This window comes from Globicephala melas, chromosome 11 (genome assembly GCF_963455315.2).
Source record: "Globicephala melas chromosome 11, mGloMel1.2, whole genome shotgun sequence".
NCBI lineage: Eukaryota > Metazoa > Chordata > Mammalia > Artiodactyla > Delphinidae > Globicephala > Globicephala melas.
The window spans coordinates 59,447,658-60,564,869 of NC_083324.2; the positions used below are offsets into that span (position 1 = coordinate 59,447,658).

Sequence of the window (1,117,212 nt, forward strand, 5' to 3'; positions counted from 1 at the left end):
TGGAACAGTTCCTCAGAGCTATCTGAGTGGCTGTTTCCCCAGGCTACAGTCCTCAGTAAGGTCCCCAAATAAAACATGTAACTTGAAACTTTTTAGGATGTGTTTCGTGTTTTTTCTGTCAATAATTTTGGCAACCAATGAAGAGACCCAGAGCAGACTTCTCTCTTTTGCCTAAACTCTATGAGGATCCAGAGCCTGGGTACCAGCAGAGGCCTCTTGTGCCCATCTGCCTCCTCTGAGGGTCCAGATAAATTTGAGTGAGTCTCTCCTGTGTCTCTAACCTCCCATTGTTGGCTCATGATCCTAAGTTTTGTTTGGTGGTATTAAACTCCTCACTGGAGTAACAGGTTTCCTTGAACTTAGGTACCTGGGTTATCCTCAGTTGAAAGACACTGGGAAGATTTTATTATGTTCATACAGAATTTATACTTACAAGTACTTGCTTAATTGGGAATTAAATGAAATCTTGCCCTAATAATGGCCAAAGCCAAAAATAAATGAATTAATTAATTAATTTAAAAAAAATTAGGAGTGGTTATCATTATTTATTTATTTAGCTGCGTTGGGTCTTTGTTGCTCGTGCAGGCTTTCTCTAGTTGTGGCAAGCAGGGGCTACTCTTTGCTGTGGTGTGCGGGCTTCTCATTGTGGGGGCTTCTCTTGTTGTGGAGCACAGGCTCTAGGCACACAGGCTTCAGTAGTTGTGGCACACGGGCTCAGCAGTTGTGGCTCGCGGGCTCTAGAGTGCAGGCTCAGTAGTTGTGGCACATGGGCTTAGTTGCTCCACAGCATGTGGGATCTTTCCAGACCAGGGCTCAAACCTGTATCTCCTGCATTGGCAGGCGGATTCTTAACCACTGAGCCACAAAGGAAGTCCGGGAGTGGTTAACTTTAAAAAACAACAACAACAAAAAAGCAGTCAACAGAAATTGCCTGTGAGAACAGATTTGTAAGAAAAAGATGCCAAATCAGCCATTATATACACATTCACAGAACTACAGGAAACATGATTAAGAAGTAAATAAAGGTATGATGGCAATGTTACATCAAATAGAAAATATCAATAAAAGATAAAAATTATACAAAAAGATGGAACTTGTAAAGTACAACAAATGAAAATTTTAAAAAATCACTTCATAAACTGGACTTCACCAAAACTAAAAACTTTTGTGCTTCAAAGGACACCATCAAGAAAGTGACAAGATAACCCAAGAAATGGGAGAAAATATTTGCAAATCATATATGTGATAAGAGACTTGTATCCAGAATGTAAAGCTATACAAAGATATATAAAGATGTACAATGATCAATAGGCACATGAAAATATGCTCAAATCATTAGTCATCAGGTAAGTGCAAATCAAAACCAGAATGAGATACTACTTCACACCCACTTGGATAACTAAGATTAAAAAGTCAGATAACAAGAGTTGACAAGGATGTGGAGAAACAGAAACCCTCATGGTACTGCTAGGGGAATGTAAAATTTTGCAGCCACTTTGGAAAGCAGTGTAGCAATTCCTCAAATGATTAAACGTAAGAGTTAACATATGATCCAGCAATTCCCCTCTTAGATATACACCCGGGAGAAGTGAAAACATATGTTCATACAAAAACACTTCCAAGAATGTTTATAGCAGCATTATTCATAATAGCTAATAGGTGAAAGCAAGGCAAACATTCATCACTTGATGAATTAATAAATAAAATGTAGTATATGCACATGCAATGGAATATTATTCATGCACAAAAAGAATGAAGTGCCAATACATACTACAAGATGGATGAACCCTTAAAATGTTATGGTAAGTGAAAGAAGGCAGTCACAAAATACCACCTCACTGCACTTCCCAGCCCATGATGCATGCCTGCTGGTGTGTGTGGCAACTGGGGGCTGAAACTCAGGCTTCAGTGGACAGACCCAGGGAGAGGACTCAGTCTGGCTGTGCGAAGACAGTCCGAAGGGCCTAGAATGTGGTCCAGGCTGCAACTGGGGGTGTGTGCAGGACACAGCCCAGGTCCATCATGTGAAGGGAGGGGCAGGCTCCACCATAGCAGTGTGTTCACAGGGGAATGCAGGCAATCGGCTCAGACTTCAGCCCTGTCTCCATGTGTGGACAACCTTCCAGAGCTTGTGCATTCCAAGAGCTCGGAGGGGTGGAGCTCATGAAGAAGAGGGAACATTCCTAAAGTCATTCTATGTAACCACCATCACCTTGGTACCCAAACCAGACAAAGACACTACCAAAAAATTACAGGCCAGTATCTTTGACAAATATAGTTAGAAAAATCCTCAAAAAAATATTAGCAAACCGAATCCAACAACACATAAAAATGATCATATACCATGATCAGGTTGGATTCATTCCAGAGCCACAAGGATGGTTCAACATTATGCAAATCAATCAACGTGATACGCCAAATCAAAAAAAGAAATGACAAAAACCACATGATCATCTCAATAGATGAGAAAAAGCACTGATAAAATTCAACATCTATTCACAATAAAAACTGTCACCAAAGTGGCTATATAGGGAACATACCTCAACATAATAAAAGCTATCTATGCCAAACCAAGAGTCAACATAATACTCAACAGTGAAAAGCTGAAAACCTTCCTGCTAATATCTGGAACAAGATAAGGATACCCACTTTCACCACTTTTATTCAACATAGCATTGGAAGTCCTAGCCACAGCAATCAGACAAGAAAAAGAGATAAAAGGTATCCAAATTGGAAGCAAAGGGCTTCCCTGGTGGCGCAGTGGTTGAGAGTCCGCCTGCCGATGCAGGGGACACGGGTTCGTGCCCCGGTCCGGGAAGATCCCACATGCCATGGAGCGGCTGCGCCCATGAGCCATGGCCACTAAGCCTGCGCGTCCGGAGCCTGTGCTCCGCAACGGGAGAGGCCACAACAGTGAGAGGCCCACGTACCGCAAAAAAAAAAAAAATTGGAAGGAAAGAGGTAAAACTGTCAATATATGCAGATGACATGATACTCTCTCTAGAAAACTATAGACTCAACACAAAAACCTATTAGAACTGATAAACAAATTCACCAAGGTATTACGATACAAGATTAACATACAAAAAGCTGTTGTACTTCTTTACACTAACAATGCAACAACAGAAAGAAAAAGTAAAAAAACCCAACCCTTTTAAAAATCACATCAAAAAGAAATAAAACACATAGGAATAAAACTGACCAAAGAGGTGAAAGACAGACGCTGAGAACAATGAAACACTGATAAAGGGAACTGAAGATGATTCAAAGAAATGGAAAGATAACTCATGAGCTTGGATTGGAAGAATTAACATTGTTAAAATGACCATACTACCCAAAGCAACCCACAGATTTAATGTGAACCCCATCAAATTACCCATGACATTTTTCATAGAACTAGAACAAATAATCCAAAAATTGATATGGAACCACAAAAGACCCAGAATTGCCAAACCAATCCTGAGGAAAGAGAACAAAGCTGGAGGCATAACCCTTCTAGACTTCAGACAATACTACAAAGCTAGAGCAATCAAGGCAGCATGGTACGGGCACAAAAACAAACATATGGATCAATGGAACAGAATAGAGAGCCCAGAAATCAACCCACACACCTAAGGTCAATTAATCTTCGACAAAGGAGGCAAGAATATGCAATAGAGAAAAGACAGTGTCTTCAGCAATCAGCGCTGGGAAAACTGGACAGCTGCATGTAAATCAATGAAGTTAGAACACTCCTTCACACCATACGCAAAAATAAGCTCAAAATAGTTTAAAGACTTGGGACTTCCCTGGTGGTCTGGTGGCTAAGACTCCGTGCTCTCAATGCAGGGGGCCCGGGTTTGATCCCTGCTCAGGGAACTAGATCCCATATGCCACAACTGAGAGTTCACATGCCATAATTAAAGATCCCACATGCCACAACTAAATCCTGCATACTACAGCAAAGATCCTGCACGTGACAACAAAGATCCTGCGTGCCGCAACTAAGACCCGACACAGCCAAATAAATACATAGATGTTAAAAAAATAATTTAGAATCTTGGGGTGGAGTCAAGATGGTGGACTAGGAGGATGTGGAATTCACATCTCTGCACAACTAGTGCACCTACCAGGCACTGGTGGGGAACCACAGACAACTAAGGGAATGGGAAGACGCCCAAGCGACTGGGCAGGATGTTGGGGGAGGGAGGGGGGAGGAGAAGTAGAGGTGGGATGGGACCAGCAGCCCTGAGGAGCAGTTGGGGGAGGGGAGGGGTTCCCACGCCCAGAGGGGAAACAGGGGAGACCCTGGAGAGGGCAGAGAATCAGAAGGGAATGAGGCCAGCATTTACCCTGCCCACTTGGGCCCTGGGGAGCCTGCTGAGGTCCTGGGCCTGATCCTCTGCCCATCAAGACCTCCTCCAGCCACGTGGGTCCTGTGGGAGTGGGAGGGAGAAAGGGGGAGAAAAACTAAAAGCTGGCCGAATTGGACCAGCACCCATGAGGGGCAGCTGGGTGGAGGGGAAGGGTACCATGCCTGGAGTGGCTCACCCACAATTAGGGATCAATGGGGACAGGGGAGACCCTCAGGAAAGCGGAGGATCGGAAGGGAGTGCAGCTAGAGTTTTCCCTGGCCACTTGAGCCCTGGGGAGCCTGTTGAAGTCCCGGGCCTAATCTGGGACCAATTACAAGTATTGAAATTGAATCTGTGATTTAAAAACTCCCAACAAACAACACTCCAGGACCAGATTGCTTCATAGGCAAATTCTATCAAACATTTAGAGAAGAGTTAACACTGATTCTTCTCAAACTCTTCCAAAAAACTGCAGAGGGAGAAACACTCCTAAACTCATTCTACAAGGCCACCACCACCATGATACCTAAACCAGATAAAGATATCACAAAAAAAGAAAATTACAGACCAATATCACTGATGAACATAGATGCAAAAATCCTCAAAAAATACTAGCAAACAGAATCCAATACAGGACCTAATAAAGGCCATATACAACAAACCCACAACAAACATCATTCTCAATGGTGAAAAACTGCAAGTATTTCCTCTAAGATAAGGAACAAGACAAGGATTAAAGACCTAAATGTAAGACCAGACACTATAAACTTAAAACTCTTAGAGAAAAACATAGGAAAAACACTCTTTGACATAAACCACAGCAAGATCCTTTTTGACCCACCTCCTAGAGTAATGAAAATAAAAACAAAAATAAACAAATGGGACCTAATTAAACTTAAAAGTTTTTGCACAGCAAAGGAAATCAAAAACAAGATGAAAAGACAACCCTCAGAATGGGAGAACATATTTGCAAATGAAGCAACGGACAAAGGATTAATCTCCAAAATATATAAACAGCTCATGTAGCTCAATATTAAAAAAGCAAGCAACCCAATCAAAAAATGGGCAGAAGACCTATAAATAGACATTTCACCAAAGAAGACATACAAATGGCAAAGAGGCACATGAAAAGATGCTCAACATCACTAATTATTAGAGAAATGCAAATCAAAACTACAATGAGGTATCACCTCATACCAGTCAGAATGGCCATCAACAAAAAGTCTACAAACAATAAATGCTGGAGAGGGTGTGGAGAAGAGAGAACCCTCTTGCAATGTTGGTGGGAATGTAAATTGATACAACCACTGTGGAAAGCAGTATGGAGGTTCCTTAAAAAACAAAAAATAGAACAACCGTATGACCCAGCAATTCCTCTACCGGGCATATACCCTGAGAAAACCATAATTAAAAAAGAGACAGGTACCCCAATGTTCATTGCAGCACTATTTACAACAGCCAGGACATGGAAACAACCTAACTGTCCAACGATAGATGAATGGATAGAGATGATGTGGTACATATATATACTGGAATATTACTCAGAGATAAAAAGTAACGAAATTGGGGGGCTTCCCTGGTGGCGCAGTGGTTGAGAGTCCGCCTGCCGATGCAGGGGACACGGGTTCGTGCCCCAGTCCGGGAGGATCCCACATGCCACGGAGCGGCTGGGCCTGTGAGCCATGGTCGCTGAGCCTGCGCGTCTGGAGCCTGTGCTCCACAACGGGAGAGACCACAACAGTGAGAGGCCCCCATACCGCAAAAAAAAAAAAAAAATAGTAACGAAATTGGGTCATTTTTAGAGATGTGGATGGACCTAGAGTCTGTCATACAGAATGAAGTAAGTCAAAAAGAAAAAAAACAAATATCATATATTAACACATATATATATGTGGAATCCAAAAAATGGTACAGATGAACCTATTTTCAGGGTAGGAACAGAAGCGCAGAGGTTGAGAACGGACGTGTGGATGCAGTGGGGGAAGGGGAGGGTGGGAAGAATTGGGAGATTAGGTTTGACATAAACACACTACCATGTGTAAAATAGATAGCTAGTAGGAACCTGCTGTATAGCACAGGGAGCTCAGCTCGGTGTTCTGTGATGACCTAGATGGGTGGGATGGGGCAGGGGGAGGGAGGTCAAAGATAGAGGGAATATATTTATACATATAGCTGATTCACTTGACTGTACACCAGAAACTAACAAAACACTGTAAAGCAAGTATACTCCAATAAAAAAATTATTTGATAAAAAAAAATGTTAATCCCACCCCCCCCCCCAAAATAGTTTAAAGACATAAATATAAGACATGAAAGCATAAAACTCCTAGATGAGAACACAGGCAAAACATAGTCTGACATGAAATATAGCAATGTTTTCTTAGGTCAATCTTCCAAGGCAGAAGAAATAAAAGCAATAAACAAATGGCACCTAATCAAACTTATAAGCTTTTGCACAGCAAAGGAAACCATAAGCAAAAGGAAAAGACAACCTATATACTGGGAGAAAATATTCGCAAACAATGCAACTGACAAGGGCTTAATTTCCAAAATACACCAACAGCTCATACAACTCAATATCAAAAAGCCAAACAACCCAATCAAAAACTGAGAAGACCTAAATAGTCATTTCTCCAAAGAAGACATACACATGGCAAACAGGCACATGAAAAGAAGCTCAACATCACCAATTATTAGAGAAACGCAAATCAAAACTACAATGAGGGAGCTTCAGGCTGAAAGACATTTAGGAATTGCTGCCCCTAAGGAGAACAATCACCACACTCATGGCAGGGATTTTGCGCTCAATAGTTCAGAGGCCCCCAGGCAGACTACAAATGGTGACAAAAGGTGTGGAGCCCCTTGTTCGTACAGATTGGATTCGTCACAAATTTATGAAGTCAAGAATTCCAGATAAAGTTTTTCAACCTTCACCTGAAGATCATGAAAAATATGGTGGGGATCCCCAGCAGCCTCATAAACTGCATATTGTTACCAGAATAAAAAGTACAAAAAGACGTCCATATTGGGAGAAAGATATAATAAAGATGCTTGGGTTACAGAAAGCACATACTCCTCAAGTTCACAAGAATATCCCTTCGGTGAATGCAAAACTGAAAGTGGTTAAACATTTGATAAGAATCAAGCCCCTGAAGCTGCCGCAGGGTCTCCCAAGAGAGGAGGACATGTCCAGCACGTGCCTCAAGAGCACTGGAGAGCTGGTGGTGGGGTGGCTTCAGAACCCCACGGACCAGGAAGTGAATAAGTCCTGATGGCCTCGCGGCTTCAGAGTAAAAAGTGCAAGTCATTTCTATCTCAAGATGTTGCTCAGTGTATCCTGTCCAAAAACTTAAATGCTGCGGTGCAGCCGTCGGCACATCAGGTGACTCAACAACTCATCCTACAATTGGCCCTAGTCCAACAAAGACTATGCCCTCTGGACATCCTCCTGGTCTTAACTGACAAAATCTTGACCAGTGAAAATCTGGACGTCGTGGATTGATGCCTTGTGGTCTGACTTTGTCTGCCTTTGGCTGAAGAGGGGCATCAGAGAAGAGCAGCTGTGACAGCCAGGAGCTGGACTGGAAAGCCTCCGTGTGTCTAGGAGCCGGCCCAGCACTGACAGGTGTTGCCTATTGAACGTAAGCAATTTCACAGGTCACCAACATCACATGAAGCTGCTCTGTAACTGATGGATCAAGGCGAAGACAAGCTCCCTCCATAATCACATCCGAGCGCAGACGAAAACACAAGCAGTGTTCAAGCCGGAAAAATGAGGCATATCCCCTCTTCTGGGTAATGTGGGGCCTGCTGCTTCTCATCACACAGCGTTAGCCTCGCTTCATGCCTCTCACCTTCTAGATGAGATTCATGAAGACACCAATCATAGAGCCATCTCTCTTTTCCTGACAGCATCCAATCCAGAGCAAACCATGCTTCTTTGAACACTCATCAAAATCATCTAATAAGAGCCCAGATCCTTTAAAGTCCTTCCCAAAGGACTTTTCCTGAGATGCAATAAAGGGAACTTATCCAGCTCCAGGTGTGTCTGGTGGTCTGTGGCCAGCCTGCACTCCCGATACTAATTCTTGTGGCTCTCGGGTCTAAGCTGCTAAGGATCATTCTACTCAGCCTCGACCTCCTTAGAGTATCTCTGCTCCTTCCTTCACCACAGGTAACCCAGTCTGCTGTTTTCCCAGCCTGGAGAGCTTGCCAGAAAAAAACTCAAGTGGATTTGTTATAAAGCAGAAACTGACACACCATTGTAAAGCAATTATACTCCAATAAAGCTGTAAAAAAAAAAAAAAAAAAAAAAAACTACAATGAGGTACCACCTCACACCAGTCGGGATGGCCATCATCATTTACAAATAATAAATGCTGGAGACTTCAATTAAAAAAAAAAAAAAAGAACTCCAATAAATGCTGGAGAGGTGTGTGGATAAAAGGGAACGCTCCTACACTATTGGTGGGAATATCAATTGGTGCAGCCACTATGGAGAACAGCATGGAAGTTCCTTAAAAAACTAAAAGTAGAGTTAGCATATGATTCAGCATCCCACTCCTGGGCATATATCCAGGGGAAATTCTAATTTGGAAAGACACATGCACCCCTACGTTCAAAGCAGCACTATTCACAACAGCCAAGACGTGGAAGCAACCTAAACGTCCATCAACAGAGGAACAGATAAAGAAGATGTAGTGTATATATACAATGGAATATTACTCAGTCATAAAAGAGAATGAGATGATGCCATTTGCAGAAACATGGATGGACCTAGAGATTATCATACTAAGTGAAGTAAGTCAGAGAAAGACAAATATATGATATCACTCATTTGTGGAATCTAAAAGAAAAAAAAGATACAAATGAACTTATTTACGAAACAGAAACACATTCACTAACATAGAAAACAAACTTATGGTTACCAAAGGGGAAGGGGTGAAGGGATAAATTAGGAGTTTGTGATGAACAGATACACATACATTATATATATATAATAATATACATTATTATATAGTAATATATAAAATAGATAAACAACAAGGTCCTACTGTATAGCACACGGAGCTATATTCAATATCTTGTAATAATCTATAATGGAAAAAATCTAAAAAAGTGTATATATGTAAAACTGAATCACTTTGCTGTATATATGAAACTAACATGACATTACCGATCAACTATACTTCAATAAAACAAAACAAATAACAGAAAAAAATGTTTACAGCAACAACCTACAAAATATAAAAAACGTAGGATTTAAATTCGTGTGTAAGACCTATATGAAAAAAATGCAAATATTTACTAAAAAAAGAAAAGCTATAATTTAAACTGAACTTGTTCCTGAATTGGAAGAATCAGTTTTGCAGAGATATAACTTCTTTCTCAATTTGAAAACTATTTAAGTGTAATTCCAATCAAAATGATCATAAAACTAATCTGGGGGCTTCCCTGGTGGCACAGTAGTTAAGAATCCCCCTGACAATGCAGGGGACACGGGTTCGAGCCCTTGTCCGGGAAGATACCTGGTGCCGTGGAGCAACTAAGCCCTTGCGCCACAACTACTGAGCCTGTGTGCCACAACTACTAAAACCCATGTGCCTAGAGCCCGTGCTCTGCAACAAGAGAAGCCACTGCAATGAGAAGCCCACACCACAACAAGAGTAGCCCCCACTCATCACAACTAGAGAAAGCCCGCACACAGCAACGAAGACCCAACGCAGCCAAAAATAAAAAACAAAACCTCATCTGGACTAATAAACTTATAAAAATAGTCAAAATATTCTTAAAAAACAAAGAATTTTGAGTTATAATTATCAGGTGTTATAACCTCTAGTAATTAAGACATTAAAATGGCAAATTAAAGCATGATTTCATTTCATTTCTCCCGCAATTTTTTTTTCAAGATGAATATAAAAAAATAAATAAGTCCACAAAGACAGCAACAGAGATTTTTCTTTTGTCTTCATCATCTTGGGAAGTAATCTGGGATTTTGAGAGGTCATTTTACATGTATAACTACCATTTATAGAATGATTACTCCATGCCAGGTGCTGTATTTTGCATCTTACACATATAACTTCATTTGATCCATACAACCTTACAGTGTATTATCTGGTATTATCTGCATCAGCCATTTGAAAAAATGTTGTGAGAAATTAAATAGAGTAGTAACTGATTTCACAGGGCAGAGGAAGCAAACCAGTTTGCCCCAGAAAACCCAGGAGGGGCTCAGAACTGACCTGGTATAATGGATGATGTAGATAAGGTTCCATATAACAAAGATAGGTTGAAAGACTGCATGCAGGAGCCATAAATCCCTCCTCCTACACATCTCCACACCTCTACTCACAAGACATTCTCTGCATTAAGTTAAAAGGAGACATCCAGGGCCCAGGACACCAGGTGCAGTTGTGGGCATGAGTGAGAGCTGAAAAGAGAATTCACTGAAAGTCTGTTTTGGGAACACGGTCACTTCCAGCCCCCTTTTGCTGTCACATGTGCAAAGTATTAACAGCCGGAAGAACCACAGGATCTTCTGGAGAGCAATGCAGCACCAAACAAAGGACTCAGTCTCAAGACTGATACACAGGATAACTACCCAAACAGACAGCTTTCTACCCAGCGATTCAAGAGTGAAGTTCCCCATAACATTTAAATATGAGAGAACATCCAAGGATCAAATGGAAAGGCCCTGGAGAGAAAAAGTAAATCTAAGGTAACAAGAAAAAGAGATCTTGGTTCCGTGAAACAGATACTGCCCAGAAAATAATATTTAAAAGAATTTTTTTCTAGAGGGATAAAGGGCATCCAGAAATAAACATAGTATTTTAATGAAAAAGAAATAATCAGGGAACAAGAAATAGGTCTTGGAAATTCGACTTTTGACAGTTGAAATTAAAAATTCAATAGATGGCTGGAATTTACATAGGCAAGGAAATGTCTCAGAAACAGAAAAAGCAGCTTGGGAGACTCACAAAAAATTGCAGAAAAAGATATAAGACAGAGATTCAGTTCAAGGTAACTGGATTTCCAGGATAATTGGACTTCCAGAAAGAGAGAAACTGAAGGGTGGGAGAACATTATAATTTGTATAAAAAGTAATAAAATAAATTTTCCCAGATTTGAGAGATCCATCATGTACCCAGTACAATAAATTTAAAAAGCTAAACAACAGGCACATGTTCTTCCAATTCCAGTATATCAGAGACAAAGATTACAAGAGCCCCAAGGAGTATGAGGTCACAGGTTCTGAGTAAAAGGAGAAACAGAGTTGCACTGGGCATCCAAATAGCAACAGTAGATGTAACTCTGGTATAAACGCTGGTAACCTTGCTACCTCTCTACTCCTCCTCTGAGAAAGCAAACAAAACAATGAGGAAAAATAACAAATAAGTAACCAAATAAAGATTCTTTTTAAATGCCCCACTTTCTCAGCAAATAGGTGACAGAAAAAATCTGCAAAACTCTAAAGAAACACGGACTTGCCTGGTGGCAACAGTGGTTAAGAATCTGCCTGCCAATGTAGGGGACACAGGTTCAAGCCCTGGTCCGGGAAGATCCCACATGCCACGAAGCAACTAAGCCCATGCACCACAACTACTAAGTCTGCGCTCTAGAGCCTGCGAGACACACTGCTGAGCCCGCGTGCCTAGAGCCCGTGCTCTGCAACAAGAGAAGCCACTGCAATAAGAAGCCCGCACACCACAACAAAGAGTAAGCTCCCTGCTCGCTGCAACTAAAGGAAGCCTGCGTACAGCAACGAGGACCCAACACAGCCAAAAAGAAATATAAATAAATAAAATAAAAACTCTAAAGAAACGCAATTAAAATTAAACAGAAAATGCAAAGGAAATGTCAATGGGCCTCATGAGTGGCAGATCTCAGAAAGTACCAGGCAAGTATACTTCCTGAAAGGCAGAAACTCCTCCAGAAATGCAAAATCTAGAATCTGTAAATCTAACAACTGAGGGGGGAGGTGAGCTGAGCTTCAGCAGAAGTCAGATGCAGAGAGAACAGGCACAGAGAGTATTTGGAGGGCTCCCGGCAGCAGATCTCAGAAAGGTCCAGCAAAAACATACCCCCTGAGGTGCAGGGCTCATCTGGAAGAGCAGGGGCTCTGTCCTCTGTCTGCTGTGCTGGTGAAGGACCTGGGGATGCAGGACCAGTGACAAGTCCTCTCCGACTGAGCCTGGGTCAGACGACAGAGGAAGCAGGGCTACACAAAACATTCCTCAGAAAAGCCACAGCAGCCAGAGTCAGTGGTCTCTGTGAAGCAAAGAGGGCCCCTCCTACCATCCACAAACCCAGATGCAAATAGCTGAGCTGGGAAAAACCAAGTCATTAAGAAACAAGTGTTCATGAAAGGCTATGGCACAGCATCGGTAAGTGATTTTATAAGAAAAAATGTGGGAAAGAGCTGCAAAATTGTCAAACGCCAAGAAAGCCATTCACAGAAAAACATTGCCATAGAACAGATGAAAACACTGAGTGCACATTCCAGCACAGGGTAGAACTCTCTGTGAGACTGTCATCTCCACGGAGGACGCAGAACACAGGGCAGGAACTCAGATGTTAATAAATTTTTCTTTGGCACTTTTGTTGCACTAACTATAGACTTAGGAAGTCCTTTTCCTTTAGAGAACATAAAAATATCCACCACTGTTTACTTTTCTGTTATGGCTTCACTTTTAGCTCTTTACTCCATCTTTAATTTTTTTCTGGAATTTGGTTTGAGGCAGGAATAGACTTAAATTTTTTCAGTATACCTATTTTATTTTGGGATGGGGAAATGCGTATTTCCAAGAAACCATATTGCATGCTCATGGGCCTGCTAGAAATTCTCTGGTTTGATGCGTCACTTGTACTGAGGGTGGAATCTACTTGCAGCTTCTTCACGAGTTTGTGCTCCGATCGGCACAGCCCAGCGATGTCATGGGTGTGTCCCAGCCTGTCACTGCACCTGTCCTTGTGCTCACTGCCAGGGAGGCTGCAGAGTCTCCAACAAGATCCAACGTTAAGACTTACAACTGAAGGTGCTTTTGTTTCAGGTAACTGTAAAACCCATAAAAAGCAAATTTAAAAAAACAGGGCAAATTTATGGCAGTTTTATAATACTTTTAATAGTTACATGTTATTTTTATATCTATTTTTATATTAGTAGATATCTACTATATCTACTTTTGCTCAAAAATGCAAATTATTAGTAACTATTATTCATGAGGAGAATTGAGAACTGTATAATTTATTCAGAGGAAGTCCACCATAGAAACTAAAGTATTTTAGATATATTTTTATCTCAAGTGACATTAAAAAAAAAGTATTACAGAAGTTTTAAAACACAAAGTAAAATGAACCCCCAGTACACCCATACATAACCATCATCTTTAAAAAGTTATCAACTATTCTGTCATTCTTCAAGTCACATTTATTGATTGCTTGTTAAGTTTCTGGAAAATGTCCAAGCCTCCCTTACCTCATTTAAAACTAACAAACCCAACGAACGAGGTTGTGGCAGAATTAGTGTGAAGCTAACAGTTTACTTGCATTGGATACCTTCCAACAAAGGGGCCCTAGAAATATGTTCACATGGTTATGTTTTTGTAAAATTTGCAAAAATCACACATTTTAACCATTAAGAGCGCTGTCTCTTTCCACTTCAACTGCTCCTTTGTGCCTTCTCCTGCTCCTCCACAAAGTGGCAGTGAGCACTTCTAAGATTTTATTAAGGGTTGACTGGGATATACTTTTGTGTTTTGTAATCTCTTCCATGTGTAATTAATTACGTTATTGCTGGCCATCTCAGTTTGGGATGTCTTCTAGAAATACTCTGAATGTGGTCAACTTGAAGAATATTTAAGAGCACTCACTCTGTAGAAAATTTAAAATGCACCAAAATCTTACAGCTCAGATTTCAAAGAAACTCAATAGAAGTTTCCTCAAATTTGACAACAATCAAAAAAAATTACACCGTATTACTAACAAACGGTTGAGAATTTGAAAGAAACCTCTGTAAACTGTCAAAAATAAAAAGCAAATTTCCATCAACTATGTTAAAAGATACTCAAAATGAGCTTCCTATTACTCCTATTACTATAGAAAAGTATATTACAAAGTTGTCAAATGAAAAGACAATATGTATGCTTATCTTGGCCTAAATAATATTTCAAATTGCATCTAATACTGTATTCATAGTTTTGTGGGGGTTTTCTTAAACAGCTTGCCAAATTCAATAAGCAATAAGCCCCACAAAACCTGGAACCATTTATGAGGTTAGTATATTATCCTTGTTGAAAGATCAGTTCTTCAAGGTCATGTAGATATTAAAAGGCAGAACATGACTTAAAATCACTGTTTCAATAGTAGTAAATACAAAAAACGATATGGCTAAGTGTTGGTTATCTGTTCATGACTCTGTGATTATGGCAATTCATTTAACCTCTTGGAACTTCAGTTTCGCTGTGTACAAAAAAGAGATCCTATTAGATCATCTTTAAGTCGTCCCTTCAAGACTAGACCAATGACAGCTACCTTGAACTCAGTACTGGGTGGAGGACACAGTCTATCACAGGGCATGGGGCATGGGTTGCTAGGCTCTTGGACACGTTAAAATTTGTAGAAATTTGGTGATTTTTTGGTTTATATTCTTTCCTAATAATGACTATAGGAAAACAGCCAGCCCCACCCCCCCACCAAAAGGAATATATAGGGGTAAAGAAGTATAATTACACTTAGGGTTCTGTTGAGTTAACCAGCCTAGAAGAGAAAAAAATACAGCCGTATACTACTGGGCAGTGCTGTATTTGACTAACTCATGAAGTATGTCTAGATGAGGGTTTTTTCTTTTTTAATTGAATTTATTTTTGAGATAATTTAGATTCACATGCAGTTGTAAGGATTTCAATACCCAGAGACACCATGTATCTTCTTCTCAGTGTTCCCTTGGTGAATCTTGCAAAACTATAGTACAATATCACAACCAGGATACTGAGTGACAGTCAAGATACAGAATATTTCCATCACCACAGATCCCTACCACTGTCCTTTTACAGTCACACTCACTTCCCTGACATCCTCACCACCTCCTTAACCTCCTTAACTCCTTAATCTTAAGAATTTTGTCATTTCAAGAATGTTATACAAATGGAATCCTACGATACGTAATCCTCTGAGATTGACTTCTGTCACTCAGAATTAAGTTGTTTTAAATAACAAAAATCTGTTCCTCCTTACTGCTGAGTAGTACTCTATGCTCTGGAAGCACCACAGCACTCTTGTGCATGTGGATGTTTGGTGGTTTCAGCACCATCTGTTGAAAAGACTACCCTTTCTTTGTTGAATTGCTTTTGCTCCTGTCAAAGGTCAGCTGATTGTATGTTTGTGGATCCATTTCTGGGTCCTGTGTTCTGTTCCATTATCTATTTGCCCACTCTGTCACTACCAAACTGTCATTTTTGGTGAGTCATGAAGCTGGGTAGTCACTCCTCCAACTTTGCTCTTTTTCTTCAATACGGTGTTGGCTATTCTGGGTCTTTGCTTTGCCATATAAACTTTAGAATCAGTTTGTTGATATCCACAAAGTAACCTGCTAGAATTCTCATCTGGATTACACTGAATCTACAAATCAAACTGGAAGAACTGATATCTTAACAATATTGAGTCTTGCTATCCATGAACCCAGAATATCTCTCTACTTACTTAGATCTTCTTGGATTTCTTTCTTCAGAATTTTAGTTCTCCTCATACATTTCTGTACACAATTTTTCCTTACATATATATTTCCTAACACATATATTCCCTTACACATATTTTGTTGGATTTATACCTAAATATTTCTTGTAGAAAACACACAGTTGGTTCTTACTTTTTTTAATCTACTCGACAATCTCTTTTAATTAGTATATTTTGACCATTCACATTTAAAGCGACTATTGGGGGAATTCACTGGTGGTCCAGTGGTTAGGACCCTGTACTCCCACTGCAGGGGGCCCAGGTTCAATCCCTGGTTGGGGAACTAGGATCCTGCAAGCCGTGTGGTGTGGCCAAAAATAAAAATAAAGTGACTATTGGTATAGACAGATTAACATATACTACATTTGTAACTTTTCTACATGTTACCTTGTTCTTCCTTCTTTTTTTTTTTTTTAAAAAAATATTTATTTCATTTATTTTTTTGGCTGCGTTGGGTCTTCGTTGCAGCACGCAGGCTTCTCTCTAGTTGAAGTGTGCAGGCTTTCTCTCTCTAGTTGTGGTGCAGGCTCCAAAGCACGTGGGCTCTGTAGTCTGCGGCTCGTGGGCTCTCTCGTTGAGGCGGGCGAGCTCAGTAGTTGTGACGTGTGGGCTTAGCTGCCCCACAGCACGAGGGATCTTAGTTCCCCAACCAGATATCAAAACTGTGTCCCAGTCACTGGAAGGCAGATTCTTTATCACTGGACCACCAGGAAGTCCCCTTTTTTTTGTTTTTGCTTTTGTTTTTGTTTTCCAATCTTTTCTCCCTTCTCTGGTTTTAATTGAGCATTTTATATGATCCTATTTTATCTTCTTAGCATATCAATTATACTTTAAAAATTTTTTAAAAATATTTTAGTGGTTTCTCTTAGTGTTTGCAACATATATTTACAACAAATCTAAGTCCACTTTCAAACAACACAATACTGCTTCATGCTTACCCTTTTTACTTACTATATTTTCTTCCTTCCTGATGTTCCCAGATTCCTCCTTTAATCGTTTGTTTACAGAACTTCCCTTAAACGTTCATTTTAGCATTGGTCTGTTGATGACAAATTTCCTTAGTTTTCCTTCACCTGAGAATGTTTTGATTTCTCCTTCATTCCTGAAAGATATTTTCACCAGATAATCTATGTTGACAGTTCTGTCAGTATTTGAAAAATGTTGTGCCTCTTTCTGGCCTCTTCTATTTTTCTCTAAATGTAAGGTGCCTTTCTTCCTCAGTGCTGTCAAGACTTCTGTCTTTAGTTTTACAAAATCTGACTTTGTAACTGGTGTGTATTTCTTAAATACACTCAGCTTCTTGAATTGAGATTTGTCTTTGCTCAATGGGGAAAGTTTTCAGACAATGTATCTTACTTTTCTAGCCCTGCCCTCCTCCTTTCCTTCTGGTTCTCTGATGACATGAATATTAGCTTCTTTGTTATAGTCCCACAGGTACCTGTGGCTGGATTCTTTTTTGCCCCAGTCTATTTCCTCTCTTGTTCAGATTGTGTAATTTCTATTGTTTACCTTCAACTTCACTGATTCCTTCCTCTGTCCCATCCATTCCTCTCTTGAGCCAATCCATTAAGTTTTTTATTTTGGTTATTGTATTTTTCATTACTAAAATTTCCATTTGGTTCTTTATATCTTCTACTTCTTTGCTGAGACTTCCTCTTTTTTGTGCGGAGACATTCTATGTTTTCATTCATTTCAAAAACACGTCTTAATTTCTTGTTGAAGCTTTAAAATCTGTGTCAGATAATTCTAGCATCTATGGCAGCTCAGTGTTGGTATCTATTGTCTTTTTCACTCAAGATATTCCTGGTTCTAGGAATGACATGTGACTTTTTATTGAAACAGAAATAGACATATTGGTTATTATATTATGAGACTCTAGATCACAAACTTTCTGCTTCAGTTGGTTTCCGCTGACACCACTTCAGGAGCAGAAAGGGGGATGTTGTTTGTTGCCTGGTTACTACCAGGTAGTAAAGAAGTCCAAGCTCCCTAGTTAGTTTCTGTTAATACCTGAAGTTGGGGGAAGGGGCTCCTTAATGCTGAGCAAAGGTAAACGTCATGACTCTCCATTAGGCCTCCTCTGACATCAGCCCAGTGGGATGGGATTCAGGTCAGTGGTACTTCATTATAAGCTGGCAAAGGTGGAAGTCCAGGCTCCCCACTTGGCCTTTGGTGGTTTGGGTGAAGCTGCAGTGTTCTCTGTGGTATTTGGCTGAAGCAGAGAGGTTATTGTGTAAAATAATATGTTTTCTGTCTTGCTAACCTGCCCCTCCCTGATCTTTTGAAGAGAAGACAGGCTTTTTGCAGGGCTTTCTTGTCTGCATCCATTGGCATTTCCAGGTTGCTAGCTTCTTCAGCTCCAAGCCTGGGATATGAGGCAAATAGAAAACTCAGGGAACTCACCATTCTATCATTCTGTGAGTTCTAACGTTCATAGCTGGTCTGCCTTCTCTCCATCTTTCAGTCTTCTTATGTTTATAAACAATGTTCAGGGTTTCCAGTACATAGCAGGAGGAATCCCAAAGTACATTCCCCACCCATTTACCCTCAACTTTTGATTTTATATCTATCTCCTCTAGACACACATTATTGGGTCTTGCTATTTATTCATTTTGGTTCATCTCTGCCTTATTAACTGGTGTGTTTAGACCATTATTTATTTTTTTTATAAATTTATTTATTTTTGGTTGCGTTGGGTCTTCGTTGCCACGTGTGGGCCTTCTCTAGTTGTGGCGACCGGGGCTACTCTTCATTGTGGTGTGAGGGCTTTCCATTGCAGTGGCTTCTTGTGTTTCGGAGCACAGGCTCTAGGTGTGCGGGCCTCAGTAGTTGTGGCACGTGGGCTCAGCAGCTGTGGCTCACAGGCTCTAGAATGCAAGCTCAGCAGTTGTGGCACACAGGCTTAGTTGCTCTGTGGCATAAGGGATCCTCCCGGACCAGGGCTCAAACCCGTGTCCCATGCATTGGCAGGCAGATTCCTAACCACTGCACCACCAGGGAAGTCCAGACCATTATTATTTAATGTAATTATTGCTATGGCTATATTTAAACATAATTGTAAGTTTTGTTTGTACTCACTGTTTTGTTCTTCTGTACCTTTTCCTGCCTTTTAAAAAAACATTTAAACATTTTTAAAACTTCCATTTTATTCATATTTTTTAGTTATACAATCTTTTCTTTTTATGTAGTTAACATTGTACCACTTCATGTAATACATAGAAACTTTGCAACCATATACTTCACTATACCTAACCTCTACTATTTTATGCTCTAGTTCAGCGGTCCCCAACCTTTTTGGCACCAGGAACCGGTTTTGTGGAAAACAATTTTTCCACGTTGGCGGGGGGGGGGGGGTGTATTGTGTGTGTGTTGGGGGGTGGTTCAGGCGGTAATGCAAGCAATGGGGAGTGGCAAATGAAGCTTTGCTCGCTCACCCGCCGCTCACGTCCTGCTGTGCGGCCCAGTTCATAACAGGCTACGGACCAGTATCAGTCCATGGCCCAGGGGTTGGGGACCCCTGCTCTACTTGTCATGTGTCTAGTACAAATGACAAAATAATGTTACAACTTTTGCTTTCTTTTAAAGAAATCAACAAGAAAAAATGGTATTTTATATTTGCCTATTTAACCATTCCCATGCTTTTTGGTCAAATCGGCACCACTTCTCAAAACTTGAGGATTACCAAAGTGCACCATTTTCCTCTAATGTGGATGAATATAAATTTTATATTAAGACTGTTCCTCACCTTCCTCATTAACTCATGACAAGTAAAGAAATATCACTTGGCACCAACATGCTTGTAAATTAAAACACAAACTTAAGCAATAAACCAGGTAGCAGTACTGATTATAAGGTAAGTTGGTTATAAGATGTTTTTGTTTTTCACACTATCAATTGCAATTTTTAAAAAATGCTTAATATAAAAATCTTGTTGAAAATTCTCTGTCCAAACCCTGAAATCTCTACAATATTAAAAAAACAGGAAATATTTTCAACTCATTTTTAAGAGTACCTCAATTTCTCTTCAAAGTAAACATGAAAGGTTATATAAGGCGTAACTATATACCTGAAATTTAAAACAAAAGAGTATCTTATTTCCCTTAGAAGTTCACTGGGAAATAGGAAAATTTGGAGATGTAAACGATTCATAAAAATGAACTGATATGGGCTTCCCCGGTGGCGCAGTGGTTGGGAGTCCGCCTGCCGATGCAGGGGACACGGGTTCGTGCCCCGGTTCGGGAGAATCCCACATGCCGCAGAGCGGCTGGGCCCGTGAGCCATGGCCACTGAGCCTGCGCGTCCGGAGCCTGTGCTCTGCAACGGGAGAGGCCACAGCAGTGAGAGGCCTGTGTACCACAAAAAAAAAAAAAAAAAAAAATGAACTGATATGTAGGAAATGTCCAATACTATGCAAGCATTTAGTGAGCTTCTACTATGTGCTAGTCATTGCTAATAACCAGGGTTATAGACTCTTTTCAAGAAACTCACTACCTAGTAGGGGAAAATGACAAAAAAAATGAACTCTTACTATAAGGAAACCAGAAAGGTTGAACTTTACTATCTTGAAGAAAGTGGGGAACTAGTGAAGGATTTTCAGTAGGGGAGAAAAATGGTAAACCTCACAGACTGGCTAAACTACCATCCACTCCCCTTGCCCCCCTTGCTTACCTTTATTACAGAAGCTAGGAAAGGTAAAAATTCACATTCCAAGCCTCTACTGCAATGAAGGATGGCCACATTGATACAGTTCTTGCCAGTGAAATGAAAATCTACTTGAAAAGCCTTCTGGCAAACCTTTTGATTTTTTGATATCCAGGGCTTGTTCCAACCCTTGCCTTCTTGCCTTAAATCCAGCATGTGTAAAACTGTGCCAGTCATGCTATAACCCTAACGGAAAGGCCAAAATCATCCCAGGTAACATAGCAATGATACCACTGAGCTACTCAAGCAAAGCCTGAAGCCATCTCCAGATTTCTTGTTATTCAAAATGATAAGTCCATTCAAGTGATTTAGTTGGGTTTTCTGTCATTAGTCTGAATGTCTTCTTGACCAATAAAAGTTATAAGAATAAATGTGTATTTCAGAATAGCCATTTCTGAGTTACTGTGGAGGATGGATTAGGAAGGGACAAGAATGAAGGTAGTGAGACTTGTTATTAAGTTATTATTGTACTCTAAGCAAGAGAAACAAGGGCAGTGATGATAGCGAGGAAAATATAGATTCAGAGATATTTAAAAGGTGAGAGAGAAAAGGCAAGATAAAGAAAAGGTTTCAAATATCTTCTAAGTTTCAAGTTTGAGAAACTAGGTGGATAGTCATGCCATTCTCCAAAACACATATGGTGAGGCATAAGTTCAGCTTTGGACATATTCAGCTTGGATACCTATGGGACAACACGTGAAAATGATAAGGCAGTTGACGATGGATCTTGAAGTCAAGAGTGAGGTCTGGATTAGAGAAACCCAGATTTGAGAGTACCATCAGATACAGAGTACTGTCCAACAGAATTATAATGTAATTCTAATTACATATGTAATTCTAAAGTTAAAATAAATAGATGGATTTAATTTTAATATTTTATTTAACTCAGTTTTTCCAAAATATTATTTCAACATGTTATCAATATAGTTATTAATGGGGATGATTTACATGCTAAGTCTTTAAAATCTGATGTGTATTTTATACTTAAAGCTCATCTCAATTAATCTGAATGCCTATTTCATCACAAATACTTGATCTATACATAAATTTCATAAAACTTACAGTTGAAAAAAGTAGATTCACATACCCATACAGTTCCAAACACATTTAAGTTTGCCAGTACCTGAAAGAAAATTTTTCCTTTACTTTTTAAATCCACACTGGAAAAATCCTCTTTATCTGTTTTAAAAAAATTGATTTGCCTTCAGAGCAAAAGCACAGCAGTTTGAAAACTACATTTGTCCAAGTTAAGTAAATTCAATAAATCTTGTGTCAGCTCAGTATTGCTAACACTGAACTCAGAGTTACTGAGTAAATTGAAAAGCAACTCTAAACTTATCAATAAGTAACATTTTTCAAATTTTTCTTGTAGTTTTTGTAGTAAATTTACCTGTCAAAAACAGTTAAAATCTTATGCATACCAATTCATATTAGAAAAATGTGTAAAGTTATTCTGACTTTTATTTTTTAAAGTTTCAATTTCAAAATAAATTCTAGAGGCTTCCCTAGTGGCGCAGTTGTTAAGAATCCGTCTGCCAATGCAGGGAACACGGGTTGGAGCCCTGGTCCAAGAAGATCCCATGTGCCGCAGAGCAACAAAGCCCACGTGCCTAGAGCCCGTGCTCCCCAACAAGAGAAGCCACCGCAATGAGAAGCCCACGCACTGCAATGAAGAGTAAGTAGCTCCCGCTCACTGCAACTAGAGAAAGCCCGCGCACAGCCATGTAGATCAAATGCAGCCAAAGATAAATAAATAAATAAATATTTAAAAAAATTTTAAATAAATAAATAAATTCTAGTACTTGTCTAGGTAGCACAAGTAGGCTTTTTCCCTTACTTGGAGCTTCAAATTTAGATCATTCATATTCTGTTTAATACTGAGCAGAAAACAAACGGCCCAATTTTCTCTTTGATTATTTAAATATTTGGCTAGCATTTCTGTTGTTTCAAGAACATCTTGAACTGGTGTTAACGGTACAGTTAAGTTTTGTAGAACTTTTCCACAATTCAACCAACTGGCAGAGTACACAAATCACTAAATTCATTGTCTTTTCATTTGTTCAGCAATCCTGTAAGCTGATGTTGACTCATAGCACTTAACACGTAACAACTGTACCCATGACAGCATCATAGAGATCATTTCGGAAAACTGAGCACAAGTACTCTCAAACTGTACCACACAGTGGAATGAAGAAATAGGGGAAACACCAAGCTCATTTAAAAATTCCAGTGAAATCTGACTTTTGACCTAACCTAGCTGGAATGCCATTTATTGTGACAAGAAGTACTTTTTTCTCATCTAGATGAAACTCTTTTGATAATTTAAAGATTAAAATATAGCTATACAGGTCATGAATTTAAATTATTTCTTTGTAAATTTTTAAGTCCTATGAGACAAAACGCAATCCAAGTATTACTTGGACAGCACATTTTCTATTACATAACTCATCTAAAGCTAAAGAAAAGTAGTTGTAATTTTTCATATTTTGAATCAATTAATCTTTAATATTGTTAAAAGTTCCTGTATTCTACAAGCAACATCTGGTGACAACTGAAGACTCTGTACTTTTTTTATAAGATGTTTTTAGGCTTTAACTCATAAATTTCTAACAATTTCTATAACTGAAATAATGAACTTTACTCTCCATCTATCTAAAACTAATTCTTTTTCATGCAAGAATCCAAGCTGTTTTATATCTGGCCAAACTTAACAAACTCAATCCTTTTAAAAGTTGTTCAAAAAAATTCTGTTGGACATTTCATTGTGATTTCAGGCGACTAAATTTCAATTCTTTTTTGACTTTTGAAAGGTAACTTCATTCACCCATTCATTATGCATTTGCTGGAACTGTCTCAATATTGTTACTTTACTGTCTTATTTTTTGTTAAATTATAGCTTGTTTTTCTCTGCCACAACAAACTGCAATCGTCATTCACTGTGAAATCTGCAACATACCTTCTTCCAGTCTTTGTTTACTGTCCCAGTTGTAGGACTAGCTTCTGCAGTTCTACTTGCTGCTTTTTCAGTATGCCTTCATTTTAAAATTTAAAGTTCGTTCATATTCATGTCTAAACTAGAAAAATAGTAAGTAAAACAAGTATATCAATTATCAACTATGATTTACAGAAGTAATCACTGTAATTCCTGTTGTCAGCATAAAATATTCAGATAAATACACTATGTTACATTGATTCATAGTAAAAAATAATTTACATTGAATCCAACACCAACTCAATCAGTGATGTTTATATATAATACCAGACATAGCACATGGAGTCTGACAAGCACATTCCAACAATCACACCTTAAGCAAGATAACAAAATTAAATGTATTTTTAAAAAAAACAAATAAGTTGAGTTCAACAAAAATATTTCACACTGCTTTAGTTTTTATGTTTAATTAAAATTAATTTAAAAATCTACTTTCTTAGTCCTACTGAACTCATTTCAAATGCTTAATAGCCACATGGTCCTAGTGGTTACCATATTAGATAGTGCAGATCTGGAAATGAGAAAGACAAAAGTCACAAGGCTTGCAGTTTTTATTCCATTTCTCTTTTATTTGATATAACTTCCAGGGCTCAGAAGTTATTTGGGTTATATTACTCTTTCGTATCCTCACAAAAAAATAAAACAAAGCAAAAATGGAATTGTTGGATGTTCTGTATAGGATTCCCTGAAATATGTATTTGGCTCACTCTAGCAGACATGGACCAACCTCTAAAAACCCATTGCTCCTAAAAACAATCAACTTTATCTCTTTGGAGAATGCCTTTTAAACAGCAACGTGCTGAATAATGTTTAACAACTGGCTTTTGAAATAAAAATGTATGCATTTAAAAGATGTGCAGCATACAATTTACAAATGATAAAATCATATACAATACTCTTTTCTCTTTGGCCGCACCACACGGCTTGCAGGACCTTAGTTCCTTGACCAGGCATTGAACCCAGGCCACGGCAGTGAAAGCGCCAAGACCTAACCAGGGAATTCCCACACAATACTCTTTCTTGTACGTTCCATATAGCCAACTGATTCTCATAGACTTTTGTTGACTTTTGTCAAACTCTTGTATCTGTAGCTAATCTGTGATTGCAATTTGACCAGGATTTTACAAAGGGAGTTGCATCCCAATCAGCTAACTCTTTTCCCAACAAACTTATAGTCATTAAATCTGATATATGACCTACTGTTAAACTATTTCTCACCCTTGTACAAATTATGTTCATTAAACTGAAACCTCTTTCAGCTTCAGCACTATTGACTGCAATGGTGCTATCTTTTAGCTTTTTGTACGGTTGTAGGAATTGAAACATTGTTTGACTTTACATTATTATTTACAAATTCCCGAAAATCATTCAAATCAACTTCGAATTTTAAAATTTCACACAAATGAAATAATTTTTTTTCACCAGTTATCCATGGTGAAGTTATTTCTTCATAAGGCCATGTAGAAGGTTCTAGCAAATCAAAATAATTAAAAATACTTTCATCATGGTTCCTGTCAGATAAAAGACGTAAGTTCATGTGTTGAATTATATTTTCTAGTAACATGTTCCTAGGAAGGGCATTAAATTTATTATTTTTATTAAATGGAATATCTTTAAACTTATCTGACTTAAACCTTCAATTTGAGATTCATGCTTTCCAGCACCAATTTTTAAATTTTCCAAGGCTTTTATGGTACGTTTGATCAATTTTTGTGCTTTCTGAATGTTAGCTGAGCTTGACTGTAATGCAGTTGAAAGTAGTGAAAATTCTTCAAGAATGTCAATCATTAAAGCAAGGTCTTGCAAGAAATTAATGTTAGCTAATCTCTTTGCCAAACCAGAATGAAAATGAGAAAAATGCATATATAATACAGGATATGCACGCCATACAGCAGTAGCAGCTTGTAAACTACATGCCGCCCATTTTGGTCCCATTATCCGGCCAATTTTAACAATTTCAGTTTCAAGATCTTTAGCTACATTTTCTAAAAGCTTGTTTAGATTTTTATTAGATTGATGATAATTAGAATAAATTTCATGGAGAAATATTTTTAAATGATTCACCTGTTTTATTTCAGATATTGAATCATCAAGGGACAACTGCAATCGATGGTTTAAAACAGTTCCAAATAATGATTTCAGGAAAATTTTCTAACAACTTTGTAGCTACTCCAGACTTTCTTCCCAGCACTGTATTAGCACCATCAGAACAAAATGCAATTAAATCTGCTTTCAAATATTCATTAGTGAAACCACAATCATTTAAAGTACTCAATAATGTATTGAAAATACACTCTGCTGTGGTTGACACCAATTCTTTCAAAGCAACAAATAACATAACGGGTGCAGGAACCGATTGAACTGTGCACTGGAGATAAATCACGAAGGTCCTTTTCTTTGAAACTGTGGATGCCTCATCAATTACAATACAGATTTTGGCATTTTCTTCTATAATATTCTTAAATATCGTCATCTTCATTTCTTTTGCAATATGCTTTGCTATTCTTGTTGCACCGTATCGTGTATTTAAACAACTGACCTCTCCATTTTTTTCTTGTAATTCCATTGCCCCTTCAATATCAGATAAAGGTCTATTATGTTTTATTAAACTATAAACAGTATTGAAAACTTTCACAGTAGCATCAATATTTTTATTACTTTGTTTATGCACTAAATTAGAAACTGAGTCATTAATTGACTCCTTTAACAAATCCTGAATTTTACCATGGGCTTTAGAAACATCATGTTCCCTAATTTTTTTTCGCAGGGAAGCTTGTCTAGTAGTTTTATTACTGCCATTAGGGGTTACTAAATATGCAATCCACTCCTTGGACACATGGACATGCTTTACTGCTTTCAATCCCAAATGCTGAACTGTTGAGCAATCCTTACATCCTAATTTACCTTCTTTTATTTCAAGCCATTTGTACTGTTCTGTAAACATAAATGCTTGTTTTTCATTCCAACAATCTGAAAGCACAAGATTATCCATTTCTTCCTTTGATGAACATGATGGCTTTTCTTCAATGATTGGTTGTTCAACATATTTGAAATTTGATTCCTTAGACTTAGACAATCCACAATAGTTTTTGTTCCTATTGTTACTTTCTGTGCCTGTTTTCACTTTCTTCGCATTTAAAAAATGCAATAAATCACCCTGTCGTTTTGGTATTTTAGGGAACAAAATCTGAAAAATAATTTTACATATGTAAGTAAAAGTCACGATAACACTTTTAGGGTTAATGTAAAAACTTCTGTTAATGATTTCTTTATATAATTTTAGAAATTAATTTTAAACTAGAATACTTACCTTGATTTTCAGTTTATACCTATAATTTCAATATGACTTGCTATTTCTTGAAAAATGCACTATCAGTTTTTTAAATTCTATAGCCAATAATAAGGTCACAAAATCTGACTGAACTTTTGATGATCACCCAATTCAACAGAAAAGTTGCTCATATGATTTACAAGTATAGTTCTAGTGTGAAGAGTGGTTGATACTTTCATTTACATTATTAAGAAAAATGTAAAAAAAGATGTATATCAGAACTCCACTCATTCATCAATGATAACATCAACATCTTTGTTGAATCAATGAAGAGTTTTCAAATACTGCAAGATTTCCTCAATGTTTTGTATAGCATAGAGCCTAGTAGTTAGAGACATGTTTTTAGGCTTAATCTGCATTAACATTTCATCCATCACTTCCTTCAGTTTAGACAATCAACAAATAATAAATCACGCCCTGCTCTGTACAATCGTTTGCCAATTACCTTGCTGTAAACACTTCCATCTTCCTTCAGGAGCACATTGTTATACCATATTCCTACCACACAGTACAACAGATGTAAATAACCTCAAGTGTGTAGATATTAGGGTATGAAGAGTTTTGAGCATCTATTACCTTAAACATGATAATCTATTTACCTTTAAGTTTTTATATACTTCAATTTTTAAATTGATGTATAGTTGATTTACAACGTTATGTTAGTTTCTGGTGTACAGCAAAGTGATTCAGTTATATATATTCTTTTTCACATTCTTTTCCATTATAGGTTATTACAAAATACAGTAGGACCTTGCTGTTTATCCACTTCATATACAGTAGTTTGTATCTGCAAATTCCTAACTCCTAATTCATCCCTCCCCTATCTTTCCCCTTCGGTGACCATAAATTTGTTTTCTATATCTGTGAGTCTGTTTCTGTTTTGTAAATAAGTCCATTTGTATCATATTTTAGATTCCATATGTAAGTGGTATCATATGGTGTTTGTCTTTCTCCTCCTGACTTACTTCACTTAGTATGATAATCTCTAGGTCTATCCATGTTGCTGCAAATGGCATTATTTCATTCTTTCTTATGGCTGAGTTATACTTGAATTTTTAATAATGGCTATGTTTAACAATCAGCTCAAATTTAACAAACAATTCTTGCAAGCCAGTTCAAGCCACCTCCAGCACATACTGCACTTAATGACACAACGGAAGAAACACAAATATAATATACTTACATCACTATGATAGGTGCTACGCTCTTTATCATCACCACAGATCAGATCAATGTATTCAAGAACAGGTCTTGATGGTCCCTCCTAAAAAGGAAGTCAATGGTCCCTCCTAAAAAGGAAGTCAGCAAATTTACAAGTCATTAACAATCATTCAAACCAAATGTGCCTTTACAATCACTAGGGGTTTTTTGGTTGGAATTAGCAAGAATTCCTGTGAAGAGGTGGCCTCACCCGTGGTGCAAAATAATCAGAAACAGAACCAGCAGAGGTAAAGATTCAGAGAAGACCAATATGCAATGACGACAAAACCCAAAAAGAGCCTAAACCTATATAGAGGAAAAAAGCCATGTACTCCTTTGGAAACGGGAAATAGACCAGGGATAATGTTAAAAAGACACAGATATCACGGTACAGTATTTTTTAACTGGGATGGTTATCAATAATCTTTTACATATCTAAGCTCAAAAGCATGGAGTTCTTTGATATCTCTGCTTCATCCTCCATACCCTTACGCAACCAAATATCAAATCTCTTCAATCTTTTCTTTACACACATACTACCTTCAACATAGACCAGGCCTTAAATACCCGAGTTGAAAACCTAGATTTTATTTTACAGGCAAAGGAATCAACTAGTAGTGTTCAGACGGGAACCACATTAAAGCTGTGCTTCAAGAAGATTAGGAGACAGGACTTCCCTAAGACTCCATGCTCCCAATGTAGGGGGCCCAGGTTCAATCCCTAGTCAGGGAACTAGATCCCACATGCCATAACTAAAGATCCCATGTGCCTCAACTAAAGATCCTGTGTGCCACAACAAAAAAAAGATCCCGCAGGCCACAACGAAGATCCCACATGCTGCAAAGAAGATCCCGCATGACACAACTAAGACCCAGCACAGCCAAATAAACAAATATTTTAAAAAATAAAAAATAAACTTGAACTGCTAATTATTTTTAAAAAAAAAGAAGAAGAAGAAGATTAAGAGCGTATGAAATGTGGGATGATCAGTTAAGAAGAAAACCAATGCAGACAAATGGTAATTTAATACTAAAGTAGAGTGAGGGCAAGGAGAATAATGAGCAAGTGCCCTCTTCTGCATGTACACTGCACTTCAGGAAAATTTACACCAAAGATAAGAGCTCTTTCTGTACTCCCCAATTTTCATCATTCCTTTCTTTCAGCATATTGTGTTTAGTTTGGGGCTTATGTATATGGCAGCATACAAAGAGGATGCTGTGCCATAATGCAGACTGAGGCTGGAAAATAAGATTTATACGAAAAAACTAAGGAATCCAAACCAGAATACATCAAGTAGTAACATTCTTGATAAAAGATATAAAAAGAACACAAAAATTTTTTTGTATCTGAGAACCCTCAAGCAGAGCATTGTACTCAGTAGCATTTCATCTTTTTTGGATGGTACTATAAGAAACATAGTAATAAACACATCCTGATGGAACCCAGCATAGGATGGGGTGAGAGGAAGTAAATTCTGATCTGAATGTAGTTTAAAGGAGAATTAAATGATCATTTTTATGTGGCACCATTTAAATGCAACAGGAATATTTTTACTAGATTCTTTTCGTACTGCAATTCCACTCAGTGCATATAATTCATTTCTTATTGAGCTGTCAAATCTTCAATCCTCTAATTGTAAACAAGGCTATTTCTAAGAGGTTCTATCAAGCTGGATGTACACTACTCTGGATGCAAAGGTACAAAAAATTCTCTATATTTAAAATAAAATGTAAATTAAGATGTCTAAATCTCACCTTAACACAAGCTAATATTAATATTAACTCAGTCAGAATTTATAACATGATTATGCATTTAATCCTGAGAGTATGACACAAAATTACACCCATTTATTTCTCCAACCTTAATTTTGTAGAATCCTACTGTGTTTCTCAAAATAAGGCACACAAATCATAAACACTTGTGTCACGCCTAGCTAGAGCTGCACAAAACACCATCAAGGTCATCGTATCCTATTCATTGTCTTTATACCACGGTCAGGAAGAACCTAAATTATTTTTCCTAATGACCCTGCAATCCTCTTTCCAAATGTTTTTCAGTACAAAAACAGACATCATGGCTCTTCAATTTCCACACCTACATCACTTACTCCTCACCACATGGGGAGGCAAAGTCAGCATACAATCCTTCTTGGTATCCCCAAATTTATAAAAGTTCAAGTGTCAAGAAAAAAGTACCACATGCACTATTGTGGCGAAGAATGTCAAGGAAATGATCTTGATCTTTTAAAGAATTTCTATATAACCCTACTAGAACATAAAAACAATGTTACCACAACCTTTAGGGAGGGAATTTTGTTTGATTTTAAAACAAGTCATTTGCAAGAGGAAGGAGATATGGGGATATATGTGTATGTATAGCTGATTCACTTTGTTATAAAGCAGAAACTAACACACCATTGTAAAGCAATTATACTCCAATAAAGATGTCAAAAAAAACTGAAAAAAAATATAAAAAAAAACCAAGTCAATTACATGGTTGCCATAAACCTACAGTAACTAAGAAACACACAAAAATTAAACAGGCAAACCTTTAAAAAAGATTATACACCTTTAACAGCAAACCTCAACTAACTACAATATTCAAAAAGAGTCGTTCACAGTAGAAATATTCTCTAGCTAACTAAGATACTACTTTAAGCAGAGCCTTTGTAAAACTTTAACAGTGTGGGGTGGAAATTATCCTCAAATGTATCATAGCACCCCCTTCAGTTTTTGCAACCAATATTTTATAAAGTGTGTTCACAGCTTCATACACCCCTGCACCAACATGAAGATTCCTGGGCCCCACCTCCCATTTCTGATTCCATAGGTCTGGAGTGAGGCCCGGGAATCCACACACTTCTACTTACTAATGCTTGAAAACTACTGTCCGAAGGGAATAAAAACAGAAAAATACAGGATGCTCCTGGTGATACGGGCCCTTCATTGTGAACCTCGCCTGCTGGACTGTGCTGTAACAGGATGAGCTCGGAGCTTAGTGAAGTCTTCAAGCCACCCGCCTTCACGTTATGGAGACACACAGGCTCAGAAGTTGAGTTCCTGCAGCCCTTCTGGTTTTCTACCTCATTCCTCATCACTAGCCGCCCCTTCTCCCTAACCTGTGTGCTATCTTTTAGAAGTTACTCTTGTCTCATTTCAAAACACTCTTAGGAGACCACAACCCTGCATACATGAAAGGCTCTAAGTGCAGGGGGAGAGGCGAGATTCAGGGTACAACACGCACCGCAGGCCACAGGCTTTGTGATGCCTACTGGGGCTGCTCAGACACCTCTTCAGGCAAATTCCCTACTCCTATGCCCTACTCCACAGTGTACAGTCTCTATCAGACATTCACACACGTTTGCTGCATGAAGAACAAACAGGTGAGAGGTAATCACATCACGGCTTATCACGCATAGTCTCTGACTTGGAAAAACCCGAATATCGTCGCTACTTACACTAACAAACTGAATGTCATCTTCATTTTCCTCGGGTGTTGACTCGGACGCCTCAGGCCCAGCTGGAGGGACACATTCTATTATCTATAAAATAAGCCAAAACACGGTTATCTAGACAACCCCGCACTTACAGAAGATTTTTCCTAAGGGAACGAAGAACGAAAGCTCTCGCGGAGACCTAACGGAGCCCCAGCCTCCGCGAGCCCGAGCTCGCGTCCGTGGACCGCAGGGGCCCCTCCGCGTCCCTTCTCTCCGAGGAGCAGGGAGCACGCTTCCCCCAAGAGGCAGTCGGCCTCGGAATCCACGCCGCGCCCGCGCCGAGCAGCGGTCCCCGAGCCGGGCGGCCACTGTTGCTGCGGGGCCCTCTCCCCCAGGCCCACTAGGTCCCCAGGCCCCAGACTCTAGGCCCCAAACTCTAGGCCTCCAGACCCCCAGGCCCCTAGTCCGCCAGGCCCCAGATCCCAAGTCCCCCAGGCCCAGGCCCCCAGACCCCCTGGCCTCCTAGGCCCCAGACCCCCTAAGCTCCCCAGGCCCCCTAAGCCCCCCAGACCCCAGGTACAGCCCAGCACCCCCCGGACTCTGCACAAGGCCGGGCCCAGCCCGCTACTCACCTCCGACCCTGGGTCTTCCATCTCCCCGCCGCCGCCTCCGCCACCGGCGGTAGAAAGGGCTGCAAACCGCTTCCCCTGAGCAGCGGCCCAGTAAGCCCGTGAGGCCTGGCCTCCCTCCCAGAGTTCCGGACACCCTCGCCCGCCGCGCGGGCCGCTGGGAAATGTAGTTCCGGCCGCGCCGAGACCGCTCCGCGCGCGGAGGGGCGCGGGAAGACTGAGCTACTGCGCATGCGCTCCTCGAGAAGCTTCTGCTGCTCAAGTGGAGTCATTAGGTGACCTTTCTCTCCCAACTTCTCTGTTTTCTGTTTTAGAACAAAATTGTGGCTTATATAATAGATCAATGGTGTTAAAATGCTTACTAGTGAAATCGTGACCAACCGTTTTCTTTAAAAAACACACGAACGATTGTGAACAGATAAAATGTGTGAAAACAGGTATTATCTGAGGACATGTAAAGCTTTTTCTCCTTTCCCCATCAGCCTAAGATCACCTGTAGTCCGACGAACCTGTATTCCCACAGAATCACCTTTATGATTCTGACCCTGGCCTGCAGTGAGCGAGGCCATACAGCGGAATAACCTCAGGAGACAAAGGAATGGAGTTATGAGATTTTAAGGAAGGGTTTAGGTAGGTGAAATGTCAGTGAAACTGTTCTGATAGGGTCAAAAGCAATTATAGGGCCGCGTGTAAAGAGTTCAACATTAGGTCTGGACTGCAAAGGTCTTGGTAACTTGGGAACTACAAATTAAGGTAGATATTAAATGATGTATCCAGGAACCCCTGTGCCAGGTGTGAGATATGAGGCTGGTTCTCTATATCAAAGAGACCAGCCAAGAGAGGGGCATTTCGTTCTTACTGATACATTTTCAAAGAACAAAGTGTCTCATAGTCTGATTTTAGAGTACAAAGTTTCTCATTGAGCAAATAAGAAACCAGTAGTTATCAAAGTCACTTTGACTTTGTGCCGTATTTCTTTGGTAGAGATATTGTCCCTTGTTACTGTTTAAGCTGACTTTAATGTGTGTGTGATATTTAAGCCCAGCAGACATTTAATTTCTCGTCGGAGGTCCGTTTTTGCCAGTCTAAATGAGCACATGACATTATGTTCATAGGTGGTATTAGATACGACTGTTATAGTTTTTGCATTTTCACAAAGTGCACTTGTTCCAACTAAATTTGGGGCTTGTAAAAGAAAGTTGCGAACAGGAGGGACCTACCATGATGATCTCCCCAAAAGCCACAGGTAAGTTAACCATTTCTAAATCCCTTAAATGTCTAGGAGAGGGTTGCATTTAAAAGATTTTCCTAGGGGCTTCCCTCTGGGCGCAGTGGTTGAGAGTCCGTCTGCCGATGCAGGGGACACGGGTTCGTGCCCCGGTCCGGGAAGATCCCACATGCCGCGGAGCAGCTGGGCCCGTGAGCCATGGCCGCTGAGCCTGCGCGTCCGGAGCCTGTTCTCCACAACGGGAGAGGCCACACAGTGAGAGGCCCGCGTACCGCAAAAAAAAAAAAAAACAATTTTCCTAGTCTGCTGGTAAAAGTTCAATAGAAACGCACTGTCATAGGTTGCCGTTGGGAGTTTTCCAGTTAAGCTCTTGGTAAACAGCAGCACGTATGTGGCTAGAGCCCAAATGTGCTCATGCCCTTCATTTCGGTAATTGTTGAGGGGATGGTCTTTTCCATTTAAGATATTCTAATAGGTATGTAGTGATATTGCATTATGATTTTTTTTTTTTTTTTTTTTTTTGCGGTACGCGGGCCTCTCACTGTTGTGGCCTCTCCCGTTGCGGAGCACAGGCTCCAGACGCGCAGGCTCAGCGGCCATGGCTCACGGGCCCAGCTGCTCCGCGGCATGTGGGATCTTCCCGGACCGGGGCACGAACCCGCGTCCCCTGCATCGGCAGGCAGACTCTCAACCACTGCGCCACCAGGGAAGCCCTGCATTGTGATATTTTTAAAAAATATGTATTTATTTATTTGGTTGCACCAGGTCTTAGTTGCGGCAGGTGGGTTCCTTAGTTGCAGCTTCAGGGCTCCTTAATTGTGGCATGCATGTGGCATCTAGTTCCCTGACCAGGGATCGAACCCAGGCCCCCTGCATTCGGAGCAGGGAGTCTCTTATTCACTGCACCACCAGGGAAGTCCCCTGCATTGTAATCTTAATTTGCATTAACCTAATGACTAATAACGTAATAATGTTGAGCATCTTTTTATGTGTTCCTTTGCCATCGGTATGTCTTCACTGGTAGTGTCTGTTAAGACCTTCTGTCTGTTATTTAAATGAGTTATTTATTTTCTTATCGAATTTTGAAAATTGTTTATTTATTCTGGGTACAAGTCCTTAACAGATATGTGATTTGCAAATATTTTCTCCCAGTCTATGGCTTTTCTTTCCATTTTCTTAAAATTGTCTTTCAAAGGGAAGTTCTTACATTTGATGAAGTCTAATTTATCAATTTTTTTTTTTTTGGTGGTGGTGTATCTAAGCAAGATTACAAATATTCTTCTTTGTTTTCTTCTGAAAGTTTTAAAATTAGGTTTTAATTTTAGGTCTATGGTCCATTTAGAATTCATTTTTGTATATGATGTGAGGTATGCATATGTATATACCATTGTTCCAGGACCAGCTGCTGAAAAGAATAGTTTTCATTTGAATTGCCTTTGCACCTTTGTCAAATACCAGTTGTCCATATTCGTGTAGGTCTGTTTCTGAACTTTCAGTTATATTCTACTGATGAATTTATCTATCTTGACACCAGTACCACACCATCTTGATTACTGTAGTTTTGCAATAAGTCTTGAAATCAAATAGTGTTAGTCTTTCAGCTTTATCTTCTTGTTTATCTAATTGTTGTAGGTGTTTAACTTATCTCAACAACATTTTGTAGTTTTCACTGTCAGATGTTATCTTGTATCTTGTATTTTATATCTTGTTATCTTATATATCTCGTCAGATTAATTGCTAAGTATTTCATATTTTTTGATGGTATTGTAATTGGTATGATTTCTCAAATTTCAATTTCTGATTGTTCATTATTATTACAGAAATAAAATAGATTTTTCTCTAGCTTTATTGAAATATAATTGACAAATAAAAATTGTATACATTTAGGTGTGCCACATGCTGTTTCGATATTATTACACATTGTGAAAAGATTACCACAATCAAACTAATTAAGATATCTGTCAACTCACAGAGTTACCATTTTGGGTGTGTGCATGGTGAGAACACTTAAGATCTACTCTCTTAGCAAATTTCAAGTATACAATACATTATTGTTAACTATAGTCACCATGCTATCTGTTAGGTCTCCAGAACTTACTCATCGTATAACTGGAAGTTTGTACCCTTGGACCAACATCTCCTCATTTCCCCCACCCCCACAGCCCATGGTAGCCACCATTCTGCTCTCTGTTTCAACGAGTTCATCTTTTTTAGATTCCACACATGAGATCATGTGGTATTTATCCTTATGTGTTTGGCTTATTTCACTTAGCATAATGTCCTCCACGTTCATCCACATTGCTGTAAATGGCAGGATTTCCTTCTTTTCTAAGGTGGAAGAGTATTCCACTGTGTATGTGTACCATATTGTCTTTATCCAGTCATCTGTCAACAGACATTTAGGTTGTTTCCATGTCTTGGTTATCATAATAATGGTGCAATGAACACTGGAGTGCATATATCTCTTTGAGATACAGATTTTATTTCCTTCGCATATATACCCAGAAGATATATGCTAGATCGTATGGTAGTTCTATTTTTAATTTTTTGAGGAATCGCCATACTATTTTCCACAGTGACTGTATCAATTCACATTCCCACCAAAAGTGCACAAGGGTTCCCTTTTCTCCGCATACTTGCCAGCCCCTATTATTTCTTATCTTTTTTATAATAGCAATCTTAACAGGGGTAAGGTGATATTTCACTGTGGTTTTGCTTTGCATTTCCCTGATGATTAATGACATTAAGCACCTTTTCATATAACTGTTGGCCATTTGTATGTTTTCTTTGGAAAAATAAGGTCAGGTCCTTTGCTCATTTTTAGATTATTTGGTTTTGTGCTATTGAGTTGTATGAGTTCCTTATATATTTGTATGTTAATCTCTCTTTAAAGAGATTTGGTTTATGGTTTACAAATATTTTCTTCCCTTCTGTAGGTTGCCTTTTTGTTTTGTTGATAGTTTCCTTTGCTGTGGCAGAAACTTTTTAGTGTGATGCAGTTCACTTGTTTATTTTTGCTTTTGTTGTCTGTGCTTTTGGTGTCATATCCAAAAATATCATTGCCAAGACCAATGTCAATGAGCTTTTCCCCTACATTTTCTTCTATTAGTTTTTCAGTTTCAGGATTTACATTTAAGTCTTTAATTTAGTTTCAGTTAATTTTTGTGTATACAGTAAGATAAGGGTCCAATTTTATTTTTTGCATGTGAATATCCTGTTTTCCCAACACCATATATTGAAGAGACTATTCTTTCCCCATTGTGTGTTCTTGATGCCTATGTCAAAGATTAGTTGTTGATATATGGGTGGTTTTATTTCTAGGCTTTCAATACTGTTCTGTTGGTCTATCTGTTTTTATGCCGGTACTACATTGTTTTGATTACTATAGCTTTGTAATATAACTTTAAATCAGGAATTGTGATGTCTTCAGCTTTTGTTCCTCTTTCTCAAGATTTCTTTGGCTATTCAGTGGCTTTTGTGGTTCCATAGGAATTTTAGGATTGTTTGTTCTATTTCATGAAAATGCCATTGGGATTTTGATAGAGATTATAATTGAATCTGTAGATCATTTAAGGACATTTTAACAATATTATTCTTACAATCTATGAACAGACCAGTGGGGGTGTCCTATTTGTGGGGGTCTGCATGTGAGGTGTCCCAGGGGGCTGGTGGGCAGGCCTCCTGGTGGAGTCTGTCAGTCAGTAGGATCCTCAGCCCTTTGTTGAGTCTGGGTCCTGGTTTCTGTAATTCCCATCTCTCTTCCCTGCACCCAGCCTCTCCCCTATCTAGCCATGTCAAATACCTTGGGATTCTGGGTAGGCAAGAAAGAAGTGGACCTCTTAGGCAGCGTTCAGCATGGCTTGGGTGGACCAGCTCATTCACTACCTCTCACTCCCATGGGAGAAATTATGGTCCAAGGGGGTTTCTCTTGGTACTAAGCTGTGCCACCTTGGGGGAGTGGTGATGTGGGTAAAGTGAAACTGTTCTTACCATCTTCAGTCCATCTATTCTTGGATTTTTTTGTTCAGTGGTGTGCTAGAACCTCTCTGCTGGACCCCTGGACTCCCACAAAGATAGTCTCATCCATGGATGAAGATGATGGTAGAAAACTCCTATTCTGCCATCTTGCTGACCCGACAACTGAAATACAATGATTTCTGTAAATTGATCTTGTATCTTGCAACTTTGCTGAATTCATTTTTTAGTTCTTTTTTTTTTTTTTACACTTTTTTTACTCTTTAGTTCTAGTACCTTTTTGGAGATTCCCTTAGATCATCTGCATAGATAAACTTGTTGTCTATGAATAAAGACAGTTTTTCTGCTTCTTTTGCAATCTGAATACTTTTTATTTATTTATTTTTAAAGACTTTGCACATTCCACTGACTCTTTTTTTTGGTTGCACCAAGTCTTAGTTGTGGCAGGCAGGCTCCTTAGTTGTGGCTCGCAGGCTCCTTCGTTGTGGCTCGTGGGCTCCTTAATTGTGGCTCATGGGCTCCTTAGTTGTGGCATGCATGTGGGATCTAGTTCCCTGACCAGGGATCAAACCCAGGCCCCCTGCATTTGGAGTGTGAAGTCATCCACTGCACCACCAAGCAAGTCCCCTGAATACCTTTTATTTCTTTCCTTGGTTTATTGAACTAGTTAGAAGCTCCAAAATAATCTTGACTATATGTGGTGAGAATGAACATTCTTGACTTGTTTCTGACTTTAAAGGGAAAGTATTCAGTCTTCCATCATGAAGTATAATGTTAGCTGTAGGTTTTAACTGCTTTGTTAATTTTCAGATTTGGGACTTCCTGAGACACGTTGACTTTTTGACCCTGTATTTGACTATAACCAGGGAACAGGAGCACTGATATTTGTTATTGACCCCCAGGATGATTAGCCCTGCCCAGGCTCCACCTCACAATGACCAGAGCCCACAGAATGAACATGGACATACACTTCCAGTGGATGGTCTATCAGGTGACCACAAAATTGAAACCCAGAGAGCAGACAATGACGTTGCAGACACTGAATTAAAAAAAATTCACCTCAGCTCTTATTTGACAAGCATATATGATCGTTCAATATATGAAGCTTTTTATTTTTATATTTTTAGGTTTTTTTAATCTTTTTAATAAGTCTACAAATAATAAATGCTGGAGAGGGTGTGGAGAAAAGGGAACCCTGCTACACTGTTGGTGGGGATGTAAATGGGTGCAGCCATTATGGAGAACAGTATGGAGGTTCCTTAAAAAACTAAAAATACAGTTGCCGTAGGATCCAGCAATTCCACTCCTGGGCATATACCCAGACAAAACTCTAATTCGAAAAGATACAGGCACCCCTGTATTATGTAAAGAAGCCATCAGCCTAGAAAATGATTTTCTCCCTGGATTTTATACATTAATAAGAAAAAAGCAAATACTTTTTATGTTTTCAATGGGATTTATTTATATTTAAGTAAAAGTAGCAAATGTTAACATAAGTTATTTCCTTAAGAATATTTATTTTGTACAACCACATTGTTATCAAGCAACATTTATGGAATGTTCCTGGGTCCACAGTGCTGGACTTTTTAACCATCATAATCATCCTCCTTTCCAAGTTTGAACATGGCCTTGTACACTGAAGAAGCATGGCTTGACATTGTACAGTTGTCACGTGTGACAACCTGATATCAAACGAGAGGCCTGTTGATAAAGAATGTTTTATCTTTTATTCATTTACAAAATGGTATTTGTATATATGTGTGATTACTAAACCCATATGATTTTGTTTTCAATTATTTTCTCTTCTGATACTATGAAAACAAATCAGTTAAAACTAAGCAATGTAGCAGTGTGATGTTTTGTATTACACATGCATATTTAATATACTTTGGGCAATAAAAAGAAGCATGTAAACAAACAAACATGAAAAAAGATTTTTTAAAAAGTTGATGCATTGTTTTAGCAATCACGAAAACTTGGGTTTATTTCTTTTTCAGGAGCACAGTGGAATAGTTTAATATTCAAATAAAAAGGTCTTGCTGTTCTAATTTTTTCAGATTCTTATTTTATACAATTTTATGTAACAGAATAATCCTGTAATCTTATTGCCAAAACTCTGTTACTTCATTAGATATGATTATCAGATTTTAGGCTGATTTTGCTGCTGTCATGTTTGTGAACATTGATTATTTCACTGTTTACTTTTCCAAACATGTGCTTATACTAAAGATCCAAAAGCTAAAATGGAGAGTCATTGGTAATAATAAACGTACAGGGATTGATTAGGACAATGATGAATCTTTGGGGTTAAAGTTTTTGTTGCTAGGGTAAGAGCTCTGATTGTCCTGTTAGTTTAGCTGTACAAAGGACCACTTTGGGGTGGGAAAGTGCATATTTCCAAGAAACCATATTGCATGCTCATGGGCCTGCTAGAAATTCTCTGGTTTGATGCCTCACTGGTACTGAGGGTGAAATCTACATGCAGCTTCTTCACAAGCTTGTGCTCCATTAGGGCGGCCCAACAATGTCGCAGGTTTCTCCCAGCCTGTCACTCACTGCACCTGTCCCTGTGCTCACTGCCAGGGAGGCTGCAGAGTCTCCAGCAAAATCCAATGTTAGATTTACTACTGAAGGTTCTTTTGTTTCAGGTAACTATAATACCTATAAAAAGCAAGTAAAAAAAAAAAACAGAGCAAATTTATGTTAGAGTTCTTATAGTATTTTTAACAGTTTTTAGGTTACAATAATATGTTATAATAACAGTATGAGTTATTTATCTTTGTGTCAACTACACATTTTTGCTTAAAAATACAAAATTGTTAATAAGAACAATTATTGTTGAGGTGACTTAGGAATTATTTTATGATCTATTCAGAAGAATTCCAGCATAGATAACAACTAAAATATTTAACATATATTTTTATCTCACAAGACTTTTAAAAAACTCAAACACACAAAGGAAAATTAATGATCCCCACGTACGCATCTTAAAATATTATCAACAATTCTGTTTGTCACTCTTTGGTAACACTTATTGATTGTTTAAGTATCAGGAAATTTCCCAAATCTGCCTTGCCTCTGTCATATATATATCTTCTTTATCCATTCATCTATCAATGAACACTTGGGGTGCTTCCATATATTGGCTATTATAAATAATGCTGCAATTAACATAAGGGGTGCATATATCCTTTCAAAATAGTGTTTTTGTTTTCTTTGGAAAAATATCCAGAAGTTGAATTGCTGGATTTTATGGTAGTTCTATTTTTAATTATTTCAGGACTCTCCTTACTGTTTTGCATAGTGGTTGCACCAATTTACATTCCTACTGACAGTGTATGATGGTTCCCTTTTCTCCACAATTTGTTATTTGTTGTCTTTTTGACAACAGCTATTCTGGTAGGTGTGAGGTTATCACTCATTGTGGTTTTGATTTGAGTTTCCCTGATGATTAGTGATGTTGAGCATCTTTTCATGTGCCTGTTGGCCATCTGTATGTCTTCTTTGGAAAAATGTGTGTTCAGGTCCTCTACCCATTTTTTTTAAACATCTTTATTGGAGTATAATTGCTTTACAATGGTGTGTTAGTTTCTGCTTTATAACAAAGCGAATCAGCTATCCATATACATATATCCCCATATCTCCTCCCTCTTGCATCTCCCTCCCATCCTCCCTATCCCACCCCTCTAGGTGGTCACAAAGCACCGAGCTGATCTTCCTGTGCTATGTGGCTGCTTCCCACTAGCTACCTGTTTTACATTTGGTAGTGTGTATATGTCCATGCCACTCTCTCACTTCGTCCCAGCTTCCCCTTCCCCTTCCCGTGTCCTCAGGTCCATTCTCTACATCTGCATCTTTATTCCTGTCCTGCCCCTAGGTTCATCAGAACCTTTTTTTTTTTTAGGTTCCATATATATGTGTTAGCATATGGTATTTGTTTTCCTCTTTCTGACTTACTTCACTCTGTATGACAGACTCTGGGTCCATCCACCTCACTACAAATAACTCAATTTCATTTCTTTTTATGGCTGAGTAATATTCTGTTGTATATATGTGCCACATCTTTATCCATTCATCTGTCGATGGACACTTAGGTTGCTTCCATGTTCTGGCTATTGTAAGTAGAGCTGCAATGAACATTGCGGTACATGACTCTTTTGAATTATGGTTTTCTCAGGGTATATGCCCAGTAGTGAGATTGCTGGGTCCTATGGTAGTTCTAATTTTAGTTTTTTAAGGAACCTCCATACTGTTCTCCATAGTGGCTGTATCAATTTACATTCCCACCAACAGTGCAAGAGGGTTTCCTTTTCCCCACACCCTCTCTAGCATTTATTGTTTGTAGATTTTTTGATGATGGCCATTCTGACTGGTGTGAGGTGATACCTCATTATAGTTTTGATTTGCATTTCTCTAATGATTAGTGATGTTGAGCATTCTTTCATGTGTTTGTTGGCAATCTGTATGTCTTCTTTGGAGAAATGTCTGTTTAGGTCTTCTGCCCATTTTTGGATTGGGTTGTTTGTTTCTTTGATATTGAGCTGCATGAGCTGCTTATAAATTTTAGAGATTAATCCTTTGTCAGTTGCTTCATTTGCAAATATATTCTCCCATTCTGAGGGTTGTCTTTTGGTCTTGTTTATGGTTTCCTTTGCTGTGCAAAAGCTTTTAAGTTTCACTAGGTCCCATTTGTTTATTTTTGTTTTTATTTCCATTTCTCTAGGAGGTGGGTCAAAAAGGATCTTGCTATGATGTATGTCATAGAGTGTTCTGCCTATGTTTTCTTCTGTAGAGTTTGATAGTGTCTGGCCTTACATTTAGGTCTTTAATCCATTTTGAGTTTATTTTTGTGTATGGTGTTAGGGAGTGTTCTAATTTCATTGTTTTACATGTAGCTGTCCAGTTTTCCCAGCACCACTTATTGAACAGGCTGTCTTTTCTCCATTGTATATTCTTGCCTCCTTTATCAAAAATAAGGTGACCATATGTGTGTGGGCTTATCTCTGGGCTTGCTATCCTGTTCCATTGATCTATATTTCTGTTTTTGTGCCAGTACCATACTGCCTTGACTATTGTAGCTTTGTAGTATAGTCTGAAGTCCAGGAGCCTGATTCCTCCAGCTCCGTTTTTCTTTCTCAAGATTGCTTTGGCTATTCAGGGTCTTTTGTGTTTCCATACAAATTGTGAAATTTTTTGTTCTGTGAAAAATGCCATTGGTAGTTTCATAGGGATTGCATTGAATCTGTAGGTTGCTTTGGGTAGCATGGTCATTTTCACAGTGTTGACCCTTCCAGTACAGGAACATGGTATATCTCTCCATCTATTTGTATCATCTTTAATTTCTTTCATCAGTGTCTTATAGTTTCCTGCATACAGGTCTTTTGTCTCCTTAGGTAGGTTTATTCCTTGGTATTTTATTCTTTTTGTTGCATTGGTAAATGGGAGTGTTTCCTTGATTTCTCTTTCAGATTTTTCATCATTAGTGTACAGGAATGGAAGAGATTTCTGTGCATTAATTTTGTATCCTGCTACTTTACCAAATTCATTGATTAGCTCTAGTAGTTTTCTGGTAGCATCTTTAGGATTCCCTATGTATAGTATCATGCTCTACCCACTTTTTAATTGGGTTGTGTGTTTTTTTACTGTTTGATTGTATGAGTTCTCTGTATATTTTGGATATTAACTCCTTATTGAGTATGTCATTTACAAATATTCTTCTCCCATTCATTAGGCTGCCTTTTTGTTGATAGTTTCCTTCATTCTTCCTTTTTTTTTCTTTTTCTGTTCTTTTCTTTGCTCTTCTTTTGCCTCTCTTCCCATGTGATTTGCTGACTCTCTTTAGAGTTACATTTGGATTCCTTTCTCTTTTTTGTGTGTGTATGTATTATAGATTTTTGCTTTTAGTTACCATGAGGTTTATATATTGTATATATACATGTGATTATTTTAAGTTGATAGTCTCTGAAGTTCAAACACATTCTAACAACCCTGCATTTTTACTTCCTCCCCAGCATGTGTCATGTTTCTGACATCATATTTACATCTTTTTGTTTTGTGTACCCCTTAACTACTTATTGTGGATATAGATGATTTTGTCCTTTAACTTTCCTACTAGCTTTGTAAGTGGTGGATATACTACCTTTACTGTATGTTTGCCCTTACCAGTGAGATTTTTTCCTTTTGTAATTTTATATTTCTAGTTGTGGTCTTTCTTTTACACTTAGAGAAGTCCCTTTAACATTTCTTGTAAATGTTAGTGCAGTTTAGTGGTGCTAAACTCTTTTAGATTTTGATTGTCTGGGAAGCTCTTTATCTCTCCTTCAAATCTCAATGAAAGCCTTGCTGAGTGGAGTATTCTTGATTCAGGTTTCTCTTTTCATCACTTTGACTATATCATGCCACTCCCTTCTGGCCTGCAAAGTTTCTGCTGAAAAGTTGGCTGACAGTGTTATGGAAGTTCCCTTGTGTACAACTAGTTAGTTTTCCGTAGCTGCTTTTAAGATTCTCTCCTTATCTTTAACTTTTGTCATTTCAGTTATAATGTGTCCTGGTGTGGACCTGTTTGGGGTCATCTTGTTTGGGACTTTCTATGCTACCTGGACATGGAAGTCTGTTTCCTTTCCTAGATTAGGGAAATTTTCAGTTATTATTGCTTCAAAAAAGTTCTCTCCCTCTTTCTCTCTCTCTTCTCCTTCTGGGACCCCAACAATGTGAATGTTAGTATGTTTAATGTTGTCTCAGAAGTCTTTTAAACTGTCCTCATTTTTTTTTATTCCTTTTTTTTTTCTCTTCAGCTTGGGTGATTTCCACCTCTCTGTCTTTCAGTTTGCTGTATCATCTAATCTACTGTTGATTCCTTCTAGTGTATTTTTCATTTAAGTTATTTTATTCTTCAGCTCTGTTTGGTTCTTCTTTATATTTTCTAAGTCTTTGTTAAACTTCTCACTGTGTTCATCCATTCTTCTCCCAAGTTTGTTGAGCATCTTTATGATGATTACCTTGAACTCTTTATCAGGTAGGTATATTGCTTATCTCCACTTCACTTAGTTCTTCTTTGGGTGTTTTATCTTGTTTCTTCCTTTGTCACCTCATTTTGCCTAATTCTCTTTGTTATTTGTATGGTATGTAACCTAATGGTAGGTTGGTTACATTTCATGATCTTGGAGAAGTGGCCCTTTGTAGGAGTCATTCTGTGGGGCCCAGCAGCACACTCCCCTCTGGTCACCAGAACTATATGCTATAGGGATGCCCCCATGTGGGCTGAGTGGGCCCTCTGTTGTGTTGGGGCTGACTACTGTGGGTGCCCTGGTACACAGGACTGGCCTCTGGTCCAGTTGGCTGCCAATCCCTACCTCCTACAGAAGCTACCAGCTGTTGGTGGGTGGGGCCACATCCTGGCACAGCTGGCTGCATGGCCTGGGGAGTCCTGGGGATGGTGCTGGCCCACTGTTGGGTGAGGCAGGATCCTGGCAATTCTGGCTGCAGGCCCAGGGTGTCCCAGGTCAGCTGGCTGCAAGACCCAGTGGGTCCTGGGGCTTGTGCCAGCCCACTGGTGTGTGGTGCAGGGACCTGGCATGCTGGCTGTGGGGCTTGGGGCTCCCAGTGCGGGTTCTGGCCTGCTAGTGGGTGGGGCCAGGCCCCTGTTCAACCTGAGGGTGTCCCAGGACTAGGGGTGACTGGCTGGTGGGCAGGTAAGCCCCAGCACTAATAGGCTAGAGGGAGGACTCCAAAATGGTGCTTACCAGTACCAGTGTCCTCATGGTAGAATGAGCTCCCAAAAGTGGCTGCTGCCAGTGTCTATATCTCCAGGGGAGTTCCAGTTGCCTCCTGCCTATCCTGGAGGCTGTCCAAGGTCAGCAAGTGAGTCTGACCCAGGCTTCTTTCAGATTGTTGCCTCTGAGCTGGGACTTGGAGCATCTGAGATTCTGTACCTGCCCTTCAAGAACGGAGTCTCTAATTCCTACAGCCCTCTGGCTCTCCTGAACGCAAGCCCTGATTTCAGAGCTAGATGTTCCGGGAGCTTACCTTCCTGGTGCAGGACCCTAGGGTTGGGAAGCTTGAAATGGGTCTTGGACCCCTCACTCCTTGGGAAGAACCTCTGCAATTGTGATTATCCTCCTCTTTGTGGGTCACCTACCCAGGGATGTGGGTCTTGACTGTACCACAACTCCGCCACTCCTACCCTTCTTGTTCTGGTTCCTTCATTATATCGTTAGTTGTAGAAGGCCTTTTCTGCTAGTCTTCAGGTTGTTCTCATAGACAGTTGCTCTGTAAACAATTGTAGTTTTGGTGTGCCCCGTGGGAGGAGGTGAGCTCAGGGTCTTCCTACCCTGCCATCTTGGTGACCAGGAAATCATTTAGATCAGGATTTCTAAACTTTGACAGAACTGACAGTTGAACTGGGTAATTATTTTGTTGTGGGGGCTGTCCTATATATTGTTGGATGTATAGCAGCGTTCCGGGCTCCTGTCCACTAGATGCCAGTAGTATCGCCCAGTTGTGACAACCCAAAATATCTGTGTTTTCAAACCCCCTCTTTCAGGGGCAGGGGACAAAATCCCTCCCACTTTGTTTGAGCACTGCTGTATTAGATCACCTTTAAGTTATGCGTATGTAATATTATGGTAGAGATTATGTAAACTGGGACAGCTTTGGACATTTCAGGAGAAGGCTGTTAGAACACTTAGTGGGATGTTATAGAGGTGATCTTCTAATATTCTGTAATTCTTATAAATAAAATTTTCTTTAGCTCTCGTAAGAAAACAAAAAATGGAGAAAGGTCAGAAAGATTGGCAACATCAAGCTCTAGGCAGAGTGCGAGCTGCTAGCAAGTTGAGGGCAGTCACAGGAGTGAGAACAAATAGATGACAAAGGAGGCAGGATGGGATTTAGCTCTTGCTTTCACAGAAATGAATCTTAGCAGGGAAATGGTTGTCCTTTCAAATGCAAGCCAGTGGCAACTTCGAGCTCAGTCCTGAGTGGAGGGCACAGTCTACCAGGGCCCCTGGTGGGGTTACTGGGCTTCCTGGATGTATTGGAATTTGTAGAAATCTACATGGTTTCACAGTACCTATTGCCTTGCTTATAGTAATGGGAGGACAGTTGTTTTTCCAAATACTTTTGAGGGCAGGGGGAGGAAGGGTATGGTTTGCCTGAATAAATGTGTTCACTTTAGGCTCCTATTAGTTAAATGAGCAAGAAGAGAAAAATATAGCAGCATTCCACCAGGTGGTGCTATATCTGACTCATTCACCAAGCATGGCTGAATTAGGTTTTCTGTGACCCTGTCTCTCCCAGTGTATTTTCTCAGTCCTTTTGAAATAATGTGGATTGAGCTATACTTCAAATGAAAGATATCTGCTGGTTGAAAAAAAAATTCCATTCTAGTGTTAATCTCTACTTCTGACTCAAAATATATGCATTTCTATTCCAAGGATCTATCTTGACAACCAAGCTCAGGCGCAGAAGGCGCTAGAACATATTGTGTTCATAACAAAAGATTTCTCCCTTTTTTCAATTTTTTTTTTTTTTTTTCGGTACACGGGCCTCTCACTGCTGTGGCCTCTCCTGTTGTGGAGCACAGGCTCCGGACGCGCAGGCTCAGCGGCCATGACTCACAGGCCTAGCTGCTCCGCGGCATGTGGGATCTTCCCAGACCAGGGCACGAATCCGTGTCCCCTGCATCGGCAGGTGGACTCTCAACCACTGCGCCACCAGGGTAGCCCTACCTTTTTTCAATTTTAATTAATGCTATCGCCAGGTGATTTGATAACACTGCGACTGGCTGGTACAAGCAAAACTGATATAAAAACTTTTTAACTTCAATTTCTTCAATACTCTGCTGACTTATCAGAGATGAATTTCATGCCTACCCTCATCAGCCTGGGATATAAAAAAGGCAGAGGTTAGGATATTAAAATGCTTTGCAGAGCTCTGAAATACAATGTGCTCCAGAAGACAGCCCTATGACCTGGAGGTCTGGTTACATGGCATTTAAACAGGGAACTTGGCCATGATACACCAGGACAACTGGATAGCCTGACATCAAACTGAGAAGTTCTATATATTCAATATACTGTGATAAACCATAATGGAAATGAATATGAAAAAGAATTTTTATGTATGTATAATTGAATCACTTTGCTGTATAGTAGAAATTAACACAACATTGTAAATCAACTATACTTCAATTAAAAAAACAAAACAAAAGAGAAGTTCTAAGGGCTCATTTAAGCAATTATCTCTTAACTGGCAAGTTGTGAGATTCACCATCTACTGAAATTTTTAATCCCTTGGGGAGAAAAAGGATACAAATATGTTTATCTTTTATAAATCTTCAGGTCTGTCTACCAGTATGTGTGAGCCAAGAGAAAGAATTCCCCTTCAGCTGTTATAAGTAGGTTTTTTGGTTATTTTGTTTTGTTCTTTTTAAGGAAGAGAGACTATTATTGACCCTCAGCAGAGGTAGCCTTAATTGAATAGTAACATACTAAGGGACCCTCAAGGAGGATGGGGCAGTAGTTAAAACAGTGGGTGGGGGTGGGGTGGGTCCATATCCTATTTAAAACATGGTCAGAAGAAAAAGACAAGTGACATGGTCTCAGGCGAAGAGCAGGCAAATGGAAATCAAAGATAGAAGTAAAGAAAATGGAAGGAAAACCTGCCCTCATGTGTTTATCATATACGTCTGTTTATCAATAAAAATATTAATAGCACAACAATGCATATTTGTCATATATTTTCCATCAAAATAATGGAGAGGAAGGGTGACAACAGGTGGAATGGCCAGGACTTTGAGTTGCTAAAGCAAACACAAAGTTCCTCATCACAGGCTTGCCTAGGGCAGGGCCTGACCATAAAGTGTATTTTCTTTAGAACTCGCTGCAAACAAATATTTCTTCCTTTTAGTATTTTAAACAAACATATTGGTAAAAATCCTTATCAAACAAATACAAACTATAACAACTGACTTAAAGATTTAAAGACATTGAGAAGCAGGATGGGGATGGTAGAGTGCACTAATGTACCTCAGAGACCTCCTAAAGGTCTGTATTTCCCTTATTCTAGAGAAGCACTTCCTAAATTGCCACGTGTCCCTCCTTTGGCTGCTTTCTACCCCTCCCCACAAGTTAACATGTGTTGTGTGAAGAGAAAGAAAAGCTCCTTAGTGAAACACATTTGGAAAACACTCTACACTATATGCCCTTCTTAGAGATTTCTGGTGCACTTGGGCATATTTAAAGGGCATCAAAATATTTGAGAGGCTCTGGGAAAGGAGAATCCGTGTAACTGACTCAGCATTTCCCAAGTTTAAATCCCCATCCCCGTCCCTACCTTCACCCCCAGGAATACTCATTAGCATCTCACAGGCCTCTAGTCTCCCCTAGTAGAGTGTTTGGGAAATGCTATTCCATAGATACAAGTACTGTGTCTTCTTGCTACATTGAAAGGATTGTGAAGATTTACAAGACTTACCGAAAGGATCTACTTAATATCCTGAGAGTTCAGATTTTTGCTCAAATATGGCTTCTTGGTACAATTGTTTAGCTTTTGCCCTATCATTCTCCTAATTGAAACATCATCTGTGTTGGGAAATAATTGTTTTGTGATTCCTGTAAAAACAACAACAAAACACAGAAAAACACTTTGTCAGAAGGATGTAGACTCACAGATGCAGAGAACAAACCAGTGGCTGCCAGTGGGAAGGGATGGGGGAGGGGCGATATTGGGTAGGGGGGTAAGAGGTACAAATTACTATGTATAAAATAAGTTATAAGGATATATTGTACAACTGGCAATATAGCCAATATTTTATAAGTATAAATGGAACATAAACATTAAAAATTGTGAACTACTATATTGTACACCTGTAACTTATATAATACTATACATCAACTATACTTGAATAAAAATAAATTAATTAATTTAAAAAAACCACTTTATCAGGCCTCTGCATCTTAAGGTATGAACTGAAATAAAACACCAAGCAATTCACATTATAATTTTGTCTCTATTTTGAAAAAGCAGCCCAACACCCATGAGATATTTAAATAGATGAATCTCTAGGCAGATTTTTCAAAGCAAAGCAAGAGATAACAAAAGTCTATATCATAAACTGAGAGCATACATATATGTCTTCCTATGGTACCATTCAGCTTTAACTTTGCTGCTTGCTCTGAATGCTAAGTGCCCTTGATCCAAAATGCTGGGAATTTATTTTTACCCATTCCCAACATCAGTTGAAACAAGCAGATTCTGACTGACTCTTTTCCAACTAAGAAATGATGCACTATTAAAATATAGAGAGCTGTGATTCAGTGAGTCCTTAAATTTGTTGGATATTTGCAAAAAAATTACTTGATAACCTAAATTATTATATTTAAGGAGGTTAATTAACTTAAAAACCATAAGTAGGATGGTTAAATTAACTCTGTTTTTTTCTGAGTAAAAGATAAGGGATATTTCTAACCAAGATAAGAAAAAGAAAATAAGACATAAACTGTTACTAAAATTTTGTTGGAAAGGATTTTGAAAATTTACTTTTCTAAAGCTATGAATTTTATGAATTCAAACTTTTCAGTGATATAAAATTCATTTTTATTTTAATAACCATTTTTAATGTAAAGTTGTTATACAAAATTCCCCATATATCATAAGAGGTTTAGGCTATCCTCAGATCTTTCTCTCATAGAAAAATAAACTTGAAGAATAAAAAAGGTAATGAAAGAACAACTTAAAGTTGAATGGTAAAATGATTTCAGATTCATGTGACAATATAATACAAACACATTATCACCTATGATTTCTTGAACTTCATTCTGATTCATAGCTGGTTTCACTGCCTTGTCCCTTGAAGTAGAGGATTTTGCCCCCGTCAGGCTGTGTGTGGCCATGTATTCATTTGTGTAGAGCACTTGCATTAAATCATTAATAAACTTCTGAGGCTTGCTCTTGTTGCAACGGGCAATCTGCCATTTTTCAATCTTGAACTAAAAAATTAAAAATAATAATTGAAATAACTGAAAAAGGAAAGGAAAGGAATATCTGAAGAATATATTACTCATTGAATTAATACAGACCAGAAAACAAAACCAAGTCTTTAAGATGATGTATGATACTTTTAATATATATTGTACATTTCAGGGGTTAGAGTTAGATGTTAACTTTGAGATAATTCCCAACATATATGAGGTATTTGTTCTAGAGTGTATACAAATTCTTGTCATGTAATCTGGATTTGGTGCTTTAAGGATTAATCCATACTTAACATTTCCTACTAAGCATGGTAGCATAATAATGGCCCACTGACAATATTCACATCGTTATCCCTGTAACCTTTGAATACGTTACCTTATATGGGAAAATCAACTTTGTACGTGTCATTAAAGTACCTTGAGATGGGGAAAATATGCTGAGTTATCCAGGTGGGTCCAGTCCAATCACGTGAGCCTTTTTTTTTTTTTTTTACACTTAAAATTTTTGTACTTTATTGCAGGTACGAATATGTATATTTACATACACATATAACTTTATGTTTATAAATATATACACACAGTATCTGGTACGTAGTAAGCACACCATAAATGTTAATAATAATAATGAAAATGGCTAACATTTATTGAGCACTCACATGAGCCCTTAACTGCTGAAGAGGGAGGCAGAAAGAAGACACAGAGGAAGGAGGAGAGAATAGAAGAGTGAGAGGGCTTTGCCTGTCCTGACTGGCTTTGAAGATGATGGAAGTGGACCGTGAACCAGGGAAGGGGGATGCCTCTAGAAGCAGGAATGGCCTTCAGTTTATAGTTGACAAGAAAACAGAAAACAGGGAACTCGGCTCTAGAAGCATAAGAAACTGAGTTCTACAGCAACCCCCATGGACAGGAAACAGATTCTTCTCCAGAGCCTCCAAAAAGGAGAGTACCTGCCAACACCTTGATTTTACCGCATTTCTGACCTACAGAACTCTGAGGTGGTAAGTTTGTATTATTATAAATCACTAAGTTTGTGGGAATCTGTTACACAGCAAAGGAAACCAGTACACTAAGATTCAAATATTCTGAATGTTAGATAGTGAGCATTTAATTACTGCTCTTGAAGGCATAATTTCCCAGGCCGATTCTAACAAAACTTGTATTTTTAGCTTCTATTTCTTGATTAAGAGAAGTCGGGAAAGTAGAAGAATTGTGTTCTGCCAGCATGTACAGCCTAAAATTCACCTTGTCTCAATGATACAGTTTTATAACCTTTAATGCATAGTTGTCCTTCTGTCACTGGTTTAAGAATTTCCTAGTTTAATAACGTCATCATTGTCCACCATTTGACTTTAATTTTCTGAACTGGATATTCATTTCACAAATATTAGATTTATTGTAAAAGACTGTTTTACGTAGTCAGAATATTATGATTGACCTAAAGTTACATAAAGTGATCTGATAAGACAGTGATTATGTTGTACAGTAATTTTAATTTTGTATGTAACTGTATCCCAGAGAAAGATGGGATGGTCTACCAGCTGACCTGTTTCTCATCCACGTGATGCTCCTCCTCAGTTTTCAAGGAAATTGGTGAACTGTAATTAGAATTAGAATTACTACATGTGGAGGCAAATGAATCTGGTGAGGAGTTATTTGTTGCTCTCCAGAGGGTGGACGCAGACGTGGACAGGGTTCCTCCACCCTTGAGCAGGGCCTCCGCCATACCAACCAATTCTTCAAACTGGGTGACGGCCTGTGGTAAAACTAAAATGGCAAGAAAAAGTAGTACTTTACAAATACTTGGCATAGCAGCATAGATACATATTTTCTATGATGTGTATATGCATAGAAGTATGTAGACCAAAGCAAGTTAACACTTGCTATCTTTGGAAAATAAACATGGTAAGAAGAATGGTTGGAACATATTTACTTTTTTTTTTTGGTGGTACGCGGACCTCTCACTGTTGTGGCCTCTCCCGTTGCGGAGCACAGGCTCCGGACGCGCAGGCCCAGCGGCCATGGCTCACGGGCCTAGCCGCTCTGCGGCATGTGGGATCTTCCTGGACCTGGGCACGAACCCGTGTCCCCTGCATCGGCGGGCAGATTCTCAACCACTGCGCCACCAGGGAAGCCCTAACATAATGTTTTTAAGACTTGATTCTTTTTCTAATTGCTAATGATGTTATTTGAAGGTGTTTAAGGAGACATTACTGATTCTATCACCTTCCATCAGGCCAGTTTAAGTGACAAGATAAAATAAACCGTTTCTCACAGATTGAAATAAATTTTCTATGGCCTTAGTGCATGATTTGCCAGGGAGTCAAAGGCCATCAAATTAGTAAAAATTCATGGCCACAGTTCAAATCTATGTGTTCACATATTAAAGATGGATTTTGGTAATCAACTGAATGTTCTCTTTGTTCCTTTTTTTAAATGGAAACTTACACATTCAAAGCTTTCATGCCTCCATGTTAAATGGTCTTCTCTTGTTATATCTAGTTTCTTTCCTAAGGACAAATAACATTTTGTTGGAGTTGGAAGACACCTTGAACCCTGTGTAATTCAACTCCTCACTCTATGGTTGGGGGTAACGCCTGCTGGAGAGGTGAAAAGACTCTGAAACTTTTTTGTACTTTTCTAAGCATATTATTGAGCTATATAATCTTTGGAATAATAGCTGATTGGAGACCTGAAAATCAGACATATTGATGACATGTCCAAATCAATACATTTAGTACTATGTTAATAGAAAAATTTAAAAATCTGCTAAAGAAGAAAATCTTATTTTATATTTTTTCCATTAATATTTGCTAAGCACCTCTCATGTGCCAGACAGTTGTTCAATCAGCAATTATTTATTGAGCACTTAATAATATTAGACATTTATCTAGCTTCTACTCTGTGCCAGGCACTATTCTGGGAACTTTACTGATGTTCATTTGTTTACTCCTCATTGCAACTCTCTGAGATAGGTATTATCATTACCCGCAATTTACAGATGAGGACAGTTAGGCAACGAGAGGTTAAATAACCCATCAGGGTCAACTCAGTGAAAAGAAGAGGCAACATTCAAATTCGGACTCTGCCAATTCCATGCTATAAACTTCTATGTCATGCCAACTCTCAACATTTGCCCACCACTCTGTTAGGTGCCAGGGATGAGACTGGGAGCAAAACCAGATGTGATCCTAGACTCTTGGAACTGGGAGAGGGTGGGGGGTATTGTTTACCTAACCATGCTGTGTGTAAAAATTTGGCCCGCTCAAAGAAGGTCTGGCCACCTGTCCTAACCGCCACCCACCACCCCCCAGTTCCTGAGAAGTAACCTCTCAACCCTTGAATTTCCCTAGCGATAGCAGGAGTGTCTTTGTTATTCATGGTGAGCCCCTTAGAACACACCTGATTTATGTTTATGCTAAGGAGTTTCTCAGGGTGGGGACAGTCACACCCAATAATCTTAGGGTAGAAGCTGGCCATAGTCAGAAAGCCAGAAAGACCATGTGGGCAATCAATCAGTGAATCAATCATGCTCACGTAATGAAGCCTCAGTAAAAACTTTGGACACCCAAGCTCAGAGAGCTTCCTGGGTGGACAATCCTCTGTGCATTTTGTTGTAACATATAAAGACTAGTACGTAATATACCCTGAGGACAGAAGTTCCTCACTTGGAAACTAACCTGACTCTGCCCTATGTGTCTCTTCCAACTTTGCCTGGTTCTAATTTGTATTCTTTCCCTGTAATAAATGTAACCATGAATATAATAGGTTTTGGTGAGTTAAATTTCTCTGGCAAATTACTGGACCTGAGGGTGGTTTTGGAAAACCCCTAAACTTGCAGTCAGTATCAGAAGTCTTAGAAGACTTGGCAGTCTAGAGGACTGTGCCCTTAACCTTGAGGTTTGGCTAACTCAAGGTGCATGCAAAGAAATAAAAAATCACAGTTGTTAAGGTCACAGAGGAGAGGCAAACAGCCTAGAGAGGGAAGGGCCACAGAGGGCTTCTCTTAGGAGGTCAAGATTGATCTGAAACCTGAAGGCTGAGCAGGAATTAAATAGCCGGAGGGAATGAGGAGGTCATCAGAAGCATAGGAAACGTAAGTTCTGTATTTGAGGAACTGAAAGAAGGCCAAAGCTGGAATGTAAAGAGAAAAAGGGAATTCTGCATTAAAGTGGGGTTTAAAGAATATTCACTGTTTTTTCTAATAATGAAAGTTATACATGTTCATTGGAATATATCCTTCTTGCCATTTCTATTTTTGTATATCTCTATCTATATTCATGTATTTTGTTTTACATAATTAGGACAATGCTATATGCATAGCATTGTATCATGTTTCTTTTTTCCAATTAAGACCATAAATTGAATATTTTACCTATTTTATTAAATCTTGGAAAATATGATCTTTTGAGGTCTAATTTGCTTAGAATCAAAGTCAAGATCTTATGTGAAGTCTGAGCAGAATTTAAGTAGGTAGAGGGGGATGAGTTTGACAAAATGATATACCCAATTAGCTCACACTAATATGTTCGAGATATAGAACATTTCTGCCCACCCAGAAATTTGCCTCATGTTCCTTCCAAATCAGTCCCTGGACTCACCTCAGGGGAAACCATTAATGTGACTTCTTTAGTCAGAGACACATTTTACCTGTTCTAGAATTCCATATAAACGGATACAAACAGTATATTCTCCTTTTTTTGGTCTGACTTTTTTGTTGTTGTTGTTCTGCATAATGTTTTGAGATTCATTCATGTTGTTGTGTCAGTCATTCTTTTTTCAGGAGGATGAATATTATTTTTATTTTTTATTGAAGTATAGTTGATTTACAATGTTACAGGTGTATAGCAAAGTGATTCAGGTATGTGTATATATATATATATATATATATATATTCTTTTTTTGTTGCTGAGTGATATTTCATTACATGGATACTCCACAATTAAAGTATCCATTCATCTGCTGATGGGTTATTTTCCACTTGAACACACGACTTTAAGGATTCCCTAATATCTCAAGGTATTGATGTCCTCTAATTTATTCAAATGCTCCTTTTATTCTTTTTGGAATTTAGGTTGCTTCCAATTTTTCTTGATTACAGACAAAACTCTTATGAACCACCTACCACACACATCTTTATATGCATCTCTGATCGTGTCAATGCTATAAATTCCTGAAAGCGTACCAATAGGCTCAGAGGTATAAATGTTTCCAAGACTCAGTTAATGTCATTGAATGGCTCTCTAAAAAGAGTCTTCCATCTTAAATGCCCACTAGCAAGGTAAGAAGTCAGCCACATCACTGCACCATCAACAAGAGGTGTTCATTATTAACAACAATATTCACTATTTTGATAGGTTAAAATTTTAGTACAATTATTTAAATTGTAATTATTGCAATTATTTGATTATTGTGAAGTTGAATACATATTTATTTGTTTATTGATTATTTGAACTTATTCTATGAGATACCTATTAGACCAAAGAATGTTAGTACTTTTTAAATTTTATGATAGCTTAGATGGTTTTGGTAAAGTGCTTATAGGAATGCCTAGTGCATTATAAACACAATGTATTAGCTATTGTTATTAATTCCTTAATAACACTTTAACCTTTATATCTTAAGCACTTTAACCTTTAATTTGTCATAAGTTGCAATTATTTTTCTTAGAGTATTTTAATTTTAGTATGTTTTAAATGTACACACTTACAATACACTTACAACTTACAACTAATAACTAACACACAACTAATAACAACCTGCTGTATAAAATAAATAAAATTTTTAGAAAAGCACACACATATTTTTAGTTTTTACTTAATTAAAAGTAGCAGTCTTATGGAAGCAAACTAAGTGTCCATCAACAGATGAATGGATAAAGAAGATGTGGCACATATATACAATGGAGTATTACTCAGCCATAAAAAGAAACAAAATTGAGTTATTTGTAGTGAGGTGGATGGACCTAAAGTCTGTCATACAGAGTGAAGTAAGTCAGAAAGAGAAAAACAAATACCGTATGCTAACGCATATATATGGAATCTAAAAACAAAACTGGTCATGAAGAACCTAGGGGCAGGATGGGAATAAAGACACAGACCTACTAGAGAAAGGACTTGAGGACACGGGAAGGGGGAAGGGTAAGCTGGGACAAAGAGAGTGGCATGGAAATATATACACTACCAAATGTAAAACCGATAACTAGTGGGAAGCAGCTGCATAGCACAGGGAGATCAGCTCGTGCTTTGTGACCACCTAGAGGGGTGGGATAGGGAGGGTGAGAGGGAGGGAGATGCAAGAGGGAAGAGATAGGGGGATATATGTATATGTATAGCTCATTCACTTTGTTATAAAGCGGAAACTAACACACCATTGTAAAGCAATTATACTCCAATAAAGATGTTAAAAAAAAAAGTAGCAGTCTTTTCCTTAGTTCATTCATTTACTTTATACTTAGCAAGTCATTCAGATCAGTTAAATATTCACTCATATATTTCATACAGTTTAAACATCTTTTCACAGGTAAGTTTTTTTTTCTCCGCGGATATATTTTTTTCTAACTTTTAATGTAAAAATTTAAACACACACACAAAATAGTAAACTCCCATGTACCCCATGCCCTAGTTTCCAACTCATGGCCAATCTTGTTCCACCTGTATCCCCACCCACTTTCTTCCCACCTCCAAAATTACTTCAAGCAAATCACAGGCATCATTTCATTTTATCTGTAAATATTTCCGTGTATATCTCCAAAGGTAAGAAATTTAAATATATATATATATAATATATGGTTATATATATATATATATATAACCATAACACCATTGTCACAGCTAGAAATACTTAGCAATAGTTCTCAAATATCATTTAAAAAAAAAACCAAACTAGCAAGTGTTCAAATTTCTCTGATTGTCTCGTTTTTGTTCTTGTTTGAATCAGAATCCAAATAAAATCCATACATTACAATTAGTTGCTGTCTCTTTTACAAACTATAGGTTTCCTTTTCATCTCCTAGTTTTTTCCTTGCAGTTTATTAGTTGAAGAAACTGGGTCCTTTGTCCTGCAGGGTTTCCCACAGTCTGGATTCTGCTGATTGCACCCCTAAGGGGGTGTTTAACATATTCTTCCCTGTAGTTAGATCTAAAGGCTTGATCAGTGTTTTAACTTCCAGCAGGTGGCATTGAATGCATGGTTACCTTTCGTTGCGATATTAGCGGTCACTGATGATCACTGCCTAGATTCATCAGGGGTTGCAAAATGGTGATATCCTAATTCTTCATTTAGCTAGAATTCTACCAAGGGAAACTTTCTCTCATCAACTATTTGGCTACCCTGAGGTTCATTTCATATAATAATGGCAGCATAAATGCTTGATTTTTCAGTCTGTATTTGCCAGTTTTCAAAATAATGAGTTGGTTCTTTCAGATGACCATTAAGTTTTTTCTCTTTCGAATGAAGTCATGCATGTAAATATACATGATAACCAGTTGCCCTGATCATTATTATTGATGCTCCAATAATAATGATCTTTAGCCAGTGGGAATCTCTTCCAGTTGACACATCCACCTGGTCTTTGCTGACCTCCTTGCTTTCTGGTAGGACAAGATTTTCATCTATATTTCCTGTTTGAGGCTCCTGACAAATCTTGTCCATTTCCTGTGCAAGTTCTGGAATCAGCCGTTTCTCCAGGGAACCCCAGCTCCCTTTAGTGGGGAACGGTATTTCAAGGCCACACCCAAGTGCTGAGAGTGCTCTTTGCTATTGGGTTCTTGTTTCTAGGCCTCTTTGGTGAACAGTATTAGAATATACGTATTATTAATTTTTAAAGATAAAAATTCATCTTGTGTCAAAACCAGTACTCATTCAAATTCAGAACATGGAGTTTTAATTTAAACTGTACAGTTATGTTTTTAGTACGCCACATGGTGTGAAATGAGAACCTAACTTAAACCTGCCCCTCCCCGCCACATTGGAATATCAGTTTTCCCAGCACCATTTGTTGAATAATTCATCCTTGTCCTAAATGGCTTGCAGGACTCGCTATGTAAATTGTCAGGCCCATTGCAAATGGAAAATGCAGGACTCCTTGTTCAAAGCTTCTTCAGAATTTTAATATGGTGACAGTATTTTTAACCAGTATGTGGGGCCTTCCTAGGAGCAGGGCCTGGTGTGACTGCACTGGTCATCCTACAGTGATAAGCAGACACTATATGGCACTCACCTTACCAGGTTCTGCTCTGAATACTTTACATGTCACCCGGGGAAGTACTTTTATCATTTCCATTCATCTCACACTCAGTTACACAGCTAGTAGGTCGCAGAGCCAGGATTTGAACCCAAGTGACTTGGCCCCTGTAAACCCATCCTCTTGTCCTCTGTGCCACAGTGGCTCCAGGACATTTCTTCCCTGTATGGGAGGTATTATCCAGGGATGTGTGTTCTGTTCCATCGACCTGCTGGCTCTTATCCTAGTAAGTTGCTTTTAATTATCAGAACTTTATATGATTTCATGTTGACAGTTAGGCCCTCAGATTCTTTTTCAGAATGTTCTTAATTGATTTTGCCTATTTATTCTTTCAGGTTAACTTTAATATAATTATTGTCAAATTACCATAAAAATCAAAATCAAAACAAAACAATTATGGGCATTTGATTGGGACTCTAGCCAAACTGTGAGTTATTTTGAGATGAATTGGCATCTTCTCATCTATGAATTTGACGTCTCTCTATTTAGATTTGTGTATTTCTCCATTGACTTTTTAATTTTTCATCATAGATCATACACATTTCTTGTTAGGGTAACTAGTAGATATCTTATAGTTATTTGTAATTAATGTGTAGATTCTTTTTAATTATTTTTTTTAGGAATAAAACCAGCAATTTCTGATCTATAAGGAAATTACTGATTTTTTTAAAAAGATGGTAGCTATTACATTTGGGGCACCTATTATGTACTAGGCATTTATTATTTTTTAAATACAATAAGGCTTATAATGAAAAATAGCAGTCCTCTGCCCTACCGCTCACCACCCTGGATTACCTACTACTCCTAGAGGGAGAACTTCTGATCCACTTACCTGTTTCTCTGGTAGTTACCTTCATAGTCTTAAATAATAATAAGCATATACAACTATTCTTTCATTTTTTCAGATTCATATAATTAGTTATTGACTTTCAACTACATAACATGACAAGGCAGCCCTCTTTCAACTCCTCCCCCAGCCACACAGAAACACACACACGTGGTACCCACATGTGCAAACACATACACACTCTTCTTCTCTCCATCATCCCAGGATAGTTGTAACACAACTGCTACTTCAATAAATACTGTGCTTACATTATTATAGTGATGTAATTCTCAATTCCTTTCCTTTAAAACATGACTTTTTTCCTAGAGTTAAAATGATCTCATTTTTAAAAGCTTGCTTATTATTATTTAACTGTTTCTCTGACTTAAACATCTCAAAACTTCCTACCAGAGGTGTAAAATCTCCTTGCAGTATGTTTGGTAGATGACATCATGTCATCTATCAATTTCATGTTTTTTTCAGTGATCTCTCTCCTGTAACCCCTGTACCTGTCCACCTCTAGACCAGCTGCTTCCAGGCTACTGTGGACCTGTCACCCTGGAGTGTCCCGTCACTATTATTCTGTGGCTATATCCTGTCCCTCTCCTGTACTGGACTACCTGTTTTCTGATTAACTTTCTAGATTCACTCTCTCATTTTGAAGGAGCACACCCTCCCTTAGCTTTTGAAAAAGAAAGCACAGGAAGTACATTGAGACTTCATAAGTATGAAAATATTATTATTCTGCCCTCACACTTGGTTGATGGTTTCACTGGGTATAGAAGTCTAGGTTTAAATCATTTCCCTTTAGAATTTTAAAGGCATTGCTCAATTATCTTAGAGCTTCCAGTGTTGCTGGTGAAAAGTCTGATGTCATCTGACTCCCATTCCTTAGCGGATAACATTGCTTGTTCTCTCTGAAAGCTTCTAGATTTTCCCTTCCTGGTGTTCTGAAATTTCACACTGTTATGGCTTAGATAAGCCTTTTTGCTTTTGGTGGTATCTTTTTGATGTGCACACAATAAACTTTTACTAATTACTACTTCAGTGATTCACTGGTTTTACTTTGGCTATTTCTGAAACTTTGACAGCTTTCTACTATATTTAAATGAACCTGGGCAAAACATAATTGATTTTTCCTTCTTTACTGAAATCTCATTAGTTAATAGAGTGGAGTTTTCGGCTGAGGCATTGTTTTCCCTGGGTATACATTCATTCTTTACAAATAGTGATAATTTAATACCCTTTTGTACAATAGACATACCACTTTTTTCCTTTTATATCTTATTGTGCTGGTCAGTTGTGGTCCACAAGATATGTTTCAAATGTTTAACACATGCACGTAGAGCACACACACGTCTGTCATTCTGAATGTCTAGAATGGCATATACATTCTGCTATTTTTCTTAGTTAGCAGGCTTTATAGACAGATAAACAGCTCTGATTCTTAGTTCAAAGAGGAATATTGCTGAGCAAAAGTTAACTAACCACTCTGCACTCTTCTCTCAGACCCCTTTCTTATTTGGATTATACATTAAATTTCAACTTTCTGACATCTTCCTAGTTCCCAACTGTAGCTTCACAAGGAGGCCTACTATGGCCATGTTATTTTAAACTGTAAAACACCCCCTCTCCCTCAAATCCCCATCCTCCTTTACCTCTCCTATTTTTTCCATAGCATTTATCACTAGCTAACATATTGTATAATTTACTTAATTTTACTTAATTGTTATTTTTCATGATTTTGACTGCTTGCCTCACTGGAATGTGAGCTCTGTGAGAGTGGCGATCCTTGTTTTGTTCACTGGGTTTTCCTAGGTACTTAGAGCAGTGCCTGACATACAGAGGACCTTGTAAATATTGACTGAAAGAAGAAATGCATGCATGAATACTGCAGTGGCAGTTGGCAGTTCCTGACTCTTCCTGTTGCTTGAAGTCTAACCAATAGCCAACTTTACTTTGGTTTCTAAGGGTACATACTAGTGTGTGTGCATGCAGGGGGGCAGACAATATTAAATACAGAATAGAGTATGTAGACTTTTAAGTGCCAAAGAGGAAACAAAACGGGAAGGGATAAAAAAATGTTGCAGGGGGAGAGAGGTTGAAAGTTTAGATGGAGGGAGGAGGTCAGGGCAAAGATGAATTTACAGTGAAGATTTGAAGTACGTAGGGTGCAAACTATATGGATATCTGGGGAAAGAACATCCCAGGCCAAGGGAACAGCCAGTACAGAGATGCCGACGTCAGGTCACGTCTGATGTCTTTGGAGGGAAAGCAAGTGGTCCGGTGTGGCTGGATCACAGAGAAGGATGGGGAGAGAGTAGAAAACAAGGCCAGAAAGGTATGTGGAAGGGAGGTGGCCGGATCATGTAAGGACTCAAAGATCATAAAACCGACTTCAGTTTTACCCCACGTGAGGTAGACGTGCACTGGAAGGGTCTGCAGAGAGGAGTGACATGAGCTGGCCTACATTTAGCAGGATGTTCTTGCTGCTGTGTTGAGAGTGGACCACACAGTAGCATGAGCAGAAGTGGCAACACCAGTGAGGAAGCCACCATGATAACCTGGGTAGGAGATGCTGGTGGTTTGGACCAGAGTGGCTGTAGTGGGGGTGGTACAAAGAACTGTATTCCAGAGATATTTTGAAGGTGAAGCCAGTAGGATTTGCCAATGGACTGAGTGTAGGGTGTAAAAGAAATACAGAAATACAAGACAGCATCGTGGTTTTTGAGTTGAGAAACTGGAACAATGAAGTTAGCATTAACCGAGGCAAGGAAGAAAGAGAGGAGCAGGTGGCAGGGGAAGAGTGGGAATGTGGTCGTGGGTGGTGGTGTTTGTCTGAGATGCCTGCCAGTCTTGTCAATACGCAGTTAGCCCATGACTCTGGAACTAAAGGGAGAAGTCCAGGTTGGAGATAAGTCATAGTTATTGATGGATTTAACACCATAGAATTGGATATGATCCCCTATGGAGTGAAAGCAGATAGAAAAGAAAGAAGTCCAAGGACTGAGCCTGGGGCATCATCAAATATTTAGAGGATAAGATGATGAAATGAGGCAGCCATATAAACTGAGACGGAAAGCTCAGCAGTGGAGGAGGAATGTGGTGCCCTAGAAGCCAAGGAAGGAGAGGTAGCCAAGGAAGGAGAGGTAGCCAAGGTGTCAGATGTAACAGGGCACTTAATGTGATCCTTGAGAAATGACCTTCGGGCTTAGCAATATGAAATGTTATGGGCTGAATTGTGTCCCCCCAAAAAGAGATGTTGCAGTCTAACCCCCAGGACCTTAGAATGTGACCTTATTTGGAAATAGGGTCTTTATAGATGTAATCAAGTTAAAATGAGGTCATTAGAGTGGGCCTTAATCCAAAATGACTGACATCCTTATAAAAAGAGGGAAGTCTGGACACAGAGACAAACAAGCCCACAGTGAGGTCATCACATGAAGACTGGTCTTAATGCTGCCTCAGGCCAAGGATCAACCAGAAGCTAGGAGAGAGGCCTTCCCCAGCGCCATCAGAGGAAGCGTGGCCCTGCTGACACCTTGATTTTGGAATTCTGCCGTTTAAGCCACCCAGTCTGTGATACTTTATCATTGCAGCCCTAGGAAACTAATACATGGAGGTCATTGGCGATCATGAGAAGAGACATTACAATGGAATGACAAGGACCTAATTGAAGTGGGATCCAAAGGGAATAAAAGGGGGAAAATTGAAAACAATGTATAGGGTCAACATGTAAGGAGTTTTCCTACAAAGGGAAGGAGAGAAACAGGGTGGAAGGCAGAAAAGCAAATGGCCTGAGAAAGGTGGTTTTTTTTTGGTTTGTTTGGTTTTTTTAATGGGAGAAATAATTGTATGTCTGATGCTAATGGGATGATTCATTAGAGAGAGTGGGGAGGATCTCTGGAGCTCTGTCCTTGATCAGCAGAAAGAGGACGCATAGATGGACATACTGCCTTTGGCTGGACAAGAGGACAGGTCACTCATGGGTGACAGGAGAGGAAGTGGAGGTTAATACAAGCACAGGTGCAGGGAGCTGACAGTCTTTTCACATCCTCCAAGTTCTCCATGAAGCAAAGGCACCAGCTGAGAGTGAGGATATGGAAGGTGTGGGAAGCTGGCAGAGAGAGGAGAAAATGAAACAGCAACTCCAGAGTGAGGGACAGAGAGAAACTGTTCATAGTGATGATTCTTTTCATATACTATATTTTTAATTTTATTTTTTGTCTGTGCTGCGTGGCATGTGGGATCTTAGTTCCTGACCAGGGATGGAACCCGCATCCCCTTAACTGGAAGCACGGAGTCTTAACCACTGGACTGTCAGAGAAGTCCCCTTCGTATACTATTGAAACTGATTTGCTCCTCTTGCATTTAGAATTTTCTCATCTAAATTTATGAAAAAAATGGATCTAAGTTTCTTTTGGGGGGGGTCCACGTGTCAAGTTCTGGTGTTAATAAAAACAGAGACAGAATCAATAGCGATGATTACTGAGCTCCTATCATGTATCAGGCCCTGGTAAAGCATTTCTTCCAATTATCTAATTTAATCATCTTGGCAAGAAGGACATGAGAGATTGGCTCCACTGTGTAGATGAGGAAAGTGAACCTGGGGCTGAGGGCAGGACAGTGACAGGGCCAAGGCTTACAGCTAGTAAGCAGGGTTGGGATTCAAACCAAAGTCGGTGACTTCAAGATCAATACTTGAACCAGCAATGTATGCTAACTTTATCAACTAGCTTTTCATCTTACTCTACGTTCTGGAACAGATGGTATAAAAATAAGAACAATCTGTTCTTCGAAAATTGCAAAAGCCTCACCAGGAAAAACCATCAGTTATAAAGATGCAATATTTAAAGCGTAAAAAATAAGGAGAGAATGGCTTGTTGGTGGAATAAACATCTTATTTCCATTCATGTGTGCCTGTTTCTACTTAAAATTAGGAAGCCTTCAATTTAATCAATATCTGTAGGAACTCATCTGAGCCATTACTCTGTCAATCTAGCTCACCACAATGTTCTGTCTCCTACAATTTCTGCCTCCCCAAATATTGTGGAATTGTCTTCTTTATTTCCACAGCCATTGCCCTAGGCAAGGCTGCCATCCTGTTAGTCCAATGACTGTAATACCTTCAAAAGTGGTTCTCCTCGACTCTCCTTTCTGTGCCCCTTGTACTCATTTTGTACACAGAAGCCAGAGGGATTTATTTTTAAAATACTCTGTGTATTTACTGTTTTATAACAGAATGCTGCCCCACATAGGATATATTGCCAAATATTCAGCTGTACAAAATGGTGCATGATGCCTAACTACAAGTGGAAAACATAATTAAAAAAAAAACAACACTTAAACACAATATAGGGTTCTGCAAAAAGGCATTATTCCAGGTTGTTTTTAATTTTCTTGGGCCTGTCTTTCCCCTTTATGTCTTCAGTGGAATGTGATTATTTTCCAAACCACTGCTCCCAACCCCAAACCTGAAATTTAATATGTGGAATCTTTAATTCCAGTAAGTCTATAAGAGATCACAACAGGCCCCATTTTCTAGTGCTTTCCTTAGCAGAGGAGAATGAGATAAGTACATCATGAACACCTTGACATATCTGTTGTCTTACTGATCTTTTCTCTCTAAGCCTATATTAAACACTCAATAAATATTTGTTGGACAGTATTAAATGAATATGACATTTGGTATTTTGTAGGAATAATCTAAAATTTTTTTATCAATAAACTAGAGGCTTCAGTAGAGTACATCCATATTAAATTATGTAATCATAGATTTTCTTAAAATGTGGTTTTTGATTTTTTTTCTCTAAGGTACTGAGTTTTTCATTCTTGACAGCTGATTTCAATACTTTCCCTCATCAAGTATTTTTCCTTTCATCTAAAAATGTCAATTTTCTCTAAGTTTACCTTGAAGCATGACCAAAGACTGTCGAAGGCGGCTGTTTTCTTTCCGGATGTTTGTTAGTTTTTGTTTCAGGCCTCTTATTTTTGTGCACAATTCCTCCTTCGACAATTCTGCTAGAGGGTCTTCATCCTCACTGGAGCTCTCACCGGGCAGAAAGGCATTTCCCGAATACGGGTCTCTCTAAAATACAAGGCAGGCACAACAAAAGCATCAAGGCAGCTCTCGTGGTTTATCCTGTGTTCTGGATGCTGCTGGGACTTAATTAGACCTACAGGCTCCTGCTTTTCCAGGAGGGGAGCTGAGCCCTTGCGAGTGATCTAGCCTCAGCTTGGTCCTCCACTATACAGGGGAACTCAGAATAAAAGAGGACATCAAAGTTTCACACACACACACGTCTCTTTCAAAACAGTAATCAGGAGCTTCCCTGGTGGCGCAGTGGTTGAGAGTCCGCCTGCCGATGCAGGGGACACGGGTTCGTGCCCCGGTCCGGGAAGGTCCCACAGCGGAGACCTGTGCAGCGGAGCGGCTGGGCCCGTGAGCCATGGCCGCTGAGCCTGTGCGTCCGGAGACTGTGCTCCGCAACGGGAGAGGCCACAACAGTGAGAGGCCCGCGTACCGCGAAAAAAACAAACAAAAACAAAAACAAAAAACAGTAATCAGGATTCTGACTTTCAGCCTAACTTCAATGAAAAACACAAAGTAGAAAAATAGTATAACAGAGTAGAATCAACCAGACTACCATTCAGATCTTTGTAACTCATCTACGTCCTCCATTTCTCTCCCGACACCTCATCCACAGCCTCTTTGTTGAGACTATGCCATGAGGCTAATTTGGGGGTTTATTGCATCAGAGAAAGGAGAAAGATTTACCCAGAACAAAGCACTGACGTCTACCTTTTAGTTTCAAAAATATTTTTTAAGGACAGCAGGACAATAGTCCGAAAACGTATGCCTTTGAGTCGTAAAACCCAGGCTTTGTTGAGGCAGAAAAGAATTTTCTCAAATTACTAAGGTGGCCTTTACATTAATCCAAATCTGGAAAATTGGAGCACAGAAGGAAATTTATAAAGATCCAAATCTAGAAGCCTGGAGTATGATGTTTATAAAAATAAACTTTAGGGCTTCCCTGGTGGCACAGTGGTTGGGAGTCTGCCTGCCGATGCAGGGGACACAGGTTCGTGCCCCGGTCCGGGAAGATCCCACATGCAGCGGAGCGGCTGGACCCGTGAGCCATGGCCGCTGAGCCTGTGCGTCCGGAGCCTCTGCTCCGCAACGGGAGAGGCCGCAGCAGTGAGAGGCCCGCGTACCACAAAAAAATAAAAATAAAAAAATAAACTTTAGAAGACATAAAGGCACATGTACACCAGAACACAACATTGTGAATCAACTATACTCCAATAAAAATTTTGAAAATAGAGATCAAGAAAGTTCCTGCTGAATAGGAAGCGAAGAGACCTCCTGGGGCCAGGCTGAGGAGCAGGAAGGACAGAAAGTCAGATTCCAGTGTCTGCTCTTCCTGCCCCGACCTTTGTGGGGAAGAGAGGTGGATCAACGGGGTTAGGGTAGATGATAGAAACATCCAGATGAATGAGGGGCAGTCCCAGGGCAGCAGGGCCAGCTCCGTGCTTCTCAGCACATCATAAATGCCCTAAAGGGGCCCCATGTCCAGCAACACCAGGGCAACACGGCGCCTTCTGGGCCACGGATCAGAAATGGACAAAATTGGTGTCTGAACAAATGGACCAGAGACAGTGTCCAGACTCCCCAGAGCTCATGCAAAGCAGCTGGAGAATCCAGAGGATCCCTGTGTCCCGGTCAGGAACTGGGTAAGTGCTGGGGGAACTGGTGAACAGAGAGGCTACAGGGTGCCAAAACCTTACAGAAGATGGCAGCGGGTCCCAGCACAGCAAACGTCAGCAGATGGTGCCAACAGAACCCCCTGGGAGCTGGAGGGAATGCTGTGCCTCAGCAGTAACAGTACTGGACACTAAGGAAACAGGCAGAAGACTTAGCGCCTGGGCAGAAGACCAGCAGTCCCTCCCCAGATGCTGGATGATATGTAAGACTCCTCAAAACTTGAAACACTTCCCAGGAAAAAAACAGGAAGTGGAGGAGAGTGAGAATCTAGTCTCCATTGAGACTTAAACCCTGAAGTGACTGAAACTATACCAATACCTCAAAGGGATTTTAAACACCAGAACACTCTAACTGGGCTTCCCTGGTGGCCCAGTGGTTAAGAATCCTCCTGCCAATGCAGGATACACGGGTTTGAGCCCTGGTCTGGGAAGATCCCACATGCCGCAGAGCAACTAAGTCCCTGTGCCACAACTACTGAGCCTGCGCTGTAGAGCCCGCGAGCGACAGCTACTGAAGCCCATGCGCCTAGCCTGTGCTCTGCAACAAGAGAAGCCACCGCCATGAGAAGCCCGTGTGCCGCGACGAAGAGTAGCCCCCTCTCCCAGCAACCAGAGATAAGCCCGTGTGCAGCAACGAAGACCCAATGCAGCCAAAAATAAAATTAAAAAAAAAAAGAACACTCTGTAATTCACTGTCAATGGACAAGTTCAAGCTTTCCCCCCTCCCCCTTTTCTTATCTAGCAGGGATGGAGAATTGAAAGCCAGATGAGATCAGTTATAGAAAATACAATTATATTTTTGTATGATCAGTAATGTATACATTCAACCTCACTCCTTATTTTACAAGTATACAAATCTATGTATGTATACATATTTCATTATTCCACGTGTGTGTGACATATATAATATATATAATGGTAATGAAAATTACTATTGTTCTATGTTGGCAAGTAGCTAAAGTACTCATGCTAGATACATAAATCTTTAATAAAAAAACTGATGCATTTGGTTAAATAGAAACAAAATATTTATTTAAAAAAACTGAAGGATGCCTATTGAGATCATAGTTCTATGCCAAGTAATTGGGAAAAATAGAATATATCGTCTAGTTCTTGCAGCAATTTCCCACAAGAGAGAAATGAAATCAAGCATAAATCCATTTATAAGCATCATTGGAAGACAAAGTTAATAGACAATAGATTGGGATAAGATATTTGCAAAATCTAAAACCACACGAAACTAATTTCTACAGTAGATATGGTATATGCGCCAATCAATAAGAATGGAACAGGAACCCACCAGAATAGACTAAGAAACCCAAAAGAAACTATAAAAACTCAATAGAGAAATGAACAGTGGCAGAGACTGCTGGCTATCACCAGGTATTTGTTCTCCCATTCTTCTACAGTAATAGGTTTTTAGCTCAGCAGATAGGTGTCAGCTAGATTACATTTCCCAGACTCCCGGACAGCTCAGTGTGGCTATGTGACTAAGCTTCCGCCAATCAAATAGGAGTAGAAACAATGTATACCACTACTGGGTCATGACCTTAGGAGGAATGGGCTGGCCTTCTCCTGCCTGAATTCTATTTTTGTTGGCAGAGACGAAGGCATGCAGGTGGGAGCTGGAGTAGTCACCTTGACCCAGAGACAGAGGCTGTGTGTTCAGGAAGGTAAATGAACAAGATAAGAGGGATACTCAACATTTTGGCACTGCTACAGCAACTAGGACTGCTCTTGCTATTATATGAAAGGGAAATAAACTTCCATCTTTATACGCCACTGTGATATTTGGGTCTTTGTTACAGCCTTTACAACATGCATCTTAACTAATGCAGATTTTGGTACCTAGAAGTCGGATACCCAAAACTTGACATATGTTTGAATTACTTAGAGGTCAGGTTATGGTCAAAAAGAGCAAAGGTATAACATGCTGGAAGATTGTTGACTCTTGTTAGACCTTGGTGATGACACATTTGGTAAAACCGTCACCTGCAATGCCTTGGAAGGCACACCATGTACTTATTGAGACTGGAAAAAGAATGTCTGTGTGTATCAGTGATTTCTTGTCAGTGCTAGCTAGTTTGCAGAAATGGAAGGCTTTCTCCTTCCATCTGCATTTAGAATGTAGCATGCAATTTAAACTGAGTCCAGTCATGTTAAATCTTCAAGGTTTGAAAAAAGTGAATGACGTCTACATCTAAATTGTAAGAGATAAGAAAAAAAGCCTGTGAACTCAAGGCTTTCTCAAGAGCTTCTCTTTAAGTGTTCTCTGCCAGACACTGAAATCCACCCCAACAGCAAGCCTCAGCTTCAGTGCATTATCTTCAAGCTTTTTGTTTCATATGGCAATTAAGTCACTGCCAAAAGTTGGAGAGAAAAGAGGCTGAGCAGCCGTAATAAAAGAGGAGAGGTTTCAGGCTTATTTATGACCAAATAAGATCTCTGTCTGTAGCTACTTGCAATGAAACCAAACAGAAAGAAATAGTCTGGAAAGTTATTAAGTTTTTGAGAAACACAATTTGCAAAAGAAACCATACTGGCCTGCTAGAGCAGGTGACTATTTTGCCCTCAAGGAACCACTGGACAACCCTCCCCCTCCAAAACCTGCACCAGCAAATTGAAACAAGATATAATTTTCTCCCATCAATTGCCAAATATATGAAATAAGGACATAAATGCTAAGTGTTGGCAGGGAAGCACAACATGGAATCCCTTATGCACTGCTGCTGGGCATGTGGACTGATGTGGACATTCTGGAAAGCAATTTCATTGTCATATGAAAGCCATTACTCACCCTTCTAAGTGTTTATTCCAGAGACATTCTCACGCTGTTTCTTAAATGGACATGTATGCGGACATTTATTTTGTCATTGTTTGTAGTACCAAGATGCTGGAGGAAATCTAGGTTTTCATCATTGGAGGAAAGGATAAGTAAAATGATGCTATGCTTTGTTAGACACAACGTATCATATATAATAGCAATATAGATGTTAAAAACAGTGCTGATTGAAAAGTCAAACAGATTGAGCTATATATTATGATACCAATGTACTACTAAATGATGTGTGAAATGATGGAGCCATAAGGTTGTACAGTGCAGCATGATTTGTAAACAGAAAAAGATTGGAAACAAGCCACATGCATGCTAGGGGACAGTGGGTGATGATGTACAAAAGAGAAAGTTCTTTATATACTAATGGAAAGATTGTCAGAATACATTAAGTAAAAAAGCAATGTACAAAGCAGCCTATCTAGTAAGTTACTTTTTGTGCAAAAGAGGGGATAAGAATATCTATATTCATATTTGCTTTATTTGAACAAAGAAACACTGGGAGGATAAACAAGAAAGCCATAAATGTGGTTACATGTGGTAGGGGGCCAGGAGTCAGGAACAGGGCTGGTGGGGACAGCTGTGTGGGAGACTTTTCACAGACACGCTATGTAGATATACAGATATATAATTTTTAGGCTTTTGATTTTTTTATTACTCAAAACTTCATCTTAAATTTAGCTTTCTGACTCTGTGCTTGTGCCTTCAACACTTTCACAAGGATTTTCTGCCCCTCCGTAGGAAAGCATATATGACCGGTCATGGACATGCTTAGCAGACACGGACCCACCATGGGCCCGGCTGACATGTTTCGTTTCAGGAAACCTCATAAGAACTTTAGGTCTCACAGCAACAACTTCTCAAAGTCGGCCTGGGCACATTCCACATGCAGATTTTGGTGCTTTCCCAACCTTCTGGGTTTAAGAGTAAACAATTCTATTACCAGGGGTTCGGGACAGCCTTGTTTTGTCAGAGGCCGTGTTGTGGGGCAGCCTAGGGTGTGCGGCATGCCAGATGCTGGACCGTTCTCAGTGCCTCCAGACACTATCCCAGGAGAGTAAAATATATTTTAAACCATGAGAATGTACAGTATGTATTTTAAAAATTAAACGAAAATACATGCACATAAACACTCCATGTATTACAAAGACACACAAATAAAAAATAAAGGATAAACAGGTGGATAGTTTGTCCAAAGTGTAAGAGGAGAATGGGAGTGGGGAATTCAGATCAAAAAGGAATAAATGAATAAATACAAATAAGAAAGGGGCCCTGGCCAAACCTGTGACGAGGATGGGCTGCAAACTGGAGTCAAAAAAAAAAAAAAAAAAAAAGCAATAAATTTTAGAAGAGGTGTTCCAATTTCTCCAGTGGTTTTGGGAGGAAAAAAATATTTTCTGCCAGTTTGCTGATCTTTAAAGTCCCAGGATATCAAGGAAAGTTTGGACAATGTATAATTGGCCACACTTCAATAGAAGCTGGTAAAATGGCTTGTGAATATATTTCTAATTCAACTTGTTTAACATTAAAAAGAGAACATGAAATTTTATTCCTTCAGTTGAATAAAGAATTAAAGGGAAGAATCTATTAATACAAGAGGGGGAAATGCACTAATATATTGTGAAAGGAATTATGGAATTATGGCAGAGCAAGGGAAGAAAGTACCACCACAACAACAGCACACCAACCTGCCCTTTATCCAGGTCACTGTTCGCATTCTCTGAGTCCATCGTCTCCGTCCTTTTCCTCTTTCCTTTTCTAAGAGCTTGGGTATTGGTAATTTCCTCTGTTTGCAAGATCTTCTGCATTTTCTTAGTTAGTTACCAAAGGGTTTCTGAAATTGTAGGAGGAGGGAATGCCCATGAGATGGTGCTACTCTGGACGTAGTCCAAAAGTTAATGTTTTTCCTTAAAATGAAAAACAAACAAAAGGATCCATAATATGTTTACAACTGTATGTTTCATAAAGGGACTAGCCACTCAAGTAAATTATTTTACTCAATACTTCCTGTCATTCTTTCTCCCACTGGCTAATTCAGGACACACTTTCACTTGGTTCAAAATCATGAGGATATCATGTTTTCAGAACGTGGGATACAGGAAGTTGTCATTTATAAAATCAAATAGTATAAATTTTTTCCATCTTTTCAAGTTTTTTCTTGTCAATCAGTTATGAGGAGTCTAAAAAACAAAGTAGAAACCTTGTAAAATTATGCAAATGATTTGAGGACTGAAGTTATATAACTTTAGGAAAAAGACATTAATAATAGCAGATCTAGGGTCTTCCCTGGTGGTCTAGTGGTAAAGAATCCGCCTTCCAATGCAGGGGATGTGGGTTCGATCCCTGGTCAGGGAACTAAGATCCCACATGCCGCGGGGCAACTAAGCCCACGCACCACAACTACTGAGCTCACGCACCTCAACTAGAGAGCCTGCGTGCCACAAACTACAGAGCCCATGAGCCCTGAAGCCTGTGCACCACAACTAGAGAAGAGAAAACCTGGTCGCCACAACTAGAGAGAAGCCCACGTGCCTCAACGAAGAGCCTGCGCACCTCAACGGAGATCCCGCGGGCCTCATTGAGGATCCTGCGTGCCACAAATAAGAGCCGAAGCAGCCAAAGATAAATAAAATAAATAAATGAAAATAATAAATAAATCTTTAAAAATAATAATAGCAGATCTCATCAGGACAAAAAATATTCCAAGGGAGATCAATAAGAATGGCCTAGAAATTTGTTCTGTTTTTTTTCTGAAAACTCTAAAGTTTTGAGATGGAAGATTTTCTTTGGTGTAAACTTAAGAGTAGCACCATAAAGAATGCAAAAAAATCTCAAAGGCAACAATGCATTTCATTAAAGTTTTAAGGTAGAATCATTTTTTCAAAACCTGATAAAACAGATGATAGTTTTTAGGTTTAATAGTTTTGAAATGATCAAATCTAGCTTTTGCTGTGTATGGATGATTCAACACTTTTGGTCATAGCATCTTTTTTTTTTTTTTTAATATTTATTTATCTGCCTGTGCCGGGTCTTAGTTGCGGCACGCAGGATCTTCCTTGCTGCATGCGGGATCTTCATTGTGGCATGTGGGATCTAGTTCCCTGACCAGGGATTGAACCCAGGCCCACTGCATTGAGAGCATGGAGTCTTAGCCACGGGACCACGAGGGAAGTCCCTGTAGCATCCTTATTACTTGCATATGTTGGTTTGTTTTCATGAAAAGATATTTAATTATAAATAATAAGACTTTACAGAAGAGACTAGCTTAAAGGGAGTTTGACAAATATGTGGATTGTTGAGTAGAAGGTAACTATACTCTTTATCAAATTACACCAAGTAATCCTTTTAGAAAATATGGTTCTTTTACCTATTTTAAGAGAAATTCATTATTCTCTACTCCAAGCATAAAATTATATTTAGTCTTTCCAAGATTGCTTGTTGTGACTTTTTGAAAACTTACTTTATGTTTTCAAATACATGAATAGTGCTTCAGCTAACACATGGGACTGGACTGTAATATCTAACTCACAAATATCAGAGGTCTTACTTAGTATCAAGCTTTATTAATAATTTCAAAGATACAAGCAATCAAAAGGCACAAGCAGAATGGGGAGGTCTAGGACATCCTGGCTTTGTAGGTTCTTCCTTCTAGAATAAGAGGTGAGGCCTCTAACTGAGGTTTGGGGGTCACCTCACACAGTGGGTGTGTTTACGTCGTGACACTTCTCCATTTTCTACCTCAGAGTTGTACAGCTTGCATGACCTTCTCCAGGGAGTTATAAATCCATAGATCCTAGGTATGTTTGCCATAGGCAATTTTAAATCAGGGATACACAGTTAAGAGCATTCCATAGACAAAAACTCCACTTGTAGCAAATATCATTCGTCTGTTTACTCAGAGCAAGGTCAACACACATTTTCTGTGAAGCGTCAGATAGTACATATTTTAGGCTTTGCAGGCCAAGGGGCAAAATTAAGGATATTATGTAGGTACTTATAAGCAAGAAGAAAATAAATCTTCACAAAATTTTTATTCATAAAATTGAAACTATACTAATAATAATTGATATAACTTTTTGTCAGACAGGCCTACAAATGAGACTGGAATTTAAAAAAATATCTTGTTTAATTAGGGTTCAAAGTGTTCCCTACCATCAGAATTAATGGCAAATGCTCACTTGCCAATGCTGACCCATTATGAGATTTTATGAATTTTGTGACCTTGGGTTAGGCAATGATTTCATAGATATGACAACAAAAACGTTATTTTCATAAATGATACCATCAAGAAAGTAAAGACAACTTACACAATGGAAGGAAATATATGAAAATAGATCTCACAAGGGACATGAATACAAGATATATAAAGAACTCTTACAACACAATAATAAAAAGACAAATGCTCCAGTTTTTTAAATGGACAAAGGATTTAAACAGACAACACTTCAAAGAAGATATATAAATAGCAAATAAGCACAGGAAAAGAGGTTTAGTATCATTAATCACTACATAAATGCTCATAAAAACTACAATGAGAGGCCTCTTCATATGTACTAAGATGACTATAATCAAAAAAGACAGAAAACAAAGTTTTCTTAAAGATGTGGAGAAATTGGAACCCTTATATCTTGCTGGTGGGATTGTAAAATAGTGCAGGCATTTTGGAAAAGTCTGGCAGCTCTAAAAGTTAAATATTACGTCATCATATGACACATCAATTTCATTCCTACGTATATACCCAAGAGAAGTGAAAGCATACATCCATACAAAAACTTGTACACAAACCTTCATAGCAGTATTAGCCATAATAGCTAAAAAGTGGAAAAAAACAAATGTCTATCAACTCATGAATAGATAAATAAAATGTGGTGCATCCCTACAGTGAAATATGATTCAGCAATAAGAAGAAAAGAAGTTCTGATACATGCCACAACATAAATGAGCCTTGGGAACTTTATGCTAAGTGTAAGACATCAGTCCCCAAAGATCACACATTGTATGATTCCATTTATGTGAAATGTCAAGAATCGTCAAATTTATAGAGTCAGAAAACAGATTAGTGGTTTCTTAGGAGTGAGAGATTGGGGGATTGGGGGAGGAATGCCTGCTAATGGGTTTCTTTCAATGGGGACAAAAACGGTTTTTAAAAATTGGATTGTGGTGTTGCACAAACCCTCTGAATAAACAAACAAACAAAAAACCATTGAAATATGTACTTCAAATGGGTGAATTGCATGTGAATAATATTTCAATACAACTATTTAAAAAATACATAATAGGGCTTCCCTGGTGGCACGGTGGTTGAGAGTCCGCCTGCCGATGCAGGGGACGCGGGTTCGTGCCCCGGTCCGGGAGGATCCCACATGCTGCGGAGCGTCTGGGCCCGTGAGCCATGGCCACTGAGCCTGCGCGTCTGGAGCCTGTGCTCCACAACGGGAGAAGCCACGACAGTGAGAGGCCCACGTACCGCAAGGAAGGAAAAAAAAAAATACATAATAGGTTCAAAGTACCTTCTGATGAATAATAAAATGAATAACTGTAGGCTTTAAGGACCTTACATTTTCACAAGTTTTGTAAAATCTTCCAACAAACATTTCTCCTGCTCCACACACATTTTTAACCACCATCAATTGTATCAAGTCTTAGCAGATTCCACCCAGGTTGTACTGAATTAGTGTTTTCTCAACCTCTTTGGATATATTCTCTCCCACAGTTGTTTCACAGACTATTTATAATGGCTAATTTGTGAGTCACTCTAAATTAATCAGCAATTACTTCTCAAATAAATAAGAACTGAGCAATATCAGTAATACCTGTTGATTTGTCAAGAGCCAAGAAAAACTCAGTCATTTGCCGTGTGTTTTAATTATGTTGCTCCTGAAGTCCTCATTCCTTTGAATAACTGTTTTTGCTGAAAGGCAAATAGTCTTAAGTAAGTTTATTTTTTTCTGGGCACATGCCTTAAGCTACTGCAATAAAACACGATTTAATTAACTCACTATTGGTAAATGGCTTTCCTTAATTGGCTAACAAACAAACCACCCAGAAACTTATTTTGGTTACAGACTCATTTTTGTGAAGAAACTCTGCTGTGATATTTCATTTAAAATTTTCTAATTGTTGTGACTTGTCCTGTGAGTTGGATGAATACTGAGTTTGGTAATGTGACATATATATGTTTTTTTTTAAGCACAGGTATAGTGTCAGTGTATAATACACACAATGCTTTGCCGTCTAGTTTGGTGACAAAATAATCCACTCTGCTTTAAAAGCACTAAGTCAAATTTTCTCTTTCTTTTCTTGCTTTGGCATGATTGGCATACACTGGTAGTAAAAAAATAAAATGCAGTGTCATACAATGGTATGACGATATGCACGACATTAAAACAATGTCAAATTATTACAATGGCATCACTGTGGTTTGTGCTGCACTGAGCGGGCTACCCCGTGTGGTCTCTGTCACAACTACTCAGCTCTGCCCTTGCACCATGAAAGCACACAGGCAATCTGTAAACACAGCAGTGTGGATGTGCTCCAATAAAACTTTACCTGTGGACACTGAAACTTGAATTTTGTACAGTTTTCACATATCATGATATGCTATTCTTATATTGGTTTTTTTCAAGTATTTAAAACTATAAAAAACATTCTTAGCTTACAGGCTGTACAGAAACAGGAGGCAGGCAGAGGGGCAGCAGCTTGCTGAACCCTGATCTAGGGGCTCAGTTATCACGTTGAAAAGGAATTCAGATGTGTCACATGCTTCCTTTTCTGTCATCCTCATTTCTCTTCCTGGCAAGCAGAACAACTGCTTTAACTTCTTTCTCCCCAGTGCCTTACTTCACTGCACATTATTACTAAACATTTAGAGCAGCACTTGAGAGACACAATATATAGCCAGTTAGATCCTACAGCAAATTGTTATTATTTGATAAAAGTGGATTTTGCCAGATATAACTGGTCACCATCACTAAATAATCAGTATTATTTAGTGATGGTAACAGAGCCAGAGTCCTGGTTCACAGGGGTTGCTGATAAGCCCAGGGTGGGAGAGGGGAGACTGGGAAGTTACTGATTAATGGGTATAGAGTTCAGTTTTGCAAGATGAAAAGCGGTCTGGAGACGGATGATGGTGATGGTTGCACAACAATGTGAATGTACCTTAGGCCCTTGAACTATACACTTAAAATGGTTAAGATGTAAATTTGATGTTATGTGTTTTTACCACAATAAAAAAGTTGGAAAAAAATTAGTTTGCAAAAATACAGATTTTGTAATATCCTAACCGTACTAAAATTTTCTCCTGCTGATATGATTTCATTAAAGAGCAAATCCTCAAGTTTCTTCACAAACACACAATTCATTCAAGACCAACCAGAATGGACATATCAGACCTCTTTTAGAAGCTCTATTTTTCAGTAGATTTCAGGCCACTGTTCTTACATCCACAGACAGGTGGGTCAAAGTTTGTACTACCTGCCAATTAGCAAATTCAGAATGGGTATTATGAATATGGCTCTATAATAAACACTACTAGTTCCTATAGTTGGTAAAAAAATTTACCATGGAGTTATCTGCCACTCTTTATTTATTTATTTTTTTAAATAAATTTATTTATTTATTTTTGGCAGTTTTGGGTCTTCGCTGCTGCACGCGGGCTTTCTCTAGTTGAGACGATCTCATTGCGGTGGCTTCTCTTGTTGCAGAGTACGGGCTCTAGGTGCCTGGGCTTCAGTAGCTGTGGCACGCAGGCTCAGTAGTTGTGGTTTGTGGGCTGTAGAGCACAGGCTCAATAGTTGAGGTGCATGGGCTTAGTTGCTCCACAGCATGTGGTTTCTTCCCGGACCAGGGCTCGAACCCATGTCCCCTGCATTGGCAGGCGGATTCTTAACCACTGTGCTACCAGGGAAGTCCCTGCCCTGTTTTATATTTTTTTAATTTATTTATTTTTTTGCTAACAGAAACCATTTGATTAATTCCCAGGTAGTTGTAAGGGGCAAGATTAAATATAACCACAGCCATGAGACTCTCCCAAGATATGTGGTTGGATGAATAACATGTCAATGACTTTCAATTTTTTTCCAATCTTTTGTAGCTCACGGCAAAATATACATTCTACATTTTGATCCAGAAAACACACATACACACATACACCCACACACAAAAAACTAAAACAAAATTTCAGAAAACATACTCACTTTTACTGCATGTAATGTATTATTTCAGATTCTATTCTATCTACTGTATTTTATTTCATTTTAGTAAGTGCTGACTGATCACAGCATGTTAAGTTGATTTCACAGCTCACTAATGGGTTATAACCCATAGCTTGAAAAATGTTCTAACCAGCCTCCAAGTTATGGAAAACATGTACGAGAAATAAGACATAGAGAACAGAGAACTTTGTAACTAATGAAAGCAAATGAAATTAATAAAAATATAAATTATTAATGCATTTAGGTTTACTTTTAATATGTCAATACTACAATTAATGCAGGAGTTCAAAAATACAAAAGCTGCCTCTGAAATTCTAAGAAACAAAAGGCACCATATATATATTTTTAAATAAATATTCAGCACTTTTTTTTTTTTAGATGTTGGGGGTAGGAGTTTAGTAATTTATTTATTTATTTTTGCTGTGTTGGGTCTTCGTTTCAGTGCGAGGGCTTTCTCTAGTTGTGGCAAGCGGGGGCTGCTCTTCATCGCGGTGCACGGGCCTCTCACTATCACGGCCTCTCTTGTTGCGGAGCACAGGCTCCAGACGCGCAGGCTCCGTAGTTGTGGCTCACGAGCCTAGTTGCTCCACGGCATGTGGGATCTTCCCAGACCAGGGCTCGAACCCGTGTCCCCTGCATTAGCAGGCAGATTCTCAACCACTGCACCACCAGGGAAGCCCGAGGCACCATATTTTTAAAAAATAAATTTATTTATTTTATTTTTGGCTGCGTCGGGTCTTCATTGCTGTGCGCGGGCTTTCTCTAGCTGCGGCGAGCAGGGGCTACTTTTTTTTTTTTGCTGTGTGGGCTTCTCACTGTTGTGGCCTCTCCCGATGCGGAGCACGGGCTCTGGACGCACAGGCTCAGCGGCCATGGCTCACGGGCCCAGCCGCTCCGCGACATGTGGGATCTTTCCGGACCAGGGCACGAACCCGTGCCCCCTACATCGGCAGGCGGACTCTCAACCACTGCGCCACCAGGGAAGGGGCTACTCTTCCTTGTGGTACGCGGGCTTCTCTTGTTGATGAGCAAGGGCTCTAGGCACGCAGGCTTCAGTAGTTTTGGTGCACTGGCTTAGTTGTTCCGCGGCATGTGGGATCTTCCCAGACCAGGGCTCGAACCCATGTCTCCTGCATTGGCAGGCGGATTCTTAACCACTGTGACACCTGGGGAAGCCCAAGGGACCACATTTAAGGAAACTAAATGAACATCAAAATATCATTCAGGTATCTCACCTCCCTTTGTATTTAAATAAAAATTCTCTGTTATGAATTAAATAAAAATCATGAAAGGCAAGTACGGCACTACAATAAAACTTAAGTACCCTTTCAAATTGCCGAAAGTTTTGGATTGTTTTCTATACATATCGTTTTTGGAATGTACAGACATAGAAGGTCCTCTTCAGTACTCCAGTCGGATTATGAACTGAAGACTCCCCTCTAAATGAGTTCCAAAGTGCCAGGAAAAAAGTGCCAACATATTTCTAAATGTCCAGTGGCTGGTTTAATGTTCTCTGTAAAATGGGCTACTAGTTTCAGCTCAGCCTTTGGCAAGGCATGGAGGAGGGACATGTCCATATTATTATTTTTTAATTATATATACACTAGAAAAAGGCAAATCAGGATTGGAATGGCTCTGAATCAATTACACTTCAATTTTTTAAAAAATTGAAACTCTACCAAAAAAAAAAAAAAAAAACCACCAAAGATCAGAATGGCTGTGAAGGGTTGGGCGCCCTCTCCTGCAGCAAGCACAGCGCTCTACTGAGCAAAGCAAGTGCTTCCTCATCAAAGTGTTCTTGACTTCTGGAGAGAAACTACAGGGTTTTACTAATATCTATTAGGGAGCATTTCAACTCACTCTTTTTCCTCACGCCATTTCCAAATGCCATCTAACGTGTTTTCAATTTCCAAGTTGTTCCAGAAATACTCCAACTAAAAAGATGATCAATATACTTTAGGATGATACGGCAATGCTGCCAAACTATGATTGCATGGCTTAGACTGATTGGAGACTGTGTGTGAACCTCAGAAACACTAAATATGTTTGAGGGACTCTAGACCTGAATCATTTTCAACTTCCCATGATGAGAAAGGAAAGAAAAACAGTCTCATCAGGCCAGAGTTTGTGGATGCACTTTTACTAAAGCTAATTTAACCAATGAGCTGTGATGTCATGCACTGTCATGCATGTAACCATTATCTAGGAAAGGAATTCATTTAGCTCCCCATCCTGCCCTACCTGACATCCTTAGATCTTTCCAATCCTGTCTCCTTCATTTAATAACAATAAAAATATAGTTAATATTTACTGAGTACTTACTATACCATTCAAAGCATTTAACCTGTACTACCTCATTTAATTCTCACCATCGTGCTCCAGGGTAGGTCCAAGGATTATTCACACTTAACAGATGAGGAAACTGGGGCCCCAGTGGACCCTGGCAACCAATCCCAGTTGCTAACCCATAAGAAGGACTCGAGCCAGAAGTTAGAAACTAATCATCAAATCAGCTTTTCAGCAAATTCTATCACCTCCAGTAACTAGCTTTTGCTTTCTTTGCTTGATGAAGCTCTTACAGGGCCCTCCTTGCCAAGTTCTGCCTCGTAGTCCCATTTCCCCAGAGACTGGAGTCTTGACAGGATCATCAGAGCTTCTCAGGACTCTCATCCCACTCAGCCACCAGGGCTGGAGACCCTCTCTTTGCCCCTCTGATCCCTTCTCCCCCCAATCTTTAAGCTGCTCTCTAAGCCTGGAAGTTGACACGCTTGGGCTCCCTTGCCCTCGTCCCAGCTGGGTTCAGCCAACAGCATGTCCAAGCAGGAGATCAGAGGGAAGGAGAACAGGGAGTTAGGAGGATGTATCCTCCTGCCTCCCTTCCTGTGGGGTTGCCTTGTCTATGTGACCCTCTCGTGTCAGGTTGCGATAACCACTTCCTGCCCTTCCCTGTAAGCCTACAGCTGGTGACATTTCCATTATGACGAGCCCCGAGGTACAGCACTGTTCCTCCTGGTTTGCCTACACCCGGCTGCTATGGTCAGAATGGGTCCTCCCAAAATCCATATGTTGAAATCCTAACCCTCATAGGTTATGGTATCAGGTGATGGGGCCTTTGGGAGGTGATTAGGTCATGATGGGGGGAGCTGTCATGAATGGGATTAGTGTCCTTACTAAACAGTCTCCAGAGGGATCCTCGGCCCCTTCTGCCAGATGAGGACACAGTGAGAAGTCAGCAGTCTGCAGCACGGAAAAGGGGCTTTGCCAGAACCCAACCATGCTGGCACCTGATTTAGGACTGCCAGCCTCCAGAATTGTGAGAAATACATTACTGTTGTTTATAAGCTACCCATTCTCTGGTATTTTGTTACAGCAGTTTGAACAGAGAAAGACACGAACTGCATCATCTGAACCAGAGTCTCTCTGCTGCTCCTGACCTGGCAGGAAAGCCAGATGCCAAATAGCTCAGCCTCTGTCTCATCTGTAATGAGACAGTGAGACCAGCTCATTTTCATCTCGATGTGGTCAGGAACAAGACACCTACAGCAGAGAGATAATAGTGCAGAAATCAGAGGCTGAGAGCGTTGGAAGATAATCTTCACCTGCTCCACAATGTCACCTGTCCCCTCAAATGTCTACGAAAAGCCTGTAGCCACATAGAGAACAGACTTGCAGTTGCCAAGGGGGAGGGGAGTTGGGGGAGGGATGGATTCGGAAGTTGGGGTTAGCAGATGCAAACTAGTATATATAAGAATGGATAAACAACAAGGTCCTACTGTAGAGCACAGGGAACTATATTCAATATCCTGTGATAAACTATAATGGAAAAGAATATGAAAAAGAATATATATATGTATAACTGAGTCACTTTGCTGTATAGCAGAAATTAACACAACATTGTAAATCAACTATACTTCAATTAAAAAATAAAAAAGCCTGTAGCTGTGTGTGTGTGGGGGACCACCTGCAAGTCTGCACAAAAAAGTATATGCAAAACTCAGAGGGACTCTGGATAAGTTTTCCTATGGTTCTAGGGCCTCCAAAACCTTTTCTGAGGAATATCAATTTTTGTGAGTATTTTTCTCCTTGGCTATTCTTATGTTATTACCTGTCCCCATCCTTGATATTTATGTGCCTTTTCCCCATTTATCAGAAACACAAGTGCAGTGTCACGCCTAAAGAAGAGTAAGAACAATGAAGAAGAGTAAGAACAATTTCACATTTTTTTGATTAATGTAGAACATTCTATCCATCTTGAAAGTTGAGTGCAAGATGAGATCATTAAGATTTTTGCTTTAAGGAACCATATTCTAGAAAATTAATAAGTTTCAGACCAATTTTTAAAATTCACAAAATGTAATAATTTTGATGCAGGAATCAATGCCTATGCATAAAAATCAGGAGTGACGCAACTTTCAAATATTAATTTATCTTATCAGTTATAACATGAAAGGACAAGCTAATTTCTCTTTGAAATATCTGCCATGTTAATATCGTATACTAATGAAATTAAGTGTATACCATTTACCAATGTGTCTATTAATTTTGTACTTTAATAATCTTGAAAGTTTAGGTCAACATAATCTGCTGAGTCACATATTTCAGATAATTTACTTAATCAGTCATCTTAACTGCTTTGCCCCCTCATCTACTACCAATATTAGATACTAATATTATTTCAATACAATATTATTACTACCAATTTCTTGCTCTAATATTCTTTTGTATCCTGTTGAAGCAACATTACATTCCCTGATGAGGAAACCCAGGACATGGTCCTGTACCCTGTGGGTGAGGAGAAGTAAACAGGGACCATACCAGCCGACTCCTGGGGTGCTGGTGCCCCTTAATCCAGGCACCTAGACCCAGACTCCATCAGCTCACCTGGGGCAGACCGCCAGGACATGGGGGACACTAACTGTGACCCTGCAGTGTCTGCTCAAGGTGGGTTCCTGCTTCACTGCAGATGGCCCCAAAATGAAACTGCAAAGAATAGACCCAGAGGGATCTGAGACGCTCAGGAAATTGTGGTTCAAAGGCTGTCTCTGGGTGGAATGCATGAATATTGTACAAAACCCTTCACAGCCTACGGGGTCAGCAGGGAACCTGGAGGAGATAGAACCACCAGACGGAGAGAGTAGGACACCCTGGAAACTGGACTTGCCCACGGGAGTGAGGAAGTCCCATGATGAAATAACCAGCCTTGTAATGTGATGGAATGTGATCACAGTGACAGGACATGGGGATCTAGTGTCCTGGGAATATGGGGGGCGGGGTTCACAGGCACGGCAAGCGTGGGAAGCCGGAGACAGTGGGTGGATGGAGCTCAGCCACTAGGATGGGTGGGCGGTCTTCCACACCACAGGCAGGGTTATCCTGGTAGGATCCAGGGCCCCAGCTCCCAGGTGTCCGGGGAAGGCTGGATGTTGAAAAGCCTCACAGCTGAGGCTTAGGCAGGATGTAGGAGGAGTGTCTGCTACATTCACCAGGATATCCAGGAGTAGTTTCTGGGAGCCTGATACTACGTCCTTGCCTCTCTTTTAGCCTTAAGACTATGGAGATCCTTGCAGACTCAGCTGAAGACTGAATTCTAGGACCAGTGTTTTTCGCTCAGAATGGGCTTATGCATTCAAACATCTGGATGGTTGTGGAGTGGCCCTAGATAGTTAATACAGGCTTCCCTTCTCAGGGCTGAAACTGACATTCCAATGAAAGTTACAGAGTGAACTCTCTTGCCCCTCTCCCAATCTGTTTAAACTCTCGGGAAGACAAGGAAACTCAGAGAACACTGTCTCCACTTAGCCGTAGGGTGGGCGGTGTTCGCCTGCATTGGGGAAATGTCCCTGAACTTGTATAGGTTAGAGCTGAGTGCTTCCTCAGCTCATCCCAGGCTGATGGTGCTCCAGACCCTTCTCCCAGTCTCAGGGGAGGCACTTAGGTGACGTGATGCCGATGGATGAGAGAATGATTTGATGCTGCAGAAGCCTTGGTATCTGTGTGGATTTGTATGGTTTTGAGGATTCTCTTTTTCTTTTTGGTAATAACTCCTTAAGAACCTGGTGAAAACTATGGACCATGTCCCTCTAAAGAGACTCACAGTTTTACATATAATTTCAGGTCCCTAGAATCCTGTTCGTGAATTCCAGGCTAAAAGCTCCTACAGCAGAGATAAGACCAAGAACAGGCTTTAGGTTTTTGGCTTTCTTCTTTGAAATGTAAACTTTACTGGATTCTAATTCAGTGAGTTTGCTATTTGTCTCCCTGTCTTACTCCATAAAGTATTTTGGAACCACAAAGACATTTTAAGACATATTTTTCTTTCTGCTCCTAAATCCATGAGATGTCATTACACTGGGATAATTTCAATACTCTCTGGAACTGTGTGTGTTTGAAACATCTTTTACTAATTTTCGGTTACTCATCCCATTTTCCTTGATACGCTTGCTATCTCTGTTCTCTTAGTGACATTCTTTCAGGCCATCAGCATGCTGATGCATTAGCATACAAAGCTACTACCACAAAATATTTAACGCAAAAGTCCTACAAAAAATTATTGTAAGAAATGGAGATAATTTAGCTATTAAATATTGCTGTTGTTTTATTAAGACAATCTGGAATTTAATTCATAAACATCAGTTAATCAAGAATTTATTCATCTCATAACATATTTACTATGTAACTTATAAACCTCTTACCTTACTTTTTTCCCTTTTTTCACTTAAGAATGTTGAAATGCTTGTAATGAACATGGCAACTCTTATCTTGGATCTAGAAGGCAATGACTTCTGCTTTCAAACTGGCTTTGTAAGTTGCCCATTCTTAGAAATGGTGGAAATATTTCACACTATCTGAATAATAATGAACAAGACTGCACAGTGATTTATAACTCTGAGAGCTTTATAATTTGATTTATGAACAGCTCTCAGATTTTCCATTGGCAGTTCATACAACTCTGAGTAAACTTTCTGGCCAAATGACTCAGTATTTTGCTGTATGACTAATCCCACACTCATTGTGGAAACTGGAAATGAATTCTATTTGCTTGTGGATAATGAATGATTACTTTACAAAAACTGTCTGCAAAGCATTATAGAGTAGATGAATTCAATTATACTGATGTTTTTCAAGTCTCAAACTCAGCAGACTTTTTTGAGAAGTCTGTAATGTTCACAAAAAAGAACAACCCCTCCCTCCAAGCATTATCATGGATTTTGCCACCCATAGGATAACAAATCCTAATTAGGCTCTAAAATTTCTAAAACATTAAAAGAACAATTTGGGATGATGTCATTTGAAATATTTTCTCTTACAATGATGCCTTTAAGTTATTTTCCAAGTTTTTATTACTGTAAAATAAAGTCCTTTCCTGGGATATATTTGCTGCAAAGATTTGATATTATTGCAAATAACAATTGTTTCTCCTTCATAAATGCAAAATTTAAAACGACAATAGTGATGCATCTGTATGATGGCTCCCCTGATTCTGGTGGCTGGAAATTGCCTCCAAGATTATGTTAGTTGCTGTCGGTGCTCCCAAATGATGTAGCTCCTTGAACTTTCAATACAAGAACATGTATATGGTTGGCATAGGCCCTGGTCTCAGACTGCCATGAAAACTATTTGGGAATAAACAGGTATACAACATGTTTCCTCAGATTCCTCCCAATTCCTTTCATGCCATTGATTTCTGAGAGTAAAAAACTTCACTTAGGATCAAGAAGGTTGCCAGTCCAAAATCGGTATGATTTACTTCAAATCATTTATTGCTAGAGCCGTTCTTACCCAAACTTTTTGTTTTCAAGGGGGTAACATTCCAATGGAATGTCTCTGTGTGATTACCAGTTGGGTCATCTACTACCTTCTATCGAGGTTTGTAATAAACGCTTACAAACAGCCAGAGCTACATTCCAAGGCATTCGTTCTCTTTCCCTAAAAATCGTTCTTCTAGTCTGAGCATTAGTAGCCAGGGCTGGTGGGGAGGGGCCCAGGGGCAGGGAGCCATCACAACCAGTCAGGGTCAGTTTTAATTCTGCAGAGTCAAAGGCAGTCTGAGAGCAGAAAGAACTGGTCTGGGGGACCCAGGGAGCATGAGGACAAGTATCTAAACCACAAATGCATTGGAGAGGTCACCTTCTCCCCTCCCTTCAACTCTCAGTTTCTCTCCCACTGCTGGCTCCATCTCCCAAGTTGTACCCCTGTCCTGACAAAAGCCCATGTGTTGCCCTTTACTCAGGCTTTACTTGCATTTCTACCCATGCATTCTAGAGTTAAATTTCACCAAAGACTGTAGACAGCGCTCTTGCCTCTTTCCCACGTCCTCGTCCCTCTCCAATCCACTCCCGTCCGGGTTCAGCCTCTCCCACTGCGATGAGCCAGTTCCCTGGAAGGTGTGCAGAGGGCTCATCATCACTGGTCCTCAGTCCTCAGGCTCCTTACCCCAGATGTGCATCTGTCCTGGGAACCCCTGAACTGGAAGCACTTCCCACGTGTCATCTGCTCTCCTTCTCCAGTCCACAAGGGGAAGATATCTCCAAAGCTCTGATTCCAGCTTTTGGTTTTTTTTTTTTTACTTTCTGCACAAAGTGTAAAGGTTTTTTTCTTTTTATTAAATTATGTGTAACATAGGCAAAATTATTTCAGTCAATAAATTTTTAAGGAATTTCACATGTTCTGATTTTTTCCACTGCCAATCACATTTGTTTCACCAAAGCCAGAACCTTCAAGATAAGGTAGCCCTTGCAAAAAGAAGTTTTGCTCAATCCACAGTTGTCATGTCAGTCCGTCCACAATCCTTTTAGTTGGGCTTCTTTGATCTCCAATGGAATATGGACAAACTTAAAAATTCCCCACCTGTAATCTTTGGGATCCAATTTCCTCAAGCAGTTTTCTTTAGGACCATGTTTAGGGTCAGGAGATGGATCTGCCTGGTTCTGAATTTTAGATACCCTTTAAAAATGCATTAAGTTCAAATCATATTCACTCCTAAGCTGTCACACCCTAGAACAGTAGAGATCATTGGGATGTGCCAAATACCTAAGATAAAAAAAGTTTGACTGTTTGGCTTTTCACAGTTCACTTGTCAGCTCTGTCTTGTAGTTCTTCCCCACAGATCTAACACGTAGTTCTATGAGTAAAGGAAACCACATAGTTACTCTACGAGGCGGTTCCAGCGATGCAGGTTTACAGAAAAAGCCCCATCAGGGCTTTTTCTGATAGAACTGATACCAGTTCTTTCTACACTTTCTCTTCCATAGTCATTTCGTCCACATCAGTGACTTCAACTATAATTGATGTGGGTGATTCCCATCTGTCTCTGGTTCTCAGTCTCCAGCCGTGTTTTCATGGGTAATTTCACATGGATGACCTTCTGACACCTCTGCCCCTCAATGGGTCTGAAACTCAGTTTGTCACCTCTGCCTTCACAACTCTTCCTTCACCTGAGCCCAAAACGTGAGTCCTCTGCAATCCCTGCCTTTCCCTCAATTGGTCACCACACAGCTTAGATGGATCCTTCTCTTCTTTTCTATATTTCTCCCTGACCCAGACATCAGGAATTTGTGCCATAACTTCCTACCTCTAGGGAGGTACTGCAGAAGATGTTTCTGTCATGTTATTAAAGCCCCTTACTCTTATCTTTGGGAGCAGAATGACTCAGTGATGAGTGGCCTTGGGGAGGGCCTGGGGCCACCAATGGGCAGGGCTGGTATATGAAAGGTCCCTCCTCACACACGGTCCTGCCTCTTGCTCACTCGTGCTGCAGGCCTTGTGGATTGGAGAGTGTCAGGCTCTTTTTAGCCTCTGGTCTTCAGGTGAGAAGTAGTACAGGTAGGGTTCTTTCTTGCTTTACTGTTGGGAAGGACTGTAATTCTTTAGCTGTGACTGGGCGGGGGTGAAGAGTTAGTGGAAAAGGAATAAGACGCCCCATTTTGGCTTTGAGCCTAAGCTATGCTCTTCAATCTGACTTCACCCTGAATAGGGTTAACATTTTAATTTCCTTTCGGTTCCTCGTGTGTGTTCTCAATTTGGTTGAGCATCTAAAGGGAAAAAGGGCTGCAGGGTGGACCATCTTCTACATACCAGATACCAAACTCTCTTAACTAATTTCCCCAACTCATTTGTCTTCTCTTGTGTGACAGTGCTAGCTCACTATCATAAAAAGTCAAAAAATTATATATACTTTTCCATTTTCATTTTTTCATTCTTTGTTATGAAAGATTTGGCCATGGACTTTCCTCCTCCACCCCTACCTCCAAACTTTAAATTTGTGAATTTGATATAATGTCAATTATTATTTTTTAATGAAAATCTATCAGAAAGAAAAGGTATGAATTTTACTAAATCAACTTCCAAAAAGGATTGATTGGTTGATTTAATATTTATTGAATTCCACAACGCATTAGCATCACACAAACACACAGAAAGAAGCAATTAATAACATGCCATTTGGAGAAGGGAGTGATAAATTAGCAACAAACAAAGCAGAAAACAATGGAACCTAAATACTAAATTCTTTCAACGATTTGGTTTGCTTATTATTATTATTAGTATCCTTGAGATAACTGATGCAAAGAACAGAAATGAACGCATCTAAAAAGAAATATCTATAATCCTACTGCAGGGCAGTTAAGTATTTGCCTGCCAAAAGAGATAAATGATGTTCTTGTGTGCACTTCGAACTTACAAATGGCTGCAGCAAGACTCAGAGTGATAACAAGTTGTAACTCAAAATCATAATTGCTATTTAGTTGCTTTCTGTTGTTATAAATGCACAGTTTGGGGCAAAATGGTTACTATGCTGTATTTGCGGTCTTCGGCATGTTTCAAGGATATTTAGGGCCATTTCAGCTCACTCACAAATTTTCCTCAATAAGTATAAAGTAACGATGACCTTCCTCATTAGTTATTCTCCCAATGTTTGCAAAAGGTTAATTCAGTTTTGTTGTTGTTTTAAATTACTCCACCAGGCCACTGTGAGGCAATGCGGTACAGAATTCTTCCTTTCCTGTTGTGCCCCACACGGCAGGCTCCCAGGCTTCTCCTCAATAACCCCTGCACAGTGGATGGCAATGTGGTCTCCCACTGCAGTGGCTGCGGTATCAGGAAACCTTTGAGCTACCTGCACAAATGCAGTGCTACCTATCAGCCCCAGAGCCAGGGACCTTGTAAGCCCATCCTGCAGGCACTCTGATTCACCATTCTCACTTTATACAGCATCTGCAAGCAAGGTCCACCTTCAAACCAGAACAACTGAATGAGATAATGCTTATTTTATCGTAGGAAACAAGATGTACATAAGAAAACTCAATCCATTGTTTCCCATGGTGATGAACCTGGCATTTAAGACGTGCATTAGTCAATGCCTTTTTGAGTGTCCTTTAATGCTTACACGTGGTAATACGTTAAAGGCCTTAAGAACATCAATGGTAAGCCTTTATGCAGAGCTGAATAGTGTATTTTGTATAGTTAGAAAACCACACTGATCTTGAGATCCTACAAACAAATAACAAAATTAAGTATTGTCATCGATTTTTGAACTGCTTTCTGGAATTTTACAAAATACTTTATTAAGACACAATTTCTTCAGTCTCCAAAATATTCCGGAGTCCACCCTAGTAGTTACTAGCAACTCCACAAATGCAGTAATGTGTTACCTTGTCACTATAATTGCAGTTTCTCTACGCGAGCAAACAAAACAAGCAAAACCCAGCCCCGCACGGGAAAAGCCAGCACTGGCTCGGGAGCAGCAGAAGGCGACAGAGCACCGGCCGGCTGAGGTCACTGTCGCAATTGGTCCGGGCCAGGTGGCCCGGCGGCCGCAGGGACAGAGGCCACTGCAGCGCCCCCGCCGCGCCTCCCGCGTCCGCACTGCGCCAGCGGCCCCGGGAAAATCTCCAACTGCAGGATTCCTTTTGCTGATTACGAAGAAAGGGGAGGGGGCAAGAGGGAGAAAGGGAGTGTGTGCGTTTTCAGTGTGATAGATCACTACTTCCTCACTCGCCCTACAAAATCTCTCCTCAAAATATTTACAAGCCAATCTCCAACTTCCTCCATCTGCTGGTTCCTCAATCTGAAATTGCCTCTGCCTCCAATTGCACTAAAGGAGGCAAGGTTTTAGGGTCAACATGGATACAAGGGGATGCAAAGTTCCCCCTTCTCGGCTGAGTGACAGAGTTCAAGTCTGCAGACCCGAGCGCTCCGCCGGGGAGCGCGCCCAGTTCAGGGGGGACGGACGGGACGGGCCCCCGTTCCGGGGGACCCCGATTCCCAGGAAAGGCCCTGCCCGGGGCTCACGCTTCGGCGTGCAGGAACCCCCCGCAAGCAATAGCTCACCCAGCTGCATCCTCCGAAGCCCCAGCCTCGGGGTGGGGCGCGGGGAGGTGGGAAGCAGGGGCAGCACCGCCTGCAGGCTCCAGTCGGCGCCTCGCGGTCTCCCCGTGGCTCCGGGGCGCCCCCTGTCGCCGGGCTTCCAGCGATCTGGGCACGGGAGGCTGGAGAGGTGGCAGCCCGGGCGTCCGGGAACGGAGGGGCGCCCGGCCCGTGCCCCCCGGACGGTGCGGACCGGCGGGCGGCCCCGCGGGATGGCGCTGGACGCTCAGGCCCGGGCGCAGCCCGCGGCTGCCGCCGGAGCCGTAGCAGCCATGTCCGCGCGCCCGCGCTGCCGCAGCCCGGTCGTGATGTCATCCGCTGAGCCCCCGCCGCGACGCCCCACGCCCGCCCCCCGCGGGCCGCCGCGTCCCTGCCCCGCCCCACGTGCTCCCGGCTTCGGGGATGCAGAGGCCGGCGGTGGCCGTGGGACGATGCGCAGAGCCCAGGTGGCCCCGTTGCCGGCGGCGCTGCCCCTCCCCGTCCGCCGCGTCTCCGGCGGGGCTGCGCCCGGGGGCTGCGCACGGGTGGGGGCGGGGGCGCCCGGGGAGGGCGGGGTGGGCTACCCGCGGCCAAGTCCGTGCCAGGTCGCCGTCTGCTGAGTCATGGCCAGCGCTGCCCGCAGCCCGGGCTCACTCGCGTAGCGCGGCGGACGCGAGTGCGCAGCCATTGGGCCGGGCGCGGGGCCGCAAGCGTCGGGCATGACGCGCTGAGCTGCGCTCGCCCGTGCCCGCAGCTCAGCGTGCGCCCCGCGCGGGTGCTTGTGCCGCCGCCCTCCAGCCCCGCCGGCAGCCGCCGCCGCTTCGCCCCGCACCATGATTGCCGCCGCTTTCCTCGTCTTGCTGAGACCCTACAGCATCCAATGTGCCCTTTTCCTCTTGTTGCTTCTGCTGGGCACCATCGCCACCATCATCTTCTTCTGCTGCTGGCACCGCAGGCTCCAGAAGGGGAGGCATCCGATGAAATCGGTCTTTTCGGGTCGTTCAAGGAGCCGAGGTAAGACACCCCGCGACGGGCTTACTCGGGCCGGAAGGAATCTTTAAGCCGATTTGAAGAGGGAAGCGCGCTCTCTGGCTTCCGCGCTGCTCCCTCTACCCTATCCACGCCCGCTCCCCTAGCCCAGTGCGTTTCCGTGTTTAGCGTCCCTGTCCCCCTCCTCGGGTCGGCCGGATTGGGGTGACCGCGGGAAGCAGATCGCCGGGAGGTGAGGGGAACGCACCAGATGCTTGGTGTCAGTGTGCTTAAGCCCTGGGGATGGCTGGAGCGGAGTCCGGGCTGCGGCAGCCTCGTCCACCCCCACCCTCTGGCCGGCGCTGGACCGTGGGGCATGGAGAGTTCGGGGCTCCCCAACTCCCCCAGAACTTTCCCTGAAACTTCTCGCGGAGAAATCACCTAGAGACCGATGGCCTAGTAAACAGCCCTCCCAGCAGGCTGTCCCCACTGCGTTAGAGGCGTCCGGACGGAACGCGCCTCCCCGACCCTCGTCCCCCGGGTAAGTCGTCCGTGACTCGGCAGGTGAAGAACAAGGAGTTAATTGACGTCTCGTTTTCTTTTTTTTCCCGCAGATGCTGTTTTGAGATCACACCACTTTCGTTCCGAGGTAATTTATTTAGCGCGCACGCTCAAGGTCAGAAGAAGTTCTCTTTGCTGGGTACCAATATTAATCATATGGGTGTTCAGAAGCCAGTAGGGCGTTGAATGGCGAGCATGCTACCCCCAAGCCGAAAGGGACGTGTTTCCTTTTAAGTGACTCCCCAGCATGAGTGCCTAGTGAACGGTATTGGCAGATCTCTTGTGTCCTGGAGCCGCTGTGCTGGAAGGGGTGAGACAGCCCTTAAAAGCGGCCAGACCTTAGGAACTGAGCCTCGGGATGGATCTCAGTTTCCTTGACAATCTATAAATCGCCCGAAGCTTTCTGGGTGCAGGCAGCTGGCGGCGGCTGTTCACTTGGGTATTTAACCTCAGCTGGGAGCTTTTAGGGAGCTGGTGCAGAGCAGTTTGATCCATGTGCCTTTCCCTTTAGACTTTCAAGTTTGTATTCCTATTCACCCGGAAAGAGCTCCATGTTTTACTGGGGATGTCTGATGAGTTTTGCAGAGCGATGGTGGTAGTGATCTGGCTTTACTAACAAAACGTGGACCATCCCTCCATAAACAGGTGACCTGGCTTCGCAGCAATTCAGTGGAACTGTTGTAGGACTAGTTCCGCTGGAGATAGACCAAAATGAGAAACACAAGCTCTCCCTGACCCAGCATTTCTTGATGAATTTCCAGGCCAACCCTCCGCTTAATGCAAGATGATTGTCCCTCTTTTCCCACGAGTTTCACACAGCCAGGAGGGTGCTGGTAGCAATGCTTGATGCCCTTTGCTCATTTTAGCAAAGACTTCATAGTTAGAAACGCTCCATTGACTTGCCATTTACCTGAGAAGTTATTTTACATTTCATTTCACTAGTTAATCCAATGTTTTATTCCACCCTAGATGTTTGATTGGACTCTGGTTGCTTGATAGCTTTTACCGCATTACTATAACATCGTTATAATGTGGTACAATGAATAATTCTACATGGAACCCCAGTGGGTGAGAACTATTAACTCAATTTAGGACTGTAAAGAGAATAAAATAACCAGTCAGATAATCAGAGGTTCCATTGCTGCCTTTACACTAACTAGCTGTGTGGTGCTGGGAAACTCTCTCAACTTCTCAGCCCTTCAACTATAAAATAGAGCCAATAGTACCTTATAGGGCTGTAGGGGGAGGGCAGGTTTACCAGTAATCATGTTAACAAAACCCCACTTAGTTCATAGTAGCTATTCAGTACTGGGTAGGTATCATTACATTTTGTAAAATTGAATTAAAAATGTGTAAAAATAAAAGATCTGTCCACAAATCTTAAAGTCTTTATTAGATTAATTCAAAGTTATGTGAAACAGCACTTTTTGAATACCTGATTAATTTAATAGAATAACCCATTTAGAGGTGACAAAAAATAAATCACAGTCAGGGTGCGAACACCAAAATTTAGGATTTTCATTTTAAAAGGAGATCACCAGTCCAGTACGTGTAAATGATAGAACCAGAATAAGAATCCTGTTATGGGTTGTTAGATTAGTCATCAAGTGTTTCAACTAAAGCATAGGCAGAAAAAATGAGATAGGTCTACGTTTTGTTTAGTTATCTGTCAGTTAAGCATTTGTCCTGAGCTTGCATTTGGTTAGGAAAGCTGGGAGTGATTGTTTAATGCCATAGCTCATTTCACAAGATTCCTGGTACAGGTTGACATCCTGTGTGTGCTTCGTATTTGCCTTGTCTGCTGGGCTGGGAACATCATGACGGCATGGACCAAGTCTCTCTTGTTTAGGGCTATATCCCCACTGCCTGGTGTATAATGGGCTCTTAATAAGTATTTATCAAATGAGTGAAAAATTCTCTGTGAGTACCAGTTCTTGTAACTGGGCAAATACAACTCAGAATTGGGCCAAAAAGAAAAATGCACATTCTCAGGACGTTGCTCAGAATTCAGGATTTGCTGAATCCCAACTCTTATTTTATCTTTCTAGACTTTAAAACATTGCCCTGGAGTTTGTGTTAAAAAATGTAAATCACTAATTATAACAAAATGTATTTGGTTAGATTTTTTTTTCTCAGAAAGTTCAATGCAGTATTAGCTTCATTTGTTGATAGGCCCCCCATGTTCCTTTTCATACCAAGTCCCTGTGTTAAACTACTCAAAGAATGTCATTTTATAAGTAAAAATCGTGAGACTGTTCCATGAGAATGTCATATTTCATCATCGTTTCATGTTCGCCACAAATAAGACATTTTCCTCTACGGAAAACAGAGGGGATTTTTTTTCCTTCTCCGTTTCTACCAAAATGCCATTTCCAGCAGGATTTTCTCCTTGAGAAATACCTATGAAGTTTTTGGATTCTAGCGTGTTAGAAAATTAGAACTTGTGTCACATAATGGCTATTCTTGTTGCTTTGTAGCAGTAGCTGCTGCAAAATAAGTATCAAAATGTTTTGATTTTCCTACAAGTTATAGTCCTGTCGAGTATTCTATTCCTCATCCCAATCTCAGTCAGTAGATAATTCACTCTCAGTATTGCCGTGGCTGTCAAATGAGGAAAATGGGTTTAGGATCTGCGGACTTATTTTGAAATGTGAAAGAGCTTTGGGAAAGCCCTGGAACACATGAGGAAGTTCAGTTAGCTCTTGGCTGCTTTGCTTGGCGGAGGATATTGCTTCTGCTTTCCACACGTCCAGGAAAGTCCAACTGCAGAGGAAATTTCAGGATGTTTCTTCCCAGGTAGGGAGAGAAATACTTCTCCACGGGGGAAACCCTGGCATCAGGACTCAGTGTGCTTTGGGGAAGTTCTGCAGCAGGAAAAAAAGCCACGTATCTTTTGTGAGGGGCTGCAGCTTTTCCCCCCTCACTAAGTGGATAATAAACACCTTTCTTCAACTCAGGTTCTTCCTCATGAAGCTAGAAATAAATGATTCAGAGATTTATGAGATGTTTGGGAACCATAACCACCAACAGCCCCTTTTTATTTTCATATACTTGCAAACTCATCTCTACTGGCTTAAGAGTTCTCTAAGTTTTAATAATAGCATATGAGAATGTAAAATTATTAATCTACTCAGCAAGGGCTCAATCTCCAATTCTCTGACAGATAAAAGGCCCAGTTAGATAGCTAGAAATATGTGCTTTGTATATGAAAATAAAATACTTGTACCATATATATAGTAATAAACAATATATATAGTGATGAGAGGTGATTTCACATGGAGATGGGACACAGTCTGGAAACCAAGTGTTCATTCTGGGTCTCTAAGAAGGATACTTTTCCTGGGGACTTAATAATGTTTGATGCTGTGACTTTACACAATGCTTAACTGTTTCCCTAGATGCCTGTGGTGAAGATCAGACAGTGACAGTCCTGATTTTAAGGAAATCTCGGAAAGTGATATGGGTAATTGAGGGACCATTAGATTACAAGAAAGAACCTTGTGAGCCCTTCAGTAGAGTGAAGACAATTACATGTAATGCCCTTGGAGAATACCCAGCATGAACAGTGGTACATGATCCCTATTCATCAGCTCGGTGGAATAAGGGCAGCCTTGTTTGATATCAGCAGAGGCAGGAGGGTGTTTTGCGTCCATCAGGATTGAGTAAATATCTTCACTTCCTGTTTAAGGGAAAGGAACCAAAAGAGTTAACTCTAGTTAACTCAAGTGAGATAAGGACTCAGTAAGACAGGAACCCCCAGCTACATTTTGTCTGCTGTGTAGTGTTTAACTGTGTCACTCACAGCTCAAAGAATCATATGCCCAAAATTCTCAATGAAAGAGAGAGGCTAAGTGGAGTGAATTTTTAGTGGCGATTTCTTACAAAGCTGAATGGGCAAATCCTTTGGGTTTTTCCAGTAATTTTCCACGTTATCGTAGATGAAAGGATGGTCCACACTGACCCTCTTGGCCTCATCATGTTTCCAGAGAATCCCTGCACCAAACCATGGAAAAGTGGTCAGTGGAATACCCATAGTTCACAGCTTGTTGTGGAATTTGCATCTTTCATTAAGGGTTACTCAGTGGATTAGAGAAACTGATAGTTTATTATTTAGCTCTCTTTTACAATTAGGTTATCTTTATAAATAAATTCTTTGCCTAGAGTTAAATTCTAGGTCTAAGTTAGTTTATGCTAATTAAATCAGTCTTAAGTTGAATTCCACACATGATACAGGGTTCATTTTGTTTCACACAATTATTTTAAAAACAAACATTTACTTTTTCATCCTTTATGAGGTATGGTATTAGAGGATAGGAATAAGAATGGGTCTGAGGTGTAGTCCCTGCCTTGACGATGACTTCCAGGTCACTCCCAATATCAGTGCTGAAATTTTATAGTTACTGTTTTTTTCTGCTCCAGTAACTGAACTGACATCCAACTATGAATCACAAATCTGATGGGAGCATCAGAGGCCAAGCTGTGCAAGTAAAGCCAGTACATTTGTGAAAAAGACAAATTCACCCCATTCACCAAAGTCACTACCACCATATAATTTACCCTTACTTTAGCTACGTGGCAACAAAGCAGAATGCTAAAAGCAAAAGAAGAAGAAGAAGAAAGAAAAAAACCCACTTTTTTTTTCATGCATCCAAACCTTTTAAATCCAGTCTAGATGAAAGTGGAAACAAAAGATTTTTCGGAGAAGTCTGAAATCTTTGTCTAATCTCAAGGGTTAGGAATGACTCTTTTTGAGATTGCAGTTACAACATAGAAACAGGCTAATAACAAGTATTGGTTTAATGAAAGGATTACAGGAGTAAGAGTTCAAAGTCCTGGCTTTGGGTTCCAGCTCTGCCACTAACAAACTGTGCCGTCTTGGTCTAGTCTTTTAGGGTCTCTGAGATTCAGACTTTTTGTTTTCACTGGTAACATGAAGATGATCTCTGAATCTCCTTCAGAGTAAACAGGCCCTGTTTCTGTTATGTGCAAAAAAGCATCCTGCTAAAAAAAGGCATCATGTAAAACGTGATTCCTTCTAGGAACTGAAGGCAGGTAAAGATAAAGATATAATTAGCGTAAACACAAAGTAACAAATTATGTATAGAAAAGGAATGGTTGGAATACTTCTGATGACATGATTGCTTCTGGCTGGGGTGATCAGAGAAGCCTTCCAGGAGGGGGTGATATTTCTGCTGCAGCATGCAGGCTGAGTAGTACCTGGCTAGACAGACAGGGGCTCAGAGCAAACCCCCAGGCCAGCAGAACCGCTTAAGAATAGGCAACGATTAAGGAAACACACCTGTTTTCAGAGCTCAGAACACGCCAATATGATTAGAAGAAAGGGGTCTTGAGATCACATCAAGATGGAAATATAAGTAGGTGCCAGCTATAATAAAAAATAATTTTTGTGTACCACTTGACAGCTGACAAAGGCTTTGACAGAACATTATTTTATTTGAATGCCTTAGGAGGACACCTGCTGTGAGCCCTCTCAAGAGAAGGAAAGACTTTTGATTTCTTTTCTAGTAACTATGGCCAAACAGCCTGATCACTCTTTTTTCTCTGTTACGGAGAGTGGAGAGTTGTGGCCTCAGCTGCGGAGGCCTGGGACCATGATTGGCTGGGGGCCTTTCTGGTCACGCCGAAGCTGTACTCTTGCAGCGCATTGCATGTTTCAGGTCTAGTGCTCATGCATCACTGGGTTATATTTGACTGCAGACACCATATGTCCAGGGGTTTGTGACAACCTGCTCCTGTGGTCATTACAACTCCTAATGCAAAGCATAATAAATTTGCAGGCAATTTATTATGTACAAGGCTATGTAATATATTACAGTTTTTAAAAGTATTTGAAATGTGTCTCTGCTTTTAAACTTCTTCCTTGAAGAAAATCCCTCTCCCATAATAATCTGAATGTCTATTTCCTCCTCAAATCCTCAAGCCTAGCCCTTCACCCTCAGCCAGTGACTTTTGTCTCCTAACTCACAGAGAACAACTTCTTGCCCCTACAAACTAAGTGGCATCTTAATCTTCCCTCCCAGCCCAAGGAAAACTTCATCTGTCCTCCCTATGGGTATTTTATGCTTACGCCATGAATTCCTTGTCTTCCTGTCTCTTGGGAGCTGTTCTGTGAGTCGTCCCCTCCTTTCTCTTCTGATGCTCCCTCTCTCCTGGCCCCTGTTTCTAACACATAAACATCATAGGTGCGTCCTTTTGAAAACGACGTAAACCTCCCTATACCACCAGCTCTTCTCTTGAGAAAAGTTCTCTGAAATCTGCCATCTCCTATTCCTCGCCTCTCATTTACTCCTCAATTTAGTAAAATCTGGCTTCTGCTGCTACGACTTGAAACCACTCACCTCAGCTCAACATTGAGTTCTAAATTGTTACATCACATATTTCCACCTTAGGTTTAATCGACTTATCTTGCATTGGACTTTGTTGGCCACTGATACCTTCTTGAAACTCTCCCACACCCCCAACCTTTTTTCTCTGGCCACGGCTCCCTCTGTTCCTGCACTGGACCCTCTTCCTACTTAGATGTTGACATTCCCAGCGTATTCCCTTGCTCATAATTTTTCAAATAGCTTTATTGAGATATAATTCACATACTATACAGTTCACCCATTAAAAATGTACCATTCAATGATTTTTAGTGTTTACAACGTTGTGCAGCCATCACACAATTTAAGAAGATGATGCAACAATGCAGTCATGCATTGTTGGTCAGCTTCTGGCTGACTCACAGTTTGCCTCTACGTGGTCTGTCCTCTTCCATCAAGCCAACCCAGGCTGGTTCACATGCAGTTAGATTCAGGTTCCAATAGCAGCAAGACTGGAAGTGCACTAGGTCTCTTGAGGTCTAGGCTCTCAGCTCATAGACAGCCTCTGCTCACACATTGTTTTGGGGAGTGGGGGAAATAGAGGGCTGATGGGAGAAGTTAAATAGTGTTGTGGCCACTTTTGCAATTTTGTAGCTAATCTTTTGATTTATGTTTAGTTTGCTGCTGTCTACTATCTCTAAAACACTCATTTTAAGCTTTTTCTGTCGTTTTCCCTGGGCAGTCTTTTCTAATACCTTCACTTACATCTGTATAAAAATTACTTCCACCTGAAATTTTTAAGCCTAACCATTTCAACAATTTTGGGGGCTATACTTTCCAGTTTTAGAATATTTTCCATCACCCCAGAAAGATTTCTCATGCCTGTTTTCCACTGATCCCTGTTCCTACCCCTAACCTGCAAAACCATGAATCTGCTTTTGGTATCTGTGGATTTGCCTTTTCTGGACATTGTATGTATGTGGAATCATATAATAGGTAGTCTTTTGCATCTCTGGCTTCTTTCACGCATGTTAATGTTTTCTAGGTTCATCCATGTTGTAGCATGTATCAATAGTTTGTTCATTTTTATTGCTAAATAGTACTTTATTCTATGACTATACCACACTTCATTTATCCATTCACCAGTTGATGGACATTGGATTTTTCCCCAATTTTTAGCTATTATAAATAATGCTGCTGTGGATATTTGCTTGAAATCTTTGTGTGGACATATGTTTCTATTTATCTTGGGCAGATACCTAGGAGTAGAATTCCTAGCTTGTATGGTAAGTATGTATTTAATTTTTTGAGGAAATTGTCAAACTGTTTTCCAAAGTGGCTGTTCAGTGTAACATTCTCAACAGCAGGGTATGAGGGTTCCAGTTTCTCCACATCCTTGACAATACTTGTTATTGTCTTTTTGATCATAGCTCTTCTAGTGGGTCTGAAGTGGTATCACTTTAGTTTTCATTTGCATTTCCCTAATGACTAATGATTTTGAGCATTTTTTTCGTGTGCTTGTTAGCAGTTCAGAGATCTTAGTGAAATGTTCAAATCTTTGCCCATTTTTATTTTATTTTATTTTATTTTTTACTTTATTGAAATACTGAGTTTCGAGTTCCATCTTTAAAAACGAAATGGGCATTTTGGACAATACATTCGTTACAGAAACGAAATAAAATGGAAAGTTCTAGCAAACTAAATAATCTTCTTAAAGAAATTTCCTCCACTGCAGGAAATCTTGCATAGTCTCCTGGCCAGTCATCTGGAGCAATTCTTCACATAATTGATGATTTTAATTTAAAATTTAAGTATTCAAATTCTTTATGTATACCTCTTAAGATTTTCTATTTTTTCTTGAGTCAGTTTGATAATTTGTGTCTTTCTGGAAATTTGTTCATTTTATCTAAATTGTCTAATTTGTTGGCCTAATAGTATTCTCTTTTGCTCCTTTTAATTTCTGTAGGGTTGGTATTACTTTTGTTGGTTCCTTTTGTGTTCATCCAGCCAGAAGGTTGGGGTTTGCTCCCCTATTCGTTGCACACTTCTGTGACTATGCTTGTGTCCAGGGCCAGGTGGCAGGAAGAGAGGGAAAGAATACAATGGGAGTTTGTCCTAGTTTCTTGGGATCAGAAAGGAAGGTTTCCTTCCTAAGAGTTTTATTTTCTCCTCCTTTGGGATTTCTAATGTCACTGCTCGTGGGATTGCTTGAAAGCTGAGGCTTAAGAGAACTCAGAGAAGAAAAAGATGGGGGATTTCTGCACTCTGAGTCTTAAGAATTCTCTTCTTCACTCCTCAAGCCAGAATGAGGGGACTTTTCCTGGAGCTGTCTCTGCCTCAGCTCAGTACCCAGCTCTGGGTTTCAGGCTGAGCTGCTTGCTTGCATTCAGTCTGGGGGATACTGGAGAGCAAACATGGCAAACTCATCACTGGTTTGGTGGTACTTCGAATTCTGGCCTTTTTACTTCAAGCCTCTCGCTACTCTTTGCTTTTCAGGATCCTCAGAAGCTACTCAGTGCATTCTGTCCAGGTGTACAGCCATGCTCAGTGGGAGGCATGTGCTTGTTCTAATTTATTGTAACCAGAGCCAGTCTGTTTAAAAAAGATTTATTTATTTATTTATTTATTTTTGGCTGCACTGGGTGTTATGGCACACGGGATCTTTGTTGAGGCATGTGGGATCTTTTTTAGTTGTGGCATGTGGGCTCATAGTTGAGGCATGCCGGCTCATAGTTGCGGCATGTGGGATGTAGTTCCCCGACCAGGGAACGAACCTGGGCCCCCTGCATTGGGAGTGCGGAGTCTTACCCACTGGACCACCAGGGAAGTCCCAGAACCAGTCCGTTTTTAATTAGTCTATCCACCCTCCACCTTAAGCCCATTGCTTTCCTTCTTTTATTATTTAGTTTTTGGAAAATCTCATAGCATTTTGCCATCTAGTTAAGATGAGGTTGGCAGAAATGTGTATTGCTACATATAACTCATGCAGTACTGAAGAGTCCCCCTATTATTATGCAGAATTTTTAGGAATCTAACTTCAATACATTGTCATTTGAAAAAAATTTCTTTTCTTTTTGTTCAGTCTTGTCATTCTCCAGATTTTCTGGATTTTCCACTAATTCTTGAAAACCAAATAGATTGCAATACCTGCAGATTTTATTTACAAAGAGAATAGAACTCTCACATTAAGAAGTAATTTATCAGGGGCTTCCCTGGTGGCTCAGTGGTTAAGAATCCACCTGCCAATGCAGGGGACACGGGTTCAAGCCCTGGTCCGGGAAGATCCCACATGCCACAGAGCAACTAAGTCCATGCACCGCAACTGCTGAGCCTGTGCTCTTGAGCCCACGTGCCACAACTACTGAAGCCTGTGTGCCTGGTGCCTGTGCTCTGCAACAAGAGAAACCACTGCAATGAGAAGCCCACGCACGGCAACAAAGAGCAGCCCTCACTCGCCGCAACTAGAGAAAGCCCACGCGCAGCGAGGAAGACCCAATGCAGCCAAAAATAAATAAATAAAATAAATTTATATAAAAAAAGAAGTAATTTAGCAATAGACTGTTAGGTTTCAATAACTAACTGACCAGCTCTGGAGAATCAAATCCCTGACCTGACCCAGCCTGTAGTGGCTGCAGCGAGGAGGCAGCAGGCCTCTGCGAGCATTTCCAGCAGATCCAGATTGTAACTCTCTTGTTTTGAAAGCTGCTGTAGGGCGTCCTGAAGGAATTACAGATATATTTGGGAAGATTTGGTGAGATGGTCCAACTTTTTTTTTTTTAAGTGAGTAGTCACAAATAGAAACTTAAAATTTTTAAAAATAAAATAATAATAATGAGGTCTAATTAATTTCTACCGTTCTGAAGTCCTTCTACAGGATCTTAACTGTTGGTGGGCATTCTGAGAATCTCATGAAAGCTCTGGTCCACATCTCCAGAAAAATTAGAGCTACATAGACGTATACTTTCTCACATACTTTCAGGTGCCTTCAGGGGCCCCCTTCATGCTCATCTGTGGATCCTGGGGCAGAGGTAGACCCCAGTTAAGAACTCCTGCAGTGAACTGACTAGATATCCTGCCTAGTTAGGGTCGCTCTGGGCAGTGCCTTGGCAGGGCGGATTGAGCTCAGGTGTGAGATGTGGTAGAAAAACTCCTGTAAATTACCCGTGATACTTGGAGAAATAGTAATTCACAAAGTTGTCCCCAGTCTACAACTTGAAATGCCAGCTCAGATCTTTTTCCTGCAGCCAGGAGGTAGGAGGTACCCTTCAGGCTGATGCGATTGCTCCAAGTTTGTTTGTTTGAACTGAAGAAGTGTGTGCTCAGGAATATATGGGGCTACAGAAGCTCCCTGGGGAGATGTTTCTCAGCACCCCCCCCTTCATCATGCTGCAGTGATAGGGCCGCGTGAGAGGTGTAGTGGGGAGGGTCCTGACCATACAGAGAGGTGGTAAGGAGGGTCCTGACTTAGGCATTGAAGACCTGCGGTCAAGCCTGTTCCTTAGCTCACCTTGAGGGTAAGTCACTTATTATTGCTGAGATTCCCTTTCTCTTTGGGTAAACTAGAAATAGCAATGCCTGTTCTTTTTTTTTTTTTTTTTCACAATTTTATTTGTTTATTTATTTTGGGCCATGTAGCATGTGGGATCTTAGTTCCCCAACCAGGGGTCAAATCCGTACCCCCTGCATTGGAAGCATGGAGTCTTAACCACTGGACCACCAGGGAAGTCCCTCTGTCTTTTAACAGGACCTGTGAGAATCAGTGACAGTAATATATGTGATTTTTAAAATACCTAAGCCACTCAAATGGAAAGATAAAGGAATGCATAGCATAATAGCTATGACAGAATGGCACCTTCATTCACCACGTGTTTATTCACCGCATTAGATGATAGTAAATACCTATCATCTAATACCACAGGACATATTTAATTTCTCTGTGCTCCTGGTTGGGAAAATGGCCCTTCTATCTCTCAAATACTTTTTAGAATCTCCTCATTGTATATAGAAGAGAGAATAAAAGGAAGTTTGGTGATACAGAATGAGAAAGTCAAATGATTTGTATGACATTTAGGTTGGAAAGATCAGTAATTGAGTAGTTTATATTAGTTTTTTTTTAACATCTTTATTGAAGTATAATTGCTCTACAATGGTGTGTTAGTTTCTGCTTTATAACAAAGTGAATCAGTTATACATATACATATGTTCCCATATCTCTTCCCTCTTGCGTCTCCCTCCCTCCCACCCTCCCTATCCTACTCCTATATTAGTTTGTAAAATGATAGTCAAGGGGAGCAGGATGCTTTTAGGCTCTTCTGAAAATAGTGAGATCTCACCCTGCTCTACATCCTGTGCTGGAGATGACCTAGTTATGGGGAATGATAATAGCTGCCATTTTCTGAGAGTGTGCCTGTCTTTATAGATGTTCTATCTCATTTAATCAGCCCTTGCCCAGTGACTCCCAAAGCTGAAATCCCAGCCTTGGCTCTTTTACCTGCAGAGCCCATGCTCATAGCTACCGAGAAACAGGAAAGTGGGGCTGAATTACAATGAGCTGAACTGGCATTTGCCCTTCCTAAGGTTCATAGGGATCAGTGTTAACTTACAGCCTTTAACCTTGAAAACTGAGAATAACCTTTGAGCTTGCTCTTCAGGACTTAAAGATAGTGGTAATTGCCATCTGAAAGCAGGGTGGGGACTCAGATAGAAGCAAGTTTTCTTTTTTTATTAATTAAAATTAAATTAATTAATTAAATTTTGGCTGCGTTGGGTCTTCATTGCTGCATGTGGGCTTCTCATTGCGGTGGCTTCTCTTGTTGTGGAGCATGGGCTGTAGGTGCGCGGGCTTTGGTAGTTGCAGTACACGGGCTCAGTAGTTGCGGCTCACGGGCTCTAGAGCGCGGGCTCAGTAGTTGTGGCTCACGGGCTTAGTTGTTCTGTGGCATGTGGGATCTTCCTGGACCAGGGCTCGAACCCGTGTCCCCTGCATTGGAACGTGGATTCTTAACCATTGTGCCACCAGGGAAGTCCCGGAAGCAAGCTTTAACTTAAAGAAGTAAGGTTCTCTGAGCTCCACTTGTTAATTTTTGAAATCCTCAAAGAAATGAATTTCCATTATTTAATCTATTTTCTGAGAGCTTTTTTTCCAACATATTGGAATTTACATTTCTGAGTTATAAGATACAGAGCAATAAGATTATAACAACATGCAAATACAGTGCATTTTCTCCATTATTGTTAGAAAGAAAATGTGCTGGTGTTTCCACAGATGCAGTCAGTGTATTTGTTAGGCTGAATTCCCCCTCATTCTGGGTCTGCTGGTTACATTACCGACGTGGCAGAACAGAAGAAAGCAAAGGCTGAATTTTAAGTAACATTCCTAGTTGTTTAGACTCTCTTAAAAATATTCGGAATACCTAGCTATATGTCTGAGTCATCTGCTGTACTGGGTGGGAGGTAAAATTGGGAAATTTTGGCTGGCTACTGCTATGTTACAATTTCTCTAGAAACCTCAAGAAAATAATGGACTCAAGCATGCCTTGAGCTTTTCTCTGAGAAACTATGGCAACGGGCCTTTTAATTAAAGCTGAAGTAGTGTGTGTGGCTTAGGAAAACAGAGAGATGCTGCCAACTGATAGGGAGAGTGTACAAGAATAATCCAGACAACTAAAAAAAAATTCATCTTAAATCTGTTTGGTAATTCTTTGTTCTCTATATTGTTCAAAGAAATGGTAGGAAACTTTTTTTACTGGATATCAGTATTTGACTTTGGAAATGTTATATATATATATATATATTTAAGAGAATATAGTTTCCTGATCACGTTTTTTAAGATTATTGTTCAAATGAATTTATATTTCCTGAGTACACGTTAACTGACAGATGGAAGGCCAGCCCGGAGGGCAGCCAACCTAGGGTGGTCACAGAATGGATGCTATTTCCATTTTGATAATGGAGGTTGTTTACATGCCCCAGTGGAATGCACTGGTGGGTTGAATATCAGCAAATTAGTAAACTGTTCCCCTCTTGAGCTGAACCGTTGACAGCCCACATGCTAGAATTTATAAACTCAGAGCATACCAAACAGTAATTTAAAAAACAGAAACTAAATGGAAAAGCAAGAGTTGCCATTTTTCTCAGATCAAAATCTGTGTTGTGCTAACATGCCCCCCTGCCCCAGTGATGGAAAGATTTTATCACCCTCTTTGCCAGAAAGAATTTGAGTTTATGCCTATTGTTTTGGTGCTTCCACTCACTCTTAAGAATGTACCTGTTTGGAAGATGAATTGTGTAGTCACCTGATAAGGGCAGTAGCTGGAGAGGGGAGGGGCATCTGATGAAATACAATGTCGTGGTGACAAACATAAAGCTGGGGACAGGGAAGGAACCAGCTCTTACGATAGTCTGTTATCTGGTCTCCTTGCCTCTGGTTCCAGTCCGCCTCTTGCTATACTGTTGGCAGAATTAGTTACCTGTAGTCAGATCTGACTTCCCACACTGTCTGCCTGCGAGATTAGTAATTTTTTTGCAGCCTCAGCTCCAACCACCTCCAACGGGTGCATACCCTAAACTCAGACAAGGCTCAGCTGCCTCATGTTCACTGTCCTGTGTTTTCATACTGTTGCCAGTGCTGGAATTCTACTCTTTTTTTGGTGTGTGTGTGTCAATTCCTACTCCTACTTCAAAAGGAGGATTAAACATTGCCTCTTTCCTCCGTTTATCTCACAATCCTCCTTTAATCCTCCTGAACATCTCCCTCCAGGACCAGATGAGGACCCCAGGTGTGGGGACTGACACATCTGTCTTCTCAAAGCAGGTACTGTGTACTTTTCATCTTGTTTCTCCATAGCCTTGTGTGGCATTTGGCGTGTGATGGGTCCTTACTCACTGTGTGTTGAATATTTGATGTTCGGTAAATGTTTGATGAAACGATGAATGGGATTAAGTGGGTAAAATAGTTGGAGTCACTAGGGCACATGTGAGAAAACACAAAGTATTTGAAATTTGGTTCTGCTGTTTTCCCTCCTCTTTCTCATCCTCCTTCTCCTCTGGGTACCACTGCTCTCAGGCTGTTTTTTGGTTTCCCAGAGCACTTTCCTCTGCATCTAATAGGCTTGCCCTATCCCAAGTGCCCCTGATCTCCTGCAACACCCTTTCCTCCCCAGACTTCTACCTTCAACTCCAGTCAGAATGCCATTTCCGTACTGAAGAATGCAGCTAGACATAATTAGAGGATAATCACGTCAACCTAATTCATTCCACGTTATAAAAGACTGACAGGGAGGCCCCAGGAAGTGTCTGAAATTTGGATTTAACAATACACGGGGTTGCTTGTCTGTTCAAATTTCTGACTGAGTGTATTACCTTCCCTTTCATGCAGTATATTAATGCCCTCTCTACACAGGTTTTTATGCCAGGATTTTGGATTATGTTACTCAGTCATGACAAAGGAATATTTTGAGAGCTGCCTTGCCTGTGACCCATTTCAGTAAAATTACTGCCTTTGTTCAGCAGCATTTGTCAATAATTTGAACACTTTTTTGCATCTTTTTTTTTTTTACATAAATGAACATTGGAAAAATGACTGCTGATGCTGGTGTTGGGATATTAAATCTCATACAGCTGATGCACTTCGGACAGAGATGTACAAAATCATCAGGTGAGGCAAGAGAGTCAATTCTTAGCCTCAAATGTCTGCTCATGGAATTGAAGGCCATCTACAGTCTTTTATTACATAGGAAAAAAAAGCCAAAGCAAGGGACCTGTCTGGAATTCTGGAACTCTGTCCTTGAAGGTTGTGTGTAAAGGGGGAGCTATTACTAAGGATTTTTTATCTTATGTTTTAGTTTCTGGGCCTCCAACCTAAATATCTCTTATGTGACTTCCTCACATTTCATTTCTTCTGTGCTTTCACAAACACATTTTGTACAGAGGAGGGGCTGCCTGTAAAAGGTAAGGAAGATGTGCCCGGGTTTCCTTTAAGCTGCCCCCTCTTGGATGTTATTAACTCTTGGTTTAAACCCTTCTAACAGCTGGAATCTCGCCAATACCTTTGCTACAACTAATTTAGTAGATCCCAAGGTCAGGGCCCTGTAAGCCAGGCTGTGGCATATGCCCTGGGTTGGGTACTGGCACCCACAAGAGGAGGCCAGAGGCTCTGCAAACCATCACCACTTTCCTTACCTGTTTTCCTTATCCATCTGGGAACCACCAGAGCCTAGAGGACAGCTTACTCTGGACCATTGGCTCTGAAGGGCTCAGTCTAACCAGAAGAGTGAACCCAGCTGACTGAGAGAGGCCTTCCATCAGAAACCTTGGAATAAAATCAAGTTGAATAAGACCTGCCCCTACCTTTGAAGAGCTCTCTTTTTCTTCTTCTTTTTTTTTTTTAATCTCACAGTGATGTGTAAGCCGATGAGAAATTTGTCATTCATTGAAGTTAGTGTGAATGCTTCCTTTCTTCTCTTCTTTGGCTGTACCTGTATTTCCCCAAGTTTCTGTGTCTTGGGTACAGAGTCAGGGTGTAAACTGGGATTATTGTGTGTGTGTTTTTTCTGACTCTACATGTAAGATTTTCATAATGGGATTGGGGGAGTGGAGAAAGGTAACAGGAAAAACTTTTTGTGTGCTGGTGTCTCTTCCCTGTGGGATTAAAGATTTAGTTTGGTAGCATTTGCTGTTACTGTTTATTTTAATATTATTTTAACTTTTGCATAGGTATTCAAATATTCAATAGTCAAAAATTAGAACATATAAAAATATATCAGTGAGAATTCTTTATCCCATTCTTGTTCCTCACTTTTTAGGAAATTTAGATAACCACTCTTCTTAGTTTCTTGTGAATCTTCTCATTATTTATTTTTCTATATATGAGGAAGTAGAAATTCATTTTATTTTTCTCTTATATGAATAGTAACTGTGTATGCTATTTGCATCTTGTTTTACTCAATGCACCTAGCTGAACTTTCCATTAGGAGTATTCTATTTCTTTTTATGGCAACATAGTATTCCATTAGATGCAAGCATATAAGGCAATTAACCATCCTCCTGTTACTGACACTTGGGAATTTTCTAATCTTTCGTTGTTATAAACAATGCTTAAATGTAAAACCTTAGTCATTTCACATGTGTGCAAATATTATCTGTAGGATGAACTCTCAGAAGGAGAATTATGGGGTCAAAAGTTAATATATTTCCCTTTTGATAAATGTTACCATATGGCCCTCCATAATGGTCTGTTTTAATTATTGAGGCTTCATAACATGTTGTAGTCCTCTCATTAAAATACACTTTTGCTTTGCTATTCTTTTGAATGATTTCTTTCTTGCAGGTTGTCTAATTCTAAGGAAAAAGACAGTATTTTTATTTGAGACCACATTAAATGGGAATTTTGCTAAAGGAGAATGGAATCTTTATCATTTTGAGTTTTCCTGTCTAAAAACTGGTATCCTTTTCTATTAGTTCAATTCTTCTTTTGTGGAGGAGTGTTTTTCATGTAGTTCTTTCACATTTTTGGTTAAGATTATTTCTAGTATTTTATCTTTTTGGTTGTGGTTAAAAGTGAGTCTTTCTTTTCCATTATATCTTCTATTTGTAGTTCTGTACAAACAGTTGGTTTCATTATCTTAATCTTGTAATCTTCTAACGTACTTCATTATTTCATGGTTTGTAGTACTTCTCCGTGGAGTCCCTTTGGGTTTTCCAGGTATAAAACACATCGCCTGAGACTAGAGATTATTGTACATCCTCCTTTCCAACTTTCACATTTCTTATTCATTTCACTTGTATGTTTGCATTGGCTAGGACATCCCACAAAATGTTAAGTAATAGTAATAAGAGTAGGTAACCTTTTCCTGTTCCTGACTGTATAAGAATGTTCCTGGGGTTTCCCTATGAAGCTTTTGGGTTGAGATAAATACATTTTATCATGCTTCAGAAGTATCCCTCTGTGCTGGTTTACCCTTGGCCTCCTGGCTTCACCTCGCCCTTGTATACTGTACTCCGGTGTGGAGCTGGGGCTCTGTAGACCACATTTTCCAGATGCCTGTGATAGCTGCTTCCCGATGGGATCTGTCATTAGGAGGGAGGAACACTTCCTGTCTCCTCTGCTTCTGGCAGAGGTGCCCAGTAGAGGCTCTCAGCACAGCCTCCAGCTTTTTCTCTAGACTTTGAGAACCAGCCTCACCTCTGCGCATAGGTACAGCAGCCAGGCTGTGTCCCTCCCTGGAGGTGTGAGCCCTCCCCTGAGCCCCTGAGGGGCTGACGGCACCTGAGCAGTGGGCTCTTCTCACAGGTCCGAGCTCCAGCTTTGTGGGGCCTCTCCTCTGAGCCCCGACATTCTTGTAACCTGATTGCTTCCCCTCCCTCCAGCTCAATGGGTGTTAGTGGCTTCCTGCAGTTGTTATCGCTAGGTTAACATTCTACCGTTCCAGTCCTCTAGCACCTGTTTCACCAATTCCCTTTATTAAATCCCCTGTTTTGAAATACTTTCTGCTTTCCCGAAAGCACCCAGTCTGATGACTCATCTGTTCCTGTTTTATTGAATGTTTTTATCAAGATTGTTTCCTGATATTTTTTCCCCAATGCTTTTTCTGTGCCAATGGAGGTGATTGTGTGTGTGGTTTTTTCTTTAGACCCGTGAAATATAATAATGGATTTTCTAATGCTGGACTTTTCTTGAATTACTGTAATAAATCTCCCTTCATCATGGTGTACTTGTCTCATGGGCTGCTGATTCTACTAGCTGATATTTTCATTAATATTTTTGCATTAACATTTGCATATGAGACTGGTCTGAAGTTTTCTCTTTTTGGGTGGTCTGTGTCAGGTTTTCATTTCAATGCTGTTAGTTGCTTTGTAAACGTTTGGGGTTTCCCAGGTTTTTTCTAAGCTCTGGAACCATTCAAATAACATTTAACATTAACCATTCCTGGTTTCTGTTATTGTATCTCATTTTATTTCTTAAAGTTTGGTGGCATTCCTTTGTAAGATGCTCTGGGATTGGTGCTTGTTTGGTATCATATAATGGGAGATCTATGATGTCTGATGCTGCATTAGCTGAGCTAGTTGAGAAAAGGTTTTGTGGGTGCCAGAGCTGATCCAAACCAAGCTGTGAAACCCGTAGTGTGTCTTTGGTGCCCTTTTAATCCCATGATCATTGTACTCATGTCTCTAAGTAATTCTCCCTCTTACCTGCTCCTCTTTTCTGTCCTATTCTGATGCCAGTCCCTGCTGAGGTTTCCTGCTACTAACTGGTACAGTTTTGGGGATATGACCCAAATGCTTACATTTAAAAAAATTTTAAATTTATTTTATTAAAGTATAGTTGATTTGCAATGTGTTAGTTTCTGGTGTAGAGCAAAGTGACTCAGATATATATATATATATATATATATTTTAATATATATTCTTTTTCATTATGGTTTATCACAGGATATTGAATATAGTTCCCTGTGCTATACAGTAGGACCTTGTTGTTTATCCATTCTGTATATAATAGTTTGCATCTGCTAATCCCAAACTCCCAGTACTTCCCTCCCTGCCACCCCACCCTTGGCAACCACAAATCTGTTCTCTATGTCTGTGAGTCTGTTTCTGTTTTGTAGGTAAGTTCATTTGTGTCATATTTTAGATTCCACATATAAGTGCTATCATATGGTATTTGTCTTTCTCTTTCTGACTTCACTTAGTATGATAATCTCTAGGGCCATCCAGATTGCTGTAAATGGCATTATTTCATTTTTTTTTTTTTTTTTTTGCGGTACGCCGGCCTTTCACTGTTGTGGCCTCTCCCGTTGAGGAGCACAGGCTCCGGATGCGCAGGCTCGGCAGCCATGGCTCATGGGCCCAGCCGCTCCACGGCATGTGGGATCCTCCTGGACTGGGGCACAAACCCATGTCCCCTGCCTCGGCAGGCGGACTTCCAACCACTGCGCCACCAGGGAAGCCCTATTTCATTCTGTTTTATGGCTGAGTAATGTTCTATGGTATATATATGCCACATTTTCTTTACCCATTCATCTGTTGATGGACATTTAGGTTGTATCCATGTCTTGGCTATTGTAAATAGTGCTGCTATGAACATAAGATTGCATATATCTTTTTGAATTATAGTTTTGTCTGGATATATGCCCAGGAGTGGGATTTCTGGATCATATGGTAGCTCTATATTTAGTTTTTTAAACTGTACTGTTCTCCATAGTGGCTGCACCAATTTACATTCCCACCAGCAGTGTAGGAGGGATCCCTTTTCTCTACACCCTCTCCAGCATTTATTATTTGTAGACTTTTTAAAAAAATTATTATTTATTTTCTTTATTCTTTTTGGCTGCGTCGGGTCTTAGTTGCAGCACATGGGATCTTTGTTGAGGCATGTGGGATCTTTCGTGTGACGCTCGGGCTTCTCTCTAATTGTGGCCCTCAGGCTTCTCTCTAGTTGTGGCGTGCGGGTTTTCTTTCTCTGGTTGTGGCATGTGGGCTCCAGGGCGCATGGTCTCTGTAGTTGTGGCTCGCGGGCTCCAGAGCGTGTGGGCTCTGTAGTTGTGGTGTGTAGGCTCCAGAGTGTGTGGGCTCTGTAGTTTGCGGCACACGGGCTCTCTCACTGAGACTCACGAGCTCAATAGTTGTGGCACGCGGGCTTAGTTGTCCCGCAGCATGTGGGATCTTAGTTCCCAAGCACACATCGAACCTGCGTCCCCTGCGTTGGAAGGCAGATTCATTACCACTGGACCACCAGGGAAGTCCTTATTTGTAGACTTTGTGATGATGGCCATTCTGACTGGTGTGAGGTGTATACCTCGTTGTAGTTTTGATTTGCATTTCTCTAGTAATTAGCGATGTTGAGCATCTTTTCATGTGCCTGTTGGCCATCTGTATGTCTTCTTTGGAGAAATGTCTATTTAGATCTTCTGCTCAGTTTTTGATTGGGCCGTTTGTCTTTTTGTTATTGAGTTGTATAAACTTTTTGTGTATTTTGGAAATAAAGTCCTTGTTGGTTGAGAAATGCTTGCATTTTAATAGCAGAATCATGAATGTGGTCATGACAAATTCTTGGGTCCTAGTACTTCATTTTCTGTGTCCCCTCTGTCTTCTCTTTTAGGTTCTCCAAAAGTCTGAGGTGAGGCATAAGTGTACCAGGTTGGGGAGAGTGCATCTTCCCATGGACTCAGTTAATAAGTTTTCCACTCAGGAACGTTAGGGGGTCCCCAGCCTTCTTTAAAAGACCCATCAGGGTCACCACGTAGCTACCTTGGAGTAAGTAAAGGAAAAGATGGAATAACACCTTGTCAAGTTTCTGATCTCAACTCTAGCCTCCTATCTCATCAATTATTTTCACCCTTTCTCTGGCCAGCAGGCCTTTCCTTGCCCTTGACTCGTTTTTGAAGCTGTGACCCTGGCTTCTCACCCAGTGCTTCCCTCCCGCATGAACTGACCATCTCCTCAATTGCTGTGCAGTGTCTCCTGAGCACGCTTCATGTTACCTTCATTGCATCCCTTGCTTTACGTCTCCATTCCCCTCTGGACTGGCCACTCCTGGGCTGCGTTCTGCGTCTCTTCACTTTTGTTTCCAGGGCTTACAGTGCTGCACATAGGAGGCCTCAAATATCTTAGTTGAATTATTGAATAAATGAAACCCAAGTAAATGTGGACACAAAGAAAGATGGATAGCAAATGGATAAATGGACCCTGAAGGGGCTTCAATACCATGTGCCAGAAACTAAAAGGATTTTTAAAAATAGTTCACTTGCAACTGTATGAAAGCAAACATGGTGTTTTCATTCAGAGGGAATTTAATTTATATTTGATATGTTTACATTGCGGATGCTTTCCTGGCAATACACGTTTTAAATCTGCTTACTCAGAAGATGTACATCAGAATAAGTCAGAAAGACAGTTTTCAAAATCTAAAAGCCTCTGGCGGCTTTTTAATAATTCACCTTTTGTATCAGGAAATTTGTGTTTTTCCTTCCTGCTTCAGGGAATGATGATAGGAGAGGAAAGGGACACAAAGGGAGTAATACGGGGGCTAAGTATAGATCTTTGGGGAGATGGGCTGACCTGAGAGTGGAGGATTAAATTGAGGGGTTTCCAGGAAATCAAAGCTCTTTCCATGATGCTGCTTCCACCTGCAAAGTGTAAACATAAATAGAACATGGGATTAGGTTTTGCTTGAATGTGTTCCCATCTTGAGCTGCTGGAAAAATTTTATCTTATTTTATTTTTTATAAATTTATTTATTTATTTTTGGCTGTGCTGGGTCTTCGTTGCTGCGCATAGGCCTTCTCTAGTTGCGGCGAGCGAGGGCTATTCTTCCTTGCGGTGCGCGGGCGAGGGCTATTCTTCCTTGCGGTGCGCGGGCTTTTCATTGCAGTGGCTTCTCGTTGCGGAACATGGGCTCTAGGTGTGCGGGCTTCAGTAGGTGTGGCACGCGGGTTCAGTAGTTGTGGCTCACGGGCTCTAGAGCGCAGGCTCATTAGCTGTGGCGCACGGGCTTAGTTGTTCCGCGGCATGTGGGATCTTCCTGGACCAGGGCTCGAACCCGTGTCCCCTGCATTGGTAGGGAGATTCTTAACCACTGCACCACCAGGGAAGTCCTGGAAAATTTTTAATTGGCAAGTGCTGTTTGGATGACAAAGGGAGGAATTTCAAATTCCTTGGACCCACTTTAGGCACAGAAATTATTCCAGACCATCAGAACACTGTTATCCTTATCTTACGGCTCCACTAATGCTACCTGCCCAGAGTACATCCCAGTGTATTCGTGTGTTCTTTATTCTTACTCTCTAGGTAGATATTTTACGTGCCAGTTTTTCTTATAGATGTACTAAATTATGTTTAGTCATGCTGAATCGTGTAGGGACAGTTTTGGAAGAGATTTGCACATGTGTCTATGCTTATTATTGAATTGTATAAGTGGTCAAAATTAATCTTTATAAAGAGTTTAGCATCACTCCAAAATGAAGGAAAATTATTTGATGGTGACAGTATGAATTTGCTGATTTGATAACTTGGCTTCACAGGTGTTTTTCTTTTTCACTTTATCCACTGCGATAGAAGAAGATTAATTCTTTTAAAATATTTTATTTATTTATTTATTTATGTATTTATGTATTTATTTATTTATTTTTGGTTGCATCAGGTCTTTTGGTTGCACAGGATATTCGTTGAGGCATGTGGGATTTTTCGTTTCAGCGTGCAGGCTTCTCTCTAGTTGTGGCCTGCGGGTTTTCTCTTCTCTAGTGGTGCTTGGGCTCCAGGGTGTGTGGGCTCTGTAGTTGTGGCGTGCAGGTTCCTGAGAGTTTGGGCTCTGTAGTTTGCTGCACACAGGCTCTCTGGTTGAGGTGCGTGAGCTCAGTAGTTGTGGCGTGCGGGCTTAGTTGCCCTGTGGTATGTGAGATCTTAGTTCCCTGACCAGGGATTGAACCCCCGTCCCCTGCATTAGAAGGCAGATTCTTTACCACTGGACCACCAGGGAAGTCCCAAAGAAGGTTAATTTTTACCTGTAAATCAATATGAGTGCTTCATTCTACCCACCAGAGCTCATTTCTGTCTTCTCTTGGTGGGGGATGAGGGCTGTGGGTGCAGGATGGAGCCTGTAGGGGGTTGATCTTGTGGTTTCTTCAGACAAAGTGTCCTCCCCTCATCCCCAGGGAGACGCTTCTCCTCTCCAAGGGCACACAATGTGGACACCCCTGCTGCCTCCTGTCCTTGACATCGATGCACACTGGATCCCAGTAAGACCCAATAAGGCTTTAGCTGAATGCTCCAAAACGCCGGGGGTGGGAGGAGAGAGGGTCAAGGCTCTGTCAAGGGCCAGCCCAGGCCTTGCTCCCCAGACCTTTGGATCTCTTTTACCCTTTAACTCTCATTGTTTTTTGGTCTCTCTACATCCTAAGCACAGGTGCTTTCTCTTCTTGTCTTTGTCCTAGACTTTGTATCCCCCCTCCCTCCCTCACCCCTAGCATCAGGCATCCTGTGAAGGTCGGTGCTTTCTCCTTTTCTCATTCTCTGAGAAGGGCAGGGTGAGCTCTGGCTCATGACTGCTGGCTTTGACAGTCTCTGCAGGGTCTAGATGAGAAAGTCACATTCTTCCTGCTTAATGCTGCTTTGACTGTATATTTTTGTGACCAGTTGGCCTCACATTACTATGCTAAGAAAGCTTTTTAAATTAGCCAACCGTAAGGGTACCCAAATGAATTATCCTTAATCCCTATAAAAAAAAGTACATACAAATACAATGTCAACCAATTCAATCAAAGTTTGGCATGAGGTGGAATGTTGTGGTCCCCCTTCTCCTTCCTCATAAGATTAAGGGAATAATTTTTTTTAAAAGCAAGCATTTGAATTTTGGCTTTTCCTTTAAACTCAAATGGCCACATATAGAACTCGGTAACCCTCACAGTGCCCACAGAAGTGTGATGTTCTGTTCTGTCGGAGGTGTTCTAACCATACAGGTGAGAGAATCAGCCCATTCCCATCATGTAAGAGCAGAGCCTCTCATTTTAGCCTCCCTTGATTTGATTTTTTTTTTTACTGCAATGAGAAGTTATTTAGGAACATTTTAGGGCACAGAAGACACGGTGAAGTGAGAGACCGTTTCTCTACTGTGGAGGTAGCCCATACTTTTGATGATTACATTAAAATAAGTGAGATACGTGTTCAAAAACAAGAAAAGATCACTTTTCTAGTTTGGACATTTTCAGTGATAAAAAAAGTCTGGCTTTCTAGATATGTTTATTGCCTTTGTCACATTTCCTTTTTTTTTTTTAACATCTTTATTGTGGTGTAATTGCTTTACAATGGTGTGTTAGTTTCTGCTTTATAACAAAGTGAATCAGTTATACATATACATATGTTCCCATATCTCTTCCCTCTTGCGTCTCCCTCCCTCCCACCCTCCCTATCCTACCCCTCCAGGCAGTCACAAAGCAGCGAGCTGATCTCCCTGTGCTATACGGCTGCTTCCCACTAGCTATCTACCTTACGTTTGGTAGTGTATATATGTCCATGCCTCTCTCTCGCTTTGTCACAGCTCACCCTTCCCCCTCCCCATATCCTCAAGTCCGTTCTCTAGTAGGTCTGTGTCTTTATTCCTGTCTTACCCCTAGGTTCTTCATGACATTTTTTTTTCTTAAATTCCATATATATGTGTTAGCATACGGTATTTGTCCTCCACCAAAAAGTATATTAGTAGAAACCTAAGATGACCAAAGCTGAGAGGAAACAATATAAATTGTGTCAGCAAGACACTGTCCTCTCAGATCTTCTTGTTTAAGCATATTAAGAATGTCCTTGAACACAGGAAAACCGGAACTCTTTGTGTGTGTGTATATATAAATACATATCCGTATCAGTATAAAAAAAGGTAGAATTAGTCTCCATCCAGTGGTGGTCTGGAGCTGGCTTCTATCAGAAGGGGAGCCACTTGTATGCATCTCTTTCCCATTGTGTGTTCAACGTTCAGAGACATCATGGCCGCGATGGGAATATTTACACCATGGAAATTGGCAAACACTCCATCATAGACTCCCCCCCCACCCCCGCAACCAGTGAGCCCGTTTACCAGCAGCCACTGTCTCCATCTAATCTAGGGAAAAAATCAGATATTCCCAAATAAGCACCTGCTAGTTACAAGATTGGTTATTGGAAAACAGAACTGTAACATAAGCCAGTTAATATTTCAGTGAAATGCTTATTGAATTTTGTATATTTATTTTTATCCCTTTATCTTACCCAACTCAATGATTTCTGACAGTTTTTTAATTGATTGCTTAGATTTTTCTGCTACTCAGACACATTCGTAAATGATAACTTTGACTTTTTTTTTTTTTTTTTACTAATGCTCACACTATTTATTTTTTCTGTCCTATTTCATTAGCTATTGTCTCCTAAAATTTTTAAAATAATTGTGATAGTGAGTACCCTTGGCTTGGGTTTACTTTAAGGTAATGCCTTTACTGTTTCACATTTATCATAATGTTTACTGTTGATTCCTGATAGGTAATCCTTTTAAAATTTAGGAAGTTTCCTTCTATTTCCATTTCACTCAGTTTTTCATCAACAGTTGCTCTTGAATTTATTTGCAATTTTGTTGTGCCTATTGATATCATTATTTTTTCTTTAACTTATAACTGTAATAAATTATGATGATGGGTTCCCTTTTGTTGAATCAGCCTTTAATCATTGGAATAAACTATTTCATCTTGGAATGTTATTGTTTTCACTCACTGCTTTAGTTTTGGTAAGATTTCATTCAGGATCTTTCTATTTAGCTCCCTGTGTTAGATTGGTGTAGTTGTTTCTTTTCTTGAATTTATCAAGTTTTGTTTTTACTGTGTTAGCATCTTGAAATTAAGAAAAAATTTCATATTTTTCTATTCCTTGGAGTAATTTGAATGATAAAGTAATTATCTGTTTTAAGGTTAAATAGAACTTGAAGGTGCCCCTTTTAGCATAAAGTATATGAGAGTGTGAACTGAGTCAGTGCTGTTGGGATGTGTTTCCTGCCTCTGTAAGTTGACAGTCATTCTCCCGTTGTCCTCGGATTCTGTGGAATAAATAATGTTTTGTAGCCATTCTTCTCTCTGTGGTTCATCAGGCTATTGGTTAGTCCTTCCATCAAGGATATCCATCAGGTTGCAGTTAGTTTCACATCTCTGTTCTCTGTTTCTTCAGTTGTTTCTTTCAAGGTGTCTTGAGTCTTTGTGACACTTCTACTTTGTTATTCAATGTATCCTATTTTGTTTATCTTGGCACACAGGTCTAGAATTTTCACTGGCACACTTCTTGGTCAGTAATTGTGGGTCAAAACTTTTAGCCAGAACACAAAATAAAGACAGACCAGAGTGGGATAATTGTTATATGTTGTAGTAGCATGTGCTTAATATGCTACAAAACCCTCTGTGACTGGGAGAGCCTATGGCAAAGTGCACTGGTGCTTATCAGCTTGAAGTGTATGTACTGCCTGGGAGCTACGCTGGCATATAGCATATGGGAAACACAGAAATTTAAATTGTTAATGGCAGTAGGAATTTAGAGTATATATATATATATATTTTTTTTAATATTTATTTTTAATTTATTTATTTTTGGCTGAGTTGGGTCTTTGTTGCTGTGTGAGGGCTTTCTCTAGTTGTGGCGAGTGGGGGCTACTCTTCCTTGCAGTACATGGGCTTCTCATTGCGGTCGCTTCTCTTGTTGCAGAGCACAGACTCTAGGCATGCGGGCTTCAGTAGTTGTGGCACATGGACTCAGTAGTTGTGGCTCATGGACTCTAGAGCACAGGCTCAGTAGTTGTGTTGCTCTGCAGCATGTGGGATCTTCCCAGACCAGGGCTGTAACCCACGCCCCCTGCATTGGCAGGCGGATTCTTAACCATTGAGCCACCAGGGAAGCCCTAGAGTATATTTTAAAAGGGATATATATGTATATATATCAGGGGTCCCCAACCCCTAGGCCATGGACTGGTACCAGTCCGGGGCCTGTTAGGAACTAGGCCTCACAGCAGGTGGTGAGCGGTGGGCCAGTGAGCGAAGCTTCATCTGCTGCTCCCCATTGCTCGCATTACCTCCTGAACCATCGCTGCCCTCCCCTGCACCCTGTCCATGGAAAAATTGTCTTCCACGAAACCAGTCCCTGGTGCCAAAAAGGTTGGGAACTGCTGATATATATAATCTATTATTTTAATTAATATTATAATTAATATTAATTTCCTTGAATACATACATACTCATAGATTTATATCCATATATATCCCTTTACATAAAGGAAATTATTTTAGAAACAAACTATAGTATAATAATTCAGTGCTCTGTGGGTGGAATTGAATGGGGGCCATGTGAATAAGTCTTTATGCCTAGAACTTTATTTCATGTTATAGTGTCTATCCTCTTTAGTATATTCTATGATTATTGGTCCATTTAGATTTTTCTTCCTCTTTTATATGTTTGTTTTTTTGTTTGTTTGTTTGTTGTTTTTTTTTTTTTGCAGTATGCGGGCCTCTCACTGTTGTGGCCTCTCCCGTTGCGGAGCACAGGCTCCGGACGCGCAGGCTCAGCGGTCATGGCTCACGGGCCTAGCCACTCCGTAGCACGTGAGATCTTCCCAGACCTGGGTACGAACTCCTGTCCCCTGCATCGGCAGGTGGACTCTCAACCACTGCGCCACCAGGGAAGCACCCTCTTTTATATGTTAAAGATAAATATACAAGATAATGAAGGTGTCCTTTTCTACCAGTAGTCCTCACAAATTTGCCTATATGCTCCCCAGTAAGATATAAGTATGTACACTCAATATATATATGTATTCTTTTATAAATTATATATACATACCTCTATGTTAATGTATTATGTATATTATATATTATAACAAACTTCATTTGGAGAAAAATGTAAACACTCTTAATTTTTAAAAAATCTTTGCTTAATACTGTGTAATTCAGCAATTCAAATGTCAGTTATTTTAAGCTCAATTTATTTTAATATTTGGTTTTAGCCATTGTTATAGTTGAAAAAGATAACCGGAAAAATAGATTCAAATGGAAAAAGTGCACTGGTAACTGCTCTTACTAAAGATGACATTCATTTTTCAATTTCATTAGCTGATTATGCAAAATTATTTTAAAATAAAATTTACTAGTAAATTTTCATTTTTCCTGATGTCAGTTTGTTTTCTTATAAATGAATCTGATGGAACTGATTTTTGTGTTTTTAACAAATGATGCCAAAACTCACTGAAAATCTTCATTTGGGTGGTTTTAAGCAGATTGAAGAACTCTCTTGAAAAATTTAAAAATCTGTAAAATTAGAGCTTTTCTAGGTAATAAACTTACATTTTATAGGGGAGCAAAGTCCTGTGTTAGTAGAATTGTGTCCAAATATCCATTTTCAAAACACTTAGTCTACAAACTTAAAACAGCAGTTACTTTCTCATTTGTTATTCAAACATCACCTTTATTTGTCTGATTTGTTTGGAAATATCTGCTACTCATGGCTTCCTGTCATTACTTAGAGTTAGAAATTTTGGAATTCTTGTCTTTCTATGATATGAAACAGCGTAATTTGCTTTTAAATTTGATGACTCTTTTAAGTGCCTTTAAAGATAATCAATACAAGTCTATGGTACACAATTTTTACGCTCATTTTTATACTAAGAACTGTGACTTTTCCTCAAAGTTCATCCTTCCCTTATTTTTGTAATATAAATGCTGCGGTTATAACTGGGCATATGGTGAACTAGCGACAGCCTCCATTTCTCAGCCTCTCCTGCAGTTTTGTTCAGTTGGATGTTAGCAGAAGTGATGCACGCACGTTGCAGGTTGAGTCCTTCAGAGAGAGTTGCTTGTCTCCTGTGGTACCTTCCTTTCCTCTGTTTGGAAAGGAATTGTGGTGGTGGGTGACCAAGTTCAACCATGTGGACAAGGCATGCCTTTGGGGAAGGCACAGAAGCAATGGAGTAGGATCCTGGTCCTTGGCTGATCTCATGGGTTAGAGGCACCTGGCAGCCGCAAGAATTACCTGCGAGGAAGATGAATTTCTATCTTATTTGTATCACCGTAGTTTTGGATTTATTTGTTACAGTAATGGGCTTGTATTTTACTATATTTTTCAGCTCATTATAATGTAGTATAAAGAGTATATTCCTATTGTTTTTACAAAAATTTTTATGTGTTTCTATATTTTTATAAAAATAACCATGTTGATTAAAGTGGAACAGAGCAGATTGTTCAGCTATATGTCCAAGTATATGTAGAGGTTTAATAAACGATAAAAATGGCATTTTGAATCAAAAGGGATGGATTGATAGTTGCTGAGGCTAGGTGGTGGGTACTTAGAGTTCTTTATACTCTTTTGTTATCAACCTGGGTCGTTGGACTCTTTAATCAATAGAAATTGATAAGAGGCCAGACAAGAAATTCAGGCAAGGCCTTATTGGAGTTCGAGCAGCAGCAGGAGGGAGGGAAAACAAGTGACAGGTGCCCTTGCTCACTCCCTGAGGTGGAGCAAGCTGGTCCCTTAAATAAGGTTTGGGTGGGGGCAGTTGGATGGCTGGGGCCAGAGGGTTGGCTTAGGTGGCTGCCCACCCCCTTGGTGGTACCCCCCCTTGGTGACGCAGGGATCATGTGCAGTACCCTGCTTTTGTTCCCGGCACCTCAGAAGTTGATTCTTGGCTGTTTTGTTTCTTATTGTTCATAATTTGCCCCAACTGGGCATGGGTGTAGTTATTTTTAGTCCCTTATAGTTTCTTTGTATCTGTTGCAGGAGGAGATGTTTGTCCAGGTGCATGTGCAAGTGTTCAGGTAGAGGGCCCCAGGTCCCAGCTTACCTGACTTCTTCTTTGTTTTATATATTTTGAAATTTTCTATAATAAAAAATAAACATTTAGAAAATTAAAAATAAATAAAATAAACTCTGGAGAAAGAATAGATAATTCAATGGGTGATATTACCCATTGGAAGTAAAGTTAGTCTATACTTCACACTATACTCAAAAATTAATTTCAGATGGATTAAAAATATGCATGTAATTAATTACAGATGGATTATAAATGTGCACGTAAAGGAGGTAAGGAATCGAAGAAGATATAGGAGAACATTTTGTAATCTTGCAAGCTGGGAGAAACTTCCTAGGAAAAAAACAAAATTTACAAGTCATAAGGGGGGGGGATGGTTAAATTAGGAGTTTGGGATTAAAATATACACACTACTATATATAAAATAGATAACCAACAAGGACCTACTGTTTACCACAGGGAACTCTATTCAAGGAACTATACTCAATATCTTGTAATGACCTATAATGGAAGAGAATGTAAAAAAGAATATATATTCATATGTATATGTATAACTGAATCACTTTGCTGTTAGCTCCTGAAACTAACACAACATTGTAGATCAACTTATTATTTCAATAAAAATTTTAAAAAAAGAACTCATAAAGGAAAAGATGGGCAGGTTTGAGTAAAAGAATTGTAGACTTATGTACTGTAAGATTAAAAGGCAGGTTGTAACCTAGGCAAACATACTTGCTGCATATATAGCAAATAATTGTATTCGTATTATATAGAAAGCTTCTACAAAAAAAAAAAAAAAGTGGCTTCCCTGGTGGCGCTGTGGTTGGGAGTCTGCCTGCCGATGCAGGGGCCACGGGTTCGTGCCCCGGTCCGGGAAGATCCCACATGCCGCGGAGCGGCTAGGCCCATGAGCCATGGCCGCTGAGCCTGCGCATCCGGAGCCTGCGCATCCGGAGCCTGTGATCCGCAACGGGAGAGGCCACAACAGTGAGAGGCCCGCGTACTGCAAAAAAAAAAAAAAAGCTTCCACAGAAGCAATATGGCACATACATACAATTTGTAGAAAAATGAGTAAACGATGTGAATGGACAATTCAAAGAAGAAAACAAAAAAAAGGCTGATAAAAATATGAAAAGATTTCCATATTTTTTTACTAATAAAAAATACAAATTAAGACTTGTTTTTTACCCATCAGACTGGCAAGAAATAAAATGATTGATACTCTCCAGTGTTGATGGGGATAGGAGGAAACAGGGCTTTCAGAGCATTGCTAGAAATGTGGTTGGTTCAGCATTTTTAGAGACACATTTGGTGGTGTCTTTACAATGTAATTTTTCTGTGGCCTGGTAATTCCATTTCAAAGTAAAGATTTAGTTAAAGATATATATATATACATCTTGTTTATTGCACTGTTTATAAAAGAAGAAACCTGAAATATCCCATATTTTAAACAATAGGAGTATAGCTAACTAAAGTATGGCATACCAGTATACTGGAAAATTATTCAGCTGTTAAAAATATTGTAAATCTGAAATGCCATCTCTATCATTGTTAGATAAAAAGAGCAAACTGCAACCCAATATGTATAGCAAGATCTTATTTTTGTGAAAAATTATTGTTTATTTGTCTGTAAATATCTGTGTAAGCATAGGAAAAAAATCAGGATGTTATTTACTAACTTCCCAGGTATTACTCTGGAGAGATGTGTTTCGAGGTACAAAACAGGGACATCCATTGATTTATATACTTTGAAAAGAGTGTGGTATACTTGTTTGGGAGGGTTTAACTTTCTAATTTGTTCTTGTCTGCAATTTTTAGACAACTAGATCTTTAAAAAAGAAAATCAAACCCCAAACTTAATGAGAATGGACTTTGTGCCATGTTCAGGTAGGAACAATGAAGGACAAAGGAAAAAGAAGCCTGTTTCTGGCTTCATATCCACAAATACATTTTAAATGAGTCAAACTGTGGTAAATGCTGTTTTTTTTTAAAAAAAAAAGCCACATTGAAATAAACACCACTTTAATCAGTCTACTGGGAAAGTCAACAGGATCATATGATCTAGGTTAAAAAGTTCCTAGCTCTTGCCCAAATAACTGCAAGAGGGAGTAACTAAATCTCTTTAAAGCTTTTAGCTACTATTCAATAACATCATCTCAGGAAAAACAGTCAGTACAAGGTGACTTCTAATGCAGAGATTTTGCTGATGTCCCTGTGATATAGGTCAAAGACAGAGCAGAAATGCACCGTAAGTGATGCCGCAGCTACCCCCAGACTGGACTAGCTCATGTTTCTCAGTGTCTGATTAGCTGTTTTTGTTTGGCCCTTGGTCCTTTTAGCTCTCTGCTCCTTCTCTCTCTCTCTTAGTATCAGTTATCAGAAGATATTTGGTTGTGAAAACAGTTTTTTTCTTCTTGCTGATGAGTCGGTCTTCAGGGTAAGCAGACTTTGAGAGTAAATGTGCTGCCAGAAAAGCATTAAAGACTTGGAACACAGGCCAAGTACACATTCAGTTAGTTTCTTTGGGGGCAAAGGTTCAACCTTCAGTGTGATTGGGAGCGCCCTGCTCGTCCCCAGTGGGGACTGGTGATACTTCGGAGACATTTCTGATCATCGCCTTGTGTGCTGGGAGCTTGTACCCATCGAGTCTCTGGCTTTCTTCCCAGGCATGTGCCTGGGGCTTGGTGCTGAGCTTGGCAAGCATCCATCCCCTACTCCTGTCCCAGGGCTCAGTAAATGCCTCCTCCACTTCCCTGTGCTAGTGCTGTAGCTCACCTTTGGGACTTGAAATCCTGCCCTGAGCAGTGGGCACTGATCAATCAGAACAGGTGCCGACCGAAGGCTGATGACTTTTAATTGCTAGACCCTGGGGGAAGTTCGGGAGCTCAAGAGTAGGAAGGAGGTGGGCAACAGAGAGGACACCCAGGGGTCTTGGGGCTTCTACCCCTTAGGGCCACCGAGGCTCCACTCTGCCTGAGCTAATCAGCCGGTGCCCTAATACTCTTGCACACCCGACTGGAGCCTCCCACGGCTGTGCCCACCCACAGGATCTTTGCCTGCATAGACTCGTGACCCTTGGCAGGCCTGGTTGCTATACCATCTGTCTCATGCCTGAGTTGTCCTGAGTCATATCAGCCTCAATTTAGGAATTTCTCACGAAACAATATCATATTGGGATTAAGTTGGACCTTAAGACTAAGCTGTTAATTTAGAATAGCTTGTTGGGGACGCTGTTGATATAACTGTACTTGTAAGGTTAATTTAACCACCGTTCTTTCTTTGTGTAGAGTGTTAGTTATTCAATTTGCATACACACTTAGGTCTTTTATTTTGTCTTGGTCATACGTAGTCCGCTGCCCTCGCCTGTGTCTTGAGTGGTTTCTGCTGCACTGTCTGATAAATGGACTTTAGTCTCTTAAAGACTCTGATTTTGTAACAGGTATTGAAGATGCTTACGGATGCCCTTGAAAAGACTGAGTGACCACTTGCTAGGACTTTGCTGTGACTTGTTGCAAATGAGCACAAGTTGGATTTTTCCTCCCTTTCCTATTTTCCTTCTTTCCTTTCACATCTTCGTTTTCTCCTGCACACTCAGTGAGCACACGGCGTCACGCCTCCTCTGCCTTTCTTCCCTGTGCCCTTTTTGTTGTTCCTTTGGGCTGCCTCTGGGCTGCCTTCTTTCTTAGGACTGATGTTTATGACCTCTGCTTTGTGTGACTGTTCACCACTTCAGTCATCTCGCTGTTTGGGTGCTGTTTGGCATCTTAGCAACTGGCAAGTTGTAAACACTCCACAAAACACGCTTCCTGTTTTATATTATCTAGCTTTTTATCTTGAAAAGGACGGTGTCTCTGGCATATTCCTATTTTAAACTGACTATTTAGTAGACACAGTGGCTGGTTACTGTCTGTGAGTGGGTAGCTCAGAAAAGGCTGCCTGCAAGCCGACCGTGCTCATATCTAAAGAATCATCTGTGAGACTCCCTCAGTGTGTAATTACAAAGGCTGGGTTATGATTTGCTGGTTGCTTTGCTATTTATAGAGACTGCCACTGCACATGACTGTCTGCTCCCGGGAGCTCCGGCTGCAGGAGAGCAGATGGCAATGACTCTCCTGTTTTGCCCTCCTTAGCCTTGCTCTAGACCTCCATCTACCCCCCACCTCACTTCCCAGATGCCTGCTCCTTCTCTATCCTGATGCTACCTGTGTTCGATGTACATACTCCCAATGTTTTGCTGTTGCTGTCATTTTTGTACTGATGGATTTGCTGTCCCCAGAATCTCTTTACTGTTGATTCTTTGCTGTCATTGGATGTTAAATATGGCGCATCAGTTGTTGATGGCACTGCTTAGGAAATCAGACTTCATGTTTGTTGCAGGTCAGTTTCCCAGGGAAATAGACTTTGAGATGAAAATTACCGTGCACTTACGGGGAGGGTGCCCTCAGGAAGAACACTTAAAGGGAACAGGGAAGCAGGATCCCAGCAGAGGAGGAAGTTGAATTGTGATGCATATGCACCAGAGGCCTCAGCTGATCCCACAGTGTTCTGGAGCTGAGGGACCTTTCAGAGTTGTTTCTAACTGAGGCAGCGACTCGCCATTTCCCCTGACCAGCGTTCGCCCTGGAAGAGGGGGTGTTGGTGGCCAGGCAGCTAGCGCTCAGGCTGAGGGTAATTCCCACATAGGGGTTCAGCTAAAAGCCAGGGGCTGCCAGCAGTCTTAGCATCTGGCTCATGAAGCTGGAGTTTGGGTGGTGCCCCACAGCATCCACTAAAATGCCCTTTTTCTAGTTTTGAGTAAGTAGATGCAATTTCTACCCTACTTTGAACTTGATTTTAATGTGAACGTAATGTAGGTTCCACATTCTGAGTCTTTTAAAAGCCAAGCATACTTATATTCTTTTTATGGTTCATTTTGGTAAAAAAAAAAAAAAAATGATGATGAATTCCATCAACAAGGCCAGTTTCAACAGAATAAGCCTTGCCTTACTGGACAGCCACTGCCCATAAAATTCACTGTCGCTCTGTGCTGATGGCTTTATCTCGAAAAACCAAAGCAGGAGGTGGGAATGGTGAAGGCGTGAAAGCTGTCGTATCAAAAGCTGTAGGGTTGATAAATTTGTGCAAACCTTTGGCTTGGTGGTTACAGTCCAAATATAAAAAAATCGTCGTGGAATAGGCATAATCCTTATAAGAAAATAATGCGGGTGCATCCTTTGATAATATCATCTATGTGTTTGATGAAACAGTGTAACAGATGTTGTTAAATCTGCCTGTGAAACCACAAACAGACGGAGTAGACCAGGCTGCCAGAGGGATATTAGACTGACCTGTATATTTCACAGACCAGGTTGTTGGGGCAGAGTACAGATTAGCTGACCCAAATGGCCAAGTCAGAGTTACTTCTCAGTCTATGAAAGAGGCAGAGTGCTCCAGGCCCTACAGGATACTGCAGAGCAGGGGCTGGCAAAGATTTTCTGTAATGGACCCCCTGTTAGAGATTTTTGACTTTGCAGGGCATGTGAACTCTATTGCACCTACTCAACTGTGCTCCTTTCTAGCGCAGAAGTAGCCATGGGCAATAAATGGGAGTGGGCATGGCTATATGCCAATATAACTTTGCAAAAATAGATAGTGGGTCAGACCTGGCCTGAGGGCTATAGTTTGCTGACCCCTTATGGCGAGGGCAGGTCTGGTTGCCTGAAGGCTCAGTCGTAGAGCAGATACTTTCTAAGACTTAGGCAAACTTCTAAGTGTATATTTTTCTTTAATCTGTAAAATGGCATTAAAATATTTACCTCCTAAGAATACTACAAGAAATAATGAAATAATGCGTGCTTGGTGTTTGGCACATGGGAAATGCTTGATAACTGGAAATTATTATTATTTACGCAACTCTAAAGAGTTAGAGTTGGGTGAAGTTAACCAGCTGAACAGTGTTGGGAAAGTGTTTGATAAATGAGGCTCAAATTATGTTTGGCTGTGTAACAAGATGTGTGTAGGGAACTCTTTTTGTCTTAGTTTGTCTGAGAGCCCAGGAGTTGTAGTTGGTGAGGCTCACACTGCCAGAGAGAAGAGGACTAACAAAGGAGGTGGCTAGCTGGGGAATTGGTTTTGCGACCAGCTCTATGGCAGAGTCTGCTGCACTCACTGACACCGGTGTGTTCTCTTTGTTCTGGGCATGTGGCCTAACCACGTTTTTCAGCTTCCCTTGCAGTTCATTGATTGCCCACATAAATAGGTTCTGGTTAATGAAGTGCGAGAAGTCGTGGTTGCTGTTTGCAGGCCTGGCCGATGGACACCATCTGCACACAATCCTGGCTCTTTTTCCATAAACTGACAATGTGGAGAGGACATTGGGCACCTCACGAGCCACAAGGTGGAAGGTGCCTGGTGCCCTGAATGACTGTGTGAAGCAGAGTGGCTGTCCCACTGGCTAATCCTGTGTGACTGTGCCCTGTATCTTTTTTTTTTTTCTGAAAAAGAATATATATCGGGCTGGCCAAAAAGTTTGTTCAGGCTTTTACGTAAGATGGTTAAGGAAAACCTGAACGAAATTTTTGGCCAACCCAATGTATGTATAAGTATAATTGAATCATTTTGCTGTACACCTGAAACTAACACAACATTGTAAATCAACTATACTTCAATTAAAAAGTATACGAGTATTGCTACTCCAGCTTTCTTTTGATTTCCATTTGCATGGAATATCTTTTTCCATCCCCTCACCTTCAGTCTGTATGTTTCCCTAGGTCTGAAGTGGGCCTCTTGTAGACAGCATATATATGGGTCTTGTTTTTGTATCCATTCAGCGAGCCTGTGTCTTTTGGTTGGATAATTTAATCCATTTACATTTAAGGTAATTATCCATATGTATGTTCCTATGACCATTTTCTTTATTGTTTTGGGTTTGTTTTTGTAGGTCCTTTTCTTCTCTTGTGTTTCCCACTTAGAGAAGTTCCTTTAGCATTTGTTGTAGAGCTGATTTGGTGGTGCTGAATTCTCTTAGCTTTTGCTTGTCTGTAAAGCTTTTGATTTCTCCATTGAATCTGAATGAGATCCTTGCCAGGTAGAGTAATCTTGATTGTAGGTTCTTCCCTTTCATCACTTTAAATAGGTCATGCCACTCCCTTCTGTCTTGTAGAGTTTCTGTTGAGAAATCAGCTGTTAACCTTATGGGAGTTCCCTTGTATGTTATTTGTTGCTTTTCCCTTGCTGCTTTCAACAGTTTTTCTTTGTCTTTAATTTTTGCCAATTTGATTACTATGTGTCTCGGCATGTTTCTCCTTGGGTTTATCCTGTATGGGACTCTCTGCACTTCCTGGACTTGGGTGGCTATTTCCTTTCCTATGTTAGGGAAGTTTTCGACTATAATCTCTTCAAATATTTTCTCAGGTCCTTTCTCTCTCTCTTCTCCTTCTGGGACCCCTGTAATGCGAATGTTGTTACGTTTAATGTTGTCCCAGAGGTCTCTTAGGCTGTCTTCATTTCTTTTCATTCTTTTTTCTTTATTCTGTTCCACAGCAGTGAATTCCACCATTCTCTCTTCCAGGTCACTTATCTGTTCTTCTGCCTCAGTTATTCTGCTATTGATTCCTTTTAGAGTATTTTTCATTTCAGTTATTGTGTTGTTCATCTCTGCTTGTTTGTTCTTTGTTAAACATTTCTTGCATCTTCTTGATCTTTGCCTCCATTCTTTTTCTGGAAGGTTGCCTATCTCCACTTCATTTAGTTGTTTTTCTGGGGTTTTATCTTGTTCCTTCATCTGGTGCATAGCGTTCTGTCTTTTCATCTTGTCTATCTTTCTGTGAATGTGGTTTTTGTTCCACAGGCTGTAGTTTTCCTTGCTTGTACTTTTCCTTGCTTCTGCTGTCTGCCATCTGGTGGATGAGGCTATCTAAGAGTCTTGAGCAAGTTTCCTGATGGGAGGGACTGGTGGTGGGTAGAGCTTGCTGTTGCTCTGGTGGGCAGAGCTCAGTAAAACTTTAATCCACTTGTCTGCTGATGGGTGGGGCTGGGTTCCCTCCCTGTTGGCTGTTTGGCCTGAGGCGACCCAACACTGGAGCCTACCTGGGCTCTTTGGTGGGACTAATGGTGGACTCTGGGAGGACTCACGCCAAGGAGTACTTCCCATAACTTCTGCTGCCAGTGTCCTTGTCCTCATGGTGAGACACACTGCTCCTCTCTAGTTGTGGCATGTGGGTTTTCTCTCTCTAGTTGTGGTGCGCAGGCTCCAGGGTGCATGAGCTCTGTAGTTTGTGACACATGGGCTCTCTCGTTGAGGTGCATGAGCTCAGTAGTTGTGGTGCATAGGCTTAGTTACCCCACGGCATGTGGGATCTTCCCAGACCAGGGCTCGAACCCGTGTCCCCTGTATTGGCAGGCAGATTCTTAACCACTGAGCCACTAGAGAAGCCCTATGCTAGGTTTTAATTAGAGTTTAGTGAAAATAAAGACATATTTTTCCCCATCCGAGTTCATTGATTGCCTGCTCCATCTCCCTTGAATTTTATCCATGGATTCAAGAACTTCTGCTCTATACTTTATTTCTAGCCTTGGATGAGGAGAATCGTAGGGTTTTTATGGGGCATTACGTGCTTTATAAACAGCAGCTTATTGAGCTTCATAATATTTGAATATGGTAAATCTATGTCTTTACCTATAAACCTTAGCTTTTCAGGTACACCAATAACACAAAAACAATTCTATATAAAATACTCATTGCATTAAGTTTCCATTTGTTCAGATGCTTCATCAGTAAACTGGATGGTGGTTTGATCTTATATAACAATAATTCTTCCTTGAAAATGTTAACTTTTTCAATTTCTGCCTGACTTTTCTAAAATGTTTATAGACATTTCTTGTTTTAATCAGTCAACATATGTTCTGAGTATATGTAGAAGATTAGCTCTGAATGCATTACTGCCTTATAACCTCCCTACCTAAGAGCAAAGTGGAGAGGGCACAGGTTTGGAGTTAGAAAGACGAGCTTTTCTTTTTGTGAGTTTTGGCCTTAGGTAGGTTACTTACTCCTGGTAAGCCTCAGTTTGGTTGTCTATGAAGTGGATATAATAGGCTTAGCACCTAAATGGTGCTTAGTAAATTATTGCTATTAATATCTTCTCCCTTTTTTGACAGTCTAAACAAACAGCCTGGTTAAGTCTGAGTATTTGATGTGTGAGGAAAATAGCTAGCCACGTGAAACCTAACAGAAAGAGTATGCATCAGGGGTTTTGTTTGCAGGCAATGGAATTTGACTCTGACTTAAACCAAAAGAGAATTTATTACAAATGTATGGTAGAATTTACAACCAAAACTGAATTGTTATAACAGAAATAGGCAGCTTCAAAAGGTCTTTGGTGCATCCACTAGACTGATAAATTCCTTCTGCTATTTTCAGTCTTTACATCCCTCTGCTTAACATTCAGTGTCTAAGCAGAGAGACTGCAATGGGTTGATCCTTGACCATGAGCCTCCCTGGGAACTATACCAGGTTATTGAGAGGGAAGATGTAGAATGGGCTGTGGAGAACCCGGACTTAGCTGTGTATCAAGACTTTGCATCTGAGAAGTTACTGCCCAAAGGGTGCTGATAAAACAGGGTGGCCTAAAGACATGAAAGCAACCTAAAGGTCCATTGACAGATGAATAGATAAAGATGTGGTAAATATGTACAATGGAATACTACTCAGCCATAAAAAAGAATGAAATAATGCCATCTGCAGCTACATGGATGGACCTAGAGATTATCATACTAAGTGAAGTAAGTCAAAAAGAGAAAGAAAAATATCATGTGATATTACTTATTTGTGGAATCTAAAAGATGGTACAAATGAATTTATTTACAAAACAGAAATAGACTCACAGACATAGACAATAAACTTATGGTTACCAAAGGGAAAAGGGAGGGAGGGATAAATTAGGAGTTTTGGATTAAGAGATAACATACTACTATATATAAAATAGATCATCTATAAGGACAAGTATACGAGTATAGCACAGGGAACTATACTCAATATTTTGTAATAACCTATATGGGAAAAGAATCTGGAAAAGAATATCTATATCTATGTCTATATCTATATCTATGTATATATATCTGAATCACTTTGCTGTATACCAGAAATTAACACAACATTGTACATCAATACATCAATAAATAAATAAATTTAAAAACAGCGTGGCCTAAAAATGGCAGAAGTCCACTACCAAGAGACTGCCAAGTTCCCAACACCTACTGGTTGAAGGACATCCGGGCAAGATCAAATGGCTAGAGGGAGAAAGGGACTTTATACTGACTCCATCAAATCCCGTTAACACCTGTGAGAGCTTATAGCACCACCTACTGTTTTAAAAGAAAATTTCCTTCTGTTAAAAGTCATGGCTTATTTTTTATAGTATTTAGGACAAGCAAGTGTAATAAACCCCAAACCAATAATTATCTGCAGTGGTTTAGGGAGATTAAAAAAATGCCTGCTCAGCAATGACTGTGTGCTGTTTGCAGTGTTTGTGATCATAGCTCTGAACTGCTGGCAGGTGAGTTGCTGCTGTAGCATCCAGGAAGTGAAACCATAATAATAAGGGGGTCCATTGACTACTTACTGTCATCTGTGTACTGTTCTAAGAGGCTGATGTAGACTATCTCATCTAAATACCATGTAACTCTACTAGAGGGGGAATACTGTATGCATTTGGCAGAGGAAGAAGCTGAGGCTCAGAGAAGTAACTTGGCCAAGATCGTACACCTAGTAAGTGGGAGAGCTGGGGTTCTAGCCCAGACAGTTGGACTCTCAGGACAACAAGTGCCTGGGATTCTCTAGAGCAGGGAACTCTCTCCTGATGACCAGGGTGGTTGGTACCTCATGTGTCTATCAGCAGGACACACCTGCAGTGTGATTCATTTTCCTGTTTACATCTGATTAATAACACACTTTTGTCTTTAAGAATATATACCTAATAATCATAACCAACCCTTATATATCGCTGTGTGCCAGGCACTTTTCTAAGTACTTTACATTTATTAATTCATTTATGCTTCTCAACATCCCTATGAATTAAGTACTGTTTTGAATCTCCATTTTACAGATGAGGATATGGTTCAGTAACTCTTCAAGGTCACATAACTAGGAAGTGACAGAGGCTGTGTGTCAACCCAGATAGCCTGGCTGCTTGCTGTCTGTGTACTGCCCTGTAGTGTTTGTAAGAAGTTATTTTAAAATAGTCCATGTGTATTTGGATATAAGATAAATCACAGAAGTGTGTATGCTGGTGCTCTAATCTTAGAAAAATGTGAAGGTGGAGTGAAAGTGACAGAAGTTTAGGAAAGACTGATTTAAACAGTTTCTAATTTTTATTGTAAGCAGTGCTTGAATATCTACTTGGGCCTACTTGCTAGAGTTTCTCCAGAGTAGATACAGGGGTGTGGATTTACTGGGTTATTGTTCTCCAAAATGACTGTACCAACATGTTTTACTTTTTTTTTTGGTCGCTATAAGTGAGTTTTATGTAGTTTTCCTAAGAGTTTCTAGAATTTGTAGGCCCTCGAGACTATTGGTAATAATAGAAATTAAGTAGAATTTGGTTGTTTGTTACTCCTAAGAGCATAAGAGAAGGAGAGTCTGCATATTTACCTAAGAAATATGCTTATCCCCACTGGGACAGAAGCTAGTGTATCATCAGAACACTCAGTTCATTCCACCAGAGCACATGTTTCTGGAAATCAGTGCCACCTAGTGGTGACTAAACCCCTCAGTAGCTATCAGAGTGTGGTGTATGTGTGTGTGAGTGTGTGTGGGGAGGGAGGGCGTAGGGGGAGGACATCCAGGAACCTGCATAAAAAAAGCAGCCCGGCTAAGCCATTGGCCCAGTTTCCCCTTCTCCATCCTTTTCACGGCACCTGCTGCACAGCCCTGGGATTACATGGGAGTCTGGACATGTTCTGAGCCTGTTTGGGGTTGAGGACCGCCTTCCCCCCAGGCCTGCACACAGACGAGACGTGGAAACAGGCTCATGTGTTTGGGGTAAGAAGAAAGTGCCCAAACTGTGACCTCAGTTTTGCCAGATCCATTTGCATTTCCTCCCTTGTTGATTTCTGTTGACCTCCGCCCTCCTTTGACTTTGTGGCTCACCTGGAACTTCTGTCTTTTTCTCCTTCATCCTCAGCCTGGTGTCTAGGGCCCCATCATCACACCGCAGATTCTCACCTCGTCCGTTTGTGCGTTCCCCTGCATGTGGGTGTGCACATCATCAAACAATGTTTCTTATTGCTACATAAACATTCCATCCATCCATCCATCAATCCATCACTTTACTTCTTCATTCTTGACTTATGTTGTTTCCTTGCCTGGAACATAAATTCTATCCCTTCTCCACATTCCACTGGTCCGCTGAGCTCAGCTTCATCGATTGATTCCTCCTGTAGGGTCTGTCTGCACCTCGCGCCCTCCACTGCCCCTCACCCCGCGTCGCCCATCCCAGTCTGCTCGTATACTCTGCAGCAGACTTCTGCTCTGAAGCAAATCGTCAGCTACTCCAGGACAGAGGTTATTTTATGTAATTCTTTGGTATTTTCCAAAACCGTGTGCACGTTCCCAGATGCACAGCTGAACTTGTTTCCTTGCCCAGCGAGTCGTCCTTATACTCACCATACTGTAAAAAAGAAGGAAAGTTAACATTTCATTGAGCACCTGGTATCTGCCAGATACTATTCTTAGAATTTTATGTCTAAGCATAGTATCTGCTTACGTTTGCTTTTACATCTGTTACGTTATTGAAAACCTAAAAACCCTGTGAGGAGAATGTTATCCATTTCTTAGGCTGGAAAAATTAGATTATCAATCTTTAATAAATATGTAGCTATAATGAACAGGTCAGCATTTAGACCCAAGCCCATCTGACCCCCCAAACCCATACCGTTTGCTGCACTGTCCTGCGCCATTTGGTGTTAGACCCTCCCTTTAAGGTGTTTCATGATGATGCCTTGCATTCCTGACTTCCTTCCTGCACAGTCCACTTCCAGGGGAGCAGAGCATCCTTTTCCCTGGGGTAATACTGGGTCCTTTCCCTGTACCATCCTGACGCCCACCTGGAGCCCCCCTTCTTCACACTTAGTTTGACTTATATCCACATAAGTAAAGCAGTATGCCTGCCTACTTTTTTTTTAAACTAGCATTTCTGGATTAAAACATCTCTTAAGGTAGAATAACTCTGGGTCCCGGAACACGAGATGCTTTGCAGGACACACAAACCTTGCTACACTTTGAGCTCACTTTTTGGGTGGTCAGAGAGCTCACAGAGCTGGTGTCTTTGGACGTCTCTGTGCAACTAGCCCCAGAGAACTGCCCAACTGACTCAGGACCAATCTGCATCTGTTCGCTTGTGTTTCCTGCCCCAGGGATTCCGAGCCAGCCCTCGGCACCTTAGGAGACGGGCCGCAGCGGCTGCAGCTGCCCGGCTGGAAGAAGCCAAGCCTGCCGTGGAGGTTCACCACCAGAGCGAGCAGGAGATCTCAGTGAGGAAACGAAGAATCAAGAAAAGCAGCCGCGTCCAGCCAGAATTCTACCACTCCGTCCAAGGCGCTTCCACCAGAAGACCTGTAAGTAGGGAACTGTCTTTTCAAAGAATATTAAATACATTGTCACATGGGGTGGTCCTTCTCTTAGTCTTCAAAAATGATCAGATTGACTTTAAGTAATTCAGTTATTCTCTTATTGTCCCAGCAAGTAGTCGGGAACTCACGTGAGTGCCAGCGAGGAATGTGGTTTCCCAGGAAGCGCTGGTCAGCGGTGGGCAGGGGTATTGAAAGCTGGTGAATCCTGACCACATGAGAGTGGGGTCTAGAGCCCGGATGGGGCCATGGAGTAACCCAGCTGAGGCCTGCAGTGGTGAGAGCTGAGTTGGCGGAGGCGGGTGACAACAAAGCAGCATCGGGATGGTGAGGTGTGGAGGGAGGGGCTGACCCCTTCATCTGCAGCTGTCCTCCAGGTGATGCCGAGGGAGCTGGCCCCTCCGGGTGGTTTTTATGTTGCTCCCAGGCGGCACTGCTGGCCTCTTCTAGCAAGTGCCCTGGGTCAGCCGAGCTGCCTTACCAGTTACCAGGGAAGTTACCTGAATAGTTACCTGGGAAGCTTGGTGCTCACCTGGTCTTCACCCCTTCTCCTCTCCTGAGCACACTGTTCCATGTGCTCTGACCTTCTGTCTTGGTTGGGGCTCTTACACAGGGACTTGTTGCCGGGGCTGTGACAGTTAAGGATTTGGGGCTTAGACACTGACATTTAAAAAACTTTCAAGGAGTATTTCATGACTGCAGTAATCTTGCATTACTTCAGCATTAAAAAAAAGTTTCCCTATGAGTCCTTCCTGTGCTGTGGAGAGCCTATGATTGTCGTGACTCATGCCAGCTGAGGGGAGCCAGCAAGATTTAATGTGATAATATGTCTCTGTAAATTATTAAGACAGACCTGCCCTTCTGTGGGGTAACTGTGTAGCAGACGCATGTGGAGTTTGCGGCCAGGCCAGTGACAATGGAAAGAAACTGAATTCCTTTACAGAAAAGGTCCTGTTTAGCCAATGGTAAAATAAGCACATACTTAGAGATGAGAGCCTTCCTTTCATGATTGAATAAAACAAAGGCTAAGTAGAATTTGGTATCTACGCGGAGCAACAGGAAATTGTAGGAAAATTTATTCATTCAACAAACGTAAGCTCTTTTATACAGGAAATAAGAGATGCACAGGTATGTATTAATAACTAACGGTTATTGAGGGCTTACTTGTATAACTGGAATTATTCACCTTCTGAATGATGAAACTGAGGCCCAGAGAGGTAAATAACTTGCCTAAGTTGACCCAGTTGTTTGGGGGTAGAGTCTAGGCTTTGGGTCTAGGCAGTGGACTCCAGGGCCCCAGCACTTCCTCTGCAACCTTCTGCCTTCTTGCGCCCCAGCACCTCACCACTGAGTCCATGGACAGACACGCACACGAGTAAACGGGGTGCAGGCCTATGTTAGGGAAGTGCTGCCGTGGACCGTGCACCTGGCATTAGGGAACATGGTGCATGGCCAGAAATACTTGCAGAGAAGCAGACGCCTGAGGCGCGTCCTGAAAGAGGAGTTGATCCGGTGGGAAGTGGAGGGAGGCGTCTCTGACGAGGAGAACGTGTGCAGAGCACAGAGGCATGACCGCGTGGCAGGCCCGGGGGACAGCTCGAGGTGGTGCTGGTAGATGAGACCAGGGTCATTAAGGGATACATTATGCTGAATCGTTGGGTTTATCTTCTGTGACAGGGCTCTGTTGAAGGTAGGGAATAGGCACATTGCTTCTCCTGCTCAGAATCTAGCTAATTCTTTCTTCTAATCTCCCCATGTGGATGGAGAAGTACGTGATCATCATCAAAGTTTAGGAGCCCTCCACCCCCGCTTATTCCCTCCTGAGCACTGTACCTAAGTGCCTTGGTAATAAGACATAGTTCCCATGCCTGGTGACTCTGCCCTGGAACACCTCTCCTTGCTCTCTGTTTGCCTGGAGAATTCCAGTTCACCTCTGAACACTGACTCGAGATCAGGCGGCTTATTCAGGAAAGTCTTTTCTGATCCTTCCCATCAGAGTGAGGTGCATTCTGCTTTGGTCCTCGGCCCTTTGTACAGATCTCCAGCAGCGCAGTTACTCAAGTGAAAAAGGCAGGCTCAGTAGTGAGATGGACACGGGTTCGACTCCCGCTCTATGTATCTGGCAGGAAACAGCTGGCACCATAAGAGTTTAATGGAAGGACTGTTTCCAGAAGCATGGGCAGGGCTGAGATGCTCCAGCAGCCTTCAGGTGGAACCTACCTACCTATCTGCCTACCTCCCACCCCTTGTCTGCAGGGGTGGCAGACGGCAGGGGCCTTGCTGGGTCCTGGTCAGAGGGCTGGAACCAAGGAAGCAGCCTTTCCCAGGAGCTGTGGCCGAGGCGTGCAGCCCGGCCAGAACCCAGTGAGTCAGGAAGGGGGCAGGGCAGAGTCACCAAGGATGGGCAGAGTCTGAGGGGACAGACAGGGACCCTGGCAAGTAAAAAACATACGTGGTCATCTTTGCCGAGCTGTTCAACTCCTCGAGACTCAGTTTTCTTACTGTGAAGTGATAATAACAACGGCGACCTCACTGAGGGGTGAGGATGAACTGACGTGTGGAATTAGGTGGCCTGCTTGGCATAAATACTCAGTACATGATAATTCCTTCCTCTCCTTCTCCCCCAGACCTTGACTTCCTTGGGGTCCACATCGTCTGGCCTAGCATATTTCCTGGCATATGACATCTGATGCATTTTATTGAACAAATGAATGAATGATATTTATACATGACGTGTAGGTTAGGCACTGTAGGAATTCAGAGAATGGAGAGGTTTTTTTCTTTTACCCCCGAAATAAGGTGGTTATGGGGTAACTACTTAACGGAAGAGACAGGATTGAATTGGGCTTAATTATGTGTAGGAATTGGAGAGCCAGCAGACGTCAGCTCTGGGAAATAGAGTAAGCAGAAGTGCTGATAACTGTTTGGCTGGATGTGGGGGATTATGAGAAATGTACAAGATAAAGCTGGAAAAAGTGATGGGGCCGGAATACCACTGTGTTTAAACTTCATTTTCTGTGCTTCATGGAGACCCTGGAAGAGATGAGTAGCATCATCATAGCAGGATTTTAGGAATTAAACCTGAGCAGGCTGGGTCAGAGGGGACCAGGACAGGGCCGGGTCAGTAGCTACTGCAGAGGTCTGGGTGTCCGGTGATTAGGACCTGAGCTTGGACATTGCCTGTAGCTCTCTGCCGGCATCTGGTGGTCACTGCTGGTAGGGAACCTGAGGAAAGCCTTTGCCCTCTCCTCTTCAGAAGGATCATTTGGAAGGGAGCAGGGTTAGAGGACAGGAAATAGCAGTGGAGGCTGCCTTGTTGCTAGGGGCAATAAAAACATTCCAGGAGCTTCTTTGGGGCGAGTAAAGCTCACTTCCTCCATCTGTGTGCTTCTCCTAGGGTCATTGTTTTGTAGACTGGAAATCGTCAGAGTTGGTGGCAGGAGGCTGTTGGCTTCGTATGTCATGTGATTCCTGCTTAGCCTCTGCTGACATTTCCCTGTTTTCATGCTGTAGGTGGACTTGAGCGCCGGCCTTGGGTCCTCTTCTGGGTTTGGTTAGGTGCAGCCAGTAGGGCCAGCACATGAGCCTGGAGCCTGTGTCTTTTCCAGCTTACACAGTGGGAGGGAGAGGGGGGACAAGTCAGTGTCAACTCTGATGGTGGCCTGGAGATGAAATAAAAATAAATCAGCTGTGGTGACTCAGGATTATTTGAATGACTTTATGTGAAGCACTCCAGGCGTTTCTAGCAGCAGTCTGAGTAAGAAACAGGCCCACGAGTCAAAAGACTGACACAGGACGTAGCAGCGAAGGAGATGACTCAGAAGCTGTGACAGTGCACTTTCAGCCAGGAAGCGGGCCCCGAGCCACATGGAATGCATTATACTTTAGCATCTCCGGCTGCTCCAACCTAGTTACTTTTTCTGAATTCATCATTTGTACTCCAACGTGGCTATAAGAATTAGTAACGGAGATCCTAATATAAACATAATTAGTAATATATGTGTTTTCTTTGCTCCTCTTTTGAAAAATGAGATGTTTCTAAGAGTGAGTAAGCCAAACATTTATCCTGATTTTCTCTTTTAGGTCTTGGGACTTATCCTATATATTGAGACATGTCACTGGAACATTTAGGAATTTTTACCACCTTGGAGCAGAAAAGATAATTAGATCCACATCTCCCTTGGTTCTTTAGTATTTTGACATTGCAATTGGGTCTGAATCCTAGAGCTTGAAACATCACCATCATCACCACCATCACTGGAGCACTCACATCACTGCACGCTCGCTACCTCGGCAGCCCACAGGCAGCAGGTGTCTCTGTGCTTCCCTGTTTTCTCCCCTTTCATCTTCCCAGCAGTTCTCTGGGGCAGGTGCTCACTCTCCGGAGGAGGAAACCTGTCAACATCACACAGCTGGTGGATGATGGAACGAAGATATAAACCCAAGTGTTCCGACCGGAGCAGTTGGAATAGATTCAAATGATCATGTTTCTAGGCCTAGAGGTTTATCCTAATGAATACTTTCATCAGTTTGAGTCTCAGGTTTCCTAGCTGCATAGAAGTTTTTTAACTTTTGCGTCAATCAAAACCTATTTTTAAATGGTACTGGAAAGCATAGATAAGCCCCAAACCTCACTCTTGCCATGCTTTTCGTTCAGCCTCTCCTCCTGGGGCAGAGGACCTGGGAGGCAGCAAGAGTCTTTCTACCTAGAGCCCTCACTTGAGCCTGTTAATGTAGAACAAAAAGGGGAAATCAAAACTTTAGAGCACCTGAAAATAACCAGGCACCCTGACTCTGTCCCTGTTACATTTCACTGATTCCAGTTTTGTGCACATGTCAACCCCATCGCCTGCATTTCCTGGACATAGAGTCTCTGACACTAGCTCATAGAGGTGAAGGACTCTCTGATTAAAAACTGCCAGCGCCCCCAGGTACCGGCCAAGCGGTAGCCCTCTCCCTGTGCTGGCAAAACTGAGGCCCACGAGCTTCTGTCCTTCACTCTGGGGCTCCTGCCCCCAGTAACTGGATTATCAAGCCTGATACATTTAAAAAAAAATTTTATTGAAGTGTAGTTGATTTAATGTTGTGTTAATTTCTGCTGTACAGCAAAATGATTCAGTTACACACACATATATATATATATATATATATATATTCTTTTTCATATTCTTTTCCACTCTGGTTTATCACAGGATATTGCATATATTTCCCTGGGTTATACATTAGGACCTTGTTGTTTATCCATCCTTATATAGTAGTTTGCATTTGCTAATCCCAAACTCCCAATCCTTCCCTCTCCCACCACCCTCCCCCTTGGCAGCCACAAGTCTGTTCTCTATGTCTGTGAGTCTGTTTCTGTTTTGTAGATAGGTTCATTTGTGTCATATTTTAGATTCCACATAGAAGTGATATCATATATTTGTCTTTCTCTGACTTACGTCGTTTATGATAATCTCTAGGTCCACCCATGTTGCTGCAAATGGCATTATTTCATTCTTTTTTATGGCCAATATTCCATTGCATCTATGTACCACATCTTCTTTATCCATTTATCTGTCAGTGGACACTTAGCTTGTTTCCATGTCTTGAACCTGGTACTTCTGACTCAGGCAGGCTTAACGCAGACAATTGGCGGTCCTGCTTTCTGAAAGGTGAACACTGGGGAAGAAGCTGGTGTGGCCTGAGGGGTGGAAATCAAATTTCCAGTTTGGATATGTTAAGTCTGAAATATCTACTAGATTTCCTAGGGTCTGGATTTCATGGGGTTGTCAGTACATGGATATTGTCAAATCCAGGAGACTGATCAGGATAACCCAGGAAGTGAATACTGATAGAGAAGGGCGTTGAGGGCTCAGTTGGGGTCCTCCAGAGCCAAGAGGTTAGGAAGAGGACGGAGGTGCCCTTTAACTTCTGATGCCTTCCTTCAGAAAGACAGATGCAGAGAGCAGATTGGTGGTCGCCAGAGGTAGGGGGTGGGGGTAGGGGAAAACACAATTTAAAAAAGTACACACAACTGAATACATCTGTTGTTTTCAGTGACACAGAAAAACAAACCCTTGAATACACCAAAAAAAAAAAAAAAAAAAAAGAATGAAAGAAAAAAGGAAAAAAAATTCCAGGTGGCTTATGCAGAGGTGGGTCCAGGGCTCTTGACTTTCACTGAAGGATGTTCGCCTTCCGCCAAGAAAGGGCAGCATGGCAGGCAGAAACTTTAAAGAGCAGCAGGAAAGGATTTCCCATGCAAATGCATTACTCCTCCCCAGCCTTGCCTTTTCTCCTACCAGACCACTTCCTTGACCTCACCTTCCTTTTCCTTCCGTTGTTGGATTTTGTTTTCGAGTCTCGGGGAAATTTTCTGTTTTTCTCTTTGCAGCTTAGGTCATTGTAAGGCTGCAAGATACTTTGGAACATTGCACAGTTTTTTTTTTATTTATTTATTTATTTGGCTGTGCCAGATCTTCGCTGCGGCACGTGGGATCATTAGTTGCGGCATGTGGGATCTAGTTCCCCGACCAGGGATCAAACCCAGGCCCCCTGCATTGGGAGTGCGGAGTCTTACCCACTGGACCACCATGGAAGTCCCTTTTGCATAGTTTTTCTTTGTTTTAAATTAATATTAACAGGTTTCAGGCCATCTTTGTAGTCGGGAGCCTGCTGCTGTGTAGAAAAGACTAGCCAGACATCCTTGATCTTGTTGAGAATGTAGGATGTTTCTCTGTCCCTTTCCTGCTTAGGTTGTTCAGTGGTCTTCCCTTTCCCTATCCTTTTCCAGTGTGTAGCCCCATGCGGCTTTATTTGCATAACCTCAGGACACTTCTCTTTCTGGGGAAGGCTTGCTTACAGCTCACACCTTCCTTTGGGTTAATTAATTGGTGAATACAAAGCTCCTAAAGGAAATGTTTGTTTCCTTTTCCCTTTGGAGTTCTAGATAATGAACTGAATGAATAAAGTCAAATTTCTTTTGCTAACTGCTTAAGAAGGATTTTGTGGAATAATGTCCATTCAGCTTACTGAGTCTGTGCTCATTGCTACACCTCCCTTACAGGACCTTACCAAAGGTTTCATTTATTATAAAACTGCTATCAGTAGCTATAAGAATAATTGGTGCACAGGATCATGCGGCGTACATGGTCTATATTAAATGAATGGTGCTAATATAGATAGAGTTTAGTTTCTCAAACAACTCATGAAACCAAAATGAACTTGGTGAAGGGGTTCATGTGCTCTGCTTGGAGAAAAATAAACACATTCTTCTAACTCATGATTCTTTTCAAAGCCAGCATTTGACTGAAGCAAGGCCTGTTGCCATTGTTTTTGTCTTTCTTGTACTCAGCACCACTTGCTGTCTTGAAAACCTTAAATTCTTTAAGCTCCAAGGAAATAAAACTTACAGAAAAAAAATTTAATTAATTAATTTTTTATCTTTTTATTTTTGGCTGCGTTGGGTCTTCATTGCTGTGCACGGGCTCCCTCCAGCTACGGTGAGCAGGGGCCACCCCTTGCCACGGCCTGCGGGCCCCTCACCACGGTGACCTCTCCTGCTGTGGAGCATGGGCTCCAGGTGTGCTTTAGTCTTCTTTTTTTTTTTCCAGAAAATTTTTAGATAGCCACTTGTGCCTTCAAAATTTCCATGGATGGGGTGGATAAAAGAGCTGAAAAGATAGCTCCTTTAGAGATGGTCTAGTTTATTTCTTTACTTCTAACCAGAACAGTCTTTACTTTATTTCTAACCTAACCAGAATGTTAAAATGTTCTGGGAAGATGGGTATAAATTTCTTTATTTTAAAGGACACAGCTCTTCCCTTGGAATTCTGTTTGATGTTTAACAGCCGTGTTTGCCTGGGGTGACTCCTTGACCTTTGCCTAAATCCTGTGGTTTACAACTTAAAACCATTTCCTATTGTACCACCTGTGAAGAGGTACTGTGAAAGATCTAGAGCTTGTCTCTCTTCGTCCAGTGCTTTCAATGATGAGGTCTCCCCTTGTCTGATGGCTTGTATTCATAGCCAGTTCATTGTACTTGAGAATCAAAGAGCTGCTTCTTTTCTGGGCTCATGGTTCCATCTCTCTGGACCTTTTCTCCTAGACCTAATTCTCCGTTCTTCCAAATATCACTGTTGTGCTCCTCTCAGCCCCCTCCTGGTGAGTGGCAAGAATCCATCTGATTTCTCTCAATAGTGCCTCTCTTTTTTTTTTTTTTCCCAATTGTGAGGTGATGAGTGTGGTTCAAAAAAATCAAACTGTGGAAACTGAACAATCGAACATATCCAAACAGAATTTAGTTTGTGCCTTGGGAGAAAAGTGGTCAGTTCTGGAAACGACAGTGATGTTTCAGGAAAACTGCTGCTTTGCAGTAACTCTTGTGAATGAAAAATGCCACCTGCCATATTAGTAAGCAAAAGATGTTGCAGCCATCAAGCCATCACATTACAGCCACCTGACAGTGAGCCCTGGGGGAACTCAGGATGGAAACAAAGAATGCCTGCCATCTAGCAGTCAGTCACTGCAGTCTCCCCTCATTGTGCACCCCCCCAAAGGGACTCAGGATGAGAAAGCACAGGATACTGGCCCCAGATAGCTGAGGTACATATCAAAGGAAGATTTCAGGTAGCCCAGACATAGGCTCTTCCCATACATAGAAAAGTGCTAAATTCCTTAACTTGAGATGTCTGGTTTTCTTTATTAACAATAATCTTTTGATGTTCTGACTACCTGGTCTTTGTTGCAAAAACTCCTGTATATCCTGGCTCCCCGCTTGCCTCTTTGGAGCCGTCCCTCAGAGCTAGCTGAGAGGCTGTGTTGCTGGATTAAGTCCTCAGTTTTGTCTGCTGAATATAACATAACTCTCAACTTTTAGGTTGTGCATTTTTTTCACACTTCATATTTTGAAAAGTGTGTTCATATTCATGATCTCATTTAATCTGCACAAGCAACTTGTATCTTGAATGGGGCTTAATATTGTTAACCCAGTCTGACAAAAGTGAGTTTCAGAGAGTAAGGACTGGCCCAGGTCATCAGTCTAGATGGAAGCAGACGTCCTTTGTCCCTGCCGTCTGTTAGGAAGAGCTTCAGCTCCAAGAGCACTTGGGGATTGGGTGGGAAATTTCAGGGACAAGAATATAGATTCCAATAGACTGGAGGAATTATGCATGTTTTCATCCTGACTCATTCCTGAGGAGTAGCTATATACCTTTGAGAGCATGCTCACAGCCTGCATTATCTGTACCGCTACCCCAGGGTACCAATGTATTGGCAAGTCCGCTTTGGTCTAATACTACCAAGTCCATGCCACAGCCTCCACACTTTGTGCTCGGTTATCACATGGTAAAGTAGCTAATTAACTCTGATGCTGGGGAATATCCTTGACCTGTCAGCACTGACCCCCCACTGCGTGCAGCTCAGCATCTCTGTGGTGGATGAAGATCAGATACCTAAATTAATCTGATGTTAAGATGAGGTTTAAATACTTTTGTGTACTGTTCCTGGGAATGTGGAATGGTGCAGCTGCTCTGGAAAACAGTATGTCAGTTCCTCAAAAATTAAAAATAGAAATTGTAAGGTCCAGCAATTCTACTTCTGGATATATACCCAAAAGAATTGAAAGCAGGGTCTGGGAAAGAGATGTTTGTACACCCATGTTCATAGTAGCATTATTTGTATTAGCCAAAAGGTAGAAGCACCCCAAAAGGTGCATTGATGGATTAATTATAAACAAAATGTGATGTATCCATACAATGGAATATTATTCAACCTTAATGAGGAAGGAAATCATGACACCTGCTGCAACATGGATGGATCTTGAAGACATTATGCTGAGTGAAATAAGATAGTCACAAAAGGACAAATATTTCTCTGTGAGGTTCCTCGAGTAGCAAATCGTAGAGACAGAAATTGTCAGCGCAAGTTCCTGTGCCTGACGCACAGTGAAGCCAAACAAACGGAAACATCGGAGTTTGGAGCAGAGAAAGGTTTATTGCAAGGCCATACAAGGAGATGAGGTGGCTTGCCCAGAAAAGCCTTGAGCTCCCCGAAGGGTTTTGGCAAAGCATTTTTAAGGACCAGGAGAGGAGGGGTCTCAGGGTATGTGATCAGCTTGTGCACAGTTCTCTGATTGGCTGATGGTGAGGCAGCAGGGTGGTGTCACAGGGGTTAACATTATCAGTCCTTAGGCTCCAGGAGGCCTGGGACTTGTGCTCATGGTCATCAAGTAGTTCTTCCATTTAGTAGTGGTGGTGGGGTTTCATATCTGCAAAACCACTCAGGAAATTTGCATTAAATACTATTATCTAGGTACTTCAGAGAGGAGCTAAAGCGGAGGATATGGGGGAAGGCCTGTCCCAGGAAGGCCCCATAGGGTCCTGCTCTGTTACAAAAGTAGAATGTCGTGGTTGCCAGGGGCGGGGAGGAGGGAGTGGGGAGTTGTCTGATGAGTATGGCCTTTTAGTTTTGCATGATTAAAAGAGTTTGGGGGAAATTCCCTGGCGGTCCAGTGGTTAGGCCCGCTTTCACTGCCGTGGCCCTGGGTTCAGTCCCTGGGTGGGGAACTAAGATCCCGCAACCTGCATGGCGTGGCCAATAAATAAATAAATAAATAATAAAAGAGTTCGGAGATTGGGTGCTCAACAAGGTGAATGCGCTTAATAGTACCGAACTGTATGCTTTAAAAAGGTTAAGATGGTAGGTTTTACGTTTTGTGTATTTTACTGCAATTAAAAAGAAATTGAGTTTAAACAACAGCTGCAGGCAAGGAGGCAGAAGAGTCACAGTAAAGGTTCACAGAATAAGGGCCCAAATGATAAGAACATCAGAGAAGATACATTTAGCTTATTTTAAATAAAAAGCTCATGGAGTGTGAGAAACACAAGGTAGCAAGGTACAAGTAGCAACTGCTAAGGAAAGACTCACTTACTAATTGGAGGATGTGTTCTTATATACATGGTGCAGGCATGACTGTGGATTGAATGTCACATGTCAAGACATGCTGTTTCATATGCATGAAATGACAGTTGCTATCATTCTTAGAAAAGAGAAACTCCTTAGAATGTAAAGTCTTAGTTGAGGTTTTAAGGGCTATTGTAGAATACATTTGCATGAGTTAAAATATTGTACTCCGGGATAAGCAAGATTGATCTAAAACAATGTAAACTTGCATTTTAAGTCAAAAGATTGTGTTATTTTGTGATCGGTTTGTGTTCTTGTGTCAGAAAAACTTCAGAAATAAAGTAGATATGTTGATGGTGTTCAGAGCCAGGATTTTCAGTTGGGAGAGAGAAGAGATGCAGGTGTGAAATCAGGAAAGTTAAGTAAATCCTTAATTGAATTGGAAATATCAGTTTGAACACACAGTGAGGTTTTTTCATTAAAAAAAAAAATTTCCTGGCTCTGCCCACTGAACAGGGCTAGAAATAGTGACCAATCCAGTAGAAATGCCCATACAGTATTACAGTATCCTAATGTCATTCCTTTTTAAAAATTAATTCATTTTTTAAATTGAAATATAGTTGATTTACAGTATTATGTGAGTTTCAGGTGTAGTGCATAGTGATTCAGTATTTTTGCAGATTATACTCCATTGTAGGTTATTACAGGATAATGACTATAATTCCCTGTGTCATTTCCTTTTTTTCTTTTTATTGGTGAATTTTATTTATTTATTTTTAAGATTTTTTTTTTCTTTTTTTTTTGGCTGCACCACGTGGCATGCGGGATCTTAGTTCCCCAACCAGGGATCGAAACTGCGCCCCCTGCCTTGGAAGCGCGGAGTCCTAACCACTGGACTGCCAGGGAATTCTTTTTCTTATGGAAACAAATCCAGGCTGTGTCTTGGGTCAGGTTCCTTAGGCACAGCCTGAGAGGCTGTAAGTGATGTATTGAGGGGGAGGGTCAGGAGAGGAACAAGGGAAGCAGGGAGGGTGGGGGCAAAGTCAGATGCTGGCTTGGCAGGGGCTGGCTCTGCCTGGTCCTGCATTGGCTCCAGGGAACCAGTGCACAGAGTTCATCTCAACTGGAAGCCAGCCTTTTGTCCCCAGCTGAGTTAGTCACAGGCTCTGGGCTCCTGGAGAGGGAGGGTGTGAGGAAGCTTGGGGTAGCCCAGGGGAATGCTGTGAAGAAGGGGCAGCTGTGAGCCATTAGGGTCAACAGCTGGATAGAGGGATGGAGGGATGGGCGGCCAGGCACTCGGCAGCCATCACAGGCTCCTTGGAGAAATGGCTGATTCCAGGTCTAGAATGAGAAAGGGAAGATGAGCCTGACACACCTTTTTTTTTTTTTTTTTGCCTTTTATTGACAACTCTTTATTTTTTGAAATTTCAAACTTACAAGTTCAAGAGTAATAACTATGAACAGTATAATCTTCCTCTAGATCATCAGTAAGCCTTTTGCCATCTGATTTCTCTGTACACATAAACACACACACACATTTTTGGGAACAGTTTGAGGAAGTTGCATACATTATAACTCTTCATCCCTAAATACTTAAAATATATATCACCTAAGAACAAGGACTTTCTCTTATATGTTACATTTCAGTTATCAAATTCAGGAAGTTTAACATTGATTCAATACTATTGTCTAACGTGTACCTGTGTTCAAATTTTCCAGTTGTTCCAGTATTGGCCTTTGTTTTTTCTATCCAGGATCCCATTCTACATTTAATGGTCAATAAACTGACCTCTTTACTTAGTCTCCTTTAATATACACACTGGCTACCAAGTTTGGAACCATAGGAGAGTATGTAATATGTGGTTTATTAATATTACATTAAGACACATGTAAAGTAATAGTACCTGTTTCAAGACTTCATAAAGCCAGGCACATCTTGTCAAACCAGAAGACAAGGAGGCATCAAAGATTACTGTGGTCTTGTCAGAAGAATCAGGAGTTAAACTTGGAGAGGCTCCTACTGCCTAGTCAATAAGAATAATGATCACAGTGGATTGAATATCACATCAGTATATTTAAAATCCGTGATATATGACATTTCAAAAAAAACCAAACTCTCATTGTTGACCTTTGGAGAATGCTAAGTGAACTAACTCACTTTTCTGGAAAATAATAAAGAGAAAGAATCAAGCATTGTCGTGTCTTTGCTGTAAGAGTTTATTCTACATGGTAATCAAATGGTGTTGTGGAGGGAAGGAGTGATGGAATTCGATGTCACCACTTTGCAAATCCAGGTGAATAATGACCTAGATGGTGATGGTGATCGTCAGTGACGCTGACACTGCAGGAGAGACATCAGGTGCCTGCTGATGAAAGGACCGGTAACAGTATCAAACTGCTAGTACTAATTACAGAGTTACACAGAACATAGGGTGGAGCTATGTGTTAGGTGATATATTGAAGACAGAGTTAGCAAAATGCAGACTCTGGGGAACTTCGGGGCAAACACTCCAATTTCTTCGACGAATAAATTGTAAGAAATAAAAAGTAGCAGGAGTAATCTATAGATTAAAAGAGATTGAAGGGACCTACCAACCAAATGTAATGTTTAAGCCTTGTTTCAATGAGCAAACCAAATGTAAAAAGAATTCTTGAGAAAGTTGGGGACTGATTGGATATTTGATGGTATTAAGAAATTTATATTAATGTTTACATTGGCAATGGTTTTGTGATTTTGTTAAAAAGTCATTATCTTTTAGAGATATGTACTACAGTATTTAGCAATGAAATAAGATCCCTGGAGTTTGCTTCAAAATAATCCAGTAAGGGGCGACGGAGAGAAATGTGGGTTAGGGTCTGATTCAAACAACACTGACCAGGAGATGGTAATCATTGAAGCTGGGTGTGTGTAAATGGTAGTTTTAAAAATTTTTCTATTGTTGTATAAACTTGAAATTTTTTATAATGAAAGGTTTAAGACCTTTAAAAATAAGAAACACATCTTCATTTAAAATTTACCTCATCAACACTTTGCTTCATCAAGTCCCTCTTCTGGCTTTTGTTTTCCATAGAGTGAGCCTAAATTTTTGTAAATATCATTTCCAGACTTCAGATATTTACTTAGAAAATTTAAAGTATAGTTGATTTACAATGTTGTGGTAGTTTCTGGTGTACAGCAAAGAATGTACATATTCTTTTTCATATTCAGATATTTACTATAAGAAGGTTTTTAGAAAGACAGAAGGGGGCAATATTCCCATGGCTATCTTTTGATGCTTTTTACTTCTTTTTTCTTTTAACGAAGGACTATTGGCATATTTGTTGGCTTTTTACTTGGAACATTTTATAAAACCATGTTCGTGAATGGTGGGAAAATGTGCTTATTATTTAAAATTTAAACAACTACTCTAAAACAGATGGGGCAATTATATAGGCATATTCTTCCATTGTAATATCTGAAAGCTGATTTTTCCCTGAGATTGCTATTTTTGTTCTTTGTAGATTTATTAATATGAGAACAATCATTATTGAAACAAAACTAACCCGAAGGCAACATGCCATCACATGGCATGACTTTGTCTTGCTGAAACTCAAATAATACCTAGTCTTACAGTCTTTTCATAGTAAGTGGAATTCTTCCATTCCAGTATTACTTTACTACAGCAGATTGCACTTATGTCTTCTCACAGAGCTCATGAAATTTTGATGAGGGCTGAAATGTGAGCAATTGAGTCGCCTAATCGATTTGAGTTAATCTTTAGTATTGACATCACGTTCCATTATGTGACTCTGCTCAGGAGATGGTTTTCCGGAGGTAGATTATTGCTTTCATTTTGCTGCTCATACTTGTACTTCTTTGTTGCTAAATAGGGCCATGAGCTGATCACATTTCCAGTTCTGTTCAAAGCTTACTTAAGACAGCTTGAAACTCTCATTAACTCTGTGAATTTTATTTAGCCCTATTAGAAATGGGCATGGATAATTGAGAATGGATTATAATTTTCAGCTGCTTTGCCAAATGCAACGCCCCCCCCCCCCAAACAAACAAAAAAACCACTTCTGTTTACTTTTGCTAAACTGGACAGCTAAGCGTGGATCTTTAAGAAGCAATGGAGTTCTAACAGGGTGTGTGCTTTCATGCTATTAATTTTTACAACTTGCTACTGCAGAAAAATAATTCTTTTTAAATAGGCAGCATAAGTGTTGAAAGTGAGCTCCTTTTCTATTTAGCTGTCAGAGTAACCTTTCCCTTGAACCGTGATTATAATCAGTTGTGACAGTTCACTATCAGCCTTTCCTCCTCCTGCGTTCCAAGAAGGTTAAACATTTTTGAGCATCAACCTTTGTCCCGAGTTCAGAAGGACAAAAATTATCTATTCAACCTGAACATACACTTTTGAGTGGGGTTCCATTGAGCTCCTGGGAATTTTAAAGAAGGGAGGTCAGAAAAGTCATTCATTGTTGGCACCTTTTCCATCCTTTTGTTTGATGCTTTTTGTTTTTTGGTCTCTGTGAAACAGATTAGCCTCCCATTTATTTAATAAAGTGTGAACTAGACTTGATTTTTTCCACTGATGACAAATTAAATTTCACCAATAAAAAAATCACATGGTTTAGATATATGATTGTTGATTGCTTTTGAGTTGTGTTATTATCTGTTCTCAGGAGTAAAAAATTGAGTATGGCTGGAGAGTTTTAGAATTCTGTGGTCCATGGCCTGAACCTTAAAACCTGGATGCTTCCTTTTTTAATATAAAAATAAAATGGGTCTGAAGGTGGAGGCAGAGTGGGAAGATGAGTCAGTTGGATGTCAGGCATTGTCTGATTCTTCTGAGAGTTACTTGGTGTTTGCTTTAAATTCTTAGTTATTTTCACTGGTTCTTTTTGTTTCCCTAGGTATATATAATTTGAGTAAGAGAGTATTTTATATTGCTAGGCATTGTATAAGTATCTTATTAGCTGATGTTTTAAAATCTCTCTTTCCCTAATTGTGGAGCCAAGTAAGTTGAAAAACAGGACAGTACTGCTTTCTTAAAAACATGTGAAAATTGTCTTTACAAAGCCATTGCTTCATTGTAGTCTTGTCTCTGCTCTGACTTTAATAATGAGAAGAATGGGAACTATATTCAATAGCTTGTGATAAACCATAATGGAAAAGAATATGAAAAAGAATATATATATATAAATATATGTATAACTGAGTCACTTTGCTACACAGAGGAAATTAACACAACATTGTAAATCAACTATACTTCAATAAAATTAAAAAGAAAAACCTAATGAGAGGAATGATGTCTCCTCAGAAGAAAAAGACTGGACTTTGTGTTCTAAGCCTCAGCCCTAGGGAATTGTGGGGTTTCAATAAATGTTTAATAATGAACCTCTGATCGCCCTCTTTTCTGAATAGTTATTGCTTAGTCATCACGGAGTAAGAGAAAGGTGAGAAATCAGGGCGAGGAGGCGTGGAGAAAAGGAAAATCATAGGCTCAGTTATCATGGCAAATAGCCAAGTTAGATTGTGGTTTATATATCCAAATGTACCTTTCTTGAGACTTTTGAAAGTCATCTGTTCATCCTGGGACCCGAAGTTTGAACATTTGTATATAATATGCTACAACAGCACCTGGTTTATTAGCAGGCTGGGCCTAATTTAATTTTGCTTGAGCTAAGACAAGCTTTTGAGCAGTGTAAGCAGTCTGATGGAGATGCTGAGAGTGTGTGTTCTGGAGCCACATGGCTGTGTGAGTTTCACTTCTGGCTTTAGCACTTCGTAGCTCAGGGCTGTGGGCGCTGTGACTTTGTTTACCTCCACTGGGCCTCGATTCCTCAACAATAGAAGGGCGGCCAATAACTTCAGCATGTTACTGTGAGCATCGTCTTTTCATTGTGCTCAAAAGAATACTTGGCACATAACAGTGCTGCATCCGTTTACTCCTTTTCCTCATTGACATCCTGGCTTGGGATAGGGTTCCAGATGGATTGGATCCTGGAGACATGGAGGGTGAGTGACATAATGCCCCAAACTCCAGGACTTTCGAGTCTCGTGGATGTGGACAAACAGCTTTTACAATGTAGTAGGATAAGGGTGTTCTAGGAGAGTATTAGACACTTAGCTCTAAGAAGGTCAGCAAAGGCCTCTTGGGAGAAGGGGTTGGTGAGCTGAGTAGGGAGGGACTAATTGAAGAAAGAGGGATGAGCCTTCCCAGCAGAAGGAGCTGTGTGCTTGAAGGAGCAGGAGAAGGAGAGAGCTCTGTCCCTTCGGAGAGCTGGGAGCAGTTCCTAGTGAAGCTGGTGTGGAGGGTGAAGCTGGGTGGGTCTGGTCATGAAGGGCCCTGCTTGTCCTGCCACAGAGTTCGGGCCTTTATCCTTTGGCTCCAGGGTTCCTGAAGGGCAGTGAGGAAGGTGGGATGATGTGTTGTGATGGGAATTACAGTTTAGAAAGATTGGTGCCAGTCTGGCGATTGGATTGGAAGGGACAGGGTTAGAGTCAGGGAGACAGGTGCTTTGGTCTGAGTAAGAAATGATTAGGGCCCGAATTAAGATAGTAATAGTGCAGGTGAAAAGAGAGGAATGAATTTGAGAGCTATAAAGGAGTAGAATAAATAAAACTTGGTAACAAATAATATGAGGGGTGAGGAAAAAAGAGAAATTATATATCTATAATATATATGATGATCACATATATATAACTCATATATACATATTTCTTTTTTTATCTTTATCTCTCTCTATATATTTGGTTTCTAGCTTTAGCAAATGAATAGATTCTAGAGTTTCTCACTAAAATGGGATTAAGCAAGATGAGAGACATAGGGTGGTGTCCGGCGGAGAGCTATGTTGGATTTTGTGTGTGTTGATCTTGAAGTGCCTGCCGGAGACCTGAGCAGTGACGTCTAGGAAGCATTTGGGTATTAGAATATGGAATTCCCGGGAAAAGAGAAAGTTGGCAAGAGAGATTACATAGTCACTTGTTGTTAAAGCTGAGAGTGAATAGATTAGTCGGGGCTGTAGAGTGAGAAAAGGAGATGAGATCCCAGATACTATGCTGAGATTCCACGTAATAATATATGAGGGTATACACGTGGGTTCAATGGTGGAAGAGAAAGTCATCAGGGCGAAACAAACAGAAGAAGCAACCAGAGAAGAAAACCAGGGAGAATGGTATCATGGGGACCAAGAGAAGAGTGAATTCCAGGAAGAAAGTGGTAATGATAGAAAATATTAAAATATTAAAATTTAATTTATATTTTTAATTAACAAAACATTATTGTTAAGAAGGGTGAAGAATGAATTTGTGCTCTGGATTTAAGCCACAAAGAGGACTTGTGTGTTTTGCAAGGAGGAACTTTTAGTTGTATTTCAGTGGGTTAGAGTACACGGGACTTTTGATTTCAAGACAGCAAGTGAAAACCATCTGATTCTTCTTGCAAAATCACTCCAAACAACAAGGCCAGCAAGACACTGAGACAAAGTCAGTGTTTGATGAGCCTGAGAGACACTTGTAATCTTGAACCACAACAGGTGAAGATAAAAGAGAATGGAGAAGGTGAACGACTTCTCCAAGAAGAGGACTTGTTCACAGGGAATCCAACCATCAGCCCTCCCAGCATCCCGGACCCGTCAGGAGGAGGAATCATCAGGCTTTGTTGCAGGCGGAAGTGAGGTGGGGCCTGCAGATAGGAATTGTCGAAAAGTCTCCACAAGGAACATCGTCACTAGGCACCTTCATGACTCAGTCAGACACCTTCTTCCTCATTCCCGCAGGGGACGAGAAGTGTATTTTCTGAATTGAGTCAGAGAGGCTGTGGACTCGAAAACAGGCACTGAGGAAGGTGGGAGTGAATTGTGGGCATGAGTAAATCTGATAGGTCTTCTGCTCCTTTACCCCATCCAACTCCCACACCCCAGATGCTGGCCTCCAGGCTTATCCTTCCTAGGAGGGGACTGGAAGACACAGAGATGAGTGGGTCTCTTATGAAAAGGCCAACTGCCACCTAGTCTCCTGGTTATGTATCCCCTGGTTGACAAAAACTTCAGTCCTGAGTGTGAATGGACAGCTAAGCATCACCAGAAATTGGAGAAAGCCTCCAACATAAAGGAGAGAGAAGGGACTTCCCCGGTGGCGCAGTGGTTTTGAATCTGCCTGCCAATGCAGAGGATGTGGGTTCGAAGATCCCATATGCTGTGGAGCAACTAAAACCCATGTGCCACAACTACTGAGCCTGTGCTCTAGAGCCCGTGAGCCACAACTACTGAGCCTGCGTGCCACAACTACTGAAACCCATGCGCCTAGAGCCTGTGCTCTGCAACAAGGGAAGCCACTGCAATGAGAAACCTGCACACCGCAACGAAGAGTAGCCCCCGCTCGCTGCAGCTAGAGAAAGACTGCGCACAGCAACAAAGACCCAATGCAGCCAAAAAAAAATAAATAAATAAAATAAAATTAAAACTAAAATTAAAAAAAAAATAGGAGAGAAGAACAACAAAAATCCCGACTTTATTAAAAGAGGAAAAAAGAGGAACTCAAAAGAAAGAGTGACGATATGGGGAGCTGAAGGAAATTCCTAACCATTCTTAATGTCCTGAAAAGGGTAAGAGAAGATATTGCATCTATTAAAGTATAATTTTCAGAAAATTAAAACATGACCTTTATGCAAATATAAAATGAGCATGCATTAAAGATTTTATTCAACTCATTAATTAGTGGGGGAGCCAGTCAGATAGTAAGATCAATTCAAAGGAGAATCTGAGGGACATATATAATCAGTCAAGAGTGCAGAAATGAATCTGCTAATAGATGCAAAACAGGTTGATATTCTATAGGGGTATAATGTGTAATATTGAGGTTATCATTTTTATAGGGTGGAAATTAAGTCCATTAGATAGATACTGGACAAAACTCATTTGCATTGCTTTGGACAAGAATCCTTTGCTTTACTTCAGTCCTTTATGCTTATAGGGATGTAATAGCCTGGTCTTGTGCTTCTCAAAATGTGGTTCCTAGTCCAGCAGCCTGAGAATCACCTGGGAGCTTGTTCTTTGTTCTTATCTACGCATTAAGAAATTCTGGGAGTGGAGTCCAGCAGTCTGTGTTTTGGCAAGCCCTCCAGGTGATACTGATGCATGACGAAGTGGGACAACCACTGGTTTAGTCAACAGAAAGTCAATCAGAGGTTCCCATTCCAGAAAAAGGAACCCTCCTATACTGTTGGTGGGAATGTAAATTGGTGCAGCCACTATGGAGAACAGTATGGAGGTTCCTCAAAAAACTAAAAATAGAGCTGCCATATGATCCAGCAGTCCCACTCCTGGACATTTATCTGGACAAAACTATAATTCAAAAAGATACATACACCCCTATGTTCATAGCAGCACTATTTACAGTAGCCAAGACATGGAAGCAACCTAAATGTTCATCAGCAGATGAATGGATAAAGAAGATGTGGTACATATATAAAGTGGAATTCTACTAAGCCATAAGAATGAAATAATGCCATTTGCAGCAACATGGATGCAACTAGAGATTATCATACTAAGTGAAGTAAGTCAGACAGAGAAAGACAAATCCATACGGTATCACTTATATGTGGAATCTAAAATATGACACAAATGAACCTATCTATGAAACAGAAACATACAGACAGAGAACTTGTGGTTGCCAAGGGGGAAGGGGGTGGGGGAGGGATAGATTGGGAGTTTGGGATTAGCAGATGCAAACTATTATATATAGGATGGATAAACAACAAGCTCTTACTGTGTAGCACAGGGAACTCTATTCAGTATCCTGTGATAAACCATAATGGAAAAGAATATGAAAGAAATGTGTGTGTACATGTGCAGAAAAGATCCTCAGGGGTCAGGGAAGGGAGGGGGCACCAACCCATAATATGTCCTGCCAACCTCCCAGAGACTCTTGCGCTGGAATCCATCTTGGCTAAAAGATGCACGTGCACATCAGATAGGGCCCTGAGTCAGACCGGATATGAGCAATGAGCAAGATGATTGGCTAGAGGAAACCTGGAAAACTGCCCCCATATAAGCAATTTAAGCCACCCCAAAGCACAACTCTCTCTCTGAGCCCACTCATGTGTCCTTTTCATATGTACTCTGCTTCTAATAAATGCTTTACCCACTTAAAAAAAAAAGTGTGTGTGTGTGTACATAACTGAATCACTTTGCTGTATAGCAGAAACTAACACATTGTAAATCAACTATATGCCAATAAAAAAAAAACAAAAGAAATCATTAAAAAAGGTGCCCATCCCTACAGAATTAGATAATCCCCAGAGTGTTCATTGGACAGTGCTCCACACTCCATTGAAAGAACAGCTAATAGGCTTTTTTGCTTATTTCCAAGTCTTGGGCACATTTTCCTGACACATCCATGAAGGAAAAACAATATGGAATTAAAAATAATAAGGAGCCATCAAAAAAGAAAAAAAAAAGAACTTCTGGAAATTAAAAATGATAGTATCCCCTCCCCAGGTGATAGTTGAGGAAATCTTCCAGAAAGTAGAAAAACAGACAATAGGAGGGAAGAGATAAGAACATTATAGAATGGCCCCAGGAGAGCCCATATCTGAAAAAAAGGAAGAGAGAAGAGAAAAATAGGAGAAAATTATCAAAGAAAGAAAACAACAACAAAAGTTCCCAGAGCTGTAGGATATGCATCTTTAGATTAAATAGATTTACTGACTGAGGGAGGAGGGGGAGGGACAGTTACAAACTACTATACGTAAGATAGATAAGCAACAAGGATTTAGTGTATAACACAGGGAATTATACCCAATATCTTGTAATAACCTATAATGGAATATAATCTGCAAAAAAACTGAATCCCTATGCTGTATACCTGAAACTAACACAATATTGTAAATCAATTATACTTCAATTTTAAAAAAAGAAAGACTTATTGAGTGCCTAAAACAATGAATGAAACAAAGACCGATGCAAAGGCACATTTAATATAATTACTGGATGCTAGGGGTAATAAAAAGATCCTAGAAACTTAGCGAAAAAGACAGAGGATGAGGAAGGATGGATAAAGCAGGGCACAGTAAGGGAGGAAGGGGGAGGGAAGAGGACATCAGATACAAAGAATGACTTGAAATCAGTGCACTTATTGTGTATAAACTATTCCTCAGCAGAGTTGATTTAGAAGAGGACACGAAGGATGAGAGAATAGTTTCCTTGGACTTAAGAACAATACTGGAAGCTTTAAGATGATGGAGCATTGCCCTTGAAATTCTGAGGGAAAATGATTTCCAACCCAGAATGTTATATCCAAGCTGTCAATAAAGTGTGAGGATAAACATCTTCATTCAGGCTTGTAATTCACCAAATTCCTGTCAAGTGAACCCTTTCTCACAAGATTAATGGATGATGTGTTCTCTCAAATGGTAAAATAATACAAGAAGGAGAAAGACACGGGATCCAAGGAATATTGCATTGCTGATACCCACCCATACTGTTGTGTATCACTGTGGAGTTGAGGTCGGAGGTAGATGGGCCTCTGGGCTGAGCAGCTGGAGTTCGTCAAGCAGAATAAATTGGAGCTTTGTTTTCCCTGGGCACTCCAAGGACAAAGCTAGTGGCAGGAGTTGAGCTCTGAGGGGGAGTAAAGAGATAAAACGACCACATCTATCTCTACTGAAGTCAAGGAAACCTCCCCAACTGCACATGCACAAGAAGGCTCCGCGGGGGTCAAAAAGGGATGGGACATCATCCCATAATACGTGTTGTCAATTTCCCATAGGCCTCTGCGCTGGAATCCATCTTGGCAAAAAGAAGCGCACACACAGCTGAGAGGGCCCTAGGACAGGTCAGGTGTGGGAAAGAAGCGAGATAATTGGCCAGAGGAGAACAAAGAACCAGAAGAACTGACCCATATAAATGATTTAACCGCCTGTTTATTGCACTCCTCATTCAGGAGGATGCCCGCACTCTTCTTTGGGTGTGTATCTCTGCCTTGCTTCTGTTTTAAGTAAACTGTTTCTCTGTGTACTCTCCCACATGTTGTGCTGTGTCTCTAATAATAAAGTTTGTACCTGTTTTTACAGTTTTTGCCTCCTTGAAACATTCTTGCTTTCAAATGGGTGTAGGAGCCAGGGCCACTTTGCTTCTAACCTTTAGCCCCTGGTGGCCTAGCAGCTAGGATTCCTAGTTTTCACCCAGGCTACCCAGGTTCAGTTCCTGGGCAGGGAGCTAAGATCCTGTTTCAGGACTGTTCACTGCTGTCTCTCTGAGAACAGTGTCTTCATTTCTACTTTTGTGTGAAAGTCCCACAGTTTGTTCACACTGTCTTGTGAATGGGTGTTGGTTTCCGGGCCTTTACTCATTTGAGTACTACTTTGAGTTTTCTTGTACGTGCCTCTTAACTCTCCCTGTGCAAGAGTTTTTCTTGGGTTTGTGCTTAAGGAAATTGCTGGATCCTAGAGGAAACATGGAAATAATGCCAAGTTTCTCAGAGCACTTACCCCACTTAATACTTCATCAGCCACATATCGGCAAGCAGGAGGAGCCACGTTCTTTTCAGCACATCATTATGTAAGATTTCAAAAGTTTTTGCCAGTTGGATACAGGTACTATGTTATCTCATTGTGGGTTTGATTTGCTTTATTCTGGTCACTAATGATGCCTTTTTTTTTTTTTTTTTTTTTGCGGTACACGGGCCTCTCACTGTTGTGGCCTCTCCCGTTGCGGAGCACAGGCTCCGGACGCGCAGGCTCAGCGGCCATGGCTCACGGGCCCAGCCGCTCCGCGGCATGTGGGATCTTCCCGGACAGGGGCACGAACCCGTGTCCCCTGCATCGGCAGGCGGACCCTCAACCACTGCACCACCAGGGAAGCCCCATGATGCCATTTTTTAGTAGGTTCATTAGCCATATGTGTTTCCACTCCTGCAAATATGTCTGTCCATTTCACTTGTCCTTTTCCTCGTTTGGTGTTTGTGCTTCTCTTATTGGTGTGTAGGAGTTCTTTATTTCTGTTCACTGGGTTTGAATTTCAATTATACTTTTCATTGCTTGGTTATTTTTGATAATCTCATTTTCTTAACTCCTACTTTTGATACACTTTTCTTTAAAAATATAAAATACATTTATTTTATATTTAATATCTGGTAATTAATCTACAGATGCTTGTGTCTGTTGTTTCTGTAGTCCCACCAGTTGTGTCCTTATCTGTTCTGCAACTTTGTAAAAAATGAGGTATAATTGATATCCAATATCTTAGTTTCAGGTATATGACATAATGACTCATATTTGTGTATATTGCAGAATAATCACCACATTGGTCTAGTTGACATCTGTCACCATGCACAGTTAAAGAATTTTTACTCTCTGAAGATGTATTCTTAGCAACTTTCAGATCTGCACTACAGTATCATTAACTATAGTCCCCATGCTCTGCATGACACCCCCGTGGCTTATTTCTTCTTTTTTTCTTTTTTTTAAATTGGAGTATAATTGCTTTACAATGTTGTGTTAGTTTCTGCTGTACAATGAAGTGAATCAGCTATATGTATACCTATATTCTCTCTCTCTTGGACCTCCCTCCCACCCCTATCATCCCACCCATCTAGGTCATCACAGAGCACCAAGCTGAGCTTCCTGTGCTTTATAACAGGTTCCCACTAGCTGTCTTTTACACATGGTAGTATATGTATGTTGATCCTAGTCTCCCAATTAGTCCCATCCTCCCCTCCCCCCACATGTCCGTTCTCTACATCTGCGTCTCTATTCCTGCCCTGCAAATAGGTTCATCTGTACCATTTTTCTAGATTCCACATATATGCGTTAATATATGATATTTGTATGACAGACTCTAGGTCCATCCACATCTCTACAAATGACCCAGTTTCGTTCCTTTTTATGGCTGAGTAGTATTCCATCTTTATCTATTCATCTGTCATTGGACATTTAGGTTGTTTTCATGTCCTGGCTATTGTAAATAGTGCTGCAATGAACATTGGGGTACCTGTGTCCTTTTGAATTATGGTTTTCTCAGGGTATATGCCCAGTAGTGGGATTGCTGGGTAGTGTGGTAGTTCTATTTTTAGTGTTTTAAGGAACCTCCATACTGTTCTCCACAGTGGCTGTATCAATTTACATTCCCACCAACAGTGCAAGAGTGTTCCCTTTTCTCCACACCCTCTCCAGCATTTATTGTTTGTAGATTTTTTTTTAACGATGGCCGTTCTGACTGATGTGAGTTGATACCTTATTGTAGTTTTGATTTGCATTTCTCTAATAATTAGTGATGTTGAGCATCTTTTCATGTGCCTCTTGGCCATCAGTATGTCTTCTTTGGAGAGATGTCTATTTAAGCTTTTGCACAACAAAGGAAACCATAAACAAGATGAAAAGACAACCCTCAGAATGGGAGAAAATATTTGCAAATGAAGCAATGGACAAAGGATTAATCTCCAAAATACACAAACAGCTCATGGAGCTCAATATCAAAGAAACAAACAACCCAATCAAAAAATGGGCGGAAGACCTAAATAGGCTTATTTCTTTTGTAACGGGAAGTTTGTACCTGTGGATACCCTCACTCACTTTGCCCACCCCCACCTTTGTTTTGCAACTTTTTATCACGAGCTTTCCTTGGCTGCAACTTTGTGGTCATTTTTGAGGCTTGGATTGAAGGTACATTTTTCCAGAGAGGATTTTATTTAATTTCTGCCAAGCTTTATTAACCCCAAGAAATGTAAAAATAAATTCCCAGCATCAAAGCCCTTCATCCTGCGGAGGTGTGTAATTGGCCACAAAACACACCTGAGAACCAGCCTGTGCTTTCCTACTCTGTCCAGTCTCAGGCTTGAGACAGCCCACTGTCTGGCTATCTCAGGGTGCTTTGTTTTGTTTTCCGAATGCGTGCTTTCCCTGGCTTTATTTGCGAGTGTTCCAGCCAGACTTCCTTGCTTTTGTCTCCTGCCCCTGCCCAGGGGCTTGGCCATCAAAGAGAGGCTTTAGGTCACAGGAATTAGTGAATCATCTCTGTGATTGTGCTTTTGCTTCATCTCTCTGGTTTTGAGTATTGACCTTACTTTCCTGCCACCTCACTGATGCATTAAAATAACCATAATATTATGGTTATCTTATCCATAATTTATAGGTATTGTGTAGTGGGAAGGCTTGTTAGGATGTCATATCTGCAATAAATCTGAGAAACCCTTGTCTTATTTTTGTGTGACTAGAGAGGTTCCCCCAAATGGGTCTCTTAGATAAGAGCTACATGTCCCCAAAGTTCTACCCTCCATCCCTATAGCTGGGTTGTGCCATCCTTATATGTCCAAGTATGCCCTGCCCACCATCCAGGAGCCAGGGCATGACTTTTAATTCTCATTTCCAGTATAGCTTCATTTCCCTTCCAGCTGGGCAGTATGTTGAGGCAATTGCTGCTTCTCTCATCTTGAAGCAGATGACACAGTACCTTCATTTCCCGCAGCTGAATTCATGCTTACAGAGGGTGCTGAGAAGGACTTCAGTGACGTAACTTATTTTCAAGCCTCAAATCTCAGTACAGATTTGTCATTTCAGTTGGGCCAAATCGACTTCCTAACGGCACAGTGTTTGTTATATTTTAGAGTTGAACATAAAAACCTCAAGTGGAGAAAATATTGATGTAATATTTTTATGACCAAAAAAATGTAGATAAATCATGAAATAGTAATTTTGGTTGTGAAGCTATTTTATTTATTAATTTTTATTAATTGTTTTTGGTAATGAACAACTTTGTGAAAAAAATGTTGTAGTCCAAAAGGCACTTGTTTTCAGAGGGGAGGATGATTTATGGGATTAGGAGAGGGTATTTTTCATTTTCTTACGTGTGATACTCAGTACCTGATAACTCTGATTCATTAGCTTTAAAATTTGGTTCAGGATAAGTATATACTTAGGCTCTGTTTGAGGACAAAACATTAAAATGACTGGAATTTGGGCAGCAAATAAACTTTAGAGATGATGGACTCGTGGACAATTTAGGGACCTCAAAAATCATCCAGCCCGGGTTGCCCCTTTGAGGAAATGAGGCCCAGAAAAGTGACCTGAGATGCCAGACATCATATATCTTGTGACTTTCAGACCCACAACTGGAAACAGAACCCCTCTTTGAACTCACTCTATTGTGTGTTGGATTGTTTCTCGGTTTATATGCCCAGTTTAGCTAAACATTTCAAATTCTTTATATCTATAAATTTTTAAAAATGTATATTTATGTTTTGTAAAATAAACTAACCCCCCCACTCCACGTTTGAAATTAATTTAGAAAACCCAGACATCTTACATTAAAAAAAGTCTACAGTAATCTTTGGTATTTATGAGAGTATTAAGCAGACAACACAGATGCCTTAAGTTTATTTCTAGAATACATGTAATCACCATGACTCCGGGCAAATTCATCTTGTTATTAGAGCCTACGAATCAGGAAGTCTGAGATGTAGACGTTTCAGGATCCTGGGGAAGTGAAAAGTGGCTTCTGAAGTGAGAATGCTGCTTTTTATGAACAAAGGACTATCATTATTTCCCGTTTTTAGATCCTCTTAAAAACTGTTTTGGGACATCATTAGCTCCAGAGATAACCATGAATAAGTGAAACCGTCCAAGAAAAGAGGCTGCAAAGACACGCAGACCTTTCACGTCAACAGCATTTTTATTGGTGCTAGTTAATGATAACAGTAGCTGGCATTTCTCAAACACTTCCTGGGAGCCAGGAGCTGGGCTCACTTAATCCCAACCGCAACCCTAGGAAGTCGATTCTCTTTGTAGATTAGGAAACCAAAGCTCAGAGCAGGTCAGTGGCTGGTCCACAGTGTGTGGCAGGTGAATGGTGAGGCGGGCGTGGGGCCAGTGCCTTGCGTCCCCCAGGGCTGTGTCTGACCTCGGGTCTCTGATCCTCCTCTGTGAGCTTGCTGAGAGCGGTTTCACTTCTGCTGTGTGGTTAGAAAGTTTACTGTGGGTTGTGACACTAGGTGATGCTTTGAACCTCTTTTTCCAAGACAAGCTTCAGGGCAAGTCTGATAGGCAATGATTGTGGGAATCATGGAGAAGGGACTGATATTTAGTGAAGGAAATCAGTATTTACTGAGCACATACTGTGTGCTGGGCAGGACAGATGCTTTTGCAAATTCCACTCATTATTTATGTTTCCATTCCACAAATACTGACTAAGCGCCTGCTATCGGTTTGTCACTGGGCCAAGAACTGGTGACCAAACCAGGAAGAAAACAAAGTCCCTGTACTCCTGGAGCACATTTTCCAGCGGGGGAGACAGACAGCACACAGATTACCATGGACGTGTACAATGTGTCAGGTAACAGGTGCTGTGGGGAAGTTGAAGGAGGTTGAGGGGTGTGGAGTGATGGGGGGTGGGTAATGTTATCGTATCAGATTGTTCGCAAAGAACTTTCTTTAAAAAGATGACATTTGAGGGCTTCCCTGGTGGCGCAGTGGTTGAGAGTCCGCCTGCCGATGCAGGGGACATAGGTTTGTGCCCTGGTCTGGGAAGATCCCACATGCTGCAGAGCGGCTGGGCCCGTGAGCCATGGCCGCTGAGCCTGCGTGTCAGGAGCCTGTGCTCCGCAACGGGAGAGGCCACAGCAGTGAGAGGCCCGTGTACCGCAAAAAAAAAGAAAAAAAAAAAATGACATGTGAGTATAAAGCTAAAGACAGACTATGGGGCACAGGCTTTGGGGTTCACCCTGAGCTCAGTGGGACATCGCTGGAGGGTTTGAGGACAGGCCTGGTGTACTCTGACTGGTGCTTTTAAAGACTCAGTCTAGCTTCTGTGAGGGACCTGGGGTAAGAACAGCATGGCTCTCATTTCTTCATTGCCTACTATGTGCTTTACATCTATTACTTCTGATCTTTTCAGTAAATCCTGTTGAATTAAGTTATTAACTAAGATAGGAGTGAAGAGCTCCCAGTGGCTTAGAAGTTTGCTTAAGGCTGCACAGCTGTCTGTGACTGTAGGACTCTCTATCCAATGGTTTTGGTGTAGCTCTTTAAAATGACAGCTGTCATTTGGAGTGTCCTCCTGTGCACTAGATTTGGTCCTCAGTACCTTGGGTATATTCCTTTTCTGTAACAACTCTGAGAGGTATGTGTTATTCCCAATTGTAGATGAGGAATCCAGGGTTCACAAAAGGTGTGACTTAAGACTTCCTACAAGGCCACGTAACTAGTTAAGTGGCCGAACTGGGACTCGAAGCCCTGATCTGTGGGCCTTCTACTTCATAATGGAAAGGCAGAGAATTTACAAAATTGTGAACAATTTTACTCTTTTCACCCTTCTACCTTTTCCCTGTGGCTTTGATTGCTTTCAGGTGATCCATACCATTGTTTTTTGGGGGAAATTGCCTACGGTACTAATAGCTTAGGGAGCTTTTATGTGTTTTATTAACCCCCCTGTAAGTATGTGCAGTTTACAAGCCTATCACAAGGAGAGGAACACTGAAGAATGAGTTCCTAATAGAAGGATTTCAGACACTGTGGCACCAGGTTTGGTAGCAGATCTTCTGACTCCATCAGATCGCATGAGAGATTGTGTTCTCCCTGGACAGTCAGAAGGCAGGAGAGAAGACGAGTCCGTCTGTCTGTATGGCTCAACAGAGTGGGAGCGAGAGTCTGAACTCTGAGCCAGGGAAGCAGAGGAGAGGATGGTCACATCTGAATTAAAAGCATGTACCTCAGGCAGTGTTTCTCTTAAGTTGCGATCTGAATTAGGACCAGGCTGTGGTTCTGTTAGGACAGAGACTCCTTCAGCTCCTTGAATCTCTGTGAGTCAGCACTGGCTCTAGGGGAAACGGTGAGGCAGACAGAGTTTATCTTGCTTTACATCTAAGAGCTTCCATGTTCCCTCTTCCTTTTATCAAAATATCCTTCAGGATGTACTCTGATGACCTTATTCACACTAAAGGGTAAATGACTGATATCACTTACTGTTTCCTGTCTATGAGAAGCTGGATTAGAAATAAAAAACTTTAAACTAAAAGAATGAATCTTTAACAGTCTTTAGAGTTACCATATGATCATGCAATCCCACTCCTGGGCGTATATTTGGAGAAAACTATAATTCGAAAAGATACATGCACCCCAATATTCATTGCAGCACTATTCACAATAGCCAAGACATGGAAACAGCCTAAATGTCCATTGACAGATGAATGGATAAAGAAGATGTGGTATATATACAGTGGAATATTACCCAGCCATAAAAAAGAATGAAATAATGCCATTTGCAGCTACATGGATGGACCTAGAGATTATCATACTAAGTGAAGTAAGCCAGACAGAGAAAGACAAATATCCCATGATATCACTTATTTGTGGAATCTAAAAAAATGATACGAATGAATTTATTTACAAAACAGAAATAGAATTACAGACAGAGAAAACAAACTTATGGTTATCAAAGGGGAAAGAGGGGGAGGAATAAATTAAGAGTGTGGGGTTAGCAGATACACAGTACTATATATAAAATAGATAACCAACAATAGCATGGGGAACTATACTCAGTATCTTGTAAAAATCTATAAGGGAAGAGAATCTGAAAAAGAATATGTATGTATAACTGAATCACTTTGCTGTATACCTCAACCTAACACAACATTGTAAATCAACTACATTTCAATTTAAAAAAAAAAGAATGAATCTTTATTGCTGGAATTTTAGGCTTCAGTATGCAGGTGATGTGAAGGGAGGTGAAAAAAATCAAGTCCTCAAAAGGATATACTTTTTATAATATAACTGTCTATGATCATTACTATTCTAACTACTTTCTACCTGGCTTTCATTTTATCGTTTCACTGTAGGATGAAATGCTGTAAAAATGTAATGAGGATCATGTGCAAGTCAGGCATTGTATTAGATGCTCTACATGCATTATCTCATTTTAATGCTGTCTAATATCCAAGGAGGTGGGTTTGATTCACCGCGTTTAGAATATGGGCAAGTAAGAGAGACTAAGTGACTTTCTTATGGTAGTTTGGGTGGTGAGCATGGGGCTGGAGGAAACACCTCCTACCTCAGCCTGGTGTGGGTCCTACCTGGTCTTCCTTCCCGGGAAATGTGAATTATATGAGGTGTGAGTCAGGTTAGTGTTCTCTAGAGAAACAGAACCCACGGGACACACACACACATACACACACACACACACACACAGATTTATTTTGAAGAATTGTCTCACCTGATTGTGGGGCTGGAAAATCCAACATGTGTAGGACAGTTTGGCAGCCTAGAAATTCAGATAAGAGTTGATACTGCAGCCTTGAGTCCGAATTCCGCAGAACATCAGGCTGGCCACTCAGGTAGGGTTTCTGTGTTGCATTCTTGAGGAAAATTCCTTCTTTTTCAAGAAAGCTTAGTCTTTGCTCTTAAGGCCTTCAACTGCTTGGATGAGGCCCACCCACACTATGGAGGGGCTTTGCTTGAAATCACCTTTAAAAAATATCTTTACAGCAACATCTAGACTGGTGTTTTGCCAAAAACTGTGTGCCGTGGCCTAGCCAAGTTGACACAGAAGATTAACCATCACATTAATAAACAGTGGTTTTCACTGAATAGATTTTTTTTCAAGTTACATGGGATTCTTTACCGGCTAACCTTCCAGCTGGTTCTTGTTGTGCTGTGGATACAGACACAGGACCAGTTTAGGAGGAAGTGCAGTGGGGCCACCAGGGAACAACTCTTCATTTCTTCCATGGCATGTATGTGTTTCTGATAGGAGTCATCGTATTGTTTTCTGGACACAGATGTCAACTTAAAAAACTTCTTGATCTTATGTTATTGTTGGAGGGAGCTCTCAGACTGGCTGGGAAAGCACCAGTTGAGAAGGAGAAGGGAGAAAAACCCTCAAGCAATATTTCAGAGTCAGAAGTGCAGCTGGGAAGGGGAGGAAGGTGGGGTTGGAATTCACAGAAATCCCAAGTGTACAGTATGACTCATGGTGTGGGGACACAGGATTTGATAAGAGCACCGTGTGGTCAGCTCTGTGAAAGAGGGAATGAATTTGCTTTATAAGTGCAGGGGAAAGAGTTTGCCTGTTTTCTTGTTACAGACAATAGATATCAGAAAAATTATGGGTATTGTTACTATTTTTAAAATTTTATTGAAGTCTAATTGATTTACAATGTTGTGTTAATTTCTGCTGTACAGCAAAGTGATTCAGTTACATATATATATATATATATACATACATTCTTTTTCATATTCTTTTCCATATGGTTTATCACAGGATATTGAATATAGTTCCCTGTGCTATACAGTAGGACCTTGTTGTTTATCCATCCTATATATACTAGTTTGCATCTACCAACCCCAAACTCCCACTCCATCCCTCCCCCACCCCTCCTCCAATATTGTTATTTCTGTGTTTTTAAGTCGTGTAATATCATGATTTATAAAATGTTACAAGAAATATGTGCGAACAGCACATCCGTTAGCTTCTCCAGTACCATCTCCGTGTGAAAGGGGACAGTGAGCCCGAGGGCAGCACATGACTGCTGTTCGTGTGCGGGAGGAGGGGACGAATGCAGGATGCTTTGGTGCACATGATGCCATCTCAGCAAAGCCTTGCAGCATCCCTAAGGACTGGGGGGGGGGGGCCAGGGCCTGAGTGGGAGGGAAATGCAGGTGACTTGGAGGGTGATGACCATCCAGCCTTCTGCTCAAGCCAGTCTGGGTCAGCATGCACTTGGTGGTTCATTGGAGGGCTGGCCATCTCGTGCCTCCTTGTATGACAGGCCTGTGGGACCCTCTCATTTCTCCTCAGCCCGCCCCTGGCTCCCCACTGGTGACACTGAGGCCTGACTCCTGACCCTCCTGCTTCTTCCAGGTGACTGCCTTAACCTCTTCCCCATCTGCAGTAGCCCAGCGTGCTCTCTCCTTCCCTTCCCCCCCCCCAAATTCTTTTTGGTTTTTAACATCTTTATTGGCGTATAATTGCCTTACAATGCTGTGTTAGTTGCTGCTTTACAACAAAGTGAATCAGCTATACATATACACATATCCCTATATCTCCTCCCTCTTGCATCTCCCTCCCACCTTCTCTATCCACCTACACCCTCTAGGTGGTCACAAAGCACCAAGCTGATCTCCCTGTGCTATGCAGCTGCTTCCCACTAGCTATCTATTTTACATTTGGTAGTGTATATATGTCCATGCCACTCTCTCACTTTGTCCCAGCTTACCCTTCCCCTTCCCCGTGTCCTCAAGTCCATTCTCTACATCTGTGTCTTTATTCGTGTCCTGCCCCTAGGTTCTTCACAAACATTTTTTTTTTTTAAGATTCCATATATATGTTAGCATATGGTATTTGTCTTTCTCTTTGTGACTTCACTCTGTATGACAGACTCTGGGTCCATCCACCTCACTACAAATAGTTCAAATTCATTTCTTTTTATAGCTGAGTAATATTCCATTGTATATATGTGCCACATCTTCTTTATCCATTCAACTGTCAGTGGACACTTGGGTTGCTTCCTTGTCCTGGTTATTGTAAATAGAGCTGCAGTGAACTTTGTGGTACATGACTCTTTTTGAATTATGGTTTTCTCAGGATATATGCCCAGTAGTGGGATTGCTGAGTGGTATGGTAGTTCTATTTTTAGTTTTTTAAGGAACCTCCATACTGTTCTCCATAGTGGCTGTACCAATTCACATTCCAACCAGAAGTGCAAGAGTTTTCCCTTTTCTCCACACCCTTTCCAGCATTTATTGTTTGTAGATTTTTTGATGATGGCCATTCTGCCTGGTGTGAGGTGATATCTCATTGTAGTTTTGATACGCATTTCTCTAATGATTAGTGACGTTGAGCATTCTTTCATGTGTTTGTTGGCAATCTGTATATCTTCTTTGGAGAAATGTCTATTTAGGTCTTCTGTGCATTTTTGGATTGGGTTGTTTGTTGTTTTGATATTGAGCTGCATGAGCTGCTTGTAAATTTTGGAGATTAATCCTTTGTCAGTTGCTTCATTTGCAAATATTTTCTCCCATTCTGAGGGTTGTCTTTTGGTCTTGTTTATGGTTTCCTTTGCTGTGCAAAAGCTTTTAAGTTCCATTAGGTCCCATGTGTTTACTTTTGTTTTTATTTCCATTTCTCTAGGAGGTGGGTCAAAAAGGGTCTTGCAGTGATATATGTCATAGAGTGTTCTGCCTATGTTTTCCTCTAAGAGTTTTATAGTGTCTGGCCTTAACATTAAGGTCTTTAATCCAGTTTGAGTTTATTTTTGTGTATGGTGTTAGGGAGTGTTCTAATTTCATTCTTTTACATGTAGCTGTTCAGCTTTCCCAGCACCACTTATTGAAGAGGCTGTCTTTTCTCCATTGTATATGCTTGCCTCCTTTATCAAAAATAAGGTGACCATATGTGCGTGCATTTATCTCTGGGCTTTCTATCTGTTCCATTGATCTATATTTCTGATTTTGTGCCAGTACCATGCTGTCTTGATTACTGTAGCTTTGTAGTATAGTCTGAAGTCAGGGAGCCTGATTCCTCCAGCTTCGTTTTTCTTTCTCAAGATTGTTTTGGGTCTTTGGGGTGTTTTGTGTTTCCATACAAATTGTGAATTTTTTTGTTCTAGTTCTGTGAAAAATGCCAGTGGTAGTTTGATAGGGATTGCATTGAATCTATAGATTGCTTTGGGTAGTAGAGTCATTTTCACAATGTTGATTCTTCCAATCCAAGGACATGATATATCTCTCCATCTGTTTGTATCATCTTTCATTTCTTTCATCATTGTCTTACGGTTTTCTGCATACAGGTCTTTTGTCTCCTTAGGTAGGTTTATTCTTAGGTATTTTATTCTTTTTGCTGCAATGGTAAATGGGAGTTTCCTTATTTTCTCTTTCAGATTTTTCATCACTAGTGTATAGGAATACAAGAGATTTCTGTACATTAATTTTGTATCCTGCTACTTTACCAAATTCATTGATTAGCTCAAGTAGTTTTCTGGTAGCATCTTTGGAATCTCTATGTATAGTGTCATGTCATCTGCACACAGTGACAGCTTTACTTTTTCTTATCTGATTTGGATTCCTTTTATTTCCTTTTCTCCTCTGATTGCTGTGGCTAAAACTTGCAAAACTATGTTGACTAATGGTGGTGAGAGTAGGCAGCCTTGTCTTGCTCCTGATCTTAGTGGAAATGGTTTCAGTTTTTCACCATTGAGAATGATGTTGGCTGTGGTTTTGTCATATATGGCCTTTATTATGTTTGGGTGAGTTCCCTCTATGCCTACTTTCTGGAGGGTTTTTATCATAAATGGGTGTTGAATTTTGTTGAAAGCTTTTTCTGCATCTTTTGAGATGATCATATGGTTTTAATCCTTCAATTTGTTAATATGGTGTATCACGTTGATTGATTTGCATATATTGAAGAATCCTTGCATTCCTGGAATAAACCCCACTTGATCATGGTGTATGATCCTTTTAATGTGCTGTTGGATTCTGTTTGCTAGTATTTTGTTGAGGATTTTTGCATCTATGTTCATCAGTGATATTGGCCTGTAGTTTTCTTTCTTTGTGACATCTTTGTCTGGTTTTGGTATCAGGGTGATGGTGGCCTCGTAGAATGAGTTTGGGAGTGTTCCTCCCTCTGCTATATTTTGGAAGAGTTTGTAAAGGATAGGTGTTAGCTCTTCTCTAAATGTTTGATAGAATTCGCCTGTGAAGCCATCTGGTCCTGAGCTTTTATTTGTTGGAAGATTTTTAATCACAGTCTCAATTTCAGTGCTTGTGATTGGTCTGTTTATATTTTCTACTTCTTCCTGATTCAATGTTGGAAGTTTGTGCTTTTCTAAGAATTTGTCCATTTCTTCCAGGTTGTCCATTGTATTGGCACAGAGTTACTTGTAGTAATCTCTCATGATCTTTTGTATTTCTGCAGTGTCAGTTGTTACTTCTCCTTTTTCATTTCTAAGTCTATTGATTTGAGTCTTCTCCCTTTTTTTCTTGATGAGTCTGGCTAATGGTTTATCTATTTTGTTTATCTTCTCAAAAAACCAGCTTTTAGTTTTATTGATCTTTGCTATTGTTTCCTTCATTTCTTTTTCATTTATTTCTGATCTGATCTTTATGATTTCTTTCCTTCTGCTAACTTTTGGGTTTTTTTGTTCTTATTTCTCTAATTGCTTTAGGTGTAAGGCTAGGTTGTTTATTTGAGATGTTTCTTGTTTCTTGAGGTAGGATTTTATTGCTATAAACTTCCCTCTTAGAGCTGCTTTTGCTGCATCCCATAGGTTTTAGATCATCGTGTTTTCATTGTCATTTGTTTCTAGGTTTTTTTTTGATTTCCTCTTTGATTTCTTCAGTGATCTCTTGGTTATTAAGTATTGTATTGTTTAGCCTCCATGTGTTTGTATGTTTTACAGATTTTTTCCTGTAATTGACATCTAGTCTCATAGTGTTGTGGTCAGAAAAGGTACTTGATATGATTTCAGTTTTGTTAAATTTACCAAGGCTTGATTTGTGACCCAAGATATGATCTGTCCTGGAGAATGTGCCATGAGCACTTGAGAAGAAAGTGTATTCTGTTGTTTTTGGATGGAATGTCCTATAAATATCAATTAATTCCATCTTGTTTAATGTATCATTTAAAGCTTGTCTTTCCTTATTTATTTTCATTTTGGGTGATCTGTCCATTGGTGCAAGTGGGATGTTAAAGTCCCCTACTATGATTGTGTTACTGTTGATTTCCCCTTTTATGGCTGCTAGCATTTGCCTTATGTCTTGAGGTGCTCCTATGTTGGGTGCATAAATATTTAGAATTGTTATATCTTCCTCTTGGATTGATCCCTTGATCATTATGTAGTGTCCTTCTTTGTCTCTTGTAACATTCTTTATTTTAAAGTCTGTTTTGTCTGATATGAGAATTGCTACTCCAGCTTTCTTTTGATTTCCATTTGCATTGAATATCTTTTTCCATCCTCTCACTTTCAGTTCTAAATACTTCTCAACCCATCCTCTCCTCTCCATCACTGAGAACAGTGGTATAGCTCAGGTGTCATCATTTGCTGGACATAAGGCCCTCATCTGTCACCTGCTTCCCCAGCCTCACCTGCGGCCACTTTTACTGGATCTTCCTAAGCACCCCATGCTTTCCCCATGTCTGGTTCTGGGGTACTAGCTGGAGAACTCGTGGGTCTCAACCACTTTCTCCCCTCTTCCCACTGTCTCCTTATTAGTTACCTTAATACCGTTTTGGAATAAGGTGGCAACAGCAAGCAGATAAGTTCCCTTCTTCTCTGGTTCTAGAGTCATTCAAACAGCCTTAAGATGAAAACTGGTGCTGGAAAGGAGGAGATTGAGCAGGAGGTGATTTTGTTGGTGGGCTGTGTGTGTGTGTGAGAGAGAGAGACAGACAGACAGACCCTTAAGGTATTTCTAGCCCTCCTTGGCAGGGCTTCCTCCTGAGTCTCTCCTCCCTTGGGACCTGCTGCCGAGGCCAGGCTGCTGAGCCAGTGGCTCCATTTGGCAGACAGTTGTGGGGTCCACTCCTGAGACTGGGGTTCTGAAGTCAGGAAACAGGCAGTGTCTGCAGAGTGAGTGTGAAGCTTAGTCTACAAGATAGACCACTTTTTTTCTCATCTCAGCTTAGTTTCTGACTCTCAGTCTCCCCTCTTGCCGCACCTGGTGGTTCTCACTTCTTCCACCTCCACCTTGGTGTTGTGTTAAGGTTCTGGGGTCTTAGAAAGATGCCAGAGTGGCAGCGGATAGGAGGGAACATGTGTGTCTCCAGGTTAGGGTGACCCCCCCGCCCCTGCCACCCGTAGCTGCTCCCCAGGCCCAGGAGACCACTCCAGGTCACTCTCAGGACAGCATTCTTTTGGAAGGTTGACCAGTAGTCTGTCCCCTGGACACACCAGGCACCGCCTGTCTCTGGGGCATCTTCTGGGATTCAGGAAGCTCCCGTCTCCAGGATCCACAGATGCTCCCTCTAGCCTAAGGGCACAGTTTTTAGGCTGGGAAAGTCTTCTGCTCCAGAGCACTCTGCCTTTTTCTTTTTTTTGGAAGTCAGAACTTTATTACTAAGGAGAACTTTTTTTTTTTTTTGCCTTAGGCATTATTTTTTTTAATTGAAATATAGTTGATTTACAATGTTGTGTTAATTTCTGCTGTACAGCAAAATGACTCAGTTATACATATGTATATTCTTTTTCATATTCTTTTCCATTATGGTTTATCACAGGATACTGAATATAGTTCCCTGTGCTATACATTAGGACCTTGTTGTTTATCTGTTCTGTACGTAATAATTTGCATCTACTAACCCCAAACTCCCAGTCCACCCCTCTCCCACCCCCTCCCCCTTGGCAACCACAAGTCTGTTCTCTATGTCTGTGAGTCTGTTTCTGTTTCATAGGTAAGTTCATTTGTGTCATATTTTAGATTCCACATATAAGTGATATCATGTGGTATTTGTCTTTCTCTTTCTGACTTACTTCACTTAGTATAATAATCCCTAGTTGCATCCATGTTGCTGCAAATGTCATTATTTCATTCTTTTTTATAACTGAGTAATATTCCATTGTGTATATATACCACATCTTTATCCGTTCTTATGTCGATGGGTATTTAGGTTGTTTCCATGTCTTGGCTATTGTGAATAGCGCTGCTATCTGCCTTTTTCTATAACCTTAGCCTCAACAGGTTTAGGTTTGTGGAAAATAAAAGCCAGGTATGCATGCAGGCTGTTTCTGCTTCCTGCCTGGACACCTAGGGTTCCTAAAAGTGAGGAAGATTTTCAGATTACCTTCAGATAGAGAGATCTGTTACAAAGACCAGAGGACACCTGGGCAGCCCTTATTGTAGATGTAGGGTCTTTGGACTACATGGTTGTTCTGCCTGGATCTGAAGTGTTCTGGGGTTGGGATCTTTGGGAAAACTCAAATATCAGTGAAGGGCATTTGGAATGCATGTAGCACTGTGATTGGACTGGGTTGCCACCCTCCAGGTTGAAGCATCCTGGTTGGGCAGAGGTTCCCATTCAGCCAGCTCTGCGGCAGTGGCTCTCCTTGTGTCAAGCCCTGCTCCCTGGTCCCACTTAGGTGTAGCTCATGGCACAGGGTTATTTTCACTGAAAGCACATGGAGCCATGGAGCCAGCCCTGTCTTCCTCAGGCGGTGGAAGCCAGGTACTTAAAGTTTCATGGACTTGGCTTTGGTTCAATAATAAAAGGTTTTTTTTGTAATGAAAAAGTAATTCTTCCACTTCATTGCAGTAGTAACTGAAGTGAGAGAATGGCTTTGTATAAGCTGTTATCCGGAGTCTCATTAATGAAGACATGTAATGAACATGAAGGTGTAAAGACATAGCCTTGCTTATGTTTCAACAGGGAAAAATTGGATAGAGTTGCTTTTTTAATAGATCGTGTTTGTCTAAGTTTTTGTTGTGTCTCCAACAATGGAGACAATGAATTTAAAAGAAAAAATAATTGAATTTAAAAGAAAAAAAAAGGGAATTCCCTGGCTTCCCAGTGGTTAGGACTCCACGCTTTCATTGCTGAGGGCCCGGGTTCAATCCCTGGTCGGGGAACTAAGATCCCAAAAGTTGTGTGGCGCGGCCTAAAAAAAAAGAAATAAAAGAGGAATGCATTGGAAAGATACAAGGGCATCCCAAAGGGCTGAAGGCTCAGTAACCAAGGTTGGGAAGGACAGATGTGGGGACGACATGGGTCTGCCTCCTGAGAGCGGCTGTTAATGTGACCTAGTTCGAGTCACTTCCAGTCTCCGTGTCTGTTTGTTGTTTCCAGTTTCCTGGAGTGACAGTCGTATAGGCTTAACTGGACTTAATGCTCTGCCCCTGGATCACACAGCCTTCTCCCCACTCCCCACCATCTTCTTATTAGTTACCTTAATACTACCCATTGTGGAATAAGGTATGATAGGGTAAGGATGTGAATAGGTAATATCACGTGATGCTCAGGTTTGCTGAATGGTCTCTATGTGTTGGGCGCTTTTCAAGTATTGCTTATTCTGCCACCCCCACAGCCCTGTGTCTTATGTACTGTTGCATCTCCTATTTCTTGGATGAGCAAAGCAAAGCCCAGAAAGGCCAAACAGTTTTCCAAGGTTGTAAAGCTTTTCCCCGACATTCAATACTTGGCAGGTCATGCACATACCTTTAACTTTATGGCTAACAGTGTGGATGGTAGTTGGGGTTTGGTCTCTGCAAACATCCTGTGCTAATACCTTAGGGTTCCGGGCGTGATCATAGCCCACGTCTTCTTACCAGTGGAAGTCAGAGCCGTGTCCTGACTGTCTGAAGAGCTTGGCATCCAAGCCTCCCCCTGACCTAGATCAGGGTGGGAGGAACATGTGGGGAGCAGGCTTGTGCATGGGGAGGGGCAGGAACAAAACCAGAGGGCTCAGCAGTAGTTGGGGGCGGGGTGGTTCAGCTAGATTCACGGAGCTCATGGGCCAGCACTTCCAGAGTCATACAGTGGGTCCTGTTTCCAGGGTTATTGGGGATGGAGCAGAATGACATCAGCACAGGGGCATCAGTAGGAGTGGCATCACCCATTTCTGTTTGACACTAATTTAACTGAGATCTTTGGTAGCCTTCTTCTTTTGGTTTTGTTTTGTAGCCTCCTCTTCAGTTCTCTTCTCCTTTATTTGTAAACTGCCAGCCCCTTTTATTGATTACCATTATACCTACATTCCTCCCCCCCATCATTTTGTAATCTCTGAGTGCAGCAATGTCACCCCTGCCTTAATTTATGGCAGGGGCCCAAAGTCAGATAGGGGCAGGTGTCATAAATGGATAAAGAGGCTGGTAAGCTCTGTATCAGCCTGGAAAGCATGCATTCCTTCTAAAAAGGGGAAACTACCTCTAGGATCTGTATTTTCATGTAAAATTCCCAATTTTTAAATGTTTGCCAATAGTTAGTTTTTAAAAGTGGGCAGGCCAAAGACATGGAAACAACCTAAATGTCCGTGGACAGATGAATGGATAAAGAAGCTGTGGAACATATATGCAATGGAATATTAGTCATAAAAAGGAATGAGATAATGCCATTTGCAGCAACGTGGATGCAACTAGAGATTATCATACTAAGTCAGAAAGAGAAAGACAATACCATATGATATCACTTACATGTGGAATCCAAGATATGACACAAATGAACTTATTTATGAAAGAGACTCACAGACATAGAGAACAGACTTGTGGTTGCCAAGGATTGGGAGTTTGGGATTAGCAGATTCAGACTATTATATATGGAATGAATAAACAACAAGGTCCTACTGTAGAGCACAGGGAACTATATTCAATATCCTGTGATAAACCAAAATGGAAAATAATATGAAAAAGAATGCATATGTATGTATAACTGAGTCAGTGTGCTGTACAGCAGAAGTTAACACAACTTTGTAAATCAACTATACTTCAATAAAATAAATTCTAAAAAAATAAAATAAGGGACTTCCCTGGCGGTCCAGTGGTTAAGACCTCACACTTCCACTGCAGGGGGCACAGGTTCAATCCCTGGTTGGGGAACTAAGATCCCGCATGCTGTGCTGTGCAGCCAGTAAATATAAAATAAGATAACTTAAAATAAAATGGCAGGCCAATACAACATGTCTCTCAGCATTGCCAGTTTTGGATGATACTGTTGGAGGCAGGCAGGTGGCAGGGAACACCTGCATCTCCATCCTGGCTTCCAAAGGGACCAGAGATGTTCCAGCCTGTTCCTGAATCAGCCCCTCTCTCCTAATTGACTTTAGGGTATAAACCATATTTTTATGTATGTATTTATGTTACTCAGCTGGAAGACTTATTTTTTCAGCCTAATACATGAAGATAAAATGATAATATTCAATTATAAGTTGGCTCTCTTATCACCTTTACTTTCCCAATTGGATGTTAAACTCCTCCAAGGCAGAAGCTTATGGGTGCTTAAGATATATTTTTAATTGATTGATGTAAATAAACATGTTTGAAATAATAACATTAAGTATTCTCTAGGTAAAGAGATGTTTTCAGTGTTTGTTGGTCTTCTTAATGTGTTTCTGTGTTGTGGGACGATTTTCAGAGTTATGTTTTGCTTTTCTTTTAGGCACATTATTTAAAATGTCCTTCCTCAGGAGTTTTCCTTAGGTCATTTTGTCTTCAAGGGGTTAAACACATTATCTTACATTTTCCTTAACTCTCTTCTTCTATACCTATATCTTTGTGGTAGAGATGGTTTTCCTTGGGATTTCTAAAATCAGATAATGTGCTCTTGCTTTTGGACTTATTTCCAAATAAAAAACTAGTATAGAATAATAGTCTTGGGCCAGATTGCATACTTTTATGCAATTTGCAGGTGCTCAAATGCAAACTATTATTTTCTTTTTCATATTCTTTTCCATTATGATTTATCACAGGATATTGAATATATAATAGTTCTGTGTGCTATACAATAAGACCTTGTTGTTTATCCATTCTATATATAATGGTTTGCATCTGCTGATCCCAAACTCCCACTCCATCCCTCCCCTATCCCCCTTCCCCTTGGCAACCACAAGTCTGTTCTCTGTTTGTGAGTCTGTTTCTGCTTCATAGATAAGTTCATCTGTGTCATATTTTAGATTCCTCAAACTAGTTCTCGATGTCTCTATTTATATAATTTTAATATGATTTCATTATGGTGGACTTGCAAAAAAATTTGTGGTACTTTTGAAATATTTTTACAATTTTCGTACAGTTTCATGTTTTGATACTTAACATGGTCTTTGTTTTATTTGTCCTCTGTTTGGAGAGAGGATTTGTGGAAGTGTGAGAGCACCCAGGACCAGAGAATCTTGGTGTTGGAAGAACAGGGAGTCAGTGTGACGTTCTCCTCAGTGAAGGCTTGGTCCCTCGGGTAGGAGGGAGCTCCCTGCCCCCCACAGCTGTCCTTTCCTCTTCTGAGCAGTTGTATCTTTTTGGATGGTTTTTCCTCATTGTGAACTGACACCTATTTCCTGGTCATTTCCATGCTTTGAACTGAATTAAACACAGAGCAAGTCTAACCCTTTTGGGCTCTCCACATCCATGGTAAGATCATTGAGGGCTGTGAGCATGTTGTGTATTCCTCTCAGGGCCTGGGACCACATTCTAGGGCACTTGGGGGTCCAAAGGACCCAGATGGAAATCCAGGCTTCACCTTGGACTGACAGAATGGCTGTGGACAAGTGACTTAGCTTCCCTTTAGGGGAGGTTTCCTTATCGGGTTATGGTGAGTATTAAATAAGATAGTGAGTGAAAATACCCAGTACAGCCCCTGACTGCAGTCACTCAATAAGTGATACGGGGAGTTAGAACTTGCTGGTTAAACTGAAAAGAAGGAAGTCTTGCAGAATGCCTTAGAGCTGAGCCAAGACAGCCTAGAATCCAAGGCCAGGCTCCTCGGGAAATGAGTCTTTGGTGCTTACCTTGTAGAGCGTCCCACACAGCTGCCGGAGAGTGATGAGGAGCACTTCCTCCTGCCTGGATCCCATCAGTGAGCCCGGTTGCCCCGGAAACCTAACACCAAGGAACACTCTAACCAATGCACAGTCTTATACCCTAGAGAGTGTAAGAGAGAGAGAGTTTGTGTCCTGAATCCCAGCGCTCTTCTTTCAGAGGCTGATGAACTGGGCTTCTCCATCCAGAAGGAAACCTTGGTTTTCATTCACTCTGTCCCCCCAAACTCCTCCCTGATTCAGACGCAAGAACCTTCCAGCTTCCCCTCCCTTTGACCACTACCTCCACCATCTTCTGTAGCTTCACCAGGCTCCCCTTCCTCTTTGGGGTATGGCTCCTGCAAATCTCCCCTAAAAGGAGAGAGTGAAAGCCAGCCTAGGCCTGGCCAAACCAGAGTTCCCCCTTTACTATTTCAAGGTGGCTTCCAGTTAAGAGGCTGATTAGGAGTTATTTATTTGATGAGCAAGTACCTGAATTGTTCAACTAGTTTTGAAAAAAATTTAAAACTAAAACAAGCATGCAGCCCCCAAAGTTTTCCTTAGGTCATTTTGTCTTCAAGGGGTTAAACACATTTTCTTACATTTTCCTTAACTCTTTTCTTCTACACCTATATCTTTGTGGTAGAGATGGTTTTCCTTGGGATTTCTAAAATCAGATAATGTGCTCTTGCTTTTGGACTTATTTCTAAATAAAAAACTAGTATCGAATAATAGTCTTGGGCCAGATTGCATATTTTTATGCAATATGTAAGAAGTTAGTATTTGTACTTAGCGAATCAACGGAATTTTAAACAAAATTAGATCTTCACTTACTCTAAATTTTGGTGGTTTCTTTGGGTTTATATAAAATGTAAAAAATTATGTGATATTATACTAACTTTGTGTTCACTGGATTGTGTAGTAAGTGGATAACACAGAGGTGCTTTTTAAATATTCTTCCATCTAAAACTGTGATCTGGACAGAAACAGGCAGATCACCTTGCTCTGGGATCCCCTTGAAGTCGGTCCCTTGCTTCCTCCAAGTTTCTATGAGGAAATGCTATGGGAAATTACTTAGCTGGGTGCTGTCACCGTGGATGTAGACCCGGGTGATGTGATCTTGTGAGAACAGGCCTAGACTAAGCAACACTTAAAAAAAAAAAAAAAAAAAAGACCTTGCTCTGTGTTTCCCCAACCCTTCGTTTTGAAAATATTCAAATTTATAGGAAAGTTGGGAGAGTAGTACAGTGAAGACATACTGTTAACCTATTGCCACATGCCAGTATAAACACAATTCTCTGTTTTTATTGAAACAACTGAGAACAAGTGCAGACAGCACGAATAAGGATGTGTTCCTACATAACTGAAATACCATTAGCACACCTTAGAAAATTAACAGTAATTTCCCAATATCAGCTGATAAACAATCCATGATCCAGGTTCAGATTCTCCCCATGGTCCCTAACATGTCTTTTCAGCTTAAAAAGAAATACAGGCTCCCATCAAGGTTCATAACTTTGTTGTTATGCTTCTGTTTTCTTTTTAAATTTAGGAGAGTCCCTGCTTTGGGGGTGTGTATGTTTTGTGACATTGACCTTTTTCCTTTTTGGAAGAGACCAGGTAATTATCTTGTAGAATGACCCCCAATCTGGATTTGTCTAATTGATTCTTCATAGGCTTTTTATTTTTACTTTTTGGTTAAATTTTTGGAACTATGCTTACAGAAATGTGCATAAATCTCAGGTATGCAGGTTTGTGAAATACCACGTTCCAGCCTCTGGGATTCTGGGAGCCTTATCTGGAAGCCTCCCAAGACCTTATCTCTGCACTTGTTTCTTGCAGCTTGGGGCAGAGGCAACTTCCTGGCACTTTCCTCTGGTTCATGGTACTGAGGCTGGGCAGCTTCCAGGGTAGGCAGCTCCATTGTACTAGTCTCAGATCCCCCACCGGGGTTTCAGTTAGAGGAGTTATTGTTTAGTTCCCCTTCTAAAAATGTCACATTATGTAATTATCCTGGCTTTAGGAGATTTGGGTTGTTTTTATACCACGTGAATGAATTGGCAATTAGGAAAGTCATTTTAAAGCTTTCGGTGATCTAATTCAATTGTTCAAACTGCCTTAATAAGTAGGTTGTAATAAGACACAATGCTTGGGTTTTTAGTTTCTCACAACCTAGTGTTTTTTTGTTTGTTTGTTTTTGGTTGTAGAGATCCAGTATCAGGCCAGAGGTATTTCACAGTCCTTTATTTAAAAAAATAAAAAATAAAAAGCCAAATATTAAAAACATGATGACCTGGGCCAACTTTGTCTTTACTATCCTAATTACCTTTCTCCTCTTCTGAATACTCCACAGTCTTTCCCTTTTTTTTTCCATTTTCAACACACATGCCAAATGGGGTTGACAGTTCATGGTTGTAAATTGGGGGCTTAACCCGGGGCAGTGAATTCCATGAAATCACATGCAAAGTTTGTGTGTATTTGCTGATGGGCTTTGATCTGAAGAGAGGCTTCCCTAGATTTCATCAACTTTTCAGAGGTGTCTGTGAGCCTCAAATAGTTAAAAACACTGGCTTAAATAATTATTTCCTCCTACAACCTTTGAGATTTTCTCTGACCCTTGACGTAGTATCTTCTTCTTCTTAGTAATCTTTTTGTGTACTATTTGTTTTGGATTAAAAAATTATAAGGAATACAACTAAATTCATTCATAGTATTAGTCATCACCCAGAAATAACTGCTGTTTACACATTGGTAGATAGTTACCTATCTACCTATCATGTATCTACCTATTCATCTATAAATCATCTTACTGTCTGTCTGTCTACACACACACACACACACACACACACACACACACAGATATTTTTTAAAGGAATCATTCTATATGAACCCTTCCCACTTTGCTAAATGTAGATCAATAACATTTTTGTTTAATTGCTGCAGGGTAGTCCATTGTATGGATATACTGTCATTTATTTAACCAATCTTCTATCATGGACATAGATATTTATATTTTAATAGGAATCAAACCTTAAGCAACAGGAGTAGAGGAAGAGACAGGAGGAACTCGGGGTTTTGCTGGTCCCAAGAGCCCACTTCCTTTGTCTTACCTTCCAAGCCCCACATCAAAGGTTAGGCTCTGGACTTTGGGTCAGAGAATGTGTTTGCTTTTTCCATAAGAAAGGAGAACTGTACTTTCACACTCATTCCTCTAACCCCCAAAGGTAGAGATGTGAATTGGCAAGTCATTTGAGATCAATAAAGAATAGTTTTAGAGGGTCAATTGACTTGAAAGCAGCTTCATTTTAATCCATTCTCAGAGAAAATAATCTGAAAAAGAATCCTCAAACTAACACAACATTGTAAATCAATTATACTTCAATAAAAAAAGAATTAACAACAACAAAAAAGAAACAAAAAAAATCGGCTATCTGATCAGCCAGTTTGCCTGATACTAGGAAAGAAGAAGTTAGTGACAGAATTTACAGCATCCCACCTGGAATGCTTGTTTTATGAAGTCTACTTTATTCATTGATATGAATGCCACCGACATAACTGTGAATGAAAATTTATTAAGATTCCAAATATAATTTCCCCAAATTTGAAGACAGAAACCACAGACAACCTTTCATTCACTGAAGTAAGGTCATTTACTGAATCACACACTTGTAGCCTAAAAGACTAAATTCAGTAGCCCTTAAAAGGTGGCCAATTTAGTCTCTACCTCATTGGCTGCTAAAGAGCCAACTTCAAACAAACACTACCGAGAAAAAAAAGAAACTTCAAATTAAATAAAGCAACCAAATAAGCCTAAAAAAAAAGAAATTTCTATACCGAAGAGTGCATATGTCTAAAAATTCAAGTGAATTAAAAGGTAATTCTCAGAATACAAAACATATAAATGATAAAAAAAATCGATTCTCACTTTCCAGGGTTCAAATGGGCCTAATTTTGTATAGTTTACCTTATATTTAAAAAGTCTTCATGAAAATTATTGTGGGGAAAAATTGAATACTTTAATGGTTAAAACGCTCGAGTCACGTAGCCAGGGGAGAGACTTTGTCGTGTATAAGTCAGCGTGCTTTTCCTCTGTCTGCGTGTGTCCGTATTTCCCTGTGCCATGTTGTTGAAAGAGGTATTGCCGATTGTCTTGTCTTCCTTTCTCTCTTATCCATTTACCAAGGACACGTCCAGATTAGAGGCTGCACCATTCAACACCCTTGGGTCCAGGGTAGTAACTGTTCCCATCTGGCTATGTGTGATGAGTGGTGTTTATGTCATGGCATAAATCACATTTTGCTGTTCCATCAGCTGAGATGCTAACCATTAAAAAAATTTACTCTGTCTACAAAAATCAGTAACCAGGGATTTTTGTATGGGGGCAGTCCTTTAACAGTTATTCTCCAAGTCTGTCTGTAAAGATAAACAATCAAATTACTATCCTCACTGAAAGAGTATAGGAAACAACAAGAAATACAAGCTTACAGATAAAAGATGACCTTTCATAAGGACAGGTAGGAAGCCATTTTAAGGAAGACAGAAGGCAACCAAGGAAACCCAATACCCTTTTGAAAAAGTCTTTAAGAATGTCATCCTTTTTCACCAATCCTGCCAGCAACACAGCCTCAGAGAGCTCAAGATGAATTTTCAGAAAAGCATGGAAAATAAAGTAGGTTGATAGCATCCTGTGACTGACTTAATGCTCCTCACAACTCTCTGTGGACTCCAGCGAATACAGAAAATCAATTTTATTTATTTGCATATTACATGATTGCCACTAGGAAAACACACAAAATCTAAACAAGTTAATAATTAACCAAGGTGATGACATTTCATGTAAAGTAAAATGGAAGACTGCTTTTTTGGGGAAAGAATAAAGCTAAAGGTAAATCTTAGACACTTTACAGGAAATAGTATGTGTACTTTTAAAATGATGGTGTTGGGTTCCTTAAAAAACTAAAAATAGAACTACCATATGACCAGCAATCCCACTACTGGGCATATACCCTGAGAAAACCATAATTCAAAAGGACACATGTCCCCCAGTGTTCATTGCAGCACTATTTACAATAGCCAGGACATGGAAACAACCTAAATTTCCAATGATAGATGAATCGATAAAGAAGATGTGGTACATATATACAATGGGATATTACTCAGCCATAAAAAGGAACAGAATTGGGTCATTTGTAGAGATGTGGATGGACCTAGAGTCTGCCATACAGAGTGAAGTAAGCCAGAAAGAGAAAAACAAATATCGTATATTAAGACATATATGTGGAATGTAGAAAAATGGTACAGATGAACCTATTTGTAGGGCAGGAATAGAGACATAGACGTAGAGAATGGACATGTGGACATGGGGTGGAAGGGAAGGGTGGGGTGAATTGGGAGATTAGGTTTGGCATAAATACACTACCATGTGTAAAATAGCTAGCTAGTGGGAACCTGCTGTGTAGCACAGGGAGCTCAGCTTGGTGCTCTGTGATGACCTAGATGGGTGGGATGGAGGGGTGGGAGGGAGGTCCAAGAGGGAGGGGATATAGCTATTCATTTCATTTCATTGTAAAATTTCATTGATTCATTTCATTGTACAGCGGAAACTAAACATTGTAGAGCAATTTTACTCCAAAAAAAAAAAAAGACAAAAAAAAATGATGGTGTTGGCCAGTAGAAGTGAATAAGGACTGTCATGCCTGAATAGATGGAGGCGAGGTCCTGATTCACTTCTGGTTTATTCCACACGCCTTGGGATGTTGTCACACAGCCTGTTTTTGCTGCGTCACCACGGCTTTTGTGAGCAGCCCAGGGTTTCTACTCTGATGGGAGCACGCCACTGATTCCTGCCTGCCACCGGCTTCGTAGGAGTCTGAGGCTGCAAGTTCCATTTCAGGAATTCGAGTTACACCAGTTTTGCATCTTGAGCCTCAGCAAAGTTCTAAATGGGGAAGTGAAGATTTCCCTTGGATGCTTTATCTTGTTTAGAACTCTGTTCACAGCACAGATAGTCAGCATCCTCGTTTCCATGGTAAGCTGGTGGCTCCCTGAATCATCACAAACTTAACTCAACCAAGGAGGAAGAGATAACGTCTGGTGCCTTTTCCCTGTGGGGAAGACAGACCCTTTAATGCGAGATACGCCCTGCAGACCGGCTCCTGTTCCTGGAAGGGAGACTGAGGTCAGGCCAAGCATGTGGGTCAAAGCCTCACGTTTCTCATTTCACTGTGTAATGACCAGGGGCGGAGGGGAGCTGCTGCATCATTCTCATTTCCGTCACTGGCAGCTGTTACTTTGCTAGTAGTTTAAATGATCTCAAGAACTCTAAGCTGAGTTCAGATGTTTGTTTATTGGCACTGCCTTTGGCTTCTGAAAACAGTCTTTTGTGTCCTCCCGGTCTTCAGAAAAGGCTCTTCTCAGAATCAGCCCTTCCTCCCTCCTTGCTCTCTTCTGGGAGCCAGCTTCAAGCTCAGGAAGAAAATTAACTAAAGGGGACGAGAGGCTCAAACCTGGTTAGAGGGGAGACTCCGACTGGAAACGGAAAGGAATTGGGACTCAGCATCCTGCGTTTGTGCTTTGTTTTTGCAACTTGGAGTGAGTTGCGTTAATGAATTAAGCAGCAGGCTAGTAATGGAAAATATCGGTCCTGGCCTGGTGGGGGAGCCAAATACTATAGGTTTGTAACAGGAAGGCTGTGGATTCTGGCTTCATTGTTGGGCCAGTCATTTGTGAGCTGGTGGCCGGACCGCAGGCCACACACTTGGGTGCAAATCTTCCATGAACCGGAGCTGCCCGGGGCGTGTGGCCGGTGCCGTGGCCCAGGGAAGATGGTGAGCCTTGGGTGTCGGTTCTGGTGTGGGTCCCCCGTCCGCGCTGAAGATGATGCAGGATGCCGGACTCCGTTTGGGGGCAGGGAGGGGGCTGCTGAGATGGACGAGCCGATGTGAGTGTTTTGCTGTTGATGCTTTTTTTCTGTGTCATCCCCTGTAGAGTTCCGGGAACGCGTCCTACCGCTGCTCGATGTCTTCCTCTGCGGATTTTTCCGATGAAGATGATTTCAGCCAGAAATCTGGCTCTGCATCTCCAGCTCCTGGAGATACCTTACCCTGGAATTTGCCTAAACATGAGAGATCGAAAAGAAAGATCCACGGGGGCTCGGTGCTGGACCCTGCGGAGAGGGCAGTGCTTAGGATAGCAGGTAAGAGCAAGTGGGGGCGGGGGCAGGGGATAGAGGGAGGTGCGAGGAGAGTTGCGGAAATTCACCCATGGAGTCCCCGGGGGCCCTGTCTGGCTGGGAGCTGATGCGTTGGGCAGAGATCTGCGCTCAAGGTGGAGAAGGAGGATGACCATGTTTACTTTTTGTCCTGATTTATCAAAAGAGCGATTGGCCCTGCCTGCTGGTGACTAAGCTGTTTGGCCCTGTCTTCTAGTTGGAGGAATCGATACCTTTGAAACCAAGGGGATATTTACAGGCATCTGCATTGAAGTTTCCTATTTATGTGCAGTCGCCACCGTGCCAATCTGAAAGTATTAACTCAGTGATTCCCGGTGTGTTTGCTGGAAGCTTCGTTTCCATGTTTGCATGGGAGCTCTGAGCGACCACATTTAACGGGGGTGGGGGGGGTAGATTCCTGGGTTCTGGTACCCAGAATTGCGGAGGGTATTTTAGCAACCTGGATGCGGTTTTGTGTGTGTGTGTGTGTGTGTGTGTGTGTGTGTATGTGTGTTTAAGTGTAGCATCTCTGTCAGCATCATGTGTTTGTAGCAGCTTCTGCCCCTGGTGCTCTTGAGGGTTTAGCCATCATGCATCCCTGATTAATTAATACCTGGGAGGGGCCAGTGTTTCTGTTACCCAGGGTTCCCTTGCACTGCCTTTAGGTCCCAGAAGTGATGGCTTGTTTTACTTGGCTGAAAGCTGAGCCTGCTGTGGAAATCTATCCCCCCGCCTGCAGTGCCTGTGTGGTTTGTGTGTATGTGAGCTGTGCTTTCTGGGGTGGTTGTTCCTCAATTTTTTTTTTCTCAGAAATGGTAATGGGGTAGATTGGGGTGTGTCTTCGGGAGCTCTCTTGCAAAGGCCAAAGGCCAGGTGTTTATTGGAGTTGGTTTCTGCAGTGGATCGGGCCTCTCTCCCCTCCCCCACTCTCTCCCCCAGGCCCCTTCCCACTCAGTTTCTTTTGCCTCCCACCATCATGCAAAGTTGGTACTTGTACTCCTTCGGGGGTGGGGGTGGGGGCTGGAGGGGACTAGCTCAGGTCCCAGCCATCATGGTGGCTGAGTCCCCCTAGTGTCCCCCAGTGGGATTTTCTGATTACGGGAAAAACAAACAGGGCCCAGCCAGCCATTCTCTAGTCCAGGTTTCTGGGGCAACAGCTTTGAGCTTCTTCTGGCTTCTGTTGTGAGATGCTGGCTGGTCTCACCCAGGCCTTCAAAGAGGAGGATGGAGGGGGAGAATGGGGTGGAGGGAGGATGGAGACAGCTTGGGAGCCAAGTGAGAGTGGGCAGGGGTGGCCTGGGAGAGGTGCAGAGCTGGGCGAGTACCAAAAAGTGTTTGGCCACCGAGGCCTGATTCCTTGCCCTGTCAAGATACCGCCAAGGGAGTGGAGGAGACAGTGCCAGAACCAGGGTACCAGATATTTGGCTCAGCAGAAAGGGAAGATGGGTGAAAGGCGGGGGCGTGAGAAATTGCTGGGGCTTTGTAGAAAGCCTGGGATGCCTGTCCTCTGCGTTTTTACGGAAGGTACAAGATCCTTCTGTCTTGAGAGTTTTGATAAAGGTGGCAGAGACAGGTATTTTGCTTTTGGTAGTGAAGGAAGGTTTATGAGAGAAGGAAGGGCATATGTTTGTCAGGGGGAATGAGGTTATATAAACTAACAGACAGGAAGTCAAGAGAGGCTGGTGGTAGTAGTGGTCGGTGTACACTGACGGTAGGGAAGGAATGGAGGACCTGGGGGTTCTGCTGGGTGCAGTGGACAAGCAGGTGCTGCGGTCAGTAGACTGTAGGCTCTGGGAGGGCAGGGGCCATGTCTTACTTGTTGTAAAAGGTTTACTATGAAGTTACTGGTAGTTGGTGCACTGGAGACCTCTGAGTTACATACTTTTAAGATTATATCAATTCTTCAAAAATATAACAAAAGAAAATAAAACAACAAACAGAATACGCAGCCCTAGTATGGACATGTACTACTTACTGTGTTTAAAATAAATATTGGTAAATTGGCTGTTGCCACACAAGTCATAATCATTTCATCACTGGCCCCAGCATAGGCTCAGGGGCCAGTCTGCAAATATGTTTCATTGTCATGTGGCTAAACTGTGAAATCCAGATAGATTTTGTATTAAATTTGCCACAGATCATCCAGCGTGAGGATAAGGGAACAGGGCATCTGAGGGCATTTGGTGCAGTGGGTAGTTGGAAAACATACCATTCAGATTTCAACTTCTCAGGCATTTTCACACTTGGCCTGAAACTCGGCTGATCGGTGAAGTTCATCCCTAGTAGGGGACGGGGCAAGGGTCAGAAATGGTGTGCGGATGTCCATCCATCATGTTCATTATTTAGTAATAAAGGAATTGAAAGTCTCATATTTTTATTTGTTTTTAAGGTCATAAAAATAAAATAGAATGAAAATGTCTAGAGTCAAAAAGACCATATGGTCAGGGGGAATCCCTTAAGTCATTCACATTTAATACATATTTATTAAGCCTCTGGAATAAAATGAAGATAAGCACACAGTTCTGCCTTGAAAGAAATTCTAGTCTAACATGACCATGGATGTGCTGTGAGACAGTTACAACACGGGTGAGAGATTAGCTGTAATGGCTGTGAGTACCTGTATTATTTGAGGGGAGATTTAACTAGCTTGATGGACTAGAGTGAAAGGGAAGGCCACTACCGAGGGATGGAGCTACAGGAACACAGCAGAGAGATGGGTTCAAATGGAAACTGCAAGTCATCTGTGTAGCTAAAGCCTGGGATTTGTAGGGAAGAGCAGAAACTGTAAGGGTGCTTTCGGGCAATTCCAAGGAGATTGGACTATTTATGCTGTAACTGGTGGGGAATCACCTGAAGATTTTTAAGCAGTGCAATGACATAATCAGATGTACATTTCTGAAAGTCTTTTTGGTGATGGTGTCACATGTCTGATACTTATATTTTTAAAAGTGCTTTTGCATTTATTGTAGTATCTTCATTTTAAAATCTGAGACTATAATATATGCCCTTCTGATCTCTCAGGGTCAAGGTGAGAATGACATGGTAAGAAAGGGGCTTTGTACCCACTGTAAATGCCTTTAACATCATCGTAAGACAGATCTGCTGTTCTTACTCGCGGGATACTGTAAGTTGGGGTTTTCAGTCTTGAAGTGCCTGTAAAGGTACATGGTTTGTTAGTGACAGTGTTATTATTATTATTATTTTTTGCGGTACGCGGGCCTCTCACTGCTGTGGCATCTTGCGTTGCGGAGCACAGGCTCCGGACGCGCAGGCTCAGCGGCCATGGCTCACGGGCCTAGCCGCTCCACAGCATGTGGGATCTTCCTGGACCAGGGCACGAACCCGTGTCCCCTGCATCGGCAGGCGGACTCTCAACCACTGTGCCACCAGGGAAGCCCAGTGACAGTGTTATTTTAAAGTATGGATGTTGGACCCATGTGAATTCTTTGAAGTTAGAATGTAAGGACCTTGGCAGAGTCAGACTTTGGACTTTAATTCTTCCTCTATCATGAACCAGTTGTGTTTTCTTGGACAACTTACTGAACATTTCTCAGCTTCATTTTCTCTATCAAAAGATCATGGCTGTGGCGATTAAAGTAGTAAATGCAAAACATTTTGCAGATTCCCTGGCACATGGAAAATGCTCTGTAAATGACAGCTGACTGATGGCTGGATGCTCTCATAAGCACCTAATATGTTATTTCATTTAGGTTTCCCAACAATTTTATGAAGTAGGTACTATTATTTTCTCCATTTTTCAGTCCAGAAATCTGCTGAGAGAGGAGAGATTCTTCCCAAGGTCATAGGAAGTGGTTGAGCTAGGATCTGAATTCAGGCCGTCTTGACTCCAGAGGCCAAGCTCTTAACTGCTCTGCTTTTGCTGCTTCCCTATGGAATACACTATTATTATTAGCAGATTGATCCTTTATTATCTTTCCAAGAATGCATGGGGTAAAGGCTGTTTTTACCAACAACCCCAAATGCTGCTTGTTCATTTTGACTGGTTCCTTCAACAGACAGTTAAAATCACTGCAGTGTGCACTGATTGTATTCACAAAACTGGGTGCTACTGGGTGTCAATTTCTGATGAAGGATCAGACTATGCCCTTAATGACCTTACTCACTGTGAGGGAGACAAGACAGTTTTGAGAGATCTCCATTTGTATATATGTGGTCTGTATATGGGATGACTCTTAGGGATCGAATTGCTAACCCTTTCATTTCCAGAAGGTGTCCCATATGATATCTGTTTGTTACTTCATGAACTAATGTATACATAAATACATGCCAAGTTGCAAGAAAACTCTAGTGATCCTAAAGGCTTAGTGGATCAAACTCAGATCAGTGGTCAGGACAGAAAAGAGAAGTGTGGTCTTGCTCTGTTTGGAGTAACAAAAATAGGCCAATTACTGATGAGAAGTAAAGCTTTCCAATTCTAATTCAAGTAAGTTTTATCAAGAGTATACAGTTTTCCAAGAGTACTCATTCCCATCTAACAATTGATGGAAAATGATCCAGATTCACATCATTGAAAAAGAAAAAAGAATCATCAAGGACAAAAAGTCAGTACTTATGAAAGAAGAAATAGGAAGGGGAGATGTGGGCAGAGGTGAAGTTGTCATAAATCAGAGAGTCAACAATGAGATGGTTCATCTAATAATCATAACAACAACAACAGCTAACACTTATAAAGTTATCATAAAGTTGAGCTATCACAACTTTATGATATGATGATATATGATGAACTTTATTTTATTTTTTATTTTTATTTTTTTTTTGCGGTACGCGGGCCTCTCACGGTTGTGGCCTCTCCCGCTGCGGAGCACAGGCTCTGGACGCGCAGGCCCAGCGGCCATGGCTCACGGGCCTAGCCGCTCTACGGCATGTGGGATCTTCCCGGACCGGGGCACTAACCCGTGTCCACTGCATCGGCAGGCGGACTCTCAACCACTGTGCCACCAGGGAAGCCCATGATGAACTTTATGATATGTAATCATATACTTATCCTGATGAAGACAGGATAAGTAACTTGGCCACGTCACATAGTCAGGAGCCAGGATTCCTTCCAAGGCCGGCTGACTTCTGTCAGTCCTCTTAAACACACCTGTTTACATGTCTGGGTACCAACCGGTTTCTCCAGTGGACTCTTAAACTCACCACTTTAGTATATGATACATGCCAAAGCGAAGGGAATTGGACCCATTTTACTCACATTCAGTGGAGACCAGTGCTATGTGGGGTGAATAATGGTAGGGAGAAGGAGGGAGGTGGCAACGTGAGACGGGTGCTGTGTATCGACTCGGGCTGTGGCCGCGGCAGATGCGCGGGCCGGCTCTGGGGGGCGGAAGGGAGGGACCGCCGGCTGGTCCCCGGGCCGCGGGGCGGCGGGCGCGCAGGCGCAGGCGTCTCCAGGCTGTCAGGACCCCCGCCCGCCCCCAGATGCGCCTGGGGCGGGGACCCCCGGCTCTCCCCACCGCGCTGTCCCAGCGACCTGGTCCTTCTGTGACAGCGGCCGGATCGAAGAGTATTTCCCACTCTTCTCCCGGGAGCCCCGCGGGGGCTGCGCGCGCGGGTGGCGCGATCCGCGGCTTTGTTTCCCAGGCACCTGTTGTGGGTCCCAAATAGAAACCTCGCCCTTGGGACCCGGGCCGGCCAGCCAGCGTCCAGGGTGGGCGGGCTTGGCCGCGCGGTGGACCGGTGGGCGGGCCGGAGAGGGGCCCGGGCGCCGCGGCGCTGCCTGCGGGAGGGGCCGGGCGGCGCGGGCCGGAGCCGAGCCAGCCGGGGCGCTGACCGCCGCCTCGCCCCCTCCTTTCCGCCCTCCCGCCTCTCTCCCCCGCTGTGCCCTCCCTTCCTCTCCCCGGGGCGCGGGCGAGTGTCTGCGGCGCGGCGGCCAGGAAATGCCGCAGATGCGCCGCGCAGCATCCCGGGCGGAGGCAGCGCGCGCGTCCTCCCGGCTCCGAGCAGGCGCCCAGCGCAGAGCCAGGGTGGCGGCCGCCTCGGCCTCCGAGGGTCCCGGCTCCCGCAGCCCTCCGCCTGTCCCCGCCGGGTCCCGGGCTCCTCAGCGCGGCGTGGCGCTGCAGGTCGCCGCCCCCGGGCTCGCCGAGATTGGCCGCTGCTGAAACCTGAGAGGACTGTGGCTCCTGCGGGCCGGGCGGCCCCGCACCCGCGGCCCGCCAGGGGACCTGGGCGTCTCCCCGGCCGGCTCTGGCTCTGCTCCCCCGGGTCTGCGTCCCCGGCTCTGCGCCCCCAGCTCTGCGCCCCGGCGCTCTCCCCCAGCCTGCTCTCCTTCCGCGTTTCCATTACCAAGGCTGCATCTTGCTGACTGCGATCCTGTCCGGGGTTCGAGCGGGAGAGGGGAATTGGCCAGTCGTCGCTTAGGTAAACTTGGGCATGGCGGGGTACCTATCCCCAGCCGCTTACCTGTACGTGGAGGAGCAGGAGTACCTCCAGGCCTACGAGGATGTCCTGGAGAGATACAAAGGTATGTGGTTCCCCGCGCCCGGGCCGCGGGGCTTGGCAGGGACCAGAGGGGTGACCGTCGCCTTTGCTTAACCCGAGCCACCACTGCTTGGGCACAAGTAAACAGGTGTCTGGACCAGGTGTCTTGGGAATGGACCAGGTCTTTTTGGGATGGAATTCCGTACCCCAGCGCAGGGAGGGTGATGGGGTGGGCGACGGCCCGTAGACGCCCTAGGACGAGCAGTACAGTGCGGGGGAGGGGTTTGGTTTCCAAGAAGCACGTTGCGTTTTCTCTCCCCTGCAAAAGCTTTTAAGCACTACGCATCATCATAATTCTTCCTGGGAGGGTGGAGACCGATTAATTCTCCATAGGATTACTAAGGCATTGCTGCTCTTGCTTGGTATGGCGTATTGGTTAACCCTATCAAAAAGGTCCTTGGCTTCTTAAATAAATGGACTGTTTCACCACTGAGAGCATCACCAAATCATTTTTCTTAAAATGATTTTATATGAAAAAGTTTATGGTTTGTGACTATATATCTATTCTTACATATGATAAAGATTACTTGATAGTGTGATGCATGAAAGACTCGTCAGTGAGTCTGTGGTAAATTTAAACGTAAAGGAGTATATTTTGAGATATTTTTCTGCCTATCCTTTATGTTGGGGAAATTCTACGATAAATAGTATTGATATTTTAGTATCATGTTTATTTTGACTTTATAGTTAAATGTGACGTTAGATAAAGAGCATCTTCTCATCTTAAAGGGTATTTTTGTCTCTGGAAATTATTTTTCAGTGTGTCCAGTCGGTCTCCTAACTGTGGCTTCTAAGCGCTCCACACCCAGGGGTAGCTCCCAGAGCCTTAATATATTCATGGTGAATAGTGGCCTATTTCATCGGTTGCATTCAAGTGGTTTTGCATCTTTTGAATATTTGCTGTCGTCTTAAGAAACTCAATTTCTGTAAATTGAATGGGGATTGTATGGTTAAAAATGCATGTATCACTAGTTTTCTATCTATCTGTAAAAAATAGAAATATAGAATCGCGAACTGAATAATTAAATTCCAAATCCCCCCAGAGCTCAAAATCTACCCATGAATATATTTCATCTCCTTCTAGAACATGTTTTATTATTGACATTCCTTTAATCCATGTAGAATTCTGTAAACAGCACAATCAGAATTCCTTTGTGCCAAGACTCTATTGTGTATGACACTACCACTGAGCAAGTGCAATGATATTTTAGGCTAAAGCACATTTGTAGCATCTGTGTGTGTGTTCATGTGCAATACACTCATGTTTACATCTGTCCTCCCATTTAAAAATAAGGTTCTTAATAAGTTGTTCCAGAACCTTAAAAATGAGAAATATTGCAATATACTAATAAACCTCATGGAAGATGTACACCTATGCTCTTTAAGGTCAGAAAGAAAAATGTCTGAAAGTTTGAAAGTATGTACCTTTTTTACTTTTGAAAAAAATGATAGCTGTATGAATTTTTGTCCCATCAAGTTTTACCTCTGACACGTGGGTGATTGCAGGTGACTCGGAAAACAGACATAACTGAGGTGATTTGACTTGCCTTGAGGAAGTGGATGTTATTTAAAAGATGGTTTTTATTTGCGTTTGGAACTAAAGGGAAATTGAAGACCTGGAGGCCATTGCAGTCGTCACTACACTTCATTTTAATTATAACCTAATGATCAGTATTGCACTTACATGTACACTTTTTCAAACATATAGTCCCGAATTTCACCGAAAAAGTGAAGGTCGTTTCCTTCGTTTTCTTTGTGGTTTTAAAATGCTTAGGTCATCAATTTGTCCCCGACTTTATAGATGTTCTGTGTTTCATCTGGTTTTGGAAAGGAGAGTAAGAGTATTGGCCAGTGTATTACGTGGAAAGCTAGAGACCTGGAAAACTCATTGTTGCCGGATGTGTTTTGAAGCCGGTTATGATTTCCCATCAGTATCCAATTCGATGACTTCATTACAGAGCTTATTATCCCGATGACTTGCTGTGGGGGCTGATCTAATCAGAAAAGAATTGTAGGCTTTGAATAGGGAGTGTCAGTTCACTCAACTCTCAAAGTACAGTTGTTGCATTTTCTAAAATCATGCATTGTTCAAAACATTTTCCATTCCCATTTGAACGTAAGAGAGCTTATTTTGATTTTCATTTCTGCCCGAGTTCCTTGGTTCCAGGATGACTTTGCATTTGGCTGGAGTGTTATCAGGTTGCCAAGTGATCATATGCCCCAGCTGTTGAATGTGTAAGTGGTGGGGTCAGCTGTAACAAATTCAGAATCTGTGACAGAAACGTAGAATTACAATAACCTATAATGTTAGCAGTTATGACTGTTAGGTTTAGAAGTTGAGAGTTTAGTCTTCAGATGGCTTTGGAAGGACTTCAGACCTATCCTTCTGGAGCAAAACAAGAATAGTGGCAAGTGAGCGAGCCCTAATTATTTATGGTGTGGTCTATTCTTGGGTCTTACTTTGGTCCTTTACTTCTGAGTGAAAATAGGCAACTGTTTGCTGAATTAGAATAACACAGAAAGAGCTATTTGCTGCAGAGAAGGATGCAGTGTCCTGATTCATATTCCAATCCCTTTGCTTATAAAATATATTCATCGCCAGGATATTCAGGGCATCTGATTAAAAAAAAATCTCATTACTTCAGCAGATTACCACAGTCAGGGTGAATAAAGGCATTTACTTTCGAATAAAACATATTTCTTTGTTATTGTTTATGCTAGAAATTGCCCATGTCAGTGGCTTTCTTTAATATCTATAGTGAATTATGCAGTTTATTTACCATGTAAATAGAAAACATTTTTAGTAGGTTAGCACAAAAGATGCAGAACATCCCTCTTGTCTTTCCTGTCAGTATAAGGAAACTAACCTACATACTATTATTATAATTATTATATATTATTATATTATCAATATTAACTAGATGTCACTCTAATCTATGAAATTCTGCTGTTTGAGTCTATCATTGGAAGATTTTCTTTCCTCAACACATTGTTACTTTTTAAAATTGATACTTAGTGTGAAAATGAGATCATTAATGTGAACCCAATAAATTTTATTCTATACATTTTAGACTTAACGGACAAGGAAGGTAAATTATTTTGGTCCAAGAAAATGGATATTTTTCCATTGACCTGGAAATTAATCAGTTATCCCCAGACAGCTATAAAAAGGGTTTCATTATTATTCTCTATGAAAGCTGAGTGGCAGATTTCTTACTTATCTATATCTGTATCTGTCTATCTATCTGTCTATCTATATATCACTAGAAAACCCTCTTCGATTAAGAAAAAGGCAAAATGTTCTGTTTCTCATGAAAATGTTGAGGAATTGCTAAAGCAATTGCTAAAGTCCCTTCTCTCATTAGAGCCGTGTGATTCTGCTTATGCCCATGGTGACAAAATGAACTGAGAACTACTCACAGCCAGTAGTTTTCATTTTCACTTCAGTTTTACGTCCTTAGGTAGATATGTGAATGGTCAAAATCCTGTCTTTTACTGTGTAAATTAACTCTGGTGCCAGTTGAATTGAAGCTGGAGTGTAAAAGTTTCTTTACTTTGCTTCCTTCATAAGTGTGACCTCAGTGGTTTTCAGCTGGCTTTAGGATTCTGCAAAATCTTGATTTCAGATTTCATCTCCTCCTGGGGCTTCATAGTCAGTTGTGTAATAAGTGACCTTTAACAGGGCTATATCATAATAGTGTTGCATTGTAGCTAGTTATGACAGTATTAGTCTGAGCTTTTTTCTTTTAAAAAATGAAATAGGCTTAACTGGTAATGACTGTTAGTCAAGATTGTGTTTGGCTGTTTGTAGCAGAAACAGATGATAGTGTTTTCTTTTTCTCAGGGACTGAGAGGCCTCAGGTAGGACTGGGAGGGCTGTAGCGCACCTCTATTTGCCAGTAGGACCCAGACTCCTATGTTTCTTCTTGGCCACTTGTAGTACATCATGTGGTTGTTCTCTCATTACAAGATGGCTGCTGCTCTTCCAGCATCTGTGTCTCAATTCCAGATGGAAAGAAGGGGAAGTACAAGGACAAAGGACAAAAGATCCAGACAAATTGATTCAGCCTCCTTTTAAAGATCTTTTTTAGAAGCCCACTTAACAGTTTTTACTTGTATTTCACTGGTCAGAACTGTTATAGGGGCCACTGCTGTCTGCAAGGCAGACTAGGAAAATAGACATTTTAGCTGGCCCCACTTAGTGCCCTGAACAAAAGTGAAATTCTGTTGGTAAAGAATAAGGAGAGAATGGATATCGTGTTTGCAACCTGCAATGTCTGTCCTGAAATTGGAAACCTAAACTCTGGACGCATTAACAACCATAACACAATGTTATGCGATTTTGCTCTAGTTGGAGAGAATTTGAGAGCTCCCTTGACATCTCTGAGGATTTTCCAGATGACACAGTTGAGTGTTTTATGATATTGCAACATGGATTTGAAAAGTAATTTCCACTAAATAATTAGGATTTAAATCGGCCAAAGATCTTGTTCATTGCCTTACACTATAAGGAACACATATCAGTTCAGGAATGGTAATGGGTTATTAGCTACTGTTAGTGAATTTAACTTTGAACCCAAAACATCACAGTCATGCTCCTTTAGTTTTTTTGTTGTTGTTGTTGCTGTTCTGGTTTAGCCTTATATGGTTATCTCAACATTTATTTAGTCAGGGACTTTAAAAAAAGCTTTATGCTTTTAAAAACTTTTTATTTGAACAATTTGGAGATGCCTGTTTTTCTCGTGTAATGACGGTTTCAGGTACTAAATGATATGTAAGGAAAGGTGGTGAGAGCAATTTGTCTTAATGTTAATCTGCAGCCAGGCAGAGAAGTGTTCGTGTTTCTGCCTCTGGGTCCCGTGTGCCCAGCAGCCTGGCTTTGTGGTGAGCTGGGGGGTTTGACCAAAGCATCTCGAGACTGAGATCCTAAGAACATCAGAAGCTACAGAGGTAACACAGAGATGGAATTTCTAGGCTGTCATGTGTTCCTTTCCATTTTAGCTCCACAACGGAGTATACAAATGTATAAAACACACTGAGGCTGTCTTTTCTCCACTGTGTATTCTTGCCTCCTTTATCAAAGATAAGGTGACCATATGTGTGTGGGTTTATCTCTGGGCTTTCTATCCTGTTCTATCTTTCTGTTTTTGGGCCAGTACCATACTGACTTGATTACTGTAGCTTTGTAGTATAGTCTGAAGTCAGGGAGCCTGATTCCTCCAGCTCCATTTTTCTTTCTCAAGATTGCTTTGGCTCTTCGGGGTCTTTTGTGTTTCCATACAAATTGTGAAATTTTTTATTCTAGTTCTGTGAAAAATGCCATTGGTTGTTTGATAGGGATTGCATTGAATCTGTAGATTGCTTTGGGTAGTAGAGTCATTTTCACAATGTTGATCCTTCCAGTCCAAGAATATGGTATATCTCTCCATCTATTTGCATCATCTTTAATTTCTTTCATCAGTGTCTTATAATTATCTGCATACAGGTCTTCTGTCTCCTGAGGTAGGTTTATTCCTAGATATTTTATTCTTTTTGTTGCAGTGGTAAATGGGAGTGTTTTCTTAATTTCACTTTCAGATTTTTCATCATTAATGTATAGGAATGCAAAAGATTTCTGTGCATTAATTTTGTATCCTGCTACTTTACCAAATTCATTGATTAGCTCTAGTAGTTTTCTGGTAGCATCTTTAGGATTCTCTATGTAGAGTATCATGTCATCTGCAAACAGTGACAGTTTCACTTCTTCTTTGCCAGTTTGGATTCCTTTTATTTCTTTTTCTGCTCTGATTGCTGTGGCTAAAACTTCCAAAACTATGTTGAATAATAGTGGTGAGAGTGGGCAACCTTGTCTTGTTCCTGATCTTAGTGGAAATGGTTTCAGGTTTTCACTATTGAGGACAATGTTAGCTGTGGATTTGTCATACATGGCCTTTATTATGTTGAGGAAAGTTCCCTCTATGCCTACTTTCTGCAGGGTTTTTATAATAAACGGGTGTTGAATTTTGTCGAAAGCTTTCTCTGCATCTATTGAGATGATCATATGGTTTTTCTCCTTCAGTTTGTTAATATGGTGTATCACGTTGATTGATTTGAGTATATTGAAGAATCGTTGCATTCCTGGGATAACCCCACTTGATCATGGTGTATGATGCTTTTAATGTGTTGTTGGATTCTGTTTGCTAGTATTTTGTTGAGGATTTTTGCATCTATGTTCATCAACTGACAAAGGATTAATCTCCAAGATTTACAAGCAGCTCAATAACAAAAAAACAAACAACCCAATCCAAACATGGGCAGAAGACCTAAATAGACATTTCTCCAGAGAAGATATACAGATTGCCAACAAACACATGAAAGAATGTTCAACATCATTAATCATTAGAGAAATGCAAATCAAAACTACAATGAGATATCATCTCACACCAGTCAGAATGGCCATCAACAAAAAATCTACAAACAATAAATGCTGGAGAGGGTGTGGAGAAAAGGGAACACTCTTGCACTGCTGGTGGGAATGTGAATTGGTTCAGCCACTATGGAGAACAGTATGGAGGTTCCTTAAAAAACTACAGATAGAACTACCATATGACCTAGCAATCCCACTACTGGGCCTATACCCTGAGAAAACCATAATTCAAAAAGAGTCATGTACCAAAATGTTCATTGCAGCTCTATTTACAATAGCCAGGAGATGGAAACAATCTAAGTGTCCATCATCGGATGAATGGATAAAGAAGATGTGGCAGGGCTTCCCTGGTGGTGCAGTGGTTGAGAGTCCGCCTGCCGATGCAGGGGACACGGGTTTGTGCCCCGGTTCGGGAAGATCGCACATTCTGCGGAGCGGCTAGGCCTGTGAGCCATGGCCACTGAGCCTGCGCTTCCGGAGCCTGTGCTCCGCAGCTGGAGAGGCCACAACAGTGAGAGGCCCACATACCGAAAAAAAAAAAGAAAAAAAAAGAAGAAGATGTGGCACATGTATACAATGGAATATTACTCAGCCATAAAAAGAAACGAAATTGAGTTATTTGTAGTGAGGTGGATGGACCTAGAGTCTGTCATACAGAGTGAAGTAAGTCAGAAAGAGAAAAACAAATATGGTAGGCTAACGCATATATATGGAATCTAAGAAAAAAAAAAGTCATGAGGAACCTAAGGGTAAGACGAGAATAAAGACACAGACCTACTAGAGAATGGACTTGAGGATATGGGGAGGGGGAAGGGTAAGCTGTGACAAAGTGAAAGAGTGGCATGGACATATATACACTACCAAACGTAAAATAGGTAGCTAGTGGGAAGCAGCCGCATAGCACAAGGAGATCAGCTTGGTGGTTTGTGACCACCTAGAGGGGTGGGATAGGGAGGGTGGGAGGGAGGGAGACGCAAGAGGGAAGAGATATGGGAACTTCTGTATATGTATAACTGATTCACTTTGTTATAAAGCAGAGACTAACACACCATTGTAAAGCAGTTATACTCCAATAAAGATGTTAAAAAAAAAAAACAAAGAACGCACTGAGATTATTTGCCTCTATAAGCCTGGTGTTTGAGTGAGAAGATTTGTGTTTTGCAATGTTTAGTATTTCATATTAATTTAAAAGAAACTCAGGTGCTTCTGTTACACGGGGCCCCTCTCTTTACAGTGGCTTTTGAAGAAAGTCTCCTGTGTTCATTTTTCAGCTCTTACTAATTTAGAGCACATATCTGCCTTCTACCAAAGAGGAATTTCAGGCAGCTATCTGCTGAAGTATATCATTATTTTATAAGCAATCAAATAAGGCTTTTATATATATTTTTGGTTTATCTCTTTTTTTTATTGGAGTATGGTTGATTTACAATATTGTGTTAGTTTCAGGTGTACACCAAAGTGATTCAGTTTTATAAATATATAAAACTCCGTATATATACCTCCATTCTTTTTCAGGTTCTTTTCCCTTACAGGTTATTACAAACTATTGAGTGTAGTTCCCTGTGCTATATAGTAGGTCCTTATTGTTTATCTGTTTTATATATAGTAGTGTGTATGTGTTAATCCCAAACTTCTTATTTATCCCTTCCCACTCCCCCATTTCCCCTTTGGTAACCATAAGTTTGTTTTCTATGTCTGTGAATGTGTTTCTGTTTTGTAAATAAGTTCATTTGTATCATTTTTTTTTTTTTAGATTCCACATATAAGACATAGAATGTGGTATTTGTCTTACTCTTTCTGACTTACTTCACTTAGTATGATAATTTCTAGGTCCATCCTTGTTGCTGCAAATGGCATTATTTCACTTTTTTATGGCTGAGTAATATTCCCTTGTATAGTCTATCCCTTTAATGCAATTTTATTTGCTATAGTTTTCCACCCTACTTTCTTCTCTCTCAGAAGAGGGAGCAAATAGTTCTGCTGGGGTTGGTTGCTGGGGAAAGCTTTGTCCTTTGAGTCAAATGGGATTTTACCCTGAGAGAGGCTGAAGGCAGCAGGGCGGGAATTCTCAGGAGGAGGGGCTGGCAGGGCTATTCCATTTCATTAGCAGAACCCATTTGGAACGTTTGGCTGAAGTGCACAGTAAGCTTTAGTAGGTTTTAGGGATGGGATTGGATGGAGGTTATGGGAAGATGGATACGGGTGAATATGGAGGGTTATGTTGGACCAGACTGAAAAGAGCCTGGGATGCCACAGCCAGCACCGAGTTTGGGGTTTCTTCTCTAGGCAGGGAGGGGAACTCTAATGATCCTTGGCAGGATGTTACCAATGAGATCAGTTTTAGGGAGATGACTCTGGTAACGGTGTGGATGGTTGAATGGGAAGGGAGACTCAGGAAGCAGGGAGACAGGGCGGGAGGCCACCGTAAAATTGGGGTGGTTTGAATGGAAGGCTGGATCGAGAGAAACTTATTTCAGAAGCCAACAGCATGGCTGATGGTTGGTTCTGTGTGTGGGGACAGCATGGTGTGCAATGACTTCGTTGTTGAAGTTGTAGTCGAAGATACTTGGAGTGTGTTCTTATTCATTTGTAAAAAATCATTTGTAGTATGTGTTCATTAGAAAATATGGTTTTGAGTTTTAAAAATTCATTTAAAGCTGCTATTAAATAGACATTAACTTAAGCTATAGATAGATGAATCCAGTAAATTCAGTAAATGCATAAATATTTCTCAGAAAAAAAGAAAATATGGTTTTGAAACAGCAGTTTTTTCTTTTTCTTCTTTTTCCTCTTTTTTTAAATTGAGGTGTAGTTGACATAACATTAGAAACAAATTCTTAATATTAATCATTGCTAGACCTTCTGTTTTAGAGAAATGGAGTCAGTGCTGTTTGCTTGACCTTGGAAATACAGCCATAGAGTGACCTAGAAAACTGGAATGTTCTATTTAATGTAGGTTCCTGAAGAAATATCTTACCAGTCTTCTTGTTGGCAATCCTCTCAGCATGATTTATAGTATCCTAGAGCAGTGAATCCGTTTTCTAAAAGCAAATAAAATGATTGGTTTCAGAACCTTTTTAAAAGTATTAATGATTAAAAATCAATCTTTTAATATATTTCAACAACTTTTTTCGTTTGGTTTTATTTCAGAACGTCTTAATTTATTTGTTGTTTTTTTCTACATAAACTCCAGCAAATTTTTAGAGTCAGTTTTGTTTGGTCTATAAGAAGGTCAATGGTTCTATGATCATTTACTATAAGGTCTAAGCCATTCTTGAATTTATGTGTTAAGTGTTTAATTTTTAACTTAAAATAGTCAAAATACTAGCTACCACTTATATTCCTACCTACTTATATGACAGGCACAGTGCAGGGTCTTGCAAATGAGTTATCTATTATTTATAAATCTTGTAACTCTTTATCTTGACTACAACTACCACTGTTTTGCCAATATGGACATTGAGGCTTAGAGAAGTTAATTTTCTTGAAATCATATAGCTAAAAGCGGTAGCAGTGACATTTGAACATCAAGTGTATATTCGATATAAACTAGTATTTTGAGTTTTGCTACATTGACCAGGAAATGTTGCAGAAATAGTGTTTATAAGCATATTTTTTATTAGAATTATGATTTTGATTAATACTAAAACTTTCTGAGGTGTGTTAAATGGATACAAGAAATAAAAATTAATAGTTTAAAAATCTATAGAGATTTAGTTCAATTCAAATATTAAATAGACTTTGGAGCTTGAACTGTTATATCTTAGCTGGACTGTAAATTCTAATGAGTAGATATCCATGAAAAGAAAAGAAAATTTTAATATGAGCTTTTCCAGTGTGTATTTAGGTTGAGGAGATTTTTGAAAATAATTAAATTTTGTAAATGTCACTGATGAATGTGGCTGCTTTGATACATGCCTGAGATGTTTCCTGGAAAGAATCGTCAAAGGGAGTTGACAAAGTCCCGATTTTTCTCTAGTGGGTGAAAATATTTCCCAGTGAATCCTGGTATTAAAGACATTATACAAAGATATCATTGTCCCAGTGAATTAAAGACATGCCCCTATATTCAGTGTTACAGTTCTCTCTGCTGGCTTTGCCAGTGTGACAATTTGTATTCTTGATGTCGGGCATGAAATGATACTACTTGGTGGCTTACTTCCTGCAGTGAGAGGCACATCTCCTTCACTCTCTACCTCACTGGGTTAATAAAGGTGGGATAAAATAGGGCATATGAAGTCTTTTGAGCAGTAGAGATTACATAGTCAGTCAGTGAATGAGGAAGACCTAAGAACGCAAGTTCTCTGTCTGCTCCTAGGGCAGTAGCCTTAAAAAAATAGACTTTTTAGAGCAGTTTTAGTTTTATGGAAAAATTGAGCAGAAAGTACAGAGTTCTTCAGTACTCCCTTCCTTCCCCACAATTTCCCCATTTGGTATTTTGCATTGGTGTACATTTGTTTTAATTGATGAACCAATATTAATACATTATTATTAACTAAGATCCAATTTGCATTAGTAACATTGCACAGTTCTTTCTGGGCTCTCTATCCTGTTCCATTGATTTATGTGTCTGTGTTTGTGCCCGTATCATACTGTTTTGATTACTGTAGCTTTGTATATGGTCTGAAGTCAGGGAGCCTGATTCCTCCAGCTCTGTTCTTCCTTCTGAAGATTGTTTTGGCTATTCAGGGTCTTTTGTGTTTCCATACAAATTTTAAAATTATTTGTTCTAGTTCTGTGAAAAATGTCATCAATATTTTGATAGGGATTGCATCGAATCTGTAGATTGCCTTGGGTAGTATGGTCATTTTAACAATATTAATTCTTCCAACCCCCAAACATTGTATATCTCTCCAACTGTTTGTGTCATCTTTGATTTCTTTCACCACTGTCTTACAGTTTTCTGAGTACAGGTCTTTTACCTCCTTAGGTAGGTTTATTCCTAGGTATTTTATTCTTTTTGATGCAGTGGTAAGAGGGATTGTTGCCTTAATTTCTTTCTGATTGTTCATTGTTAGTGTATAGACATGCAAGAGATTTCTCTATATTAATTTTGCATCCTGCAGCTTTACTGAATTCATTGATGAGCTCTAGTAGTATTCTGGTGGTGCCTTTAGGATTTTCTGTGTATAGTATCATGTCATCTGCAGACAGTGACAGTTTTATTTCTTTTTTCCCAATTTGGATTCCTTTTATTTCTTTTTCTTGTCTGATTGCTGTGGCTAGGACTTCCAAAACTATGTTGAATATGTACAGTTCTTTGGGAGTTGACAGATGCATGTCACGTGTCCACCACTGCAGTATCATATAGAATAGTTCAACAGCCCACAGATCCTGTGTTCTATCTGTTCATCCTCCCCATGCCCATGCCTCTGGCAACCCCTGATCGTTTTTTGTCTCCATGTAGTTTTATCTTTTCCAGAATTTCCTGTAGTTGGAATTGTACAGTATGTAGCCTCTTCAGACTGGTTTCTTCCACTTAGTAACATGCATTTAAGTTTCCTCCATGACTCTTCATGACTTGATAGCTCAGTTCTTTTTATTGTTGAATAATATTCCATTGTATAGATTTACCACAGTTTGTTTATTCATTCACCTTTTGAAGGACATCTTGGTTGCTTTCAGCGTTTGTCAGTTTTGAGTAAAGATGCTTAAACGTTTGTGTGCAGGTTTTTGTGTGGACATAAGTTTCCAACTCCTTTGGGTAGATACCTGGGAGTGTGACTCCTAGATCATAGGTAAGACTGTGTTTATCTTGTAAGAAACTGCCAAACTGTCTTCCACAGTGGCTGTACCACTTTTCATTTCCCCCAGCAGTGAGTGAGAGTTCCTGTTGCTCCACATCCTCACCACCATTTGGTGTTTTGGATTTTAGCCATTCTGATAGGTGTGTAGTAGCATTGAATTGGTTTAATTTGCATTTCCCTAATGACATATGATGTGGAGCATCTTCTCATATGTGTATTTGCATTCGTATATCTCCTTTGGCAAGTTGTCTGTTCAGATCTTTTGCCCACTTTTTAATTGGGTTGTTTGTTTTCTTCCCGTTGAGTTTTAAGAGTCCTTTGTATCTTTTAGATGTCAGTCCTTTATTACATGTTTTTCAAATGGTTAGTAGTCTTTTTATTTTTTTTTAAGTTTACTTAAATGTCAATTTTATTAATTAAGTTTGAGTTTTGAAATTTTAATTCCATTTCAAAAATTTTTAAATTTTTATTTTATATTAGAGTATAGCTGATTTACAATATTGTGTTAGTTTCAGGAGTAAAGCAAAGTGATTGAGTTATACATATTCATATATCCATTCTTTTTCAGATTCTTTTCCCATATAGGTACTACAGAATATTGAGTAGAGTTCCCTGTGCTATACAGTAGGTCCTTGTCAATTATTTATCTTATATATAGTAGTGTGTATATGTTAGTAGTCTTTTTATATTCTTACCTCCTCTTGACACTTTTGAACCATTGCATATTATAGATATTATTTAAATAAATAAGGCCCTGGGTATTTCCTTTCATATGGGCATGTTATTTATAAGTACTGTTTTGTTTTGGGTATGTACACCCTGTGGACCTTGTAATGTGGACTTGCATGGGGTGGCTCAGAGTTCAGCAATCTGACAGTTTGCTTTGGTGTATCTACATGTGCTGCTGCTACAGTTCAGGTATCTGGCTCGCTGGCAGCTATGACGCTTTATAACACTTGAGTCTAAAATTAGTTGAACTGTTCTATTTTAAGGATAGGCTGACATTAGTAGTCCAGGTCCTGCAAAATATGGAAAGTTGAACTCTTAGGATAGTGAATTACTTCTTTTAAAATGTAATCAGAAGTAGGGTTACATAGATAGTAGTTTGTATAATTTTTTAGAGAATTTTTGTGATGGTGATTTGATTATAGCCTGGGTGTCATGCCATATATATATATATATATATATATATATATATAAAATGTCTAATAACACAAAGTTTTATGTTACCACTTAGAATTAAGCAGCAGGTAAATGATCATATTTGAGTTTTAAAACCGTGAGTTATGAGGTACAGCAAGATTACTTTATTTTCTGTTTTGGTTGTTCATTTTGTGATCTTTGTGATAACTTTATCTGCATAACAGAAACTAGAGAATATTGAAAATACTTGGTAGATAAAAAGCCAAGTGGTGAAATTCAGAGTTTGATTTTGCATATAGAGTAGATTTTATAATCTTTTTAAGGGAGGGCTTATGGTTATGAAGGCATTTGTAGTATTACTTGAATGTGTCTTGCAAGCAATCTCAGAAGCTAGAACAACTTAGTTACTACAGATATCTTAGTCTTTATACTTTTCTTTGAAGAACAGAAGAAGGATTGAAGAATTCTAAATTACAGAAAGCAAAATGCAAGGGTGCTTTATATTTCTTGTGGAAAAACAGATGTACTTAATCTCCATGCTTTCCCATTTAGAAAACTATATAGAAATTAAAATTTGTGCTTCAGTAGAATTAAAATAAACAGAATAAAATACTTTTGTAATTAGTCTTTCATTGAAAACATTCAAGCAATATTGTTCCCAACCTCATCTTTCTCATATTTCTCATCAGTAATTAATTGATTACATGCTCAGTTGCACAAATTACTGTGTCACTTGCACCCTCCCCAAGCCTCCGTCACATGTTCTAATCAGCTTTCCTTAGGAAAGCTGGACAGAGAGGAAGCACTGGGGCCAAGAAATTGATCTTCATCAAATTGAAATATGTGGTTTAATTCTAAATAGTTATTGATCATATACTTAAAAAATGTTCAGAGGAACTTGGGCCTGTGGAAAGAAGAGGAACCCAGGCTACAGGGCTGTAGCCTCTGGAAGAGCAGAGATGGGTGAGGATGCACGGCCAGCTCCACGCAGTGTAAGTCAGAGCCTCAGAGAGGACCCAGCCGAGCATCCAAAAGTCTAAGGAGTGGGGCTGGCATCTGAAGGGAGGCAGATACCAGTGGGAGGAGGCTCTGTGTTGTGGGTGAGGATGGGCAGTGTTGCTGGAGGGTTTTCTGCACCTGCCTTTTCATCTGCACAGTCTGACCTTGCACTTCCTGCTTTGCATTGTGGGAAGAGTATTATCATAATGATTTAATCAATACTTTAAACCAGACAGATTTTGTTTGTAGGTAATCAGTGTTAAGCTGTAAATTTTATCCTCTGCTTTTAAGAACTCTGAATATATTATCAAATATATTATCAATACCATGAATATGTTATCAAATCTGAGGCTTCAGTCGTGAGAAATAACTTTTAGGCATGGCTCAACAAATGTAAAGACTGATTGAGACAGCTTGTTTTTTGAGGAAGGCCTGTATTGCTATGAACTTCCCTCTAAGAACTGCTTTTGCTGCATCCCATAGATTTTGTATGGTTCTGTTTTCATTGTTGATTGAGACAATCTTAACATGGTGTAGGAAATTCTGAGTTAGATCGATGATCATAATTATAACACCTTGCATATTGTTTGTATTTTTATATACATGTTACAATTTCATCCTTACGCCTCCTCTCTGAGATAGGTAACATAAGCGTCAGTTCCCTTATTTTGTAGCCAAGGAAACTAGGTTCCCATGATTGCATTGACGGGTGGCCGATTGGCATTCTGGCAGCCAGTCCACAGAGCCCTCTACTTTTGGTAGTTGTGGCCCATCTTTATATGCATTCACAGTTTATTATTAACGTATAGATTATAAGTAATGTATGTGATGAGAGGTGAATAGTCTCAGTTTAAGTAAACAGCTATTGAATATGTCCTGGAATTATTGGTAGAGGTCTATATTTAGGAAGGAGATAAATACAGTTTCCTTTTTTGTGCAACTTTGTTTTGGGCTATCCTTAATCTATAAACTTCAGTGAAAAATTCTCTTGCTGGCTATTGGGGATTTAGGTACCTGAGGGAAAAACTCTGTTATCTTTTACTTCCATTGTTATTGAAGCAGCTCTTAAAATTATAGGGTTTTATCTTTAGACAGAAAAACTATCCCATTGACTAAAGGTATAATTTCTGTATTAGTGGAAAAGGAGGAACTATGTAAGTTTTGTGTGGAATGTGAGAAGAAAAATCTATGACAGCATGTTTGGAAAATAAAGAAATGGACAAAATGGGAACAAAAAATAATCTGTAGTTCCATTATCCAGTATACTAATTAATGTTCTGATATATTTCCTCTCCTTTTCCATTTCTCTTTTCTCCTTAATATGTAACATTTAAAAATTTGGACCATGTATGTAAAACTGTATCCTGCTTATCTACTTAATATATCATGGTATTTTCTAATGCTATTAAATATTGTTTCAAAATATTTTTAATGACTGATGCATGTATTCTGTTATGGATAGTGATAAATAATGTCATGACACCATTTAAGTAATTTTGTATTCTGATGGATTTGGTTAATATTACTACATTGGTATCATTGGATCTAATTACAAGCTTCAGAAATAGAAGTTTTCAAGATCAGAAAGAAATCATATGGATTATATAAGCCAGTTAACAATTAACTGTTTTTAAGATACTGCCTAATTCATGACTGAGTAGATTCTTGAGTTATAGATCCAATTAAAAAATTCTAATCAGTCTGAATTCTAGAAATTCCACAATAAAGGAAGCAGTGACTAATAATGTAGAGATCTAGTTTCTATTCCTGGATCTTGATATTAACTAGCTAGTATTGGATGGGCTTATAAATTAAAGGAATGATTGCCTCCTCATCCTATAATACTTTCCTTAATGAATTAATTAATCATTTATTCATTTAGAAAACATTCATTGAGTGTTTCTTGTGTGATAGTAAGTATGCTAGATCCTTAGGGTGATCGACATAAGGAAGTCAGTGGTCTTTTATTTTTCTTGTAGAGTTGTGGACGTATCACTTTATTCTGATGTGATGATCTGTCTGGTTCTCCTTGACATCACTCTCTGACATACTTTCCATTTACTGTTTTTGGCATCCACGTCATTTTTTATTTGAGATGATCACCATATTCGTAGTTTTAATTTATTTATGGAACTCTCATTGATTCCTTTTGAAAACCTTTTGAAAATGCCTTCAGGACTTTTGATATAGGCTGTAATCGTTGATTGCATTTACCTTTCATTACTTGTGCTGGTCTTCAAGATTATACTCTTTGTTAATGGTACTGAATTTAGCAGTATTTGGGGGGACTAGGTTTATTGGTAACATTGATTGAAGTAGAACTTTGGAAGAAATTGATAATTTAAAACCTTTTTCTACTTTCTTCACATGCATTAATGATATGTAAACTTGGTGCCTTCGAGTGTGTGCAAATGACCTTTTTTGGGAGGTTTTAAAACTGTTCTCTGTCTTAATTGCTGTGTGCTGTACTTGTATGTCTAGCTCTGCATTTCTTCAGTGTTTGGTTAAATGATGGCCTTATACAACTTGAGAAAGGCCTAAATGTCATCCCCTCCGAGGCTTCTTCTTCCATCTCTAGTTAAATGGAAGATTTCTCTTGTACTTTTAATTCTTCACTTTGGGAATGAACGTGAACAGAAAATTCCTGGTTGCCCATTCTTTGAGTCTGAGGTGAAGCTCCCCCCTCAGGACTGGGGACTGTGGCTTTCAGTTTTGAATGCCTTCAATCTGGGGAGTTGCTTAAGCTGTTTTGATTTGTTTTTCTCTTCCCTCATTAACCGCTCCCCCCACCAGTGAACAGAACTGTACAGTAAGTCCCCCGCATACGAACCTTCAAGTTGCGAACTTTCATACGAACACACGTTTCAAAGATGCAAACGTGTGTTCATATATCCAGTCACGTAAGCTAGTTCACGTGTCTGGCGTACATTGTCACGTGCATGCATCCTCTACAGGTGGTTGTGCTTTTGTGTACTTTACTGTACAGTAGTGTATAAGTACAGTATCTTTATTTCAAGCCCAGGATGTCCAGAAGCAAGCGTAAAAGTAGCAGTGATGTAGCTGGTACTACTGTACTTTTCAAGGTACTGTACTGTAAGATTATAAATGTTTTCTTTATTTTTTGTTTGTTTTTTATGTATTATTTATGTGAATAGTATTATAAACCTATTACAGTACAGTACTGTATAGCCAATTGTGTTAGTTGGGTACCTAGGCTAACTTTGTTGGACTTACGAACAAATTGGACTTAAGAATGAGCTCTTGGAGTGGCACTTGTTCCTATGTAGGGGACTTACTTCAGTTCTGCATCTAACCCTGATGCTGCTCTCTTAACGGCCCATCTTTGAGAATTACTATTGCTTGTGGTTGATACAGAGAAAAGATAGAAATGGTGAGTGTGCTGATTTTCCTTCCTTTCATTTTATACTGGAGAAAGCTGAAGTCCAGGGAAGTGGGGATCAGCAGAGGGAAAAGCAAGATCTGCATTGAGGTCTCCTGATCTCTGCGTCTCCACACCACTCTGTCTCCTTTTCTGCTCGCTGGTAGATAGAAGAGGTGCTTTCACTGGCTATGTCTAAGCCACTTATTGAAAAAGCCATGCCTTATGAGAGAATTAGTAAGGAAATTAATGTAGAAGAAACGAGTGGAAAAAGTGAAGCACCAGGGAGCCAGAAGTAGTGTGGTAGTGTCATTCTAGACATGCAGTGAAAGGGATGCTGAGTTTTCAGTGTTGCATTTGATGTTTATGGACTTCGGGGACCAGTGGGATGTCAGTGAAGATAAATTGCATGCAGCAGGCTCATCACTGTTCTGGAGCTTTAAGAAAGAGATTAGGCATAATATAAATTGGATTCATAACATGCAGTTAAAATATTCCTCCATTTTGAAAGGTTCAGTGACAGTTTGGCTGCAGCTTTGGGTCAGCGTGTGGATACCTGGCTGTTTCCTAGTTGGCTACAGGGTTCAGGCTCCAGGCAGGCAGATCTGGGCCATCGACCACTCCCACTCTTGCCCCTTCCCCATGGCCTGCCTTCTGAGGATGTGTGGGCGTCTGGGGCAATCACTTCTGCTGTGGATCAGGACTGACAGAGGAGGAGGTGATGCTTTATGACCTCATTTCTAGTCTGTGTCCAGAGTGGGAGCGGCAGTGGAAGGGATGGGAAGTTTGGGTTTGCTCACACCCCAGAGGGGCATGTGGTGTGTGTGGGGGGTTGGGGGTGTGTGTGTAGAAGGGAAGGGAATGGAAAGAGGAGAGGGAGCTTATCTCTTTGTGTTTCTGGGAAGTTGGAGGTGTAGGTTTTAGGTGAATGGTGGCCTGACTCCATTGCCCATCTTTGGTTCTGTGTACTTAACATTTACATCCCCCATACCCTGTATGCTCAGGTGTGCTTCTACTGCCTGGTCCAGGCTCCTCAGCCCCCCTGTGACAGCAGCAGGCAAGTATGTGGTTGGGAGGATGTGATTTGGAAAGTGTGTTTCCAATAGGAACATGCCTATTGTATGTATTTATTAAAATTTATTTTTTATAGATCCAGTGTTATATATTTTAATTATTCTAGATAATAACTCCAAAATGTCAGTGTATGTTGTACAGCAATAATGTTGTTTTACCATTTTCAAAATTAAACATAGAGCTTTGTACTACTGGGGTTATCTAATCTTTATTTAAACAGCATTTTTAAGAGAAAATGTGTTCTAAGTTGGTTGTTTGGAATTTACAAGTAAATTTCTATAGTAAAATTTTCACTGGCAAATTTTTGACCGGGGGTAGGTCTAGGGAGAAATTAAAAGGATTTTAGAAAAAAGTTAGAAACAGTATTTTTTTAAAGTTAGTAACCACTTTTATTCTTATTACCATCTTCCAAAAGCATTTAGTATAACATCCAGGACTGGCAAGGAGGGGGAGGGGCAACAGTACTCCATGCATTGCTTCTGACATGTGCTTCATTACCATCTTTGTGGAAAGGAGGTTGCTGCTGAAGTCACACCTACTGTGACCCCAAATTTCAGCATCTTCCCTACAGGTAGAATTCAAGATATTTATTGTGGCATTGTTTATGATAGCAAAATACTAGAAACAACCTGAATGACTAGGGGATAGTTGAATAAACTTAGATACTTCTGTACCTTGAAGTGTTAAGGAACTAGTAAAAAATATGAGTTAGATGTCTAATTATTGACCCATAACATTTTACCGATGTATTATTATTATTTAAAAAAATATTTATTTATTTGGCCGTGCCGAGTCTTAGTTGCAGCACACGCGATCTTCGTTGCGGCATGCGAGCCCTTTAGTTGCAGCATGCAAGATCTTAGTCGCGGCATGTGGGATCTAGTTCCCTAACCAGGGATTGAACCTGGGCCCCCTTCACTGGGAGCATGGAGTCTTAACCACTAGACCACCAGGGAAGTCCCCCAATGTATTATTAAGAAAAATTAAAAGGCAGAGGAATAATGTGTATGGCATTTTTATTAAAAAAAAGGAAAAAGAAAAAAATGTATACTGAAACATAGGGAGAGAGATGAAGGTTAGAAACCGAACTGTTAACAGGGTTAACTCCAGGGGGTAAGATTATTTTTTTTTTCAATCTCGGTATTTGACATTTAAAAAAAGTAGCTATTACTTCTGTAATAAATATAAATACCACCACAAATAAAGTAGAACATTTAAAAGAAGAAAATTATTAAATATTAGCATGTATGTGATGAAACAGTGCTGGTTTTTGAGAATAGCTTCCTCCATGTGAATCAGACAGGTATAATTTATAAGCAACATTGTGGGTATTAAGTGACATTTGCTTAATAGACCATCTGGCACTTTCATGAACAATTTACAGACTTATGGTTTGTGTGGTCCTTATGGCTGAGGTGGTTCATTATGACCTCAGCTATCATTCTTAGCATCTGATTTGATCAGACACTTGCAGGCAAAGTCCAGTGGGGTGAGAAGATGCTGACTCAAATAGTCAGGCAGATGGAACCATGGTCTCTAAGGAGTGCTGTCCCTAGCCACAGTTCTGTTTGTTTTCTTATTTGGCTTCATTTTTTACTCATTTATTTAACAAATTATCTGAAAATGTATTGAGTGCCCATGACATACACAAAGATGGAAAAAAATGGTGTTGCTTTTTGTTTTAGGAGATCGCAGTCTGTTGGGGAAAACCAGGAAGATGAATTCTGGAACAATTACAATGCTGTATATGCAGTATGAATAAAGTATCCATTGAGTGACTTTCTTACACCCTTTACCTGGTGAGGCCAGCATGCCCTGTATTTCTTAGCTTCTTTCATAAGGTTTTATTTCTCTGACAAGCAGGAATACAGAAATTATAGGAGAGCCCTGTTATAGTACCACATTTTCTTTTTCTGTGGATTGGAATATAACATAACCCCAGGGTTAGAAGGGAATACCTAATACTAATAGATGATATAGATATACAGCAGGGAGACTGAGGAAAATGAATTGCATATTTGTTTATAGGATCATCACATAAGGGAATATTGAATAGTTTTGACAAGTTGGGAAACTATAGCAAATATTTTTTAAGTCTTTTAAATATTTCTAGTGCTTATCATGGTACTTGGAATATTGTAAATGCTTAATAATTATTTCATTTTTTAACTGATTGAATGAATGAATTTCTATTGAGTGTTTGGGCTTTAAGATTTTCTGAATTCAGTTTCTTAATAAAGCTAAATAGAGGTTCATTAATACTTTCTTTTCAGTTTCTAATCTGTTGTTAATGCTCTGCAGTATATTTTTCATCTCTAGAAGGTCAGTTTGGGTTTTTTTTCACTTCTTTTGTATCTTCTTTGTCTCTCCTTAATATGCTTATGCTTTTCTCTATCTTTTTGGACACGTGGAGTATATTAATAATAGCTGTTTTAATATCCCAGTCTACTGCTTCTACTTTTTGTGTCATTTTCTGGGTCTGTTCCTTTGATTACTGTTTCTCCACATTATGGTCTCATTTTCCAGCTTCATTGCATGTCTGGTAATTTTTTGTGTAGATGCCAGACATTGTTAATTTTACTTAGTTGGGTGCTGAATTTTTTTAATCTTCTTTTAAGTGTTTTTGAGTTTTGTTTGTGATACAGTTAAGTATTCACAATAGACTGACCCTTTTAAGGTTTGCTTTTTAAGCTTTGTTAGGCAGGACCAGATCTGCTTTAGCCTAGGGCTTATTTTCCCCACGACTGAGGCAGCACCCTTTTGCATTCTGCCTGCTCTTTTCTGGTGGTTCTTCACCTGGCTCTGGTAGTTTCCTTATACATATGTACACACCTCAGGTAAATGCAACCCCTTGTGTATCTCCAGACGTGGCCTTTGTGCAGCTCTTTCCTGTTCTCTGCACTGAAATTTCTGATGGTCTTGACCTCCTCAGGTGAGCCGTCTCCTCCTCTGAGGGAGACCACCTTCTCCCTCCCCGACCCCAGTTCCCCCAGCGCCTGCACTGTAGCCTGGAAACTCACTCCACGCAGTTCGCTGGGGTGGGGTGTGATAAAGGCTCACCTTGTTTGTTTCCCTTGTCTCAGAAATCACTGTTGGCTGTTCTGTCTATTGTGTAATGTCCAAATCTGTGGTTCCATAAATTTTGTCTCTCTTTTTAGAGACAAATATAGTTGTGTCAAGTGGGAGAATGAATCCAGTTCCTATTCCTCCATTGTGCCCAGAGGTGGAAGGTCCTCCTTTTCTCTGTTTTTATTTTTTTTTAATTTATTTATTTTATCTATTTGTTTTTGACTGCATTGGGTCTTCATTGCTGCATGCAGGCTTTCTCTAGTTGTGGCAAGTGAGGGCTACTCTTCACTGCAGTGCACGGCTTCTCATTGCAGTGGCTTCTCTTGTTGCAGAGTATTGGCTCTAGGTGCAAGGGCTTCAGTAGTTGTGGCACACGGGCTCAGCAGTTGTGGCACACGGGCTCAGCAGTTGTGGCGCATGGGCTTAGTTGCTCTGTGGCATGTGGAATCTTCCTGGACCAGGGCTCAAACCCATGTCCTGTGCATTGGCAGGTGGATTCTTAACCACTGTACCACCAGGAAGCCCTCCTTTTCTCTTTAAAGAAGGCTCATGTGCATATAGCTTGTGCATAAATTTTCTTTTGTTACAACTAGATGGATTATAGAAATGTAGACTTAAAACCCTCAAAGTCCTGCATATACAGTTCATCTAAACGTTTATTATGTTCTTTCTGTTTGGTGGGTGCTCTGGACTTGGCTGGTGAAAGTTTGGGAAGGAAAAAGCATGGTCCCAGTTCATGTGTTGCCTTCGTGTTAGTATGACCCTGAGACGAGAGTGTCATTATACAGCCAGAGAATGAAGACATGACACATAGATTTCAGTATTTTCACATTAACATAAATGTTTCTATTTATGTGATATTTAAACTTGAGTCAGTGTAATAAAAGGATGTTACCATAGTCAGGTGGGGAGGAGGGAAGGATTCTTTTTTTAGCAACAGCACATTTACTCAGAAAAATAGAGCAGAATCATAGAGCTGAGATTGCATCATTTAGTGTTTGCATTTTATGACTGAGAAGAATTGGGCTCAGAGATATTAAGCTCTTTGAACTAGTTAGAACTGGAGCCCAGGAATTCTACTTTGTAGCATTTCCCACTTAATCATGCTGTCTTTGTACTTCGAAGCACCCAGATGCATGTGCTGTACTTCTCTTCTTCCTGGGCCCGACCACGTAGTGTGAGTCTTAGGGCCCAGCAGCCTGTTTTCTTGCAGGCTTTGTTCTGTGCTGTGTAGATTCTGCCATACTTTTGGCTTGAATTGGAACATTTAGTTCGTCCCTCTGAACACATTATCCTGTATTGCATTAGGTCCTAACAGAGATAGACACTGAGCAGTTGGGAGACAGTTGAGTGCTTGACCATTATTCTGGAAGTTTATATTTGTGTTTCAGCTGGAGTGACTGTTTGTTATTGACTTGACTTGCGAAGTAATGTCAGAAGGTCAAAACAATTTTCAGATATGTATTGATTGTATCTGATGACGGTTTGGCACTTGACTTTTACCTCCTTAAGGTGGCCTTCGTATTGAACCATGGCAAATTAGTCCTGTTATTTTTAAAGAATACTGGCTCCATCTGGCTTTGGCAGTGCAGAAAAGGCAAGGCTGGCATAGTTATACACAAGAGTATGTGGTTCTTTGGGGACACAGTTTTGAAAAGGAACCTGAACTTGGCAGTCAGGTTTGTATACACACTACCACGTAGGGACAAGGAGACTAGAGATAACTAACATTTTGATTTGCCACCCTTTCTTTTTTTCCTGTGAAAAGGAAAGAAATGAAAGATGATTTATTATAATAAATCTGTAATAACAGGCAGTAGTGTGCTGGTAAATTTTTGACAACCGATTCTTCCAGGATAAAGTCTTGATTTATAGCATTTGTGCTTTTCCATGGTGTAAGTATTTTCACCATGATTGATTTCAGGGTACCAGCTTGACATCACTGAATGCAGAGTTGGAAAGAGAGGTATAGTATCTCACCATGACCTGGTGCTTCCACCATGCAGGTGCCATAGATGTAAATAGTAAAATGTAGTGACATCATTAGTAAGTGACAAGTTGTGAATATTTATTATCTTGGTTTTAATGTAACGTGTTTAATTGTAGCTTTAGGTAATTTAATTTTTTAATGATGGCTGTAGTTAACAATTGGCTAACAAAATTCTGGAAATTCAGCAGTTCACTCAAGCTAGCCTACTGCTGAAAATAGGTAACATTTATTGAGCACATACTATCTGCCAGGCATAGTCTAAGTGTTCTGCATGAATTATGTCATCTTCAGATTAACCCTATGAAGTCGGTGCTTAGATAATCTCCATTATGCAGTTGATAAAGTGGAGGCACATAGAAGTGTAGTAATTGCCCAGGTCACGGTTTGAGGGTAGCTGAGCTGGGGTTCAGAACCAGGCCACCTGTTCCTAGAGCCTGTCCTCTTAACCCTCTTGCAGTACTGCCTCTTGAGGTTAAAGATATTCTTGAACATGAGGCCATCGTAGCTATGATAAATTTTAAGTAAAACTACTCATTCTTCAGAGTTATTTTATGACTTGTTTCAGTAATTGTTTAGATTTGATTTGAATTTTCATTTATGATAAAGTGTTACTGTCTTTAATATATGAAGTGTTTATGTAAATCAGCAAGAAAAGCAGCACTCTCTCCAGTAGAAAAACAGCCCAGTGATTTCAATAGGCAATTCATGAGAACTGGCCATGGCCTGTGGGCAGTGAAAGCAGGGACAGTGTCCATTCTCCTCACTGTGATATCAGTCCCAGCCTTGCAGAATACCTGACCCAGATCAGGGCTCCATAAAGACCATTTTATTCCTGTTAATTTTTTACGTGTCTTAATGAAGCATATATAAAGATTTCTTGACCTTTTCCTTATATAAGGCTATTTTCTAATGTTGCCTTAATTAAAGAAAGGAAAATTTTCAGGAAAGTGTTTCTTACTGTATTGTTAGAGACATTTTATTATTAAAAAACCCTAAGTTCAAACAAGGATGAGGAGGCCTAATCAGTTTTTTTCTTAATTATAATTAAGAATCAGTATATGCTGTTTTATGTAATTTCAGTATGTAAAATTGATATTCCTAAATTTGAGACCGAGTGGAATTATGAGAAATTGCTATAAAATTTCTAGAGCCTTTAGGTTACAGGTAGTGAAGTTTTAATGCATCGAGCTGCTTATCTACAAACCTTTTTGAGGAATGCACAGTACCCTGGACCGTTCAGAGACTGATGTTTCACAGTGTGTCTTTTCTCAGCTTTCCATCTCTTCCTTCTCTCTGGAAGATGTAATTTTGGCCACCTCTGAGCTCACGGGGACTTCTGAAGGATGTTGTGAATTACCTCGAGATATGGTGAAAGATATCAGAATAATATTTTTGGTGCTGACAGCTGAATTTTGGAGATTAGGAATTAGAGCTTTTTGAGTTGGTTTGAAAAAAGCGTTTTGGTGACGTTAATAGACTTGTCATCTCTTGGTGTGGGCAATCAGGGACTTACAGTAGTATTTCCTTCTGAAGATGGAAAAGGCAGTAAGGGGAAGAAGAAGGAAAAGGGACAAACGTTGATTGAATGATGGTGACCCGGGGTCAGATCCAGCCCAAGTGTGTACATGCATTACGATTAAATTGAAAGCTGTCTTTTTCAGCACCTGGGGGAGATGGCATGGAGCGGGTTCCTTTAGAAAGTATACAATTTACTGAAAGGTAATCATATTCTCTCTGTCGGGGCTTACGTATCAGAGCACTTGAAACTCTTGGGGTCTGGACCCTTCTCTGTATTCCAGAAACCTCCCAAATAAGGTTGGTCAGATTATCAAGTTCTTTTTTTTTTTAAGCTGAAGCTATATTAATTTATTCTGAGTTCTGTGTTGATGAACATATCTGATTGACTATGCAATATGTCTAATTGAAAAGAAAAATTATTACTTATTAAGTGTAATTCATTTGGGAGGTGGTGAAGGGTGGAGCACAGATAGAGTAAAAGGGGTGTTAAATCCTGCAGAGGTTAATGGCTCTTCTTCTTCGGTCTGTCCTAGTCACTCCTCCTGCCATAGACTAGCCCGTCACAGGTAAAAACACTATGTTTTACTCCGGTACCTGTTTCCTTTGCTGAGTCCTCAGGAGGCAGGAACCTTTCCTTCCTACCCTTACTTTTCCTCCCTCCCGCCCTTCCTTTCATGATAGATAGCACTGGTTCTTGTTAAAAAACAAAAAGGGCAATTTTCTCCAGAAGGAACTGGTGTTAGTTTCCTACTGCTGCTGTAACAAATTACCACCAACTTAACGGCTTATATAACACACATGTATTATCAAGCAGCCTTGGTGGTCAGCAGTCCAAAGTGGGTCTTGTTAAAATCTAGGTGTCAGCAGAGCTGTCCCTTCTGAGTGTTGGAGGGGAGAAGAATCTGTTTCCTTGCCTTTTCTGGATTCTAGAAGCTGCCCTCTTTCCTTGGCTCATGGCCAAGCCACTTCCACCTCTGTGTCTTTGTCACATCTACCCTCCCTCTGTGAGGACCCCTGGGATGACGCTGGGTCCTCCCAGGTAATTGGAGGCTGATCTCCCTGTCTCAAGGCCTTTTGACCTTTTGCAAATTCTCTTTTCCATGGATGGTAATGTATTTACAGGTTCTGCAGATTAGGGTGTGGATATCTTAGTTTTCTGCCTGCCATAGAAATTTTTAGAACTTTCTGATAAGATACCAGATAGCACAACTTCTTCTATATTAGTTGATCATAATGGAGACCAGAGATGGTGTCCTCTAACCTTTAGAAAAATCATCATGATTTCTTTTAACACATAAATATGATTTAATTAAAAAAAAAGTATGACAGGGGCTTCCCCTAGTGGCGCAGTGGTTAAGAATCAGCCTGCCAATGCAGGGGACACGGGTTCAAGTCCTGGTCCAGGAAGATCCCACATGCCACGGAGCAACTAAGCCCGTGCACCACAACTACTGAGCCTGCGCTCTAGAGCCTGCGAGCTACAACTGCTGAGCCCACGCGCAACAACTACTGAAGCCTGCTCGCGTAGAGCCCGTGCTCCGCAACAAGAGAAGCCCCCGCTCACCACAACTAGAGAAAGCCCACACGCAGCAACAAAGACCCAATGCAGCCACAAATAAATAAATTAATTAATTTAAAAAAATTTTAAAAAATTTAAAAATGTTTGACAAATATGGCTAATGTGCATTGTGCTGTTTTGAGTTAAAATGGGGGAAAATATTCAAAGGAAATATGGAGTTTGGAAATATTGGTATTTGGAGTTTAGTGATAGAATACTAAGGCTATTGAAAAAAAAAGAAACATCAGTCCTGCAGTATCGCATCAGAAGTCTTATTCTCAGAAATTGCTTTTCAGTTATCCAAATACGTATATATTAAGAACATCTTTCATCTTCATCTGAAAAGCAAAATAAACCGTTTCTTCTTCTACTTAGAATATATTTCTGGAAATGCGACATTTGAAATTAAGGGAGACATAGACTAACAGACGGGGAACTTCGAGGCTTGTTGAGTGTTTCCTGCTCACTGACCTGTGCGAGCCCTCACACAGGTGGGGGACTCTTTTGGCCCTTTATTTTATAGGTGAGACTCGTTGATAAACTGTCAGGAGGCCAACGAGCAACCAGCATGGTTGTTACTGGAGGCTGTTGCCACACGTCAGTGTGCAGGCCTGTAATGATGCTTGTGGGACACAGGTGAGGGCTGTCACATGTGACCCAGCTCTTGGGGGCTCTGCCAGCTCACTGTGCTTGACCTGTGTAACGTGAAGGCGAGGCAGCCTCCTCTCCTTGTGAAGCAGGGTGTGTCTAAGGGGCTGTAGAGACGCGGGTCTCACTGTCCTCCTGCAGGAGTAGTGAGCTTCTTTCCCCATTCATTTGGCTTTATGGGATGCTAAAAAATATCAGGTAAGCTGTTTCCCAGGGATCATAAATTTCCATCCGTTCATTAACCCCTCATTCCCTGTGACTTTGTTAGAGAACTGAATTCATTAAAAGGTGATAAAAAACTGGAGCGAAGTCAGCAGGCAGTTTTAGGGAGAAAGGAGTGGGCCTGTGACATGGATGAGACCTTTTAGGGTGTTAATTTCTCTCTCCTAAAGTTACCCCTGTGATCAAAACTCAGGGATGCCCTGTACAGACATTTATTATTGGAACCATAAATTCTCATGGAAAGCAGAGGAAGAAAGAAAGATGAAGTAAACTACTCAGTCCTCATTTTGTTCAGGGTTGGGGCAGGAGGCCTTAACCTTCGGTCATTTTACTACCCAGCACCTAAATCAGATGAAGGAATTATTGTGTCCTGAATGTCTGTATCTGTTTAGATGCTAGCAAATATTTGTTAATAGGTTAAAATACATTTTATATAATGACTTTGCAGTGCTTTTTATTTTAATATAATTGATACTATTATTTGAGTCATTGACTAAAATATTTTTTTATTTTTTATTAGTTTTTTAATTTAATTTTTATTTTACATTGGGGTAGAGTTGATTTACAATGTTGTGTTAGTTTCAGGTGTACAGCAGAGTGGTTCAGTTATACATACGTATACATATATCCATTCTTTTTCAAATTCTTTTCCCATATAGGTTATTACAGAGTATTGAGTAGAGTTCCCTAAAGAGTGGGAAATCGGATGTTTGCAATATTTTATAGTTTACTTTCAGGGTTCGCTGTTCCAGTTCAACCTCATTCGCACTCCCCTTGTCCTCAGCAGTGGCCTCAAGCCCTCAAGTTAGGAGAGGTGGAGGTGCCTGGTTTGGGGCTTCAGGGGATCTTCCATTCCTCTTTGTGGGGATCATCTTCAAAGGGCATGTGCACAGACCTTTCACCCAGTTCTAAAAGTAGAGTACTCCCACTGTGCTGTCAGAATTGCCTGAATCAGTCACACTCCTTTTTGGCAAGATGTGGCAAATGCATGTCAGCTGTAGACAGTGCTTAATTGATTTGGCCAGTCAAGACATCATATACTAAAGCTGTCTTGTCCTGTAGCAATAGGATGGGTACAAATGCCCCCAGTTTTAAATTTGAATTTTTATACCTTGTTTCAATGGTAAGTATGGATAAAATAAAAATATGACTTATTACATAGCACATTAGAGAGGGCTGTGTGCGCTGGTCCTATATATGGATTGTTTTCTGTTCCTAGTCTTGTTCCCTCCCCACCTTTCCTCCCTAGGCTGACATTTCTGTAAAAGATACGACTTGCCAGGCACTGTTCTAGATGCTTTACACATGTTATTTTGCACAACGGCCCCACCAGGTACGTTTCATCCTTCCCATTTTTCAGATGAGGAAATGGGTATGCAGAGAGGGTGAGGGACCGGCCCAGCATCTCCCGAGGTCACACGGGGATGTAGCGAGTGGCAGAGTGGTGATTCCTGCCCCCGTATCTCCTGCCTACACTGCTGTCTCTACCCCAGTCCCACTTCTGTTTTATAATGTCTTGCTGTAATTTTGTAAGTAACTTCAAATCATTTTTGGAACATGGTGGGGGTATCACTAAACAAACAGATGAAATCTTGCAGCGTATATGTTGCCCCTATTTTTGTTCAGTAATATTTTGATTGAGCAACTCAGCTTCTTAGGATAGCATGAGATACCTTGACCAAAATATACCTCTAGAATCAGCCTTGGAGTCCTCTTAGATTCTGGCTGATATCAGATTGGTTTCCCGTTGTTCAGGGTTTGCTTTGGGTAGTTGTGTTGTGTGGTCAGTTAGGGTTTCTTTCGCAAAGAACACAGCTGTGAGTGTTGTTGACAAGTGCTGTTGTGAGCGGGCTGAAGGGGAGGTGGCAGTAAAGTGTTTCTCTGGTCCCATGGACTGAATAGGTCAGATCCTGCTTGGAAGGACTGTCAGTGGCAGGTGCCGCTTCTGTCACCAGGATGTTCTCTACTCATTTTTAATGCAGTGACAGCCCCAAATAGAAGCATTCTGTCATTCTCTCAATCCGTCCATTTGTGGAAGGATTTTGATCAAAGAGTGCTTTTTGCTTCTTGTTTATTTAGTGAGACACAGCGTCGTATTTCACATAGAAATACGCTGTGTAACAGTAAAAATAAAATTTAAAGTGAAATAGCTCATTTTCTTTGCTCATTTTTCACAGACATGAATTTTATACTTCAAAAATGAAGTCATGTAGAAGCACACTTTCCCTATATTCACTTATATTTACATAATAAATGTAATAATAAATCATAATGAGTAATTTAGTTTGTGTGTTGATATCATTACAATTATATTCATGTCCTTAATTATTTTCTCTTTGGGAACCAGCTTGAGTTAGTGATACAGAAAGCATGTTTAGTCTCAACAACTTTAAAAAATGAGTAATGAAAGATAGTGATTTCATTTATGTTATTTGAGAAGATTGGCTGTTGAGGGATAAAAGAGCTGGAATATTTTTAGTGTTTGTAGTTTGTTTAGGCAAATACATATTTAAGTAGCATAAGAATTAAATATATTAAAATAGGATTTAAAAATATTTGCTTCATAAGTGAACAGCTCAAATGAAGCAAGTATAGTTGCATCAAGAGATGTTTAAATGTATGTTATTCTGAGGTTTGAAGATACTCAGACCATGTTGTAACTGTTTCTATTCAGTGTTTCACAGAAGAATTTGAGGTCTTCGATGATGTCCCATATTTAAAACATTAGTCAACTTTATTTAGCATAAGTGTTTTAGAAGATTAAAAGTTATTTTTTTGGCAAATAGAGTTTGGTTTAGATTTGCCCTTTGAAAAATTTTGCCCCTTATCAGCCTTACAGCAGGATTTTTTCTCCTTTTGTGGAATATAGTTTATGTTTTGGGGTTACATTTTCTTCTGTTTTTAGACTTTTTTCTGAAAAAAATTTTAGACCTATTAGTAAATTCTTATCTTAATTAGAATTAGTTATGATCTTTTTTAAAGTAGGTAAAAACATTTGAGTTTCTTTTACTTATATTTTATTATTTTATATTTAATTGAAGTATAGTTGATTTACAGTATTATATGAGGAGTTTATTTGTAAAAGTGTAATTTTAGTTTCTAAGCAATTAAAAAAAAAGCTTAATTTAAAATTAAGTAACTGGGTTTCCCTGGTGGCGCAGTGGTTGAGGGTCCGCCTGCCGATGCAGGGGACACGGGTTCGTGCCCTGGTCTGGGAAGATCCCACATGCCGCGGAGCGGCTGGGCCCGTGAGCCATGGTCGCTGAGCCTGCGCGTCCGGAGCCTGTGCCCCGCAACGGGAGAGGCCACAACAGTGAGAGGCCCGCATACCGGAAAAAAAAAAAAAATTAAGTAACTGACTCACAGATGTAGAGAACAGAATTGTGGTTGCCGAGAGGAAGGGGGCTTGGGATGGATGGATTGGGAGTTTGGGATTAGTAGATGCAAGCTATTATATATAGAATGTATAAATAACAAGGTCCTGCTGTATAGCCCGGGGAACTGTATTTAATATCCTGTGATAAACTATAATGGAAAAGAATATAAAAAAGAATATATATATATGTATAACTGAGTCACGTTGCTGTACAGCAGAAATTAACACATTGTGAATCAACTATATTTCAATTAAAAAATTAAATGAAATTAAGTAACTGTTTAAAAGATATGCCTCCCACATTGTATATCTGCTGAGGACTTTTCTTAGACTTGTATCCATCACCATAATCATTAAGAAGTGCTGTATTTGTTGTTTTCTTAGCAAGGAGCTTGTCTTCCTAATCACATTATCTATTAGAGAAGTAAGTGCTTTTGTCTGTTTGCAACACAACCTTGAACTTGATGTATCAGATTCTGACAATGAAGGCGTCCTCTGACAGGTCACTGAGTTTACCTGGTAAAGGGGAGAATGAAGTTGACAGCTTCATTACCAGCTTGTAGACCGCCCCCCCCCCCGCCTTTTTCTTTAAAGAACATTCAGTATCTAATTAACAGATGGGTTTGTTTCCAAGTTTCTTGTTAAATTCACTTTCTGGACCTTTGCACGGTTCCTTATTGCTGTTTAGGAAACCAGGGCAGCCTGTTGATGGTGCTACAGCCTCCTGTGTTTCTATGGGAGAAGCAGACCCTTAGTTCCATTCTTAGTCAGACACCTGGATGCATGGCCCTGCCTTGCAGCCCAGCCAGCCAGCCTGGGTCCTTCTGGAGCAGGTGGAGAAGGGCTGGCTCCTCTCTGACCCCTCCCCATGTCTGCCACCTGAGACGCCCCCCCAGGGCCCAGTGCTTCTTGCCTCCTTGGGGCTGGGAATGTGTCCCCCACCGCATCTTCTCCCTGGCAGCTGCAGGGGAGGCAGGGCTTCCTGCTGGGGAGGGTCCCTGTAAGTTGGAGGTTGTCCAGCCAGACGAGGGCTGCCTCTTATTCTGTTTAATTAGACATACCATGTAGCAGGAGAAATAAACCACGTGGAGTCAGCCCTTGTTGGTCGCTGTTTGTATATTTTCCAGAATATACAAACAGCTCATACAACTCAACAACAAAAAAACAAACAACCCAATTGAAAAATGGGCAGAAGACCTAAATAGACATTTCTCCAAAGAAGAAACACAAATGGCCAGTAGGCATCACCACTGCTAATTATTAGAGAAATGCAGATCATAACTACAATGAGGTATCACCTTAACACCAGTCAGGATGGCCATCATTAAAAAGTTGGCAAACAACAAATGCTGGAGAGGGTGTGGAGAAAAGGGAACCCTCTTACACTGTTAGTGGGAATATAAATTGGTACACCCTCTATGGAAAACAATATGGAGGTTTCTCAAAACACTAAAAATAGAGCTACTGTAAAATCCAGCAATCTCACTCATGAGCATATATTCAGACAAAACTATAATTCAAAAATACATGCACCCTATGTTCACAGCAGCACTATTCACCATAGCCAAAACTTGGAAACAACCTAAATGTCCATCGACAGAGGAATGAATAAAGAAGATGTGGTATATATATACAATGGAATATTACTCAGCTATAAAAAAGAATAAAAAAAACATAAAGGGGACTTCTCTGGTGGTGCAGTGGTTAAGACTCTGCGCTTCCACTGCAGGGGGCATGGGTTCGATCCCTGGTCAGGGAATTCCTGCATGGCTTGTGGTGCAGCCAAAAAACAAACCAACAAACAAAAAAACCCCAAAATAATGCCATTTGCAGCAACATGGATGCAACTAGAGATTATCATACTAAATGCAGTAAGTCAGAAAGAGAAAGACAAATACCATATGATACCACTTATACATGGAATCTAAAATAGGGCAAAAATGAACTTATCTATGAAACAGAAACAGGGACGTTGGAGAACAGACTTGTGGTTGCCAAGGTGGGTGTCTGGGGGAGAGATAGAGTGGAGTTTGGGATTAGTAGATGCAAACTATTATATAGAGAATGGGTAAGCAACAAGGTCCTAACATATAGCACAGGGAACTATATTCAGTATCCTATGATAAACCATAATGGCAAAGAATATAAAAAAAGAATGTATATATATGTATAACTGAATCACTTTGCTGTACAGCAGAAATTAATACAACGTTGTAAATCAACTATACTTCAGTTAAAAAAAAATAACAACCCACTTGGAGTCAGGATACCTGGAATTATCCAGTTGCTGCTATTTCCCTGCTGTGAGACCTTGGACACATCATTTAACTTTTCTTTTGGTGGTTGTAGTTAGTGTGTCTGCTGAGTAGATTGTATTAGGTTACGTCTAATGTTCCTTCCTGCTTTAACATTGCAATGATCTCATAGTTCAGAAGGGGGTTTACAAATGATTTGGTTCTTAAAAGTTAGGAAAACAGGATTTTTTTAACATAGAATACACAAACGTTTACCCATCATTGAACAAGAAACTCCTTAGAATTAGGATGTTTAGAATTGAGTATATAATGAATAACTGACATTATAATCTCAGTGTATTACTAATGAAATGCCACGATGTCTGGTGGGGCTGATCTCATATTGTACAGAAATATTGATATTAATATATCAGTAATATCTAAAATATGCTCTTTTAGCTGTTTACTGAAAGTACAGGTTGTCATTCTTTTACTTTCTGTAACCTAACATATTAAGTGCTCCTGGGAGGCAAACATGTAAGAAAGTGAAGTAATATTTATCTATAAACATGTTTAAAATTCCTAAAAGTTTGCAGAGTTTAAGTGGTTCATGGAATTTCTTATGTAAACGTGAAGCAGAGAAAAGATTTTTAAAAGTTAGACTCTTGTGATTGAAAAACTATTTAAAATATGATCTCTCTCCTGGTGTTCCTTAATTCAAGGTGGTAAACATCACTGACGCTTTATGTTGGCAGAGGACGAGTTATCTCTGGAACATTCACTGTGATTTTACCAGCTGTCCATGTGGAAGGTGGGAGGTTAAACTAAATGTTTGCTGACATCCACTAACAATCAATTTGTATTTAAATCATTTGCATTTTTTCCTTTCAAGTGGAGCTGTGAGGGATGGTATACTGGAGGCTGTAGTTTGTTGGGTTTCTAATGTTTTTTTTTTTTTTTTTTGCTGTATGCGGGCCTCTCACTGCTGTGGCATCTTGCGTTGCGGAGCACAGGCTCCGGACGCACAGGCTCAGTGGCCATGGCTCACGGGCCCAGCCGCTCCGCGGCATGTGGGATCTTCCTGGACCGGGGCACAAACCCGTGTCCCCTGCGTCGGCAGGCGGACTCTGCGCCACCAGGGAAGCCCTCTAATGTTTTACTGCATAATACATTAATTATAAGGTGGCAATATTTAAAAATTTAATTTATGCTACCACCCAGATGGCTAGGCTGGGAAACAGGGTTGTTTAATGTAGTCCTGAAAGGTTTGTATATCCCCTTTCAGACAGCACCCTGACTCTGGAGAAGATGCTAGAACCCTCTAGAAGTTAGCTTTGCTCAGGGAGAGGCAGTGCAGGGCTGTGCCCTGGGGCCGCCCCATTCCTTGGATGCTTGTGACTGGGGAGACTGCCTTGAAGGGGAGAGATGGAAGGAATTTGGGGTGGGGTGGTGTCCTGGAGCCTGGAGGGAGGGCAGAAAACAGCAAGTCATGGGGGCAAAAGAGGGATTAGTGTCTCCCAAGAGAGGGATTTGGGAGGAGTGACCAAGAGTGGATAGAGGTGGTCATCACACCATTCTGCGTCCCAGCTGTTGCTTTGGCCCCCAGATGGCCTTGTAGGGCGGTGGGTGATGGGGAGGGCCATGCAGCACCAAGGGACCCACATCACACAGTCCAGCATCTGCCGCCGTGTTGGGCCTCGTGTAACACATTTGCCAACCAACCATTATTCAGAAATTATTGAGATCTTCATCACTGACTAATAACCACAGACTACTAGCAGGTGGTAGAAAATGTTGTCCAGTGTCTATTATTAGATTGTGCTTCATCTGCTAATTATAAAAATATCAGTGGTTCATTGTTTTTAATCTCTCAGTTAAAGCTGACTAAGGGAGACTGTTTCTTACTGGTTATGGGAAATCATTTTAATATATAATTTGAATAGCAGTTAGTAAATAGAATGATATTTCAGGCTAAGTAGCCACATCTGTAGTTTTATTTATTAAAAAATGTTGGTTAGATTCAATTGCACATAATTTCATTATTTAATTTAGGAAATTATTGCAAAATATTATCCTTTATTTCTTTATAATTATGGAAAGCGTATTTTAAGGGTTTTTTCCTCCACTGTCTTGGATTTTGTTAATTTGTGATTATGGTTTTCTTTGTTTTTGTCTCAAACCATTTATTTCTCTTTGTCCTTTTTGTTCCCAGACTTGTTGGAGCATTTAGTAGCAAGTGTTAATTCTTCCAACAGACCTAAGCAAACTTTTTGTATCTTTGAAAAAAAAAATCAGTGTGGGAAAGTTCAGTTGATTTCTTAAAGTACAGATTTTCAAAAGTACTGTTTCTTATACTTAAAAAATAGATAGAGGGAGAGAGACTTTAGTAGGTTTGGGTGGGTGGCCTAGGAGTCATTGGGCTGTTACTCGGATGAAGGCATCATAGCCCAGGGTCTAGGTTTAGTTTTGTGGGAGTAGAAACTGAGTCTTATTCATGCTCCCCGCCCAGGGAGAATGACTTTTTCTGGGTGAATGAACTTTCAGGACACTGATGTGTAAACCAGAATGTCAGTTTATTAATATACAGTGAAAATAATCCAGCTGTCAGGTGGATTGGACTTTCGTGCTGGATTGTCCCCATCAGAAAAGCTATAGGAGAGCTGTGCTGTACATGGAAGTGGGAATTACATAGATCATTTTGAAGAGCAAAAATTTTTATTTTGATGACGTCCAGTTAATCAGTGTTTTCTTTTGTGGTTCATCTTTTGATGTCATATTTAAGAAGTCTTTGCCTAACCCAAGATCATAAAGATTCTCACCCATATTTTCTTCTAAAAGTTTTATAATTTTGTCTCTTCAATTTAGAACTATGGTCCATTTTGAATTAATTTTTTAAAAGTTAATTTTATTGAAGTATAGTTGATTTACAATCTTGTGTTAATTTCTGCTCTACAGCAAAGTGATTCAGTTATACATATATACACATTCTTTTCATTTTGAATTAATTTTTGTATGTGGTGCTGGGTACATAATGCTAGTTGTTCCAGCACCATTTGTTGAAACGACTATCTTTCCCCCACTTGGTGACCTTGGCACCTTTGTTGAGGATGTATTGACCACGGATGGTTGGGTCTTTCTGGTCTGTTCTTTTCCAGTGATCCGTGTGCCTAATTTTATGCCACTCCCACACCATTTTGATGATTCTAGGCTTATTAAGTGTTGAAATTAGGTAGCACAAGTCGTACGACTTTGTTCTTTTACAAAATTGTTTTGGCTTTTCTATTCCTTTCTATTTCCATATACATTTTTTGATCAGCTTGTTCATTTCCATAAAGAGGTGTGCTGTGATTTTGATTGTGATTGTATTGAGTCTCTAGGTCACTTGGGGAAAATTGAATGTTACCAGTGTGAGCCTCCTGATCCATGAACGCAGTATTTATTTAGATCTCCTTTAATTTCTCTCAGCAATCTTTACAGGTATAGTATTTTAATGGGTAGCAGAGCATAGACTGTGAAGTGTTCAGATCATGGCTCTGCAGTGACCATGTGATGACCTTGGGCAAGTGACTGAGCTCCTGTGAACCTTGGTGTCCTCATCTGTAAAATAGGGATAGTGCCTCGTGATTTCGTGGAAGGGTTAGATGAAGTAATGTACGTAAAGGGCAGAGTCCAGTGCGCAGTAAAAGTTAGTTGTCACCATCGCTGTCCCTGTTGTCCTTAATGCCCAGGCTGCCCTTGCTCAGCCCCCAGTCGGTTTGGGGCAGCTGCTCGGGCCCCCTTCCTGGTTGCATGGCTGGTGACCACTGCACCTGCCTGCTCTTCGGGCTCTCAGTGGGTTTTCTGACCTTCTCCAGTGGGTCCTGTGGCGTCTCTTTCTTTGTACTGTGTTCATACCATTGATTAGACTTCAGCTTTCCTTCGCGTTCAGTCCAGTCTTTTCCCGATTTTCCAGTCTCGGTCTCTGCTTTTGCTCGGAAGATTTTGTCCTAAGTGTTTTTCTGTCCCCAGTGTGCGATGAACCCTCCTATCATGTGTTTGTTGGATGAGTTTCGCTTGTGGAGTCTGGGGGCTGCCTCACTCCGCATCACCTGAGTCTCCATTTGAATGTTTTGTAGATTGTGTAATAATTTACATTGATTAGGGTAGCATATTTTAAACGTTTATGCAGGATATGTATTTGTAAATTTTGCCTCATTTTTGGGAAAGTGGGGAAAAGCAGGATGAGATTTTTCTGTATTTTTCTTCTAAAATGTTTTAAAGATGTGAATTCTGTCATAGAAAATAATTTGATGTTGTCTCAGTCAGCTTGTAGTTTTCGTGTTCCTTCCAGTTGTCGGGATCCAGGAAGCCTGCTGTTTGGGAGTTAGACCCCATCTGCCCTCTTACCCCATCCCCGGGGGGTTTACTGGTGGCACTGTCCCTCCCAGGGATGATCCCAGGGCAAGGGTCATGTCTGCCTGTGTGCACATACTCAGGAAGAGTGCTCTGCATTCAGCACTAGATATTCTACTCTTTTCTGAATCGTCAGATATTATGATGTTTATTCAGTATTGATTTTATTTATTTATTTATTTAATTGAACTATAGTTGATTTACAATGTCGGGTTAGTTTTAGGCATACAGCAAATGATTCAGTTATACACACACATATGTATATATGTGTGTGTGTGTGTGTGTGTATGTGTGTGTATTCCTTTTCAGATTCTTGTTCATTGTAGGTTATTATAAGATATTGAATATAGTTTCCTGTGCCATACAGTAGGTCCTTGTTCTTTATCTATTTTATATATAGTATTGTGTGTATGTTAATCCCAACCTCCTAATTTATCCCTCCCCCACTTCCCCTTTGGTAACCATAAGTCTGTTCTCTATGTCTCTGAGTCTGTTTCCGTTTTGTAAATAAGTTCATTTGTATCGTATTTTCTGATTCCACATATAAGTGATATCATATACTTGTCTTTCTCTGTCTGACTTTTCAGTATTGATTTTAGAACAAAATATGCTGCTCCCTAACCATGTAATTCTGGGCGAGGCATGTATGTCATCTGTGCTTGCTTCCTTATTTCTAAATGGGGATAAATGGGAACTCGTACCCATCTATTTTGAGGATTACATTGAGTGAAACTCTCAGAACAGCGCTGGACCACAGCAGGTTCTCAGTAAATGTTGGCAGCCTATTTTATTCCAGTTCTTTGAAGAGGGACATCCTATATTTGCTTTGTTCAGTAAAAATCATTTAGCCAAATTGATGGTTTAACTAGTTGTTTCATTGTTTAACCATTCTGCTTACATAGGAAATGCTGAGGGTTTTTTCCATTTAAAATGTGAATGTCCTTGTTTTTACCTCTGAGCTCCTGTAGTAGCTCAGAGATAGTCTTTTGACTCCATGGTGCTATTATTTTTCAAATACTAGGTCACATCAAGTTCAGTTTTATTTTTTAAAATAACATGGAAATTTAACATTCAAATATTGAACCTGATTTTCCAAAGATCCTGTGTTTCACCTTGTGAAACAGAACTGGATTTCAAAGCCATTGCCATAACTTGTTCAAGATCAGAAATTGTCTAAATCCTGCAGATTACCGGATTACAGATGATCTGTCTGATTACCATCCGTTCAATCCTTAAGGTCAAAGCTAGTTGTAGTTAGAGCCCCTGGCCTGTTTTGGTACTTAAGTTTTCAGTGTATATACATGAGTGTAGCCTGTATCTTGATAGCTGGTTTCACGAATGAAACCTGTAGTTTAAATGATACGTTGAAATTCATGCGGTAAAGAAAATGACTAAATTGTAATAATTTGGAAGACTGACTTTGATCACATGTTCGGACAGTCAGTGAGATGGGGTCTTGGCCTTTGACCTCTGTTCTTTGCGTTTATGTGATGGGAAAACTGTCTCCCTTTCCAGCGCCCTGATTCCCACTTTAGATAAATGGTTACAAAGAAATTGTACCTGTGCTGCCAGACTCCCCATGAACCACACAAATCCCTGTGTATTGCATCCTGGGGAATTGTCTTAAATTTTTAACAGAGGAGGGTGATGTCTTGGAATACTCTAAAGGTCTGGGTCTCCACACTGTTAGTCAGTGTTTGATCTCTTGCTCTGTTAGGATGGGTGTCAACTTGCTGGCCAATTTGGCCTGCTTGTAAGATTCATATCAGGGGATGGAACAGCATTTCCTCCTAGCTTTCTCATTGAAAGAGGTCCTGTCTCTGGCAGTCAGGGAAATGTTTGGTAGATGTTCGAGAATTTTATCAAAAGAAAATAGCATGGATGAACTTCCACAGAAGATGCTTATACTCAAGAGTATTTAATTTAAGACGATCCTATAAATTCTTCCCTATTATATTTTGCAGTCTCTTGAACAAATAGAAGATGCTTGTACTCAGATTATTTGATCCTATAAATTCTTTCCTATTATATTTTTCAGTCTCCTGAACACTTAAGAGACTGAAGGTGTATTTAAGCAATAGTGTCACTATTATAGAGATTAAGGAGGAGAAAGTAAAAAACAGTTCCCCTGGAAAATAAAGGAAGGTATCAACTAAAATTGTAGCATACATTTAAAAAAGTATTTCCAAAGGAATAGGCTAGTTTCAAGCAGTTAATGTCATTACCCATGTGCTAGAGTTAATGGTAGATAGGCCATAGTATTAGAAGAGTACCAGAGTTTTATAATCTTAGCTCTGCCAGTTTACCTCTCTAAATTTACTTTCCTCACCTGCAAAATATGGTTCATAACCACTTACAGGATTTTTGTGGGAAGGAAATGGGATGATATAATACATAGCAAACACCCCCAAATGGCCACTATTATTGCGTAGATTTTCACGTCAGCTACAGTAGAGTATTTTGGATCATTTGTCAGTATTGTACTTATACTGTGTGATATTTCTATGTTCTGGGCCTTCTTAAATATAATGATTTGCTTCTTTTCAAATAGAATTTTGACCTTTTCAAAAGTCTGGAATTCACAGAAGACAAGGAATTTTCCAGCACTTCATGAATGGTGATGTTTATATTGGATTGGCTGGAAGCCAGGTGGCAAACACCATTGAAAAGGAGACATAAATTTTTCCCTTTACAAGAGGCTGCATGGTGCCCCTTGCCTGCCCTTGCCCATGGATATCAATGGGTGTTATGTGTGTAGAGCAAGGGAAAGGTCTTGCTGCTAAACGTAGGGCCATGTGCTCTATGAGATAAATTAGTATGTTCCCATGAGCTCATGTTTGTCCTAAAAGGTGTCTTTGTCTTGAGGTCCTTAGAGTCTAGCTAGTAGTAAAGAATCAATATTTGGTACGATTTTCAGTGGTTAAATGTTACTAGGATATACTGAGTTTGTCAAAAAACTAGTGGTATTAAAGCCCAAACAAAAATATTTATTAAAATTTTACATGTCAACACTTTGTTAAAGTGTTGGTAAGAAGTTAATTGTTGTTACCAAATTTGAAAGATTGATTTAATTAACACAACACTGCAAATCAATTTATACTTCAGTAAAATGTAAAAAAATAAAAATTAAAGGTTGAATTAAATCTTTTTCCTAAGAGTTTTAAGATAAGTGTAATTGAACCCATAAAGTTAAGGAAAATTTTTCTCATTGTCCATGGAATCAGAAAATGTAATTCTAATTATTTATAGAATTCTAAAATTTAAATATGTTCTCATTGTCATTTAATTCATGTCATAATTCGTTCTACTTATAATGCTCAGTTTTCAAACCCATTTTCTGAGTATTCCTTAAATATAAAAGATAAGTAGATTGATGAAAAAACAAATAATCAAGAAGTAGAAATGGGAGTGGATATTAAGAAATTAGATATCAGCTTTAGTTTTTCCCTTAAGATTTATTATGTGACATGTATTAGCAAGATTAGAACATTTGGTAAGTTTTACATTGTTGTTTCTCCAGACTAATTATAACTTTTTTCCCTAGAGTTTCTCAAAAATTTCATTATATACAAGTCCTTTATGAACATGTCAAGAGTCTTTGATTTCTCCATGTTATTATAAAGATGAAGTTGCATGATCTAGGGAAAAAGGAGGGTTTTAATTCTTTTCTGGACATTTTATAAGATATGTCTTTTTTTTTTGTCTTTTTTATATATATTTATTTATTTTTGGCTTCTTTGGGTCTTTGTTGCTGTGTGCGGGCTTTCTCTAGTTGCAGCGAGCAGGGGCTACTCTTCATTGTGGTGCGCAGGCTTCTCACTGTGGTGGCTTCTCATTGCAGAGGACAGGCTCTAGGTGCGCGGGCTTCAGTAGTTGTGGCACGCAGGCTCAGTAGTTGTGGTGCATGGGCTCAGGTGCTCCGCGGCATGTGGGATCTTCCCAGAGCAGGGCTTGAACCTGTGTGCCCTGCATTGGCAGGTGGATTCTTAACACTGCGCCACCAGGGAAGTCCCAAAAGAAGATATTGCTGATCCTTGTCTAGCTTGTGAACAATATATATTAAGCAAATACATACTTCGGGTAGGGAAAACAGTTTATAGGGCTCTTCATATCATTATCTTATTAGATATTCTCAAATAATGGAATTGCTCATTTTACAGCAAAGGACTCAGAGAGGTTAAAATGATTTGTTTTGCTTTAACAGTTGGCGTTGCTTAAACAACTTTCTCCTGAGTGTAAGCAAAAAACAGCCCTTGAGACTGGGAAGATGTGTAAATGCATTGTTAAATGCAGCATTGTACTCTGGATGGGATCCTGGAACAAAAAGAGGACATTAATGGGAAAAGTACTGAAATCCAAATAAAGTCTGGAGTTTCGTTTTTTAAAAAAAGTATAAGGAGTTAAAAAACTGGGGGTGGGGAAACACGAGGCAAAAAGTGTGAAGGCAACTGAACAGATGAAAATATCACGTGTGCAAGTAGATACAAGACATTTTTATTGTACTGTTGCTTTTAATAGGGAAACTTTGGAAATAGCCTAAGTGCCTGTCAACATTGTAATGAATAAATAGAGGGTGGTGTAATTGGACAGTGAGTGCTACATATCAGGAAAATGAGCTAGAATTGTGTCAACAGAGGTAACTCTAAACTTAACGTAAGTAAATAAAGTAAGTTACCAAAACAAGCCTTCTTTTTGAATATTTTTAATACACTTTTTTATACTATGTGTCCATCATTACAAAATCCAACAGTACAGAGCATTTATAATGAAAATGAATAGTTTCAGCTCCATTTCTTCCCTTTTTCTTTCCCTAAAAGCCATTTGGAATCGTGTCTTGGTTTTTCTGGTGGTTCCTTCCAGGTCTCTAAATAGGATGTTTTTGATGCTATTTTAACAACTATACTAACAGTAGACATTTTCTGTTAATTCCTGTTATGATAGATGAAGAATTACCCTGCTTATAGAATTCTTTTTTGTAATTTAGGGTTTTTTTTAAATTTAATTTTTATTTTTTTAACATCTTTATTGGACTATAATTGCTTTACAATGGTGTGTTAGTTTCTGCTGTATAACAAAGTGAATCAGCTATACATATACACATATCCCCATATCTCTTTCCTCTTGCGTCTCCCTCCCACCCTCCCTATCCCACCCCTCTAGGTGGTCACAAAGCACTGTGCTATGTGGCTGCTTCCCACTAGCTATTTTACATTGGTAGTGTATATATGTCCATGCCACTCTCTTACTTCATCCCAGCTTCCCCTTCCCCCTCCCTGTGTCCTCAAGTCCATTCTCTACGTCTGTGTCTTTATTCCTGGCCTCCCCTAGGTTCATCAGAACCACTTTTTTTTTTTTAGATTCCATATTATGTGTTAGCATATGGTATTTGTTTTTCTCTTTCTAACTTACTTCACTCTGTATCATAGTCTCTAGGTCCATCCACATCACTACAAGTAACTCAATTTCATTTCTTTTTATGGCTGAGTAATATTCCATTGTATATATGTGCCACATCTTCTTTATCCATTCATCTATCAGTGGACACTTGGGTTGCTTCCTTGTCCTGGTTATTGTAAATAGAGCTGCAGTGAAACTTTGGTACATGACTCTTTGAATTATGGTTTTCTTAGGGTATATGCCCAGTAGTGGGATTGCTGGGTCATATGGTAGTTGTATTTTAATTTTTTAAGTAACGTCCATATTGTTCTCCATAGTGGCTGTGTCAATTTATATTCCCACCAACAGTGCAAGAGTATTCCCTTTTCTCCACACCCCCTCCAGCATTTATTGTTTGTAGATTTCTTGATGATGGCCATTCTGACTGGTGTGAGGTGATACCTCATTGTAGTTTTGATTTGCATTTCTCTAATGATTAATGATGTTGAGCATTCTTTCATGTGTTTGTTGGCAATCTGTAAATCTTCTTTGGAGAAATGTCTGTTTAGGTCTTCTGCCCATTTTTGGATTGGGTTGTTTGTTTTTTGGATATTGAGCTGCATGAGCTGCTTATAAATCTTGGAGATTAATCCTTTGTCAGTTGCTTCATTTGCAAATATTTTCTCCCATTCTGAGGGTCGTCTTTTCGTCTTGTTTATGGTTTCCTTTGCTATGCAAAAGCTTTTACATTCATTAGGTTCCATTTGTTTACTTTTGTTTTTATTTCCATTCCTCTAGGAGGTGGGTCAAAAAGGATCTTGCAGTGATATATGTCCTAGAGTGGTCTGCCTATGTTTTCCTCTGTAGAGTTTGATAGTGTCTGGCCTTACATTTAGGTCTTTAATGCATTTTGAGTTATTTTTGTGTATGGTATTAGTGAGTGTTCTACTTTCATTCTTTTACATGTAGCTGTCCAGTTTTCCCAGCACCACTTATTGAAGAGGCTGTCTTTTCTCCACTGTATATTCTTGCTTCCTTTATCAAAAGTAAGTTGACCATATGTATGTGGGTTTATCTCTGGGCTTTCTATCCTGTTCCATTGATCTATATTTCTGTTTTTGTGCCAGTACCATACTGTCTTGATTACTGTAGCTTTATAGTATAGTCTGAAGTCAGGGAGCCTGATTCCTCCAGCTCCGTTTTTCTTTCCCAAGATTGCTTCAGCTGTTCGGAGTTTTTGTGTTTCCATACAAATTGTGAATTTTTTTGTTCTAGTTCTGTGAAAAATGCCATTGGTAGTTTGATAGGGATTGCATTGAATCTGTAGATTGCTAAGGGTCGTATAGTCATTTTCACAGTGTTGGTTCTTCCAGTCCAAGAACATGGTATATCTCTCCATCTGTTTGTATCATCTTTTATTTCTTTCATCAGTGTCTTATAGTTTTCTGCATACAGGTCTTTTGTCTCCTTAGGCAGGTTTATTCCTAGTTATTTTTTTCTTTTTGTTGCAGTGGTAAATGGGAGTGTTTCCTTAATTTCTTTCAGATTTTTCATCATTAGTGTATAGCAATGCAAGAGTTTTCTGTGCATTAATTTTGTATCCTGCTACTGTACCAAATTCACTGATTAGCTCTAGTAGTTTTCTGGTAGCATCTTTAGAATTCCCTGTGTATAGTATTATGTCATCTGCGAACAGTGACAGCTTTACTTCTTTTCCAATTTGGATTCCTTTTATTTCTTTTTCTTCTCTGATTGCTGTGGCTAAAACTTCCACAACTATGTTGAATAAGAGTGGTGAGAGTGGGCAACCTTGTCTTGTTCCTGATCTTAGTGGAAATGGTTTCAGTTTTTCACCATTGAGGACGATGTTGGCTGTGGTTTTGTCATATATGGCCTTTATTATGTTGAGGTAGTTTCCCTCTGTGCCCACTTTCTGGAGAGTTTTTATCATAAATGGGTGTTGAATTTTGTTGAAAGCTCTTTCTGCATCTGTTGAGATGATCATATGGTTCTTCTCCTTCAGTTTGTCAGCATGGCTTATCACATTGATTGATTTGCATTTATTGAAGAATCCTTGCATTTCTGTGATAAACCCCACTTGATCATGGTGTATGATCCTTTTAATGTGCCGTTGGATTCTGTTTGCTAGTATTTTGCTGAGGATTTTTGCATCTATGGTCATCAGTAATATTGGCCTGTAGTTTACTTTTATTGTGACATCTTTGTCTGGTTTTGGTATCATGGTCATGGTGGCCTCGTAGAATGAGCTTGGGGAGTGATCCTCCTTCTGCTATATTTTGGAAGAGTTTGAGAAGGATAGGTGTTAGGTCTTCTCTAAATGTTTGGTAGAATTCGCCTGTGAAATCATCTGGTCCTGGGCTTTTATTTGTTGGAAGATTTTTAATCACAGTCTCAATTTCAGTGCTTGTGATTGGTGTGTTTATATTTTCTATTTCTTCCTGGTTCAGTGTCGGAAGGTTGTGCTTTTCTAAGAATTTGTCCATTTCTTCCAGGTTGTCCATTTTATTGGCATAGAGTTGCTTGTAGTAATCTCTCATGATCCTTTGTATTTCTGCAGTGTCAGTTGTTGCTTCTCCTAGTTCATTTCTAAATCTATTGATTTGAGTCTTCTCCCTTTTTTTCTTGATGAGTCTGGCTAATGGTTTATCAATTTTGTTTATCCTCTCAAAAAACCAACTTTTAGTTTTATTGATCTTTGCTATCGTTTCCTTCATTTCTTTTTCATTTATCTGATTTTATGATTTGTTTCTTTCTGCTAACTTTTGGGTTTTTTGGTTCTTCTTTCTCTGATTGCTTTAGGTGTAAGGTTAGGTTGTTCATTTGAGATGTTTCTTGTTTCTTGAGGTAGGATTGTATTGCTACAGACTTCCCTCTTAGAACTGCTTTTGCTACATCCCATAGGTTTTGGATCATCGTGTTTTCATTGTCATTTGCTTCTAGGTATTTTTTGATTTCCTCTTTGATTTCTTCAGTGATCTCTTGGTTATTTAGGAGTGTATTGTTTAGCCTCCATGTGTTTGTATTTTTTACAGATTTTTTTCCTGTAATTGGTATCTAGTCTTATAGCATTGTGGTCGGAAAAGATACTTAGTATGATTTCAATTTTCTTAAATTTACCAAGGTTTGATTTGTGACCCAGGATATGATCTATCCTGGAGAATGTTCCATGAGCACTTGAGAAGGAAGTGTATTTTGTTGTTTTTGGATGGAATGTCCTATAAATATCAATTAATTCCATCTTGTTTAATGTATCATTTAAAGTTTGTATTTCCTTATTTATTTTCATTTTGGATGATCTGTCCATTGGTGAAAGTGGGGTGTTAAAGTGCCCTACTATGATTGTGTTACTGTCGATTTCCCCTTTTATGGCTGTTAGCATTTTCCTTATGTCTTGAGGTGCTCCTATGTTGGGTGCATAAATATTTAGAATTGTTATATCTTCCTCTTGGATTGATCCCTTGATCATTATGTAGTGTCCTTCTTTGTGTCTTGTAACATTCTTTATTTTAAAGTCTGTTTTGTCTGATATGAGAATTGCTACTCCTGCTTTCTTTTGATTTTCATTTGCATGGAGTATCTTTTTCCGTCCCCTCACTTTCAGTCTGTATGCGTACCTATGTCTGAAGTGGATCTCTTGTAGACAGCATATATATGGGTCTTGTTTTTGTATCCATTCAGCCAGTCTTTGTCTTTTGGTTGGAGCATGTAATCCATTTATATTTAAGGTAATTATCTATAGGTATGTTCCTGTTACCTTTTTCTTAATTGTTTTGGGTTTGTTATTGTAGGTCTTTTCTTTCTCTTGTGTTTCCTGCCTAGAGAAGTTCCTTTAGCATTTGTTGTAAAGCTGTTTTGGTGGTGCTGAATTCTCTTAGCTTTTGCTTGTCTGTAAAGGTTTTAATTTCTCAATTGAATCTAAATTAGATCCTTGCTGGGTAGAGTAATCTTGGTTGTACATTTTTCCCTTTCACCACTTCAAATATGTCCTGCCACACCCTTCTGGCTTGCAGAGTTTGTGCTGAAAGATCAGCTGTGAACCGTATGCCGATTCCCTTGTATGTTATTTGTTGCTTTTCCCTTGCTGCCTTCAATATTTTTTTTTGTATTTAATTTTTGATAGTTTGATTTGTATGTGTCTTGATGTATTTCTCCTTGGATTTATCCTGTATGTGACTCTCTGCACTTCCTGGACTTGATTGACTATTTCCTTTGCCATATTAGGGAAGTTTTCAACTATAATCTCTTCAGATATTTTCTCAGTCCCTTTCTTTTTCTCTTCTTCTTCTGGGACCCCTATAATTCGAATGTTGGTGCCTTTAGTGTTGTCCCAGAGGTCTCTGAGACTGTCCTCAATTCTTTTCATTATTTTTTCTTTATTTTGCTCTGTGGTAGTTATTTCCACTATTTTATCTTCCAGGTCGCTTATCCGTTCTTCTGCCTCAGTTATTCTGCTATTGATTCCTTCTAGAGAATTTTTAATTTCATTTATTGTGTTGTTCATCAATGTTTGTTTGATCTTCAGTCCTTCTAGGTCCTTGTTAAACGTTTCTTGTATTTTCTCTATTCTGTTTCCAAGATTTTGAATCATCTTTACTATCATCACTCTGAATTCTTTTTCAGGTGGACTGCCTATTTCCTCTTCATTTGTTGTGTCTGGTGGGTTTTTACTTTGCTCCTTCATCTGCTGTGTATTTCTCTGTCTTCTCATTTTGCTTAACTTACTGCGTTTGGGGTCTTCTTTTCGCAGGCCGCAGGTTTGTAGTTCTTGTTGTTATTGGTGTCGGCCCCTGGTGGGTAACGTTGGTTTAGTGGGTTGTGTAGGCTTCCTAGTGGAGGGGACTGGTACCTGTGTTCTGGTGGATGAAGCTGGATCTTGTCTTTCTGCTGGGCAGGACCGTGTCCGGTGGTGTGTTATGGGGTGTCTGTGACCTTATTAAGATTTTTAGGCAGGCTCTGTGCTAATGGGTGGGGTTATGTTCCTGTCTTGCTAGTTGTCTGGCATGGGGTGTCTAGCACTGGAGCTTGCTGGTCATTGAGTGGAGCTGGGTCTTAGCATTGAGATGGAGGTCTCTGGGAGAGCTTTTGCTGTTTGATATTATGTGGGGCTGGGACATCTCTGTTGGACCAATGTCCTGAACTCGGCTCTTCCACCTAAGAGGCTCAGGCCTGACACCCAGCTGTGGCACCAAGACCCTGTCATCCGCATGGCTCCAAACTCTGGATTTCCACAGTCCAGAGGCCCTCCTTTCTACGTCTGTAAATTAGTTTTAATTTTTATCAAAATTGTTCATGTTTATAGTTTAAAAGTCTACACTGCTTATTATAGAAATCAGTGCCTTCTTTAACCACTCACCCCACTACCCCAGCCATTTTTAGTATTAAAATCATGTCATTACATAACATGTTTGTGGATGGACTTTTTGAGTTTCTGTTTCATGTGTTGTCTGTTGGGCTCTTTCTGTGGAAGGTGAGTGTCTGTTCCCCTCCCCACCCCCGGCCATCAGATGCATCCCGCCCCATCCTCTGTCCTGCTGGTGTGATCAAGTCATTCATTTGTCCAGATCAGTATATTCTGTGTTCACAGTGTTGTGATGTAGTAAATGCTATTCACAGCTGAGGCACGGAATAATTGTGATGACTTTTCCTTCCGTGGACAACTTTTTGTGTTGCCTGGAGTTAATAATTGTCTTGTTTTTTGCTTAGTTTTCTATGTACTTATCTCACGTATTGTCTCCCAGTTAGAATTTTCTCTCAGTACATTCAGATACATAGTTTTATCTGTTTGGATACTGTTCTCTGTTCTGGATCAGTTGACCTGTGTCCTGGGTTGCTCAGCCATCATTCAGGGACCATTAGTCTGTCCCCTGGTTGGATCCCTGTTTGCAGGGTCCCATGCCTTCCTCTTTCTTGCTTTGCAGCCAGGCTTTGGTCGACTCCCTTCTCAAGAAGCACCCTGAGGAAAGCGGCAGGGAGGATAAATTTTGTGAGACCTCAGGGGTCTGGAAACTTTTATTGTGTGTTATACTTAATTGCTAATCTCTAGGTTGAAAATAAGTTTCCCTTCACAATTTTGAAAGTCTGATCTGTTGTCTTTGGGCTTTCACTATTGCTGTTAAGAAATCTCAAAATCTTTCTCCCTCCTTGTCTCTCTCCTTTTTTTTTTTTCTGAGCAATTTTAGGACAGTGATTCTCAACCCTGGCTCCTCGTAAAATTGTCTGCAAATTTTGACCAAATCCTAGTATGAGAGATTTTGAAATAATTGGTCTGGAGTGCAGCCCAAACATAAGTATTTCTGGAAAGTTCCCTGGTAGTTGTGATATGTAGCCAGGGTTGAGAACCTCTGTTTCAAGGTTCTTGTCTTGAATACACTGACTTTTCACAGTACACCACGATGGGGGTCTCTTCATCCATCGTGCTAGGTGCTTGGTTGTCCCATTAATCTGGAAATTTATGTCCTTTAAATTTGGGAAGGTTTTGATTTTCTTCCTTCAAGTTCTCCTGTTCTATTCCTCTGCTTCTATCTTCTGTTTTCTTTAACTTTTTCCTTTTTGTTTTTTAAATGATTTCCTCAGTTTGATCTTACAACCTTTACATTGAGTTTTTCTTCTTTATTGTATTTTTATTTTCCAAGAGTTTACCTTTCATGCTCTGAATATTCTGTTTTTATGGACTCCTATTCTTACCCACCCACCCACGTATTTATTGAGATGTATGGTAATTGACATATACCATTGTGTCAGTTTAAGGTGTACAAGGTGATGATTTGCTATATGTGTATATTGTGAAAATATTATCACAATAAGATTAGTTAACACATCTGTCACCTTACATAGGTATCTTTTTTTGTGTGTGGTGACAACACTTAAGATTTACTGTCTTAGCCGGAGGGATGGATTGGGAGTTTGGGGTTAGTAGATGCAAACTATTATATATGGAATAGATAAACAACAAATCCTACTGTATAACACAGGAAACTATGTTAAATATCTTATGATAAACTGTAATGGAAAAGAATGCGGAAAAGAATGTATATATATGTATGACTGAACCACTTTACTGTACAGCAGAGATTAACACAACAGTGTAAATCAAGTGTACTTCGATAAAGTAAATTTTAAAATAATACTCTCTTACCACCTTTCAGGTATATTATGCAGTATTGTTAACTATAGCCACTATGCTGTACATTAGATCCCCAGAACTTATTCATCTTATAACTGAAAGTTTGTACCTTTTGACCAATACCTCTCCATTTCCCCCACCCCTGGCAACCATCAGTCTACTCTCTGTTTCTGTGAGTTTGTTTTTGTTTTAGATTCTACATGTAAGTAAGATCATATAATATTTTTTCTCTGTCTGACTTATTTTACTTAGCATAATGCCTTCAAGGTTCATCCATGTTGTGGCATATGGTAGGCCTCCCTTCTTTTTAGGGCTGAATAATATTTCATTGTATACCTCACATTTTCTTTATTTATTTATGGACACTTAGGTTGTTCCCATATCTTGGCTGCTGTGAATAATGCTGGAACAAACATGGGGGTGCAGATAGCTCTTCAAAATAGTGATTTCATTTTCTTCTGATATACACCCAGAAGTGGGATTGCAGGGTTACATTTTATTTTTTTGAGGAACCTCCATACTCTTTTCCATAGTGGCTGCACCAATGTATATTCCCACCAACTGTGCGCAAGGGTTCCCCTTTCTCCACATCTATACCAACACTTGTCTTTTGTCTTTTTGATAACAGCCATTCTGACAGGTGTGGTGATACCTCATTGTGGTTTGATTGGCATTTCCCTGAGGATTAGCAATGTTGAGTATCTTTTCATGTGCCTGTTGCCATAGATGGCCTCCTATTCTTATTTTATGGATGCAATGCCTTCCCTCCTTTCCAAAGATGTTAATAACTTTCTGTTAAGTTTTCACCTCCCTTCCTGGCTCTTTTTCCTCTAAGTCCATTTTTAAACATCCATCATTTGTTTCAGTGCCCTCCTTTCCTGTTAGAGGCTTTCCTCAGTGCTCTTCCTTGGCTGCCTGCTTGCTCATGTTTAAAAGGTGATCGTGAAGCTCTGTGTCAATTTTAGCCTTTCCTCTGGGGTGATCTGGCTGGGCCACTGCATCAGGGTGGGGGTGGGGGAGTCCCTGCTATCAGTGTCTTAGGGTCTTTTCTCTTGGGCTGCTCAGATTCTTCAGAGAATACGGTTTTCAGCTCCAGCTGAGGGAGCCCAGTGGGTGGAAGGTGGTGGGAGGATGTCCAGTTTTTTTTTTTTTTAATTTTATATTGGAGTATGGTTGATTTACAGTGTTGTGTTAGTTTCAAGTGCACAACAAAGTGATTCATTTATACATATACCTAGGTCTATTCTTTTTCAGACTCTTTTCCCATTTAGATTGTTACAGAGTATTAAGTAGAGTTCCCTGTGCTATACAGTAGGTCCTTGTTGATGATCTCTTTGTCTATAGTAGTGTATACATGTTAATCGCAACCTCCTAATTTATCTCTCCCCTCCAGCCTTTTCCCTTTCATAACCATAAGTTTGTTTTTTAACTCTGTGAGTCTGTTTCTGTTTTGTAAATAAATTCATTTGATCATTTTTTTTAGATTCTGCATATAAGTGATATCGTAGGATATTTGTCTTTCTCTGACTTACTTCACTTAGTATGATCATCTTTAGATCCAAGAGGATGTCCAGTTTTTGTGTGACCTCCTTTGTCATCTGTGTCTCTCGTGCAGATGAGACCCTGTCTCTCTAACCCTCTCTCCAGGGGATGAGCCTACAGCCTTTTTGTCAGTTGGGCCATCATGGAGGGAGGGGTATCTGCTTCTGAGGCTGTCCCTTCTGTTTCAAGGCCCGCCCCCCTTCCTTCCAGAGCTACCTGGTCCATTAATTTCTGGTGGGGACCCAGCAGGGTTTATGAACCAGGCTGCTTCTGCTATTGGCTGAGGATTCAGCTCTTTGTCTGTCGGGTCGGGCATCACCAGTTCTTTTGCTTTCTGGCTTCCAGATCTTGTTCCTTTTTTTTTTTTTTTTGAATTTTATTGAAGTATAGTTGATTTACAATGTTTTGTTAGTTCCTTCTGTACAACAAAGTTACTCAGTTATACATACATATATTCTTTTCCATTATGGTTTGTCACAGGATATTGAATATAGTTCCCAAATCTTGTTCTTAACAATTCTTTTTCCTTTCTCCTTGTTTGTAGGGGGATATCATAAAAGTAAATCCCCTTACTGTCAATGGTAGTGCTTTCAGGAGAGGAGAGGAGAGCTGGGAGGTCAACCTGCCCTATTTAATCAGAACTGAATAATGTGATTGTGACAAGTGAAAGATAAAGAGATGGTAAAAGGCTTCAGATTGTCATAATGATTCGACTTTGCACATCAGCTCTGACCTCCAGTCAGGTTACTTGGTGTATAAGTGTCTGCAGAGACCTGGCAGGAGCTTATGTTTGGTGTTCTTTCGTGGTGGATCTAGCTGCCGTTCGTTGGACGGAAGAGTTAAATTTGGAAAAGTTATTTAAACTCTTCTGCTGCAGTGCAGGTTGACAGCCGGTATTAAAATAAAATGTTTAGTTTAGAAACCCTAAAAATGCTGTGTCGGTTTCCACCAAAAGAGCTTACATTTTCTCCTTAAATTACTTGTTGACTGTGGCATTTTAAACATTTTTTTCCACAATATCAGGTCTACCTCACCCAGATGTCACAAAGAAAATTTAGAAATTACAACTCATATCGATTCTTTTATTGTATATTTAAAATAGAAACTGTGTAATGTAATGTTTCATTTTAAGACCTTTTTCTTCCTTTAGGGAATTGATAACAGCATCTCAAGGAACTTTTAATAAGAATATGTTTTGGGTGTAAGTTTTTGTCATTACTTACATATCAGGGACAATGTGTACATTCTTCACTGCGTATTCTTTTAAATTGAGAAAACCAGTGTGAAATTAGGCTGTATTTGCTGAACTAAGAAAAAGCCAGATTTTTAATGTTTAATGTTTATACTAACCAGAAACTTCCTTTTTCTGGTAAATATTTTTCTCCTCTTCAGTGTTCTTGCCTATCTCAGAACCTCTTTTGGTTGTTAGAATTCTCTGTGGGTGGTTTGTTTTCCCTCTATTTTATTTCGCAAAACTTAAAATCTGTAGGAAAGTTGAAAGAAGAGTTAAATGAACTCTGTGTATACCCTTCACTTAGGTTCACTGGTTATTAATATTTTGGTGACTTTGTGCTCTGTCTCTATATTTTTAATTTTTATTGAACCATTAAACATTGTTTACACATCATGCCACCTTGTCCCTAAATAATTATGTATGTCCTCAGAATATGGACTTTCTCTTACATAATCAGCATACCATCTTCATCCCTAAGAAAATGTCTGTAATAGTAACTAACATATAACACACATTCTTCCCTCATTTTTCCCAACCTTTAGCTCTCCACCCTCCCCTGGCCCCCAGGACCCCAAGATCCAGACAAGGATTACATATTGCACTTGGTTGGTATATATCTTTAGTCTCATTTTATTCTAGAAAAGACCCCCTCCTCACCAGTTGTCTAAAAGAATGTTCCACATCTGTATTTTTATTATGATCCTTGCTTGATTCAATTATTGTAAAAATTATGAACATTTCTTTCTCATTGATGAGCTGGTACTCTTCTGTAAAGAATTTTCTTCTCCCCACCCCCTCTTTTCTTTTTTAAACATCACTGTTGACTCATGGATTCTTTTTTTTACTCAGTGTGTTAGAATCCATTACCATTGCTATTCTTTTTGACGCTTAAATTGTCCCAGTTTTGGCTAGTGGGAGCCCCTTGCAGCCGGCTTCTGTGTCTTTTTACCACATTCTTGTTAATCTTGAAGCATCCCTTTGCTTTCTGGCACAAGATGTTTACAGCTCACCTTGTGCTTTACATGTCCCAGACCTGCAATCAGTTCTCTCTCTAAGGAGTCCTGGTTTATTTCAGTGGCGATTTGTTTTCAGAAGTTGAGATCTGGGTGCTAGATGTGTTTATTGTTACCTGGTTACCACTGCTTCTAGCTCCTTTCAATGGAAAATAGCTAGGAAATAGATACCTGTTTTCAAATCGTAAGTTTATTAATGATGGTCACTATTTGAATCTGGTATCACGGGGTTCTTCTTTGGTTCCTAACAGCATTTGTATATTTACCTAATTGCTCTCTCACAGAATAGTGCCTCTGTTTCTACATCTCATCCTTAACAGTCTTATTGGGTTTCAAGGTACAGAGACTCGCCCAGGCTACCTACAGGAAAAGGATGAAAGGATAAAGGATTTAGTGTAGGGATACATGGTGGCCCGGATCTAAGGCAGCTTTTGGCATCAGCTGCTTCTGTCCACCTGCTCTTTTGGCCTTGGTTGGTATTTCTTTTTCGTTCTAGGCATCCCTGCTTCTCTTCTCCCACCTTCAGCCTTCCCAAGTGTGGAGGAATTTATCAGGTTGATTATTTACCTGCTCATCAGTAGCATCTGTTGGATGGTACCTTTGGTATTATTGGCCAAGGGCAGGGCGGTGGGATTTCTTTTCTTGAAAGCATCTGGCTGCTTTCTCCTGTTCGGGCATTGTAATCACTGGACACTTTCAGGTTTTGTGAACTGGTACAAACTGGCTTTTATTTTTCTTAGAATGGCTGTATATTCCTTCCCCCAGAAGTATGGTTAATGGTGTATTTATTATTTTTTTTCTGCGGCATGCGGGCCTCTCACTGCCGTGGCCCCTCCCGCCACGGAGCACAGGATCCGGACGCGCAGGCCCAGCGGCCACGACCCACGGGCCCAGCCGCTCCGCGGCATGCGGGATCCTCCCGGACCGGGGCACCCGCGTCCCCTGCATCGGCAGGCGGACTCCCAACCACTGCGCCACCAGGGGAGCCCCGGTTAATGGTGTATTTTAAGCTCCTGAGTAATTTAGAAAATAAGGTAGTAAAACGTGTCTAGTTTCCAGCTTGCCAACTAGCAAACTGTAGTCTCTTTCTGAACAAATGGAAGTCAATACACAGGGCAGATATATTTAGCTACTGACGACATCTTAGAGGGATCCCAAAGGAGGAAAAGGGTGTGTTTCCTCCCTAGATTTCTGAATGAGAAGAGAAAGTAAGTGCCCAAAGTGTGTGAACTTGATGTTCTAAGAAGAGTAATTTTTAAAAAATCTATTATAGGTGTTAGTGACTGAGAATTAACAAGACATTTTGTGAAATGTAGCATAAAATAGTGAACATAAGCTTTCAACTTAACAGACTTAAGTTCCAAATTTGGCTTGGCTTATTCACACTTTGTGACATTGGGTAGTTGACTAATGCAGTCTGAGCCTCAGTTTTCCCTTTTGTAAAATAGGCATCCTAACATCTACTATCTACCATAATAGGTAGTAACTGTGAGAAATCAGAGAGGATTAGACCAAAAAATTTTTATTAACCTTACTTTCTTATAAGTCAGAAATCCCAGCTCTGGAGAAATAATGGATCCCCAGTGAAAGCAAGTAAAAGCATGGCCAGGAAGGGTAGTAGAAGGACCGTCTCTAAGAGGTGTGATCTGGACACCCAAGGAGCAGCAGTGAGAGAAGTTGGGGGCAGCCCTGGCTGGAGGTGGACTTGCTGGGCTGCATGGTGGAGGCTGGAGCCAGACACCTTGTTGGGGCAGGTGAGGTGAGTTCCCATTCCCACCAGTGACTCTTTTTTTTTTTTTTTTTTTTTGCGGTACGGGGGCCTCTCACTGCCGTGGCCTCTCCCGTTGCGGAGCGCAGCCTCCGGACGCTCAGGCTCAGCGGCCATGGCTCACGGGCCCAGGCGCTCCACGGCATGTGGGATCTTCCCGGACCGGGGCACGAACCCGTGTCCCCTGCATCGGCAGGCGGACTCTCAACCAGTGCGCCACAAGGGAAGCCCCCACCAGTGACTCTTGAGTGACTCCATGCTCAGTATGGGAGCGCCAGGAGCTGAGAGGTGGGAGGGGTAGACTGTCTCATCCTCCACTCCCCCCACCCAGGGAGATGATGTTTGTTAGTTTTTCTTGCCTAGTGTGTGATTTGTTTCTAAAATGTGTTGAATGCCCTCACAAGTGGCACATTCTGGTCTAGCCAGTAAGTGGAAGTGGTAGGCCATGTCAAGTGGCATTACCCTCTGTCCTTAATTGGTGTTCTTTGTGCCAAGGACTTCTCCCATAGAGTTTCACTGTGTTGATGAATATTTGTAAATAAGCACAATATTTTATATGGCAGCAGCATTCACAATAGCCAAGAGGTGGAAGCAACCCAAGTGTGCATCAACAGCTGAATAAACAAAATGTTGTCTATACAGGCAATGCAATATTATTCATACTTAAGAAGGAAGGAAATTCTGACACCTGCAACAACATGGATGGACCTTGAGGACATTGTGCTGGGTGAAATATGCCAGACACAAAAAGACACATACTGTATGAGTCCACTTATATGTGGTACCTGGAATAGTCAAATTCATAGAAACAGAATTACCAGGAATGGTGGATAGAGTGGGGGCAGAAATGGAGGAGTTGTTTAATGAGTATAGTGTTTAAATTTTATGAGATGAAAAGTTCTGGAGGTTGGCTGCACAGCAATGTGAATATATTTAACACTAATGAACCATACCCTTAAAAATGGTTAAGATGGTAAATTTTATGTTATACATTTTTTAATAAAATAAAAAAGCACAGGAGTTTAAAGATACTGTTTGTATTTATATATAATAGAGATATGTGTATATGTAAACATGCACTAACCTATGTATCTATATATGTATGGTTATAATACACAAATATTTAAAAACTAGCGTAGACTTATATGTATTTCATATTGTGCTATTTCAAACAGTATTTCTAGAAGATAAAAGGCTAAAAGATACACAGACTAAAAATGATACAATCTTTCCACAGGTTAATGTACATATTCATGTTGAAAAAATTTAAAATTTTACTTTTAAGAATGTATTATAAGGGAGAAGTCGGTATGCATAAAGGTTTAATAAGGGTATTGGTTACGGCACTATTTATAATAATAATGAAAAGTTGGAAGCAATTCTAATTGCTAATTGGAGAATTGGTTAGATTATGGTGTATCCATCATTTCATTGGAATAGATGGTTGTGGAGATACATCTTGACATTGAAGGATATCTTGATTCTGTTAATACTTGAAAAAAATGTAGGTTTCATGTATAAATGACAGAACTCAAGATTCTTTACATACTGTGCTGTAGCCATTGTAACAGAGGGATTCTCTTGATTATGCAAATTATTCTAGCCCTTTTTTCAAAAGCTGGACACCAACTAATAGTGTATTTTATACAATTCAGTATTTCATAAGCTTTTGCTACTCAAAATATTTGAGGAGGAAGAACTTAATAACATCTTTCTTTATGACTATATAATTAAATTAAGTGTTGTTCAGGTCTGATTTTTAAGAGAGTGTATATTTTATGAGAGTTGCCTTTCTTTCCTAATATTCATTTATCAAGTTAACATTATTCACTTGTACAGAGAAAGTTATTAAACAATTCCATGTTAGAATCTCTTCATAGACATGCTTCTTTTTCTTTCTTTTTCTTTAACAATGGCATTTATTTGGTCATTAATAATCAACAAATAAGATGATCAAGAAATACCCATGATTAATTAGTGTGCTTCTCTGTAAGCTTTGAGTTTCATTCTGAAGAGATGGAAGTCTAATTTTATCTTTTGTGGTATATGTTACAGTGTTTTATATTTTTCCATGCTAACTCTGGTGAGAATTGCAGCCTGTCTTAAATAATGAAATACTTAAGCCCATAAAATACCTAAGCTATTTTGTGCAGTGTCTATGAATGCAAAGCATTTAGTCTAGTTTGTTTTAGAGAAGCCTGACCTTCCAAGTCAAGTCTTGATTTAAGTGACCTTGGTTAAATTACTGTATCTCTCTGAGCATCAGTTTACTCATCTGAATTTTAACTTTTGTAAATAAAGTATTGTTCATCTGAGGTGCATTTATCTTAGGCAGTTCACTGTACATGCCCAGTTGCCGGGTTCATTGTGCCATCTTGTGCTCTGAGAGTTTGAACATCCTCATGCCTCACTTACAAAATGGGAGGAGTCATTGTATGCATTTCATAGAGTTATTGTGAAGTGGATGTGAGTTACTGCATGTAGATTTCTTGGAAGAGTGCCTGGTAACTCAATCATGCGATAAATGCTATTGTTATTATCTTAGTTCAGAATCTGTGATGGTACTTTACAATTTAAAACTTTTAATGTTTCAGTAAATAAGAACTTACCAATTAGTGGATATATATATATTTTTTTTACTATGCAACACATCAGGGTTTCAGGGAAATTGCGCTGTGCCTAGTCATCAATTTAGATTTTGCTTCTCCAGGGAGCTGATGTCCTACTGCAGTAGACTAAGATCAAAAAAAGGAGCAGAAGATTCCTAAAAATCAGGATTCTGTCTGACCTTGGAGTTGAGAACTTAGGCTGTTTTCTCCTGAAGATTCTGATGGCCATCAAGTCCTCCTGAACCCATTTTCTCAGCCCTTGCTTTCTGATCCTCTAGTGCGGGAATTTTAAGAAGGCAGCACATGGCTCACATTCAGGCGATGGGGGATGTTCTGCCCCATCACTGATGGACCTTTGGTTTCCGTGCTTAGGACAGTTTGCTATTCTTAGGTACATCTCGGGTTAAAAATGTACTAGGACTGGGATGCTAGGAGCATGATATCAAGGGAAGGAATAATCCAGATCTTCAAGGCTTGGTGATAAATGCAGAAATCAGCAAGTAGGTCTTTGGCTCTTGTCTTTGGACTGATCGGGAACTCCAACACCGGAACGTGGTCAGACAAAGATTAGGGTTAAATGCTGAAGAATTTAGGGTTGTTACCTGCTAGTAGAACAAACACATGTTTATCAAATGCGAGGGATCACTAAGAAATGGGTGAATCTGAAAGTTGTAAGGATTGTATCTTATCACAAGCCACATCTTGGAGGGGGGATGGGATCACATCCTGGAAGCAGCTCTTGTTGCTTTTTCTTTTTACAAGATTTAAGACCCAGGGCTTCCCTGGTGGCACAGTGGTTGGGAGTCTGCCTGCCGATGCAGGGGACACGGGTTCGTACCCTGGACCGGGAGGATCCCACGTGCCGCGGAGCGGCTGGGCCCGTGAGCCATGCCCGCTGGGCCTGAGCGTCCGGAGCCTGTGCTCCTTAACGGAAGAGGCCACAGCAGTGAGAGGCCCGTGTACCACAAAAAAAAAAAAAAAAAAAAAGATTTAAGACCCAGAGGCACTTACTTTAACTCATGTGTGACAGGCACTGAGGTGAGTGGTGAGATGAGCAGATGATTCCCTAGAGGCTGAAGGATAATGGCACAGAATGAACATGTAGGTGTAGATGAAGAGGCTCATAGCTGCTGGGTGTCCTTCAAGTATAAGGAAACCGGGCTAAGAGCAAAATAACAAATGAGGAAGACTCCGTCAGTAGACCTCCAGATCTGTAATCCTTTTGTTATATTCCTGCCTCAGTTCTGTACAATGAGACCCTGGACAGTTTTGTTTTCTTTTTGTTCTAATTCATGGTATTGCTTAGAGGAGGCAGAGATGAAGGGACGACTCCCAGTTCCTTGGAATCCAAGGACTTCTTAGACTGACTCAGTCTCTGTGATTTTACATGCATGGAAGAAATTGGCCATCATGAAATAGACACAAGGAATATGGATATTTAAATGGTTAGACTTTCGCTTGCATTTTTATTTTTTATTTTAAAGTTTTTATTTTGTATTGAAGTATAGTTGATTTACAGTGCTGTGTTAGTTTCAGGTGTATAGCAGAGTGATTCACTTATACATGTACATATATCTATTCTTTTTCAAATTCTTTTCCCATTTAGGTGATTACAGAATATTGAGTAGATTTCCTTGTGCTATGCAGTGGATCCTTGTTTGCATTTTAAAATATTCTAACACGATGCAGCAAAATAAATGGTGATTGTTTCCCTGTTCCCTGGTGGGGGAGATGCTTCTTCCCCATTCAAGATGTGCGCTTCACATGGTGGAGATGCCATCATGTAGCCCTCCCTGTCTGTTTCAGGGGAGTAGAGGTAGCCCAGCCTGTCTGGTGAGTTTGGGATGAAAAGGCAGGCATGTGCCCCCTCCCCCAACTTTCTCCTCTGTGTGTGTTCCCTGCCCCCACCCCCGCTGCCAGTGCTACAGGGACATGCGGTCCCACCCCCAGGGCACCTACTGCCTGCAACTGGGAGGTCAGTCTGTTCAACCAGGGGGTGGGCTTCAGTGTTTGGAAACCACCTCCTTGTCTGCAGTAAGCAGTGGTCTCCAGTTTAGGTTTTATGGGGAGTAAACGTGACACTTCGGTCTCCCATTTGCCTTCTCATTTCCTTCCTCTTATCCATCTAGCTATGTTATTTCTCTTAGTGCTCATCAGGTTTATTTCATTTCTGAATTGGTTTAGAGTTTGGACAGGACACAGTGTTTCTCCTATTTGCTGGCTCTCCTGAAGACATAGATCCTTGCTTTCCTTATGCCTTGCATTTCTGAGTTGAATTCCATGCCATTTATGATTTGTGTAGAGAAACCACGATTCATTCAAGTAAAGTATTAGGAGCCATTGCCAAGGAAAGAGCAATCAGCTGTGAAGGTGCATGTTCATCTCTGCATGAAGATGATCAAGATTCGTTCTTAATTTCTAGTGAATTTATCTGTAGAGCGTAAAGGTCCCTGTGAGTGCCTGTTAGTACTGGCCCAGATGTTCCACTACCATAATTATCAGTAACATTTCAAATGAACTGTCATGGTGTCTATATCCTTGAAACTTACTTTCCTCTAGGTCTTGATTTGACTGTGATCTTTGGAGAGACAATTTGTTTTTGTAATACTATTCAGGATAAAATCTCTGGATGTGATAAAGGGGGTTTAGTGAGCAAGAAAAGGTTTTTTTAAAGATTTTAAAAATAAAAATGAATAACAGGTTAGTTTTTAGTATAAAGGTTTAGTATAAAGCTTAAGTTCAGAGTCCTCTTTTTCACTCAGAAAATAAAAAAATTAATCACTTAGGAGCTCCTTCAGGGTGGTTTCTTTGTGCCTTTGACATGTCCCCTATGCTTTGTGTTTTGAGTACTACCTTCCTTTTCTGACATGACCGAATGTTCTAGGCTCATTTTTTTATCTTCCCTGCCCCAGCCTTGGAATCAACCATTTCTCCCAGGAGCCTTGGTTCCTTTTTTCAGAGATGGTTTGAGAAACCAGTATCTCAGCACTGGGCCTTTGAAATGTTTTGTCATCTGATTTTAAGAGTACTGCTAGTATTTTGGAATCATATCTTATAAAACGTTAGACTGGTTTTCAGTTATTAACTGACGTAGTTACTGGTGGGACTTCGGTGGTCCAGTGGCTAAGACTCCGAGCTCCTAATGCAGGGGGTCCCGGTTCAATCCCTGGTCAGGGAACTAGATCCTGCATGCTGCAACTAAGAGTTCACATGCTGCAACTAGGACCCGGTGCAGCCAAATAAATAAGTAAATATTAAAAAAAATAGGTGAAATAGTTACTGGCACCCATTATATGCATAATTATGATGGTTATAGTTTCGTTTAGAGGTAAGAAGGAGATATTTAAGGTTAAGCTTCAAATTATGTGAGCTGTGGGATGCTGGCTGTGCTTGCGGCTGTGACCAGAGGCTCCCTCCTTGCTGAGCAGGGTTGGGGGAGGCTTCTTTATTGCGGTGAACCTTTGACTAGTCCCAGCCCCGCTCAGCTGTAACCTTTTTTTTTTTTTATTGAACTGTAGTTGATTTACAATGCTATGTTACTTTTGCTGTACAGCAAAGTGATTCAGTTATACATATATATACATTCTTTTTATATTCTTTTCCATTATGGTTTATCACAGGATATTGAATGTAGTTCTCTGTGCTATACAGTAGGACCTTGTTTTTATCCATCCAGTGTAAAATAGCTTACATCTGCTAATCCTAAAACTCCCAGTCCAACCCCCACCCCCCCCCAACAACCACCAGTCTGTTCTCCATGTCTGTGATTCTGTTTCTGTTTTGTAGATAGGTTCATTTGTGTCATATTTTAGATTCCACATATAAGTGATATCATATGGTATTTGTCTTTCTGTTTCTGACTGACTTCACTTAGTATGATAATCTCCAGTTGCATCCATGTTGCTGCAGATGGCACTATTTCATTCTTTTTTATGGCTCAGTAATATTCCATTGTATATATGCATCTTCTTTATCCATTCCTTTGTCGATGGACATTTAGGTGGTTTCCATGTGTTGGCTATTGTAAATAGTGCTGCTATGAACATAGGGGTACATGTATCTTTTTGATTTAGCTTTGTCTGGATACATCCCCAGGAGTGGGATTGCTGGGTCATATGGTAGTTCTATTTTTAGTTTTTTAAGGAAACTCCATACTGTTCTCCATAGTGGCTGCACCAACTTACATTCCCACCAACAGTGTAGGAGGGTTCCCTTTTCTCCACACCCTCACCAGCATTTGTTATTTGTAGAGTTTTTAATGATGGCCATGCTGACCGGTGTGAGGTGGTACCTCACTGTCGTTTTGATTCAGCTGTAACCTCTTCTTTCTCTCATTCTTGAGAGAGCTCCATTGTTGCTTCACCTGCTACCCTCAGCACTGATCACACTGCTTGCATCTGGCTTTCCCAAGAATCTGTGAGCTCCTTCAGGGCAGGGATTGTGTCTCACCTTTGTATAATCTTTAGCACAGAGTATAGTAAATGAGCACTTCTGGGTGTTATGGATTGTGAATGAACTGAATTCAGAGAATCATATATACAGTATTACAGAATCGTTCCTGAACGATATGCAAGTTTGAAAAGCTGAGTAAATATACCAGGTTCAAATGAAAGTTCAAGATGGTAGTAAGAGTCACTGACCTGATCCGGGGTTAATGATTACATGAATGTCCTCACAGTTCTCTGCTTCAGGACTTGAGGAGGTGGCTGGGAGTTAGGAGACTTTGCCAGAGGAAGTGACATTTGGTTTGGTTTTATTTTTTTCCTCGTTAGTGATTTTAATATGATAATATTTTGATATATTAAATTAAATTATTTCACTTGTTTCTTTTTTAAAATTTTTTTATAATTAATTTTTATTGGAGTATAGTTATTTACAGCGTTGTGTTAGTTTCTACTGTGCAGCAAAGTGAATCAGTTATATATATACATATATCCACTCTTTTTTAGATTCTGTTCCCATATAGGTCATTACAGAGTATTGAGTAGAGTTCCCTGTGCTGTACAGTAGATTCTTATTAGTTATCTATTTTATGTATAGTAGTGTGTATATGTCAATCCCAATTTCCAAATGTTGTGTTAGTTTCAGGTGTACAGCAAAGTGATTCAGTTACACATATACATATATTCATTTTTTTTAGGTTCTTTTCTCTTACAGGTTATCAGAGAATATTGAGTAGAGTTCCCTGTGCTATACAGTAGGTCCTTGTTGGTTATCTATCTTATATATATGTAGTAGTGTGTGCATGTTCATTCTAAGCTCCTGATTTATCCCTCCCCCCCCATGTTTCCCCTTTGGTAACCATAGGTTTGCTTTCTATGTCTGTGAGTCTGTTTCTGTTTTGTAAGTAAGTTCATTTGTATCATTTTAAAAAATTAGATTCCACATATGAGTGATATCATATGATATTTGTCTTTTTGTGTCTGACTTACTTCACTTAGTATGATAATCTGGTTGGTTTTAAACATGGACGGGGTGTGGATGGGGCAATAGTCAGGAATGGCATGAGTGGGAAACGCAAGGCTGTTCCAGAGGGAATTGGACAGGCCTGTCTGCTGTAATAGAACATTCCAAAGGGGGCTGGAAGGCTGGAAGGGTAAGTTGGGGTCATGGGGGCGAGCTGTGTCAAAGCCGGGTGGAGTGGCTTGGTCTCAATTAAGTAGCTCTTGGGTAACCGTTGAAGATTTTGAGCAGGGGAATATGGATCAGAGAGAAATTCTAGAAAGATTCATCCAGAGTAGAGGTTGGAAATTGGTAGCTCACAGGCTGAATCCAGACGGTATGTATGTTTTATCCCATATACTGTTGTAAAATTTTAAACCAATATTTAAAAATTGGGAAATCTAAAAAAAAATTCAGAGTCTAGGCTCCTCTTGAAAAAACAAGCCATCTGGTAACACTGGGCCCACATGCTCCAAGGTGACAATTGGCAGAAACTGAGCAGAAGATGCCCCTTAAGAAGGTCAAACATCCTGACCGTCACCCTGGCTCCCCACATCCCTGTTACCTTGAACTTAGCCCACATCACCTAGGTAGGTCATCGACACTGCCTGCGTGTCTCCTGTGTGTATTTGAACGTGGGGTCCTTGGTTCAGAGGTGTGTAGATGGCAACCTTTTGTGTGTAGGGTGTAGGCTTTTGTGGTATTTGTAATGGTGAGATACAAGGGACCAAGGTCTGGGTGGTGGGAGAGGAAGTGAAAAAAGTGTATGTATGGATGGTTATATAGGACACATGGTAAAGAAAAAGTTAACTGGTGACCGATTACTTATAAGGGCCAGGAGGCTGAGAAAAGAATGCAAAGATAACTGTATCAGTTTTCTGTTCTGTATAATAAATTTTTTTAATTGAGGTATAGTTAATTTACAATGTTGTGTTAGCTTCAGTGTACAGCAAAGTGATTCAGTTATACATATATATATATTTTTTTTCATATCCTTTTCCATTATCGGTTATTAAAAGATATTGAATGTAGTTCCCTGTGCTATACAGTAGGACCTTGTTGTTTATCTATTTTATATAGTATTGTGTATATTGTTAATCCCAAACTCCTAATTTATTCCTCCCCACCACCTTCCCCTTTGGTAACCGTAAGTTTGTTTTCTATGTCCCTGAGTCTGTTTCTCTTTTGTAAATAAGTTCATTTGTATCATTTTTTTAGATTCCACAGATAAGCAATATCATATGATATTTGTCTTTCTCTGTCTGACTTCACTTAGTATGATAATTTCTAGATCCATCCACGTTGCTGCAATGTTCTGTATAACAAATTACTCAACAACCTAGAAGCTTTACACAATCAATATTTATCATCTCACCAGGCATCTGTGGGCGACTTAGCTGGGAGTCTGTGGCCCCGGGTCTCCAGCTCAGCAGGAGCCCCCAGAATCCACCTCCAGGCCCCCATGTGCTTGTCCAGGCCTCAGTCCTCGCTTGCTGTTCCCGGAAGCCACATGTGCTCACAGCAGGGCAGCGGGCTTTCCGGGGAGCCAGAGACCCAAGAGGAGGGGGAGAGAGTGGGCCCCCGGGAGGATGGCTCTGTCGTTTGTAACCTAACCTTGAAGTGATGTGTCATTTCTGCCATGTGCCAGTAGTCACACATGGGAATAGACTACAGGCAGTGTGAACTGCAGAAGGTGGGGAGTACCAGGGTGACCCTGGTGGGATTATTGGGGGGCACTGGCCACCACAGTGACTCTGACAGACCACGTACCCTTGGCTGCTGCCTTCTGAGGGCTCTGTCCCCTGTATGTGATGCCACTTTAGTCACCCTGGAACAAAATTATTTGTGATTCTAATTGTTCTGTTCTGCTAACTGACCCTGACTGTCATTGTTTACTTTTGATATACTCATAAATCTAAAATAAAAATAATTAGGAGTTTTAAAGATCATGTCATTCATTCCCTTATTTTTATAGTTTTTTAGAATTGAGAGACTGTGAGATAATGAGTTGATCAGAGTCACGTGACTGAAAATCTAGTAACAGACAGCAGACCCTTGACTTGCAGGAGAATGGGATTTGGCCACAGCCTCATACCCTCCAGTACAGGGAGCATTATTACATAAAAACGTTACTTTAAGAAACTTCTCATGATTCAGCTAATAAATAACTTACGTCTTTTGGAAATCTTATTTTCCCTGCAGTGAAAGAATACAGATGTTATATTGAAAATTTACCTTGTGTCTCTTAATGTATACATTTGACATTTGGTTTTACCAAATGATAAAGTGCTTATAGAGCAGAAGTTGGTTAAATGTCTAAAATTATACCTACTTTAAAATTTGAGACTTGGATGGGTCAGCATTCTTTGCCTTGCCTAACACTGATGTTTAAAATAGCCCAACCCCACAGGATAAGGTGTACTTTTTCCTGCTTCCGTTGTGATTTCTCTTTCAGAGTGCATTTTATTAGTCATGCTGGTGTTCCTTTATTTTCTCACTGGAATACTAGCACTTTACGTATAAGTCACTGTCCCATGATCTTACAGGCCGGAGTACTAGCCTAGTGACTCTGATGTAATTATTGCAGTGGGGTTCTTCTCCAGGTTTAAAGTTTTTAAGCTGAAGTTAAAAAGTCATGCCTTCCCTAAACTTGTAGGTAAAATTTTGTGTTCGTTAACCATGTACTAGGTGCATTTGGAAGAAAGCCCACAGGTTTCATCAGATTCTTGAAGGAACCTACGATCCCCGAACTACTAATGACTCCCAGTATTTCATGCAGTTTTGTCCCCTAGGTGTGATTAATTTTGCTGTTATGTATGTGTAGTTTGTGCACAGATATTTCTGATTTTCGGATCGGAAAATGGAGTCTCGGCATTTTGCCCATAAATACTCAAAACCAAAACATGACTTGAATATTTTGACCCAGGGGTTTTGCACTTCTTTGATGATTACTTATATATTTAGAATGGTTAGAAATAATAATTTTTACAATTTAATGTTTTATATACGTTTTAATACTCTACATTCAGTTCAGGAAATTCTAGTGTCTCCTTAAATGACACCACATTCTTTAACTATTACATTACAGACACGGCCAGAATGTCAGTTGAACAACTGCTCTTTGCAGACAATTTTAGTCACATAACCAGTGTGAGGATTAGTGTTAGTCTAAATTGGGGGCCCCGTGGAAGAGAATTTCTGAGCTTCTAAAGTAATACCCAGTTTTCTTAGGTAATGTTTATCATTCTCTTCCCTTTTAAAGAGACTTTATTATCTAACAGGAATGCTGTTAAGATGTCTCCTGGTAATTGTATAGTCAGAATCATTTTAAATGATAAGTTATTCTGGGATGTGGTAGCTCTAAGGTTGTGTGTATGTTGTCCAGAAGAGATACTTTTATAAATAGAGCTCTCCTTTCTCCAGCTCCTACCTTACTCCTCAGTAATTTAGTTTCCTGGCTGGTTATTTCTTTGTTTCCATGTTTAAAGGCATCAGGGTTTTACCAAGAGTCCCATTTTAAGGGTGCAGCCAAAACTAGTCTGGGGAACGTTTTAGTTCATCTTTTCAAACCCTTATTACCTTGCAGGACTGAGTAAATCAAGCATGGCAGAGTTATGTCCTGTCAGTAGTGGACCCAGCTCTGGGAAGATGTAGGGAATAAAATAGGGCATCTCACACTCTGGGTTTTAATTTCTTAACAGGCCTTAAAGTTAGGGGCAATTATGATCTTTTTTGATTAAATTAGGCTGGTTTCCAGCTTAACCACTAAGTTATGTTTATTTTATTTTCTAAATTTTATTGCAGTGTGGTTGATACAATGTTGTTAGTTTCAGGTGTGCAGCGCAGTGGTTCAGTTACACATATATCAATACATATATCCATTCTATTTCAGATTCTTTTCCCATATAGGTTATTACAGAATATTGAGTTCCCTGTGCTATACGGTAGGTCCTTGTTGGTTATCTATTTTATATATAGTAGTTACGTTTATTGTATCACTACCTCTGAGAGCTTGAAGGTAAAATATAGTACAAAAATTATATCATACTTTATGGTGCAACACCAGGACCAGGAGGCCCTGGAGTCTAACAGTCCAGGTGTGGAAATCCTGGCTGTGCCTTTTTTTTTTTTTGCGGTACGCGGGCCTCTCACTGTTGTGGCCTCTCCCGTTGCGGAGCACAGGCTCCGGAGGCGCAGGCTCAGCGGCCATGGCTCACGGGCCCAGCTGCTCTGCAGCATGTGGGATCTTCCCAGACCGGGGCACGAACCCATGTCCCCTGCATCGGCAGGCGGACTCTCAACCACTGCGCCACCAGGGAAGCCCTGGCTGTGCCATTTTTAAGCTGAGACTTTTTGTTATTTATTTAACTTTCCTGTACTTCAGTTTGTTTACCAAATTTATGGCTTCTTGGTTACTATGATGTCACTAAACTCCTTTATCTGCTCTTAAGGAGTCTAGTATGGGGCAGACATTGATGAAATCATCACATACCTGTAAAATTATCACTGGAGTAGGTGCTGTGAAGGGCAGATTCGTGCAACCATGAGAGAATGTGATGGAGTTTGATGGAGGGAAGTCAGTGAAGGAATATTGAAAAGTAACACTTAGCTTGAATTTTTGGAGTAATTGTATTGCTTTCCTTACTCGTGGTTTTTGATTTTTTTATAGTTTTTTTTAAATATAAATTTATTTATTTATTTTTGGCTGCATTGGGTCTTTGTTGCTGCGCACAGGCTTTATTTAGTTGCGGCGAGCAGGGCCACTCTTCGTTGTGGTGCTCAGGCTTCTCATTGCGGTGGCCTCTCTTGTTGTAGACCATGGGCTCCAGTAGCTGTGGCTCGTGGGCCCTAGAGCGCAGGTTCAGTAGTTGTGGCACACGGACTTAGTTGCTTCTCAGCATGTGGGATCCTCCTGGACCAGGGCTTGAGCCCGTGTCTCCTGTATTGGCAGGCGGACGCTTAATACCGCACCACCATATTTTTTTTTACTTTTAGTATCCTTCTTCTGTGTGTGTCATCTGAGCTCCATTTTGGAAGTGGGCAGGATATGGATAATAAAGTAATATGAGAATAAACATTTTGAGGGCAGGAATAAATTTTTTAAATTGATAGACTTTTAGAGCACTTTTAAGTTTACAGAAGAGCTGGGCGTAAGGTATAGAGAGTTCCCATGTACCCCATCCACCCCCACAGTTTTCCTTGTTGTTAACATTTTGTGTTCGTTGTGGTACATTGATTATAATTGATGAACCAGTAGGGATATATTATTATTAACCAAAATCCACAGTTTACATTAGGGTGTTGTAAAGCTCTGTGAATAGAGATGCGTAATGTCTTACACCTACCATTACAGTATCATAGAGATGCATTTCACTGCCCTGAAAATCCTCTGTCCTCCGCCTGTTTATCCCTCTCTTCCTCCCTGCCCTCACTGATCTTTTTTGTCTTTATAGGTTTGCCTTTTCCAGAATGTTCTGTAGTTGGAATCGTGTAGCCTTTTGTCTTCATTCACTTAGCAATATACTATTAATGTTACTCTGTATCTTCTTGTGGCTTGATAGCTCATTTTTTTTCTTTTTTAGCATTTAAAATGAAAAAGAATAAATTTAGGGGTTTCCTGGTGGCACAGTGGTTGAGAGTCCGCCTGCCGATCTAGGGGACACGGGTTCGTGCCCTGGTCCGGGAAGATCCCACATGCCGCGGAGCGGCTGGGCCCGTGAGCCATGGTCGCTGAGCCTGCGTGTCTGGAGCCTGTGCTCTGCAACGGGAGAGGCCACAACAGTGAGAAGCCCACGTACCACAAAAAAAAAAAAAAAAAAAGAAAAAGAATAAATTTATACCTTGTTCACTCATTTTTTTCTTACTGCAGAATAATATTCCATTAAATGTATGTTTGTTCATTCACCTATTGAAGGACATCTTGGTTGCTTTTAATTTTTGTCAATTATGAATAAAGCTGCTATAAACATTCATGTGCACATTGTGTGAGGGCATGAGTTTTCAGTTCATTTGAGTAAATACCTATGAGCATGATAAATGGTTTGTATGGTAAGACTATGTTTAGCTTGGGAAGAAATTGCTGACCTGTCTTCCAAAGTGGCTGTACTATTTGCGTTTCTGTCAACAATGAATGAGAGTTTCTGATGCTCCACATTCTTATCAGCATTTGGTGTTGTCTAGTGTTTTAAGATCTTGGCCGTTCTAGTAGGTGTGTAGTGATATTTCTTTGTTGTTTTAATTTGCAGTTCCCTGATGACATATGATGTGGAGCACCTTTTCAGTGCTTATGTGCCATTTGTGAATCTCCTTTGGTGAGGTGTCTGTTCAAATCTTTTGCTGCTTTTCAGTTAGGTTGTTTGTTTCCTTGTTGAGTTTTAAGAGTTCTTTGTCTGTTTTGTATAATAGGCCTTTTTTAGATATGTATTTTGCAAAATACTTTCTCTCAGGATGTGGCTTGTCTTTTTGTTCTCTTAACAGTGTCTTCTGCTGAGCAGAAGTTTTAAATTTTAAAGAAGTCCAACTTATGGCTTTTCTCTCTCATGGATTGTGATATTGTATTTATAAAGCCATCACCCAATCCAAGGTCACCTAGATTTTCTTCTGTGTTATCATCTAGAAGTTTTACAGTTTTACATTAGGTCTGTGATCCATTTCGAGTTAATTTTTGTGAGAGGTCTGAGCCTAGATTCACTTCCTTTGCATGTGAATATCTAGTTCTTCCACACCATTTGTTGAAAAGATTCTCCTTTCTCTGTTGAATTGCCTTTGCTTCTTTATCAAAGATCGGTTGACTTTATTTGTGTCGTTCTATTTCTGGGCTCCCTGTTCTGTTGCATTGACCTGTTTGCTCTCTCGCCGACACCACACCATCTTGATGACTGTAGCTTTACAGTAAGTTTTGAAGTCGGGGAGTGTCACTCCTCCGACTTTGTTCTTCGGTACTGTGTTGGCTGTTCTGGGTTGGGATGGTTTTTTTATACCTCAAGAATAAGCACTTTGTAAATATTATTTGTCGAGAATCTTTTTTCCAATAGAGCAGCTATAGTGATCTTTTAAAAACTTAAGTCCGATCTGTTATTCTGCCAAAAATCCCTCCAGTAGTTTCCCATTTCAGTGAGGGTCAAATTGAAGGTCCTTGAAATGACTTGCTGGTCCTCCAGTTCCCGGCTCTCCTGTTCCCTCTCCAACCTCATCTCTTCCTTCTGGACACCGTGGCCTCCTTGGTCTTTCTTGAACACACCAGGCGCACCTTGTCTTAGGGCTTTAGCAGGGCTGTTGCCTCCACCTTGAATGTCTTTCCCCAGATGTCTGCATGGCTAAGTCCTTCATCTCTTTCAAGTCTTATTCATATGCAGCCTTCCCAACAATGATCTTTCTGATGATTTTATTTGAAATTCCAGCTTGCCCCTTCCTCTCCTTCAACCTCTAAACTCTCAACCAATCTTTTTTTTTTTATTGGAATAAAATTGCTTTACAGTGTTGTGTTAGTTTCTGCTGTACAATGAAGTGAATCAGCTATATGTATACCTATATCCCTTCCCTCTTGGACCTCCCTCCCCCCTTACCCCCCCTCCCATCTAGGTTGTCACAGAGCACTGAGCTAAGCTCCCTGTGCTATATAGCAGGTTCCCACTAGCTATTTATTTTACACATGGTAGTGTATTTATGTCAAACCTAATCTCCCAATTCGTCCCACGCTCCCCTTCCCCACTGTGTCCGCATGTCCACCCTCTACGTCTACATCTCTGTTCCTGCCCTACAAATAGGTTCATCTGTACCATTTTTCTACATTCCACATTTATGCGTTAATACACAATATTTGTTTTTCTCCTTCTGGCTTACTTCACTCTCTATGATAGATTCTAGGTCCATCCACATCTCTATAAATGACCCAATTTTGTTCCTTTTTATGTCTGAGTAATATTCCATTGTATATATGTGCCACATCTTTATACATTCATCTGTAGATGGACACTTAGGTTGCTTCCATGTTCTGCTATTGTAAATAGTGCTGCAGTGAACATTGGGGTACATGTGTCGTTTTGAATTATGGTTTTCACAGGGTATATGCCCGGTAGTGGGATTACTGGGTCATATGGTAGTTCTATTTTTAGTTTTTTAAGGAACCTCCATACTGTTCTCCATAGTGGCTGTATCAATTTATATTCCCACCAACAGTGCAAGAGTGTTCCCTTTTCTCCACACCCTCTCCAGCATTTATTGTTTGTAGATTTTTTGATGATGGCCATTCTGACTGGTGTGAGTTGATACCTCATTGTAGGTTTGATTTGCATTTCTCTGATGATTAGTGATGTTGAGCATCCTTTCATGTGTTTGTTGGCAATCTGTAAATCTTCTTTGGAAAAATGTCTATTTAGGTCTTCTGCCCATTTTTGGATTGGGTTGTTTGTTTTTTGATATTGAGCTGCATGAACTGCTTGTATATTTTGGAAATTAATCCTTTGTCAGATGCTTCGTTTGCAAATATTTTCTCCCATTCTGAGGGTTGTCTTTTGGTCTTGTTTATGGTTTCCTTTGCTGTGCAAAAGCTTTTAAGTTTCACTAGGTCCCATTTGTTTATTTTTGTTTTTATTTCCATTACTCTAGGAGGTGGGTCGAAAAGGATCTTACTGTGATTTATGTCATAGAGTGTTCTGCCTATGTTTTCCTCTAAGAGTTTGATAGTGTCTGGCCTTACATTTAGGTCTTTAATCCATTTTGAGCTTATTTTTGTGTATGGTGTTAGGGAGTGATCTAATCTCATACTTTCACATGTACCTGTCCAGTTTTCCCAGCACCACTTATTGAAGAGGCTGTCTTTTCTCCACTGTATATTCTTGCCTCCTTTATCAAAGATAAGGTGATCATATATGTGTGGGTGTATCTCTGGGCTTTCTGTCCTGTTCCATTGATCTATGTTTCTGTTTTTGTGCCAATACCATACTGTCTTGATTACTGTAGCTTTGTAGTATAGTCTGAAGTCAGGGAGCCTGATTCCTCCAGCTCCGTTTTTCATTCTGAAGATTGCTTTGGCTATTCAGGGTCTTTTGTGTTTCCATACAAATTTGCAGTGACTTCTTACCATAGTTCTAGGATGGTAATTTGAAGATAACACTTGCAAGTACTAAGTGTTGGCATTTTGGTGTTCATAACTGTTGTGAAACAAAAACTATTCTTGAAAAACAAAATTGGGGTGGAAATGGCATCTGCAGAGATGTGAAGTGGCAAAGGTGGTAGAGGCTTGGCTTTGGAAAATCTCACTGAAAATGGGTTTCCTGCCTGACCTTCACAAGCATGATGAGCATTTTTGTAAGACAGTAAGATACTGGAATGTACAGATCAGGGGGTCTCTGAGATTGTGGACCACAGCCCAGTCAATCTACAGATGATGAACCCGGGCCTAGTGACTAAGCTGAAACTGCCCATCCAGCAAGCCAGTGGCCGGCGGTCACACACAGACTTGCTGAGTCTGAATTTGGTGTCTTTTGCTTCTTCCCTTGCCTGCCTCTTTCCTGACATTCTTCCTTCCTTCCTCCTTCCTGTCCTAATTTTCTTCCCTTTTTTTTTTTTAACCAAATATTTGAATATCTTCTCTCTGCTGGGCAGTGTGCTTGCTGGGAACATAAAGACAAATGAAACAAGATCCTTGCTCTCAAATTGTGTTGTGAGCTGTGAGGCGGCTGGACTTCTTTGCAGAGACCTGAGCCTGCAGTTGGGGATCCCAGGCCACTGGTGCTGAGGGAGCAAGGGAGGCCAAGAATGTGATGGCACCGAAGTTGGAGAAGAGTGGTAGTGACCAAAGGAGGTGGCCGAGCAGAAGAGCAAACGTTATTTGCTGTTGAAGTGGTTTGACCAAAAAAAAGAAACTTCAGGCATCTGAAGATCTGCTTGTTGCTTTACTTGTTGGTCACTTGCATTTTTCATTATAGCCACTAGGGGGAGCAGGACAATTGGGCCTTGACTTTCAGAGAGGCTCCTGTCCAGGTAGGAGTGGTCATACCAGGACTGTGTCCCTGTGTCTCTTCACGGGGCATCTGGGACTGAGTGAGTGTGTGTGTGTGTGTGTGTGTGTGTGTGTGTGTGTGTGTGTGTGTGCATGCTGGGAAAGGCTTTGCCTTTAAGGAACAGGTCGGTAGACTGGCAGGGGACTTCTTATTGACCTGTAACTACTGTTAGGTTGCATTATTATTAATATGTGTATTTAGTGCTCAGTTACATTACATTTTTGTTATAATAATAACAAAAATATTCCCAAATCTTAGGTAATTGTGTACTTACTGTAAGTACATTCTTGAATGGTAAACAATGTAGGTGTTATAGCACTAGAGTTCTTTGTTTCTTGAAGTAAATGGTAGTTTACAAGGTGAATCCTTTAGCCTTCCTTCTTTCTCTTTTTCTCTCTATCAATTAAATTGATCTTAGAGAAAATCTAGGACATGTTGACTTGATCCAGGCAGAGAGAGGAGGCACTTTGACATAATTAGGCAGATGATCAGGGGGATGAGGCCTGAATTAATGCTTATGTGAATATGCCTAGAATATGTAAGGAGAAAATTAGAACACATGGCCACAGATGCCAAATTCCTAAGGATAAACAAGGAGGAACTACTTTCTGTAAAGGTATTATTTTCTCATCAATTTGTTTTACCCATGTAATGGGACATAGTAGGTGTTAAAGTAAGTGCTTGTTGAGTGAGTACAATAATCAAGAAAAAATCACTTTCGTTTTGTTTTTACTGTGTTTTGTTCAGCAAACATTTATTGAGTGAATGACGCTGAAAGAAAGGAGTACCAAGGAGGTAAGGCAGGATTCCTGTATTCGAAGAGGTATGCTGAAGAGAGACAGCCATGCACAGGTAGTATTAAGGGATGCAGTACGAGCTATGAGCAGAGGTAACCATGTTTAAGGTTTGCAGATGCTTGGGGTCTAGAGCCTTGAGGAGCTGTGTCTTTGCTGGGGGTGGAGGAGGTAAGCAGACCACACAAGGTGGCTTCTAAAGCCGCTTCTCACTTTCAAGTTATGTGAGTCTGTTTTAAAATTTCCACACCATTGCCTAGGGTTGACATCTGTGCCCTGAGTAGGCAGAAGACTGGGTAACAAATAGAAATTGCTTTTGGGGTTTCAGATGCTCGGCTGTAAGGTGCCTTAAGTAGTCATCAATGAGTACTGAAAGCAAAAGCTGTATTCAGTTCATAAGTCCAGTTTCTGTATACAGTTATTTGGTAAAAAGTGATTGTGATATAAGATCTTATTTCTTGATTTGAAGTGTCAGTGAGTGAAAGCCTGATTAATCCTTTTCTGAGTTGTCAGAAGGGATTTAAGTGCCATTGGTGAGAGTTCAAGCTTGTTTTTTCACAGGTTTTAACCTGCGGTGAAGATGCCAGGACCCTAGCCCAGACCTGTATGAATCTTTGAAGGTGAAGCTTAGGCATCTGTATTTTTAAGAAGTTGCACAAATGACTTTCCCAGCTTTATTGAGATGTAATTGACATATACCATTGTGTGCATTGAAGGTGTACTACGTGCTGATTTGATACACTTGTATATTGCATGGTTAAAGGCATTTGGTACCAGGGTGATTTTTGACTATAAGCAAGTATTATATTTGCCCCCGGCTCTTGCCTGTAGGACAGCAGTGAGATTGAATTCCCTAGACCACAGTACATACTTCCATGACATCTTGTGAGCAGTATCTGACAGCTACATTTGATCTACGGGTACAGCTGGAATTCCCATTTAGTAATTAGCCAAAGAGAAGCCATTGAAAGAGTATATTGTTATTAAAGGCCACGTCGACTTCTGATCTCCCCATTTCCAAGAAAAGCTTGGGATTTATGGAAATGGAATATTTTTCTTTAATAATTTTTTGCTTCTTCTGTTACATAATTTTAGGCATTTTATGTTATTTTAGTGGGTAGCTAATATTATGATGGAGAAAGACCTTAACATTTGGAGCATGCAGATGAAGCGGTATGTGGGAATTTTTTGTATGACTTTTGTGACTTTTTTGTAAGTCTGAACTTATTTCAGAATTAAAAGTTAAGAAAAAATTGCAAACGTAGTATCTGTAAGTAGATTTGTAATATACAGTGATTGCACATCTCCATGTATTATGATGGGTTATACTTGAATTTAGGGAATGAGAGTCTGTCACTTTCCCTATATAAGAAATTAAGACAGAACTGGCTTTTCTCTATGTACTAAATTCATCAGTTAAGTCCTTTTTCTGTACTCTTGTTTGGAAGTATCATCTTTCTATAGTCAGAATCTCATTTTAAGCATGAATTAGTCTATATCTTTGTTTCTGTAAGGAGCATGTGTATAGAGAACTAACTACCCCCTACTTCTTTATTTTGGAGGTAGATTTTCTGAGATACAATTCACATACTATATACAATTCAACTGTTTAAAGTGTACAATTCAATGTTTTTTAGAATATTCACAGAATTGTGCAACCATAACTATAATCAAATTTAGAATATTTTTATCACCCCCAAGAGAAACCCTGCACCCTAGGTGAATTGATCCTTCAATGAAAGACTATTGCTATGATGGGAACACCAGGGATGCAGGAAGGACGTGATTGACAGTTGACATCTGAATGACGCTCGCTGTGTGTAGGAGAACCATCCTTTGATTTTATTTATTTATTTATTATTTTACATTATTATTTCTTTATTGGAGTATAATTGCTTTACAATGGTGTGTTAGTTTCTACTTTATAACAAAGTGAATCAGTTATACATATACATATGTTCCCATATCTCTTCCCTCTTGCGTCTCCCTCCCTCCCACCCTCCCTATCCCACCCCTCTAGGTGGTCACAAAGCACCGAGCTGATCTCCTTGTGCTATGCGGCTGCTTCCCACTAGCTATCTGTTTTACATTTGGTAGTGTATATATGTCCATGCCACTCTTTCACTTTGTCACAGCTTACCCTTCCCCCTCCCCATATCCTCAAGTCCATTCTCTAGTAGGTCTGTGTCTTTATTCCTGTCTTACGCCTAGGTTCTTCATGACTTTTTTTTTCTTAGATTCCATATATATGTGTTAGCATACGGTATTTGTCTTTCTCTTTCTGACTTACTTCACTCTGTATGACAGACTCTAGTTCCATCCACCTCACTACAAATAACTCAATTTCGTTTCTTTTTATGGCTGAGTAATATTCCATTGTATATATGTGCCACATCTTCTTTTTTTTTTTTTTTTGCAGTACGTGGGCCTCTCACCTTTGTGGCCTCTCCCATTGCGGAGCACAGGCTCCAGATGCGCAGGCTCAGTGGCCATGGCTCTCAGGCCTAGCCACTCCGCGGCATGTGGGATCTTCCCGAACCGGGGCACAAACCCATGTCTCCTGCATCAGCAGGCGGACTCTCAACCACTGCGCCACCAGGGAAGCCCTGCCACATCTTCTTTATCCATTCATCCGATGATGGACACTTAGGTTGTTTCCATCTCCTGGCTATTGTAAATAGAGCTGCAATGGATATTTTGGTACATGACTCTTTTTGAATTATGGTTTTCTCAGGGTATATGCCCAGTAGTGGGATTGCTAGGTCATATGGTAGTTCTATTTGTAGTTTTTTTAAGGAACCTCCAAACTGTTCTCCATAGTGGCTGTACCAATTCACATTCCCACCAGCAGTGCAAGAGTGTTCCCTTTTCTCCACACCCTCTCCAGCATTTATTGTTTCTAGATTTTTTGATGATGGCCATTCTGACTGGTGTGAGATGATATCTCATTGTAGTCTTGATTTGCATTTCTCTAATGATTAATGATGTTGAGCATTCTTTCATGTGTTTGTTGGCAGTCTGTATATCTTCTTTGGAGAAATGTCTATTTAGGTCTTCTGCCCATTTTTGGATTGGGTTGTTTGTTATTGAGCTGCATGAGCTGCTTGTAAATTTTGGAGATTAATCCTTTGTCAGTTGCTTCATTTGCAAATATTTTCTCCCATTCTGAAGGTTGTCTTTTGGTCTTGTTTATGGTTTCCTTTGCTGTGCAAAAGCTTTGAAGTTTCATTAGGTCCCATTTGTTTATTTTTCTTTTTATTTCCATTTCTCTAGGAGGTGGGTCAAAAAGGATCTTGCTGTGATTTATGTCATAGAGTGTTCTGCCTATGTTTTCCTCTAAGAGTTTGATAGTTTCTGGCCTTATATTTAGGTCTTTAATCCATTTTGAGCTTATTTTTGTGTATGGTGTTAGGGAGCGTTCTAATCTCATACTTTTACATGTACCTGTCCAGTTTTCCCAGTACCACTTATTGAAGAGACTGTCCTTTCTCCACTGTACATTCCTGCCTCCTTTATCGAAGATAAGGTGTCCATATGTGCGTGGGTTTATCTCTGGGCTTTCTATCCTGTTCCATTGATCTATCTTTCTGTTTTTGTGCCAGTACCATCCTGACTTCAGACTAGACTACAGAGCTACAGTAATCAAGACAGTATGGTACTGCCATCCTTTGATTTTATCAGTCGTGTTGGAATCTTTATGATTCTTTGATTCTTTTTTCCTTAAAAAAGTAGTTATAGTTTGTGCTATATTGGTGTTTATTTACCTGGTAGGTAGATTTTGGGTTAATCTATATCTGAATTCTGTTTCTGTAGGATATGTTTACATTTTCATTTAAAGGTTCTGAATGAATATTCCTTTGATTTTTTCTGTTAGAATCAGGTTCCTTTTGAATCCATTCTGTCACAGCTGAGAGGAATATCTTGAGTCGGTGGTCTTTAGTGATTTCCTACCTTCATCTGGACTCGGAGCCCGCAGGGTGGCAGGGGCCAGTGTGACCTGTCTGTCAGCACAGCTTCTGGCTTCCTCCTTGTCTTTTCCTCCTCTGTGACTCCTTCAGTGACTCAAAGCCAGAGGTGGTAGCTTTCTGGTCGAGCAGTTTGGATACACAGCCATAAATTGCTTTATTGCTTAATAAAGGTTTTTAAAAAACCCTTATTTAAATACCAAACAATTTTGTAATGTAAGTCATCGTAATGCCATTTAAGAAAGCAAATGGGGGGCTTCCCTGGTGGTGCAGTGGTTGAGAGTCTGCCAGCCGATGCAGGGGACACGGTTTCGTGCCCTGGTCCGGGAAGATCCCACATGCCGCGGAGCGGCTGGGCCCATGAGCCATGGCCGCTGAGCCTGCGCTCCGCAACAGGAGAGGCCACAACAGTGAGAGGCCCGTGTACCGCAAAAAAAAAAAAAAAAAAAAAGAGAAAGCAAATAGAAACATTTCAAAGCTGTGGTGCATACCTTTTTGACATATAGGGCCTATTGTCTTCCTAAAAGGAGGGTTAGTTCTTCCTTTGAGGGTCTCCTGCTGTGCAGAATAAAAGACGTTAGCTTATCCCTTATCCTGTCCTGCCCTGCGGTGGCTTAGGAAGTGGTTTTGTAGACTTTTGTCATTTTTCAGCCATCAGCACGTCAGCAGTGCTCACAGAGGCCCTGGAAATTCTCCTTTGTCTCTTCAGTGCTGGCTTATCATGGCAGAGATGGCCTCTCAGCATCTGGAAGTAAAGGAATCCGCCACCATTCTTGGACTCTGCAAATTGCGTAGTTGTAAATCGTTGCTCTCAGTCATCAGCTTTCAGTTTGGAAAGCAACACAAATTTGTCTCAAAAAGCAGAGTCGTTTCCCTCTCTCCCCATCCTGCTTTTCCTGTGATAACTACCATAAATGTTTTATTTACATTCTCCCCTTAGTTTCTCATAAAATGTATGAAACCACGCATTCATACATTTTTATTTTACATGCACACACACACACAGTTTCTTTCGAGAAACAAGATCATACTCTTTTTGCAGAGTATTTTTTTAAATTAATCAGTTTATTTATTTTTGGCTGTGTTGGGTCTTTGTTTCTGTGTGAGGGCTTTCTCTAGTTGCAGTGAGCGGGGGGGGGGGGGGGGGGGGGGCACTTTTCATCGCGGTGCCTGGGCCTCTCACTGTCGCGGCCTCTCTTGTTGCGGAGCACAGGCTCCAGACACGCAGGCGCAGTAGTTGTGGCTCACGGGCCCAGTTGCTCAGCGGCATGTGGGATCTTCCCAGACCAGGGCTTGAACCCATGTCCACTGCATTGGCAGGCAGATTCTCAACCACTGCGCCACCAGGGAAGCCCCTTCAGAGTATTTTTTTTAACTTACCACTTAAAGGAGGAAGGAAAAGCCAACACATTATTTTCTAAAAGGCAGAAAATCTTTTAGCTTCTTTCTAGTTTCGTCAAATTTTCCCTTAGCAATTAGCATCTGGTTTACCAGAAAGATTTACTAACTATAAACCGAAGCATATATACCAGAACCAAAAAGCTAAAATGTAAGAGAAATTTAGACCAGTGTACCCACCCGTTTAACTTACTGTGGTTGGAACGGAGCATTTTCTTCCCTGTTACACTTTTCTTCTGTTTTCTCTAACTCAAAACATGGTTTATCAAAACCTAGAACTTTGGGAATATAAAGCTCTCCCCCTTGTTTCCTCTTTCTATTTGTCTGTCAGTTACCTACTCCTAGAAGAGTCTATGGAACCAACTTATTATTCTGAAAACTTGAAATAAAGGGAAAGAATCAAGCATTTACTTGTATGAACTGTACCTATACCTCAGGGCAAAAAAATTTAATGAAAGTAAGATATCTTTATAGAGATAATTTAGCTTTCAAGTGAAGAATGAGTACAACATCTAATGCTGTCTCGGCTGCTAACTTACAAAAAAGAGATAACCAGGTTTTATGTGCTTGAATCTCACCAGTGGTCTCCATCCAACTTCTAATTTACAGGAAACATTAGGAATATTCTAAATGACACCATGGGGATGCAGTCACCAAAAGTCAAATTTGGGAAACCATGGGACAAATACTCCCATTACTTCAACAGATAAGCTGCAAGGAGATAAAGATGGAGAGAGAGGAGGGGATCCCATAGATTGGAAGAGACTGAGGACACGTATCTGGCAGCTGCAGTGTATGGACTCACCAAGACCCTGAGTCAAAGGAAGAAACGGGAAAGAAACTTACAGATGCTTGGGGAAGTTTGGACGCTTTGTTTCATGATATTAATGAACTGTACTGTTAGAGATAAATGCTGAACTATTCCTGATGAAATAACATGCTGTCTGAGATCTACTCAGACAGTTTTTGGTGGGAAGGACTAGGTGGGATATTGATGGACCAGGGTGGGCTGTGCATTGATAATGGTTGGAGATGGTGATGGAGATCTGTGCATCCATACATGGCAGCTCATCGTACTTTTCTCAGTATTTTCATTCAAATTTTTCTGTAAAGTTCTTTAAAAAAGATCTTTCCTAGGCAGCTAAATGCATAGTCATCTTGCAGGTGAGGTCTCCTTTAAACTAGGTAATAAACCTCCTTTAAATTATGTTCTACAAACCACAAACACAACTCTTTAAAAAATTTATTTTTGTTTTATTTTTTATTTACAAACTTTTTTATTTTATATTGAACTATAGTTGATTTACAATATTGTGTTTCAGGTGTACAGCCAAGTGATTCAGTTATACATATACCTATATCTGTTCTTTTTCAAACTCTTTTCCATTTTAGGTTATTACAGAACTTTGAGCAGAGTTCCCTGTGCTATACAGTAGGTCCCTGTTGTTTATCTATTTTATATATAGTAGTGTGTATATGTTAATCCCAAACTCCTCCCCTCCACAAACACAACTCTTAAGTTCAGTTGCTAAATACAGGTGGACACCTGGGAGAAAGATGAACTCCAAAGCCTCGTGGAAAAGCAGTGCTGGCCCTACTTGACCACTGTGCTGTCACTGGTCTGTTCCAGCAGAAATCACCACATGGACCCTTCGAGGACCATGTTAGTCTGCGGATGACACAGCGTTCTGCTGGCCGCTCTGTGATGGGCAGATAAAGGCAGTGGAGAGGATGCAACATGTTGGCTTTTTCTTGAGAAAAATATAGTGTGTGCCATCCAGCAGCAGCTCACGAGATGGTCTAATTCTAGCGCCCTGCTGTCAAAGAGAATCTGTGCTTTTCTTTTTAAGTAAATATTGCCTCTATTGTCGGTTGGTTAAAACGCCAGCATAGTTGGATACAACCTTTTGGAAGTGAGGTGGGCTTTCTGTGATCTGGGAAGGAAACCGTGGAGAGGTTGTGGGGTGTGTCCATTCATTTAGTGAGTCAGTGGTCCATGAATTGAAGAGGGTCTAATGCAGGGGTCCCCAGGCCCCGGGCTGCACAGCAGGAGGTGAGTGGTGGGTAAGTGAGTGAAGCTTCATCTGCAGCTCCCCATCGCCCGCATTACCTCCTGAACCATTCCCCCCCTCGCACCATCCCCCGGTCTTCCATGAAACCGGTCCCTGGTGCCAGAAAGGTTGGGAACCACTAGTCTAACGTACACTGTGCCAGGCATGGTATTTAGTCCTGGCATCTCTGGCGGTTGGTTCCATCTTATGGGCGAACCAGGGCGCAGGGAGGGTTGGTTGAGTCACTTCCCTCAGGTTGCACAGCTGGGAAGTTGTGGAACTTGATTTTAACTTGACCTGTTTCCGAAGCCCTTATTTTTCTGAATTCTACGTTCATAGATTTTGATATTAAAGTATTCTCCTCTGGGGACATATTTCAGAGTTGTATGTGGTTTTGCATGTATTTTGAGATGATCAGACTTTCACAATTTTCTGTGAAGCTAATGTGCTCTCAGAGGTTGGTTTCTTTTTTGTTTTGTGGGGACATAAAGGAACCAATCTTCCTTTTACACGCTTTGCTGTGTATGGGTTTGGGGAGGTAGAAATCCTATTGTCTGTTGATTTTTTAAAAAAGAATAATGGGGCTTCCCTGGTGGCGCAGTGATTGAGAGCCTGCCTGCCAATGCAGGGGCGTGGGTTTGAGCCCTGGTCCGGGAAGATCCCACATGCCGCGGAGCAGTTGGGCCCGTGTGCCACAGCTGCTGAGCCTGCGCTCCGGAGCCTGTGAGCCACAACTACTGAGCCTGCAAGCCACAACTACTGAGACTGTGAGCCACAACTACTGAGCCCATGAGCCACAACTACTGAAGCCCGCGCGCCTAGAGCCCGTGCTCTGCAACAAGAGAAGCCACCGCAGTGAGAAGCCTGCGCGCCACAACGAAGAGTAGCCCCCGCTCACCTCAACTAGAGAAAGCCCACGAGCAGCAATGAAGACCCAGTGCAGCCAAAAATAAATAAATAAAATAAATAAATTTATTAAAAACAAAAAAGAATGACGTATCCAGTGTGTACTAAATGATTAGAATGTGATGTGATTCTGTGAAGCTATTAGATTTGTAAGGATTTGCTTTGCTTAGTTGTACGTAGATGACAAGAGAGGCAGCGGAGTGGGTGATTTCCTTGGCCTAGAGTGGGGTCTTTGAGAGGCTTCGGAGTCATTTAGCACATTCGCATCTGGAACTCTTTGTTTTCAGGCTGCAGTTTCTCGGCTACATCAGCATCCTTATTGTCTGGGCTCAGAAACCCCACAGTGCCCCAAACCAGGAAGGGGAATTGGCAGCATGCAAGTGACAGAAGAATTGTACTGTATTGGAGGTTTCTGGTATTCATGAACATTTTTTGGATGAAGAAAATATGCCAACCACTGATAGTATAATATACATTATAGCTACAAAGTGATTCTAGTAGTTACAACATTAGTTTCTTGAGATAGACATTGTTGTTACTCGTGTTTGATGATTTGTTTTTAAATATTGGGGTATATTAGTATTTCCTAAAATTTTGCCTCAGAGACCCACAATAACAGTGGCTTAAAAACGATCACTTTTGTTTGCACTTAGGTGGGTGTCCAGACTGGTGTGCTACTCAGGGTCACGTACTGTGGTAGTTTTAAAACACCTGTGCAGTTTCTTTGCTGCTTTTCCCATTGAAGGGTTGGTTCTTGTCTCCTCCCCTTCAATCTGTGGGTCACCTGCTCACTTGTAACCAGTAGACAGTGGGGTCAGTGATGCTACATGACTTGTGAAGTTAGGTAGGAAAGGTGATGCCGCTTCTGCCTTGTTCCCTGGAACCCTGAGGCCACCGTTCTGTCAGGCCACATGCCGAGGCCACCTGTCAGTGGTGTGCCTGGCTGCTTCCCAATTGAGGTCCCAGCTAATAGTGAGCATGAACCACTAGACATATGAGTGAAGTTGCTTCCGCGTGATTCCAGCCTCCAGCCATCAAGCCATTCTAGCTGTTGAGTTTGACCAGCTGAGGTCCAGACATCCCAGAGCAGAGACAAGACGTCCCCCTTGTGCCTGGTTTGAATTTCTGGCCCACGGAGTCCGTGAGCATAATAAAATGGTGGTTCTACAGAGTTCAGTGTTGGAGTCGTTTGTTACCAGCACCAGTGACTGGGACAGGGGCCCAGGTGTCTTCTGTCACCTTGCTTTGCCTTCCTAGGTTGTTACCCTTGCATGGTTCTGAAATGTTTTGGCCACCACAGCTGCTTCCCAGTCATCTGGACCAAGGATGTACAGAAAAGGCACTGCCTTTCCCCTGAAGGACACGCCCCAGAAGTAGCATAATCACTTCTGCTCACATCTTGTGGGCCAGAACTTAGCCACAGCACGGCCACATCTAACTCAGGGAAGCCTGAGAGGGGTGTATTTGTTCTTGGTGATCATGCACCTAGCTAAAAATTAGGGGAGCTCTTTCTTTCCTTGAGAGAGAAGAGTACATGTAGAGTTGTGTTGGCTTGATTATACTAAATTCTTTGTTTAAAAACTGAAGTATAGTTGATTTACAATGTTGTATTAATTTCTGCTATACAGCAAAGTGATTCAGTTATACATATATATACATTTTAAAAAGTATTTTTTCCATTATGGTTTATCATAGGATATTAAATATAGTTCCCTGTGCTATACAGTAGGACCTTATTGTTTATCCATTCTATATATTATAATAGTTTGCATCTGCTAACCCCACACTCCAAATCCATCCACCCCTCCCCTCCCCCCGGCAACCACAAATCTGTTCTCTATGTCTGTGTGTCTGTTTCTCTTTCGTAAATAAGTTCATTTGTGTCGTATTTTAGATTCCACCTATAAATGATATCATATGGTGTTTGTCTTTCTCTTCCTGACTTACTTCACTTATATACTAAATTATTTACTTTGTACTTTGTAAATGGTGTCTGTTTCTTTCCTAGGAAATTTTCCATTTCAAAGAGCTCTCAGTAGCAGATTTGCTGGAAAACTCTGTATTTTGGTTAGGATTAGAATCAGCTAATAATTATGGTATTTTACAAATGAAGACAAAATAACAGCGACTTAACAGGAATGAAGTTTACTTCTCTTTTATGTAGAATCCAGGGCTGGCTCAGCACAAATACTGGAAACACCACCACTGTCAATAACCCAGGCTCCTTGAACCTTGCTCCTGCAGGAGCCTTAGGGAGCTGCCTTGTGGTCCAGGATGGCTGCTTGAACTTCATCCATCAGGTCAGCTTCCCAGCCAGTAGAAAGGAAGAAACAGGGAAGAAGGGATAGAGGGGAACCAGGTATCTTTCAAAGAAAATTCGTAGAAGTTGCCGTATGACACTACTACTTTAATTCCGTTGACCAGAACTTCATCATTTGGTCATGCCTGCCGAAGGAAGCCTGGAAAGCGTGGTTGCTATTTCAGGCAACAGTGCGACCCATCAAAATCAGAGTTTCTATTACTAAGGAATCAGGCTCTGCTACACTCTGTCAATTTGGGAAGAACTATCATCCATGTGATATGCTGCAACATGGACAGAAAATGGTTAGAAAATGCAGAATAAGGGCTTCCCTGGTGGCGCAGTGGTTGAGAGTCCGCCTGCCGATGCAGGGGACGCGGGTTCGTGCCTCGGTCCGGGAAGATCCCACATGCCGCAGAGCGGCTGGGCCCGTGAGCCGTGGCCACTGAGCCTGCGCGTCCGGAGCCTGTGCTCCGCGACGGGAGAGGCCACAACAGTGAGAGGCCTGCGTACCGCAAAAAAAAGAAAAACAAAAAAAGAAAGAAAATGCAGAGTAAGATTTTGTTGATCTACGTTTGTGTTCACATGAGGCTCTCAGCCGTTCCTCCCCCATCCTTTTAAACACTTGGGTTTGTAGGGACATCTGATGTTTACTGGCCGACTACACACAGCTGTGTACAGACTGTCACTGTTTTAGCTTCAACCCTCAAAGCCTTTCCTGAAAAAGAACAATCCCGTTTCTAGTATGTACATAATAGGGCTGTCTGTCAGTGGTCCAAAGTTGCTTTGTTTGAGGTGCTGCTTTTCTAAAAGTGGACTCTTTTTTTCTTTTTTTTTGCTCCCTGGAAAGATTTTTCCCCTTTGTTTTAGAATTGAAATAGTCTGAATGACTATTTTAGCCATTTCTGGCTCAAGACTGAACTAGCTGTGAGACACTGATTCTTCCCCGGGCCACGTACAGTGGCTACAGAACTTTTGTCTTAAGACCTCTCCTGAGAAAATACCATGACTCTTTGTTGTTCTCTGTAAAAAGCAACTTTCCTGCCTGTGTAGCAGGGTGGAAAGATTTGATTCACAATTAAACTTGGAAATGCAAAGAAAATATTTTCTTTCAAAAGGGAACCCTCCTACACTGTTGGTGGGAATGTAAGTTAGTGCAGCCACTATGGAAAACAGTATAGCGGTTCCTCTGAAAACTAAAAATAGAATTACCATATGATCCAGCAATCCACTCCTGGGCATCTATCCAGACAAAACTCTTGTTTTGTTTTTGTTTTTTTTTTGCGGTACGCGGGCCTCTCACTGTTGTGGCCTCTCCCGTTGCGGAGCTCAGGCTCCGGATGCGCAGGCTCAGCGGCCACGGCTCACGGGTCCAGCCGCTCCGCGGCATGTGGGATCCTCCCGGACCGGGGCACGAACCCGCGTCCCCCAGCATCGGCAGGCGGGCTCTCAAGCACTGCGCCACCAGGGAAGCCCCAGACGAAACTCTTAATTAAAAAAGATACATGCGCCCCTATATTCATAGCAGCACTATTCACAATAGCCAAGACATGGAAACCACCTAAATGTCCATCTACAGATGAATAGATAAAGAAGGTGTGGTGTGTATATATATATATATATATATATATATATACACACACACACAATGGAATATTACTCAGCCATAAGAAAAGAACAAAATGGGCTTCCCTGGTGGCGCAGTGGTTGAGAGTCCGCCTGCCGATGCAGGGGACAGGGTTCGTGACCCGGTCCAGTGAGATCCCACATGCCGCGGAGCCTGCGCGTCCGGAGCCTGTTGCTCCGCAACGGGAGAGGCCACAACAGTGGGAGGCCTGCGTACCGCAAAAAAAAAAAAAAAAAGAACAAAATAATGCCATTTGCAGCAACATGGATGGACCTAGAGATTATCAAACTGAGTGAATTAAGTCAGAAAGAGAAAGACAAATACCATATGATATCAGTAACATGTGGAATCTAAAATATGACACGAAGTTATCTATGAAACAGAAACAGAATCACAGACATAGAGAACAGACTTGTGGCTGCCAAGGGTGAGGGGTGTGGGGGAGGGATGGATTGGGAGTTTGGGGTTAGCAGATGCAAACTGTTACATATAGCATAGATAAACAACCAGGTCCTACTGTATAGCACATGAAAGTATATTCAATATCCTGTGATAAATCATAATGGAAAAGAGTATGAAAAAACCTGAAAATATTTTCTTTCATTTTCTAGCTGCTCTGGTTGTTCTCAGTGAGTCTCACCTCCTGACTAGTAGAGAAAATGTGCAAAGTTGAACCTGTTTTTAATCTTAGTTTGGTGTGCTCACGTGAACAGTCTCTGCGGTCCTGTGTCTCCTGGTTAGGAATGCTTGGTCTGGTGGGTAGCACCCCCCCCTTTTCTTCTGGGCACCTGTGGGGCGGGAGGTGGCTTCTGCAACCTCGCCTTCCTGGGGAAGCAGTGTGCCTGCACCACCAGAGTCTTTATCCTGCCCTTTTAGTGCCTCTCCCTCCCAGTGATGCCTCTTCCCTACCTGATGCCTGGTGCTCTGTTGGCCACTGATTCCAAGTCAGTAACCATGAACTTGGGGCCCATTGTTGTGGCTCAGGCCACATCCTTCATTTACTTGACTTCACCTGGGATCCCTTGGGGCCTGCAATCCCTGGGAGGTCTGGCTGGGAGCTCCCTTGTTCTCGTCCCACGTGAACTGCTCTGTAGCCCAGTGACAGAGCCCCTTCTCCCTGCCAGGTGACCTCTGGCCAGCACCCCAGCCAGGCTCACAGGTCCTGCTGTGTTCAGTCTGCACCAAGTAGAACCAAGGGTCCCAAATAGGGAGGAAGGCCAGGAGCCGCCTTCTGCCTCCAATGACTCCACACCCCCTCCTCCCACAGCCTGGACAGGGGAAGTTGGTCTGGCCCCTGAGTTCGCCTGTCTCCCACAATCTGTCCATTTCATAGCCCACACCGTGCTCCTTTTTAGCTGGCCCTGGCTTTACTGTCAGACTGGAAGGGTATCTTTTCTACCCTGGAGGAGACTTCTGTGAAATCCTGATGCAACGCAGGCAGGGAGGGGAAAGGAATAAAGCAATTTGTAAAATTCTCTAGATAATAGCATGGCTAGCAGACTTATGTAGTTTTGCTGAATAATCCCAGTTTGTAAATTGGAAGTGATTCTCCATCTTTTGGTAGCATTTCTATAATTTCTTTTGTTTTAGGGTAATGAACACTTTATGTCTAGAGGCAAAGGAGAACATATGAATATTTTTCAAAATATGACACTTTTTTTTTAATAAGTATTAAAAAACATGTATTCTTGAACAGTGATTTGGATGGAAGTAGTGTTCTGAGAAACTTTTTTTTTTTTTTAGGATAATGAAGCTATTTTAGTATTATTTAAAATAAGAACAACCTTTAAACCTTATGAAGTGGGCAATAGGGGAGAAGCACGCCTTCCTGAGAAGGGTCCTCCGAGAAGGGTCTTCTCAGGGGCAAAGGCAGCAAGGGTGGGTGGGCAAGAGGGAGTGCAGGCCTGGATGTCAGCGGTGCTTCCTCGGGGCGGGCTCTGCAGGTAGGAGAGGTGGCTCTGGGGCTTGGCAGCTCCTGGCTGGAGTGGAGGGAGCTGGCCTGGCGGTCCGTGCCAGTGACTCAGGCAGGGGTAGGGCAGGGGTCAGCTGGGGAAAAGAAATGTGGGTTTGAGTGTCAGGAGGAGGTGGCCCTGGCTCTCAGGACTCAAGGGGGATGTCAGGCTACAGGAGGCCCAGGCCCGGGAGTGCTGATCCGCCCCCATCTCTCCAGCGAGGCTCTGTGACTGTGTCCTGGGCGGGTGGGGGGTGGGGGGGCCTCACAGCAGGGTGGGCGGCAGACGGGGAAGGCTCAGGCAGGGCTGCTAATCAGGCTGGGGCTCAGTGTCCTCTTCTCGGAGGCGCTTGCACCCGGAGCAGGTGCTTCTTCTCAGAGGCCCCGGCCTGGGCACAAAGACAGGGACCACTCCATTCCTCATCACGGGCCGGAAGGCTGACAGCCTGGGCTCGGGGCTCTCAGACCTGAGAGGCCTGTTGAGCCGCCTTTGTCCTTCCTGGCGTTGGCTGAGGGCCCTCAGCGCGGTCTCCATGGCACAGGGGTCTGGGGACTCCTGGCTGGGCGGACACGGGGACAAGCTCCTTAGGCTTTCAACGGGGGGGTACGGATGTCCACCGGGCTCTGCGTGTGGCAGGAGAGGCGGGCGTTGCACCGGGACCTCATCGTGAAACCGTTGCCATGGCCGGAAAACCCCAGCCCCGAGGAGGTACGGAGGGGCGGCCCGCTGGGAAAGCGCCTCCAGCCCTGGGGCGCCGAGGACCCGCGGACCGGGTAGTACTTCCAGCGGCGCAGGGCGGCGGGGAGCGGCCGCCTGCAGCGGAACCAGAGCTCATGATCCTGGCGGCTGTGGCGGAAGGACAGGATTGGGCGCCCGTCCCGGCCCATCGGGAAGCAGGTGCCCTGGGCGGACCCGGTGCGTGGGAACCATGGGGACTGGCACTTCCGGGTGTGGGCTGTCTGCGTGGCCTCGGCCGTGTCCAGGTACGTGCTCAGGTAGCTGCCCATGCTAGCGGGTCAGCGGGGTCGGATTTTCGACGGGCTTTGGCTTCTGGGAGGCCCCGAAGTCTGTAGACGCGAAGCTTACGGCGCTAGGCGACCGTTGGCATCGGGGTGTGTGATGGTTCGTGGGGCGTCATAACCTCTGGGCACGAGGTTCTGCGCGAGCCAGGCCGGGGCCTCGCGGACTCACCCGGGGCCTCGCGGACCCACCCGGGGCCTCGCGGACCTACCCGGGGCCTCGCGGACCTGGGGCCTCGCGGGGCGCCCCTGTGTTCTGAGCACAGGGGATCCTTCAGCTCCCACTGCGGGCCCAGGCGCTTGGCTCTGGGTGGCGGGAGAGCCCTCCACTTTTTGCCCTTGACATTTAAAGGGAGAAAATATAATAATTTGTACCAGGTCCTGAAAATTGACTGAAGGGCACTCTCTGTCATTACTGTAAAAATGAACAAAATGCACTTGAATGCTCCTTTAAGGAAAAAGAGCAAATTTACTTGTATTTCTGCAGAGGCTGTGTGCTTCTTCTAGAATGGTTGCTAATGTCACTTTTCGTAATTTTATTCTTTTTTTTTTTAACATCTTTATTGGGGTATAATTGCTTTACAATGGTGTGTTAGTTTCTGCTTTATAACAAAGTGAATCAGTTTTACATATACATATGTTCCCATATCTCTTCCCTCTCGCGTCTCCCTCCCTCCCACCCTCCCTATCCCACCCCTCCAGGCTGTCACAAAGCACTGAGCCGATATCCCTGTGCCATGCGGCTGCTTCCCACTAGCTTTCTACTTTACGTTTGCTAGTGTATATATGTCCATGCCTCTCTCTCGCCCTGTCACAGCTCACCCTTCCCCCTCGCCATATCCTCAAGTCCGTTCTCCAGTAGGTCTGTGTCTTTATTCCTGTCTTACTCCTACGTTCTTCATGACATTTTTTTCCTTAAATTCCATATATATGTGTTAGCATATGGTATTTGTCTTTCTCTTTCTGACTTACTTCACTCTGTATGACAGACTCCAGGGCTATCCACCTCATTACAAATAGCTCAATTTCGTTTCTTTTTATGGCTGAGTAATATTCCATTGTATATATGTGCCACATCATCTTTATCCATTATTCCGATGATGGGCACTTAGGTTGTTTCCATCTCCGGGCTACTGTAAGTAGAGCTGCAGTGAATATTTTGGTACATGACTCTTTTTGAATTTTGGTTTTCTCAGGGTATATGCCCAGTAGTGGGATTGCTGGGTCATATGGTAGCTCTATTTTTAGTTTTTTAAGGAACCTCCATACTGTTCTCCATCATGGGTATATCAATTTACATTCCCACCAACAGTGCAAGAGGGTTCCCTTTTCTCCACACCCTCTCCAGCATTTATTGTTTCTAGATTTTTTGATGATGGCCATTCTGACTGGTGTGAGATGATATCTCATTGTAGTTTTGATTTGCATTTCTCTAATGATTAATGATGTTGAGCATTCTTTCATGTGTTTTTTGGCAGTCTGTATGTCTTCTTTGGAGAAATGTCTATTTAGGTCTTCTGCCCATTTTTGGATTGGGTTGTTTGTTATTGAGCTGCATGAGCTGCTTGTAAATTTTGGAGATTAATCCTTTGTCAGTTGCTTCATTTGCAAATATTTTCTCCCATTCTGAGGGTTGTCTTTTGGTCTTGTTTATGGTTTCCTTTGCTGTGCAAAAGCTTTGAAGTTTCATTAGGTCCCATTTGTTTATTTTTGTTTTTATTTCCATTTCTCTAGGAGGTGGGTCAAAAAGGATCTTGCTGTGATTTATGTCACAGAGTGTTCTGCCTATGTTTTCCTCTAAGAGTTTGATAGTTTCTGGCCTTACATTTAGGTCTTTAATCCATTTTGAGCTTATTTTTGTGTATGGTGTTAGGGAGTGATCTAATCTCATACTTTTACATGTACCTGTCCAGTTTTCCCAGCACCACTTATTGAAGAGGCTGTCCTTTCTCCACTGTACATTCCTGCCACCTTTATCAAAGATAAGGTGTCCATATGTGCGTGGGTTTATCTCTGGGCTTTCTATCCTGTTCCATTGATCTATCTTTCTGTTTTTGTGCCAGTACCATACATTCTTGATTACTGTAGCTTTGTAGTAGAGTCTGAAGTCAGGGAGCCTGATTCCTCCAGCTCCGTTTTTCGTTCTCAAAATTGCTTTGGCTATTCGGGATCTTTTGTGTTTCCATACAAATTGTGAAATTTTTTGTTCTAGTTCTGTGAAAAATGCCAGTGGTAGTTTGATAGGGATTGCATTGAATCTATAGATTGCTTTGGGTAGTAGAGTCATTTTCACAATGTTGATTCTTCCGATCCAAGAACATGGTATATCTCTCCATCTATTTGTATCATCTTTAATTTCTTTCATCAGTGTCTTATAATTTTCTGCATACAGGTCTTTTGTCTCCTTAGGTAGGTTTATTCCTAGATATTTTATTCTTTTTGTTGCAATGGTAAATGGGAGTGTTTTCTTGATTTCACTTTCAGAGTTTTCATCATTAGTATATAGGAATGCCAGAGATTTCTGTGCATTAATTTTGTATCCTGCTACTTTACCAAATTCATTGATTAGTTCTAGTAGTTTTCTGGTAGCATCTTTAGGATTCTCTATGTATAGTATCATGTCATCTGCAAACAATGACAGCTTTACCTCTTTTCCGATTTGGATTCCTTTTATTTCCTTTTCTTTTTTCTTTTTTCTTATTTTTTAACATCTTTATTGGGGTATAATTGCTTTACAATGGTGTGTTAGTTTCTGCTTTATAACAAAGTAAATCAGTTATACATATACATATGTTCCCATATGTCTTCCCTCTTGCCTCTCCCTCCCTCCCACCCTCCCTATCCCACCCCTCCAGGCTGTCACAAAGCACCGAGCCAATATCCCTGTGCCATGCGGCTGCTTCCCACTAGCTATCTACCTTACTACGTTTGTTAGTGTGTATATGTCCATGACTCTCTCTCGCCCTGTCACAACTTATCTTTCCCCCTCCCCATAACCTCAAGTCCGTTCTCCAGTAGGTCTGTGTCTTTATTCCTGTCTTACCCCTAGGTTCTTCATGACATTTTTTTTTTCTTAAATTCCATATATATGTGTTAGCATACGGTACTTGTCTTTTTCTTTCTGACTTACTTCACTCTGTGTGACAGACTCTAGGTCTATCCACCTCATTACAAATAGCTCAATTTCGTTTCTTTTTATGGCTGAGTAATATTCCATTGTATATATGTGCCACATCTTCTTTATCCATTATTCCGATGATGGGCACTTAGGTTCTTTCCATCTCCGGGCTACTGTAAATAGAGCTGCAATGAACATTTTGGTACATGACTCTTTTTGAATTTTGAATTTTTCAGAGTATATGCCCAGTAGTGGGATTGCTGGGTCATATGGTAGTTCTATTTGTAGTTTTTTTAAGGAACCTCCATACTGTTCTCCATAGTGTTTGAACCAATTCACATTCACACCAGCAGTGCAAGAGTGTTCCCTTTTCTCCACACCCTCTCCAGCATTTATTGTTTCTAGATTTTTTGATGATGGCCATTCTGACTGGTGTGAGATGATATCTCACTGTAGTTTTGATTTGCATTTCTCTAATGATTAATGATGTTGAGCATTCTTTCATGTGTTTGTTGGCAATCTGTATATCTTCTTTGGAGAAATGTCTATTTAGGTCTTCTGCCCATTTTTGGATTGGGTTGTTTTTTTGTTATTGAGCTGCATGAGCTGCTTGTAAATTTTGGAGATTAATCCTTTGTCAGTTGCTTTATTTGCAAATATTTTCTCCCATTCTGAGGGTTGTCTTTTGGTCTTGTTTATGGTTTCCTTTGCTGTGCAAAAGCTTTGAAGTTTCATTAGGTCCCATTTGTTTATTTTTCTTTTTATTTCCATTACTCTAGGAGGTGGGTCAGAAAGGATCTTGCTGATTAATGTCACAGAGTGTTCTGCCTATATTTTCCTCTAAGAGTTTGATAGTTTCTGGCCTTACATTTAGGTCTTTAATCCATTTTGAGCTTATTTTTGTGTATGGTGTTAGGGAGTGATCTAATCTCATACTTTTACATGTACCTGTCCAGTTTTCCCAGCACCACTTATTGAAGAGGCTGTCCTTTCTCCACTGTACATTCCTGCCACCTTTATCAAAGATAAGGTGTCCATATGTGTGTGGGTTTATCTCTGGGCTTTCTATCCTGTTCCATTGATTTATCTTTCTGTTTTTGTGCCAGTACCATACTGTCTTGATTACTGTAGCTTTGTAGTAGAGTCTGAAGTCAGGGAGCCTGATTCCTCCAGCTCCGTTTTTCGTTCTCAAGATTGCTTTAGCTATTCGGGGTCTTTTGTGTTTCCATACAAATTGTGAAATTTTTTGTTCTAGTTCTGTGAAAAATGCCAGTGGCAGTTTGATAGGGATTGCATTGAATCTATAGATTGCTTTGGGTAGTAGAGTCATTTTCACAATGTTGATTCTTCCGATCCAAGAACATGGTATATCTCTCCATCTATTTGTATCATCTTTAATTTCTTTCATCAGTGTCTTATAATTTTCTGCATACAGGTCTTTTGTCTCCTTAGGTAGGTTTATTCCTAGATATTTTATTCTTTTTGTTGCAATGGTAAATGGGAGTGTTTTCTTGATTTCATTTTCTGATTTTTCATCATTAATATGTAGGAATGCCAGAGATTTCTGTGCATTAATTTTGTATCCTGCTACTTTACCAAATTCATTGATTAGTTCTAGTAGTTTTCTGGTAGCATCTTTAGGATTCTCTATGTATAGTATCATGTCATCTGCAAACAGTGACAGCTTTACTTCTTCTTTTCCGATTTGGATTCCTTTTATTTCCTTTTCTTCTCTGATTGCTGTGGCTAAAACTTCCAAAACTATGTTGAATAAGAGTGGTGAGAGTGGGCAACCTTGTCTTGTTCCTGATCTTAGTGGAAATGCTTTCAGTTTTTCACCATTGAGGATGATGTTGCCTGTGGGCTTGTCATATATGGCCTTTATTATGTTGAGGAAAGTTCTCTCTATGCCTGCTTTCTGCAGGGTTTTTATCATAAATGGGTGTTGAATTTTGTCAAAAGCTTTCTCTGCATCTATTGAGATGATCATATGGTTTTTCTCCTTCAATTTGTTAATATGGTTTATCACATTGATAGATTTGCATATATTGAAGAATCCTTGCATTCCTGGAATAAACCCCACTTGATCATGGTGTATGATCCTTTTAATGTGATGTTGGATTCTGTTTGCTTGTATTTTGTTGAGGATTTTTGCATCTATGTTCATCAGTGATATTGGCCTGTAGTTTCCTTTCTTTGTGACATCCTTGTGTGGTTTTGGTATCAAGGTGATGGTGACCTCAAAGAAGGAATGTGGGAGTGTTCCTCCCTCTGTTATAATTTGGAAGAGTTTGAGAAGGATAGGTGTTAGCTCTTCTCTAAATGTTTGATAGAATTCGCCTGTGAAGCCATCTGGTCCTGAGCTTTTATTTGTTGGAAGATTTTTAATCACAGTCTCAATTTCAGTGCTTGTGATTGGTCTGTTTGTATTTTCTACTTCTTCCTGATTCAGTGTTGGAAGTTTGTGCTTTTCTAAGAATTTGTCCATTTCTTCCAGGTTGTCCATTGTATTGGCATAGAGTTACTTGTAGTAATCTCTCATGATCTTTTGTATTTCTGCAGTGTCAGTTGTTACTTCTCCTTTTTCATTTCTAAGTCTATTGATTTGAGTCTTCTCCCTTTTTTTCTTGATGAGTCTGGCTAATGGTTTATCTATTTTGTTTATCTTCTCAAAGAACCAGCTTTTAGTTTTATTGATCTTTTCTATTGTTTCCTTCATTTCTTTTTCATTTATTTCTGATCTGATTTTTATGATTTCTTTCCTTCTGCTAACTTTGGGGTTTTTTTATTCTTCTTTCTCTAATTGCTTGAGGTGCAAGGTTAGGTTGTTTATTCGAAATGTTTCCTGCTTCTTAAGGTGGGCTTGTATTGCTATAAACTTCCCTCTTAGAACTGCTTTTGCTGCATCCCATAGGTTTTGGGTCGTTGTGTTTCCATTGTCATTTGTTTCTAGGTATTTTTTAATTTCCTCTTTGATTTCTTCAGTGATCACTTCGTTATTAAGTAGTGTATTGTTTAGCCTCCATGTGTTTGTATTTTTTACAGATCTTTTCCTGTAATTCATATCTAGTCTCATGGCGTTGTGGTCGGAAAAGATACTTGATACAATTTCAATTTTCTTAAATTTATCAAGGCTTGATTTGTGACCCAAGATATGATCTATCCTGGAGAATGTTCCATGAGCACTTGAGAAAAATATGTATTGTGTTGTTTTTGGATGGAGTGTCCTATAAATATCAATTAAGTCCATCTTGTTTAATGTATCATTTAAAGTTTGTGTTTCCTTATTTATTTTCATTTTGTATGATTTGTCCATTGGTGAAAGTGGGATGTTAAAGTACCCTACTATGTTTGTGTTACTGTTGATTTCCCGTTTTATGGCTGTTAGTTTTTGCCTTATGTATTGAGGTGCTCCTATGTTGGGTGCATAAATATTTACAATTGTTATATCTTCTTCTTGGATCGATCCCTTGATCATTATGTAGTGTCCTTCTTTGTCTCTTCTAATAGTCTTTATTTTAAAGTCTATTTTGTCTGATATGAGAATTGCTATTCCAGCTTTCTTTTGGTTTCCATTTGCATGGAATATCTTTTTCCATCTCCTTACTTTCAGCGTGTATGTGTTTCTAGGTCTGAAGTGGGTCTCTTGTAGACAGCGTATATATGGGTCTTGTTTTTGTATCCATTCAGCCAAACTGTGTCTTTTGGTGGGAGCATTTAGTCCATTTACATTTAAGGTAATTATCGATATGTATGTTCCTATTCCCATTTTCTAAATTGTTTTGGGTTCGTTATTATAGGTCTTTTCCTTCTCTTGTGTTTCTTGTCTAGAGAAGTTCCTTTAGCATTTGCTGTAAAGCTGGTTTGGTGGTGCTGAACTCTCTCAGCTTTTGCTTGTCTGTAAAGGTTTTAATTTCTCCATCAAATCTGAATGAGATCCTTGGTGGGTAGAGTAGTCTTGGTTGCAGGTTTTTCTCCTTCATCACTTTCAGTATGTCCTGCCACTCCCTTCTGGCTTGCAGAGTTTCTGCTGAGAGATCAGCTGTTAACCTTATGGGGATTCCCTTGTGTGTTATTTATTGTTTTTCCCTTGCTACTTTTAATATGCTTTCTTTGTATTTAATTTTTGACAGTTTGATTAATATGTGTCTTGGTGTATTTCTCCTTGGATTTATCCTGTATGGGACTCTCTGTGCTTCCTGGACTTGATGAACTATTTCCTTTCCCATATTAGGGAAGTTTTCAACTATAATATCTTCAAATATTTTCTCAGTCCCTTTCTTTTTCTCTTCTTCTTCTGGAACCCCTATAATTCGAATGTTGGTGTGTTTAATGTTGCCCCAGAGGTCTCTGAGACTGTCCTAAGTTCTTTTCATTCTTTTTTCTTTATTCTACTCTGCAGTAGTTATTTCCACTATTTTATCTTCCAGGTCACTTATCCGTTCTTCTGCCTCAGTTATTCTGCTATTGATCCCATTTAGAGTATTTTTCATTTCATTTATTGTGTTGTTCATCATTGCTCGCTTTCATCTTTAGTTCTTCTAGGTCCTTGTTAAATGTTCCTTGCATTTTGTCTATTCTATTTCCAAGATTTTGGATCATCTTTACTATCATTATTCTGAATTCTTTTTCAGGTAGACTGCCTATTTCCTCTTCATTTGTTAGGTCTGATGCATTTTAATCTTGCTCCTTCATCTGCTGTGTGTTTTTCTGTCTTCTCATTTTGCTTATCTTACTGTGTTTGGGGTCTCCTTTTTGCATGCTGCAGGTTCGTAGTTCCCGTTGTTTTTGATGTCTGTCTCCAGTGGCTAAGGTTGGTTCAGTGGGGTGTGTAGGCTTCCTGGTGGAGGGGAGTAGTGCCTGTGTTGTGATGGGTGAGGCTGGATCTTGTCTCTCTAGTGGGCAGGTCCACGTCTGGTGGTGTGTTTTGGGGTGTCTGTTGCCTTATTATGATTTTAGGCAGCCTCTCTGTTAATGGGTGGGGTTGCGTTCCCGTTTTGCTAGTTGTTTGGCATAGGTTGTCCTGCACTGTAGCTTGCTGGTCGTTGAGTGAAGCTGGGTGCTGGTGTTAAGATGGAGGTCTCTGGGAGATTTTCGCCGTTTGATATTATGTGGAGCTGGGAGGTCTCTTGTTGACCAGTGTCCTGAAGTTGGCTCTCCCACCTCAGAGGCAGAGCCCTGACTCCTGGCTGGAGCACCAAGAGCCTTTCATCCACACGGCTCAGGCTCAGAATAAAAGGGAGAAAAAGTGGAGAGAATTAGTAGAAGTAGGAAGAAAGAAAGGAGAGAATGAAGGAAGGAAGGAAGAAGAAAAGGAAAGAAAGGAGGGAGGGAGGGAGGAAGGAAGGAGGGAAGGAAGGAAAAAAGACAGAAAAAAGATACAGTAAAATAAAATAAAGTATAATAAAGTTATTGAATTAAAAAATATTTAGAAAAAAAAAAGGGACGGATAGAACCTTGGGACAAATCGTGGAAGCAAAGCTATACAGACAAAATCTTACACAGAAGCATACACATACACTCTCACAAAAAGAGGTAAATGGGAAAAAATCATAAATCTTGCTCTCAAAGTCCACCTCCTCAATTTGGGATGATTCATTGTCTAAAGGAGGGAAGGAAGGAAGGAAGGAAAGAACGAAAGAACGAAAGAAAGAACAAAAGAAAGAAAGAAAGAAGGTAAAGTATAATAAAGTTATTGAAATTAAAATTAATTATTAAGAAAAAAAATTTAAAAAAAAACAATGGACAGAACACTAGGACAAATGGTGGAAGCAAAGCTATACAGACAAGATCTCACACAGAAGCATACACAGACACATTCACAAAAAGAGGAAAAGGGGAAAAAATTATAGATCTTGCTCTCGAAGTCCACCTCCTCAATTTGGGGTGATTCGTCGTCTATTCCTGTATTTCACAGATGCAGGGTACATCAAGTTGATTGTGGAGATTTAATCGGCTGCTCCTGGGAGAAATTTCCCTTTCTCTTTGTTCGCACAGCTCCCGTTCAGCTTTGGATTTGGCCCCGCCTCTGCGTGTAGGTCGCCGGAGGGCGTCTGTTTTTTGCTCAGACAGGACGGGGGTTAAAGGAGCCGCTGATTCGGGGGCTGTGGCGCACTCAGGCCGGGGGGAGGGAGGGGTACGGCGTGCGGGGCGAGCCTGCGGCGGCAGAGGCCGGCGTGACGTTGCACCAGCCTGAGGCTCACCGTGCGTTCTCCCTGGATCCCGGGAACCTGGCAGTGGCGGGCTGCACAGGCTCCCCAGAAGAGGGGTGTGGATAGTGACCTGTGCTCGCACACAGGCCCCTTGGTGGCGGCAGCAGCAGCCTTAGCGTCTCCTGCCCGTCTCTGGGGTCCGCGCTTTTAGCCGCGGCTTGCGCCCGTCTCTGGGGTTCGCGCTTTTAGCCGCAGCTCGCGCCCATCTCTGGACTTCCTTTAAGCAGCGCTCTTAAACCCCTCTCCTCACGCACCAGGAAACAAAGAGGGAAGAAAATGTCTCTTGCCTCTTCGGCAGGTGCAGACTTTTCCCCGGACTCCCTCCAGGCTAGCCGTGGTGCACTAACCCCTTCAGGCTGTGTTTAAGCCGCCAACCTCAGTCCTCTCCCTGCGCTCCGACCGAAGCCTGAGCCTCAGCTCGCAGCCCCGCCCGCCCCGGCGGGTGAGCAGACAAGCCTCTCGGGCTGGTGAGTGCTGGTCGGCACCGATCCTCTGTGTGGGAATCTCCCCGCTTTGCCCTCCGCACCCCTGTTGCTGTGCTCTCCTCCGCGGCTCCGAAGCTCCCCCCTCCACCTCCCGCAGTCTCCGCCCGCGAAGGGGCTTCCTAGTGTGTGGAAACCTTTCCTCCTTCACAGCTCCCTCCCACTGTGCAGGTGCTGTCCCTATTCTTTTGTCTCTGTTTTTTCTTTTTTTTCTTTTGCCCTACCCAGGTACGTGGGGAGTTTCTTGCCTTTTGGGAGGTCTGAGGTCTTCTGCCGGCATTCAGTAGGTGTTCTGTAGGAGTTGTTCCACGTGTAGATGTATTTCTGGTGTATCTGTAGGGAGGAAGGTGATCTCTGAGTCTTACTCTTCCACCATCTTCCCAGCACCCCTCGACACTTGATTTTAAGGTGTGTGGAAATTTCACTGTTCTTTTTTAAAAAAAATTTATTTCAGTATAGTTGATTTACAATGTGTTAATTTCTGCTGTACAGCAAAGTGGCTCAGTTATACATACATATATTCTTTTTCACATTCTTTTCCATTATGCTTTAACACAGGATATTGAATATAGTTCCCTGTGCTATACAGTAGGATCTTGTTGTTCATACACTCTATACATAATAGTTTGCATCTGCTAATATCGTGCTCCCGATTTCCCTGGCGGTCCAGTGGTTAGGACTTGGCACTTTCACTGCTGTGGCCCCGAGTTCAATCTCTGGTCAGGGAACTGAGATCCTGCAAGCTGAATGGCATGCCCCCGCCCCCAAAAATGTCCAAATCAAGCTCCCAATCCTTCCCTTTCCCACCTACCCTCCCCCTTGGCAAACACAAGTCTGTTCTTTATGTCTGTGAGTCTGTTTCTGTTTTATAGATATGTCTATATGTGTCTTATTTTAGATTCCACATATAAGTGATATCATATGGTATTTGTCTTTCTCTTTCTGACTTACTTTGCATAGTATGATAATCTCTAGGTCCATCCATGTTGCCTCAAATGGGATTATTTTATTCTTTTTTATGGTTGAGTTGTATTCTGTTGTATATATGTACCACACCTTCTTTATCCATTCATCTGTAGGTGGACATTTAGGTTGCTTCCATGTCTTGGCTATTGTAAATAGTGCTGCTACATAGGGGTTGAATTATAGTTTTTTCCGGTACATGCCCAGCAGTGGGATTGCTGGATCATATGGTAGCTCTATTTTTAGTTTTTTAAGGAACCTGCATACTGTTCTCCAGAGTGGCTGCACCAGTTTACATTCCCACTAACAGTGTAAGAGGATTCCCTTTTCTCCACACCCTCTCCAGCATTCATTAAAATTTCAGTCTTCTTAAACTTGGCATCCTCTAAGTCAGTCTCATTGCTGGTAGTTAAAGCAAGAATATGGGGTTTGGTGATCCAGAAACGGGGTTCAAGACCCGGTGGCCAGGTGGGTGGAGTTGGATAAATCGCTCTCGTCTATTAGGGCCTCATTTTTTTGCCAGGAAGTGTAGGGTGCAGTGTGGCCTCACTCATGCTCATTCCCAGCTCACGTCTTTTTGTCCCGGGGCGACTTCTGCTGGTGGTCCTTCTACCCAGAGGGTCGCTGCTCCAGTGCCCACAAGTCTTCACAAGTGCTCAGGATGACGCTGGCCACCCCGCCCTGGTTCCCCTTCCTACTTGTGGTCAGCAGGCTTCTCATTCTGTGTCCAGTATCCTGTTTTCTGTTTTATTTCCTCTGTAGATATGAAATGCCTTGATGGCAAGAGCTATAGTTTACATACTTATGTCATACGCCACAATATTTCTATATCATAAGCTCCTTAAGTCCTTTCCACTTCTTATATATTTCATGCTTTTTGGGGTATTTTCTGTAGTTCTGGGGCACACTTTGCAGCTGAAAAAAAATAGGCATTGGTTGGTATTACCAAAAATTAGTGAACTAGAAAGGACAATCCGATCATATTTACTTTATAATCCTATTTTTTATCTGATACCTTTTGGATTCTGAAAAGGACCCAATCTCTGAATAAGTTGTAACTAGCTGAAGTTATTCAGGACTTATAAAATAAAGAACATACATCTCAATTTAAATACTTTTACCATATGCAGTTTTGACTGAAGTATTTTTAGGTTTCAGAAATTTATCTTAGGACTCCGAAGTCATTTCTTTTATCACACTAAAATATTTATGCCTCCGAGGTATTTTTTGACAGTTGGTTTGTGTGACTCCAGATCTAAAATATGTGACGTTTTGATTTTGGTGGCCATGTTTACATAGCGCTTGGATCTTCTCAAGGACTGTATCCTCAGTTACTGTAATTAAGCCATCTCAGATTTCACATATATTTAGCTAATAAATATTCATGAGGCTCAGGGGAGGATAGAGGAGATGGCCTATGTTCAGAGTCAGTTGAGCACATTACTCTTCAGGCCCTGTGGTGGATGATGTGCTAAAGTAAAGTAAGTCTAGATCTCTCAGCAAAGAGCGCAGACTCCAGAAAGAATGAGTCCTACAGACCCCATCTGCAGAAATAGAATTTAAAAATTGTATGGATATAGAGAACGAACTAGTGGTGGAAGAGGGAAGGGGGGAGGGGCCAGAGAGGTGTAGGGGATGAAGAGGTACAAACAACTAGTATAAAATAAATAAGCTACAAGGATATATTGTACAGCACAGGGAATATTGCCCATATTTTACAATAACTATTAACTGGAGTATAACCTTTAAAGATTGTAAATCATTATTTTGTACACCTGTAACTTGTTTAATACTGTACATCAACTATACCTCAAGAAAAAAAACTATCAATAAAAAGAAAGAAAAATTTTATGAAGTCAGACAAAAATCTGCCTTTATTATGAACGTCAGGGTATTTATACTTTTAAAAAGGTCAGCATCTACAAATAAGCTTTATATTTCTTCTGTTGAGTTAATTTCTTTGAAAAAGTTTCACTTTATAAAAGTTATAGTATTTTCACTTAGAGGGCATGTATCACGATTTAATACTTTCATTTATTTTTCATTCCTATTGCTAAAAGGTACAGAAAGTTTTATTTTTTTTGTAATTGAAAATTTCATTATCAGTAGAAGTGCATTTCTGAAATGGTTCGTTTAAACAAAAAGTTCTGTTTTAAGAAGCATTACTGTGTTCTTTGATGCATTTTGGAGCTGTGGGCATTTAGGTGACTTTGCTGTTGCACTGTTCCTGGATAATCAGACTTGTTTTTCATGGCAATAGTAACCTGATCAGGGTCGAGTTGAATATGTAGCCCTGATTCATGTCCTATTGCTACTCCAAACTTCATTCTGTTCACTTGCGCTCACTCTTTTTGTATCTTCTTAAAAATCTTCTCCAGAGAAAATTGGTTAACTTAATTCAAAAATAGGTTCAAAAATTGGTTACTAGAGGTAAATCTGCAGTTTCTGAAGCGGTGTGAGATTAGCAGAGGCTCTCCAGGGTGCTTCTGATGGTGCTGTTGGTTAGATTCCAGCCCTGTTTGAGGTGAGTGCATTTAAATCCATCCCACAGCACTAGGAGGGGCTCCCATTTTATGCTAAGTGTTCTTTTAGCTGTGTGGCTTTCATGATTTCTTTTTAGCCTCTTTACAGGTCTTTGAAATGGGTGGCATTTTCTCCATTTTACAGATGAAGAAAATAAATCTTAGGGAGTTTTACTAACTTGCCTCAGCCCACAGAGTTAGTAGCAAGAGAGGGATTTGAGGCCAGGTCTTTCTGCCTTCAAAATAGGTGTGCTTTGAAACCGTCTCTCCGAGGTTGTAACGAAAATTGAAGTTCTGTTCACTGTTCTTGATGCCTTACTCATAGAGTCCCAGCTCCTTAGCTTGTCCTGTCTTTATAGGCCTCTGTCCTGCCCAGTCGTCCAGGACTCTTTTACACGCATCCTGTACTTAATCCACGCCTAACATCACACCTTTAATTCTCTCAGGATTTTGCCTTCTCCCTGATCTATCTTCTGTGAGAACCCTATTTGTTCCAACTGTAACACTCTCTGCCTCCTTGCCCCCTACATTAAAAACACATACAAATGTAAATCAAAGAGATGAACCAAAACAGAAGAAACTCAACCTTAATTGTAGTAGCACAAGTTGCTACGATACTGTTGGAAAGTGCCCAGCCTCCATCAGCAGGTGAGTGAATAAGCAAACTGGCAGGTCCATATGGTGAAATGCCTGTCAGCCATCACAGGGAACAAATCATGGATACGTGCAGCAACACGGATTAATCTTAAAAAGCTAGAATCAAATAGGTTCTATTTATGTGAAATTTTAGAACATGAGAAACTACGGTGATAAAAATCATGTTGCCTATGGGAGGGGTGTGGGGATAGACTGCAAAGGGGCACAAGGGGGTGGAACTGTTTTCTCTCTTGTTTTGGGTGCCGGGCATAGGATGCAAACAACTGTCAAAACTCTCTGAACTGAACACTTAGTATTTACCTGTTTTATTTTGTTAGTTAAACTTCGATTTAAAAAATGAAATGAAATCAGGCTAAGGTCCTTTTGCATAATTCTGTCATAGCACTTGTCAGGCAGTTTTGCGAAGTCTTGGTTCTGGGCCTCTTTCCCGCTGGACCGTAGTAGGTGTGGGACTCTTCCCATTTTGTAGCACCAGTGCCTAGCACTTGCCTGACACCTCGTGGTATTGGGGAAGAAGAAATATTCCTCTGCTCTTCTAGGTCTGGCTGGTCTAAGAATTAAGTTGATAGGAGATAGATTAACAGGAGAAAATCAAACAAAATTTTAATAACGTGTACATGGGAGAGACCCAAGAGAAAACTTGCCTGCGTGGCTGAAGTCCTCCCCTTAAATACCATCTTCAGCTAAAGACAGAAGAGGATGTTGGGGGTAGTGGTTTGGGACTTCAAAGGGGAGGAAGGCAATTCCCATGAAGATGGAAAGGCAAAGGTTTGATAAATGTTTGCTGGGCCAGGCAGAGGCAATGGGACACAGAGTGGACTCTGACCTCTAGGCCCTGTTCTTCTGACCACACGTAACCCATATTCTTTGCAGATAACTCTGGAGATTCCTCTGTTCTGGGAACAGTCCATCTATCTGAATTCTTCAGACAGTTAGGGGGAAGATCAAAGTTTCTTCCTGAGTCTTGTTTGGGCCTTGATTGTTTTCAGCTGGAAAGAATCCACAGGCCAAAGAGACATGTTGGGTTGGCAAATTTTGTTCCTCTACTCTGGGTTCTCAAGAGGTGCTTGTTGAATGCATGGAACGCTACCTTCTGATGAATCCTGGCTCATTAAAAAAAAAGAGTAGGTTTGGAAATAGTGGGGGCCCCAGGAAGAGGTTTAATATGATCTTTAGGTGCCTGGAAACCTAAGCTTCATGGGAGATGTAGTTCAAGCCATTATGAATTTAAGTAGTTACAGAGATTTGCATACAAAAAAATGGAGACTGATTTTGTATATTTTTAGTGGTTTGCTTTGAGTGTTTTAGTCTCTAAATGTCAGGTGATGCCCAAAGTTTAAACTAACATAATTTCTCTAGTCATCTCTCCATTTTTTTAAGGAATAGGTTTGGGCTGGAGCAGATCGCTGAGTCACACCTCTGGCCTTAGGGACCTTGAAAGACCTTCATTATTGAAATAAATTTGAGTTTACAAATTTCATTTCAGCAGCCAGGCAGAGGGACTGAATGCTCAGTTGATTTTTGGCTAATGAGCCACATGGTGGTGCTCTGCTTTCTGGGGGAACCCAGTAGCTTTAAATGGAAAAATTCCCCAGCATTTTAAGTGTCTGCCTGAGTCTGGCGTTTCAGTGTCAGCCACACGTGTTTAAGGTGACACCAGGAGGAGCCAGGAAGGGAAGGTATAAGATATTTTTTAAAAGTATTGTGCAAATTGAGAGGTTCTCAAAGCAAAACTCTCACAATAATGCCTGCTACACAACTCTTCCTTCCATTTGTAAAAAATAATGTATATTCCTTGAAGACAAATGGAAAGAAAATAGTGATGTTGTAATTGGTATATTGCATGTCCTGGAAACGGTGCATTGTTTGTTTAATGAAAGCACAATCATTTTGTGGCCATGCCATAACTGAGTTGCTCACTTTTCTGTCCTTGGATATTGAGATTATTTCATATTTTTCTATTAATAGGTAATAATTAAATACCTTTATACATTTTGAGTATTTATCAAGCAAGAATTATATTTAGTGGTTTTTTGGTCATTAGCAGCTTTTTATTGTTACCCTCAATTTACAAATGAGGCAAAGAATTTGTAATTATCTAAAAATTATATGGCCAGAAATTTGTAGAGCCACACATAATAAACAAGAGAGCATGGCATAGAAGAAAGAATGTATTCTTTTTTTTAAATTTATTTTTTATTGAAGTGTAGTTGATTTACAATGTTGTGTTAGTTTCAGGTATATTTAGCGTTGAGATGAATATTTCCTTATGTAAAACGTAGTCTGAATTTGGATTTTCTATAGACTGTATTCTAAAAGCAGGGTGTCATCAGGGATTAAGAGTATAGATTGTGGGGCTTGATCCCAGATTCTCTACTAATCCAATTAGTAGGAAATATAAGTATATAAATTTTATTTTATTTTATTAAAAAAAATTTTTTTTGCAGTATGCAGGCCTCTCACTGTTGTGGCCTCTCCTGTTGTGGAGCACAGGCTCTGGACGTGCAGGCTCAGCGGCCATGGCTCACGGGCCCAGCCGCTCCACGGCATGTGGGATCTTCCCGGACCGGGGCACGAACCCGTGTCCCGTGCATTGGAGGCGGACTCTCAACCACTGCGCCACCAGGGAAGCCCAAGTATATAAATTTTAGATTAAAAATCTTATATATTAGGAATATTTCTTCTCTATTGATTTTCTTATATTCTCACTTGAAATATTGAACATACTCAGGGAGAAACAGGGACAGGAGACAAGCAGGTCCCTTACCTTTCTTGCCTTACTGTATTTCTTTTTGACCTTGACCAAATAATGTCCCATGCCTTAGTTTCCTCCCCTGTGAAGGTGGTGGAGTAATAATAGACCTCCACGGTGAAGATATCAAATGCTTGGGGCAGGGCCTGGCACAGGAAGTGCTGTATAAATATCAGTCATTTTCCATCTATGTCAGAATGCAAGAATATTATGAACATTCTAAAGGCTCCTTTATCACTGTTGCCAAATTCCCAAAGATCATACCAGTGGGATCTCTCATCAGCACCACCTCAGGGTGCCTGTTTTCCCACACAGAATCAGCTATTAGCAAAACTTCCTTGTGAGCATCCATCGCCATTGGCACGTGATCATTCAGTTTCTCCTCTTTTCCCTTGGAGCCCTGACTTTCGTTGTATATCATTAATAAAAGTGTGCACTGACTAGCTTCTTATATTTTCTTCTTCTTTTTAGGGACTAGGATAGACACATTGCTTTCTCATTAAAGATGGGTGGAGGGGTCAAGGAAGTGGAAAGTTTGGGACCACTATTCTAACAGTAGATAATAAAGGTACGTAGAGTATTTAAAAATGTTTGGAAGGATCTCTGAGGATCCACTTCTTCAAAATTTGCCTTTGGTTTTCAAGGAAAAAAAGCTGGTGGACAAAGCAAGAGTTCTGCAGAAAGCAGAGGCATGGAAATGATCAACCCAAGGTGATACTCTAGTGGGTAACTTGGCGAGAAGCTCTTTGCTCCTCTGACTTCAGTCAGAGCTATTTTATGTCCGTCTGTGTCATCTGTGATGTTCTGGGTGAGCTCTGGTTGGGAGAATGCAGCCCTGGCTAACTCAGGTTTGAAGGTCTTCTCTGTGCAAGAGGAAGTAAGGCCGAGGGAGAACTCTCCTGGCACCCCAGACATTTAGTCATCTGCCTGCCTCTCCTTTTGCTCATCAGTGCTTCTGGGAGGGATGTGGTGGTGGTGATGGGGTGGTGGCAGAGCCTTTCTGGGATGGGTCGGGTCACCTGTTGTGTGGCTCCTAAAGCCTACCAGGGCATGCTTGGTGATCCTGTAACTAAGGCACGTGTCCCCACGAGCTGTAAATTACATTTAAATAAAGCGAGGGAGGGAGGCACAAGAGGGAGGGGATATGGGGATATATGTGTACATGTAGCTGATTCACTTTGTTATACAGCAGAAACTAACACACCATTGTAAAAAAATTATACTCCGGTAAAGATGTTAAAAAAAAATTAAAAAACAGCCCCCCCCAAAAATGAGGGTGTAATTAGACTAACATTAATTCTGTTTTAACCAGCAGCCCTGCTCTGTTTTAAGTTGAGTTACTGCCATAACTTATGCAGACAAGAGAATAAGGAAGCTTTTCTTTTTAATTGTATCTTCAAGTGTTTCACAGGCCTGGAAAAGTTTGTCCATTTCTACAGACCTTAAAATCCTGACTTTTCTTTCCATTTAGATGAAAAAATAAATAAAAAATCAGTATGGAAAGAAAAAAAGAAAAAAAAAAAAACCTTGAGCAGGAGGCAGTCTCAGTGTGAAACAAGCCTAGGTTGAAGGTTTCCCCAGGGCTTCAGAGTCTTGTCTTTGGTGATCTCCACCTTCTTATCCCCGCTGCTGACTCACTCTGTGTCTGGCCGGGCTGTTACAGGAGGGAAAATGTTGTGCGTGTGAGTCACCCTATATTTTCATGGACTTGGGAAGTTAGTGTAACACAGACAGAGAACTGCAGAGACTTTCTGTCCTGCACAGTGAATCAGAACGGCAGCAGTCAGCTCGAAGACAGCACTTACCTTCCAACAGTGTAGCTGTAACTGGAAGGTTCTTTATTCTCAGGTGGGAGAAAGATAAAAAGCAGATACTAGGAGTTTTATGTTCAATTCTTGGCCAATCGTGAGAACAGATACCAGTAAATCCTTCTTCAGAGCAGAACCCATAAGCATCTGGTACTGTTGATCCGATCCTGTTGGTCCGCAGCCGCTGTCCTGACAGCGGAGCATGTGATCTGATCATTGATGGGGATGGGGCAGCAGATACACAAAAGGGTGTTTGTGGGAAGGATTTATGGGGTCTATTGTTCTCCATCATCTATGCCTTAGCTTACTTATCACATTCTACCCCTGTGCTATTTCTGGATTCCTGACTATCAGCACAAAACCAGACTGCATTTTGCTCCATGGCAGTTAAACTTCGACCGAGGATGCCCTCCAAGCAGGGTAATTTCTGAGTATTTTCTCAGTTACTGATTCTTCTTTCAGAGACTCTCTAAAGACTCATCCTTTAGTATCCCAGCCTGGACAGCCATCCTCTGAAGAGGTGTCACCAGCTGCCCCTGCTGTTCTTCTCGTGGCCTCTGACTCCTCCCCTTTTCCCACCTCCTCCCCTCCCCACCCCTCCCCCTTCTCCCTGTCCCTCCCCCTTCTCCCTGTCCGTCCCCTCTTCTTCTTCCTCCCCCCTCTCCCTCCCCCCTCCTCCTCCCTTCCCCCTTCTCCATCCCCCTCCCTCCTCTTCTCCCTTCTGCCCCCAGCAGCCTAAGAACAAGCCTACCCACAGCTGAGGTGTTTCTCTCCATCTTTGGATCTGAGTTGGGGGTGCTCCGGCTGTCTGTCTTTTCCCTGTATCTTCCGTAGAGTCTACCGGAGTATTGAATACATAATTGAATAAAATAACTTGAAACACTTCTTTCCTCACAGTTATTGTTAATAGTAATACACAGATACATCTTCCTTGTAAAAGACTGAAACACTCCGTCTAGAAATAATGCAGAATGAAATGTGAAATTTATGACCCCAACCCCCTCCTCTTTTAGCTTTCACTCTTACGATGAAATGGCTTTCTCAATTTGATGTGCCTCTTTTATGTGTATTTATTATTTTGCATTTTTTCCACTTAACTGTGTATCTTGGAATCTTTTTATGTCACTATGTACAAGTTTTCCCTTATTAATATTCTAGAAGGTGGGTGAAGTATATATAATTCATTCATCTAGCTTCCTATTGACTGACATTTAAGTGGCTTCATATATTTTGCTACAGTAAACATTTTTGTATGCTGATCATATATATGCAAGTGTTTCTTTAGTTTTACTACAGGTAGAATTGTTCATACAGAAAGTTGTATGCATTTTAATTTGTAGTGGATCCTGACAAATTGCCCTCAAAATTTTTTTTGCCATTGTACACATGGGGCTGCCTGTCTCTGCATTAGTTATTGTCATTCTTATAAAATTTTTGCCAGTATGAAATCATTTGCTTCACGTGCATTTCCTGATTGGAAGGCTGGGGGAGCCTTTCCCTGAATCTTTTTCATTCCTTTGAATTGTGTAGTTGGGGAGGGGCTGCCTTTTTTTCTTACTGAATATTAATAGGACTTATTCATCTATTTTGGATATTCTTGGTGTGTATTATATATGTAGCATATATTTTCTTTGTTGCTCATGTTTTTTTTAAACTTCATTTATAGCATCTGCTTTGTCAAATTTGTCAGCCATTATATGTCTAGTTTCTTTTGGGTTTTGTAACTTGTTTTTTTTGTTTGTTTGTTTGTTTTTGCGGTACGCGGGCCTCTCACTATTGTGGCCTCTCCCATTGCGGAGCACAGGCTCCGGACGCGCAGGCTCAGCAGACGGGCCCAGCCGCTCCGCGGCATCTGGGATCTTCCCGGACCTGGGCACGAACCCGTGTCCCCTGCATCGGCAGGCGGACTCTCAACCACTGCGCCACCAGGGAAGCCCTGTAACTTGTTTTGAAACACTTTTTCTACCCAACTATTTATAAAACATAATTTTCTATACTTTCTTATAAATGATTTATTTAGAATTAAAAATTTTTTATTTAAAATTTTTTCTTATTCTCATTTCTAATATTGTATAATTTCCGCATGTACTGCCAGGGAGCATAAATCTGAAGATTTTATTGTACTGTGTTTCTGAGATGTATTGTCAGTTCCATCTCCTTTTTAAGCTGCCTTCATTTCCTTGGCAGAAGGTTTAAGGATTTCTGAAAATGTAAAGAGCTTTTCTATGAAGATTATCATTTAGATATGCAAATAACTCCTTTTTAAATGTGTTTTTTAATGATGCTTAGATCTAGCACAGAAGCAGTAGGTTGATCATGCTCTGATCAAGGAGGGATGATGATAGAAAATAATGTCAATTTCATTTAGATTCAGATCTTAACAAATAATAGTTATAAAAAACAAATGCTAAGAAAATCATCAGCATGGGGAATTTAAATTGATAAAACCAGTAATGAGAAAAGGACAACCCTAGAGTTTTTGGTGCTGTCATTTCTTGTAGAAGAGAAAAAATTCTGTTTAAGCTAAGAAGAATTGAACCTTGAGAATGGGAGAAGAGAACCTCTCTCCATCAAAGTGTTAAAGTGTGTCTTTGCATCATGCAAAAGCCTGAGGTTTGCTGTGGCCAGAAGTAAAGACAGCAGATCTGGAACAGGCTTTCTTATTGGGAGAGCAGCTATAGGCTTGAAGTATTGATATATGGGACTTTGGAGTCATGACTAAGCTAAAGAATTACTGGGAAATAACACTGGTATACTTTCATTCATGATGTTTTGCAACCTTTTATAAAATGATGGATAGATCAATGGCATAATTTTAGTGGAATTGTCCTGAAAAGAGTCTTGCTTTTAACAAAATGGGGTAGGGGTGGGCGTGGCTATGCTTCAGAGATGTTCAGTTTCTTCCTCTACGTCCGTGGTCCCACAGAAGCAGGGCACACAGACCAATGGGTGAACCGGAAATGGACATCAGCTGTACCTCTGTGCTCATGGGAACATGATGCTTCTGTGGGAATATTTGGGAAGCGTTTTCAACCAAAACAGGAGCAGGGACTCCCATCTCTTATCCATTGCACCTCCAACCTCCTGTCCCAGTGATGTTGGCCGAGACCACTGTGGGTGAAGGTCCTGTCAAGTGGGCAGGGCTGTTGTTACTGGGATGAGGCCAAGGGGCCCCAGGTGATGAGGGGTGAGGCTCACGGGGGGCCTGAGGGGTGATGATGGCAGCAGGTCTGACCCCTTCTCACCCAGCTCCCTGGTCACAGCTGGACATTGTCTTTCAGTTTTCAGGAGCTAGTCTTCTTACTGATCCCAACTATTTCTTCCAGCCAGTTTTCCTTCTTCTGTAATGAAAGAAATCTTACAGCTTTTCCCCTGTTGTTTTCACTGTATTGTATTACAGAGCTATTTCCCAGCAATAGCGGGGAAATTGCCTAGATCCCCTTTTTCCTTTTCCTTCCATCTTTTTTTCCCACAAAACTCCACCACTTCATCTTTTCTTTTCCCTCCCTCCTTTCCCTTCCCCGCTTCCTCCTTCCATCCTTCTGTTCCTTCCTTCCTTTCTTCTTTTTCTCTCTCTCTTTTCTTAGATAGAGCCTTTTGCCAAGTGTTTCCCAGTCTTCTAAAATTCACACCTGACCTTTATTAATAAATGCAGAAGTCTCGTCCTTATCCTAAATTCTGACCTCCTTGGGAACCATCCTGAGTACCTTCCTCCACTCTCTACAATCACTGATGTGCAGAGTGTGAATTACATCTTTTGTGTATCCCCACTACTGAAAATTCGGCCAAGCCTCAGGTTTTCCTTTCTGTTAACTTATTTTTTAAAAGCTAGTACTTTGTTTTCCGAGTATGAAATTATAATATTGAACATGCTTTTGAAAACTGCATCTTCTCCCCACCCCCTGCACTTAGTAGGTCTGTGATCCCAGGCAAATGTTTTTCGTTGCGGAGCACAGGCTCCGGACGCGCAGGCTCAGCAGCCATGGCTCATGGGCCCAGCCGCTCTGCGGCATGTGGGATCCTCCCGGACCTGGGCACGAACCCGTGTCCCATGCATCGGCAGGCGGACTCTCAACCACTGCGCCACCAGGGAAGCCCTCAGGCACATGTTTAAGCTTCAAGTGCCTCGGGTCCTTCTGTGAGTGGCATGATCCTATTATGGTTGTGTGAGGATGCCATGCCGTCTGTGTTACATGCGTGTAGGTGAAAACAGTACCTGGCACATAGCAAGTGCTCCGTGAGTGTTTGCTATTATTATTACCCTCTTTCAGGGAGATAGGTAGGCTTAGGCTTTTTGGTAGTGGAGGTCAAGGCTCTGAAACAGACAATTGGAAAGGGAGAGAAAGTGAAGGATACTTTAAACTTTTGCAGAAGTTGATATACAGTCTATTTAGAGTAGAGTTAGAAATCATACTTGAATGTTTCAAAGCACATTCAAAGCTACTGTTAATATGGCATTGTCTCTTCCCTCGGCATGATCAAATTGGCTGATTCCCTGTTGCCAAAAATAAGTAGTGATCATTTCCTGTTTGTTGTTTGTGGAGTTACTGTTTGTACAGTTTCTGTTCGGGCAGGTCTGTTTGTGTAAAGTCTCAGGCAAACAGTTGTGCTGGGGACACTTGGTCTGGTGCTTCTTTAGAGCAAGGATTCTCATTTCCTGACATTTTTCTTCATGCTCAAAAGTGAAGTCCTTATAAGCTGGAGACTCCTTGTTTTTCCTGCATTATTAGATTGGGGGCTCTGTTATTTGATGACATAGAAAAGTTCTGTTATTTGATGACATAGAAGAGAAGTGGGTTTTAGAATCAGATTTCAGATCCCACTTAGGCTGTGAAATCTCAGGCTAGTTTCTTCATCTCCCCAAACCTTGTTTGTTACATCTTTAAAATGAAGATGTACCATCCAGGTCAAAGAATCGTTGTGAGATTCATGTGGAAATGTGTGAAGGTGCAGAAAGAAATACCTGATAGTGGTGTTTCCCCTGAAGGAGGTGTGTCTAGCCTATAAAGTTGGGCTTCCTAAACCACCTTCATCTCACACATATCAGGCATGAGTGAAACTAGTTGAGCTAGTTGTTGTTTTGTTTTTTTTATCCCAGGGGTATCCTGCCTGGGGTGTTAGAGGAGGGAATGTGATGAGCTGGTGCAGCAGTGAAATCTAACATCCGATTGGTTTGCCTCGTTGCAAAAAAGTTAGGCAATCAAAACTCTCTTTTTAAGGGATTTCATTTGAACAGCTTTAAGCGTCAAAGGAGAAAGAGATGATTTAGTTTCTTTTTAGTAAGTGTTGTCTGCGTCCCCTGCAAAATAGTGGCGGAGGCTGGCTGGCTTTGCTCATGTTTGTTTAAAAGGGGGAGTGGACTGGTTGTCAGCTTGTGAGTGGGAGTGTCTAGTCAGTGTTTTCCTTTCTACCCAGAAACTTACCAGGACTCTGACACATGAGCTTTGGTATGGAAAGTTTAGGGAGCTGCTGGACCGATTTCCCGTGCAAGGATGGGGCAGGTCCTGAAAGATGATGGCGACTGGAACGCGAGGCTGGTGGGGCTGATGTGCTGCATGGGTCAGTAGCCTACCCGTTATCTCACTTTCGTGCCGCAGGATTGGAGAGGGAAGTTGCAGGACCTGAGTGGGTTCGCACAGCGGGGCTTTAGCAGACTGTGGGGCACCTTCTGGAAATCTGGACAGGCTCCCGTGACAACTCCTGAGGCTCCCTGGACAGAACTTCCCCCTGTTGTTGGGCATAGGATATGCGTTGAAATAATAATAGTTATTTTGTGTGTGATATGAAGTGGGTTTAGCTTTTATTGGAGTTTATTAAAGACCAGTCAGTGTAAGTTGTAATAATTGGTGCTCTTTTTGTACTTTTTTATTTGTTTTTTTCAAATTCTGTTATTGTTTGCATTCTGTGTCCTTATAGAATGTTCAGCCATGTTGTACTTTACGAGTTGATCGTACATGTATATTTTCACTTAAAACGTACTCTCTAAATGAAATAATTTTCCAAGAGAGGGATGTTATAAAGCTTCATTCAGAAAAATAGATGGATAGTCTGTAAAACCAGTAGGATTAGTTAAAAACTCAGGAGTGATCTTTCCTTTTTGTTGTCTTAGCAGCGTCGCCCTAAATATAAATCTCAGTGTTAGGCAACCCTCATTGAAGTGAAATAAAGAACCATTACGAGACTTGGAAAATTAGATGGTGTCATCAAGAATACTCCCTTTTGAAATAATGTGTATGGAAAGCGGTAAATCACAGTCTCCCCAGGCTTAAAGTCCTGGATTGTAAGTTGCTTTCCTGAAGAAAGTTGAGCGCCTAATGTCCACATTAACTCTTTCCTCATTCTTGTAGCATCGTGGGAAACTTCACGTGTTAAAGAACCTCCCTTGGCGTACTTGAAGGGGAATCATCTAGGTTTATTGAAGTTTAAAAGAAAAGATTAGGTTGTTACTGTTAGAAAACAGTATCAGAATCTATGAATCACGTGTTATTTAGTTCACTTTAGTCTTTGTACCTTAGCCAGTACTTTAGCTGTGGATCATAATCCCGAGGTATGACCTCAGTATTAACCTGCTAAACGTTTAGCTCCCACCTTACATTTTCAGCAGTGCTTTTGAAAAGCTGCTAGCAACAACCACAACAAAACCTCAGTGATCAAAAAAGCCATTTTATGGTTGTATAATTTAAGTGAGTTTCTCATTATTTGATCCTTCGATTGAATCAGCTTTCTTGATCTACCACGTGGCTAAAAAATTAACCATTAAGAGATTAGTTTTTAAGAACATGTGTTCTATTCTTCATGTTCCTTAAAATATAGGACCGTTTTTTATTAATTTAGAAAGAAGTAAATATATATATATGTACATATATATATTTTTAAAGGACAAATCAGAATTTAATAATCATCAAATATTAATTAGATTGCTTCTAATTTTTCCATCATAAATTATACAATTAACATATCAATGCATATGGCTTTTCACAACCCAAAGAGATATATTTTATTTTTGTAAATTTATTTTTTAATTGAAGTATAGTTGATTTACACTGTGTTAATTTCGCTGTACAGCAGAGTGATTCAGTTATACATATATATACATTCTTTTTTTAAAATAAATATATTTTATTAACCATTATGTACCAAGAGGAGTTTGTATAATACACATCATATGTTAAATTTAATGGGACAGAGTAAATTTGTTAGAGTTCATATTATTATGCGCTGATTCAATAAATTAATAAAATTTTGGTAGATAGTTATAGGAATGCTTTTCATCTCATATTTCATCACTTGATATGGAAGCTATCTATTCTTGAACAAGAATTTTTAATAGTACATTTTGTTTTTTACTTGACGATTTAACATTAGGGTCCTAGGTTATTAATTGGATGGTATTAATGTGAATATTGCCTAGGAAGTACTCTTTTTTTTTCCCTCACTCTGTTTTCTTTGCTGGAGGTTAGAAAAGCACTGCCGAAATGTGATAGGAGCCCTAGACTTTGTTGAGGAGGTTCCCTTGTTTGCACTCGCTTCTCCGTCCAAAGTCCACAGCTGTCAGGAGGGCCTGGCTCCCCAGCACTATCTGTGATTGGGATGTGCTCAGTACTTCCTTTTGAAAGGAAAGGTGGTAGGATCTTGGGTTAGTGGAAGCAATTCTGGGGGGAATCACGACACTTGAGTTCTAACTAAGCCTCTTTCAATCTGAAATTATGAGATCAGGGTTTCTTTTTTTAAATTAATTTATTTTTATCAAATTATAGTTGATTTACAGTGTTGGGTAATCACAACACAGTTTTTTATATGTAAAACTGAATCACTGTGCTGCACACCTGAAAGAAACTGAATGACTGTGCTGTACACCTTAAACCAACACTACATTGTAAATGTATTGGGTTGGCCAAAAGTTTGTTCGGGTTTTTCCATAACATCCTACGGAAAACCTGAACGAACTTTTTGGCCAACCCAATATTATATCTATTCTTTTTCAGATCCTTTCCCACATAGGTTATTACAGAATATTGAGTAGAGATACAGTAGGTCCTTTTTGTTTATCTATTTTATATATAGTAGTGTGTATATGTTACTCCCAAATTCCTAGTTTATCTCGACCCCCCAACCTTTCCCCTTTGGTAACCATAAGTTTGTTTTCTATGTCTGTGAGTTTATGTCTGTTATAAGTTCATTTGTATCATGTTTTTAGATTCCACATATAAGCTGTATATGATATTTGTCCTTCTCTGTCTGACTTACTGTACTTAATATTAAGATAATCTCTAGGTCCATCCGTGTGACTGCAAATGGCATTATTTCATTCTTTTTTATGGCTGAGTAATATTCATTGTATATGTGTATCACATCTTCTTTATCCATTCATCTGTCAGTAGACATTTAGGTTGCTTCCATTGTTGGCTACTGTAAACAGTGGTGCTATGAACATAGGGGTGCATGTATCTTTTTCAGTTATGGTATTCTCTGGATATATGTCCGGGAGTGGGATTGCTCGATCATATGGTAGCTCTATATTTAGTTTTTTAAGGAACCTCCATACTGTTCTGCATAGTGGCTGCACCAGTTTAAATTCCCTAATTATTAGGGAAATGCAAATCAAAACTACAGTGAGGTATCATCTCACACAGTCAGAACGGCATCATCAAAAAGTCTACAAATAATAAATGCTGGAGAGGGTGTGGAGGGTTTCTTTTTGATGGAGAAGTCTGCACCAGGGCTGGCTTCTGTCTTGCTAATTAATCTCCTTGCCCTCCTTCCAGCCCCACTTGCCTGTGCTGGACAGGGGTGGCCTTTCTCTCCTTTGTACTGCTTGCATGGTGAGGCCACATCCTTTGCTCAGCTGGCGTGCTTGTCACACTGCCTTCCTGTCAGGTGCCCTCTCTAGGTGACAGCTCTAGAGAACAAGGGCCAGTGCTCTATCTGTCCAGTCTAGGGGGCCCAGCACTACACAGCACTGGGCTCAAGCAAGGATCTGATGGATGCTGGGATGAGTGAGGGAGGGAAGCTGGGACTAGTAGATTGCTTCTCTTTCTTTGTTCTTGCCTTACGTACTAATTATTTAGGTTCATTCTGACCTCTTTAGGAATAGCAAGTCTGAAAGACATTTACGACATCATTATTACTTTAAGAGATACAGTAATATGTACCACTGTGTCTAAGTATATAAGGAATTATACCTTGTTATCCTGAGTAGGATTGTCCTATGGGAAACATAATTAATTCACATCATGGGCATTTGTTTGTTGAGTGCATAGAAGCATCATGGCATCTACTGTGGGTAGACAAAGATGACTGAGGTCGAGATCATGCCCCAGAGGGGCCAACAGGGGAATTCATAAATATTTTGTGGATGATAATGTTGGTTAACAATTATTGATAAAATTGGTCTTGGCGGAGTAGTTATATGCAAAGTGCCTGGGGATTTTATGTTGGGGATCAGGCAAGTTTAATAATTTCAGCATAAATTCTGAGCATTTATATTCAGATTTAGCAAACTTCTGTCTTCTTGGTCAGCTTTTCCAATTTTTAATACCCAAAGTGAAGTCCAGAATGAGACTAGAGGTTTGGGCACTGAAAAGGAATGTGTTATTGGCGGTACAAAATGCAAGGCCCTATTTAGGTGCCTTTTGGGTTCTCCCTGATGGTGATGGGAAGTGGGAAGGGTTTCAAGGGGATACTTTGGAGAAGAAATGCTTGTGAAATACAAGGGAAATTACAGGGTCCCTCCCCTGCCCTTTCATGTTGGCATTAAAGGGTAAGAGAGCTCTAAATAATATGCCATCACTGGGTAGCTTTGCAAAGAATCGAATCTGAACAAGCCTTTGGATTGCTTTACTAAAATTTATTTATCCATTTTTTAAAATCATTGAACATTTATGTTTTTTCCTAAACTTTTATTTTCAAATAATAACACTGATTTATATTCTCATAGATACATTTTGTGCACAGCCATGATGATAGTTCTAAGATAAATTTTAGAAGTGGACTTACTGGGAAAGGGTATTAAATATAATAATACCCTTTATTATTATAAAGGGTATAAAATATAATTAAATATATTTTTAAGGCTTTTGATATTTATTGGCAAATTGTCGTAGAGCAGCACTGTCCAGTAGAAATTTTTGTGACAGTGGGAATGTTCTGTATCCGTACCCTGTCCAGCGTTAGTTAGTGCACACTTGAATTGTGACTGGTGTTACCAAGGAAATGAATTGTTAATTTTATTTTATTTTGATTAATTTTGGTTTGAAGTTAAATAGCCACATCTGTGACTAAGGGCTGCAGTATTGACAGTACAGGTCTAGGAGATCTCAAACAAATTACATTTCCACTAGCCATATATATATATATGCATATGCATATCCACAGATATATATAGATATATCTGTTCCCTGTGCCCTCGTCAACATGAATTTTTTTTTCATAAAACCTTGACAACTTGATAGGTGAAAAAGCTTATTTTTATTCTATATTGTTATTTGTTAGTGAGGTTGAGTACCTGTGGGCATTTACTTTTTTTCATTTTTAAAATTAATTTCATTTCATAAAGTTTTAATCATTTTCATTGTCTGCTTTTGCCCAGTTATACATTATGTTCATCTTATTCTTTTTTATTTTTATTTTGTATTAATATTAGTAATCTGTGTCTCAGTTTACAGATATTTTTCCCAGTTGACATATTTAAGTATTTTTGTTTATGTTTAAATTAGTGTAAAGCACGTAAATACTTTTCATGAATAGGACAAGCATTTTCTTTTTTTCTTCTTTTTTAAAAATTTTATTGGAGTATAGTTGATTTAAAATATTGTGTTAGTTTCAGGTGTACAGCAAAGTGATTCAGTTATACACATACATATATTCATTTTTTCTCAGATTCTTTTCCCACATAGGTTATTACAGAGTATTGAGTAGAGTTCCCTTTGCTATGCAGTAGGTCCTTGCTGGTTATCTGTCTTATATATAGTAATGTGTGTGTGTTAATCCCAAGCTCCTGATTTATCACCCCCCCACCCATGTTTCCCCTTTAGTAACCATAAGTTTGTTTTCAAGATCTGTAAGTCTGTTTCTGTTTTGTAAATAAGTTCATTTGTATATTAAAAAAACTAGATTCCACATAAGAGTGATATCATATGGTATTTGTCTTTCTCTGTCTGACTTACTTCACTTAGTATGATAATCTCTAGGTCCATCCATGTTGCTGCAAATGGCATCATTTCATTCTTTTTTATGGCCGAGTAGTACTGCATTGTATATATATGTACCATGTTTTCTTTATGCATTCTTCTGTTGATGGACATTTAGGTTGTTTTCATGTCTTGACTATTGTAAATAGTGCTGCTGTGAACATTGGGGTGCATGTGTCTTTTCGAATTACGCTTTTCTTCGGACATATGCCCGGGAGTGGGATTGCTGGATCATAGCATTTTCAAAGAAACTTTCGTTCCATTTAAAGTAGTTTATGGGACTCAGGGATGAAGAATGAGAAGAGAAAGAGATGAAGAGAGCGAGGCCTATCTGCCCCTAGGGAAAGGATGGAGATGTGGACCAGGGGTGGGAAAAGAAAGAGGACCACGGGGAGAAAGAAGAGCTGGCCCCAGATGTAGAGTGGAGGGAGGAGGACACAGGAGAGTGGGGTTTGCTGCCTGGGAGCAGGACGGGGAGGGAGTATGGCTTCCAGCATCCTCTCTAGATGTTGGAGATTAGGATTTCTTTGAAATAATAACTTGATGAACCGGAATGTTCCAGTGCTCTTCCTCCTACACCATAAGACTTCCCCTCACCCTTCTCTGCACCGTGTCTAGTAACCAGGACAGTATCACTCTCTATGGCAAGGATCTAGTGGGGCGTTTTGTTGTTACCAGATCGTTCAACACAGGGAATCTAGGAGAAAAGCAGCATGGTTCGTGATTAAACCAGTGTCCACTTCCAGCCAGAGGACCTGAATTCAGTCCTGCCTTTTATCACAGCTTTAAGTCTTTTTCTGGATAATCGTCGACAAGTCCTTTGACCTCTCGACATCCTGGTTTCCTCTTATGTGAGATGGGAGTGACACTGCCTCCCTTCCCTGTTGTGGCCATGAAGACCAGCTGGGATGTAATCTGTGGTCAGGTGCTTTGGGAAGTTCATGCAGGGGCTCAGTGGAGGCTGGTGGTGGCGGTGGAGGTGAGAGGACTTCCTGGTGGTGGCGGCGGTGGGGATGATGCAGCAGAGCGTGTGGAAGGCAGTGCTGGCAAACGCCACACTGGGAAGAGGCCAATCTTTCTCACAGGTAGTGTCAAGGTGCCAAAACGTACCAAGAAAATTCAAGTGCACCAAACAGTACTTTTTGAACACCTTACTCTTCTTTATTTGCATAGTGATAATGAAAGTCTCCTATTCATAGATTTTTACCAACCTTCTTTTATATCTTTTTTCCCCCTTCCAGATGAACGGGACAAAGTTCAGAAGAAAACATTCACAAAATGGATAAATCAGCATCTCATGAAGGTCAGTGTATATTTCTTTTGCATCTTGGAATTGTTTTGCAGGTTTTAATTTATTGTGCAGTACTTGGTTATATGGCTGTGAAGTACAGCTTTTCCGTATCAAGTGGGAAGTTTCAGTTCTAGAGCATTTCACATGCATTTCAGGCATCTGTTACTATTTGGTATATGGCCTGTGGGTCATGATGGGGGTGGTAGATGAGTGCCCAGTGATTGCAGTGTCTTCTGTGACATGAGTAAAACCTCTTATTATTGGACTCTAAAAAATCTCAGCAGGTTAAGAAATATGTAAATATTTACGTGTTAGGGCATCGAAAAACTGCAGTTCTCAGTAATGTTTTTTCCTCTCAAGATTCCAAGCAAGTTCTGGCATCAGATTTATGCAGATGGAAGAAAGTTAGGTGGGACTAAGGATGGTTTATTTAAAAAAAAAAAAAAAGGGACTACCCTGGTGATCCAGTGGTTGAGACTTTGCCTTCCATTGCAGGGGGCGGCGGGTTCGATTCCTGGTCAGGGAGCTAAGATCCCACATGCCTTGTGGCCAAAAAACCAAAACATAAAACAGAAGCAATATTGTAACAAATTCAATAAAAGACTTTAAAAATGGTCCACATCAAAAAAAGATCTTTAAAAACAAGATAAAAAGGACGGATTACAGACAGAAGTCTAGACAAATCAGTTTATCTCTTGTATTTAGTATGACCCAGAGATTGGTGCTTATGTGTATGTTTCTCTGTGAAGCAGTTAATAGTTGTGGTTCTTAAATTAATATTTATTTGTGTGCCATGGGTCACTTTGAGAATCTGATGTAAGCTCTTCCAAAAAATACACATGTGCACAACGTTTGCATACAATTTCATGGAGTTATTGGGTCCCAATTCCAGTAGAATTATTGGATCGGTGGGACCCAAAATAACTCCATAAATCTCAGCTAAAGAGCCCATGGGATTTCACAATTAACTCTTAGTCACTTTCTTCCCCTTTTATGGACAGTCCTGAAGTCGGAGAGAAGGTAATATTTTAAATCTGTTGTTTGGGACTTGGAAAGAGTTTTCTCGCATAGAAACATTATGTTAATGTGGTTATATCCCTAAGCTATCCTACAGATCCTATTCAAACCATCATGTACCCTAGGGGGATGGTGCCAGTACTGTAATAGCATTTAATAACCTTCTCTAAAAGCGATTCTTATTTCAGGGAGCATATCAGATTACCTGAGAGAAGTTTTAGTCCCCTCTCTCTCATCACCCATGGACAGAATCGTTTTCCCAAATCTGTTACATCCTTCTGGGGGGCCATGTCATTCACCCCCCAACTGAGACTCACTTCCGTAAGGATTTCTGTTACTACTGGGATTTCTGTTACTAATCCTCCGATGTGTTGGCTGGAGATGAAAGGTGGAGACCCTCTGCTTTATGATGCTCTCGTGAGGCAGTGTCTTGTGAATTCTGAGGAAGGTATCACACCAGCAGTTTACCTGCCCTCCCCCAATCTTTTGTGTCCCACGCGCTCCGTGTAAGCAGGACTCTGCTACAGGCTAGGGCAGAGGTGGGCTGATGTGAGGGTTGCATTGTGGAACGTTGGAGCTGAAGGCTCTGACAGGACTTCCCCATCTCTGAGCTGAGTCCAGGGGGAGCGAGGTTTTGGATGAAGAGATGCCCCTTTGGTGCCTCCTGCCCTGGCAGTCTTTGTGGCTGTGGCCATCTGGGGGTGGCATGTCGGGGACACAGAGGGCTTCCCCGTGTCTTTGGGAGTGTAAGTCACAGTGTTGGCAGTGGAGGGTAGAAACCCATGAGGATGACTCCTGTGGGAACGCAGCACTGGTACAAGACGGATGTTCCTTGGGGACCTACTGGGTACTGGGCGTGTTGGGCTGGGCCACTCACCTTACGAGCAGCGTGTAAATTGGATGAATGCGTGTAAGGAAGCTGCCTTTGCTCAAAATTCAAAACACTAGTTGAGCTTTTTGAGGACAGGTCTGCATTATCCACTCCTAGGGCGCATCATGGGGCCTGGCAAGAGTGTTCTCACCATGTGTAACACCCATGGCAAGTTTTAAATCACTTAATCCTCCAACAACCCTCCAAGGTGGTTTAATTTAGTGATTAGGCCCACAAAGCCAGCACAGTCAGACAGCAAGGGTTCAAATCCTGATTTACTTGGAGTATGTGACCTCTTTTTTTGATAAAATGACACATCTAGGAGATTTTAGGCTTACTTCTGCTGCAACCCAGTAAGAAATAGGAAAATAAGTATTTTATGTACAACAGCCATTAGATAGATGCCAGTCTAACTAATTAGGGTTATAATCAAACTAGCTTATTTCTTGAAGTAGGGCAGAATTTAAAATTCACTCTTACTGAAAAATTGTGCATTGAAATTTCTGACCCAAAACTCACATATGTGAGAACATAGGTTTTTTTTGTTTGTTTGTTTGTTTTAACATTTATTCTTTTATGTCTGGAAGCTAGAGCATTACCCTCAAGTGAAGAAAACTCATCAGATATCCCTAAACGTTTTGGGGCACCAGGCTCTTCAGGTTTGTGTTGTGAGTTGACCAGAGAAAGGCCAGATTTCGTGTCATCTTTTCCACGTTTCACCTACATGATGATAAGAGGAATGTTGGATACTGTCGCTGGTGGGGGCCATTTGGTTGTAACCCAATTAGTAGGAAATGCAAAGTAAGTAAATGGATTTTAGATTAGAAATCTCTATATTAGAAAGAAATATTTCTTCTGTGTTGATCTTCTTATATTCTTCCCTTGAAATATTGAACATATTCAGGGAGAAACAGAGACAGGAGAGAAGCAGATCTCTTACCTTTCTTGCCTTACCTTATTCCCTTGCAATGAATGAAAGTATGTTATTTGAAGAGTTTTTCATAAAATTAGATTATGTTATATAAATGTTAAGGGAAAGGGTGACCATGAAGAACGAGTCAGCAAAATGAAGGAAAAATTGATGGGTAAAGAGAGAAAAAAAGTGGGAATAAAATCATTTAGATAATATTTGAGTAGTTTTATGTGTGTACTCACTCTGTTTTGTCATTTTAACTGTAGACCTTCCCCTTAAACAATGGGGAAGGGAGGGGGAAAGGGGGTTAGAAGAGAAAAGAGAGAAGAAGGAGTGGAGGAGGTTAAAGGGGGAAAAGAGGGGAAGGATGCCTACCTTGTGCCCTGTGCTGCCCCCCATAGCCCGGGAGTTGTATGCTGGGACCAAGTTCTGGAGACTCTGCCCTGGGCTTATTAGCTGCCTGGACTGCTGACGCAGGCCAGAGTGTGCTCCCCATCTTTTGAAATAATTCTTAAAATTTTTGACCTTTCTAAGTGATTATTTTATGTGTTTATTGTGGTTTAATATTATGTAATTATTTTACCCAAGTTGTGGCTCCAAGGAGATCTGTTGTTAGTAGTTCTGCTCCTTTGGGCAGTGAGGTGATTGAGAGCTTAGTTCCACAACAGACCTTCTTCACTGGATTTTCCTTTTCATTTGATAAATAGTATATTTTGTCTTTGAAAGAAGACTCTCCTACAATGTTGTCAGTCTGGGAGATGTAAGGCAAAGATGGAAGGTAGACAGCTCTGCACTTTATTATTGGTGTGACCGTAACCTTTTTCGCCCTTATCTGTAAATAGTGGATTAGTGTGAGGATTTGATGAGATCGTCCATCTGAGCATAAAGTATGGTGCTTGGCAGATTGTCAGCACTCAGTCAGTGAGAGCTGGTGGAAGAGTGGGCTGACATGGATGGCTGCAAACCAAATGGTAAAGCAGGGGCGGGGTGCCTCTCGTGCCCTGCTACCTGCCTTATCCAAATCTCTTCTTTACCTCAAGTACTTTCCCTCTTAGTACATCTGTTTTAGAAAAAGCTAGGGTCTGGGGGTCAGAATCTGTGGGGGAGATAGTTTGGCCGTTTTGCCTTGGAGTCCTGCTGGGTCACTTGAGCCGCACCCTCTCTACACACCCCTCCCTTGTGATCTGTGGGTTGATCTTGGGGGCCCAAAGGCCTGTTTTGCTCTTCTCCCACATACTCCCCTCGCAGAAAAGGTGTCTGTGAAGACTCAGCACACTCCTGGTCCTCGGTTGTACCTTCACTTGGACTTGCGCTTGGAGGATAGCTTTCGAATTGTCCAGTTTGCTTCCCTGATTTAAGGGAGGGGGCACCCGCCACAGCCCCTCCTGGTTTAGCTGCATCAGAAGCCACATAGCGAGAGCAGGACTTGGCTGGGGGCCCAGGTCAGCCCTGGGCTCCTTGGTGCACTGGGGCGTTTTGCAGATGCCAGCGGGTTCCCCTTGACTGTTAGACTGTTTACTTTTCTCCACTTTATACTTTCAGGTATTTGCTAGTTAATCCCCGTGATTTAGGAAGTTAGGATTTATGCAGCAGTAAACTAGCGTATACCCAGTGCCCAGGGGTTGCTTCTAGCAAGGTCAATTTTTAAAAGTTTATGTGACTGAGAAAAGTAAACATCGTGGAGCTTTTAGATGATTGCTTAAGTTACTATTATATCCGTATGTGTAAACACTGTTTCCTTAAAATACTTGGTTAGGATTTTTTAATATAGCTTTTTCTCCAGAAAAAAATTAATATAGACTTATATTTATCAGAGCTAAAATTACATTTGTTTAAACAGTTTGCTTAATTAAAACTCATGTTTGTTGGTGAGCAGACGTCTTTGGCTTTTTTCCAGATGTATCTAAATTTTAGTGCTCTGGTATTTCAGTTGTATGACTAAGCCTGTCCCTATTTAAACTGATTGTTCTGGCAAGAATGTTCTCCTTTTGATTCATCATTCTGCAAAATATATTTAAGGATGAAGCCCAGTTAACACATCACATCTGCTGCCTCTACAAGATTCTTCCCATGCTGAATATATTGGATTGTTTACCTTGCAAGTTATGATCTCTAGGTAAACTATGGTTGTCAGAAACAATTATGTATTATTCTTTAGCATAATTTAAATTATAGTACTAAAACATGAGTTGGTTGTTATTGAAAATACCTGTGACTTCAGTTAGCTAAATTTTACCCAGAGAGTTGTTCTAAAGTATAAAATTGTTGGCCTTCTTCTATTATTTACAGTATTTATTTATGCCCATTCTACCTATGGCACTTTATAAACTAGAGGGTCTTAGGTCACTATTTAATTTTTGTTATTCCTGATCACATGCAGTTCTGTCTTGCTGTCTAGAAACTGATGAGTATATATAACAGATGGCACCCAGATCTAAGTACCAATGATGTAGCTTTTGCCTTGCTGAGGAAACAAGAAGAAAGGAAGCTCTTTATTTTCTGAAGCACTTTAAAGATCAGAAGATTCCTTTTTAACTCATTGTTTGCCTGGGCCCAGAATTAGAACTTGAGCTGTGAATGAGAGGCTGCATTGAAGAGGAATAAAAATTTAAGGGGATGAAAAATTTTTGCAAGATTGAAGTCTGGAGAATTCATATAATGTGCTTTACTTGTGTTGGATCCATCTAAATAACCGTTCATGGTGGAAATATATTCTTCAGCACTGGTTAGCTGTACTGTAAATGTATTAATTAACATTGTGTAATTGGATGTTTGGTCTGAGTTTTACTTTATTGATACATAAATGCATTTGGAGAGGAAGAGGCCCTGGATTCCATATTGAACCACACCCTCTTAGTAACCTGCTTGGTTACCACCTGTGAGATACCCAACTGATGATTACACTTTTATCTCTGTTCCATCTTGTCTTTGGAAAGCTTGATTTACTTACAGCATAGACATCCTTTGCACACATTGTAAAGGCAATGACTTCATGGCCCTGCTGAATCAATCACACTGTTCTTTGTTTTGTGATTTGGTGGCTGGGAGGAAATGTAAATCCCCAAGCTGAGAACACAGTGATAACTTTTAGGGAATAGGAAGAAATCTCTATTTGCTCTGTGTTCTCGACCATTGCATACTTCTTGAGTAATTTTACCATTTGTGGGCACAGGTGAGAGAGGAAAATTTTTGAAGCATCGACTTTTAAAGGGCTAATGAAAAATACCTTTTCTGAAAGTATAATGCAGGTTGTGGTTCTTAAAATTGGCAAATAAAGTATTTTTTCGAGACCTTAGACTTATACACGTGATTCTTAAACTTTAGCTGCATCAGAGCCACTTGGAGGGCTTGTTAAAATAGATGGTTGGGCCCCAGCCCAAGGCTTCATATTCACTGGATCTGGGGTGGGGCCTGAAAATTTCCCATTCTAATAAGTTCCAGGAAGTTGGGTTTCTAACAAAAAGCTGATGCTGCTTAGCTGGGGCCACACTATGAGAGCACCTGTCATAGATAAAATGATAAATATTGTAATGAACCATCAGTTTCATTTGATATAACCAACAAATATTCTGATAATGTTTAAAAAATAGTAGTAGCTATTGCACCTCTACTGTAGGCTATGTTTATTAATTAATAATAAGTTTAAAAATTAATTTATATTTACAATATTAATACTATTACTACTAATAGCTGCTAATATTATTTGAGAGCAAACCACATGCCAGGCTGTCACTTTCACGTCTTAATGTATTTCTCACAACAGTTCATATGGACAGGACCTATTTTTTTAAATTTATTTAATTGAAGTATAGTTGATTTATAATGTTATGTTAATTTTTGCTGTACAGCAAAGTGATTCAGTTTTATATATATATACACACACACACACAACCATACATTCTTTTCATATTCTTTTCCATTAAGGTTTATCACAGGATATTGAATATAGTTCCCTGTGCTCTACAGTAGGACCTTGTTGTTTATCCATCCTATATATAATACTTTGCATCTGCTAATCCCAAACTCCCAATCCATCCCTCCCCCACTCCTCTCCCTCTTGGCAACCGTGAGTCTGTTTCTGTTTTGTAAATAAATTTATTTGTGTCATATTTTAGATTCCACATAAAGTGATATCGTATGATATTTGTCTTTGTCTGATTTACATCACTTAGTATGATCATCTCTAGGTCCATCCATGTAGCTGCAAATGGCATTATTTCATTTTTTTTTTTATAGTTGAGTAGTATTCCCTTGTATATATGTACCACATCTTCTTTATCTATTCATCTGGATCCTGACTGTTCTTAATCCCCACGTTACAGATGATGAAACTGATGCCCAGAGAGGTTCCATAATTTCCCCGGGTCACGTAGCTAATAATTCTCAGGATGTATATGGAAAATAAGGCTAAGAGAGAGTACACCTGTCTGAGGAGGAAGGGAGGATGACACCCTAGTCTGGCTGTTTCTGGATCTTGTTCTCTCTCTACTGCACTAAATTTTTAAGGATGAATTTAGTGATCAAAGCTAAAGGGGGAAGCTGAGCTTATGACGTGACGTTTAAATTATTTCTGTTGTGGTGTAAGAGATAGTGTACGTACTAGAGGAAGGGTTGAAAGCTTTTGGAGGAAATGTCTGGTTTAAAGCCTCGAAGTGTAGAATATAGAAGCAAATCAGGTTTTTGTAAATGTGAAAAAATAGTTGACTTGGTAATCTTGACAACTTCAAGATTGTAAGAGATAACATACAGGAGTGTGAAGTCACCTGCTAGTATGTAGGTGACTAGTAGCTTGGGATTGAGAAACTCTGAATATCTTCTCATCATGAAGAATAACAATTTCTTTGTGATAAAATTCCTCATCAATAAAAAAAGGTCCAGAATAACACTCAGTTCACTTTCAGCAGGGCTGTGTTGAACTTTGGTATAAGCAGGGCTGTATCTGAAATACAGTTTAGAAAGTACTGTTTTCATGCAGCTTCCTGTTTTGTTGGAGGCATTAAATACATTTGTGTAAAACCATTACCAGTTATGCCAGGCAGCATAGGATGAAGTGCCAGAATGAGTAGGAGACAGTAAGCGTTTTACGAGATCAGAGCCAGGAGACTTGGGCGGCCCTGAGTAGTCAGGGACTGTGACAGGGTAGGGACGTTGGCTTAAGCTGGGTGCAGAGGAGGGGATGGGCTGGGGCCATGTGCCGTGCGCCTGATGTACTGGACCACTAGGGTTTGCTGGAAGGAGACCAGGTTGGATAGAAATGGTGAAGCCACACCTGAAACTAACACAACATTGTCAGTCGACTATGTTTCAGTAAAAATTAAAAAAAAAAAAAGAAAGAAAGAAATGGTGAAGCCAGGTAAGAAGCAGGTGTGATGGGTTAGCCAAGGATGTCATTGGAAGTTTTTGAGGACACAAGCAACGTAACTGGCATTTTAGGAAGAACTGTGAATTTCACACATAGGCATTAAGGAACTGGAAGTAACTATATTGAGAATTCTATGAAGGGACTGACTGTGTTTGCTGAATGAGGGAACCTACAGGGAGGGGACTACAGGGGCCTCTGTCTTAGTTCTTTCCTTTGTTTTGTAGCAGGTACTCAGATGGAGTTGGAGAATGCCTGCTGATCAGACTATAGGTTGGAAGGATACTTAGTGTAATAAATAGATCAAGAAAGCTGGACCTCTAGTCTCATCAAAAAGACAGAACTTAATGGTGGACAATGTAAAGTTCTGCTCAAAGATTGAAAAATTTCCCTGTAGGACACAGAAGGTCTGGTGGGGCAGCGATTCATGCAATCAGAGCTGGGGGGTCCTGCTGACTGCAGATTGACAACAGTGATGCACCTGCATGCAGTCTCAGGCCGTCTTAGCAGAGCTGAATATGCTCTGGTCAGCCCACATCCAGGGTGTTTTGTTCAGGTCATGACAGTGAGTTTTAAGGGACAGTCAAAAGGAAAGTGACCACAGGAGGCAACCATGATGGTAAGCGTCTGGAAACCATCTCTCGGATGAGGGATGACAGAGACAAGTTGGGAAGGTGGCTTTGAGAAGAGAGGATTACAGAGAAATGTGTTTTCAGATATTGACAGGGTAGTCATATAAGAAAGAGTGCAGTTTGGGGTTTCTTTGATCCAAAGATCATGAATACTTTCAAGTTTGAAGATTTAAATTCAGTATAAAACCTCTCTCTAAACATCCGCAGTGCCCAGTAATAGGCATTCAGTTAAGTGTTTTTTGATCTAAGGATATATTATTAGTTTCTGATGGCTGCTGTAACAAATAACACACACTCGGTGACTTAGAGCAATGAAACCTATGCTCTCACAGTTCTGGAGGGTAGAAGTCTGAAATCAGTTTTTCTGGGCTGAAATCAAGGTGTTAGCAAAGCCATGCTCCCCCCAGAAGCTCTCGGGGAGAATTCCATCCTTGTTTCTTTCAGGGTCTGGTGGCTCCAGCATTCCCTGACTTGTGGCCACACCATTCTAGTCTGCCTCCGCGGTCACAGCGCCTCCTCCTGGTCTATGTGTGTCAGGTTCCCAGTACCTCTCTCTTTTTTTATTTTTATTTATTTATTTATTTTATTTTATCTTATTTTTGGCTGCATTGGGTCTTTTTCGCTGCGTGGGCTTTCTCTAGTTGTGGCAAGCGGGGGCTACTCTTCGTTGCGGTGCGCGGGCTTCTCATTGTCGTGGCTTCTCTTGTTGCAGAGCATGGGCTCTAGGCGCGTGGGCTCAGTAGTTGTGGCATGCGGGCTCTAGAGCTCAGGCTCAGTAGTTGTGGCGCACGGGCTTAGTTGCTCTGCAGCATGTGGCATCTTCCCGGACCAGGGCTTGAACCCGTGTCCCCTGCATTGGCAGGCAGATTCTTAACCACTGCACCACCAAGGAAACCCTCCAGTGCCTCTCTTTTATAAGGACGCTTGGAATTGGATTTTGGGCTCACTGGGATAATCCAGGATAATCTTCCCATTACAAAATTCTTAACACATCTGCAAAGACTCTTTTCCAAATAAGACAACATTCAGTTTCCAGGGATTAGGACCTGATATCTTTGGGGCCACGATCATCCTATTACATATGAACTATTAAAACTGCCTGGTGTGAAGTCAACCATGGTTTCATGGGACAGGCACTCCCCAGCCGTTACGAAATTTCCACCAAAATCCTGTGGAGACATAGTTAGAGTCTATCAGAGATGGAACAGAAATGGTTCATGCATTGGTTGGAGGGTGGACTAGGTGGTGTCAAAGATGCTTTCCAAGCAGACCAAGATGATATAATCATATCATTTGTTTAGAGCAGTGGTCCCCCACCTTTTCGGCACCAGGGACTGGTTTCTCAGAAGACAAGTTTTCCACGGTCGGGGGGATGGGGGGATGTTTCAGGCCGTAATGGGAGTGATGGGGAGTGATGGGGAGAGGCAGATGGAGCTTCGCTCCCTCGCCTGCCTCTCACCTCCTGCTTTGTGGCCTGGTTCCTAACAGGCCGCAGACCGGTACCCGTTGGGGATCCCTGGTTTAGAGGACAAGATGTGCGAAATACTAATTAACAGAGATAGACCAGAGATTTATTTTTATATTTTTAAATTGTTGGAAATAATTTTATGCTTTAACAAGTTGTAAAAGTAAAAATAGTACAAGGAACCCTGCCCTGGTATGCTCTTTACCCAGATTGACTCTTGTTGACATTTACCCTGTTTTCTGTATCATGACCCCGACACGGTGTGCATGTGTGTGTGTGTGTGTGTGTGTGTGTGTGTACTTTTTTATCTGAACCATGTGGGGGTAAGTTCTATACCCCATGGCCCTTTCCCCCTCAATACTTCAGCATTTCCCAAGAGTAGGGATGTTTTTTCATAACCACACATTTACCCACTTCATAAAGCTATGCTGCTTTACAGTCTGTTTTCTATGCCACAGTTTTGTGGTTGGTCCTTTACACCATTTCCCCAGGACAGCGTCCAGGTCATGGTCAGCGTTGTATTTAGTTGTCATGTCTCTTCATTCTGCTTTAACTGGGAACAGTTTCACAGCCCTTTTACAGACTTTTATGACATGAGCATTTTTGAAGACTACAGAGCAGGGGTTTATTTATACAGAATGGAGGATGAGTTAATAGTAAAATATATTTTGAACTTAAATCTATTTTATGACAAGAAGACAAACCTTTTTTTCCCAGGGAGAGTCATTTAAGTAGTTACAAGTGATTTTAGTGTTTTTTTGATATAGTAGTGAATTACCTTTTCAAATTAAGAACACCAAAATTTGACTAATTTCATCAGATAACTTTAGTTCCATCTTGTGGTCAATTATAATTTTTCTTCTTCTTGATTTTCTTATTGTTATTATTATTACTTGTGCTCCCAACACTGCCATTTTAAATGTTTAGGCTGTGCACGTGCTGGACGGGATGCATAACGTGGGTTGTCTGGTTGAATCCTTGTTTAACCAGTGACATTTGGGAAGCTCAGGGAACACCGTTAACCTGCCCAGCGTGAAGGGGCTGGAATGTGGCAGAGCTGAGGGTCAGTCCTTGGTCCTTCTGGGGCCACAGAAAAACTCTGTCATCCTGCCCCATTTTGCCTCAGTAGAGTCACAGGGCTAAAGAATGATCAAGAAATGAAGACACAGAAGTAGGGGTAAAGCACTATGCTGAGGTACGTTGCTGCTTTCCTCAGTTCTCATCTCTCCCAGCATTACTTCAAGTCTTTGCCATGATGGTTCAGCCATAAATTTTTATTTGCATTCTTCTCTAATCAATACACTTTGCAAGAATTTAGAGATATAGATTAAAATATATGAAAAAGCCAAGCAGCATTCCTGAAGGTGACAGTTTAATCAGAGAAGGGCACTTGACTAAGGCATTTTTCAAAGAAAAAATTACACTTTGATCAGCAGTGCTGACACCTCCTAAGTCATGTTATATAGGGCTTTAACTCAGCGCACGCATTCTTTTTTTTTTTTTTTTTTTGCGGTACGCGGGCCTCTCACCGTTGGGGCCTCTCCCGTTGCAGAGCACAGGCTCCGGACGCGCAGGCTCAGCGGCCATGGCTCACGGGCCTAGCCACTCTGCGGCATGTGGGATCTTCCCGGACCGGGACACGAACCCGTGTCCCCTGCATCGGCAGACGGACTCTCAACCACTGCGCCACCAGGGAAGCCCCAGTGCACGCATTCTGTAGTGGGTGGATTTCAGCAGAAGACTTGGCTTGTTGTTTATACTGGACTCCAAGCCGCATGAGGACAGCCCTGTGTTTGTCTCACTAAACAGGGCTTCTCAGCCCCAGTGCAGTGCCTGATACACTGTTTCCCTCAGATCCCTGAGGAATTTTTTGCTGCATGAGTGAATCTGAAACCAGATGAAACTTTCCCTCCCTAGTTTATAATACAGAACTGTGACTACTGTGATGGGAAAGTAAAAAGTGTTGCTTTGTTGGGAGTGAGATAAAAGTTAGTCTGGAAGAAAAATAAACCTGTGATGACTTCCTTCTTTTAAAGCTGAAGATACCTATTGGGCTACAGGGACAGAAACTGAGGCCCCAAGTCAAACAGGAGTATCGTCAGCACCATGTTTTGATCATCCTTCTGAGGCCTCTGCTTGTTTTTTCCATGGCACAATTCAGTTTCTCCATTCGTGTTGGTGGTAGGAAGTTTACTCATTTTAATAGATGAGATTAATGTATTTATCTAAGGTTAAATACATATAAATAAATAAATACATATAACAAAAATATAATATAATAAAAATAAATTAAATACATATGAATAAATAGGAATACACATAATAAAAGTATAATATAAAAATAAATTAAAGGCATATAAATAAATAAGTAAAAAAATAATATAATTAGCTTTGCCATACTTACCCACCGCTATTTTCCTCAGTTCAGAATTTAGCAGGTATTGGCTAGAGCTAGATTTTCCTCACTTGGGAATTCTCTAATAATATACTGATAATATTAGTAGATTCTCTGTAGCCTTATTGCAGGTAGGGAAGGAAGAAGAAATCTTTTCCTTCTACGCTTCTACGTTCTTGGTTGGGCTGTAGAACAAAAGACAGATTAATAAGAGAAAAGCATACAGATGTATTTCATAAGAGTTTTGTGTGATCCAGGAACCTTCATGAGGAAATGAAGACCCGAAGAAACCGTTAAACCTGAGTGTTTTTAACACTAGATTTGATGCAGGGTAGAGGGTCCTGGGAAAATGTGACAGGACAGAAGGGTGTGAGCTGAGAGTAATAAACTGGGGAAGCTTAGGAAGGCCTGTCTGTTCAGATTCTTGTCACCTGCAGAGATAAGGATGTTCCTTTCCTCCAGGTACAGGGAGGGCACCTCTCACATGAGGGTCTCATGACCTGCTCAGAGGAGAGGGGGGTGGGGGGAATGACAGAGCCCTGCCAGCACCTGCTGTTTCCCAGCTCCTTCAGCTTAAAGAAAACATTCAGTCTGTCCAGGTGCCCTGTTTGGGGTAGTGTATCCTGAGCCCTGTCATGCAGGTGTGGCTAGGTTTCTTTGAAGGTTATCTAAGATGCTCCTTTCCATAGAATCTAACAGAAAGCCCTGTTTCCGGGCCCTGGTCAGTGTTTGCTGTGCTGCAAACCTGAGGGAAGATTCAGAAACTGGTTTAAAAGGGGCTGATAAGGAAGAGAAGTAGGAGGCAGAAACCAGTGATGAGAGAGCGCAGAGGGGCTGTGCTCTGCAGGGTGGGTAGGGGAGAACTTGACACAGAAAGTGGTCGGGGTGTCAGGGGCTGCGATGGGTCACATTGGTCTGGCCTAGGAGGTTGGAAACAGTTGCCTATATAATACAGTCATTTGATCAGAAGCCCTTGGAGCTGGGAAGACTATTGTGTACGTCTAAAAGTGCTAAACTAAATGCCGATGACCTGGGCTGTGGATTCACAGTGCTAACGTATTCTGACACTGATGTCGGCTTAAAGAATTTCTTTTTTTCCCTTCTTCCAGTTTTATTGAGATATAATTGACGTACAGCCCTGTATAAGTTTAAGGTGTGCAGCACAATGATTTGACTTGCATACATCATGAAATAATGATCACAATAAGTTTAGTGAACATCCATTGAATCATACAGATATAAAATAAAAGGAAAAAAATTTTTTCTTATGATGAAAAGTCTTAGGATTCACTCTTAACAATTTTCATATATAACATACAGCAGTGTTAATTACGTTAATCATGTTGTACTTTACATGCCTAGTATTTGAGAGTTTTGTTTAATTGAGATGATTGACGTGTGGTCATAGGCTCAGTTCAGTGCAGGTTTTTAACTGTTCTTTTATCTGTTAAGGATTCACGTGTGTATTAAAGCTACACCACCCTAAGTGATCATGAAGGGTATAAAGCTGGTAACAGCTGTGGAATCTAACAAACCTAAGTTTAAAGATGCACAAATTTGGTCAAGTAATATGACTTTTTTTTTTTTTGCATACGCGGGCCTCTCACTGTTGTGGCCTCTCCCGTTGCGGAGCACAGGCTCCGGACGCGCAGGCTCAGCGGCCATGGCTCACGGGCCCAGCCGCCGCGGCATATGGGATCTTCCCAGACCGGGGCACGAACCTGTGTCCCCTGCATCGGCAGGCGAACTCTCAACCACTGCGCCACCAGGGAAGCCCTAATATGACATTTTTAAGGCTCTGTGTCCTTAGTTGTAAATTAGTTATTTACATTTACCTGACAGGTCAACTCAATTACTTTATAATCTTGAAAGTACAAATATACGGACAAATATCTCTCTTATTGATGATTTCCCTGAGTCTTCACGTGCTCTTGTCACTTCACTTGAATAGTTCCCCTCAAATGACGTGTTCTAAGGAGTTTTCATATTATTGGTTCAATTTATATCACATTAGTCTAGGTTAATGTTTTAATCTTTCACTTATGATGTATTCATGTAAGACGTTCACTTTTTTAATTTTAATTTTTTAAAATTTTATTGAAATATAGTTGATTTACAGTGTTGTGTTTCTGCTGTACAGCAAAGTGATTCAGTTATACATATATATATTCTTTTTCATATTCTTTTCCATTATGGTTTATCCGAGGAGATTGTTTTTGGTTCCCTGTGCTGTACAGTAGGACCTAGTTGTTTACCCATCCTGTATATAATAATTTGCATAAGATGTCCACTTTTAACAACTTTTTTTTTACCTATTTTATTTTCAATTAAAAGAGGGATACAGGGCTTCCCTGGTGGTGCAGTGGTTGAGAGTCCGTCTGCCGATGCAGGGGACACGGGTTCGTGCCCCGGTCCGGGAAGATCCCACATGCCGCAGAGCAGCTGGGCCCATGAGCCATGGCCGCTGAGCCTGCGCGTCCGGAGCCTGTGCTCCGCAATGGGAGAGGCCACAACAGTGAGAGGCCCGTGTACTGCAAAAAATTAAAAAAAAAAAAAAAAGAGGGATACGTTTCACAAATGAAAGTAGCAAAAGATCTACCTTTTTTAGGATTTTCCAACGAGATGTGTATGATATGGTATACAGGAAATACAGAGCATTACTAAAGTGCTGTTGCTTAATATTTACGCATGGTATTGAGATGCATTTGTGACAGAATCAATAACTGAAATAAATGTAAGAACATCTACCAGCATAATATGGACAAGAATATATTTTTATTTTAATTACTTCCTCACAATGCATTTTATTCATTCATTGCCAAAATTTTCCAATTCCATTGGAATGAAAACAAAATTGATCCAGGAGTATGCCAACCTTTACGTGTCCATTATAGGAGTATGGGAAATGATATTTATTGGCAACCAATAGGTCTTTTAAAATTTTTTTTAAAAATTAAAAAAATTTTTTTGACTGCGCCATATGGCATGCGGCATCCTAGTTCCCTGACCATGGATAGTTCCATGTCCCCTGCAGTGGAAGTGCAGAGTCTTAACCACTGGACCACCAGGAAATTCCCCCCACATGTCTTACATTAGGAACTTTTAAATATATTATTTTATGGCTTTCTTACCTGCTTAAAGAGTTTCTTTTCAAAATTGTTCAAGTACTCTTGTTTGTGATTTAAAAAAAACTCTCACGGAAATATACTACTAGTTTTCAAATAAAGTTTAGGGACACCGTGGCATTTGGGATCAGATCGTTTTTTGATACTACGCGTTTACACAGTCCTTCACGTGTGTCAGTCATTTTCAGAGAACTACATTTCCCCATGTGGTTGAACTAGGGTAGTGGGCTGCCCTTGATGCAATCTAGTGCTTGTCCTGATATACGGATGTTAAGAGCTTAATTAAGTCCTGAGATCAAGGAGCCATAACACACTAGAGTGGCCCCCGGACTCCCATAGAGGTGTAGGTTTCAAACATTGCTCTGTTTCTCTGTTCATTTCTTACACTCCCCCCGCCGTTTCCCCAGAGGCCCAGTGCGTGAGTGTGTCCTCCTGACTCTTCGCGTTCCATCCTGGACTCCCAGGGTAGCTGGTCTCTGTGAGGGTCTGGGGGAAGCCCTGATGGAAAAGACTGATGGGCACCAGATTCATTGCAGTCCATAAATATGTCTATGGTGGAATCTCAGATAGGCTGGAGGAAAACAAATGCCTGGGGGTAGGGTGGGTAGGAAGGCAGCATAGAAATAAGCTAGTCATGCCTGTAGTCTGTCCTGGTGGGTGGTTTTTCTAAGCTAGTCCTACTTGTTGCAACATCTTCCCTCACTGTGCTGTGGAGCCCAGAGGAGGTGGTGCAGTGTGGTGGTTGAAAGCACGGGCCCTGGACTGAGCTGCTTGGGCTCACATGCTAGAGATGTGTGACCTTGAACCTATTTTTTTTTTTTTTTTGTGGATTTATAAAAGCCTCTCCCTCTTTTTATTTTTATTTTAAAAAATTAAATTGAAGTATAGTTGATTTATAATGTCGTGTAAGTTTCAGGTATATAGCACAGTGATTCAGTTGTACGTGTGTGTGTGTGTGTGTATAAAATTAACTTTGAACCTTTCTAAGTTTCTGTTTCCTCATCTGTAAAACAGAGAATAGTGCCCTCTTTAGAGACGTTTGAGATCATCAGAGAGCTTCAGGTTTGTACTCCTCTCTTCCATAACAGTGGCACTGGTGGTCCTGATGTTTGCGTTTTTGTGGATTTGAGTCATATTATTGCCTATATATTGACAAGAGAGGACGGCCAGTATGTACAGGGGCAGTGTTTTTTTTCTATTACGGTGTTGGATGCCAGTTAGATGGTGAACTCTAAATAAGAGAGTGTGTTTTTCATGGTCTGGCTGAGGCCCGTGCTAATACCTTTTTCCTTCCTGTGGGTATGGCAGTTGAGGTGAGATGCTGTGAGTGTTGGCAGCCCACTGTATTATTTGTGTGCTATCACATCCCTGGTTGAGTTTAGCCTAGATAAAGTAATCCACAGAGCAGTGCTTTAAAAATCTCCAAAAAACAGTACTACTTAATAAATTCTTAAAGAATAGTGTAAAAATTCCATTTCTTAGATTTAAGTACAGTTATACCAAAAAGATATAATATAGGTGCCCTGACAGTTTCTATAAGTAGAAATGTTTCCTATAGATCTGTTGTCCAAGTTAATGAGTTTCAGGGTTATCCTTTTTCTAATCTCACAATATGTTATTGTTCCCAAATGTTTTAAACATCTAACTCTTATTATACATAAGCTTAAAAAACTTAAGAAGCCGTATTTGCAGACACTTTGATGTTACTGAGCATTGTATATAACAGAACAATTTTTAAAAGTCAAGGTATAGTTGATGTACGATGTTATGTAAGTTATAGATGTACAAAATAGTGATTCACAATTTTTAAGGGTTATACTCCATTTATAGTTATCATAAAATATTGGCTGTGTTCCCTGTGTTGTACAGTATATCCTTGTAGCTTATTTATTTTCTACATAATAGTTTGTACCTCTTAATCTCCTACCCCTATCTTGCCTTCTCCCCTTTCCTCTCCCCACTGGTAACCACTAGTTTGTTCTCTACACCTGTGAGTTTATAATAGAGCAGTTTTAATGTTTCTTCTTGGTTGTTAAATTCCAAACTTTTGTCTTGTAAATTAATTTCTGATTAAGACTTTTCTTGCTGGATTTAAAAGTAATTTTCCAGAGTTGACAAGATCAAATAAAAACATATATATATTTTTTTCTGTGCAAAGAGCAGCATTTTTCAAACCAGCTTCCCAGGAACACCAGTGTTGTGAGATGCCTTGTGGGGATAAAAAGGTTTCCTTTGCCAAGAGTTTGGAAAGCAGCCTTCCCAGATTGAAGAGATTTACGGTACATATTAGCATATTAAAGACTGAACTTTTGTGGTAAAGAGAACCCTGTTAAATCCAGTGTTTCACAAATTCACTTGGTCATGGATTCTTTTTATCAAAGAATATCTATTAACATCCCTTTGAGAAATCCTGCAGGAGAATTTTGGAAATGACTGCTTTTAAGCAAGTTTAATTAATTTTGTGTTAATTCGAATCCCAGATTTGGACAGGATCTAGTTAATTTGGTTGTCATTGCAGGAATGTTTTCTCACAGCTTTTCTTATGGGTCATTGGTTTTCTAATTTATAGATAACTTACACTTTTGGTCTACTTGAGTTGTAGCTGAGCTATGTCTTTCATTGCCCAGAATTTGTCTATTATAACTCTCACCCTCTTATCTTGGGACAGCCCCTCAGAATGGTATAAAACACATAGGTCAGCTCTTAAATATGTGAAGAAATTATTTTGTCCCTTTCTTAAAACTTTTCTGTCAATACTTCCATCTCCTTTATTTCATTTTTATATGATAGGATTTTTGTCATATCTTTCTTTTTCTAGCATGTTCTGTTTGAGTTTTTACTTTTGAAATTGTTAAGATACTTGAGTTGAAGGCAGAAAATGAGTTGAAGGAAAGTCTACCCAGTAATCACAGCTGTATAACAAGAGCGTGGGCCAAAGTTATCTACTCCATGTGTCAACTCCTTTTACATTATCTGTGACCTTCCACCTCCCTACCTTAGTATGTGTTGACCTGTTTACCTGTTTACTTACCTTTACGGATTTTTTCTCCTTTGTCGAAGGATAACTCCTTTAGTCTTAACCATTTTCCAGTTTTTCTCCAAAGAACAAGTACTGATTTTATTTTCAGAAAAGAGCAAGATAATGTTATTTTGTAAATCTTAGTCTTTTCCACTCTGAATTTGCTATGGGAAGGGAAGGCAATTGGATAATTCATCTCCTTTGCAGGAATGGCCTGATAATGACTAATGTGTTGCTATTCCTAAGGGTATTTGTGTTTCAAATATCTTGCTGATAGTTCTGGTGGGAGGTCTGCAAATATGGCCTGAGGGCCAAACCAGGCCACAACCTGTCCTTTGGAACAGCCCATGAGCTAAGAATTATTTTTACATTTTTAAAGAATTGAAAACAAATCAAAAGAGGAATATTATTTGGGTACACATGAAAATTATATGAAATTCAAAATTCATTGTCCATAAATAATTATACTGAACCCAGCCAGAGCCATTCGTTTATGTATTATTGTACCACGTGACCCTTAAATCCAAAAATATTTAACGTCTGGCTCGTCACAGAAAATATTTGTGGAGCTCTATCTCTGGGTGAGGTTTTGTATATATTTAGGGTAAGATTTTGTGTGTATTCACTTTCCTCCAAATCCATTTGTGAAGATGGCTTTCTTTTCCTACATGTAAGGCCAGCTATGGTTCTGTGAATGTAGTTTTATACCATAGCTGCAGTGACCTGAAACAAATTAGACTGCCAGATATTTCTCCAGCAGAGATGGTTTATTCAAGATCTGCAGACAATTGCAGTTCAGGGCCTGCAGCCTTGGGGAGCAATGTGCAAGTCCCCACATGGCCAGGGAGGGAGCTGCTTTTATAGAGTGGAAAGGAAGGTGGGAGGGCTGTAATTAACAAAGAGTCCATGGCTTTTCATTGGCTGAGCCTTCGCCAGCAAGGAAGATAAGCCTTCTTCCTGTTGGGCTCTGCTGTCATCACAGGGCTTGAGAGCTCCTTCTGCTGGTCTCCTGACTCTATTTAGTTGAGGTTTTTGTTTATTAATTTTTTTACAGCTCCTTTGCTGAATGTGCTTCCCTCTTTCATTTACTTAACAAAATGGTATTTGAAAAGGCCAGCTCAGTACATTGCTCTATTTCTTAGGCAAAATTTTCTTTCTGTGATAATCCTCTTTGAGTCAAGATGTAGTCATGAAAGATACACCCACTTCAAATAAGAGTTTAGTAAGTAAGCTGATGAAAAGCCGAGAAAATGTGTCCCTTGTCCCTCAAATTAGATGTTTCCCAACTAGATCACTGGGTAGCCCTTTAAATTTGACTATTCCATTTACTCTTTGCTCTTCTAAGATAGATTCTCCTTTTTCGTTTCGATGAAAGGTTTTGTAGTGGTTGGCATTGCCAGCTTTTCCAGCTTTATTAGTATTATGATTAGTCCTTTTATTTAATTAAATATTAATTATTTTTGGAACTTTTTTCAATAAATACAAATTATACATGCTTTTAAATGTATTTCTGTTGTGTGTACTTCCAGATTAGAACAGTCTGACATCCTGTCCTATATTCTGGGCACTGTTATTAATTCCTGTTGAATTGTGATGAGTGTAAACATGTCCCATGTGCAAACATTTCTGCCACTCAGTAACTCAAAGGGAATGTGAGTTAAATATTTTTAAGAGCAGCTTTTAGGAGATATATTTTACATACCATAAAAATCACTTTTTAAAAGTGTATATAAAATTGAATGATTTTTAGTAAATTTATAGAGTTGTGACATCATCACCAGTCTAATTTTAAAGCACTTCCATTGCCCTGAAAAGAAACATTGTGCTCATTTGCTTTGTTCTTCCCACTCCCCTCAGCCCTAGGAAACCACTGATATCTCAAGAGATTTGCCTTTTCTGTATATTTCACATAAATAGAATCATTATGATATGTGTTTTTTTGGCTCTGGCTTCTCCCACTTAGCATTGGGTTTTTGTTGTTGTTTTGCTGTTGTTGTTTTTCGATGTTTGTCCATGTGGTAGCAGGTATTCATTCATTTTTATTGTCAAGCAGTATTCCATTCTATTCATATATCACGTTCTGTTTTTCTGTTTAACAGTAAATTGACATTTGGGTTGTTTCCACTTTTTGGCTATTATGAACAATGCTGCTATAAACATAAGCATACAAGTCTTTGTATGAACACATGTTTTCATTTATCTTGGATATTCATCTAGGAGTGGAATTGCTGGGTCATTTGGTAAATCTAGTTAACAGTTTAAAAAACTGCCAAACTATTTTCCAAAGTGGTTGCACCATTTTGTATTTCTACTAGCAATGTGTGAGGGTTCTGGTTTCTCTAAATCCTTGCTAATACTTGTTCTTGTCTGTCTTTTTGATTTTAGCTATCGTGTTTCTCTAACAAGTAATGACATTTAGCCTCTTTTCATGTGCTTATTGGCCATTTGTGTATCTTTGGTGAAGTATCTGTTCAGATCTTTGCCTATTTTTTAGTTGGGTTATATGCCCTCTTATTACTGAGTTTTCTTTTATCACTTATGCTTTTGGTGTCATTTATAAGATATCTTTGCCTAAGCCAAGGTCGCAAAGATTTACTTGTATGTTTTCATCTAACAGTTGTATAGTTTTAGCTCTTATATTTAGGTCTCTGATCCACTTTGAGGAAAAGGTCCAAATTAATCCTTTTGCACATAGATATTAGTTTCCCAGCGTCAGTTGTTGAAAAGATTCAACACTGAATTGCCTTTGTTCTTTCATCAAAAACCAGTTGTCCATAAATGTGTGAGTCTATTTCTGGATTGGGTTCCATTGATGTATATATTTTTACCAAAAACATTTTTTAAAAGATTCTTTACTAAGTCTTGAAATTTGATTTATATGAACACCATTCTGTCATTGGTCATTTATCACACCAATTTAGATGGGTCAGGGGGAACACTTAGAAGACTTGATGTTCAGGAATGGCGGTCTCCCTCTGCGTGTTAGTCCTTCAGCAGCATTTATTTAGCTCCACCTGTGTGATAGGGCACGATGCCAGGTACTAACTCTCACAGATGCTGTGGTGGGCCTTGCAGGCAAAGACATATCCCCTGCTGGGAAGTAGGTGGTGGAGTTCATAATTTTATTTCCTGAGTTTCTCTTTTTTCCCCATCACTGGGCAGGCACTCAGGGGCCCACAGCCGAGGGCAAGGCTAAGGTCACAGGCAAAGTACAGATGACTAATCTTTTATTTATTGAACAAAACTTCTTTGACAGTCTACTGTGTGAAAGGTAATGTGCAAAGCATGAGGCATTTATAGTGAGGCCCTAAGACACAGCTCTGTCCTTTTAAGGGGCTTATGCTTGTGTATATCATATATGTAAAACTATTCTTTAAGGAAAATGATGATCGGTGTCTTGGTATAAACCAAGGAATGTGGGAGGGCAGAAGAGGGAAGCCTTCATGGTTTGGGCAACATTAGAGCTTGACCTTGAAGGAAAAGTAAGATTCAATAACTGTAGGAGGAATGGGACAGAACAGCATTTTGGGTAGAAGGAATAACCATGAAGCAAGCAGAGAAATACCACCGACAGTGGGGGCTTTGAGAATATGACCTCAACTATTCAGCCAACATTCCTTTCAAATTCTCTTAGCTTTTGGGACTGGACATGCAGCTGTCCTGTTAAGGCATTGGGACCTACATGTCCTGCAGTGTACCCACAGCTGTGTCCTGGGTTCACCTTTGGAAATGTGGCCCCTGATTTGCTAGGTGGTACCTGGTTCCAGCCTACTCTTGGTGAAATGTGTCTGTTTGAAAGAGAGGATGCTCAGAACAGGGGCTGGAGGGGAAATAGTGTCCACTTAGATTTTAGGCTTTAGTATGAGATATACATGGGCATCGCCTCTGATTCTGGTCGTGAACACCTGCGTGGAGTAGCCGCTGAGCATTTGTGGTCTATGAGTCTCTGTCGAACAGGTTGGCATCTGGAAATTTGGCAAAATTGTAATGTCGTTTAGGAGATTATCACTTTTTAAAAATTGAAGTATAGTTGATTTACAATGTTGTGTTAATTTCTGCAGTACAGCAAAGTGATTCAGTTTTACATACATATACCTTCTTTTTTTAATAATTCTTTTCCATTGTGGTTTATCATAGGACATTGAATATAGTTCCCTGTGCTATACAGTAGGACCTTGTTGTTTATCCATTCTATATATAAAAGCTTACATCTGCTAACCCCAGCCTCCCACTCCATCCCTGGGAGGTGATCACTTTGATGAAATTGATGGCATCTTTGCAAGTTTGAATCTTCCCACAGAAGATATAATTCTGTGGCAGAGATTCGTTTCAACAACAGCATATATAACATTTGTCAAAATTTTTTTTCATTAAGTAATTAATGGAATAATCCAGTATTTATGATTCCCTCCAAACATATCTGTTTCCTAGATATGTTTAGCAGTGGTTTTAGTTTGGAAAATATAAATCATGGTACTGGAGGCCTTGGAGTTTCATCTGGATTTAAGGAAACATTTTAACAGGCAAGAGGTTTTAGGCATTAGCATGGATGAGAGCAGAGACAGAGGAATTGCATCGTCTGGGGGTGTCTTTAAAAATAGTTTCCGTGTTCATCTCCCCATTGCAGTTGTCTTGGTCATAATCCCGGGTTATTTCAAAGGTTTAATGAAGAGGATGCAACCAGTTGTTCTCAGTTGTTTACTTGTAAGGACTTGAGGACATGGGCTTATGTTTAAAGAAGAGTGAATTAGTTGCATGTAAAGTATCAGAGAGCATCATGGTATTAAGGCCTCAGAACTATAAAATGTGCTCCTGAGAGACCCCTGAGATTTTCCATTCCTTGAGACTTCAAAAGACATGAAGCAACCATTTGTGTCATCCCCCTTTGGAAGTCTCTCGCCCAGTGTTCTGAAAGCGACGAGGGAAGTGCCCATGTTGGTGTGACCAGAAGGCAGCCCTGCTCACCGGCTCCCCCGCCCTGGCGCCTTACCCACAGTATCTGCCCTACTCTCTCCACGAGGGTCCCGCTTCCTCCCCAGCCTGCAGCCTGACTCATGTTATAACCATTCCAGCAAGTGGCACACAAGTGGCTAGTCATCCTCCATGAAGGAGAAGTTAGTCCTTGAGGGCTCAGTTGGTTCTTGGCTTTTCTGTGTGCCCTGTGATTGTGCTTCTTTTTGCTATAAACAGCTATGTTGTAAAAGGTATTTTATTCATTTAAAAAAAATTTTAAATTGAAGTATAGTTGATTTACAATATCATGTTAGTTTCAGGTGTACAGCACAGTGATTCAGTTTATATATATCTATATATATATGTAGATATGTATATTCCTTTTCAGATTCTTTTCCCTTATAGGTTATTACAAAATATTGAGTAAAGTTCCCTGTGCTATACAGTAGGACCTTGTTGGCTATCTATTTTATGTATAGTAGTGTGTACATGTTAATCCCAACCTCCTAATTTATCCCTCCCCCACACCCTTTTCCCCTTTGGTAACCGTAAGTTTGTTTTCTATGTCTGTGAGTCTTTTTCTGTTTTGTAAATAAGTTCATTTGTATCATTTTTTTAGATTCCATATTTAAGCAATATTGTATGGTATTTGTCCTTCTCTGTCTGGCTTACTTAGTATGATAATCTCTAGGTTGCTGCAGGTGGCATTATTCCATCCTTTTATATACACACACACACACACAAAAAAACACACAACACCCCCCCCCCCATATCTTCTTTATCCATTCATCTGTTGATGGACATTTAGGTTGCTTCCATGTCTTGGCTATTGTGAATAGTGCTTCAATGAACATTAGGGTGCATGTATCTTTTTGAATGATGGTTTCCTCTGGATACATGCCCAGGAGTGGGATTGCAGGATCATATCGTAGCTCTATTTTTAATTTTTTAAGGAACCTCCATAGTGGCTGTTACCAACTTACATTCCCAGCAACAGTGTAGGAGGGTTCCTGTAAAAGGTATTTTACATGGTGCCAAAAGGAAAGAGGACAGTTCCTATTTGGGGCAAGTGTCTACTTCATTGTTGAATTACTGTGGAACAGGTTTGGCATTGACAGCCTGTAGGGCATTTGAAACAAGCCCCAAGGAGATGATTCAGCTCAAAAGTGTTCAGTAAGCAAAGTTTTTGTCACTCCCCTCTGTCCCTCTCCTGGACTCTTCTCTCCCCACTCAACAGCTGCTGAGGGTCCTCCTGCCCCCTCCTCAGTGTTCAAAGCTCTTACTCTGGACTGCTGGGTGCCCTGCGGTGCCTCCCTCCCCCTCCTCCAACCCCCAAAGTTATTCCTTCTTATCGCCAACCATGGTCGAGGCTTCTTTGAAATGGGTAATAGACAGGTGTTAAGAAGAAAATCAGTCTGCTAAAGTGACTTGGCATTAAGGGGCAATGACTGGTATGTTTCTCTATTCCAGGAGCTGTCTTTATTTTCATCTGGGAACTGGATATATTTACCTGAATGCATCTCCAGTTTCTAATAATTAATCTGAACCTAACTTACGATGTTGGAGTCATTAAGTGGGGGTTTATTGAGGACATACACATTTTTTGAACTAGTTGTAAATTTTGGTCATGTCTGTAACCTAAATGAAAGTTTAAGAAAATAATTTTACATGATTTTTCTTGAAAAATATGCACAATTCTGTTTCAAAACTTTTCCAGTAAAAGCTAGAATTTGACAATACAGTGGAATCTGTTTAAAATGTTGGTGATAACGGAGCAGGACTTTGATACTGTAGCTATGGGTTACCTGTGTCAAACAGGCTCATTTTACATCCAGTTCTGTTTTTAGGACTTGACACATATGAGCTCATGTAGTGCATCACTGGTTTAAAAGTATTCGGCAGAGTTGTCATCATTTGTCTTGTTACATCACTGCAGTCACACATTTACGTTTATTTCAAAATTTAGTTTCATTGACTAGCTTATTAAATATTCATTAGAAGTAAGTGATTCTGATTCCCATTTTCCCAGCTTTTTCTTCCTTTTGCCCAAATTGTGAGAAGGTGAATGGGAAAGAGGTGAATATAAAAATGCCAGTGATTGGTACCTTTCCTTTTCCTTGTGTTATCATTGAAAACTGTTCTGATAGATTAGGATTTGCTGTGATTTCTTGAAGTGATAAATAGTTTAAAGAAAGGTTTATGTAAGTAGTGAGCTAGGAAGATATTTTATAAACTTTTAAAAGGAGAGGCCCACATCCTGCTGTCAAAACATCTCTGTATTTGACCCTCAGGACAGTCTTGGGCAGAGACATCCTTTAGTCTCATCTGAAAAAGCCCCCTCCTACCTTTTAAAGCCTACATGGAGTGGATGACGCTGATGTCTTTGTGAACCCATGCTCCTTTGTTTGACATTGTAGTATAGAGGTTGTTTAGACCACATCTTTTTTTTTTTTAATAAATTTATTTATTTATTTATTTTTGGCTGTGTTGGGTCTTTGTTGGTGCACGTGGGCTTTCTCTAGTTGCGGCGAGCGGGGGCTATTCTCGTTGTGGTGTGCGGGCTTCTCATTGGGGTGGCTTCTCTTGTTGCAGAGCATGAGCTCTAGGCGCACTGGCTTCAGTAGCTGTGGCTCGTGGGCTCAGTAGGTGTGGCTCGCGGGCTCTAGAGCACAGGTTCAGTAGTTGTGGTGCACGGGCTTAGTTGCTCTGCAGCATGTGGGATCTTCCCAGACCAGGGCTCAAATCCGTGTCCCCTGCATTGGCAGGCGGATTCTTCACCACTGTGCCAGGAGGGAGGTCCCTAGACCACATCTTTAATGAAAATTAACTTCAAAAACAGTGGGCAGATACAAAATAATTAATATGCAGAGTAATTGATTTCTAAGTTCATTTTTCCCTTTCAATTACATTACTTATAAGTGTTTAGCATCAAGGCGTATACAGGTCTCCAGGCGATAAAAGATCCACAGGACAATGGGGAGACACATGCAAAAATAGATTTTTGTCTATTTTCCTGTGGACTGAAGGGAAGACCTGGAAGGAAAGGTAGACCCAAATCAGACCAAACCAAACCAGAACCAGCCACCAAACCCCAAACAAATTGTTACAGAAAAGAGCTTCTTGCTTTAAAATTTCTAAAAATCGGAATCGCCTTTTGTAAAGGTTCCTACAACAATGGTGAAGCTGTACAGAAGAGAGTATAAGAAGTACCTGGGTGAAACCGTGACTAAAATGCCCCCAAATCATAAAGTGTTTATCAGTAAGAAAGATGTTCTTATTTTATTTAACAACCTATAGTTCTACCTTGTAGTGAAAGACTAGAGAAGACCTTGTTGTTTTTTGCTTGTTTTTTAATTGATTGTAGATCGTCAACCTGAAAGCTTAAAAGAGAAATCTTCTTTGTCCGAGAACTAATCAGGTCCAATATGGAGTGGACAGATTATTTGTGCTACTTAGGGCCAACACTGATTTGTTTAAAACTCTTCATTATTTTATTCATTAATACCCTATGATGTATGACGAATATCTTTATTTTATGGTTAAAAAACAGTGAAGGAGATAAGTTATGTATGGCCTTAATGCTGACCTAATATACCGCCTAGGAAAAAGCATGATCACCTTTTTATTACATCAGATAAAGATATTTCCCTTTTATATTTACCTGCACCAGTTTAGAATTTATGGTAATTTAGGAAGAGTCTGAGCTGTGGTTTTATTTTTTCACCATTCTTAAAGAAATAGTACTGAAATAAGTTTGTAATAACTGTTCAGATAAGGCACCTAAGCGAATACATTGTTTTGAAGCATTTCTGTGTATTTTTAAAGCATCAGTTTACTTATCAATAATTTATATTGTAACATATTAATAGAGTAGGACTTGTAAGGAGCTCTCCCAGGAGAATGTGGTTGCTTATTTTTCCTGAGTGTGTTTGTTTGAAGTCAAAAAATTACATTGAAAAATGTTTTCACTTATAGTTTTCCCTGCAGCTGACTGTCCCCTTTCTCTCCACCTAAGGCAGTGAGGCGCTCTCACTTGGGACAAGCCTTCTTTTATTATTTATGCGGCTTTCTAAAGATAGGGGTTGTTTTCCAGAATACTGTGTCCTTCAGATGTAGGACTGCTTTAAGAGAGGCCTGGCAGTCCTTTCTGGCATTTTGCTCCTTGCTGCTGGGTTGGGAGGCATGCATTTTACCAAGTGGCCTCTGTTTGTTTCCCCCCGCCCCCACTCCAGCCGAGATACCTTTCCTCCATCCTTGCCTACAGATTGGACCTTTGGGGGCTTTATCTGTGCTTCAGGTTTGCTCAAGATAGTTAGAAGGTTTATATTGGTCAGATACTGTGTCCTCATTCTGCGTGGAAGCCTTCAGTGGCTGTCTTTGCTTTGCTCAGGGAAGGTCTGTCCTTGTTCAGGTGGCAGGTCAAGCCCCCTCCACGCCCTGGCCCCCTTCCACCCTCATCCCCTACCTCATGTTTCCTTGGTTCACAGGCGCTTTCCTTCCCTGAAACTCACCCTACAGCTGCATGCACCCTCACCTGGCTCTTTGTTCTGGTTCTTTCTTCCGCCTGGAACAGTCCCATCTTTGTGGGGGGGACTTGTCAGACTCCAGACCCCTCTGTAAATTTCTGTCATCCTAGCCTGTGGGCCTCAAGAGGTGGCATGCTCTTATTCAACTTTGCACCCTTAGAAGTCAGTTGATACCCTGGCATATGATGGATGCTTACTAAATATTTGGTGACTTGAACTGAACTGCAGCTCCAGTTTAGGTATGGGAAGTATGGGAAGTAAAATTAGGTATGGGAAGTAAAATTTTTGTGGAATTTGTCTAGATTGACATCAACCACTGCAGAGTCAGACTTTTGAGAAAGGTATCCTTGAACATTACATAAACAGCTATATGATGATCTGATCTTCAAAGTTGAATTTGATTTAGCCCATGTAAAATCAGACAATTACAAGTTAACAAAATAAAAATTTTGAGTGGTATTTTGAACAGTTAAACCATTTAGATGATACAGACCTGGCATGATCTACTCTGTTCTCTATCAAAAATAAAACAGAAGTATTTAGTATGTCATCACCAGGACCTTGTTTGGAATCTCAGCCTAACCTCCTTCTACTTTTATTTCCCTTCCTTAGGAAACTTTTCTTAAGCAAAAGATGAGCGCCCTCTAGGGGTGAACTGTAGGTGCAATGCTGTACACATGTTTTAAAAAACTGCAAAATTCTGGAAGTATTGTATGAAATATAGAAAAGGATGCTTCATCCCTGTTACGTAACTCAAGTTATATAATTTAACCACAGAGTGTCTCAAAGTGCTTTCACGTTGCTCATCACTTCCTCGAGCACTGTTTATTCAGACAGTTTTTTGTCCCACAGGGAATATCCAAAATGGGAAGAAAGAATGTTTTATTAAAAAGTGAAAGCGGAAGGTTGAGACTGTTGGCAGTTTGCAGTCATCTGTGAAGGAAAGTTACCAGGCCAAATATCTATGACACAGACTTTGGACAAAATAAAAGGCTTTTCTGTGTCAGCTTAACTATTTAATCCCTTCCTTCTTTCATCCCCAGTTGATCACATGATCAGATATTTCTCTAGGACCCCAGTTATTTCCACGCAGTTCATCCATTACCACTCCTTCCCCATAATGTTAATTTTTTTCTTTTTTTCCATAATGTTGATATTTAATTTTTAATTAACATTCTCTTTTACCCTATTCTTTTGTGGTGAAGAAAATGAGGCATTACTTATAAAGCACTTAAACAGGGTTGGATGCCTAGTAATAACTCATCGTTTATATATTTTTGTTTATTTTTGTTAATACTGGTGGCATTTGTTTTATACAGAGTGATAAAGATGAGAATAATGGTATCTTACATTTATATAGTGTTTTTCATATACAGTATTTCTCTGGACCCTCAGAATGATCTTCTGAGACAGGAAAAACAAGCAATATTCCATGATAACCAATGACTCAGGATGTTTTAAAGCATTATAGAAGCTAAATTATTCTATTTATGTATTTTTTTCTAAAATTCTTAAGAAATTAAGCCAGAAGGCTTAAGAGTAGCTTTCCATTTTACATATTTTCTCTTTTAAGTTGACACATTGATTTTTTTAAAACAATGACAGTTTTATTTTCAGATCACAGAATTTTTGTTCTCTGATTTGAACTCGAGGCCTTCTGTTTTCAAACTTTCATTTTGCAGGTGAGAAAATTGAGGCTCAGAGAGTTTGGGCAGTTGGTACTAGTTCATGAGACCTATGGCAGAAACATAACTAAAATCCTATTTTTTTTCCCCTTTATAACATGTTTTCTCTTTTCCTAACGTGGTTTTACTTGGCATAATCGTCTTCTTCTCTAAACATGCCTAATTTGATTTTTCTTTATTGTTGCATAAATATGATGGTGGAAAAGGACACCTTGCTGTGGAAAGTTTCCCTGATGTAGATGGTTTGGTTCAATCTGGCAAGTTGTGAAATTGCTTTCCTGTGAAATATGTGTTCAGAATCATACCCATCTTTTTTTTTCTTTTATTGAAGTATAGTTGATTATAATGTGTTAATTACTGTTGTGTATCAAAGTGATTTGGTTATACATATAAATAGTTCTTTTTTTATATTCTTTTCCATTATGATTTATCATAGGATATTGAATATAGTTCTCTGTGCTATACTGTAGGAGCTTCTTGTTTATCCATTCTATATATAAAAGCTTACATCTGCTAATCCCAAACTCCCAGTCCATCCCCCCACCAACCCTCTCCCTCTTGGCAACCACTAGTCTGTTCTCTATGTCCGTGATTCTGTTTCTGTTTCATAGATAGGCAACCACAAGTCTGTTCTGTATGTCTGTGACTCTGTTTCTGTTTCATTAGATAGGTTTATTTGTGTCCTCTTTTAGATTCCACATATAAGTGATAGCATATGGTGTTTGTTGTTGTCTTTCTGACTTACTTCACTCAGTATGACAATCTCTAGTTGCATCCATGTTGCTGCAAATGGCATTATTTTGTTCTTTTTTTATGGCTGAGTAATATTCTAGTGTATATATGTACCACGTCTTCTTTATCCGTTCGTTTGTCGATGGACGTTTAGGTTGTTTCCATGTCTTGGCTATTAATCACACCCCATCTTTAACTGTCCTGAAGTGAGAAAGACAGAGGAAGTGCATGTGGATTGAAGTGTGACTCAGGCAGGCCTCAGTGGGTAAAGGGGACCAGAGCGCATGGCATACTCAACTCTGTGTGTTGGTTACTGCCCTGCGGGACCCCATCCTGACTGTGCACTTGTGACCTACTGTACCTTCTGAAGATGTCAGACGTGCACTATGGAGTTGTCTATTTTGAGGGATTCAGCAGCTGGCCAAGGGTCAGGAGCTGCATAATATTGTTTATATATATGTGATCTCTCATGTCCCTGCTCAGGCTCTTAGAGTTAGTCTGCTTTCTGGTTACACTGGAGATACATAGAGGAGTACATAGATTTAAATGCAGTGATGTGCATGAAATTCACAAGCTTAGCTCCTCTGCCTTGTTTTTTTAATTGAGGTATAATTGACAGATAACATTGTATTGGGTTCAGGTGTACATCATCATGATTTGATATTTGTTTACATTGCAATATGATCACCACAAAACTCTGTAGTTACCATCCATCACCAGACAAAGTTACCTTTCAGGATTTATTCTCTTGGCAGCTTTCAAGTATGTGCTACGATATTATTGACTATAGACACCATGCTGTACGTTACATCCCCATGACTTACTTATTTTATAACTGGAAGTTGGTATGTTTTGATCCCCTTTGCTTGTTTTACCCACTCCCCATACCCCTTCCCCTCTGGCAACCACCATTCTGTTCTCTGTATCTGTGATTTTTGTTTTGTTTCGTTTGCTCATTTGTTGTTTTTTTAGATTCCACTTATAAGTGAAATCATATGGTATTTGTTCTTCTCTGTCTGACTTATTTCACTTAGTCTAATTCCCTCAAGGTCCATGTTGTTGCAAATGGCAAGATTTCATTTTACTGGCTGAGTAATATTCCACTGTGTATATATCACATCTTCTTTATTCATTCATCCATCTATGGACATCCTCTGTCTTGTTTTCAAGTAGGCCCTTGGGCTTATAAATTCAAGCTCATGACTTGGAATGAGGCCAGGTGAATTCTTACAGTGAGTAGTATGTGAGTAGAAAATTAAGTATTAGTGCTCATTTCATAAAGTTGCTTTTCTGCACGCATGTGTGTCATGGATGTCATAGATTTGTTCCTGAAAAGATCCTTGGAAATTGGTTCATCTCTGAAATGTAATTGAGTACTTCAGGGGATTGTCATTTAATGGTATTTATTGAATGGAAGGTAAATACTGAGTTGGCCAAAAAGTTTTTTCCGTAGCATCTTATGGAAGAACCTGAACAAACTTTTTGGCCAACCCAATATTTAATGGAAGGAATAATCTCTTTGTAACTTATTTGGATATGTATAGATTTTCTAAATAAGGATTGCCTGAAATGTGTTATGATATACTCTTTTTTTTTTTAGAAAAATGAAGTATTTTTGAGCTTTCTATTACTGTTGTATCTTGTGACACCAAAGAGTCAGCTGATATTCCTTGGGAATTAGGAAATCAAAATAAAAATGTCAGCTTGTGAAAATGGGGACACTTGGTTAAAAGTAATTTGACTGTTTCAGTTTTCCTTGCCACTTTATAGGTACTATTGGAATTAGCAATTACTTAGAGCTGTTTGGCCTGAGTTTAATGCCTATATTTTTTGTAGTAATGATGCATAGATGGATAATTGAATATTAAATTAATGGAATATTAAAAGGTTCTGTGACTTAGGCAGAAAGTCCCAAAATACTGTTATAGGAGGTGGTAAATTTGATACGAAACTCTTAAGGGAAGTTTTTTCTTCACTAATCAAAAATATTTTCTGACGATAAAACATACTGCAAAACATGTAGATAGTCAGTTAAGATAATAAAATTTAGCTTCTTCTTTAGACCCAGAAGACTTACCCATCAAAGCCTTGCTTCTAGTTTCCATTAGGCCCTTTCTTGCTGGTTGCTCTGTAGTCAGAGAGTTTTGACTATACTTTGGATCTCTGTATTACTTTCTGCTGTATATTCACCTGACATTTTGCAAGCGCAAAGGAGTTTGACTCATGTGTATAAACCTCCAGAGTGTACCACACAGACAGGGAGCATGTAGGGCTGTGCCCAAGTGATGCAAGGGGGATGCTGGTCTCTGCCTCTTTCTGGACCACTTCCTTGACTCCTTTCCTGAGCGCAGCGCAAAGTAACGCAGCCCAGAATCACCCAAAGGTGAGAACGTGGAGATGAACCAGCCCACTGTGGGACAGCCATTCTCACAGCCTGCTCTGTCCTTGTCTGTCTGGCAGACACCTTACAGTGGGCCAAGCATTCATTCACAGGAAGTGTCCCTGCGTGGCCAGCTAGCAGAGTTTGGGGGAAATCTTTGGTGGTTTGAGCTCTAAAATCAGAAACTTAAACGAGGCCTGTTAACTTGCAGCTAGTGTAAATGTGGTTATGAAAACCCTCCAATGGAAGGGGTAAATTAGGAGGTTGGGATTAACATATATACACTACTATATATAAAACAGATAATCAACAAAGACCTACTGCATAGTACAGGGAACTCTGCTCAGTACTCTGTAATAACCTATATGGGAAAAGAATCTGAAAAAGAATAGGTATATGTATAACTAAATCACTTTGCTGTACACCTGAAACTAACCCAACATTGTAAATCAAATTACTTAAATGTAAAGTAAAATATTAAAAAAGAAGGTATCAAAAAAAAGAAAGAAAGAAAGAAAGAAAACTCTCCACCACAGGAAGATTTACGCTGTGCAGAAGAATTTTGGACAGAGATCTTATGACCTCACATATATGAATTTTAAAAAACATTTTATTTTGAAATTACCATAGACTCACAGGAATTTTCAAAAACAGTATACAGAGTCTCATGTACCCTTTCCCCAGCCTACATCTGTGGATTTTTAAAGTGTGGAGTGTGTGCCTCTGGCATCCTGGATTTTGTGGCCCAGAGATTAGGAAGACCAACCGGGGGATAAAAACTCACCCCTCTTGCTGAGGTGGCTTTGGTTGCTGTATCAGGAATCATGATTCAGGTCAGGGCATTGCCTGTATTTTGGAAATTGTAACTCTATGTAGTTGTCCAGATTTTTATATATTCTGTTGTGTTAAAAATTTAACAGTTTTACTTGTATGAATTATTAATCTGAAATTTATTTTTTTAGTTTTTAAATTTTATTTTATTTTTTTGCGGTACGCGGGCCTCTCACTGTTGTGGCCTCTCCCGTTGCGGAGCACAGCCTCCGGACGCGCAGGCTCAGCGGCCATGGCTCACGGGCCCAGCCGCTCCGAGGCATGTGGGATCTTCCCGGACCGGGGCACGAACCTGTGTCCCCTGCATCGGCAGGCGGACTCTCAACCACTGCGCCACCAGGGAAGCCCTAAATTTTATTTTTTAAGTAGTGAGAGAATACTAATATTTTTAAAAACACTACATGAGTGAACACATGTACATGAAGGAATGTTTTCTCCTTGTCCCCTTTCTTGTTTGAGTCTTAAGGGTGATCTGGGTTCTAGGACCGAAAATTTTAAATTTCTTTTTTCTGTGTAGGTTCGAAAACACGTGAATGATCTCTATGAAGACTTGAGGGATGGACACAATTTGATCTCTCTTTTAGAGGTTCTTTCAGGAGACACCTTGGTAAGTTTTAAATTTCATAATTTATTTTGAAGAACATGTAATCCTTTTTGCATATGACTAATTTGTTTTCAGCACAGACTGTTCAGAGTTTTGCAGCATTCATCTTTTGAGCTGCTGTGAATTCTGCCTGGAAAAAGTTCTGGTTAGATTATGAAGCATTTTCAGACTTTAAATGCTGTGCATTTGGGAGATGGAAGTACTTTGATGACCTTGCTTACATAATCAATTCTATAATTAAAATACTACTTCTGTTCTTTTTTACCTTTGGGTTTTTTTTTTTCTTATCAGAAGTTAGATGCATAATATAACCCCCTATTAAAAGACTCACAAATAGCAAGGAAATAAGCATCACTTTCTGACAGATGGTCTAACCCCCTCCACAGGTGTCATCTCCTTTTTTGTGAACATTTCTCCCCCTTCTTGGTTACCTGGTCTCCTTCATTAAGTTCTGTTCATGCTCTTCTTTTCATTTCTGGTCTGTCTTGTGTCTTTGCTGTCCTATCTTCTGTCTGTTATATTCATTAGCCAAGGGAACGAGATTTTTTGAAGACCTTACGATTGGTGAGTGCCACAGAAGCATGCGAATATGAACAGCATGAGGATGTGGAGGATGAGGATAAGGGGGTAGGTGTCGCCCCCGTAACTCCACTAACCTAGCCTTACATGCGGTGAGCGCTAACACAATAGTGTAACCCACGGGTTTGGGCTCCTTTTTAGAAAACTGTAGAAAGGACCAAAACCCGCAGGGAGATGGATGTGTGTGTACCAGCAACTTGGACAAAGGACATATTTTCTCTTTAAATTTATTTCTGTATTTCTGTGCACTGCATGGTATTCGAACATATGTGGTTAAATTACAGGAGGGCATTTGAGCTAAAGAAATTTATATACCTTTTGTATAAGTATGGAAATCTTACAACCAGCCCACTAATTTTAATGCAGATCTGTTCCACTTCTGAAATTAATATTTCCAACATAACTGTCTTTTGTTTTATTTGAAGGAACTTACGGACATTTATTTAATGTTTAAGATTATGCTTTAAATCATTCCTACTGGCAGTAGGTATTTGAGGGACATTCTTTACCTACCTTATATGTCTCGTTTTATTTAGGGGGGAATACTTAAAATGCTAGAATCCTGACAGGGCTCACAGAGCTGTTTAATCCCGGTGACACTCAACTGACTCAGCCTACCTTTGCAAGACAGATGTGCTTCTTTTGTCATCACGTCCCTAGAGCCCCCTGATTTTATTAGAATTTGTGCTTTTGTGGATCCAGTGGGGAATTCATCACCATCATTTCTCCTGTTATATGGAACTTATTTTCCCATTCTGTGGTCTGCTGTCTGTTTTAATTCTGCTGCCTTTGGCTTCAGCAACCTATTCATGTTTGAGCAGCTCAGCTGTCAGTTTTCTTTTTTCTTTTTTTTCCCTTTGGAAGATATTATGTGGTAAATTTCAGCTCCATTCTTTGCATTTTTGTTGAACATTTTCTCAGGTCTGTTTCCTTACGTTTTCCTTCTGCTAACTTGTGACATTTCTTAAGGGGAATGGCATCAAGGAAAAGAGTTAACGGTTTGTCAGTTTTCCTGAGACAGCAAATCATCACGTCCATCCCCAAGCAGTGTAAAACTATTAGCGAGTCCAACCGATTTTGTGCAAAACGAAAATAAAATAAAGAGGAAATATATTACATGGCCTTAATTGCTTTTCTCTCTTCCTCTATCATGGCTAAGTAAACCTCCACTGTCTTTCTCCTTCTTGGTGATTTTTATACTAACTGATGCTACTTTACCTCATTTTCATTAACATGCCATACATATATGATTATAAAAACCTTCTTGATTTAAAGTTTATTAAGAAGGCAAAATGGGGAATGGTATTTAATTCTTTTTGTGCATCTGTAGCTAATAACTGTAGGCTAGAATTATAAGATAGTGAATATGAAAAGTGTACATGTTCCGTGGTATTTTCTCTTTTTCTTTTGTTTAAATATTTGGAATAAAGGATCTGTTTAAAATAAAATAATACTCAGAAAAATCCCAAGTTTAAATTCAATCTCAGATAATACAAAAAATTTAAAATATCATTAAAATATTTAATGGATCTACCCAAGCAGTAAATACTGTTTTGACATATTAAGATGAGCATACAGTATATTTATATAGGATATTCAGCATACGTGTATTTAGCATGATCAGTGGTATCAGAAAATACAGTGTTTTTTATACCCTGCATTTTTCTATTCTTAGCCCAGAGAGAAAGGTCGGATGCGTTTTCACAGACTACAGAATGTACAAATTGCACTTGACTATTTGAAAAGACGCCAGGTATGATGTTTTTCAAAGATTGTAATCATATAAACATACGTGACTGAATAAATATGCATAGGACCATGTCAGGGAATGAAAAGGTTAAAGTTGACTGTGAATTATAATCATTAAACTTGTGCTTTCATGAGACAGATGTTTTAAAATGTTTTTAAACATTTGTTCCAAAGAAAAGGAGGTTAATAGTAGGTGTAAGTGGCTACATTTCCATCTGAATAGGAGCTACTGAGTTTTCCTTCTGTTGGAACTGGAATGCTTTTGCCTAGGAATTTAATGACATTTTAGTAGCAACAGAATGTTAAGAATGTCTATGAACAGTTCTTAGTAGTGGGGAGACAATACTTTATTTTTTATTAAAATTACCTTATTTTTATAAAAGATAGTTAACATAATACTTTTAAAAAACTTGACATATGTATTTTTAATACATAGTAGTGAGGAAGCAATAATTTATTTTTTATAAGTAGATACAACTGGATAATCTAGAAGTAGTTAAAAATAAAACAGTTCTGACAACAATCCCTGACTGGCTTGAGGTTTCAGAAGAAATGATGGAAAAGAATGAACAACGTATTGGATTTGATCTTGATTTGGTAGCATTGTGTATTATAGAGATATAAGGCAAATAATTGGTAATTTTCAATTAGTAGAAGAAGGAGGAATCAAAGAAACTCAGGATAATTGAAAGTTACTGAAAACAGTGAGAAATCAGAGGTGGCAACAATTTCGCTTTTTAATGGAGTAGGAGGAAGAGAAGAGAGGAGGCAAGGAGCAGGAAACACTGTCTGTTTATTAGTCCTTCATTTAGTTTATTATGGCATCAAAGTGCTTTTAGTTATTAAATTCTAGCAAATACTCAGTGCTTATATTTTAAATGATATTGGTATTTGCCTTACTCTTCTTTATTCTAGTGGAAGTTTACAGAAGGATTAATGGTTAATTATGTGTCCTTGTCGAAATATTTTTGGCAGTGATTTGTCCAGGAAGTAAAATGTTAGGTATCATTTTCTTGAATTCATGATAGATATTTAATTCTTTTACCAGGAAGTAAATGTTAAATATCATCCTTACATTTATTTACCTGAATGCATAATTGGGCAGTTGATAAGCTTTAAGTCTGATTATTGTATTATTTTTAAAGTTTTGAACAGTCTTCCAAATGTCCAGTGAGTTATATAGTTACTTATCTTGGTAGCAATCTATGATAGACAAATAGAATAATAGTGCTAGTTGTTTTTTTTAAAATACTCTTTATGACCGAAGTGTAAGAAAGTTGTTAAAATTATTTGGTGGTTCAGAATAGTTTCCTACTTAATTGTAAAATAACGCTTGTTTTCAAAAGGCAAAATTATTTCTAATTTAAAAATCTTAAGTATTTAGGACTTTTCGCTTGAATTGTGTTTTTTGTTTTGACAAGTGTACTTTTAATACTTGCTGTAGAAGACAAAACCAAAATAATATTGAGGTTTTTTTCCTTTGTAGTTTCTCTATAATTTGCAATGAAAATGAGTGGGGATGGGGGTAAAACAGTAATTTAAGGATTACTGTTATTTAAATTATTCAGGCTTTTTTTTTGTATCTGTAATTTTGAATCACTTTTATGTAGATAAAAATAACTCGTGCTGGTTTGAAAAATATTTTGTTTTATCTCTTCTTCACATACAAAACAGGTGAAATTAGTGAACATTAGAAATGATGACATAACAGATGGAAATCCCAAATTGACTTTGGGATTAATATGGACAATAATTTTGCACTTTCAGGTAAGCCTGATTTTCTTAACTGTCATTTCTTTTAGCCTCATTGCTAGTTTTCAGGTGGTTCATGTGAAGGGTGAATTACACATTCACATCCAAAGGAGGAAGATAAATTTCAGGCTTTCTTTCTTTCTTTTAAAATTTAATTTTAAATTTTATATTGGAGTATGGTTGCTTTACAATGTTATGTTCGGTTCGGGTGTACAACAAAGTGATTCAGTTATACATATATCCATTCTTTTTCAGATTCTTTTCTCATATAGATTATTACAGAATTTTGAGTAGAGTTCCCTGTGCTGTACAGTAGGTCCTTGTTGTTTATCTATTTTATATATAGTAGTGTGAATATGTTAATCCCAACCTCCTGATGTATCCCTCCCCCCACCTTCCCCTTTGGTAACCGTAAGTTTGTTTTCTAAGTCTGTGAGTCTGTTGCTGTTTTTAAATAAGTTCATTTGTATCATTTTTTTTAGATTCCACATATAAGTGATATCATATGATGTTTAGGCTTTGTTTCTTAAACAATATATTTGTATTGTTCCTCTCAGTAACATGCTGCTAATGAACTTGGCATCTCATTTCGTGTTGTTGAAAGCTTAAAATACTTGTAATCTCAGTGTTCGAAGACAGAGATTCCCTTTTTTTGAATGTAGCCACATTTCTTTGTTTATTGGCCAGCATTACCTGATTTAGATACATAAAAGTTTTATGATTCAATCCTTATTTAGAATGGGTTTCATTGATATTACAGTTTCTCAACTATGCCTGCTGTTTTCTCCTAGTTTTGTAGACACTAGGTGGCAGTATCGTTCTCATAAAGACATCTCTTGAACTAGAACCATCCACGTTTCCTGTAGAGCTCCACTTTCTCAAACTAGGTTTAAGGAGAGTAAAGGCAAATATATTAACTATGAATTATTATCTAATTACCAGTGCCAGTTAAAGGCTGATCTTGATCTTTGGTTTTTATAAAATGATGCATTTTTAAAAAAATCATCTTCATTTGATTTAGGGTGAGTCCTAGTTTTGGAACTGGCTTTGGGTTTGTCAATCCCTTGTGTGACCACGCAGCATTGTGTGTGCAGCGCGCAGAGCCTGGCCTGTAGTGGGCACACAGCAGGTCTTACTGATTGACAGCTGTGTGGTGGACCTTGCAGGAGGAAGAGAGAACTTGCCAACTTCAGAAAGGAGCTAGGGTTTTGGACCAAATTTTGGGAAGAAGAAGACTTATTTCTAATCTTTAAAAAATTTGACTGGGATACAGGGTTTGTCGGAGAATGTAGGTGGAAAATAATGTAGTCAGGGCTCATTTGGGAACAGGATAAATCTGGCAGGGATGGACAGGTATAGGAAGTAGAGTCTTGTAGGTTCCAGGACCTGGACAGGCAACAGAGTTGCAGCAGTAGGAATTTGGAGGAGGAGACCCAGGTCCCAGGAGACCAGATAACCAGGTGTCAGCCTGCCAGACGACAGGGCAGCTAATACAGGTGAATGTCCACTTAGCTGTGCTATTGATGGCTGGGAGATCCAGTATCAGGAAGTGGAAGCAGGACCCTCATTACTAGAGGACCCCATCCTTAGGGGACCTGGGGTACTGAGTACTTACCCAAGGCAGGGATTTGGTCATGGAGCCAGACCCCAGACCTTGTTACCAGCACAGGTGAAGTCTAGCTAGAACTGGCCAAAAAAGCAGATTTCACATGGTGTTTCTCAGCAGCTTTCTCAGGGATACAGAACTTATAGGGTTGAAAATGCAAGAGCCCCATATAGGGAGGTTAGAGGCCTGTTGGATGGAACCAATCCCATAGTTACTGACAGCTGGTGATACAGGCTGAGTCTGGATTTTGAAGGTCAGAGTGGGAACCCCTGTGGGGCACACCCAGGCTCTGGAGGGAGGGAGAGCTGAGTGTCATCGTTGGCTCTTTTATCTGTAGCCATGAAGGCATCGAGCAAGTCACCTAACCATTCTATGGGCTCCAGTAAAAAAAATCAGAAATGATCACAGGCCACATTCAGGGGTATAAGCTGAGAGGCTGAGGTGGTGCCCTCCGAGTGGAGTGATAGAGGCCAGGCAGGACTCAGATGGGGAAGAAAAGTTGAATCCAGGGGGTGGTGTTTTGAAGAAAGAAAGGAGGGGACTTGGTGACAGAGTGTGGAGGATGAAGGAAGGGGATTAAAGATGCCTCTGAACGGTTAAGCCTGGGAGATAAGAACCAGTAATGGAGGTGAGGGTAAAGGGAAAGGTGACCTTCTGCGTGAGTTTGACGTTCTGGTGGGATACCCTGGGCTTCTGTCTGCTGAGCAGCTGGAAATGTGTGAGCAGAGCGGAACTGGGGAGTCAGAGGTACAGGTGATAAACCTGGGAGTTTCCAGAATACAAGTGGTCCTTGAATCTGTCAGAGAGAAGGGATCTTCAGAGGATCCAAGGGAAGAGCACGTGTGGAGAAGAGCAGAGAGCAAAGGACAGAAATTTGGGGAAGGCTCATGATTAGGGGTGCAGGAGGAAGACGTTCCATCTGGGGAAACAGAAAATGAACAGTTGGAGACCTCTGGCTGGCAGCTGGCATCCAGCTGGCAAAGCCTATCTCTAATATCAGTGAGCATCTCCCTTTTTCTCTAACACCTTTCTGATCCTACAACACTCCTCTACCTCCCTCTTTTTATTTATATTGAGATAGATTCATCACAGCCCTAGGTGATAGTTTTACCAACATTCTCCCAATAGATAGAGCAGCATTCTTCATTTCTAATTGTAGTAACAAGAAAATGTATTGACTAAACCAAGGGAAGATAATTGCAAGTAGAAAGGAATGGTGAGCAGTGTGAAATGCAACCGGAGAGCCTGAAAAAGTTAAGATTGAGTACGGGTTAGTAGTTTTGTCTAGGAAAAAGACATTGGGGACCTTGGAGAAGGTCCCCCCAAGTTCCTGGGAGAAGAAACCAGAAAGTAACAGACCAAAATGTGAGTAAATGGTTGGAAATTAAAGGCAGTATGGTTAGACCCTAAATTGAAAGAATTGTAAAGCAAAAGATCATTCAAAAAAGAATTACATATTAAGAAAGCTCTTTGGGGTTCAGGTGTCTTTGGAGGACAGAAGAGGACTAGCCACAGAAGTACCAAAGAAGTTTTGTTTCTTTTTTTTTGTTTCTTTTTTTTTTTTTGGTGGTACGCGGGCCTCTCATGGCTCAAGGGCCCAGCTGCTCCGCGGCATGTGGGATCTTCCCGGACCGGGGCACAAACCCGTGTCCCCTGCATCGGCAGGTGGACTCTCAACCACTGCGCCACCAGGGAAGCCCGTTTCTTTTTTTTTAACATTTATTTTATTGAAGTATAGTTGATTTACAGTGTTGTGTTAATTTCTGCTATACAGCAGAGTGGTTCAGTTGTACACATATATACATTCTATTTCATATTCTTTTCTATTGTGGTTTATCCCAGGATATTGAATATAGTTTCCTGTGCTATACAGTAAGACCTTGTTGCTTATTCATCCTCTATATAACAGTTTGCATCTGCTAATCCCAAACTCCCAAGAGTTTTGCTTCTTAATATGATCCTGTGGCACATATTATGAAATCCAGTGTATTTTAGGACCTGAGTTACAAGATATTATGACTGTTAAATTATCACCAGTATTTAAAAGTTAGACCAAGATTTATTTAAAATGAAACATATAAATTTTTTGGTAAAATTAAAATTTTCCTTTTCATTTAAAGAAATACTTTTCTTAGTCCTATGATAATTTAAGATTAGAACGATTTTACTGGTTATGCCAAGACAGAGCCTTATTTATTGATTTAAAAATATTTGAGCATTGCAAATTGAATATGTTACAGAAGGTAAGCATTATCAATACAGTAATCCTGTATTATTTACCATACGCTAGATCCAGAGATACTAATTGTTACTGACCAGGGTTCTTGGCCTCCTTAATCAATAGAAATTGACTAGAAACCAAACATGAAATTCAGGCAAGGCTTTATTGGGGCCCCTGCAGCAGCAGGGGGAACAAGCAACAGGTTCCCTTGCTTGTTCTTGTTCCCTGAGGCGGGACGAGCTTGTTCCTTATATGGGGAGAGGGTAGGGGTGTGTCCAGGACTCAGGCTGAGGGGTGGCTTAGGTGATGTTGAGTGCAGGGGGCACATGCCCGTATCCTGCTTTTTGCTCTGGGCTCTTCAAAAGTGGCATTTGGGTTTTTTGGGCTCTTTGTATCTTTTGTCCAGAATTTGCCCCAACTGCAAAATGCACACAGTTATTTTTAGTCGCATATAGTTTCTTTGTATTTTGTTGCTGGAGGAGAGGTGTGTCCAGGTGCAAGCACTGCAGCACTGCAGCAAAGCCTGTCTCATTCAGATGATGAAGTATATTGTTCTATACTTGGGAGACTGCTTGTAAAACCGACTATAATCTGGGGTGATGAGTCTATCACAATACAAATAAGAATAGGGATGTAGAGGAGGGTGTGTTGTGGTAGGATTAAGAAGGTCTTAGAGAATAAAGGAAATTATCACTGGTGGGCTTTGCAAGAGGAATGCCAGTTACCAGGCAGAGACTGAAGTGGGGCCATTCCTGGGGGAGGGAGCAGTGTGCAGTGGCCTGAAAATGGGCATTTGCTTTGTTTGGCAGGGCTGGAAGCAATTGCAAATCACTGGTTTCGCCTCTATCATCGTGTTAGTGTAAATACCAGCCATTATACTTTGAAATTCTCTTGAATAATGTTCCATTGCCAATGAAGACATTGAAAATCAAATTAAAAAGAAACAAACCAACAAACCTGAAGCTTTATTTTTACCAGCTTGTCTTCTAGGATATTCAGTTATTTTTCTGTTGGAGATTAATTTCCCCTTGAAATGATTAAGGAAAACCTCACCATTGCAGGTCTGTTATTGACAAATATCAGCCACATTGCTAACTTGACTATTTAATTGAATATTTTTATTTAGAAAAATGAGTTCCATCTTTGATCAGTCTAAAGACAACCTAAAGAAAGGCAATTATCAATTTTCTTTCCATTTTTTAAGATAAATTTATTTATTTAATTAATTTATTTTTGGCTGTGTTGGGTCTTCGTTGTTGCGCACAGGCTTTCTCTAGTTGTGGTGCGCGGGGGCTACTCTTCATTGCGGTGTGCAAGCTTCTCATTGCAGTGGCTTCTCTTGTTGCGGAGCACAGGCTCTAGGCATGCGGGCTTCAGTAGTTGTGGCTCGTGGGCTCTAGTCAGCTTATGCAAAAGACTAGTCATGCGATACTAATTTCCTTTTTACCATATTGATGACTCAGTGTTAGAAATATGCACACTTTAGGTCATCGGGTTCCATACTGATTTATTATGTATACACCATGGCCCTGGTAAAACTGTGTAATATTTAACTAGGGTACAATTATAAAAGTTACAAGTAAAGTTCAACTGCCTTAATTCATGTATAAGTACACACAGATGTTTCTTCTGGCTAAGAGTTCCATGCTTTAAATCATAAAATTTATCAATTTCCTCATATGAAAATCCTAATGATCATAAAAAGAGAAATGGCTTGGAAATTTGTCATATGAAAAGTATGACAAACTATTCGAAGAGATTGATTTTAGAAACAATTTGGATAGAGTGTTTTAGGCATTTAGCATGTATTATCTCTCCTTCAGCTGTTGAATCATCCTGTTCTTTTTTTATGGCTGCTGTTTTTGAATAAGAGTCAGTACAGTTTATAGAGGTTTTTGAGCCCTTTTTGGGGGGGCAAGTGCCAACATTAGATTGTGTTTCTTAAGAAAAAAAATTGTATGGTGGAGAATCTCTGAAACTAAATTTGAAAGGCACTTTGAAACTAAGTTTGACTGGGATTTGCTTTCTGTTTGTGCTCGTGTTTGCTGAATCACCAGTGGTTCCAAAGGTTAATTCAAACTTTGGTAGTGTAACCGCATTTCAGAAAACTGAAAGTAAAGCAAGGATCAGAATTTTTTCGTGCAATAAAGTTAAGGGTTTGCCTTGAAAGCTCATCAGCGTGTCATTTGACAGTGAGCAGTGATGTTTGTCTAAGATGATTGGTGGCCAGAAGTAAGCCACGGGGTGTCTAATGAGACCCAGGGACCGGCTGGGCAGGATGCCACGGCATTTCTTGCGGGTGCCTTTCTCATAAGCAAAATGGCCTCATGCTGAAAAGGATGGTCATGAAGTCTGAGGAATTAGACTGCATGGAGATCTGAGTAAGCCCTGGCTTTTGAAATGAGTGACACTGAGCAGCTGTGATTTCCTGCAAATCACATGGGGAATGTCTGTGGATGTGTCCGAGCGGAGAAAGAAGAACAATATTTAGATCCTGCCAAAACTCCTCTGAGCCTTGAAAAATATTCTGCTGGAAGAAGAAAATACTTTAGAAGAGAACCGACCAAGAAAACTGTAGGTGACACAAAGTCAGGAGAGCCAAACCATGAAAATGAAGGGAAGAGGAGTAGCATCCTGGTCTCCAGGGAGCAGGCAGCCCCCTGGTCCAAGGGGCTGGTGCAGGAGGGATGTACCAGCCCCAGCCTCACTCTGGAAGCGGGTGTCCAGCATGAGACGGTGAGCAGTCGGTGTCATCCTGGGAGCCCTTCTCCTCCTCAACACCAGAAAACAGAAGTCAAAGTTAGTGAACTAGAGGAAAGGATTTCAGAAAAAGACAGCACTCCCTACTGTGCAAAGAGGAAGGACCATTTCGATGATGTCAACCCAAGAGAAATAACATTCCAGAGAAGAACTGATAGTTTTTCTTTCCAAAAGGCAGCCAGCTTAAATTCCATTCACTGTGGTACAGAGAGAGTGCTTGAAAAAAGTGGGTTTTCTGAAGACCCATCAAAAAATGACTGCGGTGTTCAAGAAAAGCAAAACATGGAGAGATCTTGCCCTCATGCAACACATCATTTCCAGTTTGAAAAAAAGAGATGTGCTTCCCTCTGTGATAACGTGTCCTTTCCTTCCAAGGACACAAGTGGAAAGGAGGTAAGTGCAGCACAGAGCCTGAGTTTAACGTGCAAATAAGGACTCCAGGTGCTCACACCTGGCTGAGGTTCTGTAATTTGTCCTTTGTAAACATTCTTTTCATATTCATTTATGTGAAAGCTGTAGAGTTCTTGGTGCATTTCATTTGTAGCCTTAGGTTTGATTACTATGATTTTATTTTTGGTGGTACATTCTTTAATCCCACCTTTATTTCAAACCCTATACATTTTTGTTACTGTTGGAAGACTCAGTGAACCACTGCTCTAAGATAATGCACGTCTTTTGAATTTCTGTAGTTCATGTGTCTTGACTTTTCCGATGGAATAGCCTTTGGAAACAAAAGTTAAATCAAAAAGCAGTTATGACAAGACAGATGTAGGGAGGAGATGCTACAATGATCAGTCAGCCCTGACGTGCTGATCTGTAAGTTTGATTGCTGATCCAAAACCCCAATTCTAGTTCTCTGTCCGTTTCCATACACAGGGACACTGACATAATTGCTTTCAGTTCCGTGTGTGTATCTGTGTATGCTTCTGTGTGTGTGTGTGTGTGTGTGTGTGTGCGTGCGTGCTTTGGGGGTGACAGGCACAGATGAAACTTCCCAAATCTATTCTGTCTCTTTGTTACGTGAGTTACTCCCCGGCCAAGTCTAAAATCAGAACTCACTTGGGCAACGGGTCATAGGAATCTGAATATGACTCAGGCTGCCAGGAAGTTGTGATCTTTATTCCTAACATGGATATTTAGCTTTAGACAAGTTGCTTCTCTGGGGTTTTTACTTGTCTTTAAAACGTAAGTGAATATTGATTTACTTGCCTGAGAAGTGCATCACCCAAGCAACGTCCTGTACGTGGTACCACTTGGCAGCTGATGGCTTTTTCATTTAAGCTGTTCCTAACTTTGCCTTTTAGGAAAAAATCTGGACGTTAAGTGGTATATGGAACATGAAACATTCATGGCAAGATCGTTGTATTGCTGGGCAGAGATCCTTGACCCAGTGGTCAGATGAGGTTTTAGTAGGGTCTAGGTGTGCAGTCATCATTGGCCTTGGCCGCTTGTCCTCCTGAAGCTGGTTCCCCTGTTTGTATCCACCAACGCGGCTTGCCAATGTTATGTCGTGCATTCTATTTACATTTTACAGTGGTTACATTTAAAAAGAAAGCATCCGGTCTAGGCCTTGTCTATGTAGGCCTGGCATGAAGGTCAGTGAAAAAGAAAGCCGCTTGGCTGCTGTGTGTTTATGAATGTAACCACTTGCTTTGCTCACATATGTTTTCCATCTGTTTTTTGCATAATTTGGCTTCAAGTAAGCCTCACATGTTTTCATTAGTGGAAACTCATAAAATCTGTTTCCTAGTGGTGCCTAAGCCTTTTTTCCCACTTGAATTATACTCATGCCAAGGATTTTACCCCTTCTTTCTACTTTGTGTAGCTAATGATTTTTGAAACTTCAATAGAAAATACATGTGAAAATAGGTCATAAACCTGTCAGTCAGATTTGTTAAATAATTGTGATATGGAGGTACTTAAAGCCTCTTATCTTCTAGGGAAATGCTGAATGAGATCATCCTTATTTTTTTTCACTTTTTAAAATTTTTTTATTTTATATTGGAGTATGGTTGATTTACAATGTTGTATTAGTTTCAGGTGTACAGCAAAGTGATTCAGTTATATATTTATATATATCCATTGTTTTTCAGATTCTTTTCCCATTTAAGTTTATTATAGAATATTGAGTAGAGTTCCCTGTGCTATACCGTAGGTCCTTGTCGATTATCTATTTTATATATAGTAGTGTGTATATGTTAATCCACAACTCCTAATTTATCCATTCCCCCCACTTTCCCCTTTGGCAACCATAAATTTGTTTTCTAAGTTTGTGAGTCGGTTTCTGTTTTGTAAATAAGTTCATTTGTATCAATTTTTTTAGATTCCACATGTAAGTGGTATCATATATTTGTCTTTCTCTCTCTGACTTACTTCAGTTAGTATGATAATCTCTAGGTCCATCCATGTTGCTGCACATGGCATTATTTCATTCCTTTTAATGGCTGAATAATATTCCATTGTATATATGTACCATATCTTCTTTATCCATTCCTCTGTTGATGGACATTTAGGTTGTTTCCATATCTTGGCTATTGTAAATAGTGCTGCTATGAACATTGGGTTGCATGTATCTTTTTGAATTATGGTTTTCTCCGGATATATGCCCAGGAGTGGGATTGCTGGATCATATGGTAGCTCTGTTTTTAGTTTTTTGAGGAACCTCCATTTCTGTTCTCCTTAGTGGCTGCACCAACTTACATTCCTACCAATAGTGTAGGAGGGTTCGCTTTTCTCCACACCTCCTCCAGCATTTATTGTTTGTAGACTTTTTGATGAGGGATAGTCTTTATTTTATCTGAGGAGTTTGATATCTTAACTTCCCCGTGGTCCAGATAAAGACTGGTGGCAGAGTCAGACCAACAGCTTGGCTGCTCGTAAATGCACTCTTCCCGGTACTTTGGAGGTGGACTCTGCCCAATTATCTTTGGTTAGAACTGTGCACGGCCCTCTTTATCTTGCATTGGATTCTCCATTTTTCATTGCAGAATTGGATGCAAATGAGAGCTCTCAGCCCCTTCACTAGTATTCCATCCCAGAAATGGCCTGTTAGCCAGCATTCCTTTGCAAGACATTGTCCCTTCAAAATCTTTTCCATATCTTCTCTATTTGAGTCATTTTTACTCATTCATTTGTGTGTGCACGGTTGGGCTCAGTGACGTTTGGGTTAATCTCCAAAGTAGAATATTACACAATTCTTTGAACTTATCTTAAGCTTAGACTTAGTTTAAGCCTCTGACTTGAACTTCCCAGGTCCTGTGATATTTGTCATTCTTAGTCTAGGTGACCAGCCCACCTCCTCTTTAATCCTTGCCATTGTAAGCCAACCTCGGGTGGCCCTCCAGGCCCTGGGGTTCTGTGGAGCAGACTCAGCCGCCCCTTCTTGGGCATCTACTGAATGTAAATCTCATAACCTGTGAAAACTTCACTAGGGTAAAGAGGTGTAAGTAAACAAAGGAAGCATCTTAGATTTGCATATTGCTTTGGAAGTGGAAAAACACTTTCAGACACGTTGTGTCTTTTGATCATTCTTAACAAGTGTATTAAATAGGTGAAATAGACAGTTCCTCTTTGGAAGGAAGAAATGGAAACTCAGGTTAAATAAGGTCCTTAAGGGAACACAGCAGATGAGAGTAGCTGAGTTTAAATGATGACACAGCATCCTACTTTGATGAGCTGTCAGAGTTCTGAAGGAGATGCTGTGAACTTGGAACAGGGGTTGATGTTTATAAGAGCTGATGTTCATCTGGGGAGGATGAGTGTTGCCAACAGAGGTGGCAGAGGCAGAGCACGTTTGGGGACAGGGAGTGATGAGCTCAGGGTCTGCACCTTGTGCAGGGCCCCTTCTTTGTCTGACTCACATGCTTCCCGGACTTGTGACGGGGAGTCCTGCCTTTCCCCTCGAGCTGTGCCCACAAAGCATTCTTCTTCTTGAGTTTCACAAATCCCACCTCTTCCCAGTCTTGTGATGTTGCTCTCAGCCAAGATTGTTGTTTTCTCTATTTATAGGTCATTGGTTCTCTAACAGACCACATGTAAGTGTCACCTAAGGAGCTTTTAAAAATATAGGTGCCTGGGGACTTACCAATGGTAAAGAATCCACCTTCCAGTGCAGGGAATGAGGGTTCAATCCTGGTTGGGGAACTAAGAACCCACATGCTTGGTGTCACCTAAGCCCGTGTGCCACAACTACTGAGCTTGGGTGCCTCAACTAGAGAGCTCACCTGCAGCAAACTAGAGAGCCCACTTGCTCTGGAGCCCACGCACCACAACTAGAGAGAGAAAACTCGCATGCCACAACTAGAGAGAAACCTGTGCACCACAACTAGAGAGAAGCCCGTGCACCACAACTGGAGAGAAAACCTGCATGTCACAACTAGAGAGAAGCCCGTGCACCACAACTAGAGAAGCCTGTGTGCTGCAACAAAAGATCCTGCGTGCTGCAACTAAGACCCGATGCAGCCAAAAAATAAAAAACAAAAAAAAAGATAAAGAAAATAAATAAATAAAATAAATATTAAAAGAAAAATATAGGTGCCCGGATGTCAACTCTAGTGATTCTAATATAATGGATCACCGCGGGCCAATGATTCTGATGGTCAAGACTGTGGCTAGGGTGCTCGTTACTCTTCATATTCTCAAGTGGACCCCAGGGTCCCTGTGGTGCTAGAATCATCTCCAGATGAAGCTTTACCCTGGATTTAACTGTATCAGAATATCTTATGACGGAATGTGAGAGCACTGCATATGTTTCAGGCGCCCTCTCACATGTTTCTTGAAAACATGCTAAGTTCTGAGAACCAGCTTCACCCTTCATTTTCTCCTCATCATGGGTTTTCTGACAAGCAGCGTGGATCACGGGCCTGGAGGCAGGAGGTGTGAGTTCTCGCCAAGCTTTGCCACCAGAGAGCTGTGTGCCTTGGACGCCTTCTTCATTTCTCCGGGTCTCGGCTTCATTTTCCAGAAAAGGAGGATGTGGGACTGGATGACGACACGACTGTTATTAGGCATGGTATTTGTGGAGTCCTACTGCATGCCAGACACCCCCCACTGTGCTGTTTAACCATCATGAAATGGTTCTGTTGTTTGCTGCATTTACAGAGGAGGACATAGAGCCTCAGGAGACGTAGTGACTTGCTCAAGTCACTCAGCCAGGACGTGGAAGGGCTTGGATCTCACCCACAATTATCTCCAAGCTGAACTTTGAACTGATGTCATTTCCCTACCTTTCCCCACATACAGCTCTTTCACTTTTAAATTCCTACAAATCCATGCATTTCATTGCATACCTTTCTGTTGAGTGTTTTCACCCCTTCCTCCATCCGTCACTTCTTTGATTCCTCTACCAAACATTTATTAGTCACCTGTTATATACTGAACCAACACTAGGCACTTATATCCCATTGTTTGTTCGTTATAAATGATGGGGACCGTGGCTATAAACTTAGTCACCTGAAAGGCTTTGGGGATGAGGATGCTTAATATAGTTGTTCCCCCTTTACCTGCAGGGGATACATCCCAAGGCTCCCAGTGGAGGCCTGAAACTGGATAGTACTGAACCCTCTGTGTATGTACTGTGCTTTTTCCTGTACTTACATACCTATGATAAAGTTTATACATTAGGTACATTAGGAGACTATCCAAGTTGCCAGCATCACTGCTTTTGCACTTTATTATTAAGTTATTAAGTAAAATAAGGGTTCCTTGAACACAAGCAGTGGGATACCGCAACAGTCAGTCTGATAACCAAGACATATACGAAGTGACTAGTGAGATGATTCCTGTTGGGGGTGGGGCAGACCGGTATGGTGCAAGATCTCATCCTGCTCCCCAGAATGTCGTGCCATTTAAAACTTAAGAATTGCTTATTCTGGGAATTTTCCATTGAATATTTTTGGACCGTGTTTGACTTTGGTTATTGAAACCACGGAAAGCAAAACTGTGGATAAGGGGGACTGTTGTCATTTTAACGTCCCACCCTGTCATATAGCTGTGTTAACTACTGAACACTAAACTCTTTTCATGTTCCTTTTCATCCTTTGGTGAACTGCAGTAAACAGGGCAGTGACATACAGGAGAGAAGCCAAGGAGGGAAGGGTGGCGAAGGGTGTGGATAGTGTACAAATTACATTATCAGCATCTGAGTAATGATGGGTTAGATATTTTCATTCATTGACTTTCTAAATTATAAAAACAAAATAATTGAGAGGTATCTCAAAATGTTAGAATAATACATTAATATTCAACCTCACTGAAATGTAATATTTATTCAGTATTTTTTTCTTTAACCAAGTCTTCTGTGAATCTTAAGCTATAGAAGCGTGCTTAGAATTCAAGGACTAGGGTGAAATCTAAATATTTCTACTTTTCCACTGTAGCTTTGCTCTATAGATCTTGAAAGCAAAGGTCATTTGGTTTATAGTTGACTAACATTTCTTTCTGAACCATTTCATCTTTTTTAATGAAAATGAGTTTATAGATTTTTAAATTTCTAGTCTTCATTTGGATTTCATGACCCAGTTTGTGAAAGTTTAGTTATAAAATCATTGCACAGAATTGGATCTCTATCAGCAATAGAATGCCTCTATCTTTTCAGTTAAATGAAAGACATGCCAAGTTTAAAATCCTTTACTATACAAGAAATATAGTCATATCTGTGTTAGTTTTCCCCCATAATTTGAATAAGAAATAAATGAGCATTTGCTAAAGGTAGCCATCAACGTAGAACATTAGCACTTGAACTTTATCAACTTTTTACTTTTATCCTCAATTTAACTCTTCGTTTTAGGAAGGCAGTTTTTAACCAGATAGCATTTTCAAAATATGTGTGCTGTCTTTACAGTTAAGAATATTTTGTGGAGCCTTTTCACACATTTTTGAAACTTGGAAGCAGACTCTAAAAATGTGTTGATTACATTGGTTTCTGCCAAAATAGTTGAAACATTGTTAAAGAGATTATCTTTGGAAGCAAACATCTTGGCTTGGAAATATTTGAGTGTTTTGACACATTCAATGTGGAATTTGCTTTTGCCTGAATACAGTGTCAAGCAATGTGAGCAAAAAAATGTAGGGAATAATCCTCAGTCTGGTGTAGTCGCTTCCACTCATGTGGGGCAGGCACCATTCTGAACCATGTGTGCGTGTCGGCATCTTGATGAGAGGAAACCAAGGCCCAGTAAGCGGTGGGGTCGGGGATGGAACATGGGTCACCACCCTCCACAGCTCTGCACCAACCTTGCTCCCAATGATAAACTTTCACTCTTGAAATAATTATGTTAAAAGAGGTGGAAGCATCTTGAGATCACCTTTTCCAACCTGCTGCTTTCATCCTTGTTAATACCTGAACTCTCTCAATTAGAGTATAAACTGTCGTTTATTTTAACAAAACTATATGAAGGAATTGAAATTCCCTGGATGATACTCGTGACTAGCCAGTAGGGATTTGGGTTCTGCAGGGAGAACATTTGACAACTACCATTCCCATATCCACTGTGTATCCCTTAAATCAGTTTTTCCTTCTGTAAAATGAGCTGGTTCATTGATAGATTAAAACTCTTCCTGAAATGCTGTAGGGCGTCGCTACAGATTGGGTGTAGCAGAGGAAAGGGGACTTAGGAGCTCTTGAGTCAGAGGACTTAAAATTTTCTTTTTAAGTTTTATTTTTTTAATTGAAATATGGTTGATTTACAATGTTGTGTTAATTTCTGCTGTACAGCAAAGTGATTCAGTTATACATACATTCTTTTTTATATTCTTTTCCATTATGGTTTATCACAGGATATTGAATATAGTTCTTTGTGCTACACAGTAGGACCTTGTTGTTTATGCATTCTATACATAAAAGCTTACATCTGCTAATCCCAACCTCCCACTTCATCCCTCCCCCAACCCCCTCCCCCTTGGCAACCACCAATCTGTTCTGCATGTCCATGAGTCTGTTTCTGTTTTGTAGATGGGTTCATTTGTGTCCTAGTTCAGATTCCACATATAAGTGATAACATATGTTATTTGTCTTTCTCCTTCTGACTTACTTCACTTAGTATGATAATCTCTAGTTGCATCCATGTTGCCGCAAATGGCATTATTTTGTTCTTTTTCATGGCTGAGTAGTATTCCATTGTGTATATGTACCACGTCTTTTTTATTCATTCATTTGTTGATGGACATTTCAGTTGTTCCCATGTCTTGGCTACTGTGAACAGTGCTGCTGTGAACATAGAGGTACATATATCTTTTTGAATTATAATTTTGTCTGGATATATGCCCAGGTGTGGGATTGCTGGATCATATGGTAATTCTATTGTAGTTTTCTGAGGAACCTCCATACTCTTTTCCACAGTGGCTGCAACAACTTACATTCCCACCAACAGTGTAGAAGGGTTCCCTTTTCTCCACACCCTCTCCAGCATTTGTTATTTGTAGACTTTATTTATTTATTTTTGGCTGCGTTGGGTCTTCGTTGCTGCACACAGACTTTCTCTAGTTGCGGCGCGTGGGCTTCTCATTGCGGTGGCTTCTCTTGTTGCGGAGCACTGGCTCTAGGCTCATGGGCTTCAGTAGTTGTGGCTCACGGGCTCTCGAGCACAGGCTCAATAGTTGTGGCACATGGGCTAAGTTGCTCCGCGACTTGTGGGATCTTCCCAGACCAGGGCTTGAACCCGTGTCCCCTGCATTGGCTGGCAGATTCTTAACCATTGTGCCACCAGGGAAGTCCCTGTAGACTTTTTAATGATGGTCATTCTGACTGGTGTGAGGTGGTGCCTCATTGTAGTTTTGATTTGCATTTCTCTAATAATTAACGATGTTGAGCATCTTTTCATGTGCCTATTGGTCATCTGTATGTCTTCTTTGGAGAAACCAGAAGACTTACATTTAATGCAGGTCATACTTCCCATGTCTGTGAACTAGGATGGTTTCTTGTTCTGAGGATTCAATGAAGTAGTATGTGGGAGAAAGACAGGAGGTTGTAGGCGCTTTTTAACTTCTGTCTCACCACTGTCTTCTGCTCCTGTTAAAAAGGGGACACATGTTGTGACCATCTGTTGTGAAGAGCACTTCTTTCTTTCCTTGGACATAAGGTATCCTTCTGCACCAGCAGAGCTGCCTCTCATCCCCCAGGTCCATTCTTCTTTTGACTGTTTCTTCAGCAGATGTTTAGTGAATACCTATAACGTGTCAGAGAGTGTGTTCTCTAATTCCACCATTAGCTTAAAATTCTGTCAACCTCTTGGTTGACAGAAATAACCCCTGGGAGGGACCGAGTAGTAAAACTAATATGTTTATTTGCAGCTCAGTCCAGATGCATCCAGAGGGCCTATTGCAGCAGCTCTGGGAGAAGAGGAAGGACGTGAATCTAGGGACAGCTCTGCTGCTCTGTGGCGAGGCTGGCAGTCAAGGGCGTGTGTCTAGTCTAGTGAGGGAACCTCTGTGAACCCTGACGTTTGGTTCCTGTGAGAGATCCAGGGGTGGGTCCTCCTCTGAAAATGAGAAGTGTTCTCTGTAGCAGCTGCTTTGCCAGTGTAGAGGCTAGGAAGCTCCAGGGGAAGGGTCTTGACCTTAGGGTTGAGGGGAGCTGGGGGCTACCCCTAACCCTAACCCAACCCGGGTGCAGACATCTCTCCAGCATTGAAGAGTGAGCACCCACTGGGCCTCCTGAGGAAAGATCAGTCTGAGTTGTACGGGTAGATTTCTTTTCTAAATATGAAGGAGAGATTTCACTCTCCTCTTGCAAATTCTGAGTTGGAATTTAGGAGACATAGGTCCATCCCCTCGGCCCCTTCCTGTTCGAGTGCTGAGACCCTGGGCCAGTCCCCTCACCTCCTTTGGCCTCAACTTGTTCACCAGTGAAACCAGGGAGTTGCCAGAGGGCTTTGTGACCTTCCAGTTTGAGTTCCCCGGATTCCTTAATCCTTTACTATTTTTATAGCCTCTCTAAGTTAAATTTCTCAGTTCTCTTAACCTCAGAGACATTGCCTTTCTGGTGTCACATGTCGATTATTTAAATAGTAAATTTGATTAACTTTTTAACCTTTTCAATAAATTATAGTTATTTAAAAAATTTTTTTAAGTTGCATATTTGCCTAGTATAGAATAAAATAAATAAAAATGTGAATAGTCTCCTAGGGAGTATGTGCGTCAGCTTTGGAAGTTGGCTGTTGGTGTGCCCTCCCCTCCCTGCATGCCAGAAGCATGACAACATCCATAAAAATCAGGTGTGGCTGTTGCCCAGTCATCTAGTGCCATTGACTTTACTCAGAGGACTTCCAGGCTTGCAGCCTCAGCTGACCAGAATCAGGAGGCTGTGGCGATTCCCGCAGCAGGTAGCGGGCCAGTCTGCTGTCAGCTGGGAGTGAACTCTCAGATGGGGGTTGATGGCTTGTTTTCTTCCATTGAAAAGGCATTTCAAGGCTATGTCCTGGGTCAAGTTTATGAAACTGTTTTACAGAAATGATTTCGATGACACTTAGGTAATGTGGGGCTCTCACTTTTTTTTTTTTTTTTTGCGATCCTCAAACGTTTTATTGACAGCAAAACTTCCGGCAGTTGAATGTGAGCCACGTGAGGGTGGTGGGCGGGGGCTTGCGAGGCAGGGAGGGAGATGGGCAGAGGGCTCCTGGCAGGGATGCCCCTCCTCCCTTGGGACACTGTGAGGTGCATGGCGGTGGCTGTCACGGGCTGGGGGGGGCATAAATAACACTGTGTGCAGGACTGGGGCAGCAGGAGGGGGAGCGTGGGGCAGCCACCTCAGAAAGGCCCACCCAGGCCACAGAGACACCCAGGGACGTGGGGCCACGAGACACAGACATGGGGACACGTGGGGCCAGGAGTACGCAAAAGGGGGTGATGGGCGGCTGGAGACACAGAGGCGGACACACCCAGAGAAATGGGGATTGGTCAGGGCTCTGGAGAGTAATCTCCGGGGCTGGGCTCACCGCCCGGGCACTTCTGGGCAGTGGTCGGGGTGTTTGGTGATGATTGCAAAGTGAGCTTAATTGGCAGCCATTTACTTTCTAAGATGACAAGGTTTACATGAGAGACTAAAACCCATTCATACCAAATGAAAACGTGACACGTTTTTCTGATCTTTCCTCCCCGCCTCCCCCACCCTCCTCCCTCCTCCCTCCTCCCTCCCTCCTCCCTCCCTCCTCCCTCCCTCCTCCCTCCTCCCTCCCTCCTCCCTCCCTCCTCCCTCCCTCCTCCCTCCCTCCTCCCTCCCTCCTCCCTCCTCCCTGCTCCCTCCTCCCTCCCTCCTCCCTCCCTCCTCCCTCCTTCCCTCCCTCCCTTCCTTCCTCGCCCTTCCCTCCCTCCCTTCCTTCCTCCCCCCTCCCTCCCCCCTCCTCTCCTTTCCTCCCCCTTCCCTCCCTCCTTCCCTCTTTCCTCCTTTCCCTCCTTCCCTCCCTCCCTCCCTTCCTTCCTCCCTCTTCCCTCTCTGTCTCCCACCCCTTACTCAGCAGATGGTAAGTGAGCACCTAGTCTGACCACGTTGGGCAGGGTATGGGGAGGATGTTCCAAGGGGAGAAGTAGCCTGAACAGAGGACCCGAGGAGAGAGGGAGTGTTTAGTCCACATGGTCTGACGTTCGTATGGTTTGATCGTGGAATAGAAGGAGAATGGCTTGGGTCTGGGCAGACCAGCCAAGACTGACCTGGATTAATGTGCCTGCGGAGTGAGAGCAGGGCAGACGTGGTCCAGTGCAGCTGGTTAGGAGGCTGTTACTTGTCCCGACACTGAGGCTTAGTTCCAGAGGAAGGGGAAGCTCTCCTGAGCCCGGTATTGTTGGTATTGACACTGGAGACTAGAGGCGATGGTCCTGAGTAAAGATAATAGTTGCTTCAGCTCATCGTTGGCCATGGGGAAACAGAAGAAATGGGGCTATAAGACCCTCTTCTCCCTTGAAGACAGTCTTGGGGCAGGCAGCTCATGCATCCCTGGAATCAGGTACTTCGGTCTCCCCAGGTTCGTGGGGAATTCGCAGATGAGCAGGTTTGGCAGAACTGCTGCCTCGGCAAGGTCAGGATGGGGAACTGGAGGAGAGACCGATGACCCTGTGCCGTCTCTCAGCGCCTCATCCCCTCCTGTGCCCACCACTTCCTCTGTGACGTTCCACCAACCGTCTAATTTCCTTCTTTCCTGAGAAAACAGAATCATGAGCAAGAACTCCCTCCCTTTTTATCTGGTCACCTCTCCTTACTTTTCGTGGAGTGTTTGGGGTGGAAGCCAAGTCTGGACGGGTTGAGGAGTAAAGATAATAAAGATTATAAAACACAGAATGGTTTTTTTTTCCAGTTGCTTTACTGAGAAGAGAGTTGGTGCTAAGTACAGAGGAAACTGGGTTTATGAGGGTTATTTGTTTTTATTTATTTTAGGATGGAAGAGCCTTGGGCATCTTATATACTCAGAGCAAAAGACCCAGGTGAGGGGAGGGTCACTGATAGTGAGACCCCCACCCCAGGAGGTGGAGGATTCACAGGAGGGAAGCAGGTCAGGAGGAAGCAAAGGTCAAGGGTGACAAGGTGGGACAGTGAGGGGGCTCTTATATGTGTCACTGTTTTCTCTGTAAAGAAGATGAAAAAGTGATGCCAGATGTGGAAAGAAGAGGGGGTGGGGTACGAGTTTCAGGCATTTCGGGAAGAGTTGGCAGAGATGCTGTGAGGGATAGAAAAACCAGCTGTTTAGGACACTGAAAAGAAAAGACAAGTTTCCTGGAGCCCCCGGCTGAGATCAGAGCTGGGATTCGTGGAGGCAGTAGTCCACGTGGTGGTATGGTTTCCTCTAGTTCAGGTGTATACTCAGGGCAGGGGTGGAGAAGACTCAGGGCAGGGTTGGAGAAGACATACCGCTGCCTGGATCAGGGTTGAGGTTTGGCTGGGTGGTTGCAAGGTGAGGACGGAGTGAGGGAGTTGAGGATGGTGGTTGAAGTGATGGATCATGTGGTACAAACCGAATGGAGAAGGAGGTAAAGAGAGCAGAGGGCTCAGAGACGGGGCAGAATCAGGCCAGTGGAGGAATGTGAGATGTTGCTGAGCCTGGTGGTTGGTCCAGCTGGAGTTAAGGAATGAAAGTACTGGAAGAATGGACATTGCTATCAGAAGGTACAGACCTGAAGTGGACTAAGTTGGGTTCAAGGTGACAAGATCCAGGCTGTGGCCACAGGTGTGTGTGACCGGCTGACATGGAGGGAAGACAAAGGCCTGTGAGGATGGGGCCCTGGATGCAGACGGGGACAGCCAGCCCGGTGTCAGACCGCTGGGGAGTGTGGGTCATCTTGAGGACAGCAGGAAGGTGGTGGCACAAGAGTGACCTGCTGTGTGAAGGCAAGGTCTTTGTGCCCATGGATAATGGTTTGAAAACTACTGGTTTTCACTGGGAGCGTTCGAAACACATGCCCTGCCCGTGGGCCCGGTGGTGTCCAGGACTTGAGTTAACGCAGTGCAGTGGCGGGGCCTGGGTTTCAGTAAAAAGGCAGAAGCGGGGCAGGGTAATGATGCTGAGGCGGACTTGGTTTCCCGTGGAAGAGATACTTCCGGAAAGTTGGGAGTGGAGACAGTCTGGGTCTGGGAGATGAAGCAGAGATGAAACGTGGCCGGAGAGGCTCAGTGAGAGGAAGAACTTGCACTTGGGGGGCAGCAGCAGTGACCTGGATGAGAAGCATGAGGGCTTCCAGTTTCGAAAGGAACTTGGGTCTAAACGATCTTGTTTGTGTTAGATGCGAGCTGACAGATCGCTGGTGAGAGGCTTGAAGCAGCAAATACTGCTCATGAAGTTGTGGGAGAAGCTGACATTTGTAGAGTTTTCTATCTGCCAGGTCCTGTGCTGAGATAGTGCAGATTATCTTGTCTAAACTTTAGAACTGCTCCAGGAGGAAGATGTTATTATGGCATCATGTAAGTTTTAAAAATGAGGAGAATCTTTTCTTTGTTTTAATTGAAGGATAGTTAATTTACCATGTGGTGTTGGTTGTAGGTGTAAAGCAAAGTGATTCAAGTATACATATATTTATATATATATTCTTTTTTAGATTCTTTTCCATTACAGGTTATTACAAGATATTGAATAGAGTTCCCTGTGCTGTACAGTAGGTCCTTGTCGTTTATCTCTTTTATATATAGTCGTGTGTATCTGTTACTCCCAAACTCTTAATTTATCCCTCCCCCCCTTTCCCCTTTGGTAACCATGTTTGTTTTCTATGCCTGCGAGTTTCTTTCTGTTTTGTAAATAAGTTCCTTTGTATCATTTTTTTTAGATTCCATAAATAAGCTATATCATATATTTATCTTTCCCTGTCTGATTTACTTCACTTAGTATGATAATCTCTAGGTCCATCCACGTTGAGTAACTCTGGGTCTTATTCCTCTTAGTGGTTGCAGTTGGGATTTGAATGCAGGCATCAGGAATTGAAACCATCTCTGCTCTCTGTGTGCCTCCAGGATTCGAAGGGAGGAGCCTTGGTTACTTCCTAGAATCCCACGTGGCCTGCCCTTGATGGAAGAGTCAGGCTGTTTTGCTGAATGCACAGATTTTACATTAGGAGTCATGAGTGGCAACGGCAGACTTAACAACGTTTAGCGTTTGGTTTATTTTGCTTTTTAATTTTGTTTACACCGTATCATGAAAAGTTTGATAGACTCAGATAGGTAGTGGCTAGTGGTAACAGTATATCTAAAAATGCCTTGATTTCCCTGTGGGGTTACTACTCAGTTAATTGGAAATCCCAGGAGAAGCTGAAAGACTAAACGTGATAGTGGTCTTCGATATGTTAAAGTTTGGTTCAGAACATATTTGAAATACCCTTTAAAACTATAGCTTTTGAATCAGTGTATGCATGTGTAATGGTCTGATACAGTGTGTGTGAGAATAACGTGCTGAAATATGATTTGGGAACTTTCGGGAACTTATTTAATAAAATATATTATTTTCTCCTGGTTGATGTTTAGCCATATTCAGACCTCTAAACTCTTCTTCTTAATATCTTTCCCTGGATGTGCTGGGCAGCGCTGCAACTATTAAACTTAACCCTGTGGTTGAAATGTTTTGGCAGCCCTTGTTAATAGGTAGTTACCTTTGTGACTGGACTGGCGTGGAACGTTCTTGACCCGGCAGAAACCAGTCCCCGCCTCTGCCCAGCTATCGCCCCTTTCTTCATATAGCTATAAATATCACCCACGTAGCTCCTGTGTTCTTAGGGTTCCCAGAAGCAGCTGATTTTATATATATATATATATATATTTTTTAATTTTATTGAAGTATAGTTGATTAACAATGTTGTGTTCATTTCTGCTGTACAGCAAAGTGACTCAGTTATACATATATACATTTTTATATACTTTTCCATTATGGTTTATCATAGGATATTGGATATAGTTCCCTGTGCTATTTATTATACAGTAGGACCTTGTTGCTTATATCCATCATATATATTCTAATTTGCATCTGCTAATCCAAAACTCCCAGTCCATCCTTCCCCCACTCTCTTCCCCCTTGGCAACCACAAGTCCAAAAGAAGCTGATTTTATAATCTGTAAAGGCTCTTGTGAAATTTTGCATAGAGGTTCAACTTTTCATTTACAGTTTCCTAGATTCGTTTCTCTGAACCTTGTTTTCAGAGATTTCAATTGGTCTGAGGCAACAAATTTGAAAACTTTTATCTTTTACTCTTTTCCTAAGAGAATTGGGAGAATAATAAAGCCAAGTATTTGCTTCTCCCTTTGTCAAAAAAAAAGAATAACCATAGCAATAAAATAGCCAACAAATTGAAAGTGTACTTACTGTGTGCCAGGCATTACTCTGTGTCCGTGTTGTTGAATTTGCACAACACAGTGTAATGACTGTTATCATCCTTGTTTTACAAGTGAGAGAACGATCTTAAAGCAGATAAGTAACTTGAACATGTAGGTGGTAGAGATGGGATTTGAACTCCTGGGATGTGCTGGAAAGGCTCGCCAGCATGATTTTAGGGCAGAATGTCAGTTGGAAGTTGGGCGATGTTTCTGCTCTTTTTTTTCCCCCATGTTTTAAAAAAAAAATTACCAAAGGGGAGAGGCGGGGGGAAGGATAAATTAGGAATTCGGGATTAATAGATATACACTACTATATATAAAAGAGATAACCAACAAGGACCTACCTTATAGCACAGGGAACTGTACTCACTATCTTATAATAATCTATAAGGGAAAAGAATCTGGAAAAGAATATATAAATATGTAACTGAATCACTTTGCTGTACACCTGAAACTAACACAGCCTTGTAAATCAACTATACTTCAATAAAATGAAAACAAAAACAAACAAAAAGAAATCCTTCCCATATATCCTATATAACATGTTCATGCACACAGTTCTTTCCTGTGCTGTGGAGATGAGCACAGATTCCTAGGAAAGATGACTAAATTGAGGTACACCTGCACTTTCAAATACTGGCCCTGTGTGGGGAGCCTTGCTCCGGCTGTGTCTGGGTGTGAGCTCCCTGGAACGGCTGTCTCACCCAGTACCGGATGGAGAGAGGCGTGTGGGCCTATATCCCTTCCACGGGGTGCTGGCAGAGCTGGTAGGCCTAGGGTGGGCTTAACTGCCACGTGTTCCTTCCCCACGTCCCTGGGTTGGCCTCTAGTCCTCTGGCTCCTGGAGCAGCGGTAGGAATAAAGGGCTTTCTGTTTGCACCAAGCAATGGCCAGTGTAAAAGGCTTTCTTTGTTTTATTTTATTTTTTTAAATGTTATTGAAGTATAGTTGATTGACAATGTCATGTTAATTTCTGCTGTAGATCAAAGTGACTCAGTTATTATACATATATATTATTTTTCATATTTTTTATTATGGTTTATCACAGGATATTGAATATAGTTCCCTGTGCTATATACAGTAGGACCTTGTTGTTTTTCCATTCTATGTGTAATAGTTTGCATCTGCTAATTCCAAACTCCCAGTCCATCCCTCCCCCACCGCCCCTCCCCTTGGTAACCACAAGTCTGTCCTCTGTGTCTTTGAGTCTGTTTCTGTTTTGTAGATAACTTCATTTGTGCCATATTTTAGACTCCACATATAAGTGATATCATTATGGTATTTGTCTTTCTCTGTCTGACTTAATTCGCTTAGTATGATAATCTCTAGGTCCATCCATATTGCTGCAAATGGCATTATTTCATTCTTTTTTTACAGCTGAGTAATATTCCACTGTGTGTGCACGCGTGCGTGCGTGCGTGTGTGTGCGTGTGTGTGTGTGTGTGTGTGTGTGTGTATATATGTGCCACATCTTCTTTATCCATTCACCTTTCTAGACTAAGGGCTATCTTTGGTCTGGGTTTTCTACTTTCAGTTGCCTGACTGCCTGTTTGGACCTTTGCCTTCTGTGTTGTTTTTACAGTGTCTTAGCCTCTCAGAGTTTAGACTGAAAAGAGTCTTGAACATTATCTGCTTCTGCCTCCTTCCTCCTCATAGATGAGAATGTTGACTCACAGATGTAAAATGACGTGTTCAAAGCTATGGGACTAGCGGCCAGGACTGGGGCCAGTGTCATGACTTCAGGGATTTTCTTCCTGGTGCAGGATGACTTGCCCCCCTCCTCCATTTTGCTTCCCATCTGACCCTGGCTGGCCGCCTGTCCTCTTGATCCCCTGGCTTTGCTCCTGCACTGGCTGAGGGAACAGTTTGCCGGTGTTACTCCCAGTTTGGAAATCACTGTGTGACCCCTGCCGAGGTCACTTGGTGCCTTAATGTCATCATCAGCAGGTTAAGTAGGACCCTTATCAAAGGGCGACTTGCAGATGTAAATCGTGTGAACTGGGGACCTGTTTTATTATCGTTTAATGGAAGAGACTTTAAAAAATTAATGAAAACAAAGTATAGGGAAAATTATTTGATAAAAGTTTCCCATTGAGTAAGCTGAATGAGGATTCATGAGAAAATTAGAGAGACCTCAAGCCAAATTGTTATGTAATGTGGTTAATTGGAGAGGGTGCTGTTTTCCTTTTCTGTTCTTTACACAGAATACCTGTTGGATCAAGTTCTCTGCAGGCAGTAACGTAGATTAATTTGTAGGTTCTGCTTTGATCCATTTGAACTTGGAAAAACATGTGCTTAAGTTGTTTGAACAGATCTAATTAGTAAAGTGGAATGGAGAATTTTCAACACTGGGACATTTTGGAATGAAAAATAAATGAGATGCTTGGGTTAAATCTGACTTTTCCATCTGTTAACCTCTTTGAAACTCAGTTTCCCTATATGTAAAATGGGGAAAATATACTCCTCTTACAAGTGAGAGTTAGGAGGATTAAGTGAAACAGCACTTGTAAAGTGCTTGGCACATAGTAGGTTCTTAATCTGTGTTAGTTTCCTTCCTTCCTAATGGTTTAATGTTTTCTGTTCCATTTAGATATCTGATATCCACGTTACTGGTGAGTCAGAAGACATGTCTGCAAAAGAGAGATTGTTACTGTGGACACAGCAGGCCACAGAGGGTTATGTGGGGATTCAGTGTGAAAATTTCACCACCTGCTGGAGAGATGGAAAACTATTTAATGCCATCATTCATAAATACAGGTATGGAATTTGTTGGGGTTTTTCCCCCTTTGACAAATCTGAGAAGTGTTTCTTTCATTTCCAAATTTTAAAATAACCTTTTATTATTAGACAAGCACTGAATGTGTATGGCAGAACATTAGAAATACAGACAAGTGAAAAAAAAATCACATTTCCACTACCCAGAGATCGTCACTCAGATACACAGAGCTATGGTGTGTCTTTGGATTTTGTCAGTGACTTAGTGGAGAGTAAGCTCTGATACGTAGAATCTGTAGGTGGAGGACCAAGATTGTGTATGTAGAGAACTGATGATTAGTGAGGTCAAGGTTCAGACTAAGCCTCACAAGTTTCCATATCATAGCGTCCTCATCTAGTTACTCTAGTAAGCAGCTGGGTTTAACGATGGCCAACTTCAGGGTGGTAATCAGTTTCCCGGTGAGAATTGTTAACCCCAAGATCTGAGTTAACACTGACATAGCACCTACTAAGTGCCAGGTGCTGTCCTAAGCAGTTTACATATGTTCATTCACTCAGGCCACACAGCATCCCTAAGGGAATCTTGTCCTCCCTGAGTTACAGACAGAAACTGAGACCAGAGTAAATACTTGCTTCAGGTCACAAAACCATCGAGTGTCAGGCTTGGGATTCAAACCCAGGTACTTGCCTGTTGAGTCCACACTCCTATTGCCTTACAAAAAATGAAATTCCTGGAAATTCTTTACTGAAAATGATGTTTTGATCTCCGTTATTTTTCTTAGTTTTGCAAGGATTATGTCATGTCGTTGAAGAACTGAATATCTTCCCAAATAGAGTAACTCACTAAACTGACAAACTTATTGGATTGCAATAAAAACAATAGGCGGAATAGGTCATATTTTGATAACTTTCTGCATGTGAGGCATTCTGTTAAATGCTTTCCTTATGTTATCTCACTCATCTCCCAGAGTCCCATAAAGCAGGAGCTGCTGTCACCCACTTTTATAGATGGGGAACTTCAGGTTAGCCAGGGTCACACTGCTACCAGCTTGCAGAGCTAGATTCTCACCCAGTCTGTTTGCCTGGAACCCCATCTCTCCCTTTCTCTTTCTTCCTTTCCTTTCTCTCCCCTTTCTCCCCACTCTTTTTTATTTTGGAGACTTTGACATCTATAGAACTGAACTGAGTCTCCCATGGGTCCACACCCAAGAGTCCCCTTTAAGCGCTGTCATAGTCTGCTTCCTTTACAGGACAACATTTCAGTAGAGGTAGGTGTAGATTGCTGAGTTAAAAAGAAAATCCTGTGCTTGCCCAGAGTAAAGTGCCAGCTCTCCTTGAGGGACACGGTGCCAAGAGGGCTTCATGGTCACAGACAGTGTGATGATCACACTGTGTCCCATGTGACTTAGAACACAGGCCGTCAAGTCTCACCTGTTCTGTACCTGGGGTGGAAAGGTCTTCTTAGCCTTTGAATGACAGTATTTGGATTGTTACACCAAAGGATGTGTGTCACGATGCATTTTGAGGGTGTGCTCTGCTCTCTGAAGTTTTTTAGCTTAGAAGCAAAACATTTAGAAGCCAGCTATTCTTCTAAAATAATTGACTTTTAAAAACAACTGATCTCCAGGCATTGTCTCTTCAATACTTAGGAAGGATTATGAGTACCAATTGGTATATACCTGCTGTGCGTTTTTATACTTAAATAAGTCACTGCTGTGTCACAGATCCTAAAATTTCCTGTTTAATGTTACAGAACTCACGTTGCTTTAGGAGAAGATTTGGATCTTGTGAAAGTGATTTGTTTTGAACTTTTATTTTGACAGAGTGATCATTTTAGAACATTGCTTAGCTTTAACTTTTTTTTTTTAATGGAAGTATAGTTGATTAACAACGTGTTAGTTTTAGGTGTACAGAAAAGTGATTCAGCTGCATATGTATCTATTCTTTTTCAGATTCTTTTCCCTTGTAGGTTATTATGAAATATTAGAGTTCTGTGTACTGTCTATTTTGTATATAGTAGTATGTTTAGCTTTAACTTTGAACTTGGATTTCCTAGTGTGCTTTGTTTTCCCTTGTTGGAGTTCATGGTAAAAATACTGAATATCAGGTTTAAATACTTCGAAGATATCTTTGTTGCTGAAGTTTTGTTCAGTTACCCTATGCCTAGAATTACTGTGGTTTCTTTTACTAGAAGAAATCTTTCATCTGTAGAACTGTATTTTTTGTAAGTTCTTGGGCTTTTCTCTTTACTTAAAAAACAAATGAGTACTTTTTTTTCCTAGTATGTGTAAGAATTAAGCAGGTGGCATTGAGCTCCACATGGTTTTCTTTGGTGAGAGCCTTGATTTACTCTAGGAACAAAGGAGACAAAGTTATGAACAATTATGAAATCACTGTTAGCGGATTTTTGGCTATTGGGCAGTACTAATCACATTTAGAGAGTAGTGTTTTACTTAGCAGTTGTTTTTACTTGATAATTATTCTCTTAAATTTTGTAATGTATTTATTTGGATTCGCTCTGGAAATATACCCACTTCATTGGGCTTTTTTGGATTTTTTCAGATAAAAAGTTTTATTATTTATATGAATTTTACTTGACTTCTGTAATAAAAATCATCTGAGGTGGCACATGGGTTTGGTTTCTACTCAGATGCCAAGTCTAACCATATAGGATACTTTGTTGAGAAGGCCCTTAAGAGGGAAGGAGGGCTTCACAGGAAACAACCTCGTGATTGAGGCAGTGGATGGAAAGAGGGTTATGGTACTCCGATGTGACAAGGTCACCTGCAGTAGATAGAATGCGAGAGATTTCTCTGGAGATGAGAAGGAAAATAGTGTTTATCATTTAAGAGTAAACCAGTATTATTTGTAGTAACTGATTTAGTAAGGTTTTTGTGTACAATTGTCCCCTGGTATCTGCCGGGGGGGTTGGCTTTAGGACCCCCGCAGGTAACAAAATCTGTGGATGCTCAAGTCCCCTATGTAGCATGGTGAAGTGTTTGCATATAACCTCACACATCCTCCATATACTTTAAATCATCTCTAGGTTACTTCTAATACCTAATACAATGGAAATGCTGTGTACATAGTTGCCAGCACACGACAAATTCAAGTTTTGCTTTTTGGAACTTTCTGGAATTTTTTTTCAAATATTTTTGATCCATGGTTAGTTGAATTTGAGGATGCAGAAACCGTAGATACAGAGGGCCAACTGCATTTAGTATCTTCTAAGATTTAGAATTAAGATCTGAAATGGGAAGGTAATAGCATCCTTCAGATTCTGTATTGATGTGAATACTGTCAACAGTTGTGAGTCAAGCACGTGATTGTCTAGCATATTTCTATTAGTGTCCCCTTATACATTATGACTTTTGAAAGTGGAGAGCGTGTTTGTTAACCCCAGTAAACAGCACTTTACTAACAATTTACTAACTTTTATTCTAAAAGTTCCATAGAAGCTTAATTTTCTAAAATTCTTTTTTTCGAAAGAACTACTATATGAAATAAAAATGAAGAGAAATTTTCATAAGACTGATTTATAGATGTTACGCACTAAGAATGTTCCATGGAGGTAAAAAGAAAGTAACTGTCACATAGCAGGTACCCAGGAAATAGATGCAGAATATTGACCAGGTATTAATTCCTGTCCTGCCTGTTTTTAATATATGGTAGCTTTTAAAATTATCACAGTCCTGTGAAATAGATGGCACTATTTCCATTGTTATCAATTTGTTATCAAATTGTTAAATTATTAAACTGAGGCTCAGAAGGTAACTCACGTGCTCCATATCACATACACTTTTAAATAATGGAGGTGATTGCTCTGGGTTCTCAAGTCCTCGTATACTTCCATGTAAATACTTAGGTAATTTCCTGTAGGCAGACTGCATATCAAGAAATGGAACTTTTGGCCAGAGAAGCTGTGGTAGTGCATCCTTGAAAACTAATGATATTCAGCAAAGACATGTGAAAATTCTTGATGGATTTAAGAAATTGTTACCTGAAAACTGGGTTTGCCTTTTGGTGGGTGTCCAGCCAAAAGACACAACCAAACCAAAGATCGGGAAGGATTTATTTTACTTGCAGCAAGTAGGGAGAACACTGGAGATCTTTCCAGAAGCAGTGTCTCCACAAACAGCAAAATTGGGGAAGTTTTAAGCTAGCAGTACATGCATAGTCATGAAGGGGCTTGGGTGGTGGACAGAGCCCAAGCTTTAGTTGATTGAAGTCACAAGGGTCAGAAAAGGTCACCATCGTTACCGTTAGGTTCTAATTTATCTGGTGGTTGAGCATTTCAGGCTCATCTTCACCATTGAAACAGAACTGGGAATCTTTACAACTGATATATTATCTTTGCTATTGTTACTTCTCTTGCCTGATAACAGGCAATGTTTCTGCTTTCTTTTGTTCCATTAAGATCATTAATTACTGAGATCTGTTCAAGAGCAAGCACTGTGGCCAGTCTTATATCACAAAATGGCTTAGACCAAAAATGGCTCCTCTTACATAAAGAAAGCCGTGCCTGGTTCTCTTTCTCCGGGGACCCCCTACCCTATCTGCTTACAAGATGACCAAATGAGCAGTATCATATATAACTGCCAGCTAAGATCTTGGTCCCTTGTAAGAAATTAATGAGGACAGCATTAATTGTTTAACTTAGAATCAGCCATCTCTGAAAATAGCATCACCAACAACTGTAATGTAGTGAGGAAAGTTGTAGATAATAAGAGAACATTAAAATACTTAGTACCAGTAAGAGGAAAATCACAAATGGACTATTCTGTAGTTTTAGTGTGTCGTGTTATCCTACAGAGGGTGGATAGCCTGGATTGTGCAATGGATAGTGATGCTGAAAACTCAGCCTCTGTGCGCCGGTGCCAAACTGAATCTCAGAGACAGGGTTTTGGGTAGGGTAGGAAAGAATAGCTTTATTGCTCTGCCAGGTAGAGTAGGAAAGAATAGCTTTATTGCTCTGCCAGGTAAAGGGGGCCACAGCGGACTTGTGCCCCTCAAAACTGCGTGTCCCATCCCAGGAGGATTTGGTGAGGAGTTTTATAGCAGTGGTACAAGGGTGGGGTTGCTGATAAGATTAGGGTGTGTGCAGGGCCTGCACTCCTTTAATCTGGTCTCAGGTGATCTCCTAATCTTGATTAGCTTCTCTGGTTCCTTTAATCTGGCCTCAGGGGGTCTTCTCTGGAATGAAGAATGCTGACACCTTCCATTTATTGGGGGTTTTAGTTCTGTAAAGAGCTCAAAGATATTGATACGTGTATCCCTTGAGGAGGAACCAGGATGCTGCCCCAGGGCTGGCCCTCTCTTGTCTCTGCATCCCCTCCCTTCCCTGATAGGCAGCTGTTCGAATCTGCCCTTTGGGACTCAGGGAAGATCATGGAGGCTGTAATCTGTTCCCTACAGACAAGAGACGTGGGACAGAAAAGCTTCCTTGCCCAGGAGCCCCACAGGGTGCTGCTCGGTTTCAATAGTAAGGATGATAAAGTAATATGATTTAGTAGAAAAGATTACAAGGAATGGTTCTGTGGGTTCTATTTAAATAGGTCACTGATAAATACATTGTTTTTATATTACTTCTGTCTTAGGAAATTCTGTTCCTAATTCCTTCTAGGCACGTTTATTTGTTATATTCAGTTTTCCATGCAAAGGGTTCAAATAATAAAAATACCATATATCTATACTAGTTTCTGCTTGTTTTGTCTATATAGTTTAAATTTTCTTTAAAGCATATTAAAACCTTTTCACCAAAAATCACAACTGGTAAGATATCTTACCTTACTTTTCATTTGAAAGAATGACAAAGCAGACTTGGATTTGATGGACTTAGATGACAAGCATGTCACAAGAGCATTTGATGAGTAAGGAGCTTAAAAGCGAGAGAGGATGAAGTAGAATTAACTGAGAACCAATAGCCAGGGGATTCTAGGAGTATCCTCTAGACACCAGATTGGTAAGTCACCAGGAGTTAAGACACACACAGAGGAGTGAAATTCCTGACAGTAGCACATGTTCTTTAGAGGCAGGTGTTAACAGTAGAGGGTTCAACTGAGACTTCTGTGCTCTCAAGTATGCTCATACACACAGGAAAATGGACTTTTTCCTTTCTGAGAAATAAAGCTCTGATTTCCAGCTTGAATTCAGCCCCCAACTTGTCTGACTTTATCAGTCCCTGCCCTGGAACACTGATGAATGCCAAGTTCCAACTCAGCAGCGCCCAGCATCACTCAGCGTGAAAACATTTCTGTCCGACAGGCAGAGGCAAGAATGGGCACCCACGGGCCAGAACAAAGAGCACAGACTGTGCAGTGGGGCCAGGCGAGCCTCAGGTGGCCACACGTCAAGATACTAATAAGTATGTCAGGACTGAAATGCTGAGGGTGTTTTGTAGAGAAATTATTTCAGCTCACTAGTTTCTGCTTGTCCTCTTCTTGTTCTTAATTTATCGCATTCATTTATTTAACTCTCCTTTTCAAGCCCCTGGCATTCTTTTCACAAGCATGTTTTAAATCTATTACCCAAGTAAGACAACATTTTTGGAACAGGTTGTGTTTTAGAAGCATGCCATTTAAATATTTTCTAATTAGGCAGCCAGGAATTTTTCACTTCTCTGAGTGTGCAGTTGGGTAGCAATGATTTTTGTTCCTTGTGTTCATTTGGATTTAGAATTTAATGGGACCATCCTATAGCATTCTATTAATTCTTTAAAGACGCTGTAATTGGGAAGGTTAGGCTGTAAGGCCGTGGTCAGAGTCATCTTCTTTAATAGGACCTGGAGGCTGTGATTCAGCCTCTTACCTGGATTCAGTCACACCTTACAAGCTATACTGGATTGGACTGGTTTAATACTGGGAGGAGGCCCTTTAGGGTTTGAAATGTTCCCATAGGAAGTTGGATTAGTGTTGACTAGGGATTCTTTCTCTCTCAGAACCTGGTCTGCCCTCAGGCTGCAGAACCCAGAGGTACGAGGGTGTGTGTGTGTGTGTGTGTACACAGGTAAGGTTTGTATGGCCATGGGCTAGACACAGACAGAGTCTTGATGGTTGTTCATTTTTTAAAAAGTCACAAACATTTCAGTTTGTGAGGCAAAATCAAATTGCTTGTTTACCTTACCAAATAAACTTAAAACACTTGAACTCTGAGGGCATACGTGGGTGACTTGTAAACATTACCACATTTTAAAATCCATAGTGAGCTCACATGCATGGCTGGTAATGCATCTGTATCCACGAGAGGCATGTGAGTTAGTGTTCATATCCGGTGACCTTTTTTAGTATTCTTCTGTGTATTTTTTCTGTGTATTTAGAATACTAGCGGGGAGGGAGGCCGGTGTCTTGAGATAACAGATGAGAACGTGCCTGTCACACCAGATTTAGGAAGCATGTAATAAATGTCAGTTTCCTTCCCTCCCTCCAGGCTGCTGCTGACCCACTAATAACAGGGCTGTGGCTAGGAGGCTCGGGAGAAGATGGGCTTTGATTAAAGCCTCCCCTTACTGCGAACCTGATGCATTCTTCCTTCATCAGCTTCCCCTCAGCATTCTCTGACCTTCTCCTACCCTGAGATTTCTCCTGCAGTGCAGGACCAGTGGCTGTGTGCTCTCCATCTCTTGTTTCCTGATAGGTCCCTCTGTTTTGTTGCAGCACCTCTTTTATTTTGGCTCATTGATAGATTCATATTCTCATGTTATTCTCTGAAAGAAGTAGTTTACTATTTTCTCCCAGAGTAAATAAGTTGATTCATCCCACACACACACCCCTTTTTTTTGTGGGGGAGGGTGGTATCTAGCCCCTAGATTTACTTACAGTTTACTCTCATAAGGTCACTTAAATATAGGAACTGAAGGAGTTACTCTGTCAAAATCAATACTATTCTCTATGTTTAGTAAAGTCTGTGAGGCTGTTATGGGGTTAATTGTTCTTTGTGAAGAAGTGAGAGTTATAATTTATTAGGTATCTTCTAATGTCTCACGTTAGATTCTAATCTTGAAGTCCTAACAAAGCTTGCTGTGAATTATAGTGTTTCTTTTCTTTTTTTTTAATTTCTTTTTTATACTGGACTGGAGCATAGTTGATTAACAATGTTGTGTTAGTTTCAGGTGTACAGCAAAGTGATTCAGTTACACATATACATGTTTCTGTTCTTTATAGTGTTTCTCATTCTTTGCTTTCTGCCTTGTTGGTAGGAGAGAGTCACTTTGTAGGAAAAAAAAAAGAAGAATATTGGAAGTAAATTCATACATCTCCTTTTGAGAAAAGGGAAAGTTACTTTTATAGCTTGTTGCTACCTTGGAGCTCTTGGCTTTGTTTCTTCAACACTATGTACCCAAATATGAGCATAAAGGACTGTCTACACCCAGTTACACAACTGTGGGTGGGTCTCCTGCACATTTGTAGTTATTTGCTGGGGGAGGGGAAGGACCATATTATAGGTCTTTTTTTTTTCCCTCTTGAGGGGAAGGGGCCGAGGTGAGATGCTTTTTCCCACCAAGAAGAACAGTAAGAATATGCTAAGCCTGAACACGATTTAGTCCAAACAGTCATCTTCAGGAATTTGTTACGGTGACTGTCCTGCCATCATAGACTAAGTGAGGCATCGTTAATGCATGTTTGTGTTGTGTGATGTATCTGAGAGCGGATGGAAGTGACACGGGTGGCTTCGTGCATCTGTGTGTGAGTTGGTGTGCTGTGTGCTGAGCACAGAGGTTGGGCTAAGACTGATGTCTAGGTGAATGGAGTGGGTTTCTCCCTCCTTCCCTCCCTCTCCCCTTCCTTCCTTCCTTCCCTCCCTCCCTCCCCCTTCCCTCCTTCCTTCCCCCCTTCCTTCCCTCCCCCCTTCCCCCTTCCCCCCTCCCTCCCTCCTTTCCTCCCTCCCTCCCTCCCTCCTTCCTTCCTTCCTTCCTTTCTTCCCTTCCCTTCCCCCTTACCCCCCTCCCCTTCCTTCCTTCCTTCCTTCCTTCCCTCCCCCTTCCCCCTTCCCCCCTCCCTCCCTGCATCCCTTTCAGCTCCTTCCGTACTGCTGAGTACACACCAGTTTCCCAGCAAAGCCTGACCTGTCTGAGCCCAGCTCTCTGCTTGCTCTGTGCCTGTACCCAGCAAATGAAGCACAGTGGAGAAAGTCCAACTTCAGGGTGTATTCCCAATCTCATGGTTCTGCCCAGCCATCTCTTCTATACATGTTAATTCACCCCTTCTCTCCCTCACACCCTCTGTCCTTCCTCACTCCTGCTTTCAGAGGATTTTGAGGCCAGAAGGTAGAAAGTCTTTCTTTTGGCTCCCAAAGGTACAAATCTACCTTCCTCTACATCCATCTCGCCATCTTTTCCCTGGTTTGATGGGCGTCCTCCCTCCACCTGTCCAGGGCTGTCCCCTCCTCCCCTGCTCTGGACCCCATCCCAACTGTTGCCTCAGAAACCTTCTTTCTCCTTCTAGTAAACTTTTCTCTCTGAACAGATCTTTCTCACTGGATTTTAAGCCCACTGAAGCCTCTTCATTAATAAAACAATTAAAAAAAACCTCTCTCAACCCCATGCTTTTTTCCATCTACTGCCATAGACCATTTCTTTCCTTAAAGGGGAAGACTACTCAAAAGAATTGTCCGCACCCTCTGTTTTCATTTCTTCACCCCATACTTATTCTTCAACCCACTTGAATCTGGCTTCTGGCCCCCAAATCCACCAAAACCACTTCTTCTAGGGTCATGAGTGATTTCAGGATAAATGTGGGTATCCAGGACACATTTTCCAGGCCTCATCTTATTTGTCAGTATTTGACCCTACTGACTGCAGGTATCTTTTCTTCATGAAATGCTCTTTTTCTTTTCTGGCCCCACCCTGCCCTGGTTTTCCTCCGTTTCCTGGACCATTCCTGCTCAGGACCTTTTCCACACTCGGACTGTCTCACAGGCTGGTGGACATGGGAATTCTTCAAGGTTGCCTGTCTGCCTTTCTCTTCGGTGTTGACTCTCGTCCGTACCTACACCCCTGGCTCTATGCATTTGACCTTCTGTCTCCCAGCCTATCCACTTCTCCCCACTGCTGCCACGTTCTTTTGCAAGTCACCCTGACCTCTCCCTGGATTCTCTGGGAGTACTTTCACCCTTTTACATTTCTTCTCTGTCTGACGTCAGAGCTGAAAGCTTAATCTCTTAATCCTCCTTAATGCATTTTAATAGTTTTCCATCGTTCTTGGGAAAACGTTCAAAATCCCTTAAGAAGTTCATGAGATTCTGCATCATCTTGGATCCTGCCATTCATCCAGCCTCGTCTCTCCCTGTGTCCCACTGCTGCTTGCTGGCTTGTGGCCAGAGCACTGGTCCCCTTGTACGCACGCTCCCTCTAACACAGTGCACGTGTGTGCTTTTGCCTCCTGCCTGGTACTCTTCCACCAGGTTTTCTCCTGGTTTCCCCCCAGCTCCCTTCAGAGCTCTGAGCTCTCCATACACAGAGTCCAATATTCTTTAAAATTTTTTTTTAATTTTGTTGAAGTATGGTTATTTATAATGTTTTGTTAATTTCTGCTGTACAGCAAAGTGATTCAGTTATACATATATATATATTCTTTTCCATTTTGGTTTATCACAGGATATTGAATATAGTTCCCTGTGCTATACAATAGGACCTTGTTGTTTATCCATCCTGTATATACTAGTTTGCGTCGAAAAATGTGCAGAAGACCTAAATAGATATTTCTCCAAAGAAGACATACAGATGGCCAGTAGGCACATGAAGACATGTTCAAAATTGCTAATTATTAGAGAAATGAAATCAGAGTCCTGTATTCTTAATGCCTTACTGCCAGGCACATAGTAGATGCTTATTAAATATTGAGTGAATGGATGAACACCTAGTTTGTTGCCTGGGAAGGATTATTTATAATTAGCATACCAAAGCACCACATTCTGCTTCTCTGATTACATTGTGTTACATTGTTTGTGTGCCCATAGATAACTTCTTAATAACTTCTGTACATTGCTCTGTATACTTAGTTCCCCAAGTACTTTCATATGGATCTTCTCTTGAGACTTTGGGCAAATCAGTGGGGTTTTTCAAACCATATGGTGCAGCAGCCCCCAATGCCCTCCCTCCACCCCATACACATTTTTTGTAGACGGGAAGTGTGACACAGGTGTCTGGATGTGTGTTCAAAGTCAAAGCAAGTTAGGACTAAATCACAGCCCTTTGACTTTTTCTACCTCAGTATAAACTTTTTCTCTCAAATATGTAAAAATTTGTCTTTAATAATTTTTGGAAACTTTAAAAAACTGTGGTAAAATATATAGTCAACCCTCAGTATCCATAGGTAATGGGATCTGCAGATTCAACCAACCAGGGATCAGAAATACTACACGATCTGGGGCTGATTGTATCCACTTATGCCGAACTGCCTATACAAGGGGGCTTGTAAAGGACTTGAGCATCCGTGGACTTGGGTGTCCTTGTGGGTCCTGGAACTGATCCACCGTGGATACTGAGGGACCATGGTACGTAACGTAAAAGTAAAATTGGCCATCTTAACTATTTTTAAGTATACAGTTCACTGGTATTAAATACATTCACAATATTGTACAACCATCACCACCATCCGTCTCCAGAACTGTTTTCATCTTGCAAAACTGAAACTCTGTGCTCATTAAATAGGAACTCCCCCTCCCCCTCCCCCTAGACCCTGGAAACCACCATTCTACTTTCTATTTTTTTTCCAGCTAAGAAAGGAAATTATGGCTCAGTGTCCTTTCAGATGATCAGATATCTCAAACCACAAGGTTTATTTCAGTGGTTTTGATTTTATTTTTAAAACAATCTGTTATGAATCATGGACATAGAGAACAGACTGGTGGTTGCCAAGGCAAAGGGGGTTGGGGGAGGGATGGGGTGAGAGGTTGGGGTTAGCAGATGTAAGCTTTTATATATAGGATGGATAAACAAAAAGGTCCTACTGTATAGCACAGGGAACTGTATTCAATATCCTATTATATTCTGTAATGGAAATGGAAATATATATATATAAAAGAATATATATGTATAACTGAGTTACTTTGCTGCATAGCAGAAATTAACACAACATTGCAAATCAACTATACTTCAATAAAAAAATAAAAATTAAAAGTTAAAAAATATGTTACCAAATGGTATCTTTTCCCGAAGTCATCATTTTATAGTGTCTTCCAGAGTTAGACCAGCATGAAACACCCCCCTCCGCCACTCCAGGCCTAAGTGTGTTCTTTGCCTCTAGATTTAAACAGTAAAAATCAACACTGGAAAAGAATGAAAAGGTTTGCTGTCTCCTGGTTGAGAGTATAAGGCATGTTTGTGATTGTCCTGTTTGTCTTGTTATATCTGATATTATTGAGGATTTTTTTTCCAGTACAAAATGTTAATAATTTTGAAAGGAAAGATTAGAGACTAGGGGAATTCTAAGATGGTTTAGTTCCCAACTTCCCTGATAAAATTCACCTGGAGGAAGGGGAGAACCTTGTTAAAATAGAGATGACCAGGCCTTCCGCAGTCTGGATCAAACCATTCCAAGTACGGGAAGCGTTCGTATATTCGATGAATACTTGTTTTGTTAACAAGCTGGAACTACATCTTAATGCTTACAGTTTATTTTTCTGAGTATGCCAGTGTGCGCACATACACTTTGTGGTGTTTCTTTCTGGGAATTACCATCATTATCATTTTCCCCAGTAGCAGAAGCATGAATTCATCTGTATTTTCTTTATCCTGATTTTTCAGCTTCATACTGGACACGACTGTTTGATGAGTTCTCAGTGTATAATGCCAGCAGAGTGCAGCATTTTGGCTCGGGCTTTGCATGGAGACAGAGCTGTGTTCAAATACTGACTGCTGCTTGTCAGATTCTGCCCTTGTCCAAGTTATGTAATGTCCTTAAGCTTCAGTTTTTCCGTCTGTAAATTCAGGACAATAACACACCCTGCTGCTCAGGGTTGTCAAGAAGATAAAGTGAAACAGTGCCTTTAAAGCCTGTAGTGCACTGCCTGCCACGTAGTAGGTATCAATACATATGAATCCCTGTTGTTGTTTTGTGACTGTTATTATTTTATAAGACATCCCAGCTGGGAACATGGCCAAAAGCTGAAGCTGAGTGCACATGAGAACATGAGAAGGGAGGATTCAGAGCCCAGGAGCAGTAATTAGTGCTTTTGAAAATGTTATAATTGATCCCTTGCATGTTGTTTTCACCCCAGGCCTATTTTCCAGATTGTTTTCAGTAGAGAAAAGCCCTTGGGAAACCTCAAAACCATGTGTATTTGTTTGGGTGATGGAGGAGCTGTGATATCGGATCCTATTCCCTATGGATTTTGATGAGGATTTCAAATCCTGATTGGAAGCCTTAGATAGTGGCTTTGTCTGTAGAAATTAGTGAAAAGAAAAGGATCAAACCTAAAATGGAGACTATCTCCAGAAATTTGAATTAGTGGTACTTTTCAGTCCCCAAAGCTCATCTGTTCCTTTATTATCCATTCATTCTTCAAGTATTCATGTGCTGGGCATTAGGCTGGATATTGAGGATAGAGATGTGGATAAAACATGGGTTCTGCCTTCAGGAAGCCTACAGTCCACTGTGAGAGATGGACAAATGCATAGTTGTAACAAACTGTGGTAACTACAGAAATAAAGGTAGCACAGAGCACTGGAAACAGAGAAGAGCATTTCCTGGAGGAGACGGTGGTGGAACCAAGTCTTGCAGGAGAATTTGAGTTGACCAGGTCGTGTCATCTCGTTGGGGTGAAGTGTGCAGTGGACATTTCCTGAGCAAAGGAGAGATAAGAAAAACCTGATGTTTTTGTTTTGTATTAATGGACTCTGCTTCTCTCCCTCATGTTTGTAAAAGGGAAATTTCTCAAACAGAGGTTGAGGGTTCAGATCCTGGGTAGCCAAGACTTAAGTCTATACTCACTCCATAAATGACTGCTGAGTGCCAACTGAGAGCCAATACAACCCAACAAACTCTATGAAATTTCTTTTTATATGTACCATATCTTTATCCATTCATCTGTTATGGACATTTAGGTTGTTTCCATATCTTGCCTACTGTAAATAGTGCTGCTATGAACATAGGGGTGCATGTTTTTTTTCTTTTTCCCTTTTTTTTTTTTTTTTTGCGGCACACGGGCCTCTCACTGTTGTGGCCTCTCCCGTTGCGGAGCACAGGCTCCGGACGCGCAGGCTCAGTAGCCATGGCTCATGGGCCCAGCCGCTCCACGGCATGTGGGATCTTCCCAGACCGGGGCACCAACCCGTGTTCCCTGCATCGGCAGGCGGATTCTCAACCACTGCGCCACCAGGGAAGCCCTTCCTTTTTTTTAAAGTGAAGTGTAGTTGATTTACAATGTTATGTTAATTTCTGCTCTATTGCCTCTGCTAATGGCAAGCTCCCACTCCTACACTCTCCCACCCCCCACCCCCTTGGCAACCGCCAGTCTGTTCTCTGTGTCTATGAGTCTGTTTCTGTTTTGTAGATAGGTACATTTGTGTCCTATTTTAGATTCCACATGTAAGTGATATCATACGGTATTTGTCTATTTCTGACTTACTTCACTTAGTGTGATAATCTCTAGTTGCATCCATGTTGCTGCAAATGGCATTATTTCATTTTTTTATGGCTGAGTAATATTACATTGTGTGTGTGTGTGTGTGTGTGTATATATATATATATATATCACATCTTCTTTATGCATTCATCTGTCAATGGATATTTAAGTTGTAACAAACTCTATGAATTTAAATCTTTTTTTCCATACTTTGGAAACAAATCCTGATTTGGACTTTGACTATTGATATTTCTTATATATGTCCTTTCAGCAGTTGTCACATTTTTGGTTCAGGATTTGGTAATCTTGTGTCTGCACTACTGTATTCTTTTCTTAGCTAACTTTTATCAGTGCCCTCTCTGGTATGTTCCGATGGCAATTTCTAAGGGCTTTCTTTCCAGGTATTTTGACTTTGCTTCATGCTCCTTGTAGTTGGGCTCATTGGTGTTGGACGTGATAAAATATGGAAGCCTAATCTTCAGCCATTTGTGACACTAAGTCAGATTTTCTCTCAGAATCATATCTAATACTTATGTGAGCTAATATGTTAGTAAAGTGTTTGAGGACTGCAAAGTTACTTGGGGTGTCTATACCAAAAAATCTCTTATAGAATTTTAATGTTCCATTAGTTTGGCTATCAATGTGGGTGATGATATCTTTATATTTTATACACACACACACACACACACACACACACACATCTCTCTCTCTCTCCAAATGCCTCTATATACATAAATACCATACATATATATGTATATATGCTTGTGGGTGTATATATATCTTATTTTGTCCAGGGAGAATGCACTTTTAAAATGGGTGTTGTATGCAAGATAAGCATTACTTTTATCCAAAATTATTTTGCATTATGACAGTTACTGTTTCATTTGATACCTTTTTGTCCTGTATTTTTGGGAATAAATCAAAGACACTAAGCATGCGTAGAAGTGGTTTGCAATTTTTGGCCTTTCTTTCAACTTCATCTTATGGCCTTATCTTGGTTTTATATTTCTAATTTAAAATGTATGTGACCATCTCTTGTTTTTATTTCTTTGTAAGTTGTTTTTACTCATTTAATGGGAAAAAGATGGGATATAAATATGTTTTAAAAACTGCTATCCATGATGATCGAGTCATTGAGAAAAGATTACAGTATCATAGAATAATAATACAAGTAAGAGTCACAATGGCTTTTTTTCCATAAAAAGACTAGTATATATTATTTTAGTGGCAGAGGATTACATTATACGATTTTCAGTGGTCTTCAGTGAACAGGGAAATTACACTAGTTAACACTCAACTATCTAAACTAATACAGGAACTTCACTGCTCACAGCCTTTGCTTAGTCAAACCTCAGATGGGAATAAAATTTCCTGTGAAAGTGCCCCAAAAGGGAGATGTTACAGTGAAATGGAACCTTTAGAATGAAAATAAAAATCTTCTGTAGGTGGAAAATAGTTGAAGTTTTTAAGGGTTATATGATCCCAGTGAGGTGATGAAGGAGAAAGAAAGGTAGGTCACAGCACATGTGACTTCTGGAAGCTCCAGACAACTGAGGAAAAGCAGGATGGGAGACTGAAACGGGACCCCAGGGGAGGGTAGAATTATGACAACTTGGAGGCTGCTACTTTTTTGCAGTAGTTTTAAAAAAGCATTTTCCTTCATTAAGATTTGTCTACTGCAGTCTTTCAGTGGAGGAAAACCATTGCAGCTTTTGTGCCATTAAAGGGTTAAATATCATGAAAAAAGAGGTGACTTACCCCAGATTGATGCATTACACAGCTGCTTTTGTGCTGAAACAACTATGTCATTCTGAAGGAGGTTTTATGTTTTGTTCTCTCAGTGGAGAACTAAATTCTTCAATGACTTTATTCATTCTCGGGGATTACTCAGTGTTTACTTTCTTTGCTAATGGCAGGCTTTGCATGGTAACGTGCCCTTTCTTGTCGGGAGATTTGGCAAACTCAGAAACGTTGGTTTTTTATTTCTTTAAAATGTCAGAACTTTGTGGACGCAAAACAATTTTTTGAACTTCAGAGGTTTGTTTTTGTCTAGACTATCATCCACACCTGTTTAGTAATCTTGAAGTTGGAAGATTCTTCAAAATACTTCTGTGTGAATAAAAAATGTTATTTTTAGGTATGTCATTTACCTATGTTGTTGTCAGTAGATTCATAGTTCGTGTAATCAATGTGGGTTCCCTTTTCAGTGATCATATTGGTGGTAATGTGAAAAGAATTAAAGAATTTCCAAATAATTCCTGGGAAATAGGTAGGTAGGTAGTTACATTTCAAGGTTATGAACACTTCTCGACTTCCCTGGTGGTGTGGTGGTTAAGAATCTGCCTGCCAATGCAGGGGACACAGGTTCGATCCCTGGTTCTGAAAGATCCCACATGCCGCGGAGCAACTAAGCCCATGCGCCACAATTACTGAGCCTGTGCTCCAGAGCCCGCGAGCCGCAACTGCTGAGCCCATGCACCACAACTACTGAAGCCTGTGTGCCTAGAGCCCATGCTCCGCAACAAGAGGAATCACTGCAGTGAGAAGCCCACGCACCACAATGAAGAGTAGCCCCAGCTCGCCACAACTAGAGAAAGCCCACGTGCAGCAATGAAGACCCAACGCCACAAAAAAAAAAAAAAAAAAATCAAGGTTATGAACACTTCAAAGGGCTATAAAACTGTGAGTAGATTTCTTTGGAGGTCTGCTTTCTCATCAGATAAAAATAAGAGTACAGATTTCTGTTTCCCTCCCTAAGATAAATGATATATTTTCCTCATGTAAACAGTCTTCTCATAGTATTCAGAATAATTGTGTTTCATCCTCCCATACTACCTCTGAGCCCTCCCACTCTTTCTGCAGACCCTCAAAGGGTTATTTTGAGAAAAGCAGATTGCCCTTGGAGGTTGGAAAGAGAGCCTTTCCTTAGATGTTGAGAAACAGGTTCTTAGAGATTTTAGAGGTGGGTGCCACTCTTTTTGAAGACTTTACTGTTTTCACATTTGTTTCTGCATTTTTTTAATGCTTTGGTTTTGAGAGGAAAGTTTCTTGACTGGCTTCTAGCCTTGAGTTAAGTTTCCAGCTACTGTGTTTTGTCACTTTGTATTCAAGGAGTATTCAGGAAGTCTTTTCTTGTCTTATGTGTAGATAGAGCCAGCCTCAATTATCCCTGTGGTTTAGAGCATCATGGAAGTCTCACAAATTAGAAAGAGGTGAAATCTGGGGTGTGTATGTGTGTAATGTGTGCTCGTGAAGATATAAGCTAATGCTTATTTTAGTCTTTCATTTATGGTTCAATTTACTAACCAACCTACTTACCAATTTATTGGTAGATATTTATTAAGTGTCTACAATGTATACGCCACTCTTTATCTCAGCAGAAGGATAAAATACAGAGGTTCATTAAAACCACATGGTTCTTGCAGTCTTAGAGTTGACCAGTCAGGAGAAACAAGATGTGCCTGCACATTGAACAGTGAATTTAGAGGACAAAGAAGTATGTGATTATTCCAGGTGCCAAATTAACTGACACAGGCCCAAGACTATAAAGAGTTCAGGGAACAGAGGGGAAAGAAATGAGGGCTGGAAAGATGAGTGAAGGCACCACAGAGGAGGTGGGGCTTGATCTCTGCTCCCAGGATGAGAAGAAGTTGGATTAGATGGATGCTTTTGAGGTAGTGGGGTTTAAACAGATTGAATGCGACACATATTCATATATTGAGTAGGCCAAAAGGTTTGTTGCTTTTTTGCATTAAGATGCCTCTAATAGCGCTTAGTTGTCTTTAACTTCATTCGAAGCAATTTTGTTAGCTTGTATTGTGACAGCTATCATATCAGCGTGCATTTAAAAAAAAGAAACTTGTCAAAATTGGTGAATTTTTGTGTAGCCATTTTAATATTGAAGATGGAAGAAAAAAAGCAACATTTTTGGCATATTATGCTTTATTATTTCAAGAAAGGTAAAAACGCAACTGAAACGCAACAAAAGATTTGTGTAGTGTATGGAGAAGGTGCTGTGACTGATCGAATGTGTCAAAAGTGGTTTGTGAAGTTTCATGCTGGAGATTTCTCACTGGACAGTGCTCCACGGTCGGGTAGACCAGTTGAAGTTGATAGTGATCAAATCGAGACATTAATTGAGAACAATCAACCTTATACCACGCGGTAGATAGCCAACATACTCAAACTATCCAAATCAAGCATTGAAAATTATTTGCACCAGGTTGGTTATGTTAATAGCTTGGATGTTTGGGTTCCACATAAGTTAAGTGAAAAAAACTTTCTTGACTGTATTTCCGCATGCGATTCTGTACTTAAACAAAATGAAAATGTTCCGTTTTTAAAACAAATTGTGATGGGTGATGAAAAGTGGATACTGTACAATGATATGGAATGGAAGAGAAATGAACCACCACCAACCCCACCAAAGGCCGGTCTTCATGCAAAGAAGGTGATGTTGTGTATATGGTGGGATTGGAAGGGAGTCCTTTATTATGAGCTCCTTCCGGACAAACCAAACGATTAATTCCAACAGGTGCTGCTCCCAATTAGACCAACTGAAAGCAGCACTCGACAAAAAGTGTCCAGAATTAGTCAACAGAAAATAACTCAGGACTGCATGTTTCTTTGGTGACCTGGCAAAAATTGTTACAGCTTGGCTGGGAAGTTCTGATTCATCCACCGTATTCCCCAGATATTGCATCTTCGGATTTCCATTTATTTCAGTCTTTACAAAATTCTCTTAAATGGAAAACATGTCATTTCCCTGGAAGACTGTAAAAGGCACCTGGAACAGTTCTTTGCTCAAAAAGATAAAAAGTTTTGGGAAGATGGAATTATGAAGTTGCCTGAAAAATGGCAGAAGGTAGTGGAACAAAACGGTGAATACGTTGTTCAATAAAGTCCTTGCTGAAAATGAAAAAATGTGTCTTTTACTTTTACTTAAAACGTGAAGGAACTTTTTGGCCAACCCAATATATTCTGATCATGAGGAATTTGTAGACTTTGCTGAAAGTTTATACATTAAAATTGTTATATTTTCCTACATTTGCTCTTGGCACACAAAAGTTTCTGAGAGAAGCGAGTGTCGACTGAAAAATGTACAACCTAAAAGTTGAGAGTTGTGTTTTATTTGGTGGACAAAACTGAGGACTTAATCCCGGGACACAGCATCTCAGATAGCTCTGAGGGACTGCTCTGAAGAGGCAAGTGGGGAGCCAGCAAGTGGGGAGCAACAAAGACCAGGGAGTTGGAACATCAAATGATTACTGTTAATTAAAGAAAAGCAGACATCTCAAGTTAAGGAATTTAGCGCTTTTCTATGGGAAGATGCAAGAGTCTGGGCTTACTGAAATCATTCCTTTGATATGCACCTCAGCAGTCTGGGGCCAGTATCCTGCTTTTCTCATTCTGAGTCTTCTCAGGGTGCATCATCAGGGGTGACTGCAATGTCTAATGGTTTGATGGCGGGCATCCTGTTTCCTTCCTGAGTTCCCTTAGGACTCAAGGTCGGGGTGGCTGTAATGTGATGGCTTCAAGGCTGCAACATCCTTCGTTTACTGATATGGCAGGGGGCGTTTTTAGTTCACAGACTGGTAAAGACTGGATGAAAAACTCTGTATTTCAACACAGGCTTCGTAATAATATTTGCAGGAGTTGTTATGTCAATAGGTACACATGTAAATTTCATGTTGAATTGGCAAGTGAAAAACACCATTAATATGGTGCCTTTTTTCCTAGGCCGGACCTGATAGACATGAATACTGTTGCTGTTCAAAGCAACCTTGCAAATTTAGAGCACGCTTTCTATGTAGCAGAAAAAATCGGTGTTATAAGACTTCTGGATCCTGAAGGTGAGTGATTATTTTGACCAGATGTCCACGGGCTGGAAAGTCTGATACAAAGTAATTGATCAGCATTTTGAAATAATTCATGTTGCTGCTTTTAGATGTTGATGTCTCCTCACCTGATGAAAAATCAGTAATAACTTATGTATCATCTCTCTATGACGCATTTCCCAAAGTCCCTGAAGGTGGTGAAGGCATTGGTGCAAACGTGAGTATTGATTTTTCCATTCTGAAGCTGCTGACTCAGAACTGACTGAATTCTCTGACAGTGCTTTTTACAGTTTTTTAAATATGACTTTTTAAAATTGAAATATAGTCGATTTACAATGTTGTGTTAATTTCTGCTGTACAACAAAGTGATTCAGTTATACACACACACACACATTCTTTTCTTTAATGTTACTTTCCATTATGGTTTATCATAGGATATTGAATATAGTTCTGCTGACTTCAACCTCCCACTCCACGCCTTCCCAAACCCCCCTCCTTTGGCAACCACAAGTCTGCTCTCTATGTCTGTGATTCTGTTTCTGTTTCATAGATAAGTTCATTTGTGTCATATTTTAGATAGCACATATAAGTGATATCATATGGTATTTGTCTTTCTCTTTCTGACTTACTTCACTCAGTATGACAATCTCTAGGTCCATCCACATTGCTGCGAATGGCATTATTTCATTCTTTCTTACAGCTGAGTAATATTCCATTGTATGTATACGTGTCACATCTTCTTTATCCATTCATCTGTCAATGGACATTTAGATTGTTTCCATGTCTTGGCTATTGTAAATAGTGCTGCTATGCACATTGGGGTGCAAGTATCTTTTTGAATTAGAGTTTTGTCTGGCTATACGCCCAGGCATGGGATTCCTGGTTTATATATATATATATATACACATATATATATATACATATATATATATATATATATATATATATATGTATGTAGTTTCCTTTGCTGTGCAAAAGCTTTTAAGTTTCATTAGGTCCCATTTGTTTGTTTGGTTTTTTTTTGTTTGTTTTCATTTCCATTACTCTAGGAAATGCGTCAAAAAAGGTCTTGCTGTGATTTATGTCAAAGAGCATTCTTCCTGTGTTTTCTTCTGAGAGTTTTATAGTGTTCAGTCTTACATTTAGGTCTTTAATCCACTTTAAGTTTATTTTTGTGTATGGTATTAGGGAGTGTTCTAATTTCAGTCTTTTACATGTAGTTGTCCAGTTTTCGCAGCACCACTTATTAAAGAGACTGCCTTTTCTCCATTGTATATCCTTGCCTCCTTTGTCATAGATTAGGTGACCATAGGTGTGTGGGTTTATCTCTGGGTTTTCTATCCTGTTCCATTGATGTATATTTCTGTTTTTGAGCCAATACCATATTGTCTTGATTACTGTAGCTTTGTAGTATAGTCTGAAGTCAGGGAGCCTGATTCCGCCAGCTCCCTTTTTTTCCCTCAAGATTGCTTTGGCTATTCAGGGTCTTTTGTGTCTCCATACAAATTTTAAGATTTTTTTGTTCTAGTTCTGTAAAAAATGCCATTGGTAATTTGATAGGGATTGCACTGAATCTGTAGATTGCTTTGGGTAGTATGGTCATTTTCACAATATTGATTCTTCCAATCCAAGAACATGATATATCTCTTCAACTATTTGTGTCATCTTTGATTTCTTTCACCAGTGTCTTATAATTTTCTGAGTACAGGTCTTTTACCTCCTTAAGTAGGTTTATTCCTAGGTATTTTATTCTTTTTGTTGCAGTGGTGAATGGGATTGTTTCCTTAATTTCTCTTTCTGATCTTTCGTTGTTAGTGTATAGGAATGCAAGAGATTTCTGTGCATTAATTTTGTATCCTGCCACTTCACCAAATGCATTGATTAGCTCTAGTAGTTTTCTGGTGGCATCTTTAGGATTATCTATGTATAGTGTCATGTCATCTGCAAACAGTGACAGTTTTACTTCTTTTTTTCCAATTTGGATTCCTTTTATTTTTCTTCTCTGATTATGTGGCTAGAACTTCCAAAACTATGTTGAATAATAGTGATGAGAGTGGACATCCTCGTCTTGTTCCTGATCTTAGAGGAAATGCTTTCAGTTTTTCACCATTGAGAATGATGTTTGCTGTGGGTTTGTCATATATGGCCTTTTTTATGTTGAGGTAGGTTCCCTCTGTGCCCACTTTATGGAGAGTTTTTATCATAAATAGGTGTTGAATTTTGTCAAAAGCTTTGTCTGCATCTACTGAGATGATCATACGGTTTTTATTCTTCAATTTGTTAATATGCTGTATCACATTGATTGATTTGCATATATTGAAGAACCCTTGCATCCCCTGGATAAATCCCACTTGATCATGGTGTATGATCCTTTTAATGTGTTGTTGGATTCTGTTGGCTAGTATTTTGTTGAGGATTTTTGCATCTATATTCATCAGTGATATTGGTCTGTAATTTTCTTTTTTTGTAGTATTTTTGTCTGCTTTTGGTATCAGGGGGACAGTGGCCTCAAGGAATGAGTTTGGCAGTGTTCCTTCCTCTGCAATTTTTTGGAAGAGTTTGAGAAGGATGGGTGTTACCTCTTCTCTAAATGTTTGATAGAATTCACCTGTGAAGCCATCTGATCCTGGACTTTTTGTTTGTTGGAAGATTTTTAATCACAGATTCAATTTCATTACTTGTGATTGGTCTGTTCATATTTTCTGTTTCTTCTTGGTTCAGTCTTGGAAGTTTACACCTTTCTAAGAATTTGTCCATTTCTTCCAGGTTGTCCATTTTATTGGCACAGAGTTGCTTGTAGTAGTCTCTTATGATGCTTTGTACTTCTGCGGTGTCAGTTGTAACTTCTCCTTTTTCATTTTTAATTTTATTGATTTGAGTCCTCTCCGTCTTGAGTCTGCCTAAAGGTTTATCAGTTTTATCTTCTCAGAGAACCAGCTTTTCGTTTTATTGATCTTTGCTATTGTTTTTGTTTTGTTTCTATTTCATTTATTTCTGCTCTGATCTTTATGATTTCTTTCCTTCCACTATAGCTTTTGTTTGTTCTTCTTTCTCTAGTTCCTTTAGGTGTAAGTTTAGATTGTTTATTTGAGATTTTTCTTGTTTCTTGAGGTAGGATTGTATTGCTATAAACTTCCCTCTTAGAACTGCTTTTGCTGCATCCTATAGGTTTTGGATCGTCATGTTTTCTTTGTCATTTGTCTCTAGGTATCTTTTGATTTCCTCTTTGATTTCTTCAGTGATCTCTTGGTTATTTAGTAACGTATTGTTTAGCCTCCATGTGTTTGTGTTTTTTATGTTATTTTCCCTGTAATTTATTTCTAATCTCATAGTGTTGTGGTTGGAAAAGATGCTTGCTATGATTTCAATTTTCTTAAATTTACCGAGGCTTGATTTGTGACCCAAGATATGATCTGTCCTGGAGAGTGTTCCGTGTGTGCTTAAGAAGAAGACGTAATCTGCTGTTTTTGGATGGAATGAATTATAAATATCAATTAAATCTATCTGGTGTATTGTGTCATTTAAAGCTTGTGTTTCCTTATTAATTTTCTGTCTGGATGATCTGTCCATTGGTGTAAGTGACGTGTTAAAGTCCCCCACTACTGTGTTACTGTTGATTTCCTCTTTTATAGCTGTTAGCATTTGCCTTATGTATTGAGATTCTCCTATGTTGGGGGTGCATATATATTTGTAATTGTTATATTTTCTTCTTGGATTGATCCCTTAATCATTATGTAGTGTCCTTCCTTATCTCTTTTAACATTCTTTGTTTAAAGTTTCTTTTATCTGATATGAGTATTACTACTCCAGCTGTCTTTTGATTTCCATTTGCATGGAATATCTTTTTCCATCCCCTCACTTTCAGTCTGTATGTGTCCCTAGGTCTGAAGTGGGTCTCTTGTAGACAGCATATATTTGGGTTTTGTTTTGGTATCCATTCAGCGAGCCTGTGTCTTTTGGTTGAAGCATTTAATCCATTTACATTTAAGGTAATTATCGATATGTATGTTCCTATTACCACTTTCTTAATTGTTTTGGGTTTGTTTTTGTAGGTCCTTTTCTACTCTTGTGTTTCCCACTTAGAGAAGTTCCTTTTACATTTGTTGTAGGGCTGGTTTGGTGGTGCTGAATTCTCTTAACTTTTGCTTGTCTGTAAAGCTTTTGATTTCTCCATTGAATCTGAATGAGATCCTTGTGAGTAGAGTAATCTTGGTTGTAGGTTCTTCCCTTTCATCACTTTAAATATATCACGCCACTCCCTTCTGGCTTGTAGAGTTTCTGCTGAGAAATCAGCTGTAACCTTATGGGAGTTCCCTCGTATGTTGTTATTTTTCCCTTGTTGCTTTTAGTAATTTTTCTTTGTCTTTAATTTTTGTCAGTTTGATTACTGCATATCTCGGCATGTTTCTCCTTGGGTTTAACCTGCCTGGGACTCTCTGCGCTTCCTGGACTTGGATGGCCATTTCATTTCCCATGTTAGGGACATTTTCAACTATAATCTCTTCAGATATTTTCTCTGGTCCTTTCTCTCTCTCTTCTCCTTCTGGGATCCCTATAATGCTAATGTTGGTGCATTTCATGCTGTCCCAGAGGTCCCTTAGGCTGTCTTCATTTCTTTTCATTCTCTTTTCTTTATTCTGTTCCGTGGCAGTGAATCCCACCATTCTGTCTTCCAGGTCACTTATCGGTTCTTCTGCCTCAGTTATTTGCTATTCATTCCTTCTAGTGTATTTTTCATTTCAGTTATTGTATTGTTCATGTCTGTTTGTTTGTTTTTTAATTCTTCTAGGTGTTTGTTCTTTAATTCTTCTAGGTCTTTGTTAAACATTTCTTGCATCTTCTCGATCCGTGCCTCCATTCTTTTTCTGAGGTCCTGGATCATCTTCACTATCATTATTCAGAATTCTTTTTCTGGAAGTTTGCCTATCTCCACTTCATTTAGTTGTTTTTCTGGGGTTTTATCTTGTTCCTTCATCTGGTACATAGTCCTCTGCCTTTTCATTTTGTCTGTCTTTCTGTGAATGTGGTTTTCTTTCCACTGGCAGCAGGATTGTAGTTCTTCTTGCTTCTGCTGTCTGCCCTCTGGTAGATGAGGCTCGATTGCTGGATCTTATGGTAATTCTATTTTTAGTTTTCTGAGGAACCCCCATACTGTTCTCCATAGTGGCTGCACCAATTTACATTCCCACCAACAGTGTAGGAGGGTTCCCTTTTCTCCATACCCCCTCCAGCATTTGTTATTTGTAGACTTTTTAATGATGGCCATTCTGACCAGTGTGAAGTGGTACCTCGTTGTAGGTTTGATTTGCATTTCTGTAATAATTAGCGTGGTTGAGCATATTTTCATGTGCCTGTTGGCCATTTGTATTTCTTCTTTGGAGAAATGTCTGTTTAGGTCTTCTTCCCTTTTTTCGATTGGATTATTTTTTTTGCTGTCAAGTTGTATGAGTTTACAGTTTTTAATTATCAAATATTTTTTAAAGGATTTGAGTTAATAGGTCACTTAATTTAGAGATTTTCTTTTTAAACTTACTGCTGTTTTACAGCTGCCCTACTTGGTATCCTTCTCTGCAGAGAAGGTATGCAGAGAATATCTCACTTTTGAAATCACTTTCAAGTTTTTTAACTTACGTGATCCCAGGAGGCAAGGTAGCTCTGAGTTGGTTTCTCATTTAAAGGTGAGGCCCAAAGGAGAGCGATTTGATTTTGCCAAGTTAACGGAGCTTCTTCGTAGCAGGACACAGTCTCTGACGAGTAGCTTTGGGCTCTTTATTTAGTCCACTGCTTCCCAAAGTCTGTGCAGTTCATTTCAGCGGTGCGTTTTGTGCTGGTCCTGCTGACAAGTGCTGTGCATTTCTGGAGGACAGGACACCCTGTACATGACGTGCATTTGGGGGGACCCCCCTCACCCTGACTTCTCCACTCCTCCTGCAGATTTCTCCTTTATTCTGTCTCACTTTGAAGGTTTGGGAGCTCCCCTTTTGGGTCTCTTATTTCGCCTCTGTGTGCTATTGCTTGAGGCTTGTTTCCATTCTCTCCTCATGTTCTTTCTCACAAAGGCTGGTCCCCAGGTGACTTGGTCCCATGCTCCCCCTCTGCTCCAGTGTCTGCCAGTGACTCAGGGTTGAGTGTTGCTCCAAAATGTTATTGTGGCCGTTCCTTGCTTGGTCTTCTCACTGCCTGTACCCAGTTCCTCACTCTTATCCCTTCACTAGAATGAGGATGAGAGCTTTCTTTTGGCTTACTTTCTCCATTGTTTTTCTCTTCCCATGAACTCTGCACATTGTCGCCACGTGAGCTAGAAAAACTTCCGTGGCTCCATGTGGCTTGCAAGGTTCAACCCAGTCTAGATGTTCTGACGTCCACAATTCTGCCTTTTATCAGTTCTGCTTACCCACATCATTCCCCACGTGAACTGTTTGTGGTGTCCGGGGCATTTCTGTTTCAGAGTCCTGACTCCCTTGACCCCCATCCCCCATCTTTTCTCTGCTCCTTCTGCCAGCCACCAACAATTACTGGTCATTGTACAACTGCTCAGGGATTCCCTCTCCCAGGAAACCTTCAGTGATCATTTTGAGGCACATTTATGCTCACCTGATTCTTACCTCAGTGCCTCACATGTACATACCCGTTTCCGTTATTTCAACACTTCTTAAATGCTGCTTTTCGTTTTGCGTAACTGTTTATATTATGACTCTCTGAGTCCTCATCTAGACAGAAACTCTTTGATAAAAGAGATCATGTCTTGAAGTATTATATTTTTATTACAATACTTAGCACAATGCTTTGAACATCATAAGCAGTCATCAAATACTTAATTGAGTAAGGCAGTTTACAATTTTCCAGTCTCCTCCATTTTAAAAAAAGTTTGCCTAACAGTACTTGAATCATCCCACATGTACATTTCCTCTAGTTTTCACTCCTGTCTGGTTTCCTATGTATCGCGTAGCTCTTTGACTTTCAGATATAAGGTGGACTTAGAAAGGTTGGCAGAGAGGGCAACTAACCTGGCTTATGCAGGCTATAAGCCTTTTGAGTGCCTTTCTTGAGTACCTGGAAAACACCCCAAATTGATCACAGTGTTCTTTTGTTTCTGCTACATTTCAATGCAGCCTCTGAAGCCTTTGTAACACAGTGCTTCAGGCAGCCTAGATCCCTGGATCAGAGCTGGCACTCCTTAGGCTAGTCTTAGTGGTCAGATGTTGATCGTGTGTTTTTAAGGCTGTTTAAGTGGAAAGGATTGGGACCGGGTGGAAAGGAAGAAAACATGGAGCTGGTCCTCTCCGTCAGGCTTAAAGCCCTGCAAATCCACAGAATGACCTCTGGCCAGATTGTGTTAGATGTGAATGTTACAATCTGCAGATATAGACCTTCTCTGCCATCTTCTCGTTGTAGGATGTTGAAGTCAAATGGATTGAATACCAGAATATGGTCAACTACCTCGTCCAGTGGATCAGACACCATGTGACCACTATGTCCGAGAGAACATTTCCTAATAATCCTGTAGAACTCAAGGTCTGTGTCCCTATAGAAGTTAAGTAGGATTGAGTTTATTATTAAACTTTTAAATAATGCTGAAATGGTTCTGTCATTTCAGAAATTGAAGAAAAATTGCCCTTGGCAAGGTACTAATCATCAGGCAAATTATTTATTTATTCGTCTCCTATTGTACAGAGAAAATGGAAGTCAACATTAATAATTAAAAGATAATAGTGACAACATCTTAAAGAAATTTGTAGTCCCTTTGGTTTGAATTGTTGAGAGTTTTAAGGTTTAATTTGGGAAGGTTTCTGGAAGTGACGTTGCCAGATTCTTTTTGGTGCCTGGGAGATGCTTGGAGACAGCAGATGGCTGGGGCACGAGGGGGGGCGGGAGCTTGTGCAATGCGACCGTGGCAGGGCCTGTGCCTGTGGTCACATCCTGTTAAAAAACAGCCTCAGAGGCTCCTGTGGTACGGCAAGAGGTACATACCGTCTTTCACCATGAGTTCGAAAATACATATCTGACTCCCAGAGTAAATGAGTTCCTGGTTTAGTAGAACATTTACTACTACCTAAGAACCTGGGTCCATCTCTTTGAGCAGAGACATTATAGAAATATTAAAAGATAGTACAGATATAGAAACGTATTGAAGATAAGTTGTCTCATTTTGTACATTGGGATTTGTCATAGCAAAGTAGTGTACTTTATTTCAAGAAATGGGTAATGCGAATATGAACAACAAAGTCTAATTCCTTGAATTGCAGACTTTGTTTTCTGGATCAGACTAGCATTGCAAAAAACGGTCCTAACCCAGGGTGGGCCCTGTTAACGTTAGTAATTGTGTCCATGCGTCTATACGGAACATCTGTGGAATAGCTTTTATTCACGTTGCCACGGGAAACTTGTCCTTGGCGCAAAGTTCCTTGGCGTGTGTCGATGTGATGCTGTTTAAGTTCTCTCTGAAGCTGTTTGTGTGATGTCTCCCTCTGTGGCTGGAACCTCTCCTGGCAGGAAAGCTTTCCTCCCCCTTCTATCAGCATGTCTACTGTGAACAGTGGGTAGCCCGTGATGGCATTCCGTGCTTATTCACCTATGGACATCCTGAAATGGTGCATTTTGAGTTTAAACCAATTTTCAGATTTCAAGTTCCATTTATTTCCAGATGGATTCCTTTTGTCCAGACATTTGAGTAAGTTCTTGCTGGCTTCTGATTAATACAGATTCTTAAATTATTAAAGAAGTTCGAGTGACCACACAGATTACTGACTGTTGCCTGGGATAGGACGTGATACAGGAAAAAAATATATTGTGGGGAAATACCAAATAATTTTATTAGCCAGCAAAACATTAAATGGAATCCTTCAAAGAAATGTGTCTGCCTGAATGTTTGCAGGGACTTGTCTTAAAGCAGCATGAATTAGGATGAAATAATTAGTATACACTTATTAAATGTGGAGATGCTTTATCAACATAATTTTTATAAGGTCCTTGTTAATAAATATAATAAACATATCTAAGAAATTCCCAAGTTAATATCTATAAATTAGATAGTAATTTAATTATATGGTTCAAACTTTTATAATAATAGCAGCAACCAATAGCATCTGTCTCGTTTACTTATAAGATCTGCATTTGGCCAATGGGATATTGAAACAAAATTTTAGTCCTATCTATCTGATGAGAATTCTGTTTTCAAGGATAGACCATGAAATAGAGGAGAATGCTCCCCACCCCTTTTTATGGGAATTGCATCAGATGATTTTTCCAAAAACTAAAAGCTGAAGTACGGCATTTGGGAAGTGGATCTTTTAAAGTATGTATTTTCTTGTTTGGATAATGAGAGATTGTCAGTAGAGCCATAGTAGATACTGCTGTGGTTTTCACTATCCAGATGGCTGGGTAGCCTATGTTGAATCAGGGCTCATAGCCATAATTACACCCTCCTCAGATCCCATACAGCCTGGTTACCGACTGGCTGGGAATCAGCAGCGTCCTTGAGTGTCTGTTTTATAAAGGAATGCCACCGAGGGCACGCGACAGAGTAAATAGCGTTTGAAGTGGTGACATTATGTGATAATGAAAACAGGTCTTTGAAGTTTGGCCCTTCATTTATTTTCCCTTTCTTTTTAGGCACTTTATAATCAGTATTTACAGTTTAAAGAAACAGAAATTCCACCAAAGGAGACAGAAAAATCAAAAATTAAACGCCTGTATAAATTATTAGAGGTAAGCAGAAATTTCCTTTGTATTGTCAAATGTAATATTTTAAAAAAATTTTATTGAAGTATACTTGATTTACGTGTTGTGTTAATTTCTCTTGTACAGCAAAATGATTCAGTTATACATATGTGTATATTCTTTTTCATTATGGTTTATCACAGCATAATGAATATAGTTCCCTGTGCTATTATACAGTAGGACCTTGTTGTTTATCCATCCTATATATAATAGTTTGTGTCTGCTAACCCCAAACTCCCAATCCATCCCTCCCTCACCCCTCTTCCCCCTTGGCAACCACAAGTCTGTTCTCTGTGTCTGTGAGTCTGTTTCTGTTCCATAAAGTTCATTTGTGTCATATTTTAGATTCCACATATAAGTGGTATCATAAGGTATCCAATGTTATCTTTAATAATATACCTTGATGTAAGAAACATAATTTTTTATGTCTTTGCTTCACATTAACTTTTTTGTTGTTGTTTTCTCTAGATTTGGATAGAATTTGGACGCATCAAACTCCTTCAAGGTTATCATCCCAATGACATAGAAAAGGAGTGGGGAAAGCTCATCATTGCCATGCTTGAGAGGGAGAAGGCTCTTCGTCCCGAAGTGGAAAGGTGAGTGGGGATGGCCTCTGCCCTGGGTGTCCAGTGGGAGGGGTCAGCCTGTGTCATGGAAAGAACTTAAGCTTTGGAGACCAACATTTACCTTTTTCATTCACTTGGCTGTGTGACCTTGAATAAGTCACTTAGCCTTTCTGATTCTCCATTTTCTTATCTAGAAACTCTTCCAGGAGGTTTGAGGAGGGCTCGGTGAAGTAGTGTTTGAAGAGGGCCTAGGTTGGTGTGTGAAATCTCATCTTATACGATGGTTACGGTTTTAAAGCCAATCAGGATGACCCATGAGAATTTCTCCAACTGACTTTAAAGTTGCCAGGGCCTGGATCCAGAAGTTCATCCATACATAACATAGACTAACCATGAACTTATCTTGTTTCTTGTTGTATTTGTGGCTACGGCCCTCTTTCTACGGGGCAGTGAACCCTCTATTTGAAGGGCAGTGAGGCCGCTTCTAGAGAACACTTAGTAAATGCTAGCTTAAGTTCCCTCTCTGCTTTTTTGCCCTGAAAACATCACTGACTTTCATCCTTTCTCTCCCGCTACACCCAGCTGCCGGGGAAGGTCCTGCTTGGTCTTCAGGACACATTTGTTGGATGGATGTGTCTCTGGGGTAGTCCTTACCTCCCAGCCTGACTTGTGGTGTGTGGGGCTTGTGTGGCCTGAGTCCATGGGGCTGGCCTTACAGCCTGGGGACCGGTGGCCAGGCCAGGCATCGCCCTCAGGCGATGGCCCCACGCCGCCTCACTTCTGCAGTGCGGTCACGCCGTCTGCCTCTCAGGAGCTCTGACTTGCCAAGGTCCCAGCCTTCCCCATTTATGAGATCTCTGCACTGTCTGATCCTTTGGCTGGGAAGTCTGTTTCATCCCCTCTTCACTCCTCGTCTTTCTCAGATCTCGGCTTCAATGTAATTTCCTCCAGAAACTTTCCACAGTCTCCCAGGTTGGTTCAGACGTCTTGGTGATAACCCTCCTGTTTATATGGATTGCTCCTTCATAGCCGTCATCTCCGTTGTAATTTTGTATTTGTGTCTGTGATTGGTTAAGGGCTGCCCATTCTACAGTTGTGAGCTCTAGTAACGTGGAGACAGATTCCTGTTTTTGTAGTTCCTCGTGTCGCCAACACTTAACACCCTGCCTGCTATCAGTATCCTGATGCTCTCTGCGCCTCCTCGTAACTTCCACATGGAAGAAATATGAACTAATGTGTTGAAGATACAGGGGCAGGTCTAACTTGTCAGGCCTTTATTAAATCACTGATGACACTGTTGTTAAAGCAGCATATTCTGTCTACATAACTAGATCATTAGAACCAGAACAAGCTTGAAATACCCAGGATGAACCTTTTATGGAGGAGATAATTCTGGGTGGTTCAGATGGGATGCTCAGCATCTCATGGGAAAGAGTGGAAAAGGATGCCACAGAAAGAGTACGCAGTAGATTTTAGTCGACAGAATAGCAGCTGGATTTTAATATATGTTAATGAAAGAATGCTATGGTTAAGAGTTCGAGGTCTAGGAGCCAGTCAATCCTGGATGAATTATTAGCTCAGTGTACAAGCCCTGTAATCTTAGATTCAGTAACCTCTCTAAGCTTCAGTTTCTTCCTTTGTAAACAGGATGTAATAGGACCTACTGCATTTGGTGGTTCTGAGTGTGTCTGTAAAATGATTAGTTAATTTCCTGGCATGTAACAATTGCTTCAGAAATGTTAGGTGCTGGCTGCTATTACTATTTGTGCTTTTCTTTTTACTAACTATATCTGACATGGCACTCTCAAATTTCCTTTTCTTGCCTTGTGAAAAGAACAGTATCTACCTCTAGGTGGAGAAGCAATAGTTTGGCCTTGCAGTGTCAGGGACAGGAAAATATTTAGGAGCTTGGCTGATTCAATGCCTTCATTTTTCTTGATGCAACAAGTTTTTTTTTGGCATTAACTCTGTATTGCAGAATAATAGCTGTGCAGCGTGGGAGTGTGTAAAAAACAGATGCGAAAGAGCCAATGATCTTAGGCCAGGTAATAACCTATAGGAAGGAAAAATAAGCACAGACAAATTAAATTTGCAAGCATTGCACTGATATTCTTCTTAGCACTTTGGCTTTTAAAAATGTAAAGTAACTTCAGTACGATTAGACGTAACATTCCTGGGAGCTCATCCTATAAAGAAAGGTAAACGGACAATTTTCCATTAATTTAACCTAATCAACAAACACCATGGTGGTTAAAAAGGAAAAGTACTTTGCTTCTCCTCAAAGTCATTTGTTTATAGGTGCTTGTAAGTATCAGTTTTTAACCCTGTGTTCAGTACAGACCTGGCCTTTTCCAAAAAGCTGTGATCAGGATCTGATTGACTCTTTGTGTTCTTTTAGCTGATGATTTGCCGGAATAACCTTTTCTAATCGTACCTGGGCTCCTGGGAGGCATCAGAGTTGTTTTTGAGGCAGTTGCAAATGGATGACTCTTGGTGAAAATATTTGGCAAGTCTTCTCCAGTGACGCCCTAGTCAGCCTGCCTTGTCCATACTTGTAGGGCTTTAGTGCAGGCTACAAAAGGCAGACCTCAGCTAGTAAAGCCATGGCTCTAGGCGAGATTCTTCTGAATAGCTATCAGTGTATTATTTGCTGTGTGTTGAATATGCACCTTGGAGCATATTTAAGGAGCCATTAAAAGCTGTACCATTCAGCCGCCACTCTTCACCGTTAGAAGTAGCGCTTTTTGTAGACCGTCTACTTTTGAGTCTACTTTTAATGGTGGAGGAAAGAACATCATTGCAAGGATAAGAATGCACAGCAGTAGTTACAGTTACCGTAGCAGTGATTCTGTGTTTAGTAACACGACTAGCACACGAACCAGTCTTGATTCAAATGAAAATTTCCTCTCAGTTCATTGTGGTCCAACGCTAATCAATTCCTGCATTAGCTTTGGCAATGAATCCTTTGATGGACACAGGTATGGAGTCATTGGTGTGGGATTGTGTTTTTTCTTTTGGTGGGCTGCATTTTTCAGGGATGGCCAACTCTATGACTTTAGAGGGAGAGGCTTTATTTTATCTCGTTCCTTCTTTTAGATTGGACATGTTGCAGCAGATTGCCGGCCGAGTTCAGAGGGGCAGTGTCATTTGTGAAGACAAACTGATGCTTGCTCGAAACGCTCTCCAGTCTGTAAGTTCATTTCAGGAGCTGGTGGGATTGCAGTAGGTGGGTCAGTGTGTTCGGATGAACTAAAACTTTTTATAACGTTGGGTAGATTGGTCTACTGAAACAAAGTTTGTTAAAGATTATGATTACTTTGCTTTCTTGAGGGAAAACATGTTTTTGAAGCAAAAGGGAAAACAGAGAAAATCCAAGTAGCTTCTGTTCTAATACTTCGAGTTTTATATTTGAAAACTATATTTATAGTTTTGAAACTTGTTTAATTAATTAATTAATGTAGAATTAATATTGAGTTCTTTTAAAAATACAGGATTCTAAAAGATTAGAATCCGGGGTGCAGTTTCAGAATGAAGCAGAAATTGCCGGGTATGTCCTTGAATGTGAGAACCTTTTACGCCAGCATGTAATTGATGTACAGATTCTTATTGATGGAAAATACTACCAGGCAGACCAGTTGGTACAGAGGTAAGAGTGCTTGTTGGTCAGCCCTGTCCTTCTGGGTGACTGTTTCATGGCACCTGCATTAAGAATTTAGAGTGTGACAATTTTATGAAATATTTCTTAAGCTCCTTTTTGTTGAAAATGTGTGTCATGTTAATTCTGTCATATTTGGGTGTGTTTAGTAGGTTTTGTTCTTCAAAGGTAAGTAATAGAAAAAAATTTTATGATACATATAATATTTAACTCTGTAGTAACTAACATACAGTTGAAATATTCATGTGTGATATTTGAAAAAGGGACAGTATGTGAAAATTATCTTTTAAGTCAGCATTTCAGTTTTCTGTTTATCTTATCATGAAAATGTTCCTAATAAAGTATTGGAAGAAATATATGTGCATAAACATCTGTATCTCTGAGAAGTAGGTTTGGGAGTAGGGATGGAACCTTTCAGGTTGAATACTATATATATTATATATGTAAATATCTAAATACATGAGATATATAAAGCAAAAATTATAAATGATGCTTTGACCCAGTAAGTCCACTTTTAGGAATCTATAGTAATTCTAAATATAGAAAATATCTAAATAAATATAGGGAAAAAAGCCTTTGTTCATGTCAGAAATATTTTATAGTAACAAAAATTTGGAATCCTACATGTCAAATAGTAGGAGAATGATCATATTATAGTGTAGTAATTGTGTTCATTATAAAATATAGTTATAAAAATCGTGATAATATGCAGAGTACTTGTAGTACAATATTCAGTGAAAAAAATTGTGATGCAAACTTTTATCAATGTGATTACAATGACATTTTAAAATAGACTTTATTTATTTGAGCAGTTTAGGTTTATAGAAAAATTGAGTGGAAAGTCCAGAGTTCCCATATCCCCCCTCAAAGCCCCTTCTCCTGTTAGTAACGTCTTGCACTAGTGTGATGCATTTGTTACAGCTGATGAGCCAATATTGATATGTTATTGTTAATTAAAGTCCCTAGTTTACATTAGAGTTCACTCTTTGAGAAAAATGCCTCTTATATTATAGCTTATCCCTTTTGATTTTCTTTTCAGGGTTGCAAAACTGCGCGATGACATCCTGGCCTTAAGGAATGAATGTTCCTCAGTGTACAGCAAAGGCCGCGTGCTGACAGCGGAGCAGACGAAGCTCATGATATCAGGAATCAGTCAGAGTTTAAACTCAGGGTTTGCACAGACCTTAAATGCCAGTCTGAACTCAGGGCTGACCCAGGGTCTAACGCCTTCCCTGACCCCGTCCAGCGTGACCTCAGGCCTGTCATCAGGGCTGACTTCTCGCCTGACCCCATCTGTCACTCCTGCATATACACCTGGCTTCCCATCAGGATTAGTTCCAAATTTCAGCTCAGGAGTGGAGACAAATTCCCTGCAAACTCTGAAGCTGATGCAGATCCGAAAGCCCCTTCTCAAGTCGTCTCTACTGGATCAGAATTTAACAGAAGAGGAAATCAACATGAAATTTGTTCAGGATCTTTTGAATTGGGTTGATGAGATGCAGGTAAAAATATTTACTTTACCTGAATTTCAGGCTTTATTGCTACCAGTTTCTTTTTCAAACTTTATATCTTTCTATTTAAAGGTGCAGCTGGACCGCACTGAATGGGGATCAGATTTGCCAAGTGTTGAAAGCCATTTAGAAAATCATAAAAATGTTCACCAAGCTATTGAAGAATTTGAATCTAGCCTCAAAGAAGCTAAGATCAGTGAGGTATGTGAATTTGAAATCTGTATGTATTTCATCCCAGCTTCTGTTCTCTCTTTCTATGAAGACCCTGTTGCAACAGGGTAAATGATACGTTGCTTGTGAATCAGAATTCCTTAAGATTCCTAACCTTGCCATCTTTTTATCCCATGTTATAGATCCAGATGACGGCACCTCTTAAACTAACTTATGCAGAAAAGTTGCACAGATTAGAAAATCAGTATGCAAAACTCTTGGTAAGTTTTTTTAACTTCCTGTTCCCTTTACCTCTATGTGACAAAGACACGATTCTTACAATGATTCTCCTTGTAAAGAACACATCCAGGAATCAGGAACGGCACCTTGATACACTCCACAATTTTGTAACTCGTGCAACTAATGAGCTTATTTGGTTGAATGAAAAAGAAGAGGGGGAAGTTGCTTATGACTGGAGTGAAAGAAATACCAACATAGCCCGGAAAAAAGATTACCACGCTGTGAGTATGACTTCTGTAACTAGATGTTAAAAATGCATTTCAGGTTTTATCATTTTCTAACATATTTCTTGCTTGTTTCTTTAAATTAGGAATTAATGAGAGAACTTGATCAAAAGGAAGAAAATATTAAATCAGTTCAGGAGATAGCAGAGCAGCTGCTTCTGGAAAATCACCCAGCCCGATTAACCATTGAGGTAAGTCAGAAAGTGTAATAGTCACAGTGGAATACAGACATTTGATTATTACCCTTCAGATTCTTCTATTGTTGATAAATTGAAAAATGCAAACTATTAAACTTCTATTATAACCTGAATCAAAAAGAATGTTTCTGACAGATCATACTGATTTGCCTTCAGTTCTGCTGAAGTGTGTCACCCACTCATCACTTCCAATAAAGGTACTTTGTCAACCCCTGTGGCCAAAGAGATGTAGTACAGTAACTGTAAAGGACCTTTACTTGACAGGCTTTGAGGTTGATATTTCTTCCTAACCATATGACACTGCCCCAGCGATGTAACCTTACTCGGTCCCATTCACTTACCTAAAATGGGGGAAATTGCTTCTAACCCATAGAGTTGTGTGAGAAGAAGAAGAATGTACTCTTACTATTTAGTTCAGTTCTTGGTACACAGTAGGTTTTCAAGAAGTACTAGTTATTATTATTTAATTTACTAATTGTATTCATGATCCGGTTTTGTGAGGTGTTTCCTCAGGGTGTAACACACACATTTCAGACCCAGAAGGGGAGGGTTGACCTAGGGTTTATCAGGCTGCCTGTGGGGTGGTGGGGGGTGGGGTGTGTTTACTTTTGGGGCCTGATATTTACTGGTTAGAGTTAGTGACTGTCTGAATGTGCAGGGGGTGATGTAAGAGGGCGAGAAGCATGTAACATGGACAGATGTGGTGTATTTCCAGAGGAAGAAAAATGAAGCTATGCTTAACAATGGGACACGCAATTGAAGAAAGGGATCTGAGAGTCTTTGTTCACTGAAATAAGTCTTCATGACACAAAAGATTCATAAAATTCTAGGCCTCACTTGGTGGTCTTGGGAATATTATAGGTGACCTTCTTTCATATAAAAATGTGGTTTTCATCCCCAGGAAATGCTGCATAGGAATGTTAAAGACACAGAAGGTAGGGTGGCACCAGGGAAAGGAAATTAGAATCATGAAGGGTCTGGATATACTTTTCTATGATGATCAACTAAAAGTGGGATAGATATTCTTTGGAGTAGAGGCATGAAAGCTGTTAGGAAATACGATTGTAGGTTGAGAATTTTGATGGGAATGGAAAATGTGGATGTGAACCTGATTACTTTTAGGTAGAGCTGTTAGTCTAATTAACTGAAAGTCTGGAACAATAAAATTAAGCCGTAGTTGTCCTTATGATTCCATGGGCCCATCCAATGTCTTGTGGGCAATGGATAATAGTTAATTATTAACTCTTTTATAGTTTATGTGAAAAAGAAACTAATAATCTGGCCATGCATGATGTATCTTTTATAGCCAATTTACTCAAGTAGCTTAATTGGAGGGAGCAGGTAATGTGATCCAGATGTGTTGCCAGATTTCCAGTGCTGCCTTATGCATTCCACCCAAAAAGCTGCCTGGACAGAGCTCAGCAGGAGTGTTTTTTCCAGGAGGAAGGGCAGGCTTACATAAGACAGTCATTAGAGCATCAAGGGCGCCCTCTTCCGGAAGCCAGTGAACTGAACCTTAAATATGAAAGGGTGTTTCTTGCGTATTTTCTAGTAAGTAGGTGTCTTTTCTACAATATTTTTGCTCTCAGGAAAGAGACACCAAGTGGTAAATAAATATTCAAGTAAAAACGTATGAAATAAAAATTCCTAGTATTATCTTTTCTATTTTTAAATTTTTGGCCGTGTTGGGGTCTTCGTTGCCGCATGTTGGCTTTCTCTAGTTGCAGTGAGCGGGGGCTAGTCTTCGTTGCGGTGTGCGGGCTTCTCATTGCAGTGGCTTCTCTTGTTGCCGAGCACGGGCTCCAGGCACGTGGGCTTCAATAGTTGTGGCACGTGGGCTCAGTAGTTGTGGCTCATAGGCTTAAGTTGCTCCGCAGTATGTGGGATCTTCCCCGACCAGGGCTCGTACCCGTGTCCGCTGCATTGGTAGGCAGATTCTTAACCACTGTGCCACCAGGGAAGTCCCCCTAGTATTATCTTGAATGTAATTCCAGAATTACACTAATAAGGGATTGCTTATGCCCTTTTCCACCCTCCCCAAACAGTCCCAGTAAAAACAAACAAATAAATCACCCCCACCCCTGCCAAGAGCTTCCAGACTAGTTTTGGAAGCAAAGACAGAGAAAACTACAGACCATGTATTTTTGTGTCAGGAGGGGTATTTTATGATCCAGTAATAGAAAAATTCAGAAAAAAGAAAGATGGAGGAAAATGTCATGAAAGAGGCATATCTGAAAATGCCATATAGGCAAGTGTTGGCAGGTGGAGGGTTGGTTTTCTAAAAAGCTGGGATAGCTTGCATCCATTTCTAATATTAAAGAGGTTTTCATGGACAAACAGCCAGAGCTAGCTTTTTCCATATATTTTAAGAAAAAAATGTCAAGAAGCTAAAAATTTGAAAGAAAGTGACTGGACTGATTGAAAAATTTATATTTAAACTTTTAGGGCTGGCTTTGTACAACTGGAAACTCATAGTTTAGAGGGACATTTGACTACCCCGATTTTTCAAGTCTTACTCTGTTAAAGAATTCTCATCATCTATGTAGACACTAGAGTCTTTTATGCTTGAGAAGTAAGTCGTGTGTCTTACTGTCCAGACGGCAACAGTGGCTATGTTTTACCTGTCAGGCCTACCGAGCGGCGATGCAGACGCAGTGGAGCTGGATCCTGCAGCTCTGCCAGTGCGTAGAGAAGCACATAAAGGATAACAGTGCTTATTTCGAGGTATGGAGGCAGAATCACCATGTCGATCGATGGTATTGCAATTTTGGCTGAGTTACAGAAAACATTTCCATAATGTACTGTTAAGATGCATGTATGTAGTGTTCAGGGGAAAGAAACCAAAATGTTTTCTTTGTAGGGTATAGGGATATATGTTCTTCAGGGTAAATGGAAGCATTCTAGTAAGGAAGAAATACTTTAAAAATGCTTAAAATGTCAGAAAATCTTAATTTTGTCCATGCTTCTCTTATTAAGGAACTATTTCATTACAGAGAGCTTTCTTTCTGTTCTTCAGAAATTTTAAAATATTCTTGGAATTTCACCCCTGATTAACAGTTGTTTGGACCCTAAAGTGAAATAGAAGTTCAGTCAAAATAATATCGAACCAAAACCACAGTATACAGAGAAACTTTGTTATATATATATGTATATATTATTTTTCATGTTCTTTTCCATTTTGGTTTATCACAGGATATTGGATATAGTTTTCTGTGCTATACAGTAGGACTTTGTTGTTTATCCATCCTACATATACCAGTTTGCATCTTCTAATCCTAAACTTGCAATCCATCCATCCCCCCCCACCTTCCCTCCCCCTTGGCAGCTACCAGTCTGATCTCTATAGACATAAACTTTGGATGGACAGTTAGAATTCATTCATCATCATCCAAGTTCAAGAATTGGTGTTTGGTTAAAGGAATGATTTTGGCTAAGTTGTCTTGTGATCATATTCTGTTCCCATGTAGGAGGGGTCCACACAGGGCTCTGGTACTCGAAACTGACAACTCTGGGCTTTGCTGACATTACGTACACTTTAACTGCCAGTTTTCATCTTTCCTTAGTTTTTCAATGATGCCAAAGAAGCCACGGATTACTTGAGGAATCTAAAAGACGCCATTCAGCGGAAGTACAGCTGTGACAGGTCCAGCAGCATTCACAAGCTGGAGGACCTCGTTCAGGAATCAATGGTATGAACAGGAAAACCTGCAAGTTTCATCAGTGATGTATAGTGAGGACTAGATTAGTGCTTTATTATATTTTCTATGTGCAGAACTTCATGTTTCATTGGTACTCTTGATATTTCTGCCTCAATCAAGCATTTAAACATTCAGTTTTAGTGTTTTTTGGTAACAAATACAACAAAAGTGTTTTTCATGTGATTGCCTGAATATTTTAAAATGCTTTCACTGTGTTGTGTGTGTCTGTGTTTAGTCATTCATTCCATAAATACTTGTTAGCATTTCTGTATCCCAGACACTATTTTAGGTGCTGGGGATAGAACAGTGAACAAAACAGACAAGAATCCTGCTTATATGCCGGGGATGGGGCTCAATAAACATGATAAATTAGTAAATATACATAGTATGTTAGATAGTGGTAAATGCGAAGGAGGAAAGAAACAACCAAACAAAACAAGGGAAGAGAGATATCAGCGGGGGTGGGGAGGGATTGAAAGCTTAGACCAGGTGGTCAGGGAAGATTCTTCTGGAGAAGTTCGTTTAGGCAAAGCCCTAAAAGAACAGAGTGCACACGTTTTTACTTTTAAAATCCATCTGATTTATTCCCTAGGAAGAGAAAGAAGAGCTTTTGCAGTATAAAAGCACAGTCGCAAGCCTGATGGGGAGAGCAAAAACAATCATTCAGCTGAAGCCAAGAAATCCTGACTGTCCACTCAAAACTTCTATTCCGATCAAAGCCATCTGTGACTACAGACAAATTGAGGTACTTTAACTCCTAGAAACAGACCGGATTCTGGCATTGTTCATATATTTAAAAAATGAGGTCATATTGCTCATTAGTGGTAAAGTTTTCCACCTCAAAAATACAAAAAAAATCCCAAGATTGGATGTGGAAAAAGATGAGTACCACAGTGACCTCATCTTGTTATTCTGTTCTTCTTTTAAAACCAGATAACCATTTTCAAAGATGATGAATGTGTTTTGGCGAACAACTCTCATCGTGCTAAGTGGAAGGTCATCAGCCCCACTGGGAACGAAGCCATGGTCCCGTCTGTGTGCTTCAGTGTCCCTCCTCCAAATAAAGAGGCGGTCGACTTTGCAAACAGGTTTGTGCACACTAGCTCCAGATGTAGGCCTGGCTGTGGAATTCTCTGAAGGTTAAAGAAACAATCAGTGCTTTGACAAGGCTCATAGGATCAGGAGGACCTAGAACTAGGAAACCTAGTATATGTCACAAACACAAAGAAAAATTGTAGCATGTGTTCAGAGGGAGTGGAAAGGCTGAATCTGAGTTTTCTTTCATATATTTCAGAATTGAGCAGCAGTATCAGAACGTCCTGACCCTTTGGCATGAGTCTCACATAAACATGAAGAGTGTGGTCTCCTGGCACTATCTCGTCAATGAAATTGACAGAATCCGAGCTAGCAATGTGGCTTCAGTAAGTATAAATCTGCACATCCACCTAACCTGTCCAAAGATTTGGGCCCCTTGTCTCGAGGGGTGGGTTTTGTATTTTCTCTGGGGTAAGATGGAGTCGAGCAGATCCATGATAATAGTCATTCATTCAATGAATATCTGTCCTATGTCTGCTGTATACGAGGCATCTTCTAAGGACTGGGGAATCTGGAAATCCCATACTTCATTCAGGGCTTACATTTTCATTGGGAGACACGGTATAGTGTTTGGGCATATAGAGATGGGTGTAGTTTGATTTCATTTATTAAATTTTATAGTCTTGTTTTTTCTCATCTTTTAAAACCTAAGATTGTAAATGAAGAAAAAATTAATTTCCAGTGGTTTTCTATTTATGACTATTAACATAAACTCATGTCCCATGAGACCCACTTGAGATCTGTCCTTTTGAAATTTTACTCTTAGTTCTATAATGGATCACTGGTCTTCTTTAGATAAAGACAATGTTACCTGGTGAACATCAGCAAGTTCTGAGTAATCTACAGTCTCGTTTTGAAGATTTTCTCGAAGATAGCCAGGAATCCCAAATATTTTCAGGTTCAGATATAACACAACTGGAAAAGGAGGTTAATGTGTGTAAGCAGTATTATCAAGAACTTCTTAAATCTGCAGAAAGAGGTAAAGCATGGGAATCCTTGCCTTTTTTTCTCCATGGGTGTTTAGTCCAGGCTATTTTCTGCTATCAATGGGAATCTCAGTCTTAGGTATATTTTGTCAGTCCACCTGTAATAGGTAGAAGCAATGATTGGAACATTAAATGCCTGTTTGAGGTAGGAAGATTCAAGGAGGGATTCAGTTATCTCCAAATGATGAATTAATAAAAAGATGTCAACCAAGTCGTATGACAATGAATTCTTAGTGTATCTACTTTTAAACATTTTCACTGTTTTGCAATGTAATGTTCAGAGTGATGATCTTTTAGTTTCAGAAAAGTTTCAATTATTTTTCCGTATACCAAACTTGGATTTTTTAAAGACTTTTTCTTAGAGGAGTTTTAGATTCACAGCAAAACTGAGAGCAAAGGTCAGAGATTTCCTATAACCAAACCTGAACTTTATACAGGGGTTGAAGGAAAAGATTTGTCTTGTTAACTTTTGTTAAATATAAATTTTATTCCAAACACTTGATATAACTTAGAGACCAAAAAAACTTAGTAGTAATACTCTATTTAAAAAATTTTTAAACATTAACATAATCTTTACCTTTCATTGTAAAGGATTTAATTTAGTTTTTATTACTAATCTGCTACTAACATAATTCATATTTTTGTGAACACAAAACAGAGCAATATATTACTTTCCTTAGACATCATAAATCACATATTGGTACTTTAAGTGGCGTTGGGGAAATTTTATTAAATCTTCATAAATTGTAATGTCCACGATTTCAAGATTTATATCCTTGGGGTGGATTTGTGGTGATAACTGGTAACATTAGTTTGACTAGCTGTGTTTTAGTAGTAGAAAAACTGCCATGCTAAATCATGAACGAGAACATCCGAAAGATAGAAAATGAGGTATTTTCTAAACATTACATTTGTTTTCACAGAGGAGCAAGAGGAATCAGCTTATAATCTCTACATCTCTGAAGTCCGAAACCTCAGGCTTCGGCTTGAGAGCTGTGAAGACCGTCTCATCAGACAGATCCGCACCCCCCTGGAGAGAGACGACCTTCACGAAAGCGTGTTCAGAATCTCAGAGCAGGAGGTAAGGATGAGAAGCGCGTGGGGACAAGATTAGCACAGATTACTGTCTTAATGACCTTTACTGTCGACTCTGCGACCTCTCACACGCTCCCTTTGCCAGGGGTCACTTGGTGAGGTCTGCCTATGTACTTAACACTGATGGCAGACGAGGATTCTGTAATTCAGTTCTCTCCCTTACTTGGGTAAACACAGGAACACGTGCTTTCTCACCCATTTATGTGGAGGCTGCGAGGGCTTCTCACAGTTTCTCACCTGCTCGATGCACAAGCACTGAATTAGATGTTTGGGCCCGAGGATATGGACAGTGAGGGAATGATTGATTATGAAACTTGACTACTTTGGCTTCATTTCTTTGATAAAGTAAAAGTAAAGAATATGTAAATATCTTGCAACTAGAGATGATCATACTAAGTGAAGTAAATCAGAAAAAGACAAATACCGTATGTTATCACTTATATGTGGAATCTAAAATACGACACAAATGAACATATCTACAAAACAGAACCAGACTCACAGACATAGAGAACAGACTTGTCGTTGCCAAAGGGAAGGGGGGTGGGGGAGGGAAATACTGGGAGTTTGGGATTAGCACATGCAAGCTATTATATATAGAATGGATAAACAATAAGGTCCTACTGTATAGCACAGGGAACTATATTCAATATCCTGTGATAAACCATGATGGAAAAGAATATGAACAAAATGTATGTACGTGTTTAACTGAATCACTTGGCTGTACAGCAGAAATTAACACAACATTGTAAATCAACTACACTTCAATTAAGAAAAAAGAATACGTACGTGTTTAAGTTAAGGGTCATAATGGGAAATGTGTATTTTTAAAGTGTTTGAAGAAAGAGACACTATCTGGAGTGATAGCCTAATCCTCATGTTTGTTCTCTGTTGTGTAGAAACTAAAGAAAGAGCTGGAGCGACTTAAAGGCGATTTGGCCACAATCACGAGTAAATGCGACGACTTTTTCAGTCAAGCGGCCGCCTCTTCCACGGCTCCCACCTTGCGATCCGAGCTCAGCGTGGTCGTCCAGAGCATGAACCACGTCTATTCCATGTCCTCCACCTACATAGAGAAGTATGGAACCACTGCCTTAATAGAAATCATCTAAACTGGCTTCATAAAAGTGCCACTTATATATATAGGCTGTTTAGCCAAAAATGTTCATTTTTAAGAATACAAAATATTTTTCTTAATAACAAATATATTAAATATTTCTGTGGACTTATGATGCATCTTCATGCTGAAAGGGAATGTGAGCTTCAGAGACTAGAGCATTAATGATCTTCCCACATGTTGCCTGTAGTTTTGGTAGCTCAGCTGTTGTAGCCTATAGAACTTTCCTCCCAGGCTTGGTCTAAATTAGGTTTGAAAGAAGCCCCTCTGCTGTTGGAATCTCCTGCTGAAGACCACTGTGGGGGCAGGACATGGGTTCTGTTAGAAGACCGTTAGCAGGATGTTAATCCTTTTTTAAAAATTTTATTGAAGTATAGTTGGTTTACAGTGTTGTGTTATTTACTGCCGAGTCACCGCTACAGAAAAAGTGATTCAGTTATACACATATATACATTCTTTTTCATATTCTTTTCCATTGTGGTTTATCCCAGGATATTGAATGTAGTTCCCTGTGCTCTACTGTAGGACCTTGTTGTTTATCCATTCAGTATATAACAGTTTGCATCTGCTAACCCCAAACTCCCACTCCATCCCTCCCCTAACCCCCTCCCCCTTGGCAACCACAAGTCTGATCTCTATGTCTGTGAATCTGGTTCTGTTTCGTAGATAAGTTCATTTGTGTCATGTTTTAGATTCCACATATAGGTGATATCATATGGCATTTGTCTTTCTCTGTCTGACTTACTTAGTGGGATGTTAATCTTGTAATAAAAGTGTCAGTGTCTCGGGATGAAGACCATGCTGCATCATGCACCCTCATGGTGCTTTGGGACTGTATTGTGGGAAAATAAACACTTACCAAAAGGGGGTGTTGTTTAATTCTCTTTTTCAGGTTGAAAATTGTCAACTTGGTGTTAAAAAACACTCATGCTGCAGAAGCCCTTGTAAAATTCTATGAAACTAAACTGTGTGAAGAGGAAGCAGTTATAGCTGACAAGAATAACATTGAGAATCTAATGAGTACTTTAAAGGTATGCCTTTCACTGCTGGCTATTTTTTAAGATTATTCTTTAAAAGTATTTCTCTAGCACTTGGCCCAGGTCTTCAGACATCAAGCATTAAATACCTGAACTTGAATACATTTCTGTCCATTCCATGTCCTGTCTCTGTAGTACCATGGCTTACTGTAAATGAGTGTGTTCATTCATTTTTAGTTTGAGGTGAGTTCTTTTCATTTGAAGTTTGGATCTTTTTGACAGTAGGTTTTTATAGTCTGTTCATGTCGGCAGCAAGAGGAGTTGAAGCTAAAAAGTAAATTATTGGTAATAGATTTTCTTGTGGAAAGAGGCAGTTATTTTAAGAAATCAAGATGAGTAGAGTAGTTAATCTAAGAAGGAAAAAGGCTGATAGTTATACTCGTCTGTTTCTCTTCTTCCATTTATAAAGCTCTGAGTAAAGATATTGTAAACCAATTGTGAGAAGTTTTCTCAGTGATTTTTTAATGCATGTGTTCATTTTTAAACAATGAGATCAGTAGATATTTAAAAAACAAACAATGAAAAAGACTTACCGAGGTAGCAGACTTGCTTATGGAATATATTTTATTTTATTGATGTGCAAATTTCGTTAGACTGAACTCTATAAAACTGTTGGTTTTTTTAGGTCAAAGTACAGTCAAATATTGGCAATTTTATAAGGTTCAAGCTAATGTAATATTTTGTATATGAAAGATATCTTTCCATTGTCTGATTTTATAGCAGTCATTTGTAAATGAATGGTAAAATTAGGTGAATAATGTGTTTACACAATGAGCGGTTGATACGTTTTTGTAACTTTATAAATTGATCTATTTTAGCAATGGAGATCTGAAGTGGATGAAAAAAGAGAAGTCTTCCATGCACTGGAGGATGAGCTACAGAGAGCAAAGACCATCAGTGATGAGATGTTTAAAACCTACAAAGAGCGTGACCTTGACTTTGACTGGCACAAAGAAAAAGCAGATCAGTTGGTTGAGAGGTGGCAGAATGTTCATGCTCAGATTGACAACAGGTTAGCACCCTTTTCATTCAGTTTTAGCTCAGATTTAATCTCTGCATACTGGGTAAAGTCTAAATGTATTAGGCTTTTTACTTCCGTATGTAGTTCATTCCATAGAGTTAATTTCCATATGTAGTTAATTGTGTTAATTGCAAGAGCTCTGTCCAATTACATTTCTTTTTTATAGGGTGGCCTTTAGTAAGATATTTAACTTCCAAGTAAGTTATTTTTCTGTTCTGTGTTATTACAACTGTTTATGTACTCTGGCATTTATATAGTTAATCTACTTGCCTTTTCTGAAGGAAAAAACAATGTATTCTCTAATTATTAGAGAATTCTCTAATTATTACCACTGATAATATCAAAATAACCATAACTTAGTAAGAGGAGGGTGGGTCATGCATTTCCTAGGGCCGGATGTAGCATCTATACTAGACAGGAGGCGTAAAGAAACTGAAATGTCCTAATGCTCATTTTAATCAAAGAGACAAGAAAGTCAAAATCATTTGCCCACTGACTGAAATAAAAAAGTGAAAAGAAATGGGATGGTTTTGGGGGCTCATCTTAAAAGAAATGGAATAGTGTTCCTTCTCATTCATTTTTTGTTTTTATTAATGCAGCTAAAATGCATTTATTATATAGTACCATTTGTGAGAAATAAATTATGTTTAAATATTTAGTATCTAATCTCTAAAATACATGATCTGTAGGTTTAATGTAGTGGTTTTAAAATCATAGAAACTGGAGTGTTTAATCACAGTTCCTAGAAAGTACCCTCTGAGTCCATGTTGAACCATTCATTGCTACCATGTCATTTTTTCAGAAGTGAACTGCCATTGCTGCAAACTTTAGGTCTTCAAGACTTGCTGATTGATAATTATTATGGTTAACTTTCCAGTTTTCCTGCTTTTTAGCTTTAGTCTCTCGGGCTTGTCCCTAGAATAATCAGTACCGATAAATTGCACAAGTCCTGGAGAAAAAGAATTTGTATTCAACCCAAGGCAGTGTAGGTGCCCTTGGAGATGGGCCTGGGATGCTGTGGCCTCGAATTCTCGACACACCCCTGTTGTTGTGCTTAGTGCATCTTAGGACAGTAATACTTTGTCCCTCCCTTTTTTTCTACACCTTCCACCTTCCTATTGGTTACTCTTGGAAACCGTGACTATTCCTTTGTTAACCTCTTAGGTTACGGGACTTGGAAGGCATTGGGAAGTCGCTGAAATACTACAAAGATACCTATCACCCTTTAGATGACTGGATCCAGCAAGTTGAAACTACTCAGAGAAAGATTCAGGAAAACCAGCCTGAAAACAGTAAAACCCTAGCCACACAATTGAATCAACAGAAGGTGTGTAAACACAGTTCCTTGTGCTAGGGTTGTGTCTGCATTTGGTCACTCAGACCTTGACCTTTCTTTCTCTTGTTAGTAAGATAAGTCAGCAACTATTTCAAGGAAGGCAGGGAATAAATCAGAAATGTTAAAAATTTGCACTCAAACCTACATCCATCCCTTATTTTGATTTAAGAAAGTTGCATGTTGCGACAGTTCAAGTTTCTAATGATCCTTTAATCGTAGGTATGGAAATGTCTCTGGTACTTTGCTGGCTGCAATAGTTTCATGGGATCCTAAATTTAAAAAAAAAAATGGTTAGTCATAGAAAATTAAACAGCCACATGTGACCAAGAGTTAAATGCTTTGAGATTTTTGTTCCATCTTGAGGGCCAGTAATTTCTAGCTCTCTTTAGATCAGGATTAGGTGGGGGATAAGGGTTTCAAGTCTACTTGTGGATAATTCCCATGGAGTTTAGTAATTTCTGCTTTGGAAGCCTCATGAGGGGGTGTCACATAGTGGCTTAATCTTGAAAGCTTGGACTTTACCCAATGAGGCAGATGACATTAAGTGCAGTGGGGTAGAGGGAATTCCCTGGCAATCCAGCGGTTAGAACTTGGTGCTTTCACTGCCGAGGGCACAGGTTCAATCCCTGGTTGGGAAACTAAGATCCCATAAGCCATGTGGTGCAGCCAAATAAATAAATCAATCAATAAATAAAGGCTACAATTAAAAGAAAAAGTGCAGTGGGGTAGAGAGCTGTAGTCTTAAGTGATGTAGATATTTCTTAGTGCCTGAGATCTCAAGTTGTTGGATAGTATAGGGTTCCTTGTCCTTTTTCTCCTAACCTGTGTGTGCTTATAGATGCTGGTGTCTGAAATAGAAATGAAACAGAGCAAAATGGATGAATGTCAGAAATACGCAGAGCAGTACTCCACTGCAGTGAAGGTGAGAAGACCAGTTCCTTGCATCAGATTTCATGTTCAGATATTCAGGGAGGTGCTTCTACGGTATACTTTTAAAGCCTTTGCAGGTCATTCAGTCTGTGTTAAAAAGTGAAACAGAGAATCTTCACTTATCTGTTAATTCTTTATGAAAGTGTGAGTCACGTGATGACTCCTGGTTCTTTCATTCTCTCTCTGTGTCACACACGTGCACAGCCTGGCCACACCCCCATGTGCACCAGAATAAAATGTAGCTCTGTAATCCGCCTCTTACCATTTTGCTTCCCCTCTCCCCTCCTTGCTGGAGTGTTCCATGCAAGTATTGCTGGAGTACTCCATGGAAGTATTGCTGGAATATTCCATGGGAGAACGTCTACCTTGTGCTCTAAGTCACCACACCTCAGCTTCACCCATTCAGATCTGGAGTCCCGTTTCCTAACTAGAGGAGAGGGAGGCTGAAAATAACTGGCACGCTGTCCCTATATGTCTCCATGAACTTCTAAAGAGACTTAGGAACTTTCCTGGCCACCCTAAATGTTTCTGATTTTTATTACCACCTTGGAAACATGTCAGGATTGGATTGATTCTTGAAAATGTAGTTTTGCAATATTTTCTTGACTTATTCAGTGAAAGTAGATGCCCTTTCTCTGCATCAAATCACTATAGAATGAAGGGTTAGTGCTTTGCTTTAATTAATCTTACCATTTCCTTTATACAGGACTACGAATTACAAACTATGACCTACCGGGCTATGGTGGATTCACAACAAAAGTCTCCAGTGAAACGCCGGAGAATGCAGAGCTCAGCAGACCTCGTCATTCAAGAGGTGATACCCGTCCAGAGATGGGGAGGGTGTAAAAGAGAGAAGCAACACCTTAGCAATTTTACATTTATATATTTGTATTGTGGTAAAATGTCCATAATAGAAAATTCACCATTTTAGCCATTTTTAAGCATACAATTCAGTGGCGTTCAGTACATTCGTAATGTTGTACAACCTTGAACACAATCCATTTCCAGAACATTCCATCATCCCAAACAGATGCTCTCTATCTATAACAATGCATCTTATTAAGGGTTTTAAAAAACCTTTGAAAATCTTCATTCAAGATGAATGAATTGCAGAGAATAATAAATGTGTATCATGATCAAATTTAGAAGAGGATTTTGCCATCACTGTGGTTTGCACAGCAGTAATCTCGTTCCTACTCGGTTATCATTGCTGGGGAGTCGTGAACTTCCCTGTCCCATAGACTAGTTAATATTTTAATTATTACTCAGTGTTCATTCAGCTCATTTAGGGCAACTGGAGATTCTGTTTTTATTTTTATTTTTCCTTACTTGCAGTTCATGGACCTGAGGACCCGGTATACGGCTCTGGTCACCCTCATGACACAATATATTAAATTTGCTGGGGACTCATTGAAGCGTCTGGAGGAGGAGGAGGTAACCATTAACCATGGGCAGGTTACTGAAAAGGAGCCACGGGAGGGTTTCATGATAAACTCACGTGGTTGAGAGCTGATGTATGAGTGATTAATTATAAAATTACAGTGAAAAACAGTAGAGGCGTAGGATTTTTTGGTTTGTTATTAAGATTCTCTCAAACTGAAAAACATTACCAAAAAAAGAGAAACAACCTTTTAGGAAAAAAAAAATTTTATTTTTACTCTAGATCTCTAGTATGAGAGCGTTAATGTCGTTAAGTGGTTCTATTTAAATTATGGAATGTTGGCAGTTTAGCAGAATGTTTTTCAGTTTTCTCACAGTTGAGAAGTATTGTTCTTTGAAGTATAGTTACTACTGTTATGATATCTGCAGAAATATTACATAAACACATTTGTTTTATGCATTTTAAATTAATTTACATCTTCAAGGATTTAAAACATGAAAGCCATTAAGTTAGAAGTAGCAGGTGTTTATACAAAATGGTAGTACTTTTTAAGAATTGTGGGGGGGGTTATTTTGGTTTTGTTTTTAGCTTTGCCAAAAAGATATGGTGTATATTAAAAAGACTAAATACCATTCTAATTTGGAGAACTTCAGTGCCTTTGATTATGCATTTAAAATATATTCAGAAACAGAAAGAATAAGGAGTTATTTATGGAATATATGGAATATATTTTCATAAAAGGCTATTGTATCTAATTTTGAAAGTATGCTCTGCTCTATTATCTTAATGTGCTTTCTGTTCCTAACCTCAGAACAGACAAAAATAGTAAACCAAATGCTGTAGTAAGTAAATTGTGGGGCATTAGCCATTTAAATTAGACCGTTGTTGAAATTCTGTAGGTGACTGTACTTAGTATAACTCCATTCATATAATGAGAGAACCAAAATGGTAGTAAATGTCTAATAGATGTTGCTTTCTTAGTTTCTAAAATTATGACCGCTTTTGTAAACTACTTTTGTCTGTTCAGAGTTAATAGTTTTCGGCAACTAAATCACTAACATGGCTACTTGCAAGTCTTTATAACTAACTTCCTTTGGGTTTAGAAAGGAGAACCAGAATATTTTCACATTCAAATAATTGGCATACACTTCTCATCTATGAAGGAAAGTCCATATTTTTTTTACATTCTTAATTTTTAAGAGATATATATGATTCCATTTTAAATGGTATACAGATCTTTTAAATTGTGTATTTTGTAGTTAAATGTAATATAAATAATTTAAGCCCTTCCCTTTCTTACAATGTATGTCTGCACATATATGAGCCAATTTGCTCAATGTATCTGATGAAGTAGAATAGAAGTTGATAGAACCAAAAGATATTTCAAAAAGCCTGAAATATATCCAAAATTATGCTTGTCATCCTTTGAAATATAAAAGTATGTTGAATTTAAAGTCAAAACAATGTAGCTTATGGAAGACCATGCAAAGATTATTATAATTTAAAGCATATTTTAAAATTCCTTGTTAAAAATTCACCACTTAAGGATATTAATAATAGAATATCTTACAAAAGATACATAGCTCAGTTTTCAGATTCCAAAGAGTAGTGTTTCTGAAACTGGGTCTATCTATACTCACATGAGAGATCTTGGTCAGAGAGCAGAATTTTCCATGGTAAACATGAAATCAAAGAGGGATTCAAGTTAATTTCAAAGATAATACCAAATTAGTTACAGAAATATTAGTAGAGTGTCTGTAATAGATAGGTGGATAAAGATATTTCTCCAGTCTTTGTTGATCACAAAATATATTAAATGTTAATTGCTGAGATTAAAGGACAGCATGTCTCCTTGGGGAACATTTAGATAAAACTTGAAGTTATTTTTATTTGAATAAGTTTGAGATATACAAGAAAGCAAATCAGCAATAGGACTAAATTGTTTCTAGTAATTTTTCTAATATTTGCTAAAAAATTCAGAGTTATCCAGGCAACATGAGATTATTATCAGTCACTAAAATGACTCCAAAACACTGAGAGTTTAACAACAGACATTTTTTTCTGAGAGAATTTTCATTTTTTTAAACCTTAGAACATGACCAAGAAAAAAAGGGAGGGACTCACAACTTCTGAGCAACAGCTAAGTTTTAAACAGAGTTTGATGAGGAATTGAGAAAGACCCTTTTAGAAATCATCTGCTGAAAACATGTTGAACACCTAATGTGTAAGCAGATAGAATGCTTCAGTATCACTGAGAGTTGACCCTGATAAGAAAATAAAGAAAATAGAACACTAAATATTGCAGGCTGTGATGAGATTTTTTTTCATATGAATTCTTATTAAAAATCATATTTAGGTTAGCAAAGGAAACATCTAAAATTCTCATCAAGATTATTGGGGATCAAGAAATGAGAGGAAGAAAAATAAGATGCATGGTCTATAATACAAACTAAATTCTTGAGATTTACCAGGACTTTTCAATGAAAATAAAATCTGCTATTTAGAATAATTTCCCTCCTTTTGTTTAAATTATTTCTAATTATGATGATTTTGAGCTGATGATATGACACTAATAACCTTATGGTATTAATAAAGAGAAATTAAATTGTGATTATAAACTAGCCCTGATCATGTTCTGTAGTCAAGTGTATTTCTCCCAGCTGAGATTGATTCTGTAATCAGTAGAGTAAACACATTTTCTTAATTGGATCTGAATCCCTAAGTACACTTTTACAAGCATTTATATTTAACAAATATCTTTATGTTTATGGAGTATCTGAAGGTTCTTGTCAAAGTGGATTCATATGAGCCATGTCATTAAGGACAACAACAAAATCAGTGAGTACATGAAGCACATCTTTTCTAAAGCCACCAGGGACTATAGGTGCCTTTGCATTAGCAATTCTGACTATTGTAAGTATCATAGTAGGGCAAATATAAATTAGTGAGGCATTTGATTGTAGAAACTACAGATTTTTATATAATTTTCCTCCTTCCTTATGTTAAGTATTATTTCCTCAATTGGCTCTCTGTTCCAAAGTTCTGTATCTTGCTTCTTTCACCATTAAGACAGGAGAATGTAAATATCATTTCAAATTTCCATTGGGCTAGAAAATGAAAACTAAATTCTCTAATGTCATTCAGTTCCTATACATTGTATGTTCTTCTCAGCCCACAGGACTGAGTTGTGTGTGAGAGCAGAAAGAGGACTGTTGTGAGAATTTTGGTTCCTACTTTGTCACTTGCCTATTGTGTGAGTTTTCAAAATTATTTAACCTCCCTAGACCTCAGTGTCCTCATCTGGGGTGAGGGTCATACTGTAAGCTTCCTTCTTGCTGTAAAATTCTGAGCTAGCTAATTTTAAAAGCAGAATTATTCCTAAGAGACCAAAAAAAAAAAAAAGAAAGAAAAGATTCCTTGATTTAGAAAACCTGACACGCAGGGTTTTTTGTCTTCTCCGACTGTTGACTTTCTGAAGCTTCTTCTCTGCAGATGGTGGTGGGGTTGGTGGTGGGGTTTGTTCTGCCTTTGGTTTCACTGGTCTGTGTAAGTCCTTTCATGAGCATGGCTTCAGATTCTTAAAGACAGATTGGAGTCGAATGGGTTTGACCCTTCTGAACGTCTCTCATAGATGAAAAGGTGTCAGGAAGCTTCTGAGCACGGGGTGTATTCAGATCTGCTCCAGCGGCAGGAGGCGACGATGCTGGAGAATCGCAAACTCACGGGGAAGATAACAGAGCTGGAGAGGATGCTGACTGAGCTTGAGAAGCAGAAGTCCCGGGTTGAGGAGGAGCTTCCAAAGGTCAGGGAGGCAGCAGAGAACGAGCTCAGGAAGCAGCAGAGGGATGCAGCGGACATCACCCTGCAGAAGATGCGGGCGGAGGGCGAGGCCCAGAGGTACCGCCGGGAGCTGGAGGCCGTTGAGGGGGAGAAGGAGGCGGCGCAGCGCGAGCTGGAGCGCGTGCGGAGGCTCGCGGCCGAGGCCGAGGCCCAGAGGGAGGCCGTGCAGAGGAACCTGAGTGGCTTCCGGAAACAGCTGGAGGAGCACACCGCCACCAGGAGGGCCCTGGAGAACCATCTGAAGAGGAAAGACTCCAGCCTCCACGAGGTGGAGCAACAGAAAGATAAGCTGATGGAGGAACTAAGGAGAAAGAAGGACCACGAAGAGGAGCTCCTGAAGCTGGTCGAGCAGATGGAGAAAGACCTCACGTTCCAGAAACAGGTGGCGGAGAAACAGCTGAAGGAAAAGCAGAAAATTGAATCGGAAGCCAGAAGAAAAATAATCGAGATGCAGAGTTCGTACAAAGAAAACCCACTGCCAGCTTGTACGAGCACCCAGGCTGAGGAACTGAAGCAGCAGGTGGATGAGCTGACAGTGGCCGATAGAAAGGCTGAGAAGGACATGAGGGAGCTGAAGTATGAACTCAGTGCCCTGCAGCTCAAGAAAACTTCATCGGAGGAGAAGGCTCGCTTGCTCAAAGAAAAACTGGGTGAAACCAGCAATGCACTGAGATGCCTCAAGCTGGAGTTGGAAAGGAAGGACCAGGCGGAGGAGGGGTTCTCTCGGCAGCTCCGGGAGCTGGACAGGCAGCTGAGCCAGACCACAGGGAAGGCAGAAGAGGTCAGGCAGGAGGCCAATGACCTTAAGAGGATAAAGCACAACTATGAGCTAGAACTGGAATCTCTGCAGGAGGAGAAAGGGAAGCTGCAGAGGGAGGTGGACCGGATCACCAGGACACAGGCCGTCACCAAGAGGAGCATCCAGCATTTAAATTCACAAGTTACTTCTTTGCAGGATGACAAGGACTTCTCTGGCGAAAGAGCACGATCCTGCCAGAGAAAGTCAGATCACCTGAAAGAACAATTTGAGAAAAGCCACGCGCAGTTGCTTCAAAATATTCAAGCCGAAAAGGAGAATAATGAGAAAATCCAAAAGCTTAAAGAGGAATTGGAGAGAAGTAATGACTGTGCAGACACACTAAAGCACAAAGTGGATGAGCTCACCAGGCAGAATAACGAAACCAAGTTAATGATGGAGAGAATTCAGGCAGAATCGGCAAATGTGGTCTTAGAGAAACAAGCCATCCAGCAAAGATGTGAAGCACTGAAAATCCAGGCGGATGGTTTTAAAGACCAGCTTTGTGCCACAAACAAACACTTGCACAAACAGACGAAAACGGAACAGGATTTCCAGAGGAGGATCAAATGCCTGGAAGAAGACCTGGCCCAAAGTCAACATTTAGTGAGTGAATTTAAGCAGAAGTGCGACCAGCAGGACCTCATCATCCAGAACACGGAGAAGGAGGTGCAAAGTCTGAGTGCTGAGCTAAGTGCATCCAAAGAGGAGAAACGCCTTGGGGAGCAGGCAGTGCAGATGCAGTGGGCACAGGTGCAGGACCTGAACGACAGATTGAAAAAGGTGCAAGACGAACTGCACTTAAAGGTCCTAGAGGAGCAGGTGACCCACAGGAAGATGGTTCTGTTTCAGGAGGAATCTGAGAAATTCAAACGTTCTGCAGAGGAGTTTCGGAAAAAGATGGAAAAACTGATGGACTCCAAAGTTATCACGGAACATGATATTTCGGGCATCCAGCTTGACTTTGTGTCTCTCCAGCGGGAAAACTTCAGGGCACAAGAGAACGCGAAGCTCTGTGAAACAAATATCCAAGAACTTGAGAGGCAGCTCCAGCAATATCGTGAGCAGATGCACCGAGGGCAGAATGGGGAGGCACATCACTACCAGAAATGTCGGGAGCTCACAGATGAGCTGGTCGCCCAGAAACGGGAGGTGGAAAACCTGAAGCAAAAGATGGATCAGCAGATAAAAGAACAGGAGCATCAGTTAGTGATGCTCCAGTGTGAAATCCAGAAAAAGAACCCAGCCTTCAAGACACATCTTGAGATGGCAGTGAAGGAGTATCAGCGCCCAGGGGACTTCTCCTCCTCTCCCTCCATGGCCAGGTCCCCTCTACAGAGGTGGACTCAGGAACCACAGCTTTCGGAGGAAAGATGGCAACATCGGGGTGCTGAACAGATGCAGAAGGAGGGCCAGGGCGGGCCATCAGGGGCTCCGGTTGAGAAAGAGAAGAGTCAGCAGTGTTACTCTGAATACTTTTCTCAAACAAGCACCGAATTACAGATAACTTTTGATGAGATGAACCCTGTTGCAAGACCGTCAGAAATCGAGAAGCTAAGAAATCAAGGTCTGTACAATTCCAGACATGCTGTCAGGTGTCAAGAAGACAAGTGTGAAATAGACCTGGTGACGCTTCTGGCACCCTTAGAGGTATACCCTGGATTCTGGAACCTTGTCAGCTACCCTCTGTCAGGTTTCCACTCTTGTTTCCTTTCTCTGCTAGGCTACATTTTTTAACCATGTTGAATGTGAGTGGCTCTTTGTAGTCCAACAGAAAATCATGCTATCATTTTCTAGTGATTTACTTGAATCTTTACTACAAACTACAGTCTTCAATTTTTAAATGTTTGAGATGAAAAACACAGAGGTCATGGCTATCCTGTCATATCTGTGGGATTCTATTCCGAAAAATTTGACCCTAAAAAAAAAAACTAGAAAAACCAAGCAGTTAACTTTAATTTCTAACACGTTTTGTGGACAGATTTTACCTCCTGTCTTTTTTAGACATAACATTTTAATACCTTAATTGTCATCTAAAGTTTAAACTTCAGACTGTCAAAATAATATTTCTTGTTCCTGAACCCTCTTGGGCTTGAAAGTGTTCTTCTCTTATCTCATCTTTGTTATTCTAGGAATTATATTTGGATTAAGAGTGGGTAACATGACAATGTTCTTTAGATGACTTTTAACGTCTTATAAATTCCCGTTACAGATAGCTAAGAACAAGCAGTATGCTATGCACACAGAAGTCACGGCATTAAAGCAAGAAAGGAGCCCAGTCCCCGGTGCTGATGAATGGCTGCTTGAAGGGTGCAGGGCACAGGGTGGACTCAAAAGAGATTTTCTTAAGAAGGGCTCAGAACCAGAGACCTTTCAGAACTTTGGTGGTGATCATGCATGCTCGGTCAGGGATGATGAGTTTCAGTTCCAAGGGCTCCGGCACACTGTGACGGCCAGGCAGTTGGTCGAAGCTAAGCTTCTGGACATGAAAACAGTTGAGCAGCTGCGACTTGGCCTTAAGACTGTTGAAGAAGTCCAGAAAACTCTGAGCAAGTTTTTGACAAAAGCCACCTCCATCGCAGGGCTTTACCTAGAATCCACAACAGAAAAGATTTCATTTTCCTCAGCTGCCAAGAAAATCATCATCGATAAGATGATGACTTTAGCATTTTTAGAAGCTCAGGCGGCCACGGGTTTCATAATTGACCCCCTTTCAGGGAAGACCTATTCTGTTGAGGATGCAATCCTTAAAGGTGTGGTTGACCCCGAATTCAAAATCAGGCTCCTTGAGGCAGAGAAGGCGGCCCTGGGGTATCCATGTTCTTCTAAGACACTGTCAGTGTTCCAAGCCATGGAAAATAGAATGCTTGACAGGCAAAGGGGCAAACATATGTTGGAGGTGCAGATTGCCAGTGGGGGCGTCATCGACCCCGTGAGGGGCATTCGGGTTCCTCCAGAAGTTGCCCTGCAGCAGGGGCTGCTAAATAACGCCATCCTGCAGTTTTTACATGAGCCATCCAGCAACACTAGAGCCTTTCCCAATCCCAATAATAAGCGAACCCTGTATTACTCAGAGTTACTGCGCATGTGTGTCTTTGACGTAGACGGGCAGTGCTTTCTGTTTCCATTTGGGGAGAGGAACATTTCCAATCTCAATGTAGCGAAAACTCACAGGATTGCTGTCGTCGATACTAAGACAGGAGCAGAACTGACTGCCTACGAGGCTTTCCAGAGAAACCTGATTGAGAAAAGTACCTACCTTGAGCTGTCAGGGCAGCAGTATCAATGGAAGGAAGCCACGTTTTTTGAGTCCTATGGGCGTCCCTGTCGTGTACTGACCGATACTAAGACAGGATTACAGTTCAGTATCAGCGAGGCCATAGAGCAGGGAACCATTGACAAAGCCTCCATCGAAAAGTATCAGGAAGGCTTCCTCACACTCACAGAACTTGCTGATTCCTTGCTGAGCAGGTTAGTCCCCAAGAAGGACTCGCGCAGTCCAGTGGCAGGGTACTGGCTGACTTCCAGTGGGGAAAGGATCTCTGTGCTAAAGGCCACACGTCGGAATCTGGTTGATCGGATCACCGCCCTCCGATGCCTTGAAGCCCAAGTCAGTACCGGGGGCATCATTGACCCTCTGACCGGCAAGAGGTACCGGGTGGCCGAGGCCTTGCACAGAGGCCTGGTGGACGAGGGGTTTGCGCAGCAGCTGCGGCAGTGTGAGTTAGTCGTCACGGGGATCAGTCACCCTATCAATAACAAAGTGATGTCAGTGGTGGAAGCTGTGAGTGCAAATATCATAAGTAAGGACATGGGAATCCGCTGTCTGGAATTTCAGTACTTGACAGGGGGGCTGATTGAGCCCCAGGCCCAGGCCCGCTTGTCGATTGAAGAAGCCCTCCAAGTAGGGATTATAGATGTCTTCATTGCTACAAAGCTCAAAGATCAAAAGTCCTATGCCAGAAACATCCTCTGTCCTCAAACGAAAAGAAAGTTGACATATAAAGAAGCCTTAGAAAAAGCTGATTTTGATTTCCACACAGGACTTAAACTCCTAGAAGTGTCTGAGCCCTTGATGACAGGGATTTCCAGCCTCTACTATTCTTCACAATAGGACCTGTTTATAGAACCAGAGTCAGGGGTGATGCTGTCTAGTTCGTCTGCTTTGTCCACAGCTTGATGGTATGAGATCCACGGCCTAGTAATTGTGTGACATGCTTGAAGCACTGTTAATTTCTTGAGGGCTGGAAACACCTGACTGCTCAGAAGAGAGAATACTTTTAATTTAAAAATTTTTTTAATTTTTTTAGATAAAGTTTTATTGGAATGCAGACACATTGTTGTGTACATATTGTCTTTGGCTGCTTTTGGGTACAAGGACGGAGTTGAGTAGTTCTAACAGTAACCATATGGCTCACAAAGCCTAAAATATTTGCTCTCTGGTCCTTTCCAGAATAGTTTGCTGTCTCCTGATCTGGAAGAATTTGCATCACTCCTTTAGACTAAACGTCAGGAGGCTTGGATTTTAGACTCCATTCTGCCCAAGAGAGAATACTTTTAAAATGGAAAATAACAAAAGATTTACTGCTCTTCATAATGGTTCCATTTAGCTTTGAGATTCGTTTTTTGACTCCTACCCAAACTAAATAAAAGTATTTTACCTGGAATATGGGATAAGCTTGAGGATCTCCAGCGAGTTTACAGCATCCTTTCTTCAGAACTCTGCATCACTGCCTGGATCCAGCCTGGTGTCAGGGTTCCCATTTATTAAATGATTCATTACACTCACTGAAAGAGCACTTAAAAAAGAACCGTGGAATCGCAGAGGAAAATGTAAACTTGTTCTCACATCCGTGAGGCTGTAGTGTTTCAGATTGCCTTGAAAAATGAACATTTTTAGTTTTTCTGTATGTCGTAATCTTCTTTACATATTATATTTTACCACCATCTCCCATTTCTAGTTACGACTTTGTAATTAAAAGCAGCATTATGCATGGGTTATGTGTTGGAGGAGAGGGAAGGTTTTTCTTCGTTCTGTGTATTTTTTGTTTTGTGTAGACTTTATTCTTTCAGCTTTCCATTGTCTGTTACTTTTCTGTCATGACAGTTATGATTGTAATGCTAATGCAAAGGCAGCAATTCAGATTTCTTTTAGTGCTTCATGAATAAAGTTGAGTTTTTAAATGTGTTATATTAATAGACTAGCTAGGAGGTTAGGCTGATCATTCAAGACTATTTCTCACAGCTTGCTTTGCTACCATAAACATTTTGGAAGTACATCTGCTACGTGACGTGTTGAATATGGTAAAAAATGAATAAAATATCTCGATAACCTGTGTGTGATGAAAAAATATTTTTAAATCCTTGTTTTCTGTGGAGATCACTTTAATGGCTCGGTAATTTACTGGAATATATCTTTTTTTTTTTTAACCACTCACACCTGTCAGAAGTCACTGGAAGAAGAAAAGAAAGAGCATGTTGAAAAAGCCAGAGAATTACAAAAATGGGTATCAAATATCAGCAAGACATTGAAAGACGGAGAGAAGGCTGAAAAGTCTTCCTTCTTTAAGCAAAAGGTACTCACCGAGGTCCTGGTTTAATAATAATGATAATATCAATAATTATAGTGGGGAGAATTTACTGAGTTGATACAGTCCACCTAAAAAAAAAACCCTTTAATTCTTTAGTTTCCCCCACTTCTATATGCAGTTATAATGAGGATCAGAGACGTTAAGTAACTTGCTCAAGGAATCACAGTATGTGGCAGAAGAAGCTGTCTCTGCTTCCAAAACCTGGACTTCATCAATATTAGTCTCACTGTTAGTCAACCAATATGTGGGACTGCTTTTCCTCACAGTGAGATCTGCTTCCTGATCGCTTTGATGAACGTTGCAGGAGAGCAGAGTCACTCTGTTTGGTGCCCTGAGTACATTCATGCACTCTGTGTCATAAAGAGTTGCAAGCTCGTTCTTAGAATAGAAACAAAAAGTTTCAAGAGCAACAAACTGCAGACCAAGATGTTAACATTTGAGGGTCTCATTTAGTTGTGCTTTTCTGGGTCTTTTCTATTTCCGAAAGAAGTGTTCTCCCATCATCCACTGGAAATTCTAGATTCTTTCCCTTCCCTAAATGAAGTCTTTAGTTCTGTAGGCTGTGTTCTGAACCCCACTACTTGACATAAGTTGAGTGGCCACATTTCGTGAGATGTTACTGCTCTGAGGTGTCCTTTGGGCTGTCCCACCTGAAGCTCTTAGGGCACTGAGTTAAGCAGTTTTGCTGCTGCTACTGATAATGCTGGAATTGCTACTATATTTTAAAAAATAAATTTCCACTAAGTAAGCAGTATTTTTCTCGATTATGTTTCCTGCACTGCACTGCTGCTCCTGCCTGACCTGTGGAAACTACAGAGGCAATCATTAGCTTTCCCTTCCAGCTCTGCATCAGTACACACTTGTCATCACTTGAAACAGACATTTTTGACATAATCCAATAACAGAAAGCTTCAACATCTTGTCTCATTTCGCCTATGGCATGAGGCAGATGAACCTTATTTGAGGTTCCCCCGGGAGAGGTTTATAGACCTGAGTATTTACTTGAATTCTCATTCAGTTGAAATAAAGCCAGCTTAGCTCATAGTCTAGCAAACTACATTTTAATAGAGTGTGGGGGAAATAAGTTGGAAAGGAAAATTACATTTAGTGTTTTAAACCCAAAACCTTCAAAGCAATTTTATGCGAGTATTTAGTTTAAAACATCTTCTTCATTTTCCCCCTGTCAAATAGGAAAAGAGCTAAAATAGGGACACAAACTTAGCAAGGATTTCTTGAGAGAACAAGTTTCTTTTCAGGAACGTGGTTTATAAACGCTTGGTATTTCCTCATTCTGTAGTTCTAAATTCTCCAAAATTTTACCGACCAGTGTTAGTTTTAGACCTAGCAGACATAAAAGTAGACAGATACCTTTGCAATGCAGATCATGGCCCCAGTTATAAATCTTGAATAACACTCGATGGTCTCTCTGTTGAAGGATATTTAAGGTAATTTGATGTCAGTAATAAATGTGTCTTTCAAAAAATCAGTATTGCCTCATGATTACCTATAGCCATGAAAAATAGACTTTAGGCTGACTCTCAGTAGAATACGTCTGGGGAAAATACACCTTTTCATTGTCCCATCATTTCATTTCTGCTCACTTAAAAGAATGGCATTTACTTTCTGATATTACTTTCTGATATTCAGAAATGATACAGAGAGGAATTAGGAGAAAGTAAACAGGTTAATTTTATTTCTCTGTCTGTCACAGGCGACTTTTGCAAGTGAAGTCCTAGTAATAGAAATTATTTAATCTTGACCTGCAAACCTAGAGAGGAATACTTCTAGAGAGGAATTTTTTTCCAAAGGAGCTTTGTATCCAGGAGCTTGGGGGAAGGAAGGGAAGGTTTTTGTTCCATGTTCATGTATCTTTTTGAGGATGGCAATGTTCTTCCAGTGCTGAACGTCTGGCCACCTGGGGTATCATTAAGGCATTCTCTATTCGTGGTTGGGCTGGGACAAATGCAAGAACCATATCATGCGGTATTATTATTTCCTCGTGGAAATGATGGCCTTAGGGTTAGAGGGAGGGACTTTCCTTCATCGTGCATTCTCAAAAGCAGTCTTCTTATCCAGGCCTGTGAACCAGTAATAAGTGATGGGTATTTACTCAGATCACCTGAAAATATTCCCATCGTGTGGGTCTTGATGAAAACTTGGAGTTTTTTAAAATGACTGTTGTGTCATCTTTGTGAAGGAAGAGCTTGAGTGTGTTTTCTTTACCTCGCAGATTTCCAGTGAGGAAATATCAGTCAAGAAGGAACAATTATCTGAAGCACTGCAAACTATGCAGCTCTTCCTGGCTAAACACGGAGACAAGTATGTTGGTTTTCATTAGGTCTTTTATTTGAAGTAGGGGAGTGGTCTTCAAAACTCTTAGCAAAGTAGAGGATGGTAAATTGCAATGTAGAGTTTAAAAATGGGACTCAATCACAAATTTACTTAGTAATATAATAACCTAAGACTATAAACTTGGCTATTTAATTGTCGCTTTTCATCACTCTTGGTCTTTACCAAAACCCTGAAATGTACTTATTACCCCCATATATTGCTGATGAGGAAACAGGCTCAGAGAGTTTAGGATCTGTAGCTAGTGAGTAAAGATGCCAAGCCAAGTCTTGATTCTGAGTAGTACTTACTCTCCAAGACCTACCTTTTGGAAAATGTGTGTAAATACGTTCTTCATTTTCTTAGCTGAGAACTGTGGCAACTTAATTTCTTGTGGTTTGGTCCTACTTTTTGCAACAAGGCACTTCATATATTTCAGCTAATGCCTCAGACAGGGAAGGAATCTACCCTTTTCTTAAATATTGTTTGTCTGTCATCTTTAGAATTACTCTAGAATGATTTTATATTGTACCTTAGGTTAAATTTATAAGGAAATTGGGTTAATTTCCTTATAAATTTCCTCTTTATTCATCCTTCTGCTTGAACAAGTTTCATCTTGAGTCGTGGTACCTTACTTGTCCCTTTTCCATGTTGGAACTAACAATGGGATCTTTCCCTCTGTCAGACAACAGCTTGTTGTAAAATAACAACAACAGTTGTTATTTTAGAAATTTGTATATGCTAGAGAGGTGCTGATATATTAGTTTACACTCTTTTCCTTTAGTCCTTTTCCAGGCAAGAGAAGGATTCCTGGATGTTTTTAGGGTCATAAGGGCCATCCTTAATTTTCATATACAACCATTCTAAGACCTGAGTAATCTGTATATGAGATTATATTATATTTTATGACCCTATGTTAATTTAGGAAAGTATTCTTTGCAAAATCATCGAGGCTAGTGTGTCATCTTTATCACTTGAAGACTTATATTCGTTTTTTCGTACTTTCTGGTTATTTTAGAATGACAGACGAAGAAAGAAATGAATTGGAAAAACAAGTGAAAACTCTCCAAGAAAGTTATAATTTACTCTTTAGTGAATCTCTGAAACAACTACAACAATCACAAACCTTAGGAGATATAAAGGTAGAGGAGAAGGTAATGTTATTTATTTAGAACATGAGGCTGTTTTAAGACTTTTAGTTTAACTGCATGATTGTAGAAATATATGTCAATGACAAAGAAATGACCTTGAGTTGTGTACATGGAAGAAACATGGGTGGGGTTTATTTAAGTACTAGGAGATTTCAGTGTTGTTCATTAAATGCAGTCTTACACTTGCTGTCATCAATTTCTGTGACATCTTAATCTCTGCCTTGCATGGTAAAAGGAAGGAATCATTCATTTTTCTAACTCTTCTCTGTCAAAGCCATTCCTCTACTGTTATATAGATATATGTTATATAGATATGATAGATATTCTACTATATAAATATGATGGTATAAAATAGTCTGTGAGTCACCTCTAAACGTGACATTGGAGTATTAGGGGATTTGTCTGATTTTCAGAGATATCCATGAGATTTCTTTGAGAAATACTGGGCCATATGTTTTAGCAAGGATGCTCTAGCATCTTCTTAAAATATAACAGAAATAGCTTAAAATTTGGCCTATCCTTAAACTTTTAAAACTTGACAACACATATTCAATACAAAATCCAGTGTTCAAAAAGTTATCTTTATACTCAATTCCCTCACTCCCTGGAGTACTTTACATACTATTTGTCGTATTTTGAGGGTATGTAACAATTTTCCTGGCTCATGGGTTTTGACTATCTGTGAAGAAGTCTGTATGCTGTAAACATCAATAGCATGGGGTTTGAAACTCTCTCTTGTGTCAGGAGACTAATCTCACCCGATTGCAGAGAGCATGGTTTGCCTTCTAGGTGTGTGTCCTGTTTCCTCACCCTCATCATTTCCTGTGTCCTCACTAACCTTCTTAATGTACACGATATGAAGTTTTCAGTTCACAGATGCATGTCGTTTTCAAAGCTTTATCACATCCTGTGCTCTCGAATAGATCACTGACATAGATCACTTGTGCATTTGAGCTGCTTAACACTCACAGCCTTGCCGCGTCTTGGTAAGTAGAGGATTTTTATGTCGAAGTGTCTTTTTTTATAAGAAAATGCAAACTAAGTTTCATGACGCTCTGCCCACCCTCATGTCACTGACTGAGACTTCATGCTTTCCTTTCAGCTGGATAAAGTCATCGCAGGCACCATTGATCAGGGCACGGGAGAAGTCCTTTCTGTCTTTCAGGCCGTGTTAAGAGGCCTCATTGATTATGACACGGGGATCCGATTGCTTGAGACCCAGCTCATGATTTCTGGGCTTGTTTCACCAGAATTAAGAACATGCTTTGACCTCAAAGATGCCCAAAATCATGGCCTTATTGATGAGCAAGTTCTTAGCCAACTCCGAGAACTCAGTGAAACGAAGGAGATTATTTCTGCTGTGTCGTCCACCACAGTTCCAGTGCTGGATGCTCTGGCTGAAGGTGTGATCTCAGAACCCATGGCCATCAGAGTTCTTGAGATCCTGCTTTCCACGGGCTCTCTCGTTATTCCGGCCACAGGAGAACAGCTGACGCTGCAGAAGGCTTTCCAGCAGCACCTGGTTTCCTCTGCCTTATTTTCTAAAATCCTGGAACGGCAGAATCTGTGTAAAGATCTTATCGACCCCTCCACCTCTGAGAAGGTGTCTTTAATAGATATCATGCAAAGAAGTATTTTACAGGAAAACACAGGGGTGCGGCTTCTGCCTGTGAGGCCACAAGAAGGAGGCAGGATAACGTTAAAATGTGGGAGAAACTTAAGCATTTTAAGGGCAGCTCATGAAGGCCTCATAGACCGTGAGACCATGTTCAGGTTACTGGGTGCGCAGCTGCTTTCAGGAGGTCTGATCCATTCCAAGTCTGGTCAGAGAATGACTGTAGAAGAAGCCGTGGCAGAGGGGGTGATGGACAGAGACACTGCCAACAGTATCCTCACCTACCAGGTGGAAACAGGCGGAATCATCCAATGCAACCCCGCCAAGCGTTTAACTGTCGATGAGGCAGTCCAATGTGATCTGATAACGTCCAGCAGTGCCCTTCTGGTCCTCGAGGCTCAGCGAGGCTACGTGGGCCTCATCTGGCCTCACTCTGGGGAGATATTCCCTACATCTTCTTCCCTGCAGCAGGAGTTGATTACCAATGAATTGGCGTCTAAGATCCTGAACGGCAGGCAGAAAATCGCTGCTCTTTACATTCCAGAAACATCTCAAGTCATTGGTTTGGACGTTGCCACGCAACTCGGAATCATAGATAATCACACAGCATCGATTTTAAAAAGTATAACGCTGCCCGATAAAATGCCAGATTTGGGAGATTTCGAAGCTTGTGAAAATTCCAGAAGATGGTTCTCTTTTTGTAAATTCCAGCCATCCATGGTCCATGATTACAGGCAAGAAGAAGATGTTTTTGATGGAGAAGAGCCAGTGGTGACTCAGAGCTCAGAACAAACTAAAAAATTATTCCTGTCTTATTTGATGATAAATAGCTATATGGATGCAAACACAGGGCAGAGGCTTTTGCTGTACGATGGAGGCTTGAATGACGCTGTTCAGATGCTCCTGGAAGGCTGTGGTGCAGAAATTGATGAGAACACGCCTGTAAAAGAATGTCTTGATGTCATAAGACTCCCTGGCGTATTTCTGAATAATGCTGCAAGTAAAGAAACGAGTGAAAGTACAGCTACACCAGGTAGTTTTGATAAATGTCATTGCAGAGAACCTAAACGTAAAAGAACCTCTGAAAACGCCATAGATGAAGAGTTTCAGGAACTGGGAACTAACGTTACCAGGAGTGAATTTCGCCAGTCAGAAAACGTGGCAGATATACTGGCAACTGATTATAAAGTTAAGGATTCATCCAGCCTGTGTGTTCCTAGTTTGATATCACATTTAACAGAGCCTGGACTTGCTGAAGTTAGCCTGCTCAGACAAGACTCTGAAAACAGACTTGAAAACGGTGAAAATCAAAGCCAAATAGAAACAAAGGAACATGCAGATGAATGTAGTCATTCTAAAAACCTTCAAAACTTTGCAAGTGATTTGATAAGTCCTATAGTAAAATCAAAAACTAGTAGAATCTGTGATTTGAATGAAACGGTGAATGAAGATAATATTAGCAGGGATTCAAGTCTCTTGGACTATTCCCCCAGGCTGAGTGCCTTGTTAAGTCATGATAAACTGAGGACCAGTCAGGGAAGTTTTCATGATGTACACACTGCAGAGAACAATGGAAATAAATGTGAAGCCTTTACATTGCCATTCAGTGACCAAACCATGTTATCGGGTCAAAGAATAAGAGAAAAATTTCAAGACCAGTTTCTGGGAATTGCAGCTATCAACATCAGTTTACAGGGAGAAAACGCTGTACAAAAATCTTTCGGTATTGGTTGTAGTAATCCTCAGGTACAAGATCAGAATGATGAAAAAATGCTTGCTGCTTCTCATCAGGAACCCGAAGACGAGCAAAGTGAGTCCACGGTGGAAGGGTCCTCCTGTGCCCTGCCCCTGAGGGGTGGTAGTCATCACATCAGCATGGCTCACATTCATACCCCATCATTTGAAGGGGCTGTCAGCGCCAGTGCTGGTGACTATGAAACATCACTGCTGGGTGATCAGCAGAGCGACACAGAAACAGATACAGACAGCGATGCTGACTTTTATGACACGCCCTTGTTTGAAGATGATGACCATGATTCCCTGCCTCTGGAAGGTGATGACCATGGTTGTCTGCAGCCCAAGGACTATGATACGCTGCCAGAGGAAGATGACTGGGCCGCTCCTCCTGGAGAGGCTTTTTATGATGTTTCTAAAGAGGATGAACATTCTTTGGGGACCCAAGGGGGACTGGTTGATAGCTTAGGTGTGAGGGGAGAAGCACAGTCTCTGCAGGATTTTCTCATAGTTGCTGAGAAAGCAGAATTCGATTCTGGTGAAAGAATCCATTTAAATTCACTTGCCTCCTATGAGGTGAATGGACGGTTGATGGAAATCGTATCAGAACAGGACAGCACAGATGACCTTGAAGGTGATGAGTCTGACTCATTGACTGACCATGAAATTGTAGGAAGAAAAGAGAGCTTCAGGACTCCATTAAATTCTGAGGATGCTGGCTGTTGGAGAGGGAGAGAAGAGTATGTAACTGGGCAAGAATTTAAATCTGATCCCGATCGTTTAGATTCTGTGCAAAATGAAGAAAGTTATGGGGACTCAGAGTGTGACAGTAATGATCAGGACGACGATGATGACGATGGTGGTGGTGATGCCAAAGAAGAAGGAGCAGGAGGTGAGGATGGAAAGCCCGTGTGCCAGGACGAGACTGAGGGTGTGGATGTCCCCATGTGTGTCACCACTGCACCCAAACCGGGAAACAGCCATGCAAGTCAAAGTAGCAATAAAACGATTCTCCCGGATCAAAAGCACCATCATAGTTCTTTGGAAAAACAGCAAAGTGTAAATGTTTTGCAGCCAGAATCAAGTAGTAAAAGTAGCTTGGTTCCTGAAAGAAATAACCTTCCAGAATATGCAACTGAGGTTGTTCGAAAAAGCAAAGATCTGTTGAATCATGAGATGGTCCTTAAGGATAAATTGCTGTCTGTCATGAAAGACACTGAATCGGAAAACGCTTTAAGCCCTGTTGGTGTTTTACATAATACTAGTGTCGGTTCAACTTCTGAACTAGCGGATGATCTAAAGAACACAGGGGTTAAGTTGATTCAAGGGCCAGAATCTATGGACTCTGTGAAAGGTGGAAATCCATATTATGAGAATGTGACACTTCAGGGTGACTCATCTTCTGATAAAGACATTTGTTCTGAGCCCAGTTTAATAGTAAAACCTGTGGAGGAAAGCCATTTGTCATCCAGAGTCTCTGTAACTGACCAAGATCCTCAAGGCAATGGAAAAGATCTAATTAAAAGGAGAGCTGACAAAAACAATATACTAATAGAAGATGAAACATTGGTTCATAAAATGTGTGCAGGTAAAGGAGAAGTGCTTATAGAAGGTCCTGTAGAAGATAATAAATGTCTCAGACTTTTGCCCAGTAAAAGTACAAGGGAGAGTCTTGATTTAGTTAATAGTCCATTTCCGTTCCCACACATCACACACAGTGAAGGACATAATCAGGAAGGAAGCCTTAAAAAAGCAACAGTAGCCCTTAAAGATGAACCAAAGAATCTGCCAACAATAATTAGCAAAAGTCCCGTTCAATTTGAGAATCATGAAGAAATTTTCGATTCCTCAGTTTCCCAAGTGATCACTGATGACATGACTTCAGACATGACCTTGTCTGAAAGGAATACAAGGATTGAGAAAGATTCAACCACCGATGGACCTGAAAAAGAGCTTGATCTGTTTACTTATTTAAAACACTGTGCTAAAAATGTGAAAGCAAAAGACATACTGAAACCAAATGAAGATACCCCAAGCTGTATTCTAGTAGCTTCCCCTCCCAGGAATGAGCACGTGCAATTAGGAGTTAATAATGTGAAAGAAAAGGCAGCTCTTGCCCAAGAAGACTTACCTCCAAAGGAGATGGTCCAACAGAAGGATCTTCCTACTAAAGAAAGTGTCTCAGAAGGAGGATCAGAAATTCCTGAGTTCACACCAGAAAGAGATGAAAGCACACCTTCAGTCTTCCCTCTTATAGATGCCGAGGGCCTTGGGAAACATACAGATTTTGTGCAGTCAGAACTCTGTGCAGATGGAACAAGAAATAACTCCAGTAACACTTTAAACACTGACTGCTCATCCTTAGAAATTAACAGTGAGAAAGGAGTAATTGAGCAACAGGCACGAAAAGAACCAGCCTCATCTCCAGGAGTCCAGGAAAACGAGGTTCAGATTCCTGAGTTATCTCAGGTCTCCATTGAAGATGTCGAGGACATCTTAAAAGGTAGATTGAAAGAAGGTCATACGAATCCTCAAGAGCTTGGAGAACCTTCAGCCTGTGCAGATACTAACATTTCAATTCAAAACTTAATTAAAAGAGTTAGCTCATCATCATTGGTAAGTGAAGCATCTGGTGTGTCTGGCGACTCTAAAACCAGTGACTATGGTATTTCCCCCATGAATAACTCACCAGAACTAAAAGCAGAGGGCGGAGAGGATCCGCTCTGTACTGCAAACCTCAAGTCTGAGCTGCTTCTCGATATACTTAAGCAAAATCAGTATAGCCAGAAAATTACGGGAGCATTTGAATTGATGAAAGAATTAACTCAAATGGAGTGTGATCTAGAGAAAAGAGGTAGGACATCTGAAGTTCTTCCTCTGCAACTTGAAAATGTTTTCTGCAAGCTGCTTGCTGATGGATATTCAGAGAAAGGAGGACAGGGTGGAGAATTGAATCAAAAATCATCTACAGCTTCTGAGATGATGGATGAAAAGCCACACATTCTTGATGATCTTAACAGCAAGAGAGAAAAACCCCATTCCCTTAATTTACAAAATATGAAAGAAAATGGACCAGAAAACTCTCCTGTCTGTGCATCAGCATTGCCAAGAGGCAGGAGGCTGGAGGAGCTATGCGCTGAATCCCCAAACCGTTTGGAATGTATTTCAGGGTCAAAAGACATGGCTTCTGGAGACAGCTTGATGGAACAAGTAAGTATACTTTACATTTTATAAGGAAGTAGCTGCATTTGGGAATAATCCCATACATTTTATTTGCTTGAAAATCTGCATAAAGCCTATTGAATTAACATGTCCACATTTGTGTTTAGTTTTCCAATGAGCTACAGCAGTGTTTACAGCACAGATCAAAGATGTGCGAGTATTTGGCTTTGCTTCAAGATATGAGGCCTCCCTTAGGTAACCAGGAGTCTCTGGATAACAATCTAGAAGCTTTGAAGAACCAACTTAAACAGCTAGAGGTAAGAATTGTCTGCTGCCGGTTATGGAGGGTAGTCAGCTGATATTAATTTGGAAAATTAAAAAGAGCATTTTTATATTTTGAATATTAGTTATATTTGTGTTTCTCACTAGGTATATCTGGGATGTGTATTTTTTGCAGACATTTGAATTGGGATTGGCTCCAATTGGTGTGATTTTAAGAAAAGACATGACGCTGGCAGAAGAGTTTTTAAAGTCTCTGCCAGGTGACTTCCCCAGGGGACAGCTCGAGGACCTGAGTGTAAGCCTCCAGAGTCTGCAGACGGCCTTCTCCTCCCTCCATGCCTTGTCTTCAGAAAGAATGAACCACATCATGATGGCTATCGACTCCGAGATGGTAGGTACCAGACCGTCTCACGTTGAGTCAGAACTAGTGTTTGGGAGAAAACTGAGGGTTTGAAAATTTAGTCATAAGATGATAAACTGTTAAGCTCTTAACACAGGATCATTATTTGTAGGAATTTGAAATTTGGGGACAGACAGAAATGAACATGCAATTTTATTTTCTAGTCTAAACTAGCAGTTGCCCATGAAGAATTTTTGCACAAACTTCAGTTGTTCTCACGTTGGATATCAGAGATGAGCACATCTGTGAAGGATGTGGAGGTCATGATGGTTCAAAATACTGGACACGTAAAGCAAAGCTTGGAGTTTCTCAAGGCAAGTGTCAAAGTCAATAAGACCAAGTACATCAGAAAACCTGTGGATTGAATGTAACAAAGGTTTAGAAAAAATGTGACTTTGCTGAAGCTATAAAGGATTATTTCCTTTTTCTCTAAGAGGTGTTTGTTCACAGTTGACTCAGCTATAAAATAATCACAGCCTTACAGATGTCATTCTGATGAGGTCCCTGCAGACTTTATAAAACTCTTACTACCACTGCATGTTGAGGTTGGTATTTATGTATTTATGTATGTATCAGTCACATAAAGACAATCATTTAAATCAGTCCTGTAGCTGCTTCATGGTATTAATCATTTCTGTCATGCCTTTCTTCCCCAAGTTCTTAATGTGAACAGCATCCCTCATGAATGGCGGGCAGTGACACTCCTGGCCTGCGAGTCAGAAAACTGAAATTCTGGCCTACTGGATTTATGTTTTAAATTCCCATGGTCTCGTATATGTGCTGCCACAATTACATGGATATTATAAATATTAGCAAGGAATATATTTTTAACATCTTTATTGGAGTATAATTACTTTACATTGTTGTGTTAGTTTCTGCTATATAACAAAGTGAATCAGCTATATGTATACATATATCCCCATATCTCCTCCCTCTTGTGTCTCCCTCCCACCCTCCCTATCCCACCCCACTAGGTGGTCACAAAGCACCGAGCTGATCTCCCTGTGCTATGTGGCTGCTTCCCACTAGCTATCTATTTTACATTTGGTAGTGTGTATATGTCCATGTCACTCTCTCACTTCATCCCAGCTTACCCTTCCCCCTCCCTGTGTCCTCAAGTCCATTCTCTACATCTGCATCTTTATTTCTGTCCTGCCCCTAGGTTCTTCAGAACCATTTTTTTTTTTAGATTCCATATATATGTGTTAGCATAAGGTATTTGTTTTTCTCTTTCTGACTTACTTCACTCTGTATGATAGACTCTAGGTCCATCCACCTCATTAGAAATAACTCAATTTCATTTCTTTTTATGGCTGAGTAATATTCCATTGTATATATGTGCCACATTTTCTTTATCCATTCAGTATTTTAATGTTGTTTCCCTTCAATGTGCTAAATGTACACAAGTTAGATCTTTACCTTTTGGCGGAGTTACATTTCAAGTAACTCTGCCAGACAAGGTTAATATATTCTGAGAGGGATTATTTTTTAATGTATTAATGACCATAGTATTGAAATAATTTCATCACTACCATTCAGTACGAATGAATGGCTTGACTCAGTGAATTGTGAAAAAATGTCAATAAAAGCTTGAATCCCTGATAGAAGAAGCATATTTATAATAAATGTTATTGTTAATAGAAACTTTCTATTGTGGCTTAACTCGCTGTTGGTAACTCATACTACTTTTTTCACAGAATGTGTTAAAAGACCTCGGACACACCAAAACGCAGCTGGAGACCACTGCCTTTGACGTGCAGTTCTTCATCTCTGAACATGCACAAGATCTGTCTCCCACCCAAAGCAGACAACTGCTGAGGCTCTTAAATACAACTCAGAAGGGTTTCCTTGACGTGCAGGAATCAGTAACTACCCAGGTGGAACATTTAGAGGCTCAGTTACAGCTAGAACAAGATCTCGATCGTCAGAAGGTCCGCCTCTCTTTGCGGAGTGGGAATTCTTGGTATTTAGGTCTTCAGTGTGAAACCTGTAATGTAAACCCCAGGGGTTGTGGATAAGAGAAGACAGGAGAGATTTTCTGGACTGGCAATGAGTGAACAGGGTATAATATAGCGATCCTACAATATATAAAAGTACTGTGTGCCATAAGAAGGCTATAATTAGTTGCTTTTAATTTTCATGACCTCCCTCAAACTACTGTTTTCAGAGGAGAGTTTTGATTTTTTTTCTAGGAGGAGGAAATGTAGATGCATTGAGAAATTTCTGGGGATAAATCGATGAACATGTGGATAGAGAAGGTTAAGGGTACCTTTTCCCTTTGGGAGGTGGGTGGGCATGGCAGGGTAGGGCCAGGCTCTGGAGCCAGGCTGCCTGAGTTTACACCCCATTTATACCACTCACTTGCTGTGGGACCCAGGGCAAGTCACTGAACCAGTTTTCTCATTGGGAAATTGGAAATCGTAGCAGTGCTTGCCCGGTAGTATTGTGGGCACCGATGAAAGAAAGAATTTAAAACCCTCAGGACCTTGCCTGGCATGTGTCAGGCTCCTAGTCAACATGGTCTATGGCTATAGAATAAATAACTAGTATGTATATAAAAGGAAAACAAAAGATGCAAGTAATGGCTGAATTAATCTCTTAGGGTGATTTAACGAATTATATTGAGGTGGTCCATCCAATAGCAATAATGAGCAGAGGTGGGGATGGAATTAGCCACAGTGATTAAGGAGAGATATTGCATGCAAGGCTCCTTTGATCACTTCTGGAAGCACAAGCATGGTCTCCAGCACGGTAACCTGTTTACACGTATTGAATATTTTAACAGACAAATCACCACTAACTTCTGTTTTGATATCATTTTGCAGAATTAATTGTGTGTGTCGCAGGTTTCAAGAGCTTCAGAAAGTGGGATGTTTCTTCCTGTCAGTCGGAAGCTCCATCTCTTACACATATGCGTGACCAGTGTTCTGTTGAGCTGTCATCCAAACGGGATCTCCTTCCTTGTACATGAGACATGCTCTCACTTTCTGTGTACCTTGCTCAGTGTGTACCCCACTGCTATCATGTTTACAGCATACTTAGGAGAGCTTACATAGAGGAAACTTGCAAAATGTGTTCTCGTAAAGAGCTATGACAGTAGTGAGTTGGTGGCCACATTCACGAGGCTTTGCTTTTGCTCCCTTCAGATGGTGGAGGAGCGTCAACAGGAGTACAGAGAGAAACTCCAGGGCATCTGTGACCTCCTCACCCAAACTGAGAACCGCCTCATTGGTCATCAGGAAGCCTTCATGATTGGAGATGGCACGGCTGAGTTAAAGAAGTACCAGTCCAAGCAGGAGGTAGAATCTAGCTTTGCATTAGTGGGTTGAGTTGATGTTAAGACTGATTACAAGTATTTAGAAAGCAGTTCAGGTTATTGGAAAGTAGTCATCATTTTAGCTTTTCGGAGGCAAGGTGCACCCAAGACGCCCCAGACCTGAGCTTGAAACTTTATACTAAGAGTCATACGTCCAGCTCCAACAAGCCAGGTAATTTTCCTGGCTTTTTTTTTTTTAGTGAGACATCGAGTGGAGGCGATATAAAGGAGATTGGATAGTGGAAATACCTTGTGTGATGAGTTAGAATTTGGATCTGTTGAAGCCCAACTCACTTGCAAATCAGGAGACATAGCCATGAGTTTGGGTTCTTTTTCTCTCTTAGCCCCATCCTATTCCTTTCATTGTTCTCTAGAATTTGTTTTTTTTCACTGAAGGAACAAACAATAATGACAGATAAAGTTTTATTTTGGTGTCAGGAGAAAGAACATTCTCATTGTAACGAGATCATCCAGTCCCAGACTCTACACATTGTCAGCTTTGTACCTTAATCTCTCTGGGCCTCACTGCCTTTGCTCAAACTTCCACTGCCGTGTTATTGTCAGACTCAAATAGATATTTTATGTAAAGTGACCAGCACAGTTAATGTCATATAGTAGTGGCTCAGTAAAGAGTGTCTCTTTCTTTATTAAAAAATATTTATTTATTTTAAAGTATAGTTGATTTACAATATTATATTAGTTTCAGATATACAACACAGTGATTCAACATTTAATATTGGCTTGGCCGAAAAGTTCGTTCGGGTTTTCCTGTAACATCTTACGGAAAGACCAGAACGAACTTTTTGGCCAACGCAATAGATGATACACCATTTAAAATTATTCTAACATATTGGCTTCATTCTCTGTGCTGTACAATATATCCTTGTATTTTTTGTATTCTATACATAGCATTCATGGATTAGAAGAATTGATATTGTTAAAATGTGCATACCACTCAAAGAAATCTACAGATTCATTGTGATCCCTAGCAAAATACCCATGACATGTTTCACAGAACTAGAACAAATAATCCTAAAATTTATATGGAACCACAAAAGACCCCAAATAGCCAAAGCAACTTTGAGAAAGAACAAAGCTAGAGTTATCATACTCCTGGATTTCAAACCATCCTACAATGCTATAGTAATAAAACAGTATGGTACTGGCACAAAAACAGACACAGAGATCAATGGAACAGGATAAATAGCCCAGAGATAAACTCACACAGCTATGGTCACTTAATCTACAGCACAGGAGGCAAAAATATGCAATGGGGAAAAGACAGTCTCTTCACTAAGGGGTGCTTGGAAAACTGGACAGTATCTCTTTCAATTCAAATACTTCCTAGAAAAATTTGGGGAGGCGTAAAATAAAACTATGGAGAAAAACAATATGAAGAGTTAAACATAGTACTCTATAGAGAATGAAAGTGTAAAGGAAGAAAAATTACATAAAGAACTCTAGACGAAGGAAAGCTGTAACTGTTGAGGAGAGATCTTACTCTGAGCTTCCTAGCAGCTAGGGCAAAGAAGCAAACATTTTATTTTATAGAGCTCTGGTATTTAGAAGAAGTCATCATCTTAGTATAGAAATTACATTAGGAATAATTTAGCTCATAACTTTGAGAACTATTTGTTTTTATCCTGAGCAGCAGATATATGTTAAAATTACATGTTTAAAAACAGAACATATAATATTACCATGTATTTAAAAGCTTTTATAAATGTACTCACATAATGTAAAAAAATCTGGTATGTGCAAATATGTATAGATTACATTTGTAAATACTTAATTGTTTTCAGTGTTTTACAAACCACATCCATTTGTTAAACTTGCAAATCTCATACCTTTCTTCATAATGTTCTCTGAGGTTTCAAATTATATTAAATATTGTGATTTAAATAAACAACTCAAATTAACAGAGTATTGAATATGCTTTAACAACCTGTATGTGCTAGATTCTTCTCTGCTCCCCCCACCCTGTTTTAGAATTACAATTGTGGAAGAATTAAATAGGTAGTAATTTACTAAGATTTTATTTTTCTTTTGTGTTATAAGGAATTACAGAAAGATATGCAAGGAAGTGCACAGGCATTGGCAGAAATAGTGAAAAACACAGAGAACTTCTTAAAAGAGAGTGGTGAAAAACTGTCACGAGAGGATAAGGCTCTGATTGAACAGAAACTTAATGAAGCTAAGATAAAGTGTGAACAGCTTAATTTAAAGGCGGAACAGTCGAAAAAAGAGCTGGATAAAGTTGTGACGACAGCAATCAAGGAAGAAACGGAAAAGGTCCTTATTCAAATATGTGGTACCCTGTTCTTACGGCTTTGTTGAAAATGATGAGTGTAACATCGCCTTGATTTATTATGTGGTATCAGGTGGTCGTAAGTGATGATTAGCACCAGAGACTAGAATTCTGGGTTTTCATGTAGGCAATTGACCAAATACTACAAAGTTCGAAGAATTGGCTTTGTTGAACTTTAAAAAAAAAATGTTATTGAGGTATAGTTGATGTGCAATATTATATGTGTCAGGTGCACAACATAGTGATTCATAATTCTTAAAGGTTATACTCCATTTAGAGTTATTATAAAATATTGGCTGTCTTCCCTGGGTTGTACAGTATATCTTAGTAGCTTATTTATTTTAGACATAATAGTTTGTAGGCTTTGTTAAACTTTTAAAAACAATTTAAGTGGGATTGTCAGGCTTTCTACTTGTGAAATGCGTGAGGTCCATTAAGTACAGTTAAAACTTTGGAATGTGTTTTTAAGAACAGTGGAAACTTCAGGGTAACTGCCTGTCGCTGTAAGGCTTAATTTCAGTGTGTTCAGTTTTCATTGTGGGTCTGGTTTAATTTCCCTGCTCTGATTTTCAATGATCTAAGTATTTGCTTTTGGAAAGTCTTAACACTCTTGCCTCGGCCCACATTCAAGGTTATCTATTGTGACCTTTCCTGGCCAGGTTGCAGCTGTAAAGCAGCTGGAAGAGAGCAAAACCAAAATCGAAAACCTTTTGGACTGGTTGGCAAATGTTGACAGAGACTCAGGAAGGGCAGGGATGGAACAGAAACAGGTCATTGAACAGAACGGGACTCATATTCAAGAGGGTGACGGCAAGTCGGTGATGGGAGAAGAGGATGAAGTTAATGGTAACCTGTTGGATATGGATGTTGATGGGCATGTAGCGACCACCCAGGAGAACCTGAACCAGCAGTACCAGAAGATGAAGGTGAGTGGTTTTAAACAGATGATCTTGTTAAAGTCTATTTTCAGGTCTGTAAAGACAGGAAGCACTTAGCACGTGAGTTATCTTTTCAAACCTCAGGGACCCTTGAGAGTAAAGTTCTTGTTTTAGGGTCATCAGTATGTCCATGTAAGTTATCGTGAGAATTCTAAGCAAGTGAAAAACAGTGGGAAATACATCATTGGATGTGGTGTTCTTCTCCGTGAAGCAGAGTTGTAAGGAATTAATAGAAATAACAATAGCTAATGTTCGTAAAGCAGTGACAGTGGACCAGGCACTCTTCAGAGCTCTTCCCATCGTGACTCATTACTGTGTTCATTTAGTTCTCCCCACCACTCTGTCAAATGAGAATATCATTACTATGGTGATGAAATTATTATTATTAATGTTATTCTCATTTTACAGATGAGGAAGCTGTAACTTACAGAATGAGGTGTCTTGCCTGAGGTTACACTTCTAGTAAGGGATGGAGTTGGGATTTTAAACTAGGCTGTGAGCTCAGTCCCTCTGCTAAATTCCAGCCCGGGCTTGCTGTGCCCTCCTGAGTTTACTCAAGTTCTCTCCAGACTTCAGGACATCTTTTTGGTGAAGGCTGTGGCTGAGAAGAGGAGTGAAAATTCACTGCATGAAAAATCTAGGGCTAACATTAATGCTGCTACAGGAGCCAAGGGAACATTTGAAAGCCATTTTTAAAGAGTCGCATAGTTGATCATTTTATTTCAGTGTGTGGCTTTTGATGGGCAGATGCCTGGGCCTCGGGAACATTTGCAATTCTGTTGTTTGCCTCCGAGTCTTTGTCTGGAGTCTTGGGAATAGAATGCCCTCTGTGAAGCTCTTCTAGTACAGGCAGTAGAAAGGAAACCAGAAGAGCTGGGATATTCATTACATCACAATTTCAAGGGGCTATTCCAGAACCTGACTGTAATTGTGTCTTAAAATGAAAAATCTAATGAATTCCTAAAGGAACCTGTGAGTCAGGTACAAAGGAGTCAGGAAAGGTTAGTAACTTGACCAAAGGAGTGAAAAATACCAGGGTGGACCCAGACATACAGGTGCCTTACCGGAAACACTTGTTTTTAGCCACAGCATGAAGTTTGTTTTCTGAACTTTTCACTGCTATGAGTATGAGAATCTGAAAGTGCTTCACAAATTCCTGCTCTCCTGGCAAAGTGGAGAGATGGCCCAGAGGCTCGGGAGACACGAGGGCTCTTGTACTAACTCTCTGCGCTACGTGTCCTGGGCCCAGCCTGTCTCCCCTCATCTGTAAAAGGAAGGGATGGGTCAGGTGACTTTATAGGTATTATATACATCTGTCTGACCACGGAGATGGTGTATGAATATAATTCAGATACCGAAGAGAGAGAAAAGCCTGCGGGAGAAAAGTTATTTAGACAAAAGTATTTGTCCTGTGCCCACTGTGTGTCAGGTGCTGTCACAGACAAGGGGACAAGGATTGATGAGTCTGTTCTCAGCTGGCGGCTGGGATCAGACTTCGCGGGAACAGCTGTCCCACAGCAGTGCTTCTTGGCCCTTTTCACTTGATGGCATAGAATGATATTTTCTCAGCCCCTGAGTGCTCTGTTCTAGGTAGTCAGCAAAGTAAATTCCCTGTCTTGGTGCTTGCCTGCTGGGGGGTGACGATAATAGGGCAGGCAGTAAACATCCAAATTCTGTGGGATGCCGGAAGGTGGTAACTTTTTGCCAAGTTAGGTACGGGTGGGCAGATGGGGTGGGACCACCTTTCAGGGTTAATAGCCTCGTCCAAGTAGGTCCACACGGGGGGATGAGATTCCTGCAAAGACTCAGAGGAGGTAGGGGTTGCAGGCAGGTGTCTGAGGGGAGAGCTGGAACCAGACAAGAGAACAGCTGGAGAAAGAGGTCCAGATGTGCCCGCGGGTGGGGGTGGGGTAGAGGTGGGAGGCCGAGTGTGTGGTGTGGGGAAGGGGGAGGGCCAGGTCGGAGAGGGAGCTCGGAGGTGATGGGATCAGGCTGTATGGCTCCACGTCAGACATTACAAGAAATGTGGAAAATGGCCCAAAAGGATTACTATGCTTTTTTTTTTTAATTGAAATATAGTTGATTTACAATGTTGTATTAACTTCTGTACAGCAAAGTAGTTCAGTTATACATATGTATGCATTCTTTTCTATATTCTTTTCCATTATGCTGTTTACCACATTTTAATGGCATATTGGGGTGGATGGAAGAAGCTGGTTATGGCTGGAGAGGAAGGGACTCTAGCCGCTGAGGCCCACACGGCTGAGGCCTGAGGGCGGGTAGCTGTGCACACCTGTGACCTTTCTGCCCCACACCTGTGACCTGCCAGATGCTCTGCTCTTGCCTCCAGGGTGGACTTTGATCCCTGACATGTGCCGGGCTCAACAGGCAGCATTCTCTGTGTGCGGTTTCCTGTGCTCCTTTCAGCAAACCTGTGATGTGTAGGGTTATTGTCCCTTTTTCCACATGCAGGAAACTGCGACCCAGTCAGCTGAGTAGCTCCAAGATGCTCCTTTATTATATGTGTTCCTTTAACTTCCTTTGGGCTTCTCCGAATGTATGTTGTTCTTGCTTACTGATGATCGTAGTGTTTTTATAGGTTTCAAATGATAGATTCTTTTTTTCCTATTAAATATCTTTTCAGGATCATTTCCTAAGAAAAAATACTGTACTTCCTTGATCAATAATTAGGTAAAGACATTGACAATCCCTTCAGGGGGCTCGTAGGGAAGGGATGAGTAAAATGAGAGCAGATTGTAGATGCTTGTTTTAAGGCTGGAACAGAAATTTGTTCCATTTTTTCCAACCTTCTCAAAAACAGTACTTTCCAGAGAAGATTGGAAATTTTAAAATTAGATTTTAAAATTAGCTGCTCACAAAGCAGCTTTTGCTTTTAGGAAGTTCACCATTAAAAGGGAAACAGCGGGCACCCTAGACAGGTTGATGGGAAGCAGGCCTGCGGGTCCTGGGTCTGTGGGTCCTGCATCCACATGATGCCTGATCTGCTCTCCCGCAGGCCCAGCATGCGGAGCTCGCGGCCCAGCACCAGGCTGTCCTTGTGGCCACCCAGGCGGCCCAGGCCTTGCTGGAGAAGCAGGGCCACCACCTCTGCCCGGAAGAAAAGGAGAAGCTGCAGAGGAACGTCAAGGAGCTGAAGGCGCATTATGAAAGCGCGCTGGCCGAATCGGAGAAGAGGATGCGGCTGACCCACTCCCTGCAGGAGGAGCTGGAGAAGTTCGACGCTGACTACGGCGAGTTTGAGCAGTGGCTGCAGCAGTCAGAACAAGAGCTGGAGAACCTGGAAGCAGGTGCCGACGACCTCAGTGGTCTGACGGCCAAACTGAAGAGGCAGAAGAGCTTCTCGGAAGATGTCATTTCGCACAAAGGAGACTTGAGGTACATCACGATCTCTGGGAACAGAGTGTTGGAAGCAGCCAAGTCTTGCAGCAGGAGAGAGGGAGGCGGCCGGGCTGAGCAGGGCCACCTGGATACCTCTGCCACCCACAGGGAAGTCCAGGGCAGGCTAGACCGTGCCACTGACCGCTTCAGGTCCCTCTACATGAAGGTAATTTCATTTTTTTTAAATTGAAGTACAGTCCATTTACAATGTTGTGTTAATTTCTGCTATACAGCAGAGTGTTTCAGTTATACATATATATTCTTTTTCATATTCTTTTCATTAAGGTTTATCTCAGGATATTGACTATAGTTCCCTGTGCTATACAGTAGGACCTTGTTGTTTATCCATCCTTATATAATAGTTTGCATCTGCTCATCCCAGACTCTGAATCCTTCTCTACCCACCCCACTCCACCTTGGCAACCACAGGTCTGTTCTCTATGTCTGTGAGTCTGTTTCTATTTCCTAGCTAACTTCATTCGTGTCATATTTTAGATTCCATATATGAGTGATATCATATGGTATTTGTCTTTCTCTTTCTGACTTACTTTACTTACTGTGATAATCTCTAGGTCCATCCATGTTGCTGCAAATGATATTACTTTGTTCATTATTATGCCAAAGCAATATTCCATTGTATATATGTACCACATCTTCTTTATCCATTCATCTGTCGGTGGACATTTAGTTTGCTTCCAAGTCTTGGCTATTGTAAACAGTTCTGCTATGAACACAGGGGTGCACGTATCTTTTTGAATTATAGTTTTCTCAGGGTATATACCCAGTGGTGGGATTGCTGGGTCATATGGTAGCTCTATTTTTAGGTTTTTAAGGACCCTCCATGCTGTTCTCCATAGCGGCTATATCAATTTGCATTCCCACCAACAGTGCAGGAGGGTTCCCTTTTCTCCACACCCTCTCCAGCATTTATTGCTTGTAGACTTTTTGATGATGGCCATTCTGACCGGTGTGAGGTGATACCTCATTGTAGCTTTGATTTGCATTTCTCTGATAATTAGCGATGTTGAGCATCTTTTCATGTGCCTCTTGGCCATCTGTGTGTCTTTGGAGAAATGTCTATATTTCTCCTTCCCATTTTTTGATTAGGTTGTTTGGTTTTTTGTTGTTGAGTTGTATGAGCTGTTTGTATATTTTGGAAATTAAGCCCTTGCCGGTTGCATCGTTTGCAAATTCCGTAGGTTGTCTTTTCATTTTATTTATAGTTTCCTTTTCTGTGCAATAAGGTAGTTTCATTTTAAGGCATGAGGAATCTGTGCGTGTAGTTTTCGTTCTGTCCTCTTTAGTTTTGGAATTAGAAGCAAGAAATCTGAAAACTGAAGCAGGGAAAATTAAAGTATTTTCATCCTACTTCCCTCAGTCTTATTCATCTACTTTACTTCTGAAAAATATGTTTAAAGATTAGGAACGTAAAGTTATTTATTAAGTTCATTTGGAGTGATTTCCAGGCAGCCCTAGCTGTAAAACTCTGTAATACCTGTTTTGCCCAGCAGGTGGCGAGTATATTTTGAGTCTAAACAGAGTGGTTTGCTGTTTGCAGCCTCTGAAGCTTGAGAACTGAAGCCTCCTCTCAGATAATTCCCTTCACAAGGAATTCGCTTTACACATATATTTGGTCTGTGTATTATTTTAATACTTAATAGCTAACAGACTGTTTCAATTTTATTATTCTCGTGGACCAGTAAGAGAGTTTTGTTTTAAAAAAAGCAAAACTGAGAAAACATGTCCCTGTTTAGAATATAAGCTGACCAGGCTGCACAAATGTCTTGAAAAGCATCGTTGGCTGTTGGCCTTGGCTTCCTTCTGGTCTAGATTATTTGCCCTCCTTGTGTCTTGTGCAGCATATAGAAGTGATTTATGAAGCACCTTGAAAACCTTTCCATCTGATGCATACTATACACGTGGTGTGTAAACTCCGTGGAGACGAGCCCCCTCTGATGATTGACACCTAAACCCTTCATTCTGGATTAAGATCCAGCCCTCATGCAGATGTTTTTGAATTGGTTAGTTTTTGACTTGTTAGAGGAAGCGTCTTCCTATAAAGGAGAAAATCTTCACCCTACAGTTTTTGCTCACTTTGGTTGAAATCTGGTGTTTTACAGGTGGCGTAACCCATAGGTCCTGAAGATTATATATAAAAGTAGTGGATTTTAATCCCACCCTTCTCTCTTTCGATTTTCAGTGCAATGTCCTTGGGAATAACCTCAAAGATCTGGTGGATAAATACCAACACTATGAAGATGCTTCATGTGGGCTTCTCTCTGGGCTCCAGGCTTGCGAGGCCACGGCGAGCAGACACTTATCTGAACCTGTTGCCGTGGACCCTAAAAATCTGCAGAGGCAGCTAGAAGAGATGAAGGTAAAGAAAAGAGGGAAAAGAGAGACCCAGCCCCAAGGTAGTCCCGTGGAATGCCCTCCGCTCTCCTCCACTTTTGTGATCGTTCCCCCAAGGGCAGGGGAGGAAGGGATGGGAAGATGTGTGTCTCCCTCTGGGAGGAGTTACAGCTTGACGTCTGTTCGTTTCTCTTTCTTCTACTGTGGTTTAGCTGGTCTGACATTGCTGTCATGGTTCGTATTCCCAACCTCCTCATCCCCAGACAAAGACCAGTCCTGCCTGGGCCACTTGTGATCTTTACAAATACGAAATTATTTTTCGTATTTTATATTGGAGTGTAGCCGATTAACAATGTTGTGATAGTTTCAGGTGCACAGCAAAGCAACTCAGCCATACATATACATATACATGTACCCATTCTCCCCCAGACTCCCCTCCCATCCTTGTTCATTGTCTTCTCCTGCATTACCCCCAAGCTCCACAGGGCAGATGCTTGGTCTGTTTTGTTCACTGCTGTATCCCTGGGCCCTCGTAGGTCCTTGATGAACATTTGTTCATGAATGGACCGCGGGACGGAGAGGGTGTCACTGTCACACTCCGTGTGGGTTCCTGTTGGGTTACCCCCGATTCACAGAAGTACACACTTCAGTTATCACCTTGCCCACTTCTCAGAGAGGCCACCTGCCCTTTTGAACATTCAAACTTGATGGGGGAATTGTGTAAATATCTCAGCCCCACCCACAGTGGCAGAGAGAGTCTAGCCATTTCTTACATTCCAAGCATGTTTTAAAATCCTCATGTGAGGGGAGAGAAGTTTTGAAAAATTTTATTCTTCTTCCATGTGACCAATAATTTTGAGTTTGAAAGTTTCATGTGTTAAATCTTTTCTGTACTTCCTTTTAGCAGGTGGGTAGCAATAGCTCATTTCCGCCTAGATAGAAAGCAAACACTGTAATGCCAGTGAAACTACTGTCTTTCAGAATTTGGTTGCATCTGTTAGTTACAGAGTCAGAAATCATTATTGTGCATTAACAAGGGAAGCAGATACCCTACTGACTTAGCTTAATGTTAGGTATTGCCTGAGACCAGTGTCTTCTGGCTGGAAGAAAGCTGTCTTACCCTGGGGTGAACTGTGGCAGGTTAAGGCCAAGCAGAGAGAAGTGGGAGGAAGTGTGGGGTGAAAGGAGGAAGGAGGGGCTGGGGCCGAAAGGATGGAGAACTCTGTGTTTTCCTGGGCTGGAGTTTACCCAGCGCTACACAGGCACCAGGGCCATGTCCTGGGCCAGGTCAGCCCTGACGTTGATGCAGCTTCTGCACTTCAGGGGTACATTTTCAGTCTGGAGGCTTTTTTTTTTTTTTTCGTTTGTTTTTTTCTCTCTCTTTCCGACAAGCCCAAGAACAGATCTGTCTTAATGAAGCTTTTGGTCCCCACGGGATGACGGATCCAAGGGCAATATATGTTGGCAGAGGAGATGTTGTGACATAAAGGCCATTATTTTAATAGGAAATGCCAGGAGCGGCATAATTATTAAGATTGCTTGTCTTACATTTAATTATGAAGTTAGGTATTTTTAGCATCGGAAACTATGAAATAGACATAGCACATTTTAAGTTAGGTCTGTATTAACAAACTGATTTACATCCTGTGTAAAAGTAGTTTTAATGTAACTAAAGCAAAAAAAACAAACAAAAATGAAATGAATGCTATGGCTTTTTAATGAAATGGAAACATGGATTAATTCTAGAACTGGAATACTACCTTGGTATGTACTGAGGAAAAAGACTCCTCTAGTCCTCAGGCAGCCAAAGAAATAGAAAAAGAGTGCAACGTCTCAAAGGAGAATTAATTCCAATTAAGCCGCAGCATAATTTTAGAATTAAATGCGTGATTAAAGTTGTTCCTGGCATATGGATGTGTTTTCCGCAAAGATGATCTCAGCAGGTAGAGAGGATACATTTTTATGAGGATTAAGGAGTCTCCATTTCTTTCATTTTATTACCCACATCTTACAATCATTTTTCTTTTAACAGTAATACAAACACATAAGACTACTACCAAACAATCAGTCTTTTCTACATTTACAATACTCACTTCTACTTATATTCTGTTGTATGATAAATGTAATTTGGGACACTCAGTGGGTACATTTGAAATATTTTTGGCCAATAACACATTGCTACTAGCATGATTTTTAAAGTGGCTGTTGGCTGTGTTGTGAGCAGTCTGATACCCCTGGGCTAGAATGATGCTCTTCATAATCAGTGGACAAAACTAGATTTTAGCTTCATACAAAGCACAGAAAGGCAGGATCCTGGGACCCTTCTAGAGGTCTGGGTTTGGAGCCAGGCATGGGGCCAGGGAACATTGACAACATCAACCTTCCAGGCTTGCTCTGATCTCTGGGAGGGTGATGAATGTCGGGAAACTTTTATGAGCTGGACGAGTGCCCACGGCTTTGTAAACTTCACCCTTTTCTGGTCCAGGCTGGAGACCAAGGTCATCATCTTGCAGTGTTCCCTGTCACAGATGCTTCTTTCACGTTTTGATTTCATTGAAATCCATTAAAAACAATATATGGCACCCATTTGAATACTTTAATTTGCAGTTTTGTCCCGAAGTAGTGTTATAAACCACTACCACAGCTAAATTAAAACCTGATAACGTTAGGAACTAAAAACTACTGACTCTCTTGAACATAATTATGAACAGAAAAGGCATAGGATGTTTTGAAGAGAAGAGGTGAAGAAGAGATGCTTTTCTTGTAATCCATTTCTAAGTTTTAGGATGGTAGGTAGGGCCATCTTTGGTACTGGATGTTTTGTAAAACCATGATCACTTTTATATAAATTTATTCATTCAAAGACATTTATGTTCTAGGCCCACTGTTAGGGTTTTAACCCCTTTGTGTCTTCAAAACCCATCTCTGTCCTTGGGGAACCCACATTCTAAAAAATAATTTTTGGAGGTGCCTTTAAATTTATTTCATTTCCTGTATAACTGTGTGATGCAAATTAGCTGTACGTGTGGCTTAGACTTCAGTCCGTTTATAGGTAAAGTTCCTATTTTGAGGAATTTCTTACACTTAACTGCAACTAAACTTGTGGGAGAATTTCCCAAACTGATCACTCTGATGCAGATTCTTTGGCCTCTGAGAACAATTGTAGGATCTGGTATTCAGATCACAGATCCCATGCTGATCATAGATTGTTGGGCCTTTGGACATATGCACAGCTGCCTGTATATTATCACAGTTTCTTGGATATGAGAATTAATTGAGGAGAATTTTGCCATTGGCTTTAGACATTTGCTTTTTTGTTGTTGTTGTTGAAGGCTGAAATGGAGGGGGATCTTTTAAAACCTTACACTTGATATCTTCATTTATTTACTTATTCATTCAGTTGTTTATTCCAGAAACTTTCGTTAATGCCATGTGCCCAGCACTGGGCTAGGCAGTGATAATAGAAAGCTGAATACTATCAATTTCTAGTTCTCAAGGAGGTTCCAGTTTGATAGAAGAGACAAATCAGTGCAGTGTTATTCACAGGGCATGTGTGGGAACTTCTGGGGGCAGTGCTCCAACTCGGGGTGAGGAGAGACAGGGAAGAAGGCCTCCCAGCTGAATGTTACAGGTAAGAGCCAAGCTCAGGGTCGCCTCCCAAGGTCTGTGTGTAGAGATGCTAGGGCCTTGGGTCCAGCAAGAGCAAATCGCTGAGGGATAGCTGTGTCGTGGGATGCTTCTGGAACAGGAGGGGGAGAAAGATGAGATTGAAGATAGAATTAAGAAATAGATTCCCTTGGACAATTGATGGCAGGCTCCAGTATCCCCTTTATTCTGAAGCAAGAGGAAACTATGAACGATTTTAAGAGGGGAGTGGTGCAGTCAGGTATGTGTCTTCCATAATACATATCAGGGGCTGTATGAGGGGAGAGACTGGAGGCAGGGGCACAGTTAGGAGGCTTTTTCCAGTTCAGTGAGAGATTGTCCTGTAGTGATTCAGAAATACAGAACCAGAGCCATATTTGAAAAAAAATATTAAGCAGGTGAAATTGTCAGGGCTTGCTGGTTGGTTTGCAGGTGGGAAGGAAGGAAGAGGCTCAGGTACCACCTGGGTGATGATGCAGCCCCAGGAGGACGCCCAAATCCACACCTTCCCCAGGACCTGCCCCAGGGCCACCCCATAGAGGAGGCCCCTCCTCCCTTCCCAGGTCCTCCCCCCCTCAACCTTTTTCTTATTCATCTTTGGCACTTACCACTTCCTGCCTTAGACTAGAAGATCCCCATGGGTAAGCTTTGTGTCTGTTTGATTTTTGTATTTTCACAAAACGTAGCAAGCTTTTTTGGAATTTGTTAGATGTTAAGTAACTTTTGTTGCATTAACGGAAATAAATATGACTCAGCATTGGGTCAGGATGTGTAAGTCCTTAATTATCTCCTTCCCTGGAGTCAGAAATGGTCTCAAAGGGGTTCTGCTGCTTGTGTGTTTTTTACTTGTCTTTGTTTTCTGGTGGTTGTGGGGGTATTGTATAGAGTCTGGGAGTGGGATTGAGGGGAACTCAGGCTGAGGGTGGAGGGTTTCAGGATCAGGAATCAGGCCGGTTATCATGAGCATATGCTGAGGGTTTATTCCAGGACTGAACTTGAATGTTCCCAACTGGCTGATGGTTTTGCTAATGTCACTTTATAACTGGCCTTATTCTAAGAATTCTGGGGTAAGCTTCTACTGATGACAAGTCTGCTCTGTCCAGTTTATCTTACTGTGAATCTTTTTTTCGTATTGGAAATCTGTTATTTAGTCCTACTGAATATAATTGAGGCATTCAATCCTCCAGGCTCTACAGGGACAGATATCAAGTCAGCAGGTGGCTGTAGAGAAACTGAAAAAAACCGCTGAAGTGTTGTTAGACGCCAGGGGATCTTTACTTCCCGCCAAGAACGACATCCAGAAAACACTGGGTGAGTGACATTTCCTCATGTCTGGTCTTACATGTCCGTTCTAAATGCAGGTCTCATAGTAGATACGGAGATATCGCTCGCTAGCATATTCTGCATCACTATGTCCTTCCACTGTGAAGTGGCCCTTCTCGGTCAGGGCAGAGGCACGCCCTCCTTGGCAGGTGTATTAGGATCTTGGGAGTGGGGACTGGGCTGTGTGGTTTGCATGCCTAAATTTTAATTTTTTATTTAGAAAATGTAGCAAAAACTCTTTAAAAATTTTAAATTTAATATTAGAGTATAGCTGATTTACAGTGTTGTGTTTAGTTTCACGTGTACAGCAAAGTGATACAGTTACACATATACATATATCCATTCTTTTTCAGATTCTTTTCCTATATAGATTATTACAGAATATTGAGTAGAGTTCCCTGTGCTGTACAGCAGGTTCTTGTTGATTTTATCTATTTTATATATAGTAGTGTGTAATTTGTTAATCCCAAACTCCTAACTTATCCCTCCCTGCTACGTTTCTCCTTTGGTAACCATAAGTTTGTTTTCGAAGTCTGTGAGTCTGTTTCTATTTTGTAAATCAGTTCATTTGTATCATTTTTCTTTTAGATTCTACATATAAGTGATTGCACATGATATTTGTCTTTCTCTGCCTGACTTACTAAACTCAGTATGATAACCTCTAGGTCCATCCATGTTGCTGCAGATGGCATTAGTTCATTCTTTTTTATGGCTGAGTATTATTGCATTGTATATATATATGTACCATATCTTCTTTATCCATTCATGGACATTTAGGTTGCTTCCATGTCTTGGCTATTGTAAACAGTGCTGCATGTATCTTTTCGAATTATGGTTTTCTCTGGATATATGCCCAGGTGTGGGATTGCTGGATCATATGATAGTTCTATTTTTAGTTTTTTGAGGAACTTCCATACTGTTTTCCATAGTGGTTGTACCAATTTACATTCCCACCAACAGTGTAGAAGGGTTCCCTGTTCTCCACACCCTCTCCAGCATTTATTGTTCGTGGACTTTTTGATGATGGCCATTCTGAGCGGTGTGTGGTGAATACTTCGTTGTAGTTTTGATGTCCATTTCTCTTAACAATTAGTGATGTTGAGCATGTTTTCATGTGCTTTTGGTTAATGTCTTCTTTGGAGAAGTGTCTATTTAGATCTTCTGCCCAGTTTTTGATTGGGTTGTTTGTTTTTTTGATACTGAGCTGCATGTGCTGTTTGTATATTTTGGAGATTAATCCCTTGTTGGTTGCTTCATTTGCAAATATTTTCTCCCATTCTGTGGGTTGTCTTTTCATTTTGTTTATGGTATCCTTTGCTGTGCAAAACCTTTTAAGTTTAATTAGGTCCCATTTATTTATTTTTGTTTTTATTTTTATTACTCTAGGAGATGGATCCAAAAAGATATTGCTACTATTTATGTCAAAGACATAAATCGTTCATTGTTGCAGACATTCAGAAGACTATGTTTTCTTCTAAGTGTTTTATAATACCCAGCCTTACATTTAGGGTTTTTTTATTTCATATTAGAGTATAGTTGACTTACAAAAAACTCTTTATGTATGCAACAGTCACAGAAAGTAGAACCTAACAAGATTCTGTTGGTTGATGGGATTCGGCCGAGCTAGACTCTCAACCTAAGGCCAGAACAGACTCAACAGACTCTTGCAGGGATCTTCTTGTCAAAAGCAGGAGCCAAGGGGTTAGGAGGTTGAGATGTTCCTGCTTCTCCTTTCCGTGGGGTCTTTGAGTGGCCTCACAGGGTTCTTCCGTGATCCTAGAAACCCTGTCGAGTTACAGCGATGCTTTTGCGTCCTCTCATGTTAGGTGGTGCCTTTCTTGAGGAAAGAGCTATTGTATATTACCTTTGTATCGACTCACAGTATTTAGTTTAAACTAAACGCACAGTGGATTATCAATTAACATTGTTTATTGTCTTATTATATTTTTTGTTTGGACTTTGCTACTTTTCCTATATTTAATGTGTGGTTTCAGGTTATTAAATATTTCTCAGTGTGAAATAAAAACTTTAACATAGCAAATGATTAACATACCTTTCACCCCAAGAGAGCTGGCATTAAAATCTGAGTTGAAATTGTAGGTAAAGAGAAGGATGAAGCTTTGCTCTTCTAAAACCACTCTGTAGAAGTCAAACCTTTTTCTTTCTTACATTCAGAATCTTTTTTTTAAAATTTATTTTCAGATGATTTGTTTCCAGCAGTGTATGATATGCTCCTTCTAACCTACAGGAAAAATATTTCATCTTATTTTGCCCAACGGGATTTCGTATTCAAAGAGGCAAAAACCCTCGAGGTGAAATATCAGTAATATGACATAAAGTCCTGCACTGTTTCAAGAAAATGTAAAAAACAACCAAAAAAATTTATACATTTTCTGTTACAGTATTTCATTATGGATTTAAACACTGATATAGTGCAATTTTTTATCAATATTTTTTAAAATAAATTTATTTTTATTTATTTTTGGCTGCATTGTGTCTTTGTTGCTGCTTATGGGCTTTCTCTAGTTGTGGCGAGCAGGGGCTACTCTTTGTTGCGGTACGCAGACTTCTCATTGCGGTGGCTTCTCTTGTTGCGGAGCACTGGCTCTAGGCACGTGGGCTTCAGAAGTTGTGGCAACGGGCTTCAGTAGTTGTGTCTTGTGGGCTCTGGAGCACAGGCTCAGTAGTTGTGGCTCATGGGCTTAGTTGCTCTGCAGCATGTGGGATCTTCCCGGACCAGGACTCGAACCCACGTCCCTTGCATTGGCAGGCGGATTCTTAACCCCTGAGCCACCAGGGAAGTCCGTATCAATATTTTTTAATTAAAGTATAGTTGATTTACAATGTTGTGTTAATTACTGCTGTACAGCAAAGTGATTCAGTTGTACATATATATATATATATATATACACATTCTTTTTTTAATATTCTTTTCCATTATGGTTTATCACAGGTTATTGAATATAGCTCCCTGTGCTATACAGTAGGACCTTGTTGTTTATCCATTCTATATATAAGAGTTTACATCTGCTAACCCCAACTTCCCACTGCATCCCTCCCCCAGCCCCCTCCGCCTTGGCAACTTTCAGTCTGTTCTCTAGAGACATTCAGAATATTTTGATCGTGCACCTTGTCACGTAATTTTCAGCATGTGTATATAGATGCTCAGAGATGCACATGTATTTATTAATTACATACATCTATTGCTATCTTAGCACATTATGTACGTTATAAGACCCCAAAATATAAAATGTTAAAGTAGATGATAAAACCGCGAATGATCCTGTATCCCAGAGCACTGTCTTCACCTCCCACCTTGGCAACCACTGCTCTTGGGACAGGGGCTTGGGGGAGAAAAGACGCTTTTATATGTAATTCTGGTATTTGAAGAGGCATTTTGACACCTTCCCATTGTTAAGTGTACACAATTTCACTTTCATTTGTTTAAAATCCATGTTACATTATTTTAAGACTACAGCTTCTCTCTGGCATAGTTTTTTAGGAATATGTGAAAGATATTTAAGATATAGAGGAGTTTCTCTAAGATATATTTCACTTCTAAGAAAACCAACCACTTAAAAAAGTAACACTTGGGCTTCCCTGGTGGCGCAGTGGTTGAGAGTCCGCCTGCCGATGCAGGGGACACAGGTTCGTGCCCGGTCCGGGAAGATCCCACATGCTGCGGAGCGACTGGGCCCGTGAGCCATGGCCGCTGGGCCTGCGCGTCCGGAGGCTGTGCTCCGCAACGGGAGAGGCCACAACAGTGAGAGGCCCGCGTACCGCAAAAAAAACAAAACAAAAAAAGTAACATTCTTAAAGTAAATTTTGTTTGTCCCTTTTTCTAAAATATTTTTTAATTACTAAAGTCAAGAATTTACTTCAGTGACAATATTTTATTACTAAGGAGTCCAAAAATAAACTAATACAATGTGTTAATTAAAAAAATTTTTTTATTGAAGTACAGTTGACTTACAATGTTGTGTGTGTTAATTTTATTAAAATAGCTGACTTTGCTTGGGAAATCACTTACCATAGCTAAACAGATACGATGGTGCCCTGTTGAAGCACAGAGCCACCCATTTGAGAAACAGCTCACCTGCCAATCACAGCCTGCAGTTCAGATGATCTGCTCTGTGACTTTCAAATCAGGCTGTACTTGAACCCGCTGCTTGTCTGCCCTCAGCATCTTGGTGCATATTAAATTCTGTCCCCTCCCTGTTACCCTTCTCACGGGCTTCATTGTGTTTTCGTGAAAGGAGCATAATTGTCTCTTTCAATCATCCAAGCTTAACCTCTCAATTCAGTGAAAATTTGTCAAAGTGTTTTCTCATGATATAATATTAGAACAAGCAAAAAGAAATATTGTTTGTTTATATGGATTATGTACCATGAGCCAAACATAAGCATGTAAGAGATTTCATTTTTATAGAGATGTCAATATTTTCTTCCATTGAAACATCTTACAGTGTATCAGAAATAATTAAAATTCTTTTCAGATTCTTGGACAGTAAGTGATAAATTGATGATTAAAAACATTGTTTTCCAGAGAGGTGGAGTCGGCGGAGGGAGAGGTGAATACATTAAAAACTACTGTTCTTTGAACTTCTCATTGGTCTTGCAGCATAGAATGTAGGTTGTTAAAATATAGAGCTTTATATATGAATGAAAACTAGCCAGAAAGGTTTTTTTTTAAAAGCATCTTAAGTCTTTAGAATTGAAAGTAAAGTTAATCTTATCTGAGACAGGTCAGCCTCCTAACACTGTTTATTTTTCCCTTTGCCTGCTATTAAACTTATCAAATACATTCTATCTGTGTTATCTTAGAAGCATCATCTCAACCTTCTATATTTTATGTGAATTTTCATTGTGTGTTGTCTATTTTTTCAGTACATTTGCATCTGCTAACTTCTGTGCGTTTGAGTACTTTACTTAGGATGTGAAGGATGAGAAAAACTTAAATCTTTGTGTGCGTGTGTTGTGTGTGTGTGTGTACGTGACAGAGAGAGCATGCGTGAGCAAGAAAGATTGAAATAATTTTTATGTGTAAAGGTTAATTCTTAATTAATCTTTATAAGAGTATATTGTTTCTTGAGATTAGCTCTGTAAGACTGTCACCTTTTTTTTTTTTTCCATGTAGTTATCAAGTGTGGCTAATTTGAAAAGTCAGGTTGAGAACCAATATTTACTCCAAAGATTGGCTGTTTGGATCACATTCATTTCTCTGGACAATTCAAATGTTTATGCATCCAAAAATCTTTTTTTCAAATGAAGATTATACACACACACACACAATTATATTTACACATATATACTATTTAAAAATTTTTAGCTTTTTATTTTCCACTAGGATCTTTTCTTTCTTTTTTCAGGTTTTGGTGGTGCTCTGATGATGCATTATGAATTTATCATTTCAACCTATTTTCCTCTTCCAATTCTAGTGTAGTAATTTTTGTGACTCTCCTTAGTGTGTTTTGCAAAGGAACCGTGCAAAGAGAACTTAGTGGTTAAAGTTTCCCAATCCTTTTGGACTAGGTGACATTGTCGGGAGATATGATGACCTGTCCAAGTCTGTCAGTGAACGAAACGAGAAGCTGCAGATAACCCTGACCCGCTCTCTGAGTGTGCAGGACGGCCTGGATGAGATGCTGGACTGGATGGCGGGTGTGGAGCGCTCGCTGGAAGAGCAGCGCCCCGTGCCCTTGAACTCCGTCGCTCTGCAGGACGTCATCAGTAAAAACATCGTAAGTGACTTCCAACAAACCACTTTTAGTTGAAAATAAACCCAGCATCTCAGGTTATTCAAAAAGTGTGGATGTTTTCATGCTCTGCCCATATCAAAGCCTTTCACTGATTTTCACTACACATTTTCATCCCTAAAATTCATATATCCTGGGTTTTTCCATGTGTAGACATAAACCTATATATGAAGAACTTGAATGTTCTTGTTAGTGTAACATTATTTGCTCTTTTATCTGTGTATCTTCCTTAGCATATGAATCGTGGGTTATAAAGATCATTCTAGATGGCAGGGACCAGAACCTTATAATTCTCTTTAAGAAAAAACACAGACTTATTCTTCCCAGGAACTTGAACTGTATATACTATTGGGTTCTCTTGCTAAAACAGCACTGGAAATTTGGATAAATTTAAAATAATTGTTTGAAAGTTACTAAGAGAGTAGAGCTTAAAAGTTTTCATCACAAGGAAAAAAATTGTAACTGTGTGGTGATGGAGGTTACCTAGACTTACTGTGGGGATCATTTGGCAATATTTACAGTTATCGAATCATTATGTTGTACACCTGAAACTAATATGGTGTTATAACATTGTTATAACAGATAATTATACATATGTCAATTATATCTCAATTTAAAAATTGTAATATATTGAAAAAAATATAGTAAGCTCCAAGGATGGGTAGATTTAAGAGAAATTTAAGGCGTAAAGAGATGTCTCCTGAATATAAAAACATGGAAAGTAGCGCTTGCATAAAGACAAGTGTGCGAAGCGATTTTCTGTGGAGCAGAGAGGGACTTCCCTCTGTGTACTTTTCATGAACATCACTCATGGTACAGGGCATCCCCGCACACCGGGTCCTGTTTGTTCCTCACGGCTTCAGCCAGCTGCCCAGGAGGTTAATCAGATCAGTCTTGTTGTTGTCTAGCCTTTGAAAAATCAGGACCGTGGATAATCCCTGGGCTGCAGGAGATCCCGGGGTTGCTGAGTGGCGGCTGTCTCCTGCCTCGCCAGGGCAGCCAGCCAGCTGTTCTCCAGTCTCCTTGCGGGGACTGGGGATGGGATTCCTCCAGGGACCAATCAGCTTGTCTGTGACTCCCATTAGCTTCCTTAGTCACAGGTGGCTCAAACTTCTGTTGTTCTGAATAGTAATTTTTACAAGTCTGACGTTATTTGTAAATATCATTATGTTACGTGTGTGGTATTTGGTTCATTTCAGTTGTTGGACCAGGACATTACGGGGCGGCAGAGCAGCATAAATGCCATGAATGAGAAAGTGAAGAGGTTCACAGAGACCACAGACCCGTCCACCGCATCCTCGCTGCAGGCCAGGATGAAGGACTTAGCCCTTCGCTTTTCAGAAGCAAGTCGCAAACACAAAGAAAAACTTGCCCAAATGGAGGAACTCAAAACCAAAGTGGAGCTGTTTGAGAACCTCTCAGAAAAGCTCCAGGCATTCTTAGAAACCAAAACCCAGGCTCTTACTGAGGCAGACATGCCTGAGAAGGATGTTAGTGAGTTGTCTCAGTTTATGCAGGTATGTTTCCCATGGAATTCACAAGACTGATCAAATATATCAACAGCTAAGACAAGCACATACATTTATTGGCAGAGTTATGATTAACAAGCATCATTTTAATTGCTGATGGATTGGTTAGATCTATGCTTTCCTCCTTTAAAAACTTCAAAGCTCATCTTCTCCTTGAAGCCTTTGGTCATTAATCAGAAGTGAACACCATCTCTCATTTTCTGTATATCATAGGTGATATACATATCTTATTTCAGAGCCCACAGAGGCAGAATGTAAAGAGTGCATATTTAAATTAAATTAAACTGTTCTCTTTCAAACAGCCTGCCTGCATGTTTGTTTCTGCTTAGACCATAGGCAGGATCATTCTGTGAAATTCTGAGTGGAGCCATTCTGGTCCCCTACTTACATCTTGATGGGATGCCCTTTGAAGATCTAGCAACACCTTATACTTTTTTAAATTTTTGTATTGAAGTATAGTTGATTTACAATGTTGTGTTAATTACTGCTGTCCAGCAAAGTGACTCAGTTACACACACACACACACATATATATATATACATTCTTTTTCAAATATTCTTTTCCATTATGTTTTTTCATAGGCTATTGAATATATTTCTCTGTGCTATACAATAGGACCTTGTTCTGTATCCATTCCATATATAAAAAGCTTACATCTGCTAACCCCAGCCTCCCCCTCCATCCCTCCCCCAAGCCCGTCCCCCTTGGCAACCACCAGTCTGTTCTTTATGTTCGTAGCAACATCTTATATTGATGAAATATCTAAATGCTTTGTAGGAATCAACTTCTGAACTGCTAGAACGCAGGAAAGATCTCGAAGTTTTGCAGAATCTCTTGAAGGAGATCTCCAGCCATGGCTTGCCAGGGGATAAAGCTCTGGTTTTTGAAAAAACAAATAATTTGTCAAAGAAATTCAAGGAAATGGAGGATACTGTCAAAGAAAAGTAAGCACCACTTAAGAAATTGGATTTTATTCTACTTGATACTAATTGGAATGCATGATTTTTATTTAGTTATGTAGCTACCTGAAACAGTTTTTGGAAACTTGAGAAAAAGCTTAGGGCTACTTTATAAGTACTTTAATATTGATAAATTTTTTGCTGTTAAAACTAAGTATAGTTTTTGTTAAAGTATTTAGGAGGGAAATTCACCACTTCTTACATGAAAGTATTTATAGAAAGCACTGTGTAAGGAAAATGGTGGTGGTAGTGTTTTACTGAAAGTAGTCTAAACTCACTGTGGTCTGAAGGCTTTGGCTATTACATTTTTATTTGCAAAGGCAGAAATAACCTTGAAAGATAGCCCATGGTTCATTGCTTTCTGGGCTCCGTTCAGAAATGATGCATCATTCCAGCATAGTTCTGGATAGTTCTGGATGGCTTTTTTTTTTTTTTGTAAAATAGTTTCCTTTTTGAAGAGTTGTAGATCAGACATGATTCCATGAACAAACAAGGTAAGAAACAAGAGAATCAACCTAAATTAAGGTAAAAAGCTGTACAGGGGTGTGAGCCTTCTGATTGAGTTTTATATTTCTGATCTCGTGCTAGTTGAGAATATACATCTGGTTTTGCCAAAGTTCATACAGAAGCCACCCAAAAGATAGAAAGTAGTCATTTCTCTTTCAGCTATTATTCTTCGTCATTTCTTTGGAATTGTCTACCTAAAACTTTTGAGTGCTGTCCGGACTACTCACAGAGCTATCATTTCCATCCTATTTAATTCACATGGCGCAGAAGAAATATTCTTGATTTCTTTGGGTAAACTCTAGGTTGTTTCTTCTGTTAGATGGGTCCAATTATAAAACCATGTGGTCATCGGTGATTAGTTTACCAACCATGTACTCTCTGCTAGTAATCCACACACCTGCACACGTGCACATGCCATCTACATGGTATCCAGTTACCAAATCTAACTGTCCTCATAGCTGTACCTGTGCCAGGCGTGTTCCCTCCCTCTGTGTAGTGTACAGAGACTGTACAGAGAGATCCGTATAGTTCACTGTGGAGCTTTCTGAGTATCCATGGGGGAGGTGCACATTAAGTTCTGCATCACTAGGTCTCACCTCGTTTTTGGAAACTCAAACCTGTCCTCTCTCTCTGTAAAGACCCAGTTTACCCATCCACTAAAGTGACTGTAGTGACACTAGGTGGCGCTGTGTTTCCCTTATGTTAGTGACTTGTGTTTCCCCTCTGGTTCTCAGCCTGCTGGTGTTTAGCACCATATAAAGCGGACAGATAAAAGCTCACTGGCTCTAAATCATGTTAAAGCTGTTTATATGGCTTTAGAGTGTACATAGCATTATAGAGTGCCGTTACACATGGGTTACAAATATCTTAACTGTTCCTATCTTGATCTACAGACTTTACTGAGGAAATAGACAAGGAGTAATTTAGCTGGTTTCACTTGCCACCTATGAAACCTTTCCTCCTGTATCTGAGGATTGGAGTGTGCCTGGGGGAAGATTTTTTCTTAATGTTAAGCTTGAAATGGGCATAATAATTTACTTTTTAGTAATTAGTCCTTTGGAGTGTCTCCCTTTGTGGCTTAAATTTGTCAATGATGTTTGTGATCTAGAAAAGAAGCTGTATCTTCTTGTCAAGAACAGATGGATGCCTTTCAAGTTCTGGTTAATTCATTAAAGTCGTGGATAAAAGAAACCACAGAAAGAGTTCCCATTGTGCAGCCTTCTTCTGGTGCAGAGGATTTAGGGAAATCTTTGGAAGAAACTAAGGTGAATCACTGTCCATGTCTGATAAGAATTTCTCATTTGCTTGTGTTAGGAATGAGAGGTTTCCTTTTATCTAATAGCACATAAGTTAGAGCCTCATGTATGTACAGTGTATTTTGGTGGTATTTGGAAATCATGACGGGTTTAACTGATCCTTTCGAAGAAGGACACAGACTTTCAGTTAATTTGCTTTTTTAAAGAGACGTATTTGTGAGTTGCTGACTGGTCCGAGTTTCTTTCCCCACCACATCTCTACTTAGTTTATTTTTTATACCATTTTTCATAATGTTAGTAAAAGATCCTTCTCTTCAACTCAGCATTTTGCTCTAGTTTGGATATATCACTCTAACCAGTATTTGAAGATGGAAGTTATTTGAATCTCTAGTGTGTGAGTCTTGTCATCTGACTCAGTCATAAAACTTATGACCAGTTATGGCAAGTTTTCCACTCCAAATTTGTGGAGTTGTGTGTCCTTTAAAATTCATTGAAGTTTTGATGATTAAAATTCACTATTAAATGGAATTCTGAATTTCCATTTTTTAAAATTGTTTCTACTACCTTTTTTTTTTTGTAACTTGGCTGTTACCTAGTACAGTTTTGCAGACTTACAGTTGACAGTTACTTTGGAACCCGTGGCAGCTGGGACTAGCCTGGCTTCCACTGTGGCTGGGAGCAGAATTCAGGATGGACCCCACCCCACTCCTCACTAATAACAGTGTTAACAGTCACTTGGACCATTGGAACAAATAGAGATGCTGTCCTTTTCTTCCATCCCATAAGTCAGAACCCACAATCATCACTGTTTTAAGATATGTTTAAGACATTGAATTATAATGTATAACTTGGAAAAGATTACAAAGACTGAAAAATAATGTGTTTTTGTATCTCCAGAAATTACAAGAGAAGTGGAGCTTAAAAACACCAGAGATTCAGAAAGTCAACAACAGTGGGATCTCACTGTGTAATCTAATAAGTGCTGTGATGACCCCTGCAAAGGCCATAGCAGCAGTTAAGTCAGGTAAGTGCTTTATTTACATTTGTGGTAAAACCCATTGGGTTTTACCAATGAATTGGGTCCACCCATGTTGATTTTATTTGTGTATGTTATTTTTAGAAATTAATGCATAAAATAACCTCAGAAACACGAAGGGAAAGTGACAAGAAAGATGGCATCTCTAAACAACCTAAACGCTGCCACGGAAAAGTGTCTGTTCTGGTCAAATTTCAGATCTCTTAGGTTTCGTCTTATTAAATACTACAATTTAAAATGTAACCAAATTCATCTGTAAGAATAAGGAACATTATATTGGGGAAGGGGAAAGATCAGATTCCAGTTTGTTTTTACCTAATTGATGGGGATGTAGAAATTCTATTTGAAATCTTTTTTTTTTTTTTTTTTAAACTTGTTCAAGTCAAATGATCAACAGCAAAGTACAATAGCTCCCATGGCTAAGCCCTTCACTCTTTTTTTTTTAAAGAAGATGTTAGGGGTAGGAGTTTATTAATTTATTTATTTATTTTTGTTGTGTTGGGTCTTCGTTTCTGTGCGAGGGCTTTCTCTAGTTGTGGCAAGCAGGGGCCACTCTTCATCGCGGTGCGCGGGCCTCTCACTATCGCGGCCTCTCTTTTTGCGGAGCACAGGCTCCAGACGCGCAGGCTCAGTAGTTGTGGCTCACGGGCTCACGACCAGGGCTCGAACCCGTGTCCCCTGCATTAGCAGGCATATTCTCAACCACTGCGCCACCAGGGAAGCCCCTGAAATCTTTGATAAAGAAATGAGTCTGGTCTCCTGGGAAAGAAGGAAGTAAGGAAAGAGAACAGGTTCTTTTCTGTTGAGTGGACCTCTCTTAATTTCTTCCCATCTGCTTTATTCCTTACACTATTCCCAAAGAAAACAGTTCTATACTGTGTTAGCCAGCATGTCTGAATCACAATCTTACCAGGCTTCTCAACAGAAAGGGAGAGTCATGTATAAATAATGGTTCTAAAATTAAGTTGTGGATAGAGTTTTAAGTTTAAAACATATTTATATTTGTTGTCACTATCGGGTTTAAATAATCCAAGAGAAGACCAAAGGCAGATCTCATATCTTTATTCTGAGGGTTTCTGACGATCCTCTGTGGTTTATCTGCCCTGCTTAGCCCCCAGCTGTTCCCATTGTGAGGCTGATGTTGAGCTGGGCCGATCTCCACCCACTGTTTATTCTGCTCTTTTAATCCCATTTCAGGCAGTCCTCATAGTGTAGTGTGTGATGATCTCTCCTTTCTCTCCTAATCAGATTTCCTGAAATGTCAAGGTTTTTTGTTTTTTTTTAAAGGAAGGGAATTCTGTGGTGTTTTACATTAGTTCTTCATGCCCATTCTATATTAGTAATAAGTAAAAAGTATTTTTTTCCTACTCTTGACACCTCCCAAGCATGGTAGGAATTAATCTCGAGTATCTAAAGGGTATTTTCACTTCCATCTGAAAGGCCACGGTGTGTGTGATTTTTTTTTTTTTTACGGGACAAAACTTTAGATTAAGATTCAGATATTTAAATGTTTTTGTTTAGGCTTGTTCGTGTGTGGTTAGTTTGGGGAAATGTTTTTGTGTTTTGGATAGAGAGCCAAGGCATACTAACATGAGAAGGTCTAATTGATTTTTTAATATTCTGGTTATGAAAAAGGAACCGGTGCTAGGTGTTTATGGAATTAAAGAGAAATAATTACTATAGCTCACCAAGTAGTTCCTATTTGCTAGGCAGTAGGGTAACTGTCTTTAATGCCCACAGTGGTCTCGCGAGATACGTGTTATTCTCCCCAGCAGTTTGGTGGGATGGATTCACCTGTGCAGCCTCACAGGAAGTCATTAGTGAGGCTGGGGTTTAAGTTCAGGTGAGACATATGCCAGGGCCCAGGTGCCCCAGCCACTGTACCTCCTTCCTCTATATTGATACAGTAATGGTTTCTTTTACTTTTAACTTTTCTCTCATGTCTTTTTACCTTATTCCGCCTCCATTAAACCCATGAAAACACTGTAACTACAGCAGACAATTCTCAGTTTCTTGAGACAGACATTCTTTTGTCCGTCAGGCATTTATGCTTCAAGCAACACACATAGTGACCAGCTTCTGTGCTTCAGGGACTGTATCACTAAAATAACTTCAGCTTTAAAGCAACCTTATCCCCAAATTTTCTTATAAATTAATAGTTAATGATTAATGTATATAATATAAAGTTACTGAAACTCTACTGTTTAAGTTGATCATGTTATGACTTTAAGAATAAATTTTATGCAAAAGAGAGGATATAGCTTGATCTTTCAGACCTTCATTTGATTTTGAAATTGAATCATTATTTTACATTTTCAAATAGTAATAACATTTTAAAAGAATTAGTGTTTATGGCATTTGCTTTAATGCCACCTACTATTAATATATATAAAATACAATAGAAATCTATGATGACTTCAGTTTTAATATTTTTGCAGGTGGAGTAATATTAAATGGTGAAGGAACAGCCATAGATACTCAGGATATTTTGGCAAATAAAGGTAAATGGTAACTTTAAGTGCTTATTGATTAAATTACTTGGTCTGGTGTTTTTTTTTTGAGAGAGAGAGAAAATCTTTTTAGGGATGAAAAGTAGTTATATCGAAATTTCAAACTTGAATTAAAATGGTATGAGTATAGTCATGTTCTCCATAAATAACATGTTTATATAACATTCCATGCAATTTTGTTCATCTGAACTTAATGAAATCCAGTAATTCAGCTTGGCATTTGGTTTATGTTTCCTTCTTTCGGGTTAATTTGAGATATTTTCTCACTTGGGATAACATTATTTGAGCTATTTTTTTTTAATTTGTTGCCTGAGGAATTAATAAGCATCATTTCATGATTTGGGGTTTTTATTCCATTTTAAATATCTATCTCATTTCACTTGTATTATGCAGTGTACCTAAAGTATTTGTCATTAAGTAGCATTGTAAGATGATGTAACATTTTAGTTCTAAAGACTCTATGACTTTATCATAGTAGACTTAATATTGACAAAATAGAAGGAAATAGCACGTGAAACAAATTTTTATTTCTAGAGCTCTAAACACCCTGAAAATGTGTCAATATAATTTTTCTTCTTACGTTTAGGATTAACGTCCATTAAAAAGGATATGACTGACATAAGCCATGACTATGAAGATCTTGGCCTCTTACTTAAAGACAAAATAGCCGAACTGAGTACCAAACTCTCCAGATTGCAAAAGGCTCAGGAAGAATCAAGTGCCATGATGCAGTGGTTACAGACAATGAACAACACTGCCACAAAATGGCATCAGGCACCTACACCTACGGACACTGAGGCTGTGAAGAGTCAAGTTGAACAGAACAAGGTATCTTCTGTGGGTCCATTTACCGAAGATGTGAGAGAACAGATTAGCACTCAGAACTGAGCCCTGGGGGTCAGGAGCCCCGTTCTGGTTTCTGGCTCTATAACCTTCAACACATAGTTCGCCAGCTTTGTTGAACATGACTTTTTGTAGAGATTGATGCTAATAGTCACTTATTTTTACCCGCAGATGTTATAAAGATGAGTGAGCTGTTGGGTGCAAGCAACTTTGCCACCTTCAAATTAGTTTAAGTCTTGGATTTTAACCAGTACTTATTGGAAAAGATGTATTTAAGGGCTAAGTGTATTAGGAATCTGTTCTGTCCAGTATAAAATAGGGGAGCTCATGCTTTCCCTTTGTTTAATACACGGTATTTCTTGCTACAACTGTCAGGGTTGGGAAAACGGTTTTGCACTTTGGCAATGCTGGCAAAAATGTCTCCAGATGACTAACTTATCTTTGAACTCTGTAACGTGTTGTCCAGAAAAGTGCTTATTTGCTAGTAGTCTCAAATCTTGCAGCCTTTATCAAGACTGATTTTCTGATTAATTACAATCATACTGATGTCATTTTCCTTTTTTTCCAAAGGAATTTGAGAATACCTTGAAATTCTTTCTAGGTGATGGGATGAGGGTCATTATCTCTGTAGCTCTAGCATTCCTCCTTGGGATTCTGTTATCAGCTAGTTGAAGAATAGTTACGAAGAGGAAAAGAAAATATAATTCACTGCTGAATCCAGTCCTCCACTCACTTCAGCCTTTAACAGTGGATTGTTTCCCCTCTTTTGGTCATGTTGGAGAAAAAAGTGCTCTATTGAAATTGTGTTTTTGTCTTTTGATGTTGACATACTTTAATGAAGTTACTTTTTTTATTTCCTTGTTAGTCATTTGAGGCAGAACTGAAGCAAAATGTAAACAAAGTGCAGGAGTTGAAAGACAAGCTGACGGAGCTGCTGGAGGAGAACCCAGACACTCCGGAGGCCCCCAAGTGGAAGCAGATGTTGACGGAAATAGGTATGTTACCACTTACACCAGAGGCCGTGAACAGAAGCACAGTCATTTTTTAAAAACCATAATCTCTATCAGAAAACATCTATCCAGCAATCTCACTGACTTTGGGATTTGTTTCATGTTTCAGAATCGATCTTTGCATATTCTAAAGTGTCATTTCATATTATATGGTGCTAGGCCTTGGCATATCTTGTGTTTTTCTCACTAAACACAGTAACGAAATTTATGTTTATGAAGAAGGTAGATACCAGTTGATAGAATGCTGTGTATTGAGTCACATGTTTTCATTATGGTTTATTTTTTATTAGGTTTTGGGTGCTTCTAATTTTTTATGATTTGTTATATTTTAGTGTGGAGAGTCCTTTTTGTTTGTTTTTCTGGAAAAGCTGGGTGCCTTTCTCCACCATGGAGTTCCTGATGGGACCCCACCAGCCCCTGTTTCATGCTGCTGGTCCCTTTCCCAACCAGCCTGAGAAGGCTGCTCCCCACAGGAGTCTGGGGGTTTGCTCTTTACCCAGAGTTCTCTTCCCATCTCCATCCTGTCCCTATATAAACTGTTCCTCGGAGATGCAGAATTGCCTTCACAAGCCCTGTTATCTTATCACCCCTTTTCCTTATTGTAATGATATGGGAGTGAGTGTAAGACAGTGACACTCATTTTCCCTACTTCATAGTATTTGGAGAATTCAGTGAGTTAATGTGTGTGCAGCTCAGACAAACAGTATCGGGCACATACTAAGTATGTTTAACTATGACTATCACAAGAATCATTTTACTTTGAATTGTTCCATTATATTTAGCTAAATCTTGTCCTTCCTTTAGAGTCAGATATGCTGTGATAAATTTAGAAGTTTCTAAGTACGTTTTAGTTTAATAAGAGTCATCCTTATACATATAACTGCTTCACTTTGCTGTATACCTGAAACTGACACAACATTGTAAATCAACTATACTCCAGTAAAAGAAAAAGAGTCATCCTAAGAGATCTTAATGTTGAAAGGTGTATTTAATCCAACAATAGAGACTTCTGTTGCATTATAATTAATTGGACCCTAATTCAGTGGTTGTCAGAATATCAGAATTACTCGAAGGAATATTTTCAAGACATCTTAGAATAGCGGAGGGAGCGAGGAATGCATATTTCAGAAAAGCTTCCTGATAAGATTTTGATATTTCTCCTTCTCCGTTTATGGTTGGAGTTGCATTATCTCATTATCAGATTGTGATTGACTAGAACACGCCATATAGTGTGACGTTGTTTAGGTAAACATTTCAGGGGCTGGGCTCTATGAAAAGCAGCTCTTCAGTGCATTACACTAGGTGAAAAAAATCTGTCAGATCAGCTCTTCACACCGTCAGTGTTGAGTGACTCATGTGTTGAGAGATGGTCTGTAATTCTGGGCTTCAAGGAGCATGCCGTCCTCAGGGCTGGGGGAGCAGGCAGGGCATCCTAGTGAAGGGTGAGACCCAGTGGGATCATGAAAGCGGGATGGGGCAGGGACAGAAGGGGAGGGATGGAGCATGTGAGCTGTGGGGCCCTTGTGCGCCCAGCCTGTTGCGATGAGGACATGTGATCAGCAGGCAGATGAGGGCTTCCTCTCGGAGGACAGACCTTTTCAGATGAGCACACGAGGGCCCTTTTGTGGGAGACCCTGGAGGTCAAGCAGAGGTCATCAGATTTTGCCGTCTAGTTGGTGACGAGTAAATTATTGAGGGGTTTGAGCCCAGAAGTGACATATTCAGTGACGTTTAAGGGAAATTATTTTAGAACCAAATTCATTGCAGCTGAGGATCACGAATCGCAGGTAAGCTGGTTAGAAGGCTCTTGGTCTAGGTGTGCAGCTCTGGAAAGGGTGCTCCTGGCAGCAAGAGCAGAGCATCCCCTGGGGACATGTTAGAAATGCACATTCAGACATCACTTCAGACCTGCTGATCAGTCCCTCCAGGGGTGGGCCCAGCACCTGTGCGACCAGACCCTCTAGGGGTCTCTGATGCAGCTCCAGCTTGAGAAGTACTGGTCTTGGCAAAAGATGGTGAGGACCAATGTGGAGTTGGGTATTGGGAATGGAAGCACTGTGTTTAAGGGTTTGTGATTGAGGATATAGGAGAGTCATGAAAGAACATCCTGAATTATGGCATTTCATGACATGCATGAGAATAACCTTCAAAAGAAGTCTAAAAGTCGGAAAAACCTACCCATTTTGATAGGAATATCGTGAGTTTTTTCCTCCAACATTGAATTTAAGGGGTTGGTGAGATTTCCTATTGTAACTTCTGAGCAGTTGGCTGCTGATGTGTGATTTGCGTAGAAGAGAATGGTTGGGTGTAGATACACACATTTGGGAGTCACTTACCACCATCTGGTCGTTGAAGGTTTGCTATTAAAGAAAAGGATACATGTTCATTGTTCTAGTGGGTCAGTTCTAGTTGAATAAACAGACTCTGTAGGACTTCTAGAAGGAATGAGGGTTCTCAGGAATATTCCATAATCTACAGCATCTTCCATCAGATTCAAATCTATTTTTCTTACACTTCAGTTGACACAAACCATTGGGACCATAAAATCTGTATCATTAAATGCAATTAACGCACAGGTTAGTCTTTAATTGACTATGTAAGGAGAGCCCTGTCCTACAATCTTCATAGATACAGTTGTATTAAATGTATAACAAACAAACATCTGGGCTTCCCCGGTGGCGCAGTGGTTGAGAGTCCACCTGCCGATGCAGGGGACACGGGTTCGTGCCCCGGTCTGGGAAGATCCCACATGCCGCGGAGCGGCTGGGCCCGTGAGCCATGGCCGCTGAGCCTGTGCTCCGGAGCCTGTGCTCCGCAACAGGAGAGGCCACAACAGTGAGAAGCCCACGTACCGCAGAAAAAAAAAAAAAAATCTGTTTCATCCTTTATCTTTTTTTCTTCTAGATTCTCAGTGGCAAGACCTCAATCAGTTAACAGTTGATAGACGACAGAAACTGGAAGAATCCTCAAATAATCTAACCCAATTCCAGACTGTGGAGGCTCAGTTAAAACAGTGGCTTGTGGAAAAAGAACTGATGGTCAGTGTCCTTGGGCCCTTGTCGATTGACCCAAATATGCTGAACACACAAAGGCAGCAGGTGCAGGTGAGTCCTACCTGACTTAACAAGACAGATGTTTTCATTAGAAATACATTACCTTTGATGGTATGTGCTCTGCCTGTCTCGGAGGGTTTGTAATGTGTCAGATGCCCACGAGGTACTGTCGTGAGGCTGGCGGGAAACCCCCAGAGAAGCAAAGCTCTGGAGCATCCCTGGAGCATCCCTGAGGGGTCCACTGAGCCCACGAGTATGGTCAGGTCCCTTGATCGTTTCAGTCATATTGTGGTTTGTAGAGACCCTGTTAAAGAGGACTTTCTTTGAAGTATATTAATAACATACATATTAATAACATATGATTGCATAAGTAATAACATTTTTATGAGAAGCTAGTATATTGTTTAGAAATGACTCCTTTGAGGTTTTATTCATTTTGATTGTGGTAGTAGATAATGAAACTTATAAAGCTCATGCAAAACATCCCTGAGTCGGGGAGACAAAGTAAGAAGAGAAAGAAGAAGGGAAGAAGAAGAGGAACCTTGAAACCTGCAGGGTTAGTTAGACTCATCTAATTATGAGCAGATAAATCCACAGGGGGAGAAACATATGTAAATTGTAAGTCAGACGTAGTCGCAGGCGCTCCGCTGTGGTCTCGGTGGGCTTTCTTTCTGTGCAGGTGGTGGTTTTGGGGCATGGAAGCTGATCTGTACTCTGAAAGTACACAACAGTCTGGGTAGTTGAGTCACATGCTGTCCTAGGCATGTATGTTCTTCATCTGAATAGATGGAAACAACAGATATAAAGAAACATTTGAGGAGAAGTAATTAACCATAGTCTCCCAGAGATAGATAAAATATTCTACTAAAAGAAGGACATTTGGGGATCATTCGTTTTATAATGAAAGCCAGTGTGAGCCCGCACGCTCAGAGCGACATGATTTATTGGCTAAATCTTTACAAAAAAGACTGTAAACGTCGATTTTATGTTTAAAAAGAACCTTTGTAAATCAATACACCATGAGTTTGTATATCCTAACACTGTTATCACTGTGTATTTCCTTTGGTGTAAAATGCTATAGAGCATTTAAAAAAATCCTGTAAAAAGAAAAATGCAAATAGGAAGAAATCAAATTGGTGTTAGTGTGATGTAAACTTGTCTAAAAGCAGTGTTTCCCTTTGTGTGTGAAAATTTGTACATGAATTTTTGTTCCTTTTCCCCACACTAGCAAAAATATTTATTCTCTTTTGTCTCCCTTGGGGGATATTATTTTAGACAAGATGTTAATCTCTGTGAAGCACCATTGCTCTTTGGATTAGTATACGATAATTGGACTGCCTTTGAAATAAAAGCTAGAAAAGCAGTAACAAAAATAAAATAAAAACTAGATAATTAACTACCATTTCTGTCTGTTTAGAAACTTAAAGATATGTTTTCTGTAATTAATTCTCTAGTCATTTGTGTGTTTATTTGCCCTTATCACCTCTTTACCTTAGATTCTCCTGCAAGAATTTGATACCCGGAAACCTCAGTATGAACAGCTAACAGTGGCTGGTCAGGGCATACTGCACAGACCTGGGGAGCACCCATCCTTCCACGGGATTGTGAAGGAACAGCTAGCAGCTGTGACCCAAAAATGGGACAGCCTCACAGGACAATTGAGGGACAGATGTGACCGGATCGACCATGCCATTGTTAAAAGCACCCAGTATCAAAGCCTGCTGAGAAGCCTTTCCGATAAGCTGGCCGACTTGGATAATAAACTCAGCAGCAGTGTGGCCGGGAGCACACACCCTGACGCGATGAACCAGCAGCTGGAAACAGCCCAGAAAATGAAGCAGGAAATAGAGCAGGAAACGAAGCAGATCAAAGTGGCCCAGGCTCTGGGAGAGGATCTGGCAGCCCTGGTTAAAGAAGAGTACTTGAAAGCTGAACTTAGTCGGCAACTGGAAGGCATCTTAAAATCATTTAAGGATCTTGAACTAAAAGCAGGTTTGTATGTCTTCTTTGAATGCATGTATTTCCTGGAAATAGGGATCAGTGAACTCCCTATTTCCAAGCTGTTGGGGAAACCAGGCCCCTAAAGTGAACCTGCCCACAGTGAGAGGTGCATGCAAGGAGGGTAGATTTGGGTTCACATGCACACACAGTGTTGCAGGGGCGGGGAGTTCTGCACAGATAATAGGCGGACCCCGTGCCGGCAAAGTCCACTTTGCATAGGCCCATGGAAACTTCGGGTACTCCAGATTAGTTTTTACAGACTTTCAGACATAGAGAACAGACTTGTGGTTGCCAAGGGGCAGGGGAGGTAGAAGAGAGATGGAGGGGGGAGTTTGGGATTAGCAGATGCAAACTATTAAAAAAAATTTTTTTTATTGAAGTAGAGTTGATTTACAATCTTGTGTTAATTTCTTCTGTACAGCAAAGTGACTCAGTTATACATATACATACATTCTTTTTTAATATTCTTTTCCATTATGGCTTATCATAGGATATTATATAGAATGGATAACCAACAGGGACCTACCACATAGCACAGGGAACTCTATTCAGTCTCCTGTGATAAACCAAAATGGAAAAGAATATGAAAAAGAATGTGTATATATGTATAACTGAATCACTTTCTTGTACAGTAGAAAATAACACAACATTGTAAATCAACTATACTTCAATTTAAAAAAACCGTAAAAAAAACAAATTGGTTTTTAAAGGTGTCAGTGTTTATGCTATGCGACAGTCTTGTTTCACCAGAAAAGGAGACGACTACAGTTATTAAAAAAGGCTTGGCATCGTTTTCTTGATAACAGCTAGTTCGTCTGGCTCCATCATGGAAGCTTTTCCAGAGAAACGTGTGAGAGAGAAGCATTATGCACGATTTCCTCTCTCGCCTGCTGTAGCCATCACTCTGTGGCCGCTGAGCCCAGGATGGTCCAAGACAGCAGCAGCAGTTCCTGGGCCCGAGAAGGGCAGGCCAGAGGAGAGCCCGTTGGTGGCTGTTTGTCATTTGCCAAGTAACACTAGGCACTCAGTTTATGTTTTTTAATAATTGATTGGATTTGTTTACTGATCATAGCAACCGTTTCAGACTTACTCTTTGATTTTGACGTGATATGGATAGCAAACATTACCTATGATGATTACAGTGATGGTGACTATTGTTAGGAACCCTTTTCCGTGACAGGCATTCAGCTCAGAGCTTTACTTGCACGCACTGTCACCTCATTCCCACGACAGCTTCTATCAATGTTGCCAGCTCACACTTGGGGAAATGAGGCCCAGAGGTTTAATCGTTCACCCAAGGCCCTCCAGCTCTTGAGAGGCTGAGTTGGGATCCAGACCCATGTCGTCCCCATGGGCTGCCTTACATTGCCTCCATGATGGGTAAAAATTACACAGGTGGAGACTTCCCCGGCGGTCCAGTGGTTAAGAGTCCACGCTTCCACTGCAGGGGGCACGGGTTCAGTCCCTAGTTGGGGAACTGAGACCCTGCATGCTGCAGGGCCAAAGGAAAAAAAATCACACAGGTGGAAAAGTCACATTTAATAAGAGATTGGTTATTTATCAGCATCACCTAGAGCTTTGAACAGTTGTCACTTCCCCGCCCTAGGATGGAGGTGGCTCTAGTATCCAGCCTCTATTGTCTCTTTTCTTGCCATAGTCCTCACCTCTTGCCCTTCCCCCACCGCCTTTGTCCATAACGTAAGCGCTTTTGTCGTTCTCATAGTCAGTGCTAGTAGCCCTTGCGTTTAGATTATTCTGTGTATTTATTTGGTGGTTTTTCTCTTGGCTTTTTGCAGATTTATTCAACATTTTGATGTAAAATAAACATGTCTGTGGTTTTATTTTTTAGAGAACCATGTCCAGCATCTTCAGTCAGCCTGTGCCAGCTCTCATCAATTTCAGCAAATGTCTAGAGATTTCCAGGCTTGGCTGGATACCAAGAAGGAAGAACAGAACAAATCTCCCCCGATATCAGCCAAAGTCGAGGTCTTAGAGTCATTAATGAAAGATCAGAAAGACTTCAGGAAAACTTTGACCGCCGAGTCTCACATTTATGAGAAAACCATGGCGGAAGGTGAAAACCTGTTACTAAAAACACAAGGGTCTGAGAAGGTAGCGTTACAGTTACAACTGAACACGATTAAAACCAACTGGGATGGATTTCAGAAGCAGGTGAAAGAAAGAGAAGACAGGGTGAAAGATTCACTGGAAAAAGCTCTCAAGTATAAAGAACATGTGGAGATGCTCCAGCCATGGATAGACAGGTGTCAAAACAGCCTCAAGGAAATAAAGTGTAGCTTGGATCCTGCTGAGACAGAGAAATCTCTTGCCCAGTTAAAGTCTCTGCAGAAGGAGAGGGACCAGCACTTCGGGATGGTGGAACAGCTAAACAGTGCAGCCAGCAGCCTGCTCCGTGTCTGTGAAGTGGACAAAGAGGCGGTGGCAGAGGAGAAGGAATCCCTGCTTCAGAAGTTGGACATGGCCACCGAGCAAGTGCACAGGAAGAAATTCTCTCTGGAGAACATGGCCCAGAAATTTAAAGAATTTCAAGAAGTTTCCAAAGAAGCTCAGAGGCAGCTTCAGTGTGCAAAGGAACAGCTAGATATGCACGACTCTCTGGGGCCCCAGGCTCACAGCAGTAAGTCCCTGACTGTGTTGCAGACTCAGCAGAAAGCCCTTCAGACCTTGAAGCCTCAGGTCGATCTGGCCCAGGGGCTCGCCCAGGACCTTGTGGCGGGGGCCTCCGACTCCAAGGGCACCTCCGAGGTTCTCCTCCAAGCAGAAGCCTTAGTCCAGGAGCACAGCGCCCTCAGCCAGCAGGTGGATGAAAAGTGTTCCTTCTTAGAAACCAAGCTTCAGGGCATCGGCCATTTCCAGAACACCATCCGAGAGATGTTTTCTCAGTTTGCGGAGTTTGATGATGAGTTGGACAGCATGGCCCCAGTGGGGAGAGATGTGGAAACGCTGCAGAAGCAAAGGGAGGCTATTAAAGCCTTCTTGGAGAAACTGGAAGCGCTCATCGCAAGCAACACCAATGCCAATAAGACCTGCAAGATGATGCTGGCCACGGAGGAAGCCTCTCCTGACCTGGTCGGCATCAAACGGGACCTGGAGGCTTTAAGCAAACAGTGCAACAAGCTTCGGGACCGTGCACAAGCCAGAGAAGAGCAGGTGGAAGGGACCATCACGCGCCTTGAAGAATTCTACAGCAAACTCAAGGAATTTTCTACTCTACTCCAGAAGGCTGAAGAGCACGAGGAGTCTCAAGGCCCTGTTGGCATGGAAACAGAGTTGATTAACCAACAGCTTGATGTGTTCAAGGTAGGGAGTGCTTCCTTTGTACTCTGCGTTTTGGTTATTCAAAGACATTACTGATCGGTATAGAAGGAGATGGCCTATTTTGTAGCATCTTCAAGTAGGATTGTCATGCAGTGTTGGAGCTTAAATGAGCATCCGTGGGCGGAGGGGATATCCAGGTACGTGGGGTGAGTCCAAGCTTCCTGGGGCTTTGGGCCCTCATGGGATAAGGCCTGTGATGAATTAGGAGGTCAAAGGGTGCTTGGAAAGCTGGTGTCTGTTTCTGATGTCACTCACAGCTGCCCTCTGGAGTGACCACGTCCGTATTTTAAACTCAACCGCGGAGGCCCATCCATCACATCAAAAGTGTGTTCTCTTCATGTTTGCGTCCCAGCATTTTCTTTCATGGTGAATTATAGTCTTTTCCTGCTCTTTCCCTTTTTATAGTCTTCTCCTCCTTCTTAATTGAATTTCTTCCCCAAGTTCCTATTTTAAAAGGCAGGGGTAGAGTTCCTTGTTGTAATCCTGGCCCCAGACGATTGGGAGTAAATTATTTCTGATGGGACTCTGAGCGCCTTGGGGCTGAGAAATGTGTACCGACTGGCAGCACCCAGTGATGCCTGATGATGGAGTCGGAGGAGAGGGTGGGCCAGGTCCAGGGTCAGTGATGTGAATCCGCTTAGGGTAGCAGGTGCAGAACTTGCATCTCGTTGGAGAGAGGGTCACCTGCACAGGGAGGGTCCTAGCTGTCCAGCCTTTGCTGCACAGGGCTGACAGGAACCTGTAGGGTTGCAGGGGATCCTGTTCTATTCATGAGGTAAGTTTTACTTTCCCATAAAGGCTGCAGTGATGCGTGAAGCATCAAATAGGATTAAATAGAAACAGAATTTGCAAAACAACAAATCATTTCCCAGGAGAAATGAATATAAATCAAATAGACCTCCTGAATTCTGTGCTGTTATACTTGACAAAGTCTTTCCTTTGTTTCTCTTTCGTGGTGTTATTTTTAGGTGACTGAAGTTTGAAAAGTAACTTCAAAGTAGCTTCTTTTTCTTCTTTGTTATATTATGGTTGTTTGCTGTTTATAGAGTGCCTTTGAAGCCCAGTTTCTTCAGGGATTAAGAACCTGCGGTTCTGTATTTGGGTCTTGATTCTGGAAGGAGAAGGAAGCTGCCTCACTGTTGATTTAACTTCATTGCCCTGTCACACTTTCACACTGTGGTTTGCAAAATAAAGATTTCATATAAGAGAACTGTCTGTTAGAAAAACAAAGTTCTGTGACAGTTGCTGCTTGGAAGACAGGGGGTAGGGGGGTGCTTAGGAGTGAGTCTCTGGAATTTTCTGTGGGACCTGACAAAGCTTGAACGCTTCCATGACAGTGATCAGGTGGTCTTTGTACTGATGAAAGTTGAGCATGCTTTTGTGAAACGTTATCATTTCTTTGGGTTTTCTGTGACTTTGTTTAGAAAAAGAGAGCAGGCCTTTATCTCTCTTCACTGCTTCAACTACTTATAGGAAAATGAGCAAAAGTAATAATATCGGTGCTGCTGCTTTGTCCACGCCCCCTCTTTGGGTCCCCAGGCATGAGGACAGTGAAAAACATGGCTCTGCTTGTGGAGAGGTCTTCGGAAAGGAAGCAAAAGCAAGGGATAGGAGGGGCTCGCTCACGCGTTGCTTTGAAATTATTTTGCAAACTGAAAAGCACTAAATAAGCATCGTTACTGTTCATGGTTACACAGATTGCTTTATTTGACTGTGAAGAAAAACAAAGTGATCATGTCTTCTAAAATAAGCCACTTGGCGTGCTGTGTCTATGTGTTTTCTCATTACTTTTTAAGGAGTTGACTGATTTTAATGAAATTCAGTAATAAAGAATATCATGACATACCCTCAGTGTCTTGAGACCCAGTGACTGAAATGAAAGTTTCCAAGTAGACAGTCATCTGCATTTGGTATATGCCAGTGCCATAGGTAAAAAACAATAAGAATATTATGGTAAATATGCTTACACAATCACTGATTCTCTTTTCTTTGTGTGTGTGTTTGCCAGTGTATGTTCTAAAAACTAACAGTTACAACAGTTAACATTTATTATGGGCTTAGTGTGTGTCAAGCATGACTCTAGACTGTCCTAAATCCTTTTGACAGTCCTGAGAACTGGGTACTGTCATTATCCCCATCTTATTGTAAGGAAGCAGAGACCCAGGGAGGGGAAGTGACTTTCCCAAGGTGACACGGGTAGTAAGTGTCAGAGCCTGGATGTTTTGGTGGATATAATGCAGTGTTTTGGTCAACTTTATTCATCACGTTGTACATCTTACACTTCTCTGGGAAATTTTCAAATCATCTTTGCTGGAGGCTGATTTGGGTGGCCTGAGTAACCAGCCATTGTTGTTGGTTTGTTTGTTTTTCTGATTTTTTAAAATTGAAGTATAGTTGATTTACAATATTGTGTTTGTTTTAGGTGTACAGTACAGTGATTCAGTTTTTTATATATATGTATATATGTGTGTGTGTGTATATATATATATATATATTCTCTTTCAGATTCTTTTCCCTTATAGGTTATTACATAATACTGAGTATAGTTCCCTGGGCTATACAGAGGTCCTTTTTGTTTATCTATTGTATATATATTAGTGTGTATGTGTTAATCCCAAGTTCCTAATTTATCTCTCCCCACCCCCCACCTTTCCCCTTTGGTAACCATAAATTTGTTTTCTATGTCTGTGAGTCTCTTTCTGTTTTATAAATAAGTTCATTTGTATTTTTTTTTTAGATTCTGCATAAAAGCAATATCATATGATATTTGTCTTTCTCTGTCTGACTTCACTCAATATGACAATCTCTAGGTCCATTCATGTTGCTGCAAATGGCATTATTTCCTTCTCTTTTATGGCTGAGTAATATTCCTTTGTATATATGTACCAAATCTTTTTTATCCATTCATCTGTCAATCAGCCATTGTTTATTTTAACCCAGAGCACCAGGAACACTCACTTAAGGAACGTGTTCTGTAAAGCCAGACACTATGATAACAGGAGGTGAATGTGTGTGTGTGTGTTGTCTTAGAAATGTATCTCTAGATGTTGTGATGAGGATAATGACAGTTACCACCAGCACCAAACATTTCCTTGTCTTAGTGATTATGTCATTTTTGATTGAAGTTGTAAATTATCTCAATTCAGATCTTCACTTAGTTTTTGTTGGAGATTAAGCTTTGGTTGGACATTAGTTTTGTTTTGTTTTGTTTTGTTTTGTTTTGTTTGCAGTACGCGGGCCTCTCACTGTTGTGGCCTCTCCCGTTGCGGAGCTCAGGCTCCAGATGCGCAGGCTCAGCGGCCATGGCTCACGGGCCCAGCTGCTCCACGGCATGTGGGATCTTCCCGGACCGGGGCACAAACCCGTGTCCCCTGCATCAGCAGGTGGACTCTCAACCACTGCGCCACCAGGGAAGCCCATGGACATTAGTTTTAACATAATATTTTAGGAAGATTTTAAAAATTGCTTTAAGTGGAATAATTTGCATTGAGTAAAAAGCTAGTATTTTGCTATTTTATAGTTTCTAAAAATAAAACAGAAAAGCACCGAAGTACTGGGTCTATTTTCATTACAGACTTCGAAATATGATGCAGTTTGACATGACTCTACCTGGTAGCTTCTGTTTAACCTAATGTCATGGGTAAAATCTTATGACAGTTTTTCATACTATAGAATAAGCTGCCTTCAGAGTCTTTCTGGAGCTTCATAGCTGTTACCCAGTTACTCAGTCGGGGTACGTTATATTCACTGGGAGCATAATGGATTATTTAAACTAGGTAAGACAGACCTCTTGGGTTCCATTCTTTTTTTTTCCCCCCCCTTAAACTTAACCTAGGAAACAGCAGTTAATGTCCTTGACAGGATAAAATTAATTCATGTTTAATACCAACACAAACATAATGATTGAAAACAAATGCTGTTCTGAACCAAAAGTCCTAATTCACTGTCAGTGAAAGCTATTCGAAGTTTCCGAAAAGAGATTGGTACTACCCTTTATGTTACTTTAGCTAGGTTTTTAAACAATGTGGATTGTTTTCCTGCTTCTAAATATTAGTCATTGGATTAAAATGTCTAAAGACTGAGGTATTTTCTATTACTGTTGATAACCCAGAGTACCGTTTTTCTACTTATACTTCTGTATTATTGCATTAAATTCTGTGTACACTGTCATAAATTCCTAGGCAGAAAGGAAAAAGTCCCCCTATCCCTACCTCCTGTTAAAGATTCCTGCTCAAGATTATCTTCAAATCTAAACTACATTATCAGGTAATATTAACGTTTCCACATTTCTATTTTATTTTTCAAAGACATACCAACTCTATACAAGGAATAGGTGCCACCCTTCCTATGATGTCATCAACAGCCAATTATCCCCACACTGAATTGATTTCATTTCAGTGAAGAGCACAGAAACTTGATGTTTTAGCGAACATATACAGTCACATCCCAGCTAAATATATGACCCTCCCCAGCTCCATCTAGGCCGTGGTAAAAAGTTTTACCCACAGCCTGCTTACTGTTTTTTCTGGCCACTCTGTTGCTTCTCCAGTTGTCATTCGGTTTGTTCCCACAAATGAACACATTACTGGTACAAGTCTCTCTGAACCAAAGATTTCTAAAAGCAGGGAATTTTTAAACCGAGTTGAAACCAGAGACAGAGACCGGAACACATGTAATTGTGCTGTGATAAATGTTCTCTGGTCCAGGGGAAGGCAGTGTGGAACCCAGGCATCCTCCTGAGCATGTTGGGTGAACTAGAATGCCAGGCGCCGTGAAGCTGGGGAAGCCGGGAGGTTTGAGTCCTAATTGTAAATGGTATGGCTGAAAAAAATCAATTTCCAAGTATCCTCTTAAGATATTTATTAAATGATCCTACAACAACCTCTGTAATGTCACCATATTTTTAGAGATAAAATTAAACTGTCCAAAGAATACTTTAATAATGATTTCTCAGTGGCCCGTATTGTTACATAGCGGTCAATGACAAATTGTTCTCTGTTTTTGTCAAAAACAGGAGCAAATTCAGTAAAGCTGTCGCAGAAGAGGTTTTTCTTGGGGAAATATTCTTACTTGACTGGATTTTTGTTAATGAGCCTGTGTTATCAGGGAGGTTTCGTAACACCTTCCTGTGGTATTTTTAAAGGTGACAATGTTTTCACTATAGAAACTGTACTTTGATGCATGGGCTTTGTAGGAAGGTCACATTATTCAGTCAGCTATATCAGAGTGGCTTTAAGATGTTAGGAAGAAAGAATATCACCTATGCTGGGCAACACAGAAGGCCCACCAAAGCAGAGGCTGCACGAGGCCACTACGATGGCGCTGATGTGATGGCAAGGTTCGTAAGACTCCATGGTCGCACCACACACACCAGCAGAGCCAGTGGGGCCTTCTTCCTACTCCGAAAGGCTGTCCTGGTGGGGAACGTGGCACGAGGGCTCTTTCCATGTTTGCTTCTAACTAACGCCATGCTCTTGGTGTCATGTGGCCTCTTAACTCCTATGGCTTCATTTAAGATCCAGGAGTTAGACGTAGGAAACAAACTTACGGTTACCAAAGGGGAAAAAAGGAGGAAGGGAGGGATAAGTTAGGAGTTTGGGATTAGCAGATACATACTACTATACTATATAAAATGAACAACAGGACTTACTATAGCACAGGGAACTATATTCAATATCTTGTCATAAATGGTATATATATACTATATATATTCAGTTATATGTATATAACTGAATCACTTCTTTGCTGTGCACCTAAAGCTAACACAACATTGTAACTCAACTATATTCCAGTTTAAAAAAAAAAAAGATCAAGGAGTTCATGTAGGTTGTTCTGAATGCAGTTCCAGCCAGAGATTTTATACCAGGGGATTTTTTGGTGGTTTTGTTGTTAACTGGATAAATTTGTATCTTCATTTTAAAGTGGTTCTCCCCGACACCCCCAGCCCAGACACACCCACCGGCACACACAAAGCGCCAGGCTATAGCATCTCCTGTCATTATCATGGGCCTTCCTTAGATAAAAGGAGATCTACATAATTTATTTTACTCTCATGGAAAGTTGCTTAAAGGGGTGTGTGTGTGTGTGAGAAATGGGAGCAGAGAGGGAGGAATTTGCTTTGTTGTTTCGAAATGATGCGTTGGTTTCTGGATAAGAAAATTTGATGGGTTAATGTTTTTTAAATGTTTCTCTAGGTCTGTAATCATTCATTAAATAATAGCTTCGGGTAGGTAAATGCTGTGATGGTAACTTCCAGGAAGAAGAGGAGTGCATATTACAGATCCTCCTTAACATTCAAGATAAATTCCCATCAAGATCAGTCACCCTGTTAAGTGTTTCTGAATTTGTTTGCTTTTGTCATGGGGTCTGAATATCCTGTTTTCCTTCAAATATAAATTATTTTCCACTGAAATAAATAGCTACTGCATGTTCATCTGATGACTATCCTTGAAAACCCTTGACCCATTTATGTGAAGCTGTTTATCAGTTTATCAGAAAACTAAGAACACAGGTTGCTTTCCGTTTTCCTGAGCTAATGGCATATCTATTTTGAAAGAATAATAGAAATTGTTGTTTCTAAGGCCTAGTTTTGTACTCACAGCAAAAAAAACCACATCTCTTGTTTGGCTTCTAATCCATATTTCAGGAGCACCTGGGCCAGGAAGATACTTTGGTCAGTTTTTATGGATAATAGTGCATTTACTCACAAACACTGTCCATTTACTGCACTTGAATTTCCTAATATCTCTAGCCTTTCAGCTCTAAAAACTCCATGTTTCAGTTGGTAAAATTAGTCTTTTACCTTTTCTATGATGTGGATCATTGTACTTTGTGGTAAGATTTTTCAGGAACTTTTCTTTTAAAAGATTTAATTTAATTTTAGAAATATAGAATGAGAAAATTATACTGTTTTGCTTATAATTCAATTAGTATTTGTGTACTTTTCTAAAATCATCTGCCTTTAGAAGATTTTTTAACTGAATCACATCTAGTAGGCTGTGTAAAGTTATGTTTTGAGACCAGTTTAACATTGTGATTTCTGTATGTATGAAATAATACTGTTGACTACTTTTCAGAAGAACCTTACTCATTTTATTCATTGTGTATTTCTCTCTTACGAAAATGTGAGAGAGCTAGGTATCACGATTAGCGTTTAACACAGTTCAGTACATCTCGATTTTACTAACTTTAGAGACCATAGCATTGAAAGTAGCTGCATAAACCAAATTTAGGAAGAAAAGTTCAGCCAGTCCAGTTCTGCGCTAAATGTGAGTTCTTTTATGTTATCCAGATAGATCTTTGGAATCTGATTCCAAGTCACAAAGATAAATATACAAGTTGTTGTCATCAATACCAATGTAATATTAAGAGTACAAATTTCAATTTGAATCAGAATCTATTAGGATCGTCCTTTGTAGAGTTAGTTGAAATAAGCTTAATAAAATAGGAATTCAATTATTAAATAAATGGCACATCCTTAAACATAATCAACTAGAGGACATTTTCCCATAGCACTTCCTGCTTCCCAGCTGTACTCTGCTCACTTTCTCATCCATATTCTCCACTTTACTGTAAGCCATGAAGGGGCGGGGGTGCTGCATCTCTGGGCACCAGCACTTTGCCAGGGCTCTCCGTGCTGTTTGGTAATAGTGGGCACTGTTTGATGAATGGTTGAGTTTATGAATGAATTGTCTATGTAGCTTTAAAAGTGTACTATCCACATGAAATATGAGGTTGCTGTTCTTAGCTTTACAGAAGGTTAGAAGACTAGAATAGAATTGTGCTAATGATCCAGAGTTAGAGCCTAAGTTGGGCGGAATTAGGGCCATTTTTTCTTATGAAAAGTTCTGGGAGGATCTCTGTTTAGAGAAAGGCCCTGGTCCACATTCTGTGGAAACTTTATTATTCATGTAGCCATGAATAAATAGCTTATATGGGAAGGGAGTGGCAACTGACAGTCAAACCCTTAGTTTCTGCTGATTCCAGCCTAGGGCACGACCCACTGTTCAAACGTGGTAACTGTGGGCACGTTTTTCTTTGTCTTATGATCCACATGTCACAACAGCCTGTGTGATTAGACAGGATCAAGTGCTTGTTGCAGTATTTCACTTCTTGACTCTGAAGAGTGGGCATTGATATTATCATGTTGATGGGTTGTTTATTATGTATATATTCCCTTCTAGTTGGCTATAGATATTTTTCCCAACTTCACGATGGCCATATACTGAGTTGTATCTAATAATTGTTGAATGGGTGTGTAACCTGTAGAGTTCCAGTTATGGATAGATTTTTTTTTTCAAAGATTCAGTTCTTAGGTTTATAAAAATCATTTTGGAATATTTTCTTATGAAAGGTAAAAAAGGTCCATCCCACATCTTTTCTGTAAAGTTATCAGAGAAAGTATAGGGTTGTTTTTAATAGAACTGTCTTCACTTGGGGCCAGCACAGTTTTACTTATGTTCAAATGATTATTTTGTGAGATTGAGGAAAGAAAATCTGCCCTCTATCTGCTACTCTGGCATGGTTGCTTATTTCATAAGATAAGGAATGGATAGATTTTACTTTATTTAAATAAATCTATGAAATTTCCCCACACACACACCCAAAGGCTAAGGTTTGGCTTGCTGAGTTAATTTTCAAACAGTATTTTTAAAGAGTGTTTATTCAGTAGATTAAAAAAAGTGGGTGTGATTTTGTTAATGAAACATCCAGAGTCATTTAACTGCCCTTGATCTTTGCCTGAGTCTTGCATCAAATTCAAGAGGAATGCATGCTTATTAGTAACGACTAATATTCATGTCCGCTAATATTCATATTCTTCTTCTCGAAGAAGCTTAGGAATAATTGATTCTGGAGAACAGTTCTACTTGAACTTGGGTTTTGAAAAGAATGACACAAGAGTCGACTTGAAAGTGATGCGCGCTCTGCATTTGCAGACACTAAACGTCTAAGAGTCCGCAGCTGCAGCGCACGGGAGTATGGTTTCATCTGAAGGATGGGGACCTGTTAGCCCTTATCCCTGTTTCCTATTCCCAGGGGTGCAGTCCCGGCGGGGCTCCTGGTGTCTGTTCCGCCTCTGCTCGCCCCTCCCCCACCTCCCCAGTTACCAGATACGCGAACCCGCGCCGCCCTCCCCGCGCCTCCAGGACCGGGTCTGGTTCGCGCTGATGTCACCACCAGGCGGTTGCCTCGCAGCCGCCCGCCTCTGGGCACCTCCCCCTCAAAGGCTCGAGGGCTCCCGGCCGGACGGGGCCGGAGTCCGGGGGATATGCCCACGGAGTCCGGTCTCGGGAGCGCGTAGCGGCGGAGTGGGAGCCCGGGCCCCGCGGCTGCGAGGGGCGCGCGGCAGATGCGCCCCCGGGAGCGCCCGGGCTCGGGACGCCCGCCCACCGCCTCCAGCTGCGCCTTTCAAGGCCGGCGGGGTCCCAGCAGCCCGAGCCTTAGAGGAAGCCCGGAGCTCTTCTCTGCTGCAGTTGCCTCAGGTGGATCCGTCGTCTTAAGGAGGATCAGATAAGAGTCTTTGAAAACGGCTTTTTTTTTTTTTTTTTTTTTAGGGGAGTTTATAGTACACCGTGCTTTGTGTTTACTTTAAACGGTCGCTGGATTGTACTGGCCTGGCCGCCCAAAAGCCTATTTTTTCCTCTTTGGATAATTCTGAATAGTCTCGAAGAAGCTTAATATGGGTAGAAAGACTGCCTTTCGAATCAAGATTATTTATAGCTACTCCCAAAAAGAGTAAAAGAAAATTTGAACTTTCTTACCGCATTAGACTTAACTTATTTTTCTCTGAAGACTTGTTCTGTGCCTTCATTGGAACAGTCCATGGTCCCTGGGTTTGTCTTTTAAGTTTCTGAACCTTGGTTTATTTATAAAAGAGATGGAGTTTTGCAGGCCGTCTTTAAGTGGATTACAGTTAACCAGAGCACTGCTGAAATTAACATTCAGCCAGCTAAGATGCTGGCTCCTTTGGAAATTTTAACCTGGAAATCTCAGATGCAAAATTAGAATAAAAAGGGAAATGGACCGACAATGGAATGTTCTAAGTGTTTGAGCCACTGTTAAGTGCATTATTTGGTTTCTTTTTTCTGTGTTTTGGAGTATATGAAAGGGAACTCTGGGGGCCTTTCTGGGTAGGAGGAGGAAGGAGACTTCTGTTCTCTGCTCATGATGCACTTTATTTTTGACAGTCATTCTCAAACCACCAGGTAAAGGGAGGGTTGCAAAGTAGACTGGTGCCCTGCTGCTGGCCTTAAACACCTCATCTATGACGACGTGTGTTATGTGAGATGCGTCCTTGGGCTGGAGACACTTTATAGTTCTGTTCAGAAGTGTGCTTTGCTGAAAGATGCATTGCCTTATTTCCCACTTTCTGTGTCAAGAGCTGCAATATTTGTTTTAACTCTCTCCAAAATGGGCAAGCCGCTGAGCAGACCGGACTGTTTACGTCAGAATCCCCCCTGTGTAGGGAAGGGTGAGGAAGAGGAGGACCTCAACATCGAGGACTGTTACGTCCCGCAGCGCTCCATCTACGACACGGTTAGGCTGAATGAGCAGATCGACTCTGGTTCCAAGGGAAGCCTGTCTTCCAGGCATTTCACAGATCGGACTTTACCCTACAGTCACAGAACACTGGATGTCAGTTCTTTATGCTCCAATGGTGCCCTTGCTTCTTCCAGTGCATTTGAGCTGAGAGGCCGTGAAACTCACAAACTCGATGAAAAGATGATCTTTGATGCCCTCAAACTGAATAGCGATATCATCCGAAGCACAGGATTACCCAAAGCCAAATCTCACGCAGAAAAGAAAGAGCATAGACGGTCATGGCGAATGTTCGTCCCAGCCAATTTTATGGATTATGCAAACAAAAGTGAAAGCTCTTTTGTTGAACCTCCTGATCTGTCAGATGCTGTTACCAAGGCTGGCAAGTGCAGAGGGGGTAGTAATTCTCTCACGTCGGAGGAGGATGACTCTGGGTTATGCAGTCCTCCAGCCGAGAGGGAAGAAAAACAGGGCATTTTACCTGGAGACCCATCCCGAATTAGAAGCTTGTCTTCTGCTGAAGATATTCACATAGCAGAGCAATATAGACCCTTTTTTTCTGTTAATTCCATCAGCGAACAGAAAATCCCCTTGCTTTCATGCAGAAGCGCCCACCTTGATGACAACTTCAAAACGATTTTACATGATGTTTCTCCACCAGAGGAAACAAAACGTGTCAACGGTCAAAGGGAAATCCGTGGTGAAAATTGCTGCCTGCAGAATGATGTCAAAGAGAGCACTCTTAAGGCTGACCCATTCATTTTGCCAAGAGAGGGAGAAAACAAGTGTATTTCTAACCCCAGAGAAGAAGGAAAAACATATGGACCAGGAGAATTACAAAGCACAGCACGAAGTAGGGAATTTATGGGAGGTTCTCCTGAGGATTTGCCTCTCCCTCACACAGATCTGGGGGGAAATGATGTAGATGGGGGTAGTGCAAGTTTAGTAGAAAACCTGACATTATTGACACAATACGATTTGGAAGAATCCAACGTAGCATCTCAAGAGGACATGGAGGCTCCCCTTTCTGCCCAGGAGATGGAGGCGATCCCTATGCAATGCTCCCCCAAATTCAGAGCAGTAAGAAAGAAAGCCACTGCCCGAAAAACAAGGGCCCGGGCAGGAACCTTGGACCCTGTCTGTAATGGCTTTCACTCAGTTCAGGTAATTAACGGAGATGGGAAATTCTGTGATGCCCAAGGTCTGTGGTAGTGTTGTCAAGTGGCCACTGGTGTTTCCAATCATGGTCAATCCGGTCTTGTCTTTGGGGGGGTTTGACTAGTACCCTACCAGATGACAGATATTGATATGATCATAACAACAAATTAATTAGGGACCGTTTTTGAGGAGCGTGATTATCCCCAGCTGTTTGGAGTCCTGCTCCTGGTTGTAGAGACGGTGGCTGTTCCCTTTCATTTGAATGCCTCCACTGTGAATTTATGTTAGGCTTAGGCTTTTCCACAAATTGTGGTTTAAGACCCAGCCATTTAAGGGCAGTTATATTGGATTTATTAAGCTCGAACGGACTTAGGAAGGTACCAACACAGTATTGTTTTGGTCTGAGAAGTGCTTTCCTCAAATTGAGGACTTTTTACACCTTCTGAAAATATTCTCTCAGTAGCTCTGCATGGGGGAGAGAGGTAATTGTGCTGTATTTTGCCCCTCACTTGTATAGCCCCTCACTTTTGGTAAGTGGTGAGTGAGGTAAGCAAGTAAAGCGTACTGCCTTGTAATAGGGAGAGGTTGGTTGTCAAGCCTGTAATTTTTTTCTTCCCACTTAGATTGAAGTTCAGCTATTTTGGTCCTTTTCCTAAGCTCTTCTGGTAAACTTTGCCTCAGAGGTAATTTTATTTTATTTTAAGCTTCTCTTGTGTTTGTGTACTCATGGGTTAGATTGGGGGGAGAGTCTCTCTTCCTAGGTATTTTGTTACTGAGAGATAAGGAATTTGGACACTATCAGTCTATGAAATAATTGCTCTAATCAGGGATGCCCTTTCCATGAGGTTGCATTAAATGGCATGCTAGTTTGAAAGCTTAGCAGAGTACTTTTTCTTTTTTACTGTATTTTTACAGTTTATTTGTAGAAAGTAAACTGTTAGGAGTATATAGATTCTTTAGTAGTTATCTTTCTTTAACCTTAGTGTATTTTTGTTAGCACTTGAGAAAATTACCACAGACTCACCCAGAACTACGCTGATAGGCAACCCTGAAATTCATTTCTTTAAAACCAAGTCCAGGGATTAAGGCAATTTACTGGAACGTTTTTATTAGGTTTTTGTTTTGTTTTGTTTTGCCCTGAAAATTAGCTGTGAGGGAGAATAAAACTTTCCCCTGCATCCTTATGTATCAGACAAGTTCCTGGAATTAAAAATGTAGCAGTTTCCCTCCCCCCTCTTTTTTTTGGTAAGTAGTAAAACATATCTACAGCTATTAGTTCCTAGAAACAGTAACTTGGAAAGTGGTATAGAAAAGAAGTAGGATCATAGCACCAAATTCTGTTTTCTGTAAGTTTCTATTGACTTATTAGGTAAATTATTGTCTTTTTTAAAAATCATGAAAGACATACGGTAATTTTTTCCCAATGATTTGGGGAATTCTTATAATTCTTTGTTTATGTGTAGTTGACTTTTTATACTGAGTATTGTTATATAGAAACAATTAGCCAGTGTGGAAACTGTCTGGATTTTCTGTGGAAGAAGTTTGGGCTTTTTGCTAAGAGGGGACTTTTAGAAGAGATGATCATTTATTTGTTTGCTGTTCTTTAATTTACTCATTCATACTATAACACAGAAGTATCCTGTGTGCTGGGCTTGCTCCAGAGTCGGCAGAGTTTGTCTCTGGCAGCCTCTACATCTTTCAAAATTATTTTCCATACTGTGCCTGTAATTTTTTCTTAAGTCCTATTTTGATATTTGTTTTTATTGTTTTCATATATTCTGTTTAACTGTTCGTTCACTTGGACTGTTGATATACTTATATAGTGGCCTGTTGTATAATGACTCAGCGCCCCAAACCTTGTCTTACCTTAATCTCTAGCTGAAGCTTTCCTTCCTTAGTTAAATTATTTGCCTTCCTAGCATCCTTCAAGCCCTATATTAAAAACATTTGTATTATCTGTGAAAGAATTGATGTACCCCCCCAGTATTATCTATTGAGGGGTTATCATCATATACCCCAAGATATAAATAAAATTTTCTATGCTGATATTCATTTGGCAAATCATTAACAGGTCCATATTACAAGCTAGGTACCGTGGTAGGTCCAGGGTATAGAACGACTATAAGGAAAAGAAAAATTTATGCTTTCGTGGAACTTGCATTTTACCCTAATACATTAATTAGATCTTTTGCCAGTTACAGGCAGCGGGGCCTATAAGTTGGGTGGGATGGAGAGTCGGCAGGGAGAGTGCTGGAAAACTGCTGACAGAGCAGGCAGTGATCCAAGGGTGACCAGGGTTGCTGTGCCGGCCCTGTGTGAGCAGATCCGTGGGGTGAGGCCTCCGTGCATCCTGCAAGCCCATCGGCATCTTGACAGGCGTTGAGGGGCTAGGCGTGTAGGAATCCACACTATTGCAGTGCCCATCTACCTCTTTTTTCTGTTTCTTTCCCTGTATTTGCCCCTCTGGCTCACGTCATCTTCTTGTCAGTGACTTCCATTTCCAATTTGAGTCTCAAATGTCATTTGCCAGTTAGCAGCAGGCATCCTTGGAAGGGCCTATAAGGATTCTTGCCAGGAAGGCTCATCTTGGGCCCTCGTTACCATTTTGCTCCTTAGCATTTTCTATACCTTCTTTTTTTTTTTAAATTGAAGTATAGTTGACTTACAATGTTGTGTTAATTTCTCCTGTACAGCAAAGTGACTCAGTTATACATATACATACATTCTTTTTTCTATTCTTTTCTATTATGGTTTATCACGTATATTGAATATAGTTCCCTGTACTCTACAGTAAGGGAACTCGTTGTTTATCCATCCTATACGTAATGGTTTGCATCTACTAACTCTAAACTCCAAGTGCATCCCTTCCCCCACCTTGGCAACCACAAGTCTGTTCTCTCTCTTTTAAATTAATTAATTAATTAATTTTTGGTTGCATTGGGTATTCGTTGCTGCGCGCGGGCTTTCTCTAGTTGCGGCAAGAGGGGGCTACTCTTTGTTGCGGTGCATGAGCTTCTCTTTGCAGTGGCTTCTCTTGTTGCGGAGCATGGGCTCTAGGTGCATGGGCTTCAGTAGTTGTGGCTTGTGGGCTCTAGAGTGCAGGCTCAGTAGTTGTGGTGCACGGGCTTAGTTGCTCCACAGCATGTGGGATCTTCCCGGACCAGGGATCGAACCTGTGTCCCCTGCATTGGCAGGTGGATTCTTAACCACTGCGCCACCAGGGAAGTCCCACAAGTCTGTTCTCCATGTCTGTGAGTCTGTTTCTGCTTCGTAGATAAGTTCATTTGTGTCATATTTTAGATTCCACATGTAAGTGACATCATACGGTATTTATCATTCTCTTTCTGACCTGAATGGTTTTGATAATATTGTGAATTTATATTTAGTTTACTTTCTCATTATTATTCATAAAGCAGCTGTAACACATGAATAGGCAACAAAAATCTTTATTTCTAATAATCTATACCTGATGATTGAACAGATGTTTATATTTGGTGGCTGTTAGGTACTATAATTCATATAATTATTGTTCTTTCCAATGCAGGTGTTTCAAAAAGAAGAGATTGAACCCTTGCAGGTTAAACAGCAGGATGTGAACTGGCTGGGTCAAGGCCTCATTCAGAGTGCCGCTAAGGGCACCAGCACCCAGGCCTTGGAGCGGGACCTGGACAATGCCAGTGCACGATGGAAGACCCTCAACAAGAAGGTGACGTTACCACCCCCTTTGCTGTCATTTCTGTGGATTGTTCTTCTCCAGCATTTGCTGTGACCACCAGTCGTATTTCTAGTAGCCAAGCTTCCCTAAACCTGCCTGTTCCTTGACATCCCCATGAACTGATAGCCCACCCTAGATGCCCCCAGGGCTTGCTGGGCAGCACAGAAGCAGGAAGGACCTCCCCCACCCACTGCCCCCACGAGGATAGGGACCTGACCGCACAGCTGTGATGGCAGGCGGCCAGGATCCTGGCCCTGGGCTGGTGGGAGCACACGCACCTCCAAGGGCACAGGGGCTACTTGGCTCCATAATCAGTGTCCCATAGGGATCTGGGCTCCCTGTTGCCAAATCCTTTACTTATTTTGCAAAGAACTTGGAACTCTCACTTTTTATGTGAAACCTAATTTTCAGATGTCAGCAACTCACTCCATACTGTGTAATAGGTCACACAGTACAGCTCTGTGTCTGTTTGCCCTGGACTAAGGGTTTGCACCTCGCTATAGATCATTAAGTCCAAATACTATTTTACTGATAAGATGTAGATCCCACCTTTTTCTAAATGCCCATGATGGAAAACACTGGAAAATAATGCTCTGATATCTTAAGAAGGTGACGCTGACGCACAGTGGCAGCTCTTTATGTGACAGAAATGATCAGAAAAGGATTTCGGGATGGCAGTGCTCATCTAGTGGTGGTCGTGGTGGGGGATTGTTCTTGGAGTTTTCCTTGCGTTGAAATGTGAAGCAGTGGCTGGATCTCAGAATGACATTTATCCTTCTTTAGAGTTTGATTCATACCACAGCACTCCTCAAATACAACTGGGATGCAGTGTCAGGTGTGAATACTTTCCATGGAGCTTAAAATATCTTGCCAACTACTTTTTCAGCCCAAAAAGAAAAGACCTTTGAGGGGGCAATAGGATATCTCTATGCAGAACACAGAGACTCCATTTACTGGGCGACAAAGGCGCTGGCTTGTCAAGAAAGGACTCTATAGAGCTTGGATCTAGCAGAATTTAATTGGATACTTCATAGTTATTTTGCCTAGCAGAACGTAATTCTGATTCTCCCCACAATAATATTGTTGTTTAAATCTTAGTCTTTAAAAAAATATTCAACAGTAGGAAATAAAGAATGAATCCCAGGGATAATGATAAAAATGAATAAGGCACTGTTTCTTTCAGTAACCTTAAAATATTTGAACCATTCATTGCTAATCATAAATGTATTGGATACTTCCAGAATCTCAAAGCCTTCCCCTTTTGCACTGACTGGTTGAGATGGCAACCTTATCTCCTTGGCTTACTGGCTAACTTTGCGTTTGTCTCCTTTCCATCTGTATCCTGCCCACTAGCAATGCTTTGGGTGAATTTTAAGTGAGAAGGAAAAGAAAATTTGTGACCAGATGGGAAGATGAGCATGGAAGTGTTGGCTGGTGGGCAAATTTCATTTTTCATGAATGCAGTAGATAACTGGGGATCCCTGGTGCTGTGCAGGTGGCCCAGCGAGCAGCCCAACTGCAGGAGGCCCTGCTGCACTGCGGGAGGTTCCAGGATGCCCTGGAGTCCCTACTCAGCTGGATGGTGGACACCGAGGAGCTTGTGGCCAATCAGAAGCCCCCATCGGCAGAATTCAAGGTGGTGAAGGCCCAGATACAAGAGCAGAAAGTAAGTTAGCGGAGCTTTCGTACTGTTTCATGTTAAATCTTAACAATGAGAGTAAAAGTTCACCTTGTGACTCTCTTTATTTGTGTTAATAGGATATCCTCGTTAACTGGTAATCAATGCTGTAGACATTGTTTTGTTAGTCATTCAACAAATATTTGTGGACCATCTGCCACAGGTCAGCCATCGTTCCAGGTGCTGGAGATATATCATTGACTACAAACCATAGACGTTCCTCATCAAGTTTAAGGTTTAGTGGTAAGGGAGGAACGGGGAGAGAGAGAGACAATAAACAAAGTAAACACGTAAATGGTGTTACATTAGCCATCGATAAATAACACTGGGATGGGAGATAAGAGTTATTAGCAAGAGACAGAGTGCGAGGGTGGGGGACAGGAAGTGCTGAGTGGAGGGGTGTGTGTGTACAATTTTAAAAAATAGTGTAGTTGAGTTCGAAGACATCACTTACCGAAAAGGTGACTTCGAACAGAAATATTGTTCTCCTGTGTATTAGGTTGATGCACATGCAATTGCCTATTTTATAGAGTCAGTATGGGCAGTTTGTTATGGTTCAGCCTGTACTGACATGGCAGAGAGTTGATTCACATACTCTGAGAACCATACTTCTGTGTCTTTTGATTCAGCAAATACAGGACCCAGTTGGAAAGACACTTCTTAGAGGGATGGTCACTACTTGGGGCCACATGTACAATTTTTGTGGTCATTAGGAAGCATTTAGTGACCTGTCCAGTATTGATTTGTTAGCCATGACTTGAAATGACACGTGGGGGGGGTGGCACCTGGCACACAGCACACTGATAAGGCTTCTCTTTAAAAAGACAGGACCTTTAAAAGGAAGAGACTGGATTAAGAGGCTTAATTGGGTTTTGACACCCAGTACTACTCTCTCTAAAAATTCTTCGAAGACTTTAGTATCTTGGGAAATTAACTTATTAGAAATAGATTTACAGGTATGGATTAAAGAAATATAACAGGAAACACATTACATTTGTTTGATTTTTGAAAAAATATGGTAATATATAATGATATGTAATAAAATAATATGTATAATTTATATAATGTAATAAATATATACTATAATCTGGTGTTAAATATAATAGTATAATTGCTACCATTCACGATTTAAACATTTATTATTTGCCCAGAGTTAATGAACTGTGCTTAGCCAACAAAACCTGTCTATTGATTTTGCTTTCTTAATTGCTAGAAGCTGTTCGTTAAAGTTTACCAAAAGTAATCCACTTAATTGTTCTCTTTACTGCCTAAACCACTTGTTGTACTTTGATTTTATGATGGCTCTGACCTGTGTCAAGAGAGGGCATCTCTTCCCCTTCTCTTTAGCCCTGTTCCCCTCCCTTCCTGCTGTGGTGGCCTTGATCCCAAAGTGACAGTGAGAAAATACCCTTCCACCTTGTTACTTCTGGGTGACTGTCTGTGCCTTTGGTCCTTAGGCATCAGTCAGGGTCAGGTTAAGGAAGCAGTGCGGTACTCAGCATTCTGTACACCTGTGCCTTCCTCACTGCTCTTCACACAGGGCCTGGGGATTGCACTTATTCCTGAAATACTTGTTTTGATTCATTGGAGGAAGGGAATCTTGATTTCTGGCTACCTATGTCAAACACTCCCTTCCAGGTTTCTCAAAATGAAGCATTAAATTGAAATTTTTTCCACGGCTCAATCCTGAAATATTAGTCTTCCTTAGCCAGCTTTGGGGATTTCTGACATGTTTCCCCCTCGGTTCATTGTGGAAATGATATTTAAAGGCTCTTTTTAGTTTTCATCCTCGTAAAGAATTTTAGGAGCTCTCTTACCCCCTAAAAGCAACCAAGAGCCTCTAGTTGTAGCCTCACTAGCTTGTGAACTTGGTCTGACTTTCAACTTCCCTTCTGCGTTGGATTGTTTAATATGGGGAAAGGTTTTGAAAACAGCAGTGATTTATAATGACCTTTTCTATCTCAACGGGACAGATCACTGTTGATTGTTTAGGGCATTCCCATTTCATTATAATAATTGGGATCTTGCGCTCTCAGTGCAGAGGAGTTATCCTAAGCGGCACATTCTACTCCATTACTTCATATTAACAAGTTAATAACGAATGGTTCAGTGGCCTTATCAATATTTGTTTTATTTAGTATGAAAAGCCGCCACCGCAATGTTTGACACAATAATAATGAATCATTAAACAAAATGAGTTTTTTTGAAAAAATCCTACTTCTCAGGTCCTTTTGTATGTGAATCCACACAAAGTTATTTTTGTTACATATCACAAGTATTTTGTGTATGTTTTCCATATGTTGATAAAATTATCGCTTTGTTTCCTTTCTTTTTATTTATTTATTTTTAAATTTACTATTGTGTCTTAAGCTTCTCCAGAGATTGTTGGATGACCGCAAATCTACTGTGGAGGTGATCAAACGGGAAGGAGAAAAAATTGCCGCCACAGCAGAACCTGCAGATAAAGTGAAGATTTTGAAACAACTGAGTCTCTTGGATAGCAGATGGGCGGCCTTGCTTAATAAGGCTGAAACAAGGTAAATGCTTCCAGTCTTTGGAAAGAGCACCAATGGCGTTCATACTGATTTCTTGTATTTTGGTAATGCTTTTCTTCAAATTGTTATTTTCCTGTGTTTATCATGTATGTGAACATGGAGGGCAAGGGCTATGGCACCTCTGTCTTTATTCCCCCATGGGGATGTCCTGTAGTCTCCAAATCTATCCCAACTCTTAAGAGTATTTCCTTTGGGGGTCATTCGTTCATTCATTTATAACGTAGTTATCGCCTGCCTACTGTGCATCAGGCAGAGCTGGGCCTTCCGCAGGGGTGCGCTGGTCAGATCATCCCTGCCCTCAGACAAGGGACAGCCTAGCAGGGTTTCGTAGCCATTGAAGACTAATGACAAATGTGATGGTTCAAAGTGAAACCTGGGCACAGGGTGCTGTGGAAGCAGAGAACAGGAGGAACCTGGCCTGGGGCAGGAAAGTGATAGCTAAGCTCTGTTTTAAAGGAGGAGTGGGAGTTATCTGGGAAGTGAGGCAGGTGGAGGGCACTGTGACGTCTACCAGGGCCGGAAGCTGGAGCGTGGCTCCACCGGGCTTCATTACACTTCGTTTTTTTTCTTTTTAATTTTTTTAATTGAAGTATATAGTTGATTTACAATGTTGTATGAATTTCTGCTGTACAGCAAAGTGACTCAGTTATACATACATATACATTCTTTTTTAAAATATTCTTTTCCATTATGATTTATCATAAGATATTGAATATAGTTCTTTCTTCATTCTCTTCACTGGCACCACATTGACCGATGTCATGTTGTAGCTACACTGAAGTGTACACTGGCTGGGTTGGAAATAGATGAGCCACTGAAGAGAATGAGCATCTCCATACATTCCTACCTTCTTTGGAACTAAGATGGTGCAGAGAAGAGTTTGTCCAATCTTGAATTACGGAGTAGAAGGAGTTATCATTCTAGGACCATTGAATAAGGGGCTCCGAAGGAGGCTGGAAGTTTCATGTTATTCTTTAATGTGTGTCAGTAGATTATTCCTTCTGTGTAATGCCCCAGAATTACTGCCATGGGAGAGACTCTCAATACTTTTTTTTAATAAATGAAAGTCTAGATCTCTGCTTCACTCCCATGACTGTCCTTTTTTTTCCCTAAACCTTCCTCACAGCGGTATTAAGTGGAGGGATGGTGGTGATGCTACGATTCACACACAGACTAATAGATTCCCTTACAATTTAAATCATAGTCAATTAAACCTAGTTACAAAATAGTTCTTTCTAGTGATTCTAGGTGATTGGATATTAGAATTTTTAAGAAAGAGTCATAAATAGTGATCATCCAGAAGTCAAAAATAATGTAGTAATTTTATTCATTTTTTTAAAAAGATCAAATGTATTTCAACTGAAGGTTTTAAAAATATATGCATGTGTAATTTGTGATATGAAGGTATAGAAATTATGTTCGGTAGCATGTGCCAGTTGTCCATAATTCCCTTTGTCCCCATAGAAAGCTCATTTCTCAAATCATGTAATTCTCTAAGAATTAAACATGATAACAGGTGAAGACAGCTGCTCTTGGTCCCAGCAAAAATAATTCACAGGATTGGATACAGCATCAGGTCCTCTGTATACAGACCAGCACAATCACTTGCCGTAGATAAAAACCAAGGACCGTGCAAGTAGGTTTTAACTTACGTGGTACCTTTTTAAGGGAGGAAACAATGGGTTTTCTAAAAGCATTCAAACTCTGTTACAAGTTAAAGTCTGAGGAATATTTCTCCTCTTTCATGATATTTTAGTCCATAAAATATTAACTGTTGCCTTGGGGAAATACACCTGACAGTGTACTTTTTAAAGGAGGACTCACTAGTAATTCCAGCACAGGGGATGCTATAGTTATTCTTCAAAATTTAAATCTAATTTTGACCATTTGATTAAAGCAATTTCAGTAACTGATGCTCCGATTGAAGTTAACTATTATGTAAAGCACAGAATATATGTTCAGTAAGTATTACCTATTACTATCATTATTATGGCTACTATTGTTATTATAACATTACTACGATTATACCTATTATTATTGTAAGTATTACAACCAGGTTACTTAAGACTTTCACAAGATTTAGGCCCTTGAGGTTGATGTGTTGTTCAGCTTTACTTTTATTTAATAGGAGAACTATTTTTTAAAGTTTTTCATAGATTTTTTTTTTTTTTTGGCCATGTCACGTGGCTTGTGGGATCTTAGTTCCCCGACCAGGGATTGAACCCCGGCCCCCCGCAGTGGAAGCATGGAGAATAGGAGAAATATTTTAAAGTGTCCTCTCCATGTGAGAGATTTTAATTTTAATGTTAGATGTTTTCTACAAAAACTGTTTGGAGTGGAACACGGGAGCATGAGTGAAGATTTCTGTTGACAGTTTCCCACGTTTCTCATCCCTGAATGACCTTCCTCTTGGCACGTTTTCAGGAATCGTCAGTTGGAAGGTATCTCAGTGGTAGCACAGCAGTTTCACGAAACCTTAGAACCACTGAATGAGTGGCTGACAACCACAGAAAAGAGGCTGGCGAATAGCGAACCCATTGGAACCCAAGCATCCAAGCTGGAGGAACAAATTGCCCAGCACAAAGTAAGGTTCCCATCACACGTTAATGAGATCCAGTTTTCCGTGCCCTTTGTGGTTTTATGACATGCATTTGAGTTTTGTACTGTTGTGTGATGCATCAGTGCAACCTTAGACCCATTTCATGTGTCAGCTTTTTGTTCAATTTATGTTGTCATTTTTATTTGTCCATTCTTTTTGTTTCCTTTTTTAAACTTTATTTAGGCCTTAGAAGATGACATCAACCATCATAATAAACATTTACACCAGGCCATTAGCATTGGCCAGTCCTTAAAGGTTTTGAGCTCCAGGGAGGATAAAGATATGGTGCAGAGTAAATTAGACTCCTCTCAAGTGTGGTACATTGAGATTCAAGAGAAAAGCCACGGCAGGTCTGAGCTTCTCCAGCAGGCTCTGTGTAATGCTAAGATTTTTGGGGAAGATGAAGTGGAGCTGATGAACTGGCTGAGTGAAGTGCATGACAAGCTGAGGAGGCTCTCGGTCCAGGATTCCAGCCCTGAGGGGCTGTGGACACAGCAGGCTGAGCTGCGGGTATTTTGATTTATTTTACTTTATTTTTTCATTTCAGTTGTCCTCATTTTCTCAGTCTTCGTTATTTCTGTATTATTTTATGTTCACTATGATTTAGGTGAGTTGCTGTACTCAAATAAGACATTACCTATGTATACAGTGACTTTTTTTAAATTGAAGTATAGTTGATTTACAATGTTGTGTTAGTTTCAGGTGTACAGCATAGGGATTCAGTGTGTGTATATATATATACACACACACACACACACACACCACACATATATATATATGTGTGTGTATATATGTGTGTATATATATACACTTTTTCAGATTCTTTTCCCATATAGGTTATTACGAAGTATTGAGCAGAGTTCCCTGTGCTGTACTGTAGGTCCTTGTCGTTTATCTATTTTATATATAGTAAGTAGTGTTGTATTCAGTTACTTTTAATGAAGTCATATGTAAGAAGAGATTTAATTTATCCAATAGCTGGATTGTTGACTTTTATTTTGTTATTTCATCTTTGTATACAAAGGCCCATAATTAACCAGTACTCCAGTGTCTCCACATCGCCCATTTTTTGAAGAGGGGAGTGAATTATGATAGATGAACTGAGACATGGGCACAGTGGTGGTAAAAAGTTGGGTAAACATGAGAACAGTGAGGAATATTTGAAAAGGTGTTTCCTCAAATAAGATTAACTGATAATGCCAATGCTTATTTAAATTTTTTTTCCCCCCCGCATGAAAATGATACCTGTGTTTTAGGTTCTGCAAGAGGACATCCTACTCAGAAAACAAAATGTAGATCAGGCCTTACTAAATGGTTTAGAACTACTTAAACGAACAACAGGTGAGATACCTTTCAAATCAAATCCTCATGACATGAGTATTTTGTGTTGCTTTCAAAATATTTTAGAGATGGGGGAAAAACACAAAGCACACTCGAATTTTGGGGCCACTCCAAGATTTCATCCTGGAGAATGCTTTGAAGGCCGACCGAGGGGGTTTTAGACTATGATTTCATTGTTTTTCTCATGATCTCACTGAGTTTTTAATGGAAGTTTTGTGTATTACTCATAACACCAAGCATTGGTCAGAGAATCCCATGGCAGAGTGACATTAGTTTTCCACTTGTGGAAGGCAGTTGTTCTAGATGAGCACATAGGTTGTAGACAGCTTTTTAAATTCTTAAGATAGATGGCATTCAGTGACACATACTGTGACTATACCCAGGTTTCATTTCTCTGTGCTTGAACTCACCAAGAAAACAGATATTACCTTGTTTTAGTAATTCCTTTGGCTGTAGGAATGTCTCATTGTATTTATATCCAATTCAGCACATGTGTGTGGTGGGGGACAGGTACCATTCATTATGAATGGGAAGAATTTGATATAGTATCGAGAGCCTTGCACTTGGACTCTGAAGCCCAGGACACAATTTCTCTGTGTGTCTGAAAATTAAATAGAGGCAGGTGAGGATCTATTGGAATAGTGCAGGTGAGTTTATTATTTTTTTTTATTTTTTTTTTTCCTGCGGTACGTGGGCCTCTCACTGTTGTGGCCTTTCCCGTTGCGGAGCACAGGCTCCAGATGCGCAGGCTCAGCGGCCATGGCTCACGAGCCCAGCCGCTCCGCGGCATGTGGGATCTTCCCAGACCGGGGCACGAACCCGTGTCCCCTGCATCGGCAGGCGGACTCTCAACCACTGCGCCACCAGGGAAGCCCTGAGTTTATTATTTTTAACACACACACACACATGCATAGATTATACATATATAAATGTATGTATTTGGCAGTCACTATTCTAAACATTTTGCAAATATAAACTCATTGAATTTTTATCACAACTTTATGAAGTAGGTTCTATTCGTAATGATAAGTAACCAGGGGCACAGAGAGAGGTGAGGTATCTTGTGCAAGGTAGTAAGCCACAAACTCAGTATGCAAACCTAGGCAGTTTTTAACCCCGATGCTTGAAAACGGAAAGACCATACAAATAGTTGCAAAGGTGGTGCATTCCACATAGCCCTTTACAGTTTTTATATTTGCATTTTCAGAACTGTTTACACTCTCCAGATATCCTCAGAAAAATTCAAACCTAAGAAAGGGCTTTTCTTGGGTCAGAACTTCTTTAGCTGAAGAACTCTTCTTCCCCTTTCACGAGATATGACATGCCTTTGAAATTCTAGGTGATGAAGTTTTAATAATTCAAGATAAATTGGAAGCCATTAAAGCGAGGTACCAAGACATCACTAAACTGAGCGCGGACGTCGCCAAGACCCTGGACCAGGCACTGCAGCTCGCGAGGCGACTGCACTCCACGCACGAGGAGCTGTGCGCCTGGCTGGACAAGGTGGAGGTCGAGTTGCTTGCATACGAAACGCAGGTTCTGAAGGGAGAAGCCTCCAGCCAAGCACACGCGAGGCAAAAAGTACGCTCCGATTTATACACTCTTTGGATCTGCTTGTTATCTCTCAGGGAGCCTTATTCACACAGGGGCAAAGTGATATTTATCACGTGTCATTACTAATATACTTACGGATGCCTTGGTGGGCGTGGACCCAACAGAAATTGGCAGCAGATCAGCTATTTAAACTTTTAGGAGCCCAGACGTGAAAACAGCATATTGTCATTTGTTTCTCGAATCTTATAGAAACAGAATGATGAAAACAGAAAAAAAAAAGAAAATGATCACTGTTTCAGAGATACACATAATTTGGTTAGAATAGTGATACCTTTATAAGATAGATGCCAAGCATGAGGTGGCTTTTCTAATTATATTGCAAGAGTGGTATTCTCTCATGCTGATCATCCTTCTTAGAGTTGTGCGCCTCGGTTTTTATCATCCTGAAGTACGATCACACATGGGTGAAGGCAGTCCGGGAGGTCAGGTCCACTGAGCCTATAATGATTCAACTGGGATGATTTAAAGCCAGTGTGTCCTTGTTTTGAGGGTCACTTGATTCTGGTTTGGACTTTCCTCTTTAGTTTTCTGGTACCTGATTACTTCAAGGTTACCAGCAAGCTGGATTAACTTGCTGGGTTAACTTGCCAGGTTCGGGTTCCCAATTTTTAAACATTTATATTACATTTCAAAGCTAAAGTCTTGCCATGTTGACCAAGGAAGTGTTCTTTGGAACTTCTCAGGGAACACTTTCCTTTCTGCAAAATAGCTTTAAGTAACCAAGGGGTATAGAACTGGGGTAACTGGCACTAAGGTGATCCATGCATCACGTTGGCCTGTGAAGGACTTTAGCCCCAAGGACAGTTAGAGGAGAAGCCCGTTCAGACTTGGCGTTTCCCACAAGTTTTTGTTTTCTTCCTTCTGTTTTCAGGAGCTAAAGAAGGAAGCTAAGAGCAGCAAAGCCCTGCTGGACTCCCTTAACGAAGTGAGCTCTGCTCTCCTGGAGCTGGTGCCCTGGAGGGCGAGGGAAGGGCTGGAAAAAATGGTGGCCGAGGACAATGACCGCTACCGCTTGGTGAGCGACACCATCACACAGAAGGTGGAGGAGATTGACGCGGCCATCCTGAGGTCCCAGCAGGTAGGCGAACACTTGGGCGTCCGGGCAGTTCGTTTCCTCCACTTGCTCCCAGGGCCTCCACCTGATCAGAGATGATGGTGGGTGGTATTTCCATTCATTGGTTATGCTTCCACAACGGAAGGGGTTTGAAAAGCATTTAGCTGGGGTACTTGGACATCTGAGTGCCGGGCAAGGCTCATCTCTACATTGTTGGCAGCCATCTACCTCCTGGTCTCCCAGGCTCAGCAAGTCAGCCACCGGCAGGACTAGCACCGTTCTCCTGCCGTCCAGACAAAATGCCTTTTGTGTACATGTGTGCATGCTGCTCATGTTAATTTTATGCCCTGGCTGCGTCTAATCTGTGTGTGAGTAAATATTTTGAGTTATCGTGTAAGTCACTATTAACTGTTCCTTGATGTACATGGCAAAGAAAGGCTGAATTCTTTCTAAAAAGGAAACAGTTGTGTTGGTGATGTATTTTTTTTCTGAAGATGACTGAAAGGGGAAAAAATGATCGTTGCTGACCTGTCTGCAACTCGTATGGTTGCTGGTTCCAGAGAGTTTTATAGACCCCACCCCTTAGCCACAGCTCTCTCAGAAGACTGTGGGCAAAAAGGGGGGGGGGGTCCTGGATCTAGAAGCTTTTAATACATGTTTTGATTAACTTTTATGGAAATCTCTGAATATTTATATTAAGTCATCAGCCTCTTGTTGCAGACTTGCTCTGACAGAGTTAGTAGGGTTTTGCTGTGTACTGTGGAACAGGGCTTGGGAAGGTGGATGACTCAGCCTTTGCACATCCCAGCCAAAAGCAAGAAACACAAATCAAGCAGCTCGTGTAGAGCATCCAAAATTCATTCTCTAAGGTTGCCGTAAAAGTGTAATTTATCTAGTTCTAAAACATGGCGCCTCACTCCTCATTTCAGTGCCGTGCTCTGGAATCACAAAAGCCGATGGAATACAACGATAGCAAAAGGCCTGCCTCAGACATTTTTGTGAGGGAGGCCTTCATGCCTGAGGAATGCGTTTGCATGGCTCTGTTTTCAAAGTTTGGAGGAATTTGTATGCCTCATTATCATAGGATAATAAGCGTGTTTATTTGTGAAGTTTATTCAACTATTTGAAAAGAGTTGGATTGTTTTTCACCAAAATTTCTTTCGACCTTTCATAGTTGGCACTGAAGACTTCTCTAAATAGCACGACAAATATTCTGTCCTCTTGGGAGTAGAATTTTCTTGAGAAGCTGACTGTGGTTGGCTAGTTTGGGGAAGGAAGACAGTAATAAGGGTGTAACCAAACCGAGGTTCGGCTGCTTACTGCTCATAAGCCAATAACTCGAGAGGCAAGTGTCAGTAGAAAGGAAAGTGCTTTAATCAGAAAAGCCAGCAGTCTGGGGAGAAGGTGGACTTGTGTCCAGAGACCAATTCTGAAGATTCTGCTCAGCCATGACAGTTTGTAAAGGGAAAAGAATCTCAGTGAATCATCGAGGCAGGAGGTTGGGTTCTGCATCCTTGTCCATGGAGGGCAGACTGGCTGACTCTCTCTTCCCATGTTATCTTGCCCCCATGATCTCCTGCAGGATTGCTAAGGGGACTGTTGGGGGTAGAGAGTTAGTCATTTTTAACTGCTTAATTCTTCATTCTTACTTCTTAAAACGTAGGAAAAGAATCCACAGGTTAGACAAGGCATGGTGCGCTTTCAGGAGAACGTAAGTCAGGAGTTAGTTTCAGTTGCTTAGTGATCGCATTCCTATAATTAGGTTCTTCTAAGGTTAGAAGGGAACAGAAGTGGGCAAACAGGAAAGGGGCAAAGGAGCTGCTTTCAAGGGCAGGTGACAGGCTGAGCGCCTACCAGTTTGTAAGCTCTGCCAGGTGCCAAGGTCATTAACTGTAGCCCAGTTCTATTCAGAGTTTTGCAGATGTTTTCCACAGGTTGGTCTGTGTTTTCTCGAATCTAAAACATATACCCTGTGGGAAAATAACAATTATTGGGGTTTTTTTCCGGATAAAATCGTTCCTTACTGAAAGTTTCAAGACCTTGTGAAAGAATACAGAAAAACTCGTGGAAGCAAGAACATGCAAACACTGTGGTCTGTATCCTTCAAGCCTTCCTTGTGAGAGAGGGGGAGATTGTTTAGTAAAAGTATCTCACTACCAGTAGGTCATAACTAATATTAGTGCTATTGATATATTAATATCTTCTGGTTGTTTATATGTATTTATTCTGTACTTGTATGTGCATTCCTTTGAAATGCCTGCAAGTCAGCCCAATGGAATACCTCCAGTAACAAAGAAAACCAATAAAATTCACTTAAGCCAATTTAAAAAAAAAAGGAAAGAAGAGAATACCTTTCCATTAAGGCTGAGATGTACCGTTTAGAGCTGGGAGGAGCATATGCAGTGTGTGGGGAGGTGACCTGCCTGGGGTCCCACAGCTAGTGTGTGGTGGAGTTATAACCAGGTCTTAATCCTGGTAGATTAAGGTAGATCTCATTCTACCTCCCTAAAGGGACTCTTTATAAATCAGGCAGAGAGGAAAAATCCTAAGGCAGGAGGTGATCCATTTTTTTCTAACCTCCTTCAGTAATCCGAAGGAAGGCGCCATTATTGCAGCAAAATAGAAGTATGAGGATATTTCCAACCGTAAGGCCTGTGAGACTTGGGCAAGTAAACTGAAAGGATCAGGAAATCTCTCTCTCTCTCCCTCTCTCTCTCTCCCTCTCTTTCTCTCTCTCTCTCTCTCTCTCTCTCTCTCTCTCTCTCTCTCTCTCTCTCTCTCTCTCTCGGCAAATTTAAGAACACACTGGTACCTGTCTTTCTGGTTTGGCAGAGATTTAGTTTTGCACTCAAAAGAATAGTTTCTAAACTCATAATTAACAAGTTTAGAAAGGACCTAATATATCACTGAAAATTGTTTTATAACCTTGCCCATTTATAGATGTTTGGAATTAGGACCAGAGTACAGTTTGATACTAAAATACTTGTTTTCTCTTTATCCAGTGATAATGTATCCATGAAATACAAAAGGAATGGTGCAAAAAAAATCTTTAGACTTGGATATGAACTGCATATTTTGTATGATTTGTTTTACGTTGTCTAAACAAATCATCTACCATTCTGTTTCTTCTCCACCTGAACCGTGGACATGATCTGACAGCAGTCCATCTTTTTCTGCATACCTTAGGCACATCTTGTTTTATTAAGAGCTACTCCTTCCAGATCCCTCCCCTGACATACCCAACCACAAGTGATGGAGTGAGGATATGGGCCTTGCAAATGACTTGGTAGTTTTTAAATTTATAGATTTGATGCTTTGTCCCCGAATAACCGGACTAAATTCAACTAGATTGAAAATAACTGAATGTCCTGTTTTCCAAGCAGCTTTCTCTTCAGATGTTTCCATCTTTTGACATTAAGATTGTTTATGTACAAGCCTGCCTCCTTTATACTGGTATAACCTGCATTTTGGAATTCAGCAACCATGTAGGGACATTGTGAACAGTCAGGCCACCATCACAGAGGGTGTTGATTGACATGGAAGATGTCAGGCAAACGTGGAAAAGGGCTGAGGTCTGAAGAGAGGAGGGAAGGGGGCGTCCAGATACCTTCTCGTTAGTGTGTGCTTCATATCCGTCCGGTATACATTTAGTTCTCAAAAAACTTCTGATGTGACGTGGTTAGATTTTTCATGTTAATTCTGTATCACATAGCAGTTTTGAAAAGATGTGTCACTGAATTTTGAGATCATAGGGCCAAGAGCCTTAGGTAAAGTAGAGTGATGTTTATTATTATTTTGGAAATAATGGAACAGCCTCAATTATTGGCAGATGCCTGAGGACGGTGTACATTCATTGTGACCAGTTAATAAGCTCCTGAGTCTGACTCTGCAGATTTGCAGGCATCAATATTCTGAAGAGGATTTTTTTTTAATTGGGCCCATTCATAAGTTTTAAGAAAAATCTGAGTGGAATAAGACAGCTTAGTAAATAGTGATTGTGAGCTTTAGAAAAAAGCAAAACAGCTGCCTCCTTCTCACAATGCCTGCCATTATCTGAGTTAGAAACTGTGGGTATTTTTGCATGTTAAACCTACACAAAGTAACCTAGCTTTGCTGCTTTCTTTCTCTAATTGCTCACTGCACCAAATGACCCATGTGGAAATGGGGAAAGGAGCTTTTGCTTGAAAGACGTACAGACTTACAGCCTGAATTCAGATCACTGTGATTGTTTAAACCCCAGAGCATTTTGTTGTCCTTTGCCTCTTATAAATGTGCAATTATCAGAAGGTGCTAAAGTGTGTATTTCACTGGGTCTGGGCATCCCAGGCGCTCTCTGGCAGTTCTAATTGCCTTCCTTATTTTATTGGGCCTTCATAACCCCCCAATATAAAGGCACATGGGTGCAATTAAAATAAACAGTTCATTGGGTCATTAGGGATCAGCCTGGGAGAAAAATAACACCAATTAATTTCTTTTAAAGAACTAGAAGGAAACCTCCCCCACGGAAGTGAGATTTGTTTACGGTGGGAAAATATGGGCTGGGTTATGAATAATGTGAAGAAAAATGGAAGGAAATGCTAATCAAAAGAAAGCAAGCGCTAAGACCCTCGCCAGGGGAAGGGAATAATAGGATGTCCTGGAGGTTAAAGTTTGCTTATCACTCTGTCTTTCTTAAACCTCTGCTTCCACGCAAGAGAAACTTTCTAGATAAGTACAAAAGCAGTTTGTCAGACATGGGAGAAACGTTTAAATAGTAAGTGAAAACCCACCACTTATTGACTGTTGTGGTATTTGAGCCGATATTGGTGAAATCCCATGAATATTTTGAGTGACTGAGCCCAAATTGTGTACAAGCACGAGGGATGTAACAGGGCAACCGCAAGTATAGGCTCTGGGGTCAGACCACCATGGTTTGAATCTCAGACCCGACATTTACAAGCTGGGTAACCTCTGGTGAGTCAGTTAACCTCTCTCTGCCTTGGCTTCCTCGGCTGTAAATGGGATTAGTGGTAATACCCACATTATGCCCTTTTATCCTGACAGCAACTGTATATTCTTGCATGTTTAAGCACTTAGAACAGTGTGTTCAGTAGAATGTTGGCAGTTACTGTTTTACAGTGTGTTTTTCAGGAATATTTAGAGATTAGCCAATTAAAATGTTTTTCACCAACTTGTAGGAAGTTTCTGAAATACTAGTTCAACTATACTAGGAATTACAGTAGCTGGGGTTGATGGTTGGACTCCAGGGATGATGCGTATTAGAATATTTCCCAGGATGCAGTTAAGGATGCTAACACTCTCTACAATTCATTTGAAGTTATTTTTTTACTACTTGTATGAGTAGTAAACAAATTTATTAAAATTTGGTATAGGGCGCTTGCTCTCCACGTTACTCACATGTGAAATAAGCCATTTCATGGTCTGTTAGAAATACTCACATTAAGTAGTTGTTTGAAAGAGTCACAGACCTAAATAAAAACGCCTTGCTTGACTGTAAATTGCTTCATGTAGACCCTGGGACTACTCCTTTCATTGTTGGACATTAAATATTTTCTAATTTAATAAAAAAACCTTTCAAAGGACAGAGGGAAATTTCTGCTTAAAGTCTTGTTTTCTTTTAGCAGAGCAAATATTTGCCTTGGTTCAAGAAACAGTGTTTGAGTTTCAGCTTTGAGTTTTGGCAACTTGGATGGTGTCATCATACTGGTTTTCATTGGATGCTTTTTTTTTTCTTCCAGAAAGTATCATCATACTGGTTTTCATTGGATGCTTTTTGTTTTTTTTCTTCCAGAAAGGGAGACTTATTATTAAACTAATATTAACACCAGCAATCTGACTGTCGTATAAATCCTAAAAATAGCCTGAACACAAACAAGAGGGGTGGGGGCATCACTTTATTTTTTTCAGGGACCAGTAGAAGAAAAACAATTCCTGTTAAATTTTATTCTTGATATCTTGCAACATTTGCACTCTGGTAGAAAGGGCTGTACTATTTTTTCTCAGTTTTGTGCTGAGCGCATCACATAGTAGAGCTTTACCCTGGAGTTCCACCATGTGCGGCTTGAAAGCGAATGATCAGACTCTTCCACTTGTTTGTTGTGACGATTTCTTTTTCCACATCTGAAGCTGCTGAATTAGTTGATGAAATTTTTTTTCTTTTCACATTGATCAGCAATTGCTAATGAGTAGTTCCATTTGAAACTAAGTCATGTAACAATTATTGAACCAGATGAAGATAGAGTTTTTCAAATGGCTTATCAAGATTCCTTCTGGAGTCCACATTGTTCTGACTTGTCCCCGTAGCAGCAAAAGTAATGAATTAGTGGGCAGAATATTTATTAACACCACTACGTGCAAATCACGAGGCGGCTTCAGAAAACAATGCATGCCGTTATGGGAAACATAGGAAAGAGAAAGACTTCTGCTTGAATATATAAACGTGTGGAGTCATTTTAGAAGTAATGCCCCTATGGGGGAGCTCGCCCACTCTGACGACTGAAGCTCTGCATTTCTGTCTGGAGCAATTTTGCCTGTCAGCGATCTTCTCAGATGTGTGACACTTGGAGGAGGACCCATGGGATATGTGTCCAGTCCTCACACATGACAGTGTGACGGCTGTCCCGACACCAGGGGAGTCTCAGAGCAGCCTGACTTTGCATGATTTTTGGTTAGATGTTGGTTTATATTCAGATTTTGTTTGGTAGCACTTCTAGAGATTAAGTAAAGGTCTGTTACACCATATCTTCCTTTTCACATCTTTATGCCATTGGTTTTTAAAGGTAAATGTAAAAGTATTATTTTAACCCCTGTTATACTTCTGCTTTGGCCCATATTTAGATGATTATCTAATTTTTTCCTATCTAAACTTGTTGACTAAAAAACTTGACCTGCAAATAGCTTTAGTATTCATTTACTCATTCATTACTTAGTAAAGGTGAAAGCAAGTGGGTTCATGATAGGTAGAAAAAAACGTAAACAAATAATAATTCAGTAATATTAAGAATTTTTCACTTATATAATTGGTAATTTTTTACCTGTGAGATTGGAACCATCACAATGACTTAATCAGTGCTGTCTTTTGTGCTAGGCTGCCCTGGCAGGTTATGCCCTTATAATTAAGAAAAGTTCACTGATAAGCTTGACAAAGATTATTAAAGAATAAATTATGTACCCCATTTTGATGAGGGGATAGCCAAACTCTGCTCGTGGGAATATGAATCAGTACATCCAGGGCAACTTGGTAGCATAGATCTAAAAGAGAAAATGCAAACAGGACTTACAGATGAGAGGTTACCCACGCAGAGTTATTTTTTTTTCAATTAACTTCTTTTAAGATAACTGTAGATTCACATGCAGTTGTAAAACAGAATACAGAGGTCCCGTTGTATCATTCACCCAGTTTCCCCAGTGGTAGCATCCCGCAAAATTATGGTACAACGTCATGAGCAGGGAATTGACACGGCTGCCATCAAGACAGGGAACGTTTCTGTCACAGGGACCCCTCATGCTGCCCTTTTATAGCCACACCCGTCCCCTCTCCCACCTCTGCCTCTTCCTCAACTCCTGGCCACAAATCTGGTCTCCATTTCTCTAACTTTATTATTTCAAGAATGTTTGAGTACTTTCCAGCCACAGCCAATTTTTCCTCTCCTTCTGGGACTCAGTGACTTGAACTTCCTTTTATTATAGTTCCTCAGGCCCTGGGCTCTGTTCGTTTTTTTCAGTCTATTTTCTATTATTCAGGCTGGGTGATTTCTGTGATTCTGTTTTCTGCTTCACTCATTCTTTCCTCTGTCCTCTTCCTTGGTCTCATCCACTGAGTTTTTATTTCAGTTATTACATTTTTAAGTTCTAAAAATTTCCATTTGGTTCTTCTCCATATATTCCGTGTCTTTGCTGAGACTTGCTATTTTGTTGCTGAGGCCTTCTGATTTTTCCGTCATTTCCACTGCGTTTGAAATTGCTCATGGAACATTTTTATCATGGCTGCTCTAAAATCTGCCAGATAATTCTCACATCATCTTCTAGGTATTAGCCTCTGCTGATAATCCTCTTTAATTCGGTTTGAGTTCTTCTGGGTTCTGGGTGTTGTGTGTCTTGGGTCTTCATTAAGCCTTCTGTTTTAGCCGGCTTTCCTGACACCGCTCTGGCAGAGGCAGCAGGGATGCTGCCAGGTGGGGGGAGATCCCAGGTCCCCCAGGCAACCTCGTGGGACACCTAAGGGTGGGGGGGGGCGGGCGCCGCTCACTGCTGGGTGGGAGTGGGAGTTCCAGCTCCCTGACACCATGGTGAAAATCCTGACTGTCCACAGGCTTTCCCTGATGCCACCCTGAGGAGAGGGGGAGGTCCAGGCTCCCCATGTGGTCTCCACTGACCCGGGAGCAGGGGTCTGTGGTCGCCTGTGGGAGTGAAAGTTCCAGCTCCCGACTTCGCTGACATCACCCTGGCAGGGGTGTCGGGCCCAGGCTCAGGAGGGTGGAAATCTGGCCTCCCCATTCAGCCTTGCTTGGCAGCAGTGGGGGGAGGCCAAGGCTTTTTTCTGTGGTGTTTGGTTGGAGTAGAATGGTTATTGTCTATACGTTTTCTGTCTTGCAAGGCCGCCCCTTTCCTGCTCCTTTGACTGGAGACAGGTTTTCCTGGGGCTTTTTCTGCACCTCTGGGTGCTCCTGGGTGGCAGTTTCTCCAGCATCCAGTCCAGGGTATGGGAAGCCAAAGAAAACCCAGGGAACTCACCCCCGTGCTTCTCCTCGGGTCCAAGACTCATAGCAGCTCTGCTTTCTTCTCTGTCCTCCCGCAGCCTCCTAGTATGCGTTGTGTATAATGCCCAGGGCTCTGAGATGTACTTGTGAGATAGGGTAAAAGTAGGTCTACCCCATCCTCCTGTGAGTCTGCAGAGTGTTGCCTAGTGTCTTAAAAGTATGAACTGTTTTCCAGTTTAGTTCCTTACCCCCACCCTTGTCTCTCCTCCCTTAGTTATCCCCTGACCCCAATCTGGATTTCCAGGTGCTCTTGAAACATTAGAGGTTCTGGCAGTACTGGACTTGAAAATCACAACGTCCACTCCGCTTCACTTTTCCCACTGAGGCTTTGTTAGTTACCATTTATGGTTGGTGCTGTGGTGTCACTTGCCCTCTGTACTCATTTATGGTAACTGGAAGGCATGGGGTTTATCTGATGCAAGGTATTGAAAATGTTCATGCTCTTTGACTTAGAAGTCAACTTCTAGGAATCTACCCTAAGGAACTAATTAGAGATGCCAACAGAGATTTATATACAAGGATATTCGTTACAGGCTTGTTTATATAATAGTGAAAAAATGCAGAGAACCTAAGTGAAAATATCCAGGTATGCTAGAATACAATGATGGTATTTTAAAAATCACGTTTATATGACATGGGAAATATTCATGATAAATGAAAAAGCAGGATATGAAACTGTTTATACAGTATTATCCCAGAGCTTTCTAAGTCTCAACTTCTGGAAGAAAATTCACTAAAATACCAACGGTATTAACTCCAGCTTTTAATTTTCTTCTGTATATTTTTCCATACTTCACAAATTTCTACCATGAATTATTGTTATGCTCAAGAAAAGAAAATCTCTTGAAATATTTAAGAATGCTCTTGAAAATGTTTTCTGCTGTTATTAAATGAGATGTAAAAGAATGATACATGAGACATTTGGGGGTATACTCTGCATACATAGAAAGGTATTTCCCGTATACACACAGAGTAAATAAATGGGAATATGTCATTCTTTTTGCTAGGGATTTTGTACTTTGATAACAGCATGCTACCTGCATATCATATTAACGTGATAAAGTGAAGGATGAAGTGATTTAAAGATGGTGTCCAGGGCTTCCCCGGTGGCACAGTGGTTGAGAGTCCGCCTGCCGATGCAGGGGACACACGTTCGTGCCCCAGTTTGGGAAGATCCCACATGCTGCGGAGCGGCTGGGCCCGTGAGCCATGGCCGCTGAGCCTGTGCGTCCGGAGCCTGTGCTCCGCAACGGAAGAGGCCACAACACTGAGAGGCCCGTGTACTGCAAAAAAAAAAAAAAAAAGATGGTGTCCAGCTACTGACTTTTATAGCTTTTCAATTTGTATAGTATTTTTTTTCCAGATCTCTTTCCATGTCAGAAAGATGCAGAGTTCCTCATTTTCTTCAGTTATTGCAGTACAGGATCATGAGCACACTATGATTTTTTTTGTTAATTAATTTTTATTGGAGTATAGTTGCTTTATGATGCTACGTTAGCTTCTACTGCACAGCAAAATGAATCAGCCATACAGATACATATATCCCCTCCCTTTTGGATTTCCCTCCCATTTAGGACACCACAGTGCATTAAGTAGAGTTCCCTGTGCTGCACAATTTGTACAGTATTGTTAAAGAGAAAATCCTTACCACCACCAGAGAGAAGGCAGCAGTATTAGCTGTCCTCACATCATTAATGTCGTGTTATGGATCCAGCACGTTTTAAGAGGTTGTGTTTACTTTCTCTGTGGAAAGTTCTCCTTTCTTTATAACATCAGTCACTATCATGGATTATTTCAGGTTGCCATGAAGAGACAAGCTCACATTTTCCATTTGTGTGATAAGGGTATTTGAAAGAAACGTAGATAGGTATTTCTCTGGCACCAGTTACAGGAACTTGCTGACCTGATTATTTATCTTTTGTTTAGTTTGACCAAGCGGCTGATGCAGAGTTAGCCTGGATTAGTGAAACAGACAAAAAATTGACATCTCTGGGTGACATCAGGCTTGAGCAAGACCAGACCTCCGCTCAGCTGCAGGTTCAAAAGGTGAAGGCACACATTTCCAGTTGCATCTACATGGTTTGTCAGTGTGCTCCAAGGAAATGCACTTGCATGATTGAATGTAACTTGGTCATTTTAACTGCTTTGCCTAATTGTTTTTGTTTTAGTCATACACTCTTTAAAAAAAAATCTTTGTTTTGGTAAATACAGACATTCACCATGGAGATTTTGCGCCACAAGGATATTATTGATGAGCTTGTTAAATCTGGACATAAAATCATGAGCACATGCAGCGAAGAGGAAAAGCAGCCGATGAAGGTATGATCTCGTCCACATGACTGATGTGAGACTTGTGAGCAAACAGCATGTGTGGGGCTTTCACTCTGAGAAAAGCGCTTTTCCTTTATCCACAGCTGCTGTTTAAACAGCTAAGTCATTAGTTTCAAATAAGGCATTTTTCAAGCTTATAGAATAAGAGTGAAAGGAATACTCCTTAAGGGAATCACCCTGGGGATAATCTTTTTTAATAGACAGAAAAGCTGTTAAGGTTTGAGTCCTTGAGTAACTGGGATACATTAAGCATCCAATTAATGTTCTCTGTATTATCACTGTTATTATCAGTATAAATTGTTATTCTGTATGTCAGCTGTTGTTTATTGGCTTCAGGAACATTGGGGCCGCTGGAGCTGAAACAAAGCTCAAAGTATGTGGTTCTCCCTAACTGAAATTCATTCTGTATAAAGTTACAGTAATCTGTATAGGAAAAAAAGGAGCGGAATCATTAAGGAAGTATTCAGTTTATGTAGTTTTAACAATCCTTTACATTGATGGAAAACCAGCCATAAATAAAAATGTTTAGTTCAATTCATATTCAGACATCTGAGAAGCCTAAAGAAATTAATATATATTAATGCTTCTGGTAGGAAAATATCCCATGGCAAAAACAATATATACAAATGTATATGCGTAAGATCACATTTAAAAGACGGTGCATTGTTTTCAAGATATACCATAGGCAAATAGTAGACTGTGCACTCTATATTAATACTTAATCTTTTATTTAAATACTCTACAGTGGCACTTCACTTGTTTATAATTTAATCTTTCCTTTATTATTTTTGTGAAGGTTCTGGTGTGAAAAATACAGATGATCATGAGAGAATTTTTATGTTATTCTGTGGTTTATTGGATTGCTGTTGTGCTTTATCTTTTGCTTTTGGATTATGAAGTGAATTTGTACCATAATCGAGATCTCTGTGACCACCCCATAACATCAGTGGATAGCATAATGTTCTATTTTGCTTCTCATCTATTTAATTAATTTTGCTGACCAGGAGCTCCTCTTAGAATTTCATTTGTGAAAGTCCTTATGTTTTAACAGAAAGTAATGTCAGTGTTTCCAGGCTCATGCCAGACCTTTCTCTCACCTAGAAGACCTAGAAGAATGGCTGGAGAATTTTGCTTATTATGTTTGGAGAGCTCAGTGTCTTAGTCATAAAAACTTGAGGCTTTTTATTTATTCATTTTTTTGTGGTTTTGTCACCTAATTTTTTTTGTTTTTGAGAAGTTCTGCATGTCATCAAATCCCGATTTTTGACAACTGCATAGAAATCCACTGCAGGAATATATCATCCTTTATCAGCCTGATCTCCAGTTGTACTTTCAAGACATTTTTTACATTTTTGCTATTTTCTACATGTGTATGTGAAATTTTTTTTATTGTAGTAAGAACACACCATTAGCATACAATGGAATATTATTCAGCCTTGAAAAGGAGGGACTTCCTTATGCAACAACATGGGAGGGCCTTTCTTTAATTTAAAATGAACTTTTATACATAGAAGCAATTAAAATCGAACTAGCCTCTGTTGATTTATTCATTTACCATGCATTGTTGAGTGCTTACTCTGCACCAGGTATATTGTGCTGGACAAGCATTCTGGAGTATATATATGTGTTCCTTGGCCTGCCTGCCCGGTTAAACACATTTTGTCATCTGATTTTCTAGAAAAAACTGGACAAGGTATTGAAGAACTATGATGCCATCTGCCAGATAAACTCAGAGAGGTATCTGCAGTTAGAACGGGCACAGTCCCTGGTTAACCAGTTCTGGGAAACATATGAAGAACTTTGGCCGTGGCTGACAGACGTACAGAGGATCATCACTCAGCTTCCTGCCCCTGCCCTGGAGTACGAAACCCTGAGGCAACAGCAGGAAGAACATCGTGTAAGCTTGGTGCCAGAGAGTGCTGGAGACCCCATGGAAAGAGAATCACGATTTTTAGGGTGTTTCTAATGCAGATACCTTCTGTGATGAGGAAGTTTTAGCGTTCTGGTCTGCACAGTTTGCTTACCTCCGAGTTGCTGCCCTGTTGTCCAGTTTTGCAGTGGGACGACTCATGTGGGCAGGCACACTGTGTATGTCATCATGATGTCACAGCTTTTACCCAGTAGTTTGCAGTGTAAACTGAGTACAGAAACAAAATCATTGTTTTAAAATGTTAGAGAAATAAGCTTTCGAAGTACTTTCAACTGATCATGTTGAATTGCTTTCAGTGTACACTAATTTGACTAATATATAGTGGTTAGAGCCATCCAGAATGTAAGCAAAAGGTAGCAATACATGGAAGCAACATCAAACAGACAAGGACATTGAGCTTGGAGAAAATGTACGCTATAACAAATACCTCAAAATAGCATTGTTGTAAAACCGAATTCTGTGAAAAGGAAAAAATGCTGAAGTTTAAAGACAAATTGTCCCCCCACTTTTTTTTTTTCTTTTCCTTTTGTACATGGAAATATTTTGAAGTTCTCTGCTTCTATAAGTTTACATGAGTAAACAAGAGAGTATATTTCCATCTACAAATATGTCATGTTTTAAACACATAAAATGGCATTATGAGGCCCTCATTTCAGTAGTCTCCGAAATGTTAATGTAGCTTAAAATTTTGGAAGGATTTAAGTGAGAGGATTCAAGACTGTCAGAAGAAAGTCTGGAATTCTTGTTATTTATGATCTTGTGAACCTAGTTGCTCTCCCAGATCTGCACAAGATGTACCCTGAGACTTATCATAGTGTGTGTGCGTGTGTCAAGTTTAACTCAGGATATATTACATCATTGTTTGAAGTATGTAACATACTTATTAATCTTATTTGTTTACTTTTTTAGTGTATTAACATTGAAGAATATCTCTAAGTATTTGTTTAGAAGAGCTTTAGAGAACACTTTAATGCAAAATGGAAATTTTATGGCGTTCTATCTAAATAATTCAGTGGGAGACTTATAAACTATGTATAATTAAATTTAATTTTAGTAGAAAGGTTATTTTTGGGAGAAATCCTGATGCCTACCCACTGAATGATTTTTAGTATAAAATGTTTCATGGATTTCTTCTACTCTGAAGTGAGATCTGAATAGCTGTTTTCTAGGATAACATCAAATAGGACAAAAAGGATCATTATTGCATGGAATATTTCAAAATTGAGTTAATTTTCTTGTTTGGCATTATCTTTCAGTTCTCAAAACAAATGTATGATCTTTATTTAGAAAGGGAGCTTCAAAACTTCATAGCCAAGTCTTCAAATTGTTCAAGCTAAATTTTACAGAATATTTGCAGCATTTCTTCTGCAACTCTACAGCATCCTCTTCACTGTTCTTGGGAACATCTTCTAGTTCATTCTAGCCAGGAATGAAAAATGGCCCCGAGAGCCGTGTTATAAATAAATGGTAGATCTCTTTTAAGTTCACATTAAGTATCTCCAGCATGAGTGGACTCTTAGGATAGCTGCCAAGAATCATTTTGTTACCTATGAGGCAAAAGACATCTCCTGCTGGGCCCTTTCTCCATGTGCACACATCCCCAAGCAGGTATCCCGTGGCTTTTTTCTTGTCTGTCATGGAATGGTCTTAAGAAGGCTCATCTGGCTACCTCCCAGCAAAGGTGTCTCATGGTGATGCTGCACAGGTGAGATCTACTTAGACTCCAGGCCACTCAAGAACTTTCAGCAGAGATTCCTTACTTTACTGAGAGTCTCTTGGTAATCAAAGTGTGAGCTTGTTTTCAAACATGGCTTTGAGAATATTGAAGCCAGAGCTCGTGTGACACGTTTCTTCTCCATGAGATTGCATGGTGGCTGGTCTTACTGTCACCACCTCCATTCTGTAAAACAGCATGAAGATACCAAACAATGTAAAACACAAGTAGGAAATCACAGCCTGGACCACCCAGGGGCTGTGTAGATTCAGTAGACGTTCCTCCTTTTTTTTTTTTACAAATTGAATTTGTGTTTATTTAGCTCTTTTCCAAAAGAGTTTTGAGACCGTCTTCAGAAAAACTTCAAAAATAGGGATAGTACATTGGGGATTGTTCATGATGTAATGAACCAGTTTTCTCAACCACTTTGGAAATAATTTATATGACTGATTTTAGTGGCACTTTTAATAAAAATCCAGGTATGTGGCCGTCCTGGTGATTCTGCTTGATGAATGATGGAAGTTAAAATATTTACAGGGAAAGATCGCTTTCCTCTAGACTGTCTTTCCTGAATATAATTTCTCTCAGAGAAGCTTTTCTTAGGGGCTGGATAGCAAACAGTTTGGAGACACATCTTCTGGTGAGGACGAGAAACTGCTGATTAGGGAACCTCGTGAATAATGGAGTACAGTAGAGGGCACCTCAATGCTGCACGGAGGTCTGCCCCAGAGAAACCTGCAGGCAGTCACGGGAGACCATGGATTCCGTGGAGTGTAAAGATTCCAGATTGATCCATTTCCCTAGAAGGAATGGGGCTCCACCTGGATTCCACGCCCCCTCATTAGCATCAGTATCATTGTATCTCTTGATTAGATGATACTGTATTATGCATAATATTCATAGGTCACATATTTTTCCTTAAATACACTTTATAGATAATGCTCAGTATACAGCTGTGTATTTGATGGATTGATTATCCTTGCAGCCATTAACATTTAAAAATAAGTACAGATAGATTTGTTTATGTTTATATATCATACATATCATATATGTACATAGAACAGACTCACAGATATATAATGTAATATATATGGACATATTTTGTATTGGTTTACATATAATGTAATGACAATCCCTTGGGGGCTTAAATCCCCCTAACTTAGCTTTATCTGTCATTGTTCTCTCTCATCATTGTGTCTACCTTCTACTGTGCTTTTTTCCTCTTCCTTTCTTCCTCTCCCTCCCTCTCCCTCCCTCTCCCTTCCTTCCTTTTGAATAACTTTTGTATGTATCATGAGTGTGCAGAAAGGAATACAGAGAGTTATGGCTCAGTCTCTGTAGGTTGGGATGTAGTGAGTTCATAATCCTTTCATGTAATATGACCCTTGGCTAATACTCTCGTCAGACTGTACTGCTCTCGGTAGGAAAGGCGTAATGAAACTGGGATTCATTATTTCACTCATCCAGCATTTTTGCATGTACCCTGAAAAGGACTTTGACATGACCAGACCGTTGTTTAATCTTTGTGTCAGGGGATCTCTCCCTGGCAGAGGGTTGTGCGTTCAGTGCCTTGTGACGAGAGGGTGTTTGTGTGGAGTTTCTTGCCAGCTGGATGCGCTGCGGATGTTGACAGCTGTACTGTGGAGGTGTGCCTCTGAGAAACTGAGACGCTGTTTGCTTTGTTATAGCAACTGCGAGAGTTGATAGCCGAACACAAGCCGCATATAGATAAGATGAACAAAACTGGGCCGCAGTTACTGGAATTGAGCCCAAGGGAAGGCTTTTCTATCCAAGAGAAGTACGTGGCTGCTGACACTCTCTACAGTCAAATTAAAGAAGATGTCAAAAAGCGGGCTGTGGCGCTGGATGAAGCCATTTCTCAGTCTGCTCAGGTAATGCTTTGCACCAGCAGTGCGATGGTCTCCCCGACAGCAGAGTGTGGAAAGACATTTCCCGGATCTGCTGATTCAATTCCAGCTAAAATTGTTTCACTGCATTAACTCTGAGTATTGATGTTTTGGTCTCTGAGGTGATATTTGCCAGTGTCCGATCCTTATATTTCTCCGCCTGCTTATATATAAATAAAACATAATTTTCAATGATTTAAGAAGCATACAGCTGTCATCGTTGTCCAGATACCTAAACAAGTGCCCATCCAGAGTAGAATGCAGTGTTTGCCATTGGAAGAGATGAAAGAAAGTGTTACTATCATCATTAATGAAACATTCCCAAGACAGCAATAGAAGAAAGACTATGAATGCTAGGCTGAATAAGAAGGAAAAAATTTGCAGTTGGAAATCGATTTTTTTTTTTCGTTTTGAAAATACCTTTTTCAAGAAGTTGATTTGCAGTTACCTACAGATTTTCCGTTTTGAAGGTTTTGGTTTTTATCGTTAGATACACTGGCATGAGAGCGGTCCATTTTCTGTAATCCTGACCGATGATTCCTTTAATGTTGAGGATAGTGTGGAATCTATAAATGAACAAGTGTTCGTAACTTTGCTTCATTGTCTGTGGTGCCTTTGCAAGTGGAAATTTAAAATTCTTTCATGGATCTGACTATGTGTTTGGCCAGGAATTAAATATAAACTTCCATTACAACATCAGGAAGGTTTCTGGTTTTTTTTTTAATTTTTAAACATTTTTTAGTTCAGGAAACTCATAACTTAAGAAATCCCTTTCATCTCATCAAAACTGCCCATGAATTTTACATTAATAATATAAGTTTTCGAGGATGCCAAAATAATCAGTAAAAGTGAATAAAACTATCAGTGTTGATAGACAAACACCCAGATTATTGAACCTAATTTTCAAAGTTAATTTGAATTATGGTAAGATGAAGCACTAGTAAAATGCTGCTGTCAAGTGGTCCAATTATATATTAACATATACAGTTTCTTAATGAATTTACTCAGTTATTTGCAAGAAGCAGTCCCATCCCCATAAGCAGTGTGACACGGAGAGGTGCCTATGAGTTGTGATTTTAGGAATGTCTTCACACACCAGCTGGATATAACTCTTTGGATGGATGTGTTAACAGAAGGGCCAAGGTTTCATTCTTGACTGTGACATTAGATAGGTGTGTTATCATTTTAAATCCCACCCTTGGCTTCACAGGTCTTTTCCTCCATAAATGGCCCTTCTCTTTTACTCCCAGTTCCACGACAAGATCGACCAGATCCTGGAGAGCCTGGAGCGTGTGGTGGAGCGTCTGCGGCAGCCGCCTTCCATCTCAGCAGAGGTGGAGAAGATCAAGGAGCAGGTCAGTGAGAATAAGAACGTGGCCGTGGACATGGAGAAGCTGCAGCCTCTGTACGAGACCCTCAGGCAGAGGGGAGAGGAGATGATCGCTCGGTCCCAGGGCACTGACAAGGACATATCTGCCAAAGGTAATCCTTTCAGGATGAGGGAACCACTGAACTTTACTCAAAACAATTGTGAATGTTCCTTGACAGTCCAGTTGCATATCAACATGCCAGATTTTAGAAAAGGTATTGCAGATGTGACATGTTTGGGGTGGAAGGGCTGCGCACACCAGTCCCTTGTTAATGTCTTCCTGTGTTTGTGAAATCAGTTGAGTAACTACAACATGTGCCATGATACAAAAACCATATGTTCTCTGGGCCCTTTAAATCAGTTGGTTAAGCATAATGCTAGTAAGACCAAACCTAGGGGTATTTTTTCCTCTGACTACACTACTTTATGTCATGGGTACTCTGTCCCATAGCCACAGAAATGGCAACCAGGACCCTAGCCAAGCACCTTAAATGTCTGAGCTGGGGTCAAAAGGAAGGGCCTGTGCAGAGGTCAGTGGAAATTCACGGTAAGAGGACTCTAGAAGTAAGCCCAAAATATGTATCCTACTTTGTTGTGTTCCTGCGACTAAGCAGATATCTCTATTCTTGATTTGGAGAGCGTAAAGAATATACTAGGGCCAGCCTTGGTGAACTGAGGTCTCCCCTGAGTTCACATGCCTCTGAGCATTGTCTTTTGTCAGGAAACCTTGGTTCCGGAGGAGCAGGACACCCTCAGGTCCTGTATTTGCCTGGAAAGGCGGTTGGGCCCAGTGATACCCAGTAGACTAGGCTCAACCCAAATTTGGTCCAGGTTTAGATCCTTGGAAAATTGAATGATTGTTCCTGGGTGAATGAGAATGTTGTGCTTTATTGCTTAAAGGGTGTGTCTTTTTGATATTGTTCTGCTCTGTAGCTGTTCAGGATAAGCTAGACCAAATGGTTTTCATTTGGGAGAACATACACACACTGGTGGAAGAAAGGGAAGCCAAGCTACTGGATGTGATGGAATTAGCAGAGAAGTTCTGGTGTGATCACATGTCACTGGTGGTCACCACTAAAGATACTCAAGACTTCATCCGGGATCTGGAGGATCCTGGGATCGATCCCTCGGTAGTAAAACAACAGCAGGAAGCAGCAGAGGTAAGCAGAGAATCTCATTTAAAGTTTAAAAAATAGGGCTTCCCTGGTGGCACCGTGGTTGAAAGTCCGCCTGCCGATGCAGGGGACACGGGTTCGTGCCCCGGTCCGGGAAGATCCCTCATGCCGCGGAGCGGCTGGGCCCGTGAGCCATGGCCGCTGAGCCTGCGCGTCCGGAGCCTGTGCTCCGCAACGGGAGAGGCCACAACAGCGAGAGGCCCGCGTACCAAAAAAAAAAAAAAAAAAGTTTAAAAAATAAGTTGTGGTAGCATGAATGTTGGATTCCTTTGGTATAAATGTTTGGAATTACACTGTTAGAATTTATATTTGGTCCTGAAAGTGGAATGCACAGAGATGTAGTAGGGGACAGAGTCCACCCACAGGTTTCCCATGGAGAATGTTTTATTTAGAAAGTTTCTCTCCATCCCCATTGTTTCTGCCTTACTTCGGGGCCTCGTCATCTCTCTTTCTTGCCTAAGAAAGTAATCTGAGCGGTACCCCTGCCTGTGGAGTCTCTTTTCCCACCAGCCTCTAACCTTTTTGCCCATTGTCCCTCTAGATCTCCTCTTGCTCTCCTGCTGGTTAAAAGCCCTCAAGGCGTCCACTGCCTACTGCCTAAAGTCCAAACTACCTGGAACACAGTATCAGCCTTTTCCATCCCAGCCTAGCTCAGGCCTGTGTTTCCAAAGTCATTTTTTTTCTACTGCTCCTTTACCAAGCTCCTTCTCTTATGGCTTTCTCTGAAGCTGCCGTGCTCTTTCTAGCATCTGAATCTTTGCACATTTTATTTCCTTAGCCTAGAATATCTTTCCTGCCACTCTCCTTGGCAGATCCCACTCAAGCTTCAAGGTTCAGTTGGGTTGCCAGCCTCCACCCTCTTGTATACTCAGCTGAGTTAGTCCATCCATATAACATTCTCATCACGCAAAGGACTTAACGCACAGCATGACTTATCGTTGACTGTACCTCTGTCTTTCCCAGTGGACTCACAGCCCCTTGAGTGGAATAGTCATGTCTAATTTTCTCTGTATCTCCGATGCCTGGTTTGGGGCATGTTCATCCTTGGTAAATAAATGCATCTTGAATGAATAAGTGTACTTAACCGAGAAAATGAAAGCAAGGTAGAATACTGCATTTCTGTCATAGTTTTTGTTTGTTTGTTTGTTTGGTACTTTACATGTCCTGGGGTAAAAATGAAAATCTAGAGTTAGATTATCCTAAATCTACTAAGCAAATTACATTAATTTGTGTGAAGTCTCTGAACTCATATGATACTTACGTCTATTTTAAATGTGTGTTGCCAAACTAGTTGGTTTAAAAAACAAAAACAAAATGGCTTTCCATGCTTTTCAGTATTGTCGATTTTTTTTTTGAAAGACTTATTCTGGTATATGTTACATGGAATTATTTCCTAAATACTGTCTTTATAATAAGCATTTGACATTTGTTCCTCAAAGGACACTGATTTTTCTTTAAAATGGCTCTTGTGTTCCCTTGTTGAAAAAATTTAGTGCCAAAACTTAGAAAACAGAATGAAGAAAATAAAAATTGATTACAATCCTGCCTCCTAGAAATAACTACCATCAATGTCTTGTGCATCTTTTTAGTTTCATTGTGGTTTGGCTTTAAAGTAAGGCTGTCATTTCTTATTCTAGGTCATAAGGGAGGAGATAGACGGATTGCAGGAAGAGCTGGATATGGTTATTAACCTGGGTTCTGAACTCATTGCCGCTTGCGGGGAACCCGACAAGCCCATTGTTAAGAAGAGTATAGACGAGGTACAACCTGCATATTTTCTACTCTTATCAGAATGGTTTTTTAAAAGGATTTTTCTAACTAAAGCATATTTGATAGAAGTAGTCGGAAACTTAGCATATGATACTGAAAGAGTTCTAATATTTACATTGTAGTTAAATTCAGCCTGGGATTCTCTAAATAAAGCTTGGAAAGACCGGGTGGACAGACTTGAGGAGGCAATGCAGGCTGCTGTTCAGTACCAGGATGGACTGCAGGTAAGGCTTACAGGGTCTCCTGGAGGGAGGGATCAGGTGATAAGTGATGCTTACAAATTCACGCATCAGTATGTCCCCGGAGCTGCAAGTGTGATGCAGTTAACTCACCTGCTTCAATTCATGCTTTGCCTTTTCGAAGAGATTTCTGACACTGGAGATATGTACAGATTCATATACACCCCTAAACACATTCTTATACACACATTCAGTGAAATTTACTTTGAAAAGAAATATTTTAACTTTTTAAAGTGAAAGTCACAGTATTTTTCATAAATGGCTCAACACCAGACAGTGAAATGGAGCTGAGTCTGAGCTCTGCTCTAGAGTTGAGTGGAATAAAAGGAAAGGAGTAAACACTATCTAAAAATGTCACTAAGTGTAGCACAAGTCAGATGTAAAGAAATTTGATTTGAAGCCAGTGTTCTCGGTGAACTAAAATAGATTTCTATTTTATTAGGTCATAATCTGTCTTGCAAAAAGTGTTTTCTTCTTTCCCATGTATATAATTCCTTTTAATGGTTGTTTTTCACATCACTCAAGGGTTCTCATTCAATTCATTAACTAGTTTTTAAGTTTATTTTTTTAAAATTAAAAATTCTCCTGTCAGTTGAGGCCAACTCAGGGATATTTCTCTCCCTACCTTCCTTAACTTTATTCCATTTCCTAACAGAGTGGCAGCAGTTGAATCCTTCATCCAACCATATGGAAAAGGCCTCTCTAAGTATTTCCATAACACCAAGAGAATATTATTTTTAAAGCTCAGATGAGAACATCTTTTCCCTTTTATTAGGCCACTTCATTTCTATATTTATAAAAATAAATATCACAAGCCCAGCTTTATGCCAGCAGAAAAGTGTTTTGAACTTTGCAAATATATAAAAAATTCACTACAAGTGACACCTTATTATAACCCCCCCACTCCTTTTTTTTTAACCAAAGTGATAATTTATTGGTTGGATAGCAGTGGCCAGTAACCAGTCAAGCTCTACGTCCATCTGTGAGGCCAGATCGTGATTTTCAAATTCGTTTGGTGGGTCACAGAGGTTGTATCCTCTCCTGGGGCTGGAGATGGCTCTGCCACCACTGCACCCGTTAGCCCCAGGAGGTCAGGGTCACAGCTGGACACGAAGGCTTGTCTCATCACCGTTGCTAGAAAAACAAGGCCCATCACAGGTCCTGCTGGTCCTAGGTCAGTAGCATCACATGTGTGGGGATGAAAGGCAGTGATGGATTAAAAGAGCTGTAGGTAAGTGTCCAAAGCTGCAGACACTCCAGAGGTTTCAAGGTTTGATTGTAAAGTGAAAGGCATTTTATTTCCCAAGTTGCTGCTCACGTTCTTAGGGTTTATCGTGATCAGTTTAAACTACCAGATATTTCCCAAGGTTTTTTTTCTCAGTACTGTATGGCCTGGCAACTTCATTAAATGGCAGAATAATTTTGTGTATTCAGAACCTGAAAAAAAAAATGTGAGTGGAGCCTTTTTAAAAAAGATTGTTTGTGTTGCCTAAAACGAACAAGAAGATAGGAGATTTTGAAGTTTTGTCGCAGTTCAGAATAATGGTCTTAATCATTATACGTGCAGGATTTTAATGCTAATCTCAGTAATACAGAAGAGTTTACTTGAGACAAATTGTTTCACATGCCAAACAGTAAACTTCTTGATTATTTGAATGAACAGATGGGTTTGAATCTTTTTCTCCCAATATATTTATACAATCTGCCTTTTAGGCAGACAGAGTACAGAGAATTTTATTTTGTGTGGTGAATTTATAAAACTTTTTTTTCAAATAGACTTTTCTTGAAAGTTCTCAATATTCTAAGATTCTATTCAAGATAGAATTTCTTCTACAAATTTGGATGCAAAATTGGAGGTTTCACCTATTTCATATTTGGGATAACTGTTCCAGTATGTTGCCACTTTTACCTTATTTGTAAAACAGGCTCATTGCTTAATATCTTTACAGATTTATGATTATACTTTTCTATTGCACTTGAGGTGTTGTAGTAATTTCAAATATACTGTTATAATAACATGACCTAACGTGTTTTTCAGGCAATATTCGACTGGGTAGATATTGCAGGTGGCAAATTGGCTTCATTGTCTCCAATTGGAACAGATCTTGAAACTGTCAAGCAGCAGATTGAGGAGCTGAAGGTATGGGTAGGAGCTGAGAAATTCATCAAACGTTGCATTTTTAAGTTCTTGATTCATGGGATGCTTTATGCAAATTTATTTTATATAATTGAAGTGTTACATTTTGATTATGGAACTGGTTTAATATAGTGCCTGCACATAATAGGTTATGTATAAGTGCTCGTTAAATAAAGGATACAAAATACTAGTAGTTTTTCTTACTAAATCAATTCCTGTTCGTTATAGAAAAATCAGAAAAATGCAAATTAGCAAAACAAAATGTTATGTAACCAGAGTCAAGCACTCGTAAGATTTGATTTATAGCCTTTCATATATCCTCATACTGGGTGTAGGATGAGGTATGGGGGCGTGTGTGTGTGTGTGTGTGTTTGACATATTACATATGTATACTATACTGTAAGGGTTTTTAGAACTTTATTATTCTGTAGTGTGTTATTGTCACTGATACATATACAGCAACATTTCTGTTTTCTTTGTTGTGTTCAGAGTAATTCAATTAGTCCAACAGGCTAAAGAAGGATCCCGTGAGTGGATGGGATTGGATGGGATCATAGTGTTTCCCAAAACGTTTGTTTTGTAAATGCTTGTTGTTTCCCATCTGCTTTCCTCTGTAATTTTTTTCCTTTGTGGTTCTTGATCTCCAGCTGTGAAAATGGCTGAACCGTTTCCTCTGAATTCCTCTGTGCTGATGCTCATTTATCAAAGTGGGAGCAGCTATTTCCTCCCTAATTTTAAAGTCTCTATCTACAGAGACATCACAGCCCTTTCAATGAACTCTACTAGATTTTTACATAAAATTATTATCTGGCTTTAAAAGAGTAGCATTTTTATCTCTAAGTGTGATATAGAATATTTCATTTAGAAAAAAATTGTTTCTTCTTGAGAATTTTACTGTTACCATCATTAGATGGTGATTTTTTTTTTTACTCTGTCTGCTCATGTAGTAAACACATGATATCCTTTATGTACAATTACAGGTGTGGAGGAGGGGTTTTTTTGGGTTTTACATATATCTCAGCAGTTTTCATACAGCACACTGGATGAGGTGCTTGCCCTTAAATCAGGTGTCTGAAGTTGCATCTCCCTTCATCCACTTACTAGCCAAATGGCCTCAGAAAATTTGTCTAACTGCTCTCACTTCTGTGTCCTTACCTTAATTGGGGATAAAATGATTTTCTTTATAAGTTTGTTGAGAACAACTTGACTATAGCAAGTGTTCACTATGCTTTTGTTATTATTTTTAATTATTATTTTAACTTGCTTGAAAAAAATTGATACTGCTTAGCCATTAATTCTTTATTATTTAATTATTTACTATTAGAGATTAAAATCAATACTTTATGAAAAGACAGTTTCCTATTACATGTAACCACTGGCTAACCTGTATTGGTTGGCAAAGCCAGGATTATTACCTACATGTCATTAAGCACCAAGTGAGAGTAATGTTATTCTGAGTCAGTGCAAAGGATAAATAAATACTAATAAACACAGCATAGCAGGAAATTCCCTGGCGGTCCATTGGTTAGGACTCAGCACTTTCACTGCCGAGGACCTGGTTCGATCCCTGGTCAGGGAACTAAGATTCCCGCAAGCCGCATAGCATGGCCACAAAGAAAAATAATATAAATAAATAAACAAACACAGCATAGCTACAGAAAACACAGAGCGTTCAGTGACTGCAAGATGTGTGTGTGTTTTGAGCAGGAAATAATGTGAGTTTCTTAGAGATTTTTTTTCTGGGTTTCATATATGTCAATATATATTTTGTTTTCTTCTTTCCTATAATTTCAGAACTCATTTATTGAAAATGTATAATTAGACCCTGGAAGAAGTTCATCCTTGAAATTTGTTAGTTCTTTATTGTAGAGAACAGAAGTGAAATAGCAAAATTATAAATAAAAAATCGTTCCATCAGAAAACGTTGAATGAAAAGATTTCTTTTTTTTAATTTAATTTTTATTTTATACTGGAGTATAGTTGATTTACAATGTTGTGCTAGTTTCAGGTGTGAGAAAAGATTTCTTGTCATCATTTTTTATCTACAGTTTTTTCATCAGTAAACCGTGTGTTAGATTTTATTCCTCTTCACCCCACCCCAATAAAAAGTGTGAATTAGAACAAACATCTAACCTGTAGAATTTTTGTTTGTTTAAAGTTACTGAAGAGAACCTGCTGTATAAAAATATAAATAAAATAAAATTCAAAAATTCCAAAAAAATAAAAAGATAAAGTTACTGATGTATAACAAATTTTCCTTGTATGCCTCCTTTTTTAAAAAATAGCAATTTAAGTCAGAGGCGTATCAACAACAGATAGAAATGGAGAGACTGAACCATCAGGCAGAGCTCCTGCTAAAGAAAGTAACAGAAGAAAGTGATAAACACACTGTTCAGGACCCACTGATGGAGCTGAAATTGATATGGGACAGTCTGGATGAGAGGATCATCAATAGACAGGTAAATACCAATTTCAGGTTCATATAATAATGTAAAATAACTGTTAAAAAGTAAAATTAAGGGATCCTGGACATAAACTTCAGAAGCCCCTAAATTCTTTTATTTCCTTGGCACTTTTCCTGCTTCTCACATGCTGTTTTTTTAACCACAAAGTTTCAAACTTAAAATATATGAGGATATGATGATTGGGCTTCATTGGATTTGCTTAAAGACTTATGCAGCATGAAGCAATTGAACAGTTCACTCTTGTTTTATAAATGTGGGTCATCCATCCTATCAGACTCGTGGATCGATTGTCTTCCTCTCTGTCTGCAGCACAAGCTGGAGGGCGCTCTGTTAGCACTGGGGCAGTTCCAGCACGCACTGGACGAGTTGCTGGCGTGGCTCACGCACACTGAGGGCTTGCTCAGCGAACAGAAGCCTGTCGGAGGAGACCCCAAGGCCATTGAAATTGAACTCGCCAAGCATCATGTACGTAGCTGTTACTGCATCCTCTCTTTCTTCTCTCTGCATTTCTAGTGTCACCAGATGTTTCTGGTCTGCTGATTTTTTAGGCATTTATGGTTTTAACCCATGTTCCTATTTGACATTGGCGACATAAGGTTGAACTACTTAAAATGCACTTCTTAAAAGGTGATAATCAGGCTTCCCTGGTGGCGCAGTGGTTGAGAGTCCGCCTGCCAATGCAGGGGACACGGGTTCGTGCCCTGGTCCGGGAAGATACCACATGCCGTGGAGCGGCTGGGCCTGTGAGCCATGGCCACTGAGCCTGCGTGTCCGGAGCCTGTGCTCCGCGACGGGAAAGTGATAATCAAAATGTTTTTCTCATTGGTCAAGGCAGTTATTGTCAAAAATAGCAAGAATGGGGAATTTTTGGCTAAACGTTAGGAGGACTGCATGACCAACACTGGAGGTTTAAATTTCTGATTATACCTGTGCTTGGATGAAGGTAACATAGTTTTAAAAGCTGTTGGGGGCAGCCTGGCAAGTCACAGTTATCCTGCAGGCTCTGTGCGTGTTTCCTCTGGTCACCCTTCCCTCCACGCGTCTCTCCCTTGCTGTGTTTTGGCTTGTCATATATTTCTGTCTGTCTGTACATCTCTCATCATGTTGGGGTTTGTCCTTCTGTTTCTTTCTCTTACTTTTCACTGGCTTTTTGTGTCTTAGTCCTTTTCTTTCCGAGGTAGTTTTTTAAACTATTTATTATGTTTAGAAGAGTTTTTACATGTCATGTACTTGATTGAAAGCTTATAAGTGGAAAATTTTTATCTTGAGATATATGCAAAATAGTTTCATATTTTGTCATCTTTGTGGCACTTGGTTGATGATTATTAACAGAAAATTCCCCGTCTTAAGTCAGCGAGGCTTAATGAATAGAATTTATGCCCAGTAGAGTTTATCCTGACATTCAGCAGGCTTTCATAGAACTTTTAACATACACATTATAGTGGTGTCTTACTTAAAGTTAGGTCCTTAATCCTAATCTTAAATAAGTTTTCCTTGATTATCATATAGAAACATTTGATTATTTTACATATTAACAGCATTTTAAAATAAGAGGTTTATAGCTCTTTAAGATCATGATATTTTTTATTATTCTTGCTTTAGTTCTTCTTCCTTCATGTGTTTCCCTACAGTAATTGTTCCCTAATTTAAATTTTTCTTCCTTTTTTACCTCTTTCTGTCTGTATTTATAATCATTGCCCAGCCATATCTGATTAAGCAATTAGGACTTATTTTGCATCATTAATATTTGTCCTCATTTAATATCTATATTATACCTTTGCTAAGAGCAATAATGACCAGTCACACTGACTCTGCATGTAACCAAAATGTTTATTCTCATAGGGTGAGTTTATAGCATTTACATTTTCATAAACTCAGCCATTGTCCTAAAAGTCACATACATCAGTGACAGGAACTTTGTAGAAGATGGTAGAGGTGGGAACATGCGGCACCCTTGTCCAGTTATTTTGGTGGAGATGAGTTAGGGACCTTTAGTTTCCTTTAGTCAGGGATATTTTCTCCTTCCATTTCTTTCTTTTTAAAAAAATTTTATTGAAGTATAGTTGATTTACAATGTTGTGTTAATTTCCACAGTACAGCAAAGTGATTCAGTTATACATATATATTCTTTTCCATTATATTTTATCACAGGACATTGAATATAGTTCCCTGTGGTATACAGTAGGACCTTGTTGTTTATCCACCCTCCATATATACTAGTTGGCATCTGCTGGCCCCAAACTCCCAATCCTTCACTCCCCACTCTGATTCCATTTCTGAAGGTCAAAGTTCAAGGACTCAGAATTGCCAGCACAATTGCTGGAGGAAGGGAGGGAAGATTCCCATCCCTGTCCCGCCTTCTTCTCTGGCTCCTAGGCCGTGGCTTATGTAGCAGGGCTCCGACCATTTATAAGAACAAATTTTACAGAATTATCTTTTATGTTTTGACTGTGAAAATATTTAACTCTTACCTTTTGAAAGTGGTGCCTACGTTAACATATCCAAGTACCTGCTTCTTATAAAGATCACTCCTTACTCAGTTGATTTTATAACTTTTGAAAAACCTCCCTCACCAGATGCCTCAGAACACAAGTGGATGGAGTCAGAGAAGCAGTGATCAGGGACGGTTCGTGCCCTTGCCTGAAATCCTTCTGGTCTGGGTTTCCCAGATGTGGGTTGTCCCTCCCAGGACGACAGATGACACTCCTCTTCTCTCCTGTTGCCAACCCGAGTCTGAGTGTAGGGGGAAGGGTTATCACAGACTTTTACCAACAATAGAGGAAGGTTTCTTCTGGTTTCCAAAAGCATAGCAGTCTTCTTGAAAGGAAACTGTTACTAAGCTGTATTTGTTCTTTGAGGTAATTCTTTTCAGTATAAGAAATTGATTTTTTTAGCCTGCAGTTGTTTTTTGCACTTACCACTCTTGCCCCATGTTAGTGCATTTAAGTGTTATTAATCTATTCTTATATTCCCACCGGATAATAGAATAAGAAGGCATTATTTACTGGGATCTGTCATAGGCATTTCATATCGTATTTTCTAGTAAGAGAACAGCTAAATCGTGGAATGCTGGACTCACATATTCCCCAGTAAATGGTGAAATCTCTTTCCCTTTAACGTTAGGGCCTCCTGGGGTTCATTCCTGTCACCTGAGCAGTTAACTCTAGCACCCTTAAAACCAGAGATGATAAAAGGGTATTCTGTGGGCTTCCCTGGTGGCGCATTGGTTGAGAGTCCGCCTGCCGATGCAGGGGACACGGGTTCGTGCCCCGGTCTGGGAGGATCCCACATGCCACGGAGCGGCTGGGCCCGTGAGCCGTGGCCGCGGGCCTGCGCATCTGGAGCCTGTGCTCCACAACAGGAGAGGCCACAAGAGTGAGAGGCCCCTGTACCGCAAAAAAAAAAAAGGTATTCTGTGATCATTTGTTTCCTTTTTTTTTTTTACATCTTTATTGGAATATAATTGCTTTACAATGGTGTGTTAGTTTCTGCTTTATAACAAAGTGAATCAGTATTACATATACATATATCCCCATATCTCTTCCCTCTTGCATCTCCCTCCCTCCCACCCTCCCTATCCCACCCCTCTAGGAGGTCACAAAGCACGGAGCTGATCTCCCTGTGCTATGTGGCTGCTTCCCACTAGCTATCTATTTTACGTTTGGTAGTGTATATATGTCTATGCCACTCTCTCACTGTGTCCCAGCTTACCCTTCCCCCTCCCCATATCCTCAAGTCCATTCTCTAGTAGGTCTGTGCCTTTATTCCCATCTTGCCCCTAGGTTCTTCATGACCACTTTTTTTTTTTTTTAGAGTCCATATATATGTGTTAGCATACGGTATTTGTCTTTCTCTTTCTGACTTACTTCACTCTGTATGACAGACTCTAGCTCCATCCACCTCACTACAAATAACTCAATTTCGTTTCTTTTTATGATTGAGTAATATTCCATTGTATATATGTGCCACATCTTCTTTATCCATTCATCTGTCGATGGACACTTAGGTTGCTTCCATGTCCTGGCTATTGTAAATAGAGCTACAGTGAACATTGTGGTACATAACTCTTTTTGAATTATGGTTTTCTCAGGGTATATGCCCAGTAGTGGGATTGCTGGGTCATATGGTAGTTCTATTTTTAGTTTTTTAAGGAACCTCCATACTGTTCTCCATAGTGGCTATGTCAATTTACATTCCCACCAACAGTGCAAGAGGGTTCCCTTTTCTCCACACCCTCTCCACCATTAATTGTTTGTAGATTTTTTGATGATGGCCATTCTGACCGGTGTGAGATGATATCTCATTGTAGTTTTGATTTGCATTTCTCTAGTGATTAATGATGTTGAGCATTCTTTCATGTGTTTGTTGGCAGTCTGTATATCTTCTTTGGAGAAATGTCTATTTAGGTCTTCTGCCCATTTTTGGATTGGGTTGTTTGTTTTTTTATTATTCAGCTGCATGAGCTGCTTGTATATTTTGGAGATTAATCCTTTGTAAGTTGCTTCATTTGAAAATATTTTCTCCCATTTGGAGGGTTGTCTTTTGGTCTTGTTTATGGTTTCCTTTGCTGTGCAAAAGCTTTTAAGTTTCATTAGGTCCCATTTGTTTATTTTTGTTTTTATTTCCATTTCTCTATGAGGTGGGTCAAAAAGGATCTTGCTGTGATTTATGTCATAGAGTGTTCTGCCTGTGTTTTCCTCTAAGAGTTTGATAGTGTCTGGCCTTACATTTAGGTCTTTAATCCATTTTGAGTTTACTTTTGTGTATGGTGTTAGGGAGTGTTCTAATTTCATTCTTCTACATGTAGCTGTCCAGGTTTCCCAGCACCATTTATTGAAGAGGCTGTCTTTTCTCCATTGTATATTCTTGCCTCCTTTATCAAAGATAAGGTGACCATATGTGCGGGGGTTTATTTCTGGGCTTTCTATCCTGTTCCATTGATCTGTATTTCTGTTTCTGTGCCAGTACCATACTGTCTTGATTACTGTAGCTTTGTAGTATAGTCTGAAGTCAGGGAGCCTGATTCTTCCAGCTCCGTTTTTCCTTCTTAAGATTGCTTTGGCTATAAGGGGACTTTTCTGTTTCCATACAAATCGTGAAATTTTTTGTTCTAGTTCTGTGAAAAATGCCAGTGGTAGATTGATAGGGATTGCATTGAATCTGTAGATTGCTTTGGGTAGTATAGTCATTTTCACAATGTGATTCTTCCAATCCAAGAACATGGTATATCTCTCCATCTATTTGTATCATCTTTAATTTCTTTCATCAGTGTCTTATATTTTTCTGCATACAGGTCTTTTGTCTCCTTAGGTAGGTTTATTCCTAGATAATTTATTCTTTTTGTTGCAATGGTAAATGGGAGTGTTTTCTTAATATCACTTTCAGATTTATCATCATTAGTGTATAGGAATGCAAGAGATTTCTGTGCATTAATTTTGTATCCTGCTACTTTACCAAATTCATTGATTAGCTCTAGTAATTTTCTGGTAGCATCTTTAGGATTCTCTATGTATAATATCATATCATCTGCAAACAGTGACAGACTTACCTCTTCTTTTCCTATTTGGATTCCTTTTATTTCTTTTTTTTCTCTGATTGCTGTGGCTAAAACTTCCAAAACTATGTTAAGTAATAGTGGTGAGAGTGGGCAACCTTGTCTTGTTCCTGATCTTAGTGGAAATGGTTTCAGTTTTTCATCATTGAGGACGATGTTGGCTGTGGGTTTGTCACATATGGCCTTTATTATATTGAGGTAAGTTCCCTGTATGCCTACTTTCTGGAGGGTTTTTATCATAAATGGGTGTTGAATTTTGTTGAAAGCTTTCTCTGCATCTATTGGGATGATCATATGGTTTTTCTCCTTCAGTTTCTTAATGTGGTGTATCATGTTGATTGATTTGCGTATATTGAAGAATCCTTGCATTCCTGGGATAAACCCCACTTGATCATGGTGTATGATCCTTTTAATGTGCTGTTGGATTCTGTTTGCTAGTATTTTGTTGAGGATTTTTGCATCTGTGTTCATCAGTGATATTGGCCTGTAGTTTTCTTTCTTTGTGACATCTTTGTCTGGTTTTGGTATCAAGGTTATGGTGACCTTGTAGAATGAGTTTGGGAGTGTTCCTCCCTCTGCTATATTTTGGAAGAGTTTGAGAAGGATAGGTGTTAGCTCTTCTCTAAATGTTTGATAGAATTCTCCTGTGAAGCTATCTGGTCTTGGGCTTTTGTTTGTTGGAAGATTTTTAATCACAGTTTCAATTTCAGTGCTTGTGATTGGTCTTTTCATATTTTCCATTTCTTCTTGGTTCAGTCTCGGAAAGTTGTGCATTTCTAAGAATTTGTCCATTTCTTCTAGGTTGTCCATTTTATTGGCATATAGTTGCTTGTCGTAATCTCTCATGTTTCCTTTTTAAGAGTGCTAATTGTAAAACATGGCAATGTATTAATTTTATATTTGAACATATAGCAATATATATCTTCAAAATTGTTTACTCAGGACATGAAAATTAAGTTCAATTAAAGTGAGATTGAATCAAATGAATATTTTTAGAGCCTTTTAACTATAATCTCTATATACTTAATGTCATCAGTTTCAAAACTCTTCTAGTGGGTAGAACTAGCTATGTTCTCAACATAATCATTTCAGGGAATGTTGGTAGATTGAAGAGATACCCAATAAAGCTGCAAAGTTAAGGGAAAGGAAGTTCTCCATTTTAAAAAGTTCATTAGTACTAAAATTCTATGTATATGTTGTAGCTTCAGAACATTTCATAACCAGGAAATAAAAGAATTGCATTAGAAGCGATGCTAGCATGTTACAAACTAGCGAACATATTAAGTGTTAATCTGAATATTTTCAGGTGCTCCAAAATGATGTATTAGCCCATCAGTCCACCGTGGAAGCCGTGAAGAAAGCAGGAAATGATCTAATCGAATCAAGTGCCGGAGAAGAAGTCAGCAACCTTCAGAACAAGCTAGAGGTTTTGAATCAACGCTGGCAAAATGTTTTGGAAAAAACAGAACAAAGGAAGCAGCAGCTGGATGGTGCCTTGCGCCAGGTGAATGAGAGAATAAATCCTGAAACTTTTTGGTGCCTTCAAGACCAAGATGACATGGCATTTCTTTTATTGGTTTTCACACCCCTGTTTAGTTTTTATACTTCAAGGAGAAGAGTAAAAACAAGTGGGATAAAGGACAGAGCTGAGAAGAACACAGCTCTCCAGTTCTTAGCATGATAGTTTTATTGCTGGTTCTCCTGCTGAAGAAAAGCAAGTGGTCCAGAGGCCCCTGCCCTTGTTCAAAATGCATGGAGAGGCTTAGCAGGCTGGGATTGTTTAAGCTTCATTTTTGGCTTCAAAGTGACCATATCTGGGGTCCAAACTTGAACCTCTCTCTCACTCCAGGCTAAAGGGTTCCACGGCGAAATCGAGGATTTGCAACAGTGGCTGACCGACACAGAGCGCCATCTGTTAGCATCCAAGCCTCTGGGAGGTTTACCGGAAACAGCCAGGGAACAGCTTAATGCCCACATGGTAACTATATTATTTCCTACAGCTCTAGCCTCAGATTAAGAGACTGACTATTTTGTGTAGGCCCTGGTGATAAACAAACTGTGGGAGAAGGTTTAAGGATATCCAGTTTTGCAGCAGAAATCTCTATATATAAGTGCTAGAAACACTGTTGATTAAATTTTTAAAGTCAGAACCTATTCTTTATTTTAAAGTTTAGTGTGTCAGTGTATGAAAAGAGGTTTTAGCAGTCTAGGCAATTTTTAGAAGCAGACCTTCCCCCATAAAATGATAAACTTGTATGGATAGTAATATAACATTGGGTAAATTATAAACTGTGGCTCCTTGAGTGGAAAGAAAAATCCCTAAAGGAATCAAAATGGACTTAACAATTACTGCTGTGAGCATGAGATTCCCACCCAGTTTCATGGAAGGCTGGAAAATATGCTCTTGTTCTGTGAAAATGAAGTTACATATTTGCTCCTTTTAATGGTGATGGGGCCGTATCTTCAACCTCACACCCACCAGGTTTGGATAAGAGGAGGCTTCTGTTTAATTGTCTGACCCGGAGCATCACATCATGCCTGTGGGCTGTTCCCGCCCAGAGTCTGTAGCGCTGTCAACTCTTAAAGATAAGGAGGAAAAATAATGAAACTTGAGACTCTGGCTTTCTTTCCTAGAAGTATGGGCTGAGAAATTAAATTTAGACTACATTTGACCTATTGACATTTCCTATTCGTGTCCCATCATAATTTAGCTCTAGAAGTTCTAAGAGAAAACAGTCTTTTTCAAATGTTGAATGCTTCTTAGGAAATAAAAGTAGAAGTACTTAGGGATTTGGCAAAAGAAATGGGCCATTGTACGTGAAAGTCTGTACTCTTTAGTCATGCCTAGTGTTGTTGTAAGATCTTACTAATAAAACTGCACTTGTTGGGAATAATTTTGAATTTGATGATTTGGAGAGGAAGTGACCATCTTGTAGGTGGAGTGAAGAAATACAACAGAAGTAACATCTTATTCATTTCACAATTGCCATGAGCAGTTAAAATGAATCCTATTAATCCTATAGAGAATTTCCTAGAATCTCTATTCCTTCTTTTAGAAAATCATTGTGTATGTGGTTTTCTTGTTGTTAATATGTTGTTTTCTTGGTGCTACAGGGGACCCATTTGTTCACTGAAAAAGTAATTGACTAATTAACTCGGGAGCACTTGTCTTTTCCATAAAATCTGGCTGTCTTCCAGATACCTCCTTACTTTCCTAGAAGTACTTGCATAGCTATTACAGTCCATTAAGTATAAGTTTAATGAATTCTTGAACAAACATGCATGAGATGGTTCTCTAATAAACAAATATTTTTAAATGGTAATTTAGAAGAGTATAAGTAAAAAGTTGGAAAGCAAAGAGCTTATCTTTAGAATATTTTATTTTAGAAAAATATTACTTATCAGCATATTTGGTTTGGGTAGGATGTTTGCTGATATCATTTGCCAGATTATAGAATTCCATGATTTAAGAAATTCTAAAGAGTTACTGATACTTGTAATACTGTTTTAGTCATGTTCTTTTGATTTGGTTCTGTTAGACATGAAGGAAACTAGAAAACTTGGAGTATTACTGTTTCCTGAGATTTAGCTGTATTTAGAAGCTTTGCTTTGATTAAAAGCTTTCAGTGGGTGATATTGTAAATATGTCGAGAGAGGGATTTTTTTAAGGTTTAAGAAATTACAAAGTTTTGAGGCAATAAAAATATTCTAGAATTAGTAGTGATGGTTGCACAGTCTTATGAAAATACTAAAAACACTGAATTCTAGACTTTAAAATGCTGATTTTTATGTATTATATCTCAATTTTAAAAATTAAAAAGTTGGAAGTATTAGATAGTATGTAATTTTTCAGTGGGAGCTATGATTTGACTCACATTGTAATTGAATCAATGGAATAGAACTGGCCTTACTTTTGACGTGAGTGTAACTGGTGTTTCATTTATCTTAAATTCTAAATTTGTTTAAGCAGTATTTTTATACTCTCTATAGAAGATACACACTGCATTCTAGTTGAAAGCTTTAAAAATGTTATAACTGAGAAGAATATTCATAGGACCACAAGTTTGGCTACTGTGATTCCAAAGTCTGTGTCATCAACTTAAATGTCTTACCGTACTGGGTCTTCACCTTCTATCCACTGTGTGTCTTCTGAGCATAGAATTAAATTATACCAAAAAACCAATATTACAGTTGTTGTATTGTGTTCCGAGGAGAGACTTAGAGAACCCATTTTACAGAGAAGGAAATCGAGGCTCAGGGAAGTTACGTTACTCGCCCAAGGTCACAGAGCTGATTGGTTACTGTACATTGAAACCTTTCTTGATAACATTTAACATTACTGCTTCACGTGTGGGGTGGATTGATAACAATAGCACCATTTCTAAGACTTCTTGGTAGGCAGAGTGTGGCTATAGGTTTAGTTGTTCTTTCAGTATAGTGGAAAGTTTGAATGTGTCAGGGTTATTCTGTGTGCTGGACGGTGTTGAGTATATAATAAGGGGCTTGGGATTGATGACATGGAAAAAGAGCTCTGAGATTTTGTTCTCTTAAAAATGATATGACTTGCGGGGCGGGGGGGATATCTCCATTTAGGAAATCTGTGCTGCCTTTGATGTTAAAGAAGAAACATATAAGAGTCTGATGCAGAAAGGCCAGCAGATGCTTGCAAGATGCCCCAAATCTGCAGAGACAAATATTGACCAAGACATAAATAACTTGAAAGAAAAATGGGAATCAGTGGAAACCAAGCTCAATGAAAGGAAAGTATGTGCCTTGATGAATATCATAGAATGAATGTTTTCATTGTTTCATTTCATGGGTCTTACCTTATCTCCGAGTAGAATTGTCAGTGGAACATCTAATGATTCATGTTTAAATTTTCTTTGTATACGTTTGGACATTTCATGGGCTCAGCTGAAAATAGTATTCTGTCTTAACGCAGGAGAACACAGTTGAAGAAATCTGTTCAGACATAGATAAAGGTATATCATAGGTCAAGTGTTAACTAGGTATAGTTTAAATCTGTGAACCAGTGGAATTCTGGGTGGTTAAGTAATTCTAATCACACTTATTAAGCAAAAGGCAGGCTGTATGTCTGGTGGGAGTGAGGAGGGAGGGAGACCAAGAAAGTGAGATGATTGTACATATAATAAGCACTTACATAACAAAAATCCATGAGGGAGAATTAAAAATCTTGCTATTTAATGCTATAAAAATGATAGGCTAGGAATACTAGATTATATGCCCTTGCTGACAGAGCATAATGTATATATATTTCATAGTATTTTGACCTCCAAAATGAATTGTATGCATGTCAAATTTTCTTTTTCTAGATTCTATTTAGTAATTCTCTGGTTAATTGTCCCCAAACCACAGTTTTAGTGTATATTAAAATTGTTTTAGCTGCAGTGAGATGCTTCTCACTAAACTTGAAGGGGCTTGGTTAGCCAGTATTCAAAAACTGTTTGGGGGATATAGACTATGCATAAATAAAGTATGGATGGGGAGGAAATCTGCCAGAGAGTGGTTAAACTTGCTGGGGCGGGGAAGGTGGGGAGGCGGGAAACCTTGAATACCATGAAATACTAAATAATCTGTCTTTTCAGGTTAAACTGGAAGAGGCCCTCACCTTGGCAATGGAATTCCACAGTTCCCTCCAGGACTTCATCAACTGGCTCACCCAGGCGGAGCAGACCCTAAACATGGCTTCCAGGCCAAGCCTTATCTTGGACACCGTCTTATTTCAAATTGATGAACACAAGGTAAGCTGCATCCCGGATGGACAGCACTCCCTTCTCAGACCTTTTTAGACATCAGGCTGTTTTAATGGCAAAAGCATAAATTTGGTAGTTTGAACACTTTTCTTTTGTCCTTTGAAACCAGCTTATGATCCTGGAAGTATTTTCAAGATAGATCCATTTTTCCTTTGTTTCTGATTGTACCCACCTCCCTTTTTTTGGGAAAGGTCTTTGCCAATGAAGTAAATTCTCACCGGGAGCAGATCATAGAGCTGGACAAAACTGGAACCCACCTGAAGTATTTCAGTCAGAAACAAGATGTCGTTCTCATTAAGAATCTGCTTATCAGTGTACAGAGCCGCTGGGAGAAAGTGGTCCAGCGCTTAGTAGAAAGAGGAAGATCTTTGGACGATGCAAGGAAGAGGGCCAAGCAGGTAAACCTTTATAAAGATCCTCTGAACTTGGCAATGAATCAGGTCTATGTTATGTTATTAAATACACGTTATGTTATTAAAGTGCTTTTATGGCAGGCTGTGCTTTGTGTAACGATCATGGCGTGAAGCCAAGGTGTTTATTTCCTAAAAAGGCCATGGCCTCAGTTTGGACGATGACGTCACTTTCTGACCTGGCAGCAACTCCAGGCCCTGGGGACCAGCCTTGGAAAGACTGATCATATCTTGATATCACAGATGGACCGTTATCATTGGGGCCCAAAAAAGGGCTCCACAGTTTTGTTGTTGGGTTGTTTGGTTTTCCTTGGCCTTTCAACCTCCACTCTCATACTTAGAGTGAGGCATTCTGCTTTTTTATATTGCTACTTGTGTTTAGTTCCAAAACCAGACTTTCTCATGTGTAGCCCCCAGACAGCTTTCTGAAGGCATACTCTGGGCCTGAACTGGTTGTTTCTCTTCACCTCTCCAAATCCGTACACTTGTTGGCAGGGCTTCCTTTCTTCTCTAATATTTGGATACAGCTTCATCCCACCTTTAAATTAACTGTTTGAATCTTGGGGGGCTGCTTTTTTTAATCTAGAGAATCTCACATGGAACTTTCCTTCCTTCCTTCCTTCATCTGTTACTCATATTCTGTTCTAGAGTAAACACAGAGAAGTGCAGTTATGCATCTCTGTACTCCAGGGAAGAGGAAGATGCACCCACCTTGCTTGGCATATATATCTTTGATTTTTACTAGGAACTTCGTGTAATAATACTGAGGGTGAATTTTATAATGACTCTTTCTGCCCCATTCCATTGCATTTGTCCAGCATTGGTGTTGGGCGCAGTCATTTGGGGAGCTAGGCTCGGCTGGGTGATGCAGAGGATGACCTGGGAGTCCAGTGTTTCAGCATTTAAAGCTGTCCAGCATAAAATGTTTAAAGGCTGGCGAAATGACACATTGCCCTGTGATTGGATTACAGGCCACATGTCTCTTTTTGAGGGGGAGGTATGGTATGTCCCATGTAATAAACGAGTCTCTAGAATAGAATCGGTCTCGGATGTTTTTTTAAGACAGTCCTCATGCCAAGCCTGATGTTTTTCTTGCCGTGTGTGCAGCCCTGTCGTCTGTAGTGGAGGCATTTTGAGTTATGAACATCTGATTTACTCAAGTCTCATGGATACCAGTAGCCAGTCGGCCACCCTCTTCCTCCTTTCTCTATCGAGTCAATTTTATTTTCTCAGTCTGTTGAATTGAATTGATAAGGATTCTCCACTGTTCTCGGTGCAAAAGGATGGCATTTCTTCTATTTGTACGGCTTCTAAATAGTTTTGAGAGCAGGACCAGCCTCAGAACCTGTGCATTTGTACCATTGTACTTACCATCCAGTTGTTATAAGCTGTACTGTCTGTAGAAAGACAAGCTGACAGGGACTTCCCTGGCCGTCCAGGGGTCAGGACTCTGTGCTTCCACTGCAGGGGGCACGGGTTCGATCCCTGGTCAGGGAACTAAGATCCTGCATGCCAAAAAAAAAGACAAGCTGGCATCACTAGCTGTTTATTTATTTATTTGTTCTAATACCTCAGGTTTTGGCTCAGATCTTGGCTGTAGTTCTCTGACTTGGGCAATTTATGTGCCTATTCTGGCCTCCCTGTTTTCATGTCTAAGTTGATTAGATTTGTGGGAGGGACGTGTAGGGAGAGCAGGTCTCTAACAAGACAGTCTCCAGTGGACCCTTGCAGCTTTGTGATTCTGTGCTCTCACTGTGCTTAGTATCAAATGTCTTTTTGTTATTTCACTATTAATGTTCTTTGATATAAAACAGTTTTTATTTTGATTACTTAGGTTTTTGTCATGTATCTGTTCCCTTTAATTCCTTGGAAGAAATAATTTATAACTAATTTTCTAGTTTGGTATCCAAAAATAGTACCTACTATTTCTTTATGATAAGCAGAAAAGAGACCACAGCTGAAATCAAGTATATATAGCACCGGAATAGTTCAAGGCTTTAGACGCGAAAGATAATTGTTTTGTTAGAACTCGAGTATTGTGGGTGCTCTTAAGTATAAAACCAGTATGTGAGGCTCAGGCATTGATGTGAGGATTTGTATAGCAGCAAGAAAGATGTTGAACTGTCTTTGCATTAAATAGGAACGTAATGCCCTCTTTTTGTTAAAGTGAATTTACAAACTTTATCCTTTCCCTTCTCCCTTTTTGTACCTCTTTCTTAGCATAAGAATTAAACACCACCTTAGAAGTAAATCCAGATCTGTCAAGAGACAACAGTGGAAGCTTACATTATTATTTTTTTAGTTTTATTGACGTATAGTTGATTTACAATGTTGTGTTTAATTTCTGCTGTACAGCAAAGCGATTCAGTTATACATCTATCTATTCTTTTTCATGTTTTTTTCCACTATGGTTTATCCCAGGATATTGAATATAGGTCCCTGTGCTATATAGTAAGACCCTGTTATTTATGCATCCTATATATACTAGTTCGCATCTGTTAATCCCAAACTCCCACTCCATCCCTCCCCCACGCTCCCTCCCCCTTGGCAACCACAAGTCTGTTCTCTATGTCTGTGAGTCTGTTTCTGTTTTGTAGATAAGTTCATTTGTGTTGTATTTTAGATTCCAATCAGAACAGCAGACAGAAAACCAAATGAAAAAAAATGAAAAGCAATGTAAGAGACCTATGGGATAATACAAAGCATGCCAGTCTACGCTTACATTATTTATTAAACAAAAGAAAGGGTGGGACGTTCTGCCTGATGCTCCCTAACTGCTTCTAGGCTCACTTCTATTTTTGTTAAAGCTGACATGTTTGAATGAGTTATAACAAAGTGACCACGGGGCATGACCACAAAAGCTGAGCGTCAACAAGACATTTTGTAATCTGCTGATGAAAATATTCTTTCTTGTTCTTCTTCAGGGAGAATTTTGAATGTATAATTGTTAACATTTTCATTAATATCAATTTCTGTTTAGAAATGTACTAGATTTCAAATCTAGTGAGTATGCCTGAAAGTTTTCTGGACAAAGATGTGAATTTCTTTTACAGTTCCATGAAGCTTGGAGTAAGCTTATGGAGTGGCTGGAAGAGTCAGAGAAGTCTTTGGATTCTGAACTGGAAATTGCCAACGACCCAGACAAAATCAAAGCACAACTGGCACAGCATAAGGTGGGTCTGCAGTTAAGAAAAGCACATTGTATCGTTGTATATCTCAGGGTCACTTTTAAATTCCTACCTGATTGTGTATTTATTCACCACTGGAGAAAAAGGCTGTCCAACGTGGACCTGTATTAAATTTAAAACCAATTGCCCTTTACATTGGTCAAGTGCTCATTCCATTATGATTCCAGGGTTAATTGTTAAAAGAAAACTCACTGAATTAAAACTGAAAGTCTTCCGCAGTCTAAAACACATAAAGGACTTCTAGAGGCCGAACATTGGCACTTCGGTTTATCACAACTGCCTTGTCTTGTAATTTCTTTCATAGACCAAATGCCATGCAGAACATAATTATGTACTAAAAGGAACGTAGATTTTGCCATATATATTCCTACATACAGTGCAGTGGGGAAAATTGGTTGCCACTTCCTAAATTGGTATTACTGTGTATGTGTGTGAAATTCCACCCCTCCCCTCAAAGACACATAGTCACTGGCTTCCTTGTGTAGACAAGAAGATATGGAGACACTGTGTTTTATATTTTCTGCCTTTTATATTCCTACCACATGCCATTCAAAGAACATCCCTCCCCTCATCCTCCCCAACTCTCTTGAATTTGGGTCTTTCTGTTATTCTGTTTGTAAAGTGATCATCGGCCCTCAGGGTGAGGATGTGGGTAAAAGGAGACCGTCCCTGCAAACCATTTTACAATCTTAGGCATCTACATATAAATCATTGCTTGAAACATGATAGCTTTTAAAATGCTGGAAAAGATTGAATGATATAAGTTTTATCATCATCAGAACATTCTAGCCCTCGTGTTCATCCAGGCTGGTTCCTTCCGTCAGTGGGCCTGACCAGCTGCAGGGGTCAGGATCCTAGGATGATGGGGGAACATGCTGAGGTCCTTTCTTTGGCTGGATGAGGGCTTACGAGTGGCTTGTCCTGATGGCCCCTCTGCCTGGGAGCTGCCCCATCTAGCACTGGCAGCCCAGAGATGGTGACCAGCACCCTTTCCCGTCCCCTCCTTCTCAGAATAGAATGCCTTATGTGAACTCGAGCATAGACGTTGTGTTACATAGTCTGATGAAAGCATACGGCATATTTAAAGTAGAGAATCCTGGAAATAAGAATGTGTGAAGAACCCTATTAGATTTCTTTTTCCTAGTGAGACCTGTCACCAGTCACCATTTCTCTGAGATAACAGGGTACGTTAAGCCTATCTTAAAAGAAGTCTTTTCTGTTCATCGTTTGGATACTTTTTGTCTTTAAAAAGTTTGACTCTATCCTGTATTCAGCTGTAACATTTGTTTTGTATAAGAAAATCTGTGTCGATACCATGATTCTAAAGCTAGCGTTCTGTTTCGAAAAACGTGAAAAACATAATAATTACAGAAAACAGACTACAGAAATAGTGACATATTGTGATGGGATTTATTGCCAAAAAATTCCCAAATGTAGTTGCCTCCTATTATAAAAGATATATATAGTGTGGTATTAGTGAAACACTTCAAGTGTGTAACATTTTTAAGGCAATACAATTTATTAGGTAATTGTAACCTCGAGGTTATTTTGGGAAATTACATTTGCATAGCGTTTTACTGCCTGGGGTGATTCTGATGTGCTACCAGGATTGAGAATCTCCATGTTTGTGTTTCCTTGATATTTTATGAGCTTTTAAGCTGCCCATGAAGTTGACCTTTTTTCTTCTCATCACTGAGATTATGTATTCAATAGCAGTTGTCTTACTCTTTCTATTAAATGTTTACAAACACCCACAAAATGCAAGATGATGCTAAGGGTCCTACAGAGATAATACCCCTGCTCTATGAAAGCTTATAATTGAGTTATATAGAAAGATTACAATTCATCCCTCCCCCACATGCGTATATACACACACAGACATGAAGGGTTCACTAACACTGTAAAAGCTGAAAAATACAGGTGTCATATTAGCCATGTAGCTGTTTGGTAGTGGAAAGTCATCTATAGACCTTCCGAGACTTGGGTAGGGCGTTGTGGATGTGAGGAGGGACGTGGCCTCCCCAGGTATGCCTAGAATGAGTGGGTCCAAACACAGAACCAAAGCTATGGTTCTTTCCCCCTTATCCTGGCTCACAGATAAAATACATGTAACATTACAGTGAGAATCCAAAATGTGTGACAGAAAATCTTTTTGACAATAAAAAACAACTGTAGTAAGTTTATACATTACTGGGTCATTCTGTGTCCAGACTGGACCCATACTTACTCATAGAGTATTAGCTACATTTTCCTCTCTGGGCTCGTGGGTCTCTCAATAGTTTATTAGCAATTCCACTTTACCATAACTATTTATACTGTTTGTAGTTTATGTCTACAAGAGATTCAGGATTTGTTTTGCTTTGAAATTGGTTTTTTTTTTGATAACTACTAGGTGCTCTTAATAATAATAGGTGCTTGATAATAGTAGGTGCTTAGCTTCTGCCAAAAGTTAATCCTTCCATTTGAAAGTTTAAAGGTTCTTCTCTACCCTGGTGTGTTCCCTGTTGAGTACGCACTACACCATGTGACTTGATGATGGCTGATGTCTCCATTTATTTAAGAGGAATGCCTTTTTCACTGTCTCTTACCTATTTGTGTATCAATCCCAAGTAGAAATGCATGCTGCTCTCTTGTTGGATGTACAGGAGTTTCAGAAATCCCTCGGAGCCAAGCATTCTGTCTACGACACCACCAACAGGACTGGGCGTTCTCTGAAGGAGAAGACCTCCCTGGCTGACGACAACCTGAAGCTGGATGACATGCTGAGTGAGCTCAGAGACAAGTGGGACACGATCTGTGGGAAGTCGGTGGAGAGGTGAGATGCGCCTGACAGCCGCTCACTCACCTTGCTGGACCCCTGGCAGCTGTCACGGTCCTGGCGCTCTGCAGGCAGGGTTTGGAACCTTGAATACACACCTCCTTTGCCTGGAGAATGTCTGCTCATCCTCGATGCCCCGTACACACAGTGCCTCCCCCAGAGGCTTTGCTGTTCAGTATTATTTACGTTTAAGTGCCCGGTTCATTCAAAAATGACATCCTTCTCCAAGCCTCCCCGCATCTCACATGCGACTACAGTGCCTGCCTTCGGACTGGTCCCCAGGTCTGCCATGGTCCTCCTCAGTCCCGTTTCCACATCACCAGTAGGCCTGTCTTCTTAAAGTATAAGTGGGATCTTGTCACCCCCCCTTCCCCCCCAACCCCGCTTCATACCCTTTAGGGACTAACTCTTGGATGTGGATTAGGATACAGGCCCCGTCACTGTGGCGAGCAGGGTCCTATCAGCTTGACCCCACCCACCCCTTCCCAGTCTCCCTCCTCCTCACTACACTTCAACCATGAAGACCCAAAATGTTAAAAAAATGTTAAAGTAGCTAAGAAAGTTAAAACAGTAGTTGAAGAGTTCACATATCTTATACATGTTTCCAAATTTTTCATTGATCCTTAGTCTCATTACTTTTGTCAGTATCCAAATTGAATAGAATATCATATTCCATTCTAGGGAACTTCATAATAAGTTTTTAGTGTTAGTCTTTTTTGTTGTTGTTGTTGTTGTTTTGCGGTACACGGGCCTCTCACTGTTGTGGCCTCTCCCGTTGCGGAGCACAGGCTCCGGACGCGCAGGTTCAGCGGCCATGGCTCACGGGCCCAGCCGTTCCACGGCATGTGGGATCTTCCTGGACCGGGACACAAACCCATGTCCCCTGCATTGGCAGGTGGACTTTCAACCACTGCACCACCAGGGAAGCCCTAGTGTTAGTTTTTCAGAATCAATAAAATCTTCTCTCAGAAGGTTACATACTTTTTACAGTGTCCTATAAATGATTTCACGACAATTCATATGGCATTCTTGAAAAGATAGAAAGTCACAGTGATGAACAGATCCATGAGTGGCAGGTGTCCGCCGTGGAGGCAGACTGTGACCAGGAAGAGCCAGCCTGAGGGAGATCTGGGGTTGATAGACTGTTCTGGGTCTTGACTATGGTGATGTTACATGAACATATACATGTTTTAAAATCCATAGAACTGTACACCCCAAAGGTCAAACTTACTGCATGATACTTTAAAACACAATTTAATTGAAAAGGCATATTTTTATGACGAAACTAAAGGGCCCGTGAGGTGGTGATGAGGGAATTTTCCTGGAACAGGTGCCATGGATTTAAGCAATGAAAAGAAAATTGGAGAGAAGTTTGTTATTTTCTAAGGAAAGCAGAGAAACAGCAGTGAGTCCGAATATACTGCTTTTCCTCTTGAGGTCTGCTTAGCCTTCGTGGATGTTTTTTAGATGTTTGGATATAGAGGGCAGCTTTTTTGTTGCTCAGATTGATTTTTCCCATTTTTTCCCCTAGACAAAACAAATTAGAAGAAGCCCTCTTATTTTCTGGGCAATTCACAGACGCCCTGCAGGCCCTCATTGACTGGCTGTACAGGGTTGAGCCCCAGCTGGCTGAGGACCAGCCTGTCCACGGAGACATCGATCTAGTGATGAATCTGATCGATAATCACAAGGTATTGTTATCTGGGACATTTTATTTTATCTTGCTTGATTATTCTGAATGTAGAGGGAACTGTAACCACTTAATTTAGCTTTGTAAAAATCTACAGAGTATCTGTCATGCTACATAATAGTCTTTAATACTGAAATATGTGACATTTGAGGAGAACAAGGAAGCCAGCTTTAAAAGTGATGCAGGAAAATTACTTCAGTATCAGTGAAATACTTTGGTTTTAAATTTCCCTATCCGAAACCTTGCTAGAACTTGAAAAGTGATTTCATTGTCTGGCACTTTAAAACGTTTTTCAAGAATGTTTTAGTATCTTTTGTTATTCATTTAGGTAATTATGTGATATAATTTAAAATCGTTCGTTCGGTGACCTGGAACTAGGTCATTGCTGAAGTGCTAGATGTGTGACATGATCTGTGGGGGTCATGATCAGCTGCTTCTCTTTTTCTCAAAAGCAGTTTTAACCTTGCCCCTTGACCTGTAGCAGTTTAAGAGACAACAGCGTATGCCATTAGGGATTCAGTTATTACTTCAAGAAAATTGGTTTCCTTGCCGTCTCCTGATATGTATGTCAATCTGTTGTACAAATCAAAGGTGGTATTTGAGACGTCCCAGAGATATACTGAGTGTAAGGTCCTAAATTGTGATCAAATACTGTTACAACTTAAAGAACCTTGAAAACAGCATGAGGCCCGGTACTAATGTAGGATGGTTGGCTTTATATATACAATTTTCTTACAGCACTACACTTGAATTCATGTCATATTCCTCTCTATAATTTTTCAGTTCAGAAAACGTATTTCATTTTAAAATGTTCTCTTTATACCTCCCTGCTTATGCTATTTTGATCTTACCTGTTCTTTTTAAAATAATTGGTCCTTTTGCATATTTATTTCCCCTTTTCTCGTTCCATTATCTCATTATACCCATAGAAGAGAGTTTGTTATGTTTGAACATTAACAGAAAATGAGAGAATAGATGAAGAACATTGATCTGGCCTACAAACATTTTAAAAACTTTAAACTATGTTGCTTTGCCTATATTGAAACAAATGTTTTGTGCATGATTAATACAAACTTTTGCATCCCCTGGCACTCCTTCAATGACTGATGAATAATGTAATGTTACTTTGTACATAAATGCCATTTTTAGAAGCTCACTGTCTAAATATTTACTCCCCTAGGCACTTGGCTGGTTTTTTATATACTAAAGGTCAACAAGAATGAATTAATCATTCAGCATTAGTAATACAATTGGAAGCCCCAATAAGAAGTTTAAGTATACAAAGTACATTGGAAAGCCTGCTCAGAACCGTGGGACTAGTCCTGTCACAAAAGGGAGAGTTAGACGCTGTACCTTGTATCTGTGTGTTTGTGCATGTGTGTTTGTTCATGTGTGTGTGTGTGTGTGTGTGTGTTTATCTCTGCGGCACACCTCATTTAACACTATCAGAGTGAAATCAGCAAAGAACTCATCACACTGTTTCTGGATTATTTTCGACAGTCTCACTTTTATGAATGGTCTGAGTATCAGAATAGAAACTCATGGATAGAGTCAGAAGGATAGAATGTGCTTGGTAATATTCATTTGTGATGATTTCTTAGAAGAATAAGCTGATTTTAGTTTATATATGAAGTTGGTTATTTGAAAGATCTGGTTGCAGACAGACTCTTGGGTCAGAAATGGATTTAGTCCGGGACCAAAAGAAGCCACTTTAACCCTTGGCACATCAGAGTTCATCAAAATTGGGTGGGAGAGGAAAATAAAAAGCTTTTCCTCCAAGGTGACAGATTAAGGAGTCAAGCCTCTAAAATTTGACGTTATGGGTTAGTGCCCAGGATCCTGTGAAAGCTACAACAAAGGATTGTTAGAGGGAAAAAAAGAGGATGTGCCAGCCCTGCTGTTGTCTCCAAGGGCTGCTTAGTTACCGGTCAGTCTCTTAGGTGTGTTTGCTGATGGAGAGCAGTGTGGTGGCCAGCACACACTGGGCGCACACAGTAATGATTCCAGAGGGATTGGGACACCCTCACAAAGTATCACAGAAAAGAAGTTGTGATGCATTTTTGCATGGGATTGAAATAAAGAAGGGTGACCACCATTCTTTAAGTCCAACATGTCATTTAAAAAATAACATTCACTCAGGAAAACATTACAAAATTGAGGAGCAAATTGATACAAGCCTAGACTTGACGGTGCCCTCACAGGAGCGGTGTGTCTTGTCTTATTTTCTGCAGATTCTGCGGAAAATGTGGGTCATTAAACTGTAGGTCTTGGAGAGCCATACATGATGTTATGTGCACATACATATTTCATATAGTATGTCTTACTGTTTGGGCTTTGTAATTTAAAATTAATTTTTTAAAATTTGGTCTTAGGTCTTCCAGAAGGAGCTGGGGAAGAGGACCAGCAGCGTGCAGGCCCTGAAGCGCTCGGCCCGGGAGCTCATAGAGGGCAGCCAGGATGACTCCTCCTGGGTCAGGGTCCAGATGCAGGAGCTGAGCACACGCTGGGAGACGGTGTGTGCACTCTCCATATCCAAGCAGACCCGCCTAGAAGCAGCTCTGCGCCAGGTAAAGCCCTGGGGTTACAGCTGCTGGGTGTGCTGACAAAGATCCTGCACCCCCAACAGGAACCGCTGTTCTGAAGGACCACAGGGCTCCTGTGTCTCAGCCACGGTAGTCATGGGGAGGAAGTCCTTAGAGCATCATTGCGTGGGTCCGCTCCCCGCCCAACTCCTCCCCAAAGAATTTAAGTGACTCAACAGAGGGAGGCTTTCTAATCTTCCCGTAAAAGTGCTGTTTGAGTCTTTTTTTCAGCTAGAATGTATAATGGGCTGCCATTCATCTCACATCAGATTGTTAAAATGGTGAATTATTCTTCACATAGGCCTTTTTGACGGATTAGATGTTTTCTTACATTTGTAAAATGCAGCACCATGTATCTTTATCTTTTTAATGGGAATAATGGGTATAATGAATCAGTTTAAATTTAAGACTTTTTTTTTCCATTGAGAGGAAGACTTGACTCTACTAACAAGCATGTTTGGGAATCTTTTTTGGGGTGCATGTGAACCATTAGGCAGAGGAGTTTCACTCGGTGGTCCACGCCCTCCTGGAGTGGCTGGCGGAAGCGGAGCAGACCCTTCGTTTCCATGGCATTCTCCCAGACGATGAGGATGCTCTTCGGACTCTCATTGATCAGCATAAAGTGAGTTACATAAATGCTCAGTAAAAATAAGTGAGAAAGACAAACAAAGTAGAGAAAATGGACTCATGATTGCAAATACCAACTGCATGAATATCTTCCTTCCTGAGAAGTAGTGAAAGATCTGGTATGTTTGAGAATTTATCTGTATCCTCCTTCCTTACATAGGTGTGTCCCCATGCAACTACGCACATGTGTGTGTGGCTATTTTTGTTTTTTAATGTCGTCTTTATAGAAGGTGGTTATTTTAAAACTAGTCACTCTGAAGGAACCCTCCTAAACTGTTGGTGGGAATGTAAGTTGGTGCAGCCACTGTGGAGAACAGTATGGAGGTTCCACAGAAAACTAAAAATAGAGCTGCCATATGATCCAGCAATCCCACTCCTGAGCATATATCCAGACAAAACTATAATATACTTCAATTAAAAAAATAAAATAAAATAAAACTAGTCACTCTGTTTTCCTATCTCCAGGAAGCACATTTTTCTAGGGAACTCTTTGGCTCCTGAGCAAAACTGGTCAATTTTGTTGCACTTAGATGTGCATTTCAAAGATGAAACTTCCTTACTGAGCAGTATGACATTTATCAAATTATAACCATTAGAATTGTCAATTAATGATTTTTACCTTTGTAAGCAAGACAAGCAAGTAGTTTAATAACTGGTCTTCAAATTTTATTTTTAAACCTCTGCCAATTCTGTTTTTAATCAAGAGCTGCTTTAAATTCTTTTGAGAAGTAACCCATTTATAAATTATAAATAAAAAATGGATTATGTAAGTAGATATACTATTAAATAATTAACCAGGGCTTCCCTGGTGGTGCAGTGGTTGAGGGTCCACCTGCCGATGCAGGGGACACGGGTTCGTGCCCTGGTCCGGGAAGATCCCACATGCCGCAGAGCAGCTGGGCCCGTGAGCCGTGGCCGCTGAGCCTGCGCGTCCGGAGCCTGTGCTCTGCAACGGGAGAGGCCACAACAGTGAGAGGCCCGCGTACCACCAAAATAAAAAATAGTTAACCAAGTAAAAATCTGGCCGTTGAATTTTCAGGTCAAAATTATTCCTGTGGCGATGCATAGGACTAGCAAAACCCTTAAGAGAGTGGTCCAGAGAGTTCTTAACAGATAATTTTTTTAACCTTTGACTCTAAAAGTCAGGAGTTAGCAATGCTAATACTCAGTGTAGTATTCTTCCACCTGGGGTGTAGTGTTCTGAAAAGTAAGTATCTTGAGGGTTTTTTTCTGTTCTTTTTTTTTTTTTTTGAAGTATAGTTGATTTACAATGCTGTGTTAATTTCTGCTGTACAGCAAAGTGATTCAGTTATACACATATATACATTCTTTTTTTAAATATTCTTTTCCATTATGGTTTATCATAGGATATTGAATATAGTTCTCTATGCATTACAGTAGGACCTTGTTGCTTATCCATTCTATATATAAAAGCTTACATCTGCTAACCCCAGCCTCCCACTCCATCCCTCACCCAATGCATTCCCCCTTGGCAACCACAAGTCAGTTCTCTATTTCCATGAGTCTGTTTCTGTTTTGTAGATCACTTATATCACATGATATAAGTGATATCATGTGGTATTTGTCTTTCTCTTTATGACTTACTTCACTTAGTGTGATAATCTCTAGCTGTATCATGTTGCTGCATGTGGCATTATTTCATACTTTTTATGGCTGAGTAGTAGTCCATTCTATATAGGTACCATCTCTTCTTTATCCAGTCATCTGTCAATGGACACTTAGGTTGTTTCCATGTCTTGGCTATTGTGAACAGTCCTGCTATGAACATAGGGGTGCATGTATCTTTTTGAATTATAGTTTTGTCTGGATACATGCCCAGAAGTGGGATTGCTGGATCATGTGGTAGCTCTATTTTCAGTTTTCTGAGGAACCTCCACACTATTCTCCATAGTGGCTGCACCAATTTACATTCCCACCAACAGTGTAGGAGGGTTCCCGTTTCTCTACACCCTCTCCAGCATTTGTAGACATTTTAATGATGGCCACTCTAACCCGTGTGAGGTGGTATCTCGTAGTTTTGATTTGCATTTCTCTCATAATTAGTGATGTTGAGCATCTTTTCATGTGCCTGTTGACTTCAGTGTATTTAGTATTGATGTCAGCATTTCCTATAAACGGTAAAGGATCTTTTTAGTACCACTGAATAACCTGGTGTTGCAAGGTCAAGTTGGAAATACATAATTAATTCCATTGTAGCATGGGTGACATCATCTTTGGTGACTTCTTATGTTAATTACGATGCTCTCTCAATGATGGGCTGCTTACGCTATAGCAATGAAATATTGCCTTGTTGTTAATAAAAGGGATGCGAGCTTGTATAACATCATCTGGAGGAATGAAATGCTGCATACACTTTTTCAAGTTGAAGCTGGCCTGTAAGAGCAGGAAAATTACATCACATTTACTGTACATTTTTGATTCAGTTAAATGTTTTGAAAATCTAGTTTATGTTACCATAGGCTGACCATCAGCTGCTTTGGGTTCCACTGACATACTGGAGTTTGGGTGTCAAGAGTGTCCCCTGAAGCCCAGGGTGCATATATGCCCTACAGAACCGAGGCTACCTGTGGTATCACCACCCTCACAGCAGGGCCAGGAAACCCCCAGAAACATCAGGAGGCAGGCATCCCGGGAGGGGTACTGGTTTCAAGAACAGATTATCTTTAAACATTTTAAATTAGCATACAATTGCATGCAATTTTATAAAGTGCTTCTCTGTAATAATATTTTGCAGTGATATTGTTCGTTCTGTTTCATTTCTTTTGCTTCCCTTCACACATTCTCACCAATAGAAGAAAAACAGAATATTTAATTTCTTAGACTAGAGCCCTCTCAATATAATCCAACTTCTAAAATTGGCAGATTTTCCCATGTGAGCACAAACCACTGAGGCAGCACTCAGACTGGCCTGGAAGAGCCCGGGGTGCTGTCAGGAGTTGGTACCCAGTCCACAGTGTTTCCAGTGGAAGCTGGGCGCCCAGTGTGGGAGTGATTAAAAGTACATGATTGGATCAGCTCGCCTCTGGAAAAGCACAGCTGTTCTTAACCTTCTGGTTTTCTCTTCCTAGTAAAGTTTGTTTCCTTTCACTTAAAAGGGGTCTGTTTTGGGGAAAATTAAAATATTTTTAAGGTAGGTCATGACATTTAAAAAGTAGGTCATCAAAGTCTGTGAGTCTGTTTCTGTTTTGTAAATAATTTCATTTGCTTATGGTTACCAAAGGGGAAAGGTGGGGAGAGGGATAAGTTAGGAGTTTGGGAGTAACATATACACAGTACTATATATAATATAGGTAACCAACAAGGACCTACTGTAGTATATAGCACAGGGAACTCTGCTCTACTCAGTGTTCTGTAATAACCTGTATGGGAAAAGAACCTAATCTGAAAAAGAATGGATATATGTATATGTATAACTGAATCACTTTGCTGTATACCTGAAACTAACACAACATTGTAAATCAACTATACTCCAATATGAAATAAAAATTAAATTAAAATAAATACATAAATAAAAATAAAAAGTAGGTCATGTTAGCAGAGTAATTGAACCTGGACTCCCCAATGGTAAAAATGTGGAAATAAAGGTTAAAAAGCATTTATTCACTCACACAGGTACAAAATTGAATAAGACACAGTCTTTTGATCTTGTGGACCTTAACAATCTAGTAGCTGTGCATATAAACAAAATATTTTATTAGAGTGAAATGCCAAGGTAGGAGGCGTATGACAGCTGCTTCAGAGGTTTAGAAACAAAAGGTCACTAGATGTGAACACCTATACTTTCTGACCCCCTGGTTACACGGCGTGGGTAACACAAGTGCCATCCATCCCCTGGCACCCTTGTCAGGTGTGGAAGGAATCCTTCTTAGTGTGGGTTCCAGGTAGATTGGAGGGGTCAGTGGATGTTTGAAATTCAGTGCAGGGTTTGGGAAGCATGTGCCCCACAAGCATGTGCCCAAATGCCTCACATTTTGGGGGGCAAAAGTCCTCATTTTTTAGCCCCGCTTTCAGAGTTCTGTGATCCATGAATCTGTGAGTACAGTTCTGATGGTAGAAAGTAAAGTATGTGAGACATTTATAAAAAGGTTGATTTGACAGCCTTCCAAAGCCTGTTGAGGTGTATTCATCCTTCCAGGGCTGAGAGTCGCTCTTTTTACTGCCCTTTAAGGGACATTTTTCCCAGAGGCTGGCCGCTGTCAGGCCCACTTGCTCCAGACTCACTCGACTCCTTCCCCACTGGACGCTGGGCCTTCTCTCCCACAACCCAGGCCTTTCTAGTTCCCTGCCAGTCTGCTGTCTTCCTTGGCACTTTTTGGATACACATTCCTATCATCCCTGACACGGTTAATGCTACTTTGAATACTAACCTCCTCGTCGTATTTGCTAGAACGTTTTTTTTTGTTTTGCAATCCATATTGTTTCTATCGCTGGCTTAGTATCTGTCCCAATTCTTGCCTCTACGAATATAATTATAATGTATTCAAATTTAGGAGAGTGTCTTTTTTGTTTAATGTATTTTGTAAAGCATGAGATAGTATCCTGTAGTTGGATCTTGAGATAGTGTGAGAAGGTACTTTATCCAATTACTGTCCCTTCTCCTCCCTTAATTCCTCACTCGGTGGATGATTTCCAGCTGTGAATAAACCGATGTAAGTTCTTGCTTATTGGTTTAGCTCTGACAGTCCAGTGGACGTTGCTGGCCTTTTAGTTTCAGCCCGTGCGTCTTTGTTTATGCTGTAGGAATTCATGAAGAGACTGGAAGAAAAGCGCGCTGCCCTCAACAAAGCCACCAGCATGGGAGACTCCATCCTGGCCATCTGCCACCCAGACTCCATCACCACCGTCAAGCACTGGATTACCATCATCCGGGCCAGATTCGAGGAGGTCCGTGCATCTCAGTCCATCTTTAGAGCAGCTGGAGCTTTGAGAGTCAGGGGAGGGGGCGTGGAAACTCGGGCAATTAATGACGTATTTATGGCTGTGGGAACCTAAGGGTATGTTCTTCACAAGACCATTCTTCTGTGTGTTACCTGTCTCTGCCACCCACTTTTCTTTAAAAAGTTACAAGCATTCTGCAGCTATGTCCCTGAAACTATGTGGTTCACTGTAGGACTTTCTGTCCACTTCCAGATCACGTCTGTTGAATAGGTTTTTCAGAGCCGTCTATGCTTGTGGAATGAATTGCACACACAAGTGAATTCATTCTGTATTTAAGATCTTAGCTATTTTTATTTCCACTCTGTGCTACACAGAGTGAGCATATGTGATTCTTCAGGGAATGCATGTTTGAACTTAAATTAGCAGGCAAAGGGAAGCCTGGGTGATTGACGTCCATCTAAACTTCTGAGGGTGACAGCCATCACAAAGGGCTCCTGGGTCCTCCACAGGCTGGGTCTTGGTACCACTGATGGGATCTAGAAAGACCAGAGAGTTATGGATCTAGCCTGGGATGATCCTAATTTACATTTAAGTGTGGTGTATGTTACATCAGTTACATTATTCACTGAGATGGAAGAAATTCAGAGCAGTTGTTTTCTCCATCAGGTACTGGCCTGGGCAAAGCAGCACCAGCAGAGACTAGCCAGTGCCCTGGCAGGACTCATCGCCAAGCAGGAGTTGCTGGAAGCCCTGCTGGCCTGGTTGCAGTGGGCTGAAACCACACTGAGCGACAGGGATAAAGAGGTCATCCCGCAGGAGATTGAAGAGGTGAAAGCCCTCATTGCAGAACACCAGGTAAATAGATGTCATCCTAACCTGCCTTCTCAGACACTGTCTTTGCTTCACACTGTAGTTCTCAGAAGACTGCTCTGTGCTTCTTACCTTCACTTCCTCAGACACACTCCTCAACTCCTCCACCGAGTTTCTGACGCCACTGCTGCCCTGGAGCTTCTCTCTGGAGAGTCACTTAGTTTTGCTGGTGTCTCCTGCCCTGTGTGACCTTCCCACGCTCCTCCCTTTCGGCCCCATCCATGGAGCTGTGCTCGCATCTCAGATGGGCTCCCCCCGTCCCTGTGCTGTGCGGCTGCTTCCCACTATTGCTGTCGTATTTTGATAAACGTATAAGATATCGATGCCTGTGATGGCCCTGAAGTGTCTCTGTCAACCGAGGCATTAAAGTGTCAGTGTCCTCCAGTGTGACAGACATTCCAGAAATGTGTTTCTTCACTTCTCACTTTTTTCTGCCTTCTCCTTTTCCCATCACTTTTCACCAGTCTCTGCCCTTGCCACAGATTCCAGATACAGGGACACCTGGTCAACCATGATAAAAAGTCCAAGGAGATGAGATAAATGGCAACATAGTCAAACCTTTTAAATGTAAACTTGAACCTGAATGACTTTGACCCTCCTTGGTAGAGTAGATTTATTGATAGGGATATTTTAAATGTATCCACATTTATGTGGATATGCTTTATGTCACTGTATATCAAAGCCATCTTAAGTATTTCAGATATGTAGGTGAGATGTGTCGCAGGAAAGCCCTAGAGACACCCCAGCTAACTCGTTCCTTTGTAGACAAATGCTCACTTTAAGATTCTTCAGGGAGAGCTTGGAAGCTTGGTCCTGGCTGGTGCACAGACAGGTTGTGTTCCTCATGCAGCTGCTCCCCCTGTGGTCTTCAAATAAAACAAGTTGCTTTTGTAACACTGTAGTTACTTATCACCTATTAACATTTTGTAGTCTGTAAATACTGTATTACGATGGTTAGATTTTTTTTTATCCTAGATAAAACATGTTTTATTCTTTTTTCAGAAATGATAGTATGGTCCTTTTATCTTCTCGTTTTTAGTTCATTTCTAAAGATGTTTTTCTCTGATATACTTGTATCTAGTTGACATCATTTCTTTCTTTCAGACCTTCATGGAGGAAATGACCAGAAAACAACCTGACGTGGACAAAGTCACCAAGACCTACAAGAGGAGAGTGGCGGACCCCTCCTTACATTCCCACATTCCGGTCTTGGATAAGGGGCGAGCAGGAAGTAAGCAGTGGCTAATTTCTTTAACATGAGGATGGTTAAGCAAGGAAGTTAGTTTCCTTTTATTTTGAGTTATGGTTTGACATTTTGGAGCCATAGGTGATTCTACATGAGCTCTCAATCATAAAAGGTTTTCTTTCTTTCTTTTTTTCTTTTTCATTAATTTATTTATCTTTGGCTGTGTTGGGTCTTTGTTGCTGCATGCGGGCTTTCTCTAGTTGTGGTGAGCGGGGGCTACTCTTCGTTGCGGTGTGCTGGCTTCTCATTGCAGTGGCCTCTCTTGTTGCAGAGCACGGGCTCTAGGCATACGGGCTTCAGTAGTTGTGGCACGTGGGCTCAGTAGTTGTGGCACATAGGCTTAGTTGTTCCACGGCATGTGGGATCTTCCTGGACCAGGGCTCGAACCCGTGTCCCCTGCATTGGCAGGCGGATTCTTAACCACTGTGCCACCAGGGAAGTCCCATAAAAGGTTTTCTTGAAAGAATATGTGGGCTAAGTATTATAGCAACTTATTTAAAAATAAAGGAAAGGATAAATCCAGGTCTCTATATGTGTAACTTTATTTGCTCGAAGTGTATCTTTCAGATTAGCCAGAAGAAATCAGGAATAACTTTCAACAAGAACAGAAGTCATCACCCCCTTTGAATTGACTCATTCTGCTTCTCTTATATAAATAACCTTAAAGTGGAATGGAACAAGAATGACCATGACCTGGATAAAGTTCATGACCTAACTGTTCACTAGTAACCAGCAATCTGATAGATTTTCCTCATGTTCATTTGACTTGAGGCTCTATTTACTGACTTCTCAGGCTGTCTTGACCCAGCGAAGTGACATTAAATACAATAATAGCTAGCTCAGATAAGATTTAGAAGCAGCACAATTTATACCAGGCAGTTTGTATATTTCTGAATGGTGCCTTACTAAAGAAAAGTGGTTTTGGATCTGTCATAGTCGTGTCTTGCACAAGGAGGCAGGGTAACAAAGTTGTTAGGAACTCTGGACACAGACTGCCTGGTTGTCCCCACCCCTCAGCATCTGGGAAACGCAACCTTGGACACGTTACTTGAACCCCTTCTGAGCCTCAATTTCCTCATCTATGGAAAGGGAGAATTATAACCTCATTAGACTATGGTGAGGACTTAATGAGCTCGTGTATGAAGTGCTTAGCATACTTCCTGGAATACTGTTAAATGCTCAATAAATATTAGCTATTGATATTTTTATGTAACTCCATGGGAGTTAGGAATTCTGGGCAAATCTCAGCTTGGATGCTAACTTCCTATGAAAGCTTAGGCCAGTGATTTATTTTTCTAGGTCACATTGAACGATTTAGTTAGATGAGGAAACTGCAGTGAGATAATTGCTCTGTGAAGTTATAGAAACTTGTGAATACTAGAAAGAGGGAGGAAACTTTAGGAAGGCAGTAAATTAGGATATGAGACGATGCACAGGAAACACACAATCTCAGTGGAAAATGGACCTGGAAGAAGGCTGGGACCGTAATCACACACTTCCGTACTTGATTGGGAATTTGTCGGGTATCTTGGTCTGACTCTGGCGAGCCGCCCAGTGCCTCCTGCCCTCCTCTCAGCTGGGTTTGCCCAAACTGATTCACATGCACTGCAGTGCCCTGGCAGTAGCAAAGAGGAGGACTGCAGGATGCTTCTTTGTCATTGAAGTGGTGCGGATTTTAGGCTGGAAAATGTTTGAAGCATAAATGTATTGAGAGAACTTTCCAGTATTTCAGGGCTCCCGTCAAGAATATTTCTCTGCTGTCTCTGAACGGTGTGCGACCCTTGTTAAGTAAAACACATTTGACCCTGATATCGTGCATCACCTAAATTAGGGTGTTTCTTCACATCATAGCTAGTAATGAAGTTGATTCAGTCTGAAAAAGGAACAGTAAAGGTCAAGCCTTAATGTATTTCAAAACCCTGGAGACTTTGCCATCCTAACTCAAGTTATGTTTGAACAGGAAAACGCTTCCCAGCGTCAAGCTTCTATCCCTCTGGGTCACAGACACAAATCGAAACCAAGAATCCCAGGGTCAACTTACTGGTGAGCAAGTGGCAGCAAGTCTGGCTGCTCGCCTTGGAAAGGAGGAGGAAGCTTAATGACGCCCTGGACAGACTGGAGGAGGTGAGAAAACTCTTACATTGGGTACCATATTGTCATCTGCCCTCATTCACCGGAACACATTGCCAAGATCTTGATTTTTTTCAACGTTTCTACTAATAGATAAGAAAACTCTTGATGTCTGAGTGCTTATTTTACTTCTAAAATTAAAGCCACAGGTATGAATGTTTTTATGGGGGGAAAAAGCCCTGATATATGGACCTTGGATTTAGGGAATCAAAGTCAAAAACAGGTATGTTGTAACATAATCAGGAGCTGACTCCTTCGGAAAAGATCTGGCTTGACGTATGTTTGCTGACAGCATCTTCTGGCAACTATAATCATTTATAATGCAGATCATTTATTCATATATACTCTGTGATCTGAAGTGTAGGGTGTCAGATTCTAGAATTGGTAAATTTTTAGAAGGTGAGGAGTTAGGAGCGACTGGTGGCAGAGACGTGAGGGGTAATAAGATAGGTAAAATCGGTCTTGTTCAGCTGGGCCTGCTCCCTGGGGTACAGAGCTCCTGTCACCTTGGGCCACACCACCTTTGTGAGTTCGGCATTATCAGAAATTTTCAGTGTGACTTTTTGAGGAGTTTTGTTTCCTCTATTTGTAAAGAAAAAACAGTGACAGTAACAGAATAAACTTTAGAGAAAAAATGTTCAAGTCCCCTTTGCAAGATGATACCTTTCCTGGAGGGAATGATCTGTGTGTTACCTAGAGGATCATTAAAAACGTTATTCATATTGTATAAGATAATAATTTTTATTATCTAGAGGATCATTAAAAATAACATTATTCATATTGTATAAGATAATTTTGGTTATCTAGTGGATCATTATAAACATTATTCATATTATATAATTTTTGTTATCTAGAGGATCATTCGAAATAACGTTATTCATATTGTGTAAGATATAATTTGAGCACAGCAGTAACTCAGGCAAAATGCCTTTTGCCCTCTTCAGCTAAGGGAATTTGCCAACTTTGATTTCGATGTCTGGCGCAAAAAGTACATGCGATGGATGAATCACAAGAAATCTCGAGTGATGGACTTCTTCAGGAGGATCGATAAAGACCAGGATGGGAAAATAACCCGACAAGAATTTATTGACGGGATTCTTTCCTCAAGTAAGTCCCAAGAGAGGTGGCCATAACAGATGTAATTTTTAAAGAAAATAAGCACAGTTTAAAATTGTGGAGCCAGTAAACCTGTGTTACTAATAAAACATCACCTTTAAACTTGGCTGTGAAGTCATTGCCCTCAAAAAAAAAAACAAAAAAAACAAAAAAACTGTCCTTAGTTAAAATTTATGGCTTTGAAGTCAGGCACCCTTACTAATTGTGTCACCACAGATAAACTCCTTTTCTCCACTGGAGCTGTGTCCCTATTTAGTGTAATCAGGTTAATAATACTTAATTCTTAGATTGTTTTGCCTGGCATAAAATGGGAAATCAGTAAATGCAAGTCAGTCTCTCTCTTTTTTATTTTAGTTCACATTCTGATCTAATATTGTCATTAGTAGGAAATTAGAAGGCTATAAAAATTCTAAAGGTATGTGCCCCCTTCTTGTTTGATAGATTTTTTTTTTTTTTTTTTTTTTTTTTTTTTTTGCGGTATGTGGGCCTCTCACTGTTGTGGCCTCTCCCGTTGCGGAGCACAGGCTCTGGACGCGCAGGCTCAGCGGCCATGGCTCACGGGCCCAGCCGCTCCACGACATGTGGGATCTTCCCGGACCGGGGCACGAACCCGTGTCCCCTGCATCGGCAGGGGTACTCTCAACCACTGCACCACCAGGGAAGCCCTGATAGATTATTTTGATCACATGTATGTGATTTCTCTGGCAGATGTTACTAGAAGCACTCTTAAAGTAAATTTCATGTAAATTATTCCTTAAGTGGTACTTGAACCATATGAAATTTGCTAATATTAAACAGTTTTTAGCCTAGAAAAACAGCCATTTCGTAAGATTCATCCTAATAGTAGTTAAAGGTAAATTTAGGCCACATATGTAGTGATAGTGCTTGTGTGATGTAAATCAGGTTTTTGTTTTTGTTTTTTTTAAGGATTGTAATATACTTGATCATCCTAATCATTTAACTGGCCACACTACAATTAAAATGTGCGATCGAGAATGTCTTACGGCAGAATTAACAAGTTAATGCTATTTACTTTTTCTTTAAGACGTAAATCTTTTTGTAAAATGTTATTGTAAGTAGCAGCTCTTACCAACTTTCATTGCGACCAGAGTATGACATATACTGAGAATATCTTAATTATCACTCATACGTGGAATCTAAACCAAAAGTGAAACTCACAGAGATAGTAGAAAAATAATTTCCAGGGGCTGGGAAATGGAGGAGATAGGGAGAGGTTGGTACAAGGGTACAGATTTTCAGCAATAAAATGAATAAGGTCTGAGTATCTACTGTACAACATGGTGACTGTGGTTGATAACACCATATTGTATAATTGGAATTAGCTGAGAGAGTAAAATTCATTCTCACCCAAAAAAACCCAAAGAGTAAAAGATAAACATGTGAGGTGATGGATGTGTTAATTAACTAGATGGGGGGAAATCCCTCCACAATGTGTGCGTGTATCAAATTATTATGATTACAGTTTAAATATCTTACAGTTTTATTTGTCAGTTATTCCTCAATAGCACTACTTACCATTGTTTTGAAAATGTTAGAGTTCCCTACCAGTCGTCTGGAGATGAGTGCAGTTGCAGACATCTTTGACAGAGATGGCGATGGATACATCGACTACTATGAATTTGTAGCTGCCCTTCACCCAAATAAAGATGCATACAAACCTATCACTGATGCTGACAAAATTGAAGATGAGGTACTCATTACCTTTCCACCGGGTAGAACAAGCACTGTGTGTTCTGCCCAGATACCATGTACAATTCATGCAGTTGTTTTATTTCCATGTTTAGTTGTTGCGTACAGGTTTTAAGGATGCCACGATGTAATATTAATGTGAAAGTGACTGTTTTATCATTGCTTCTGGCAGGTGACAAGGCAGGTAGCTAAGTGCAAATGTGCAAAACGATTCCAAGTTGAACAGATTGGAGATAACAAATACAGGGTAAGTTTTCAAAATAGCTGTGTAGTTCTTTCAAAGGATAAAAATTAAAAACTTTGTCTGCATTGTTTCCCAGGAATGCCAGTTATTTATTTTTACCTTCTATCAAATATAATGGTATATGAAATTCCATCTTTCGTCATTTTTAATGATATAAAGATAGCTTGCATTTTGTATATTAGGACATATCTCTGACATGTATGATACATCCATTCAAGGAGAAAAATATTCACAGAAAAATACATCTCATATATTTAGGTTGCTTCGAATTACTTTATATTTTATTGTGATTAGAGGTAAGTTGTCATATTTTCAGTAACAAAGCTTTTCCAAGCCAGGAAATGAAGTTAAAATGTTTACTTATTTTTGTAAATGTGAAAAAGAGGTAGTGTTTTCCACTGATGCAGAAATTTAAAAAAATTTACATCTCAGTAACTCAGTTCACCTTCTTTAGAACAATTACTTGAAGACCCTTGTGACTTTGTCACTCTTTCTCTATCTTTTTTCTCTTTTTTTGGAACATCTCTTATTTGTAGTAGCTAGATAGGAAATGTGCAGAGATTCCCTCCTACAGTATATTACTTATAAATGAAACATTATTCATTTTGCTTTTATATTTCCACATTGAAAAATATTCATCTACATATTTGAATTTTTAACTTAAATTTGAAACCCAAAGACTTTCACAAAAATTTGCAAAGAAAAATTTCTGATTATTTGGTTTGAAGTTGAGAAAAATGTGTACCTGCACATCTCTAAACTAGATACTATATCCAGAAACCCAAAGTGTGAGCATGTGTGTGTGTACGTGTGTGTGTGTGTGTGTGTGTGTGTGTGTTCTAGTCATATAGAAAGTTTCCTGTTGAACTAATTATGTCTTTCTTCCATTTTTCATTTTTTATCAGTTCTTCCTGGGAAATCAGGTATAAACCAGTGGAATGTATTCTCAAGTTCCCAATAATTTTTTTTAACTTTAATTCATAGTCATTAAAGCTTGCCCTGGCCAATCTTTCCCATGCTGTCCCCCTAGCTACTACATTGTTGGTTGGCGTGGTGTTTCTGTATACGCTATAAGTGTCCTTGATCCAGGACTCTTTTTTGCCTTGTGTCTCAAATGAGGAGATTACCTTTAAGCAAACCAGATAATCAACTGTAGCTGGGCTGGGTACAGTGTTACAAATGCAATTTTCAGTTCCTGTCTTTAATAATACTATTCTCATCTATTGTATACAAGTATTCATTGCAACACAAAGTTGATTGTCCACACATCTCTGTGTGGCCTCGTTGGTGTTTGGCCATTGAAGCTGTATGCCCTGGTATAAGGTAGCTAGCGAAGGGCCAGCATCCAGCCAGTGACCTGGAAAAACAGCGCAGGGGAGAGGTCACCATGGCACTTGGCCACGGTGATGTGATCTCTCCAAAGCAGCTGTTTTCCCTGTGCCCTAATTCATTGATTTAGGGCTTTGCATCCTGAGTAGAAACTTTAACTCTGGAGGTTTTAAATGATGTCATTCCTTTTGAGGAAATGTTTCTCTTATAACTTACACAAAATCTTAGTCATACTTTATGTCATTTTGACCTTACATTTAAGTCAAGATAAATTGTCCAGGACACTGCATCATGATCAGAATTTTAGAACTGAAGACAAGAGAAATCAGATTTTGATTTAAACAAGGAGAGTTTTTTACTCTGTGCTTTTGGAAAGAACCATGCTATTTATAGTACCTGACCATATCCTATTAGCTATTATTCTGCCCCTCAGTTTTTACATCTTAAGTTTCAAATTACCTATTCTCCCCATTTATTGCAAGCAAATAATTTTTTCAAATAAAAATTTTCAGTTATTTTGAATAGATGTTTTGAAAACTTCCATAAAAAGTTACTTTTCCGTTCTTGTTATTTTCTGAGTTAGTAATTGGGATAGCATCTTTTGTTTATGGAAAGGATGAAATATTTCAAAAGATTTAATTCACAGCACAAAGAACAACATTAGGGTCCTTTTTTTTTTTTTTTGGTCTCACAGTTTAGCTGTTGAGAAAATTACGGAAATTCTAAAGACAATGGTAGTTGTCATAGAATACCTTCTCAAAATAAAATTTAAAGTCATTCATGTTTATTATAATGGAAATAATTGAAATATCTCTATAAAATATTTTTATATCCTTTATATGATGATATAAATAAATATTTATATCCTTAAAACTTGTTTTGAACATAGTCTTGGAACAAAAGCGTATCGTCTAATTATCTGGTTCCTTAAGGGTAATTTTCTTTAAATCCCCTCCTTTCCCTTTGCTTATTAGCAGCACCAAATTTTTTCTAACAAAATAAATATGCATTTTGATTTTTAAATTTTAATTTACATTTCTAGAGCAGGTTCAACTACAGGAAAGTTGAAGTCTCAAGGCTTAAAAACCATTTTAGAAAAAGTGATGTGAAAAGGTTTGATGTAAACGCCTGAGTCCCACTGGTGCATTTTACATGCTTTCCAAGTCCTTTCTGAGTTTCAGGGTCTGGAATGGTTGGCTTTGTCCTAGTGTTCTCTTCCTGAAACTCAGTGTTAAAATTTATGAAAAGCAGCAGATTGTTTCTACTTCACGTTTTCTGTTTATCCCTCATGAGCCCAGACAAGTAGTCACAATTGTATGTTACCTGCCTTAAAAAGAAGCTATTTATGTCTACTTGACTGTTCATTTTGCTATGGTATCCACCGGGTTGGCAACCATGAAATTCAGTCTGGTGGTTTTTATAAGTTGGACACGAGCTTATTAGAAATGATTTAAAAGTATAAAATCATTTCTCATGGGCTTTCGTAATAAATAAACCTTATGATCAGAAACTACCTGTAGTCTAGACGTTTATTCAAGACCTGCAGAATCTGTAGTGTATAGGATTGGAGATCCACTGAAAGGGCAAGAAAAAGACAAGTGCTTCTCAGTGTCAGCAATTTTGGTATATAGAGCTTTAAAGAAAAACCTTTTAGATTTGAAAGCTGTATCATTCCTAATGTGTCAGTGACTGTTCTAATATTACAGTAATCTAAAAATGGCACATGAATCCAGCCTTTAACAAATTAGCCTACCAGATCATTAGTGATGCAGAAGTTTTATTTAACCGTGAAATTTTTATTAGTCATGATCATTTACTACTTTATCTCTCTAAGTCAGAACTGTTTAGAGAAAACAGAATGAGTTTATAAAGATTTCTCCCACGGATTTCAGTGGAAAACAGTTTCAGGTGTAAGAGGAAGTTTTCATGAAGAAGAATCAGAGTTTATTAAATTTTCTTTAGAATCATCTTACCTCCTGGAAGCCCTGGGCAACTGGGCCAGTGCTTATTTTCATGGCTGTGTTTAATCTCTAGAAACATTTTCCATTACTGCCTTACTAACGTTGTTTCCGTCATAAGAGAGAAAAATCATTTTTAGAAGAAAGCTTCAATATTACTGTGATAACCTTTGTTATCTTTTTCCACACTATTTCCTTTGGGCTAAATCAGCATGCAGCCGTCTAACGCAGATCATGATAAACCCCTTTCTCTGAGATTTTACTAATCGCTGCGAACTAAACCAGAAGTTAGAGTTGGTTGCTTACGCAGATCGCACCTCATCCTTTGAGATTTCCTCTTGACAATTAGAGGGTCTTCTTTCTTCCTCTTCCCAGTTTGGAGACTCCCAGCAACTCCGGCTTGTCCGAATCCTGCGAAGTACTGTGATGGTTCGTGTTGGAGGTGGATGGATGGCCCTGGATGAGTTCTTAGTGAAAAATGATCCTTGCAGGGGTAAGGAGATACTTATGTCAAGATAATAACACCACGAAAGTATATCGATCTTGAATTATTTTCCAGCATCAAAAACACAGTGGGGCTAATTTTGGTCATTTATTACAGTAAGGAATGTTTCACATTGGTCTGTCAGCCTGAAGTTCCCAAAGAACTTGTGGCAGTTGTGTAAACCGTGTTCCTCTCATAGTTTTTTTTTACTTCTCCTGGATAACTAGGAGACTGGGAGGCAGGAAACACTAGAATAGATTTTCCTTTGTGAGGCGTTCCCATCTGCAAGTTTCAAAATGAGCAGTTCTACCAACCAGGGGAAGGATTTCCTCTGTCGTTAAGTAGCAAAGTAAGGGGAAAGAAAATTGAGTGACGAAGATTGAAGATACCGTACAGTAAAAGTTTAAAAGCAGAAGTTTTTGTGAAATTAGGGGGAGGCGAGGAAAGCAGTATTGAAAACTTTTTTTAAATAATGAACTGCTAATTTGACTCTGAATTTTGAAGTTACAGATTAGAGCCTTAACAATATGCACACATAATATACCATAGCTCTCAGGTATCTGGGAGTGCGTTCCCAGCATCCAGTCAGCAGGCCTGCCTTCTATATTTTGGAAATAATGCAGCTGAAGGTAATGCAGCTCCATTTACGAAACAAAGAATTGAGAATGCAGAGTGTTCTGTGGGGTAGCCTAGGAAAGTTAGCTCAATTGGGGTGAAGCCTTCCAAATACATTGTTCATCCTGAGTCAGACCTTTGAGTGTTTCCCTTCACAGGGCCAGTTTTCTCCTAAATTGTGCGCTAAAGGCCCAATCTGAGCAACCCTTGCATAATCAACTACTGTACTTTGTTTCTTCTCCTGCTAACAGTTTTCTTGAATGTGATTGGTATCCTGTGTCATTTCTTCTAGTTCATCATCATGGGAGTAAAATGTTACGTTCGGAATCAAACTCTTCAATTACTACTACTCAGCCTACTATAGGTTGGCGACCCCTCTCTTTGCCTCTCCCCTCTGACCTCTCCTCTTTCCTACTTTGACATTCTTGCTTTAATCGTTTTGTTTTAAAATAACATGCTTCATCCATCGCGTATGGCTTAACTCACATCCAGCTGAGCTGGTGCTTCCAAATTGAAATTCTGGACTTTCAACACGCTTCGGGTGTTGCAAATGTAGGGGTTGTGTAAGTGATCAAACACAAGCTAACACCCTGCACACGGGGTTCTGGCGGCGCCTTCTCCGAGTGCACGTGTGTTGGTGTGAGTGTTGCATCACAGATGACCTCACGGATCCTGGGGTCTGCTGTTTGTTATTTTGCATGCTGTAAAACCAAGTTTTTAAGGCATAAAATAAAAATACTAGCCGCCTCATTGAAAGTGCAAAACCTGAAAGTTTCTGTGTCGTCGTCATGATTAACAACCCATCTCTCATTCTGTGTAATTGTCCAATTAATCCCGATGGTGAAAGACTGGCAATTTCCTGACCTCGGTAGTACACGCAAAAGACACAGTCCCCGCCTCCCTGGCTTGTCCCCTCAGGGTGGGGATGGCATAGTGAAACCCTGCAGGCATCAGTAGTGGGTGGATTAACAATATTTGAGCATGAGCTTGTCATTTTCATGCTGACTCTCTCTTTAATAGTGGTTACTCTTGGCTGGTGTCTAGTGTTAGAATAAACACACTTTTATTTTTTTCTTTCCCCAACTGGCCTGTATCCGAAAGGAATGCATTGTAAAGGAATGCATTTGACTTTTTGTGATGCTGAGTTGGAGTTGGCATGGCAAAAAGGTGTTCTTGCAATCCTCCACGTGGTCTGTGGCGCCAGATGGCAGTTTTCCCCTCCCCCCCGCACCCGACTGAGCCCCTCTTTTTTTTTCCTTCCTTTCGTTTGTGTGCCTTGTGTGTTCCGTCATCCAGCTAAAGGAAGGACGAACATGGAGCTAAGGGAGAAGTTCATCTTGGCGGATGGAGCCAGTCAGGGAATGGCTGCTTTCCGGCCCCGGGGCCGAAGATCGAGGCCCTCATCTCGGGGAGCCTCGCCCAACCGGTCCACATCCATGTCCAGCCAGGCTGGCCAGGTGGCCTCCCCACAGGTCCCTGCCACCAGCACACCCAAGGTAGAACTCGTTTCCTCTTCCTCTGCGCTCACTGTCTAGAGTATGCTTTTGAATGTTTGGGGGGGATCCCTAGAATTTGTAGGACCAGCTTTCTCCAAATGTGTCCCTTCTCACAATATGGAAGATGAAGAATTAAAAAGTGTGTGTGTGCGTGTGCACGCGTGCGCGTGTGCTTTTGCCCTGTGGCCCATATAAAGACGATCTATTTAGGGGCTTTGGTTACCTTTCAGATTGTTTTTTCTTTTTAAAGCTTCATTCATGTTTTTGGTGTATATGATTTGCCATCAGACCTTTTCTATTTGTTTTTGGTTTTTTATTTTTAAGTTTTGAATTTTATTTTATTTATTTTTTATACAGCACGTTCTTATTAGTTATCTATTTTATACGTATTAGTGTATACATGTCAATCCCAATCTCCCCATTCATCCCACCACCACCCCCGCCGCTTTCCCCCCTTGGTGTCCATCTATTTGTTTTTAATGATGATCATTCTTACTGTGAAATGAATGGCTGTGAATCTCTCTTTCCGTGGCTTTGTTTTTTTATCTGCCGTCCTTTACGTTTGATTTGCCATTGTTCCATACAGATTCTCCATCCTTTAACACGCAATTATGGTAAACCCTGGTTGACAAACAGCAAGGTGTCAACTCCTTGTAAACCAGCTGAGTGCTCAGACTTCCCCATGTCATCTCCAGAGGTATTGTAAGGCCCCAGATTCCAGCCTAACAGCCGCCTTTAACTGAAACGATCACCTACTAACACTGCTTCACCTCACCCTTAATAAATGTACTTTTGATAATACGTCGTCTTTTTACAGACTTCTATATAATAAGTCTCAACCCTAGGAACGTGAGAGTAAGGGGTGAACACAAAAGACGGTTTATAGCTCCTCAAAGGGCGTCAGCCTAACCTAGTCACCTCTGCAGGCTCTCAGCCTTTTTTGTTTCTCTGTTCTCTTTCTCATACTTAATTTTGCTTTTCTCCCCTGGGAGAGTGACATACAGGAGATTATACCCAGACCTAAGTCAGGTTTCTTTTCAAGCTGATGGTATGCTTTTGCTTCTAGACATAATTTGGGCAAGAAATGCTGTAACCCTTTTTAGGTGAGAGTGAGAGGCAGTATCATTTGCAAGAGAATCACTTAAATTAAAAGAATGTGGACTGAGTGTTCTCTCTGGGCAAGGTCCTTCTGACTGTCTGGTATGTCTATTTCTGCCCAAGAACACTGGGTGGATGAGCCCCAAGCCTTTTAGTTACCAGCGCAAGGGGCTGGGGGCTCGGATAGGCAAAAGGTTATCTGTCATTCTCAAAAGGTATGTATCTTTATTAGACTTAATGATTTTTTTCAGGACCCTCTCACTTTTTTAAATGACATGCTATATGGGGATAAGATATTTAGGAGATATAAAATTTGCCGAGATTAACTTATATATCAGATCATTTATATTCAATTGGAAGTCAACCACACGTCTTTTAAAGAAAGTTCTCTGTAAAATGATAAACATAGGCACCAAATAAATCACATATTTGATTAGAATCACCATAAGGAAGGGAGAAAAATCCCTAAAGAACTGTTATTGAAACCAAGGAGGTATTTCATATTAAAGGCAAGGACTCCTGGATAAAACTAATTTAGTACCTCTCAAAAGCCTTTTATGCTTTTCAAAACTCTTATCTGTTATGTAACCCTCACACTCATAATGAGAGGTAGGCAGAGAAAATGTCATTGCCCTCCTGACTCAGATTGAAATGATGGAAATGGAAATTGCAGATGGTGGTATAGAGTTGGGGCAGAAGCCCATTCCTCAACTCTTCCTCATCCCCCAGCCCCTCATTTCTCCCCCTTCCCTCAAGTGAGTGATGTTAATTTCATATGTTACGTCTGAGGCGTCTGTCGCTTCTGATGGATCTCTTGTAGCCAAAACTGAGAGCGGTTGAAGGAACCTAAAGTGACATGTTTGCTTTAAATATTCAGGGCTGTGCTACTCTGTTCAAATTTTTGAAAAGTGGAACCCCCCCCCCCCACAAATTTAAGTCTATTATTTTGGCTAATACAAAGCTAGGTTTCATTTCAAATAGCCTCATGAGGCAAAACAACAGTATCCTTCTATGGAAGGGTCTTTAAGAGCACGGGGTAGGTTTGTGACTATAAAATCAGAATATCAAGGCATCTGAAAAGAATGCTCTTGGTCCTTCATGGTAATGAACTGTCATCTTGAGTGATATATTTCATCACCTGTGAGTCCTCACTCTCTCCTGGGTTGTTGAGATTCTGAGTTAGGAATTTAACTGGAGCAGAGCTGTCAGAGTTCGGGCAAATTACTGCCCTCTTCAGGCCCTCCTCTTTCACAGTTGTGAAAAAGTGAGTAGGTAAGTGTGAGGATTAATTGTGGTTAGACTAGTGAGAGTATTTTCAATGCTTAAGCATCTTTTTTTTGGCTGCGCTGAGTAGCATGCAGGATCTTAGTTCCCCCACCAGGGATCGAACCCCTGCCCCCTACCATAGGAGTGCAGACTGGGCCACCAGGGAAGTCCCAAGTATTATATGTATACGAATTCTATATAAATCCTATATTTAAATGTATGTAGAGAATACATATGTAAATGAATTATGAATATCATTAATATTAATAAATTGCAACCGTGATATATCTAAAGGTCTTACATATGCTTTATTATTAAACATTTAAAACTATTTAATAAAGGAAAATTAATTTTTCAAAAAGCATATGTAATTGTTTAGATCTGTTTCCTCCAAACAGCTCCCTGACTGTGAGTTCATTGAGGAATATGATGTCTTTATACTTCCCAGATTTGTTTTTGTTTTTTGTTTTTTTTTAACTTTGGGAGAATTTCCAAAATGTTGTAGTGATCCAGGAAACGTGAATGATTTTAGATTTAGAATAAAATGTCATAGTTGTGATTACTTTAGACATTCTCTGCAAACTCCTGTAAGAATTTTAAGAGAATCATCCCCAAACATTGCCTAGGTATCTTGTAAGGACCGTAGACAGTGACGGAGCCAAGAGAGGAAGTGACATCTTACCAAGTTACAGAATGTCGCTTTTTTCTCTTTTTGGCAGTTATGTTTGTTTAAATGGTGGCTGTCTAGGCATTCCTTATTTTCTTCCTGTTCAATTTCTGTTTATTTATTTCTGTCTAGTTCCCTAAAAACCTTGCAGGCAGCAGAGAGTCCAAGCACGATTTTTTAGAGGCCAGTCTTCTCTCGGGACCATGCAGCCACCATCATCTTTTTGGCTCTACTCTCTCAACTCTGTGATAATTCACTGACAATCTGAAAGATACTAACATACTCAGAGTTTGTCTGTGTTTCCTCGGGGACTCTCCACTTTTGTGTTTTCTCTCCAACATGAATTCATTTTCTTTAGAGGGGTCCCTCTGAATTTAGGGAGAGAATAAGAAATTAGTGGAGAAAAGCAAGTGAGAACCCCATGCCTCCTCACCTCCTGAGTGTCTAGTGGAGGGTTCCCACCCATCTGTGAAGTGGTGTCAGTGGAGAATCACGGGACAGGAGCAATATCTGAAATGTCTTTTCCCTGATTCGACACAGGGAACGCCGATACAGGGAAGCAAGCTTCGACTTCCGGGATATTTATCAGGGAAAGGCTTCCACTCCGGGGAAGACAGTGGCTTGATCACAACCGCAGCTTCCCGAGTACGGACACAGTTTGCTGGTGAGTCTGCTGCGTTCCGTCTCTCGTGGCTTTTCAGTGTGATCTGAATATGAAAATCCCATTTCTTCCTAATCGGGGAAGACAAATCAATGCTGCTGTATTCTTCTGAAATGACAAGTGGTCCCAGTCCTCCATCAAAGGTAAGGGATCAGTGAGCCATGGGCATAAGGGACTCAAACATCCCTTTTGGAAAGTATCAGAGAAAGATGAGACAGTGACTGTGGAATTGAAGAAAAACTGTGGCAGGATCTACCCCTTCCGACCGAAAGTCTGGCCTCCTCTGCTGCTTGGAAATTGCACTGGGTTCTGTTTGGGGTGGTTGGAAAAACCCAGCTGCACTGGCCCTGACCCCGGGGATCCTAAGCACAGCAAGCCTGAAGCTTCTTTAAACTTTCAAGTCTTTTGTCTTCAATTCCTTTGTGCTTCGAATTACTTATCCTAGGCAAAACTTGTGCTGTGCGTTCGTACTGCACACGTCCCTGGGTTATACCTGCCAAACTTTGGAAAACACAGTCTCAAGGGATATATCTATTCCTTATGTCTGTGTGTGGTAAATGGAATTCCATGTTAAGTGGGGTAGCCCCCAACCTGCTTTTTGTTTGTAAATTGAGCTTTTTGTATATTTCATCTACTTAGAGTGGGAGCAAGGCCATGAAATCAACATGTATTTCTTGAGCGCCTACTGGGTGTCCAGAAAACTGACTGAGGTTAAACGGTGGCACTGAGTTTCAAGAATCGGTGGCAGCTGGATGCAGTAGGAAGGGTGACCCATCTCTGCCCTCTCTCCTCAGATCCCAAGAAGACCCACAGCCGACCAGGAAGCCGAGCTGGCAGCAAAGCTGGTAGCCGGGCCAGCAGCCGCCGAGGCAGTGATGCATCAGACTTTGACATCTCGGAAATCCAGTCTGTGTGCTCCGACGTGGAGACTGTCCCCCAGACACACAGGCCTACGCCCCGAGCAGATTCTCGGCCGTCCGCAGCCAAGCCTTCCAAAATCCCCACACCCCAGAGGAAATCACCTGCCAGCAAATTGGACAAGTCCTCCAAGAGATAGTGCAGTTGGTTCTACCACTGTCCTTCCTAAAGCCTTTACTATTTAAGTCTGAAAGATGTAACATATGATGTAGAGACTATTGTGAAATAATGCAAGAGGTGAGTTTAAAGTTCTGCAGATGGCCTTATTTGTGTATTTGTCTTTTTCTTTTATCTGTATAATTTGGGTCAGATAGTCTGGGGTTTTAGTCACATCCTCCATGAGGGGGGAGAGAGTTTGATAGGCACTAACGTTTCTGCACTGAGCGTGTGGAGCACACCTGAGATCACTATACCTGCAGGTAAGTCCACGACTTCCCGACAGCCAGCCCTCCACTGGGAGCTAACATGAAGGATACCTCAGGACACCTTCTTGCTTCTCTGGAAACTCTGAAAAGCCAAAAGACACCCACAGCGATCTATTCCAAGATGATCTAAGTGTAAACTGCAAGATGGGGGGCAAAAAGACAAACACACCCGCCGCAGTTCTTAACCTTGTACCTGACGGAGAACTCACAGAAAGTTCCTTTCTGCACCTGCCCATGCTCTGAGATTCCCAGACTCTTGCGCGTTTCTGTGCCATGGCTTCACCTGAGGCCAGAGGCGTCCTGGACGTGAGCCCTCTTATCCTGTAAGAATATCATCATAAAGTGCATTCATGTAAATGTGAGGTTTTCTTTTGCTTGAGTGGACAGTAGCACCTGTACCATTGAACTCATTTTGTATCAAAGCAAGTTTGCTTGCAGAAAAGCTATGAAATAAAACATGTCCCTTAACTACATTGCTATGGAATTAATTTTTTTCCCCAGGGAGAAAAAGTCAGTGTATTTTTTTATGAGCAAATATCCATTTGGAGTGACCAAACGAGACTTAAAAATGGGTTTATTTTGATTTTCTCATCTGAAGTAATCATGTTCTGGTATTATATCTATATTTAATATAAACCTTTTAATTTATTATGTATACTCACATACTATAGGAAGATATTAGTATGCATTTAATAAAACATATTCACTTGAACATATGGCATACCTGATTATTTAAAGTGAACTTTTTCTGTTTGCTCTAAATAAAGCTTATATGGACGATCTCTCTTTACTAACAGTGTGACAGGCTAAGTTTGGGGGACAAAAAACACAGGGATATAATACATAAGAAATGATAAAATAACATTAACCATTCTATAAATATTTTTAATATGTACCAACCATGTGCCAGCCTCTGTTGGTGACACTGAGGCGCTCTTATATTCAAGGGGAAAAAGCTAATAACTAAATCACTAAAAAACATGAACTGAAACCAGGGGATGTATGACAGGGTAATGTAGTTACATTCCCTCCTGTGTACATTTAAAAATCAAATGATAAAATTTTCTTAAATATAAAAATGGCATCAAATATAATTAGAAGAATGGCAGATGATGGTTCCTTTGGGTATGACCGGTCACAGTTCTCCCTGTGACTTTGTAAATTCATTTCAGCACACGGCATTGGTGGCATTTGGGTTCAGGAGTTAGTTAAGATAGTCTTGTGTTTTCCCCACGTGGTCTTTTTCATGGAGGCCAGCGTTGAATTGAAGGGCCTGGAGTCTCCGGAGACAGAAATTAGGTGCCGCTTTTAAGTGACTCCTTTCTCAAAGCATGGGTCTCAAGTGCATGCCCTTGATGGGAAGGGTGATTCTAACCTATGGGACCACTTGCTGTAATTCATGCGTTTGATTGTAAACACCTCATCTGAGAAGGCAGCTGAAATTGCTGTTACTCCTTTGGTGCTTTGCATAGGATCACATTTCCACTTCAAAGACAAATTTAAGGGAATAATTTTATCTGGGCTCATTTGAATGCTGCCCCTGATAAAGAGCTAGGGAATTTGCTTTTTGTAGTAGGAAGTGGTGAAAGATACTTCGAGAGTCCTAAGGAACTGCTTCCAGCTACCAGCAATTGTCCTCCTGGGGAGCTTTTCACACTTTGATGCCTGATATTTGTTTCCTCTTGAATGTTTGTTTCCCAGAGCCTCAGGCTGACTTCTGAGGTCCTCCTGGAAGTTTCCCTCCTCTTCGCTACACAGTTCCTTCTCTTTTCTTTTTGTCTTTCTTTCTTTTTTGTTTTCTTTCCTACTTTTTATTTTAAAAACATGACATTGGAATGAATCGCAATGCTAAACATCTTAAAGATTGGCTCTGTTAGAAGATAAACTGAGGCATACTAAGAATTTTTAGGAGCTCTACGAAACAGACACAGACATAGAGAACAGACCCTGTGGTTGCCAAGTGGAAGGGGAGGGTGGGGTTAACTGATACAAACTATTATATATATGGTGGATAAACAAGGTTCTGTACAGCACAGGGAACTATATTTAATATCCTGTGATAAACCATAATGGAAAAGAATATGAAAAAGAATATATATATAAAACGGAATCACTTTGCTGTATAGCAGAAATTAACACAACATTGTAAATCAACTATTCTTAAATTAAAATTTTTATTAAAGAATTCTAAGAGTTTACTTGAGCAAAATCCAGTTCCAATCAGGCAGCGCCAAACCGGAAGTGGTTAGGAGTCCACCAACAGGAGAAAAAGCAGAGGCAGAGCCAGGAAATTATTGAATGGCTGTCACTTAGAGCCCAGTTGACTGTTTGTGATTGGCTGTCCTTAGGCTTTGATTTCATAACCTCGAGGCATTTACAGAACTAGATTTTGGTTTTTGTTTTCCTAGGCCCCTGAGGCATTAGAGCCACTTGGATCTAAAGGCCTCCTTGTTTAATTAATTGAACGGTTCTTAAGCGTTAAGGCAGCTGAATCATGGAGTCGATTTTTTTGCCTTAAAAATAAATACTAATTCTCATGAAAAAATGGAGTGCAGAAGGGGATGGGCCTGGACAAATCTCAGATCTGGTTCCTTTTATGGCAAATAAGGGTGGAGGGGCTTGGAAGTGCCCTGTTGGCTGCTGGGGTTTGACCCGTAAAACAATGAAAAGGAAGAGAGGCAGGGAAAGGATCTTGTTTCCTTTTTGATCATTTTTTAAGCTTGCTTCACGTATTTGCAACAAGGGAAATCGGGATGAGGTACAGTCATTTACTCCTTTTTGGACAACGTGGTTTGAAATGCTTGTGCTTTTTTGTCAAACAAGTGATCTGATAGCACCAACCATACGTTTGCAAGTGCCCAAGCTACTGTGTGTGTCTCATGAGGTGGCCGCCTGGCCGGGAACTTACCTCTGGGGGCCATGAAGAAGGCAAGGACACTAAATTTGTCTCAGTACTTTAGTAACTAGGTTTCCTTGAGTCTTGTTAGGGGTTAACTTGATGGTCACCAAAATCTACTTGGATGTGAATAGAGTCATAGATGAGTTGTATGGCTTTGTGAAGTATCTGACCTACCCTGCCCAACTGTACAACTTTGGTTGACTTCATATAATTTTGGTGCAATGGAGATGTTGAATATCTTGTCAGGATAAACGACAGCAAACATATGGAATCTTTCTGGCTTCTGCTTCCTATGTGCTAAATTAAGAACACATGCAAGGCACCCTGACTTCAGACTATACTACAAAGCTACAGTAATCAAGACACTATGGTACTGGCACAAAAACATAAATATAGATCAAAGGAACAGGATAGAGTGAAGTAAGTCAGAAAGAGAAAAACAAATACTGTATGCTAACACATATATATGGAATCTAAGAAAAAAAAAAAAGGTTCTGAAGAACCTAGGGGCAGGACAGAATTAAAGATGCTGACGTAGAGAATGGACTTGAGGACATGGGGAGGGGGAAGGGTAAGCTGGGATGAAGTGAGAGAGTGGCATGGACATATACACACTACCAAATGTAAAATAGATAGCTAGTGGGAAGCAGCCACATAGCACAGGGAGATCAGCTCCGTGCTTTGTGTCCACCTAGAGAGGTGGGATAGGGAGGGTGGGAGGGAGATGCAAGAGGGAGGAGATACGGGGATATGTGTATGTGTGTGTGTGTGTGTGTGTGTGTGTGTGTGTGTGTGTATATATATATATATGATTCACTTTGTTATATATATATATCTGATTCACTTTGTTATACAGCAGAAACTAACACACCATTGTAAAGCAATTATACTCTAATAAGAAAGATGTTAAAAAAAAAGCATGCAAAGCAAAATGTGTTCAAAGCAATTTCATATTCATTTACCCACACTTTTATTGTACCCCATTATTTGAAATTAAAGACTGCATAGGAGATGAGAATAAAAAGAGATTAAAAGTTTTCAAAAGTTATCCTCAGATAAAATATTCTTTTAAAAGTTCCTCACCCTAAAAGAGCGACTTTTGCCCCAGGGCAAAGACCAGGAATTTCAGTTGCCACAGCCTTATAGACTCTATCTTTTCTGCCAGTGGGTTCCCTACTTCTTTGACAGCATATTTCCAGCAATAAGAATTTTCTGAGCAAACTCTTCCAATGTGTTTATCAGATATTTTTTGCATATATTATCATTAGCTAATTTCTCAAGGTTCAATATAATCTTAGTGTCAGATTTACACTTAACAACACTGGTGTAGGAATATATACTTATTTCAAATAGTCTTGACAACTTTTTGGTCCAAATCTTGTCAAATCTGATGAGACCCTCCCTGGTTTAACTCATGATGTGACTGGGGGGGGCTTGTTCTAGGAGTGTCTTCTCTGCTTTTTTCTTCTTTGTTTCTTGCATTCTAAGTGTCTTAAATCCATAGTTTATTTGCAGGGATCTGTTTAAGCCACATTTGGTAAAGATTGTTTTGTTAAAAAGAGATGATAAAATGTGTTCATTCACCCTGCTTGACACAGATAAAGTGCAGTCTACCACACATGCTGCGAGAACCACTGTGTCCACCTGTCACCTGGGGACACAGACACAGAGGATGCTGTGGGTGCCACCATAGGGCACATGTTACTGTTGGTCTGTAATATGTCCATGGAGGTTGATTTCCTCCCCCTCCTCTTAGGTGAAATGTAAAACAGACATCTTGTTTTCATGCCACATCTGAACTTAGAGATCACTGTTCTACACTCTTTCTTTCTCCTCTGCTCCCAGTTATGTGAGAACACACACACACCTGTGCCAGCAGTTATATGTGATTATCTCCCTGCTTAGGTGTTCTCTGAAAATTTGAATTTAGTTCTGGCCCTTGTTACCTCTCACTTGTGCTACTACAGGACTGCCTGTTTATCGCCTCACTTTCAATGTCTTCTCCAGATGTCAGGCTGGAGGAATTGGTCCCATGGGGAGGGACAGGCCTTTCGATAATGAAGGACCAAAAGAAAGGGTGGTTAAGGTGGGAAAAGAGATACCCTTTAAACTTACACAGTTCTGTACATCAGTTATATCACAATAAAACTGGAAGGGAAGAAAAGATGGAAAAAGAGAAGTTAAGGGAGTTACATTACCTAACTGCACTGACTTATTTCTCTCAGCAAATTAGAAGCCAGGGTGTCCTGCCTGGAGTTAAGGAAAAGGTCATAGGTTATGGTGTTTGAGTTGAGCCGAAAAGGTTTGAAATAGCTGAGACCAGGGGACTGTAGTTACCCTGACCTACAGAGTGCAGCTGGGTGTAGGAACAGAGGGGGCAGAAGGTTAATTGAAAGTTAAGAGCTGAAATCAAGAGGTTTACAGACAAGCAAGAACTGAAAGAATTCAGCACCACCAAACCAGCTTTACAAGGAATGCTAAAGGAACTTCTTCAGGCAGAAAAGAAAAGGCCACAACTAGAAAGGAGGAAATTACAAAATGGGAAAGCTCACTGGTAAAGGCAAACATACAGTAAAGGTGGGAAATCATCCACACACAAATATATCAAAACCAGTAATTCTGAGAGTACAAATGCAGGATATTTGAAATCATTCGAAATTAAGAGATGAGCAAGTTAGGGAGCTTCCCTGGTAGTGCAGTGGTTAAGAATCTGCCTTCCAATGCAGGGGACCCAGGTTCAAGCCCTGGTCTGGGAAGATCTCACATGCTGCGGAGCAACTAAACCCATGCACCACAACTATTGAGCCTGCGCTCTAGAGCCCGTGAGCTACAACTACTGAAGCCCACATGTCTAGAGCCCGTGCTGTGCAACAAGAGAAAACACAGCAATGAGAAGCCCGTGCACCACAATGAAGAGTAGCCCCCGCTCGCCGCAACTAGAGAAAGCCCATGCACAGCAGCGAAGACCCAACACAGCCAAAAATAAATAACTAAATAAATTTTTAAAAAGATGAATAAATTAAAACAGTCATATACATATAGATTGCTATACCAAAACCTCATGGTAACTGCAAGCCAAAAATCTATAACAGATATATACACAAAAAAGAAAAAGGAATCCAAACACAACACTAATGATAGTCATCAAATCACAAGAGAACAAAAGTGAAAAGGAAGAAAAAAGACCTAAAAAACAAATCCAAAACAATTAATATCACAATAAGAACATACGTATCAATAATTACCTTAAATGTAAATGGATTCAATGCTGCAAACAAAAGACAGACTGGCTAAATGGATACAAAAACAAGACCCTATATATTCTATCAAACATTTGGAAAAGAGTTAACACTTATCCTTCTGAAACTATTCCAAAAAATTGCAGAAGGAACACTTCCATACTCTTTCTAAAAGGCCGCCATTACCCTGATACCAAAACCAGACAAAGATACCACAAAAAAAAGAAAATTACAGGCCAATAACACTGATGAACATAGACGCAAAAATCCTCAATAAAATACTGGCAAGCCAAACCCAACAATACATTAAAAGGATCATACACCATGATCAAGTGGGATTTATCCCAGGGATGCAAAGATTTTTCAATATCCATACATCAATCAATGTGCTACACCACAATAACAGATTGAAGTATACAAACCATATATGATCATCTCAATAGATGCAGAAAAAACTGTTGATAAAATTTGACATACATTTATGATAAAAACTCTCCAGAAAGTGGGCATAGAGAGAACATACTCGACATTATAAAGACCATATACTACAAACCCACAGCTTCCATTATACTCAATGGTGAAAAGGTGAAAGCATTTCCTTTAAGATCAGGAACAGGACAAGACTGTCCACTCACACCACTTTTATTCAACATAGTTTTGGAAGTCCTAGCCACAGCAATCAGAGAAGAAAAAGAAATAAAAGGAACCCAAATTGGAAAAGAAGAAGTAAAACTGTCACTGTCTGCAGATGACATGATACTATTTATAGAAAATCCTAAAGACACTACCAGAAAGCTACTAGAACTCATCAATGAATTTGGTAAAGTCGCAGGATACAAAATTAATAAACAAATCTCTTGCAATTCTATACAATAAAAACAAAAGATCAGAAAGAGAAATTAAGGAAACAATCTCATTTACCATTTCATCAAAAAGAATAAAATGCCTAGGAGACAAAAAATCTGTACCTACCTAAGGAGGCAAAAAATCTGTACTCCGCACACTATAAAATGCTGATGAAAGAAATCAAATGTGATACAAACAGATGGAAAGATATACTGTGTTCTTGGATTGGAAGAATCAATATTGTCAAAATGACTATACTATCCAAGGCAATCTATAGATTCAATGCAATCTCTATCAAATTACCAATGGTATTTTTCACAGAATTAGAATAAAAAAGTTTTAGATTTATATGGAAACCCAAAAGACCTCGTATAGCCAAAGCAATCTTGAGAAAGAAAAACAGAGCTGGAGGAATCAGGCTCCCTGACTTCAGACTATACTGCAATGTTACAGTAATCAAAACAGTATAGTACTGGCACAAAAACAGAAATATAGATTAATGGAAGAGGATAGAAAGCCCAGAAATGAACCAACATACCTATGGCCAATTAATCTACAACAAAGGAGGCAATAATATACAATGGAGCAAAGACAGTCTCTTCAAAAAGTGTGTGCTGGGAAAACTGGACAGCTACATGTAAAAGAATGAAATTAGAATATTCTCTAACATAATTCACAAAAATAAACTCAAATTGGAGGAAAGATTTAAATGTAAACCTGATACTATAAAACTCCTAGAGGAAAACATAGGCAAACACTTTTTTTTTTCTAATAAGGAAGGTGGAGAGTTCTCCTCCACCTTTTTTTTAAATAAATAAATTTATTTATTTTTGGCTGCATTGGGTCTTCATTGCTGTGCACAGGCTTTCTCTAGTTGTGGTGAGTGGGGGCTACTCTTCGTTGTGGTGCATGGGCTTCTCATTGCAGTGGCCTCTCTTTGCACAGCATGGGTTCTAGGCATGTGGGCTTCAGTAGTTGCAGCATGCAGGCTCAGTAGTTGTGGTGCACGGGCTTGGTTGCTCTGCAGCATGTGGGATCTTCCCAGACCAGAGTTCAAACCCATGTTCCCTGCATTGGCAGGCAGATTCTTAACAACTGTGCCACCAGGGAAACCCGGCAAACACTCTTTGACACAAATCGCAGAAATATCTTTTTGGATCCATCCCCCAGAGTAATGGAAACAAAAACAAAGATAAATAAATGAGACCTAATTAAACTTAAAATCTTTTGCACAGCAAAGCAAACCATAAAAAGAAAAGAAAACCTACAGAATGGGAGAAAATTTTTGCAAACGATGCAACCAACAAGGGATTAATTTCCAAAATACCTAAACAGCTCATATAGCTCAATATCAAAATAAAAAAACAAAAAAACAACCCAATAAAACAATGGGCAGAATGTCTATATAGACATTTCTCCAAAGAAGACACACAGATGGCCAACAGGCACATGAGAAAATGCTCAACATCGCTAATTATTAGAGAAATGCAAATCAAAACTACAATGAGGTATCACCTCACACCAGTCAGAATGCCCATCATCAAAATGGCCACAAATAATAAATGCTGAAGAGGGTGTGGAGAAAAAGGAACCCTCCTATACTGTTAGTAGGAATGTAAATTGGTAGAGCTACTATGGATAACAGTATAGAGTATCCTCTAAAAACTAAATATAGAGCTACCATATGATCCTGCAATCCCACTCCAGGACATGTATCCAGAGAAAACCATAATTTGAAAGGATACATGCACCCCATTTTTCATTGCAGCACTATTTACAATAGCCAAGACATGGAAGCAATCTAAGTGTCCATCGACAGATGAATGGATAAGGAAGATGTGGTACATATATACAGTGGAATACTACTCAGCCATAAAAAATAATGAAATAATGCCATTTGTAGAAACATGGTTGGACTTAGAGATTATCACACTAAGTGAAGTAAGCCATACAGAGTAAGACAAATCTCATATGATATCCCTTATATGTGGAATCTAAAAAATAAAAAATATACAGATGAACTTATTTCCAAAACAGAAAGAGACTCACAGAATAGAAAACAAAATTTTGGTTACCAAAGGGGAAGAGGGAGGGGAGGAATAAAATAGGAGGTTGGGATTAACATATACACACGACTATATATAAAATAGATAACCAACTAGGACCTACTGTATAGCACAGAGAACTATACTCAATATTTGTAATAACCTATGAGGGAGAAGAATCTAAAAAAGTATATATAGATACAGATCTATATAGATATAAAGCTGAATCTCTGTACTGTACACGTGAAACATGATATTGCAAATCAATTATACTCTAATTAAAAAAAAAACTTTACCCAAAAGAAAACTCCAGTACCAGTTGTATTCTTTGGTGAATTCTAGCATTTAAAGGAAAAAAAACAAAACAAAAACAAATTTACAAAAATCCTTCTAGAAAATAGAAAAGGAAGAAACACTTCACAATTCATTCTATGAGGCATCACATTGATACCAAAGTCAAAGGCATTATAAGAAAAGAAAACTTTCAGTATTTCTTATGAATGTCGGCACAACAATCCTTTAAAAATTATCAAATTAAATACAGCAGTATATGATAAGAAAAATACATCATGACAGTTATGGACTGAATTGTTTTCCCCCCAAATTCATAGGTTGAAGCCCTAACCCCCAATGTAATGTAGTTGGAGATAAGACCTTTAAAGAGATAACTAAGGTTAAATGATATCATAAAGATGGAGCCCTAGAGACATGAAAGATCTCTCTCTCTCTCTCTCTCTCTCTCTCTCTGCACATGCACAGAGGAGAGACCATGTGAGATTCAGCAAGAAGGACCATCAGCAAGCCAAGAAGAAAAGTCTCACCAGAAACCAACCCTACTAGCATCTTGATCTTGTGAGGAAATAAATTTCTGTTCTTTAAACCATCCAGTCTGTGCTATTCTGTTATGCCAGTCCTAGAAGACTAATACAATGACCAAATAGAGTTTATCCCAGGAAAGTTAGGTTGGACTAACATTAGAAAACTAAGCACTTTTTTTTCACTATATTAACCAACTAAAAAATAAGAAAAATTGTATGATAACCTCAACAGATGCAGAAAAATCATTTGACAATCTTCAAAAATCACTCATGAGAACAAATGTTTCAGCAATGCAGGAGTGGAAAAGAACTTTCTCAACCTGATAAAGAACAGCTAACATTATACTTAATGGTGAAAGATTGATTGCTTTCCCTCTAAGGTCATAAATGAGGCAAAGATGTTCTCTCTCACCACTCCCATTCGACATCTTACTGGAAGCTAAGTCCAGTACAAAAGGGTAGTAAAAGAATAAAAGATGTATAGATTGGCAAAGAGGAATGAAATTATTTTAATTCTCAGGTGACAACATTGTCCACATAGAATATCCTATGGAATTTACAAAAAAGCTACAGGTGACTTTAGCAAGGTCCCTGTATATAAAGTAAATATGGAAAAATCAGTTGTATTTCTACATACTAATAGTAGCTGTTGGAAGCTGAAAAACAATACAAATTATAATAGCAAAAAACTAAAGTACTTAGGGATACATTTAACAAAACGTACAAAAATTGTACACAAACTACAGAACATTGAGAAAAATGTAAAACAAAAAGTGGAGAGATGCTATATTTATGGATCAGAAGAGTTAATATTGTTAAGATGTCAATTATCCTCCAATTAATCTGCAAATCTAATATAATCTCAAGCCAAATTCCAGCAAATTTTCTTTTGAGGAAATTGATAAGACTTTCTTAAAAAAAAAAAAAAGAGTTAGGAGCTGGGGTTTTTTCAGTCAGGCTCAACGGGAAGAGCAAGGGATTGAAGCAGTGGGGAGAAGCAGAGGGGGTAGGATGGAATCAAGTTTTAGGGTACCCAGAGAAAAGGGTTTGGGAGGAAGGCACACTGTGGATAGGTGTTTGGATCAGGTTGGTGGAAGGCTAGAGCATTAGGGCTGAGAGCACAGGAAAAGATGTATGACCAAGAGGGACATATTTTGGGGCATTGTCTAAGGGTTGCAAGAATGTGAATTTTGGTGGCCTCAGCATTTCATTAAAAATTAGTCTCAGCTGTTCCAAGTCTGTTGATTTTTATTGTGCTTGTAGTTGAATCTCCATGAAGAAAGCAATAATAGTCATCTCATAGGGTGGGGGAGTGTGGAAGGGCCTGCATTTCAGCTGGGATTGGTTGTGCTTCAAAGCTCCAATGAGGCTGAAGTGTGTGCTTGGCTTTTCAATAAGACAGAAATCTCAGGAAAATGATTCGTTGATATATGCCTATTAGATCTGGCTGTGGGCATGACTTAAAAATGGATTACCATAAAAACTACATTTCTGAAAGAAGGATTAAGTAGGTAGAAAAATGTACATGGTTATGTTTTTGATTCCTAGTGTAGAAAAGTTTGTTTCAAAAGTAACCAGTCAGTGGATGTGGGATCTGGTCACCAATTGAGTCACAAAATACCTGCTTGAGAGCTGACCAGTGAATTCGGAGGAACAGAATCGGTTTGAAGCAATGTCTTGAGATATAAAGTATAAACTTTATCTGATCATGGATTAATTTAGAATTCTTTCTCATGGGTAACCTTTTGCTTTTTTAGGTTCTTGATTATGCCCAGATTGATTTTTTAAAGTCGGTTTTGGTTTATAAAGCTCTTCACATGAATATATATCTTATATGAGGTTCCCAGCCAGTCATTGAAATAGTAGATAAGTACTATTTGAATTTTACGGATAATTTAAACAAAGCTAGAGAAGCTGTTATTTCTCCAGGCTCACACAGCTAAAAATGACCCAGTAGATAAATATTTTCCTGCCGAGACCAGTAATCATCCCACTACACCTCACCATTACACCAGGGCCTCTGTGCTCCTAAGATGGTGACTTCATAAGGAAGGCATGGTCACGAAGTCTTGGGAAACACACCACATCTGCATTTTCCAGAGACACAAGCTTCACCTTGAGATAGGTTTAGACTTTTCTCTGGAGTGCTGGAAATGTCTTGGGTTCCATAGCTAGATTAATTTTCCATTGTTTCATGTCTCATCAAATTATCTCCTTCCAAAAACGTAGTGACCTTTTAAAATTGGTTCACTGAGTAAGACGGTCTGCTTCGAGGCAGCTAATATTTAACACTATTTTCTCTCTGACCATCAAAAGATGTGTCATGAGTTCCCCTGGGAAGTGGCTTCATCAGTTAGCTGTCAAAGAGTCCTGATTCCTCTTGCTGTCAGATAGGTATCCTGAATGACTTAATGGAAATGAAACTTTTGAATATTCTACTTTTTGCTTAAGTTCATTGGTAATATATGTAGATAAATGTTGGAACTCTTCACTGACTATGGCATGGTGTAGTGTTTTAAAAATTTATTTTATAGGGAGTGTGGGAGGGAGGGAGACGCAAGAGGGAAGAGATATGGGAACATATGTATATGTATAACTGATTCACTTTGTTATAAAGTAGAAACTCACACACGATTGTAAAGCAATTATACCCCAATAAAGACGTTTAAAAAAATTTTATTTTAGATGTGGAGGCATATATAATGTGACCTAACCAAAAAAGTTTTAATAAAAGTATACAAGGAAGGATGTACATTTTTCCTGCTTCAGTTTTGGTTAGTTTGACTACAGAGCTTTATAAGGTGGTCCAAGGCATTTACCTTGATTCTATCACTCAAATATATTTCAAATCGTATTAGTTCTTTTTTTTTTTTTTAAAGATTTAATTTTATTTATTTTTGGCTGCATTAGGTCTTCATTGCTGCACTCGGGCTTTCTCTAGTTGCGGTGAGTGGGGGCTACTCTTCCTTGCGATGTCTTCTCTTGTTGCGGAGCACCGGCTCTAGGCACACGGGCTTCATTAGTTGTGGCTCATGGACTCAGTAGTTGTGGGTCACAGTCTCTAGATCACAGGCTCAGCAGTTGTGGCTCATGGGCTTACTTGCTCCATGGCATGTGGGATCTTCCCGGACCAGGGCTCGAGCCTGTCTCCCCTGCACTGGCAGGTGGATTCTTATCCACTGTGCCACCAGGGAAGTCCTGTTAGTACTTTCTTTAGTGTATATTCTTTTGTGTGTATTCTTTTGCTTACTCTTACTCTCACACACCTCTGAAAATGTATCTTTTAAGTATCAGTGTCAGAATAATTTGTTTTTTGTCGAAACATGTTTGAAATGTAGTTAATTCAGTGAAGAATTTTTATTTAGGACATTCCTTTGATTTATATTGACTGCATTTGGGGAGCAGGATACTTTATACATTCAATGATACATTTTATTATCAACTTCTGATGATAATTTTACACTTGTTAGTTACAGAAAGTGTAGTAAATACATAAAAGTACAAAGAGTAAATAAAATCACCTATCATCCCAATACTTGGAATAAATCACTGATAAATTTGAGGGGTGATCATTATTTTGAATTTCTGATGTCATACTGTATTTCCATTTTGGTATCTCCAACTACATATTTAAAATTAAAAAGGCCAAAGGCATTGTAAGTTATCCAGTTATTTTAGTCTTTAAAACTGGAAATAGGGTGATACTTGTATTGCTTTTTATTGCTGGACAACAGTTGCCTGAGAACTCAGTGATTTCAAACAACTTATTTCGCAGTTTGTGTGAACAAGAATTCAGGCAAACTCGTCTGGGTTCTCTGTTTCAAGGTCGCTTACAAGGCTGCAGTCAAAGTTCCAGCTGGGGCCACAGTCATCTGTGTCTCATTTCATTTGAGGCAGGATTTATTTTCCAGTTCACTCCTTGGTTGGTTGGTTGTCAAGATTCCATTCCTCGTGGGTTGTTGGACTAAGGGCCTCAGTTCCTTGCTAGCTGTTGGCTGGAGGCCACCCTCCTCATTTCCTTGCCACATGGGCCACTCCAGCATGGCAGTTTGCATCATCAAAGTGGGCAAACCAAGGAGGCAATAGAGTCCAAAGTCACAGTCTTCCACAACCTAAGCTTAGAAATTATGTCCTATCACTTTAGCCATATTTTCTTAGTCAGGAGCAAATCACAAGGTCCAGCCTACATTCAAGGGCAGGGGCCTGAACCAGGAAGAAATAGCAAATATGAACAGACAAATCACAACTACTGAAATTGAAACTGTGATTTAAAAACTCCCACAGACTGAAGTCCAGGACCAGATGGCTTCACAGCCGAGTTCCATCACACGTTTAGAGAAGAGTTAACACCTATCCTTCTGAAACTCTTCCAAAATACTGCAGAGAAAGGAACATTCCCAAGTTCATTCTATGAGGCCACCATCACCCTAGTACCAAAACCAGACAAAGATATAATGAGAAAAAGAAAATTACAGGCCAATATCACTGATGAACATAGACACAAAAGACTTCAACAAAACACTAGCAAACTGAATCCAGCAACACATTAAATGTATCATACTCCATGATCAAGTGAGATTTTTCCCAGGGATGGAGGGATTCTTCAATATATGGAAATCAATGTGATACACCACATTAACAAACTAAAGAATAAAAACCATATGATCATCTCAATAGATCCAGAAAAAGCTTCTGACAAAATTCACCATCAATTTATGATAAAAAACAAAAAAACAAAAACAAAAACAAACCCAACTCTCCAGAGAGAGAGTTTGGTAAAGTAGCAGGATACAAAATTAATACACATAAATCTCTTGCATTCCTATACCTAACAATGAAAGATCAGAAAGAGAAATTAAGGAAACCATCCCATTTACCATCGTAACAAAAAGAATAAAATACCTAGGAATAAACCTACCTAAGGAGTCAGAAGACCTGTACTCTGAAAACTATAAGATACTGTTAAAAGAAATCAAAGATGACACAAACAGATAGAGAGATATACCATGTTCTTGGATTGAAAGAATCAATAATGTGAAAATGACTGTACTACACAAAGCAATCTACAGATTTAATGAAATCTCTATCAAAATACCAACAGCATTTTTCACACAATTAGAACAAAAAACTTTACAATTTGTATGGAAACACAAAAAACCCTGAATAGCCAAAGCATTCTTGAGAAAGAAAAACAGAGCTAGAGGGATCAGGCTCCTGGACTTCAGACTATACTACAAAGTTACAGTAATCAAAACAGTATGGTGCTTGCACAAAAACAGAAATGTAGATCAATGGAACAGGATAAAAAGTCCAGAGATAAACCCACACACATATGATGACCTAATCTCTGACAAAAGAGGCAAGAATATACAATGGTGAAAAGACAGTCTCTTCAAAAACTGGTGCTGGGAAAACTGGACAGCTACATGTAAAAGAATGAAATTAGAACATCCCCTAACACCATACACAAAAATAAACTCAAAATGGATTAAAAATCTAAATGTAAGGCTGGATACTTTTAAACTCTTAGAGGAAAACATAGGCAGAACACTCTCTGACATAAATTTCAGCAAGATCATTTTTGATCCACCTCCAAGAGTAATGAAAATAAAAACAAAAATAAACAAATGGGACCTAATTAAACTTAAAATCTTTTGCACAGTGAAGGAAACCATAAACAAAACAAAAAGACAAGCCTCAGGATGGGAGAAAATATTTGCAAATGAAGCAACTGACAAGGGATTAATCTTCAAAATATACAAACAGCTCACTATCCAAAAAAAACAACAACAAAAAATCCAGACATAAAATGGGCAGAAGATCTAAACAGACATTTCTCCAAAGAAGACATACAGATGGGAAAAAAGTATGTGAAAAGATGTTCAACATCACTATTAGAGAAATGCAAATAAAAACTACAGTGAGGTATCACCTCACACCAGTCAGAATGGCCATCAACAAAAAAAAATCTATAAACAATAAATGCTGGAGAGGGTGTGGAGAAAAGGGAACCCTCCTACACTGTTGGTGGAAATGTAAATTGGTACAGCCACTATGGAGAACAGTATGGAGGGTCCTTAAAAAACTAAAAATAGAGCTACCATATGATCCAGCAATCCCATTCCTAGGCATATGCCTGGAGAAAACCATGATTCAAAAAAGATACATGCACCACAATGTTCACTGCAGCACTATTCACAATAGCCAGGACATGGATGTAACCTAAATGTCCATCAACAGAGGAATGGATAAAGAAGAGGTGGTACATATATACAATGGAATATTACTCAGACATAAAAATGAATGAAATAATGCCATTTGCAGCAACATGGATGGACCTAGAGATTGTCATACTGAATGAAGTAAGTCAAACACAGAAAGACAAGTAGCATATGATATCATTTATATGTGGAATCTAAAAAAATTGTACAAATGAACTTATCTACAAAACAGAAGTAGAGTCACAGATGTAGAAAACAAACTTATAGTTACCAACGGGGAAGGGGGGAGGGACAAATTGGGAGACTGGCATTGACATATATACACCACTATATATAAAATAGGTAACCAACATGGACCTACTGTATAGCACAGTGAACTCTACTCAGTACTCTGTAATGACCTATATGGAAAAAGAATCTAAAAACAGTGGATATTTGTACATGTATAATTGATTCACTTTGCTGTATGCCTGAAACTAACACAACATTATAAATCAACTATACTCCAGTAAAAATTTTAAAAATAAAAAAATAAAAATTATGGCTTTCTCATGGAAAAAAAAAGTATGACACATCAAAAGTCAATGACTTGTTCAACACAATCTAGATCGGAAGAGGAATGTTTCTTCAAAACTCTACTAAAGAGTTACTCATAATAATACTGGGAAATGAGCCACACAAACATCTGAAACAGGTTAGAGTACAAAAGGGCATCAGTGGCTCCCTAAAAGGACAACAGAGAGGCACAGGGCTGTTAATGAACAGCATTCTCCAAATACGGTGAGAGGGTGGATGGGGGAAGTAATGAGAACCACCTCAGCCCATCTTGGTTAAATGTTGCCTTGCCTCATTCTTCTTCTCTGACTCCCCTCCCCTTGTAATGCTGGACCCTCCAAGTTGCTGTTACATGGACACATTCGATTCTCTCCACTGGGGACACCCAATTCTCATGGCTGGGGTACATGTGCTTGTGGTCATTGGCACACAAGTGTGCCTCTGCTGACCTAGGAACTCCCAGGAATTAACTAACTGGTGGGGGTTAATCTCATTCACATTTTCTTCCAAGGGATTCCACATATGCAGCACACACATTTTAAAGGCCCATACTCTTATGAAGCAGGGGAAAAAAGTTTGGCAGCAGATAAAACGTGCCTCTAGGCCCTCCCCACTTGTATCATGTCCGTGTGTGGTTTGACATTTGATTTGTGCCGGTGAGATCACATTCATATTCAGAGGAACTGTTTCATAGGGTTTCCTAGAAAACACCTTGTGAACAGGCAGTGTTTTGTGTACTTCGAACCAAAGTTCATCCAATAAATTTTATATATAGTGAAGCAATGCTAGTTGGAGATTTTTGCAGCAGCCATGAGCCAGCTTGCCTATGAATTACTGTTAAACAGTCCATAAACAATTGAGATAGCACTGTTCATACCATATACATACATACATTGGCTTTCAGAGGCCAGAGTGGTTTTTTGAGTTTTCATTACTTCTAGAGAAAAGCCAAAAGATACTGACGCCATTTTGGAGAGATTGACTCCTCCCATCCCCCACGCACTGTTGACAGTCCTGAAAGGCTGGCAGGAACCGGACATTCTTGCATGATTCTCTGTGCCAAAAACTATGTTTTCTCAATTTTCATCCAACCCTTTCAGGAAGGAGTTATCCCAAACTGCTGGTTAGGAATAACCAGCAAGATCACTAGCTAATAAGTTAATAATAATAATTAGCTAATAAGCTAATAAGTTTACCAGCCCCGTTCTGGCTGAACCAAAGTCTATGTGGTATTTCCATGGCAAGTACTATGTTGTGTGAGCCATTATTTTTCAGACTTATTTTTTGTGTCCTGGCCCACATCTTATTCATCAGTTTCTTGTCTTACTTGTTCCTAATTTGAGTGCTTTAGCAACTTAAAAAACCTGAGCATATATTCTCCCCCATCCTGCTTCTCCCACCACCACCACCAACAAAAATGAAACAAAACACATATTTTAAAAAATAGAATTCACCCAGTTTATGCAAACATTCCTTCCCTGAGAGTGACATATGGGGAGAGATCAGAAAGACAAAGGCAGAAGGATTTAAGATGCCAACCAGGAAGCAACAAGAAATGTGGGTCTTTAACACTGTGAAGTCAAGTCAAATTGCAGAACTGGTTTGTGCTCAGCTTTGCAGGAAAATCCTTGGGTTTAGAGGATAATATGTAAACACTGTTTAGGATTAGGCTGAATTACGGTTCTAAGTGGGTGGAGGAGTCCATCTTCTGTGCCAAGAATCAGTGATCTTGGTTTAGAGTTCCCTCCTATCTCTTTGACACGTGGTGCTTGGGTGTCTTAAGATTGAGGATGGCTTCTGGAGTGAAGCATCTTTTTCTTGCCCACTGCCAGGTAGCTGCTTTCAACCTGGGTGTATGGCTATAAATGCAAGAACTACAACATGATATCATGTGAACCTACCAACAGGTTTGTGGGAAAATACTAGGGAAGAACAATCACCTGATTCTAGTATACATTCTAGAACACATATTTGAAAATGCAAAATAAATCTTATCTATTTTTATACAGAACTCAGCATACTGCAAAGACCATTGATATTTGTCATTTACCTTCTGGTCATGCCTCCCTGTGAGGTAGATTAATCACTAGAGTGATTAATCACCTGGTCACCCATGTTGTCTGGTAATTGACCTGAGTGATGGTGACCAAACAATTGCTGATAAGAACGCCCCCCCCCACACACACTCCAATATAACTCTACATAGCGGGGATCTCTTTTAGTTTTTAAACCTAAAAGTCCTTAGTCATTCTTGGGTTTCTATATCATGGAGTATTTAAAAAACAATTAGAAGGAGATGAAGCATTAGAGGAGTGCGAAAGCAATCTGGACATGCAAGATTGATGACCTACATGCAGAAGTGGAAATTTAACAAGTTTTATAAATGGGAATGAGAAAACCAAACGTAGGATATAAGGTAGTTTTTTCCTCTTATTTATGCAATGGATAAATTTGGGTTGACAGCTCAGTGGCAGTCGGTTAATGATGTGTAAATGACCTTGAGCTACATTAATAGAAATGCAGTGCCCAGCACAGAGGAGTTGGAGGAAGTCCTGCTCCACTGCGGTACCTCATTATAAGATGTGGGCACCCTGACGCTCTGCAGGTGAGGGGCCAGGATGCGGTTCTGAGCCATATCAGAAACGGACATCATAATATGAAAGAATGAGATTTCATGTGTGTTTTAACAGAAATACGTGCAAGTTAGTTATTCCAAAGAAATCTATTTTTGCAAGAAAACTACACAGCTTGTATCCTGCTTACTTGAATTACAACACATTAGTGAAATCACAGTTAACAAATTACTTATCACAAGTTTGATGACAAAATTCTCTTAAACTTTTAAGTGGAATAACAAATCATTTTCTGACAACTAACTTTTATTCTTATAAAAAACAAACATACTCTCAAGGTTACAGCTACTGTAGTTAAGAAATAACTATTAAAACCTCTGAATATTACAGGAATACTCTTTATACTTTTAAGATGACAGACTTAGGGACCTGACTTCATGAAGACTAGAGACCGAATATATGTAGAGTAATCAGCTGGTAAACATCCTCTAACCATTTCTCTGACATTCCTCCCCATCCCCTAAGAAAGGGGTAAGAGCAATCTTAGTATTTTACCCTTGTGAAAACAGTCTTCTCTAGATTTCTATTATTATTCAGAATTGTGGAATTGTCGCCCTTTTCACTGGGCTGAATAACATTCTGAAGGACCACCAGTGCATAGAAGACAGATCTTTATTTCACCACGAGAAACAACTCTCTATCCATTTCAGCTGCCCAAAAGTGGCTGCTTTGGGAGAAGAATTGCCAGAAAAAATACAGGACACCAGCTAAATTTGAATAATGATGAAAAAATTTTAGTATAAATAAGTCCCAAACATTGCATTAGACATTTTTATACTAAACATCATTCACTGTTTATCTGAAATTCAAATTTAATCCTGTATTCTTATTTGCTATATCTAGCTACCTATTTGGAAATGGTTGTATTTCCAGGTGCTGTGATTAAAAACACTAATGATTACATGGAGATGTGATATCAAGATTCCAAGAGTCAGAGAGTACAGTTGGGGTTGTATGGAGAGTGGGGTCCAGATATCATCTTCATGGGTGTCTCCTTTGAGTTCAGAGCTGGGCTAGGTGTTGGGGGGAGGGACCAAATGACTCTACAGTTCATGACTTTGACGGAACAGTGGCTTTTTATGATCTTTCCATTTTCTTTGTTTCTTGTTCCTTTGGCAGGGTCAACTCACTGCTCTCCAGCCCCTAGTAGGTCCAGAGGACAGTGGAGAGTGCAAAAGAGAATGACATTTTTCTCCTTATTAATATTTCTTGAACTGTGTTTGTGGTGGAGATCCTTGGGAACACATCTACATGGACGATTGTGTTCCTACCAGGAATTCTGGAATTTTCACAACCAAGATGCAGCATGTCCAATAGATTTTTCTGTTTTGTTCCCAAAAGAATATGGCATAAGAAGAATTCTTTCTAGAGAAGGAGATTAGAATAAATAAATTCTGGCAGACTCTCCAAATCACATAAGATAAGTTAAAAGTTGGCCCTATTTTGAGGTTGACGAATCCATTGCTTTGGAAACATTTCTTAATGTTTCTGAAGAAAACACTTTAGAAGGATTCTTGCTTAGTGGATGCCTTACAGTATATCGTATTAACGATCTGTCACATGAAATCCTGAAGTCACTCCACACTGATAATTGACAAACAAAAGTTCAACTGAGGCCCTTTTCAAATTTGGTTCTCCCACGCAGGCTGATCTGTTTACTGGAGACTGTTGTTAAGACTGTAAAAACAATTGGTCTGGGTGCTGGGACAGAGTGCAGGCTGCCCAAGGCATGAAGATCCAGTTTGCATATGCTTGCTGATAGTGATGTTGCTGTAGATGTATTTTTAGGTTACAATGATGAAGAAAATGACAATGCCCCCAGAAAGTTGGGGCCACAGTCACAATGTCTTCAGGGAACCAATATACAAGAAAAATACCCAATTTATGAAATGTTTTCATTATTTTAACTGGTAGAAACCGGCTTTCCCTTAAAATAAGACTCTGTTAATGTTCCCTGAAAACTGAAAAATCTGACAGTACAAGAGAGAATTTAAAATATATATACTTTTAGGAGTTTAGCCAAAGATGGTGGAGTAGGAACTCGAGCTCCCCTCCTCTCACGAGCAAAACAAAATCACAATTAACTGTGGAACAACCATCAATAAAAAAGACTGAAACCTACCAAAAAAGATATTCTACATCCAAAGACATAAAGAAGAAACCACAATGAGATGGTAGGAGGGGCACACTCACAATATAATCAAATCCCATACCACCCAGGTGGGTGACCCACAAACTGAAGAATAATTATATCACAGAAGTTCTCCCACAGGAGTGAGAGTTCTGAGCCCACATCAGGCTCCCCAGCCTGGGGGTCTGGCATTGGGAGGAGGAGTCCCCAGAGCATTCAGCTTTGAAGGCCAGTGGGGCTTGATTGCAGGAACTCCACAGGACTGGGGGAAAGAGAGATTCCACTATTGGAGGACACACACAAAGTCTCATGCACACTGGGACCTAGGGAAAAAGCAGTGACTTCATAGGAGCCTGGGCCAGACCTACCTGCTGGTCTTGGAGGACCTCCTAGGGAGGCAGAGGGTGGCTGTGGCTCACTGTGGGGGCAAGAACACTGGTGGTAGAGGTATTGGGGAGTATTCATTGGCATGAGCCATCCTGGAGACCAACATTTTGGCATCAAGACCTGGCCTCACCCAACAGCCTGTAGGTTCCAATGCTGGGATCCCTCAGGCCAAACAACCAACAGGGTGAGAGCACAGACCCTCCCATCAGCAGAAAGGATGCTTAAATACTTCCTGAGCCCACAGCTGCTTCTAACCAGAGGCCTTAACATGGCCCTGCCCGCCAGAGGGACAAGACCCACCTCCTCCCACCAGGAAGCCTGAACAAGCCTCTAGACCAGCCTCACCCACTAGGGGGCAGACACAAGAAGCAAGAAAACTACAATCCAGCAGCCTGCAGAACTGAGTCCATAAACACAGGTCAGAAACTACCCTGGGACCAGTTGGTCCCTGGGCCTTGGGTGAGGAGAGAGGAGTGTACTCCTGGGACACATAGGACATCCCCTACAGAGGGCCACTTCTCCAAGGCCAAGAAACACTACTAACTTTTCACATACATAAAAATACAAATGGACATTTAGACAAAATGAGACTGCAGAAGAACATGTTCCAGATGAAGGAACAAGATATAACCCCAAAAGAACAACTAAGTGAAGGGGAGATTAATAATCTACCCTAGAAAGATTCCAGAATAATGATCATAAAGATGATCCAAGAACTCGGGAAAAGAATGGATGCACAGAGTGAGAAGTCACAAAAAGTTTTAAGAAAGAGCTAAAAAATATAAAGAACAACCAAACAGAGTTGAAGAATTCAATAACTGAAATGAAAAATACACTAGAATGAATCAATAGCAGAATAAGTGAGGAAAAAGAATGGATAAGTGAGCTGAAAGACAGAGTGGTGGAAATCACTGCTGTGGAACAGAAAAAAGAAAGAAAAGAAACGAAGACAGTTTAAGGGATCTCTGGGAAAACATCAAATGCACCAACATTCACATTTTAGGGGTCCCAGAAAGAGACAAAAGGCCTGAGAAAATATTGGAAGGAATAATAGCTGAAAACTTGCCTATCATGAGAAAGGAAACAGTCATCCAAGTCCAGGGCCCACTGAAGAGTCCCATACAGGATTAACCCAAGGAAGAACATGCCAAGATACAGAGTAATCAAACTGACAAAAATTAAAGATAAAAGAGAAAATATTAAAAGCAACAAGGGAAAAGCAACAAATAATATATAAAGGAATCCCCAAAAGTTTATCTGCTGATTTTTCAGCAGAAACACTACAGGCTGGAAGGGAGAAGCACGACATATTTAAAGTGATGGAAGGGAAAAACCTACAACCAAGAATACTCTACTCAGCAAGTCTCTCATTCAGATTTGACAGAGAAATCAAAAGCTTTGACAGACAAGCAAAAGCTAAAAGAATTCAGCACCACCAAATCAGTTTTACAACATGCTAAGGGAAATTCTCTAGGCAGAAAAGGCCACAACTAGAAACAAGAAAATTACAAAATGGAAAAGCTCACTGGTGCCGGCACATTGCCAACATGCAGAGGCAGGGCTGAAACCATAGCTGAGCCCCAGGGGCTGTGCAACTTAAGAAGTAGGGCTGAAGTCTCTCCTGGCAGCTGTGTGAGCTACGAATTTACACCTCCACTGCGAGCTTTCCACCAGGTTTGTAAACTCAGCACCTGTGGGATATCTGAATGGAGAAAGTGTGCTCCTGGGGCGGGGACGGGTCTGGCCTTAGCAGCTGTGGGCTTTGTAGGTGCCTGCAGATGGGCTGAGCCAGGGTCTGGGCTGCCTCCATAGCTCCCACGGTGGGTCCAGCTGCATGAATACTGCAGTCCTGGGACCTGACTTCAGTGGATCTGTGCTAGTGGCCTTGTGAAAACAATGTCTGAGGGACACCAGGGCCAATTGCCAGCATTCCCACATTTGAGGCAGGGCTGAGGGAAGTGCCAACAACAGTGTACTTTATGAGCCTGAGCAATAGGTGACAGGCAACACAACAGAGTGCACTCACCAGTGTGCAGCTCTGGTGAGGGATACTCAGTGGCTCCTCTCTCAGTGCGGGAGCTCCAATTCTGCCTACTTTGCACTGTAGCTCAGAAAAGCAGCTCAGAAACAGATCTGGGAACTTCCACTCCAAACTAGTCCCCAACAGGGCTGTGACAACTATAGAGCAAAGAGAAGGACGCACTCAACATCCAGTGCAGGTTTTGGTCACCATAACACCAGTCACACCACCTATCAAGGGGATAATGGCCAGCACACAATGAGGAAACACGTGGCAGTCATCCACACTAAAAACAGCCCTCACACCAAAAATATTAAACCCACACAAGCTGCACAGTGACACTTCCACATAAAAGTAGCTCTCTAAGACCACAGTAGATAATTGTTCTTCCTAAACTCACAGAGTAAGAGAATAATGAGTAAAATGAAGAAGCAGAGGAACCACTCGCAGTTAAAAGATCAAGAGGATTCCCCTGAAAGAACAAAGAATGATACAGACCTCTTCAGTCTAATAGACACTGAGTTCAAAAAGGAGATAATGAAAATACTGAAGGAATTAAGAAAGGCTAGCAACAGAAATTCAGAGTACTGTAAAAAGGAACTAGAAACCATAAAGAGGAGCTAAGAAAAATTAGAAAACTAATTCACTGAGACAAAAGCTGAGTAAAGGCAATGAATAGCAGAATGAAAAACGCAGAAGAATGAATAAGTAATCTGGAAGATAGTATAATGGAAATCACCCAATCAGAACAGCAGATAGAAAGCCAAATGAAAATAAAATGAAAGCAATATAAGAGACCTATGGGATAATATGAAGTGAGCCAACCTATGCATAATAGAATTCCAACAGAAAGAGAAAATGGGATCGAAAATGTATTTAAAGAAATTATGGCTGAAAACTTCCCCAAACCTAAAGAAGGAAACAGATACCCAAGTACAGGAAGCACAGAGGGTCCCAAACAAGATGAACCCAAACAGACCTATGCCAAGACATATTATAATTAAAATGGAAAAAGTTAAAAAGAGGCAGCAGGAGAAAAATAAAGAGTTAGTTACAAGGGAACCCCCATAAGGCTATCAGCTGACTTCTCTACAGAAATACTGCAGGCCAGAAGGGAGTGGCAAGATATATTCAAAGTCCTGAAAGGGAAAAACCTGCTCTACCCAGCAAGATTACCATTTAGAATAGAAGGAGAGATAAAGAATAACTCAGATAAGAAAAAAATAAAAGAACACAGCAGTACTAAACCTATACTCAAAGAAAGGTCTTCTCTAAATAGAAAAGAAGCAAGAATCTATAGGAAAGAGAAAAATCACAATTAGAAAGTAAATCACTTAAATAAGCCAGTATACAGATTTAAAAACAATAAAAAATAAAATTTTGTGAAAGCAATGATAACTATGATGAACAGCAAAAGGATAAATATGAATATGTAAAAGGAGACATCAAAACCATAAAATGTAGAAGAGGAGAGTAAGAAAATGTAGATTTTGTTTTAGAATGTGTTTGAGCCTATATGACTATCAGTCTAAAGCAAATAGATACAGTAATGGGTTAACATATTTGAAAAACAGGATAATTACAAATCAAAAACATACCAAAGAAGTCATAAAAACCAAACAGAAGAGAACACAAGCATAATACAAATGAAAATCAAGCCACAAAAGGAAAAACAAAGAGAAAAAGAAAGGAACAAAGCAGAAACACAGAATCAACTTGAAAACAAGGTTTAAAATGGCAACAAATACATATCCATCAATCATTACCTTACACGTCAATGGACTAAATGTACCAATCAAAAGACATTAGAGTGGCAGATTGGATAAAAATATGCTGACTACAAGAGACCCACTTTAGGTCAAAAGACACACATAGATTGAAAGTGAGGGGATGGGAAAAGATATTTCATGCATACAGAAATGACAAGAGAGCGGCAGTTGCAATACTCATATCTGACAAAATGGACTTTAAAACAAAGGCCATAAAGAAAAATAAAGAAGGACACTATACAATGATAAAAGGATGAACATAAGAAGTGGATACTACATTCATCAACATATATGAACCCAATATAGGGGCACCCAAAGCATAAATCAAATACTAACAGACATAAAGGGAGAAATTGGTGGGAGTACAATAATTGTAGGAGACTTTAACACCCCACTCACATCAGTGGACAAACCTTCTGGACAGAAAATCAATAAGGCTACAGAGATCCTAAATGATACAATAGAACAGTGAGATGTAATTGAAATTTTCAGGACATTACATCTCCCCAAACCAGAATACACATTCTTTTCAAGTGCACATGGAACATTCTCTAGGATTGACCACATACTATGGCACACAACAACTTTCAACAAATTTAAGAACATAGAAATGATTTCAAGTATCTCTTCTGACAACAATGGCATGAAACTAGAAATCAACCACAGAAAAAGAAATGAGAAAAAACCCATTACATGGAGACTAAACAACATGTTACTGAAAAACCAATGGGTCCATGATGAATCAGAGGAAAATAAAAAATACCTTGAGACAAATGAAAATGAAAACACAATCATTTAAAATCTATGGGATGCAGCAAAAGCAGTTCTTAGAAGGAAGTTCATAGCGATACAGGCCTTCCTCAGAAAACAAGAAAAATCTCAAATAAACAACCTAACCTATCACGTAGAAGAATTAAACACAGGAACAAACAAAATCTAAAATCAGCAGAAATAATAAAGATTGGAGAGGAAATAAATAAAAGAGGTATTAAAAAAACAACAACAGATAAGATCAATAAAAACAAGAGCTGGTTCTTTGAAAGTGAAAAAAAATGGACAACCTTTTGCCCAGGCTCACCAAGAAGAAAAGACAGGGGACCCAAATAATATATGAAATGAAAAAGGAGAAATAACAACATATACAGCAGAAATACAAAATACCGTAAGATAATACTATGAAGAATTATATGGCAACAAATTGGAAGAAGTGGACAAGTTTCTGGAAAGATTACAGTCCACCAAAACTGAATCAAGAAGAAATAGAAATTTGTACAGACTGATGATAAGAAGTGAAAAAAGAATCTGAAATAAATTTTTTTTAAAAGCCCTACAAACAAAATTTCAGGACCAGATGGCTAAATGGGTGAATTCTACCAATCAAAGAACATATACCAATCCTTCTCAAAATCTCCCAAAAGATTTAAGAGGAGGGAACAATCCCAAAGAAATTCTATGAATTCACTATCACCATGAAAACAAAACCAAAAACACTACCAAAAAATAAAATTACAGGCCAATATCTTTGATGAATATAGGTACAAAAAATCTCAGCAAAACTTTAGCAAACCAAATCTAACAAAATATTAAAAAGATCATACACCATGACTATACTGGATTCATCCCAGGGTCACAAGAATGGCTCAACATACACAAATCAAACAATGTGATACATCACATCAACAAAATAAAAGAAAAATCCACATGATCATCTAAACAAATGCAGAAAAAGCATTTGAAAAAATTCAACATCCATTCATAATTTAAAATCTCTTACTAAAGTGAGATTGGTAACACCCCAAACCTAGGTTTTTGCATCCCAAAACCTATGGGATGCAGCAAAAGCAGTTATAAGAGCAAAGTTTATAGCAATACAACCTTACCTCAAGAAACAAGAAACACCTCAAATAAACAACCTAACCATACACCTAAAGAAATTAGAGAAAGAAGAACCAAAAAACCCAAAAGTTAGGAGAAGGAAAGAAATCATAAAGATCAGATCAGAAATAAATGAAAAAGAAATGAAGGAAACGATAGCAAAGATCAATAAAACTAAAAGCTGGTTCTTTGAGAAGATAAACAAAATTGATAAACCATTAGCCAGACTCATCAACAAAAAAAGGGAGAAGACTCAAATCAATAGAATTAGAAATGAAAAAGGAGAAGTAACAACTGACACAGTAGAAATACAAAGGATCATGAGAGATTACTATAAGCAACTATATGCCAATAAAATGGACAACCTGGAAGAAATGGACAAATTCTTAGAAAAGCATAACCTCTGAGACTGAACCAGGAAGAAACAGAAAATATAAACAGACCAATCACAAGCACTGACATTGAGACTGTAATGAAAAATCTTCCAAGAAACAAAATCCCAGGACCAGATGGCTTCACAGGCAAACTCTATCAAACATTTAGAGAAGAGCTAACACCTATCCTTCTTAAACTCTTCCAAAATATAGCAGAGGGAGGAACACTCCCAAACTCATTGTACAAGACCACAATCACCCGATACCAAAACCAGACAAAGATGTCACAAAAAAAGAAAACTACAGGCCAACAACACTGATGAACATAGATGCAAAAATCCTCAACAAAATACTAGCAAACAGAATCCAACAGCACATTAAAGGATCATACACCATGAACAAGTGTGGTTTATCCCAGGAATGCAAGGATTCTTCAATAGATGCAAATCAATCAATGCGATAAACCATATTAACAGACTGAAGGAGAAAAACCATATGATCATCTCAATAGATGCAGAAAAAGCTTTTGACAGAATTCAACACCCATTTATGATAAAAACCCTGCAGAAAATAGGCATAGAGGGAACTTACCTCAACATAATAAAGGCCATATGTGACAAACCCACAGCCAACATCATCCTCAATGGTGAAAAACTGAAACCATTTCCACTAAGATCAGGAAAAAGACAAGGTTGCCCACTCTCACCATCATTAGTCAACATAGTTTTGGAAGTTTTAGCCACAGCAATCAGAGAAGAAAAAGAAATAAAAGGAATCCAAATCGGAAAAAAGAAGCAAAGCTCTCACTGTTTGCAAATGACATGATACTATACGTAGAGAATCCTAAAGACTCTACCAGAAAACTACTAGAGCTAATGAATGAGTCTGGTACAGTAGCAGGATACAAAATTAATGAACAGAAATCTCTTGCATTCCTATACACTAATGGTGCAAAATCTGAAAGAGAAATTAAAGAAACACTCCCATTTACCATTGCAACAAAAAGAATAAAATGCCTAGTAATAAACCTACCTAAGGAGACAAAAGACCTGTATGCAGAAAATTATAAGACACTGATGAAAGAAATTACAGATAATATAAACAGATGGAGAGATATACCATGTCTTGGAATGGAAGAATCAACATTGTGAAAATGACTATACTACTCAAAGCAATCTACAGATTCAATGCAACCCCTATCAAACTACTAACGGCATTTTTCATAGAACTAGAACAAAAAAATTCACAATTTGTACGGAAACACAAAAGACCCTGAAGAGCCAAAGCAATCTTGAGAAAGAAAAACGGAGCTGGAGGAATCAGGCTCCTGGACTTCAGATTACTACAAAGCTACAGTAATCAAGACAGTATGGTACTGGCACAGAAACAGAAATACAGATCAATGGAACAGGATAGAAAGCCCAGAGATAAACCCATGCACATATGGTCACCTTATTTTTTATAAAGGAAGCAAGAATATACAATGGAGAAGAGAGAGCCTCTTCAATAAGTGGTGCTGGGATAACTGGACAGCTACATGTAAAAGAATGCAATTAGAACACTCCCTAACACCATAAACAAAAATAAACTCAAAATGGATTAAGGACCTAAATGTAAGGCCAGACACTATCAGACACTATCTTAGAGGAAAACATAGGCAGAACACTCTATGACGTAAATCACATAAATCACAGCAAGATCCTTTTTGACCCACCTCCTAGAGAAATGGAAATAAAAACAAAAATAAACAAATGGGACCTAATGAAACTTAAAAATTTTTGCAAAGCAAAGAAAACCATGAACAAGATGAAAAGACAACCCTCAGAATGGGAGAAAATATTTGCAAATGAAACAACTGACAAAGGATTCATCTCCAAAATTTACAAGCAGCTCATGCAGTTCAATATCAAAAAAACAAACAACCCAATCCAAAAATGGGCAGAAGACCTAAATAGACATTTCTCCAAAGAACATATACAGATTGCCAATAAATGCATGAAAGAATGCTCAACATCACTAATCATTAGTGAAATGCAAATCAAAACTACAATGAGATATCACTTCACACCAGTCAGAATGGTCATCATCAAAAAATCTACAAACAATAAATGCTGGAGAGGGTGTGGAGAAAAGGGGATCCTCTTGCCCTGTTGGTGGGAATGTAAATTGATACCCTCACTATGGAGAACAGTATGGAGGTTCCTTAAAAACTACAAATAGAACTACCATATGACCCAGCAATCCCACTACTGGGCATATACCCTGAGAAAACCACAATTCAAAAAGTCATGTACCACAATGTTCACTGAAGCTCTATTTATAATAGCCAGGACATGGAAGCAACCTAAGTGTCCATCGACAGATGAATCGATACAGAAGATGTGGTATATATATACAATGGAATATTACTCAACCATAAAAAGAAACGAAATTGAGTTATTTGTCATGAGGTGGATGGACCTAGAGTCTGTCATACAGAGTGAAGTAAGTCAGAAAGAGAAAAACAAATACCGTATGCTAACACATATATGGAATCTTAAAAAAAAAAAAAAAGGGTTCTGAAGAACCTAAGGGTAGGACAGGAATAAAGATGCAGACATAGAGAATGGACTTGAAGACACAGGGAGGGGGAAGGGTAAGCTGGGACGAAGTGAGAGAGTGGCATGGACTTATAAATACTACCAAATGTAAAATAGATAGCTAGTGGGAAGCAGCTGCATAGCACAGGGAGATCAGTTCAGTGCTCTGTGACCACCTAGAGGGGTGGGATAGAGAGGGTGGGAGGGAGACACAAGAGAGAGGAGATATGGGTATATATGTATATGTATAGCTGATTCACTTCGTTATAAAGCATAAACTAACACACCATTGTAAAGCAATTATACTCAAGTAAACATGTTTAAAAAATAAATAAGTAAAAAATAAAAGCTATTCATGACAAACCCACTTCCAATATCATACTCAGTGGTGAAAAGCTGAAAGTCTTCCCGCTAAAATATGGAACAGGACAAGAATGACCACTCTCTCCACTTCTATTCAGTATAGTATTAGAAGTCACAGGAATCAGACAAGGAAAAGAAATAATATGTATCCAAACTGGAAGGGAAGAGGCAAAATTGTCATTTGCAGATGACATGATACTATATATAGAAAACCTTAAAGACTCCACACAAAAACTACTAGAACTGATAAAAGAATTCAGCAGTGTAGTAGGATACAAGATTAACACACAGAAATTGGTTGCATTTTTTTACACTAACAATGAAATACCAGAAATGGAATATAAAAAAAAAACCTTTAAAAATCATGTTCAAAAAACTACTTAGGAATAAACCTGACCAAGGAAGTGAAAGATTTATATGTTGAGAGTTATGAAAACATTGATGAAGAGAATTGAAGGTGATTTAAAGAAATGGAAAGATATCCCACACTCTTGGATTAGAAAAATGAATGTTGTTATTATGGCCATACTACCCAAAGCAGTCTACAGATTTAATGTGATCCCTATCAAATTAACCATGACAGTGTTCACAGAACTAGAACAAATAATCCTAAAATTGAGATGGAACCACAAAAGACCCAGAACTGCCAAAGCTGGAGGCATAAGCCTCCCAGACTTCAGACAATACCACAAAGCTATAGTAATCAAAACAGCATGCTATTGGCACAAAAGCAGACATGTGGATCAATGGAACAGAATAGAGAGCCCAGAAATAAGCCCACACACCTAATCTTAATTAAAGATTAATTAAGTCAATTAATCTTTGACAAAGCAGGCAAGAATATTAACAAAGAAAAGACAGTGTCCTCAGCAAGTGATGTGTGGAAACCCCACCCAGACAGCTGCATGTAAATCAAGGAAGTTATAACACTGCTTCACACCATATATAAAAATAAGCCCAAAATATGACACCATAAAAGACATAGAGAACAACTTCTAGAAGAGAACATAGGCAACATTCTCCAACAGAACTCGTAGCAATATTTTCTTAGGTCAGTCTCCCAAGGTAATAGAAATAAAAGCAAAAATAAACAAGTGGGGCCAGTTAAACTTGCAAGCTTTTGTACAGCAAAGGAAACCATAAACAAAACAGGAAAACAACTGACAGACTTGGAGGAAATATTTGCAAATGATGAGACCGACAAGGGCTTAATTTCCCAAATATACAAACAGCTCATACAACTCAACAACAAAAAAGAAAGCAACCCAATGGAAAAATACATAAGACCTAAACAGACATTTTTCCAATGAAGACATACAGATGGACAATAGGCACATGAAAAGATGCTCAACATCACTAATTATTAGAGAAATGCAAATCAAAACTACAATGAGGTGCCACCTCACACCGCTCAGAATGGCCATCATTTAAATTATTACAAAAAACAAATGCTGGAGACGGTGTGGAGAAAAGGGAACCCTCCTGCACTGTTGGTGGGAATGTAAGTTGGTGCAGCCACTATGGAAAAAAGTATGGAGGTTCCTCAACAAACTAAAAATAGAGTTGCCATATGATACAGCAATCCTACTCCTTTGCGTAGGTCCAGACAAAACTATAATTCAAAAAGATACATGCACCCCTATGTTTATGGCAGCACTGTTCCCAACAGCCAAGACATGGAAACAACATAAATGTCCATTGACAGATAAATGGATAAAGAAGAGGTGGTACATACATACAATGGAATACTACTCAGCCATAAAAGAGAATGAAATAATGTCATTTGAAGCAACATGGATGCAACTAGTGATTATCATACTAAGTAAGTCAAAAAGAGAAAGACAAATACCATATGACATCACCTATATGTGGAATCTAAAACATGACACAATTGAACTTATCTATAAAACAGAAACAGACTCACAGATATAGAGAACAGACTTGTGGTTGTCAAGGGAGAGACAGGGTAGGGGTGGGATGGACTGGGAGTTTGGGGTTTGTAGATGCAACCTGTTATATATATATATATAATAGATAAAGTTCTACTGTATAGTACAGGGAACTATATTCAATAACCTTTGATAAACTAAAATGGAATATAGAAAAGAATGTGTGTGTATATATTTGTAAAACTGAATCACTCTGCTGTACAGCAGAAATGAACACAACATTATAAATCAACTACACTTAAATAAAAATAAAATAAAATAAAATGTGCCTGCAATGCCAAAAAACAAACAAAAACAAAATAAAACAACACAGAACCTATGGGACACAGCAAAAGCAGTTCTAAGAAGGAAGTTTATTGTGATATAAGCTTACCTCGGGAAACAAGAAAAATCTCAAATAACCCAATCTTACACCTAAAGCAACTAGAGAAAGACAAACAAATAAAGTTAGTAGAAGGAAAGAAATCATGAAGATCAGAGGAGAAATAAATAAAAAAGAGACTAAGAAAACAATAGCAAAGATCAATAAAACTAAAAGCTGGTTCTTTGAGAAGATAAACAAAACTGATAAAACTTTAGTCACACTCATCAAGAAAAAAAAGGGAGAGGCCCCAAATTGATAAGTTAGAAATGAGAAAGAAGTTATAACTGACATGAGAGAAATACAAAGGACAATAAGACACTACTACAAGCAATTATATGCCAATAAAATGGACAACCTAGAAGAAATGAACAAATTTTTAGAAAGGTACAATCTCCCAAGACTGAACCAGGAAGAAATAGAAAATATGAACAGAACAATAACAAGTACTAAAAATGTATCTGTGATTTAAAAATCCCGAACAAACAAAAGTCTAGGACCAGACGGCTTCACAGGCAAATCCTATCAAACATTTATCAAACACATATTTTTCTGAAAATATTCCAAAAAATTGCAGAAGAAGGAACACTTCCGAACTTATTCTATGAGGCCACCCTGATAACAAAACCAGACAAAGATACCACACACACATACACAAAAGAAAATTATACGCCAATATCACTGATGAACATAGACACAAAAATCCTCAATAAAATACTAACAAACCAAATCCAACAATACATTAAAAGGACGATGCACAATGATCAAGTGGGATTTATCCCAGGGATGCAAGGTTTTTCCAATATTCACAACTCAATCAGTATGCTACACCATATTAACAAATTGAAGAATGAAAACCATATGATCATCAATAGATGCAGAAAAATCTTTTGTTAAAATTCAACATAAATTTATGATAAAAACTATCCAGAAAATGAGCATAGAGGGAACCTACCTCAACATAATAAAGGCCATATATGACAAACACACAGCTTACACCATAGTCAACAGTGAAAAGCTGAAAGCATTTTCCCTAAGATAAGGAACAAGATAAGGATGTCCACACATGCCACTTTTATTCAACATAGTTTTGGAAGTCCTAGCCACAGCAATCAGAGAAGAAAAAGAAATAAAAGGAATCTAAACTGGAAAAGAAGAAGTAAAACTGTCACTGTTTGCAGATGACATGATACCATACATAGAAAATCCTAAAGATGCTACCAGAAAACTACTAGAGCTCATCAATGAATTCAATAAATTTGCAGGGTACAAAATTAATACACAGAAAGCTGTTGTATTTCTATACAGTAGCAACAAAGGAGCAGAAAGAGAAATTAAGGAAACAATCCCATTTACCATTGCATAAAAAAGAATAAAATACCTAGGAATAAACCTACCTAAGAAAGCAAAACTCAAACCCTGAGAACTATGACACTGATGAAAGAAATCAAACATGACACAAACTGATGGAAAGATATACTATGTTCTTGGATTGGAAGAATCAATATTTTCAAAATGACTATATGACCCAAGACAGTCTACAGATTTAATGCAATTCCTATCAAATTACCAATGGCATTTTTCACAGAACTAGAACAAAACAATTTGAAATGTGTATGGAACCACAAAAGACCCCAAATAGCCAAAGCAATCTTGAGAAAGAAAAGCGGAGTGGGAGGAATTAGGATCCTTAACTTCAGACTACAATGTAAGGCTACAGTAATCAAAACAGTATGGTACTGGCACAAAAACAGAAATGTAGATCAATGGAACAGGATAGAAAGTCCAGAGATAAACCCACACACCTATGATGACCTAATCTCTGACAAAGGAGGCAAGAATACAGAATGGAGAAAAGACAGTCTCTTCAACAAGGGGTGCTGGGAAAACTGGACAGCTTCATGTAAAAGAATGAAATTGGCACATTCTCTAACACCATACACAAAAATAAACTCAAAATGGATTAGAGACCTAAATGTAAAACTGGGTTCTATAAAACTCTTAGAGGAAAACATAGGCAGGACACACTTTGACTTAAATTGCAGCAATATCTTTTCAGATCTGTCTCCTAGAGTAACAGAAATAAAAACAAAAATAAACAAATGGGACCTAATTAAACTTAAACCATAAACAAAGGAAAGGAAACCATAAACAAAACAAGAAGACAACCTACAGAATGGGAGAAAATATTTGCAGATAATGCAATGGACAAGGGATTAATCTCCAAAATATACAAATGGCTCATATGGCTCCATTTCAGAAAAACAAAAACCCAATCAAGAATGGGCAGGAGAACTAGACATTTCTCCAAAAAAGACATACAGATGGCCAACAAACACGAGAAGATGCTCAATGTCGCTATTAGAGAAACGCAAATCAAAACTACAATAAGGTGCCATCTCACGTCACTCAGAATGGCCATCATTTAAATTATTACAAATAACAAATGTTGGAGAGGGTGTCAAGAAAAGGGGACCCTCTTACACTGTTGGTGAAAATGTAAATTGATGCAGCCACTATGGAAAACAGTATGGAGTTACCTCAATGAACTAAAAATACAGTTTCCATATGATCTGGCAATCCCACTCCTGGGTATATATCTGGGCAAAACTAATTTAAAAAGATACATGCACCCCTATGTTCACAGCAGCACTATTCACAATAGCCAGGACATGGAAACAACCTAAATGTCCATCGACAGATGAATGGATAAAGAAGAGGTGGTATACATATACAATGGAATACTACTTAGCCATAAAAAGGAATGGAAAAATGTCATTTGCAGCAACATGGATTTGCCTAGAGATTTTCATACTAAGTGAAGTATATCAGAAAGGGAAAGACAAACACCACATGATATCACTTATAGGTGGAATCTAAAATATGACATGAATGAATTTATCTCAGAAACAGACTCAGAGACATATTGGACAGACTTGTGGATGTTAAGGTTGAGGAGGGGTGAGGGAGGGATGGACTGGGAGTTTGGGATTAGTAGATGCAAACTATTATATATAGAATGGATAAACAACAAGGTCCTACTGTATAGCACAGGGAATTATATACACTATCCTGTGATAAACTAAAATGGAAAAGAATACGAATAAGAATGTATATATATGCATAACTGTATCACTCTGCTGTACAGCAGAAATGAACACAACATTGTAAATCAATACATCAATAAAATAAATTTTAACGACCTTCAAAATATCACCAAACCGAATCCCAAATCCCACAATACATAAAAAGGATTATACATCATGATCAAGTTGGATTCCTCCCAGGGTCCCAAAGCTGGTTCAACATACAAAAAATCAATAAGATACACCACCTCAACCAAAGAAGAGGCAAAATCCACATAATCATTTCAATAGAGACAGAAAAAGCAAATGATAACATTCAACATCCATTCATGAGAAAAACTCTTACAAAGTGAATATAGAGGGAACATATTTGAACATAATCAAAGCTCTTTATGACAAACCCACAGTCAACATAATATTCAGCAGTGAAAAGCTGAAATCCTTCCTGCTAAAATCTGGAACAAGACAAGGATGCCCACTCTCACCACTTCTATTCAATATAGTATTCAAAGTCCTCGACACAGCATCCAACATGGAAAAGAAAAAAAAGTACCCAAATTGGAAGAGAAGTGGTAAAACTGTCATTATATGCAGATGGCGTGATGCTGTATAGAGAAAACCCCAAAGACTCCACACAAAAACTACTAGAACTGACAAACGAATTTAGCGATATAGCAGGATACAGGATTAACATACAGAAATCTGTCACATTTCTTTACACTAACAATGAAATATCATAAAGGGAAAGTAAAAAAAACAACCCCTTTTAAAATTGCATCAAATTAAAATAAAATAAAATATTTAGGAAGAAACCTGACCAAGGAAGTGAAAGACTTATATGCTGAGAACTATAAAAATATTGATAAAGAAAATTAAAGATAATTTAAAGAAATGTAAAGATATCCATGCTCTAGGATTGGAAGAATTATCTATAATATTTTTTAAAATGGCCATACTTCCCAAAGCAGTCTACAGATTTAACGTAATCCCTATCAAATTACCCATGACATTTTCCACAGAACTAGAACAGATAATCCTAAAATTGATATGGAACCACAAAAGACCCAGAATTGCCAAGGCAATCCTGAGGAAAATGAACAAAGCTGGAGGCATAAGCCTTCAAGACTTCAGACAATACCACAAAGTTACAGTAATCAAAACAGCATGGTGTTGGCACAAAAACAGACATGTGGATCAATGGAACAGAATAGAGAGCCCATAAATAAATCCACACACCTATGATCAATTAATATTTGACAAAGGAGGCAAGAGTATCAATGGAGAAAAGACATTCTCTTCAACAAGTGGTGTGGGGAAACTCAGAGAGGTACATGTAAGTAAAGGAAGTTACAATTCTCCTTCACACCATACACAAAAACTCAAAATGGCTTAAAGATTTAAATATAAGACATGACACCATACAACTCCTAGAAGAGAACATATGCAAAACATTCTCTGACAGAATTCATAGTAATGTTTTCTTAGGTCAGTCTCCCAAGCAATAGAAATAAAAGCAAAAATAAAAGCAAACATGTGGGATCTAATCAAACTTATAAGCTTTTGTACAGCAAAGGTAACCATAAACAAAATGAAAAGACAACCTAAGACAAATATTTCCAAATGATGTGACTGCCAAGGGCTTGACTTCCAAAATATACAAACAGCTTATACAACTCAACAAAACAAACAAACAAACAAACAACCCAATCAAAAAATGGACAGGAGACATAAATAGATATTTCTCCAAAGAAGACATATAGATGGCCAGTAGGCACATGAAAAGATGCTCAACATCACTAATTATTAGAGAAATGCAAATCAAAACTGCAGTGAGGTACCACCTCACACCAGTCTGAATGACCGTCATTAAAACGTCTACAAATAACAAATGCTGGAGAGAGTGTGGTGAAAAGGGGACCCTCCTACACTGTTGGTGCAGCCACTTGGAGAACAGTATGAAGGTTCCTCAGAAAACCAAAAATAGAATTACCATATGATCCAGCAATCCCACTCTGGGGCATATATCTGGAAAAAACTAATTCAAAAAATATATGTGTCCCTATGTTCATGGCAGCTCTATTCACAATAGCCAAGACATGGAAACCTAAATGTCCACTGACAGATGAATGGATAAAGAAGAGGTGGTACACATACTCAATAGAATACTACTCAGCCATAAAAAAGAACAAAATAATGCCATTTGCAGCAACATGGATGGACCTAGAGATTGTCATACTAAGTCAAGTATTTTAGAAACAGAAAGACAAACACCACATGATATCACATATATGTGGAATCTAAAATATGATACAAATGAACTTTTTTACCAAACATAAACAGACTGATGGACATATAAAACAAAACTTATAGTTATCAAAGGAAAGTGGGGGAGGGACAAACTAGGAGTTTAGAATTAGCAGATACAAACTACTATATATAAAATATATAGACTACAAGTTCCTACTGTATAGCACATGGAACTACATTCAATATTCTGTAATAAACTCCAATGGAAAAGGAAGTAAGATAAAGAATATATATATTTATATATAACTAAATCAGTTTTTTGTTCATCAGAAACAGCATTGTAAATCAACTATACTTCAGTTTTAAAAAGCACACTGCTGAGTCATGGTGTTCTCATTACTTTAACTCTTCATAGTATGTGTGAGACCCTCCTCCAGTTTCTGCATTACATGGCACAATAGTGAGGGAGAGATGGAAGTTAATAAATTTGCAGTCTGCTGAAAACCTCCATTATTTAAATGCCCCTGAGCACTGAGAAATTTCTTCTCCTCAGGGCTGGATATTTTGTTACCTGCTCTTCCCAGGGGTCCACCTGGTTTCACCTGAACCTGGGTAGTTTCCCTTTTAGATGATCAATACTTCCACCCACTCTTGCACTCTGAAACTCACCTAATTATGCTTTAAATAACATGTCCTGTTCTTTTCAATCTTTCTTTCTCCAGCCTGCCTACATCAGCTATTCTCAATTTTGGCTGCACTTTGGAATCAGCTGGAGAGATTTTTAAAGACTGACACCTGAGTTCCACACCCAGAGGCTTTTACTCAGTTGGTACATTTGTAGCCTGGGCAGTGGGATTCTAATGGAGGGAGGGGCCGGGCTGAGAACTACTCACCTAAATTTTTGGAACAATTCATTAATCTTATTAATGAATGGTATTAATACATCTTCTTAACCTCCCGTCTGTCAATAGTATCCTAGCGTGGGATCTCTGAGTGTTACCACAGGTGGCTCTCAGAGGTCTGGTCCTCTGCTAATTATCTTCTGCATCCCAGGTTTCTTCTATGATTTACTTACAAGTCCCTTTCTTAATTCCAGCTGTAAAAGGAGTGTGCCTCTTTTTTTTTTTTTTTTTTTTGTGGCCTCTTCCGTTGAGGAGCACAGGCTCTGGATGCGCAGGCTCAACGGCCATGGCTCACGGGCCCAGCCGCTCCACGGCATGTGGGATCTTCCCGGACCGGGGCACGAACCCGCGTCCCCTGCATCGGCAGGCGGACGCTCAACCACTGCGCCACCAGGGAAGCCCGGAGTGTTCCTCTTTTGACCTTTCATATCTCTCTAGCCTGTCAGGAACAGAGTAGAGGAAAATATCTTTCCTACCTGACCTTCAACTATTTTTACAGGCAAGAATACACACTGGCAAATATTAGGTTCAAGGCTTGTTGGAAAACCTCTGGAGCCTAATTTCTATGATTCTAAAATTCTAATAAAAGTTACCTATTTCTAAATATATCCATCTGGCAGCTGCTACATTAAAGACACATATGCAGCTGGAAAGGCAAGAAACTTTGAGTCCAGCAGAAAAAAATTGGGAGAATGTTGGGCTGCACCCTGCAGGCCTGCAAACCTTGTGGCTGCCCAGCCTCAACACCAAAGAAGATAGGAGACCAAAGAGATAGGGGACAGTGTCAGGGACATCACTGGTTAGCACATGGAGGTGTCTTACCTGTCTGAAGCAAGGTCCTGGAGCGACACTCCATCGAGCACAGGAGCTGGTGGGCAGGGCATGGCAGCCATCTTCGCTACTTGGGGAAGGAGGAGGCTTCCACGTATTGGGGGAATTGATGTCAGGTGGGCTCATCAGTTACCACAGAAACCAGTGGTTGCAGCGGGGGTGGGGGGGCGGGGACAAGCATATAGGTAGTTACTAATTGAACCCTATAATTAAGAGGATTGGATAGTCATGTGAGTGAAGCAGGGACTGGCTGAGCAGGGGGTGTACAGAGAGCAAGAGAACAGCCATCTTGAATGGCCTGACCACACAGAGGAAGACTGGCAATCTGAACACTTTGAAACTAAGTCAATTTCCCTCTTTGGAGACTTCAGAATTCTTTGTTCTTATGTCAATTCCCATGATTGGCTTCAGGTGTACCATCTCTAGAATCTGTGATTCAGCACATTAAAAAATTTTTTCTTAATATTAATTAGGGTGTTTGGACTGCTTATTGATAAGAGTAGGAAGAAGACCTTTTCTCCAATGTCTTCCCCTCCGCACTTATAGGTGCTGATTTGTGGAAGTTGTCTTTGCTTTAAGTCCTAACAGCAGCCCCGGTTCATGTTGTTTGGGCCATATAAGGACAGAAGGTGTCGTGATAGACATGCCTCTAGGTAACAAGCCATTAGGCCAGAGCTCTCCCATAAGTCAGAGGTTAACGTGGTTCAGCCAAAAACTGTAATTAGTCAAGATGCAATTAACCTGCTAACTGGAGCCCTTCAACCCTATTTCCGTGGAAGGAGTAAAGGGTTGTCTAGTCTCTGCCATGTCTTTGAGGCCCTTGTCAGCTCAGGCTGCTATAACAAACTACCACAGACTGGGAGACTTAAACAACAGACCCTTATGTCTCACAATTCTGAAGGCTGGGAGGTCCAAGATCAAGGTGCCAGTAGGTTTAGTTCTTGGTGAGGGCTCACCTCCTGGTCTATAGATGATTTTCTTCTCCTTGTATCCTTACTTGGAGGAGGGCAGAGAAGCAAGCCCTCTCATGTCTCTTCTTCTAAGGGCACTAATCCCATTGTGAGGGCCCAACTGTCATGACCTAATCACCTCCCAAAGGCTCCACCTCCTAATACCATCACAATGGGATTAGGGTTTCAACATGTGAATTTGGGGAGGACACAATATGGTCTATAACAGTGCTTTTCTGTGCTCTGACTTCATCAGTTTCCAGGAACCCTACTGATGTTATTCATTGCTGTCCACCTGCCAGCCTTCCAGCCTACTCTGGAATCCACCATCACTGCAACTGATGGACAATCAACAACTTGGGTTAGACCTACCCAACCGCTTACCTCTGTGCCCCACACATTGAGTTCCTGCCTCCAGCTGAGCTTCTTCCCGGGTCACATTGCTGGGCATGGAGCTTCAGAACCTGTCCCATTTTAGTGACTCAGACCAGTGCCCAGCCCCACACTGGCCTCATCCTGCTGTAGGTGCACATGCCCATGCCTGGCTTTGTGGTGATGAAGAGCATCACTGTGGAACAAGGCTTTAGGGTTTAAGTTCAAATTATGCTCTGTCACCTGCTGTCTGTGAGAACTTCCCAAGCCTCCTTTTCCTCAGGAGCAAAAATTGAGAAACAGAAGTTACCTCATAGGGTTGCTATGAGGTTTCAATGAGAGAGTTCATATAAAGCCATTGGCACAATGCCTGGCACATCACAAGTGCTCAGTAAATGCCATAAATATTATCTGCATTATTTCATTTGCAAGAAGCATAAACTGACTCAATCTAGCTGTAGAAACAAAGGGGCTTGTTGAAAGGATTACAGAAGAACTTCACAGAATCTATCACAGGAAGGACAGACAGGTGTCTAGGAACTGGGAAGTCACAGACACCCAATCCATGGCTCTCTGATTCCATCTGTCTCTCTGTGTGTCATTTCTGCTTCTTGCTGCATTCGGATTCCTGGCTGCTGATTCTCTCTGAGCACCTCCTTTCTCAGCTTCCTCCCAGCCTGAGATAGAGATCAGTAGTTTTTCTGGAATATCCATTTTTCCTTTTGGCTTTTAACAACACATGTTCTCCCAGCAAGATTGTATTTTATGGACTCTGTTGCAGCCAGGTGTGGCCACGTGGCCAGGTTCTGGTTTGGTGTGGAAGCGTTGTATGCAAGTTTCTGATTATAGAAAGAGGCATGCTCCTTCCTACATCCTCCTGTCTGGAACAAGGATATGGTAGTGGTGCATATCTAAGGATGATAGGTTACAAGATCAAAGGAGCCTGGGTGCCCAGCAATGAGGAGTTGTTATATCAAGTCTGGACTATTTCTGTTCAGACTATTACTTGAGAGAGAAAATTTCTGTTACCTGGAGAGAAAAACCAAGGTCTCCTATTTTGTTTAAGCCATTTTATTTTTGTCTTTATTACAGTGATTGAATCTGTGTCCTAATAGATGAATCATTTGCTCTCATTGGCTTCTGACTTCGGCATCCCTTGGCCCAAAAGAAATATTACTTTTAAGTGCAGCTGCTCATCATTATCCAACTGACTCAAAGTTTTAGTTTCCATTTCCACATTCTGATGAAAAGAAATCTGATTGGCTAAGCTTGTGTGAGCAGTCTACCCTGGTCCAATCATGTGTGCCTGCCCGGGGCTTGGGGTGGCATGTCAGAGGATGAGGGCTGTGTGGTGCAGAGAATTCCTCTATCCAAAGACTATCAATGCTGCAAGATCATTAACAATAGGATATGGATATTCAGGTAATCATTGGCATGCCTAAAATGCTGAGATGCAACACAAATGTCCAGAAAACAGGCTTTTGTTGATTTTTTAAAATACCTTCTAGGATAGGTCAGGGATCAGGAAAGAGTCAAACTAAACGCCCAGAACCCCCTACTTTTGCAGGACTGTATAATTATCACTGAATAAAGTAAATATCCTACATAAATAAAGAACTCAAATCAACAAAACACGCTCAACTATGTTTATTTATTGAATTGACAGAACCTAAAATGTATACTTACAGATTTTATGCATATTATAAATATTTGTACAATAAATTAACCTGAATTAACCAGAAAACTCAATATAGTCAGGTATTTTGTACCCTGGGAAATTTAGGTTGTTCAGATTTTGCCATCTATGGAGTTGCTTAGCTGTGATATTGTCAAAATGTTTTGATGATAATGTAATTACCTGGGTACAGTAGGCACATTTAGCTCCCATAATTTCATATTCAGGTTTACATGTCATATCGTACTTAAACTCCAGATCAATATCAAAGGAAAATGTGAGATTATTGGGGATACAGTCCTTGAGATGCTTTTTCTCTAGCAGTGAAGCCATTTCACTTCCACCAAGCCTATTCAGTAGCATTTCCAAAAGTGTGTTCTTCAGACCACTGGGACCCATAGATACTCCAAGAAAAGAGGCATTCCATTGTAAAATAAATTTGGAAAATACACTGCAAGTTAGAGTTCCCTCTTGGAGACTCACAATGTTATGCATAAATAAGTCTCTGAGGCATTCTGCTGAAATGAAATATTTCACAACTGTTGAACATTGTTTAATCCTGTGTTTCCCCCACAGTTCACATTTTGGAAAATGCTGTGTACATGTACCTATTAGCACCGGGAAGGACAAATTCAGTGATGAAGCTGTGGATAGAACTGTAAGAAACAGAGCTCTGAGTAGCGTGATCAGAGGTGACATTGCTCAAGAAAGACAACATTTTCATGCTTTGAAGCTGTGAAGGGCTATAGACAGGTCTAAATAGAACAAAAGTTGTGAAGAGGTGTATATTAATCTTTACCACCAGAGTTATGTCCATGCATAACAACACAGCCATTTGTATTATACTTGATCATTTATAAGGCAATTATGTATGTATATAAACTTTTACTTTATCTTCATGTTAACCCCAAGATATAAAGTGTTACTCCATTATGAAAATGAGAAATATGAATGTCTGAGTGTTTAATGACTGGACCGAAAACAAGAGGACACACAGCAAGGAAAAGATGAAGGTGAGATACTCTGCAAAAGAAAAAAAACAGGTGATCTTCAAATAAGTTTGGAGAGGCACAATACACAATAGACCACTGAACATTCTAAAATATCACCAGTAGAAAAACTCACCTTCGATTTCACCTGGCATTTGCCAAACCTCTTTGCCTGCAAGACCCTTTTTAAGTTACTTTTTCCCATATTAATTGCCTACCAACTTTCTGTGGAATGCAACTTAGAGAATGGCTGTTCATTTTCATGAACATTGCTTTCTTACTGGCCAAAGACAAGAATCATCATGGCCACAGACGTCACATAAATCATGGCTTGTTAGCCCACACTACATAAAAATCTATGAGAATTCCTGGAACTGGATTAAAGTTTACCTTTGTGGTTTATATAAAGGACTTATCAGTCCTTGCTAAGTAATTAGCATCAACCTGATCTCCCTCCCAACTGCAATTTGCCCAAATTATTCGGGTGTGACTAAGCTCATAGAGGTTTCTGTTGTAAGTCCTTTCCAAGAACTGAGCCATGTTGGCAGCTACCATGGGTTGCTTCAAGTATTTGGAATCTTATATACCTTCTGAAAAATAAATGGGAAGCATGGGCCAAACCTTAAAAATGAATATTCCAAATGAAAACAAACTGATAACCATACCCAGATGTTAATTCAGTGAATGCATCTCACGTGATGCCATTGTAACAGCAAATTCCAAGTTTTTGGGAGGCTTCAAGTCTTCCTGACTCCAGTTAAAAGTCATGTGCCCTTTGTTGGGGAGGAGCTGTCTTTCAGGTGCCATATTTCATTAGATCAGTCTCCAAGCAGACTATGAGAAGGATAATTCCACACTGAAAGATAATTTCAGGAATGGTACCCAATAGTGTACTGTGCAAAAGCAAATACAACAAGGCATATAAGCCACAAACTAAACCCTGAAAGCATTTTTTGGGGAGAAAAAGTTAATGCTACTTCACTTCTTTTGATTCAAACTTTCCTTTAATTCATATTCATTCTAAGTGACTGAACAGAATAGCAGTAACTTGGAAGGAATGTTCACATGTCTGATCTTTTAAGTACTTTTTTCAAGCTTTACTGAGATATAATTGACATATAACACTAGGTGTATAACATGTTGATTTGATACACTTATACATTATGAAATGATGACCACAGTAGCGTTAGTTAACACCTCTATCACCTCACATAATCACCATTTTTTTTCCTGTGGTGAGAACTTTTAAGATCTGCTCTCTTAGCAACTTTCAACTATATAATACAGTATTGTTAACTATAATCACCAACTTGTACATTAGATCCCTAGAACTTATTTACTGAATACAAAATTGTGTAAGTTCAAGTCGTACTATGTGATGATTTGATACACATATATATTGTAAAATGTTTTCCACAATAAGGTTGGTTAACACATCCATCACCTCACATAATTACCATTTTGTCGTTGTTACTATGGTGATAATATTAAAGCTCTACCATCATAGCAACTTTCAAGAACCCAATCTAGTGACCATGCTTTACCCTTAGGTCTCTGGAACTTATTAATTTTATAACAAAGGGTATAAGTTTATACTTTTTGACCAACATCTCTACATTTTCCTAATCTCTCAGCCCCTGGAAACCACCATTCTGCTCTCTGTTTCTATGAGTTCAATGATTTTAGATTTCACATATAAGAGATCATACAGTATTTGTCTTTCTCTGTCTTACTTATTTCACTTAGCATAATACCCTCTATGTCCATACATATTGTCACAAATGGAAAAATTTCCTTCTTTCTCATGGCTGTGCATCTTCTTTATACACCATTCATCCTTTGACAGACACTTGTATTGCTTTCATATCTTGACTATTGTAAATAATACTGCAGTGAACGTGGGAGTGCAGATATCTCTTCAAGATAGAGATTTCACTTCCTTTCAATTTATACCTAGAAGTAGGATTACTGGATCATATGGCAGTTCTATTTTCAATTTTTGAGGAACTGTCATACTGATTTTCATAGTGGTTGCACCAAATTACATTTCCACAAATGGTACACAAGGGTTCCCTTTTCTCCACATCTTCACCAGCATTTGTTATCTCTTCTCTTTTGGACAGTAACCATTCTAGCAGGTATGAGGTGATATCTCATTGTGGTTTTGCTCTGCATTTCCCTGATGATTCGTTATGTTCAGCACCTTTTCATGTGTCTGTTGGCCATTTGTACACCTTCTTTGGAAATATGTCTACTCAAGTCCTCTGCCCATTTTTTAATTGGATTGTCTGATTTTTTTTCTCTTGAGTTGTCTGAGTTTATTATATATTTTGGATATTAACCGCTCACCAGATACATGATTTACAAATATTTTCTGTCATTCTGTAGGTTGCCTTTTCATTTTATTTTTCCTTTTGCTATATGGAAGTTTTCTAGGTTGATGTAGTCTCACCTGATAATTTTTGCTTTTGTTGCTTGTACTTTTGGTGTCATATCTAAAATATCATTGCCAAGATAAATGTCAAGGCGATTTTTTCCCCATTTTTTTCTTGGAGTTTTATAGTTTGAGGTCCTATGTTTAAGTCTTTAAAACATCTTGAGATACTTTTTGTGAGTGGTGTAAGATAGAGGTCCAATTTCACTTTTTTGCATGGGAATATCCAGTTTTTCCAGCACCATCTATTGAAGAGACTGTTCTTTCCCCCATTGTATATTCTTAGCTCCCTTGTCAATTATCAGTTGTGTATATGCAAGGGAACTGTGTGTGCCAGGGTTTATTTCTAGGCTCTCTATTCTGTTCTATTGGTCTATGTTTTTATGCCAGTGCCATACTGTTTTGATTACTATAGCTTTGTAGTATAGTTTGAAATTAGCAAGTGTGATACCTCAGCTTTCTTCTTTCTCAGAATTGCTTTGGCTTTCAGATTCTTTTGTAGTTCTATATGAATTTTAGATTTTTTTTTCTATTTGTGTGAAAACTACCACTGGAATTTTGATAGGGATTGCACTGAATTTGTAGACTGCTTTTAATAGTATGGACAATTTAACATTAATTCTTCCAATTCATGAACATGGGATATCTTTCTACTTACTTGTGTCTTCTTCAATTTGTTTCACCAATGTCTTACAGCTTAGTTCTTTGGTTAAACTTATTCCTAAGTATTTTATTGTTTTTGGTGCTATTGTAAATGGAATTGTTTTCTTTCTTTTTCAGAAACTTCAGTGTTAGTGTATAAAAATGTAACTGATTTTCATGTGTTGATTTTATACCCTGAAACTTTACTCAATTTGTTTATTGGTTTTAACAGTTTTTTGGTGGAGTTTTTAGGATTTGGTATACATAAGATCATGTCATCAGCAGAGACAATTTTACTTCTTCCTTTCTGAATCTGATTTGGGTGCCCTGGAAGCTGCAGAGGTGGTGGCTGTCAGCATGCACTCCTGTACTGGATCTCCCCGTGCGTATGGACACAGCAGTGGAGGCTGGTGTCAGGAGTCAGGCCAGGGGTGCACAGCCAGAGAGGTTAGCTTCAAGCTCACGCATGGTGGTAGAGTCAGTCACAGGGTTTCTAAGCTTGCATTTTGCACTCCTAAAGCTGCAGAGGCCTGGGCATGCCGGCTGCTGGTGGGGATCCTGGGCTCTTGTGGGGGTAGGAGCCCTGGAGGGAGTGGGGAGCAATTCATTGGCTGCTGTCTGCTAAGGCAGGTACTTGGGGGGTGAAAACCCATTGAAATCTGAAGGGGGGCGCTGCAGGAACTGTGCTGACCTTTGCTTTCTTCAGTGGTGAAAGCTGCTGGGCTCCTCTGCAAAGTAGGTCACTGGGGACGACAGTTGCTCCTACTGTGTGGCTGATAACGGTAGCCCTGCTCTCTCCCTCGTTCCTATTGTTTCTATCTCAGCTTTGCTTGTCTCAGGGTGGGGTGAAACCCAAGACAGTTCCTTGAAAGGCTGGAGAAGCTACTCGATCTCTCTGACCGCACTGTCCCCACAAGGGGAACTCTTTGCAGCTGGGGAGTTCCTTCTGGGCGCTAAGCAATGTTGGCCTGGGGGGTGGGGTGATGCAGGCAAAATGATGCTGTTCTTCCTCACTCTTCCTTCCCTTTATGTGTGGTAATTTTTAGCTGTTTTGTTCCTCTGTGTTTCTGAGGTTTCTTAAGTGGACCCTGAGCTCTCCTGGAGCTGCTTTTGCTTGTGGATAGCTGTCTCATTGTTGATCTTTGTGGGGGCACTGGAGGCTGAGGTTTACTACTTTGCCATCTTGGTGATGTCACCACTTAAATATTTTAAAATAAAAATCCATAGACCTATAATTTCTTCTGTTTTCTTAGCTTTGTCTCCCCTATATAACTGACAAAGATAGAATGGCACTTTATTATAAAGTCCCTCAACTTTTGTGAGCCTCAGTTTTTGCAAACCTAAAATGAGAGGATTGGACCAGAAGCATTTAAAGCCCCCTTGTTTTATAATGTTAGTGTAGTACCTGGCCGTGGTGGGTACTGGATAAATACTCATTGAATAATTCCAGTTATTCAATCACATATTCTGACCTCTACCAAGCACAATACTTCTGCCATCTAGCAGACCCAGGCTAATGCCATGGCTCCACAATTTATTAGTTCTGTGAACTTGAGCAAATTATCCTCTCCAAGTCTCCGTGGATATATATGTTATACATTAACAAATGCCCACACCATTATGTTAGTAGAGGGTGAGGTGAGGCATCCTCCACAGCCCTCAGTGCAATGCTCCATCCAGAGCAAGCACGCAACAAATAGTTACAGCTATTATCATGTTAATAGGTACTTATGAGAAATAATTGTCCCTAAAGGCTCTGTGGGAATTCTCTGAAAGTTTTGCAAGAATAGTTCTCTTTATGGATGCTTTTCTGCCTCACATGGCATCCATTACCCTGGGGAATGTGTTCGCGGTCAGAAACTTCTGACATCTCCATGTTCGTGGTACCTAGAAAATCATTTGCCTCATTATGAATGCTCCCAAGTTCTTCATCTCCGCCTTGCCTTCTGCATCTCCACACACTGTCTCTGCCCCACTTTCACCTGATCAACTCCTGTGCATCCCAGTCTTGACAGCTTTGTATCTTGCCCTTTCCTGACCACGGCACTTTACCTCTCTCCTGGCTCTGAGTCTGAATGTGAGCTACTTGACCATTATGATTTTGACTATATTATTTACTACCTAAGCACATAATAGGTATACAACACATATTTGTTAAATAAACAGATTAATAGTGTATCCACTGCTATTCTTTATTTTAGGAAAGTTTGGTCCTAGACGTTTTAAAATACAAAGACAGCCACCAGGTCTAAGCTCTTAGAGAAATTCATGGATGTGGATTATCCAAAGATCACAAGGTTGACTCAGAGATTAATTTTTTAATTTAGTCTTTCCATTTTCCCACTCTTTTCTCCAGCTTCTATTGGATATGGCACAGTGATAGTTCTGTCTGATTAACACACAGCCTATCTGTTTTATCTTTCCATTAAAGAACCTGAGGTTGGATAAGCATTTGAGCTCCAAAGCTTGCCTTCTCTGTAGTAAAGTGACACAGAGGAAATCTAGAAGTCGTTAAGTAATCACTTAGGTGAAACTTATGTTGATTTGGTACCATTTGTACAATTTGTTAACAGTCAGGAAGACTGAATGTGCTTGTCTGCAGAAAGTAGCTGAAGTAAACTGCAAGACTAATTTGTTTTAAAACACAGAATCTTCCTTTGCTTTAAGAAGAAGAGATTTCACCTGTCTTTAGGTCAGACTTTATTGGTTGTTAAGGCTGATGATTTCTGAGAAAGAGGACCATCGCTTTTAATATCTGTGTTTAATAAATCTCCATTCTTTGGAAATTACATTAGGAAGTCAATTTATCTGAAAGCTAATTCCAAAGGAACATGTTTTGGCTTGGTTCATCTTTAATATAATAAATAACCTAAAAAGAATATTACCTCTACTAATGTCTTGTTTTCAGATGCTTTTACCTGGATATATAATACGCAAATAGAGTTTATCAAAACCACTAACATGGTTAAGATAATGTTTATGCAGTGGTGAAACTTAATTTAAGCTAGAGGTCTGTGCAGCAGTCTGAATGGCATTGCGAACTTAGAAATAAGAGGAGGGGTCTTGTCAAGGAACAAGGTCACTTATTCGCTCTTTGTTAAGCAGCTACTTTGTGTTGGATATGGCACTATGCTCATGATATACAATTCATTCATTCACTTATACATTTCCTCAAAAGTTATGCATTGAGGGCTTCCCTGGTGGTGCAGTGGTTGAGAGTCCGCCTGCCGATGCAGGGGACACGGGTTTGTGCCCCCGTCCGGGAAGATCCCACATGCCGCGGAGCGGCTGGGCCCGTGAGCCATGGCTGCTGAGCCTGCGCGTCCAGAGCCTGTGCTCTGCAACGGGAGAGGCCACAACAGTGAGAGGCCTGCGTACCGCAAAAAAAAAAAAAAAAAGTTATGCATTGAATATAGAGGTTCTATGTGCAATTCTAGATGCTGGGAATAAACAAGTCACATGTGGTCCCTGCCATCAGGAAACTTATGTGATGAGGGAGATGGAAAATATAGATGTGTAAGAACCTATGTGCTACAGAGTAGATCGTCAAAGAGCAACATGAAGACAAAAGCTAATCTTTCAACAAAAAATATGTAAGTAGAAGTCACTTAAAGCAAAAACAATAGTAATGTCTTATGGGGGCTTATAACATTTGTAAAAATAAAATATTAGAAAACAATAGCACAAAAGCAGGAGGAAGGTAAATGAGATTAAACTGTTTTTGCATTATTCATGAAGTGGTGAAAATATTAATTTAAGGTAGATTGTACTTAGTCAAGAATGAGATGCATGTTATAATCTTTAATTTAATACAAAATGCTTAACTGAAAGCTAACAGAAGAGATAAAATGGAATACCGAAAAATACTCGATTCATTAAACAGGAGTTTAGAAAGCAGGAACAAAGGAGCAACAACAAAATAAATGGTGGTTAACTGAAACAAAAAGCAATATAGTAGACTTATACTCAAATATGTTAGTAATTACATTAAACATTAGTGGACTAAATACTTTGATTGAGAGACCAAGATTGCCAGACTAGATTTTAAAAATTATCCCAAATATTTCCTGTTTGTAATTTACACATTAAATATAAAGACACAGGGTGAAAGGAAAAGGACGGTAAAAATATACTATGCTGACACTGACCAGGAGAAAGCTGGTATGGCTATGCCTATCAGAGAAAGTACACTTTAAGACAAGGCATATTACTAGAGATATAAAGAAGAGCATTTCATAATGATACAAGGGCCAATTCAACAGGAATGTATGTATCTAATAATATATACTTAAAATATATAAAACAAAATAAAAGAACTATACAAATCCACAATTATAGATGTAGATTTTAAAATACCTCTCTCAGTAACTGCTAAAATAAGAAGACAAAAAGTCAGTATTCCAAAACTGTAGGAAACATATTCTTTATAAATGCCCATGGTGGAACAGTCACCAAAATAGACCATATGCTGGAACAAAAAGCAAGTTTAAACCAATTACAAAGGAAGAGGGGAAAGCGGAGTAGGGTGAGGGTGGGGCGGGGGGAGGAGGAGGAGGAGGAAAGAGAAAGAAAAAGAAAGAAAACATTATTTACCAAAATTGCCCAATTAGAAAGTGCCAGCCTAAATAATCCTATGTATATTAAAGTAGTTGAATCTGTAATTTAAAATATTCTCACAAACTCCAAGTCAAAACAACTTTGCTGATGAATTCTTAAATATATTTTAGGAAGGAATAATACCAATCTTAACTGTAATCTTTTAGAAAACATAGGAAGAGGGAACACTTCCCAACTTACTTTATGAAGATAGTGTAACAATGAGACCACAAGCTGACAAGGAGATAAAAGAAAGGAAAACTATAGGCCAACATAGCTCATAAACATAGAGAAAAAATCCTAAACAGAATATATATATATATATATATATATATATATATATATATATATATATATATACCATGCTCATACATCAAAAGTTAAATACGGTTATTAAGCCATTTCTCCCCAACTGATATATAGATTCAATACAATCCTAATCAAAATCCCAACAGAGGTTTTTTGTTTTTGTTTTGGTAGAAATGTACAAGTTGAAGCTAAAATTTATATGGAAATGCAAGTTGAAGCTAAAATTTATATGGAAATTTATATGGGACTTAGAATCCCAAGGGAGTCTGAAGAACAGAATTGGAGGACTTGTACAGTACCGAATTTTAAAACTTATGAAACTATAAAACTATTGTAATGAATTCAGTAATGTATTGACAGAAGATAATCAAATATACCAAAGGAACAGAATAGAGAGTCCAGAAACAGACTGTCATGTAGAAGGTCAACTGATTTTTAGCAAATGTACCTCTGCAACCAGTGGGGAAATGACAGTCTTTTCAATAAATTGTAATGAAGCAATTATATATATATATATATAAAACTTTGACTTGTAGTTCACTCCATACACAAAAAATATACTTGAAATGGATCACAGACTTAAGCATGGAAAGTAAAACAAGAAATCTCCCAGAAAAGAAGCATAGAAAAATATCTTTATGAAGTTCAAAAATTCACAAAGTTAATTGATAGTGATAGAAGTTAGAAAGCAGTTACCTTTAAGGAGACTGTGGTTTGGGAGGGGGCAGGGGACCCTCTGGGGTGCTGGAGTGTTTGTTCCAGATTGTGATCTCATGGTTGTAAGCATCTATGTGTATATACCACTCATCACCCTGTACACTTAGATTAGGTAACTTTACTCAATAAACAAGTAGAAATAAAAATTACCAAATGCAGCAAAAAATAAATCTCCATGGAAATGAGAAATTATTTTGATATGTGTTTTCCTCTTCCCACCGCCCACTCCCACACTCCCACCCAAGGTGGACCCTTGTCAGTTCCTTTTCTCTAGACTGACCAAAACACTTTAAAAAAGGATTTAAGGTACTAAGTCTAAGTTTCTGTGAGATTTCCCCTTGGTTCTAACTCTAAATAAACTCAAAAAATGTTCTCAGATAATCTAGTGACTTGGGAAAAACCCAAAATTATATCAACATTGATGAGAGAGCTCCTTGAATAAAATATTGACATCAAACCAAGGCAAAATTGCTTGGGAGTTAAGTCACCGAGACATATTCTGGGAGTTACATAGGCACTAGGCTAAGCCCAGGGAAAGCCATAAAGATGAGCTGTGGCCTCTTCCTTGTAGGGGTTCACATTCTAAGAGCAACAACCAAGGTTTATATAGCACTTCTTGTGAGCAAGGGATTATTCTAAGTCCTTTACCTGTATTGATTTACTTCATTTTCCCAAGAACCTAATATGGTGGGTCATCAACCCCCATTTTACAGATTACAGTACTGAAGTACTGAGGGGTGAAGTAATTGATCTAAGATCCCACCACTGAAAAAGGGGTAGGGCTAGGGTTTGAACCCTGGCAGGCTGGTGCTAATCCATGTTTGTTACTCCCTTTTGTCCTGTATCAGAGTGAGTGCTTCCTCTCCCTGAGGGTTGGGTAGGAGTATTTTGGGGGATAAGGACCCCTCCTTGAACTCCTTCAACGCCCAAGAGCAGCCCATGCTGAGGGCCCTGTGTAGCCAGGAAAGGGCTGCCATCTCTCCCCTCTCTGGACTGGTCTGCAGGGTTGGGCTCTGGGTCCATATTCAACCTCTAAAATGTTGGATGTTCTGAGCCAGGTGTCCTGTACACCTCAGGTTTAGAAGTCATATTTTACCTCAGATGAAGCAGTTTCTCATTCTAGAACCTCAGCCCCATGGCACGCAGGATCACTGACTAACATCTTCCTAAGGGTATTTCTGGGGTAGGCTGGAAACGGAATCTTCCTCTTGCCAGCACACAGGCACTGCAGATGGCATTGGCCAAATTCCCGGTGATTAGATTAATTTGCCAGTACTACCGATTCAAGGCTTATTTTGAACTTGATTTTATTTTGCTATATATGCTTTGCTTATTTCCTTATCAGTGCTGTAGTTTTTATTTTTCTCAAAATTACACAGGTCTTTTCCCTGAGGGGTCCGAGAGGCACCCACTAAATGTGAGCTTTTTTGTTCATCTCTGATTTTTAAAAATTGAGTTATATTTGAGGCACAACACTGTGTAACTTCAAAGTGTACAACATACTGATTTGCTGCATTTACATTGCAGTTGTAGCATTGCCTAATACCCCTATCATGTCATATAGTTAGCATTTCTTCTAGTGTTGGGAACAATTAAGGTCTAGTATCTTAACAAGTTTAATGTTTATAATGCAATTTTGTTGTCTGTAATCACTGTACTCGGTATTAGGTTTCCAGGATTTATTTATATACTAGATGCATCTTTGACTTTTGGCACAGGGCATTTTCTTTACATTTTTGGTACAGGGTTTCTCAACCTTGGCACTAATGACATTTGGGGCAGTGTAAGTCTTTGTCGTGGGGCCTGTCCTGGGCACCGCAGGATGCTTGGCAGCATCCATAGACTCTACCCACCTGATGCAGTATCACCCCACCCCTAGTTATGACACCAAAAGTGTCAACCGGGGAGGGGAGAATCACCCTGGATTGAACCGCTGCTTCAGTCATGGTTCACTGCAGAACGAAAGCCACGTATAAAGTCCCGATAGCACATTTCTATACAACCCTCTCCCCCAGTGCAAATGGTGGGCACCTGCAAGCTCTTCTCATGGATGGTTGTGGGCTGTCAAGAGCAAAAACTCATGTGCTTTTAGCCCTGGGCCTGGCACATAGTCTGTAGAGAATATTTGTTGGATGAATGAAAAAAGTGACTGATGAATACAAAAAAATTCTTTATAATGCCATGAATTTGAGGCAACTGGATGTCAAATAAGCCCCAAACTATGACTGGCTTGGTTAATTTCACACTAAATTTGTTGCCTTGAATTCATTTTGTTGTGTATTCATTCGTTCTTTGACTCAGAAAACACTTCTTGAGATCCTGCTATGTGTAGGCAGCCTGGCTTGTTGGTTCCTGGCCAGGCACTGGTGCTGGATTGTCTAACCCTGCCACTGCTACATGTGGGTTTTGGGACCCCAGGCAAATTTCCTGCCCTCTCTGTGCCATGGCATATACCTTATGGAGTTAATATAAGGATTCAGCTACTGAATACATGTACACTGTTTAGACTATTCTCAGATACCCAATAAGTAAGCCCTATATGTGTTTGCTGTTACTGTGCCTCATCGGGAAGGTAAAGAGGGATGAGGTACAAAGATGTGCATCAGAACTTCTCTCATTTGAGGCAGAATATAATACGTGTTATAAAAGAGGATCACACTAAATGTGAGAGAGAAGCACGATCACACCAGTGGAGGATGGAGAAAGAAGGGGTGGCTTCATGATGTGGAGACATTTGACTTGGGCCTCTGGGGATGGGTGGGTAAGATGGGAAGCCAGGCCAGGGGTGGTTCTCAGGAGGAACAACAGCAGAGCCAAGTCGTGGCCACATGGGGAGGGAATCCTGGTGGTCCTGTTGAGTCAACTCTGGGGAGGTGACGGGAGATAAGTCTGATAACACAGGGTAGGCCTGATGGAGGGTTTTGCATGAGATTCAGTTTGTTCTTCATGACACAGCAGTGAAAAGTCTGAAACCCAGGCCCCACTTTTGTTACTTGCAGCTTGGTCCCAGGCACATCATGAAACTTCTTCAAGATTCAGATTTCTAACCTTAAAATGGAAAAATAATGCCTACCTCACAGAATTGTTATGAGAATTAGTATAAGTAAACTATATAGGGGGAGCGATCAAGATGGTAGAGTAGTAGAACATGGAGCTCACTTCCTCCCACAAATACATAAAAAATAGACCTACTTATGGAATGGTTCTCAGAGAACATCTACTGAACGCTGGCAGAAGACCTCAGACTTCTGAAACGGCAAGAAAACCTCCATGTAACTGAGTAGGACAAAAGAAAAAAGAAAAAAAAGAGAAAGGAATCGAGATGGGACCTGAGCCCCTGGGAGGGAGCTGTGAAAAAGGAAAGGTTCCTGCACCCTGGGGAGTCCCCTCACTGGTGGGGAGATCAGCTGGGATGGAGGGGGGAGCTTCAGAGCCTTGGAGCAGAGTGCAGCAACTAGTTTGCTGCAGCCAGAGCAGAGGGAGAACTACACAGTCAGTGCTGCCCAGCACTCCCAGGCCTGAGACTTGTGTCTGCCAGTGCGGGGCAGGGCAGGGAGGAGCTGGGTGCTGAAGCTTGGGCTTGGAAGTCGGACTAAGGGAAAGGACTGGTGTTGGCTGCATGGAGACAGCCTGAAGGGCTGGAGTGTGGGTGCTGCCACAGCCAACGGTGTACATGGAGGAAGCCCAGGCCCGCCATAGAGGTGAGACACCATTGTTGGGGGGCACACAAGGGGAGGGGTGGGAACTGCCAATGCAGCCTCTTTCCCTGCATGTGTGCACTCTCAGGGGACGGTATCCCGCGTACATGAGCTCTGCAGAGGTGGGCTCCGGTAGTGTGAGCCAGCCACCGCCACCACTGTGGGCTCTGAGGGCAGGCGTGAGCCACCGCCATCATAGGCTCTGGGGGAGGGTGCCAGCCGCCACATCTGCACAACCCCCATCAAGGGGATAATGGCCAGCACACACTGAGGAAAGAGGCGGCAGACATCCATACTAAAAACAGCCCTCGCACCAAAAACATTAAACCCACACAAGCTACACAGCGATGCTCCCACATATAAATAGCCCTCCAATGCTACAGTAGATAATTGTTTCTCCTAAACTCACAGAGTAAGAGAAATACAAGCAAGATGAAGAAGCAGAGGAACCATTCCCAGTTAAAAGACCAAGAGAATTCCCCTGAAAGAACAAACAATGAAACAGACTTCTTCAGTCTAAAAGACACCAATTTCAAAAAGGAGATACTGAAAATACCGAAGGAATTAAAAAAGGCTGTCAAGGGCTTCCCTGGTGACGCAGTGGTTGAGAGTCCGTCTGCCGATGCAGGGGACGCGGGTTCGTGCCCCGGTCTGAGAAGATCCCACATGCCGTGGAGCGGCTGGACCCGTGAGCCATGGCTGCTGAGCCTACATGTCCGGAGCCTGTGCTCTGCAATGGGAGAGGTCACAACAGTGAGAGGCCTGCGCACAGAAAAAAAAAAAGGCTATCAACAGAAATGCAGAGTACTGTAAAAAGGAACTAGAAACTCTAAAGAGGAGCCAAGAAAAATTAGAAAACTCATTTGCTGAGATGAAAGCAGAGCTAAAGGCAATGAATAGCAGAATAAATAATGCAGAAGAACGAATAAGTGATCTGGAAGATAAAATAATGGAAATCACTCAATCAGAACAGCAGACAGAAAGACAAATGAAAAAAAAAGATGAAAGCAATAAGAGGCCTGTAGGATAATATAAAGTGTGCCAATCTACGCATAATAGGGATTCCAGAAGGAGAAGAAAGAGAAAAGGGGATTGAAAATGTATTTAAAGAAATTATGACTGAGAAATTCCCAAACATAATGAAGGAAACAGATATCCAGGTGCAGGATGCACAGAGAGTCCCAAACAAGATGAATCCAAACAGACCTACATCAAGACATAGTATAATAAAAATGGCAAAAGCTAAAGAGAGGATTTTCAAGGCAGCAAGAGAAAAAGAGTTAATTACAAGGGAACCCCCACCAGGCTATCAGCTAATTTCTCTACAGAAACATTGCAGCAAGGTAGCAGGACACAAGATTAACATACAGAAATTGGTTGCATTTCTTTACATTAACAATAAAATATCAGAAAGGAAACCTAAAAAAACAATACCTTATAAAATCACACATACACACACACACACAAAGAAAACCTCAGGAATAAACCTGACCAAGGAGGTGAAAGACATGTGCTGAGAACTATAAAATATTAATAAAGGAAACTGAAGATGATTTGAATAAATGGAAAGATATCCCCTGCTCTTGGATTGGAAGAATGCATATTTTTGAAATGGCCATACTACCCAAAGCATTCTACAGATTCAATGTGATCCCTATCAAATTACCCAAGACATTTTTCACAGAACTAGAATGAATCATCCTAAAATTGATATGCAACCATAAAAGACCCAGAATTGCCAAAGCAATCTGAGGAAAAAGAGTAAAGCAGGAGGCAGAACCCTCCCAGACTTCAGACAATACTACAAAGCTGCAGTAATCAAAACAGCATGGTATTAGCATAAAAACAGACATATGGATCAATAGAACAGAATAGAAAGCCCAGAAATAAACCCATACACCTACAGTCAATTAATCTTCAACAAAGGAGTCAAGAATATACAATGGGAAAAAGATAGTCTCTTCAGCAAGTGGTGCTGGGAAAGTTGAACAGCCGCATGTAAATCCTGAAGTTAGAACATGCACAAAAATAAACTCAAAATGGCTTAAAGACTTAAACATAAGACATGACACTGTAAAACTCCTAGAAGAGATCATAGGCATAACATTCTTTGACATAAATCTTACCAATGTTTTCTTAGGTCAGTCTCCCAAGGCAATAGAAATAAAAACAAAAATAAACAAATGGGACCTAATCAAACTTACAAGCTTTTGCACAGCAAAGGAAACCATAAACAAAACAAAAAGACAACCTATGGAATGGGAGAAAATATTTTCAAACGGTGCAACTGACAAGGGCTTAATTTCCAAAATATACAAACAGCTCATACAACTCAACAACAAAAAACCAAACTACCCAATTGAAAAATGGTCAGAAGACTTAATAAAAACATTTCTCCAAAGAAGACACACAGTTGGCCAATAGGCACATGAGAAAATGCTTAACATGGTTAATTGTTAGAGAAATGCAAATCAAAACTACAGTGAGGTACCTCCTCACACCAGTCAGAATGGCCATTACTAAAAAGTCTACAAATAACAAATGCTGGCGAGGTTGTGGAGAAAGGGAACCTTCCAACACTGTTGGTGGGAATGTAAGTTGGTGTAGCCACTGTGGAAAACATTATGGAGGTTCCTCAAAAAACTAAAAAGAGAATTACCATATGATCTAGCAATCCTACTCCTGGGCATATATCCAGACAAAACTGTAATTCAAAAAGACACGTACACCCCGATGTTCATAGCAGCACTATTCACAATAGCCAAGACATGGAAACAACCTAAATGTCCATCAACAGGTGAATAGATAAAGAAGATGTGGTACATATATACAATGGAATACTACTCGGCCATAAAAAGAATGAAATAATGCCATTTGCGGCAACATGGATGGACCCAGAGATTATCATACTAAGTGAAGTAAGTCAGAAAGAGAAAGACAAATACCATATGATATCACTTATATGTGGAATCTAAAGTATGACACAAATGAACATATCTACAAAACAGAAACAGACATAGAGAACAGACTTTTGGTTGCCAAGGGAGAAGGGGGCTGGGGGAGGGATGGAGTGGGAGTTTGGGATTAGCAGATGCAAATTATTATATATAGAATGGACAAACAACAAGGTCCTACTGTATAGCACAGGGAACTATATTCAATATCCTGTTATAAACCAAAATGGAAAAGAAGATAAAAAAGAATGTATAAAAAAAGAATATAAAGGGCCTAGCACAGGGTCTGTAAGCAGCATTAATTATTACTATTCTACAATAGGGTCTGGATTGGAAAAGAAAAGAAAGAGACGAGAGAGGCAGAAGTATTCAGGAGGAGACAATGCCAGTTGACTTACGTGGGTCTCTCCCAAGCCTTGTTGCTAACAGAGCTAGTGGTGATGGCTGGAACAGGAGACCGGATGACACTTACTTAACAAAACAAAGTATGCTGACTGAGTACCTCATGCTAGGCACCTCTGTACACAGGGGATTAAATAAGTAGGGTCCAGGCCCTGCCTTCAAGGAACCCACATTTCAGTAGGGGAGACAGACCTGACAATTAGAAATAATGATTCTGTAGGCCATTCTGCCTCACCCTCTGTGAGTGCTATATAAACACAGGAAGGTGGGGTGGGCTCAGGAGAGGGCTGGGATGTGGGCAAAATCTAGGTACCGTTGAGCTGACATTTTTGGCTCAGCTGTCATATGGCTCAGTCACTGGGGGGAGGGAGAACATTGAAAAAAAGACCATCGACAAGAGATAATGAAAAGAAATCGAAATCTTTCCCACCTTCTGTCCCCAAAGACCAAGGTGAACAGGGGAGAGAGGGTGGAGGGGCGTGTGGTACTTTTATAAAGCACAGGAAGGTTTTTTTTTAAATTGGAGTCTAGGTGATTTACAATGTTGCATTACTTTCTGCTGGAAAGCACAGTGAATCAGTTATACATATACATAGATCCACTCTTTTTTAGATTCTTTTCCCATATAGGTCATTATAAAGTATTGAGTAGAGTTCCCTGTGCTATACAGTTGGTCCTTATTAGTTATCTGTTTTATATATAGTAGTGAGGAACATTTCTGTAAACTTCTTTTCCCTCCTCGTATCCACATCCAAGTTCTCTACTACTTCTCTTTCCTGACTCTGACCTCATCTCCAAAATGGGCCCCTCTAAACCCAGCTGATGCACTCTCTTCCCTCCTGTACTTCCCCAGCACAGCCCTTGTCACATGGGCTGGTTTCACCTCCCATGAGTCTTTCATGTGCTTTCGTTCTCACCACTGCCCAGATGTGATACCAGCAACGGCCCAGAGCTGATCAAGCCAGTCAGTATCATTGCTAGTTGGGAAGGTGGCCAAGGAGAGTGGAAGGATGACCTAGAATTCTCCTTAGAGGTAGAGACAATGAAAGAGGCTACAAATATGTATTGACTAGTGATTTTTGATACTGTTTTAAAGAATGATTGAGTGACTCTTAAAAGAGAGAAATTTGAATTTTCCACATTAGCTACCTTTTTGGATGATATGTATTGACACAGCACAAGGGAGCTGCCTGCCTCTGATTGAACTGTAAGATGGTACCAGCACTTTCTTCTGTTATTACACTGACAATGACCTCTGGACAGAGATGGCCAGGAATCCACCTGCAGTGGAAGAAAGTTTGGGTTTATCAATGCGTTCAACAAAGGCAAACTTCACTCCATGGGGAACTGTGGGGCATCTCAGTAAGTGGAGATTAGAAAGAATTTCTTACAGGGTTTGGGCTGGTGGTAGGTGATTTTGGTGAGGGTTCAAGGAAGCAGGGTTTTATTCTGGATCAGATGCTGTCAGAAAGCAGAGGTAACTATGATTGGGTGGAATTTTCTCTAGAAGGCACAGAAACATACCTCCCAGGGCTTCAGTCACTATCCTGCTAGCGCCTTGGTGCATAAAGCCAGGGTCTGAAAACAGCAGAGGAAAGAGTCTCTCAACTCGCTTATTTTTGGAGGTCCTTTAGCTAACCCTCATTTCATCTCTAGTTCTATAACTAGAAAGTTAAATGGAGTTATTTTCTTAGTCGCAATGAGACTTGTCCCACAATGAAGCCTTTCTTATTTTTAATTTTTATGGAGTCTTTCCTATTTTTAATTTTTAAAAGTCATCCCAGAGGGGCTTCCCTGGTGGCGCAGTGGTTGAGAGTCCGCCTGCCGATGCAGAGAACGCGGGTTCGTGCCCTGGTCCGGGAAGATCCCACATGCCGCGGAGCGGCTGGGCCCGTGAGCCATGGCCGCTGAGCCTGCGCGTCCAGAGCCTGTGCTCCGCAGAGGGAGAGGCCACAATAGTGAGAGGTCCGCGTACTGAAAAAAAAAAAAAAAGTCATCCCAGAAAGTGATAGATGGTCTTCCTGGGCTTGGCCACAGTTTGCCTCCAGATGCAATCTCATGGCTTACTGGGTAGGTTTGTGGTCGACAGGACAGTAAATGAATCGCTGTAGCAGGCTGTGACTGTTCTGTCACCTTGGGCACAGTCTCCTCTTAATGTTCCATGGAAAACATTTTCCTCTGTCATCTCAGCACATCTCCCTTTGAGTTAAATATTTGTTTGTGAAATTCCCCTTTTGCACTTACTCTATTTGTGATACTGATTCTTTATTTTATTTTATTTTTTTGCGGTACGCGGGCCTCTCACTGTTGTGGCCTCTCCCGCTGCAGGGCACAGGCTCCGGACGCGCAGGCTCAGTGGCCATGGCCCACGGGCCCAGCCGCTCCGCGGCATGTGGGATTTTTCCGGACCGGGGCACGAACCCGTGTCCCCTGCATCGGCAGGTGAACTCTCAACCACTGCGCCACCAGGGAAGCCCCTATGATACAGATTCTTTAAACACCAGACTGCCAGCTTCATCTCCTCACCATATGGTCGTCCTTTAAGGAAAATACACGAGGCTTTCCACAAATAGCCTGTAATGCGTGGTGTGCACTGCACAATTCTTGACCTCCTCTTGAACTCGACGACCAGCGTGACTGTATGCCTTTGCCAAGGTTACCGCGCACAACTCTGTTATTCCATGGCTCGGGGCTGCTGGGGGACGGTGATTCTCAAGGAGGGTTCAGTGCATCTGTCACCTCGTGTCCCCAGAGGATCAGTCAGACATAGCTCTCTCAAGGGTTCAGAGCCTTCCCTGGGCTCATGAGTGGACTTACAGACAGAGGGCAACAGAATCTCTTAAACTTATGTTTATGCGTTTATCATTTGAAGGACGCTAAATGCTTTTGTATCTTTTAAATAACAGACTGAGAATATTTCATAATTCTCTTATCATTAGGCTTTTGACCAATAAATCTACCCCATGTGATACCAGATGATTCTTTCTGGCCTTGGAATGAGATTCCTTTCTAAAACTGTAAGGATTGCAGTTGCAACCAGGTCCTGGATGAAGTCTGCGGGTCCGAGCAGCTTGGCACCCGTGCTTGGCTTTCTAGCGTCCTTTGGGTTTTGTAACTGAAGCCAGAGCTTATCTAGCATCCAGATTTCAGGGAAATAGAAACAGCCTCCAAGCAGCGGAAGGAGCAGAGGGGTGAGGCTTCAGTGCTCTGAGGGCTCTGACGGCCCCTCCAGAGTTAAGGCAAGAGACCGAACGGACCATGGTCAGATCACATACACAGATGGAACTCTGATCCTCAATCTGCCATTGAGGACTGGACCAATGAGGACCATTCCAGAAGGCCTGCCGATGCTCTAATGGCCCCTCCAAGGTGAAGGGATTCTATCAGCCCCAAGGAAGCAGTAGGACTTCTCAGTTTAGAGTCATTTCCAACGGCAAACCCGGAACCTTGTACACAAGGAAGATACTCTCCCAATAGGCCTTATCGGGGCGGGGGAGGGGGGTGGTTGTAGTGCAGAGGGCGTCGGCAAACGTGCGCATGCTCCATCCTCGGAGCATCCGGGGAACACCCTAGTACTGAGCGTTGGAAAGGATACCTTTAAACGAAAATACAACCCCCCCGCACTAAAAGTTCCCTGTGTGATCTAGCAGGGTCAGTCTAAAGAAGTCGTCATGCTAACCAACCATGCCTCTATCACACTGGGTAAATGTTTTAGTAATTAAAGTGAACCTGGGAGAATGGAACTTGTACAGAATCAGCAATTTTGACAAAAGTTTTGCTGTGTGGAGGCATCCGAGGGGTAAGAACAGTACTAAAGTAGATTAATTATTTTAGATTACTGGTTTGAACTGACACAGAGAAGGACAGGTTTTCCCCTGAAGAGAGGACGCTTATTTTTTCTCCTTTGCCAGCTGTGCCCATCCCCACAGGACGAGCCCCTAGAGGGGTTAGGTCCCTCTTCAATCACCAACCAACTTTGCCCCTTGGGCAAGTTGACTCTCTGGGCCTGGGTTTTCTCATCTTTAAACGTGGTGAAATAGTACTAATAGGTAACATTTATCGAATGCTTGCTCTTTGCCAGGCAGTTTTAAGCATATCATATCTATTAACTTACAGAAGCCTGACAACAAAGTTAACTTCACTTTGCTTTTCCAAGATGTATGTATGTGTGTGTTTAATCTTGAAATTTTAAATAATTTTACTAACATCGAGGAACTGATGTATGTATTCAAGTGAAAACAAATGTACTATGCCCTGCACATAATGAATCTGCGTGTGATAAATGGGTGTAAGAAGTACTGTGATGTTCCTTGTTGTTCGCTGGATTTATAGTGAGTGGAAATCTTACTTGAGAAATACTTCAAAGAAGCCTGATTTTTTCCCATTGTGAATTAATAAACTTTCCCCATACTGTTGAGTAGTAACCTGTCTCAATGTATTAGTTTTTGGGTCTTGCTCCTTCAAAAAGTTATTTAAACCTCCTTGCATACTTAATGCAGCACAGAGAAAAACTAAGCTGTTTGCTAATGATGGGCCCATAACCAGTTGGAAATATGTAAAACAGTTATATTGTGTTTATGAAGATGTTAGTGACAGGAGGACAGGGATTTTGTCCATTTCTTTTCCCACTGCTGTGCTCCCATAGTTTAGAACAGTGTCTGGCACATTGTAGGCAATGAACATTTATTGAACGAATGAATGAATGAATGGGACAGCAGACAGGAATGCACACCCTGTCTTTGTAGAATTGCTTTAAGCAGAGCTGCAAGAAGCTTAAGTCTGTTGTTTTTTATCAAATGAATTAATGCAAATGAATGAACGAATGTTGTTTATCGAGTGAATGCCCATTAAAGAATTTTGAAAATTGTGAAGCACTATAGAAATAGAGGGTGTCACTTTTATTTCCTGCTGGGTAAGTGGTTGGAAAAAAAGGTTCTATAGGGAACAGTATCTGGCTAAGTTTGTTCTGAGTTTATTTAAGGAAAATAATCAGAGCACTGTATTCTATTTGAAAATTGAAAAGGGTCCAGGAAGTAAAATGTGAGGAAAATCTGGCTTCTCTGATCGTTTGCTGAGTGTGTGGCAGATGTCTTTGTAATTCAGCATAATTGTTTTTCCACCCAAAGCCAATGCTAATCTTTTAACAGCTTCTTACCACATTAGACTCAGTCTTTCACTCTATCAATTCCATCTGAAGAGTCAGTTTCATCTGTTTGAAAGAAAGCAGAATGACATTCACCCAGATGCTCCAGGAAGTGCAGGGAAGCTAGTTAGGTCACAGTCCTCTATTCCTAACTTGATGCGTTGAATGTTATCCCAGCAACTAGCTGAAACCCATGACGTCCCAATACCACCTCTGACTGTTGGGCCCCTACTCCATGGTTTTTAAAAAATTTTATTTTATTGAAGTATAGTTGATTTACAATGTTGTGTTAATTTCAGCAAAGTGATTCAGTTTTATATATATATATATTTTTTTCATATTCTTTTCCATTATGTTTTGTCAGCATATTGAATATAGTTCCCTGTGGTATACAGTAGGACCTTGTTGTTTATCCATTCTATACATAATAGTTTGTGAGCCTTGTTGCCAGTGTCAACAAGTTGATCCAGTTCTCTGTAGACACCCCCACCATGTTCAGTAGTCCACTTAAAGAAGCATACATTGTAGATCTCAATGTTGATAATACACAACTGGTGATTAAGTTGTTTATTGCCCTTTTCCACCGGTGATTGTAAAATGTGATTTATTTAGAATTGAAATCTCTTAAGCAAACTCTGTGAAGTTCTCTTGGTTGGGGAGAACTCTATCCGTTTGTTACATTTGCTTTTTTTCTTTTTAAATTTATGCCTCCCTACTTTATCCTTAATTCTATCACTTCTGGATAGTTCTTTTTAAAAAAAGTATTAATTGTCACTTTTTTTTCTTTAAGCCCTCAACATGAATGGAAGTAATTAATCAAATGGTTATTGCCCACAAGCTCACTCTGCAGGAGTGCTACTTGACGTCATTGGTAATTATTATAACTTAGTTTCCCAACTTTTCCCAAAGATATATCTTGAGATTTTTTTCAAGAAATCTGGCCCTATTTCAGATGATGTTAAGGGAAATTTTATGAGTGTTGTGGCCTAGGGATGTTTTCCCCTTTGGTTTAGCTACTTATTATACCCTGGTGGTGGGATTGTGAAAATACTAGCAAAGAACAAAGACCCAAAGAGGAATATCCCCTGGGTAAAGGTCCTCTGGATTACCCTCTGAACACGTCAGGCTGCTGTCTGCTGCAAGGATCAGAAAACCCCAACCTAATTGTCTCGAAGAATAAGGGAATTCCTTAATTCACATCACAAGGTGTCCTGAGGGAGGGCAGGTTTCAGACACTGTTTGTTAGGTTCTGTCTGTGACACTCTTGGCCCCACCATCCATTGAGGGTAACAAGAGCCTACAACAATCCTAGACATCACCTCCAGACATTGCCCAGAGAAAATGTGGGTCTTTTTTTCTGTATGTCTTTTGAAGAGCACGTCTTCCCATGCAAACTCCAGCAGACGTCTCTTGGTGAGTGAGTGGCCAAAATTGCATGATAAGACCATTCCTAAAGCAATCAATAGCAAGGGGACGGGATTGCCATGGAAGGTTGGTGAAGCCTTTGGCTTTCTGGCAGAAGCAGATTATTCCGATAAAATTGGGGTTTAGTGTAGGCAACCAAGAGCTTCAGCTGTGCCCTTGGAGGACCATCAAGGGAAGAGAAGAAATTTAAATAGAGTTCTTGACGTGTTCCAGGTGTATGTGTGTAGATCTGAAAGAGACAAAACAGTCTGTTAAACATTTGAAGTCGAGGAGCATTAGGCAAGACACTAAAACACTGGGATTACAGAGCTGAAGTAAATGTATATCTTGGTCCTGCCATCCAGGAGAGAGTTCTAACTCTAAAAGGTTTGGTAGCCTCAATTCATCTTTCAGTTAGCAAACCAGTAAATAAGACAAGTAGAGAAAGAGCTTCGGGGGAAGGGGGTGCTAATGACATTAGTGTAAATAGAGCTTCTGAATGGATGGAAGATTTCATTTATTTTTCCAATTGCCCTTCCCCACTATTTAAAAAGTATTATTAAATACCCTCTTGCAAATTATCCTGTCCTGGGTACTGAGATAGATCAGTTAAAAGATGACTGATGGAATTAAAAATGCACTTCTACTTTGCCTCTGATTAATGGCATGTTGGCTGCGAGGTGGGCTGGCTGGGTTCTGACCCATAATTCTGAAGGTCATGGTGATTACAGGTATGGGGTGGCTTACAGCCCTCTCCTCTAAATGGCTGTTACAGAAGTACCTCTTAAGTGCTAAACCATTTGACATGCCTTTTATCATATCCTTATGACTCTGCATGTGACTAATATGTGCTTTTTCTGATTTTATTCTTACTTATTTTTTAATTCCTTTGGGAGTCTTTGTTTTTATTTAATGTGGAAAAACATTAAAGGAAGCTTCTTAACTAATAGTGAAAAATAATTTCACAGTATATTCCTGCTTACAAGGGCTTTTATTGAAAAGAGCAAAGAAACTGAGAGGGCTTTGGTGAAATTCAATTGACTACAGGCTCAAGTATGGAAAGTAGTACTTTCTGAGGTAGCGTTTTACCTTTTTCAAAGTATAATTGGGGAGGAGAGGGTAGTTTTGCAATTGACCAGTTCTAGAAAGGCTGAAAAATAAAAAAAAATTCTTCTCTGTTGTGTGTCTGGCAAAATCTTACTTAATTTCTTTCTTTTAGGTAGGGATGCCTGCCAACGTGCAAAAAAGAGCACCTTAAATATTCTTCTGCATTTTATAACTAATGTGATTTGGCATCCCTTGACTTTGGCAGCAGGTTATGTGAATTGCAGATCACCAAAGAGAGCGATTGGTGGCTTACTCAACAGCCAGTTAATGTACAACTGTGAAAACTCACTGGTTCAAAGCCACTCCGGACTAGAACTTCACCTAATGCTTCTTAATTTAGTGGGTTTTTTTGTCTGTGTGTGTCTTTAATATGTCTCACAACCCTAACATGGACCCTTGCAAATGACTCAAAATCTGGGGAAAATGCTAAGAGCAAACATTCATGTACCAGATTCCATGGGGCCTTCATCATTTTTAATGTGAAAAGAATCTGGTTTTGGTTTCTTTCATCTTTTATGGCCAAATTGGGTCCAGAAGATGAAACCATGCACCAACACTTTCTGACTCAACAGCATTGGTAATGGAGAGGAAATGCGTAGAGATCAGATCTGTGTGATCAGATGTCCAAGGCAGAGGTGAATTGTTTTCCTTCATTCTTGAAACAAAGAGAGGAACACTGTCTTCAGGTCTCAGAACCACTGAGGGCAGGAAATAACTTCAGAGGCTCAGAGTCTGGCTGTCTTTGAGATCTGCTTGGAAGGGTGACCTGCATGAGAAGGTGTAATGGCATACCCCATGCCCACAGTCCCCACCAAGGAAGGCCCCTTGGGGGAGCAGTAAAGCCCTTTCAGGTGTCTGCGTATTTATTACCTTTCCTTCAAAGGAAGCGTTCTTTTTCTTTTGCGGTACGTGGGCCTCTTACTGTTGTGGCCTCTCCCATTACGGAGCACAGGCTCCGGACGTGCAGGCTCAGTGGCCATGGCTCACGGGCCCAGCCGCTCGGCGGCATGTGGGATCTTCCCAGACCGGGGCACGAACCCGTGTCCCCTGCATCGGCAGGCGGACTCTCAACCACTGCGCCACCAGGGAAGCCCAAAGGAAGGGTTCTTAAATTGTGATATGTGGATGTCCAGAAGATCCATAAATGGGCTTCAGGAAGTCTGTGGAACTCTCTGGAATTTTGAGTTCATTTTTTCTTGGTAGAGAGATCTTCATTTACATCAGATTCTGAAAGGAGTCCCTGTTCATTCTCAAAATAAAGACATAGTCAAGACATTCTGAGCTTCTGTTTTAAGGTTTCTCTCTTCTTGTGTAAAGTTGAATATTGAATAGTGGCTAGAATTAAGTGAATTCTGAATATATATATGTATACACACATACATGTGTGTATATATTTATCTATTTATGTTTCTTTTAAAAATTTGTATTTTAATCAAAGTTGTACCTATTTTCAAAGTCAAACAGCTCCACAATGTTCATTATAAAAATAAAGCACTGCCTCTCACCACCCCCATCTCTGCTTCACAGGGGCAAAGACTTTCAACTTTCTTAGCTATTTCTTTTGGAGTTTACCTCCATATTTCTAAATAAAATGACTATACTGCGAGTCTTGGTTTTCGCAGTGTTAGCTGTTACCTATTGACGGTCCACTTACAGAAGAGGATATAGGTGTTATAGCTCTCCCCACCCACAGATAGGCAGGGGTCTTGCAGGTGTTTGCACACACAAGTATACACACACTCGCACAACCACCCACCCCCATTCCTCCAATATACTTACATAACAATATTTGGTTAGCTCAATATTCTTTGCTTCCATTATTATTCCCATGTAAATTTTATTCATACCTGGGTCACATAGTATACTGTGATCACATTTCTTATTTTGTACAAATTTGTTTCTCTTGGAGCTAATAAATTTGTTAGTGTTCGAGAAAAACATCCTCAAAATAATTTTTTAGTGTGTCTTTTTCTAATTTATCCCCAAAACTCGCTTCCAGAGACATGGATCTTCTCTCAAAACGTCCTTACCTATCACGTCGTCCATCACGATTATCATTTCTTGGAGAAAAGCTCCCAGAGCCTGTGTCCATGGCCAATCTCTGGGTCTGTTGCCCTTGGATCTGTTTTCGTCATCACCTTGCACTCCTCTCATCTCTCTTCTGATTGGACCACCTACTGGACGGAGTTAGGCTTTCCATTATCTTGGTTTGCTCCCTTGGTTTATTATAACATATTTTTTGATAATGTTCCAAGAAAAGTTGCATGCATAATAAATGTTTTGAGAGTTTGCATGTTTGAAAATATTTTAATCCTGCCCTTACAATTGTTAGGCTTATTTTAGAATTCCAGGTTTAAAATGATTTTCCTTCAGTACTTTTGAAAATATATAAACAACAGTACTTTATTGATTAAGAAGTTTAGTAGATATACATTTGTGTAAAATAAGTAGTTTCCAACGTACATTTTTATAGGTAGATATTAGTAATATCTTGGTAAAATAATGTAATATAATGAACAAAATCATTTTTCTAAATCTAGGCGGCAAAACAATGACATAAAAACTATAGCTTCCCTCACCCTCATAAACATGATTAAATGTTAACTTCTGCTGAGTAGTAATTTTACTGGAGCATCACAAGGCTTAGTTTATAGTGGTCATTTACAAATAGATAAAACAATTTAGTATAATTAACAAATGTCAAAATAATTTTAAAAATTGACCTATGTAATCTACTGAAGTCATAGAATACTTCCTCTTGTAAGAACATGCATAATAACTCAAATATAACATATTGATAGAGTTCCTAAAGGTAAATGCTAAAAAGTTCCTTAAAAGGAAACCATATCACATTTGACCATTCATAGTTACTCGAGGAAAAATGTGCAGTATTAATGAGAAACGTGAGTATTTTTGAAGTAGTATAACTTCAAAGCTAATATTTTTAACTTATCCTTTTTTTAGTTTTGGTTTGACCAAATATAAAACAAAACTCCCACCCTCTCCTTAAATTGAACTTCTTTTCAATCTCTATACCTCCCATTGATGAAAATTCAAATCAAATAAACCAACACCCACTGCTGTCTTTACTCCCATTAGTTCCCTTATCATATCAATTTTGGGGGACTAACTTGAAAATATCAGTAGAAATGTTGAAAGAAAGCAAACACTTTGAATTTCAACTCCCATATTAGTGTACTACACAGTAAGGTACACTAAAAAGGAAAAAGGCCACATTTTGCCCACAGTAGGTGAACATCAGTACCTTTGACCTTTGGCACCTGAAATCTACTGGCGTTGATTTCAGATACATCTTATTCTTGGACAACATATGGAAAAATTTGTATTACTCAGAATGAAGGAAATAACAGCGGATGACAACGGGTGAGACCATCCAAACACGACACAGTGATCACTACTAATCTCATTCCATCAGAAAACTATCCAAAAAGGGAACAAAGTCCCTTTTTGTAGGTACCAGGGCTCCATTTGGCCAAACCCAGAAGAGCATCCTGGGTCTGGGATCTTGAAGACTAACCCCCAAATGAACCTAATGAATAATGCTGAGACTGATCTTTAAAATGGTTTTGCAACAGGCCTATTAAGGCTTTTAAAATTCTTTTAAAAGAGAGAACATTATATTCAAATTTAGTTAATGAAAATATAGTTTACTGACTCTCTCATTTTGTAGGTAAGAATCCTAATTTAAAATCCAATAATTGGAGCTTATAAGCTATTTTGACTTTTTTCTGTAGCACAATGTAACCAATATTAACTTTCGAGGAATAAACATTTTAGAAGATTATAAACTAAAAATGGCTTAGAATGAGTTTACTCCAATTGCTTTAACTTTTAAAATTATTTGGCATCAGAATCCAGAGTACTTTTAAAATTACCCCATGGAAGCCTCTTTTTTTTTCTCCAAAGCTATTTAAGTATGATTTTTCTCATTATATTGTTTTCCATTGTTTTACTTGGTAAGCAGATAAGTGTATAGGTAAATTATCTGTGTTGAATGGTAGCTGCAAGCTGGCTTTAAGTGTTGTGCTCAAACATACACAGTAAGAACCAAGAAAGAGACAAAGTGGGACTGCGTGCTCAGTGATGGCCTCATCCCAGGTCCCATCAGCTAGTCTTTCTGTATCAGTAGATAGACATCTTGCCACTCAAAAACAACTTAAAATGAATTTTTTTTAATTAAAAAATTTTTTTTAAATTTTTAATTGAAGTATAGTTGATTTATAATGTATTAGTTTCAGGTGTACAGCAAAGTGATTCAGTTATATATATATATATAGATATAGATATCTATATATATTCTTTTTTGGATTTTTTTCCATTATATTACAAAATAATGAATACAGAGCAAGAAAAAGACATTGAAGAACTAAAGAAGCAGCCAAGTCTCCTCTCTCAGGTCAAAGGGGTTAAGGATGACCTGAAAGATGGGGGTGTGCCCATCTAGCTTTAATAGGCTCTATAGATATGGAAGTGGACTTAAACTCTTTAAGCTAAATAGTAAACTGGAATGTAAATTTTCAATCTTTATTAGGGTATAGACAGTATAACTCTTAATTGTATTTAGTAAGCCTGTACAAGCCTGTACAAGTCTTGTTGTTTATCTATTTTATATACAGTAGTGTTTATATGTTAATCCCAAACTCCTAATTTATCCCTCCTCCACCCTGTTTCCCCCTTGGTAACCATAAGTTTGTCTTCTATGTCTGTGAATCTATACCTGTTTTGTAAATAAGTTCATTTGTATCATTTTTTTAGATTCCACATATAAACAATGTCATATGGTATCTGTCTTTCTCTGTCTGACTTAATGAATTTCTTTTCTTGATATAAATCAATAGTTCTAATCAACGATTAGCTAGTTAGGTCTATTGACCTCAAAGAAGTTAATTATTAATGATACTGTCTGAGCAGTTATTGAAAACCAATTCCAGCATTCATGGTTAAATAGGAAGAAAAATGAAAAGAAATTTACAGCACAATTAAAAAACATAACAATGATGAATAATGTTAAAGTACTTTTTTAGAAAAAAAAGATGCTTTTATCTTTCATCTAAAAATGAAAGCAAAATTAAATTCCACAGGAACTGTTAAAAGGATGAACATTCTTCCAACAACTGCATGAATAACAACATTCCTGCTCTGGCGGTTCCCTTACACAGATGCTCAGGAGCACAGCCATCTCCGTTTCCACCCTGCATTTGCTTTTGCATCTGTGTCTGCATTCATGAAATTCACTTGCATTCATCTCTTGCATGCAACTAGCATTTCCAGCAAGGTGTGGTCTTTATTCAGATCCTTGCTTTTTTGTTGTTTCTCTTAAGGCTTTCATAGTGAAAGTCCTGGGTTAGCCCCTTGAGGTCTGCGGGTGGGCGGTCGAGTTCTGTGCTCAGCTACTGTCATGTTGTCCTGGGGTCTTCATGCCCACAAAGCCCCACGGAGAGCAATGACTTCTAACCCCTCGCCATACGTGTCTATCTGCACAAATTGGAATCCGAGACTCAAGGGAGCCTAGTCTGATCTTTAAACTCTTCATCTTCATCTGATTCTTCTCCTAGGAAGTGGTAAACTTTGATGTTATGTTTTTCAATTTTATCAAGAATCTATTTCTTCAATGGCGGTCATTTTATCACTAAGGTTGTCAACTTTTGCAATTACAGATACAATAGTTCATGTGTATTATCTTCATAAATTTAGCTTCAAGTAATTTAAGTTCATGATCAGAAAATGAAAGTATAAAAACAACAATGCATCGTGTTCTCTGTGATATGACCGTCTGTTCAATACATGTTCATCACACAGATAACATTTGAACTGCTCATCAATGTAAGAGATAATATTCAAACCTGCAGTTGGCTATATCACCATATCTTGGTGTAACCACTGCTGTAAGTCACAGTTTGACCCCTTCTCTCTCTTTGATCTTAACTCTTTAAGCCTCGATTTGGAAAGTTTTTTCAATTGTCTCTGTTCCATGTAAAATTATTTTGTGTTGGAGATCAGTCAAGGGTAGTCTATGAGCATGGATTTTTAATCATCAGTATGAACTAAAAAAGCACTTTCACTGGACTTGATTGGGAAGATTTACAAATGCAAAATAGTCAAAAAGTTCTGGATTAGTAAGTAAACTGAGCAGCCTGCTTGAACATCTTTTAAAAAGTTTGGTGGGTCAGCAGAGAAGTCAAAGAGTGGATGCCAACTGACTGAGCCACAGACCCCACTGGCATCTGTGGTCATGCTTTCAAAAATATTAAAATAACAGATTTATTGAGATATAACTCACACATCCATTTAAAGTACACACTCAAGTGGTTTTTAGTATATTCATAGGGTTGTGTGGTCATGACCACTATCTAATTCCTGAATATTTCCATTACCCTCAAAAGAAATCTTGAATCATTCACAGTCATTTGCCACTTCCCCCAGCCCCTAGCAAACACTAATCATCCTTACATTTGTGTGAATTTGCCTATTCTGGACATTTCATGTAAATGGAATCATAAAATATGTGCTTCTTTTCTGACTGGCTTCTTTCACTTAGCATATGTTAGCAAAGGTTCATTCATGTTGTAGTATCAATAATTCTTTCCTTTTTATGGCTAAATAATATTCCATTGTGAGGATATTGCAATTTTGTTTACTCATTTATCATTTAATAAACATTTGAATTGTTTCCACTTTGGGGCTATTACAGATAGTGCTTCTATGAACATTCAAGTACACGTTTTTATGTGGATGTATGTTTTCAGTTCTTTTGGGTCTATGCCTAGGAGTGAAATTGCAGGTCATATGGAAACTCCATGTTTAGCAGTTTGAGGACCCACCAAACTGTTTTCCAAAGGGGTTGTACCATTTTACAGTCCTGCCAATAATGTATGTGGGTTCCATTTTCTCCACAGCCTTGCTAACACTTGTTATGGTCTTTTTCATTATAGCTAACCTAGTGGATGTGAAGTGGTATCTCAAGTGGTTTTGATTTGCATCCCCTAATGACTAATGATGTTGGGCATCTTTTCATGTACTTATTTTCAAATTTGTACATCTTCTTTGGAGAAATGCCTATTTAAATTCTTTGCTGGTATTTTAATTGGGTTATATGTCTTTATATTGTTGAATTGTAGAAATTCTTTTTATATTTTGAGCACGTCTCTTATCAGTTATATGATTTGCAAATATTTTCTCCATTCTGCGAGTTGTTTCCTCAGAATTTTGAAGGCACTTCTTCATTGTCTTCTGGGGTCAAGTTTGCTATTGAGGAGCCCAGTGCCATTGTAATTCTTTTTTTTTAATGGATTGAATTTTTTTTAAATTCTTGATGCTTTTTATGTGATATGTTCTCTCTTTCTCTCTCCTCCCCCACCTTCTCTCTCTCTCTCTCTTCCTCTCAGCTTTTAGGACTTTCATTTTGTCTCTAGTATATACTAATTTTTGGATAATGTACATTAATGGTGGTAATAAAAAATCCATTGCGTTTAGAGATAAATATTTTTATTACAGTAATTTCCAAATATATGCAAAAGTAAAGATAATAGTATAATGAATGTCTACTTACAATCATGTTTAATCATATAGATTAAACAAGTACAACATTTTGCCTGTCATGTTTTATCCATCCCCTTCTTTTAAATTTTTTTGTGGAATATTTTAAGGGTAATGCAAGATATCCATTATTTCACCCATAAATTCTTTAATATGCCTCTCTAAGAGATGAGTTTTCTTTTAACATATTTATGATTTCATTATTACCTGTATAAAACTAAATAATACTGTCTTAATATTATCCAATTTTCCATTCATATTTGCATTTCTTCTAATGATCAAAATTTTTACTTACAACTGGATAACATAGCTTATTCAATCATTCTCCTATTGATAAACATCTGGATTGTCATCAGTCTTTTATTACTACAAATAACTCTATAATAATTATCCTTGTGCGTATGTCATTTGGCATATTTGCAAGTATCTCTTTTGGATACAGCCCTGGAGTGGGATTGCTTGGTCTAATGGTAAATGTATATATATTTTGTTGGATATAGACCAATATCTTTACATGAGTGTTGTGTAATTTTGTATTCCCTTGATGCAAAAATTATTCTGGAAACACATGTCCTTCAATTCTGGGAAATTTATTGAATTCTTTCTTTGATCATCTTCTCCTTCTCTTCTCTTATCTCATTTTCTGGAATTCCCAGTATTGGGTATTTTCCTTTCTATCCAGCTCATTTTATTTTGTCATCTTTTCTCTCCTATTTCCTGTCTCTTTTTTTTCCTGGGAAAATTTTCTCCACTCGATCTTCAAATTTGTCTACTAGATTTTAATTCCATCAGTCATATTTTAACTTTCAACAGCATTTTGATTCCATTTTCTAGATGTTTTCTTTTGTTCTCATTTTGGTGATTCAACTTAATTTCAATCAACCATTTTCATTCAACAAATATTAATTGAACATCAGTTATTACGTCCTAGGTATTATTCTCGGCACTACAGAATTGGCAATGAATAAACAAACAAAATCTCTGTCTTAAGGAGCTTACAATCGAAAAGGAGCTCACAATCAAAAACATTCAATGTGTCAATCAGGTAGTGAGAAGTCTCTGAAGAAAAATGCAGAGTCAAGGAAGGCTGAGAGTGACTGGCAAGAGGGGAAGTCAAAACAGGTTTCAAAGGCAAGGTGAGATTTGTGAATAGACTAGAAAGAAGGAAGTAAGATGTGATATTGGGGAAGAGTTTTTCAGGCAGAGGAAACTGAAAGTACAAATGTCTTGAGGTGGGGATATGGGAAATTTAAGGAAAGTCAAGGAGACCAGTGTGGCTGGATCGGGATGAGTAAGGGGGTGAGTGATCAGAGGTGAAGTCAGAGAGGAATCAGGGGTGTGAAATCATGGAGGATTTTGAGTACAGGGAAGGCATGGTCTGACTTTTACACTTGGAAATTATTGCTCTGAACAGACTTGTGGTTGCCAAGGGGGAGGAGAGGTAGGGGAGGGAAGGACTGGGAGTTTGCAATTAGCTGTTCAACATATTATATAAGGATGGATAAACAACAAGGTTTTATTGTATAGCACAGGGAACTATATTCAATATCCTGTGATAAACCATAATGAAAAAGAATATGAAAAAGAATGTATATATATATGTGTAACTGAATCACTGTGCTGTACACCTGAAACTAACACAACATTGGAAATCAACTATACTTCAATTTTAAAAAAAAAACCTAAAAAAACAAAAAACTATGGCTCTGACTGCCTGGTGGAGAAGGGACAATAGGAGAGCAATGGTGAAATAGAAGGAATGCTTGGGAGGCTGTTGCAATAGTGCAGGTAAGAGTTGATGGTAAATTGGACCCGACTAATAGAGCAAGAAGTGGCCAGATTCTGAATATACTTCAGAGGAAGAGCTGACAATAGTTGCTGAGGAAATTGAGGGCTCAAGAATGGATCCAAGGTTTTAGGACCAAGCATAGGAAGGGAATTGTTGCCATTTACTGTGACGAGGACAATATAGGAAGAGCCAGGTTGAGAGGGAGATAAAAAACTCGGTTTCAATCATGTTAAGTTTGAAATACATATTAGAGATCCAAGTTCATTTATCAATAAGGCAGTTGGATAGATGAGTCTGGATTTCAAAGGAAAGGTCTGGACTAGAGATATAAATTAGGAGTGATCAATAGCCCATGCCATTTAGCGAGAAGGAAAGAAAAGAGCTCATGCCATTTAGAGAGAAGGAAAGAAAAGAGCTCCAAGGACTGCATCCTGGACATTCCAACATTCAGAGATTGGGAAGGTGAGGAGGAACCAGTAAAGGAGACTGATGAGGAGTGGTTGGCAAGGTTAGGAGGAAAACTAAGAGAGAGTCCTAGAAACCAAGAGAAGAATGCTCCTGGGGAGAGGGAGGGATTAACTGTGTCAATGCTGCAATTAGAGGGAGTAAAATGAGGACTGAGTACTATTTCACTGACAACAGAAAAAGCTGTTCTGATTGAGTAACAAGGGCCAAAGTCTAACTGTAGTGGATTCAAGGGAGGATGAAGGAAAAGAATTGGACACAACTAGTATAGATGCTGTTTTGTGAGTTTGCTGAAAGGGTGGCAGAACGATGCAGTGACCGCTAGGGACAGATAGGAGTTCAAGCGTGTTTGTACCTTCTCTCCCTCTCCCCCTGACCCACCCTCATTTTTAATTTGAGGGAAAATTGATGATGCAGAATAGAGAGAGGGCAGTTGCAGCACATCTGTTCTTGAGTAGGTGGGGGTGTGGAATTCATAAATACGGAAGGAATTGGCCTTGGAGTGGAGCTAGGACCACTCATCCGTTTTTCATGAGAGTAAAGGCAGAGTGGATGGGCACAGATGCAGGAGGCCAGGAGATTTGGTGGTAGTAGCTTGTAGACACCTTCTTCTGACTATATCTCTTTATTTGATGAAATAAGAAGCAAGGACATCAATTGAGGATAAGGATGGGGATGGAGATGTTGAAGGTTTGAGGAGAAAGGAAAATGTGTGAAATTTTTATTTATTTATTTATTGGAGTATCATTGATTTATAATATTGTGTCACTTTCTGGTGTGCAGCAAAGTGATTCAGTTATACATAAATATATACACATTCTTTTATATTTTCTTTTAAATTATGGTTTATTACAAGATATTGAATACAGTTCCCTGTGCTATACAGTAAGACCTTGTTGTTTACTCATTCTATATATAATAGTTTGCACCTGCTAATCAATCCCAAACTCCCAATCCATTCATCCCCCACCACCCCACCCCTTGGAAACCACAAGTCTGTTCTCTGTGTCTGTGAGTCTGTTTCTGTTTCATAGATAAGTGCATTTGTGTTGTCTTTTAGATTCCACATATAAGCAATATCATGTGATATTTGTCTTTCTCTATCTGACTTACTTCACTTAGTATGATAATCTCTAGGTCCATCCATGTTGCTGCAAATGGCATTGTTCCATTCTTTTTAATGGTTGAGTAATATTACACTGTATATAAGTGTCATATCTTCTTCTTTTTTATTTAACATCATTATTGTAGTATAATTGCTTTACAATCGTGTGTTAGTTTCTGCTTTATAACAAAGTGAATCAGTTATACATATACATATATCCCTATACCTCTTCCCTCTTGTGTCTCCCTCCCTCCCACCCTCCCTATCCCACCCCTCTAGGTGGTCACAAAGCACTGAGCTAATCTACCTGTGCTATGCAGCTGCTTCCCACTAGCTATCTATTTTACATTTGGTAGTGTATATATGTCCATGCCACTCTCTCACTTTGTCCCAGCTTACACTACCCCCTCCCCATAACTTCAAGTCCGTTCTCTAGTAGGTCTGTGTCTTTATTCCCATCTTGCCCCTAGGTTCTCCAAGACCCTTTTTTTTTAGATTCCATATATATCTGTTAGCATATGGTATTTGTTTTTCTCTTTGTGACTTACTTCACTCTGTATGACAGACTCTAGTTCCATCCATCTCACTACAAATAACTCAATTTTGTTTCTTTTTATGACTGAGTAATATTCTATTGTATATATAAGCCTCATCTTCTTTATCCATTCATCTGTTGATGGACACTTAGGTTGCTTCTGTGTCCTGGCTATTGTAAATAGAGCTGCAATGAACATTGTGGTACTGGATACTTTTTGAATTATGGTTTTCTCAGGGTATATGCCCAGTAGTGGGATTGCTGGGCCATATGGTAGTTCTATTTTTAATTTTTTAAGTACCCTCCGTACTGTTCTCCATCATGGCTGTATCAATTTACATTCCCACCAACAGTGCAAGAGGGTTCCCTTTTCTCCACACCCTCTCCAGTATTTATTGTTTGTAGATTTTTTTGATGATGACCATTCTGACTGGTGTGAGATGATATCTCATTGTAGTTTTGATTTGCATTTCACTAATCATTAATGATGTTGAGCATTCTTTCATGTGTTTGTTGGCAGTCTGTATATCTTCTTTGGTGAAATGTCTATTTAGGTCTTCTGCCCATTTTTGGATTGGGTTGTTTGTTTTTTTGATATTGAACTGCATGAGCTGCTTGTAAATTTTGGAGATGAATCCTTTGTCAGTTGTTTCATTTGCAAATATTTTCTCCCATTCTGAGGGTTGTCTTTTCATCTTGTTCATGGTTTTCTTTGCTTTGCAAAAATTTTTAAGTTTCATTAGGTCCCATTTGTTTATTTGTGTTTTTATTTCCATTTCTCTAGGAGGTGGGTCAAAAAGGATCTTGCTGTGATTTATGTCATGGAGTGTTCTGCCTATGTTTTCCTCTAAGAGTTTAATAGTGTCTGGCCTTACATTTAGGTCTTTAATCCATTTTGAGTTTATTTTTGTGTATGGTGTTAGGGAGTGTTCTAATTTCATTCTTTTACATGTAGCTGTCCAGTTTTCCCAGCACCACATATTGAAGAGGCTGTCTTTTCTCCACTGTATATTCTTGACTCTTTTATCAAAGATAAGGTGACCATATGTGTGTGTGTTTATCTCTGGTCTTTCTATCCTGTTCCACTGCTCTATAATTCTGTTTTTGTGCCAGTACCATACTTTCTTGATTACTGTAGCTTTGTAGTATATTCTGAAGTCCAGGAACCTGATTCCTCCAGCTCCATTTTTCTTTCTCAAGATTGCTTTGGCTATTCAGGGTCTTTTGTGTTCCCATACAAATTGTGAAATTTTTGTTCTAGTTCTGTGAAAAATGCCAGTGGTAGTTTGATAGGGATTGCATTGAATCTGTAGATTGCTTTAGGTAGCATAGTCATTTTCAAAATGTTGATTCTTCCAATCCAAGAACATGGTATATCTCTCCATCTATTTGTATCATCTTTAATTTGTTTAATCACTGTCTTATAATTTTATGCATACAGGTCTTTTGTCTTCTTAGGTAGATTTATTCCTAGATATTTTATTCTTTTAGCGGCAATGATAAGTGGGAGTGTTTCCGTAATTTCACTTTCAGATATTTCATCATTAGTGTATAAGAATGCGAGAGATTTCTGTTCATTAATTTTGTATCCTGCTACTTTACCAAATTCATTGATTAGCTCTAGTAGTTTTCTGGTAGTATCTTTAGGATTCTGTATGTATAGTATCATGTCATCTGTAAACAGTGACAGCTTTACTTCTTCTTTTCCAATTTGGATTCCTGTTATTTCTTTTTCTTCTCTGATTGCTGTGGCTAAAACTTCCAAAACTATGTTGAATAAGAGTGGTGAGAGTGGGCAAACTTGTCTTCTTTCTGAACTTATTGGAAATGGTTTCAGTTTTTCACCATTGAGGATGATGTTGGCTGTGGGTTTGTCATATATCACCTTTATTATGTTGAGGTAAGTTCCCTCTATGCCTACTTTCTGGAGGGTTTTTATCATAAATGGGTGTTGAATTTTATCATAAGATTTCTCTGCATCTATTTAGACAATCATATGGTTTTTCTCCTTCAATTTGTTAATATGGTTTATCACATGGATTGATTTGCATATATTGAAGAATCCTTGCATTCCTGGGATAAACCCCACTTGATCATGGTGTATGATCCTTTTAATGTGCTGTTGGATTCTGTTTGCTAGTATTTTGTTGAGGATTTTTGCATCTATGTTCATCAGTGATATTGGCCTGTAGTTTGCTTTCTTTGTGACATCTTTGTCTGGTTTTGGTATCAGGGTGATGGTGGCCTGGTAGAATGAGTTTGGGAGTGTTCCTCCCTCTGCTATATTTTGGAAGAGTTTGAGAAGGATAGGTGTTAGCTCTTCTCTAAATGTTTGATAGAATTCACCTGTGAAGCTATCTGGTCCTGGGCTTTTGTTTGTTGGAAGATTTTTAATCACAGTTCCAATTTCAGTGCTTCTGATTGTACTGTTCATATTTTCTATTTGTTCCTGGTTCAGTCTCGGAAGGTTGTGCATTTCTAAGAATTTGTCCATTTCTTCCAGGTTGTCCATTTTATTGGCATATAGTTGCTTGTAGTAATCTTTCATGATCCTTTGTATTTCTGCAGTGTCAGTTTTTACTTCTCCTTTTTCATTTCTAAATCTATTGATTTGAGTCTTCTCCCTTTTTTCCTGGTGAGTCTGGCTACTGGTTTATCAATTTTGCTTATCTTCTCAAAGAACAAGCTTTTAGTTTTATTGATCTTTGCTAGTTTCCTTCATTTCTTTTTCATTTATTTCTGATCTGATCTTTATGATTCCTTTCCTTCTGCTAACTTTGGGGTTTTTTTGTTCTTCTTTCTCTAATTGCTTTAGGTGTAAAGTTAGGTTGTTTATTTGAGATGTTTCTTGTTTCTTAATGTAGGATTGTATTGCTCTAAACTTCCCTCTTAGAACTGCTTTTGCTGCATTCCATAGGTTTTGGGTCATCCTGTTTTCATTGTCATTTTTTTCTACATATTTTTTGGTTTCCTCTTTGATTTCTTCAGTGATCTCTTGGTTATTAAGTAGTGTATTGTTTAGCCTCCATGTGTTTGTGTTTTTTACAGATTTTTTCCAGTGATTGATATCTGGTCTCATAGCATTGTGGTTGGAAAAGATACTTGATACAATGTCAATTTTCTTAAATTTACCAAGGCTTGATTTGTGACCCAAGATATGATCTATCCTGGAGGATGTTCCATGAGCACTTGAGAAGAAAGTGTATTCTGTTGTTTTTGGATGGAATGTCCTATAAATATCAATTAAATACATCTTGTTTAATGTATCATTTAAGGCTTGTGTGTCCTTATTTATTTTCATTTTGGATGATCTGTCCATGGGTGAAAGTGGGGTGTTAAAGTCCCCTAATATTGTGTTACTGTTGATTGCCCCTGTTATTGCCGTTAGTATTTGCCTTATGTATTGAGGTGCTCCTATGTTGGGTGCATAAATATTTACAGTTGTTATGTCTTCCTCTTGGATCAATACCTTGATCATTATGTAGTGTCCTTTGTGTTTTGTAATAGTTTTTGTTTTAAAGTCTATTTTGTCTGATATTAGAATTGCTACTCCAGCTTTCTTTTGATTTCCATTTGCATGGAATATCTTTTTCCATCCCCTCACTTTCAGTCTGTATGTTTCTCTAAGTCTGAAGTGGGTCTCTTGTAGACAGCATATATACGGGTCTTGTTTTTGTATCCATTCAGCCCATCTATGTCTTTTGGTGGGAGCATTTAATCCATTTACATTTAAGGTAATTATTGATATGTATGTTCCTATTACCATTTTCTTAATTGTTTTGGGTTTGTTATTCTAGGTGTTTTCCTTCTCTTGTGTTTCCTGCCTAGAGAAGTTCCTTTAGTATTTGTTGTAAAGCTGGTTTGGTGGTGCTGAATTCTCTTAGCTTTTGCTTCTCTGTAAAGATTTTAATTTCTCTGTCAAATCTGAATGAGATCCTTGATGGGTAGAGTAATCTTGCTTGTAGGTTTTTCTCCTTCATCAGTTTAAATATGTCCTTCCACTCCCTTCTGGCTTGGGGTGTTTCCACTGAAAGATCAGCTGTTAACCTTATGGGGATTCCCTTGTATGTTATTTGTTGTTTTTCCGTTGCTGCTTTTAATATTTTTTCTTTGTACTTAATTTTTGATAGCTTGATTAATATGTGTGTTAGCATGCTTCCCCCTGGATTTATCCTGTATGGGACTCTCTGTGCTTCCTGGACTTGATTAACTATTTCCTTTCCAATATTAGGGAAGTTTTCAACCATAATCTCTTCAAATATTTTTTCAGTCCCTTTCTTTTTCTCTTCTTCTTCTGGGATGCTTATAATTCAAATGTTCGTGCATTAATTGTTGTCCCAGAGGTCTCTGAGACTGTCCTCAATTCTTTTCATTTTTTTTTCTTTATTCTTCTCTGCAGTAGTTATTTCCACTATTTTATCTTCCAGGTCACTTACCCGTTCTTCTGCTTCAGTTATTCTGCTATTGATCCCTTCTAGAGAATTTTTAATTTCATTTATTGTGTTGTTCATCACTGTTTGTTTGCTCATTAGTTCTTCTAGGTCCTTGTTAAACGTTTCCTGTATCTTCTCCATTCTATTTCCAGGATTTTGGATCCTCTTTACTATCATTATTCTGAATTCTTTTTCAGGTAGACTGCCTATTTCCTCTTCATTTGTTAGGTCTGGTCAGTTTTTCCCTTGCTCCTTCATCTGCTGTGTGTTTCTCTGTCTTCTCATTTTGCTTACCTTACTGTGTTTGGGGTCTCCTTTTCATAGGCTGCAGGTTTGTAGGTCCCGTTGTTTTCGGTGTCTGCCCCCAGTGGCTAAGGTTGGTTCAGTGGGTTGTGTAGGCTTCCTGCTGGAGGGGACTAGTGCCTGTGTTGTGGTGGATGAGGCTGGATCTTGTCTTTCTGGTGGGCAGGTCCACATCTGGTGGTGTGTTTTGGGGTGTCTCTGGCCTTATTATGATTTTAGGCAGCCTCTCTGCTAATGGGTGGGGTTGTGTTCCTGTCTTGCTAGTTGTTTGGCATAGGGTGTCCAGCACTGGAGCTTGCTGATCATTGAGTGGAGCTGGGTCTTGGTGTTGAGATGGAGATCTCTGGGAGGTTTTTGCCATTTGATATTTCGTGGAGCTGGGAGGTCTCTTGTGGATCAATTTCCTGAACTTGTCTCTCCCACCTCAGAAGCACAGCCCAGACACCTGGCTGGAGCACCAAGAGCCTTTCAGAAGCTCTGAGGTCTTCTTGTACTCACACATTTTATAATAAAGGACAGGGACTTCCCTGCAGTCCAGTGCTTTGGAATTCGCGGTTTCAGTGCAGGCGGTGTGAGTTCAATCCCTAGTCGGGGAACTAGGGTCCCCCATGCTGTGCGGTGTGGCATGGCTGTAGGTAGGAGGCCTCAGTTCCTTGTCACATGGATGTCTCCTTAGGGCTGCTTGAGTGTCCTCATGACATGGCAGCTGGCTCACCCCAGGATGAGTGATCTGGCCTGCAGTCCCCAGAACTCTCATGGCTTCGGCTGCTGGGGCCCCTCCAGAGCCGGCAGCCTCAGTGAGGCCACCCTCCCCTCGGGCTCTGGGGCAGTTCAGTGATGGTGGAGGGAAGAGACCCCAAGCCAAGAGTTCCAGCTCTGTGGAAATGCAGGCTCCATTCTCCATATCTTCTTTATCCATTCATCTGTTGATGGACATTTAGGTTGTTTCCATGTCTTGGCTATTATAAACAGTGCTGCTATGAACATAGGGGTGCATGTATCTTTTTGAATTAGAGGTTTATCTTGGTATATTCCCAGGAAGGGGATTGCTGGATCATATGGTAACTTTATTTTTAGTTTTTTGAGGAACCTCCTTACTATTTTCCATAGTAGCTGCACCAATTTACATTCTTACCAACAGTGTACAAGGGTTTGAAAAGGTGAAATATTAACCTAGGAAAGTAGGCGAGGAAAAGGAAGAAAGAAGGGTGTTCGTTCCGCTAATCAGCACTAAAGGCCCAAGTGTGGTTACTGATACCAAATTTAAATAAGGTCAGTCAGCCTGGTTACCTCATTTTCTTCCAGCCATGGTCAACTGCATAGGTGCACATGTGGAGTGAGTGGAAATGGGGTTTGGCTGAGAGAGCTGGCAAAGTGAGAGAGCAGGGCATGGATGCAGAGTTGTGATGAAGTGTTCTGGGGGCAGGGGAGCTGAGGAAATTGTTGCTTGGAGGAGGGAAACTTAAGGAGCCAAGCAGCCAGGGTGTTGGGTAGACGATCTCCATACTGACATGCCAAATGTTACAGCTGGTTTCGTGCTAGAGAAAGGGACCACAAGCCAGGTGCTAAGATCTTCATGGAATGAGGGGAAGTGACCTTGAGATAGTCTAATAAAGGTGGTGGCTGACGGAGTGTGAACACTTGAGCTTCAGAGGAACTTCAGAGAGGTGTTAGGCAGGAGCAGACAGAAATGGAAATGGTTAGGAGGCCCCGTGGTGCAGGGGATGTGGGAGGGAAAACGGATACCACCTGCATCAGACATGTGGAAAGCTATAGCTTTAGGAGAAGCCAGGTCTCTTTGAGGGTCAGAAAGTGAAGGGAATTTTCAGAGAAGAAATTGACGATGTAGGGGTTTTGCTGGTGATGGAATTTGTATCTAATCCCATATTCCAGAGGTCAGAGTGGAGGTTCACAGCTAGGAAACAAAGGGTGGGAGAAGCAGTTTAGGGAATTCAATGCCATTGGGCTGAGTTTCTTGTGCTGTTCTTCTCAGTGACTGAGGGACACAGGCTCAGGCCTAACAGTAGTGGAATGTCGGTGGAGGGGGGGATAGTTTCTGCCATGAGCACAAGAGCTCTATGGGATCCCCTAAGGTGCATGGAAGGTGGTGCCAATCGTTCATGTGGGATCTCTCCAGAAAGGGATGTTCTTACAGGCAGCACAGGATGCTCTGAGGGACCTCTGTTCACTCAAGCCAGTGGCTCTGCCCAGGCCAGGGAGAAGCAGCCACTGGAAGGGGCTCAGGCTCCTTCCACCTCTTGGACAGCATCTCTTCCTATCACTATGAGTATGTCATTTACAGTGTGGCTTGTTGTTGTTTGTTTGTTTCTGTTCCCTACACTGTCTGTGTTCCTCAAGGTTCTTTTATCCTGTTTGTTTTGAACTCTGTTTGTAGGACCTGAGGCAAGAGTACCCATGGAAGCCCACATACTACATTTCTATCAACATAAAAAGCATAAATAGAGCTAACAAATTGCTAATAAAATATGTTCTAGACTTGTGGTTGCCAAGAGGAAGGGGGTGGAAGAAGGATGGATTAGGAGTTTAGGATTAGCAGATGCAAACTATTTTATATAGGATGGATAAACAACAAGGTCCTACTGTATAGCACAGGGAACTATCTTCAATATCCTGTGATAAACCATAATGGAAAAGAATATTAAAAAGAATATATATGTGTATATATATATATATATAAACTGAATCAATTTTGCTATACAGCAGAAATGAACACAACATTGTAAATCAACTATACGTCGATAAAAGAAAATTTTAAAATATTTTCTATTCTTCTACCTGACTACTATACCTTCATAATAACTTGGAAATCCAGGGTCAAATTTAAGGTGGTAGTCATATTGCAATATATGACTGTATCTAATGAACACATACATCTTAAACATACACAGTGTCAATTCTGTCTCATTAAAAAAATCAAATTTAGAATTCTTGAGGAAGGATGCACCTTTCAGTATGCACCTCTCCTGAGGCCCACATGTTTTCAGTGTCTCTCTTTCAACGCCTCCAGAGACGACACCTCCTGTCTTTTACCCGAGTGCTGTAAGGCCAGCCCCCAGGCTACTCTGGGTTGGAAGGCAGGTCTAGATGTCTATTTCTCTGCCTAACTTTTGTCAGATTTTTCTTTTTGATTCCCCACCTTAACTCCACTCGAAGCCCTTAGCGTTCATCCATTCTGCCTTGATTTGACTTGCTTCTGGATCCCATACCCCTTGCCGGCCCAGTTTTCACCTTTCACAAGTCTTATCCATCTGCTTCCCAGCTTCCAAGATCTTTCTGCTGTCATCTCTTCTATGATTCTCTTTGTACTACCATGTTTATTCTTAAAATTATTTTTTCTTACTGTCATTTTAGTGGGCTTTTGGAAGATAGATGAGATAAATATGTTGCCTCAATTGTGACTGGAATTATTAACCCTTCTTTTTCATTGGTGCTGACCCTCTTACTGGCATGATGACTATGGTGACCTACTGCATTGGTATGTGTGATGACAGCATACCATTTGAAAAGAGAAATACTTGGAGTCTCTATGTTTCAACACAGTGCAAGTTTTCAAATGTTTTTCACTGACCTAATTTCTTGACTGAATCATTTCGTTTATTTAAGCACAATAGTTGAATAAGAGGGCTGAGAGTCAGATCAGGTTTGGAGGAATGCTTGATTCTCCAAACTGTCTACAGAGTTTAGTGGATATTTATTTTGTGTACCTCCCACAATATACCACCATTTTCTGGCAATCAGTTTGATCTTTCCATGGGAAATACCCCTCCCAACTCTCTGTCAAAGTGTTTGGATGGGCTTGGATTCAGGAGATTTACATGACCAGACTTGTTCAATGGACAGGTTTCACACTCTGGCCACAGGGGTTGGTTCAGGGATAAGCACCTGATCCAAACCAGTCCAATGTAGCGAGAGATTGAGACTGAGGCCTGAAGATACTGCTTGTACCTATAGCCCTTATGTCATCAGTACCTGAAAATCTGCCCTTGGAATTTCTGGTTATTTGAACCAATGAATTTTCACTTGGTTAAATTTGTTTGTTTTGGGTTTCTGCTTTGTGCAACCACAGGGGTTACAACCAAAATGGAATATATACAAGGCTTTGTGAGAGAGAGAGAGAGAGAGAGAGAGAGAGAGAGAGAGACTGTGTGTGTGTGTGTGTGTGTGTGTGTGAGAGAGAGAGACAGAGAGAATTCCAAGAAATCATTGATCCTTCTCACTTTCTTAAGTATAAATATAATGCCATTGTGCTTGTAGAAATAAGTAAAGCTAAATTGTTCATGTGAATATTGACTTTTTTATGTGTGAATAAAACAAGAAAGCACAATGCTAGAGGTATGACTCTTTGATAAAGTTCCTTTCAGAGTCTTTGAGGATGATTTCATCTAACACTAATGGCTCACAGGGGGATTTCAGAGGATAGGAAAAAAATGAACCTTACATGATCCCACCAGATGTGGGATAAGGGAATAATTTTAGAATTTAAATAACAAGAAGTGCCTCTGGTGTGCTTCTAATGTTTCAGTATATGCAAATTAGATTTTATATAATGCATCTCATACTGTGGCCAACAATGGAGCAAAATTGAACTTTAATTGAAAGCAGAGCTAGAGGAAAGCTGGACTGGAAAGCACAATCTTCAGTTCCAACAAAAGTCATTTACACTGCATATCAAGACTAGGCCATACTTTCAAACAAAATAAGAAATAGATCAATAGAAAGGAATTCATTCCAAAGAATGGAAGCAGATTGAGAGGCACAGTGTAAAATCTTGTATATTTGGTAATCATTCATGCATAAGAGAAATTGTTATGCACGATTTAAAAAATTGTCCACAGCAAAGCAGTTAATAGGCAAAGGAGCAAAATAATGCTATATTGAGAAGCACAACTGCTATGAAATACTGTCAGAACAGACATCATTTTGACATGGATCCTGTTATTTTTTAAATTACATTTTCTCCAGTTTTTGCATTAGATATCAGCTGGAATCATAATCCAAACAAACATAACACTGAAACCTAATTATAGGATTATAGAATGCTTCCCCTCCCCTCATACCTCACTACTATTGATACATTGCTAAATGTCTATTTACAACAGTTGCTTTTACCCAGTACATCATTCTAGGCTATCAAGGAAAAATTACAAGACATACCAAAAGGCAAAAAACACACTTTAAAGAGACAGAACAAGCATCAGAACCAGACTCAGATAAAGGAGAGATGCTGGAATGATCACACTGGGGATTTAAAACAACTATGATTAATATACTAAGAACTCTAATGGATAAAGTAGACAGCATATAAGAACAAAAGGGCAATGTAAGAAGAAAGATGGGAATTCTAAGACAAAAACCAAAAAGAAATGATTGAGATAGAAAACGTTGTGACCGGAATGAAGAATGCCTTTAATGGGCTTTTAGTAGACTGGACATAGCTGAGGGAAGAATCTCTGAGCTTGAGGATGTCTCAATAGAATGCCCCAAAACCAAAAAGCAAAGAGAACAAAGGCTGGGGATAAAACCAGAATATCCAAGAACAATGGAACAACTACAAAAGGTTTAACATATGAGAATGGGAGTACTAGAAGGAGAAGAGACAGGAACAGAAGAAATATTTGAAACAGTAATGACTGAGAATTTCCCCAAATTAATGTCAGGCACCAAACCACAGATCTAAGAATCTTAGAGAACACCAAGCAGGGTAAATGCAGAAACTAACAAACCCCTCAAACTCCCCAAACCTACAACTAGGCATATATTTTCAAACTACAGAAAATTGAAGATTAAGGAAAACTCCTGAAAGAAGCCAGAGGGGGAAAATATTTTATCTATAAAGCAGCAAAGAAAAGAATTACATCTGACTTCTCCTCAGAAACCATGCAAGCAAGAAGAGACTAGAATGAAATATTTAAGTTGTTGAGCAATACCCATCACCAACCAACCTAGAATTCAGTGCCCTGTGAAGTCATCCTTCAAAAGTGAAGGAGATATAAAGACTTTCACAGAAAAACAAAAATTGAGGGAATTTTTTGCCAGTGGACCTGTCTTGCAAGAAACGTTAAAAGTTCTTTTAGAGAGAAGGAAAACGTTATAGGTCAGAAACTTAGATCTATACAAAGAAAGAACATCAAAGAAGGAATAAGTGAAAGTAAACAATAAAACTTATTTTTCTTATTCTTAAATTATCTAACAGTTAACAGTTTCCCCCCAAATAATAGCAATGAAACCAAAAGCTGGTGCTCTGAAAAGATCAATAAGATTGATAAACCTCTAGCTTGGCTAACTAATAAAATAAAGTGAAAACTCAAATTGTCAATAACAGAAATGAAAGATGGCACATCACTACAGATACTGTGGGCACTAAAATGATAATAAAGAAAGACTAGGAACAATTCTATGCCCACAATTTTGATAACCTAAATAAATCAATTCCTTGAACAACACAGTCTGCCAGAACTCACACAAGAAGAAATAAACCATCTGAGTAGACCTATATATATTAAAGAAATTGACTCAATAATTAATAACCTTCTAAAATAGAAAGCACCAGTCTCAACTGGATTAACTGGTAAATTCTACCAAACATTTAAGGAAGAAATTATACCAATTCTCTAAACTTTTTTTTCAGTAGAAGCAGAGGGCATACTTCTTAATGCATTCTATGAGGGCAGCATTACCCTTCTATCAAAACCACACAAAAGCATTACAAGAAAAGAAAACTAATATCTCTCATGAACATAGATGCAAATATCCTCAATAAAATACTAACAAGTCAAATCCAACAATGTATACAAAGAACTATATACAAAAACCAAGTAAGATTTATCCCAAGTATGCAAGGCTAGTTCAACACTTAAAATTAATTTATGTAATCTGTCACAGCAACAGGCTAAAGAAGAAAAATCACATGATAATATCATTAGAATTAAAACGAGCATGTGACAAAATCCAACACCTATTCATGATTAAAAACTCTCAGTAAACTAGGAACTAGAACTTCCTCAACTTGATTAAAAAATCTACGAAAAGTCTACAGCTCATGTTATAATTAAAGGAGAGAAACTCAAAGCTTTCAGCAACACATTGGAAGTGTTAGCTAATGCAATAAGAAAAGAAAAGGAAATAAAAGGTATACAAATTAGGAAGGAAGAAATGGAACTGTTTGTTTGCAGAGGACATGATTGACTATGGAGAAAATCTGAAAGAACAACAACAAAAAAAAACTCCTGGAACTAATAAGTTACTATAGCAAGTTTGTTGGATACAAGTTTAATATACAAAAGTCAATTGCTTTCCTAGATACGAGCAATGGACTAATCACAATAATGTAAAAACACAATACCATGTATATTAGCACTCCAAAATGTAAAATACTTAAGTACAAATCTAACAAGATCTATATGAGTAAAACTATAAAACCCTGATGAAATAAATCAGAAAAACTAAATAAATGGATATAAATTCCATGTTCATGGAGAGGAAAACTCAATACTGTCAAAGTGTAAGTTCTTTCCAACTTGATGTATACATTCAATGCCTTCCTAATCAAAATTCCAGCAAGTTATAATGTGGAGATTAATAAACTGATTCTAAAGTTTATATGGACAGGCAAAAGACTCAGAATAGCCAACACAATATTGACGGACAAGAACAAAGTTGGAGGATTGACACTATCTGACTTCAAAGCTTACTATAAAGCTAAAATATAATCAAGACAGTGTAGTGTTCACAAAAGAATAGACAGATAGATTAATGGAACAGAATAGAAAGTGCAGAAATAGACCCACATGATTACAGTCAACTTGTTTTTGGCAAAGGAATGAAGGCAATACACTAGAGAAAAAGTAGTCTTTTCAGCAAATGGAGCTGGAACAACTGGACATCACATGAGTGTAGACACAGATGATACACCCTCCACGAAAGCTAACTCAAAATGGGTCACAGACCTAAATGTATGATGCAAAACTATGAAACAGTTAGAAGATAGCATAGAAAATCTGAATGACCTTGGAATTGACACAGACTTTTTAGATACAATACCAAAGGTATGGTCCATGAAAGAAATAATCAGTAAGCTGAATTTCATTAAAAGTAAAAACTTCTGTTTTGTAAAAGATACTGTCAAGAGAATGAAAACACAAGGCACAGACTGGGAAAAAAGACACATCTGATAAAGAACTCTTATCCAAAATATAGGAAGAACTCTTAAAAGTCAACAATTAAAAAAAAAACCCCTGGAAGATGGCGGAAGAGTAAGACGCGGAGATCACGTTCCTCCCCACAGATACACCAGAAATACATCTACGCGTGGAACAACTCCTACAGAACACCTACTGAACGCTGGCAGAAGACCTCAGACCTCCCAAAAGGCAAGAAACTCCCCACGTACCTGGGTAGGGCAAAAGAAAAAACTAAACAGAGACAAAAGGATAGGGACGGGTCCTGCACCAGCGGGAGAGAGCTGTGAAGGAGGAAAAGTGTCCACACACTAGGAAGCCCCTTCGCGGGTGGAGACTTCGGGAGGCGGAGTGGGGGAGCTTGGGAGCCGCGGAGGAGAGCACAGCAACAGGGGTGCGGAGGGCAAAGCGGACAGATTCCAGCGCAGAGGATCGGGCCGACCGGCACTCACCAGCCGAGAGGCTTGTCTGCTCGCCCGCCGGGGCGGGCGGGACTGGGAGCTGAGGCTCCGGCTTTTGTCGGAGCGCCGGGAGAGGACTGAGGTTGGCTGCGTGAACACAGCCTGCAGGGCGTTAGTGCACCGCGGCTGGCCGGGAGAGAGTCCGGGGAGAAGTCTGGAACTGCCGAAGAGGCAAGAGACTTTTACGTCCCTCTTTGTTTCCTGGTGCGCGAGGAGAGGGGATTAAGAACGCTGCTTGAGAGAGCTCCAGGGACGGGCGCGAGCCGCGGCTAAAAGTGCGGAGCCCAGAGACAGACATGAGACGCTAGGGCCGCTGCTGCCGCCACCGGGAGGCCTGTGTGCGAACACAGGTCACTAGCCACACGCCCTTCCGGGGAGCCTGTGCAGCCCGCCACTGCCAGGGTCCCGGGATCCAGGGACAACTCCCCCGGGAGAACGCACAGGCGCGCCTCAGGCTGCAACGTCTCGCCGGCCTCTGCCGCCGCAGGCCCGCCCCACACTCCGTGCCCCTCCCTACCCCCGGGCCTGAGTGAGCCAGAGCCTCCGAATCAGCGGCTCCTTTAACCTCGTCCTGTCTGAGCAAAGAACAGACGCCCTCCGGCGACCTACACGCACAGGCGGGGCTAAATCCAAAGCTGAGCCCCTGGGAGCTGTGAGAACAAAGAAGAGAAAGGGAAATCTCTCCCAGCAGCCTCAGAAGCAGCGGATTAAAGCTCCACAATCAACTTGATATACCCTGCATCTGTGGAATACCTGAATAGACAACCAATCATCCCAAATTAAGGAGCCCTGTGGATGAAAGGCTCTTGGTGCTGCAGCCAGGAGTCAGTGCTGTGCCTCTGAGGTGGGAGAGCCAACTTCAGGACACTGATCCACAAGAGACCTCCCAGCTGCACATAATATCAAACAGCAAAAATTTCCGAGAGATCTCCATCTCAACGCCAGCACCCAGCTTCACTCAACGACCAGCAAGCTACAGTGCTGGACATCCTATGCCAAACAACTAGCAAGACAGGAACACAACCCCACCCATTAGCAGAGAGGCGGCCCAAAATCATAATAAGTCTACAGACACCCCAAAACACACCACCAGACGTGGACCTGCCCACCAGAAAGACAAGATCTAGCCTCATCCACCAGAACACAGGCACTAGTACCCTCCACCAGGAAGCCTACACAACCCACTGAACCAACCTTAGCCACTGGGGACAGACACAAAAAACAACAGGAACTACGAACCTTCAGTCTGCAAAAAAGGAGACCCCACAGTAAGATAAGCAAAATGAAAAGACAGAAAAACACACCGCAGATGAAGGAGCAAGATAAAAACCCATCAGACCTAACAAATGAAGAGGAAATAGGCAGTCTACCTGAAAAAGAATTCAGAATAATGATAGTAAGGTTGATCCGAAATCTTGGAGATAGAATGGACAATAGAATGGACAAAATGCAAGAATCAGTTAACAAGGACCTAGAAGAACTAAAGATGAAACAAGCAACGATGAACAACACAATAAATGAAATTAAAAGTACTCTAGATGGGATCAATAGCAGAATAACTGAGGCAGAAGAACGGATAAGTGACCTGGAAGATAAAATAGTGGAAATAACTACTGCAGAGCAGAATAAAGAAAAAAGAATGAAAAGAACTGAGGACAGTCTCAGAGACCTCTGGGACAACATTAAACGTACCAACATTCGAATTATAGGGGTTCCAGAAGAAGAAGAGAAAAAGAAAGGGACTGAGAAAATATTTGAAGAGATTATAGTTGAAAACTTCCCTAATATGGGAAAGGAAATAGTTAATCAAGTCCAGGAAGCACAGAGAGTCCCATACAGGATAAATCCAAGGAGAAATACGCCAAGACACATATTAATCAAACTGTCAAAAATTAAATACAAAGAAAACATATTAAAAGCAGCAAGGGAAAAACAACAAATAACACACAAGGGAATCCCCATAAGGTTAACAGCTGATCTTTCAGCAGAAACTCTACAAGCCAGAAGGGAGTGGCAGGACATACTGAAAGTGATGAAGGAGAAAAACCTGCAGCCAAGACTACTCTACCCAGCAAGGATCTCATTCAGATTTGATGGAGAAATTAAAACCTTTAGAGACAAGCAAAAGCTGAGAGAGTTCAGCACCACCAAACCAGCTCTACAACAACTGCTAAAGGAACTTCTCTAGGCAAGAAACACAAAAGAAGGAAAAGACCTACAATAACAAAACTGGTCGTGGAACCCTCAACTCTAAGCCCCCAGGTCTATATAATTATAGAGATAGAAAGGAAGGCATAATCTTTGGAATCTTGGCCTGTAGGATGTACTTGCTTGAGGTGAAAGACTTTTTGCTCCCCATGAAGTCAAGTGAAGGGACCCTGAGAGACTCCCTTGTGGAGACTGGGGATGCTTGCAAGGAGGGGATGTGGGGCATTTTGTACCAGCAGACATTCCACTCCCCTGTGGTACTGATGGAGTGGATTGAACTTGGAGGGCTTGACGTGTCCTCTGGAGTTTGAGGCAATGAAGATATACAGCCTGGTGCCTACTTTGAGTCTAGTAATTTTGACAGGCAGGAGGCTTAATGGAGTAGCCCATGCTAGCAGGGAAACATGCATGGCAGTAAAGTGCCAAGGGAAGAAAAGAACCTTTTTCTAGCCCATTCATTGAGGGCTTTGGAAGGTACAGAAGGCTCCACGGGAGGAAGCATAAAGCTTAGGGGAGGGGCAGGGACACACTGGCTGATCCGCTTGGGGCTCCCAGTGTTTACTCCTAATCCCCAGCTTCTGTCTGGCCAGCAGCAGATGGAATCCTCTGTGGGCTGCTCAGCCAAGATGCTCCATTGTTTTAGGATAAGGTGGGGTCCAAAATAAAATGCTGGTACAGAGCATATCTTTGCAAGGAGCAAAGGGTTGGCATTTCTAGGGGAGGAAGAGTTTCCCGATGGTAAGAGCTATCTTTTTCATCATAAATCTTTTCTTAATCTCAGGGAGAGATTCAATGGCTAAAGTGGATGTGGAAAGAAGGTAAGATGTACCTAAGGTAGTCAGTCATTTGAGATGTGAGTACAAAGCTATGGTGCGCAATTCATTTGTTCTCATGTTTAAGTCTGGGCTGCTTGGTGAGCTGCCTGAATTTAACAAATGACAAATCCCACTTCTGGCTCTGGTTGTTATGAACATATTCAGTAATACACATAAGGTGACTTATTCCAAAATTTGTGTTAGCAAGGAAATTTGAAATTACCCAAATCTATTGGTGAAATTAGTGACTATTTAAGTTTGTCATCAGGTGGTTGGTTTCCTCATGCTTACTAATTTTTTTTCTGATTTGAAAAGTAGTACTTGTTATTGAATAAGATTTGGAAAATAATAAAACTTATAAATGATAAAAAAAAAAAAAATAAAGTTATACTGAGAAATCTGCAACCCAAGGAAAGAGTCTTCACTAGGAACTGAATTGGTCAGCACCTTAATCTTGGAATTCCCAGCCTCCAGGACCGTGAGAAAATAAATTTCTGTTGTTTAAGCCAAAAAAAAAAAAAAAAAAACCCCTGATTAAAAAACGGGCCAAAGACCTCACCAAAGAAGATATATAAATGGCAAATAAGCATATCAAAAGATGCTTCATATCCTGTATCATTAGGGAAATGCAAATTAAAACAAAAAGCAGAGAGAACAACACACCTATAAGAAAGGTCAAAATCCAGAACCCTTACAACACCAAATGCTGGTGAGGATGTGAAGCAACAGGGACTTTTATTCATTACTCGTGGAAATGCAAAGTGATACAGTCACTTTGGAAGACAATTTCTCAGAAAACTAAACATGGCTTATCATATGATCCAGCAGTCATGTTCCTTGATATACAGCCAAAGGAGGTGAGAATTTATATTCACACAAAAACCTGCACACAGATGTTAAAACATCTTTATTCATAAATGCCAAAACTTGGAAGCAACTAAAATGTTCTTCAATTAGGTAAATGAATAAATAAACTCTGGTACATTCAGGTAATGGAATATTAATTACTGCTAAAAAGAAATGAGTTATCAGGCCAGGAAAAGACATGGAGGAAATTTTAATAAATATTACTAAGTGAAAGAAACCATTCTGAAAAGGCTACATACTGTTTGATTTCATCTATATGATATTCCAGAAAACACAAACCCATGGGGACAGCAAAAGGATCAGTAGTTGCCAGTGGTTGGTGGGAGGAATGGAGAAAAGGCAGAGCACAGAGGAGTTTTAAGGCAGAGAAACTATTCTGTCTGATACTATAATGGCGGATACATGTCATTACACTCTGAATATACTCTGTATGATATTATAATGATGGTTATATATTATTACACATTTGTGCAAACGTATAGAAGGTACAACACCAAGGGTGAGCCCTAGTATAAACTATAGACTCTGAGTGATTATGATGCGTCAGTGTAGGTACATCAATATAACAAATGTACCAAGTGTTGATAATGGGAGAGGCAGTTCTTGGGGGAGCACATGGGAAATCTCTGTGTCTTCTGCTTAATTTTGTAAAATTTCATAAAAACTAAAGTTTCTTTTAAAGTATCTAGGCCACTTTTGCAGTAGATAGTCTAAACCTTAAAAATACATATCCCTTTCACCCAGAAATTCTATGTTTCTGAAATTATCAAAAGAAAACAGAAAACTGTAATCATAGAGTTATCTATATAACAAAGTAAATGGTTTAAATATCTGACATTGAGTGACTGGAAATTGGTTAAATAAATTATGATAAATCCACAATGCAACTCTTAAAATCATGCTGTTAAATTATTCACTGATACAGGAAAATACTCATGACTTGTTAGGTCCATTCCAACAAATGTTTACTGCCACAGAATGTATGCATTTTCTTTAATAGGTATATTTCAAGAATGAGATGGGCTATACTGCACACAATAGAAACAGATGATTAGTGTTAATAGATTTTCACAACCTTTCTCAGAAGTGATTCATACTTCCCTTTTTAGTTATTCAACTATTCATTTAGTTGCTAAATTCCCTGGGGTTTAAAAACATGCTCAGAAACTCTTTGACGTTCCTCTGAGAAGATGGATTCCAGTTTGCCCTCTCCGTGTATATGGGCTGGTTCTAGTGACTCGATTCTAAAAAGTGTAATGTGGTGGAAGTGATGCTGTGTGCTTTCAAGGCCAAGTCATAAAAGTGACACAGTGTCCCCCCAACCCCAGGCAGTACACAAGCTTTAGGAACCCTAAGTTGACATGTAAGAAGTCCAGCTCACCTGAAGCTACCATGCTGGAGACAACATGAGGGCAGAGCACATAGAAAACAAGAGGGGCCTGGGAACATCCAATTGTTCAGTCACAGGTCTTAGTCTTCCAGCCCAGGCACCTGGCGTGCAAACCAGGTGGCCTTCAGATAATGCCACCCCAGCCTTTGAGCTGTCCCAGCTGGCGCTAAGTGGAGCACAGACAAGCTGTCCCCATCAAGCCCTGCCCAAATTGCAGATTTGTGAGTAAAATAAATATTGATGTTTTTAAAGCTACTAAGTTTGGAGGTGGTTTGTTATGCAGACTTAGATAACTGGAACAAACCCTCACCAGCCAGGCAGGTTACAAATGTATGAACAAATGTACAAAGGTATGATCAATCTTTCTCTCATGAACGACTTTAGAAGTACACAAAACAAAAACCTGTTGCCAGGATTATATTTGGGTGGTGAAATTAGGCAGAATTTTTGGCTATTTCCTTGTACTTTTCTGTGATATACAGATTAACTGAAATTAGTAATATAGTTATTACTTCTATCATTAGAGACAGTCAACAAATGAATAGATGAATAAATAAATAGGGAAGGATGAATCACTTCTGAAAAGGCAGTGATAACCTTTTAACACTAATCACCTGTTTATAGGGTGACACAGTATAGCCCATCTTATCCTTGAAATGGGCTTATTAAAAGGTATATCTTCAGTGACAGTCACAGTCTGAACTCTCTGGCTTCATAGAGCTGAATCTCAGCTTAGGAACCATGACCTGGGAGGAGAGAAACACAACTCCAGGTGGCCTCCTAGTAACTTGCATCCACAGGAACTGCCATTAAACCTATTTTCATCAATATTTGTGTGCACTGAAAAAAAAATAGCTGTTCTGACTCTGGGGGTTCTGGGTATTTATGATCATGTTATTTATCCTTCATATAATGACTCATGGAACAGAGAAGTCCACAACACTCAGATGGGTGTCTTATTTACACCAGCTTAAGCTGGTCATTGGTCTAAAGTGCATTCCCCAATGTACCAATTCCAGGAGAAGATTGTGGAAAGAGAATAATTAGTCTTATCTACACACAGTTCAGATGCTCCTCACACAGAGGAGAAAATATGAAAATAGTGTAGCTTCTTGGCTATTTGGGCTGGGATTGTGTAGAGCATTTGGTTGGTGATGACATTTGCTTTCTATTTCCACAACAAATAAGGCAGTCAAACGTGTTGGGGAAGCTGCTTTTAGTAAAAAGTAATTAACATTTTCATCCCCAGGGAAAGATGTCATGGTCACAAGAGGTCTAGAAGAATGGGGCAGTGCTTGTAGTAACCTGTGAAAGTGTGTTGCATATTATTACTATGTGAGGATGAGGATGAAATGTAGACAAGAGTATGAAATTTATCCTTGCTTTCAGAACTCTGGAACACCGTCCATTTTAATAATGCTTGAGGCAAGGGTGAGCTGGTTTCCCAGCACAACTATAAATAGCTTGTTCTTTAGTCCAAGTTCAAGCTGCAAAGGTATTCTTTGGGCATTCTCTGACCAGCTGTGCCCATCCTCTCAACGTTACAGCAATTTCCTCCCCTTTCATTTCCTTATATTGTGAAAATACTTGCTGTAGTGTGACACCAAGTGTTCTGGAGAATGACAGCATTCACTTTCACTTATTTAGTGACTACTATGTGCCAGATACTAAGTGTCTTGTGCATATTAAATATTTACTTAATCCTCCTTATAGCCTTGTGTGGTAGAAAACACCATTATCCCCATTTTATAGATGAAAAAACTAAAGCAAAGAGAAAACACGCCTAAGACCACCCAGCTAGTATGCAGCAGAGCTAGGATTATAAAGAATGAAATGATAAATATGCTATCATATGTTCAGCACTTATTATGTAGCAAGCTCTGTGCTAAACACTTAAGGTGTATTAAGAAAAATTATCCCAAACTTGGAAATAAGGCAAAATGATGACAGCATGTCTTTTCATGCTGGAATATTGTCTAACAGGACTACCTAAAGATTATCTAATTCTCTAGACATACATCTTTGTTTGACTTCCCATTTACTATTGATTCAGGCCCAGGAGGAATTAGATGCCAACTTGTAGCAGACTGATACATTTCAAATAATTTTTGGGTGGCAGAAATGCAAATAATTTCCATAGAAAAGATAACCCCAAATAGTAAGTTTTATTACTCTATAGGACATACCAGTCTAAAAATAATTTAGCAATCTTATTCTAGCACTTTTTTTCATTTATTATGTGTATCAGTCTCTCACATATGCCTTTGAATCAGCTTTGTGACCCTATTGGTTTCCTCATTAGTGAGTTAAATAACTGTGTCTCCCATTCAGTATAGGTTTGAAAGATAGTCATGTTTTCAACATTTGGAGAATTATACAATCTAACTGCCACCAAATCCAGTGAAGTAGATGATGTGGTTTTCCCTGTTTTACAAAGAACCTGAGGATTGAAGAGGTCAAATAGCAGGTCTAAGGTTTTACCTTAATAAGGAAAGGAGCTGGAGCACAGATCTAGGGCTGCCTGATTCCACAGACTGGGTTTGAATCTATGTGTTCAGTTCCCTGTTTCTGAGATGTTGGTGGCAGGGCCTTGCTCTATTCATTTATATAAAAGAGCCTGCCATCATAGACACTTGGTAAATGTTTGTACAAAAATAAATTCCAGAAATAATCTTAAGTCTTTTTGGAACAAAATAGGGTATAAATTAAAAAAAAAAAAAAGGAAACCATCCATCTCCAGAGGTGATCTAAAGCTACTGCTTTGAAACTCTCATTTCAGCTAATGGCTTAAAATGTTCTAATTGTCAGATTTTTCTTTAAGGTTATTTGGAGTTGGGAAAGTTAATCATACTTAGGATAATGTTCTTACTAAGATAAGGTTCTTACTGAGTTCTTACTAAGGGTGAGAACTATCTGGTCACTAAGTCCCAGCTTGCAGTCCTTTCTCTTGACTCTAGTGTAGTAACAATCTCTCCACTGGAAAATGAGGTGTTTTCTCTTCTTTTTATTTTTCAATGTTTGGACTTGCCTGTTGTTCTCTCCTAAATGCTTTTGAACCTGTAACTAGTTGCCTATCATATTACTGTTCTCAGATTTTAAACAAATCCCTGGGTGACTCTTATACACACCCAGTAACTGGCTTGATTAAAACTCGGAAGACCTCGGCTCCAGTCCTTCATTTTCTGAACAAATTACTACTCAATTTTGTGTTTCAATTTTCTTATTTATTTAAAACAGGAATAATGGCATTTGCCTTGAATCAAATGATGTTGACCAAACCTCCATGAAAGTTGGTAAGACAAGGTCCTGAAATCTCTCAGGAGGGATGTGCCTGGGGGTCAGGCTTAGGTCACTTCTGGAAGGCAGAATTGAATTGCTGGGTTTAGCAAAAGGAATTAGCAGGAAGTGATGAACTATTATTATAGGAATCCACAAAAGGGATTCAACAGTGTATTTGGCTGGTAGAAGAAAAAAATCAACAGACTTGAATCTGAATCAATAGAGACTATGCATCTGAAAAACAGGGAAAAATATGAAAAATGAACAGATTTTCAGAGTAATGTATTGCATCAAAATATGTGTAATGGGAATACCAAAAGGAGAGGACAGAGAAGAGGCAGAAAAAAATATTCAAAGAAATGGTGACTGAAAAATTTCCAAATATGATAAAAACAAAACATTAACTTACTCTTAAAAAAGTTCAATAAGCCCCAAGAAATTTAAAACCAAATATATCCACACTCAGAAGCATCATAGTTAAACAAAGAGAGAGAAAATCTTGAAAGCAGCAAGAAAAAAGTGACTCTACAAATAGAAGTGAATTCCATAAGCTTAACAGCTGACTTTTTGTCAGAAACAGTGGCATCTGGAAGAAAGTGGGATAATATATTCAATGAATCTTATTGATGACTGAATATTTTTATCATTCCCTGTGTTGCCTTTGCTTAAATTGTGGGTAGCGATGTACTGGAAAAAAACTTGTCAACCACGAACCCTATATCTAGCAAAATATCTTTCAAAAATGAAGGCAAAATAAAGATTTCCAGATAAGCAAAAACTGAGAGAATTCACTGCTAGCATACTTGGCTTATAAGAAATACTAAAGGAAGTTCTTGATGCCGAAAATATTTTAAGCGAGGGAGTAGTTCAATTTCACATGGAAAAACAACATATATGGTAAAGGTAATTATGTGGATAGCTACAAAAGAAAGTATAATTATATATTTCTTTTTTTTTTTTTTTTTGCAGTACACAGGCCTCTCACTGCTGGGGCCTCTCCTGTTGTGGAGCACAGGCTCCAGACACGCAGGCTCAGCAGCCATGTCTCACTGGCCTAGCCGCTTTGCGGCATATGGGATCTTCCCAGACCGGGGTACGAACCCGTGTCCCCTGCATTGGCAGGCGGACTCTCAACCACTGCGCCACCAGGGAAGCCCTATATATTTCTTTTTGAAACTGGTTTAAAAATTGCACAGAACGATATCTATGAAATTATACTGTTGGACCTATAACATATAGAGGTATAATTTATTTGACAATAACAGTACAGAGGAGTGGGGGAGAGGAAATGAAACTATATCTGAGTAAGAAAGTGAAGCCAGCTGGTAACTCAAATTCACAGAAAGAAATGAAGAGAATGAGAACTGGTAAATAAGTCAGTTAATATAAAGACACTATAAATATATTTTTATCTTTAGACATAAGACTATATAAAATAATAACTATAGCACTGTATTCTTTGCATTTGTAACATACATAGGTTTAATGTATCTGACAATAGTAACACAGCAAATTAGGGAATGGGAATGGAGCTATATTGGAGCAAAGTTTCTGTATATTATGGGAATTAAGTTAGTATAAATCTGAAGTAAATTCTAATAAGTTAAAATATTACTGACCCTTGAGCAAGCACTAATAAAATAACTCAAAAAAAACCTTAGGGATTCCCTGGTGGCGCAGTGGTTGAGAGTCCACCTCCTGATGCAGGGGACACGGGTTCGTGCCCCGGTCCAGGAAGATCCCACATGCCGTGGAGTGGCTGAGCCCGTGAGCCATGGCTGCTGAGCCCGCGCGTCTGGAGTCTGTGCTCCGCAACGGGAGAGGCCCGCATACTGCAAAAAAAAAAAAAAAAAAAAACCTTAAAAATCATTAAAGGAATTTAAATCATGTGCCAGAAAATGTCCACTTAATGCGAAAAGAACACAGTGAAGGAAAAATGGAGGAACAGAAATGACCTGAGACACATAGAAACTATAAAGCAAAATGAGACATAAATCCAGCGACAGGCAGACCTTGTTTTATTGTGCTTTGCTCTATTGCACTTTACAGATGTTGCTTTTTTTTTTTTTTTTTTTACAAATCAGAGGTTTGAGGCAACCCTGCATTGAGCAAGCCTATTGGTGCCATTTTTCCAACAGCACTTGCTTATTTTGTGTCTCTGTGTCACATTTTGGTGATTATCACAATATTTCAAGCTTTTAAATTATTATTATATTTGTTATGGTGATCTGTGATCAGTGATTTTTGATGTTACTATTGTAATTGTTTTGGACGCCATGAACCACACTCTTGTAAGACCATGAACTTAATTAATGTTGTGTGTGTTCTAATTGCTCCTCTGAAGGCCATTTTCCTGTCTCTCTCCCTCTCCTTGGGCATCCCTATTGCCTGAGACACAAAAATATTGAAACCAGGCCAATTAATAGCCCTGCAATGGCTTCTAAGTGTCCAAATGGAAGGAAGAGTCATGCGTCTCTCACTTTAAATCAAAGGCTAGAAGTGATTTAGCATGTCAAAAGCCGAGATAGGCAGAAAGCTCCTCCTCTTGTACCAATGAGTTAGCCAAGTTGTGAATGTAAGGGAAAAGTTCTTGAAGGAAATTAAAGGTGCTACTCCACTGAATACACAATTAATAAGAAAGTAAAACAAGCTTATTGCTTTTATGAAGAAAGTTTTGGTGTCTGGATAGAAGATCAAATAAGCCACAACATTCCCTTAAGCCAAATCCTAATCCACAGCAAGGCCCTAACTCTCTTCAGTTCTAAGATGATTGATAGAGGTGAGGAAGCTACAGAAGGAAAGACTGAAGCTAGCAGAAGTTGGTTCATGAGGTTTAGGGAAAAAGCCGTCCCCATAACATAAAAGTGCAAAGTGAAGCAGCAAGTGCTGATGTAGAAGCTGCAGCAAGTTATCCAGAAGATCTAGCTCAGATAATTAATGAAGGTGACTACACTAAACAACAGGTTTTCTATGTAGATGAAATGGCCTTCTATTGGAAGAAGATGCCATCTAGGTCTTTCATAGCTGGAGAGGAGGGGTCAACGCCTGCCTTCAAAGCTTCAGAGGACAGGCTGACTCTCTTGTTAGGAGCTAATGCAAGTGGTGACTTTAAGTTGAAGCCAGTACTCATTTACCATTCTGAAAATCTTAGGACCCGTAAGAATTATGCTAAATCTACTCTGCCTGTGCTCTCTAAATGGAACAACAATGCCTAGATGACAGCACATCTGTTTACAACATGGTTTACTGAATATTTTAAACCCACCGTTGAGACCTACCGTTTAGAAAAAAAGATTCCTTTCAAAATACTACTGTTTATTGACAATACACCTGGTTACCTAAGAGCTCTGATGGAGCTGTACAATGAGATTCATGTTGGTTTCAGGTCTGCTAATGCAACATTCATACTGCAGCCCATGAATCAAGGAGTAATTTCAACTTTCAAAGCCTTATTGCTTAAGAAATACATTGTGTAAGACTATAGCTACCATAGACAGTGATTCCTCTGATGGATCTGAAGTAAATTGAAAACATTCTGGAAAGGATTCGCCATTCTAGATGACATGAAGAACACTTTTTATTCATGGGAAGAGGCCAAAATATCAAAAAATCTTAACAGGAGTTTAGAAGATGCTGATTCCAATCTTCATGGATGACTGTGAGGTGTTCAAGACTTCAGTGGAAGAAGTAACTGCAGATGTGGTGAAAACAGCAAGAGAACTAGAGTTAAAAGTGGAGCCTGAAGATGTGACTGAATTGCTGCAATCCCAGGATAGAATTTGAACAGATGAGTAGTTGCTTCTTACGGATGAGCAAAGAAAGGGTTTTTCAAAAAATGGACCTATTCCTAGTGCAGATGCTGTGAGAATTGTTGAAATGACAGCAAAGGATTTAGAATATTACATAAACTTAGTTGATAAAGCAGCAGCAGGTTTTGAGAGGATTGACTCCAATATTGAAAGCAGTTCTATTGTGGGTAAAACAGCATTGCATGATACAGAGAAATCATTCATGAAAGGAAGTCAATTGATGTGGCAAACTTCATCGTTGTCTTATTTTTAAGAAATTGCCACAGTCACCCAACCTTCAGCAACCACCACCCTGACCAGTCAGCAGCCACCAACATCCAGGCGAGACCCTCTACCAGCAAAAATATTATGACTTGCTGAAGGCTCTTGGGTGATGGTTAGCAATTTTTAGCAATTAGGTATCTTTAAATTAAGCTATGTACATTGCTGATTTAGACACAATGCATTGCACACTTAATAGACTACAGTACTGTGTAAACATAACATTTTTATGCACTGGGAAACTAAAAAATTCCCGTGACTCTGTTTATTGTGATATTCACTTTATTGTGGTGGTCTAGAACTGGACCTGTGATATGTTTGAGGAATGCCTGTATGTCAATAATATGTGAAATATGAAGGAATAAAACAATCAAATCAAAAGGTAGTAATTATCAAACTGGTTAAAAAAAAGAAGATCCAACTATCTGCTGTCTAAAAGAGACATGCTTCAGATCCAAAGAAACAACTAAGTTGAAATAAAAGGATGGTGCATGTTTTTTGGACACCAAATACATGTTATTTCTCATATCAATTCTCCAATTCTCTCATACCAACTGGATGTCCAACAATTCAATCCTATTCTGACACTACCTGCCTGAAGTTAGCATCTTTTCCCAAAAGTTAAAGGGTTTAGATCCCAAAGCGGCTTCCACTTCAAACACCAGCCGAAGTGGGGTTCCCAGGCAACCCACACATCTGCCCAGCTGACAACAAATTTGAAGTTTCCACTAATCAGCACCCTCACCACCCCAGTTTCAATAATTTGCTAGAACAACTCATAAAACTCAAGAAAGTGCTCTACTTACTATTATAGTTTATTATAAAGAACGTCAATGAACTGCCAGAAGAAGAGGTAGATAGAGTGGGGTCTGGAAGTGTCCCAAGCACAAGAGCCTCTTGGGTGTACCACCCTCCTTGCATGTGGATGTAGTCCCCAACTCAGAGGTTCTCCAAACCCCGTCATTTAGGGGTTTTATGGCCATTTCATTATGTATGCATGATTGATTAAATCATGGGCATGCGTGATTGGACTCAGTCGCCAGCTCCACTCCTCTCATCAGGGTTTGGGGGTTAGGGCTGAAATTCCCAACCCTCTAATCATATGGCTGGTTTTCTGGCAACCAGCCCCCATCCTGAAGCTATTTAGGTACCACTCCCCCCTCTCCCCACCAACCTGAATCATTCCATTAGCATACAAAAGATGGTTAAGTTCCAAGTGTTTTAGGAGCTCTGTGCCAGGGACAAAGATCAAATATTTATATTTTTATTACACCACAGATGGAAAAAGATATTTCATGCAAGAAGCAACCATAAGAGAGCTGGCGTATCTATACTAAGATGAGACAAAATAGACTTGAAGACAAAATGTGGCTAGAGACAAAGGACATCTTATCCTGCAAAGAGGAGTTGGTGGCTGGGAAGAAAGGGAGAATCAGAAGTTAGGATGCTTGCTTCCCCTATAGGATGGTTCAGGAACTTGGCCAGCCCCAGTATGAGCAGTGCCCGTTAAGGCAAAAATGTTCCAGGTATATGATCTGGGGAAGGTCAGATCAGGAAGAAGACATTGCCTCTAATTCCTTTCCTCACCAACCTCACAGTTCAGCCTGTAACTTTAATCCTGGCCTCCCTGTGAACCCTCAGTGGAGAAGATTTCCTGATCATGCTGAGTCATAAAAAAATGCACATTTTATATCTTATTAGGAATAAGATTGAGAGAATATAAACTACTTGGTCAGATGGTAGTTCAATTTAATGGTTGACTGGAATTGTGTGCCTTGAAGATGACTAAGCTGAGGAAAAGAAATGAACAATCATGAATGAATGGGAGAAAAGCACTTGAGAAAATGAAAACTATTTTAATATAGCTTATGGAGGGCAAAATTCTTTCATTCTTTTGCTATCTTAATGACATAGTGATAATAAAACCAAAGGATGCATCAATCTTTCAAAAAAGATGTTTTATTATGAGTGGGTGGGTTTTAGTGCATAATGTTATATAAAATATTATATCATGTGTTCACCATAGCACTATCAAATGGTATTTATTTAGCATTAACACAGATGATAACTTTATCACTTCTGTTTTTTTAAAGTAGGTGCAGTTCTTGCTTGTTGAGATTACACCATACAAATTTATTTTATGAATTAGATTTGTTCCTAAATTGTGAAGAGAAGATTGTATAATGAACAATTTCCTGGTGATTCATGCACAGCTTTGAAGAAGCATTCATTTTGGCTCCAATCAAGTCAGGTCTAAGGTAAGTTTGGAAGAATGACAACTTTGGCATTTTTCTGTAAGAATGGAGAAAACCAGAACCCAAATCACAGAAATTGCACATTATAAAATCTGTGACTCCCAATGTAACCTTGGCCTTTCTTATCAGGGAATTATGCTACTTTAAAATGAAACTTTTATGTCTTTAATTGGGAATTGGAGCATTGGCTTATTTCCGTTGTGCAAACTTTAAAATAATTCCCATTAAAATCTGTATTCCTGTTTTGATAGGACAGTAGGCTTAATCAGGGTGACAAATCTTTGGCACTTGACCGGTGTAATATTATGTAAAACACGATGACTGATATTTAGAGGCTACATTGGTTTAAATTAACTACTTCAGTTAATTAGCAATTAATTTTAAATAAATTGAATTGTTTCCATTTAAAATGTGTCCTGTCTCAGCTGTCCCTGCACTGAGAAAGCCTTATTCTCAGAAGCAGTTAATATATGAGTGCAACGTCAATTTTATGGAGCTCTGAGTAAATTTCACCTCATAGGCCTCCTTGATATTTGCAAGGCAGAGTCCCTCTGAGAAGGAATGTCAGTGCCGGGTGCATTCAGGGCGCCTGGCCCTGCCCTCCCATTTTACAGATGAGGATGGTGGGGCCCTTTGAGTCTCCCTTTCCTTTAACCCCCAAGTTAACTGGTCCCTAACATCTGACAATTTTGCTTTCTGAATTTTTCTCTGGTTGGTTTCCTTTTCTCTTTCCCCATTCCCATGGTTTATCCATGGCTTCATCAGATTTAATCTGTAAATCTGGTTTTCCTATTTTCTTTTCACTTCCTTTAATATTTCCTTCACATCCTCCAAATTCAGTTATTTATAAAGCAAATCTTGAAAAGAGACTCAGCATCATCGTTAGTCGTTAAGGAAATGCAAAATCAAAACCACAGTAAGACACCACCAGACACCCACCACATAATACAGACACACCAACAAAAACAGAGAAGAACAAGTGCTGATGAGGATGTGGAGAGATTGCAGCCCTTATACATTGTTGGTAGGAATGTCAAACAGTGAAGCTATTGTGGAAAACAAGCTGGTGGATTCTTCAAATTTAAATATAGTTACGATATAACCCAGCTGTTCCGGTCCTAAGAATATACTCAAAAGAACTAAAAACAGGCACTCAAACAACACAAATATTCATAGCACCACTCTTTACATTAGCTAAAAGTGGAAATAATCCAAATGCTCATCAAAGGATGAACAGTTAGACAAAATGCGGCATATCCATACAATGGGATATTTATGACTCAACCATGAAAACCAGTGATGTACTGATACAGGCAACAACATGCATGAACCTGAAAAACATGCTATCAGAAAGAAGCCACAGAAGATAACCTATTGTATGATTCCATTTATATGCACTATTTAGAATAGGTAAATCTATAGACACAGAAATAAGATTAATGGTTGCCAGAAGCTGGGGCGGGGGGAATGACTGCTTCTTGGGTACAGAGTTTTCTTTTTAGGTGATTCAAATGTTTTGGAACTTGATATACATGGTGGTTGTACAACATTGTGAATGTACTAAATGCCAGTGAATTGTGCACTTTAAAATGGTAATTTTATGTTACAGGAATTTCACCTCAATAAAAAAATTTTTTTACGTGGATGAAGGAGGCAGAAAAGGTCAGAGTGATGCCAGCGTGAGAAGGACTTGACTCGCCTTTGCTGGCTTTGAAGATGGAGGAAGGAGTCATGCGGTAAAGAAGCTGGAAAAGGCAAAGAAATGGATTCTCCTCTAGAAATTCCAGAAGGAACTCAGCCCTGCCACACCTTGACTTTAGCCCAGTAAGACCTGTGTCAGACTTGTGACCTGCAAGATAATACATCTGTGTTGTTTAAGCTGCTAAAAAAGGCCATGTTAAATTCCCTTCCTTGGCACCCTCATAGCATCCCGGATGTGTGGCTTTCCTTGCAGTTGGCTCTGGGCTGATTATGTGTAGCTTGTGGTCAAGGCATACCTTTAAACCCCAAGGCCTATACCACACTCTCCCAAAATTCCTGCATAGATAGTGCTTATAAAAGTTTGTTGAATGTATCAATGGACAAAATTTAGTCCAGAGAGGTGAAGTGGCTTATAGGGAATTATTAAGAGCTGGGAGTGAGTCTTCTTTCCAGGCTGGTGCTGTTATGAGCTGCCTAATGCAATTCAGCAAGAAGGACTTTCCTGCAATTGTATCACATATTTCTATTCAGGATGTGTTTTTTGTGGACCAGGACACTCTAGGAAAGTATTACCTTTTCTCTCTATTCTCCTTTTCCCCATTGTTCCACAAGTGTGGATGTTTGTTTTGGCTTAGAGAAAGTTTTTGTAATTAGGCCGGAAGCAGAAGTTGCCAGTGAGATATCTCTCTTTCTGGCTTTTGTGTTTTCTAACGCCTCAGATTTGACAGGTTTATGCTGAGCTCTTTTAAGGACAATCTGAGGAAGAGAGATTTTTTTCCCTTAGATCACAGGAGAGAAATGGGGTGCGTGTGGTGGTTGCACCTTAGGCCCTGTACCTACTTCTGGTGCAGAAGAAAAGAGCAAAGAGATTCTGTTTAAGGAAGCAGGTGGCCTCACCCATGAGGACATCAGGGTGCCGTGAGAAACTGACCACCATAAGGTCCTGACATTTTGGATCCTGGTGTGACTGCATGCTAGAGGGGTTTTGGAAGGATGGATGCCACACAGATTGGCAGAAAAGGGGCTAGGAATTGTATTTCATGTAATCTAAGGGAAAACATTTTAAAATGAATATTTCTTGCATCTTTGAATTTGTGGACTAAGATCCATACTCACATGTGGATAAATGGAATAAAAGTATCAAGCTACTCAGAGGTGGTCTAAAAGATCCTCCTACTCTCTAATAAGAAGTCCTGTTCTGGGACTTCCCTGGCGGTCCAGTGGTTAAGACTTGGCGTTTCCACTGCAGGGGGCACAGGTTTGATCCCTGATCAGGAAACTAAGATGCCCACATGCTGAGCAGCCAAAAAAAACAAAACCTGCTTCAACATCTGAAATGATCCCATTGTAGCTTTTTAAAAATTATGATGATCCTAAAATTACTGAAGGAGGCAATGGTGCAACTGGAAGGATGATTAAATAGGAAGTCAAACACTTGGGCTGTTCCCAGGAACAGGACCAAATGATGAAGGCAGTAGCTGGCCTTCGAAGGTGACCCTTCGGGTGGGTGCTTCTTCGGCCCATTTCCTCTGCCAGGCTCTGAAATAAGGTCAGTGTTGGCAGGCTTGTTGGGCCCTTCTCAAAATCTGTGTGAGGATCTTGGATGGGTATCAAGAGACCTATTCTGCCTCTGGATACCTGGGTTAGAAGGGTGGGGAATGAATGTGATAATAAAGCATGGAGTAGTTGATCAAACCATCCATCACCTACGAGAACAGGGCTCCAAGGAACAGTAATGGGAGGAAGAGGAGCAGGAAGTTGCTGGAGAGGTTAGGACCATGGGTGCTATTTGAGGTGGGGCTGGGGGCCATGTGGGGAAATGTGTGGTCACACACAGGCTGTTCAGAACCAACATGGGAGCACCAGCCCCTTGAGTCAAGGAGGGGTTATGCCCTAGTCAGCTTGGGCTGCCACAGCAAAACACTGCAGGCTAGGGGCTTCAACAATAGACATTTATGTCCTCACAGTTCTGGAAGCCTGAAGTCAAGGTCAAGGTGCCAGCATGCTAGGTACTGGTGAGAGCTCTCCTCCTAGCTGCAGATGGCCCATCTTGATGCATAATCACATGACCTTTTCTCCCTGTGTGAGTGGAGAAAGCCAGAGAGTGAGAGCAAGCCAGCTTTTCCTCTTCTTATAAAGCCACCAATCCTGTTGGATTAGGATCCCACCCTTATGACCTTATTTAACTGTAATTCCCCCCAAAAGCCCTAGCTCCAAATATAGTCACATTGGGGATTAGGCCTTCAATATATGAATTTTGGGAGGACACAATTCAGGCTATAGCAGGCAGAAAGAGAAGGAGGATGGTGAAGGGGGAGCAGAGAACCTATTCTCCAATGCTTCCTCCAGTGACACCTGCTTCTTCAGAAGACTGTCTTCTTTAAGAACAAGGGCAAATCCACTTGGTTTGTCTATAGAATTATGGGAATGTGGAGAAAATACAGTGCTTTTGTTTCATGTGAAAGACAAATAATTTGTAAAAATCAATAGTGAATTAGAAGGGAGGACTTGAGCATTCCAAGGCACTGAAGTTCACAAATGTGGGATTAATCACCAACATACCGTGAATCCAGTGGTACCAAATCATACATGATAAAGCTCACAAGCCCTGAAGGCGTGGCCTGCTCATTGACCTACTGGTGGTAAACTTGACTGCTGGTCAAACCAGATGCTTTTACAGTCTCCTTTTTACAGTTCCATATCCGGGTCATCAGGAATAATTTGCAAGTAGGTCACAGATTCATATCTGTTGCTGAAGTCAAATTACTGGCCAAGAGGACTGTGGGCCAGGGGAAGTTTTGCCTAGTCCATTGTGTAAGGGTGTTGCTATCAGAGTCTGAAAATAGGCCACCAGTTGAGATTTGACAAGCTGAGGTGCTGGAACTGTGATTCCAATTTGGAGTCATTTGCCACTTGCAACTTCATTAAAATACAACTTGTGGACTCTCTTAGCTGAAAATTGACAAAATACTCCTCACTTTGCCAGAAGGTAGGTCTTCATTCTTTTGAGGGAAGATGATTACTAAAAGCAACATTTGTAGCTTATGTTGGGTGAAGGTAAATATGATACCACAAATATGATAATATTCCTACTGTAAATTATGTAGAAATGGAATTAAAAGCTTTTATTCATTTCATGCATGTAATTGAGGTCATAGACTCATGCTGTCCCCAAATAAATATTTCAAGGGCAAAAGTGAAATAGTACCCTGGGAGTCTAATTGCTCCTCTTTGAAGTAACTGTCATATAATCTCTCTTTACTTCTCTATTAGGTGGGCTTTATTTGAGTGGATGGAGAGATGGCTTGTTTCTGTTTGGGCAGAGGTCTGCAGGCCAGATGACGGGTAATACCTGGACTCAGGTGTTTATAACTCATTCATTTTCCCCCTTTTAATTAAATCACAATAACCAGAGGCCTATAGTAACTATAACTTCATAAATTAACCACATAAAAGTAAAACAAGCCTTGCCAAAAAAAATAAGCAAGATGAAAAGACAAATGACAAGCTAGACACAATTATTGCAACTTATGTCACAAAGAGCTAATTTCTTGAATGGCTACATCATTCAAGGTAGTTAATGTTCTAAAAAGTCACTGTGAACACCATCTTAGCAAATCCTAAGCCATTGCTCCTGGGGAAACACAGGGGTCGTTTCCTGATAGCTTTTGGTCACAACATTTTTGTCAACCAATCAATATATAAGCTAACCTGTTTTATGTGTGTTTCTGTTTAAAAACACCTTATTTAATATACTCACAGCCAACAGCACTATAACTCACGCCTGAATGAAGCTTGTCAAACACACACATTTTATCCATAGGGCACTTCACAGCCGTCTTGCTCTAAGGAACACTAGACAGACCTTAGCACTGCACTTGGGGGGCCATTTTAAATAGCCAAATCACCAACTAAAAAACACAAAGATGTAAAAGTGCGGCATTAAGTAGACCATGAAAAGGACATTTTTTATTGTATGGGAGCTGAAACAAGAAGGCAGGGCACAGCCTTGCTTGACCTCAGCTGTGCACATTGGGTGACAGATTTTTCCCCTCTGTGCGTATCTGTGAATGAACACAAAAGCACGTTGAGTATTGATTTGGGGATTACAAAAAACTTTTAACAAGGGGATGAATTCACCAATCTGGAATTCATAAGTGAGATCTATTATATATATAAAGAGTTTATAAAAATCAATAAGAAAAAGACCAGCTGCCCAATAGAAAATGGGCAAAGGCCATGAAGAGAGTAGGAAACACAAATGACTCCTAAATGTATGAAAAGGTGCTCAATATCTCTCATATTAAAAGAAATGCAAATTAAATTAAAATTACATTGAGATGTCATTTTTAAATCTGTCAGATTAGTGAGGATGGAAATTTTTGTTAAAATACTGTGCTAGAGAGGCTGTGAGGGCATAAGTACTCTCATATTCTGCCTGTGGGGGTGTAAAATGATACGATATTAAATACGAGATCACTTGTTCCTTTACCTGCCAATTCCATTTCCAAGAATTCATTCCATAGATGTATTTGTATCTGTGCAAAATGACACACATACAATGCTATTCACTGCAGCATTGTTTATAAAGGGAAAAGCCTTGATAATCTAAATCAATAACTCTCTGGTTAAAGGAATGGAACTTACGTTGAAATGCTCCCTCTCTGCTGGTTTATGCCCTTCTGCATATAAAGATTCCCATATTACTCTTATAAAGGAAAATTCTCTTCCTTTTCCCTTCTTCCTTTCTGGTTACTGTCATATCTTATTATTCTACCTTCTTTTCTCACCCAAGATGCCTGAACACAGGTCTCTGCATCCTGCCTCCTTCCTCCTTTCCCTCCTTACTGGGGAATTCCCAGGCCCCTGGGATCCACAGTCCTGCTCTTTGGAAACTGCTCTGACAGAGGTAATCAATGTCTCCTCTGATGTTGCAGTCAATGGATGAGTTTCAACCATTATCTTAAAAGATTTCTTCTTAGCGTCACACTCTTAACTAGGCCATTCTTTCCTCTTAAGGTCCCCACTTCTGCTACGTGGGCGGCATGACTCCACTGTTTCACTCCTACTTCTTGGTTACCCCTTGTCAGCCCCCATTTTTCCTTTAATCCATTAAACACTCGTGTTCTGGGGAATACACCAGCTTCCCACAGCTCTTCTCATCCTAGTTTTTTCCTTTGAAAATCAATTCAAAGAGTTTTGACAAATGTCTACACTCATGAATCCACCACTACAGTCCGGAAGCAGAACCATCCAACAATGTTTCTATTGCTGCGTATTCCTCCATCTGATCCGTGACTCCAGCAACCAGTGAAATTCACGTTTGGTCACTACTAATGTTTGCGATTTCTAGAACTTTATATCAGTAGAATCATACACTATGCACTCTTTTGTTTCTGTCTACTTTCACCCAGTATAATGTTTTGATTTATATTGTTTTTGTGTATCAGTTGTTGGTTTCTTTTTATGGTGGAGAACTACTTCATTGTATGGATATGCCACATTTTGTTTCGCCGTTCATCTCCTGATGGCCATTTACGTTTTCTAAAGCCTGTTAGGATATTTTTTTCAAATCTTGTTCTTAGTGCCATCTGCTAATCTTTTCATTCATCTTTTGTCATTTACTATACTACTTGGATATGTAGTTACTTTATGTGCTACAAAAAAACCAAAAATATGATAAAAATATATAAAGGACATGTATAATTACTTAAGATTAAATTTTTTCTAGTTTTTAATGATTTGAGGAATACCTCGTTTTATTGCACTTTGCTTTACTGGACTTCACAGATAATTGTGTTTTTTCACAAATTGAAGGTTTATGGCAACTCTCTGTTAGGCAAGTCAACCAGTGCCATATTTCCAACAGCATTTGCTTAGTTTGTGTCTCTGTGTCACATTTTGGTAATTCTCACAATATTTCAAACTTTTTAATTATTATTATATTTGTTATGGTGATCTGTGATCAGTGATCTTTGTTGTTACTACTTCAACTCACTGAAGGCTTAGATGATGGTTAGCACTTTAAAGCAATAAAGTATTTTTTAAGTAAGCCATGTACATTTTTTTTAGACATAATGCTATTGCACACTTAATAGACTACAGTGTAGTGTAAACAGCTTTTATATACACTAGGAAACCTAAAAATTCTTGTAACATGCTTTATTGTGATATTTGCTTTATTGAGGTGGTCTGGAATCTAAACCATGATATTTCCAAGGTATGCTTGTATTTCCCAAAGGAAATTGCTTCAATTAAGAATGTGTAATCTTTTCCTCCAGAGGTCACTTTTATCTCTGGGTTATTTTGTCACTTTGATGGCAGCAACAATGAAGATTTCTGTAGAAATACATGCTGACATATAAGTAAACCAGAAGCCTCTGACAAAGCTCTTCCTTGATTCGAAGAAATGGTACAAAACATTTACAGGAATTTCAGTTATAAAGGTTTATAAATGAAGTGTACGGTTGTCTGTTACCCAATTGAAATGTAAGCTCTTGGAGACTTGCATTAGTTTTTTTTTTAACCAATTGAAATGTAAGCTCTTGGAGACTTTCATTAGTTTTTTTTAAGTGACAATCATCTCTTCTCACCCTGTTGTTGTTTCCTAAACAACCTTGGCTACTTTCCTAGCTTTATTAACTACCGACATGTGAACAGTTCCTAAACCTCATCTCCAGCGGTGAATCCTCTACCCCATGCATATATTAATATTTTATGTCTCCACTTGGGTGCAATATAGGAACACGTCTGAACTGAATACAACGCCTCTAATATCCTCAGTTCCATTCTTGTTCTCTTCCTGTGTTTGAATTTATCCATTTGCACACACCCCCAACTCACCCTAAGCCACATGTGGTCAATCGTTAAGTCTTTCCAAGAATGTTCTGACTTTGCATCAGTCATGGTCCCAGCAGGAAACTGATGGCTTGCTCACATGGTGTAATTAAAGGGTGTAAAAACCACTGTGTAAAGGAGCAGTTCCCCGTGGTTTCGGGAAACCAACAAGGATGGAGCCGTGCACAGCAGAGAGCACCTTCCACCCTGGTCCTGAAGGGTACAGAGAGGGGGCAGTGAACAGGACCCCCAGAAAGTGGGGGGACAGAGGAGACTGCCCGATAGGGGCTGTGACGTCCTGGGGAGGGAAGCAGGGAAGCAAATTCTCAGACCTCACTTCATTTTCTCTCTTCTCTTGGTGTCTCCTACAGGAAGAAACCACTGGAAGCAAGCAGACAGGGGCCAGAGAATGCAGTCCGGTAGCTCAGGCTTCTAGGTCTGTGAGCAAAGTGGAGCGGCCTGGAGAGCAGACCTGGAGAGCCAGACAGAAAACATCCAGCACAGACTCCTTCTGCAGGGATGCAGCAGACAGCTGTTACTATTTATATTAGGGTTTTACTGACCTTGATGTAATTAGTGCATGTTGCCTTTCTCATTCTTTCTATCCTATTCCCTTTGGTTCTGGTTTTCTCCCACTTTTCTTCTAAACTGGCTTTCTGCCTCCGACTGGCACATACTTCCCAAGAGTTTTAGCATCCACTCGGCATGTGGCAGGGGTCCTGCTCTCTGGGGCACAGTGGCACTATGTGTTGGTTGAAGCTGTATATTTCCCTCAGCAAAGGTCGGTTTCCTGGCAAACTTCCACCAGGGGAGTTATCTTCCCATAAGACTCTTGAGAATATCCCTATATTGTAGGTGACCTGAAATGGATAGATAATCAGGAAAGGGGGAGGTGAGGATTTTGTTTAGAAGCTGTGATTTCCTAATAATGTCTCGGTGTGACTAAACATCTTGTCTACAAACTTTCATCAATTTGGAGACAAGAAAACATAATATATCTTATTTTGAGAAATTCCACACAAAAGAGCCCTTCTGCTTATCGTATTTCTTCGTTTCTTCACTTTAAGGTGTCCTATTATGTTCTTCTGAGGAGGTGCAACTAGCAAACAAGACCTCTCCTTTCAATTCTTTGCAGTCTGGTATTTGTGAGTTTTAAAAGACTGGTAAATAATTCGGGAATATTCTATAGAAAAGGAGACCATTTATCACGCACAGCTATTTCCTTGGGGAAATGTCACCTCCTCCATCCGCAAGGTCCTTTTCAGGCCATCCTTCATGAGCTCCACGGTCAACTTCCCCAGGCTGGGACAGTCATAAAGTCTCATTCCTCTCGTGACATGATTGGGGGAGGGGTGGCTTATGACCCCCCCTAAGGACCAATAAGATCCTTGCCTGGATTGATAGAAACTCTTAAAAGAAAGAAGTTCCTTTTCATCTGGGGTTGTTCAGCTGGGTTGGTGTGACTCTGGAGCAGCTGTTTGCAATCAGGTTCTTATTTGCAAGCAGTAGAAACCCACTCTGGATAATTTAAGCAGAAAAGACAGTTAGGAAAATGTCACTGGGTATCAGAAAGAATCCCTAGGATGGCTGGAGAATCAGGTACTGTTGCCAATAACTGGGAATATGGCCCCCAATTATGCCCCAGGACAGGTCCGGTGAGGACACCATTGCCACCCTGGCTGAGGCCCAAGGTCTCCAGACTGCAGAGCTGACACTGAGCACAGGACCCCAAGACCACCAGAAATGTGAGCTCCTCAGGGAGAAGCCCACTCCATGTTCCTGCTCTTCTTTCTTCTCTCTTTCGTTGCTTTTTCTGTGTCTAGTTCCAAATGTAGGACGGCTGTGTTTGGTCAGTGTCACCTGGGTTACATGCCTGAGCCCCAGCTGCAAAGGCGTTTGGGAAATGAAGCATCTGACATCGTCAGTTTCTGCAAAGGGAGGGCATGTGCCCCGCTGAGACTCAGGACGTGGGAAGGTCCCTAAAGTGAGAGGAGTTCCAGATGCTATGGAACAAAAGTCACGGGACAAGCGGTCTGCAGAACTCAGCCTAGGTAGAGAGGGAAGAAGAGCCAAGAAATAGAGAGACAGACAAAACCCAGATGACATGATTGAAGCCTGTGAATCTAGATGTGCTTCAGCCTTTAAAAAAAAACAACAAACCCTGGCCTATTTATGTTAGCCCATGAATTCTTCTTTTGGCCTAAGTTACAAACTCCCTTTTGAATTGAGCATCTGTCACTCGTCAACAAGAACCTCCTGCCGTATATGGTGCTGCTTTCTTATTAGTGTCAAAATCATATTCTTGCCTCTTTATTGGGGCATTTTTCCTGAGTTTCCTCTGCCAGCACCTTCTGAATACACTTGATTTCTTGGCCTATGGACAGGCCTGCGGGGAGGAGGAGGGAAATTACCCTGCCCACCAGCCAGCCCCCTTGTGGGGGTGTCTGCCTCATCTGGGGACATGCTCCCTCCCATTCAATCCCCCAGCTTTTCTCTCACTTTTCTTCAGTCTCCTGGAGCTGCCGCTGGAGGCTGTCAGCCAGCTGCAGTAATGGGAGACTCCTCCTTGAAGGGAGACCCAGCAGCACCTGTCCCGGTGAGGGTGCATGGAACTGTGGATGTCTTTCTTGCTGCCTCATGAGGACACCTGACCCAGCAGTGATGCTAACGCAGAGGACAGAAGCCCCTTGGTGAGTTGAATGAAGAGCATTAAGGACAGTGTTTGAGGTCCTGGATCCAGCCATGCTTGAAATCCATTCTTGGGCTCTTCTGTTGCATTAACCAATAAAGTCTTTCCTTTTCCTTAAAAAAAAAAAAAAAAGAATATTATTCTCAGCTGGCGAGCCTGTGAGAGCCATGCTCTGTGTCCAGTTGCAGGATCAAGATGTCCAGTTTGTCTCTAAAATGTGTGGGTTTGTTCAAGGGTCTGTCTGTAAGCACAGGACCAGGAGTCAGATCCTTCCCCTCCAGGAACTGGCATATCTGGGCCCTGTGGAACTAGTTTTTGAGTGTAGGATGCACCCCAAAGATTTATCTTCTGGAGGAGTGCATGTCTTGGAGCTGTGCCCTCAGACTCCAGGGCAGACCTCTTGCTGCAGTTCCCCCTTCGTCCTCTGGTCCCCCTACTTCTTGGGCTTGCCCTGGTCACAAGGGGCCTTGTAACAGGGAAGAGCTAAATCAGACTCCACTTTGGATCTGTTTCTTTGACTTTAACCTTTGCTTTTCCTTGCTTTTGTTATTATAATCATACATAATGACCTGCCTCAGGGAACCCTGCCCACCTGTTAGTGGCTGCAAGAAAAAAGAAACTAACACATCCTCTCACAGAGGCTTGTCATTCCAGGAGATGTTTTGTTTTGCAAAAGGTCATTCCTTTTACTTTACTTCCTCACCACCTCTCGCTCTCTGATTCTATGAAAGAAACTGGCATCCAGACCCAGATAAGATGGTTTTTCAGAGACACTAGTCTGCCATCTTCTCAGTCTGCTGGCTTTCTGAAAAAAGTCGTATTCCTTGCCTCAACACCTCGTCTCCGATTCACTGGCCTGTCATGCAGCGAGGGGAGCAAGCTTGGATTCGGTAACAGTGTCACCTCAGCTTCACAGAGCAGCATGGGGGTGAGGGCTGGACACTCCTTCCTGTCTGTGTGATGCCTTCCCTTCTCTGATGGCACTGGGGGTGAGGCCTTGAGACCTTTGGTCCAGGAGAAGTGGGTGAAAGGTAAAGGAATTTAGGGAACAAAACAGGGGAAGTCTAATATCTCCTTGGCCTTCCAGAATGTAGACCTTCCTCCTGGATGCCTGAGACACTCTGTGGAGAGCCTGGCTCCCTCATCCCATCTACCTGGGAGGCTGGAGAGCAGATTCTGTACATATCCAGCATGCCTGGGGTTTCTGAGAACTGGCCCCTCAACCCCAACTGTCCCTTCCTAGGGAACTGTGATAAATTTCGGACTGCCAGGAGCTGGCGAACGGGCAGAAGAGGGAAGGACAGGGTAAACCTAAGCTGGGCTGGCCTCTCCTCACTCGCTGGACCCCGAGGCACCTGAGCCCTGCCACACATGTGAGCTGATGAGGCCTTTTGTCGTCAGGAAGCAGCTGGTGGGCTATGATGCTCTGTGATGCAGCCGAGCCAAAGCCAAACGACTCTTAAGACATCCCTTAGCACAGGGAACTCTGTTCAATACTCTGTAATAACCTCAATGGGAAAGGAACTTGAAAAAGAATAGGTAGATGTATATGTATAACTGAATCACTTTGCTGTGCACCTGAAACTAACACAACATTGTTAATCAACTATACTCCAATATAAAATAAAAATTAAAAAAAATAAATAAAATAAAAAGAAAAGACATCCCTTATCTTACCCCACCTTGGCGTCCGCATTTAGACTCTAAATCCTCTCTCTGTTTTTGGATTTGCAGTGAATCTACTGAGTAAATAGCAGATGCTAAGAACTGAGTGATGATATGTTTTTAACTCTTCAAACATGGGGATGGCATCTAACTTCTCTCGAAGCCTCCAAACTCTGGGCTATCACACACTTGTTGGCTGCATTTCCCTTTGAACCTAGAAAGTTTTCAGCAGAGGTCGTGGTCAGCAGGTGGTGTGGAGCCCGCAGGAAGTGAAAGCAGGTTTTGACAACGGCCTTTCCATTCTTTTTCTTTTTAAAATTTTTTTTTAAATTGGGGTATAGTTGTTTTACAATGTTGTGTTCGTTTCTACTGTACATCGAAGTGGAGTTCCCTGTGCTACACAGCAGGTTCTTATTAGTTATATATTTTATACATATTAGTGTATATATGTCAATCCCAATCTCCCAATTCATCCTCCCACCCCCGCTTTCCCCCTGACCTTTCCATTCTCTAAGACTTTTCCTTTGCCCATAAAAAAATTGTAGATTAACCTGATAGCAATATGTAAATCAGCTGTCTGCTTCCTCTCATTTTCATCCATTGCTCTGCAAAACCCATCCTTCCTCTGGAAATGGAAGGAACTGATGTAATTGTTCTCTGCCGAGGACAATGTAGGGATTTGGGCTCCTTGCCAAGTATGTTTCCTGCCAGGCCCACTCCTTCACTCGGTTTCGGTTTAATTATGAGCGATTGTTTGGGCTGTGATGTGAAGAAATATTAGAGAATGGAACAAAAAGAAGAGCAGAGTTCAGAATATCCTGCTGTAACTGATTCATGGTTTGGCAAGAACTCTTCACTAGATTTTATGCTTCAGCCTTGTGATGGGATCCTAGGGAGCAACCTTGCCATATAAGCACATAAAGCCCAATTCTCTGGTTTATTTTGAAAAGGGCCAAGGGGAAGCATTTGAGAAATGCAGGAATAACATCAGCCAGCCACGGGGTGAAGTTCTGTGTTAGTCATGGGCAGTGCCCTCCTCCGAGGGACTGAGGTTATTTCAGACTGGACATTCGCACCACCTATATTTAGCTGGTGTGTCACATTTTACTACTTAGTTTTCATATATTTGACAAATCTCCCATTTTGCAGGAAGGCTCTGATCAGTTCTCATGGTTTGTGCTCAGGGAGGGACGTGGAGCTGAGCCCTGGGAGGAAGGTGGGGACAGAGGCTTTTATTCCAGATCTGGGGCTGAATCAGGCAGCCCCGAAGCAGAAGCATCAAGTGACCCCTGATGGGAGAGGGGATGTGGGGCGAGACAGTCTGAGGTCAGACCACAGGGGCATTTATTGTTTCTGTTTGTTGATTAATAAAGTAAAAGACTGTGAATGAAACATGTCACCTGCCATATCAGTAAACAAAGGATGTTGCAGCCATCAAGCCATCACATTATAGCCACCCCCACAGTAAGCCCTGAGAGGGAAATCAGGATGGACACAGGATGCCCGACATCAAACCCTCAGACACTGTAGCTGCCCCCTCCCCAAAGGTGCACCTGGGGGGACTCAGGATGAGAAGGCACAGGATACTGGCCCCAGATAGCTGAGGTACGTACCAAAGGAATGATTTCAGTGAGCCCAAACTCTTGCGTCTTCCCAAACATAGAAAAGCGCTAAGTTCCTTAACTTGAGATGTCTGGTTTCCTTTAATTAACAGTCATCTTTTGATGTTCCGACTACCTGATTTTTGTTGCAAAAACTCCTGTATGTTCTGGCTCATCCTACCTCTTCGGAGCCGTCCCTCAGAGCTATTGGAGAGGCTGCCTCCCGGGCTTGAGGTCCTCAGAAAGTCCTCCGAATAAAATGTAATTCTCAACTTTTAGGTTGTGCCTTCTTTTTGGTTAACGAGGCAAATACAGAAAAGCATAAAAAGAAATTTCAAATTGCCTTGTCCCCCACCGCCTGGAGATAACACCTGCAAACTTCAAGGCTTTCTCTGTGCATAGATTTGTGAATAATTACAAACATTTAACTAAACTGTTTTGTAAAATACTTTTTCAATTAAAATATATCATGAGCATCTCCTTTGTTATTCATTCAAAGGAGGCAAGCTTTAGTGAGTGGAGATGATTGAATTTAATAGCTGTACAAGCACTCTGAGAGTTAGGTTTTGTGTAAATGTATATTGTGTTTTTATTTATTTTTAACTTTATTTTATATTGGAGTATAGTTGATTAACAGTGTTGTAATAGTTTCAGGTTGTGGTTGTTTAAATTGTGTATTTGAAGATCACTGAGGTTGAGCAAATTTTTTTCGTATTTATGGCCATTTATGTAATTCTTTGGTGAACTACCTAGTCATATCTTTGTCCATATTTCTATTGGGGGAGCTTGGATTCATCTTAATCGATTGGAAAGATCTCTCTCTGTTTAACATATTAACACATATTTTGCAGTTTTTTGCCTTCTTATTTTGTTCAGTGTTTTTATTTTTAATTAGGAAGATTTACAACTGTATGCGGTCACACACATTGGGTTTTTTTTTTTTTCCTTTATCTTTTCTTCTGCTTTTATGCCCAGAAAAGCTCTGGGCCCTGAGAGTGTGTACTTTTCACCCACTTTCTTCCAGTTTTTCCACAGACACAATTTTACATTCAACTCCCTCTTACATCTGGAATTCCTTTTGCTGTGTGATGTCAGGATGGCTTTGAATTGTCCTTGCCTTTGTGGAATATTCTTTTCTGTCTTGAATTGATTTACATCTGTTCTCATACCATGACCACAGTGGTTGAACTCTTATAAATTTATAATGTGCTTTCATATCTGAGGAGAAGTATTCCCTCTGTTTTACTATTGTTTTGGAATTTGCTTGACTGTTTATGCCAGTTGAGCTTCTTTTGATAAATTTTGTCAAATTTCCTTTGGAAAATTTTCCTCTTCAGGAACATAATGTTTCTCTCCATTCCTTATATTCTTCCTTGATATTTTTGTAGTTTTTCTCACCCACATCTTAACACAGGTAGTCTGTGGGGAAAAAACAAACAAAAAATTAATTTAGTGTTAAAAAAACCAGCTTTGGGTACAATAGAATGCAATAGCTGATAATTTCTTATTCTACAGGCCACTTATGCGCTATTGAGGTATTCTGAGCCCTCGTAGAGAAGAATGATTTCTAATATCTGAATATGGCACAGCAGGAGTTTTAAAGGATTTTTCTTTTTACCAAATGTGTCAAACAAGATCAGATATTTAAAGCCCTCTATACTTCATTGTGTTTACTGGAAAATTTTAATAAGCTTTCATGTTATGATCTTACATATCCAATGAGAAAATGAAGATAATCCTTCTATTAACGGATTATCCCTTCTTTACAAAGCCATCAATGATTAAAATAATTTTTTAACTTAAAGAATGTTTCAATTGAATCAAAGTGTCTAGTAAATAAATATGACTGAAGCAACTGCTTCTTGATGTTCAGCTCAATAGATATTCTGGAGTTATAATTAGTGCTTGCTTGCATTGACTTCTAAGCGATTTGTACTCAACCTGGTTTGTTTCCAAAGATGGAAGAAAATACTGTGCTGCCCATTCTACAGCAAGGGATGTACAAGATTTGTACTAGAGGATGTTGACATGCTTCCACCCAAATAGTTACAGGTAAGTGAAATGAATGGTAAACCAGCACATATTTGAAGACTATTGTGGGGGATGAGAATCAGGTACCATTGAGAATTTGTCTTCCTCAGCACTGTTGAGAATAGGAACAGGAAATGCCCCAGGTGACACTTGCTGTTAGGGAATTAATGTTAGGAAGAGACCTTGAAGCTTTGTTCCCAAGAAATATAAACAAACTTTCCCTGGCAGGTGAAGGCAGATCATTCTGAAACAAAGGAAGGTGTGAATGAACTTTGATGGGAGTGAGAAGAGAGTATGGAGTGAGAACCTGGTTCCAAGTATGACCACTGGGACTCTTAATCATGTGACAAAGTGGTTGCTGCCCTGCATGTCCGCTTCCACATCTTCACCTAGAGTCCTTTCAGCCACAGAAAAAACAGACCATTTAGTCTTTAGCTTTTTCCACTGCCACGAGTAAAGTTGTACCAACGTGCATCTCATCATCCATCTAAAATCACTGTAAAAATGACATTTTAGGGGCTTCCCTGGTGGCGCAGTGGTTGGGAGTCCGCCTGCCGATGCAGAGAGCGCGGGTTCGTGCCCCGGTCCGGGAGGATCCCGCGTGCCGCGGAGCGGCTGGGCCCGTGGGCCGTGGCCGCTGGGCCTGCGCGTCCGGAGCCTGTGCTCCGCAACGGGAGAGGCCACAGCAGTGAGAGGCCCGCATACAGCAAAAAAAAAAAAACAAAAAACAAACAAACAAAAAAATGACATTTTAGGGCTTCCCTGGTGGCGCAGCGGTTGAGAGTCCGCCTGCCGATGCAGGGGACACGGGTTCGTGCCCCGGTCTGGGAGGATCCCACATGCCGCGGAGCGGCTGCGCCCGTGAGCCATGGCCGCTGGGCCTGCGCGTCCGGAGCCTGTGCTCCGCAACAGGAGAGGCCACAACAGTGAGAGGCCCGTGTACCGCAAAAAAGAAAAAAAAAAAAAAATGACATTTTATCTCTTTGTGATGAATCTACATACCTACAGGACGTCCCTTTAGTGTCTATAGATGCAGAGATTTCAAATTTGATTTTTATCTAGTCCATGAATCATAAATTATAGTTAAACAAATAAGGGAATAATTGTAAAGGGTGAGTTTCTTCTAAAATTATTGATCTTAATGTTTAGAGTTATTTATAAAGTATGAAAATACAAATACTCTGCACATACCAGCCCACCCTCACCTTGTTGAGTCATAGGAGAGATGGTTGAGCAGTTCCTGATCAGAGTACTGAGATTAGTACAAATTTGAAATGCTTGATTTCACTGAATAGTGTTTTAGCTAAAGCAATTATACTCAAATGCTCATGGGTATTATGATACACAGTTAAGAATTATTTCACTCCCAAGTAGTAGAGAACTGGATGAATGGGCTTACATAGTGAGGACATTTATTATCTCATATAACAAGAGGTCCAGAGGAGATGCCTCAGAGCAGGCTGGTTCCCTGGCTTCATGCCCTGGAGTCTTCCTCTCTGCTCTGGCCTCAGTGTGTTGGGAGGGGTTGAGCATCTCCCCTCACTGTCTCAAAGCATCATTTCCAGACACAAAATTATCCTGTGGAAGAATATGACTGTTTTCTCTTATTTCTGTTTTTTGAGAGGGTGGAAAATGTTTCCAGAAGTCCCCAGAAGACTTGCCCTCACATCGCATTGGCCAGATCCAGGCCATGTACCTACCCTTAAATGAATCACTGACCAGGGAAGTAATATGACCATTGTGGGTTTAGGCTAATCAGGGTTTACACTCTGAATTACATGGGGGATGAACAAGCAGATGAAATTGGGGTTATACCAGCAAGAAGGAAGGAAGAGGCTGTTGACTGGACAACCAGCATTAGAAAGTGATTTCCCATATACCACACATGCAGGATAATCAAGGAATAATGGCATTTTCAATCAGTTTTAAATATTTTAATATTGACTGAAGTAAAAAGGGAAAGCTACTAAAATTACATGTTTCTGATGTGCCGTTAAAATTTGTATTTATTTGGGAGCTCACAGAGACCTTACATCTTGAAATTTTAAGTTCCTAATCTAGGTGTATCTTTGAGAAATTATATTTTTTTGCTAAGTAAATTAAGGTAGAGTGTATACAAGTGCATTTTTAACAGTACAAAGAACACCCCCAGACCTTAGAAGTGCCTTGAGTCCATCGTGGTTCTCCTTCTAAGCACAAATTGGCCCAGTGGGAATGAAACCTCTTACAAACTATTGCTTCCTCAATTGCTAAACTCACTGTGCTCTTTTTCTTGCCATGAAACAATTTTCCACTCATGGTACTGTGGAAACACTCATCTGGAAGAAACCTGCGTTTGTCCCTTTGAGAGGTGCTGGTCTCGAGTTCAAACCAATTCCCATCAACCTAATTGCTCCTGCCCCATGGCCTCAGGAGTAAAGAATTTTCCCTTTGTTTGCAACCTGATGGAGGGGCAGGGCTCCCAAGATGTATTGTTTGCAAGAGAAGAGAGAAATATGACTATACAGGACATCCTCTTCTTGGTTTAGTTGCTTTTCTGGCACTGCTGGGTTCTACATTTGGATGTTGCTGCATTTTACAAAACATATTTCTTTTCAGATGGGAGCAGCCCATGCTCACTCAGCTTCTGAGCCATTGACATGATCTCAACCAGACACACGTCAGATTTTCCTGTTGTAAGACTTGGCCTTCAAAGCTAAAAGCCTGCCCCTGCACAGGCCCAGAAGTCTCCTCGATTTGCAGAGGAGGTGTCATGGGAGAAATGAGCCTGCACAGGCTCAGCTGTGGAAGGCTAGGCTGTACTCAGGGTTTCATCTGTGAGTCAGACTGTCCCACCTTTTAGTCCTTTTTCATTTCCACATTTCCTCCTATTGCAGTTTTCCTATCTTTCATCCTTTTTAAAAAATCCCTTTCATTCTATCCAAATGTAATCTCAGAAAAGGAATCCAATAAACTCAATAACATACAAAGTAAATGCTACAAGGTTAGAAACACATTTGCATTCATCCTTCCCTTGAATTTTCTATTGAGACAAACCTTTAAGTCAAAGGATACATTTCCAATTGTGACATTTTTGTCTTCAAAAAAAGGCAGTAGAAAGCTTTTCTTTCTTTCCTGTTTTCTTGTTTTTCTTATTTGAGGAGTTGGAATTTTTCCTGGGCACCCTGAAATCCTCCCATATACTGAGGTGTCTTCCGAGTATGAGAGAGGGGGCTGTGAGGAAGTGAAAACAGACTGGGAAATAAATGATTGTTAAGATGATGTAAAGGTTCAGAGTCCAATCCTCAGATCAATGAAACTGCTCTATGGCAACCCAGCTCCCCACCCTCCCCACCTGTGAGGCTTTGACAAATGAGGACCATGAGAGCATTTTACTGCCACGTTGGGACTCATGGGCTTATAACTTTGGGTGATCCTTTGACTTTATTAGCAAACTAGACTATTGGGGATAAAGTTTAGATTAGGAATATGTTAGAAAATCCTAAACACTGTCTTTATGTCTTACCTACAGCCAAAGTAGAGTGGTGGCAGCTTACATTAAAGAAGATGTGGTACATATATACAATGGAATATTACTCAGCCATAAAGAAGTATGAAACAATGCCATTTGCAGCAATGTGGATGGACTTAGAGATTATCATACTAAGTGAGGTAAGCCAGACAGAGAAAGGAAAATACCATATGATATCACTTATATGTGGAATCTAAAGTATGACACAAACGAACTTATTTACAAAACAGAAACAGACTCACAGACATAGAAAACAAACTTATGGTTACCAAAGGGGAAGGAGAGGGGAGTGATAAATTGGGAGTTTGGGATTAAAATATACACACTACTATATATAAAATAGATAACCAACAAGGACCTACTGTATAGCACAGGGAACTATACTCAATATCTTGTAATAACCTATAATGGAAGAGAATGTAAAAAAGAATATATATATTTGTATATATATGTATAACTGAATCACTTTGCTCTACACCTGAAACTAACACAACATTGTAAATCAACTATATTTCAACAAAAATTAAAACAAATCTCAAGCAATAAAATAGCAAAACCATTAAAACAAGAGAAAAAAAAAGATTCAAGAAAAAGAAGTTAAAGCATAAGAGTTGTTTTATACCAGAAAATTATTTATATTAAACTATTCTTTGGAGCATAAAAATTAGTGCTGACCTTAGACTCAAGAAGCAGGTAAGGGGTATACAGTTCTCATGATCTTCCTTGATAATCCATCAAGAGGGAAAAAGAAAGCCTAGCTCTCAACTCAGGAAGGAATCTATCATGTAGGATTTTATATGGGGAACTGAACATAACAGAAGAAAAGATGATTTATTCCTGGAGAGTCATTTTTGTCAAATGTGGATAGCTATTTAAAATATTAAGAGATTTGAAAAGTTTGGGGACAAAGAGTTTTATGGTGAGCTGCAATTGGTTTTTCCTGATAGATTTGACTCCTGAGATTAAAGGAGGTAACGGAATCTTTTTTTTTGCGATACGCGGGCCTCTCGCTGCCGTGGCCTCTCCCGCTGCGGAGCGCAGGCTCCGGACGCACAGGCTCAGCAGCCATGGCTCACGGGCACAGCCGCTCCGCGGCATGTGGGATCCTCCCAGACCGGGGCACGAACCTGCGTCCCCTGCATCAGCAGGCGGACTCTCAACCACTGCGCCACCAGGGAAGCCCCTAATGGGATCTATTTTAAGAACCTCAAAAAATGTTTTCTGGAATGTTGCCCAGGCGCAAGGTTCTGGAGAGATGCCCCGAGCACCTCGGCATCCTCTCTTGGGGAAAAGGATTTTACACAACCCCATGGGGCTGTTCAAGTATTCAATTTGCCAGCGACTCAGAAACAAAAATGGAATCAAATGCTTTCTTGAAACTTATATAGTCCCTCTCGTATAAGCCTGAAAAGGTGCCCAATAATAGCTATGGTAAACAATTGTGCCCTGGGCATGAGAGAGCAGACCGCTTGGATTTCTGAATCTTTTTTTTCTGGGCTCTTGAAAGAGAGAGATAACGTCTAGCAAATTGGGTAGAGTAAGTTCAGAGCTGCTTTTGCTGTGTAATCTTTACTCAGGGAAAGCAAATTGTAGCCCCAAAGCCATCCAAGAGAAACTGAGAGGCACCCAGCTCAACTGTCTGAGAACTGGGCAAGGCTTGTGATGGGAAAGCAATGCAGCACAAAGCCCTTTCACCTGCCACCCTGTGATGCAGATGGTTTGCTATGGACCGAGATAAGTTGGATTTATGGGAGGGGTCTCCCCAAAGGGTCTAGCACACAATCCCCTCTCCTGGTCAAACAGGAAAGTCATTCATCTGTAAACAACATCCAGGAGAAAATGGCCCTTGAAGATGGTATCTGGGCAAAAGCATTGTGTGCTGGTGAAAGAAACTCCTTGTTTCCATAGAGGTGGAGGAATCATTGAGGCTTCTAATTCTCCTCTGCCTCTTTTCTGAAAGGTCACTGCCTAGATTTTCTCATTTATAGCACCTGACACGGCTACTTCTGCCAGGATTCATTAGTACCATCTCGATGATTCCCTTTGCCAATTAGAAAGAATTTCACCTTAATGAGGGTCTGGGACACTAAACGACTCAACATTGCCAGCTCAAGTGACAACTGGGAGAGACACGCACATTGTCAAAGACATAGATGTTTGTTTTTCCCAATCTAATGAAATCATACAGCCTCATTATGCTCATAATGCATTTATCTTGGCAGCCAACCAAGGGAATGCTTGTTGATTACATCAGCCATCAACTCAGATGTTCAATACAAGCTCCGAGTTAGGCCAGGTCAGTACAGTTCAAAAGATCTGCACTGGCCAGTAATTACCTTCCTTTTGATCTAATTACTGTTCTGACTTGTCAACTACTAGGATATGGGCATTGCTTTTAAATCAGAGATTCTCACATTCCTGCTATAGTTCTCATCCTGGGAGGGCATAGCCCCTCGCCACCGCCACCCCCAGTGTGTCTGGAAATGTGGGGGGGTGAATTTTGGATTGTCCCAATCAGATTTTAGTAGACAGGGATCAAGGATGCTAACAATATCGGAACATGTAGGACAGACCCATCCAAGGAAGGACTGCATCACCCAAAATGTCTCAGGTGAGAAATATTGCCTGACATCTACCTCTCAGACTTGGGTTGGGTCCTCTTAGGGTCCACTTATGTCCATGTGAAGCAAATCTCCTGAAATACACAACCAACTGGTAATGGCACAGGTGACCAAATTCAAAACATCTCTCACAGTGAACTATGGTACAACAGAAGTCACCTTGTATAAAGCCACAAAGACACATATTTAAGTCTCTCATATTTGCCAGTGGTGTGACTTCTGCCAAATGTCTTAACGGCTACAAGCCTTGGTTTCTAGGTCAGTAAAATGAAGGTATAAAAACCTACCTCACATGGCTGTGAGCATTAAAATAGATGATGAGTGTGTGATCACATGATATCTATCATGTCTATATGGCCTGAGGCTTCTGCTCTCTGGGACACTGACTTAGAAAAAAGAGACCTCAGCCTGGTCCCCAGAAGGTCAAGGGTCTCACAAAGCACACATTCATTTATTAGTTTGGGAAGACAATCTGTCCCTCCACTCAGGGCTGCACATAACAGGGGTCGCCATTCATATCTCATGAAAGAATTCTCCAAGAAGTTACCACCAGGGCTAGTCTCCTCTGGCCTTTGGTCTTGCCTGGCCCTGGTAGAGATTCAGGGCAGAGAAGTTTCAATGGAACAGGGAGAGAGGCAGAGCTGTAACAAGCCCTAAGGACTCAGGGGCAATGCAGGGCAGGTGCTTTCTGATAGGCACTGATCTGGCATCTTTGTCCAAACATACAGACACCCAGGGTCTTGCACAACCACAAGGGAAGGGCTGGGACTGAGGGGTGGATCCACGCAGATCAAGTCTAAAAGCGGCAATGGAGGGCCGGCCCCCAATGGAAAGGACAGAAACGTGTCTTGTGGGGGGTGAATAGGAGGAGGAACAGTTCCTTCAAGGAAAGGCCCCCATGGGCTGCAATAGAGTGGACTCCAAACCTGGCCACCATTAAACACAGGGCCGTTGCTACTTTGAATAGATTTAGTAACAATCCCAATGTTTTAAACCATTCAGTCCTTTACAGATCTGTTACTTATGTTGGTCTATTTATACCAAAGGGGAAAGCTGGGGAGGAGGGATAAATTAGGAATTTGGGAGTAACATATACACACTACTGTATATAAAATAATCAACAAGGACCTACTATATAGCACAGGTAATCTACTCAATATTCTGTAATAACCTATATGGGAAAAAAAATCTGAAAAAGAATATATATATATATATATATATATAAAATGTATATATATGTATGTATAACTGAATCACTTTGCTGTACACCTGAAACTAACACAACATTTCAAGTCAACCACACTTCAGTGAAAAATAAATAAATAAAAATAAGTAAATAATTGTAGAATTTTAAATGATTGGTTAGAATAACAAAATAACTTATTATTTTATTTAAAATTACAAAACAGTACTTATTTATTGTAGAAAATTTAGAAAACAGTTAAGCAAAAATAAGAACATTTAAAGCACTTAAAGTCCCACGGAGAGAGAACCATGATGAACATTTCAGTGAATTTCCTCCAGGTGTTATTACTGACATAGAAATAATAAAAGAAAAAGACTAACATCACACTTTAGATGCTTTCTTCTTTTTTCACTTGCAAGACCAAATCTTTCTAGTTGGGCTGGTCATCTGGGGAGTTCAGAGGGTGCTTCTGTGTGGTGTGAGATGGTGAACGGGTCAGGGGGCGGGGTGGGAGAGGGTTTCCAGGGGAAAGTGCTCATTGTGTGCCATTGACCTGGAGACCTGATTCACATCCGCCTGGGGACCAGGAGGCGGTTGTTCCTGATGGGAGGCCAAGTGGCCGGGGAGCCAAATGAAAAGGTTACGTCTGCTTGAAAACAACACTCAGGGCCCTCCTGGAAGAACCCTGGCCTCCAGCTTTGCTTCCTGGTTCGGGCTTCAGTAGAGCTGGGACTTTCAGAGGCTTCAAAAAGATATCAGTGGTCTTTGTGTTGTTTATGTTGGGGCAAAGCACATCCCCCACCCCCACCCCCCACCCCCACCCCAAGCAGCTTCTTTTTCTCCCTGTAACAACCTTGTATGAACATTTTCCCCAAGCATTGGGAGATCTACATCATTTCAAATGGATGCCTGGTCGTCCACTGAATGTATTAGAATAAGGGAAAAGAATTTCCTATTGTCAAGCATTTAGCTTGTTTCCAACTCTCGACTTGTTTTCAAATAGTGTTTGTCATGTTAAAACACAGTTTAACATGTTTGTCATGTTAAAAATAAAGTTAAGCAAATAACTGTGTAACCTGAAAACAAAATTATGATTAATAAACACCCTGGTTATTCATGTATGAGACAGAGCACAAACTAGAAGAAACACCAGAGATGGACACGCCCCTGGCTGTGCTTTTGAAGGACGTAGTTTAATCTCTTTTTGTTTACACTGTAGGAAATTGAGAGGTAGCAGAGCTAAACTACTTGTTCCAATCACATGACAAGCGAATGAAAACTACAGGTTTCTGACGTTCTGTCTTGTATCCTTTATCTGGTTAACGTTTAAATTCAATCGTGTTAGATGTAATAATTAAATAAATAAGAAAAGAAGAAGATGGGAGTTGCTGCTAATAATTCCAGCATTAGGGACTTCCCTGGTGGTGCAGTGGTTAAGAATCCATCTGTCAATGCAGGGGACACGGGTTCGAGCCCTGGTCGGGAAGATCCCACATGCTACGGAGCAACTAAGCCTGTACACCACAACTACTGAGCCTGCGTTCTAGAGCCCGTGAGCCACAACTACTGAGCCCCCATGACACAACTACTGAAGCCCTTGCACCTAGAGCCTGTGCTCTGCAACAAGAGAAGCCACTGCAAGGAAAAGCTGGCACACCACAATGAAGAGTAGCCCCTGCTTGCGACAGCTAGAGAAAGCTCACGTGCAGCAACGAAGACCCAGCACAGCCAAAAATAAAAAATAAATTTAAAAAAAGGTTTTAAAAAAATTCCAGCATTCTATCTACCCAAGGCCTATAGAAATATTTTTTTGTTATTCAAATATATTTCCATTTATTTCCAAGGAATGGTGCCCTGAAAAATTACCATGGGTATTTGTTCTCTTCAACCCACACCATTTTTAAAATTAAATAAATAAATAAATAATTAATTCTAACAACTTTATTGGAATATAATTGCTTTACAATGTTGTGTTAGTTCCTGCTGTATAACAAAGAGAATCAGCTATATGTATACATATATCCCCATATCCCCTCCCTCTTGCATCACCCTCCCACCCTCCCTATCCCACCCCTCTAGGTGGTCACACAGCACTGAGCTGATCTCCCTGCGGACCCACACCATTTTAATTTTAAACCTTTTCAATGCCTTTTATATTCGTGCAGCCAACTTTTTGCCAAGACAGTTTCACCTGTCCCATTTCCTGGTCCTGTCTCCTGTGATTTAATTTTGTTTCTGTGAACTCTGGCTGCCAGGTCACTTAGGTTAGTGTTCAGGTTCAGAGCACTTACTGTGTCAGGGATTTCTTTTTTAATTTAATAAAAGAGGCTTTTTCACATCTTTCATCAGGTTTGCAATAATCTCAGGCACATCCCTAAAGGTACAGCCTCTGTTCTCCCTTACATTGTGGTTTGAATCCCACTGTTGTGACACCAAAGTAGTCCAGGCATCTCCCTGTGTGACCCGGAAGAATGCTGGGCCTGATGCAGGAAGCTTTCTCCCCCCTCCCTGCCCTCTGTGCCCATCACTGGTGTCTGTGAGGACCTCCAATTCCAGGAGGATGACCTAGAATCCTATCAAAAAATCAGAGCTGCAATACCCCTTCCTGTCATTCTTTTAAGGATAATTGATAGACATTCTTTTATTTGTGATGATTTATTCGCAGCAAAAATAAAATTATTATTCAGTGGTGTTCTGGGCACATCACATCTCTCTAGTTTTTTGTTGGTCAGTTTGCAGTGATGTTATACTCAGAGAGAACCACAGATTAGATTAAGGAAGAGTTCCGTTTCCCTTGATGTGGGACTCAGATGGGACTTCAGAGGCGCCGGCAGTTCTTTGTCTTGCTTCTCAGACTCACATAATGGAACGTAGATCTTAGAAAGGATCCCTCTGCCCAAATCACCCGGTTTAATTTAATAGGCTGCTTCATTAGGACTGGGAGACTTTATCTTCCATCCTACATTAACATGTCCATTCCAAGCAGTATGGAAAAATGGGACATGACTCAGGAAGAAAAATTTGAGGATGTGCTCAGACATAGCTTTTAGAAAAATCAATGACACATGTTGTAATACATCATATTTTCAGGGTTTAAAAACATAACTTTATTAATTAATATAATAAAAGGCTTACAAGACATAAACAGAAAAAACAAACACCCTGATTCCGTGAGCTCAGCTGGTGAACCAAGAGCAGAAGTATTATGCGGCTCTTTGCTGCCCTCTGGCGGTTGATCATCTCTATAACACAGACCTGGCTCTGGCTATTTGAACTAGCTTTCAGAAACTATTATCAGGGAAATTCTTCTACAGAGTAATTTTGATGTGGAATGAGCTGGTACATTCTATAATAACTTTTGGCAGAAAATTATACTTTGGAATTGATAATCAATTAAACTTCTTATTAAATTCTATGAAAGTTGTAATAAAAATTATTTAGTATATTATAGGTAGAAACTTAATATTGAAAGACTATAAAATGTGGTTTGCTTTAGGTAAACTTCTGTTAAATAGAATTCTTCTGACATTCATAAGGGAAAATACTCCATATTGCACTGTTTGTATAAAATAGAGCTTCCACCCATATTTCCATTTGGCCATAACAGGTGTTTTCCATTGGCCATAACAGGTATGCAATTTAAAATATTATTAATAAATGTCACTTCTTTTCCCAGAATATTTGGAGATATTAGATATTTTCTTTTCTTCTTTAAATTGTATTCTTTGAGTATCTTTCCTGACATGGGGCCATGTTTGGGAGAATTTCATACTCTTATGGTGTTCCTTTCTTCCAAATTCCTTTAAATTTCAGTGAGACGATATCAAAAGTGCTAGAATCTTAAAGACATACCAGGCTGAGTTATGGGCATGTAAGCCAGTGGGTTAGAGCTGTTTTGCTTTCTAGTTCTCTTGTCTTGCCTCCTAATGCTGTTGGGCTCCCTACCACATAGACCTGATAACCTGGGAGAGAGGGTAAGGAAGGATGTGGTTCAAATCACACTTTGGGGTCATCATTATTCTAGGGTTCAAATTCACAAATGAAATCAATAACTTTAAAAGGACATTGATGTGTAAGTTATAATCTAGCATCATCTGTCCCACACTTGATTTGGGGGATTTTTTACATAATAAATTTACAGATGATCTTCGAATGTTGCCTCTTGATTCAACCAGATTTGACAACCATAAAGTCCTAACAACAACTTCTACAGTTTGTTGAGAACCAACTAAATTCTGAGGTACTCTTGTGGCCTCCTCTGTACTGTATTCCCTCAAATCAAAAACAAAGGTGACATACACCATCATTTTGTGTATCACCAAGGAAGGAAAAAATGTGCAATTAAAGTATTACTAAACACGTTATTATCACATAGAGTTTTTGTTGTGTAAATGTAGAAAGAGTTGTTTTGGACTTAACTAAACGTTGGTTTACTTCATCACATATCGCTCTTGTGCTTATCTAAGAAGGAAAGTACAAGCAAATTCAATGGGTTAAAGAATCCTAAAAGTTTTGTTTTCTTTGATTTTTTGCATTCAGAGTTTATTGAATCACTTCTCACTAAGAGCTGTCGAGGTTCTTGCTTCTCTAACCATTATAGTCTTCTGTACCTTTGAGAATGTAGGTGACACAGCATTTCTTCCAAGTTGCTTCCTTATGACCCCTGGGATTTCCTTCCCCAATGCTGACACCTTTTCCGCTAGGTTTGGTTTGGTGTTTTCTTAAGTGTCAGCAGAAGCTTTTCAGGCAACAACCAGGACCCACACTCCTTCCTTGAACAATTCTGCAATGGTCTTTGACTGGAAGTTAAGTTGCCAGTCGTGCGAGGAGGGTTAACAGCAAGGTTGCGCGTGGACAGACCGTGACATCAGGATTGTGACTGCTCCCTTTCTGATGGTGACCTAAGATGCTGTAGATTGAGATGCATTCCCATTCTGGAGGTGCTCAGATGTGGGGGAAACATGCTTTTCCAAATCAGTGAAGTGTGGTGTGGTACCCTTTAATCCTGATTATAACCCTGGGAGGTAGGGATTGTTTTCTCTGATTTACAGGTGATTCTGTGAAGCTATAGCCCTGAAGGAAGATTCCAGAACACAGAGAACAGACTCTATAAAGAGGGATGGTTGCCTTGAAGTAACTAGAAGAAACAAAAAGTGGTTGGACCAGTTCATGTCACCTGACATCATGTACCCTGTTTTCAAAGAAACATGTTTATTATGAATGATGTGTTCAGAGGACCCAGAAAAGAATTTCACATGATATTGCAGAATTTGCAAAAGTTCTGATAAAATGTAAATGGCCTTTGATTGTGACTTCCGAAAAGCAAATAAAGAGATGTTCTATAACATTTTTGCATCGTATCCTGAAGCAAAATCATTGAAGCTGCAGTGACTGCTTCAGGATCATGAGACTGGGCTGTTGACGTTATATTTGTAAATGGGCAGCAAGGCTGCTCCCTGGAGAAATTTTAATCATCTTCAGCAAAGATACAAAAGCCTCTTCAGAAGTGTACAATAAATGCTGGAGAGGGTGTGGAGAAAAGGGAACCCTCTTACACTGTTGGTGGGAATGTAAATTGGTATAGCCACTGTGGAAAACAGTATGGAGGTTCCTCAAAAAACTAAAAATAGGGTTGCCATATGATCCAGCAATCCCACTCCTGGGCATATATCCAGACAATAATTTGAAAAGATATGTGCACCCCTATATTCATAGCAGCACTATTCACAATAGCCAAGACATGTAAAAAACCTAAATGTCCATGGCAGATGAATGGATAAAGAAGATGTGGTATATATATACAATGGAATAAATACTACTCAGCCATAAAAAAGAATGAAATAATACCATTTGCAGCAACATGGATGAACCTAGAGATTATCATACTAAGTGAAGTAAGTCAAAAAGAGAAAGACAAACACCATATGATATCACTCATGTGGAATCTAAAATATGACACAAATGAACATATCTGTGAAACAGAAACAGACTCACAGACACAGAGAGCAGACGTGTGGTTGCCAAGGGGGAAGGGGGCTGGGGGAGGGATGGAGTGGGAGTTTGGGATTAGCAGATGCAAATTATTATGTATAGAATGGATAAACAACAAGGTCCTACTGTATAGCACAGGGAACTATATTCAATATCCTGTGATAAATCATAATGGAAAAGAATATGAAAAAGAATATATAATATACATACACATATAAATGAATCACTTTGCTATACAGCAGAAATGAAACACAACATTAAAAACCAACTATACTTCAATAAAATTTTTTAAAAAGGAAAAAAAAAGTGGTTCATAGCAGGACTTGGTGTCTAAGGAAACCATCCTATTGAAACAAGAATGTGTCAACAAATTTTCTGAGGTGGCTCCAAGGCACTGCTTGAGGAATGTAAGCTGCTAGCAAGCTGTCAACATTTGGCCTCAGAAGATACCTTTTATGAAGAAATCACGTCATTACTCCACAGGGTAGTCATTGTTTTAAGTGGGCCACACTCCATGCAGCTCAGCCCTTTCTCGTTATTGTGAAGACATTGTGTAGAAGTGATATCTTTTTATACCCTGGGGGACATTCGGTAGTGTCTATGGACAATTTTGACTTTCACATCTGGTGGTGGTGCTGGTGGTGCTATTGGCACCTAGTGGGTGGAAAACAGGGAGGCTGCTGACTATCCTACTGTAACCGAGCAGGACCCTATGGGGCCTTCCCAGGATAGACTGCTCTCCCCATGTCCTCTGACTGCCTCTGGTTTGTAGAAAAGCTGTAGTCTCCCAGGCTTCCTCTGAGTCACAAAAGACTGCTCAAGAATTAATGATTGAAAGGATGTGAACAGGTAGTGACAAATCAGCAGTTGGGCCAGGAGAACTGGTAAGAATTTAAACAGTAAGTCAGTCATATGACAGTCACAGAATCTTTAGTTCCTCCCTGAATTACCTAGTATGGGATGCATATTTCCTGAGTTGCTCTACAGAGGCTGAAACCCCCACCAGATGGAAGCTAACTACTTGATGATCATGAGCACATAGCTCCCAGACCTACTGGAGCTTGAGGATTGATGATGTTAACCCTTGTGACACGGCCCTGTGACCTCACCATCAACCAATCAGAGAATTGTGCATGAGCTGATCACACACCCTGTGACTCCCTTCCCTCACCCAGCCTTTAAAAATGTTTATGTAAAACCCATTGGGGCGGGGCTTCCCTGGTGGCACAGTGGTTAAGAATCCTCCTGCCAATTCAGGGGACACGGGTTTGAGCTCTGGTCCAGGAAGATACCACATGCCGTGGAGCAACTAAGCCCGTGTGCCACAACTGCTGAGTCCGCGTGCAGCAACTACTGAAGCCCGAACGCCTAGAGCCCGTGCTCTGCAACAAGGGAAGCCACCACAATGAGAAGCCCGCGCACAGCAACGAAGAGTAGCCCCTGCTCACCGCAACTAGAGAAAGCCTGCGTGCAGCAACGAAGACCCAACACAGTCAAAAATAAAAATAAATAAAATAAATAAATTTATATATATAAAAAAACAACCACGGGGGAGTTCGGGTCCTTAGAGCATGAGTTGCCCCATTATCCTTGATGGGCCCTGCAACAAACCTTCTCTGCTCACTGTGTGTTGGGCACATGAACTTGTGTTGGACAACAGTACAAGTCACAAGACAGCCTCACAACACAGAACTATCAGGCCCCAAATGTCGATGGTGCTGAGGCTGAGATTCTCTGGTCTGGCCCCTAATTGTCCGTCAGCTCCCACATTAGCATCCCTTCTGCAAAGCCCATCTGGGTGTTTCTCCTGTGGGCTGTTAGCACACTGTGCTCACTATCTTCACAGAGCTAACACAGTTCTAAAATCAACTACATTTCTTTACTTCTCTTCACCTTATTCTTTAAGTTCCTTGAGGACAGGACTGTAATTTGGTCACTGTTGTGTCCTCAGACACTGGTACTGTGCCTGAGTGTATTAAATTGTTACTAATCCACGACAGAAATCCAATTAGAGCTCTCTTAGGCAAAATAAAGAATCTCAGGAAATGAAAAACCCATCCTCAGCCAGGTCAGGGATATAGCTGGAGTTCAGGATGTGGACTGAAAAAAAATGCACAACCTCAAAGTTGAGAATTATGTTTTATTTGGGGACCTTACTGAGGACTATAGCCCGGCATACAGCCTCTTGGATATCTGTGAGGGGTTGGTCCAAAGAGGTAAGGGAGGACCCAAGATATATAGGGTTTTTTGCTGGGAAAAAAACCCCATATAGTCAAACATCAAAGATTACTGCTAATCACAAAAAAACCCCCAAGATATCTCAAGTTAATGATTTTAGAGCCTTTCTATATATGGGAAGATGCAAAAGTCTGGGCTCATTGAAATTATTCCTTAGGTATGTATCTTAACTATCTAGGGCAAGTATCTTGTTTTTCTCCATCCCGAATCAAAGGAGTTGTGTCGGGTCATGTACAGAATGAGAGGGTCCCTCCCTCAGATTTCAGCCACATCCTCGAGTCCCCAGCTCCCCACTGACTGGTTATTCTGCCCAGAAAGATGAGATTTTTTTAGAGTTTTATCCTCCTGTGGGTTATGCAGTTACAAGTGACCGGGCCGGCCCTTAGGAGAGGCTGCAAGAGACAAGAGGAAGGGAAAAAATAATCTGAATTTCTCCCACCCTCTTTTCACAATAGTTTTTCCTGTATCTCTCTTAGCAGTCACTCTGCTACAGAAATATCTGTGAAAGTGAATATATTCACTTTCTTTTGCAGTGGCCTCCAGGAGTACAATAAAAGCCCCAGAGGAATTTAGCAGAGCTGCCAAAGTTGCATAGCGCATTGGCTCTTTACATAGAACTGGGTGGCTGGTTATTTGTGTAGAATCTATGGCTCCTGCTAGGATGTCAGCTTCACTCCTGTGCTGTCACAGCTGTGTCTCTAACAGGTGGCACATGGCTGGGCACAGGGTGGGTATTAGATAAATATTTGTTGTCATCTGTTCCAGTGACAGACTTCAGCACCCTAACCATTTAAAGTTGAACTACAGAAAATTATTATTATTTTTTATGTGTTCCGTTTTGATGCAGTCTATTTATTATCAAAGATTGTGTAACGTGTGTTTCATGGCCAATCTCAGACTGTGTCATTCTTTTTAAAATTTTTTTTATTTTATATTGGAGTATGGTTGATTTACAATGTTGTGTTAGTTTCAGGTGTATAACACAGTGATTCAGTTATATATATATATATATATATATATATATATATTCTTTTTCAGAATTTTTTCCCATATAGTTTATTACAGAGTATTTAGTAGAGTTCCCTGTGCTATACAATAGGTCCTTAGTAGTTATCTATTTTATATAGAGTAGTGTGTATATGTTAAACCCAATCTCCTAATTTATCCCTCTCTCCCTTCCCCTGTTTTCTATGTCTGTGAGTCTGTTTCTGACTATAGAAAATTACATTTCCAAAGTTTAAAAATTTATTAATGAGCTAATATAGCATTAGGCAAGTGCCTCTGTTATCCAAGACAGAAACGGGGACCTGGGCTGGCTGGCTGGCTGGGCACCCCAGATGTGAGAACTCAATGGGAACGTCCCCTCCTTCCCCCCACCTGGCCCCATGCTGGCCTCTCTGGTCCAAAGCCCCAGGTTTGGGGCTTGTAGAAAGTAAACCCAGCTGGTGGGGACTGTTGGAATACAATTCTGGTCTATACACAGCCATGTTTACAACCTCTTCTTCTAGATTGCTAATTGAGTCATCTGGAGGAGAGCAATGAAATCTTAAAGCTCTTTGAGGAAGGTCCAGAAAACAAACTAAAGTGAAACATCAGCAGTGTTCTGGTTGGGTAATATTTCCCTGAAATGTATTTAGCTTGCCTTCTGTTTTTTCATTCAGTACTCATTGCTTGTGCCTATTTTGTGAGAGGCAACATGTAGCGCACTGTGAGGGATAAAAAGAAGTACTTATTTAAAAAGCTATGGCCACTGCTCCAAGGCCAGCTAGTGTTCTGCCAGCTAAGTGCTCTGAGAGGCTGACAGCCCTTTTCCCACCACCGTTTCTGCCCCTTCTCAGGGCCCTTCCACCCGCCCACGTCTCCTTCTCAGGCAGTCTTATCCCTGCTAAGTCGGTGGTGGGCCATGGAACACTGGGCGTGCTGTCCCTTGCCCCCCAATTTGGAGTGGATCAGAAGTGTGTCCTGGATCCTAGCTGGACAGTTTGATTCCTTTCCTGATGATTTTTTTTTTAACATCTTTATTGGGGTATAATTGCTTTACAATGGTGTGTTAGTTTCTGCTTTATAACAAAGTGAATCAGTCATACATAAACATATGTTCCCATATGTCTTCCCTCTTGTGTCTTGCGTCTCCCTCCCTCCCACCCTCCTCCTGATGATTTTGAATTGGGAACAAGTTCTGAATTTGACAAAGCTTACATGCTGATGTGCGCTCAGATGGGAAACTGCCTTTTTTTTTTTTTTTTGCAGTACGCGGGCCTCTCACTGTTGTGGCCTCTCCCGTTGCGGAGCACAGGCTCCGGACGCGCAGGTTCAGCGGCCATGGCTCACGGGCCCAGCCGCTCCGCGGCATGTGGGATCTTCCCGGACCGGGGCACGAACCCGTGTCCCCTGCATCGGCAGGCGGACTCTCAACCACTGCGCCACCAGGGAAGCCCGGAAACTGCTATTTTGAGCAGACTCTTGGGGCCAGTGGCTAATTAGTAAAGAAAGTGTATTATCTACACAGCAGAACAAAAGGGAGAAGAGAAGGGAGAGGGGATCTGAGGAAAGAGTCCAAGTCGGCCTCTGAGAGATGGAGAGAGAATTCTGCTTCGTTCCTAATGTCCCCCACAGGCCAGTTATGCTTCTGTCCTTGGATTCCAGAAGCCGGATTCCTTATGGTTAAAACTCCTGTTAGTGCCAACTTGAGTGGTTTTCTGGGTTGTTTGTTTTCTTTTAACAATGAAATTCTTCTTGATTAAAATGAAAAAAAAAAAAAAAAGAAATACAAGCTAAATAGAAGTATAAACAGTAATGTAAAAGAAGAACCAGCCAATCATTGTGACTGGTTAATTCAGAAGATGGGCATATTAATTTTACATCTTCTCTAAATTATCGCTCAGCTCCCCCTCCCCACATTTCTAAGAATGAAAGTTGAAAAGCAGTGTCCTGAAATGTTCAATTATTTTATCTCTGATGGATGACTTAAAAAAATTTAATCATGTAGGAATATCTTTCTCCACTTTGGTGATAGCCCTTAGCAGCTCCAATGTCCTTGGTCAAAAACCACTTGCTGGCAAGAATGCAACTTGAGATAATTATGGCTTTGTGCACTGAGTTTATTTTCTGAAGGTTATTTTGATTTATGATGACTCAGCTCCTCAGTCTATGTGGTTAACTTTTGGAGGGGTGGGCCGGGGGATTGGTCTTCATGTATTACCAAGCTCTGTCTTCAAAAAGCATGAAATTAAAGGAACCATAGTTCCTTTTCTTACCTCAATTCGTTTAACTTTCTCTGGGTGTTTAACATGAAGGTTCTCAACAAGAGAGCTCCTGTCTTACTAAACTGATAATTATCAAGGTAGTGGGTTATTGTCTAGGCTTATTTATTTATTTTTTTAGTGCCCTAACCAGCCAAGGATTAGAAATAGTCCTTTTAATTTGTCTTCTTCAGAATCTCTTCTTTGACTTTCTCTGCTTTAGGACATTTTTTCTCCTGAAGGAACCCTGCAGATGAAAAGTCTATTTGCCCTTCCTCTCTTAGTGATAGAGGCATGTGTAACATCTTTATCTTCTGACCTAGCCAGTCTAAACTTTTATGTTGAATATTAATCTCTTACCTTGCTCCATTTTCTGAAAATTCAATGAAAATACCGGTCCCTTTTGCCTTTCTGAAATTATAGATACATTGTGTCATAATACTTGTAGTAAATTCTGGTTCAAACAAGAAAAGTCTCCAAAAGAAGAAATTACAGAGTTGTAAAAGACCACCCCCTGTCATCCCACAGCAGGGAAATTTTCCTGTTATCTAATCCCAGGGTGTTCAGAGGGCGGCTGGCCCAGCCTGTTTTGTCAGGGAGCCCACACTTTTTTTCCTCCTCCTTTCTCACTTTTCCTTTTTCTTTCCTTTTGTTTTTGGTTTTCCTACTTAAAAAAAAATTTTTTTATATTGGAGTATAGTTCATTTACAATATTGTGTTAGTTTCAGTTACACAGCAAAGTGAATCAGTTATACGTATACATATATCTATTCTTTTCCAGAATCTTTTCCCATGTAGGTTATTACACAGTACTGAGTATATGTTAATCCCAACCTTCCTCACCTTTCTGACTGCCCTTCTTGGTCCTCTTCAATAATCAACACTTTCTGTCTCCCAGCGAGTTGTTCTTTCGCACTGGCCTCTCTCACTGCCCTGGAATTCAACCCACCTCAAACTTCCCGTGCTAAAAAATGATCTCTCCATTCTCATTTTACCAGAAATCTTACATTGGTTGGAAAAATTTCAGATGACTGCAATGTTTCCCAGGTGATTCTGATACTGATCAGGGTTCTTGGCCTCCTTAATCAAAAGAAATTGATTACAGGCCAGACAAGAAATTCAGGCAAGGCTTTATTGGGGCCCCTGCTGCCCCAGGGGGGAGCGAAAACAAGTAACAGGTTCCCTTGCTCGTTCCCCAAGAGGGGGTGAGCTCGTTCCTTATATGGGGTGATGGTAGGGGTGTGTCCAGGGGTTGGGCCGGAGGCATGACTTGGGTGGTTTGCCCACCCCCTGGAGGTGTTGTGTGCAGGGGGCATTCAGAGTACCCTGCTTTTGCTCCCGGTACCTTGCTTTTGCTCCCAGCTCTTCAGAAGTGGCCGTTTGGTTTTTTGGGTCATTTTGTATCTTATTGTCCATAATTTGCCCCAACTGCACATGCACGCAGTTATCTTTAGTCCCTTACAGCTTCTTTGTATTTTGTTGCTCGAAGAGACGTTTGTGAGGTGCAAGCATTGCAGCAAAGGGTCCCAGGTCCCAGGCTGTCTCACCTATGAGCAGCCCACGTTGGGAGCACTTCTGTAAACTGTAGTGTTTGAAGGCTGGACAATAGGACTTAGGGAGAGACTCCATCACACAGGAGAGGGAGATGTGGGGGAGCAGGGCAAAGAGGTCAGACAGGGGTGATTTGACTCCCTCCCTAGGGTGCAGCCCTGGCACAGGGGTGGGCAGGGGGCAGTGGGAACACCCAGAAAGGCTGGGTGTGAGGATGCCTGGTGTGGGACTTAGTCATAGCTTCTCAGATGGTTCATTGGAGAATGCCAAGCCTCATAGGGGAGACTTGTACTCAAGGTGATGCTGAGCCTGGGGCCGCCTGGGTGCTATTTTAGAAATGTCCAGGAATGGGATTAAGTGGGTGGGCCAGAAGGAAACCCCGCAGAGCCCCTCACCCTTCAGTTTGGTGCAGCAAAGGCAGCTGAGAGTTCCAGGGACACAGGGGGTTACAGAGGGGGCAATAAAATAAATTGAGTGGAGAGGCCTGAAGGGACTCCCTCAACTGAGTTTGAGTGCAAGGACTCTGCTGGGAGCTCTGCAGGATCACTGAGCATGACAGTAGGTAGTATCATGGTCCCCAAGAGACCAAGAGGACAGGGCTCTCTCTGGGCAGCATGCCAGCAAAACCTGGAGGGTGGATCTTGTCTGAATCCTCCTGCTACCCCGAGGATAGGAACGCCTCCCCTCCATCCAGCCACAACTCTGAGAAGCCCTCCCTGGGAGTTGGAATTGGAGTTGAATTAATATTCACCCCAAACCCATTTAGACCAGCACACTCTATTTTAAGCCTGAATTATTTTTCATTGTCATATGTATGTTTTTCTTCTGCCATCAGTGAAAGCAGGAATGAGAGGGCCAGATGAGGACAGTTATAGATAATAAAGAAAATTATGTTTCTTATATGTTTGGGCTGAGTTATGTAAATGTGTAAGATGATATTGGGTTGGTCAAAAAGTTCAATCTTACGGAAAGAACGAACTTGTTGGCCAACCCAATACAAATAATATAATGAACTCAGATATTGACCAAGTCGAGCTAGATCATTTCCCAGTACTATTTCACATAAAGTAGCTTTTAGCAGAATGGAATGGCACTCAGTCATGGAAAAGAAACTGCTGATGCATGTAACAACATGAATGAAATTCAAAAACAAGCAACGAAAGAGTACATGACCCCAAAGTACATGCTATATCAATCCCTGAATATGAATTTGAGCCACAGTTAAAACAGGAAGTGGGGACAGAATCGGAACAGTGGTGACCACTGGGGTGGGGGTGGTGATATTGACTGGAAATGCATGAGGGGGCTTTCTGTGGTGGCGGGTGTGTTCCATGTGTTGGTCATGGTGGTGGACATATAGATGGATCATATGTAAATGCCATTGAGTTGTCCATGTAAGAGCTGGGTATTTTATTGTATATAAACTATAATTCAAATAGTACTGAATGAAGTAGGAGGTAGATAAAGAAAACAGATCTACTCATTTTTCTCCCAAAGACTTGGGTTAAATTGTTGAAATCTAAAGCTAAGTGTTGAAAAGTAAATGGTGCTGGATAAAAATATATGTGGTGCTTGAATCTGCCCAGGATTGACTCAGTCAGTCAAAGAGAAGACAGGAGTTAGGCATGAGCCATCAGGAAAATGTGTTTTCACCAAAAGCCCCTGTACCTCCTCTGACATCTTCTCTCTCCCTTGGAAATTTTTAGATGCCATTATGTTACCACAGCATTTTTCCAAAACTCTCCTCCTGGAATTGATTTGTCTAAAGACACACTGGCTCCTTTAAAATCAAAACCAAGCTGTCAGCACATCCTAATGGCATTTTTTGGAGGGAAGACTGGGGATATAAGTGGTCCTGGAAGATGCAGGGATCATGCCTGTGTATGTTCTGAATCCTTTGGAAATTTGCTCCTTTTCATTGTGGTGCCATGGAGACAGTATTGGATTCAACATCACAGAGGTATAAGTTCAGAACCTGAATCCGCTGTTTCCTTCCATGGTGATCTTGGGAAAGTTGCTTGGTCTTTTAGAAACTTTGTTTCTTCGTCTGTCAAAAGGAGGACAGATTGTGCTATGAAGATTAAATTGCATCATATATAAGTGTTTGGCATATGACAAACTCTCCACAAATGAGTACTCATTATTATTGTTATTATAGGATTGCAAAAGACCACCTACCCAATAGCACCATCAGTCATGGACCTTAGTTTACACAGTTGGGCTCTTTTGCAGTTTTCTTCCTTTCTCTACTCCCAACTCAAATGCTAGTTGCCTGACATGAGGGCTGCATATAGCATTTTATCTCCCTTGTTACTTTATAAGGTGCTTAAAGGAAAAGTCCCTTTTCTGTTCACCTGTGCACCCCACAAAAGGTCCAGCCCAGTGATTTATATAGGTAAACAACTAATGTTTGTTAACTTGAAAGATTCTTTAAAAATACTCATGTTTTAGCAGAAAAAATATTCTATTAATATATTTGCAATGTTTTACACAGTAACCTCTATTAGTTTATCATATCAACTTCTTAACACGAGAGAGCATCTCCCTAAGTTATGAAGAAGATAACTCCAACAGAGACTTCATGGGAGGGGATGGTAGTGTCTGGGACTGATACTAACCCTGTGTCTTAGTCATCTATTGCTCTGTAAAAACCTCCCCCAAACTCAGTGGCTTAACACAGCAATAAATCATTTATTATCCTTCACAGACAGTGAGAGCCGAGAATTTGGGAGCAGCTTGGCTGCATGGTTCTGACTTGGGTTCCTCATGAAGTTACAGTTAAGTGTCAGAGGTGGGCTGCTGTCATCTGAAAGTTGGACTGGGGCTGAAGTTCCACTTTCAAGGTGCTCATGGCCATCAAGTTTCTCCTGGCTGTCAGTGGGAGGTCTTAGTTCCTCTCCATGTGGGCCTCTCCACAGGGCTGCTTGGGCATTCTCACATCATGGCCACTGGCTTCCCAGAGGGAGCATTTCAAGAAACCCAGCAGAAGCTGCAATGCTTTTATGCTCTAGCCTTGGGAGCCATGCAACATCATTTCTGCCAGATTCTATTGGTCATGGTGTGAAAGCCAGCTACCCAAGGGCTTGGATACCAGGAAGTGAGGATCACTTGAGCCAGCTTGGTGGTGGGTGCCAGATTCTGGCACAGGAGTTAGGTAGCTCCTATTCCATACACTTCCTGCAGGATGGTGGGACCTTCTACGTTTGATACCACTTGCAGGACTGCTGTGTTGTACAACTACAGGGCCTTGGTTGACATCCGAGCATGTGTGCCCTCTTGAGCTGTGTAACAGAGCAGCCCACTGGAGAGCCCTTGTAAGGCCAGCTTTGGAGGGGCTTCTGCACTGGAACAAAGGGGCTAGATATTAAAAAAGAAAAGGGCAATATTAGAAATACCCTTCAGTGGAGTAAGTTCCTGAGGGAGGATTTGTTTTTTGTTCTCAGCTGTATCTCCAGAGTCAGAACCAGTAACTGGCACATGGTCGATTTTCAAAAATATATGTAGGATAAATGAATGAATGAGTTTGGAATTTGCTTAATAATTGATCTCTAGTACAACTTATTATAAAAAAACTATAGGAATATTAGTCTGTTATATAAATATACATACAATAACACATTCTTAATCATTAATGTTCAGAAAAGCTTGTTTTGTAGTTAGATAAATATTACTTAATTTTTTACTTAAGTATCTGAAGAATTTAGTTTTATGAATTTTTTACATAACATTTTCTTGTGAAACATTTCTTTTCTTTTCCTTATTTGTATAGCACCATCATGGAAGAAAATAGAAAAAATTGTAATTTTGTTGGAAACATTAATTCTGGAAACAGAATTTTTGTTTTCATTTTAACAGTAAGTTTTAAGAAATTATTACTATTATATGATGGCGGGCATACTGTAGGAAAAGGTGCTTGGTGACATACACAAGAAAGATAATTAACTCAGTTGCTTCATGCCAAAGACTATAGGAAAAATAATTTTTGTATCCCTATAATATTGAGTAATGTATTTTGTTTGAATAACTTGAGCCACAAAATTAAAACGTAGGAGAACTTTGACGGCAAATTTGAACTCTGAAATTGGAGTTACTCTTCACAATGAAAACTGGCTGAAATCAACAGTCCAATGTGATTGTCTCTCAACTTCTCTTTGGTTTACGATTAGTTATTATTGTGAAGGTGACTTTGCTCCTGAAGTGGACAGAAGCATCTGAGATGGGCCAAAGGAACCCCCACCTCCATGCCAGCAAAGCTGTAAAGAGCCGCGGGCAAAAGCAGGTGAACAACACTCCCCCGATGAGAAAGAATAGAATGTGGTTAAAGGTAGAGTTAAGCTTCAGCATTTAAATTGTGATGGAAGTTGACAGTTATTGCTTCCATATGCAAGAAAAATGCATTTTTTAAAAGCTTGGTATTAATTATTATCGGGGGGTTCTGGAGGTTATTATAACAGACTAGGAAGGCAGGGGTAAGTCTCAGGTCTTCCCTGGCACTGGTGACCCGCCACTCCTCAAGGCAGAAGGCACAATAGGACTCCCAGAATTGTGGATCTTCTCAAAGACCAGATAGAGACATTTAGCAACTTACCTGCCTTGTCTCTCTGGGCGGCCCCAATGGTGATTACTTTCAAAGGAAATCCTTCCTCTCAGCCTTGGGGATGCTTCACAGGTGGGTCCACAGGAGTGCAAATGTCACTTTCCTGGGGCTGTCTTGAGAAGACATCCCAGGCTCTGTCCCTGGACAGACAAGGGAGTCCCTCCTGTGGCAATTTCTGCCTTAAAACTTCATTTGAATTGCCAGCTCTGGGTTGTCAGCAGTGGGTCCCACAGTCCCGAGCTTCAAGAGAACCTCTTTCCTGCTGAGGAACTGATTAGGGTCCCAGGAAGGTTCTAACTGGAAACGTTCTCCAGGATTCCTGGTCCACACGGGTTGAGAGCTAAGAACAGTAACCCCAGGGGTGCAGACCTCTCAGTATGATGTGTTGGCAAAATTATGCCCGTGGAAGAATGGAGATTCAGATGATGGTGCCACTAGTCTCATTAAATTGCAGGAGACTTGGCTTTACAAAATTTCTTTTTTTTAATTTAAATTTTTAAATTTTTACTTATTTATTACTATTCTTTAAAACAATTTTATTTTATATTGAAGTATAGTTGATTTCCAGTTTGTTGTCTCAGTTTCAGTTGTACAGCAAAGTGATACAATTATACATACACATATATCCATCCTTTTTCAAATCCTTTTCCCATTTAGGTTATTACAGAATACTGAGTAGAATTCCCTATGCTATATAGTAGGTCCTTGTTGATTATCTATCTTATGTATAGTAGTGTGTATGTGCTAATCCAAACTCCTAATTTATCACCCTCCCCCCACCTTCCCCTTTGGTAACCATAAGTTTGTTTTCTAAGTCTGTGAGTCTGTTTTTGTTTTGTAAATAACTTCATTTGTATCACTTGTTAAGATTCCACATTTAAGTGATATGTGATATTTGTCTTTCTCACTTCTACAAAGTTTCTGTGTCTCCATTTCCTTTTCTGCTAAAAGGAGACAATAATGCTAATTCTAAATTTCTGTTTTCTACCCATAGTATTTAGTGGCCAAGCCACATTAGAGTGTTTTCCCATCTGTAAAATGGAAGTAGATGATACATATGCCGGATGGTAAAATTTTAATACATGTGAAATATTTTATAGAGGGTAATGCAAGGTACATGCACTGATTTTGTCTCATCAGGGCAAGTCAGCTTAATCCTCTTCCCCCAGGATTCCTCTGCTTGCTCCCGTGGAGCAGTTGACTAGAGGATGCATGGCTAAGTTTCATCCTCAGGTCAATGGAATTAATAATACAGATGTTAGGATGAGCTGAAGTAAAATAACCAACACTGAAGTGGTCTAGATGGAGCTCAATTCTGCAGTAAAAATAATCCAGGATGTTTAAAGCAGTTTTTCTAACACAAACCATGTACATACATGTTTGGAATCAAACTTTTATTTTTCCTGAAGTTTGCTTGCTCCTGACTTACCCTCTCCTTCCCCAAGTTAAGGCAGAAAACAAGTTTTTTTTTTTTAAAGTATTTATTTGCAAAAACTAGAACCTCAAATTAGAACACATGTGCAGAACTTCCAAACCAGAGTCCAACATAACTTTGTTTAACATTATAAACAGTGGAACTTGGGCTTCCCTGGTGGCGCAGTGGTTGAGAGTCTGCCTACTGATGCAGGAGACACGGGTTCATGCCCCAGTCCGGGAAGATCCCACATGCCGCGGAGCGGCTGGGCCCGTGAGCCATGGCCGCTGAGCCTGTGCGTCCGGAGCCTATACTCCGCAACGGGAGAGGCAAAAACAGTGGAACTCAGTCATATGTTATTTGGAACAGGGGAGGAAGAATGACCATTTTAAAAGTCAGGCACTGTTAATGACACTTCAGGGGAAGAGATTAGCATTAGAGTGAATGTGAGACTGTGATTTTAAGTTGGTGAGAAGTAGATGGGACTTCTTAATTTTAATACCTACAAATGATCCCAAACCAATGGGGTCTCTCCAAAATAAAGTTAGAATTTGATAAAAGCAGCACATGGAGAAAAAGAAAACTATTTTATGTTTGTATTTCACTGATTTTAGACACATCAATAAGTTGGTTACACAGGCAGCATCTCATTTTATCCTCAAAGACATTATCCTCGTGTCCATTTCACAGACATTAAATCTGAGGCATGGAGAGAGGCATGGCAGGGAATGGGATGGTGGTTGAGAACAGGAATTAGGAGTCACAAAGTTGAAGCATTTTGATACTCGTAATTCTCAGTATGGTGTAATTTTCACAGAAGCCTAAGTGATGTTTATGGGCAGGACTCCTTGAAGAAATCATTTATTTTCAGAGGAATGTATTGTTAAAACCAAAATTCAACTGAGTCCATTTTAAAGATCTTATTGGCTTTGTTCAAAGCTTCATGAATCTGTCAGCCTCCAGTCCAGCAGATGGAAAAGAGCTCGGCGGAGCTCTGTACAAAATAAAAGACTTTTATAGGCTGAAGGGAGGGGAAACAAGAAACTTACACTGGACAAAAGAGCAGAGAGGTTTTGGCAACGTCACTTCCCTTTAGGGGATGGCAGGGTCTATCAGGAGGATTACGTCACTGGAGCTGATCAAGTGATGTCTGATTGGTTGGTTTAAGATTCCATTTCTGGGAGAGCCAAAATTGTAGTGAAGTCTCAGTTTGTTAGCAAGGGGCTTAGCATACACGACTCTATTTTGGGCCTGTTGTCTTATTTTTAACAGTATCGTTCCACCCTCCAGCCTTGTAGGGTAGAAACGAGGGCTGGAAGATCTTGGAACATCTCAGACCTTCAATCAGTGGTTGTAGCTGTAACTGCAATTGTTATTATTATTTTTTTAATTTCAATAAGTTTTACTCAAAAGTATGTGAACTGTAACACATTAACTATTATAATATACATACTCGTTTAGGATAAACTCAAAAGAAATACATGCTTAAAGTACATGACATGTGAGACAGTGTTACGTGTACTATCAAATTTTCACATAAATGTTAATGCTATGTTATTTTTATTATTAATGTAGTAGAGCCCTCGAGAAACTCATCCTAAATAACAAAGAGGTTCACTGCCTAGGACATTTTGCAAACTGTGGACATCCAGTATTGCCATGCCCACTCATGGTTGTTATCTTGGTAGGTCAAAAAAAAAAAATTCAGGAAAAGTGAGTTTGTCCAGCACATTTGAAAGAGAAGGTGAAATAAGACAAATCTCTTGGAAAAGCTAAGATCGAGCTCAGAACAGTCCTACCAAACAATTAAGGAAGCAGAGGAGGACACATGTAGATTTAAATGTGGAAAAAGGCATAGAAAGTATTGATATTTTCTTGGTCCAAACAAAGCAACTGAGGCCATCTTGGTTTTGCCAAAATAATTGGATGAATAATGATCCATCCATTGTTTTGGACTAGACAGAACCAAATAACTGGGTTGTCAGGCTTCTTCTTTCTCCCATGTTGACCAAAGTACTGGCAATGAGCAGACACAACCTCAATCACAGGGAGGGCTACCAAGGAAGATCACTTTACAGATACTTTTATTGGTTCTAGCTAACCATAATGGTGGTAACTTGAATCTGTAGAGCTCCTTACAAAGTATCTTCACATGCGTGATCTCATTTGGTTGAGACTGATCTCAATTTGTGTTTTTCAGTAATTCATTGTTACGTAGCCTTGAGGGAAAAATGGTCACTGGGAAAAGTCATTAATCTTGGAAATGTAAACAATCCCTGAGGCTTCTTCAGGGCTCTGAGGGAAAAAAAAATCTTTAATAGAACATTTTCCTCTCATGTTTATCCTCCTGCCTTTTTTTTTTTTTTTGCGGTACGCGGGCCTCTCACTGTTGTGGCCTCTCCCGTTGCGGAGCACAGGCTCCGGACACGCAGGCTCAGCGGCCATGGCTCACGGGCTCAGCCGCTCCGCGGCATGTGGGATCTTCCCGTAACCAGGGCACGAACCCATGTCTCCTGCATCGGCAGGCGGACTCTCAACCACTGCGCCACCAGGGAAGCCCCCTCCTGCCATTTTAATTTCTTTTTTTAAAACTTTTTTTTATCACTTTTGCATATTATTTATTTATTATTTTTTGGCTGTGTGGCATGTGGGATCTTAGTTCTCCGACAAGAGATCAAACCCGTGCCCCTTGCAGTAGAAGCGGGGAGTCTTAACCATTGGATCGCCAGGGAATTCCCTGACATTTTAATTTTTAAAAATCTCACAAAGTGAATAGAATCCACACAGATTAATTCAAGAAAACTGGAAACTTTTTGTATCTTTCTGCATAACTAGAGAATCTGACTGCCTGGGTTGGAACCCAGCCTTTATCCTTTTCTAGATGTGGGAGTTTGAGCAAGTTACTTAGCTGCCTTGAGCCTCAGCGTTCTTATCTTAAAATGATATGAATTGAAATGAATTCATGGCAGGGAATTCCCTGGAGGTCCAGTGGTTAGGACACGGCACTTTCACTGCCGAGGGCCCAGGTTCATTCCCTGGTTGGGGAAATAAGATCCTGCAAGCCTTGAGGCACAGGCAAAAACAGAAAAAAAAAAAAAAAAAATTCACGGTGTATCCCAGTGGTTCTCAAACTTTGGCAGCATCAGAATCAGCTGGAGGGTGAGTCAGTCAGTAGAGGGGAGAACAGAGAATTTGCATTTCTAACATGTCCTCAGGTGAGACTGATGCACTTTGAGAACTAATTATGTAACTATAGCGCCTATCAGAGGACCTGGCACACTGCGAGCATCTGATAGATGTTAGCTGTCATCCTGTTTTCCTCCTCATCATCATTGCCATCACTATCATCAAATAGATAATGAAAGGAATCAATAGCAAGGCTGTCCCCAAACTCTCATGGTTAAGATAATACAATTATTATTTTATTATTAGGCCTCCGGAATGGAGGCATCTTCCAGCGTTCCTGAGCGATTACCATGGGACAGACTAGACCAGGTATCCTGGCAGGCCTCCGCTGTGGGCAGCTCGCTTGGCTTATCCGTACAGCCGTAGAAATAAACCAAGACCAACCAAATGAGAAAAGCAAAGGCTATTTATTCTGATCCTGTGAAAGCAAAGGAGTCAGCCATCATCACCTGCATTTTGGCAGAGACTTAAAGGCAGACAGAGGAGTGGGCAAGCTTCAGTGTGGAAAAAAAGAAAGGTTTCAGGTGTGCCCTGATTGAGGCTGGGGCATGGGGAAGCTGTAGGGGGACTCGCTAGAAGCAGGGCATCCTGTGATTGTTTAGGGTGTGTATTTGTTTTCCTCTGGTTGGTCCCATGTAAGCTGTCAGTTCTTAAACAAGTCCTGGCCATTTGGGGCTGATTGTTACAGAAGTTATTGTTTAGCTTCCTGCATTGTCCCTAGCGATAGCAGTCTGGCTTTTCCTGCAAGTCTGACTTAAAGCAGTCTGGCTTCCTGGGCTGTTGATTGTAGATAAGGGCGTGGCTTCCTGGGCAGACTGCTGCAGGTTGTGGGTCAAGATCAATTTTATCTATGGACTGGTTATTATCCTTTTTATCTTCAGTAGAAGATGCAGAGACACTACAGGGAGAGGAAGTCTTGACTGCGCTGACTAGTGATCCAACCCATGTGGGGCTTGTAATCTTTATCACAACTCACAGAATAGCTCACTTTTGAATCAGTTACTGGGGAGCCTAATTGGCATTACTCTATCCAAGGAAATGACCCATTCCTTGCACACTAGGCTGAACCTACCAAAACCAGGGAACAGATTCTATCATTTACTAAATTATAAGCTGATGCCACACAACAAGCTTCTCATTGGCCATGCAGACATTCTTTCATGGGCAACAACACAACCCCATTGTAATTTACATTTAACTTATGATTGTCTTGCTCTGTACAGCTCCTTGAAGCCACCACACCAGGGTCTAGAAGTAATAATGCCATTGTAACTCAAAATTATTGTGTTTTCCTTGTGTGCCAGGCTAATGGGTACAAAAGTGCTTTACATATGGCATTTCACTTTATCTCCATAGCAATGACATAAGGTGGTCAATGGTTCTATCACTCATTTCCAGTGAGTGTGAGGGTGGGTTTCTCCACACTAACAATTCTAGGAACGACAGCTGGGTGTCCTACAATTTAACTCAATTCTGACGCATCTGCCATGTTATATCCACAGATTAAGGGCTCAGTCCTATAAGACTGCTTTTCCACGCCCACTTCTATCGCCAGTTGAAAGCCCAGGTTGTTACCTGTGTTTCTGACAGACTGACTATAAATCAGATGTTCCCTGAGCCCCTCTCTTGGGGGCAACTATTTTGCTAGAGCAACTCCCAGAACTCAGAGAAACATTTTACTTACTAGATTACTGGTTTATTATAACAGGTTGTAACTCAGGGACAGGCAGATGGAAGAGATGCAGAGGGAAAGGTGTGGGGAAAGGGTGCAGATATTCCATGCCATCTCCAGGCATCACTCTCTTCCCAAATCTTCATGTGTTCACCAACCAGAAGCTCTCCATATCCTGTCCTTTTGGGTTTTTATGGAGGCTTCATTGCATACGCATGATTGATTAAATCATTGGCCGTTGGTGATTGATTCAACCTTCTGCCCTTCTCTCCCCCCTGGAGGTCAGGGGATGGGCTGAAATTTCCAGCCTTCTAATCACATGGTTGGTTCTTCCGGCAACCAGCCCCCATCCTTAGGTGCCTCCCCAAAGTCACCTCATTCATATAACAAAAGACATTTATATCACCCTCATCACAAGGGTTTAGGAGCTCTGTGCAAGAAACAGGGATGAAGACCAAAGATGTGTTTCTTATTATTAATCACAATGTCACAGGTGTGTAGTATCTTTGTCATGCTAATGAGTTTCTGATTTAGCCAGGCTGAGATTATTTAAATTCTTAAAGTTCACAGGTGATGGCAATGCTGCTAGGGGGAGTGGGGGGGAATGACAACTTTGAGACCCAGAGCAAATGGACAAATATGTACATAATCAGAAATTGTGATTAATGCTGCAAACAACAGAGAAGATCCAAATTTGACTGGGCAGTCAGAGAAAGACCTCTCTGAATAAGCGACTTTCTGTCTACTCCCTCTTTCTGCAGCCTTTTGAGATATGATGACTCTTTGCTGAAACTGGGCTCTCAGAATATAGTGATGATCCTGTGGCACTTTTAAAAAATATTTCTGAAAGGCTAACTCACAGCAGAGAATCATGAAACCAGGGAATTTAAAACTGGAGGCTACATCTGAATGTTCTCAGGACTCACAGACCCAAGTAGTTTCTCTTCTCCAGAGTTGTCTTTACATCCATCGTCTTAAATCTCTCTGTAGTGTTTGGCCCTGGGGTCTAACCATCTGGAAGCTCTCCACCATTGGATTTCATGCACTTGGCTGGTTGTCTTTTATTTATTTTACTTTTTTCTCTCTCTTCTTTATGCCCTATTCCCTAACAGTGGATGCCTACTAAGATATGCTCTAAGTTCTCGGTTCCGGCGTACATGAACTAAACTCATTTTCCATTTGTATGATTTTAAATAAAGTCTTTCAGATCTCCATTCCCAGATCTACATTTTACATCCCATCTGCCCCACACTCCAAGCACAGGGTGTCTTCATCACCTACACCTACCATGTGGAATCTGGAAGCGGGGAAGAGGCTGGAGACCCAGGAAGCAAATCACACAATTGATAGAGGAAGATCCCTGATGAAATGAGAGGAGTTGGGATTTAAAATGTGAGTAGAGAGATTATCATTGGACCAGAGGAAGTTCAACTTTTTACCTAGATGAGGATGGAAGAAGAGAAGGCCAGGGCGAATTGAGGATACGTTTTTAAGTGTGGGGAGGGGGTTGAAGCTGTGAGATCTCATATTTTTCAGTGAATTATGACTCAAAGTCTTCTGACACTGAAGGTGAAGATGGCAGGGAATAAAGCTTGAAAAGAGAAGGAGAATTAGACCTTAACTGGCAAAATCTACAAGAATTGCTGAGCACAAATAGTTATCTAGTAAATACCTACTGATTTATTCATACCATGACTATATTTTTATGATGATGTTTTGAATTAGAATTAATGTTTAGCTTATCACCTAAAGTTGCTCTGGGAAATAGCATTTGATTTAATGTCAGTAAATTTTTTTAAAAAAGATTCCCCTTTGATTACAGGTTACCATTCAAGGTCCTTTATATTTTTGTTCCAACTTATCTCTCTAACATTAATTTTGATTACTCCTCAACGTGAGTCTTTTCTTTACCATAGGGTTTACTCTTTTATTTCTCCCCAGTGCCTTTCTGTCTACATAATTTATTTACGTATTTTCCTGGGTGGAATTCATTAATTTATGAGCTAATTTATATCAATTTCACTCATTCAAAAATGACAATTTAGTACCTGCGATGTGCCAAACATTTGATAGGTAGGAAGACTAGAAATAATAATAGATAATTCCTGACCCCAGGGAGTTCACATTGTATCCGGGAGATGGAAGTAAAACAAATAAATAGCATGCAGTAAGTACCCTGAAGCACAGTGGTTGAGAGAGTGAGATTTTAATTGTGCCTTGAAGAATGAGCAGGAACTTTCCTAGCAGGGAGAGAGGGCGGTTGGGGAGGGTTGCTCAGGAAAAGGTATGTTGGTCAAAGGTCAGTAACATGAAAACATCAGCTACGTGGAGAGCACTGTGGGGCTGTGGACGGTGTGGGGAGGGGAGCAAAAGAGGAGTCATCTGATACTGGGCTGGAGAGAGAGGAAGAGGCACCGTTGTGGAGGCCCTTGTGAGAAAAAGAGCCAAATAGACACTTTAAGGAAGACAAGAGCATGACGTCCGGGCTATGTAAGTCTGGCAGGAGTGTAAAAGGTGATTTAGAAGAGGAGAGCCTGAAAGCATGGCAGTTGAGTGGCTATCATAATAGTTTATGTTAGAGGTTGGCAAAGCTGCTCTGTGAAGGACCAGGCAGTAAATGTTCTTGACCCAGTGGGCCTCATGTGAGCTCTTTTACTACTCCACTCTGTTGTGTGGTCAAGGCAGCTGTAGACAGTTCATAAATGAATGGGCAGGGCTGTGTTCAATTACAAATGGCAAGGTAGGGGGGGAGATGAGGTGTAGGAGAGAGTGTCTTAAGTTAATTCTATGAGTTCTAACTTAAGAGACTAGCTGATTATGATACCATTTACTGAAATAGAAAACACCAAGATGCAAACTAGTTTACATAGGATGGATAAGCAACAAGGTCCTACTGTATAGGTCAGGGAACTGTATACAGTATCTTGTGATAAACCATAATGGAAAAGAATATGAATAAGAATATATATGTATATAACTGAGTCACTTTGCTGTACAGCAGAAATTAACAGAACGCTATAAATCAACTATACTTCAATTAAAACAAAAAGAAAGAAAACACCAAGGAGAAGGATCAGGTTTTTGTGGGAAACCCATCACTTGTTTTTACCAAGCGGGAAAAGGGTAGGGTGGGAGGAATTGGGAGATTGAGTTTGACACATATACACTATTGATACTATGTATAAAATAGACAACTGAGGGGAATATAATGTATAGCACAGTGAACTCTACTTAATGCACTGTGGTGTCCTAAATGGGAGGGAAATACATTTAGGATTGAGAAGGTTGAAATAGGAGTATACTATTTTAAGATTCTTACATGATTTAAGTGGTATATCATTTGAAAGTAGATGATAATAAGTTAAAGGGGTGCACTACAAACACTAGAGCAATGACTAAAGTAATTTTAAAAGAATTTAGCTAATAAACAACAAAAAGCAAAATGGAACCAAAAGAAAATACTCAATCAACTTTTTTGTTAAAGGCAGAAAAAGAGTAAGATAGGAACAAAGAATAGATGGGACAAAGAGGACATAATAATTCTAAATTTTATGTACCTAATAACGGAACTTCAAAATAGAACTGATAGAACTACAAGGAGAAACAGACAAACCCACAATTATAATTAGAGAATTTAATAGCTACCTATTAATAATTGATAGTACAAATAAACAGAAAGGATAGGAAAGATTTTAATAAGACTATCAACTAACTTGACCAAAATGACACGTAAAGAACACTCTATCCAACAATAGCAGGATATACATTATTTTCAAGTGCATACAGAACATTTGCCAATATAGATCATATTCAGGGCCATAAAAGAAGTCTCAACAACTTTAAAAGCATTCAAAGTATGTTATCTAACCACAATGGAATTAAATTATAAAACAATAACATAATATCTCTCAAAAATCCTTAAATATTTAGAAATGAAACAACACACTTTTAAATAACCCATGGGTCAAAATAAAAATCAAAACTGTAATTAAGTAGCATTGTGAACTAAATGAAAATAAAAACATAGCATATCAAAATTCATGGGATGCTGCCAAAGCGGTACTCAGTGGTGAAATTCATAGCACTAAATGCATATACTAGAAAAGAAGGAAAGTCTGAAATCTGTGACCTCAGCTTCTACCTTAAGAAACTAAAAAAGAAGAGCAAAGCAAACCCACATTAAGTAAAACTAGGGAAATAATAAATGTCAGAGCAGAAATCAGTGAAATAGAAAACTATGAAGCAATGAAAAAAAATGAATGAAAACCAAAACTAGTTCTTTGAGAAGTTTAATAAAATTGATAAGTTTTAGCCAGACTGATAAAGAAAAAAAGGAAAGGAGACACATATGGCCAATGTTAAGAATAAGAGCTGTGACATCATTATAGATGCTACAGAGTACATATATCAAAATGATAATAAAGAGATATTATGACCAATTTTATGCTAATAAATTCAATACCTTGGATGAAATGGACAGCTTCTCTGAAACATACTACTAAAGGTCACTCAAGAAGAAACAGATATCCTGAATAGCCTTATATCTTCTAAAGTATTGAATTTATAGTTAAAAACCTACTTACATTGAAAACTTCAGGTCTAGGTGGTTTCACAAATAAATTATAGAAAACTTTTAAGGAAGAAATAATGCCTAATTTTACCCAATTTTTTCGAGAATGCAGAAGAGGGTTAATACATCCCAATTCATCCGTTCACCCAACTCACCCAGAATTACCCTGATACCAAAACGAGATGAAGATATTACAAGAAAAGAAAACTACAAACTAATATTCCTTATAGACATAGAAGTAAACATTGTATAGAAAATTTTAGCAAATTAAATGCAACAATTTATAAAAAAGATAATGCATCATGGCTATGTGGTTCAACATTAGAAAACCAATGTAATTCACCAAATTAATAAACTAAAAAAGGAAAACTGTATTATCATCTCAGATGCAGAAAAAAGTATTTGAAAATATATAACTTCCATTCCTGATAAAAATTTTTGAAAAAATAGGACTGGAATGAAATTCTCTGAATCTGATAAGATGCGTCTATAAAAAACAGTTAACATTTCTCTACTATTTCTCTACTATTAAGTAGAGAAATGTTGAATGATTTACCCCTAAGATCAGTCATAAGCCAAGGGTGTTCACTTTCACTACTTTATTCAAAATTGGACTGTTCTTGCATTGTAAGTCATCTAGATTGGAACCACAAGTCTGTTCTCTATGTCTGTGGGTCTGTTTCTGTTTTGTGGATTAGTTTACTTGGCATACACAAAAAATTTATTAAATATTTTATTAAATATTTTTAATATTAATTATTTAATATTATTTAATTTTTAATACTGAAACTTGAAATGGCAGTAGATACACATCATTTAGTCATGGTAGTGATGGGTAATAGCTCTCATTGTTGAGCCTGTACTATATGCCTGATGCTATTATGAGCAATTTGTAGATGGATGTTGCTTTTCTCATTTTAAAGCTGAGATTAGATAGGTTCCATCACTTGCTCTAGCTCACATGGCTGGGATATGAACCCAGGCTTATTCTGGCCCTAAACCTAGGCTCTGAACTATATGACCCTTCTTTTTTGAAATTGTCTCCATGAAGCCAGACTCTTGCTGCTGCTGGGGATTTGGATTAGGCCAGCCCAGTAATCAAGGTGCAGCAGCTGTCCCCCCAACAAACACATGCTGTGGGCTCAGTGAGCAGAGTTTGTTGGTTAGTATTTTTTTCCCTACATTACCATTTGATAGCATGCTTTTCAGTTGTATATTTAAAAATAGTAGGTGGGAAAACATACTTGAATAGTAGAGATCAATATTTGCAAAGTAACTCCTTTCTCTCAAGAATTTGAAAACTTTTTAAGGAAATAATTCTAAACTTTTTAGATTTGTCATCAATGCTGCAAGATGATTTTGTTAGATAGGATCGAAAGTGTTTCTGCCTTTGGTATGTTTGCAAACGTACAGCTTCCATCACACTGAAGGAAGTTTGGTTGTTCTGTGACTCATATTAATGCTTCAATATGACTTGCCATTCATTCAACAATATTTCCTGGGCTGAAGAATTTGTAAAACATGACAAGAAGAGTCTCTATGTGATTTTTTTTCAGTGCAAAAGACAGATCTATAATCAGCAAATTGTTGATGAATTGTAGCACCTGTGAGTTGTCTAGAGTAGGTGAAGTACTGTATTATGCTGTACTACTCTTGTGATTGCGAATGTCTTAAAACTAATGGCAAATGAAAAGAAAATTATACACTGATTTTGGTCATACAAAATTATTCTGTGTTGTACGTAGTGTTCAGTATGCATATTGTCATATCAAATTTAAGTTGGGTTAGATCAAAAAATACTTGAGTTGGGCTTCCCTGGTGGTGCAGTGGTTGAGAGTCCGCCTGCCGATGCAGGGGACACAGGTTCGTGCCCCAGTCCGGGAAGATCCCACATGCCGTGGAGCAGCTGGGCCCGTGAGCCATGGCCGCTGAGCCTGCCTGTCCGGAGCCTGTGCTCCGCAATGGGAGAGGCCATAACAGTGAGAGGCCTGTGTACCGCAAAAAAAAAAAAAAAAAAAAAAAATATATATATATATATATATATATACTTGAGTTTCTCATTGAAAATAACTCAAATTTTAAAGAATAGTTGACCTTAAAATTATTTGCAGCTGTTACTGTGAAGACAAGTTTATATAACTCTCAATTTTTTGGACTCATTTAATGAAAGATCTAGAAATAATTCATGAATTGTTTTGGGGGTAGGTAAATCATGAACCCTTTAAAATACGAACATTAACATGTCTGTTCCTAAAGGCAGAACATGAGCTACACTTTGAATCAGAATGCCAAGTGTCTGCAGGTACTCAATTAATTATTTTCCATATTTGATGTTGAAATTGGGGGTTAGGAGAGAAAAAAGAGTTTTCACACGTAGAAGATAAAGAGGAGCATTTTGCGAAGTTTGATCCCGAGCAGAGCCTAGTCTGTGCTGAGAAAGGCATGAGGCTGTCTTTTTAGATAAGAAGTCATTAAAGCTCATGGCTTAGGCTGAGCAGTTTGTAGAGGATGGAGGATCTAATGAGAAAATGTTCTGGATTTTGGTGGAGGAAGGGGTTCTGCTGTCTGGAAAGCAATGAATCTGCTTAATTTAGAAAAAGCAGGACTTAAAAACATTACATGAAGTTAGGGCTGCTAGCAAAGATGACTCATACTACTTCTTCAGTCACTTTCTGAAAATCATGTGATGATTATGAGTCATAGAAAATGAATTATCAGTGTAATGATGTGACTAGAACTAGGAAGTAGGTTGGACAAATTTCTATATTGTTAACAACCACTGTGTTGAGTTTCCAGGTGCCCGGTGGAAGTAACTTTGGGGATAGATTTAAGTGTGCTTGTCTAGTCTCTATTAGCACTAAAACAGACCTCTGTTGCATACCATCACTTCTGATCTGGTCAGGTAGAAATGAATATGTGCTTTTAACTGAACAGATGAGTTGAATCAATAGTTATTTTATTAAGGGTTTTTCAGAATTTCTTCTCTAATTTAATCAAAGTAGTTACTTTGTTGTTAATAAATGTTTTGAAGGATTCTAAGAATTGTTTCAACTGATCATCAGGTAAGATTATCAACCAGCAAGAAAAACAGGGCTGTCATTTTGATTTGTGATGCTATAATGTGATAATTGTGATGCAGTATCACTAAATTACAATTAGATTAGCTTTTAGAATCTTTCCTCTGGCGAGATTTGAGAGCTTAATTAAATTAGGAAGAAGGCAATTTTATGCAAGGGAAAAACAATGGGTGTGCTAGAACTATGGATACATGGCAGCTGTTGCCGCTATGTTCTGACTTGGAGAATTGGGATTATTCTGTTGCTTCTAACTCAATGCATTTTTATAATTTCCCAAGCTGTTTGAATTAGTATACGTGCATTACAAATTATATTTTTAATATAATAAATGTAAACTAATTGAAGAAGCCAATTATTCAAAGTTACTGTCATTGGTTACTTCCAGAAAGACCAAAAGGGTTTCAAGACTTAATTATCTTTTCATGTCTTATATATGCACTTAATTAAAATGTGTGAAGAATTTCGATCATGAAAGACAACATATCTAATTAAATATGATATTAAAATAGAACCATGCATTTCCCCAGATTGCTCTTGCTTTTTGTTACAGTTTTTTTTTTTTTTTTGTGGTACGTGGGCCTCTCACTGCTATGGTCTCTCCCGTTGCGGAGCAGAGGCTCCGGACGTGCAGGCTCAGCGGCCATGGCTCACGGGCCCAGCTGCTCCGTGGCATGTGGGATCTTCCTGGACCAGGGCACGAACCCCTGTCCCCTGCATTGGCAGGCGGACTCTCAACCACTGCGCCACCAGGGAAGCCCTTGTTACAGTTTTTCATCAGTTATCACAACTAATATTCATTCGATGTCTGTTGGGAGAATGACACAGTCACATAGGGGTTCTAAATTATTGTAGCAATGTGTTAGAGGTGGGTGGGGCACAGTTCCATGGCTGTCCAGATGTGGTGGGGTGTTGGTTCTGTCTTGTTTTCCCTTTCCAGGTGTGGGGGTGGCCTCTGTTCCATGCCACTTTTCTGGTCAGGTGTCTTAGGACCCACTTGCACCTCCAGTTCAGGGCCAGTGGATGGAGAGATTGCTCTCTTAGAGGGTTGCTAAGCGATGCGTTGTCCTCACTTTGCCCCAGTCTATGGACCAGATGCTGACTGTTTGGGTTAAAGGAGAAAACCCTTAATTCATGATCATTTAATCTCTGAGGGTTTCCTCCTTTAACCCAAACAGTCAGTGTTCAGTCGCTGCAGCTGTGAGGAAAGTGCCAGGCCCTTGGACTAGGGCAGGAAAAAAAGGGATCATGGGCTGAGACGGGGAGCAGAATGAGGACAGGAGGTTTCCAGCCACGATGGCACAAGCCCAAATCATTGTCCAATTGCCCTTCTCCTGCAGTCGAGCAAGCAGCCCAAGGATCAGCTTGGATTGTCCGTCAGGAATTACACTCACTTGTGCCCCAATGCATTGCTGAAGGTTCACCTGGCACCTTGGCTTAAATATACACAAAGGGTCAAACCTTTCATCTATAGCCAACTACATGATTGTACAGAGAATCCAATAAGGGGAAACTAAATGGAACACCTGGTAAATTTCAGGTTTCTAAGAATCAGGGATAGAAACTGCTATGAAGCAGCACCTGGGAACAGCAGTATGGTGCTTTTCAAGAACTTTGCTGGGGCTGAGATCTACTTGCAAGCTCACAAGTTAGCCTGCCACAGTTTTGGTGATGGCAGCAGGCACAACTTCAGAGTCAGAGACAAAGGACTTTATTATTCACAGCACAGCAAGCAGCAAGTTCGAGTTAGATTCTATTGCCCAAAGTTCCATGGAACCAATGTGTTGGGTCCAGATTGTGCCTATACACGTGGTAGGTCTCATTACAGGAGAGAAACCCTGAACTTAGGGAATCCAAACTTTTTCTAATAGACAACTAGCATGCCTTCCCCTTGTCATGGAGGCAGATACCATCTCTAATTCCTAGGACTGATCAGTATATAAATATCTTTGAAAATAGTCTGGGCGCTCCCCTGGTGGCGCAGTGGTTGAGAGTCCGCCTGCCGATGCAGGGGATACGGGTTCGTGCCCCTGTCCGGGAAGATCCCACATGCCGCGGAGCGGCTGGGCCCGTGAGCCATGGCCACTGGGCCTGCCCGTCCGGAGCCTGTGCTCCGCAACGGGAGAGGCCACAACAGTGAGAGGCCCGCGTACCGCAAAAAACAAGAACAACAAACAAACAAAAAAAGAAAATAGTCTGGAACAAAGGGCAATCAATGCCTCTGCTCATAACATGCAGGCACATGAGAGACCCATGGAGAACTGAGTCCCAACTATGTCACGATGATGACCTGTGTTTAACTAGAAGTTTTGCAGTTTCTATCAGTTCTGTACTGCTAGTGGATGAGCCATTTAATGTGCAGTCTATAAAATCTGGTTTTCTCATCTGTAAAATTTAGTCTTCTTTCAGCTAATATTTATTGAATGCTCCCTGCATCAGAGCACTATTCTAGCACTTGGAATAAAGCAATAAATAAAGCAGACAAAAATCCCTGCTCTTGTGGAGGTTACATTTCACTGGGTGTATATTGATAATTCTAAAAACTCAAAAATATAGAGTGAGTCATAGATATTCACGTGCTGGAAAAAAAATAAAACAAAGCAGAGAAGATGGAGAATCCTGGGTGGAGTGTTGGGTGAGAGTGCTTTGCCTTTTAGAAAAGTTAACAAACTTTTAAGGGTTTTCTAAGGTGACAATTGAGTAGAAATCTGAAAGAAATGAAGGTACAAGCCATGTGGATATTAAAGGAAAGAGATTTCCAGGTAAAGAAAACAGAAAATGTGAAACCCAGAGACAGGTTGGTGATTGGTGAGCTGTAGAAATCATAAGGAAGTAGGGAGGATGTTTGGCTGGAGTGGATGGAGTGAGGGGAAGAGAAGTACAAGAAAATGTTAGAGAGAGAGAAAAAGAGAGAGAGAGAGAAAGGGGGAGTGAGGGGGGGAGGGAGAAAAGGGGAGAGAGAGAGAGAGAGAGAGAGTGCGAGCGAGAGAGGATGAACTGTTTTCATTGAAGTATTTTTGGGGCAGAAGAGAACTAGAGAGATTGAGCTGGAGAGATAAGAGGGGCTGGTCAGAAAATGCAGTGTTTGGAATTGAGATTATGGAGAGATTCATATTTGTAATGGCAAACTTGCCACTGGTGTGGCCTTGGGAGTAGAGGGCTGAGAGAGGAGGAAGGACATTGTCCACTGAGGGGAGGCGGGAGGTCAAGGAATGAAGAGTCTGAAGTATTGGAAGAGTCATCCACATGGATTTTGAAATTTCTCCAGGTTATGACAGGAGTAACTGGTGTGTAAGGAACTAAAATCTTCTCACAATGAAGAGGAATTGCTGAGGAGTCTGTTGCTTACTAGTACAAGGAGGCATTGCTGTGGGACAGGGGGTTACAACAGCAAGCCAGGGTGTTTTGGGAGAATTAAAGATATGGAAGGTTAAGAAACATTTTGCCAGGCACATAGTAAGTGCTCAATAAATCACTTTTGAACTTCCAGTTCTTAGATGTAAAGAGGTTGGAACTCATTACTCCATCCTTGCAACAAAAGAAAGCTGAACAATCAGAAATCAATGGCTTTTCTTGATCCATCAGGTAATGGAGGTTGTGGGATGAACCACCACCCTGAGATCTGGAGAGAGATGAATTCAGACAGTCATGACTGGGATCTGCTTACCTGGAGCAGGTGCCGCTAGAACCGTGAAGGTAGGAACCCTTAAATGATCATTTTGATGAGTTCCAGGAGGTGGAGTATGGGCTAGAATAAAAGTGAGAAACATCTGGGGACTGCAGTCTTCATCTCCTAGATGACATTCTGGAGAAGTAAATGGCCTCCATGAATAGACTGGGCTTGAAATTTGGACAGTCAGTAACCCAGTCTGCTGCTCAGAACTCTTCATGTTAAATCTCTCGGTGTTTTTATAAAACTATAATTCAGAAAAAGAATAACCTGCTTGAAAATGCAAGCATGTAATAAAGGTATCATTTGACTCCATCGTAGTTCAAGGACATGCTCATGCAGTGGCAATACGGGAACAGGTTAGGGACCATGTGTAAAACAAAAACTGGTTCTAGCGACATGGCGATTCCTATGGGTGCGCTTTTAAGCTCTTTTTTCAGAGGGAAGGGAAAATGACTCAATTGACCTAACTCAGATAATTGACAAGATCCCTGTGTAAGAACAGAAGTGAGGAGGATGGGGGGAGGGGGGAGGCAGGAAGAAGAGGGAGGAAGGGGAGAAAGGGATAGGGGGAGGGAGAGAAATCTCAAACGAAGGTAGGGACAGCTCTTCGAGGATTAAGAATGGTAGTTTGGAAGTGGGAAAGATTCAACCCAACCCAGATCTAAAGATGGGCCTTTTAAATGGCCCCTGAGGAGAAGGAATCAGAGATCATCACTCTGCATTTTCTTCTCATATCTATTCCTCCCATCAACTGGATGATTCTCTCCACAATTCTGAATTAAAATTTCAGAATGAAAGCACCTCATTGGTGCAACCATGCACCCTTGGCCACGTTTGTGTAGAGCTTTTGTATCAAGCTGTCTCCAGGCTGGTTGGCCTGGCTGTGGGTTATCTGTTCTCCTGGGATCCAACCAAGAAGTGGGGGGCGGGGGGGGCAGGCTGAGGAGAGAGAGCTGTCACAGGTGGAGGACATAGGCTCCCTGCACATGGAATAACACAGAGACCTTTGTGAAACAATAGCCCTTAAAAAGGAACAGAATGGAGCTGTTCTGTATTGTATAATCAGACATCAGGAGGAAAAGAAAATAAGTCAATTTTTCGAATTTATAATTCAGGCACTTGCCTTGTTTATAGGCAGTCAAAATGTCTACAACATTTATCATGCTAGCATTAAATAATTCCCAGCTGGGGGCTTCCCTGGTGGCACAGTGGTTGAGAGTCTGCCTGCCGATGCAGGGGACGCGGTTCGTGCCCTGGTCCGGGAGGATCCCACATGCCGCGGAGTGGCTGGGCCCGTGAGCCATGGCCGCTGAGCCTGTGCTCTGCAACGGGAGAGGCCACAGCAGTGAGAGGCCCGTGTACTGAGAAAAAAATTAAAAAACTTAAAAAAAAAATTCCCAGCTGCACTGATTTTTTTTTTTTTTTTTTAGTTATATAGTCTGTGTTTTCAGTGACACCCCATAATACAGCTAGTGCTCAGATATTCCGGTGATTCCATCATGTGTACAGGTGAGATGCCAAGTACCAAAAATCTCTATCACTGTACTGCCCTCTAGTGGTTTACTCTTGGGTTTACAGTTAAAGCCCTGCCCTGTTGTAGAAAGCAACCTCTGCCCTAATTCGAAGCTATAAAGGAAACTCTGTTTTGTACCATTTAAAGACTGCACCAAGAGCCATAATATCACAATATCTATCTAGTTCTTACCCTAAGAAAATCACAAACTATGCCCTTCAAACTCCTGTGGAAGATCCTGCATTGGAGACCAGGGAAGCTGTGTGTTTTGAACCTTAAATGCTGGTCGATGTTGTTAAAATAAAATAACGTAAGGAATGGAACAAAGTTGAAGACCATTGAATCCAACCCAATCATTTTACAATGAGAAAGCAAGCTCCAAGATTTAAATATCTTGGTCTACTGCAGACAATTTACAATAGAATTTAGCTTAGAATCCAAGTTTCCTGCCTCCCAGGCAGGGAATCTTTCTTTTACAGAACCCACATCATACAGTCACACTTATTCAATGGGAAGACAGCCCAAGATGGAGGTTCAAGATGTTATCAAGAAAAAAGGTGTGGAGGGCTTCTGGGAAGATGGCGGAAGAGTAAGACGCGGAGATCACCTTCCTCCCCACAGATACATCAGAAATACATCTACACGTGGAACAACTCCTACAGAACACCTACTGAACGCTGGGAGAAGACCTCAGACCTCTCAAAAGCCAGGTGGATGAAAGGTTCTTGGTGCTGCAACCAGGAGTCTGTGCTGTGCCTCTGAGGTGGGAGAGCCAACTTCAGGACACTGGTCCACAAGGGACCTCCCAGCTCCACATAATATCAAATGGCGAAAATCTCCCAGAGATCTCCATCGCAACACCAGCACCCAGCTTCACTCAACGACCAGCAAGCTACAGTGCTGGACATCCTATGCCAAACAACTAGCAAGACAGGAACACAACTCCACCCATTAGCAGAGATGCTGCCTAAAATCATAATAAGTCCACAGACACCCCAAAACACACCACCAGATGTGGACCTGCCCACCAGAAAGACAAGATCCAGCCTCATCCACCAGAACACAGGCACTAGTCCCCTCCACCAGGAAGCCTACACACCCCACTGAACCAAACTTAGCCACTGGGGACAGACACCAAAAACAACGGGAATTACAAACCTGCAGCCTGCAAAAAGGAGACCCCAAACACAGTAAGATAATCAAAATGAGAAGACAGAAAAACACACAGCAGATAAAGGAGCAAGATAAAAATGCACCAGAACTAACAAATGAAGAGGAAATAGGCAGTCTACCTGAAAAAGAATTCAGAATAATGATAGTAAAGATGATCCAAAATCTTGGAAATAGAATAGACAAAATGCAAGGAACATTTAACAAGGACCTAGAAGAACTAAAGATGAAACAAACAATGATGAACAACACAATAAATGAAATGAAAAATACTCTAAATGGGATCAATAGCAGAATAACTGAGGCAGAAGAACGGATAAGTGACCTGGAAGATAAAATAGTGGAAATAACTACTGCAGAGCAGAATAAAGAAAAAACAATGAAAAGAACTGAGGACAGTCTCAGAGACCTCTGGGACAACATTAAATGCACTAACATTCAAATTATAGGGGTTCCAGAAGAAGAAGAGAAAAAGAAAGGGACTGAGAAAATATTTGAATTGATTATAGTTGAAAACTTCCCTAATATGGGAAAGGAAATAGTTAATCAAGTCCAGGAAGCACAGAGAGTCCCATACAGGATAAATCCAAGGAGAAATATGCCAAGATACATATTAATCAAAGTGTCAAAAATTAAATACAAAGAAAGCATATTAAAAGCAGCAAGGGAAAAACAACAAATAACACACAAGGGAATCCCCATAAGGTTAACAGCTGATCTTTCAGCAGAAACTCTGCAAGCCAGAAGGGAGTGGCAGGACATATTTAATGTGATGAAGGAGAAAAACCTGCAACCAAGATTACTCTACCCATCCAGGATCTCATTCAGATTTGATGGAGAAATTAAAACCTTTACAGACACGTGAATGCTGAGAGAGTTCAGCACCACCAAACCAGCTCTACAACAACTGGTAAAGGAGTTTCTCTAGGCAAGAAACACAAGAGAAGGAAAAGACCTACAATAACGAACCCAAAACAATTAAGAAAATGGGAATAGGAACATACATATCGATAATTACCTTAAATGTAAATGTACTAAATGCTCCCACCAAAAGACACAGATTGGCTGAATGGATACAAAAACAAGATCCATATATACACTGTCTACAAGAGACCTACTTCAGACCTAGAGACACTTACAGACTGAAAGTCAGGGGATGGAAAAAGATATTTCATGCAAATGGAAGCCAAACGAAAGCTGGAGTAGCAATTCTCATATCAGACAAAATAGACTTAAAAATAAAGACTATTAGAATAGACAAAGAAGAACACTACATAATGATGAAGTGATCGATTAAAGAAGAAGATATAACAACTGTAAATACTTATGCACCCAACATAGGAGCACCTCAATACATAAGGCAAATACTAACAGCCATAAAAGGGGAAATCAACAGTAACACATTCATAGTAGGGGACTTTAACAACCCACTTTCACCAACGGACAGATCATCCAAAATGAAAATAAATAAGGAAACACAAGCTTTAAATGATACATTAAACAAGATGGACTTAACTGATATTTATAGGACATTCCATCCAAAAACAACAGAATACACATTTTTCTCCAGTGCTCATGGCACATTCTCCAGGATAGATCATATCTTGGGTCACAAATCAAGCCTTGGTAAATTTAAGAAAATTGAAATTGTATCAAGTATCTTTTCCGACCACAATGCTATGAGACTAGATATCAATTACAGGAAGATATCTGTAAAAAATACAAACATATGGAGGCTAAACAATACACTACTTAATAACGAAGTGATCACTGAAGAAATCAAAGAGGAAATCAAAAAATCCCTAGAAACAAATGACAATGGAGACACGCCGACCCAAAACCTATGGGATGCAGCAAAAGCAGTTCTAAGAGGGAGGTTTATAGCAATAAAATCCTACCTTAAGAAACAGAAAATATCTCAAATAAACAACTGAACCAGGGCTTCCCTGGTGGCGCGGCGGTTGAGAGTCCGCCTGCCGATGCAGGGGATACGGGTTCGTGCCCCGGTCCGGGAAGATCCCACATGCCGCGGAGCGGCTGGGCCCGTGAGCCATGGCCGCTGAGCCTGCGTGTCCGGAGCCTGTGCTCCGCAACAGCAGAGGCCACAACAGTGAGAGGCCCGCGTACCGCAAAAAAAAAAAAAACAAAAACAACCAAACCTTGCACCTAGGCAATTAGAGAAAGAAAGAAAACCCTGAAAGTTAGAAAAAGGAAAGAAATCATAAATATCAGATCAGAAATAAATGAAAAAGAAATGAAGGAAATGATAGCAAAGATCAATAAAACTAAAAGCTGGTTCTTTGAGAAGATAAACAAAATTGATAAACCATTAGCCAGACTCATCAAGAAAAAAAGGGAGAAGACTCCAATCAATAGAATTAGAAATGAAAAAGGAGAAGTAACAACTGGCACTGCAGAAATACAAAGGATCATGAGAGATTACTACAAGCAACTCTATGCCAATAAAATGGACAACCTGGAAGAAATGGACAAATTCTTAGAAATGCACAACCTGCAAAGACTGAATCAGGAAGAAATAGAAAATATGAACAGACCAATCACAAGCACTGAAATTGAAACTGTGATTAAAAATCTTCCAACAAACAAAAGCCCAGGACCAGATGGCTTCATGAGCGAATTCTATCAAATATTTAGAGAAGAGCTAACACCTATCCTTCTCAAACTCTTCCAAAATATAGCAGAGGGAGGAACACTCCAAAACTCATTCTACGAGGCCACCATCACCCTGATACCAAAACCAGACAAGAATGTCACAAAGAAAGAAAACTACAGGCCAATATCACTGATGAACATAGATGCAAAAATCCTCAACAAAATACTAGCAAACAGAATCCAACAGCACATTAAACAGGTCATACACCATGATCAAGTGGGGTTTATTCCAGGAATGCAAGGATTCTTCAATATACGCAAATCAATCAACGTGATACACCATATTAACAAATTGAAGAATAAAAACCATATGATCATCTCAATAGATGCAGAGACAGCTTTTGACAAAATTCAACACCCATTTATGATAAAACTCTGCAGAAAGTAGGCATAGAGGGAACTTTCCTCAACATAATAAAGGCCATATATGATAAACCCACAGCCAACATCGTCCTCAATGGTGAAAAACTGAAAGCATTTCCACTAAGATCAGGAAGAAGGCAAGGTTGCCCAGTCTCACCATTCTTATTCAACATAGTTTTGGAAGTTTTAGCCACAGCAATCAGAGAAGAAAAGGAAATAAAAGGAATTCAAATCGGAAAAGAAGAAGTAAAGCTGTCACTGTTTGCAGATGACATGATATTATACATAGAGAATCCTAAAGATGCTACCAGAAAACTACTAGAGCTAATCAATGAATTTGGTAAAGTAGCAGTATACAAAATTAATGCACAGAAATCTCTGGCATTCCTATACACTAATGATGAAAAATCTGAAAGTGAAGTCAAGAAAACACTCCCATTTAGCATTGCAACAAAAAGAATAAAATATCTATGAATAAACCTACCTAAGGAGACAAAAGACCTGTATGCATAAAATTATAAGGCACTGATGAAAGAAATTAAAGATGATACAAATAGATGGAGAGATATACCATGTTCTTGGATTGGAAGAATCAACATTGTGAAAATGACTCTACTACCCAAAGCAATCTACAGGTTCAATGCAATCCCTATCAAACTACCACTGGTATTTTTCACATAACTAGAACAAAAAATTTCACGATTTGTATGGAAACACAAAAGACCCCGAATAGCCAAAGCAATCTTGAGAACAAAAAACGGAGCTGGAGGAATCAGGCTCCCTGACTTCAGACTATACTACAAAGCTACAGTAATCAAGACAGTATGGTACTGGCACAAAAACAGAAATATAGATCAATGGAACTGGATAGAAAGCCCAGAGATAAACCCACGCACATATGGTCACCTTACCTTTGATAATGGAGGCAAGAATATACAGTGGAGTAAAGACAGCCTCTTCAATAAGAGGTGCTCGGAAAACTGGACAGGTACATGTAAAAGTATGAAAATAGAACACTCCCTAATGCCATACACAAAAATAAACTCAAAATGGATTAAAGACCTAAATGTAAGGCCAGACACTATAAAACTCTTAGAAGAAAACATAGGCAGAACACTCTATGACATAAATCACAGCAAGATCCTTTTTGACCCACCTCCTAGAGAAATGGAAATAAAAACAAAAGTAAACAAATGGGACCTAGTGAAACTTCAAAGCTTTTGCACAGCAAAGGAAACCATAAACAAGACCAAAAGACAACCCTCAGAATGGAAGAAAATATTTGCAAATGAAGCAACTGACAAAGGATTAATCTCCAAAATTTATAAGCAGCTCATGCAACTTAATAACAAAAAAACAAACAACCCAATCCAAAAATGGGCAGAAGACCTAAATAGACATTTCTCCAAAGAAGATATACAGACTCCCAACAAACATATGAAAGAATGCTCAACATCACTAATCATTAGAGAAGTGCAAATCAAAACTACAATGACATATCATGTCATACCAGTGAGAATGGCCATCATCAAAAAATCTAGAAACAATAAATGCTGGAGAGGGTGTGGAGAAAAGGGAACCCTCTTGCACTGTTGGTGGGAATGTAAATTGATACAGCCACTGTGGAGAGGAATTTCCTTAAAAAACTACAAATAGAACTACCATATGACCCAGCAATCTCACTACTGGGCATATACCCAGAGAAAACCATAATTCAAAAAGAGTCATGTACCAAAATGTTCATTGCAGCTCTATTTACAATAGCCCAGAGATGGAAACAACCTAAGTGTCCATCATCGGATGAATGGATAAAGAAAATGTGGCACATATATACAATGGAATATTACTCAGCCGTAAAAAGAAACGAAATTGAGCTATTTGTAATGAGGTGGATAGACCTAGAGTTTGTCATACAGAGTGAAGTAAGTCAGAAAGAGAGAGACAAATACCGTATGCTAACCCATATATATGGAATTTAAGAAAAAAAAACATGTCATGAAGAACCTAGGGGTAAGACAGGAATAGAGACACAGACCTACTAGAGAATGGACTTGAGGATATGGGGAGGGGGAAGTGTAAGCTGTGACAAAGCGAGAGAGAGGCATGGACATATATACACTACCAAACGTAAGTTAGATAACTAGTGGGAAGCAGCCGTATAGCACAGGGAGATCAGCTCGGTGCTTTGTGACCGCCTGGAAGGGTGCGATAGGGAGGGTGGGAGGGAGGGAGACGCTAGAGGGAAGAGATATGGGAACATATGTATATGTATAACTGATTCATTTTGTTGTAAAGCAGAAACTAACACCCCATTGTAAAGCAATTATACTCCAATAAAGATTTAAAAAAAAAAACTTAGTGGCATAGAGCAACATCATTTATTAGCTCAACATTCTGTAGGTCAACAAGAAAAAAAAAGAAAAAAGGTGTGATACATTAAAAAAGAAAATCCATCCATTCGTTGTTTTAAGGGAGGGGAGGATATATGCTCTTTCTCTTTAAGGAAAATAATGCAGTTTAAAAACATTACCTTCTTTATTAATTCCAGAGCATTTTCTGGGCAAAGCAGGAGAGGAGGAGAAAATAGACTGAATAGGGTAGAGGCAAGAGGGGAGGGTCTATAAGAATTCCCCTCTACATGTTTCTGACCTCAGGTGCTCTTTCTTAATCAATGAATAGATTACAAACGTGAGTTGGCTGGGGCAACCATTCCCTTCTATCAGGGATCTGAATGGCTATGCTATGGACTGAATTTTATCCCCTTGTCCCAATTCCTATGTAGAAGCTGTAACCCCCAGTTGACTGTATTTGGAGATAGGCCTTTAAGGAGCTAATTAAGGTTAAGTGAGTTTATATGGATGGGTGGTCATAAGGGTGGGTTCTTAAGAGAAGAAGGAGAGAGAGAGAGAGAGAGATCTATTTCTCTGTCATGCAATGACATGGCTAGAAGGCGCCATATGCAACCCTGGAAGAGTTCTCATTGGAACTTGACCATGTTGGCACCCTGTTATCATTATTTCATTAATTTTACAAATTTTGGAAACTAAGGCTCAGAAGTTAACTTACCATCCTTGTAAGGAGTGGAACCGCTAATCATACCAAGGTCTGTGTGATTCTGAAGTCCGAGATCATTCCTTCTGTGCTGTACTTTGGTCATGTTAGCTCTTTAGCAGCTGCCTCCAAGCTGCAACCTCTGCCCTGCCCCACCTTGAGTAATCCTGAGAAACCAATGGAGATTCACTAAACTTGGTGTAGTAGTCATAACAATTAAAGACATGTGCTGTGGGGCTAGTCTTCCCAGTATTAATGGCTATGGATTCCACTCACTCATTTCTCTGATGCTTTTGCCAGTGTGGACCAAGCTCCTTGAAAAGCTCTCTTCCTGTGGTGTCCATGATACCAATTTCTGTTGGCTGCCTTTCTTCCTGACTCTTCCTTCCTTGCCCCTTCAAGGGCGTTCTTTCCTCGACATGCACGTTAGCAACATTGATGTGCCCTAATTGTGCCTATCTATTGTTCTTTTCTTTTAACAATCTCATGTACTATGTGTTGTTGGGTTTTTACTACCACCCATATTCTCCCAAGTAGCTTTCTCTTTCTTTCTTTTCTGTATTGAAGTCTCTCCTGAGCTTCAGATCCATGTATCAAGTATATGCTGGATATTTCTATCTGAATCACTAATGGATACTTCAATGCTAATTATACATCTGAACTTAGAAGTTTTCATTCATTAAGTGTTCTTACTCAAACTCATCCTTCCCTAACCCAGAAATATCAACAACTTCCCAGTCACCCCAGCAAGAAAGCTGTGGACAAGCCCAAATGTTTTTCTTCTACCCACTCTTCTTTATCCAATCAAGCATCAATTTCTATTTATCACCTAAATAACCACAAACTCTGTCCCTTCTCCCCTTCCCTACTGCCATTACTCTAGTTCACAACCTCTGCATTGCTGGCTTGCATTAACCTTCTAACTCATCTCTCTGCTTCCATTACTGATCCACTTAAATCTTTCCTACCACAGACAGACTGAATAATCTAAAATGCAAATACGACCAGTTGGAAAGGAGAACATTCAGTCTCTAAAACAAAGTGCATAGGGTCCTTATAATATAGTCGCTGCCTTTCTTTCCAGCCTCATTTCCAGTCACCTTTATATCATACACCATATTCCAGGTTTGCTAAATTTTTTATAGTTCTTTGTTTACATAAGTTCTGTTAGTTCTTTATGCTCTTTTCTCTGTCCATAACTTGCTACCCCTCCAAACCCTCAGCTCTAACCCTCACTCAGCAAGAATGATGCCTATAATTACCTATCTTTTTCAATACTCTGTTGAGGTGTCATCCCCTCCAAGAAGCCTTCCTGATATCACATTAAGCTGGGTGCCCTTTCTTTGTGCGAACAGAATCCTGAACACATTCCTCTGCCCTTGGACCTATCACTTCATCTGTCTTCTCTATTCACTCCTCAAGGGGAGTGGAATCAGAATTCAGCCCAATGCTTAATGGGTCCTAATAAACATTTGTTAAACTGAAGTATTTTAAGGGCAAGGGTTTTTTGGTCAAATTTTTCAGTTTCAATATCTTCTGGGCCACTGTTTATTTTTACAGATATATGCATATAGGTATCCCCCACTTTTTAAAAGTTCTTGTTACATCGCTTGACTTTTATGAAAGCCCTATATTAGTACCTGTGTTCACCAGTCAGAGGAAATCTAAAGAGGATTTTTACTTTGGGAAAAAATGTGAAAATCGAAAATAACATTCAGCATTTGTTTTGCAACAGCCATTATAGAGGCAGTGTGCACCCCAAACAGTCAAAGTGGTACCACCAAGCTCCTTCCTGGGGACCCACACTCAGCATCTCAGCATCAAACTGTCAGAGCTTTGAACTGTCTGTGAGCATTTGTGCTTGATCTCGATTTATTTTGTGTATCCTTAGCAAGGTGTGTCCCAAGGTATCAAAAACACCCAAGAAATCCGGTTAGTGTAAAACTAGAGATAATTACGAGTTTGGATAGTAGTAAACAAAATCAAGACATTGTACATGCTTGAAATTGCCTGCATTTACCATTCATACTATTTACACAAGAGAAGAACGTTGAAAGTTGCCAAGCTTCCTATTGGTTTTGCTAGTATCAAAGTGGCCTCCTTTAATCAGCATCCATTAATGGAAAAAACGGAAAGTCTATTGCTTGAGTGGGTTGACAGGTATCCAAAGTGTGGTGTCCTGTTATCTTATACTTAAGGAGAAATCAATCAGTCTTTTAATAAACTGAAAAAGAAAGCCCTGGACAAAGGTGGGGAAAGTGTTGTGAGTGGAAAAGGTAGTTAGGATGGTTTGATTGGTTTTTGAGGAGAGGGAAGCTTCATGGCTTAAAGCTTCCTGGAGGGAGTGTTTCAGCTGATACAGAAGCTGCCAGGAAGTCCACAGAAGAACTGAAGAAAATAATTACAGAAGGTAGCTACTCATCTAAACAAGTTTTTAAACTGTGATGGAACTGCAATTTATTGGAAAAAGTTGCCAAACAAGACATTTATTTTGATATATGAAAAGCAGTCTCTGGACACAGGCATCCAAGAACAGGTGTGAAGCTGAGTCCGGCCTCTGTACCCCAACACCGAATTAAATCTCGGAGACAGAGTTTTGGGTGAAGTAGAAAAGAATAACTTTATTGCTTTGCCAGGCAAAGGGGACCACAGAATGCTAATGCCCTCAAAAACTGTGTGTCCCAACCTAGAGTGGGTAGTGAGGAGTTTTATAGTAAGGGTCCAAAGAGGAGGGTGGGCATGGTCAGCTCGTGGACACTCTTCTGATTGGTTGGTGGTGAGGTAATTGAGAGTCAGCATCAACAACCTTCTGGTTCCAACCAGTCTGCGGTCTACGTGCTTGTGGGCAGCATACAGTTAACTTCTCCCACCTGGTGGGGGTTTCAGTATCTGCAAAACAGCCCAAAGATATTGTTAGGTGTATCCCTTGAGGGAGAACCAGGACCCTGCCCCAAGGCTGCACTATTGTTTCTTGACTGCTCCTCCCTTGTCTCCACATCCTCTCCCTTCCCTGATTAGCAACTGTTTGAACCTGCCCTTTGGGACTCAGGGAAGGTCATGGAGGCTGAATGAAGCCTATTTCCTGTAATCAAGAAAATGGGGGACACAGAAAGGCTTTTGTGTTCAGGAGCCCCACAGGGTTCTGCTCTGTTTCAGGTTTACCCTGATGTCTGTTATCAATGCCACTTGTGATGCTGCCCTTAGGCATTTACTAGTGTGCCATTCAGAAAATCTGAGGGCATTTAAAGACATTGGTAAGAATACACTTTTCTGTTGTGTTTTGTTCACATTCAAGCAATTGGAATATCCAAGTGATTGTTTCTGAGTACAAGTGACCCTTGAACAACATGAGATTGAACTGCGGGGGTCCACTTTTAAGCAGGTGTTTTCAATAAATACTACAGTACTATACAATCCATAGTTGACTCCATGGATGCAGAACCATAGATATGAAGGGTATGCTGCAAAGTTATACTTGGATTTTGACGGGGCAGGGGGGTGTCCCCACCCCCATGGTCATTAAAGTGACCACTGTACCTGAGTGAACACACTAGCCCTTTTGTTGAAAAATACCATAGAGAAAATGACCTTGATAATAGATGTCTTCTGATTGTCAAAATTGTGCTGTTCCTCCACTTGGCATGACCAAGCATGATGATAACATTTGTGTTGTGTGTTCTTACTGCAGAATATGAGGTTGTTGCTGCAGCCAAGACCTAACAGCCATGATTAAGGCTCACTATTTGCAAACTGAAATGCATTTTTTTGTTAAGTGCCATTGAGAGATAGGGCAACTCTGAAACATCTTTACGAGAGATCTGAAAAGAAGACAATATAAAATGGGCAGTCACCAATCTTGGAGATGCTCTTGGTAGGCTAACAGTCTCCATGAGACATGACTTTTGGAGGAAACTATCCCAAGCAGTGAATGATTTTAAATGCTTCGAACCAGCAACATTAAATAGGACAATAGTGACTTTGGCTACTGAGGCTAGGTTTGTGGACGTCAGTGATGATGATGTTGAAGAGGTTTTGGCATCCCATGACCACGGAATGACAGAGGAAGAGTGGATGAAATTGCAAGAGGAAAGGATACAAACTGAAACCAAAAACAATAGTGGACAGCCGGAAAGTGAAGTCTTCCAGGGGCAGAATGAGAAGCACTGCGTGCGATTTCGCCAGGATCGATGGTGATGCAAGGATTGCATCCTTTTGAAAGGGCGTGCACATTCAGGGAGGTCTGCAAGATGTTTTTAGTGCATGCAAAGGATTGTGTGCTAGGAAAATGCGTGGCACTAAACAGGGAAGCATTCTGTCCTGTGTCAAGCCTTCCACACCAGCCACTGCAGACAACGAACCTCGAAATTTGACATCAAGTCAAGAGACAAAGAAAGTGCAGATGTGAGTGACCTGCCTGCCCTGAGGGGTTCAGACAACGCTGAGATGAGATGTTAATAGATGACCCTCTTCCTGTCTTTCCTACACTCCCATCTCCTGTACCTCCCGCCACCCCAACCTCTGATGAGTAAGCCTCACACACCGCCATCAGCACCGCTCAGCCTCCCAGCCTGCTAGCTGTGCTCCAGATGCTGGTGAGTGAAACCACACTGCACGTACATTATTTCTACTTGGTACAGGCTGTGTCTTTATCATATCATTTCTGCTTTTACTATATGGTAGTGTTATTTTATGTTTTATGTGCTATTTGGTATGATTCGGTAGGTTATTTTGGGGGTTTGGGAATGCTCAAACACTTTTTCATATAAATTAATAGTAGTTGCTTCTTTATTTTATACCATTTCTGCTTACAAAAGTTTTTAGGAACGCTCTACTTTTGGGAAACCAATATATATATATACAGATATATATATATATTATCTGTATATATTAATTACAATTATTAATTATATAAGACAATTATATTAATTATAATGCAATTATTTTGTTATTCTATTATCAATATAATTATAATATACTAATTATATAATTATAATACAATTAATAATTATATTAATATACATACATATATATGTACATGTAATATACATTTATAATATATAATGTATGTATTGATAGAGCTATAACCACATTAAATAACTGCTGTCTTCAAAAACACAGTAAAACTCTTATAAATATCCAGAGCTATACTACAGATCCAGTTGAAGGAAAATTACTTTGTCAGAGTCCAGTACACTCATGAAAACATGGATTGTAATTTTTCTTTATCCCCATTATAAGGGGTCCCAGCAGCATTCTTCTCAGTGTTCTTTATCCTTTTCATTGTTTATCTGATAAGGAACCAGAGAAGACGTTAAAATAAGGAGGGTGGCACTGCATGGGCCCAAGTGACTCCCTGCCAAGGGGCTCTGATCTGGACCACTCCCATCATTTTATCAGGAACACATGTTTTCAAACAAATGTTCTAATGTAACAACTCATATCCTGGAACGAGTTTCTACTCACTAATCCAAGAATTGTATTCTCTGGTTTATTCTTTTTACTTGCGATCTTTGTGCTTTTATCTTGGCCAGGAAAAGAGTCATTGTATTTTGTAGAACTGATGCTTGATGGGTTAGCATTAGGGGTTTGGAAGTTTTCTTTTTATGGAAATGGTATTTTAAAATAAATGGGCATTTCATTGTGAAACCCATGTCATGTCTTTAAAACACTGATAACTGTTTATTATTCCTGGCTTTTGTGAGTTGAGTCTATTAATTTGCTATGTCTGTGCCAAGGTTCAAAACCCATGTTTTAAATGTCTACTCCTAAAGTGTGCTCATGGGCCAAACAAACAGCTTTCTGGTGAAAGAAAAAAAATTAATGTCTATACTAATATGAACAGATGTTTATATGGTGTATGGTATATTTTAAATATTCTAAAACAATGTAAATATTAGTAATAGTCAATCCACAAATATATTAATGAATACATATTTCTTCATTTGTTCTGGACATACCCCTTAGCATTGGATGGTAGGATTTGTGCGGTAAGACTTACTTAACTAGTCAAACACATTTTTCTGGCTGCAATTATGTATTTGTAAATGGCCTCCAAGTAATTTTTATAGGATTAAAAAGAAAGACCATTCCAATACCAGAATACATACATTTAAATAAAATTACTGGTCAGTAATGGTTCTATTAAATAATTATGGGGCACAGTTTGCACTGTGGTGAGTTGATTTCTACTCTGTGAGCCTCCTTGCTTGTCAGAACTTCACATGCCTTTCTGACATCTTGGATCTTGGATGGATATTGGCATTATCTGGGGAACATTTAAGATATTGATATTCAAACTCTTCTTCTAGAGAGTCTAACCCAGTTGATTTGGATGGGCATTAGTATTTTTAAACCCCCCCCCCCCAGTGCATTTTGATGTGCGGACAGAATTGATAATGAAAGGCTGATTGTGATTAACAAGTAATTGAAGGTTAAATGGAAGCTTCTGCATCTGCCCCACCCCCCTGTTCTCCACCCTGGCTGAGATGGTAAATCAAAAGCATGTCACATCCCAGGAGCATGGTAGAAATTAATGCCACTCTTAGGGATCTAGAGCCAGGTGGCCCAAGAGAATTTTCTGTAATGATGGGAATGTTCTATACCTACTGTGAACTAAGAATGCCACCTGCCATATCAGTAACCAGAGATGTTGTGGCCATCAAGCCATCACATTACAGTCAACCCCCTCCCCACAGTGCCGCCCCCCCCCCCCCGGGAACTCAGGATGGAAGCAAAGAATACGTGCCATCTAGCAGTCAACTGCTGCAGCCAACACCCGACGTTGCACCCTGAGGAGACTCAGAATAGGAAAACACAGGATACTGACCCCAGATAGCTGAGAGGCATATCTCAGGAATGACTTCAGTGAGCCCAGGCTCTTGCATTTTAGAAACGCGCTAAATTCCTTAACTTGAGATGTCTGGTTTCTTTAATTAACAGTCATCTTTTGATGTTCTGACTACCTGGTCTTTGTTGCAAAAACTCCTGTATATCCTGGCTCCTCCCCTACCTCTTTGGAGCTGTCCCTTAGAGCTATCTGAGAGGCTGTGTCCTGGGCTTACGTCCTCAGATTTGTTCACCGAATAAAACATAACTCTCAACTTTTAGGTTGTGCTTTTTTTTTTTCAGTCAACACTATCCTATCCAACAGAGCACCCATTAGCCACTTGTGGTTGTTGAGTTCTTGACATGTGGCTAGTGCAACTGAGAAAGTGAATTTAAAATTTTATTTTTAAAGTTTAAATTTAAATCGCCTCTTGTGGTTAGCAGCTCTGTACTGGACAGTACAGTTTCTAACGGATGCAGAAGTGGTAAACTCTGTCATATTTCCAAAAAATAGTTCCTGATGTCTCTGGTTAGAAGCAATCTTGTTCCTATCTGTACTTTTCCTATTGCTGCTGTAACAAATTTCCACCAGCATAGTGGCTTAAAAGAATGCAAATTTAGGATTCTAAGTTCTTAGGTCTGGAGATTCTGGAGGTCAGAAGTCCAAAATGGGTCTTACTAGGCTACAAGCAAAGTGTTGTCAGGGCCGTGTGCTTTCTGGAGGCCCTAGGAGTGAATCTGTTTCCTTGCCTCTTCCATCTCCTTGAGGTTATCTACATTCCTCAGCTTGTGGCCCCTTCATCCCTCTTTGGAGGCAGCAGTGTAGGGTCTTCAGATCTCTCTCTGACTCTGACATTCCCACCTCCCTCTTTCACTTAGCATGACACTTCTGATTACACTGGACCCACTTGGGCAATCCAGAAAATCCCCTCATCTCAAAATCCTTCATTTAATCACAGCTTCACAGTGCCTTTTGCCGTGTAAGATAACATATTCGCAGGTTCCAGGGATTAGACTGTAGATATTTTTGGGGAGCCATTGTTTAACCTATTCCACCAGTGTTTCTTGTCCCACCTTGCCTGATATATAGTTTCTTGTGTGCTTTCCTATCTACTTCCTTGAAAGCAGCAGGTGAGTCTCAATGATTTCAATCGCTGGGTTAAAGCTGTGGCTTTCATACCACAGGTGCTCAAAATATGTTTGCTGGAAAGAATTGATTAAAGAAATAGACATATACATACTACAGTATATAAGATAGATAACTAATAAGAACCTACTGTATAGCACAGGAAACTCTTCTCAGTACTCTGCAATGACCTATATGGGAAAAGAGTCTAAAAAAGAGTGGATATATGTATATGTATAACTGATACACTTTGCTGTGCAGTAGAAACTAATGCAACATTGTGAATCAACTATACTCCAATAAAAGTTTTTTAAAAAGAGGATGGAATAGGACAAATAAAAAAATAAAATAAAAGAACAGAGTATTTGATAGATGCTGACTGAGTGAATGAGGCAGCAAGGTGGATCTGATGCAGCAAATTAATTTTGAGAATTTCATGCCTTGAAATATTCACCAATCGATCGATGGACCCACAGAACAGATTTTGGAGCAGTATTCATCACTTGCCAATCAAATACAGACTTAAGAATTCTGCCCTGGTCTGTTCATTTCGGCTAAATATGTATCTTAGGCTAATGCAGGCATGAAAGCCACAGCCTGTTTGCCTGGTTCTCTAGGAATAAAGTCAAGAACAAAGAGGGTGAAGGGATGTCTCCTGATGCATTTCATAATATCACCAGAACATTTAAAGATCAATACCTTATTTGACAAAGGAAATAGTATATGAAAATCTCTATGATTACTTTATTAAGGCTTTATGTCTACGGGAACAATTTAGGTTTTTTAAAAAGACAGTCCAGGATAGAAAATGTCCAGTTTGATTATTATATCCACAAAATTTAAACATATACAAAGGTAGAAGGATCATATAAGAGACCCCATGCTTAGACAACATCACCTTGCTTAGACAACTGTCTACCCATGGCCCATGTTGTCCTCATCTGTGCTCGTGTCACCTCCTCCACCCCAACCCTATTTTCAAGCAAATCCCAGAATTGTATCTTTTTTTTTTTTTGCGGTACGTGGGCCTCTCACTGTTGTGGCCTCTCCCATCGCGGAGTACAGGCTCCGGACGCACAGGCTCAGCGGCCATGGCTCACGGGCCCAGTCGCTCCACGGCATGTGGGATCTTCCCAGATCGGGGCATGAACCCGTGCCCCCTGCATCGGCAGGTGGGCTCTCAACCACTGCGCCACCAGGGAAGCCCCCAGAATCGTATCATTTTATCTATAAATTTATTCATTTATAAACACATTTGGGCAGATTTGTTAATGAATTTCCTCTTATTCATGCTGGCTTCCTGCACGTTTTGGCCACTCCATCATCTTGCTGAAATTTACTGTCTTTTCTTTACCTTATATGGAATTTTGTACTAAAAGACAAAACATAGCAACTAAACATAGAAAAGGCTAAGTTGGCCAGGCTTGTTGAATTTTCCTATTATTTTAATTCATGTTTTAGGAAGTAGCTTACAAAGTGGAAATATATGAGATTGAACATGAGTTAAAACAATATTTGCATTTTTATTTAGGAGAAAGGAAAGGTCTTAACCACAGGGAAAATATGAGTGAAAAACCAAGCTCTGCTCACTTTCATTTCAGGAACATATTAAATGTTAAGGTAAAACATGTATAATCCAGTTTGAGAAGACACATAGAGAGCTCCCAGGATTAGGGGATATTCTGAGGGAAAACTTCTCATAGGAAGAATTAAGTGAAGGCAAAACTAGAAGTGAGAAACAAGATTTTGTTGAAGATGCAAGTTTGGTCAGAAAATATAAAGCTGTATAGAATACAGTTTCATAAAACGTGAAAATATGAAATGTTTCTTTTGGGCACTACAGTCTTCTCTTTTCATATATATCTGTATACAGTGATTGTAAATGGCCTTCCTCAATACATTAAATATGTCAGTAAAAGTGCACATGATCAGGGTTGGCTGGATTGGAGATGATGATAACACCATTGACAGTTGCCTCTGTCTTTCTGCCATTTCTTTCTGTCTTATTATCTTTAACTATCAACCAGAGCTAATTTATTCACTCAATGGACATGAGTCACAGTACTTTATTCGTAAGGATACCAATTAAATACTTGGAGAATGAAGTAAAATCAATTTCTCCTTTTTCAAACCCAAATCTAGCATTCTAAAATTTATCAAGCTGAAATTCCCTGTTATGTCACTGTTCCAAAGCAGAAAGCGTCTATGCACCTGTTCCATTCATAGACTCATAATGATTTTTAGCTGAATAGAATATATGAGGTGATCTGATTCAGCTCCATGTTTGGACCCAGAAGTCTCTGGATTAAATGAATTGCTAAAGGTCACACAGTTAAAAAATGTCAGTTCAGAGACAAGAAACCAACTTTCCTTCCTTCCAGTTGGTATGCCCATCCCAAATATTATAAAAGATGAAGTGACAAATGAAGAAAATTATTTGATTCTGTTAACTATGGTGGTATACGAATCTGTGCTTTAATAAAGTGACTTTGAATAAAAGTTGTTTCAAGAAGTTATGTGAGTTTTAAGGTTCCCTTCAAGCTCTAACATGATGTATTTATAAGAAGAGGTCCTAGTTTGCATTTTTTTCAAAACAAACAACTTTTTATTGAAGTATAGTTTGTTTACAATGTTAGTTTCTGGTATATAGCAAAGTGATTCAGTTATATATATATTCTTTTTCAGAATCTTTTCCAAGAAAAGTTATTATGAGATATTGAATATAGTTCTCTGTGCCATACAGTAAGTCCTTGTTATTGATCTCATTTGTATATAGTAGTTTGTATCTGTTAATCCCAAACTCTTAATTTATCCCTTTCTCCCCTTCCCCTTTGGTAACCATAAGTTTGTTTTCTATGTCTGTGAATCTGTTTCTGTTTTGTAAATAAGTTCATTTGTACTGTTTTTTAGATTCCACATATAAATGATATCATATGGTATTTGTCTTTCTCTGTCTGACTTACTTCAGTTAGTATGACAATCTGTAGGTCCATCCATGTTGCTGCAAATGGCATTATTTCATTCTTTTTTAATGGCTGAGTAATATTCCACTGTGTGTGTGTGTGTGTGTGTGTGTATCACATCTTCTTTATCCATTCATCTCCTAGTTTGCATTTAAAAAAATTGAACACTATATTTTTGCATAAACTAACATAATAAAACTTTGCCAAATATTTACAAAAGATAAAATACAAATAGAGGAAAGAAGAGGGGGTCAGGAGTCTGCTCTGGTCTCTATTTTTTTTTTGATATTAGCGAAGGTGATGATATGTTTATACTTGTGCTAAGAACATCAATCTTCCCACATCCTCAGCTTTTGCTCTGAAGACTTCCTAACCTCCTGGGCTTAATTAAAACTTGGTTCTACCTTGACTCTACTACCTGCCCATCCACCACCTAGACTCAGAGCTGAGTGTGGAGGGGGTTCCCCTTACTCCCCATGACTATGTTTAGATAATTTCTCCTCCATCCCAGACCATACATCCAGCTTCCAATCGCACATGTAGGTTTTTTACAGGTATAGCAAAATCAGCTGTTCCCAATGCCCATCTGTCTCATCCCACTGTGGAATCTACCTGTGTCCTATGTTCACTGTCTCAGAGGACAATGCCCCAAGTTGCAATTGCCCAAGACAAAACCTGGGAACCATACTCGGCCCCTCCCAACTCACCACATTCAGGCAAATTCAAATTCTGCTGATTCTACCAGATAAATATACCTCCAGTCTGTTTGCTGCTCTCCAAACCGATGGCTCATATTGTGTCCAGTCACTGTCATTTCTTTCATGACCTGGGGCCATAGCATCCCTCACCTTTAGACTCGGACCCTCCTAGTCTATGTATCTGCTTGGTGACAATCTCATGCAAGGGAGTTTTTTCTTTTAGCATCCATACTGCTTTCATAATAGAAATTGAACATCAGGACAACCAAAAGATCTGCTCACAGTAACACAACTCTTGGGTGTTAGAACTAGAGATTCTGACTCCTTACGAGGGTTCCATTAACTTCTGGATGGCCCTTCTGCAGGTCTTGAGATGTGTGCATCTCCTAAGGATAAACAGTGCAAAACCGAGGCCTTACCACAGGATAAAATTATAGGAGGCTCTCAACTTTTAAACACTAATATTCAGCTGCTCAAAGGACAAATTCTGAATCATAATAACAATATTTAGATGCCATTAGTCTACAGTGCTGTGACGTTTTGAGAACCATAACTTCATTGTGTATAGCTTGTTTCCACTTTCCAATTTTTATTTTATTATCATTACAAATCATGCTTGTTGTTTAAGGACTTTAATTTTCAAATTGCTACTGAGTTATTCTTTTGTCAGTTATAATGATCAGTTGCCCATGAAGTCAAATAAAAAGAAATTACAATCAATGAAAGAACATAGTAAATATCTTCATTATTCTTGGCTACACTTTTCCCAGGTCAGAATTATTTCACATATGACAGAACATTAACCAAAGTGAAAATATGTATGTTGCCCCACATACAGGGACCTGCCCATTTTTGCAAGGGCATTGGCTACTGCTCACATTCTAAGGTCAGTGAAAAGTAATCTCATGTTTCACCTGATTTAAACTGGAGAGAGTAAACAAAACAATGGAATGAGTAGTGGGGCATTTTGAGATATGCAGGTTTTGGAGGGGACTTATTGAGCCAACTTCAAAGGGCAGAGATTACAGAAACTAGTTTTTACTTATCCAGGGTTTTATTCATTCTGTGTAACTCAAGTTCATTGTAACTTGATCTATGTTCAGTATTTTTAAAAATCAAAGTATGTTGTCATTTTGGCCTATTTTTAACGTCCCCCTCCCTTTAAAATTTAGAAAATATCTGCGTCCGTATTGGATCTCTGTGCGAGGTTAGCAAATGCAGTGAGAAATTGGGCTTCATTAAAATTTAAAACTTCTGCTTTGTAAAGAACACTTTTAAAAGAATGAAAAGGTAAGTCACTGACTGGGAGAAAATCTTTGCAAAGCACATATATGATAAAGAGCTGGTATCCAAAATGTATAGACATCCCTAAAATCTCAACAGTAAGAAAAACAATTTGATTTAAAAAAATGAGCAGAAGGTCTGAACAGACACTTCACCAAAGAAGATAAACATATGAGGAGATGATCAACACCATGTGTCATTTAGGGAACTGTAAATTAAAACAACGAGTTGCCACTACATAACTATTAGAAATGGCCAAAATCCAAAAAACTGACAACACCAAATGCTGGTGAGGATGTGGAGCAACAGGAACTCTAATTCATTGATGGCAGTAATGCAAAATGGTACAGCCTCTTTGGAAGACATTTTGACAGTTTCTAACAAAGCTATACATACTCTTACCACATGATTCAGAAATCAAGTTCCTTCGTATTTACTCAAAGGAGTTGAAAACTTATGTCCACACAAAAACCTGTATGTAGATATTTATAGCAACTTTATTCATAATTGCCAAAACTTGGAAGCAACCAAGATGTTCTTCAATAGGTAATTGTATAAATAAACTGTCATCTATCTGGACAATAGAATATCATTCAGTGATAAAAGGAACTATCAAGCCACAAAGACAGAGGGGCCTTAAATGCATATTGCTGTTAAAGAAGCCAATCTAAAAATACTACATGACTACAACTGTATGACATTCTGGAAAAGGACAAACTATGGAAACAGAAGAAGGATCAGTGGTTGCTAGGGATTCAAGGGGAGGGAGGGAGGGATGAATAGGCAGAGTACAGAGGATTTTAGGGCAGTGAAACTCATCTGTATGATACTGTAATGGTAGATACATGGTATTCATTATACATTATCAACCCATAGACTGTACAACACAAACAATGAACCCTATGTAAACTTTGGACTTCAGTTAGTAATGATGTGTCAGTAATGCATCAATTGTAAGAAATGTATCACATTAATGCAACATGTTAATAATAGGGGGAACTGTATGAATGTGTGTGTGTGTGTGTGTGTGTGTGTGTATGTGTAGGAGGAGGAGGAGGAGGGGGGTAGATGGAAACTCTGTATTTTCTATTCAATTTTCTGTAAACCTAAAAAGGAAGTGTGTGAAATTACATTTCTTCAGAAGATACATTATGAAATTTTGAATATTATATATTGTTTCCTTTGTAAAACAACTTTGCTGAGGTATAATTGGTATACAAAGAATGGCACATATTTAGTATATACAATTTTGTGAGTTTGGACCCATGCAAACACCTGCAATACCATCACACGGTCAAGATAATAGACATCCAACACTTCCCAATTTCCTTGTGTCCCATTTTTTTCTTTGTGGTTAGAACACTTAACATGAGATCTGTCTAGCGCCTTCATAAATATTGAAGTGCACAGAACTGTATAATTAACAATTATAGGCACACTGTTGTACAGCAGATCTCTAGAACTAATTCATCTAGCATGACTGAAACTTTATATCTATTGAACAACTCCTCATTTAATATCCAAAATATATAAGATGTTTAATATCTCCTCATAGAATGGGAGAAAATATTTGCAAACCATATATCTGACAGGCATCTTTTTCTAGACCCTTTAAATTTCTTGTTGTGTAGAGTTGATTAATTGATTGAGTAAAAAATTTGACTGAAAGGGCAAAAAAGTTAGGCCATCACACATTTCTGTAAACTCACAAAGATAGCAGAGACTTGCTACTTATTTCAATCTTGCCCTCTTGTATGATTCAATATCAAAATATAAATTGAACTGATAATTTTAGTTAGCTTAGGAAAGTGAAGATAGAAGTTTGGAATGATTATGATTGGTAGAGTAACAAAATAATTTGGGGTCCAGTTTTGGTTCAACTAAATTGCCATTTCAAATCAATTTCCTGGTTTCATTTTAATTGAGTTTGATTCACCACATGCAGTTTTCACCATATGCACTTTGCAGTGCACCGGGTAAATTCCAAAAGAAGCCAGCACATTTCAGCTGATATAGTTCAAGTTCAGTTGAAACTTAACACAGTAGAAGCCTTTTTCCTTTTCATGAAAGTTTTTCATGCCTGAATGTACTTTGTGTAATTAGCCAACTGTTTGGAAATTGTCATCTAACTTTCACTTATTTTAATGAAATTTAAAAATCCAAATAATCTGCTTTTGTGTGTCTTCTCAGTCTTCTTAAATTTTTCTTAATGCTTCTTAGGTTTCTCTGATAATTTTCCTTTTTAAATCCAGAGCAGGATTTCTATGTTTGTTAGTAACTGAATTGGAGCTGCTTAAGGAAATGAGAATATCAGGAGAGTTTGTATGTATAACCTCGTGTTTTATTTCATTAATTATCAAAAATTAATGATAAATTTATAAGATGGTATAACACTGGGGTTTTTTTTCCTTTTAATATAGGACACCTGGTTTCTTCATGATGAATGTATGGTTATTGTGAGTTACACGTTTTTGGTTGTTGTTCTCTGAAGAATATCATATAATATTTTTATCAGCATATTTACCCATCAATTTACTCAAATAAAAGAATTCCAAAATGTCATACGTCATGTATGTCATGTAGTTTAAAGAACTTGAAGATCTCACAATCCATGCCTGATAAAACTTGTGTGGAAAAATTACCCCATACACAAACAGAAACGATCTGATAAAATCAAGTTGTTTTCACAAGCCGTTAGCACAAATGTGAACCTTTGAATCAAAATCACTGACACTTTTTACATGACTCAATTTTTTTTTACTTCAAGTGGAAAGAGAATTTTTAATGTTTGGAACTAAAAACTGAACATGTACACATATGTGGAACTGTTAGTGTTTCTTTAAGCTATGAAGAATCTCCCCACATTTGAAAAAGGTCATTTTGTTTTCATTCACACTTTCATTAATGTGTTCTCATTATAGAAACATCCTATGTTTCCACTCATATAAAATTAAATATGTATGCATATATAGTTATATTAACCCAGATGAGGGTTAATATTCCATTTTAAAGGAACTTTTAATACACTTCTTAGAAGAATTGGCAATTTTCAGGAACAATTACAACATAACGCAAATCAATCAGGGTGATACACCACATCAACAAAAGAAAAGACAAAAACCACATGATCATCTCAATAGATGTGGAAAAAGCATTTGATAAAATTCAAGATCCATTCATGATAAAAAGTCTTACCAAAGTTGGTACAGAGGGGACATATCTCAACATGATAAAAGCTGTTTATGACAAACCCACAGCCAACATAATACTCAACAGTGAAAAGCTGAAATGCTTAAGCTTTGAATGAATTCAAAATGCTAGACTTCACAATTCAAGTGTAAGCCTAAAAGTCAGCACATCCACTAGGGGGCAGAAGCGCACCAGGAACGCTCACAAGCAGACCAGCCCTGGAACACAGGGTGATGCCCCCAGGAGAAGATGCTGATGCTCCCAGGGAGGACATTGCTGGCCTGTGACTGTCTCCAGCTATGCCCTCTGTGGGCTCACCCACCTGCTCTCCTTTGTGGCAACAGGGCTCATCTGCAGGGTGCCTGGGAGAGCGAGGCCCTCAGCTTCCAGCCAACAGGGCTTTCTCGGAGAGAAGCTGAGATGCCTCAGTATTTGAGCTCTTGTACCACTAGTGCCCTGGTGAGTTAAAAGACCCTGAGTCTCCTTGAGGGTCCCTCTTTTGTTGATATTAGCTGCACAACTGAAGTGTTTGAATTTTACTCAGTCATTTAAGGAAGGCAAAGAAACAAAGGGATGACAAGTTGCTTTTGTTTGTAATACTTTGAAATAACAGGGGAAAAACAGACAAGGACATACGTTCCTTTTAAGAGAACACAAAGACTGTATTCATCTCTTTCTCTCATTGAAAATACTCTTTACATGTAAGACAAGAAACCACACTGAAATAGTGGTTTGTATCCTTGGCATTAGGGAGAGAATGGTGATTAGTTTAAAGTCGGAGTTGCTGCCAAGCTACAGACTAACTTGGGATAACTTGTCTAGAAGTCAGCATAGATAAAAGAAGTGACCATCCCTAAAGCAGGACTCTTACTATGATGTGCATGGGGATCCCCTGGGGATCTTGCTGAAATGCAGATTCTGAATGAGTAGATGTGCCCATGATTAAGCTATATTTCAGAGCCAGGTATTCAGACAACCTCAGGAGAGAGAAAATAGTCCCATCGTGTGCTTGCTGGGTGAAGAAGCAGGCTTTGTTTTCCTTTTAGGTCCTGGAAGTTAACTGCAGAGTGTAAGGCTTGCTAGTGTATGTACAACCTGCAAGGATTCTTTCAGAACCCTACGTAGTCCCATTGTGTATTGTTGGCAAGCACTCAGGTGTCGCTCTCAAGAGTGACAGTTCAAAAAAAGCAGCAGACTCACAGATCTAGAGAACAAACTAGTGGTCACCCATGGGGAGAGGGAAGGGAGGAGGGGCAATGTAGGGGCAGGGATGGAGAGGTACAAACTATTAGGTATAAAATAAGCTACAAGGATATATATTGTCCAACGTGGGGAAATACAGCCAATATTTTATGATAATTATAAATTGAGTATAATATTCAAAAATTGTGAATCACTATATTGTACACTAGTAACTTATACAATATTGTACATCAACTATACTTCAATTAAAAAAAAGAATGACAGTTCAAAGCGGAGAGAAAGCTGATCTTTTTCTCTGAGCCTCCTTTTAGCTGCTAGCATGCTACTCAGTGCATCTCAACCAGTTCCCTGAAGGAACTGGTTAACTTCAGGGAGAATGAATGAGGGCATGCTAATGAAGAACAATTTCCATTGGCTGGACCTCTACTATGTGCTGGGTGCTTTGTTGAGGACTCTAGATATATCATTTTTAACCCTTTGAGGGAAAATTTGTTAACTCTGTTGTAAAGTTAGTGGGACCAAGACTTGGAGATCATAAATAACATGCCAATGTTCCATAGTTTATAAGGGTCAGAGTTTGTGTCACTTCAGAAAATGATATCCTTGGATATCGTTAAGAATATTAAGGATTTCCATCCCAGCAATGATCTTGTGTCAGTTGCAGTGGCACAGGCGCTGTGATGTCAACGTTGGAGCTGTAACAGGATTGCTGACAAGCAACCATAATGTCTTGCATCCCTGTACTGTATCATTGTCCCTAGCGTTGTGCTCCCCCCACAGTGTGGGAGCTTCCCCAGGCTCCCGCTGCTCTTGGCTTGCATGGTACACTGAATCCCCATGCAGAGATGGAGTGGCCGTGGCGAGCATTTGCTTCCTCAGCTGTTCTCTTGGCTCTTCCATTGCCTCTTGTCCTCTGCTGGCCCCTGGCAAGTGAGCGTGGTGTGCAGACAGGCAGTGTATCTTCAAAGGCAGCAAACACCAAGTCATTTGAAAGTTCATCTATCTCTAGAGCATGGTTGCAGCAACCATTGTGATGATTCCACCAAAATCGTAACAGAGTTTCTTCTTTCCTGTTATTTAAACTCTACCAGATCTGCCCTTACTTACACCCTAGGGCAGTGTTTTCCACACCAGAAGTGCTGTGAAAACCCTAGTGGGCCATGAAGTCACATGACCAGCATTTCCTTTTTTGAAAAAAAAATGAAATGCACTGGAATAGAATTTGAGAATATCAGAGACCATTCTGCGCAGTGTTATTTCATGGAACTTTTGCTCCATGAATATGTTTCTATGTGGGGCCTGCACTCATTTCCTGTTGCTCCTGCAACAAATTGCCAAACTCTTTAAGGCTTAAAATAACACAGATTTATTACCTTTTAGTTCTGTAGTTAGAACTCTCATTGTGCTAAAATCAAGGTGACTGCTGGCTTTTTCCTACTGGGGCTGCAGAGAGAGTCCAGATCCAGGCCTTTCCCAGCTCAGGAGGACGCTAACTTTCCTTGGTTTATGCCCACCCCCCCATTCAGAGCAGCAAAGGTGGATTGAGTCCCTTTCACAGCACATCACTCTGACTTTCTTGTCTGGTCTGCCTCCTTCTACTTTTAAGGCCTCTGTGATCACAATGGGCGCACGTAGCACATGGGTAACCCAGAGTGGGCGCCTTGTCTCAAAGTCAATTGATTAGAAGCTTATTTCCCCTTTGACCTTTAACTAACATATTCAAAGTCCTGAATATTCAGATGTAGACTTTTTTTGGGGGGCCATTATGCTACCTTCTACAGGGCTACAATGTAAAAGGGTTTGAAAAATACAGCCTGATGATCAATTATTCTGCCTCAAACATAGCAGGTGGCCTTGAAGTGCTTACCTGTAGTGGTAGATCAGGTTCAAGTTCATGCCTCCCACCTCTTTGATCCTCAATCTGAGGACTATTTTTGGTTTCTACTAACCTGGCCGTGGCCAATCCACTCAGAAGCCTGACTATTGGCCGTAACTCTCCACTTTCTATCTATTCTTTTCCTAAGAACACTTAGGATGATACTGTCACATGGAACACGGAGGTCAAATCAGCATTGTCTTTAAACAAAAAGTCAAGGAGGAAATGAAACAAGGCTACTCTTTTCATAAAAGTAAATCCAAACTCTTGCTCCTGAGACCCTTCCATCTCTCTGTGAATGTTCTTTTCATCTCCATCCATGAGGTTATGGACCCTTCTCACACTTGCACACCCCTTTACATCATGCACTCAATGGTCATCAGCTTTGAGAATCCCTGTCACTCTATGAGATAAGCAGGGGTTATCAGCCATGGATTTCAGTTGGGAAAAAACAAGATATTAAGTTATTTGAATAAGGTAGACATACCAATGTAGAAAAGTGTGTAAACATTTTGAGTTAACTTGTATTCATTGAGTACTTATTTTGGTCTCAGCTGGGTGCCAAGTGCTATGGGAATATGCAAGTAGATGCCATGGTACCAGTCTCATGGAATTTATAATCTTGTTTGGCAGGTAAGATGTGCGTGTGTGTACTCGTGCCTGTGTGCACGTGTGTGTGTATGGGTACATGGACATGTGAAGGTGTGTGTGTGTACGTGTGTGGATGAGTGCGTGCATGTGTGCGTTTGCAAGTATGTGTAAGCACACGTGTATGTATTTGTGCGTGTGCACATGTTAATGTGTGCCCGTGTCAGTGTGCGTGCATGCATGTAACTGAGCGTCAGTGGTAGAAGCATACTCAGGCATGGGCATGCAGCTTTGAATCAAACTGACTTCTCCTCAGTTTCTCTTTCAAGGATGTCCTCTTCTCTAACTTGCTTTGAACACGGCCTGTTTAAACTTTGCAGAAAATCATACCACAGCCTAGTTAGAAGCTGAAACACTAACAGGATTTCTGATTGGCCAGTTAATTAAAACTTATCAAGGGAGACTTTAAGTCCTTTGCTCTTTTTGACTTTTCTGTTTCCTCTTGGAAGAGTCAAAAAGGGAAAAATGTGGACTGCAGGAAGAAAAGAGTAAGCAAACTCTGCTTGGGATGCAAACTTTATTGCAAAGAGTGCCTGCACGATGGTGAGAAGGTGGGATGCTAGAGAGGAGGGTAGGGGGTAATGCGGCCCCGGAGGAGGGGGTGAAGGGCTGGGAAGATCACTTGGATTTGCGGGATAGAGAAACGGGAGCCGCAGGAGGTTGCTGGCTGAGAGCATTTTCATCTAAATATTACATCATGTGAGCTCTTTCTCCTCCGTCTTCACGGGAGCGTCTGCCGTGGTCCATGCTCTGGAGCTACACACCCTCCAGATGGTCGGTCGTCTGGATCAAGGCTCAGGTAGCCTGGCTCGAGGGCATTGCTCCAAAAGATCAAGTCGTGCTCGTGGCAGACGGGCCCCTAGAGGATGAGGCTGCCCCAAGCTGGAGTGGGGTGGAGACTCTGACACCCTGGAAGTAGCCGACTGCATTGGTTAGGTCCATGGTTCCCTGGCCCGGGCTGGGAAAGGAAGAGGTCAGACTCCCAGGGTGGCCAAACAGGAGAAAAGAAGAGCGTCCAGGCCAAAAGGCGAATGCAGAGCCAGCGCTTTGTCAATGTGGTGCCCACCTTTGGCAAGAAGGAAGTCCCCAATGCCAACTCTTAAGTCCTTTGTAATCCTGGCTTTCTCTAATAAAGCCACTTAGCTCCATCAAAAAAATAAAATATTACATCACATGGATATTGGAGAAGACTTTTCACTAATTTAATAGAATCACTTTTTTAGCATATGTTTTCTTCTTGGTGTCCTAACCAAAAAGGAATGAGAAGATTCTACTTCCTGTTTAATGTATATATAAGTACAATTCCTTCACAAATGAATATATGTATATAATATATGTACTTACATTTAACCAAGAATAAAACCATTTGGAAACTAAAGTTTTTAAAAATATGAATTCCTTGTGTTGCCTGCAGAACAAGCTCAGAGTTCTATCCTGAGGACATGATATTTTAAGATCTTTTCCAGATCTAAAATATACCAAGCTCGGATAATGTTAAAAAGAGGCAAGAGCCTGACATCTTTACTGAGTGATACTCTTTAACAAGAGGCTATTTAAGATCATGCCTAAAAGCTGAAGGAAAATCCTCCTGGTGATTTCAACGAATTAGAACACATTAAAGAAAATTTATTTTAGTCAAGTATAGGTGATTTACAATGTTGTGTTAATTTCTGCTGTACAGCAAAGTGATTCAGTCATACACGTATATATACATTATTTTTCATATTCTTTTCCATTATGGTTTAACCACATGATATTGCATAGAGTTCCCTGTGCTATACAGGAGGATTTGTTGTTTATCTATCCTGTATATAATAGTTTGCATCTGCTAACCCCAAACTCCCAGTTCATCCCTCCTCCACCCCGCCCTTGGCAACCACAAGTCTGTTCTCTATGTCTGTGTCTGTTTCTGTTTTGTAGATAAGTAGAACACATTTTTAATTGAGCTCTTATTCTGTGCCAGGCTTTATGTTAAGAGCTGGGTGGGCAGGAAGGAGGAGGAGGAAGAGGTTAGATGTAAAGATGCAAATGCTTGGCATGTAAAAGGCGCATAATAAATATCCACTGGACAAGACCCTGCAGTGGATTGACTCATTTTGTGGGGGAGAGGAAGGGGAGGCACTAGGGAGACATACACAGAAATAAGTGGAGATAGATAGAGACTAGATCAGTGGTTCTCAACATTTGCCTGCACATTGGAATCACCTGGGAACTTAAAAACAATACTAATGATCAGATGCCACCCTGAGTGAGTCTGATTTACTGGTTTGAAGGCAAAGAAAAGAGGAGGGAAAACCATGCCCGAGGTCCCAGGAACTTGGAAGAACAAGGCAGTTGGAGAAGTTGGAGAAGGATGAGTGATTTGGAGTAGGTAAAGTGCAGGGTGAGATGATCTTAGCCAGAAGATGGAACTTCTGGAAAGAAGATAGACAGGCGAGGGGCTTCCCTGGTGGTGCAGTGGTTAAGAATCCGCCTGCCAGTGCAGGGGACACGGGTTCGAGCCCTGGTCCGGGAGGATCCCACATGTCGGGGAGCAACTGAGCCTGTGTGCCACAGCTACTGAGCCTGCACTCTAGAGCCCGTGCTCCTCAAAGAGAGAGGCCACCGCAGTGAGAGGCCTGTGCACCACAACGAAGGGTAGCTCTGGCTCGCCACAACTAGAGAAAGCCCACATGCAGCAATGAAGACCCAACTCAGCCAGAAATAAATAAATAAATAAAAATTTTTTTAAAAAGATAGGCAGATAGAGTTCAGCTTCTGGATGACCTGGGTTGCCATTGTAATGAGATGGATTTTCTTCTGCAGCCATTGGAGAGCCAAGGAAGAATTGTAAGGAAGGGACATCAGGAGATATGTACTTTGGAATGGTAGTGCTGGAATGGGTGGGGTTCATGGTTGGGGAGGGACAGACACCATTGCCAGGAGGCTATTGCATTGGTCCAGGTGAATAAAAGCTTTGGCACTGGGAATGGAGATGGAAAGCCACATTCCATAAACCCTTCTGGGACAGACTCACACTGTCCTGCTAACCAACTGGCTGTGGTTGACAAGGAAAAAAAGAGGATCCCAAGAAAGCACTAAATTTTCCAGACTATGCTTTCAAATATAAAGATTCCTTTTTAACATCAACTAAGAAACTTCAGGCATCCACATCCTAGTAATTACAGTTTTAGTATCTGTTGATTGAGAAAATCAGAATAATTGGCAAGCTTGCTCCAGCTGGGGAGGGGTGTGTGTGTGTGTGTGTGTGTGTGTGTGTGTGTGTGTGTGTGTGTGTGTGTGTGTGTGTGTGTGTGTGTGTGTGTGTGTGTGTGTCCTGCTCTGTCTTCTTGAGACTGGATCTTTTTTATTGGCATTTCTGAGTTATGGCACTCTCTTCAGCAAGGTTCCTTAACAACATGGTTCCTCCTACAGAAGGCTACTCACATTTGTGTGTGGTTTTCATACGTTTGTCTCTTAGAGAGCACTTACTCCTTATTTGTGGTCCTCTCACTTATCATCAACCATTATTCCTATTTTTCTGTAACTGGGCACCAAGTGACAGAAAGGATTTGTTTTTGGTCTATGTCTTTCTTTAAAAAAATAGTACGCGTTCATTGTAAACACTTATAAAAGGTAGAAGAGTTGAAGAAGAATTATTCATATCAGACCTCTCTCATACTGTTAGCATCTTAGTTTCAAGTATGCCTTTGGTTCATGCCTATATTTATTAGTAAAGTTTAGAGATGGCTTCCAAAAGGATTTTTATTCTCCCTCTCTATTTTTTCTCTTAACCTTGGATTATGATAATTTCTCCACATGATTATATTTGTTAATGAGATATTATTCCAATAAATCGATTAATAATTTTTTGACTAATGCACCTTTGTTGGACTTTATTTTTTTTCACTTTTACAAATAATGCTACAGTGAGAACATTGCATGTAAATCTTGCAAAGTCTGATTCCCTTAAGACAGCTACTTAAAAGGGGGATTACTGGGTTAAGGTATGTTTCTTTTTGAAGATCTTTTATATAGATTGCTAAATTCCTTTTCAAAGATTTTGAGCACATTTACTGAGTGTTAGAATATATTTTTCTTATCTTCATAATATATTTTTAAAAATACATCTTTATTGGAGTATAATTGCTTTACAATGTTGCCTCTAGGTCCATCACCTCACTACAAATAACTCAATTTTGTTCCTTTTTATGGCTGAGTAATATTCCATTGTATATATGTGCCACATCTTCTTTATCCATTCATCTGTTGATGGACACTTAGGCTGCTTCCATGTCCTGGCGATTGTAAATAGTGCTGCAATGAACATTGTGGTACATGTTTCTTTTTGAATTATGGTTTTCTCAGGGTATATGCTCAGTAGTGGGAATGCTGGGTCATATGGTAGTTCTATTTTTAGTTTTTTAAGGAATCTCCATACTGTTCTCCATAGTGGCTGTATCAATTTACATTCCGACCAACAGTGCAGGAAGGTTCCCTTTTCTCCACTCCCTCTCCAACATTTATCATTTTAGATTTTTATATGATGGCCATTTTGACTGGTGTGACATGATACCTCATTGTGGGTTTTTTTTTTAACATCTTTATTGAAATATAATTGATTTACAATGTTGCGTTAGTTTCTGCTGTATAACAAAGTGAATCAGCTATATGTATACATATATCCCCATATCCCCTCCCTCTTGCATCTCCCTCCTACCCTCCCTATCCCACCCCTCTAGGTGGTCACAAGCACTGAGCTGATCTCCCTGTGCTATGCAGCTGCTTCCCACTAGCTATCTATTTTACATTTGGTAGTGTATATATGTCAATGCTACTCTCTCACTTCATCTCAGCTTACCCTTCCCCCTCCCTGTGTCCTCAAGTACATTCTCTACGTCTGCATCTTTTTTCCTATCCTGTCCTTAGGTTCATCAGAAACAGTTTTGTTTTTTAGATTCCATATATATGTGTTAGCATATGGTATTTGTTTTTCTCTTTCTGACTTACTTCACTCTGTATGACAGACTCTAGGTCCATCCACCTCACTACAAATAATTCACATTTGTTTCTTTTTATGGCTGAGTAATATTCCATTGTATATATGTGCCACATCTTCTTTGTCCATTCATCTGTCGATGGACAATTAGGTTGCTTCCATGTCCTGGCTGTCGTACATGTCTGTCTGTACCTGGCCTGGTACATGTCTCTTTTTGAATTATGGTTTTCTCAGGGTATATGCCCAGTAGTGGGATTGTTGGGTCATATGGTAGTTCTATTTTTAGTTTTTTAAGGAATATCCATACTGTTCTCCATAGTGGCTGTATCAATTTATATTCCCACCAACAGTGCAAGAGAGTTCCCTTTTCTCCACACCCTCTCCAGCATTTATTGTTTGTAGATTTTTTGATCATGGCCATTCTGACTGGTATTAGGTGTGAGGTGATACCTCATTGTAGTTTTGATTTGCATTTCTCGAATGATTAATGATATTGAGCATTCTTTCATGTGTTTGTTGGCAGTCTGTATATCTTCCTTAGAGAAATGTCTATTTAGATATTCTGCCCATTTTTGGATTGGGTTGTTTGTTTTTTTGATATTGAGCTGATGAGCTGCTTGTATATTTTGGAGATTAATCCTTTGTCAGTTGCTTTGTTTGCAAATATTTTCTCCTATTCTGAGGGTTGTCTTTTCATCTTGTTTATGATTTCCTTCGCTGTGCAAAAGCTTTTAAGTTTCATTAGGTCCCATTTGTTTATTTTTGTTTTTATTTCCCTTACCCTAGGAGGTGGGTCAAAAATGATCTTGCTGTGATTTATGTCATAGAATGTTCTGCCTATATTTTCCTCTAAGAGTTTTATAGTGTCTGGCCTTACATTTAGGTCTTTAATCCATTTTGAGTTTATTTTTATGTATGGTGTTAGGGAGTGTTCTAATTTCATTCTTTTACATGGAGCTGTCCAGTTTTCCCAGTACCACTATTTGAAGAGGGCTGTCTTTTCTCCATTGTATATTCTTGCCTCCTTTATCAAAGATAAGGTGACCATATGTGTGTGGGTTTATCTCTGGGCTTTCTCTCCTGTTCCATTGATCTATATTTCTGTTTTTGTGCCAGTACCATACTGTCTTGATTACTGTAGCTTTGTAGTATAGTCTGAAGTCAGGGAGTCTGATTCCTCCAGCTCCATTTTTCTTTCTCAAAATTGCTTTGGCTATTCAGGGTCTTTTGTGTTTCCATACAAATTGTGAAATTTTTTGTTCTAGTTCTGTGAAAAATGCCATTGGTAGTTTGATAGGGATTGCATTGAATCTGTAGATTGCTTTGGGTAGTAGAGTCATTTTCACAATGTTGATTCTTCCAATCCAAGAGCATGGTATATCTCTCCATACGTTTGTATTGTCTTTAATTTCTTTCATCAGTGTTTATAGTGTTCTGCATATAGGTCTTTCTCTCCTTAGGTAGGTTTATTCCTAGGTATTTTTTTCTCTTCGTTGTAATGGTAAGTGGGAGTGTTTCCTTAATTTCTCTTTTTGATTTTTTGTTTTTAGTATATAGGAATGCAAGAGATTTCTGTGCATTAACTTTGTATCCTGCTACTTTACCAAATTCATTGATTAGCTCTAGTAGTTTTCTGGTGGCATCTTTAGGATTATCTATGTATAGTATCATGTCATCTGTAAACAGTGACAGTTTTACTTCTTCTTTTACAGTTTGGATTCCTTTTGTTTCTTTTTCTTCTCTGATTGCTGTGGCTAAAACTCCCAAAAGTATGTTGAATAATAGTGGTGAGAGTGGGCACCCTTGTGTTGTTCCTGATCTTAGAGGAAATGGTTTCAGTTTTTTACCATTGAGAATGATGTTGGCTGTGGGTTTGTCATATATAGCCTTTATTATGTTGACGTAGGTTCCCTCTAAGCCTACTTTCTGGAGAATTTTTATCATAAATGGGTGTAAAATTTTGTCAAAAGGTTTTTCTGCATCTACTGAGATAACCATATGGTTTTTCACCTTCAATTTGTTAATATGGTGTATCACATTGATTGATTTACATTTACAGAAGAATCCTTGCATTCCTGGGATAAACCCCACTTGATCATGGTGTATGATCCTTTTAATGTGCTGTTGGATTCTGTTTGCTAGTATTTTGTTGAGGATTTTTGCATCTATGTTCATCAGTGATATTGGCCTGTAGTTTTCTTTCTTTGTGACATCTTTGTCTGGTTTTGGTATCAGGGTGATGGTGGCCTTGTAGAATGAGTTTGCGAGTGTTCCTCCCTCTGCTATATTTTGGAAGAGTTTCAGAAGGATAGGTGTTAGCTCTTCTCTAAATGTTTGATAGAATTCTCTCATGAAGCCATCTGGTCCTGGGCTTTTGTTTGTTGGAAGATTTTTACTCACAATTTCAATTTCAGTGTTTGTGATTTGTCTGTTCATATTTTCTATTTCTTCCTGGTTCAGTCTTGGAAGGTTGTGCTTTTCTAAGAATTTGTCCATTTCTTCCAGGTTGTCCATTTTATTGGCATATAGTTGCTTGTAGTAATCTCTCATGATCCTTTGTATTTCTGCGGTGCCAGTTGTTACTTCTCCTTTTTCATTTCTAATTCTGTTGATTTGAGTCTTCTCCCTTTTTTTCCTGATGAGTCTGGTCAATGTTTTATCAATTTTGTTTATCTTCTCAAAGAACCAACTTTTAGTTTTATTGATCTTTGCTATTGTTTCCTTTATTTCTTTTTCATTTATTCCTGATCTGATCTTTATGATTTCTTTCCTTCTGCTAACTTTGGAGGTTTTTTTGTTCTTCTTTCTGTAATTGCTTTAGGTGTAAGTTTAGGTTGTTTATTTGAGATGTTTTTTGTTTCTTTAGGTAGGATTTTATTGCTATAAAATTCCCTCTTCGAACTGCTTTTGCTGCATCCCATAGGTTTGGGGTTGTCATGTTTTCATTGCCATTTGTTTCCAGGTATTTTTTGATTTCCTATTTGATTTCTTCAGTGATCTCATGGTTGTTTAGAAACATATTGTTTAGCTTTCATGTGTTTGTAATTTTTTACAGTTTTTTTCCTGTAATTGGTATCTAGTCTCATAATGTTGTTGTTGGAAAAGGTACTTGATATGATTTCAATTTTCTTAAATTTAACGAGGCTTGATTTGTGAGCCAGGATGTGATCTATCCCAGAGAATATTCCGTGTGCACTTGAGAAGAAAGTGTATTATGCTGGTTTTGGATGGAATGTCTTTTAAATGTCAGTTAAGTCCGTGTGGACGAATGTGTCATTTCATGCTTGTGTTTCTTTATTTATTTTCATTTTGCATGACCTCTTCCCATTGGTGTAAGTGGGATGTTAAATTCCCCTACTATTATTATGTTACTGTCGATTTCCCCTTTTATGGCTGTTAGCATTTGCCTTATGTATTGAGATGCTCCTATGTTGGGTGCATAAATATTTAAAATTGTTATAGCTTCTTCTTGGACTGATCCCTAATCATTATGTAGTGTCCTTCCTTGTCTCTTGTAATAGTCTTTATTTTAAAGTCTATTTTGTCTGATATGGGTATTGTTACTCCAGCTTTCTTTTAATTTCCATTGCATGGAATATATTTTTCCGTCCCCTCACTTTCAGTCTGTATGTGTCCCTAGGTCTGAAGTGGGTCTCTTGTAGACTGCATATGTACAGATCTTGTTTTTGCATTCATTCAGCCAGTCTGTGTCTTTTGTTTGGAGCATTTAATCCATTCACATTTAAGGTAATTATCAAAATGTATATTCTTATTTCCATTTTCTTAATTGTTTTGGATTTGTTTTTATAGGTCGTTTTTTTTTTTTTTCTTGTGTTTCCCACTTAGAGAAGTTCTTTTAGCATTTGTTGTAGAGCTGGTTTGGTGGGGCAGATCCATAATGTTTTATAATGGTAATCAAAGTTTCTTCTGACCTACACTGAAATTGTTTTAAGCAAGAAAGATTAATCCAAAAAAGTACATCTATGCTGAGAAAGCCATGGGAAAAAGCAACCATGGGAAGAAAACATGAATAGGCTATTATATAGCCTGGTAAATGGATACAGCAGATTCTTATATTTTTATATTAATGAAGGGAATCACTGACAAATATTTTTTAAGAAGTAGAGTTTATTAACTCAGTGGCCCTTCAGTAGGTTTGCCCCATGATTTTGGGTGGCAAGGAATCTTACTTACTGAGTAAGGAATGATCATTTTTGTTGGCGGAACATAATTGATCATCCAGATAACTTGGGCCCAGGTAATATCCTTCTTTGAAAGATAATTCAAATCAACCTATACATTTCTTGGGAAGCCTTGAAAATTTGTGAAGCTAACAAGTGTCTGGATCTGGTTTATTTAATCTAAGACACAAACAATGCATCTGGCAGATGTCCTCATGCTGTGCCTGCTGTTCTGACCACAGAGGAGCTTTCCCATCATGAGTTGTGCTGGACACACTTCGAACCATTTATATCATGTATCTGGCATCCATAATTCATCTCTCTGGTCACACATGTTTTGTAATGATAGGACAATAGAAATATGGCTCTAGTCTTTGTACCTTTGTTTGCAACCTTCTTTTCTCCCTGGGAATATTTGCTCTAAAGTCATTTTCTCTTATTATGGAAAAACCATGCATGTAGGAGAAAATGAAATCTTATTTTAAAATAAAATTTACCACCATTCCCCAACAGTCACTTATATCTTGTTCACCCTTTCCAGCTTAAAAATTTCCCAATTTTTTTAATCTTTCTTTCAGGGTTCCAACAAAATCCTCACTGATACATATAATACCAAAATTCTGATGGTAAGCAAAATTTCTGAGGTGTTTCTCTAATCTGGGAACACAGAGTTTTGTGTATGGCCTCAATCAGTAGTTCCTTATTCAATATGCCTGGAACTATAATTTGAAGGCACCAGAGCTTTTAGAATATCTCCAAACTATTTAGAATGGAAAATTACCACTTAGAAAATAGCAATCCTAAAAACCCACTCTGGACATGTCACCTCCCAAAACAACAGCAATGTTATTCAATATATTGAAGAAGATTTTTCTAAGAGTTTCTAGAATTCAATATTTCTCCTTTTTGAATCTCCAGATTATTATTATTATTATTATTTTTTTGCGGTATGCGGGCCTCTCACTGTTGTGGCCTCTCCCATTGTGGAGCACAGGCTCCGGACGCGCAGGCTCAGCGGCCATGGCTCATGGGACTAGCTGCTCTGTAGCATGTGGGATCTTCCTGGACCGGGGCATGAACCCGTGTCCCCTGCAATGGTAGGCGGACTCTCAACCACTGCGCCACCAGGGAAGCCCTTCCCCAGATTATTTTTATCACATCTTTTTATGACACTTAAACTTTTCTTGGGGTATGGGAATTATTTCACTATAGGCTTTATCTCCCAAGGCTGGGCACCATCTGATTCACACCTCTGCTTAGCCTTCTGTAACTGAACACAAGTTCCTATGCCCAAGGCACAGTGAGGCTGAACAAACTGAAGCGTTGGAGTCTGGATCAGAGAAAGTTTTATTTCAGGGCCATGCAAGGAGATGGGTGGTTGTACCCCCAAAACCCCATACTCCCTGATGGGTTTCAGCAAAGCACTTTTAAATGTAAGGTGAGGGAGGGGTGTGGTTAGTTGTTGCAAAGTTCTTGGTGCAGGAATCCTTTGTTCTTGCATCTGTCCATGTAGGTCAGGTCAGAGAAGACCAGTGTTATTCTCTGTTCTGCAATTTTTTATCTATATATGAATGGAAAAGTGTTAAACCTTTAAAGGTCATAGCCTTGAGAATGGGCTGGCCTGTATATTTCAGGCTATAGGCAACATTCTTTTACAAAAGGTACAGAGCCAGCATGACTAAGCACAGGCAACAGAGCACAAAGGTTAAAGCAAAAGGAACAGATCTAATATGGAGTCAGATTTGTTCTTCCCTATTACATTTCCATGTAGTCTGTGCTCAATTAGTGCAAGGATTGGGGACTTCCTTAATAATACTGATTTATCATTTCTTATCTTTTCAACCTTAAACCAAGAGATAGCCACGCAACTCAGAGGTCCTGAAGGTGCTGTCCCAGGTTAACAGCAGGAGGTATTGACTAAGGATAAAGAGGACATGGATAATTTAGTACAATAATGGCAAAACATTCACTGCTTATGATGAGGAAGAAATCAGCAGAATTGGACATTTTATTTTTACAAAACTCTGAAAGTATTCTTGAAGTCTAGATCTCACATAGCATGAGTGCTTTTTGGGTTGAAGAACCCGTTGGTGGTGGTTGGGGATGAAGTTTCTTCCTTAATTTTTCTCATTACTACACTATTTAAAAAAATCTTTCTTAGTGCCCTCCCATAGTTTTTACCATGTGTGCGTTAAATGTGAAATGGCTTTGTATAAAAGTAACTTTATAAGTGTTATTTGATATTGTTATCCATTTAAAGGTAACTATATTCAAAGACATATAAAGGCTCCCATTTTCTTTCTTTCTGTCAGAGCCACCATGACAGGATGTGGTCCTGCGTCTGAAGTCTTCCCAGCTGGGGACACCTGGGCTGTGAAAGCTGCAGAGAATACAGAGGGCAGGGATGCTGAGGTACAAGCATTGTAGGAGAGAGATTATGGTGTGGTGGAAATATGCCTTATAGTCAGAGAGACTGGGGTAAGTTATTTCACCCCTTTGAGCCTCAGTTTCCTCCCTTGTTGAACGGTGATAACAAAATGTCTCTCATATGCAAGATCATGGGTGTTAAGTCCTGACCTGGTCATACAATGTGCAAGACACAAGGTTTACCATCCTTCTTCCTTAGATGCCTGTGGCCTTTGACTGGGTTTCATTCAGCATATTGCAGTCACCTCCTAAAATGCTGAGTCCTTCAAGGGTAGGGATTGTCTCTGATCTGCTTTCCGTCTCCAGTGACCACTTTAGTTCCCAGCAGAAATTTGGAAGCTCTGTAAGTGGCAGTTACACTGAATTACACTCAATTGTGTAAAAGAATCCACAATAATATCAGGCATTTGGAGAAGCTTTGGGAAACTTGGAAAGAAGAACAGAACAATAAAAGCCTGGTCCTATGCCACTGATTAAAACTTATCTGGATAGTTTGGGGCTTAGTCAATACCTGTTGAATGAGTGATATTAAAAAGAACATTTGTAAGTGAGCACCATAAGAAAGGTAAGTGGAATGGAGATTAGGGGACCTAGCTGAGGGCTTGGCATGTGTTGGACACTGAATAAACAGTCACTGAATCCATGAAAAAGTGATTAAGTAAATAGAAGACATACAACTAACTCATGGATGGTAGTTAAGTAAAACATTATTTGGAAGGTAATGAGTGTAGGGCAAGGTGGTAACCATTTGTGTCACCTGCATTGTGTGTGTGTGTGTGTGTGTGTGTGTGTGTGCATATAACAGGGAGAGAGAGGTTGGGGGTGGGGAAGGAAGGAAAGAGGAGGGAAGGGATGTCCAGATGAACCATTGAGGGGATTGAGTGATTTATCAGGCCGAGTTTCCTTTCATTGCTGTTAAACATGAATTCAGGTTATTGAAGGAGGTTGGTAGTCTCAGAGACAAAGGGAGAATTCTCACCTGACTCAGACAGTGAGATACAAAGCTATCTTGGTGGACAGAGGAAGAGACTGCCCCTTGTTCTTGCTAGCATCTCTTGTGAGCCCAGCTGCTTGCAGACAGTATTGTTCACCAGTGTAAATTAAGAGAAAGGAGAAAAGCTTATTTGATTTTTAAAGCAATCAAATGAACAGAGCTTTTATTTTGCACCTGAGGTTTGTGAATCATCTGTAAGTATTTCCAGTGTTTTTCCTGCACAAGCCTGCAGTTATCAAATCTTGCAACAGGCTCTGAATGGTTCTCTTGAGGACTGCAGCAGAGAGGAGTGGCTGCTGCCTCCTGGCTAAGAGAAAGACACTCTTCGCCCTGCTGCTGCTCTAGGCGATTCCAACAACTGCCGGGGTCCGGGCAGAGTTGCCAGCAGCCAACACTGCTGCCAATAAGCCCAGAGATGCCCCTCACCCTTCTTCTACTGCCACGAATCCTTGGCTCAGGGCTAAGAACTTGATTCTCCTGTCTAAGAACTGGGAGATGAGAGGATTCTACTACTATGTCCAGGGAGCAGGTGGTTAGAGAATCGGAGGTCTTCAGGTGTTTAGGGGGGCTGTGGAGGTTCACTTGGTCCCCAGGCATTGGCATGATGTGGGGAGTCCCTTCCATTCCCTAACCTCAATTTCTTCATCAGGATTCTTGTAAAATGTACAGCGCTTTTCATTGTTCTTGTGAAATGTACAAAGTGGTGTGCATGCTCAGTGTGTGTACTTCATACTGTGCAGATTTGGAGGAAGGGGGCAAGGGCATGGGAAGAGGGGAGCCTCCTGGGCTGTGATCAGGAGTTTGGCCTGTTGTGGGGACAATGGGGTGCAGAGTTTATAGGCTCCTCTGCAGGCAGCACATCCTGAAAAGAAGGGACAAGGAGGGATAAACCTACAAGAATGGACTTCTTTCTTTCTCTCTCCAACACCCACTCCCGTCACATCTCCTGTTCCCTTTTGGCTTCTACACAGGCCCGTGTCAACTCAGATGCTCGTTGAGATCATGAAGTGTAACCCCCAGGCAGTTATTTCAGGGTTTTTCAAACACCACTCCATTGATTCTAGCCTATTCACATCAGCGGAGTTATGGACTTAATGCCCTGGGGGAGGATGGCGGGGTCAGAATGCTAATGGGAAAGGAAGATGAAAACTGCTGGGGCTCGTTTAATTTTGTGTTTGCCAAATGGAAAACATACAAAAGAAAACTGCAATCTAAGCCACACCAAATATCCATAATTGTAAAATAAAGTCCAGATTGAGGACAGAAATTGCCACTTTGAACAATATTATTCTTTCATGCTCCAACACATAAAAGATGCTCCAGAGGTCTTTCATTTCGACCAGAATTATTTAAAGACATGAGAATTCACTTAAAATCACTTAACTAGGATCCCTGTTGCCTTTGTTTAATTAATACAATATCATTCCCTTGTCAGGTGTATAAATATTAGTCCGTGCCTTGTTCATCACCTTCACATCTTATCTGAATTCACAAACAATTATTGGCGTTGCTGTAGTCCATGTGCTTATCTGGAACTTATTTAGTATTCTCTAGGTGTTTTTTTTTTTTTTTTTTTTTTTTGCGGTACGCGGGCCTCTCACTGTTGTGGCCTCTGCCGTTGCGGAGCACAGGCTCCGGACGCGCAGGCTCAGAGGCCATGGCTCACGGGCCCAGCCGCTTCGCGGCATGTGGGATCTTCCCAGACCGGGTCATGAACCCGTGTCCCATGCATCGGCAGGCAGACTCTCAACCACTGCGCCACCAGGGAAGCCCAGAATTCCCTAGTTTTAACAAGGATATTTAATGTCTGAAATGACTTACCCAAAAGGTGATTAAAAAGTAGTAGGTGGATTTCTAAGATCAAGGAGTTTCAGGACATTTAAAAAATCTGCTACACGGTTGTAAAGTATTTACATGAATTAGCATATTTTTATAAATTATTGTTCCAATATTAATAGAAATGACTAGTGCATATGATACACATGACACGGTGATAATAAAAACCCTCTTGATTAAACAAAATACCTGTTAAAGTTTTGCCAGTTGTGGTAACAAACAAGTCTCCAGATGTATAATGGGCCAGAGATCACAGAGGTTAAATTCTCACTCATGTAAAGTCTGAAACAGGGAATCTTGATTGGCAGGGAGCTCTCTTCCAAATTTTGATTGGGAACCCAGGTTTCTTCCGTTTGGGGGTTCTCCCTCTTCAACAGTGGTTTCCCAGGTTGCTGGGCTCATCACCATCAAATCAATGCAAAGGGAAATAGGAAGGATCACGCACAAGAGTTTTCTCTGGATCAGGAACAATCCATTGGCTAGAACTCAGGCTGTGTCCTTAGGACGATGAGGATGCAGGTTTGATGAAGAGCGAGACAGTTTTTGCCACCTTAGCCCATTGCTAGCACTCAATCAGTTTTGACTACTATTAGTATTATTATTTTGAATGTCAATGTAGGCTTTCTTAACATCTTTATATTTCAGGAGATATGAAGGATAAAACATCTTGTGTGTATGAACGTGTGCCAAATTGAGAACCAAGATTGGTAATCTAGATCCCTATTTGTAGGAGAAGTTGAAGAGGACACTCATGATCTGTTCTTTAGACTGAAGTCAAGCTTAAGTTAACTGGATTTTTAAAGTAACTATGAACATTCAGGCCTTGGCTGTATGTTATGGAAAGTATATAGACATGACTGTGTCGATAGGAACTATTAAAGTTAACTTCACAAAGGAAAAGAATGGTGAAATTGTTTCCTTTTCTTGGACATAGTTTGATGGAGATAATCTTCATCAAATACATTCTTTAAGGAATAAAAATGATTCTTAAAATGAGTTAAATAAAGCACTGTCCTTTATTATTCATTTCCTTTAGATACTATAAAAGAAAATGTTACATGTGGGTAGAAATTCCTCATATCTATTTATCTATCTTTCTATCTGGGTATGTATTTATGATCTATGTATGTATCTATGTATCTATCCTCTATGTATGGATGGAGGCATGCATATATCATCTATGCATGCATGAATGTGTATATGTATGTATGTGTGTATGTATATATATGCATGTGTGTATATATGTATCTATCATCTATGTATGTGTGTACTGTGTATCTATCTTCTAGGTATGTATGTATGTGTCTATGTATATATGCATGTATTTATGTATCTATCTGTCTAAATGAGCCTTACCCGAAAAGATTCATGTACTCAGGTGCTTTTTCTTTCAAAGGAGAGCAGCCATTTTGGCATAACTGGAGATTTTGCACTGCAGCTGGAGCAGGAGTCAGCAAACATTTTCTGTAAAATGCCAGGTAGTAACTCTTTCAGGCATAGAAGGTCATCCAGTCTCTGTCAGTTGTAACTACTCAATTGCGCTATTTTAGTGTGATAGTATCTGTAGATAATGTGTAAATAAATCCTTGGGACCATGTTCAATAAAGCTTTATTTACAAACACAGGCAGCAGCCTGGATTTGGTCTGTGAGCCAAGTTTACAGACTTCTTGCTCCAGAAGGTCAGTACTTTCTAAAAGGTTACATTCGCTAATTTTATGTTAGATGTTTATGACATTTTTGAAGTTGATATCTCTCTACAGAGTTTAGAATTTTACTTCGCTTTGATTTTTCGTGGGAAGCATCACCATGATCTAAGATAACATTGACTAATTCACTATGTCTTTTGTCATCAGCATTAATGAAGCTGTATGTCATCATTGTGTTGGATGCTCTGTTAAACCACAGGCCTGGAAAGGCTACTGGTTACCCAGAGTCAAACTGTCCCATTAAAAGCACTGGGAGAAAGTCTTCAGTGACTGCTAGAGAAGATCCCTTTAAGCTTTTCTTATTAAATTTAGTCTTTAATGAAACTTTATTTTTTAAATTATTAAATTTAATTTTATTTAATATTATAGTTGATTTACTATGTTGTGTTAGTTTCAGGTATACAGAAAAGTGATTCAGTTATACATATATCCATTCTTTTTCAGATTCTTTTCTCATTTAGTCTATTACAGAGTATTGAGTAGAGTTCCCTGTGCCATAGAGTAGGTCCTTGTTGATTATCCATTTTATATATAGTAGTGTGTATATGTTAATCCCAAACTCCTAATTTATCCCTCCCCCTTTAATGAAACTTTAGTTGTAATATTTGCTTAATTTTCTTCTCACTGGTAGATGGAATTTAATTTTCTTACTTCAAAAGTCTTTCACTGTAAGACTCCAGGTAGCATCAATCATTTTATTTCATATTTTCAAACTATCTATGAGGGGATTGTTTCTTAAAATATTGTCATCTGCAAGTCGAGTGAAAAAATACAAAACAACCCTGTGCACCCAGCAGAAACCTAGAAAGAGACCTAATTAAATTAAATGATACAGGTGAAAGTAGGCCTACTGCCTACTGAATTAAGGTGGTGTTATCTGTCACATATGGGAACCATCAGATATAGAGTCTTTAAATAAAGAGATTTGGAATTATGATACCTCTAGAATTCATGTGTGTATCACATGTTTTGGAATTAGACCTTAGTCTTACCTTGCAGTGGGGTGGGGGCCTCCTTGTCTCTCCTTGGGTCAGGCCCTTCTCTAGGTGGGGGTGGGGAGAAAGGAAGGGAAAGAACGGTGTCTTTGTTGTAGCCCTTGAGATGCTGGTCCCTGCTTTTTCTTGGACTAACACTAACCAGCCTCTGGTGACTCATGTGTGAAAAGCAAGCACACTCTGGCTCCTCAGCAAGAACTTGCATGATTCTACGACCTCTTCCAACTCCCCATGTAGCATCTGCCCAGGGCAGGCCACCCCAGAGCCTCTGGTGCCTGGGGTTCCCATCAGGAGTTGTGGGATGTCCACTTGACCCATAGGGAACTACACATTCCTTATTTTTCCAAGCAGCCTGAAGACTGTTTCATTGCCAACCCTATCTTAGCCCTATCTTGCTCCAGCTGTCTTCTCCTCCTGCTCAAATAAGCACAGTGGGGAAATTGACGAGACCTCTGTGGGAAGCAGACACCCACTGTGAAACGAGATGCCAGCCTCCTCTTCATGAGGCATCTCCAAACTCTTTCATAGTCTCTCCCTCCCTGGTTGGTGAGAAGTACCTTCCCTTCCCCATGTGTAGATAAAAGAAAGATCCATCAAGAACCACTGATGACTCCTGGGCAGCACGAAAGTCCTACTCGACATCCTGTTTCAGTGTTGGATGAGGTTCATCGTGGTGGTGAAGGATCGAAGTGGATAGATTAGAAATATTTGGGACATGATATTGACAGGACTTGGTGAGTAGATTAGCAGAGTAGATTAGGTATAGGGAGTAAAGGAGATGGGGATGAGACAAGGAGAATCCAAGAGTAGGGCAGGTTGGGGGTTCATTATCACAAATTTAGGTTTTGGTATGTTGCGTTCTACATGCTACCGCAGGCACTGAGATGGAAATATTACACTGGCAACTAGTTACTTGTGCTTCAGAGGCCAGGTCTTGAAGCAGATATGCATCCATGAGTCTTGTGAATAAGGTCTTCTAGGGAGACAGTCTAGGGTGAAAAGAGATGGTCTAGAATTGGCCTTGGAGGAGCTCTGACAATTAATATTTGGTGGAAAGGGATAGCATTCCAAGGAGATGGAGAAGAAGCAGTCAGAGGGGTAGAAGGAAAACCAGGAGATGGTTTCCAATGTGGTCAAGATGCTTAAGTCAGGGGGAAGTGCTGGGATCGGGAGTGAGTGGTGGATGGGTGACTTGTGTTTAGCCTAGTTATGCCACTTCCACAGATGCAGGAGGACATTAACTAAGTGGAAATGCAAATGCAAATGGAAGCAGTATGGAACTTGTGGATTTTTCTGGAATGTTCATGCTTCTAAATAAAAATTCATTTCAGCTGTTTGCTTCCCATGTGTGTTATAATCAATTCCAGAGAGATTTCATTTATCATAAAGACAATGATTTATGTATCACAAGGGAAACATTATAAACCGTGGGATAGTCCCATTAAGGAATATACTTTTATCCTTTATAGATTTTTAAAAATCTTCGGGTGTGTGAGTGTGTGTGTGTGTGTGTGATTCTCTTTATAAAGCTAATGTTATCATTTGATTTCTAATAGTGTCTCTTATGCTATGTGCTGGGTTAATGATCAAATATCAAGAAAATGTTTAAATAACTGGTTGAATTATATAAAGCTTATTATAAAGAGAATGGTAAGCAGCTGTTTTCCATTTCTCCTGATAGAAAACAAGAACACAGCTTCATCTCAAGCCATAGAAACTTGGGTAACAGAAGAAAAATGGACTTTTGCCTAGAACAGAATGAACAATGGCGGGTTCCTGGAGTGTAGAATAACACATGGCTTAACAGGACCATGATTTGGGGACTTTCTGGGGCATGTTCTTGGCTTCCATGGCTGTGGACATTGCTACAAGTGGGACTTTCTTTTGAAATACACACAGTTCTTAACTTCTCTGCTTTAAGCATCCATCCACCCTGAAGTTGGCAAAGCTTCTACAGTCTGATACCAATGTACTTTTTAAGCCTTATTTCCCATTTCTCCCCTCGGTTCCCTATTTCAGGAAAACTTCAGTCTCCAAATATGGCCTTTGTGCCACTTTCAGACTTTTCTCTAAATCTTTGGAATATCTGACTCGATGTCATTTCTACCATGGAACCTTCCAGAACACCCAAATAAAATGTGACCTCTCCTTCTTATTGATTTCTTCAGGCTTTCTTGAAATACCATTTATTTGAAGCTTATTCATTCTTTCAATAAATGTTTATTAAGTATCGATGGTGTCAGGCTCTATATTTGTGATGGGTGCTGGGATAAAGCAGTCCTTTCTTTTCTGGAGTTTGCATTCCTGTGGCAGGCCAGTGGTTGATGACTCCATGCTTGGAGACCAGTTTTCCTGGTTTGCATCCTGTTACTCTCGAGCTGTGTCATCTTGTTGAAAGTTTTATATTTCTAGGCATCAGTGTCTTCATCAGAAAACTGGAAATAAATCACAACTACCTGAATTAACCAGACACATGTCTTCACCTTCCTTTCTAACTGGAGCTGTCCTGGTGACATCTTGTCTTCTTCCCCTGGGCATGGAGCCAGGCTGTGGCCACAACGATAGACCTGGGTCCTGCAGAGTGGCTGCTTCTGGTCTAATTGGAGCTGGGATGGACTTTTCAGAGATATAGCAATTAGTTCTCTTCTGCCTCTCTTGAGTATCTCTTGATTTCCTGAAAGCACCCAGCTTGTTACAAAGACGCGGCCAGCTCTGTATCAACGTCCCTCTTATATGTCTCTCTTCCTCCCTGCCACCCTTGCCCTCTTCTTACCCTCCTGCTTCCCTGGCATTGCCCACCTAATACAGGGCTAGTGTATATATTTTGGGCTCAGGCTGTTTTCTAAGGGAAGCTTGGATGAGGATACCACTTCAATGGCTTATTGTGAGGATTTGAAGGGAAGTGCCCAGAACAGTACCTGGCATAGAGTAGATGATAAACGCTAGCTAGTATTCTTGTGGGAAAAGTAAATGAGAAAGGAAGGTCTAGGTTTAGGGAAGGAGGGTTCTCTGAGGATCTTCAGAAGAAAGGCTGTCTAAGCCAAGACCTAAAGATTGAGTGGATGGGACACATACACCAGGTGGATAGGAGATTGGATATGGAGATTGGGATTGACACATACACACTACTATATATAAAATAGATAACTAATAAGAATCTACTGTATAGCACAGGGAACTCTTCTCAATACCCTGTAATGACCTATATGGGAAAAGAGTCTAAAAAAGAGCAGATATATGTATCTGTATAACTGATTCACTTTGCTGTACAGCAGAAACTAACATTTTAAATAAACTCTACTCCAATAAAATTTTTTTAAAAAAAGAAAGCCTGAGGATAAGAAAGAGGCTATGTTTGAAATGGATACATTAATAATTAAAATTCATGTCTGCTTTATTCAGTTATGGTTCCTTGTATATTTGCATTTTACAGGACAGTAAAGTTGATCTTTCCCAGTCCTCTTGTAGTTCTGGATAATGACATGTGAAGGTTGACCTGTGTCACTTCTAGCTGAGGCAGGGTCAAGTTCAAACGCTTCCTCTGCCTCAGGGATTAGAGACCACGTGCCCCAGAGGGATGGCATATGAGCAAGAAAGAATCCTTTCTTGAGTTAAGACCTTCAGAATTTGGGGGCCGATTTGTTATTGCAGCATCACCAAGCATATCCTGACTAATACAGCCATGAATCTTCCTGGTCAAAATGATAGCTCCTGGATCGGGGCCATACCTGGGGTGAGACAAGAGAGATGTCCATGGTGCAAGATGAGAGGAGGCACTTACTCTCAGGTTTATGCGAGTAAGTGACATCATGACCCAGGCAGAGTGAGCAGGTGGGAGGTGAGGTCTGAGAAGTGTGGCTTCGAAGACCATTGGATCATCTTTGGATTTGTGGTGAAATTATAGTTTACTCCTTATTTTCTATAAAGTAAGGCAAAGAAATTTAAAAAACCAGAAGACTTCATATAGACATTGAAAACTTGCTTTCATTATTTAAAGCATGGTTGTACTCCCAAAAGTGGCTTCTTTGAGAAGAAAATTATCCTCTGCTTCCACTTTCTAAACAATCCTCACTGGAGATTCCACTTTGTCTGTCATAATATAACAGCACTTCAAACTTCCATTGAGTTATTTTCACCTAAGACTTTCTTATGAGTTAAGTCCATAGTTACAGAAGAACCACTCTACCAGGTATAGAGTCATTTCTTGAGGGAGGATGAAAAATAATTTAGCTTAAGCCTAGATTCCTGAATAATATGCTCCTGTTAAACCCTTTTCTTATTTGTTCTAACTCTCTTTTTCACTGTTGTTGAATTTGAAACAACAAATTTTACTGTGTGTGTGGTGGGGTAGTAGTGGGTCACGCCTACACTCTGGGTTAGAATCCAAATGTTCATGTGAGAAAGTATGTCGTGCAAAATGCCCAGAACGAATCCAGGATATCGTATTGTGGCTTGGAAACTAACAAATTCCAAACTGGCCAAGCATTTCTTTAAAGTTTAGTTATTATGGGCACATATTTGCCATCTGAAATAATTTGTTTTGTGAAAGCTATCCTAAGCAGCAGCAATAGTCTCTTCTGTGTCTTTTGTAGAAACTTGCTTTTGGGGAAAGTACATATTTTTCTAAGAAGTTATTAATTGACTTAAGGGTCCATATATATCTGTCCTTGGTGATTGGATAGTTGAAAAATACTGCCAAAAAAGAAACAATAAGGGGCATTCAGAGAAGACTCTATATTGGATGTGCTCAATTCTTAGAAAAATAAATGCAGGAACATCTAATCTCACCACAGTTGGATACATATGTTTTTGCAGATGGAATGTAATTTTCCAAAAATGTCAGCTGTGTACGTCTCATAAATACTAAAAACATATGCTAATTTTTGACAGCAGCCAAGGAAAGCCACGGGGCCTTAAATTTAAATTTAAATACACACTTGGTGAGTGAGCCCTCAGCAATGATGGGAATGTACAAGAGAGATGGCACAGGTGGTGCTGAGTGGGAGATTGTGGAAGGAAAAGCAGCAGGTGGAGAAAGAGGGAGCTAAAGGCACTCAGAGTCCTGGTAGAAATGCAAATGGCAGCAGTGCTCAGGCAGCTGGGTGGATGCAGTTGATCCCAGGCCAGGACTGTGTCTGATTCATAGTCTGAGACCATCACAGTCCAATGCAGAATGACTTGAGGGATGCTAGAGAGTATTATCCCATCCCTTCTTTCTAAATCAGCTCTTCTATTGGCCAGGGCAGGATATCCCCAAGAGTGTTCCTTGGGAGTGCAACTTCTGCTAGATGTATTGGATGTTTATGTGTTCCCATCAAAACAAAGGGTAATGGGTAGAGTGGGGGGAAGGGAGGCTGAAAATATATTTGGGATACAATGAGTTGAACAAAGTTATATGGGGATCTTTACTTTTGGACTTTGCAAAGCCATATATATATAAATTGTGAGTCTCTGAAATGGAATATTGTATGCAGCATCTCTCAAAATGATCTAAACACAGATTATTTTTTTCCCATGCAATATCTCATAGGACAAATGTTCGTGAAATATGCTTGGGGAATGTTGGCTTGGATGCCTGAAATTTGCCTGTCAGCTAATTACTCAATTGAGTTAAGATATTAAGATTCCAAACCTCCTTTTAAAATAAATATAAAGCTATTTCCGGAGGTCCTGCAGAGTGAGCCGTTATCTGGTATACACAACACAGTACTGACAGCAAGGGAGTGGTTGCTTGTTAACTGAGTCAGTAACAGGTGAGCTGGAGATGAGGGAATGGGGCACGCATGTGGGCTTTGACTGGCAAGCCTCTGAGGTCGGAGGGGTGCGTCTGAGATGCTGGGCTGGATGTAGGTGAGGTGAAGAAGTTGGAGGTGTTACCATGCCAGCCTGGGGAGTGAGGGCTGCGGGCACTTGCTGGGGAGAGGCGGAAGGGTGTCCCTGGCTGGGAGAGAAATGAAAAAGCAAGGGAGACAATCTTACTTTGGGGATACGATCTAAGTATTTGAAAGGTATATGCCCCTGAAAATAAATGAATTGTCAGCTTCTGTTGGAAAAAAAATTGGTGTTGTTTAAAAGTTATTCCTAAAAAACAGTGTGAGGTTGTCAAGAATTTCAGCATGTCCAGAGTTTCTGAGTAATGTCTAAAGAATGAGAAAAAAAAAAGAATCTTCTTTTTTTTTTTAAGGAGAACAAAAAAGTTCTCCTTAAAATATCATTTTTAATCATAAAATAACATGTACTTATTGTAGAAAAATCCAAAAATATAAAAAGTAAGATGAAAAGAAAAATCATCCTTATCATCCATAATCTCTCCATCTAGAAAAAACTACTACAAATCTTTTAGCATATTATATTCCAGTTTCCGCTCCCTCCCATCTCTTTACCTTTTTACTCTCCCCATTTCTCAAATTGTGTAGTTTTGACTGATATTGAATATTGAACATAAAATTTTTATAACTTAATTGAAGGGTTGGCAAATCTGGCCTGCCACCTGTTTTTGTAAAAGCCCTGAGCTAAGAATGGTTTTTACATTTTAAAATTGTTGAAAAGAATCAATAATATTTCCTGATATTTGAAAATTCTATGAATTTACATTTCATTACTAAGTTTTACGGGGACCCAGCCACACCCACTTCTTTGCTGTTTCTGTGCTGTTTTCCTGCCACAAAGACAGAGAAGTAGTTGGGACAGAGACAGCAGGGTCTGCAAAGCCTAAAATATTTACTCTTTGGGCCTTTTGAGAAAAATCTTTGCTGACCTCTGGTTTAACCAATCCACAATTTGGGGGCTTCTGTTTGTTTCTTTGTTATTCTTTTGCCCATTATAAATAATATTTTAACTGATATCTTTGCACATAAGTTTTTGCCTACTTTTCTGATTATTCTTTTTTATCCTAAAAACCTGATTACTGTGTCAAGAGGTATGAATATTTTAAGGCTCCTGATGTATACATGTCGAATTTCTTTCCAGAAAGCTCAAACTAAGTGTTACTCCCACAGGAAACATACAAAAGCTGCACAGATTTTCCTTTTGGCAATATAATCTCTGTACTACCCTGCCTTAAACTATTTTCAATTTAATAATGAAACAGTATTAGTCAAGTCCAGCCTTGCTGGTCATGGATTTGCTGGGGAGTAAGTTTCACATGCTTTATAATTTTTCTTTCTCCTTTCAATGCAGCCCTGACTGCTCTTAACACTTCCTGTCGTGAGACCTCATACAACCTGCCTGCTTCTCAGTCACTGTAAACAGGAGTGTTTAATGGAGAAAGGGAAATAGAAGATTCACCAGAATTTATGTCTGATTCTGTGTAAATCTAGGTTAGGTCTCTTTTGCCTGTCTACATGAATGTACTCGTATTTTGTATGATTGATTTTAGAATCAGCCTTCCAAATTCCACCTAATATGCTCACACCCATTTCTCCTTCAACTGATAAATATGCTTGCCTCCTGCACAGGGAAACATTGTTAGTTTCACTCCCATGGGGAGCTAAAAAGTGTGTAGCTGTGCCCATGCCAAGGGCCTAGTGACCCTCATTTTCATGTTATTTGGTTGGAGAATGGATCTTCAGGCTTCAAAGTCTTAAGTTTAACTTTTACCCATCCTTAATGTGAAACTAATTTATGTTCTAGAGCATTGGTCCCCAACATTTTTGGCATCAGGGACTGGTTTCATGGAAGACAATTTTTCCGTGGATGGGGGTGGGGGATGGTTCAGGTGGTAATGCGAGCGATGGAGAGCGGCAGATGGAGCTTCGCTCGCTTGCTCACCCACTGCTCACCTCCTGCTGATTCCTAACAGGCCGCAGGCTGGTACTGGTCCATGGCCTGGGGGTTGGGGACCTCTGTTCTAGGGAGTACAGTTTTTTTAAATTTATTTTTTATTGAAGTATAGTTGATGTACAATGTTTCAGGAGTACAGCAAAGTGATTCAGATATATATATATATATATATGTACATATATATGTTACATTATATATATGGTACATATATATGTTACATTATATATGTAAGTTACATAAATAAAAGACTATATATATTCTTTTTCAGATTCTTTTCCATTATAGGTTATTACAAGATATTGAATATAGTTTCCTGTGCTATACAGTAGGACTTTGTTGCTTATCTATTTTGTGTATAGTATTGTATATCTGTTATTCCCAAATTCCTAATTTATCCCTCCCCTCCTTTCCCCTTTGGTAACTATAAGTTTAGGTCCCAGGTCCCAGCCTGTCTTAGAGGGACTGGGGCTAAAAAGTGTTATAAGACCATTGAATTAATTGTCTCTAACCATTTTATTTTATTATTATTTTTTTACAGCACATCATATTATATCGCATTATATCATACATAATATGTACTACATACTATAATACATATATTACATTAAAAAATTTTTTAAATTACAGTATAGTTCATTTACAATGTTGTGTTAGTTTCAGGTGTACAGCAAAGTGATTCAGTTATACATACATATACACATATATATACATTACATATATATCTATTCTTTTTCAGATTCTTTTCCCATATAGGTTATTACAGTATACTGAGCAGAGTTCCCTGTGCTATACAGTAGGTCCTTGTTGATTATCCATTTTATATACAGTAGTGTGTATATGTCAATCCCAAACTCCTAAGTTATCCCTTCCCCCCATCACCTTTCCCCTTTGGTAACCATAAGTTTGTTTTCTAAGTCTGTGAGTCTGTTTCTGTTTTGTAAATAAGTTCATCTGTATCATTTTTTTCTTTTTTTAGACTCTGCGTATAAGTGGTATCAGTAATCATTTTAGCCTGGCTTTAAGCTAGTTGTCATCTAGAGAATCTCATTCCTTTACTCAGCAACTATTTAATGGGTTAGTCTCTACTGAAACTATTCTTGAGCCCCTTAACTTTTCCTTTTCAAAAAAATCAGAAAAAAATCCTAGGGAGACTAGAAGTATCACTTTTCATCCATCCTTACATAGACTCCATCAGTGACTAGATGGGGGCCTTGGGCGAGGATCTTTCCCTCAGCTGAGCCAAGCAGATCTCCCAGGATCGTCACAGTTCAACTTCGCAGGGAGCCTGTAGAGATGGTCCTATGCCGGCCTCCTGTCTCAGGGACCAGCTGAGGTGAGGGTGGGCCTGGACCTTTTGTAAACCTTATTTTTAGCAGGTGCATTGTGGCTTTCTCCAATTCAGGCTCCAAGGCATTCTCAAACTTGAACTTTCGGAAGGGCTGAGGGGGAAGCCACATCTCTCCTGTACACAGATTCTAGCAGACGACTGACTCTGCCTCAGCAAAGTAATTTTGAGTAACGGTATCTCTGAAGCTACGTGCAGCCAGCCAAGTCTTCATCCCGCCCTTAGCACCCCAGGCGGCTTCCCAAGTATGCTTTCAGCCAGGGAGAAACCTCGGCGGCAGAGCGTGAGGAAGAGATTTCTCTCCCTGTTCCTTACAAGAGGACGTCATGCAGGCAGATTGCCTAATTTATGATGGCAAGTTCTAGAGAGAGCATCTAATAAAGAAGGCACATACATCCTCAAAAAAAAGCCAGGGCTCTGGGGCAAGATCCGCACGAACACTAAGTACACACACACACTCTCCCTTCGAAGGACAATGATGAATCTAGAAGGTTAGGAAAGAAAGATTTTATACCGAGCACTGAAAAAGGAAGTGATGAATCTAGAAGACAGTCTATTAAATTAGCTATGATTTACAGAATACGGGAAGTAGGAAAAAATGCAGGTTATAATGTATGGTTGTAACTATGATGTGATTGTCCCCACAGAGGACACAGAGGCTCAAGTTCTTTAGATCTGGAAAGACAGAGACATCATTTCATCCATCATCCTAATTTTTTCAATGACATATGATGAAATATCTATTAAATATGGTCAAAGTGACCTTTATAAAAAGCATATGGGGGACTTACCTGGTGGTCCAGTTGTTAAGACTTCACCTTCTAATGTAGGGGTGAGGGTTTGATCCCTGGTTGGGGATCTTACCACATGCCTCGGGGCCAAAAAAACCAAAACATAAAACAGAAGCAATATTGTAACAAATTCAATAAAGACTTAAAAAAAATGGTCCACATCAAAAAATCTTAAAAAAAAAATCTTAAAGCATTTGGAATGAAACAGAATTAAAATTTAAGAGACTGAGTGCTGAGTCATTTACCTGGGGAAAAAATGCAAGTTGGATAATAAATGACTGATGATGACAGAAAAAATGTCTAGGGATTATTAGTATGAATTGGGAAGCTAACAGTATAGGATTGTTTTTCTTTTTGAAAGCAAGCAGCATACTGTGGGATGTCTTCTCCAAGTCATCACTGATAATTTTCTGTGTGAATTATTACTTGGGGACTTAGGCAGCACTTGAAGAAATCTCAGAGGCGTGCTAAAAAAATGACTGGAGGAATAAAAATATGACCTTTAAGAAAAGTTAAAGAGGAAAAAAGAAAGAAGATGGCGGAAGAGTAAGACGCGGAGATCACCTTCCTCCCCACAGATACACCAGAAATACATATACACGTGGAACAACTCCTACTGAACACCTACTGAACGCTGGCAGAAGACCTCAGACCTCCCAAAAGGCAAGAAACTCCCCACGTACCTGGGTAGGGCAAAAGAAAAAAGAATAAACAGAGACAAAAGAATAGGGACGGCACCTGCACCAGTGGGAGGGAGCTGTGAAGAGGGAAAGGTTTCCACACACTAGGAAGCCCCTTCGCGGGCGGAGACTGCGGGTGGCGGAGGGGGGAAGCTTCGGAGCCACAGAGGAGAGCACAGCAACAGGAGTGCGGAGGGCAAAGCAGAGAGATTCCCACACAGAGAATCGGCGCGGACCGGCACTCACCAGGCTGAGAGGCTTGTCTGCTCACCCGCCGGGGCAGGTGGGGCTGGGAGCTGAGGCTCGGGTTTCGGTCGGATGCCGGGAGAGGACTGGGGTTGGCAGCGTGAACACAGCCTGAAGGGGTTAGTGCACCACAGCTAGCCGGGAGGGAGTCCAGGAAAAAGTCTGGACCTGCCGAAGAGGCAAGAGACATTTTCTTCCCTCTTTGTTTCCTGGTGCACGAGGAGAGGGGATTAAGAGCGCTGCTTAAAGGGACTCCAGAGACGGACGCGTGCTGCGGCTAACTGCGCAGATCCCAGAGACGGGCATGAGACGCTAAGGCTGCTGCTGCCGCCACAAAGAAGCCTGTGTGGGAGCACAGGTCACTATCCACACCCCTCTTCCGGGGAGCCTGTGCAGCCTGCCACTGCCAGGGTCCCAGGATCCAGGGACACCTTTCCCGGGAGAATGCACGGCGCACCTCAGGCTGGTGCAACGTAACACCGGCCTCTGCCGCTGCAGGCTTGCACCGCATCAACACCCCTCCTTCCCCCCGGCCTGAGTGAGCCAGAGCCCCCGAATCAGCTGCTCCTTTAACCCCGTCCTGCCTGAGCGAAGAACAGACGCCCTCCGCCGACCTACATGCAGAGGCCGGGCCCAATCCAAAGCTGAGCCCAGGGAGCTATGCGAACAAAGAAGAGAAAGGGAAATCTCTCCCAGCAGCCTCAGAAGCAGCGGATTAAAGCTCCACAATCAACTTGATGTACGCTGCATCTGTGGAATACCTGAATATACAACGAATCATCCCAAATTGAGGAGGTGGACTTTGAGAGCAAGATTTATTATTTTTTCCCCTTTTCCTCTTTTTGTGAGTGTGTATCTGTATGCTTCTGTGTGAGATTTTGTCTGTGTAGCTTTGCTTTCACCATTTGTCCTGGGGTTCTATCCGTCCATTTTTTGTTTTACTTAAAATTTTTTTTTCTTAATAATTATTTTTTAATTTAATAATTTTATTTTAGTCTATCTTATTTTATTTTATCCTCTTTCTTTCTTTCTTTCTAATTTTTCTCCCTTTTATTCTGAGCCGTGTGGATGAAAGGCTCTTGGTGCTGCAACCAGGAGTCTGTGCTGTGCCTCTGAGGTGGGAAAGGACACTGGTCCACAAGAGACCTCCCAGCTCCACATAATATCAAATGGCGAAAATCTCCCAGAGATCTCCATCTCAACAGCAGCACCTAGCTTCACTCAACAACCAGCAAGCTACAGTGCTGGACACCCTATGCCAAACAACTAGCAAGATAGGCACACAACACCACCCATTAGCAGAGAGGCTGCCTAAAATCATAATAAGTCCACAGACACCCCAAAACACACCACCAGAGGTGGACCTGCCCACCAGAAAGACAAGATCCAGCCTCATCCACCAGAACACAGGTACTAGTTCCCTCCAGCAGGAAGCCTACACAACCCACTGAACCAACTTTAGCCACTGGGGACAGACACCAAAAACAACAGGAACTACGAACTTGCAGCCTGCAAAAAGGAGACCCCAAACACAGTAAGATAAGCAAAATGAAAAGACAGAGAAACACACAGCAGATGAAGGAGCAAGATAAAAACCCACCAGACCTAACAAATGAAGAAGAAATAGGCAGTCTACCTGAAAAAGAATTCAGAATAATGATAGTAAAGATGATCCAAAATCTTGGAAATAGAACAGAGAAAATGCAAGAAACATTTAACAAGGACCTAGAAGAACTAAAGATGGAACAAGCAACGATGAACAACACAATAAATGAAATTAAAACTACTCTAGATTGGACCAATAGCAGAATAACTGAGGCAGAAGAATGGATAAGTGACGTGGAAGATAAAATAGTGGAAATAACTACTGCAGAGCAGAATAAAGAAAAAAGAAGGAAAAGAACTGAGGACGGTCTCAGAGACCTCTGGGACAACATTAAACGCACCAACATTCGAATTATAGGGGTTCCAGAAGAAGAAGAGATAAAGAAAGGGACTGAAAATATTTGAAGAGATTATAGTTGAAACTTCCCTAATATGGGAAAGGAAATCAAGTCCAGGAAGCACAGAGAGTCCCATACAGGATAAATCCAAGGATAAACACTCCAAGACACCTATTAATCAAACTGTCAAAAATTAAATACAAAGAAAGCATATTAAAAGCAGCAAGGGAAAAACAACAAATAACACACAAGAGAATCCCCATAAGGTTAACAGCTGATCTTTCAGCAGAAACTCTGCAAGCTAGAAGGGACTGGCAGGACATATTTAAAGTGATGAAGGAGAAAAACCTGCAGCCAAGATTACTCTACCCATCCAGGATCTCGTTCAGATTTGATGGAGAAATTAAAACCTCTACAGACAAGCAAAAACTGAGAGAGTTCAGCACCACCAAACCAGCTTTACAACATATGCTAAAGGAACTTCTCTAGGCAAGAAACACAAGAGAAGGAAAAGACCTACAATAACAAATCCAAAACAATTAAGAAAATGGGAATAGGAATATACATATCAATAATTACCTTAAATGTAAATGGATTAAATGCTCCTACCAAAAGACACAGACTGGCTGAATGGATACAAAAACAAGACCCATATATATACTGTCTACAAGAGACCCACTTCAGACCTAGAGACACATACAGATTGAAAGTAAGGGGATGGAAAAAGATATTCCATGCAAATGGAAACCAAAAGAAAGCTGGAATAGCAATACTCGTATCAGACAAAATAGACTTTAAAATAAAGACTATTAGAATAGACAAAGAAGGACACTACATAATGATGAAGTGATCGATTAAAGAAGAAGATATAACAATTGTAAATATTTATACACCCAACATAGGAGCACCTCAATACATAAGGCAAATACTAACAGCCATAAAAGGGGAAATCAACAGTAACACATTCATAGTAGGGGACTTTAACACCCCACTTTTACCAATGGACAGATCATCCAAAATGAAAATAAATAAGGAAACACAAGCTTTAAATGATACATTAAATAAGATGGACTTAATTGATATTTATAGGACATTCCATCCAAAAACAACAGAATACACATTTTTCTCAAGTGCTCATGGAAAATTCTCCAGGATAGATCGTATCTTGGGTCAAAAATCAAGCCTTGGTAAATTTAAGAAAATTGAAATTGTATCAGGTATCTTTTCTGACCACAATACTATGAGACTAGATATCAATTACAGGAAAAGATCTGTAAAAAAATACAAACACATTGAGGCTAAACAATACACTACTTAATAACGAAGTGATCACTGAAGAAATCAAAGAGGAAATCAAAAAATCCCTAGAAACAAATGACAATGGAGACACGCCGACCCAAAACCTATGGGATGCAGCAAAAGCAGTTATGAGGGAAGTTTATAGCAATACAATCCTACCTTAAGAAACAGAAAACATCTCAAATAAACAACGTTACACCTAAAGCAATTAGAGAAAGAAGAACAAAAAAGAAACCAAAGTTAGCAGAAGGAAAGAAATCATAAAGATCACATCAGAAATAAATGAAAAAGAAGTGAAGGAAACGATAGCAAAGATCAATAAAACTAAAAGCTGTTTTTTTGAGAAGATAAAGTTGATAAACCATTAGCCAGACTCATCAAAAAAAAAAGGGAGAAGACTCAAATCAATAGAATTAGAAATGAAAAAGGAGAAGTAAAAACTGACCCTGCAGAAATACAAAAGATCATGAGAAATTACTACAAGCAACTCTATGCCAATAAAATGGACAACCTGAAAGAAATGGACAAATTCTTAGAAATGCACAACCTTCCAAGACTGAACCAGGAAGAAATAGAAAATATGAACAGACAAATCACAAGCGCTGAAATTGAAACTGTGATTAAAAATCTTCCAACAAACAAAAGCCCAGGACCAGATGGCTTCACAGGCGAATTCTATCAAACATTTAGAGAAGAGCTAACACCTATCCTTCTCAAACTCTTCCAAAATATAGCAGAGGGAGGAACACTCCCAAACTCATTCTACGAGGCCAACATCACCCTGATACCAAAACCAGACAAAGATGTCACAAAGAAAGAAAACTACAGGCCAATATCACTGATGAACATAGATGCAAAAATCCTCAACAAAATACTAGGAAACAGAATCCAACAGCATATTAAAGGGATCATACACCATGACCAAGTGGGGTTTATTCCAGGAATGCAAGGATTCTTCAATATACGCATATCAATCAACGTGATACACCATATTAACAAATTGAAGGAGAAAAACCATATGATCATCTCAATAGGCGCAGAGAAAGCTTTCGACAAAATTCAACGCCCAGTTATAAAAGCTCTCCAGAAAGCAGGCATAGAGGGAACTTTCCTCAACATAATAAAGGCCATATGTGACAAGCCCACAGCCAACATCATCCTCAATGGTGAAAAACTGAAAGCATTTCCACTAAGATCAGGAAGAAGGCAAGGTTGCCCACTCTCACCACTCTTATTCAACATAGTTTTGGAGGTTTTAGCCACAGCAGTCAGAGAAGCAAAGGAAATAAAAGGAATCCAAAGCAGAAAAGAAGAAGTAAAGCTGTCACTGTTTGCAGATGATATGATACTATACATAGAGAATCCTAAAGATGCTACCAATGCTAATCAATGAATTTGGTAAAGTAGCAGGATACAAAATTAATGCACAGAAATCTCTGGCATTCCTATCCACTAATGATGAAAAATCTGAAAGTGAAATCAAGAAAACACTCCCATTTACCATGGCAATAAAAAGAATAAAATATCTATGAATAAACCTACCTAAGGAGACAAAAGACCTGTATGCAGAAAATTATGACACTGATGAAAGAAATTAAAGATGATACAAATAGGTGGAGAGATATACCATGTTCTTGGATTGGAAGAATCAACATTGTGAAAATGACTCTACTACCCAAAGCAATCTACAGATTCAATGCAATCCCTATCAAACTACCACTGGCATTTTTCACAGAACTAGAACAACAAATTTCACAATTTGTATGGAAACACAAAAGACCGCGAATAGCCGAAGCAATCTTGAGAATGACAAACGGAGCTGGAGGAATCCAGCTCCCTGACTTCAGACTATACTACAAAGCTACAGTAATCAAGACAGTATGGTACTGGCACAAAAACAGAAATATAGATCAATGGAACAGGATAGAAAGCCCAGAGATAAACCCATGCACATATGGTCAGCTTATCTTTGATAAAGGAGGCAGGAATGTACAGTGGAGAAAGGACAGCCTCTTCAATAAGTGGTGCTGGGAAAACTGGACTGGTACATGTAAAAGTATGAGATTAGAACAGTCCCTAACACCATACACAAAAATAAGCTCAAAATGGATTAAATACCTAAATGTAAGACGAGAAACTTTCAAACTCTTAGCGTAAAACATAGGCAGAACACTGTGTGACATAAATCACAGCAAGATCCTTTTTGACCCACCCCCTAGAGAAATGCAAATAAAAATAAACAAATGGGACCTAATGAAACTTAAAAGCTTTTGCACAGCAAAGGAAACCATAAACAAGACGAAAAGACAACCCTCAGAATGGGAGAAAATATTTACAAATGAAGCAACTGACAAAGGATTAATCTCCAAAATTTACAGGCAGCACATGCAGCTCAATAACAAAAAAACAAACAACCCAATCTAAAGATGGGCAGATGACCTAAACAGACATTTCTCCAAAGAAGATATACAGATTGCCAAGAAACACATGAAAGAATGCTCAACATCATTAATCATTAGAGAAATGCAAATCAAAACTACATTGAGCTATCATCTCACACCGGTGAGAATGGCCATCATCAAAAAATCTAGAAACAGTAAATGCTGGAGAGGGTGTAGAGAAAAGGGAACCCTCTTGCACTTCTGGTGGGAATGTGTATTGGTACAGCCACTATGGAGAACAGTATGGAGGTTCCTTAAAAAGCTACAAATAGAACTACCATATGACCCAGCAATTCCACTACTGGGCATATACCCTGAGAAAACCATAATTCAAAAAGAGTCATGTATCAAAATGTTCATTGCAGCTCTATTTACAATAGCCCGGAGATGGAAACAACCTAAGTGTCCATCATCGGATGAATGGATAAAGAAGATGTGGCACATATATACAATGGAATATTACTCAACCATAAAAAGAAACAAAATTGAGTTATTTGTAGTGAGGTGGATGGACCTAGAGTCTGTCATACAGAGTGAAGTAAGTCAGAAAGAGAAAGACAAATACCGTATGCTAACACATATATATGGAATCTAAGGAAAAAAATGTCATGAAGAACCTAGGGGTAAGACGGGAATAAAGACACAGACCTACTAGAGAATGGACTGTAGGATATGGGGAGGGGGAAGGGTAAGCTGTGACAAAGTGAGAGAGTGCCATGGACATATATACACTACCAAATGTAAAATAGATAGCTAGTGGGAAGCAGCCACATAGCAAAGGGAGAGCAGCTCGGTGCTTTGTGACCACCTGGATGGGTGGGATAGGGAGGGTGGGAGGGGGGGAGACGCAAGAGGGAGGAGATATGGGAACACATGTATATGTATCACTGATTCACTTTGTTATAAAGCAGAAACTAACACACCATTGTAAAGCAATTATACTCCAATAAAGATGTAAAAAAGAAAAGTTAAGGAACTGGGATTATTAGAGTTTTTAGTAAAATATATTAAATAACTTCAATATTTTCAAACATTTCTCATTCTTTCTTTATCTCTGTCTCTCTCTCCCCACCCCCCCACAGACACACACAGATGCACACACACAGAGACACATACACAGAGACATAGTGACACACACACCCATTGGAACTTGAAACAATTATTTTGTTATATATTGATATATTAACGTCAAAGTTAATGGAAATTGAACTCTTTATTACCTATCCCAGCCTGTTACTAACAATTTCTATTAAGAATTCAGGGACTTGTAGAATCCTATTGATCAGACTCTATTTCCACGTTTTAATCGTAACTCAAAGGAAAACCAGTCCTGAATATGTACTTTCACTTCAGATACAAAATTTCAGTCATAGATGAATGAACCAACAAAACATTTATTTTCCTTCTACTTTTGAAAATGGCCGTGTATAAATGACTCCAACACAGAGGCCAACCATGTCTCCACTTCCTTCTTCACTGGGAGAACTAGAATGAATCATCTTTTGAAGAGTTTCTGTGGGAAAAGGCCTCACAATAAATCATTGGTTAGAAATAGGCTAGTTTCTCACTTCTATGTTAAGGTTTAAATCTGAGGAAAGTTGAATTTGTCTGTCAGCCTCACAATAAAAATATAAGAAATTGTGACCCAAACCCTGGGGAACATGAATCATTCAGTGTTCTCTTGGCCAGGAACACTTGGGACTCTGAAATTGAGGAAGAAAGAAGCTATAAAATAGAAAGATTATCTCCAAACTCTCTTGGACTGCACTTTTGTGTATACTTGTAATTTTCATTCTTGCATCTTTACCTGGCAATGTGAGGGTCTTATAGTTGGATCTAAGAACATGCCCTCAGAAATAAAACATGCAGATAATCGAACCCAACTAGAATATAAGTCAAATTTCCTTGGGTTTTTAAAGTGGCTTACAAAAATATCCATTATTGGTGCTTGGGTTTTTAAGGGGACTTATAAAAATATCCATATTGGTGCTAAGCTGTGATATTAAGCTTTGATAGTATTTAAAGTTATAACTGTAAGCAGGACTTAGACATTCTGTTTTCTTAAGGGTCTTTCATCTCCAGAATTGCTTTGGGTGTTCAATTTAGGGCTCTTGCAGTTGACAGCAACAGAAACCCAAGCCAAATGAGCATAATGAACACAAAAAGGGTTTACCCAGAAGTAAGGCTAGTTTCAGGACCCTTGGGCTTTTTGCATTAGTTTCATTCCTTTGTGCGGTAAATATTTGTTTGTACTTCTCATGGGAATGCATTTTGCTATCCAGGTCTTCATATTGGAAAATTATTAAATATTCATTGATATGACCCATGAAGAAACATATTTACATGACAACGGACTCTAACAGGAATGTCTGAATTAATGGATGAGGGAATGTGGGAAACGGTGAACATTCCGAGATGTTTATGTCTTCCCTGAATTCAGTAGGATTCAGTTATTGAATGAAGGCATTTATTTTCTTCTGATTTGTATTTTACTTTATTAAAAAAAAATTAAATTGGAGTATAGTTGATTCACAATGTTGTGTTATTTCCTGCTGTACAGCAAAGTGAATCAGTTATACACAGAAATATATCCACTCTTTTTTAGATTCTTTTCCCATGTAGGCCATTACACAGTACTGAGTAGAGTTCCCTGTGCTATACAGTAGGTCCTTATTAGTTATTTATTTTATATATAGTGTATATATATCAATCCCAATCTCCCAATTTACCCCTACCTCTCTTACCCGCTGGTAACCATAAGTTTGTTTTCTACATCTGTAACTCTATTTCTGTTTTATAGATAAGTTCACTTTTACCCTATTTTAGATTCCTCATAGCGATATTGTACAATATTTGTCTTTGTCTGACTTACTTCACTCAGTATGACAATCTCTGTTCCAACCATGTTGCTGCAAATGGCATTATTTCATTCTTTTTTATGGCTGAGTAATATATCATTGTATATATGTACCACATCTTCTTTATCCATTCAACTGTCCATGGACATTTAAGTTGCTTCCATGTCCTGGCTATTGTAAATAGTGCTGCAGTGAACATTGGGGTGCATGTATCTTTTCAAATTCTGGTTTTCTCTGGATATATGCCCAGGAGTGGGATTGCTAGATCATATGGTAGCTCTATTTTTAGTTTTCTAAGGAACCTCCATACTGTGCTCCATAGTGGCTGTACCAATTTAACAGCATAGGAGGGTTCCCTTTTCTCCACACCCTCTCTAACATTTATTTTTGTAGATTTGTTTGTAGATTTTTTGATGATGGCCATTCTGACATGTGTGAGGTGGTACCTACAATGAGGTATTTGATTTGCATTTCTCTAATAATTTGTGATGTTGAGCATATTTTCATGTGCTTACATAGGCAGGACACACTTTGATATAAATTAGAGCAAGATCCTTTTCAATCCACCTCCTAGTGTAATGAAAATAAAAACAAAAATAAACAAATGGGCCCCAATTAAGCTAAAAAGTTTTTGTCCAGCAAAAGAAACCATAAACAAAATGAAAAGACAACACTCAGAATGGGAGGAAATATTTGCAGAAGAAGCAACCAATGAGGGATTAATATCCAAAATATACAAACAGCTCAATATCAAAAAAACAAACAACCCAATCAAAAAATGGGTGGAAGATCTAAATAGACATTTCTCCAAAGAAGACATACTGATGGCTAAAAATGAAGGCATTTCTTTGTGAAGGTTCTCCCCTGGGGAGAAATTAATTCACACATTCATTCAGCCCAGATTTATTGAGCACCTACTATATTCCAGGTGTGGGTCTAGCTGCAGAGGATAAAGCTGGGAGCAAGACCAATTCCCTGTCCTCTTAGAGCTCACCTTGAGACAGATGCAAGACACAAGAATGACTTGTTAGTAAAATTTCAGATAGAGATCTGTTGAAAATAAAGTGCGGTGAGGGGATGGGAATGGTTGTGAGTGGCTCCGTCTGGAGGGGGGCAGGAAGAACTTTCTGGAAGGGACATTTGTGACATGAATGAAGAGAAGCAGGCACCTGTAATAAGGTCTGGGACAGAGTTTTGGAGGCAGAAGAAATAGCAAGTGAGACTAGAACTCACTGCTGTGGATAAGGAAGGGCAAAAAGTCCCATGGGGGGCGGGGCGGAGCAGCGTGAGAAGTGGGGCGAGTGATGGGTAAGAGCCAGCTGGGGCCAGAGCACGTTGGCGGGGAGGGGAGGGCGGCGGGTCTAAGCGCATGATTGTTAAAGAACTTTCTGGCTGCTCTGTGACCGATGGACTAAAAGGGGCAGAGCGTAGAGCATCCCCTTATCGGTCACCTTATTCCAGACCTTCCCTGTCACTCCTACGTCCTCGAAGGTAACTGCCTATTTGAACATGAACTTCCCCTCAGGTTTTCCGGCAGCTTAGGTCAAAGGCAGGTCCACCAGTCAGCTGCTGGGCGGACCAAGTGACTGACCCTAGAGTCCAGAGGCCGGGCAGGGGACCTCCTTGGATCCACGCAGGTGATGCTCTCAAGGTCCTGCCTCCCGTCGTCGCCCTCGTTCTTTCCATCTCTGGGTGGTCTTGACCTCTCCTCCTTCCCCGGAGTGCCTCAGCCTGCTTCTCCCCAGTCCTAGCGGGAGGAGAGCTAAGCTGACTTCTACCAGGGTTCCCTAGGAGCTTGCACTGAGGATCCAGATCCAAAACCCACCCTCTGGCCGCTGCCCTCGGAAAGGGGGGGGGGGGTGGGGGCGCGAACCTTATCTCGGGCTCCGCCTCCAGGGGCCGGGAGTGTCCCTCGCGCGCTGCACCGGCCGCTGCGGGCAGACAGACTCCGGGCTCCGGGAGGGCTGCTGATCCGCTCTAGCCCAGGTCGTGTTCAGGCCGCGACCGTTCACTCCCGGGACACCCCGGGCCCACGGAGCGCGTAGCGGCTGCGACGGCACCCCTGACAAGGGACGCGCGCCAGGTAAGGTGGTACCTCCTCCTCCAGTGTCCTCGCCCGAATGACAAACAGGGGACTTCAGGCTGGCCCTCTCGCGGCTGAAGTTTCCAGTTTGCACTCCCGAGGGTGCAGTTTCTTCCCGTGCGCGCGGAGGCGGTGGGTGAGCTGCGAGGTAGAATCCGCGCCCAGGCTGGAGGCTGGGACGCAGGATTTGTCTGGCAAGGTTACTGGGTGGTCATATAATCTTGGGAGCCTGTCTGGGTTCTGATTTCTGTTTGGAGTGTTTGGCCTCTGGGAATGAATAATGCGCGGTGATTTACACCCCTAAGCTCAACCCCCTGGTCCTCGGTCGGTCTTTCTGGAAGGGGCTCTGTTGTCCACACGTGGGGCGCGAGCGCACGGGGCGGTGGGCTGCGCGGTGCCCCCGAGGCTCTTTGAGGCTGCTGCCCAGGAAGCTCACTCAGGGGAGCTTAAAAAAATCTGGTGCTGCGGCAGCACCCGGATCAACTAAATCAGAATCTCCAGGAGTGGGGCTCAAAACTTCCCAGGTGATTGCTAGGTGGAGTAGTTTGGGAACCAGTGAGTGAGGGCCGTGGTTTTCCAAGGAAGGAGTGGGAGGGTTTCTGGACAGCAGCGGCAGCGTCACCTGGGAACTTTTAGAAATGCAAAATCTGGGGCCCGCCAAGGAGGCCTAGACCTCCTGAATCTGAAACTATGGAGATAGGGACCCAGCCCTTTGTTTTTTCTTGGACCGTGCAGGTGATGCTAGCACTTGCTCACTTTTGAGAACTCAGGGCTGGATCTCAGTGGAGGGAAGGGCAGACACCTTCGAATTCCCCTTCAGAGGGAGGAGGGAACAGATCCGTTTTCAGAAAATCTTGGGTATTCATCAGTAGGATTTTGCCCATATTAAAAAAAAAAAATACTGTGGACTTTGGAGGATCCTATAAAGGGCAGAGACTTAGCCATCATCTCGAGCAATTTTTTGTCATAGAGAACTTTTTCTTTTTTTTTTTTTAGAGTTGAAGCCAAAGAAGAAATGTACCTAAGAATCTCCTGGCTGTAATAACATGAATGTTTGGCCCCTGATTCGATGCTCCCCATCACCCCTGTCATCAGTGCATGCTACAAGGCTCATATAAAGTATTTTTTAAAAAAGCAATTGGAGGTTTCAGGGATTCATGCCAATTCTCCAGAGTGAAAGGGAATTCAGCATTGCAGGTCTATGTACTCTCTGAGTGGCTCCTTTTTTTTCTTTTTTTTTTTTTAAAGGATCTTTTTTTTTTTTTTTTTTAGATGTTGGGGGTAGGAGTTTATTAATTAATTTATTTATTTTTGCTGTGTTGGGTCTTCGTTTCTGTGCGAGGGCTTTCTCTAGTTGTGGCAAGCGGGGGCCACTCTTCATCGCGGTGCGCGGGCCTCTCACTATCGCGGCCTCTCTTGTTGCGGAGCAAAGGCTCCAGACGTGCAGGCTCAGTAGTTGTGGCTCACGGGCCTAGTTGTTCCGCGGCATGTGGGGTCTTCCCAGACCAGGGCTCGAACCTGTGTCCCCTGCATTAGCAGGCAGATTCTCAACCACTGTGCCACCAGGGAAGCCCTCCTTTTTTTTCTTTTAACAGAGATCTGAGATTTCAAAACTTTGGCGAAAAAAAATTCCAGCTCTTCCTAAGTCTTTATTACAGAAATAGAATGACTTTGCAAATAGGCTTAAATGGATTCAAAAATCTGACGTTGGATAAAAAAGCTAGAATAGGCATGACTGTGGTCCTAGAACATGTGTACTGGGTGAACACTGCTCAGTGTACAGAGACTTCCTGTGCAGAGAACATTTATTTTCCGTGCCAATTTGTTATGAGGTAGAGAGACCTTTAAGGGACAGGTCCTAAGCTTGTGTTTAGATGCTGGGGGGAAATATAGGTAGTGGTGAGGACTAGGAGCCTGGATCTGAGGCCCAAGCTGCAGGTTCAAGACCTACTCTTCTGCCTCTCTGTACTCTGGGGCAGTGGCATAACTCTGCGAGCCTCACTTTCCTCATCTGTAAAATGGGGACTGCAGTAGTACAATGCATACTTCATAATTCTCATGTTGTCAGAGTTAAAGGAAATAATGCTTCCAGCATAGTCAATGAAATATTTATTAGCTCAAAATATGCACACACACACACACACACACACACTTAAAACAAAACAAAAACCTAATCCCCAAACACTTTGGAATGAAAACTGTGTTGATAACATGGTCGCATATTTTATCTACACATATTTACATACCAACCTCACCCTTAGAATTTACAGTTTTTCCTTCTTACTAGAATGTGAACATATGGATGTCCTCCAATTATCTTCCTAATTTTATTACATGTTTTATATAGAAATTTTTAGAAAAATATTTTTAGTAGATTATCTTCAAGTCAACAGCGCAGTTATGTATCTACTCATTGTCTGTGGTAAAGAATTTTACCATCTGGTGGAATTTATAATCTAGTCACATTCAGATATAAATAGTCTTAAAATCTGGCTCTCCAGAGTATCATTCCTTATAAAAGAAAATTCAAATGGTAGGCATGGCATGCTGTATCCCCCAAGAGAACCAGTTTAGAAGTACTATCTGGTGTTTCCTAGGTAATTAAGAGGGAGAAAGAAATGAAACCTTATTCAATTACATCGAGGTTTGTTCAAGATAATGTAAAAGAAAGCAAATTGAGGACACATCAAGGGCTAAACTGGCAAAAAGGATAGGTGAGGTAGTTCAAGTGTCCTTTTCCTCCTTAAATGCAATAATTTCAAAATGCTTCAAAACCACATACAGAAAAAGCAGTTTGATTGGAACTGATCTGGATGATCCTCTTAGGACCAAATAGTTCTAGTAAAAAAAAAAATTATGGGTATTAATTCCAAAAAAGATGCCAAATGATTCTGTACTTTGAAATGAGTCTTGATTCACCTTTAATTTCAGTTATAAATTGAATATTAGATTTCTAACTTAGGGTGCCTTTTTAGGACTCATCTCCCATCTTTAAATGTAAGAGGTTGTACCCTTGCAGTTTCCAATCTTCTGTGACTTCTAGAAGACAAAACATAATGCAAGTTTCAGCATATAAACATCTTAGTAACTCCTCCATTCAGGAAATCAGGTCTTCATTAGGACACTTTTAAAATTACAATGTAATATTATTAAATTCAATATAATAAGAATGTAAGGTTATTAAATTAAATGTAATTACAATTTAATGTAAGTAGGGTTTTCTCTTAGGCTCACTATGTATTGAAATGAGGAGTGCCTCTGGGCATGAAAAGGGAAGATCAGAGGCACCTCTCTTGATGGAAAAAATGAAGGCGTGTGGAAGCCAGTATCCTGGATAATTTAACTGAAGAGCTGAGCATCTGTGATGTCGCAATTCAGCGACAAGATGTGGCGGCCCAGTGAGTGGTCAATTAGGAATGATCACTACTGCAATGCCCCACAATGATTTTGTGATTCTCCACTTGAAGCCACAAATCCTGGGGCAGAGATAATCAAAAACAAGTTAGCTAATTGCATTTATTTTTCATAATTTGGCTCACTTGGAAAGATCTTGATGGCTTTCATTTCAGTGCATTTATTTTGAGGGCCCCATTTGTTCCAAAGTTGATGGTTTTACCACTAAGGCCAATCTGGAAAGTCTTGTGAGTAAAAACAAATCACAGGAAAGGGCTATATGTTTTTATTTTGTATTTATTATCTTTGGATTATATTTCTCAGCATGCAGTAGTAATTCTTTAGTTTGATTCATTAGCATTCTTGTGGGAAACAAGTTGAAATATTTATTTCTGGCAAGTGATCCAGTCTCACACAAAGAGAATTAGCCATGGAGGCTGAGTTCTCGAACTTTCTCCATCTCATGGTAAAGGACACTCACTCTCAATCCAAAATGCTAAGCCTTGAATCCTGACTCTGTCACTTACTAGTTGTTTGAACCCGGACAAGTTGCGTAACCTTTCCTTACTTCCGTTTCCTCATTAGTAAAATTGGGGTAATGGTACCTACATCAGTGGGATTATCATGAGGAGTCAATGAGTTAATGTCTCTAACGTTCTACCAACAGTGCCTGGCTCACAGTCAAAGCTTAATAGGAATTTGCTATTCTTTCACCTTGGACGTTAATAAATAGTTTAAGCTGAAGCTCTCTTTTCTCTTTTCACCTCTGAAAATTGGATCCTGAAAAGGCAGTCCTAATTTACGTTATGTTCATTTGATGCTTTTTCTGTTTTAGCTAGTGGGAGAATTTGCTTCTGAATAAGTGAAGTCCTTCAAGTTTCTCAGAAAATAATACAAGCTTTTGAACAACATTCTAAAGCTTCCCAAATGCTGCTGCTGCTGGCTTGAGACCACACTTTGAGAATCACTGCTTCACTCCACAAGTTCCCAAACTGGACTGCACACTGGAATTACCTGAGATCAGTGTTCTAGCATGTTGATCCTCAAACTGATTAAAAAGTTAATCAGTTGGGTTAATTTATTGTGAAAGTAGTAATCATGTGCTTTGAAAAAGAGAGGCTGTGTAACAGTACACATTAACTGTATACATGGAATTCCCGTATACTGATAGAATTTTTAGGGATATTAGAATTTGTTTAATCTAAATGAGGAAACAGGGTCTTGGAGACCTCATTCTTGGCTAAGGGCTCAGGAATAGTCAGTGGTGGCACCAGATGACAACAGGTTTCCTGTGTTCTACTCTGTACATTTTTCATTCAACTACCCTGTCTTCTGAAAACAGGTAATGTGACAGAAGCACATAATCCAAGATAGGGTGTCCTGGGAATGCTACTCACCTACCTGTCTCCCTTGACCGAGTTTGATTTCAGGGTTATTAATTGAAAAGCTTTTCTAAATGAAAAACCACTGACACCAATATGGCCAACTTGTAAGAAAATAAACCTATAGCTATCAATTGTGAAAAGGATGATTTTTTTTCCACTAAGTTTACCATTTCTAAGGATTCAACTGAGTTTTACCTCTTTGCTGTTTCTTTAGCGTTTTGGCTTTTACTAATGAAAAACTCAGAGATGTCTTTGAAAATTTCAGGAAACATTGAGAATTTTCTCAAGTCCAAGTTTGGTGACCTTCTGGGAATCCTGCCAGTTGCTTGTGTTTGATTCACTGTATAATTTTTGTTTTGACTTGTCTTGTTTTGATCTAGGTCAATATAGCCATGATTGCAGTGTTATGTTACCCGTTAACTGTTTGATTTTACAGTTATTGGTGTCAAGAAGAAAAGATTAAGGACCAACAATATTTTCTTTTTAAATTCAAAGTGAAAAGAAGTTCTAGTGAAGTTTGAGCTTTATAGGAAGTTCTTCTAAATATATTTTTCAGAAATTTAGTCTTTTAACTTTTTATTAGGTAAATAAAAACAAACACTCGGAATATATGTCTTATATTTTTATGTTAACTTTCAAATCCACATGTGATTCAATGATTGAAACAACTTATTGAATTACATACTTTTAGAAATGGTAAACCTTGCTGTTTATGTATTTTTCTACTTTATTAGGAAGAGAGAGTTTGATTCTACCTTGAGGTCATGTCTAGGCACATACCAGTACCCAGAATTAGATAGAATGTTAAAGATAAGGCAGGGAGGAACATTCTTTGTAAGTGTTCAGCCAATTATCACATAGCGCTGAAGTGCCTACCCAGTGCTTGGCTATCCCAGGGGGATTCAGAGAAGTTGCTATGTTCGGTTTAGTAAGTCTATTAATAGCCAATTGGCAGTTTTCTTTTTTAAATGAAAAAATCCCTTTAATATATTATATAAAAATAACATTTTGTACATATTTTTAAGTGAAAAAATGTATAAGGCAAAAATGGTTTTGATTTAAATTTAGAAAAATCAGCAAGCATGGCATGATGTGTCACTTTGTTTCTTCTCAAATCATTTTTGATTCCCATTTAACATAATGTCCTGAAACAATCTTTAGAAAGGGTTGAATATGAATTAAAAAAAATCTCTTGAAATACAGTTGATTTATAATGTTGTGTTACTTTCAGTTGTACAGCACAGTGATTCAGTTATGTATATGTTCTTTTTTAGATTCTTTTCCATTATAGGTTATTACAAGATATTGAGTATAGTTCCCTGTGCTATACAGTAAATCCTTGTTTATTTTATATATAGTAGTGTGTATCTGTTAATCCCAAACTCCTAATTTATCCCTCCCCCCTTTTCCCCTTTGGTAGTCATAAGTTTGTTTTCTATGTCTGTGGGCCTATGTCTGTTTTGCAAAATAAGTTCACTTGTATCATTTTTTTTTAGATTTCACATATAAGTGATATCATATGATATTTGTCTTTTGCTGTCTTACTTCACTTAGTATGATAATCTCTAGGGCCATCCATGTTGCTGCAAATGGCATTATCACATTCTTTTTTATGGCTGAATAATACTCCATTGTGTATACACCACATCTTCTTTATCCATTGATATACGCACCCTAATGTTCAGAGTAGCACTATTTACAATAGCCAAGACATGGAAGCAACCTAAGTCTCCATCGGCAGATGAGTATGATTTGAATTTGTATCTTGGCAAGAAGTGGAGAGGTTATCCCAGAGAGAGGCACTGCAGAGAAGAGAAACACCCACGATCCTGAGAATGCAGGCAACTCCGTTACCTCCCTGTAGAAACTCCCCCTTTCCCTCGGGCAGTTTGCCTTTCCATCCTTTCACAGTTCCTTCGCTTTTCATTCCCTGTTCAAATCACTTGTTAAACAGCACCTCTGGACTAAGGTTTGAAATGAGAGAGAATAAAAGATGCACTGTGGGGGGCAGTGATGCCACAGTAACTGTCTTAGCTAGAATGGTCTAGGCATTTCCTACTTAGGTCCCTTTGGAATGAGGAGGGAGCGGAGGTGAAAAGTAAAGGTGGGATTCAGAGCTCTTGATGGAATGTGGAGGCACATGGAACGTTATTCAAACTCCTATATATTTAGTGGCAGCAAGCATGTCAGTGTGGAGTGTGAGCAAGGAAGTACCCACAACCTAAGTTATGTGTCATTTCTGTTCTACTGTATGAGTAACGGTATGGTAGAATAGTATTTATATATGAAGTACTAAATAAATAGACACCCTCATTATTTCCAAGAAGGCTATGGACCAGGAAATGGGAAACCTGGTTTCTCATTCCAGCCCACCACCAACTTACTAAGTTGGTAGCTTATCAGAAAAACCTGCAGTAAGAGAGAGCTGAGAAGGTGTGATTGTAAAGGCTTAGTCTTATTTCATTTTGCTGTTCACATATTTTTCTTTTTCTTGGTGAAAAGCACCATTTGAGACCATCATGGAACATGTAAAGAATAGCAGATTAGAGCATCTGTGCCCAGAGTTTAAATCAATGTGGAGTAGCATCCTTTAGGGAATTAGTCTCCTGAGAAATATAGCATTCATTCCTAAAATTCCTATAACAATGTTCTTGAATGTTCACTGAAGATGGACGTTACTGTGAATGAGAAATAATGAAATAACAGATCTTTTTATTTCAAGAAAATTGTATTTTCCTTTTCATGAGGCCTAAACAAATTTTTTTTGGCCTCCATATGGGAATTATGTTAAAAATATTCATTGGTCTTTTCAACACTTGAAAAAAAATTTCTGATTCTTTCTTAATTATGGGTTTTGTAAGGGGAATCATGTTTATATAAGTAATCAAATTACATTTTTGAGCTCAAAATTGCATGTTTCCCAAAATGTTAACAGTTGCATTTGGGAGGTAGCACGATAGATATTTTCTTTCCTGCTTTTCTTTGTTTTCTCTATTTTTTAATACATATGTATTACACTTATAATGCAAAGATAAATGCATAACTACACGCTTTGTAGAAGGAAACATATGAAATGGTAATTTTGAATTCCCATACAAATGAGAGAGAATGATGTTGCAGTGTGATTCATTTATGTTCTTATAATTCACAAAGTACATGTTGTGCCAGATGAACTTTGAAATACCAGACACACTAATAACAGTAAAATCTGGCTAAAATGACACAAGTAATTTTTCTTAAAATCAGAACATCACTTTATTACTCCTTGTGAATGCCAAAAGAATATTATGTACTCTAATACCTTAAAGCCATTGAAGATTATAGCTGAGATTGGGGTGGGCTTTATGTAGTTATGGCTCTGACACTTGGTACGTGTGTGACCTTGTGCATGGTTTTTAACCTTTTAAAGCTTAATTTGCCCATCTGTCAAGAGAGGATCATAGGACCTTCTTCATACTGTGGTCAGGAGGAGTAAATGGAATAATGCACATGAACCCTTTAGTATAGTGCTGGCAGGTAAAGGTCCTCAAATTTGCTCAAATTATTTATTATCATAAGTATTCTCCCTACTTCTAAGCTTGTTCACATGTGTGATTTGGATATCTACCTTGTGAAAAGTGGGTTGCTTCTTCAGATGATGCTATCCTCTGGGCAGCCTGGGTCATGGAGGAGAGGCAAATCCAGATTTTTACCCTTCTCCACTTGTGCTGGGAGATGCAGGGGAGGGTGTCTCCTGAAGCTAGCAGTGTGCTAGGGGTGATGACAGAGGCTTTGGAGAGCAACTCCTATGACTCTAAGTGCTGGAGTCTGGGAGTCTGGCACCCTTTGCCATATGGCACGGTCCCTGGTCACTGCGATTGTTGTGGGAGGTTGAGGGTGTCCTCAGGTCTGTCTTGCAGCTGCAGGTGGTTTTTCATGAGCTCCTGGATTTTAGCAGTTGAAGAGGTCTCTTTGGTCAGGACCCTGGATTGTCTGTCTTAGGCTCTGGGAAAATCAGAAGATCGCTTTGTCTCTGGGCAGAGTTTCAGTACCCATTTCCCTCCTCAGCCAGGGGCCTTTGTGCAGCTGCAGCCCAGACTCTGGTACATCTGTATAGGATATACATTAATTCATCTGTCTGGCAAACAGCTTCTCCAGCTCTTTGTATAGATTAATCTAGATCCTAGGGATGCAGCAAAAATGAGACATGATCCCCATCCTCAAGGACTCACATTCTGTTTGTAAATTTCCCCATGACTGCTTGGTATGTCAGGGTTGGTTGTTATACCCCAGAGCTCCTAACCCTAGTCCAATGTTGCTCCCAGTAGAGTGCTTCAAGGGGGGTGAAGGGGTTGACTTCATATGTTAATTGCTCCCACACCCACTAATCTGAAGGTTTATTATTAGGGTCCCTGGTTGGATCTATGTTTTCCTCAAAACTGCGATGAGTTTTACATATATAACATGCATCAGTAAGTTTCTACAAAGTGTTTAGACTAGGCACATAGTCTACCAATCCAAAAACTAAACTAAGCAAAAGACCATGATGAACTGAATTGAATTGACTGAGGTTTGACAGAAGGAAGTTATGGAGATACTGGGAAAATCAGACTCGATTATTTTTAGACTACACATGTCAGAGTCCTGGAAAAAAGTGTAAATATTTTTGAGCTCTGATTCTTCTCAATTAGTTTATTAAATGAATGTCTGGCCAGTTACCAATATAGGATATTGAGAGCCATTTGTGCATCTGTGTTTCCTTAACTGTGCCTCGAAATAATTTTAATTTTTAGCTGGATAGTGTAATGTCACATCGGACACTTTTTGGCCAGACCTATTACTTCATTAAATGCTAAGCTTGAGTAGGGCAATGATTTTGTGCATTTTAAATGTTTCTACGTTGTCTCGGATAAGGCTGCCAAGTTGAATTCCACATCTTCCTTCTAGTAACCTGCCATGTTTTAGATCTTTGGGCCTAAAGTAGTCTAAGTAAGACTAGTGAAGCAATTATGATTTCATATTTTCAAGCTTGATATGAATACTAATGACTTTAATTTAAAAATAAATGTGTGCATGCTTTCCTCTTTATCCCTTCTTCCAGTTTTTCCCCAAAGATGAGCACATATCATAAAGGTAGCTGCAAGAAGAAACTTTTTCGTTTTCCTTTCTTTCATCATTTTCATATTGCCAAGCCTTAGGCAAGGCCAATCTACTTTACTCCAGACAGTGTCCTCAAGGAATCCGATTGTTACAGGACAGCAATCTTCCCAAAATTCAGTGAAGAGGAGACATAGTCCTGCTTCTCCAGAGTGTAAGACTTTGCTACTATTACTCTAGACTCTAGAGAATTTCAAATTTTGACTTTATTTTTCCTTCAAAATCTTTCTCCTGGGATTTCCACTTTCTCAGAGCTGTCTATTGATATATGCTAAGGCAAAAGGGAAGACGGTGTATTTTATTTTCCGCAAAAGCAGCGAGAATGGGTTTCAGTTTCTATAACCATTGTCTTCATTAGGGAGTTGGGAAGTTTTAAATGCAAAATAAGGAATTTTGATATATCAAGAGGGCAGAGGGGAAACAAGAACTCCCAAGGAAGCTGTTACTGTGTCTTTCATCCCATCACAAGGAGCTGTTGATAACTATAAAAACGTTGATTTTGTGCTATATGGGAAAAAAGTGATGAGTCAGCAAGTTAAATTTCAGTGGCTCCCTGGGTACCGAGCAGACTGAGGTTGGCCGTGGTCCCAGGTTGCTTATGATACGGTTGGGAAATGCACTATTTCAAATATAATTTTGGGGAGCAAATAAGACTCTGTAACTGAGCTCCAAATGGTCTAATAGTGGAGGTAGGCACCTTGGAAGACATGGTCTGTTTTTGTCATGATTTGCTTCATGGAGGATGTATGGCTTGAACCTGCTTTTGAAGTGTGGTTTAGTTTACACACACACCATAGTCAACCTAAATCATAGGGTTGGGAATTATCTTACAAGTAATTGTTGTCTATAATACAAATGTTGTTTATACCAGTGATGCTTGATGTGTTAACCCCCCCTATAACAAAACTGATGAGCACATGATCTCCAGTCTGGTCAGCCTTCCCTGGACACACTGAGTTTTGATTCTTTCTGGCCATTGGTTGCTGAGAAGAAAGGGTGTAGCCCTGTTCTTTTCTCACTGTAGCCCAAGCTAATTTTTGGCAGCCAGCTCACACTAACAACTTCAGTTTATCATTAGCTAAGGACTTTTTGTCTCTTCAGCTCTCCTGCTGTTTGGACAACAGATTCCTTTTAAGCATTCCACAATCCAGATTTTGGATCCCAGGATTTTTATGTGTTTCTTTTGAATTTTGTCTTATTGCCGTTGTCCCATTATTTATCCAGGTGAGATCTTATCCACAGGCTTTCATTCAGTCAGTTAGAGATCTTTCTCAGCTTTGCTTTGTCTAGAAATTTGATTTGCAGGTCATCATTTTCCTCGCTTGAATTGTGAATGACCAATAAACAGGACAGGGCGCATGCCAGAATTCTAAAACATCTCACTAGAAACCTCCTACATCTGCTGTTACTCTCCATGGGGGAGCCATTTGATAAGTTTTATATCCAAATTACATTTATGTGCTTTTACTTTTGAAATACCATTAAGTACAGTATTCTACAGGTCATACTGTACAGCACAGAGAACTCTACTCAGTATTCTGTAATAACCTATATGGGAAAAGAATCCGAAAAGGAATGAGTATATGTATATATATAACTGAATCACTATGCTATACACCTGAAACTAACACAACATTGTAAATCAAATATACTCCAATAAAATTTTTAAAAAATTAAAAAAAAATGAAATGAAAAAAAAGTACAGGTCTGTTTGATGTGATTTATTCTTGGCACTTGACAAACATCGTGTAATGTTTAGGACTCATTCCTTTTGTAAGTTTTTGTAAGTGCGTGCTCACAAACAGGAGTGAGGCTTAGAATATCTAGCAACCAGAAAAGCCAGGGCATCAGCCTCCCAGCTTGGGCACAGGGCAGTCAGAAAAGATGGCAGGGCAGCACTGCTTCCTGCCAGCTGACACTGTTTTAAACCCTCAGCCTTGGGGGTTTACCAGAGGCATATGTGCTCTTGACCTTCAGAGCTATTTCTTTTCTCCTCTCTTTAAGTTCCTGATGTTTATTACTGAGACCCTGAGCACTGGTTTATATTTCACAAATTAAGATGTGTTGTGAAAGAGGCTTAGAACTGAGAATGGGTATGGCTTGTTTAAGGAGCTTGATGGGAAGAGAGGGCTTAGAGTGGGGAGAGTAGGAAATGAGATATTTTGGTACGAGGGGCCTGGAGCCCTTCCATAGAAAGCGGTCACTGAAGCAGTGAGGGTGTCTTTGTTTCTGGGCAAGGGGCAGTGGCCAATTGGCTGAGCACAGATCTGTTAATCACAGGCCAAAAAGAAAAAGTCCAGAAGAAGAAGACCAATCAAGACAAGGGATATCTTTCAAGAGATCACTGAAGAAAACTTGCCAAGGGCACTGTAAAAGCATTGATTATCTCAAAGTAGAATAACTCTTGTGGAGGGTATGATCTTAAACAGAGGGAGATAAAGGAGCAGGGTATGGGGTGTGGGTGAGGGAAGCCATTCATTTGGGAGATAAGGAGATCATTGATATTCAGGTGAGAATTTCCATTGGTGATGAGGATATAAGCACAATTTTACTGACTTTTAGAAAAAAATGAATGATGAGCTTTTGAAGCTGTAAGACGTGTATAATAATTGCTTGCAATGTATGGTCAGTGGAAAACAGTAGGGAAGAAGCTAGAAGAGGCAGATTTAAGCAGAGAAACATAACCTTTCTGCCTTTCTGGTTACCATTACAGTTTCATTGTTACAAAATATTCCTTCATTAAAGAGAATACTTAATATGTCAGTGTGAATGCACATTTCCCCCTTAAGTACCATACTGCACTTGGAAAACCTTTGTGGCTCTATTATTCAAGTGCTAATTAATTTGCGGAATATCCTCCAAGTAAAAGTACAAAGATTTGTGTTCCTCCAGTTTTAGAAATATTCAGTCCTGGCCATCTCTGAATCTGTGAAGGGGAAGGGATTTTGAATATAAAGAAGAAGGAGGGTAGGTATGAGGACGCACTGGAGGAGCTGTGGAAAATTTTCTGTGGGCCATTGTGAATTCCAAATATGACCTTCCAGATGGTTCTAGGCTATCATTGTACCTCACTTTAATACCTGAGCTACAAAGGGGAAAGGGGGGTGGGGAGAGGGATAAATCAGAGGTTGGGATTAACAGATACACACTACTATAAAAATAGATAACCAACAAAGACCTACTGTATAGCACGGAGAACTATACTCAATATTTTGTAATAACCTATAATGGAAGAGAAGCTGAAGTTATCTATATCTATCTATATATCTCAATCTCTGTGTTGTATACCTGAAACTAACATGATACTGTAAATCAACTATACTTTGATAACAAAATTAAAAAAAAAAACCTAAGTTAGAGAGCTCTTCTTCCATAACATTTGCCTTGTGTTTATTTTATGGAGTTGGTATTCTTATTAAAAGAAATATGAGAGGGAAGAAGGTTTGTAACACATTATTCAGGTTATTGTCAACTCATTCACAGAGATGATACATTTAATAGGGGAGAGCAGAGTCTGGCATTAACTGTGGACTGGCTGGTGTGCATGTTGTGGTTCCAGGCTCCTCAAAAGTGTCTGCATTGAGCTGTACAATATCAGTCAGTTCCCATGTAACCAGCATCCATTTCTCTTTCTGTCTGATGGCCTGAGGGTCTGAGAGTCTGAGGTTCATTTGGTTGGTGGATCTGTCAGTTGGGTTATCAGTTTCACTGCCTCTTTATCTTTCTTTCTTTCTTTTTTTTTTCTTTTAGAAAAAGTATCTCTAGAAGTGTTTATTATTGTACTATTTGTAGAAGATATAGAAAATATCCTAAATGTTCAGTACTAGAGAGAAGATTGATATTTTCATTGATTATGCAACAGCATTAAAAATGATGTTTGACAGTAAACATGTCTTTAGATATAATAGGTAGGAAATAGTAAACAAATTAATATACAGAAATGTTCATGTCAAAATATTCAGAGAAAAATGGATACAGTTTTAGAACTTATTTCTTAGGAAATGGATCTTTTATAAATATGAAATATTCCTTTCTTGGCCCTGTTTAATACTTTTTTGCCTTCAATTCTATTTTACGTTGTGTACCTATTTAGTTTTATTAGCATTTGCCTAGTGAATTATTTTTCTGCCTCTTTATTGTCAACATTTTCTGTCACTGAATTTTAGGTGGGTTTCTTGTAAGAAACCCATATATATGTGGACTTAAAGAAAGCCCACAATCTGAAATATTTCTGAATTCTAAAGAGTCAAAAGTAACTCATTGAATTTTGTTATGATTGCTAATATGTTTGAACTCTTTTTCTTTATATTTTCCATGTTTAACATGCTTTCTTATTCTTTATTATGATTGTAACTCTTAGTTTTTCTGTCTTTGTTTGGAATTAATTTTACTTCATTTTCTTCCTCTACCAGTTATTTCTGGAAGTTATATTCTTATTTATATAACAGTGATTACTATTACATTTCTTTATATCAACTAAAACTTGTATTTTCCTACTAATAGCTGTTGGTATCTATCCCCCTCCCCCAAGATAACTTACTTGTTCTATTTACATGATTTTTATCACCTTCACTGCACTCCATCCCCCATTCCACAACCAGCTCCCAGTTTGAGGGCTTGTGTTTTATTTCCAGAATGTTATTAATATTTTTCTGGTAACGATTTTAGACTGAAGTTTATTTTGAAGGAATGGTTAGCAGAGGCCAGCAAATTTTGTTGATTTAAAAAATATTTCTATCCCACCATTAGCTCTTAGTTTTATCTTCTTGTAATTTTTTTTGAAGAGAGTGAATAGGCAGTAGAGTTTTGAAGAGTTCAAATGTTCAAAATATCCAAAAATGAAAGTTTCTTTGGTTAAGTCCAAACCTATTTCCTTCAGGTACAGCAGAAACCAACACAACATTGAAAGTAACTGTATTCCAATAAACAAAACAAAAACCAAACAACAACAACAAAAACTATTTCCTTCAGAACTTTGAAGATTTTGATCCATTATCGTTTAGCTTCACTTTTGTGATAAGAAAGCTCTAGAAATCTGAATTTTGTTCCTTTTAGATATCTTCCCCATTCCTGCCCCCTACCACTCAGCCTTACAGAACCTCTTAGGATGTTTTGCTTTATCCTTTGAATTATGATTTTTCACCAATATTTGTATAAAAGGTCTTTTTCCTCCCCATTCAAGAAATTTGGTGCTTGTGAGACCCTCTCAATCTGAAGATTCAAATTTTATTTAGCTCCAAAAGCTTTTATTTTACCTTTTCTTCCATTATTTCTACTTATGTGTCATTGTATTTATTTTTTCCTTCTGAAAACTCTTTTTTAATATTTTGTAAGATCTGTGTCCTTTGCATTGCGGTCTGGTAGAATTCTTCAGCTTGGTTTTCCATCTAGCTACTTCCCTCTTCAATTATTTTCACATACATCTCTGAATATATTAATATTCATATTCAAATATTCTTACACATATCTCTAAATATATGAATGACATTTAAGCTAGTCTGTCTTCTTCAGACTGTTATTAACTCTTTCTATGGGTGTTAGTTACTACACCTGCTGAGTTTGTGGGCTTCCTCCACAGTGCTGGTTTTTATTGTTCACATCTTTGTGTTTGCAGTTTTGTGTTTACTACCGTACAGGTTTTTTTTTTCTGTTTACTGTAGCTTACTGCTAATGACTGTGGGTTGGGCAACATACTGGTGCCATGTCATCTGGACATGGCTATTTTCTGTTCCTCCTGGGTTTGTTCGTGGCACACCTAACTGAGACCGGTTCTGCCCATCCAATCCAAGAGCCCAGACTCATGGCTTCCCAGGGATCCAAAGGAAGAGAGCTGCATAATGTCCAAGAGGCCATGTTCTTCCTCATCTGCACAAATCACTTCCTCAGTCTGAGACGTATCCATCTCTGTCAGGGTGTTCTTCCTCCTCCTGCTCTGAGAATCCTTTTTCTTCCAGCTCTGAGCAACGCTGTTCCTCTGACTTCCCCAGCAGTATAGGCAATGGGGTTCTGAAAGGGTCACATCCAGTGTTACTCTGACAATATTTTAAAGTACCTGTAATTGTGGAAAGGAACAAAAGTTATTTTGGCACCTGCTTTATTACTTCCTCTCTGAAGTGAACATTCTGGACCAAGCAATATCTGGATAGCCATAATTGCTCCTTGGGCTCTTGGGTGATATGGCTTTAGGGATATCATTTGCAATTTCTCGTGAACAGCATTTGGATGCTATAAAAAAAGAAGAACATCTCCTTATGAACAATGTCTGACATATTGTAATTCTGAGTCTGCACTTGGCACTTGCTAGAGAAATGTCAGTTTTCCAGCAAGAACAAAGTCCAGTGCAGCTGTTTCTGCTTTCACCATGGAATTTGGAAGCCTGTATAAGAGATTTTAAGCAACCAGTTTGGGAGTGAACAATGAGGTATGAGATTTTCCCACCTTATGAGTTTCTTGCATTGTAGATGGCAAATTTGATAGTAATGATACTATCTTGAGTTCGGGTATTATGATACCTTTTAGAGCTCCTTTCTGCAAGAATTTTTTATAAGTATTTAATGACAATGTCACTTCCTATAATTCATCACACATAACGTCACACACACACTCGTCTCACATAACAGGGATTTAAAGATATCTTTTTAAACATTGCACACTGTTCTCGTTTGCCAAGGTGTGGACCAAAATATTTACAAAGTAGAAAGTTTTCTAGTTCTCTTGGGTTGGTTTTTCCCTAGGAAAGTTTCATATTTACTCAGTTTGAGGTACAGTATTGTCACTTTCCAGAATACCAGGCATAGTTTTATTAAACCGTAAGAATAAAACACATTTCGATGTCCAATTGCACATCCTCCACCCACACCCCCCACTCTCTGCCATTTAAGAATATCCGGACTAGTTCTCTCTGCCATCCCAGTTGGCAGAAAATCAAAATTCGACTGTGGTATTTGTTTGCTAACATTTGTGTGTGTGTGTGTGTGTGTGTGTTGAGGAGAACAATGTAAAATAGTTTAAGAAATGCCACATTTTAGGATTCAAAACCCTACTGCAAGCATTCAGTTGGATTTGTGTAGTACTTGTCATTTGTTTAAAAGGACGACCATTTTCACGGGATTATTTTTTGGTCTGATAACTTAGCAATAACAAAAAAAAAAGCTTTCATGGAGAGAGAATGATCAGTGACATTGTGCATATCTTCGGAGCTCTTTAAATGTAATAGAAATAGGTATGCTAATTTTGATTACAAAATACTAACTTAGAGAAAATTCAGAGTATATTTGATCTAGTAGATTCAGTTTGGAATAATGGAAAGAAATAACTTTTTGGAGGGATTTGTTTTAAGAAGCTAATTGTTAACCTTGTATTTAATGGAATAAATAATTCGATAAATCATTTAAGAGAACAGAACCGTGGGTAATTTGAAATGGAAGAGATCCTCCAGCTCACTCCTCTCTTCCCCTCTGTTTTGATAGAGGAGATACTGAAGTCCAGCCAGCCTTGTTTTCTTGCCCAGATTCCTATGGTGTCTTCGTGGCCTTGCTGGGTCTGGGATGCAGATGGTCCAGCTGCCAGTACAATCCCTTTTTCCCCACACCTAGCTGAATAAGGCCAGGAAGGAACTGAATATTGTTGACTCATCACTTTTAAACAAGTTATTGTTATTGAACTCAATATAATGCTTCTTTAATTGGCAAATGCAGATGTTCCTCATTTTCCATGCCAGAACTTCCTTTTATATGGTAAAAAATTGCACACTAGTGTATTTTTGAGGATGGGCTTTTCATTTTCCATTCTTTTAATGCAGTTAATCATGTTTTATTTGGTTCTCTTGAATGTCAGGATGGTAGATTGTTCACGTTGGCTCTTTTCTTTCCTCAGGCATACCTAGTGAGGTAGTGGAGCCATCTGGGAGGTAAAAGAAGATTGTACTGCATGAGATATTTATTTGTTATTCTTGGCTGTTTAGCAGTCATTTCCCCCATAGAAACAAAAGGCTGGCTTTTGGACTGGCAGGGCTGTGAAGGGTACATAGGAAAAGAGCATGACAGTGTATTTGGGGAAAAGGGTAAGGACACACTGAAATTTGTTGAAATTCTTGCATTTAAATAAGCACTTACAAACATTTCACATGGAAGATAGAAAGTAAGAATTAAGATGAATTCATTTTGGAAAGGAGAAATTTGAAACCAAATAGATAAATACTTCATTTCCCTCATAAACAAACACATAGAATGTGCATATTTCACATTTGTATTTTCTTAGTTGAAGATAAAAAGTAGAATATTGGAAATTTGGAATATTAAGTCTGTGACAAGGAGTGAGATGCAGTAGTTATTTTGCAGTTTTGAAATATGTGCTCTGCCCTTAAACATCAAAACATAAGTAAGCCTGATAAAAATCATACATGACAATAAGGTAATAGCAATGCAAAGTAAAATAATTTTTATTACCATTCATCTTGGTCAAGGGTGCCATTTAAATTAATATAAGAATTGTATATATTCCTCACCAATATAATTAAGCTCTGTAGAATTAAGGAAAATCTTTTGAAGCTTGAAATTTTTTATTTTAGGAGAAATAAAAAGTCATGGAATTCTTAAACCTTGGAAGGTGCTAAAAATATGTCACTTCATGATGGCATTTCTTTTTAAAAAAATTTTATTGAAGTATAGTTGATGTACAATGTTGTGTTAGTTCTGCTGTATAGAAAAGTGATTCAGTTATACATATATATACATTCTTTTTAATATTCTTTTCCATTATGGTTTATCACAGGATATTGAATATAGTTCCCTGTGCTATAAGGTAGGACCTTGTTGTTTATCCATCCTATATATAATAGTTTGCATCTGCTAATCCCAAACTCCCAATCCTTTCCTCCCCCACCCTTTATGGTATTTCTTAATTGATTTATTATTGAGAGAACATTATATTAAAGAAAGAGTAAAACTTGGACTCAGTTCTTTGAGATTGATACTATAGATGTAATACCATGTTTCCCTCAGTCGTCCATGGTAGTCATAGAACACTGGATTAAAAGAGCCCAGTGTGGATATTATTTTGTTTCTATGTCTCTGGCTTAGTTGGGGCTCTGTAGAACAATGACTTTAAAACTTTTTTTTACAGGACCCATAGGAAGGTATTTTATATTGTGGCACATCTGTATTATTTGATAGATGTATACCAAATGTTTCATGATAAATATCTACCTTTTCTACATGTATGATGTTCTGATATTTTCTCTTCCATTCATTCTATTAAGAAAACACTGGTAATGACCCACTAAATTGTTTTCACAATTGACTGATGGATCATGGTTTGCAGTTTGAATAACTGCTGTAAAAGTCCTCCATAATTTTTTTTGGGGGGGATGATGAATTTGTAGTTATATGTGATTATTATTAACTTTGTTTGCCAAATATATTTTGGGTACATGATCGGTTGACATCTCCTGACCCCATGTTAGTTCTGGTCAATGAGTTCAGTGGAAATCAACATATGTTTCTGGACTGGAACATTTAATTGCTGGTTCGAGACCCCCCCAGAGCTCTTTACCTCTGTCATGGAAAATGGCCATGCTCCTTAGAATGGGTCTGAAAATGAGTAATGTGGATTAGAGCCTGTAGCCAGCCCCCAGTGGACATAAAATATGAGTAAAAAATAAACCTTTGTTGTTAAAAGGCACTACAGTTTTTGGATATATTTGCTATTCAGTGTAGCTTAACCTTTCCTGTTTAGTAGATGATAATTCAATTACGTGTTGTGCCGGTGGGAAAGAACCTCCATTTGAAATATTAACTTTGCCTAAAAACACATAGAAGTTTAAAAATAAGTTAATTATTTCTGATTTTAAAACAATATGTGTTCTTTATAGAAAAATTGGGAAACCATAATAAAAAATTACATATTCATGATGCTACTACCTGGAAAACAATTTTGACATTTTTATGAAAGCTATATATATATATATGTACATATTTACAAAATTAGCTTACTATGTAGTTTTGTTTTTTTCTTACTTTTTTTATGTCATTAAATATTCTTGGAATACATAAATATCATGCCTCTGTATATATGTATATCCATCCTATAGAAGAACCAGGGTTTATTAAGTTATTCTTATACAGTTAGACATTTTAGTTTGGTTTAATAGAGTTTCAATGTACTAAAATCTCAGCCCTGGGCACCCAACAGCAAATAGTAAGCCAGGGTAGGACCCGCACCCGCTAATGCTGCTTTGCGTCAATTGCATCTTCTCATAACCCCACTCCTGGCACATAGTGGGTCTACATATTAGCTGTCAAGTAAACAGTTCCATATGTATGTACCTCATATGAAGTTTATACTTAATTTTCTAAAAATTAAGAAGCTTTTTATTTCCTCTCCTCCATCTCCCAGCAAACAATTAATTTGGTTCTGCTTCTGAGTTCTTTCGCTTAGGAAAGGACCAGAGGCTGGGTAATTCTCATTTCTCCCCTCCACACCGACATGATCCTGCACATGGCCTATCTCAACTCCTGAATTTCTCTCAACTCCAGTCCCACTCCATGTCCTGCCTCAGGTCCTCCTGACCGCAGAGGCCTTTCTGTTTTCTTGTACATCATTCTCTCTTCTGCTGCTACAGTGAAATTTCTAAAATGTGAACCAGACTATGTCTACTGAAAATCTCTCTGTAGAATCCCAGAAAGAGCTTTAAAGACAAAATCCATTGCTCTTCCCTTGATTTAAAAGGGCTTTCATGGATTGTTTCTTGAGGACCCTCTCCATCACTGTTATTCATTGCCCTCACTGCCTGCTGTGGACTGCATTGTGTCTTCTCCAAATTCACATGTTAAAGCCCTCACCTGTATTTGGAGGTAGGGCCACTAAGGAGAGAATTTAGGTTAAATGAGGACATAAGGGTGAGATCATAGGATTTGTGTTCTTAAATGAAGAGACACCAGAGGGTTGGTACCCCACCACCCAACACACACACAGCCAGCAAGATGGCAGCCCACCTACAGAGGGGTCTCAACGGAACCCACCATGCTGGCACCTCATCTCGGACCTCCAGCCTCCAGAATTGTGAGGGAATGTGTCTGTTGTTTAAGCCCCCCAGTCTCTGGAATTTTGTAATAGCAGCAGAGCTGATGAAAACACTGCCCCTCATTCCCTACAAGTACTTCACTCCAGAAATCTTAACTCTAGGAAAGCTGTTTCACTGAGCGCATCCTGCTCTTTAATCATTTTCCAGGCATAATCAGGTACCATCTTCCTCTCCTCCTAAGGTTACCTACAAATCCCTGGTTCTCCTTCAAGTCAGAGGTCAGACTTTACCTCCTCCTGGAAGGCTTTCCCATCTCCCCTCCCAGGTGGAGTTAGGTCTTCATTTCTCTGAGCTCCCCTGGTACCTTACCTATACCTCCATTAACATCTCTCCTCTTCTATGGCAACTGCATAGTTGACGTCTTTCCACTGAACCCTACGTTTTTAAAAAATTTTATTGAAGTACAGTAGATTTACAATGTGTTAATTTTGGCTGTACAGCAAAGTGACTCAGTTATACCATATATATGTACATTCTTTTTCATATTTCTTTTCCATTATGGTTTATCACAGGATATTGAATATAGTTCCCTATGCTATACAGTAGAACCTTGTTGTTTATCCATTCTATGTATGAGAGTTTGTATCTGCTAATCCCAAGTTCCCAGTGCATCTCTCCCTCCCCTCCCCTCCTCCCCCTTGGCATCCACAAGTCTGCTCTCTACATCTGTCGTCTGTTTCTGTTTCGTAGATATGTTCATTTGTGTCGTATTTTAGATTCCACATATAAGTGATATCACATAGTATTTGTCTTTCTCTTTCTGATTTACTTTTTGCTTAGTGTGATAAACTCTAGGTCCATCCATGTTGCTGCAAATGGCATTATTTCATTCTTTTTTATGGCTAAGTAGTATTTTGTTTTATATATGTACCACATCTTCTTTATCCATTCATCTGTTGTTGGACATTTAGGTTGTTTCCATATCTTGGCTGTTGTGAATAATGCTGCTATGAACATAGGGGTGCATGTATCTTTTTGAATTATAGTTTTATCTGGCTATGTGCCCAGGAGTGGGATTGCTGGATCATATGGCAACTCTATTTTTAGTTTTTTGAGGAACCTCCATACTGTTTTCCATAGTGACTGCACCAATATACATTCCCACCAACAATGTAGGAGGCGAACCCTACATTTTTAAAGGCCATTAATTATGCTTTCCATCTTTGTATCCCCAATGCTTAGGATGAATGCCCCATTGCCTGAAATGGGGTGGCCATAAATATTGTTGAATGAATAGATGAATAATAGTGGTAAAAGAGTTATTCATGTATTAACTTTTATCTTCTGAAGATTTTTTTCCATCTCTCTTACAATCCAAACAACCAGACTTCATGTGTTCTCCTTATCAAAACCAGCTGTCAAGACAGGATTTAAAATTCATTTATACTGAAGTATAAATAACTGATTAACAGTTTATGTCTCCCAAGGGAATTTCCATTTTAACAAGAATAGAACTCTTAATCTACAAAAATAAATCTTTCTTGGTGGAATTTCAAGCTTAACAAGCATATGGGATTGGTTTTAATTGGAGCTGGGGGTGGGGCTTAAGAAGTTCTCTCTGCTCAAAATTCAGACCTTAAATGTGAGACCAGACCTATCACCTGCTGGCTCACGGAGGAGCTGGCATGTCAGATTATGCAGCAAATTCACTTTTGTTTCTATTGCTCAGCATGGATAGGATGAACCGCACATCTGGTAAACGTTTGCACATGAAATGTGTATCTGCCAAGCATTGTGGTTTCCTGATACATCCCCGTGGCTCTGAGTCAAGGTCACGAAACCAGCGTCGCAGAGTTTTGGTGATCTGGAACTGCATTCTGCTTTTAGTTATTGAGAAATTTGCTCCCTTAGTTTCTTTGAAGACCCTCCATGTCGCCATTATAGGCTTGGAAAAGCCTTTGGGTGATTCAGAGCCCATTCAACTGTTTGAAGCCATCCCACAGGGATGAGAATCTTGTCTCCTTAAAAAAAAATCTCTCCGGAAAATGTTTCTCAATGACCCATTTTCATGTCTGATCTCTCATCAAATTTTCATTCTCTAAGAAAGAGTGGATATATGTATATGTATAACTGATTCACTTTGCTGTACAGCAGAAAGTAACACAACATTGTAAATCAACTATACTCCAATAAAATTTTTAAAAAAGTTTCATTCTCAATACTAGCTTAAATCTTGCCTAATTTAGCTTTGACACCTTGTTCTGTACTTCATGAATGTGAAGAGCATCTGATTTTCATATAAACTGCAATAGTAGAGATACCAAGCAGTAAATTATTCCATAAAAGCAAAGCAAACCAAAGAACACCATCACAAAAACAATTCAAGCTAAATTAAGTTAGGAAAATGGGGTTTTCTGAATACAATGTGACTCAAAGCAGACCTGCTAGTTAGCAAGTCTGCTGGTTAGACTGGAACGCTAACATTTTGGTGTTGTTTATATTCTCAACATCCCCAATGAATTCTGTCCTGAAAAGCCAGATAACATCAAAATAATTGAGGAACTGGTTTATTTTATATTGCTTTAATTCAGAAAGCAGTTAAAACATTTCATAGTAGTTATCTTTTCTCCTCCAGGATTATGAAGGAGAAGGACAAATACTTCTCTCTTGAAAAGTGGAATCATTTAGTAGATGCATCCATATAAATTCAAGGATGAGGGAAATTTGGTAGGAAGTTACCTTTCTCTAGTTTCTAGAAAGAAATAATATAACATTACAATTATTCCAGGTGAGGGAATCAAAGTGACTGATCTTGGTGTAGACTTGACTGAAGCTACCCAGCTGGGTATTCTGCTATGCTTGATTGTTTCAGTATTTTTCTATTTGGTGAGTGAATTAACAATTGGTAACTTTTTGGATGTTGGGTTTGAAAAGTACAAGTCAAGACATATGGATTCTTTAAACAATTCTGTTTAGTATTTGTATTATATAAACAATTCTGTTTAGTATTTGTACTCTGTCTATTCTTGGGAAGAGTATTTAAAATATGACAGAAAAAAGCACAAAATAGCAGGCATAATACTGATGCTAACTTGTATAAGTATATACACCTTGAAAAATATAAGATGTTCTGTTAAATGATTAATGTATTTGAATATTAAAAGCCATGAATATATTTAAAATTTTCAAAATTTTGCCTGTGATTCATATTGGTGATCCCTTCTTGCCATCTGAAGTCCTTTTTTTAAAAAAGGTCTTTTTGTGCTGAGTCTTGACCAGATTCTTGTATAATGTAGTTGATTTTCTTTTCATTAAGTACCTGAAAACAGTACCTCCTTTGGCCAGGAAAAAGCTGAAAATTCTTCCAACTGGCAACTTGAGGCAGCCAAGTGCCAGGGCTCTGTGGTCAGAGTAGGTTTTGGTTGCTCACATTCTACCAATTACTGTAGGTTCTCTCTGTACTTGAGCAGAGAACGTAGCTACTTAAAGCCTTCCAGTTTCCTTACTTGATGAACCAGTAGCAACAACTGAAAGTGAAGCTCTGTAAAGGGTTTCTGAAACTTTGAGTCATTGTCTCACTCAGCGGCAGGTGTTCTGAACCAATAGTGATCAGTTGACCCAGTGGTGAGATAGTTTCTCATCAGCTCAGGGTTTCAAAATGATTTAAAGAAATGGTCATTTAGTACAGAGGAAGTTGTTTGCTTGAAATAGCAGCTTTATTGTAACTTGCATAATGTTAAAGGAAAATGGAATCTTTTAAGGGTTTTCTGGGGGGAAAATTTAAATTGTGGCTTCGAAGGAGTCAGTGGTGTTTAAACAAATTTAGTGGTTAGAATGATCATTTTTGGAGTTTTGAGGAAAAAAAATCCTGGAGGGTTAGGATTTTGTCTTTTTTTCTCTGTTTATTGACTTCAGTAGTTGTGTTATGCTATAATTTACGTTGCATGGTGTCTTACTCAAGAGCCTGCTATCCTCCATCATTGTCAGTTCTGAGAGAGTTAGGAAAAGTGGTTGGCGTGATTTGGTTCACTAGTCGTGATGTTTAAAGCAATACTTTTTGTTAAATACATTTATTTAAATAATGGAGTTACATAGAATGGGATACTAGCTATAACATTTCAGCATAGTTGTCCAAATGAAATCTATCAATAATATGTCATTATTTTCATCAAATGGCTCATCCTGATGTGTTTTCTCCAGTAAAGGACTCGGTAAAATAGAGCAGTGTTAGGAAAACAATAGCCCATAGTGTCAACTGTTTTTATGTTTTGATTGTGTCAAATCTGCTGATTTTTAGAAACAATCCTAATTTTGAGTATTAAATATGATTTTTTTGTTTATGTCTACCATGTTCCAAAGAGATTGAGACTTGTTAAGTACCAGTCACTTATTGAAATAAAGTGTGTAGATATCAGAATGAAAAATATTAAAATAGTCAGTATATTTTGTTTTAATTGTGCCTAAAAGCGTAGACTGTAATGTATACCTTTGCTAAAGAAAACTGTAAATCTACATAATAAATAATGGAGTTCAGTTAGACACAGTAATTTGGCCTCTTTAACCAATAATTATTGTGTGTCTACTCTGCTTACATCAAAAATTGTGAAGAGTCTGAGATTTTACCCTACATGCAATCTAAGAAGTTAGTCTGCCATAGTTTCAGATTGGCAGACTGGAGACTCTTGGGTCAGAGATAAAGGACTTTATTATTTACAACACAGCAGACAGTATGAGCTTCATATTTGCATTGGTTCCTCTTGGTCCCCTGAGTCCCATGAGAGCAATGTGGAGGGACCCAGGTAGATGCTGCTTACACAGTGGTTTATGCCACAGCTGAGGAACTCTGAGCTTAAGAAATACTTTTAATAAAAAGGATGCTAGAAAACTTGCCCAACATTTGTACTGGAGGAAGAAATCATCTTTACTAAACCAGTCAGGAAACAAACCCCTCATCTCAGGAGGGAGGTACTATCTATCACCCAAGGCTATTTGAGATATTCCCAGCATCCTTGGAAATAGTCTGGACAAAAGCTGATTCAAGAGGCATAGAAACACCATGCAGAATTGTCTTTCAGTGCTTTACAGTTAAAAATTAAAATTCAAAATTTTAATATATATCAATTAATTTAGTTCTGATCAGGTGGAAATGTTTTTGGTGATTGTCCAGAGGAACCATGGTGCATTTTGTTACTCTGGCATTGGCTAATGATATCATATTCCTGAGTATCTTTGATTTAAAGGTAGTTTACCATGAATACATTATGCAACTATAGTTTTACACTGATTAAAAATGTTATAGAGTTTTTGAAATTAGAATTATTCCTTTACCTGTGAAAATCAATGTAATAACTGTACCAGAAACCATTTACTGGTGGCCTCCAGAAAATTTTACTGCACTTTGTTCGCCAACATATACAGAAAATGACATAAACCTAGTACCTAAATTCCTAGAAGAATTTCATATAATTTTATATTAAAATTTAATGATTTAGTTTCTTGGAAAAGCAAATAAACCAGTATTTCTGCAAAGCATGTTATAGAATAAAGACTACTGCCTATCACATCCAAATAAAGCATGAATAAAAATATAAAATAAGAAATTACAGGCCTTTTCCTTCATATTGCCTTCATGGAGGACACATACGCTTCAGTGGAAAGGGAAAGATAAAATCAAGAGTATAGAAGAAAACATGTTACTGTCCTCCCTTCCACTGTGTTACTGTCACCATCAGCCTTTCTTCAAATGAACACAACTAATACATGGATTGATTATCATGGAAAGTAATATTGGTAGGACTACTGTTTATGCCAGAGATGACTGGCCACACCATAGCTTAGCTAGGGATTGCAACAGTTTTTTTATTCTGAATAGACCAAGGATATATCTTTCCTCAATATGTACCTTTGCAGCATTTAATGAAATATAAAGGACTTCCCTGGTGGTCCAGTGGTTAAGACTCTGTGCTTCCACTGCAGGGGGCACGGGTTCGATCCCTGGTTGGGGAAGTTCCACATGCCATGCAGTGTGGCAAAAAAACAAAACAAAGAAAGCTCTCAAAAATAAATTGTAAAAAATAAAAAAGTAATAAATAAATAATAAAAATATGAGCCACTCACGTGGGATCTCTTTGGTATGAGAACAAAAATGCAAAGGATGGAAAAAGGAAAGGACATAGAATTACTGTAGTTCACTCACCTACCATTGCCAAAGTCATCAAGTAAGCTTAGTTTTTTGAAATCTGGTAACTCTAATCTGTGTGATCCACTTTGAAATTCCTCCAAAACCTCTGAAAGTCCCTTTTTTTGAAAAAAAATATGGGCTTAAGCTGAATGAAAATATATCCAATTGACAATCACGTGAAAATCCTCTAGGCTCAAAGCCAGAGAATCTTTTTGTACCTGATTTTTTTCTGAACCTTAAATGTAATCAGATGAATTTTTGTTTAGTACTATCCTACCCAGCTGATTTAAATGAATAATACATCTTCCAAGGAGAAATCTGCATTTCATCACAGAGATGGATTACATGCCTTAAACTTTACTCCATAGAGAGCAGTATTTTGTATTATATTCTTTAAATATACTAAAGATTCAGATAATATAACAATTTTATTCTAGGCATGATATCTTAAAGCTTTGCAGATGTATGGATTGAGAAACATGAAAAATATAACCTCCATTATCATGTGAGTGAAGTATAAAAAAAATTCTTATAGGCAACATTATTATAATGTTTTACAATTAGTTGACTGTGAAACCAGAATAAAATAGAAGGAAAATACTTTCAATTTTAAAAGGACTCTCTTGTTCATGGTCAAAAAATGAAAAGCAAATACAAGCGATGGAACTGTGTGTGGTAGGTTTCTTTATTTCCTTTTAAATTATTATTATTTTTTGAAATATCGTATCTACTGTTTTAAGAACATTTGATTCTGAAATACAAGCAAAACCCCAGAAACCCTGATAGTAAAAGAATAGAGCTCATGACAAGTCTGAAACAGAAAGGCTAACCAACAGATTCTTTTTAATATCTTAAAGTGTTGTTTTTACCCGATTGCTTTATTTTTGTGGCAAATGATTATGAACATGGTGGTTGACTCCTAGTATGAAATCTGAGACTTACAAAGTTCAAATGCAGTTTCAATCATCAAGGTCTTCTAAGTGCCAGTCCTTGAGGCAAGCCCTGTATTGACTAAATCGGTGATTTTCAGTGGGGTTGATTTTGTCCCCTAGCCATGTCTGGGAACACCTGTAGTTGTCACATTTGGGAGGGGGTACTACTGGCATCCAGTGGGTAATAGTCCAGGGATGCTGCAAACATCTTAAATGCATAGGACAGACCCCGTGTTAAAGACTAATCTGGTCCCAAATGTCCAGTGGTTGAGAAACCCTGGACTAAATAAATAGTAGTGCATTTACTGCATAAAGAGGAACCACAGCATATCAATTAACAAGAGGCAGACTTTTGCCTCAAAACCAGCATTAATGGGTGTGGTAGAAAGCAGGGGACATATGGCCTCAGAGGGAATTCGCTCAAACTTTTAGTTCTCCCTTTGTGTGACTAGGCTTTTAAAAATCTCTCTGAGGCACGCTGTGCTATTGTAAATGGAATCAATAGTATAGTTGCTACTTCAAAGGCTTATAGGATTAAGTGAAGTAATGTATTTACTTGCTTAGTCCATTGCCTGGTTTTTATAGGATCTCAGTGAAGTTAGCTATTATTCAGGAACTATCAGGAAGAACCTTGTAGCAGTTAGAACTGTCTAAAGATTGATGTTTAGGAGGCAGCAAGTTTTCCTGTTCTTGAATAAGTTCAAGCAGAGTGTGGACAACATCTTGTGTTCAAGCAGAGTGTGGACAACATCTTGTGTTCCTTCTGACTCTATAAAATGTTCCATTTTTCTTAGTATTACAAGACTATTACTAGCTAAAACATAAAATGATTGGTTTTCCTTGAGTCTTTAAGAAATTTTAGGTAAGGTTGAGTAAGCATAGACAGCACTGATACCGTTAACGAAAGCAAGTTTGTGTGCCCGACACACAAGGAGGCCTAACAATATTGAAATGTCAGAGTTTGGAGCAGAGAAAGGTTTACTGCAGGGCCATGCAAGGAGACAGGTAAATCGTACTCCCCAAAGCCCCAAACTCCCTGAAGGGTTTCAGCAAAGCACTTTTAAAGGCCACGTGAGGGAGAGGCGTGCTTGGTTGTTGCAACCTTCCTGGTATAGGAATCCTTTGTTCTTGCAGCTGTCCATATAGGTCAGGTCACAATATTCCTGCAAACCTCCAATGAGACAAAAGTTATTCTCTGTTCTGCAACTTTTTACCTCTATATGAATGGACCCTTAAAGGTCAGAGCCCTGAGAATAGGCTATCCAGTATATTTCGGGCTATTGGCAACATTCTTTTACAAAAGGTGCAGAGCCAGCATGACTAAGCACAAGCAGCAGAACAGATCTAATATGGAGTCAGACTTGTTCTTCCCTGTTACAGTATTACTCAGTGATATTAAACTTGCTTTGTATTTTGATACTGAGATGATGACTCTCATTCCTTGCATATATGTTCCCTGAGTTCCGTCTGCTAACTAGTGTTAGTTATTTGCTTGGATTCCCCCAGGCTATTTTCTGTGTTTCTACATCATCACATTTCTTTGTACATCTATTGTGTGCCCCTTGCATAGTATTGATACAAGTCATGGCTGGCTATTTATCTTACCATCTAACATGACATTTATTGAATTCCCCTGTGTGCCAGGTGCCATGTAATGCACTATACATGTGTTATATCATTAGTCAGACAGGCAATAAATGTTTGTTGAGTGAATAAATTAACAAATATTTTAAGAATAAACACAATTTTAATTAAGTCTTTACTATGTATTATGTAGTGTTATTAAAAATAAAAAAAAATGGTACATATCAGCCCATACCCTAAAAGCTCTTAATTTTATCGTAGAAACAGGATGTATTCATAATAACTTCCTCTACACAGTTAAGTGCTTTGATTAAAATGTGATTACTACATCCTCATAATACCTTAGTGCTTATCAGGCTTTCAGTAAATGTCAGGTATTAAATAAATCAGGTACTTGATAAATGTTTTCTCAAGAAAAAAATAATAAAGTGCCATTCAGTGGATAGATCAGCAAAATATTCATTGCAATAAAGGTCAGCTACTTGACAAATATTAACTGTGTATCATAATTGTGTAATGAAATGGAATTTATCCTGATGATATAACAAAGGATAGATATGCTTCAATAAAGCAATAGATGTTGTATTGAAATTTTTGCTAATTACATTTTTGTAAACCAAATCAGATTTCTTTATCTTAAATGATTTAAGTTTGTAACAGCTTTCACCACTTTGGCTTGCAAACTCTGCCCATGTAAGTTGACTTTTCAAAGCAAAATTATAATGGGGACAACCTCCTTCCTCTAGAATGGTTTTTCTCCAAGAGTAAAGTGTCAGTTTGATGACCCTGCCATTAACCTAATCACTGATTTTAGTCAGTCACTTGGAGTACTTAAATACATACTTAAACCTAAACCAATTTAATTTTTTTCTTCCCGCTTTATGTGGACAGTAGAAATACTAAACTTATGTCTGAGATAAAGACAGCACAAGAAGGAGAATCCCTTTAGTGTTACTTCTGAAAATAATAACAATTTGAAGATTTAAAAACAAGTATGAAATAGAAAATACCAGTTCAAAAGCCCCAAACAGATGTGCTCAATATTTTATACTATATGCAACATAAAGAAAGGAGACATAATACTCCAAGAATTAAAAGACATTTCAAGAAGTTATGTAACAACCTTCACTTCATACAAGGAAAAACAATTATTTTACTTTAAAAATTAATTAATTAATTAATATCCGTGGCTGCACTGGGTCTCTGTTGCTGTGCACGGGCTTTCTTTAGTTGTGGCGAGTGGGGGCTACTCCTCATTGATGTGTGCGGGCTTTTCATTGCGTGGCTTCTCTTGTGGAGCATGAGCTCTAGGTGCATGGGCTCAGTAGTTGTGGCTCGCGGGCTCTAAAGCGCAGGCTCAGTAGTTGTGCACAGCAGGCTTCCCAGACCAGGGCTCGAACCCGTGTCCCCTGCCCTGGCAGGCAGATTCTTAACCACTGTGCCACCAGGGAAGCCCAAAACAATTATTTTAAAATGGTGATAGGAGCTACAGAGTACTATATATCTGGTGTTTTCTCTGTGATTGAAATAGATGAGGGATGCATTTTATTTCCGTCTAAGAGGGAGATGTTACCTTGTAGATATATAGCAATGACAACTCATATGGTGATTTTATTGCACAGTTAATTTAAGGAAAAGCTTTTGATTTTAAGAGGTGTTGGGAAGGTACTAAGAACAAAATAATGATACGATGAACAACTTTCATGAAGTTATTCTGATGTTTTACTTACAGTTTCTTTTTTTTACAAAGAAACTGCTTTTTTTTTTTTTTTACTTTTATGCCTGGAAATAATATTAGAGAACAGTTAGACGTATAAAACTACTGAATATTCATCAAGTATGTTTTCTCTGTACTTTGAAAGCATGGTACCTTAGAAAAGTTTGGGTACCTTTCTAGTATTTTGTACCAAGCTAGTGTTCTATAAATTTTTTTTTTTTTTTGCGGTACGCGGACCTCTCACTGTTGTGGCCTCTCCCGTTGCGGAGCACAGGCTCCAGACGCGCAGGCTCAGCGGCCATGGCTCACGGGCCCAGCCTCTCCGCGGCATGTGGGATCCTCCTGGACCGGGGAACGTACCCGTGTCCCCTGCATCGGCAGGCAGACTCTCAACCACTGCGCCACCAGGGAAGATCCTATAAATATTTTTAATGCGTTCTTCTTTAAAGAAAAAGGTACTAAATTGTATTCAGATAGTTTTATATTACAGATCAAGGACTGGGTATCTTCTCATTTGGGGATGCAGAATATTTAATACTTTGTATAGCATGTCACCATATGAGAAACTAAGATTATCACCTTTGGTCCTCATGGTCTAGGATTGCCTCCTATCTCTGGATGCACCTGTGGCCTCCAGCTCTTAGAGGGGCCCTATGACCAGGAGGATCAGGGATCTTATGCTTGGCAGAGCCTGGACTAGAGTGCAATGTTTCTGCTCAGTCTTAAGGAATGGGTGGAGTTTTCTTCAGGTATCTTGAGATACTACAGGTGTATAAACCATAGTCTGACTACTACAGGTTGCTTCTAGAACAAGAATATTGAACCTTTTCCCAGTTAAGGGGGGGCAGTATGGTAGATTGGGGAGAACCCTATTTGGGAACACAGTTTCTGATGTTGGCTCTGTCACTGCATTTAATATTGGTTAGAATATTTAACCTCATTGAGTTCCAACTTCTTAAACCAATGAAATTGGGTATGAGGGACTTTCTAGTACCTTTCAGTCCTTTGGTTAATTTTTCTTAAGAGCCATTCCCTTTATTTTTCCCTTCCTATGGAATTTCTTGTTCATTCAATGTATTTAATGCATACTCTTTTGAGTGTCTGAGAAAAGTCAATCCTTGGTTGTCACTGCTGACTGCTGTGGTGCCTACAGTTGGACTGGATTTCTTTTCTAACCTTGTGATTAAGTTAACTGAGATAAAGTCTGGATTTCACTAGTAATTTGTCTTCAGATGACCCAGCCGTGGGACCCCACCAAATGGAGTCCAGATAGAAGACACCATTCAGTGAAACTTATATAGTGACCATTCATAGAAATCTCATATTAATTAAAAAACTAACATCATACTTCGATCACTTTTGAGACTATTCTCCAACACTAGTTATTCTTATTTTGGAACTTAATATATTTTATAATTGACACTCAAACTCTACACCTTAAAAAATGGACTGGCCGTATTTTTATAAGAACTCACACATTTGAAGAATATGTGTACCACTGAATATGATATGTTTGATTAATATAGGAAATACTTGTAAGTTGCTTTGGAATATGTAATTAGGGCTCTTCTTCTAAATACACAAATTTATTTTCTCATGTTCTTAATTTTCAGAAGGAAATGACTGTAATTATCTTACAATTTTAAAAATAATATGAAACAGAAACAGACTCACAGATACAGAGAACAGACTTGTGGTTGCCAAGGGGAGGGGGAGTAGGGGAGGGATGGATTGGGAGTTTGGAATTAGCAGATGCAAACTATTATATATAGGATGGATAAACAACAAGGTCCTACCTTATAGCACAGGGAGCTATATTCAATATCCTGTGATAAACCATAATGGAAAAGAATATGAAAAAGACTATATTTATGGGGGCTTCCCTGGTGGTGCAGTGGTTGAGAGTCCGCCTGCCGATGCAGGGGACACGGGTTCATGCCCCAGCCTGGGAAGATCCCACATGCCGCAGAGCGGCTGGGCCCGTGAGCCATGGCCGTTGAGCCTGCGCGTCCGGAGCCTGTGCTCCACAACGGGAGAGGCCACAAGAGTGAGAGGCCCACATACCGCAAAAAAAAAGAAGAATATATTTATGTATAATTGAATCACTTTGCTGTACAGCAGAAATTAGCACAACATTGTAAATCAACTATACTTCAATACAATTTTTAAAATATAAAAAATAAAAATATGAAAAATGTTGAGGCAAATGATTTCATAATTTAACAGGTTTTTTGTTTACAAATGCAAACATGTGGAAGAATGCAGCTTAGCTCTCATGTGTTAAGAAGTTTTGACAGGGCTTCCCTGGTGGTGCAGTGGTTGAGAGTCCGCCTGCCGATGCAGGGGACACGGGTTCGTGCCCCGGTCTGCGAAGATCCCACATGCTGCAGAGTGGCTGGGCCCATGAGCCATGGCTGCTGAGCCTGCACGTCCGGAGCCTGTGCTCCACAACGGGAGAGGCCACAACAGTGAGAGGCCCGAGTACCGCAAAAAAAAAAAAAAAGTTTTGACAATGTCAAGAAAATATAGCTTCAAGACTCTGCAGGTGGTTAGGGATGGGACTTGACCTATAGTCAGAGGCAGTGAATAACGCTGACCCAGCACTGGCTACGTCCAACTGTCCACCCTCACATCTGTGTGAGGTTGACTGTGGTCAAGAGGCTCTGTGAGTATTCCAATGGGAATTATTGGGATAACAGAGTACAGAGTAGAAGGAGAGAGAATGGGATTCTTAGCATTTCTTTTAGTCATCCTAGTGTGGATTGGGTTTTAAGTCATCCTGGGCCAAAAATGAAGTTTATGTGTATGTGAATAGGGAATGGATATCTTTTTTCTGTTTTTATATTTTGCTGTATTACCTTTTGGCTCTAGTTGGTTTAAAATTTCAAAGCTAAAATATACATTTTATAAAAATAAATTCTTCTCCAAATATAATAATGTTGATCTTCTCTATGTAGTTGGATGGTATCTGGGCTGGCTAGGTTGGTTGGTTGGAACACGGACACTGGTGTGGGAAAATGTCCCATGTGCCAGTTGACTTTGTAGCCCTCCACAACTGCATTCTGTACACTCTGTCCTAGTCAATTGTTCCATAGATGTGTGACCCCAAAAGAAATCATCTCAGAAGGTGCAGGGGGATTAGCATAAATCTATCACCATTTTGAAAACAAATAAAACTCAATACCAGTGGTGGATGAGGCATCAAAATATTAACTGATGGCCTCTAACATGTAAAGCATAGTGTGGGAATTAGTGGTTTTAAACCTTGCCCTCTAGGAACTCATGTTACCAAATGCAAGTTCATGTGCCCAGAGCACAGTGAGGCCAAAACGTCTGAGTTTGGAGCAGAGAAAGGTTTACTGCAGGGCCATGCAAGGAGACAGGTGGATAATGCCCCCCAAACCCCAAACTCCTCAAAGAGTTTCAACAAAGTATTTTTAAAGGCAAGGTGAGGAAGGGGTGTGGTTGTTTGTTGCAAACTTCCTGGTGTAGGAATCCTTTGTTCTTGCAGCTGTCCATGTAGGTCAGGTCACAATGTTCCTGCAAAACTCCAAGGAGACAAATATTATTCTCTGTTCTGCAACTTTTTATCTCTGTATGAATGGACCCTTAAAGGTCAGAGCCCTGAGAATAGGCTATCCTGTATATTTCAGGCTATTGGCAACATTCTTTTATAAATGGTGCAGAGCCAGCATGACTAAGCACAAGCAAGAGAACTGATCTAATGTGGAGTCAGATTTGTTCTTCCCTATTACAATCTTGAGAATTGCATTGAATTTATAGATTAATTTGAGGGAAAATCTGTCACCTTTATATTAAGTCTTGCCATATCAATGCACTTATTTTTCCATATATTTAGAACATTTTGTCCTTCATTTATAATTTTGTCTTATTCACCTAGATGTGCCATTATTTTTACTGCTACTGTGAATAAAGTCTTCAAAAATACATTTTTGAATTTCTTGCTGCTAGAATAAGGGATGGTATTTGATTTTAAAAAGCTCAGTTTTGTATGCAACAACTTTGCTGAACTCTGTTGTTATTTTGAATTATTTTAATGAGATTTTTAAATTTAGGTAATTTCCCCTAATAATGTTGATAATTTTATTTCTTTCTCAAACCTTACACCTTATTTTTATCTTATTTTCTTAGATAGAATGTTTAAATGCTAAACAGAGATGATTGCAGGCCTCCTTGTATTACTTCTGACTTCATTCAAAGAGAATTCTTCTAACATTTTACCATTAATTATTATGGTTCCTATTGGTTTTTGGCTTTGTCATATTAAAAAAAAACTTGTCTTTTTATTTTAAAATAAAGAATGGGTATTGTATATTTCAATATAATTAATGTATTTAAATTCCCAAATGTTTCTTCTGCATCTATTTCAGTAGTATGGTGGATATGAAATGATAACCTCCAAGCCTACAACGGTGACAGTGGATGTAGAGTACAGAGTCTTGAGGTGTTTTTTGTTTGTTGTGAGAGAGGATGGACAGAAAATAGCTTTGGGAAGATACTCATGGTTCTGATTTAGGATAGCTGGGTAAATAGCAGAGTCATTACTTGAATAGAGAATAGAAAGACAATAGCCATTTTTCAGGAATAGATTTTGAGCTCACTTCAAGATTTGTTGAAACTTTGAAACTGAGATGGATGTCGCTGTATAAAAGTTGATGTTCACTAGACTTTTGGATATAATCATTTAAAAATGGACTCTTGAATGAAAGAGTGAAGTGTGCTCTGGAGATAAACATTTGTGATCCAGTGGTATTAAAGTGGATGTTAAAGCTGTAGGGGAGGATACATTTCTCCAGTGAGAGTTTGCAGAATAAGAAATGTAGAGACTCTGGCTAAACTCCAGGAACCTAAACACACAGTGGATAGTAGGAGGGACTCTCAGAGCAGTCTGGAAATAAGTCACTTCCAGGGTGAATGATGTCAGGAAGACTTAGGGAGAAAGGTAAAAAAAAAAGAAAACAAAAAACACCTGTATGAGCCTAACACAGAGAGGTTAAGAAAGATGGCGAGAGAGAGTTGATTTACTTAGGCAATTAGGAAATCACTGGTGCCCTTGACAGGAGCAGTGTAGCAGTAGCACACTGGAGTCAGACTTTGGATTGTAGTGGGTGAAGATTTATCAGGAGGTGGGGAAATGAAGGAAAACAGGTGAAGACCTTGCTCATGACACTTGGACATGAAGGGAAGGAGAGAAAGCATGCATGCAAGACAGTCAAGGGAAGAGTGATCCTTTGAGAATTAATTGTTAGTTTCCCAGCTTTGAAATTGTTGGGTGGATAAAGCCTAGAAGGCTCAACTTTAGTTACGTATGATTGTGAGCTGGTTACTGGATGTGGTGAAGAGCTGAGCTAGGTTGTGTGACTGGACAGGTTTCTTTCCCTTTCTTTCTTTTAAATATTTTTTATAGTTGATTAGCAATGTTGTGTTCATTTCAGATGTGCAGCAAAATGGTTCAGTTATACATATACATACATCTATTCTTTTTCAAATTCTTTTCCCATTTAGGTTATTACAGAGTATTGATCAGAGTTCACTGTGCTATACAGTAGGTCCTTGTTGGTTACCTGTTTTTTATATAGCAGTGTGTACATTCAGAGTTGATTGTCTGGGTACATATTTGCCTGGGCTTTGACTCTTCTGACTTATGTCTGAAAGCATAGAATCATGCAAAAGAAATTCATAAGAAGCAAATTCAAAGGCTGGGGACAATCCCTGTATGACAGTGAAGTCCTTAAATAAGAGTAAAGCCTTTAATGAAAGTAAAAAAATAGGACAAAAATATTTTTAAAATCATTACTATAAAACATAAACATTTTGGTGACTTATTTGTGGCCGAATATGCCCGTGATCAAATGGATCTCTAATTTGAAGAAAATAATCTAAATGAAAAAAAGTAGCCTTGCTGTTTGGGATAGGATTGTGAGTCTATTTTGGTTATCATGATTCAGTGAAAGCTGTTAAACCCACAGACTCTGCTAGTCTGTAATAGAGGAAGTCTTTGTCCTTGTTCTTGCTCTAACATTAGAATCAGAGGAGAACCATATTCTAGATTCTGTTTATTCTGGCACAAGTTAGTTCATTGGATTTGTTTCCAGTTTAAATAATATCTTTGCCAGGTGAAGTTAGTAATGATTAAAGAAATTTAAAGATATGTCTTTAATCCAGTGAGGTGATTTCTATGTATTTAAATATTATTTGAAAATGATATTCATGATAAGATGGGGTAAATTTTTTTAAGTTGCCACATTTATTTTTATAGTTGAAATTAGCCAAAATTGCCAACTTAAGTTGGGCTGTAACAAACCATTTCAGGGTTTCTATGGAAACATGATTTCATCCCGTCTATGAAAACCCATTTTGTTTTTTCTCCTTTATCACGGAACTTGAATCGCTGCAATGTTTTTCCTGTGAGTCCCACTCCAAGAAAAAGAAAACAGGTTTCCAATTAGACAAAAATTCACTTTTTGCTCATTAGAGTTTAACTCTAAGGGACTTTCATCTAGGGTTATAAACCATGGCTATAACCTCAAATCTTTCCTATTTAGGTATTAATATGCATTTTTGTTATTTCTGTATTGTATTTTTTTTACTGTATTGTATTTTTAAATACTCTGGTCAACCTCTAGTTAAAATTGTTCCAAGTTATGTGAAAATTACTTCATACTTCTAATATCCTTATATGGTATCTAGCTGATTTACAAATCTCCAGTGAAAGAGCTGTAACATTCTTGTTCATTTTTACTTTCTCCCCACGCCTACCCCAAAGCCTGACACAAGTTTATTCTCAATAAATTCTTATTGAGTCAATGATGCTACAAATATTTCAGTGCCTTCTGAGAACTTAGTGCTGTTGAGGGCTCTGCAGGATACAAAAGACATAAATAAAATACTTTCTTGTTTGTAATTAGGAATCTAGGGAGGGTAAAGAGTGAAATGTAAAATGCCTGTGACTCGCTATTTAACTTCACATGAGTGAGTGTTTTACTATCTCATTTAATCTTTACAATAGTCCTAGAAGGGGTGTTTCTTGTTTCAGATGAAGAAACTGACTAAGCAGGGTTTGAGAACATGCCCAAGCTAGTGATTGGTGGGCCAGGGTTTGAATACCAGCCCTGCATTAAGTACACGTACTAGTTGGAGAGACGATTCTTCTACACAGAAAACCATTAGTGAAGTTGGAGATGTTACTGGTTGGGAGGAGCTCAGACAAGGAACGATGAGGTGGATGAGAGTAATCATGAATAATTGTAAGTGAAAGCACTATTTACTACATGGTGAACTTTAAACTGTATCTAATCAACACTGCATATTTGTATTTTATGCACTGGAATATAGTATCTTGGCTCTGATACTTGTTTCTTAAATGTCTATGATTTGTTTTTTTGTAAAGCAGCAATGCAATAGTATAATTATACTTTTGTTTAACCACATGCTGCAACTAAGGAGTCCGCATGCTGCAACTTAAAGATCCTGCATGCCTCAACGAAGATTCCACATGCTGCAACTAAGACCCAGTGCAGCCAAAATAATAAATACATAAATAAAAATATTAAAAAACCACAAAGGAATACATGTAAATTGATTTTGATGATTATCACAGATGCATAGAATTTCAGACTGGTCAATCCTTTTCTTTTTATAGAAAAGAAACCAAGTCTCAGGGAGCAGTTCCAGCTGATTTTTTTCTTTCACTCTTGTGAAAGAAAAAAATCTTTTTCTTTCACTCTTTCATTCTTATGATGGCAGAATCACGCTAAATATTGTCTTCCAACACCCAGTCTAATATTTTTAAGCCACATAATGCTTTCACTCATTGATTTGTAGCAGATAGCTATACATCATTAATGGATAAAGATAATTCTAATAATGTTTGAGTATATATCCTTTGTTTTCTCATGCTTCGATAAGCTACTGTAGAAATATCTAACTATGGAAACCATGCGTGTAACATCTTTATACAACATATTCTTAGAGATCACTAAGAACTTTAAGTACTGTATTAAATTAGATGACAATGATGCTTTGTGTTTTTTCTTTTCCTATTTTTTTTTTGTGTGTGTGCCTTTTCCTTGGTGATATTTTGTTTCTTTGTCAATGACTTTAAATTTTAGTTTTTCCCTGTGTCTTCTCTTGGCTTCCATGCTAAGTGTCACGCATTTTTATTTTCCGTGATTAGTTGTTTTCCTTGAAAGGGAAAAATTGTAAGTTCAGAGAGGTAATTATAATCATATTCTACTTAACTGCTGTCTTTATCAACGTGTTATTTGTCTAACAAAACTAGAATTTCTTCTGTACACCTAGAATACCTCAGAGTAGGATCAGTTATTGTATTTGTAGCAAAACTATAGTATAAAATCACTTAAGTGGTTCATATTCATTATAGAAATATTATTTTGTGAGGGGCTCTGTTTCTGACTAGCAATTAATATTAAATAATATATCAGTGGTTAACTCTCAATAGCAGTCATAGAGCCATGATAATTCAAAATAGAAGAATAATGATCTAAACCTTTAAAAATGAACCTAAGTACACAGTACATATCAATTATATGAGGTCCCAAGTTACTATAATGCATTTCCAGGAAACCCTCTAGTGTATCATAACTACAGTTTGAGTATAAGGAATGTTAATGAAATGCTTACACTAATTCTTTTAGAATTAAGAATGATTTAGGAGTAAATTATTCAGGTTAAACCAAGTCTCTTAAACTCTCCAGGAAATTTGAATTGGTGCTGTCCTTTTCTCCAGTGTTCACTTGACCATTTTACAATCTTTGAAACTCATCAAACTTAGTTAGAAAAATCAGTAAAATAACTTCATATAGCATCATGCTTAGAATTGCTGATGTGAGCATAAACAGTCATTGAGTTTTGATAAAAGTATAGAGGTATTTTATTAATTAGGCAGCTTTAAATTAGTTCAATTTGAAACTAGTAACTGTGAGAGGGGGGCAACTTAATGAAGAAAAATAAATTTGAATTTTCAGAGAGTGACCCACTGAAATAACATTTGTTTTAAAAAAGGGAGGATAATTACACTAATTACTATGCATATCACATATACATTTAAGCTACAGCCCTCCCAATCCCTACCCCCAATTTGGTTAATTAGTTTAGAGTAGAAACACCGCAAACTAGATGAGGGTTTTTTTCTTTTTTTGAATGGAGGTAAATACTTCAATATATTGCTTTCTTCCCTGCCATGGCTGGTGTTTGCATTACTATCACACATGCTCTGTTAGTACAATGCTGCTATTAGCCTCACCTAGGAATTTCGTGGCATATTTTTTAGTAAACTCTGGCCATTAAAAAGATTTAAAGTAAGAATAAGACAAAACAAACTGGGTTTACTATTCATCTTAGAAAATATTTAGAATAGACAATTTGTGTTCTGGATACAATTTTGTGTTGATTATATCTGTTACAAATATTTTCCCCACTGGGTGGTTTATATTGATACTTTTATTATATCTTTTTTTCTTCAAACACCTAAGAAGCTAAAGCAAAAAAACCACCATGCTACTATCACACCCAATGAATTTTTAAAATGGTGCATATCATCTAATACCCAGTCCATGTTCAATTTTGTCTGTCTCAAAAGTATCTGCAGTTTGTTATTTAAATCAGGATTCCAACAGAGTCCACAACTGCATTTAATTTAAGTCCTCTTACTTTTATTTTCTTGCCACTTATATATTAATTGCACAAGTTTTCACTTTCGCTGATTTCATCCTCTTGGTGTCATTTAATAGATGCCTGAATTTCTTATAACTGGGCGGATACAGAGAATTGAGTAGATTCAGGTGTTACTTTTTATTTACGAAAAATGATTCACAGGGATTCCCTGGTGGTGCAGTGGTTGAGAGTCCGCCTGCCGATGCAGGGGACACGGGTTCGTGCCCCCGCCCGGGAAGATCCCACATGCCGTGGAGCGGCTGGGCCCGTGAGCCATGGCCGCTGAGCCTGTGCGTCCGGAGCCTGTGCTCCGCAGCGGGAGAGGCCACAACAGTGAGAGGCCCGCGTACCGCCAAAAAAAAAAAAAAAAAAAATTATTCACAGATGGACATGTGCTTTTATTAGGTCATGTCTGGAGGAACATACGTCTTATTCTACTTTAATGATGCTAAGGAAGGTGAGTGGGTTCAGGTGTATTCAAGTAATGCATCTGTCCTGATTTCCTCTCTAACCTTTCACCCAGTCATATCGGCACACCGGTGATCCTTGCCTACATCCATATTTCATTAGTGGTTGCAAAATATGATTTTCTAATTATATTCTTCTGGCATTTATCATTAACTGTTTTATTACCCTGAAGTATTATCCATGTAGGAAAAGTAGGACAAATGCTTGCTTCTTTTTATTTGTACCCTAGCAACCTCCAAAGGTGACCAATGGTTGTTTTCTGTTTTTTGTATTTATCATCATGAACTCATAGGTTTAGTAAATTGTTGTACATCAATCCATTGTAGTAACTATTATTTTTAATGATCAGACGGTTTTCTCTTTAGCTCATGGGAGCCCCTCAACTTAGCTCTTGGGTCCTTTGGATCTAATCCCAGTCGCTTTTGAGACATTCCTTGTTTTTAGAATGACAAGATTTCTCTGTCTCATGTCTCATGTCCCCCAGATCTGGAATCTGCTATTCTCCCTAAACAGCCTTGTTTCTTTTGATGGGAAATGGTATTTAGAAATCATAATTGGAGTGCTAGAGTTGCTTATTGATGATTTTCTTCATATCACTTGAACATTAATTGCTTATTTCCACCCATTTTCTTTCACCCCGGCTCCTCTTTTATCTATCCATTTATTTTCCATATATTATCCTGTATTGCTATTTAGCTTTGTAAATGCTTACATTTTATTTTCTAAGCAGGTAAACAAGGCACAGCTAGGACTGGAACTCACATTGCATGACTTGTTATCCAGCATTCTTTTTTGTGTATCATAGAAGAATTGGAAGATTAGGAAGTTGGAGAACAATTTGACCTGAGTTCCAAGATCAAAATATTATTAGCTTTCCCTTTCTGAATGATGTCTTTGCTTTCCTGATACTTTATTGTAAAAATTAGAGCTGAGTTAAGAAAAAAAAAATGATAAAAATTAGGTTAATATATGTTAATATAAAAGGAATTTAGGGATAGGAAAAAGAGCTATATTTATAAGCACAGCATAAAATTACTAACAGAATCCAATGGGCTGATTTTAGTGGATTTGCTGGCATAGGCAAATAAAGTACGCTGTACTCCATGTTCCTTGACTATTTTTTACTGGTCTCATTTCAAATGGTTACACAGACATGTATATTTTTTCATTGCTTGAATATTTAGAAGCTGCTATGACTTCTAAAGAAGAGATGGGATTTTAAACCTCTCCACCAAACTACAATAACTCTACCAAGTTACTGCCATTTCACTTTTTCTTGTGCAGCTTTAATGGACGCTATATGATATACTCTATAAGCAGAACAAGAAAGCAGTCATCCACTCTGCAGTGTGAGAGAAAACTGTGCAAAATGTAAAATAATAGCTTCTTGGAATCCCTTAGCCTCCTGTCTATAAAATGGGGATTTATATTTACCTGTCTGGCTACCATATTAGATTTTTGTTTAGAGAAGTATGATAACAAATGTCAGTTGTTTAGTTGACCATGAATTGTTTACACAATCAAGGTGGCATTGATTAATCACATATTTTGGGGGGCATATTTTGACCTATGAAATTCCAAAAATTACATTTAGTTCTGTTGTTTTAATGACCACTCAAACGAACCAAACTTTACATACATACATATGTACATGAACCCATTCTTTTTTCTTTTTTTAACATCTTTATTGGAGTATGATTGCTTTACAATGGTGTGTTAGTTTCTGCTTTACAACAAAATGAATCAGTTATATATATACATTTGTTCCCATATCACTTCTCTCTTGCATCTCCCTCCCTCCCACCCTCCCTATCCCACCCGTCCAGGCGATCACAAAGCACCGAGCTGATCTCCCTGTGCTATGCACCTGCTTCCCACTAGCTACCTACCTTATGTTTGGTAGTGTATATATGTCCATGCCTCTCTCTTGCTTTGTCACAGCCTACCCTTCCCCTTCCCCATATCCTCAAGTCCATTCTCTAGTAGGTCTGTGTCTTTATTCCTGTCTTACCCCAGGTTCTTCATGATATTTTTTTTCTTAAATTCCATACATATGTGTTAGCATACGGTATTTGTCTTTCTCTTTCTGACTTACTTCATTCTGTATGACAGACTCTAGGTCTATCCACCTCATTACAAATAGCTCAATTTCGTTTCTTTTTATGGCTGAGTAATATTCCATTGTATATATGTGTCACAACTTCTTTATCCATTCATCCGATGATGGACACTTAGGTTGTTTCCACCTCTGGGCTATTGTAAATAGAGCTGCAATGAACATTTTGGTACATGACTCTTTTTGAATTATGGTTTTCTCAGGGTATATGCCCAATAGTGGGATTGCTGGGTCATATGGTAGTTCTATTTGTAGTTTTTTAAGGAACCTCCATACTGTTCTCCACAGTGGCTGTATCAATTTACATTCCTACTAACAGTGCAAGAGGGTTCCCTTTTCTCCACACCCTCTCCAGCATTTATTTTTTCTAGATTTTTTGATGATGGCCATTCTAACTGGTGTGAGATGATATCTCATTGTAGTTTTGATTTGCGTTTCTCTAATGATTAGTGACGTTGAGCATTCTTTCATGTGTTTGTTGGAAGTCTGTATATCTTCTTTGGAGAAATGTCTATTTAGGTCTTCTGCCCATTTCTGGATTGGGTTGTTTGTTTTTTTGTTATTAAGCTGCATGAGCTGCTTATAAATTTTGGAGATTAATCCTTTGCCAGTTGCTTCATTTGCAAATATTTTCTTCCATTCTGAGGGTTGTCTTTTGGTCTTGTTAATGGTTTCCTTTGCTGTGCAAAAGCTTTGAAGTTTCATTAGGTCCCATTTGTTTATTTTTATTTCCATTTCTCTAGGAGGTGGGTCAAAAAGGATCTTGCTGTGATTTATGTCATAGAGTGTCCTGCCTATGTTTTCCTCTAAGGGTTTGATAGTTTCTGGCCTTACATTTAGGTCTTTAATCCATTTTGAGCTTATTTTTGTGTATGGTGTTAGGGAGTGATCTAATTTCATACTTTTACATGTATCTGTCCAGTTTTCCCAGCACCACTTATTGAAGAGGCTGTCCTTTCTCCACTGTACATTCCTGCCTCCTTTATCAAATATAAGCTGACCATATGTGCGTGGGTTTATCTCTGGGCTTTCTATCCTGTTCCATTGGTCTATCTTTTCTTTTTGTTGCAATGGTAAATGGGAGGGTTTTCTTGATTTCACTTTCAGGTTTTTCATCATTAGTGGATAGGAATGCCAGAGATTTCTGTGCATTAATTTTGTATCCTGCTACTTTACCAAATTCATTGATTAGCTCTAGCAGTTTTCTGGTAGCATCTTTAGGATTCTCTATGTATAGTATCATGTCATCTGCAAACAGTGAAAACTTTACTTCTTCTTTTCCAATTTGGATTCCTTTTATTTCCTTTTCTTCTCTGATTGCTGTGGCTAAAAGTTCCAAAACTATGTTGAATAAGAGTGGTGAGTGGGCAACCTTGTCTTGTTCCTGATCTTAGTGGAAATGCTTTCAGTTTTTCACCATTGAGGATGATGTTGGATGTGGGTTTGTCATATATGGCCTCTATTATGTTGAGGAAAGTTCCCTCTATGCCTACTTTCTGCAGGGTTTTTATCATAAATGGGTGTTGAATTTTGTTGAAAGCTTTCTCTCCATCTATTGAGATGATCATATGGTTTTTCTCCTTCAGTTTATTAATATGGTGTATCACGTTGATTGATTTGTGTATATTGAAGAATCCTTGCATTCCTGGAATAAACCCTACTTGATCATGGTGTATGATCCGTTTAATGTGCTGTTGGATTCTGTTTGCTAGTGTTTTGCTGAGGGTTTTTGCATCTATGTTCATCAGTGATATTGGCCTGTAGTTTTCTTTCTTTGTGACATCCTTGTCTGGTTTTGGTATCAGGGTGATGATGGCCTCGTAGAATGAGTTTGGGAGTGTTCCTCCCTCTGCTATATTTTGGAAGAGTTTGAGAAGGATAGGTGTTAGCTATTCTCTAAATGTTTGATAGAATTCGCCTGTGAAGCCATCTGGTCCTGGGCTTTGGTTTGTTGGAAGATTTTTATTCAGAGTTTCAATTTCAGTGCTTGTGATTGATCTGGTCATATTTCCTATTTCTTCCTGATTCAGTCTTGGCAAGTTGTGCATTTCTAAGAATTTGTTCATTTCTTTCAGGTTGTCCATTTTATTGGCATAGAGTTGCTTGTAGTAATCTCTCATGATCATTTGTATTTCTGTAGTGTCAGTTGTTACTTCTCCTTTTTCATTTCTAATCCTATTGATTTGAGTCTTCTCCCTTTTTTCTTGATGAGTCTGGCTAATGGTTTATCAATTTTGTTTATCTTCTCAAGGAACCATCTTTTAGTTTTATTGATCTTTGCTATTGTTTCCTTCATTTCTTTTCATTTATTTCTGATCTGATTTTTATGATTTCTTTCCTTTTGCTAACTTTGGGGTTTTTTTTGTTCTTCTTTCTCTAATTGCTTTAGATGCAAGGTTAGGTTGTTTATTCGAGATGCTTCCTGTTTCTTAAGGTAGGATTGTATTGGTATAAACTTCCCTCTTAGAACTGCTTTTGCTGCATTCCATAGATTTTGGGTCGTCGTGTCTCCATTGTCATTTGTTTCTAGGTATTTTTAAATTTCCTGTTTGATTTCTTCAGTGATCACTTCGTTATTAAGTAGTGTATTGTTTAGCCTCCACGTGTTTGTATTTTTTACAGATCTTTTCCTGTAATTGATATCTAGTCTCATAGCCTTGTGTTCGGAAAAGGTACTTGATACAATTTCAATTTTCTTAAATTTACCAAGGCTTGATTTGTGATCCAAGATATGATCTATCCTGGAGAATGTTCCATGAGCACTAGAGAAAAATGTGTATTCTGTTCTTTTTGGATGGAATGTCATATAAATATCAATTAAGTCCATCTTGTTTAACATATCATTTAAAGCTTGTGTTTCCTTATTTATTTTCATTTTGGATGATCTGTCCATGGGTGAAAGTGGGGTGTTAAATTCCCCTACTATGAATGTGTTACTGTTCATTTCCCGTTTTATGGCTGTTAGTATTTGCGTTATGTATTGAGGTGCTCCTATGTTGGGTGCATAAATATTTACAGTTGTTATATCTTCTTCTTGGATTGATCCCTTGATCATTATTGATCCCTTGATCATTCTTTTTCTCTTCTAATAGTCTTTATTTTAAAGTCTATTTTGTCTGAAATGAGAATTGCTACTCCAGCTTTCGTTTGGTTTCCATTTGCATGAAATATTTTTTTCCGTCCCCTCACTTTCAGTCTGTATGTGTCTCTAGGTCTGAAGTGGGTCTCTTGTAGACAGTAAATATATGGGTCTTGTTTTTGTATCCATTCAGCCAATTGTGTCTTTTGGTGGGAGCATTTAGTCCATTTACATTTAAGGTAATTATTGATATGTATGTTCCTATTTCCATTTTCTTAATTGTTTTGAGTTCGTTATTGTAGGTCTTTTCCTTCTCTCGTGTTTCTTGCCTAGAGAAGTTCCTTTAGCAGTTGTTGTAAAGCTGGTTTGGTGGTGCTGAACTCTCTCAGCTTTTGTTGTCTGTAAAGGTTTTAATTTCTCCATCAAATCTGAACGAGATCCTGGATGGGTAGAGTAATCTTGGCTGCAGGTTTTTCTCCTTTATCACTTTAAATATGTCCTGCTAGTCCCTTCTGGCTTGCAGAGTTTCTGCTGAAAGATCAGCTGTTAACCTTATGGGGATTCCCTTGTGTGTTATTTGTCCCTTGCTGCTTTTAATATGTTTTCTTTGTATTTAATTTTTGACAGTTTGATTAATATGTGTCTTGGCATATTTCTCCTTGGATTTATCCTGTATGGGACTCTCTGTGCTTCCTCTACTTGATTAACTATTTCCTTTCCCATATTAGGGAGGTTTTCAACTATAATCACTTCAAATATTTTCTCAGTCCCTTTCTTTTTCTCTTCTTCTGGAACCCCTATAATTCGAATGTTGGTGCATTTAATGTTGTCCCAGAGGTCTCTGAGACTGTCCTCCATTCTTTTCCTTCTTTTTTCTTTATTCTGCTCTGCAGTAGTTATTTCCACTATTTTATCTTCCAGGTCACTTTTCCGTTCTTCTGCCTCAGTTATTCTGCTATTGATCCCATCTAGAGTAGTTTTAATTTCATTTATTGTGTTGATCATCATTGCTTGTTCCATCTTTAGTTCTTCTAGGTCCTTGTTAAATGTTTCTTGCATTTTCTCTGTTCTATTTCCAAGATTTTGGATCATCTTTACTATCATTATTCTGAATTATTTTTCAGGTAGACTGCCTATTTCCTCTTCATTTGTTAGGTCTGGTGGGTTTTTATCTTGCTCCTTCATCTGCTGTGTGTTTTTCTGTCTTCTCATTTTGCTTATCTTACTGTGTTTGGGGTCTCCTTTTTGGAGGCTGCAGGTTCGTAGTTCCTGTTGTTTTTGGTGTCTGTCCCCAGTGGCTAAGCTTGGTTCAGTGGGTTGTGTAGGCTTCCTGCTGGAGGAGACTAGTGTCTGTGTTCTGGTGGATGAGGCTGGATCTTGTCTTTCTGGTGGGCAGGTCCATATCTGGTGGTGTGTTTTCGGGGGTCTGTGGACTTATTATGATTTTAGACAGCCTCTCTGCTAATGGGTGGAGTTGTGTTCCTGTCTTACTAGTTGTTTGGCATAAGATGTTCAGCACTGTAGCTTGCTGGTCGTTGAGTGAAGCTGGGTGCTTGTGTTGAGATGGAGATCTCTGGGAGATTTTCGCCATTTGATATTCTGTGGAGCTGGGAGGTCTCTTGTGAACCAGTGTCCTGAAGTTGGCTCTCCCACCTCAGAGGCACAGCACTGACTCCTGGCTGCAGCACCAAGAGCCTTTCATCCACATGGCTCAGAATAAAAGGTAGAAAAAGTAGAAAGAAAGAATTAGTAGAAATAGAAAGAAAGAAAGAAAGAAAGAAAGGAGGGAGGGAAGGAGGGAGGAAGGAAGGAAGGATGGAGGGAAGGAAGAAAAAAAGAAAGAAAGAAGATAAAGTAAAATAAAATAAAGTAAGATAAAATATAATAAAGTTATTAAAATAAAAATATAATTATTAAGAGAAAAAAATTTAAAAAACGGACGGACAGAGCCCTAGGACAAACAGTGGAAGCAAAGCTCTACAGACAAAAATCTCAGATAGAAGCATGCACATACACACTCACAAAAAGAGGAAAAGGGGAAAATATCATAAATCTTGCTCTCAAAGTCCACCTCCTCAATTTTTGATGATTCATTGTCTAAAGGAGGGAAGGAAAGAAAGAACAAAGATAAAGTAAAATAAAATAAAGTTATTAAAATAAAAAGTAATTATTAAGAAAAAAAATTAAAAAAAAAACAAAAACGGACAGAGAGAACCCCCGGACAAATGGTGGAAGCAAAGCTATACAGACAAAATCTCACACAGAAGCATACACATACACACTCATAAAAAAATGAAAAGGGGAAAAAATCATAAATCTTGCTCTCAAAGCCCACCTCCTTAATTTGGGATGATTCGTTATCTATTCATGTATTCCACAGATGCAGGGTACATCAGATTGATTGTGGAGCTTTAATCCTCTGTTTCTGAGGCTGCTAGGAGAGATTTCCCTTTCTCTTCTTTGTTCTCACAGCTCCCAGGGGCTCAGCTTTGGATTTGGCCCCGCCTCTGCGTGTAGGTCGTCGGAGGGCTTCTGTTCTTCGCTCAGACAGGACGGGGTTAAAGGATCAGCTGACTCGGGGGCTTTAGCTCACTCAGGCCGGGGGGGGGGTGGGGAGGGGCACAGAGGGCGCGGTGATCCTACAGTGGCAGAGGCCGGCGTGACGTTGCACCAGCCTGAGGCGTGCCATGCGTTCTCCCAGGGGAGTTGTCCCTGGTTCCCGGGACCCTGGCAGTAGCGGGCTGCACAGGCTCTCCGGAAGGGGGGTGTGGATAGTGACTTGTGCTGGCACACAGGCTTCTTGGTGGCGGCAGTAGCAGCCTTAGCGTCTCATGCTTGTCTCTGGGGTCCGCGCTTTTAGTCACGACTCAGGCCCGTCTCTGGAGCTCCTTTAAGCAGCGCTCTTAATCCCCTCTCCTCGCGCACCAGGAAACAAAGAGGGAAGAAAAAGTCTCTTGCCTCTTTGACAGGTCCAGACTTTTACCTGGACTCCCTCCCGGCCAGCCGTGGTGCACTAACCCCCCGCAGGCTGTGTTCACACCGCCAACCCCAGTCCTCTCCCTGCGCTCCGACCAAAGCCCGAACCTCAGCTCCCAGCCCCGCCCGCCCCGGCCGGTGAGCAGACAAGCCTCTCGGGCTGCTCAGTGCCGGTCGGCACCGATCCTCTGTGCGGGAATCTCTCCTCTTTGCCCCCTGCACCCCTGTTGCTGTGTTCTCCTCCGCGGCCCTGAAGCTATCCCCCTCCGCCACCCGCAGTCTCCGCCCGTGAGGGGGCTTCCTAGTGTATGGAAACCTCTCCTCCTTCACAGCTCCCTCCCACTGGTGCATGTCCGGTCCCTATCCTTTTGTCTCTGTTTTTTCTTTTTTCTTTTGCCCTACCCAGGTACGTGGGGGGTTTCTTGCCTTTTGGGAGTTCTGAGGTATTCTGCCAGCGTTCAGTAGGTGTTCTGTAGGAGTTGTTCCACGTGTAGATATATTTCTGGTGTATCTGTGGGGAGGAAGGTGATCTCCGCGTCTTACTCTTCCGCCATCTTCCTGGAAGACTCCATGAACCCATTCTTAATTCTTTCACTGGTTTGCCAGCATTTTGCCTTTCTCAATTCTACCTGTCCCAATTGATGCTTCCTCCTACCACCTTAATGTTAAAAATATAGAACACAATAGGGGTGTGTGTGTGTGTGTGTGTGTGTGTGCGTAAAAATATGAGGACCAGAATTTCAGTTTCCCCACCTTTTCCTATTTTACAATTTAGTTCAAAGACAGAGCATATAAAGAAGCATGAGTATTAGTGTCTCAAGAGGGGACTATTTTTAGTCTTCAAATTTACTTGAAGGTTTTACAACCAAGCTCAGCAAACACATTTTCAGATGGCATTTTTCCTGACAGTCCCTCGTTTTCAAAGCTTTTATGCATTCCTGGTGGCTCCTCACGTGAATTCCCATGCCTTTCCAGCCAGTGGACCCAATGAAAGATGCATTCATTGCAAGGAGACAAGGAAGTTGCTTTCATTTGTACCCACTGTTCTCAGAAATTGACTTACAAGTATTTATTTTGATTTTAATAAAATATTAGTGACAGTGGCAGTGGAATATGATATGACAGATAAATTTAGGATATGGAAGAGAGATGAAAATTAAAAGAGGATAATTATCAATTGATCTCGTTTCTCTGAGAAACCACTAATTCTTAAATTTTAGATAGCTCTTTGATTTTGAAAGTGGGATGCTCTACTCAATGTGAAAACCTCATCATGATGCACAACTGCTTCACATCCTCCATGGATTCACTTTGCATTTAAGGGAAACAGTTCAAAATGTAACATACCTCATGGGGTCCTGCTACCTCCCTGCGGCTCCTGCCCTTCCTCCTCTTCCTCCCTCACTCCTTCACTGACCTTCCTTCTGTTCCTAGAACAAGCAAACTTGCTCCATCCACAGAGGAAAGTTTGGTTCCCAGTTCCTGGCAAGGATGGCTCCTTCACATTCCTTCAAGTGTCAGCTCACAGGTCATCCTTTCAGATGCCTTCTCTGAGCTCCAAATTGAAAGCAGCTCTTCCTCTGCTCCTGGCCCAAGTTTACATTATTGTTTTCATTACTTTATAGCATCCACTACTATCTGAAATGATCTCACTCAATCATATATTTAAAACCTGGCACATAAACTCCATGAAAGCAGATTCCTTATCTAGCTTATCTGGGTCACTTCTGAATTCCCAGCACCTAAAAGAGTATCTGTCACATAATAGGTACTTGATAAATGTTTGTCATTGAATGAATACAGTGGAAAGAATTCTGGAGTGAGAGAACCTGAGTGTAAGTTGTGAGTCTGTTTCTTAGAGGCAAGCCGTGTTCTCTAAGTCAGCCTTATTTTCCTCAAACACTTGCTGAGATTAAATGACATAGTGTTGTCTCACACACTGCACATTGTAAATGTTCCTTATCACAATAATCCTATGAGGCTGTAGAATATGGATTATTGTCTCTGTAGTTGAAAGGAAGATTACAGATCACCAGTTTCATCTCCTTTTTTTTGAACACTAGAACACTATAAGAAAGATATGAAATTATAGTGGGTTGGGAGCAGTGTTAAATCTATAATCTGGATTGCCTGGTGGATGGATAGTCAGTCTAGTATACATTCCTCATTAGCAGGTGAGCTCAGTTTAAATTCCTACATTCCTACATTTTGTTAAAAGTAATTTCCTTTTTCATTATCCACGAAGAGCTCTTTATTTAGCATTAAAAAGTTAAAATTTTCCAAAACAGAATTTTCTATGTTGAAAGATGGCATATGTTCCTATATTCCTTAGAGGCCTTCATTCAAATGAACGAGCTTAGGTGGTAAACCAAACCTACTGAATCAGAATGTGCATTTTAATGAATTTGTAACATTTGTATGCATATTAACATTTGAAAATTGGGGATGCTAAGGTTGCCTGACTACTCTCTGAGTAGCCAATCTTTAGAAATTTTTGATTGTAGAGATTCTCTGACTTATGCTTTCCTATTTGGGGTTGCTAACTTACTTCTCTACTGGGGGAATAGGAGTTTTTTTTTTTTTCTTTTCTTATCATTTCTGCATTGCCTTATACCAGAATTTCTAGAACTTTGGTGGACATTAGCCTATGGGAAGCTTTTTACTTTATTTTATTTTAAATGTTTGGCCCTTTCCTTGCCCTGCAATCTGAAGCTAATGGGTAGGGCTAAGGCATCCATATGTTTAACAAGCTCCCCAGGTGATTAAAGTAAATGGTAAAACTTGATATGCCTCCGTTTATATGCATCGTGCATAAGCATATGTACAATTAAATAGCCGTAAAATATATTTATGAAGTATATGAGTTATGTTTCAGTGGTGAGGTAACATGGTGGCAGTATTTATTTAATGCCCTTTTAATATGGTCTACATTAATGATATAGAATAGAATACAATCTAGAATATAATACAAGTAAACAATTCACTTTAGCCCAAGGATTATGAAGGAATTAGATACTATATAGAAATAATGAGGATATTTTTTGTAGAGGAGCAGAATAACTTAATTTTGAGGCTTTTGGGGAGGAAATTAGTCAGTATTTATTAGTACACATAGTTGCCATAAAACAGTACATCCTGGTGATGACTCATCAAAAATGCTTCTCACTGACATCTTTTGACCTTTATAGCTCTTTGTCCAGAGGGCCAGCCTAATTTAAAAACTGACAATGATGATTTTGGACTTACTGTATTTCACTGAGATATAAATTATATACGACAGTTTATATAGTTTTTAAGCCTTCAGCCTAATGGCCTTAGACAAATTTATGCACACCAATATCATCACTGCAAATGTAGACTATTTCTAACACCCAATAAGTTTATTTGTGCCACGTTCCAGTTGACTTCTCCCATCAAGAGCAAATGTTTCCTGATTTCTAACACTGCAGATTAGTTTTCTATCTTGGGACTCTGTATACCTGAAATCATGCTTTGTGTATTCTTTTGTGTTTGGCTCCTTTCATTAAATGGAATGTATTTAAAGTTATTCATGTTGTTGGGTATAAAGAAAGTTTGTTATTTTTTTGTTGCTCTCTTCCATTATGTGAATATAACCACACAACTTGTTTATCCAATATTTTTCTGTGGATAACATTTGAATTATTTTTAGTTTGGAGTTATTATGAATAAAACTACTATAAACACTGTTAAAGTTTTTTTGTTGGCACATGTTTTCATTTCTCTAGGTTATATACTTAGCAGAAGGATTACTAGTCATAGTTTAATTTTGTAAGAAACTGAACCTAACACTTCTCTGAAGGGGTTACATCATTTTTCACTCTGACCAAAAATGTATGAGTTCCAATTTCTCCACATAGCCTCATAAACATTTGATACTGTTTTAGCCATTTTAATTTTAATTAATTTTGGCCATTTTAGTGGGTGTGAAATGATCTTATTGTGGTTTTAGCATACACTTCTCTGATGACTAATGATGAGGACCATTTAATATGCTTATTGGCCATTTCTGTATTTCCTTAAGTAATAATTTAAAAAGTCTGTTGAAGACCTTTACTCATTTAAAAAATTGGATTGTTTTCTTTTTTATTGTTGATTTGTAGGAGTATTAAAAATATATAATCTTTATGAGAGTCATTTTTGTAAGTATTTTATTCTGAATATTGACTTGTTTTCTTAATGGTATCTTTTAATTTTGGTGAAATCTAATGTGTATCTATTTTTAAAGTTGATAGTGTTTTTTGTGTCCTAAGAAATTTTTCCTAATCCCAAGGTTGTGAAATAGTCTCATGTTTTCTTCTAGAAGCCTTGTAGTTTTAGCTTTTATACTTAGATATATGCTTCGTCTAATTTTTGCATATGGAATGAGATGGGATCAAGGTTAATTTTATTGTTTATCCCGTTGATCCAGCACCATTTACTGAATTTCCTTTCCTATTCAATTACCTTGACACTTTTATTGCAAATCAACTGACCATGTAAGTGTGGGTCTATTTCTGAACTCTATTGTGTTCCATTTAATATATTTATCCCTACACCAATACACACTTTCTTGATTCCTGTAGCTAGATGACTGTAAGTCAAAATCAGATAGTATAAAGTCTCTCACTTAGTTCTTCTCAATCATGTTTGTTTTTTATGCAGATTGTTCTTCTTCATTGAAGATTGTTCTTCTAATTCAAAATCAGTTGCATTTTATAAGAATTTTAGAATGAGTTTGTCAGTTTCTTTTAGAAATCTGCTGGGATTTTGATTAGGATTGTGCTGAATCCTTAGATCAATTTGAGGATAAAGATGGAACCAATATTGAGTCTTTTAACCCATGAATATAGATTTCTCCACTTATTTGCTTTCTTTAATTTCTCTCAACAATGCATTATATATTTTAGTGTAGAGGTCTTTCACATTTTTCATTCACTTTATTTCTAAGTTTATGATGCTTTGGTACTATTGAATATATTATATCCCCCCCACCATTTTGTTGCTATTATATAGAAACACTTAAAAAAAAAAAACTATTAACCTTGTGTCCTGTGACCTTGCTAAATTCACTTATTAGTTCTAATAGTGTTTTGGTAGATTTCAAATTTCTATGTAGATAATCATGTTGTCTGTAAATAATTACAGTTTTATTTCTTCCTTTATAGTCTTTATTTCTTATTTTGAATATGGCACTGGCTAGGACTTCCTGTGTGTTTTTGAATAGAAGTGATGTGAGAATATATCCTTAACTTTTTACTGATTTGGGGGAAAAAGCATTCAGTCTTTTACCACTTAATGTGATCTAAGCTGTAGACTTTTCATAGCATTTTATTTTGGCCTCATACTAAAAGTTGAGAAGAGTTCCCTCTTCTTCTATTTTCATTTAATGTTATTTCATAAAAATGTTTGATTATTATTTTTTTCCTTAAATGTTTGTAGAAATTACTGGTGAAACTATCTGGCACTGGAATTTTCTTTGTGGGAAAATTTTTGGTTAAAAATTCTATTTCTTTAATAATTTCAGTTTAGACCAGTTTCAATAAATAGTGTATCTTAAGACTTTGTCCATTTCATCTGTCTACTTATTATCCTTTTAAGGTCTGTAGGCTCTGTAGTGGAATCTCCTGTTTCAATATTGACTTAGGTAATTTATGTTTTCTGTCTTATTTCTTGATTATTCTTGCTAGGATTTATAAGCATATTTATTTGTTCAAAGAATTAACTGTTTAATTTTATTGTTTTTCAATTTTCTAACTCATTGATTATAATTTTTGTTCTTTTCTTCTTCTTCTTTTTACTCTTTAGTTTTAATTTGTTGTTCTTTCTCTATTTTCTTAAGGTGGAAGCCTAAATATTGTTTTTTCATTTTTCTTCTTTTCTAGTATATGGTTTTAAAGCCAAAATTTCTCTCTTAGTAGTGCTTTAGCTGTATCATAAAATTTTGATTTTTTAAAACAATTATTGATCAGTTGAAATATTTAAAAATTTCCCCTCTGATATTTTTTTAAATCATAGATTATTTAGAAGTATACTGGTTAATTCCAAGGATTTTGGGATTTTCTTCCTTTTCTAATTAATACCATTTAGGTCAAAGAACATAACCTGCATGATTTCATTTCTTTGGAATTTGAATCTTGTTTTTTCTCCAGCATATGGTCTATTTTGATGACTTTCATATGCATTACAAAAGAATATATATTCTGCTGTTGTTAGGTGGAGCATTCTATGAATTGTCAACTAGGTGAAGTTGGATGATAAAGTTTTTCAAATCTCTGCACTGTTACTAAATTTTTTTTATCTACTTCAAAAATCATTGAAAAGTGGATGTTTAAAATCTCACATTATGATTTGAATTTGTCTATTTCTTTAGTTTTTTCCCCCATTTTTTCTTCAGGAATTCTGAAGCTTTATTATTAGATATCTACATATTTAGGATTTTTATATCTTTCTGATCCATTGCCTATTTTATTACCATGAAATTTCCACCTAAAATTCTTATTGTTGTTCCTCCATATGTCATGTGTCTTTTTTCCTCTGGTTTGTTTTGAGAATTTACTCTTTTATTTTGACTTTCAACTGATTATGATATACCTAGGTATGACTTACTTTGTATTTTGCTTAGGGTGTGTTTGATCTGATTGTTGGTAGCTTTTGTCAATTTGGAAAATTCTTGGCCATTATATTTAAAAATATTTCTTCATTCACTTTCTCCTTTCCATCTGAGAAGCTAAATCAAGACCACTTGATACAGTCCCACGGATTTCAGATGCTCTGTTCCTTTTGTTTCTCACCCCTCTTCCCCTGACTTGGGTTTCATTTTGGATACTTTCTATTGACTTATCTTCAAGTTTACTGATCTTTCCCTCTGACGTATGCATGCTCACTGCATGATTTCTTTTTTGATATATATTTTGATTGCAAGCATTTCACTTGTATCTTTTTTAAAATAGTTTCCATCCCTCTTTTGAAATTTCACATATTTTTGCAATTGTTGTCCATCTCATTCATTAGATCCTTTAACATGTTCATCATAGCCTTTTTATAAACCCTGCTTAATACTTCTGACATTTAGATAATCTCTGGATCTGCTTATATTGAGTGTTTTTCTCCTGATCAGACATAAAACTTTGTTTCTTCTCATATTTTGGGAGACCCTTGGGAGATTTCTCTCAGCTTGTCAGGTTTCCAGCTTTTTGTATTTGAGTTCTGTTTTTCTCTTTTGTCCTTTCTGCTTTTTGAGATATGTCTCTCCACTGTAGTGAAGGACTGGAGTACCTTGGAGGGACTTTTCTCAGTTCTGTGGCTTCTCCTCTAACCCTCAGCAAGACAAGGATTTGTATTTGAGGAATTCCCTGGGGACTTGAACAGGGAGAGGGAAGGAGAGGATCTCTCTAGACTGTTTTATACTGCTTTCAATATACTCTGTATTACTTGTCTATTCCGTGTACCCAGTTAAGGCTCCTGGGGAAGAATTGCTGGCTAGGGGCATCCTTGCTCTGAGGCTGGGACCCCTTGGGATTCTAATATGTTACTCCAGCTTTGACTGGTTGCTTCTGTACTGTAGCAAATTCTTCCTCCTCCTGAACAGGGTTCCCTTTCTATTAGGGACAAAAGCAGCCTTGAATCTTTTCTGTCCTATAAAGTATTAATAACTTTTGGAATTTAGCTCTTTTAGGTTTCTTTAAACCCTGTCTTTTCTGCTGGGTTTTAAAAGCCTATAGTTTTGTAGTTTATTTGACATGTTCTCATTGTTGAGAGTGACAGTCTTTGGCAATGTTCCACATTCTAACCAGGAGTGAAGTCCTTGGACTAACTTAGAAAACATATTAGTCTCACAACTGAGTGTTGGTGAATTAAATAAAATAGATCTTAATGTTTATAATACAGCCCATTAAAAAAATTAAATCCTATTATTCAGCTTTATCCTATAGATATTTTTTACCAGATACCCTTTGAGTGTTTCTTAAATGCAAATACACATTTAAAAGAAGGATATGTGCTACCACTGAGATAATAAAAAGAATGTGATAGCCCTCTGCAGGCTATGCTAAAAGGGGAATTCTAGTAAATATTATGAGCAAAACTTAAAGTTTTAGAAAAGTTTTTGCTTTTCCAAGATGATTATGAATTAGAAACTTATCACGTTCATCCTCAGCTCCCATTCATTGTTGTCTTGTATTATATATTTGAAATGTGGTTATTTTGGGCACATAAGTTAATTTTAAGGTTAGCAAAAATTAACTGTGCTTTGACTGGGTATTGCAATTTAATGCAATACTTTATGCAATACTTTAATGCAAACTTATGATTGTTAGGTATTTGTCTTATTTTTCTAATATATTTAACTTTCTTTTTATTTTCTCTTTCTTTTTAGGAATCCTAAAACCAAAACATTAGAACAAAAACAGAAACATGGCTCACCATATTACATTTCTTTGGATAATTTTGGTCCTGCTTCTTCAGAATTCTGTATTAGCTGAAGATGGGGAAATAAGATCAAGTAAGAACTATCAGCATTGTCTTTTTGTTATCAACATATTAATTATGGAAATCAAATTAGAGGAGCTCTAGCAATGGCTTTAAGGATCTTATTCTTATTGTCTTTGATGCTGTGATTCCCTAAAATGAATGAATTGCTATGTTACACATTAACTAGGAGGAAAAGCTATCAGAAGTCATTTTGAGAAAATTCTATGGTAATAGTGCATTTTATTGACCCAGGCTTTGGAATAAACACTCTGGTATTGAGTCTATGTTCAGCCATTTATATAAGCTTCATAATATGGTGATAAAGAAAGTACCTCCTTCACAGGATGGCTATCAGGACCATCCTATGAGCTTATCTCATAAAGATAATAAGATAATGCATATAAATGACTTAGCATGGTGACATTCAGTAAGTGGTGACTGTTATTCTGATTGCCTGTAGGAAAGCTTGCATGAGAGAAGTAGGCCATCCTACTTTTAAAAAGACACTTTTAAAAAGATAGCCTACTTCTTTTTAAAAGTGTGCTTATATGCGTATTTTAAAACTCATAAACATAAACCCCCTAACTATAAATGAATTATGGTTTCTCTAACAGTTAAATCAGATGATTTGACAATTTGATTCAACTTGGCTTAAAATTAAAAAAAATAATATTTAATGTTTGCATAACCCTTTTATTGTTTAATCCACCCAAGCACCTTATGGGGTAGATACTCTTTGATTTTTGAGTGGGAAAAGAGATGCATAAAATGTATGGGCCTTGCATAGTGTCATACATCTGGTTGGAGCTGTAACTAGTATTTGAACACTTCTTTTCATCCTCAGTGCATTCCCTTCCTATGACACTGGTGATTCACCTCTCTGAGGAGGAGGTTTCTTGGAGTGGTATTTTGTCTGCAATTTATAAATGGCAGTACTTGCTTTTGTGTCCATGCTCTTGGCTAACCTTGCAGTTATGAAATATATGCCCCATGGCTCTGGAAAGGGGTAGAAAGGGCCAAGAATAACCCTGTAAGAATTTCTAACCACTGAATCGAGTGACACACAAACACTCGCAGGTCCAGGCAATAACGAGCCTCATAGCATCGAGGAAGGGCAACCTCGAAGAGTCCTGCAAACACAACCTTCCTGTCCTTTTGTCTCTCTCACGAAACCCCAATAAAAGCATAACCCTGTCATCCCTGTTCAGCTTCCAAAAATAACAGGAAAACTTAATTCCCTTGGGTTAGAAAATATGCATTTGGGCAGAATCCCATTTTTGCCGTCCCTACCCTGGCGTCTGGCAGTGGTCACCATGACAGAGGTTGTTGGAATAGTGTCCCTCACACCCCCTGCACTGAGACACCATCTGCCATATAGCATCTTAAGATGGTGTCATAATCACAGTTATATTTGTGAGACAAACCCATGTTTTGGCAATTTTTTTTCCTGGGGGGGTTATCTTCTTGACTGTGTTACATGTTCACCTGACAATGGTGTTTACTTCTGCTAGTTACTGTGATAGGTGAGTTGAGATAATGGTGAAACTGAGGCCTCTTCATAGGAGCTTTGTCATCATCCCAAATATGCAAGTGGACAAAGATAAGGAAAAGAATGGAAAGGAAGGAGAGGAAAGGAGGAAGTGAGGAAGGTGAAGAGAGGGAGAGATTGGTTGATTGACTGATTTACTCCAAGGAGTTGCAGAAATACTAATTGTCACCAAACATTTTTTTCTCCGATACTGATCCTTGCAATTATAATATCTTATTTGCAATATATACAGAAAATAAACCATCCTTATTATAACTTTAAATTGGGCATCCAAACACTACTTAAGGGAGACCATTAACCTGAGTAAAACCACAGGATGTAAAATTTGCTATCTCATTACCGTGACTCACCTCATCCTCTTCTAACTCATCATGTCCAAGGACATGGATGGGATCCTTGTCCCATGTAGTATTTTGGCTGCTTTGAGCGCAGACGTTAGAGAAGAAGGCAGCAAGTACAGCTGTTCCTTCCTGTTGGCCACTTCAAACTGATAGAGATAGAGTAGGATAATTAAATAGTCAGTTTAGAAATCCCACTAGGGGATTAAAGACAGAAAGGGAATTTTAAGGGAGTTTGGGAGACCTTTGTAAGCTAATGACCACTCAAGAAAAGAATCCAGTAACCTAGCAACAATCTACCCTACCTTGAAGGAAGACTAGGTGCATCCAAGTGCCAGGCACACTCAAGCCACAAACCCTGATAGTTAAAATACTAGACAATAGATATGGGCTCTGAATCTTATTACGTGAAGTCAGGGAGTTAATAGTCCTTGCAGAGTAGCGTTTCTGCATGTAACCAAGACAGAAATAGAGGTGAAAAGGGAAAGAAACCAGGTGAAAGGGGATATTATACCCAAACCTGAGATGAATTACCATATTTTAGTATATGTCCCCACCCTTTTGCTAATATACATATGATTTAAATAGTGCCATGGCAGTTAGACCTGGTTAGACCATATAGGGCCAAAGGAGGAACTAGTGATATGAGTCTTGACGTCTGCCCAAGGACGAGGAAGATGGTGGTCTTCTCCCCTCCCCACTTTTTCTTTGATTATAAAAATGTAGCCCTCTTTGTTCCTGGGGCTCTTTGTTCCTGGGGTTGCGCTCCCTTGCCTGCCTGCTTATCTCTCACAAGCGTCCTATGCCAATAAACTCACTCTTTGCCTTCCACTTTGCCTCACGCTGAATTTCTTCTGTGAGGAGACAGAAGAACCTGAGCTTCAGTAAGTCCTGACCCCAGGTGAGTGGTTTTAATCCAAAGACAGTGGTTTCGAGTCCCCTCCTAGTCAGGGATTATGGGTTCAAGTCCCAGTCTGAGGTGTGGGTGGGTTCAAGTCCTACCCGAGAAGGAGTGCAGTTTCAAAACCATTGGAATTACCCAAACAAACCAGTTTGTCTTTGGGGCTATGTCTGTCTCTCTCCTCTGGACCTTTGCACTTGCTGCTCCCTTTGTTTAGAATGTTGTCCTCTTGACCTGGTTAAACCTCTGCTTTCTGATCTCAGCCTTCCAACAAAACTGCCCCTGGCTTGACATAGTTAGGTTGCCACCCTCTCCTCAATGTTCTCATAATTCTTTGTACTTTCTCTAACCAGCCAGTTGTCCATCTTAACTAGGCTGGGAGCTTTTTGAGATATCTCAAGTATGTCTGAAGCCAGTACCTAGCATGATATCAAGAACAGAACAGGTATTCAATATATACATACTGAAAGAATGAGATAGAGTTAGAAGCATGTTGTGTACTGTGGAAAAGAGAGTTAAGGAAATCTTTTTTTTTTTTTTTTTTTTGCGTTATGTGGGCCTCTCACTGTCGTGGCCTCTCTCGTTGCGGAGCACAGGCTCCGGACATGCTGGCTCAGCGGCCATGGCTTATGGGCCTAGCCGTTCTGCGGCATGTGGGATCTTCCTGGACCAGGGCACGAACCCGTGTCCCCTGCATCGGCAGGTGGACTCTCAACCACTGCGCCACCAGGGAAGCCCAGGAAATCTTTTTTTTATTGAAGTATAGTTGATTTACAATGTTGTGATAGTTTCTGCTGTACAGCAAAGTGATTCAGCTATAAATATGTATACATTCTTTTTAATATTCTTTTCCATTATAGTTTATCATAGGATATTGAATATAGTTCTCTGTGCCATACAGTAGGACCTTGTTGTTTATCCATTCTATACATAATAGTTTGTATTTACTTATCACAAACTCCCAGCCCATCCCTCCCCCACTCTCCTTTCCCCTTGGCAACCACAGGTCTGTTCTCTATGTCTGTGAGTCTGTTTCTGTTTCATAGATAAGCTCATTTGTGTCATATTTTAGATTCCACATATAACTGATATCATATGGTGTTTGTCTTTCTCCTTCTGACTTACTTCACTTAGTATGATAATCTCTAGATCCATCCATGTTGCTGCAAATGGCATTATTTTATTCTTTTTAACGGCTGAGTAATATTCCATTGTATGTATGAACCACATCTTCTTTATCCATTCATCTTTTGATAGACATTTAGGTTTTTTCCATGTCTTGGCTATTGTGAATAGTGCTGCTATGAACATAGGGGTGCATGTATCTTTTTGAATTAAAGATATATGCCCAGTGGGATTGCTAGATCATATGGTAACTCTATTTTTAGTTTTCTGAAGAACCTCCTTACTGTTTTCCGTAGTGGCTGCAAAGAAGATTTTTATTTCTTTTCACAAGTGCTTAGAACTTGTCTGGGTATAACTTACACCACAGATAGTCTTTTTTTTTTTCCTGGTAGAACTCTAAGATGTGCTGATCTCATGTTTCCTGGTATCTTGAAACAAGAATCTTTACAGAGAAAGGAATAGCTTTATGCCCTTGAACATAGATTCACTTCACACGAGCTATTGTTTTGGCTACATTTGTGACTGAAGATGAGCATTCAGACCTTTAAACATTCATCTTGCATGTAGTGCAAGAGTGACTGCTTTCATAACCTTGGTTCATTTACATTTTCTCAACTATATCAAGAATGTGGGTCTTTGCTGGCTACTTTTGTCCTGAAGATAGCAGAAAGTTTGTTTATAATTTCTTACCCCCATTCATTGGTTTACATAAATTTTTATAAATATTTCAGGTTAGCATTGAACTAAACATATTTCACTGATAACTTAAAGCAATGATGTTAGTCTATAGCCAAAAATCATTCATTTATTAAATTTTTTTCTTTTCATTTATTCAATGGAGAAATACAATAAAATGTTGCTTTATAGTAATACCTGCCCCTACAGAGCTATCTAGATATCATATTCATATACAGCATCCATTTTTTATTCCCTATTTTTATTTTTTTTTATTTGGCCACATGGCACAGCATGTGGGACCTTAGTTCCTGGACCAGGGATCAAACCCATGCCCCCTGCAGTGGAAGTGCAGAGTCTTAACCACTGGACCGCCAGGGAAGTCCCTATTCCCTATTTTTAAAGCTGAATCATTAATACTTAAATTAAGACAAGCTAATTAAAAAATATCAACAAAAATCATAGCCCTCATTTATAAAGAATTTTCATAGGCTAGTCAGTGTGTCATAGTTAATCTTCACAAAGCTCTTATGAACTGGTTACTATTATCTTTTTAAAAAAATTTAGCATTATTGAGGTATAATTGACGTATAAAATTATAAGATAGTTAAACTATACATTGTGGCGACTTTATGTATATACACGTGAAAGGATTCCCCCTGTCTGGTTAATTAAAAATCCATTCATTTAAAACCTCTAATTTTTGTTTTTTATGTAACACATATACTCTGATGGTTTTCTTTTTCACTTAGGTTGCCGTACTGCTCCAACAGATTTAGTTTTCATCTTGGATGGCTCTTACAGTGTTGGCCCAGAAAACTTTGAAATAGTGAAAAAGTGGCTTGTCAATATCACAAAAAATTTTGACATAGGACCGAAGTTTATTCAGGTTGGAGTGGTTCAGTATAGTGACTACCCTGTCCTGGAGATCCCCCTTGGGAGCCACGAATCAGGAGAGAATTTGATGGCAGCTATGGAGTCCATACACTACTTGGGAGGAAACACAAAGACTGGAAAGGCCATCCAGTTTGCCCTTGATTACCTTTTTGCCAAGTCTTCACGATTGCTGACAAAGATGGCAGTAGTCCTTACGGATGGTAAATCCCAAGATGAAGTCAAGGATGTGGCAGAAGCAGCAAGAGACAGTAAAATAACACTATTTGCCATCGGTGTTGGTTCAGAAACAGAAGACGCAGAACTTAGAGCTATTGCCAACAAGCCTTCATCTACTTACGTGTTTTATGTGGAAGACTATATTGCAATATCCAAAATAAGGGAGGTGATGAAGCAGAAACTTTGTGAAGGTAAGCCTTAATATAATGTGGAAACAGTAATAATGATGCTTTCTTACATTTTGGTATAACCTGTTCATTTGGGAACTGGGGAAGATGGTTATATTTAATGTCAAATTATTTAAGTTAGAAATGAGGTGAGCACACATTTTTGTGCTATATTTTTCTGGATAAATTTTGTTTTTAGAAACAATTGCTTTCTTATAAAATCTACAATTGGGAAATATAATATTTTGTGTTTTCTTTTCAATTACAATATGTTTATTGTGGAGATGGTAGAAAATAAAACACCTAAATAATTAAAATATATGTAAACCACACATGGTCATATCACTCCTGTTAACAAGTTTTTGTCTTTTTCATCCTAATCTTTTCTTTTTTTGATTTCAGTGTGTCTGAGAGTTTATTCATGTGCCTAAATAAGGATAATATTGTATATATAATTTCATACTCTATTTTCATATTATTTATACTCTTATTGTGTATATAATTTTAATACTCTTAATATGATAGTGGAAAATCTTTTAAGATAATCTATTTAATTTCTCCATTTTTGTATGTTTGGTTTATTTCTAAGTTTTTCTAATACAAATAACAGTGAATATTCCTCTACCTAATTCTGAATGGGCATCTGTCATCATTTCTTCAGAAAACAAAGATCAAATTACTAACATTTTTAAAACTTTGGAAGAATGTTAAAAATTCCACATGAGAAGAACTTAAACTCCCACCAGCAATGAGGGAACATTTGAAAATATAGTACTTACCAGTCAATTATGTTTATATCATTTCATAAAACTGACTTCATGTGTATGATAGGTCCCCATGGGAAAGTTCCAGTTTTTGGTAAACATTAATCCTATTAGTGTATAGACATGCATGTGTTCACATTATTTTGGGGGAAGAATAATTTATTCATATCTTTTATTTTTAATATTATAGGCATTTAATATACTATATACCTAAAAATAATGTTCATGTAGATGGAAATACTTTTTTCCCAGTTTGCCTACAAAATAATATACAAATAGGTTGGTTCACATTTGATAGAAAAATTTCTAAATGATTGTGGCTTCGAAAACAAATTAATTCCTTCATTTTCTTCATATTTGGGAGGTATGGTAGAGAAAAACATTTTAAAGCTTTTTGGATTATTTCTTTTAAAATGCCTGGAAATATTAAACAACTACTTCAAAACAAAGAGAAAAAAAGCATAGAAGATTAAACATTTTCTTTAATAAAACTTTAAAAAAGGTACTAACAAGTAAGTACAAATGGTCATTACAGTTATTCTTTTTATGAATCTCTAACAGTAAGACTGTGTTGACTTTTGTTGTGTTGAACAGGTCAAAGGGATTTAGATTTTTAATATGTTGTTAGAAATTTTTGGCTTTCAAGCTAGGTATATTTTATTATTAAAATAGAATTTTCATGGTGAAATTTCACTTACCATTCACCTTTTTTCTTTTTTTTAATAAATTTATTTATTTATTTATTTATTTATGGCTGCGTTGAGTCTTCGTTGCTGCACACGGGCTTTCTCAAATTGCGGTGAGCTACTCTTCGTTAGGTTAGGAGCTACTATTCGTTGCGGTGTGGTAGCTTCTCTCGTTGAGGAGCACAGGCTCTCGGCACGCGGACTTCAGTAGTTGTGGCTCATGGGCTCAGTAGTTGTGGCTTGCAGGCTCTAGAGCGCAGGCTCAGTAGTGTGGTGCATGCACTTAGTTGCTCCGTGGCATGTGGGATTTTCCAGAACCAGGGCTCAAACCTGTGTCCCCTGCATTGGCAGGTGGATTCTTAACCACTGAGCCACCAGGGAAGTCCCACTTACCATTCATCTTAATCCTAGAATTTAGATTTGATTAAATATGTCTGTTTAATATTTGCTTCAGAGAATTTTCCTATAGATCTGTATTTTGGTAAATGCATTCTCTCTAGATAAAAATTTTTAAAATACACATGAAAGAGTTGCTGTGTGAAAACGGGTAAAAATTCTTTCAGCTAAAATGTATGATCTGTAAAAAAAAAAATCAAATTCGAAATCTTGCCAAATATTTCTTCAACTACACTCAGAAAAAGAATGTAAGTAATGTCTGTGTCTATTCAGTTCGCATGTTCACTGTACAATAGACATCTTTTAAAATGTACTTTTTGAAATTGTACTTGTGGGAGATATGGGCTTTTTTGCACTTGACTTTTTGTACTGTATTAGATTATGATTAATGCACTAAATTAATGCATTGCTGTATTGCAGCTTCTTCAAATCATATAATTTGTGTTTGATTATTTAACAAATTCATTTTTGTTTTGGACAAATAGTTAACTTCTACTTTGAGGTGTTTAGCATATAGGATTACTATTTCCTAATATCATTCCCTTTTATACTGTACTGTGGTTGATCCATGATGTACAAAATATTATCCACCTCTTTGTTCCCACATAGATTATTTCATCTTCATGGACCTATTGTTTCCTCGGAGGTGTATTCTGCAATACACTGCTTATTTCAGGACCGCCTAAAAGTGATGTGCAATGATTTCTTTCTTTATCTGAGAGTCTTTCTTCTAATTTGAGCTTAGTTTGTTCTTTCTTAGTTCTTTGACTTGTAAAGTTAGGCTGTTTATTTGAGATCTTTATTATTTTTTAATGTAGATTTTTATTGCTATGAATTTCCTTCTTACTGCTGCTTTTGCAGCATCCCATAAGTTTTGGTATGTTGTGTTTTAGTTTTTGTTTATCTCAAGATAATTTCTAATATCCCCTTTGACATAATGATTGTTCAAGAGCATATTGTTTAATTTCCACATATTTGTGAATTTTCCAGTTTTCTTCCTGACATTAATTTCTAGTTTCATTCCATTTTGGTTGGAACATATACCTCGTATGATTTCAATCTTCTTAAATTTGTTAAGACTTTTTTTTTGACCTAACATGTTATCTATGCTGGAGAAGTTTTGTTTGTACTTGAGAATAATATGTATTCTGCTGCTGTGGTGGTGGTGGGTGGTGGTGGGTCGCTGTTCTATATATGTCTGTTAGATCCATTTGGTCTATAGTGTTGTTCAAATTCTCTGTTTCCAGATCTGTTTGCAGACACATCTTCTGTCTGGATGTTCTATCCATTATTATAAGTGGAGCATTCAAGTCCCTTACTATTATTGTGTTGCTGTCTATTTATCCCTTCAGTTTTGTCAATGTTTGCCTCATATATTTGGGTGCTGTAATGTTGAGTGCATATGTATTTATAATTGTTATGTTTTGCTGGCGAATTGACCATTTTTCATTGTATAATGTCCTTCTTTGTCTCTTTTGACAGTTTTTGACTAATATAAGTGTCACCACCTTTGTTCTCTTTTGGTTAGCATTTGTATGGAGTATCTTATTCCATTCCTTTGCTTTTATCCTGTGTGTGTCCTTAATTCTAAAGTAAATTTCTTGCAGATAGTATAGATCTTGTTGTTTTTTTTTAAGTCCACTTAGCTACTCTATACCTTTTATTGGGGATTTTAATCAATTCACATCTGAAGTAATTACTGATAAGGAAGTATTTAATACTGTCATTTATTGTTTTCTGACTCAGCTTATTTTTATCGCTCTTTTCTCTCTTGCTGTCTTCTGTGTTTCATTGATTTTTTTGTAGTGACATGCTTTGTTTCCTTTTAAATATACTTTTGCATATCTTCTATAGGTATTTTCTTTGTGGTTACCATGTGGGTTACATAAAACATCATATAGTTATATCAATCTATTTTAAGTTGATAACTTCAAATGCTCTGTATTTTTGCTTATTCCTGCCCTCTTTACACTTTTTTATTGATGCCACAAATTACATCCTCTTATATTGTGTATTCATTAATACAATTTCACATAGTTTATACTTTAGTCTTTTAACTTCTGTATCAGAATTAAAAATGATTTAAATACCACTGTTACAGTATTACAGTATTCTGAGTTTGTCTATATATTTACTTTTATCAGCAAGTTTTATACTTTCCAGTGCTTCTGTGTTGCTGTTTAATAGTCTTTCCTTTCAATTTGAAGGACTTCCTTAGTATGTCTTATTAGGCAGGTCTAGTGGTAATAAACTTCCTCAGCTTTTTTTAATCTGGGAAAGTATTTATTTCTCTTTCTATTTTGAAGGACAGTTTTGCCAGATATAGTATTTTTGGTTGGCAGTTTTTTTTCTTTGAGCACTTTGAATATATTATCCCTTTCCCCTGTGACCTCTGAGATTTCTACTCAGAAATCTGGTGATTGTGTCATGGGGTGCCCTGTACATAATGAGTTGCTTTTGTCTTGCTGCTTTCAAAGTTCTCTCTTTGTCTTTGGTTTTCGACAATTTGATTGTAATGTGTCTTGATGTGGATATCTTTGAGTTCTTTAATCTGGATGTCCATTTCCTTTCCTAGATTTGAAAAGTTTTTGGCTATTATTTCTTTAAACAAGCTTGCTTCTTTCTTTCTTCTTCTTCTGCAGCTCCCATTATCTATATATTGGTCTACTTGATGGTGGGCATAAGACGTGTAGGCTTTCTTCAGTCTTTGTCATTCTTTAAAATTTTGCCTGGATAATTTCAAAGGACCTGTCTTCAAGTCTGCTGATTCTTTCTTCTACTTGATCAAGGCTGATTTTGAACCCCTCTAGTCAATTTTCCAGTTCAATTATTATTTTCTGCTCCAAAAATTTCTGTTTGGTTCTCCTTTACATTTTCTGTCTTTCTCACTTTGTTGATGCATCATTTTCTTGAGCTCATAGAACATCCTATGATGTCTATTTTGAATTCTTTGTCAGATAATACACCTCCCTTTCTTTAGGGTCAGTATCTGGAGAGTTATTTTGTTCCTTTGATTGGGTCATGTATCTCATAGTTTGTTTCAAGATTCACACATTTGAAAAAACCAATACCTCTCCCAGTCTTTACCAACTGGCTTTGCACAGGGGAAATCCCTCAGCAATCACTCTGGCTAGAGATTCTGAAACCTTTTTTGGAGGGATGTGATTTCTCTGGAATTGTGTGAGCAATTCATTAATTAGAGAGACTGGTTTCTTTTTCAAGAGCTCATAATCTTTCACTCCCTTTGGTATCTGTCCCTTTGGTGTCTGTCTGTAATACTTCAAGTTCTCTAGTTCTCTAACCACAAGTTTCCCACTCCTTTGTTCTCAGTGGTCATCAGGTGTCCAGGTATGCTGGTTCCCTGTCAGCACCCTTAGTCAGGCAAGACCAGTATCATTCCTTCAGGCAGCACTTTGAAAATCTAGAATGCTGGATACATGCTCCACTCTTTTCTCTTTCTGAGGGAGAAGTCTCAGGTTGTGTGTCTTCTCCTGATCATGCTGAGCCATGCCAGCCACAACAAGCCACCCTCCCACTTTTATTTGTTCTGAGCAGTCCACAGGTATCCAAATGATTCTGGTTCCTTCAGTGCTGCAAATGAGGCAAGACAAGCTGAAAGCTGGAGCATTGGATGCATGCTCCACTTTTCTTTTTCCCTCCTGAGGGAGTCATTATAAGCTAGAGCATCTCTCCTGGCACTTATTTGTGTCAGCTTGGAGAGGGACTGATGTGGTAAGGTAAAATTATTCTTAATTACCTGTTTCATTGAAGCTGTTCTTGGCTTTGTGCTCACCTGGGGAACTTCAGCTTCCTAACCGGAATCTCACAAATGTATTTTGGTCCAATCTGTGTTTCAGTGGGAGAATATGGGTTGGGACTTTCTATTCTGCCATCTTGCTGACTTCACTCCTCTGTTCTTTTTATGAGTCAACCAGGCATGGGCTTGGTGCAACAGAATGAGGAGGGAAAAGAAAGTAATTTCCCCTTGTTCTCTGGAAGATACCTTCCTTAGGTGTCTTCAAGGGCTTCCAACAGCTTGTGGCTTGAATGATGGGCTTTCAAGGCCCAATTTTGATTCAGGTGAGCTGAACTTGCCTGTGCACAGGTGTGGGTAGTTAAAAGAGCAGGTCCTGGAAAACAGCCTGTGTATTCTTACTGTTCCATTTTCCACTATCTTGACTTTTGGATGAAGCAGGAAACTTATCTATTTCTTAAAAGAGTATATGGTGTTCACTCAAGAGGGACCAGAGGTCAGAATTAGCAATTAGCTGTGCAAATGTAGCCATACCTTGAGAGACAGAGAGAAAGATAAAGAGAGATAGAGATAAAGATAGAGAGAGAGAGAGAGAGAGAGAGAGAGAGAGAGAGTGAGAGAGTGAGAGAGGGATACCACTTGCCTAAGTGGAACTTTGGTGTCTTTCATTCCAAAAACTTAGTGACTTTTTTCCCTCCAGTGCTTTCCACCATGATGCACTTTAACTTGGAATGATGTTCACGACTTCTGAATTTCTTTTTCTCTCACCGAAAATTATTCATATTTTCTATGACTCTTTGCTTGGTGATTGCTGGATAATTTGATTATCTAATTTAAGTCTTATAATACTTTATAATACTTTGTAATAATGGCCTGGTATATTACTCTACCCTACTCAGTTTAACTTCCATTTCAGTAGAAGACATAAAAGGTAAAGGTACACATATCAGGTGCCATGGCCAGGACAACTGAGTTGTTTTTGGAGGTAGTGAGTATTTTAGCTTACATGATTTCATAACATGTATGTGATTAACTTGTCTGCCCTCACATGAAACTCATATCCTTCCCTTCTGCCTCTCCACTATTGGTACACATATGCTTGAATTCACAACCACAGAGATGGGGCATGGAAAAATGAGAGGTGGGAGGTGGGGTGAAGTTTGGCAGATGGGATATGATGGAGTATAATATTTCATTAAACCTCATAGAATATTCAGGGGAATAACTTTATATTCTATCTGTAGGTTAAAAGAATTTAAATCTAATCTGAATTGGTGACAATCTACATTGTCAAGGGCTTGTAGTATATCCAAAAATATGAATTTTCCATTCATTTAATTAGAGAGGCTAGAGCAATGTTTCAAATAAAGGAATATGATATGTTTATATTTTATGTGCAAAGCGATGTTTGGGTATTAAATTGGAAAATGTAGGATGACTATCGCATGATTCAGAAAATATACAAATTATAGCATACAGACTTTTCTCTCAGTGTTTATGATTGGATCTAGATGCAGCTGTATAAGTTAATTATTTCTAGGAAAGGAATAAACAAGAAAACATTCACAATAATTTTCTTAGGAATATTTAAAGCTTGTATAAAATGCTCATTCTCCCATCCTTTCTCTCTCTCTAAAATATGATGTATGATAGCTATCACCTAATTACCTATTTTATGCTCATAACAGCTTCAACCTTTTTAAGTGACAGTTGGCATGCCAGTAGAAGTGAAAATTGGTACAACCACTTTGGGAAAGTCTTTGACATTATCTATTAGGACAAATGTACTGCTATCTTATGAAACAGTAATTCTATCCTAGATATTTAACTACGAGAAATAAGTTCATATGTTCACCAAAAGACTATTCAAGAATATTCATAGCAGTTTTATTTAAAATAATCCCAAACTGGAAACAACTCAAATGATTGCCCACAGAAAAATGGATATAAGTACATCATAGTATAATTCATATAGTAGAATACTACACAGCAATACCATCAACAAAACCCACATCACTCTTATGTGCAAAACCAGGGATAAATCCACAGGCATTATGTTGAGCAAGAGAAGTCAAATTTTAAAAAAAGATACTGCATTGTTCATTTATATTAAGTTCAAGAACAGACAAAACTAAATTAATCAATGGGGACAGAAATCATAACAGTGGTGGCTTCTGGTGGTGGTGGTTATCCTCTGGGAAGGATCATGAGGTTGCTTTCAAGGTGTTAGACAGATTCTGTGTCTTGTCTGAGGCTAGCTATGTGAGTGTAGGCATGTGTGGCAATTGAACTATTGTATACTTGAGATTAAGTCATTTTACTGAATGTAGGTTGTATCTTAATAAAAAAGTTAAAAAAAAATCAGTAAGCACAATGTCTATTAAAGTAAAGCACTTGAATGTTTTTTCTTTAAACCTGAGTCTGTATGAATATGGTGGTCCAGCCCAATCTCTGGAGTCAGAACGAGATCCAGGTTTGGTTCCTGACTTTGTCAACATCACTTTCTTGAAGTGAAATCTTAGGCTAAGTGGCTGCCTCCAACCTTGGTGATAGAGACCTTATTTTATCTCATTTTATTTTTTTGCAGTTTAAATAATAGTAACATTTATTATCTCATACAGTTCCTGTGGATCAGGGACATGGGTGAAGCTGGGCTGAATAGTCCTGATTCAGGTTCTCCCAAGGAATTGCAGTCAAGATGTCAGTTGAGGCGGCAGACCGCTGAAGGCATGACTGGGGCTAGAGGGTCTGCTTCCAAGGTGACTCACTCACAAGATTGGTGAGTCAGTGCTGGCTATTGGCAGGAGGTTTCAGTTCCTGGTCACATGGACGTCTCCAAGTTGCTGCTGGAGCATCCTTGCAACATGGCAGCTGGTTTCCCCTGAAGTGAGTGGTCCAAGAGAGCAAGGGGGGGCTGCAGTGTCTTTCATCGTCTAGACTTGCAAGCCACACCCCTTCATTTCTACAATATCCTACTGGTTATGAAGGCTAGCCCTGTCAGTGAGAGAGACCACATCTAATGAACGTTAATATCAGTATGCTAGATATTAGAGCAGCAGAGGAACATGTTAAGATGCATCGATGTTTGTTTAAAAAAATAGAGTTTGTATGTTAAAATGATGCATAAATGTAATATCTGACAAAAGTTCTTCCAATTCAAATTAAAAATGGAAAAGAAAAGGAGTAAAGAATGAGTTACAGGAATTGGACACAGACTATTGTCTGGATACGTGTAAAGGCAAGACACACTACCTTTCTTCATCTATAGTATTTGGTCAGAGGAAAAAATAACTTAGAAACATTTCAGACTTCCCTGGTGGCACAGTGGTTAAGAATCCACCTGCCAGTGCATGGGACATGGGTTCGAGCCCTAGTCTGTGAAGATCTCACATGCCACAGAGCAACTAAGCCCATGTGCCACAACTACTGAGCCCATGTGCTGCAATTACCGAAGCCTGTGTGCCTAGAGCCCGTGCTCCACAATAAGTGAAGCCACTGCAATGAGAAGCCCACAGACCACAATGAAGAGTAGCCCTCGCTCACCGCAACTAGAGAAAGCCCACGCGCAGCAACGAAGACCAAATGCAGCCAAAAAAAAAAAAAAAAGCATTTCATTACATAATCAATGGCTTTACAATGAAAAATGGCAAAACCAGATGAGTTGTTCTGTAATTTTGTAAGCCTTTAAAATTGTATTCTCCTTAGCTATTTTTTAAGGCAAGGATGGGTTTCCATTTCTTATATTTTTTTCTTAGTGTTGAAAAATAATATCTTCTATGTTGGTGAGGCTACTTACTGGTGAAAAAAATTTTGACTTTTCTGGTTTGTGCATAAGTTGTACTTAAGGCTAATTGGAGTTTATTGATCCCATTGACTCACCACTGAAAGGAGTGTTATAAAAATCTACACTTACTATGTCCTACTGTTAGCCATGCGTTTGGCAGACATCTTCCTCTGATGAAGGATTCTAAATCAACCTATATTTCAGGACAGTGGGATTACTTGCTGGTAAAATAGAATGAGATCATTCAGTCATGTGATGAGAAAAGAAACTTTGTGAACTTGGGCTTTAGTAAGAGAATTTCTACTTGGATAATTTATTTCAGATTTGCTATTGTTACTTTAGTGTATTTCCAATATGATGGGATGGAGTCTAAGTTATCACAATCTTGGTGAATGTGCCTCCTTTTTTATAAATTTGTACATGATGTTAAAGTCCATGGTGATATAATAGACCTTCAGGAAGGCAAATGTTTTAAATTGCCACTACATGCCATTGAGGATTGTCTATCTTTGGCACCTATACTCATGTTTGCCTTACCATTAAAACCAAGTTCAATCCAGGAAAGTTTAAAGAAGCTGGCTTTCACAGACCTAAACTGTACCAGGGGCACCGTTTTATTGGATTATCGGGTCTGGATCACTAAAATTACTTTTGGTCTCTGACCACAAATCTCCTTATAAAATTCCCAGTTGTCAGTTAAAATATGTGACTTCTGCAGAGGGTGGACTTACAAACAATCTTGCAATTGGATTAAGTAGGCACTTATAAACTAGGCTAGGTGTGATCTGGAATAATGTGTTCATTATTAATTAATGTAATAGTCCCCCTATCATATTAACTTATAAGTAGAAAGCTATAGCTAGACACATGTGATTTCCCTGGTTAGACTCAAGAGATACACAGTTTTTGTGTTCTTGTCCATGGCAGGATTTTAAATAAAACACATTTTTATGATCCTAATAAGACTGAATTACTTATACTACTAAGCCCTGGGATTTAACAGAAAAGCAATTATTACTGGACCCCAGTGTTTAAAGTAAGTGGACTAATGTGTGCTCCACCCCAGAAAGTGTTCCTTTTCTGAATACTCTCTGAACGTATTAGAGTCAAATAAAATTATAACTGTGTAGTCTGTGTAGGAAACCATTTGTGAACTTAAGGCTTTGAGGTTTTTCTTTTGGTTCTTGCTCCTGAATGCACTCCTTTAAACTAACTTGCTTTATCTAGATTGTTCTACTTACCTGTTGTATGTGTTATAGCAAGTCCCAACTGACTCTCTCTTAGCATTTGATTTTCCTGGTACTTAAAATGACAGCTTCCAAGTTCCAGTTTTTAATTCCAGTATCCATTCCCCTCTCTGTATGTGTTTGTATAGTTATACATAGATTTCTTTTTTCCTACACAATAGGGAAGTTAATTATTGACCTCTGTTTCCCTAGAAGTTTGTGGAAGAACTGTTGGTTGGCAATCAAAGTAGCTTTTTATATATGGAAACTTTCTTTTATCTGTTTCCTCTAGCTAGGTATATGCAAACATACAAACTGTATTTGAGCATTTTAACTACATTTTACTTTTCAGTTTCCATGTGTAAGGGTATTTTATTATTCTTGTAGGTGAGCAAATTTGGAAGAAAAATTATTTCTTCAAAAAACTATGGGTGTACCAGGGGCTGAGAGGAGAGAGGAATGGGGAGTTATGGTCTAATGGGTACAAAGTTTCTGTTTCTGAATAATAAAACTTTTCTGGAAATAGTGGTGATGGTTATACAACATTTGAATGTAGTTAATGGCAATGAATTGTACACTTAAAAATAGTCAAAATGGTAAATTTTATGTTATGTATATTTTACAATTTAAAAAAATTGAAAGCCAAAAAAAAAAAAGGAAAATATAATTATCTAAATACATTTCTCCTAATGAGATGTACTAAGTGGTAATGAAAATGTGGCTGTAACATGATTGTTAATTTACATTCCTGATTTCACGAACCATGCCACACTGTTTCCTATACAATTCTGGGGATTAGAATACAGTGCAAAAATTTGATTAAAGAAAAAGGATGAACACAATACTTGCTTTATCCCCCCCACGTGCATGCTATTTTGAAGTTACAAAGCATTTTTACATACTTCATCACATTTGATCCCAAAAAAATCCCTGTGAAGGAGATCATTATTCTCATGTCACAGATGAGAAGCCAGAGGTTCATGAGAGGTTAAGAGAGAGGCTGAGGTCTAAACCTCAGATTCTGGTCTTCAGTTGGAGCTCTTTGTTTACCATCTTATAACTTCTCTTTTGTAAAGTAAATCAGAGGAGCAATTCAAATCTGAATATTTATATGATGTCATGTTTAACACATTTTCTTTTCAGCTGAACTTCTTTCTTTTGCAGTTTTAAATCAAGTGCATTTGAAGTGAGGCCTCCTATTGTTCTATATTACCCTGCCCCCTGCTAGAAACAAACCCTGCATCATAATGACAGGAAAAATTTAATTTAGTTTATTGATTTATGATTTCAACTCAGTCATACAGTATTATTGGGACACTTATTTTCTGCTTCTTATGTTTTCATGTGGAGGGACTTCAGCCAGACTGACTTTTTTTTAATAAGTCATCTTGATTTTATATTAAAAAGTTTTAAAATTATAACAAATCTCAGTTTTAAGTAGAGATGAAAAGGTTTGCTAAATAAAACACTAGTCCAGTAATGTAGTAAAGGAATAATATTTGTCAGAATAGGGATTATTTCAAAATGCAAAGATGGTTTAATAGTGAAGTCTGATTTGTCACTCTTCTGCTCAAAATTCACCTGAATTGGCTTTTTTCTTGATTCAGGCAATTTCTTTTTGGTTCTCATTCTTCAAAATTAAAACCGATGCTGCAATGAGTATATAGATTGACTTTTCTGATCTCTCCGCACCTTCTTTCACTCTTTACCACTGATGAGAAGAGGCATTTTCGGATAAGGGAGTTTGATAAAAGAAGCTGGTCCTAGCTGGCGAAGTGCCTTAGATGTTCTTCCCTTTGGATCAGCAGGTCTGTGGAGCTGGTGTTCCCTTTCCGCTTTAGATCATATGTGAACTTAACAGGCAGTCCTGCTCCTGAGGTGGGTGGGGATTGAATCAGCCCTGCTGGGCTGCCAGGCGGGGGTGGTTAATTACAGTGTACAGTCTCATCAGACTCACTGGATCACGCCTCTAACCGGCATCTTCTGTTTGCCTGGTTCCTGTATCTTCCCATCAGTTAGCTCTAAGCTTCCCAGAGGAAGAAGAATGTGATTGAATAGGTCCCTTCAAAATTCAGCACCCTCAGACCTGAAGATGAAAATACCCCTCCTTTCCCAGGAACACATCTACTTTTATTTATATCAAACCTTTATTTTATTTCCAATATTAATGTTTCAAATGTCCATCAATAAGTATACAGATAAATTGTGATATATCCATACAATGGACTTCTAATCAGCAGCAAAAAAGAATGAACTACTGAAACACACAACCAGAGTGGATCTAAAATAATCATGCTGAATGAAAGAAGCCAGACAAGAAGGAGTACATACAATATGCGTCCATTTTTTATAGAACTATACGAAATTCAAACTTATTTGTAGTGACAGAAAGCATATCAGTGGTGCCTGAGAATGGGGATGGGAGTGGGGTAGTGAATGGTGACAGACAGAGATTGCAACGAACATGAGGAAACTTTTGGGGGTGATGCATATGTTCGTTATCTTGTCGGTGGTGATGGTTTTACAGGTGTATACATATGTCAAAACTAATCAGATGGTAAACTTTATGTTTAGTTTACTGAGTATCAATTTACCTCAGTAAAGCTACTTAAAAAACAAACAAACAAACAAACAAAAACTCAGCATCCTCAGACCTGAAGAGGAAAAATGCCCCTCCCTTCCCAGGAATACAGCTAATTTTATTTATATCAAACCTTTATTTAATTTCTAATAGTCTATGGTACAAGTTATGACAGTATTATTGGGCTAACAAAATTCATCTCTTTACTTTTTACTGTTTTATAAATATGATATTTTTCCCTTTTCTTAATGTTTTGTAAGAGAGTGATTATCTTAAAGTACCTTTAGTGGAGTTTGTTCTTTTATTCTCTTAGCTGCTCTATAAAATATAAGCAGTCAGGCTCAATGTGTATGTTATACGATGGCCTTGGAAGAATCTGAAAACATTGCAACATTCCTACAGTATGACAGTTTAATAGCATTGCAACCAAACAGAATTTTCCACATAATTTGAGACACTGGTTTCCCAGAGAATTGAAAAGCGTATCACATTTTTATAATTTATATAAATGACTGTATAACTAATAAGAACCTGCTGTATAAAAATATAAAATTAAATTTAAAAAAATGACTGTATAATGCAAACCTTAATGATTCTTCTTAAGGAAAAAGTCTTTATTCATTTATAAATGTGATTAATATAATATATAATCTGATTAGTCATAGATGAGATAATAAGCCCATTTGAAGATTTTCCATGAACAGAAAAGATGTACAGTTAAGTTTTTTCCAGAGTGAGAGAACCAAGATATTTGAACTGTAGGATTATAAACTGTTAGAACTGGAAAGAACATTGGGAACAACACACATTTCTTACCCCTCAAATGCTGGGAATGCAAGAAAGCAATCAGAATTCATCTCCTAGATCCAAGAAATTTGAGAGCATTATTCAAGGGTGCGTGACTACCAGCAAATCTTGGATGAGAATCATGAATCCTGCTCCAGCCCTCTCCTACTGGCCAGGTGTTAAGTTGCCTGATATTCAAAATAGTGAAGTGTAAATTTCAGCATAGTGTTGCCCTTAAAACAATCCATGAACAAATGTGCCTTTTACATTTCTGTTTTTTTTTCAGCCCCTTTTAGGGAGAAAGAAGGCAATTGAGACTTCATTCTCAAATACCAAATACACTCCCACGTGTTTTCTCAGAAATGCATTTACATACATATGTGTGCATATAGAAATTTTATAATTCTATGTTCTTTAATATTCCTCCCTTGATTTTCTTTTTGTTGAAGTAACCCATGATTAATCAACTTCTACCCCTTTTGCTTTTGCTTTATAGAATCTGTCTGTCCAACACGAATTCCAGTGGCAGCTCGTGATGAGAAGGGGTTTGATATTCTTTTAGGCTTGGGTGTAAAGAAAAAGGCTAAGAAAAGAATTCAGCTTTCACCAACAAAGATAAAAGGATATGAAGTGACATCAAAAGTCGATTTATCAGAACTCACAAGGTAAACGTTATGTGTCGATACAGCGTTTTCTTGATGTTTCTGTAGACATGTTGAGAATTCTTTAAGCTCATACATGTTCTTCTTTTTCCAGCAACGTTTTCCCAGAAGGTCTTCCTCCATCATATGTATTTGTCTCCACTCAGAGATTTAAGGTCAAAAAAGTGTGGGATTTATGGAGAATTTTAACCATTGACGGAAGGCCACAAATAGCAGTTACTTTAAATGGAGTGGATAAAACTTTATTATTTACAACAACCAGCATCATTAATGGCTCACAACTGGTCACCTTTGCTGACCCTCGAGTTAAGGTAAAGATGCTTGGGTATGATTTTGGTATTCATGGGGAATGACCATCAGGTTTGTGTGTTTTGGGAGAGGAGAGCCATAATTTGAACCTGACTGAAAAAATATTGATTTCATATTTTAATTTTGCTTCATTGACTAAAAGGAACAAAGGAAGAATATTTGTTTCTTTTTTAATTGAAGTAGAGTTGATTTACAATGTGATGTTAATTTCTGCTGTACAGAAAACTGATTCAGTTATACATATATATATGTATTCTTTTTCATATTCTTTTCCATTGTGGTTTATCACAGGATATTGAATACAGTTCCCTGTGCTATACAGTAGGACCTTGTTGTTTATCCATTCTATACATAATAGTTTGTATTTACTAATCCCAAACTCCCAGCCCATCCCTTTCCCACCCCCCTTTCCCCTTGGCAAGCACAGTTCTGGTCTCTGTGTCTGTGAGTCTGTTTCTGTTTCATAGATAATTTCATTTGTGTCATATTTTAGATTCCACATATGAGTGATATCGTATGATATTTGTCCTTCTCTGTCTTATTTAGTTCACTTAGTATGATAATCTCTAGGTCCATCCATGTTGCTGCAAATGGCATTATTTTGTTCTTTTTTATGGCTGAGTAATATTCTATTGTATATATGTACCACATCTTCTTTATCCATTCATCTGTCGATGGATATTTAGGTTGCATCCATGTCTTGGCTATTGTAAATAGTGCTGCTAGGAACATAGGGGTGCATGTACCTTTTTGAATTATAGTTTTGTCCAGATATATGTCCAGGAGTGAGATTTCTGGATCATATATGGCAACTCTATTTTTAGTGAAAATTTGTTTTTTAATTCATATGAGATTAAGGGGTGCAGGAACTAACATTTTTGAGTGCCTGCTTCTAGGTGCCAGGAACATTTAATTATAATAATCACCCAAGGAAGAAGCTACTGCTCTCATTTTAAAGATAAAATACCAAAGTTCAAGGATATTAAATTCTCTTTCCAAGTAACATGGCTAGTAAGTGGTGACATCAGGAATTTAATTTAGGTCTGGTCACTTTCAAAGTCTGTGTTTGTCTATTTTGTACTGCCATGTCCTACAGGATATTGAGATAAATTCATATTTGTCAGAACATTAAATACAGGTAGGAAATATGTACAGAATTCACATTTATTTGGATGACAGCTTATATTCCCAAAAGGAGCATATATTTAATAAAATTCATAAACTAAAAGTGTATTTTTCAAGTCAAATGTGTTCAGAATATAGATGCCATGATAAAATCAATTACATTTTGATTATTACTGTAATTATGATAGTCAAATTGTACATTATATAATTTAGGAAATATACAAGGCTGTACATGAAATTATGCATTTATCCAATTTCTTCATTTGGTAAGCAGAATACATTTTTTAAAAAATTGTTGTCTACTATTTTCGTTAAAGGCAATGTGCTAGGTTCTGTGAGAAATGACAAATGAATAAGGCATGTTTCTAATCTTCAAGGAATTTATTTATAATGGGATATTCAGTGCTTCTGGTATCTAAAAGAAGTACGAAAAGTTAGTGGACTGTGGAAGGAAAAGTGGATTCTAATACAAAATGTGGGCCAGTCTTCATAAATGAGATGGTTTTTGGAATGTAGGATGAAGGATGTACAGGATTTTGTTGGAGAGAGAGAAGGACACGGAAGTTAATGGTTCATTATTGAGTAGTCATGTGTGGTGAAATGCAGGGTTTTTATTTATAGAATAGAACGTGGTGCCCCCTGTGTTTGGAGTATAAGATACATGAAAGAAAAGCTAGAAAGGTATAAGCTCAGTTTGCATGGACGTGGGAACCGTACAAAGGGTTTTGCATTTCAATCAGTGGATGACGGGATTCCATCAAAAGGTCTTGATCACAGGCGTGTCATGGTCAAAGTAGCTCTCTCCTCTCCTTCTTTCCCTTCTTCTCTTGTAAAGAATACTTTTGACTCTTTCCTGGAATTGGACTAGGTCCTAGGAATACAGAAATTAATAATATTAATTCTAGTAGAGGTAAGAAGGTTGGCTTGGAGAGGGAAGGGATAGGGATTGAGATGTGTTTGAAAATTATTCAAATAAAACAAGACATCTATGAGCCTAAATTATGGCAATGAGAATGGCAATGGAGAAGTGAATTTGAGTCGTGTTTAAGACACATCCTTGGTAGAATTTTGCATCTATTTGTTATGGCAACTGAGGGAAGGGGAAAGAGGTAAAGGCACTTGTATGGTTTAGAAACTGAGGATACTATTATCCCAGGGAAATCGGGAGAGGAAGAAAGTTTGGGGGATAGTTCAAGTTCATTTTGTTACATACTCTGTCAGACTGATTGTGAAACTCCTGGCAAAATTATTCTAGCCAATGTTAGAATTATAGGTACCATATGTGAGAAAGAGGTCCAGGATGTCAATGTGGATATGGGAGATATTCCATAAAAGTTATAACTGAACTGTTGGAATGAATGAGATCATCAAGGGGAGAATGGAAAAGGTCAAGGACCGACCTGTGGGGAATGCCCTCATTAAAAGGCAGGTTGAGGAAAATGAACCCTCAAAGAGATAGAGAATGGACAGTTGTAGAAGAAGGAATGAAGGTGATCAAGATGGTTTGAATCACGGAAGCTGAGACCATCAATGCGGATGGACTAGTTACAGGGTCCACAGTTGCCATGAAGTAAATAAAATGAGGGAATGAAAGAAGCCACTTGGATTGGGACATTAGGAACTTATCTGTGACCTTGAGGGAGTTGTTTCAGTAAATACTTTGGTACAGCCACTTTGAGATGTGAAATGGAAATGCAGCTAGGGATTAAAATAATTGCTGGGTGGCCTTTGAGACCCAGCTTGGGTCAGGGTGAGTTAGAATATGATACGATCAATCTGGGTGGTATGGATTTACACTTGATGACAACAAAGAAACGAAAAGATTGTTTGGAACTCTATTTATGAATCTGCTGTATTTTCTTCCTACAGACATTATTTGATGAAGGCTGGCATCAAATTCGTCTCTTAGTAACCGAACAAGATGTAACTCTGTATATTGATGATCAACAAATTGAAAACAAGCCCTTACATCCAGTTTTAGGGCTGTTCATCAGTGGGCAAACCCAAATTGGAAAATACTCTGGGAAAGAAGAAACCGTTCAGGTGGATAAAAATGATCTGCTTTTCGTATTATATAAAATGGAGCTTTGGTGATAGTATTTATTCCATTTAACTGTATTTAACTTAATTCCTTTAAGAGACTTAATGAAAATGTGGTCAGTTCATTAGTAAAATTGTGTGTGTGTATGAAAATGAAAAATCAAACAATATAATAATTCTTAGAAATTTGTTCCCCTAGGTGCAGGGTAGAATCTATGTTCTTATGGACCATCAATTTCATATTTCCCAGGAGAAGCATAGAATATATCATGAATTTGGGAAAGGATTACAGCTGTGATCGGGGCTTGTAAAAATTTCTTTGCAGCTGTGAGGATAAAATTAGATTAATGCATGTCAGTGTTCTTCATAAACAAAACGGTGACTATTTTGGTATCTCTTTAAACTAGAATATCTGTGTGCAGGTTGAGAAGTGTGTATGTAAAAGATAGCCATTTCTTGAAAAATCCTTTATTTGAAAAGGTATGTCTTTCCTACTCTGTTTCTATTAAGGGAAGACTGTGTCATATTCGAATGTAGGATTACACATATGGTCTCTATGTATTAATGTTACACGTCAAATTGTAGTAAATATTTAAATAGTGACAGGTGCTGGGCTTACTCATCACACAATACTCCGTGCCAAGAACTAAATCTCTGAAACTAAAGATGGTTTCTTGACCCGACTCTGTGCAATCAGGGATGTGAAGAGATGTAGGGTAAACACAGAAAGCCTGGGAAAGCTTTTAAGTTGTCTAGGAAATGCCGTCTAGATGAGCTCTTAATAGAAGGATACTACAGAAGCTCCACTGGGTTTCCCAAAGAAGTCAGAGGTTTGTTTTTGGTGCTAGGGAAGTTTTTCTTAGGAGTTTTGTTGCGTCACATCTTTACACTATATGTTAAGTATTTAAATTTTGTATGTTTATTGCTTATTGTATTTTTATTGTTAACGAAGCTAAGTGTTTCGATCTATATTTTATATGATTGCTAACTACACTGGCTGCTTCTGTGTATGTGAATTGCTTTTATAAAACAATTTGCTTGGGCCTCAACTTTAACTTGATTGGTTTTATGTTTCTAGTTTGATGTCCAAAAGTTACGAATCTACTGTGACCCAGAGCAGAACAACCGGGAGACAGCATGTGAGATTCCTGGATTTGTGAGTACGATGAATTATATTTTCCTAAGTGTTGCTTCAGTACTTTCAAAGCAAGAAATAAAACGCAGATAATATACGAGCTTTAATTTAACATATAGAGTTAATTTGTTTCTTCATTGTCAATGCAAATAAAATGACACTGATTAAAACATATTTTGAGGTTCATAATTGAAATAAAATTGTAATGCGTACAAGTGTAAATGGAAGACCACGGGAAATATTTTCTCATCTCAGATTGATTGTTCCACTACTCAAGTGAAGCAGGGATAGACCTGCTCTAGAAAAACGTAGAATTCGTTGTCTGAATGTCCAGTAAGTAAAATACATTTCTATACTTTATTAAATGTGTGGGTGAAATACCTCACGTGGCACAATTCTGAAGAATGGAAAATTATTCATTTTCCTGTTTACTAGCACGTTTTCTCAAACCATAATGAGTATAAATTTTTCTTTTTGTTGTTGTTGCCACCCAAGTAGGATTTTCTTATAATTCTAGGATATAAGCAAATTTCTATTTATTTAGCTATTTTCATTAATGCGTTAGGAAGAAAAAGATTATAAGCTAAAATGTTATAGAGTCTGATCATATACGTGTGTGAGTGTGTGTGTGTGTGTGTGTGAGATCAATCCCTTTTCCCCTGGGCAAGAAACAGTATATTGTTGCTAGTGAAAATAAGGTAAAATGTCATAAAACTTTTTGACAATGTGGATTTCCAGTCATATTTGAACCCTACGTAGTTCTTTTCATTTGTATAGTCATGCTGTCATCATTTTCTTATTTCCTATCAAACTGAATAAATTATGGATCCATAGTCTGAAAATTTGAGGACATAGAGCAGCACATTTGAAGGATCTGTAATAAAATCAAAGATGGAAGCTTCTAGAAATGATTCATTCTGGATTTTCTACTTAAGTAGTTGTTTAAACACTATAATATTTATTTTAGATACTTATAACTTGGAATATAAATCTCTCCTAAAAGCATTAAGAAGTTATTTCATTTTGAGAGTCCATTGTACATACTTGATTTATTGCTATTTCTCCATTGATGTTATGCCATGACTATGACCCCGCATATAATAGAAGCATAAAGTGAGATTGTAGATTCTGTGTTCTCACATCCACTTTTCTGTGTTTTTATGGCTCCTTCCTCACTCTCAGGTATGACTTTTTCAGGCTTGTTTACCCTTTTCATCTTCATTGCCACCTTCTCATTTTCTGATCTAATCTGTTATTGTTTGGAAAGATTATTAACCTATTTTAAAAATGGGTGTCATTCAGTAAGAAATAGATGGCTTAGTAAGAAGCTTTTCTAAAGTAAATTGCATAAAATTGAATGCATGCACGGGCTTCCCTGGTGGCGCAGTGGTTTAGAGTCCGCCTGCCGATGCAGGGGACACGGGTTTGTGCCCCGGTCCGGGAGGATCCCACATGCTGCGGAGCTGCTGGGCCCGTGAGCCATGGCTGCTGCGCCTGCGCGTCCGGAGCCTGTGCTCCGTAACGGGAGAGGCCACAACAGTGAGAGGCCCGCGTACCGTAAAAAAAAAAAAAAAAAAAAAAAAAAAATTGAATGCATGCAGTTTGCGACTTGCTTAGATGTGTTTTGGCTTTTTCTCTGGTTCTTAAGTGATTCCCAGAAAGTTCAAGAGAGCGTATAAACCCCACATTGAGGTATTTTTGTTCTTGTGTGGCTGTTATACCAAGCACACTCTCCATCATTGCTAATTTCCTTCCTTTATCCTATTATAAATGTGGGAATAACATAAATAGGTAATGTTTTAGTATCGTTGCAAGCAAATGTTTTAGCTCTTGCTGGTTTTGATACTTCATTTATCTCTACCCTGGACAAGGAAATATCTGTAAATTAAGAAGATAATTTAGACATTTAATTAGAAACATGTCTTAAAACACATTTGTTGTTGTTTTTCTTTCAGAATGGTGAGGTAGGCCTGGATACTATTATTCTCCTTAAGGTAGTATATGCATTGTGGGACTGTTTAACTTCCTTCCAACAATTGTAAGTATGTTAGATAAATAGAACCCATTTTTATGTAGTTTGAATGTATCTAGTATTCATAGCTTTTTTGTGATTCTGAATTTCTTATTGGATTGGACTAAATAAAATTGGACAGTAAATATAAGATATCTTTACCATTTCACACACACATATAGACATATACAGGCATATGTGCACATATGTATGTGTCTTGCCATGTGCCTTTATCTCCATTTTTGTCTTTTAGTGCTTCAATGGTCCCAGTGATGTTGGTTCAACGGCAGCTCCCTGTATTTGTCCTCCAGGAAAACCAGGACTACAAGGCCCCAAAGTGAGTAATACCTAACATGCTACTTTTGATAAAACACACAAATAAGAGCTGAGTAGACACCAAATTCCTAATCACCATTGACTCTGTTGCGAACTGTCTGCCTAATACCTTAGAATAGTTTAAAATGTGAATTTTAGTGATTTTTTAAAAAAGTGATTCTAATCTGTAATTGCCTTTGAACCTAAAACTGATACCACATAAAGTGAGGGAGTGTTATTTGTTTGCTTGTTTGTCTGTTTGTTTTCTCCCCTAATACCACTACTGTATCCCAAGAATGATACCTCCTTACAACCTGGTAAAAAATGAAGAAAGGTCATTTGTTAAAATACGTTCTAAATTCTTAAATGTCTAAATGCTTATTCTGTCAAAATGATTTTCAGATAGAAAAATGAAGTAAAAAATTTAAAGTTGGTTTGAATGTTGTGTTTGATGTCCAATTCTAAAAAGAGAGGCAAGTGTGTATATGTGTGTGCATGTGTATTGATTTATTTATTTTACTTAATCATGTAATAATTACTTTTAGTCATATTCATACATGCATATCTCCCAGTTACATTTACATATTTATTTGTGTGTGTATCTGTATATATATTATTTCTGTGTATATGTGTTATTTGTGTGTGTATATATATGAAAACATATATTCAACTGTGTACACATTTGTATATGATTGGAACCATGATGTGCATACTATTTTATAACTAGTCACTTTTTAACATAACAAATACTCTGAATATGTTTCTGTATTATAAATGAATGACTAAATTTTTTAAAGTAAGTTGATACTAATCGTGGCATCACTTAGACATAGCCTAAGATACTGAGATGTCAAGTGGTTTGTCCACTATAGATAAATCTTGTTTATTTAATATTATTTTAAAATATCATCTAGATAAAAATAATGTCTAACTTGAAAGCAAGTATGACTTCCTAGCCAGAAAGAATGTTTCATGTATTGCTCATCTGTTACTTGAAGTGACCATAATAAATTCTGTTAAATGAGTTGTAATGTTCATTTAGATGGAATTTTCTGAGAGTTTTAATCATCACAACTAAAACTTTTCAGTTTTTAGACTGGTAATCTGAGAGTCGGATTCTTCCTAACTTTTGTGCATGTTTCCCCATCTATTTTCAGTTGATAGTTCATAACCTACTTCAAACCTAGCTGTTAAAATCAAGAAAGAAATGCAATTTAAGAATTAAAAGAATGGGATTTCCCTGGTGGTGCAGTGGTTGAGACTTCGCCTTCCAATATGGGGGTGTAGGTTTGATCCCTGGTCGGGGAGCTAAGATCCCACATGCCTTGGGGCCAAAAAACCAAAAACCTAAAGCAGAAGCAATTGTAACAAATTCAATAAAGACTTCCCAAAAAAATGGTCCACATCAAAAAACAAATCTTAAAAAATAAGAAATAAAAGAATACATTCAATACTTCATTCAAAGTAAATCTGTTTGGCTTGGAACTTCACTTCATGCCATTATAATCAATTTACTATTGTGAACAATTTTTAGATTGCCTTTAGGAAGGTTAATCCAAGTGTTCTTCTATTAAAGTAACCATGTTATTTAGGATGCCTGATACAAAGGAAAAATACCTATAAGATGTTTCTGGGAGAAATTACCTTGCAAGGCAGCATGGTGTGACCTACCAGCAGACTATCTTTTGAAACATAGTTATACAGCTTATTCAACTTGGGTTGTTATACATAGAAATGATTTGATCTGCAAGAGATCAGAGTCCTATGACATCTGATTTCTCTAAGCCCAGAGGGCCTTCCAGCCCCTCAGGCCACCCCCAGAGACTCTAAGGGGCTGTCCACTTCCAGGTGTGGGGCACCTGATGCCTCTCATGTTTCCTGATTCATCTTTAGTGATCCATTAGGCATCTTGAAGTGACACCAATTTTTATGCCTGTATGTTTCTATAGCAAATTTTTAGCACACCCTTTGTCTTATCTGGGAAAGCCTCTGATTTTCAGTATTTCCAAGTTTCATGTGTTCCTCATTTTCATTCTCTTTTCTTAGTCATCATCTAGCCCCACTGCCACCTACTACTTTAAGTGAAATTGCAGTTTTCCACAGATCTTCAAGTTGGCGTGCCTTCTTAATCTGCTTTCCATTTTCTTCAGAAAATCTGGCAGGAGGACAGGACACACACACACTCTTCCATCCTTTTAGGGCTCTTTCCCCTGGAGGTGGTTCCTTACCCACATTGGAGACCTGCATGTGAAAAACAGAATCCCTAGCAACACCCTGAGTTGTTCTTCCTTTAGAGAATTTCTGGCCCGGGAAATTGATAGAGTTTTAATTAGTTCAACAGAATCAGAACTAAAACAGATGAATGGATTTTACTATAGATCCAACTGAGACGTATTGGCTGTTTTTGTGAGATGCTCTCTGGAAAGTTTTACAGATTTCCATCAAGCAGACTTACCTGTGCAGGAGAATCTAGTCTTCCCATTAGCCAGAAATTGGGTTCTCGGAGCTGAGAGTTTGGTCATGAAACTGAAACAGAGGAGAAATTTGTGTGTGGATAGGTGGGTAAGTGCTTATTCTAAGATAAAGTCGGTCATCTGCTTCAAGTTCTCTCAATTTCCAACAAATATGACATGCCTATTGCAAAACCAGGTTAAATTAACTAAGGTATCCCATACTTGGACTTTTCATGGCATTATAACTATTTAATATGCATAGAAAAATATATTTGTCATGAGGCTGTGAGCCCCTGTATGCTGGCTTATTTATTCTGTGTCCTTAATGTCAAAGGGAGTGATTAAATTAATGACTCTCTGGGAATGATTTTTATATGCAAACACTTCACAACAAGGTTAATACAAACTAAATTCTCCTTTGGAATTCCACTGTCTAGCACAGTGCTTAATAATAATATATTTTTTATGTAAAAATTTATGAAATCATTGAAAAAATAAGGTTCACCCCTCCTCCTGATTAACCTATATGGAATACCTTTGTTCTATGTGAAAGATCCAGGCAATCCCCAATTTACAAACAGCTCCCTTCCAAAAGACCTATCCATGCAAATGGCAGCTTCTTCTCCCACTTCATAGCTGGAGGAACATTTATGGGGACAAACTCCCCACATTTGATCTAATCTTAAATGTTAGATCTATGAGTGCAGAAGTGGAAAGAAAGCCTTTTTTTTCTTTTTTTAGCAAGGAGCAATTTCTTAATAACTTATTTTCTCTGAAATACCATTCTTTCTACAACTATATTGATGCCCTTTGTTTCACTCTGATAATTCTTCTGATTAGAGACTCCTTTGGATTATCAAAGTAGCCTCTGTCTAAAATACAAAAGCCTTTGGAAAATTTCAGGAGCCTTTGGGCATTCACATTTTTATGTTAATTTTCCCAAACTAAATGGATTCCTTCTAGCTGAAGAGAATGTTTGAGATTTGAGGGAGGGGAGAGGTTGGTTTTGGAGAAAGGAATAGGTCTTAGGTCAGATACTTTTGTGGAGGCCAGTAGTTAGTCTGAAGGCACAAGCATTTTGAGAAGAGAGCTTGAAAACATGAGATTTGGACCTAGGAGATATTTGTTTTAGGTGAGCAACTTAAAATATTAGCTTACTTTTGAAAGCTTTACTGTTTCTCACTTTAATTATTCATATTTGCACACTTGCAAGGCCATGTGCAGGGATGTTTTAACTTAGTCCATGATGTTTCCATTCCTGTCAGCAACTCAGAAATCCTGTGGCACAAAATCAATTCATCATAAGTAAGAATTGCTTTTCAGCTGAATACTTATTTTTTTCAATTGCAAATGTTTCAACTAAATTAGAAGAAAGCAGATTGAGAATTTAGTCACAGTTATATAATTATAGGTCATATGTCTAATTTGATGTATCTGGAAAATTTTTTCCGTGTTAAATTTGCTAGCTCTCCCTGGGTTGGGTTCTGATCAGTGTATGCATTTTGATGTGGGCAGAGAGAGCAGTGTTTAGGAGCATGGAGTCTGGAGCTGAATTGACTGAGTTCCCATCTCTACTGCTGCTTTGTGACCTTGGGCAAGTTACCTAACCTTCCTGGGTCTCAGTTTTCTTATATGTAAAATGGGAGCAGTAAAATTACCTGCTTCATGGGGTTATTGTGAGGATTAAGTAATTTAATGCATGTAAATCTCTTAGAGCAGTGCTTAGCATATAATAAATAGTCAGTAAAAGTTGGTTTTATTACAGTAATAAAATTGAATTTTTATTCTAATTGGGCTTCTCTTTGAAAATCAGTTAGGGTTTTACTTTATTCTTCCAACAACAGCAAACCTACCCGAGTTTTTGCAAATAAACCAGTAGGGCAATAGTCAAAATAACCAGTAAAACCTACTAGAAATAATAGAACCTGCAAAAGAGATTATTTTCCATCTTGGGGCTGTTGACCTGTGCCTTAAGAAGTCACACTGGATTTATCTTGTGGATGATTTTTTTCCCTTGGAAACTTAGTTTTGATTCATTTAAAATATTATTGTTAAGTATATTTTGTACTTTTATGCAGCATAAAAACACAAATCCCGTTTCTTCTCATGCCAAAGTTTTATTTCAGCCTCATCATTGTAGAAGTTAAAGCCTCTCAGATCCTTTTGATGTCCTAGATTTTGCTGATAATTAATATTCTGCAAGTAAAGAGGTCATTAACAGGAGATTGGATCTGATTGGAAATAGTCAGCAAATAGTTACTGAACTTCTACTTGGTACCCAGCATTGTCCAAAAAAGGAGAAAATATTGACCATGTTTTCAAGGAGTCTCAATCCAAATGATAAATGAAGACCCATCAAGGGAAAATTTTGAGAAAACTCTTGTTATGAATAAATGATCAATGATATGGGAGCTGCTGTAGCATTTCAGTAGAAAAATACATCAGGAGAAAATGCAGTAACAAGGAAGGTGCAGTGATTGGAAATTTTGTTATATTAACTCAAATGGAAAAGGAAGAGTCTTCCCAGAAGTTAAAAAAAAGATCGAATCTGTTGAAAGGCAGTGAGGCCAATCTGAACATAGTTAAATAAAAATGGCAGGGAGGCCAGAGATTAGTGTGGAACCTCTCAAAATAAGAAGAAAACAATCTAACACCCTAGGGGCTTCCCTGGTGGCACAGTAGTTGAGAGTCCGCCTGCCGATGCAGGGGACACGGGTTCGTGCCCCGGTCCGGGAGGATCCCACATGCCGTAGAGCGGCTGGGCCCGTGAGCCATGGCCGCTGAGCCTGCGCGTCTGGAGCCTGTGCTCCTTAATGGGAGAGGCCACAACAGTGAGAGGCCCGCGTACCGCAAAAAAAAAAAAAAAAAAAAAAAACCCCTAGAGAACAGGAATGCTGCTCCCTTAATGTTCAGCTGACACTGGGTGTCTTTGGATTAGAATTACAAATTGTACCTCTTCAGCAAGAAATTACATGTTCCTGTGTTATTTTTCTCCCTGGATTTACAGCTATTCTTTTTCGATCTCTTTTAAAATTGGCATTTCCCTTCTTCTCAGCCTTTCCACAAGCTAAACCTCTTGGGCAATCGTAGGTGAAAAACCCATCCTTTCTTCCTTGGTTCCTTGATAGAGTTCACACAGTTCTTTCCATTTTTCCTGTTATGTTTCAGGAACAAACCTCCCTCGCCAGTAACCTGAAGTAGAATTTCAGATCAGCGTATTTGGCTCTGTGCAAGTACCCTTAGCACTGGTGTTTAGTTAATGTATAATCGCTGTGGTATGTGTGAATGATTACTTGATGTAGCTATGAAGCACTGAATTGAAATCAGTTGTCTGTCTGTGGTAGTTTACCAATACTGATGGCCGACACATGATGTTTTTAGGGGAGATACCGCATGTGGACCTCATGGACTCCATAATACATGGATATGATATTATCATTATTACTACTACTATTATTATTATTATTTTGGCTACACCCCTCAGCTTGCGGGATCTTAGTTCCCCGACCAGGGATCGAACCTGCACCCTCGGCAGTGAAAGCACAGAATCCTAACCACTGGACCACCAGGGAATTCCCTCATATTATGTTTTGAAGTATTTCTTAGAATTAAATTATAAAACACCCTCACTTCACAAAAAATGTTGTTTTCATTGCCCTTTTTCATGGATGGTGACCATCTGATTGGTCAGTACTGACTGTTGGGCCTGGGCTCGTTGCCAGGCTGTATGGAATAATGTTCCTTGAAGGTCTCTGGTTTGTTAGGACAAAGGTCCTTTTTTAGGTGTGAAATGTACTCAGGGACTCTGGGGGTTGTGCAGAGTTCTTTGGCTTGGGCCTCACTTTCATGAAAATATTCAAATCTAGAAGTTTATCATTATGTTAAAATGAGATTATAAATATAGGCAGAGACACACTGACTGGACTGAAAGAAATAACTGTTGTGCAGCTGTAAACTTGAGTCCCACATGGAAGATCACATAGCCTATGGGCTGTTTTTTAAAAAAAATACTTTTTTTTAAGGTAGAAATTATTTTTGTTTTTTATTGAAGTATAGCTGATTTATAATTTTGTGTTAATTACTGCTATACAGCAAACTGATTCAATGAAACATATATACACACACACACACACACACACACACACACATATATACACATTCTTATTCATAGTCTTTTCCATTATGGTTTATCACAGGATATTGAATACAGTTCCCTGTGCTATACAGTAGGACCTTATCGTTTATCCATTCTATATCTAATAGTTTGCTCCTGCTAATTCCGAACTCCCAATCCATCCCTCCCCCACCCCCGTTCCCCTTGGCAACCACAAGTCTGTCCTCTATCTATATCTGTGAGTCTGTTCCTGTTTCATAGATAAGTTCATTGGTGTCATATTTTAGATTCCACCTGTAAGTGATATCATATTAAAAAATAATTATCAATTGAATTATTATATCATAGGTCATGGATATCTGTAGTGTAACATCTAGAATAGAATTAAATCTATAGATTTCTCAGTGAAATACTACTGTCGTTGAAACCATAGTTGTTCTGACATTGCACAGTTTGTTCAGAATTCTAAAAATGTCTCTTGCTATAAATACTGATGTTTTACATCAGTGAAAAGTACTTTCCTTGTTATACCTGTTGTGCTCACAGAATTAAATCCCTGAAAGTTTTACATAATAAAAAGCCTTTAATTTTTAAGGTAGATATGATAGCATTTTTCTAACCCTATTTTGGGATTTCCATCTTTGTTTGTTTATTTTTTGTTTGTTTTTCAATATACAAAAAGCTGCAAATAATGGAATTGGCTTTGAACCTTGATGGACTCTGGCTGAATCAGTGTGGTTGGTTGTTTTGGACTGAGAACTTTTTTTCCTCTCTAGGGTGACCCTGGACAGCCTGGGAACCCTGGATACCCTGGACAACCTGGTCAAGATGGTAAGCCTGTGAGTACTGAAAGCTTAGTCATCTCCAGTACTGGGATTATAGGGTCAATGTAACATTGCACTGGGCGAAATTCAACAGGCAGGGAAGACTTTACTCAACACTGTTGTAATAGGGGAGAGAGGCTCAACTCCACACAGCTGAAACAGGGGGAGGGAGGCCTCCTGAGGGCTGGGTGAGCTGGGAGAAAAGTACTGGAGGACTTTAAGGGGAGATTGATCAATGGGAGGAGCAAATGGGATTATTCCTGAGCATGGCAAACGTCTTCCTCAAGGTTAGACCATCTGTGTTTGCTACTTGGCACCTGTCCAAGTTAGGGTCATCTCCTCTGTTTCCTTAATGGGTTTTGGGGTGCTGTTTCCTTAATGGTTCCATTTCAACGGGATGGCTCTCAGGTCCTGGAGAAAGACCTGGGTTGTAAAACTGGCAAGAAGCTTTTAAAAAGATTTACATCTCAAAGGGGCAGATAAAGAATTTATGGTTGATTTTCAGTTTTCTAAAGTAAATGCTGTAGGAAAAGGGAAATCAGGGGTGTAGACTTGGGAGGAAGGCCGCTAAAGTTTAGTCAAGCTGAGGGCCACATTAAGGCTAGCTTGGTCAATAGAAGTAGTGTTCTAGTCTCCTTTTAGGTATCTTCACAACTGCATACATCTTTGCTACATTAAAAAATTGCCCAGTGAGTTCTCAATATCAATGAATATATGGGCTCAGAAATCCTTTTATTTTTTCCCCTTCGTGCCTTAAAGTTTTCAAGTTAAAGATCTTTCTAAAGGTGATGTTATTTTCCTCAGAATATGTGCACTGGAGTATACTTATAATCTGACTTAAACAAATATCCTCTAAGGTTCAAGAGAATTTTAGGGATATTTATGAATTAAGGAAACATAAAGCAAAACCACTTTAAAGCAACTTAGGCAAATTTTTACAGGTAAGTCAGCATTTTTATCACAGTAAATAAACATGAGGTAATAGCTTTTGAATGTTAAATAATTGTCGCCAAAAAAAAGTATCTCCTGGGAGACTTTATCACAAGATGTTAACTCTTTCCATGAAGCATGGGAAGGTTTATACTGTGCGTCAATAATTTTCAAGGCAAGAAAGAACCACAGGCCTCATGTTAAACCACCAGCACCCCAACCATCAGGATAGAAGGGAACTTGTTCAGTCCCTGAGAGAGGTTTGCTGACAAATTTAATATAAAAAATGCAGCCAACTTTCAAAGTGGCAGTGTGCTGGCACCTTTCACACCCGTGTTGCATGGAAAAGGGGTTAAATATACAGGTGAGCCTCTCTGAGAGAGATGTCAAAGAAAGGAGTCTGAAGAGGTGACAAAGTGGTGGCCAGCTTGGAGCTGAAGCACTGCCAGGAGATGGGGGTGGTGCTGTTGAGCCGACTCCGTGGGATTCACTCCAAGTGTGATGGATCCATGAGGGGGCCTGCAGAAAGGAAGTGACATGGTCTGACTTACTATTTAGAAAGATAAATATGAATATTCTGTGGACAGCAGATTATATGTGTCAACTGAAAAAATGCACAACCTAAAAGTTGAGAATTATGTTTTATTCGGCGGACTTTCTGAGGACTTCGAGCCTGGAAGGCAGTGTCTCAGAGAGCTCTAAGGGACTGCTCGGAAGAGGTGAGGGAGGGGCCAGGATATAGAGGGGTTTTTGCAACAAAGGTCAGGGAGTCTAAACATCAAAAGATTACCGTTCATTAAAGAAAACCAGACATCTCAAGTTAAGGAATTTAGTGCTTTTCTATGTATGGGAAGATGCAAGAGTCCAGGCTCATTGAAATCATTCCTTTGATATGCACCTCAGCTATCTGGGGCCAGTGTCCTGTGTTTTCTCATCCTGAGTCCCCTCAGGGTACATCACTGGGGGCGGCTGCAGTGGCTGAGGGCTTGATGGTGGGCATCCTGTTTCCATCCTGACTTGCTTCAGGGATTACGGTCTGGGTGGCTGTAATGTGACGGCTTGATGGCTGCAATATCCTTTGTTTACTGACATGGCAGGTGGCATTTTTCATTCACATGGGGCAAGAGTGGGGGCAGGAGGCCATGGAGGAGGTTATTTCAACATCCTGAGTGAGAAGTAAGGGTGGCCTGGATTAGGGCGATGTGCTGGAAGAGAGAAGAAGTGGTCAGAGTCCGGAGTATTTTTTAATGTGAAGCTGAGAAGAATCCCTGTCAAGTTAGATGTGAGGGCTGAGAGAAAGTGCCAAGGAAGCCTCAGAGGATCTTAGCTTGGGCAGCCGGGTGAATTGTGGTGCCATTTCCTGAGCTGGGCGACACTGGCAGAGATGTAAGTTTGGGGGGGAGACATCGGGAATGCATTTGTGGACCTGCTGAAGGTGTCTCCTAGGATATTAGAAACAGGAATCTTGAGTCAGGAATGTGTCGGAGAATGAAAACACACAGTTAGGACTCTGTAGCATGTGGATGTATCTAAGCCTGCCAGAGCCGATGAGATCATTCAGGGAGTAAGTACAGATAATGGGAGAAGAGAAGGGGGCAGGGAGTTGAGCTTAGGGCTCTGTTACAGAGAAAAATAGGAGGAGGATCCAGTTGAGGAAATTGGGAAAGAATAGTCAGTGAAGTAGGAGGACCACAGGGAGGGTGTGGAATCCCAGAAGCCAAGTGCAGAACGCTTTTGAAGAAGGGAGCCATTCATTGTGTCACTGCTGCCATGAGGTTGATAAAAATGAGCTCTGTGCCTAGACCATTGGATTTGCTTGATAGAGGTCATTAGGGACCTTGATAAATGGGGTTTCAGGGAAAAGCAGGATTAAACAATGGGTTCAAGAGAGACAGTTGGAGATAAAATGGTAACAGTGAACATAGATACTTCTGAGGGATGTAATGGGGAACAGAGAACTGGAGCAGTAGCATGGGGAGGATGTGGGATAAAGGGGTTTTTGAAACAATAGGAGATGTTAGAACATGTTTATATGATGATGAAAATGAGGCAGAAGGGGAAAATTCAGTGATTTGGGAGATAAGGGATATTTACAGGAAGAAAATCCTTGGGTAGGTAAGAGGGCATTGGTTCCAGTCACAAGAGGAAAAGTGTGGCCTGGATAAGAGTCTAGGCAGTTAAAGCTTCAAATGGGGGTTAGAGGGCCAAGCCAAAAAGTACAGAAATTGCTAGGTGCAAGGATAAGAAGTTTATCATCAGACTGATTCTATTTGAGTTGAATGAAATGAATGGATTCCAAACCTAGCATCTCCCCCTTTTGCCTTTATCTTCAACTCCCATTATGTGCCAACACTTGCCTTGTCGTTTCTCTTATAACCCATCCCTTTCTTGCGATAACTGCAGGTGTCATGTGACCTTGGTGAATTCCCTCACTGCAACCCCTTCATCCCGCTGAAGATACTGCCCGAGGGCCTGGGGGAGTTCTGCCCTGATCATACTGAGGGGGATGGGTTTTATGAAGATGAGCCCTCTGCCTGGAGACCCCTTCCATGGGACATGCTCTCTCTGTTGCTGGCAGCTGCAGTGCTGTCTCAACTCCAAAGCAGAGACACCTCACATGTCGACTTGTCACCTGCTGGCCTCTTGTGATGACACGGAGCTCCCCTGACAGCACTGCCAAATTATTTAGGCTTTTGTCTTTCTAGTGGTGCAAAGTCCTAGGCAATATTGAGAGGTGAGTGCCTTCCACAGGCTATCAGCTCTAGTTTGCCCTTTTTGCCATGAATGAAGTACTGGAAATTAGTTATAATTAGCTTGATACAATAATCATGGATATTATACTCTGTGACTCTCATTTAAGCTATAGTAGGCTTATTGTCTCATCTCATTCAGTACATGTATATTTGTGTTTTTGTGTGTGTGTATGTATAGATATAGCTCTGTAGTATCTGACATTAGATGTTAGATGCTATTAGGTAATATCTGATGTTAGAGAAAGAAGAAACCTACTGTAGTAGACAGAATAATGTCCACATCCTAACTCCAAACCCTGTGAATATGTATGGTACCTTACATGGCAAAAGGGACTTTGAGATGAAGACATTTTCTTGGTTAATCTGAGTGGCCCAGTGTCATCACAAGGGTTCTTATGAGAGGGAGGCAGGAGTATCAGTCAGAGAAGGAGATGTGGTGGGTGATGGAAGCAGAGATCAGAGGGAAGCAGCTGTGAGCCAAGGAATGCAGGCAGCATCTAGAAGCTGGGAAAGGGAAGGGACAGATTCTCCCCTGGAGCCTCTGGACGGAATTCAACCTCCCAGTGACACCAAGAATTTAGCTCCCTAAGACCCATTATGAACTTCTGACCTCTGGAAACATAAGTATGTGCTGTGTTAAGCCACTCTGTTTGGGGTAATTTGTTACATCAGCAGTGCGAAACTGATACACTACCCCAATACTGTTTACCTAAAGGGATGACTTTTTTCTTAAATATCTCCCTTTTCCCTTGTCTTTTTCCCTCTGCAGGAGATAAGAGGCTAGGTGACCAGGCAGGAAGAGTAAGTGAGCCTGGGAGCCAGAACAGCTGAGGGTCATTAGTGTGTGTCCAGGGCCAGCACAGCGGGAGTGGGGCAGTGTGGGTGGGGCCTCTGGCTGGTGATTGAAGCCATCTGGCCAAGGAAACTTGGATGGAACAATTCTAAGGGAATTCTGCTTTGTTTGGATTTGGCTCTGTGCAACCCCCCTCAATCAGTAATTTGAATCTTTTTCACATAACCAGGCCAAGTCAACTGAAGCTTTAAATAGGAAATTATTCCACTCTGGAGAAATACTAATTTTCATAAGGAAAATGCCTTCAACCAAAATTAAAGAACTATTTTCAAATCCTTCCACTGCTTTTTAATTTCTCTATCAGTTAAATAGCTTCTCTCAGCACAGTATCTGAGCATATTACTATTTTACTATTTTATCATTATCAAAAAAGAGGCAGAGGAAATATTTATATATCCTGTTAGGTACTTCAGAGTAGTACAGCTATGAAAGGCACTGCACTGCTATGACATTGATTTTTTTTTTTTAAAGAAGGCCATTTATAGAAACGTAATAGGACTATTTTATGATTTTGTAGAAGTTTGTATTTTTATGGTGCTCATTTCCATCTCTTTTCTGTTGTCATTAATTACTCTTCATGAAGGAAAGTACTTCCCTGAACCTAAAGCCCCAGCTAGTTGTTGGAGAGATCTGGGGCTGTTTTGCCTTCTTCTTTGCTTTTGAAAGTTGGTTTGCTTTTATGGGCCTCAGTCTTTTCATCTGGAAAATAAGAAGGTTCTCTCCAATGCTGATTTTCTAAGATTTCAGTAAAGTCATATTTGCTAAGAGAGAAAGGTGGGCTAGACCAAGCTTCAGCATTTTGGAGATGATTTTCCATATTGGCCTTAAGAACTGACTCAGAAAGCCTGACCATGCACTACTTCCAATAGACAAGAGTGCACTGGTCAGCAGGTCAACCTCAGTGATGCAGTGCCCCTTTCCATCCCCACACCCATCAGTGTGCCCCTGGATGGTCCAGAGATGCCAGAAGGGGCCCACTTTCTCTGGGGGATTAAACCTTGTAGAAGTGGTAGTCAGCACAGATGGGGAATTTCAAAGTTACAGGGCCTTCTCAAACCACACATAGAGAGGTGGGGCACATACTCGAGATGAAGGTGTAAGGTAGGTGGGAGGAAGGAGGGGCCTCCTAGAGCCTTCAGGCCCTTGTGACCACTTGACTTTGGTTTCAATTGGAGTGAACTCAGGAGCCATGGGAGGGTCTTGAATAAAGCTGTAATGTGACATAACTTATTTGTAAAAGAAATGACTCTGACTTCTGAGTTGAAAATAGATGTTAGGGCGATGAGGGCAAAAACAGGGAGATGAGGACAGGAGGCTCTTGAAATAATCCAGGAATGAGATGAGGGCGACTGGCGTCAGGATGGTAGGAGCGAGGGGAAGGGAATTGCCTACACCCTGGGGATATTTTGAAGTTAGAGCCCCCAGGATTTACTGATGTATCAGATGTGAGTTTGCAAGAGAGCAGTCAAGGGTGACTCCAATGAGATGTGGTAGAGAAAATCGGGGAAGGGGAGTCAGGAGTTTGCCTTTGGATAGATCATATTTTTATGTTAGACGTTCAAGTAGAAATTGTAAGTGGGTGATTGAGGATAGAAGTCTGGCATTCAGAGGGAGTTCTTTTTGTGAACTGTCCTTTCTTGTATTTTGCATCTCAATTAATGCACTTCTTATACATTAAGATAATGAATCCTTTGCTATAGATGTCAATAGTTCTTCTCTTTATTTGGTTTACAAATTTGGTTTTAATTTTTAGAAAAGTAAAATTCCCCCACAATTAAATATTTTCTCTTGCTGTTTCTTCCAGTGGTCTTTTTTTGAGCATTCGATACTCTATGTTCATTGATTTAATATGATTTTCAAGAATTTTTGATTCTTGATTTCATTTTGGGAATTTATTTTGGCATTTGGGGTGACATGACGATCCAAAAAGCTCTGGTCAACTTGGAGGATGGCCATTCTAACAAACTGAAATTCAACCAGAATATTTGCCTGTGAGGCGGTATTTAAACTTAGCCTTGTCAAAAGAGAAATTAACATATGTAATGTGTGGCCTCAAAGTCTGATGCAATTTTTGGTCTTGTTAGTAATATGTGATGTATGTATTATGGAAGACTACAATCCTGCTTTTGGAGTGTTGGATTTGGTTTGGGATACTACACTTTAGGAGTACATAGGATCTGGAATTCATTCTGAAGAAGAGAGTAAACTCAGAAGACAGCCGGCGGGGTGTCGGGGGGGCAGTTACTGAGCTTCAGGTGTTATCCCAGCAAAGATGCTCTTCTCAAATTCTAAAATCCTCCAGAATGGTGGTAGAGAGAAGGAGGAAAGGGAGGAGAACTAGGCTTGTAGAGTAAGTTTGATGGGGGGTGGATAATTAGTAATAGAACAATAGGACCCAGTAGACAAGATTTTTATGCTTTCCTCTTTCCCGACTCTGAACTGAATATGGTACCAACTGTGGACTCAGTCTTTTAAGAGCTGTGGGGGTTTGGGGTCCAAGTGCCACGAAGGTGAAGGACCTGGAAAATGAGATACATTAGGTTACAGGCCAAAGAAATGGCTATGATGTAGCTTGGAAAAAAGAATAACAGGAAGTGGCCTCATTATGCAGTATATGAAACATCCTTCTAGAGAGAACAGTTTCCACCTGAACTCACTTCCCTTCAGTCTTGGTTCTTTACCAAAAATGCTTATGGTCTCCCTGTCTCCGCTGCCATTAAACAACCCCCCCCCACACACACACACACCGATGAACGTCTCACTGATAGATTAAAATGTGGACCATTGGGCTTCCCTGGTGGCGCAGTGGTTGAGAGTTCGCCTGCCGATGCAGGGGACACGGGTTCATGCCCTGGTCCGGGAAGATGTCACATGCCTTGGAGCGGCTGGGCCTGTGAGCCATGGCCGCTGAGTCTGTGCATCCGGAGCCTGTGCTCCACAACGGGAGAGGTCACAGCAGTGAGGGGCCCGCGTACCGCAAAAAAAAAAAAAAAAAAAAAAAAAAAAATGTGGACCATTTGTGTCAAATGAAGTATCCACTGCTTGGGCAGTTTATCTTCCTTTTCTCTAATAAAACGTTATTTAGAACTCATCTCTTCTATAAAGTTTTCCTAGACAAAGCTTAGTGGATTAGCTACTTCATTTTTCTTCAACACACCCCTTATGTAAATCTTATATATGGATCTTTCCATGTTTATGTCATGCGTCTCGTAAATAGATTACATTATATTTTATACAGGTAGTATATACAATAATAATAATATGTACATAATCATTACATGTATATGAATGCTATCTGTATATTTAATTAAATTATTCAAGGAATTGTTTGGTGGCACACCTAGCACTTGTGATTTTAAAGGTCAATTCATGCTGACATTGTGTCTTCTTTTGATTGTAATCTTTATGAATGCAGGGCTGTTTCTACTATTATTTTTAGAGCCCTAGGTACTGGTGACTGGTTGGACTCAATATTTATATATTTGCTTATTTATTTATTCTTTCATTCATCCAATCACATACTAGATATTTGTTGGGTGTTCTTCTAGGCTAAGGGACTATAGCAGTGAAGAAAACAGAAAAAATATCCTGCTGTTTTGAATATCACATTCCACTGGGGAGAGAGAGGTAATAAATTCATAATTATAAAATAATAAATACGTAAATAATATCAGATGGTGGGAAGTACTATGAAAAAAGATAGGACAGCAAGAGAGAGAATGAGGTTTAGCTATTGGTCATCATCCTTTGAACATAAAGCATAACTATAGAGATTTAGGGTGGGAAATAAGAATTACTAAGAAGGTATCAGTTAACTTAAAAAGCTGTGCATTCTCCTTTTGAAATAATCTTAGTATAACTTTAAGTGTAGCTTCACTCAGGCAATGAGGCAGTTTAGCTAAGTTTAATTGCATCTGTGAATCTGAGAACAGAACTGTATCTGCAGAGATTATTTGTCAAAGGCAGGCAGTGTTTTCCTTTCATGTGCAAAGCTCAAGTCTGATTGTGTGAGCCCCTGATTGAGTGGCTTGGATAGAGATCAAAGTCCTTCATCAGACCCACAATGCTGTGTGCATAGCCTCCATCCTCCCATTTTGGTCCTGTTTTGCAGGCTGCTTCCTCATGCTCTCTCTCTTCTATCTTCTCCGTGGATGTGTCTCATCCCGTCACACCGCAGGACACGTTGAAAGGCTCCCTCTGCTGCACTGTGCTTCCTTGACTGTTCCTTTGAGCCTGTGTCTTCCGGAAGCTTCCCCTGACTGCTACCCTTTGACCGTTATGGCATCACAGTTCTTTCTTAGATCTCAGTGCAGGTGAAATTTTACAGATACTCATGTGATCTATTACTCAAATAATTTGAGCAATCAGTTAAAGCCTATAAACTCCTTGACTCATAGTTGGGTTAGGTGACAAACAAACTAGTTTCTGTAGTAGATATACCTGGAAAGACAGATTTATGAATATTCTTAGAATTTAGTTGTGTAGAGTTATAAACTCTGCCAGTGCCTAGAGGAATCCACAGTGCACATTAAAAGTATACACTTAATTTTGGTTACCTAGTTACCCTGGCTGGGTACATAAGAGACTCTGTTGGAACTCTGGGAAACATTGAAGAAAATTATGTAATAGTATAAAATTTAAATCACCTTCTTATATTTTAAAAAGGAGAGTGACATCCAAAGAGATTTCTCTAGATTTCATTCTCTTTTTTAAGTTTAGAATATTTAAAGGAAACCAATGACTCTATCCTCACTACTAAAACAAATCTGTACATTTAGATTGGCAGAATATTTTATGGTATGGTTAGAACTGGGCTCAGAAGAGACTGTGACCTTTGCACATTTGATGATTTTATTTTCTTAATTTCCTTTTCAAAGCTATACATCTTTCCTGGAGCATCGGAACTCTGAATCATGGAAGAAAGTAAATTGATTCTGTATTCTTCAACCCTACAATTTGGCAGCGAGAATATTTTTTTCCTAAAAATGACTCATTTACAAAGAGACTTTGTGTGAACATGGAAAAGACTTACATACTCTCAGAAATCTTGCAGTTGGGGGTAGGGTGGGTATCTGGGCCTGCTAATAATTGCGAAATGGCAAAATTAATGTTGAACAGGATTAGTTGGTCAATGATCATGTGAAAGTTACAGTTCTACAAGAAAAGACAGACACTTTTATACTCAGAAAAAGAAAAACTCAGTAAGCTATATAAAAAGCTTATCATTTTTCCTGTTTTAGGGCATTTTTCATGTTCTAATGTACCCTGCTATGAGTCAACCAATGTTTTATTTTTTGCTCCTCTCGGAAAGTGTTCTGTGTTGTAATATTCCTCACCGTTAACCTTTATTTTCCTGATTTTTAGTCCAAAATTTGTTGTTCTGAATTTCATCCAATTTCTTCTGGTGATTTGCCCTGGGATCTCCCAGCTTGAATGTGGTTTTGGTTTTTCTTTATTTTGTTGCTAATCACGCTTCCTCTAGCTTCTAAAATAATCATTGAATATCTTGATACAACTAAGTTTTCAAGAATGCATCTCATCGTACATTAAGAAAACAACAAGCTGGTTCTTATAGTGTGGGAAGCATTGATTATTCCTGTATTGCAGTTCTTCTAAAGACAAAGCAAACAGGGCCATTAAAAAATACACAGAGACCTTGTTCACACGTTCAGCAGTAGATCTGTATGCATTCTGAAGAAAGGTTGTCATGATGTGATGCCCAGCCATGCCATTCTTCATGCTCTAACGGTGGCCATTAAGACTACAAAATAACATTCTGCAGAAGTGTTCTCATGGCTTTGCACAATAGTCACTGAGTCTGAAGACAAGAAAGAAGCTCACCTTTACTGAGTTCCTTATGCCTGCCAGACTTTTTCACCTGATTCCATTTATTTCTTTTCAGAAGCAAAGTGGGTATTATTATCCTAGTTTATGGTGAGAAACTGAGGCTTAGCTAGGCAAAATGACTTAGCCGAAGTCCCACAGAAAGTCAAGGGAGGAGGAAAAATTCAGCCCCAGGTCTTTTCCAATTTCAAACTTCATTGCCTTTGCACTTCACTGTGCTGCCTCCCAGGATTTGGGGATGTGATGAGTCTGCCTGAGGTCACATTATAAGTCAGAGGTGAGCTGGGAACATTGGGGCATCTCCACATTGCTTTAATCCATTAAAATATGATGTGCCCTCTCTAACAAATGCAACACGTTCCCTTATTTCTTCTTCGAAGGGGAGAGATGGCATGGCAGCTTCTTTTTTTTTTTTTTTGCGGTACGCGGGCCTCTCTGCCGCGGCCTCTCCCGTCGTGGAGCACAGGCTCCAGACGCGCAGGCTCAGCGGCCATGGCTCACGGGCCCAGCCGCTCCGCGGCATGTGGGATCCTCCCGGACCGGGGCACGAACCCCTGTCCCCTGCATCGGCAGGCGGACTCTCAACCACTGCACCACCAGGGAAGCCCGGTATGGCAGCTTTTGATCTTCTACAAAAGATTAACTTTCTGAAAAAAAAAGTAATAAAGCAGATACGACATTTGGCTTAACTTTTGGAAAAAATGTGAAAGAAAATAATTCATTAAATGCGAACTTTGCTGATGACCAACCATTTTGATACATAGTAACTTTCTTTTGAGGAATTTTATGAACATTCCTTTCCTCTGGGTCTTCAGAATTCTAACCAACTTAAAACCAGTCTGGCAAATGGACTCCCTTGAATCCGATGAATTGTTCTAGAATCCTAAGACTGGATGTGCCATGATGCATTTTCTGATAAGAAGGTATTTCCACCTGCTCTGTCAACTTACTAGTTACGCAACTTTTGGCAAGTTCTCAGTTTCCTCATCTGCAAACGGGGATAATGTAGAACCTACATTAAAGGGTGGCTATGAGGATTAAGTGAATTAACATATATGAAATATGTAGTCTGGAACATGATAAATACTATATAAATCATTGTTATATTATTTATTCCAGTTACAATAGCATGTTTCAAGTCATGTCGGACTATCCAGAGGGTGCACATGGGTTTTGAAGGATCTAAAGAACATCCTAGGAGGTGGCATTTATAAGTAACCTGCTTCTGTGTAGGCGTCTGCTAGCAGTGACAGCTGAAATACAATTCTAGGCCCATCTGATTCCAGAGTGAAGGAGATTCAGTGATAACTAGACCGGCAGAGATACCAGGCTGAACAAACTGTGTAGCTTGACTTTCTTCTTTCTCCTCACTGATCTTGAGAACGTGAGCCACGCAGAATTACTAACAGTTTCAATTTGCCACCGGAAGCAGCTCAAGCAAACGTGATTCCTTGGAGAAAGAGAGTTTTTTCACACTTGCGTGCAGCATGGATGACTTGGAAGTGAATTCTTCCAACGTTTGATTAACAGAATATGTAGCAGATGCTCTGTTCAATGCTAGAGATATAGAAATAAATGATACCTGGTCCCTAATCTCAAGGGAGCATAATCCAGTGACACAGAGACAGTGCCAGCCCAGAGAGCAGATGATGAGTTTGAAAATTGCAGGTTGTTTTTGTATGGAGTATAAAGAGGTTGCTTATGAGACTCATTCACAGTGAAGTAAAATGTTTAAGGATGGGGCCAATGGACTCGAGAAATATTTGAGTTTGAGGAATACAGGAGAAAACATAATTATGTGAACAACTGAATGGGGAAAGGCTGATGGTTGGTTATGGAAATTATATAGTCATCCTCATCCTGGGAGTAGCTGAGAGCATTTTATAAAATGAGAACTTCAAGTGCATATAAAAGGAGAAAAACAATAATCTAAGACTGATCTTTCTGGGACAACCATTAGTATTGCTATTATTGTTAGTATAGCTAGCAAAGAATAGTAAGAGGAATATTTGAAAATGGGACTGGAAAAGCAGGGAATTCTGATGTTTCTGAAATTACAGCTAAAAATGTACTGACAAGTGAGTGGGTGAATACAAAGATCCATGCAGACACCCATGAATAGCCACATGGAAATGAAGGTTTTAGATTCAAGAATGAAGATGTTATTGGAAACATTAATGAGATTTGTGTAAGTAACTCTTGACAACAGAATACTGTACCCAAACAGTAAGATCCGAGGAAGATGGGATGTGGATAAGAGAAGTAAATGTTTGCAGGTGCCAAGTGGTCCAAGTCAACCCAATATTGAGCCTGGTAAACCTAGATAAATGTTGAGGGACTGCAAGTTTGTTTTGGAGTTTAGTTGCCGTGTGCTGAGTGAAGATTGAATACTTTGCCTCTGTCTGAAAAAGTTGTGCTGTTTTACCAAAGCTCCAGATTCTGGAGGGATGTGTAGGAAGAAGTGGAGATGAAAGTGACCTCAGCAGATGGCTCAGCCTTGGAAGGTGTGGCGACATGTCACAGCCATGTTCGGGGGGTAGACTTTCTAAAATGGGCAAACCAAAGGCTGTTATAGACTTACCTTGAAGAATAATATTCATCCAGGTGTAGTTTATTCCAGAGGTTAACTCGGATGGCCATAATCAGGTAGTTTAAAAATGTATTACATTTGTTTAATCCTCCAATCCTAGATGTTTTTCTTTTGAATACATTGAATATGTTTCTAATGTGCAGAACATTTCTCCAGCAACTGTGAACATTGTCTCTCTATTTCCCTCCCAGAGCCTTCCTTTTAATCAAAGCATTTCTGGATAATTTTATTGAGTTAGAGATATTTCAGACCTTTTTTCCTAAAGACTGAAGGATGTGAATTCCTTATTAAGCATTTTGCCACTTTGTTATTTTGGTTTCTTAAACAGTCACGAAGTGAAGTCATAAGGTGTGAGAAATGTGAGAAGGAATGAATTCTGAAATGGAGGGCTGCTCTGTGTAAATATGATGAAATATTAATTACTTCTTGTTTCCTCTTCTTCAGGGATATCAGGGAATGGCAGGATCACCAGGTGTTCCAGGATCCCCAGGAATACAAGTATGTGATCTGTATATACATATTTTAGAAATACCATTTCTAGTGAACCAAAACACATAACTAACAGAATTTTATTTTGTGGTTAATTTAGGGAGCACGAGGACTACCAGGTTATAAAGGAGAACTGGGGAGAGATGGAGAAAAGGTAAATATGTACAAGCAAAGGTGTGTTCAGTTGTTTTAGTCACTCAGAGACAAAGGATGCAATCTGTGATGACTCCCATTCAATAATGTTCGTCTTGGTGAATGCCAAGATGTCAGCTCAGAAGTGTGTCAGTGGCTGTTGGCTGATCAAGCTCACAGGAGGCTTTTATCACTAGATCAAAGTGGTTATCACTAGATGACCACTGTCAGATGGCACAGGTATTGGCATTGCCCTGGTACCATGTTCCTTCTCTGTGATTAAGCTCTGTAAGGAGCTACCTTCTTAGAGGGAAGAGCATTATGTGAATGGAATGTGTTTCCGTGTTAGCCGCAGACAGCCATATGTCCATCTCCACAGCAGAAATCTATCTTAGCCTTACTGGACTTCTCTCTCTTGTAAGGATTCAGTGGGTACAGACAACATTTGTCTGATTTCCTTTTTTACAGCTCTGAGATTTGCCATGTTCTTTAAATATGTTCAATATTTTAGTACCTCCCCAGGGATCTAGTCCTGCATCCAGGTAGCTGGTCCACATCCAAGATGCCCATTGGAATTTGCTCGAATCCCCATGATGATTTGTTAGCTTAATTCCTAAAGCACAGTCTTATTTCTATGTTCTTTGAAGGCCTTCTGTTTGCTCTTGATAAAAACCTGAACTAATTTTCTAGCTCCAATTCTTGCAAAATGATTGCCTTTTAAAAATAGTGTGCACAGAATTCACACTTGAGAAACACTGATCTGGGCTCTGTCTATTTTATGTTTTTCTGGTTGCTTATGCTGGTTATAGAAAATTGTAGCTGCTCAAGTACCATCTCTGGATGGACCCCTGGAAGATCTTATGATGGGTCTACTGCTTTCAAACTGTTTGATCTTGGCACGTGACTTGATGTCTTTGAATCTTATTTTCTACATTGACTCAGTGAGGATTTCTTTACAGATTTGTTGTAAGGATTAAATGCGATAATATATGAAAAATACTTAGTGTGGTCCCTGGTACAGGGTTTTCCTTAAATAAATGCCTGTTGTTTTGTTGTTCTGTTTTGCTTATCAAGGAGCGAGGTTGTGGTTGGGATGTCACATGGGGTGGGCTGGCATGTGTCATGGGCAAGAAATGTTAGAGCAAACAGAAGGGTTAGTGTCTGGAAAAGAAACAGAGAAGATGGAATGTCAGGACAGCTCTATAATGTGGGGAGAGCCAGGGAAGGCAGAACAACAGCAATAATTGATAGAACTCTGGAGGAAGTGGTACAAAATCCTCTTTTCTCCTCAATGGCCCTGGGCCTCTATGAATCTTTTTAGCCACTGGCAATCTCTGCCTATTTAAAATGATGGAGGTGCATCTTAAGAGGTGGGGAAGAGCACGCCAGGCCCACAGGAATGGAGATGTCTTATATTTGTATGTTCTGGAGGTATCATGAGAGACCTCCAACCTCCTCTAGGAGAATGGGGGATTCCACTAGGAAGGTGTGGATACCTGTTCCTAGGAGACCACATACCAGGCACCTCACCCACATTCTAGTCTACAAGATTGTTGCTGTTTCTTTAACATTCTCACAAGTAGCCTGATTTGGGGATGTGGGGAATATATAAAAGTATGCATGTATGAATAAGTGTATTTAGGAGTGGATGGGTTAATACATTTATTTGTTTTTGTGCTGACTTGGGTTTTAGAGACCCAAAATAAAAAGGAGGATTTTTATTCATTTATCTTAAAAGAATTGGAGTAAAATACCTTATTTAAAAGTAAAGAACAATAATCTATGAAATAGAAGCAGACTCATAGACATAGAGAACAGACTTGTGGTTGCCTAGGGAGAGAGGGATGGATTGGGAGTTTGGGATTAGCAGATGCAAACTATTACATATAGGATGGATAAACAACAAGGTCCTACTGAATAGCACAGGGAACTATATTCAATATCCTGTGATAAACCAAACTGAAAAGAATATGAAAAAGAAGTGTATATATATATATATATATATATATATAATCACTTTGACATACATCAGAAACTAACACAACATTGTAAATCAACTATACTTCAATAAAACAAAAATTTTTAAAAAAGAACAATACTTCTATTAGTCACATCTTAAGGTAACTGCTGTATTGTTTTGGGTCATTGCACTCTGTTTAAAATAGTACTTTTACAAAGCCACACATTCTATTAAAGAAGATAAGGTGAATAAGATGTATGTTTATGTAAAGTTCTTTGTTTTCAGACCAGTAGTGATTTCATTCAGTGTCGTTTTCTGAAGTTCATTGTTTGGGTGTCAGCTCTGATTGACACAGTCATTGTGGGCCTAAAATCACCACATGCTGCTTCTAAATTCCCTCCTTACATTCCTTCTGGCTGCAGGGATTTCTTTATTTAGAGCTACAATAATTTAGTGAGTTAGTTAAAGGCATTTCCTTGGGTGTTCCTCTAGAATACAATTTGTTAATTTTCAGAAATGGGAAGGTTGAAAACATACCCTGGAGATGGCCTTGACTTGTGATTGCTCAGGGCATTTTTTCCAGGCATAACCCATGGCCTTTAGGGGATTGTTCCACACCGTAATGTTCTCTGTTAGGATATTTTCCCAGAATAATTTCCATTTTGTGGATTTCCACTGAAACTCCCATAGGAGTTTCCACTTAAGATAATTAAAATTATATTCACTTTCTTGCTGACTGTAACCTTTGTTCCTCACATATCAGAAAATAGAATGTGTATAGATTTTGCATGGGGTTTTTCTTCCCCTGAATTTACAAAATTAAAAGGACCCTTTATCCACCAAATTGTCTTCAATTGGTAACTCATTTTATAACATGCTTTAGAGATATTCCTTGGACTCTAAGAAATACTTTAAGTACTTCAAAGAACTTCCTCAGCTTTAAGGAAACCTAATATATTTAAATCGTGTGGAGACATATATATATATATATATATATATATATATATTTTTTTTTTTTTTGCGGTACGCGGAGCACAGGCTCCAAACGCGCAGGCTCAGCGGCCACGGCCCACGGGGCCAGCCGCTCCGCGGCATGTGGGATCCTCCCGGACTGGGGCACGAACCCACGTCCCCTGCATCGGGAGGTAGACTCCCAACCACTACGCCACCAGGGAAGCCCGAGAAATATATTTTGTTAAAACTTACATTAAACTGGGTTGGTTTTTATGGGTTTTCTAATTGAGTATTTCTAATTGTTTATATGGGTTTCGTAATTGAGTATGAAACTTTCTATGGCAATGCAATTCTGGAGACACAGGAAGTATTAATAATTTTTTTAATCTAGCCAGATTTGTACCAACTCATCACTTGGTTTCTCTGGGTTTAAGAAATAAAATATATTAATTCTATCTAAGGTATCCTTATGGAACCAATTATACATTTTGTTTAGTTTCTTCATTAGAGTGTTAAACATTTGAATTGTCCTTTCAAGATCTCACTGTCCCGTTGCTCTCAGCATCCAGAACAGAGTATCATGTAATGAGCGAGCCTTTCTTACATGAATAAACCCCATTATCTGCACTTTGAAAGGCAAAAGCTGAAGTGATGTTATAGCGATATCTATTACATAGTTGGTCATAATCAAGGAACTCCAATATATATGTTGAGAGAACAGTAATAAAGGACCAAGCTGAAAAGTGTTATTAGGGAATAATATGTAAAAAATTTAACATGCTAGTTGCTTTATTTCTTGCAGAGTTCCTGAAGACAAAAAAAAATAAAACAAAGCCAGTAATGACATAAGAGGGAGAAATAGAACTAACTTAGGAAAGTGGTCATCTTTCTCTTATTTCTAGAATAGAGAGAGTAATCTACCCGTGTATCTTTCTGATAGCACCATGACCCAAACACGGGGTTATGTGTGTGTGTTTTGCAGGATGAGGAGGCTTAATGCAGTGACAGGTTCCAGGCTGTGCCCTGATTTCAGACTGCTTAACCTTCCTAGTCATACTTCTTAATCTCTTTAAACCTGGTTTCCCAAATCTAGAAAGTGGGACTACAAGTATTTCTTCATAGCCTTGCTGTAAAGACTAAATAAAATCATGCATGTACCTGGCCAAAATTAAACACTGTAAGTTAGTGATGATGGTGATGATGATGATGGCGATTTGTAAATGTTTCCGAAAATATCTTTCGTTTATCCCTTATTGTTTCTCACAGTGTTGAAGTGCCCCTTATGAAGCAATCAGACAGGAATTCCCTAAACCTCTTCCCACCCCACTTACCCTCTTTGCTGTGTGTGTACCTATATTCTACCCTCTCTTCTGTTAATATGGATGAACTGTCCATGTATAATGTCCAGCCCTCCTCTGTGCTCTGGGTCTCATCCTTCTCCATTACTTTGTGTTATTCATTAGCCCCTCTCTTCTGTGTCACTAGTTTTTTCTTTCTTTTTTAAAAAATTTATTTTATTCCTGTCCTAAAGACGCAGACGTAGAGAATGGACTTGAGGACACAGGGAGGGGGAAGGGTAAGCTGGGAAGAAGTGAGAGAGTGGCATGGACATATATACACTACCAATGTAAAATAGATAGCTAGTGGGAAGCATCCACATAGAACAGGGAGATCAGCTCGGTGCTTTGTGACCACCTAGAGGGGTGGGGTAGGGAGGGTAGGAGGGAGACACAAGAGGGAGGAGATATGGGGATATATGTATATGTATAGCTGATTCACTTTGTTATACAGCAGAAACTAACACACCATTGTAAAGCAATTATACTCCAATAAAGATGTTAAAAAATTTATTTTATTGAAACATAGTTGATTTACAATGTTGTGTTAATTTTTGCTGTACAGCAAAGTGACTCAGTTATACACACACACACACACACACACACACATACATATATATATACACATATACAGTCTTTCTCATATTCTTTTCCATTATGATTTATCACAAGGTATTCAATATAGTTCCCTAAGCTCTACAGTAGGACCTTGCTGTTTATCCATTCTCTGCATAATAGTTTGCATCTGCTAATCCCAAACTCCCAACCCCTTCCTGCCCCACCCCGCTTGGCAACCACAAGTCTGCTCTCTATGTCTGTGAGTCTGTTTCTGTTTCATAGGTAAGTTCATTTGTGTCATATTTTAGATTCCAAGTATAAGTGATATCATATGATATCTGTCTTTCTCTTACTTCACTTAGAATGATCATCTCTAGTGTTGCTACAAATGGCATTATTTCATTCTTTTTTATGGCTAAGTAGTATTCCATTGTATATGTACCACATCTTCCTCTCCTCCCTTGAGTTTTTTATTGTAATATTATTAAATATAAATGTATATGAGTTTAAATGTATGTGTCAAATATATATACATATTTGTGATAAGCATGGCAATAATTGATATATTGGTATAATTAATGGTATAATTCACATAATAAATAATAAAATATTATTAAATACATATCTACACACTCTTTTTTTCTAATAAATATTTTGTTTCATCTGAATCTGGAGAAATTGTGAAATTGTTACAAGCAGGAATTTTTCAGAAAACTTTCCCTCCTTCTTATGGAAGGAGTGGTACCACATTTTCCTTCTTTCCTACCTCCTTTCCTCAGAGGCTTTTCTTCCAAAGCAGCAGGGCCTCCCAAAATGTTTTCTAAAGTCAGGCTTGGTTGAGCATCCCTCTGTCTGTCCATGTGGTGCTGATCTGTGTGTGCTCAGGTTTTCACTACTTCTGTGGATGTTTTTGCAAAGTTTTGATTGTTTTCTGATCTTTCAGCCTCTTTTCTTTTAGGGCCCTATAATGGATTCAACATCTCAGTTTATGGTGATGAACCATTCATTCTATGTCCTGCCTCATTTCTTGGCTGCTCTGCTGCTTTCTGTCCTGTTTCCTTTTTCTCTACTGGCATCATTGGGAACCTTACAACTTTTATTGAATTTTTACAGGATGCTTCATCTTGGTTCTAAACTCTTATTTCTCATCTTCATTTTGGGTGTGCTCTGTTTTATGGTCATTGATAAACTGTGGCAGGGACCGTATATTAGGAGCTTGGGAATCTACTTTTTTCCTAGACCTGAGTAGTGCAATGGTGATGCCCAAACCCAAGGGGTTAGAGAGGGAACATTTTAGTAGATTTAAACACTTCCCAGGAAATCATTATTTGTCCTGGTCCTGTGTGACACTTAGTGGTTTTTAAATGAGACGAGAAGGAACAGGAAGATGTGTAAGGCTTTTGACATGTTGGGTGCTGAAGGTGTTTCCTGTTGTGTGTACGTTTTTCTGTTTTATTTTAGACATGTCTTGTGTGGATATTATCCACATGCATTGCCTATCACATGCCATCCTCGCAAAAAGTCCTATGAGGTTAGTAGAGTAAGTCATGCTCTGCCCGTTTTACATTAATTGTAAAGTAAATGAACCCTATTGTACAGTTTTGAAACTGAGAAATGAGGAACTTCAGTCATCTGTCTGAAGTTACTCAAGGATCAGGGGTTGAAATAAAATGTCTGTATCTCAGTCTGGCTTTCTTTTCCTTTCTTTTCACCATATTTTTCTGCTTTGGCCAGAATTGTTTTTAATAGTGTGATTTCCTCCTCTTTTGCTCTATGCCTGCACCATGAGAAGGCCCAATGCCTGTGAGCAGCTGAGGAGGAGGGGGAGGGGAGGGGGAGGGAAGAGGGAGAGGAGGGGGAGGAGAGGGGGGAAGAAGGCGGGGAGGAGGGGAGGGAGGAGGAGGTTGGCTAGATGAGTGATGGTTTGAACTGATTGTGCCATGATAGTGGATTCATAGTCTTACTTTTGCATGTGTACCTGTGAGATGTTTCCTCCATGTCTCAAAAATAAAGGCTTTAAGAAAGAAAAAAAAACTCTCTCAAGGGAGGAGGGATAGTTCCCTGTAGATTGTAGATTATCAAACTTTTAAACTGCAAAATCTTTGCAGTGAAAGTCTTTGGGGCATGTAGTCCCATATATATGTATGAATTATATGCTGTGCTACTGAATAAAGGATTATGTGCATTGAAAACACAGACACACTGAGAAATTTTGAAAGAATGAGATTTTTAAAATATTAGTTTTCATATTCTCTTGCTACTCAAATAAATAATCTTGATGTAACTTTGGAGACTGAGACTCTAGATCAACCTGTGAGATTGGCAGGCTCATCAAAGGCTTGTTATCAGTCAGGAAGCTTCGAGGCAACCTGGGGAAAATGGAACCAACTTACTGCAAATCTTGGATTCTCTTTTATTCTAATCTCTTGTAAACTCAGTGGGAATCAAGAGTGTGACTCCTCAAAACAATTTTTTTATTGGAATTTTCTTGGAGGACTCAAGAGTGTTTACTATATTTTAGAAAATGAAAGTATTTGCATATTCAGTAAATTATCATTAATCACAAGCGAGACATCAGCTAGGATAGAGTAGGTTATGTTGCAATAACACACAAATGCCAAATGCCAATGACTTAAAACAAAAAAGGCTTATTGCTCATCAAACTGCACACTTATTAGCAGACTCAGGCTAACAAAAGTTTCACCCTCTAGATTTTAACTAATTACAGTAGCAGGTCCCTAGAGAATCAAAGAGTGGCTCATAAACCACTTCCATTCATCTTTAATTAGCTAGAGCAAATTTTGTAAACCACACCAACTTCAAGAGTCAGGAAAGCATGATTCCCTCTGCCTCCCCATATGCTTAGAAGTAGAGAGAATCTGAATATTGATAAATAATAATCATGTCTACTAAGACGAAATAAGAATGCATCAAGAACGGATTTTTTTTCAAAGAGCTTGGTGTCTAATAAAGCACAAAACATATACAAAGTAACTATTTTAAGAGAGTAAATGTTAAGTGCCAAAGATGAGAGTTGAATAAAACTCTAGGAGTTGAGAGGAAAGTTGAAAATTCAAAAAGGCTTCATGAAAGAAATTGTAAACCGAAGGTTAAACATAGATACAGACTTATAGGGGCTGTTCTTACCCAGTTTAAGAAGCCTCTAACTTAGGGAGGCTGTGGTTCCTTACCATACTGTGTGTGTGTGTGTGTGTGTGTGTGTGCGCGCGCGCGCGCGCGCGTGCGCGTGTGCGTGTGTGTATTATCAACAAGACTGTATGAACATCTTTGTATATATTTCTCAGTAACTTTCTCTGAGTATAACCACAGGAAAATTTCCCAGAAGTGGAACTGATTAGAGAATCAAAGCGTTAAGTTCATAATTAAATTTTGAGGCAAATTGCCTATTTACCTTCCAGAAAGTGTGTACTCCCCCAACAAGTGTGTGAAATATCTTTCTTCACACCCTTATCAGCACTGAATTTCATTAAATTTCTGATTTTCATCAATATATGTTAAAAATGGTACTGGTTTGATTTGCAATCATTTATTAGTGAATAAGGTATAAAGTACCTGTCATATGATTTTTGAAAATATTGTTACTTCTCTGTAATTTGCTTTTTATTTATATCCTTTATTTTTTCCTACTGGGCTGTTCATCTTTTTAAAAATTGATTTTTATGTGCATGTCATAAATTGTGTGAAAATATTTTTTTCTGGCTTATGTGTTTTGATTTGGGTTTTAGAATTTTAGACATACAGAAATTTTAACTATTTATATATATATATATATAAAGTTTTACTTCTTTTCTCCTATGTTTGTATCTGTATAGAAAGGTTCAACATTCTAACATTTTGAATATAATTACTCCTGCTTTAAGTTTTGGAATTTTCATTATTTTATATTTTAATCTTAAAATTTTTGATATTTGGAGTAAAGTTAGATGGGTATTCATATTTTCCCCTTTCTTCTCCTAAAAGGATAGCCAGTTGCTAAACAGTATTTTTGAAATTTCACTTTTTTTCTCATTTATTTGAAAAACCATCATTATCACTAAATTTCCATTCTCATTTGGGTCTGCTGTTTTTGGCTTTCCCTTCTGTTCCATTTACCTGTCTATATCTTCTCCACTGCCAAGCAGTTTTAATTATTGTCACTTCATAATATGATTTACTACTGGCAGGCCTAGTCCTTCCTTATTATTCTTTATGATCAAAATTTTCTTGGCTATTCTTACATGTTTATTTTTGCAGATAAAGCTCAGTATCTTTTCTTCAAATTTTTTTGGGAATTCCTATTTATGTTTTAATTAGGATTTCTTTGAATTTATGGATTAGTTTTAGAAGCACTGACATAATTTCAATACTGAATTTTCCTATTCAAGATTATGATTTATCTTTCTTTTTATTTCAAACTTAAAACTCAGTGGAATAATATTAAAATTTTATTTTTTATTGGTTCTCAACATTACCTAAGTTTATATGTAGGAATTTTTATCTGTTTTGGTCCTGTTATAAGTGGAACTTTTACTTTAATCTATTTTTATATTGGTTATTGTTTATAAATATAAAAACTATTTTGTATATTAATTTTTAAGACAGCAATTAACTGATTTCTCATACTAATTATTTCAGGGTATTAGGTATGTTGGCATATTAGACATGTAATCATAAATAAAGATAATTTGTTTTCTTCCTTCTAGGATTTACCTCTCTTATTTTTATATTTTGTCTAAACTCATAGGCTAGTCAAAACTGGCTAGAAAAACATTAAAAATAGTGGTAATACTGGGCAACATTGTTTTTAAATTTCAAACAGTCACAATCTCTTTTAGTCCAGGTTTGTGGCTCTTTTGGAAGAATAATTCTCTCAACAGCAAAATACATATTGTAATTTTGTATCTTTGACTTTTGATTCCAGCCAGTAACATCATCCACAGTCCTGTTTTAGTCATGGCCCTTTCTACATTAATTAATTAGTGATTAATAATTTCTCTTTCTTGAGCCACTATGTCCATCTTGAGAGAATGTTTTGGACCCACCTTAACTGATTTAGAGAATTTGAGAATGGTGTTTATGGCCACACTCTTGATTGGTCCTTCAACTGAACTTCTTTTAAAGGCCTTCTCCAGTTTCATTATTTACCTGTCAGAGATGAGAAAAAAAAGGTGTATCCTCCCAATCCCAGTATCTGGGGACTTGGTCTATGCCTTCTAACTATGACTTGCAAACTGGCCGATTCTTTTCTGAGCTCATCTCTTTTATAGTTACCTTGTCAAATACAGCCAACACTAATTGATTCATGATACCAACATTCTTTTTTTTCTCAGTTCTTTAGCTATGTTTATTGGAGGCATTATTTGCCTTTGCAGTTTATTAAAAGCAAAGTTTTTTAAATCAATTTTTCACCAAAATCATAAAATCAATGATTCCATGAATCATTGTATTTCCAACCTCCAAAAATTATTTTTCACTGCCCACTACCTAGTCCCAAAGCCATTGCCAAATGTATTTTTTAATGTTATTGTTTGGCAGCCTTTTTTTTCCTAGTATACCAATTTTTATATTAATTAACTTAGGCTAAGTTTTACTGCAGTAACTGATGATCCAATGGCTCAATGGCCAACACAAGAGCATTTTTTTGTCTTTCATGTTACGTGCCTATTGTAGATAGATGTTGGCTAAAATTTACCGCTTATTTGCTACCCATTACTTTTAAACCTTGGACACAACTTGACTGAATGTATTGTGTTTGGGTCACACTTTCTCGTGTTTTGTATTTTGTAGGTATTGTCTTAGTATTCCCCAAGCATTTTGCTAAATTTCTCTGCCCCTCCCCCATTTCATTGCTGTATGTTAACATGGATGCTGTTCCTTTTATTTTACTTAAAAATCTTGCTTATGACTATGTGGGTAGCTTTGTCCAGATTATATATTTTTTTGGTTCCAATGTGAGTTGATGCTCCTGGTCTTTTCAGTTCATCTGAGATGAGTTTATCTTATCTCCAGGAAAATAAAGTTTGAAGATGGTGTCTTCTATAAACTGTAGCCAGAGAAGGGAAGTCTTAGCTGGGACTTGGTTCATCCTTAAAGGGAATCCTGCTTTGCCCCTTTCTTCTGTACTTTTATTAAGTACTCATTGCCCAGCTAAGTTCCATCTTATCAAGGTGTATCTTAGTCTACCTGGCCTTCACCTGCTCATCTCAATTCAGCCTGAGTTAGCACAGGTGGTTCTTTCACCATTAATTTATTAGATAGTGCTGGAAACTGAAAATGGAGTAGTAATGTTGCCTTTGAAGGGTTCTATACCTTGAATAACTGTGTCACTCTTTAAAACATGTGGATAAATAACCCTCATTAAATTAAGATTTCTAAGAATTACATCCATCGTAGATAACTGGTCACATCCTCTTCTCTCCCTACCAGACAAGCTAAAAAGATCATGAATTGTTTGTAGGTAATGTCTTAATTTGCCTAAATAGTAGTGAACTGACCCAAATCTTGCTGTGCCAGCCATTGGGCTTCCTTAACTGTGTCTTGACAATTAAGATTTTTGAATCTAAGGCAATAGCACCCAGTATGTCCCACAGAAATAAGTCTTAAAACGATGTCCACTAAATATCAAGCTGTTGTGATTTTCTCCATCTCTCTTCCTTTGGAGAGATGGCCTTTCCTCTTCATAAACTCATCTGGATAGATACCTACTATGAGCAATTTCCTAAGATCAGCAATTGGAAGAAAATTCCACAGAATCCTAGAGTGTTTTGAGACCTTCAGCTCAGGGTTTGTCCTCACTGAGCTGGGACCTCAGAGGATGGCTCTCTCCACAGAGTCTTGGCACTTGATCATTTCTATTAACTCCTAGGCCTTGCCACTGTAAGAGCCTAAATATTTTTAGAATAGGTGGCTACTCTCTAAGGGTGGAGTCAGCATTGCTGATGAGATTCCCCTGGCCCAAAATACTTTCCTTCTCTGATTATAAATGAAACCTTGATAAATGAGGATTGGTCTTTCACAGGGATAGGGTTTTAATGTAGATGTGCACTGAACAGTTTGCAGATTTATTTCCAATGAATTTTGACAAGAATGAGGTGGAAGAATATATGTTGATTTTGTTTTGACTGACATGTGTTTTCTTTAATTAATTTGTTTTATTTTCAGGGTGACCGTGGACTTCCTGGTTTTCCTGGGCTTCATGGAATGCCAGGATCAAAGGTTGAAGAAATCTGTTCTTCTTAAAATTAAGCAATGCCATATTTTATTTCAAATTGAAAGTACTTTATGTTATAAATGGGTTATAAATAAGTGTTGATATATAAATTAAAGTATATTAAAGTAAATGACTGGGTTAAGATTAATAATCATAGTTTACATAAAGCTTTTACAAATTTCCTTTAAAATTTTCAGCCATAAATCTTATAGTATTTAAAAATTGATGAGTAGTTTTCATTATATAGAAATTCTCTTAACTATAAACCTTTTACTATAAGGTCCTGTTATAGTAACAAATGCCCTGTTTTTTCCTTGCTTTTCGTTATAAAGCCTGGGAAATAGGACTTTTTTAAACAAACTTTAAATAATTTATTTCTATTTTATTTTGATGTGGGCATATTAAACTCTGTTGTTTATAATTGGAATTGTTTTTTGTTTAATATATAAGTGAAATATTAATTTTAGAGAAATTAAAATATTAATTTCTCTAAAATTCAGGATTTATATTTTTATCTTTTAGGGTGAAATGGGTCCCAAGGGAGATAAAGGATCACCTGGATTTTATGGCAAAAAGGGAAGTATAGATCCCAAAACAAAGTATCCATATTGAACTTTCAATACAACGGAAATAGAAAATTTGAATTTCAGTCCCAGCCCACTGTTGTAGCAATTAGCTTTGTTCACCTTTCTCAGGGGATTTATCCAGAACAATGGAAAAATAACTGTTGACTGTTATGCATGGTATTCTATAAGAATACTTTGTGTTATTGAGCCTTCTGAACTTTAAAAATATTTACAGAGAGATTCCTTGGAAGTGATAGCTCCTTAACAGTATCCATTGAGAATCCTATTTTTTCACATTGAAGGAAATGTTTAGTCTCTTTATATTTAAGATGCTCATTGCTTTTTACTTTTGCCAAGTAGTGGTTTCTGTGTTTAGATGCTTGTAATTCTGCATCCATCTTATCCTCAATGTCACGTGTCCTGGTAAAATAATGCTTTGCTGAAAGCTGCAGGGTCAACGCAAGCTGTGGTTCTATGAATTCTGTCACTCCATAAGGAAGTTAGCTTACTTTCCTATGTAAGTTCGAGTTGGAATTTTAACTCCAGGGTTAAAATTTTTGTTTTTAATACAGGGTGCAAAAGGTGAAAAGGGGAATGCTGGTTTTCCTGGCCTTCCTGGACGTGCTGTGAGTTTGACAGAAAAAGTTCTTAAGTATTTTACTTTAAATAAAATGTAACCTCTACTATCTTCTTTTAAAAAGAAAAATTAGCGCAAAAATATATTAAAATACTTGTATTTATTTTTTCAGGGAGAACCAGGAAGACATGGAAAGGATGGATTAATGGGTAGCCCTGGTTACAAGGTATTTACAAAAAAAAAAAAAAGATTTCTGTAACTTGTGAGTGAATATGAGAAAAATGTACAGATATTAGACTTTTTAAATGTATGACATTGGTATAAAATGAATGAACTAAAAGTTGTTTTAGTGTAATTTTAAAATGATTCTAAATTTATTTTGAGTCTATCATGAATTCTTCTGTGTTGGAAATAAAATCCCAGGATATTAGAAGGTTGAGCTTCTTTGATGAGCCATTCAGATGGGTTTGTTTGGTGGATTAGAGGCAGAAGTACTTGGCTGTGTCTCCCAAGGGATTACATTCTTTTTCAGAGAGTAGGGACGGAACCCTTAACCCTAACAATTTCAACTTTAACCCTGACAACTTGTGTGGTGTGAATATGGGAGAATTAGAGCAAGAAGAACAGCAAAAGTGTCAATTACTCACCAGTCCTGAAAAAACTCAAAGGCACATGCCCTTACAATGGTGGGTTAACATCATCTTATTCTTACATAAAGAAACTTTTTTGGGTCAATTATCAGATAGAAACAGGCTTTCTATAGTGTGGCTTATTAAATAAAAAGACATCAGGTAGGTATATGTATTCAAGTCAGTGTATCTAGAATGAGCCAACAATCCACATCATTGTCCTATTGTACGTTGTTTTGTTTTTGTTTTTTTTGATCCCTAAGGAGAGAATTTGTGTAAATCCATCAACCACCGAGACCACTTGATCAAGCATTGGATTTAGAGATGTCATCATTTTTCCTAATGGTCAGCACTTTGAAGGCCAAACTTGCTCAGAAATTCAGTCCAAATTTTCTTGGTCTATAGATGTTTTCCCTTCCTTTGGAAACATTGTCCATTTTTTCACTTAAAGGTTATGAAAGTTCTCCAAATATCAATGATTCCTTAAAGATTATAGATAGTACTTCCTGAATGTAAAATATGGGGGCCCATTTTCAAGAGCTTAGTCATGTGTTGTTGTTAATTATGTTTCACTGGTCTTGTATTTTATTTCCCATTTGTTTGTTGATTAAACAGATATTTATTGATATTTATTAGGTGCTGGACATATAGAAGAAAACAAAACTCTCATGGAGCTTATAATATAGTTTCTCTATGTTAGAGAACACAGATTCTTCTCCTTACCTGAAGATTAGGGATTCGTCTAATTTAATTTTTCTTTGTCTTCTGTTGTTAAAAGGCCCTGTACCCCAAGAAATGAGATTATACATTTTTTGGGGTGGTAGAGTTTAGAGAATAGAAGCGAGTTGGAATTCCACCTCTCAATGACTTTTTCTAACTAGCTGTATGTCGTATGTCAAATTCTTTGACCTTCAGTTTTCTCCATTTCAAAAATGGAGTAAATGTTACCTACTTAGAATGGTATGGTAGAGACAGAGTAAGATAAAGGAATAAGTGTTCAATAAGGAATTCGTTTACTGCCTATTTTTTGATTTGAACATAGACTTAAGGTGCCTTTTTGAGCTTTTTTTAAAAAAACACTTTATTGAGGTATGATTGACATACAAAAACCTGTACATATTTAATGTAGGCAATTTGGTGAGTTTGTATGTAAGTATATGCAGTGAGCCATTACTGCAATCAATGCCATAAACATATCTGTCACCTCCAAAAATTTCCTTCCTCTCTCTTATTATTATTATATTAAAAAAAATAAATTTATTTATTTATTTATTTTTGGCTGCGTTGGGTCTTTGTTGCTGTGTGTGGGCTCTCTCTAGTTGCGTCGAGTGGGGGCTACTCTTCGTTGCGGTGCACTGGCTTCTCAATGCGGTAGCTTCTCTTGTTGTGGAGCATGGGCTCTAGGTGTGCAGGCTTCAGTAGTTGTGGCACATGGGCTCAGTAGTTGTGGCTCGCGGGCTCTAGAGCGCAGGCTCAGCAGTTGTGGCACACGGGCTTAGTTGCTCCACTGCATGTGGGATCTTCCCGGATCAGGGCTTGAACCCGTGTCCCCTGTGTTGGCAGGCGGATTCTTAACCACTGTGCCACCAGGGATGCCTTCTCCATGTCTTTTCATGACTTGATAGCTCATTTCTTCTTAGTACTGAATACTATTCTTGTCTGGATAGTCCACAGTTTATATTTCCTTTTTGGAATCTTTGGATAATGAATCATACCTAATTTTCTCTGACCGTATTAAAATCTATTTTCTTCCTCCCACCCAGATTTTTGTTTTGGAATTTTTCAGTCCTACAGAAAATTGAACCTTATAAATATATGAACATTTATTTCTATAATTTTTTTTTGTTGAGCCACTGGAAAGTAAATGAGACACTGTGCATTTCTCTCCTAAACACTTTAGCTTATATCTCCTAAGAATACTTTAATTCCATCATGATGCCCAAGAGATTTAAAATCAATACAACACTATTTTCTAATATAAACCCATATTCAAAATTTTCTAATTGTTTAAAAATTGTTCTAAATAGCTATTTTTTCACCTGATACAATCAAGATTTGTGCACTGCATTTGGTTGTGTATTCGTCAGGGTTGCTCCAGAGAAACAAAACTAATAGGATGTGTGTATGTGTGTGTGTGTATTTACATTATTTATAATGTATTTGTCAATATATAAATGTATATTTATATACCATATATATCAAAATAAATATTTATATTTTCATGTGTGTATATATATATATATTATATATAGAGGGGTAAGAGGGTGTTGGTGAGGGAAAGGGCGAGGGACAGGGAGGGATGGGGATTGATTAATTGATTCATTCATTCAAAGGAATTGTCTCATGCAATTTTGGGGACTCTGCTTTCTGTCACTATAGTTTTACCATTCTCACAATGTCAATTAAATATAATCATACTGTATTTAGTCGTATGGATATATGACAGTTGGTTTCTTCATCTATCAGCTGATGAACATTTGAATTCCTATATTTGGCATTTATGAATAATGTTGATATGAATATTCTTATGCACATCTGAGTTGAACAAGTTTTCATTTCTCTTGGGTTGATACCTAGTAGAATTGCTGGATTGTATGGTGAGTGTATGCATATTTAACTTCCTAAGAAATTTCCTATCTATTTTCCAAAGTGGTTTCATTCTTCTCTATTGCCATCAGCAATTCAAGAGAATTCCGGTTTTAGCACAACCTGCCAACACTTAATATTTTGTATTTTAGCTATTTTAGTTGGTACATAATGGCATCTCATGTGGTTTCAGTTTGCATCTTTCTGATGACTGACAGTGTTGACATCTTTTTATGGGCTTGTTGGCCATTTGTATATCTTCTTTTGTGAAGTATCTATTCAAAACACTCGACCATTTTAAAAAACTTTGGGTGGTCTGTCTTCTTATTGATGAATTGTAAGAGTTCTTTGTATATTCTGGATATTGGTCCTTTATCAGATATGTATTTGTGAATATGATCTCCCGACCTTTGGATTGCCTTTCTTTCTTAATGGTATCTTTTGATGGGAAGAAGTTTTTACTCTGGATGAAGTCTAACTTCTTAAAATATTTTTCGGTTCATGCCTTTTGTGTTCTATTTAATCTTTACCTAACTTAGGGGCAGAGATTTTCTCGTATCTTTTCTTCTAAAAGAAAATATTTTCAAATTTTCTAAACGCACATATAGAACATCATATTTTCTAAAACTGTGTCATCTTAGCTTACGAATTTAGCTCTATGATCCATTTTGATGATTTTAATTTCTATGTATGGTGTGAGGTAAAAGTTAAGGTTCTTTTTTTTCCCCTTTTGGAGACCTGTTTTTTCCAGCACAAATTATTGAAGAGACTATCATTTCCCATTGAATTACGTGAGCACTTTTGCCAAGTATCAATTAATCAATATACGTGTGAACCTATTTTTGGACTCTTGATTTTGTTCTACTCATCTATACCTCTATCGTTTTGTCAACAACACACTGTCTTGATTATCATAACTTTAAATTAAGTCTGGGAATCAGTTAGTATAAGCATCTAAATTTGTTTTACTTTTTAAAATTGTAATAGTCTAGGTCGATATAAATTTCATATAAGCTTTAGTATCAGCTTGAAATTTTCTTACCAAAAACGCCTTCTGAAACTTGTTAAAGAAACTTTTTAGTGTGGAATACTTTTAGATTTACTGAAAAGTTGTAGATAAATAGTACAGAGACGTTTCCTTATACACCTTACCCAGTTTCTCCTGATGTTAACATCTTATATTACTATGATGCATTTGTCAAAAGTAAGAAATCAATATTGTCAAATTGCTGTAAATGGAACTCCATACTTTATTTGGATTTCATCAGTTTTGCCTCTAATGCCCTTTTGCAGTTCCAGGATCCAATCCAGGATACACCACATCGCATTTTTTTTTGTCGTGCCTCCTTAGTCTCCTCTAATCTGTGATGATCAGTCTTTTCTTACTTTTTATGACTTTGATAGTTTTGCAGAGTGTTACGTTTTCTGTAGAATGTCACTCAATTTGGGTTTGTCTGATTAGACTGGAATTATTTTGGGAGTGGCAGAGAAGGATAACACAAAGGTCAGTGCCCTTCTCATCATATTAGAGAGTAAATACTATCCACATATCTGATCATTAGTATGTTAACCTTGGTCCCTTGGTTATGGTATTATCCATGTTCAGTTTACCCATGAACAACGTGGGGGTCAGGGCCACTGACCCTCCCCACAGTTGAAAATCCTAGTATAATTTAAAGTTGGCCCTCTGTATATGTGGTTCCTCTGTATCCATGGATCCGAATCCGTGGATTCAACCAACCAGGGATCACGCGGTACTATACTATTTATTGTTGAAAAAAAAACGCATATAAGTGGACCCCTGTAGTTCAAACCTATGTTGTTCAAGGGCCAAATATATTTGTCAGGTTTCTCCACTGTGAAGTTACTGCTTTTTCCTTTCCACATTCCATTTGGAATCGAGTCTACAAATCCAGCCCCTATTCAAGATGGGGAAGTATCAACACAGCATATCATTCCACTTATGTTGGTTTTCTTTAATTTACCTCAGCAATGTTATGTGGTTTTCAGTGTACATGTCTTGTATGTCTTTTGTTAACTTAACACCTGAGTATTTTATTCTTTATACTCTTACGAATAGCTTATTTTTAATTTATTTTTGTTTGTTGCTAGCATATGAAAATACAATTTGTTTTGGCATATTGATCATATATCCTGCAATATTACTAAATCTGTTTATCAGTTCCTGCAACTTTCTTTGTAAATTCCTTAGGCTTTTCTGCATAGATGATCATACTGTCTGCAAATCAAGACAGTTTTCTTCTACTATACCAATTTATATTGATATGACTTTATTTTAATAGTTTTATTGCACGGACCTAGCCCTCCAATACAATATTGAGTAGAAGTGGTGAGAATGTACTTTCTTGCCTTGGTTTCTGACAAGGTGGAGAACGTTCAGTCTTTCAGCAGTGTTACTTGCTGGTTTTACATAGAAACCCTACATCAAGTTGAGGAAATTCCTTTTTATTACTACTCTCTCGAGCATTTTTTTTTTCTTTTTAATTATGACTAGGTGTTGAAATTCATCAAAAACCTTGTTTACATTTATTGAGTTGATTATATAGTTTTCCTCCCTTATTTCCTTAATATGATGTATAACATTGATTTTTGTATGTTATGTCAAACTTGCATTATTGGGATAAACCCCAATTGTTCATCTTATATTATTAATCTTACATATTGTTGGATTCAATTTGTAAATATTTTTTTAAAAGACTTTTGTGTCTATGTTCATGAGATATATGGTCATTAGTTTTCTTGTGATATTTTTGTATGGCTTTGATATCAAAATAATACTGTCTTCTATTTTCTGAAAGAGTTTTTATAGAATTGGTATCATTTCTTCCTTATACGGTACAATTCATTAGTGAAGCCATTTGGACCTGGGCTTTGTGGGTGTGAGGAAGATTTTAATTACTAATTCAATTCCATTGCTAAATATTGGTCTATTTAGAGTTTTTCTTTCTTCTCAATTAAGTTTTGGTAATTTGTACCTTTCAAGGATATAGTCCATTTCATTCAATTTTCAAATTTGTTGCCATATTTTGTTTATAATGTTGCATTATTCTTGTCCTTTTGATGTAGGATTTGTAATGTCCTATCTTTCATTCCTGATATTATATATTTTGTAATAATGACTTATTATTGGTAGTTACAGTTGAAATCAAACACTACAGGGTTTTTCCTTCATCTGGGCCTGGTGCTTTTTTGTTGAGTTTTTTCCTTGATAACTTCCTCTTATCTCTTACATGAAAATTTCTTGGCTTAAGCAATGATAATAAACTTCATATTCTTAGAAAATTAGCCATTCCATCCGGATTTTTCAAGTGATTTCTATCAAATTATGCAAATTCCTCTCATGATTTTTAAAAAGTTTTCTGTTTCAATGATTATTCTGTTGTTTCTTTGAATATTTATACTTTCCCTTTCTACTCTTTTTTGTGTGATTATGTAAGCTTTTGGTTTCTCTACTATGTTGGTTTTTATTTAAAGATCAAACATTGTAATTTAATTAGTAACTTCATTGATATTTCCAGTTTTTTAAACTTGTTAATCTATATTCTTTCTATCTTTTTTTCTTATATTTTTTCTATATTTCATAATTGGGAATTAAATTTATTTATTATCATTCTTTCACTATTTTTTGCTCTTAGTATTTAAATTATAATGTTTTTTCTGATCATTACTCCAGTTATACCCCCTTGATTTTAATGTGTAATGTTTCCATTAATATTATTTTTTAGAATTTTTGCAATTTTGGTTTTATATTTGTTTTTCCAAGAGTTATTTAAAAGTTAAAAAAAAGTTTTTTTAGGTTGAGAGGCATTTAATTTTGATTCTGTTATCAATTTCTGGTCTTCTTACACTGCATCAGAAAATATTATTTGTATAATTTCTTCTTTATGGGATTTATTGAATTTTAGTCTTTGAACTATTATAACTACTATAACTATTATAACGATAATTTTAGTCTTTGAACTATAACTTAAAACTATCAGTTTTCAGGAGTGTTCCCTGTGCATATCTCTATGATATGAATCTCTATGAATCTCTATTTTGAGATGTGAAACTCAGTACCCATTCATTAGACCTATTTCACTGACTATCTTTTTGAGATCATCTGTATACTTAATTTCTGGTTTGTTTGACGTGCTTTGGACAGAGTGTGATTTGTTAGTGTCCCTCTTAATGCATTTCCATCTACTTCTCCTTCCATCTTCTGTTTCATGACGGATTTTATATTGTTTGTTGCATAGTTATTTGCAACTGTTATAACTTCATTTTGAATTGTGGCTTTAGCATTATAAAATGTCATTTTTGTCTCCTTTAATAATTTTTAGCTTGAATTCTGCCTTGTCTTTACCAGGATTACATTCCTCCTTTCTGATTATTTGGATTGTTTGCAGAAACAATGCCCATCCTGCTGTCGTGTAGCTTTAAGCTTTTTGAATCACTTTGTTGTAGTTGTTTCTCTTCTATCAAGCATATAATTGGTCTTTCCTTTCTAAAGCAATCTGAAATATTTTTATTATTGACTGATAGGATTGGTCTTATGTCTGCATAATGATTATGTTATAATTTTATTATACTTACTCTGTGCATTATGCTGTATTTACTATACTTCTTAATGTGATCTATTATTTTTTCCTTTTATTTTCTTTGGGATTTAGGAAAATTTGTATATTTTTCTCAGTGGTCTTTTTTTTCTTGCAGTTTTATTGAGATAATTGACACAGCACTAAGTTTCATATTGTGAGATGTTTACCACAATGTTTGGTGAACATGCATCAACTCATATAGATACAAAAATATAGAAAAAAAAATTTTTTCTTGTGATGAGAACTCTCGATCTACTCTCAACAACTTTCAAGTATACTATATAGCAGTGTTAACTACTAATGGTCTTTATACTAATACCTTTAGTAGTCTATAAAGAATACATTTTAGAGTTCCTTTATGCCCCCTTTGCCTTACTTAGGCATATATTATTTGTTTTGTTAACTTTAAATGATACCCTATCATCTATGTGGCAATTAATCAATTTACTCTATTTTCTTCTTAATTATTTAATCATACTTTTACTTTGTCAGATCATATAATATTTATAAACTATTTTTCCACTCTTTCCTCACCTTTGTTTCAAATTTGCAATTAATATATTCAGTGTTCATCAGCAGCACCTTCACCAATATCCCATAGTCATCATTTGGGCTGGATGAAACTTCTCCTCTGGTATATTCCTTAGGAAGGGCTTGTGAATACAGTATTCTCTGAATTCTTATATTTTAACATGTTTTTCTATATTCTTGTTACTTTAAAAACAGCCTGACTGTCACTATTTTGCCATTGCCATTATCCCTTTAAACCCTTATCTGCTGCTTTTCACTGCTTTTCTCTGAATTTCTTTGAAATGTTGCTTCATTGCTGTCCTGTATGTTTCTGAGACCAACGTAATTGTCTTTCCCTTGTAAGTGGCTATGTCTTTTTGTATGAAAGCCCACAGTGTTAAAAAAAATACTTTATGTTTAAAGTTTAATAGTATAAGTTGTGTCTCAGAATTAAGAATTTCAGTTATCCCAAATCCTGTCAATAAGTAGATTCAGGACTATTAATTCTGGACTGTTCTCTTGGATTATAGTTTTAAATAGACATTCTATTACATTGTTTTTGTTTACATCTAAGGACTCCAATTATAGACATGTCAAGACTTCTTTGAATGTCTTCTACCACTATCACTTTCTGAATCTTTATATCCTTCTTAGATGGAAATATTAAGAGAGATAAAGGGAGAAAGTGACAATAATACAACAATATTAGGGGACTTTAACTCACCAATTGCATCAATGTAAGATCATTCAGACAGAAAATCAATAAAACAACACTGGTCTTAAAAGACACCATAAACCACTATATGTAATAGATATCTATAGGACATTCCATCTAAAAACATCAGAATACACACTGTTTTCAAGTGCACATGGAATCTTCTCTAGGGTAGATCACATGCTAGGCCACAAAACAAATCTCAACAAATTTAAGAGGATAGAAATTGCATCAAGCAATTTTTCTGTCCACAATAGTATGAAATGAAAAATCAATTACAGAAAGAAAATGGGAAAAACACAAACACAGAGAGACCAAACTTCCTACTAAAAAACCAACGGATCAATGAATAAATCAAAGAGAAAATCAGAAAATATTTACCTTGAGACAAATGAAAATGGAAACAAAACTTTCCAAAAGATATGGGATGCAACAAAAGCAGCTGAGAGGGAAATTCATAGCTATATAGGCCTTCCTCAATAAGCAAGAAAAATCTCAAATAAGCAACCTAATCTACCACCTAGAAGGATAAGAAAAAGAAGGACAAATAAAGCCCAAAGTTAGCAAAAAGAAGGAAATAAAAAAGATCAAGAGGAAACAAATAAAATAGAGATGAAAAAAAGAAGAAGAAAGAAAGAGAAAATCCCAGAAAACATCAATGGAAACAAGATAAAGAAAACTGATAAATCTTTAGCCAGGCTCACCAACAAGGAGAGGATCCAAATAAACAAAATAAGAAAGGAAAGGTGAAATAACAACTCACAGAGAGAGAAAAATCATAAGACAATACTATGAACAATTATACACCAATAAATTGGACAACATAGAAGAAATGGATAAATTTCTAAAACGTACAGTCTCTCAAGACTGAGTCAGAAGAAGTAGATGATTTGAACAGACTGATCACTAGAAGTAAAATTGAATCTGTAATAAAAAAAAAGAAACTTCCAGTAGACAAAAGCCTAGGACTGGATGACTTCCCTGGGGAATTTTAGCAAACATATACAGAAGAATTTATACCTATCCTTCTCAAACTATTCCAGAAATTTGAAGAGGAGGTAACACTCCCAAATTCATTCTATGAGGCCACCATTACCCTGATGCTAAAATCAGACAGTCACTACAAAAAAAAAAAAAAATTTACAGGCTAATATCTTTGATGAATGTAGATGCATATATCCTCAACAAAATATTAGTAAACTGTATTCAACAGTACATAAAAATGATCATACACTATGATCAAGTTGGATGTATTCCAGGGTCACAGGAAGCTTCAACATATACATATCAATCAATATGATACACCATCTTAACAAAAGGAAAGACAAAAATCATATGATCATCTCAATAGATGCAGAAAAAGCATTTGACAAAATTCAACATCCATTCATAGTAAAAAACCCTCTCATCAACATGAATATAGAGGGAATATATCTCAACATAATAAAGGACACTTATGACAAACCCACAGCCAAAATAATACTAACAGTGAAAAGCTGAAAGCCTTCCTGCTAAAATCAGGAACAAGACAAGGATACCCACTCACACCACTTCTATTCAACATAGTATTGGAAGTCCTAGCCATAGCAATCAGAAAAAAAAAAAAGAAAAGAAATAAAAAGCATCTAAATTGGAAGGGAAGAAGTAAAACTGTCACTATTTCCAGATGACATGATACTATATAGAGAAAACCCACAAGTCTCCACCAAAAAGCTATTAGAACTAATAAATAAATTCAGTAAAGTTGCAGGATTCAGGATTGATACATAAAAAGTCTGTTGCTTTTCTGTGTACTAATAATGAACTAGCAGAAAGAGGAACCAAGCAAAAATCCCATTTAAAGTTATACCAAACAAAATAAAATGCCTAGGACTAAACTTATCCAAGGAGGTGAAAGAATTATACTCCAAAAGCTATAAAACATTGATGAAAGAAATTGAAGATGACACAAAGAAATGGAAAGATATTCCATGTTCTTGGATTGGAAGTATGAATATTGTTAAAATATCTATACTACCCAAAGCAATCTGCAAATTTAATGCAATCGCTATCAAAATACCCATGAGATTTTTCACAGAAGCAGAACAAATAATCCTAAAATTTATATGGAACCACAAAGTTCCTTGAATTGCCAAGATTACCTTGAGAAAAAAGAACAAAGCTGGAGGTATCACACTCCCTGACTTCAGACTACACTACAAAGTTACAGTAATCAAAACTGCATGGCACTGCCACAAAAACAGACATACTGATAAATGGAACAGAACTGAGAGCCCATAAATAAACCCACACTCCTATGGTCAAAGGAATCAAGAATTTACAATGGAGAAAAGAGAGTCTCTTCAATAAATGGTGCTGGGATAACTAGACAGCTACATGTAAAAGAATATAATTAGACCACTCTCTAACACCATATACAAAATTAACTCAGAATGAATTAAAGACCTAAGTGTAAGACCTGAAACCACAAAACTTCTAGAAGAGAGCGTAGGCAGAACTCTCTTTGACATAAATCATAGCAATATTTTTTGGATCTGTCTTCTAAGGCAAAAAAAAAAAAAAAAAAAGTAAAAATAAACAAATGGGAACTAATTAAACTTAAAAGCTATTGCACAGCACAGGAAACCCTCAACAAAGTGAAAAGGCAACCTATTGAGTGAGAGAAAATATTTACAAATGATATGATGTACAAGGGATAAATATCTCAAATATATAAACAGCTCATACAACTCAATATAAAAAAAAACCCAATTAAAAAATGGACAGAAGATCTGAATAGACATTTCTCCAAAGAAGACATACAGATGGACAGCAGGCATATGAAAAATGCTCAACATCACTGTTAGACTAATGCAGATCAAAATCACAATGAGATATCACCTCATATCGGTCAGAACGGCTATCATCAAAAAGAACACAAATAACAAATGTTGGAGAATATGTGGAGAAAAAGGAACACTTGTACACTGTTGGTGGGAATGTAAACTGATACAGCCACTTTGGAAAACAGTATGGAGGCTTCTCAAAAAACTAAAAATAAAATTACCATGTGACCCAGTAGTTCCACTCCTGGGTATATATCTGAATAAGTTAAAACACTAATTCAAAAAGATATATGCACCCTGGTGTTCATAGCAGCACTATTTACAATAGCTAAGATATAGAAGCAACCCAAATGTCCATCAACAGATGAATGGATAAAGAAGATGTGGTGTATATACACAATGGAATATTACTCAGTCATAAAAAAGAATGAAATTCTGCCATTTGCAACAATGTAGATGGACCTAGAGTGTATTATGCTTAGGGAAATAAGGCAGAGGAAGACAAACACTATATGTTATCACTTTTATGTGGAACCTAAAAAAATAAAATAAAAGAATATATAACAAAACAGAAACAGACTCACAGACATAGAGAACAAACTAGTGGTTACCAGTGGGAAGAAGGAAGAGAGGAGGGGCAAGTTATGGGTAAGGGATTAATAGATGCAAAATACTCTGTGTAAAGTAGACAAGCAACAAGGATATATTGTACAGCACAGGAAATATAGCTGTTATTTTGTATAACTTTATAAAATTTGTATAACTTTAAAGAGAGTATAAACTATAAAAATATTGAATCACTATGCTGTACACTTGAAATTAATATAATATTGTAAATCAACTATATTTCAAAAAAATAAGTACATAGATGAGAGGGAAAAAAACATGAATATATAATTCTCAAAACCAAAAAGATGTAAAATGGCTCTTAAATGTATGAAGATGTTCAACTTCACTCATAATAAGACAAATACAAATTGAAACCATGCTAAGATATAATAACCCACCCATTAGGTTGGCAAAAGTTCAAAAGCTTGATAGTGCAGTCTGCTTGGCAAGGCTGTGAGTAAACAGGCATTTTCATACATTGCTGGAAGCAAAGCAAAATAGCAACCCTTACAGGGATATGTGACAATAATTGTGCCAGGCAGAATTGAAAGTGGCCACCACCTCCTGGTGCTCCAGCCTTTTCATAAACCCCTACCTTTGAGTGTGCCCAGGACCTATGACTTGCTTCTAATCAACAGATGTCACTCCTGTAATGATGTTACATTATGAAAAGCTCCACTTAGAGCCTGCTTGCTCTGGGGAATTTCCTTGCTGGCTTGATGAAGTAAGTAGCCATTGGTGGCAATGAAACAAATTCTGCCAACAAAGTGAGTGAATGTGGACGAAGATACTTCTGCAGTCAAGCCTCTAGATAAGAACACAGCCCAGCAGACCTCCCAATCAGCACCTTATAAGACCCTACACAGGGGCTTCCCTGGTGGCGCAGTGGTTGAGAGTCTGCCTGCTGATGCAGGGGACACGGATTCGTGCCCCGGTCCGGGAAGATCCCACATGCCGCGGAGCGGCTGGGCCCGTGAGCCATGGCCGCTGAGCCTGCACATCCAGAACCTGTGCTCCGCAATGGGAGAGGCCACAACAGTGAGAGGCCCGTGTACAGCAAAAAAAAAAAAAAAAGACCCTACACAGAGAACTCAGTAAAGCCATGCCCAGACTTCTGGCCCCAGAAATTATGAAATAATCAATATGTGTTGTTTCAAGCAGTTAAAAAATAATTCACTCTGCCTAAATTATAATGCCAAACCATAGTGGTACAAATTAAAAAATAACATTATTTGAAAAGAGTGTATCCTGCAACAAATCGTACGAGTAAAGAACCGTTAAAACTCCCATTCTTTGGTGGCAGCAGACTAGCTAACTTTTCTGGATCTCTCCTTCTGTTTCTAGAGCTGTGCAAGGCACTTTCACAAAGGCTCTTATTTTAATGGTCACACACCTTCCACCAGATTTTGAGGATTGCAATGGCCACAAACTAAATTAGTCCCCATTCTTTTATTTTTTTCTGGGTGAGTACCAAAGACCACCACATGAAAGGAAATACACAAGCAATGCAAGTTTCACATCTCTGTTTTGGGTTAAATTTGCTTTTTAAAAATAACTGGTTTCTTGTGGAATAAATCATCTTTGACATTAGCTGCAGAGACTGGATTGAGGAATAATGTTAGCATGACACTTTCTCAATTATCTTATATCAAGAAGGAATTAATAATAGAATGGCAAAATGATAAATTAGAGGTAAGGACATGCTATATGACTTTTTCTCTACCAGCCAAACATTGGTTTATACCAGGATCTCCAGGTCATAAAAGCAATCAAGTGATCAGATTAAGTTCTGGTTATAGTATTGAATTTCATATACTAGTTGTGTATCACACTGGATAATTGTATGGAAAATGACTAAGCAGAAATCATCCTTTCATATCCGAATGAAACATTATTAAAAGAATGAAGAAAGAAAACAAAAGAATGAAGAGAACATTCCTACGTAAAGATTACTGGCCATCATCTTGTTGTAATTACACTGCATAATCTTCCAACAGCATATGCGATAGCCCTACCTGCAAATGTTTTTCCCATTTCCTTTATCTTCTCAAAATCGAGTATTTAAGAATAAATCATCCATTCCTCCTTCCTTGATGTGCTCCAATGGTTGTAAAGCAGGGAACATATAGTCTTACATATATTCGTATATTGTGTTCAGCACTATTCTAAGTATTCTGGGTGATTAAACAAAAAACAAACAAAAATACCTCATATGGGATGTGTTTCTTGCCTTTAAAGAATGTGCAAGCCAGGAAAACAGTTCCTACATAGAGACACCTACTGAACAATGATCTAAACTACAGATTTGCTTAAGTAAGACGGTCACATATGACAGTACCTGGAGGTGAGAGAAGTTAAGCGACCTAATGACTTACAACTCTGCCATCGTTCTCAAATCATCAGAATTAGCTGTTCACATAAATTTCTGGGCCCTGCCATGCAGAGTTTCTGACTCAGTAGGTCTGCAGCAAGGCCTGGAAGTTTGCATTTTGAAGTTCCCAAGTGAGGCGAAGCTGATCTGGCTGGGTTGGGGACCATCCTTGAGAACCACTGACACGGGTGATTCCACCTGATGTTATCAAATTGGTCCCGCTGTTACAAAATCAATACTCATAAAATGTTGGTAGAGAGGAAAGTTGCCTTTAATCAGAATGCCAGCAATCTGGGGAGATGATGGACTCAGTGTCCTCCCAAAAACCACCTCCGAAGATCCTGCTCAGCCATAAAAGCTTTTAAAGGGAAACAGGAAGTAATCTCAGTTAATCATTGGGCAGGGGGTCAGAGTGGTTGCCATCCCCCACTGTATGCCAGCTTGAGTGCAGACTTGTCAACTCCTCGTGATCTTTCTTTAGATCCTATCTCGTTCACACGGTTTGCAAGATTACTGAATGGGAAGCTAGGGAAAAGTTCTGGTTATCTGGTAATTACTTATTCTTCATTTCTACTTCTTTGATCTACGGAAAGAACCAACAAGTTAGGCAAAGTATTATGTGATCAAAAGATTTGAAAGGTGTGCTAGGGCCAGAGATGAGTAGAGCACAGGGGTGCCTGGTGTAAGGTTAGTGTCAAGACAAAGGGGTGCCCCCTGCAGAAAGCTCTTTCCTGCAAAGAGTTTTTTCCTGCCCGAAGCTACTTACACTGACTACTGCTGTGAGTGTCGAGTTCAGGATTGTTATTGTATAATTTCCCTCTGGCATTAGGACCTGCCATAGCCCTTTTCTCTAATCGTTTAGGCTTTTTAACTGGTGGGTTTTGTGAATCTAACATCCATCTCTGTTTCTCTGATATTTTCATAAGATTTTCTGTAGAACCGTTGGGTAAGCAGGACCTCCCTGCGCTCTAGTTTGGTTAATTTACAGGAAAACATTATTCTTTTCCCCTTCTATCCTCAACTGTCATCTAGTGTTTGTAAATAAAATTGGAACAGATGAAATATTTGGCTTTAGCTGGTATTTCCCTGTGCTAATGAATTGCAAGGATTCATAAAAGTGGGGGAAGCAGTGTTTATATAATGTGATAAGGCTGGATTTTTTTTCCTAAGGGCTGATTGTGTTAGCCAAGTATTATTGGTTCTTCCCTCTGTGGTTCATTTTGTACAATTTGGGGAGTTCATTAGAATATGAAACTATGGAAAATGGTGTTGGCATATGCTTCAGCACATGTATTCTGAGATCTTTTCCCCCTTAAACTTATTTTGACTCAGGTATTTGAGTTAGTTACAAGCAAAATATTTTCGTTTTTGTTTTACTTTCTCTCTTGCTCTCATGTAGGATGAAATGTTCTCTCTGGTACAATGCCAAGTGTGGCACAATTGTTTGCAGAGAACTTTGCTTGTTAAGATGTAATACTTTGCTGAGCAGACACACAGTATCAAGGCTCTTGATGACTGATAGATTTCAAGAAGTCTAAATGTTTGAGGGTGTGTGTGTGGTGTGTGTCTGTGTCTATTTCAAGGGACTCTCCCCAACCGCTCTTTATTTTCGTCCAGGCATTTTAATAGCTGTATTGATCTGTGGATATTATACATTTTAGGATTAAATTCAGCTAATACTTATTGTTTTAGTAGGCATAGTGTCAGATACGTTTTTACATGCTAGCAATTGATTCATTTGGGAAAAACTTAAAGCGTTCCAGAAAGTGGGTGTAAAATAAGGTGCGTAAATAATTCGAGCAGAGTAATTTGAAGATATATAACTGAAAACTATTATAATTTGAACAGCTACTTAAAATACAAGTTTTAGATGTTTATTTTAAATAGATACTGGATTAAAGTGCTAAATAATTTCAAGTAATAACCTATAAATAGCTGCATTCTTAATGAAAGTTTTCTTTTGATTTTAAAATGCAACTCTTGAGAGGCAAGGTCACATTATGTCCGACAGGTGAAAAATTTTAAAGTAAAAATAAAAATAGATATGAAAAAGACTGATATAAATGTGATATAAGTCACATTTACTTTGAAGAGAAGAATAATCCTATTCTCATAAGAAGTATACAAGTACCCCAGTTATTTTATAACAACTCAATTATCTGCTGTCATGTATAGATTTGATATTTATATAGTCACCTTATGAATTTCAGAATGAGTTATCTGATGTCAGGAAAAGTTGATATCAATAATCCAGACAACAAGGACCTACTGTATAGCACAGGGAACTATATTCAATGTCTTGTAATAAACTATAATGGAAAAGAACCTGAAAAAAATATACATAAAACTGAATATATATGTATAACTGAATCACTTTGCTGGACACCTGAAACTAACACAACATTGTAAATCAACTATCAATTTTTTAAAAGGAAAGGAAAGGAAAAAAAATAATGCAGAAGTAATTTTTGTTTTTGTCTATATTTAACATGCTTTAGTATGTAATGTCACATATTATTTTAGTGAGCATATGTGCAAATGGAATTCTCTATTTCTTTTTATCATTAAAAGGGAGAAGCAGGACCTCCAGGTGCTCCAGGGCAGGATGGATCACGGGGTGAGCCTGTGAGTACCTTCTTGATTCAGTTCTAAAGGATGACGTCCTTCTCCTGTCATAAAATTCTTTGACTATTTAAGTTCTCCTCCCAGATGCCCTATGCTTGTTCAGTGACTTCCAGACTAGGATTGTAGAAGCTCTTTGTGGAATACTGTAAAATATTAAAATATTCAATCCTCTTTTACAAACTGGGAAGAGTTTTGCTAGCAGGAAGTTTATGTGATGAGTCTAAATTACAAAGTTCTAAAAAAAGACAAGCATGGTGCTGAGACAAGGAATTATGGCAGTGAGATAGTGGAGGTTATTTAGATACAATCTCTCCTCCTAAACCAGCAGATAGAAAACTGAGAGTTACTGAGTGAGACTTTATCCCCTCTCCCACCCCACCCCATCAGCTCAGAGAAGGCAAGAAAAGATCCCTTATTCCTTTTTCTCTGACTCCTCTGTCTTTCCTGCTGAATGGTGGAGAGGAAGCCAGGTTTGCTGTGCCAGGAGATGTACTCTGTTAGGAAAGTAATCAGTAGATTTTGTGTCTAAAGTTTGCCCATGTTATCTGTATATAATTCTTCTGGGCTGTACTCTCTTCCAACTAAGAACATATAGCATTATGTTATTCTGTTATTTTGACAATTAATGAAAACTTGGTTGTTAGTAATATATCTCATGAAGATTGATCTTTACCATTTATGAAAAAGCTTTGAAAACAGGAAAAAAAAGAAAGTTTATATATTTGGTGATGCAAAGATATGAAGACTCTTGGGTTGGGTGTGGATGCTGGTTTTAAGTATTTGTAATGAATGTTTTGGCCCCACTAAAAAGGATATGTTTACTTTATATGTTCTATAATGTGGCAGCCAAGAAAATTAGTGGTGCTTAAGTTGGAAGGACGGACACTCTTAGAAAAAATGCTTTAAAGCTAATTAAACACAGCTTATAGTAGCCAGATGGTGATTCATTCCTGCATGCAGATTGGTAAATATGAACACTAACTCTTAGAATTCAAATTGAGGACAAAGGATGTATTTCATTGGGAAATGATTACATTGCTTTAAAGCACAATTACATGTACATGCCTGTGCTTTGAAATTTAAAGGCTGCTATTGGTCAGTCCTAAGAGTAATTTAGTCCTTAGGGTAATTTACATTCTAAGTGACAAATGATACCCAGTTGACTTCAATCCAGGTGATAAACTCAGTTCTAACACTTGCTGGATTTATTAGAATTTGTTTCAACTGTGTATCACTGTGTTTAAGGATTATAATCTTTTAGTCATTCATTCAATAAGCATCTGCTCTGTGCCAGACATTATATTAATTGAGGAGAAAATGAAGATGAATTTGTCAGGGTCCTGCCCTCAGGAGTCAGATGTGCCAATAGATGCAAATATCGTATAAATGTTATAGAGGGAGGTGCGGGAGGCTTGCAAAGTTGGAGGAGATGTATATGATGCTAAATGAGTTTTGGTACATCATTGAAAAGGATGCATTCTTCTTGTTTAATAACCATTTCTTGAGATATGATTCACATACTACTGTATAAAACTTACCTATTTAAAAAGTATAAGGATACATTCTTAAACAAGATGTTCTCTTAGCCAAATTGTGGAGTATAAATAGGAGTTGTCTTCTTGTTTGCCCCCTAAGGCAGAAACCTGTAACATGTTCCAAAATACAGAAATGAAAGAAATCGTGATACTTTGGGAAAACTGAAATTACGTCAAATTGCTTAGGATAGATGGAGGGAGTGGGATAGAAATACTAGATGAGGTTGCAGGGGTAGGGAGAGGCCAAATCAAGAAAGGCCTTCTATGTCTGTGCTATTTGGACTTAAATCTGAGAGTAATCGGAGGCATTCAAAGGGTCTAAGTAGGGAAGCGAGGTGTTCAGATTTAGAAAGTTTTAGAGAGGTCACTTGACAGCAGAAAAGAGAATGGGTAAAGGGGGGCAGATGTGGAGGGCAGAGCCCAGCAGCAGGCCAGCTGAGCCCTGCCACCTCCACCTCCAGCTAAGGCAAGAATATTCAGAGTTGAGAGAGGGAGAGTGGGACTGATCTGAAATGAACTAAAAAAGCATCAGCAGAGCTCAGGGATCGATTGGATGTGGGTAACATGAAAAAAGATGACTCTCAAAGTCTTGCTGTGTGGATGGAGGCACAGGAAGACCAAGCAATAAACAAGAAATAGAGCAAGAGGAATTAATTTTGTCTGGGGAGGTGATCTTATGATATTTTCACGTGGGACAATAGCAAAGGCATTCAAATACGAGGCCTATACTTTGCATCCTTAGAGTAGACATGGAAACATGGGGACTAATATAGTTCTGATGAGAAATAGTGGGTCAGATTCAAGACAGTTTTAGACGAATTTCTGTGAATACTAGGTGTAGTAGGTTGAAAAGTGTTCCCCCCACCAGGATATCAGATTCCAATGACTAAAACTGATAAATGTTATCATATTTGAACAAAGAATATTTGCAGGTGTGATTAAATTAAGGGTCTTGGGGAGATTATCCTGGCTTGTCTGAAGGGAGGCTGATCTAATCAGTTGAAAGTCCTTAAGAGCAGAACTGAGGTTTCTCAGAGGAGGCAGTGAAATTGGAGTGATGTGGCCGCAAGTCAAGGAATGCTGCCAGAAGGCAGAAAAGGCAAGGGATGGATTCTCCCCTAGAGCCTCTGGGGGAGTACAGATTTCCATCCTCCAGAGCTGTGAGAGAATAACATTCTGTTGCTTTAAGCTACCAAGTTTCTGGAAACTTTTTACAGCAGCCATGGTAGACGAGTACACTGGGCTTCTCATCTAGTCTAATCTTTAACAATCATTTATGTAATGAATCTATGTAAAAAGCCTCTGAGTCCTACTGATACATATCAAACTCTTTGTAGCACATGTGTTGATCTACTTGGACTTAAAGCAAGTAGATAAGCAGGTTTAAATGACAATTTGGTTAAATGTGAGACTCCTCAATCACTAATATTTTCTGATTCATCAGTTTGTTAAACTGTCATGTTTTGCAAAGCTTCTTTTGTCCACTTCATATTTTTCTACATCTTTGCATTATTCTATTTAGTAACTTTTAGCCCATATGTCTTCTCTGTACTATTATTCATCATATTGCAAAATTGGAACAACTTAAATGTCTGATACTTAATGTATTAGGTATGTAAACTGTCATGTAAAAATATAATACTCTATGAATATGTATGCATAAGGAAGGATCTACATGGCAAACATGTGGTTTAATCATGTTTTGGTTACTTTGCTTATTTCCAGCCATGTTGCTTTTTGATGTCTGTTATGTTCCATTTTTTGCTTGTCTGTGTTTTATTTTCTCCTGTGAGCATGCTATTGCTTTTGTAATACATTACTTAAAAATTAAGGCATGGCTTTTGAGTGTTGGGCAGTGTTTCTTTGTTTTTCAAACATATTAAGCTTGTCAGACTGCATTTCCATTTTTGTGCCAAGGAATGGAGAACCATCAGATTGCTTCAAGGAATGCTCAGTTGTTGGAAATGTGTCTTCCTAACTTGCAAAATCATTCTGATTTTACCTTGTGCAGTTAGGTGGATGGGGAGACAGGGCAATACAGGAGCAGCAGCACACCAAATTTACTCATAGTTGAAAAATAATAACTGCACACATTCATTTTTGATCAAATCCGCTTATCGACCAAATTATCACATTGAACAGGTACTTGACTTTGGCCAGTGGTTGTTGACCAAGTTACCTGAACTGTCATCATTTCCCCTGATGTTCATCATAGCTGTTCTATGCTGGTCCAAGCCTGATGACGTCCTGTGTTTAGTGTAGCATTTCTTCTCAGGCGTCTGATCCATCAGATCCCTAGTTTTCTTTTTTCCTTTTTTTTTTTTGGTGGTACGCGGGCCTCTCACTGTTGTGGCCTCTCCTGTTGTGGAGCACAGGCTCCGGACACGCAGGCTCAGCGGCCATGGCTCACGGGCCCAGCCGCTCCGCGGCATGTGGGATCTTCCCGGACCAGGGCACGAACCCGTGTCCCCTGCATCCGCAGGCAGACTCTCAACCACTGCGCCACCAGGGAAGCCCAATCCCTAGTATTCTGATCACCAGCCCGCCCACTGTGCACAGGGCATGATGACTCATGGTGAAGACTTGTAGGCAGGACTTGGGTTCTACTCTTGGAGCTGAGATCCCTGGAGCCCCATGAAGAGAGAAAGGATGCCACATTTCCTGGAGCTACAGAGGTGAGCACATCTTTCTTAGTTAAGGATGCCTTAAGTCATTTTATTTTGGACACTTTTACTGTATCATTTTTCCAGGGATGCAGATGTGGGGATCACTGTACTGTATTTGAGGACATTGGCTCATAGAGGCTTTTGTTTCCTTCTCCTCATGCCTTTCAAATTCTTTAGAAAGGCATGCCTTTCTAAACCATAGCTTACGCTTGTCTTTATGGTGTGTGTCAACTACTGAGGCAGTTCAAGTCGTCATTTAGTTAAGAGACAAGTAGATCTTTTGTTTAATCACCTTTTCTATGGTGCAATTATGTGATATGCCATGTTATGCATAGAGGTCAAAGGCATAAAATCCTTGGGGGAAGTGAATGTTGACTTGCTGTGGTGGTTTCCCACGTGGAATAATCCTCTTTGTTACACTAGCTTTGTGGAGATGTCTTTATTTACCCACTTCACTGTATTTTTTTTATTTCGATTGAGGAGAAAGGTAGGAGGAAGAAGCCCCACTAGTTGTGATGCTGTTCTTATTTGATTTGCAATTGTATGGCAAGCTTTTTAAAGTCGGTACATGTTTGTAAGATTTTTTTTCCCACTCCTCTTTCAGGAACCAGGAGGGGCACATCCTCCGTATGTGTTGAGTGAAAGAACCTTAACCTGATATCTGCCATTAGGAATTTCATATGGCACTTAGTGTGAAGGCAGCCCACATTTAACAACTAAGAAAATTTGGAAAATTCAATTGTATTTATTATTGTAATAATGCTAGTTCCAGGGTTATGTTTTAAAACCTGATTGAGAATAACTCTTAGAATGCATTTTGAATTAAACAATGTAAATATCCAGTTTATTTACAGGAGTGACTACATTTGTAAGCAATATCTACAACTTTTTGGTCTCCCAAAGCATGGCATTTGGCATTGTCATGACTGCAAAAATATTATATGTTTTTCTTTAACCTTACTAAGTAACTGTTGGCCCATTATCTGTACAAATTAATCAAGTCCCACTAGGTTTACTTATGGATCTGTTTCTTTTCTACCATGAATGATTTTATTGATATAGTAAAAACAGGCCATCAAATGACTTTAAAAAGCAACATCATGGATTTTAAATTTAGAAGCTCAGTGCCTAAGGTACTGATCATTGTTTTACTGTTGTTCTGAAGAAATCTTTTTAACTGTGATCATTGTAAAACCATTAATAAGCATTAAAGGAATACTTATATGAATCTTCTTTATTCATTTCTTTGTAATTTGAAAGAGGCTTTATTGAACCTTGAAATGACAAGAGGAATTAATTCAATCGAACGTATAAAATGATGCATGATTAATTCTCAGAACAGGTGACATATCCTCTGAGTCAATAGAATGTTATTGCTGCTTCCAGGGGCTCTGTGTTCCCATTGGCATGGGGATTGATGATGCCCATCTCTGTTTTGAAGAGAGTGGGTGAGAGGAAAATTGGTACAAGATATTGAGTCTAGATTTCAAGCTTTTAGGACTTCGACTTTAAAATTATGTTCTGTAGTCATATGGGGGCCAGGGGTAGTTTTGCACACTTTCATTAAAAACCTTTGGTATAAGGTCCTTATACGATATTCTTGAATTAGTCCAAATACGTTCTCCATTTTCAAGACAAGGCATATTTTATTTTAATACTCGGTTCATGATCCATATAGATGGCTATGTTAGCAGATGAAATTAGAAAGTTTTGCACTCAATCTACTTTCATGAGTGTGGAAATTATGTTTTTTTATATGATTTGATTAATGTACCCTTTGGTAACTAGATTGTTTCATTCTAAAGATCTCTTTCTTGGTTTTTATGTTTAAAAAATATTTTCAAAATGCTTCAGTGTGTACCACACTGAACACTACACAAATGTTTGATGCCTTTGAAAGTTGACAGCAGAAAATCACTGATGTTCTAGGTGTGTTTAAGTGATGTAAAAACACAGATGGGGAATTTCTGGGAAAGAGCACTTGAAAATTTTTGCTTATATCAAAATACATTTTTATTTCTGAGAATCAGGGAGGCATCTAATAATTAGGTAACTGATTGCCAATAGTTCTAGATACTTAGATATCTATAAAATGACTTTTGTAACTTTGAATACTGAACTGAAGTGTTCCATTTTTTGAAGTAGAAATAGTTAAGTCATAGGTGTGTTACTCGTTTCTTTAAAAGATTACAGCTTTGAAATGCTTTTGGCAAAGATACACACTTTGGGGGTTGTAGAAAAAAAACAAACATGGTATGTTTTAACAAAAGATTATATTAATCACGAGTAGACTAGTATTTATGAATACATTCCAGAAGTCCTGTAGTACTCTAATGGTTCACAATGAATTTAATCCAATGGAAATTATCAACACGAGATAGAATATAAATTTCTTTTAGTAAGCAATTAGAACATAGGCACTAGACTTTTTCAATGAAAATATTTCTTGCAAATGAAATATAAAGAGTAATTTGATGAACTAAAATTAAACCAGGGGAAAGGAGTTGAATGATGATTTATTTGTTCTAAGAACTACGAATAATTTCTTTGTTCTGATAGAATTTTCTTCCTTTCTGCTGTCTACATAAAAAGAAGGCACTTACTTGGTGGATTTAGGTGAAATGTGAAGAACTTCTGAACAATGTATTTCAAAAAGGGATTGAAACCGCCAGTAGAGAGCTTTAAAATTGTTGCAGATTCTTATTGAGACGTGTAGTCAGGTGCTAATATTTGCTGAACAATCACAGAATGTACAACATTGTACCAGGTAGTTTTGGATGGGACATTTATTCTCCAGTTAGAGAAGTAGAAAATTCACTCAAGAAACATACTGTACAGAGGTGTATATCAAAATCCTACAGTGGATTAAGACTCTTAAAAGCCATTAAAGACAAGTGAAGTTAAGGGCTTCCCTGGTGGCACAGTGGTTGGGAGTCCGTCTGCCGATGCAGGGGACACGGGTTCGTGCCCCGGTCCGGGAAGATCCCACATGCCGCAGAGCGGCTGGGCCCGTGAGCCATGGCCGCTGAGGCTGCGCATCCGGAGCCTGTACTCCGCAACGGAAGAGACCACAACAGTGAGAGGCCTGCGTACCGCAAAAAAAAAAAAAAAAAAAAAGACAAGTGAAGTGAATCATGAAAGGCAGACTATTAAGATTTTTGATGAAGGTTTAAAGACTGGCAGGAAAATGAACTGTAGTAGTTTTTAACCAGAGGCATACGTAAATTATAAGAAAATTCAATTGGTAGAAAATTATAAATCAAACAAGAAAACACCTTGATAACTATCCTAGCTTAACCCTCAACACAAATAATTTTCAAGAGAGTCTTAAAAAAAATAGAGAGCACTGTGATTCAGAGAACTTTAGCCAGAATCACCAGAGGTGGCTATTAAAATTCAGTTTCCTGGGCCCATCCCCATCCTAATGATTCAGAATCAGGGACTGAATCACAGGAAACTGCATTGTTTTTTTTTGGGTTTTTTTTTTAACATCTTTATTGCAGTATAATTGCTTTACAATGGTGTGTTAGTTTCTGCTTTAAAACAAAGTGAATCAGTTATACATATACATATGTTCCCATATCTCTTCCCTCTTGCATCTCCCTCCCTCCCACCCTCCATATCCCACCCCCCTAGGTGGTCACAAAGCACTGAGCTGATCTCCCTGTGCTATGCGGCTGCTTCCCACTTGCTATCTACTTTACGTTTGGGAGTGTATATATGTCCATGCCACTCTCTCACTTTGTCACAGCTTACCCTTCCCCCTCCCCATATCCTCAAGTCCATTCTCTAGTAGGTCTGTGTCTTCATTCCCATCTTGCCCCTAGGTTCTTCATGACCTTTTTTTCCCCTTAGATTCCATATATATATGTTAGCATACGGTATTTGTTTTTCTCTTTCTGACTTCACTCTTTATGACAGATTATAGGTCCATCCACCTCACTACAAATAACTCAATTTCGTTTCTTTTTATGGCTGAGTAATATTCTACTGTATATATGTGCCACATCTTCTTTATCCATTCATCTGTTGATGGACACTTAGGTGGCTTCCATGTCCTGGATATTGTAAATAGAGATGCAATGAACATTTTGGTACATGACTCTTTTTGAATTATGGTTTTCTCAGGGTATATGCCCAGTAGTGGGATTGCTAGGTCATATGGTAGCTCTATTTTTAGTTTTTTAAGGAACCTCCATACTGTTCTCCATCATGGCTGTATCAATTTACATTCCCACCAACAGTGCAAGAGGGTTCCCTTTTCTCCACACCCTCTCCAGCATTTATTTTTTCTAGATTTTTTGATGATGGCCATTCTGACCGGTGTGAGATGATATCTCATTGTAGTTTTGATTTGTATTTCTCTAATGATTAATGATGTTGAGCATTCTTTCATGCGTTTGTCGGCAACCTGTATATCTTCTTTGGAGAAATGTCTATTTAGGTTTTCTGCCCATTTTTGGATTGGGTTGTTTGTTTTTTTGATACTGATCTGCATGAGCTGCTTGTAAATTTTGGAGATTAATCCTTTGTCAGTTGCTTCATTTGCAAATACTTTCTCCCATTCTGAGGGTTGTCTTTTCGTCTTGTTTATGGTTTCCTTTGCTGTGCAAAAGCTTTGACGTTTCATTAGGTCCCATTTATTTTTGTTTTTATTTCCATTTCTGTAGGAGGTGGGTCAAAAAGGATCTTGCTGTGATTTATGTCATAGAGTGTTCTGCTTATGTTTTCCTCTAAGAGTTTGATAGTGTCTGGCCTTACATTTAGGTCTTTAATCCATTTTGAGTTTATTTTTGTGTATGGTGTTAGGGAGTGTTCTAATTTCATTGTTTTACATGTAGCTATATAGTTTTCCCACCACCACTTATTGAAGAGGCTGTCTTTTCTCCACTGTATATTCTTGCCTCCTTTATCAAAGATAAGGTGACCATATGTGCATGGGTTTATCTCTGGGCTTTCTATCCTGTTCCATTGATCTATATTTCTGTTTTTGTGCTAGTACCATACTGTTTTGATTACTGTAGCTTTGTAGTATAGTCTGAAGTCAGGGAGCCAGATTCCTCCAACTCCGTTTTTCTTTCTCAAGATTGCTTCGGCTTTTCAGGGTCTTTTGTGTTTCCATATAAATTGTGAAACTTTTTGTTTTAGTTCTGTGAAAAATGCCAGAGGTAGTTTGATAGGGATTGCATTGAATCTGTAGATTGCTTTGCGTACTATACTCATTTTCACAATGTTGATTCTTCCAATCCAAGAACATGGTATATCTCTCCATCTATTTGTATCATCCTTAATTTCTTTCATCAGTGTCTTATAATTTTCTGCATACAGGTCTTTTGTCTCCTTGGGTAGGTCTATTCCTAGATATTTTATTCTTTTTGTTGCAATGGTAAATGGGAGTGTTTCCTTCATTTCACTTTCAGATTTTTCATCATTAGTATATAGGAATGCTAAAGATTTCTGTGCATTAATTTTGTATCCTGCTACTTTACCAAATTCATTGATTAGCTCTAGTAGTTTTCTGGTAGCATCTTTAGGATTCTCTATGTATAGCATCATGTCATCTGCAAACAGTGACAGACTTACCTCTTCTTTTCCTATTTGGATTCCTTTTGTTTCTTTTTCTTCTCTGATTGCTGTGAATGAAACTTCCAAAACTATGTTGAATAATAGTGGTGAGAGTAGGCAACCTTGTCTTGTTCCTGATCTTAGTGTAAATGGTTTCAGTTTTTCATCATTGAGGATGATGTTGGCTGTGGGTATATCGTATATGGCCTTTATTATGTTGAAGAAAGTTCCCTCTACGCTTACTTGCTGGAGGGTTTTTATCATAAATGGGTGTTGAATTTTGTTGAATGCTTCCTCTGCATCTATTGAGATGATCATATGGATTTTCTCCTTCAATTTGTTAATATGGGGTACCAGATTGATTGATTTACGTATATTGAATAATCCTTGCATTCCTGGGATAAACCCCACTTGATCACAGTGTATGATCCTTTTAATATGCTGTTAGATTCTGTTTGCTAGTATTTTGTTGAGGATTTTTGCATGTATGTTCATCAGCGATATTGGCCTGTAGTTCTCTTTCTTTGTGACATCTTTGGTTTTAGTATCAGGGTGATGGTGGCCTCATCGAATGAGTTTGGGAGTGTTCCTTCCTCTGCTATATTTTGGAAGAGTTTCAGAAGGATAGGTGTTAGCTCTTCTCTAAATGTTTGATAGAATTCACCTGTGAAGCCATCTGGTCCTGGGCTTTTGTTTGTTGGAAGATTTTTAATCACAGTTTCAATTTCAGTGCTTCTGATTGGACTGTTCATATTTTCTATTTCTTCCTGATTCAGTCTCGGCAGGTTGTGCATTTCTAAGAATTTGTCCATTTCTTCCAGGTTGTCCATTTTATTGGCCTACAGTTGCTTGTAGTAATCTCTCATGATCATTTGTATTTCTGCAGTGTCAGTTGTTACTTCTCCTTTTTCATTTCTAATTCTATTGATTTGAGTCTTCTCCCTTTTTCTCTTGATGAGTCTGGCTAATGGTTTATCAATTTTGTTTATCTTCTCAAAGAACAAGCTTTTAGTTTTATTGATCTTCACTATTGTTTCCTTCATTTCTTTTTCATTTATTTCTGAGCTGATCTTTATGATTTCTTTCCTTCTGCTGACTTTGGGGTTTTTTTTGTTCTTCTTTCTCTAATTGCTTTAGGTGTAAGGTTAGGTTGTTTATTTGAGATGTTTCTTGTTTCTTAAGGTAGGATTGTATTACTATAAACCTCTTAGAACTGCTTTTGGTGCATCCCATAGGTTTGGGGTTGTCATGTTTTCACTGTCATTTGTTTGTAGGTTTTTTTTTTTAAAGAAGATGTTGGGGGTAGGAGTTTGTTAATTAATTAATTTATTTTTGCTGTGTTGGGTCTTCGTTTCTGTGCGAGGACTTTCTCAAGTTGTTGCAAGCGGGGGCCACTCTTCATCCCAGTGTGTGGGCCTCTCACTATCGCAGCTTCTCTTGTTGCGGAGCACAGGCTCCAGACGTGCAGGCTCAGTAGTTGTGGCTCACGGGCCCAGCCGCTCCGCGGCATGTGGGATCTTCCCGTACTGGGGCACGAACCCATGTCCCCTGCATCGGCAGGCGGACTCTCAACCACTGCACCACCATGGAAGCCCCGGAAAAGATACTTGATACGATTTCAGTTTTCTTAAATTTACAAGGCTTGATTTGTGGCCCAAGATATGATCTATCCTGGAGAATGTTCCATGAACACTTGAGAAGAATGTTTATTCTGTTGTTTTTAGATGGAATGTCCTATAAATATCAATTAAGTCCATCTTGTTTAATATATCATTTAAAGGTTGTGTTTCCTTATTTATTTTCATTTTGGATGATCTGTCCATTGGTGAATGTGGGGTGTTAAAGTCCCCTACTATGATTGTGTTACTGTTGACTTCCCCTTTTATGGCTGTTAGTATTTGCCTTATATATTGAGGTGCTCCTATGTTGGGCGCATAAATATTTACAATTGTTATATCTTCTTCTTGTATTGATCCCTTGATCATTTTGTAGTGTCCTTCTTTGTCTCTTGTAATAGTCTTTTAAAGTCTATTTTGTCTGATATAAGAATTGCTACTCCAGCTTTCTTTTGATTTCCATTAGCATTGAATATCTTTTTCCATCCCCTCACTTTCAGTCTGTATGTGTCCCTAGGTCTGAAGTGGGTCTTTTGTAGACAGCATATATATGGTTCTTGTTTTTGTATCCATTCAGCCAGTCAATGTCTTTTGGTTGGAGCATTTAATCCATTTACATTTAAGGTAATTAGTGATATGTATGTTCCTATTACCATTTTCTCAATTGTTTTGGGTTTGTTATTGGTCTTTTGGGTTTGTTATAGGTCTTTTCCTTCTCTTGTGTTTTCTGCCTAGAGAAGTTCTTTTAGCATTTGTTGTAAAGCTGGTTTGGTGGTGCTGAATTCTCTTAACTTTTGCTTGTCTATAAAGATTTTTATTTCTCCATCAAATCTGAATGAGATCCTTGCTGGGTAGAGTAATCTTGGTTGTAGGTTTTTCTCCTTTGTCACTTTAAATATGTCCTGCCACTCCCTTCTGGCTTGCAGAGTTTCTGCTGGAATATCAGCTCTTAACCTTATGGGGATTTCCTTGTGTGTTATTTGTTGTTTTTCCCTTGCTGCTTTTAATATATTTTCTTTCTATTTAAGTTTTGATAGGTTGATTAGTATGTGTCTTGGCATGTTTCTCCTTGGATTTATCCTCTATGGGACTCTCTGTGCTTCCTGGATTTGATTAACTATTTCCTTCCCATATTAGGGAAATTTTCAACTATAATCTCTTCAAATATTTTCTCAGTCCCTTTCTTTTTCTCTTCTTCTTCTGGGACCCATATAATTCGAATGTTGGTTCATTTAATGTTGTCCCAGAGTTCTCTGAGACTGTCCTCAATTCTTTTCATTTTTGTTTCTGCTCTGCAGTAGTTATTTCCACTATATTATCTTCCATGTCACTTATTCATTCTTCTGCCTCAATTATTCTGCTATTGATCCCTTCTAGAGAATTTTAAATTTCATTTACTGTGTTATTCCTCACCGTTTGTTTTCTCTTTAGTTCTTCTATGTCCTTGTTAAATATTTCTTGTATTTTCTCTATTCTATTTCCAAGATTTTGTATTATCTTTACTATCATTATTCTGAATTCTTTTCCAGGTAGACTGCCTATTTCCTCTTCATTTGTTAGGTCTGGTGGGTTTTGGCCTTGCTCCTTTATCTGCTGTGTGTTTCTCTGTCTTCTCATTTTGCTTAACTTTCTGTGTTTGGGGTCTCCTTTTCTCAGGCTGCTGGCTCATAGTTCCCGTTGTTTTTGGTGTCTGTCCCCAGGGGCTAAGGTTGGTTCAGTGGGTTGTGTAAGCTTCCTGGTGGAGGGGGCTAGTGCCTGTGTTCTGGTGGATGAGACTGGATCTTGTCTTTCTGGTGGGCAGGTCCATGTCTGGTGGTGTGTTTTGGGGTGTCTCTGGCTTTGTTACGATTTTAGGCAGCCTCTCTGCTAATGGATGGGGTTGTTTTCCTACCTTGCTAGTTGTTTGGCATAGGATGTCTAGCACTGTAGCTTGCTGGTCCTTGAGTGAAGCTGGGTCTTGGTGTTGAGATGGAGATCTCTGGGAGATTTTCACCGTTTGATATTACGTGGAGCTGGGAGGTCTCTTGTGGACCAGTGTACGAACTTGGCTCTCCCACCTCAGAGGCACAGCCCTGATGCCTGGCTGTAGCACCAAGAGCCTTTCATCCACATGGCTCAGAATAAAAGGGAGAAAAAAAAAGAAAGAAAGAAGATAAAATAAAATAAAAAAGTAAAATAACATAAAATAAAGTTATTAAAATAATTATTAAAAAAGTTTTTTTAAGTAATTAAAAAAACAAACACAGAGAGAACCCTAGGACAAATGGTAAAAGCAAAGCTATAAAGACAAAATCACACACAGAAGCATACACATTCACACTCAGAAAAAGAGAAAAGTGGGAAAAAAAAATATATATATATATCTTTGCTCCCAAAGTCCACCTCCTCAATTTGGGATGATTCGTTGTCTATTCAGGTATTCCACAGATGCAGGGTACATCAAGTTGATTGTGGAGATTTAATCCTCTGCTCCTGAGGCTGCTAGGAGAGATTTCCCTCTCTCTCCTTTGCTCACACAGCTCCCGGGGTTCAGCTTTGGATTTGGACCCGCCTCTGCGTGTAGGTCGCCTGAGGGCGTCTGTTCTTCTCTCAGACAGGACTGGGTTAAAGGAGCAGCTGATTCGGTGGCTCCGCCTCACTCAGGCCGGGGGGATGGAGGGGTACAGATGCGGGGAAAGCCTGCATCGGTAGAGGCCAGCGTGACGTTGCACCCGCCTGAGGCACACCACACTTTCTCCCGGGGAAGTTGGCCCTGGATCACGGGACCCTGGCAGTGGCAGGCTGCACAGACTCCCGGGAGGGGAGGTGTGGATAGTGAACTGTGCTTGCACACAGGCTTCTTGGTGGCTGCAGCAGCAGCTTTAGCGTCCCATGCCCATCTCTGGGATCCACGCTGATAGCCGCGGCTCGCGCCCGTCTCTGGAGCTCCTTTAAGCGGCACTCTGAATCCCCTCTCCTCACCCACCAGGTAACAAAGAGGCAAGAAAAAGTCTCTTGCCTCTTCGGCAGGTCCAGACTTTTTCCTGGACTCCCTCCCGGCTAGCCGTGGTGCACTAACCCCTTCAGGCTGTGTTCACGCTTGCTTCCAGTCCTCTCCCAGCGCTCCGACCGAAGCCGAGCCTCAGCTCCCAGCCCCGCCTGCCCCGGCGGGTAAGCAGACAAGACTCTCGGCCTGGTGAGTGCCGGTCGATTGCCCTCTGCACCCCTGTTGCTGTGCTCTCCTTCGTGGCTCCGAAGCTTCCCCCCTCCGCCACCCGCAGTCTCCTCCCACGAAGGGACTTCCTAGCGTATGGAAACCTTTACTCCTTCACGGCTCCCTCCCACTGGTGCAGGTCCCATGCCTATCCTTTTGTCTCTTTATTTTTTCTTTTGCCCTACCCGGTACGTGGGGAGTTTCTTGCCTTTTGGGAGGTCTGAGGTCTTCTGCTAGCGTTCAGTGGGTGTTCTATAGGAGCAGTTCCATGTGTAGATGTAGTTCTGATGTATTTGTGGAGAGTAAGGTGATCTCTGCGTCTTTCTCTTCCGCCATCTTGAAACTCCTGCTCGGCAACTGCATTGTTAATGGCTTCCCTATGTGGGTCTGATGTAAAGTTTAATAACTAGTGAAATTGAGGCTATGTTACAGAATGATCAAAAAAGAGGAATATGAAGGTAGTAGAAAGACAAAAGTCACCTACTCGAGTAGGTTAATTAATGTCACTAAATTTAATTTTAGTGACATTGGTAGAGGAAAATGGAATCATGATATCTTATTATCCTTTTAGGCCATATGTGCTTTAATATCTTTCTGTGGCTAAATAAACTTCAATATTGCCATAAATGAGACTAAGAAATTATACTTCCAAATAGATTTAGTTCTCTTGGTATGTTTAAAGTACCTTATTCATTTTTGACAAACTCACAATTCTGTGTTGTACAACAAAGATGCATCTATATGCAATTGAACAAGACTAAATTTGTTTATATGAGGATAGATAAAGATAGGAATTTGGTCATTTAAATTTGTTTTATTATATCTTCAATTTTACATGAGTTTTTAGGCTATCAATTTTCCTGGAAATTTACTTTAAATATTATGTAGTATTTAAAGATATAACAATCTTTAGATCTGATGTATTAACATTTTTATTTGGGTAAAGTTAACCACTCTTACTGTAGGGAAATAGGTACATGCTCCCTGGTAAGGCTAATCTTGTCAAATGCCAAATTCCTAGCCTTTTTTTTTTTTTTTTTTTTTATGAAAGAAATTGCTTCTTAAACACAGTGTTGTCCTTTCCTAAGAAATATTGATGCCTTTGTCTAACAGTGTATCCTTAGCAATGTGTGAAAAATTGTCCGTGGAAATAACCTCCCGAGGCATGAAAACTAAGCAAATGTGTTATTGGTCTCTGAGGTCACAAGTGTGAGTCATGTTAAGAGGCTTCCAGCATTGATCTTCCAGCTTGCAGTATACTTCTTGCTCGTTGTTTTAGATTTTTTGTTATTTTTCTTTTAAGCAAATGATAGCCACAACCATGAAAAGACTTGAAAGACTGATGTTTAACAATAGTTTCTTGGATGACTTAAGTGTGAGGAAAAAAAATCTGAGAATTTTTTGAAAGATAAAAATTTTACAGGTTAACTACTATTTATTGTACATTTTAATTATATTTTATTCTATAGTTATATTTATTCTTTTTATTTATTATTTATTATACATTCTTATTTATTTAACTGCTCTTAAATGGGCAAAAAATAAAGAAGTTGTGTGGTAAGTTTGAAAATCTGCCTTCACTTACCCAAATCCTATTCCCATCACCAAAGATAATAATGAATGTTACTCATTCAAAGATAATCTTTCTAAACTTTTTCTTTGCATATGCAATGAAAGAAGATTAGAAGTAAAGTTGAAAATATTTTTTAAAAATACATAAATAAAGCACACATTTTTTAAATAAAAATTGTGTCCACTGAAACTTTAACTTCACAATATTATGGACATTCTACCCTATCTGGTTATAAAAGAAAATATAAAATCAATCTCATGTCATTTTGTTTAAGCATGGATGCATTTCATTCAACTTCTATTGATGTCACGTATGTTTTCCTTGCCTGAGGCCACAGTCAGCCCCCAAATTTTTCTTCTTTTAGGATTAGGGTTAGGGTTTTATTGCATAAAAAAGTTTATGCAATATTTTGGGGAAGGAAGTATTCCTGTAAGTCGAATTTATGACTTCAAAATATAGCCTATGCTTTATTCCTGATTTTAAGCAGGACTATCTAGTGTTTCATCAAGTATGATGTTTACAATTGGTTTCTGATTGATTCAGATTCAGGTTCACAAAGTTCTAATGTTATATTAGTAAGAGTTTTCACTAAATAATGCATGATAAATTTTACAAAATTCATTTTTAGTATCTTTTGAGAAGATTGTGTATTGTTCTTCCTCTAAATTATTAATATAGTAACTTGCATGAACATAACATTGATTGGATATACTTCATGTTCAACACTCATTGCATCCTGAAACAAGCCCTATTTAATCATGCTTTACTTTTGTTCATGTGCTGCTATATTTGATTTACTAACATTATAGTAACTCCATTTGCACTTGTATTAACAAATTAGTTTAGCTTGTAGATTTCTTTTTTAGGTATTATTCTTGACTGGTTTTGTTATTAGGGTTATGATGGCCTCATAATTTGGATTTCGATGAGCTCCATCTTTTTTAATGCCCTGGATAAGTTTAAATAACATGGAAACTATCTGGTCCTAGGATATCAGATAATATTTCTGTGGTAGGGAAAATAATGACTCCCCCTCCCCCCCAAAATATCCATATCATAATCCCTGGAACCCTGGAGCATGTGAATATGTTACCCTATATGGTAAATGAACATTGCAGATATAATTAAGGTTAATGACCTTGAGAGGAGGATATTATCTTGGATTATCTATGGGCCCAAACTATTCATGACTAATTAAATGTGGAAGAAGCTGAATGAGGAATGGGTCAAAAACATTCAACTTGAGAAGGACCTGACCGGCCATTGCTGGTGTTGAAGATGGAGGAAGGGGCCATGAACTAAAGAATGTGGATGCCTCCAGAAGCTGGGAATGGCGCTCTGCTTGCAGCCTTCAAGAAAACGGAGACTTTGGTCCCTTCAACTGCAAGGAATTAAATTCTGCCAGTAACCTGAATGGACAGGAAATAGATTCTTCCCTAGAGACTTCAGAAAGCTGTGCAGCCTTGCCAACTCCTTGAATTTAGCTCCGTGCTGGACTTGTGACCTACAGAACTGTAAGAGAATAAATGTGTGTTGTTGTAATTTTCATGGGTTAATAGAAAAGTAATATGAGTTCCTTAAATTTTTTTCCTTAAGTGAATCTATCATCTCATTATTTTTCAATAGGAAAAATGAAGATATGTATTACATAAACATAAAAAGATTCACAATGGGCTGAGTTACACAATGAAAAATACAGTGATTTAGATGTAACAGTATAGATAGACATAATATTTCAAAAATATGAGGTTATAGAAGTTAGCAAATTAAATACAATTTTCAAATAATTGGTTATTTACTTTTTACCATATAAAATAACTAAGGTTAAAAATTCATCTGTTTGTTTTCTTCATCAAACTAGCTTCACCTTTGATTTGGTGTTTTAAAATATTTTTGTTTGGTGACTTCTATCATATGTGAAATTGCAAAAAACTTAAAACAATTTGCAGATTTCTCTGAAAAATGGTGTACAACTTCTACTTAGTTACTGAGTCAGCTAGAAAGGTCTTTGAAACATCCATTTTCAGTTTTCTCCTTAAGGAGAAATTCACCATGATTTGTTTTGAGTTATACAGTAACATTCCATGGACCCAAAAGTATACTCTGCACTTTTCAGGTTTTCAGAGGGTCAAAGTTAACTTTAGAACAACTCTGGTATGATTTTGGAGTTTTTTTTCAAGTGGAATTGTTTTTCAGTTTTACATACATCTACATGCATATGTTCCTTTAACTCACTAAAGTACTTTACGTGCTTGATCTCAGTTGACCGATGTAAAGGGGTAAATTACTTTCCCAGATTTGGGGGTTCAGGGCAGTTATGTGACTTTCCCACTATATGGCAGTGCAGATTCTGTCCCTGGCACTCTCAGTCCTCTTCTCCGTATCCTCTGGGTTTTCAGGTATGTTATTTTAATTTGCTAAACATTTTTCTTTTTTTTCTTGTCTTGAAAAATGATATTTTTACAACAGCAAAATTGGTTAGAATATCTTCTTGGCTTTAATAAAAAATAGGAGATTGGGATTAACATATACACACTACTATATATAAAATAGATAACTAACAAGGACCTACTGTATAGCACAAGGAACTCTACTCAATATACTGTAATAACCTGTATGGGAAAAGAATCTGAAAAAGCATATATATATATATATATATATATATATATATATATATACACACACACATATATACACACACACACATATATATATATACACACACACACACGTGTATCTTCACTTTGCTGTACACCTGAAATTAACACAACATTGTAAATCAACTACATTCCAATAAAAATTTAAAAAGAAAAAAAAATGTAGAGATGACTTTAAGTGCAAAAGAGAAATGCAAGTAACATGAAGCAACTTTGCATGACTACCAGGTAGTCTTCCTTCCTATGATAGCCCTGGTCTCATTCTGTAACTTACTATGTCAAACTGGTGGTACTTCTGTTGTCTATAAACACAAGTAGATCAAAAATATTTACCAAGGCATTTTCTATTAAAGTTATTTATCTTTGGGTAATTTGGGCCCAGTCCCATCTGAGTCCTTGTCTGTAGGCTGGGGAGAATAAATTCACCCATTATTACTTAGGTTATTTTTTTCCCCTTAAAGATGAAAGGGAGTAGTAAAACTGTATTAAAGTATTAAAGGGATAGTAAACCTGGTAATTTCGTTATTAAGGATTTATTGCAAGTACTTGTATATTGGTTTCTTTTTGGTCTGGCAGCTATGATTTTGAATTACTTCTCTTTAGAGTTATCTTACCACAAAATAATCTTTTGTACATCATTCATGATGATCTGTCAGTTAGTGTGGAATTTTAAAAAATTGGAAAACATTGTGGACTTACATGTTTGAAGCTTTTAGCCATATTTCTTCCTGAAAAAATAGTAATGAAATATACTTATGATGTTTAAAAAGCAAAAGTTATTATAGTATTTTTTCCCTTTTAAAAAATGAATTATAGTTGACATGGAATATTACATTAGTTTCAGGTGTACAATATCAATATACTATATTACTATTAGACATTTATGTACATTATGAGTTGATAACCACAATAAGTCTAATAACCATTTGTCACCATACCAAGTTATTACAACATTATTGACTACATTCCCTGTGCTGTACAATACATCCCCACATTCCTGTGGTTTATTTATTTTATAACTCAAAGTTTGGGACCCTTAATCCCCTTCACCTACTTTGCTCAGCACCCCACCTCTCCCCTCTGCTGACCACCACTTTGTTTTTTGTATCTATGAGAATTTTTATGTTTTGTTTAGTTTGTTCATTTGTTTTGTTTTAAGATTCCTTGTATAAGTGAAATCATATGATATTTGTCTTTCTCTGTCTGACTTATTTCACTTTAGCATAATACTCTCCAGGTCCATCCATGTTGTTGCAAATGGCAAGATTCCATTCTTTGCTTGTAGCTGAGTAATATTCCATTGTGTACACATACCACAACTTCTTTATCCATTCATCTATTTATGGGCACTTAGGTTGCTTCCACATCTTGGCTGTTGTAAATAATGCTGCTGTGAACAAAGGGATGCATATATCTTTCCAAATTAGTGTTTTTGTTTTCTTTGGATAAATACCCAGAAATGGAAGTGCTGGATCATATGGTAATCTATTTTTAATTTTTTGAGGAACCTCCATACTATTCTCCATGGTGAGTGCACCAATTTACGTTCCTACCAACAGTGCACAAGGGTTCCCTTTTCTCCACATCCTTACCAACAGTTATTTTTTGTCTTTTTTGTAATAGCCATTCTGACAGGTGTGAAGTGATATCTCATTATGATTTTGATTTGCATTTCCCTGATGTTTAGCGATGTTGAGCATCTTTTTATGTGTCTGTTGGTCTTTCTTGGAAAAATGTCTATTCAGGTCCTCTTCCAATTTTTTAAATGCATTATTTACTTCTTTTGGTGTTGAGTTGTATGAGTCCTTTGCATATTTTGGATATTAACCCCTTATCACATATATAATTTGCAAATATCTTCTCCCATTCAGTAGGTGACATTGTCAATTTGTTGATGGTTTCCTTCTGTGCAAAAGCTTTTTAGTTTGATATAGTCTCATTTGTTTATTTTTGCTTTTGTTGCCCTTACTTGAGGAGACAGGTCCAAACAAATATTGCCAGGACCAGTGTCAAAGAGCTTACTGCCTTTGTTTCCTTCTAGGAGTTTTATGGTTTCAGGTCTTACATTTAAGTCTTTAATCCATTTCCAATTCATGGTGTAAGAAAGTGGTCCACTTTGATTATTTTTCATGTAGCTGTACAGTTTTCCCAATATCAGTTATTGAAGAGGCTTTCTTTTCCCCACTATATTCTTGACTCCTTAGTTGTAAATTAATTGACCATGTAAGTGTGGGTTTCTTTCTGGGCTCTTTTGTGCCAGTACCACACTGTTATGATTACCATAGCTTTCCAGTACAGTTTGAAGTCAGGGAGCATGATACCTCCAGCTTTGTTCTTCTTTCTTAAGATTGCTTCAGCTATTCGGGGTCTTTTGTGGTTCCATGTAAATTTTGTTTGTCATATATGGCCTTTCTTATGTTAAGATATGTTCCCTCTATAACCACTTTTTAGAGATAGGAACATTTGTTCATTTACATTTTTTTGTGTGTGTGTGGTACGCGGACCTCTCACTGTTGTGGTCTCTCCGGTTGTGGAGCACAGGCTCTGGAGGTGCAGGCTCAGAGGCCATGGCTCACAGGCCCAGCTGCTCCATGGCATGTGGGATCTTCCTGGACCGGGGCACGAACCCATGTCCCCTGCATCAGCAGGTGGACTCTCAAACACTGTGCCACCAGGGAAGCCCCTTTGTTCATTTACATTTAAAGTAATTATTGATAGGTATACTTATTGCCATTTGGTTAATTGTTTTCTGGTTGTTTTTATAGTTCTTCTCTGTTTCTTCCTCTCTTGTCTCTTCCCTTTGGATTTGATGGCTTTCTTTAGTGTTATGTTTGCATTTCTTTTTATTTTCTGTGTATCTCTTACAGGTTTTTGGTTTGTATTTACCATGAAGTTCATATATAACAATGTATGTATATAGCAGTCTATTTTAAGTTGATGGTTGCTCAAGTTGGAGCACATTCAAAAAGCACTACATTTTTACTCCCCCAACCATGTTTTATGTTTTTGATGTCATATTTTACATCTTTTTATTTTGTGTATCACTTAACTATTTTAGATATTATGATTTCACTGCTTTTGTCTTTAAAATTCATACTAGCTTTATAGTCAGTTGATCTACTACCTTTACTATGTTTGCCTTTAACAGTGAGATTGTTTTTCTTTCATAATTTTCCTGTTTCTAATGATGACCTTTTTTTTTCTATTTAAAGAAGTCCCTTTAGCATTTCTTTTAAGGTTGATTTAGTGGTGATGAACTCTGTTAGCTTTCACTTATCTGGAAACTCTTTATCTCGCCTTCATTTCTGAATGATAACCTGGCAGGGTAGAGTATTCTTGGTAGTAAGATTTTTTCCTTTCAGTACTTTGAATATATTGTGCCAGTCCTTTCTGACCTGTAAAGTTTCTGTTGTAAAAACTGATAGTATTATGGAGATCCCCTTGTGTGTAACTATTTGCTTTTCTCTTGCTGCTTTTAAGATGCTCTGTTTAATTTTTGATATCTTAATTATAATGTGTCTTTGGATTCATCTTATTTGTGACTCTCTGTGCTTCCTGGACTTGGTGTCTTTCCTTTGACAGATTAGGGAAATTTTCAGCCATTATTTTTTTGAATATATTCTCTATCCATTTCTCTCTCTCTCTTCTCCTTCTGGAACCCCTATAATGCAAATGCTGGTATGCTTGATGTTGTCCCAGAGATGCCTTAAACTATCCTCATTTGTGTGTGTGTGTGTGTGTGTGTGTGTGTGTGTGTGTTTTGCTGTTCCTGTTGGGTGATTTCCACTGCCTAGTCTTCCAGATCACTGATTCTTCTGCATCCTCTAATCTGCTGTTGATTCCCTCTAGTATATTTTTCACTTCAGTTATTGTATTATTCTGTTCTGATTGGTTCTTTTTTATTTTTTCTGTCTCTTTATTGAAGGTGTCACTGAGTTCAACCATTCTTCTCCAGAGTTCAATGAGCAGCTTTAAGACTGTTACTTTGAACACTTTATCTGGTAAATTGCTTATCTCCATTTCATTTAGTTCTTTTTCTGAGGTTATGTCTTCTTCTTTCACATGGAAGGTATTCCTTCATCTCTTCATTTTGCCTAAATCTCGATGTCTGTTTCTATGTATTAGGTATAACAGCTACATCTCCTGGTCTTGAAAGAGTGGTCTTATGTACAAGATGTCCCATGGGACCCAGCAGTGCAGTCCCCTCTGTTCACCAGAGCCAGGTGCTCCTGGAGTATCCCCTGTGTGGGTCACATGTGCCCTCTTGTTGTGATTGGGCTGTGATTGCTGCAGGCACCCTGGTGTGCATGGCTGGCCCCCTGGAGTAGGAGTTGCTTTGGAGGAGAGCTGGGGCAGTCTGCTGGGTATGATGGGGTGGGAGCTGCTTTAAAGGAGCTAGCCTGGGCAGGTCCTCTGGGGAATGCTGGGCTGGGACGCATGGTGTTAGCTAGGTTGATGGCGAATGACAGAAGTGGTGCCCACCCGCCCTCCCAGGCCAGCTAGGTAGAAGGAGAGTAAAAAAGAATGATGCTTGTCAGTGCTTCTGTCCCCAGAGGAAGTTCGACCAGATCCCTGTCCTTCCAGCACCTGCCATAAAATTAGTCAGTGAATCTCCTTCTCCTATGACCCAGATACTTTTTAAGCTGCTGTGTCTGTGCTGGGATTTGGAGTGAGTGTAACCCCACTGGTTTTCCAAGCCAGACATTATGGGGTTCATCTTCCCAGCGCAGGGCCTCAGGATGGGAAGCCTGACATGGGACTCACACCCCTCACTCGCCAGGGGCACCTCTCCAGCTGTGATACCCCTCCTGCTTGTGGGTCTTCACAATGCAGATGTGGGTTCTAACTAGACTGCTTTTCTGCCTCTCGATGTGTGGACTTTTCTTTTTGTTCTTAGTTGTAGAAGGTCTGTCCAGCTAGTCTTCAGGTTGTTCTCAGAGATGGTTGTTCCATATGTAGTTGTGGTTTTGTTGTGTCCATGAGAGGAGGTGAGCTCAGGATCTTTCTAATTTTGCATCTTGATCCTGGAACCCCACAGTAGTATTTTTCTATAATCAAAGTCAGCCAAACATGAAGAGGCAAGGATAATGAATGAGGGACAATGAAAACCTGTTGGTGCCTCCCAGTGGGAAGCCTTAGATTGCCAAAGTCATCTTGAATACAGTGTAAACTTTGGGGAATGAGGTAGACAAAGGCAAGGTGGAAAGACATGTTAAAAAAAAAAAAAAGATATCCTCAAAATGGAGGAGGACAAATTTTGAGACATGGAAAAGAATTGACTTCATCTATTTTGTAACTTTCAAAGGTCAGGGAGGAGCTGTGAAAAGTCATGAAAATTTGTTCATTTTAGTCCCAGCACTGAGCTAAGTGCTTGTGAGAGCTAATTCATATAATGTAACAACCCTAGAGCTAAATTCTATTATTTTTTCCCCACGTATAAGATGGGGACACTGAGATTCCAATTTAAATACCTGGCCTGGAGTCAATCAGCACGAGATAATTGGCTAGCTGACTCCAGCATCTAAACTTTTAACTGCCTCTTCTATGCTCTTTATTAATAATGAGTGTAATCTTTGTAGCTAATAAGAATGATACTTTCAACATATGTGTTTTGTATTCATTGCATCTTTAATAATGAACAAATCACTTCTTGATATAATAGAAGAAAACATAATATGCTTCTAATATTTTGACAACTGTATGATATTAAATATCTCTACAAGTGTGTAGAAAGGTTGAAATTTTTGATTTAAAAATACCATTAGTTGATTAGATTTGTTTTAAGCACATTGAAATTATTGCATTACTTAACAGCAGATTTGATCCACGATGCTCTAATTTCAGGAGTAAAGTATTCCATTGCATGTGGAAAAGTATAGAGTGATATCCTGTCTTTTCTAAGTAATGCATCATAGACACATTTCCTTCATTATAAAGTGGTCTCTAGGAAATAGGGGCCAAACCCTTTATTCTAAATTATGCATTTCTGTTTTTAATGACTTTTTTGTTATACAACAATGATTTAATGGTTACAGAGAAGCTTCTAGAACATTTTTTCATGCCGCATTCTTTCACCACAACATTACACAGGATTTTCCATTTGACTTTCTGCTCTTCCTGAAATCCAAACTGAAATCACAGAAATGGAGGAAATATGCCCCTTTATTCTCACCAGATGAAATTATTGCTTCTGTCTTTACTTACACATGTTCACAGTTGCCTGAACTCAAAACCACACAGGCCGAAAATGAAATATAAAATAGTTTGCTTGGAAAAACATTTACCCTATGAAGTAACTGTTGCTAAATACTTTTGGATCAACAAACTGGTAACTTTCAAATGGTTTTGAATAATATTTCTACTAATGTAAAATTGGCAAAGTTTAGTCAATTTCAATGAATGTATTGGGAACCCAGGAAAATATTTTCTAGGAGAATTTTATTAACTAATATAGCTCTGAGTGATTTCAGTTCTTCTGGTGAACCTCTCTCTCAACAGTTTTTTATTCCATGCATGCTCATGGCATTATATTAGTTTTGCCAAGAATTGCTTTTATAAATCAGTTTTACATTTTGTTTTTTAATATTATATAGTTTTATATATTTTTTGCTTGGTATTTATAAAATATTTAGTAGTTCTTGGTATGGTTGGACCTAGAAGACATTATGACTTTTTTTCATATCTATGACATCTATTCATGTTTTATTAACTTATGAACACAGGCAGTAGGAAAAGGAATCTATTTTTCTCCTAATCTGAGATCCCCCCAAATACTCTCAATATCGGATATGTTGAAATAATGTAAGATTTGTGGCTATGTCCTAATGAAGACCATACTCAGAATTAGAATTATTCAGATAAAAGGTGTTAAATCAAATTCAGGAAGTGACCTGGGTGGGGGGGTGCTCTCAAGATCTGGGAAGTGAGGCCAGGGCACTGCTTGGGCATAATTTTATTTTTCCCCAGAGTGAGAATATAGCCTTGCTGACAGTGGGATTGGCTGCAAAAACAGGAGTAACTAATTCCTACTAATATAGATCATGTAAGAGCATAGGAACTTGAATAGGGTTGAAACCTTAAGTAACAAAGAGTTCTGTGCAGCATGAAATTCAGCTTCTCAGGTCTGAGAAGTATCGGGGCAATTGCAGGATCACTTTAGAGATTCTTGGAGCCAAGCAACACGGCATTGACACAGCTGTAGAACCATGTATGGCCACCTTGTGTCTGATAAGATTCTACAGACAGATTTTATTTGAATTTTATTTAAATTCAGAACTTAATCATTATGGTGAGTTGGTATGAGTGTGTATTTGAATGGGAGCTGGTTCTGGGTGATTTCATGCCAAATCATGGTCTATTGAAATGGAAGCCTTTATTTTGAACAATATTGACTTTGATTGTGTTGACGGTATGCATTTTTTGCCTTAGAAAGGATACAATTCGTTTCACTCTGTTCTCTTTATACTCGTAACTCAATTATTTACTCTCGCTTTATGTTTAGAGTGCTGATAGGGTATTCTGTGCTCATGTTTTATAATGTAACTTTAAATTTTTATATCGTTTTATGTTATTCTCTAGTTAGTATGTTTATAAAGCAACCAGAATGCTAGTCCCTTGTTGATGGGCTTTGCTCTCATACAACTTTTCTCTGCAAAAGAGGCAGTGCCATGGAGAACTAATTGAGCCAAATAGGATCAAACTGAATTCCAATTTATCATTTAAGTTTGGATCTTAAAACTAGAACTGTGTGCCATATCTTGCACCATAATTGTGGCTACCACATGGACCAGTATTGTATTAATAGTCAAGATTTGAAAATCAAAACAATGGCAGACTTTCCCTGTTGTTGAAGATACTTGATGTAGTTGCCCTGATTTATTGAGTACCACTGCTGTTCTTTGAAAGCCCTGAAGATGCAGAGAGCTTTCAAAGAAATACTGATGGTGCCCAATTTCCCTGTCATTTGAATTTCCTTTTCTGCCAAAGTCAATACATATACATATACGTAAACAAATGTTATTCATTATTTCAATTGAAGTATCATCAAGAAAGGAGATAAGAAAAATGAATACGAAATAAAAATTAATTAGTACCATCTCTGTTTGTTTGGGGTGATAAATGATCATTTTGGAAAATGCAGTGAATGACAATAGAACTGCTTTCCCATTATTAAATGTGCTCATGTTATTCTCAAATTCAGACAATTAGCATTAATTTTCTCTGAATCTTGCTAGAGAACTCATACATTTGGGCTCAGCCATGTGAAAGAGTTCTCTATTTCTTTCTTTCTGTCTCTCTACAAACTGGTCTGCATATGCTCCACAATTTTATCAGCAAGGGAATCATTAGGAGAAAGATTGCCATATCTTATACAAGGAGTTAGGTTCCTGGGTGTTTCAAGGCTCAATTTGGAGGAAATTATTTAGTTTCATTAGTTTTCAGTTATGGTGGTGAGACTATGAGGGCCTTTGGAACTGTTGTACTGAATCTGAACTCCTATGATTTGACAGTCTTTTTGCATTAATCATTATAAGTAACATAAGAAAGTGTTCAAATGAAATATCCTTCTTATTTTATCACTTATGTTGGTCTGAAAGAAGAGCCAAGATTAATATCTTCATAGCTTCTTTTTTTTTAAGCCAGTATTTAAAACTTTAAATATCAGATGTATAATAATAAATCTCATAAATTTTTCTTTTCCAAAATTTGATTAGTGGTAGTGGTAGTGGTGGTAGTGGTGGTAGTGGTTTCATGTAGTCAAGAGATATGTTTGATGATTTGCATTATTTACAAGTTAAAACTCCAATTATGGCCTATTCTTCATTAATGATACAATCTAAATTTTTTAAATTAAAAATCTACTTTATTTCTTTTTAGGGAATCCCAGGATTTCCTGGAAACCAAGGATTAATGGGACAAAAAGTAAGTGCTAATGAAAGTTGAAAGATTTGGGCCTGGAATCTGATTATGAAAAGGGCAAAGTGGTGATGTCTCTTCACATAGAATACATTTTTTACCACATTCATGGCAACAGTTAATGGTTCAAACATGATATAATTTCAGAAGCTATTATTTTGACCTTACAATTAGTTTTTGTTGTTGTTTTATACAGATATGAATTTGGATTTACATACATGCTTTCTATTTTACTTAGTACTTTCTATCTTGTGCTCTTAGACCATACTTTTGGGAAAATTGTACTACTTACTAAACTGTATTTTTAGAAATTCTTTTAGTACAAATACTTTGGTTATAAACTTTCAGTGTTTATTCAATTACCAGTATGTTTTTGAGAGAGGATTTTGTAGAGTATACAATTCAAGATTGATGATTATTTCCTCTTAATACACTGAAATTTTTCTACTGTCATCTCCTGGCTTCCATGGTTCACTATGAAAAATCTGCTCTTGTTCTAATCATCATTCTTTTGTAAGTGACCTGTCCCTTCTTTGGGGATTCTTTTAAGATATTTTATTTGTTTTTAGTGTTCTTAAAACTCACTGTGATGTATCTAGATACGGAATTCTCTTTATTCATCTGGGTGGGAATTTAGTTTGCTTCTTGGCTCTGTAGAATTATTTCCATTATCTCTGGAAGACATGAGTGGTTAATCTCCATGCTAATTCTCTTCATCTTCTGCTCTTCCCTCTTTCTGGAATTCTAGTTAGACATATTTTATTCCTTTTAATTTTGTCCTCTACATCTCTAAATTGCTTACTTCCATATCCTAGATTCTTAAATTCTGGTTAAATTTTTTGGATATATTTTCCAGTCTATTTATTCTCCCTTTACTGTGTCTAATCTGCTGTTTAAGCCATCAATTGATTTTTTTAAAAATCTAAACAATCATATTTTTCATTTCTAGAATTTCAAATTTTAATAACATCTTTTTATTCTTTTTTTTATGGAAGTATAGTTGATTTACACCATTGTGTTAGTTTCAAGGGACAGCAAAATGATTCATTTATATATATATATATATACACGTATATTATATATATATACACACATCCCTGTGCTATAACATCTTTTTATTCTTGATAGTCTAGTCTCTTGTTCTATCTTCAGTCCTAGTAGTTTTTCATGATTCCATTCTTTCATTTGTAAAGATTTCACATGTAGTTCTAAATTCTCTTTCTAGTCATTCTGACAGCTGCAGTTCATTGTTATTCCTCTTGATTCTCAGTCTTGTGGTTTTCTGCCTCTCCTGTCTTAATTGTTGATGCTGAGCTCATTGCTTCATCCTAGTTAGTGGGCGTCCTGTCAGCCTAACTGGGTCATGGAGAGCCTCCTGCTGGTAACCGCGGGTACCATTTCAGTGCCCTTTGAGGGTCCTGAGCCATTGTAGGTACTAAAGGTTCCTGCCCTCTCCCCATAGCTGGCCCAGTGTTTAGTTTCTTAAAAGCTGAGCATGTCCCCTCAGACACCTTCAGCCCTCTTGTTTCCTGCTGCTCAACTTCTAGTGAGGTTTCTGCACACTTCCAAATCCTCATAATCACAATCATAACCGAGAGTATATTTTATTAAAGTGAGGGATCTTTGAAGACTTCTCCTGCTTCTCAAAGAGGATATTCTTTCCAGGGTTGTTGTTCTGGAATCAGAAAATCCCTTGGAGCATCAGGTCAGTCACAATCCCAAAATCTGAAGTCTAAATGCTATTAAAAACTGTGTCCTAATTTTTCTTAATCTTACTATCATAGCTCTTAAATTATGGTAAATAAGGAATTTTTTCACTTGATTTTTTTTCCCTCTGTTGTCTCACCTCACCAACAGTGTGTGAACTGCTAGGTCTTCCTTTGAAAGAATAAGAGTGCCGCTCCTGATTTCCTAATGAAATATTTTCCTTAATAATTCCACAGACCCTAGGCCTACGTCTTTAAGATGTTAGATTCCTGATTTTTTACCTTGCATTGCTTCGTCTTACAATATAGGAAGGAAAGGCAGACACATTGGGCTGACTGATATTGAGTTTTCATTTCATAATGCTTTCGTAGGAAATTTCTAAAGATGAATTGATACTCTACAATTTTAAACTTGATCTGTATTTGATTTTTAGGGAGAAATTGGGCCTCCAGGACCACTAGGAAAAAAAGGAGCTCCGGGGATACCTGTATGTTAATGTCATTATTATTACTGGGGTGTTTGAAATATTGTCATTATGTACCAGAGGTTCTTATTCTGAAATTCACAAAACTGGTGGGAGGATTCAGCAATGAGAATTTTGGGATCCACAAATTCCACGCATTTGTATGAAAAAGATTATGTTCATTTTTCTAGAGGAGTCTAGATTTCTTCAGATTCTCAGAAAGTTGGCTACCCAAGTAAGGATTAAGAACGCTTACTGTAGATAAACCAGAAAACAAATATGCTAGCTAAAAAAAATACTGAGTACCATGAGAAGATCTAAAACTCAATAAATATTCTTTGTTACTTTTTAGAAAATTTACAAATTTATTACAGTAATGAGGGAGAATATATCCAGAACAGGTAGTATAGGAAGATCCTAAATTAGTGAACAAGTAATTTTGGAAGTTTGGGGAGTAAAGGGACATATGAGTATGATATTAGAAATTATGATAATCCTATGGTGTATAGGACTCCATAAAAAATTTCTAAAAGTAAATTGTTAGAAGCAATGTGTATTTTAATCTATGAATCAAATTGCCTGTAATAGCTTTTTTTAAGTAAAAAAAATGGACAGTTTATGATCTTTCATTTAATTATGTAAGTTAAAAAAGCAGATATTTTAGCCAGTGAAAAGATTTGATAAGATCTTGGTGAAAGATTTGAATGGAATATTCTTCCTCTACCTCCATCATCAAGACCAAATTATTTTTTCATTGAAATATTAAATGAAACTTGATTATTTACCAGTATTTAAGTTAGCCTCCAGAAAGTGAAGACATTAACTAGAACTTCATTGAACTTCAAGAATATCTATATTTAATATTTCTAATATTTCAAACACTATGTTATGACTAGTATATTTTACATTTTATAGTTGTAATAAATCCTGAATTGATAGCAAACCATAGTAGTGATGACATGCTGTTTTCAATGTGACTATACTGAGATTCTGTTTTCTGATAATACTAATTGAATATTTTTTTGCTCATCACATTTCCTTTGCTGTGATTAAGAGAAAGCAAATGTTTTTTATATATGTAATAGTATTTAAATGGAATCTAAATTAAATTAGTTCCTTGTTGCTAGAATAGTTATCAGTGTCTTATTTTGAATTATATGGTTACTAAAAATATGGCCATTTGTAACTTGAATAGACATTCTTACATTCAGAGAAATTATTAGATTTTAATTCTTTAAAATCATTATTCAAGAAAATAGAAAACGTAAGTAAAATTGACCAAAATAACATCTATGAAGTAATCTAATTCTTGGCCATCATGAGAAAGGAAGAAAGTAGAGTGTAGAAAAAAGAAACTTTTCTTTACATTTGTCTCTTACTAGCTCTCCAGTCATTTTTGCTATTTGTAGGTGATTTAAGCAACCAAATTACAAGGGCTTTGCCAGCCTTCATGTTATCTTGCATAGTTTTATTCTTTATTATCCTTTATTTGGATGTGTGTAGGGATGTTTCCCATATCTTGCATTATATTTTAGTGGATTGATTATGATGGTAATGTATAACTTGAAAACTGATTGAATATTTTAAAAATATTATTCTCTAAATTGCTCTTGCAATTTCCATTTAAAATGTAGGGTTTGATGGGAAGCGACGGCTCACCAGGTCAGCCTGGAGCCCCAGGATCTAAGGTAAAGAAAATTAACTTAACAAGATTGAGGGCTTTGTGCAAAATGACCATTTAGGTACTTCAGTCAAAGTTTTAACTACATTGATTTTATTTTGAATGTGGTTTGAAGTCTATGAACAAGCACTTGTAGGAATGAAGTCTTAGGCAAAAACTAAGCATATAAAACACACTAACGTAAAGCAGGCCTGGTTTAAGCTGGAAAAGGTCCAAGATCCTGCATGACTCAGCGCTCTTCCCTTACTGGCAGCTCAAGGGACTGAGGAATACCCAGAGCTCTATGGGGCTCTGTACCCAGCCCACCATCTAGAGTATCTGTAGTGACCACTGAGGGTAACTTTACCAACTTCCATGTCCTCTTCTTGGTTTTTTATTTAGTGGAATGTATGTGGAATTTTTATTTGTAAAATGCCTTGTAGTGAGTTTTATCCTTCCTTGGGACTGTGGATAAGATGGCACATTATCTTAACTTTCACATTTAAAAAGTAAGGCACGCTTGACAATATATTTAGGTGTCAGGTGAGGTTATTCTTAAGCTAGAACTGGCACTCTGAGTACCATGATTCGACCGTTTTCTAGGTGTACAGAGTCATGTGTAAGAGAATTTCTTTTTATTAGAGGATCAGACCGGGTACCTTCTGGCTCAACGCAAGAAACTATTCTTGACTACTTAATAAGTAGATTCTAGGATAGCCTTCTGAAAGGAAGTGACGGAATTGCTGTTTTGGAAGCATTCAACCTTTAACTAGACCATGGAAATAGATCCTGGCATACAAAATGAGTACATGGCCTAATCTACTCTACTTTTAATTCTAAAGTACCTAGAAAGAGATAGGATAAAATGTCATTGGGAGCCCAGTGATTAGGGAAAAGTAGCTGCCCTCTCACCAGAGGTGGACCCTGTGGGTGCTTGGAACACTGTGCATCCTAGCAGTAGTAAGTGTGCACTTGCCAAGTGGAGGTTCTCCATCATGTTGCAAGGTCATGTTGTAAGAAAAAATAGAGTAGTTGTATATTCCTTAAATAACTGGGTACAATGGACTCTCCCATGATGTTCTGGATCCTCTAATTCTTAAGAACGCAGCCTAAGATTTCGTCAGCATTTTTAATTAGCCACTTAGCATCGTTGGCTCACACTGAGCTGGAGGTCAACTAAACCTGCTAGATTTTCCATAAAAGACGTTAGAACAATGTATTTGTGGCATCCACCACTTGGGTAGGTCTGCTGTTGTGGCTGGGGAGTCAAGTGGCTGATTCTAACATCACAGTTTGTTTTTACATAAATTACTATAAAGTTTGATTTCCCTCATCTTGTCCTTCTACGATTATTTTGTTAAAAATAGATTCAAGATGTTAAAATTATACCTCTTAAATGTAATCTTTTCAGTGAAACATTTCAACTTGTTTTCATGCAGTATATTACCTCAGGTCTTAGAAAGTTTTTCTGCCAAGGGCCAGATAGGACATGTTTTAGTCTTTGAGGGCCATATAATTTCTGTTGCAGCCACTCAGCTCTGCTATTGAAATGTAAAAGCAGCCACCACGGTGTGGATGTGCCTGTGTTTCGTACAAGTTTATTTACAAAAGGAGGCATTGGGCTGACTTAGCCCACAGGCCATAGTTTACTTGCCTCTATGTTACCTTATCCCTCTGGTTTTGTCAACTAATATATTTGTGAACTATGCCTTCAGTAACAATTGATATAAGTTCAAGAGTAAGACAAAAAAAGCTGTGTTAAGCAAGGCAGGGATGAGGCTGAAATTCTGTGGTAGATCTTTAGAAAACTTCCAATTTAGATTATAATACCTCTTTGTAAAATAGCCGTTGAACCATTTATAAGTCTGTTTTACCCTATCATATTCCAGTTTTATAAAATATTATCTAAATGACATCAGGGTATATTAACATAATCAAGTCATGTAGCTTTTGGCAAGTCCTGTCACCTCTGAGTTTCAGCTTAATCATTTGTAAAATTAGAAAATTTAAGGAACCATTGTTCTATGGTATAATCATGCTTTTATGTGCTAAATGCTTTAATTAAGTCCAAATAGTATGCTCACGTGGTTCTAAACGTGAGCTGAGAATGAAAGTTGTTCCCTTTACTGATCAGTGAGCCTGACCTGGCTCTGGGTGATCATCGCCCCTCACTTCTAGGTATCATACCAACCTCTTTAATTATAGGTTTTTGCCAGACATTGATTGGGTTGTGATTTCAGGTGTCCAAGTATATTTTGAAAGCCAGAACCACCACTGACAATCTCTCCTGATGATCCAGGAGGCAGGTTGTCTTTTATAACCAATCCTCTTTTCCTATCTTACATTCTTTGCTCTGACAACTTGGTCTTGCTTTCCAAATGTCTGTTAGCAAGGACTGCACTGGAATCCTGAAAAAGAACACAAACTAAAAGTTTTCTGATTCATGCTTCTTCCAAAAGCCACTCAAAAGTGCATTTGAGGCTAATTTTCTTTTTTCAGTTGCATACTGAAAATGAGTCATACAGAGAAAGCAAAACAGAGAAAGATGAAGATTTCCAGCCTAGAAGATGCTATTAAGATACATGGGTCTGGCTTGTGCAGCACAAAGACCTAGCTAATTAGTGCCAGTCCCTAAAGATTGGAATCTCTCTTTTTACTTCGAGCTGCCAGCATCAAACAGGCTGGTAGAAAGCTTTATAAATATGCGGACTCACTTCCCTGCTTAAAAGAGTTTTTCTTAATAAGTAGGCTTCACATATAGATTCTATATTTCAAATAATTGGAAAGTTGAAAATGCAAAAGTTGTTTAAAATGTATTCCCTTAAGTGTCTGTATCAGATATATGGTAATGACTAAATTCAAAAAATTTCAAATGGCTTTGATGCATTGACAGGGAAATAAAGGTGAACCTGGACTTCAAGGGCTGCCTGGGGCTTCTGGGCTCAAGGTAATTAATTTGTTTCGAAGCATTTGGAAATGTTTTCAAAGAAGTATGAGTTCCTCTCATTATTTGATGAGATTAACATTTGTATCCCTTAAGAAAAGATAGATGAAATGAAGGATTACCTTTTAACATAAAATTAGGGTACCTGAAAGCCAGTGGTGAATGTGGGCCAATTTCATTTCTGTTTTTTGGATATTTTATCATAGTTTAGGTAATAAAGGCGTGAAATATGCTTTAGTTTGGTTTTTCTAGAACTAGTAAAATTTGGATGCTAATATGAACATCTTCTCTGGTTCAGAGAATATCACGCTCTTATGTGGCTGAATGAGTGTGTGTCTCCCCTGGTGGTGCCGTTTCTTTGTTTGCTGATTGATGGGACTTTATTTTCAGTCTGGGAGTCACAGTTGCCTTTACCAGTTTCCTTCAAACCAAATAGTTGATGTTTATTTCAATCAGATGTTCAATTCTCTTCTAGCCTTTAAAAATCTAGAGTAATATTCAACAGCTCACAGTGAGCAAAGAGAACAGAACTTAGTTTCTACAGAAGAGAGTTGTTTTTATTTAATATGACAGAGTTTGGGACTAATGGTAAAGCAAATAAAGCAAAACCAAAACTCCATGAAGCATATTCAGGAGCATGTCCTATCTCTTAAAATTTTAACCTAAATATTGTTGATACATCATCATTATATACTTTCACATTGTAAGTCTCTTTTAAAAAAGGAAATAATCCCTATGACATGATAGGGAGTAGAAAAATTGAGTTAAGATAACTTATGGACTATTCCCTGTTCTGAAAACAGCTCAAGAATTTATGTCTAAGAAAATAATATTCCATATATATAAAGTAAAAATCATAAATTTGCATATCTAACTACAAGGGTGTTCACCCCAATATTGTTTATAAAAATAAAAACTGTGAAAGTGAATGTTTAACAATAGAAATTTTATTAAATATGGTAAATCAATATAGTTGAATACTATTCTGTAATTTAAAATTTAAAAAAACATAATGGCATATAAAGAACTCAAAATATTAATATATTTTGAAGTAAATGATTATGTTTACTTAAGTTATGCATACACAGCACGTTTTAGTATCTAAGTTGTATATGTGTTTGTGAGAGGTAGAGGGAAAAGTATATAACCAAATAAAAATAGTGGGTAATGAGATTTTCAATAATTTTATTACTTCTATTTACTTACCAGTTTTGTAACAATAAAATAAGTCTTTTTAAAGGAGGATTATGAGAAAAAGCAATTTCAAGAGGATGGGAAAGTATTAATAAATACAAAGAGAGATACCTGTGTTTATTACTTTCACTGCTTTATTATTTATTGTTGACATTATAAATATAATAAAAATACCAAATGTTTATAAAATTTTAAAATATGATATGATCTCAGGATTTCTTAACTAGCAAAGATAGGAAAAAATATAAGAAGTTTTATTGGGACTTCAGTGAACTTTACTATTCTTTACTGTTTCTATAGTAATAACTCTAACACAATTTTTAACTATCAGTTTTAAATTTGAGATGTATATAGAGATAAAAACAGTGGGGTTTTTCACAAGCAGTAAGCCTGTGATCTTCATGTGAATTCTGTGTTACTTAGGGAGAACCAGGAGCAGTGGGTCTGCCAGGAGAACCAGGATACCTGGGTTTACCTGGAATTCAAGGGAAAAAGGTATGATATTTAGGACATATAATTCAATGTTAATCAGCTATTACCATGTAAGTTTTCTTTTTGTGCACATAGTGTAGAAGGGCCAATTATGCATTCAGTGATGAGCTGACCTATGTATTTGGTGTACATATAATGTGTTCAACCTCATGCTAAGAGCTGTGGCACCTTTCATGTCCCTGCATAGGTACTGTCTCCTAGATGAGGATCTTCGAAGAGACAGATCAAAAAATATAAACGTACAATTAAATAATATGTTGTAAATTCAGATTGTTCTGTGGTCAATCCAGATGTGTCAAGAACTTTTTAGGGAAAGTATTCCATGTGAGGCACTCTTACCAAAATATGAATATCACTCTTACCAAAACTGGGGCAAAAGTCTGAAACAATAAAAATTACAGCCAGAATGCTTGACCATGGCATTCCTATCTGTGAAACAATTATATTACATAATAGTTCACTTAAAATTAATTTAAGGAGTTTAAAATACAAAACATATATATTCATATAAAATGTTTTGGTGAGATAAAACAGCATCACTTTGGGTTCTCTCTCTCTCCTGTTAAGTAAAGAACTCTGAGCTGTATCTATACAAATATTATTGTTGGCTTGAAGTCTTTGAGCAAGAACTGACTGCCCACCTGTCAGAGAAGTCCATGCCCCTGCAGATATATACAGTTCAGGTTAAGAGTGGATGTGTTGGCTTTTTTTCTGCAAAGGATACAAACTGTTATGTCTCCATCTTTGTATTCCTTGCTCTTTCAGTTTTTCTACCATTTCATTTTTTCTATCCCTCATGTATTATCTGCTCAGCCCCTAGATTACTGTACCTAGTGTGATCCCTTTTGCTCTGATGAGCGGCAGGCAGTACTTGCTGATACAGGAATGACCCTCACAGCAGCAATTAAGTGTTAGACCATCAGTGAATATTAAGTAAACTACTGTGAATATGTTTGGATTTAGAGATTCCTTGTTCAGAAACCTGCCAGTTAAAAGAAAATCTGTATTTTATTCGCTGTAAACATAAAACTCTACTGTTTATGTTTGGATAGCATGGTAGAAAGGAAATTTGGAAAGAGCGTCCAAGTTCAACCTTGGGCAAATGCTTACCTTTCCTGATCTGTGGGTACATTATAAGAACAAAGACACTGAACTAGTTGGTTTCAAACATCTCTTCTAGCTGAGAAATTCCAGGAAACAATATTATGGAATATGAATTTCCCCCCAAAAGTTAATTTTTGAAGCGTATGTTTTCTAAAATACTTTTTCAACATTGTTTTATTTCATTTTTTCCTATAAATTTGTGGGCATTATTAGCTTAATAGTAGAAGACTTTTCAGTTTGATTTCATAAAACGAGATTTGTCAAAATATAGTCCTCTCTTTGTTTAACTTCAGATTGTGATCAATATAGAAAAGTTTTCTTCTTCCTTATAAAATAGAAATTGTAGTTAATTTTCTTTTGAATGTAAGAGCACAAGAAAGTATTCATTTAGAACATCATCTTGACATAATGTGTTTTTACTCTCTTCTCAAATATCATGTTGGAGTCAACTTTTGTTTATAAGGCACTTGTCGAATTTGCATGAGACCATATATTTTTCTTGGCAGAAGAAAAGCATGTTTATTTGAAAGGATACAGAATATATGACATTATGATACATATTAGATGGCCTTTTTGCAGGGGGACAAAGGAAATCAAGGCGAAAAGGGCATTCAGGTATGTTACTGGCTTATTTTATTTTTTTGGCTTGGCAAAAAAACTCAGGGCTTCATTCTTTTTAATTCTTACATGGCTTTTCCAGCTCCTTCCTGTTTTACCGTCAATATCTGTTAAATCCCAGCTTTCTCATTTTACTAAATTTCTCAAAACACATCAAATCTAACTTTAACATTTGTCACTACACCACTATTGTAGGAAACTTGGGAACCAAGCGATTCAACAAAATAACATACGGATTTTATCACATGCTTGTAATATATATTTATTTACATATTTTATGGTGTGTTGGTTTCCACAAATGATTTGACATGGCTTATGGCATAAATAAATTTGATAAGAAACTGTTAACACTGTATATAAAACATATTCAAACTAATAAACAGAAGGAGAGTTATACCAGAAAATTAGATCAGGCTGAGGAAATCTAGGGAGATTTAGAAGGACGTTTGGTTTTGGGTGGCTTAGCAACAAAGGCAAAGAGGAGAACTGTGCTACAGCTTTGGGAGATAAGGACAGTTTCACCTCAGTCCGAGTGGCCCTCAGATGATTTTTTCATTAACTGAAGCCTGACCCGTGAGTAGGACGCCGCTGGCTGAATCAGTGACACTGATCAGGAATAAACTATATCTGTTGGTCTTTCAGTCTTTTAAGTTCTAGAAATGTAAGACTTTTCCAATCATCAATTACAAATCAAGTGTCCAGACAGTACTTTAATGATGTTTTTAAGATTACAAAGCTCAGCTATAGGGGCTTCCCTGATGGTCCAGTGGTTAAGAATCTGTGCTCCCAATGCAGGGAGCACAGGTTTTATCCCTGGTCGGGAACTAAGATCCCCACGTGCTGTGCGGTGTGGCCAAAAAAAAAAAAAAAAGTTCAGCTATAGTGGCTGAGTCTTGCTACGTAAAACACTTTGCAAAATTCGCAGAACTTTGAAAGCTCCAGAATATCTGGTGGCATAAAAGGAAATTTCAAATTTAGGTAATAATAGCATCAAAATCTGCTAAGGTCACAGTCTGAACACTGTTTCAGACAATGAAACTTGAACTAAGCCCCTTCCCGCCAGCCCACTGTCCTGACCATTTCTTGTCATGGGTCCTGGGTGACTGTAATATCCTAACTGGTCTCCTTGAGTTCAGTCTACCCCTTCCCCCCACACTTTTACCAGCATCAGTAACTAAGTTACACAACTGCTTAGGAGTCCTTCAGTGATGCTCCACACACATTTCAAGATAAAATCCAGCCCATAAAGTGCCTCCTTGTTGGACTGAATCTTCTTTAGTCTTATCTCTTTGCCAGTCTACCCACTATTATCTGCTCCTGCCCTGCTGCTTTAGCTGGAAGAAATTATACACCTCTGTCCTGTGTCTTCTCTCCCTGCCACACCCCCGTCTTCTCGAAGTGGGTACCACTTACACATCCCTGAGGGCTGCACTCAAGGTGGAGTCATTTTTCCTACCCTCTTTATCAGATGCCCCACCGTATGTCCCAGTAGTATCCATTCCAGATATATAATTATACACTGCATCCTTATCGACAGTATTTTCATTATTCTTTTTTTAATAGAATTCCAATAGAATTTAGTTGTATATATTTTTATTGATATAATTAACATATAACATTGTATAAGTTTAAGGTATACAGGGCACAATGTTAATATATAATAATGTATAAGTTTAAGGTGTACAAGGTGTAAGTTTAAGGTGTACGAGTTTAAGGTGTACAAGTTTAAGGTGATATAATTAACATATACCATTGTGTAAGTTTAAGGTGTACAAGGTGCAATTTATATATTGCAATATGATTACTACTGTAAGGTTAGCTAACACCTTTATCATGTCACGTTAGTTTGTTTATGTGTTGAGAACAGTTAAGGTTTAGTATCTTAGCACTTTGAAATTTAGAATTTAACTGCTTATTAAAGAGATTAATTGCTTAGCTTTTGCACCACACAGTAAGCAACTTGAAGGCAACATGGGGACACTGCAACAGTGTCCCTACAGCAAATAGGGCCCCTGGGAATTCATTGATGTAAGTAGTAAATGAAAAAACCTCTATGCAGGAGTGATTTACAATTTCAGTCACTAGATCTTTAATTGATTGTGTATCTAGGTGTATGTTTTGCTAGAAACTGCTAATTATCCTGTTCAACATAAGGAAGAAATAGTAGAGTTTCAGGGTCTGGCCCAATGTCTTATACAAGGAGGATGTCCCAAAATATTAATTGAATGGACAAATGTGTTTATATCTTTAGTTTTTCTCTATTTGTCCTAATTTAAAGATTTTCATTCAAAATGTATTTTACAGTATATTTTTAGTTTAAAAATGTCCTTCAAGTGATCTTCTTGCCCTCCATGTGTATAATCAACACTGAACATGAATAATGTCATTGAAATTAAGAAAATGACCACAGCCACTGGATTTTTAAATTATTTTCATGCTGTGAACACGGACTCAGCAGAACATCCTCAACTGTCTAACATTATTTACATGTTCCCCAAAGTCAGTAGTTCGTTCCTTGTCTTTATCCATTTTAGCTGTAAGATTAGGTTGACGTTCCTCTCACTTCTTTTTTTCTTCTCTTACATCATTTTACATATTTGCATCACTGCTCTTGTGACCTTTCTTCTAGATGACAGCACAGTACATAGTTTGTGTTGTATATGTGATTGCATCATATGTGTGCAAACTAATGAATAACATTTATTCAATTTTAAAGGGTCAAAAGGGAGAGAATGGAAGACCAGGGATTCCAGGGCCACAGGTATTTTTTTTTATGGAAAATGAAATAATGAATCACATAATGAACCCCCTGAGAGAGGGTTACTTGCAAATAAAAATGGGTGGGGAGAAGGGGAGATGTAGCCTGCATTCTAAGTGCATTCTAACTGCCCAGGGATGAGAATTCTAGTGGTGATGGTGATCACAACTTTAATCTTTTGATTTATATTTTCATTTTCCCATGCTGATACTCTCAGTGGCTGTGAAACTTGATTTTCAATGCTTTCTTCTGACCAAGTAAATGACTAAATGTAGACAGTTCCACCCATTTCTTGGAGTAGTATTGGCCCAAGGCAGCCATACATGGCAGCATCTCTGTACCTACTGTTGAGTTTTGATTTTCTCCTTGAAATGTGAGTAGTTGAGGCCATACATAGTGAAGGAATGTCCTTGTTTCCCTCTAGTTTGTTCAAAGATATAATTTACTACACTAGAGATGAATTAAAATGCCATCTTGAAGAACTGTGTTGTGCAGTAGATACATAATAAGATTGCCTTGCTTCTTCCTTGACTAAACTCTCCTCATGAAGCCATGTTTCGGTGAGATTGCCAAGTGGCATGTAGGTTCAGTCAGAGCCATATTGGACAAATAAAAGCATCCAGCTGGGCTTCCCTGGTGGCGCAGTGGTTGAGAGTCTGCCTGCCAATGCAGGGGACACGGGTTCGTGCCCCGGTCCGGGAAGATCCCACATGCCGCGGAGCGGCTAGGCCTGTGAGCCATGGCTGCTGAGCCTGCGCGTCCGGAGCCTGTACTCTGCAACAAGAGAGGCCACAGCAGTGGGAGGCCCGCATACCACAAAAAAAAGAAAAAAAAAAGGAAAGCATCCAACTGCTTAGGGAGTGTGGGTGGGAGAAAGATTCAGTGATTACACTGACTCTGGAGGTAGGGGGATAAAACTGTGAGGTGATGTCTCCAAGGACAGGGGTCTCTGCGTCCCTCACTTGGAGGAATGGGGGAGACCATTGGTGTGGGGGGCAGTCTTTGAAAGCACATGGCCCCAAGGTTGTGTAATATGGAGGGTGAGTGTTACATGTCAAAAAGTTGAGAACTTAGAAGTGAACTTCAGAGCAAGAATCACTGAAAGGAGAAATGGACAGAGTTTGCCTGCGTACAGTTATGTGCAATACAAAAGGTCTTCATTTTCCTGTCCCTTCACTCCACTCACACCACTGGGTGACAATCAGCTCTGTCCCTATTCCCCTCTGACCTGCTCTGTTTCCCTGAGTTAATCACACAGCATCTTTAAACAGCTCTACTCATAGGAGGACCCTCACCCCTTCATCCATCACCCTCCACAACCCAGGCCTTTTACCCCAAATTGTTATTCACAGTAACTCTCTGATAGAAGGATATTTTCTTTGGATTTTGAGTTCACAACTTGGTTAGCTCACTGATTGACAGATGACACTCTCTGCAAGTTTCCCCTAACTTGTTTTCTTTTATCTCACTTCTCAAGGAAAAGAGGAAGTCTGCTCCCCCAAGGCAGGATTTGGGTTCCCTAGAAAGCTTCTGTCCTGGGTGTATTGGAAGCTGCGTTTTCCACCACCAGGAACTGAGTCTACAGGGAGAATGGCAGGGGGCGGGATGGGGTGGGGGAGCAGGACAGCCATTGCCTCTCAACAGCTGAATAGTTGTCCCAATCTCTCAAAGTAAACAAAGTCCTAGTTAACTGTCGTCCTACCAAGGGCTGCACGTGTGTGATTTTTCTGGCGTTCACATTGTGAATGGGGTCCAAGCGAATGTTTCCCTCATGAAATCATCTTAGTGGATTCTCAGATGACAGCTGTTTTCAGTTTTAGCTCTCATTTGGTTCTAGTCCAGAGAGCTTACTATTTTATCTTTCCTCTTACTCTGGCTCCATTTGTAATATTCTGTCTGGTAGAAACCCCTGCATTTCTTCAGAAACTTCCATATTTAAAGAATGGCCTTACAGAGAGTGTTTTACTTGCTGATCGATTTTTTTTATACATCTTTATTGGAGTATAATTGCTTTACAATGGTGTGTTAGTTTCTGCTTTATAACAAAGTGAATCAGCTATACATATACATATATCCCCATATCTCTTCCCTCTTGTTTCCCCCTCCCACCCTCCTATCCCACCCTTCTAGGTGGTCACAAAGCACCGAGCTGATCTCCCTGTGCTATGTGGCTGCTTCCCACTAGCTATCTATTTTACGTTTGGTAATGTATATATGTCCATGCCACTCTCTCACTTTGTCCCAGCTTACCCTTCCCCCTCCCCACATACTCAAGTCCATTCTCTAGTAGGTCTGCGTCTTTATTCCTGTCTTGCCCCTAGGTTCTTCATGAGCATTTCTTTTTTCTTAGATTCCATATATATGTGTTAGCATACAGTATTTGTTTTTCTCTTTCTGACTTACTTCACTCTGTATGACAGTCTCTAGGTCCATCCACCTCACTACAAATATAGCAGAGGGAGGAACACTCCCAAACTCACTCTACAAGGCCACCATCACCCTGATACCAAAACCAGATAAAGATGTTACAAAGAAAGAAAACTACATGCCAATATCACCGATGAACATAGATCCAAACTGAAAATTAAAGTTTGATTAAATGTGTGGTAAAGGGTGCATGCCACATTGCTAGTACTGTAGCTTGCACATTTACTTATTTATTTATTTTTTCCCTATTAATTTTCAAAGGGAATTCAAGGCCATCATGGTACAAAAGGAGAGGTATGTTTCTTCATGTATTATGCTGTCTGTTCAGTCCTCATGGCTTGATTTTTAATACTGTATAAATCTAGCTATTGACATCACAAACAGAAAATATCTTTCATGTTCTTTAGTAGTTCCTAAATAGAGATTTTCAGAATATGTAGATTCACTGAATTAGGTATGAAATGTTACATATTTGCCAGTAATATTGATTCTTCTTCTAAATTAGGAGCTAAGTTTTTCTGCATGTTTCTCAATGAAGAATATTATGTATTTCTACATCTATCTCTCTAGGATTTAAACTCCTTGGGGACAAGACTGTGTCACGTTCATCACTGTATCTCTGGCACTATGCATATTGCTTAATCAATATATGTACTAGGTAGTGGTTATTTGTAGGGTTGGATGGATGGATAAATGACAGTTTAATATAATATGAAATTTCCTTCCTGATCAATTACAGTGTTTCCCAACAATTTCCTATATAACTTAGATATATGTTTATATATTTTCATATCCATATCCTTAAGACTTTTATGATGCATTTATACCTCCTGAAATATTTAAATAGAACTTTTGAAGATTTCTTTTGTTTTTAGAGAGGTGAAAAGGGAGAGCCTGGTGCCAGAGGTGCCACTGGACCCAAAGGAGAATCTGGAGTGAATGGTCTGATGGGGCCTACGGGTCCCCAGGGGCAACCCGGGGAAGCAGGTCCTCAGGGACCCCCAGGACTAGATGGGAAGCCCGTATGTATTCTGCTTCTTTCACAGTTTTCATATTTCTGTTGCTTTTTACTTGGTATGTCAATGTTATAACCCTTAATAATTTGATGCAGGGGAGAGAATTTTCAGAACAGTTTATTCGACAAGTTTGCACTGATGTATTAAGAGGTAAGTCTCCAACATAGAGATTTTGATAACTTTCAAATTTCAAAAGTAATACAAATTCTTTGTAGAAATTATAAAATATATAAGTAGGATGAAGAAAATAAAGGACATTTATCAACCTCTTGTTTTTATTTTCCAGATAAGTATTTTTATAAAGGTAAAATATTATATGTACCCTTTGTAATCTTTTTAATAAAGCAATTTATCATTATTTCACTATTGATTAAATTTTCTTCCCTGACATAATTCTGGTAATTTTATTCATAATATGACATCTATAATTTAATTTACCAGTTTCTTTTAGAGGGGCACTTCCTTTTTTCCCTTACTTGAAGCAATTGCCACAATAAAATTATTGCACAGAGCAATGGATATTTCCATAGTTACATTTCTAGAAGTGAAATTATTGGCCAAGAGATATGTATCTGTAAATTTAGAAAAAATATGAGTGATATTATTAATGCCCATTTACCATTTAAACATAAGGGATGGGGTTTCTTTGCTTTTAAGCCCAGCTACCTGTCTTACTTCAAAGTGGAAGAATTCAGAGTTGTGATCACTGCCAGTCCCAGCGTGGCTCTCCTGGTATTCCTGGGCCACCTGGTCCCATGGGCCCAGAAGGTCCCCGAGGATTCCCTGGTTTGCCAGGAAGAGATGGTGTTCCTGGATTAATGGGAGCTCCGGGACGCCCAGGTGCCAAAGGATTAAAAGGTACTTAGTTTGTATGTGTAAGCAAATAAATAACAGAAAAGGGTATTTTTTGTATTCACATCCTAAAGTTATTTAACAGGCAAGAGTTCCTGTTTGTTTTCTTGAAGACAAAAAATTTTTCTATCCCTAAGTCTTTAAATAATTTGTCAACTGAGTTAAAGAACAGTCATTCTATTTCATGAAAGAATATCCTAAAGTCAAGAGAGAGGTCAACGTTATGAAGCATGTGAACCTGTAAATCAGAAAATGTTGACAATGTACTTAGAAATTTTGCTTGAGTCTAATTAGGTCTTTAAATAGAACGTCACAGACACCATTTCCTTTATTTTGACTTTGGTTACTTCTGTAACCATATTCAAAATTGTTTTCTATAAATTTCTATAAGAAAAATGATGTTTTGCGACCAAACTTCCTAATAGCCCACAACTTACTGCTCTTTGTTTTTGAATATTTATGTGAAATGTTGGTTGATAATTCTTTCCTTTTAATTTAATATTATAGGAACAATTTAGATGTTTCATCAAAGTAATAAAAGAACAACTATGAGTAACAAAAAGAGCTAATAATTCCAAACCATTTTCCTTTCTTAATATTTAATCTTCATTAAGTTTTGCTAGACCACTGATCATTTTATAAAGTTTCGCTTCAAAAATTCTGTGTCCTGTTAATAATAATAAATAGGTGGCTGGCTAATTTTTAAAGATTTATTTTTCTTTTAATGTGTGTATTAACAGCTTTGAAAGAAACAATCTAGGAGGAAGTGATTTTATGGGAAAAGTAAGCTTACTCCCCTCTCTGACACTCTGCAGGCTTACCAGGACGAAATGGGGCAAAGGGGAGCCAAGGGCTTGGGTACCCTGGAGTACAAGGTCCTCCTGGTCCCCCAGGTATGAACTGATGATGCTCATAAGTGTTGCTGCACATTTTACGTTAAGAAAATCATCATAAATCTCTGTCCAAAGATTTGAAACCAAGACTTTCGTTTCCTTTTTTGAGTGATTCACATTCAACACATTGAGCTCTAACTACTAGAAGTTTTATCCTATATTATATCCATTAATCATTCAGGATTCTCTCTCACTTATCATTTAGACTGCTTAGAATACCACTCCTTAGAATAGTTCTCAGATGGTTCCAAGTCGCCCAGGCTTACCTAGTGTATATCACCTTTAATCTTTATGATTCTCAGGGAAGCAGAATAATGCTGAGATAGACTTGTAAGCCAGCCTCTGCTAGCTGCATTATTTAACTTATCCGTGTGTCAGTTTCCTCATTTGTAAAATAGTGATGAGATGTCTTTTGCATCATGACATTGGTGGAAGATTAAATGAATTAATACATGTCATGCTATCAGAACAGTGCATGAAAAAGTTATGTTTTCAGTAAATGTGTACTATCATTATTATTTTAGATGTTATTACTGCTCAAGGCTTTTGGGTGGATCAAATGATTTAATACTTTGTATGTAAAGCATTTTGAACAATACCTACAATTGTAGCTTAGTGCTGATTAAATGTTTAGTAGTAGTAGTAGCAGGAAGTATTAGTGGTAGAAAGTGCCCAGTCCACTCTGCTCCATCCCTAAACCTAAATATTTTGTTTTTGTTATTTTGGGTCATCAACTTTAAAAGGCCAATATCTTGAGTTAATTTTTCTTTTTTTGAACATGCTAATTGAACTAAGTTATGGTTCACAAATTAGTGTTATAATACCTCTGTGTATTGATTACTAGTATACTATGGTAATGACAATGTGTTTCCTTGTGGAAACTAAAAAAAATATATATATATGTATATAATGGAAATAGTCATTTTGACTACAAATATGGCACAAAAGTGGCTTTATTAGAGTTTTAGCTTACTGATATATTTATAATAATTTTGGCAATTTATAATAATATTGGCAAGAGATAAGCTGAGAGGAAGAAATAGTTTGGACAATCCACAAATTGAAATATTAGAATGTTAGCTCTGTATCTTCAGCCGCAGCATGATTGCATATTAACATAGCTTGGCCTAGTTTTACAAAAATTACTTTTGGGTAGTTCTTTTCAAAATGGAAGGTGTATAGAATTAGCAAGAGGATACCTCCTCTTTTCACCTTAGTGCAAATACGTAAAAGTTTCAAGGGAGTCTTTTTACCAGTTTACATGTTTTGAGGATTCAACTGTGTCAACAACAAAACCAAACTCATCTGTTCATGTATTGCTAATGTCCCATCCTAGGTCCAGAGGGCCCCCCTGGAATAAGCAAAGAAGGTCCTCCGGGAGACCCAGGTCTCCCCGGCAAAGACGGAGACCACGGAAAACCTGGAATCCAAGGGCAGCCAGGACCCCCGGGCATCTGTGATCCATCACTGTGTTTTAGTGTCATTGTCAGAAGAGATCCCTTTAGAAAAGGACCAAACTATTAGTGTCTGATGCCTCATTCAGCAGCCTAGGCATGGTGCTCTTCTTTTGTGGTCTTTGCATCTCAGGAAGATAACAACAGTAATCCCTTGAAAAGAAACTCATGTACCTCGGTGTTTTTATTATTGTTTCTTTCCTTAATGAAAAATATAGAAAAGGTCACATATACCGATTTTAAAGGCTCCTCAGTTCTTCAGAGCCTTTAGATTAGTAGCATTAACTAAATCTCAAGGGTTTCTTGTAAGTCCATTCATTTTAGTCAAAGTCAAATATAAAAAAACACCATTGCCTGTCAGCCAGTCAGTTTCAGTCACTGTGAAAAATTTCACATTCAGCCTCCATGCAGCAGAGTATTTGAGTTCAACTTCCTGTGTGTGTGAATTTCATGTTTCATAGCTCATAGCTCACACTTCTACATTAGTCCAAACGTGCATCTGGACATGGGAGATGAGATCAGGGCTGATATTCAGTTTGGGAACAGACCCTATTGCACTATCAGCCCTTACTCCAGTGTCTGTGCTTACCAGACAGTGGTGATGGACTGTTGGGGTTGTTCAGTGTTTTGAATATCACCTCTGAACATTCTGGAAAAAAAGTTTCACTGGACCTGGTTGATATGTTCAAAGGAATGGTAAGATCAGAAATACCAAAAAGACTTTCTTCTTCATACTTGCTTAGTAATTGGAATGTTTGTTGCATGCCTTCATTTTCCATTTCAGTTATTACATGTGTACATTCATATATGTTAACTTTTATTGTAGCAAAGCTAGTGGGAATCAATGCTCTAGTTGACAGGAAAGGTAACTCCACAAATCCTAGGATGTCTTGATATTTTTAGCAGACTTTAAAATATTATAAACAGTCTTTGTGTACTGTACTTAATGCTTTTGTAAGGAACATAATTTGAGATATTCCATCTTTATCATGCTCTAAATTTTGTTACTTTGCTTATTATTCAAAGTACAATAAAGTTTTGAACAGGCCTGAATGCAGTGTCTTTTTTTATACTTAATTTTAACTGATTCTTGAGTATATTATCCATTTGACCTGGTCATTTATTCAATGGGTATAATTTATTAAATTATTTACCTTATTTTTAAATCACTGATTCATATGAAATAAGAACTTAGAAATTGGGTTGGGTGCTCCTCACCTAGATGGGTACAGCATCTGCTTCCTGGCCCAGGAATGGCTGGTAATCAGAGTTTAGCTTAACTGATGACGTGTCCTTCTGTGACTTTGATGAGAACCTTGGAGGCGACTGAAGCCCATACATTAAGCAGCTGAATTAGCTTAAGGCTTGTTTTGATGTTCTGTCTCCAGCAAAGCCCCAGATATTTGTTAGACCTGACCAACTTACTCCTGGTAATTATAGCATTTCCTGGTAGACCTGGTGAAGGGGCAGAATAGGAACTTCTTTCTGCCCCTTGTTCATTCGACCAGCTTTGAGCACATGTGATGCTGAAAACTTGGTCTCTATGTACTGGTGCCAAATCGAATCTCAGAGACAGAGTTTTGGATGAAGTAGAAAAAAATAGCTTTATTGCTTTGCCAGGCAAAGGTGGACACAACAGGCTTATGCCCTGAAAAACTATGTGTCCCAACTTGGGAGGATTTAGTGAGGAGTTTTATAGCAATGATTCAAAGGTGGGGTTGCTGATAAGGTTAGGGTGTGTGCAGGGCCTACACTCCTTTAATCTGGCCTCTTGATGAGCTTCTCTGGTTCCTTTAATCTGGCCTTAGGGGAGTCTTCTCTGGAATGAAGAATGCTGACATATCCCATTTATTGGGAGTTTTAGTTCTGTAAAGAGCTCAAAGACATTGTTATGTGTATCTCTTAAGGTGACCCTGCCCCAAGGCTGCACTATTGTTTCTTGACTGCTCCTCCCTTGTCTCTATATCCCCCTCCCTACCCTGATTAGCAACTGTTTGAACCTGTCCTTTGGAACTCAGGGAAGGTCATGGAGGCTGGAGTCTATTCCCTACAAACAAGAGATGGGGGACAGAAAGCCTTCCATGCCCAGGAGCCCCACAGGGTCCTGCTCTGTTTCACATGGCCATGTAACGCCTGGGACTGGGCCAGGGATACAATGGTGACATAGTCATGTGGTCTGGCCTGAGGACACTCATGTCTAATGAGGCACAGGTAGGAAAACAGGTGATTGCTATACATTCTAAGAAAGGAGAAAGTGCTATAGAAATGTATAGGGTGATGCTATGGACTAAATTGTATTCCTCCCAAATTCATATATTGAAGCCTTAACCCTCATGGGATCCTGTTTGGAGGTAGGGCTTTTAGACTGTGATGAAGGTTAAATAAGGTCGTAAGGATGGCGTACTAATCCTATATGATTGGTGGCTTTATAAAAGGAGGAAGAGGGAAATCCCTCTTTCTCCACATGCACACATATGACAAAAGACCACGTGAGCACACAGTGATAAGGCAATGATTTAAGAGCCAGGAATTATCATACTAAGTAAAGTAAGCCAGACAGAGAAAGACAAAAATGGTACAAATGAACTTATTTCAAAAGAGAAATAGAGGGCTTCCCTGGTGGCGCAGTGGTTGGGAGTCCGCCTGCCGAAGCGGTGGATGCGGGTTTGTGCCCTGGTCCGGGAGGATCCCACATGCCGCAGAGCGGCTGGGCCTGTGAGTCCGGAGCCTGTGCTCCGCAATGGGGGAGGCCACAACAGTGAGAGGCCTGTGTACAGCAAAAAAAAATAAATTCAGACATAGAAAACAAACTTATAGTTACCAAAGTAGAAAGGTTGGGGGAGGGATAAATTAGGAGTTTGGGAGTAACATATACACATACGACTGTATATAAAATAGATAACAAACAAGGCCGTCCTGTATCGTACAGGGAACTATATTCAATATCCTGTAATAACCTATAATGGAAAAGAATCTGAAAAAGAATAGATTCATATGTATAGCTGAATCACTTTGCTGTACACCTGAAACTAACACAACATTGCAAATCAACTATACTTCAATTTTTAAAAATTGCATTAAAAAAAAAGAGCCAGGAAGATCACCCACCCTGATCTTGCACTTCTGGCCTCTAGAACTAAAAGCAAATCCATTTCTATTGTGTAGGCCACCCCATGTGTGGTGTTTTGTGTGGGAGCCCAAGTCATAAAACAGATGAGTGTAGGGAAAGCTTCCCTAAAGCAATAGTTATAAACTGAGATTTGAAAGGCCAGGAGGCATTAGCAGCCCCCCAAGTCATGTCAAGTGAATAAAAATGAGCAAAGTCTAGGGGATTAGAAAAGGCCTGGAGAACTGAGAACAAAAAGTAGTGAAATCGAGTGGGACCCTGTGGGGCTTCTGGGCACGGAAGCCTTTCCGTGTTCCTTGTTTCTTGTTTGTAGGGAACAGCTTCCAGCCTCCACAACTCCACAACAACTCCTCAAAGGGCAGATTTGAGCAGTTGCTAATCAGGGAAGGGAGGGGGATACAGAGACAAAGGAAGAGCAGCCAAGATACCACCTGAGGCCAGATTAAAGGAACCAGAGAAGCTCATCAAGATTAGGATATCACCTGGCCAGATTAAAGGAGTGCAGGGCCTGCACACACCCTAATCTTATCAGCAACCCCACCTTTGAATCATTGCTATAAAACTCCTCACCAAATCCTCCCAGGTTGGGACACATAGCTTTTCAGAGCATGAGCCTGTTGTGTCCCCCTTTGCCTGGCAAAGCAATAAAGCGATTCTTTCTACTTCACCCAAAACTCTGTCTCCGAGATTCGATTAGTCACTGATGTACAGAGGAATCACTAGGGAATATAAATCATATTTACTTTCAGTATCTGCTTTTAAAATTGGTAACTCAAGATGAAATATTTCTGTAATTTATCATGGTATATATGTCCTAACATATTTTTGCCTTGTACAAATTCGAGACTAACTCATAAAACACTGATGTTTAAGAATGAAAAGGTGAATGGTTTTGTCCTGCAAATACATTTTCACCATAATGATGTACCAGCATCTTACATGCAAGACCTTTAAGCGTAGTTAAAAGGGCATGGCTTCCATAGTGAGGTTGCCTGTGTTCAAATTCCCACTGTTTTTTTCCAGTAGGAGCCTTCAGAAAATGTATTTATCTTTTTGTGCCTAAGTCTCTTCATATATTAAATAAGGAATATTAATAATACTTACCTAATAGTAAGGATTAGGATTATGAGGATTCAATGAGATAAAACAAAAATATTAATCCATAGAATAAAGTTTGATCATCTACCAGAGCCACACAGAAAATGTGAGATTAGCAAATTTTGAGATGAAATATTTAAAAAACTTATTCAAAACATTTTATATTTGTGCAACTAACACTGATAAAGTTAATTTGATTCAATGCCATTAAGAATGAAACTCTCAGTCTTAAGGGTAACAACAATTCTCAGTAAAGGCTCTCTTGACCAGATTTTGATTCATCCTGGTCTAAAATGTAAAGTGGGAACAATTTAGGTGGGAAAAAAATCAGCAAACCCCTGGGGTTTATAGTCTTTAGTTATTTTATCTGTATTTTATTCTATTAGCTATATTTATATCAACTGTATTTTATCCTTGGTTCTTAGAACTTTACCAGGTAATTATTTCATTTCCATCATGAAGAGATTTTCAATTGAGATGGAGCTGCATATCATTCTTTTTATCCCCAGTAGAGGGCAGCAAAATACATATATACCCACAAACACAGAAATAAGCTATGATAACTTCCTCTCATTATATTAATCATATAAACTATCACTGTGTATATTTAGCCTGAACATTTTCTCAGTCTTGTATGCATAGTTAGATTTATATCCTTAAAACCTTAATTATTCCAAAGGAGAAAAAAAATCACAAGGGTTTTATAAATTGAACACCTAAGCCAGAGTTCATGAAGCCATTTATATTTTGATATCTTGCCTATCTGCTTTACCTTGGTATGATTTAGTTTATTGACTTAAAGTGCTCTGGCTAGGACCTTTGATTATAGCTTCAGAGTGGTAACTTTATTGTCAGGGAGCTGTTCTGAAGCTCGCTCCTGGGATTCCTCAGTTGTAGATCCCACCTCTTAGCTGCTATTCAGCTGTGTTGTGTCTGAGGCAGGTAGAAAACTGTCCTTATCGTTATTACAGTGAAGAGTCAAACCACACATCGTATGGTCTGGTACAGTACATGGTGTAAGCTGTCAACACAGCAAAGTACCCACTCTGTGGCTGAGACACTGGGAGCCTAATCTTCGAAGGCTCTGAGGCATGATGGGGAGACAGAGGGAAATTCAAATGAACAGTCTGTCTGTAGTTTACAAAGACCAGGAATAAACCTGTACTTTAGTAAAATGGAGCTGCAAAAGTTTTAACAAAATTTTATCTTAAAAGCTACATAGAGAATCTTATTTTGCCCCGCATAACACATTTGAAATAAGGAACGTTACTGTTCCTGCTCACTAAATTATGTCTGGGTTCTGCCTTCCCCAAGGTAGGTTTCACAGAGAAATTTTGAGTAAATAGATTTCAAAAGGACAACTTAAAGTAGCTGACTGGAGTGTCATTCTGAATAAGCAAGAATGACAAGCAGCAACAAGGTTTTTCTGTCGTGTCCCCAGTTCAGTTGCCATTTCAAAATAATATTAAATCAAATTTGAAAAGTATCTATAGATCTTATACAGTGAAATTTAAAGTGAAATTTTGAAATAAGTCATTTTTGACAAAAGAAAAAAAAAGTTAAGGAGTGGTCTGTGATATGTGACCTTGGGTAAATCTGATAACTTCCCTGAATTTGTTTTTTTAATCTTTAAAACAAAGCGTTTAAGTTACTGTGTTTTTTAACCCAGGATGTACATTAGAATCACCAGGAGAACTTTAAAAAATTCCCTTGCTGAGGTTCCACCAGACATTTTGGGATCACTGCCTTGCCTTCGAGGCTTCCAACCAGAGAACACAGCTCCATGGGAGTGATAGTCATTCTATATTTTTAGGTTTTGGATAGCTGGTGTTGAGGGTGGCAAAAGATAAGAGTAGAGATATAGGGAATGGGAAAAGGGCTGGGGAAGGAGAAAGCAGATACCAAAGAATCTTTCAAGATTGTAATGCGGAAATAGCAGGAAGAGGTGGGCATTGCAGATAAAACACTCCGGCTGCACTGAGAATAGATGAAACCAGACAAGATTGGAAGTGGAAAAGCTAATTAAATGCCATTCCAGTGGCCCTGAGGATAAAAGGATAAGACAGAGGCAGAAGGGATAGGGGAAAAGAACATCAACATACTGATGCCCGAAATTTGGCCTCTGTGTGCCAGTGCTGAATTGAAATCAAAGAGTTTTGGGCGAAGTAGGAAAGAATAGCTTTATTGATTTGCCAGGCAAAGGGGGACACAACGGTCTGGTGCCCTCAGAAACTGTGTGTCCCAACCTGGGGGGGATTTGGTGAGGAGTTTAATAGCAATGGTTCAAGGGCGGGGATGCTAATACGGATCAGGGTGTGTGCAGGGCTTGTATTCCTTAAATCTGGCCTCAGGTGGTCTCCTGATGAACTGTGGTCCTTGAGGTTATCAAACTGTGACCTTCTTTCTGGAATCAAGTAGTTAACATCTTCCATTTGGTAGGGGCTTTAGTTCTGCAGAAGAGCTCAAAGATATTATTATGTGTATCCCTTAAGGTGGAACCAGAACCCTACTCCAAGGCTGCACTATTGTTTCTTGACTGCTCCTCCCTTGTCTCTGCATCCCCCTCCCTTCCCTGATTAACGACTATTTGAATCTGCCCTTTGGAACTCAGGGAAGGTCATGGAGGCTGAAGCCTATTCTCTGCAAACACCAAACGGGGGGATACAGAAAGGCTTCAGTGCCCAGGAGCCCCAGAGGGTCCTGCTTGGTTTCAGTATTAGTCCTACTAAAATCATGGAAAACTCCCAGAATCTACCCACCATGTCCTCGGTGACCCCAAGAAGGTGAGGGCTTATGAAACAGGCTTCCTAGGAATAACCTGCCATCATGCAACTGTGAATGTGTAGAACAGAATTCCTGTTTTTCACCCTTGCTACTTTAATGCCAGCAAAACCATTGGTAACACCCCTGTTGCCCTAGCCAGCTAGGGAACTGCTCTCTTTTACACTAACTAAACAGGCTGCCTGCAGTCCAGATTGTGGCTTCTGTGGTCCCTTGTCAGCAGTGCCAATGGGCAATGCTGCACAGTTCCTGGAAGAGGTGATAACATTTTTTCCTGAATAAATGCATCTGACATGACTAAGATTGTGTGGAATCAAACCTCATTGTTGTTGATAATTGCCACTATTTCTCCTATTTCATCTATTTACTCATTCAATTCATTCATTAAATAACTCCTTGGAAGTAGAGTACTTACTTTCTTCTGTGCTTCTGGTGAAACTGGTTTTTATTATTTGAGTGAAACGTGTTGTATCTAGATAACAAAAAATGTACTCGAACATATTTTTTTCCATTTTAAATTTTGTGAAGAGCAAAAAGCACTGTGATGTCTTTGTTAACATACCCAAATCCCATATTGTTTTAAAGTCAATAGGAAAATAAGGCTCTGAAGAATTTTAAGCATTCAAGCTAATTAAATGCCTTGAAAACATTGAACACTAGATAGAAAATTAGTCAGCTTGGGGAAAAGGAGGGGATGGTGGATAATAGGAAAAAAAATACACATGCTGTTAAGGAAAATCATAATTTCTAGTTTCATTTTTTCTGAAGTTTAATGTTGCTGCTTTCTAAGGACGTGACCACATTATCTAATTGTCAGTGGAATAATGTGGTTTTCTGGTGCCAAATTCTGAATTCCACAAGACTAACTGCTGATGAAATTAGAAGAGCTTGTTGAATTTAGAGATTCTGGTCTTTAGGCATGGAATTTAAAATAAGCATTTAACCACATAACTTTTTATGCCTAGTATTATGTAATTTCTGTGTTAGAAATTGGCAAAGAAACATTATTTCCCAAGTATATGTATTTATATGAAAATCTGCATGAAAGCCTATGAAAGGAAATTTGTGCATAATATTACTAAGGGGAAAGAAAATTCTGAGGGCAAAAATAATTGCAATGATTTTGTATTTCTGAGTACACAAAAGACTCTCAAATAAAAATAAACAAATCAAATAATTATTTCACTCTCCCCTCATTTCACAATTTCAAACCTGCTTGAAATTGATCTGTATTCTATTTTTTTATCTCCTGCCTTTCTCTTTTCTCTTCTTTTCTTCCTAAATTCCAAAATATAAAGCAAAACTTGATTTTGTTTACTGTATGTATTTAATAAATATAATAGGCTAACTTTAAAAACAACTTGATTGAGGGATAATTTACATACAGTAACATACCTCTGTTTTTAAGTCTATATTTTGATAGGCTTTGACAAACGTATGTGCCTGTGAAACCATCACCACAGTTAAGCTATAGAACATTTGCATCACGCCCAAAACATTTTCTTGAGCCTTTCTCTAGATAATTTACCCCTCTTCTGGCTGCATTAACCCCTGATCTGCTTTCTGACACTATTGATTGAGAATTTTACTTTCTAGAGTTCCATATACACAGAATCATACACTACATATTCTTTTGTTTCTGACTTCTTTCATTAAGCATAACATTTTTGAGATTCATCCATGATGCTGTATCTACCAATAGTTTATTTCCCTTTTTTGTTGCTGAATACTATTCCTTTGTATGATTACATTTCAATTATTCATTCACCTGTTTATAGAAAGTTGGGTTATTTCCAGTGTGGGACTCTTCTGAGTCACACTGCTATGAATATTCATTTACAAGTCTGGATGGAGATGCTTTCATTTCTCTTAGGTATTAGAAGAAGAGAGAAAATTGACTGTGAAAGAAAGAAGGGAGAGAGAAACATTTATATGGAAGTACTTTCAAAAGTCAAGTGAAGTACCATCCTGTGTGTGGATTTCAGTGGAGCTGGCTGAACTTTGAAATGAGGACACTGGGTGTCTCTAAAGTTGCTGCAACTTCACAACACTGTATTTCAATTGGTGTGTGGAGAGAATGGTGAAATCCACTTGGATGTGGCCGCCGCTGGGAAGAATGACCTTACTCCAATGTGGAAGGCCATGTTTCCCTCAATGTTTATAGCCACCAAACGCACCATGTACTGAAAACTCAACATTACGAGATTTTCTTTTCAATTCAAAATTAAATGTGCGTATCTATAGTTTTTGCAAAGAAAAGGAAAGAAAAGGAGTAAGTTAGAAAACACTTGTATTTGTTGAAAACAGCTTGTCAAAAAAAATGGTATGTTTGGAAGGAAAATATTACTGGTATCTTTAGAGAAGTCTTCTTTACAAAGAAAGTTTATCCCCTATGAAAACAATAGGGTGACGATTTTAAACTCATTTTAGAGAAGGATGCTGAGACAAATAATTGTCGACGTCATGAATATAAAGTATCTGGTTAAAAATAGAGAATATGCCAATGCTTTGATCTCTTAATTCTCAGTGTAATGTATTTTCTTTCTTCTCATCTCTGCTGCCTTACTCTGTGCCCGTATCAAAATAATCTTTAAAAATCTTGTGTAAATCTATGTCTAAGGCAATATCAATAAACATTTTATTAGTTTTAATAGCCTTTGAATAGCTGTACATAATGTAGACCTTGGATTTGAACAATAAGAATTTAATACATATCTTTTAATGCATGCAAGTTAATTTCTTGAAATAGTCATGTTTCCCAATTGTGAACTTCATTACACTGTTCTTTCTTAATATGAAGATTAGAGCATATTTGATTATTTTTATTGACATATTTTTCACACTATAGCACATTTGTATGAACTTTGAAGCTATCCACTCTGGGGATTACAATTATTTTTTCACTTGGATTTTCAAGAATTGAGAATCTTGGCACATCATCTGTAGCTCTGCATTCCAATAAATAGTCTGGATAATCATGATATTGAAGAAAGATCATATTTGGAACTAATTTTTACTTTGGCTTCTGCTTTTCCAGAACATGTACTCACAATTCCTCTGAAAAGCATATAACCCTTCAGGTTTTTGAAATAAAATTAAAAGATACGATGAATAGATCTTGAAGCCTAGAATAAATGGTAAAAAAGTAGTCATTGATTAGTTTTTCAAACCTTGTTTGGACCTTTATTCAAACATAACTGAAACAAAATGTCTTTGAGACAACTGGTAAATTTGAATACAGACTGGTATTACACAATACTGTTGATGTGTTAAATTTGGCGATGTCCTGGTGTCTGTGATTTTTTTACTTATTTAAAAATGCAAACTGAAGTATTTATGGATAAATAAAAAAGAATTATAAGAGTTGGTAATTATTGATGTTGGATAACAGATGCATGAGGGAGAGTATTTATACTATTCCTTCTCATTTTGTATATGTTTGAAAATTTCTATAATACAAAGCTTTTTTAAAAAGTAAAAGGCAATGAATGGGGGTGATGGGATGGGTAAGAGGTGTTCCAAGACCAAGTAGGGAGATCAGGGAGGCCTCACTAAGGTGACCTTGAAGCAAAGATTTGAAGAAGGGAGCTGTGTGGATTTCTGGGGAAGGACGTTCTGGGCAGAAGGAGGGGTTAGTGCAGAGCCCTGAGGTGGAGGTGGGCCTGTCATATTCCAGAAACAGGAAGTCCAGTGGCTGGACAGGAGCAAGTAACAGGTAAAATAGTAGGAGGTGGCATTGAAGAGTCACCAGGGGTAGGTGGGGAGGAGAGGAAATGCATGCAAGATTACATCTGACAAAGAGTGCATATCCAGTGCATATAAAGAACATTTCCAACCAAGAGGGAAAAAAAGGCAGGCAACTCAACACAAAAATGGGCAAAAGATTTGAACAGGCCCTTCACAGAGAGGAAATGGCCAATTAGAACATGCAAAGATGCTCTGCTTCATTAGACATCAGAGAAATGCAAATTAAAACCACAATGCTACATCAGGACACATATGCAGAAAGGTTAAAATTAGAAAGGCAGGCAATACTAGGTACTAGAGAGGAAACAACTCTCACACACTGGTGTTGGGTGTTTAAATTGGTATAAACTGTGGTATCTATTAAAATTAAAAATATGCATCCTTATAAACTAGCAATTCCATTGCTAGGTATATATCCAACAAAAAAGAACAGCTGTGCAAACTGAAAAAGCTGGACAAGAATGTTTAGAGCAGTATTATTCTTAATATCCTCAAACTGAGAACCACTCAAATGCCCAGGAACCGTTGAATAGATAAACAAATTGCATTACAGTCACAAAATGGGCTACTACACAGCATTTAGAATAGCCAAGTAAACAGTGTAGCTAAATCTCACAAAAATATTGAGCAAAGGAAACAGACGTAAAGGACTTAATGCTGTGTGATTCTATTTGTGTAAAGTTTAAAAATTAATCATCTATTCTGTTAACAGCATGGTGGATACTCTTGGGGAGGATGTGACTGAGAAGGAGGCTGGGGGAAGCTGGGGAGCTGGTATCGTTCTATTTCTATTTCTTGACCTGGATGCTGGTTGAATAGGGAGTTCTATGTGTGAACAGCTATCAAGCTGTGCCGATGATTTGTGCACCTTTCTGAATCTAGATTATACGTCAATAAACAGTTGTAAAAAAAATCATGTAGGAGCATCTTGGTTCCCTCCCTTGAGGTACCGGTGCCATGTCCATGACCCTGCTACCCATGCTGAATAAAAGGGATGTGGGGCATGATGGATTGTCCATTTAAAGAAGAAAGTGTAGAAGACTTGCTTTCCCAACCTACAGCTGTAAACTCTATATTTAAAGATACTGAAACGTACATACATAGCGAGTTCTTTGGCTCTTGGAAAGAAGTAATCTATTCCAAATCAACTGGCGAATCTGTAAATAAAAAATGAAACTATGATGAAATCTGTCTTTCCTTCAGCTTTATGGATGTCAGTCATGCACCTTCTGCAACACAACATTCTCATATGGCATCATGATGCCAGTTAAATGTTGGCATCATTTTGACACCAATCACTCAGAGTTTACAGAGAAAAAAATGGAAAATTTTAAGTATAGATATCATGAGCTCTTTGAGAGCCAAAAATTATTACGGATTTTCAATCTAGAAATGAAAAGACCACTGAAGCATCCTATAGGTTTTAATTTCCAATAAAGGAGATACTGATACCTACAACCCACATAAACCAAAAAATCTTTGAGATCCTTGATTTTTTAAGAGTAAAGTGTCCTTGAGATCAAAATATGAGAAAACCATTGTGGATTATCCCAGGCTTGAAAGGCCCATTCCCTGCTCCTTTCTAGACAATTATTATGGAATTCCAAGCCCCTGTTTTAAGGCCGTGGTTAGGCCTAGGTGTGTTATCCTTCTAACCGGTTTTTGATGATCTGAGGGACTTTGATTCAAGTCAGGTTGTCTCCTCCTTGGCATGGTGGGTTTCTTGTCTGTTTTTTTTTTTTTTTCTTCCGGTACGCGGGCCTCTCACTGTTGTGGCCTCTCCCGTTACGGAGCACAGGCTCCGGACGCGCAGGCGCAGCGGCCATGGCTCACGGGCCCAGCCGCTCCGCGGCATGTGGGATCTTCCCGGACCGGGGCACGAACCTGTGTCCCCTGCATCGGCAGGTGGACTCTCAACCACTGCGCCACCAGTGAAGCCCCTCTTGTCTGTTTTATTATTATTAGTTTGTGGTTTTCCTTTACTCTTTTTTCTCCTCACTTTATTCTTTTATTCTTAATTTAAAAATTTTTATCTTTATTCTTTTTCTCACTTTTTCCTTTATCTTTTATTTTCATTTTTCTCATTTTTAAAATTTAGTTTGCTATTACATTGTTTTGACTCCATTATGAAGATCAGTTCATCAGGTGGGCTTTGGAAGTGATTTTCTTTTAAGGTGATTTGGACCAAGTTTTTCACCAGTTTTTTCAAATTTTAAGATGACCCTGGGACACGACTCCAAGGTCAACATTAAGTCCAACATGCTGCAGTGCCTCTCAGCTACCCTATCTGCTGAAGAGGAGACCCATGTGGGCAGCCCCTGATTTCTCAAGAACATTAGTAAGGGTAACCTCACCGAGGTAACTTCACCAAGGGCAGCTGAGACAGGTGAGTGACCAGCAGGATTTGCCCTGTGGTGTGACCCCACCCTCTCCCTCTGACAACATCCAAGTCTGGCAAGGGGGCTGTTGGGAGCTCCTTCAACAAGTTCAGCTTCAAGTTTAAACCCAGAAATCTATGTATCAGGTTTGCCAGAAGGAACCTGAATGAACCTGAAACCACAGACCAATTAGAGATGCTCCAACCTCACGGGGTGGATGCCAAGATAATGATTGGGGTGGGGGGGAAGAAGGAAGGAAGGAAGGAAGGAAGGAAGGAAGGAAGGAAGGAAGGAAGGAAGGAAGGAAGGGAGGGAGGGAAGGAGGAAGAGCGGAAGGAAAGGAGTTTTCAGAGGGTACCTGTGCTCACTGCACTTTACATGTAATATGAAAATCCCCAGCCCATGGAGCCCAACGAGATGACTGGGGAGATGAGCCAGGGTTGCCAGCTCAGCTGAGATAGAAATCCCCGCTGCTGCACAGGCATGGTGCAGAGCCCAGAGGATTTCCTGCCACAGAAGACAGATGTGCAAACAGTGTGGGAGGTCTCTCAACGAGGTTCACTTTGAGTATCCGCATCGCCATGGCCTTCAAAAGCATTGCCTCCAAAATAACCAAGAACTTAAGCTTTTTAAGGCTGCCAGGAGTTGCCTGTGAGAACAGAGGAGGGGCCAGCTGGCCCTGGCTGCCCTCTGGCCACTCCACCCCTACCTGGGCCAGGTGGCAGAGACTAACCAGGTGTGTTTCCCCTGAGACAGCCCTGCCCCCACGGCTTCCTCCCCACCCCCTTCTCCCTCTTTTTTTGTGTTTGTCCGGGAGGGGAGATGTTTCTTCCAGACAAAATGATTCATCTAGTCATTGACAGAGAAGGGGGTCTCCTACTTCCTCAAAAGAAAGGAGGCACTGGAATAAGAAACATCTCAATAATGTCACAGCATCTCAGCTTCAGCCACTTCACCCTTTGCCCACACAGCTGCTCTCCACTGAAGAGCTTTTGGGGTGGAAGGATGGGATGAAGATCATGTCTGTCCTCTGAAGATGAATTCTGAACTTACGTTTTACCTCAAAATGTAAAACCACAGTAAGCAAGGATTTTTGTGTAGTCATTTGTGTATCTGAAGATTTCCAGTGTGCTTTGCTCATGACAAAATCGTCCAATTTTTCCCCCTCCTAAAAACACTTTTGGATCTGTGTTAGAGACCACAAAATCTCCTCAGTCTATTTCTGCATCTTGCATGAGAGGCCAGTAAACTCAGAGGAGCCAGGGGGCGTGAGATGTTCCATGGTTTTGTGCTCAGATCAAGCCCTTCGTGTCCCTGGTAGAATTTCTAATCCCGCTCACCACTTTTGATAATTGCTACTTGAGGGGAAAGGGTTGCAAAAGAAGGAATTGTTCCCATGAAGTGGAATGATGAGTAGCTACAGCAGGAGAAATCTTGTCTTTGCTTCTAGTTACGTACATTCCCTTCTGCCACGAGAGTTAAGGGCCATCCAAGTGCAATGAGATGTCAGAGGAGATAGTTCCTTCCCTGGAAAGGAATTTGTCCCAGCTTGCTAGCACTTTGCCACTCCCTTCTCTCTTCTCTTTTTCAAAGTAGAGAAAGGAGCCACTGAGAAGTATGATGCATTTCTACATCTGAAGGCACCTAAGATGATAGAGCTCTGTCACCAGGACGATTTGCTTCTGAATGTGTTTGTAACATCACCTTTCCTACTCAGAGCCATGAGCTTTCCATTTCTTTTACCAACCTTTCCCAGGTGAGTTTTTTTTTTTTTTTTTTTTTGCGGTATGCGGGCCTTTCACTGTTGTGGCCTCTCCAGTTGCAGAGCACAGTCATCCAGACGCGCAGGCTCAGCGGCCATGGCTCACGGGCCCAGCCGCTCCGCGGCATATGGGATCTTCCCAGACCGGGGCACGAACCCGCGTCCCCTGCGTCGGCAGGCGGAATCCCAACCACTGCGCCACCAGGGAAGCCCCCCAGGTGAGTTTTTGACCCTTGATGTTTGGCTAAATTTTCTGTCCTTATGAAAGATGCAAGCTTAGTAAACTGCTGTTGCTCAAGGCTTTTATTTTTTTAAGATATTTAAAATCCAACATCACTTTTATAAACTGTCATCTTTGTCCCAATTCAACTCCTAAGCTGCACCATGCTCCCCAAAAATGACTCTCTGGACCATTGTCCTTTCTGTATCATGATGCTAATAAAGTATTTGTTGCCATTGTTAAACATCTCACTAATCAACAATGGAAAGAGCTGCTTAAAGGGAAACTTAATTTGCACCGAGGAGGGAAATCTTTGGGATCAAGGATCTCAGCAGGGATTTTGTTAAAGGGTCTTGTGTTGTAGAGAAAGCCCAAGACAAAGACTGAAAATGCACAATTTCATTTTCATGATGATTTAGTTGGCATCATCCAGTCAGCAGCTGGTCCTGAAACTTAGAGATGCTCATTCCCTCATGAGGAATTTAGTTGCAAAAATCTTCAGGTTAAACATCATTTGTAGATCAAGGGGCCTTCCATTATTCTTCTCAAGGGAATAGTCTAAAGACATCTCAAATGGTGTTCTAATTTCATGTTGGATTTCCTGGAACTTGAGATTACACTGTAGTGTGTGTATACACCTCTTCTGTCCTAGGCTCCAAAATCATCACATTGCCACCAATGTGGGCTAGAGCAAAAAGAGAAAAGAACCAGGAATTAGGGAACTTGAGTGCTCGTACTAATTTTTCAACTTTGTGACTCCAGACAAACCGATTGTTATATGGACCTTCCTTGTGACGATTAAAAGAAAAGAAACAAAACTCCACATCAAGGGCTTATATAGTAACTAAGTAGGTGCTTCATAAATGCAGGTCTTACTGTCCACTATACCCCACAGCCTTTCTTGTGGTTCTGTGTGGCCATGTGACCAAGCTCTGCCCCCTGGGATGTGCTCAGAAGTGACCAGGGGCTATTTGTAGGTTGTGCTCACACAGGGGAAGAACTTGCCCTCTCTGTCACCTTCCTCTATCCTGTTTCTTGGAATGTGGACATAATCGCAAGTCCTCAGACTATGTAGATCAGGCCGATATGCTAGAGACAACAGACCAACAGATGACTTGGTGAAACAGATTTTTCATACCGGCTTTGGACCATTCATGGCCAGACTGTTACAAGACGACAGAGAAATAAATTTCTTGCTTAGTTTAGAAATCTACTGTATACTCCTGAATGTATATTCTAATAAACATTAACTTAACTACCAAAATATTTGGTTTGTCAATATACAAATAATACCAATTGTTCTTTCATGTGAACCATACTACCTTTTTACATGACATTACTTTATTCACTTTGCATATGACACTAAACACATTTTCTGTGTCCTCTGTCGTACCTGTTGCTTGTTATTCCTATATTAACACACACATGTACACACACACATACACACCATATAGTATTATATATATATATATATGTACCAAATTTTAAATAGCTTATAGTCTTATCTTTCTGTATTTGATACCATACAGCCCTCATGTAAGACAAAGTTTGCAACTCACTTAAATTACTACAAATTATAAACATTTTGAGGTATTGCTTTATTACAGGAAACTGATGTTTTAAAACCTTATTAGAATTAGAGATTTGTTTTAGCCAAGTTTATATTGTGCTACTTTCCAATAGTCTAACTCAATTTAGCCACATAATGTAGGCTTGACATCTTACCAGTTTCCCAACCCATAGTTAGTTCAAAAACCCAGAGCTTCTGTAATGAAAAAAGATCAGTCATCCTTGAGAAAGTACACTGTGATACCACCACAAGAGGATGACAGGAGAGGGCTGCTTCAGAGGGGGCATGAGAGAGAGTCAAAGTATAAGAAGTGTTGATTGGCCATTTCTGGCTTTGAAAATGAAGGGGGTCATGAGCCAGAGAGTGCAGGTGGCCTCTGGAGGGTGGGAGTGACCCCTGCCTGAAAGCCAGCAAGGACCTGGGGACTTCAGTTCAATAAGTGCATGGAACTCAACTCTGCCAACAACTGAATAGAGCCTGGAAGTGACATCTTGATTTTAACCTGTTGAGACCTCTGTCATAATTCTACCCTACTAAACTGAGAGATTATAAATTTGCACTGTTTTAGGCATCTAAATATGTGATCATTTTTTACATCAACAAAAGAAAACTGACACCGATACCCAGAACAACTTTTTGGTTCACCAGTCATGATGTGCTAAAAGGGAGCAGAGGTTAGGTGATAAGTGGAATTTTGGCTCAGGACCATCACTGTGGGCCAGTCAGATGTGAAAACACAGCTTTCCATTATTCATTCTATTTCCTAAGTATATTGTATTAGACATACTCAGCCAATTTTCAAAATGGCTTGAAGACTGTTAGGGAGTCAAGCGGTAAATACTGGAATATTAGTTCCCCACCAAAATATAAGCTGAAGAAATATTGTGTCCCTGGGGAATCCCAGAGATTAGATGCTCTATCAAAACTTGAAAGATGTAGGTGTGATTATCCTTGTTGTACTTGGGCCTTGGAGAATAAGGGTTTGAATATAAGCTTAATCAAGTGGGGATTCCACCGAAGATGTAGTCGTTTTACCAGAGTAAATTGACACAGCCCCTGGTACTTGATATGCAGCTATTGATCTGGAAAATACATCTTCCTCACCCTTATTTCAATAATTGAACCAGAAAGAGTTGCCTTTCCCCCTGCAGAGACAGCCGTACCACTTCAAGTTCAACAGGAGTAGGATCTGGTACCATGACGCCCAGACGTAATCTTTGCTTCTTAATAATAATCATTGTTTCTTAGCTCTCATTTTGGGAGAGAACCAGGGAGGCCAAAGGTGATGAGTGAAAAAGGTGACAATGAACCCTCTGATTGAACTCTGCTCTATTCTATGATCTTGTTTTATACTGTGTAGCACCCACACTAATGAAGTCTGACTGGCTCAGATGATGCAGTTCCTGGTACATATCCAGACTAGCCTATGTGAAGAGCTTTTCCGGGTTTAAATATATGACATTGGGATAAAGGGGAGCATTTGAGCTTTCAGGAAGTTTGACTCAACTATCAATCTGACTTTTCACCTGCAATTATTCCCGTTTTTAGGAGATCATGCAAATTCATACTGAAATCTGTTAAAAGATGATGTTACTGATTTCTTGGCAATATTCTGATGGCACTAACTTCTTTCTATGTCAAGGTGAGTAAACTTTACTAGATAAGTAAACCTTATTTTACTTCCCTATGTCATGTCTGTGTCTGCTTTCATCATCCATCTGAAATTACTATTAATATTTGTTAACATGGTGGTCTCATCGCTCAGTGCAGATGTTCCTCCATAAAAGCTGGCCAGGTCACTGGCACTGCTAAGTGCCTAGGTTTCCAGCAGCAGCACCCAACCCTGACGCCAGCCCTCTCCTTCCTGTCCCTGCCACCTCCACCCTGCCCTACGCAAAACATGGAGGACTGGCTGTCAACTGAGGGCAGGCTGAGTATAATGACACCTTCTATCAGGGACAGGAAAGCACTTTGTCTTTAATGGAATACACATTTGGATTTAGGTATGCCTTTCCTAACTACCATACTTCTGAAAGTTTCCTCCCATCAGACACGCCCATGCGGACCTTGGATTCAGAAGTGAGCAATGTGAAGAAGAAGTGATCAGATCCCACCCTTGAAGACTAAGTCTCCAAGTGTAACAGGGACAGACAAATCTGGCTCCATACTGGATCTCTTTCTTTTACTTTAAGATTTGTATACTATTGCTTTTGCTACAATTTAATCACTAAAGGGATGTTGCCTATAGCTTGAAGTATACATAACGTCTCATCTCAGGGAACACTGTCTCCCATGCCTGAGTATTAAGCTAAAATACCTTTGTTTAGCTCACAGGAAGCATCCTGACCAGCCCTCCTGTGAATGGCTGCAGGAAAGAAGAAATTAAGGCATCCCCTCCAGAGTCTGGTTGGAGCCAGAAAATGTTTGCAACAACTTATTGCCTTTTCTACTTTACCTCCTCACCTCCCCCTCTTTGTTCTATAAAAGAGACTAGAATCCAAACCTGGGCAAGACGGGTCTTTGGGACACTAGTCCCCCATCTTCTCGGTCTGCTGGCTTTCCAAATAAAGTCACTATTCCTTGCCCCAACAACTCACCTCTTGATTTATTGGCCTCTTGTGCAGCCAGCAGTATGAGCTTGGACTCAGTAATAACACAAGTGGCCAGGATGTTGCTGCTGATAGCTGTCACCTGACCCTGTCTCCAGGAATTACCCACAGTGGGCAGCCAAATCCCCTTCCTGAGAGACAGCTTTGTATGTGATGACTGGTTGATTCTAAAGGTCTAATCTCTTGGTCTGAATCTGGGACAGTTCAGAATGTCCAGAGCTCCCTAAGGGATGGAGTGAGGTTTCTGCTGCTAATTTATTACAGTTCAACTTCTCTCTCTGCTCAGTATGACTGCCCTCACTCTCTCATAGGGGCTGTTCCCTAGTGTATTTCCCAATAAACTTCCTGCACCAAAATCTTTGACCAAGGGTTTTCCCCAATAACTGGACCTAAGGCATCAGATTAGTACAGCATCTATGTACAGTGTTCTGTGGGAAGTAGTGCTGGACTTTCCAGAATCTAGTCTCAGGCACTTGTTGAGATTTTAATAGTCATCTTTATTAATTCTGAATGTGTACATGAGGTATTTTTGATCAGAGACAGATTTCATGTTTATTACCTTACCATTAATACAAGTGTGATTCTCTCTCACTTCAGTCCTTACCCATGAGGAGATGTGATGGGAGCCAGATGGAAAATCCTCCTCCATAAGCAGCTGGACACTCCATTGGTGAGTGGAGTGGACTCTCTCCTTATACACAGGGCAGCTGCCTTCCCTGAAAGGAGGGAGAGAAACCTCTGTTCTGTGGAGATGGGATGGGGAGGACCCTAGGTTCTCACTGTAACCTTCTGGAATGTACACACATCTCTCCAGGGGCCGCATGAGCCTTGTGTATCTCTCTGACTTTTAACGACCTACAGATGCCTCCAAGGTCCTGAGCCTCATTTTCTCTTGAAATGTAAACATATACCTTTGGGGTTAGGTCAATCTTTCAGGAAGTCTCACCATAATATCCCAGGATTCCAAGTTTTCAGCAAAATGTATTCAGGAAGCCCAAAAGATGCAGAAACACAAAAAAGTATTTTCTCTAGATCCCACAGTATCACAGGTGTTGCTTAGAAACATTGATGTTTTCATTAAAGCAAGTTTTGTGATGTGGTTGGATTGTGTAGTTTCACAATGTAGTTTTCTGCATTTTTGAGAATTCTGGAGGATTCTATGAACTACTTAATTTTCAACCTTAATTCTTTTCTGCTTAAATGAACCTAAGTAGATTCTTTTGCGTTCGAAACTAAGATTCTCAGCTGATGAGGATACTATTTATATAATATTATAAAATGCAAATAAATCTATATACTGTTTAATTTAACAGACATGTTTAGTAAAACTATAAAGACATATCTAGGAATAATAAACATCAAATTCAGAATTACTTGATAGTTACTTCAGAGGTTGGGTAAAGGAAGAATTTTGACTGGTAAAGAGCACAAAGGAACCATAACCATATTGGTAATGTTTCATTGATTATAAGAATGAAGGGTATGGGGGTGGTCACTGTTTTATCATATATATGATATTGCTCAATACGCATAAAAATACCTGCAGAAAATCTTGTAATGTAAAACTTCAGTTGCTAGAACAAAGAGCTAGAACAACATGTCACAGCTTAAAGAAAAATTAATTTATTCCTCTCTCACATAAGAATCCTTAGAGAAACAGTCCAGGTTGTTGGGGAAGCTCTGCTCCACAGAATCACGCAGGGCCTTATTCCTACAAGGCTCTGTCTTCATTGGCACAGTGCACACTGGATCACAGGTGTGTCCACACCAGCTCACAGGAGGGAAGAAAAGACCATGAACTTGCAAGGTTAAAACAAGACCCAGACCAGAAAGAATGGATGCCCATTGCTAGAGAAGACTGGAAGGGCATCTGGGAAGAGTCTTTCCAGCCCAGCAATGAGTCCAGCTTCAACTTTCTTGCTGAGGAAGAAAGAAGGAATAGATTTTGATGAAAACCAGCCATTTTTTCTGAAGGGACTTTTTGAAAACTGTGTACAAAGAATGATTTAATAAGACATTAATACCTATGTACAATTTTCTTCGTTGCTCAAAAATCTACAAATACTATTGGTTACTGTTTAATCTTCCTTGAGAGGAGAAATTCTGCATTTTAGAATCAGAATAACTCCAGAGAATATGCCTTGTCTGGCTGTGTGGGCTCAAGGACTTTATCTGAGAAACAACCTATTTAAGACTTAAGGGAAAAATAAATTACAGCTTTTATAACCCTCCTCACTGGATCTCTTGCCATTATTTACTAACTCTCTTTGTGAGAAAACTTAGCTGTCTGCCACATGTCTTTTTCTGGTCTATGTGGTTGGTTTTAAATTCACCTTTCAATCGCATGTTCTCACTTATCTTTTCACAACAAAGAATGAAGAGAGGGGAAGATTGTTTCCTTCTTACATGTTAGAACTTGTAAACATCTTGCCCAAATGAGAAAAAGTTACCTTGGCAATGGTATGTCTAAATTATTTTCTCCAACTAACTAATCCAGATTGCCATCTATGCTTAAATAAAAACAATCATTTGCTGGAGCAGAATTACAGCTGTTTTACAAATCATTTGGTGCATTTAGCACAGATTCTCTCTTTCAATCTTAGAATCTTAGAACCATTTTTGAATAAAACAGTTTCAAGGTAGAAAAATGTGGTTATTTCCACATCTTCTACTCCTTTCCTCTGTAAAAGAACTAGAAAAAAGAAGATCAAAGTAATAGAGGCAACCCCCTCCATCACCTCCATTTTACCAGTAAGGTTTCAATAGGTTGGGGCTTAAGTTGGAGTCATAATTTCAGGTATGGGTTAACACAGATCAAGATACCAAGGATTCAGGTTTGATTTAAAACACTCCATATTAAGACGTCTTACCATAATCACTACAGCCTTTCTTTCCTGTCATATCTTTTTTTTTTTTTTTTTTGCGGTACACGGGCCCCTCACTGTTGTGGCCTCTCCTGTTGCGGAGCACAGGCTCCAGACGCACAGGCTCAGTGGCCATGGCTCACGGGCCCAGCTGCTCCGCGGCATGTGGGATCTTCCCGGACCGGGGCACGAACCCGTGTCCCCTGCATCGACAGGCGGACTCTCAACCACTGCGCCCCAGGGAAGCCCCCTCCTGTCATATCTTGACAACATGTTTTTCCTCCTTTTTAAAATTGTACATAAACAGAATATTGATGGATCTGTATCTGTGGTTAATAACGTCTTCCAAACATGTTACACGTGGCATATAATCCTTAATAGCTGGAGAAGTAGATAAACATTTAGGCAGATCTCTAAACTGTGCTCAACCTTTCATGTTGTTAAGTCATGAGACTTCTTTATGGAATTATTCTACCTACTGATGTGAAAACAATAAACAATGATTTCTTCTTGAAACATGTTGACATTTTGTTTTTGTACATTCATATATGGAGGATGATTGTAATGTTCCCAGTAAGCAAAACTCTTAACAGGCTTTTCAGTCAGATTTTATGACAATCCTGAATTATGTCTTCTCACTCAATTTTTCGAAGAAAAAACATCATGTTGGGTTATATATTTACAATGTTTTCATGTTCTTAATACTCTTAAGTGTTGATTCCTTAAAATGCATGGGTATACTTTGCACAGACTTAAAATGATAAAACTGAAAAAAAAAATTAGATATAAGATCATCCAACACTGTTGTTTTACAGCTAGTGAAACTGAAAAAAAGACGGGGAAAATCACAGAGCTGATCACCTGTGGGCAATGTTGCTTAGGACAGAGATGCCACACATTCAGGACTCCCTCCCTCCACCCATAAATATACTTCTTCCCATACCTATCTGTGGTAAAAATTGCTAATTAGTTTGAAACCAAGCAGGACCCTGTGGGGTACCTAGGCACAAAATTCTTTCTGTGTCCCCCGTTTCTTATTTGTAGGAGATAGGCTTCATTCAGCCTCCATGATCTTCCCTGAGTTCCAAAGGGCAGATTCAAACAGTTGCTAATCAGGGAAGGGAGGGGATACAGAAACAAGGAAGGAGCAGTCACGAAACAATAGTGCAGCCTTGGGGCAGGGTCCTGGTTCCCCCTCAAGGGATACAGATAATAATATCTTTGAGCTACTTTGCAAATACATTAAGTCCCCTACATATGAACAAGTTCCATTCGGAGAGTGCATTTGTAAGTCCAATTTGTTCATAAGTCCAGCAAAGTTAGCCTATGTACCCAACTTTTACAGATAATGCCAGACACATGAACTAACTTACGTGATTGGACATGCAAACACACGTTAGCATCTTTGAAAGTTCTCAACTTGAAGGTTTGTATGTAGGGGACTTACTGTACTGAAACCCTCAGCAGGTGGGAGAAGTTAACTGTATGCATCCGACAAGCATGTAGACCCCAGACCGGCTGGAACCAGAAGGTTGATGATGCTGACTCCCACATACCTCACCACCAAGAAGAATGTCCACAAGCTGACCACACCCTCTTTGAACCATTACTCTAAAATGCCTCAATTCCCCCTCCAGGTTGGGCCACACAGTTTTGAGGGCATTAGCCTGCTGTGGCCCCCTTTGCCTGGAAAAGCAATAAAACTATTCTTTTCTACTTCACCCAAAACTCTGTCTCCAAGATTTGATTTGGTGTCATTGTACAGAGTCTGGATTCAGCATCAGTATTTGTCTTACTGAACCCAGCTATGGTCCATAACTCATTCTCAACAAAATGTTCCAAGTGGTTCCTGTTATTTGGAATTAATACTTGAGCTGAAGCCAGATCTAGTCTAATTCCTTGTCTTTTGTACTGTAGTCCAGTATCTTTATATTTACTACACTGCAATTTTCACTGTTATACAAATGATTTAGATGTTTTATTTCAGGCTCTATGAATGTTTTCTATAAATCAAACTACCTTTGTTGTATCACATTATTCTCAAGCAAAATTATTTCATTGATAAAAAATAAAGTTTAGAATTCTGCCTCCCAGTTTTTACACTTGAATTATATGACACTTGAATAATTTTGTTCTTGAATTATGTTTCTCTTCTTGAGTTATTTTAACAACAGATCCCTTAAATAACTGGGTACCCTATGACCTTTACTGACAGGCAAAATATTTTTGCATAAACATGAGCTAGTGCTGATTAAAATATATACATGCCCATACACTATAGAAAAATATGTCTGAACTGAATAAATTCTTAATATCTTCTATTTTCAAAATGTGTTGCATAATTCTAGCTTTTTTTCCAGAATATACTAACAGATATGCCAACAAATGACAGTTAAGGCAATGGCTGTTGAACCAGAAAAATGTGACAAACAAACAAAACTGGGTCCACCTAAGATAGGATATTGGGTCAAATTCTACCATAAATCCACTCATGAGACTTTTTGTAAGGCATCCTTTCCACAATTAAGGGCACAATTTAGATTTTGGTGGTTACGTCTGTGTACAGCCTGAGGGGTAAAAACAGAAGAGGTTGAAATAATTTAATTCCACCATTGCTCTTGTCTATGTTTTTGGTAGACTTTGCAAATAGTTTGAATTAGACTTCAAGAAGAAAGACCACACAGAAAAACAATCTTGCATCTTATTTCAACTTTACAAGTCAGTTTCTCCATCTCTTGTGATAATGCATACACATTTAAGACAAGGAAAGTGGCTATTCAAATTTCCATGCTCTCATCACCCAGCCAGGAATGCCATGTTGCTCAGATTACAGCCTCCAGAGTCAGAGGGACTGCTACCTCCTTGTGCCTTGAATTAACATTGACGTTTTGAGTATCACTTTATGCCTCCCTGTGAACCAAGACTACTGCTTCTTTTAGAAAGGAAACTGATATTAATTTAAGGCCTCATTAGATTGTTGGTGATTTTCATATATTAGTAATTGTGTTGATGGATGATGCAGGATTAATTATAAATCATAGTAAATAATAATTCAAGCTTATACCTTTGCATTATGCCCACAAATAACGTTCTAAATGTTTTATCTGAGTTTTTCTTGGATCCAAGCATCTTTCTTTTAACGTGGTTTATTTATGGTATTCAGTGAGAAGGCTTACTGTGTTGCATCTTCCATCCTGTTCCTTAGTGCTGTCCTCTTCTGGTGGAGGATGGAGTGGCAGCAGTATAGATAAGGGAGTTTTCTCACTTTCATTTTTTCAGTTTTGTTATTTTTCCTTATAGTGAGTTTCTCGTAGGGTCCTAAACAGTTATAACTTCAAAAGAGGTTAGGAATACATTTTATTTAATCTATTTATTTTACAAATAGAACAATGGATTTTTATCATACTTTATCCTTCCTTTAGTTTCCATTTCCTGAAAGAAGATACCTCTGCATTTTCCATATTATTCTTTCAAAATTACAAGTAATTTTAATCTTCCTCCACTTCCAGCTTAAATTCTTATCACTTATTGTTTTCTTTAACCACAGTCCCATGATTAAGGATGGCATCCTGTATTCCCAAGTTTCCACAATGAAAATTGTTGACAAAAAAATAATATTGTCTACAAATCTAACTCAGTTCCCTTCATATAAAATGAAGGGCTATGTTTATGGGACTAAAAATTTTTAACATTATATTTTCACACCTGAATTATGATTTAAAAGGTTGTGTAAATTCAAGTTTTTTGTCTAAATCTGTAGGACATTCTTTGAAATTCACCCACCTTGCCATTACCATTGACAGAAATATAATTTATTGACTTGTACCTTCAGCAATTAATCTTATTTCAACCTTTTCTCTAGAGTGGCAGTGGTAATGTGCCATTATCTCTCTTTTCCAACTGTCAAATTCTTGGGAGACAGATTCCAAATGGCCCAGTTCAGCTCAGGAAATGACCCATGGATTAACTAATATTGTGGCCAGAGTGCCTGGTGTCTTAGCACAAATACAGCCCCTGAACACCCACACCTGCATGGAAAAGACATCTTCAGAGCCAAATGAATTAATGTGAATTGAGTGCCCCCTCCTTGTAGTGCTATGTATCTATTGTCCTATAATAAATTGCTACAAATGTATAGCCTTAAAACAATATACATGTATTATTGTACAGTTTCTGTGGGTCAGGAGTCTGGGCAAGATTTCACTGGGTTCTCTGCTTCAGAGTCTGTCATGAGGCTGCAGTCAAGATCTCAGCCAGGGCTGGGGTCTCATCCAAAGGCTTGACTGAGGAAGGAGAAACTAACAGATTAAGGGCTGTTGGGTTGAAGGTCTCAGTACCTAGCTGGCTGTTGGTGATACCTTGTCATGTGGATCTCTCCAACATAACATCTTGCTCCACCAAAGTAGACAGAAAAGCTACATAGTCCGCTAGCAAGATGGAACTTGCTAACTTAAGCATGGAAATGAGTTTCCACCTCAAATGGAAATTTTGTTGGTTAGAAACAAGTTAGAAATCACAGGCTCTGTCTACACTCAAATGAAGAGGATTACAGAGGGTATGAGCACCAAGAGGCAGAGATCATGGGGGGTTGTGTCTACCACATGCTCCATAAGTACTATCAATCAACCACAAAAGTATTTAGTTACTTCAGCAAGTCCCATATATCAGGCATTATTTTAGATGATTGGGGATTAAAAAAAAAAAACAAGGATGAAGTTCCTTCCACTGCCCTTAGAAAATCTGTAGTTTAGCACATGAACCAGTAGACTGCGAAAACAATATAGAAATAATAATTCAGGCCATATATCCCTCTGCTTTAAACTTTTTAATTGCTTCATGTTGCTCTGAGACTAAAATACAATTTCTTACCATGGCTCAGCAGAATCTGTGTTATCTAGTTCTTTTTCTACTTTGACATTCTCATTGTGTTTCCCCCATTTCCCTACTAGGTTCTACCCATCTTAGCATCTGACAAATCCCAAGACATCTGCATGTTTGAAAACATTAAAAAAATAAAGTTAAAAAAGTTATGTCATTAAATTCCCACCATTAAAGCCTCAATCATCCAACGAATGTCTAGCTTTAAACCTTATAATTTCATGTTGTGACCACTAAGAAAAACTAGTTGTCAAAATGTACCCTTTGATAATGAACTGTACCGAAATGCTTTGTAAGACTGTTAGCTGTATGCTGGCTGATTGTTGAAAGCAGCCTTCCAAAGATGAATGCTTTGATTTAAAGAAGTAACCCAATAGACCTCAGAGTTCTTGGAACACTCTGGAGGAGTTGGAAATATTCTTATGGGTTATATCTACCAATACCTCCTATTTATTGTTTAGTTTTTCTTCCTCTGCATCACATAATATCTTCTTACTGAGCAACCACAGAAGAAATTCTCTCCGTTTCAAGAGAAGTTTCTTCTCAGTAACTGTTTTTAGTTCATCTTATGGATACTTAATTGTGTAACTGATCAGAATCATGTTTTTCTTTGTCAAAAGACAAACTTGGAGTCATAGCCACAACTGAAATCTACATAGTGACTTCAAAACCTGTGACCTTTCTTTATATGGAGGTCACACCTTTTCCCTAAATTGATTTATCTTCATCTTAAACTTCACCCAAGTCAATACAATGTTCCTGTATTATAAAAGCCCCTTTTCCTTTCTAGTCCTTTTCCTCTGTAGTATAAAGTCCATCAAAGTATGACCATGATCTATCTAAGGTTCTGGAAGATTTGGGGTGACACACAATGTCTCTCTTACACATTTTCTCTATTTTTTCTTTGTCACTTTGATGTAAAGAGTTTGACTCAAGAATTACTAATGGATAAGTAGAAGAAAAGTCTCTCTCTCTCTCTCCCTCTCCTCTTCCCTCCATTCTTCTCTCTGTTCTCCTCCTCTTTCTTCAATTTCTTCCTCCACTATCTACTAGATTTTTGATATTTTTGTGGTACCTACATTCAAGGTAGAATGCATAAACTTTGAACAAAAACCCCTCAGGTTCCATCAGAAAGTCTATAAATTGGCAAATTGTATGTTTACATCTTGCCCTCCTTCCTTCTTTGTATAATTATCTATGTCACTTGGGGACATCTATGAAACATTATAGATGTCTCCTGGTATAATAGAGAAGAACAAATCTGACTCCATGTTGGATCTGTTTCTTTTACTTTAACCTTTGTCCTCTGTTGCCTGTCATGCTGGCTCAGCACCTTTTATAAAAGAATGTTGCCTATAGCCTGAAATATACAGGATAGCCCATTCTCAAGACTCTGACCTTTAAAGGTAACAATTTTCCATTCATATAGAGATAAAAAGTTGCAGATCAGAGAATAATATTTGTCTTGTTAGAGGTTTACAGGAACATCATGACCTGACCTATGGGGACAGATGCAAGAACAAGGGATTCTGACACCAGAAATTTGCAACAACCAGCCACACTCCCTCCCCTTTTAGTATAAAAGAAGCCTGAATTCTAACTCCTGGAAGATGGTTCTCTAGGACATTAGTCTGCCATCTTCTTGGTCGCTGGCTTTCCATATAAAGTCCCTTCATTGCTCCAACAACTTGTATCCCGGTTTATTGGCCTGTTGTGCAGTGAGCAGAAAGAGTTTAAACTTGGTAACACTGGTATAGGAGAAAAAAGGAGGAAAAGGGAAGGACAGAGAAGAATGACTTCATAATTAGCCTGAGGATATGGGCTTTCTGAGAGTGAGTTACACAGGCAGCAGCATTTCCAGTCAAGTGAGAACTGATTTGGAAATGGATTTGGCTATACGTTTTAGGTCTCTATGGGACTTTGATTTTAGTTTTGCTATTTAAAGAGGATCACTCTCTGGGTGAGCCTAGTTGAGACCAAAAGAAAAATGCTCCCCTGGCTCTCCTGAAAGTGTTGAGATTTATTTCTCTGGGGTGGCCTAAGTGTGTCCTGATTCATTCCAACAAATCATCCTGTTTTCAGTTAGAGATGAATATGTTACCATATATCACCCAAAGAAAACTGGCGGAATTTGTAATGATATATTTGAGAGCCATCTCACCATAAAATAAATTGGAAACATAGGGCCTTTTGTATGAGTAGATATACAGAGAATTGCATGGGATTATCTAAAGGAATAATTTTGAAACATAGGTCAGAGTGTCACAGAATTAAAATATCTCAGTTTCACGTAAGTTTATGAGAAACCACCCGAGGAGTTGCATTTTAGGACTAACAGTCTGTGTTATATAGATTTACACTTTCACAGTTGGGATTTATTTACATCAATCCCTTCCCAGTTAAACATGATTTGCTCACTTATTCAGTCAACTAATTTAGTAAATATTTATTGTGTGCTAAATACATGTTGTAGCTTAGGATAGAAAGATTTATAAGATGTGATACCTGCCTCAAGGAGTTTGTAGACTGTAGTTTGTAGACTGTTGAGACTCTGTGGAAGCCTGTTCTCCTTCCTCACCACCCCCATGGGAGGAGTGGAGGAAAATAATGATGAAGCAAGATTTAATGCTATTTTCAATTAAAAGATTGATCTAGAGTGCAATCCACTCATATGATCATAATATTTAATTTTCTCAAAACTGTCCAATTCTGTACTTATGTACTTTAGGGCAGATTCCTCCCCTTTCCTCCTTTTTTTTTTTTGCGGTACACGGGCCTCTCACTGTTGTGGTCTCCCCCGTTGCGGAGCACAGGCTCCGGAAGCGCAGGCTCAGCAACCATGGCTCATGGGCACAGCCGCTCCGCGGCATGTGGGATCCTCCCAGACCGGGGCCGGAACCCGCGTCCCCTGCATTGGCAGGCGGACTCCCAACCGCTGAGCCACCAGGGAAGCCCCTTTTCCTCCTTGAGATCTACTCCCAGCGTCAATGGTTTCCTTGACTTCTGGCTTCCTTGATCTGGTTTTACCAACAGGAGCCCCAGCAGATCAGAGGGAGGCAGGCAGTGAGGTAGGCATTGACCCCTCCTCCCTCCCAAGATGAACTCCCTGGGGGTTCATCTTGAGATGATGGTGACTTTCCACCAAAGGTCATTTCCCTTCCCCAGGTAGATTTCCCTACAAGACTCTGGTCCTGGGCTCCGTGTCCTCTCACTGCTGTATCTGAGCTTCTTTTTAGTAAACTCTAAGTGCTGTAATGTTCCTGTGCTTCCTTTACCCTCTGCTTGCCCTTTTGAAAATAGTTCCTTTGTAAATCAACACTCCTAGAATTTTTCTATTTTGAATGTTGGGATTGGTTATTACAGTGGTCTTTCAGTCTTCTTACTGTATCTTATTTGAGTCTTGCCTTACGCTAAAAAAAAAAAACCCTAAGAAAATCTATGTGGTTTTAATTGTTTTAAAATACAAAATTATAATTTTTAAACTATCTGAATCTAACTAAATATTACAAACATAAAAATAATATTCTTTTCTTAAACCAAAGTATTTTCTTACACATTTTCATGTACTTTATCATGATTATCAGTATAAACAACAAAAATACAGATCTTACATACCAAATTAGATGGATAAAATTGTGTCCTAAACAGAAATCATTTACTCTTTGGGCTTTCTTGGTGTTTCTTCTTCTTGGTTTATTCTCTTCTGTTCTTCAAAAGAGAAATGAAATAATACTTCTTTGAGTTCTTCTCTGACTTTTAAGGGAGCAAGTGTAGGCTCATAGCCTGACAAATCTGGCCAGATTTCTTAAAAGAAACAGAAGTAACACTGCTTGACCAACAGGTGTTTTGTTATTCTCATAGGCCTGATCAAATGACTGAGTTAAAAGTTCAGATGAAGTTTAGCAGACTGGTTTCAGTCTAAAGAACAGTTTTGTTAAAATGGCTCAACTAAGATTTCTGAAAGTGGAGTATAAATCATGGTAGATTCAAAGACTTTGTAATTTTCATGTATTACAAATGTTTAATACATTCATGTATATTCACTCTATGGAATATTTTGATATGTTTATAAACAGATTTGTGTTTATAGTCAACAGAATTAAAGTACATTCTGGTTTTCTCAAAATATGACCTTTCAATTCTATAAAATTTATGGTAAACTGACTAAGATTTCTCCTTGCCCTAAAGCTATAGACATCAAAACTATGTAATCAGGGGCTCTTAACCTAGAGTCTCTGGCCTCTGGTCCTTGGGGACAGTTCAGGGATTTCACAAGGCCTAGGTTATTATATGAAAAGTATTCATGTTTGTTACATATATATATATATATATATTTTTCTGGAAGGTGTCATCAGAATTCAAAGGAGATTGAGAACCACTAGTTTAATTTGTATTGAGCATGGTAGATTTTACAATTGTTGAAAATATTCAGGAAACTTACAAGTGGGGCCGCTCTTTACAAGGACCTATATCCAGACATGGGACTAGTTTTGGTCAATAAAATATGGATAAATATCCTGTGAGCCATATGTGAGCAGAAGCTATAAAACATTTTGCTCTTTCAGTGCCTTCAGATTTACCTCTGCCATCAGACTAGCTATGTCCCAGATGGAGGGCGCTCAGTCATCCTGGGTCTTGTCATGGAGCAGTAAGTGGACTTTGAGGGTTTTCTTTGTTTCTGCTGAAAAAATTACCCTAAGCTGTCTGATAAGTAAGATGGTCAATTTCCCCGTTTCTAGAGCAGACTAAATCCATTTTCCTGTGTTTGGGTTAAACAGTAAATCAGTTTAATTTTATTCATTATTTTCCATGCTATTCCACAAAGCCTGGAGTGTCAGCATCTACAATTATCTCAACATAAGGCTTTACTTCTTCCAAAAATATTTCATGAATCCTTCCTTGTTAAAATCAGTTCAATCACTTTGCTTCTAGCAGAGAATGAATAATAGGGACCATATTTATCACCCCCTCCCCAAAACACCAATAAGAAAAATATAGACAAAATGTATGAAACAAGTTTTCAAGATACTGCACATCAGACAAGAAAAGACAGTGGTCCCTGAGAGACCAGGGAAACAAAGGAGGTGTGTCCTATCTGATAAAAATCCTTCAACTGATCTATTAAACTACTAATATTTGATGTTGCAAATTAGTTTAGCCCATGAAATAGTAAGTTTAAACCCAGAAACATTCATTTCTTTCATATTGAAGGTATTTCCATTGCTTGGCTAGCCTCATCAACAGAATCTTGAAAATGATTTAAACATATGTTGATTTAATACTAAAATAGCTGAAGTCATTTATTCGGCAGCCAAACAATTTGCAGTTTATTGAACTGTAGGAAAATTATATTCAGATGACAATTATACAGCTTCTGAGTGTGAGTGAGATTTGAGGATTCTAACTTGAAACTCTCATCAAAAAGGACTTCCACAAGAGTTGGCTTGCAAAATCCAGCTTGTTTCTTATTCATTTGGAAACTCACATTTCATCCTAATATTAAATTATGACACTTTTTACAATAAAAAGAGTAAGAACATCCAGAAACCTCTTCATTGAAATTAAAGATTTTATATACTCTGGGATTCTATTAGGAAATGAGACAGAGTTTTCTACAAGAATATGTTTAAGGGAATTCTTATTTGATATTTTTATTTAGAAAATCACAAAAGTAGAAAATATATAAGATATTTTGATGCTGGAAAGTTGTTCTCAAACATGAAAATTATGTACATATAAGTTTCAAAAAGCAGAACACAAAATTATTTTTAAAATTTTTAGATTTATTTCAGAATAAGAAGATCTTTATAATGAGACATAAAGCAGGAGAGAAATGGAGAAGCAAGAATTAGGGTCTGTTCTCAGATTTGCCACCAGCTTCTCTAAGGCTGTGCGCAAGGCAATTAATTTAGCTGTGCTTTGTTTCTGCAGCCATTTATTAATTTATTTAGTTTTCTAAAGTATAGCTGATTTACAATGTTGTGTTAATTTCAGGTGTACAGCAAAGTGATTCAGCTGTACATATGAATGTATTCTTTTTCGGATTCTTTTCCACTGTAGCTTATTACAAGGTATTGAATATAGTTCCCTCTGCTATACAGTAGGTCCTTGTTGATTATCTGTTTTATATATAGTAGTATGTATCTGTTAACCCAAACTCCTAATTTATCCCTCCCCTCTTTCTCCTTTGTTTCTGCATTCTTTAAATTCCCTCCTAATTAGAAAATCCTCTTACATTATTAAATAACCTATGAAAGCTTTGCAAAAGAATAAAATACAACTGTCAGCAATGTCAAGATGTGACATAGCTTCCAACAACTGCCATGTCCTCATGATACATGAGAACAACTAAATGAGGTTTGTAGTTTGTATTTGGAATTCTAACTCATTCTTATCCATAAATAGATTTTTCCAGAGCTAATTAATTCTAGATATTATAATATATGACCATGTTATGAAGGGTGAATTCAATTTTAAACATTTTGGTTTTGTTAAAAACATACACATATATGCAACTTCATAGACAATAAGCATTTGTTAGAAACATTAGTCTGACACAGACCTTGGTTGTATGCATCTGACAGCATTTTCTAGAAAATACAGAGAGGCCTCCCCACAGCCATACACTTTGGCCAGCCTAAAACTCAGGTGGGTTGAGGTTCCCTTCTCTGCTTTCTCTGGTATTGACTCAGGTTTTTAGCATTTCATTTAGATTCCAGGAAGCCATTATTATTTTTTATAAATGAACATTTTGGGGGTTGCTATTGCATAAATAGATGTACAGCTACCAGGAATATTATCATCAATAATTTGATGTGTTGCTTGAAATAAACAATCAGGCAATTCAAACTTATACCTAAACTTACAGATAAGACTCTACAAATGCATTTTTCAGTTTAATCATGAACATAATTGTGACTCTAATGAGGTCACTTTTTGGACTTACCAAATATTTGAGCATTTCAGCTTAAAATGATGTTTCAGATAACTGTGATGGGAATATATTGGTCTGGATAATTAAAGCCAGCAACCCCCCAAACTCAGTTACTTAGCACAATAAAAGTTCATTCTTTGCCGACATCCAATCTCATGAGGGTGAGGCAGCGCTTTTGTGGCTTTCCTGCCATCACTAACTCATGGGTTCAGGTTTCTTCCGCTGGGAAGCGTCAACATCCACAAAAGAGGAGCGGGGTGTGGGGTACATCACTGGAAGATTGCACGGCAGGCCTGAGGGTTGTGGTCCTCCTCCTCCTTCCACATCCCATTGGCTGGAAACTACCCGGATGGTTGGTCTCCGCTTAAAGCAAAGGATGAGTGGGAAGTTTCACCTTCGTGACGGCCCAGGAAGAGGAAGCAGATTCAGACAGCGTTTAGTTAGCCTCCAACACAAGAGATACAATTTTAACATTTCAAAATCGATATTTTTCCATTCTTCTCTCCCCAAATTCATGTTCCCCGTCAGCCATTCTGCCCTTCCTCAGGAAAGGAGAAAAACAAATGCCTCTGTCTGGGAAAGGGTGAGTGAGATGCGGGGATGCCCTGAAAGCGTAGGAGAGGAGGTACCACGTCTCTTGTAGGGACCCCGTGGATGGCAGGGAGATGAAGGGACACACAAGTGGGGGGTTTCTCACAAGTTTTTGAATAGAAAGCCTGAAAATCCTCCTAGTAAGACACCTAGAAATGCTAGAAACAGATTTTTTTTCATGGGGCTAGAGGCGCTCAAAAGAAAGTAAGGGAAGTACGGAGGAGCCAGAAACAAAGGCAGAGCGTGATGCTCCGGGCACGGATGTTGGTCTCAATATTCCGGCATCTTGAGTGTTATATCCGAGTGGGGATAGGAGACTGGGTCCATGGAAAGCATGGAGTGTAAACTAAAGTCTCAAGATAAAGCATGTCCCTTGGAAGGCTAGAAGAAATTTACCCACATGGGGAAGGAAGATGGTAAAGGAATTTGTCCGTATCAGCCCGGACTCTGGGTGATCTAATCTTTTAAAATTAAAACTTCCTTTTCATCGTCAGAATACTTTTTACTGATTTCATCACTTGTCATTATTACTTTTGTTTCTTGTTCCAGAAGGTGAAAAGTGCTATGGGAGGAGATGGGGGACAGGAAAGGGGAAGGTTAATACTAGTAAGGAAAGGAGTTGTGTTCAAATTCAGTTCCATCTTGTACTAGCCGTGTGCTCCCAAGCAAGGCAAGGTACTCAGTTTCCTCTTCTGTAAAATGGGACAATAATACCCCCTCATAGCTTTGCTTTGAGAATTAGTCTTTACATGTAAAGTGCTTAGAACACTTCCTGGAATAATATAAATGTTAGCTAGAAATATTAACACACTGTGTGCTTTATAACCATATAAGTTAAGATATTGAGATAATATATTTTAAACATTAAAAAAATTTACTAATATCAAAAACATTTTCAGATATCTTCAGAGACATCTTCACAGTAGTTTTATCTTCTTATTCTGTATGTTTGCTTTTAAGTGTCTTGTTGTGAAGAATGTCTTCTTATTAGCACTAGTTAATATCTTAAGGCATAACATACCTTTAGGACAAGGATGTAAACCTACATTTCAATATTCCTCTTGTTCAGTAAAAATAATTTACAGTAGCTTCTTGGCACATAATCGTTAGATCACCATTATTTTACCTTTTAATGAGACAGACTATACGTTCATACTAGGAACAGAACTCTAAGCCTTCCTTTTTCTCTTGAGTGTGTGTTATTAAGATGATATGCTTTGAAAATTTTTTATGGGAATAATTTAAAACGGAGTGCCATTTAATTAGATTAGATTATGTGTGAATTGATCTGAAATCCACTCATCAGATCACAGAGGAGCTGAATCATTTTGTTTCTCCTTTATTACCCACATATTTCCAGTGCCAGATGCCATAGGACATTTTTGTATCCTTTTGTGTCTTTCACCCTTGTGCTTTGATGTTGGGTGAGTTGGAGGAGGGGGTCAGTTCCTGGACACCATTCATACACTGAGATGGTTAACGAGTATTTAACTCTACATGAGAGTGACTGCAACCCACATGAAGATAACCCATCAAACCAAAACTAAAGGGACACCCAGCTGTACATCCTCTCAGCCAGATTCTCAGAATGTACATGCCCCTGCAGCACGACGCAGTGTAAGGAGAGGTGTGATGGGGAAGAGGTCTGTGTGACTAGAGAACCTTCAAGGGCCTTGAAAAAGGACACTGCACATTAAAGATACTGAAGTTTTTTGCCCCACGGCATATGGAATCTTAGTTCCCCCACCAGGGATTGAACCTGAGCCCCCTGCAGTGGAAACACAGAGTCTTAGCCACTGGACCGCCAGGGAAGTCTCAAAAGATGCTGAAGTGTTTAGTTTACTAGTGTTACAGTAAATACATTTTAGTGTAGAAGACTATAAATAACAGAATTTGCTAATTCCAGGCTCAAAGTCCAGATTAACTTCAACTGTCTCAGAGTGTAAATTCCTGAAGATTAAGGCCAGGACAGGACTGACATTCATCCTAGTGGATTGTTAACAATTAGTTACCTGATTTTTAGCTTGTTAGTTTATTCTATTCCGTGATCTTAAATGGTAATTTTTATAATGCCAAGCAGTTGTACATTTTGTTGGCAAATAGAATATTGTGTTACAGCAGTAAAGGAGACTTTGTGATTTTTGGCTGCCAGAGTGAAACTTTTTTTCAGTTTTAATTTCCACTTGGGCACTGTGATTGGTATTGGGCATTAGAAGATCTTCAAAACCTTCTGCTCATTGAATTTCTTAGTACTGAGCCATGAGTGTCAACTCTATATACCTATGCTTAACCTGAGCAGTATTGATAGGATATTTTGCAGAAGAATTTAAAAACAATACTGAAGACATTTTACTGCCATTGTTCTATGGACCTTGGTTTTGGACGGTGTTTCAAAGTCTTTAAAAAATAAAAACATTTATGTTTACTCTCCAAATCTTCTTTGAGATTACAGCTTAATAAAAGTTTCAAAATTTGAGAAAGTCATAAAAGATATTAATAATAAAACTGATAAAAGAATTAATCTGGTTAGGAATTTTAACATGTTTATGCATGATATTATTTCTAATTACTTTCCTTTTTTGTAGAAAATACCTGCAGTCAAGCATTGGGCTGTCATTGGCCTCTGTCATGTAATAGTCCCTTGCTCCAACAGTAATTAAATCACTCATGGGAAGACTGGGCTGCCTTGATGCCTTGTAAATGAAGGCTGCACCCATCTGGAAGTGATGGGTTCAGTTCATGGATTTTGAGCAGTCAACCATACTGAATGATTATGGATTTTTATACAGCAAAAAGTCCTTTAAGTAGTGCATTGTAACTTATATAACAAACATACTATTGCTGTGAATTTAGATTGTTTTGAGTTTTTTATGCATAAAATTACCAGAACATCTCTTGTGCATGATTCCTTTTTTTTGTACAAATTTGATTACTGGAAATAAATTAAAAAGTTGGATTGGTTTGAAATTCCTTATTTTAAAAAGGCTTCCATAAAAATGAAATTAATGGATACCCTACCCTCATGGAAATTGTATTGTCCATTTCCTTTGATGGACCTTCCCTCTGGTATCCTCATCCAGCAGGTTTGGAGAGATTGGCTCCATTTGTGAAGCCATCCTTCTGGCCAGAGTGAATGGCTCAGGGATGGACCCGAGACTTAACTCAGGGCATTGAGATGAGAAATATGTACCTTCTCAGGACTATTGGGAAAATCATTCTTTTTGTTCCTTGATGGAAAGGAGGAAGAATACAGCTGTGGGAATTGCTGGAAGTCTTGTGGTATATGGGGAGTCAACTTTGGGTAAAGTGGACATCACAGAAAGCAGAGAGGAGAGGCAGAAAGAAGGCAAAGTTTTATTCACTGGAGCCAGGCCTTGCTTGACGCTTGACCTAACTTTGGACTTTCAGACACCTGAGCCAAAATATTCCCTCTTGTCTCAGTTGAGATGAGTTTTCTATTAGCTGCCATAAAAAGAGCATGTTACAATGAATATCCCTCACAGTGCATAAAGGATCATTTTCCCCAAATCTACTCAATATTGATTATCTTTATATCAGCTGATTGCATAGGAAACACATTTTATCTCCTGTTGATTTGTGTTTCTTCAATTGCTGGTGAGGTGAACATTTTGTGTATGACCATCACTATTTAATTCTTCTTTTATGGTTCCAGTTCCTTGGGAGGAATTTCAACCACTTGGGTCCGTGAGATACATTAGTATCCTTTTGTTGTTTTTATATAACTTATCATTTTGGAATAATGTCAGATTTACACAAAAGTTGCAAAGGTATTTCAGCAAGTTCCTGCATGTCCTTCACTCTCCTTCCCTACACAACCATGGTGCATTCATCAGAATGAAGAAATAAACATTGGGGTAGTGCTAATAACTAAATTACAGGCTCTATTTGGGTTTCAGCAGTTGTTCTGTTAATGTCCTTTTTCTCTTCTAGTACCCAATCAAAGTTATATTTAGACCAGTTACCCTTGTTAGTGAATTCCCCCCTGAAGACACGCAAATTCTTGCAACACAATTCCACTTGACTGAGTCAATCGTGAACTTAGAAAGTGCTAAGTGACCCTTAACATTAGGCAAATTTGAGAAAGATTTCCATTTGATAATGCTTTAATTGTTTTTGCTTTTATTGTTGGTAATACTGCTCTGCAAGTATCCAGAATGATACAGAGAAGATTGAATCTATCTTTGGCAATGAGTAGGCTAATTCTCTGGTATGGATACAAGATGAATAAGATAATTTCTGAAGTCCCCTCCAAATTCACTTTGGAAAAAGTACTGAACTTCAAATACTAGAATATGTACCAGCTGTGTACGATCCTGGGCGAGTTACCTGAATAATTATCTTTGGGTTCCTTGCTTGTAGACAATCGCTTTATTAGGCCTTCCACATTTAACATGTGGAACTAGGAACACTTGATTCCTTCTCCCTTTTCCCTTGTGCTTCAAATTGTCCATTCTCTCCCCTTAGTAAACAGCATCCTTTCCTGTCCCACTGGATGCCCAGCCCAAAACAGAGGTGTCATCTGTCAAGTTACACTGCTGCAATCTTGAAGATCCCAGATGGTGACTGAATCAAGTCAAGTCAAAGGACAAATCCGGCATCTGCCATGGTCTTCCCATCTCCCTTCCTCCCTCTATCAGAGATGTAGTGAGTATCCACCGTTCCTGCAAGGTGCTGACGACATTGGGTGAAGAAAACAGACATATTTTCTGCCCTCTCTCATGTAGCTTACAGGAGGGAGTAAGCATGAATCACAGAATTGCAGGGTGCCTGATCGCAATCGGAGACAGATGCTCTGAACAGCTCAAGCTGCTCTAAGAGTCAAAGGATCTGGCTTTCTGAGAGCCAGGCTCTGGCCAGAGGTGGCAGATGGTCTTCTCGAGGAAGTTGACATTTGCTGGAGACCTGAAGAATGAATGGGAGGTACGTACAGGTAAATGGGTGTGGAATGGGGTCAGGTGGGCATCAAGGGTTCTGGGATGTGTTGTGAGAAATCTCCAGGCAGAGAATGGCAGGTGTGACAGCTCTGGAGTCTAGAATCTGAAGGTGAGCCAGTGAGCCTGGATGCACAGAGTGAGAGGGAGAGCGGGAGGCAGCAGAAGCGTCCCTCGGAGAAGAATGCGAGAGGCATACAAAGAGGGTGGAGCCAGCTCTGGGTGCTCATGCTGGAAAGTGGGGGAGGTGTGTGTGGATTTTGAGAAGGGCGAAGTGAGGGTGATTCTATGAAGTGAGAAAACAGGGATTCTACTCACTCTCCAACTTTGCCCAAGGCCAGCTTGCCCTTCCGTCCACGAGGTTTTGTATTGAAAACTTTATATCTCCTCCTAAAACCCATAACCTCAGTCTCATCATGAGAACAACATCAGACAAACCCAAACTGAGTGACATTTTACAGAGTAGCTGACAAGTGCTACTCACAACTGTCACCAAACACAAGGACAGAGAAACTGTCAGAGCCTCCAGGAGCCTGAGGGGACATAAATATTTGTCACGTGGTATCCTGGGTCGGGCCCTGGGACAGAAAAATGACATCCGGTAACACCTAAGGAAATATGAATAAAGTATAAATTTTAGCTAGTAATAATGTATCAATGTATCCTTATTAATTATAACAATTATATCACACTGATCTTAAGATATTTAAAAATAGAGAAAACTGGGTGCAGATGGTATGAGATCTCTCTGTACTAGCTTACATTTTTTTCCTGTAAATCCAAAACTCTTCTAAAATGAAAAGTGCAGGGCCCAGGGCAGGAGCCTGAGGAGAGTACCAACTGAGTAGGGCTGAAACTATGATCATTTAATTTTTTTCTTCATCAAACATTTATTGAATTGTCACTATAAACTGGACCCTAATGCATGTACAGAAGAAACAGCTGGGTGGACAGGACAGTTTCTGTATCCACGTGGCTTTCATGCATACACAGCCACTTCCCGTTTCACAGAGGTTTTCCAGTTTCATGGAGGTCTTCCCCAATATGTCTGTGAAGGAGCATCTCACCAATTAATATGAATAATTCACTGGTGACTATACTTCTTTAAATATGCTAAATAAATGTTATGCTGCTAATATCAGGAGTAGGTTTTGTAATTATTACCGAGTTTCAAGTAAACTTGTAGTCTAATGCTATTCTTATGTAAATTTGATCTTCAAGATAAATGAAATAGGACTTCATCTTAAGAGCGCTAGGGTCCATTACTAAGAGTGCACTGCCCTCTGGTGGTTACAATGCAGTGTTTGGTTTTTTTTTTTTTGGTTTTTCAGTTTACCCCAAGGCTCCCTAGTAAGGAAAGTTCCGTGTATCTTTGTTGACGAGATGTTTGACGTTCTGAATTTTCTCATTATACTTATTTTTCCATTTATTGCTGTTTTCTTGCAAAAAATCTCATAGTTATTGAAATTGTGTTAAAATAAAATCAGACAAAATAACTAACTGGTGGAGTTGTTTAAACAATATTCAGAGAATCCCAGAACCAATTCCAAGAGATTAGGGGAGAAAACCATTTTCAGTTTTAAGATTTATCAGAAAAAATAAACATGAAAGAATGGTCGAGAAACTGGAATGCTACACCTAAAAAACAGGAACCTCTTAAAATATGAATACAAGATATTATAATACAAAAGTCATTATCTGGCATGGTAATTTTAAAAAGATCAAAATAGATAAATGACACAGGACACCTCCTCCCCAAATCTAGAGACAGTCACTATAATTTTTTTTTGGTATTAAAAATGTACCATTTCAAGGCTATTGGTCTATTTATTAACCATTATCACCATTATTGTTTTGTCCAGAGATTCCATATAGGAATTGCTTAGTAGATATATGCTTTGGGGGTGAGAGAAAAACTGGAAAAAGAATTTTTTTTTTAAATTTCTGAGACAAGGAATCTTGACAACTAGTAGTTCAGATTTTACTCTAGTGTTACCTTAGCTACAAATACATTCCTATCAACTAGAAATCCTGTACCCTGGATTTTACTGTCAACTAGTTTTCTGTCTAAAAAATCATTCATTAACCTTATCTTGTATCTTGTGGCTAAAGTTATAGTTTATGGTCTGGGATGGCCTACATTTCTCATTTTCCAGGCTCTGTTGGTCATCTTATACAGGGGTCATATTTTCAGTTGACTTCTTGCTTCTGAGAACATATTAGTAAGGCAGAAAGACCTTCACCTTTTCTAATATGCTTACTTAGAGAATAGTTTTTATTAAGTCATTTCTATTGAAGATCTTGTTTCCATTCTTTCTTCTCTGCACACTACTGGTGGACAGTTTCACTATGTAAAGAGAATAAGACTTTTGTAATAACTTTAAATGGAGTATAATTTATACAAATATTGAATCACTATGTTGTACACCTGAAACTAATATAATATTGTAAATCAACTCTATGTCATTTAAGAAAATAAATTAATACATAAATAGAATAAGGCAGTGTTGCTCCAAGGTATGGGCGTTTGGCTTCTGGTCTTCATCCTTTCCTTCACGGCCAAGGGCCCCTGCATTTGGAGGTGATGGAGAAGTACTTAAAAGCTCTTGAGAAGTTGGGATGTAACCTAACAAGGACCTCGTGGTGGGGGGCACCACCTTCACACTTCCTTTGGATTATGATTATAATATACCCCTCTGGCAGCAGCAAGGGGGTATCTGGTTGACTGTTTCATGCCAATATTCATAGAGATGCTATATCTATGTTTGTATATCAATGCTTTAGGAATATACAAACTTGAGTGATCATTTATTTAGAGAAGTACTCATTGAGTGTATGGTTCTAACCAGTTTGCATGTGTTTCTGCTTTCCAAACACGTGCTACCCTTTCTGAGACCTAGTAAACCACATTCCTCTGGGGATCCGTAAGCAAAAATGTCAAAGCTTCACAGCATGTATAATTGATTGATTGATTGAACAAACCATGGTAAATCCTCTTAGTTCCTCTCTGTTATTTCTGGTTAAAATTGTCTGGGGAAGGAAGATGCTTTCCCCAGGAGTTCTGCTGGATGTCTACACTTATCCCCAAGTTAATCTGACAATCACAAGAGAAGTCTTGCTGCTTTATTGGAAAGGAACTCTTTTTATCAAAGTTAAAGGACCATTATGAGGAACTGTTAGTTGTTTTGTTGTTTATCTTTAATACATCTAGCTTTTTTTTTGATGATAGAAAAATATGGACCCTTTGGAGGGGCAATTTTGTGGCATTTGATAAATTTTAGATAAATATACACTATAACCAGCCAATTCTGTTTTTAAGATTCTTTGAACCTGTGTGAGTAGTTAGAGGTATGATGAAGAGTTTTCATTTCAGTATTTTTATGATAGTTAAACAAAAAAGGAAAACTCAATATAAGTGCCTACCAATAGGGAAATGAATACATGCATTTTGTTATATCATAATGTGGAATACTATGCCACTCTTAAAATGGGAATTAAAAAGGTATATATGAACTAACTTGAAAAGCTAACCACATCGATATGTTGTGAAGTGAAAATAAACGAGTTCAGCAGGATTGTAGGATACAAGATCAGTATGTAAAAATCAATTGCATGTCTATACATTATCAATGAACAATCTGAAAATGAAATTAAGAAAGCAATTCCAATTTTATTCAAAAAGAATAAAATTACATGGGAATAAATTTACCAAAAGAAGTTTGAGACTTGTACACTAAAGAACTACAAAATATAATGGAAAAACTTAAAGAAGATCTAAATAAATGGGAAAGCATCTGTGTTCATAGATCAGAAGACTCAATATTGTTAAAATGGACATGCAGATCAATAAAATATAATTGAAAGCCCAGAAATACACCCTTACATTAGTAGTCAATTGATTTTCAACAAAGTGCCTAGACAATTCACAGGGGAAAATACTCTTTTCCACAAATGGTGCTGGAATTAGATATCCACATTCAGAAGAATTCATTTGGACCCTATATTCACACCAGATGCAAAACAACTCAGAATGAATCAACGAACAAAGTGCAAGAGTTAAAACATAAAACTCATAGAAGAAAACATAGACACAAATCTTCATGACCTTGGATTAGTCAATGATGTCTTAGAAACCAAAAGTATAAGCCATAAAAGAAAAACAGGTTGGACTTCATCAAAATTAGAAATTTGTGCTTCACACTATCTACAAAGTGGAAAGACAACCCACAGACTGGGAGAAAATATTTGCAAATCATATATCATATATCTAATAAGGGACTTCTCAGTGATGCTCAACATCATTAATCATTAGGGAAATGCAAATCGAAATCACAATGAGATATTACCTCACACCTGTCAGAATGGCCATCATCAAAAAGAGCACAAATAACACATGTTGGCAAGGATGTGGAGAAAAGGGAACCCTTGTACACTGTTGGTGGGAATGTAGGTTGGTGCAGCCACTGTGGAAAACGGTATGAAGTTTTCTCAAAAAACTAAAAGTAGAACTACCATATGACCCTCCTGGGCATATGTCTGAAAAAAAGCAACAACACTAGTTTGAAAAGATATATGCACCCCAATGTTCATAGCAGCATTATTTATAATTGCCAAGGATGGAAGCAACCTAAGTGTCCATCAACAGATGAATGGATAAAGAAGATGTGGTATATACATATATACATAAACATATTACTCAGCCATAAAAAAGAACAAAATTTTGCCATTTGCAGCAACATGGATGGACTTGGAGGACATTATGCTAAGTGAAGTAAGTCAGACAGAGAAGAACAAATACTGTATGTTATCGCTTATAGGTAGAATCTAAAAAATACAACAAACTAGTGAATATTAAAAAAAAAAAGAGACTCACAGATACAGAGAATAAACTAGTGGTTTGAATAAACAGTGGGAGCAGGAATATAGCAGTGGGGAGGAGGAAGGTACAAACTATTGGGTGTAAGATAGGCTACAAGGATGTATTGTACAACATGGGGAATATAGACAATAGTTTGTAATAACTGTAAATGCAGTGTAACTTCTAAAAATTGTATATAAAAAGATATGTCACTGATATCATACACACAAAAGCATAGCATGGTTCCAGTATAGCTATGCTTAGAAAAATATTGACAGAAAAGATGACAAAATTTTTAAAAAGTGGTGACCTAGCATTATAGCAATATGAATGATTAAACATATGCACAGTACCTCATTTATCCTTTGTCTTTTGAAATTTTGTAAGAAGTTTTCCAAGTCTCTGTTCTAGTAGAAGTCTGTGTTCTACTGTCTGCTCTGGTGGGAAGGGAAGGTCTGGTCGTCGCCTTGTGGCTCAGGTCCTTTAGATTTGGTGATAAAAGCAAGAGTTACAATCAGATCTCCTCTTACCCCTTCAGAGAGATATTTTCTTCTCACTAAATCTAAATTTATTTCCTTCTCTACTTCTCTCCCTTTTACTCCCTTTCTTCCTATTGGGGACTTTTCTATTATTATCATCAAGTTTTTGTTTTCTTTTAAGAATTATAATTATTTATGCCTCTTGTGAATAAATATGATAGATTTAGATATTGGTTCAAATACTTATTTTAAAATAAATATTTATTTTTAAATCTATCAGATTTATTCACAAGGTCTTTCTTTATATCAGCCGTCCTTAATAATAGGCTAATAACAGGTAAGTAAACGGTTTGGTGTGGGGGATTTCTTTTGTTTTTGCTTAAAATTTATTGAAAAGCATTATATTTTCATGGCACTTAGTTTTATATCATTTGGCAATTAATCAAGGTACATGAGCTGGAATGGAAATTCACAGGCTTCCTTCCTTAAAGGCCCCCCACTTTAAGAGCTGTGAGAAGCACTGAGCCATGGTCATTGATTGTCTTCAGAGGGGAGCGATACAGTTTCATTAGGATTGCTTCATCTTCTGCAATTCACCCTCTATTTCTTAAATTCTTAGCTTTTAAGTCTGCTCTGCTCTGTATCTTACAACCTGCCACCTCCCGTCTAGCATATCCTCTTCTTAATTCAGTTTATTTCACACGTCAGTTTGTTCCTGGGTTTCCTGTAAGGATCTCCACTTCCCATGGCAAGCTTTTATATTTATTTTTTCATCAAACTTTGCTCATCTTCAGGGAAAAATGTCATTTGCCAAATTATCTGTTTTTCAGTTCACCCCTACGTGACAGCTCATCATTCAGCTGGGGTTGTCAATAGCCTCTATCTTCAACTCTTGTTACTACAGTGTTTATCTGTGAGGCATCCATCATTTTCAGTTTCCTCACACCACTGGTCTGCTAGTTGGCTGAATTTATTTCATCTCCATCCATTTCCTTTCTTATCAGATATGCCTTGAGATTCAGAATCAGTAACAAGCTCCATCATCAGTAAAGTGCAATTATTCAGATTAATTTCACTCATATTGTGTGCTAGAAGTTAGATGTCTGAGATTTCTGATTTAATTTGGTTTGTTCACTGAACTCAGTATGTGGGTCATTCCAGCTGTCTGCCTCCCGCTCTATGTTCTTCTTAAGCCCGACATTTTCTTCTTAAACACAAGGAGTTTGTACTTGATTTTTTCCTAATTTAGTTTAGTTTCATTAAGGGAAACTTTGAAAATTTTATTGACTTCCTTACAAGAGTAGATGAGCTGAAATAATAAACAATAAAATACAATATAATACGATGTAACACTGGTTCTATTATTTCCTAGTTAGAGTACAGTTAAGAGATTTAAGAAAATATTCTAGTTTCATAAAAACTTCATGATATCAGTTACAAATATTCACTTTTCAACTCCCACCTGTAAGTAATATCAAATGCATCAGTCATTACCATGTGACCATATAAGGTTTTGACTTCTTTTACTTTAAATTCCCAACATCTGTTTATTACATCAACTGTGAATGAGACTCTTTAAAAAATGTCTTGGAGGTTAATATATTTCTTTATAGTCTATCCTAGTGACTCTCAAACATCAGTGTTTATCAGAATCACCTGGAGGGCTTGTGACCCTTATTGCCACCCCCTCTCCCAGCAGACTTTCCAATTCAGTAGGTCTGGGGTATAGAAGAAGAATTGGCATTTCTCAAAGATTCCCTGGTGATACCGATGTTGCTGGTGTAGGGATCACATCGATTGTGCTAATGTAAAAGTTAGTAAAGAAATTTGTTTGTATTTATATTTTGCTGAATTTTTAATTTGTATCAATGTTCTCCATTTTCTAAGTTTTAAAATCCGATGTTTTATGTAGAAAAGCTATAGCTAAAATCTTGTTACAACACACACACATGCAAGACAGGTTCCTGACCTTCCTTACACTTTCCAAGAAGCAAGCATTGTCAACTCTAAGGCCTCTTCACAGAAATGAGGTCAGGCTGATGTTAGTCAGCCAGGGCAGCCAGTGGTGTCTGGAAAATCTCCACTATCAAAGGCTCTAAGACCTGGTGGATCTACTTTGTAGCCAATCCTCTAAGTCTGTAGGGGTATCTTTGTTGATACTTATGGCTGAACCTTCCTCAGTACTCAGTTCCTGGGTGGCTTCCATCCTAGATTACTAGGATGGATTCTCTGATCTCACAAAGTGAAAATGACCAGCATCTCTAAACCTGTCCTTATTCTCTTCGGCATTTTCATTCTAATGCCTACTTTTGTGTTTATCCTATGTTGGCTTCTTTTTGTTCCATAGTAGGAAACTATTCTCACCTTTTCTAGGCTACTGGTTTGGTTTCCTGACATCCGTTGGGTTTGTCTTATAGTCTTAAGTGGGTCTTACACAGCATTTGTCTATAGGCTCACCTGTGGTCAGTGAGATACCTCCTTCTATTACAGAACAAAACTTGGGTCCACTTGCCCATGCACAGTAAAGCCACATGGTTGTGGTGGAGGAAAGTGCAGCATTTATTGCAGGGTGCCAAGCAAGGAGTATGGGCCACTGATGCTCAAAAGACCCGACTCCCCATTGGCTTTCAGGAAAAGTTCTTAAAGACGGGGTGAGGGAGAGGGTTGCAGGGTGTGTGCATTATCAGCTTGTGCATAATTCTCTGATTGGTTGGTGGTGAGGTAATTGGAAGTCAACAATATCAACCGTCTGGTTCCAACCAGTCTGGGGTCTGCATGTTTGTGGTCAGCATGCATTTAATTTCTTCCACCTGGTGGGGGTTTTGGTACCTGCAAAACAGCTTGGAATATTATCTCAGAATATATGGCTCAAAATATTATCTACAGCCCTTGAGGAGGAACTAAGTGTCATTGACTTTGTTTTATGCCTTCCTTGACTGTTTTCCTTTGTTTCTGCATTTTCTCACTTCTCTGATCAAATTTTCTCTTTGGAACTCAGGGAAGGCACAGAAGGCTAAAATTTTCCTAGCGAAAAGAGGCAGGGGACATGGCAGGGTGCTGCTGAAGAATTATGGTAATTGACAAAAAGAGTCAGGGTTGGATCAGCACCCAAAGAGGGGCCTCTTTAGCTAACTGATGGATGAGCTCCTTAATTCTCAGGTTTTGATTCCCAGTCACTCTAGCATCTAGCGTTTTCTCTATTAAATCCACAATACGTGGATTGAAAGAGAAAAGGGTCTTGTCTGGGCTCACCTACTGAATCAGTATTAAGTCTGATTCCATGGCACGAGGATGTCTTCTGTCTGGAGAACACTTGGATACCAGAGGTAATCTTTGTACTATCCTACAAGCCTGTGTTCATCCAAGAAGCCTTGAGGTAATGGCTTGACTGAGCCATTCGTTCTGGAGTCTGAATTGCCAGGTATAATTTAATGTTTTTAGAATCTGGTGATTCATTAAATCCATGAATTCTTCCATGTTCTCAGGGTCCTCTTGAGAGAATTCTTTTATCTCAGGTTTTTCTGAAAGAGAAAGCTCTTTTTCTTTTTAATGTGTTCACTCTCATATTATTATGACTCCTTTTACTTAAGTATTATGTATGAATCTTTTAAAAAATTACCTTTAATCACTTTCATATAATTATTTTAAATGTGTTGCTTACAAACAAACAAACTTTGTGAGTCTTCTTATTTCCCTATTACAGTTGTCCCTCAGTATCTGTACGGGAATTGGTTCCAGGACCCCCCAAGATACCAAAATCCTCAGACACCCAATCCTTTGTATAAAATGGTGTGATATTTGCATATAACCTATGCATATCCTCCCATATACTCTAAATCATCTCTAGATTACTTATAATACCTAATACAATGTAAATAGTTGAAAATACAATGTAAATATTAGGTAAGTAGTTGTAAATACAGTGTAAATGTTACGTAAATAGTTGCTTGCTCAGCAAACTCTAAGTTTTGCTTTTCGGAACTTTTAAAAAATCCTATTTTGGGGAATCCTCTCGTGGTCCAGTTGTTAGGACTCAGTGCTTCCACTGCCAGGGGCCTGGGTTCAATCCCTGGTCGGGGAACTAAGATCCTGCAAGCTGTGTGGTGCAGCAACAAAACAAAACAAAAAAAAATATTTTTGATCCACAGTTGGTTGAATATGCAGACACAGAAACTGTAGGTGCAGAAGGCTGACTGTATTTGCTGATTGGTTCTTTTTACAACTTTTCAAGCTTTTTCTATTGAAGATCCTAATGTAGGCAGTGTATTTCACAGATCAGGTACCTCATGAAAATTATGAAGAAAAAAGCTAGGTCAGTAGCAATAGTTGAAAAAAAGAAAGCATAATTAACAATATATATTGGCATCTGAGGGGTTTACTAATGTTACACCATTTACCTTTAAATTTCAGTATTAATTGAGAACTAAGACACAAGTATCCAGCAAATGCCTATCACTATATCGGCTTATTGCAGACAAAATTTAATTTAGATCCCAACTATGGCTGGGACCTGGGGCCAAGTGGCATTTTCGAGTATTTCATTCTAAATTTAAGTTATTATGCATAGCCAGAGTTGGATGACTGCAGCTCCATTCCCCACCCACCCCGGTTTCGGTGACGATGGAGTGGACCCTACAACATCACCGCTTGATGGAGCAGAAATGTGTGTTTCTTGAGGAAAAGCCATTGTCAAAGAGAAGGAGAAGGAGAGAGGTCCCAGAAAGGGAAAAATGTGTGCTTAATTCCTTCTCCCGAGCTTGCCAGTCAAGATACGCTGATGGGACTCTGAACAGGAAGATTACTTCTATCATCTCTAAATTTTCTGAGACACAGAGCTGTCCAAGAGACAGTAGGTTTGGAAAATATATATTGTAGAGATCAGGCATAAATTTTACAATCGACTAAGTTTCTTAAGAGAAATAGTGCTTTTCTTCTCTTTCTGCAGCTTTCATACCACAAGATAGGGGATCATGCACTGTGAAATACACAAATACAATTAATGATCCCCCCAAAGTACTCAGGTTTGTTTTTAAAAACCAGAGGTGCTAAAATGAAAAGAAAAATGCAAAGGAATGCTGCCCAAAGGAATAGAAGTTGGTAACAACACTTTCAAAAAACCACAAAAATAGATGGGGCCCTTATCTGAACTCCTTAGAATTAGCTTGGCTAGAGTAAAATTAGAGGTTAGACATGTAGCTGGATTCAGAGGACTTGCAACTAATGCACGTTACTAATATCAACTAAATTCTTAGGACAAACTTCATAATTTTGAGGTTTCATCCATGGTCATCCATAAGGCAATGAAATACTCTCTTGGGAACCATTTCAGTTGACAATCCAAGATAGCTCAAGTTTATACATTCTGCTGGCATATAATCATGCAGAATAAAGATATCCATAAGGCATACTCCCTTTAGGAGAATTTCAGCATCCAACTTCAAAAGTGGACCACAGAAAGCTGCCAAGGGAAAGAAGTTGACAAGCCTGGAAATATTGCCATGACCTATGAGAACAAATTTCAAAGGAGGATTTTTGTCTACCTACATACAATAAGTCTAATGAGTGTACATCTATATTTTAGTGCACCACAGGTACTTGGACAATATGTCCAGTCTGACTCTTCTAGGCTTCATGAAGGAAGTTGAGTGCAGTGATTGCTTATTTTAAATTACATATTAATATAATTTGAATTAAAATTAATGAAACTTCAAACATTTGCCATTAATTCTTTCAATCATTTCAAATCATTCATTCATTAATGTTTATTGAGAACTGATAGGTACTATATACATCATAAGAGTTAGAGGGGATATAAAACTGTATATGACATTGTTCATTCAAGAAAGGTCCTTTCAAAGGTCCTTTGGGGAGATAGGCTTTCAAAAAACAATTAAAATATGTATATGTATAAAGTTTGATAAGTAATATGTATTAGCAATCAACAAAACAAGCAATCAACTCAGGAGAAATCAGGGAAGTTTTCATAAAAGTATAGAGGAAACAAATTTTTCATAAAATACTTCTATAACATTCAAATACAATCTATAACATGTCACATAGGGTAATTTTTCAGATGATAAATTTTTAAAAAATTTTAATTAATTAATTTATTTATATTTTTTGGCTGCGTTGGATCTTTGTTGCTGCATGCTGGCTTTCTCTAGTTGTGGTAAGCGGGGGCTACTCTGTTGCGGTGTGTGGGCTTTTCATTGCAGTGGTTTCTCTTGTTGCGGAGCACGGACTGTAGGGGCACGGGCTTCAGTTATTGTGGCTTCCAGGCTCTAGAGTGCAGACTCAGTAGTTCTGGCACATGGGCTTAGTTGCTCCGCGGCATGTGGGATCTTCCTGGGCCAGGGATCAAACATGTGTCCCCTGCAATGGCTGGCAGATTCTTAACCACTGCGCCACCAGGGCTATCTCACAGATGATAAAGTTTTGATAATGTTATTAAGCATAATTCAAGGAATGGATGAAAATTGCTTACTTAAGTATATTTATTACAAAGAAGAAAGTTGCTAATGAGTAAAGGTTTGTTTTATTTTTGTGCTTTTGTTGTCATTTTTCTACATGGAAGGAGACAGCATAATGTAGAGGAAATTCATAATAACTTCCTCCCTGACTTTAATGAAACACATTTTCAAGATGAGCCCAAGGTCAAAACTTGGGATTAAGCTGATAGGTTCTATGCTTTCATTCTTTCCTCTATGCTTAAGAATTTAATAATTATGAGATTAGATTTTGCCAAAAATGTGAGGCATTTTCAGCTTATTTTTCTATGATGTGGAAACTGAAAAGATGCATGATGAGAAGGCATAAAATTCCAGTTTCTTTGTTCTGAAGGAGCAGTTTACAGGCCAAGTTGCACCAGTGATTGATATTTACTAGATGGCAGAATACCCAAAGAATGTTCTGGCCTGGTACAGTTGGTTTTACAAATGTGCTAGGTAATTTGATATAAGGGTCTTCATATCTCTGCAAAATTCAATGATTCGTTAAGTGACATCAAATATATATGAATATTCTAAAATAGTCCCTGCAACGGATGAAGGCAGTTTCTCTAAGTAAATAATAGAATCTTTAATTTGTAAGGGACCTTTTGTCATCCCATTTCCTCTGGCAAGCCCCCAAATCTTTGTGTTCTTCTGTGTTTCCTAGAACAGCTGTTTTCTTAAATAACTGTTATTTAAGAAATAACATTCTTAAATCCTTCCTCTTTCTCGCCCATTTTAACACAATATTAAATATGATGAACTAAGGTCTGTTGATCTACTTCAACAGCTGGCCTTTCCGATAGGGCCTTTCCTCTTGTTTATTCCTCCCAGTACATTCATGGCAGTGCCCTGTGTAAGTCATGCTCATCTCTTACACAGTTTGTTGTCATTGTCTCCTATCTGTCCTTTCTGTCTTGAATCTTGGTGTGACCAAGCTAACCTCTGTGCTGCCTCATCATGATCTTTCTCAAACACATGTTTCATCACATCAGGCTATTTTAAAAATACTGTAGGGATCACTTTTTACTTATCAGATGGGCAGAAAATTTAAAAACAAAATTTGATGAAAACTCACCACTGATGGGAATGTGGGGTTAACAGGTACAGATGGGAGGGCTGTTGAACTTCTCTATTTATAAACAGGCGATTGTGCCATATTTTGAATATTAAAAATAAATATTTCCTTTGAACAATTCCTCTGCTATTATTTTTGTTGCAGCATTATTTCTGAGACGCAAACCTGTAAGGAATGTTAATATTAATCAATATAGATGTTTAAGTATAGTTTGGAATGTTAACATAATGGAATACTGTGAGTTCTTAAGAATAAAGTGGATCAAAATGTGTTGACAAGGAACTACCTTCAAGGTATGTTACTAATTCAAAGAGCAAGGTTCAGAGTAAAATGTAGAGTATGAGTCAGTTGTGTTAGAATATTTATTTCATGTTTTTTGCATGCATACATGCAAACTCATGTAAGTATTGGAGACAATGTAGCCTAGTGGTTAACAGCATAGATCGTGGAGCTGTACTGGCTGGGTTCAAAGCCTAACTCTACCCCTTACTAGTTCTATGACTCTGGGCAAATTGGTTAGTTTTTCTGGGCCTCAGTTTCCTCTTTGTAAAATGGAAATGATAATAGTAACTCCCTAATAAGGCTGTTGTAAGAATTATGTGGGTTAATAAATATACCTTACTTTGAACAGCATCTGGTATATAACAAGATCTATATTAGTGTTTACTCCAAATTTCTGCTTAACTCAATCTCTTTATGGATGGATGTGTAAGAAACATTTCTGGGGAATTCCCTGGCAGTCCAATGGTTAGGACTCTGCACTTCCACTGCAGGGGGCACGGATTTGATCCCTGGTCTGGGAACTAAGATCCACCTACCATGGGGCATTGCCAAAAAAAAAAAAAAAAAAATACCTGGAAGGTGGGTCTAGGTGCTGAAGGATGTATTTTTATACATATATATTGCATAAGTAATATTCAAAAGGGATATTAAAAAGGGAATACCTTTTTGTTGTTGTTGTTGGTACGCGGGCCTCTCACTGTTGTGTCCTCTCCCGCTGTGGAGCACAGACTCCGGATGCACAGGCTCAGCAGCCATGGCTCATGGGCCCAGCCGCTCCGCAGCATGTGGGATCTTCCCGGACCGGGGCACGAACCCGTGTCCCCTGAAGCGGCAGGCGGACTTTCAACCACTGCGCCACCAGGGAAGCCCAAAAGGGAATATCTTTTAAAGATCCTTTTGTGGTTCTCCATCACTTTAGGGTGATATGAAATTAACTGGGATGCCATGTCTTCTGCTTGAAGCATTTAGTCTATTTAAAGTGATTGTAGGTAGGTAAGTATGTACCTACTGCCATTTCTTTACGTGTTTTCTGGTTGTTTTTGTAGTTCTCATCTGTTCTTTTCTTCTTTTAGTTTATTCCCTTGTTTGGCGAGGGCCAGAGCCAGGTGTGAGCTGGGGTCGCTCCTCTGCTCAGTGGCCACCACTGCCGTAACCAGGGAGGGTCAGGTCCCAAGTTGCTGGAGCAGAAGCCCTGAGGGTCAGGTCTGAGCCAGATCCATTCCCTTGAGTGCTCTCCCTGCTCCCAGAACCGGTACCCTGGCCCCAGAGAGGAGCAGTCCTGGAGCAAGTGGGGCTGGTGTGGGTACTCAGTGGCGGTCTGGGCACGGGCTGTGTTGGACCAGCTGCAGTTAGCCACCCAGAGTGCTTCTGAGGTGCTGCCTATTTTAGCAGCAGTAATGTTCCCCCCAACCCCAGGTCTGAGTCCCCTTTGTGCCTCACAGCCCTTCTCTCTCCTTGGCCACTGCAACCCTTGCCCCAGTGTGTAGCTGCATTGTGAATCTCATGGGGCCCGAGGAGTTGCTAGGTTCAGGCTGGGGTGTGTGCCAGGGCAGTCGTGGGACTGCCAGTGACTTTTTTTTGTCAGTTTCATTCCACCCTTTCTGCCCTGTTTTGGGAGTAAGCAAACCTGTGCACATTCTTCCTGAGAGGAATCCAGACTTCTCACAACCCTCTTGTTAGTCCCATTGGCCCTCCAACCAGCCAAGAGGACTCATCTTCCCAGTGTTGGACCCCAGGGCTGGGGTCTCCAATATGCAGCTTGAACTGTTTACTCCCTGGGGCTGGTCTCTGCCCATGTAATCTTCCTCTTCTCTGTCCCCTCCCCCACCTGATTGCTTCTTTTCCTTTTCTATCAGATTGTGTGTGGATCCTTCTTACAGCCTTGGTTGTATAAGAGTCTTTCTGCCAGTCTCCAGGTAGTTTCCAGTGAGAATTGCTCCACATGTATGCTTGATGTGGTTTTGATGTGTTCGCCATGGGAGGTGAGCTCCACAACCTCCTACGCTGCCATCTTGATCTCCTCCCTTGTTTCTGCTTTTTCAATTTCTGTGTGGAAGGACCTGTGCTTGGAAATGTAAATATTCAATGCAATTGGCCCAAGCCTCTAACCCTCATCCTATCAAATACACTATGATTTTCCTGTGACTTCTGTGAATTCTCAGATTACTAAAAATGTCTTAGTCCAAGTTGAGTCAGCCACATCCAATCTGAGAAACAATACAAATATTGGGAGAATTTCTTCTCTTGTGTCCAGAAGTGAACTGTTAGGGAGTGAGACAACTTGTCCCATTTACTTTTCTTTACTTTCAACTGCATCCAAATAGATGGACTTACTCCACACCCTCTTCTTCATAGTCCCCCATGGTGAGATTGTTTATATTGTTCAAAACATGCAGATGGACTGTGGAAAACCGAAGCAGACTAGATTTAATCACAAAAACTATCTCAGAAGCCAATTCTACAACATATGTCTATTAAAATGATAAAAGTATTTTTTTAACATTTAGAAAATAGTTTTTTAAGAATGTACAGAGTTGAAAAAAGGAGCAAGAATTTTAGAAGACACTTTGGTTTGAAATTGTATGTACTAAAGTTCCTAATTTAGTAATTAAATTGTATGACTTTATAAATTTGTGAGCTTTATAAACTAGTGAGCTTAGCTTTAATTATAATATTTAGATGAAATCTGAAACCAATAATAAATCACCCAAGGGCATGGTAGGTATCCTAGGAAATTAATTAAACCTACATTCAAAAGATTTAATTAAGTCATTTGAGAATACCATCCCTTTTTTGGTTATCAAGGTAAGAGATAGTGGTAGTCTCCTTATATAACACCTTTCCTGAGTCCTAATATACAATATAAATGTTTGAATGTAGGTCTGATTCAGTTGGGATTAATTCTAAATGAAGGGAAAAAATCGGCAGCTTAAATTAATAAGGCACTTAAAATGTATTATCAAATAAATCAACATGCCCTGAAGTCTTATGTTTACATAGGAGAACAAAACAAGTAAAGACAATACCTAAGCCTATTAGATTATCAGTACAATATTGAGTAGATATGGTGAATGGAATGAAAATCGTTTAAAATCCCCTTTGAAGAAGAATAAATCAGTAGCATCCTGAGAAAATGCAAAATAAAAAGGAGTAATTGGTAAGTCTATGGAAGCTGAGAGTTTAAGCTGAGTGTTAATGTGACTTCATCTATGATTGTGTAATGGAAATTTAACAGCTCAGTGCATCTTCAGTAGCAATGGTGCAATTTTATAATATAATTCAAAGATAAAATGCATGAAAAATGACTGAAATAAAGACTCTATACCTTATTTTATAAGGAAAATTAACTCCTGGGTAAATATGCCAAATTTATAATTTGGAATGTTTAACTGGGCATTAATCAAGTATAACATAGCACATTAGCTCTTGTACACTTTAAATAAATACTCTGAAAGGGAACATTTAAGCAAATCATCTAAAGTTTATTTGGATGGTTCATGGGATTTGGAAACTAAGAACTAAAATTTATTATATAGGATCTATAAACCTAATGCCTGTTTTGAATTGTGTTGGTAGAACCATGTAAGCTTTAGTCAGAGAAGGGTTATTGAATTCCCAGTTTCCAGATGAATCAGAGAGAGGAAGTGGAGTGAACTCTATCTCTACATAAACAAATCATGCCCCTTACTAATAATGCTTCAGCTCTACAGGATAAACCAGTAGGATTTGTAATACCTCAATTCTATTATTCAGTAAAAACAAGGAAAATGCAAATCATGATCCAGGATTTTTCTTGACAATGAGAGATTATTTGGTTAAAGCGACCATTGTGTGGAAGATGAGGAGGAGAAATAGAACTAGAACTAAGTAGAAATAGAAATAAAGCAAGAACTCCAGGAGAGGGTGAAGGAGGGGAGGAGGGAGGTATATTTTTACCTTATCACAGTCAATCTAGGAATACACAGGAAAAATGGAGAACTCAGACCAAGTGATCGTATTTTTTTGTCAACCTTGCAGACATCTCATGTACATTTCATTAGGATGAGGGCTAGTTGGCATGTTGGTCTTTGGAAATTTCCTAGTGGTTATTTCATTACCTTATTTTCTAGAAATTCTTGGAAATTATCAGGCTTTCAAAGATTTTAAAGAACTGAGATATTTTCTGATGATTTGGTCTCTGCTGACACAAGTCTGTGGCTTGAACATTTGCTAGTTCTAGGTGATGGACAGGAACATTAGGGAATCACTCAGCTGCTGTAGAATCATCGAAGCCTATAGGTATCCATCATATGACGTCAGCACTTCCCAGAAAACCTAATTTGATCTAAAGCGCAGGCCAAATATCCAACCCATAGCCATTTAGAATTTTATCATAGAATTCCCTGACTTTCAAAATCATATAAACCTTCTCATTTTCTGCTCTTTACACTTCACTAGTCACCCCCTTCTTTTTCCACTTCAGAAATGATCAGAAAACTGCAGAGTTTGCTGCCAGAGAGTTGAGAAAGTAAGCAGAGAAGATTCATGTCTTCAACAAATATTTACTGAGAACCTATGCAGCAGGAGATGGGATGATGCTGAAATATTGTTTTAATTCTTCAGAAAACTTCTAGAAGCCATGCCTCAAAGATTTGTGACAGAGGGAGAAATCCTGTGCAAAAAATCATGAAATCCACACCCAATCAGGCTAATCCTGCTTGGGGGGAAAAACAGTGACAATGCACATAAAACTAAAGCAAACTTATCAGATGTCCAACAGAAAGGGGATTTTTGCTCTGTTTTCCAATATTCCAATATTGGAATTCAAGTATTGGAATTTTCCAATATTCCAAATGTGTAGTCAGTGCACATTTGAAATAAGTCTCTGTCAGCTTTTCTTTCTTTTTATTTTTTTTTGGCTATTAAGCACATTTTAATTTTTTTATTTAAAAAGTATTTTTTTTTTTACTGAAGTATAGTTGATTTACAATGTTGTGTTAATTTCTGCTGTACAACAAAATAATTCAGTTATACATATTTATATATACATTCCTTTTAAAATATTCTTTTCCACTGTGGTTTATCATAGGATATTGAATATAGTTTTCTGTGCTATACAGTAGGACCTTGTTATTTATCCATTCTATATATAAAAGCTTTTTTAAAAAAATATTTTTAAACACCTTTACTGAGATAATTTATGTACTGTAAAATTTACCTATTTTAAGTGCACAACGATTTTTAGTAAAATTACAGCACAGCCATCAGCACAATCCAGTTTGGGAGCATTTCCATCACACCAAAGAGATCCCTAATGTTTGTTTGCGGTTGATCCCGGCCTGCTCTTACCCACAGCCCCAGGTCTGCCTAATTAGTGTATTTTACTGAGTAGAGATGACATTACAGACCCCAGATAACTCTTAAAAGGAAGCCAGACGGGACTTCCAATGAATGTGAAGATGGGGCATATATGGATGTTTTATCAGTGCACCAACTATTATCCAGGCTGGATCTGTATGTGAGAAATTCTGTCATTCATCCACTGAGCAAAACACAGTTGGCTGCCCTACTTGGGCTTATTATCTAAGGGAGGCAAAAGCAGAAAGCGGGCGCCTCTAGAGTTGGCACGCGTGCATCTGTGTAGGAGGCGAGCGCACACCCTGTGCCAGGACGTGATGGGTAACGTGGCACCCAAGACCTAGGACCAGCCGGTGCCTTGTGCGCCTGCGCAGTTCCGCGATCGCCTACAAACGGGTGGCTGAAACTCCCTGCTCCAGACCTGTCAGTTCTGCTCTTGGGGCGCCTCCGTCTCAGACCCAAGTGTCCACCCGTGACACCCAGCGAACCCAGGTTTGGTAGGTAACCCCCTCACCCCCTGGCTTCCCCAACCCAGAGCTCACAAGGAGCACCAAAGTTGTCAGGCCGCGAACCCTGAAGTTTTCTGTCAGTTTTTTTTTGGAAAGAAAAAGAATGTTCACACTTTAAGAATTTTTATGCAGTTCAGCTTCCCCATCAAATCATTGTTTATGAATGAGACTTCAGTTTCTTCAGTGTTTCTGGCACTTTCCATTACTAACAATTTTTCCCGCCACTTTGATAATATATCCTTTGCTAAATTAATTGACTACATTAACCCTTCACAGCCATCTGACAGAGAGAATCAGTATTGGTCCTTTTATACTTTTTGTATTCTCAGGTTGTTTTAATATCCTGGTGCTGACAGCTATTTGTTCATTCATTCATTCATTCATTCTTCTACAGAATGGACTCCAATGGGAAAGTCTGCTCTTCATTTTCTTCTGAGGCTTGCAGCTTCCTCTGCTTCAACCCCACTAGAGAATCTGGACCAGGTACCAATCAAAGCAGGCTTTCCAAACAGAGTGAAAAACTGCAACATTTAAAACGTTTCTGCTGGTCTCCCTGTAGTTTTTTGTATGGACTGGAGAAGTGAATAGAGAGGGAAGAAATGAAAGAGATGACCAGAGAGGAACCAAGCAGAGAGATGGACAGAGAGCCCTGACTGCATTCAGATGCCAGCTTCCAGTTGTATCTAAGACCCAACTCTGGTCCCACTCTTGGAACTGTGAGAGTTTCCTCTATCCTTTCTATAAATTCCCTTGCATTTAACCTCTTCTCAGTGGGGAGCCTCTTACTTGTAAACAGTTCACTTCTAGCCAGTCCAACTCAATATTGCTAAATGGATATTATTGGGCTGCTAATAGTTACTGGGCTCTGTAGTAGTCACTAGGAAACAAAGATAAATCAGACACGGCCACTGATCTCGAGATCTCAAGTGCCCTTGATTTATATAAACACTCACAAGCACCAGGACATGCAGAGAAGTGTTAGTCTAGTGATGGATTTCTCATAATACCTGAAAAGGTCAGTAGGGGTCTCTCATGATTCACTGAACCACTTTTCACTATAACTTACAAAGCACTAAGTATTTATGGATTTACACACTTTCTTTTCATGATCTTGGGAATAGATTATACTAAGCAACTGTAGATGGGTAAATGAGACAGATTTGACTTCACAGTGCTAAAACAGCCTTTACAATCCCATGCAATTCTGAAGATATTTTCTTAGTAATTGAAGAGTTGAAGTTTCCTTTTCAAAGACAGAGTTATTAGAACAAGCATCTTAGCTGTTACTGATGGGATTGCAGTAGACACATGAGGTGCAAGAAGGCACAATTAAGACAAGAGACTCTCCCACACAAGGTACTCATCAAGACTAGAGAACAAATAATCTTTAAGAAATAGAAAACAGAGATGAAAATGAAAATGTTGCCAGTATTACTGTTGACAATATGTTCACTGGAAATAAGATGAATTCTTTTTCTTGTTTTCCCCTTCATGTGGTTTTTAACCAGAGTGATGTGAAATTCTTAACTACCGAAGAGAGAGCTTAGCCTTTGATTTTCAAAAATAGTTTTGTGATTCCTCTTAATCAATTAGTTCCTGTTGTCTGAAGCCACGTGTATGCTAAGGGCTCAAAGCTAGCTTAACTGTGTTGCCTTCTACAGATGACTAGCTGGGTAGGTGATTAAGGAAAATAGGGAATGAGACTTATGTGGTGCTTTGGGCTTGGAATCCAGGGAAGCAGACCTACATCTTTAACAAAGTACCACAAACTGGGTAGCTTACACAACAGAAATGGATTTTCTCACGGTTCTGGAGACTGGAAGTCTGAGATCAAGGTGTTGGCAGGGTTGGTTTCTTCTGAGGCCTCTCTCCTTGGCTTGGAGATGACCATCTTCTTCCTGTGTCCTCACACGGTCTTCCCTCTGTGCTCTCTGATATCTGTACCCTAATCTCTTCATACAAGGATGCCGATCATATTGGATTAGGGCCCACTGGAGGGAACTCATTTTCTCTTAATTACTTCCAAATCCAGTCACATTCTGAGGTCCTGGGTGGGTAGGACTTCCACATATGAATTTTGGAGGAACACAATTCAGTCCATGATGGGCACTTAGCTATACTGCCATCTACAGATGATGGCAGGTAGGTGATTAAAGAAAACAGGTTACTGATGCTGGTTATGTGATATGCCCTGGGACAAGAATCCTGTACACCAGCCCAGTCCTGTTGCCACGTTAAAAAGAGAGTCAGTGATTGGACCCGTGGTTACCTAAGCCTGGGCTGAGGCTTTGAAGCTGTTTGAGAATATTGGTTTTGCTAAGATCTGGCCCTGTTTTAACTCACAGTTTAAAATGTATTTCTTAATCTCTTCCATATGTAAAAAATTATTGACAAATCTAATTAATGCCATGGATTAAAGTGTGGGTGTGGGTGTGGGTGTGTACAGCTTCTAAACTGAGTATTCCTTGGATGTTCATTAATAAACACTCTTCAGACTTCAGCTAATACAGAATTTACTACTAAAATACACATAGGTAGCTATTATGTTTCTCTTTAAGCATGGATCCTTGGAGAATTATATTCTCAAACACCAAAAACAGTCTGCTCAGTAGAGGAACTGCTAACCATCTGCTATTAAGTAGTACTGCCTCGGGGATTCCCTGGTGGCTCAGTGGTGGAGAATCTGCCTGCCAGTGCAGGGGACACGGGTTCGAGCCCCGGTCCGGGAAGATCCCACATGCCGCGGAGCAACTAGGCCCGTGCGCCACAACCGCTGAGCCTGCGCTCTAGAGTCTGTGAGCCACAACTACTGAGCTCACATGCCTAGAGCCCGTGCTCCACGACAGGTGAGGCCACCGCAATGAGAAGCCCGCGCACCGCAACAAAGAGTAGCCCCCGCTCACCGCAACTAGAGAGAGCCCGCGCGCAGCAGCGAAGACCCAACACAGCCAAAAATAAAATAAATAAGTTTATAAAAGTAAATAAATAAATAAAGCCATGAAAATGGTTGAAATAACCTAGGGAGCGAGTAGACAAATAAAATTAAAAAAAAAAAAAAGTAGTACTGCCTCTAAAAAATGAAAACAAAAAAAAGAGGGCCATCTGGGATACAAGAACATGTTTTTATGGGTCTCCACAGGATCCTTGCGAGAGTGCACACGGTAAGAGAGAAGTCCAAAGTTTTGGAAACTAAAAAAAGATTTAGAAAAAAAGAAAAATATTTTCTGAAAAGAAGGCAGACAAAAATCATGCAATACTCCCTATGTGATAGATATTTTGAAGTTACAAATCAGTTATGTTTTTCATCTCTTCGTGTATTTAATGTTTATTTCACTAGAGAAGTATTTATTTTTAAAGATCTATTTTCAGCTTTCCAGTGCTTTCTCAAAAATTATTCGATGCAATATGCCATGGATGTTACTATTAAATTTGTGAATGGTCAGGCAGTGGGTAAGTTTATACTGACTGAGCCACAGGCTGTGTAAAGTGACCCTGAGAAGTTATAAGAAGTGCTTTATAATCTCCAAAATCTTTAGTAGTTTTGCTACAAAACTGTAGCACATCAACAAGCATTTGAAGAACAGAATATCTTCCATTAACTCCAGAAAGACAATTTAAAGGCAATTATGAATGCAATACAGATTTTACAAATCTGCTATAAATATGGAGCGTCTTCCATTTAATCAGTCATTAAATGTGGGTCTGGAAAAAAAATTGGATGAGCTTTCTAAAAATTCAAAGGTAGAAATTTGGTCAAATGTCATTTCTTTGAAATAGTACCTCTACATCATTTGTAACAATACAGAGAGAGATTTGAACTGAAGAAAAAGTAATGTAGAATCTTACAAGTTGGACTAGTTGCTTGGAAAGACTGTGTACTTGTTGGCTTTCTAAGAGTACTCATGTCTCATGCCTTGGCTCACAAGCAGGGAGGAGAGAAGGGTCGAGTGTGCATCTGAGCACAGCTCTTAGAGAGCTCTAAATATTAATAATACCATATACTTAGTATGTTACCTGCTAGGAAAGTAAGTGACCAGCCCCAGCTCCCTGTTGAATACTTCATCCTTGTTCTTAGACACTCCTTACTTTAACTCCTGGCTGCTCTGAGTATGAAAAATGATACTTTCACCACCATTGCAGTTCTAAGCTGGTTCTTGATTTGTGTGTGTGTGTGTGTGTGTGTGTGTGTTTGTGTGTGTTTTGTTCAGCTCATGTTATAAACAAATACGAAATAAAAAAACAATTTCTACACAGAGCTGTGGAAATCAGTAATGGATAGTGATTCTATGTGAATGGATGTCCTTAAAAGAGACATATGGGCACAGTAGAGAGGAGCATGGGCTGCAGAGTCAGACCGCCTAGATTCAAACCCTCCCCCTGCCAGTGTGATCTGAGCAGGTTATGTCATCTCCCCTTGCCTTCAGTTCTTCTCTGCAAAATGAGTATCATACGAGTATGGTTGCCTTGTATGGTTGTAAGAATCGAATTGATTAATACATGTAAGAAACTTGGAGTAGCATTTATCACACTGTGAGCATGATAAAAAGTGATACCACTGTTTGCCAAATAAAGTACCTATAATTAACTATCCTAATAGACTTTTTTTTGGTTCATATCCTAAATCTTTACGGTGTTGCTGATCTCTCCTGCTGGGTTTGATCAAGGCCCGTGCAGGTCTGATACATTTTCAAAGACCTCTGGGAATATCTCCAGACCCCAGCTGCTCCAGAGAGCCAGGCTTCTCGCTCCTTCCTTTCCTTTTTTTTCCTTCTCACATTTACAGTGTGGCGAACCCTGCACTTGGCAGGTAGAAAGGAAGGAGTACTAGGAGTTTGATGGCAAAATATCTGGGAGAATTTGGGACCAGGAATCAGATGACCGGGAAAGGAGCCGTAAGCTTCATAGGAGCAGAGATTTGTAGGTGAACAGGGAGCAGCGAAGGACTAGGGTGTGGAAAGGAAGTCACCCCCCAGGAAGGCTGTGGCAGGAACTATGTCTGGGGAGAGGCGAGTTTTCCTTAAAGAATGCAGGTGCAGAGCATGGTGGGGAGGGCTGGCAGTGAAGATGTGTTTGGTTTAAATAGAATGAAGGTCTCCAGTAAACAAATACGGTTGACCCTTGAACAACAGGGGGGTTAGGGGCGCCAACCCCAGCACATTCCAAAATCCACATGTAACTTTACAGTTGGCCCTCCATATGAACTCCTTCTACATCCTCAGATTCAACCAACTGTGGAAAGTGTAGTCCTATAGTATGTAGTCAAAAAAAAAAAAAAGTGTGTATCACTGGATCCGGTACAGTTCAAACCTGTGTTGTTCAAGGATCGACTGTAGTTGATTGTGAAGAGGATGGTGGAAAATGGATTGTACCTAACAGTGTAGAAGTGACCATACAGGAAGAGGAAAGATGGTCAGAGAGGTGGGCGTTTAGCAGTGACCCAGGATCAGCAGAGGTCTGACATGAAGATGCTCCCAGGGAGCCCAGGTTGAGAAGGAGGTGGGTGCATTGCTTTTTTTTTTAAATTTTAAACTTTTATTATTTTTGTTATTGCACATTCATCACTGACTATAGTCCATGCATTTAAAAATCTTTTTAATTAAAATTTTTTAAAATTTTATATTGTGGTATATTTGATTAACAGTGTCATGTTAGTTTCAGGTATACAGCAAAGTGATTTCAGTTATACATGTATCTATTCTTTTTCAAGTTCTTTCCCCATTTAGGTTGTTACAGAATGTTGAGTAGAGTTCCCTGTGCTATACAGTAGGTCCTTGTTGGTTATCTATTTTAAATATAATAGTGTGAGGTGGGTGAGTTTTGGCAACTGCAGTGTAAGCCTTGGCATCCTGGCACTGAAGACATCCCTCTTGGCACTGGAGGCTTGGTTTAATCAAGTGTTCTTGTGACTGGATTGAATTAGACACTTTTCCCTTGTCTCACAGTTGAGAAGCTTGACAGAGTGTGACTGTAACAGATCCATTCTGCCTCTGCCTGGTCCCTACCTGTTTAGGGATGAGAGTTATTAATTTCTATGGTGGAATTAAAAGAAGTAAACAGACTTTTCTTGAGCACCCACTATAATCCCAACACTTTGAATCTCTGGTATTACCTCCATTATTTTACATGTAAGGAAACAGATTCATCGGGTGTAAGATCTTCAGACCCACCCAGCTATGAGGTCACAGAGCAGGAATGGCACACTGAGTAGGTCCTTTACTAAATCTTGCTAATTCTCAATTGCATTCTGAGCAAGCACACAGTATTCAAGTATCACCTGAGTTTCCTGGATGCCTTGAGAATCACTGAAACCATCTTAGAACACACGTGTACAGAACTAAAAACTGATTTGCTAAAACTCGACCTCTAGATGGTCAGAGTTCTGCACCAAGCTGGGGCCCATCCTGACACTCTTGGGAATTATCATTATTTTTTTTATTGGGATATAGTTGCTTTACAATGTTGTATTAGTTTCTGCTGTACAACGAAGTGAATCAGCTATAAATATACATTTATCCCCTCCCTCTTGGACCTCCTTCCCCCCATCCCACCCATCTAGGTCACCACAGATCACCGAGCTGAGATCCCTGTGCTATACAGCAGATTCCCACTAGCTATCTGTTTTACACATGGTAGTGTATATATGTCAATCCCAATCTCCCAATTCATCCCACCCCCTCTTCACAAATCGCGCCCCCCCCACCCGCCGTGTCCATACATTCGTTCTCTATGTCCGTGTAAGGGACGAAACTCGGTCATTTGTAGAGACGTGGATGGACCTAGAGTCTGTCATACAGAGTAAAGTAAGTCAGAAAGAGAAAAACAAATATCGTATATTAACACATATATGTGAAATCTAGAAAAATGGTACAGATGAACCTATCTGCAGGGCAGAATAGGGAATTATCATCATTAATAAAGAACCAAATGGCTCATGACCAGCCCATTTTTCATTCAATGGTGAATTTACTGAACGTTTCTTAAGTGCCTATTTTGTTCAGGAACCATCTTAGGTACTCCAGATGTAATGATATTAACAGTAATATTAACAATATTTATAACAATTAACATTTATTGAACAATTATTAAACTCTAGACACTGTTGAAACTGCTTTATATGTTTAGGTCACTGAATCCTCTCAGCTACCTTTGAAGCAGGTCCCATAACAACCTCTATTTTAGAGATGAGGATATTCATCTTTTAATATTGTATTGATATGCAATACTTTTGATATAATTTGCCTTTTCTACAATAAGCATGTGCTAACTTTGTAAAGAAAAAAAATAACAAGCAAAAGATAAATTGATCATTTAGTAAAATAATATTAGATCCAAATGCATGAGCTCAAGGCTTGTGTGTCTGCCTGGGAGGAAGGAGGGTCTGGAGAAGCTTTTCCACCAGGTGCATTTTATCACATAATTGGCACTTCACTAAGCCCATTAAACACCTTATTGATTGGCCCAATAGTCCCTAACTAGAATACCAGGTAGTGGTTGTAAAAACAATGCTAGGACAAAATATTTACTTTTTATTTTAGATCATTGGCATCCATTATCACAGGTTGTGCTACTCATACTACCTTTTTGTATGAGTAAGCCTGTATTTCTAAGAAATAATAGTCTACTTTTAGGTTTCTTGGCTTTACGGGCTTGAATTCAAAACCATAAATGATACTAGAATGGATTTTACAGCTGTTAGTTACGTATTCTGGGAAGAGGCCAGTGTGTTCAAAAGATAGGAAGACCAGAGAAGGAAAAGTGTTTACCTAAATATAAAATAAGAAGTGTTAAAGGGTGATGTGAAGATGCAGAAAAGTTTAGAAAAGTTATTCAAGTTTTAGGGGTTGCTTCCAACCCTGGGGAGTCACGTATGAAGTCATGTATGAGGTAGAGTGTTTCTCACTTTAATGTGTTGTCATATCTGATATTTTAGTCTATTCTTTCTTTCATTGCACTAGAGTTCAATATCATTGTTAATATTTTGAGCATTTCTTTGTCATTAGTTATAAGTAGGTGTTTTTTTTTAACATCTTTATTGGAGTATAATTGCTTTACAGTGTTGTGTTAGTTTCTGCTGTATAACAAACTGAATCAGCTATATGTATATATATATCCCCATATCCCCTCCCGGTTGTGCCTCCCTCCAACCCTCGCTATCCCACCCTTCTAGGTGGTCATAAAGCACCGAGCTGATCTCCCTGTGCTATGCGGCTGCTTCTCACTAGCTATCCATTTTACATTTTGTAGTGTATATATGTCCATGACACTCTCTCACTTCGTTCCAACTTACCCTTCCCCCTCCCCATGTTCTCAAGTCCATTCTGTACGTCTGCGTCTTTATTCCTGTCCTTTCCCTAGGTTCATCAGAACCATTTTTTTTTTTTAAGATTCCATATATACGTGTTAGCATACTGTATTTGCTTTCTCTTTCTGACTTACTTCACTCTGTATGACAGACTCTAGGTCCATCCACCTCACTACAAATAACTCAATTTCATTTCTTTGTATGGCTAAGTAATAATCCATTATATATACATGCCATATCTTCTTTATCCATTCATTGGTCAATGGACACTTAGGTTGATTCCATGTCCTGGCTATTGTAAATAGTGCTGCAATGAACTTGTGGTACATGTCTCTTTTTGATTTATGGTTTTCTCAGGGTATATGCCAAGTAGTGGGATTGCTGGATCATATGGTAGTTCTATTTTTTAGTTTTTTGAGGAACTTCCATACTGTTCTCCATAGTGGCTGTATCAATTTACATTCCCACCAACAGTGCGAGAGGGTTCCCTTTTCTCCACACCCTCTCCAGCATTTATTGTTTGTAGATTTTTTAATGATGGCCATTCTGCCTGGTGTGAGGTGATACCTCATTGTAGTTTTGATTTGCATTTCTCTAATGATTAGTGATGTTGAGTATCCTTTCATGTGTTGGCAATCTGTATGTCTTCTTTGGAGAAATGTCTATTTAGGTCTTCTGCCCATTTTTGGATTGCATTTTTTTTTGTTTTTTTTTTGTTTTGATATAGAGCTGCATGAGCTACTTGTAAATTTTGGAGATTAATCCTTTGTCAGTTGCTTCATTTGCAAATACTTTCTCCCATTCTGAGGGTTGTCTTTTTGTCTTGTTTATGGTTTCATTTGCTGTGCAAAAGTTTTAAGTCTCATTAGGTCCCATTTTTTTATTTTTGTTTTTACTTCCATTTCTCTAGGAGGTGAGTCAAAAAGGATCATGCTGTGATTTGTGTCATAATGTGTTCTGCCTATGTTTTCCTCTGAGAGTTTTATAGTGTCTGGCCTTACATTCAGGTCTCTAATCCATTTTGAGTTTATTTTTGTGTATGATGTTAGGAAGTGTTCTAATTTCATTCTTTTACATGTAGCTGTCCAGTTTTCCCAGCACCACTTATTGAAGAGGCTGTCTTTTCTCCATTGTATATTCTTGCCTCCTTTATTAAAGATAAGGTGATCATATGTGCGTAGGATTATCTTTGGACTTTTTATCCTGTTCCATTGATCTATCTGTCTGTTTTTGTACCACTACCATACTGTCTTGATTACTGCAGCTTTGCAGTATAGTCTGAAGTCAGGGAGTCTGATTCCTCCAGCTCCATTTTTCTTTCTGAAGATTGTTTTGGATATTCAGAGTCTTTTGTGTTTCCATACAAATTGTGAAATATTTTGTTCTAGTTCTGTGAAAAATGCTATTGGTAATTTGATAAGGATTATATTGAATCTGTAGATTGCTTTGGGTAGTATAGTCATTTTCACAATGTTGATTCTTCCAATCCAAGAACATGGTATATCTCACCATCTGTTTGTATCATATTTAATTTCTTTCATCAGTGTCTTATAGTTTTCTTCATACAGGTCTTTTTTCTCCTTAGGTAGGTTTATTCCTAGGTATTTTACTCTTTTTGTTGCAGTGGTAAATGGGAGTGGTTCCTTAATTTCTCTTTCAGATTTTTCATCATTAGTGTATAGGAATGCAAGAGATTTCTATGCATTAAATTTGTACCCTGCTACTTTACCAAATTCACTGATGAGCTCTAGTAATTTTCTGGTAGCATCTTTAGGATTCTCTATGTATAGTATCATGTCATCTGCAAACAGTGATAGTTTTAATTCTTCTTTTCCGATTTGGATTCCTTTTATTTCTTTTTCTTCTCTTATTGCCGTGGCTAAAACTTCCAGAACTATGTTGAATAATAGTGCTAAGAGTGGCACCCTTGTCTTGTTCCTGATCCTAGAGGAAATGGTTTCAGGTTTTCACCATTGAGAAGGATGTTTGCAGTGGGTTTGGCATATATGGCCTTTATTATGTTGAGGTAGGTTCCCTCTATGTGCACTTTCTGGAGAGTTTTTATCATAAATGGCTGTTGAATTTTGTTGAAAGCTTTTTCTGCATCTATTGAAATTATCATATGGTTTTTCTCCTTCAATTTGTTAATATGGTGTATCACATTGATTGGTTTGCATATATTGAAGAACCATTGCATTCCGGGGATAAACCCCACTTAATCATGGTGTATGATCCTTTTAATGTGCTCTTGGATTCTGTTTGCTAGTACTTTATTGAGGACTTTTGCATCTATTTTCCTCAGTGATATTGGCCTGCAGTTTTCTTTTTTGTGACATATTTGTCTAGTTTTCATATCAGGGTGAAGGTGGCCTTGTAGAATGAGTTTGGGAGTGTTCCTTCCTCTGCTATATTTTGGAAGAGTTTGAGAAGGATAGGTGTTAGCTCTTCTCTAAAAGTTTGGTAGAATTCACCTGTGAAACCATCTGGTCCTGGGCTTTTGTGTGTTGGAAGATTTTTAATCACAGTCTCAATTTCAGTGCTTGTGATTGGTCTGTTCATATTTTCTATTTCTTCCTGGTTCAGTCTTGGAAGGTTGTACTGTTCTAAGAATGTGTCCATTTCTTCCAGGTTGTCTATTTTATTGGCATATAGTTGCTTGTAGTAATCTCTCATGATCTTTTGTATTTCTGCAGTGTCAGTTATTACTTCTCCTTTTTCATTTCTAATTCTGTTAATGTGAGTCCTCTCCCTTTTATTCTTGGTGAGTCTGGCTAATGGTTTATCAATTTTGTTTATCTTCTTAAAGAATCAGCCTTTAGTTTTATTGATCTTTATAATTGTTTCCATCATTTCTTTTTCATTTATTTCTTATCTGATCTTTATGATTTCTTTCCTTCTTCTAACTTTGGGGGTTTTTTTGTTCTCCTTTCTCTAATTGCTTTAGGTGTAAAGTTAGGTTGTTTATTTGAGATTTTTTTTTGTTTCCTGAGGTAGGATTGTATTGCTATAAACTTTTCTCTTAGAACTACTTTTGCTACATCCCATGTGTTTTTCTTTTTTTTTTTTTAACATCTTTATTGGAGTATAATTGCTTTACAATGGTGTGTTAGTTTCTGCTTTATAACAAAGTGAATCAGTTATACATATACATATGTTCCCATATATCTTCCCACATGTGTCTCCCTCCCTCCAACCCTCCCTATCCCACCCCTCTAGGTGGTCACAAACCACCGAGCTGATCTCCCTGTGCTATGCGGCTGCTTCCCACTTGCTATCTACTTTATGTTTGGTAGTGTATATATGTCCATGCCACTTTCTCACTTTGTCATAGCTTACCCTTCCCCCCTCCCCATATCCTAAAGTCCATTCTCTAGTAGGTCTGTGTCTTTATTCCCATCTTACCCCTAGGTTCTTCATGACTTTTTTTTTTCTTAGATTCCATATATATGTATTAGCATACGGTATTTGTTTTTCTGTTTCTGACTTACTTCACTCTGTATGACAGACTCTGGGTCCATCCACCTCATTACAAGTAGCTCAATTTCCTTTCTTTTTATGGCTGAGTAATATTCCATTGTATATATGTGCCACATCTTCTTTATCCATTCATCCAATGATGGACACTTAGGTTGCTTCCATGTCCTGGCTATTGTAAATAGAGCTGCAATGAACATTTTGGTACATGACTCTTTTTGAATTATGGCATTCTCAGGGTATATGCCCAGTAGTGGGATTACTGGGTCATATGGTAGTTCTTTTTTTAGTTTTTTAAGGAACCTCCATACTGGTCTCCATATGAAAAATGGAGCTGGAGGAATCAGGCTATACTACAAAGCTACAGTAATCAAGACAGTATGGTACGGGCACAGAAACAGAAATATAGATCAATGGAACAGGGTAGAAAGCTCAGAGATAAACCCACACACATATGGTCACCTCATCTTTGATAAAGGAGGCAAGAATATACAGTGGAGAAAAGACAGCCTCTTCAATAAGTGGTGCTGGGAAAACTGAACAGGTACCTGTAAAAGTATGAAAATTAGAACACTCCCTAACACCATACACAAAAATAAACTCAAAATGGATTAAAGACCTAAATATAAGGCCAGACAGTATCAAACTCTTAGAGGAAAACATAGGCAGAACACTCTATGACATAGATCACAGCATGATCCTTTTTGACCCACCTCCTAGAGAAATGGAAATAAAAGCAAAAATAAATAAATGGGACCTAATGAAACTTAAAAGCTTTTGCACAGCAAAGGAAACCATAAACAAGACCAAAAGACAACCCTCAGAATGGGAGAAAATATTTTAAAATGAAGCAACTGACAAAGGATTAATCTCCAAGATTTACAAGCAGCTCATGCAGCTCAATAACAAAAAAACAAACAACCCAATCCAAAAATGGGCAGAAGACCTAAATAGACATTTCTCCAAAGAAGATATACAGATTGCCAACAAACGCATGAAACGATGCTCAACATCATTAATCATTAGAGAAATGCAAATCAAAACTACAATGAGATATCATCTCACACCAGTCAGAATGGCCATCATTAAAAAATCTAGAAACAATAAATGCTGGAGAGGGTGTGGAGAAAAGGGAACACTCTTGCAGTATTTGTGGGAATGTAAATTGATCCCATATGTTTTGTGTCATCGTGTTTTCATTGTCATTTGTTTCTAGGTATTTTTCAATTTCCTCTTTGATTTCTTCAGTGATCTCTTGGTTATTTAGTAGCATATTGTTTAGCCTCCATGTGTTTGTATTTTTTACAGTTTTTTTTTCCTGTAATTGATATCTAGTCTCATAGTATTGTGGTCAGAAAAGATACTTGATTTGATTCCAATTTTATTAAATTTACCAAGGCTTGATTTGTGACCCAAGATATGATCTATCCTGGAGAATGTTCCATGAGCCCTTGAGAAGAAAATGTATTCTGTTGTTTTTGGATGGAATGTCCTATAAATATCAATTAAATCCATGTGGTTGAATGTGTCATTGTGTTTCTTTATTTATTTTCTTTTTGGATGATTTGTCCATTGGTGAAAGTGTGGTGTTAAAGTCCCCTACTATGACTGTGTTACTGTCAATCTCCCCTTTTATGGCTGTTAACACTTGCCTTATGTATTGAGATGCTCCTATGTTGGGTGCATAAATATTTACAATTGTTATATCTTCTTCTTCGATTGATCCCTTGATCATTATGTAGTGTCCTTCTTTGTCTCTTGGAATAGTCGTTTATTTTAAAGTCTATTTTGTCTGATATGAGTATTGCTACTCCAGCTTTCTTTTGATTTCCATTTGCATGGAATATTTTCTTCCATCCCCTCACTCTCAACCTGTATGTGCCCCTAGTTCCGAAGTGGGTCTCTTGTAGACAGCATATATACGGGTTTTGTTTTTGTATCCATTCAGCCAGTCTGTGTCTTTTGGTTGGAGCTTTTAATCGATTTACATTTAAGGTGATTATTGATATGTATGTTCCTATTACCATTTTCTTAATTGTTTTTGTTATACTAATTATTTTTTATTATTTATTTTTTTTATTTTTGGCTATGTTGGGTCTTCATTGCTGAATGTGGGCTTTCTCTAGTTGCAGTGAGCAGGGGCTGCTCTTCATTGCAGTGCGTGGGCTTCTCATTGCGGTGGCTTTTCTTGCTATGGAGCATGGGCTCTAGGCTCGTGGGATTCAGTAGTTGTCACACATGGGCTCAGTAGTTGTGGCTCATGGGCTCTACTGCAGAGGCTCAGTAGTTGTGGCACACGGGCTTAGTTACTCTGCTGCCTGTGGGATCTTCCTTGACCTAGGCTCGAACCCATGTCTGCTGCATTGGCAGGCAGATTCTTACCAACTGCGCCACTGGGGAAGTCCCATTTGGGTGTGTTTTTGTAGGTCTTTTCCTCCTCTTATGTCTCCTGGCTAGGGAAGTTCCTTTAGCATTTGTTGTAAAGCTGGATTGGTGGTGCTGAATTCTCTTAACTCTTGCTTGTCTGTAAAGGTTTTAATATCTCTGTTGAATCTGAATGAGATCCTTGCTAGGTGGAGTAATCTTGGTTGTAGGTTTTTCACTTTCATCACTTTAAATATGTCCTGCCACTCCCTTCTGGCTTGCAGTTTCTGCTGAAAGATCAGCTGGTAACCTTATGGGGATTCTCTTGTATGTTATCTATTGCTTTTCCCTTGCTGCTTTTAATATTTTTTCTTTGTATTTAATTTTTGATAGTTTGATTAATATGTGTCTTGGTGTGTTTCTCCTTGGATTTATCCTGTATGGGACTCTCTGTGCTTCCTGGACTTGACTGACTATTTCCTTTCCCATGTTTGGGAGGTTTTCAACTATAATCTCTTCAAATATTTTCTCAGATCCTTCTCTTTCTCTTCTTCTTCTGGGACCCCTATTATTTGAATGCTGGCTCATTGAATGTGGTCCCAGAGGTCTCTGAGACTGTCCTCAATTCTTTTCATTCTTTTTTCTTTATTCTGCTCTGTGGCAGTTATTTCCGCTATTCTGTCTTCCAGGTCAGTTATCAGTTCTTCTGCCTCAGTTATTCTGCTATTGATTCTGTCTAGAGAATTTTTAATTTCACTTATTGTGTTGTTCATCACTGTTCCTTTACTGTTTAGTTCTTCTAGGTCTTTGTTAAACTTTTCTTGAATTTTCTCTGCTCTATTTCTGAGATTTTTGGATCATCTTTACTGTCATTACTCTGAATTATTTTTCAGGTAGACTGCCTATTTCCTCTTCATTTTTTTGGTCTGGTCGGTTTTTACCTTGTTCCTTCATCTGCTGCATATTTCTCTGTCTTCTCATTTTGTTTAACTTACTGTGTTTGGAGTCTCCTTTTTGCAGGCTGCAGGTTCATAGTTCCTCTTATTTCTGGTGTCTGCCCCCAGTGGGTAAGTTTGGTTCAGTGGCTTGTTTAGGATTCCTGGTGGGGGGACTGGTGCCTGTGTTCTGGTGGGTGGGTCTGGATCTTGTCCCTCTGGTGGGCAGGGCTTCATCCGATGGTGTGTTTTGGTGTGTCTGTGAACTTAGTATAACTTTAGGCAGCCTCTCTGCTAGTGGGTGGGGTTGTGTTCCTTGCTAGTTGTTTGGCGTGGGGCATCTAGTACTGGAGCTTGCTGGCCTTGCAGTGGAGCTGGGTCTTAGTGTTGAGACAGAGATCTCTGGGAGAGCTGTTGCCGATTGATTTTATGTGGGCCCAGAAGGTCTCTGGTGGTCCAATGTCCTGGAGTGGCTCTCCCACCTTGAAGGCTCAGGCCTGACACTTGGCCAGAACACCAAGACCCAGCCAGTCAGACAGTTTTCTACCTTGTCAGACTGGCTTCTGTTCAGGATTTCCAAGCTGCTATAACCATGAGAGTCATTCTCATCTCTACTCTGCTCCAGTCCTTCTGAAAATTATGAACCAGGAACTAATCTAGGATCATGGATTTCAGTAGTAAAAAGCAGTCAAAAATGTCTGGCTTCATGGAGTTTATACATTTCCTCACAAACCAGAAGGGAAGATCCTTGAGGACAGGGAATATCCTTGTTTCTCTATTGCCTATTACAATGCCTGGTCCATTGCAGAAACTCAATGTGTAATTGGGAAGAACAAATCTGACTCCATACTGGATGAGTTTCTTTTACTTTTACTTTGTATTCGATTACTTTTGCTTCATTGTACTAATTCAAGGAGGCATGAGACCAAGCAGGACCCTGTGAGGCCTTCCCAAGTACAAAACTTTCCTGTGTCCCTCCATAAATAGGGTTTTTGTTTCCTCTTAAAATTTGTGATCTAAAAAGATTTCCTATGTTCTCCAACATGGTTTAATTAAATTTAGAAGTCATAATATTTAGTAGAATATATTTCCGGTTTTGCTTTTACATATGAGACATATTTTTATGGAAATGGTTTGGGGAATATATAATCTAGGAAATAATTCAAAGTCTACCTGTCATACTGAGAAAGAGAAGAAAGTAGAAGGAGATGTTAATGAAGGTTGTATTCTGATAAGTAAAGGAAAAGGATAGATAATCCGGTAAGTGCTGATACATAATATGGATTATTCAGGGACTCCCAAATCTGTTTGTATTCTATATCATTTATTAGCTGTTATTTATCTTACTAAGTCACTTTTACCATATATCCTTAACCTAAATAATATTACATTTATGCAATATTTTCCACTAACCAAAATAACATTTTCAGAAAAACTTAACATTTATTACCTTATTTGATCCTCACAAAAACACTTTTGGAAACTGAAAAAGTACTATTTGTCCCAAGTTATGATATGCATGTAATTACCATTATTTACAATTCTAGAATTCTAAGTTTATTTCTGGACTCTCTATTCTGTTCCGTTGACCTATGTGTCTGTTTTTATGCCAGTAGCATACTGATTTGATTACTGTAGCTTTGTAATATAGTTGGCAATTAGGGAGCCCCCATATTTTCAAATTTTTTCTTCTTTCTCAAGACTGCTGTGGCTATTTGAGGTCTTTCATTGTTCCATACACATTTTAAGATTGTTTGTTCTATTTCTGTGAAAAACTACATTCAGATTTTGATAGAGATTGCATTAAATTTATAGATTGCTTTGGGTAGTATGGACATTTTAACAATATTAATTCTTCCAATCTATGAGCATGGAACACCTTTCTATTGATTTCTGTCTTCTTCAATTTCTTTCATCAAAGTCATACAGTTTTTGGTTGTACAGATTCTAATTCTATTAGGTAAAATAGTATGCAGATACATACATATCTATTACATTAGGTAATGATAGAAGCTTTGAAGAAAAATAAAGAAGGCAAGAAGGTAAAGACTGAAAGGAGGTACTATTTTTATAAAATTTGGTCCAAAAATGCTTTTCTAATGGGCTAACATTTGAGCAGAAACCTGAGTGAATGGAACATGGGAACTCTGTGATACGTGGGGTGGAGGACTTTTTCAGTCAAAGGGAACTGGATGTGCAAAGACCCTGAGACATGTTTTTATTTTTTTTTTTTAGAAAAATTGAGAAGGTCCAAATGGTTGGAGAGAACTGAGGGTTAAGACAATTATAGGGGGTACTATTTACCTGGTTTTTGTCCACTGGCTACCAGAATTTTGACTCTCATTTTCAGATATACTTACCCAATTCAAGTATTTATCTATAAAAATATTTATAGAGGAGATTTACCTTATATTTTCAAAGGCTTCTAGATACACTGAAAATTACTGAACCCATGCCCTCTATTTATATAATTTTTATTAAATCCTCCAAAATTATACAAGGGTGTATAGTGGGTTCTTTTTCCTCATAAAGGATTTATTACCATTAGATATCATGTGTAAGAAAATAATTTATTTGACAATTTAGTCAGGTGTTTCTTCCAGCTGTCCCACTTTCATTTGTCTTAATGCTGTAGACTCTGCATCTGACCTCTTTTACTGAGTCTTCTTATAAGCTGCTCAGAGTAGTCTCTCAGTTTGGGACTTTACAATTCGTTCACTCCACCTCTATGAACGTGGGAAAGTAGGTATCCATTTTCCTTGGAAAGATACTACCAGTGTTTGGATTGCTCCCCAAATTCACTATGGAACCATGAAGTCCCTTCCTCCAGGGAGGGTGAGCCCTCAGCTTTCGTTACCTTGTTTCTTCTGCAACCTCTCAAGCTATTCTGCACTGAGGCTTTTTTGCATCTAAGAAGAATATATCATCAGGTAAATTCCTATCTTACAGGCATGGAAAATGGAAATCCTGTCGCCTGCGGGGTGGTGGAGCTGGAGAGAAAGAGAGGGAGGGTGGGGATTAAGTCAGGGACTAGAATTGAGGGTCTGAGCTTCCTCTCCCTGGGGGAGGAGACAAGGTAGAGGACAATGCTGGTGAAGCAAGGTTGCTGCTCATCTCTGGATAGACCTTGGGTAATTCCAAGCTCTCTACTCAGTATGGCTTGAGAATGATGAGGCAGGACAATATATTGGAAGTGGTTGAGGCAGATGTCTAGGTTCAGGCTGAGATGGTAGTCTCACAGCCTCACAAACTGAACATGATGTCCCAGCCACCCAGAAGTTCCCTGTGTGTTCTGCCAGCTGACACAGAAGTGCTTAGAAGAACCAGATTATATAAGGGGGCTGCCGAAAATTTGTCTTCATTCTATGGCAGCTCAGCTGATGCTAGCACAGAGACCAAATAAAGCAGGTGGGACCAAGCACCTCTCAGCAGATACTGGCAGAAAATTCTCAGTGACTCATTGGGTTAAGCGTGATTGCAGGGGAAGGTAGCTTAACACCCTGAAACCATAGGTTCTCTTGGGAGGGAAATAGGAAGAATGAGGAAGGGAATAATTAAAAACTCAATGAGTTTGTATAATGAAAAAATCTGAGTTACTAATACCCCAAAGAGTCTGTTGAACCTAAAAGGACCAAGGTCCCTTGAAAATATTTGAAAGAGTTTTTTAATCCACTGAGTAGAAATGGAAACGTGAGAAAGATGACATCATCTTTGAATTTTAAAAGTGCATTTTTTTTTTTTTTTTGTATATCTGCGTTAGTGTGTACAAATTTCAGCTCTTGCCAGATTAGGGTATTTGGCATACCACACAGTAAAGGACTTATTATAAGGCATATGAGCTGCCATGAGTCCAAACGGATACATTTGTAACTTTGAAACCACAAGTCATCCTCAAGAGAGGAGACTTAGGAAGTTTCCACAGCTCTTCTTTATTTTTATGTCTCCAAAACTTTCCATTTTCACCATCGTGTGGTCAAATTATGGTGCAGATGCCTCCCGGGGCACCCCACATAGGTCTTTGTAAATCCTGAAGTTTCCAGAATGTAGCAGCATCTACACTGGTTGCCTTGTTTCTCTAATGTCTGCTCCAGCTAAGTTCCTGGATGTTGAGGTGGCCTCCTACATACCATTAGCCTGTCCCAGCCAGTATCAATATATCATCCATGGACCTGCCTTTCCTCTCAAAGCATGAGCTGACTTTTAGAAAAAAAGAGTGCCTATTCCATGTTAAATCCAGGACAGCCATCCTGTGTTCCATGGCTGCCCCCACGTTCCCCACCTTGCTTCTCCTACTCTAGGGCTGATACATCATTTGCGTTTAACACGCAAATGATGGGAGGAAGTTGTAAGTCCATTACTGCCTTTTTTGCATTCACTTTTGCCCCCCAGAAACATTCTTCTAAAAGTTTAGTGTCTACAGTAGATTGCACTTCATTGGTTCAGTTATAGGGTACGACCTGGTTTGGGAGCGGCCAAACAATCTGCTTTGTGTTATTCAGAGTAAACAACATCCTCACCTATGTCAAGTCTTAGTGGTTTATTTCTCGTTGCGGTCTGAGGCCGGTTGAGTGGCTGTCTTCACAACGGTCACTCAGGGACTGGGCCTCCATCCAGCAGTGACTCCATCCTAGAAGCCTTTGGTCCCAGACATGAAGATAAAGGCGAGGAGGTTCAAGAGACACTCGGGATTAGGCTTAGAAGCAGCATACATCAATTCCACATACATGGGCAAGGGTGTGCCTTCTCTCTCAAGAGGTGATAAAACTTTTTCACGAAAGTCCCTCTCTGAAGAAAGGCTGGGGAGTAGATAGCAATGCATGCGTATGGGCTAGGCTGCCACTGTCTTTCCTCTGGACACCAAAGCTCAGGCAGGTTCCCCTCTGCCACGAAGACCACACTCACCCCCTCCTCCAGGGGGACAGTGTGGAATCCCAGGCAGTGACTGCATCAGCCCAGGTCCATGAGGCTCTGTGGTCCTTTCCATCAAGACCACACCTGCCTGCTCTTGATCCTTTAATCTACACGCTAACAGCAAGTCATCCCTCCCTCTCCTCACTCCCCACACCTGATGAACAGTAGTGATCAAGAAAGGATAAACTCAGTAAGGCTCTTACTGGGAAAAGGGGAGGAAGGAAGTCCTCCGGAAGTCACTGGTCCACAGCAGTACTGAAATCCTGTGTAGAAAGCTCTCTTTGTAAAGTGGGTTGATCTCCTATTCTGTTCTGTAGGATAGAATCTCTTATCCAGTATTTTTGGTGCCTCTTTCCTTTGCCCTCTGTATTGATTTTCCTTACCCACATCCTCTGTGCCAATGTCTGAAATGGCTGTTTTAAAGGTGCCCATATACCTTTATAACCTGCCCTAGTTTTTAAAGGCAGTGAAAGTTTAGTGTCCCTTAGGAACCTTTAAGTATCGATCAATCACTTTTTTTTTTTTCATCATCTGGACTCTTGGTTGTTTAGATAGCACATTTTGCTCAAAAACTCTGTGGGCTTCTGAGCTCTTTGCTTCCAGCCCTTTCCATCTGCCCATCACCACACTCAGAGTTCTCTTTTATACCTAATTCTCAAGCTGGTTTAATTCTTTGCTCCCCTACCCACCTTCTTCATCACTTAATGGGTGCTCAGAAGTCACGCTTTTAATAGGATCGTTGCACCAGGTTTAAAGAGTAATTGGTTAAGACTTGTTTCTCAAAACCTCTGTCAATTTTATCTCTTACTGTTTGAAGTCCAAAAAACAGAGGGTTTTCCAACCCTTAGTTTGAATGGTTTTCCAACTAATTCAGAGTCGGGGGAAAATTTGGAGGCATGAACCCTGAAATTATATGGTGGGTTCACAGACTTAAGAAAAATACTGATGAAATTATTGTGCATTGCCTTTGCCCTGAGGAAACATGCCTGATAAGCTTATAGAAATTTCTAGAATCTGGAAATGGAGAGGAGGCAGTGTCTTGAGGAGTGTGGCAGGGGCACAGGGTACCTCATTAGGGGCCTGGGGTACCAGCATCCGTAGTCACTTCCATTCACAAACCTGCTGAGGGAGATTCTCCATTTGAAACAAAGGAAGAGCAGTGAGCACTTCTCTAAGTTACATAAATTCAGACAATTCCTAACAAAAAGAAGTGACAAATTGTGTTTTGTCATTTATTACAAAATGCCCATTTTCTTCCTTCCTCCCTGAATTCAAACTCTTTTTGCATCAAGAGAAGCTCACATTCAAAAGAAACCAAATGTAAAATGAAACAAACTACTGACACAGAAAGTAAGTGGCAGCAACAGCAATTTCTATTGTTGAGAACCTAATAATCTAAATTATGAACTATTTGAAGAAAGCAAAGATAAAATAGAAAATCAGGAAGGAAAGAAATAAAATAACCAGCAAGAATAAAAAAGCATTAAAGGAACATCTATAACATGAAATTTTTGAAGGTGAAAATTTAATGAATGGGTTAAACAGCATATGAGGCATAGCTAAGACAACAATGATTGAACTTAACCAATAGTTGGTGATGTTGGCACTGAATATTATCACCATTAAAAATATTTACCTTATGTAGACAAAGGATGTTAATTAGCAATTTAGAAAGGAAGAATACATATGACCATTAAAAGGAGTTAAAATATTACAATCTCATTTGTTTTTAAAGAAACGCAAATTAAGTAACAGCATATTTTGTTTATTAGCTTGGCAAGGATTAAAGAACCATACCCAGTACTGGCATGGATGTAGGGAAATGAAGAACTCCACTCACTGCTCTTAGGGCAGAAACTGTTATAACTTTTCTGGAGGATACTTGTTTCAAAGGGTTTAATGGGCAAAATCATTGACTTAGAAATTTCACTTAAAAATTTTTTTCCCTTAGGAAATAATTACACAGATGCACCAAGATGTTATGTAGGAAACTGTTCCTTGAAGGATTCTTTGTAATAGGAATGAATTGTAACAATTAAAATATCCAAAAGATGTTTTGTTAAATAGATTTTGTTTTTACATTGTGATAATAAATGGCTATTAACACTAATTGTGTGAATATTTATTAACATGAAAAGATATTTGTGGTACATTAAGTGAAAGAAGCAAGTTTTGGGAAAATATATATGATACTTCTGTATATTTCTAAATGTGGGCACACATTTATATATGTGTGTGCATAGGAAAAATTTGAAAGCAGATATAGCAAAATTTAAACAGTGAATATCTCCCTATGTTTGAATTTCAAGTGATTTTGAATTGATTTTCCTTCAGGGTCTTTCCATTATTAACTTTTTAAATTAGGTGAACATATATTACTCATGTGGTACATTTTATAGAAGAAAACCACTTGCTGATTTGAAAGACAGAAATGGTGACATTTGATTCTTGACATATATTATTTGATTCCTGACATCATTGAAGAATTTTTTGCAGTATTTGTTTCCATTTTTTCTTTTAGGATTTGTATGCTCACAGGTTTTACAAATTTACTATTTTAGTTTTTTTTCCTTTCTTGTACAATTTAGAAGTCTTCATGTATTTAAATTAATAAACTTTGTTTCTCATTTCAGACGCATTTATATTATGTCATATGACCACATTTACATATATAGTATTAAGAGCCTAAGTTAGCACATGTCTCTGGCTTCTTTTTTTTAAAGATTTTTTTTCTGATGTAGACCATTTTTAAAGTCTTTATTGAATTTGTTGCAATATTGCTTTTGTTTTATGTTTTGGTTTTTTGGCCGTAAGGCACGTGGAAGCTTAGCTCCCTGACCAGGGATCGAACCCGCACCCCCTGCATTGGAAGGCAAAGTCTTAACCACTGGACCACCAGGAAAATCCCTCTCTGGCTTCTTAATGTAGAAGGTCCTTTCACTTCCTGATCTCAAACAGTTTATCACCCTCAACAACTATTCCAAGCCATTGAAGCTCCACTGGAGTCAGACTGTGCCCCTTCCTCCTCTCACACTCAGCAGATAACCTGCCTACTTCATGGACTGAAACTCCTTCAAATTCCTGCCTGTCACCCTCCTCCACTCTTCCCACTCAGTCACAGAGACCCTTGTCTGCATCTGTATACATTCTTATCTCCATCACCGCCGCCCCCTTCTGTGAAAAGAATTCTTCTTCTATCTGGGTCCCAGATCCCATCCTCTGTCACCTCTTTGGTGATCTTTAGTCTGTCAGCAATCTCTCCCTTTCTTCTGTATGTTTCTCTTGGTTGTTTCATTTTCACGTTTCTCTTTGTTGTTTCATTGTTGTACATAAGCAAGTTAAATTGCCATCTTCCTAAAATAAAAACAAAATAAACAACCTCCAAACCCTTCTTTGAGCTTTTCTTAGCACAGTGACATAAAGGATCTTCAATGATGTTGAGCCCTAAGCATTTGTTAGATACCAAAAATGGCACTATAATAGTTTCTGGAGCTGCAGAGATGAATAAGTCACATACCTTTGAGGAGTTTACTATCATCCTTTATGTACTTAGAGCTCTGAGTGTGATTGACATAACTGTTTAACAATGGAGTTTCATGCAGGTTGGTGCACTTTCTATGAATTCTGTTGGGAAATATTTGAATAAAGGAGGAAATGACTAATAAATTAAGTGAAGATCCCAGATCCCCTTCCACTCTTCAGAAGAAAACTATAGATTTCAGTTGGCTAACAGACACCATCCCTTTTCTTTCCTTCGCTTTCAAGATTCTGAAAAGAGTTGTGTATGATTGCCACCTCCACTGCCATCAAGCTTCTCTCTTGACTAAACTAAAATGACAACAGATGATTTTCTGTGTTCTCATTCCTGACTTCTCTGAGACATCCTCTCTCCTTCCTGAAACCCTTTTCTCCCTCCACTTCAGGGTCACCTCCACCATCTCTCTGGCTACATTCCCCCAGAGATCATTTGTGGTCTTGTCTCTGTTTACCCTCTGCCCATTCCAAACTTCATTTTTTTCCTGGCCTGTTTTGTCTCCATCAATGAATTCTATTTTCACATGCATTTTTAAAGTATTGAGGAAGGAGTGGATTAAAGACTGATTTAATCCACAAAAAAGCCTTAAGGAAACGGAGGAAAGGAGAACCTAAGTGTCATTTCCAAGATCTTATGTCCATTAAGAGCTGGAAAGATCCTGACCTCACCCTCGATTTCCTAACTCCAAATTCCATCAGGTGTTCCTGTGCAATCCTTTTGGAAATAGTTTTGCAACGATTCTGCCCCACCATGTCCTAGGATGTTACATCAGGAATATTTAGGTGGGCACTTTCTTCTCCCTCCAGTAGCTCTCCTGGCTTTTTAAAAATGTGATTTTTTTCCTTTTCACCTGTAGGAATAAAATTCCCCCTGGATGCCATGATGCAAAGATAAAAAAAATTTTTAATTGAAGTATATTTGATTTACAATGTTGTGTTAGTTTCTGGTATACAGCAAAGTGATTCAGTTTATATATATATATATATATATATATATGTCTACACATACGTGTTTGTGTGTATATTCATATATATATTCTTTTTCACATTCTTTTCCATCATGATTTATTACAAGATACTGAATATAGTTCCCTGTGCTATACAGTAGGACCTTGTTGTTTATCTATTTTACATATAGTAATGTGTATATGTTAATCCCAAACTCTTAATTTTTCCACCTCCTTTCTCCTTTGGTAACCATAAATTTGTTTTCCATGTCTGTAAGTCTGTTTCTGTTTTATAAATAAGTTCATTTGTATCATATTTTAGATTCCACTTATACATGATATCATATGGTATTTGTCTTTCTCTGTCTGACTTCACTTAGTATGATAATCTCTAGGTCTATCCATGTTGCTGCAAATGGCATTATTTCATTCTTTTTATGGCTGAGTAATATTCCATTGTATATATACCACATCTTCTTTATCCATTCATCTGTCAATGGACATTTAGGTTGTTTCCATGTCTTGGCTATTGTAAATAGTGCTGGTATGAACATTGAGGTGCATGTATCTTTTCGAATTAGAGTTTTCTCTGATATATGCCCAGGAGTATGATTGTAGGATCATATGGTAGTTCTACTTTTAGTTTTTTAAGGAACTAAATACTGTTCTTTGTAGTGGCTGCACCGATTTACAATCCCACCAACAATGTAGGAGGGTTCCCTTTTCTCCACACCCTGCAAAGATAAAATTCTTAATGTAAGTGAGAGTAACAATACAATGAGCAACATGGGGAAACAAATATTAAAAAAAAAAAGCTCACATAGTCCAGTGTTATCATTAAACATATGCATACATATATATGTATATATATGTATAAATATATCAGTATACAAACCTATTATATGACATTTCTACAGCATACAAGTTCATATGATTAATGTACACGTAATTACATTACGAGTAATGTACAGAGTTGATTTTTGCAGAATGCTTTCGAGTTCTTCCGTAGTAGGGTGCCAGGAAAGGGCAGATTGCCACAGCATTGATAGTATGTTTTGGTTGGTCTGTGGTCCTGCTATCCCCATGTCTTGCAGAAGAACCCTGACCCAGCCTTCTGGGCTGCCCTTATCTTTGACGCTCCCATCTTGTTTGCTAAGGGAGCTCCTGGAAGCTCATGACTATCTGAAGAGATGATTCAAACTTTGCTCCTACTGTACATGATTCCTGCATGGTGGAGTCAGGGCAGGATGAGGGTAGACTGAGTGGCAGATGGCCTTGGATCTTTTGCATACAGGCAGCTAAGTTGGGACACTCATGTTGACGGTCACAGCGTGCAGGGCTGGCTGAGACTCATCAGGTCAGACTGTGTGCAAGGGAAGACCAGCCCCTTCTCCCCACCACCCATCCAGGCACTCAGCTTATCCAGGCTGGGAGGTTGAGGAGTTCCTGCTTCTGGCCCTGCCGAAGGATTGAGGGAGGGAAGAGGCCAGTTCTGGACAAGAGGGCATGGGTCTTCCTGGAGATCTCTGTGTGCTGTGATCTTCTCGTCTACCTGTGCCCATCTGAACTGTAATAAGGAGGCTTTGTGATGTGTGTGGCATACACTTGTGCATGTGTGAATTTAATTCTTTGTGAATATAACCTGATTTATTTACATGTACTATTTTAAAATTTGATTATTTTAGACCTCTAACTTTTAAATACATTTCCAGGAAAGAAACATATGTAAATAGAGGTCTTCCTGGACATACATAGAAAAAAATCTTGAAAGGATATATAGTAAAAATATAACAGTTTGTTTTGGAACATTATGCATGCTTATTATATTCTTTTACTCTTTCTATTTTTCTGAATTTTAAAAATCATCATCAAGTTATTATTTTTTTAAATATTTTTTTGATGTGGACCATTTTTAAAGTCTTTATTGAATTTGTCACAATATTGCTTCTGTTTTATGATTTGGTTTTTTGGCCCCGTGACATGTGGGATCTTAGCTCCCTGACCAGGAATTGAACCCGCAACCCCTGCATTGGAAGGTGAAGTCTTAACCACTGGACCACCAGGGAAGTACCCATCAAGTATTATTTTTATAGTCAGGAAACATGTCTTGAATATGAAACTTCAGTCTATTTGTTCTCAGATCAGTAGCCTTGGGTCTGTAATACTTAGTAATTAAGTATTGATCTGTGGTGTCAGTTATTCTTACTAGAAGGATTAGATCTTTAAGCATTACTAAGATTGGTTTTGCTGGTCTTCTTTAGTAATTTTGCTGAATTTCTGCAGGATTTGTTTTTAAAATAAAAATTTTATAGGCAAATACTTTGGGTATTGCCTAATCAGAATACTTTATTTCATTAAATTCTCAAGCTCTTAACCAAAGGATGAAATCACGATGAGATCATTAAAAAGGCAATTTGGCACTTGAGAAACCATTCCACATGCTATTGAAGAAATACTTTTATCTATGCCAATGAAATGACTAAGAGTTTCAACATTGATATTATTATGATGCATTAAAGTTCTGATCTAATTATAATATATCAACATTTGAGCATAATTTACAAATTCTATCTTATCAGAGAATTTATTATCTTCATTTATCAGAATGGGAAAAATAAAGAATGAAAGTTTAATGATTTACCCAAGGACACACATCAACATTTTAAATATCTGGAAACAAAATCTGGTCCCTAACTTCAAATTAAGTGCTCTGTTCATTAGAGCATATTTCCCATCAACTATGCCATTTTGATTAAATAATCCTTATAGAATTAATTTAAAAATATGCCCTGTGAACAGTAATCATAATTTGGCTTTTTTTTTAAGCTTTAGTTTGAATTTAAAAAATTACCCGAATTTTCTTTTTTTGGAGAGGTCATGATAAGGAAAATTCAGGATATCGACAGATATCACATAATACTAAGAAATAAATTTGAATATCTTTGGCATAAAAATTCCATTATAAGATTCTTTTTTTCAGATTTTAATTCTATCAAATTCCGGTTTCTAAAATTTTGTAGCAAGTGAGACAGATACAGAGGGACTTTCTCCTAGGCTTTCAACATTTGCTTCCGATTTGAGCCATTGGTGTTGCAAACTTTCTTCCTTACAATATTTTTGTTCCATTTTATTTTAGTTTGCTTGAAACCATGAAAGAAGTAAAAAATAGGATATTTTAAAGTTTGTGGGTAAAGTTTGGGATACATGGAGGTCTCATTTTATATTTGGTTTGAGTTACTTTATTCACTTTTAGTTTTAATAAAATGTGAAACAAAATGAAACTCTCTAGTGTGTATGACTGTTTATTTTATTGTGCTCTGTTTAGTTATTCAAGAAAAAAAAAGTTGCAGAAATGTAATCGTTGCCATCTGTTGTATTTGAAGTAAAATCTAGCCCCAAAGTCAAAAAAGTCATGGCAACAACTTATAAAAACAACGGCAATAATATCAACTCACTATGGTTACTGGTGAAACTTTATTTTTCTCCCAAATGAAGTAAGTTTCCTTAGAGGATTATTTTTACATTTGATTTATGTCATTATTAAATTTTCCTCCCAAATCATCAGAGTCTCTAGTAACACTGTTATTTAACTCTGCCTGATAGGAGATTAGCAGATTTTTCTGTCCCTGTGACTCAAACCTCATCAGAAGTCCATCTGTGGTGAATATTATTTTTAAGAATTTCATAGGATGTGATTTTAAGAAGAAATGTGTGTATATATGTGTGTATACATTTTCCAATAGTATTAAATGGCTACTGTTACTGGCAAATATAGAAAGCATGCAAATTTGGTCAAGTGTAGGATATGCGTTGTGATTTAGGGACATTTTTTCAAAAAGTGGTACTGCCTCAGGCCATGTTTTTGTCATGTTTTTCTTTAGACACCGTAGCTGTAAAACATTAGGTGGTCTTCAAGGTAGACAGGTCTTATATGAGGTTGCTCTCTCTTGAGAGCATAAAGGCAAAATATGGTACCATTTGCTTCTTTTGAAATCAGCAGAGCTAGTATTTAAAGACACCCATTGGAATTGCTGATGTATTTACTCACCTTTTTATTTTCCAAAAAGGAACTCTAATTACTCTACCAAAGGAAAAAAGGACTTTCTGCTACATCCATAATTACACATTTTAAAATCATTTTAACCCCTCTAAATATTTTTCAAAAGAAACCATAATCAGAAGTATCGTGGACATTCAAGAACATACCATATTTTAGAGAAATTAGCACAAAACTTATTGTCAAATTATTTAATTTAATTTTTTTCTCTAGTTCTATTCCAAGGTGAAATAACTAAATAAACTGAGAAAAAATAAACGATTGATACCAAATTTTCATTTATAATGTGAAACTAACAATCACTACTTTTACTACCTGAGAAAAGTATTGTGATTTTAAATAAGAAAATAAATTTGAAAGTTCTTTGGGTTTGTTCAGGACAAATATTAAATCCTGTTCTTACAATTTCTGCATTAGTCGTATTTGAATTAATGTAAGTTATAGTGTTGGCAAGGTTTATGTATGTTTGTGAGTGTTTGGTAGAAAAGAAAATGTGTAAAAGTAAAGAGTATTCACTCATTTACCACACATCTTTCTTACCTATGATGTATGAGGCACTGTGCTAGGTACTGAGTGGAATTCATAACTAAGCCTGAAGGAGTTTATAGGCTCAATTAGATAGGAAGATAACAGACATTCATGTCACCACAGGATACCCATTACTTGTTTAATCTTAATGCCAAGTCACAAAAAACTGGAAGTAAATACAGGATCATATTTTTCAAAAACATTATTTCTTAGACTGTATTCTCCAACACTAAAACCATTTATAGGACTCCTTAGGGGGGCTAAACACCATCTAAGAATAGGGTGTTTTGGGTACAGTAACCATCTGCCATTTTTTTTTCTCCTGAAATGATTTGGTTACATGTGCTCAAAAAAACTATTGGTGAATTACTAGAGCTACTGAATGCCAACAAAAGCTTCATTTGTGTGTGCGTGTGTACACCTTGTTGCCTCTTCTTTTTTTTCTTATTTTCTTTTTTAAAATTTTAATTTTATATCACAGTATAGTTGATTTACAATATATTGTGTCAGTTTCAGGTGTACAGCAAGGTGAATCAGTTATACATATACATATATCCATTCTTTTTCAGATTCTTTTCCTGTATAGGTTATTACAGAATATTGAGTAGAGCTCCCTGTGCTATACAATAGGTACTTGTCGATGATCTATTTTATCCTTGTTGCCTCTTTTCATCCTAAAAGATATCAGACTCATTTTCTGCCTTGGGATGGCTTTGCTCCCCTCACCGCCCAAACTAGAAGAGTAGCAAAGCCATTGATACCACCTACAGGATTTTCATGGATCTGCCAACCCCGCTGTTTAACCTCCCTACTGAAAATTCAGTGATGAAGAGCTGGCACAGCGGCAGTTTCTCTGTGAGCTGTGGAAACCCTTCCCGTGCTGGGAGAGCTGATGGTCCTCAGGCTCTACAGCTATGGTGTGTTACCAAAAATATGGAAAATTCTTTCTCTCTACCTTTATGGTGTGTACACCAATAATACTCAGAATTTCAGTGATGCAGTCATTTATCTTTGCTTTCTGGTAGCTCCCTCTCTCCCTGGGATCAGACATAAATCCTCAGGGGTAGAGAAGGAAGTCTGTATCAGAAATCACTGGGATCCTCTAATAATGAGTGTGTTGATATTGGCCCAATCTTGTGTGCCACCCTTACTTCCCTTAGATTAATGTCCTTCCCACAGATTATTGTCTTTATGCAGATGTATTATTGTGCCTACCTCATCTGTCCTGAACTTCTCTAAATCCTAAAATGAGAAGGATTTATACCTAGCTGGGATTCCTGTAACATAAGAGCAAACAGACAGGAAGTAATGGAACTTTAGAGAAGGGAAAGGAAAACTTCACAAATGAATATTGGAGTTGCAATCAAGAGAATTGAGGAGAGGATATGGCCAAATCTGCGGAGTTAAGAATTTCAAGTTCTAAATGGGATTCTATAAGAAATCCAGTTTGTGTGGCAAATAAAAAAAAAATTTTATATTAAAAAATATTTATTTATTTGGCTGCACTGAGTCTTAGTTGTGGCATGTAGGATATTTAGTTGTGGCATGCAGACTCTTAGTTGCAGCATGCGGCATCTAGTTCCCTGATCAGGGTTCGAACCCAGGCCCCCTGAACTGGGAGCACAGAGTCTTAACCTGGACTACCAGGGAAGTCTTGTGTGGCAAATTTTAAGCATAAAGAGCTTAACAGAGAGAATTAAGGATTCACACAATGCATGGAAGGGCTGAAGGGTTGGACCCTACGCTGGTCCTTCAGGAAAAACTCTCACAGCATCACAGAATTGACTCACCAGAATCTTCTCCTGCTTCCTCTAAGATTTCTGGGGGCACTACAAAGCTCCTGAAGACCTCAAGGGAACTGGGGTCCTGGGATTAGGGAGTTGCCACCACAGTAGACTGTGGGCTCCCAGCAACTGGAGAGGGAACAGTGGCATGATTTGCAGGAACTTCTCACGCCCTTACAACATAGATTTCCAGTGGAGGAAATTGGCCTCTGGCTCATTTTTCCTATTCCAAATATTTAGCAAGTCCATCTAATTGTTGGCATCTATTTTTCATCCAGAACCCTAGCTGAAAGATAGATCTGGAAATATTTACACCATAACAATTGGCAGACAATACACATCAGAGCTTCCCTCCCATCCTCTCCCCAGAAAACTGGTTTTGAACATTTCTTAGCACATCACTGGCCTATTGACTGTCCACGGTGTCTTCCATATTTTGCGCAGGATACGTAATATGTAAATGAAAGTGTAAAATAAGATTAGAATTTTATGATAGTATAAGATTAGAACTTTCATGAAAGATTTGATTCTGACAGATTCAAAGCTAGTCCTTTCATGACTTTTTGGTAAAGCTTCTTCAAAATGAAAGCACAGGACTTCAAAACACCATTCTGGCATGAGATACTAAGGGACTAAAGTGGAAAATAAAGTAACTGCTGGTACTGCGAGTCTACTTATATCAGTAAACCTGTTTATATATCCCTGTTCAAGAATACTGTGTTTGTTAATAACTTATTTTCTCTGTCCTGACCCAATTTTACAGTTTGAGGCTATCTAGAAATAAAGATTCTGTGTACATATAATATGATACAATGACTAATTTTTTTCCATCATCCAAACCTCATAGATATAATCATGTTCAGTTGGAATTAAAACTATCATTAATGGCTAAAGCAGTTTATTTGCATGAATATAAACATTTTCAGTTTATAACACAATAGGAAGTATTCTAAAATTAGTGTTTTTACACAAATGAACTTATCTATGAAACAGAAACAGACTCACAGACATAAGGAACAGAGTTGTGGTTACAAAGGGGGGAGTGGGGGAGAGAAGGATTGGGAGTTTGGGATTAGCAGATGCAAACTATTATATATAGGATGGATAAACAACAAGGTCTTACTGTATAACACAGGGAACTATATTCAATAACCTGTGAAAAACCATAATGGAAAAGAAAAAAATTAAATTAAATTAGTCTTTTTTAAAAGTTGTTTGTAGGTTGGGAGAAAGGATTTCAATAGGTCCTTGACTTTTTCTTTATAGTTAATGATCATTAAGTTCATTTTCATTCAAACTAAAGTTATCCCCCTTTTTTTCTTTTAAAATTTAAAAATGTTCCTAAGCACCATATGGGTATAAACTAAAGAAAAAACAAAATGACTGTTTTTGTGGAATCACGGTTAGACCTTGGGTGGGAAAATATTCCTCCCTCTCTTAAACTGCGTTTGAGGACACTGAGGAGATAGAACTTTCAAGAAGAATGGAATTGACTATGTCTTTGGTACAGTTAATGATGGGAAGCAACTGTGGCCATGTAGATTCTGGGTAGTTACAGAGCATTCGAAAGGAGTCTGATGTTACACAGATGAAAAAGTCACATAATTTGAGCTCATTACAGTTATCACTTTGTTTTCTTTGTGTCCGAAGGTGTATGACACACTACTGAAAATTGAGATTCATTCAGGCAGAGGCAGCTTCTATGGATTATGTTGGGAAATGTTTGAATGAAGGAAGAAATGGCTAATTAATCAAGTAAAGATCTTAGATTATCGCGAGTCTATAGCAGAGAACAATGGAAGTAGGCAATGATCCTACTTGACTTTGAGGAGGTTAATTCCCTTGTCATCAGTGAAAGCAGCCAGACTTGCCTGTCAACTATTAATAAATATTTGTGGGGCTCATTCTTAATATCATCATGACAAACAGGAGAGCTTAAGCTTATTTAGATGGGTTGATTTCCCAAATTTTATGAGTGAAAAATTTAGCCAAGAGGGGGCCAATACCACTAAATATAACTAATTTGTGATGACACTGGTCTTTTTTGATGCTGGAGTTATAAGGTAAGAGAAAAAGACCAATGTCAATGACATGAACTCCCTGTAAATTTAACTTTACTCTTCCCTGCTCTGCAAAACATTTAATTGAAAACCTATTTGAAGGACTTTCAGATAAAATGATTCTCTGAACACTGATTTCTAGTTTCACCTCTCACATTCTGGTTGTAATGACAGAATAATAGAGGAATCCAGAATTAATGCTGGCAGCTAGGAAAAAATACTGTAAATTTGTCCATAACATTTCAGGAATTTATGCTTGATATGGTATAGATTGATGGGATCTCTAAAAGCCAAATTTGAAATTTTCCCTTTTGATGAAGTAGGTTAGCATAGAGAATTCTGGAAAACTCCTTCAGAAGGTGAGAGCACCCTTAGGAGAGAAAGATACATTCCACTTGGACTCTCACCACTGAAATTTAAGGCATTTAAAAGGACCTGCAGCTAAGGACCCACAGACCCCAGGTAACTGTAGATCTGCCACTAAGATAGGAACCTTATTTACAGATTTATGCTGATAACATAACTTTCAAAGTAATGAAAGACAAAAAGCTAATAAAATGAATGGAGAAAGTGTGAGAATCTGCTTAGAAACAGGTAGAAATACAAAGGGAATTAGCTGTGTGATCTAAGAAAATCAAGCATGCAATAACCTAATTAAAACCTGCATTAAAAACTATAAAGATTATAGTCTGAGATCAATCTAATGAAGGCAGTTAAATTTCCATGAAAGATCTGGCAGGTAGGGATTAAAACTATGAACTGAGAGCCCAACTTTAATACAGATTGTTGCTCTCATAAAAAATAATATTAAAAAAGAAGGTAATAAGCAATAGAGAAATAAAGAAGATCATATTGTGAGCCAAAGATGGACTTGAATCTGTACATTGACAAGTCTTTCCTGGAACAAGAAAAATATTAATGAAAAGGGGCTAACATCAAGGCAAAATCTAGTGAAATATTTGAATTTGGAAATCAGAGAAACGGTCCTATAGCATTTGGTCAGGGGATGAAGTAAAACTATCAGCTTCAAAGAAAGTAAGCCAGCTCAACCCAAAATCTACAACACTTTAAATACAAGGAGATAGTGGAACAATATATTTTTAAGGGAAAACTTGTGATCTAGGATTTCTCTACCAGCTGAACTGGTATTTATTTAAATTATAGATACATCTTTTTGTAAAAAGTAAGCAGTGAAAATTGAAAGAAAAAAGTAAAATGAAGTTTAAATCATTGTAATTATCTTTTTCCAAAGATGTACAGATGGCCACAGACACATGAAAAAAATGCTCAACATCACTAATCATCAGGGAAATTCAAATCAAAATTACAGTGAGATATCACATCACACCAGGATGGCTGTTATCAAAAAGACAACAAATAACAAGTGTTAGCAAAGATTTGGAGAAAAGGGAACCCTTGTGTACTGTTGGTGGGAATGCAAATTGAGCCACTATGGAAAACAGCATGGAGATTCCACAAAAAATTAAAAATAGACCTGCCATATGATCCAACAATTCCACTTCTGGGTGTTTTTCCAAAGAAAACAAAAACACTAATTTGAAAATATATATGAACCCAGCATTCATTGCAGCATTAGTTACAATAGCCAAGATATGATGTAACCTAAGTGCCCACCCATAGCTGAATGGATAAAGATGTGGAACATTACTCAGCCATAAATAAGATTGACATCTTGCCATTTGGACAACATAGATGGACCTAGAGGATATTATGCTAAGTGAAATAAGTCAAACAGAGAAAGACAAATACTGTATTATTTCACTTACCTGTTCAATCTATAAAGCAAAACAAATGAACAAAGATAACAAAACAGAAACACACTCATAGATACAGAGAACTAACAGGTGGTTGCCAGATGGGAGAGGGTGGGGGAGGTGAGAATAGGTGAGGGAGATTAAGAGATACAAGGTTACAAAATAATTGAGTCATGGGAATGAAATGTACAGCAGTAGGAATATAGTCAATTACAATATCTTTCTGTAGTTATGGATGGCAACTAGACTTATCATGGTGACCATTTTGTAATATTTTGAAATATCAAATTACTATGTTGTGCACCTGGAACTAATATAGGTGTAGGTCAATTATACTTCAATCAAAAATAATATTTAGACACTGGGAAGAAATGCATCAAAATATTAATGGTTGTTATCTCTAGGGGGTGGGGATTATGGTGACTCTTTTTATTTTATTTTATTTTTATATTGCTAGTTGTCTACAATGAACATGCATTGCTAGTAAAATTAGAAAGAAAACAATAAATGTTATTAAAAATGAAAATTATTGTAATTATGTACAAAATGCAAATGTTGTGAGAATGCTAAAAATGTGAAATACACTGAAAAATAACAATAATAAACTGAGTCTAAAATATCAGACGATATTGTTGATAGCATATCAGGGATTAAGAAAGAGTAATGGATGGAGGAATTATACAAGAATGAAAATAAGTGACTAACAAATAATTAAATACTGAAATAAAAACTTAGAAAACATTAAAAAATAAGAAAATATGATAGTAATTTTCAGAAGCATAAAAGCAGAAATGAGTAAGCAGAAATCATTAAAAAATGAGAAATAATAAGTAAAGTGATTTGCTTTCCATAGGAAAAAATATATAAAATTTTAACTAGTTATGTTTAAAAGATCACACCTCTGAGGGCTTCCCTGGTGGCGCAGTGGTTGAGAGTCCACCTGCCGATGCAGGGGACATGGGTTCATGCCCTAGTCCGGGAAGATTCCACATGCCGCAGAGCGGCTGGGCCCGTGAACCATGGCCGCTGAACCTGCGCGTCCAGAGCCTGTGCTCTGCAACGGGAGAGGCCACAACAGTGAAAGACCCGCGTACCGCACACACACACACAAAAATAAATAAAAAAATAAAAGATCACACCTCTGAGAACTGACATACAGGAGCTTAAGCTTAAAATCAAAGATGATAGCCTTGAGATCATAACCATTTTTATAATACTTATTGCAAACTAGTTACTGAGTACCTATTCTGTGCCAAGCACTGTTCTAGAAGATACACCAGGGACTTCCCTGGGGGTCCAGTGGTTAAGACTTCGCCTTCCAATGCAGGGATTGCAGGTTCAATCCCTGATCGGGGAGCTAAGATCCCACATGCCTCATGGCCAAAAAAACAAAACATAAAACAGAAGCAATATTGTAACAAATTCAATAAAGACTTTACAAATGGTCCACAACAACAACAAAAAGAAGGTACATCAAAGTACTAAACATACACAGATCTATGTCCTGGTGGAGATTATATCATATGTTGTCATGCAGTGACCGTAATAAATAGGTAAATTGTATTAGGAAACGATATACATATATGCTTTGGAAAAATAAAAAAGTAAAGTAGGGAAAAAGTGATTGGAATAACAGGTTGCAACTATAAATTGGATGGTCTGAAAGCTCTCAGTAAGAAGGTGACATTTGGGCAAACACTTGAAGAAGATGAAAAATTTCATCATCTTGATATTTTGAGGAACAGTGATCCAGGCAGAGGAAAGAGCTGGTGCCCCATCCCCATGGACACATAGTTACATTATTTTTCCCTGTAGCCTGGGAGGGGACACAAAATGAATTCTTACCAACAGAATGTGGGCAGAAGTGACTTACACCTCTTCTAAAAGTGGCCCTTAAACCCTACAGTCATATTCTCAGCAAGTTCACTCTCACCTCCTCTAACTGACTCTGTCTCTGTGTGTCTTACTGGCCAGTTGGGTGGAGGAGATCCAGCAGAGTGCTCCAAGATGGCCTTAGGGAACAGAAGAGTCACATGATGGAAGGAGACTAGGTTCCTGAGTTACCCTTGGGAGGAGAGACATCTAGGAGAGCCAACCAACCTACATCACATTGTGACACTTATGCCCTCAAGATTTCTTTTTTAAACAGGAAACTATCATTACTTACTCTGACTAATACAGAAGCAATTATAAGGACTTTGCTTTTGAATGTGAGTGAAATGGGGAGCCAGGGAAGGGTTTTGAGCAAAAGAGTAATTTGATCTGACTTACATTTTAAGAATTTCACTCTGGCTGCTTTGTTGGTACCAGGCTGCAGAGGTACAAGAGTAGAACAGAGAGACCAGATAAGAGGCTACTGCAATTATACTAACGAGAAATAATGGTGACTTGGACCATCCCACCAGCAGTGAAGGTGATGAGAAATTGTCAGTCCAAGATAGATTTTGAAGGGAGAGCTGACAGAATTTCTTTTCATTTTGGATAAGGGAGTGAAATAAAGAATGATGGGAAGGTTTTTGACCAAAGAACTGGGAGGATAGCGTATCTATCTACTGAGATGGAGAAAGTGGTGGGTAGAGACTACTTGGTGGAAAGATGAATTTAGTTTTCGATATGTTGAGTTTCAGGTGTTGAAGAGTAAGCAATTGGAAATGAGCTTAGTTTCAAAGAGATCTCATAAACTAAAAATGTTAAATAAATCATAATTCAATCATATTTATTTTAATCACATAAAACACCCTTATATATGATAAACTGTAATTATAAGAAATAGTAGCTGGATAATATTGTATATTTCTATTAATCAAATGTGATCCTTGAGAGTGATATCCCATTTTAGTTTGCATTTCTTCAGTTACTACTGAAAATAACATTTTATCATGTTTAGTGCCCATCTATATTTCTGTAATGAATTACTTACTCATATCATTTATACATTTTCCTATAGGGTATATTTGTATCTTTATCAATTTATAAAGCCTTAATATTTTATGATATCTGACCATTTGTCTCTGATATATTTTGCTAATATATTCTCTCCTTTTTTTCATACAATTACAAAAGCTCAGAATTTGACCCCAAATTATAACTAAAAATGTTAATCATTTGTCTCTCTTTAATATAGAAAAGAGAAAAGAAGACAAGAGAATAATTCTTTTCCAGTTTCATTTACTTGCCTAATTTGGAACCTTCTAAAAATATGTTTTCCTTAAAAATATTTCAAGAAATTGCCTCCCATTTTTCAAAATAATCTTCTGATTTTAAATCCCATGTAATGCAAGTGTTGGGGCTGGTGGAAACTGAGGTCTGTAGAGTTATTATCTATGGTTGATAGCTTCAATTTACGATCTGAGATTTTGTTGGATAGGAAGTCTCATACATCAATGGGTGACCATGAAGGGACCATGAGAAACTTCCAAGGATGCTCTGAAAACCCCAGGGTGACTCTGAGATCGAGCACTGTCAGTAATTCGGAGACTGGAACGTGAATTAGTAGCAGAGGAGACTCAAAGAATTTTTGGTGAACACGATTCTTTTTCCTGACCTGTTTCTATTGTGACATCTTCACCACAGTAGCTCTTGCCTCCTTGTGAAGCCAACACTTGGTATCTGCCAGTTGAAATTTTTTTCGTCTCTGACTTTCAATCCAGAGTGGTTTCTGAATTCCAGCACATCTCCTCTGTGACCTGTATGGCCTGTCCTTGAACAACTCCCTCCCTCCCTTCTTCTTCATTTCCTTCCTTTCTTCTCTCTTTCTTCCCTTTTCTCTACCGCTCTCTCCTTTCCACTCCTATTTTTCTTCTTCTTTCTTGCGATCTTTTAGATTAAATTTTCTTTTTGGCCCCCCTATTTCACCTTTTTCTCTTTCTAGTTTAGAGCTGATTTATTTGCTCTCTATTCTTTTAATTAGTATCCTAGAAATTATAACATGCAGCCTAAAATAATGAATTTTAAAGTGAATCAACATCTTTACTCTCTCAGGATATTATCTAATGTTAGTTTCTTTCTTTCCTTCCCTTTCTTTCTTTCTTTCTTTCTTTCTTTCTTTCTTTCTTTCTTTCTTTCTTTCTTTCTTTCTTTCTTTCTTTCTTTCTTTTCTTTCTTCCTCATAGGTAAGGCTTATTTGTATATATTCACACTTTTACCAGTTTCTCTGCTCATTCCTCCCTGTATCTCAACCCTTCCTGCTGAAATCCTTTCTTTTCTTTTTGAATCACTCTTAAGAATTTTTTTTCATAAAACTCTGTTTCTGTATGAAAAGTCTTTTTTTCATTGTTCTTGAAAAACAGTTTTGTTGGAAACACAATTGTGCACTGAGATATGCGAGACATTTCTCCCCAAATTTGAAGGGATTCCACTATTTTATTATTTTCTGTGTTGCTGTTGAACAGTTCAACTGCAAGTTTAGTTTTTTTTTTCCTTTGTAAGTAATCTTTCATTTCCTTCTCACTGCTTTTAAGTTCGGTTTATTTTGACCACAATGTTTCTAATAGTGGGTTTTCTTTCCTTTTTTTTTTTTTAAATTCTGCTTGGGATTTATTCAGTTTCCTAAATCTGAGAATTTTAATAAATTCTATTTCTCTTAATTCCCAGCACAAAAGGAAAAACCTATTTGTGGTGGCTTTATACTGTTTATGTTGCATTATCTGGTATATTTCTGTTGAGAGACGACTTCTGTTTTGACTAGACATCACTGAGAAATAAATTCTCTGCCTATAATTTTATACATCATGATTGGAAGAGTTTCCCTGGACTAAATTCTGGCTCTGTTCATTTTACCTTGTTTCTTCTCCATTACTCAAATATTTCCAGACCCTAGCACTGTAGGATACACTTATATTGTCATATGACCTCTGGCTCTACACCGTTAGGTCACAAAGCTAAGGAGTCAACATGTTGAGTGATAGAAGTATTCCTGGAAGCCAGTCCTGCATGGGAATGGTAGCAATAACTTAACTGTACACAGAAGTAATTGTGAACTAAATAAATATACTAGACACTAGGCAGTTGAGTTTGACACTAGTGTCAAACTAAATGAATAGCCAACTCAACCTTTTAGACGGATCCCTTGAATGCCCATTACCTCTCTTAAGGCATCCAATAAAAGGGGAAATGTGACAGACCGGAATTTGGACAGGAATGAGCCATCAGTCTCAACCAACTGCAGTTAAGTGTGCTTCTTTTAAACATTTTACAAAAACATATGATCATGTGAGCACATTGATCAGGTTTCCTTAGGACCTTGAAAGGGGCCCATGCAAGTGAGGGACCTGAAGCTTCTCTCATTGCAAATCTACTTCTGTTCAATCTCTACTCTCCTCCTCAAAGGTAACTATTATTCTGAATTCTAACTTCATAGGTTAACTTTGCTTAATTATATTTTTTGACTTTATATAAATGGAATTACACAATATATATTTTGTTTTTGTCTTCTCTCACTGAACATTGTTTTGGTGAGATTCACCTATAGTGTTGGACATAACTACAATTGTTAATTTTTGGTATAGCATGACATCATGTGAGTAAGCCACATTCTTTCATTGATGGAAATTTGAGTCATTATTAGTTTAAAGCTATTGCAAATAACGCTACTATCAACATTTCCTTCTTGTCTCTCAGTGTATGTGTGTAGGCATTTCTTTTCGATCTATACCTAGCAGTGAAATTCATAGATTATAATCCTCTTCAACTTTAGTAGATAATGTGAAATTCTTTTCCAAAGTATTATACCAACTACATTTTCACAATCAATCTATGAGAGTTCCTGTAGTCAACATTAGTAATTCTGGAAAGTGGGAAGTGGAATCTCATTCAAGTTATAATTTTTATTCCCTTGATGATTGTCATATGGTTACTAACCACTTGCTTGTCCCCTTTTGCAAAATGTCTGTTGAAGTCACTTACTGACTTGTTTGCCTTTCTCTTATTGATTTGAGGAAATATTCATATATTTTGGATATAAGGTCTTTGTAAGTAATATAAGTTGTAAATATTTACTTTCACACACTGAAAGTAAATAACTAATTGTAATTAATTTGTAAGTAAATAACTATGTGTAATTTTAATGACTGTATGTTTTTATATTTCTAAAAAATTTATTTATTTCTTTGCAAATATACTTGGTCCATTTTTAGTAGACTTCTAATTTTTCATCTTTTTAATTTATTCTTTTTCTTTAAACATTCAAAATGTTAATATTTTGTATTCAAGACTTCAATATCTCAGGTGTTGTGAGATCAAATCTGCTTGTTTTTTTCCCCTCATTGCTGATTCTCTCCCATGGTTTCTGCATGTATCTGTGTTTGGAAGGTCAAGGGTGGGAGTCAGAGGGGGATGAGACCTTGGTTGAGGTTATCCTTTGCTCTTGAGGATTGATTTTTTTTTCTGCCATTTGTCTATGTGTGTCAACAATCTTAGGGTCTCATAAATTCATTTCTTTGTTTTTTTTTTGTGGTACGTGGGCCTCTCACTGTTGTGGCCTCTCTCGTTGTGGAGCACAGGCCCCGGACGCACAGGCTCAGTGGCCATGGCTCATGGGCCCAGCCGCTCTGCCGCATGTGGGATCTTCCTGGACCGGAACACGAACCCATGTCCCCTGCATCGGCAGGCGGACTCTCAACCACTGCGCCACCAGGGGAGCCCAATTCATTTCTTATGAATGGCGTGATACACTGGAGTTTGTACTTAATTTGCCAAACAAAAGGAGGCAATGAGAAGTTTAAATGTGAGAATAACATGGTTAGAATTCTGATATTAAAAAGGAAAAAAGAGGGAGAAAAAGAGCATGTAAAATGATTTGGGGGTAAATAGTTGGTAGTTGGGGATGGGTTAGGATGCTATGCAATCATCCTGGTGGGGATAAGGCAGACACGTACAATAGTGGTGGTGGTAAGAAAGGTTACAGTGACTCATTGAGACAATATGTATTTGCAATTCACACAATGTAAGTAGAAACAAAAAGAATAAACATACTATTGGTCAAAGACCCACATTTTAGAAAAGAAGAACTTTCATTCATTGCTGATGGAAATATAAATTGGCCAAATCTCTAAGTGGGGAATTTGGTAATATCTACTAGAACTGTAAAAACAAAAGTACAATATCTTTTTCCAGCAATTCCACTATTATTAATAATTAAGGGACTATTCAGACAAGCATGTTAAAGTGTATGAGCAAAGGTTTTACTTGTTTAGCTCTAAGGTAGCAAATTAGAACAAATCTATATAATTCAGCAAAATATTGCGTTGGCCAAAATGTTCCGAATGAAATTTTTGGCCAACCCAATAAAATAGAGTAACCAAAAATGGAGAGATAAATCCATAGATTTGAACATGGAAAGATTCACAATCTAAGTAATAAAATAGGTCACAGAATAATATGTAAAATATTATATCATTAAAAAATAATATGTACGCATGTATAGAACATATTTGAAAATGTGTATACAATTTTAACAATGCTTATGTCAGTGTGTTTTTCTCTATTGCCTTATATTTTGATAATGCATATGGATTACTACGTTTTGAAAAAATGATGATGTCAATAATAGGCACTTCAGAGAAGCCAGTACGGGCTACTGGTTTACTGGGGAATGTGATGATTTAGATGCTGCTTGAGAGTCTGGTTGAAAATCTAACGATATATCTAAATATCAGTTGGAAAGAGTCTGACTATAGAGAATTTAAAGTGAAATGACTGATGACAGAATTTTTGAGAATTTAAGATGAAATGGTTGATGCAGAATTTTCCCCAATATTAAAAAATGATTAATGCTTCCAGGAAGTTTGATACTAAATTTTAAATGCTTAGTTGAAAGAATGATATAAGCCCATGTTTCGGTAGTATTTATAGCTGCTTTCCTTTATGGCATTTAACTTTCTGGGGTTTAACTTCCCCCCATTCTATTATATATAATTACATTTATCAGATATTTGAAATCCCTTATAGATTGGGTGAGCTATACATTTTAAAGAAATATATTGTATAATTAAGTAATGATTCTATTGGTCACTATTTAAGGAGGTGCTTTAATTAAATTCTACAGTTGAATAAAATTTCCAACACTATTACTTCCTCAAATATCACTTTTTAAGGCAAACTTTGAATAATTTATTCATTAGTTTGCCAATTTAAAGTTTTGACTTTTTTTTTTTTTAACTCCCAACATTTTGCTTGTTTTTTAAAGATTAAAAGCCTTTTATTTATGACTGGTATAAAAATTTGGTAAATCCTATTGACTAAGGTGCTTCAATTTTACAGGTAGGAAAATTGGTCACAAATCTAAACCAAGCAAAAGGGAGATACAAAATAAAAAACTGTTTATTTCTAAAATTGTTTTTAATCCATCTCTGCAATTCAGTTAAAAACCATCTACTCTTCTCCATTCTCCTTCTAGTTCAAGTTCTAACTTTTCCCCTGGATTACCTTCACCCGGTCTCCCTCCTCTCAATGTTCCCCTATTTCAACCTCTTCCACATTGGTAATTGATTATGAAAATTCTCTCCTTTTTAAAAATTTTATTTTATATTGGACTGTAGTTGATTTACAATGTTGTGTTAGTTTCAGGTGTACAACAAAGTGATTCAATTATACATATACATATATCTATTCCTTTTGAAATTCTTTTCCCATTTAGGTTATTATAGAATATTGAGCAGAGTTCCCCTGTTATACAGTAGGTCCTTGTTGGTTATCTATTTCATATATAGTAGTATGTATATGTCAATCCCAAACTCCCAGTTTATCCCTTCCCCATTTCCCCGTTGGTAACCATAAGTTTGTTTTCTATGCCTGTGAGTCTGTTTCTGTTTTGTAAATAAGTTCATTTGTATCATTTTTTTAGTAGATTCTGCATATGAGTGATATCATATGATATTTGTTTCTCTCTGTCTGACTTACTTCACTTAGTATGATAATCTCCATGTCCATCCATGCTGTTGCAAATGGCATTATTTCATTCTTTTTTATGGCTGAGTAATATTCCTTTGTATATACGTACCACATCTTCTTTATCCATTCCTCTGTTGATGGACATTTAAGTTGATTCCATGTCCTGGCTATTGTAAATAGTGCTGCTGTGGACATTGGGGTGCATGTATCATTTCGACCCATGGTTTTCCTCAGGATACATGCCCAGGAGTGGGATTGCTGGATCATATGGTAGCTCTATTTTTAGTTTTTAAAGGAACCTCCATACTGTTCTCCACAGTGGCTGCACTAATTTGCATTCCCACCAACAGCATAGGAGGGTTCCCTTTTGTAAATTCTCTCCTAAAAAACTTCACTTCCCACTCTTGACAGACTAAATGTTCTTGCATGGAAAGCGGGATCATCTACACGTTGGCCCCATCCCACTTTCCTGACTTCATTTCCTTCTATGCTTAGAAACATGACCTACAGTTTAGCTACTTAAAGGTCTTGGGGGTACGAAGTGAATTTTCTTGTCTTAAACTTTTCTGTAAGTGCCAGGAGATTCTTTCCCTTCTCAAATTCTTATGGGTCAGTTTTGATAAGCAGGAAAACTAGTCTACAAAATCCGTTGTGAGAATTCATTTATCTAATGGCTAAGGAGATTTACTGTTTCTCCTCCCCGTCCAATTCTGGCTCAAGCACAAGGTTGTGAAAAGAGTGACCTTTTCAGGTAAAGAAAGGCCTTTCTGTAATAAAGAGTAAAGTCTTCTTGAGGACTCAGATCAAATTAGGAAAAATTATTGATGATACATATGAGCTCCAACAATGATTAGTGTGGTATTGGTTTCATTAAGTTAATACATGTACAAAACACCACTGCAAAAACAAAAAACTGAAACAGAACAGAAACAGAGTGTCTAGAAAAAAGTTTAAATGTACCTGCTTCCTCCTATTGGTCAGGACCTTGGAAGCTTGGGTTGAACTTAGGGTCATTACCCTTCATTACTCCCTGGAGACTGAGCCCAGTGCCTGGGTGTTTCCTAAGTGGGAAAAAAATGAATAGGTGTCTTACATTTGTAAGACAATTTTTTTTTTTTTTAGGAATAGATTATTTCTGCGTCTGTGGGAAATGTTCTATTTCAAATTTCAGTTGGAGCAAGATTAACTAAATTAGGAGATCTCTTCCTTAGGTCCCTTAATAAATTGTTTTTAGAAATTAGTTCTCTTTAGATACTTTGTTACTTAATAGTTCTTTACTACTAAATGCTTTTCTTTTTTTGTTTAAACGGCTTCCTTTTATTTTTGTAATTTATTTATTTTTTTGGCTGCGTTGGGTCTTCGTTACTGCGTGTGGGCCTTCTCTAGTTGCGGCAAGTGGGGGCTACTTTTTATTGCGGTGCACGGGCTTCTCATTACAGTGGCTTCTCTTGTTGTGGAGCACAGGCTCTAGACACATAGGCTTCAGTAGTTGTGGTGCATGGGCTCAGTAGTTGTGGCTCACTGGCTCTAGAGCATAGGCTCAGTAGTTGTGACCACAGGTTTAGTTGCTCCGCAGCATGTGGGAGCTTCCCAGACCAGGGGTCAAACCCGTGTCTCCTGCATTGGCAGGCAGATTCTTAACAACTGTACCACCAGAGAAGTCCCTACTAAATGTTTTTTTTGTTTGTTTGTTTGTTTGTTTTTTTTGCGGTACGCGGGCCTCTCACTGTTGTGGCCTCTCCTGCCATGGAGCACAGGAGCCGGACGCGCAGGCTCAGCAGCCATGGCTCACGGTCCCAGCCGCTCCGCGGCATGTGGGATCTTCCCGGACCGGGGCACGAACCCGTGTCCCCTGTATCGGCAGGCAGACTCTCAACCACTGCGCCACCAGGGAAGCCCCCTACTAAATGTTTTTCACAGGAATAATTTTCTTCTGGGTAAAATGTTTTCATTGCTTGTATTTACCACCATTCCTTTTGAATTAGGCATTGAAGTAACTTTTTCTAAAGTCAGAGGTCTTGGCATCATTACTCTTTACTAATTATATTTATTTTCTGCCTCTCATTTGCTTGTTCTTCTGCTGATAGAGAGTAGTGCCGAGATATAGCTTTGCTTCTGTCCTTTGTTTTCCACTGTTTTTAAACATCACCTCCTAAGACCACAAGGATTTTTATCTTAAATACTGTTTATTTTAGTTTGTGTACTTTTAAAAACATCTGTCTTGGTATCTTTTGGCCAAACATTGAATACTCAAGCTTGGCTGCTATCTAGTTGGGAAATGAGACTGTATCATTCTCTGCTGTCATGGGTTCCCTAACCAATTCTGAACTATTTCTTGGTTTATAAGCTCTCCCTGCCATCGAAATCTCTATTTGGCTTTTCTGCTATAATAGACACTTGCTTCCATGGCTTTTCAAAACCCAGACCCAGCCCGGCTCTTCTCTGACAGCCTTGGTTCTCAGGGCTGCTTCTTTCCCATTATCTCTTTGGAATTCAGCCTCTTTCTCTGAACAAATGAGTCACATTTATCTAAACCTTACCTTTCAACTCTTTAGTTTTTTTTTCTTCTTCTTTGCTTATGTTTGGGCCCTCTGGAAATCTGAGACTGGGGAAAAGAAAAACAAATACTATGAACTTTTCCGAAGAATGCCTGGCTCCTACCCTTACTGCATTTCTGCAGCAGACACAAAGCCTCCGTATCCATTTCACATAGATCCTTCTCCCCAGAGCTCTTTTATTCCAAAGTGCAGTGAAGAATTTATAGTCATCTGGTGAATTCCAACACAGTAATTCAATTTTTTAAATAGAAATTTTACTGCTTAATATTTTGACTAGGCTTGTCTTAATATTATTAATTATATTAGTAATAATGACCACTATCAACTAATTTTTTTTAATGTGTCTAGTGCTGAATTAAATAGTTTACAGACATATAAGAAATCTAGATTTATCAAATAACAATTAGCCTTTCATTTTAGTCAATATTGTATTTTATAAACCATGCTGCAATGTTTTGGGTTGTGGTTCTTGGATTCAAGACCTGGGTTCAATTCTGTGTCTGCTAAGTAGTACATGTACGACCTTCCATATATTATTAAATATTTTTTATGCAACAACTATTTTTGAGACCATACATGCCATTTATTTATTTTTGAATTCATCACAAAATTTACAATTATTCATTGAATGTGTACATTTCAGAACTGAAGCTACATCATTAACCTAAGGAAATGATATATCTAACTCATAGAGTTATCATCGGGAGTGAATAAGGTTATATACGCAAAACACTTAGCTTAGTGCTTGGCACATACCAGTGGTCAATAAACTGTAGCTCTATCCCTTCCCCCAGCAGTTATCAAGCTGCTAAATTCCTGGGGCCAGGAATCTGCTAGAAGCTCATTCTTTACATATCATAATAGTTCATAGCAATTTCTAATATTAAACAGGCTAAGATAGAAATAATCTAAAGTCATAATAAAATAAAAAATGATAATTTAGATATATATTCAATCAGTTTTGAAGCAACTTCTATGTTTTTCCACTTTTCTATTTCCCAGATAAAATTATTATTTTCCAAATAAAATAATTATCTTATCCCAGGAAATAAGTGGTTAATCGTGGGCCTGATTCTCTCCTTTCAGATAAAATTTAAAAGGCAAAGCCACTCAAGATGTGGTATAACTATTGGCTAGTCCCTCAGAGAGTTACCTTCTTAGAACACAATAGAAGAGGGGAGTTGTTAGCTTTGACAAATTTTGAGAAAAGTAGCCTAGAAAAGTGTAGTACATGCTGATTCATAATGTCATTAGGCAATTCTAATCTGCCAAAGAACAAAGATAAGGAAGCAATTGTATTTTTTTTGACATCCTACATATAATTATCAAGATCAGGTCCAAACACTTAAGCCCTGAATTCAAATCTTCAGCCTGCCTTTCATCTTGCTCTCTATTTTCCTGCACAGCACGCCCAGGCTGGACCACTTGCTCCTCCATGAATGGATTATGTAAATTGAAGGTGATGCTTTGGAAACTGTGCTCATGTGATACACTGTGTAAGATCTCTGCCCCTTCTCCTGCCCCACCTGAGAGAACCACTAGGGATAGTTCTCTATCACATCTCACTCCTCTTTCAAACCATACATCAGGGCTGCAACCACTTTTCCATTTCTCCATAGTGATCTTCATCCTGATGTTTCCACAGCAGTTAGGTCTGCATCTCTAGTAAAGCATTTATTTCAGTTGGTCTTTTCTTATGGTTTTTTAAAAATAGAAAACCTGAGTAGTTTATAATTTTTAAAGAAATGGAATCATTAGTTAATCTTTCCACAAAAGAAAACTTCAGATCTAGGCAATTTTATAAAGTGAGTTCTACAAACTTTTAAGTGACTAGATCATTTCAGTCATACAAATATTTCCCCACAATAGAAAATCAGGAAATATTCCCCTCCACATTTTATAATGCTATAATAATCTTGACATCAATATTCAATAAAGACAATAAAAGAAAAGTTAATTACAGGCCAATCTACTACTAAACATATATGCCAAAAATCCCAAGCTAAATATTGTCAAACTGAATTTAGATGATATACAAAAACCAAAAAAAAAAAAAAAAAAAGAAAAAACCCAACAAAAACCAACCCCCCCAATAAAAAACACCCCAAAACCCACTGAAATTCTAATATTCCAGAAATTCAAGTTTGCTTAATATTATACAGTCTATTAATGAATTTGTGATATTAATGGATTAAGAAAAGAAAAAAAAATCTATGTACTTTTCTTAATAGAAGTACATAAATTATTTGATAAGATTCAAAACCCACTGATGCACTGATGATTAAAAAAAAAAAAGACCTTAACAGGTTAAAAATAGAAGACAGTATATACTGGTAATCTAAAGCACTTATGCTTAATAGGGAGAGTTAGATACACTCCTTTTTGAATCAGGAATAAGAGGAATGTTCTGTATCACTGTTTATATTCAACATTGTTTAGGATGTCCAGTTCCTAAAGATAAGTGTAGGCATGATAATTCCCACTGTCAGGGCTCAGAGGACCACATGCCCCTGCCAGAATCCAGTTACTGGGCTAGTCTAAGGTGGCCAAGGCAGACATCCACTGTGTTGAGTACCTTTTCCTACCTCAGTCTCCCCATGGATATCAAATGTCTATAGCTGAACTCTGCAACATGGTGGTTACTATGTACATGTGGCTGAAATGTAGTTAGTCTGCATTGAAATGTACTACAAGCATAAAATACAACACTGTATTTCAAAGACTTAGTATAAAAAGAGCAAAATACCTCATTAATAAATTTTTGATAACATGTTGAAATGCTAATATGTTGGACACATTGGATTAAATGAATATATTATTAAAACAAGTTTCACTAGTTTCATTATACCTTTTAAAGTTGTAGCTCATAGAAAATTAAAAATTATATATGTGGGACACTGAGTTACATTCTGTTTCTACTGGAGAGCTCTGGTCTACAATAAATCTGAGTTAAAGGGCATTAGACCAGGATGAGAGGGGAAGAGATAGCATAAATGTTGGCAGGATGCAGGAAGAGCCCGGCTTATCCTCTGCACTAGGTGGCAGCCATCACCCCTGTGATGTAGCTGTCACCCCTGGGTTGCAGCCATCACACCTGGGAGGCCCTAGCTCCACAGGATGAGAAGCCACAGCTGGAGCCGCAGGAGGTGTCCAGTGGGGGATTTCTGGTTCTGGTCTGTGTAGGTCAAGGTGCTGCTGCCATGGCTACCTCAGATGGCAGCCAATTGGGGACCACAGTGGGGCCGTGATTGGGATCCCTGGTGACCACCATGGACATCTTAAATTTGGTGCTGGGCCTTCGAGGCTGGAGCAATAAACTCCTGCTGTTAACAGCTTCCTGTCTGTCTTATTAGACTATAAGATTCTTGGGGACGTCCTGTATCTTACCATCTTTCTATTACACACTATGTTAACACAGAGTGTTTTGGACATAAAATATGCTACAAACTTATTTTCTGAATCAAATGGGAATTACATCTTAGTGCAACAAATTTCCACGGGACCATCATTCTTTTTTTTTTTTTTTTTTGCGGTACGCGGGCCTCTCACTGTTGTGGCCTCTCCCGTTGCGGAGCACAGGCTCCGGACGCGCGGGCCCAAGGGCCATGGCTCATGGGCCCAGCCGCTCTGCGGCATGCGGGATCTTCCCGGACCGGGGCACGAACCCGTGTCCCCTGCATCGGCAGGCGGACTCTCAACCACTGCGTCACCAGGGAAGCCCTGGACCATCATTCTTAATGTCCTCATTCACTACTACACTCCTTCAGGATAAAAACCCAGCACTTCCCAGAAGACATAGAATCCCTTCATAGTGCACAGTTCCATGGTGTTTTTAATGTATATTGGGGATCCTACTATTAGTATCATTATTATTTGTGTATATGGAATTTATTTTTAAACTTATTTTTCACAGCCTTAATTAAGAAGTCTTTGTACATATAGAGGTATTTGAATACTGCAATTACTAAATAGATAGTAAAATTTTTTTATTCCACTCTTTTGCACCTGACCTTTCTGACCTTTTTCCTCATTCTTATTGCATTAATATTGCTGACAAACAGATCCACATATTTACTGGTGTTATTGGAAATCTACTGTATAAAGCTCTGTGAGGGCTGAGAAATACACAAACTCTTAATCTTTAAGCTCCTTCTGTCTGATAGGAGAATTAAACATAACAATCACTTTAGCACACATGGTGTGTGAAAACTGTGATAGAAACTGTCAAAATTTAAGACTGCCAGATTGCCTGGGAAAGAGGGTTCACTTCCACTTGAGGAGATCAAAGCCAATATCCTTGTTGAGATGACATCTGGCCTGAGCCTTAGATGGTGAGTGGAATTTGGATAAGTGGAGAAAAAAGAGAGGACGTTATCTCTAGGTGGAGGAAATGGCATGAAAAGTGGTAACATCTTGTAGAAATGTTTAATTGTATGAACTGAGCAACAATTTTGAGTTTTTTTTCCTCTCCATAAATAAAAGTAGTGTTTGTTTTATTTAATAGGCAATAGGAAAGCACTGGAAAAAAAAAAAAAGATTTTGGAGGTGTGTGATTTGACCAAAGCAAGACTTCAGTAAGATCAAGTTCAGTTGTTGTAAAAGGTGGCTAAGGAAGACAGTGACGCCTTCATGCTTTAGAGAAGTGTTTATAGGAGAATGAAATAAGCGAATGTGGAAACTGCTACCCAGAAAGAACTCAGAGAATTTAGCAAGTGATTTTGATAAAGGTGATAGATAGATAATGAAGAAAAGCTTATCACCCAAGATCTGAGACTAATTAAACTGACTAGTGAAAAAATTATGTTCTGCAATTCTAAAGGCAGGCAAATATCCAACTTTCTTTTACTTTAACTTTCCTTGAGTACAGCTATCTCTCCCCTTCTTTTTCCTTTTCAGATTTTTCATAAAATTGTTGTTTTCATTTATTATTTCCATTATTTCATTTTCCATACACTTTGAAATCTGGTTTCCATCAAGGTCACACCACTGAAAATTTTTAGGTAAATGTCTTTGATGATCGATCTGTGGCTTAAAATGACAGATGATTTCTATTCCTTATCTTACTTGACCTCACTAAACTATTTGAGAATTGTATCTAACCCACCCTTTTGCATGCTCTGCTATCTTGGGTTCTGTGACATCACTATTTCTTTGTTTCTTTTCCTACACAGCTGCTCTTTAAAGAACAATGAATGCATCCTTAACCTGTTTCATATATACTGGTGTTTCCTAACCTTCTGTTTTCAGCCATTATATCTTATTATTCTATATTTGCATTGGCATTGTTTCAACAGTCACTTCTAATGCTTTTTAGACAAGTGTTTATTGAGCATCTACCTTTCCCAGGCATGGCATTGATTAATCCCAAATCACCAACCTGGCTCTTTCTCCTGATCTCCAGACCCCAGATGCCCACCTACTTGCTTGAGTTAATCTCTTGATTGTCTCTCCAGCTCTGCAAAGATAGCATTCTCCATTCTGATCCCTCCTCAGACCTGCTCTTATTTGTCTATCCTCTTTCTTGGCAAATGGTAATATCATTCATCTAATTGACCCAATTAGGACCCCAGGAGCCATGCTTGACTCTGCATTTCAGTAGATGACAGCATGAACAGATACCAATGGCCAGAGACCAGATGCCTTCTTTTCATTACATAAAATTAAATACCCCTGAAGAGAAAGGAAAGTGGAAGGAAAATTTTGGGTAGAAAGCATTTAAATTAGAACTAATCATGTTTCCATAGAATTCACTACAGTATGATAATGTAGATTAAAAAATGAGTTTGAAGTGAAATTATAGAAAAATGATGTTAAAATTTTGCCTACCTGAGTACGTGACTTTAAATTATGACTTAAATTTGTTTAATTTCAATGTACTTATAAACATTTTACAAGGGTCCTCATAACCTTTAGGATAAAGTCCCAAAACTATAGCATGGGATCCAAGACCCTTTACAACCTGGGTCATGCTGACCTCCCCAGCCTTATCCCTGGCCACAGCCATCCTTACACCTTACCCTTGAATGCACATGCTCCTTCTGATCTTTAGGACTCTGCATATTTGCTCTTGCATTTTCCTAGAATATTTCTTAGACAGTGTTCATTTGGTTAATTTCCATTAATTAATTAATTTATAAACATTTCAGGAAAAAGCAAAAATCCCTGCTTTCAAGGAGCTCATTATCTATTGGAGGAGACAGGCATAAGAGATAAGACAACTCTTACTCATGTTGATAGAAATACATTACAGGTGGTATCCCAATAACTGAGGGAAAGATACTGGAAGGTTCATCTAAGGGTGAACATCTGAGAGCAGCCCAGGGCATTCTTCCAGTTTTTGTGATCAAGAAGTTCTTTCCCACGTTCAGAGGAAATCTTTCCCTTTGTGGTTGATCCTGGTTCTTTCCAATGAGGGAGGAATCAGTGATATTCTAAATGAGTATGAAGGTTTAAAGTCGGGGACTTTGTAAAAATAAAATGGTTTTAACACCACTCTGACCTGCTGAACAGGATTTTCAGTTGTGGTTCAGGCATTTCAATTTTGAAGAACAGTTCTACAGGTTGTTGTGATGCACACACAAGGTTGAGTACTGTTGTTAAATAATCTCAAAGAAAAAAGGAACAAGAGCTCTTTTAGTGATTTACATTTTGTTCAGGACATAGCTTAGAGACCATCCTTTCAGAAGTCCTTCTAGAATCATCTATAGTCTGAGATAGGCACCTACAGCAATCTGGGCTTAGCTCTCTGAAAATACACCAAATGGTATACTTCTGTCTTCTCCACTAGACCTAAGGTAGAAACTATGTTACTTGTTAAGGATAGAAACTGTATCTATATCCAAGGTCTTGTATAGTATCAGAGTAGAGAGCACTTAACAGGCAGTGACTATAGGGTATGAGGGCCTTTATGGGATAAAGGGGACTCTAGTTTTAAAGGGGAACAAATAAATTTCATTTTTTATATATTGAGACCAAGGTGGCATTGGCTTATTCAGTTTTAAGTACCCAATGGACAACTGAGGATGTGGAACTTGAAGTTGAGAAATAAGTCAGGACTGAAAATATTGGTTTGGTCATAACCTTCAGGATTGTGTTAGCTAACACATGAAAAGTAGACTTTATCTCTTTAGGCAAAGTGAGGCTGAAAGAGGCCAAATCACAGAAGTTTGAGATTAAAAAAAAAAAAAAAAATATATATATATATACACACACATACACATGTATATATAAAACATATTATATTATTAAATTATAAAAATTATATATAACATACTATATTATTATATTATAAAATTATATATAATAT

At 39.4% G+C, this 1,117,212-nt stretch overlaps 5 protein-coding genes, 1 non-coding gene and 2 pseudogenes across 22 annotated transcripts; 4 read left to right on the top strand and 4 right to left on the bottom strand.

The window, feature by feature from the left end:
• Positions 1 to 7,065: 7,065 nt before the first annotated feature.
• Positions 7,066 to 8,621, top strand: LOC115844174 (large ribosomal subunit protein uL30m pseudogene; annotated as a pseudogene).
• Positions 8,622 to 23,849: 15,228 nt separating this feature from the next.
• On the bottom strand, positions 23,850 to 32,502 carry KIAA1586 (KIAA1586 ortholog). Its single transcript, XM_030841018.2, is given in 7 exon segments — positions 23,850 to 25,048; positions 25,050 to 25,395; positions 25,398 to 25,878; positions 25,880 to 26,947; positions 28,275 to 28,355; positions 31,749 to 31,832; positions 32,360 to 32,502. Coding segments are annotated over 7 exon segments (2,559 nt in total). The 5' UTR covers positions 32,381 to 32,502; the 3' UTR covers positions 23,850 to 24,570.
• Positions 32,503 to 38,977: 6,475 nt separating this feature from the next.
• BEND6 (BEN domain containing 6) lies at positions 38,978 to 91,092 on the bottom strand. 7 transcript variants are annotated; one of them, XM_060307932.1, is made up of 8 exons: positions 90,742 to 90,879; positions 76,012 to 76,109; positions 71,887 to 72,032; positions 65,512 to 65,689; positions 52,077 to 52,297; positions 50,356 to 50,548; positions 49,035 to 49,171; positions 38,979 to 40,220 (listed from the first exon to the last, which is right to left on the bottom strand). In XM_060307932.1, exons 3-7 carry the CDS (start codon positions 72,004 to 72,006, stop codon positions 49,044 to 49,046), a joined length of 840 nt encoding a protein of 279 aa, XP_060163915.1. In that variant the 5' UTR covers positions 72,007 to 72,032; positions 76,012 to 76,109; positions 90,742 to 90,879; the 3' UTR covers positions 38,979 to 40,220; positions 49,035 to 49,043. The 7 variants fall into 7 exon arrangements, with proteins under 7 accessions (XP_060163914.1, XP_060163915.1, XP_060163916.1 ...); XM_060307933.1 differs by having other exon boundaries at positions 71,887 to 72,105; XM_030841003.2 differs by lacking the exon at positions 76,012 to 76,109 and having other exon boundaries at positions 90,742 to 90,882.
• Positions 87,495 to 87,620, bottom strand: LOC115844192 (small nucleolar RNA SNORA18). The gene has a single exon (XR_004036029.1). It is a non-coding gene; the product is annotated as a small nucleolar RNA SNORA18 (small nucleolar RNA).
• A 459-nt stretch (positions 91,093 to 91,551) lies between the features above and the next one.
• On the top strand, positions 91,552 to 587,734 carry DST (dystonin). Of its 7 annotated transcripts, none has more exons than XM_060308075.1 (103): positions 91,552 to 91,770; positions 92,340 to 92,401; positions 135,285 to 135,485; positions 185,767 to 185,974; positions 313,330 to 313,391; positions 347,800 to 347,889; positions 348,415 to 348,513; positions 350,141 to 350,218; positions 351,889 to 351,981; positions 376,919 to 377,085; positions 397,345 to 397,457; positions 397,553 to 397,659; positions 404,838 to 404,957; positions 407,055 to 407,150; positions 407,631 to 407,758; positions 410,825 to 410,918; positions 411,220 to 411,374; positions 412,423 to 412,885; positions 412,967 to 413,095; positions 413,248 to 413,325; positions 413,404 to 413,565; positions 413,655 to 413,759; positions 416,394 to 416,489; positions 417,329 to 417,454; positions 418,056 to 418,208; positions 418,397 to 418,551; positions 418,758 to 418,884; positions 419,354 to 419,537; positions 420,468 to 420,625; positions 421,536 to 421,714; positions 422,646 to 422,784; positions 423,609 to 423,802; positions 424,976 to 425,138; positions 425,986 to 426,069; positions 426,784 to 426,891; positions 427,413 to 427,511; positions 437,542 to 437,670; positions 439,916 to 440,004; positions 441,032 to 441,167; positions 442,267 to 447,723; positions 447,843 to 447,992; positions 448,133 to 448,348; positions 448,522 to 448,671; positions 450,055 to 450,288; positions 451,504 to 451,656; positions 453,732 to 453,965; positions 454,641 to 454,907; positions 457,936 to 458,484; positions 460,519 to 460,695; positions 465,503 to 465,626; positions 471,171 to 471,379; positions 472,594 to 472,911; positions 473,701 to 473,867; positions 475,498 to 475,654; positions 476,543 to 476,669; positions 479,120 to 479,182; positions 479,778 to 480,019; positions 480,900 to 481,029; positions 483,949 to 484,148; positions 485,594 to 486,089; positions 487,948 to 489,419; positions 504,679 to 504,840; positions 506,345 to 506,515; positions 508,898 to 509,064; positions 511,507 to 511,666; positions 511,865 to 512,191; positions 512,938 to 513,022; positions 514,362 to 514,603; positions 515,508 to 515,714; positions 526,376 to 526,495; positions 526,661 to 526,768; positions 528,459 to 528,677; positions 532,113 to 532,316; positions 533,582 to 533,813; positions 534,634 to 534,860; positions 536,513 to 536,635; positions 536,768 to 536,869; positions 538,923 to 539,024; positions 541,307 to 541,480; positions 541,796 to 541,951; positions 548,347 to 548,544; positions 548,890 to 549,018; positions 551,634 to 551,804; positions 552,647 to 552,802; positions 553,006 to 553,212; positions 556,278 to 556,397; positions 559,058 to 559,227; positions 560,762 to 560,921; positions 563,293 to 563,487; positions 563,996 to 564,124; positions 568,891 to 569,034; positions 569,695 to 569,883; positions 571,003 to 571,129; positions 573,105 to 573,268; positions 574,219 to 574,381; positions 575,947 to 576,101; positions 576,273 to 576,347; positions 577,250 to 577,267; positions 580,007 to 580,124; positions 582,027 to 582,226; positions 582,813 to 582,923; positions 585,798 to 585,921; positions 586,713 to 587,734. In XM_060308075.1, exons 1-103 carry the CDS (start codon positions 91,590 to 91,592, stop codon positions 586,973 to 586,975), a joined length of 23,376 nt encoding a protein of 7,791 aa, XP_060164058.1. In that variant the 5' UTR covers positions 91,552 to 91,589; the 3' UTR covers positions 586,976 to 587,734. The 7 variants fall into 7 exon arrangements, with proteins under 7 accessions (XP_060164058.1, XP_060164059.1, XP_030696905.2 ...); XM_060308076.1 differs by having other exon boundaries at positions 92,340 to 92,374; XM_060308077.2 differs by lacking the exons at positions 91,552 to 91,770; positions 92,340 to 92,401; positions 135,285 to 135,485; ... (2 more) ...; positions 511,865 to 512,191; positions 582,813 to 582,923 and adding exons at positions 192,343 to 192,470; positions 581,023 to 581,094.
• Positions 499,185 to 501,188, top strand: LOC132598096 (uncharacterized). The gene has a single exon (XM_060307781.1). It carries the CDS (start codon positions 499,848 to 499,850, stop codon positions 501,186 to 501,188), a length of 1,341 nt encoding a protein of 446 aa, XP_060163764.1. The 5' UTR covers positions 499,185 to 499,847.
• A 72,456-nt stretch (positions 587,735 to 660,190) lies between the features above and the next one.
• On the bottom strand, positions 660,191 to 762,677 carry LOC115844171 (septin-2 pseudogene; annotated as a pseudogene).
• A 57,594-nt stretch (positions 762,678 to 820,271) lies between these two features.
• COL21A1 (collagen type XXI alpha 1 chain) lies at positions 820,272 to 1,006,289 on the top strand. Of its 5 annotated transcripts, none has more exons than XM_060308278.2 (29): positions 820,272 to 820,299; positions 878,792 to 878,917; positions 884,227 to 884,778; positions 899,228 to 899,396; positions 899,488 to 899,704; positions 902,697 to 902,870; positions 903,946 to 904,023; positions 906,267 to 906,350; positions 913,672 to 913,734; positions 927,134 to 927,187; positions 927,279 to 927,332; positions 939,281 to 939,334; positions 939,852 to 939,903; positions 940,466 to 940,521; positions 940,645 to 940,698; positions 957,890 to 957,943; positions 985,626 to 985,670; positions 987,805 to 987,858; positions 989,469 to 989,522; positions 992,388 to 992,441; positions 994,056 to 994,127; positions 995,793 to 995,843; positions 998,563 to 998,607; positions 1,001,293 to 1,001,325; positions 1,001,907 to 1,002,053; positions 1,002,143 to 1,002,197; positions 1,002,705 to 1,002,905; positions 1,003,715 to 1,003,792; positions 1,005,129 to 1,006,289. In XM_060308278.2, exons 2-29 carry the CDS (start codon positions 878,830 to 878,832, stop codon positions 1,005,314 to 1,005,316), a joined length of 2,880 nt encoding a protein of 959 aa, XP_060164261.1. In that variant the 5' UTR covers positions 820,272 to 820,299; positions 878,792 to 878,829; the 3' UTR covers positions 1,005,317 to 1,006,289. The 5 variants fall into 5 exon arrangements, with proteins under 5 accessions (XP_060164261.1, XP_060164260.1, XP_069902783.1 ...); XM_060308277.1 differs by lacking the exon at positions 820,272 to 820,299 and adding an exon at positions 820,595 to 820,731; XM_070046682.1 differs by lacking the exon at positions 820,272 to 820,299 and adding an exon at positions 820,595 to 820,731 and having other exon boundaries at positions 995,808 to 995,843.
• Positions 1,006,290 to 1,117,212: the final 110,923 nt, after the last annotated feature.

Coding starts and splice junctions, on each gene's coding strand:
- COL21A1 (XM_060308278.2), top strand. CDS start 878,830: ATGGCTCACCATATTACATTTCTTTGGATAATTTTGGTCCTGCTTCTT. Junction 899,705..902,696: donor TTGCTGACCCTCGAGTTAAG/GTAAAGATGCTT, acceptor TTCTTCCTACAG/ACATTATTTGATGAAGGCTG. Junction 939,904..940,465: donor ACCTGGATTTTATGGCAAAA/AGGGAAGTATAG, acceptor TGTTTTTAATAC/AGGGTGCAAAAGGTGAAAAG.
- LOC132598096 (XM_060307781.1), top strand. CDS start 499,848: ATGGGCAAGCCGCTGAGCAGACCGGACTGTTTACGTCAGAATCCCCCC.
- DST (XM_060308075.1), top strand. CDS start 91,590: ATGATTGCCGCCGCTTTCCTCGTCTTGCTGAGACCCTACAGCATCCAA. Junction 486,090..487,947: donor GGATCTTGAACTAAAAGCAG/GTTTGTATGTCT, acceptor TTTATTTTTTAG/AGAACCATGTCCAGCATCTT. Junction 526,769..528,458: donor AGGAAAAGCAGCCGATGAAG/GTATGATCTCGT, acceptor CTGATTTTCTAG/AAAAAACTGGACAAGGTATT.
- BEND6 (XM_060307931.1), bottom strand. CDS start 91,092: ATGACATCACGACCGGGCTGCGGCAGCGCGGGCGCGCGGACATGGCTG. Junction 52,298..65,511: donor GTCTTTGGTCATGCTTCAAG/GTAAACTTAGAG, acceptor TTGCCATTTTAG/TTTTACCACAGGCCGTCACC. Junction 50,549..52,076: donor ATCACGTGGATGAGAAACAG/GTCAGCTGGTAG, acceptor TTAATTTTTTAG/TTCAAGATTGAAAAATGGCA.